The sequence below is a fragment of the Martes martes genome (assembly GCF_963455335.1).
Source record: "Martes martes genome assembly, chromosome: 1".
NCBI lineage: Eukaryota > Metazoa > Chordata > Mammalia > Carnivora > Mustelidae > Martes > Martes martes.
The window spans coordinates 142,678,108-143,670,926 of record NC_137888.1 but is presented as its reverse complement, the minus strand read 5'-3'; the positions used below and the strand labels follow the sequence as shown (position 1 = coordinate 143,670,926).

Here is a 992,819-nt window from a genome sequence, read left to right as displayed (position 1 = left end):
TTAAAAAAAACGAACAAACAGGAAAGTAAAACAGAGACATATATGTGTGTGAGTGTGTGTCTGTGTATGTGTATATATGTATACACGTGTATGTATCCCCAAAGGAATTATAAACAACTGTTTATATGGGATGTAAGTAAGACATGGGATGTAGGTAAAAAATATTCTTCCCAGTTGTACACAGGATTCTTTCTGCGTCACTGGCAAAAAGAAAGAGTGGAGTTTGTGGACAGGAGAGAAGAGTACAACTGTCCTCATTAGCAATGAGGCACAATGAGTCTGTAGACAATGAAGGTCATCCTGGGTGTGAAATTAGGAACTTAGTTGAAAGCTGTGTTTGAAAAACTATTTCATATTTTAGGAATACAAACAGTAAATAATCAAGATTATATGCCGCCAGTTACAAAAAGAGCCTTAGTATCCAAGTACAGTGTAATCCCTTTAGCTGTATTTGATACCAGCAGAAAATAAGAAGGGTCAATTTAGTCACTGTTCTAATTACTAGAGGCTCAAAAGAATATTCTAGAGAGGAAACTGTTGAAAGAGTATGATTGCTTCTATGTATTTATATATATTACATATGAGTCTTGGTCCTTTTAAAATAGAGCTTTAACATTACTAAGACCTCCCTGAAGTAACCACGTAGTTAATTTGGGTAACTAACCATACCCATAGTGAATGTGCACACCATGCAAATATGCCAATTCATTTGATTTCATTTTCCAGGATTTCCTAAGTCTATCATTATAGGCCATGAATCCTGATAGTTTGAGTAGAGTATATAAATTCACACAGGGATTTCTCTGGTTCTCCCCAAAGGAGCCATTATACTCATATTATAAGTCAAATTTTGTTGGTTTAAAAAAAAAATCACAGCAAAGGAAGGAAATTGTACAAGATAACAACAATGCATAATAGACTTCTGGGAGGAAAAAAAGAGTTTGAATAATGGAGGACAATTAACATTCTTCTTTTATTCCACCACCAGTTTTGCTACTTCCATTTCCTTAATTAGTCCAACCTTACCCCTTCACCTGCCTGTGACTGGCTGGCTTGGAGCGGTTCTCAATCTTGAGTGCGCATCATAATCCCTTGGACTGCTGATAAGAGATGATGATAGTGGGCCTAAGCATTGTGTTTCTAACAAGTTTTTAGGAGGTGCTGATGCTACTGGTCTAGGACCACATCTCAACAACCAACAACAGAGAACTGAAAATGTGAGGTCCAAAACTTGGAATCCTAGAAAGTGAGCAGAATGAAGTCTCTATTATGACTGTTATAATTTCTCATCAAGCTCACAGAGTATCAGCTGCCTTTTCAGTTCCAAAGAGGCCGCAGAGAGAGCACTGAGGGGCTGAGATCTAAATGCTGGTATTTAAAGCTCTTTTCGTCCCTGCATTGTACGCTGCCTGCCCAGCACTCATACAGAGTGGGGTCCTTGTGCTGTGCTGTCATGTTCTCATGTCTTCTCCTCCTGTGTGGTCATTGAATGTGGGCTATGGTGAGAAAAAGTGGTGACAGGAGGTCACTGCAGAAGTGAATGCAAAAACTGCACTTTCCATGCTTTAACAAGAACGCTTTGGTTGCATTATTTATGTTAAGACTCATTATTTCAAACATACAAATTAGTGATTATAAAAGAAAGTTCTATGAGGTTGATGTGCTTTGCTGCGCCTGAGTGGTTGCATTCCACCCTTGATGAGCTTCGCAAGGAAAGGTATTTTAGAAACTAGGCCTTATACACACTTATGCACTTTAACATCACATGGAATTAGTTCTTCAAAAGAATGTGAAGCCTTAAATGGCTTGGGTGATAAGTACAAATGCCAATGGTGGGAGTTTTAATGCAAACAGACACATTATGCTATCAGCTAGGGGGAAATAATTCAATTGAATTTAGGGGATTAAAAAAAGTCCTCAAATCTTGCCTAAACTCGCCAAGTTCAAGGCCATCAATCAAACATAATTTCCTAAAGGAATGAAAATAACAGGGCAGTTTTATCTGCATGAATGTTAAAAGAATAATAAAAAATAAACCCAAATAGGATGGCTGCTTATTTTATACTTACAGTCAAGAAAAATCAAGAGGAAAAATATCTCTTTGAGAGTAAGGAATTCAAGAAACTAAAACCCACCAATAGGAACAATCAAAGAGAGAAGTTTTCAAAAGACAAATGGATATTTTATCCTATGAATACTGTTAATCTTCAAGAAATTTCAATGTCATTTAGAAAACATTAGTTATGTTCCTTATGGACTGCCAGGATAAATTAGGACAAAACACAATGAGAAAGAGAGACAGGGAAAGAGCAGAAACTTTCCTGCTAAATGAAAAGTTGCCTTGTTTGATCATGGTTGAAAATCCTATTTAAGGGAAACCAGCCCTATGTCCACTGGCTGGCTGCCTTTCTTAAGTAAGCTCTTAATATAATAGTGCATCACTAATGGATTGGGCACAGTGCTTTTCCATTGCATTAATGAAAAAGAGCTAAAGGCCATTACTTGTCCTGATTACCAGTCACAATGAGTATGGGGCACCTGGATGCATGTCTTTTGGACAATATGCAAAAGGTATGACACAGGTCATTGAAGAATTAACACACACACACACACACACACACACACGCAAATAAGGCAAAGATGCTGTCATTAAGACCAGTCAGTTTGCAGTGGTGTACATATGAGGGACCTGAGCAACAAAAAGGGTATGAAAGTACTTCCAGAAGGTGACTCTGGGGAATCAATTATAATGATGTTAGTAAGATAAATGAATATGATGGTTATCTAGGGAAGACAATTAACAAAATGAAATCTTCCAGATAAGCAGTATTGCTGAAGGGCAGTCATATTTCTAACAGACACTTTGTGGGTTTCCACCAACATTTTAAATTATTTCATTAAGACTTCATTTCTAATAATTTCATTTCCTCCAAATTTTTTCACTTTTTCTTACACCTTCTTGTTCGTGAGATTTTCCTATCCTATTCAGAAAGCTCTCTGCATTTAGTCATTCATTCAAATTTCCAAAATTCTTGGGAATTATGTTTTCCTTTTACTATTTTAATTTTTTTGAAGTTAAGTAAGCTTAGGATTATATAGGTGTGTCTACCAAATCGGCATTCTTACATGTGGGCATCATTTATTCAACCAACAAATATTTACTAAACACCTACTTAGATGGTGCTGGGTAACAGGGAAGTAAGGTAAATATAAGTAGTCTCTGCTCTAAAGGAGTTTATAGTCTTGACTCAAGAGGGAAAGAAAGATAATTAAACAGAAAATGATGATTCAGCATGTTAAATGTTATGATGAAGATACTCTGAGGAACCTAAAAAAATAAGAAAAATGCCATCTCTAATACAAGATAGAAAGATGAAGGACACTTCTAGGATAAAAAAAAAAAAAAAAAGGCAGGCATCCGAGACAATTCCTGGAAAACAAGCCCGAATTAGCAAATTGAAGAGTAGAGGGAAAAGCATTAGACATCTAGACAGAGCATCTAGACAGACAGACAGCTCATAGTTATATTTCCACTTAGGCAAAGAACCTGGAAGCTTGGCCCATCCTGCAAATTGAAAGCAGTTATGCCTGGAGCACAGAGGTGGTGAGAGATGAGTGTGGAGAAGCAGACAGGGGTATCGTGAAGGACCTTGTCACAGGGGCTAAGTACTAAGGAGGGAGTTTTAAAGGTTGTGGAAGGACTTGAAGCAGTTTTAGAAAGATGACACTGGTGGTTGTTGAGGGAAGGGATTGTGGTGGGTTAAGACTTGAATCAGCAAGACCAGTCAGATGGATGCCCTCCTAATCCTGTCAAGGGACAACAGTTAATTAGAGTAACTCTCTGGGGAAAAAAATGTACTAAATTTCAGGCCTCCTAGAGAAAATTCAGGCCTCTGACTAGCTTTGTATTGCCTTCACATTTGATCTTCCAAATTTATTTGGCGTAAAAGTCAACACTGAAGTCTGTCTTTGAGGGTGAGATCTTATTTAAAGACTTTTATTTTCATCAAAAAGTTGAGCTTTAGTACAACAGGCCTAATCAGACTGGCACAGTTCTTGAACTCCAAAGCTCCAGGGACCTGCAATCTCAAGATGGGTTGGAGAGGTGGCGAGGAAAGTACTGTATTGTCAGGTGGAGTACAACAGGTGTTAGCAGAGGACTTTGAATTTTCAAACTAAAGTGACATCACATTTGGCTGTGAAAATTGGGAAGAGATTCATGGTAGAGACACTGTTAAAGACGAGTGAGATCTGACCAGCAGAAACTGCAGGTGTGGTGGAGAAGAAGTTCCAGTAGAAAGCACAGGCCAAGCAAGAAAGAAAATGCTCACAGCCAAATAGATCCTACAAGTAACTGTGATCAGAGGAAGAACAGAATTATGGAGGGATATGGTAGGAAAAGCAGTTGGAAGAGTAGCTTGAGGATTATACCATGGCCATCTTGAACTCAAGGCTGGTAAGTCCTTCTTAACTCTTGCACCCTTTGAGCTGTGGCTCATGACTGAGAATATTATATATTAGGAGTCTCCACTCATTTATTTAATTATAGCTCAGCTTGCTCCCAAAAAGCCTTTAAGGCAGCTTCCAAAATTGTACAATGTGTTGTAGAATCAAACAAGTGAGAAAAAATGAGACAAAGGGAAAAAAATAAGATGAAGTCATCAAGGCTAATAAAATATATGCCATTAAAATTCCTCAGAGTTAGTTAGCAATAGATTACATGAGACTGTGTCCATTAGGTAAGAAAACAAAGCAGAGAAGAATAATTTGCAATATGGAGGCAAGAGAGACATTTCTCTCACAGGTCAGAGAAGACCAGATACTGTGCAGTCTAAGGAGCAAAAGATCTAAAATAAGCAAAGTCGGTTTCCAAGGGCTATTATTATAGAGTCCTTCAAATCAGAGTGAATGGCATTGTGCCAATGCATACTTGAGAAAAAGCTATTTTTCAGGGGGGCAGTGGGGCACAGAATTCCAGGTAAGACAGCTTCTTCAGCTTAATCCAAGGTTATAATTTAGAATAACTAAATTATTATCCAAGGCATATTATCCAAATATTCCTCCAAAAATATTATTATCCTTTAGCCAAGGTTCTGAAATGTATGAGTGTTAGTGATTCTGGAATTGTACTTCTTGACAAGGACTTGGAATGTAGCTTTCTTTCCTGTTGGTAACACATAAATCCCAAAGCTGAATTTGGCATGGGATAGTGTCAAATTGAAGAAGCTAAGAAGAATTTAAGAAAACCCACTCACTCCACCCAAAATAAACCTCTCACTATTTGGAAGCTAGCTACAGGAAAGATAAGATTCTTCTCAGAAGAAATTTAGGTCTGCACTACACAGAGAACAATGAGCAATCACCATTGTGGTTCTACAGTATGAGGCAGTTTTAACACCCACGTCCCTGTAGGGTAATCTCTGTAAGTCATCCATAGCTTTGAGTAGTGTTAACATCTCTGGTATGCACTGGCTTGCAAGTTTGACTGTTGCTGTTAGAAAAGTTGACTTTAGATTCAGAGATCTAATCTGTACCTTCTCTCTGGCAATAAAAGAATAAAGTAGGGATAGTCAATTACTAAGGTAACTCCCAATTGTTATATTAAAATCATATCCTTGCAAATCATGTTAAAGTAAAATGTTAAGCTCAACGTTTATTCAGGCAGTTGTGTGATGGCTGAATAAGAAAGGGAAAGGCCAAGTATTGACATTTCAATAATAAAATTAGAAGGTAACAGGGACCCAACCTGGACTGGAGAATGGAATGGGATTAAAAAATGGAGAGCAGATTCAAAGTATATTGTGGAATTAAAAAAAAAAAAAAAAAAAAAAAAGGAAAGCTGCATGTGGGGAAGAGTGAGCCAAAATATCTTGGAAGAAAAATGACTTGTCAACGTATAAGAGATTTTCCATTCTACTCCAAGCTCAGTTGAGTATTAAATCATATGATTCTCACCCAAAAGGGAGAGCTATATATACTCCAAGCCACTGTCAAAGAAATAACAATCCTAAACTCATAGATACACTTGATTTTAAAAATCTTGTCTTAGAGAAATAGTACTGAAAATGGTTTGCTTGAACCCTAGGGAAGCCTGTGGGAGAAAGTAGACTGGGAGGAAAGATTATGAGTCTTGAATTGTGAATATGAAGCCTGGGCTTCAGTGGGCCAGCCAAGGGTGGGGGAATTAGATGGGGGATGTTTGGGAGGTATCTAGAAACGGGGGCATGGAACTCAAGGGATGGAATGAGCAATAGAGATTGGGAGGCCATCTTCAGGATGGCTAAAGATGAGGAAGCAGATGACTTCACTGAGGAAGAGAGCAAAGAAAAACAAAGTGCCCTAAGACCAGTACCCTGGAAAACAAATAGAATCCACAACTTCTGTTTTTGTTTTTTTGTTTGAGCAGAGGAAATGTCATCAATAGATAAGTATATGTTTTAGAAGGTGTGTGGAACTGTAGGAACATCAGAGGTTAAGACATGAAGACTAGAACATAGAAGGAAGGGTTAACATTGATAAAAAGAAGGCCATGACTGGACAAAATACAAAGGGATAGGAAGTGAGAAAGAATGAAGAAACAGACATTTGAAGTAAAGAGAAAACATTTGTGGGAGATCAGGTCAAATATGGTATCCATCTTCTCATAAAGGAGGAGGTAGCCATCTTCTTAGTATAAATGGCAAGACTTGTGTATGGAACTTGAGAAGGTTGAAAAGTGTAAAACAGCTGAAGAAGCATAAATATGAGTGGGGGATCCAGCTGATCTTGTAAAGAATCATTTTTTAGAGGACACGGAAACTTCCTTACTGAATGGTTGTGACAATCAAACGTAACCAATCAATTCACAAAAAGTACTTAGCACAGCACCTTGAACAAAAAGTATTCTTTGTGCACAAAGATTCATTTTTGCACTAGCAGTACTTCACATATACATTCAATGCTTATGATAAATAAAACACATTTTGACCTATCTCATGTTTGTAATGACCTTTTATCAAGGCCATTGAATGTTCTGTTATATTTTTATCAGGCAACATTATAATTGCCCTTTAGATAAGGAAAGAATTTATGGAAATCTTTCAAATGATCTTTAATTAGCTGGTAGCTATTAGCAAGGTCATAGTATTCCCAATTAAATAATTTTGAAGAGTTATCACCAATCATCAGACAAGAACAGTCGATGACTGGGGGATAAAGGACAGAGGGAGGCAAGGGCATTTTGCAAACCTAAAAACAATTAAACACCTCCCTTTTCCGTCTAATGTGAGTGACTACAGCATCATAACCAAAGACAACTCTAGCTTTGCTTTGTTCCTCTCATTGACTAGATAATACTTACAAATACATCCAATCATTCAGTTGCCCCCGCCCCCACTTCCTGACAGCACCCAATGCAGAAACTACCACTTCCTGAAGCCCTTCCCAAAGTCATACTGTGACTGTGAGTCCCTCCAAAGTCCCTCTTCTGAGTTGCTCTCTGGTTCACCTGCAACCTCTCCCTTATTTTTTAAGCTAGTAAATCTAATTTTATTTGACTATAGTTGGTCTCTGGTCTTCTTTGACTAGTAGGCTTTAATCTTCCAGAACAAATATCTCAAAAACCTCAACGATTTTTTTTTTTAAACCAACTCCACATATTTGATTTGTTAAAGTAACTGCTCAATTATGAATGAAATTCCCATTTCCTGAATCTGGAGTCCTGTGCTTTCCCAGATCTGAGTCTCTTGGGCAGACTGCTGGATGCAGAGCAGGCACATAAAGTAATTAAATTTATGCCTTATAGGGGCCTGCAATCCATTACCCTGAATCCAACAAGATTCTGCTGCCAACTGAAATATGTCCATTGCATGTAAATTAAAGGGCACCATTGGTTTAAAATCTTTTCAACTTTTTGTTTTTCATTTTTAAGGAAACTTGATGGGAAGCTTGATTATTGTTTTTGATATGTAGTAACTAGGTCAGATAGCTGATAGCTTTGCAATCAATATTGTATCAAAGCTAAATCACAGTGAATGCACCAAAGTGCACAGTTCAGACAAGTAAAAAAGGACTGGCCTGATAAGAAGTAATATACTGTTCATGATATATTCGACATCATCAAAATGAATAAAAGTTAGTGGTAGAAAAGAAGGACCTAGAAGCAGCATCTTGGGTGGCAAGTGGACTTCGAAAATTATCACCATGACTTTGGGAGGAAAAATATTTTGTGATCTGCAACTTGGGAAAACAAATTATCCCCAAAAGCAGGAGATCTTATTTTAAATGCACATTTTAAAGGTGTACATATATGCACACATAAATATACATATATAATTGCAAATTTACATATATACATATATAAAACTCATGGAAGTTAGACTTAATATCCACGTGTAATTTAAGTATATTATATATGATCTCAATTTCAAACATATTTTATCAATTCCATAAACCACAAGAGACTGGAAGTCTCCCATTAAATGAACTGAGAAGATTTTAGGTTGTTCCAAGTGCTGCGTGCCAGGGACACTACATATCATTTGAAATGTGATTTCAATATGGGCAGTATTAAAAGCAGTGGTCAGCTTGTTGTGGAGATGCACCATCTGGTAGGTGGATAATGAATTCACATAAAAAATTAAGACTGACTTCAGGCTACAGAATTGCTAAAAAATTCGAAGCCACTTTTATCAAAGAAATAGGTTTCTTTTAATTCTACCATAAATACCATAGTGCTGAGATATAAGAATAGAAGTGGGGAAAATTTTAGAGGTCACCAATGCTACCACTGCAACCAATCTAATCATGACAATCATCATTATCATCTTTATACTAACACACTCATGTTTTCTTGGTCTTTCAATGTCTCCCCAATATTAGATATAGTGGAAGACTGTGCTGTTAACGTCTCAGGAAACAACACAAGCTGCAAAGCAACATTTCAAAGAACTTAGAAAAAAATTAAAAACACATATGATAATTACATAACGCACGCTTGTTTAGCTTCACGTGCATGCCTAGGACTCAAAATCATAACGGTAGCTCAATTTTGTCACCTTTTCCGCTTGACATTGTGAATATTATTTTCTCATGTTGTTACAAAAGCTTTAAATTTTATTTATTATATTAATTCAACTAATAATATTATCATAGTTCAGACAATAGGAAAGACAATATCGTCAACTCCTTTAATATTTCTTCCATTGTTCAATACTGGGTTTGGGAACTCTATTTTAAAATAGCATTGGTTCAGTCGATCTCTTATGGCAAATATAAGGCTAGCGATGCTTCAAAAAGTCCAACATACTTCACTGAATGCAGGGCAAGGAAAAGAAAAGGAAGCTTCCGTTATTTAATATCTATTATGACTCAGGCATGTACTAAGTACTTTCCATATGTTATATCAATCCTCAGCTAAGTACACACAGAGAGGTGTTAATGCACTATCTGTACTTAAGGGGGGGGGAACTAAGCTTCAGAAAATTTAAGTAAAATTCATCCTGAAATCATTATTAAATAGTTAGACCAGGAATCACATAGCACCTTCTTGACTCTCAAAGCCATTTCTAATTATTATACCATCCATTTTCCTATTCTGAATTTCACGTGTGTGACTAAATGAAAATTGCCTGCTGGCCGATTTTTTAGATCAGATCAACACATCATCACAATCATCTTTCATTTTATCTTGCCACTGAGACTTGATAGCACACAAACTTCCCTGAGCCCATTAGCATTTTTTCATTGACGCTTTTTACCATAAAAATAAGAGCTTTTGTATTTCCAAGTGAAATCTATGAAGGGTTTAAATAATTAAGCACTATATTAAAAAACACAATTAAAAACACCAGCAAATCAATGAAGAGTCCAGAGCAATCAAGAGAACACGCCACTGGGAATGTTTGCAATGCACAGCATCTGACGCGAAGCGTCCTGATAGCCAAGGCCAAAAGGGAAATAGATTAAGTTATGTGCTTTAGAATGTCAGTTAAAAAGAAGGATATCCGCTCATCTGGAGAGAGATACTTGCCGAGGCACTGAACTCAGGCAGCAATTCATCATCGGCTTCTTTATATAGGGAACATTGGGTGAAATAATGGACAATTACTTCCACTATAGTGTCTCTAGAAAGCTAGTGATGTGGTTTAAGTGTCTGTGTCATGTGTCACCCCTCTAAGAAAGGAGAGGTTAAAACATTACAGTTTAACTCTGAGAAAGCATTTCTATGGGGATGTGCAATCATACGGTTCAGGTATTTTGCTTTCTGATAAACTAATTTAACACAGAGTCTAGAGAAATGTTGGCATGTCTGTCAGGCCGTGTCTCTCCAGGATCAGATGTCTCAAGCCTGCCTCTGGCAAGTGCTGCACACGATAGTCAATTCAGGATTAGATTCTCTGGCGGGAACCTCCCGTGCCCACTTCGTGCTGTTGATTAAAAAGGGAACCATGTGCTTTCAGGACCAGATGTGCTGATTCCCGCACATGCAATTAGCTTCCTTTAATATTGAAACTCGTCTTGAAAATGCTCTCTCCCTTGGCTGCCATCACGGAGGTACTGCCCTTGGGGATGGTTGGGGTATTAAGGGATGCTATGTCCCTGATGCTGTGGAATGCCCTAGGCCCATGGCTGCCACTCATTGGAGGGATTCTGCTGCAAAGAAATAGGACCTTGGATGCTACCTCTCCATGTCTTGTGTGTGCTGCCTCACCCAGGGAAATTTGCTCTGACCCCCATCTCCAGCCCTCCCAGGCCTGCCCTATGCAGTGTTAAGATTTGTTTTGTTTCGTTTTAAGATTTTATTTATTTATTTGACAGACAGAGATCACAACTAGGCAGAGAGGCAGGCAAAGAGAGAGGAGGAAGCAGGATCCCCGCTGAGCAGAGAGCACGATGTGGGGCTTGATCCCAGGACCCTGGGATCATGACCTGAGCTGAAGGCAGAGGCTTTAACCCACTGAGCCACCCAGGTGCCCCTGCAGTGTTAAGTTTTTAGAGGAAACCAGGAAAGCTTCCCTTCACTTTGAGTGCAAAGCAGAATATAGTACTCAGACATGTGGTTACCCAAGGGGAAAACAGAATAGCTAGTTAGTACTGACAAATCAAGAATGACTTCAGTGGACTCCAGTCAACCACAGTGGCCATGAGAATACCAGCCTAGGTGGTGTGACAAAGATGTAAAATATATTTTTTACCACAAATCCGTTTGGATGACATAGCTCTTTTCTTTTCTATAAACTTCTAAAAGCACAGAATTCTAAAAGCTGTCAAAAGGATATTAAGCAGGATATATATTTAATTTTCCTGGTTGATAATTCCCCATTGCTGGTACATACAAATAAGGCCCAGGAAATCCAGAGATGATGAGTATGTGAAAAATTTTTTTAAAAATGTACTCAGAGTTTTAATACTTCAGGTCCACAAACAATTATGCTGTATACACTAAAATATTAAGAAGTATGTCTCTCTGTCTTTATCTAAACCTCTCTCATGTCTGCCTTTCTGATATTTTATATGTCTTCAATGAAATAAAAAAACACAAAAATGCCAACTTTAAAATGAAATGTACTTCATGCTTATTTATAATGTCAGTACAGTATTTAACTTGGAATACTTGTGAAATGAATTGATAAGAGCAGAGGTGGGCAAACTATATAACCCATAGACCAAATTCAGCATGTTGACATTTTTATAAATAAAGCTTATTGGTATATAGCCACGATCATCCATTTATACACAGTCTGTGGCTGTTTTTACCAAGGCAGAGTTGAGTCATTATGATACACTGTATGGCCGTCAAAGCCTAAAATATTTATAGTACGGACTTTTACAGAAAAACTTGCTGGATTAGAATATAAGACAAATATTTTGCATCCTTGTATTCCAACTCCTTCCATACCCATCCCCCCCAAAACTGGGCTACCTTAGTGATGTTTATGTATCAGAACTACTGACTGACTTAAGCTCCCTTTAGTTATCAGTTACTTGAATAAAGCAATAAAACACTATGGCCCCGCAGGAAAAGTCTTTAAGGCTTTATTTTTGTAATGTAGTGAACAATATAAATGCACTAGTAGGAACACAATAACTACCTGCTCATGCCTATTTGTCAAATACTCATACAAAGTGTGTTCTGCAAACTGCTTTTATGATACCTGTCGCATGCTGTGTTATATGACAAGTCATTACAGCCCAGTGTTCTCTTGTTAGATTCTATGTTCCTTGAAGGAAATGGGTACATCTCTATTTTATATCATCCAGTCTTGGTTCTTTGTCATACTCTAGGAGCTCATAAATATTAGTTGAATGAGTGAATAATAAGTAGAACAAAGTCTCCCTTATTAGAATTTATTGAAAAAAAACTATCAATTAGTACATTTAAACAAATGCAATTTTGTAATTAAAATAGATACACAATATTTGAGCAAAGAAATGAAACCAATTTTCATGCATGGCTTGTAGGAACACATAACTCTGTGTCAGGTCTTTTACAGTAAATACAATTTAATGGCTAATTGTTGCTAATTGGAGGTACTAATGGACCTAATTTTTAATTAAGAGATGGAAATCATTTGTAATTAGCTCATGGTATCCATGAAAACAAATTTTATTTAGAGCTTGAAAAATGGTTTTGTTCTTTCAAATAGCTCAAATACGCCCCCGTCCCCAATTAGGGGCTAGTTTTATAAAGTGATTCCCATCCCAGAAGAGGCAGGCTTCAACCAAATCCTTGGTAGACTATCACCAATTCCAAATTAATACAATGCATTACTTTCTAATGCAAACTGATGTTATTGATTAGCACAGACAATGTGCAGCAAAAACAGCACACTATTTTCACAGTGAATTTGGTCTAAATCCAGGCAAGTACCCCTGTGAAGGACTTCATTCTTACAGCATGACTCCTTGGCTAGGAATCTGACACTCAAGTTCATATTTGACCACACTGAGTGTAGCTCTATGGTGATTTACATAAGCCTTTCCTGTGAAGCCTCATTGTGAAGTTACCCTGATAACGTTGACTATTCTCAACCTGTTTTAGCTGGTGTGTAGAAAAGATATAACAGAAAATGCCTATATGCCCCAGAAGTTCTATGGATTCCTGTAAATGCAGTTTGGGGCTCCTTTTTATTTTTTTCATTTTTCCCAAACACAGGTTCAAATTCTGAACTCTAAGGTTTTTAGAAAAGAAGAATGACTTCTGGTTCTACTTTGGTTTCCTGTCCATAGTAGTCTTTTGCTTGATTTCTTGATGATGCCCTTCAGGGAAATTCAGCTCAGAGCAACTGAGATAAAAATCTGACAAAAAAATATCAGTAGTTTTCCTTTGTTCCTCATAAAACCAACTGTGAATAGAAAAAAAAAATGATGTTTTACTTGCCATTTTTTTTTCATTCAAATTTGCCTAAATGGGAGCACCTTTTAAGAAATTATAATTGTTAGGGCAAAGAAACATTAAAAAGAGAATAGTTTCCTGTGATTTTGAATGAAAATATACAGGGCAGTTCCAGCCTTCTGTCTTCTGTTCTTGAAATAAGCTGGATGAGGTGTAGCAGAGACTTTGACAAGGAGAGATGAGTCCTGTGAAATAAATCTAGGAGTCCATTTCCAAACTGTAGACAGTTTTTTTGGACATCGCCACTCTTGATTCTCTCATATTCTTCCAGAATTATTAAAAAAAAAAAAAGAATTCACATTTTAACTATTTACCTTAAACTTTTCCTAAGCAATGTATCTCTTAAGCTAAAGCTGAGTGTTTGATGAGCTTACTCTATGTTATTCAAATTCACACTGAAGTACCTATACAGCTGCTAGAGTAAAAAGTACAGGTTTGAGTCCCTATACTCCTAAAATCATTGGCAGTATCATGGCGATACACAAATCAGGCCCTCAAAAACACTGATCTGATACATGTTTCTGCCTTTAATTAGATCTATATTCCAAGTGTTCTGTAAAGAACTTCATTCTTAAAATTTCCAAGAGGAAAAGTCTTTAGTGTCTTTATAACATGTTCCAGAAATATGTCCTATCAGTGATTGGCTGATACCTTATTAACATCAAAAAACAAATAAAACAAACAAACAAATCCAGACTTACAAAAATACCCACTTAAAGAGTGGTCTTTTATGTTCATATTGCTTGATTTCTTTAACCTTTGGCACCTTCACCTCAAGTCCACCTTTGGCCACCTTCTCTCATGACCTTGACTTTGCCAAGAAACAGTTCATTATCCATAATCTTACACCCAAGTCTTTTCTGACCACTTCATATATCTCTTGGAGACCTCTGTTCTCTATATTCCCTGTTTTTCCCTCTCTCCCATCCCTATGGCCCACTTTTCTCTTTCTATTGATCTGGAAACTATGGTTTGTCACTTAATCACTCTCTTGCCAATACTGTCAGCACATATTGGCTTTTTTCTCACTCCAGTCAGTAAAATCTTAGCCCTGGATTAATCTACCTGTCTGCCTTCTTCGCTACTGATCACTACAGGAGAAAATCGAACATCCTCACATATTGGCAACAGAAAAATCCATAATCTTTAGCTTCTAATGGATCTCCACTACTGCCCCTCAAACTTTGTATATATTGGTGGTTCTCTTTCTTATTCCACAGTTTTCCAAATCTCTTTAAATCCCTTCTCATACCATTTCCTACTTGTTCTCAGAAGATGCCACTTAATACTTCACAATAAAAACAAATAGTATTTATCTCATAAAAACCCTTTAATATCATATTCCTACATTGACAGACTTATATATACATGTCAAGCCTTCCTCTTATCTTCCCACATTCCCATAAGAGATGTCTGCCTTCTTCGGTGACCTAGTTCTTTTACTCGTGCCCTTTATAAGTGACATTTTCAAACTTTAGAATACTTTCCTGGCTCCTTTATGTCATGACCAAATATTTCCCTCTAAAAACATCTAAAAAAAAAAAATCAGAACATCAGTCAATTCCATTCTCCATTTGTTTTTAGTTTTATCTTGTCTACTCTTCTTCAAAGCCAAATCTGTTAAGTTTCTGGCACTTGCTGCATCTACTTCCATACAGGACATTTACTGTTTCTACCTTTCCCATCTAATTGGCTAGTGACTTCCATGTAACTAAATCCAATGGCTTTCTTTTAAGGACTCATCTTACTGGAGAATCCTCTCTTGAAATGCATTCTTAATTTGGCTTTGTTTGAAACCTCATAATCTTGGTTTTCCTTTTATGTCTATAGTTGTCTTTCTCAATCTTTATTTTGGACTCCTTTTTCTGCCCATTTTATATGTTTAAGGATCTGCCTACTTCTCTTCATTCTAAGAACATTCTCTGGGTAACATGACTTAATTCCATGGTGATATCTCTAAAATTCATCTCTAGCTAGCAGCTGTCAGAATTCTACGTTCCAGACACACACATCCAAATATTTATTGATTATTTCGATTTGGATGCCTCACAGACATCCGAAGCTCAACACGTACAGTCCTGAACTTGGTCTCTTTCCTGCCAAACTTGATCCTCTGTCCTCTGGTTCAGATCACAGCAAATGACACCTCAGGCCACTGAGTTGCCAGAAACTTACGGAACTACCTTTAACTCTTCTCTATCTTTCTGTTCTGACAGCCAGTCAGTTAATATATCCTAGGTTTGCATTGCATTCTCATTTCCACATCTTGAACAAATGCCAACCTCATTTTGGGCTCATGTTATTGAGTTCTGGTCCCCTTTTCTAATTTTATGTCTCTTTATGTCTCAATGTATTCACTACACTGTATCCAGGGTCATGTCAGCCTCCAACTTAAAACCATTTAGCATTTACTGCCATCAAGATAGACCTCAAGTAATCATATCTGTTTATTTTGCTCCAGCTTATTTCTCCAGGCCTATTTTCTCCACTCCCAATCTCTCTATATGTGTTTCTATGCCATTGGACCATCTATACTTCCCTGAATTTTCTATGTCCTGCTACCCATAAGCCTTTATATATGCTGCCATCTTGGTCTGAAATTTTCCTTCTCCAACTTACTTTTTACTTGACTAACCCCTAAATCTCCTTATGTCTCCATTTAGAGGTTTCTTCCCTTTTTCTGACTTCTCTACTATATGTTGATTTTTTTTTTCTTTTTGCCATCATAGCACCTTGTAACAAGAATGACTAGTATAGCGGGCTATATATATATATATTTTAAAGATATTATTTATTTATTTTATTTTGGAAAGAGAGTGTGGGTGCATTGGGGGAGGAGCAGAGGGAGAGGGTGAGAGAGTATTAAGCAGATTCCACGTCCAGTGCAGAGCCGAACTCTGGGCTTGATCTCATAACCCTCAGAATTTTCACCTGAGCTGAAAACAAGAGTCAGATATTTAACCAGCTGAATCACCCAGGTGCCCCATGGGCTAATATATCTTAACACCTCTAATACTCACAACAACTTTATGAGATAATTTTTATTATTTTCCCAGGTAACTAATATAAGCAAATTTCCCAAGTTTCTAGAACTTGTGACATAAGTAGATTCTGAATTTAGGCACCTTATTGAAAAATTTATAAACTTAAACGTCATATATTTGTCTACATAGAAACACTGATACTGTGTCATAATCACCTGTTTGTATCTGAATTCCTAACTCAACCTTAGGTTTTTAGAAGGAAGTTGTATATCTAGCACCCAACACAATGATGGCTATATGGTATATTTCCAATAAATACTATTTGCCTAAAATCAGATTTACCCTGATGGTGCCTGTATTGTGACATTTCGTCCCAAGAATGCCAAGTGACTTGCTACCATCTAATCACCTCATACACCTTTATTTCTAAGAGTTTACATATCCTGTCCTATTACCATCATGTACCTTACCCATTCTTGCCCAACTGCTAACATCTTATCATCCTTCCAAATCCAACTCAGAATTTACATTATTCCTGATCTTATTAGATTCTAGATTTTAGTTCCTTCATACATTATACATTTAAACATCACAAACAATGACAACAAGAAGAAGAACAACATTAAACTAGACCATGGTATTTTTTAACATTGGTCTATTTTTTATTCATCTTTGTATTCCAAGTACTTGCGTGTAGTGCCTAGCACTCAGAAGGTGTTCAATAAATGTTTGATGGGTTGATCGAATGATATTAGGTTGGATTATATCTCTGTAGATTACCAAGCAGACATCTTGAACTCAGGTGCATTATGGCAGTTTTGTCAGCTCCAGCACTGGCAAAGAATTTATTATTATTTGAGTTGTCCAATGTGGGCATATTTGGAGATATGAGAGAACACTGTTATAACACCTTTGCCCATTTTACTCTCCTGATTTGGTCAAGGGTTGGGCAAAGGATACATTATTTTTCAGAAGTCATTCAAGTTGTGCCCACCAGGACAATTAACACACTTCTGGAAGGTAAGTAGTCTATTTTCATTTAGCTATAGATCAAACATGCCAAAGACGTCTATGCAACTTCGTAATATGTCAAACCACCAATCCAAACTTGTATGGGGGAAGGGACTGTGACACTCCCATCCTGCCCCCATCTTATTTTTTCTGTTACTTCTACATTAGTCCCTTCTTTTGTACTCTACAGATGGGATAGTAACACTTTTTTTTTTTTATTCTAGTGATATCATACATGGCTTTTCTAACTCTTCTATGTGATTATTGTTTTTGTTCCTTAAGCACACCCAAAATTGCTGGGTTAAGTTTCTCCAAGCGCTACTTTGACCAAATAATTTCTCTGCTGAAGAACTTTCAGGGGTACCTGTCTGTCTATGGAACTAGGTGAGAGCTCCAAGCAGCCAGATGTCCTGCCTCAATTGATTTTTGTAAGAGCCCTACCTATGACTGTTATCTAGCAAATGTTTTTGATGTTTCCTTGTTGTTGTTGTTTTTGTTAATTTGGTTCTTGAAAGTGAAATCGTACAACTTAGTTGAAGGCAAGGTCCAGTTTTTATCTTCCACTATGATTAATATTGGTGAATTATCAAGAGTGAAAGCCACATATTTAAAAAAGTCAAGGCTGTATGCATTGAATGAAGTATCTTCCCTTCCCAAGCATCACATATCCTAAATGAAATAGGCATGTTAAGCTATGACCGGTAATACACTTTGGGAAAGATCAGTGATATTTTAATTAATGACAATTTATAGAGTTTTCAAGAGGGCTAAAGTGACTTCACAGCTGAAAGCTAACTGATTGTTTCTCAACTGAACTTTTAAGATGCGTATTCAGCCATGAGCATAATTAAACAAGTCCACAAGACATGAGAAACGGGTTACTCTTCAGATGCTGGGTCAGGCAAACCAGGTGGTCAAGAACACAGTGTTCTCTGCTTGAAAACCACCGTTCAGTTGCCAGACTTTACTGCCCCTTGGGCTCTTTCATTCTATTTCTGGCCTTCGTCTCTTGCTCTGTCACACCAATGCCCTTCTTGGTTTAGGTTTTATGTCCTCATCATCTAACACATCAAAGGATCAAAGAGTTCAAAGCTCCTCAGGCTGCCAGTATTTTATTTAGTTAAAAAAGTCAACAAGAATGAAAAATCGTGCCCATTTTCCTCTTTGCAAGAAATCAAAATTCGAAATTAAGGTGAAAGCGCAGAGGATCTGTGCCATTCCAAATAAAAACCAACCTCTTCATATACATATACCCCTTACAAAGTGCACCACTGAATTTTACGAAACAATTTAAATGTTGCTAATTAAAATCCTCAAGATGCTAATGCATTCTCAAATCAATCTCTGCCACTTTGTTGTACAAATGGAACACTGGCAGCTTCTCTTCCAATATCCAAAATACCATTTATAGAACAAATTTGAACTTTCAATTCATTCAACAAACAATTATATCAAGAACCTACTATGTGTCGGACACTACGCTGGGTGTTGCGCAAGCAAAATGGAATGACTTTCTGATTTCAGAAGAATTCTGGTCTCTAAAGCAGTGCTTCTCAAACTAGTTTTTATTAATCTGTGCCCTCTTTTGATAAACATAAATATCCTTCTCCCACTTCCCAGAAATTCTGATGAATCCTCACACTGAGAATCACTAATACACAGAACATAGACTCTATTTTCTGTGTATTCTTCACAAACCAAATATCTTTGAGCTTTCACTTTTGTTTCAAGAGCGACATACTCATGTTCCATATGCAAAACTGGATTGGAATATTAAAGATAAACTTTTTTGAACCACATATGCTATCCCACTTTCAGTCCCAGAACTGAAATTCAAATTCCTGTACCCAGCCCTATTGAGAATCACTGCTTTAAAGAGTTTTGGAGAAAACAAGGCAACCTCCATCTCTCCCCTCCAATCAAATCTTAAAGGAATTAGAATTTTCCTACCTGACACAACAGCTGGTGGAGTATCATAATCCTGTCTTGGGACTGAATCTTTGAATGAAAAGAGCATGAGAAAGAATGCAATGAAGTACAAAAGAAAATAAAATAGAATCTTAGCTCTAAAACGTGGAAGTGCCCACGGTATGTCATATGGTTGCCTAAAACCGCTGCCTTCAAATGCTCAAGGCACTATGACCCCTAGTTGACAGTGGATACAATGGTCCCCAGTACTGCCACAGGGTATATGTTGTGAGGCCCCCGTGTGACCTGCTAGGGCAGTACATTCTATCCTAGGATTCTGTCATCTTCCTCACTCTGTCATCATTTTGGCCCCTCCTGGGAGAATCGCTGTGAAATTTTTACCCTCTCTGGTTGATGCACATGTTCTAAAAGGCAGCCCATCTGGAAGGGGCCCAGAGCACAATGTGAAACGAAATTCTGGAGAACAAAAGAAAGAACTAAAATTTTAAAAGAGATACATAAAAAATGTGCATATTCCCACACTCTATGGAGACTGATACATTTCTGAAATCAGAATTTCGTTAGTAATCACTCAGCCCTGGCTCTGATCCCAGGGGCTGTTGGGCAAGGCCAAGAAGCTTTGTGGGCGAAAATGGTGAGAGCAGAGAGAAACCGAACAGAATCTATTCCACAGATGATTGCTGTCTTTTCTCAAAGTGTCATAGCCTTGGGAGGGGCAAATAGTAGAGAAAGGTTAATTTAAACTATGTGACATCCATTTCCACATTTCAGGTTATGTGAAACCAAATATATCTGCTTTTTTAAAAAGATGAAACTTTGGCTTAATCCAATTCCTTTAGTCAAGGATCTTAAAAAGGAAAGTGGAACATGGCCTATGGCCCAAGGCCCCCCTTCTAAAAATGGAAAGTTCTCATCTAGCCCTAACTTCCCTTAGAGGGGCAAACTGTGTAAAAGGGACCAGAGAGTACTCACATTCAAATAAACTGCCAAAATATGATTAAATAGATGATTTTCTGTGACCCTTATTCTAGACACATGACCATTATTCATTCCATTTTAAAAACAAAAACCTCAAACTTCATTTTCCCACCTCCTTGATAACTGAATTTGGACTATCACAAATGTCTCCGTTTAATCTTCTAGCCCTAAAATGATGATGTTAATCCCTCTCTCATGAGCAAATGGCATGTGAGAAGACAGATTAAGACTTGGACATTGCAAGGCACTTTGACCAGCAAAACCCAACATGCATCAAAGATTCAAATGCAAATAAACCTTGGGCATGAGTTATTTTGTGTCTCAAAACAGGTATGTGAATGAGAGTTCATTGTAATCCCAAATCGAGAATAAGTAGAATCATTTTTAAAGGAATTTCAAATATTTTATTAATAGCAATAGTATTTCCTAGTACCTTAAAAAAAAAAAAAAACTTCAATCACATATTATTGCTACAAATCAAAAAAAAGTTGATTTTATGCCCTGTCACTAGTCATTTCCCAAGAATATATTTATAACATTTAAAAATAAATCACAGAAGTAAATCATGCTCATTGTTGAATACTTGGACAATGTAGAAAAGAGTAATGATGAAAATAAAAATTATCGCCAATCTCATCATCTGGAAATAACCACACTTATTTTGTATTTTTTACAGCCTTATTGCATAATTTTTTTTCATAGTTGATACTATATTTCCACATGTGCAAATTTATATCCTGCTCTTTTGATTTAATATAATAAATAATCTTTTTCCTATTTTAAACTCATAACTTCATGCTGCCTCACATTCTGGTTTATGAATGGATTATAATTTATTTAATCATTCTTCTTTATTAGCCATTATAAAGAACACAGGACTGGATATTTCTAAGGTCTAAAGGCTCTTCTGTTATTTAGAATATCTCTATGGAATAGCTTCTCAAAACTCTGTCTGGTGAACTGGCAGAGCTGTTTTGAAGTGTCTTGACGTGCTATTCAACTGACATTTTTACAAATTTAGATTTCTATCATCCCACTGTCAGTGATTGAGAATGTTTATTTCTTCACACCTTCATCAGCGATGTGTTTTATTTTGATAACTTCATTTGATGGGTTATGTGTATATGTCCATGTAAGTATTTGATTAAATTACTGTTTCCTTAATTACTTTTTTTAATATGTGTTTTGGCATCCTGCTCCTCCTTTATTACCTATCTGTTCATGTGCTTTGGTATTTTATCTATTGGGGCTTTTGTACTCTGCTGTAACATATTTCAATTCAGAATCCATTTCTTAAACAGCAAAAGCTTGATATTTGCAGATAAACTTTCCTAATACTAGGCTCTCACTTAATGCCTACTTATTGTTTATAAGACTACCATCAAAGTTCATTATCTTACACTAAGACTAAATAAATTTTAAGAACTATTTCCCTTTATCTATATTTTATTTCTTGTATTTGACTATTTTTAATTAATTGATACATTTTCCTGAAAGTATACTCATTACCAGTTATGAATTTGTAATACTAGTTCCTAATCCTGAGTCCACTTAACATGTTATGTTGCTTTTTTTTTTATCACTGTCAATCTTAATACTCATATTCATAGCTAATACTTGAGGAAAGAAAATCTCCAGGCAAAATGAACAGTTCAGGATTTTCACCTGACACCGTCAGAATTTTATAGCATTAAAAATGGAACAGTGTGACTGAAAAATGTAGAGAACCATGGTGAACAAATGGACTACAATTAGAAGATTATCTTTGTGCGTGGCTATGGTTACACCATGGGACTCCAGTGATGTCACAAATCACCAGTGGACTGGAGAGCACAAACAGAACTGCAGATAAGGAGCGTGCAGAACAAAAACTTTTTATTTCTTTGAACAGATTCTGGTGACATTGTAAGCCACTGGTGACCACCAACTGAACAAATGAAAAGGAGATAAGAAACTTGTCAAACAAGACTGTCATGCAGTTTGGAGGTTCTCATAACACAGTGACATCCCCAGTGGTTTCTGCTAAAGCTTACAATGGAGTGATAAGAAATTATGGATAACGGTGCTTTTGTTCTACAGAGGGAATCCTATGACAAAAAAATAAATAAATAAAAGCAGTAAAGTTAGAAAATTCTTCAAGGTCAGCAGAGTCCTGGGATAAAAGTTATACTGCTTGCATACAATTCATTTCTCCTAAAGACTGCAGATTCTGCCCAACTTAAAAATGGGCAAAGAATTCAACAATAAACATTTGAGTTTGTAAATAGTAAACAAAGGTTAGTCAAACTACAGGGTACCCATTTCAAAATTTGGAATTATGGGGGCTCAAATATATCTAATTTTATGACGATAAAAAAAGAGGCTTTGGCTTAATATACTTCTTGATCCCAGGGATCTCAGAAAGAAAAGTGGGACATCAGGGACATCAACCCTGATCCCTGCCTATTTTGGATTATTCACTGGATCTCTCTCTGCCCTGTCTTTGGGACCTGTTTCTGGCATCAAGTTTCCCGTGTTAGTCTAGAGTTGTCATTGCTCACACCTTGTCTTGCAGAGTTTCTGTGAGCTAGACATCTGAAAGCCTCTGAGAAGTTACAGGTAAGAAAGACACATGGTCAGATAATTTTAGATTGACTGGCTGTGGCAACATGGTAGAAAATGGATTGGAGCAAGCTAAGGGCAATTAGGAGACTATTATAATTAATCAAATGAGGCCCAGGGTAGAGACTCTAGAAATGTGGAGGAAGGGATGTAGTTGACAAACGTCTATGGACAGAACTGGTGGATCTTGAATAGTTGCATCTGGCTGTGAGGGAAAAGGAAAGAGTCGAGATTGAGTCCTAAGTGTAGCATTGGACTGCTTGGGCAAATGGTCATGGGATTAGCTGGAGAAGAAATAAGGAGCAGAAACACAGAAGAGGAAGAGGGTCAGTGGAAAGGAAGTTCGGGGAAACTCATGAGGTTAGTTTGGGTTGTACTGACTTTAAGATGTCGGAAGGAGATTTACATGGAGCTATTTAGCAAGTTGTTGGTTAAGTGATTTTAAACAAGTCTAAGATGAGGTTAGCACTGAGGACTCAGATTTAGGGGTCTTCAGCATAGAAGGCAGAGTTCAAAACCATGAAAGTGGATGAGGTTGCTTAAGGAAATCATGTATGAATGAGAAGTTAAAAATGAAACCTTGGCTTAGCAGCCTATAGAAGCAAAGAAGAAGCAATGGCCAGAGACATCAGAGGAGAACCAGGAAAACCTTGGGCAGGAGTCACAAACTGAGAGCACTTAGGACAAACTGGGACTGATAATCAAATACAGGGAGATTGCCTGTTAAAGTGCAAATATTTAGCTTAGTTTAAAAAAAATGGGAAGGTGAGGCCACCTTGAGTCAGTATGACCATATAGCAATAGCTGTCTGGAGTTGAGTCGGGGCTGCCTTCCTTAGACAAGGCTGCCAAGGTACCCCTTCTCCCTATGATTGATTCATCCAACACTGAGAGCTGTTACTATTATTGCATGAAAATATCTCTCATTTAAGATATAATCTCCAATATCATGTGTATTTATTTTACATGACTATGTTTGTGACATGATAAATCTAGACTAAATTTGACATGTTTCCAGGCTGTCTTGCTTGACCTCCATCAGCTTTATTCATTAATGTGACTTAGCTGGCTTCTCTGGACTTTTGGGTTTACCATCCTGAAAAAGTTAGAAGCAAAGGAAGTAGAAACTTGAGAAAAATAATTTATGCCCAATGAAACAGAGTGGGCTGGAGACTTATACTATGGCCTTGATAATGTTCTATATCCCTACTGGTGACCCGGACTGAATGGCCACATTAATGAACATAATGGCCACATTATGAAGCCACTTGAGGTAGAGGGATAAAGGCAGCTCATTTGATAAACATCTAGTGGGTGTCACACATGGTTTTAGGTATGTTATGTATATCATTCCATTTAACACACCACCACTGGGATGTACATATTATTTTCCTCCTTGGTAAAAGAGGAAATCAAAGTTCAGAGAGTTAAGTAACCTGTCTAACACACCATAGCTAGTAAGGGGCAGAGCCTGGCTTTGAACTCAAGTTTAATTCTAATGCCCACTGTTCTTTCTACGATACCAAGCCACCTTCCCAGCAATAGATAAAGCAATGGAAAAGATTCAGTAAGGTGGAGAAATTTGATTAAAATAATCCATTTTAATTGCACAATAGCCACTACACATGCCAATCAAAAATTCAGATAAAAGGACTCTATGATGGCATATCAAAGTGTAAGAGTGACAGTTTGAGAAAAAAGTATAGCTGTATTCTGGACACTGTTAAACATCAACAAAGTAATAGTGTTCTCTCTCTGGCTTTCCAGAACCTTATGGAATTTTAACCCTTGGTAAAACATCAATTTACACAAAGCTTATGATGTGCCTAAGCATTATTCAATATAAATGTCAAGCAGGAAAAGAATGAAAAAAAATTAGAAGAAATTTGGTGTTAAAAATGAGCCACCTGCTTAAAACTCTGTAAGAAAGGGAAGGAGTATTTATCATTTTTTAGTAATTTGGCTATTATTAGCTGGGCAAAAATTATGATCTCATATAAATGTGTTCTTGTTGAAAATGCTCAAATACTAATCATAATATATATTATTGAATTGGCCACTATTGTAATTCTGAAACTGTTCTATATATTTTAGCTTATTTTTCAATTCTCTAAAGGATTCAGTCATATTCTTAATTAACTTAGCTCTTGTATTTTTTTCTAGTTGGCAAATCTGAATTTCAGCAAGTCAGCTGGTTTTGTTTTTGATTCAACTAAGTAGGATTTGTAAAGTGTTTCTTTCTAGACTTTCTAGATTTTCTAGACGTTTGTATTATAAGTCATCCTTCTCTTGGATTCTAGATTGCCGTTCAACACAGTAAGATTGAATTACTTCGCTTGTTCAGAATTTATCATCTTTTAAGGAGAGAAAGACTGATATGAAGGGAAATCAACAGCGTGGACATGAGAAACTTCAGTTCCTCCCAATGAACTTGGGACTTGCTTTGTTAGTAAATGAGCGAAGTGACTCAGTGTTTATGTAAATTACATGACTATGTTTGTGACATGAGTAAATACAGACCAAATTTGATGATGTATTTCCAGGGTTTATTAGTTGTCGTCAAGGTTGGCCCCTGACTCGTGAATGACCTGGGAATGACATATTAGCTGAAATGGGTAAGCATCTGGGAAAAGAAAACCAGGCTCAGGTGTATTATGTTACTAGATCTAGATCTGCAGGTGCATACATAAAGCCACCTTTCCATACACATTCCTAAAAACTATCTCCCTGATGAAAATTAACTGTACCACAGTGTAGAGTTAAATATAGTCTTAGAAATGACTTGAAAGTCTAGGTCAGAGACCTAAAAAATTATTGGATCCAGCCCCTGCTTTCAGACAGGTAAGGTATCATCAACTGCTTTTTATAAGTTCAGTGACTGAGGTCTTCAGGTAGGTACTTTGTGTTAATATAACTAAATCTCTTTATTGAAACAATGAGACTCTTTCCATCAGGCATATGGATTTTCTTCCTATTTAGGGCAGACTTTTGTGGCTTCAGTGGACATGTCAGAAACTTCTTATATTCCAAAAAGCCCATGAGTCGATACATTTATGTGGCAAGCAAGCCATTGCTTTAAGGTAAAATTTCTGATATAGAGTTAGTGTCCACAGTGTACATAGATATTTAGAGATGATGTCAGACTACCTGTGAAGAATCACAGAAGTGGCAACTATGAGACATACAGGCTTAAAGTCATAGAGGTGGATAGTGAAAGAGCCCCCATATAGCATCACGGCTCACTACTCAACCAGATAGAGAGGGAGACAGACTGGAAGAGATTATTTTCCCAAAGGCAGAGCGAAAGAACAGTGCTCAATCAAGATTTGAGTTTAGTACTCCCAACTCCTAGCAGTGCTCTTTCTATAATTAAGCTATCTCACTCAGAAAAATTATTTTTTAAAAAAATGACTACATCTTTAAAAATGACAAAATCATCTGCACTAATATTTGTAAAGAATAAAACCTACAACCATAGTGTCACATGAAAGATTGGCTTTGATTCTGATGTTTGATCTATACTGATAATGAACAAAATTGTAGTATTCCAGGTTGTATTAGACATTTGCCTCTTAACCATTTGGGGAATTGTCTTTGAATAGATTTTTTAAAATAAAACAAAATTGTGTTAATGATGCCAAATTGTTGATATAAATCAATGCTGTAATAAGCATTTTTATACACTTTTGTTCCCTAAGGAAAATAATGGCTCATCAAAAATATCCCAACCTATCAAAAAACATCAAGTACACTAGATTCCTTTCCTTTTTTTCAACATCACCTGTCTACCTATTCAAAACAAAGATGAAAAGAACTGGATTATGTCAGGTTCTCAATTACTTTTTATTGATTTAAACATTGAAAGTAAATAACAAGCTCTATGTATTAGTCATAGTCAAGGTTGGCCCCTGACTTATGAATGACCCGGGAATGATATATTAGGTGGAGTAGGTAAGCATGTGGGAAAAGGAAACCAGGCTCAGATGTATTATGTTACAAGTTCTAGATTTGCAGGTGTGTGCATAAAGACATCTTTCCATAAATGGATATTATACCTGGTGTACTGTGTCCTTTGAACAAGAAGTGACTCAAATTTAAATGCAACACAGTGGAAACTTCAGCCTGGTCAATGGGAGTAAATGTGCCCCAATACTGAATGTGTATGCACGAGGCACACTGGAACCCAGAAACGTGTTTCAGTCAACAGCACAGGGCCAGTTTTGCTAATAATACCAGTAAAAGCTGCATTGCATCTTATCGAAGAAGTCCAAGAAAACAAAGCAAAACCGATTCTTCAACTCACCGTTCCTGTTGTGCCCAGTGAAAGATGATTCATCTGTTGCGTCAGGGGGCCCATCATGTTTGCTGGCTGCATTGACATAGGATGGTCCATTGTCGGCGTAATCACAGCACCCTACAAGCACACACAATGTCCATCTGAAAACAGGTTCCACAAGGGAGGAAACTTTTAAAAACAATAAACACAGTCAACTACCTTAATGTCAAATGTGTTTACTTTTTAATGAAAAGGCTAAGTTCAACCATGTATGATTTTTTACATCCACCCATGCCATTTTGTTATTATCTAAATAGATAGCACTAATGACTTCCTTTTCCTTTGATGTGATTTATCTATGATGTGTCTAAAATGCTTATCATTTATAATGTCAATATTCAATATAGAATGTATTCCGAGATATCATACATATCCTCTGTCATTGTTCTAAATACAAACTTCTCTAACTGAAAAACACTAACACTATGGAAATTATCTAGTTTTTTCAATATTGACTAAGAATTTTTTGGCTTATGCTTTTATCCATGATTTATATGGATAATTATTGATGATCTCAATACAATCTACCACCAGAGTAATAATGCTGGTCCAGATGAGTTTCTCAACTGGATCTTTTGAAGGACAGATTAAAAGCTAGTACAAATGATATAAAAATCAGACTTAGTATTTTCCATGTTTTTTCCTCCTAATCTTTTGACCTACTTTCTTTCTATCTGTGCTTTTGAAAAAGATAGAATACTGAACTCTGTTAAACGGTCAAATGCAACACTGCTAAAATATTACCAAAAAAAGTCAAGTTTTTCATCGGATGTTAAGAAAAGCCTACTTCTAGAATATGCTCTTTGATTTATTATAACTGTTGGGAATGCAAGAAATAACAGATATTTTAAAAAAATTTCTGTTCATATACATAGTTTCACATAGCTAGTGAAGCAAAGGGCAAACGCTTCCTTTTCCCCCTCTCCTACTTACTCTGCCTTAGTTGACTAGCTGAGAGAATGGAACAATTTTTTCTTAATTGAAAAGCTAAGGTTGGACAGCATCTTTGAGATTATTGAAATTTCAATGCTTTATTATAAAGATGATCATACATGTAGAAGCCCATGATATCACAACTCATTTAAATACACACTGATAATAAAATGATGATGTATTTGAATGCTATTTTTTTTTCTGTAAACACTTTTCTCACTGTTTGACTTTTCTTCCCATGTAAGTGAGCATTTTGAAGACATAAAACTAGGAGAGATTTATGTAGACGGCAGGATGTCAGCACACAAACCAACCATAAGCAAATGTTTCTTAGAACGTTTTGCTCAGGATGATCAATTCCTCCTGGTATCATCCAATTCTGACTTCCTGACTGTATCTGTTTAAAAAAGATCAGGCTCTCATTCATCCTTCCTTGTGGGCTCCTCCTCATTAATATGGAGGGAGAATAGAAATTGAGCCAAATATTTGGAAATGCTTGATTTTCAGAGCCAACATTGTTTGCAAGGATATTTGAGGTTTGCTAGACTCGATCAGAAAAATATATATATGTTATTTTAAAGATCTGTAGCTTATAAATATACATAAATGTTCATTTGTGTTGTTTTAATTTCTTGATGCATCCATGAATTGTCATTCATCAGTAGACTTCTTGAATCAGAGACATGATAAGATAAGCTTTTACTAATTATAATTCAGAGACACATTACTTTCTCTTCCGGCTGCCTGAATTTCGTTAAACAAAACCACATTAACTTTTTCCTTAAGAAAAGCAAAAAAAAAAACCCAGCTTCTGTGCTTTATTTCCAGTGTTCGTTGTGCCATACCAACAGTGAACACTTTAAAAAATACTGGGTCCTTCTTAAAGCACTTAGGGATAAATTCTAGAAAAATCTCAGAGTTAAGATGGAAGTCCTGAAGCATTTTTTTTTTTTCTTTTAACCAAGAAGTGGCACTTTCACAACATTCTAATCTTTGGCAGGTGCAAAACTTCAATACTGTTTTTGAACTTGAAACTTAGACTACCTTCTTAGAATATCGCCCCTAGAGATTCCAACAGCTAAACTGCCACAATCCTGGAAACCCCCAGATTGTAATCAACCTGCTCTAGCTACACAAAGGATTGCTCATCATAATTCAGAGATAAAGACCAAATTCTGTTTGGTAGAAAAACCTTTCTTGTTAGTGCCCTAGAGGTGATCTCATTCTCCAGTGGTGCAAGAGGTAGACTTTAGTCTTTGTTTGGAAGGCAATATGCAAATGAGATATGTGAGCCTATGACAGATGAATCAAAATCCATGCATGATAAGAATAGAAGGATTGAATGCCTGCATTTGGAATTAATTTAGGAAGGATTGTTTGGTCTTTTTACAGAATCCTTTCTCAGAAAGTGTTTGGAGACTCATTTGATTACAGATGACACAGAAGGAGCGTTGCTTCTGTGGATAAACCAGAAACTGACAATCAAAGGGAAGAGTAGGAAGAGGGTTGTCATAATTTGGAATTGCAAATAGCAGCAGTAGGCATAGAGTGGAAAACAATGAACGGAAATATTCCTTTCTGTTCAACAGGCCACTTACTGCAAATAAATGAAAAATAAAATGAAGATTCTTGGGGGAGGACAGAGCCACTGTCTCTTCCTCTTCATGTTCAATGAAGAAAGAATTCCCACAAATTATTAAGAACATAAACTCCTTAATAGTTTCAAGGGATGAAAGAAATGTACAATTAGTGAGTAAATGGAAGTTGTAGAAAGGAACCCCCCAGAGAGGCACAACTTCTTGATGATACTTGATGGGGGACAACTTACGGAGTTTGAAGTGCAGGTTATCAACAACAAAGACTGGTGTTTGTCAGCCACTTTGCTCATCAAAGATTACATACAGAGTCTTCTCCGTGTTGTGTACGACGTTATTTAAAAACAAAACAAAATGAAAAACACGGAGGAAGAGAGAAAAGAAAGAAAAAAGAACAAAAAAGGAAAAGAAAAAACCTGTGGTTCTTAAGGCAAAACTAGTGCCCCCAAGCATAACTGTGCCTAATTAAATATACTGTCACATCCATTCCTATCCAATGCATTTAAGCCATAGATTGAAGAGTGTTTTGTGACAGATGTTGCCAACACATTAAGGGTAATTTCATTTACTCCAAATGTATAGAATGTACTGTCTGACAGAGTTCACTTGGCAAATGGCAAAGCAAGAGGAAACAGATTTTTCATTTTAGCATCTCCGGACGTCTGGGTTTGTTCAATGTTTAAGCTGCAGAGAAAAATACTGTAACATGCTATAATTCCACTGAGAAGCACAATGACCAAACAGCTGATGGGAATGTCTGGTCTATTTTAGCCACTGCCTCTGCAAAAACAAAGCTGTTCACACTCAAGAGATGTGGGGCAGATCTGGTCGCCCTAGTTCTGAAATAAACAATTTCAACAGTAATTTGGACAAAGTTTGCAAAGATCATTGATGTAAACATATCTGAACTGAGGCCATAAAAGCGTCTATGTTGTTAACCTCCTGCCAGTATTTTAAAGAAATTTTAAGTCTTGGAGAGTTTATCAGTATTTTAATTTCCCAACTACAGGATCGTTGGCAAATTCAGGGAAAACATGTTGAAGTTCTCTACTATTAAGAGCATGCATCGTGGGCTGAAAACCTGTATGAAAGCCAGGAGTTGGACTACCATGAGAAGAACTGCCTGTATGAATATTCCTGTGAGTGTGTGTGTTCTAGACCAGTGTTTCCTTAAGTACCACCTGCCGACCAGCAGTGATGGCAGACCAAGAATTAGAATTAGCATCCCTGAGCTTTGGGTCTTGATATCATCTGTGTTTCCACAAGCTCTGCAGGTGATTCTGGTGTCCCCTGAAGTATGAGAGGGGTGCTCTTGCCTATAAACTGCTGTTGTATAGTCCAGTGTCACAGATACAGTGTCTTAGATACAAACACTCGGTTTTATTTTATTTATACTGTGTTTCAATTATTTGTCTTAAACCAGGTGATACAGCATGATTAGAGCAATAATCACATTTTATCTTGTTTAAAAATGCAAAAAGGTCAAGCCTGCATTTTTGATGAGCTGAAATGGGGTGATTATCTGAATAATTCAGGCCTAAGGCTGATGACCTGCCATGCTTCCATTTGACCAGTGTGGCTTATGCTCTATCATATTTGAGAATCTCTCATATTTGGAACCCTAGTAAGCCCTAAATTTGAAATCACAAGAATCTAAAAGGAAAGGAAATTATTTGGATAATGTAAGTGAAAAAAAAAAAAGAAATATCACTCTCTTTTTTCCTTTTCTCATGTCTAGACGCCTCAGGTGAAAATGTTTGTTGTCCCTACTATACTCTTTTCCTGCAGTGACTTACACAAAACTCCAGGACTTTTTCATAGTAATCATTCAACATGACTTAAAAAAAAAAAAAAACAAAAAAAAACCCCACGGTTTAAGATCATTTATCTTCATTCTCATCTGTATGTTTTCTGCTTCTCTGTTAGTTTTTAATATTTCTAGAATAAATGTCTCATTGAGTTTGTGTACACCAGACTATTTTTAGCACATCTCAAGCAGGGTGCAGAGAATGATAGGAGCTCACAAGGAAGCTACTTAGTGTCAATGATTTTCCCATAGCAACAATGATTTCGTAATGAAAATGACATAAAGGTGTTTTGTTTAACTTGGGGAAGTGCTACTCAAACGCAGTGTCCTACAATGTTAGTGTGTAACATTCCTGTAGTATTTGTAGAGATGTCTAGTTTTTTTCATTTGTTGATGTTGGCGTGTTTTTTATTGTTGTTTCTCTTTTTCTTTCTTTCTTTCTTTTTTTTTTTCTTTTTTCTTTGAAGGCAGCTGCTTTGCATGGTTTAAGAAAGGCTGCCATGGGGATAGAACAAAAGGGAACTAAAGAGGTCTTCAACCTTCAATACACTCATTAATCCTCAACTGTCTTGATAAATTTTCAACCAACTTAGAGGGGGCAGTCTGGCTTTTGAAACAACTATGTTTGAAACCCAGAAAGCTATGGCAAAGCTGGTAGATAAGACTTCAACTGTGAAAGCATTTGCAGATAACCTCTGACAAACATTGGAGGAAGGGAAGGATGATGAATAACCATGGTTAAGCCAGAAAGCCACACTGCCCCAGGGCCCCATTTTAGCATTGAATCCCTTCCTTTTCACAATAATTCTCTTTCAAGATTTTCCATTCATGAGGGCAAGGGTCATGTTGGCATACCATTTGTAAATCCTATAAATAGGAATTGCATATAGGAGGTACTCAAAACAGTTCTTATGAATTTATTTTAGACATCAGCACCACTAATTATTCAATTGAATTAAAAATGGCTAACATTTAAAAAAATTTTTTAAATGGCAACATTTACTATTATTTTTTTTTATTTAGATTGTTAATACTAAAGGGCCTACAGCCTGTCTGCTGGTTCATCACTATCTTCATGCTCTCTATAGTATAAGGCATATAATACATGCTTCATAAATACTGGTTAGAAGAATGAAAAAAGAGCCAAACTCTAAATCCAAAGGTACTTAGAAACCTACCTCGAGATTTCTAGTCAAAATGGAACAATCCGAAGATTCTGAGAAAACTTGTTCTCACAAGGGGTGGCTCAGTTGTGTTTTTTTAAATTCTTTTCCCCTTGTGGAAATGATATTTTTAAAAAATTTAAATTTAATTAATTAACATATAGTGTATTATTAGTTTCAAAGGTAGAGTTCAGTGATTCGTCAGTCTTATATAACACCCAATGCTCATTACATCACGTGCCCTCTTTAATGTCCATCACCCAGTTATTCCATCCCCCCCACCTCTCTTCCCTCCAGCAACTGTCAGCTTATTTTCTATGATTAAGAGTCTTTAATGGGTTGTCTCCTTCTCCGATTTGTTTTATTTTTCCTTCCTTCCCCCTATGATCCTCTGTTTTGTTTCTTAAAATCCACATATGAGTGAAATCACATGATAATTGTCTTTCTCTGATTGACTTATTTACTTAGCATAATACCCTCATCCATATCATTGCAAACGGCAAGATTTCATTTTTTGGTGGCTGCATAATATTCCATTGTGTATATATACCACATCTTCTTTATCCATTCATCTGTTGATGGACATCTGGGCTCTTTCCATAGTTTGGCTAATGTGGGCATTGCTGCTATAAACATTGGGGTGCAGGTGGGGTGGCTCAGTTGTGTTTTTTTTTAAAAGATTTTATTTATTTATTTGACAGAAATCACAAGTAGGCAGAGAGGCAGGCAGAAAGAGAGAGAGAGAGGGAAGCAGGCTCCCTGCTGAGTAGAGAGCCCGATATGGGGCTTGATCCCAGAACCCTGGGATCATGACCTAAGCCGAAGGCAGAGGTTTTAACCCACTGAGCCACCCAGGCGCCCCATATAATGTATTACGGGGTGGCTCAGTTTTAAAATCATGTCTTGCCTCACAGATATGTGCATGTGTTAATGTCATCGACCACCATATCCTTAAAGATGAGATATGAAATTCACCTGAAGTAGAAGTTTTTACTAATGCCACCATAGCATATTTATGGTACTTATTAAAATAAAAAGTATTTGCATATGGGAATATGTCAGTGGTTCTCAACCAAGGGCAACTTTGCATTGTCTGGAAGGGACATTTGGTAATGTCCAGAGATAGTTTTGGCTGTCACCTTGGGGAAGGGGTGCTACTGATACTTAGTGGGTAAAGAGGTCATTGACCTTACAGAACCTCCTACAACACAAAGGACAGCTCCCCACAGCAAAGAATTATTCAGACAAAAACATCATTAGTGTTGATGTTCAGAAACCCTGGTATGTATGTGTGTCTATAAATAAATGCCATTTATACAAAATGAGAAGTTTTAAAACTATAATAATTAGAAAATGACAGAGTATTCATCCATACTCTGCTTTCTATAAGTAACAGCAGATTTTAGATTTTATGCTAAGACTTTTTTCATGATATAAACCTATTTCCTTAAGTCAATCAGAGAAAGACAATTATCATATGATCTCCCTGATAGAGGAAGTTGAGAGGCAACATGGGGGGTTTGGGGGGTAGGAAAGGAATAAATGAAACAAGATGGGATCGGGAGGGAGACAAACCATAAGAGACTCTTAATATCATGAAACAAACTGAGGGTTGCTGGGGGTTGGGGGGTAGGGAGAGGGTGGTTGGGTTATGGACACTGGGGAAGGTATATGCTATGATGAGTGCTGTGAAGTGTGTAAACCTGGCGATTCACAGACCTGTACCCCTGGGACTAATAATACATTGTATGTTAATTAAAAAAATTAAAATAAACCTATTTCTTAAAGATCAGATATCTTTAAGATATCTTTAAGTCAATTGCCTGAATCTTATAAATTACCAATAGAAGGAGGCAAGACTATTACGTGACTTTCAATGGCTGCATGATTATTTTTGAGTTCAAATTTATGTTGTTATTTACTTTGGGAATATGGCTAACAAGAGCTGAATTTCTCTTCTCTACATTAGACAGATTCAGTTCAACTGGCATATTATTTGGACTGCTACCTAAAAATGTGTAGCTATGGACTTAGGGTATGATGTTTGGAAGTAGGGTATTTGACATTGGTCTATGGTCAATTTAAAAGAGTTGTGTACACAGTTTCCCTAATGGGAGAATGTCTGTTAGTTGTAAAAATAGAGGGTATTTTTTTTTCCTGGTACTCTTAAATATTCTTAATTTTGTGTTGCTTTTTGAGTCAGTTACCCTTAATTGGAAGTGTTTTTTTAAAAATATGTAGTATTAAAAGACACCAAAAACCAAATTAGTTTTAACAATTGAGTCTCCTTAAAAGAATCCTAATTATATACCATGCCTATTCAACTGTGAATAGTGGTTTCAATTATTGGTTAAGTACCTATTTATACAATAGTGTCATTCCGAATGAGAATATAAATATGTCACACTGAAGTATTTCTTACCAAAGCAGGTATATAGATAATTAGAATTCTCAACAACGCTTTATTGAATCCTTTAGAGTTTTGTGCTTAAAACTAAAGAATTTGTTAAGTAGTGACTTTTGATGTTTTCAACAAGCTTCTTTGGAATTCTAATAGAGCAAGATGGCTTTTAAATATGCTACATTATTGAGAGAAAGTTGAAAATTTGAAGACTTTGGGCCCCCATGTCAAGTGGTTTTGTTGGCTGAATGTGAAATAGAACAACTAGTTCTTTAATTATTGAAGATTTATACCTGGTTAAAATTATAAAAGGAATTTCATAATGCAGATGGGTTATCAAATTCTTTTTCTTTCAGATGCCGACTTAAAGAGAGCACAGTTGCTGAGCCAATGCAAACATTAAGAGTGCATTGAAGGATCCCAGGGCTTCTTCAGTGAATTTCTTATGGTTTCAGCAGCAAAGTTGAATTGACATTCATCAACCTTCCCTTCCAGTTACGCGAACAATAGGGGGCTCTCAGCTACGGGGCGTCTACCACACACAAACATGTGTGCCACACAATTCCGTGTGATGTGGAATAGATGATATGACAGAATCACACTATCTCTGTGGAAAAACAAATGGCACAACCTAAGTCTTTTGTCTTCACTATACAGGGCCTTCTGGGGTATATGCCTTCCAAAATCAGTTTAAAGAGATTTGAGAAGGGTACCTGGGTGACACAGTTGGTTAAGTGGCTAACTCTTGGTTTCAGCTCAAGTGGTGATTTCAGGGTTGTGAGATCGAGCCCCACATTGGGCTCTGTGCTCAGCAGAGTCTGCTTAAAACTCTCTCTCTCTGCCCCTCCCACATATCCTCTCTGTCTCTCTCAAAATAGATAAATAAATAAATAAATAAATAAATAAGAGATTTGAGAAACAAACAAACAAAAAGATTAAAAAACACGAAGTTATCATATTTACAAATGAATGAGTTAATCATAATGTATGTCACCATCTTTGTTACTTTTTAAGATATAAGAAACTCCCCAGTATCTACTCACCCAATAAATTACATAATAGAAAATTGTATTAGAGATACAGAGAACAACTCTTAACCTTCTTCCTATTTTAACAATGATAACCAAAAACACATGCATATCCCTTTAAAGATGAGCAGAAGTAATTTTCCTTACTTTTTGTTCCACAGGGTCTACAGGGGAAATCATGTTAAACTACGTTTTCTACCAAAGTACAACCTACATCACATTTTCATACCTGAGTTAGCATCTTGAAAAATATTATTTCATGTTAGAAATGTCACATGTTTAAGACATTGGTATCTTTAAGGCAATAGCTGTTGTAAGTTAATGGGTAAGACGCATGAAAGGGTAAATGGACAAGTCAGTGATGAAACCAAAATATTTTCCATTCCTCCTTGTGGAGGAGATAATGTGGAAACAGACCAGTGGGAACATTCTCATGAATGACCCTTCTGTACAGCCATCAGGAATGAACATGCATGATAATGTGCCCGCTGCTCTGTTTCCACATTATCTCAGTCCAAATGAAGGCTTATATTGGTAGGTCCGAGATGACATTTTAGCCATATTACACACACTCCGTAAAGATCCCAGGGCTTCCAGTCTCCATTTCCTGTGTAATTCACCAAGACTCTCCACATGAAACATCTCCTCCTACCACACTGAACTACTCATCCTTGGTGTTTCTGCTAGGAGTTCTGGGCACTGACAGCAGGTTAGTAGGTGTACTCTAAGGCTTTTGTCAAGTGCTACATTCTATGGAACATCTCCTATGTCTGACCCAGGTTGTGGGTCATTGGTTCCTTTCTTCTCTCAATATTTGGCACATGCTTTGATCATGATCATACTTCTCCTCTGGATTCTTTTTCATTGTGCTATTTATGATGCTTTATTAATTTTCTAATGTGCCAAAGCCTAGCACAGTGTATATCATGAAACAGGTTGTAATGGTGCCAAATGACCAAAAGAATGAATGGCGCTTGCTTATCAGCCAGGGCTCCCATGACTTTGAAGGGATGCAAATACAGTAACAGCTACTCCGTGCTCAGACTGGGTTAGAGGGTTTAGTTAAAATAATGGAAGTACTCTCTTGACTGGACAGCTGCATGGTCTTAAAAATCCATCCATCCAATTACTCTGCTTTCCTTCAAAGTGTCCCTGTCTGATCACTGCCAGCTAGATGTTCCTGTCTTTTAGTATGAGAATTCCCAGGTTCTAAGAACCACACACTACCCAGGGAATTTTAATGTTGGAGTTCACTACATGATTTCCATCCTATGGAATAATTTTAGGTACCTGATTCAATGCTGCAAAGTTCCTTTTATGTATCACAGCCAATGCACAGAGCCACAAATGCAGGGTAAACTTTTTTATTAGGGCGTTCCTGTGCCACAAACTGTTTTAATAGCCATAGATCTGCCCAAGATCTTTGTCAGACCTTGTCACGTGATAAGAGAAAAAAAGCTTTATTCACTTATACACTAATTACTTTGTATACCTCCAAGTAGGTTTTCAACATACAGAGAGTTTAAAATGCATATCAGAAGCAGTATACCAGGCCAGTGTTCTTCCAAACGATAAAGCAAATAGGGTTCCCAGCAGATGTCTGAATATTTATGGACAGGATCTTTAGTCTGATAAAATGTTTATCTTGCTTTAACTAGCACTCAGGACTGTGAGCTGTCATAAAGCTTCTCATTAAAATCTTCCCTTACTGACAAATAGGCCAAAAAACACCCCACCCCACCCCCCAAAAAAAGCTGATTACAAATCATTTTCAAGGTCTCGTAGGATCCTATTGGTAAGTGGGCCTGGGAAATCATTTCTCAAACCACAGGAGTGATCAAGAGGAAAAGCTATCTGTTATCCTACTTATGGCCATTGTTTATAGTGCAAATTGCCTAAAAATGTCACAAGGTACCTTGATTCTGGCCGTTACTAGGAGAATAGCTATTCCTTGTCCTGCAATTTGCTACAAAATGTACTTTATTTTGTGGTCCCTCAGAGGACATTTCTGGGCCATTTGTTTTCGCCTTTAAGACATTTTCAGGAATTTGCCTGGTTAGAACCGGCATCACAACCAGACCTAAGGACATGGGTATAAAGTCACAACCCTGTTAAGAAACTAATTGACTCCCTTTAAAGTACACTTGCTATTACTACTATCATCACTGGTGTGTCTCCCACCCAGTATATCTCCTAGGTTTTTTAACATAGTGCTGAGATAATATATGTCCTCCTGGAATGGCCATATCCTACGGTAAAAATTCTCATATTAGCATCCAACCGAGATATAGTCTAAGGCCTGCAGGATGTTAGCGAATATACATAAAGTTGTCCAGTAGATGAGGTGAAAGACAGCTTTGTTTGTATTCCTCGGCGTCCCATTTCTTCTAGAATTGGTGCCAGAAACGTAGTTACATCTTTCATTCCGCTTAGATTTCATGGCCCCTTCTCCTAAACAGTCATACCATATTAGTAATTTTGGATTTTTCTGCTGGATGACTCCGGCTAATTAAGAGCACCTGAAAAATACTGGTCTTAAACCTTCTAGTACCTTTTTCCTCAAAGCGTAATCTGGGACCCGACAGAATCATCTGAGACTTTGATGCAGACTCTCAGGTCTGGCTCCAGCCCCATTGAATCAGAGTCAGCTTTTCACTGAGATCCCCAGGTGAGTCACAGTCATGGGCAAGTTTGAGAAGCTCTGCTCTGTTTTTTTTATTTCTGTCATGCCCATTAGAGTAAATTGTCTACTGCTTCTGAGGAGACTCTTGGTTTGTTTCTTAATCATTTCATTAAATCCTTTTTTCAGTTTCTACTTGAGGGTCAAGTAGCTTCAAATATTCTTAGCAACATTAATATGCCTCCTTGTTCTAACCACAAACAGCCGGTAATATTTAATTCAGTTCCTCAATAGCCTCCACAGGGCTTCTCCTTTTATCAATAAAAACACTTGTACAAAAAAAAAGAAAATTATTTTCATTTCCTATGACATATTTTCATGGCAACCCTCAAACTGAAACCTCCATTCTTTCCAAATAATATCTTCTGCTTAACCAATGAGTTTGGAATGGCTATTACAGTCAAGTGTTAAAAGAGAGGCTATACGCCTTATGTAGTCAACATCTAAATATTTTAGTTAATTCTGTATATATGTCATAAATATAAGGTGTCAATCAGGAGTTGGAAGTAAAATCCCAAAACATTGTTACTTGCCAGGCGCTGATGGAATTGACAAAAAATGCGGGTTAGTTTAAAATCAAAGTTTCTCGAATTAGTTAAAAATTAAAGTTTTTAAGCACTCTTTGTTGTCTTGCTCTTTTCTTAAATTCCTGAACCTGATTTCCAACAGCTCACTGAATCTAGAATCTCAGACATCTCAAAACAACCATATCCCATTCTGAATATTTTCTCTTTTTCTAGAAATCTTCTTTCTCCTGTTTGAGTCTTGAAATAATAGAGAAAATTCTAGGTCCTCCTTTTCTTTGCGTCCCTCACCATGCATAACAAACCAGTAGTCAAGTCTTGTCTCTGCTACATCATAAATGTCTCCACGTTCTCTGTTCCTTCCTTTCAAGCTCTCACTGACTGGGTTAAAAGCTTCAACCATGTCTCATTAAGATTAATCCAATGACTTCCCCGGCTGTACCTCCCTCACTCATGGCATGCTGTAGACATTTTTTTTTTTAAGATTTTATTTATGCATCTGATAGAGAAATAGAGAGAGAGCACAAGTAGGCAGAGAAGCAGACAGAGGGAGAGGGAGAAGCAGGCTCTCTGCTGAGCAGGGAGCCCAATGTGGGACTTGATCCCAGGACCCTGGGATCATGACCTGAGCCTAAGTCAGATGCTTAAATGACTGAGCCACTCAGACACCCCTGTAGACATCTATTTTTTAACACTCTCTGCACATGTTTTTAGCTTCCCACAAAGTGAATCCTGCTATTTCAACCTAGAATTCGGGAAAACAAAAACAAAAACAAAAAACACACCTATATTTCTCAGACTCCCTTTCTGTGATATATACAGATGTGACTTTTGCTCATGAGAAGCACCTTTGAAGGACTTCGATTTGTAAGATAGTCTGGAATGAGACAGGGATAGAGGGCATGTGGCACCCGAGTAGCATGACCCCATGGTTCACAGGAATGCTGGCCATTTCTTCACTAGAGCAGAGCAGTGTGGTCTGGGGGTTAACAGAGGTCACAGCACCCCCTTTGGTCATAGAACAGGAGATCTAGATGCTTATTGTCTGCCAATATTCAGCATGTATTTGCTATCAGATTAATCTATTGTCGATTTCTCTTTCGACAACAATTTTAGGAGATAAAAATATATGCTAATTTCACTGTTTTAAATTTATTTTTACAGTTAGATGGGGTGAGAAACTAATATCATTCTATTGAAAATAGTTCACTAAGATGATTTTTATTATTTTCTTCTGCTCCTTGAAGGGAAACAAAGAGGGCTTTACGTCTACTAAGTGGTATTCAAATTTTGAAGTGTTTGTCATCCTGTGGCCTTAATGATATACCATCTTTAATGTCTGCTTTCAAAACTTCTGTAAAAAAGAATGTGGGGCTGCAAATGCATTGAAGTAAACTTGGCGCAAAATGCTTTTCCTGAACTTTCAGTGACCAGCTGAAATTATCCTATTGTATTCAAAGTTACTCAAGAGAAAAATATTCAGAACCAGTTTCTTCTCTTAGTTTGTCCTCCCACCCTTTTCTCCTAGCCCTCCCTTCCTTTTCTCATTGACTATCTGTGCATTAGGCGGGGAAATGAATGTTCAGCAAAATCAGCCTATTTGACTAGCGTCAGAGGTTTTCAACATATACTTTTTGCTCTATTTCACGCAAGAGCAAGCCTGAAGCCATCTGCCTGCCAACCACGACATCCTTCCTTCCCATTGTGGAGACAGAACCCCCACTTCATCATTCAAAGGCAATCTTCAAAGGGACATTGTTTTTGCTTATTCCCGTTGTGACAGATGTTTTATATCATCTACCTCCACATGCGAGCTCATCTGTAAGGGACTGCCCACTCTCTGCAGCCAGCTGTGGAAATAGCTCCAGTGTCATCTGTGGCAACACTCATTCCATTCTCCTGACCTCACCGGAGACCACATCCAAAAGCAGGGAAAACAAACAACCCTGATAACTTCCTTGCAAACATTTCCAGGGCAAATTGTTTCGGACAAGCGTTCTTTAGGAAGTATGTAACAAAAGAGAGGCAAGCTTATTTGAAACACTCAAATGTCACCAAACTGGCCAATTGGGGTAATCCCGGGATTAAGGAATCATGAAGCAATAGCATCTGTGGGCATGATTCCGCTGAAAACATCTGGTTAGCTCAGAACCACTTCAATTAGCTGGAGTACGTGTTTGTCAATCACTTCGTTTCTTTGGATTGTATGAAGTTCCCACGAGGAAATGTTTACATCGCCAACTCATCCAACTTCTTTGAAATGCTGTGAAGAGACTCTAACACATTTCTTAAATGCAGAGACAATTAACTTGAACTGCTCTGTGGTGAAATTATACCCCGATATTAGAACATATTTTAGGAACAGAAACCAAGAAGTCTATCTTCATTTGCTTGAAACTAAAGAAGTGAAACTTTAGTACGAAGAATTACATCACTCCGATATTGAGGAGGTGTCTGCCATGGGAGAGCCTTCGTAACTTCCTAAGAGATGTTTGGTGGGTTTCGAGTTTAAGATAAAGAATATTCATTAACTCACCCATGCACTAGTACTTACTAAGTACCTATTATGTTTTTCCCTGAAAGACCTTCGAGTTCAATAGCTGAATAACTTGAATGAGATATATTTTATAAATATTGGGTTTCAAAAACAGAATGTGGACAAAGTGATCAAAGGCGTTAAAATTTCCCAAAGCAGTAAACATCGTTGGCGATTCCACGCCAATTTCTGGTTTCATTTAGTGTAAAATGTTGGCTGGCGGACTGCTAACACTCAACTCCCGGAGTCCTAGGTGGGGCCCCTGATTTGTAATAAGTGAAGGCATTACCTAGATTGAATAAGCCTGGATGTTTTGCTGCCACAGGAAGGCAGGGGGCCCCCAGGGCAAGGCCTGAGATCAAACAGTAGGTTGAAGAACAGAATGTAAGAAGGAAATAGTTCTGAAACATGAGGAAGAACTGAAGATTAGACACACATTAGATTGTGTCTAAAAATGATTCTGTTGTTACTTCAGTTATCAGGATAAAAAATCCCTTTACAGGCCCAAAGTCCTTAAGTCTCAAGGGATGGATGGCTCATGTCTGAAGAAGGGCTGGTGGTAATTACAGATGTGTTCATCTCCGTTGCCAATCCCAGCTAGTTATGGAGAGAGCTTCTGCTATCCTTAACTCTTTCATTAAGGCCAGTTGTCAACACGCCTGTTAACTACTGGTGGCATTCCGTATCATCCTCCCAAGAGTTTTGCCTATACCCCAGAAACAACCATCCCATTGGTAGATTTTAATATTTGCATGGCAATAGGATAGCAAACATCTAAACCACACATTTTCAGTGGCTACCTATTCACGATAGTGGATATTTTGTTATATTTTAAAAAGAAAAGAGAAATCGAATTTTAATTCCATGGTGTCCTCATAGGATAGACCTAAAAGGTACTAATATCCATTGTTCTTGGTATAAGGCTTTTATTTTATTTTATTTTTTATTTTATTTATTTATCCGACAGAGATCACAAGTAGGCAGAGAGGCAGGGATCTCTACATTCAACGTGGACCTCAAACTCTCAACCCCAAGATCAAGAGTCACATACTCTTCCGACTGAACCAGCCAGGCACCCCAGGCCTGACTTTTAAAAACTGATTTTGACACAGTGCACCAAGTTCATACTTCCTTACAAACAATGAAATTTCACTGATGTGTAATAATTTCTGTGATTTTTAAAGTCACTTATTTTATACACATTCATTGGGGGACATTATGAATAAGGAAATCAATTATAAAAGTTAAAAATTAAGAATTGGGGCACCCAATTCAACTGAGCTGCTCAGCTGGTTAAGCATCTGACTCTTGATTTCGGATCAGGTCATGATCTCAGGGTCCTGGGATTGAGTCCTGCATGGGGCTCTGTGCTCAGCACAGAGTCTTCTTGCCCCTCTCCCCCTGCCTGCTTGCACTCTCTCTTTCTCTCTCAAATAAATAAAATCTTTAAAAAAAATAAAACCTGTATTCCAAGAATGCCATGTAAGAAATCATGACTTCACCCCATACTACTTGGTGTGACTACTCTATAAACTCAGATGGATAAAATGATCTTCTAAAATATTTTTGTGTTGGGGAGCCTGGGTGGCTCAGTTGGTTAAGCACCTACCTTTAGCTCAGGTCATGATCCCAGAGTTCTGGGATCAAACCCCGCACTGGGCTCTGTGCTCAGTGGGGATCCTTCTTCTCTCTCTGCCTGCTGCTCCCCTTGCTTGCGCTCTCTCTTCTCTCCCTCTCTCAAATTAATAAATAAAACTCCTAAAATACTCTGGGGATAAAGGTAGTATGCAAGAAGGTAATGTGCAAGGATTTCAGAAGAGAATTCCAGAAAGGATAAAGAACTATTTCTTATTTACCATGTTTTTTGAAAAAAAAACAACAAAACACAGCAATGAATTTGGCATTCTTTTAATCCCTAAATTGTGAAGAACAGTAATCATATGTGTCAACTTCCTCACAACACAAAATTTGCAAAAGCCCACATATAAGTGAATTTCCTCAGACAGAGGACTAAGAAATAAAGTCCCTTTCAAATGCCAAAATTTATTAGCAAAGGTGAATGACAGTCCAAAAAAATGTTTTTATCTCCTTTATGTTGCTTCCTAATATTGCCATGCATGACCTAATTCATGAATCAGACTTCCAGAGGTGGTGGGCATTTTTCACATAGGTATGTTAAAAAAAAAAAAAATAGGTCAATAATGGAACACCCAGGCTTTCTGAGGAATTCTGGGAGTAACACTCTAAAATCCTAACAAATCAGGCACCTGGGTGGCTCAGTGGGTTAAAGCCTCTGCCTTTGGCTCAGGTCATGATCCCATGGTCCTGGGATCAAGCCCCACATGGGTTCTCTGCTCAGCAGGGAGCCTACTTCCCCCACCCCCCACCCCCGCCTCTGCCTACCTCTCTGCCTACTTGTGATCTCTCTGTCAAATAAATAAATAAAATCTTTTAAAAAATATAAATAAAATAAAATCCTAACAAATCAATCAAATTTGTCCATGATTTTATCCTTACACTCTGAAAGTGGGGAGAAGCAGGGAGATCATTGAGTGGAAAATGTGGAAACAAAATTTGTGAATGTAGCAGCAGAAAAGTTGATGATCTACAGAGCTTAAAAAAGCAGGTGCAGCTGTCTCAAGCAATGACTTTAGCATTATGCAGTCAAGGGCCCTATTTCAGAGAGATGGAGTCCAGGGCTACCTAGAATTCCTGGCACCTGAGTCTATTCTGGGACAGATTCCCTATGCCTGCTTCATGGAAGCATCTAATGGATTAAAATAAAATTGCATCAAAAATCTGCTTATTTTGATTATAACTCCTAAGAGACAGGGAATTACAATAATGATGTAAAGGGACAGTTGAAAAATGGTAACTTGGTTGAGCACCTGTGGCAAATATTAATTCCACAAGCTGCATTAAGCAGGTGTTACCTTCACCTCTGCAGGAAGTAGCTGCAGCGGTTTGCAGGAAGGAATTCACAGATTCTGCAGTTCTGACAGCCGCATTTGCCCTGTCTGAAAGCTTCATTCCTCCTTTTTCTTCTCTGACAAATTTTATCTTCCTCTGATCCTTTATTTCACCTATCCCTGATTTCTTGGAAGGGAGATTGCTATCCCCCATGCAAATCCAATACTGATTGTATCTCCTATAAGGAGCAGACTAGCACCATCTCTGTCTTTCACTTTTAGTGAGTAAGAAAGTCAATGAAACCCATTGAATTTGTTTGCAAAATATCAAAATATCTGTGCTTGGTAAGTTATTCTCAATGTTATTCCATTCATGTAGGATTTTAAGCAAAGCTTTCTAGATATTTTAAAAATTTAATTAAAAAAAAAAACATAGGGGTGCCTTGGTGGCTCCGTCAGTTATGCATTTGCCTTGGGCTCAGGTCATGATCCCAGGGTCCTGGGATCAAGTCCCCCATCAGCTCCCTGCTCAGCAGGGAGTCTGCTTCTCCCTCTGCCTCTCCCCTTGCTTGTGCTTGCTCTCTCTCTCTCTAATAAGTAAAAATAATATCTTTTATAAAACCTTAAAAAAACAAGTAGGAAATAGTCCCCCTTTGTTAATAATTTTTTTCTTTTTTTTTTTTTTTTAAACATGTGAGCCTATATGAAAGAGGAAATAAGGGATTATCTTTTTTGGTTTTATTTTTTAATGACTATTACTGTTTTTACTAATTAGATACTATCTAAGTAAATGACAAAACATTACTTTAGAAGAAACTACTCAATTTAGGTTCAATACAGAACTCCCTGATATTTTTTAATTAATATGTGGTATTTTGAATAAAGGAAGAGTCTGGTCTTCAAAACAAAATCAAATCAAAATTATTATACAATGCTCAAATTATTTGCATGCCCCAAGAATAAACTATCTTTTATGTGGAAAAATTATAAAAGATTTTAGCATATAGTTTCAGACCATGCGCTAGTTACTATAGGCTTAAAGAAAATACAATGACACATGTTTTTGTATTGTGCTTTCATAGAATATTCTCATACTTATTCATTATGTGCGTTTTCTAAGCTACCTGTTTTGAAAGCAAAAAGAGTCATTAAGTTGATAACCTGAAATATCTCTATAATGTTTATAATATTAATATGGGCCATTTCTAATGATTATACAGATTAAAAAGAAGGTATATTTACCTCAGACATATCATCCAGCATTATATAATTTTGAGCCAAAAAGAATTAAATTATGATACTATTTGCATGAATGTGCCTGTCAAAAATCAAAGCTCTTAACTAAATCATATAAACTTCTTCCCACTTAAAATATAATGATAGGGTTGCTAATATCTTAGTCCTTAAAATAATCTAATCAGGGGCACCTGGGTGGCTCAGTGGGTTAAGCCTCTGCTTTCGGCTCAGGTCATGATCTCGGGGTCCTGGGATTGAGCTCCACGTCAGGCTCTTTGCTCAGCAGGAAGCCTGCTTCCCCCTCTCTCTCTGTCTGTCTCTCTGCCTACTTGTGATCTCTCTCTCCCTCTGTCAAATAATTAAATAAAATTTTTTAAAAAATAAAAAAAATTTTTAAACAATCTAATCAGCATTAATGACCATAAATAACTTACTAATATTTGTATTCTATGTATACAAGGACACATCATAATTTTTTTATTAATCTGTCAACTTGATTTTCTCTGGGTTAAATTATGTAACCTGAAATATAAAAATTTAATGAAGAATCAAGACAGATATAATGAAATGGAATTGGTGTTAACTGGATTAAAACATACCTGTCCCAGCTCTGCCACCAACTTGTGTGATAGTAGAAAAGTCAATTAACCTCTTTGAGCTACGCTGCCCTCATCCATAAAAACATTACTCTGTAATATTCTGGTTTATCTTTTGTGAGAGCATATGTGGCATTATAGAGAGCCTCATAAGAAGATAGAGCAAAGGGGGACTTTTATGTAACCTGAACAAGCACATTATTCCAGAGATAGAAAACTGTAACTCCAAAGACCGATGTACCTGCTTACTGATGTCTGGAATTCTCTAGAAAGTTAACAAACTTTTCATTACATAGTAATAGAAAAAAAATGCACATCCTCAAGCCTATTGACAACCTCATCCATGCTAAGATACTAATGACCAGATAGATTTCTTCAGAAGAGGTTTTGAAAGAAACACACACACAATTAGTTCAGTTAGACTAGAAAGTTCTTTTCTATTTCTCACAGTCCTTCTCCGGGCTCCTACCACACACACACACCCCCTCGTTCTAAGACAGGGTCCCTTGATATATGCATCTAGATTTCTGAGAAACTTTCCTTAGTAGAATTTATGACCAGTTTATTTTCATTTTCCTTAATATACCGAGTTGGTTTATCTCTTTGTTCCCCAATATACTATACGTTCCTTGGGGTTAGGGACTACACCTAATTACTCCGCAATGTATGCCTGAATCTGAAACAGAGTACACAGTGTCTGTCACATAGTGAGTTCTCTATAAATATTGTTTAAATAAAAGAACAACGGAAGGAAAGAATGAGCTTTTGGAGTATTTAAGAATCCTGAAGAAAGAGCCTTAAGGAAAGGTGGGGGAGGATGTTGAAAATGAAGTCTGAAACTCTCAAAGACAAATTATGCCTTCTTGGCAATTTTATCAAAATCTGGCCTTGAATATTTAACTTGTTTTTTTAAACATCTTCTTTATTATTTTATTAATTTTCCTTCCTGCTGGAATGTAAGTTCCATAAGGGAAGGAACCTATTCTATGTTAAGTTTTGTATTCCCGGACATAGCAGATAGGATGGCAAACATCTGATAAATATTTGCTGAATGAATGAATACATGAATTAATTAATTTTTGCAATAAGTTTACTGCCTTAAAAGCAATCTAATATTTTTAGAGTCACAGAAAAGAAAGACTGGATAAAAGATATCTACTGTTTCATTGCTATCATTCTTCCAAGGTACGGACAACATAAGTATTCTTGATTCTACTGGAACTATTCCAGAAGTTAATTACTTACACAATAATTATAATTTAAAGCTCTTGAACTTCTCTTTGGAGGATTCTTAAATCTCTTGAGATTAATAAAATTTAAAACACATGCTTCCCTAAGAAATCTAATATTCAAATGCACATATATTCTTATGGAAATATAACCTACTTGTTTCTGACTCATTCATACCTGTAGTGTCCTATAATAATTTTGGTTACACTTACATAACAAAGAGAAACCCACTTTAAGACAAGCATGCTTCTCTTCAACAACCGATAAGTTTCCTAATGAAAGCAATATAAGGAATAGCCAATGACTTTCAGACAGTTCAAAATCATGATTTTTGAGGAAGTATGTGTTCTCTAACAGATATTCACTCGAGTTTATTTAGCTTAACAAATCCAAGAAGAGAAGATACACCTTAAATAAGAGTATGGTGAAATTCAGTAATTGCCAAATGCATTTAGTCCATATAAGACCAAAAGTAAATGGAGAGAGAAGGAAGGAAAGATCTATCAGAAAGTAGAGGAATATAAGTAAAAAAAAGAAGGACTTTCCTTCTTGCATAATTTTGACTCCGCTAGGAAATCAATGCTGTAACAATTTATTTCATTTTCTAGGACAGTTGTAAGAAGAAATTGTGCTGGCCAGAGCATTTCTCATCATATGCCCGGCCATGTGTAATAGAAATGGACATGATCAAATGATTGGGCCATTCTGATTTACGTGGGATTGTCTACATAACTTCACAAGCGAGGGTGATTGCTGCTAACAGGGCAGCCCTGCTGAACCATGGTAAATCAGAATCATAAAATGCTGGGAACACATTCTAGTCCAGTGCAAGAGAAAAAACTGAAGCTATGTGCTCCTGCATTAGAAGTTTGTTCCAGGTACAGAATTAAGAGAGTCTTTTGCTCTGCTGTTGTCGTTGTTAGAATCACAAAAGAAAAACTTAACGAATTCTTAGGTACTGGTTCAAATGTTTGTAATTAGGCAGCACAGATTAATGGTTTATATTTGAAATATCGATCCTGTTGCATTACAGATAATATTCCACTAAAGGACCCTCTTGCAGATTGGCTGCCGATGGGTCATCACCCTTGTCAATTTCAATGAACCTTATTTTTAGAAAAAGACATGAAGGAAAGTTAAATCTTTGAGCCACAATTCAATCTGTGAACTCTGGTCTAGAGATATGAACATACCGGTAGGGTTTCTTAAGAAACTTCCTATAAACTTTCTGTTCTTTTAAAACGTTAAATATGAAGGAGAGAAAACCCCAAGGAACAGCATGTATGAAATCCTCAGGGCATGGGAAAACCCCACAGAAAATAATGTGTTCTTCAGTAATTTAGCTCTCAGATTCCCTCCATGTAACCTTCTCAAGGGGGCCATTTGAGACTCTGGAATCACTGAGTCACTCTGAACTCATACGTCTATGATCAGTAAAAGTGGTTATTACCAGCATCAACCGTAACATTAGAGAAAAATACAATGGAAAGCGTCCAGTGCCAAGCATAGGATAATCCAGAAATGCCTGAAATAATTTATTTTTGTCAATAAAGCAAAAGAAATAAAAAGCATTGCAGGACCACCAAAAGCCCACCCTGTTCTACAAGTGGTAGGAACCATCTGGTGGTGATAGTTTATAGACTTCCTATAGTCACAATGACTAACAATGAAATGAATATATCTAAATATACACAGGCCTTTCTGGCTCTTCCTCTGGGCTTGACAAAGTTGCTGATTGCTTCCTTGCTTTGTACCAGGTTAGTGGTGGGGGCGGGGGGCATGTTGCTGCTTCTCTTTTCAAATTTTGTTGCACTTTTTCACACTGGATTCGTGGCTTCATGAAAAGTATCTTCCCTAAATGTTATGCGGAATTGAAATGAAACAGTTTTGCATGAATATATATGGACAATTTTTCAAACCTTTATATCAACCTCTAAACTTTGGTGGGAATTAGATTAAATGACCTCTATGATTTCTTTGCATTTAAAGTATCTATCTATTTTCCAATGTATTACCATAGTCAGTTCCCTAAATGGAAACATCAGGTGCATATGCTTTGGTTGATTCAAAAAGGCATATGTAATATAATACATAATTAGCCTTAAAATTATAGGTGTAAGCAAAAGTATAATTAGGTTGCTAAATAATCTTGCTTGCTAGGGGCATAAGCAAGCACTTGATATAGTGTACATAAGATTAGTACACTTAATATAATGTCATCATATGCATATTATTTCCTATTCCTAAGTTTAAGAGCTATTGCATAGATCAAGCATGGTAATTACTAGTTAAAAGTAAATGGATTGCTGGAAGCCTATTTATTCTCTCCAGTGGGAATGAATGACTCTGAAATCTATCACTGCCACTGCTGTATGCCAAAACTGTATTTCAAGCTACACATTGAGAATCTCTATCTAGTTCCACAAATTCAACATGCCCAAAAGAAATTCCATGCAGCTGATATTGAACTTATTCCTTCTCTTACACGTACTAATTCAGTTTAAGGGTATCACCTACTACCTATCCTTCGAGGCTACAATATGCTGGAGTCAGGTTTGGCCCATGCATCCTCTGTATCCTGTCTCTTCCTCTTTCTCAGTTTTTCTATTTCATCTCCTTCATACCTTTCATTCTTTCTCCTCTTATTCTAATTTATACTATGTATCTCAGCAGTGTTCAGCCGTTTTTTTTTTTTTTTTTTGTATCGTATAAATACAACTTTGAACATCCTCATATAAACATATATTTGTATTATATGTATAGGTCAATGTTTTGGCTAAATAATATCTACAGTGGAGATCAGCACATGTGGACAGAAATATGCACATGGTACCCATCCATACATACATACATATATGCATCAATCCATGCGATATAAAATATAAACTATTCCTTGAAATAAATTCCATATATATATTTCAGAAAGTTAAAAATAATTTTGGAGCATGACATTAGAATCTAAGGACTTATACACATACCATGAAATGCACACTTAGCATCATGATGACTTTTTAGTACTGATTAAAAATACTTGAGACACAAGACTAAAGAGATAAAAAGCTTTATAGAAAAGTAAGAATTGATTTTTAATATACACCATTGTTATGCAGAACTGGTTCTAATGTGTATTGATTAAAAACTCTTTAAGGATAACTCTTTGATAAAAGGTCTCTCTTCTGTATAGAAGTGTTAAGATTATTGTTCAGAACTCAAACTGATAATTAGGTTGATTTCCTCTGTGCTAAATGAGAATTAAAAAAAAAAAAGAAGAAGAACACAGTATTCTTTTTAACATGGCTAAGGATTAATCTTCTTTCCTGAAAAATGTTTTCGGGTTTCCCAGCTTATTCTTAGGTTCCACTTTGTGCAATGAAATCATACTTCTGTTAAGTGACCTAAAAAGGGACAAACACCATGTGAATTAAAAAAAAAAAAAGTATACATAAACAGTGTGATGTCAACTGAGACCCTTACATGTCCTTGCTGCAAAATTCAGCAGGAAGGTAAAATTTCTCTTCTCTGCTGATGGTATGGTTCTGCCTGCTGAATGTGTTGAGTAAATACTGTAAGATACAATGGCTTGATATTTGTTTTATCTGAAACCAAATCACCAATTCATTTAGATATTATTTAAAACTCTCATAGTCCATACCAAAGGATCCTATTTTATTGGTTCACTTTTCTACCAATGAGTGCATTTTACACCTGACTCATCTTGGCAACAGATGAGGCCGCAGCACTGTCAACAATCATGAGTACTTAATGAGCTACTGTGTGACGATGGCCAGTCTCACACCTATCACCAATATTTTAGGTGAAATTTGCCCCTCCAACACTCCAAAGGCACAGAATGACAGGCTCATAATTGCGTACATGTTTATTAAACTCTTCTGAAAGACATTCTTGAATCTTCTGGCACAAACTGTAGACTATGTTGCAACCCCCCTTCGATAAAGAGTTAATAACCTTTAGCTGGATGATACTGTAGGTCAGAGGGATAATTTTCATAAAACTGTGGCTAGGACTAGGAAATTTAAAAGGCCAAACAGGTATCAGAAACTAAAGATGTACTGTATGGTGCAACATAACATTAAAAAAAAAAAACAACTTACTGCTAATCACTGGATTTACTAAGTAGCATTGTTATATCAAGCTAGGTTATGAGACACTTGTGTTTCAGAAGAATATTAACTTAGCCACTCTAGACATTTCATCACAAAATTGAAAGTTAAAATTTGTTTTTTACTGAGGGTTAAGAAATGACCACAAGGGAAAAAAATGTCTCTCTATATGTATAACTGCTATATAAGACATTAGGAATGGAAATTTTTCCCCCTTTGGATATAACAGCAAATAAATAAATAAATAAATAAAAAGAAAAGAAAGCATCCTCTCCTGACCATTTGATGCTTCCTTCTATCAGAGAATGAAAAATAAAACATTTTTATTTCTTTTTAACCATTTTGGCCTTGGCTTCTGAAAACTCAAGTCAAAATTTCCATATTCCATTGTAGTAGACTACCTACAGACAACTTTTAATAAATTTATTTCCTGCTCTGTGATATTTGTCCCTTCTTCCTTAACTGTTTTGTTTGTTTGTTTGTTTGTTTGTTTGTTTTGAGTGTGTCTTTAGTCATAAGGAATCTCAGCTTCTTTCTAAATGTGGGCAAGGTACAAATCCTTATTAGGCATTCTCCTAGGGCCTGAAGGGAGTGTATCTCTCTTTTTTATTCAAATGAATATCATTATTTAAAAAAGAAGAGAATTGCTGGTAGAAAATTAGGTCACACAGGAAATGGAAGAACTGAACTTGCTCAGATCTCAAACTGTGCAAGTTTCTAAATTTTTTCTTTTGTTCAATCCATGAAAAGTGTTTTCCTACATCATTGTAAAACAAGGGTTACTGCTTGTCCTAACAAGTCGACCTGAGTTTTTCATATTTTTAACAATGAGAAGAGGATAGAGAAGAGAAAGGCAAGAATAATGTTCACGACTTTTGCCCGTATTGATCAACCATGGACAATAACAGCATAAATATACAACAATCACTGCATTCTGGAGCTTCATAAAGAATGCTCAAGGACTCAACCCTTTTCAGACTTCCCAAAAAGTGGGTGAGAGCAGAGATGAGGAAACATATGTACCTGGTAAAAATCAGTTGCTTCAGCTATACAGGCAAATCTGCAACTAAAAAGCAATTTGAATTCTACATTATGAACACAAAAGAAATTTTCTTAAGTTGTTTTTAACAACCTTATTGTCAATGACAAGATTCAAGGAATAAATATACAAAGCCAAACTTGACATCAACATCACTTGCTCTTAAATGTTGGGATTATGTTCAAAGAAGATGCACACTTTTGCCTCCCTTAGAAACTTTTCTCAGCATCCTTGTCTAACAGCCCCTGCCTGCTGGCACTGTCTCCAGGTTTCCCAATTCAGAAAGAGCCTATGAAGAATAACCTATCAACAAATACTTATTAGTACGTATTCTGTGTAAGGGACAAAGTAAGAAGGGAGATATATTGTGAATTATATGTGATATAGTCTCAATAAAATTATACTCTAGCTTGGAAGGAAAAATCAGTCATATGCCCCAGGATAAGATATTTATTATCGATCTATCTATCTGTAATCTATCTAACTATCTATGTATTGATCATCTATCCATCTATCCATCAATCTACGCATCCATCTATTTACCTGCATATGTGAATATAGCCTGATTAATTTGTGGGTTTTTTGGTATGATTAATAAATTATCTCTTAAAGTTATTCCCAAGGAGGAAGTTTTAAAATTTCCTATTCTAAGATGGTATCATTGGAAAATATCTTCCAAAGTGATTCCATAGCAGTAAAAAAAAAAAAAAAAAAAAAAAAGTGTCACATAGACATGTAATAGACATGTAAAAGAGTTCTGGTACTTTTTCTTAAAGTGTCAGCTCTCTTACTTTATTATTTGAATAGATTAACAATGAAGCATTTGCTACATTCAAGTGATGAGACACTAAGCACTCTTAGGGCTCTCAGAGGGTGGAGATCCCACTTCCAGCTAGGGTGCTCAGAGAACTGGACTTAAGTCAACCCAGTGTAGTGATTGTAATGATTATTTTATGACACCCAAGTGATGTTAAAAACCCAGAAATAAAACCACAACTATATGGTCAATTAATATTTGGCAAAGCAGTAAAGAATATCCAGGGGAAAAAGACAGTCTCTTCAACAAATGGTGCTGGGAAAACCAGACAGCAACGTGCAGAGAATGGGACCGGAACGCTTTCTTACACCAAACACAAAAATAAATTCAAAATGGATGAAAGACCTAAATGTAAGATCTGAAACCATAAAAATCCTAGAAAAGAACACAGAAAATAACCTCTTTCACTTTGGCCATAACAACTTCTTTCTAGTTATGTCTCCTGAGGCAAGGGAAACAAAAGCAAAAAGAAGCTACTGGGTCTTCATCAAAATAAAAAGCTTTTTTTCTTTTTTTTTTTTTAAGATTTTATTTATTTATTTGACAGACATAGATCACAAGTAGGCAGAGAGGCAGGCAGAGAGAGAGGGGGAAGCAGGCTCCCTGCTGAGCAGAGAGCCTGATGCGGGGTTTGATCCCACGACCCCGAAATCATGACCTGAACCGAAGGCAGAGGTTTAACCCACTGAGCCACCCAGGTGCCCCTAAAAAGCTTCTTCATAGAGAAGGAAACAATCAACAAAAATAAAAGACATGGATGTAAAATGTAAATTTAAGCCCTACCTTTGGTAAATATTCCTCTTCAGCAGAAGAAAAAAAAAGTTTGAGGCACTTCATTGGTATTTGTTTTAGTATTTTAAAAAATATTACTGTAAATTGTATACTTTTTGACATTTGTTACCAAAGCTAAAGTAATTTTCCCCACAGTACACCTGATTAGATCATATACATATATGTACCACCCCCAACTCTGGCACATTCTCATTTGTTGCCTAACAAAATCTAAGCTCATCAACACTGTTAACAATAATCCTAAGTTATAAATATAGCACTGAGGTACAAATAACTAGCTTCTTAGGTTCTAACTAAGGTTAACATTTAAAGTAAAATAGTGTCCCAAAAAAGTCTGAGAGGCAAGAAATAATGAATAATATCTTTTGGTATTTAAAAATATTTTCAGTATTTGAACCCATTCATGGCCATTTTTTTAAAGAATATCAACCTATTTTACGTACCTGCTAAGGTTTTAGGTATGAATGGACATTTTATTCCAATGTATTATGAAAGAACAAATAGTCCCATAGACTGTGCCCTTATTCTCAGTCCTTCAGTGATTTTATAAGTAGTTTCTGTTGCCCTGGCAACATTTATAAAATAAATGATTTACCCTATCTCTATATGATTGTGTTGCCCTGGTAACTTGCTGTTATCTAGTCTGACATGGATTTTATTTTAGCTGTGTGCTTACTTTCTCTAGAAATAATCCATAGAAAATAAGCCATCACCAGATTAGATACTTAACATTGTGGTTCCGTTTAATTATATTTAATATGCTTAATAGCTATTAAGGATGTAATGTTGTCAGTATTCTTACAAGGAACTGGCAAATTCTGGTTTTCTGATGATGCAGTGATGAAGAAATTCTAAGTACTGTCTAAGGACACATTAGGCTCATGCCCGATTGAAACTTTTTCTCTTAGCAGCTATGTCAGTCTCACGTTCAGAATGCTGTGCCTGCAGTTCTTAAAAAGTAATACATTATTCCACAAACTATTCTTTCCTTTTAAAGGCCCATAGTAAAATAATAGAATACCATATGCCAAAAGACAGGTCATAAGCACACATTTGGATTTCAAACGCTTCTGGATTCATCATTTATTCGAGCCACCGTTGTGCATGGGAGGCAGGGATATTGGCTATCAGGCAATGTTCTCTCCAAGAAGTTTTCAGAAACTCTACTTGAAAGATAACCATTACCTTCAAAATTATTTCTGTAGATAGAAAAGGAATTTATGTACAGAGGCTTTGAATAATGACAGCTTTAGAATGAAAAAAAAAATTAAGTTTATTTCCATTCGTGATTGATTCATCCATTACTTCACTGGAAATTATGACTGTTTAACATATCTCAGTGACATAATTTAGCCTTTCTTCAAAGTAAACCTAAACTCTAGACAATAGCACAGGGGCCATAAAGCTAATAAAAATGTGTTGTAAAATGTGCCAGACTGACTAATAAAAATTTGTTCTTCAATAGACCACAATTTACCTTTCCAATCAAATCTTTCCCTTATTCCTTAATATAAACACTTCACTTAATGCAGGCCATCTGCCTCTTGGCCATTTGGAATAACTTGAAACTCACCCCCCAATATTTTTGTGTGTTATTTTCACCTGAAATGCCCTCTTTCTTTTCCTTCAATCCCATAAACACCATCCATCCTTTAAATTTATGTTTATGTCTTAGTTAGTCCCTGTCCTTAACTGTCATTTTCAGTTTTCTATAACAGCTAACCTTAATACCTTTTCTGCTGCAGATTTTTTAAAAATTTAAATTCAATTAGACTACATAGAGTACATCATTAGTTTTGATATAAGGTTCAATGATTCATCAGTTGCATATAACACCCAGAACCCTCTTACACTGTTGGTGGGAATGCAAGCTGTTACAGCCACTCTGGAAAATATCATGGAGGTTCCTCGAGAAGTTAAAAATAGAGCTACCCTATGACTCACAGATTTTTAATTATATCATGCTACATATATAGAACTTAGATTAGATTATATGCCTTAGGATGGATTATTTCTTCTTCTCCTCCATCATTTCCAAAAATACCTAAAAGAATATTCTGTACATGTTAGATGCTTAAGAATATTTGTTACTATTTGTTGATTTTTTTCTCATTGAATTCAAGACTCTCAGTTTCCTAAAACACAGAGCTAATGAATGGTACAGGTAGGGCCCAGTAAAAGAAAAACTTAACCAAGTGGAGATTCAGGAAAGTATTTCTCAAATTTCACCACAATGAGGGTCATATAAAAACTTCAAATATTCTTAAAAATCACAAGTTATTGATCTGCAACATGCTAATGTCTGAAAATTTCTTATGACATTATTGGTGATTGATTATTTTTAATTTTTACAATATTTAATTTAAGATATATATGTCCTGAAAGATCTACAACTGGTCATGGAATAGCTAACAATGTCAATTTGATTAAGACCATGCCAATTCAAAATACAATTGTTTTGATCATTTAGCAACTAAACTGTCAACTATGTAACAATCTGATAGGGCACTTCATGATTATTCATGTTCATAAGCCCTAAATGCATTATAGTTTTAGTCCCCTGAGAACATATCTGATAAGAGCAATAAATTATTTTTTTAATTGGTTTGGTAGAATAAATGAGTCTTTTCCCAAAATTCAAGATAGTGTCACATTTGACTTCTTTTAAATCTTTAAAAGTAGCTATATATAATGATATTTAAAATTGTTCTGGAATTTAGAGAAACGGAATCCTTTCAAATTATTATTATAAAGCCTGTATAATTCTGATTTTCAAATGTAACAAAAATAGTACACCTAAAAGATAATAATACTTAATAATTTCATTAGTTAAGACTGATGCCAAAATAATAAATGAAGTATTAATAAATATAATTGAGAAGTATTGTTCTAAGACAGCTTCATCACAACCAAAAGGACTTTGTTGTAGAATGGTTCCACCTTAAGAAATATTTACTGAAATTCGTTAAGTGTAATTAATTACAAATACATTAATAAAGTGAAATTGATTAAATAATTTTAAAAACTCAATATTTTCTCAAAAAAACTTTGATTAAACTCAATATTTACATTAAAAAAAACACTTCATAGTGGCAATCTCATTAAGATAAAGAATCAATCAAAGAATATGCTGCAATACAACTGGGTGAGAAAAAGGATTGTGAGATATAAAAATACTGAAATGAGGTAGAAAATGAAATTATTTTGATAGCCTAGGAAACCTGAGAATCAATGAAACTGTCTACTGGAAATAATAGAAAAATCCAGAAAAATAGTTAGCTATAAAATCATTTCATACATGGGGCAGATGAATTGGATAAACAGCACCATGAAGACTCAACCAGATGTTTCTTAAAGTTGGGACACTCTGCAAAGCAGCTAACCAGAAACACAAGAGCAAAAAAAAAACAAAACAAAAAACCTGATAGATTAAGAGAGATTTAAAGGACACAATATGGGGTGCCTGGGTGGCTCAGGGGGTTAAAGCCTCTGCCTTCGGTTCAGGTCATGGTCCCGGGGTCCTGGGATCGAGCCCCGCATCGGGCTCTCTGCTCAGCAGGGAGCCTGCTTCCTCCTCTCGCTCTGCCTGCCTCTCTGCCTACTTGTGAGCTCTGTCTGTCAAATAAATAAATAAAATCTTCAAAAAAAATTAATAAATAAAGGACACAATAACCAGATATAATGTGTGATCACTAATTGTTTCCTTATTTGGGAAATCTAGCCTTACCAAAGGCATTTTTTGGACTGTTGAGACAATTTAATTAGGGAAGATTAAAAAATTCACTGACATGGGAAAGTGGAGATTAGTAGCTGAAAATTGTACTTTAAGAATAGCATGTATTATGTGAATGACAACACATACATAAATGTGTGTGTGTGTGTGTGTGTGCATGTATAGATTAGATGAGTAAGGAGATACAGATATTGATACAGACAGAGGTCTTGAAAGATATATTATTAAATATTAACTGGAATAATTTCTGGGTAAGAGAAAGTTAGTGTTATACAATAGAATATTTTATTCATTCATATGTTCTAAATTTCAACAATGCTTTTGAACAACTAAAACATGTTTTAAATTTAAATTAATAATATTAGTATGCAAAAATAGATTATTTTTCTATACACCAGTGTGAGCAATAAGAAAATATCATTTAAAATTTTCATAAATACAGTAATAAAAATATTAAAATGCCAAATAAAACATTTGAGAAATGTAAAGGATATATATGAAGGAAAATTTGCTACTCTATTAAGGGACTTAAAAGACATAAGATAATTCTTGATTAAACGATATGTTACTAGAGATGCCTAGGTGGCTCAGTCTGTTAAGCGTCTGCCTTGGGCTCAAGTCATGATCCCAGGGTCTTGGGATGGAGTCCTGCTTCAGGCTCTTTGCTCAGTGGGGAGCCTGCTTCTCCCTCTGGCTGCTGCTCCCCCTGCTTGCACACACTCTCTCTCTCTCACAAATAAATACATAAATAAATAATCTTTAAAAAAATTAAAAATAAACAGCATGTTACTAAAAAAAATGAGTCAAAGAAGAAATTGAAGGAGAAATTTTAAAAAATCTTGAGACCAATGAAAATGGAAATATAGCATGCCAAAATTTATGAGATGCAACAAAAGTAATTCCAAGAGCGAAGTTCATAGAGATAAGCTTACACTAAGAAAAAAGAGCTCAAATAAACCACCTAATCTTGCACCTCAAGGAAGCAGAAAAAGAACAAACAAAGCCCAAATTTTGTAGAAGGAAAAAAAACAGTAAGAAAATCAGAGCAGGAATAAATGAAACAGAGACTTAAAACACAACAGAAAAGATCAGTGAAACTAAGAGCTGGTTTTACAAAAAGATAAACAAAATAGACAAACCTTTAGCTAGACTTATCAAGAAAAAAAAAGAGGGACGCCTGGGTGGCTTAGTGGGTTAAGCCTCTGCCTTTGGCTCAGGTCATGATCTCAGGGTCCTGGAATCAAGCCCCGCATCATCATCATCATCATCATCATCATCATCATCATCATCGGGCTCTTTGCTCAGCAGGGAGCCTGCTTCCTCCTCTCTCTCTCTCTCTCTGCCTGCCTCTCTGCCTACTCATGATCTCTGTCTGTCAAATAAATAAATAAAATCTTTAAGAAAAAAAAAGAGAGAGAATCAAACAAAATTAGAAATGAAAGAGGAAAACATTACAATTGATACCACACAAATACAAAGGATCATAAGAGACTACTCTGATCAGCTTCACACCAAAAACACTGGACAACCTAAAAGAAATTATAAATTCCTAGAAATACTCAACCTATGAAGACTGAATCATCAAGAAATAGAAAATCTGAATGACCAACTACTAGTAAGGAGATTGAATCAGTAATCAAAAGCCTCCTAACAAACAAAAGTTCAGGACCATATGATTCACTTATGAATTCTACAACACATTTAAAGAATACCAAGCTTTCCCAAACTCTTCCAAAAAAGAAAAGATGAAGGAGTACTTCCAAATTCACTTTACAATGCCAACATTACCCTGATGCAGATAGGGACATGTGTGCTGATAAGGACATTATAAGAAAAGAAAATATAGACCATATCCCTGATGAACACAGATTACAAAATTCTTAATATAGTAGCCAAATCCAACAATATATTAAAAAGATCATACACCATGATCAAGTGGAATGTATTTCAGGGATGCAAACACAAGGATGGTTCAACATTTGCAAAGTAATTGATGTGACACATTACATTAACAAATTAAAGATCAAAATCAGATGATCATCTCATCTGAATCAACAGATGCAGAAAAAGTATTTGATTAAAGCTAACATCCACTCATGATAAAAGCTCTCAACAAATGAGGTATAGAGAAATGTACCTTAACATAATAAAGACCATATATAAGAAAGCCACAGCTAACATGGTACTTAACAGTGAAAGCTGAAAGCTTTTCTTCTAAGATCAGGAATAAGAAAAGAATGCTCACTCTCATCATTTTTATTCAACATAGTACTGAAAGTCCTAGCTAGAGCAATTAGGCAAGAAAAAGAAATAAAAGACATCCAAATTAGAAAGGAAGATGTAAAACTCTATTTGCTGATAGCTTGATATTATATATATATATATATATATATATATATATATATAACTCTAAAGACTCTACCAAAAACTGTTAGGACGAATAAACAAATTCAGTAAAGTTGCAGTATACAAAATCGATATACAAAGATCAGTTGCATTTCTATACACTAACAACAAACTATGAGAAAGAGAAATTAAGAAAACAGTTCCATCTTACAATTTCATCAAAAATAATAATTTTACCTACGAATAAATTTAACCAGGGATGAAATAAATTGAAGAAGACACAAATAAATGGCATGATATTCCATGATCACTAATTGGAAGAATTAATATTGTTAAAATGCCCATATTTCTGAAAGCAATCTACAGATTCTATGCATTCCCTATCAAAATCCCAACAGCATTTATCATAGAAATAGAGCAAATAATCCTAAAATTTGTACAGAAACACAAAGGACCCTGAATAGCCAAAGCAAAAGCAAAAAGAAAAAAGCTGTAGACGTACACTTCCTTATTTCAAATTATGTTATAAAGCTATAGTTATTAGAACAGTATGGGATTGGCGTAAAAAGAGACACATAGACCAATAGAACAGAATAGAGAACCCAAGAATAAACCCATCACTATATGGTCAATTATCTTCAATAAACAATGGTGTGAAAACTAGACAGTCACATGCAAAAAAAAACAAAAACAAAAAACTGCATCCCTATCTTATACCATACACAAAAATCAACCCAAATTGGATAAAGACTTGAACAGAAGACCTGAAACTGTAAAACTCTTAGAAGAAAACATGGGTAAGCTACCTGACCTTGGTCTTGGAAATGACTTTTTGGATATGGCACCAAAATAGAGGTACAAAAGCAAAAATAAACAAGTAGGATTCCATCAAACTAAAAAGCTTCTGCACAAAAAAGGAAACCATCAACAAAGTCAAAAGGCACCTTATAGAATGGGAAAACTACTTACAAATTTTATATCTGATAAGGGATTAATATCCAAAATATATAAAGAACTCATACATACAACTCGATAGTGAAAAACCAAACAACCTGATTTTTAAAATGGGCAGAACAACTGAATGAACATTTTTTCCATGGAAGAAGACAAACGCCCAGGAGGCAACATGAAAAGGTGTTTGACATCTCTAATCATCAGGGAAATGCATAGCAAAACATAATGAGATATCAATTCATTCCTGTCAGAATGACTATGATGAAAAACACGAGATAATAAGTGTTACTGAGAATATAGAGAAAGGAAACACTTGTGCCCCATTGATGGGAAAAGTAAATTGATGCAACCACTATGGAAAAAGTATGAAGATTCCTCAAAAAATAAAAATTAGAACTGCATATGATCCAAGAATCTTACTTATGAGTATATATTCTAGAAAATGAAAGCAGGATCCCAAAGAGATATCTGTACTCCCGTGTTCACTACAGTGTTGCACAACATCACAACAGCCAACATACAGAAACAATCCAAGTGTCTGTCTATGGATGAATGGGTAAAGATGTTGCATATACATATAATGGAATATTATTCAACCGTAAGAAGGAAGGGAATCCTGCTATTTATGACAACATGGATGGACTTTGAGGGCATTATACTAAGAGAAATAAGCCAGACATAGAAAGACAAATTGCATGGTATCACTTATATGTGAAATCTAAAATGAATAAATACATCAATCAATCAATCAATCAATCAACCGAAACTCAGAAACATAGAATAGAAAAGCAATGTTTGCTAGGGTTTGGGAGGGTTGGGGAAAATAGGGGGAGGTTGGTGAAAGGGTACAAATATTCAGCTATAGGATGAATGAAGTCTGAGGATCTAAGTAAATCATGATGACTATAGTTAATGACACTGTATTATATTATTGAAATTTTCTAAGAAAATGAACTAAAACGTTCTCTCTCTAACATACACACACAAAAGTTAGATACACGTGATAACGGGTATGTCAATTACCTAGATAGTGGGAGTCCTTCCATAATGCATATATGTATCAAACCACAACACCACTCACTTTAAATATCTCACAATTTTATTTGTCAATTATACCTCAAAAAAGCTAGGGGAGAAAGTAAAAAATCTTGAGTAAATGGATAGAATTGTTTTTTTTTTTCCTTAGACAGAAAAATTCATTGTATATATGTCATATTTTTATATTTCCCATTAGTGAATATATAAATTCAAAGTGATCTCGATCAAAAATTTAGTGGATATTTTTTAACTTGACAAACTGGTACTAAAGTTAATTTGGAAATATAAATTAGCTAGAAAAATTCTTGTGAAACAACAAAAAAATAATGTTGGGGATTAAGTCCTGTCTAATATATAAGGTATTATAAAATGATAATTAAAGTACTAAAGTAATGGTCAGAAAATAGGTCAACAGAATAGAATTGATTCCAGAAATATAACAAAGATACAAAGCAGTTATTGTATGATAAAAATTGGAATAAAGTTTTATATCAGTGGAGAAAATATAGATGATTTATATGGCAGAAGTTGTAATGACAATTAGTTACCCATTTAGGGAAAAAATTTGGATCATAATCTCGTACCATATTGCAAAATAAACTCCAAAATAACAAAACTTGAAAATAAAACTTAGTATAAACACAATAATAAACATATGGTGATACACTGTTTTATGTCAATTATATCTCAATTTTTTTTAAGTTGTTAAATAAAAAAGTAACAAAAATCACTAAACAAACAAAGACATAGGGTGCTTTACTATTTATTTTTAACCTATGGGGTTTTAAATCTTATATTTAATAAGATATTTTACATGGAAATCCAGATGCTCTAAAGCAGGGGCTGGCAAAACACAGCCTATAAACCAAATGTGGCCCTCACCTATTTCTGGAAATAAAGTTTCTTGAAACTCAGCCATGCCAATTCATTTACATATTGTCTATGGCTGCTTTCACTCTACAACCATAGCAATGCCTACCATACAACTCACAAAACTGACAATATTTATGTTTGGATCTTTACAGAAGAAGTTTGGTGATCCTTGCTCTAAAGCAGAAAATTGGTTAATCCTAAACACACAATACTAAATGCTAAAGTTCTGCATGATGAATACCAAAACATTAAATTAAAAGTAAAGAGAAAATATCTAAATTGTCTATGACAATGTTAGCTGGCTAATTGCAACATCTTTTAAAAATAGGAGATTGAAAACCCAAAAGAGAAATGAGCAAAGCACATGAGCTTGGAGCTCCCAGGGGAAAAAAATTTAGTCAATAAACATGAAAAGCAGCTCAACTCCTCTAGGACTCAGAGAAATACTAGTAAAACATCAGCAAAGTACTATTCACTATTTATCACATTAACAAAATATTTGAAATTTGAGAATGCCCAGTGTTAACTGAGGCCATGGAGAAACAGACACTCTCACTTGAAGTGTAATTTGACAATAATGTGTATCAAACCTTAAAACACGCATACTTTTTCTGCCAGCAATTTATCCTACAGATATTTTCTCACAAGTGTTCAATATTACAGTCTTGAGTTTATGAGCAAGCACAAGAAGCAACTTAAAGAGTGGATAGGAAATTGGTTAAATACCTTTTGGTGCATTTATATAACGGAATATTATGAAGTGATAAAAAAATTGACATAGATCTACATGTGACTCATGCAATGACATCCTGTACATTCTATTATTGGGGAAAAGTAAAGCAAGTTGCAATACAATACTTGTAGAATGATCTTGTATAGATGTTAAAAATACATACATATTTATACACAAGTACATGCAGACTTTGTATGCATAAAAAATGGACTGGATGGTGACATAAAAATTTATTTACTAGGTTTATTTCTAGAGAGTAGAATTGGTAAGTGAAGGGATCCTGAGTGCAAAGACCTTTATGCTCTATGCACTGATTAATTATGAGTCTTGAGTTTCATTGTTTAATGGTTATTTTTAGGTTGTTATTAAAAACTTACTGTAGAATTCTGAAGTTACATGAATGTTTTCATTAAACAATGAAAACCAGCATTTTTTTAAATAGTAGTTAAGGTCTAAGAGGCTTCCTATGGAAATGGTTTTGTTCATATTCACTTTATCCCAGTAGTATATTTAAAAGGAGGTGATTTTTTTTTTTTAATTTTGTTCATTTATTTGACAGAGAGAGACAGCAAGAGAGGGAACACAAGCAGGGCGAGTGGGAGAGGGACAAGCAGATTCCCCGCTAAGCAGAGAACCCGGTACAGGGCTCTATCCCAGGACCATGGGATCATGACCTGAGCGGGAGGCAGATGCTTAATGACTGAGTCACCCAGGCACCCCGAAAAGGTGATGTTCTCAAGAAGATGCTCCTCCTAAGGTTATTTTCACTCATTTGAATTCTCTTCCAGTAGAAAGAGCGTAAATGGGTTAGAGTCGATGTCTTTTTGTTTTTGATATGTAGTTAAAAAAAAGATTTGGCCTGTAGATGTATGTTTACCAAGTTAACTCCTTTGATAGCCAAAGCATTTTGACTTTATTACTTTCCTAATGAAACTATGAGATTTGGGATTTTTGTTCAGCTCAAGCGCTGGAGTAAAAGGATTATATCTGAAAACCTTGCTTTCTAAATAGAATTCAAATAATTTTAATATTCTTTCCACATTAGGTGATGTGCTTTTACAGAAAACACACCTATAAATTTGTAGGATACAACCTCTAAAACTGAGCCTTAGGTTTTGTCTGTTTGCTGATAAGGAATGACCAAATCAAATATTCTGGAACTTTCCTGAATAGCCTTGTTGTAGAGCGGGAGTTTATATTTACTCTTTAGCTATAAACTTAAAGGTTATTAATCATAAAAGTCATAATTTAGCCATGCATGGCAACAAACCATCCAATGATTCAATAGGGCATCTTGCATTTCTCAGGCTACTGTAGTTAGATAACCAATTTGTAATTAAGTAAAAATGAAAGCTGACCTTTCTCCTTGAGATAATATAATGCTAACCATATGAAGAACAAAAGATTTATGATTCAAATGAGCCTAAATACAATTTAAGGGAATAGGACGATGCTTCTTCTTGGGAACTATCATCGTTTCACTTTGTCAGCACAGATTTAACAAAATATCCGATGTATTGCAACACAGGAGTTTAAATTGTGCCTTCATATAAAATTCCAATGTAACATGATGCTATGCAGAGTAGATATTTGGTGCAATCCATCATCTATTAAATTTCTGTCAGTGTGATGGGGAATTTCAAAGTACAGTACAGAAGCCTGCACTGAGAAGTTGCAATGAGTAACTGATCGCACTGACAAAGTCAGCATTTTTACTTCCTCACAACACAAAGTGAGTCTAAAGTCGTGAGCTTTCTCTCCCCTGTGTCTGTTCGGGGAACAATGACATAGTGTGAACAGAAATGTTCTTGCTGTCCCGAGTGGGGTCTGACAACTTTCTAGGGGACCCAATAAGGTCCCAGAGTCCGCTAACTGACCGAGAGCTGTTTTCTTGCACAGATACCAGGATGATAGTTATAACGCAGTCAGGGAGGTTTTATCCCCTCTCCCTTAAGAGTAAAAACCCCTCAGGGTGTTTGGGTGGCTCAGTCAGTTAAGTGTAGGACTCTTGATTTCAGTTCAGGTCATGATCTCAGGGTTGTGAGATGGAATGTCCTGTGGGGCTCAGCACTGGGTGTGTAGCCTGCTTAAGATTCTCTCTCTTTCTTCCTCTCCCTCTGCCCCTCCCCACCTTCTCTCCCTCTCTAAAGAAAGAAAAAAAGAAGGAAGGAAGGAAGGAAAGAAAGAAAGAAGCAAAGAAAGAAAGAAGGAAAGAAAGAGTAAGGCCTCTCGGAAAACTTTTTCTAAATCTACAAGAAAGTGTAATACAACACAACTTAGAAAATTAAATCTCTAAAGAAACAAACTTAAATGGCACACGCTAACTTTATGCTCATTCTTTCTGTTCTCTTGTCCCTCGCTTACTTCTTTTCCTTCTTCCCATCATTTCATTTCTCTCTTGCTAATCATTACCTGTCTCCTCCCCCCACCCCCATTTTAACCATTCATCTACCACGGTAAAGACTAGGGGCGCAGTGTTCTAATTTAACACCTTCTGGAAGTCTCTTTGGATACAAGCCTAGTTGACACCTTGGAGTCCTTTGGGTCAAGCCCGAAAGAGAACCTGAAGGGCTTCTGACTCCAGTGCAGGGGTCAGTGTGAATTCACAGTGATGGGGGAGAAACATATTTATACTTGGAGCTTATACATGAGATTTTCTCAAAATGGCGGGAAAGAAAACATGAGAGAGGAGAACAGATGTAAGCAAATCAGAATTATGGGCAATGTATTTGAGATATGTAGATAGTGACACTTGAATTTATTTGTAAAGTAGGTTCCAGTTACTAACATAAGGGAGGTACCCAATAGGCCTTTTTTCCCTGGCTTAGGTATTGAATGGTTTAGTAAGTAAATGAAAAATGTACCAATCTAAGCAGTTTGTCTTATTTATAGCCATAACGATGTCTCCAAAAACTCATTAGCAAAGTAAGTTAAATAAATAATATGAATGTGGTAGAAACAGGTGATTATTGCTTATTCTCAACTTTCTTCTATACCAAGTCTCATTTTCTATAATTGGGCTAATCTCAAGTATAATGTTCAGTGTACTCATATAACTAAATAATAATAATAATAATTTGCTGAGTGCTTGCTATTTGCCAGGCTCAATTTTAGGAGCTTTAATACCTACTTTCCTTTAATGAGCAAAGTGCATAATTATTTAGGCATTAGTCAGCCTACATTACAGAGGAGGAAACTGTGACTCAGAAAGTTTAATTGCCCAGAATTCCATAACAGAGAAAGGTTTCCTATCTCAAAGAGCCTAACCAACTACTCAGGCTATTAATCATCATGTCATTCATTCATTCTTCTCAGACCCAAGTAGTTGTTTTATCTGCTTTAGATTGCTTAAGTATTTTTGTATTTTATCGTTTATTATTTATTTTGTATTTATTAATCATACAGTGATTAATTTAACTCCCATTTTGGTTATTTATGCAATATAGACAACTAGCAAGACTGTTACAGGGAAAAGATTGATGGCACAAACTCTGTTTCCATGACACTGTTTAGCCAATTATTCCATGTTAAAGACAACAAAGTGGTGGGTGGCCCAGGCACTCCTTTTTCCAGGAATCTGCCCCCAGCCACAAATATTATATTTTAAACTGAGTAACCTAGACTCAAACATGATGCACTGTCTAGTCACGAGAAGTGATAAGATATCAGTGAGAAGTAGCCATAGCAAGGAATATCCGAGGTGATAAATTCACACACACACACACACACACACACACACACAGAGCTATTGCTGGAAGAACATGTATGAGAAATAATACACCCAAAAATGGGGCTGAAGCCATGCTGGGATGGAGGACAAGAGGAAGAAAATTTTGCTAATGTCTTGAGTGACAGTTGAATTAAAGACACAAACAAACATCTTCCTTTCTGATCACGGTTCTAGAAATACTGGTAGTATCTTACATATTTTGACATCTGGGAGAATATTTGGATTTTGACAGATGTGCATTCCCTTTGGCCACAATGAGGTGATTCATCACCTCAGGTGTGAGGACTAAGTTAGTATTCGTGCTCTGTAGATGAAGATACTATTTTTTTTATAAGGTGGTTGCTTCCTTCTAGAAAGTCTCCACTTTAGAACTTGGCCGAAATTCCCTTTCCCTGTGTTGGCTCAGACTGTGCTATATATTAGTCTGGAAGTGTATATTGTATTTTATCTTGTGACTTGGATATGAAAGGGTAACCTGGATTCATTGTACGTTGGTATGATTTACAGAACATCGACCAGATGAACTCAGGAAGCCCCCAAGGTGTGTAAATAAGAATAGAGGAATTTGAAAAATATGGTCTAAAGTTCTGTTGTATTAAGCAATATATATTTTAGTTTTTAATTAAAAAACAAACTCAACACATAAGAGCAATGCGGAATGTTCCTTATTAAAAAAAAAAATGGACAAAGCTCAAATATGAAAAGGAAGTGCTATGATCCTTTGACTCCAAGAAATGGATGTCTCTGAATTTAGTTCCGTGGTCTTTAATGTGTACTACCTTATTGATATTAAGCTTCTAAATGGGTTAAAATGTAGTATTGCTCTTTCTTTGTACAACTAATACATTCCATATTAAGAAGGAAAATATCAATAATAATGTATAGCATGTCATACTTTAAAAACTATTTTCACATATGCTCTCAATCCTTCCAATAGTCCCATTAATAGAGTGACCGAAAAGGAAACAAAGGCACAGATGAAAGCATGCCCAGGAAAGTATGCCACAGACCTTGTCACATGACCTTCTGTCTAGTGCTCTACCTCCTACTTCCCATTCTCATAAATATACTGCTATTGAAATCACTCTATCTTATCCTTCTACAGAGCTAGAAAAACCTGGAAGACTTACACAAAGATAAATGGAATAATTAGCCTTCAGTCTAGATTCTAATGAAATATGTAATATTTTCTCTTGGGATTTATATAATAGTTGCCACAAAATGGGAAATATAGCAAGTAGAAAATAGAGTTTGAATATTTTTAGAAGAGATTTTTCCACTTAAGAAGAAGAGAATGGTTCTAATTAGTTAACCTAAAAAAAAGTATCTAGCAACCTTGCTATATATACATATATATCTTCATCTATTAGTATGCAACTATCTTCATGTTTCAAATATATTGCTTTGAGTCAATGCTTGGCCATGATACTAAAAATTGCCCCCAGAGCACATCAGACTGCATCCAAAGAGAACAGAGCATAACAGGAGAAGTAGAACAGGAAGACTTTCCCCCTATAAATGGATTTAATTGTCCAGAGTTCAGAATTCCTGCCTGAAGTAGAAATTTCCCATTCATAACAAATGGTAGACATCAGCTTAGGAGATTGACTGCTACTTCCTCCAAGGTTTGTTCTCTCTCTGTCTCATTTCTCATCTCTCTCTCTTTCTAATTCTGCCATCTATCTATTATACATGCTTTTGTAGAATTTCAGGAACAGCTTTTCATCTGGAAAATATGGCTGCCTGAAAGAGGTATGGAATATAACAAAAGCTTTACCCCAAAGCTTCTATGCATTACAAAAGCTTGCACTTGGATAATAGAAATATTTAGCCTCAGGTGACTGAGAACACTTACTGTTGGTTGCATAACGTATGGCGGATGAGGCATCCATGAAGTACTCTGGACCTATGCATCAAACAGCATTTATTAGCACAAAGCAATCACAGAGAGAACTTGGTTCTTGCGTTCAGTGGAGTCACACTAGGTCATAAGAAAGTGGAGTCCATCTGACTACAGCTAATTCGTGCTCAGAGCTAAGGATAGAAAGGAAGTTCTCGGACCTGATTAATTTGGTCCCCAAAACACGGTAAAATGTAAAGCAAATTCCTATATCACCAGTGCTGGCTGCAGTGCCCGCATGGACCCGGGTGGGTCTTGGAGCATAATCTGAGCTTGGTGTCAGAGGCTAGAGTCTTAGGAAGCCTCAGGGACCTCCTACTTAGAGGTCAACTCCCAGGGATAGATGTAAGTTATGAAGAGTTGACAGCTGAGACTTCCTCTTTTTCTGTCATTTGTTCTAATTTCAAATTCTCAAGTGATCCCATCTTGGAAATAAGTCCAAGTGGTAAAAGGTGGGGAAGAACTAAAGAGATCAGTCAGAAATTCGGGGGAATGATTTGGGTTAAACCCAAGTTAAGCAAGCTTGTGATTTTTTTTCTTTCATGGTAATTGGTATGGCAAATAAAAATGAGAATTTGAGCCAACCAACTGTTCAGAAATGTGCCTTGTCAGCCAAATGAGAAAGTCAGCTTGTAAGGGCTGATTGTCACATAGAGAACCCTGAACACTTTATTTTCAATACGCTCACACTAACAAAATAGCCAATGCACTTTAGGTTAAAAAAAAAAAAAAAAAAAAGGAAAAAGAAAAAAGAAAGTGGTGAAAGGCGAGAATCAACAACAGAGGAAATTGCTCTGATTCTTTTTTGGAGAAAAAGGAGCTAGAGTTAAGTTCCACTTATGAGCCCTCCCAAGTGAAATCACTTTTCTGTGGATATGTTATTCATGTCACCAAAGTTCTCTACACTGGGGCTCATTGGGTGGTCTTGGCTGAAACACAGGCCAAGATTTTTTTTTTTTAATGGGTAAAAAAAAAAAAAAAAAACCACACAAAAAACCACAAAAACACACATTACAACCAGGCAGGCCTGCGGGAAGAACAAAAACGGAACAGCACCTGCACGTAGCCTCATGGGTCCCAAGAAAAGGCAATTAAGAAATCATCCACTCTGAGACCCTCAAATGCAATTCACATGAAAGTCTATTCCATTTATCCACCAACATGTGTCAAGAATCTAAGTGCCGAAAAAGAATGAAAATGATCTGCTTCAGGGGGAATCAGTTAGGAAAAAATGTATATAGTCTCAAGTTGGATGCTCTGACAGTTGGGACATCCTGAAATGAAGTATGTAATGGTTGAATAAGGTGAAACTTCACTGAATTAGTAGCAGTCAGCGACATTACAGTTTTACCCATCGTAAAACATCCACCCCCACCATCTGCAAAATACAGAGAAACTCATGCAAGCACGCACATACACTCTCTCACTCTTTCTCTCTCCAAAGTTTTGAAAAGTGACACGAGGAACCCTCTACATGTAGCATCTATAGGCACTGTCTAATTAGAATTAGAAGAATTGTCTGAAGAACAATATGAGGTGAAGAGAAGCAGGGAGCAATAGCACATTCGATAACTCAAAGGAATAAGACGAGGAGTATTTTTTTGAGGGAGAAGTATGACTACGTTAAATCCACCTGTGTACTTAGAATTAACTGGCTACAACATCTGCTTTAGGACACACAGTGAGTCTTGGCTTTTTTGTTTTGTTTTGTTTTGTTTTTCAGCATGTGGAACCCGTGAGGTCTTTTCTGACCTCTTCGGGACTGAGAATGAAGTAAGAGCAGGAAGTAGGAATAATGTTTTACCACTTTGAGAGTCCTCCCTAATTCTTGGGGAAAATGATTTAACATCTGTCCATGTAGCTTTGCATGGACACACAGGACAACTGTGACAAAATGAGATGACAACGATAAGATATCTTGGAGTGAGTGAGGGGAATGCCAGATGTGTGCTTGTAGAGAAGACACAGTAGGGAACGTGACAATCCAAATCACTGACAACCAACAAAGTAAGTTCTCAGTGGCGAGGAGGCTGCACTAATGCTGGCTGGAAAGGAACATAATCATAAAAACTCAGCAGGAAGAATGAAGAGCACGGTGGACTTTCGTATTCTGTGAAATAGATGCAAACAAGGCCTTCAAAGTGTGGGCTAGAACTTGAGTATTATTTAATTAAGATGTGACTAATGTGTTTGAGGACAATTAAAAAAAAATCTACTGTGTCCCTTTTGCCTTGATATCATCTATTATTGGCCAGAAAGACCTCTCCTCAGGTGCAGGTAAATCGGACATACCTGGTATGTGGAGACAGGGGAAGCAGCAATGAATGGCGTGATAGATGTCTGTGGAATCATGCGGTTGGTTGCAATACTGTACGGTGAAGAATAAAATCTGCAAACAGAAAACAAAAAAAGAAGATTCATGAAGCTGCTGCATGCCTCACTTCGAATCAAATGCTACCAAGCACCTCTGGGAAAGACAGAGTTTCACCCTCGTGTTTTTCCACCAACTGTGAACAGGAACATCCACGAGATTTATAGCATTTGATGCCACTAAGAGAAATAAATCGTTCTGAACAAAATGACAACTTTGAGTCATCTTATAAAATTGGCTGCACAGAATCTCTTATGTCAGATGAGTGTAATAGTATGTTTAACCAACAGGGGGAGAAAAGCCATGGGCATTATTTTTTGTCGTTGTTTGTCTGTCTGTCTTTCTTTCTTTCTTTCTTTCTCTCTTTCTTTCTTTTCTTTTCTTTTCTTTTTTTTTTTTTTAAGGCAATATTAAAGCTCTTTGAGGGAAAGGCAAAATGATAGCAACAAGCTTTATAAAGGTGGCCGATGTTATGTGTACACAAATTGCATTTGCCTCGTCATTCAAGAGAATAGGGTCACCCCCCAGAGAGTTCTATATAATTTGTGCTAGGCAGAAGTCCGTGGACTCATGTGGAAACTAAGCTAAATATTTTCTCCCTGAAAAGAGAAGAAAGTAGACAATTTGTGATTTGTGTCTAGCTGAGGATAGGAATATTTTCTGGATTCAATCAGGGAGATATTGGAGCTCTGTGATATACTCCCGTAGACGCTGAAAAGCACTGAGATTTTGAGTCTTTCAGGGCCCTTCATCGAACAATTATAAAATGATAGTGGGCAAGATTAGGGTTTCACAAATCAGGTCTTTCTACAGATCTTTCAAAGGGCAGCTTCTTGGTACTTAAATCAGTGACACAGCCATCTCTGCTCAAACGTTACCTTATAGAGTTTACACATTACCTAACGCTCAAATTCGTCAGCAGATTTTCAAATCATGTTTCTTCCTTCCTGTCTCACTGGTAAGTGAAAGGCCAGAGTGGCCAGCCAGAGAATGGAAAAAAAAACCAGGACACTTTTGATGGATTACTTCACTGATGTGAGGATAGATTAGGAAAATGGGTTTCAGTGGCAACAAAATCATTATTTCACTTTGCTGTACTCTTAGCAAAAATCAACTGCTACTTTTGATTTTTTTTTTTTTTAATAGCATCACTGAGGTTGGAATTTCGGGGCCAAAAACTTCACTCCTCAGAGGTCACTGATATTTTGAATAGAGACTCTCATGGATTACCCTTCTAAAGAAGCTTCTACAAGACTCCCCTTGAATGTAGGAGTTCTAGATTTCAAGATTTCCAGGATTTAATGAGCAAATTCTTTAACCTTAGAGTCTGTAAAAATCTTCAAGCAAGGATTGGGAGACTATAGTCTTAAATTTACTTTATCTAGCTCTCAACAAGGATTATGAGGTCACACACTTTTGGTTAAAAAAAATTGCAGCTGCAAAAGTTGCTCTGTTACACATTACATCGTTACTATCCATACTTATCAGACCTCTAAGTTTATAGCTGTGCAATTAAAAAAATGATACTGACTGCATACATATTACAATGGCAAAAGAAAGAAAGAAAGAAAGAAAGAAAGAAAGAAAGAAAGAAAGAAAGAAAGAAAGAAAGAAAAGAGACAGTCCTAGTGTTGCCAAGGATTCAGAAAAAGTGGGCTTCTCATTTGTGGCTAGTGGAAATGCAGAATGGTATAGTCATTTTGGAAAACAGGTTGCCAGTTCCTTATGAAGTTAAACACACACATACCGTATAACTCAACAATCCCAGTGGTAGATATGAACTCAAGATAGATGAAGAAACCTTATGTTTACACAAAAACCTTAAAGCAAATATTTATAGCAGCTTTATTGATTGGACTTGCCAAAATGGGGAAACAAGCCAAGCATCCTTCAACTAAATTGATAAACAAACTGTGGTACATCTGTTCAGTAGAACACTACTACGCCATAAGGAAAGAACTACCAATACATTCAACAGGATGAAACTTCAGTGAATTACACTAAATGAAGTAAGTCAGGCTCGAAAGACTCTATGTTTTATAATTCCACTTACATCACAACATGAAAAATGTGAAACTATAAAGAAAGAAACTATATAGATCAGTGGAAGTCCAAGGCTGAGCTTGGGGGATGGAACCAACTAAAGATGCATGAGGGAATTTGGGGAAGTGATATAACTCTTCTGTCTTGATTGTCTGGTGGTTCTATGACTGTGTGCTTGTCCGAACTCATAGACTTGTACACTATAAAGAGTGAATATATGCTCTCTGTAGTTTCTACCTAATAAACCTGGCTTCCAAACAAAATCAATTACTGTGTAAGCGAACATCCACCCTTTCACTTAAAAATACATATATATTTAGATCATTTACTATTCGTACCAAAGATGGGTAAGACTCTCAAACATTATGTAGACTCTCTGCTGAGCCACTTAAATTGTATCTTATCTGTACATTAATCAAGCTAAAATCTCCCAATGGCTCTTCATTGAAATGAAAACAAAATTTGCATTTCTGGTATTGGTTAGCACAAACAGGCTACCGCCTACCTCTCTAGTATTTTCTCCTACCCCTCCAAATCAGCCAGCTAGGCTCCAGCCACATTGACCTTCTGTCACGTGATTCTGTCATTCTCACTTCTGTCTTGTGCCACTAAACTTATAATTCTCTCTACCTGCAGTGCTTATTTCCACAAATCTCCCTAAGGCTACCTCTTTCTCATTATTGGTCTCACATCTCCTTTCTTCAGAGAGGTCTGTAGCTAAAGTAGCAACCACTATCTCCATCACCTTTGCTCTCTGTTCCTCTCCCGTGATTTTTTTTTTCCCATCACTCTTACCACCATCTAAAGTAGTGATTTTTAAAACTTTCTTTATGTATGTTATAGACCGAATGTTCATGTTCCTCCAAAATGCACATGTTGAAGTCCTTTCAATGTGTCTATATTTGGAGATGGAACCTCTCTGGAAGAAACTGATGAGGTCAACAGGGTGGGGCCCTGATCTGATGGGATTAGTGTCCTTATAAGAAGGGACACTAGAGAACTTGCTCTCTGAAAGGCTGGGTGAGGACATAGTGAGATGGCAATCATCTACCAGCCAGGAAGAGAGTCTTCACCAGAAACTGAGTTAGCCAGTCCTTGATCTTAGACTTCGAGCCTCCAGAACTGTGAGAAACATAATTTTTATTGTTTAAAACCACCTAAAAAATGCTGTTTTGTTGTGGTGGTGGAGCTGACTAATACAAGATACTACTGACTACCTTTTCTCTCTGGATGCCAGTTTTGACAAAGTTGAGGACATACTGGCCTTGTTGCCTAAAACAGAGCCTAGGACATAATAAATACTTAAGAACCATAGGTCGAATGGATGAATGAATGCAAAGAAGCTTAAGGAAATAAGTAGTGATTTCAGTATAGGATGGCCAATGCCAAGATGACGGGAGCATAGAAGACAGGTTCCTGAACCAGTAGAAAGCTGATGGGTGAGAACCCAGAGAGGCCAACATTACATGTTAGTAAATGTTCAGTGGAAGCTTAATCAATACTTGCTTTCTAAGCAGGCGAAAGTATTAGCAACTAGGGAAGAGTCCTTTTCTACGAAAATCATGATTTGCACTTAAAAATCCCCTTTAGATCTTAGCCTTGACAGATCTTATTTATGAAGAAGTGAACAAAAAGACTTACTTGGGGCTCATAATGACCCCATTCCACCCATGGCCATTCCATAATCACCCCACAGGCTTTCTTATTCACCATGCTCTGGTTCAACTTCTGTTAGAGAAATCCAGTTTCAGCCTCTCCCACCAATGGAGTGAATCATGACTCTCACTTGAGCATGGCTGGTTTATTTTGTAAAATGTAGCTACTGAAGTATTAAAAGTGAAGGCAATGAGGATTGGATTGACAGGCAGAGTTTACAGGGAATTTTATGGGGAAAACAGGGAGAAGAAACATAAAGAAACCAGCCAACTAAACTGATACTTAAAGGGAACCCTTGAGAGAAAATTTAATGCATTTTTTATATGCTCTAATCCTATACAGCACACAAGAATGATATTTCTTCTTTGCCAGCAAGTTCCAAAACTGCCACTCAAGTCAGAGAGTTATTTAGAATGGAAAATGTACTGGGAAGAAGAGACTCTTCTAATTCTGATATTCTGAAATAAGCTCTTCCCAAGTTCAAACATAAACTGGATGAATTTACAGGAAACCCTCCTTAAACCATGAAAAGAAAAATTGCTTTTGCATCCCAGACTTAGAGGTACCATATCTAAAGAAAATGTATCAGGCCAGGCTCTATAAGAGAGAACTGTAGAATGAGTTTCCCAATCTTTCCACTCCTCAGTCCCTGCCATGTAACTGTTAGGGTTTAAAAACACTCCCACATGGCCATGATGTTAAAAAAAGGAGAGACCATCCAAATGGATGCTTTAGGCATAGGCATTATTGGGGAACAGGAAAGATAAAATTGAAACATTTTAGCCATAATAACAAAGCTAAGGTAATTCTAGATATGTGACTTTATGTTTTTATATCATAATATATGCATTATGCCTTAAAAATGCTTTTATAGAAAACTGGGAATGAATTCTTAAATCATTTTCCTGGGAATAGTTTACTCTTTTAAGACACACACACACACACACACACACACACACACACACACACAGGTTTTTTTTGCTAAAATTCACATAACATTTGTGTATGTGTATGATAAGCATTTCTTTTATACTCTCTGTCCAGTAGTCCTAAACTAGAAGCAATTTTGTTCGTTGGAGAACATTTGGTGTCAGGATCTGGAGATATTTTTGGTTGTCACAACTGTGTGGGTGGGCGTGGATAGAGGTCTGAGATTTTGCTAAACATTCTACAATGCAAAGGACAGCTCCCATACAAAAAATGATGTGGTCCAAAAGGTAGTTTTGAGGATGAGAAAACTTGCCTTAGGAATATGAACTAGTTGCTGCTGGAGAGATTTCATTGGAACAAAATACCAAATGCTACAGTGGCTAAGAGAGTTAACTAAGCATGATCTATCTATAGAATTCTAAGCTGGCCTTTGAAAAAGTTATTATTTTTAAGAAATGCAAAGAGTTACTTGGTTCTCTGGCACCTAAAGCAAGTGGACTCCAGAAGTTCAGAATATGCAAGTTGAGGCCACTCATAGGACATGATTTTGCCTGCGGGAAATTCATCTTCAGGGGATTTGGCCATCAGTAGTAATATGGTGAAATCTTATTTCACTGACAATAAAAATAACATGAATATATCAATAACCGCAGGGTAAAAATGTTTTTTTTTTGCTGAAGAAAACCACACAAAATCCTATTTTCACACTGAAATCAACAGCACTGGCTCGTGTTTCATGTCCACAGGCAATATTGTTAGAGTCAGAACCACGAACACCATCCTCAGGGTAACACTATAGCATAAGATTAATAAGTTACTGGTCGTTTTTTATTGTAATACCACTGTATCCTTCGCATTAGATTCCTTTCCTAGTGTAATAAGATAAGGTTTCTGTATCACTTAATATCAAGTGCCCATATACAACAGCTGGTAAACCAGTGCTATAGAAAACATTTTTTTCATGTCGCTCCCAAGAAAATGCATTTTATTCAAATAAAACAATCCAAGAGGCTTTTACACAGCAGCTCTTGCTGAAAAGGACACTGGAAAGATGAGATTTTGAATATGGGGAGTGATTATTTCCCACCTCCCACACTCATATTTGAAAGTGATGGAATTTCATATTGGACTGCTAAAAAAGCAATAGGGGAATTGTAATAACAAACTGTAGACTTACGCCAGACAGTCTGAAAGAAGAAGAGGCATTTTTATTCTTGTAAGTTAGCCTAGAGTAAAAAGTACTAAGGTGTCATTTTTCCATTGTGATCCAGACACTTCTTCACTATAAACTTCAAGGCCTTAGATCGATGTGACATTGAACTAATTTTTTTGAAAACAATAATTTGGATAGATTCAGGCAGACAACAGAACTGACATTTTCTACCATCTAAGTTCAAACAGGCTAGATTCCCCATGGTTGGTAGTTATAAATGCTTGTTCTTCGTTAGCTAAAGTTGAGCTCAATTTGGGAGTATTTATTTCAATTTAATGTTGCTGTATTAATGCAGAGGTTATGGAATTCAGAACATATTTAACTCTTGACACAATTTAAGTTACTAGCCACAACCCAGCCACATACTCAGATAGCCCTGGGGCTTACTACACTTATGGGAAACCAAAGGGTCATAAAATATGTTCTTTAGCTATGATGTGGGTCATCTCTAAGAGGAAATGTTCATGCCAGTGTTCTATCAAGAAGCCTTCCGAATCCCTCATTAGAACACAAATGCTTCTTTTTTGTGGTCCTATGATATTAATTTTCTTTACTTTTCTTTTCAAAAAGAATATAAAAACATAAACAGTGAAAAATAAGTCTCCCTTTCTTCCCTACTTTGCAGTACTTGGTTGGCCCTCCTCAGAGAACTACTGTCATCATTTCTTTTGTATTCTTTCAGGAAGATTTTATACAAATAAAAGTTAATATATACATAGATCTCATAGTACTTTGTGTTTCTACCACAATATTATTTGTACTGTATCTCATATTGGAATTGTGTGCATGTTCATTGTCTCCAATACAATATAAAAATTTTCCTTTTCAAATATAAAAATTTTCCTTTTCAAATATGCATCACCAAAATGATTTTAAACAGTGCAACAGACAGATATTCAAAAAAAAAATGTTGAATTGAACTCAGTGAGCATTAAGCAATGTTTAAGAATATTAACTGGATTAGAGTGAGTTACAACTGTATCTTTGGATACTGATTATTCTATGCAAAATGAGACCAGTTTCTTTCCTGGAGCAATAAACATGTCTCACTCTGTTAGCTTACTGCTGCCTGCCTGAGTTAGGGTGTCTGCTAAATCGAATACAGCAACATAAATAGGGAGTAGCATACTCTATTCTGAACATTCATGTTAGATCCCTTAATATGTTGAGTAAGTTTTCTAAATCACCTTCCACACCTCCAAGATGCACGTGTTAATGTTAAGCCAACAGACAGTATGTTGAGAAAATATTTGTGGTTATCTCGATATCTTACAGGCTTAGAAATTATTGTTCTAGTATCCCCTATTCATAAAATGTTACCATACAAGACCATAAAACCAAACATGAACAACATATTTTTAAAATCATCTCTATGAAGTAGTGTCAAATGAGTAAGATTAATTCACTGCAATCTTCCTATTCTTTCTTTTTCATTATATAAAATTTCTATCTTCTTGTTATCAACAATACAATGGACAGTCTGAGTCTTCTAAAACTCCATTCTTAACTCAAGATGTGATAAATTCGTGGGCAATTCGGATACTTTGGGTGAAAATGGAGGCCATATACTTAAAGAGAAACAGATTAAAGTGTTACATGGGGACAGAGTAAATTGATGCTGCGAAAAGGAATGGTTTCTTTAATGGCAATTTGTTGGGGCCAAGAAGATATCATTGGTTACATTTCCTATTTCTTCTTTAACATTTACGATACTGGGTTAAACAATCTATAAAGATGAATAAAGCATGAAACCTGCCTTCACTGAGTTAATAGCCCAGCAGGGAAATAAACATGGTGTCAACAACTACATGGTAAATAGACTGTCAAATGTATCATGGTACCTTGAACTATAGTGCAACAATAACATCAATACTTACACTGACAGTTACATTGTACCATACAGAGTTCCTTTAATCCTTACAAAGTCTTACTATCATCTCCACTTCACAGAGGAGCAAACTAAAGCACAAACAACTGGCCCATGTCTGGTGAATAACAGAATTTGGATGTGCATATTGGCAGGCTGATCCATACTGTTTCTCTTCTGACTGGTTGTGTAATTAGCTTCTGCCTAGAATCACTTGATTGTGTCCTTTAAAGGACAGCAGTATTTTTAAAAATGATGGAAAGAAGGAAAGAGAGAGAGAAGGAAGAAAATTACCATTCCCTCTAGGCAGAGAATTCCATGAGCAACAAGACACAAAAATGTAAAGTAGCATGGAATGTTCCGAGAAGTTTCATATGATTTTCAGGAACCAAGTTATGGGGTGTTACTATTATACATATCAAGACATATATATGTATATGTATATGTTTATGTACATGTATATGTGTATATATATATATATAACACATATATATTATATATTATAGTATTATTATTGTGTGTGTGTGTGCGCGTGCACATGCACACCATTCTTGGAAGTTTGAGTTTTGTTCTATAGTTAGGAAAGTCTACCTAATACTTTAAACCAGACAGGGAGGGAGATGATTACTGGATTACATTTTAATTAATTAATTAATATATATATTTATTTTATATATGAATATGCATTTATATATTATTTAGATATATATTAAGTCTAATAATAATATAAATAAATGTAATAAATTTATACATTTATATATAAAATTATATATATGTATATATACACACACATTAAAAACACTATGTGAAAATGTTTTGTAGGAAAGCTATATTAGACACAGATAAAAGGTTAGTACAGGTAGGAAAGGAGACTGAGTGAACTCAACCAGTGGCAAGGAGCAAGAGCTGGGGTGAAGATATAGTTCAAAGATGGACTGAATAAGTTTTAATGACCAATTTTATCAAGAATGTTGTAAAAGAGAGAACCCAGAGAACTGGAATTTATGGCCTAAATGGCTTTAGAGTGAATTATTGGGGAAAAAAGGAAGCAAATTTCATGTTTGGTTTTCATTTAAATTTCATTTAAATTTGTTTGGTTTGTATTAGGAAATGCTGATGAAGTTAATGATCTCAATTTGGGACAGAAAAGGTATCTAAGAGCAATACCTAATAAGCTGTTAGAAACACAGGTAATAAAATAACCTGCCAACCAAAGAATAATTATTGTGCCCTGCATCTACTTATGAATTCCAAGTGTCAGCTTGGGAATCTTCAGGTTCCAAAAGCAAGAGGAATGGATGAGATCAACCAAGAAAAAGACAAAACCCTAAGAAAGATTACTATAAGTGGGGAAAAGAGGAGGAATAAGAAGAGACCAAGTGAGTAGGAAGAGCCCAGAGCCAGGAGGATCAGCAGGGAATGGAACTGTGGGATCCAAGAGATAAGAAATTTCCAAAAAGGTATAAATGGTAACAACGACAATTCGAACGAGGCAAGACATCAAATGGCCTGAGAACTAAAAGGGTATCCGTTATAATGGATACATTTGGAGATCACTGGGAACATCAGCAAAGGAAATTCCAGTCAAGTCTGAGACCAGACTTCATAATTTAGTAAGCATAAGTAGAAAATAGTATGGGAAGACTGTGTAAAGACAACTGAAGTTGTTTAGCAGTGAAAAGAAGGCTAAAATAGTGTGGTCACTAGAAGTGATGTCCTAGGTATGAAAATTGTTTTGCTTCTACCCTCTTGACTGGTGGAAAAGGCTTCAGCATTTCTACAGGCTGAAAGGAATATTCAGCGGACAAGAAGATATTGAAGAGAGGGACTGGCCGATGGCATACAGTTCTTTATCTACGAGAGTAGATCAGATGATAGGATTCACAAGACGGGTATCCTCAGCATCTTAACAAAAATGTGTTTCATGAGGGAACTATTCATTGTTGTAAATGTTTAAGGGGGCAGTGAAAAGGGTGAACCATTTTTGCAACTCTTCAAATAGTTCCAAGGATAGAGTGTAACACTGTTGCTATAAGGTACAGATAAAGATATGTCATAGAGAGGCTGATTGAAAGTGCACAGATGCATAAGAGACTCTTAATCTCACAAAACAAACTGAGGGTTGCCGAGGAGGGGAGTAGGGAGAGGGTGGTTGGGTTATGGACATCGGGAAGGGTATGTGCTATGGTGAGTGCTGTGAAGTGTGTAAACCTGGCGATTCACAGACCTGTACCCATAGGGCTAATAATACATTATATGTCAATGAAAAAATTTAAAAAATTAAAAAAAAATAAGTAAAGTGCACAGATGGACCTGCAGCCAATCTCAATGTGGTAAATGGGCAGTGAGTTGAAATGTGAGGTGAGGGCCTGCAGAAGGGAGAGATGTTCCCTGTGTTCTGTGCAGTCCTCACAGCCTCGAACACAGCATTAACCCAAAGCCCCCTTTTGGTGGTTCAGATTAGGAACAGAAATCCCTTTTTACGTCTGTGATAAATCAGGATAAACAGTTGGAAAAGTATGTCTTTCAAGAAGACAGTCAGATTTTAAATGCATCAGAAAGACGATTGCCTAAAACAATGCATAAGAAAGCATCATTCTCTCATTGTAGTCCAGGCCTAGGTCACTGCTGCATTTCTAATCCTTCACATAGAGCAATGGATAAGAAGGAATTTATAATAGATATATAGATAAATATTACAGATGGATATATACATACATACAGGTTATGCAAAATATTAGTACTTATTGAAGCTGGTTAGTGAACACATGATACTCATTCAATTATTATTTCTATTTTCCATTTATGTATATACATTTCCAATTGCACCTACATGTATATTTCATGTATTTGATTCTGCTCCCAAACACCTTAAGTTACAAAAATAAAGTACTTGGTACATAGTATGTGTTCAATACATCTATTCTCTTCCATTATAACACCTATTTTCTGTCACCATCACTTAGCATATAATGCCTTATTTCATATCTTTTGAGTTAGTTATTTTATTTCCCCAGCTATACAATGTGATTCTTGAGGACTTTCTTCTCCATTTCTTTCCTTCTTTTTACCCACCAAGTTTATAGTGCCTTATTGGAAATAAGAACATGCTTACTGCATAAATCCCTAATTTTTGCTCCTGGAGAGAAGTTTTGATCAACAAGGGAGAAAGGACTAGACTCCATCCCTAGCTTACCACCCATGTTTACTCTTTTATGGAAGGGTAGACTCTGAGTTCCTTGAAGGCAAAGATCTTGTCTCATATAAGATTTTTTAAATCTATAAAGCATAGCAAAGTGCTTGGCAGACTCATTGGATGTTTTCTGAATGAATGAATAAATCACTTACTAAATGAGTAACTTAATTAAGAATAGGAAATATTTAAATATTTCCACTATCTCACAGATTTTCATTAAAGGCAGCTGACCAAATAGAAAATAGAGTTTGCATCTTTTTATCATTCTACATTGATCTTAAATGAGGTCTTCATTTTGATTGATTCTTTAATGAGACTGTAAGACAGAAAACTGAAAGCCATGGAGAAATCCAAGACGGAAGGCTGTGAAAATAAAATAAGCAACCAATCAAAGAATAAAGAATAATTACTGTCAATTGCAGGACAGTCAAAGCAAAGAGAAGGGATTGAAACTGAGAAGAAAATTTCAACTCAAGATACTCAGAATCACAGAATTTTTGAGAGTTCAGGTCATGTAGTTTGTCTCAAGGAAGAATCCTAAGCTATGTGATTTATTCTAAGTAAGAGGTTATACATTTCCAGATGCTTATTAAAATGAGGAGTAATGGGTGTCTGTGTGGTTTGGTTAGTTAAATGTCTGACTCTTGATTTCGGCTCAGGTCATGATCTTGTGAAACTGAGCCCTACATTGGGCTCCGTGGTGGGCATGGGGTCTGCTTAACATTCTCTACCCCTTTCTCCCTTTCCCTCTCTCGCCCAAAACATAAATAAATAAATCAATGAAATAAATACATAAAATAAAGAGGGGAGACACAATCACCAAGTTTCTAACTTGGCTCTGTCCATTGTCTTCCCCTAATATCCAGAAGAAAACACAAATGAATTATTTCTGTTTAAATGAACTGGAAAAACACTAAAATCATTGGAATTCTAGAGTTATCAGTAGGGTAATACTCTTATCCCAGAGACATACAGGTACACCTTCCAGTTTAGCTCCATCTGTACTCCCTCTTTACATTCCTTATTCTTTCTAAGGGAGAGAGAAAAAGAGTGTGAGGGAGGGACATATAATGTGGGTAGAGACCATGCGGGAACAGAGGACATGGAAGATGTTAGGAAGTCAGAGTCACACATGAGAAGAAAAAATTATGATGATGAGAAATGTTGGGTTTAAAGTTTCTGTTTGAAGATTTAAAACAAAAGAATGTTTTGAACATTTTTCTTCAGTACTGATTCCAGAGATCAAAGATACCTTAACAATTAAAATAGAGAAAATGTTGTCTACTTACCCATTCTGTATGGCGGCTGTGGGGTCATAGGTCAGAGCCATGCCAGCCTGTATACAGGAAGGAAAGAGGAGAAAACAAATCTTAACACTTTTATCTTGGTGCCCAAAACATTCAGTACACACAAATATTTTTATCTTACTTTCCATGATTTAAGTTTATTGTATCCTATACATTTTTCTACCCTTACTGCCAAGACTAGCATTTTTACAACTCACACATCAGAATCCACCAGTGAGTTAGGAGTTTGTATTATAAATCCAGACAAACCAAAGAACAATGCAGTTTGGATGATTTCCATTTCTACTTCATAAACCATCCGCTGTCTAATCTGGTATCCTTATAATTTCTCACTATTGTCAAGAGTACCTATTATATGTCTCATGGCTGAAAAAAAAAGCAAGAATAAATCCTGTGGTCAGGATAAAAATAAAAGCTACTCAAAATGCATTCGACCTTTCAGAAGAAAATGTTAAGAAACATTTATTTTAAAATAGATGGTATGCCTCGGGGTGTGTAGGTAATGAGTCACAGAGTGCTTGTCCAATATATTGCTAGTACCTGTCCTACTAAGAGTGGTAGAAAGGCAAGGTCATTTACATAAAATGGAAATTCTAGGCCTTGTGGCTAATAAGGAGGTGGGTTTGTTCTGTTTCTAAGAATAAAATCACCTTTGAAAAACTAAACTTCTATAATAGGCATAGTTTCAGAAAAGAATAATAAACTTCATGACTATTATTCACAGTCTACCTCTTTCCTTCATACACATCATCACATTTGATCCTCACAACAACCCTATGAAGTAGGCAGGAGAAACAGTTCCTCCATTTTAAAGATGAAGACACTGAAGCTTGGAAAGGTCAAATGACTTGCTCAAGGTCACACATTTGGAGGCAGAATCAGATTCCAGCCCGGGTCTTCTGAGGCTCCCTCCCACCACCTATGACACCGACCAAAGGTCTTCATGAGTCCTGATGATCATCTCCAGCAATGTGGGAGAACTTTCTCTGTGGGTATATGGGCATACCACCTTTTGTTTCCAACACTGTCAGTCTGGTTACTGCTTTTGAATAGAAACAGAATGTAGAGTGAAACACAAAACTGACTTGGTCGTCGTCAGGTTAGACATTTTCCTTTCTTTTTTGAAATTTAAAAGTGAATGAGACTGATGTCAATTTCCCAGCCTTGATAGCGTACTACAATTACATTAAGATATAACAATGGAAAGAAATGGGGCGAAGGGTACACAGGGTCTCCTTGTACCTTTCTCTTCCAACTTCCCATGAATCTATAATTATTTCAAAAGAAGAAGAAAAAAAAATGAATTAACTTTGAGGACTTCTGTGGAAGAAAGAAAGATCATGAAAAACTTTGAAGAAAAGAAAAAGGAGCTTGTGCGTTTTGAGTTTCAGTTTAGGTGAAGGTAGTTTTCCTGTTGGGCTCATTGAATTACTCAGATTTCACACATAACTGAAATGGAAATTCTCAGGCTTTCCAAAATAGGGCCTGAAGTCCAGTATGCCCTGCTATATTCAAGCTTTGATCAGACACATTATTTTTCCCAAACAATTTTAAAATTGTTATTAAGATTGGTATGAAGAATGAGTGTGGAGAGCCATATATGCATAGAATTGGCATACAGGGAACACACATAAATTGAAAAGGAGTTTGGCAAGCAAAGTTGAGATGACTGGTAGAAGTTAACAGAGGTGCACTGAGAGCACATGTTTCATGATAACTGCATCTCACTCATGTTAAGGAAATATGCAACTGATAATACGACAAGCTGGGGGGACTAGAAAATGAGAAGCAAAAGCAGTGGTGCCAAAACACAAAGAGACCCTGGGGTGCCTGGCTGGGTCAGTTGGTTAAACGTCCAGCTCTTAATTTCAGCTCAGGTCGTGATCTCAGTGATGTGAGATGGAGTCCCACGCTCAGCAGGGAGTCTGCTTGAGATTCTTTCTCCCTCTCCCTCTGCTCCTTCCACTTGTGCTCTCTCACTCTCAAATAAACAAATCCTTTAAACACACACACACACACACACACACACACACACACACACACCCTAAGTCTAAATTCTTCTCAAGATGGGGCCTCTGACACGTGACCAATGGGAGTCTGGTTCTAGGCTGAAGACTCTTCAGAATGCGCCTGTCCAGGGTATAGCTCATAATCCATGGTTGGGCTGGCTACTGGAGAGGACAGTTGTAAAAGTTGTCCATTGGGGATGAGATTTCTCTCTTAGAAACCCTCATCTCCTTTCCCCTAATTTATTCAAGATGTCACACTAGAGATGGAAGGAAAAAAATGGGCTTTATGCTCAATAGAGATATTATTTGTTTGTGAAAGATTTAGGATGAAATCATACCCTCAGCTTGTTTAAATCCTGGGGGACTGGTAGGAAGCCTTTCTTAGTCAACCTCATGTTTTCTTCTCTTCCTTGTACTTATTTTCCAATAGTGCTCAGAGACCAATGTTATTCAGCCTTTCTTAAATTATGAATTGTCTTAAACATTCTCTTCTTATGTCATGTTTGTTCTGGAAACTTTAGGTAAGGATTTTTAATCTCTCCCATTTTATTTGAATTCCTTATGTACTATAGTTAACAAATCAGCTCTAGCTAGGAACATAGTAATTATCAACAAATTCTACCTTTTTGCTGAATATGCATGTGATAATTAGGAAGCCTACATTGGCTTCTTCCTATATTTTATACCTCTATTCCATCTTTCAGGAGATGGAAAAGAACTAAATAGATGGCAATATAGTTTTGTGGAAAGAATATATATTTTGGACCTGGGTTCAATTCTTAACTCTGTTCTGCTCTAGCAGTGTGACCTTGGGCAAATTATTTAACCTGTTGGAACCTCAGTTTCCTCAACTGTTAAATGATTTAGTAATACCTACCTCATCAGATTGTTGTGAAATTTAAATGAGATTACGTTTGTAAAGCGCCCAGCACAGTGCCTGGAGACAAGACACATACATAAATATTATAATACAAAGCAACATGTGGTAAGTGCCATATGAGTGGAACAGATGAGGTATAGAGGAGAGAGGCTGGGGATGATCAGGGAAGCCATGTGGAGGACAAACAGACGAGTGGAACCTTGAGTGATGATTAGGATTCCCACAGATGGAGATGAGAACGGGAGGCCAGCTCAGACAAAAGGAATAACATGGAAAAGATATAGAAATAAAAAGGGTAAGGTGAGTGATTCACTTGCAGTAGAACATTGTGGTGCGGGACAGTGGGAATTAAGACTCAAAAGGTGGGAGAAACTTCATTGCCTGGCTCCTGGGGGGGAGCCACTTTTTTGAGTAGGGAAATTATACAATTGAAGAGGGATTCGACAACAAGAAACAGCATGAGCGCCCTGGAAAACAGAGGGTAAATCCAGAGCAATAAGCAACTGGAGTAGGCACTTGGTGACAGGAAGGTGGAGAGAATCTAAGGTGACATCGTTATTGCAAAAGGGTAGGGAATGAACACAAGATTCACCTACTTCACGATTTTGCCTAGGGACAGTCCTGCCTCTGAGTACCTTTGGCAAGAGGAGACAAGAGATAGTTTCAGGTCATATGCATTTGGAACATTATGGGTAACAAAACAAGGCATGGGTTCAACAAAGGGTTGTTTGAACTTAACCCACTGGCTGAATATTGTACCACAGTACCTAATACTTGGCTGTACCTGGTTTTCATTTCATGTGTAACAGATTGTTGAGTTATAATTCTAATAAGAGTCTTAATGCAGATTTTGCATTCAATTTCCTTTTGTTTCTTTCCACAAAGGTAAAAAAGAAAATCAATTTTGCTGCCCTGTCTAGCCACCTTTATACTAAGTGAGAACCATGAAATCATCATTATGTAATTACCAAATTTTATGGCATGTTTACAAACTCCAGAGTCGCACAAAAAGTAAAATAACTTGGAACAAAACAAAAATGTCACACCACATATGTAGCAAAGTGATGTTTAATCCTGTCTCTCTCTTTCAAAAGAGCTTATTAGATTCACAAATATTTTCCATTTGTCAAGTTTACATTATTCAAGTATTGGAAGCATTTGCAATTTATTTAAAACAAAAGGGAGCATTTTTGTCATTTTCCAGAAGCAGCTGAGTTTTTGCTTAGTATTTCAGCCATAATATAGGGTATTTCTAGTCCTCTCAGACAGAATCTATACTATAAGAGCTAAATATTTTAGAAGAAATTGAAAAGTACAGTTTACTGGAATAATTAAGTTATCTAATTATTTTCAAGAGATAAAGGGATTTCACTGAGACACACCTATTTGTCTTAGGAGCTAGATATTTGATATTCATAAAATTAAAAGATCAATAGGTTAAATGAAGAGGTAATAATCATGAAAATGCTGCTTAAAATGTGCTAGGTGGAGCATAGGCACTAATGGTTCAGAAAGATCCTCTGGACTAGAATGCTTGGTCTTATTGGAGGAGCTGAGCATCACTGACTATAACAAAGCCAAAGAGAAGATAGACTGATAGAATTCATTTTATAATTTTTGAAACTATTTTTATATTGTCATGTAAATGGGGATCAAAGAGTTTGAGGCAATAAACTTTATACAAACAAATCTACACTGTAATTCCTGGGAAATTGAGACATCGATGCTTCAGTGTAATATTTCTCTTTTTTCTAAATTCTGCCTTGATAGATGATGCATCATAATTGTATGAGTAAAAATGAATAATCACAAGAATTTCCAGTTTTCCATAATCAGATTAAGAGCACCACTTTAGTACATACAGAGTAAATATTATATATTCCAGTAAATATTATATAATGAATTAGCACTAGATGAGTTCGGGAAACCAAGGAAGAAAAGGATAATGTAATTTTCTGGATATTATCTTGAAAGAGTTTATTTCTTGCAACCAATTTTAGCAATATTTATAACTGTTAATGGGTTATAATTAAAAACTCCATAAATAAAATAAGGTGACTTTAGAGGTGATATGGGTACAAGGGCTTGAAAATCATAATATGTTATAAATGTTTAGGTCTGTTATAGTAGCAAAACCTTACTTAACTTTGTTTATATTTGTTTCCCAGTATTTCTCTTTAGAAAACATGTCTTTTAATGAAGAAATCCTGATACAAAATTATGTGTAAGATATGGGACAAAAATTAAAATTTTAAAAATTAAAAAAAAACTCTAACAAGAAATAGAACAAAAATTTCAACAATGTTAAATGTCAAAATATTGGAGTGTTATAACTATTATATATAGAGTGTTATAACTATTAAGTGATTTTTTTTTCCTTTCACATATTTTTCTTGGCTTTCTGAAGCTGTGTATAAATAGAATTATTTTTACAAAGGGGAAAATTCCTTCAATGTTCATTAAGGAGATACAATTTTCATTATATCATCTATAAATTGTTCTTAATTTTTAAAACTCAGGAGGAAAAACAAAAGGCATATCATTTGTAAAAGTGATATAGATAACAGGCCTAATTCAGGGATAAGCTTGAAAATGTCAGGAAGCATTTAGCTTTGCTAGGTCAGTAGAGTACACATCTGGGATGGAATGGGAATTGTTACAGCCAGAAGGATCAATGTGAGAATGGGCAGAAGGTTAAGAATAAATCCTAAAAATTCAGGGTTAATGACACAGTGATTCTAGTGGTGGAAGCTAGGAAGGATTCATAAATCCAAATGGCCAAACTGGCTGAGAAACGGAAGATTTTGTAGGTGAAAGCTGGAGTGCAGATACCCAAGATATTCAGAGGAACAAATAAAAACCATCAGAAAACCACAAAATGATCAATACCAAGTAAAGTTTTTTGGCCTAAGAAAGGATTTTAAATCTCTTCCCTGTTTAAAAAAAAAAAAAAAAGGGAACTAATTCTAGGAAATATACTCAGGGCAAATTTGCTGAAAGTGGATGAGAGAAAATGGGTAGGGTTTTGCCAGCAATGGCTTTGGTGTCGTCTCGTGATGACTGAATGGGGTGTTTCCCCAGGCAGATGCAGTCAACCATAGAAAGCAGGTGTCTGCTCTCACCTGCTCAAGGGATGTTGCCCAGGCTATGTGCAACCACTCCCTCTCCTAAAGAGAAGATGAGGGCAAATGAAACTGTAGATGAGGACGTCTCCAAAGCTACCAAAAGAAGATTATGCTACATGGTCATGGGATAAAACAGAAATGTCCTGTTAATTGTTCTGTAAAATATGTCCACCAACCTATGCAATGGCTCATATTACATTCTCTAAATTTCATAACTTCTAAATCTAAGGAAGATATTTATTCCAAATCATATTAGATTACTTTGCATCATTTGACCAGTGATCTTCTTCTTCTTCTTCTTCTTCTTGTTAAAGATTTCATTTATTTATTTGACAGAGAGAGAAATCACAAGTAGGCAGAAAAGCAGGTGGGAGGTGGAGGTGGGGGGCAGAGCAGGCTCCCTGCCAAGCAGAGAGCCCAATGCAGGGCTTGATCCCAGGTCCCTGAGATCATGACCTGAGCCAAAGGTAAAGGCTTAACCCACTGAGCCAACCAGGTGCCCCTGATTTTCTTCTTTCAACATTCCTTTCCCTTGGATTCCCTGTGAGCCTAGTTTTCTTCTGACCTCAAAGAGCAAATTGTCCTTGATGGTACTTGCCCCCCCTCCCCCTTTGAGATGCCTGCAGGTACTCAGGGCCCTCTTCTCTGCTTCTGCACTGTGATGACATTCACTTTCCAATCCCAACTATTTATTATTTATGTCTCAGTGATTCCTGAATCTTGGTCTCAATCTCAAGTATCTATACTGAATTCCACACATTTATTGTAAAGTTAAATTAGTAAATTGAAGGTATGGTCAGCATCTTTTTTCAAGTTATCATTTCTGGTTTGTGTGTTTACTAATAAGCATCGTTTTCAAGTTATCATTTCTGGTTTGGGTGTTTACTAATATCCTTGGGCAGAGATGCCCTCTCTTGCCTCTGCTTGCCATTCCCTTCCAATCCATTAGCCACACCATTGTTCTTTCAGGATTGCTCTTGTGATACAGAAAACGTCTTAGACCTTGCTTGGTGAGTGGAGATGGGGGAAGGGTTGGGATTGCTGAGAGACCTTCCCAATGCAGCAGGGAAGCCAGTGTACCTGAACCAAATCATGAGCAAGAGCCTAGGAGAAATCAGAGACATCCAGAACACCTAGAGGCCCCACATACCCAAGTTACTAACTCAGAGTGCAGAGAAGACTGTGAAAAGTCATTTTGACATCTTCAGGGGTTTGTCAGAAATCAAGCAAATGAAATGCAGGGGATTTGTCACTTTAAAAAGTAGCAAAGACAGGCAGAGAATAGAGAAAATTCACCTCTCTATGTTTGGGGGAAGAACATCAAGGGGAGTCCTGCTGTTGTTTATATACTCTGTCATCAGAGCATTTGTCCTTCTTGGCTTTTACTGAAGCATTCTAGTCAGGCAGAGAATTTCTCCCTTATATGGCAAAAAAGAGGGACAAGACAAAAAGATGCAGACAGAATTAAGGCTGGAAGGCTGAGAAAGCCAATGGCTGCACAAAGAAAACGTCGTCAAAAGGGAAACAGAAGGAAAGGTATGATGTGGCTGGCTGAAATTCTCAAAGCTCCAGTCTGAATTTGTCATTAAAACCGAAGTTAAATTAAGTCTTGATTGATCATCATAAAAAAGACAAGAGAACATTACCATATTTTATGTAGGCACTTCTGTTTTTATCTCAATCTGAATGACTAAACATCATAGACTCCAAGACATTGTGTGTGTGTGTGTGTGTGTGTGTGTGTGTTTCACATTTTACTGTCTGTGAAATTGGGGCTTGCATGATGATTGATGGCATTCGAGTTTGGAAACTTTCTCCTCCTTTTAGTGATATTTAGAATAATATTTCATCTTTAATTGATGATATTATAGAGTCAATGATGTAGTGTATATACTGTTAAAACCCCACCATAACACAGTAAGTAAGGTGAAAAATATAAAATGTTGAGGTTGCTACCAGGGTAAGGCTGTGCAACTGAAGAGGTGGCAGTTCCATGTATCTGACTAATTGATTTATATTCTCCCAGGTCCCAGCTGTAGTTTGATACTATATGGAGCTTGTAAGCTGTGGCTTAAATATTGATGGGGATAATTCTGTCTCTCGACGCAGGCTGGGATTGCCAGGACAGTGCCAACAACTCCAGAAATCTCTCAGTTGGTTGATGCCCCCACTTAGTTGCCATGGAGACTGGGTCAAGGGAATCAGAGAACATGGAGATCAACTATCAGCCTTTCTCCTTATAATTCTTGATATAATCTGCCCATCCTTCAGCACCTCATAAACCCCATGCCCCAGCCTCCTCCCCAAGAATAGAAGCATGTTTTCCTATCCTCTTTTTTTGAGAATGGAGACTAGGAAGATGTTTAGAGCTCATCATCAAATGCATCATATCCAGAGTTATACTATTACAGGAATTTACAAGATATGCTTTTAATCTTTAGTGATCATAGGTTAGAAAATATGGGCCCAGCAGCTTTAAAATAAGAACACTTAACCGAGTAAGAAAGTTTCTATGTTAACTACTGAGCATTCAAGTTCTTGTGCCAACTGGGAAGATTTTTTTGAGATCACAAGTATCATTCACCTTGAGCCTGCTTTCCAAATTGTCAGTAAGCCCATGAAATAAATAAGAGTACATTTGGTGGGCTGGCTAACAAATTCACTTGCAGGTGTTGCAATGTATCATAACAGCTCTTTTTAAGACCACATATGTAAAGACTCCTCTTCAGTTCAAGGTTAAAAGAACTATTTGCAGAACCTGGCAATGTTGTTAGATATATCTTAATTTTTTCCAAGGTCCCATTAAAGAAAATAATTGGACAATTAAATGCCAAACATCATGATATACCCAAAGGAAATTGCGAACCATATAGATGATTTTTCTACCTTCATGGAATATGGTCAAAGATAACGTGAATCTACATCCTTTTACTGCTAAGTTTTAAAATAGTTCTTTAGATATATTATTTTCCTTAAAGTATTTTTTATTTCTAATGGTTCATTGGGGCAATACTTCAACTCCATATCTCTGAAACATAAATTTTCTAATGTTCGGTATTGTAAAATTAAATTGCAGTCAATATGGCTCCAAAGCTAATAGAAATGATATATTTCTGGGCCTTGTCAGGTTCTTCTTATACTTAATAAGAAGGATGTTGACTGGTGACTGATCAAAGGGTTTGTGAGCTGGGTGCGCTATTCCAAACAGAGCCAATTGAAGGTAAAAGGGACACATGGTTAAGTTGTGTCTTGTCTTCCTCGCTGATAAGAATTCTCAAAGTGTGTGCTATACAGTAGCATTGGTAACAGCTAGTGACAGCCAATGTTTTCATAAACTCAACAAAATATTCTGTTCAGAGTATTCTTCATAAATGGTGACCATAGGGATAACCTTTTTTCTCCAGATTTTATGCAACTTTTGTGCTATTACTTCCATAGCCATCTATGTGCTCTTCAACATCAAATATTTACCATATAAATGTGAATCATTTGGATTTCTAAAGTAAAGGGCCAATATAGCTTTCTCCTCAGATGCAGATAGGTGGGTAAATAAGAATTTTTTAAGTGACAATAGAAATAATTCAATGTGTTAGGCTGATAACTAGGCTAAGGAAGATATATGAAGCTTTACACCGGGTCAAATGTTTAGCAATCTTTACAGAGTGATTACAAGCTACTGGTTACTCATGGACTCATTAAATTCATGAAAATAGGATCAGAGCTTTTTCTAAATTCCTTAAAACTTTACAATTTTTGGTTGAGTGGAGTAAATCTATTGTCTTTATTGATAACAATTGACAACTGACTCTAACAAAATTTTCCAAGTAAAGACCGTTAAATGAAGATAGTTGGCTGCATGCATTGGTACAGTTACTTTTGAAACTTATGCACGTTGTCTTTTACGTCAGTGGAAGAGACATAAACTTAACCAGTAACTGGCTTTCACTTAATAACAATAATCATAAAACAAGATACAGTTGATTCTTGTTATTAGCAGCAATTATATTCTATAAAGTCACCATAAACACCGAATTATGAATACAACTCATTGTCTCTAGAGGAAATACAGTGTTAGTTTTTGACAAGCCTCTGGTCACAACATTTTCATCAACTAATTAATATACAACCTTGTTTTAGTTGTGTTTTTGTCTAAGGACACCTTATTAAATAAATATTTTTGATTCAGCAACAATGAGCTCAAAGTCAACAGCACTGTAAGTCATGCTTAAACAAAGCTTATCTCCATTTTTTTTTTATATTGTCTCCATTAGACACATCATGGATTTCCTGTACTTAGAAACACCTGACATTACTTCAGCATTACACTTGGGGGCCCTTTTAAACAGTGAAATCACCAATGAAAAACACAAACATGCAAAAAATGTGATCCTAAATAAAGCAAGAAAAGGATCCTTATTAAAAGGGTAAGAGTTGACGCAAGAAGGCGGAACATCTCTTGTTCAACTTCATCTGGGACTGTGCATGCTTGGTGACTCAGACTTTTTTATTTTAAGTTCATTATTTGAATTTCAGTAGAGTTAACACACAGTGTTATGTTAGTTTCAGGTGTACAATATAGTGATTCAATAATCATACTTTACTCAGTTCTCATCACAGTAACTGTACTCTTTAATCCCCAGCTGACACGAACTTTTTAATGCTTTTCACAAATGATCATGAAAACACCATGAGTATTAATTCTGGGTTACAAATAAATTTTAGCAAGTAGGTACATTTGCAAATATGGAGCCCATGAATAATGGTAGTCAACTGTATTTTTTAAAAAATATTTATTTATTTATTTGATGGAATGGAGGGAGGGAGAGTTGCGGGGAGGAGAAGAGGGAGAGGGAGAGAGAGCATCTTAAGCAGCCTTCATGCCCAGTGCAGAGACCAACAAGGGGCTCACTTTGATGACCCTGAGATCATGACCTGAGCCAAAACCAAGAGTTGGACGCTCAACTGACTGAACCACCCAGGAGCCCCTCAACTGTATCTTCTTTCAAATGACAATTTCATGAGTCTGAGTCTTTCAGTAAATGAAAGGTAATTTTATAAATGGGATTACTACTATTATTTATAAGAATTCTAAAAATTCCTTTCACAAAAGAATTTGGTAACAATACTCCTGAAATAGATTAGAATATGGAAAGTTAACAATTACTGACATTCAGCACTCTGAAGCCATAAAATGTACAAGAAAATTCCTGTTTCCCAACTCTTTGTTAAATCCAGTAGGTCACCAGTTGTGGCATTGGCATGCTCTTTGTAAGAGATAATTGCTTTGAAGGATACTAGAAAGTCCTTGTGCATAAGGAATACTTTCCACAGCCACAGAGATGTAGAAGCACCTTTTACATCCAAAATTAATTGCCGTTAAGTGCCAGAATAGGTAGGTTAATAATCCATTTTCCTTCTCTTGAAAAACATCAACTATGTAATTCCACAGTTCTCCATAGTGGTTCAATTTTTCCTTGGTATCTAGCAATAGTCCATGTTTTCTTTTACTTTTCTTTCTTTTTTTCTCCATCTAAGTCCCTCTCACATTGGCAGCTCTTGGCTTTTATGATTACATGACTTTCAAGAGAAAAGTGGCTAGAAATTTGAACAACACCTAACGTTTCAGTGCTAAATAGTGTTTGAAATGCATGATGATTTGGAATGTGATCTTTTAAAAGTCATAATAAAATATGGGTCAAAGGGAAAATAAATTAATTTCTACTTGTTTTATAATATATTTTATTAAATAAGTCAAAAATACAGCTTGAAAAATGATATTGGTAGCAAATTTCCTTTCAAATGAATGTTGTATCAATTAAAAATAATCCCCATTTGGAAAATAAGTAGACATGACATGAAATTGGAAACCAAGGACTTAAGCATTTGAGTCATAAGAAACACACAGAAAATCTGGCTTTCAGATTAAAAAGCCCTGAGTTGTGTTGATGATATTATGAGAGTGATAATAATAGCTAATACTGAAGTGATTCTAATTTTCCAGGAGCTGTGCTCAGGGCTTTACCCTCACCACTTCATTTAACCCTCCCAATCACTAAATATGCACTTCTAACCATGCTCATTCTACTGATGAGGAACTTGTCCAAGTTTTGTCACCCAGCTCAAAGGCCGTGGATTTGTGGTTGAAATGCTCAAGTTTGCCCCCTAACCACAAAGGTAGACTGTCTGGTAAAATATGAAGAATAGCAAAGAATACTGAGCACATCACAGATGTTGACACACACGAATCCTTAAAATTCAGAAAGAATTATTATTCTCACGAGTTGCATTAGAGAGAAGGACACAAGATCTACTCTAACACACCCGAGCTCCTGTTGCTCCTCTAAATATTTTCTCTTTGTGCCATTCCGTACCCAGGGGTATAGGGGCATTTACTGGACAAGTAATGAGGTGGAACTTTTCAACTCTGGGGTGATTTTTCTGGTTTGTAAATGCATATAAGTCAGTTTCTCAGTTACCAACACTTAAAAGCAAACACATAATCAATCAGTTAATAGTAACAAGACAAGTGTGCACTGACATTCTTGTGGCTGCTATTTTTGTTATTTTTATATTTTTATTTTGGCTTTGGTTTTCTTTCACTGTAGTGTAGGGGTATAGAGCTAGTTATAGTCAGTGATTGTACTTCTGTGGTACTAAATTATATTCTACCCAATGTTTAATTGCATACTTTACAGGCAGAGAAGATCTTTGCCATTTTAGGTTCCAAAGGGATGGGGGAATCTGTCTGTATGATTATGTCATGTCCATTATGTCCAGTCCTATGTGTCCTCTCACATAAGGTACACTCAGTAAGTGCTCATCTACTGACTGAATGCTTTTTGTTTAAACTGCTCCTTCTATTTTAAAAATCTATTTCTAACAGAATTCTTCTCTTTAAAAGATAATTTCTGCAAAAAGGAGTCATATATTGAGAAAGTGAGAAAGCAAATAGGAAACATAAGGAGATAGAGGAGTTCTCATGGTAATAGTACAGTTCTTTTTTAAATTTTATCTTTTTTTTTTTTTAAAGATTTTATTTATTTGACAGAGAGAGAGATCACAAGTAGGCAGAGAGGCAGGCAGAGAGAGAGGGGGAGTCAGGCTCCCTGCTGAGCAGAGAGCCAGATGCAGGGCTCGATCCAAGGACCCTGGGACCATGACCTGAGCCGAAGGCAGAGGCTTAAGCCACTGAGCCACCCAGGCATCCCAACAGTACAGTTCTAACACATATTCAGGGCAATGAGGTATCCTTATACCTCATTATGTCCTGGGGACACAGCATAAAGTACAAGTCATGGAAGGAGCAAACGCCTTTTGACAAGAGTAGTGGTGATTATGGTGATGGAGACACAGCTAAAATTCAGAATTATGATGAATTCTGTGTGTACTCACTTTCTTTCAGAAAAATAAAAACAAAAGCAAACATAAAAATTAAGACATGGATCTCAAAGGAAACGTTTATCTTGAGTGGGAATATAGGATGTAACTTTTGTTACGAAGGATGGCTATCTATCTACTTAGAAATCTAAAAAGGCATCTTTGTCTCAATCATAAATGGATTTAGTCAGAATGAATAATTACTCCTACTACCTTGAGGCAGTATGAGGAGGAGGCTGGATGTTTGGAATCAGGTTTATCAACTTTGTCTGCTCTCGGCTATGGACGTCGTCACAGTATGAGAAATCCTATTCTCCCACCTGATCTTTGCAGGCTTTCATTCACTTACTGGCACTGGAGAGAATTTTTATTAATAGTAGCTGTGGATGGACAAGAGTTATAAAACTTTAAAGCACAGGGGAAATTTTCATCCATCACTGAAAACGAGTTGATTTCAGGTATGAAAATAGACAACATATTATCTGGGTTATAGATAATCTGGGTCATAACAGATCACAAAGCTTTAGTTGGCTGTGATAAAACTGATAAAATTAGCGCAGTAAAATTGGATTTTGTGGGTGTCTTAACGAGACCTAATTTAAGGAAATTAAAGTATATTCTTCAGTTTACTCCACTTCTTAAAAGATTTCAAACATATTCAGGCAGAGTCACAGGATTTCACTACTGTAAGGAACACAATTTATATCTGGTTTGTGTGAATGGTACCTGCTGGTATTAGGAAATGCATATACTATATTCCTGTACCCAAAGTTTGCAAATAGAAATGCACTCAAACAAAACGTCTTTGAGATATATCATCATGTTTCCTCTAAAACTTGTTCCTCATTCAGGAATAGTATTCCTTAGTATTCCTAGAATGCATCCCCAAAAAAACTTACTTCATTTTCTCCCCCAACACAACCTTGTAAACTATTCCTGGGAACCTGAGTGCTGATTAACAATATTATTTTAGCTCCCTTTGTTCATCTCCATATCTAGACTGTGAAGACAATCTCATTAAATGTTTCATTTCCATGGGGCGCCTGGGTGGCTCAGTGGGTTAAAGCCTCTGCCTTCGGCTCAGGTCATGATCTCAGGGTCCTGGGATCAAGCCCCGCATCGGGCTCTCTGCTTAGCAGGGATCCTGCTTTCCCCCTCTCTCTCTGTCTGTCTCTCTGCCTACTTGTGATCTCTCTGTCAAATAAATAAAATCTTTAAAAAAAAAAAAAAATTAAATGTTTCATTTCCACAGTAAGGAAAAGTATCTTCAGAGCATCACATAGAACATATTTGTTATTGCTAATTGTTTTGAAATTGACTCTAGCAGAGAACTGTAAGATAGATAAAAGCAAGAAACACCATTTTATTGCTTTTAGTTTTATAATAAAATCTTGGCATTTCTTCACTAGACATGTGAAGTACTTGACTACTTTGTTGGGTTACTTTTTTTAATATTTATTTATTTGTTTGTTTATTTATTTTCTCATAATAACACATACCCTCCTCAATGTCGATCACCTAGCCCCCCGATCCCTCCCCAGCCCCTCCCCAGCAACCCTCAGTTTGTTTCCTGAGGTTAAGAGTCTCTTGTGGTTTATCTCCTTCTCTGGTTTCATCTTGATTCATTTTTCCCTCCCTTCCCCTATGATCCCCTGTCTTGTCTCTCAAGCTACTTCTTGTTTAATTGCCTTGTCTCTTGTTTGCGTCCATAGCCAAAATACTATTTCTTGGAGGTACAATTCCCAAAGCAATTGTTATCAATGACATTTACTGACTCAGTTACAGTAGCGCTTGGGAAGATCTATAAAGGCTAGAATAAAGTTTTGAAGCCAGTGAAAAATAGTGTGTTTATGATATTTGTACTTCTTAAGGATAATGTCCCAGCATGAAAATTTGGTGAAATATCACCATCTTCTGTAATTTGACACTTAGCATTTACTTATATTTGAAAATTCTGAAGGAAATCTAGAGACTAGTCACAACAAATGTCAACATAAAGTAATTTCAAGGTTTGAGTAACTCTAATCATTGTAGTAGAAACACCCATCTTTTGATTTAAGCCATTGATCTTTACAACATAATTGAACGTTTTTGATCAGCTGTGCAAATTATTTGGGTACCAAAAAATTTGGTGGCTTTCTGGTAGTCATTCCAAACATTCTTTGGAAATATAGGAAGAAGCAACAGTTCTTCATGTTCCTGATATTTTGTGTGTGTGTATAATTATACATATTACTGAAATTATATGTATTTGTTCATTTGCTTGTTTTTAATTTTTTATTTAAGTAGAGTTACATAATGTTGTATTAGTTTCAGGTGTACAACACAGTGATTTGGCAAGTCTATACACTATTCTATGCTCATCACACAATCTGTCACCAACAACCCTATTACAATATCACGAACTACATTCTTTATGCCGTGTATTTTATTCCTGTGACTCCTGATATATTTTTGATTGCTGATTCCAGATTCTATTCCCGATTCCAGACCAGTCATTTGGGAGAGCACTAACAAGATCAATTTGGGAAACATTCTGCCTGAAGTAAAGACTATGGCCTCAGCTGTAATGGGATATCTAGCCATTGCATTTCTTTAAAGTCATAGTGATGATAAAGTGAAACCATTTCTGAGCTAAGGGTGACATTAAAAACATTGCATCACCATTATGACAGAAGCATTGGCTAATCAGAATGTAAATGCTAGAGTAGCATCCTGGGAAACTCCTGGTGTGCCAGCCAGCACTCCATTCTTGTGAGATCATAAGAGGTCCTGTAGGAGGCATCATAATGGAAGGAATGGAGGGGTCACACTGATGGACTAGTGTCAGCAGTTATTTACATAATGAAAGAAGTATGTTTTACTATTTTAACAAGCAGAGTGGCTTTTCTGGTATATGGAACTTGAATATGAACCCTATGCTTAGCTCAAGCATCTCTAGGACAGTGGTTCTCAAAGTGTGGTCTAAGGATACCTGAGGGTTCCTGAGATATTTTTAGGAGATCCATAGGTCCTCCCTTTTCCAATGGCATGTTTATATGGAGTTAGATTTTCTTCATATGATTAAACCAAACAGAATATTGCATCAGGTTGAACGCTGATGCAGATATGCAAATCTGGTCATCTTTTATTAAGTCAGACATTCAAGTGATTTGCAAAAATGTTAAAGAGCGCAATTATCAAAAAATTATCTTTGAAAGATACAATATTTTCCATAAAACTATAATATTTTTGTTAACATGGGATGGCTTTATTGTTTTTTGATGAACTAAGAAGATAAAAAGATACAGAGACCAAAGAGTTTGTGCATTGCTGCATCAAGAAATAAAATGATGAGAACTGTAGAGCACTGGGAAAGAGAGACCTAATAGCCCCAATCCCTGATTGTTCTGCTTAGAGTTTTGGTTGTCTCTTGAGGGACTTAGTTAATGACTTTAAAATATCCCTGTGTATTTCACTTATGCAAAAACATGTCCAGCAGCATATATTTGTATTTCAGAACCTTGCTAATCTACACTAATTTATGTGTATGAAGTTTTCAGTACTGGGTTTTTTCTTTTTTTTTTTTTTGGTTAAGAAGTACATTTCACTAACTATGTTAAAAGAACTGTTACCAAAATGACACTCAGAAGAAAATAGCTTTACATAATAAATTAAAATTTTAATTAGCTTATCAATTGTCATGTGTAGGTACTTCTTTTTTTTTTTTTTTTTGAAGATTTTGTTTATTTATTTGACAGAGAGAGATCACAAGTAGGCAGAGAGGTAGGCAGAAAGAGAGAGAAGAGGAAGCAGGCTCCCTGCCAAGCAGAGAGCCCGATGCGGAACTCGATCCCAGAACCCTGAGATCATGACCTGAGCCGAAGGCAGAGGCTTAACCCACTGAGCCACCCAGGTGCCCAATACTTCTAAGATCTTAAACGTTTCAGGAGAAATACTTTTCACGCTATCTTTTTTTTTTTTTTTTAACCTGACTTTCATGGGAGAGGTAGAGAAAACATGATCCTCATTCTGTAGTATTATCCCAAATACTGAAGCATCAGTATAGAAATTATCATCTTACATCCTGTCTAAGGCAACAGCGATTGAAAGGTTTACCATTACTTTATATAACTAAACAAAAACAAAAACAAAAAAAACTCAAAAAGCAAACAAGAAAACAAAATGAAAACCAACAAGCAAGCAAACGAGTAAAAAACACCCAAAATGACCTTATAAAGTTGGGATGCCAAAGGATTACAAAGAAAATGGAAAACAAGACCATCCATCAGAAATGGACTTCAAGGGAATATCCATGTCTCAGTCTTAATACTGCGTGAAGGAAGGGCACAGAGAAAATCTCTCCTAAGAATCTGACCCATAGTCCTTGCTTCAGTAAGTGTTTCAATTCATGCAGCCAGTGTGGTCAAAGACCTTAAACAGAGAATGTAGGTAGTGCCCCCAGGTGACTAATAGGAGCAAATGCAAATTGTCTTGTAATAATGCCATTGTTTATAAGAGGAGAACCAATTTTGGAAGTGTTAAAATGTCAAAAAACAACAATGAAAACATGTGTTTTAGAAATGATGAAATACAGTAATTAGAATTTCCTGGTATATAAAAATTAATTAAATATTGCTTACATAGGAATAATTTGCATTATGCCATACTTTATCAACCATGCTGACATAATTTACTCTAGCAAGCACAAAGCAAGGGGAAATAGAAGTAAAAATATATATTATGATGGACACACAAAGTTATGCAACATTCAGAGTGTCTACACTTAAGACCACAATCAAGATGTAAAAACTAACATGCTTATCTCAAAATCAAGCTATCTGCCAAGCATATGTTCAGTGCATGCTACTTGTTTTCCTAATTTCTTTCCTCTGAACATGTCTACACACTTGGAATACATTTTTATGGGTCACAGATAAATTTATGAAGGTCCCTTGATTTTCACAGGTTCAAGAGGAAATTGTAGAACTCTTAAACAGCAACTTTTGAAAACAGAGACTAGGAATATATTTTTAAAACCTATATTTAAACTACAAGATGCTCTGGGTGTTAAACTTGACTCCACAATGCTTCCGTGGCAATAGTACACATGTTCTTTACCATGACATCAACCTTAGATTTAGCCTTAGATTTACATGAGGTAGCAAAGTGGCAGCTCTGTCTAGATTTCTCATGTTTATTGGTTTGGTTCCTAAGAAATGTAGATTCAAGTTCAGTGTCTTGCTGAAGCTGGCATCCCTTTTGTGGATATGATAATTCAGGTTCTTATGGGGACAGGAACTGGGGTTTTGGTCATCACTGCCAAGTCATCTAATTGACTGTCAAGGCTTCTCGGTGATGGTTTATGATCCAGAAATCTCTCTCACCAGTGAGCATTTGACCCAATAGCATTTTAAAAGATCAAATGAGTCTTTCTAGACTACAGATGTTTGGTATGGGATGGATGTCATAATGAGTGCTGTCAGAAATCAGCTGTCTTTTGGAGGCAATGGGGTTAATTGTTGATCACTAACCTCTACCTAAAACACAGGGGTCATTCCATTTCCCCTTCCTTTTTTGAACATAACACAGATAGCCTTTCTATAGTTGAAGTACCCAAACATTCCTTTTTCATTAGTTTCAAGTGTTCAGTGGTGATTCTCTTCTTTATGTCTTAAATAATGAGTTATAGAGTATACAATACTTGCACATAACTATACACTTTAAGAGAGGTTTTGAGACCTGCATGGAAATACTGAAAACAGACAACAGTTTTAGAAACTAAAAAATGGCTAAAGGTTTTGGTGAGAAAAACCCCACCCTCTTCCTTCCTTACAACTGTGAATGCTGCATCAAGTGGGATGCCTCTTAAATGAGAAATGGATGAAGTATGTGCTTTGAATAGAAATACGAAATAAAGCTCTTCTGTTGAAATTATGGCTTTGGTACAAAATAGCATTTATTCAAGTCATTCAAGCAACTCTATTCCATTTCACAAAGAATAAAAAGGCCTCTTAGAAGCCCAGATACCTTTTCCTTGTCTTCTTACAACAAAAATAACCAAAAGGAAATCATTCCCAAGGATCATTGGATACATAAGCTTGCTTTTCTACTTCTTTGTGTTAAGAGTGTAAATGGATAATTAACTGCTCAATGCCTTTTTTTTTTATTGTGAAAAACAAAACCCTGTGCATATGAACTTTTTTCCCTCTTTCTTGACCAACAGAAAATGTTATATTTTATACTGATATATACATATACAAAATACATGTCAATGCATTTATGAAAAAATGGGAAAACACATACATACACATATATGACCAAGTAGACTATCTCAATGGTAGAATAAAATAAATCTAAATTTGTGTTTTTTCCCAAACACAAACATTTAACTCTCACTATTGATTTCACTGAAAATATGGCTACCCACAATTAAGGATCAATTCTTTGTGGATAATTCTTTCAGTGAGTGCATATTGGGTTAAGATTTGGTTCAAGACAGAGGATTTATTATAGGATAGAACTGAGGTCAATTTTGAAGTCCTGCACTCCTCCTCAAGTCATTTTTTTTATCTTGAGCACATTAACATAGGCCTACTCATTTGCACCCTTCAAAGCCATGTAATTTTCTACAGGACTCGAATTCATCAGGGTCCCAAATGTCTGTCTTGCCACCCTTCTGAGGGATGTCCACTGCTATGTTTCTGAGCAAAAGTCAGTCAGGACTCACCTCTCCTTCCCTGGGCCAAGGCCTTCCATTCTGGGTGTATTTGCTTTGATTCTGTCGCTTCTTTTGTCCTCCATCAGCGAATTTGCACAGTAAAGGCTCACTAGGGGCTGGGAAGATAAGAAACCAATTCTATATTAGCAAATACCCCTAAAAAACAAGTGATTTTTGAGTCACAGTAGTGCTTTGTAATGCCTATCTTTTGAAGTTTTCTTGCTTCTGGAGAGATAGTTGGCCCCCTTTTATTCTCAATTATGTTGGCTGCTATTCTATCTAACTGGGCTTCAAAAAAGTACTGGCAGACCATAAAAGCATACAAAAAATATTGTTGAAAAAAATCAGTTGAAGCAGAATGTGAACTTGCCTTAAAAGTAAAGAGGGGAATGTTGACTCCTTCCCGTTATATCAATGCAGATGATGGGTCCAAAATGGAGTCACTTACGCTAAACTCCACGTCACCAAACCGAGACCTAACTTAATTATAGTTTTGGCTCTCCCAGAAATGGAATTTTGAACCAATCAATCAGGAGTCACTGATCAGCATTAGTGAGGTAACTGACCTGATAGACCCCTGCTATCCCTAAAGAAAAGTGACTTGGCCACAACCAATCCAATTTTTGCCGCTATAACTTTCTTGTTCCCACTCCCTTTTGCTGCAGAAGCCGCCCATCTGCACAGGTTCTCAGAGCTCCTCTCTACCTGCTGGAGGAGAGGCTGCCTGACTCACAAATCCTTGAATAAAGCCAATAAGATCTTTAAAAAGTACTCATTGAATTTTGCTTTTTCATATTAGAAACATATTCATAACCAGTATTTGTGTGTAGATAAATATTTCCCCCTCAAAGTAACTATGTTTTCACAGTAGAAACTGTAGGATTCTATTTTGGAAAGAGATCCTTAGGAGCTGCCTTCTAAAAAGGGAGCCATTTTGCTAATTACAACCAAATCAGTTTTTTTTCTCATTAACCTCTGCAATTTCAAAACGGCTAGAAGTTGATTGTCTACTGAACCCCATATTCTCCAATTTCCCAGTGAAATCTAGTCAGTATCCCAGGGAGAACAATTATTTGAATATCAAATGAGCCCACAAGATAAAATATAGTCAAAGGATATGGCTCTAAGAAAAGAATCCTGGACTGGGGGGAAATGTGGTCCTGGGTGACTTAAGTTAACTTATTTGATAATCTTTTAAAACACAACAAGGAGAAATTTATTCTTTGAGAACTGATGCCCCCTCCACATCTCTACTTGACTAAAAAAATTGCTGCTTGTGATTACCACAAATATATTTAAAAATGAATGAATAAAAAGAAAACCATATGGTTTAAAAAGCTTGGTCAATGCATTAAATGGTTAGGAGGATTTTTTTGCTATTATTTGCTTGGATAAAACAAATATTGATTTGTAAGTTTATAATCTGAAAATTAAAATGAACCCCTCCCTCTCCTAACCCCCTGGGAAAATGCGTTCTTCTGAAGATTAATTGTATTAATGGTTGAAGAGGAACAAAACATACCCCTCAAAAAAATGACTCTTTGGCATAAGGATTAATTTAGCCTGATTATTTTTAAGAAACAACAGGTAGAGGAAAAGCTCTGAAAACTGACCAAAAGTTACCCTTTTGTAAGAGACATTTACACTTATAAGGGAAATCTCTATTTGTAACAGTATCTCCCTCTTTGTATCTGGAAGAAAAGAATACTCTAAATCTCAAGAAATTCTTACGTATCAGTAAAGAAAAAAGGACTTAAATCTATGCAACAACCTTACCCTTGTTTACTGTGCTTTATCTGGTAATCTCCTCTAACTGGCCTCCCTGCTCCCTCCCCAACACCTTTTGTCTACCTGAAGACCATATTTAAGATGGTGACTGGGGCTATTTCAGGGAGTTACTAGGTTTTCCTGGGTATCTCCATACAAGAGGCATACATGTTATTAAACTTCTGTTTGTTTTTTTCTTCTGTTCATATGTCTTTATGGGGGGGGATGGGGAGTCCTAGCCAAAAACTTAGAAAGGTAGAAGGAAAATTATTTTAATTCTTTATCCCTCCTTCTATCTTTGCCTTTTGCCATGCAGTATCGTTGAGCACTCTGAATCTTGGTCTGATCCCATGTGAACTGCTCTAGCCAATGAAATGTTAGCAAATGAGGCACAAGCAGAACACTGAAGTGTTTATAAGCATTGAGTTTTGCTTCTTTTGCTTCTCTGCACAGCCGCATGAATATACTCAGCCTGGCCTGTGGAAGGATGAGATACAAGTGTAGAGGAGTCATCCCTACTATCAGAGCCAAGGCCAAAGTAGATCATCCAATGACTATGACCCTGATATGTGAGTGAGCTCAACTAAAATCATCAGAGATACACAGATAAACATGCAGTTGACCACAGACCAGGTGAGGTCAGTAAAGATGATCCCACAAACATGTAAGCTAAATAAATCTTCCTTGTTTCATATCACTAAAATTTTGCAATTGACACGTAATATTATAATCTTAATAGATAACTGCTATCGTTTTGCCCAACACCTATTCCTCCCCATTTCCACTCCAGCAAGGTTGCTTATGTTCACTAACCTGGATAATGCAAAAGAAAAAAAAAAAAAAAAGATTATGGAATTCATGAGACTTTCAATTGTCTCCAAAATCAATAGTGGAAAAAGAAATGAGTGGGTAACCACAAATAAATATTTGAAAATCATTTAGCTTTAAGTGGCAGTAGTATTTACTCAGTCCTTTTGTTCTTTATTAGTAGCAGAATTCTATTGACCAATATTGAAGGAAATACTGACTCAAACAGACAGAAGGTCGGAATTGGCTGGGTGGAATGAAAAATAAAATGTCTTGCCTCCCTATGGAGGAGGCATGTGGGAATATGTAACTCATCCTGGCACATAACTCAACCAATGTCATTCCTCACGGAGCACAAGTGCTTCCCAACTGTCTGCTTTTGGGAGCCTCCAACGTCAGTGACTTTGGTGAAGCCACAGAAATCACACAAAGGAAAGGCTGAATCATGAAGTGTCTGCAGACAGGAGCTGCCATCCCACTGAAGTAGTCTAAATTCTTTCTCCAGATGAAGAACTTAAAGGATACATGCAATCAAGGATCCTGAAACTCTACGCTAAAGAAAATTTCCCGTGAGACTCCAAAAGCATAAACAAGTATGTGCCTATAGTGAGGAATGATTATATATATATCATATATATCATTATACATACATCATCATTCCTCACTATAGGATATTTTCTCCCTTGATATTTTAAAAATTCAAGGTATATTCACTCATTCGAACGGGATGGTCATGCCGACATGTGAGTTTATAACTGGCAATAGTACAAATCTCTCACAAAAGGCAAATAAATCTAGAAATACCTTAAATTTCCTACTGTTAAAAAAATGTAGATTCTACCTTTTATGTTTCTTGGGATAATAACTTTCATGAGTCATACTTTCTACTATCTGAGGCAGGATTCTCTTTATTATCTCCTAAAACAGATTCTTTCAGAGAACATAATATACTGATTCGAATAGTCTAGGATATGATAATGACTTTGCTTGAGGTGGTTCTTGTTTCTGTAGGCTCTGACACTTGGTTTGGGTGCATTTCGGTGTCTAGCAGTCTGCTTCCTGGCTCCCTGACTTACTAACTACAAGATACCAGACACCTTTTAATTTTTTTTTTAATATTTCTGTGACTCATTTTCCTCATGTATGAGTTGAGGATAATAACATCACCTACCTCAGACAGCTGTTGTGAGGATTAAATAAATTCATGTGTGAAAAGGGTTTAAAACAGTGTATGGTGCATAAATGATTATTAAATCCACATTAGCCACAACTATCACTATTGCCTAGCATCTTTATTAGCCACTGCCCATGCATCAGCTGTAAAACCTAGTTACTTGGCAGAGTCAGTGTTCAGAGTGTTCAATCAACTGGGTTTATTGTTCCTCAGCTCTGTCCCACTCTAACTCCATGGCTGGTTTGGCCACAGAACTTGCAACTGACTCTCCAAGAACAGTGAAAAGATTTGCTCATTGAGAGGATCTGCGTTTCCAAGATGGTTCTTGCTGACTGCAGCTTGTCATTGGACCGTCCGGCCACGTTCCCCTCCTGAATCCTCACCAAAGTTCGACTGCTAATATCCTGAGTAGGATACAAGTCATGTTCTCTTATGTATCTTAACACTCCATTGCCTATCCTGAATGCTCCCTGTTCCTTTTTCTGCTGTGTTTTCAAAAAATTATTCTTACTACTATTTTTTGTTACTTAATTGCTAGAGATCTATTGGCTATTTAAATCCAGCAAATCTGTATTTTACTACTAAGGTAAGTACAGGGCTATCTACACATTGTAGGCAAGCAAAATTCACCACCCCAAAATGCGTCTCTTTGACATGTATACACACACACATATATTTAAAGACTTTCGTGGTGAACTCTTGGACACTATGGAATCAGGGGGACAGCACTGAAAAGAAAGGAAAGGCTTTGAATGAATTATTAACTTTAGGATTTCTTCCACCTACTGGCACAGAGAAATTTTATAGAAGCCTCTTTGAAACAAATATTACCAAATCACAGTATTTTAGCTTGCTAAGGATCAATTATACATAGACTATGAGATTCTGGCTTGTAAACCTACATTGAATTTTTCATTATTGAAAAGGGAACTTTTAAAACAATATTTTTAACACTAAGGGAAACTTAAAAAGCCATAGGGAAGACTTTCTTAACTTTCAACTGAGATGCTTTTGTGAGTTGTGTTTGACAGTGTCTTAGAGGTTTCAAATCTTAGCCACCCTGGTCTTCGAAGATCTTCATAAGTTGTTAGACTATGGATGTTGGTAATGACCTATTTATATTTATTGACATTGCTATGTCAAAAAATCTGCTGTCACTTTATTGATTTGAAGATGATTATGATGGGAAAGCAGGGCCACAAAATTTTTATTAAATGAAGTAAAAGAAATACAATCCCAGAAACACATTTTTTAAATGTGTCATTAAAAAAGGATGGAATATCTATAATATTTTCCTTGAATTTAGGCATGTAATTATGATTGTTAGTTTCCTGGGGAGTTTGGAGGTGGATTTCATTGAGAATGTAAGAGCAAACAGTGAATTAGATGAATTAAGATTTATATAATCTTCTAGCTCTCAGGTGATTTCTAAATACCTACAAGGTAAAATCCAAACCCTGACATTAGAAGAGAAGAATCTGTTCCCTTGATCTCATCTTTAGCCAGACTCCTCCCACTCCTGTGGCCTAAAGTCCCCTCACTTCTAAATGCCTTTTCTCATGCCTGGAATTTCCCTTCCCAGCTTTCCCTCCTTGGCCTCCCCCATATACAACCTCCATCTGGCAAACTACTCATCAGCCTTCAGAATGCAGCTCAAATCCATGTTCTTTGGAAAGCCTTCCTTGACTCTACTTCATCTCATTTCAAAGAGGAATTACCTAGTGCTTACTTGGCGGACTTTCCTAGGTTGAATGCTGTTTCTGTTGTGTTAAGTCTTTCAACAGTAGCAATTAATGTCCACGCTTGAGTTTAAAAGTGATTGTAACAAAGAATGAAGTTTATATACATGCATATATGCATGTGTGCACACATGTGTGTGCATATTGTTAACAGCATTTTGCACATAGGTGCGAAATAATAATAAATAATACTTGAAAGTGATGCTACTCAAAGTGTGGTCCAAGGACAGGCATCAATGGGATCCATACTCGGGAGCACTTGGGAACATGTTAGAAATGCAGAATCCGGGCCCTTCCCCAGATCTATCCAATCAAACTCTGCATTTGAACCAGATCCCCAGGTGATTCCTCTGCACACATCAATTGGAGAAACACCGATTTGATTGTGACTGCCTCTTTAACAGAGGAAGTAGGAATAGATCTTAGATGTTCAACATGAATCCTCTGAATAATGAGATAATTTCAGTAGCACACAAATATTATATTGTCTACAATTTCCTTATTGCAGTATTATGCTACCAATTAATTTTGTCTAGTCTCTTTTCACAGTAGTTAAAATACAGACTAAATGAAGAAGAGGCCTTTGTGGAAGTGAGATGCAGTTATAAGCCACAGATTGTAATGCGCTAGAAGACATTATGGTCTATCATGAAAATGAAGAGTATTTAAAATATAATTATAACAATGCATGGCGATAAAGTTGCATGGTAATTATGAAGGAGTAATTACTGTTTGTTTGCTTAGTGCAGTATTTCTAGCCTTCCAAACTGTATTAAACACGAAACATCCAATGCATGAACCAATAAGTTAACCTTATGGCTTACAGGATTTGCTATTTTAAACAAACAAAACAACACCACTTATTTCACCTAGGACAATTAATGTAAAATTTTTTTGATTTTTATTTGAAACTTAACTTATTCTTCTCTTCCCTTGTGGTTTGATGGCTTTCTTGAAAGTTGTGCTTGGATTCCTTTCTCTTTCTTTTTTGTAAACCTATTTTAAAATGATTTTTTACCATGGCTACCGTGAGGTTCATATATAACATCTTATGCATATAGTAGTCTATATTTAGTTGATGGTTAAGTCTGAGCCCATACTAAAAGTACTAAATTTTTACTCCCCTCACCCATGTTTTAGCTATATGATGTCATAATTTATATCCTTTTATTTTGTGAATCCCTTGACTGATTTTTGTAGATATAATTGATTTTACTGTTTTTTTTTTATTTTCACTATATTGGTTTTACAAGTGATTAATCTACTGCTTTTATTACACATTTGCATTTACCTGTGAAATTCTTTCCATTCATAATGGTCTTATTCCAAATTATGGCCTTTTCTTTCCATTAATTTCCCTTTAAGATTTCTTGGAAGCCTGGTTTAGTGGTGGAGGGCACATGAAACATTCCCCAGAGTAGATAAAGTGTTGGGCCACAAAACAAGTCTCAATACATTCAAACAGACTGAAATCATATCATGCCTCCTTTCTAGCCACAGCAGTGTGAAACTCGAAATCAATCACAAGAAAGAATCTGGAAGAACACGAATGTATGGAAGCTAAATCACGTGCTACTACACAATGAATGGCCAACAAAAAAATTGGAAGAGGTAATTTAAAAAATACATGGGAACAAATGAAGATGAAAACACGATAGTCCAAGATCTTTGGGACTCAGCAAAATTCGTTCTAAGATGGGAGTATATTGCAATACAGGCCTACCTCGAGAAACAAGAAAAATTTCAAACAACCTAACTTTATACCTCAAGGGGCTATAAATAGAACAAATAAAGCATAAAGTCAATAGAAAGAAGGGAATAATAAAGATGAGTGTAGAAATAAATGATATAGAGACTAAAAAACCAAAAGAACAGATCAGTGAAAGCAAGAGCAGAGAAAACGCAATCAACAGAAACTTAACATGACTTCGGTTTTATGATTCACTAAGAATGTTTACTAACATCATATTCTACAAGTAGATAACCCTTTTAACTTCTAAATATTAATAGAATTCCTGCTGTCCCTTAGCAAAGTGAACATTTTCAATTTTTAGCATTCAGTTTATTTAAACTCTTCAGGTATTTATAATGGATTGTGGTGACAGTATTTTAAAATATCTCTTCTTACCATAACTTACAGGCCTGGTAGTTTAAATACTAAATTTAAAAATTCCTCACCTCAGAGAGATTATAAATTTTACTTCAGGAAACAAAAAGGGAAGGGTGGGAGAAGCAGAGTGGAAAAGATAAGCTGATGACAAGAGAAGCAGTTTATTGGAGGTAAGCTTATAAAATCTGGGACTGAGTGAAAGAATGAGATAAAAGAATTAAAAAGAAAGAATTCCAAGCACTAAGTTAAAATATAAAAATTTAATCTAGAAACTATTTTCCTATTAAATGTGTGGACATGGATCTGTTCTCAATTAAAAAAAGAAAAAGGAACTATTCCTGTGATAACCAGGGTGCCTTGTACATTAAAAAGTGGTTTCATAGTAGAGAATTAAAAAATGATACTATAGGGCGCCTGGGGGGCTCAGTTGTTTAAGAATCTGCCTTTGGCTCAGGTCATGATCCCGGGGTTCTCTGATCAAGTCCCCCGTCAGGATCCTTGCTCAGGGAGGGAAGTCACAGCCTAGAAGAGGAGAAAGATAAGCAAAAGGAAACTTCTAGCAGCTTTCAGTGGATACCATAATAGGAATATGGATAGGTAATTTGAAAGCATAAAACAGATGTCATTCTCTAGCACTATAGACACAAAATGTCCTCTAGCTCAGAAATCATATTCACTACCATCGATTTTAGAAAATCACATGTCACAGGCATGACTCCCCCATGCCGACTGCTAGATAGTGAATAAGCACATTAAGGACTAATACCAAGTGTTATCCAGTCTAGCTAAAAACAGGCTTTTATTAAATGTTTAGCAAATGAAAATATGAATCAATGAGATGGACATAATGGCAGGATTTAGTTGAAATACTTTTAGAACACCTGAGGCCATAGAGATCTTAAGTTGAAAACTGGTAGCTTTCCAACAACAAATAAGGACTTCCAGCATTTGCCCTAATTCTCCACAATCCTTAAGCTTCCTGCTGTCTTATACCTGACCGACAATCCTCATTTTCTCTCAGATGCAAAAAGCATCATTAGTCTATAATGATTTGGAATAAAGAACAATGATGTAAAAATGATAGATGTGTCTTTCTAAATAACTCTGTTAGGCACCTGTGTGGCTCAGTTGGTTAAGCATCTGACTCTTGATTTCAGCTCAGGTCATGATCTCAGGGTCATGAAATTGAGCCCTATGCCAGGTTCGAGCTGGAGTTTAAGATTCATTCTCTCCTTCCGCCCCTCCATGTGCAAGCCATCTTCAATCTCTCTCTCAACTAAATAAATAAATAAATAACTCTGTGTCAAAAGCCATGTCCTTAATTTTCATGACTAATTCCAAAATACTTGTTATATCCAGGAAAGTTTCACAGTGTCCTCTCATTTGTCTGCAAAAGATTTGTTACTTTCTCTCTCCCACATATGCTCCCACATTTCTCTCTCCCACACATTTCACTCTCCCACATACATGATCAACTTTGTGTGCATATATGTATGTATGCATTTCTAACTCTGTACATGTTTATATGCCTCTATCTCAATCATCTTTGTAGATGTAGAGCAAGCAAGTCCCAAATTTAAATTACAATTTACACGGCAAACACTACTTCAAGCTTATAACACAGTATTATTATATTCTGGAGTTAGAAAGCCTTTTACATATGAGAAAGTGGGCTATTTGGTTACATTTCCTTTTGACTTCCAGCATCTCGTTTACCATTTAATTATGTTTTGTGGACTATAATAAGTTAATTGTAGTTATTTGGATAGTTCTTAGTTGCAAAAGACTGGAAGGCATATAGCCTCTGTTATCTGATCTTAAAATTTATTTAATTCAAACCTTTTATTTTGCCAATAAGGAAAATAAAAGTTTAATGAATTGTTAGCTAATTTGTGGTAGCTGGTGGCAAAGTCACACCCAGAATCATGTTCTCTGGATTTCTAATCAAACATTCTCTGACTGCTTATTTTCTACCTTCCTTACCATCGGAGGTAAAAGGAAATGAGTTTCAAGCAGTTCTTATGACTGACTTCATAATTTGGGGATGGAACAAAAAGACTGAATATTCATTAAAATATGATTACAATGGTTCTCTACCCACAGGCTACAGTTACAACTGAATGCTAAGTAACAAATAGGTTCTCCTAAGATGATTTACACTGCCATCCTCAGAGCAGTTTGTTTTAACAGAAAAACAAATCACATGGGTTATATTTACAAGTGTCAGACACATCTTTATTCCTATCATTTAGGCCAAAAGAAGCACAGAAATATAAACCAAAAAGGTAGAAATAAATAAGAAGTTAATAAAACTTAAATGAAGTGTGATTTGCAGGTGCATTTCCAATTTTATCCCTCAGTAATGGATTAATGCTTATACTAGTTTCAAATATAATTCTCTACAAGGCAGAACAACCTTACAGAAGAAGAAAATGCCCCACAGTGATAATAAAAGCAGAGAATAGCTGTTTGCCTAGACATATGACAGAGAAAATCATTTTTTGATAAGTTATATTATGGCCTAAGTAATTATCTCAAGTTCACCTCTCTGTTTTATGTAGTAAAACACTGTCTTCTTCTGTGTTTGTAATAATTCTCTGCTAATTCTTCTCATATAGGAAGAGATTATTTTTAGAAGAAAAACCAAGCCCCATAAGGGGAATAAATTAGATGAGAAAGTTAATGTTTCATGTAGACGGGACACAGAGTATATCTTTGAAGGTTAAATTTGGTTCATTTTATAAGGAATATGACTAAAACATTATCTACGTTGAATGAACACAGTATTTTGACTCCAAGCAAGTAAAATGTATCATCACTTCCAAAAAAGCATCAACTTGCTTACCTACAATGGACTTACATACCCAAATTCCAGTTGGGGACCCTCCTGTAGTTGGAGGACAAGCCATTAAGGGAAAGGTTTCCAAGATAAAGGAACAAGAGAATTTTATTTATTGACCAAGATGGGCCATATCTGATCTTGCCTCATATTTCCATATTTCCATGGCACTGTACTTGACTCTGACAGAGCTCTTTGCATACCGTATGCAATATTATTATATGCTCAGTATAACAATGCACTTTTAGAAAGAGGTACAAAGAAGAAAAAATATAGATATAATCTCAAAGTACAGACACCCCTTTGGTACTTAAAATGAATAAACACATTAACAGAAGAAACATTATAAAGTAGTAAATTCAAACTATACAAAGGTTAAAAATTCAAAAGAGCGCAAGACCTCTTCTTAACTCCCCCACTCCTTTTTTTTTTTTTTTTTAAATAATTCTTTCCAAGGAAGTACATAAATATATATCTACTAATCCACTCGTTTTGGGGTTTTTTGTTTGTTTTGTTTTATTTTGTTTTTCAGTTCCAAAGGGGGCACTATTGCTCAGCATGTTGGTTTTGTTTTGTTTGTGTACCTTAATTATGCATGAAGAGCTTTCCATATTAGTACATATCACCCTTCTGAAATGCTGCTCAGTATTGTAACATAATTATCATGCACCATAATTTGTAAATGTCCATCAATAGGGGACCAGCTAAATCTCATTAAATTTCCATAATGCATTTCCATGTTCTTTCTACTATTATGAGAATTTAATTTGATTGAAGTCAGGAGCTGGGTCTATTCACCTTTGCCGAGCATCCACCCCAGTGGCCTCACAAAGAGTCTGAAGATCATACACATTTCATTTTCTGTTGATCAAATTATTAATAAATGCAGACAGATAGACAAGATAACTTCTCGAAATTCCTTACATTAATGAAATTTTAAAGGATTGAAGAGTGAGGACACAACATTTTCCTCTTTTAAGAGAGCATAGAGTCTCATCATTTCCATGTTTAAATATAACCAGCCAGCCGACTGGAAAAAGAAACGCACACACACACACACACTCACACACACACACACACACACACACACACACAAAGAAAGAATTCCAAGTCTTAATCCCAGGTGTAATTCCAGTTTCGTGTGGATCTCAGGTCAACTGCCCTAGGAAAAAAAACAAATGGAAGGAAAAAGGTAGGAAGGAATCTGATAATGAAAAACATCAGGATTCTTCCCGGTATCCACTTACGATTCCCCACCAAGGAAGGAAACACTTATGCGCCCCCAAACTGAACTCAAACTCAGGTCAAGAAAACATATCTCAATTTCCCACATGCTGTTCCTAAGCATATATTTCCTGTGCTAGAGACGGAGAGAATTCCCAAATGCAATGAACTGCGTTAGCAGAAATAAATATAATCCAGTTTCAAAGTGAAAGCTGTATATTACACCGTAGGTATCAGTTAACAAGGCTAGAGGCATCAGCTGGGACGAAAACCTCACCTTCAGCAGGTGAAGGATTTACGGAGGAAATGGCTTGGGACTGAGCTTTTTCTAAGGAGTCGGGCGAGGCACTGAAATTGTGATAATTTTCAGAGTGCTTTCATGTAGACTGAATCGCTTACTAATCAATATTAAACAAATGTAATCCAGATGTAAGAAACTGAGCTTTTCAAAAAGGCGTTAAGGACCACACATGTTGTAAACATCTATGGATAAGTCAGGCTAAAGTGTCATAAAAAATGAATACAGAATGTGGCAGCCTCTCCTCTGAAGAAGTTCAAGACAAAAACAATGCATACGAATGGTTCTAAAGTAGAATATCCGTTTGTTCTTCTTAAGGAAACAAAGGGATAAAACTGCTTAGGATGAGACTACCCCAGGGGAAGGTGGGGGTAACTGTCCAAAATTAATTTTTCTTAGATGGTACCAATTCTTCTATTGGGATTGAACATTAAAAGTATCTTATATGGACTGCTTATAGATCTTTCTAAAATACAATCTTTATCATGTCCATTCCCCACATGTCTGCCTATTGATAAAGCCCAAGCTCTCTAGCACAAAACACCATCTAATTTCGTGACCTAAATAAACACATTTCCATTTCCACTCACAGGACTGCTCCAAAAAAGGCTGAGACCTTTCCCATATTTCCAGATTTGCTTATACTGCCCCTTCTGTCTGGATGGTCTTCCCTCTCTTCCCACTTAATCACTTTCAAAGAATCCTTCCTGACCTCTTTTCCCATGCCCCAAGTTCTCATAGAGAAAACTCACCATTAATTAATTGTTTAATACATTCATTCAACTTATTCCTTCACCCTTGCCTGAAATTCATTCAAAATTAACTTGAAACATAGTGCTATATACCAGGTCTTGTGCAATCCATGAAAGATTTAAGCGGGAATAAAATGGACACAGCTCTAGCTCTTAAAAGAATTCATTCTGATGTCAAAGCAGGCATTAAACAAGTAATAAATCAATCTCTTCCTTTATGCATTCACCATACAGACCTCTAATTTGGCATGTGTAAGACACCTCAGCTCACTTATTTTATCTGTATTTCTCTGCTAATTCTAGGGCCTCTTAAGAGTAGGATTTCTGCATCATTCACCTTTATATTTCAAAATCACAATCTAGTTCCTGGAACAGAGCAAATTACATGCACAGAGACACATGCACACACACACACAATTTTAGTAAGCTTGCTTGTTTTGCTTTTTCTTATGCAGAAGACACCCTGGAAACTGTTCTACGGCTTAACAATGGCAGAGCACATCGTCTCAGCTGAAAACACCAAGACTGCACTTTAATCCAGTTAGGCAGCAGATACATCTGTCAAGTTTTTAAAATATTGGTACATAAAGTCTCTGAATTTCTTGATAATGCATTTATTTTTTTTTAATTTTTTATTTATTTATTTGACACAGAAAGAGAGAGAGATCACAAGTAGGCAGAGAGGCAGGCATAGAGAGAGGGGGAAGTAGGCTCCCTGCTGAGCTAAGAGCCTGATGTGGGGCTCGATCCCAGGACCCTGAGATCATGACCTGGGCCCAAGGCAGAGGCTTAATCTACTGAGCCACCCAGGTGCTCCTGCATTTTTGTTTTTTTTAAGATTGTATTTATTTATTTGAGAAAGTGAGAAAAAGTGTGCACCACAAGTGGGTGGGGTGAAGGGAGCAGAAGAACAAGCAGACTCCCCACTGAGCGCAGAGCCCTGTGCAGGGCTCCAAGCAGGGCTTCATGCAGGGCTCAATTCCAGGACCCTGGGATCATGATCTGAGCCAAATTCAGATACTTAACCGACTGAGCCACCCAGGCGTCCGTCCCTCTTGATAACCATTTAATGTTTAATAAGTCTGTAAAGGCTTTCTTTTTTTTTTTTTAAGGTTTTATTTTTATTTGACAGAGATCACAAGTAGGCAGAGAGGCAGGCGGAGAGAGAGGAAGGGAAGCAGGCTCCCTGCTGAGCAGAGAGCCCGATGCGGGGCTCGATCCCAGGACCCCGGGATCATGACCTGAGCCGAAAGCAGAGGCTTTAACCCATTGAGCCAACCAGGCACCCCTGTAAAGGCTTTCTTAGCTGAAGTAGGCACTGGAAAACTTCCCTGTTGGTTGCAGATCACTGCAAATTTTTCTAGTCACTTCTTGGACATACTCTAAGTAATTGCAGTTTGGTAATATATTCATTTTTACTTAAAAATAATCATAATCGGGGCACCTGGGTGGCTCAGTGGGTTAAAGCCTCTGCCTTCGACTCGGGTCGTAATCCCAGGGTCCTGGGATAGAGCCCTGCATTGGGTTCTCTGCTCAGCAGGGAGCCTGTTTCCCTTCCTCTCTCTCTGCCTGCCTCTCTGCCTACTTGTGATCTCTGTCATATAAATAAATAAAATCTTAAAAAAAAAATCATAATCAGAGAAGTAAATATTCTGCACTGAACACGGCATGTATTTGCTAGGCATGATGATTAGATACCAAATACGTAGAAGTCACCCACCAGGTATCTCCTGAAAGGAAAAAGTTATGTGTGATGTAGTTCTCACAAACTGAGGATAGTGGAAGTATTTATAGGATCCTTTTGCTGATAATGGCTTTTATTTGCATCTCTCAGTTTTGCCATTTATTCATTGTAAAATTTGGGACCTGCCACTTAAAATCTATGGAACTTACTTGTCAATTGTCATTGCCCCTAAATCATGGGACTGCATAAGTTCATGTTCAGCACTTAACCCCAAACCTGGTTTATAGTAGCATATAGTAAATGTTTGTTGAATGAATCAAAGACTGGGAGTAATTATGTGACCATAAGATAGGCAGAGGAATCATTTTTATGAACTATGAAGCACACAAAATAAGTGGTAGATATTATTAATGTTGTTGGGGCGCATATAAAAATGTTACTTTTAGAGCCATTATCCTGGAGAGGTGCCTTCCTTTTGATCCCCCCATAGAAATAGTACTGTCAATTGAAAATAGACTTGAAACTCGGCAGGCATCACAGTGATGAATTTCAGAAGTGATGAGAGTTCAAAGGTTCTATTTTAGACTTTATAAAACCTAAAGTGGTAAGAAAGAGAGCTTTCTTTTTATATGGATTATGATCTGTTTTACCAGGGGTCGACTTTGTGAGAGGACTTCAATACGCTGCATTACTATAAAACACTCTGCTTTGTTTCACTCTTGTAGACAAAGCCCATGAGAGAAACTGTCAAATTTGCCAGAAGATATAAAGGACAAAGTACTACCATTCTTTACTTTTTCCATTTCGGATGCTCTTCAAGAAAGTTAGGTAACACGAAGCCAACATCTGTCTTTCTTTAAGAATGAAATGAATGAAATGAAATAATCCCCTTACTAGATTTGGCGAACTGCTTCTAACTTGGTATTGGGTTTATCACATTGTAATGTAGTGAAGACCTTTGAGGTCTTGAGAGTAGAGAGGTCTCCAAAAGGGGGATCCTATCTAGAATCAATCACGTGGTTGTACACTTGGGAAGTTGCTTCTAAAGCAGAATATCCATACCTAAAATCAATTTTGTTCCTCAAATGGGAACTTTGTTCCTCAAATGGGAAGCTGGTTGTGAGGAGCCTGGTTTTAGGTGGTCAGGAGGGAGAATACTCCTTTTTTTCCCCCCCAAAATATGAAAACAGATATATCAGAATATCCTCCTAATTAGAGAATAAAGAAAGTAAATTGCAACTTAAGATGTGATGCAAACCATAGGTTCTAAAGGACAGATGAACTTTTGTAAAGTGAATTATACAGTTAACAATTTTGAAATGAAGATTTCTATGTCCTTGCCATTCTCCTAAATGCTTTAGTGCATTATCACCTTTATTCCCTCAAAAAACCTGTTTTTGAGTTGAAACCATTTTGAGAGGAAAAAGTAAAGATCAGAGAGTTAGGTGAATTAGGCAACTATACACAGCTAATAAATGTCAGACTCTGGATTTAATCCCAGGTCTTTGATATTCCACTGTTCATTGCATATAGCTTCCTGTATCATATTATCCCCTCTTCCTTATTTCTTATCACAATTACCATGATCTTAATGATGTACAGTTAGAACATTAAGAACATTCATTCATTCAATAATCATTGATCAAGCACTTATAATGCACCAGGCATTATTCTAGATCCTGCAGAACTAGAGTAGTGAACAAAATGAAGTCCCCACTGTCACTGACATTATACTGTAGTTAAGAGAGATAGCTAATAAATACATAAATTTATAAATATGATATCATTGGTGCTAAGCGCTGAGAAAAAAAATAGTCAAGGTGATGTAAGGGGCAGCAAGTGACAGGAAATGGAGTGGTATTTTCAATATTAGTAATTTGTAAAGATCTCGACAAAGACCTAAATGAAAAGAAGGAAAAAGCTGTGGAGACATGTGGAAGAAGAGTGTTCAAAGAAAAGTGGCAGAGTACAAATAGCCTGAGGTTGGTATGTGCACTTGACTCATAGGAAGAATGACAATAAAATATGGGATCCAAGTGAAGAAGGAGGAGATCTGAAAGCTATCAGGTTCCAATCTTGACACCTTTTGTGGCAGAATAAAAAAGGATTTGCCATCTTTAGAGGTTAGCAGGGTGGCAACAGGGAGCCTCAGGAGGAAGATGTATCTCATGAGATGAAAATCAAGATTCAAGGTCTAGCTGTCCCTAGTTATGGAGATGCTTCCACTGCCAAATATTTAGTTTTATGTCTTTGTAAATCCCACTATGGAATAAATGTTTTCATTTTTAAATGAGAGTGCTGAAGGTTGGGCTGTCTAAGAAACTTCATTCAAAGAATCAATGAAAATCACCCTCCTTCCATCTGGCTCCCAATTCTCTAGAGACAATGGGGAGCAGGATAGAAATTTCCATCAGTTAGCTCCAAAGGAGTCCAGAAAAGTAGCAATAATATAATCTCAAAGGAACCAGAGTTACAATGGCAGAGAGGATGGAAGTGGAAAGATAAGAAGATGTTCCTTTGTGGGCATTCATTCTTGTACCTTCAGTGAGCACTAGCCAAGAAAAGTAGGTCAAAAGTTTAATTTATGAACGATTATGTAGCATGAATAAAGTTGGTCTCCTTCATGGTCCAGTCTCAGCATAGAATCAAGTGCAAAGACAAATAATTAAGAAATTTTAAAAAGCAATTCAAGTCTACCTTATGATCTTAAGAAAATAGCAAAAATATCCCATTAATAAGTCCTTCTCCCCCCTCGCCTCTTTTCAGTTTTTTTATTTTTTTATTTTATTTTATTTTTTAAAGATTTCATTTATTTATTTGACAGAGATCACAAGTAGGCAGAGAGGTGAGCAGAGAGAGAGAGAGAGAGAGAGAGGAAGGGAAGCAGGCTCCCTGCTGAGCAGAGCCTGACGCGGGGCTCGATCCTAGGAGCCTGGGATCATGACCTGAGCTGAAGGCAGAGGCTTAACCCACTGAGCCACCCAGGTGCCCCCTCTTTTCAGTTTTTATGGGTATCCCATCTGCCCCAAGACCTTCTTAGTCTTCACAGATGCCTGTCTTTGCCCTTTCCCATTCTTAGATCATCTAGGATCTAATCTTATTTCTTGTTAGTACTTTCCTGAAAGAGAATGCTGCTAGTCTGCCCAGGTCCTACCAAACTTTCAGTTCTGCTTATGTATTACCTTTATCAGAACAACAAAAATTAGATATACAAAATATTCTCTAGGAAGCAGAGGAGGAATAAAGGTTGCAAGTAGTCAGGAACTCACATTTTTTTCCTCCCCAACATAACTGGTATGTTTACTGATAATCCCTCCAGTGTCTGAGCTGCTACCTCTATATCCTTGAATTAAATGGAATCAAGAATTTTTTTACTATTAAATAGGTAGAATTCACTGTAACTTAGAATTGTTATGACAATGGTCATCAAAATGGAAATGTAGTATAAATTGTTTCCTACTTAAAATTTCATATATATATGCTCACAGGATCTTTGTTGGGTTTGTTCTTTTAATATAATTAGACCTTTCCAATTTCTTTAATAATGGCACAGTTACATATATATATACACACACACACACACACATATATATACATACACACATATATACACACACACACACACACATATATATATGAATTTGAAAGAGAATTTGCTCTGACAAAACAATTCCTACACTGATCTATTTTTCAATGTGAAACACGTACATACGCATGTTCCTTTAGTGGCAGGGGTAAAATGATTCTTGGAGGGGTGTGTGTTGTATGTGTGTGTGTGCGTGCACACATGTTTATATGTAAAAGATTATTTTTAAAAAGAAGAGATTGGAGTATATTCCTCATCTATTTAGATCTGTATTATAAGACAAAAGAATATTGAATAGCTCTAAAAGGCTGCAAATATATTAACCATCACAAAACTATCTTTTGGGATTTTTTTTTGAGCAAATAAAAATGATTCCAATTACACTCCCAGGAGTACATTCCATCCTTCACAATTTGAAATTGAAAAACGTCCTAGAATTATAGTATTTCTTTCCCTTAATCATCACTTAGGTTTTAGACTTTCCTCATGCATTTCTGAGTCTGACTTATCAATGGCATAAAATCCTTAAAAGTTTGTCTAAACAAAACACCCAAACTGCTCAACCATCCCCATACGCTTATTTTCATCTATTTATTTATTTAAAAAATAACTTCTCTTTATGAAAATTTTCAAACAACATTCAGAAGTAGAGAGAAAAGTACCACGAATCCCCATATTCCCTTCACCCAGTGTCAATAGTTATAACAATTATTTATAGCATACCAATATGGTTTCATCTAACATTCCTGCCCCCTTCTTTTTTGTGGGGGCGTGGCAAAGTGTTTTTTAGGCAATTCACAACATATAGGGAGGCTTTCACATAAAAGCCCAAGATAGTACTTTAGGTCCCAGGGCTTTCCTTGGACTTCCTTGTTGGACTTTCTAAGTTCAATAGTTCTGGAACCTATCCCTGATCAAATCTAAAACCCATTATAACTATATGCATCAGCTTCAAAAAAAAAAAGACAAAATAGATACCTCCAGGCTGCTAGAAAATATGAGTTATAACAGAGGAAAGCAGCACTGCAACAATGTTAAATGGCATAGTTCATAAAATATAAACCCTTGAACAAAGTGACTGTGCCATATGGACGAAGATGCAGTGAATGCATTCCTGATGGCCTATCCATGTGCCCTGGCTACCTGCTGTGTAGACGTGTAGACCTCACATAGCTGTCTTTGGAGGGAAGGAATTCTGTGAGGTCTCCTTCTCTCTCTTCTTGAATGATCATCAGCAACTAAGAAACAATACTTTTGGCCCCTTCATCACAGTCATTGGGAGGCATCAAGGAAGAAGGGGAACAAAGAGTTGGCTCTGTTCTGTATTGAGAACAGGTGTCCTGGCACTCCACAAAACATGAGGGGGAAAGCTACATCCTACCGTGTGGATTTACAGTGTGCTATTTAAAATACAAAACTAAAGTGGTCCAGATTTATCCCATTTACTGGACTTAACAGAATTACTAGTCTGACTGCTCCATGAGAAAAAGAATTTTAAATGAGTCACTGATACCTCACTTTACTAGCATTATGGCACTGGCCCAAGACTTAATATAGAAAATTATAGATCCTGGCCCTGGGTAATTTTAATCTCTGCCCATAATAACAGGCCATCAGCTGCCAAAACAAGGGCTTTGTGTGCTGAAATTGGAACCCTGACCCTGAGATACAATGTCATAACTAGTAAGCACAAAGAAAGATTCCAAACTTACAGGAGTTACATATCAATAAACACAAACCAGACTATTTCTCCACACAGGGTGTATCTTGTACAACATTATATCTTACATCAGGGAAGGTAAGACCCCCTGTTCAATACAAACTACTTTATTAGACAAGATTGAAAAGATAAAAGGCAGGTTTAATTCATCATCCTAAATGGCTTCATCCATTTATCTCTCCAAAGCAGGCTTTCCCCAAGATTGTGTCAGGTAAGAACTTCCCTGAAATGATAAGTGTATTTGCCCTATGCTACTTGTTATCATGTATGTCATACAATATGGCCACTTGTATCTCTCATTTTTTTCCTGGGTACAACATCAGATGGGCATGGAAATGGTAGACTACACCACACTACTTAACTGACTCAAAATTCCAACCTAGGAGGAAAAAATAGTTCTTTTTAAAATAAGAAAGCTACATAAGCCTATTATAAGTAAAGGCTACTCCTTCTTCCTGACTAATTAATTCATTCGGACCCTGAAAGAATCCTCAATTGAAAATAAATTTTCTGTTTCTGATTCTATAGTAAAGTTTTTTTTTTGCCCAGGGGCACCTGGGTGGCTCAGTGGGTTAAAGCCTCTGCCTTCGGCTCGGGGCATGATCCCACGGTCCTGGGATCGAGCCCCGCATTGGGTTCTCTGCTCAGCAGGGAGCCTGCTTCCCTCTCTCTCTCTGCCTGCCTCTCTGCCTACTCTATCTCTATCAAATAAATAAAAACTTAAAAAAAATTTTAAGTAAAAATAAAAATAAAAAGTTTTTTTGCCTGTATTGATAAGTCTATTTTTTATAAATTATATCAACTATTTCCTTAGAGGGCATTTACAAACTTCTGAAGTAAGCTCTAAACTTTCTTATAAAGGGCACAGGAGGGAAAGACACCGATTCATTCCATTACCGAATTGCACTCATAACACATTCAGAAATAAATATAATCCTAAATTAATCTTGTTATGTTATTTGAAAGGCCAAAATATTTGCATGTAAATGACAGCCAGTCAGACATCTAAGAGGCATACCAAATGTTACAGGTCCAGAGTGTAACCCTTGATCTCTCATAAATAGCACGTTCTTTTCTCAGCCACCTTAATTTCAAGTACTATGTCATTCAACCAAACTGTTCAAGCCTAAGGGGCCTCCTTCCCTCACCTCCACATCCTTACCTATCTTTTGATTCCACTTTCAAAATACACCCCAATCTTTCCATTTTTGTCCATCTCTCTACCAGCTAACTTGTTCAAAATTATTACATATCTTTCTGGGATTCTGCAAATGCCCCTATGGTTGATTTTCCATGAACTAGTCATGAGCTTTCTAAAGCAAAAATCAGGTCGTGTCCCTCTCCTGCTTGAAAACCTCCAATAGTTCCTCATCAAGCTTCGGGGAGAAAATCCAACTCTTTTCATAGGCAAAGGTCCCCACTTACTCATTCCTAACCACTCTGCTTATTGTTCACTCTGCTCTAATCACATGGGAAAGAGTCCAGGTAGCTCTCCCTTGCGGGGTTTGTACTTGGAATTCTGCCAGGAAGGGTCTTCCCCCTAAATAATGTTTGTGTCATTGAAATCTCAGCTGAAATCCTTCTTCTTCAGAGAGGCCACTTCTGACCATAAAAAATGAAATATTTACTGGTCTTTACCATATCTTCTGATTTTAGCACATCCATAGGAATTATCATATCTGAGTTAGACAGTTCATTTATATTTGCTTGTTTATTGCCTGTTTCCCTCTTTCCTGTCCCAGAATCCAAACTCCACCAAAGCAAAGAACTTGCCTATTTTGTTAGTTGTTTATCTACAGCCTTGAGAATACAGCGGGCCCTTAATAAATACCTGCTGAGTGAATGATTAATGATTGTATATATCTGCCACAAATGGAAAAATCAATATTTTATTAGCTTATGAATGCTAGAATGAATCAAGAAATCCTAACACCATTACATTAAAACACACATATATAGGTATTTAATTGGTCTAAATCAATTGATAGATAAAGTAAAGAGGGGAAAATGTAGAGTAAAAACAAATGTAGAGTGTACTACATGGCAGTCCTTATAACATTTCATTTAGTCCTTCCAACAATCTCATGGGGTGAACCCATTTTACAACGGAGGAAACAGAGTTTTAGAAACTTTTAAAAGTTTGCTCAAAGTTGTAGAGTTAGTAATGGACCCTTAACTATAAACTGTACTAACCTTAATATAATCGTACAATGATGAAATCAAAGGCAATCACTAATATTTGTTGAGTTTTTCTAATTCTGTAACAGGCATCTTGCTGAGCATTTTGGATGCTGTGAGAAAGATGATGCCTACAAATATCCATATTCCCAGGATTCCAACGTTTGCAAGTCTCTCTGGCCTATAAACTGAGAAACATGACATGTGTCACTTCTGAGCCAAACCTCCAATTACGGTGTGTCTTTCTCATCTCTGATCCTGTGTCATCACATCTTTGGATGTCATGTGTCCTAGAGTCACTCATGCTCTCTGCATGACTGTGTGCAACAGAGCTCTCAACAATCTAACTTTGTAATATGAACAGGGCATAACACTTTTTGGGAATTAAGCCACTGATATTTGAAAATGTATTTAGTACTACTATAAAATACATCCTGTTTGGACCAATTCAGATAAAATATTTCATTTCCAAAAACAATTCAATAAAGTACAATGATTTATCTTAATTTTACAGATTAATTTTACAGATTTATCTTAATTTTACAGATTAAATTTTACAAAATTCGATTTTATCTTAATTTTACAAGTCTCAGTGACAAATAAATCACTCAAAATCACATAGTTAGTCAGTGGATAGAAATGCCCGACTGAGTCCCAAGTCTGAACCTTCCAGAGAGGACCGTATTCACATCCACTGGTGGGATTTGTTTCTTCAGAGGAAATAACTTAAAATTATTGAATGATAATATTAATCATATTGCCTTATACCACATAACCTCTTAGAGAAAATTTAGCTTAAAAAATAACTAAAAGTCTTACTGTCTTACCAAGAAATATGACCAGATTACTCATCAGTTAATGGCAAAATTTCTGTACCCTTTGCCCCCTAACATCTTACACATAACACTCTAATAACTGATAGGGAGATTTTATTGACTAGTCTAGTCATAATTGCTTCATAATTTGTAACTCTTTTATTGTTCTCCATTTTATCTGAAATCATGGATTGTGCAAGTCCCCTCGGGAGCCAATTACAGGCAAAGCAATGCAAAGAGCCTTCTCAGCCTATCTCAGCAAAAGTGGTCAGTTACTTTACAGTTAGGATAATATTTACATAAGCAAGGAATTTGTACCACATCTATTTGCATTCTTCCTGATATAGACAGAATTCTATGAAGCACTACATTTTCAGCTCTTGGTAGAATGAACCAAAATGAAGAATGAAGCCAAGTGTTTTAGCCAATATTTTTCCCTACCCCTCAGAGGCATAAATTAACTTTACGTGGACAGGCTAATTGAGGCCAACCTTTACATTTGGTTCTTTCTACTCTAAGATGCATATGATAAACAATAGCAGATGTAATTCATATTCCATTAATGAAGGAATAAAACAAAAAAACCCAGTCAATGTCCATGGGTTTGATAAATTATTTGTATGTTATAGCAAAAGGATTTGAGTTATAGATTGTGAACAATGAAATATACCTCAGTATCTATGGGAATAAATACATATAAGCTAAATATATACCTATGAATAGTATTGCAATAATTTCAGTGTTTTAAGATCATACCTATGCTGGTAACATAAAAGTCACTGGAGGCCTGCATTGATTACATTCATGACACTGTGTTCTTAAATTTTAAGCAAAATTTAATATTACTTTCCAATAAAGAGATGGGTTTAAGTTTTACAAGTACAAATTTCAAGAACAACTTGTTCTGAAATAGGTAGCCTACTTTGCTTTGAATGTATTTACATTCATATAACAAAGACAGGGATGCCTTTGGGTTGATGAAGTCACAGGTTGTTCACTGTACTACTGTAGAAGCCTATCTGCTACGGCTAAAGTGTTGGACTTAAATGTGAATTCCACATACCATTCAATCTAAGTGCTAAGCACTACTATAGGTGCTTGATTCTAGAGGCAACATCTAATGGCACAGGATATAGAAAGAAATGGGAGTAAATTCCTGTTGCTGTTGCTGCCGGGGGGCGGGGGGGGAATTCCCACAAACTCAGGAGTTTCTCTTCCATTCTGGAGGTCAGACCTCTAAAACCAAGGTGTCCGCAGAGCTGTCTTCTTTCTGAAGGCTTCATGGAAGCATGTTTCCTTGTCTTTTCAGCTTCTAGAAGCTGTCTGTATTCTTTGGCTTGTAGTTCCTCCCTTACATCATTCCAATCTCTTGCTTCTATTGTCTCATTTCCTGACACTAACTCTGAACCTCCTGCCTCCTTCTCCTAAGGGCTCTCATGATTACATTGTGCCCATGAGAAAAATCCAGGATAATCTCCCTACTTCAGATGTCTAATTTAGCCACATCTGCAAAGTTCCTTTACCATGGAAGGTAATATATTTATAGGTTCTGTGGATTGGGGTAGACATTTTGGGGGTGCTGTTATTCAGCCTACCATAGAAGGAAGACATGAAAGAAAAGGCAGAAAAGATGAAGGGCTTGCAAGTATTGATATAATAATGATTAATAATAATGATGATAATCATAACAATTATTGTTATTTATTCATTCAGCAAGTATCTCCTTGAGCCATTAAATCATATCAAAGCATTCTGGTACATGGTAGACATACTCTAAAGTAGCGGACCTAAATTAGCTACACTGGTCATATAACCAAATGACTATGTCTGTATTTGAGTGTTCAGAGTTAATATTAAGTAATAAGTCATACTCTGAACAAAGCTTCAATGCCAAGTCTGAAAAGAGATTTTGTTCATTCAGTTTAAAATGTAAATATATATACATATATATATATATTTTTAAATATTAGATTTGGTTCCAGGATGTACTCAATAATGACATCACATGGACAGTGTACAGAAAAAGACTAATTCAAAATAATATGCACAAAAGGTTTTAACTAAGGGACATTTTGTTACTGTGAAAAGATGCAAAATATTGCAAAGAATGAATCAAAGGTAAAAGTATGACTGAAGGTCTAAGAACAGTGATTCTAAGAGAACATTTTCTCCTTATGGGGATCTTCACTTTCTGCATTTGTTGGCAAAAATAAGAAAAGAAGACACTAAGTGGTTGGATGAAAAAGACAGGTAATTACTAAGATCTTCTCTTCTATGCCTCAGGGAAAATTAGAGTTGGATTTCAGATTGTGTCTCTTTTTCCTAACAAGAAAATGGACACACTTAAGACAGTAGAACAAATTTTGCCTCAGGACAATTTCCAGAATTATTATAATTTTAGAATTCATCTATTTTGATACATTACTCCAATTACAGAAACCATAATTTCTTGATGATCTTTTCAAAACTACAGAGTAATCTTTAAAGATTTCTATATTGAAATGCATTATATTGGGGATTTCCAGTAACTGGAGACAGAGAAAAGGAGTGTTTAATTAACATTACTACTAGAAGCTCCCCAAATATTAAAAACCCTGGGGGAGGGGCATAGTTTATAAAATTTGGACAGTACTGAAATTTCAAATTATCCGATTGGAAAGGTCTATCAAAAATTGTGAATGCATTGTTTGGGGAAAAATATGAGGAATACAACAAATGCAGGCTGACTCTGGTCAATATGCAGAGAGATTTCTTGTAAGAAAAGGAAACCTCAAAACTATACAAATATTCATTTGCAGAGCAGTTTCTATCAATAAAGCTCCATTCAGTAAAATGGAACACGATGCAGTTACAAAAATAAAATATGTCCATCCTCTGTTAGCACTTGTCAAAAGTGTGCTCTGTATTTCAGAGATCTTTCAAAGAGTTCACAAGGTCAAAACTATTTCATAATAAAACTAAGATGTCATTGGTATTTCCTGCTTTTTTCTTAATCTTCATTCTCAACAGCACAGTGTAGATGTTTTAGGGGCTACATGCTGTGTGACATGGCAGAAGCAGAGGCAGATATAAAAATTCAGCCATGTTTTATTAGATAAAACAGTAAAGAGATTTTCAAAGATGTAAAACAATTCCATCCCTAACTGGTTTTTTTTTTTTTATTTGAACCACTAACCTAGGCCAATACAAGATTTCCCAGCAGAGATCTCACAACTGTTTTTTCTTTTAGCGCTTCGCCCATAGTTACAAAGGAGGAGAGAAAGGAAGAAGGCTATAAATGAAAGAAACACACTCATGCACACACAAGAATGTAAGCTGTGAAGAAGTGAAAATTTCGTACATAATTTTTAAAGTATATGGAATAGTAACAAATAAGTGGTATATATGTCATAGATGAAATTATTACAGTAATATTACATGGTAAAAATCTTTGAAGGTATTATTTTTATATTATTTTCTTTGTGTTCATCTATATAACAATTACTTTAGCATTTTAAATAATTTTGGGTAAATATTGATTATTTTCAATAATCAAATAGTGTTTGCAAAATACAGGACACGAATCAAAAATCTGTAACTCCACTGCCGAGACCTACAATGGTTATCATTTTGTTATATTCCATCTGAGAATGATCCAATTATAGTTGAATTATTTATGAAATTAAAATGAATTTATTTTTATTACTTTTTAGGTTACATTGTATTAAAATTTTCAATGTTATTCCAATTATATCTTAAAATGTCTCTTCATTCATAACTTGGAGAAGCATACCTCTATGAAACTTTATGAGTTTGACATTATTTCCAGGATAATAACCTGAAAGTGGTTCTATGAATGAAGGGGGTTCTATATTTTTTAAGAGAAGCTGGGACACTTCAAGCAGAATATTGGCAGCAGATGTTGGTGGCTGTGGCTCTAAGACCACAGAAGCTTTCCTGACTCTGAGAACCACTGCAGGGAGGCTTGTAACAGAATAAATGATTAGGCCAAATGTCACTGCTGTCAGGAAATTCTTTGGGGAGTGACAGAAACCTCTCAGAAATTTAGAAATGCTCCCTGCACCACACAGGAAGAAAGCCATCTGTGCATTTCAGCATCAGGGGCCAGTTGAAATAATTATTGGCTGTCACCAAATTAATGGCTACAGATGAAGAACTTGGGCTACATGGAAGGAGGTATTAACAAATCTACTCATTACAGTTGACATTGTAGTCTTGGAATGAAGGATAATTATTCACTTTAGTAAGACCTTACCCTTTAATGAAGAGGACTCACAAAAGATAATTCCAATAAAAGCTGTCCCCTTGGCAGCCATTATAAGAATGTTCATTAACATAAACTAGTGAATTTCAAACACTTTTCTTATCTTTGATTATACCTATATTCTAAGAGCTACCTAGTGGGAATCTCATAGAATTTATGAACCTGTTTTTGTTTTTGTTTTTGTTTTTAGAATGTTATACCAATCAAAAACATTCTAGTTGGTAATAGAAATTTAAACTTGAGACTAACAGATAATTGTATCTATATTAAGTCTTTCTGGTTTATTGATTTAATTATGACATAAGACCAAGAATAATAATTGTCAATTTGAACTAAAAAATAATTGACTATACCAGATACAGCAAATACACAGTATTTAAAATCTTCCAATGTTAAGATGCATCAAAATGGCTTAGTTAGACAAAAATATGGGTTTATGGCATAAAATAAATCTAAATGTTTTTAAAAAGTTAAGTGGGAAATTTACAATATAATATGTTTCTTATTCTTATCAATTAGAATTCCTTTATAGTTTTCTATTTTAATACCTATGTTTGAAATATCTTATTCAAGTGGGGCCAGAATCAATACAATATTGAAGAACATGTTATTACTTAAGAGTCAAGTGGGCTCAGCATAATCGAAATGTTCTTAATGGATAACAGATAAATTTTTAGTAGAATGTATTAGCTCTCTTTTTACAGAGTGGCCATTTCAGTAATCAAGTATTTAGAATGAAGGATTAGTCTGAGGGCTATCAAAAGCCTACTTACATTAGCTTAGAAAATGATTATTTGGCACCTCTCACTCATCCATGAGAAGGAAAGCTCTATAGTATTTTCATGTGTTTATAACTTGAAAGACCCCTTGCAAAATGAAGGAATGCAGGAGAACATCATTTAAAGGAAAATGGCTCACCACATACAGCCAGCAGGAACATATGGCCATTGAGACACAAAAGCAATGAGTCACATCACGTTCCTCAGTCACCAAAATACCCATTTGCTCTTTGGTGTCTCAGGTCATTATCATCATGGTTTTAGATTTCATATTTTCCTGAAAGTAAATGTTCATTGTTTTGTTGACAGAAGATCCAAAGACAATTCTGATGACAAAGAAATTAAATAGCTATTTCTATCTTGACTTCTATCATGACCTCATAAAGTGTAAAAGCAGAAATCTCCATTATAGTAATTTTATTTTCTTTCTTGGAACGAAGACACCATTCATTAGTGGAATTAATTAAATTGCAAGAGCAGCTACTACCAGACCAGGGGAGGGGGTACAACATTTCATCCAATGTTCACTCAGATATTGATTCATATCTGTATGTAAGAAGGACCCAGGGCTAAGAAGCTTGGAAAGTTTGACCAGCTTTGGTAAATAAATAACAAGCAGGGTTTAATGTTCCAAATGTATAACAATAATAATTAAAGCATGAAAAAAGCAAGGAAATTAAACACAAACACCCAAGACATAACACATATAATCCACAATAAAACCACAGTAACTATAAGGGAGTGAGATATATTAATAAACAACAATAGAAAAAGCTAACAAAAATAGTACTCTATGCTCACTAGACTATAGCTTCCATCCAACAGCTTCATAATCACTCTGATTGTGAAAAAGAATCATCTGTATTAGAACTATCATTATAGTGTTAAGATGAAAATTTACTAAAGGTTTTTCCATTAATGATGATTGGTTCCATCTTCCAGTGTAATGGAAACCATCATTTGAGGACAGCATTGTTCAAGGGTTAGACACTAAAGCAAAGACTAGATTTGAAAGTTCATTTCTCTTGCTTCTGCACTCACTCAATGGCAGACATCTGAAGTTAGTGAGTGAGAGGACAAAGAGCATGCAACTTTTTGAGATCAGAACGTGTAGACCAGTTCTTCATCTTATATGTAAGTTAACATAATTAGAGTTTAACAGATTTACTACCTGGCCATCAGCTTGGTATAAAAGAAAAAATTTGCATTAGGCAAAAATATGTCACACGTCCTCTCTCTCTCTCTCGCTCTCTCTCTCTCTCTCTCTCTCTCAACTTACTGACAGCACTTATTGAACACTTCTATATGCCAAGCATGGTGTTAAAGGCATTATGTGCCTTATCTCACTTTGTCTTTACCAACATTTTTTGAGGGATACTTTATCATTACCTCCATTGTATAGCTGAGACTCAAACTTTTAGAGACTTAGGTTACATAGGCTCTTATGTTTAAGAGCAGGGTCATGCTTATAACCCAGGTCTGTCTGCCTCCAGAGCTTGAGCTTTTTGTCAATCTACTAAATTTCTTTACAGTGGAACCTATTAATAGATTTTATATGTAAGATACTACCTTGGTGGACAAGATGGCGGGGAAGTAGGAGGAGGCGCCTTTTCAACCTGCACCCTAAAGTGAGCTGATTACCTACCAAAGAACTCCGATCACCCATGAAATCAGCCTGAGATCAGAATTATACACGTCTGGATCTCTACGGGGGCCAGAAGACGCCAGTGGGCAGGTAAAGTGGAGTGGGAACGTCGGACTGATATTGGAAGATAAACAAAAGGGGGAGGGAGCCACCAGAGGCGACCGACTGGAAAATAATACCCCAATACGAGAGTGCCCGGCATCTGGGGACCAGCATTAACTTGGAGTCTTGTTGAAAGCACTCAAAAGAGCAAAGACTCGCGCGGGGAAATTGTGGGAATCGGGGCGGATAGGGATAGGGGCTTAAGTCCCCAGACCCAGGGCAGCATCCCCTGGCGCTGAGCCAGAGAGTGCGGCGGAGAAACCTGGTCTTTGTCCCGGAGCCGCCAGTGCGCCCGAGAACGGGTGGAGTCCGGCTCCCGTGAGGGGCTGGGAGCCACACCAGACGGCAGAACGCGCACCTTACTGGAGATGCTCGCGTGCCTCAACCTCCCCTGAGAGAGGTGCACGAACGCCCAGCCTGGTGTTCTGGGACCCACGCGGTGATAGACCCACGCGGCGATAGAGCCGATAGAGCTGGAGGCGCCGCGCCCCAAACCATCCCCTGGGAGAGGTGCGCGCAAGCCCTGAGCTCTCAGCCCCAGCCAGCGGGAAAATCTCAGTGTGCGATTGCTGCTTGGAACCTCTCTGGCGGTCTGGAGCTGCCCAGACAGCCACAGCTGCCTTGGTTTTGCGTACAAGCAGGAGATCCTGCGTCCCCAGGGACCGTGACTCAGAACCTGCTCTGCCAGCGGCCCAGCGGCTGCAGCACCTGCAGGGGAGCAGACTGAGGCTTCTCTCTGAGAGGGAGGTTGGGGTGCAGTTTTCTTTCCTCTAAACCTCCAAAAACCATCAAAAGCTGTCAACGCGAGAGAAAAGAAGTGAACAAACATAAAAACCTCCAGAGAACAAAAACCTGAAAAAAACGTTTTTCTCAGAGCCCACCCCCTTGAGGGGGTCGGGAGGACTTAACTCAGGGAACATCATTGACTGAAAACCCACGTGGCAGCCCCCTCCCCCAGAAAACAAAGCAGGAAAAAAAAAAAAAAAAAAGACTACAAGAGAACAACCACCACTACTTCATAGATACAACTTTTATTTTTAATTCTTTCCCACTATTCTGGTTCATTTTTTTTTCTTTTTTTATATAGATAATTTTTTAACCTATTTACCATCACAGTGAGATGTCCAGTACATCAAATTCCATGATAAACTTCTAACCTGAATTTTTTTGATACATACACATGTGTTTTTCTTTTGCTTTTCTATTTTCTTAATTTTTAAAAAAATTTTTAATTTAGTTTAGTCCAGTTTATTCCTTTTTTATTTTTATTTTCTAATATTCATATAGAGTTAAACTTCAAGGTAACCCCCTTTCTCCAAGCAATGCTACCCCTATAGGTGAACCAATTTTTAATCCCCCTTTTTCTTAGGAAAGTTGAGTCCTTTAACAAAGATATCAAGATACATCCAGGAAGAATCAAAATAACCTTCCTCGCCCACACCGAGAATCTATAACCATGCTCCCATCTTTTTCTTCTGCCAGTGTCTCTGTGTATTTATGTTTGTCTGGATAGTATATAAATCTTATACTTGGGGTTCTTCTTGACGAGGCTCCTCCTTTTTTTTGCTTATATATATATTTTTTTTCTCTCGTCATATACTTTTATCAGTCTTTTTGTTTGTCTGTTTTTGTTTGTATACGTCATAAACCTTACCCTGGGGCCCATTTGGGCTGAACCTTCACTTTTATCTTCCCTTTTTTTCCTGTCTCTCTCTCTCCCTCTTTTTTCTTTTTCTCTTCTTTTTTCTCTCATTTGGGTGGGGAATCCTGAGTGCTCAGAAGCGTTCCAGGGTGCACCTTGACTGCACCACGGTCAATACATCCAGCTACATCTGTCCAGTCATCTCTCACCAAAATGACTAGGAGGAGGAATCCCCAACAGAAGAAAAATACAGAGGATGGGCCTTCTGCAACAGAGCTAACGGCTATCAACATAGACAATATGTCAGAAAGAGAATTCAGGCTAACAATTATCCAGGCAATAGCTAGGTTGGAGAAAGCCATGGATGACCAAACAGAATTGATTAGGGCAGAATTGAAAGCGACCAGAGAGGAGGTTCATAATGTTAGGGCAGAGCTGAAGGCCACCAGGGATGAGGTTCACAACGCTCTCAATGAGTTCCAATCTAATCTAAATTCTCTAAAAGCTAGGGTAACTGAGACAGAAGATAGAATTAGTGATCTGGAGGACAAACAAATAGAGAGAAAGGATCAGGAGGAAGCCTGGAACAAACAGCTTAGAAGCCACGAAAACAGAATCAGGGAAATAAATGATGCCATGAAACGTTCCAACGTCAGAATTATTGGAATCCCTGAAGGGGAGGAGAAAGAAAGAAGTCTAGAAGATATAGTGGAACAAATTTTTCATGAAAATTTTCCCAATCTTGCGAATGGAACAAGTGTTCATGTACTAGAAGTAGAAAGGTCCCCCCCCAAGATTATAAATTCAAAAAAAACATCCAGGCACCTCATAGTAAAATTGAGGAATCATAATTGTAGATACAATCTCTTGAAAGCCGCTAGGACAAAGAACCTCCTTACATACAGAGGAAAGCCCATCAGAATAACGTCAGACCTGTCCACAGAGACCTGGCAAGCCAGAAAGGGCTGGCAAGATATATTCAGGGCACTAAATGAGAAGAACATGCAGCCAAGAATACTTTATCCAGCAAGACTGACATTCAAAATGGATGGAGAGATAAAGAGTTTCCAAGACCGGCAAGGCTTGAAAGACTATGCAACCACCAAGCCGACACTGCAGGAAATATTAAGGGGGGTTCTATAAAAGAGGAAAAATCCTAAGAATAGCATTGAACAGAAATATAGAGACAATCGACAGAAAGAAAGACTTCAAAGATAACACAATGTCAATAAAAACGTATCTCTCAATAATCACTCTCAATGTGAATGGCCTAAATGCACCCATAAGACGACACAGGGTTGCAGATTGGATAAAACGACAGGACCCATCCATATGTTGTCTACAAGAGACCCATTTTGAACCTAAAGATACACCCAGACTGAAAGTGAAGGGATGGAGAAGCATCTTTCACGCCAATGGGCCTCAAAAGAAGGCCGGGGTAGCGATTCTCATATCAGATAAATTAGATTTTAAACTAAAGACGGTAGTCAAGGATACAGAAGGACACTACATCATTCTTAAAGGGACTATCCACCAAGATGATCTAACAATTGTAAATATCTATGCCCCCAATATGGGAGCAGCCAATTACATAAGAAAACTATTAATCAAGATAAAGAGTCATATTGATATGAATACATTAATAGTAGGAGATCTTAACACGCCTCTCTCAGAAATAGACAGATCATCGAAGCAGAAAATCAATAAAGAAATAAGAGCATTGAATGACACATTGGACCAGATGGACCTCATAGATATATACAGAACATTCCACCCTAAAACAACAGAATACTCATTCTTCTCAAGTGCACATGGAACCTTCTCCAGAATAGACCACATACTGGGTCACAAATCAGGGCTCAACCGATACCAAAAGACTGAGATGATTCCCTGCATATTCTCAGATCACAATGCTTTGAAACTGGAGCTCAATCACAAGGAAAAGTTCAGAAGGAACTCAAATACCTGGAAGCTAAAGACCACCTTGCTTAAGAATGCTTGGATCAACCAGGAGATCAAAGAAGAACTTAAACAATTTATGGAAACCAATGAGAACGAAGACACTTCACTCCAAAACCTATGGGATACAGCAAAGGCGGTCCTAAGGGGGAAATTCATAGCCATCCAAGCCTCCCTCAAAAAAATTGAAAAATCCAGAATACACCAGCTGTCTCTACACCTTAAAGAACTGGAGAATCAACAACAAATCAAACCAACTCCACACGTAAGAAGGGAAATAATCAAGATTAGAGCAGAGATCAACGAGGTAGAAACCAGAGATACAGTAGAACGTATCAACGAAACTAGAAGCTGGTTTTTTGAAAGAATCAATAAGATCGATAAACCATTGGCCACACTAATCCAAAAGAAAAGAGAGAAAGCCCAAATTAATAAAATTATGAATGAAAAGGGAGAGATCACAACTAACACCAAGGAAGTAGAAACAATCATCAGAAGCTATTATCAACAGTTATATGCCAATAAGCTAAGCAACCTAGATGAAATGGATGCATTCCTGGAAAACTATAAACTCCCAAAATTGAACCAGGAAGAAATTGACAACCTGAATAGACCGATATCTAGTAACGAGATTGAAGCAGTGATCAAAAACCTCCCAAAAAACAAGAGCCCAGGACCTGACGGATTCCCTGGGGAATTCTATCAAACTTTCAAAGAAGAAATAATACCTATTCTCCTGAAGCTGTTTCAAAAAATTGAAGCAGAAGGAAAACTTCCAGACTCTTTTTATGAAGCCAGCATCACCCTGATCCCCAAACCAGGCAAAGACCCTACCAAAAAGGAGAATTTCAGACCGATATCACTGATGAATATGGATGCTAAGATTCTCAACAAGATCCTAGCAAACAGGATCCAACAGCACATTAAAAAGATTATCCACCATGACCAGGTAGGATTCATCCCTGGGTTACAAGGATGGTTCAACATTCGCAAATCAATCAATGTGATAGAACAAATCAATAAGAGAAGAGAGAAGAACCACATGATCCTCTCCATTGATGCAGAAAAAGCTTTTGACAAAATCCAGCATCCGTTCCTGATTAAAACGCTTCAAAGTATAGGGATAGAGGGAACATTCCTGAACTTCATCAAATCTATCTATGAAAAACCCACAGCAAATATCATCCTCAATGGGAAAAAGCTTGCAGCCTTCCCATTGAGATCAGGAACACGACAAGGATGCCCACTCTCACCACTCTTGTTCAACATAGTATTAGAAGTCCTAGCAACAGCAATCAGACAACAAAGAGAAATAAAAGGTATCCAAATTGGCAAGGAAGAAGTCAAACTCTCTTCGCAGATGACATGATTCTTTATATGGAAAACCCGAAAGACTCTACCTCCAAACTACTAGAACTCATACAGCAATTCAGTAATGTAGCAGGATACAAAGTCAATGTCCAGAAATCAGTGGCTTTCTTATACACTAACAATGAAAATACAGAAAGGCAAATTAGAGAATCGATTCCATTTACTATAGCACCAAAAACCATAAGATACCTCGGAATAAACCTAACCAAAGAGGTTAAAGATCTGTACTCGAGGAACTACAGAACACTCCTAAAAGAAATTGAAGAAGACACAAAAAGATGGAAGACCATTCCATGCTCTTGGATGGGAAGAATAAACATCGTTAAAATGTCTATACTGCCCAGAGCAATCTATACTTTTAATGCCATTCCAATCAAAATTCCACCAGTATTTTTCAAAGAGCTGGAGCAAATAATACTAAAATTTGTATGGAATCAGAAGAGACCCCGAATTGCTAAGGAAATGTTGAAAAACAAAAATAAAACTGGTGGCATCACGTTACCTGATTTCAAGCTTTACTACAAAGCTGTGATCACCAAGACAGCATGGTACTGGCATAAAAACAGACACATGGACCAGTGGAACAGAGTAGAGAGCCCAGATATGGACCCTCAACTCTATGGTCAAATAATCTTTGACAAAACAGGAAAAAATATCCAGTGGAAAAAAGACAGTCTCTTCAATAAATGGTGCTGGGAAAACTGGACAGCTATATGTAGAAGAATGAAACTTGACCATTCTCTTACACCGTACACAAAGATAAACTCGAAATGGATAAAAGACCTCAACGTGAGACAGGAATCCATCAGAATCCTCGAGGAGAACATAGGGAGTAACCTCTTTGATATCAGCCACAGCAACTTCTTTCAAGATATGTCTCCAAAGGCGAAGGAAACAAAGGCAAAGATGAACTTCTGGGACTTCATCAAGATAAAAAGCTTCTGCACAGCAAAAGAAACAGTCATCAAAACAAAGAGGCAACCCACGGAATGGGAGAAGATATTTGCAAATGACAGTACAGATAAAAGGTTGATATCCAGGATCTATAAAGAACTCCTCAAACTCAACACACACAAAACAGATAATCATATTAAAAAATGGGCAGAAGATATGAACAGACACTTCTCCAATGAAGACATACAAATGGCTACCAGACACATGAAAAAATGTTCATCATCACTAGCCATCAGGGAGATTCAAATCAAAACCACATTGAGATACCACCTTACACCAGTTAGAATGGCCAAAATTAGCAAGACAGGAAACAACGTGTGTTGGAGAGGATGTGGAGAAAGGGGAACCCTCTTACACTGTTGGTGGGAATGCAAACTGGTGCAGCCACTTTGAAGAACAGTGTGGAGATTCCTCAGGAAATTAAAAATAGATCTTCCCTATGACCCTGCAATTGCACTGCTGGGTATTTACCCCAAAGATACAGATGTAGTGAAAAGAAGGGCCATCTGTACCCCAATGTTTATAGCAGCAATGGCCACGGTCGCCAAACTGTGGAAAGAACCAAGATGCCCTTCAACGGATGAATGGATAAGGAAGATGTGGTCCATATACACTATGGAGTATTATGCCTCCATCAGAAAGGACGAATACCCAACTTTTGTAGCAACATGGACAGGACTGGAAGAGATTATGCTGAGTGAAATAAGTCAAACAGAGAAAGTCAAGTATCATATGGTTTCACTTATTGGTGGAGCATAACAAATAATATAGAGGACAAGGGTAGATGGAGAGGAGAAGGGAGTTGAGGGAAATTGGAAGGGGAGGTGAACCATGAGAGACTATGGACTCTGAAAAACAACCTGAGGGTTTTGAAGGGGCGGGGTGGGAGGGTGGGGGAACCAGGTGGTGGGTATTAGGGAGGGCACAGATTGCATAGAGCACTGGGTGTGGTGAAAAAACAATGAATACTGTTACGCTGAAAATAAATAAAAAATTTAAAAAATAAAAAAAAAATAAAAAAAAAAAGAGGGACGCCTGGGTGGCTCAGTTGGTTAAGCAGCTGCCTTCGGCTCAGGTCATGATCCCAGCGTCCTGGGATCGAGTCCCGCATCGGGCTCCTTGCTCCGCAGGGAGCCTGCTTCTCCCTCTGCCTCTGCCTGCCACTCTGCCTGCCTGTGCTCGTTCGCTCTCTCTCCCTCTCTCTCTCTGACAAATAAATAAATAAAATCTTTAAAAAAAAAAAAAAAAAAAAAAAAAAAAAAAAAAAAAAGATACTACCTTGGTTATTGTCAACAGTTTCAGTTTTAATCTTATTTTAAGATGACTAAAGTTAAAAATTTCATTACTATATTCCTCCATTCTTCTACTAGTCCCTGCTTTACCATTTTGAGAAACTATAATCATTGAATTATTTTTAAGTGAGGTCTCATAAGATCATTAGTATGAGTACAAATAAAGGGGAAAAAAAAGTAGCTAGTGAGTGGTGGAGGTAGAAGGCATTTGAGGGCAATCACTTAATTATTCTAAGTAGTATTTGCCCCATTTCACAGATAGGGAAACTGAGGATGGGAGCTATTAAGTAATCTGCCTATACTTACTGATAAATACAGAAGTAAAGATCCTAAGCTTACTTCAAATCTAGTAATTCTTGCTATACTCCACAAAACAGATTAAATAGTGAGTCTGTGAGTCTATGAGAAGAAAAAAAAAAGGCTTTTTCCTTTTAAGTATTTAACATGGTACAGAATAGAGAAACAACACCTTCAATAAATCTATGCTCCTTAATAATAGTTCTAAGAGGCTATGATATTAATTTCTACCCCATAATTTCTGGTGTAGAAAGTGACAGAAAAACACATGGGAATATTATAGAAAACAAAAAGGAAAAGTAGACCATATATACATAAACCACTTAAAATCATATTCAATGTATGATCATAGATCAAAGTTTGAACTTGAAAATGGATTTTTTTCTATCAAAATATTTTACACTTCAACCAAAGGGTATTAAAAGATAACTATCAATAAAATCCAGAGATTTAGATACCAAACCACTCATTCTGTTAAAAATACACTTGTTGAGTATCCATTAGGAATTAAAAAAAAAATAAAGAAAGAAAAGCCTTCTGGGTGTTAGGAATACAAAGGTGATCGAGGTTCCTGGCCTAGTGGAGATTACATTCTAAATGGTTAGAAACATATAGAATAATTAATTACACAAATTTCATTTTGTTGAAATTGTTATATGTGTCAAAAAGGGTCCCACAATGCTAATGAGATCATGTGGTCTGAGAACCCTCAGAAAGGCTTCCATTAGGATGGGAATTTGAGTTGAGCTCTGAAGTCTGAGCAAAAAAAAAAAAAAAAAAAAGGACAAAGAAAAGGGAAAGAAGTTTTAGGCAAATGGATCAGCACATGGAAAACTATGATGAGGAAAGAAATATTGAACATTAGAAGGGAAGGAAAATGACCATGACTGAATGATGGGAAGTGAGGTAGGAAGTGGTAAGTTAGAAGAAGCCTGATTTCACAGAGACTTCTAGACTCTGGTAAGGATTTTGGTGTTACAGCCACATATTTGGAAACCCTTTAAGGATTTTTAATTATTTAACTATTGAGGAATCGGAATGATATTTCCTTTTAAACATTTGTCTGGTTCCAGCGGGGGAAATAAATTAAGGGCAACCGAAGGAAACATTGGAGATGAAGGAGAATATTTATTTCTATTTTAATTTGAGCTTGGAAGTTTTTCTGAAACATCTAAGAGGATATTTATTTTTTTTAAAGATTTTATTTATTTATTTGACAGAGAGAGATCACAAATAGGCAGAGAAGCAGGCAGAGAGGAGGAAGCAGGCTCCCTGCTGAGCAGAGAGCCTGATGTGGGGCTCGATCCCAGAACCCTGGGATCATGACCTGAGCCGAAGACAGAGGTTTTAACCCACTGAGCCACCCAGGTGCCCCTCTAAGAGGATATATTTAAAAAGCTATACACATTTGGAGTTCAAAGATGGACTGGAGATAAAAAGTTTGAATCATATGTGGATACTGAAGCCTTACTATAGATTCAATTGTTTAGAGACAGAGTATATGATAAGAAAAAAACAAGGTTTTAAGGTTTACTTTGAAGGGTGCCATTATTTATAGGATGAATAATATGAGAAGCCACAAGAGTGTCATTACAGAAACCTAGGAATGAAGGAGGAAATGGACAATAGGTTTGGATGCCCTGTGAGGTTAAGTAAAACGAAAACCAGAAAACAGGCAATGAATTTAGTGGCATAAGATTATTGGTGACATTGACAGGAGATATCACAGTGGACTTGTGGTAGTGGGAAGACAGACAAGATGGCTGACACATGCATAGCAGTTTCTTAACTGCTCTCAAGAAGGTATGCTGTAAGTAGATAAAGGAAAGAAAGATTGAGGGATGTTTTTGTAGGGGCAAGATAGAGATGAGGAGCAGAGGGAGAGAGAGAGAGAATCTTAAGCAGGGTTCATGCTCAGTGTGGAACCCTATGTGGGGCTTGATCTCCCAACCTTGAGATTATGACCCAAGCCAAAATCGAGGGCAGAGGCACTAACTGACTGAGCCGCCCAGGTACCCCTGCTTTGTTTTTAATTGGAGAAAACTGGTCCTATATAGATGCTGATCAGAAAGATCCAAAATAGAGAGGGTAAAGTTACAGGTGATAAAAAGGATAGTCATTAGTGAAATTTACAAAGAATAGGGGAAAGTGGATTCCAAGGCACAAGGAAAACAGAACCAGAAAGAGGAGAGACACCTCTTTACTTTTAATAGGAGGGAAGGAGACAATGCTGTGTTCTGAAGATAGATTTGTAACTTTGATAGTGGCAGGCTGAGGGAGTTCCCATTGAATGATGGCCACATGATAAGTTAAGTGAAAGCAAATGTCATCTGCTGAGTGTCTGAAGGAGCATGGTGGCAGCAGTTTCAGAAGGGTGAAGTTAATTTGCAACAGCCATTGAGAATTGGAGAATGAGTTGAACCTAGTACAATTTTCGAGGAAATCCAGAGACACAGCTGAGGTTTGTGATTATAGTGTAGCAATCCATTTTTCTCTTATGGTTTTCTTTGTCTATGGTTTATGTGGAGACACAAAGAAAGGAGGCAGTTGAGTACATCTAAGGTCAGGATTTAATCAGATGACAAATCAAAGCTAGTGGACAGGACAGAGAAAAGGGAGGATGGTCAATGAACTGGACATGCCCAAGAGGCTGGAGAAAGGTCATTAATTAAACAATCATACTTGGAAAGTAGATGATTATGGGGTAAGTTTAGGATGTTGATTTCTTGATTTTGGAAGAATACTTTCAAGAGGCTGTATGGTCTTGAGTTTCACTCTGAGAGTAAATGGCTGAAGAGAAACTGAAAATGATGTTATTGCAGATAATGAGGTAAAGAAATTGAGAAGCCAAAAGAAAAAACTGAGAGGCCATGCTCTGAAGCAGTCATCACATCAATTCAATACAGTATGGTTCAATATAATAAATGGTTGTTGAAAACATCTAAGGTGATGGCAAAAACTGGGTTAGAAATGAAACGTTATCCAGATGCCAAAATCTTCAATGACAGAGCAAATTATGTGGAGGCCAGCAGATGTAAGTAGAGACAGTTGTCTTGACAGCTTTCATAAGCCTCAAAAAAGAAGCAGTGTTTACAAATTGGAGAAGGAGCAATAATCCAGAAGCCCCAAAAGAGCGTGGAATCCACTATCTCAGTGAGAACAAACAGAGCTCAGTAAGGTAGGACATAAAGTAGTATCTTTGGGGGAGAGGCTGAATTTTCATAATACTGGTAGGATGGTAGCAGAAACTCTTTGAGAGAAGTCTGAGGATATAAAGTCTTTGGTGATTGTGAAGCAGTGGATGCAGGGATAGATGTAAAATGCAGAACACAGTCTTATAGAATAATAGGTAAGAGAGGGTGGACAACATGGGAAAGAGGGCAGGGAATAAAACTTCAGGGAAGGCCTCTAGGAAAATGGTAGCACTTGGCTTAAAATCTGAAATTCCTGACCTACTGAGCTTTTAAGTGGCACCAAAAAGTTCAGTCCTGGAATTCTGGAACAACAGAATCTTAACTACTGAGCTAGTGGCTCACCATCCCCACCAGAGCTGACTTGGGATAACCTTTATCATATACGAAATACTACTTCCTATTGTACCAATTCTCCCACCTTAATTTGTTAATTTGTTAATTAAGAGGAATGTTTACTCTCAAGGTAAAAGAAAATAAAAGTATCAATGCTCTTTAAAAACTCTATATTGACCTACCTGCTAGAAAAGCAAGAGGAAATAATCAAGCACCCTTTTGTAAATCAGGAACTTAAGTAACATTTTGAAGGGAAGTAATTCTTCTAATAGATTTACTACACATTTTTATTATTTCTCAGTAAAGATATTTGAAGGATTTAGTCTATGATCCATGTTGATTTTTAGTTGATTATAATTAATTACCAACTGTATGAGCCTAAGATTATTCATATATTTCATTTATATTCATTTTCTATGGTTTAGAATTGCCTGTATCAGAGATCTTACTGTACATGTATCTTGAATTATGGATCATGTAAAAATACTTCTGAGATAGAAATCCAGAATTTTCAGAGCTTGAAAAGAATTTGCACATTATTTTTTTCTTCTACGTTCCCTTTGTGTCCAAGAAAACTGAGGTAGAGAGAGGTTCTACCAGGAGGGATGGTGTCCAAATACTTTAAGAAGGAAAGTGGGACTGAAAGCCACACCCTTTAAAAAAAAAAAAAAAACAACCTTTAATTTCTACTCAATCCCCATATGGAAGATTTCATCAGGATATTGCGAACAAACAGACATATCTTGCTCTCTAGCATTTCATTTTTCATTCCCCTTTGGCTCCACTCAACCTGTAAATAAAGATTAAAGTAGAAAGCCTATGGTAGCCATGGTTTAGTTTCCTTCTATATGAAGGTTGTTTAAAATGCACTCTGAGTAAATTCTCAGGCAGTCAAAAGCTTTCACAGAGGATCTGTGTTATTTTAAGAATGGTGTTTTTTTCAACAATCCCTGAAGAACTAGATACTTAAACATGTATTGGTACAAGGTCATTGCTTTAGTGAAATAGCTTTAAGTTAACATAAATCAACTTAGCACCTCTGTATATCCCTACTCGAAGGAAGGACAGAGAAATCTGAAGTTGAAGGTCAATTTAATTCTTGCTTGTCTACACTTATTGAGGTAATATTCCAGCTCCCCGCGCCTCTAGTTTATGTTGGGTGTTTAAGATCAAATGGTGTTGCAAACATTGCTGGAAATGAATACACAAGTGGCGAAGAGACTGAAATGCAATGTGTTAGCTAAACAAGTTGCTTTTGTATTTGATGTGTTCACTAGAAATATAAATGAAAGAGTCCAAAAGCCATAATTTTCAGTTAAGTACTAAAATTCTCATCAAGAGAAATTCTCCAGGGGGCTTTTGGGACCTGTGTGTATATTACATATACAACTCCTCCACGTATTATATTTTGTCAAAGCTTTATGAACAAAGTGGTTTATTGACCACAATCAAAAGGAATTGTGTTTTGAAAAATCTTTCTTTTGTTTTTCAGTGCTGGGAGCAGCCTGCCCTGTACCTTCACTGCCGTTACTTGTACTCTGTTGAGTGTATTTGTGGGGTAAGTGTTAAAAGCATCTTGCATCATCAAAGAGCTGAAGACGGAATTAAAGGGGTTGTCTGCTTGATATTCGCCCTAGAGAAAAAAGGTTTTCTATGCAAAAACTAAAATACTCCATTTTCGAATTAAACTTTTGTCTTTCGTTTCATGAGCACTACTTCATTTAGTCAAATTGTTTAAACTTGAAGGTTTTAATACAGAAAAATAATCCTTTTTAAGTTGCCTCCAGCCAAACCTTCTCAAAAATGCCTCAAGAGAGAAGAGACAAGGAGAGAAAAAAGATTGTCACCCGCTAAAAATATCTGCAGTATATGATTATTTGATCTGCATATATAAATGTAGTCCAAAGGAAGAGCCTGGGATTGCTAACAAAATAGACTTCTACTTAACTAAAATAAGGAGGATTTCACAAGCAGTTCAAAAATGAAGCAACATTTTTTTTTTTTTTTTGTAATTAATTCCCTTGACTAAAACAGCAAAGAGGGACAAAGAGAGACAGGAAGCCCCATGTTAATTCTGCAAGTTCTAACCAGATACACTAGTGATCTGAGCAGGAGAAATGGGGCTGGAATGCTGTGTGAATTGCAAATCTCTCTTAGCCAAGTCTCTTGGTGTTTCTTCCCAGTTTGTCCTCTGCTGTAAGTCCTTTGGAAACAGTCTCACACTCACCAGTGCCTCTTTTTTCCTTCTTCTGCCCTTTCTTTCTTTTCCTTCTTTCCTCCCTCCCTCCCTCCCATCCCTCCTTCCTTCTATCCATCCATCTTTCCTTCCACCTGACACACAATGTCACATTAATTTCAGGTGTACAACTAACTCAGTACTTTGACGAATTTACACATTATGCCATGTTCACCACAAGTGTAGCTGCCATCTGTCCTGATACATCACTATTATAATAATACTGAAATCTTAAAGGCTGATATTGAAATGGGGGACACAATGGGAATTTTTTTTTTTTGAAATCTGTTGTAAATTGCTTTAAACACAGCTGCTTTGCCAAACTATAAGGTTTCATCAGCAACAACTCCAAGCAGATGATAAATATTAAAAAAAAAAAAAAAAAGTTACAGGCTGAATACTTGCTTAAAACGGCTTCTTTTCATTCCCTATTGTCTCCACTCCCACTCTGCTTTGGCGATCTTCACAATGTTCCAAAAATTTAGTGAAGATAAAAAGGAGACTGTTGTGTTAGCAGCTCTGGAGAAGTGAGATGGCAGATTTGATTCAGATGGCACGGGGAGAAGAAATTCCACCCAAGAGATGGGAAATTTATCGATTTTATCTGAGCAGGATGTTCAGCAAGTTGTGCATTAGGAAATGTGAAAAGAAACTCCAAATGAGCATGGTGGACTAAGAGACTTAGGTGCTAACAGCAGGCTGATGCCAAAGACACAGAGCATCTCTTGACCCTTCTTTCTACTATGTGGGTTATTACTGAACAGACAATTATGTTTAGGACGGGGAGAAAAACAAAAGCTTAACCATGTAAATTGATTGCAGAGAAGGCAAATATTTCCATTCTGCTTTGCTAAGGCCATTAAAAACACACACAGGGGGAAAAAAAGTTACTTTTCACAAATTAATTTTTCTCCTCTAGACTGTGCAGTTTCCAGTCCAACATCTGTTACCTTGGTTAGTCTGTGATCTGCCAGAGATTGTTCTTTTTTTAAGGCCTGTCTAGAGAAATATGAAATTTATAACTTTAACTCTTTGAATGTTATATAATTGTTAAGTCTATATTTCTTATTTAAGGAACCAGGTCACGTTAAGGATAATGCTGGCAGCCTATTTGAATGAAAGATGTAATCCTGTCCTCTTTTATCACTTAGGGCTTGGGAAAGAATAACAGAAGACAATGTGTTTAATGTATGCTTTTCTGTGTTACGGGTTACTGTGCTAAACACCTTTGAGAAGAGAAAGAATGCGTATCAACCTAGCACCATGTATAAGAGGTTTCACCAAATAATGGTGTCAAGTGATGTTATTATGCTAAAACAAAATGAATAATAATGATGATACAAAATGGGCAAGGAAAGAGCCTTCCGGAGAGAAGGGTCTATAGGATAACTGCAAGTCAAAATTCTTTGGAATATAAGGACAGTGAAATTTTGCATGACTAGAAAGTGATTTCTGGAAGAATATGGCTAATAGTTTGGGTTGGCAGCTGAACGGTTCAGAACTGTTCAGAACTGTTCAGAACTGATCTACTCCTAAAAAGTCAAGGGTAAAAACAAGGGGAAAGGAAAGAAATGACTCAGAGTTTCTGGATGCTGTGAGGTTACCATCAGGCAAAGCATTTAGGATGATCCGAAAGATTTAATAGAGACCCAACCTGGTTCTTCCATTTCCATATGCCTTTTCCTATCGTGTTTTTGGTCTGTTTCTACCAGCCTGCCAGCTTGTTGACTAATTTGTAGCTTACCTGGTGAACAGGTTGAATTTGGATTAATTCATTATCTTTCTTAGGTAATACATTTTGTTCCAACTATATGCAAGGTGGGGGTGTGGTTTAATATCCAAATAAGGTCTCACCTACGGCTCTGGTTATAAAAAATTTACGTCAGTTATTCTAAAAGAAATAACACAGTATGGCATCGAGAGAAAGCCTCTGAATGTAAGTTGGAATCAAGAGTCCCAGGCTGGACTCAGTCACACAGGAGACATGTGATCTGGAGAACCTCTCAATCTTCCAGGGTGTCTGCATGCAAATTATCACAAGAAAGCCATTGACTGCAGATTGAGAATATTCCTGACCGTCCTGTGGCCTTGAAAAAAATCACAGATTTCACAGATTACATTAGCTCTGTTGTTTTCACTACAAATGGTTCTGCTGACCTTGACCGCCGGCAGTTCAAATTAAAGTGTGCATACAAGAATCCTCAAAGGGAAGCCCAGGAGAACTCCAGTATTTGTGACATTATGGAAGATTCTCTAGCACTCAAGAAACGGGAACTAGGTTCCAGCCTTCATGACCACATAATGAAAGTATGATTTGAGGTCAGGCACTTAACCTATCATGAATAAACACCATTCTTCACTTCTTGGAATACAGCTGGCTATACTAGAGATCCACTCTAATTTCAAATCTGATTCTTGGATCACTCAACTTCCCCTTTGCTCCTCTTTCCAGCTCTGTTACAACCAAACGACTTGGTAAAGAGGAGTAGGTTGGTTTGGTATGCCCGAAGAACAAGCTGTTTCATGACACTTCATCATTTACCACTGTTCTTCCTCCAACTTTTAATTCTTGTAACTGTCTCTATTGAACTGCAGAGAAAAAGAAATTTCGGTGACGTCAATGCACACTCAGGTAAATACCAAAGTAAGCACAAGTGAGCCACACAATGGAAGTATCCCAAGAAGAAATACACCAACTTCTTCCTGTTCTGTTAAAATAACTTCACACCAGTGTCAGCACCAGAAAATCTACCCCTGGTTGAAGTTGGTACCTGTGTATCCATTACTGACGGTGAAAGCTGTAATGGGGACAAACTTGGAAATTCGTTTGCAGTTTTGTAGGCCCATATAACAAATTCCAAAACCCAGCTCAGAAATCAAACAGGACAAAAGCATTCTAGTCTAAAGAAGAGAATGCTACTTTTGTTTTTACAGAGATATCTACCGATTCCTGATGAACCAAGAAAATAAAAACTCACATCAAAGTATGTGTGATTAATTTTATACAGGACATTTTTTTTATTATCACTTAGGCTTTTCTGAAATTCAATTATGGTAGTACACCTCACACACTTGCATTATTTTCCATTTCCTTACTCTGTTCATTTTCGTATCAATACATTTCCACAGCACTCGCTATTCTTATAATCTCTTCTGAGAATAAGGTATTAGTACAATATCTTTCAGCATTCTTTTTTTGAATGGCTGTCCATTCTGATCTGTTCTCATTGTTTGTCAAGAATGTAATTGGTAGGACTTCTCAAGCAGTGATTCAAATTAGAGATAAATGGAAAGGTCAGAATGAAATAGTTTATTTATTTATATTATTATTTGCCAAGGAAGTAGGCTATTGAAATGTGGGTGTTTCATCCTAATGACAAGGAACAAAATGACAGTATAAGTGAACTGAAGGCCCCTTTGAGGGCTCACATTAGAAGGTCTGGCTGTGTTTCCTCAGACACCACTTGCCATTAAAATTCTCAGGAGCTACACTATTTATGTAACAATGCTACACACTCACCCTTGCCATTTTTGTTCTGACTTATCATTACCATTTCAAAATAACGCCATGTGTGTATCTTTTTTCTACAAGACACCCCACATTAATTTAAACTGACAGGTTTGTATATATTTTAAATATATATATATGTATAATAATATAAATATCACTAAAGTAAATATTAATATTATAGATATTAATAATATAAATATAATAAATATCTATATTTCAATCACATTTAGTTATCTTACCAAAAGTAATCAAAGGAACTGTTTTATAAAGAAGTACTATAAGAACTAGTACCTTTTAATTCAACTCATTTTCTTTTATGTTCTAAATTTTATCTAAAATTTTTTTTTTTAGATTTTTATTTATTTATTTGACAGGCAGAGATCACAAGTAGGCAGAGAGGGGAAGCAGGCTCCCCTCTGAGCAGAGAGCCCGATGTGGGGCTCGATCCCAGGACCCTGGGATCATGACCTGAGCCAAAGGCAGAGGCTTTAACCCACTGAGCCACCCAGGCACCCCTATCTAAATATTTTAATTATTTTCTTTTAAAGTCAATTTCCTCAGTGATATTTCAGAGTCAGTTGGTCTTAACATTTATTCACCAACCTCTTGAAGGCAGCAATTCAGAAATTAGAGGATAGAAGCCCATGGCATGCCAGAGACAATATGATAAAGCACTGGGAAATTTTAAGACTAAAACAACAGTGGAATAGACCTGTCTTCTAAATGTAGTGATAGGGATAGTTTGTGAGGGTTAAAAAAAAACAAACAAACAAAAAAAAAAACAGAGCCTATGTTCAGCATTTCCCTCCACTTGAGGTTTCCAGAGGATAATTTTCATGAACCTTCACTGGTATAAGTTGTAAACAAATGATACGGTGATGAGCATTCTGTCAAATGCAAGGCTACATTGACTTCACCATAAAATTCTTCCATGTATGTACTTTTACTTAGTTTAATCTTTGACTTATTTCATAATATCTCATTCAAAAGTAATAAATTGTTTTAACTTCTGATTTCTTAGGTATGCTGGTCAACTACTTCAACACAGTGGTAAAACCTCAATTATACATTTATTTTCATTGTTCTGGCTATAAGCACACATATAAAGAAACAATCACTTTTAAATCCTACCATTTTTTATTTTTTATTTTTTTTTATTTTCTTTAAAGATTTTATTTATTTATTTGAAAGAGAGAAAGAGTTCACAAGTAGGCAGAAAGGAAGGCAGAGAGAGGGGGGGAAGCAGGCTCCCTGCTGAACAGAGAGCCTGATGAGGGACTTGATCCCAGGACTCTGAGATCATGACCTGAGTCAAAGGCAGAAGCTTAACCCACTGAACCACCCAGGCACCCCACAGTCCTACCATTTTTTAAATAAAATACATATCTCAAACATATTTCTCAGAAGCTGAAAAAGCCTCCTTCTCATGCTTGCTAAATTTTCAAGATAGGGTGTTTCTCAAGGATTAGAAATCTTGCCTCCAGGGATGCCTGGGTAGCTCAGTTGGTTGAGCATCTGCCTTCAGCTCAGGTCATGATCCCAGGGTCCTGGGCTCAACTCCTGTACCCAGGCTCCCTGCTCAGCAGGAAGCCTGCTTTTCCCTCTGCCTGCCTCTCCTCCTGCTTGAACTTCCTCTCTTTCTCTCTGACAAATAAATAAATAAAATCTAAAAAAAAAAGAGAGAGAGAGAGAAAGAAAAAAAGAAAAGAAAAGAAAAATCTTGCCTCTGAAGGAACTGGTGTAAATCACTTTATGAGAAGTTAGTAAGCATCTTGGGAAGAGAGTCGCGGCATATTTTCCTTAACGAATGCCCCCAAATAATTAATACATTCAGGTATTGTCATAAAAGGGTAAGAATGAGAAAAAAACAGTGAAGAGAAAGAAATATGAGTTTGCCTGTCTCCTCTGTGTTTTTAGGTAGATGTAAGTAATACCTTTTTATAACTGAAGAACAGACAAAAGCAAAGAACTTCCTTCTCAAGGACACTGCGGCTAGTCTGTTCAATCACTCACTGGGCCACTGACGCATTCCTTCATCCAGCCAGTCCCAGTCACTCACTCACTTATTCCTTTATCCATTCTTTCAAGAGAGGAGGTTGTACCTTTTCTCTTGAAGAAAAAGTCATGCTACTACTGCATAGTTTTGGTTGCAAACAATTTCAATCTCTGATTGGGGCCAGTGCTTCATGAACACATTTTTCTGATTCCTATAACCCTATTCCAGTAGCTTGGGGACAGCTCCGCAATACTTTTTCTTTTTTGTTTCCATAAACAGTCTTACTCAGAACGTCACAGCAAATCCTAATAACAATGTAGAGAGAGGCAATGAGTAAACTGAGGAAAAAGGGCTGGCCCAGAAGTCAAGAGACCTTTGGTTCAGTTCCTGTCCATTAATTCCAAATCTTCAGATATTCAGATGCCAAAGTAGAGTCCATAATGGTTTGTTCTAGAACACTTTTGGGTTTTTTTTTTTTTTCTTTTCCCTAAAGTACTGTCTTTTTCTGGGACGAGATATATCTAAAGAATAGTGACATTTAGAGATGTAGCAGCATACTTTCTCTAGAACAAATGAAAGAAACAAGGTCCATCTTAAAAATTTTATCTGGAAATCATACGGGAGCATTATTGAAATGGGACATTGATTTAGGTGGGTTTCCTAAGAGGAGAGCAAGTGGGTGCTCTCAAGTGAGACCTGTAAGGAAGCCAGGGAAGCTGGATAGAGCCAGAGAAGAAGCTAAGCAAGGATGCTCTCCCAGGTACAAGTCTAGCCTCAGCTTTATCCCTTGGGGAGCTAAGAAGCAGATATGGTACAATCAGATCATCCCTCCATACAGTAAGAAGGCTGACTTTTGTACCTTATGTCAGTCATTCATTTGCTGTTGACTGACCCTAGGAGAAGGGAATAATCTTCAAGGAATTTTTGTCAAGCTAGTTCCCTGCTGTTAAAAGTAATTCCAGGGCATTCTAAAGTTGCTTCTTTTTAAATAAAATCAGTAAGGAAATGTTTTTAAATTTGAAAAACCTTGATTTTGGATATAAAATGCAAGTTTCCCTCTTTTTCTATTTCTGGAATATCTAAAACTATACAAATGAAAGCAATGTTTTAACATCATATTTTAAAACTTACTTTTTAAGTAACTGTCTGAACTCTCATAAATTCAAATTCTGTGTGGCAAGCAATGACAGATACTTTCGCTCATGAAATATGTAGTCTCTTGCAAAAGAAAAAAATATGAATTAATATTAATTAATGTTAATTTAGTGATTAAGGTAAAAGTAAAGAACATCTTCAAGGTAAAATACATTAACAAATTGACTATTCGTTTAATTCATGAAGTGTTTTTTCAGTAAGTTGAAGTAGGAAGAATGGATTATGATGTCACTTTTTGATGTTTTGTGCTAATTGATTTTATTGTTTTTAAGTTTACTGGTACTTAGCAGAGTTTGTTAATGTCTTTACTGATGGGGCATGATAATAATCTTTACTTAGAACTATACAATTGTGATTTATAATACCCAATATTCAATTAATTATTAATACAATGTTAAACTTAATATTTGTTTTATTTTTTAAGATTTATTTATTTCTTTTTTAGAGAGAGAGTGTGTGTGTGCGCGCGGCAGAGGGGCAGAGGGGAAGAATCCCAAGCAGACACCCTGCTGAGCGGGGAGCCTGACAAAGGGTTAGATCTCAGGACCTGAGATCATGACACGAACTGAAACCAAGAGTAGGACACTTAACCAATTAAACTATCTAGGTGCCGCAAACTCAAATTCCATTTTAAAAGAAATAGTTGAATTACTAATGACTTAATAGTTATTTTGGATAATGCTTTTACTATTGTTTGTTTATAGCAAAATTCATTTGAGTCATTTTTGAAAATGTAATTGCCATGTTTTATTTTCATGGTGATTCAAAATAATGTAGTTATTAAAATATCATAAATACTAAAAAAATAGTAATAGTAATTCTAAGGTAACCAACAGGTTTTATTAAGGATTTCATTAGGTCCTCTTGCAGTTCATCATAAGGGTAATAAAAAATATTATAGAAAAAATTATTCCTAGCTGATATGTGAGTTCTCTAGCTTGCTCTGAAAAGGATGACCTCTTACCATCAATATCAATGTAAAACTCTTGAGAACCACCCTGTGCCTAATTTGCACAGTAAGTCCAGCATTTAGCAGTGTGATGGTAAGTGGACAACCTGGGAAATGATTTTACTCCTCCAGGTACTATTTCTTCATCTGTAAAATGTAAAACTCTTCCTAAGCTCCCCCTAATTTATCCATTAAAGTAAGTTGGCTTAAGATCTTAAATTGGCCTCTGAGGATGAACATTTTTATCAATTTTGAAAACACATAATCAACTTAAAGGGTTGTAAATCTAATGTAAAATTTGGAAGTACAAATAGCAGACTTGAGAAAGGCTCTCTTGGCAAGATGACGTGAAGTTACTGGAAGCACAGTCCATTTTCTTGTACCTTTTATCCTGAGCTAAATGAGTTGTCTATTTCCATGACTAAGTTTTATCTTAAAGTATAATCCAAAGAAACATAAACTTAACACGTTATTAATTTGAAGCCATTGGAAGACAGTAAACTAAGGCATTCTTCATTGCTCTAGTCTTCAAATTACATTATTTTTATGTGTTTGTTTATTTTTATTGAAGTAGAGTTGAACACAGCTGAAGCATAGTTGAAACGCAATGTTACATTAGTTTTGGGTATACAACATAGTGATTTGATATCTCTTTACATTCTGCTCTGCTCATCACAAGTGTAGCGTCCATGTAATCACCATGCTATTACAATGCTATTACGCTACTATTGACTTTATTCCCTATACTGTACCTTTCATCCTAGTGACTCATTTATTTTATAAATGGAAGCTTCCACTTCCCTGCCCTCTGGTAACCACCCATTTTTTCTCTGTATTTATAGGTCTGATTCTGCTTTTTAAATTTATATGTTTTGAGTTTTTTTTAGATCCCACATATAAGTGAAATCATATGGCATTTGTTTTTTTTCTGACTGACTTATTTCACTTATCATTATACCTTCTAGGTCCACCCATGTTGTTGCAAACGACAAGATTTCATTCTTTTACTCATTCCTTTTTTATGCCTGGATAATATACCAAGTTATATATATTATGCATATAATATATGTTATACATATGTATAATATATATAACTAAATAGGTAGATAGATAGATCTATATAGCTATATATCTCTCACATCTTCTTTATCTTCTCATCTACCAGTGAACACTGGGTTGTTCCATATTGTGGCTATTGTGAATAGTGCTGCAATAAATATAGGCATGCATATATCTTTTTGACTTAGTGTTTTGGGGTTTGTTTTGTGGGTTGTTTTTGTTTTTGTTTTTGTTTTTTTGGTAAATATCCAATAATGGAATTACTAGATTGTATGGTACTTCTATTTTTTTTCAAAGTGCTTTTTAAATTAAAATAAGCTGCATCATTACTCATTTTTGCTTGTTTTACATAGATATTAACTAGTTAAGAACTTGCCTTCCAAAATCAAATAGTATTAGTTCAAATCTCAATTCTACCACCTACTACCTGTAAGACTTTAGGCCATTTACCTATCTGTTCTAGGATTAAGCACTATTATTAGTCTATAGATAAAATTAAGAATAGTATCCATTTCGGGGCGCCTGGGTGGCTCAGTGGGTTAAACCTCTGCCTTTTGGCTCAGGTCATGATCTCAGGGTCCTGGGATCGAGCCCCGCATCGGGCTCTCTGCTCAGCAGGAAGCCTGCTTCCTTTCCTCTCTCTTTGCCTGCCTCTCTGCCTACTTGTGATCTCTCTCTGTCAAACAAATAAATAAAAACCTTAAAAAAAAAAAGTATAGTATCCATTTCAAGGAATTCTCAGGATTAAATAACAGAATGCTTGGAAATACTATGTCTCTTGCACATAGTCAACATCAAATATTTCATCTTTTCTTTTACATGTTCTTACTCTTATATCCATTATTATGATGCTCTTCGAATTTGTAAAAGCTAAATGCTTTTCTTACATCCTGTTATCAGCCATTTTGGTTATTAAGACCCCAACTGGCTTGTCAGTGCTATATATTGATTATGTCAACCTCAGAGATAAGATGGCTATAATCAGTTTTAGTTATTACTATAGAAATTTAAATTTACAATAATATTAATTAAAATGATGGCTATAATTTTAATCATCATAAGCCATGAGTACTCCTATAGTCATTGTTCCTCTTAACATTTCATTGGTCTTCCTATCTAATTACTGTATGCACTATATCTTTGGCTTAAAAAGTTCTTGCTATGTATCTATACAAGACTAAATCCAGCTCATCTTGTCATGCCACATCAAATATAACTCCTTCACAAAAAGTTCTCTGCTCATGCCCTCTAATAGGCTCTCTCCCCCATTTCATATATAATTCTCATGTCTTTTTTTTTACTTTTAACTTTGTATATTCAAGTTAGGTATTGTATTAGTTTTCTCTTGGTGTAACAAATCCCCACAAATACAGTGGCTTGAAACAACCCAAATTTATTAACTTATCATTCTGTAGGTTAGAAGTCTGACATGGATCTCATTGGGCTAAAACCAGGCTGTCAGCAGGGCTTTATTCATTTCTGTAGGTTCTAAGAGAGAACAAGACTCCTTGCCTGTTTTGCTTTCTAAAGGCCACTCACATTCTTTGATTTATGTCCCCATTTCTTCATTGTCAAAACCAGCAACAGTGGGTCAAGTCTTTCTCATAGCACTTCACTCTGATGTTTTCTTTTGTCTTCCCCTTCCACCTTTAAGAACCCTTGTAACTGCACTGAACCAATACAGATAATCCAAGATTATCTCCCTATTTGAGGTCAGCTAATTAGCAACTTTAACTTTCCTTTGTCACTTAACATAATACCTTTGTAGCTTTTGGGGACATCTTTGGGGGGCCTACCAGAGTCATAAACAGAAGATATATGTCCTTATAATTATTAAATTTATAATCTAGTTGGGTGAGAGAGAGAGATACAGGTAAGGCAAGTAAAGAACTAGCCAGAAGAATGACAATAAGCAATGATGACACTTGAAAAAGAAACAAACCAGATAAACTGTCAGGACATCAAAGGTGAGGGTGTGCAGATAGGTAGAGTAGATATCACTGAAGAGGTGGCATTAAAAAATGAGATATAAAAGAGTTGCTTGGTGCTCATGTGAATAGCATATAAGGTAAAACCAGTAAAGGCTGAGAAATGGGAATGAAGAACAGCTTTCCAGACTGTAGGCACTAAACTACAAAGTTCAAAAGGCAAAAAGAGAAGTTGGCTTATCTGATGAACCACAGACAGCCCACAGAGCTATAGTATAATGGGCTTGGCAAAAGGTAGAAGGTGATAAGCTCGGAATAGTGACAAAGGTCATATCATTTTGATAAGAACCTGGCTTTTATTGGAAAGGCCATGGAAAGCTGGTAACAGATTTAAAACAAAGAGTTATTGCTATCTACTTTGTACTTTTAAAAAGATCTGACTCTTTTGTGAAGACTAGATTGGAAAGACCAAGAATGGGAGTGGGTTGATGATGGAGACACCTATACAAATCAAGCTATTAATGGTTACTTTTTTTTTTTTTTTTTTAAGTAGAAAATACCAAGTATTATCAAGGATGTGGAGGAACTGGAACCCTCATACATTACTAGGAATGTAACTAGGTCAACTGAACACTGCTGGTAGAAGACCTTGGCAATATCTACTAAAGCTGAGCATGTGCATACTCAATGATCAAGCAATTTCACTCTAGGTATAATAGAAATAATTCCCAATAGAAATGAGCACCTGTGTTCACATAAAGATATGTTCTGGAACGGTGCTATACAATATGGCAGTCATTATTCAAATGGGACTATTTAAATTTAAATTAATTAAAATTAACGAAAATTTTAAAAGTTTATTTCCTCACTTCCACTAGCCGCATTTCTTTTTTTTTCCCCCAGTGTTCCAAAATTCATTGTTTATGCACCACACCCAGTGCTCCATCCAATATGTGCCTTCCATAATACCCACCACCAGGCTCACCCAACCCCCTACTCCCCTCCCCTCCAAAACCCTCAGTTTGTTTCTCAGAGTCCATAGTCTCTCATGGTTTGTCTCCCCCTCCAATTTCCCCCAACTCACATCTCCTCTCCATCTCCCAACGTCTTCCATGTTATTCCTTATGCTCCACAAGAAGTGAAACCATATGATAGTTTACTCTCTCTGCTTGACTTATTTCACTCAGCATAATCTCCTCCAGTCCCGTCCACATTGATACAAAAGTTGGGTATTCATCCTTTCTGATGGAGGCATAACACTCCATTGTATATATGGACCACATCTTCTTTATCTATTTGTCCGTTGAAGGGCATCTTGGTTCTTTCCACAGTTTGGTGACTGTGGCCATTGCTGCTATGAACATTGGGGGTACAGATGGCCCTTCTTTTCACTACATCTGTATCTTTGGGGTAAATACCCAGTAGTGCAATTGCAGGGTCATAGGGTAACCCTATTTTTAATTTCTTAAGGAATCTCCACACTGTTTTCCAAAGTGACTGCACAAACTTGAATTCCCACCAACATTTTGAGAGGGTTCCCCTTTCTCCACATCCTCTCCAACACTTGTTGTTTCCTGTCTTGTTAATTTTGGCCATTCTAACTGGTGGGAGGTGGTATCTCAATGTGGTTTTGATTTGAATCTCCCTGATGGCTAATGATGATGAACATTTTTTCATGTGTCTATTAGCCATTTGTATGTCTTCTTTGGAGAAGTGTCCGTTCATGTCTTCTGCCCATTTTTTGACATGATTATCTGTTTTGTGTGTGTTCAGTTTGAGGAGTTCTTTTAAATCTTGGATATCAGCCCTTTGTCTGTAGTGTCATTTGGGAATATCTTCTCCCATTCCGTGGGTTGCCTCTTTGTTTTGTTGCCTGTTTCCTTTGCTGTGCAGAAGCTTTTGATCTTGATGAAGTCTCAAAAGTTCATTTTCGCTTTTATTTCCTTTGCCTTTGGGGACATGTCTTGAAAGAAGTCGCTGTGGCCGATGTCAAAGAGGTTACTGCCTATGTTCTCCTCTAGGATTTTGATAGATTCCTGTCTCATGTTGAGGTGTTTTATCCGTTTCGAGTTTATCTTTGTGTATGGTGTAAGGGAATGTTCAGTTTTCATTCTTCTACACATAGCTGTCCAATTTTCCCAACACCACTTATTAGAGAGATTGTCTTTTTTCCACTATATATTTTTTCCTGCTTTGTCGAAGATTATTTGACCATAGAGTTGAGGGTCCATATCTGGGGTCTCTACTCTGTTCCACTAGTCTATGTCTGTTTTTGTGCCAGTACCATGCTGTCTTAGTGATCATAGCTTTGTAGTAAATTTTGAAATCAGGCAATGTGATGCTTACAGTTTTTTCCTTTTCAACATTTCCTTAGCAATTCAGGGTCTATTCTGGTTCCATACAAATTTTAGGATTGTTTGTTCCAGCTCTTTGAAAAATGCCAGTGGAAGTTTGATCAGGATGGCACTAAAAGTATAGATGGCTCTAGGCAGTATAGACATTTTAACAATGTTTATTCTTCTGATCCTTAAGCATGGAATGCTCTTCCATCTTTTTGTGTCTTCAGTTTCTTTCATGAGTGTTCTGTAGTTCTTCAAGTACAGATCCTTTACCTCTTTGGTTAGGTTTATTCCCAGGTATCTTAAGGTTCTTGGTGCTATAGTAAATGGAATTGATTCTCTAATTTCCCTTTCTATATTTTCATTGTTAGTGTATAAGAAAGCAACTGATTTCTGTACATTGATTTTGTATCCTGACACATTACTGAGTTGCTGAATGAGTTCAAGTAGTTTGGGGGTGGAATCTTTTGGGTTTTCCATATAAAGTATCATGTCATGTGTGAAGAGAGAGAGTTTGACTTCTTCATTGCCAGTTTGAACACCTTTTATTTCTTTTTGTTGTCTGATTGCTGTTGCTAGGACTTCTAGTACTATGTTGAATAACAGTGGTGAGAGTAGACATCCTTATTGTGTTCCTGATCTAAAGGGAAGGCTGTCAGCTTTTCCCACAGTATTCGCTGTGGGTTTTTCACAAATAGATTTTATGAAGTTGAAGAATGTTCCCTCTATCCCTGTACTTTGAATTGTTTTAATCAGGAAAGGATGCTGTATCTTGTCAAATGCTTTTTCTGCATCATTTGAGAGGACCATGAGGTTCTTCTCTCTTATTGATTTATTCTATCACATTGATTAATTTGCAAATGTTGAACCACACTTACATCCCATGGATAAATCCCACCTGTTTATGGTGGATAGTCTTTTTAATGTACTGTTGGATCCTACTAGCTAGGATCTTGTTGGGAATCTTGGCATCCATATTCATCAGGGATATTGGTCTGAAATTCTCCTTTTTGGTGGGGTCTTTGCCTGGTTTGGGGAGCAGGGTAATGCTGGCTTCATAAAAAGAGTCTGGAAGTTTCCCTTCTGTTTCTATTTTTTGAAACAGCTTCAAGAGAATAGGTATTATTTCTTCTTTGAATGTTTGGTAGAATTCTCCAGGGAATCTGTCAGGTCCTGGGCTCTTTTTTTTTTTTTTTTTTTTTTTGGAGAGGTTTTTGATTACTGCTTCAATCTCGTTATTAGATATTGGTCTATTCATGTTGTCAATTTCTTCCTGATTCAGTTTTGGAAGTTTATAGGTTTCCAGGAATGCATCCATTTTGTCTAGGTTGCTTAACTTATTGGCATATAACTGTTGATAATAATTTATGATGATTGTTTCTATTTCTTTGGTGTTATTGATGCTCTCTTCCTTTTCATTCATAATTTTAATAATTTGGGCCCTCTCTTTTTTCTTTTGAATTAGTTTGGCCGATGGTTTATTGATCTTATTGATTCTTTCAAAAAACCAGCTTCTTGTTGTTGATGTGTTCTACAGTATCTCTGGTTTCTATCTTATTGATCTCTGCTCTAATCTTGATTATTTCCTTTCTTGTGCATGCGGTTGGCTTAATTTGTTGTTGATTCTCCAGTTCTTTAGGGTGTAAAGAGAGCTGGTGTATTCTGGACTTTTCAATTTTTTTTGAGGGAGGCTTGGATGGCTGTGTATTTCCCTTTTAGGACCTCCTTTGCCATATCCCATAGGTTTTGGACCGAAGCGTCTTCATTCTCATTAGTTTCCATGAATGGTTTACGTTCTTCTTTGATTTCCTGGTTGATCCAAACATTCTTTTTTTTTTTTTAATTAAATTTTTTATTTATTTTCAGCATAACAGTATTCATTGTTTTTTCACCACACCCAGTGCTCCATGCAATCTGTGCCCTCCCTAATACCCACCACCTGGTTCCCCCAACCTCCCACCCCCTGCCTCTTCAAAACCCTCAGGTTGTTTTTCAGAGTCCGTAGTCTCTCATGGTTCACCTCCCCTTCCAAGTTCCCTCAACTCCCTTCTCCTCTCCATCTACCCTTGTCCTCTATATTATTTGTTATGCTCCACAAATAAGTGAAACCATATGATACTTGACTCTCTCTGTTTGACTTATTCCACTCAGCATAATCTCCAAACATTCTTAAGCAAGGTGGTCTTTAGCTTCCAAGTGTTTGAATTATTTCCAAACTTTTTCTTGTGGTTGAGTTCCAGTTTCAAAGCATTGTGGTCTGAGAATATACAGGGAATAATCTCAATCTTTTGGTATTGGTTGAGCCCTGATTTGTGACCCCAGTATGTGGTCTATTCTGGAGAAAGTTCCATGTGCACTCGAGAAGAATGAGTATTCTGTTGTTTTAGGGTAGAATGTTCTGTATATATCTATAAGGTCCATCTGGTCCAATGTGTCATTCAATGCTCTTGTTTATTGATTTTCTGCTTGGATGATCTGTCTATTAATGAGAGTGGTATGTTAAGATCCCCTACTATTAATGTATTCCTATTAATATGGCTCTTTATCTTGATTAACAGTTGTCTTATGTAGGTGCCTGCTCTTGTACTGGGGGCATAAATATTTACAATTGTTAGATCTTCTTGGTGGATAGACCCTTTAAGAATGATGTAGTGTCCTTCTTTATCTTTGACTTCAGTCTTTAGTTTGAAGTCTAATTTATCTGATACAAGAACTTCTACCCAAGCTTTCTTTTGAGGTCCACTGGCATGAAAGATGCTTCTCCATCCCTTCACTTTCAGTCTGGATGTATCCTTAGGTTCCAAATGTAGACAACATATGGACGGGTCCCATCATTTTATCCAATGTAAAACCCTGTGCCATTTTATGGGAGCATTTAGGCCACTCATGTTGAGAGTGATTATTGAAAGAACAAGAAATCTAGAAAGACCTCGAGGCACTTGATTGTAAGACTGATGAATCATAATTTTAGACAAGAGCTTTTGAGAGCAGCTAGGGAGAAGAGATTCCTTACACACAAAGGAAGGTCCATCAGAATAACGTTAGACCTGTTCACAGAAACCTGGCAAGCCAGAAAGGGCTGGCAAGACATATTCAGGGCACTAAATGAGAAGAAAGTGCAGCCAAGAACACTTTATCCAGCAAGACTGACATTCAAAATGAATGGAGAGATAAAGAGCTTCCAAGACCGGCAATGTTTAAGAGATTATGTGACCACCAAGCCAGCACTACAAGAAATATTAAGGGGGGGGTTTCTATAAAAGAAGAAAGAATCCAACAGTGGCATAGAACAGAAATTTACAGAGACAATCTATAGAAACAAGGACTTTACAGAGACAATCTATAGAAACAAGGATTTCATAGAACAGAAATTTACAGAGACAATCTATAGAAACAAGGACTTTACAGAGACAATCTATAGAAACAAGGACTTCATAGAAACATGATGTCAATAAAAACGTATCTTTCATTAGTCACTAGCCACATTTCAAGGGTTCAATAGCCGAATGTATCTAGTGGCTACCATATCAGACAGTGCAGATATAGATCATTTCTACCATCGTAGGAAGTTCTATTGGACTTTGCTATGCTAGAATGTTCATAGTGCATTGTTAGTAATGGGCAAAAGTTGGAAACTACCTACATGTGTGTCAACATTAGAATGGAAAAATAAATTATGACATATTCACAGAAAACAATGCTATGCAACAATGATAATGAATAATCCATATCTACAGGGAATAGTATGGGTAAATCCTAAAAACATTTTTGGTAAAATGTCAAACATAAGAGTACAGACTATAAGATCTCACTTATATAATACACAAAAACAGATAAAGCTCATCTATTGTGTTAAATTTAGGACAGTGGTTATCATTAGTGGATACAAAGGTGATGACTAGAAGAGATCATGAGGGGTCACTTGGGGGACTGGTAACGTGGTGCTGCTTATTGATATTGCTTGCAATGCCTGTATTCAGTTTGTGAAAATTTATCAAGCTATTTTTTTAAAGATTATTTATTTATTTATTTATTTGAGAGAGAGAGAGAGAGAGAGAGAATGAGAAACAGCCTGAGAGGCAAGAGGGTCAGAGGGAGAAGCAGTTTCCCACTGAGCCAGGAGCCAAATGTGGGACTCGATCCCAGGACTCCGGGATTATGACCTGAGCCAGAGGCAGTTGCTGAACCAACTGAGCCACCAAGGTCCCCCCAAGCTACTTATTATAATATGCAGAGTTTTCTGTAGCTATATTATGCTTTAATAAGATAATTTTTAAAAAGGTAACCCTAATATAACTTTTAATTTTGAATTAAACATGTAAATATTAATTTCTTCTTTATTGCTAGAAAGGGATATGTATTTAATTTCTTGATTTAAGCAAGAAAACACAATAGATTCTTCCAGGTACCATACTTTATCAAGCTGTTCTTTTTCACTTTTTCAAGTAGGGCATGCAAGGTGCTTAGGTAACATTGGAGGATTTGAGAGTATTTCTTAATACCACCCTCACCATCCTCCACCAGAAGACATCTCGAGTGAAATAAGGCAGCCATGGCATCATCACAGATAGACAGAAAGTGTGGTATAAATGGAAGCCCACTAAGGTAGCACAGTTTGCCCAAGTCACATAGCAAATCAGTGATGGAAAATCAAATCCAATCCATATCTTCTCCGTGCACTCTCTCCAGTATATTGCCTCACCTTTCTACTTGGAGTTTTGGCCCCAAAGCCAATAATTTATGGCATAAATTGCCATTGGATACAATGAAAAATGTAGACACATCAAATAGAGAGTGGAGTGTTGGAGAGAAACTCAATCTAAAGCCAAAATTAATCGAACTGTCTCAGAATCTGACATTGCTAGAAGAAACATTACTGTGACTCTCAATTTATTCCACCAAGAAAGTGCAGCGTAATATGTTTTAATGCACTTTCTGTAGGTCTGCAATGCAAGTTTGATTTGTTTTTCCCAGAAGCAATTTACTTTTAAATTCCAAAGCCTCAGACGTCATTGAAGAATGTTGTGGACTACTTAATCATGGCAACAGGGATTAAACTGAGAAACTGGCAGAAATAGTTTGTTTAAAATTAGGCATTCACTAGTCTGAAGGAAGGGAGGAATAAAACTCTCAAATATTTGCAGTCACATAGTCAGCTTAGGAAGTGGCAAATGGCACAGAATGCTCTGATGAATGACGTGTGTCTGAGCAAATGCACAGAAGAGAAGAGTACCTACTGGCCTGATAAAATGCATACAAGAAATTCTTAAACTCAGTGAATTAAGGATTATCTCCCTTGTGTAGTTTGTAAAATGACAGTCATATATTTGGGTTTGAATTAATGACTCATGAATGAACATGTAATGGTGAAATAATGTTCCCTAGAAGCCAAGGAACAGTTGAGTTTTGAGAGGAACAGCCAGGCATAGTCCACTCTTGATTACTTATTTCAGGTTTCAGTTTCCTAAGGACAATAAAAAGGATATACTTTCCACCAAATATCTGATGTGCCTAAAGCAATGAGAAAGGGGGTGGGTGGGTAGCAAGAATTTCCTGATAAATGCAAACATCCCCAGTTATTTTTGATTCTCTGACTCCAATTTCAAAATCTCAGAATGAGACTTAACTGTTAGTCTACTTTTTAGTGTCTCTAAATTATAAAATGTTCTTACTGTTCAGACTTTCTCTTGAAATTATTCTCTATTTTCCAGGGAACAATTCTTTAGGAAGGTGTCCTGATAATCTGGCTCTACTATATATATATGCATGTACGTATATATGTATGTATATATGTATGTGTGTGTATGTACACATATAACATAATATATAATAATAATATAACACACACACACACATATATATATGGTAGTCTCTAATAGGTAGTTTGTTTATCGTGTAATAATGAAAACATGACCTAATTGAAAGCAGAAATGGTGCTTAAGTTTATGTGCCTTGTTTATAAGTCTGTGTTTGTTCGCTTTGCTTTATGTACTTGGGCATTGAGTAACTGTTGTCTGGGCATGTGTTGGGGTCAAGTAAGCAAGACTGATTACTTTCCAATAGCTCTGTAGACCATTTCTAGGTATAGAAACATAACCCAAAAACAGAGTGAAATAATCAGAGCTTATACAATAATTCATGGTTATAAACTAAAAATACAAATTCAACATTCTAGGATAACTGAAAATAGTAAAAGTTTAGAAAACGAATCAGTAAAATTTTCATAGTCTAGGCAAAATTTTAGAAAGAGAAAAATCAAGTTGTGCCTTGATGTTTGTATTTTGTGAAAGCTTTCTCTGAAAATACCTACCCACCTATCTATCAAAAGTAGCAATATACTTGGCAGTTTGGATAATGGATTTTACTTTGGTAGAAAAACTGTAAGGGAATAGATGAATGTACCTTTTGCATTTGTATTTCTATAGAAAGCCAATCTATGTTAATCTTAAAGCACCACGAGTCTAGGCACTGGATGTCCCTGGAAGAGGACTGAAGAATCTCATAAGAGAATTAGTTGAAGGGAGATTTACTCTTTATTGTATACTCTCTTAGACTCTTGGAACTTTGTAGTATCACGTGCATTGATTTTAGAAAGTCACCTTCCACTGTCTATCCAGTGGTAGTTTACCTGAATTATAGGCAAATAGCCCAGAATGATATAATCTCACTGATCAAAACATAACTGGTGACAGGAAGAGTCTTGGGTCCAAAGAGAAAACTTGTATTCCACTTTTATGAATAACTAATCCTGAATAAATTCTATCTTTTCAGTTAGCTGGTTTGAATACAAGGGGAAACATAAAATTAGTTAGAAAAAATAAAATGGTATTTGATTGAAATCACTGTAAAAATTATCATGAAAATTATCAAAGTTCTATTGCAGTAAAGGTCTGTGTTTTTCAGCCAGAAAGGATTCAAATTTCATGTTTAAAAATAAAGCTTTTGTGTTCTGATAACATGACAATTAAATATATAAATCACAGTGTTTAAATTTGCATTTTCATTACCTAATACTTAATATGAGGAGTCAGGAGAAAAACATTTGATTCTTTGAATCTGTCCAGATTCACCCAGAGAAATTCACTAATCTCAGCTGTCCCTGATTTTCATCTACTAGCACATGTCTTTTGAGCTGCTAACTCAGACACACAGAGTCTGATAAGAACTCTGAATACCAGCGCAGTACCACTGAGAATCTTTTACACATATACCCAAGGGAAAGCAGTTGAAGAATGATCATGGTAGCACTGCAGACAACAGTGGAAAATTGTAAACAAATACCCATCATTAAAAGACGAGGTAAACAATTTTACTCTGAATATTAAATGAATGAATGAGATCCATGCATACAAATATAAAACTCAAAACCTTGATGTTCAATGTAAAAAAAATGCCAAAATATATATTGATGTTATTCAAAAATTTTAAAAACACACTGGCTAATATTACATATCAAGTAGTATTCTAGCCCGTGGGCCAAATCTGGGCTGATACCTCTTCATGACATAAAGTTTTATCGAAATAGGGTTACCTCCATTCATTCACACGTTGTCTATGGGAAAAGGTGAGAAAGTACAACAGATAATTTTTGGCCCCTGAAGCCTAAAATACTTACTATTGTGCCTTTAAATAAGAGTTTGCTGACTCCTGCTCTCCCTGACTCTAGGGACGTGGTGAAAGGAAACAATCTGTGAGGGCAAGATGGTCGCTACTTCAGGAGAGAGGACAGTTGCCCCTGGAGGAGGAGACAGGTCTAGAACACTTGATATTTGACTTAACACTGTCAATCCAGGAAGGGAGTAGAAATCTCTGATATCTTTTTTATCTTGCTGGGTGATAATGGGATGCGTTTCCTTTTTTTATTTTACTAAAATCTCCTGCTTTTGGAATTATTTTTCATATTATTTAAAACTATTTTAATTTAAACTCCACTGTCACATTCTCTTTATAAGGTTTTCTTTTTTAAGATTTTATTTATTTATTTGACAGAGAGGCAGCAAGAGCACAACAGGCAGAGTAGCAGGCAGAGGAAGAAGGAGAAGCAGCCCCCTGCTGAGCAAGGAGCTCTATGTAGGGGCTATATCCCGGAATCCCAGGATCATGACCTGAGCCAAAGGCAGATGATTAACCAACGGAGCCACCCAGGTGCCCCCACAGGTTTTTGATAGTAAAAATCAAAAGTCATGCTTTTGAGAAAGGTAAAGGTAGCTACTATAGAGGAAATACTATTTTTGAGCTGCTAAATTAAAAATAACTAATTTAGGCTTACTCAGCATGAGGCCAAATAAGGGAGTCTATCATGTTTTCAGAGGATGCCAAGTATAAAAGACATAATGATAATTATTTTACTAATCATATCTGGATGTCTGAAGAAATTAATCAATATTTATGGAATGGCTGATTGATTACAGCATAATAAACAGTGTTTTGCTTATCCCAACGCAATCTTTGTGGAGAAAATCAAGTAAGCTGAATTTTATTCACACTTTCCAAAACATTTCTGTTTACAGATTTACATCATCAACAACAAAACTTTTGTAAGTGCATGGTTGATATAAAAATGCAAGGGATTTTTTATTTTTATTTTTATTTTTTATTTTTTATTTTTAAGGGATCACTGAGAAATTCTATCAGCAGCATTTAAGTGGTATCAAAGGTCAAGTGGAAAAATTAAAACAATTAGTAAGAAAAAACTCACAGAAAAAGGGCCCATGTGAACAAAAGATAAGAAAAAAACACACAAACTCACAGTTAGGAAAATTTAAAATGAGGATTATATTTCACCCATTAAGTGAGCACAACTTTTAACTTTTTCCTTAAGTTGGTAACTTAAGGAAAGAATAGAAAAATCCTACCATATATAGTTGGAAGAGGAGAAGATTCATGTAACTTCTTTGGGAGGTAATTTAGTAATTACTGACTTAAGTTTTTCATGTAAAATAATGGAACTTGAATCTCAAATGAGCTTTTCATTATAGGACAACAGAACATCTAATGTGAGAGTGATTAATTATATGTCTTTCTCACTCTTCACACCCATTTCCATATCTCTATATAGGTAAAACTAAATCAGAAGGTTGCTAAAACCCTGAACCTAGTATTAAGGAAAACTTTCTGTAAAAATATCTAGTCTGACACTGAGTATGACATCCATCAGGTGTGCAATAAATCTTCACTACATGGATGAATAGAGTAATGGGTAGATGGGTGTGGGGGTCGTTCAGTAACATATTGGCCCTAAGAGCAGTGCTGAAGTAAATTACTGAATCTACAATGATTCCATTTCTTCTCATATTCTATTTCTTTTCAAAAATTATTTCAATTAGTTTATACTCTTTCCCCATTGGCCCATATAGACATACTTCTCACCAGGAATATCATCTTCCAAAATGGAAGACGACATTGCATTAATAAACCCACTTTTCTACATTAAGTATGCTGACCAAAAGCATTTTCTGTGCCTGATGTTTTCTTTCCCAAATGCATGATGACTTCTACTTCCAGATTCAATCAGAAGTAATAAAAATTTAAGAGAACACACAATTGCTAAATTCAATTTGTGTCTTTCAAAATATGCTTTTTAAAAATTTAGAAATGCAACACATTTTAATTAAAAAATAAAGACATAACTAACAAAACAGAGATAAATAATATCTGATTTACTTTCCATTTATTAGTGTGTATATGTGTGTGTGTGTGTGTGTGTGTGTGTGTGTGTGTGTATATATAATTTAGATACCAACTGGGGTCAACCATGACTTATGTACTCTATGTCAAATATTATGACTCATAAAAGTTTTGGAGGTATAAAAATGACTATTTTTTAAAGGCTCATCTCCCAGTAAAAATAAAAAGCACTGTAAATTTTGAGCATTTGTAATAATATCTTTGTATTAAACTGTTTCCAATCACTGCAAGAACCTTTGATTTCTGGGTTTGGCTGTGTTAAACTTCAACAAAGCAAACAACCGTCAAAGGAATGCTTAGAGGTTGTGCCAATTAACAAAAATATGTTGATTTTATATCCAAGTGATAATCACAGCAGAGGCTTGCTGAAATGTTCACCAACATCTGTGTTCTCTTTCTCCTGGGCATACAAACAGATTACATTTCCCTACTTTTCTGTGTTTAGAAGATTGGGTCATATGATGGATTTCTGTCCAACGAAATGTGTGAGGGACGATGTACATGACCTTTGGGTTTGCTTGTCAGAAAATCTTCCATGCTCTCTCTATTCCTTTGCCTGCTAACTGGAAAGAAAAGGATCCAGAGGAAGACTCAGAGGCCCTAAAAATGACCAAGCTATACAATGGAAAAAGCCTTGATTCCTGAATGTGGGCATGTACCCCCTTCCCTGACCATATGGACTATGACATGGTTAAAAATTCACTTTTACTGAGTTATGGCAGGAAACCAATAATGGCCACAGTAAGAGCTAATGCATGATATCTCATTTAATGCTCATGACACTCTGTCTTTAATTTTAATTCTAACCTTATTATAACCAAGAACAAACTCAGGCTTTGAGGGATTAAATTAATTGCCTTCAGGTTCTCACCAGATGTCACTTAAGTCTGTACTCATAAACATACCAGTGTATTATTTCCTAAGGAGAAACATGAAGGATAAGAGGAAGAAAAAGAAGATATGCCTCTGGTTTGGAGTGTTTAAAACTGCAAGGAGCCTACAAATAATGGTGTTTGCCGGGTAGCTAAAGCAGGTGATTTCCCGGTTTGGGTATATGTGGGAAAGAGAATGCAGTTAGGAGGCTTTGGAACCGAGAATTACCACATGTGACCTGACTCTAAAGTAAAGTGATGTGACAATTAAATCTGCCCTAAGCTTATGCTGCAGTCAGGGAGGGGACAGCATCCCCCTTCCCCAGTTAGGGAGATGGGAAATAGACAAGAACAGACTTCTCATCAACTCTACCTAGACGATGTTCTAGTGTGAGAGTTGACCATACTACTGCTCATTACATCTTTTTCCAAATATCAGTTCTCACAAAGAGATTCAACCAGTGTTTTTAAAATCTTTTAAAGAAAAAAATATATATATATATAATAAATAAACATACATATGTGCATATATATACACACACATATATACATATACATTATATGTGTGTGTGTATATATATACACACACACATATATATGATATATATGTATATATATATACACAATTTATTTATTTTCTGGGAGCATGTGAATAGTAAAAGCAATGAATAAAAGACAAAGAGCTTTCAGGGTCATGAATAACACTGGACCAAACTCTCAAGCGCAACCAGTCCCAACAAGTTATTTTCATCTGGTTCATCTGGGAAGCATCAAAGCTTAAGGGTTATTTGGGAAGGAATTTCTAATGATGGAAAGATCCTGAAAAGTTCACCTCTATGTTCATCTGTAAAATAATGAAGATCTCTGGAACTATTCCAGTTTTAAATTTCCTATCAACTGGAGAGACAAATGGGCACGATCTATCTATATGTTAAATGCATTTACTGTATGACCCTGTAATTCCAGTCATCAAAATAGAAAAAATATATATATCATCATGTTTCTGTAAAGATATTCTTTGTAGTATTGTTTTCACTTTAAGGGGTGTTATAGGGTTTAAGTGATATGATACACATAAATAACTTGGGCTTTCAATAAATAGAAGTTTTAAAAATATACATTGTTATTGTTTTCATTATAGTAAAAATAGGGAGATGGTCAAGTAAATTACAGTGTATCCCTGCAACTGAATACTATTCAAAAAAATGAGTTGGATCTATATTACGTATTGTCAGATTTCAAGTTGCCAAAAATATTCAAAATGAATTCTATTTATAGCGCTTAATTTAGCATAGAAAAATAGTTGGACATATATTTTATTCCATATACTTTTGACTGTTTTAATTTCTTACTGCAAGAATTATGTAAGTGAAAGATCATTTTTAAAACTATAATGTTAAAACTTTTTTTTTAAAGATTTTATTATTTATTTGACAGACAGAGATCACAAGTAGGCAGAGAAGCAGGCAGAGAGAGAGGAAGGGAAGCAGGCTCCCTGCTGAGCAGAGAGCCCAATGGGGAGCTCTATCCCAGGACCCTGGGATCATGACCTGAGTCGAAGGCAGAGGCTTTAACCCACTGAGCCACCCAGGCGCCCCGAATATACTATTTTTAATAACATGTTTCCCAGAGTGGGTTGTAACATATTGAATACATTTTAAATTAGGCATCTAGTTCTATATTAAGATTAAAGAATGACTTTAATAAATTTATCCTAAGCAAATAATAGCATTAGTCATAACACTGGAAACTAGAAACACTACTAATGTTTTCAGTAAGAGGGGATTAGTTAGATATTATGGCAAATGAAACCATTAAGTGACATATTAATATGTAAAAGAGTCCATGATAGACTACCTCAAGAAAATAGCAAGCACTACAATATTTAGCACAAATGTCTGTATATATGTATATATGTATATATGGGAAAAATATTCATTATCAAAGACACAAACTTGGAAAAATATGCACACATAAAAATAAGTAATATGTTTCAATAGGGAGAATTTGTTTTATTACTTAGGTGTATTTCTACTGGTTTCTAAAATAAATAATTAATATGCTATAAAAATCAAAAATAATCAAAAATAAGTCCCAGGATGCAATGAATTTGTTGTTTGGGAGGAAAAAGAAAGCTTTCAAGAATGGTAAGAGAAATATTAATTTGCTTACTTCAATCCTTAATGTCTTATCTGAGAATAAAAAGTTATAAACACACACACACACACACACACACACGTAGTCATAACATATATAAATGTGTGTCTGTATGTTTACCTGAAATTTCACCTGGAAGACTTGTGAAATGCAAAATAGTTGCAAAATAGCTTGACTATTTCAACCATTTACTTAAATAGAAATAACCTGCTATGACATGTAAATAGATAAACTTTGTGGACAAAACAAAGAAAGTCTAGAATAAGCTTAATATTAATTTAGGAATAAAAGAATTATAATTGAGATACAGAGAATGTTAAAGCAAAAAAATCTTCTATCTCTAGTTAGACCTTACACACCACGCCTCCTGACTAATCCATCCAAATCATCTTTATAAGGAAACACTTAGTTATCAAGATTAAAAGAATCATTTCTATTAACGAAGTGTACATTATAATCCAGGAACAGTGCTATTTCTTTACATCTTTAACCATAAAGGTTAATGACTCATCTAAAGAAATTTAAAATGATATTTCCTAGATAAGAACACAAGCAAATCCCTTCATACATTATGTTAATATAAAATGAAATAAAAATCTGAAATTGTCTAATCAATGGAAGAAACACACAAGAACCAACATGGGGGTGGTAACAGAGATGGAATCATTATACTAAACAGATGTTGCCTATGCACTTTTTTCTCCCTCCAAAATTCCTGAGATGAATGTTCTTTTCTTCATTTACTAGAAAGCATTTCAGCTTAGCATTGCTGTTTTCACAGGAAATAGCAGTCCATTGTATTAATCATCACAATCATCAAACCTGAAAGAGGACTGTCCAGAAAGTGGACACTCTCCCAACTTCGAAAAAATATGTGACAAGTTAGGAACACTCTGGGACAAACAAACGATGTCAGCTCTGAAATAAGCTGCTTCCCATTGTCTTTTATTAAAAACAAAACAAAACAAAACAAAACCTTAATCAATCACATATGAGATAAACTTTAACTTGAAAAGTGAAAATTGGCCATAAGTACTGACATAGTGAAAAACCCATTACTAGTAATAAATTAATAATTTATTGTCTTATCCTAGAATAGAAATTATATCCACACATGCACATACAAATGTTAAGGGCCTATAACACACACACACATACACACACAGAGTGTGTCTATGTAGATAAATGAAACAAATCTAACAGCTAGGCATTTTTAAAAGTTATTATTGGTTTTTATTATTATTATTGATACAGTAATAATGCTAAAATAATGAGAATAAAATTCTATAATGTCAAAGAACCAAATCTATATTTAGAAAAGAATTTCAGCATGTAGTTCAATACTTTCTAAAACTGTACATTTAATATTGTTTTATCTCCCCTTCAAACGCCAATTCCTCAGCCCATTTCCAATTTGGGGAAAAGAAGAAGAAAACTCAGTAAAGTTAATACATAGAAATAGAAATGTAAAGATTTCTGATACATCAGCACCATCATCATATGCTTATCTTTTTGTGGTGAAAACAAGAAAATTATCATGTGAAAAAAAAAGCTTAAATTATAACCTCTCATGACCCCCAAATAACAATGAATACTGTTACGCTGAAAAGAAATAAAAAATCAAAAAAAAAAAAAGTAAATAACGATAATATAAAGTTAGTAAGTTTCTGAGTGGTAACTGAATTTTCCAAAAAAGGATTTTTACAGACACCTGGATGGTGCGGTCGGTTGAGCATCTGACTCTTGGTTTGGCTCAGGTGAGCATCTTAGGGTCATGATCTTAGTATTGAGACTGAGTCCCACCCAGAGCCATCCCACACCCCCACCCCCACTTCAGCTCCAGGCTCAGATTCTCTCTCTCCCTCTCCCTCTATGCCTCCCTGCCTCCCTCCCTATCCCACTCCTGAACACATGCATTCTCTCTCTCTCTCTCTAAAATAAATAAATCTTAAAAATAAGTAAAATTTAAGTTAATTTCTCTTTTCTTTCATTGGTTCACCAACAAAGTTTTGGCTTTTCTTTTCTCTTTTTTTCTTTCTTTCTTTTTCTTTTCTTTCCTTCTTTCCCTCCTTCTCTCCTTTTTTTTTTCCTTCTTTCTTTCTATATTATTCTCAACTTTTGAAGTCTGAGATAGTGACAAAAAACTATTTTCTGACCCTTACATTTTATGTTTTCTTCTCCATTGACTATTAGGAAACAAAAGCAAATCAATCAATAAAAGTAAATCAGTAAATAAAAGCAAATCATTAATTCGGTCTTCGAATCACTCCACAGTTAAGGAAACTAAGAGTAATCCAATTTAGGTTCTTTTCTCTCACTGCAACAAATCACATTTGAGATCAACATTTCCTCATGACCATTTAATTAATGTCCTTAATCGAACAGAATTCAGCAGGAATTCTTAATGTACCTTTTTAAATAGAATCCTAACTTCATTAAAATGCCTGAATTCCTATCGTCATTCACCGATCCTTTCTGTTTCTCAGATGTTTTATATTCTTTTTTCCCTTTATGATTTATTTCTTCTCAAAATGGCACAACAGGGCTATGTAACAGTCAAACAGGTAATAGGACGAGCCACACTGTGACGTTTTATTATAAGAAGTGGGGTCGCTCAGATATTAACTTATTTAACCCATTCTTATAGTGATGTGGGATTAGGGGATCAGTCTCATGCTTGAGTACTTTATTGAATAGCTGGTCAGGAGACCTGCTCCAGATATTATGAAAAATTCTTCACTGCGGGAGGGAAATGAATGTGTTACACCATAACTTCAGCAACGCGTTCTATTTTGCCCTCTGTGTTTCAAATTGCAAAATCCTTTGGCATTTTCCTTTTCATTCGTCACTTGGCTTTAGAAGGCAAGAGATTTCCTGGAGCACATTCCACTGCATGGTTGACAATATCAATTCTGCATTAGATACATTAGCAGGCAAAGAGAAAGAGAGAAGAAACCAAATTGAGTATAAATAATTAAATTTGTAAAAGGTCAGTGTGCAAGTAGCAGGAAGGACAAAGGCTGAGGAAGGTATGGGGTTTTATGCTCAGCCACAGAGGTATTAAAATATGAATATTATCTGCTGACATAGCTAACAAAAGAAATGAACAACAAAATTGGCCCAACTGATCACTGAAGATCCTGGAGCGTGTTGATAACCAAGTGGTGACCTGTTAATTGTGTTTAAAGGGGAAGAAGAGTTAAGTGACACAAACCATGCATTCCTATGCTCTACAGTAAAGCAGTGTTGGGACATCTAAACCATCCACATTGTAAAATTAAATCAATGTGGTATGTGGGTTTTAACAGCTTCGACTCAAATTTTAGTGGCATTAATTTGGAAAAACTTCATTTGGTTTGACATAAACAAAAACCAGATATTAGAATTAAAAGGTAGGGGGAGGGAAAAAAGGAACAGAGTTTGAAAATAGGAAATTTATTTTTCCCATTGACCAAACCAATATATTTAGATAGCTCATGTACACACATGAGCCCGTGTATGTGTACATTGGCACATACATTCACACAGTATTTTATCTCTACAGTGAGCCTGAGCTACAGCTGGTGATCTACGACTGTTTGCTTCATATCAGCAACATGCTGTGGCCCATCTTTCCAAGTTGTCACATTGCCATTTCATCCTTTTTTTTTTTTTTTTACCTCTACTAGTCAGCATAGTATTTCATTATATATTGTAAATTTTTAAAAAAACATTTAAAAACCACTTTTTTAAATTGAGAGACCTTTGAGTTGTTCTACCAGGTTTTTATACTGCTAACAATGTTGCGGTGAATGTCTTTGTACAAGTATCTGTATGCATATATGCTATTATTTCTGTGGGACAGAGTCCTAGACATAAGATTATATGTTCAATAGGTTGTGCATGTTTTAACTTTCATTCCACAGTGCAAAATCACCCTCCAACAAGATTTTACACCTGGCAGAGATCATATAAAATATTTTATTTATTTAATTTTGTTTATTAATGTATTAGAATCCCTGCTTCATTCTGCAGAGGATTTGGGAAAACTTAGAAGCTAGATTTATGCAGGGTAGAAAAAGACAGTGGCTTAGTGAGGCAATGACATTTCTGTCATGTTGCGTTATGAAAAAGCAATCTTGATGCTGACAGTTTTATGTTTTTACTATTTTAATACAGGTGTTTGTAGGGCCCCATCCCACACATACTCTTTGTATGTATATATCTATAATATGTATGTATGTATGTATGTATGTATCTATAACACTCTCATCTTAAGGAAGTAAACCATGCCATCTATTTCTCTGCTTCTAAAGCTCTTCCTGCTTAATTGTCCATCTGCAAATTAAAGCGTATATTTTCACATACACCCAATTTGCAGCTTAATAATGCACATAGTCAAAATTGATGAATTTTGACATTTGCAAGTTAATACAAATGTTCAAGACTCAGATATGCACAAAATTTTTAAAAAGCACATTTACTTTAATTACATTGCATAAGAATCCAAAGGCTTTATGCAAAATCAACTGCAAACACTTAAAGCAATAGGATTAAAAAGCATAGCTCCTTGATCAATATTCAGGACTTGCTGTAGAATGATCAGTAAGTGCTAAAAGAAACAGAATTCGTGATGTACCTGAATAAAGTGAGAGAGAATACCATGGTCCAGAAATCTGACATTACCTTGTAATAATTATTAGCAATCCATGATAGACCAGGCAGGATTCTACAAACAGACCCAGCGAAGAAACTGAAGCTATCATGATTTCTCTAGTCTTTCTTGCTCCCTAAAATGTCACATTTATCTGTGGACTCTGTGTTAAGACTTTGACTGAGGGTGAGAATTACCGAAGAAGGTTTAAAAATTGGGCTGTCTTCCTTCATTATCCATGAAAGCTCTGCCAACTGGTGTGGTCAATGGGAAATACAAAAGAATCCTAAATTTGCTGGGTATCCTCTTCCACAAAACATCATACATTCTAACAGTCTAACTTCTGCATGTGACTTTCAGATTATCTTTCACATTAGCCTACCTGTGTCTATGTTCTTTTTCACTGCCTTAGATTATTAAGAAGAGAGCTCGTGGATGGAGTGTTTCGTCATCTGCCTGGTTTGAAACACTTGTACAGGGACAAGGTGATATCAAAATGACAGGAAATAAATGAAAAAATGAATTCTGCTCTTTTAAAATATGGTGCTATTTCTTTCGTCTAGTTCTTTGTTAGAGGGTTCTGATTTTGTCTGTGAGTTTCCAATTGTCTGTCTGAGAAGAGATATATGGCACATGGATCAAAGCTCTGGTTTTTAAAAATATTTTATACTCTGGAATAAAAAAAGAACAGGCTACTTCTCAAAGTCATCACTACACCTCATACATTTAGAAGACAAATTAGTGCTGAAAACAGGTATTGGAGGGCAGTTGAAGTGAAGGGAGAGAACTTTCATCCAACTTTGAACACATGTGTGGGAATAACATTCTCTTTGTATTTGCCCATTGTTAATGTACTCCCAAATCCAACAATCCAGCCACAGAACAGATAGTACACAAAAAGGATTTAACACTACTTGCAGCTTCAGAATAGAGAATTAAGCTGATTCAGTATATACCCCCAGGAATTTCAGCAGAATCTTCCACAAACACCACACACACACACACACACACACGGACACCACACACCTACCCCCCCAAACACCATACACATAAACACCACACACACACACCCCACCCCACATACACGTCACACATTCATACATATACTACACACACAAACCACACACACACACAACCACTCACACACCACACAAACACCACACACTCACAATACCACACATGCACAAACACCACACACCCCCACCCACCTCAACAAAACCACACACACACAAACAGCACACCCACACACACTCATACACATACCACACACAAATACCACACACACCACACACCCACCCACCCCCACATGAACACCACACACACAACCACCACACACACACAGACACACAGACACACACACATACCACACACACATACAGGCATAGTGGTCTTTGCCAAGAGAGCATGGTAGACCGTAAGTAAGTTATGTTATTAATTAGATGAGATAAAGCAACTAGCATATTCACTTGTCTATTAGAAGACCATCACAGATTCATTTTGTCATTTCTTTAAGACATAGAGAACCTGATTTTCATTCCATGCTCTGAAAGAGAACAGACTGGCTTTTTGACAGGGAAGAAGTCATAAGTAGAGAGCTTCCATGAAAAAAAAAAAAATGGCCTATCTCTAGTTTCTAGAAATAAATATTAAGAAAAAGAATGATTATTAAAAACATAAAACTCAAAGTGTTACAGTACAGCCTTTGTATCCAAAGTTTTACTGTTTCTTAAGAGTAATAAAACAGTAGAATTGAATCTCAATTATCGGCATATGGTTTATCTAATTTGGAGTTTCTGTTATGGATCTTAAAACATATATAGCCTTCTTTTTTACCATTAACTAAGCTCTGGGTTATCTTTGAATTACTTGGCATGTATTCAAAAAACATTAACCTAAATAGAATATAAGTCTATATACTGCAAAACTAATTATAAGTCATTTGGACCTGTTTTGTGACCCTGTTTTTCTCTGTTAATTTCCCTGATCAAGTCAAAAACAGATTCTAAACCAATGGCTTCCAGATTGCTATCTATGTATGTATCTTTTCTGTCAGAATTTTCTTCCCAATTAGTTTTACAACAAGCATGAACACCACTAAATCTTTTTGAAAAGAACAGACACGTAAAAAATTGTAGTCTAGGGGCACCTGGGTGGCTCAGTGGGTTAAAGGCTCTGCCTTCGGCTCAGGTCATGATCTCAGGGTCCTGGGATCCAGCCCAGCATCCAGCAATGGCCTCTCTGCTCAGCAGGGAGCCTGCCTCCCCTTCTCTCTCTGCCTGCCTCTCTGCCTACTTGTGATCTCTGTCTGTCAAATAAATAAACAAAATCTTTAAAAAAAAAAAATTGTACTCTTGGGGCACCTGGCTGGCTCAGTCGGTTAAGCATCTGCCTCTTACTTTTGGCTCAGTTTATGAACTCAGGGTAGTGAGATTGAGCCCTGTGCTGAGCAGAGTCTGCTTGAGATTCTCTCTGCCCCTCTCCCTCTGCCCCTCCCCACTCATGCACTCGAGCTCTCTAAAATAATACATAAATAATATCTTTTTAAAAAACCTAGTCTTGCTTTTATTTGGGAGCAGTGATAAAAAGACCAAGGTTTCTCAAATCTACCATGAAGTAATTTACATTCAACCTGGTTGTCCAGGGCCAATAAATTAACCAGGCATGAATTTCCTTATTGGTAATGATAGGTTTGCCTTATTTGGTCCCTAATGATTCTTATATGCTTTTGTAAAAAAAAAGTCAGAAGTAGCTTAGGAAAAAATGCACATGAAGATAAAATAACTTACTGTTCATCTTTTATGTGTAAAAATATTGCCAAGTTAAATGTTATTCCACTTTTAATATTACTCATTTGATAATAATATAATAATTATCATTTCTTGAAAATAAACTATGTCAGCAACTGACTCTCAAATAGCTTAAAAATGTTTTTTGTTCTTGTTCTTGTTTTGTTTTTTGTTTTTTGTTCTTGCAATTTCTCTCTAATATGAGATTGTCCTATATATACATACATATATATATATACACACATATATATATGTGTGTGTGTGTGTGTGTGTGTGTGTATATATATATATCATCTAGTCTAAGAAACACTACACAATCAGTTTGCAAACTGTAAAGACTACATTAAGGTGATGGATATTCCTATCAGTTGTAGTTTTACCTTCAACACTCTTTTGCCTACAGACTTCCTCTCAATAGAAACCATTCACATACTACCATGATGAGGAGTGGATGGGTGAATGCAGGGTACTCTATTTTGCTATTAAAGATAATAGTTTCTATTTATCCAGTACTTTTGAGTTTTTTGTGAAGCATTTTCACAATCATTACGTGATTTCTTTTTTTTTTTTTTAAGATTTTATTTTATTTCTTTGACAGAGATCACAAGTAGGCAGAGAGGCAGGCAGAGAGAGAGGAGGAACCAGGCTCCCCGCTGAACAGAAAGCCCGATGTGGGGCTTGATCCCAGGATCCTAGGATCATGATCTGAGTCGAAGGCAGAGGCTTTAACCCACTGAGCTACCCAGGTGCCCCTCATTACGTGATTTCAATCTTAAAAACAAAATAAAACAAAAGCAAAATAAAGCAAACATCCAGGAAGTTGAGATTAAGAGCCACAGTCTTTCTAGTATAGTCTGTACAACATAAATGAACCACAGTGGGTTCTCAAAACTATTTGGGCACTGAGCTCCATTGCTGTTTTAATGTAAGATATGTTGAAGTTTTAGTTTTTGATTTGGCTTTAAATAAATAATGTTATCCTCTATTAGCATACTTATTACTTTATGACATTTTTAAAATAGTGAGATGATAACGCGCCATTTAATTTATTTTGGTTATAGGTGAGGTGGGGGGAAAGGATTAAGCAGGTAAACAAGTAAACAGGGAGATGTTAAGTGGATAGCTCCAGAGCATTTTTCCCCTGACAAAAGGGTCCCAGGGACTGGGAAAGCTTGAAAATCCTGTAATCAATTAAAATATGGTGATATGGAAAATATGTATGTTCTCCAAGTGTAATTTCTATAAAGTAAGTGTCAACTAGCTATCATTAAAACAATTTTTAAATCTAACTTTACTTTTATTAAAAAATAGACAATATTCAATATACACAAATTGTTCTGGATCCTCAGAAAATAATATTTCAGAGTTTAAAATAGTATTATTATGATTACTTACTAATATAAATTTATGTATTATAGTATACTTATGGTTTATAACCCTTGAGATCTGAAGATATCATGCTATAGAAACTTTTTTTCAAATAAATAGGAATAGTGATGATTACCGAATATTTAAAGTCTTGTGTAGAAAATATCTCATAAATTATTTTATTTTTTGATTGTGTATTATTGAAGCTCTATTTGCTGCTCTTAGAAGGAGATAGGTTTTTGTGTTTTGTTTTTGTTTTGTTCTTAATAAAAAAAATATTATAGAAAGTGTTGGGGAAGAAAAGTTCTCCTTAAACCCTTCTTGATTCTTTGGCTGGTCTAATAATCAAATCAACATTAGACAATTTAACAAGAGAAAAACAAATTAATTATGTATGCATGGGCCCCTTAAGAATATGAATCCCAAAGACAAATCTAGCATTGAGGCTTCTACGTCTTCCTGAGCTAAGGAGCGGGATAGGGGCCTGGGGCTTCAAAGGGGATGAGGGTAATCCATAGGACAATAAGAAGAGCAAGTGTTTGGTGATTAGATGTTTGCCCTGCCATACAGGTAGGTCATTCAGGTAAAAGTTATCTTTAATAATAGTTCTCTCCTGAGCCAGGCCCCTTATCTAAGTTCTTTTATTTATTTACTACTTTATTTTATTTGATTAAAGATATATTTATTTATTTGAGGGGTTGCAGAGAGAGAGGGAGAGAGGAAGTATCTCAAGCAGACTCCCCACTGAACACAGAGCCCGGCAGGAGGCTGGATCTTACAACCCTGATATCATGACCTGAGCCAAAATCAAGAGTCAGTTACCTAATGGAATGAGCTACCCAGGCAACCCCATTATGTAGGTTCTTTTAGGTATTTAAGGGAGAAATAACTTTTTTTTTTAATCTGCTGGACCTTGATTACCTTTAGTTGAAAATAACCCACATGCCAAAGTGGTATATTTGGGCATCAAATATTTTGCCCCCCCCCCCCCGCCCGCCGCAACCAAAAGCAAGTTTCTTGAATAGGAAGCCTCAACACAGTGTCTTTAACTGCTAAACTCTGATTCTGTCCCTTCCTTTCCTTTTCCTAACATTTCGAGGCTTAACACATAACCAGATGGATGGGGAGGGAAAAAATGCTATAATGGCGAAAAATATTATCCCTTCCTCCAAAACCATTCAAATCATCAGTTAACAGAGTTCACAAGGATAGGCAGTGAATAAAACTGGAGATTTTTTCCTGCACTGCATGGGATGAGCGCACATTGATTAATTTTTGAGAAGTTAAAACTCATTAGTATTCTCTGTGCTGGCTTTGATTCCTAGATGTCATTCAGTATACCTGATGCATCTATTATGTGATGTGAGCAGAGGGAGCTAAAAGGGACATGCAGTGACTACAGATCTTGTTAAAACTGTTCATGAGGAACACAGGCTGTGGGAAGAAGGTATTAAACTATCCTGGATAACACTGTCCACATATTTGGTGACGTAACTAGAGCTCTCAATGGGCCCACTGGTGTGGAGATGCTGTGCCAGCTCCCTTGTATAGGTAAAGGGACAGAAGCAGCTAGTTATAAACTACAGATAGTAACAAAATTCCAGGGTCAGCGTTCTAACAGCTTTTATTGTGGTTTCCATCAATGTAAATTTCATATGTAAACGAGTGTAGCTCATTTTAGTGAAGTGTATACTTTAAATGTATTAAAATGAATTATTCAAGGACACAGCAGGAAAGCAACAGATGTACCCATCTGAGGGGGGTCATGCTTAGTTTCACTTGATGAATGTTTGTTTTGTTGCTTTGAAAAATTAATGCAATGAAATATTTAAAATGAATAAGGAGGTTTTAAATTGACTTGAGAAAAAAGAGTTCTTTCCTTTCGATTTTCTTTTTTTTGATGTGCCATTGGCATTTAATAGGATAGTATTAACATAGTTTGTCTTGATGTGCTAGAAAAGTTACAAGGAATATTTATTAAGTGTAGATGTACGAGTACCCATTGTGCATTTAAAGACAACTTTTGAAGTGTGGAAAATGCAAGCATACCCTGTCACTCAAATAACTCAAAAAAGTAAGTCTTGACAGTTTGGAAACTGTTTATTTGGTTGAGAAAGATAGAGGATTATAGGATATGTGAATGGCTTCAACCATCTATGCTTGAAATTTCTTCAGTGATCTTCTAATCTTGGAACATAGGTTAGCATTAAGTCAACTCCATTTATAGGTAGTTGAAAGGCATTCACCATTATTTCCTTAATGGGGATTGGCTGCTCTCACTGGTAGATCAATGGCATTTCTTAAGAAGAAAAAAAAATGCCTGTGAAATATTTGCAAAAGACTTAAAGAAGCTATAGAGAAAGACAATAATAAGGTCCCCAGCTTTAAGGATCATACCATCCTATGTGATTAGGAGAAGAAAAACAAAACAAAACAGAGGATACACATCATTACAATTGGTGTCTTTTTTTTTTTTTTTTTTGGGATCTAAACATTTTATTTTATTATTATTTTTAAAGATTTTATTTATTTATTTGACAGAGAGAGAGAGAGATCACAAGTAGGCAGAGAGGCAGGCAGAGAGAGAGAGAAGGAAGCAGGCTCCCCGCCGAGCAGAGAGCCCGACACGGGGCTCGATCCCAGGACCCTGAGATCATGACCTGGGCCAAACACAGAGGCTCAACCCACTGAGCCACCCAGGCGCCCCTACAATTGATGTCTTAACAAAAACCTGTGTTTAACAAATTATGGCTTCAAAGACCCAGATGATGAACTACTCAAGTGCATAGAGGCACAAAGAATTCCACTGTTGCAACAATATTTGACAGCACTCGGTTATAGCACAGACACTGGTTTGCATTTCTATGTCATTTGTTCGGCTAAGGTGAGGGTTCTGTAAAACTTTAAGTTTCTTTTAATAGTTTAGTAAAAAGTGTACCATGTAATCAGCAAGCAAATGTTAGCATATCTCAAATTTCAGGGAACTACTTCATGTTCCATGTCTGTATATGTTATGGAATTTTTCTTGGCAATGTGATAAGAGACAAAATTGATTTCTCGACAGTCTTAACATTCTCCTCCCTTCCTCCTTTCTTCCATTCTTCCTTTCTCCCTCCTCTCTCCCTCTCTCTCTCTTTCTTGTTCTACCTCCAAATGAGATGCAAAATCTAAAACCCTACTTAGATTTCCCATACACCTAACCAGATTTATTTTGAAAATTTTCATTTGTACCATATGTTGCCTCCCACCTAGCAATAAACACCCTGTTTGATATCTCTCTTTTTAGAAATACATATTCTGCCTAAGACTTTGCAGAAGACTTAAGTAGCATGAACTATTTAGCCCTTAAAGTTTAGACTTTCTTCACATTTTCAATAATCCCTTTAGGCAACCAGCCAAACTGGATGGAGATAAAGCATGGCGCAGTAGAAACATTTACTTGAGGGTCAAAAGACTTTACTTATATTCTAGCTGTATGGCCTTAGCCAAGTCACTGTAACTTTTGTGGATTTTATCAACAATAAGGTGTTTGGTAATATTGTTCTAGATCATTCTGCCCTAGAGAAAAAAATCCAATCTTTTTTTTTTTTTTAAGATTTTATTTATTTGTTTGATAGAAAGAGAGAGAGAGAGCACACACAAATAGGGGGAGCAGCAGGCTGAGGGAGAAGCAGGCCGAGCAGGGAGCCAGATGCAGGGCTTGATCCCAGGACCCTGGGATCATGACCTGAGCTGAAGGCAGACACTTAATGACTGAGCCACCCAGGTTCCCCAAAATCCAATCTTTAATGTGCATGCTTCATCACATCTGATGTCCATCCTGCCTCTCCAATTTCATCTCTAGTTCTCATAGCACAGATATTCAATGCTCCAGCCTTGCTAAAGTTTCCCCCACTTGCCAATTTCGCATGCCATTTCATATTCCCTCCTAATGGAATTATCTTCTCCAACCTTGACCCCTTCTTAAGTTAGAAATTCTGCTTACCTTTTTAGAGCCAGTCATATGTGAAGACTTCCTAAACTTTCCATAGTGCATTGGTCATCTTTCTCCCTTTTACTATCATAGTCTATTTGTTCATGTAAATTTCCTACCACTGTACAATTGACTAGTACAAGGACTGTGTTTTATTCAATGAAGCTGGCATATAGTAGGTGCTAAATGTAATTTAATTATTTTCTATAGAACTCTATTAATTTTTATTGAATTAATTACTTGATGAAGCAGTAGCTCAGCCCAATATCTTTTCCTGCTAATAATACATACAATGCAGAATTATAATGAACCTTCACAGGTCACCTCCCTGTCTCCCTTACTAACCCCTGCCCCTCAGTTTACAAAGGAGAAAGATGAGTCCAAGAGACTTTAAGAAATGTAACCATGATTATATAACTTTCTAATGCTGTATCATGGATTGGAATCTAATTCCACTACCATTTATCTATTAATTAATTCAAAAGACATTTGCTAAGCTTATACTAGTTATACAGTTTTAGGTTAGCAATATAACAGCAAATAAAACTGGAAAGTTTTCTTGATCTCATAGAGTTGATGCTCTAGTGCAGGGAGATGGGAACTAATTTGTAACAAACCAACCAGCGATGCAATTATATGATGACAATGATATAAGAATAAATAAGACACACTATTTTATCTTGCCTGTCAAGTATGCAGTTAGCCAGAAAAATACAACAATATATTTTAAATGGGTGCTCAGCCTTAAGGTTTACAGAGATGGAGTATGCCTCTGATATACTTCCAAGATAGAATATGAATTTCATGGGGATCCAAGTTCCCACCTTCTGTGAGAGCTCACATACTCATTTATCTTCTTTTTTTTCCCCCTCCTCCCAGGAAATCCTGGATTGCTGACAAGCACTTAAAATCATGGCAAACGAAAGAAAGAATACCAGCAAGTGCTATTTTGTTCACTACCCTTCTTCTGCCCTTTCCTGATCCCCACCAGACAACAGCTCAAATGATGGAAGAGGCAAGAAGAGAAATATTCTCTATGTTAACACACGCGCAGCCTGAATAATCCAATGGGGTCCAATAATAACAGAATTAAAAATGTCAACAAACAGCCTACAGCCTCAAATGAATAGTATTCATGAGTTGAGAATGGGAAACATAGAGTTTACTGACATAACACGTACACTTTTTAAAGGGAGCCCTTTGAGAAAGCACATGAATTTAATAGATTCTTTTATCTTCCTCCCCTTTAGCAATGTTGTTTTGCTCTATGCCTTGCTTGTTATCACATGTGGGTGGTTACATACCAGGCACATGGCCATGTGCACTCACGCATAATGAATTTTCTAAACGAACAGGTTTCAGGGCAGTCAAAAAAAATGTCTTTAAGAACAGGCAGTGCTCCCTCGGCTCACGATTCCCTTGTGGTCTTAAATTGTTACAAAGTCCTGTGCCTGCAAATCCATTTGCATCTATGACTCAAGACCCAGATCAAGTGGTTTTAAGATGCTCTTCCATGGGAAGGGCCAAGAGACAGCCGAGAGGAGTTACCTTGGTAGGACCAGTCTATCAACAACAGTCGAGGGTTCAATGGGATTCCCCAGTCCCCTAAAAATAGAATACATTTCTAAATATACATCATTTATACTAAATATACATTTTATATATATTAGAATATATTTCTAAAATAAGATAAGGCATCCTTATCCATCTTAAATGAGAGAAGATGCAGCTTGGAGAAATAAATGCCATATACAATTACTTTCTTAGAAACTGAAAATGTGACATGCTCTTTTATTATTCAGTCACTAATGACTAATTCAACATATATTAAATCAACACCAATTATTTGCCAATAATATTCAGATTATTAGTATGCAGCAGTGAAAAAAAAACTGAAAAAGAGTCTTGCCTCCTTTCCCACCCCTCCCACCAAAAACTAACATTCTAGACTAAATTAAATAACTCATGGGGTTTATTTTTTTAATTTTTTTGCTTTTGCTTCCAGGAAGCTCAATTATAGTTCATTTCAGATCTTGACTTAAATATCATCTCCATGTTTTAAAGAAAGCTAAATATCCCTCCTTACTGATGATTCTGACTACTTAATATGTTTTTCTTTGGTGTCATTTATCCATATATTCTATTTTCTATACTCTAAATAAAGTCAAATGTGTGTTTTGTTAAATTTGGAAGTTGATGGGGTATAATGATAATTTAGTTAAAGAGCAAATGATCCAGGAAAAAAATGTATTTTTGCTTCCTCATTTCCTGTTTCACTTGGCCAGAGTGAGTCTGATGTCAAATCTTAGCTGGTATCAAATCCTGGCCTGGTTACTCATTATGTGTTTGAGGCAAATACTTCAGATTCTCTGAAATCCAGCTTTCAATTAGAAATGACAGAAATTAAGGTGCAGATTTTTGCAGGGACAAAATGTAATGTTCCACAAGCACTTAGAAAAGTACTTGGCATAATTATTGTTTTATAGATGTTAGTTCTGTTTCTTTCCACCTTCCTGTGTTTCAATTTAGTGAGCAATAGTTCCTACCAAAGGGGGGTGGGAAACATGCAGTGATGCTCATGTATAGCAAGCCAAAGTGGGTTTCCTACCGGAAGAGGACTATTATAGCCTTTGGAGATGCTGAAGGTAATATATGAGGATAAGATAAAATAAATGTACAATATATTGAGTCCCTACACCCACCATTTAAAGCAGTAGCTCACCTGTGCTTGTCTATAATTATGAAGACACTATTTAAATGGTCTTAAACTAAGCATATATTACATATATGTTATATTCATTGACCACTTACAATGAGCCAGCAGCCATGAGTTTTACATGACTCTAGCTCATTGGATTTGCAGGAGTAACCTCTGGAGTAGGCATTATTATTCCCATGATGCAGGGAAGTGACTTTGTCCAGGGTCACACAGCTGGATATGTGGTGGCACCAGGATCTGAATCTGTGGTTGAATGTCAGTACCTACTTTCTTACTCACTAACTAGTACCACATATAACTGAGGCAACATTATTGAGACTGTGTTTGTTCAACCTCTGGACAATATATATCCTGTTTGGGTTGGTTTCCAATTAAAGCAGAAGAAACACAAGTACAGATGCCGCCATGTTCAAATTCATGCAGCCCTTCCTCAAAGCTAGAATCGGCCCTTCATTTGGAAGTGAGCATAAACTTCCCACAGAGGTCCATTTTGTCCCTTGTTAGAGAATCCTTGCTTAAGAGTTAGTGCCAGCGTTATAAACCAAAAGCCCACAGATGAAGTTCATTAGGTTTTCCAGAAACATTTCAGCAAAATGGATCCTGTTTTAGATAAATGTTTAATACACACTCATTGACAGAACACCCGTAACTCTGGTCTTACCACCCTAAGGCATGTTTGGGGAGTGTATGTACTATTTATCTATTATCAGTTTCTAAAGAATCCTTCCACATATGGCACTTTATCGCCATCCTCGGAGATGACAAAGTATTGAGAAGCCATGTGTTTTCCCCTCGATCACACTTCACTCAACCAAAGTAAGACAAAATAATCAGTTTCTTTAATCCTTTCGTATATTCCCCCATCATTTAAGAATGAAAATGTTTTCTCCAGGTAATTCTTACTCGATTTTTTAAAAGAGCATCTTTAAGGGATGTAAGAAATAATTTGTCTTCCCTGTGGCAGAAAAGCTTTTCTCAGAGAAAATTTTGCAGATAGCATGAGATTCCCTTAGAGAATGTTGGAGAGACAGAGGGTTCAAGGAGCACCTGGCATCGGCATTGGGCTTATTAGCACAGTGCCTGGTGCAGACAAGGGACTCCAGAAAGCATTTGCTGGACCAGTGAGAGAAGTGTATACACCCATATGTCTGGAGAAAGGGGAAGAAGAAAGTCAGTCCTTAAGCAACAACATGCTGGCTAATGTTTTCCTCCCTTATTTCCGATCTCCCTTGTTGTAAATCAGCAGAACAATGAAGCCAATGGGGAAGCATAGTCACTTTTGTTAACTGTGTTCCCAACAAATAGGGCACTTTCATCTCTGCCAGGGAAGTAAAGGACCTCCATCAAACCAGAAAACAAACAACCAAACAAAAACTGTGAAAGAGGGAGTCTCTAATGCTAACAGGCCCTTCTTTGTATCATATGAAAGATGTTGAGTTCCAAGCCTCACTCTTAGTCAGGAGATTTAAGTTTTGACTGAGCACTGGTAGAAGAAGAACCAGTAAAATACTGGTTCTTTCTAGGATTCTTTTATTTAATCTTCAGCAGGTGTCTGTACGGACTCCCAGTCAGAAACATACATGAGACTCTTTGGCTACTTCGAAAGCATTTTCCATTTTTTTTCTTCTTAATAGATGATAATGCCATCTATTTGCATCTATAATGTTCAGTAAAATCTGTAATATTACTAACCTCATTAATCAGAGTCATCTGAGATTCATTCCAAACACCTTCATTTCCCCAAAAACTAATATGCAATCCCTCACCAGGTCCTGCCTCTTCTACCTCCAAAATGTAATTGTAAATGTAATTAACAATATGTAAATATAATTTGAGATATGTCTAGATCCACTGCCCCCCAGGCCACCATTAGTTCTTTCCTGTGCACAGCAGCAGACTCTAATGATCACCTCGTTTCGCCTTGTTTATCTAGAATCCAGTTACAATGCATGAACCAGCACAATCTTTTAAAGATATATAGTGTACTATATGACGGCCCTGCTTCAACTTCCCAGTGCACTTAGAATCCAGTCCTGATCATTAACAAGATCCTGAGGCCCAAAGCTCTGACCCAGCCCCTATGATATAGCCCTGCTCCCTTGCTCTCCGTGTGCCAGTGGATCAAACGCCCTTCAACTGCTCAATGACCTCTTGTCTCCTGCCTCAGGACTTTGTACATGCGTTCTTCATGCCTGGAATGCCCTGTCCCTCCCTCCCACTCGTGGCCTGTCCATGTCCATTTTAGGTCTCTAATTAAATAGTTAACTATAGAAGGCTTTTTCTGATACCTAAAATTCGTTCTATCTTATTCTCCCTCACTTGTTCTGTTCTTTTCCTTTATAGAATTATTTAAATGAATAATTATACATCTGGGAGGTATTTCATTACTGACTCTCCCACCCGGACATTAACCTTCATGAGTTTGGGGAGTGTAACTATTTTGTTCACCGCCACGTTTCTAGTGCCCTGCACTGCACCTGATTGATAGGTGAGACTCAACAAATATTTACTTAATAAAGGAATAAAACCCAGCATAGACAGAGAGTTTCACTCAAGTGATTTCCCTAAATACTACCTTCTTTTTTTTTCTGTTTTTTAAATTGTCTTGTCTATTTTAGAACATAATTTAGGCTGCTAAGAAGGATAGCTAATTTCCATTCCAAAAGTCCTAATGGCAGAATTTAGGACATGCTGAAGCAAGGTGGAGGTAAATAAATGATAGTGACATCTATTTGTGAGGAGGAGGATAAATATTATTACCATACCAGCTATTTATTGAGTGCTTACTTAATAAATGTGACTCTTTATTAAGGGCTTTAGATATATATCTTCATATAACTTAATAGTCCTATGAGGTAGGTGCTATTCTTGTTCTCATTATATGGATGAGGAAACTGAGTCACGAATTGGTTACACTTGCCCCAAGGTCACATGGTAGTAGGTAGTAGAGCTGGATTCTGATCCAGACACTTTGGTTCCAGAGTTTAGTTCATGTTACCTTTCTTCCAGAATAGCCAAAAACATGTGCATATGGTAGTAGAAGCAAGTTTGGGAAACTTGGTTAGTGTCAGGTATGAAGCGAAAGCATGCAGGACCCTACATTTCAAACGCAAGACTTCATATGGAGTACGATGAACAGCAAGTCATACATGAACTCTTTTCCTAAAAACTGAAGCATAGTTAAGGGTACTTCTTTTTTGATAACTGGAATTGAGACTGAGAAAAATAAATGAGAATCATGGACTAAAGCTGAGAACTCAGATTTGGATATTCAATCACTTCTTTTTTTTCTTTAATCCTCTGTCATTTTTAAACAGAATACCAGAGGCACTAAAGAGAAGTCAGAATATATATGATAAACAACTCTTGGATTAAAAAGTAGAGCTCATTGATGTTCGTGGTCAACTGAATACTTTTAATAAACTACAGTAGGGTTTAAGACCTATTTGAGATTAAGATTTATCATTGTCTTTAAAAAAGAACATCTGGTTATTTTAGAGGAAAAAAAATCAATTGGTAATGGTTAAGTGTAGGCATAACCATTATATGCTAGTGCCAGTTCAGGTCCTACTCATGTGCCAAAATATTGTGATACAAACGCAAAACACATTGTCATATCTGTCCCTGCTTTGTTAGTGGAAATCTCTACTGGGATACCCAGATAAGCTTTTAGTGGGCACCGCCAGGATATCTTAAGAGAGGAAGAGGTTCTGTCTTGGTTCCCCTAGCTGAACAGTTGGAGTTTCAGACAAGAGTAGAGTTCCAGCCACTTCATGATGGGTTCAACTGTGCAATCTCTAAGGTAAGAAAATTCTCCACTCTTAATGATAAACAGTACAATTTATTCCTTATACACTAGGCCTAGATCAAAGCCATATTCCAAATACTGGGTTTTCTAGGAGGAAAAAAACAAAAAACAAAAGAACAAAACAAAACAACTGCTTGAGCATCTATTTAGATAATGATGTCAGCTAAAGTACACAGCCATTTGTTCTTTTTAACATTTGTTTGTTTGGGGTTTTTTTTTAATGGCATTCTGAAACTCCAAAGATAATAGATAAGAGGCTTTTAAGCATCATTCCAACATCTTTGGTCAGTCGCTTTCATTTTGTAACATGGAATTTCTGTTAAAACAGCAATACATAAAAAATAGGATTGACTTCAAGGCTTTAAGATGAGATCAATGCAGGAAATGGAAATGAAATTCTACTAGGGTAGCATTTACATAAAGCCTTCTTTGAAAGAAATCAATGTTATTCACCTATTCACCCCACTTGTGTATGAGAGGCTTTTTAAAAAATAAATAAATAAAAGGACTTCTAAAAGCAGGATTTCTTATGAGATTTCACAAACATGCTGGTAAAGAGGAATAATGTGCACATTCTATCAGGGGCTGGGGTATGACGGTTTGCTCTGATTTTCTTGCCTGTCTCCAGCCAGGTCCAAGACTCAGGGCATGGGAGGAGCCAAAGCAAAACAAACAGAAAAGGGTCTGTGGAGGGCAAGGTTTCAGGGGACATTACCAAAAGGAATTAAAAGCTTTGAAAAGTAAATGGAAATCAAATTTGTATTTCAAAGATCATGCAATTTGGGAAATTCCACTCAATATCAAAGTAAAAATGTTTCACTATTTAGGTTATAAAATATCTCAGTATTTTCAACTTCAAAATCTCTGTAACTAACTCAAAAAGCAAGAAAATGGGACAGGCATTAAAAAAAAAACACACACACACACAAAAAAAAACAGTCCTTTTGAAAATTAAATAATTCTCCTGAATGCTTAATCTCTTCCTGTAGAACACTTGGTAAATCACAATACCAGAGAAACAGGGGAGGAGGGAATATCAAGCCTGGGTCATTTTGGAGAATCTCCCACATCTGTGTAGGCTCATTCCCAATAGCATACTTTTGAGAGCTTTGATATTCAACGGAAAATCATCAAGGCAAGATTTTCTAATGACTATACAAGGAGCATGGGTTACAGATTACTCATGAATGAATCATGCTCTTTAGAAAGTCATAGGGCCAAAATCCACAAAATATATTAATACTTCCCATGTACACCAAGGTAAACTACGTAATGGAGTCATCATGATGGCCTACCCCACTTTACAAAAGACCCTTCGTAACATTAAGTAGTATAATACACGTGTTTTCATTCTTTAAGTATGAGATTTAATCTTTACAGTACAATTATGTTTTGTTTTGATACAATGTTTCAACTTTATATATGGCTCTTCTTCAACCATTTTGTTTTCATAATAAATTCTTTAAATTGTACTTGAAACTCTGGGCAAGAAATGTTTTCTCTATAGCAATGTAGAAGAGAGCTATCCATTTCAGTAAAAATGTGTTCACAAAGTAAACAGAAAATGAACTCGACATAGTTGATTTTTCTTAGCTAGATCACCTGTAAATATTTAAAGGGCTATAATGTACTGTAATGCCTTTTGCCTTTAAGATTTTGTTTTGGGAGAGAGAGAAAACGGATAGCCTTGGTTACCGAGTGGAAGTGACATAAGTCCTACTTTCTAGAGTAACAAGAACCCATTCTGGAACATGTGACTATGATTTGAAGTGGGTGCCAGATGATATCATAGTTTTCTTCTGATAACAAGCTCTCAAAGTAGAAAGTCTCCTCTTGAAAAGAGTGGGTTTGTCTCATTTAAAATTATAAATGAACAAATCATAAAATGACCATGTATTTTTGAAGAGTAGGTAAAAAATAAACTTCAAAGTTAGTGTGAAAAAAAGATAAGCAAAAGCAAACAAAACACACATGCACACACACCCAGGTATATTATCAAAAAGAAGAGAAATGTCAGGGTGGTGGTGGACATAGGGCTTCCATATTAAAACATCATAGAAAATACTCATTATTAATGTAAGTTATCATATGATTTGACAGATGAATGAAAACAATTGAAGTAGCAAGGAAATTTTAAAATATCACATGGTAATTTAGTAGATGAAAAATGTAGCATTTGAATTCAAAGAGAAAAAAAATGTATTATTCAATACATGGTGTTGAAACAGCTGCCAAACCACAAGGAAGTAAAAAATAAATAAATAAATAAAGGTGGTTTCTCCATCTTACAATGTATGTTAAAATAAATTCTAAATGATTTCAAGGTGAGAGTTTTAAAAATTAGTAGAGAAAAAATAACATTTTAATGGTTTTCAGAATGAGCGTTACATAAAAAAACTATAAATATCTTTAAAAAACCTGATATGCTCACCCCCAAAAACACCATGAATGAAGGCAAAATATAAGTGACTGACAAACACCAACTTTCTTTAATGCAAGAAAGTACCTACAAGTCAAGAAAAAGGTCACCAGTCCAGTTGAAAAATGGGCAAATGATGTGGAGTTTAAAAAAAGGAAATACAAAAGCTCTAAAAACATGAAGACATGTTCAACTTCAGTTCACATTTCTCTTACTGCTATTATAATTAAAATATGGTAAATCTTCACCTATTATACTAGTTAGGAAAAAGATTCCTTGACATTGTATTGGTCAAAGCATCAGGAGATGACTTCTTATACTGCCTAGTATAAGTGTGACTTAGGACAGCAATAGGCAGAGCAATTTGACAGAACTTATCAAAATTCAATAAACAATCATGCATTATTTTACTTAGCAAGTCCATTTGACATGTTGTTCCTATAGATATGTCTGCATGTGTAAGAAAATAGGCACAAACATCAATTTTCATTTTTGTGCTATTTGTAATAGAAAAAGATTGGAAACAATATAGATATCCATAAGTAAGGAACTTTGACCATTTTTATAAAAAAGTATTCTACCTCTATAAAATGAAATACTATAGAGCCATCAAAAATAGTAAAATAGTTTTCCTCATACTGTTAATAAAGAACTCCAAGGTACATTGTTAAGTGAAAAAAAATCAAGGTTTAGAAGAGAGTGTATACTGGCATGACTGGAGTAAAAACATAAATGCATGTTTGAGATTCAGGAACCACCTCTGGAAACACAGGAAATGCAACACTTTTTCCTCTAGGGAGGAAACTGGTTGCAGGAGGGGGGGGTGGGGGGCTGTACCACAGATAAAGGAAAGAGACTACTTTTCACTATGAAGTTTTTGCATTTTGTAACTATTGGTACATATTACCAACGCAAAGTATAAAATATACCAAGTGTACATAAGAAGAAGAATTTGTCACAATTAAGTTTTAAATTTCTCAGGAAAATAAATGGCTTAATATTTTAAAATATTGATACATACAAGACAGCAAGAAAGTCAATGATCAGAGGATGATTACTTGAAGTATTAGATAAAATTCAGGATCTACTCCCAATTAATGGCCACCATTTTAAAAAGATACTGATTTGGGGCACCTGGGTAGCTCAGTGGGTTAAGCCTCTGCCTTCGGCTCAGGTCATGATCTCAGGGTCCTGGGATCAAGCCCCGCATCGGGCTCTCTGCTCGGCGGGGAGCCTGCTTCCCCCTTCTCTCTCTGCCCGCCTCTCTGCCTACTTGTGATCCCTCTCTCTCTGTCCAATAAGTAAATAAAATCTTTAAAAAATTTTTAAAAATTAAAAAAAATAAGAAAATAAAAAGATACTGATTTCACATTAAAAATTGGTACTTTTTCATATTCAGTTTCCAGAAACTCATTATAACCCAAACACACTTCAACTGAAGGATAAACAAAATGAAGTACAACAATTCAACGAAACACTACTCAGCAACAAAAAAATAATGACTTGATGATAGAATCAACAATATGCATGCATTTTTTAAAAAGATTTCATTTATTCATTTGACAGAGAGAAAGATCACAAATAGGCAGAGGCAGGGAAAGAGAGAAAGGGAGGGAAGCAGGTTCCCTGCTGAGCAGAGAGCCGGATGCGGGACTCGATCCCAGGACCCTGAGATCATGACCTGAGCTGAAGGCAGAGGCTTTAACCCACTGAGCCACCCAAGTGCCCCCATGCATGCATTTTAAATGCCTTATGCTGAGTGAAGGAAGACAGATTCCAAGGACTATATACTGCATGATTCCATTTAAAGAACATTCTGCAAAAGGCAAAAACTACAGGAATAGAAAACAGAGTTGTGGTTTCCAATGATGAGGGAAAGGAAGAAGGGGGGATTCCACAGCAAAGAGGCAGCACGAGAGCTTTAGGAACTATTCTAGATCTGGATAGAGTACCTAATAATATAGCAACTACATTTTGTAGAGAGGCAGCAAAATAATTTTAAAGTAGATTTGGAAAACAGAAAAAGGAATAGCTAAAAATAAAGTAATAATAAATTGAAAATAGTATCTAGAGCAGTGACTAATACTGTGAGATAAAACACTTTATAATGACTGGATAAATGGTGCGACCCTTCTGTAAAACAAGCACTCCTATCACAGGTAATTAAATTAGTTAGTATAGAGAAAGGTGATGTTAAGTAGTGTGAAATAAATGGATTAATTTCTAAGGGCTATTGAGATATCTGATTAAAATCGATTTAGATACTTATTTGATAACAAATATGTTAATGAGTTAAATGTAGGGAAAAAGTAAAAGATACATTAGTGAATATTAATGAAATCTCTTACATTTAAAGATTTTTTAAGAAGGCATAATGGAAAAGATTATTTCATAAAAAATGAATTATTATTTTAAAAAATGGAAGTCAAAGTTAAACAGTGAGCTAGGAAAAGCATGTAGGAGAAATGTTATAGACTAATGCTTAATATCCTTAATATAGAAAGCACTTCGTTACAACAATAGGATTACATCAAATTCTTCTTCTTTTTTTTTTAATCTAAGGGATAAAACTTGCACCAAGCAGTTTAAAATCAAACCCAACCAGACTAAACCAGCTCCACCTAGCTCTATTCAATTCAAAGGGCTCACTGGGATCTGTCTGGTTTCCTGACCTGATTTTAACCTGTACAACTTAGCTCTGATGCATTTAAACTCAAGCCTATTGGTCGGAATTTTGTAGTATCAAGGAATTTCCATATGCATCAGCTTGGTTTTGCTTGGAGCAGATCTTCCAGTCTTATCTTTTGATCTCAATAAAGCCTGCACTCCTGTAGAATATTTCTCGATCCCTCTCCTCTAGGAGACATTGATTATTTCCTCTGTTGACCTCCAGTCCCTGGTCTCTTTATGACACCTCTTCCACTTTGTGTTTATCCCTGAAAACGTACTTCTATGTTCACTTTACACTCAAATTAAAAATACCTGCTTAATGAATGAAGAAAAAGACCGCAAACGTCTCCTAGTGTAAAGGATATTCAATTACCGCAAGGTAAACTAGGCTCTAAGGTATATGATGTTTTTTTGTGCCTTCAATCATTGAACTGTATGGATTTTCTACTGGGCCATTAAGATTTGATTTTTTTTTTTTTTTAGTCTTAATCTAGGATTGCTGGAATTACTTTCTTTCATGACTGAGATTTGCAGCCCCTTTGTAACCACAGGAGGAACTCTATTTAGTTGTTTGAATTAGGTATCTGTGATAATTGTTTTTGTAAGTGGTACTTTACAGCCTAAAAAACAGTAGCAATAGCAACACATTTTCTCTCCAGTATCTCAGGAATGCAAGGAATAAAAAAAACATGATCAGGTTCCACTTAGTTTCCATGGCTCCTTTGGTCCATCCAATGAAAAGATACCATATAGAAGGAGAAAAAAAAAAAAAAAAGTCTGTAATTCTTCTCATTCAGGCTTTTGAGTAATGTGCCTTTTCTTCTGGATCCAGCTCTCAAAATTTATATACAACTCAAAATAGGAAAAAAAAAATTCTACAGCTTAGTTTTTGAAGAAAGATTGCTTCTCTAAAGGAAGTTTCTATAAATAGGTTACCTTTTCTTTATAACAAAAGAACCACTTATCAAACACTAATATAAAAACCAAGTGCATTGTTTGCTGAAATTGATGGCCAAATATTTCTACTGTTCTAAAAACTAGACTGAGTATTAAAGTAAGTAACTGAGTCTCAAGGAAGAAGGCACCGAAGAGACTAAGGGAATGAAACATTTAACCCAGTACAGAATATTAGTACTCATTTTATTTTGCAAATAAGAAACTTGCTTCTCCAAGTTTGGGAATAGAAGAAAAAACATGCCTAACTAGGGGAAGAGCTACTGACTTTCTCGCTGATCTCTTCTCCTAGAGTATCCCCCCCTCCATCCAAGAAAACTAGAAAAGACAAGATTTAGTATAATTAAATAAGTAAATCAGTGTAACCTAAATGAATAGCCCTTAGTATTTACTAGGAACATTCCAGGAGCTCTGATAGTGTAATTTATTTAATCCACAGCCACCTCACAACTATAGTACAGAAAGGAACTATGGTTATCTCCATTTTACCAATGAGGAAATTGAACCACAGAGGGGTTAAGTAATTCGCCCAAAGTCAAACATCTAGTTAAATGGCAGAACTAAATCCTGGGATCAATCAGCTTACTTACTATGTCTGACTCTGAGCAACTTACTTGAATTCCATAGTCTCAGCCTCCTCAACCATAAAATGGAGCAGTATGTTTTGCCCAAGTGCCCTTTGAGGGTGAAACAGAAAAATACATAATGTTATGAAGCACCATGGTTGGCATATAACAATCTCCCCTTTTCTTCCCACACTAAAAATGTTCACTGATAAAATGTGGGGACAGGGAAGCAAAGACATTTTCCGGCTCTGACTCTATCTTTTGTTCCTTCTAGCTTTAAGAAATATATTTGACATGTAATGTTGTATAAATTTAAGATATACAAGGTTTTGATTTGATATACCTATCGAGAATTTGATGCATGTATATTGCAAAATGATTACCACCATAGCATTAGCTAATACCTCTTTTAACTGTATCTTTTAGGAGATTTTGGTGTCAGAAAGTGAAATTGAAATCACCACATATAGAGGATAACAAGAGAAATATTCTATAGGCAGACAAAAAGCAGAAAGACAAATATGCAGGAAACTGGAAATGTTTAAATCCTGAAGTTAAAACAGAAAACTCAAAGGCAAAATTATCTTCTCTGCATAACCCAAAATAGTGTAAAATAATTCTACTGAATCCAGGATGGATACTTCTCTGTGCCAAACCTAAGGCAGTGAGAGATTAACATTGTAAACAAAACAGCTTGATGAAAATTTTCTGAATGAATGGATGACAAAGGTCAAGGGGAGAAGCTCCTGGTGCTATTGACAAAGGACTTCATTAAGCCCTCAGGGAAAACAGGTATAAATATTTATCCGGATGACAATTCAAATCAATGTAAAGGTTAATGAATCCATTCTGTTGATGGCAACGGCACCCAACCCCTAAGCACTACAGGGACACAACCTGCAGGAAGCTTTAGAAAAAGAGAATTTTTTAAAAAACTAGAAGAGTTTTCTCAAATAGTTTGAAGTTGAAAAACATGTGTCTTATTGCTAGCTGTAGAGTTAATTGTAACAACCCACAGGATGCTTGGTGTTTCAACACATTTATTTTATAATCTTTCTGTTCCTTTTAATTTCCATTGGCCATTACTTTTTTTGGTTTTGTTTTGTTTGTTTGTTTTTCATTCTGGAGAAGGAGCAATGGAAAATAGGAGATAGAATGGAAAGAGAATTTAATTCTTACAAGAAAGAAAAGGATTCTTGTGTTTTTGAACACTGCCTTCCATCCCAAAGAAAGCTTTTGAGATTTAAATATTTTAAAGTTTACAGAGAGGAAGGTATTAAAAAATACTTCTATATGGAAGCATCATAGTTGACGGTTTCTGCATTCACTTTACAAGCATTTACTAATTGAATGCCTTATTAAGAAAGAATTAGGACAGTATTAAGAAATCACACTGGGATAATAAGCTCAATTTTTTTCCCCCCAATTCAGTGTGTCTATATTAAGCACCTCTTGTGTTCAAATGCCTGGCATTAGAAGAGACACAGGGATTAAAAAAAAAAAAAAAAAAAGCATAATTCTGCCATCCAGTGGGATAAGGTAAGTATATGGCAATTGCCATAAGAGACTACGTATCACAAAATGGACATCCACTGTAGGTGAAAACAATTTAATGTGATGCCCTGAGAGTTAAGAACAGGGGCGGGAAGACAGGGAGATAAGAAATTAGGAAAGGCTGCATGAAAAATGTATTTATTTTTGAACAGGATTTCTTGAGGAAATGAAGGTAGAAAAGGGGAATTCTAGGCCTTGTGAACTGGAGATATAAAGATATACCAAGAAAGCATTGTAAGAGGTCTGTGATTATACATGTTTTTACAGTTGTTTTACCGAAATTAAAGACCCTCTGCATCAACATGGCCATCTTGGTTCTACCAGAAGTGTGACAAGTGTTTATGAATCTAGGAGTCAACAGAACAAATTTCAGGTAAATATTTATCTGTCCGTTTACTACACTATTTCCAATCATCCCAGAAAATGGTTGAGCTCCCAACTGGATTTTTTAGTTAATTGGACACCCTTGTAGGTCAAAATATAGCAGCTGTCCGCAAATGGTTGGAGACTGGAAGGTGGTCTTTACCCAGTGAAAACGGAGGTTTACCTTATGTGGTCTGTGTACCACATAATGCCCATTGATGATTATAGTTCATGGATTTCTTTTTTCTTTTCTTTTTTTTTTTTTTTTTAAGATTTTATTTATTTACTTGACACAGAGAGAGAGAACACAAGTAGACAGAAAGGCAGGCAGAGAGAGGGGGAAGCAGTCTCCCTGCTGAGCAGAGAGCCCGACGCGGCACTCAATCCCAGGACCTCAATCCCAGGACCCCGAGACCACGACCTGAGCTGAAGGCAGAGGCTTAATCCACTGAGCCACCCAGGCGCCCCAGTTCATGGCTTTCTACAGTTAAATTATATTTCCAGCCTAGAGGGTAGATGTTGATGAATTAATTTTCATGATGCTAATAGATGCTACTAATAGTGGGGATATCTACCAGCTCCTGCCAGAACTTCTGTAGAGCTGTACAAAAGTTAATTCTGATAACACTTTTATAGAGGAGGCACTATAAACATCAAATGGGAACACTGGGTTCCATGAGGAACCTGACAAGAAGCTAAATAACTTGTCCAAGTTTGACAGGTCAAGAGACAGAGCCAAACTCAAACCAAGATCTATTTCCCTCCAAAGGAAAAGATGGTGTTCTCGATGATAAGTGCCCTCTCACCAGTTCATTCAAAGGAAGAAGAGTATCCCAGCCATGAGGCACTCATAGAAAGCATAGAATAAGCTGGGCAGATGTTGCTCTTTAACATTACATAAATGCAGCAAAGATGAAAAGCGCTTCCCTTGAGATGAGAGAAATGAAGAGGTTGTCAATATATGTAAACAAATACTAAATTATGTCTTTTCAAAACAAATTACAGGAGAAATTTTTTCTTAATTTTTTTCATCTACCACATGGATTTCATGGGTTAAAAATCATAATGAGTTATGAAGGATGACTAGAGAATGCTTTCCTTTTTTTTTAAAATTTTACTTTATTTTTATTTATTTATTTTTTTTAAAGATTTTATTTATTTACTTGACAGACAGAGATCACAAGTAGGCAGAGGGGCAGGCAGAGAGAGAGGAGGAAGCAGACTCCCTGCCGAGCAGAGAGCCCGATGTGGGGTTCGATCCCAGGACCCTCGGATCATGACCTGAGCCGAAGGCAGAGACTTAACCCACTGAGCCACCCAGGCACCCATAAATTTTACTTTATTTTTTAAAATAAATTTAAAATTTCTATTTTTATTTATTTGTTTATTTATTTATTTATTTGAGAGAGAGAGAGCAAGAGAGCATGAGTAGGGGAAGAGGAAGAGGGAGAAGCAGACTCTCCACTGAGCAGGGAGCCCAATGCTAGGCTGGATCCCAAGTCCCCTAGATCATGACCTGTGCCAAAGGCAGACACTTAACAGACTGAGCCACCCCAGTACCTCTAGAGAATGCTTTTCTAGAATCTTTCATATTAGGTTAAAAGAGGCAATGACCTTAAGGAAATCATGATTTCCAGACTGTACAATTGAAGACAGTACCATTTCTTTAAAAAAAAATTAAAGATTTTATGTGAACACTAATCATAAACAGTGTTCAATTAGTTAATGATAATATTTGTGATAGTATAATAACTCTTATTATATTAGCATTATTATTTACTACACCTAGCAAACCTGGAAGTCTCTATTTGAGATGCATCCTATCCAGTGACTAGGACTCAATGGTACAGCCCAGCTGTAAGATGAGTGCTGTAGGAAATAAGCAGTGACCAAAGAAGTGACACAGAATACCTCTTATCTTTATTTTTTTCTTAGAGGGTGCATGCACACATGCTTCAGCAGGATAAGGAAGGGCAAAGGGAGAGGGAGAGAGAGAAACCATGCCCAGTATTAGACCCATGTCAGGCTCGATCTCATGAGCTGAAATCACGAGTCAGGCACTCAACTGACTGAGCCATCCAGGTGTCCCCAGAATAGGTCTTACAAGAACTCCCACATCATATCTGTGTTTAACTCCGTGGCTCATAGATACTAGTCTTCCTAACCTTCCTAAATTCTGGAAGACTCACATGGCAGTCACAAATTACAGTCCTATTCCCACAATCTCAGCATAATATACATGCTGTGTATATATACAGTTGCAATAAAACATTCACATATACTGTCAAACTATATTCTATATAGTATTTGTTAATGAAATGATAATGTGGATGTTCAGAAGAATAAGCACTCTTTCTGTATTTGAAAAAACAAAACAAACCTTCACAACCGTTTAAGGTATCTGCCTGCTTATTTCCAAAAAAAAAAAAAAAAGTACTGTAACTTGTATGATAGTAAATTTTTAAAATTCTTCCACTTAAAATAATTTCCTAGAACACATCCAGGTTTTCAAAATAAGATCAGAAAGATGAGAGGATATTTTAAACCTCATCTTTACCCTGGTTACCTTCCTTAATTCTTCTAATTCCGAGAAGATAAAAGGGCTTGATTCTGAAATTCTGCTCTGTATCAGTGGCATTCAAAGTTATTGTGTTTGTTGGTTTGACTGCTTTTTTGTTTCAGAAACTCTTCACACTCTTAAAAATTATTGAACACCCAAAGAGCTTCTGTTTACACAGGTTATATCTAATGATATTTACCATTTCAAAAATTTATTTTAAAATAGCAATAATAAACCCATCATATGATAAGTGACAAGTTTTTATTTTAAAAAATTCAAAAACAAAATAAATAAAGACAAGAATGTCCTTGTTTCAGATTTTTGCAAATCCTTGTAATTTCAGGTTTAATAGAAGACAGCTGGACTCTTATATCTGCTTCTGCATTCAATTTGTTGCCATATCACACAGCTTCTGGGAAACTCTACTCCACATTCATGAGAGAATCAGAGTCAAAAAGGCAAATAATGTTTCAGGGTTAGGAAAATGTTTTGGTCTTGTAGACCACCGGAAAGGAACACCAGAGGTCTTTGGGACCACAGTTTGGCTCAAACAACCCATGCCATCTTAAAGCGATTGCACATGAAATAGGTTAGTTTCAATATTTAGCTTTAATGCTTTTATATTTTAAGAACAAGTGTATTAAGGCCCCATTATCTTTTATATTGGTACAATTTTGATTTTTTTGAATGGACCTTTATAAAGGTATATTATGATTAGTAAAAAAGTGTTAACAATCAGTGGTCTCCTTACTCACAGGACGTATGATTGTAATTCTATCTACCCTTGCAAATGTATTATCAGTGGGCAAACTGTCCGTGCTTTTTCCAGAGAAGTCCATTACTTATGAATAGCTGCTACCTTACTTGAAGTGTCTAGTGTGCCTATCTTCTGGAAAGTCTGGGAAGTTTTGGAGATAGTGTAGGTCATACTCTGGTGTTCTCTCCAGGAGCAAAAGAACTGGAGTATAGATACTCTACTACCAGTCAAGCATTGCTTAAAGGCTGCCTAACCAGAAGTCTGTAAATTCCTAGGTACTTCTGATTCTCACTGCACGTAGGAAATGGGCTCCTACAACCAGAAGGCAGTCTACCTAGAAAAAGAGTGGGGTGCTGGCTGAAGGACATTCACTAAGCACCCTGGGAGGGCTAACACTTGCTCTAATAACAAACAACTAGAAATCAACTTAAATTGTTGGCTCTATTTACTTTAAGTCATTTCAGTGACTCAGTATAACTGCTTCTGGCCCAAAATAAGTCAAGAGAAAAAGGTTATGCTTTCACATTAACAGCTTCCCAATCTTACTGTAGGTCTGCAATACAACTTTGGCTGAGAAATACATTTTCATAAATGTATTTCACTGAAAGTCTTTTTAGTGGTTTAAATAACAAGGATTATCTATATATTTTTGTTAACCCATAATAAGAATCCAGTCACTTCCCTGGATTTTTACTTGTGTCTCACAACTAAGTTTTCTTATGGGACTCAACCATTAACACTTCAGGATACTCTTTATTTTGGGGGAGAATGAGTTGGAGTAGAAGCACCATCTACACTTTAGATATAATTATCTAAAACTTACAGCTGATATCAGCTATATAACTCTATGATTTCTTCTAAGCTGTAATAATCTTTCAATAACAAGAACTCTTGAAACCAAATATTCAGGTTGAGACCTAAGAGATACATATTTGTTTGAATTTAGATTTACAACTGATTTTTTTTTGGCATATTTTATGGAACCAGATGGTTTGAATTAATATTTGATTTCTTTGGGTCAAAAGTAATATACTCTGAGATCTAAGCACTCACCCCCAAAGACTCTCTTTTAAGATGTCCAACAGTCTTCCATTCTAATATATCCTTACAAGAAGTAACAAAGAAATTTTAAAGTCAAAATAATTAACAAGATAGTTTTTTTTTTCCTGTTTAACATATAAGCAACCCATATAATACAAAGAAGATTAAAAATAGGAGAAACTAAAAAAGTCCTCCAGAGGCTGTTTACTGATTTAATTTAGAAATGGTGTGCATGATATTCAGTTTAAACAAGTTCTGTATTAATGTGGTAGTTTTCTGTTGTTGCTAACAAGTTAATAAAACACTTAGGGGCATAAAACAACACAAATTAATGATCTTACAGTTCTATAGGCTGGAAGTACTGCACAGATCCCACTGGTCTACAATCATGATGTCAACAGGACTGAGTTCCTTTACAAAAGCTTCAGGGGAGGATCCAATTCCTCGCCTTTTCAGCTTCCAGAAGCCACCCACATTCCTTCATTTTCAAGGCCAACAATGCGGACCAAGTCCTTCTCATATTGGATCACTCTGATCTCTTCTCCCCTTTGCTTCCACTTTTTTTTTTTTTTAAAGACTTTATTATTTATTTGACAGAAAGAGAGAGAGAGAACAGCAGGGGGAAGGGCCAAGGAAAAAGCAGACTCCCCACTGAGCAGGGAGCCTGATGTGGGACTCAATCCCAGCACCCAGGACCCCCAGGCAGAAGGCAGCCGCTTAATTGACTGAGCCATCCAGAGGCCCTGATTGCTTATACTTTTAAGGACCCTTGTGATTACATGGGGCTCACCTAGATAATCCAGAATAATGACACTGCTTTAAGGTCAGTTTAACAGCAAGCTTAATTCCAAATGCAGCCTTAATTCTTCTTGGCCATAGAAACTAACATATAACAGGTAGTGGGGAGTAAACAGAGATATTTGGGGAGAGGGAACATTATTCTGTATTTCACAAGTAGTTATTTACTTATTTAACAAATAATTATCTGTGAGAGGCATTGGTTAGACACTTGAAACATAAAGAACAAGGTGCAATTCTTGCATTGAGAGAGTCCAGAGGCTAATTGTTTAAGGGTAAAGGGAAAGACAAATATCAAAGTCCCTTTGCAGAAAAATGTATAATCTAATGGGATGAATGTGCCTTTGAAATATATAAAGACTGAAAGGATCATAAGCATACCAATTTCCTATGAAGGATTTTTTTTTTCTGGCAAATAACTAAAATAATAGTTAATGAACTGATTCACCATTTAGAGGCATAAAGAGCTAAGAATCAGAGGAAACAGTATTAAGATAAACAAATGATACCTTGTTCAGATCTTGCCTAATGAGTGTTTTCATTTATATTCCTCTTCAAATATTTTCTTAAATTTTGCAGACTTCTCATTCTAAAAATTAGATTGTAAATAATGTGTTATGGGCATGACAGGCTTCTGGATGGGACCACAGTGGCAAGCTTTTAATTCAGGATACTATCTACTTATCCAAAATTTGTTTAAAACACATTTTTTAAATCAACGCTCTTAAATGAGATTCTAGATATAGAAATGGACTTAATTATTCAGAGCTTGGTTTCTATGGCTTGTGTCTTAATTGGCCTTAGGCCACTCAACCCTTTTTGCTTGCTAATAAGACTCATTCTGATGGACACCAAATGGCTTAACTACTCATTAGGGGTGCCGACAGAAGGCAAAGCCCAACATCATCTCAGAAATAAAATTAAAGTTTTATAATTTATTTTGTAAGCTTTTACTGTGAAATCGTCAATGCAGAAATTTTTGAAAACCGGAATGGATTATTTTAGAAGGAATAGATGGAGATGGTTTGTGATTCCGGAGGTAGAGAGAAAACCTCTTTATCCTTCCTCTCTATTCCATGAAATTACAATTGCTTTTAAAAAATCAGGTTCTGGAGCCAGGTGGCAACTTCAGACAAATTCTGCTACCACTCATTGGTGCTTACACATAATTACAGAAAATACATGGCCAGTAAAGCATATTGACCATATCATATTGATTAAATGCTTTAGATTTTCTAAATACTATATTATAGTAGAAATAATAAGCCAATGTAGTACTTCCTCTAGGCAGGGTGAAGCAACATTATGCCAAAGGGACAAAAGCATAGAATAAGAGCTCTTTTTTTCTGCTTATTCTCAAGATATTCACCTTTTTTTTTTTTTAAATGTGAAGAAGAGCAAAAAGAAAAAGGGGGCAGGACACCTGGGTGGCTCAGAGGGTTAAGCCTCTGCCTTCAGCTCAGGTCATGATCTCGGAGTCCTGGGATTGAGCCCCCCATCGGGCTCTCTGCTCAGTGCCTGCCTCTGCCTACTTGTGATCTCTCTCTCTCTCTCTCTGTCAAATAAATAAATAAAATCTTAAAAAAAAAATAAACAAAAGTGGGAAGAGTGATTCTTCTCACTTCTTTAAAATAATAATAATAATAATTTTTAAAAAAGAAAGAAAAAGAAAAAAGGGGCAAAAGGCCAGCATGGTAACAGTGCCTAACTGGATGCAGCAGCAGAAAGTTCAGACCAAGACCTAATTTCAATTTAACTTAGGCATTTGCTATGTCAGAATACAGAATTCCTCATTGCACTGTCCAAAAATGAGTTCTTTAAAGAAATAACATTTGAGTGCCAGGATAACACCTTGAAAAGCAGTCTGGGGGGGGGGGGGGGAAGCTTTTCAAAAAATAACTAGAATCTTTCTCAAAGTAAGTTTCCCTTTCTTGCTAATATTTAGTGTTCTCTCTGTATATTTAGCTATATACATATGAATCTTTGCAAACTATTAAGAATAGATTTGAAGATATATCTCAATGTGTTCTTCCAAGTTTGTTGATGTACAGGAATTTTGTATCAACCATATACTCTCAGGAAGTTCACTAGGACAAATACAAGTACAAGTACAAGTACAAGTAGGAGGATGATTCAGTTCAAGGGAGTGCAATTCCGAAAAGCATTGTTAAGAATCTACAGAGTTGAGCAATAGTTCTTGAAGTAGGAAAACTGGAAAAACAAAAACAAAAGCAAACACGAAAACGAAGCCTGGTTTAGAAAACTCAGAATCAAATAAACAAACAAAAAATTACCTCAGCACTGCTTACATTTTCCCACCTTCTCCTGTTAAGATTAAAACTTCAGAGAAAATCAAGGGAAGTATCAGATTGAGTAAAGAAATCTCCAGTGTTGTTCAAAACTTCCAACATTCTAATCCAAAATCTCCACATGTCCCTCTAAAAATCATTTCCATTTCTCTTAAGCCAACTACAGCCATTCCTACTTTGGACTTCATTATCAACATCCACCACTCCACATTCATCCAGGACCAAAACCTCATAAGTCCCTTTCTCTGTGACCATAATTTTCTTTCCTTACATCCCACCTTCACTTTGCTGCTGGCGTTATGACTGTTCCCCAGTTTTCCCTTCCCTCCCCAATTTCAACAACCATCCACCTCTTTATGTTCTTACTTGTTCTAAGGTTAGCCATGTCACTGGTGGCATTTTTGTCTTTATCTTCTTCCATACTTCTCTTGCCAAATTCAAACTCTGACTACTGTGTATCTACTACCACTAATATTAATCTTTACCATCCCAAACATGTAGTTCATAAGTGCTGCTGTTAAAAAAAAAAAGTCACAAAAGTAGCGTATTTGGTCTATGATATTCACTTCGCCATGTTAGCTGGGTCTGCTTTCCTCTATGGTCAGAAGTTTTATTGTTTGTTTGTTTTTTAAGATCTTATTTATTTATTTGACAGACAGAGATCACAAGTAAGCAGAGAGGCAAGCAGAGAGAGAAGGAGGAAGCAGGCTCCCCACTGAGCAGAGAGCCCGATGCGGGGCTCTATCCCAGGACCCCGGATCAGACCTGAGCCGAAGGCAGAGGCTTAACCCACTGAGCCACCCAGGCGCCCCGGTCAGAAGTTTTAAATCAAAACAAAGTTACCCATCACGATTCTGGGAACACCCACTTTAAATCTGAGTTTCCCCAAATCAGAGCTTGGGACAAGGTAGTTTAATTGGGAGCTGATGCCAGGAAGCAGATATTATAGAAAGGGAAAAGAAAGGCAGGGAAGAAGGAAAAGCCAATAAAAGGTGCCTTCTCGAGCTTGTTTTACAACTGTGGACAATCCCCTGAGGAATCTTGCAGGATGTGACTCAGAATTGTCTCTCCAAAGAATGAGAAGCTCAATTTTATCCATTGACTTCAATATCGCATTAATTGAGGGTCATCCCTAGAAGTGATAACTCTCCCAGAGTTTGCAGAAAACCCATGCTGAATTGGGTGAGCTTTTATAGATTTTGCTCTGAGGGAGAAAAGTTGAGAGATTCAGTAGATGCTCCAGATGGGTACTTCCAGGATGTAGAGAGCTTGCCCACTTCATCTGCAGCTGTAATCAGGTAGGAGGGAGGAGGTAGCATGTGGCACACAACCCATTCCAATCATTTCTAACCGCCTGAAGATATGATGCCCTGTACCTTCTCTGTCAGGCTTCTCATTTTCCAGTTTTAGAAATTTAATTATCTTGGTCTCTTTTCCCCCCCGCTAATCAGAAACCAACTCATATTTTCACAGTATCAACTATGGCTCCACAGGAAGTTTGAGAAATGATTGACCTAGCCCATGTCCACAGAATTCACACAGATTCTAAGACTCTATTGACTACAAAATTGCCAGGCTACTCCGTGAAGTTCACTAATAACATTCCAACAGTGTTTCATCATGAAGCAACATGTATTTGGTACCTTGAAATAATCAAGAAGGCATAACTAACATTAAAAATGAGAGACTTCACAGAAAGTACCTCCTAAATATTGCAAAAATCCTCTTATTAATGAGAAATCTAAAGGAACACTCCGTCGGGGATTGTAGTGTTTACCGAGTTTCTTATGCAAATGATGTTTTAGTTTCCCAAAGATGAGAAGCTCAGGGTTAGGCAGTGCCTCAACCAAGTAAAACCATAAAAAAATATATTTTTGCTAAGCTGTGTACCATAACACTTTTCTATTTGTTTCTTTATACTCAACAACAACATTTGTTACATTTGTGGACTTAATAGACAGGTATCACTGAGGAAACACTGATTGTGAGGGACCGCAACACTGTCCACTGATAAGAATTTGTATACTATTGCCAAACATTCAGAATTTTGTACCACGTCTTTAATTGAATATAAATGTCATTTAAGTACTTTGCTGATCTTTTACTCTGGGAAAAGTTCAAATGTAAACAACATTTCTTCTCATGTTCTTTAAAGAATTACCAAACTTTAAATATTTTTCCTTGCATACTCCAATGAAATATATATTCCACAATCATACACATTTTTATTTACATAAACACGCTCTAGAAAGATTATATGTCAAAGCATCAATAAGGCACACAATTTTATTCTATCTATTAGAAAAATATGATTCCTCTATCACTCACTTAGTTGTCTAACTTGCTGTTGATCACAGGTTTGTTAAAATTAAAAACATCTCAAAATTTGGTGAGCTCTTTCCCTACACTTCCCTACTTCTTTGAAGCTCAACTGGGATTAGATATAATTACCTCAAGAGAAAGAAAATCATACTACAAGAGGGTTATTCCATTTTCTTCTGGAAAGACTGCTCCATTGATAGGAAAATGTGTTTACAGGCAAAAGTCTAGTTTGGAGCAAAATGTGATTTATTTTTCTACAAACTAGCCTGCACGATCCATTCATCAATACATGTCCTTATACGTGGAAGCCTTTTCTACATGGTACATCACTCTGCTCCGGGGGCTCTTTGGAAGTGAACCTTTCAAGTTCATGCCCTACAGATCCCTGAAGTGTCTGGGAACTTACCCTTTGCTTCTGCCAGACGTTTGAAAATGAAATGCTTTGGGGCTGTACAACATTGCTGTGCAATTCATTATGGGACAATGAAATGTCTGGGGTTAGGCAGGCAAGCAACTAATGATCCTTCATTTTGTCCAGAAAACATCAAGATCGATATGTAGGACATGCAACATTTATGGAACACTGTGTTTTCTTTTCCCTCTAAGGGAGGGAGAAAATACTAGATGATCGCTTTCTGCAGATGGCTACATGATTGACGCTGGCCTCTCCTTCCCACCTGCTAGTAGAAACATAGCTGCCCGATCCCATATCATATATACCAGAATTCAAATAACTTTATTTTTTTGGCATGTATATTTGAGCTTCATTGATCCAGGTAACCAAAATCTGGGGACAGTGTTACAACCCAAAGTGAAAAGAACTAGTTCTGGAGGCTCTAATACACATTAACAATCCATGATATATTCTTAAAATTAGATCTTTTATATGAACAAAAAGGAGGAGCCCAGGAAAGCATGAACCAAAAGAAGATATCTACAAAGTTTCCTTCCAACTCACATCATCTGTCAGCAGGAATCAAGATTAAATACCACCCTGAATCTTTTTTAATGAATAAATTGTTGCTAGACTAACAAATTGGAATGGAAGCAACAACATAAATGTGGTCAATGTTACATGTCCTTGTAAATATCCTTAACTATAATGTTTTTCGAATTTGAAATTCAAAGCAATGTCAAAGTTTTGGGTTGAATTAGATCTTATTCTAATTCTTGTATAGAAATGACACAGTAGGGGATTTGGAAACTAGATGATCATCTCAGGGAAATAATTATCTTTGCATCTCCTTTAAGAGAAATCATTTGTCAAAAGTGACAGAAACCAAAATGGCACTGTTTTTGCCCAGTGACATGTGCACATTTCCCCCAAAGTCATCCCTAAATGGAGAAATAAAGAATGCAAATTTGGTACCAATTGTTCCCTACTTGCTTAGAGTAAGATAAAAGCAGGGTTTGGTATAAGAAGATGATTGACTTAACATGCAATCTTTTCTAAGGCTTATAGCCTGAGACTCTCTGGTCATTATTGGATCATTGTGAGGCCATCAATCACATGACCTTAAAACATTATATTGAAACAATCAATGTGACTTCCAAAAAATTGCAAACTTCTGAATTCAAAGATGCTAAATCTTGGTAATATAGAACACTGAGATTTTTTATAATTTTCTGAATTCTATTTTAATTGTAGGGGGGTCAGATCAATTATTGTTGGTTTTAATTAGCATATCCACAAGCAAGGATATATATCTCTAAAGCTACATTAGGATTGAAAAAGTTAAGAAATTGGTCATTTCTGTTGAAAATATCAAAGGAATCACTTCCAAATTGCTATTAGGGCCTATAGTGACATCCCACTTGCAGTCTTCAACTTGGAATAGAAAATTGGATTAAGAAATGAGTATTTGAAAACATTTCAATCAACCACAGCAAATAAGCAGAGAGGACCAATACGGGCAAACAACATACACTCATATTTGATCATACCCATTCTGATTTTGTGAATCAACCTAATGAGGGCGTTTTACTACTGGACTTACCAAAATACCCACATTTTGCATTATAGCCTATTTTATTCTGTATCAAACTTCAATATTAAGGGCGAAATACTTTCTGTTAACATTTGAAAATTTACTAAACTGTTTGACTTCCACTGCATAAATAAGCAAATTCAAGTAATAATGACAATCAGTATTGTGTATTTAATTTTACTACATTGAGTGCAAAGCTCAGAAGCATAAACTTGTATCTCTTAAGAGTTTTATAACTGAGTATAATTATTTTGCCTCTTGTGTTCCCATGAGATAAAAGTGAATGAAAAACTCATAACCAGGTTCTTGCTATTCACAATGTTTCCATTGGGTGTAGCTATGATATTAGACAGGTTGATATCACAGCCTGTGTTTTCAGCAAGAATGCCCAGACATTTGGGGATTTATAGGGACTTTCTTTGTCTTTAGCATTAAATTGTATTAGTCAGCTATGTTCTATGGGGGAAAACCAAATAGTACAGTTTCAAATCAAGTCAAGAAGGATTTCAGTGTCTTTTTATGAAAATGAAGAAACCTAAAAAACAAAACAAAAAAACCCTGAGAGGTATTTTAACTTGAATCAACAATAATTTCTACATAATTTGTTCATTCTTAATTTTTTTATATATAACCATCTAATTCACACCCAGTTTGGATGCCTTCTATATAGACAGGCATCCATTGGATAAAATGGGATAAATAAGGGGAGAATCCTCTAACAATTCAACCCCTTTATTCAATGATAGGTCTGAGCAGAGTGTCTTAAAGTGTCTTTTATGTTAAAAGAAAAAAAAAAATAAGTATTTCTCCTAAAATTCAAGGGCAGCTTACATGCTGAGATGAAAACTGCTAACTCTTCTTAACAACACCATATGTCTCCAATTGGATCATAATGCAGTCAGTTCTCAAGGGAACGTTACGCATGGAAGCTAACCAAATTGAGGCACAGGCGTCAATGTCTGTGTGCTCTCTGATTAACCAGGAGATGCTACTTTGGATTTTCCAGATCATCTAAGTGAGCGTCTGATGGGCCTTTCTCCTTACCCAATACCCTCCCCAGATGAACCGAGTCCTAAGAGGACCCTGACCCTGCTACATTAATATTTCTCTTTTTGTTCAGATTCCCTCTTCTATGTAGCCTCAATACATTTTAAGGAACTGAAATATTCAACCCCGAACTCTCTAACCATGTGTTTTAAATAGCAGACACATTGCATAGCAAACACAGTGGAAGTCCAGCTTTAAAGAATCAAAAGGAAAATAAAAGACTGAAGAAGTCACATTTTTCCCCTGAGAGTCACCGAAAACGAAAGAGCAACCAATAAACCAATATGGATTAGTCAAACATTTCTAAAGCACTCCATTCAATCTCAAATATTTTTATTCATGAGTAAGATATATTTTTAAATCTACTCACTTAATATTAAACCCTTGCCATATATACTACTACCAGATTAATAGCAAGTTGAGGCATTGCAGCTTAAGTCCAGACACATGTGATATATTCAATTCTTTATGTCAAATGTAATTTTTAATAGTAGAAAGTTATATCATCTTGTGATGTGTATAAAAGCTTAAGGATTTTGCCTTGGGAAATGTGAAATGTCCTCGGATAGTCAAGACTGGTGCTTCTCAAACTGTTTCTAATGAGTAGACAGATTACAAAATAAATAAATAAATAAATAAATAAAATACGTCAGGAACTGATTTTTTTTTAAAATATTTTATTTATTTATTTGACAGAGATCACAAGTAGGCAGAAAGGCAGGCAGAGAGAGAGGAGGAAGCAGGCTCCCCGCTGAGCAGAGAGCCCTATGTGGGGCTCGATCCCAAGACTCCGGGATCATGACCCAAGCCGAAAGCAGAGGCTTTAACCCACTGAGCCACCCAGGCGCCCCAGGAACTGATATTTTAAAAAATATATAAAATTATGCATTCAGATTTCATAGTAACATAAAATTGCTACAAAAGTTTCTAAATGCAAAAAGCAAAAAAAATTCTAAATGCTTCTTCTCACTCTCTGTACTCTTCTTATGATGGACTGGTAAGAAATGCTTAGAAACTTGCATCAATCAGTGTATTTCACTGTGACTATCACTGTTTAGAGAGATACATTATAAAACAGAAATCAAGGGGCACCTGGGTGACTCAGTTGGTTAAGTGACTGCCTTCAGCTCAGGTCATGATCCCAGAGTCCTGGGATCAAGTCCCACATCAGGCTCCCAGCTCCATGGAGAATCTGCTTCTCCCTCTAACCTCTCCTCTCATGCTCTCTCACTCTGTCTCTCTCTCAAATAAATAAATAAAATTAAAAAAAAAAGAAATTTATAAAAAAAAATAAAGTAGAAATCAAGATACCAACATTAATGACAGGAATCATGATCTTCCTTCACTTGAAATGAATTTTAAACTATTCTTTGCTATTTCTCTTCCAATTCACTTTAGGCAATCAGTAGCAGAGAGTCAAAAGAAAGGCCAAAGAATCATCAAGAAGATTTTGGTTATTTTGAGAAAGATGAGTTGCGACATATTATTTAAAAAGATGCAATTACAAAAGCAACATTTTGGTTCCCAGTGACCAACTGAGGCCTTTACCATGTACTCATTTAAACAATAGCAATAAACCTAGACATAAATGAATGATTACTTAATGGCATTTCTTACCTGGGATGCCTGGTGGTGTTTTCAGGTATTTTCCATTAAAATGTTGAATGACCACTTCACATTTTTCAGTAGACTCCATTCTGGAAAAAGAGGTAAACAGGGGATCATATACTTTCATAAGGTCATGCATATTCAGGAAAAGTAAATAAAAATGAAAAGGAAAATAGGAAAACCACAGAAAAGCTTGATTTCAGAATTCTACAAGACTTGTCAACTGTTGCCATGACCACCATGATCAGAATATCACGAACTCACCACTGCTGAGAGTATGTAGTATTTACTGCATTGGAAGTTGCCTATATGGACGGCTCTGTGCTGATTCCTCTCCCAGAAGAAATACTGAGGCATTATCTTATTTAATCCACTGAACAGTATCTGGCATTTGAAAGTGCTCGATAAATACCTGTTGAACATCTGAATTAGCAAAGTTGAAAGGTAGGTCTTGTTGCTCTTCAGATCAAGGGCTCTGAGGCTTAATATAACAGTGTTGTCATCAACACCTCAACACTTTTATTGAAAACCCACTGGTTGAAGATACAAAAGAGAATATATTTGGGGTCCCAAATGTGAGAGAAGAACATAAATACATAAACCTCAAATCCTGAACTTTCTTCCTTTTGAATTTTTGAAATCCTCTCTTTTTTCATACTATACATCCATATTCCTAAACTAGGTTTCTTGGGCCAAATTTTGGCATCTCACTTGCAAGCTAAAGAATGGACATTTTGAACTATACCATCGTAATGTCAACATTGGCACTGTCACCCTATCCAAAGTAGACTAGTATTGGCAACATTTTCTGAATAATTAACTATAGCGGGGCTTTATTATTTTATAACATTGGCTAGAGAAGATAAAAATTAAAGGGCTGATTCCGATGAAAGGAAATTAAGTCCCCCAAACAGTATACTAGAGGCAAATACAAATTTAAAAAAACAGCCCACACACATATGAAAGAATGTGTATGAAACGTGTGAAATTTGTCTAAAAGGCAAAGTATAACTTTGGATTTTCCGCTGTGTTATTAATATGAGCTTCCTTGGAATGGAGTCTTTTAACTCAAGTTATAAAACTTCCCTACACCTAAATCTTAAGTGTGTTTTCAGGAGCCTATTACACGCACAGGAAAAAAGATAAGGGAAATATGTAAACAAACGCCAAATAAGTTAAACATTTATTACAGCTACAGGAATTCAAATGTGAGAGAAATTCCAGAAACCAGGGAAACACTGAGAAGTAGGCACAGAAGGCCAGAAGGGCCCTTCGAGAAGTCATTAGGGCAGGGGACTGACCTGACCCTGTGTCCTTTGAGAGGTGGGTGAGGTGAGCAGAATACTGTGCTTGTGTGGAAGGTTTACAGGGTTTGGTGGTACTATTGAAGGTAAGCTGAGAGATGCAGACAAGGCCACCTGAATTATCAGGTTAAGAAATTCAAGATGGTATCAGGACCATGTTCCAAGGGGGGGGCGGGTCATCATTATTTTCTGACTCGATTTAAAAGAAAAAAAAACAAAAAAAAAAAAACATCTTTTCTGATGTACATTTCTATGAGGCATGGGATGGAGGCACATTTTTTTGTATAGAGATACATATAAACGGCAAATCTCTACCTACCCAGTAAAACTGAGACCAGTGCAGAACAAGGGAGCCACAGATTTAGAACAAGTCTGGTGGCTTAAAATCTGTTGGCACCATTGTGAAATTCTTCATGATTTTCTAACAAGGGGTCCTGTATTTTTAACTTGCACTGGGTCCCACTAATTACGTCACTAGTCCTGCTACGACAAGAAAGTGTAGGAACCCGACAGGTTATTATTCATTTATCAGATGGCTCAATGGATTCACATAGGTGTTATTTTGAAGAACATGCAAAGAATGAATTGATTTTATGTCCAAATGTGTGTGAGGGGGGCAACCAAACTTCTTTAAGCTTAATAACATACAATTTTACTAAATAAAAATAAAAACAAAGAGAGTATTTTGTTCACTGCTTAATCACAAGTGCCTGCACATGAGAAGATATTTGGTAAGAAAGGCAAGATGAACCTTTCTCCATTCCAAACACCGAGGAATAGTGAAGTACAACTTTCTTAACTCCTTTGAGTTTTTCTTTCTGTGGAATCTTTTACAGTAAGTCTTTCAACCTCTTGTTATTATTATTATTATTACTTTTTTTTTTTTAAGTAAGAAACTTGCATTTCTAGGAACAAAAGAATTCTAATTCTGTTCTTTCTGTCTTCTCACAGGATCTACTATCTATCGTCTCTTAGGGACAATAACCTTCCCTCCTACCAGAGACATGAATGGGAGAGGAAATGTAAGCCCTTAATTACTACAGATGTTACTTTATGGAATTTTTATTCCAGGAGAGCTACAGAATGAAAAGCTTATGCCCCAGAGCCCCCTCCTTGTTCAATCTCTCTCTGGATACTCATCTAGATAAAAGGCAGTTAAGAATCTGAAGCTTGCTTGCAAGAGTCCTACAAATCAAATCCTTTCTCTTTGTCTTCAAAGGACATGGAGTTCTAAATGAAGACTAAAACCAGATTGGGGTGTGTGTGTCTGTGTTCGCACGTTCTTGTTGATTCTATATAATGTGTTTGAGAAGCTAAAGTAGAAAATCAGGTGGCTCCCCCACTCCACCCACCTGAAATGTTTTTGCACTGGATTGAAAGCCTCAAGTCTTCCCTCTTGGATTCTAAATATGATCGTCTTTCCTGGAGACTATTTTACAGTCATATCAGGCCGGGTGGGGGCTGTTTCTAGTAACGCGAAGACAGGCATAGATGGTTCACTTTGCTTCATTCAGATTTAACTGAGTGCATGTCGGCAGCGAGCCTTTAGAGACTCTCGTCTCTGAAAGAATAAACGCAATAAAAGTCTGTTTTCTGTAGCTGCCGGCGCTTCGTGTCAAACCCTGTTACGCTGCACCACCCAGCAGTGACAATTTCATTTTAATACACGGGGCACATTGTAACAAGGCAAAGCAGTCCCAGCAGAGGCAGTGATAGAGGAGGCACCAAGGGAAAGGCTCAGGGTTCCTCACTATTTTGTGTGGAACCGGAACAAAAGTGAGACAGGAGCTCTGGGGGAAAGAGACTGCATTTGAATAGCCACCTTCGGAAGAATGTGCCCATTCTCTTCTCAAGTTTCACAATTAACGGCTTTGACATGGCTGCTCAAGCTATCTGCAATCTGGCCCACGCTTCAGTTGAAACTGACACTAGCATTATCAAGTGAGTCTGAAAAGGCGGCACGCCAGACAAAGCTGCCTTTACATGTCCCTTTCAGACGGGCCACTGAATCACTACAACCGCATCTATTCTTCCCAGACGGTACCTGAACCCTCTCGAGTACCTCGGGACAGCTCGCGTGCCAGGCCAACCATTCACCCCAAGATACATTAATTAGGTTCTTACAAGGCTTCAATCATTGTATAAAGCTTCAGGGTTTTCTGTTAGGTCTGATGTTTAAATATAAATACACATTAAAGGTCCCGTTTGACATTCTTTCTTGTCTCAGTGCCTAGGAACCTGGCTTCAGTCATTCAAAACAAACCACAGAATTGTGATTAAAAAAAATAATAATGATTTTTTTTTTAAACGCCAGTTCCAGAGAAGCCAGTTTCACAGCCAATACAATTCCCACAAGCAAGTTACATCAGAGGAGAATTTGATCCAATATTAGTAGACTGTTAGAAAAGATTTTTAGTAGAATGTAGAATTTAGTAGAATTTAGTAAATTCTACTAATTTAGTAGAAATTAGCAGAATGTAGAAAAGATTTTTCCAAAACCTTCTGCAGCCTACCTATCTCAGCTTAATAGAGAATCTCTCAGTTTATGATCTCAAGGCAGTAAGCATTATTAGCCATATATATAAAACCAATCCACTTTGCCATTTATTTGGTTAATTAGAGGTTTCCGCTATTGTGAAATTTTTGTGGTTTTGCAATCCCGGGCTCTGTACAAATTATTGGCAATTTAGCATATCCAACGTTGCGAGCCAGCCTTCCATTTAAATCCGGTTAGAGTTACGCAAAGGGGCAACGTTAACAGATTTTTAAAAGTACTAAAATGTATATTCCTTCAGAGATTTCAAAAATAAATTCCATCATTTACTTCTTACTTTATCGTAATGGAGAGAACAGTTGAGTCCCCAGAACAAAGATGAGTGAATGAGCTGAACTTTCTTCTCAGTCTTTACAGTTTGTTTTCTCTCTGCCAGGTGCTTGACATTCTTAGGATACAAGTATCAGAAACACCCAATAATGAAGCACAGCTGCCTTTCTGCCATCTTCCTTTGCCAAAACCCAGACATTTAGGTGGGGTCTTACTCGGGAGTACAACACATTCCTTTTCAGGAAATGAAACTATGGACGATATTTAACTAATAAAAACCCACTCCAGAGTTTTAGAATCGCATAATTTCAGCACTAGAAATAGCCCCAGATATCAACTTCACCTTCAAAATTGTACAGATGAAGAAACGAACACTAATTGCCTTCGCTAGAGACTAGTCAGTGGATGAACCTGGATTAGCTGGAAAAAATGGAGTTCCATTGCTGGCCTCCCACCATCCCTCCTGGTTTCCTGCACTCGTCTCTGTAATGTGTTCTGATGCTGGATGGATCGTGCTATCTCCATTCTAGTTCCCTCTCTCATAACCAGAGCAGTTGTTCTCAAAAATGGAGATATACCTTCATCTGATGTGACTAAAAGGGCACTTGACCTCTATGGTACTCTTTCCAAAAATCTATACATCATAGGGATCCTATTATGAGAAAAAAAAAACAAAAAAACATCAAATATACCCAACTCTGGAGACATTCCCCAGTTTACCTGGCTAGTGCCACTTAGGAAAAACAAGGAAAGTCTGAGAAAGAGTCACAGATCATAACAGACTGATGACACATGACAACTAAATACAAAAGTGGCACTCTCGGTTAGATTCTGGAATAGAAAAAGCATATCAGTGGAAAAATTGGTGAAATCCAAATAAAGTCTGGAGTTTAGTTAATAATAATGTATCAATGTCATATTCTTAATTTTGACATGTATACCATGGTGTTGTAAAATGTTAACAAATGGCATGGTGTATATGGGAACTCTTTATTTCCTCTGTAATGTTTCTATTAAATTAAACTTATTCCAAAATAAAATGTTTATTTTATAATAACTGTACATTAAAATGATCAGGAAACTATTTTTAAAAATACCAATGTCTGCGCCCCAGCCCAGGAGATTTTAATTTAACTGCTTTGGCATGAAGTCCAGGCACCAATTTTTCAAAGCTACCCAGGTGATTCCAGTGTGCAGCCAAGGTTGAAAACCACTGTGCTGGAGCTCCTTGTCACATGTCCCAAACTAGAACTTATGGGCTGAATCCAGCCTTCAGGTAGAAAGTTTTGTTTGGCCTACAAAGAGGTTTTTAGAGAATCTGAAATGGTTGTCAACATTTCAAGATTGGGAGACTTCACATAAAAATCTGGATTCCTGAACTCTGCATGGCAACTATGGTACAATAAAATAAATTTAGTCTTTGTCCCTAGTTTCTGACACAGAACTCCTAAAACCCATGATATTTCCTGAGCGAAAGGAGTGTCCTTTGTTACTTATAATAAGACCTTTTTGACCATACCTGAGTTTATGTTAATGAGGCAACTCAAGAAGGGACCCCTCGAGAAATTCAGGTTGGGGCTGTTCACCACAAAGACCAAATGATTGGAAGTTTGGAGCTTCAGCCTCACCCACCACCTCTGGGGATGGAAAAGGGGCTGAAGATTGATATCACCAACGGCCAGTAAATGAATCAACCATGCCTATGCCATAAAACCTCCATAATAACCACTAAACAAAACAGTTCAGAGAGCTTCCACGTTGGTGAACACACAATTTGCCGATTTTCCCGGAGGGTGGCAGGCCCACGGAGGACAGAGAAGCTCTAGGTCACTCCTTATACCCTGTATCTTGCCCTCTACATCTCTTTTGGCCATTCCTGAGTTGTATCCTTCGTAATATACTAGTAAACATAAGAAAATTGTTTTCACGAGTCCTGTGGATTATTCTAGTGACTCAGCAAATCTGACGGGGTTAAGGAATGGTGGGTAGCTCCCACCATCTGGAGCTGGTGTCTGAAGTGGGAACAGTCTTGTGGGACTGAGCCCTCAAACCTATGAGGTCTGGTGATAACCCTACATAGTGTTATAATTGAACTGAATAGTGGGACACCCAGTTCGTGTCATAATTGGAGAACTGGGAGAACTGATGTAGAAAAACAACATGTATCTATTGTTAGAAAACCCCACACTTTTGGTTTTAGAAGTGGTAGCATCATAGCAACCATGACCTGAAGTTGAACAGTTGCTTCCTTTAAACTGAACTGGTTTGTCATCACTCCTACTGTCCTGTATCAATTGCCAATGTTAAGGTAAAGTAGCAGATGCTTAGTTATCATTAACCTTGCACTATTTTTTCTTTCCTTTCCTTTTTTTTTTTTTTTTAAATTAGTGAAGTCAAGGGGAAGGAAAAATAAGTCAATTTACCCATGTGTTTTCTGGTATTTTCTGTTTACCCTTCTATATGTCTTCTCTGTTCTATGCTTCAAAGAACCATCTATGAACTCTGTCCTCTTAGCTCTTTTATCTGATAGCTTTTCATTGGATTCAGCCACAGGAATAAAGAGAAGTTTGACCAGTTCCTCCTCCTTCTCTCTTCGCCTTGGCACTGCCTCTCTGGCTGGGAGTGCATCTCTCCCTGTCTCTAGCTACTCCAGGTAGCCTTTTCCACAGCTCTGGGTCTCACTGGCTCTGGGAGCACTCTTCCACCTACCTTCAGCTGTCTTGGGGTGGTAAAAGCTTCCTTCTGCTGGTCATCTCTGGGTATCTCCACATCCTTAGTCAGTTCCCTTCACTCTACCCACACTTTTCTTAAATCCTGCTTTATTCTAGTCTCTTCCGCTGAATCATGTGGGGTGAAATTCTGTTTGCAGCCAGCATGCTGATGGCTCTGCCATAAAATTATCAAGGCTGGAGGGACAAAATTACCCTGGAGGTTGTGTGTTTGAAGGAAAAGGCAAGGAAACAAACAAACAAACAATGGTTTCTTTTACACCAGTCTGGGAACTATTGATACTTAGATTATCTGACTACCTTCAGTTGACATCATAACCAAAATCTGGCCTTTAAAACCATAGACTAATGTTTTCAAAAGGAGTTCTGGTGAAGAAATGGAAGAAAATTAAATTAAAAACATTAAAATAGAGATAAAGGAGGAATCAATAAGTATAGAATGTTCAGAACTAGAAAAATCCTACCATTAAGTGCCGCTTGAATTCATTACCGCTTTTAATCAATCTCTTTGTGCTACAGGCACATTTGACTCCTAGATATTATTATCTGTTACATCTCTTTTCTTTCCTCTATGAAATAGTAACCTCACCCCTTTTTCTGGTTCCCAAATATGCCAAAGTTGCCCCCATCTTGAATCTCTGCCTGCCTTTTCCCTTGCCAGGATTCCCTATCCATTCCCACCATAAGATGTATCTCAGCCTAAATGCTCTCTCTTCAGAGAACTTTCCTGTTCTTGACTTCCAGCCTCTCATTCTGCCATACTCTCTATTGTACCCCTATGTTTCCTTTTGCTTTGATAGCCCTTCAATTATTTTATATGGATTATTTGATATTATTTTATATTTTCTTATTTGTTTGGTTACATTTTTTTGTCTCCCCAGTCTAGTACAATGTCAGATATTTTTCTCCTGTGTACCCCTCTGCATTATCTGCCAGTGTCTTGAACAATTACTGGCATATTATAGTTCCCAAGACATATTTATTGGGTAACATGGACAAACGAACAAACACATGATACATAGCAGAAAAGGAGGCTCAGAGAGTTTTATACTTTGTCCAAGAACACAGATAGGAGGTGCAGAAGTAAGATGCAAGCTATGTTATTTCTGACCCAGAAAGCCATGTTCATAACCACACAGAGTGAGTGGATAAGATGGTCCAACTTACAGAAAGCTGAGACTATAGGAAAGATACTAAAAAAGACTCACACTTGTGAGTTCAATTGACATCTCCCAGTCTTTCTTCTTTATTGGTGGGAAATAGACAAGCTACCTCACAACTCCCACAGCCTTCAGATGGTCCAGGAGTCCCCATCATGGTTTGTGCTTATAGCCAGTACAAGGCAAAGAAATTGTACAGGCCCTGAGCACACTTACTGGTTACTCTTTCCGACCTCGAGGTAACGAAGTTCTCCAATTTCAGCTTTACATGAGTAAATAATATTCAGAACTCTCCTCTCATCTTACAGAGGATGATCTTTGCGATCTGGTCATTTTGATGCCACAATGATAAAATAATAAATTATATGTTTCCCTCCTTCTCTTCATTTTTATAAAGCCATGTATAGAGCAAGACTTGAGTCCAGAACATCTCAAAATTATAGATTACTCGGTGCAACTTAAGCCATTTGTTTGATTGGTTGACTGTTTGGCTCATTGCTTGGTTGGTTGGTTTGGGTCTTGAACCCCATGCTCCAAATACGTGGAAAAGAAAGCAGAATGTTCTGCCATATCTCTAGCCATGATCACGACTTACTGATGGTGAAAGAAAGAAACATTGTACAGAAACGGATCAAGATAAATGAAGAAACACACAAAACAAGAGCAAAGATCCAGAAGCCGAAGGATGGACCAAGAGTCTACTTTCCAGTGGATCACGTTTGATGGTAATTGGCTGAGTAATTAAGAGTACTGAACGGAGTAAAACCCATTATTCTCTTCAGTCTCAACAAACACTGTAATCTCTCTCTGTGCAAATACAGCTGCAATTTGGAGATGACTAATCACTAAATTTACACTTTGGAGATTTTCTTTGTTCACATTTGATTTCCTAGTTCCATGTAAGTTTGAGGTAGAAACAGCAAAACAATTGCCAAGACAACAAGGGGTGGAGGGATTTTTAAAACAAAAACTCCATCAGATCAAAAAATATGATCGAAACATATCCTAAACAATGACAATCAGGCAAGTGTGATAGTCATTTTAAAGGGTCATATATTTGCCTGCAAGAGAAGAACTGATATTTGCCTTACAATTTTTTTTAATTACTATATTTTGATTATGCTGATCCTGAGTCAAAATTCGTTATATTTCAGGAGGGGAGAAGATAAGGAGCAAGAAGCATCAGGCAGTAGAAAGTAAATCAATAAAATTTTAAAGATATTCGACACTAATAAAAGAATACACAAAAAGTATTTTCACCTGCTATTTATATTGATTTTTAATAATCAGGCTGGAATTTGTCTATCTATAACCACAATTATTATTACTATTTTTACTTCACAGAAAGAAAGAACTGAAACTCTTTAATTGGAAAATGTGTTCATTCATTAGGGCGAGATAGAACACAGGGCTGCCCATATGTTAAAAGTCATTCAAACAAAATTCCATGAGAATCAAATTAAGAGTACTGAGGAGGGGTGAAAAATACTACAAAATACAAAGGTCTCTGTGCTCAGCGGTCTCTCACGCTCTTTAGCTCACCAGGGGACAGTAAATGCATTTCTTAAAGAGGTTCTATGTTCCCAGATGTTGAAGCTGGATTAATTGTGAATGTTTACCCCCCATCCCTTCTGCACTTCAGGTCATTCTTTACCGGCCTCACATAACACTCTTTCAATGTGATTTTTGTTAGACAAACGGTCTCATGTTACTGGGAATGGGAAATGGATAACACGAACACACAGTCGTGTCCGTCCGGCCTCAGGCTGATTTATGCTCTGATCCTCACCCTGGAAGGCAAGGTAGTCTGTTGGCACCCGCTAGCTCTGCAATAGTGGGTCTGACTTGTCTGACTGTCAGCATTCCCACCATAAACTTCTGTTTTTAGAGGTTTATGACTTGGCTATAAAATGCTGCCTAGAGGGCGGTGGATCTTACAAATTGTTTTAAGTTACAAGAGAGTAAAGAAAAAAAAAACATAAAAAATAAAATAAAATGTCTGTAATTTCAGACATATCTGGTGCTTCTGGAATTTGAAAAGCCTGTAATTGTGCTGTCTGTGCACCCTACTGGCATTGAAATCTATGCTTTGAAGTTCAGCGTTTTAAATATAAAATGAAGATACTACCTTTACTTTGAAGAGATGGTTATCAAAGGAGATTAATGTATAGCTTGCAAGTAAAATAATAATGGGGGATTTATTTCTAGTTAAAGAATTTTAGAATATCTTGCATATGAATCAAGGACTATATCTGGTGGTTAGAAGTGAACAATGGTAATATTTAAAACAAAGTTTGCTGGGGCACCTGGATGGCTCAGTCAGTTAAGTGACCAATTCTTGGTTTCAACTCAGGTCACGATCTCAGAGTCTTGAGATGGAGCCCCGTGCTCAGTGTACAGTCTGCTTGAGATTCCTTCTTTCTCCCTCTGTCCCTCACCCAGCTCATGTTCTCTCTCTCTAATAAAATAATGAATAAATAAATAAAATCCTTAAAATGAAGCTTGATAAAATATACATTCAGATTACAAAAATTGAGAGAGCCATAAATTCAAGAGATGGATACGATTTACCAGGCACAATTACAGGCTGACTGTTCTCCCAATCAAATAAGCATTTAGTTTTAATAATGCCTGTGGCACTGTGAACTTTTTGATGAAGAAATAATTTGTAAATCAATAATAGTTGAACTGATGTGACTGTACTTTCCTCTAAAACTCCAGGACACCCATCTCAGAACTGGCTTATCTTTATCATCAAATGCTACCACCCTGCCCAGTTATAGTCAAAAACAAACAAAAACAAGACACTCGAAGTGATTTCATTTGTTCATCATGAAAAATTTACTGAAGATCAGTAATGTGTCAGATGATATTCTAGGTGCTGGGACAGACATGAAGAAGAACAAGACATGGTCCCTACACTTGAAGACTGGGACAGGAGATGTATTTATGACCAGTACATTTGACAAAGTGGAAGAGTGTGATCGAGGTGTCAACAGGAATCAACTCCATCAGGAAAAATTTCTAAGAATGGAGGCCAACAATCTGAAATTTTACAGGCCTTCCAGACGATTTGAGAATTAAGCCCTAATGCCCTAAGACAATGCTTCTCAAGGTTTAGGAAGCATGAGAGTCACCTAGAGTGTTTGATAAAGTACAGATCCCTGTACCCCATCCACCCTCAACCATTGCTGCCTCAGCTGGGACAGGACTCCAAAATGGCATTTCCAACACTTTCCCAAGCAATTCTGAGGTTTCTGTCCTGGAAACTACACTTTGAGAACCGCTGTCCCAAGGCAACCATTGTACATAATCCATTAACTTCTCTCACTAGCTACACGCTGTCCTGGGAAGAAGTGGGAAGACTGTCCCTCAAGTCATCTCCATTCTGTGGTTCAGAAGGAGAGCTCCAAATGAGAAAGGCTAAACAATGGGAAAAGGGTGATATTTATTAAAAAGGAAAACTGTATAAAAGTGAATTTGTGAAAGATTGAGTTTGCTGAGATGCAGCCACAGTGGTTTGAGAAAAGCAGAGCAAATGTCTAAGTGCAAGGAGAGAGGAATTTGGGCAGACCCAATGATGTATGATAGAGCTAAAATTATTTTTTCACATCATCAAGGTAGGTAAATCATGTGGGATCCTGCTCCTTGGAATTTCAGGTCTAAGAAAAAAGGAAAATGAAATACTGGTTCTTCATCAGTTTCTTATAAAAGAGGCAGATTCATGTTTTCTTTTGATTTCTTAGGCCTAAGAAATTGACTTGAACCTATGTTTTCCATTCCAATCCACATGCTACCTTCTGAAATTGGAAAATAACATGATTTAGAGTATGGAGACCGAAGCTTCAGTATTGGAATGTGACTGATAATTCCTATTCTAAGCTAAGAGTTTTAAAAAGCCATTGCTTGGGGCTTAGTCATTTAGGAACTTCATCAAAAAGTAATTATGATAACTACCATCCACCCATCCATCCTCTCAACAGTGAAAAGGAAATACCCCGTAAGGAAATGTACAATCCAGTGGGTGAAGACGCACATTAAATAGTGAATTCATTATGATTTTGATAGATCTTATTTGGGGAAAAACAAACAAACAAAAAATCTTTGACAGGAGCTGTAACGAGACCACCTAACTTTGAAGGCTGGAGATAGAGGTCACAAAAGGGTTTTTTGAAGAAAAGACATTTAAGCCAGTACCTGAAGGATAAGTAAGCAGAAGCCAGAGTAAGAGTCATAAAAAGTGTAACAGTCAGGAAGGGCTTCTTGTGCCCAGGATAGGAGACAGGAAGACAGAAGGCCCAGAAGGTGAGTGATGTCAGGGATAATGATGTCAGGGATAATGATGTCAGGGATAATGTTGGCGAGGTTGGTAAATCCAATCATTTAGACCATATTGAGAGATATAAACAGGCCCCTGACATGATCAGATTTGTATTTTTTTTTAATCTCTTATTTTTTTAAAGACTATTTTTTAAGGGAAACAGAGATAGTGAGAGAGAGCACGAGCAGGGGGAGGGGCAGAAGTAGAGGGAGAAGGAGACTCCCCACTGAGCAGGGAGCCCGATATGGGGCTCGATTCAAGGACCCTGGGATCATGACCTGAGCCTAAGGCAGACGCTTAACTGACTGAGCCACTCAGGCACCCCCGATGTGTACTTTAAAGAATCATCGATAGTTTCCATATGCAAAATGCACTAAAAGAGGGAGGCTGCATTCAGTGCAGACATAAAAGAATAATTTAAAAACCCCACTCCTTCCCAGTTCTTTTTTTTTTTTAAGATTTTATTTATTTATTTGACAGAGAGAGATTACAAGTAGGCAGAGAGGCAGGCAGAGAGAGGAGGAAGCAGGCTCTCCGAGGAGCAGAGAGCCCAATGTGGGGCTCGATCCCAGGACCCCAGAATCATGACCTGAGCCGAAAGCAGAGGCTTTAACCCATGTGCCACCCAGGTGCCCCTCTTTCTCAGTTCTTAAAGGAAAAAAAAAAAGCACTATAGGATTTACTCTTTCATAATATCATATACTATGATTATAGTGTTGCTCTTACAATGTGCATTACTTGGTTCTGCACCAAGAAGAATATTCTTCATTTTAAGCAAACTAAAAGTGTATAGAAAAGACAGAATTAAGGGAACTGAACAGCCCAATTTCTGTGTCATAAGCTGAATTGTGTCTTTACCACAACATATTCCTATGTTGAAGAGCTAGCCCCCACTACTTCATAATGTGACTATATATGGACATAGGGCCTCATATGGGTGGGTCCTCAACCAATCTGACTGATGTCCTTTAATTTTTTTTTTTAAGATTATTTATTTATTTCTCTGAGAGAGATGGAGCATGTGTGGGAGAGAGAACAGGACGGTGGGGTGAGGCAGAGGGAGGGGGCAAAGAAAACTCCCCGCTGAGCAGGGAGCCTGACAACATGGAGAATCAATTCCAGGACCCTGGGATCGTGACCTGAGCTGAAGGCAGATGCTTAACTGACTGAGTAACCCAAGTGCCCCTGATGTCCTCCAATTCTTTTTTTAATTTAAATTTATTTATTTAAATAATCTCTATAGCTAATATAGGGCTTGAACTCATGACCCCGAGATCAAGAGTCACATACTCTTCTGACTGAGCGAGCCAGGTGCCCCAAGACTGATAGGCTTTTAGAAAGAAGAGAGTAAGACAGAGACAGAGAGGGAAGACCATGTGAAGATACAGGGAAAATAAGGTCATCTACAAGACGAGGAGAGAAGCCTCAGAGGAAACCAAACCTACTGGCACCATGATCTTGGACTTCCAGCTTCTAGGACTTTGAGAAAATAAATTTTTGTCATTTAACCCACCCAGTCTATTGTATTCTGTTACAGCAGCCCTAGAAATTACCATATCTGTATCCAAAGCCCTTTGCCTAAAAAAGAAAATAAAGAAAGATCACCATAGATCTTAGAAAATGTTTTCTCTTGATAAAGTTGAAATATGTTCATTTCTCAGCGGGAGTACAAACGAAGGAGAGACTAATTTGTTAGAGAGAGTTTTGGGGCGGGGGTCAAGAAGTGAGAGAAGGAACAGAAGGATGTGTATGCTGTTCATTTCAGTGAACTCCCACACCGACCAGCCCTCCCACAGCAGCTTTGATACTATCCAACAATGACGACATTGGCAAAATTCAGAGCCCTGGTTGATGTGATTAGCTCTGTCTTGACCACGTAAATGAGCAGTTACCAGTGATCTGAAAGAGTGAATGCCTCAAGCATACATTCAAGTCCAGGAGAGTTTCTTCATTCTGCTTACTTCTCTTCAAATCAGCATGCGTCTTGTATATGTCTACCAGTCTACCAGGAAATGGGGGGAATATGAATTTTAAGACATGGTCCATGACGTATAGGAAGTCAAGGTAGTTATCAGTATTGACTGACTGACTGATTTAGAAAGACAGAGAGAACCTGAGCCCAGGAGGGGCAGAGGGAGAGGGAGAATCCCAAGCAGGCTCCATGCTCAGCACAAAGCCCGACATGGGGCCCAGTCTCAAGACCCTGAGATCATGACCCAGGCCTAAGTCAAGAGTCAGATGCCTAACCGAATGAGCCACCCAGGTGCCCCTACAAAATGTTATCTTTCAAAGTGGGTTAATAAACATTGGTTTGGAATGGTTTCCAGGTAATGGCAGGATTTATTATAAATGGACACACCTGTCTGCAAAGGGCTGACTTCCTGATGACAGGAGCATCCATTCACTCACTCATCCATGTTAAGTCAGCTGGAGACACATAAACACACCAAGCCATGGAGACACGGCTTTTACTCTCGTTCTTTGTTGTTCAGCAGTTTCTTTTTCTCTGTGGTTTCTTTTGCTTTGTTTTTCATGAAAGCACAGCAGGTACAACCATTTTAACTCCGTTCCTGGCTGAGATCTTCTTTTGTAAACATCCCTTAAAGTTAAGATGAAAACTACTTTTCCTTTTCTGACAATGAAAAAAGTGCAATTTGCTTTTTTCTGTTCTGCGTAAAACATCAAAACCACACAGCCAGGGCCTCTTAAATGCAAGTGCCCTCCTAACCTCCCCCCCACCTTGTATTTCTGGGTTCCTTGGGACTTCCCAGTAATTCCTGTTTCTCGAAATCTTTCTTCCCTTCCTTTTCTTGACTGAGAAATTCTATCGTCTCATTCTTTGGAAATCACTGCAAAAACATTTGGATGCTTTGTTCACCGCATGGGCTCTTTAGCGTTGGGGGGCTGGGCATTTACTACCAACAGCAGAAATTGGCAGCATCTGATTTTGCTAATCTACAGGCAAGAAGAGAATTGGGAGCTGGGTATGCATGCCATTATGACCCAAGACACATATAACCATTCTATGTACAGATTTTAGCAAGCACAACATATTTATAATTACATTGGAATTCTTTGATTGAGACAAAGATACAGAGTTGGTTTGAAAAGCTGCTTTTTGGCAGGGAGAGGGTGAAATGTTCCATTGCTTTGGGGCCTAGTTCTAGAAAGGAAAGGAATTAAAAGAGAATAAGGAGGAAAGAAAAGTAATACATGTATGTAGCAAGTGTTTTACCTGGCAAAGCCAACGCCTCTGCTGACTCCATTAGCATCTCTTAGTATTCTTGTGGAAATGACGTGTCCGAAGGGTTTCAGCATATTCTCAAGTTCCTGCTCATCCATGGAAATGGGGAGATTTGAGATGTATAGGTTTGTTGGGTCTTGCTCTTGTTGCTGAGAGAAGGAAAGAAACAAATACATTACGTTCTGAATACTGAAAAACCTACTGCATGAATGGATAAAACTGTGCTTGAACTGCAACAGAGATTCCCATCTCCAATACACTCTTGAACATTCTTTTACTAAGGGCACTACTTCTTTTCAATGAATTCCCTTCTTGCTGGAGTGTTTCTCATAGAAACAATGTCATAAATGAAAAGCAAGCTTTCTGCCCCGCCTCTTTAGGAAAGAAATATAAACTTTTATTGCAAGGAACTAAGGAAATGTGTATTCTTTTCTACTACCACTAACTACTGCTTCTACTCTCAATACTCCAATTACCACCACGACCAATTACAAATGTTGCATTTAGTGGGAGTTCATTACAGTGCTAAGCATTATTCTATACAGTCAATATGCATTATTTTATTCAATATTCCCAATAAATATAACTGTTACCATTTTACAGAAGACAAAATTGATCCTTAACTTGTCCACGTTACAGAGTTCATAAGCATCAAAGCCAGAGCTCAACTATGGGGCTATCACCAAAGTCTGTGGGATATCACCTAAGTCCATAGGCTTCACTGTCCTGCTCTACTGCCTTTCACTAGACAAAAAGGCTGGGGGAAGAGGGGAACCACATCAGCCTCATCATTACTGTGGGACTTGCTAAAAATGCAAATTCTGAGACCTTACCCCAGAAGCACTGAATCAGAAACTGAGGATGGAACAAGCAATCTATGTTTTGACAAGCCCTCCAGGTGATTCTGATGACTGCACAAGTTTGGGAATTGCTATCCTACACCATACATGTTAATGTTTGAATGAAATTATGATGTCTATCATTTTCTAATCCAAAAGCAATAGTGCTAAGTACATTTCCTTAATAGAATGGGAAACCAAACAATTGTTAGCATTATCTCTATGTCCACGAATATTCTCTCTATCACACAATGAATTAGTATTGGAACTTTGTTGTATATATGTATCAAGATAAAACAGCCACAAACCTGACATGTTAGCCATTAAGATCAAAATATATCATATATTTAACTGCACCTTTATATTTTAACAAAAACAACAAACTTAGCTTCAAGGATAAGCAAGATTAGATTGGAAAAAGAAATTCTGAAATCCACAGGAAATGATATTATGTAACAGTGGAACATCTTTTGTAAAGAGATATCATATTCTGTAGAAAATTCGAGGTTTTAGGCACAGTGAAAAAAATACAAGCAAGATTCCAAATATTATTTCAAGACAAAAGACAATTTTGGCCTGAAGCTATTGTTTTGAACAGTTCTAAATATTCAAATAGGTCATAATATTTTTATTAAGCTTAGAGATTAATAAGATGTATTATTGGGTGAAATTTTTTTATCAGTTTAGTTTTTAAGCTTTTTTATCACCATGGAAGAATGGCAAAAATAAACATATAATCAATCAGAAAAAGACAACACAGTTTTAGTATTTAGGAATAGTGTAAATGTAGAAACTGTATAACCGTAGTCAGTCTCTCCCCCACCCATTCTCTCAACACACACACACATGCACATGCACACTACTAAAAAAATGGCATGATCCTAGAGTGAAAACAGAGATAATATTATCTATTATCCTTTCCTAAATGGTCATGATCATGTTTTTGTTCTTTTTTTTTTTTTTAACTGGGATAATGGGAAGAAAAAAAGGAAAGAAAAAGTCGTGTTTCAGATACATAATAGAGAATCTTATATACATACAACTTTTTAAAAATTTTCTATTAATTTTAGGGAAAGAAAGAGAGAGCATGAGTGGGAAGGGCCATGGGAGAGAGAGAGAGAATTTGAGGCACACTCCATGCTGAGCACGAGCCGAAGGTGGGGCTCGATCTCAGGGCCCTGAGACCAGGACCTGAGCCAAAACCAAGAGTCAGACATTTAATGCACTACACCACTGAGGTACCCTTTTACAACTTTCATACGATTTCACTACCCATCATTTAATTTTAATTTTTACGTCACTCCAAAGGTAGCTTGGCAAATAACAATATAATCATTGGATAATGAGGAAATGGAGTCATGAGGATGCATCATCTTGCCTAAGGACAATCTGATAATTAGTGACAGGACTGGAACTAGACTTGGTGACCAAGTTTCCTATCTTCTAGTTCAGAGTGTTTTTCACTAGCCCATTGTTTCCCAAGCTTCAGTCACCTGCATATCACCTGAGAAATTTTTGCCAGCCACACACAACTTTTTATTTGCTGAAAAGCTTTCCTTAAATCAGCATACTTTTGGCCTTAACTAAGTTCATTTAAAAAGTAACTCTATGTTGCTACCAAACTAAAAAGCTGGTATTACTTGGCTTAGATAGGTTATTGTAAGAACAGGAAACAACAAATCAGTGTTATTAAATTATAGCTAGCTACTATTTGTTTGCAAAAGGCATTGACTCTTGTGGCTGAAACTTCTCAGTTACAAACGAGATTCCTATTTAAGAGAGGTGTGAGAAATTCGCTAGCACCAGATGAAGGGTTTTTTGTTTTTATTTTTGTTTTTGTTTTCCTTTCCTGGGAAGAATCAGAATTGAGACAGAATTAGGAAAAGAATCATCTTCTTATGATGCAATTTCACCTAGATCTACTTAAGTTCCATGAGAGATACATGTCCCACAGATTAGGAGTTCTTGCATTAACCCTGAACTTCTCAGAGAGGAGCTGCAACAGATGGCAGTCTTCTGAATGGCAGGAATTTGTTCTGCATTCTACACCTTTTTGTCCTTGATCAGGCTAACCACAACCAGCCAACCTACTACCCAAGCATACTGTACAGATCTTGTCATTTTATCTAGGCAGTGAAGAATTAGTTTATCCTCATTCAAATCTGTTTCCAAATTCTCCAAGTGTAGAAATCATTGCAGCTTCTCAAAATGATGCATGATCAACACACAGGACTTAGAACATAAGGGAATGGCCAGTAAGCTGTTTTCTGAATTCAAATTCAAACAGCAAGGCCGACTCCTTAATCAGTATTCGCAGACATATGATAGTACTGGATGGTGTGATTCCTTAATTTATATTCACAGAAAATGTATAGCTTTGGGAAATGTTATTTATTGAGTAATTCTGTCCTTTGAAATGTGGTACTAGTCTTGAATATATGTGTTGACATGACACAGAATGAACTTTAAAAGAATATATACATTTATTTTTATACAATTATAGATTCATATTTTTACTTTTAATGTTTTCTAGGTATCAGGTTTGTGTAAATTGATGGCCACTTTCAAAAGATGCTTTGGCACTATGAACCAAAGAGCACTCTCCTTTTAACTTTTCAGAAAAAAATTCTCACGTGAGAACTGCAATCTAAAAGAACTTTGAGAAAACTTTTTTAACTTAAAATTTCAGGTCACTTAGCTCCAGAATGGACCTTAGCAGATATCTTCTTCAATCTGCTCATTTAATAAATGGGGGGAAAAAAGAAGTTAAAGGAGTAGTATGGCTTGCTCAAGTTCATAGGTTTGAAATAGAACTCATGTCCTTTTTACATGGTTCTATGTTCTTACCAATTCACCACACTGTCTTTTCTCTTAAGAAACAATGATAGCAGCCAGCAGGCTGTAGTTCAAAGGAGTATTAACGCAGAAGACAATAAAAACCCCTGAATTCCTTGTTTTATTCAGTTTTGCTTATTCATCAATTAACTTTAGCTACCGAGTTAAGGTTATGAAAAAAGAAGAAAAGAAAAAAAAAACGTCCTAGCCTTGGTCAGCATTTTACACACTCACTGAATGAATACTCCGCAATGTATACTCATTTGTAAAAGTATGTGACTACAATTCATTCATGTATTACATTGGATCGACCAGGTCACCATAAGTAACTTCCCAATATTGGTCTGTGTCTGTATCTTTTCCTACAGGGATTTCTAGATCTATTATTTAATTTTGTCACAAGATTGTGAAACAGTAAAGTATCCTCTCCATTATTAATGAAAGCAGAGACCTGTCATTTCACTCAAGAATATGTAAATGATTTATTTTTTTCTGAAATGACTTCCATTTTCTTAGATTTTTTTGTATATGCAAATTGCCAAAATAGAGCACTCATTTCTTTTTAACAGTTTAAGACAATTTGAGTTTTGGAGCATTTCAAGGTAGGTTAAGCAAATGAATACCAATGGAGGACAATAATGGTTCCTTGCATCTAGATCAAAGGTTACTTCTGTTGGGGAAGGTCACAGGGAAGAGAAATGGGATCATTGGTTGATCCATTAGCTGCACCTGGGCAACTGTAGGCTCCTCACTTCCTCCCCTGTCCTCGGACTGTGGGCTTCCCTTGCTTTCCCCACTCCCAGAGGCTGCTGCAAGGACCCAACCTTGATAGAGTGATGTGGTGATGAGATTACCTGCGTGGTATACATGACTGAACCCAGTCAAGTCTCTAGAAACTGTTAAGATTTGGCAAGCAGGTACAGAGATCTACTCATTTCCCTGCTGCCTAGGAGTCTTGTGTATAAGCTCCTTTTACTCCTTAAACCTGTCACCTACCCACCTGGAGTGGCCGGCCTCTTTCTTTCATTGTTTGCTGCCCTCTGAGCACTGCCGCCAGTTTCAGATTATACCTGAGAAGTTCCAGAGGAGCTTACAAACCAACAGAGTCTGGACTGTGTTTTCGGAGTATGCCTTATGGCCGTTATATACACATAATTCTGAAAAAAGTAGTTAGTGGAAGACTTCAAAACTTGATTTAGTAATAGTCTTGCCAAAACGACATTTAAATATTTGGAAATAGCTATTAGGGTTAGAGACTTTAGAACAATGTTTATCAAGCTATACCTGGGGGGAGACCATTTTTATTTTCAATCTGTCATGCACCAATATTTGTTAAATACAATACAATAAAGTTGCATTTTTTATTATTACATTTGACAGACCAGAATTATGTTTAGATTAAATATTATGTTGATGTGAAATGGCTATATAAAGTTTTAAATGCTTACGTTCAATTTCTGTTATTTATTTCAGTGCAAGGAGTACCATTGGGTGGACCAAACTTTATGTAACACTGTTTTAGAGGACTATATTCCCATTTTTCTCATCATAACACAACACTGTATGGTTATCAGTTTTTCCTTACGTTATATACTATCAAATCCTTTTTTATTTTTTTTTAAAGATTTTATTTATTTATTTGATAGAGATCACAAGTAGGCAGAGAGGCAGGCATAGAGAGAGAGGAGGAAGCAGGCTCCCTGCTGAGCAGAGAGCCCGATGCAGGGCTCAATCCCAGGACCCTGGGATCATGACCTGAGCCGAAGGCAGAGGCTTAACCCACTGAGCCACCCAGGCGCCCCAAGTCCTTTTTTAAATCACAAAATTGTGTGTAACCAATTTATAGTCATTTTTGAACTGAGTCAAAACAGTCTCAAGATGAATTATCTGAAGTAGGGGTGACAAAACATCCAGAAATATCCCAAGGACGTGTGAAATAATTCTAAAGCAAACATGTGACTATAACGTTTTAAGAACACATCGAGAGGGATGTTCATACAGACGGAAGATAATATTATTATTACCTGACAAAGAGCAGAGTTTTACAGTATTCCAAATGCTTCAGCATCATTTTATCTCAGGTGGCCTTTTATAATAACCCTATGAGGTAGGGAAGGCAAGAGTTATTACCTCCACTCTACAAATAAGAAAACTGGTTCTGGTCTCTTGAAAGGGTTGCCAAGGTCACATGGCCAGTAAGCAAATAAACAATACCATAAGTGATACTTTTCGGTTCTCCATCTGGTCCCCTTTCTCTTATACTACACCAACTCTAGGGATTGCCGATAAATATAGCAATTCAGTGGGCCTCACCTGTAAAAAGGAAAATCAATGGGGAGACAAAGGAGCAATTGTTTTTTAATGGAATAGTCCATTTTAAATGTTGTAGCAATTTAAAAGTTAATAATAATAAAAACTGTCTTCTCTCACCCTGAAAACGGAAGCAAGGAGCCAGAGCCTCCCATGTGAACAACTGGCCTGGAGGCATCAGAGGATGTGGAGCTAGTTTAGCACTGTCTTGGTATAAAGTTGTCTTCCCTGTTCTAGTAATACTCTCAGCATGTTCAGTGCATGGCTCTCCGGGTTATGGCCCCTCTAGGTAAGTCACGGGAGAGAGCCTCTAGTTGTGGCCACATTTGCTTCAGTACCATCCATGTGTCTGATGGTTATTTTCTATGCTAACCACACTCTGCCACATGGGGCACAGGGGGTTGGTCATGTTATTCTGGATGTATCTGGGAGGGTGTTTTCTTGGTAAGTCTAAGATTTGAATTTGTTGATTGAGTAAAGGAGATTGCCCTGTTAATATGGGAGGGTCCCATCCACTCAGTTATAAAGACCTGAATAAAACAAAAAGACTGATCTCCTGAGTTAAGAGATCAGACTTCAAGTTAGAATTCAAGCTGAAATAGATATAGATATATAGATATATCTATACACAGACAGAAATATTTAGTATATATGGTATATACTTAGTATATACAGGATTTAGTATATACAGTATATACGGCAATATACTGTATATACAGAAGTATATATAGAAGTATATACACTTCTGTATATATAGTATATACAGAAGTATATACAGACATTGTATTTATATAGATATATCTATATATCTAAGTGTGTGCACGCGTGTGTGTGTGTGTGTGTATTTCATTTTTTTCCCCTCTGCCTTCAGGCTCAAATTGACACTTCTGTTCTTCCTGGATCTCAAGCTTGGTGGCCAGCACACTGAAACTACACCATTAGCTCTCCAGCTTGATGACTGCAGATCTTGGGGCCTGTCAGCCTCCATAATCATGTGAGCAGATTCCAATAATAAATAAATAAATAAATATCTCTTATTGGTTCTATTATTCTGGAGGACTCTAACTCATACCATGTGTTAATTTTGCCAAATCCGTATTGCTATGAAAACATACAACACATGGTCAGTTCGCTTCTTCACACTAGGACATCTGCATTCCTTAGCCACAGAGCCATGGCCTTTGACTGGGGAAAGAGAGAGGCACTGCCTTTCCGTAAGATACATGCTCTAGAATCATGATTAAAGAGCAAAGAGAAAAGTAAAGAAGGACTGCCAAGAAGGAGGCTTTCACCCCCAAGTCCTGCCTGAGAAACTCGTCCTCTGTCGGGTTTGGTAAGTGGTAAAGGGGGCTGCCCTGTGTTTTTAATCTTCTCCCTCTCCGAAAAGAAAAAGGGTGATTTCTCTTCCCCTTGTTTCACATGGTGAGGAAGTAAGAGGGTGATACATATCAGTTTTTCCTCCCAAGGCACCAAGAAGAACAATTTCTATAAGGAACACATATTTTTAAAGAAGCATTTAATTATTTTAGATTTAATGCAAGTCAGGCACTGGCAACAGGAGTTCACGTCCTCAAGTTCAATTGGAGGGTTTGATTCTAGGTAAGAAACTTGGCAGAAGCCTGTGAAACCCTGCCCGGTGCTTAGGACAACCTGCACCGCTGGTAACTTGCACAATTCTTTAAGGCTTTTATTTCTAGATCAATCAAGCAGCTTGGGAGTTGAGGTGAGCAGTGAATGATTCAATGAGCCTCTTGAGTCTTTATGACTGTATTTGAATTACCTGTGGTCCTGGAACAGGTGGCCAGATTGGATTCCTGGCTTTCCTTGACTTCTCCCTCCACATGCACCTCATGAACTCGAGCTCAGTATCACCCGTTATCAGCCCTGACGTGATGGTTTCTCCTGTGAGAAAATGCTAAATTAACATTTTACAATATTGAGATCTCTCTATAGTTTTATTGTAATATGTTACTATATCACAAATATGTACGGTTTTGTACTCTGGGTCCTGGCAGATCAAAAATGAGAATAGGAAACCAAACTATAGAGAACTACTCAATATTGTAAACAAATCGCTCCACATTTTCTCAGAGACTAACCTGCCCCTCAGAAGGGGCTCTCCAGGAATGTCTATTTTATTGGCCTCTTGTGAACTCTGGGGTAGAAAACTGTCACCTGACTTGTTAATCATGACTATGGTCCTCTTTCAAACAACTGGAAGTACGGAAATGGTGTGGGTATCACCATTAATTCTTCTAGAATATCCACCACAACACATATAATTGGAGAGCAGTGCAAACCATTTTGTATCTTCTGCCTGGGATATGTCTGCTTAGAAATCTGCAGAGGCTCACACGCATATGTGGTATACACACAGATGTAGCTCAGATATAAAGATGCTAGGGTTGTAGAGTTCTGCTCAAGACAACCATTCTCATTGTATTCTATGTAGAAGACACCCCCAGAGCGCAACACAAGTGGTACCTCTTAGAGTTGTGCAACAGAGCTCATGTGGCTAATGCTTTGTCTCACAAAATTAGGGAAACCTGATAAAATAAGGACACCCTGCTAAATATGAATTTCTGATAAACAACAAATAACTTTTTTTAGTATAAGTATTCCCATGTATTGCATGGCTCACACTTATACTAAAATATCCATTGCTATAAGGGATTAACATTACTGTTGTATAATTTATTCACTGTCAGATAGGGTTCATAGTCTTACTATTTTAAGGTGTACAATATTATCTAATATTTATTTTAAGCTTACTATGTGCCAAGCACCGTGCTTTGAATTTACTTCACTCCATTATGGTTTTACTCCTTGAAGCAGTCCTTGGGTAGGTATTGCTAATGTCCCCATTTTACATGTGAGAAAGCTGAGGTTTTAAGAAGCTATGCAATTGCCCGACATCACACAGCTATTAGAAAAACCAACTTGAAATCAAATCCCAATCTATTTGAACAGAAGCATGAGATTTCAACTTAAAAGCAATATATTTAATGGCTGGCTCACACCTTTCTCTGAAAGACCAAGGGGAAGGAGCCACTTTGGATGGATTCCTACAGGTGTTCAATGTATAAACCTATTTAGCAGCTCAATTTACCTTTTTGACTGAGAATGGAAATCACTGAGTCATACTGAGGAAATGAGTAAGCAAGAGAAGACCCCAAGTTCGGACTTGCTGGCAGGTTACTAAGGAAAAACTAATTAACTGGCTAGTTTCCTTCTTACCTTTATTACACAGGGACAAATTTTAAAAAAATATGTTTGATACACAGAAAGTGAAAAACTGCAGCTTTGTATACAAAATGTTGCTGTTGTGTTGCTGTTTTGTGTTGTCAATTTTGCGGAAAACTGGTTTTGTAAAGCCATGCACAATTCACATATTGTAGGGGAAGAGGAAGCTGTCAGCTCTACATGGGTACTTCTTCTTCCTCTTTTTTTTTTTTTTTTTTAGCCAATTCAGTTATATATTTAAATCTTGTCAAAGTGAAGGATGGCATATCCTAGGCTTATTTAATCCCAGTCTTTTCCAAAGAAAGCCTGAACATTTGGCGGCCTATGATCCTTACCATCATCAGTTGGGAGAAAAGATGTGCATGTGTGTATTTCACAGTAAAAACCGATTTATCAATGCCAAAATGGGGGAGTGTGGGGAGGGGCAATGTGGGGAGAAGGTGCTGCTATCTTGCTTCCATTCCTTATATTAATCTTACGACCTTGGTAACAAAGAGGAGGCACAACAGTGGGCTGAAGGCGTTCAAATGAGATAAACCACTTTGCCTTCAAAAAGAGTAACTTCCATCATCATTGCCAGCTTTTCTCAGGTCCGTCTGTTAAGCAGAATTTTCTTAAAACTCCACTGTGTGAAAGAGTAAGTCTAAACGTGGCTCAATAATGAATTAAGCGATTTTACCAACACTGCCTAGAAGATCAATGAAAATGGAATGAAGAGATCTCAACTTTCTGCTCAGTTCTATCTACAAGAGACCTATTGCCCAGTGGACCAGCCCACCTGAAGAACTGGAGGCACTGAGGGTCACAGCACCCACTTGACTCCAAGTTATTTTGTTGACTCACTTATCCTGACTGCGGGAACATTATTAAATGGATTATCCACGAATATATACCTTTTTAAAAAAATTATTGGATAATATTTATTATCCAATAAGGGATAAAAATATCCATTATTATTTTTGACATCACTGCTACTGACTGTTCACTCACTCACTAAACATTTGATCTTCTAGTATATGCCAGTGACTGAGCTAAATCCCGAGGATGCAGACATGAGAGGCCATGATCCTTGCCTGCCTTAGAGAGTGCAGCCTCTCGAATAGCTTACATCTAAATTTCAATAATAAAAAGCTATTTCTCATTAACTAATACATTAGTCTAGCCAAGTATGTAAACATCTGCCTCCTATACTCTTATAGCTTATTTCTTAAAATTCTAATTTCCTCAAAATGGTATTAGACAATCTAAATCATTTCTAAATGGTGTCTCACATGATAAACATGAAAAATCTTGAAATATAAGAACTATACACACACAGTCACACACCACATATATTTATCTCAACAAAAATAACTTCACTCACAAACCTCCAGAGAACTGGGTAGAAATAATCTGTGGGCAGAGAGTGACATAGTGCCTCTGACTTGAACTAGTTCTATGACAGGAACTAGTAATTGACATTTCTCAGCCAATTTCCTGAACTGTACAATGAAAATAACAATATGAATGACCTCAGAGGATTCTTGTGATAATTTAATGACACATTCCACTAAAAATTTAGTACAGTGTCAGGTACATAGGGGAAACTCATTATTTTTTCTATAATTATTAAATTAAAAATAAAGAAATTTAGGACACTGCAGGAGGACAGTTACTAACTAAATGTAAATCGTGTTTACAAAAGAACAATTATTGCTATTTAGAATCTGTCTCTCTTCATTCCTCACAGGTGCAAACTTACTAGACACTACATTAAATTATGTGGAGGTGGGCATATTCAACCGATGATTAGATCCTTAAAATGTGGCTACTTGATTATCATCAAGAGAATCTAGAACTATATCACTGTGGGGGGAGGGGGAACAGAACAATGTTCCCATCACTAATGAGCTAAAAAGATTAATGATTTATTACTGGGTTCATTAATCAAAATCGTACAGCCCCCCCCTTTTTAAGGAGCAATTCCACTGTTCAAGTCAATTAGCCCACCAAAGCTATTACACCAAAGAAGCTGCAATATTATTCAGACTTCCCTGGGAGTATTTAGAGTATAAAATAAATGCTATTATTCAGAAGATACCAAATTGCTAAGCTTCTTAAATTCATACAATTGGGAACCTGCAGTACATTAAAATACTGAAACTCATTAGGAGTCTTTTCTCCCCAGCTTTAGAGTCATTGGCATTCTAGGCACAGTTAAGAACAATAAAATGCTCCCGGCTTCCAAGAAAAGAGTGGCTTGCGCTCCTTCAGTTCCACTTCAATGAATCACTAAGGCAGAACTGGTGCCCAACCTTTGAGACAACAGCAGCTTCTACTGGATTACCCTAATACCTGAATAGGACTGCAAAATTAGCTAACATGCTACATTAAGAGGAGAGAAGAGAGTAGCTAGCTTATACCAGCATTTATCTTTACCTTGCTCAAGCTCTATTCTAAACACTTGAGCATATACACAATGTTCGTAATGGTTTAACTCATAAAATAAGAATCAATGCTTATATAAATGAATGACTAAATAAATGAACGCTCCTTAAAGTAGAATGTAAAGTGATTCATGTAGAAGGGATGTTGGGATTAAGAAATCATCCCTTGGCAACCACAGTACTAATAACTGACTTATGTAAGAATGACCAGTGTACGTCAAAAGATGTCAATGAAAGTTTGATGAGAAGTAAGAAATGTACATAATCTCAAAGAGTTCCCTTCTAACCTCAAAGACTTCTCCACCCCCTGCAAGTAACTTTTCCCATGGAGATACCTAATAGCCATTTGCTTAAATAACCAAAGTAGCATCATCAGAATGGGACAAGTGAACACCATGGACCTCCCCATGCACTAGAAGGACACCATAGCAACTGTGGCCTTCCTTCCAACAGTGCATACCCTGAATCTACCCATTGGAAAACATCTGCCAGACCCAAGTTGAGGGACACTCTACACAATAAATGGCCTGTAATTGTCAAAATGTGAAGATGTAGAAGGACTGGGGACCTACACATTAAAGACACTAAGGAGGACAAGTAAATGTAACAATGGATCCTTGATCCCACCCCTGTAAAATGTCTGTTTATTATAAAGGACCCTAGTGAGAACTAACGTCTGTTGATGAGACATTTCTAGTGTATCAATGTTAATTTCCTGATTTTGATCCTTTTACTGCATATGAATGTCCTTGTTATTAGGAAATACAACTAAAGTACTTAATGGATGATTGGGCATCATGCCTTAACTTTCAAATATTTTTGAATAATAAGAATACTACGTACATACTTACAGAGAAAATGATAAAGTAAATGTGAGAGATGTTTAATATGTGGAAAAATCTGAATGAGAGGCATTATGCTATTTCTGTAACTTTTTGTGAGCTTGAAATTACTTGCAAATAGAACTTAAAACAAATGCAAAAATAAAATAAGCAAGCTATTAATCTTGATGGCTAAAATTGCCCCCCACAAATAAATATTCATCTTAAGTACTTCACTTTATAAAAGAAACATAAGACAGTGTACATTCTTTGTCTTGCTCAAACTTTACTCCCTCAAGACAGAAAGACCAAAAAACAAGGAATTCAGCATCTGTGTCCCTTAATACAATCTGATTCCCAAACTCAACACCACCTTGGACAATCTCCATTTGTTTGGCTCATTGGTATACTTTTAGCTCATAGTCTCTACTAAGAGTTTTAGTGATATTTCTGCTCAGCTGTTTGAACACAGAGAATAAAGATGGATATTCAAACTGGATCCCAGGAATCTAGAAACAACAGTACATAAAAAGAGAATGAGATAAATTCACTCTAAATGTAGACATAATTCTTTTCCAGTGCTACCATGCTTCCCACGACCCCAACAGATTTTCTCCTCATTATGTAGCCTGTATATGCACTAAGAGGATTATTTTCTTCTTCATATACACACAGCTTTTGAGAGCACCTTGTAACTTTGTACACAATATGGGATAAGGCAGTGGTCACTATTTTTAAATAATGCATAGATTAGTGAGGCTTAGTGAGGCTTAAATGGGAAATTTTGCTCCCAGGGGACACTTGGCAATACCTGCAACATTTTTGTTTGTCACAACTGTAGTGAGGGGGCCGCTCTTGGTATCTCACAATGCACAGAAAAGCCCCCTACAAGAAAGAACTATCTGTGAAAGAAAGTATCTGTCAGACCAAGGTTGAGAACCCTGGTATCAAGTCTTTAAAAAAAAAAAAAAATACACCCACCCACCCACACACACACATATTATTATTACATATCTATCACTCTATAATATGTAGTTATATATGTTTTATATAAATACACATAATAGACTTCCAGTGTTGACTTGTTTATTTTTATTAAAGAGAACTCAAATATATGCAAATGCTTAATTAATAAAGTAAAATGCCTCTGTTTATAGCTCATATGCAACTATTAAGCCAAATACACTTTAAAATTGCATACAAGCAAAGTTGCATAACCAATACGATTTAATTAAAACATTAATTTAATATCATGGATGATGTCGTTTTGGCAAATCTAAACTCTCCCTTGCAATGTGGATATGCTACTGACTGCTACAGCATCAAACATTTTTGAAATTCATGGGCTATATTCTTTTCGCCATGTGACAGTCTGATTCTTCCACCACTTTTCTGTATTTGAATTACTATACAACCTTCATCTGGGCTTAGCTTGCCAGGCTAACTGCTTTCATGTGGCTTGAAAGCATCATTTACTGATTACGTCTGCCTGGTTCCTTCCTCATTAGTCCCAGACAATGACAGTGGGCCTCCTTGGCACCATGTGATTATAGACATAAATACAGACACAGGCAGTGACATCAACTGGTCAGCCAGATGATCTCCAATATGCTTTCATAACCTTTTAAACTTATAATCATAGAATGGAAATCCCCACATTTGCAAATCCTCGATGTGGAACTCATGAATCCTTAAGAATCACTCCCACAGATTCTGGTGAGAAAGACACTAATACAATGAAAAACCACCAGGGATTTCTGTGGCTGATCTGGTTTCAGATCCCAAAGTCATTACTTGCATATTAGCCACAGGGAAGCATATAGAGACATTTACACACACACACACACATACACACACACACACTCTATAATTCTGAACTACTGAGTTCATTTCCTTCAGATTTTGCCTTCTCACCATTTAAAAAAAAGGATACTGCTACCACAAAGTGACCGTGGGGATTACATGGACACTTGATAGATGTTAGTATTTTTTTTTTTAAGATTTTATTTATTTACTTGACAGACAGAAATCACAAGTAGGCAGACAGGCAGGCAGAGAGGAGGAAGCAGGCTCCCCGCTGGGTGGAGAGCCCAATGCGGGGCTTGATCCCAGGACCCTAGGATCATGACCTGAGCGAAGGCAGAGACTTTAACCCACTGAGCCACCCAGGTGACCCGATGTTAGTACTTCTAAAAAATTTTTTTTTAATTTATTTGGGAGAGAGAGGGAGAGAGAGAGGGCAGGAACAGAGAAGAAGAGCAGAGGGAGATAAAGAAGCAAACTCCCCGCTGAGCAGGAAGCCCAAAGTGGGGCTCAATCCCAGGACCCTGGGTTCATGTCCTGAGCCAAAGGCAGACACCTAACCGACTGAGCCACCTGGGTGTCCCTATAGATGTTAATATTATAGAAGTTAATATCTGTATCTACTCCTCCTTTTATGCTGCTGTACACATTCACTAGGTGCCTGGCTATATTTTCTTCTCAAGCAAATGAGAAAATAAAATTAAGCACTTGAGGGGACATGTAACTGCATCAATTTGAGAAGCGTATGTTAAGGAAAGCACTAAATCAAAATGTATCTATTTACAGACAAGGGTATTTAATTTATTGGCTAGTCTGTGACAACTACCTTGTTTAGTATAGAGCAAGTCAGAAATCAAAGAAGACAGGTAGGAATGGCCAAGGGAACAGAAATCACGGCTTAATTTTATGTTTTCCTCCATTTCTATTTTCTTGTGAACCTTTTAAAAAAGTGCCAGATTAAGACTCACCATGGTGAAACATGGTAAAATTTACACAGAGAAAGGTTGATGAAAAATTAACTGAAAGAAAAACAATACGAAATTCATAAACTTCAAAACATTTTCCAGGCAGGTGGAAAGGCTGAGTTCCTCAGGCAGGAAAGAGCTTCATATGCACAAGCTGGGGAAAACAGGCCAGTGTGGATGGGACACAGTGAGGAGACTGTGGCAGGAAATAACATTGGAAAGGTATATAGGGGTCACAAAGGTATCACATGGGGCATTGTAGGCCACGCTGGGCCTACATGCTGGGGACTGGAATGAGATGTTCTTCCATGTAGTGAGGAAAGACATGATGTGATTTGTTGAAAAAAATACACCTGAAGGGAATGGAGAGCTAAGAAATGGGGTAGGGTTCCATTTAGCTGGGAAGCTGTCACAGTAGGTCAGGAGAGTGATTATGCGTACGACAATGGAGATAATGGTGGAGAAAAGTGGTTCCAAAAAAGTCTGTTTTTCAGGTCAATTCTATATACTTTTGGATGTCTGGGATGTGAGGAATTTGAGAAAGGAAGATTCAAGGATTATCTCAGGGTTTTGACATTTGCATCGTCACCTGCATGAGTACAATTTATTATGCTGGAAGACATGGAGAACCAAATTTGAAGAGAGAAATCTAGAACTATCTCTTGGATACCTTAAATTTGATATATCCTTTTAAGTTCAAGAGTAGCAATGACGTATAAATATAAACAGTCGGAAAACCTTGAATATCCTAAATTCTGTAATATAGACTAGTATGGCCAAATACATTTATAGAACTAAGAAGACAGGAAACATATTTTCTTTGCAAGCAAAGGAATGCACACATCGGATCATAAAGTATTATTTTAGAATCCAAGGCATCCGAATGATAACAATGCCCAAGATTTTCTCAGAGGACGGAGAGGATTTGCCCCAGGTCTCAAATCAAGTTTGTAGCTGGAAATTAGATTCTCCCAGCTGCTAATTCAATATGACTGTCTTTATGAAAATTTTCCAGACTCTTATAAGGAATACCTTCACAATGCACAAGTTCCCTTCAGGTTATTTGACTGTAGAACCTTGCAGTCAGAGCATGGCTTGCGGATCAGCAGCACTTGGCAGTTAGAAATGGGGACTCTCAGATGCTACCCCAGACCTGCTAAATCAGATCTGCATTTTAACAAGATCTGCAGGTGATTCATTGTGTACAGAAGAGTTTGAGAAGCACTGCTTTAGAAGTTAAATCACTCTTGGATTTAGGAAGGATTATATAGCAAACCTCTAGATTCACATATTAAAATGAGGACAAACACTGACAGTGTTCTCGCTCAAATGATCATCTAGCCTACTTTAATATTCAGTGAGGAATGCCACCATTAAAAACAACAAAGTATGTGCACCTGAACTGACTTGGGAATGTATCCAAGTTACCTTGATGATTCTTCTCTTTTTCTTTTCCTTTTTTTTTTTTGTTTGTTTTTTTTAACAGAACTAGTTGAAGAAACAGTATGCAGGGCAAGATTGTAGGTGATGCTCTATGCTCATAGTGCTCTCCAGCACATCTCCTTGGTCCATCTTATTACAACACACCCAACTGGACATTCACAGGCACCACTGCCAGACCCATGCCAAGCAGGAACTTGGAGTCTGTCCGCTCTGCCTTTTCCAAAGCCCGCAGGTCACTCAACTGCACACAGGCACGGCCCAAGGTGCAGGACTGTCAATTCCCCAGGGACAAATTCCAACAAATGGGGTATGGAAGTTGAACAATAAATGCTCCAGTCTCCTCATCTGATGGGCATTCTCCATGGTTCCGTAGAGGTTCCCAACCAAAAACGAGCTCCGATCACCAAAATCTGCTTACCAGAACATCCTTTTTGGACTTATCTCCCATCCCCATCTCATCTTACCCACTCCTTTATTTCTATTTTCCTGGATCATGTCCCAAACAAACTAAATGCACTCGAATCCTTGTACCTATTTGGGGGAAGAAAACAAATGCTATGTTTAAAATGTATACAAGACAAATGCATATCTGTGCATAGGGAAATATGGGGCAGTTATATAGAAAGATGATGATGCTTATCTCTATGGGCAAATTTACAAAGATTTTCACTCTAGACATTTCTGTATTATTGTGATTACTACTATTTTTCATCATATGCTATTTTTATAAAATTTTAAAAAAGGGAAAAATTGAAAACATCAGGAAAGGGGATCTTTTAAACTCTGTACTAAAAACAGGGTAACAGATTCCAATGTACACAAAATTATATACCAAGAGTTGTCATTTACGATTGTCCCTCTGTGGCTTTCCTTTCCCAAGAGAATCTGACTGATAATGACAATGGGTTCCTTAAAAAAGAGTGGTTCTTCATAATTTTTATGAAACTTTTACCCTAAAAAGTACAAAGTGCCTGTGGCAAATTTCAAAATCAAGGACCCAGAAAAACCGCAGGGAGTAATGAAGAGATCTAATCAGGTTATTATCAACTTGCCATGCAGCTAAATCATTTTTTGCCTCTCCTCCTTCATTCAGAAGCCTGTGCTGTAATCACTGATTCTCAAGGTTATTGTTCATGAGGTGAGTGAGAGAATTAAGAGTTCAAGCCTCACATTTATGTGCAGTCTTAATGGGTCAGCGGCCTCATTACCACACACACTCAAGAATGGTGATAACTTTTACAGAAATATGAAAAGATTTTTTTAAAAATCAGCAGTTTAGGGGCCCCTGGGTGGCTCAGTCGGTTGAGCAACCAACTCTTGATTTCTGCTCAGGTCATGATCTCAGGGAACTGAGATTGCGCCCTACCTCAGGCTCTGCACTCAGCAGAGAGTCTGTTTCTCCCCCCAACTCTCTGTTTGACCCTCCCCCCTCTCTCAAATAAATAAATAAATCTCTTTTAAAAAATCAGCAGCTTGGTAGTTCTAATTTAAAAGATAGCAACCCATATAGATCCAAATAGCTAGAACTCACGATTTTGTCATAATTTTCTTTTCTTTTTTTAAAGATTTTACTTTTAAGTAATCTCTACACTGAACGTGGGGCTCAAACTCACAACCCTGAGATCAGAGTTGCTTTCTCCAGGACTTAGCCAACCAGATGTCCCTCCCTTTGCCATAAATTTCATTTTAATGTCAGTAATTTAAAATTCAAACTTGAGGAATACTTAGGGTGGGGAGGAGAGCAGAAAACAAAGGAGAAGGGAGAATGTGATTATTACAGCGATGAACTCATAAGCTTCGTACGATGCCTGCTTAAGGAAAAGAATATTGACTGGAAGCGAAGAACAAATGAATGGCAAAAACGAAACAAGACTAAATCTATTATAATATCAAAGAACAGTGCTCGCTTCGGCAGCACATAACTAATATCAAAGAATATCAAAGAACAGTGAGAACAATGAGCAACAAATAACAATACTGAGGATGACCACCCTTTATGAAGCTGCTCCTACGTGTTGAGTACTGTGCCTTGCATTATCTCTAATACTTAGAGTTAGCTTTCACAGCAGGTGTTACTGTCATCCTGATTTTGCAGATAAAAAAAAAAAAAGGACACTATGAGTGGATAAAGGACTGATCTACAATCACACAGCTACCAGAGTTAAGGCTCACACCAGGCCTGTGACTCCAGAGTCAGAGCTCTAAAAAGATGACAGACTATTACCAACAACGTAACTTGTGCCAACTCAAAATATCCAAAAACGTGTGCATTAAAATCAAATGCTAGGACTGAAATTAAAAGAAAAAAATTATATGTCTAAGATAAATATGTTGTTCATCACTTCTTAACTTACTATACCAGCCATAAACATGATTTACCAAGAGAGAAAAAGATTAGAATAGACCGATCCAGATTCTACTGATAAAACTTGAGCAAACCAGAGGCTACTAGGACAGGTGGGATAAAGAAATTAATACAAAGGAAACATTTATGCCCTTTTTGGCCTGCTACCATCAGAGGGAGTAGTATTTAAAAGCAAAACTAGAAACAACTAAATATCCTACAAAATGGGAAAGTTTAGTTTACTATATATCCATAAAATGGGGGAATCTTGAGGTTATTAAAATTATTCTCACAGAAAGTTTTTGATGAAAGAAAATAGCAGTATCATAAAGTTATATGGGGAAAGCAGGCAAAAAAAAAAAAAAATGTGTTGGCACAAGGTGCATTTGCACAGAAAAGAACCAGAAGAAAATATCAAGTTTTTAATAATGGTTATGTCTGAGTGGTGGTATTGAGAATACACTTTCTTTTTCCTTCTTTCTTACTTATCTATGGTTTAAATTTTTTTTTAATATAGAAAGGATAAGATTAGTCACATTACCAAAATAACAAACTTAATATAAATTCAGAGTTGAATTTCTCTTTTGTTTGTTTTCAGAAAGCCACGGATAAGTCCTCTCCTTTTCAATAATGGTGCAATAAGCAAATATGTTGACCCAGTTATCTCTGTCCAGATATCTTCATTCTAGTAGCTGTGTGAGTATATCTAGAGGCTACATTTCCAGAAGTAGGATAACTCTATTAAAGGGAATACAAATTTAATATTTTTGTACCAATTTATACCTCTGCCAACAGTATACAAAAGTTCCATTTCCTCACACATCTACCATAATCTTTTTAATAATCTTTTAATCTTTGTGAATCTAGGTGCTGAATTTAGGGGCCACTTAAGCCTTCTGATTTTAGAATCAATGAAATTCAAACAATATATTTTAAGATACTTATTTTTATTTATGTATATATGTAATGTACATATGTATTTTATTTCCCAGAACAAAAGATGAAAAGCATCAAAGGGTAATCAGATTGGTTTGGGACTTGCACAGAGCAAATGAGCCTGCATCGAAGAAATGTGCACAAATATGATAAGACATCTAATGCAGTAAATTGAACAATTCCTTCATCGAACACTTACAATGCCCCAGCAGGTAGCATACCTGTAAAAGAAATTATTTGTTACTAGAGAACCGAGCTCACAGTTTCACCTCTGACCTAGAGACTGGTTTTTCACTTCTCAGTTACCAAGCCTGTGAAATGAGGCCACTGACAGAAACAGCTACTCAATGAGCAATGATGATTAAGGTAGTCTCACACGGAACATACAAGGGGATTCTCCAAGGGAGGATAGTGTCAACACAATTCACTATTCAAATGTGTCTTGGTCACATGATTGGAAGAGAATGGGCACTGATTTCGGGAAAGGAACAGCAGGTAGGCATATAATTTTAGGAAGACCTACTTGGTTCAGCTGTAGGTAGAAACTTTGGAAAAGTAGAGTTGTGAAAAGACACAGTATCGTATACAGAGAAAACAACATAGGAGTTGAGCTACAAACACTGATTTTACTACTTGACCAGTTGCTGAGTCTCTCTGAATTTCATTTGTCTCTGCAATAAATGAGGTTCATTCTACCAATAATACAGGACTGCTAGACAAAATAGGAGAGGACGTTTATGAAATGCCCAGCACACTGTTTGACATATATGGGCAGCTCACCCAGCTCCTGGATTTCAGTTTCATTAAAGTAATAAATGCTTGCCTGGAGGACATTGTTACAATTGACAAAGGACAGGGAAATCACCTTCTGGAAAACATTCTTAAGAACCAGAGTTTCGAACAAAACCACTAACAGGGCAGATATAATGGGGGTCAGGGTGAGGGACACAGAAGAATGGAATAATCTTCAAGAAGTTACCGCTCTTATTTTTCTTCCCAAAAAAATTAAAACAATTCCCTATTATCTATATGGTGAAATGACACAAGATCCCTCTTGTGCTTTGTAACATAGAAAATATACAGAGAACTACCTAAATAATCAGACTTGGGCCAAAGAAGAAAGATTTGCCTCAAGGCCATAACTTCTGCTATATTTATCACAGGCTAAGTTACAAAAAGAGCCCATTCAATGTTGCCCCTGTTTCTTCAGAGCTGTTACTTGAGAGTTTGTGTGCACGTGTGCGTGCAAGCACATGCTGGCATATCTAAGCTTACTTTCTACAACCCAATCCTACCTGGCATGGTAAATGGGAAAAAGAAATAATGAAGTAACTTACTAAATGTACTTTGTCTCTGTGCTTCAGGAAGAAGAGAGCCAAAGATGCACTCTCACTTAAATCTTGTATTGCCTCCCCAACGTGCAATCCCGTTGAGGTTATCTTACCAAATCTCATGAGTTTAATTCCAACTGTAAGTCATAACTCCAGTCCTGTCCTTTCCTTTCATCTCCAGGCTCATATACCCAACTGCCTACTCAACATTTCCAGTTGTATGTCTCACAGGCCTGTCCTCCCACCCCAACTCACTTCTTTCCGACTCCCCATCTTATAATGAATGGTAACTCTTCAGAGGCTCAGGTCACAAAACTGGAAGTCACCCTTGACTCTTCCTCCTTTTATCTTTTTTGTTCTGTTTCTAAATCCTATTAATTCTACCTTCAAAATTATTCAGAACTCAGTGGTTTCCTCCTACTTCTCTGCTGTCCACTGGTCCAGTCCACTGTGGTGTCTGTGCTGGGTTATGACAATAGCCTCCTAACTGGTCTCCTGCATCCACCTTAGCCCAGCCTGAGTCTCATCTCAACTCAGCAGATCAGAAGATTGAGCAATCATTGCAAAACTGTACATTTGATGGGGTGCCTGGGTGGCTCAGGGGGTTAAGGCCTCTGCCTTTGGCTTGGGTCATGGTCCCAAGGTCCTGGGATCGAGCCCCGCATCGGGCTCTCTGCTCAGCAGGGAACCTGCTTCCCTTCCTCTCTCTCTGCCTGCCTCTCTGCCTACTTGTGATCTCTGTCTGCCAAATAAATAAATAAAATCTTTTAAAAAAAATAAAAACAACAACAACAACAACAACAACAACAAAAAAACCTGTACATTTGGTCATATCTCTTCCCTGCTCAAAATCTCAATGATTTCCACCTCACTCAGAATGAAAGCAAATGTTCATAAAAAGACCTATAAGCCTAGCCTACTCTGTTTCTTCTGTGTTATGCTTACTCTGTCTTAGCCACTCAGGCTTGTCTGCTATTCCCCAAACACTCCAGACATTTTTCTGACTGAGGGCTTCTATACTTGATGTCTCCTCTGCTTAGAGTCATCTTTTTCCAGAATATTGCATAGTTCTCTCCCTTAACTCCTTCAGATCTTTGTAAAAATTTCACCTTCTCGGAGAGGCCACCCCTAACTACTTTATTTAGAATTGCTCACAGATAGCCTTACCTCACTTCCTTTCCATGCTTTATTTTTCTCTAGAACGATATGACTTACCATATTTTTCTTATTTTGTTACACTTCTCTCCCATGAGAATACAAGCTTCATGGAGTAGTGTATTTGCTTTATTCATCCATGTGGTTCCAGCTCCTATAAAAGACCCTGGCACACAGTAGGTGCTCAAGAATTGATTTTTAGCAGTTTTGGAGTTGGTTTCACTACTCTAAAGACAGTGTACCTGCTTAGAAGAAGAGAGGGTACTGTATATGAGTATGCATTAGGGAGGGAGCCATTTTTTATTCATGTTTGTTCTAGCACATTTAAAGAGAATGTGAAGTAGAGAGGCGGGGGCTAGAGAATTTTCCTATGTCAGAAAGATACAAGTATGATGATATTCTCACTTTTCTGACCGTATATGTCTCTGCCAGAGACAGTCTCTTTTGTAGAGAGGAACCAGAGTAGGATGTGGACAGCTAGGTTTGTGGCATACTCATAGAATCAGGAAAAAATAATAATTTCCTCTAGGGACTAGGCTGCCTGTAGGTTTCCATCAGACTCTTCCTTGACTCTAAGAATGATATACCAAGGAGCCTGGGAGAATAGCACATTATACCCTACATTTCTCTTCAGTGTGAAGCACCTTATTATAACATCTTTTAAGGGTTTTAATTATCCTTAAATGGAGTCAGAAGGTCAACACTCAGAATCAGGAGAGGGTGAAAAGATTCTACCAAGGCTTGGATGTGAACATTAATGAAAGGGAGAGAAGGAGAAGAAAAGCCATGCCATTGACAACTTTTCTAAAGATATTTTCTAAAGATTTTACCAGAAATATGCAATCTGTGGCACAAAGGAATTTGCCTGAATCACAATATTTAATAAAAGTTCAATACTCAATATTATCTAATAGATATTTGTAATAGCAATCTGTCACTAGAAAGGTCATAACCTTTACTGTTGTCAAAATCACATCCTCCCAGGAGAGTTAGGGATGACTAAATCTCCCTTTGTAAAAACAGAAAATAGCTCTCTCTTAGATAATGAGCCAAAAAAAAATAAAAAATAAAAAATAAAGGGGAAGTTTCTGATCCTCTAAGCTGTAGGTTTAGCATGAGGGGGGAAAAAAAAAGTTTCTATCATATTTAAGCACATCCAGAGGAGAAAAGTAGCAGTAAAGCAAACACCCAAGGATACAGTGACTTATTTTCAAGCCACCAAAAGATATAGGAATTTTTAGCCCTTTTAATAGTTATGCTAGTATTTACTTTTACATTGGTAAATACTACAGTTGGTTGGCTTTACTTTTCATCAGTTACTAGAGTTGAGCCACACAATCACAAAAGACAAGAGTTAATCCTTATTTTAAACCTGTCCAAAGTTTATAATCATCCATTCTATTTATTAGACTAGGAGGAAGGCATTCCAAAGGTTAGAGCCTGTGTATGGAGCTGTGGGAAGAGGGTGACCCTTGGAAGAGAGAACTGGATCCTGGCCTGACTTTTGCCATGTGTTCATTCTGAGACCCTGGGTTAGTCATTTGACCCCTTTTGGCTCTGGAGTTTCTTCATCTGCTTGAAATGGTTAGATTAGGTGGTCTCTAAGGTCTCTTTCAGTTCCAAATCCCATGACTGTATTCATCAGGGAACCTCTTGGGCCATGCTTCAGGCTCCTTCAAAATCAGGAACGCAACCCACTTACTCACATTCAGGCCAAATTCACAGACCCAAAACTTCAAAATTCTCTTCCCAGATACATTCAGGACAGCCCTGAGAGCCAGCAAATGTGGAGAAAATCATTTCCAGGAAAGTCTAAGGGATGCCTTCGACAATCAGCCAAAATTACATGTCCAGTTGGTAGAGGTGGGGGTCATGAATCTAATCCAGCTCCAATAAATAGGAAGATGACACGAAGCTTTGGACAGGGTTATAATGAGGATTCGTTCTTTGCAGAACTGGCTGCTATCCGAGCTAATATGCTGAGAAAAATGACCCAATATTTGGGAACAGTCATGGAAAAGCTTAGGACTTAAGGTCTTTGTGTATTTAACTATATCATTTGGGTTAAACATACTGAATACAACATTTTGGGGGAAAAAGAACTGGAAATAAAAAGGGGAAGATAATCATTTGTATATTTTAGAACACTTTAAAAACATATATATATATAATAATCACTATAACAATGCAAAGTTCTTTTAGGTCATGTTAATAGGCAAATACATGCCTCAAATTCTGCTTTTTTAGATATCACTTAATGTTGACCCATGTATTTTTTTTAAAATAACATTTTATTATGTTCAAGGCAGAGATAAGGCAAAATATTTTCCTTAGAAGAAGTAAATCCCTTTTATTTTAGAATGTCCTCAGATTAAGAATGTTAGCACCTCATGGATAAAGTCATTAGAGCAAATTATAATAAATCATCCGCTATCTCATATTGCTTGCCTCCCTTCCCACAAGAAAATAAACACCATGGAAATAGATATGATGTCTATTTTCTTTACTATTTTATATTCAATGGCTGGCATAGTGTCTAACACCTAGTAGGTTCTCAACTATTTTTTTTTATTAAATAATGTCCCCTGGCATATATTATAATTATTATGTAAACAATTGTTCATATTGATAACTAGAGAAATGAAAGCATTCCCATAAGGTTTATCATTACATTCAGTGTCAAGTAATAAAACATAGGCAAGGGGCAGCCTGATACTTCTTACAAGGCTTCAAAGGGAACAGTAACTCATTAAACTCAATCTGAAGTTTAAAAAAAAAAAAAAGGAGTGACATGCATAGTGTGACGGTTAAACTGGATGAAAAGACTTCACTGAAATGAGACAGATTACGATTTTCCATCTCTGAGCTAACATACTCTGTTTTCATTTGCAGCTGATTTTATTCCTTTTGATGACACAGAGTGGTTGTCCACAACTGCTCAGTATTTTTGAAAGAGATGGGTGCCACAGTCGGGCTATCTGACCCTAAATAGTATGTATACTACTTCCTACTGTGTGACTTTTGGTGACTTACTTAGACCTTCTGAGCCTTAGCTTTTCATAGGTTTAATGGGAGGTTCTTCACAAGACTTACGAAGAAACAAAGAGATGTATTTAAGGCACTAGTATAGTGCCCAGCCAAAAAATATAGGCAGTCAAGTGTGAGTCTTATTATCATACCATTATTTATTACTGAATAGGGAAGAAAGGGAATGCTTAAATTTAGCTTTCCTAATGACTATCTCCCTTCAATAAGGAAAAAAAGAAAAGTCCAAATAAATTTGTAAGGTCTGAGTCCTTTTTATTCACAAGTCTGAAAAGGAAAAGAAATAAAACCTCTAATAGCAGATAGGTGAACTTTTAAAATCAAAAGGGCTTAAAGGGTTGCTTCATTGAAAATTTTCATACATGTAACACACAACTTGTAAGAGGTAATGTCAATTTCTCACATGAATCATCTCCTTCCATTTTATTTGCAATTGCTAAGGAAATTATGAATGCAATCTGAGAAATGGCAACTCATTTTTCCCCAAGTGTCTTTTAATTCTCCCTTCACTCAATTGACTCCACATCCACTCGACTGCTTTTTAGTCTTTTGTGTGACTGATAAAATGCAAAAAACATGACTTTTATGCAAGATACTACTTTATCTTTATGATTATATATGATTATAGCTTTCTTAGAGAAAGAATCAAATGTAAATATAGTCCTTTTTTCAATTATCCACAGGCAGTTTATTTAAAAGTTATATTTTTAAGTGTGCATTATATAAGGCATTTGTATTCAAATGTAAGAAAAAAATACCTAGGAAAAACATAAATGATAATAGATAATTCATTGTTTTAGTTTTTCTTGGCCACCACTGCCCTCCACTGCAGATAATTGAATTGGCAGCATCAGTGAGTACTGATAATGAAGGCAATAATTCTTTAAAATCTTAAATCAAAAGGGTAGAGTTTTTTTTTTTAAAGGCAAAAATTCATAGGACCGTGCACATAACTCAAAAACTACAAAAAACAAAACAAAAATTTGTGCATACACTAAAACCAATATACCTCTCCCCAAACAACACAGCCTTTTGATTTTCTCCAGTCCTATCAGAAACTGACACTTGATTGCCGAGGTAAAGATTCAGGCTCTGGGGCCCTTCCTCTAAGTCATTCACATAACCGTCCTATCATTTTAATATTAGCTGTGAAGTTGCTTGCACTGCTAATAAACTTATCAAATACAAAACAGGACTACAGTCCTATAATATCACTGATTATTTAACTGCAAATAATCTAGTAAAGAATTCTGGATGTGTCTGGTTGTTTGTGGGCTGCAGGTTGGGTCCCTTGGGAAGCCAATGCTGAGATGGAGTGTGGAGAGCATCATGTGTATTAAGGAGAGGTTCTGGGATTGTACCTATAAAATGGAATGCAAGGCAGTGGGAGTAGACAGAGGGAGAGATTAAGCTATGATGCAGGCCTGACCTCTGCTGGACCCACTGGAAGCTCCAGAGCTAGAATGGCCCTTAGTTGTCTTAGCTGGGCCAAAATGGCCAGGCACTTATACTACAACACTGATCATCCCTCAGATGTAGTCTACCCCAACAAAGGCATGATCTTGGGCTACATGGCTCTCTGCTCCTAAGTAGATCCCTGTCAGGAGCTGACACCTGAAGTTTACCCATTAACAACCCTCCCAATGGTTCTTCACTGAAGGGACATTTGTGTGGCATGTCCAGTGTCACCACATCCTCAAATACTTCCAAGGCTAGTTGGCTCTCTTATTATGATTACTGATAGATAGATTTAGAAGAAACAACTGTAGGGACCCCACCCATAAGTCTCTGCTTTCCATCAGAGGTGAGTGGCTTGGATCCATCCATCCCCTCATTGATGGAACAGTGGCTACTCTTCCCAGCCCCAGCCCCTAAGACTTCTCTTGACATCTCAGTGGGATATCAAATCTAGATAATGACAATGAAGAAGAAATTAAATTTGCACACTTTTTAATATGTTAGCAAGGAAAATTATTCATTTCCCACAAGATCTAACTGCAACTCTGTTGGGATTACGCTATTTATTACTCTTATTTTTCTCTAATAACACACCTGTGGCAGTCAACAATTTGAGGAAAATCTTAATGTTCTTGCTTACATTTAGAACCAAAAATAGCCATGCCTCTGAAGTGGTGGCTACTTTATTTCTCAAGACTTAAGTCAGTGACTATTTAATAACATAATCAGCAGACTTCCAAACTTTCCATTTGATATTTAAATGAAAAGTAGAGATAATCAGTACTGAAGGTCATCTTCAATCTATCCTCTTGCCTCTGGAGTTCTAAAAACAGGTCACTTGGGAACTTGACCTCCTTCTTGTATAAAGTACCATCTAAGAGTGTCAAGTGTTAAAGAATTAAAAACAAAAGCAGCATACATCGCTGTCAGTCAGGAGGGGCTTGGTTCTGCTCTTTATCGCAAAAGGCATGATGCTCACTGAATGGAAGGAGCAATCAGCCCATGTCAAGCCTGCCACCAGGAACATTTGACATTGTCACGCTACAGGGCCATCCCACAGGCTGAGCCAATCACTTGATGTTCAATGGAACTTAACAATAAAACACAGCACAGTAAAAGTGTCCGTTGGAAGCCTCACAGCATATAACTATAAGCGGTTCTGTATTTTGTAGACTTTCTAAAATGAAAAACCTTGACCTGTCTTTTCTCAAATGGGCTTACTGGCACTTGACAGTCTTTCCATTGCTACTCTTGTTTGGCAAGAAACACAGAAAGAAATTGTCCCAACGCAAAGAGAAATGGCAAGGGACCAAAAAATAAAAGTGTCTTTGATTTCTGTAAACATGAATTGTGTCTAGTTTGGCCTTACGTGAGTCCAAAGAATAGACAAAGAAAAAGCAAGGCATACTTTTTCATAGGGGAAAAACAGGGGGAAAAAGTCAGCTTTTTTGTTTCCCCCCCAAAAGACTGATTTAGTGGTTTTTCTTGAGATGTTTCTTTTGTTTTTATGGTGAAGACAGTGATAATTAACCCATGGCTATACTTAAGAAAAATCATTTTAACACTAGACTGTATTTCCAAAATAAACAGGTCCAGAAAAGATGGCTCTTTGATTAAAAAAAAAAAAAGTATGTGGTAAATGCCATTATTAGTCTCTGATATTACATCTAAATATTTTAGCTGTGAAGATGGACATGTTTATTAACCCAATCAACAAAATTTATCTGGGCACAGTAGTAAATTCTAGCTTATTTCATACAACTTTCTTCATTTCTTGTAATAATAACCTTTCAAAAGAGAAACTATACAGGCATCATAATTTGTTTAAATTATCTGTGATAAAACTTTATATTTTATGATTACTTGGGGACAGAAACATGAATATAGAACAACATTTTCCAGATGTGAAAAAGCTGCCTTTCAGGAAAGAAATCAATTCCAAGCAGTTCCCTCATGTTTCCTGGATTTTTCAACCATATAAAGGCAGAGACAATTCATATACCCTGCCCCATTTGAGTTTTAAAACTCAATGCTCACTGAATGGAAGGAGCAATCAGCCCACGTCAAGCCTACATACCTCTCATGGTTTGTTTGCCATCTTAAAGGGATACAATGGTGACCACTCTGAGGTCTCAGAACTATTTCAAGAACAGATAAATAGCAAACCATCTGATCCAAGAAAATGGATACTAGATAACTCCAGGATCTCAGTTTTCCTAACAGGGTAATTTGGAAAAGCAATTATGATAAGGTCTTATACACAAAGCTTTCAGGGAAAAATACATGAGCCACCGTGGTTTTGCTAAGGCACCTCTCTGTTAGACACAGAGCATTTAAATGATGGTGATTGACTTTGTGCGTGTCCTTTCTGTTCATGGCTCCATCCCTGAAGATCTGAAAGTGTTTCAAGATGTCACTGGCTGTTCTGCATGAAGAATCTCTTGTGGGAGAGTGTAGTGGGGTACATGTTTTCATATTGTGTGAGTTCTGCCAAATCCTGAGTCTAAACTTCACTCAGGCATCCTTGGAGATGTCTTTTTGGAGACAGCTCCTCCTTCACCCCAGTGCTGCCTGTGAGATAAACAAGGAAGCAGGCAATTGAGCCTGCTCAGACCTGGAAGTCTTCGCTATGTGTCACTCTTGGTTAATATCATGACAATATCATAGTGTTCTTTCCAGAACAGAGCAAATCAGGATTATGGATATTTCCGTATTTTCAGAGCCCTTACTAGAGGTGGGGGAAACAATGCAGAAAAAGTAAACACTGGGGTTATGCTATAGAAGGCAAATAATTATAAATGTCAGGACTAGAACATTCCTGTGAGAGGGATTTTCATGACAATTTTAGGCATACTGTGGATTTGTTAAGTGTTTATGATTTTTCTTCCCGACATCAAGTGGCAGAATTCTCACAATCAATGGCATATGCTTCCTTTGTACCAGGGACCAATTATTCTGTCACCACAGACTGGAAGCCTTCAGCAGGTGACATCATGTCCTTGGAGCTTCAATGGCTGACAATTGCTAGAACCAGTTTGATGTGAATGACAGTCTCCAAAGGGAAGGTAGAGCCCTTGCTGGTCCACCTGCGGCTTTGTTGAAGAATGAGGAAAATCTCAGCCAGTGCCCCTAACTCTCTTGTTTTCAGGCAGTAAACAAACCTGAAATTAGCATAATTCCTTCAGTGAATAGTAAAATAAATTGTGTGGAGTTAGTATCCTAATTCTCAAACCTGAATAGCAACACCATTTCCTGAATCTCAGCCGGTCCTCACTGCAACCTTCTGATGTGATTATGCTGATAATGCTTCTCTGTGAATTAGGGTTTGCACAGGCTTGATTCAAGGTGGGTAATGACTGAAGAAAATGCGAAGAGTAAAACAAATGAAGGATGATCATTCACAACAAGAAAAAATAAATTCTGGTAAATTTTTATATTAAATAAATCCCATTTTTCAATAATTATCATGACCAGTTTCATAAAGTTTCATTCTTTGGGCTTAAGTGCTATACTTAAACCCTCTCTTAGGCTCTGCAGGGACTTCTCTGACTCTGGCCTCCAAGAAAACCAAGAGCTCTTACAGGATGTGATTCTTCAGGTTACAAGAGCAAAAAGGGAGACAAAAATGAATTTCATTTGCATAATGTGCCATTTTTAAGGACCATGTCCAGATCCAAAGGAAAAGTGGGCGGGGGGGGGGGGCCTTACCTCTTATACTTGTTTTCTGCATGAAAATTACTTTTTAAGTTTCATGAAAAATACTAGATTTAAATGATATTCACATGAATCCAGCTGCTAGGAAATCTTTCAACTCCTTACCCTTTAGTATAATGGGATTGCCATTCACTCTGGACATGACTGAAGAAGCTACTTCTTTCGGTGGGTCAAATGCCATTTCTAGCTGAAACCTACTGTCTTGTAACAAACACAAGCGACTGATACTAAGAAGCTTGTCCCGTTGGGAAAAAAAAAAACAAACATGAAGTCACCTTCTAATTAAGCCAGTGGTCATGTGACAAGGGTCTTGCTAACTTTACACATTTAGAATTAAGATCAAACATGGCCAAGCAATGGCCAAAGCTAATGAATGTCATGTTGGCCTCTTTTGTGAAAACAAAAATTCATCTGTATGGGTAAATGCTAACTCTTGGGTAGAGACAGAGTATTCTGGAATGTCAGTGTTTTGGGTTTTTTGTTTGTTTGTTGCTTGTCAAAAATCTAATGTCCCCACTGATATCTAACATTTCTTATTATTTCATTCAGAAAGCTTGCAATCAACATAGCAATTTAGAGAGTAGTCTTGGAATTTCTAAATAATGATAACGTGGCTGTGGTGCCAAGGAAGAAAAAAAAAATTACCGATCTAAAACTGGTTGATTCTTCACTAGGTGCCAGCCATTTTCCACGTGTTTTCTCAAAATAATCTTGTAAAATAGGCATTATTATTGCCATTTTATAAATATATGTACATATTATTTTAATTTGATGGGAGGGCACTCAATGCAAATTTAGGTTAAAGTATAAAAAACATCAGATATAGCAACATTTTGAAGAGATCGGATGTCAAATACTTCTTAATGGATGCTGTTTAAGATGGGGCATTTGAATATAACCTGGAAAGTGTTATGGGTCAGATGTGTGCTAGTATTTCTGCAGCACCCAGAAGACTCACACAAGCAGTTGGCTTAAAACTCAACCCTGGTAGGGCTATGTTATAGCAAAATGTTCTTTTTCATGACTCCATTTCTAGCAAGTCAATCACTATGAAATAGGTAGAAACTCACACTATTAGGTTAGATTTGGAAGACTAAGCGTCGAAACTCTAGATGCCCAGTCTTACCCTGAATGGCCTGTGTAAGCTTTAAATGTTCACTTAATTTTTGCCTCTGTTTCGATGTAGAAAAAAAAAAAAAAAAAGAAAGAAAAAGAAATGAAATGCATGTGTATGTGCCAGGAAAGGAATGGCATATATAGAACTTTTTTACTCAATCAGTGTTCCCAGTATAGAAATACAGATGCCCTGGGGCACCTGGATGGCTCAGTGGGTTAAAGCCTCTGTCTTCGGCTCAGGTCATGATCCCAGGGTTCTGGGATCGAGCCCCGCATCGGGATCTCTGCTCGGCGGGGAGCCTGCTTCCTCCTCTCTCTCTGCCTGCCTCTCTGCCTACTTGTGATCTCTGTCTGTCAAATAAGTAAATAAAATCTTTAAAAAAAAAAAAAAAGAAAGAAATACAGATGCCCTGTGGCCTTCCACAGGAAAGCAGTACAACCCAGGAAAGTAAGTGGACTCTGGAAGCAAACTACCTGAATTCAGGCCGTGCTTCTATAACGCCCCCATTCTGTGCCGTGGAACAGAAGTTCAACCATACTTTTGACTCAGTGTTGTCAGATGTAAATGAAGATGATGATAATAAACATGGACACCTAAAGGGGTTGTTCTGAGAGTTAACTCTCGCACTAACATACTGCTACTCAGCAGTTCATTCTCTGAGCTGCAGTGCCTGGAGTACTGTTTATAGTTTGTTTGTTTTTAAGGGGTGACATTCCTTACTTAAAACTTAATTTAATTAATTTAATTAATTTCAAAAGGTTTAGGTAGGTTAATAAGGCCCTTCAAAATCTACCCTTGACTTAGCTTTACAACTTCCTTACCCTTCTCTACAGCACAGCGGTCCCTATTTCCAGCACACACACACACACACACACACACACACACACACACGCATACTCATAATCTCCCCCAGATTACTCCTAGTTCCCCAATTTGCCTTGTTTTTTGTTTTTGTTTTTGTTTTTGTTTCCCCCTTCTTTCTCTTCTAAATCTCTCAACCTTCTGGCAGAATATTCCCTCTTTCCAGAACTCCTCTTTTCCCTCTGGCTAATTATACCTTTGTCTTCACTTTTTGTGGAACAAACGCCCAAATATTGAGTTATGATTCCCTCCTCTGGGCCTACTTGTAATTACTATAGCACTTACCTTCCAGAAAGTTCTATAATTACCAATTATCTCCCCTGTCTAACCTCCTAAACTCTAAGATCCTTGAGAACAGATATAATTTGCTATTCACAGCTATAATCCTAGAACCAGCCAACTGAGTTTGGGAAGTTTGGGAACATAGGCCCTGCAAGGGACGCAGGCAGCATGTATTCCAGGGAAATTCTGGAGCCTCATCAGGTCTTGCACATGACCTGCCTCACTGAAAGGACAGTCTTCAGACACAACACCGTTTGGTATTGATTCAACAGCACATGGGATAGGGCGGAAAATCAGCCCTACTGTCGCTGTCTTCACTAAGAAATCACGGCCTAGCTTATCACAGCAAAGAGCCTCTATGTTTTGATGTTTAACTGTAACACATCTATAATAGACCTCAGGGCAGATACTGAAAAGTTAGAAAAAACTGTCCCTTGGAACAAAGGGCTCAGAGGGAAGAAAGGATATCCAGAGGCCACACCATCTGGTAGTGACTTTATTTAGGATTTGGCTAAAACAGCCTAGACTGAATTTCTATCTTAGGAGTTCTCTTAGAAAGCTGAATAAATGTAAGTACTAGGGTGTCTATTCATTTCATCTAAGTACTCATGCTAAGTCCAGCCCCCTTGCTCAGTCTCGCAAGAAGTAAGATACAATACTGGGCCATGATCATCTTTATACAAGTGCAATTTGAAGTACTATACTATCCAAGGATCAGCAGCAATGTTCACCTGGGCACTTGTTAGGAACGTAGACTCTCAGATCTGTAGAATCATACGTAATCAGAGAGAGGTCTTACACACGGGGAGTGCAGATCTACATGCAGCATTGTTTGTATTACGAAAAGCCATACCTTTCCTTATTTGCAATATAGCAATATGTATCAGAAAGTGTAATATGCCTATACCTTACAGAGAAGTTAGTCATTATAATATGACAATATTATGAAAGCATTAAAACAATGTTTATTGAGACCTTTTTTGATATATACTTTTTTGATATATACACTACCTATATATACTTAAGCCATAATGCCAGCTGGAAAAAGACTACAGGAGTTTACTTACTTCTTAATCTCTGCTTTTTTTTGTGGCTATGTGCGAACAGAACAAAAGCTGGAAGGATAAGGTCAATAGTGAATACTTTTGGGTTATTTATATGTTACTTTCATTTTCTTATTTGCACATTCTAAATGTTAGCCATTAGAAACTGCCTGTGCATTGAAATACAAAGTTATTTACAGAAGAATTCTTTGTGTGTGTGAAAGGCTCTTCATTGGGACAGTATTTTCAAAACAAACAGCTGGAAATAAGTCAATTGTCCATTTATTTGGAATTGATTTATTAAACTATGATATATTCACAAAATGGAAATTTATGCATTTGACAAAAATGAACGGGGGATGTTTACATATTCTATTATAAAGGGGCTACCAGGATACATTGTTATGTGAAGAAAGCTAGATGGAGAAAACTATGAATAGTATGCTATCATTTATTTAAAAAAAAATGGGGATAGAGTGTAAATACACACACAGTTGTGCTTCTATTAAAAAAATAAAGGATAAGCTGTAATTAAAAAATATTTATTTATGGAGAAGGAAGGAATGGGGTGGAAAAGAAAGGAATACAAATACATCTTATTCGAATATACTGTGTTTTATAAATTTTACTTTGGAACCATATTAATATTTTACATAATTATAATAAAAATTAAATAAACAGTCACAAAGAATTGAAAGTAAAGTAAAACAAACCAACCCAAGGAGGATATAGTTACAGCCATAAACACCGAGAGAACTATACAAAGTGTTTTCAAAAGATAATAATTTGGCTGTAAATCTCAACTGGGATATACCTTATGGGAAATAAATAAAGAACTGCAAAATTATTTTAAACTTTCAGCATTATACTGTACAGTAAGACCTTATTGTTATTCTAAGATTCATTTTACAAATGAATAAGAAACTGATAGTCTCCCTAAGAAACCAAGACTTTTGTTATAAAGAAAAGGGATATAGACACAAGCTCAAAGGTTAAATAAGAAACCAATGGTCCTGAATTTGAATTGGAAATGTATTTATGAAATCAAAATGTACTTTATCTTGAAAAAAAAAAAAATCCTGTTCTGTCCATTAAAAACGCCTAGAAGAATGACCAAACCAAAAGCAGTGAGCACATGCTGTATCCAGATTTTGGATTTTAGTCACCACTTCCCACTCAGAAAACAAAACAAAACAGAAAAACAGACCAAAAAAACAAAAACAGAAAACAGAGCTCCTTGAAAAGTAGCTGACTCTAGTGTTGAAATAGGAAAAATCTAAGCATCAGTTTGGCATATCTTGCCCCACCTGAAAGCAAAGAAGCCAAGAAGAACAGGATTGTTTCCAGAATGACCTAAATTGTGTCCTCTCAAAATACACAAGTTGGAGCCCTTTCCCCCAGTGTGGTGGTATTTGGAGATGGGGCAACTGGGAGGAAATTAGTTTCATCAGAGGTCATGAGGGTGGGGCCTTTCTGATGAGATTAGTGTCCTTATAAAAAGAGACACCAGAGAGCTTGCATTTCTTTTTTCTCTTTTCCATGAGAATGCAGCAAGAAAGATGATCTTCTGCAAGTCAGGAAGAGGGTTCTCATCAGAAACCAATCTGCTAGCATCCAGACCTCAGACTTTCAGCCTCCAGAACTATGAGAAATCAATTTGTTGTTTAAGCCACCCAATCTATGCTATTTTGTTATGGTAGCCTGAGCAGACTAAAATAACAACCCAGAAGCCAATATGAAGAGGTTTCCAATAACCTCCTCAAGTGAGAAAATTTAAGTGTCAATAAAACATAGAACTTCAATGGGTTAAAAAATAACAAATATATTTATTTCCATGAATTCATAATGATCTTCAAAACAAGATAAAACAAAACATAACAAAAAGAACTTTACTGGTCACCCTTCCAAAATGTTAGGGAAGCAAATTGCTATATTTGACTACAAAAGGAGAGAATTAAGCATGTATCCTGTCTTTCCTACACAAACTATACTACAGAGTCCCTGACCACTTGAAAAGTGACAGTATAAGCAGTTTTTGTACAATTATCCCAGCTAATAAATGAGAAAGGAATAACAGAATTAGAATATTACCATTTAGCAATTCCTAATGGATTCATGGATCTCGACAATAATCCCCAAAGGATGTGGCATCACACACACACAAAATGAGACAACCAGACATTCCATCCCTTCTGAAGGAACTGCATGCCACACTTACAATCTTTCCAAACCTCAAACTCTACTTACCAATTCACGAGAATCATAGGGTCCTAAGAGTTCATAAAACGCCCCCCTGGGGATGCTATACCAAAATTCATACTGCAGAAAACTCTACAGGATATGTAACTTGGTTTCTTATATATGTAACAACAATAATAACAGCAACAACGGAAACCAAAAAAACCCAAAAATTCCAGAGTTGGGGGGGTGGGGAAGAGATAAAGAGAAGACCTATACATGAAGTAAGATTTAAGAATTATTTCATCTAGGGAACCTGGGTGGCTCAGTGGGTTAAAGCCTCTGCTTTCGGCTCGGGTCATGATCCCAGGGTCCTGGGATCGAGTCCCGCATCGGGCTTTCTGTTCAGCAGGGAGCCTGCTTCCCCCTCTCTCTCTGCCTGCCTCTCTGCCTACTTGGGATCTCTGTCTGTCAAATAAATAAATAAAATCTTTAAAAAAAAAAAAAAGAGTTATTTCATCTAATCACATGTGTGGACACAATATGGATCCTGATTCGAAAAAAACTGTTTTAAACATTTAAGAGAAAATTTGAACATTAAACATTTAATGATATTAGTGGACTATTAATTTAGGTTTTAATGTTGGCATTGGGGCTATTTTTTTAATGGCTTTTATATTTTAAAGATGCATGTAGAAATATTTACAGATGTTATAGTAATATATTTACAATTTGCTGCAGAATGATCTGGAAGGAAAAGGAGTGAAAATTTAAATGAAACAAGACTGGTCATAAGCAAATACTAATTGGATAAGGGGAGCAAAGTTCTGCATTAGACTATACTCTCTATCTTTGCAATGTCCAACATTTTTATTAGAAAAATGGAAAACACTTAAAAACCAATAGAAAAGTGAGCAAAACACATGGATATATATCTCACAGATTTGAAGTGGCTAATAGACATATTTTCTAAAAGAGTAATATCAGTATACAAAAAAGTATAAATTAAAACAGGAATTTATTTTTCATGTATAAGAAAAATATAAATAAAAAAAGAGAAAGTTTTAAAACTGAGATTCTGTGTTACTTGATCTTCAAGTCTAAGCTATGAAAACAAAACCAAATCTCAGGTTCTTCTATGATACACTTGCCTTACCAAACAGCTTCTGAATGAAGCTGTAAAGGCCTCATTAGGATTGGAATAATGAGTATCTTGAATACAATTTAGAGCAAATATCCATGCTGTCACAAACCTTAGTCCTTAAATAATCACCTAGATCCCTTTCTAGGGTCTGCTTTTTAAGTGTTCCCTTATATACTTGCCCGTTTTAAATCAAATCTGTTGAAAGTGAGATACTTTTCTCTTTGTTGCTTCATGAGGAGTGATGTGATTCTGAAGCCTTATAAGATAATATAATGAAGAGAAATGTGAATGATCCACACTATAGTAATGGACAGAGAGAGGGAGTGAGAGAGACAATGACAGAGAGAGGGGGAGAGGTTTAAACAATTCTGAATCCTTAATCTTTCCTCTGAGAGCTAACAGTAGAGACAGCATAGCTACAGATCCAAGGACCGATGGAGATTCAAAGAACCACATTCATTCTTGTAAACAATGGAGATGCTCTATTGGTTTGTTCATTTATAGGTACATCAAAATCATTTCATTATTTTATATCAGGCTCCACCCCATTATATACTGTTTCTTGAAATTCCAATACCACCATTCGGATGACCCTTAAGCTAAATATAGAAGCATCTAAAGATGGACTTTTTATAATATTCCTCAATACAGTGATGTTAATCCTTTTGAAAAAAAAAAAGAATGGAAAGACTTGAGAGATGGTAATAGAAAATGGCTATACTTATTTTTCCTTCACATTTTGTTAGACATACATAAATTCTCTTCATGCTCACATGAAACAGTGTTCCATTGAAGCCTACATCTTAGCCAACCAACCATAAAAATAGGCACATTCGGATAAGTAAACTATGAAAAAAAGAGTATTGAGGAGAAGTCAAGTTTTCTCCAACTATACTTTCCATTTATCAAATTCATGACAATGTCCATTATATCCTGCCTATAGAATTTACATGAAAAAAAGTCCAGTTTACAGCACTTTCAGACACAAAACTGTTCCAGTTTTATTATTCCAATAAAAGCAACGGATTGTTGATTCTCTATTTTCCCCCTCTCACCAGGGATTACATTTTGCCAAGGTTGCATTTGCTGTGTATGTAGAATTCTATGCATTACTCAGAACTTTCTGGACACTTATAAAACTGAAGCCCTGTGGCTATAAATAGAAAAACAGGAGTCTGAAGAAGGAACATTAATTTCCTAGGAATGTAGGCACAGCCACAAGGCTGTCCCTTCAGGGAGCCCACATAAAATGAAGCACCAGGCATGAAAATTTCTGTGCTGCTTTTCCCCTTTAGTTATTAAGACCAAGGTGTCCACGGAACATGTCAGAGGGATAACAATTACCAACAATGTAACAGAAGGACAAAAGCTGGTCGAATCTGCAAGTGAATGCACTACTGAGCAGAACAGGTAGCAGAGTAGTTCTCCAAGTTTTTGTATAGTCAGTTCCATTCTTCGTGAAGCAGAATAATAGGTTAAAACAAACTCTGTCCTGGCAGTTCCTGGATAACTTATTGACAGGCAAAATGGTTCTGATGGGTAGATAAAAGAATGCAAAGAAGGGGAACCAGGGTGAAGTTCTGGTCATGTTCCCTCCAAATTTCACAGAGATCAACAAGCATGAGGGGTGAAAGGGATAAAGACAACTATACGGTGGGCTCAGTAAGAAGCAAATGTGCAAGGGCCCATGGGGAAGAAGATATCTACAATTCCACAGGCACGTGATAGCTTTTCTTTGCCAAAACTGTTTATGTTTCTACATCAAATTTCAATATAAACCCATTATATCCTCACAGTTACACGTGTAAGAAGATTCTCACTAAAACGTCCCCAAACTCATACCTATTTTACTGTGCAAGTAATTGAAACATGTGCTATTGGTGCCCATTTATACGCCCTTATACTTTCCACCCCAGGCACACAGGCACTGTACTTCTCAATGTAAGGACCTCCTCGGCTGGCCAGAGCTACCCTGTCCCCCTCCAGCAACCTAGAAGTGCTAGAAAACTAACAAACCGCTATGGGTGACTATGAACTAGTGACTGGCAGGAGTTAATATATAAATACCCTAGTTCCTTTGCCCCTGGGATGTAATAACTCCAAAGTGTGTGTTCTGCTTTGGTTTGCAAAGCTGCCCTACTGGGACTGAACTCCAATTACCGACAGTGGTAGTTGGCTTAATAAGGTACTCTTCCTTGTCATACTCCCCCACTCCTCTACTGGTGTTTCCTTCATGCCCCAAATAAACCACTTGTTCTTGAACCTTTCTCTCAGCATCTGTTTTTTGGGAAGTCCAAGTTAATGCACTAAATACCTTCTACCCTCAAGTATTGTAAATGATGTGATTTTATAATCACCTAGTTTTCCATCTTCTTGTGGCCTCTGTTCAGGAAAGAGAGGCCAGCAGTCACACGTGAGGTAGTGTGGCTGATACAACAAAAGATCTCTCCTTCTCAGTTCTTAGGTAGTGTGTAGCATTGCTTCTTAAGGGCCTTTTCAACAGTGAAACTTAATTGCTGAATTGTTTAAATGATCCCAATTAACTAGTTTTCCATGATAATGGTAGGTGTCATTCATTGAGCACTTACTATGTTCTACTCTGTTTACTTAGTACATTTATTTTACCTGTGAGACAGGTACTATTATAGTCCTCATTTTCACGTTGACAAAGCTGAGACCTTAAGCTGCACAGAGCCATGTAGCCAGTAAGGGCCAGAGCTAGGCTGCGGAGACAGGAATGCTTGAGTGGATGTCTGTGAGGTTCCATAACCAAGTATCCTCATCCATCACTGCTGCACATCAAGACCCTAAGGGAGTTGTTTAACAGAGGACAGAGAGAATTTTTTAAATGTCAGTGCCTAGGGGATCTTTATCTACAGCAAGTAATAGGAATGAATGTTGAAATCCTAGAGGTTGGTCTTGGGTTAGGGGGCACATAGCAGCCAGCGACCCTTGGGCACTCCCATTTGTCCTGTCGCCATCTTGCTGCTCAGTCTGACCACCCCAGTCAGAAGAGGGATGATGGAAAAGAAATAGAAAATCAAATTGAAAATTAGTAAAACTTTTGCTGCAAGAACTGGTTTATATTTTTGGGTAAAATTATGTTTGGGATTGTTTGTGAAACTAAATTAAGCAAGAGTTGGCAATATATACAAAGCAGAATTTGTTCTCCAGTACAGTCTATGTACAATTTCCTAACAATAAAAAGAAAATTCATTATTTGTCAGCAAAAGTTAGTGGTTTCATAATTTCCTGGAAAGTCTCTGATACTTTATTATTGTTAATTTTTAAAATGAAACTGTTACCTAAGGACTGCCTGAGAGTCCACTTAAAATGTTGCAGTGGGGAAGAAAGGAGAAGGTAAGAAAAGGGAATCCACCAGAATAAAAACTCTTGGAGAGAGGAACTAACATCTTGAGTCAAAATTATAATGATGTGTAAGCTCTAAATAAGGAGTGAAATGTCTCCTCCTTAATGAACATTAGGATTCACGTAACTGACACTGCATTTTAAGAAGTTAGAAGAGAATTTACATTTATGGAATACCCACTATATGTCCAGCCAACTGCCCACGTTATTTCATTTCACCTGATGGGAATCGAATAAAGTCGGTATGGCTAATTGTTGTTGTTGTTGTTTTTTCTTTTTTAATAAGGTAAAGGTCACATAGCTAAGACCTGAAGCCATGTTATTTTGTCTTCTACCAGTCTGTATTATTTGCTCTTTCTGATACTCAACTTTTGCACAGCTGGAGTAAGGATTCATTCCTCCTGTACAAGTCATGAGATCCTAACATGAACAAATGCTACTTTGTTAGTAGGAATAATAAAACTCAAAAAGGAAGCTGGAATCGTCGGGATCCTTTGAGCCCAGGTATTGTTTTAGACAGAAACCACTGCCAAACTTGCTCTCTGAATGAAAGGATTTGTGATCAGGCAGTGGGAATCGCAGGGGGCACTGAGAAGTTCTCGAAGGCCTGAAAGAGCAGTTGACCAAGAGCAGGCACGCTTGGGTTATGAATAATCACACCAGGAAAGTTTCTCCATATACTCTGTGCCTAACAACTGTTACATGAATATAAAGCCTTCTGCCTTATTTTCTTTGTGTTGTTTTGTACGCATCTTTTTCACTTTGCTAGATTTTTAAATTCGGTAGGGGGGCGGTGGGGTGGGCAGGAACAGTGGTTTCTGCTGTTCTTTTGCTTTAATTCTCCTCCTCTGGAACCACAACATCTAGGAGGGTGACCTCCCTAGAGGAGGAGTTTGAAATACAAGGGAACTCAAAACTTAAGCAAATCTTGTATAACCTAGAAATTCAGAAACCACCTATATTAATTAGAATTTAAAAACAGAAGCCAGAATGTACTGTGGCCACTTGAATTTATATACAGATTTCCAGATGAATTTTTAGCCTTTGTTAATCTAACTAACCCAGAACTGAGTACTTTCAGCTAGTTCTACAGTAATAACATTTTACTAAGATCAAGTCAGCCCTATAAAATGTTTTTAAAGCAGATTTTTTTTTCCCTCATGGATTAACAGTGGTTAACAGAGATTTCCCATCCCATTATTCCCTTTCTTTGTCTCTCTAAAACTGCATATACACTATAATGGTATTTATATGCAATCTAATCATAGAGGAAAAACCAAGGACTCAACCATTTGGGGTATGTCAATGAAGTGACTTAAAACTCTTTTTTGACCTAATTACACTAGGAAATGCTTTTGAAACAAAATGTGATTCGACTATGCTGTGAAGTCCCCCTCTAAGAATCTCAACACCTGAGGTCAAACAGCAACATTTATACTCATTTTTAGAGCACCCCACACAGACAGGCATCCTCATCCAGACTTTCACAGGCGTATGTGTAATGTAATTAGTAAATATCATTCCATTGGGCATCACATCACCTTAAAATATCTTTCTAAATATCCAGAGAAAATTATAATTGTGAATCTCAGATGTACATATTAGTCTGAATTTACCTTATATACCATCAAACATGCATTCTTAATGAATGTTTTCTGGTGAGCAGATGTCTTTAATTCATTCTAAATTTGGGGGGTGGGGAGAAAGAAAAGAAAGGCCTTGTGTCTTTATCAGATACCAGAATGCTGATTCTTCATAGTGGAAAGCATCCCAGCAGAAGATCACTTCAGTCTCAAGATGACTTTTGCAGAAGTGTTTTAGTCATTAAGAAGAATGAGTTATAGTATATGCATTTGGAAATACACATGTGAATCATGATGTCTAGTCAGTGACTTAAACGATATTGGATGAAGCGATCCTATAAAGCATCCTTCCATGTTAAAACACAAATGAGCACAATACATTTTTGATAAAGCAAAATGTAAGAATGGCACCTGAACACTAATCACTTATCCTAAAAAAAGACAGAGCATAATTACTCCCACTGTTATATTAGATTGTCTTTTTTGGTAAAAGACCCCATCCTAACATTCAAACCCTTTGGAGTTTTCAGTATATTAGTTACTGTGATGCAGAAGTAACAGAGCTTACTTGCATTTGCATGTGCTTTGCAATAATATTATTAGGTGGTCTATGGTGATCAGAGCAATGATACCGTCATACATCACCCTCTGTCCTTCTGTTTCACCTTTGACATGAGCCCCAAGAAAAGGCTGTGGATCACATTGAAAAATATCTAAGAAGTGATAGGAGGGGGATATAAATAGTCCGTTATTGATTAGGCTACTAACGAAGTTCTCTTAGAGGTTTAAAGAATACTTGAGATGATTCTGGTGCATTTCTCCTGTTCTGCTGTTCCGTTTTTAATGTCAATAAGTCGGGACACTCAAGCCTATTTGCATTCATCTCATTAAAGTTTTGAATGCTTACTGTTACACCTCATTGCAAATAAGGCCCCAGACAATGACTATTGGCAAGTAGTCTTAGAAAACTAAAAACTGTGGCTTTTAAAGTCAGACTCGAAAAGCAAGTGGGGCTGAGAGGTTAGGCAAGTTAGAAGGGGACATACGGCATTTTAAAGAATATAATGAAGGGCCACACATAAATACAATGTTTTATTCTTTCGTTTTTGTTTTTGTTTAATTTGTTTGATCACTACCAGCGTTTGATGACTATCCATAGAAACGGCTAGGAGAAAATCCACGTTGCTTTATGTTGGACAGAAAGACGGTTTTTATAGATAAAAATATGCTATTTACTTCCAACAAGTGTCTTTTCCATTAGATTTAACTCTAGGGCAGAAGTACGAGTCTCTGCAGAGAAACCAGAGCAAAAATAAAAATTTATCCTAGCGCTTATACGGCTTACATGACAGATGAAAGGAGACTCAATAAATCACAAGTGTCAAGAATTAAGCCATCTTGTTTGGTTTTGTTTTTTCCCTCTGGGGTATTTCTGTTGGACTTCTTGACTTTTCTTCTTTAGATGAGTGGAAATGAAGAATCCACTAAAGAAATGATTGGCTATCAGAAAGAGCCGCTTGATTGCTGTTGCTGGAAACCCACAGACAAGTTATGAGAAGAGAAGTAACAAGAACACGTGCTATTATTGCTTAATAGGAGAGCAAACCAAGAGGTCATTTCTGAGCCATAGTTTGGGTCAGTCTTATCAGATAAGAAAGTTACACCTCAGATCAACGGCCAGTGTTTTGGAGGCGGTACAGAGTCCTGACCATTTGGCCCATTTCCTTCTTGCTGCTTTTGTGGCATAGAATACTCTATGAGAAAACTTCTGCCCTGAAAAACAGAGGAACTTACACCTCAAGATGAATGCTTTCTTCTCCTATGTTTTGATGGAAGTGTCAATACAAGACTGTGATATCAAAATATGATTGGCATATTTGTGTAATATCTCTTCTTGCCTACAATTCTGTACAGCGAAGCTTGCCTTTCAAACCACTAGATAATAGAGCTCCCTCTGGTAACTTATCGTTCTTGGTACATAAAACTGCACACATGTATAAGTCTTGCTAAACACCGCAGGTTGGAGAATATAAAAACCTTAGAAAATAGATGCTAACTATGAAATAAAAAGAAATTCCTGTTCTTTTGGATTGAGACACGGAAGAGATTTTTAGTTTAGTGAGCTATCACGACAGAAGAAAGCATCTGGAAGGACCCTCTTTCCTACCTTTCACGGGTTAAAATGAGTCCAACTATACAAACTAGCAAAAAGCCAGAAAAGTAAATGTTAGGGGTTTAAGAGCAGGGGACAAAGGTCAAGCTGTTCAGAAAAACAAAAATAGAAAATTCGTACTGAGTGTTTGGGATGGCATGGAAATACTGGTATAGAAAGTACAGAACTGAAAAGAGGACTTTGGGCTCCTCAGGTTTCTTATCAGTACAGCACTAACTAATAATGACAATTACTGGTGATGTGAATATAGATATTATCCAGCACTTGAATATTCTCAAAACTGAGCCATGACAATATATAACCAATTTCAAAAACAGCAAAAACAAAACGAAACAAAGATTCCTAGGAGGTGAAAGAATTAGAATCAGTTATAAAAGTAAAACTGAACCAAAACAAAACATATTTATGCCATCTTACTTTCTAACCATCATCTTTATCGGCACCTTATAAATATTATTTATACTACTCTATGTATTATAAGAGACATAAAGGATAAAATTCACCTTCCTAAAATGCACTGGGATATCAGTATCTTAATGTGCCCCACTCCCAGGTGGGAGCCAGTGGTTAGATTATCAAAGAAGCAGTCATTTTCTAGTATTTCCCTTTCAAGAGATTCTCCTCATCATATAAAACATGGCTGCAAAAACAAAGATTGCTCTGTAATAAAAGTTATTTTCTGTCTCTTTCTTAGTCTAATAACCCAGAAAATAAAATCATTTGCCTACTGCTTCCTCATAAGGTAAGAATTCAAGTCAATCAGTACATATAAACAAAGCCCATTGAGGACTCCATTTTGCGAGTTTAGGATAAAACGCTGCTTCCCTGGTAAAATTCCCCTAATGAAATGTAAAAGTTAGAAACCATCAACTCTTGTCATGTGAGTAAAATTAACCCCCTGATAATATCTACTGTTTTGTTTTCTGATTAGCCCCATTTTAAATATTTAAAATGTATGGGTCAAAAATTAAGCTTAAGGCTACGTTTTCTCATAAATTAATTTGCGTATCTTAAAAAAACATTTTATAGGAAAAGAATGCTAAATCGTTTCCATCTAAATCCTTCTCTATAGGCCTGGAGAACACAGAAGCTATGACAGGGACATGATGTAGATCCTTTTAAAATTATGCATTCTTTTTTATTTGGAGGCAAGAAGAATAGCCAATGGGCATTCTAATAAGTATTTAAATTCCTAAAAATTCCTTTAAAAAAAACCTAACGCATTACTTTGACCAAATTCACAAACTGTAAGGGAGACAGGAAACCAATATAATTAAAACAGAAAGATTAGTTCTACGAGTTCAGGTACAGAGTTCACAGATAACAGAGCTATAAGGCTGTCCCATGCAGTGGCAGGATCATGATCTCTCCCCTTCACGAATTCTCTATTCTCTGATTTCCCTTTTAACAGCAAATATCTCCGTAAATCTCCATCAAGAAGCATCCTGTGACTTTCTGTTCCTGACTTAACCATCTCCATTCATCAAAATGGAACACTTTAAAGATATCAAACTAAAGGTTAAACATAAAATGTGGGAAACTAGACTTTTCTGGGAAGATGTAGATGGGAATGTATGTAGCCTGTAAAAGCATTATGGTTTGTGGACAGGAACGTATCCCCTTGTTTGTCCTCTTCTAAACTAACAAAAAGAGCCCTTTACCTTGTAATATGAACTTTAGGGAACCACTGAAGAAGCAAACGGTCCCATTATCCTCAAGAAATGGGGAAATGAAATTAATGCACATGAAATCATTGGAAGGCTATTCATTAATTGAGAATGTGGTGCTGCCCAAATGTAATAGGAGGTAGGAGAAGAGAACAAGTGAAGCCTGAAGAATCCGTCTGATCAAAGAGAAAGACGAACCCTGCTCTTGGAAAATGGTTATACAGTAAGAGTGGAGCTGAATGAAAACAAAATCCATTTGAATGTTCCATGAAACTGACATTCTGTCTACTCCATGAAATTTCCTCAGCTACCATTAAAAAATAATGTGATTGTTGTCTTTTCTGTCAAAAGATTAAATCTCCATAATCTGGAGATATTCTGGTATGTGTATTTATTATTCTGCGTTCCACACTCTCGACTTCAGTTCATGGGGCTAATAATCCATTCAAAGCTAGTTGTCCCCACAGTGAAATAGGCAGCACGACTTTTGATTGCCTCTCACAACTTACTTCTAGCAAATCACAACTGTAAAATTACTGGCGTTTTCCCAGTGGCCTACAGACTGGAGATGTAAAGTTTGATGGCTTCGAATTTTTGCCCTCAAATCGATGCTTTTTACATATAATGTTTTACATTTAACGAGAAGATATGTTTTCCCATGTGCATCAACACAGCAGACCTCCAAAGCCTTTGTGTCTAATTACCAGTTGTTATTATCATTTATTCAACAAAAATAATTAGCTGCGTGTCTGTATAATGAAGTAAAATGGGGATTATATTGAGATGCCTCATGTCAAAAATGCAATAGACATTCTCTGCTGCAGTGTTGAACTAAATGTCTTTATGTTGGAGGAAAAAGAAATCCTGTAGATAACAATGTTCAAAAGCCTAGATGACTTTGTCAAAACTAACTAAATAACATAATACATGTTGCCTATGACTGAACCCTTTGAAGATTCTATCCTTTTGATTATTTGCAGATGATCAGATGGCTTTAAATATCAGGGTCACAAGATAGATTCTGAAGGGACCAGATTAAACAGAAAGCTAGCTGTTCCAGGGACTTAGAAAAATCCCTTTATGTTTGGTGGCTTTTAAAATCACTTCTACTATCGGAAACTATGTTCTCAATTGACACAATTTACAAGATTCTGCATAAAGGTGTAAGTGAGACCTGAAAAGGAATGGAAAAAAAAATCTGACTCAAAAAAAAAAAAAGCCACACAAAAAGAAAATTCACAAAATATGCTGCACTTTCAAAATGCATGACCTCATTCTTTCCTGGCACTACTGTGAACGTAAAACAAAACCAGTGATATATATATACACACACATATATATACACATACATATACATATACATACATACATACACATGATTGATATATACACACATATACATACATATATACACATATATACATACCTACATATATACATATAATATGTATATGCACGTATATATACATATATGTGTACATGCGTGTGTGTATATATATGTGTGTGTATATGCATATATTGTATAGACACCTAACCAGCGCCTGCCATTTTATGTCTGAGAAAGAAAGATGATGGCCCCTACTAAGGATAGCAGGCCTCTTGGCCTTCAATGAAAGAAGGAATTTGTTTCCCCCAAGCCCCAACATATTATTGGAAACAGAAATTGAAGGGGAAAACAATAAACAGTAAACATTAAAAACTAAGTTGTTTAAAGTGACACCCTACTATTTTGGAGTTCGTGTGCACCAAGAAGGCTGTGTGAAATAAAAGGAATGTGTGGGTAAAAAGGTAACAATTATTGTTTTTTTTTTTTTTAATTTTCTTTCCTTCCTTGTAAATTCATTTTTACTTAAAATATTAGAACCGTTCATGACAGCCGATCCAACAATGGATATAGTAGCCTCTTCACAGACTCACCGAACATGCGAAGACAAATGAAGAAGTTCTTGATATAGAGGGAGTCCAGGAGATGATCTTTTCACTGGGAGGCACACACACAGTTAGATTAAGTTGTGCTCTTTCAAGGAAGAGAGACATAGTCAAGCCTGAGCAAGTGAGTGCTCAAGGAAACAAAAAAATTCTCTCCTGTCTGCCCAAGCAGGCAGAGAAAGGCTTGGGATGGAAACCTTCCCGCATATGTACTAAGTGCAATGTTTACATTCACTTTTCAGTTCTGCCTGTCCGAGGTCAAATGTGCTTGCCTCCACCTCAAATGAAGCTCTGGACAGGGACTGTGATACCATCCAGTTCCAAGCTGGGCCCTCCTTCTAAGTACCTTTGGAAGGAGTGTTGGTTACGTACACTGGGGAAAAACCCACATTCGAAGTCTTCCTGCTTGACTCTGCTGTGGAAGTGGGGGAATGGCGGTGGTGGTAGTGATGCAGGCAGTGGGGGTGAGGCGGGGTGACTGTGACAGGGAGTGCCCACTGACAGCTTCCAGGAAAGGTCCCTGGAGTTCTATCAAGTAAGCTGCAGTCAATACCTGCACATGTCCTGGAATTACACATACAAGCTTTTAAAGAAAGCTCCTTAAACAAACATAAATATTTCTTGGCCATTACGCCTGCTTGTTCCAGATCAAGTCCTGTGGTTCATGCCTATCGCTTTTGTGAATGATTTCTTTCCTAACCTATATTAACATATTTTTTTTTTAAAGATTTTATTTATTTATTTGACAGAGAGAGAGAGAGAAAGATCACAAGTAGGCAGAGAGGCAGGTAGAGAGAGTGAGAGAGGGAAGCAGGCTCACTGCCAAGCAGAGAGCCCAATGTGGGACTCGATCCCAGGACCCTGAGATCATGACCCGAGCCGAAGGCAGCGGCTTAAACCACTGAGCCACCCAGGCGCCCCTATATTAACATATCTTGACATAGCTATCCATGAACCTGTCCATCTCCACAGTGAAGGGGGAGGGGGTGACAGCCAGTACTTACCTACCTGTGCCAAGTAGTAGCTAAAGAACAGTTGGAAATAATGCTTTATTTTTCCTTTTGAAGAATTAAAAGCAAGCAAACAAACAAAAAACCTCTCTTTTGCTTGAATGGATTGGAATGGACTTGGAAGAGAGGTTAAGCAGTAGCCTGAGTATCGAATGTATAAATGAAAAAAAAAAAAAAAACCAAAAACTCATATCAGAAGTTTTAAAACCCTCCACTATAAAAAATGCTCATCAGTATCTGTTGTAACCTCTGAAAGATATAAAAAGTTATACAGGCACATGCACATACACAATAAAAGGAAAATTGATGTCTAAGAAAATGAAATATGCAAAATAAATCTTAAGAGAATCCTACCTGGGTTTATCAAGAAACACAGACAGTAAGAAAATATGGAAGTGTCGCTCCTTAAAATACACAAGACCAACCTCCTCATTTTATAGTGTGTTTGTAAAAAGAACTTTTGGATTTTAACTGTTTGAATTTTGGTCCACAGCTGTAGTTGTCTAAATTTTTTAAAATTAAAAAAATATATTCTGTGATATGAGAAGCAAAATTTTGGATAATATGTAATGCTTAACAATTGATACCCTATGAAAAAAGAAATAGAAGGGTGCAATCATATGTGAAATATATATACATACATAATATCCCAGGACTTATGAGAAAACTTTTACTCAAAGTGCCTTTATCTAGCAAAAAAAAAACCTAACAACACAACCCATTCCATGAAAAATAGTTATTCTATCACTCTGTCAATGTAATTCTGTACAGAGTAAAATAACCCACTAAAAGTGGTATTTTACCACCCACAGTTAGTTTTATTGATTCTATAAATGCTACAACTACAGAGTAAAACTTCTTATCATACAGCTACCTAGAGAAATGCATGTAGATACTTCACTTTACAGACCTGTGTGCTTCTGCAAACCTCACCTATTTTAAAACATTATGCAATATGGCAATTGAAATTATTTGGTGTCATGAGTAATAGAGAGAGGCATCAAGAGTCAAAACTTAAATATTAGGATGCATCTTTGAGGAATGAGAAGAGTCTTTTTTTATTTTGAGTTTTAATTGATGGACTGACCCCCCAGGACAGCCCCATACTATTAAAATTGCTGTCCAGGACGGCAATAAGTATACTGAGAAAAATTCTCTGTAATGCAATGTTCAAAATAGAGAAGGAACCCTACTTTTAACACGTTGTGTGACTAATTAATTGGCTTCTCCTAAGAATATACTTTGTGTCTCCTTTTGTTTATTACACTATTCACACCTTTCCCGGAACAAGCACTTCTCTTCGCAGACAGCCACATAAATCCAGACAGGAACAAACAGCCTCAGTATACGGTTGACACCCAAACTGTCAAGCCAGCAGCTCTGGTGACAGTCGTTTTATACAACTGCTTAGTCATTCCTGTCTAGCCCTACGATACCCAAGTATCTATTGCTGGGAAGCCATATCATGAAATGTTAATTGGGCTCTTAAAGATTACATGCTTTTAAAAAAAAAGTGATAAGAGAAGTTGAGCTGGGCTCAGACAGACTGTCTCTGTTCCCAGGTTCTGAAAATGCACTCCCAGAAATATTTTCTGTAGCCTTGGGAGCAGCAACGTTCCTCCGTAATCCTGATGAAATAACAATTTTCTCCCGCCAGGGAGGTAGGGTGTGTGTGTGTGTATGTGTGTGTGCGTGCATGCATGCGCGTCTCTGCCCTGTGTATTTCTGGTCAGGAGTTAATGTGAGACTTGGTAAGAAAACATACCCTACAGGCATGTGTCCTTAAACTTCACACTTCGCTGAAGCTGTTCCTTCAGCTTTGCTCTCCTCCGAGTCTTCCCCCACCATTTCCTCCCCGCTGCTGCTGTTCCATTTGGCAGCACGTTTATGGATGCCATTTTTATGAGACCTGCCATGTGAAATGAATTCACACTCTATTCTCAGCATCCTCCTTTCTCTCGTCGATCCCCCTTGGAAGAATGTGATAACCTTTGTTTTCGAAAATACTACTGACTTGTGTGTGTGTTTGCTTTGAAAATTGAGTCTTTGAAAATGATCCTGAGCCAAGCAACTCACACTTGGGGAACACTGCAGTGAAGAGACAGATCACACAGAGGCTACAAGGAACAAAACAAATCGTCTTAACATCTCCTGAAGTGTTATAAATAAAGCCGGCTAGTAAAAGATGAAAGCAAAGCTTGAATCTTCACCCCACCATCCTGCCCCCACATGCTAAGAATAATCTTGACTGACCCAGTATCTCTTCACTTCTTAAGGAAAAGCTGTAAAGTTGAACTGGGTGTTATTAGCCCACAGCAGCGGTGATTCAAATATTTAACTACCTAGACTTGGCATCCAAAGAGTAATTCCCGGAGCCTACCAGCCTTGAGGCAAACAGTGACACATTTTCATTCTCAGAATGAGAGACTGAAACATCAGTCTATCTCTTGCTGTCCCTCTCTTTCTCTCTTGTCTCTTTTATTCTCCCCCACCACCACCTTGAAGTTTTAAGCTCCATTTAGACATCCCTTTTGTGGGTAGACTGTTGCAAAGGAGCACTAATTATTTTAATAAGATACAAATATGAAGTGGGACAGAAACATTTCAGAGAGGTCCTCGGCATCCTTCTGCCCCTTTTCAGTTGCCTGGTTCAATCTCAAAGTGTTTCAATCTCAAAGTGTTCAATCTCAAAGTGTTTCTGGATGACTACATGGAATAGTTCCAGAGCTCACTCAACTGTAGTATTTACGAGAATGACATGCCTGCTCTTACTCTCCAGCTCCAGTTTCTAACTGTGGCAGACTGAGCAACTGTGGTACATTCCCACTCAGTACAGACATAGCCTCAGGACCCTTCTTGACATAGCACTCCCAGCAACCATCAGCCATTATCCATGATCTAGAGCTGGTTTAAACAATAGCCTCTAATTGTCTTCTTGCATCTGGCCATCCTTCCTTAAGATCACTAAGCATGGAGGAAACTGCAGATCAATCAACCAGGAGTCTATTTACTTTTACTGGAGGTGGTCTTGAGAGAAGCTGATTAACTTCCACTCCATATATCCTTGTTTTCTTCTACTCTTTGTACTGAAGCATTAGAAACTTCAAGAAATCATTACCTAAATCCCGGGTATGGACCATGGCAATTAGACTGAGTAGCATGTCATTTTCATTAAGTAAGGGAGCAGAGAGAAGATAAACATGTCAGCCCCCACAGTTACCCTGTGAAGTCCTAGGGGAATCTTATTATTAAATTAAGAAAAGTATTAGGTCTAGCAGTATGTATACATCCATTCAGGCAAATTCATTAATTTTAGTGTGAATGACAATGCTCTCTATTTGAATAGGGCTCTGGGTTACACAGGTGGATATACATTTGACAAAGCTCATGGAATGGTATTCTTAAGATTCATGTATTTCATTGCATGGAAGTTTCATTCCAAGAGGAAAAAAAAAAGTATTGAAGTCTCGTTAATGATATGTATGCTGTGTTTAGAAGTGAAACACCCTGATGTCTACAACCAATGTCTTACTCAAAAAAAAAATATATATATATATGTACATATATATATATATATATATGGTGAATTGATGAATGGATAAAGCAAAGAGTGTGTAATAAAGCAAGTCTAGTGAAAGGTTAATTGTAGAATCTAGATAGTGAATTCATTGTAAACATCTTTCCATTTTCTGCATGTGTGAAAATGTACATAATAAAGTTTTGGGGAAAACTATAATACACTCCTAATCTTGTTGTGAAATGCTTAAGACCTACACTTGTCCTTTGTCCTGCTTCTTTTTGATTGGAAGCAAGAAACAGCTCAATTAAATGAAATGACTCGTTACTGAAATATCTTGATTTTTGTCTTCATAAAGAAGCATTGGGATGTGCCTATGCAATTCCAGTGAGGAAAGAAAAAGACAGACTGTTGTCCTTAGATTCCACTAGCCTCCTCACACCCAGAACAACGGAAGTGGTCCACACCAATATATCTTAACATAGCACTTTTGTTTGGCAAAGCATCACTCAAATATAAATATAAAATCACACTTGTCCACCTTGTTGAGAACATCACTGAACTGATCTGTTCATTTATTTTCCTCTTCAGAACACACAGACGTTCGTGCTGACTTGGCAAACCATGGTTGACAAACCACTGCTCTGTCAAATCTGCACTAGGGACTTCAGAGTCTAAGTGATGGATATTGTGGGGCACAAAGTATTCAAACCTTGGGCTTTTGTAAAACAAGTGCAAAGAGCTCAGTGAAAACCCATTATCACTGGTAGAATGGAGAAGGTGATGAAATTCTCATACTTCTTCCCCCTTTAGTGGTTTGAGGGCAGCTGGACATGGCATATTGAAACAAGGGCATCTTTTAACAAACAGAATTAAGAACAAGATATTTAACCTACTCTATTAATTCCGATAGCAATATGTGAGCTAACATGCCCCGGTAATAATTTATATCATGACCAAAAAAATATATATTGCTATCTTCCCTCCTCCCCACTTGCTTTAATCTGGTTTTGGGAACTACAAGTCCCAAGGATCAGGATGATATAATATGGCAAATGAGAATCAGTGAGCACACTGCAATACACTTTAAGGGTTCACTGCTCAGCTTGTGATTCCATACTTTTTAATTTCCTTGTGCAAACAGTGAACTGAAAAATGGGAAAATCCATTTGGCTAGTCTGAGCTGTAAATTAAATCCTTGATTAAATTTTGGCAATTACATCTCTAGGTTGTTTCCATTTCAACATTTTAAATACATTTGAATAAGCTTCTGAATCATGATCTTGGCAATCTATTGTATGGCAAAATGGACTCTAATAAATACTATTAAGAGGTTAGCTGGCAAATAGAAAAATTGAAGAATACCATGAACAAATATTTTATCCTGCTTTTAAGTTGTTTGCATATGAGCATGAGTTGCTAAGAGGCAGAAAATAAGTACAAGAATCTCATGTATGTTCTTAGCCAGTAAAGAGCAGTGAAAATCAGTGGTTCTCAAAGTTTATTATGCACAAAAATCACCCAGAGAGTCTTGTTAAAATGCAGAATCCCAGGTCTCCACATTCCCTCAACCCCACTACTCTCAACCCCACCAGACACTGATGGAGAGGTTTGCATTTCTTTTCTTTTTTAACTACAGTAATTTGCATTTCTTTTCTTTTTTAACTACAGTGTAGCTAACATCAGTGTTATATTAGTTTCAGGTTTATAATATAGTGATTCAATAAGTCCATATATTACCCAGTACTCATCAAGATAAGTGTACTCTTAGCCCATCGCCCATTTCACCCATTTCCCTTCCCACCTCCCCTCTAGTAACCACCAGTTTGCTCTCTATAGTTAAGAGTCTGTTTCTTGGTTTATCTCTGACATTTTTTTATTTGTTTATTTGTTTTATTTCTTAAATTCCACATATGAGTGAAATATGGTATTTGTCTTTCTCTGACTGACTTATTGCGCCCAGCATAATACTCTCTAGCTCCATCCATGTTGTTGCAAATGGCAAGATTCTTTTTTATGGCTGAGTAATATTCCATTATATATATTTCTATCATATATATAATATTCCATCATATATATAAAATCATATAAATATATATAATATATACAATATATATCACCCTATACCACACCATATATATCATATATACCACAACTTGTTTGCCCATTCATTTACAGATGGATAAACTTGGGCTGCTTCCATAATTTATCTATTATAAATAATGCTGCAATAAACACGGGAGTGCCCATATCCTTTTGAAATAGTGTATTTGTATTCTCTGTGTAAATACACAGTAGTGTGATACTGCGTCATAGGGTAGTTCTATTTTTAACTTTTTGAGGAAACTCCACATTGTTTTCCACAGTGTTTTCCACCAGTTTGCATTCCCTCCAATATTGCATGAGGGTTCCTTTTTCTCCACATCCTCACCAACACTTGGTGTTTCTTGAGTTTTTATTTTAGCCACTCTGAGAAGTGTGAGTTGACATCTCATTGTTCTTTCGATTTGTATTTTTTAAATTTTTTTTAATTTTTGATATTTATTTATTTGACAGAGAGCAAGACAGTGAGAGAGGGAACACAAGCTGAGGGTGTGGGAGAGGGAGAGTAGGCTTCCCGATGAGCAGGGAGCCCCATACAGGACTCTATCCCATGATCCTGGGATCAGGACCTTAGCCGAAGGCAGACGTTTTAACGATTGAGCCACCCAGGTGTCCCTTGATTTGTATTTTTCTGATGATGAGTGATGCTGAGCATCTTTTCATGTGTCTGTTGGCCATCTGTATGTCTTCTTTGGAGAAACGTATTTTCATATATTCTACCCATTTTTAATTGGATTATTTGTGGGGTTTTTTTTGGTGTTGGATTATATCAGTTCCTTACGTATTTTGGATACTAACATTTTATTGTATATGTCATTTGTAAATATCTTTTCCCATTCAAGTAGGTTGTCTTTTAGCTTTACCGGTTGTTTCCTTTGCTGTGAAGAAGCTTTTTATTTTGATATAGTTCCAATAGTTTATTTTTGTTTTTGTTTCCTTTGCTTTAGGAGACATATTTAGAAAGATGTTGTCTGGGCCAATGTCAGAGAAATTATTGCCCGTATTTTCTTCCAGAGTTTTTATGATTTCAGGTCTCACAATTAGGTTCTTAATCCATTTTGAGTCTATTTTTGTGTCTGAGTAAGAAAATGGTCCAATTTATTCTTTTGTATGTAGCTGCCCAGTTTTCCCAACATCATTTGTCGAAGATACTATCTTTTTCCCATTGCATATTCTTGCTTCCTTTGTCAAAGATTAATTGGCTATAATATTATCAGTTTATTCTTGGCTTTCTATTCTGCTCTATTGATCTACATGTCTATTTTTTGCCAATAGCATACTGTTTTGATTACTACAGCCTTATAATATAACTTGCAGACTGTGGTATGAAAGTAATTTTGCTTTTCTTTTTCAAGATTGCTTTGGCTACTAGGGGTCTTTTGTGGTTCCATTAAAAAATAGGATTTTTTTGTTCTAGTTTTGTGAAAAAGAGGCTGTTGGTATTTTGATAGGGATTGAATTAAATCTGTAGATTACTTTGGGTCGTATAGACTTTTTAACAATATTTATTCTTCCAGTACACAAGCATGGAATGCCTTTCCATTTCTGTGTGTTTTCTTTAATTTCTTTCATCAATATTTTATAGTTCGCAGAGCACAGGTCTTTTACCTCTTTGGTTAAGATTATTTCTAGGCGTTTTATTATTTTTGGTGCCATTATAAATAGGATTGTTTCCTTAATTTCTCTTTCTGGTGCTTCATCGCCAACAGATTTCTGTACATTGATTTTGAATCCTGTGACCTTACTGAATTAATTTATCAGTTTTAGCAGTTTTTTGGTGGAGTCTTTAGGGTTTTGTATATATAGTATCATGTCATCTGCAAATAGTGAAAGTTTTATTTCTTCTTTACCGATTTGGATGCTTTTATTCTTTTCTATTGCCTGATTGCTGTGGCTATGAATTCCACTACTATGTTGAATAACAATTTTTTTTTAAAGATTTTATTTATTTGAGAGAGAGAGAAATCACAAGTAGGCGGGGAGGCAGGCAGAGAGAGAGGAGGAAGCAGGCTCCCTGCTGAGCAGAGAGCCCGATGCGGGGCTTGATCCCAGGACTCTGGGATCATGACCCGAGCCGAAGGCAGAGGCTTTAATCAACTGAGCTACCCAGGCCCCCCTTGAATAACAAATATTGAACCACTCTTGATCTCAGGGATAAATTCCACTTTATCATAGTGAATGATTTTGGTAATGTATTGTTGGATTTGGTTTGCCAGTGTTTTGTTGAGGATTTTTGCATCTATGTTCATTAGAGGTATTGGACTGTAGTTCTCTTTTTCTTGTGGTATCTTTATCTGGTTTTGGTAGCTGTGTAATTCTACCTTCATAGAACGAATTTTGAAGTTTTCCTTCTTCTGTTTTTTTTTTTTTTTTGAAAAGTTTGAGAAGAATAGGCATTAACTCTTCCATAAATGTTAGGTAGAATTCACTTGTGTGGCCATCTGGTACTGGACTTTTGTTTTGGGGAGCTTTTTGACTAATGATTCAATTTCATTGCTGGAAATCAGTCTGTTTAAATTTTCTGTTTCTTCCTGCTTCAGTTGGTAGGTTATGTTTCTAGGAATTTATTTCTTTTAACTTGTCTAATATGTTGGCATATATTTTTTCATTGTATTCTCTGACAGCTTTTTGTATTTCTGTGGTGTCCGTTGTTATTTCTCCTCTTTCGTTTCTGATTTTGTTTGAGTCCTCTCTCTCTCTCTCTTCTTTTTATTTTTTTGGTTTTAGTTTTTGTGTTCGTTTGTTTGTTTTGTTTTGTTCTGTTTGTTTTTGTTTTTGTTTTTGTTGTTTTTGGATGGGTCTGGCTAGAGGTTTAGCCGTTTTATTGATTTTTCAAAGAACAAGCTCCTGGTTTTGTTGATCGGTTCTACTGGTTTTGTTTGTTTGTTTGTTTGTTTTTGTTTTTTTTAGTTTCTCATTTATTTCTGCTCTAATCTTTATTATTTCCTTCCTTCTGCTGGTCTTCGGTTTTGTTCTTCTTTTTCTAGCTCCTTTGTGTGTAGTTAGGTTGTTTATTAGAGATTTCTTGCTTCTTTAGGTAGGCTTGTATTCTTATGAACGTTTCTCTTAGAACTTTTTCTGCATCTCAAAAATTTTGAACTGTTGTGTTTTCATTTTCATTTCTCTACCTGTGATTTTTAATTTCTTCTTTGACTTCCTGGTTGATCTATTCATTGTTTAGTAGAATGTTATTTAACTTCCATGCATTCATGTTCTTTTCAGATTTTTTTTCTTGTGTTAATTTCTAGTTTCAAGCATTGTGGTCGGAAAAGATGCATAGTATGACTTTGATATTTTTTAATTTATTGATGCTTGTTTTGTGGCCTGATATGCAATCTATTCTGGAAAATGTTCCATGTGCACTCAAAAGGAAGGTGTATCATTTTCTCTTAGATATCTGCTGAATTTATCTGTTAAATCCATCTGGTCCATTGCGTCATAAAACCCACTATTTGCTTGTTGATTTTCTGTTTGGATGATCTGTCCATCAATGTAACTGGGTGTTAAAATCTCTTATATTACTGTATTTCTATCAACAGTTTCCTTTATGTCTGCTATTAACAGTTTTATGTATTCGGGTGCTCCCACATTGGGTGCAAAAATGTTTACAAGTTGTTATATCTTCTTGTTGAATTGTCCTCTTTATCATTATATAGAGTCCTTCTTTGTCTCTTGTCAGTCTTTGTTTTAAAGTCTGTTTTGTCTGATGCATGCATTGCTATCCCAGCTTTCTTTTCACATATATTTGCATCATAAATGTTTCTCTATCCCCCACTTTCAGTCTGCAAGTGTCTTTAGGTCTGAAATGAACATCTTTTTTTTTTTTTTAATAAATCTGACTTTTTTTTTTTTTATTTATTCATTGGACAGACAGAGATCACAGTAGGCAGAGAGGCAGGTAGAGAGAGAGGAGGAAGCAGGCTCCCTGCTGAGCAGAGAGCCCGATGCAGGGCTCGATCCCAGGACCCTGAGATCATGACCTGATCTGAAGGCAGAGGCTTTAACCCACTGAGCCACCCAGGTGCCCCTGAAATGAACATCTTACAGGCAGCATATCAATAAGTCTTCCATGACTGGAATGGGTGGATCCATGAAAGCATGGTTGGGGGCACACAGGGCTTGGTGTAAGCAAGTCAGACAGGGAATGTTGGTGCTGTGTTAGTTCTGGGAGGTTGTCATTGTGTTTATACTGTGGGGGTGGGGAGGGAAATGGAGCCTGCCAGCTCCTTTGTTCCGGGAGGGGAGGAATCTTCCAGTGAAATCTGTCCAATCTGTCCCTCTGGGACAAGCTCTGAGATGAATAAACTACACTCCTTCTCAGTTATTTCAGGAGTTTTTCAAACTGCGGCTTTTGTACTTTATCTCCATGGCTGTTTGTTGTACTGTCTCTTTAAGGGTGAGGACTCAGCTTCCTCTTGCCCTCCAGGCTCTCCCAGAACCAAGCCCATGGGTGTTTAAAATTCCAGGCTTTAAGTCCCACTGGTTGAAAGAATTCACAGAATTTGGCCCCTCTAGTTTTCAAAGCCAAATGTTATGGGGATCTGTCCACCTTGTGCCTACTCCCTGGTGTGACAGTCTGTTTCTTGCCCTTCTCTGCTCCCTCCCTCCCATGGACTGCCCAAGGTCTGTTTAGCTCCCCACAGCATCTCCACCCTTTCTCCACTTTTCACTGTGGCCTCTTCTTGACCTTCAGTTGTGGAGCTTGTTCTGCCAGTCTTTGGGTCATTTTTTGAATTATTTACACTGATGTGGGTATTATCTAGTATCCTTGGGATGAGATGAGCTTAGAGTCCTCCTACTCTGTCATATTCCCAGCCTCCCTCTAAATTTGTATTTCTGACAACCTTTCAGGTGATGCTGATGCCCTGATGTGATTTGGACCATTTGGAGCAATGCTTGTCCAACCTTTCAGATACAAGCAAGCACAACTAAATGGTTGTTGTAAAGTTCAGGAAATAACAGAAGATAACCATAAATCATCTGTCCAGCTTTTAAGGATATCCAGAAATGTGACTTCATCGGATGAAGCAATAATCAGTCAGTGGTTTACAGCTCCTACTGAGGGTTGGATCTCAATAAAATTAAGAGATAAACAGGCCTGCAGACTCCATATGCTGTACTCTTTTCTTGTTGAGGTAATATAAACTTCTCCTCCCTTGAAAACCCCATATCCTATAGCCCTCTCCCCAATGTCAACCAAACTTTTTAAAGGAAATTATCAGCTAACTCATTCCATTTTCATTGTTGTATTACCTCATGGGTGACAGAATATTTTGTCTCCTAATCAAAGCAATAACATGTTAATCATGAAAATTATGGCATCAATCCCTGAGATAATGGGAAGCACTTACAAAGTAGGGGAACAAGTAGCCTTTCCCAGTCCCCTGATATCACAAGTGGGTGGCCCCTCCCTACAAGAAAGCCCAACCCTACCTTCTCCAAGTTCTGGAGATTTTTACTGATGCAACTCAAGCCAATTTTCATTTGTGCTATAATCACTGGAGACAAAGAATCTCAGCTGGTTATTAATCTCATCTGTATCACAAGTAGTAGAGTACTAAATCTCCCCTCTGACTTTTCTTCTCCAAGCAAAATCCTATCAGCTTCCTTAGTGTTTGGTATAAGGTCTGCTTCCTAACCCCTAATGATATTATAAATCTCCTTTAAATTCTTTTAAAATTGAGTGTATGTAAGTACTTGAAAGCCAAGTTCCTATGTGAAATATTTTTTAAACCTCCTGTCTTTACCTCTCACTCATCATCCCCAATCTAATAGAATAGTGTCTATCAACCAAAGTTGCAATAAATCTTGTGTTGACAGGGGTTGAAGAATGGGGAAAAACAAAACAAAACAAAAACAAAAAACAAAACCCTTAATACCAGCCTGACCAGAGCTGAGTGCAGGGGAAGGACTGCTGCCTAAGATTAGTGCATAGACTAATCTTAGCCCTATGGATGTTTTTAAATAAATAAGGTGATAGTAGCTACTAACATTTCTATGTATGGTTCCCATGTAACTTACTCATAGCTTTGGGTAGGTTATTTACTTAATTCCTGCAACAACTTTGTAAAGAAATTGCGAGTCAGAGTTTTGGAATTCTAACTGGGGTCACAGCGCTGGTGTGTGACTGGCTTCCAGGTAGCTTTGCCATAAACACCTTTGCCATACACACCTTAACTTAACTTAAACATTTTCACCACAGGTATTTTTATCATATAACTAGTTGGCCATAAGATAATTTTTCTGTAAAATAACTGGTTGATAGTTTGGTTTCATTTCTCCATTGACAAATCACCTACCTTTGGAAGGTATTGGAGCTACTAGTTGTTAGTTTGGTTTTATTTTTCGATTAACAAAATTTCCATTTTTATATTATATGAATCTTAGATAGCTCTCATGATGGTCTACACAGTGACAAGCACGTATGGTGGTCTCAAAATAGTGATGATAACAGCTATGTATATCAACTTGATAGAAAATATTGTGATAAAGCTTCCTGGAAGCGTGAAATAAGAGAATGCAAAGCTGGATTCCATACTGTGCTGTATTAGAAAATGACATAATAGTGACACAATTACACTACCATGAGACCAAATGTTACAATGATACAAAGCTCAATTACAAAGGCATTACAGAATTAGCATTTCTCCGACCTTTTCCATAGATCTTTGGGACATCCATCAGTGAAATGTGACGATGTGCCAGGAATGGCGTGGAAGGCTTTCATAATGCAATACAAAGTTCAGCTACCAATATTCATCCCAGTGTTTGGAAAACTGGTATCTCTTTCAAAGAAGGAAGGGATTAATAATTAATTTTATTTATTTTCTTTTATGTTTCATTATGTCCTTTTAATGTCCCTCTTTTATTTTTCATTATTTTATCTTTGATGGCAAATGGCCTTATGGCAATTTCATTAATTGTTTTTAATGTTTCATTATGTCCTTTTTAATGTCCTGTTTTTTTTTGTTGTTGTTGTTTTTTATGACAAAATTGCCTTACAGCACATTAGTTAAGCGGCCAAAATCCTTGTGGCAAAGATGTCTATGGCAAAGATGCTACGGGAAACAACAACAACAAAACAGACACGGTATGACAGACAGAGCAGCAGTTCAAATCTGGCCCAAGCCCCACTCTGGCGCTTTTCCTATTATACCACACTAACCCCCAAAGTGTAACAACTCATTAGATTATCCTCCGTTGTTATATCTAGTTCTCAAGAAAACTGTACCACATTGCCTGTGGACGAAGGGCATGTTTTCTGGAAAACCCAATTAAATAAAGAATTTTTTAAAATGGGAAGCTAAAGTCATCTATTTAAAAAAAACAACAACAACTGGGAAAACACTATAACTCCAGACAACAGATGTTGACATATATTTGCCAAATACAGTGAAATTTGGAATGAGAGGTAGATACATACTCCTGAAAACAAGTCACAGATATGGTGGACAGACTTGAGGACAATCACACCAAACAAAAATTCTCAAACGTGTACTCGAATATTTCCAAAATAATAGTAATATTAATAATAATAATAACTTTAATAAACATAACTCAAAATAGAATACCACATTTTAGCAAAAAATTGATACAAAAGAAATGATAGGAATTGGATTTCAGGGATGGAAAAGAGCTCTTGAGACATCCATCCTCAAAAAGAAATTTATCCATCAGGTAGAAAATCAGTATTACTTTAGCAACACTAACACCAGAAAACAAAACAACAACAAAAAAAACAAAGTAAGCAAAAACAACACAAAACAAAAAAACTAAAAAACTACAGTGCAAAGAGGTTTGAACAGGGGGAAATGACTCAAAAATTTTATACTCAGTATAGTTATCAATCATGTATAATGTGAAAAAAAATAGAGACTTTGAAATACACACACATTGGACCATAACACTCATGATGTTTTCTCTATAAACTACTAGCTTATGAAATTTCATAAAACTGTGATATAAATAAAAATGAGAATTCAAGAACTGTATAGCTATTATATAAAATGATCAAAAATGAATACTGAACTCTTTTTTTTAAAATATTTTTTATTTATTTATTTGACAGACAGAGATCACAAGTAGGCAGAGAGGCAGGCAGAGAGAGAGGGAGGAAGCAGGCTCCCTGCCGAGCAGAAAGCCGGATGCGGGGCTCCATCCCAGGACCCTGAGATCATGACCTGAGCCGAAGGCAGAGGCTTTAACCCACTGAGCCACCCAGGTGCCCCATGATTACTGATTTCTTTTGAATGCAGAACTAAAACAATAATTTTTATTATAATGGCTTAATAATAAAAGTTAAATATTATGAAGGTGGATGTAAAAACAATAATATAAATAATTGAATTTGGAAACTGGAGAAGAGAGGTGATGGAAGAAAAAGTAAGTTTTCTATTTTTACGTTTTCTATTTTGAATAACTGTCTAAATTATAGAAATGTATCTATATTATTTAATTTTTAAAAGTAACCTGTAGAAGAGCTCGAAAAAGACTGAACACCTCTCAAATAACCAGAACAAGCAAGAATAACAAATACAACAGCAAAATACATAATAATACAAAATAAGTAAAACAAAGTAGGCATTTAAAAAAAGAATACATAAACATAAAGACATTCAGGTAAAAATTGAGATGTTCTACTGAAAAACACCATCTCGGAGTAGGACTTCACTAAAGAGCACTCATTAAAAGGAGTTCCATTTATAATACAGGCAGGAGGAGCCATGAATTCAGGCCCGAGTTTAGGGCTATCACTATGAAGTACCACATACTGTATGACTTAATAGAAATTTTTTATGTCTCGGTTATGGAGGCTACAAGTACAAGATCAAGGTGTCAGCAGGGTTGGTTCTTTCTGGGGAGAGTGAGTTCCCTGACTCTCCTTTAGCTCTAGTGGTTTGTGGGCAATCTTTGACATGACCTGAAGGGCAGAAGTATCACCCCAATCTCTTTCTTTCTTTTCTTTAGCCTTTTGATTTTTTTTTTAAACTACTTGAAAAAGCTTAGTTCTTAAATTTAGCTTTCTGACCTTGTGCTTGTGCCATCAACACTTTCACAACAACTATATGCTCCTCCATGTGGAAATCATGCTTGATCCCATCATAGACACACCTAGCATGCATGGAACCACTGAAGGCTCTGTTGACAGGTTTTTCTCATTTTATTTTTATTTTTTAAAGATTTATTTATTTATTTTAGAGAAAGCAAGCACAAGTGAGTAGGTCAGAGGGAAAGAGAGAGAGAATCTCAAGCAGATCCCATGCCAAGTGGAGCCTGACACAGGGCTTGATCCCTGGACCCCGAGATTACAACCTGAGCTGAAACCAAGAGTTGGACACACAATTGACTGAGCCACTCAGGTGCCCCAGGTTTTTTTCCTTTTAGACAACCTCAGGGGAATTTTAGGTCTCATGGTACAAACTTCTGGGCACACACCACATCTGGATTTTGGTGCTTCCCCAACCTCTTTGGTCTATAGGTAAACAATTCTATCACCAGGGGTTTCCAATAACCTGGCTTTGTTAGAAGATAGTCTGTTGTAAGGCAGCCTATGGCTGTATGTCAAACACTGGATCATTCTGAATGCCACTAGACAATGTCTCCCAAAGAGGAAAAAGAAAACACCTGCCTTTATTTTCCCTATGTGTGCTGTCTCTAAATCTCTTTCTATAAAGACATCACTCTTACTGGATTAGAGGCTCTATCCTATTCCAGTATGATATCACCTTAACCTAATTACACCTGATACAACCCTATTCCCAAATAAGGCCACAATCTCAGGTTCTGGGGAACTTACAACAAATGAATTTTGAGGGGACACATCTCAACCCACAATAAGCTCCCTTTCTGGCTCTTATGCAGTTGGCAATATAGTAAATGTGATTTACTGTGTATGAAAGTTTTCAATCTTCACCAGAGACCATTCAACAATTACAAAGTGTGACTTCACGGTCATTCTGTGTCAAAGAGATCAGAAACTGGCAAAACAAAACAAAAATGCCCTGCCAAATGGCAGCCTTATACAAAACACTGTAATTTGAAGCTCAGCAAAGAACACGAAGGCAGAATATCTTCAGAAAGACAGGTAGGCATGATTCTATGAAAGGGCACGTGCCGGTGGAGTCAAAGTTCAACAATGCTAGATGGATACTGATGTGTTCAGGCAGCTCCAATAAGAACCTAGTCCTTCTTCCTTTGGATGGGTGGCTTCAAAAAAAAAAAAAAAAAAAGACACTAGTGCTGAGTGAGGGAATGAAATAAAAAGGAAGAAAGAATGTGAAGGAAGGAAGAATCTAGAATCGTGCCAAAGCTTAATGAATCACCCATAGAGCCCTCACAATGGTCTGGGAGCTATTGATCTAATACTCTAGAGAGATCTCTGTTCTCAAACTGTTAATTTTTATCTACCGGCTGCTTTTGACTCCCATTTTAGTAGGTCCCAAGGGAAATTACAAAAACAGTAAAAGTGGTCCTGAATTTCATTTATTTTGCTGAGCTTAGCAACACTGGCTACTAGGGTTAGTCACTATAGTGACTCTAGAGTGAGAATACCAAGTTTATTCCCGACAAACATTATGATCTTGGACAAGGCACTTAGATAGATGGCTTTGTGTAACCCAATTTTTTCAATAGTACAATGAGGCAACTCATGTGAGGGTCAAAGACAGGGGTGGAAAAAAAAAAAAGTATGGGTAGTGTCTTAGATTGGTGTCGCCAGGAACAGGGCCTAAGAGAGGGATCCAAGTGCATATAGCTTACAGAGAGGTGATTCAAGGAAAGGGAAGCATGGAGGGAATCATGAAGCACTGAGCAAAGATGTGGCCTCAAGGGAAGTCCAGCCTTGATTTCTTCCATGGAGGGCTCTGCAGCATATTCCCACCACAGGCTTGGGACAGTGGAGATGGCCTTTCATACTTCCATACCAAGCAATCACTGCAACTCCGCCAGAGTACGTGAGACAACTCCTTTCAGCCCAGGGAAATTCTCAGGAGAACAGGGCAGTTGTACGCCAGTAGCAACCAAAACTCCTGGCAACTAAAGATGAGTGACTAACCTGGCAAAAGGGAAGCAAATGGGGCACAGCAATACCCCAGTAGTACCCAAAACAGGTAGGGATTTATTTAATTCCCCAACATCACTTCCTGAGTGATGTTGGCTCTATTTTATAATGAACTTATTTTTTTTTCCCAAACTTCAGTTCCTATTTTCAAATAGCTGAAGGATATTTGAAAAAAAGTCACAGGTAGAATGCCAAGGATCACTTAAGCTCTGACATTCTGACTTCTAACTGTTTTAAGATGTGTCCTCATGCCTGTGCAGGTCATTTGTCCCCTTTCTTTCAGTTTCATTGTATATTCATCCGTATCCCAGGTGCTGAGACCCTGAAAACCACATTTCCTAGATTTCCCAGCTGACTTCCCGTTAGGTCTGCCAATGCCAAGAATTAGTGGGAGGCTGGAAGGTAGGAAGAAGCAAAAGTGCTTTCTCTCTCAGGGCTTCTGTAGGTGTCACCAGCATCCGTGGCCAGCTATAGTTTCCAATGAACTTCAGCAGCTCCCATTCAGCTGCTAGCTCCCACAGTATTTTTTTTTTTTTTAAGATTTTATTTGTTTATTTGACAGACAGAAATCACAAGTAGGCAGAGAAGCAGGCAGAGAGAGGGGGGAAGCAAGCTCCCCGCCAAGCAGAGAGCCTGACACGGGGCTCCATCGCAGGACCGTGACCCGAGCTGAAGGCAGAGGCTTTAACCCCCTGAGCCACTCAGGCACCCCTTCCACAGTAATCTTGAAATGCCAGGGCCAGGTGGCCCAGAAGGTGCATCTGGCTCTTCCCACTGGGGGATTGGTGGCAGTTTCAACAGTAGCAGAGTCTTGCAGCAGAGCTAGAGGTAAAGTGTTACCAGCTAACACCCCCTCCTCAGTTTTGTTTGGCCAGCAATAAACTACTATTACTGATCTGAGTTACTACATCCTCCTCCCTTGCTTCCTCCAGTCCTAAGATTTTTTTTTTAACTAAATTTTTTGGTAAAGAATTCTTGTATTAAAGATCCTTAGTCTGAAATACCTAGAGTGATTTCTGTGTTGTTTTTTTTTCCTTCCTGTCTGAATGCTGATTGATAAAGTAACAAACATGGTTTATGAGAATGACATCAGAGACACTGAATAGGTGGCTAATTGTATAACTCACAAATAATAAAGGAGGTGTCTTGTGGGGCATCTGCTACCCAGATTCTGGTAGGTTACTCTTTGTCCTAATTCCTGAGTTGAAATTTCTATATACATGATTTAAAAAGGACACTTCTTTTGTTTTGTGTTACAGTTTTTCATGAATATGATTTGCTATCCTTAACAGATTGCTGAAGCTTTTATATTTAATGTATATATTTTTACCTTTTATCCTACAAATTTAAATGGACAAACAAGTGTACAGAATTCTGCAGATAAAAACAAAACCAAGGACCAGAGAAAGACCATATCAATGCTGCAGATTTCCATCAAAAATGGTAATGTGTGCTAGTAGAGTGTAACTGCAGAATACTTTTCTTCGGTCTTGCCAGTTAGTATCATCAGCATAATTTATTCTCTGACAGAAAATGTGTATTTCACATCTTTTCTCCCCCACGAACACGTAGTGTATCATATAAAATATCGGCTCTATGCATATTTACTAGGATAGAATCAATCATCATTTCTCAACTATTTGCATCCGAATCACCTCGAAGCCTTGTTAAAAAAATGATCTTGAATTATTGGGCCTGACTCTCAGAGTTTCTAATTCAGAAGTCTGAATTTACATTTCAAACAAGTTCACAAGTATTGATATTGTTGGTCTAAAGACCACATGTTCAGAACCCATGGGATAGATTATAAAATCTTTGAGAGTTAAATATGACTAAATGATGGATTCTTACCAAAGAGAAACAGGTATTTTCCAACCTATGTCAGTGTCAGCCTGATAATAGATAGAGAGCTCTAATTTTTAAAAGTATATCCCATCACATACCAAAAGCCAGACCTCATTCATTCATCAACAGTGTTTTCTACCTGTTATCTTTCCAATTTCTTTGGGAGTGAGGGAACAGGCACCTTATTCCCCAGGTTTTTTGAGGCAGAAACGAGATTTGGTTAAATATTAATTTACCCATCCCGATAATTTCAACAACTGACTTACTGAGTACAAAGATAGGGCAGTAAAACTTTTTTTATTCTTATTTGCCCTGTTCAGTGCCAGCGGGATAATCCCCGATCTTAGTAGATTATTAAATTGAACAGATCAGTAGGGCTTAGGTAAATGATTGAACTGAGAGGTAAAGAATGTTTTGAGGGCTAATAATTAATATTTATGATAGTCTAATTCCTTCTTGTACAATAACGCTAAATATTAAAACTATTTCTATACAAAGTAACTAATTTAAAAAAATGTTCTCTTGGCAGGTTTATATAGCTATTAATAAAAAAAAGTTATGAAATTAATGCCAGTGAGGCAAATGACACATGTTCAATTACATTAATATTCAACTAATAGAGAGAATGATTAAAAGATAGTATTGGCTTTACATAACCACACTCAATTATGTGACATTCCTTTCTATTCAAGTATAAAAAAGTCACCTTTTTCTCTATTTCACCTATTTGCCATGCAAATAGAACCCCAAAACACACATTTCTACTGACATAGTGAAAATGTTCAAGAGACTTGTGAAAATATAAAATGCAATAAATATGCATGTATTCATTCAGTAAACAAATGTTGAACACCCCTTAGGTGCCGGGGATGATTCTGTGCCTTGGGCATATAGCCCTGACAATCCCGAAGATCCCTTCCCTCAGCGAAGTTTCACTCTAGTGGGTAGAAATAAATGATCAAAAAAGTGAATTACTTAATATATCATAAGCACCATGAAGAAAAATAATGTAGAAATGAGGATAGGAAGTACTGGAGTGGGGGTGATATAATTTTCAATGGGATATTCAGGAAATTCCTTTGGAGGTGACATTTGAACAAACACTTAAAAGCGATAAGGGAGCAAATGAGAATCGGGGAGAATACCAATCCAGGAAAAGGAAATGCCGTGTGCACGGGCTCTTATACCCAAGTATGCCTCTGGAGCTCCCCAAACAGCAGAGAACCCAGAATGAACGTAACAGTAAGAAAGGGAAAGTAGGAGAGATGAAGTGAATGTGAACCGGAGACCAGCGATAAGTATCCTAAGACCTTGTTGATTAGTCTAAAGTCTGGCTCTTACTCCTCTGAGTGAGATGTGGAGCCACTGAAGGGAATCTTATTAAACATTAGATATGAACTGGTACTTTCAGATAATGGCACTGGTATTTAATTAAGATTAGAAACTGTATCTGTACCGTACCATTGGAAACTTTCATATAGAATCCCGACCACAGTACCAGATAGGAGTGAATAATTAATACTTTTTTTTTCCTTTTTGGAGCATATAAATCATTTGAAATGAAAAAGATCTAACTGTTTTTAACCAGTGACCAACAAGTTATTCTCAAAATGAAATGGGTTCTGAGTAAGTTATAAAACTCCAAAAAGAAACAGAGAACTTAGTGCTTACTTATTGAGAGCAACTGTTTATCCTGAAATCGGTTCTGTTTGCATAGAAGAAGCTATTATCAGAATGTTTACGTTCACTATTTTAAGCTGGGGGAGGGATGGGAATTGGGAGGAGAGAAGGAAAAAAAGAATCCCAAATTATTGAAATATTTCTTTGTTGTAAAATGTTAGAATCATTACATCTACCTAAGGCTGAAATATGTAAACTATTTTACTTTCAAAATATAATAATGTCTTACAAAGAAAAAAAATGACAGAATTCAATTATGACACGAGTCACTGATATATATATATATATATATATATATATATATATAATGGGTTATATTTTTCTTTAAGGCGATGCAGAATTTATTTGTTCTTCAGTGGTCTCGTGTTAATAAAATCCCAGTAAAAATAGCAAAAATAGTTCGATCTACCCAGACTTCCACATGCAGAATAAGTAGGTAAGTATTTGTATCCTGGCATTTATCTGACCAGTAATCTGGTAAGAACTGGTATCTAGAAGAGTAGAAATGCCTTATTCTGGTTATGAGGGTTTTCACCAGTTACTATATGTATTTCTTTAGTTGGTATTACCTAGAGAACCAGGTTATTTTCACTAAGTATTATTCTGCACCATTACTTCTACTCCACCTACTCATACTTGGGCTTTAAATATTATTCCTTTCTTTTTCCTCTACCCAACTCAAATAAGAAGCACTTTCCTTACCTTCTTTCTTTTTTTCTACCCCCAATGGGTTCTTGCATTGTGCAGAAATCCACAATGATTATAAATGTGGCCTCTATGAACTCTTTCCCATTTGGTGTTCAGAAATAAACCCCATTAACCTAGAAGTATGCTAAACTCAATCCACATATACAACTGGGCTTCCATTAACAGGTTAATATTCAAAGTATTTAAGTATATTCTAACACCTAAGGCACCAAAGAAAAAAACTATTTTCTTTTTATTTAAGCCTATTATGAAGCTGATCTTTGGTTAAGTTAGATTTTCTTGACTTGGTCTTATTTCCCTGCATAATGTTTTATCATCCCTGTTCCACGGGGTTAGTCTGACATATTTAAAAAGAACCATTGTCTCAAACTTGGAAAACAATGACTAGTCATATAAATATATACAGGCTAAGAGTAATCTTGATGAACAGATGTACTTGGCATCCAATTCCTTTAATATCACATTTCTGAATGCAAACTAGAGACATTATCCTCTTCCTGTCTTAAAAGTAGTAAAACTCATGGTCAAAGTGAGTACTAGATAATTTCACCATTTTCAAAGTATTCATATTCACTTAGAGATCAACCCAATTGCAGTATTTAGTAGAAAACTTTTAACAGAGTTTATTTTGAAAATTTTATCATCAAAATTAGGGAATTGAAGCTACGGAAATTATCCAGTTTAGTAATTAAACCATTAATTCATCCAAAATATTTATTGAGCTCCTGCTCCTCCAAGTACCAGAAAACTCCTCACTAGGAACAGCCATAAACCAACAAAGACTTGATCTCAAGGAACATATGAGCTAACCAAAATTTATTAGTTTCTTTATCTAAAATATTAAAAAAAAATAACCTATGGATATCACTGATCATGATAGATTTTGAGGCATTTCCCACTGATGCCATGGTGTGGTCAAACTAATCACTTGAGTTGTTAGATAATATAGATCTCCTGAGGGTATTAGAGTTCTTTTATCTCCAAAAACTCTGGTGACTTTTTTTTTTTTTTTTTGCTTTTTTGTCCCTTTTGGCAGAAAGTCATCAAATTATTAGGAAAATCAGAAAAAAGTCACTAAAGGCCACAAATACGCCTTCAAGGCCACTTTAATAATCAAAACTATAGAAAATGGTTCTTTCTTCATTTACCTGAAAGTGGCATTACTGATAATCCAGAGTAGAAGTCTTCATTATGTAAAAAACAAACAAAGAGAAACAAACAAAAAAATTCACAAAAACTTAATTACAATTGTTAGATATGTTAACATTGCTACTAAGGAATTTTTAGGAGTTACTGGCCATTTGTTCATTTCATAGGATATGATAGGAATTAAATATTTCTCTCATGAAATGTTCATGGGAATGATTTTAAACACTAAGTATTTTGTTTGTTTGTTTATTTATTACATGGTAAGTCACAGGGGAAAGTGTGAGAGACAACATAAATTCAATACACATTTTTTGAGTTCCTACTCTATGTGAGGAATTGTATGACCTAAGCTGTTAAAGAAAATGAGGCACAGCTTTTGTCTCCACAGAACTATCCATCAGGCAGGAACCTCTACATCCAAGGACTTCACTGTCTTCCATCAAACTTATACCAATATAAACCCCAGACATTTATTAAAACTAGCTCAGATTTATATTTACAACTAAAAATATTCTCGGAAGGACCAGATGTTTTGTATCATTTATATTAACAAATAAAATATAAAAATGGTGCCCTAGCAATACAAGCTTTCTATGAACAACTCATTGGAGGATCACCCCCCTCTTATTTCTGTATCTTTTATTCCTAAGTTCCCATGGAGAGGAAATCACTAGAGGGGCAGTTAAATAGACGGGAGAAGAATCACATGGGCAGAATCCAAAGATAATAACTACTTGGAGATGGGCACAGCCATCAAATAATTAGTATGGTCAGAAAACTTCAGGGCATGAAGCATCCACTTCTGATCCCCATTCCTCATAGGGATGGAATTTTGTGTGTTTGCAGTTTGCATTGAGAGCTTGGATCTGTCATTAACTTTGGTCACTTTAGGAATGCCCGCTTGTTTTTCACTGTCAATTTTTTACCAAAAGAATCTGGGTATCCCCTATGGTATATATTTGAAATAGGCTGATTAATACATATACGACATTGACTGTTCTTCTAGAAAAAATAAAGTATTTATTTATTGGCAGTTAATTTTCACATCCCCTTCATGCCAGGGCTTAGAAGTAGGTAAAATAAATTTGCACTTTCATTGGTAACACTAGGAAATGTCAAAGTTCCTTCAATGCTTTCAATTCTAAAAGTGTCATGACCATAAGTTTTGAGATATATATAATATATATATATATTCAGATATATATATATAATTTATAAATATATGACAAATTATGATCACACTTATCACATACCTTTTTTTCTCCAGTCTGAAAATATGTGCATTAAGGGTACAAAGTAGCTATGGTACCTTGTGATAAGAAGTAGGGCCTGCGATTTTGATATGGTGGGTGCCAAGGGTACTAACCTATGGGAGCTCCCTCAACCACCTCTTTGAGCTATAAGCATTGTACCATTCATGATGGACATTTAGCAGATAGACAGATACAAGGACAACAAAGGGAAAAGTGGGAATCCAACTCTGCATCTTTGAAGCCCAGTGGCAGGCCGTTGACAACAAGAGCCAAAATCTTAACTCAGCCATAAAGCCCCATTAAAATAAAGATAGGTTTACTTTAAAGGAGGAGAAAAATAGAGCAATATTTGGAAGATGATCAACAAAAATTAAAGGATTCAAAATCTGAATAATAAAGAATTCTTACCATGACATACATTGAACAGGAAATGTATGCAAGGGGAAAACATAGATGATATCAATGGAAACAGGAGTGACCTAAATTAAGTAATCTAGCAGGAATCTCAAGATACTGCTTTGAAAAAGAGATGCAACAAGCTTTACCAGAAACAGAAGCCAAAGAAGGCTAGACAACTTAAAAGCCAAAATGTTCATCATCATTAGCCATCAGGGAGATTCAAATCAAAACCACATTGAGATACCACTTTACATCAGTTAGAATGGCCAAAATTAACAAGACAAGAAACAACAAGTGTCAGAGAGGATGTGGAGAAAGGGGAACCCTCTTACACTGTTGGTGGGAATGCAAGTTGGTGCAGCCACTTTGGAAAACAGTGTGGAGATTCCTTAAGAAATTAAAAATAGAGCTACCTTATGACCTTGCGATTGCACTACTGGGTATTTACCCCAAAGATACAGATGTAGTGAAAAGAAGGGCCATCTGTACCTGAATGTTCATAGCAGCAATGGCCACAGTTGCCAAACTCTGTAAAGAACCAAGATGCCCTTCAACAGACAAATAGATAAAGAAGATATGGTCCATATGTACAATGGAGTATTATGCCTCCACCAGAAAGGATGAATACCCAACATTTATATCAACATGGATGGGACTGGAAGAGATTATGCTGAGTGAAATAAGTCAAGCAGAGATAGTCAAGTATCATATCGTTTCACCTACTTGTGGAGCATAAGGAATAACATGAAGGACATTGGGAGAAGGAGAGGAGAAGTGAGTTGGGGGAAATCAGAGGAAGAGACAAACCATGACAGACTATGTACTCTGAGAAACAAACTGAGGGTTTTGGAGGGGAGGGGGTAGTGAGTTGGGTGAGCCTGGTTGTGGGTATTATGGAGTGCACGTATTGCATGGAGCGCAGGGTGTAGTGTATCAACAATGAATTTTGGAATACTGAAAAGAAATAAAATAAAATGGGAAAAAATAATAAAGTTACCCCAAAATAAATAAATAAATAAATAAATGGGTCATATTGTAAAAAACAAAACAAAAACAACTATTGTCTTCCACTTAAATTTCTACTGAAATTTAAATCTTTAGCATAGTAAAGAAATATTAATGTCAGATGTCAGAACAATCATGGCAGACAGCAGCTCAGAGAGATCATGTTAAAAACAAACAAACTACAAATAAAGCAGAATATCAGAAGTCTCATTAATATTGAAGCATATCAACCTTATGTCATTGGCCCTTAAGACCACATTCCTGGGCCAGAGCAATTCATAGACTTAATTAACTTTTGACAAAGCTTCTCTTTAATAATTTATTAAAATGGAAAGCTTCAAGATACTAAAATGTAAATAAGGGACAAGAAATATTCTGTAATAGTTTTCTATCAATAGGCAGTAGAGTATCGTGGCTAAGAGTTCAATAAACAGATGGCCTAGATTTGAATCTTTGGGCATACCAGCCTTGGACACAAAGCACAGCACAGCACATGAAATATGACATGAATGAAATTTGGGATTATTTCTTTTGTTTCTTAGACATCTGGTTCAATATCATGTCTTAGATCATCATCACTTATGGAAGCTTTTCAGATATTTTGTGTCATGAAGATGTTTTTCATCGCCTGCTATGAATCCAATCACCACATTCACAGATAAACAACTGATAACCCAAGACTTACATAGGGATATAACTATAAAGTTTAGCTCCTTTATATTCAAAGTATGTTCCATGGACCAGCAAAACCAATATAATCTGGAAACTTTAAGAAGTACAGAATCTGGGGCACTTGGGTGGCTCAGTGGGTTAAAGCCTCTGCCTTCAGCTCAGGTCATGATCCCAGGGTCCTGGGATCGAGTCCCGCATCAGGCTCTCTGCTCAGCGGGGAGCCTGCTTCCACCTCTCTCTCTGCCTGCCTCTCTGCCTGCTTGTGATCTCTGTCAAATAAATAAATAAAATCTTAAAAAAAAAAAAAAAGAAGTACAGAATCTCAGGCTTCATGACAGACCTACAGTACCAGAATCACCATACTAGAATGATATTCAGGAGACTGCTATGCCCACATCATTTAAGCATTGTTTTAAACCATATTTCTTTGTAAGAAGATGCTTGTCTTTTCTGTGGCTTATCAAGAGCTTTTGACTTGTCATGAATTATCATAAACTCTTCACAATCATCATCTTATTGATCCTCCTGACATCATTAGTTCTACTTCTGTTATTATATTCTTTTTATAGAAGAGGAAATAGAGTTTCAGAATCACTTTGCTGAGAATCACAGACAAGAGTTGGTGTGCCTAGGATTCAAGTCTGGGCAGTCTCGCTATAGAGCTCTTAGCCATTATATTCTATTGCATAGAGATAGATAGTTAATATAGGGTATTTTTGTCACTTATTTACATTTTAGCATCTTAAAGCTTTCCATTTTCATGGATTTTTGAACAGAAGTTCTGTCAAAGGTTAATTAAGCCTATGTTTTTCATAGATTGCCAGTTCTCATGACAAGCACAAGCTTGGGTAGATATGTATGGATCTTTTCCATTATCATTTATCAACCATTAACAGTCACACCTTATAAAATGTTGTGCTAAAAGAGGAAGATCATTTGTATTGTTTTGTGTGCATTGATTAGTGTTGAGTGCCTACACTAATCAAAGTCACTGTATAATTTCACAATACTTAATCATTTTATTTTTATATTACACAACACTCCAAAGGGAATGCTGCCCGGTGACAGTTTCAGAATCAAAATCTAAAAATAAGCATATTTTTAGATTTGTACCCAGAAATCAAAGCTTTCCTAGGAGCCACAGCTAAGGAAATCATAGATAATAATGGGCTATGTTATTCACTGTCAATTCTTAGAGACAACAAAGGTATCCAAACTTAGACACTCTCAACACTCAGTGGAGACGAAATCTCCCTTCGTAACATGCAGAATGATGTATTTAGTATATGGAAGGAACAGAAAGGTTAAAACAAAACAAAACAAAACCTTCAAAATAGTGCAGAAAACATTTATCAGAAGACCAAGAAACTAGCATGCTGCCTACAGAGATGCAACCGAGTAAAGGGAATAGCTAAGTCTATCTTCAGTGTCTTGTGTTAAAGAAATCAACCAAATACCTAGCAGATGATGAAATGAAAGGACAAGTGTCTGAAACATGTCAGGCTTGGCAGTGACTCCTGGCTGATCAAAATGACTTTCTCCTCCTGAGGCAAACTTGACTACCCTTCCCAGCTTCTCTTGTGTGGCAGGGTGATTGAGTTCTAGCCAAGGGAATGGGAGCCAAAATGGCGTGTGTTACTTCCACACTTGGCTCATAGTGATCTTCCATATGTAATTCACTGTCTTCTTAGCTCATTTGTCAGCTAATGGGGAGGCCCAGAGCATGAGGGAGCAATAGCATGAAAAGGCATGGTTTTCTGAAATATTATGTGAAATGCCACTCACAAACCAAGAGTATCTGAGAAAGAAATGCACTGCTATTGGGTTAAGATAATAATATGTCGGGTATGTTTCAGTAGTTAGTCAACCCTAACTAACATACTGGGGAGGGTGAGAGCCCAGTGGTAAAAGACAGTTGGATTAGAACATAAGAATGGGTTGTGAGCCAGGTCCTTAGGTAGATAGTTAACAAGTTAATCCTCATCCACACCTGCTCACCCTTCTCCAACAGATAAAATTTCACAAACTCACATAGTGAGAGTTTTGCTCTCTTCCAGACTGCACTGCATACAGAGTCTAGAGTAACATACAGACAAATTCTCAGCATTCCCAATACCCCTTCACAGTTCACCACAGGAGACAGTCATGAAGAAATACTTTCAGCTTCTCCCTCCCTGGTTCCCTCTTTATAACTCCCTGCAGACGGGGAGCTAAATGGTCCAACTCACTTTCCATGAAAGCTCACATGATTCAAGTGCTATTAGTATTCATAAGCCATTGTTCTTCCACCCAGCAAGAAACACTTAACCAAATGACCTCATTAATCTTCACATGCGCCATGATCCTTGATCTTTTGGAGGCGGAAAAACAAATGCTCTTATCCCTATTTCACAGATGAAGACACTGAGGGAGAAAGAGTGTGAGGGAAAGGCAACAGACTAAAACAAGAGGGCTGCAGTTTAATTGCCACATGAAGAAAAGTATATGGAAGTATTTGGATCTAGAGGCAGCATGCTAATCTTCTGAGGCCACAAGGTCCACAAGGCCAGGTTTTGGAGAGTATAATCTTAAAAAATAGTTGCTAATGTTTACATATCACATACATACATACATGCGTGTGCGCGCACACACACACACACACACACACACACACCCCAATCTGTGTTTTGGCTCCTCTTGAAAATTAGAAGATGTGGTCACATGTAACCCATGTTCTGACACCTCAGGACACCTTACAGCTGTACATAAGTAGTGGTGTTCCCCTATCCTCCAGGGATACACTCTCTAATATGCTACACTGTCCACATGAAAACCTGGTGGCCAATAATCATGGGGATCCTGAAGGCATATGAGCTTGTGGCTCTATATTTACTGTATGTCACTAAAGAGAGAAATCTAGATTCTTCCATTGCCAAATTCCATCCCAGTTTTGTCACTTTAAAAATGGCTCAAAACAATCAGAATTGGGATTATACACGGTGCCTTTTCTGTTGGTCTTTCCTATCCTTTGTCTTCAACATTGTGTCTACAATGGCAGCTGTTAAAAAGGGGTTTGGGGCAGAGGTACCATGTAAGTGGCACCAGCAGATTGACCCATTGCCAATCTTTCTTCTTGCAGAGAGGCAATGTGGGGGAGGAAGGCCACTCAGGAGGGATGCAAAACACTATGTGCTTATGAATTCTTGAGCACAGAACAGTAAATATGTGCTGAATGAGTTGAATTATAACAAGGTTTATGAAGACACTAAAAATGTCACTTTATGAAGCTAACCTTGAAGTTGAGGACTGAACAATTTCTGTCCCATGGAAAACATTAGACCTTCCCAAGCATAGGGATCAAGAAGCTGATTAGATCAGCTTCCCAAGCTGGGGTCAAGAATCTTGAGTGGTGGCAAGATCATGAAAAGCAGAACTGTGACTGAAGTAGAGCTATATAATGGTGTTTGCTATGTTTTTTTTTTTTTTTTTAAGATTTTTATTTATTTATTATTTGACAAAGAGACAGTGAGAGAGGAAACACAAGCAGGGGGAGTGGGAGAGGGAGAAGCAGGCTCCCTGCCATCAGGGAGACCCACGTAAGCCTCGATCCCAGGACCCCGGAATCATGACCCGAGCCAAAGGCAGACGCTTAACGAGTGAGCCAGCCAGGCGCCCCTGCTATGGGGGGTTTAAGGAGTAGCTGTGGGGCTTGTTGGTGAAAAAGTATTCCCTTAACTGATATCGGCCAATACCATGCTGAAAGTGTTATTAGCATAAGGGATGAGTCTGTTAATTAAGGCTTGTGTGCAAAGACTCTTACCACCTAGAAGCCCATAAATACACATCATCCTCCTGGTCCATGGCTTAGAATCCTTTAGCTGGAAGTAAACAATATTAATCCTGAAATTATTGCATATCTGGCTTAAGGTAGTTAAACACACTTCAGACATGGCTGTGTTCAACTCTATATCATCCTTTAAACAGAAACATGCATCTCTGATGATGATGATGATGATGATGACGACGATGATAAAGATAAGGATAAGGATAAAAAAGGAGAAGTCATAGTAGCTGTAACTTAACATTTTCCAAGTCTTACATTAACATTTTATTCAATACATGTAGCCCTCAAAATAACCAGGCAATGTACATGCACTTATCCCAATTAGTCAGTCGAGGACATGCCACTTGAAAACTTTAAGTAGCTTATCTGAGATGTCACAGGTAATGAGCAACACATCTGGAATTAAACCCGAGGTTTGTACGGACCTAAAGCTTTGCCATAATGCCATTATCACAAAGATTTCTAAGTACACATTAACAGGTAAAGTAATTCTTTATGAGGACTATTCTTTTTACTTTTCCAGATACTAAATCTTTCCCAACTAGTATCTCCAAATATTTGATATCTTAATCCACTCCTTCATGTGGAATTTGACTTTAGAAGCTTATTTCTGGTCCATGTGTCCGCCTACATAAATCCTGTTGCCATCCATTTCCTTGCTTCTAGAAATTCTCTCTTCTAACTTTCATGTATGTTCATTCCAAAGAGACTAAAACAGGCTCTGAAATTTAGAGGTCAGCCTCTGGGAGCAGAAAATTAATACTATGAAGTCTGCATTTCCTCAGAGTTCACACATTCACAAGAAAATATGGTTTGGTAAAGAGATTTCCTAGGAACTTCTGAGATGTAGAGGGCTTCTGTCTTAAAACAGACCTGAAAAATATCTGAGAAACAAAATTCCAAATATTGTGCCTATTCAAACACCATGAATCACTTTTTTTCCTGAGTTGATCTAGACATTTCCCAAAAGAACTTTCTCTGGAAAATCTTTATTTTGTCTCTTATTATATATATATGAGCATTAAAATACTGCCACAACCTCTTAATGAAACCATCCTCAGATACATATCAGGCATATAAATGTAAGGTCGCTGGTAGCGGATCCTAAAACCACTGAGTTGTGATTAAATATTAAATGGCTGAAGGTAGGCATAGAAATTTAAAATTTTGTTAGTTTTCTTATCTAATCCTTAGTGTTTATCTGGGTTCCATACATTTTGATGAGCACCCTGGTGCTATCTTAAATAACTGTCATTTATATGGGTTTTGTCTCTCTCTTTACTTCATCTACCAACTCCCTACAAAGAATATGGGGTTGTGGAAAAATTTAGAGGTTTCAGTAGAACTTTTTTATTAACACAAGATTTTATATTTGTGAAAGACAGGATGGCATCGCAGCTGAGGAAATTATGACAGCATTCATCTTTATGTGTTTCTCACATTTTAGGAAGATGTTGGGAATTTGGCAATGCATTGAAATTTCTACACTGCAATTCTTTGGGATCAAAGACATCTTCTGACCATTGTTATCAAAAAAAGGGGGGGTCTATTGTCTCCAGAAATTTATGACCAGTGAGTACCTACACTAAAGGAGGAGGATATACTTACTTCCTTGAGTACATTTGGGCAGGAGTGTGCTAGAATAGTTGTTTTTTTTTTTAATTTTTTAAATTCGATTCAATTTAATTAACATTGGCTTCAGAGGTACAGTTTAGTGATTCATCAGTTGCATATAACAACCAGTGCTCATTACTTCAACTGTGCTTCTTAATGCCCATCACCCAGTTACCCATCTCCCCATCCACCTCCACTCCAGCAACCCTCAGACTCTTTCCTAGAGTTAAAAGCGTCTCTTATGATTTACCTCTCTCTTTGTTTTTGTCTGATTTTATTTTTCCTTCTCTTCCCCCATATTCGTCTGTTTTGTGAAGTCTTGCCATTTGCTACAATGTGGATGAAAGTAAATTATGGTGAGTGAAATAAGTCGGTCGGAGAAAGACAAATACCATATGATTCTACTCATATGAAGAATTTAGAGTTAGTTTTGAAGTTGGATTAAAAATAGATAAAAAATTATCACTTTCTTTTGAAAAATCTGAAATAATTAAGTACTCTAAATGGAATTATAGTGCCTATTTCTAGAGTGTATCCAAAATCATGATATGAGATATGGTAACTTGTATCTAGGCTTGAGTTCTATGAGATTTTGTTACACTACCAACCCAACCTGTAATTGCTAAGTAGTTAGTAAGGTTTATATCACTGCAGTTCTGGGTGAAAAACAGGCTGAAGTCCTATCTAGGAAAGCAGAAAAGATTACTACTTTAGGACTAACAGTGCTTAGAAACTGAAGAACTTTCAATCAAAATTTGTATATATGTTTGTATGTGTGCACTTGTGTGTGTGTTTTATTAATTTTAAAAGCGAACATGCATCAAAGTTAATTTTAATTTCTGACTTTTCACATACAAAGCACAGGCAAACCTTCAACTTTATGTTTATCATGACACATGACTTAGTAAAGTTTTCTTCCGCTGTGCCAAAATCCACCTTTCACCTTGTTTAAAGAATAATCTTTCTATGCCTACATTTAACACCCTTAGTTCCCACTCCACAATAAAGCAAACCGTTTTCTTTTAAAACTGTATTCTGAGAATAGTTTGAATTTCCCCAATTTTTTAATTGCAAAAATGAGACACTCATAATATATATGGTAGCACATCTGTTGTGCTTTACATGTATCAGTCTTCTCAAGCTAATTGGAGGCCTAAGCAAAGAGCCCTATTCTGATTTCCATACCCTGGAATCAGTAGTCCCTGAAGGCAGGGGAAGAATTTGTTTTTGTGCCAAAAAGCTTGTTATTAAGTGAGTCTTATAGCGTCTCACGTGATAGCTTGATAGCCTATTGGTTTGATACTGTAATAAATTGATTTGATTTTTTTAAAAAGGTAATATCAAAAGAAATCAACAGCTAAGGTAGTTGGGATTTATCCTAGAGTACAGTGCCATATCGAGACTTCAGGTTCTATAAAATAAATTGCCTTTATACCCTGGTGAATAACTACCATTCCTAAACACAAAATGATGTTTAATAAATTTCTGTAATGCAGTTAAGACCACTAGATTTATTGAAGGATTAGAAAATCTCACAAGAGTATAGTTTTAATAAAATGGACATTTTTAGCTAACATACCTGAAAGACAACTTTAGTGCTGCCTTTTAATAACTTAAGCAGTTCCTTACTCAGTAATTAAATTGTCTAATTCGATTCATTTGTCCACTGGGCAATACCCTGTCAAACCCTGCATATAACTGACACTTTGCTGCCATAATGGAACTCCCACTTCAAGCAGAAAAAGCAAGGGTGCGGTTGATGTACTTGGGTTGCAAGTATTGGCCAGACTTCATATAGATAAAGTTCAAATACACTCACCTTTCTGGGTGTTTGCTATTTGCAAAATGAGAAGATGTTTGTTCTTTTATTTTTTAATCTTTCAGACAATGTCTTCAAAATAAAATCAAATAGCTTGCTTATGAAGATGCTAAACTAAATACAGTGTAAAGCCCTCTCCTCTGAGTAATCTCCGAAATGCTTATGTGCCTGTCTTGCCTACCACAACCCCATTTCTGAGGGCAGTGGCCAAGGGGAATCATCCTTTCTGACTAGGAATGCTGGTCTTGTGCCATGGAACTCTACCACCCTGATCACAGAGGTCTGTGCTTAAGTTCAAACTGGAGTTGGTGGCATCCATGGACAAAATCATGGATTTGCTAGGAGACCACCCAGGTGATTTCCACATGATTGATGCACTCAGAAATTTATCTTCTATTTATTTATTTATTTTTAAGTAATTTATTTTTTAGAGGAGTATATGAATACACACAAAAAGACAGTCCAAACTTGCTTCTGGGTGGAAGAAAATATGGTGAGTAGACTTATCCATGTTTCCTGAGTGACAATGTGCCACTGCCACCTCTCCAGTTTTTTCATAAACTTTTTAGACTGGGATATGAATTATACTTGAATTTAAAAAAAAACAATTAACAAAAATAAACAAAAATGATTAGCTTCTGACTCATAATCAAACAGACAAAAACCAAATCCAACCATACCAAAAATAAATCAGGGATGCCTGGGTGGCTCAGTCAGTTAAGGCTGCCTTTGGCTCAGGTCATGACCTCGGGGTCCTGGGATCAAGCCCCGCGACAGGCTGCCTGCTCAGCAGGGAGTCTGCTTCTCTTGCCCTCTCCCTCTGCCCCTCCTCCCAACTCCTGTTCTCACTCACTCTGCTCTCTCTCTTTCTCTCAAATAAATAAATAAATCATCTTAAAGGGGGGAAAAAAAAAAGACTTCAGACTGGGAACCTCAAAAAGATCCAGAATGACTTGTAGCTGCCAAGAAGGGTCATTATGCTTCCTCAGTTCCCACATATGCTTATAATAAACACCCAACACTCAGGATGGTACTTTTTTTTCTTACAGCTTATAAAGACCCAAGTAATACACACCTTCACAGGCCACAAATCATATATGTACTTTACTCACTTACCTCGTCCAGCTAGCTAAACTAATGCTAAGAACGTGCTTGTATGAGTTTAAAAAGTCACATGTTAGAATTTGATGGCACAGTCAGAAATGTAATGATAAATTCACATGACACTTGCACAACTCTGAATGGGAGAAGCCTCATAGCAAGATTTCCTGAAATTCACCAGGGAAATTGTCTTAATGATGCTCAGGCATGGAAGGAGACATGTCTTAACATTTATTACCATGTGAACAGAATGTCTACTCAAAAAGTAAATAAAATGCAAATGAGAAATTCATTAAGAATAAAGAAAAAAATAATGTGGCAACATGTAGTGTTTGTAAAAAGGGAAGGAGTGAATGAGTGTGTAACAGATTAACAGATCTCAAGAGCCTTGGACCAAAAAAGTTATGTTTATTAAAAATCACAATTAGTTCTGAAGCTGGAAACAAGGACAATGTCAGCATGTAAGCTTGACCAAAGGCCTAAGGACAGCTTTTATACCTCAAAACAAGTGGTGAAGTTGAGTTGGTTCATGGGAGATTTTCCTAAAGATGGGAAGAATTCGACAGTTTGTTCTTCTGTATTGGGTATTTCAATGACATGAATCAGCTCAAATGCAAATGAAAAATAAGAATGATATAAGAATTACATGGAAGTCTTGTGGGGTTCTCTGAGATTCTTCCAACCATGTTAATGTATTGAAGTGACTAGGAATAAGCTTTCTTACAAGTTTATTCCTTACAAGCTTACTTTACAAGAAAAAAAAAAAAAACAGACATTTTGAGATGCTTAGGGAAAAGCTAAGAATGCTACAAAATTGCTTTTCTTTACTGCAAGATGGTTTAGAAGTTTCAAGAACCTAAACCACTCAGAGATTCTAGACCTAACGGGGCTGTGAGGTAACAAACATTGTTTTAAGCTACTAAGTATTGGGGTAATTTGCTATGTAGCTATAGATTGCTAATATGGGGGTGGTGGACCCTCGTTGCAAATGGAGCAAGCCGGCAAAGTTGAATGATGAGTCCAAGCTCTCAAAATAGCTGATGGGTAAGAGTACATTCTAGTTATACAGAAAGCACACCCACAGCATGCTAGGAACTGAAGTGGGTTAAATATTGCTAACAGGCCTGGTATGCATGGAGAGTGGTAGCAGATATGACAGTAAGAAAGCAGCAGGACATTCACAAGAGATATGAGGGTTTTAAAAATATATTTAATAACGCATATATTTTAAGAGGACTGGTTAATCAGTTAAAAAATATAGCAATAATTCAGTTTAAAAAATTAGTTACCTATATCAGAATACTATGAAATTGTCAAATCTTAACCTCTCAGGTTTGTCAAACATGTTTTTGAAGTAGGTTACCTCCTGCTCTGAGTACATAGCCTGAGAAGAGTATAATATATGCCCAATCACCCGGCGTTCTTGAAAATTTTATGCGAGTAACACAACTTGTTTTATTTTGTGCATTTGTTTCCCCACTAAATTATTCCAGCACTTTTTTTTTTTCTAGCACATTTTGTTGTTCTAAAGTCCCTCCTCTATTTAGAAACCTGACAACAGAACTTTAGTCTTTTTCCTTGTGACTGTCTCATGGGAAAACTTTGAACCTCAGAGAAGTCTTTTTTGGAATTTGATGAGTCCCAGCTTTTAAGATGTACAGGTATCTACAGAGAGCTAGGTATCCTCCTGGCAAGGGTCACTACTGCCTCATGGACATTCACGTTCTAGCACTTGATGGAAAGAGAGAAAGGGTGCTTTAGAACCTGATATTTGTCCTCTCCCACCCCCAATCCTACGCAGGTACATACACACATTCAGAAGAAGGATGGTAACATAACTGACTTGCCCCAAAGAGTCTTCCATTTGACCAGAACTAAGTAAGAGATTCCAAAAATAGGATATCTACTTTAAAATAAAGACACACTTAACTCTCCTCCCTTCCTTCCCTCTGATAATATCATAAGACCGAACAGTAGGAAAAGGGGAAGAGAAAGGCAAGGGAAAGGCAAGGGAAGGTCAAGGGAAGGTCAAGGGAAGGGCAGGGAATTAAAAAGGGAAGAGAAAGCTGTAATCAGGAAGGGAAAAAGAGAGGGAGAAATGAGCCCTTAACTGGTATGGCGTAGATGTGGTTTTGTATGAAGGGGAAACAGAATAATTGCTGAGAAATTTTAACCAGGAGTTAGAAGTGGACATATTTGTAAGAGTCATTAGGTGGCATGTTAAGAGCAGTGAAATAAAATGAACTGTCAAGTGGCTATTTGCCCTGTTCCTTTGAAAGAATTTAATACAACGAACATCTGAATGATTTCATTTAATTTCAATAAGAACTCATGATGAGGTGTAATTACAAGTGTGTACCTTCTGAGAGTCTCAGCCACTTTTATTGACTTTGCTGTTTCCGGTATCGAGCCTGGGACTGTATGACCATGATTGCTCTCTGCCTCTGAGTCAATGGAGATACTCTCTTTTGCAAGTTTATCAAGTATTCAAGGAAATGCTATCCAGCAGTACCTTCTGCCATGACAGATATATTCTACACCTGCACTGTCCAATCTGGAAACCACTACTTCCATGCAGCTCTTGAGTACCTGAAATGTGATTAGTGCAACTAGGAAACTGAATTTTTTAATTAACTAATTACTTATTTAGTTAGTTAACTTAAATTTCACTTTAAATGGGTACATGTGGCAAATGGTTACTGGGCAGCACTGATCTAAGGAAACACCATTCAGGGCCTCAGGTTGTGTTATCAGTATAAAATATCAGTGCATGCCCAACAAGATTGCGTAAATAGGTCAGAGATAATGTAGGGCTTTGCAAGAATTTCCAAATTTTAGGCCATGAAAAAGAATCGTGTAAACAGACATACAAATTTAAAAGACTACATTAGGTTTAGAACAAGGTTTGGATGATGGCCAATAATAATTCACCCAAACTGCCCATTCTTTTAATATTATCATAGCCATTGAACAATGCCAATACGGGAGATATGCCATCCATATTGCAAAACACCAAATATCCCCCTTGGAAATTTTTTATTATGTAAGAAAGAAAAATGATCACAAGCCTGACATAGACTGCCTCCAAACTAAACCATGTTACATTATTTGACTTTTTAAAAGAGAGAAACCAAATCAGAAGTGACTGGAAACAAACAGTATTAAAAATGATAGAGTCAAATGGGAGATCCCCTGTACTGGATCAAAACTTGGAATCATTGTCTGATCATGATTTAACCGAAGTTCAAAGTCGATAGAACTCTTTGTACAGAAACTAACTTTATCAAGGGCAAGCTGTTAATTCATATATGGCAATAATGGAATTTATTATTGTTCTTTATATAAAGACCCTTTTGTCCTGGGACATTCCTTGGACAGCATCAGACACCCTGGCAGAGAATGAATAAGACACAAAGCTGAACTTTCACAAAGCTCAAGTCCTTCAGCAGGTATTCATTTGAACAGAAGAATCAACAATGAATGTACACTGATTTGCAGGTCACAATCACTTGCGTAATTCAAGATCTAGGGTTTAAAGCAGAGAAAAGAGTGCCACATTTGCAAATACCTAGAGGTTTCATTGCTCAGATAAGCTCTCAATATGCAGTCTCCTTTGTGCATCTCCTGCATTCCTGAATCATTTTAACTCGTACTGAGAAATAGCCTTGAGAAATGTAAGAACTGATGTTCTTTTTATTTCTGCCAATTATCTACTAAGAGATGCTGGAATCATTACAAGTCATCGCTATAACATAATTTTTTTTTTCTCATTTTGATTCTGTAAGAAGTGAGCTGTTGTTAAGCAACATTTCTGTGGGGATTAGCTGCCGTGGCATTCATTTCCCATAAATGTTTTCGTATTCTCAGATGAAAGTTGTTAAATAAGGTGATGTTGTATTGACATGTTTAAATATAATTTCTATTTGGTAAACATTCCAATTAGTGACCTAGAGAATACATTTCATCTGGATTGAAATACACATTCTAACAATGGAAGGACTGATGGAAATGCCCGCATGAACTGCTCTTCAGGCAGTGCTCTACTCTCGTCTGCACTTGAGAGTCAAACAATGACAGAGCTTGCCATATATGAGACTTATGTAATATAAGAGACTTATATTGGGTGATAGTCCAAAACTAGGGTCTATTTATAGTTTAACTCCTTAGATCAGCTCATACCAATAGTTTTTGTGGAATCCGAATCTAGAACAAATGAGGGGTCAACATCATTAGAAACACAAAGGTGACTCAGAAATCTGACTGCATACCTTGCCCAGACACACCAGCCCCCAGGTTCATGGGCACAGGCCCAAATCTACCAGTGATTCAGCAGCAGGCTCTGCGTGTACAGAGAGGCACACCCAGACGATGTACCGCTAGGCGTGTGTGTAACTCCCACAATCGCAGGAATAAAAACATTTTTAAGTTCACAAAAAAATTTCAGCTGAGAGAGTGCAAATTGTGGTTGAAACCTGTTCAAGATTACAACACAACCATTTAACACAGCACTTGCATTTCCTCTTTTTTATAGCCTTCCAGCTAATGTGTTATGTTATGAGTGCTAGAGGCTATTTGGGAAGTCTGTTTATCCTGGATAACTTTGGGGGAAATTACTATATTATAAACTGACTGGTGACTGGAACTCCTGCCTATTAGATTCAAATATTCAGATTCCAATGGACCAAGCAAAGATTATGAAAAGTGGGAGGAATTTTCAAGACATAGGGCTAGAAGAAAAGAGACCTGGTGCTAGTATAATGATTTTTCAGAGACACCTCAATTTTGGCCTGTCAGAAACCAATGCATTTGAAAAACATTTTGATTTATAGAAATAATATGAAATTATCCTAAATGGAGGTTTTCAGAGAAAGAATATGGCAGGGTATTAATTAACATGGAGGCACAAGTTCTCCTGTTCACTGCAGGTACTGTTACTGTTCCTCCTTTTTCCCCCCAATCTTTCCATTCCCTGTTAAAATTGAGATTATGGAAATAATGCATGACTGATATTGCCTAGAGCCTGACATTCGATGCCACCGACAGAATATTTGTTAACTGTCTTTTTTCTCTTGTTCTTTTTCTCTACAAACCTCTTTCTAAAATTGCCTACCACAATAGAGAAATGACATGCGAAACAGTTCACATACACACACAGAAACCCCCCCCCCAAATGGTGTTTCCTTGTAGAAAAATGACTTTTTCATTTATCCTACCCCACCGATTGCACAGCATTCCTTAATTTGTTCCTGCACCAGAAAATAAGCAAACTGATCCAAGAATTCATCCCTCTTCTGCTGCTGCATTCTGAAAGGAAGGTCCCAAGGTCGTCAAACTTAGAACTTGAAGGTGAGCTGAGAACATCTTAGCAATGAAGGGACAAGTAGGAAGGAACAGAGGGGGAAAAAAAAGCCCAAAGAACCCACTTTGGGGAAGTCAACAAAGAAATCACACCACTCTGAGGCTCACAAAACCCACACAGACCAAAAACCTTGTTCCTAAAAGCTCCCCATGTGTGGCTGCTAATGCACAGGAAATGTGATTAGCTGCCTGAGAAAGGCCTAGAATTACTCTCGTTCTGACTAGATTACTGGATAATTAGATTGGTAGCACTCTTCCCTGACTGTGGCTGTCAGATTAAATCTGGCTGGTTCTCTTCAGATAACTGTCATGCCCCACAATAACAAACAGAGGCTGACATAGTGAGGGTTTTTTAAATGTTCAAAGAAGCAAAGTGCCTCTTTCTTCTCAATAATAAAACATGAGAAATGTTCAATGGACTTAAGAGTTTATTCAAATTGTCATTATATTTAATTAAGAGAATGCTACCAGACGAAGCCTGGCCAGACAGCCTTAATCTGTGTTGGTAAATGGAAGTCACCAGGCTTGTCCAACCACCTCTGGGATCTACTGATGGAAAAAGCAGCCTTGAATTACCCAGAGAATGAAGCGCGTGGTTCTGTTTTAATGCTCGGAGTCTCTAGCCCTTTACTGTTCAAATGAAGTTGAACAAGGTACGTTGAGCACCTTCTCCGAGCAGGGGCTGAACCTCTGAAGCTCTTCCCCTTCTCCTCCACTGACAGGTACACACACACTTTATACTGTAAAAGTTGTCTCCCCTAGTTATGCCTGGAACCAGACAGAAGAGAACGAGAAGGAAGAAACCAACAGAAGAAAGCACCACGGTCCCGGTTCTTACAGAGTTCCCACAGTCCTGTCCTGCTGTGCCTAGTGACTGAGTTTTTTTTCTGTTACAGGAGGAAGGCTGGGAGCCAGATTTCCACACCTGTGATACTCTGCCCCTGGCAGGAGATGGGAGCAGGGGGAAAGGATGCGATGATTTTAGGAGGTACACATGAAAGCATATATTTATATTATATTTATATGTGGTAAATATTAGTGATTTTCCATCTATGATAGAGAGTTTCCTTTTAAATGAAATTTTAAAAACTAAACATGGGAGCTCAATTTAAGGAAAAATAGCATGCAGATATGGCAGAAATTGCAAATGTCAAAAAGACAAGGTTGAGAAATACAGACGAAAATGAGGGTGAGCCTGTTCTAGTTTGCAGGCCCAACAAATGAAACCTTTATTGTTTTTAATAAGGGAAACTAGAGTTCTTTATCTCTTTGAAATACGCTCAAGAAATATCAGTTCCCTTTGCGTGGGACTTGTCACATCTCCCTGCTTTTTGGGTCCATTTTACTTAGGAGAAGTTCAGTTCCATGAGGGATCCCTTGGTTTCCGAAATTTAATATGCATCTTCAAGGGCCCCAGGAACCATGCAAATTTCAGTAGCCTGCATTCCTCTTAGTTACCATCGACTTTAGCTGGTCCTTCTCCGTACACTCCTCACCCTAGGCAATGTGCCTGACAGCAGTAGGTGTTCAATAAATGTCACTCCAGTGAATCTGACAATTTAAGAAGTTAAAAAAAAATCTTTAAAAGATTCACTTATTGATACATAAGAAAAAAATAGGCAGTTTTTTCGATCTCAATAAAATATAAGCAAAACATTAAAAGTCACTGCCGTTATTTTTAGCAAAAGGAGAGAATGTGCCTAGTGTTTACAGAGTATTTCATTTATGATCAGAAGTGATAACTGGCACAAACTGTCTGGAAGGACTTAAGCGATACATAATAAAACACATACTGATATACCATTTCGTTCAGCAATTCCAATTCTAAAAATTGACTCTAAGGGAATAATCAGGATATGCACAAATATTTAATTATAAGAATATGCAGTGAAGCTTTCTTAAAATATCAATGAGTTGGAAAGAGTGAATCCAACAATACGATATTATTTAAATGAAGTATGATGCTTTTATAAATGGAAAAGCATGTGACCCCTTGAAATGTTTTGGAAGCACATTTAATAACAGAGAAAATGATTTAGTTTATATAAAATTTAACAATTTGATTATAATGCCATAGACAAGGATCCTTTTTGCATTTTTTGTTTAAACAAAGAAAGATTAAAAGTTACCAAAATTATAGTACCTCTAGCCTTCGATGTAAGAATTTAGATGATGCTTGATTCCTTCCAAATGCTTTTATTTTCCTGGAAGTTTCTATTATGAACAAATACTAATCATAGTTAATGTAGTTTGTAAAATTGGTTACAGATTATGCTAAGCCCTTTACATGCATTAACTCATGTAATCCTCACAAAAGCCTTATGGAATAAAAAGCATCATTATCCCTATTTACAGATGGATAAACATGCTGCAGAGAGAAAATAACATACTCAAGGTGGCACAGGAGTAAGGGGTAGAAGTGGCCTTCAAACTCACTTTATAACTGACAGCAGAAACTGCATGCTTGGGGCTACATACAACACTGCTTTGTAAGTATTATTCTTTAAATAGGGAAAAAGTTATATTTAAAAGAAGGAAAAGATGCCACAAATCACTGTATGACTGATAGCAAAAAGAACTGTACAGATGAATATAAAATCATTATAATGTATTTCCCAACTTTGAACCAGTGGCATCTACACATTATCCAATAGTTCAGTGTAAATTATTTTGTGTTGAACCCGGGGATTTGGTTGTATTTATGATTATAAACTATATAATCTATGGGCTATGATTATGTATGTATATATAACCAATTTTATAACTGGCTGACCAATAAAGGTCTTCTAAAATTTTAACTGGTAACATACTTAAATTATTAGATTTGGCTTGTTATCAAACTTAGAAATTTTGTTGCAAAACACCTGATAATTACCTTTATTTCCCCAAGTTCAATCACTGATTCCCCATTGTTCTACAGGTAGTATATGCTCATTGGGGGAAAACAACAAAACAAGACATGCATCACTTCTAATCTCAATGTGCACAGATAACCTTCCAACTTTTGCCATTCATTCTTTAGGTCTTTCTCATGTTGATGTGTGTGCATGTGTGCAGCCAAAATGTCAACTACATGGGACCACCCAGATCTTCTAGGTTTCTGGTGTCACTCTTCCCCTTGGGACAATAACTGAAATGCCTGCATCTTTGCATCTATTACACTGTGTCATTCTGATTTGCCAATGTTCTTTTCTCTCTGCTCAAATCAACGTGTCCATGGAGTGTACCAGTGTTTTTTCTCGTCAGTCCTCCTAGAGGATACACGCTGAAGGTTAGAGCATGGGAGGGGGTTACACGGTGTTTCAGGACTGGACCTTCAGCAAAGAGTTTCACTTTTAATAGCGGATATCCCAGGCCCTCTGTGTCTTGGTTATCCTCCCCATCTGGAATGCCTCATTAAAGAGTTAACCCTTTGTTTCTATAGTCGGAATCTCTTGCTCAGCCTCCCTTCCTTTTCCATTTAAACATAACTGTCCTTGCCCAAAGGAATACCCGGGGAACTAAAAATTTCTGCCACTTTCCTGCAATCTTTTCGATTTTGCTTTGTCTCATGCTGGTCCTCTTCCCAAATAGACACTAAGTCTTCCCGGTTACATCCAGGTATTTTCCTAAATGAAAAGAGGACATCTGAGGCCAACATTTATAATAATACTCTAATTTCCCCCGTGATACATTCTGATTATACTGCCTATATAGTTTTATATTCTATTTTTATGTCATTAAGTATTTTATTGTAAGTGTTTCCTTATTACAAATTCTTTAGAAGTGGAATATAATAAATAAAATTTGGCCTACGGATGTAATAGTGAGATGTTTCTGAAGTTTGCAGTATGATAAGAACCACCAGGGGTGTATATATATATATAAAAAAATAGGGGTGCCTGGGTGGGTCAGTGGGTTAAGGCTCTGCCTTCGGCTCAGGTCATGATCTCAGGGTCCTGGGATCGAGCCCCGCATCGGGCTCTCTGCTCAGCGGGGAGCCTGCTTCCCCCTCTCTCTCTGCCTGCCTCTCTGTCTACTTGTGATCTCTCTTGCTCTGTCAAATAAATAAATAAAATCTTTAAAAAAAAATACAATTTCCAGAAACTTCCACATGGATATTTTTATTGGGTAGGTCTAGGATAGAATCTAGGCATCTATACTTTCTAAGAAGTGTTTCCAGATTGTCTTGCCTGCATATGGCCATTTCCTTTCTCTTATATATGAAGGTCATTTCCAACTTTCTCAGAAGTAGATAAATAATACTGAAGTCTGTAGCCTCATACAGAGATTAGCTAAATCTCGTAGAAATTCAGCTGAGGTAGACCATCTAAGCATGTCCAAAATGCCACTCAGGTCTCTTTCCCCAAGTTGGACTATTTCTTTTTCTTTTTTTTTTTTTTTAAGATTTTATTTATTTATTTGACAGAGATCACAAGTAGGCTGAGAGATAGACAGGGAGAGAGGAGGAAGCAGGCTCCCTGCTGAGCAGAGAGCTTGATGCAAGGCTCAATCCTAAGACCCTGGGATCATGACCTGAGCTGAAAGCAGAGGCTTTAACCCACTGAGCCACCCAGGCGCCCCTGGACTATTTCTTACAGTAGCATTTTTGCATCTTTACTTTGTAAGTCCACTAGAATAATTAACTTGGAAGGAAAATTGCAAGGCTTCAAAATAAAAGACAATGAGGGAAACTTCTACCTCTTGGGGCATGGGTTGTTGTGATTCATAAATTTTTTTTAGCACACACAGGAATCTGAAAGTGTTTTCAAATTTCTCAAGTTTAAAAAAAAAGTGTCTTTTGTTCTACACTGATATACATTTAGAAAATTTCTAAATTTGAAGTACTCTTTCATAAACAACAAACTTTGGATTAATTTGCAAAGTGAGACACAAACAATCAGATAGTCTATGCCAATTTGGCTCCAGTTAAACTTAATTTGGTAATGTCTAAATAACAGCATATTTTTAACCATTTCCCACCATATGTAAGTCAAGAATTGTCTAGGAAGAAATTTTAGAGTAGGAAAAACTAGAATATATTGGCCTGTCTCTTTCTGTACAGATCTTTCCAGACTTCAAATGCTTTACAAATCATTCACTTGAAAGGCAGTTGAATATTTAAGGACTGATGCTATCTTTTAGTAGATCCAGGATGAGGCAAGAATTGGGAATTATAGTCCAGTAGTGACTATGAGACACGCGTCACCAGCTTCTGAGATGTGTTGGGTAAGAGAAGATGATGACAGATAAACTATCAAGTAATTTTGCAGCTGCAAAAGAAAATCTTGTAAGCCACATGATCCAGGGAGATTAAATGAAATTCTCAGGATAATATCATAGTATCAAAAATTATGAGTTACAGCCTTGGTAGATTAATGATTTTAAATATATATCCATCACCTACTATAAGATAGATTCATGTCTATTGTTGGATTGAATTTTAATACATGGTCTTACTCCAGAAGAATCATATGCCTCATGATCTTGTCCTGGCAAGTTTTCCAAGATAGTTCCAACAGGCAGAAAATTACTACTATGAAACTCATCAGGATGTTGTTTGCAGTCATATTAAAATTGTGCTTAGACTCTGTATCTTTTTGTCTGGTGGGAGTTTAGGGAGGCTACTTTATCTTCTTGTGCTTTCCAAGAACATGTCCAAACCACTTAGCATACCCACATGTCTCAGTAAAATAAACCTAGTTCTCTTAGAAAAGGTATCTTTCCACAACCACAATTCCTCTGTATGGTATGAAAATTCAGGAAAAGATGGATAGAGGCTTGGGTGCTTCATTCCATTAAATGTCTGCCTTCGGTTCAGGTCATGATCTCTGGGTCCTGGGATCGAGCCCTGTGGCAGACTCTCTGCTCAGCGGGGAGTCTGCATTTCCCTCTCCCTCTGCCTGCCGCTCCCCCTGCTTGTGCTCTCTCTCCCTCTGTCAAATACATAAATAATACCTTAAAAAAAGAAAAGATGGATGGTTGTGTTTTGTGTTTCTGTTTTGCTAGTGACAAAGCACAAAGAAGATGGCCTCTAACCACCCACAATGGCTTCTTAGGGGCCTTTAACTACTTCTGATACTTAAACTAAATCAATAAAGGTGTTGTTAGGGAAGTGTTGTTGTTGTTGTTGTTGTTGTTGTTGTTGTTTATTGCTGTTAACGCTCTTCCTTCCATTTGATGAAGAGAGAACCGGTCTGCTGCAACGACCATGTTGTTATGGGTGTAATAAATATTTGATAAGTGTATCCCAGTAATAAACACTCCATAATGAAGAAATGAGAAAGGTAAAAGATAATACTAAACTTCATGCTTTAGTCTAAGATCCTTTGTGCTTCCCATTTCTGCAGGAGGACAGCTTCCTCAACTAGCCTGGTGATAGAACAACCTGAGATACTTGTTAGAGGTGCAGAACCCTGGGTAACACCCAGACCTTAGTGAAATCTCCCAGGGAAGACCTGGAGATCTGCATTTTCATTAAGCACGTATCTCTTACAACCAGGCCATTTTAGCAACACTGAATTATAGAAAACACCGGCGTTCTGAAAAGGTTGCATTGGAGAAAAGCATCACAAGAAAGAATGCTTTCGTTTCTCCTAAGCCAACCTTAACGAAATTAACTTGATGGTTGTGTCTTTTGGGGGCGATGGTGGGCAGAGGATATCAACCGAGGTTCCAGGAAGGTGTTAAGCTTCTGCCTCTGGAAACCTAAAATCACCACGAAATACAGCAAGCACAGAACTCCTGCTTGCTGCCTTCATTTGCACAGGAACCAACAGGAAACTGCAGTCCCCAGGGATGTCAATCTGGCATCTCTTCGGATCAGCAAATTAAGAAGAAATAAACCCACAAATGAGCAACATGAAAAAAAATCAAAAGTGTTGCTTCCTGCTGAAACAAACCTTGAGTGGCATCATTGAAATGAAAGGCCAGGGTGCTCCAATGGGAGAAAGTTTCTCCAGCTTTATTAGGAGCTTCCACATTGCTAACAGCCTGGGACTGAAATTAGAAAGGGTTGCATTTCACGCGTACATGACATGGTGCCTGATGATCTCTCGAAATGGCCCGTTTGCTACTTCGCATCCCTTGGACAAACAGTTGCCTGCTATTTCTATACTGATAAATCTTGTGTGCTTGGTTCAGCCAGTTACTTTACTCGTTCAAGAAAATAAAAGCTAATTAAAATGGGGATCCATATACCTATTCAGAAAATCACCTCCTCCGGCAGAGAGACTGAAGTAACTGTGCATTCATTTACCTCTTAAAGTCCTGCTGTGCGAACACATTTAAACCAGAGATGACACTCACATTTTAAGTATTTCCAGCACAAATGCTCACACAAAATATCTTTGCAGCTAATACTCTACCTGCCAACCAGGAGCCTATTAAATGCTTCAAATTTCATTTCCGAGGGGGAAAACTTGTTGGATGTTCTAGAATCCAAAAGCCAAAACAAAACAAGGCAAAAGAACAATGGAATTCTAAACTCTTGTCCCACTCCCTAATACCCCACCCCCTCACACACACATTAATAGTTGTAGTGACAGAGCATTCATTTACTAGTCTTGGTGAGTTTGATTTCCTTTCGGAAATTTTTTATTTGCACTTTACAACTATCATTAACTTCAAAGGATACTGACAGTTCTCAAGTTATTAAGTTAAAAGGCAGCCAACTTTCAGCTGGAGTCATTGCAAATTAATTCTGTCTTACAAGGCCACACTGGGTCATTTCCTGAGCTGATGGTAATAAATAGCCCTTATTCTAATATAAAAACAAGTGAGTGTAGTAATGCTTTTCTGATTAAAATGCTCCAAAGTGGACAGGACTTAGACTCAGTGTAAAGCACGGGTAATTTTACACCAGCCATGGTAGAAACTGCTGTTTATCTATATGGTATCTTCTCCCTTTCTTCTTTACCGACTAAGGCGAGTGCATCAAGGAACACCTGATTTTTTTCATGGCGGCAACAAATCCTCCTAAACACTACATTTCTCAGCACACCTTGCAGCAAAGGTGGCCAAATGACACAGTTTGACCAAGGAAGACCCAACAGCTTATGGGGATTTTTTTTTTAAGAGAGTTTTTCTTTCTAGCTATAGGCATGGCTTTTAGCAGGAAAGGACCATGATCTGACCCAAAGAGTTTTTCTTTCTAGCCACGGCATGGCTTTTAGCAGGAAAGGACCATGATCTGACCCAAGCTTTCAGGGAGCTGTCTGTCATCTATATTGGGGAATAGAAGGAAGAAGGCAGGACAAAAGGCAGAGGGAACAACCAAGGAAACATACCAGTCCAGGTCAAATACAATGTTGGCTCGTGCCAGAATTTTCCCTGTGCAGAGAGTGAGAAGTAGTTTCCTGAATATATTTTGAAGTTAGGGATATGAGGACTTTCAATGGATTAGGGTAGACTGTGGGGACTGTGATGGGGAAAAGATGAATCAAGCTATCTCCAAGAGTACAAGTTGGATGTTGTTTTGTTTTGTTTTATTTTTGAAGGCTACTGTTTCCAGAGGAAAAGCCAGCACATAGAGTGCCAGGTGTTTACAAAAAGCTATCTTTGGTGTATAGAGCTATGAGTGGGATACCAAGAGCATCTGCTGGCTTAACACACTGCAGAAAAAGAAGGGACATTTGGTTTATGAAAAAAGTGATCTCTTTTCTAGATGACAAGTGTGTCCATATTAACACAGGGAACAACACATAATGAATTTCTGCATATTAAAGCAATTCCAACAGTGGGAGACAGTGCCATAATGCCCAAATGCCCAGTAGTAAAAACCCACCCCAAAGAGAAGCAGCACAAAGGAAAGAATGTATCTTTCTCCCTCTTTTGTACACCTATCATGCCTAGTACAAAGCTATAATACTGTTGGTGACCAGTAACTACCTATTTGATCATTTAGTTTTAATTATCTTGTTGATATAAACACTCTCCTTTGTCAGAGGCAGCAATTAACACTATGGGTATTAAAACATTAGTGAAAAATTTCTTCATGAGATATTAGCAGTTAGTAGTCTCCATATTGCCCAATGGTCTCAGAAATTATTGAGAGTATTTAAACAAAGGTTTTGCCTACTCAGAACTATTAATATTCAGCACATGTGCGATTTAGAAACCTTGTGTCCAATCTCAACCCAGTGAGGAAATCAGCCAAGAGTACAAGTTGGATTTTTTTTTTTTTTTTTTTTTTTTTTTTTTTTTTTTCTGATTACACCAGTGAGACGGGGTTTCTGACTGTTCATCTGTGGGATAATTCTTCTTGCCATACTTCTGGGAACTCGGGAAGATAAAGAATTCTTCCTCTGCTTACACTCTGGACAGGGGTCTATGCCTCAAGGATGTTTTCAGGGCAGAACCAGGTTTCTGGCATTAGCCAGACTACCAACTGCTCAAGAAAAAACAATTCAGGAAAAAACACATGTCCTTTGGTCATTTACAACATTGAACAGAAATAGCAAGATGGTGTCCAGATGCCCAAGATAGCAAACTTGTATTTAGCACTAATTTTGATTTTGGATTCCGAAATACAAGACACCAAAAAGGAAACAGCAATATTATATTACATAAAAATAATGTGGTATGCCACAATCCTTCTCCCATCTCATAATGCCCTTGTTGTACAAGGTTCTTAATTTAAAAGCAGATGGTGAAATACACAGTTTAAGTTGGATAAATGACAAAAACAAAGCCCCTCCTAACTCTAACACTGTTATCTAGAGAAGACATTGAAAATGCCTTATGCATACTCTATGTGTTTTCCTATTATTCTGCTTTTTTCCCTTGTACAAATAACTTCCCCGATAAGGTTATCTGTAGGTTAAGCAGAGAACTGGAGTCAAGGTGCATTTCTAAATCTGACAAGTTCCAAGTAAAAAGCTGATTCTTTTATTTCTTCCACCTTGCATGTCTGAAATTTTCAGACAGCTATCCAGAAATTTCACTTTTTTCTGGGTATTGATACCTGAGGCTAAAAGCAGCTGTTATGGTCTGAATGTCTGTGGCCCCTCACCAGATGTCTGTTGAAACTCCAATGCCTAATGTGACAAGATGAGGAGATGAGGCTTTTAGGAGGTACTTTGGTCATGAGGGTGGATTTTCATGAATGAGATTAGTGCCTTTATAAAAGAAACCCCGCCCAGTTCCCAAGCAGCTTCCATGATGTGAGGACAGTGTGAGAAGGTCCTGTCTGTGACCCAGGAAGAGAGCCCTCACCAGAATGGGACCATGCTGCTGCGTTGGTCTTGGGATTTCCAGCCTCCAGAACTGGGAAACATAAATGTCCATAGTTTACAAGATACTCAGTCCGTGGTGTTTTGTTATAGTAGCCCAAATGGATGAAGACAATAGCTATGGATAAAAGGATACAAGTTTGAAAAAAAAAGAAGCCAGAGATCATGCCTCAGCAGGGTGAAGATGGTGAAAACCTATAACTTATTTCCCTGGAACGCCTTCAAATATGATTTATAGAAATACAGTGCACAATTTGTTTGGAGATCTTTACAAAATTGCTTTTAGCACACAATAAATCTCATTGGAATACAAATGAAAACAGTTATGCCATTTATTCAGAAGAAAATAAAAGGTATCATTGGAAACTGTATAAGGTGTTGGGAAATAAGCAGAAAAGGAATATGCGCGGCCTTGCTCTTGTACTGTCCAGAGAAAAACCTCTTAAATTCAATGTTGGGAAGAATGCACATAAAAATCCATTCTTCGCTTGTTAAGTTTTATACATTCATAAATCTCATTTCAGAGAAGTTACCTTACAGTGTCTTTAAAATGTGCAAAGACCCACTTAGTCATTTCCCCTGGCTTTTGGATAGAAAAATGCTATTTACAACACTGAGCATTTTCAAAGCCACCACAAAATCCTCTTCATAATTATCACCAAAAACACTAGCTGCACTAAGCAAGGGAAGAATAGAATTCCCAAATCCCAAGATAACTCAAGTGCCCAAGTGTTTAGCAGCTCTTAGGTTTTGAAATGAAAGAATTTGAAAACTTTCTAGTACATCAACTAAAAAAAAAGGAAAGAAAAGAAAAAGAAAAAGAAAAAAAAGAACCTTGTTATTATAAACCAATAAATCTTAAATAACTATAAGCATATTCAGATGGAAATGCTCTTTTACTATTTCTTTTAGTCTCTTTTTCCGCTGAGACCATTAAAGAAGTTGGCAAACGAGGAAACAAAAACTTAATGCAGAACAAAAATAATTCCATAAAAATGTCTTTCTTTCTCATACTGGTAATGCAAATGGTCTCTAGTCTCGGGAACATTGTTACCTCTTTGGATCCGCAGTGCCTACATTCATGCAAAATTAATTGATGTGGAATCTCAATCTACTTTACTGGACTTGCATTGGGAAAAATCTCGTCAAAGCACATGCTCAGGCTCTGAACTGAGGCAGCTTTACAGAGAAATCCAGCACACACCCGTCTACAGAACATTAAGAAAGCATCTTATCTAATTGTTATTCCTGTGCAAGGAGGTAATGAACAAACTTTCCTTCCCACCCATTTGCTCTTTCCGGTGGTTTGCATGCTCAAGCATGCATCTGTTGTTCTCCTCTGTGGCTTGGAAGTTTTGGAGGGGGGCAGCGGGAATGTTGCTATGGGGAGGGTGGCAAGTCAGAGGATAATTGCTTCTTGCTTACCATTTGCCTAGAGTAAAGAAGTTTTGAAAAGTTAACCTTGCCTCTCCTCCCCTTTACTGTTTAATTTGCACAGATCATTAGCAAGTGAAAGGTGCTCTGCAAACAGAACAAAATAGGGTTTCAGATAGACAAATAGTGATTTATAAGGAACAAAAAAAAAATGCTTAGACTGGCTATTCATTGCAGAAGATCTCATTATAAATGAATTAGTAATCTATTAATGATACTAGACATGTGATTATTTTGGTTATGGTCAACTTTTGTTCTAGTGGGATTCTGGTGTGTGACCTATGGTGTATCAACGTGCCTTAGAAACTAGTAACGTTCTAAAACTATTAAAAAAAATCTCTACTTGCATTTCTAAGACTTTAATCACAATCTTATATGAGAATTTGAGTCTCTTATTTCCTTTGGGATTGAGCTATCAGGTCAGTCAATAATGTTTACTATTTATGATGCTTTATCTGATGCAACCCTAATAACGAAGAGAAACAGAGATGAAATGGCGGTAACCCACATTTTGTGTCGGGAGACAGAAATGTGCACAAATAGAACTTGGCAAGGTTATTACACATCTCTTTATCAACCTGCAGTGGAAAGCTGTTAAAAAGTAAGACCTTAAGGAATGCTCTGGTTTTTACATGATCATACATATTTATTTTAATATAACTTATTATTTATTATCCCTATGGTAATAGGGATAGTGCAGTTGGTATAGAGAGAAAAAGTTTCTGACTTTCTGAGGCAGTTCTTCTCTCAACCAATGCCAACTTAACACTTAAAAAAATACTCAGTTTCCTGAGCATTGGAGAATATTAGGTCTTGAGATCATGATAAAATAGAAAAAAAAATTTTTTTTCTGCCCAATGCGAAGCATTAGGGAGGTCTGGAAGAAGAGTAAAATGATAGTTTTTGAAATGAAGCCTAAAACAAGGAAACTTCCTCTCCAGTCATTTTGCTGCCTGGCATTTTTGTAAAAGCACTATTGTTCTCCAGTATCCAAAAAAAAGAAAAAAAAAAGAAAAAGCCTGAGCATAAGAATCATCAAGAATGACAATTATAAGTATAGATTTCTAAGCATTGCTCTTGAGGATTTGGATTCAATGGGCCTGGGTGGGGTTCAAGAATCATATTTCTAACCATAAATGTAGGTGATAGTATACATCTGATTAAGCCAGTTGCTTTGTTCTATTGGTGTGATTCAGAAAGAATTCAGTAATACTCTCTGAATAGCTAATTTCCTCTCTTTTCCTTTTTCCCTTTTATTGTTACTAATTTTCATGACAGTCAACAAGAATTTAATGAAAGCCCTATGCATGACAGGCAGTGCACTAGGCACTAGGGTGACTGGCAGTAAATTTGTACTCAGCTGTTCCTTCTGGACTGCTCATTGCCTGTTATCAGGATGACAAAAATTTATAGTACCATAAAATGCATGTGAATCAATAGTGATAAACTCAATTTCTCTAAAATTCTCCCAATTTGAGCAGTAGCTGTTAAGGACTTTAATAAGAACATTCACCAGCTTGTCTATCCTAAGAGACAGAAGGAAAAACAAATCTAAGATGACATTCAGGGGAAGACCCACTTTACATTTTGTGAAAGGGACCACAACCTGTTTCTTGTTCCCTTGGGAAATGAGATGCTTTTTTCAGATCCATCAGAAGTGTACAAGGTTAAGAGGTAACAGAAATCAAAAAGAAAAAGGAAAATACCAAGGGTCACCAGTGACCCCCAAGTTTCAGTCACCCCCTGGAAGGAGCCACACACAGCTTTTAGTTTCTGCCTTCCTTTCTCTTTCTGTTCCATAAAATGAGAAAATGATAATTTCCTGTGACCTACTATGAATTTAATACAGAATTAATACCAGGAATGATAATGCTCATCCTTTGATTTGAATTTTCAAACTTATACTGGTGGTGGAAGTCTTATTAGCACTTACACTGGAAGATACATGTTAGTCTAAAATAGATAACGGCCTTAACATGTCAACTGCATTTTAAGCCATGATTTAGTCTTTGAATTAACATTTGTTTAAAAGTTGGACTGTAAGGAGTAAAGAAGAAAGAATAAAACCAATTCTTTGATTTACTGCTGATTCACAATTTGAGATTAGCCAAAATCCAAATTATTGATAAGAGGAATAAAAAAAGAGTTGACAACACAGTCATGGATGGGTTTTCTGTTAAGTAAAATATATTAAAAATGAAGCTAATATATATATTAAAAATGAAGGTGACCATCATATTCAAAAGTAAGCCATTCATTTTTACGATATAACAACTTTACCAGTTTTAGCAGTCTCCATCTGGAAATGTCACATATAAAATGTTTAAATGCAGAGAAAATACTAGTTTATTTTTTTTAATTTTATTTATTTATTTTGACAGAGAGAGATCACAAGTAGACAGAGAGGCAGGCAGAGAGAGAGGGGGAAGCAGGCTCCCTGCTGAGCAGAGAGCCTGATGTGGGGCCTGGTCCAAGGACCCTGAGACTATGACCTGAGCTGAAGGTGGAGGCTTTAACCCACTGAGCAACCCAGGCACCCCCAGAGAAAATACTAGTTTAAATTGAGATTTGTTTCACAAAAAAATAAAAAATATATATATTTTTGTGCAATGACTTATGACAAGGAAGTTTGTTTGTATTTATTATTCCCGGTAAGCCTTAAGACAAGTGTTACAGATAGAGATTGAGTCTCAGAGGAGTTAAATCATTTGCCCTCATTCAAATAGCTAGTCAGTAGAGGAATATGAACTGAATTATGTCTGCCTCTGTAATCTATGTACTTTCCACTCTGAATTTTTTTCAAGCCTTTAAAGTAGAAAGAAGATAGTTCTCATCATGAAGGTGTGAATTACTTATTTCGTCAATTCTAAAAATGCACATTTTCCCCATGTTTTAATGGCTCTGAAATTAGGGTGCTTCTTAAAGGAGTTGTCAGCTAGGTACAATCAGAACGAAGTCATCATTGCCTACACATGAGCCTCTAAACACCCAGAGTGGGTCACATAGAAGAAAATGTCAGAGACATCAGTGGAGCATCCTTCATAATCAACACCCTTGATGGCACAAAGGAGCCTTCTGTGTGGGGTAAGACATGGAGTATGACAATTCTCAGTCATAAAGTTATTAAGAATCAGATTCTGATTATGAAAAACTATTTAAAATCCCTGAAAGAGTTTAGCTTACTTATATTTTCCTTTTTTATGAATGTGTACAAATGATTTTAAACATTATGCTTAAATAAGTCTAAAAGACCTATATGAGAATATTCTATGCCATAAGATTCTGCTGCCATCTTAAAAGGTTATGATCTTTCTTTCCTTGTGATACATACACTAATAATTTATATTAAATTAGATTAAGTACATTAACCAGAACCTCCAAATCCTTCAAATACAGAAGGTTTAGGGGAAGATGGTGGTGCACTTGTTGAAGCTCTTGGTTACCCTCTGATGGTTGAGGTATGGCAAGTACCAGCTCTCTAGAGAGACCACATAACCTCCCTCAATTTCACTGTCACTAAGGTCCATTATGAAAGTTGGGTGGAGAAACTAGTCTAAGGAGAGAATCACTGATTTACCCAGTTCCATGTGATGAAAGCCTCTATCCCTCCCTTTCTCTAGGGGAAAATGTTCCAACTGCATTCATATCAACTATGGACTTCAGCCCATTTTTTTTGTCATTGTTTTGACAAAAGCATGGACTCATGTAACAGCTGAGGCAGGCTCTCCATTTCAGTAATACTGGTGAGTATTAATTAACCAACTCCAGTTGAGCTATGCTGGGAGTTCCCTCTCATAAAATACCCATTACTCCCTCAACATCCTTCTGAAACAAGGGTTAGTTCCATCCAGGTTCTGCCTTGTTTCTGAACTCTGCTATGTGACAGCCAATGGTGAGTAAGACATAATTTCTCACTAGAGTAAACTTACAGTTTACAGGGGGCTATGATAAGGTAATTATGTGAATAAGTAAACAAGGTAAAGGATTATCTGGAAGTGAACCTACAGGAGTACATAGGAGAGACAATAATGGGTGCTTCAGAATGCTTTCTCTGGCTCCAGGGTTTAATCCCTTAATCTCAACACTATACCCTTGCTGTATTTACTATTCTACACTTGGTGGTATTTACTAAACATTGGCCTTTACATCCAAGTCTACTGATATTGTAGATACTTTGTGTTTTTTACTCCTCATACTGATGTTACTATTACCCTGTTTATACATTCCCACCTTACTGCTCAATGATTAGCAAAGAAGAATAGTCAAAACATCATTCACACTCAAACAGTAAATCTGCTTAGCCACCACTTTGGATAAATAGTTATTTTCTAATATTTTAGATGTAGGTCATCTGCAACAACTTGTCCTGAAATTGTATCTTCCATGGGATAGAACAGCTAATACTGATGTCTGCAATTAAGAGAGTTTGATCACTTTTTGTTAAAATTCATAGGCTTTTACTTTTAAGCAAAAGTTTCTGACTTTCACATATTCTTCTATGCTTTCTACACTCTCATTCTTTCTTACTGGAATCACAGACAAATATCTGGTAAGGAGGCAGACCAAATATTAGCCTTCCCATTTTACCAATGACCTTGAAACTCAAAGAACTTATCTGTTATGTCCAAGATCTAATAACTAGCTAAAGGCAGAGCTCTTCAGCCTTGATTACGATGTAGCACACCAAGATATTCAACTTTGTTTCCAGATCAAGAAAGTTGCCTCCTGAGCTATTACTTCCTCTTATAATCAGATATCCATGTGAATAAGCAAAGGCCTATGTAGGCACTCGATATATACATGCTATTACATTTTAAAGGACTTTTTGTTATTGTTTATCACTCAAATCTATGATTAAGTGAATATTCTGGAACTCTTCTTCCTCTAATGACTTCGGAGGAGGCAACTGATCCCCAAGATGACTGTCTTATATCTCAACAAATGAACTGGTTTGATGACTTTCTTAATACCTGGACAGCATAGTTGCCTTCGTGGAAGAGTTTATACTTTGTCAGTTAAGCAGGGATTATTGGCCATAGATCACAGAAAACTATCAAAGCTGGCGAATGGTGGATCTACAGAGGCTTCAAGAAGAAAAGATGTCTTGTTGTATCAATTTGTCTTCCCCAAGGACCAAAGGCTTTGCTTACACTTGTTTTTAGTAGGCTTCATGGTTCCATGGGGTCTTGTTACACAAACATCAGAAAAATGTAAACAAAACAAAACAATGCAACAACAACAACAAAAAAACCAACTATGTTTAGTAATGCCACAGTTCGCCTTGGGTGCTGAGAACTTTAAATTATTTGTAGGCAATATTCAAAGTCAACGGAAAACCTGATAGAATCAAGAAATACATCCCTTTCCTTCAAAAAATATCATACACTGAACATTCTTCAGGAATCAAAAGAATATGTTTATAGGTATTTATGCATATATATGAGCTTTTTTATTTTTTAAGTTTTTAAATGAAGATAAGAAACAAAAATTAGAGAAATTAGAAACAAAAATGGAGAGTCATTCTTTGGGGCGATCAGGTTCTTCTGTCATCTTTTACTCTTACGACCCTCCTCTTCCCAATAATCAGAGAAAGAGTTCAGAAGATAATACTAAAACACAGGAAGAGCAAAGGGAAGAAATCTGGTTAATGAAAGGCTAATGGATGTTTATAGGGCCTACTTTCAGGATATTCAGAAGTAGGATATCCAGCAGTGAATTTTCAGTATTTTCAGGATTTCCAACCCAAATCTAAAGGGAATAGCAAAGGTCTTTAACTCTGCATAGCCTCACTTTGTACCACTGACATTTTTAATTTGGAGGGGACTAGATTTCTAAATCACTGACCTAGGGAATAAAATAATGAATAAGCTCTGTTTATAGAGCTATTTGATAAGAATTTTAAAACACTTTCTGGAAACTATTACCTGAAATGATTACTATACACATTGTGGCTAAAGTTTAATTGTAGCTCACCACACGTTTCATTGAAGTAACCTGGGGGACACACTGGATGCTTTTTAAAAATGTGGGGTCATACGTTAAAAATAGGGCTACCCTATGACCCAGCAATTGCACTAGTAGGTATTTACCCCAAAGATATAGACACAGTTAAAAGAAGGGGCAATGCACCCCAATATTCATAGGATCAATGTCCACAAGAGCCAAACTGTGGAAGAAGCCAAGATGTCCTTCTACAGATGAAGGAATAAAGAAGATATGGTCCATATATACAATGGAGTGTTGTACCTCCATCAGAAAGGATGAATACCCACCATTTGTTTCAACATCGATGGAACTGGAGGGGATTATGCTGAATGAAATAAGTCAGGCAGAGAAAGACAATTATCACATGGTTTCACTCATACGTGGAACATAAGGAATAGCAAGGAGGACCACAGGGGAAGGGAAGGAAAACTGAATGGGAATAAATCAGAGAGGGAGACAAACCATGAGAGACTCTGGACTCTGGGAAACAAATTGAAGGTTTCAGAAGGGAAGAGGTGGGGGGAGGGGGTAACCGGGTGATGGGTATTAAGGAGGGCGTGTGTGGTGATGAGCACTGGGTATTATACGCAACTAATGAATCGTTGAACACTACATCAAAAACTAATGATGTACTATATGCTGGCTAATTGAACATAATAATAAAAAAATAATGAAAGAAAAAAAAATGTGGGGCCATAGAGAACAAAGTTAAACACCCATGTATCTCCTGGGACTCTAGGGTTAAAATAAAAGAGCCTACAGTAACAGCCATATTGACCTTCTGTTTTGTTTCGTAATTTTTTTTTTGTTTCATAATTTAAGTGAACTAAACTCTACAAAACTAATTTACCAGACATATCATATAAACATATATATTCATCCCAGCAGATAATTAGAGAAAATGTTATAGTAACATCCTCTAAAACTTGAGCTTCATTCACATCTTATGGCCCATTGTTATTTATCCGTTAGTCTATTAGTCCACTGACATTTACTGTCACATTCCACATTCCAGTATGGTGAAGAAGATCCTTTGGATTATTTTTCCTCTCGCTAAAGTTTTCATTGTATTCTTCAGCACAACTCCTATGCTTTCTATGTAGCGCTTAACAAGTGACCTGTGTAACACAAAGTGTCATGGGTGAAAGGAGAGAGAAAGAAAACTGTTTTTTATAATGTTTATTCATTATAGTTTTTTAAATCAGTGCATTCTTAATGGTGGTGTTTTTATCACGTTATGACCAGATTAAAGCTAGTTATATTAAAATAAATATTAATAATAACTTAGATTCCTAAAGTAGTAGGTTATTCCATTAATCCTCATAGCAACTTTATAAAGCAGGGACTATATTTTATTTTATTTTAATTTTTAAATTTTTAAAACAATTTGATTTATTTTTTTTTTAAGTAGGCTTCATGCTGGGCTTGAACTTAGGGCTTGATCTCACCACCGTGAGATCAAGACCTGAGCTGAGCTAATAGTCAGACGTTCAACCAACTGAGACACTAGGCGTCCCAAAGTACGGACTATGTTTTACCTCTACTTTACAGTTGAGGACACCAAGGCACAGCAAAATGAAATAACTTGTCTAAGTTTCCCCAGTAAGTGACAGAGCTGGAATGTAAGCATGGCTGTTCTACCTCCATAACCTGTGTTCCACATCGCCATGATCGGTCATACTTGGATAGCACTTATTATTTGTATAAGCTATAAGTTCCCTCCCAGGCACTTGTTAAATTTCTACACCTTGGATATTTCCATTCCACTCTGTGGGGCAGGGAGGTTAACAAGTTAATTTCCTCATACACGTTATCTGGTAGAAGATTGTTCTTATCGGATCCTATTTGTGAGTCCCATATTTAAAGCTGTCTCCCAAGATCTCCTGATTCATTTGTTTTATGAACTATATTTAGATTCATATTACAAAAACTAATTGCACATCCATGCTATCAACAACATCATCTTGCCTCCTAGCTCTATTTGGATAATACACACTGCTCTGCCAAGGCATGATCACATTATCCTATGTGCTTCAGTTACTGAATTACTATTGAATCAAATGATATGGTATTTTTTGTTTATTTTTTTCAGGTTCTTTTCCCCCAAATATCAGTTCTATAAAAATAGAGACACTACCTGTCTTGTTCACCCAATCACCAACACCTACATGTTTCCTAAATAATAATAAATATTTATAGAAAAGAATAAATGAATATGTTAATTGATTTTTCCATAAACTATCAAATCTAGAAGAGTTTAGAGGTCATCAGGTTCTTTTATATCATTACTGAAGAACTATGGTCTAATAAATGAAGACAATAAAGCCAAAACTTGTTTATTTCATCTCCAGAAACTTGCATGGTGCCTGGCACAGGATAAGTGTTCTATAAATGTATGTAGCTTTTACTATGGCAAAGCTGAGGCCAAATCAGGCATCCCAGCTTCAAGATTTGAGCTGACTCTGTAAAGTAAGTTGTCTGTTTTTCACAACTATGTGAAATCTTTTCAATCAGGATTTCCTCTGCTATCTAAGAGATTTCCTTTCTTTTAAAAATAGCACCGCACTTATTTTTTACTGCCACAACAAAGTAGAATGCTCAAACCAGGCATCCTTAATCTTCCCAAACCAAATATGATTTCCAATCCAGAACTTGATGTTAAGTTGTCTAGAGACTTTTCTGATAGGTTATAATTATTCCCTCCCAACTAATGTAAGCAAAACTCTAAGTCACTTTTACTGAAGAGTTTAGTAAAAAATACTACAGCTACATCACTTACTTTTTGTGTTTATCATTCTATTAATGATGTAAGAGCCATCAAACTGAATCTACAGAGTTCATGACAGCCAAGAGCACATGGTCCAACCCTATGTTGTCCACAGTTCCTTAAGGAGACTTCTGAAATGGATACAATTGTCTAAATTTCAACATTTATAACTACTGTATGAGTACATAAAGATTTATGTTTCTATCCCACCTTCCCCACGTCTTGGGGGTAGGTAGGAGTTTAAATTTCTACTCCACTATTTATTACATCAGTTACATTTAAATAGGTAGAATTTGCATATTCTGTTTCATGCAATAAAAGCATAAAGAAGCAGTCATTTGGAGCAAAGGCATGAATAAATAACCCCGAAAGACTTACCAAAACAGGGACCAGAATTTTAGGGATGCAATATTGGCTTAATTCCCATATGGGCCTGCATTTTCCAGCAGCCCACAACATCTATGGGTCTCCTGCATTATGTGTGAGGGGCATGCTTAAAAATAAGCAACATTGGGGCACCTGGGTGGCTCAGTGGGTTAAAGCCTCTGCCTTCAGCTCCGGTCATGATCCCAGGGTCCTGGGATCGAGCCCCGCATCGGGCTCTCTGCTCAGCAGGGAGCCTGCTTTCCACCCCATCCCCCCCCCACCCCCGCCTCTCTGGCTGCCTCTCTGCCTACTTGTGATCTCTGCCTGTTAAATAAATAAATAAAAAATAAAAATTTAAAAAAAAAAAGCAACATTACATTTCTTGGACTTAATTAATATATTCAGATATTAAAATAATTGATATGGGTGTTTTACCACTCTTAAAAAAATAATAAAATAAAGGGTTCACCACAGTATTTGAATTGTGAGTAAAGCCACCTAATTTACTTCCCTGAAACAATGACCTTTTTAAAAAGAGTAAACCAGTTACTTGAAATTACTGAAAAAGGCAATCCAAATAGCCAGGGACTGGTTCCTAGGATGACTTGTTAACAAACATCTCTAAGAAAAAAATTAACTAAGCACTCTCTTTCTCCCTAAATGAAAGTCCTTGAAAGAATGCCAAAGATAACTTAGAAATTAGCCAAAGATAAAATTTTAGTTAAGTCACATTTTTAAATTTTTTTTTTATTTTTTAAAGAATATGTATTTATTTATTTATTTGAAAGAGAGAGAGAGATCACAAGCAGGCAGAGAGGCAGGGTGGGGAAGCAGACTCCCCACTTGGCAGAGAGCCCGATGTGGGGCTCAATCCCAGGACCCTGAGATCATGACCTGAGCCGAAGGCAGAGGCTTTAACCCACTGAGCCACCCAGGCGCCCCAAGTCACGTTGTTTTAAATGCAGATACGGAAATCAAGTAGGCAAAGATAAGATATTTACAAATATTTTGTTGTTAATTGATTTTATTTTTTACAGCATTTAGACTGTAGAGAGCCCACCTCGGTTAAACAATGACCTATGTCCCATGAACTGGGACTGGCGAGCAGTAGCTGGCTCCTATGAAAAGTGAGACGTGAGATGCAAATTCAAACACGTGACAGAGAGATCACCAGTGCAGAAGGTGAAGACTTTTTTAAAAATCATACAAAGAAGTCACTAGAAAATAGTCAATAACATGGAATATAACCCAGAATGTATGAAAAAATGTGTTTTAATACCGCAGATGTATTAATAAGGGTCATGAACATGGATGTCAATAAAAATAAGAATGATGGCATGCATCTCTAACTACTACAGGGCCCCGTGCAGAAGACGAAATCTTGTGGTAGATAAACAAGCTGTTAAATTCACACTTGCCAGTAGTATTCTTGAATTTTTCCATTTGTTTTCTGGAACTGTTAAATTTCTCCTCACCATTATTCACCCTTACTACCACTTACAGCAAAATTTTCTCAGGGTTCAAAGCATTTGCAAGTTTGTTTTCCTAGCGCCAATCTTCATCTTCTAAGAACAAGCATTCATGGACATTTAGTAAATACAACTCAACATTCCACAGTTTCTTGGGAGCTTGAAATATTCAACAGCTAATACTTAGGAAGGCAGAAATAAAACAGCCTTACGTGCAAAAAACACTTCACTGTATCAGAACGTACCACATTCAATAATATAATGTAAGTTGGGTATAACACAGATCCTATCCAAAGGCATTTGTTACAGGTGGAATCAAAAGTTCAACTCCGCTTAATTAACAATCCAGTCTAGGAGCAAAAATTCCCTACTAACAAATCTTCATTAAGGAAATTTTGGAGTATTCAACTGATTCAAATGAGTTGCATTTTATGACTGGTGGAGGTTAATTAAAGCATTGTATGGATGAATACATTGAAGCCTGGTGAGATAAGAGACTGGCCCAAGGTCAGCAGAAAGCACATTCCTTCTCTATCTACAGCTTTCTCCACTGCCACATTGCCCACCTGGCCTTTATAAAGATCTCCCAGCTGTATACCTCTATCGGTATTAGCAGAGGCACAAAACAAATAAGTGACATGGTCCTCATCATTAATAAGCTACACTACCGGGCGCCTGGGTGGCTCAGTGGGTTAAAGCCTCTGCCTTGGGCTCGGGTCATGATCCCAGGGTCCTGGGATCAAGCCCTGCATCGGGCTCTCTGCTCAGCGGCGAGCCTGCTTCCCCCCTCTCACTCTGCCTGCCTCTCTGCCTACTTGTGATCGCTCTCTGTCAAAGAAATACATAAAATCTTAAAAAAAAGAAAGCTACACTACCATGTCTATCATTGTGATTTTAAGCAATCTACAACTATCCTTAATCCTAATAAGTACATCATAGTTTATTGAAGGAACTTCTCTTTTTTTCTTGTTTTATTTCCTTTCATTTATTTATTTTTGCTGAAAACTTTTCATTTTCAGACTCTCTCTTCCCTATCAATTTCTTAAAGATTTTATTTTTAAGTAATCCCTGCACCCAATGTGGGGCTCAAATTCATAAGCCCAAGATCAAGAATCATGTGCTCTACCGACTGAGCCAGCCAGGCAGCCCTATCATGTTTTAAGTAGAATGAAATAAAATTATTTACATGTGCATTTTCCTTCTCACATACTTTTCCACACACTTTACAAGAAGATCTTAAAAATGATTTCTCTTCATAATTCCTTTCCTACCTAATTTTGTTTGGGCTTGAAAGTAATCACCACTCCTTCTAGCCAACACTACTTTGAGTTAATTTTTGTTGTTGTTGTCATGTTCTTGCTGGATCGAAAGGAGAGGAAAAAAAAAACCGGCAAGTTAAAGCAGCATCCAGCTGCTTGCCATAGACTGCAATAGCAGGTATGGGCTAAAATTATTGTATTTAAAAATGCTTGTTGGTTTACCTGACATTTCTAGTCGAAATCCCTAGAAATCAAAATATTTTTGGTAATATTATGCACTGAAGGAAAAGAAGCCTTTATCTTTCTGTCTAAAAGTTTACTTTTTTGGATTATAGTATCTTGGCCACCTCATTTTTATGCCACCATCCAATCCCTGGTCACTGAACATTAGGCCTACTAAGAAATAACAGGATGTAGGAATTTGGGGTTGGCTCTGTGCTATTTTAAAAAATGTATTTAATTTACTAAATAGCTAATAGAGTCATATGTTTCAAAACATCAAGAAGTATTAAGTGCTCTGTGGAGGGTGTCCGATCCCTGTCTCCCATTTCCCATCACTGAACAAGTGACCAATGCAACTACAAAACAAAAACTTGTGAAGATGTGTATAGAATCATACAAGAAAATCCAAATATGTTCTCTTTATAACATAATCCAAATATGTTCTTTTTATAACATAAAAAATGGCTTGCAGTATTTAAGTAATGTGCAAATATATATATATATATATATATAGCATATATATATATGCAAAATATACATATATACACACACCCTTATGCCCTTATGACTACCAGGGATAAGACAATAATAGAACATGATCGGTAACCCGGGGAACTCTGTACTGTTTTCTGGTTATTACCCTCCACCTACAGGTATGGTACCTATTCTGACTTTTCCCATCATAGCTTAGTTTTACAGTTTTCAAGCTTTATGTAAAAAGACCATAGTCCACATTCTTTTTTGCGTCTGACATCTACTAACTTAACATACGTGATCTCGGGGTTTTTTTGTTTTTTTGTTTTGTTTTTAAAGATTTTATTTATTTATTTGACAGACAGAGATCACAAGTGGGCAGAGAGTCAGGCAGAGAGAGAGAGAGAGGGAAGCAGGCGCCCCACTGAGCAGAGAGCCCGATGCGGGGCTCGATTCCAGGACCCTGGGATCATGACCCGAGCCAAAGGCAGAGGCTTTAACCCACTGAGCCACCCAGGCACCCCAGCGTGATCTCGTTTTAATGATTAAATCAACTCTCTACTACTGACAAAATCATTGCCATTTTATTTATTTTTATATTTAAAGCTTTTATTTATTTTTAACGCACTTATTTGTTTATTTATTTATTTATTTATGAGGGAGAGAGAGAGAGAGCATGCATGCAAGTGGGAGGAGGAGTAGAGGAGGAGGGAGAAGGATGGGGTGAGAATCCCAAGCCGACTCCGCTCTGAGAGCAGAGTGGGTGCAGGAGCTCCACCTCATGACCCTGAGATCATGACCTGAGCAGAAACCAAGAGGGAGGTACTTAACTTACTGAGCCACCTAGGGGCCCTTATCATCCACATTTTATAAATCACAAAAATGAATTTCAACAAAGTTGAGAGATGGACTAGTGTTCAATCTGGATCTTTCTAACATTAAGCCTAGGCTCTTGAGGGCAATATGGTTTTGCAGGAACATTTTTTTCTCTTCTAGTTCTTCAATTTTTGGAACAATTATGAATGAGTGACCTTGATGTGATCTTCCCTGCCTTCTCATATTCCTTCTCTCAACCATCTATCCATCTCTCCACTCATTTAGTGACCCTCCTCCCTCTGCCATGTACTGAAGTGAGAATGAAAATGACTTTTACTCTTGACAAATCTGCAGGGACCCATCCAGGAGTTAATATCTTTAAAAAATGGTCTTCCTGAAACTTCTCTACTTGTATATTTTCCCCATCTATCAGCTTGTATTTCAAATGGTTAACCTAGTTTTTTTTTGGTTGGGTGTGGTATCCTTTGGTCTGGTCTTTTGGCTTTACTACTGCACATTTTAAATGTTAAATATTATCTCTTCTACATAATTGTTTCTAATTTTTCTAATTATTAAATAACCTTGGCCAATTAGCTATAAAATCTATTCTGTTTATTTCCCCAGGAATACACAGTGCAAATATACCGATCTGAAAAACCTCAAGAGAAACCGCCGATAAGCTCATTTTGGATGGGGGAGGGGCATGATAGGCAGAAGGCACAAGTAGGAAGGCACAGCTGCAGCATATCGGGGGTGGGGGGAGCCAGCTCCCAAAGAGCACAAGGACACAGGAGGGGGGTCCAGTACCTTGACTCTCCTGGTGGCCTCACAGTCGTATACACCTGTCAGAATGATTGATTTGTATATTTTCAATGGATGCAGTTTGCTGTACATAAATCATACCTCAGTAAGCTGACTTTCAATAAGAAAACTATAAGAGAAGAGAACTGGCTCTATTTTTCCACGACCCTTCTCTTCCTTAACCACCTCTCATCTTTCCTTTGCACTGTCTTGTTTCCGTGTCCTATTAACGCGAGAGGAACCTTGGATCCAACCGCTCAACCTCTCTTTCCTCAGCCGAAGTTGCTTCGGTTCCCTAAATCCTAAATCTGAATTCCATGGAGTAACTACTTTATGGCCTATTTTGAAAATTATTGTTTCCTCCCATCATTCTATAGGTTTGAACATTAAAACAAGTGCAACATAAAGACACAAGACAGACTTTTCATTTGTATGAGGAAGTGATAAAAGAAAATAAACATTGATTATAATTCTATGAGTTTGCCACTTCCTGTTGACTAACTCTGGGTCACTCTGGAAATAAGATCTCAGAATGACAGAACTCTATGTTGCTAAAGATGGCGATGAGCCATATGTCATCAATATATCTAATTTACACCAATGCCTCGGGTTTTGGATTGTTTGTTATTATCGTCATGTGTGATCCAATATTAAACACTTGAACAATCACTCTGGAGCTCAGTTTTCTCACTTATAAATGAAGATTTGGGAATAAATTATCTATAATGTCTTTTACTGTGATAAAAAAGGATCTTTAAAAAATGCTGTGATTAAGGTACCTGGATGGCCAGTGGGTTAAGCCTCTGCCTTCTGCTCAGGTCATGATCTCAGGGTCCTGGGATTGAGCCCCACATCAGGCTCTCTGCTCAGCAGGAAGCCTGCCTCTCCCACCTCTCTGCCTGCCTACTTGTGATCTCTCTCTCTCTCTCTGTCAAATAAATTTTTAAAATCTTAAATAAATAAATAAATAAATAATGCTGTGACCCCAAAACATAGGTTGTTTGCCCAGCAATTTAAGGTTGTATGAGCTGACGTTCTGTTCATCCAACATAATATTTGGTGTAGAAAATTAAGATAGTACATTTATTCTAAAAATGTCTATCAAATATGTTAATTTAAAGCTACTTTAATTTTGTATTTTTATAATATTTCGACCTTGTTGATCCAAATGTGTGTACGCTGCATACACTTCATGACAAAACCAGAAATGTATAATTTACTTAATATTTTCATTTATGTTTCCATTAGACATATCAGATACATTATCAAAAACATAAAATTTAATTTAAACTATATCCTGTCCTACTGCATTATGTCAATGATATGTATGAAAAGCCATCTATGTAACATATGATTTTTCTGGTTTGTTTTAATCATAGTTTTTGTTGTTTTTGTTGCTCACCATGGTCCAGGTCTTTCACATTAGTCACATTTAGTCTCTAAAAAAATTTCTGTGACATAGGTTTTATTGCTATCCTCACTTCACAGTCAAGAAGGTCAAGCTCATGGAGGTGCTTAAGGTCTCAAGGTCATAGGCTTCAGACTTTGAAGCAAAGTGGTCTAATTCCAGGATCTGAGCAACTCTCATGTTTCACAGCTGTTTGGAAAATCTATCTTAAATTGCTTTTGATTTCCATAGCAGGTAGAACAATTCAGTCATGGAATAGTATGGTGGCAATTGTCTCTAATTAGAACCATTTATCAAAAGATGGAAGGAAAATCTGGACTGGGAAAGAAGGTGGCAGAACTGAGTCATTCAAGTTTAAGGTCAGTTATTAATGTGCAATGTCATTCGGTACAATTATTAAATTTTCCTGAGCTCCATTTTTGTCTTTAAATTGAGATTATCAGACAGTTTGGTCTCTAAAGTATATAACTTGTCACAGAATGAACAACTTCCCATTTAACCTAATAATTTACATGGGGAAATAATTTTGTCTCAGTATAGTGATATTCTGCCACAGTCTTATAGAATATTCATCCATATAAATGCATTTTTATTATTCAGAAAATAAGATCCTTCGAAATAGATCTATATCAAAGCCTCATTCATAGTTATTTTCTCAGAGTTCTGTACCAAACATTTGGCTGATATACTTTTTGCTGATATCCACTATAGACATTTAAATCATGCCATCTTCTCAGAAATAAAACAGGAGCATAACCATGGGACATTTCCCAAGATAAATAACAAATATATTGATGGTGTTTCAACTGACCCAGTCTAATTAGCAGGGAATTTAATTATTGCTGACCAGAACTTGTTATATAATCTGGGGGACCTGGTGCAAAATGAATACAAGGGGCCACTTGTTCAAATACTGTTAAGTCTTTCAAGATGGAGATACATAGTAATCATACATGGGACGCTACTGAGCATGGAACCTTGGGTGTTTACACACATCTCACCCCAGGTAGTGGGTGTTTGTGCTAACAAGGTGAGAAGAGGAGAATATGAAACTGACTTGACTCAAAATCCCTCTCAATTCCAATAACATGTTATAAAACTAAACCTGATCACTTTACTCCACAATTTTATTTTGAAAGATTTAATTTACTTATTATTTATTATTTATTTTAGAAAAACAGAGAGGGTGAGCAAAGGTGAGTGAAAGGAGAGAGAGAATCCCAAACAGACTCCGTGCTGAGCATGGAACCAACTTGGAGCCTGATCCCACACCCCGAGGTCATGATCACCGCCAAAATGAAGAGTTAGACGCTCAACCAAATGAGGCACCCACGTACCCCTTACTATACAATTTTAAAACAGTATATTAAGATCGTAAATTGTTTGTAAGATTGTTTGCAATATTTATTTTAAATTTCAGTGAAGTTTATGTTTGGAATGTCATTCTTCATGTCAGCTTTGGTGTATAGTATGAGACTACTGGTCAAAAAATTAAAAGTAATCACATGCTACACATTAAACCAATTTTTTGAACTCCAGTGTAGTTTCTGATATTTGGGTCTCTTTCATAATTTTTTTTTTCTCCTGCTAAAGACCAGGTCTTAAAGAGTCTTCAAAACATCTCCCTTACATGACAGCTTCTGTATCTTGGTAAAAAGAAAAATGTGGCAAAAATTTTGTTGCATATCTTGTCATTAACTGCTAATATTTTTAATGCATATGCCCATGCACCCACCTCTATGCATTTATCCTGTAGATACAGTTTTACAAGAGCAAAATCATATACAAAATGATATTATAATATTATTTTTATAGCACACAATTAGAAAAAAGTATGAATATCTATCAATAGAGGACTCATGGATTAATGATGGTATATCCATAATATAGAATTGTATACAGTGATTACAAACAAATCTTCATACATGCTAACATGACAATGTGCCCAAGATATATGCCAAAAAATTTGCAGACCAGTATATACAGGTATATATTTTGTAAGTATGAAAAAACTATACGCACTTATCTAATTACACACTTCTGATTTAAATAGACACTATGCTATTATTCATAATAACAAAAATAACCAGTAGTTAATTTTACATGCTTCTTCAATGAGATAGGTGCTCTTCTCAGCTTAAAATACCAGTTAATCCTCATAGCAACCTTATGACATACATATTATAACCGGTCTCATATTACAAAGGAGGAAATGAGGAAATTAAGGAGTAGACAGGGTCAGTGACATGTTTAAGGTCACACAGCTGGTATGTGAGGCCCAGGATTTAGACTCCAGACCTTGCACTCCTAACCCCTGAGCTGTACTATGTCTCAGGTATGCACAATGGGGAAGGTACACCTGTGTTTGGATATACAGAGAAAATGTCTGGATAAATATACAAGGCCCCTGTCAACAGGGATCACCTCTGGGGAAGGATGAGGAATGAGGGCTTCCTTTACATTTCATAAGTGATGGAAATTTTAAATTTTTTTTTATATTGAAAATACACTCCCTAAAAATATTTTTTAATGTGCAATACATGCAAAACTTCTGGTTTTCTGCCCTGAAGCCTCAACTACAGAAATTTAAAAGTTGCCTATGCGACTTCCTGCCCCAGTTTTAGCTGTTGAAAGATTAATTTGAATTACAAACTGATAAAGATTTTTTGATTTACTCAATACTTGGGTTCTTCTGGTACCTAAGATTGACTTTTTACTGTTTTGCAGAGAATGCAATTTCTTAAAATACACATCAAACTCATCCAAATAGCCAGTCATTTAGCTGTCCGTTTGGTGTACGTATGCATTCTGTCATGTATCGTGAACAAAACACAGCCGAATTTGATCAGGCTGCTGTTTATAATTTAAGACAGGGACCTCTAAATGACTCCTTTTTGGTATGTTTCTGAAAAGGTCAGGCACCAACATGTTTTACCAAATAAAACTCAGGTTTGAAGAATATGCCTTCTAACTGATTTTTACTACCTGGACTATAATAAGTTTTACAGGGCTTCTTTGTTAAATTGCCCTGACAATTTCCATTTCCAGTGGCTTCAATCATATTAACAGAAGGTAAAGTTCACAAATAGTAAAATATGTCACTGCACCGTGTTTGGATTTTTGGAAATAGATCACAAAACTGACCAACACACAAGACATAATGTTTGGCATTCCAATTCATGTTTGGTTGGCATATCTCATTTGGGGCAGGACAAGATGCCCTACCACAAACGGAAGTATCTCATTACTCAGGAAATAAAACATGTTTGCACCGAAGACTTGACAGCTCCCATTAAATATATCAAAAGAATGATGGAATTTTTTTTTCCCTAAGAAAAGCAGAAAGGTCAAGGATGTGGGGTAGAAAATATGTGTGTAGAAACATTTGTTCTTGTATAGTTTAAAAAATATATGTGTAGAATTCCACCAGAATGCATGAATTTTTCACCGAATAATTTCTCCTTCCAAAAGAGGATGCCCAGTGTTATCCACAGCTGTGCTTATTAGCAAGAGTAAGGGCAGGTGGCATTTTCTAGGAAATTAAAATAAGGCCAAATGTTTTGGGGAAGTTCATTAGTAGACTGACAATTTATTATTTATTTTATGAGTCACTATATATTTCTTGAGCTGTTATAGGCCAGACATAGGGCTAATACCATGGAGAGACCAGAAGAAAAGAGCCTGTCATTTGACAGGATGATTAGAGGAGGCTGGGAAGTCTCAAGGAAGGGACATCTAATTGAACATGAGTAGGGACACTGTCCCTCCAAGTGGTCCTGAAAGAGATGTCATCTCCACAGAGATCTGAAAAACAGTTGTGCGTTACTTCACCAAGGAGGGTAAGCATGGGTGGGGAGAACAAATCTTACACATAAGCCTGGACTTCAGAAAGAACGTGACAAACTGTGGTTACTGTTGTATAAAATTTATTTCTTGTGGGCATTTAGGCTTATATTACTCTGCCCCTGTTCTCTAGCTGATGTTAATGCATTAATTGGTCATATTCATTCTGGACTGTACATGTATTAATGATAGGGTCCACACGTGTCTTGTATCTGCTTTCACCAGTTAATATTCTATATCCACCTTGGTGGTTGTCCTCAGATAAAGTAAATAAATCATCTAGAAAATATTTAAAATAACTTCTTTTCGAATAGGCTTTGATTCAAAGTAAATCTGAATTTTTAAAATTAACATGTCTACTTATGAGGGGAAAAAAGCCAAATATTTCATAGCTGCAAACATGCAAATAGATGGCCAAGTAGAAAAGACCCATGTGCAGATCCAAGCAAATACGCACTAATAATTCTTGGGCATATATATATATATATATATATACAGGTTTGAGAACAATTTGTAGGCCTTTTTTGGTGCTTAGGTCCTCTTACATCTGATTTGAAAAAAAGCTTTGCACATCATGATGGTGACATACACACATCTTATTTCAGTATTTGAATTACCATGGCTTAATAAAAACTTTAAGAGAGAACACTTCCTTCTACAAATCTCACTCATTCAGCCACCCATTAGCTCAACAAATATTTACTCATCATCTACTACGTGTCGGGTTTTTGCTAGGTACAGGAGCAATAGTAGGCCTCCAGTCTCCCAGTGTCTGTAGTAGTGAGATGTGAGAGGCACTTTGGGGGGCTCAGTGGGTTAAAGCCTCTGCCTTCAGCTCAGGTCGTGATCCCAGGGTCCTGGGATCGAGCTCCGCATCGGGCTTCTTGCTCAGCAGGAGGCCTGCTTCTCCCTCTGTCCCTCCACCCCCAATTTTGTGTACACACTCACTCTCTTTCTCTCTGATACATAAACAAAATCTTAAAAAAAGAAAGAAAGAAAGAAAGAAATGAGATGTGAAATGCTGATGGGTCCTGGTACGGTTTGTGAATGGTTATAATGGTTGTTAATATATTGAAACATTTCCATACCTCTTGGAAGATGGTTTCTGACTGAACCATCATGCCTTATCCCTGCAAAGTGTCACCCAGTGTCCTAAAACCTGGTACAGATAAAATGGCATCTTGGACCCCCTCTCTAGCTCTTTGGTTGGGGTCTGAACTTACTGCTCACTGACAATACCATTCCGGCAATTCGATATTGGGACTGCCAGCCTTGCATACAACCCTACTCAACCATCCAGTGAAGCCTACTGACTAGGGCTACATCACAAAATGTCCATCACTGTCTGAGAAGAGACAAGAAACAAAATGCAGAGTAAGCATGTAGAAAGTTAGAGCAATTTGACAGACTAGTTGTATGTCTGTTGAAGCTAATAATGATAATAATAATAAGTGATCAATAAAGCTTACATTTTATGTTTCTGCTTTTATTTCATTTTTCAGACAATTCATTTTTCTCATACTTTACAGAGGCATCAGTGCACAGCGGATTGGAAATAAAGACAATGGGTCCTGAAACATACAGCCTGAGATGCAAGTTATCCTAACACTCTGCAGTGAATGCTGCATAAAAAGATAGTGAATGAGGGTGCCTGGGTGGCTCAGTGGGTTAAAGCCTCTGCCTTCTGCTCAGGTCATGATCCCAGGGTCCTGGGATCGAGTCCTGCATTGGGATCCCTGCTCATCGGGGAGCCTGCTTCTCTCTTTGCCTTTCCTGCCCCGACCCCATTCTCTCTCTCCCTCAAAAATAAATAAATAAAAATACTTTTTTAAAAAGTATGTGAATGAAACCTACAAAGAATGCATAAAGCGAGCATTCTATTAGCATAGGAGAAGACCCCTGGTTGCCTTCTAACATTCTCCCCAACCCAAGCAAGAAACCAGGAAGAGAGACATCTATACACACAAAATATGCCAGTAGGCACACTGAATTTCTGCTTTGACTCAGGGAGCATTTGGAGCTCTTGCCTTTCAGTTCTTCTGGTCAAAGCGTCAGTTAAGCAGTGCTTCCTTAAGCAGCTCCAGTGAACGAATTCAGCTGCCTGTTCTTGCCTTGTTCACATTCTTCTCTTAGCCTCAGCAGCTTCAAGCAGTTCATGTGTGTGTGTGTGTGTGTGTGTGTGTGTATAAAAGTGTACCCAACTTAGATGAGTAATGTGCCTAAGTGGAAGAATACATTCTTATCACCCAAGCAATAGCATAGCAGAAGCAAAACATCAGCCCCCAAGGGATTAGCTTGGGACGTTTTCTGCAAAATTATATAGTCCTGACTTCAAGCAACATATAACTCAGAGACAATGAAACTAAGAATGTAAATAGAAATGTATCCTGCCTTATCATTTAATATCCCATTAGAAATATTAATCTTAGTTTTAAGACATTTTTTTCCAGATAATTTTCAACCATTGGATTGGAAAGACTGAGAATTGATTTTAACTAGGAATACCCTATTAAATTTATTAAAATATCCCCACAAAAATTAGAATAATTTCAAAAAAATATCTCTGTCTGGATGGTGGTTTCATGGGTTTATTCAAATCCTTAGCTGGTAGAGGTAAATGGTGAATGATTTAGAGATAATATGATATGATGCCTGGAATATGTTCTAGTGGCACAAGGAAATTGAGAAAGGGCTTGGATGAAACGAGATTGACAGTAAGTAAAAGTTGAAGTTAGGTGATAGACATGTGGAGGCTCCCTATGCTATGTTAGACCATTTTCTCTGCTTTTATGTAAGTTTTAAAATATTCTATTATAAAGGTAAAAATTTTTAAAAATGTGTATGCCTAACTTTTTCAACAAAGTTGATCTTTTCCATAAAATCAGTAGTAAGACATTAATATTATAAATGAATAATAAACTAAAACTTATAAGTAACATATTGGAAACAACTGTTATAAATTTCAGTTTTCATATGATGTGATTGGTAACTTCAGGCAAAGATATTATATGGAAAGTATGAGTCAGACATGGGTTTTCTGAAAGTGAAGTGAAAAAGGTAAAATGCTTAAATTTCGTACCTAGTGTTTGGGAAAAAAAAACCAACTTCAAAATCCAGAAAAGTAAAAAGAGGTTTTTTTTTTTTTTTCTTTCACAATTTTTGTGAATTGTAGAGCAAATTGAAGGGGACTTCAAAATTAAATTAGATTAAAAATTGAATGATTTGTCATATATATCTTTCTACTCATAGAAAATTTTTACTAAATTGACAAAATAAATTTATAGTATCTTGGAAACGTAGCCAATACAGCAATTCTAGAATCCCAAACAGATGTTTGCCATTTTCTAACACATCTTAGCACACAGACTTTAATAGCTCATTTATGTTGAGTCAAGATGTGAAAAAAATTTTTTTTCTCTTTCAGATTATTTTATTAATTATCTTGCATGATATGGCTTGGCTTACTTAGTATAAAAAAGTTGTGTTTTCCTCTGAAAGAGTTCTGTTCTAAATTAATACAGTGGAGATTTTTTCTTCTCCAATTTAAAGAAAAAATAGTACATTGATGGATAGAATGTTTTTGCCTCATGTATTTTTCTTAAACATTGGCACTAGCAACATTTGTCTGCAAGTGAGCTCTAGAAGATGAAAGAATGAATAAACAAATAGAAAAGGAATAGTACAGAAAAACTCAGAAACAGATGTGAATGTTTAATCTGGCTGCTGGTTTTTCTCATGTCCACTTATGCCTGGTTGTGATTTTAGATTGCATACATAAAATACAGTCATATGTTCTGCTCATAAAATCAACCCTAGTTATTATAAAAAATTACACATGGCAGCTTTTCATAGATGCTTTGTACTTCAAGAGTCTAAGGACAGATTCCTATGATATGAGCAAACCATCTCCAACTCCAGCTCTGATGCAAGATTCTACATGTTACTGACATTCCCTGGGCTCTAGGAAGATTGATGTTGATGTCCAAAAAAAGTTCAACACACTTAAATACCCTTCAGAACAAAATCCTTTGGTATGCAAATGACCTGGCCAAAATGTCTGTCAGTTTGTAAGCCATATCCTGATCCACACCCATTTGCCTACACCTTGTTGTGTATCAGAGCCCGACAATACAGTCTTTAGCCATCAACTATATGACCACCCAAGAGGAGTGCTGGAATGCCACAGAGTTCATTTTGAACAAGAACTAGCAGCGAGAAAACACAGTCATCTCTGTTCTAATTTATCACTCTCCAACCCAAAGATGGCAGAGAAAGATAACTCATAACCTTGAAGTATTGGTGCGTGGTTCAAAAAAATTTCTACTCACCTAAGAAAAGCTGAACCTTATAAACTTTTTGCCAAAGCTGGTATCTTAACTCCTAAGACACCTACCCACTGCCGAGCAGCAAAAAAGAAAACTGTCTTGTTTTATATCTTAACAACATCAGAAAGAGGAACAAACAGCAGGACCATATAACACACATAAGCTGCAAAGCAGACCAGCTCCCATTTAGCTATTAAAAACTCTTAGGAAGTGCAATGAGCATGTTAACAGTCTTAACATGAAAGGACACATATCACCAGCACCTGCACACTGGACATCATGCGTTATGCCCATCCATTAAAACAGAATCAGGGAGAATATTGAAAAAGGGTCAGAAAGCTGCACTGTTTTTCCCCCTCTAGAATCTGAACTGCCAAGACCAAGTCTAAGAGAAACTCATGTCTTATTCTCACTAGTTTATCAACCTTTGAGTCCATGTTAGATCTTCACTCATTTCTACTTTCTCCATATTCTTCTTGTTATTTGTACCCAATCTCAACCCAATTTCCTTTCCTACAAGGGTCTGCCATGATTACATTGAAGTACACAGGTGGTTCCTCAATCCACAGTATAATCTGGACTCATCGGTCTTGAGAGTAACATAGACTTTTTATGAATTCACTTCACCTAAAATTCTGAAAAGCACAAAGGAATTCCTATAAAATTACGTATTATTCCACGGATGGAAATGTACAACAATCTAGCAATGGAATAACACCGCATCCTTAAGCTAGTGCACTGGCCTTTTTATCATCAGGTCAGGTTAATGTCATCAACAATTAAACATTTGTAGTACTTTTCATTTTTTTTTTCTTCAGCTTAAAAATTTATACTCTGCACAGGTGTTCCACTTAATTTTCAACTTGGTTTTCAAATTGCATTTTAAAGAAGGAAAAGTAAATAAGGATAAACAATTTATAAAAAAATAAGCAGAATATAAATGTTACACTAAAAATATTTAGAGAAGAGATAGAACCATAATCTTCAATGCAAATTACAAAAACCAGCCCTGGGAAAGTTGAGTGTATGCACTGAAGGAAAAGACCTCAGGTTCAAGTCATTAATGTGAAACGAAAAAGGAAAGAAAGTCTTTATATAAAGGTTTATATTTGCTTTATTTGGGGAAAGTATTTCAGTCTCATCAACATGCCAAAAGAGTTTTAATTTATCATTATCTTCGATCCTTTTTAAAAGACATGCTGGTAAACAAATGACAATCAGATTTTGACTCTTCTGGTAGTCGACCCTTCAAGGAAAATTAGTGATCTTTAACTAATGAGACAGATCTTAAAAAATAAAGAGAGAGGTATTTCCTGGGAAAATTCTAACATTCATAACAAATTATCCAGAAGAAGTTTAATTATATATGATTTCAGGATTCTAATGGAAGGAATTTTTAGTGATCAAAACTTACTGTTTGCACCCATTTGCAGGTATTGCTGTGCGGTAAGTAGTTTAATCAGTTAGTATTTTAATGTATTGAATGTCATTAAATGTGTTGAAATGTTATTTTGTTTCTAATACATCATCATATAGTTTATTGCCATTTAATAAGGTGAAATATCATACGTGGATAAATATTAGATAGATAGATACTTTTATTGCCAGCTACAATCAGAAAAATAATTGAGGACAACGACTTTAAAAAATGCAGCGGTGACACCATGATGACCTGACATTATCACATTAACATTCTAAAATGGGGTTTATCAACCTCAACATTATTGCTATTTTTAACTAAATAATTCCTTGTGTGTGTGTGTGTGTGTGTGTGGTGGGGGAGGGGGCTTTCCATGCATTCTAAGAGGGTTAGCATCCTGCCTGGCTTATACCTACTCATTAAGTCCTAGTAGCAATGCCTGTCAGAGTCATGACAACCAAAGATGTTTCTAGAAAATGCAGTTGAGAATCAAAAGCTTCCTTCAAATGTGAGTTTAGATATCACTTTCTCCAAGAAAGGATTCCTGAACATCCCGGATAAAATATGTTTTGTCTCCACTAGGTTCTCCTGAATGTATACCTCCAGATAACTGTTCTTTTTTTTTTTTTTTTTTTTTCAGATAACTGTTCTTATCTACTTATATGTACCTTCCTATATACTGTAAGTTTGTTTTCATCTGGACTTGCGTTTTGTTCACTATTGGTTCTATGCATATCCCTATGCATATTTGTTGAGCAAACTAATGAAGGAAAAAAACGTATATAACTGAACTGGCCAATGGAGTAAGAAGGGTCTCTTTCAGGTACCAACCCCCCCCACCCCCCCAGTAATGACAACTAAAGTGTTTACCCAGTGGTCCTGTGGGGAAAAAATTGCCTCTAGTTAGGAATGACTGCTCTAAAAGATTATACAGAGAAATGGCAATATTTAGTAAAGTTCAGTTTTATTAAAGAGAAAGATAAGTTTTGTAATACGTTCATTATCCTACCCATTACAAATAATGAAGCTACAGTAATGGTTTTAAAGTCAGATATGAGATGAGATCCCAACATCCAGTGGCTGTATGACTTTAATTAGGTTAAACTTTTTGAACTTCGGTTTTTTCATTTGCAAACCTGGGAAAATGATAACCACTATATAGAGTTCTTTCATTCAACAAATATTTATTATTACCTGTTACCTGCTAGACAGATACAGTACTTGGCTCAAAAGGTGTACAATAGTGGCAAGAACTATTATAGTCTTTGCACTTACAAATTTTCTACTCTAGAGTAGGAAAGGGATAGTATCCAATCACCTACCATATAAAATTTAAATTACAAATTGTGAACAAAGATTCTATGAAATTATACAAGATTCTATAAGAACATATAGAAAGAGCAAATGACCTAGACTGGGATGTCATTAAGATCTCCGTGAGACAATCTTGCTGACACTTGAATTGCAGCTTGAGGGATATGTGAAAGCTAACCTAGCAAGGAGGGCAGGAGAGGAGTGGCGAGATTAAATGAGGGAACATGTAAAAGCACATAGCACAAGGGTGGCCTGATACTCAGTAGAAAATCAATGAACTCAAGCAACGGATTATAAATAATCAACACCATTACTAACAAAATTAACAGACAGAAATAGGACAGACATTAAGCAAAGTGGCAACTGATTTAATATCTTTCTTACAACGAAATGCTATTCAAAATTCATTTTACAGGATTCTAAACGGAGATAATGGTGTTATGATGATCCTAACATTGTTAAAATAAAATAGTCCTTTTGGAGAATAGAATACTGGTGCCTTGAACTTCTTCACTTTCTGGGTCTACAATTTCCCATTGTATTGTACAATATGGTTAAATTCTGCAGTTACAAAACAACAAGGATCAGCACACAGTCTAGTTATTAAAGCCCTACTATTCCACCGTGCTAACGGTCCCTTTGAGAACTCAGCCATCCATTACACAAATCATTTGGCTGGGAATGGAGCATTTACCATATGTATGAGTTACTAATTTCCTGGACATTATCAGCCATTAGCTGGTTTCCTGTGTCCCAGCAAACGCTGAGGTAAGTCTTGATTGCCAATATTGCACATTTCAAACATGAATCCGTAGACCATTTCCTCCACCTAAGACATAACAACACTCTATCAGTAGTTCTTTTGTCAAATACATATGAGAAAAGGCCAGAGAGTTCAAGCAAAGGAAATGTGTTAAAAAGAAAAGCCAACAGTGTACTAGTGTAATTATGTGGGTTAAACTCTTTATTAAAATTTTGGAAGTTTGGTTGACTACAGCATGAGTACTATGAAACAGAATGAGTTACCAGGAAGCTCCCACACAGCATTTAGGGGTTTCTTTATAAAATATGTCCAAATACATAACCACTGTCCTTCCCTTCCTTCCTAGTCTACAAGTGTTGCTCTTAGACTAACTAGAATTCCGAAGATGGGGAAGGAATACACCTCATACATCTTAATGCTGCTCAAAAGTCCCTGCTTATGATCACCCATAATAGATGTTGCCATTCTCTCTCCCTCTATTTTATCTTGGTGATACCAAGGAAATTAAAAAAAAAAAAAATTAAAAGGTGCACCACCAGACAAAAAAGACTGACAGTCTGAAATAAACAAGTGACCAGAATATTATTACTTTTTACTGTTAGTATTTGAATTACTGACTTCTTTAATGTACAGGATACCACTACTAATTTATTTGTAATTAGAAATTATTTGCACAGTGAAGCATTTGAATAGCATAATGAGGAGGTAGTTTGTTTTTAATATTGTGAGCATTATTGATATGTTATCAAGGTAGAGTTGTCCTTTAACTTTGAGCATACATATTTGACCTTGGCATATCATTTCATTACTCTGAATACTTCCGGAATCTTTTTATGCTCTCTTCTAGCTCAAAAATCTGTCTCTAAATGGAGATTTTTCAATGAGTTTCATACTTTGATAAATGATGTCATTCATTTAATCTTAGACACTCCTTTAGAACTTTAAATAGTTTACTGACTACATTACAGGAGGAGGGCTCCCAATTTCATAATTTCAAACATGTCATTTATACTTTTTTCATGTGGAATCACTTTATAGAATTATTTGCCTATCATGGTTAAATTTTATCAGCAAACATCAGAATGACATTTTCTAGGTAATATATAGCTAAAAAGCATAGCATTGTGTAAAAATAATTTTCACATATTTATGTACATTTATATATTTATACATATTTGTTTCATATGATATATAACTATAGCAAATACATATATATGTTATATTAATTACATTATGCTATTAGGGCAAGCTCAATTGTCGCAATGAGTCCCTAATTAAAGAAGATTAATTTCATTTACATTTGATCAAGGGAAGCCTCATCATTATTCATTCTCTGACAATCCACTAACCAGGACATGTTCTTGGAATAATCAGCAAGGCGAATTTTTCATACATAAAATTTGTTACATATTTTTTGTTAGATGTTATCATTTTTTATTACAAAGTAGCTAGTGTTTATTCTAGAGAACTAGAAAACACAAATGTGCTTACTGAAGAAAATGAAAATCACTATACTTTCTGTATCTAGAAATAACCATGGATAAGATTTTAGTTTATTTCCTTTTGTTGTTTTTCTATGCAAAACAGTTTAAAAAGGAAAACATAGGGTAACATTAATTATTTTGTACCTGACTTTCCAGTTGATACTGGAACTAAATCATTTTTCTCTGAAGATTAAATATGCTTCAAAAAATACCATTTTAGTGGTGCATTTTATGGATTCACCATAACCTATCAAAATACTACCCTACAAAACCTATGTCTACAAGTATTATTCTTTCCTACTTGATATCTTTCAAATTTTTCACATTTAAAATTAATGTTTAATTGGACTTAATCTACATGTTGGACTTTTTTTAAAGTAAATTTCTAGAAAGAAATATATAGTTTAAAGTCAACAAAATAATTTCTGGAAAAGCCAAACAAATTCATATTTCAATAATTTGTAACTTTACCAAAATATTACATTTCTATTTATTTTAATCAGTACAAATTTTACAGTAAAATGATATCTTTTTGCTTATATTTATTTACTTACTAACAATATTTATGATGATTTGTAATGTTATTGGTTATGTGTATTTTTCCATCTGTAACCTGCCTGCTTATGTATTATATCTGGGTTTTAGTATTTTAGTATATTTACTGAGTGAGGTAATCACCACACACACACACACACACACACACACACACACACACACGAAGAAGATTAGCCTTTTGCATTTCAACTAGATAAGTCTTCTGTGGTTTCATTCTTTAGTTTCAGCATACAATTTTATGGTCATACCTTCAACAATCAGTAAGCATGACTATATTCTCTTCTGATTTTTAACTCTACTGTAAATATATGAAGAGAGTTGGGGTGCCTGGGTGGCTGTCAGTTGAGGGTCTGACTCTTGGTTTCAGCTCAGGTCATAATCTCAGGGTCATGAGATAGAGCCCTGCTCGGCAGGGAGTCTGCTTGAGTTTCTCTCCCTCTCCTTCTGCTCGTGCTCCGCTTTCTCTTAAAATAAATAAATAAATAAATCTTTCAAAATATATCTATGAAGAGAGTTAATTTTTATTTCCTTTTCAGTTAATCAAGTTTTTTTTTTTTCCTGTTGAATGGATGTTTGTACATTTATATTTTTAATTTTAGGGGTTTAAATTATGCCAAAGTATCTATAAGTGTATGTCTTTTCTTTTTGCTTGGAATTTGGTCAAATCATTCAATTCCCATAAAGAACCTATCAGCTTTGCAAAGGTGGCTTTGGTTTATATATTTGGTTATTGCTTCTATTTCAGCTACCCTTATCAGTTGTTATGCTGGATCTTCACTCTGGCCTCAATGTGTATCATATTCTCTCTCACCCTCTTTATAATTTGACTTTTTCTTATTTCCTGCATGCTGAAAGAGCTTCACTAATCGGTTCTCAAGACACTGATTTGACATTCTATGGTGTCAGTTCTGTCCCTAAGTACCACCAATATGGCATTTAATTCTGTTCCTGTGTTATTTTTTCTTTGCAATGTTTCTTCAGGTCACTCGGCTTATTTTTCTTCTTATCTTAATGTTTCTGGATTTTCTCTTACTGCCTTTGCTCAAATGTGTTCCCTCCTGTCAGTTTGAGTTCTTTTCCAGCATCCTTGCATCCTCCAGAGAAGCTGATCACAAACATGCATATCTCAGAGATATTGCAGGTTGGCTTCCAGATGGCTGTAACAAAGTGAATATTGAAATAAAGCAAGTCAACTGAATTTTTTGGTTTCCCAGCACATATAAAAGGTATATTTATGTAGTGTGTCATAACGTTACCCTAAAAGAGCAATGTACACACTTTAGTTAAAAAGTACTTTGTTACTGGGGTGCCAGGGTAGATCAGTCGGTTTAAGGGGCCAACTCTGGATTTCTGCCGAAGTCATCACCTCAGGGTCCTGGGACTGGGCCCTGAAATTGAGCTCCACGTCTGACTCCACCCTCAGCAGGCAGTCTGCTTCTGGATTCTCTCTCACCCTCTCTCCCACCCACAACCACTCTCTCTTTCTTAAATAAATAAATAAATAAATAACTGTTTTTAAAAAGTAACCATCATCTGAACTTTCAGCAAGTCGTAATCTTTTCACGGGTGGAGGGTCTTGCCTCCGTGTTGATGTCTGAGGAGTGATCAGGCAGATGGTTGCTAGAGGTTAGGGTGGCTGTGGCAATTTCTTAAAATAAAACAACAAAAAAAGTTGGCCGCCTCATTTGACTCCTCCTTTCCTGAGCAGCGTCTCTGTACCACGTGATGCCGTTTGATCACATTTCACCCACAGTAGAACTTGTTTCAAAATTAGAGGTAATCCTCTTGAACCCCGTCACTGCTTTATCAATGAACTTTATGTGTTATTCGAAATCTTTGGTTGTCATTTCAAGGCACCACTTTCTTTGCTCATCCGTAAAAAAAACTCTTCATCCCTTGGAGTTTTATCATGAGGTTGCGCCAATTCAGTTCCATCTTCAGGTTTCACTTCTAATTCTACTTTTCTTGCTGTTTCCACCACATCCACAGTGATGTCCCCCACTGAAGTCTCAAACCCTTTAAAGTCATCCAGGAGGCTGCAATCAGTCAATCAGTACTTTAGTAAATCCGTACTTTATTTTCTGGGAGTTTAGAATACATAGAGATATCTGTGTGTTATATCCAATCGAAAGTCTTCTCTAAGAGAATAAACTCTTACTTTATTTGATATTGTACCCTTAAAAAGTGGCAATATTTCCTATATAAACATCTGATTAGGGTTGCTTTTGAAGCCACATCCCGGGCGATATGTATGTTTTTGTTTGTATCCACAACAACATACCGTTCTCCTCATGGAATGTAAATTAATTTTTGAGTGATAATGATTTCAGCAATGTCTACCACAATTTACCTTTGAATTAGAAAATAACTTAATCTAAATTTTACTTTGCATTGGGCTTATCAAGCAGTTCTGTTCAATTACCTTAAATGTGAACACCAGGAAAGACAGTTCATGTCTGACATGTGAATATAATTCCCAAATAGATCCTAAAAGTTTAAAACATTCATCAGTGCAAGAAAAAAAGCTAAAAGTTATTCACCAATATAAGAAAATGAGTCTTTAGTATAGCTTCATATAAAAGTTTATTTCCTTTATTGAAATGTGCAAAATTGCCTAAGTCACTTTTTCAGAGACATCAAAAAAAAAAAAAAAAAAGAATTTCAATAGGAAAAGGAAGTCCAAATTTGTTCAGAATTTGACAATTTTTCTGAAGTTCAATATTCATTTTGTTTGGACTATTTCTTTTTAATATGGATAAGGGGTATATTTGCTTGCGTAGGTTGGGATGTCAACTCCCTGTGATTTGGCCATGAGACTCAGAGTTTCATGGGGTGCATGAATAATTCAGGTAGTGGGTAAAATGTGTGTCCAGGAGGTGGTAAGAAAAGACAATCCAGCTGAATATGATGTTTAACCTATTCACAGCACTCAAAGTTCTTTTTTTTTTCCTCTAGTGTAACACATTTGTGAATAGTTCCCATAAGTGTCTAAGTGATATGAATCATAATGTAATAAATACAGGATGCACAGAAAACCAGAGATCACAAAGGCCTACCATTCAATTTTATTATTGTTTAACCTTAGGCTCCACTTTCAAACAAAAGGCATGCATGCTGTGGAGCTATGAAACATTTTTGTATTTATGGAGTAATTGCACTGAAAGATCATGGCTACTTGTGATAACTAAACATCCTTTAAAAATGTACATACTTTGTGGATGTCTATGGACATATATATGCATATACAATGTATATCCAGTTTATTTAAGGCTTCTAAAATGTAGGAGTTATTGATCTTCATTTTCAAATCCCTGATGTGTGTCTCCTTAAGAAACAAAGATGACCATCTTGTCCCATTACCACTGCCAATGCCACCACGACCACCACTCCCATCGATAGGTGGAATGATTACCTTGAGCCATTTTTGGTGGGCTCAGGGATTATACCCTCCCAGATAACTGGTCAGGAGTGAGTTAAAGAAAAATCCCTCAGCCAAAGTTAGTTTACAATCACAATGCTTTATCAGAGTTGAATTGTTACAATAACCTATACTGGTCATTCATTCATTGATCCAACAAAGATTTACTAAGTTCCTACTATGTAAATCAGGAACTCTAACAGATTCTGAAACCCACTGCATTAATGATTTTGTCAATCTGCTATTTTCATTTTTGAAATCAGGGAGGGACATCACAACATGGCCCAATATGATGCCTCTCACCCATAGAGCCTCAACAACAATAATAATAATAATTTGACATCCATCCATGGATAGAAGTGCCTTTGTGGGATCTTTGGGATATAGTACCATATACCAAGGGCCACAGACAGTGCCACATACCCATGTATACAGACCTTGGTCCCAGCTTTGAACACTTCAGTGGCTTGTGAACTAGCTCCAGTCCCCTCCATTGTGGTCTGGTAACCCTTGAAGAACACTGTCTTAGATAATCACCCATAGATGAGAGAATATTAGTGGAAGTCCAGTTTGCCAGGAGAAAATTTCTAGCATACCACTGAAGCAATAAATAAATAAATAAATGAAGTTGTGTGTGTGTGTGTGTGTGTGTGTGTTGTATGTATTGGAGAAGGCATGAGAAAGAGTTTGAATATCAGTTAGAATATCAAGTCATGGCTGCATCACTTGAGTGTGAGATGAGGCTGGGAGAGCGGCAGGTCAGATTTTCAAAGGGTATTAAAAGCACACAGGTCCTACAAACTACATTGTGGACTCAAACAAGAAATAAGCCACAAGGTACTGGGGATGCCTCACCTGTTAACCCCTCAACTATCCCACAAGTCCTATGCCCTAGCACTCTGAGCACCTCATTCACACAGACACATCCCACACCCTGTGTGTGTTCCTGATGGTGGTGAGAGTGAATTTAGATAGACAGCTAGTGAGCACACACAGAAAACCAACCCAAATCTGTGGGCCAGGAAGATACCACAAACTTGAGTTTTACCTTCACGTTTGAGAAAGCAAAAGAGAGGTTGTCAGCACCTAATTTGGTGCAGTTGTAGGATCCAAAGAGGGCATACAAGCTTAAGAATTCCACCACAAGAGGGAGCAAGAAGCATAGAGCAGGCAAATTTTGAGAAAGCCTAAGAAAGTTTCAGAATCCTTAGTGGGGCTAATGAAAGGTATTTCCTCCCTCAAGTCAGTCAGTAAAAGACTAGAGGAGATGACCTCTACTTCAAACTTAAGGAACATGAAAATAAAGGAAACATGATACTACAAAAGGATTGAAATAATCTTCCAGTATTCAACCCCAAAGATATGAAGATCTGCAATTTACCTGGTAATTCAAAATAGTTGTTTTAAAGAAGGTCAATGAGCTGAAACAAAACACAAAGACAATTCAACAAAATTAGGAAAACAATACATGAACAAAATGAGAAGTTTAACAAAGAGATAGGAAATCATTAAACACAAAACAGAAATTCTGGACATGAAAAATGTAAGGAATGAAATGAAAAATGCAACAGAGAATATCAAGAGCAGGAGGGATTAAGTAGAAGAAAGAATGTATAAAGTAGAAGATGGGACCTTTGAAATTATCCAATCAAAAGAGAACAACAAAAATGATAAATAAATTAAGTAATTAATGTATGTATGTACTTATGTATGAATGTGAGGGAGCATGGATGAACAATAGGAGACCATCAGATAAATAATCTGCAAATTGGAGTTCCAGAAGGAGAAGAGAGGAAGAAAGGGGGCAGATAGCTTATTTAAGGAAATTTTGACCAAGACCTTCCCAAATCTGAGGAGAGATTTGGATATGCAAGTTCACAAAGCTCATAGGTCCCCAAATAAATGTAATTTAAAGTGATCTCTGGGGCGCCTGGTTGGCTCAATCAGTTAAGTGTCCAACTCTTGATTTCAGCTTAGATGATGATCTTAGGGTCATGATACTGAGCCCAGCATCAAGCTCCATGCTTAGCATGGAGTGCTTGATATTCTCTTTCTCCCTCTGCCCCTCCCCCTGCTCATGCTCTCTCTCTCTCTCTATCAAGTAAGTAAATAAATAATTTTTAAAAAATTATCTTCTCTAACACTTTATAATGAAACTGTCAAAAATCAAAGATAAAGAGAATCTTAAAACAGGTAGAAAAAAGAAGCTTGTGACTTATAGAGGAATCTCCACAAGATTATCAGTGGATTTCTCAGCAGAAATCTTACAGGCCCAGAGAAAGTGAGATAATATATCTAAAGTGCTGGTGATGGGCGAGGGGAGCAGGGACAAAAAACAAAAACAAAGGAAAGAAAACAGGTTAACCAAGAATACTTTTTCTGATAAAATTTTCTTTCAGAAATTAGGAAGATATAAAATCATTCCCAGGCACCATAAGGCTTAGCCAGTTCATCACCACTAAACCTGACTTACAAGAATGCTAAAAGAAGTTATTCAAGATGAAATGAAAGGACACTAATTAGTAACATAAAAGCATATGAAAATATAGAAGACACTGATAAAGGGAAATATACAGTCAAATTCAGAATACTCTAATATTGTAATATGGTGGTGTGTTAACCACTTAACTCTAATAAAAAGATTAAAGAACAAAATAATTTACAATAATCATGATACAAATATAATAACTTTTTAGTGACTACATAGTATTAAAAGAGGTAAATTGTGACATCAAAAACATAAAAGGAGGGAAGTAAAGAGTTTTTGTATGTAGTCAAAGTTAAGTTGTTATCTGCATAAAATAAATATCTTATCTCTAAGATGTTTTATGTAAGCTTCATGATAACCACAAAACAAAGACCTATAGTAGAAACACAATATATAAAGAGAAGGGAATTAAAGTGTACCACTAAAGACAATCATCAACTCACAAAGAAAGACAGCAAGAAAGGAAGAAAGGAACATGGGAACCACACAACAGCCAGGAAACATTTAAGATGACTTCAGAAGGTCTTTAACTATCAATGATTACCCTAAATGTAAATGGATTAAATTCTCCAAACAAAAGGCTTAGCATGGCTGACTGGATTAAAATCAAGATCCAGCTATTTGCTGCCTATAAGAGATTCATTTCAGTTTTAAGGACACACAGAAGCTCAAAATGAAATGATGAAAAAAGAATGTGATACACCACATTCATAGAACAAAAGATAAAAATCACATAATCTCTCAACAGATGCAGAGAAAGCATTTGGCAAAATACAACATCATTTCATAATATGGACTCTAGACAACATGGATATGGAAGGAATATACCTTAACATAATGAAGGCCATAAAATAAAGCTCATTTTAACATCATACTCAATGGTGAAATGCTGAAAACTTTTCCTCTAAGATCAGGAACAAGAAAAGGATGCCAATTCTTACAGCCTTTATTCAAAAATAATACTGGAATTTCTGTATAATAATACTGCATAATAATAGTGCAATTAGGCAAGAAAAAGAAATAAAAGTCACATAAAGTGGAAAAGAAATAAGTAAAACCATCTCTGTTTACAGACAAAATGGTCTTATATACAGCCAATCCTAAAGATTCCACTGAAAAACTATTTAAACTAGGGGCGCCTGGGTGGCTCAGTGGGTTAAAGCCTCTGCCTTCGGCTCAGGTCATGATCCCAGGGTCCTGGGATCGAGCCCCACATCGGGCTCTCTGCTCAGCGGGGAGCCTGCTTCCTCCTCTCACTTCCTCCTCTCGCTACCTGCCTCTCTGCCTACTTGTGATCTCTGTCAAATAAAATAAAAAAAAAAAATCTTAAAAAAAAAAAAAACTATTTAAACTAATAAACAATTTCAGTAAAGTTGTAGGATACAAGATCAACATACAGAAATTAGCTTTTCTATACACTAACAATGAATTTCCTGAAAAATAAATAAGGGAAACAATCTCATTCAGAATAGCATCAAAAGGAATAAAATACTTAGTAATAAATTTAACCCGAAAGATGAAAGATCTATGGACACTAAAATCTACAACTTTGTTGAAAGAAACTGAAGAAAACACAAATAAATAAAAAGGTTTCCCATGTTCACTCAATAAATTCAATACAATCCCCATCAAAATTTCAATGGTAATTTTTCAAAAAAATAGAAAAAAAATCCAAGAATCATATGGAACCAGATAAGACACTGAAGAGTCAAAATAATCTTCTGAGAAAGAAAAACAAATCTGTAGAAATCACATTTTCTGATTTTAACCATATTACAAAGCTATGGTAATCAAATAGTATAGTAATGGCATCAAAATACATGCACAAACCAGTGAAATAGAATCTAGAGCCCACAAATAAACCCTAGCATTTACAGTCTGATAATCTTTAACAAGGAGCCAAAAATACTCATTGGAGAAAATATCATCTCTTCAATGAATGATGTTGGGAATATTGGGTAATTACATCCAGAAGAATGATATTGGACTCCTATATTAAGTGACTCACAAAAATTAACTTGAAATGGATTAAAGACTTAAACATAAATCTAGAAACCATAAAACTCCTAGAAGAAAATATAAGGAAAATCTCCTTGGGTCTGGTCTCAGCAACAAGTTTTTTTAATATGACACCAAAAGCACTAGGAGCAAAAGCAAAAAGAAATAGGCAGGACTGCATCAAACTGAAATAGCTCCCACATCACAAAAGAAAGAACAAAATGAAAAGACAATCAATAGAATGGGATAGATGGGTTGTAAATGTCATCTATCTACAAAGGGGTTAATATCTAAAATATATAAGCACCTCCTGTAATTCAATAGCAAAATAAATTTTTTTAAAAAATTAAAAAATAGGTATAAGAACTGAATAAACATGTTTTTACAATAAGAACATTAAAATGGCTAACAGGTACGTGAAAAGATACTTGACATCACTAATTATTAGGAAAACGTAAATCAAAACCTCCATGAAATACTACCTCCCATGTTAAAATGGCTATCATGAAAAAGATAAGAGATAACAAGTGTTGGTGAGGATATGGAGAAAAGAGAGTTCTTGTGCACTGTTGGTGGGAATGTAAATTGGTATACCCACTATGGAAAGCAGCATGGAAGTTCCTCAAAATATTAAGAAAATAGGACTATGATCCTGAAATCCCACTTCTGGATATACATCCAAAGAAAATGAAGACAGAATGACAAAAAGATATCTTCCCTCCACGTTAACTGCAGCATTAGTCACAATACCCAAGGTATAAAAACAACCTAAATATCCATGTATGAATGAATGGATAAAGAAGATATGGTTTATATATACAATGGAATATTCTTCAGCTGTGAGAGAAAGGAAATCCTGCCATTTGTGACAACATGGATAGAACTTGAGGACATTTTGCTAGGTAAAATAAGTCAGATGGAGAAAGACAAACACTGTGATATCATTTATATGTGGAATATTAAAAAGCTGAATTCACAGAAACACAGTATAATGGTTGTCAGGGGCTGGAGGCTAAGGAAAATGAGGAAATGTTGGTCAAGGATACAAAATACCAGTTATATAAGATGAGTAATTTCTGGGAATCTAATGTAGAACACGGTGACTATACTTAATATAATATTGCATTATATACTTGAAAATTTCTCAGAAGGTAGATCTTAAATGTTCTCACTACAAAAAAAGGAAGTGGTAATTATGTGAGGTGATCATGGTGTTAACGAATCCTACTGTGATAATCATTTTGCAATATATTAAGCATATCAAACCATCCCATTGTATACCTTAAACTGACACAATGCTCTATGTCAATTATATCTCAATAAAGCTGGGTACAAAAAGGAAATCAAATATCCAATCACCAGTAAAGAGACTAAAGAGAAGCATTTGTAGTTTTACACTTTTCTTACATAGAACAAGGCTTTGGAACCCAACTGGCTTGGGTTCAAAGCTAGCATCACCATTGACTACCATCGTGGAACTAGATTATCCCTTGTTACTTCATCTGTAAAATGGGGATAATAATATCTATCTTGTAGGATCCTAGTAGGGATTAAGTGATATAATAACTGTAAACACTTGTTTACTAGCATAAAGCAGGTAGAGTGTACTATTCTAAGTGCAATAAATTGGGCAGGGAAAGACAAATACTATATGATTTCACTTATAGATAAAATCAGACAACCAAACAAACAAAACAGTAGACCCAAGAAAACAGAGAACAAACTGATGGTTGCCAGAGGGGAGGGGGCTAGAGGGATGGGCAAAACGGGTGAAGGGCAGTGGGAGGTAAAGTCTTCCAGTTACGGAAAGAATAAGCCATGGGGATGAAAGGGACAGTGTGGAGAATACAGTCAATGGTATTGTAATAATGTCACATGGTGATAGAGGATAGTTACACATGTGGTGAGCACAGCATAACATAAAGAGTTGTCCAAAAAAAAAAAAAAAAGAAAGAAAAGAAGAGAAAGAGAGAGAGTTACTCAATCACTATACTGTACACCTGAAGCTAGTATAGCATTTTATATCAACTACTTCAATTAAAAGAAAAAGAAATGTAATTTCCTTTGCCCCGTACATCCTGTTGTCTGTTTCCTTGCCTCTTTTAGAATAGATACCGTTAAGGGACTTGACGAAAGTTCCACAGCATATCAGTGGTAAATGTAGAAACAAGGTAGATCACATGCCTCGGTACTCAGCAGATTTCTCCATGCTAGGATGTTAAACTACTAAGAATAAATATATAACATATAATTCTAATGTTACAATTCATTCAGTAATTTTCTTTAAGGTACACTTCAAAACAAGATACAAAAAGCATTTAGAGTCAGCCAGCGAGAGAAGCTTCCAGCCCTTCTCACAGTATTTTCATATGGAAGGATAATGGTATGATACTCCTGGCCCTTTTCTTATTTGTTCACTTATGTAATATTCCCAGATGGGAAGAGTAGTGATTTACCTGACTGGTGAGTTTGAGAGCAAGAACTCAGTAAAGGTGACTCATTTGCTCCCTCCCTTCTCCTTGAGATCCAGCTGACAACAAATTCACTATCTTCTTCTAGGTCTAGTGATACAACACACCTTTATCCCTTTTACAGGAGGCCCATACTTCTCTGGCCCTTGTTGTGACTGCATGGCTAAACTAAATTTGGCGTTCAATATTTAAAGACTCACTTCCTCATAAACCTAAGCCACATTTCCTAATACAGGACTACCAGTAATTGAATCAATAGTTTTCTTTTGTTTTATTGTTTCAATTTGATGTTCTTTAATTTTCTCAATGGAATCAGAATCTACATGGGACAAAGTGATGCTTTTAATTAGGTCCCTTCAGTCCTCCACAATGGGGACCGGAGACAGGATCTTTTCCTTCCAATTTTAAGAATAAATGATTAAAGCCAAGAATGGAGACTGTTCAGTATTACTTCTTAACAGTATATCAAGAAATGAGCCATTGATTGAGATCACCCTGTGGTTACATTCTGTTCAGAGAGGTAGGATGAAAGAGTTGATATTTCTTGCAAATTGAAGAGAACTTGTAGTCCACCAACATCCTGCAGTAAAAACGTATCTGAACACCTGATAGAGACCTCGATTTACAACACAATTTAAGGCAAATTTTTTCACTGATTTGTGTTTTTGTCAAATGTTAGGAAGGCAGGAAATTCAATTAGAGCACATACCCACCATTTCACCAAAGAGAATATAGTGGAGTACTTGCAAAAGCACAGGGTAGCACCCACAACCTGATTATGTAAATCATTTTGTAGAAGCTAATACAAATATTTAATTTCAGAGGATTCTGCTTCAAAAACTTCAAATAATTAACAAATAGGATTAAGATCAACCCTGACAACTTAAATATTGGGTTTTGTATCCCTGCATTCAGCATTAGGATAAAAAAAAAAGGAAAAAAAAATGAGGTAAGTTGCCATAGCCAACCAAGCAGGCACTCACAAATATTTTACAGACCTGTGAAAGAGCAGCCACTAGTTTTTCTTTTACTGACAACTTCAAAAATCTCCATCATGAGGAAAAATAATATGTGGTGTTTGTGAGAGATGTTCTTCTGTTGGAAATGTCTTTCACAAGAGCATGTGACACAAAGATTCATTTTAGGAAATGACACAGAGCAAGGTTTTCATTACATGGCATCAGTCATCCAAAAGTAATGAACTGTGCTAAAACCAACATTGGACTGCCACTCTTTAGAATTACAGTTATTTAAAGAACACTTCATGACAGTGGTATAGGGTATCTTGTCATGGATGTAAGGAGATCATCTCTTTACATGATGTAAAGATGATCTCTTTACATCCACCAGTACAACAGAACAACACAATTTGAAGAAGTTAAGTACTGGAAGAAAGTATTTACTGACTAAATTAGAACTTGATTCATATGAAAACATATATTCTGAGAAATGCACCATTATGATAGGTTGAAACCAGAGAACTCCCACAAAAAAAAAATAAAGGAGGAAGTGATTGTGGTGTATTCATCTCTTCCATTATTAAGATGGTGTGGGATAGAGATGATAACAAAACGCAGACGTGTTGGCTCACTGAAAATTCTGCTCTACTTTGAATTATTATAGAAAAAATTTTCATAACAATCTCTTATTATGAGATTATACTGTAAATTGCTCTCCTCACTTCTTTTTGATCTCTGTTCAAATATTACTTCATCAGAGACACTCTCCCTGACCTCTCTATCTAAAATGCATCTCAGCCCAACCTTCAACCACCATCCTCATCTCCTATATATTTAGTATCCATAACCTCTTTTAATTGTCTTAGAGCCACTTCTTACTAACATACTGTATTTCTTTTGTTTATTTTCTGCCTTCCACCAGAAGAATGTAATCTTCATAAAACTGGTTCAATGCTATATCTTTAGCATACAGAGCAATCTTGTACATAGAAGGTGTTCAACATAAATGTGTTGAAAAACTAAGAGAATGAAAGAGATTTCTACCTAAATGTTAGGCTAAATCCCTTCATCCCTCTGAGACACATTTTGGGATATGGACAAATGATAGTATATACGCTTCTCTGATCCTTTGATTTTGTTGAAAACAAAACAAAACAAAACAAAAACACCTGGACTTTATTTTTAGGATATTAGCATCCCCAGACAGAATTTTCCCATCATTATATTAAGTATTGATTGAGTTTCCCACCCAGTCTCAGGAGGCAGGATTACCTCTATTGCCTACTGAATTTGCCTTTGAATGATGCTTCTCTCCTTCCTACACAAGAGCCTCTGAGAAGCTTCCTTGTTTGGCTGAACAAACAAGACCCAACCCCACTACAGTGACCCATGGACATCAAATAACTTGCTCTCATAAACCTAGGGATGGTAAAAGCAGAGACTGTTAATAGGGCCTTAGATGACAGGAGTCTGGCTGATGAAGTCCAGCATGTGTCTGTGCATTCAGAAGAGTTGCTTTGGTTGATAACAACCCACATCATAAGGCTAGTGGTTAAAGTTAAATTTTTTTTCTAGAATATTCTATAAAGTAGGCCTTCATTCATTAACTAAAATTCTTCTACTAGACTTTAACTATTAGGGTTATATACTAACAACTGGGGTAATGTATTTTTTTTTTAAGTTTCTTGTTTTGTTTTCTTTTTTTAAAGATTTTATTTATTAGACTGAGAGAGACAGAGAGGAAGTGAGCACAAGCAGGGGGAACAGCAGGCAGAGAAAGAAGCAGACTTCCTGCTGAGCAGGAAGCCCGATGTGGGACTCTATCCCAAGACCCTGGGATCGTGACCTGAGCCTAAGGCAGACTCATAACTGACTGAGCCACCCAGGTGTCCCTGGGGTAATGTATTTTTTTTTTAAAGATTTTATTTATTTATTTGACAGACAGAGATCACAGTAGGCAGAGGGAGAGGGGGGAAGCAGGCTTCCTGCTGAGCAGAGAACCCAATGTGGGTCTTGATCCTAGGACCCTGGGATCATGACCTGAGCCAAATGCAGAGGCTTTAACCCACTGAGACACCCAGGCACCCCTGGGGTAATGCATTTTTAAATTAAGTTTATGCATATACATATTAGAATTTACAGAATTTATTTTCATATATTCATTGATTTTTCATTTTTTATCTCTTCTGATCTTGAGTGAAAAAAAAAAAAGAACACTCATTTTAATTTCTTTTTTTTTTTCCTGGAAGAGAACTGCTATTCAGGTTATTAATTTATGGAAGAGAAATTCTTTCCTCTGGTCCCAATATGGTTCTCTGCCATAGTTGACATGGGATTTTTATACTATCCCTGATGTGCTTGACATTCTGTTAGACACTTCATCTCTTTTGCAATTGCTTAACTTTAATTTATTCTACATATCCCACAGTGAGGTAAATCACCTTTGGTGATTGGAATAGCATCCCTAAGAGTAGACCTGAAAAAGCTTTTGTTAAGGGCCCTGAGGAGGCAGTGGCTCCTTCCCTGTGGACTTTTCATCTAGAAAGAGATGTATTCTGTTTACTTGTGTTCAGAATTGACAGACAGAAAGTAAGAAAGAGGCCTGCTAAACTTGAAATAGCTCAGGGCTTGGTTGATAATAATTGCTAACACAAAATATGTAGAGCCATTCCAGAGCCTCCAAATTTCCGTTCAGGAAAACTCAGTTTCTAAAGCTATATAGCCTTTCAGGGAGGCCTCAGTGTGGCCATGGGGAAAAAATGGGCAAGAAAGCCCTCTCTATACGGCAGGCAGGGATTATATGACTGGCTAACCAGTGAACGTGCTGCACGGACAAAGCTAGAATTCTATTCCTGCCCCCAGGATTTGGTGTGAGCTAGCAACTGGTTACTTCTGCTTATTTCCCATTCCCTCTGTCCCTGAATGGTGGTTTTCCTTTAGTTTCATGTATCTTACCTTTTTCTCTGCTGTTCTTTACTGTGGAAGTTGGGACAGATAACTCATCTTTTAAGCTAATGAGTGTTAAGCCATGAGGAGCAACCATGTCTGAGCCTGTTAGGGATGATGACATCACCAGATGTGATTATAGGATGAGGCTCTGAGGTAGGCTCTTTTAGGGAAGGAATAAACGCATGCCACCCAAAATGTATAAATGGGAAGAATGGTGTAATGGATGTTGGACAGCCAAAAAGATGAACTATTTTTAATTTACTCTACTAGAGGTGAGGAAGCTAAATTATGCATAATCCCAGACTCTTTTGCAGCTAAGGGGGCAACCATATGACTCAGTTTGGGCCATTATGATATAAATAGTTGGGCCTAAGTTAATATTCTGGGAAAGCTTTTATTTTATTATTATTTTTTTTTTATTTTTCAAAAGTTTATTTATTTATTTAACAGAAAGAACAAGAGAGCACAAGCAGGGGGAACAGTAGAGAGAGAGGGAGAAGCAGACTCCCCACTGTGCAGAGAGCCCTATGCAGGGCTCCATCCCAGGACCCTGAGATCATGACCTGAGCAGAAGGCAGATGCCTAACCATCTGAGCCACCCAGGCACCTCTCTGGAATGCCTTTTAAAAGGACAGAATCAGCCAGAACGATCCATCAGCTTCAGCTTCAGATTCCTTTGTCATTTTGTTTTTCCTGGCTAAGATGTGGATATGCTATATAGGCTTTAGAAACAACATAAACGTACAGATGAAAGCCACCCATGATGAATGGCAGAGAAGCCTTGATCCTTGAGGGTGTACCAAAGCATTTGCCCTTTGCTGCCTATCTACGACCTTCTTATTGATAAGAAAATAGACACCTACAAGGTAAAGCTGTTCTTTGCTGGTTTTTCTCCAGCTCTTTTCTATTTATGCTTACAGAGACGCATTCCTCAGCCAATGATTTTCTTCTCAATACTTTGAGGTTGGCAAGAACCATAACAGCCAATATTCTTAATCCAGAGCAATCCAGTAGCAATCCCAGGAGATAGACCAAACATAAAGATTCAGAATAAGAGAGGTTTTATTCAACTTGATTCTCCAACATCTAGCACAGTGCCTGACACTTAGCATGTAATAAAAATGTTTGTTGATATCATTTATTATATTTCTCAAGAGACTGTTTTGTAATGACATACCACTTAAAACAAGTGTTAGAATTTATAGAAGTTTCAGTAACAACTTTGAATTTAATGAATAACAACATTCATTGAATAATTAACATTTATTGAATTCTTGGTATAACTAAGCACCATCCTAAATTCTTTATGTATTTTTTTAAATTAATTCTGACAGATGTCCTTAGTCCCATAACCTGAGTATTATTATTCGAGAGTTTAAGAGATATTTAAATAACTTAGCCAAAGCCACACATCCAGGTGGCATCAGAGCCAAAATTCAAGGCCAAGTTTCTCTCTCTCCAAACCTACACTCTTAACCACTATGTATTACTAAAATATTCCAAATCTGCTCTCCTCAAAGAAACATTTCCTTTGATCCTGAAAAACTCTTTTTGACAGAACAGCAAGTATACAGAAAATGTTAGTCTGTGTTAATGGTTATACATTATTAATCAATTACCACTTACTGGATGATTTATTGTTTGATTCTTCTTAGTTGACAAATCAGTTGAATTTTTCATATGCACACACTGGAATAAGTTAGCTAGAGTGATTCCCTTGGAGAGTTTCATGTTCATTCCAGGTTGCTATTGGGAACCCAGATTATTTGTCGCATTTTTGCTTTAAAATCCTGGAGTCTTTAAAATGTAGCACCACAACCTACATCCTAGGATATTGATAAGAACAAGGATGCAGGAGGCGATTCAGTAGATACTTAAATGACAAAAAATATAGTGCAAGTTTCACACACCCTGCAGACTGCAGGTTTATATGATAATAAATTATAGTTATCACCAGGACAAAGGGGGGGAAAAGGCCATGAAATCCAATAGCTCAGTGAGAAATCTGCTAATACAGGTGGTCAAGCTTGTTCCATTTCATTGTCAAAGGGAGGCTATTTATTTGCTTCTGGGTAGTTAAATTACAGAGCCATTTACTGCTGAAAGTTTTCTAGTACGCAGATGTGGATCTAAAGCTCTGGGCTTTAGATTCAAAGTCTGTGAGAAGAAAAAGAAGAAGAAGAATTTACTCCACAGACAGCATAATTGATAAGGCAGAAATCTTTCAGCAACTCCAGAAATAAAATAAGTGCCTGTAAACATTTCAGTTGGAATCTCCTTACATCGTACATTGTGAAGTGTATGTTGGGCGTGGGCTAATGATAAGAATGCTGCCTATAATGAATAACAGTTTTTAGAAGCTCTTTAAATATATTCCCTTTGATAGCCTCCTATTTAGGTGAGAGGTCAGTGATTGGTGTATGTGCGTACGTGTGTGAATGTGTGTGTGTGTATGTGTGTATAATGAGAGAGTGAGATGGACAGAGATTCCTTCTGTACCCGAATGCTCAGACACAGAGAAAAAATAGTCATAATCGCTCCTCAGTAGTTTTAAAATCAATGCCAACTTTCTTTGCCTGTTGTGCAAGATGACAGTGATTTTAACCCAACGAGTAAAACTACACATATATTATTTTTTTTCTCAGAACATTTGAAACGGTCGAGATTGCATACCCTGTATTTATGATTTCCAAACTACCACAACCTAGCAATTTCCAAAACTCGTTAGTCCATCAATAAAATAAATCAAAGATATTCTAATAATAATTTTATAAGCATTTTTATGATGATTTTCCTGTCAGTTGTCTTTTAATCCAATTTCAAATTTTATATTTTGCATGTACTGAGCAACTATATTTTACCATCTGTTTCCTGAGCATAATGCCTGCTTAAGTTGCCAGGTAACTTGACTCTTTTGCCAAGTGACCTTTAAACCAAGACATGTAGGTAATCTCCTTATTAATTACAAATATTAACTTCATCACTCTTAGTTCATGACCAAATTCAAAGCTTCCAGGCAGTCTTGATAAGGAATGCATTACATAGCTGAAAGAATTCAAGTTCTAATATAGATAGCCTTGAAAAACAACCAACATATCATAAAGGGCAATGAGTTCACCAAAGTAATCTTTGTGGGAAGTGACCCACAACCAAAGATTAACAGATATGAGTGGTATCAGCTTGCTAAAAGACACGGAAGATGAAGAAAACCAAACATCCCACCTCTGGCTATCTCAGGTTGAAATTGGAAAATATTGTCAGGGAATGTTTGCAACCATAACAAAATCCAAATGACTGGAGGTTTGATGACTTGGTTGCTATATCACTCAGTTCTTAGGGAATAGTTAAGGGTAAGAGTATACATGAAGATGGCCCAAATGCAATAGGTCTGAATTTCAAGATCTGTTGGCTCTTCTACCTAACTTTTGAGAATCCAGAGACAAACAAATTTAGTAATAGTAATCAGAAAATTATTTAAAAATATATTTGCATATGATCAAATCCAAAATGACCATTAACTTGAAGCAGAAATGTATCAAGCATCTATATGCTATAAACGTTTTTCTTAGACTTTTTATTTGAAACTAATCATACATTTACATCAAGTTGCAAAGCTAGAATAAAGAGATCACATGTACCCTTCACCCAGTTTCCTCAAAGTTTGGATCTTACATAATTATAGTAAAATATCTAAACCAGGAAGTTGATACTGATATGCATGTATAGTTCCACACCATTTTATCACATGTGTAGATTCTTGTAACTACCACTGCAGTCAAAATTCAAAACTATTTAAAATGCTCTTATTTATTTTGTTGAATACAAAAATGCATTATGACTTCAGATAGAAAGCTCCGAACTACTTGTGCTACATAACAACAAATGAGTATTGGAAGTTATTAATATCAAGGAGATTATCACCTAGTAAAACTAACTGTAAAGGCCAAGGTGAAATTCTAGCAATACAGACAATGTATGTTTTGGTTAAACTCATTTTCCTGCATAAATCATACAACCTTATTATTCAACCTTCATCTCTCCCCAACATGAGAGTGAACAGTTTTGTAGCACAGTTTACCAATGACAGCTTGCTGAGAATCATACTACTCCCAAACAGTTTACTTGTGAAAGCCCTAGACACACATACACACATACTCTTTTCAGGCATAACAGAGCGCTTCACAAGTGCCCTTAAAGTGCTAATGAGTTCACCAAAACAAAAGAACTCATTAATAAATATACACAGAAATATACACAGAAAACAATGAAATAAACCAGCCAGGTTCTTCCAAGCCAAAGCTATTAGAAGGTTTCTTGTTTTCCCTACCAAGTAAATATAATCCAAATCATTGCAATCTCCAGTTCCGATTCTGCTCACAATAATGGAGAAATATAAGATCACAAAAGAAAAAACATCTGAACCCCAGTCTTACCTTGGCCATCTGTGCCTGCACGCCATTTGCCTTGAGAGATGCTACTGCTTTCTGTGCAGCTGCAGGACTGTCAAAATCTACAAAACCATAACCTGTGAAAACACAAAAGCGCTTGTTAGTACCACATCTCTCTCCTACCAGTGAAAGGGGTGTTTGCAGTCACACTTGCATTCATAACTCTTGGAATAACCATGAAGGCTCTCAACTGATTGGCCTTAACATGTCAAGAAAGATACTGCAATATCATTAAATACAAAATTGTAATTCTCTTATTTATCTGGAGATTGCTTTGGAGATTGGGTATGCAGTCAGTGATCTGATTTGAGCTAATTTGATCAGTAAGGTAATATATTATTTAACCAGGATCTTCTTTCTTTGGTGAATTTGCTACAAAAATGAGGAGCACAAAATGCTGAAAAATACAGAGAAGTCTATGTCTATATGTGCTGCCAAAGCGAGCAGAGAAGTCTATGTCTAAAGTTAATTTTCAAAACTTAAAAAAAACTGATGTTAGAGGAACAAGATGATGGAAGAGTAGAAGACCTAAATATCATCAGGTCCCAGGACTCCAGCTAGATAGTTATCAACCATCCTGAACACCTACAGACTCAACAGGAAATCGAAGAGAAGAAGACCAGCAATTCTAGGAACAGAAAAACAACCATTTTCTGGAAGGTAGGATATGGAGAGAAGTGAATCCAAGGCAATATACAGGAAGATAGACCACAGGGAAGGGCCCAGCTCCCAGCAATCTGTAGAGCAGTGGAGCACAAAATTGGAACTTTCAGAAGTCTCCTCTGCTGAAGGATGTCTCTCCAGTGGCTCAGCAGGAGGTGGAATACTCACTGGGACAGTGTGGTCTCAGGACCCATGGGGTCACACAAAGACTGGGGGTGCCTAAGTGTGGCAGGGCTCTCAGGTATGGGAGCAGGAAAGCTGGCTGCAGAGGCAGAGCTAAGGAGGGGGCTCTCAGTTCGGGGTTATCTTAAACCGTGATCCATGGCGCAGTCCAGCCACTGCTCTTTAAGCAGAGACCCCACAAGTGGCAGATCCAGGGAGACTCCTCCTTCCTCCTCCGGGAGGAGTGGCACAGGAGTGCACTGCAGGAATTGGCTGGGTTTGGAGACTCCAAAAGGGGCCATGCACCAGAGATAGAAATAATCAGTCACAGCCTAGGTAGTTACAGAGTGCAGCCAGAGACCAGAGAGATGGGAGGGATTGACTGCTTTTCTCTGAGGGTGCACTGAGGAGCAGGGCCCTGAGCTCTCGGCTCATCTAAGCCAGAGATTGGGAGGCCGCCATTTTCATTCTCCTCCCCCAAAGATCTATGGAAAGCGTTCAGGGAACAAAAGCTCCCAAGAGCAAACCCAAGCAGATTGCTTAGCCTGGCCCCCGGCAAGGGTGGTGCAATTCCACCTCTGGCAAAGACATTTGAGAATCACTGCAACAGGTGCCTCTCCTAGAAAATCAGTTAGAGCATTCAGCCAAGACCAAGTTCACCAATAAATGAGAACTGCAGAACTCCAGAGCTAGGGAAAGCAACACATAGAACTCAAGGCTTTTTCCCCAAGAGTCCTTAGTCTTCCAAAGTTAAATTTTTTAAATTTTCTTTAATTTTTTATGTCTCTTTTTTCTTTCTTTTTGGAATTTTTCTTTTTTTCTATTTTAAACATCTTATGTTACCAATACTTTTTTTAAATTTCTTTTTTAATTTTCATTTTTTTTAATTTTTTAATTTTTTTTATTTTTTTATTTTTTAATTTTCATTTTTACATTCATATTCTATCCCTTCATTGTACTTAATCTTATTTTTTTGCATATATAAAAATTTTTCTTTCTTTAAAATTTTGGGATACAGTTTCTTCTAACAGACCAAAATATACCCGTAAATCTACTATATAACTTTATTCTAGTCTCCTGCCTAATCGCATTCTTCCTGCCCCCTTTTCTCTTAATTTTTTTCTTTCTTTTTTCAACCAACGTCTTATCTTATCAATTCCTTTTAAAATCTTTTTAAAATTTTCATCTTTGCAGTCATATTCCATCCCTTCATTGTATTTACCCTTATTTTTGTATATATATAAATGTTTCTTTCTTTAAATTTTGGGAGGCAGTTTCTTCTAACAGACCAAAATATACCCCAAATCTAGCATATGGCTCTTTTTTATTTACCAGCCTGATCATATTCTTTTCTTCTTCTTTTTTTTTTCCCCTTTCTCCCATTCCCTCCATTCCCCCTACCCCCGGTTGCAGGTCTCTTCTAATTCGTTTAGGGTATATTTTTCTGGGGTCATTGTTATCCTTTTAGCATTGTGTTCCCTCATTCATCTGTTCTTCTTCTTTTTCCACAAAATGGAAAAACTCACCTCAAGGAATAAAAAAGAGCAAGAGGCAGTACCAATTGCCAGGGGCTTAATCAATACAGACATTAGTAAAATGTTGGAACTAGAGTTCAGAATGATGATTATAAAGATATTAGCTGGGCTTGAAAAAAAGAATAGAGGATACTAGAGAATCTCTTTGTGGAGAAATAAAAGAACTAAAATCTAACCAAGTTGAAATTTTAAAAAGGCTATAAATGAGATGCAATAAAAAATGGGAGCTCTTATTGCTAGGATGAATGAGGCAGAAGGGAGAATTAGTGATATAGAAGACCAAATGATGGAGAATAAAGTCGTTGAGCAAAAGAGACAAATAACTACTGGACCAGGAGGGGAGAATTCAAGAAATAAGTGATACCATAACACAAAACACTATTAGAATAATTGGAATCCCAGAAGAAGAAGAAAGAGAGAGAGGGACAGAAGGTATATTGGAGCAAATTATAGTAGAGAATTTCCCTAATTTGGCAAAGGTAATAAACATCAAAATCCAGGAGGCACAGAGAACTCCCCTCAAAACCAATAAAAATAGGGTCAACACCCCATCATCTAATAGTAAAACTTACAAGTCTCAGTGACAAAGAGAAAATTAAGAAAGAAGCTTGGGACAAGAAGTCTGTGACATACAATGGTAGAAATATTAGACTGGCAGCAGACCTATCCACAGAGATCTGGCAGGCCAGAAAGTACTGGCATGATATATTCAGAGCACTAAATGAGAAAAATATGCAGCCAAGAATACTATATCCAGCTAGGTTGTCATTGAAAAAGCTTCCAAGACAAAAACTAAAAGAATTTGCAAATACCAAAACAGCCCTACAGGAAATATTGAAAGGGGTCCTCTAAGCAAAGAGAGAGCCTAAAAGCAACATAGACCAGGCAGGAAGAGAGACAATATACAGTTAACAGTCACCTTACAGGCAATACAATGGCACTAAATTCATATCTTTGAAAAATTACCCTGAATGTAAATGGGCTAAATGTCCCAATCAAAAGACACAAGGTGGGACGCCTGGGTGGCTCAGTTGGTTAAGCAGCTGCCTTCTGCTCAGGTCATGATCCCAGCATCCTGGAATCGAGTCCCACATCAGGCTCCTTGCTCCGCGGGGAGCCTGCTTCTCCCTCTGCCTCTGCCTACCACTCTGTCTGCCTGTGCTCGCTTGCTCTCTCTCTAACAAATAAATAAATTTAAAAAAAAAATTAAAAAAAAAAAGACACAAGGTATCAGAATGGATAAGAGAAAACAAAACCCATTAATATGCTGCATGCAAGAAACTCATCTTAGAGCCAAAGACATCTCCAAATTTAAAGTAAGGGGGTGAAAAACCATTTAGCATTCTAATGGACATCAAAAGAAAGCCGAGGTAATAATCCTTATATCAGACAAATTAGATTTTAAACCAAAGACTATAATAAGAGATGAGGAAGGACACTATATCATACTTAAAGGGTCTGTCCAACAAGAAGATCTAACAATTTTAAATATCTATGCCCCTAACACGGGAGCAGCCAATTATATAAGCCAATTAAAAACAAAATCAAAGAAACACATTGACAATAATACAATAATATTAGCAGACTTTAACACCCCACTCACTAAAATGAACAGATCATCTAAGCAAAAGACCAACAAGGAAATAAAGGCTTTAAATGACACACTAGACCAGATGGACATCATAGGTATATTCAAAGCCTTCCAACCCAAACCAACAGAATGCGGGTTCTTCTCTAGTGTGCATGGAACATTCTCCAGAATAGATCACATCCTGGGTAACAAATCAGTTCTCAACTGGTACCAAAAGGTTGGGATCATTCCCTGTGTATTTTCATACCACAGTGCTTTGAAACTTGAACTCAATGACAAGAGGAAAGTTGGAACAAACTCAAATACATGGAGGCTAAAGAACATCCTACTAAAGAATGAATGGGTCAACCAGGAAATTGAAGAGGAATTGAAAAAATTCATGAAAACAAATGAAAATGAAAACACAACCGTTCAAAATCATTGGGATTTCAATATTTCCTGTAGGGTTGGTTTGGTGTTTATGAATTCTAAGAGGAAAGTATGTAGAAATACAAGCCTTTCTCAAGAAACAAGAAAGGTCTCAAATATACAACCTAACCCTACACTTACAGGAGCTGGAGAAAGAATAGCAAAGGAAGCCTAAACCCAGCAGGAGAAGAGAAATAATAAAGATCAGAGTAGAAATCAATGAAATAGAAACCAAAAGAACAATAGAACAGTTCAATGAAACTAGGAGCTGGTTCTTTGAAAGAATAAATAAAATTGATAAATCCTTAGCCAGATTTATCCAAAAGAAAAGAGAAAGGACCCAAATTAACAAAGTCATGATGAAAGAGGAGAGATCACAACCAACACCAAAGAAATACAATTATAAGAACATATTATGAGCAACTATACACCAGCAAATTAGACAATCTAGAAGAAATGGATGCATTCCTACAGACATGTAAACTACCAAAACTGAATGAGAAAGAAATAGAAAACCTGGACAGACCCATAACCGGTAAGGAGATTGAAGCAGTCATCAAAAATCTCCCAACAAACAAGAGCCTAGGGCCAGACGGCTTCCCAGAGGAATTCTACCAAACATTTAAAGAAAAATTAATACCTATTCCCCTGAACTGTCCCCAAAAAACAGAAATGGAAGGAAAACTTCCAAACTCATTTTATGAGGCCAGCATTACCTTGATCCCAAAACCAGGCAAAGACCCCATCAAAAAAGAGAATTACAGACCAATATCTCTGAATGAACACAGATGCAAAAATTCTCACCAAAATACTAGCCAATAGGACCCAACAGTACATTAAAGAGATTATTCACCACGACCAAGTGGGATTTATTCCTGGGCTGCAAGTTTGGTTCAACATCCTCAAATCAATCAATGTGATATAATACATTAATAAAAGAACAAGAACCATATGATATTCTCAATAGTTGCAGAAAAAGCATTTGACAAAGTACAGCATCCTTTCTTGATCAAAACTCCTCACAGTATAGGGATAGAGGGTATATACCTCAATATCATAAAAGCCATCTATGAAAAACCCACAGCAAATATTCTCAATGGGGAAAAACTGACAGCTTTTCCCTTAAGGTCAGGAACACAGCAGTGCTGTCCATTATCATCACTCTTACTCAACGTAGTACTAGAAGTCCTACTCAGCAATCAGACAACAAAAAGAAATTAAAGGCATCCAAATTGGCAAAGAAGTCAAATACTCAGTCCTTGCAGATGATATGATACTTTATCTGGAAAACCCAAAAGACTCCACTCCAAAACTACTAGAACTCATAGAGGAATTCAGTAAAGTGTCAGGATATAAAAGCAATGCACAGAAATCAGTTGCATTTATATACACCAACAAGACAGAAGAAAGAGAAATTAAGGAGTCAATCCCATTTACAATTGTACCCAAAACCATAAGATACCTAGGAATAAATCTAACCAAAGAGGCAAAGAATCTGTACTCACAAAACTATAAAGTACTCATGAAAGGAATTGAGGAAGACACAAAGAAATGGTAAAACATTGCATGCTCATGGATTGGAAGAACAAATACTGTGAAAATGTCTATGCTACCTAAAGCAATCTATACATTTAAGGCAATCCCTATCAAAATACCATAAACTTTTTTCAAGGAAATGGAACAAATAATCCTAAAATTTATATGGAACAAGAAAAGATCCCACATAGCCAGAGGAATGTTGCAAAAGAAAAGCAAAGCTGGTGGCATCACAATTCCGGACTTGAAGCTCTATTACAAATCTGTTATCATCAAGACAGTATAGTACTGGCAGAAAAACAGACACATAGATCAATGGAACAGAGTAGAGTCCAGAAATGGACCCTCAACTCCATGGTCAACTAATCTTTGACAAATCAGGAAAGAATGTCCAATGGAAAAAAGACAGTCTCTTCAACAAACGGTGTTGGGAAAATTAGACCGCCACATGCAGAAGAATGAAACTGGACCATTTCCTTGCACCATGCACAAAAAGAGACTCAAACTGGATGAAAGACCTCAATGTGAAACTGGAATCTATCAAAATCCTTGAGGAGAACACAGGCAGCAACCTCTTTGACCTCAGCCATGGCAACTTCTTCCTAGAAACATCGCCAAAGGCAATGGAAGCAAGGATAAAAATGAACTACTGGGACTCCATCAAGATGAAAAGCTTTTGCACAGCAAAGGAAACAGTCAACAAAACCAAAAGACAACCGACAGAATAGAAGATATTTGCAAATGACATATCAGACAAAGGGCTAGTATTCAGAATCTATAAAGAAGTTATCAAACTCAACACCCAAAGAACAAATAATCCAATCAAGAAATGGGCAGAAGACATGAACAGACATTTCTGCAGAGAAGACATCCAAATGGCCAATGGACACATGAAAAAGTGCTCAACATCACTGGGCATCAGAGAAATACAAACCAAATCCACAGTGAGGTACCACCTCACACCAGTCAGAATGGCTAAAAAAAGTCAATAAACAACAGGTGTTGGCAAGGATGCAGAGAAGGGGGAACCGTCCTACACTCTTGGTGGGAATGCAAGCCGGTACAGCCACTCTGGAAAACAGTATGGAGGTTCCTCAAAAAGTTGAAAATAGAGCTACCCTATGACCCAGCAATTGCACTACTGGGTATTTATTTGCCCCAAAGATACAAATATAGTGATCTGAAGGGGCATATATACCCCAATGTTTATAGCAGCAATGTCCACAATAGCCAAACTATGGATAGAGCCTAGATGTCCATCAACAGATGAATGGATAATGAACATGTAGTGTGTGTGTATGTGTGTGTGTGTGTGTGTGTGTGTGTGTGATGGAATATTATGCAGCCATCAAAAAGATGAAATCCTGCCATTTGCAATGACATGGATGGAACTAGAGGGTATTATGCTAAGCAAAATAAGTCAGTCAGAGAGGGACAATTATCATATGATCTCACCGATTTGAGGAATTTGAAAAACAAGACAGGGAATCATAAAGAAAGGGAAGGAAAAATGAAACAAGGCAAAACCAGAGAGGGAGATAAACCTTAAGAGACTCTTGGTCTCTCAAAACAAACTGAGGGTTGCTGGAGTGGAGAGAGGTGGGAGGGATGGGGTGGCGGGGTGAAGGACATTAGGGAGGGTATGTGCTATGGTGAGTGCTGTGAATTGTGTAAGACTGATGAATCCCAGAACTGTACCCCTGAAACAAATAATGCATTATATGTTAATTAAAAAAAGAAAGACCTGATAATGGTGGTCCCTTATATAAGCAATGGGTCAAATCATGCCTGTTCCTTAGTCCTTGGTTATTTGCAATTTCCCTGTTTAGGAAAGAATGAGCCAATGAAGATGGGGCATCAGACTCCAGGGACCAGAAGCAGCTTAACCATTTGGAGCTTGTGAGAAATGCAGAATCCCAAGTGCATTGAGTTGGAAATGTGCATTTCTCGATGATCCCTAGGAGATTCAAATGCTTATTCAAGTTTGAGGAGAGGTGAGCCACAGCAGGTGCTGACCCCTGATTTGAGTAATTCTAGGGAGTTTATTCTAGCTTTTGTGCTGAAGAAAGGCCATTTGTGGGGTAAATATGGGCCAGTTGAATAAAACTTCTCTATGATGAGAGGAGGGATGGGGGGAAAAAAACTGATGTTAATAAAAGCCTTGATAGGACTCAAGAGTTATCACCAATAACCTCAACAGGGCCTGGAACACAGTACACATCTGATATATACATGCACGTCAACTGTGTGAATGAATAAATGTTGTGAATGAGAGTTAGGGTCTGAACCTAGTTCTCATTCATACCTAAGCTTCTGTTAGTGCACCACAGGACCTTGTCTCACTCGGTGATAATGTCTTAGGTAAATTATTTTAAATCTTAAGTGATATGTGCTAGAGTAATTAAATAAATACTCAAAACTCCTTTTAAAAATAACAAAAATAGACCCATGTCCCTTGTTACTTGAGTATAATCTGAAGAAGTCACCAGTGTTGCCTATACTATTCTCTGCTCTTGCTGCCTGTGTGAGTGTGTATACAGAATAAGGCTAGAAAAATAGCTAGAATAGAGGCAGCAGAATTGGTGGAAAGGGGATTCTGCATGCCCATAAATTAGATGAGCTTAGTCTTGGGCTTAGCCTCACTCTAATGTCAGCTGCCAAGAATATTTCAAAATTAAAAAGCTCAAGCATGAGTACAAGGGCAGCTTGGCGTGGCATGTCTAAAAAGCCCATCATATATGCCCTCTCCTCATCTGTCTGGCAGGGATCTACTCTGCACTTTCACACTTGTTCCTCAGAAGTTTGGAGGTAAGCTACCAAAGCAAACTTACTAACCATGCTCTATGACCCACCCCCATAACCAAAGGAGAGAGCGAGGGAATTCAATTACCAAGTTGGTTCTTTTAATTAACTTTTTAATTTTCTCCCTTCAAATCCCTTCTTCTTTTCCTCCCTCCCAGCATGTTATCCTAAAATGAACTTGTTACACAGCAGTGTACCACAAAGTGCTCTTGAAAAGCTGGGCAGAGAAGCTGTGAGGTTTGTGTTTCTCATCAAAACGGAAGCCTCTTCTGTAAGTCCCGCTAATTCTTCTCTTGCCACAAAATTCAACCTATGTGAGTAATAGGAGTATTACCACCCACTAAGATGAGTCAGATAGGGGAAATAAAAGCAAAAAGAGAACGGGGAAAAAGAACAAAATAAGTCAAGAAGTAGAGTCAGGGGAACAGAAAGTAAAACTAAAATGTAGATATTATCTCCTTTGTACCATGTACTATATGCTGGGCAGTTGACATGTTGAGCCCTGGGGAAACAATGACGTCAGGTCTTACTGGCCTGGTGCCCATTCATGGCTACATGAAGAAACAGAGGCTGAAGCAAGGTGGCACAACTAACCCTAAATTGCAAGCTGCTTAACTGGCGAGTTCAGGATTTGAAGCGAAGTCCTCATAAGCTCTTTCCAAATGCATCACACAACGAACTACTTTATAAGCCTACTTTGCAAACTTCTGTCAGTAGCTCCTGAAGCCAACCGGCACAGTTCTCGGAAATCCCTTTATTTTGAAGTCAGGGCATCGAATAAAACAGTCCCACAAACAGAATTCAATGCAGTTCATTCAGTCAGTACATTTACTAATGGGGTGGTTGAATTCTCAGTAGAGCTGGGTAAGTGAGGTTGGACAAGGCGCTCCCTCCCGCCTCATGCTTTGGTCAATTATTTTCATCCATTAACATGCTCATTCTTTCATTGAGTAATGAAATTCTATTTAAGGCACTTTGCCAGGCACATGGTATATAGGAATTAAAAAGAATAATCCTGGGGTGCCTGGGTGACTCAGTTGGTTAAGCATCTGCTTTCAGCTCAGGTCATGATCTCAGGGTCCTGGGATCGAGTCCCACATCCACCTCCCTCCTCCTAGGGAGACTGCTTCTTCCTCTCCTCGCTGCTTGTGCTCTCTCTTGCTCTCTCTCTCTCTCTCAAACAAATAAAATCTTAAAAAAGAAGAGAATGGTTCCACCTCCCACCCTTATGTGTTTTTAGAGTTGAGATGAGAGATGGACATGAAACAAATAACCATACCAATGAATCTATAATTGGGCCCTTGAAAGAAAACAAATGCATATAATATGGAATCTAACAATGGATTGCTCATCATTGAAAGTTAAGGAAGCAGTGGCAAGAAATGATTTACATTTCTTAAAATATCCCTCCAACAGTTTTCTGCTGAAGATTGAATGGTTGTGGAGAAGGTGCGCTGCATGAGCAGAATCAGGACAAGATTTAGGGGCTATTAAAGCAATCCAGACAAATGGTGACCAGTGATAAAATGGAGGGGATGAAGTGGATGATTTGAATTATATTTTGGAGGCAGAATTAGCAGAACTTGATGATAGATTGACTGGCTTGGGAAGTAAGGGAGATACAGACGACAAGGCTTACTACTGATTTTTCAGCAGAAGCCACTGGGTGGGTGGAGATGTGATTTACTGGAGTGGGGAGCCTGGAGGAGGATCCAACAGGGGAGAGGGAAAATTAAAATATTGGTTGAGTCAGAAATGCCTGCGAGACATCTAAGTAAAAATGTCAAGGAGCAGTTGGATATATTAGGCTGGTGCTCAGAAAAGAGGCTAGGATTGGAAATATAAAGTAGGAGGTCAACAGCATAAAGATGTGATTTACAGAGATGGTAACAGACAAAAATGCCTAGTGTAAGTAGAAACCAAGGGCCCAGGTTTGGAGCTTGAACAGCTTCAGCATTTAGGTGACAGGTAATAACAGGAGATTGCAAAGGAGGCTGCAGGAGAATCAGAGAGGAAGAAGGGACTGAAAAGGGAATAGGATGCCTCAAAGCCAAGGGAGGAAAGTGTTCCAAGAAAGGGAGAGAAACCCACTGTCACATGCCACAGACAATGAGAGCAAGATGAGAGCTTGCAAACGTCCAGTGTGCTTAGGAATATAGGTATCATGATCATGATTTGCTTCAGGCAAGTAGCGGGGAGTGAAGCCTGCTTGACTGGTTGAAGAGTGAGAGAAAGAGGAGGTCGAGAGAGTGTTCATAGGCCTCCTTGCTGTTATCTTGGTGGGAAGGAGAATTAAGAGACAGGTCTGCTAGCGGGGTGATATGAGGTCAAAAGAGTTGTTTTGGTTTGTTTTAAGATAGAAGATACTATGGTTTTTAATCTTAGTTATACACTAGAATCACTTTGGGAGCTTAAAAAAAAAAATACCAGTGTCCGTTTCACCTCTAGGAAAGTAAATCAATATCTTTAGTAATGTGGCCCAGGTGTTTACACACAAATACATACCCAAGTGTGTGCAGGTGTGCGTGTATACATGTGTGTTCCTCAGCTGATTTCAGTGGGAAGCCAGGAAACTACAGAAGATTCATTCAAGTTATTCAACAAACGCTTACTTCTTGCACCCATTATGGGATTGTTATTGGCAATTACAGATAGGGACAGGAATGATCAAGCAGAAAGCAAGAGATCAAAACTTCAGGAGGGCAAGGAGATAATTTATAGAATAATGTTCCTGAAAAGTGAAGGAGTGAGAGAATCTGGAACACATATGCAGGGCTGCCCTTACTGAAAGAGGGATCTTTCCCTTTGGTCATTGCAACTTGAAGGCAGAAGAAAAAAAGGTCACTCTTGGTTAATGAGTGTTATTTATTCATATGTACTGGGTTACTGGGCCTGTGCTTAACACATAGCCTGTGCTTAATAAATATTTGTCAAATTAATTAAAAGTATGTTTAAAAGGTGCTAATACTTCACAGACTAGAGTGGGAGTTAACTGATTAAAACATCTATTAATACATTTTGACTCTAAAGAACAATACTAATGCCAAGGGGTCCCCGTCTGGCTCTGCCATGATGCCACCCAGCCAGGCGGCCCCCGACCTCACGACTGCTTCTGTTCCAACATGGCTCCTTCTCTGGCTGCCTCCGTTTCCTTCCACCCCCACACGTTACACAAGATATTACAAAATCACAATGCTGATCTCCAGGGCTGAACTTCAGTCCAAACAGAAGAAATCTCTGTGAGGGAATGAGACACCTGAGCTTTCTCTGAATCAGGGAGGGAATGGGCGAACTCTGGGAAGAGTGTATTTCTAGAGCCATCAGGCCAGCAAGGAGAGGGTTGCCTCTGTACAAAATATCACTTCTACAGCAGGCTCCACAGCAACAGGGGTGCTCAGACCCCCTGACACAAAGTTCTAAAGAAAGAATAAGCCACCAGCTATGAAATATTTCACTGAGCTCTGTGTTTTCCATACATATTTGGTCTCACTAATTCAAATGAAAGTGCAGAGTAAAAAATGTCTCGAGCAACCCTGAAAAACGCTCTGACTGTAGAAATGCACGTTGCATTTCTGAGTTTTATGGGATGGTATGCACTACATGCAACCAGGAGAACAGAACGAAATGCAAAGCTGCTGCTAAAGAATAATGATGCAATTATTACAAAATACAGTGACTTCAATTTGGTCTCAATTTGCTTCCTTAATGCCAAAGAACCAAGTCTGGGAACAGGAACCCCTGCACCTACCTCTGGAGAGGGGCAGCCTAGGGAGATGTGTTCAGCCCCAGCTAATAATGCTTTATGGTCACTGCTAAAATCCTCAAGAAAACACTGGTGAATGGAAACGGTCGCAAACCCCAGCCCACGTGGCTGGACGCACACCAGCCTCACTCCCTCAATTACATAATTAAGCTTGGCAGCATGTTCAAATGAATTAAACCTGAATGTCACTGTTTTCTCCACACCCCTGTCCTTGTTTTTCTTCCTTGTCAGTGGAGAAGGCCACAGCAGTTCTGCAATTAGTGGGGAGCAGAGCAGTGAGAAAGAACCAACTCCGCGCTAATTAGGTCATTCGCCAAATGCACTCATTCCATTGGCAGATATAATCAATGTTTTCATGAAATACCTTAAACTTGTTAATTTAAAATTTTGCTATTTTTATTGAGCCACAAGCTCAGTGACGTTATAGAGAAAAAATATATATATATACATATACACACTTAGAAATTGTAACTGAGTTCCACAAACAATGGATTGGCCCTGCGGGGTTGCACCTGTAGGCAACTTCTCTGCGACCTTTGCCATTCAACTGGACCATTGTGTGACAATCCCTTTGCATTTCGTTAAAAGTCTCTTTGCTAAAATAACACGGAGGACATGGGGCAATGGAGAGGAGAAGGGAGTTGAGGGAAATTGGAAGGGGAGATGAACCATGAGACTATAGACTCTGAAAAACAATCTGAGGGGTTTTTTTTTAATATTTTATTCATTTATCTGACACAGAGAGATCACAAGTAGGCAGAGAGGCAGGCAGAGAGAGAGGGGGGAAGCAGGCTCCCCGCTGAGCAGAGAGCCCGATGTGGGGCTCGATCCCAGGACCCTGAGATCATGACCTGAACCGAAGGCAGAGGCTTAACCCACTGAGCCACCAAGGTGCCCCCAATCTGAGGGTTTTGAAGGGGCGGGGGGTGAGAAGTTGGGCCAGCCTGGTGGTGGGTATTGTGGAGGGCACGTATTGCATGGAGCACGGGGTGTGGTGCATAAACAATGAATTCTAGTACGCTGAAAAGAAATTTAAAAAATAAAAAAAAATTTTTAAAAAGTCTCTTTGCCATCTTCACCAGCCTATTTGGTACTTCTCTGTTGTGCTTGCTTTTTAAATTTTCTATTTCTCGTTGACCAACATTGGGATTGTACTTTCTGCAGGGGGAATAGGGGCAGGGAGACATTAAAACCAGAACTCCTGGTTCGGATTTGTGGTGGCGTCTAGTCAGCAGAGAAACACTTGCTCTCAGAGTGAACTGCACACTAAATCTCACGACATTTGCATTGCTCTTTCTCTTTAGAATGGCTGTCGTAAAAGCCCACTTGAAACACAGACGGCTTGATGTAACACCCAACTTCTTTCAAAGACGATCCAGCTGTGAGTCAAATGCGATTTTTAAACAGAATAAGGGAACATTTTGTCTGGGAATTACACGATCCACTGAAGTTCTACTCAAATTGAACAGTTGAAGATGTTTAAGGATTGCCCTCCCATCAATCCCCCCACCTTCTTTTTAGGCTTAACGATATTCTGTGGCTGTCCTCTGACCTCAGAGCGGAAAACCAGAGCTTCGGGGATGGAAGGTGACTTGGCAGAAGGGAGGAGTGGTTTGCAGACTTCCTACAGGTCCGGTGGAGTCCAGGCTGCCTCCTTGCCTCCACATTTCAGCTAATTCCTCTTGCATCTCAAAAATGTTGAGTGATTGCTGAATGTCTTTTTCTTATTATTGCATTTCCTAATTCTTTGCCTTATGTGTTCAAAAAAGATGTTTGCAGGGTAGCACTGATAAGTTCTTCACTGTTTGTGTATTTCTAAAACCAAGCTAACCAGAAACCCCAGTCATGATTTCAGTATGTTCACGATGATTAACATAATGAAGCAAGTATACTACAGAGGAACAAGAATAGCCATATGGCATAATTTAGATGTGTGAAAAATAAAGGCAAAAGATAAATCCTGTAAAATGCAAAAGCCAGTGATAAGAATGCTCATTTTGAACAAACTAAAATGTAATCCACTAAAATCTGAAATCACCTATGCTTTGAAACATCTTCAGAAAGTAATTTGGAATGATTTTATCCAGAAAAAAAAGACAAGCATTTGTATTTTCTCTGCAAAGAGCTGCAGCCCTCAGATGCTTAGCAAATAGAGGTAAATAAGAAGGGTAACAACATCCTAGATACAGTAAACAGATTACTTCACTAGATTCCCCTGTTGTTTGAATTTAATTACCCAAACATTTTGATATTCTAGTGCCAGAAACACTAAAATGAGACATCAGTTTTTGGAGGTTTAACTGTTAGGAGGAACACTTTTATTTTCTATTTTCTAATTTTTTTTTAAGATGTTACTTATTTATTTGACAGAGAGAGAAAGATCACAAATAGGCAGAGAGGCAGGCAGAGAGAGAGGGGGAAGCGGGCTCCCTGCCGAGCAGAGAGCCTGATGCAGGGCTCGATCCCAGAACACTGAGATCATGACCTGAGCCGAAGGCAAAGGCCTAACCCACTGAGCCACCCAGGCACCCCCAAGGAGGAATGCTTTTAAATCATGATGTGACTTTCCTATTATTTCATTTACTGAACATATACTATGTACAAGAAAGATACCTTGCTAGATGCTACAGGGAAAACTAAGACACTCTATTACAGTCCCTTCTGTCAGGCAGTTTAATGGTCTAGTAGGGTAGATAAGGAAATTTAAATACAATAGAGTCTTTTTTTTTTAAACATTTTATTTATGTATTTGAGAGAGAGAGAGAGCACACAAGCAGGGGGAGTGGGAGAAGGAGAAGAAGAGCCTGACTGGGACTCGATTCCCAGACTCCAGGATCATGAACTGAACCAAAGGCAGACGCTTAACTGACTGAGCCACCCAGGCATCCAATAGAGAGTCTCCTGACACATAGGGGGTTACATTAGGTGAGCATATGCAAAGTGCCATGTTTTCCATCAGTATAGTACACATGGTTTTATGTATACAGTTCTGCTCATCAAAGCTGAATGCCTGATTCAACATGCCCTAACCCGTTTTGTGTGCGGCTTGATGGTAAAATTATCTATGTTCTAAATTTATGTATGCATGTATTATTCTCTCTCTCTGTTTGCCAGTTTTTGTGCATAGCAGAAATGAATTAAATTAAATACAAAGTATGGAGAAGAATCAGCACCACATAGAAAGTGGAAGGAAAATCCCAGTATTCCAATATGGTAAGTATTTCTTCCAGGTGGGGACAAAGTCAATACATTTTGCACAAATGACAAAAGGGAGCACCAGGAAAAGAAATTAGGTCTCATGTGGCATTTCCCGGCAGAACAGAACAATTACAAAGACAGACAAAGTTAGGGAGCAAAGTACTTAGTAGTATGCCACTTGAAAATGGGACACTATCTCATCCCATTTATGTTGCACAGAAAGTCTTATTAAACCAAACACAAATTCAAATCCCAAAACTCGTTTCCCTACTCACCCCGTTCAATTGATTTTTAAACGAGAGAAATTGCTTCTTTATACTGAATAAAGTCAAAATTAAGATCAGGATCATCATTTATAGGCTTAGAGAGATCACTATGCTTTATTACGATTAAAGAAACTCACTGATTTGCCAAGGTCTTCGACTAGACCAACCATTACTTTATAATAATATTGCAGAGATTAAGGGAGCAGTCTGCTTGGCTGTAAATGGGCAGATTAGCCTCTGTGAATCATCTTGCCAAGCTTTCCTTTGCTAGCAGGCAGTGTTCAAGGATACAAAGAAAATATATGTCTTGTGTGAACCTTTGGTCCTAATGTGTCTCTGCCATCCACAGCAGCGGGAGGTACAAACGTGTAGTGCTGTGTGGCTGCAGGAGCCAGCCAGGGTACTGATAAAATAATTCCATTGAGTTTGTAACTATGATGGAAGCAAGCTGTAACTGAACACTCTAATTATAGCTCTACAATCCCAGTGCACAGTAGGGTAGGCAAAACTAGCTATGATTTCATTCCTGAGTGCCCATCCTGCCCTCCCTCTCCTTGCTCTGGCCTTACAGACTTGTGGAACTCTACTATTCCTCCGTCAGAAGAGCAGAGATGATGGTCTCAATGTGTGAGAACCCATGGAAGGACAGTCCCATGCCCTCATCTCCCAGCTCCCAGGTGCTTTAATGCAGAGTCACACTCAATGGCTCCAGCTAATGGCCTGGGAAACACGTGTGTAGTCTTTCACATCTTTCTAGAGCAGAAACAGCCCCTGACCCATGGCCACTCATCTTAAGAGGATGGATATTTTAGCAGAACTAGGCAACCACCCAGAGGAGTGTATTAAGTAGCTCAGTGCAAAAAGGAAGGAAGAGGAGGGGAATCCTACATACAGGTCGACTCTTTTTAAGAAGGACATGTTATCTGTGGGTCTCTGTTTTGGCTACACTTTACATTCTAGATATTCCCCCCACTTTCTTGTCACCTCATCTAAATTTCTGCACAAAGCCTGGAATTCCTTTAAACTTTTGAATTTCCTGGGAAAGTCCCCATGCATGATTTCCTCCTTCTAAACTGACAAAATTCAGTTTGAAACCCTCAGGAAGCTTCTGTTTAACGAAAGTCATGCATTTTCTATTTTAAACCCATATTTTACCAGGTGCAATCTTCAGTCGTGTGTTTATAGGCCTTATTCCAAATATTTTCAGTAAATGTCCATAAATATTGTCCCTAGCACTATGAAAAATGGTGTCTTTTAATTCTACTAGACCCCAAATTACTTCTTTTCATCCTACCTGATATAACAAATATGATTCTAGTTCTGTATTCAAATTTTAAAAATAAAGAAAATTGTGTATACATGTAGGTAACTGAGAGTAAGAGAATGCATAGGGTAAAAAAATAAATAAATAAAAATAAAAATAAAAATAAAACCAACAAAACCATATTCAATGAAATAAATGTTAAGTTCCTTTCTACCTAGACCTTAGTGCTATGGTTCATCTTCCCAGGAAACTCTCCTATGATTCTTTCTGATGTTCTAACTTGAAAAAACAATCAAAAGTTAATTTTGTGCTCTACTGTTATATGCATTGGAAGCACTTAGGGACTTACAAAGTGATAAAAATTATTCCTGATATCAGGGGAACCTGCATGGCTCAGTTGGTTAAGTGTTTGCCTTTGGTTCAGGTCACGATCCCAGGGTCCTGGGATCAAACCCTGTGGCAAGCTCCCTGCTCAGCGGGGAGTCTGCTTCTCCCTCTCTTTCTGCCCCTGCCTCTGCTTGTGCACGTTCTCTCTCTCTCTCTCTCTCTCTCTAATAAATAAATAAAATCTTAAAAAAAACTATTGCTACTATCAAAAAACATGAAATGAAAATCACTGTAGTAAAAATTTTATAAATGGCTCCCCAGCTATTTTCTCCCTAAAAATGAATAGTAGTGTTGTTTTCTTCTAATTTTAAAAGTTATACAATTTTATTGAAGAAATTTCAGTCAATATGAAGGGAAATTAAGCATGACGCCATGGCTCAAAACTAAGCAAACTGTTCATTTTTTAAAAATTTTTATTTATTTATTGGACAGACAGAGATCACAAGTAGGCAGAGAGGCAGGCGGAGAAACAGGAGGAAGCAGGCTCAGAGCAGAGAGCCCGATGCGGGGCTCGATCCCAGGACCCTGGGATCATGACCTGAGCCGAAGGCAGAGGCTTTAACCCACTGAGCCACCCAGGTGCCCCCAAACTGTTCATTTTTTTCCTTTATTTTTAACCCAAATAATATCAGATTATGTAGTTTTATAATCTTCTCTTTTTTTCTCTTAATAAGGCATGTGGCTACCTTTCCTGATCGATAAATATGGATCACTATAATCTTGTTAATCTATTGTTTTCAACATCCAATTGCCTAGCTCTTCCTTAAAGATTTCTGAGCTCTACATTATGCCTTAGCCAACTTATTTGCAAAACTGATCTTATTCCAACATTTTGAAAGATTTTCAAAATTAATAAAGTAGGAATAAGCAATACTCTTAAAGCCTCCTAGACTTAGAGAGTGATTTTTTTTCTGAATTTTTTGTTTCTTTGAAAGATACTTCAAAGACCTTAATGCATGCAAACCAAAGATCTCAGAAGCCAGTTAAATCAAATTCAAATAACTCCCTCCTGAAATACAGGAGAATGGAGGCCCATTTTCCTTCTCCTTGCAATTAGGTTGGACCCATCTCAAAGGAATTTTGAAACTATATTGGGACCTTGAGACACAATTTCAGATCTGTGATTCAGAAAGGATGCCAAGAATTTCAATAGTCATGTCATTATACTCATGATTGCACATTTATTTAGAAGTTGAAAGTGAGATTTTTTTTTTTTTTTTTTTTTTTTTTTTTTTTTTTTACTCAACAATGAAAGATATGTTTTCCCCAAGGAAATTTTACTATAGTATGGAAACTTGTATGTCAGCTGATGGTACCAACTCTTCTGTGTCCCTTTCATAGCTGGTGACCTATGGCTTGCATCTCAGATCTTCTCTCTTATAGGCAGGACTTGTTTGATGAGTCTTAGTTGACTAAAGACAATGGGATTTCAATGATCCTAGGATATGCTGGTTAAGATGCCGTTTAAAGAACTATGACCAATGGCTAAGTACAATGTCCTAACTAAGGTCAGGAACTGGATCCCTAGAGAAATGGCCCTGTAAGCAGAGATCAGAGGGGCCTCCTCAGAGAGGTTTTCTACTTTATTACTCTCTATCTGTTCTGTGGACCAGCAGCAATGGCATCACTTGAGACTTTGCAGAAATTCAGAATCTCTCACCCACTGTGGGGTGCTTGGGTGGCTCAGTTGGTTGAGCAGCTGACTCTTGATTTTGGCTCAGGTCATGATCTCAGGGTGGTGAGATCGAGCCTCGCCTTGGGCTCTGCACTCAGCAGGGAGTTTGCTTGAGATTCTCTTGTTCCCTCTCTCTCTACCTCTTCCCCTGTTCATGCTCTTCCTCCTTCTCTCTCTCTCTCTCTCTCAAATAAATGAATAAATCTTAACAAAAAACAAAGAACAAAAACAAAAGGAAAAGAATCTCTTACCCACTGTGGATCTACTCAGTCAGACTCTATACTTTGACAAGATCTCCAGATGATTGTATCCACATTAAAGACTGAGACACTCTGGTCTGCAACAAGCCATTCATCAGGTCTGGACTACACCTACTATCCTTGTAAAATTACAGGAAAATGGGGATCTCCGACATAATCTCATGCAACCTCTATCAGGTTTCCCAATCTCTAAATAGTTCCTGTGCCAAGTGCTCTTCAGGATCCACTGGACAGTGCTGATGTTAAGAGATACACATTCCCCAAGGTGGCTCACACTAGACAAGTGTATTTAAAGGAAAACTGTCTGGTGTAGTTGAAGGACAAAGATGCTGGCCTCATACAGTCTGGGTTCAAATCTTCGTCTGCTGTTTGATAGCAGTGAGTCCAAAGACACAGCACACTAAACCAAAACTGAGGGTAATAATAATATTACCTTAATTGTATATTGGCTCTGGGCACTGAATGAATTAGAACACCTTCAAAGCTCCTGGCCTAGTGCCTACGGCACCCTCTGTCTCCAACTCCCTCACCTTCTTAGACTGTGCTAAAATCTGGCATCCTGAAGGAATCCACTTGCCTAAACTGCATTTTAAGAGACAGGCCGGACAAGTGTATTCCTTTTCCACATAATAAATCTCTATGTTTTTAAAGACAGCAATCTTTCCCCTGCTTCTGTTTGCAAAATTAATATTTGGAAATGCAGGATCGGGGCTATTTTTATATAATAGCCAATTTCAGAACAAGTCCATGCTCTCCTCTCTCTCCTTTATGTTTGTCCTTCAGAGATATACCTAATTCTGTTTAGTTACAAAGTTCAAATTGGCCCTACATTAATATATCCCGTTAAAAAAGCAATGTTCATTTGAGGAAGCAGGTAACCAACGTGAAGAGTGATTATACAATAAATGTATTATGCAAATTCCAGTGAACGTTTTATGCACACTGGATAAAGAATCAAATTAAAGTCTCATAACCCTTGGAAAATTAGAGTTAGCAAGCACAGAGGTTGATTTGCCCTTGAACACAAAAACTGCTAAGAGCAGACATTCCCCCATCATTTCCACAAAACTGAACCATTTCTGCAGGTTTCAGATTAAAATAAGAAATCCCCTAGGAGTCATAAAAATCAGCTATTTTTAACAGAAATAATTTGGAGTTGCAATTTTAAAGTGTTATGAGTTGGAAGGAATTGGTGAACTTCTGTGTCATATTTTGAAAAGCTAATATTCCAGGGAATCGGCCAATTGAGAAACGAAAAATTGCATAGGGAGAGGGTCTGTGGGAAGGGGAGAAAGTCTTCTCAAGAACCAGCACAGGAGGGCTGATTTACGCAGCTTTCCCCCATAACAACCCGAGAGTGGCAGTTATGCATGCAATAGACCACTATGCTCCTTCGATTTTCCTTCACTCGAGGTAATAATGGGACATAATAGCTGCCTTCCTATTACACTGTCGTGTCCACTTCTTTGTGGTTTGCCAACACTGATTCTACTCCTGGCCTCTCTGCAGAGAAATAATGGACCATTAAGAAGGAAAATGCAGAGGGTCTGTACAGCATTTCCCTACTGGAGAACAGAGAAACCATCGCAAGCATTTCACTCAATCAATAAGCAAGTACAGGTGTGAAGAAGGGAGGTCGAAAACCCATCTTGCCCCCAGTTTTTACACATGGAGCCAGGATGTGGGCTCCAGTGCCAAGAACACTCCATTCATTCATCAACCCCTGGAAATCAATGTTGTTTCCTGTTCATCCTTTTTGGGAACCAGGCAGGATGTAAATATGAAAATAGTGCTATTGATTTTACAAGTGCTCAGTGAGGTCCTTTTATGAGTTCTGAGGTAGGTGCTAAGGGGGGGAGAAAAAGACAAATGAGATACAGATTCTCTCCTAAGGGAATATGCAAGCCCCAAGGAGAAACAGCCAGCTTAACACCAAGATACTCATTAAAAGCTGTATGTGGTATGCTTGTCACAAGTACAAAAACCCATAGCCCATAACACAATGGTGGAAGGAAAGCTATGTCAGACTAGGGAAGAGATGATGGAGAAAGGAAATTTGAGCTTTTTTTTAAATGTTCTTTTCTTTTTTGTTCTTATTTTATAAATTTTTAACCAACTTCATTGAAATAGAATTTACACATAATAAATGCCCATTTCGGTATACTGTTTGATGAATTTTGCAAATATGGTCACTGTAGAACCACTGTAACAATCAAGATATGGAATACTTTCACTCCACTCTCCCCCAACCCCATCCAGAGCTCCTCATTGCCCCTTTAGAGTCACCCCTGCCTGCAGCTTCTGGGCCCCAGCAAACTACTGATCTGCTTCCTGATGAATTTCATGGATGAATCTGTCTTTCCTAGAATCTCACACAAATGGAATCATTTTTCTCTTTTTCCTCTGTTTTTGGGTTGTTTTTTTGTTTTTGTTTTTTTGTGGGTTTTTTTGCTTAGCATGATGATGAAAGGGAAACAGCATCCTAGTTTCAGCAATGATTTAGGGACAGGTAAGTAAAGTGTGAGTTCAAGAACTTAACAAGGACATCTAACAGAGACCAAAGAGGAGCAATTTACAAGGAGTTGCATGAAATAATACAGGGCAGATAACATGACCTGACCATGTGTTACAAAGAACTTTCGGACAATTTTATGTCAGAGCTCATGATATCCTCTCCCCTCCCTGCACCTTGGCTACACTGCCTCAGGACTGTTGTATCTGCTGTTTCCTCTTACTGAAATAACTGATCATGTCCCAGACTGTCCAGAAGCTGGATTCTTTCTCCCCTCTGTTAGTCTCTATCACCACATATTGCTAATGTCCTTCATTGTACCGAGCACGATCTGTAGTTTGCTTATGAGTGTGTCTTATGTCAACAGATTGTCAGGGCCAAGACAATAGAGAACAGAATGATTTTGTTCGAAACTGGACAGTTCAGCAGGACTTGTGACACTTTATGGCTCATATATAGTCACTGAGAGACTGAATGAATGAATGAGGGAAGGAATGGATGAGTATATGCATAACAAAAACTCTTCTTTTATCCAGTCCCATGCAAAACTTTAGGCATTAGAAGTCACATAACTCTTTCTGACAAACAATTCTTCACCTCTCTTCTAAAATGCCCTTTTATTATAAAATTACATAATTTAAGGAGCAACACAGACTCTTGTTAATTTGCAACACCAGCCATAAAATGGTGACATTGACTGGCCTGATCTGTGTTCATGCACTTTTGGGGGACAACAAGACATAGTATTTAACTTCCAGAGAGACCTGGAAGATGCTGGATGTCAAGGTTACCATAACTAAACACTAGTAATTGTTATCTTAATAAGGGATTCTCTTCTCTAAATATGTCAGATGTTACTGAAAACAAGGATGGCAAGTGTTTGGGTGTTAAAGCTTCGGCTGTTTTCGAGGGCCTGGAGTTTTATGCTACAGGGTTTTAAGGTGAGGTTAGCACAGCACGGTTTTCAGATCAATAAGTGACTTTGTGTCAAGGACCTGCTGGTTGCTTGTCTCGTTTATTGTGACTTAACAAAAGGGCCCAGGAACAATATTGCTCAGCAGAAGAAAAAAATATAAGTGAGCTGATGCTCATCCAGAAGGGACAGAAAAATACCAAGATCAACAACGTTCACAAAGAAGTGCCCTCTAGAGAATGCCAGAACTCCGCAGTGCAACGGGATAATTGTAAAAGTAGAGAAATCACTGTTTTCAAGTCATACTTTTAGAAACTTGACCTTGGAAATTTTTTCAAACACACAAAGATTCACAAGCAATGGCACAAGCCAGTATTTTTTTTTTTCTTTCTGACACAGCAATACCACACTAATAACTCATTTTCTATACACTTCTGAAAGCACTCCTTTCACTTTACCCTTGGGTCTTGTAGCCATTTAACAAATACCGCATATAAGAAAATAAATGTTTTGGTACATAATTTAAGTTTCCTTCTGGTGAGGGGAGAATACATTTCTCTCTTCTTCACTTTATATTAGTTTCTTCTGCTGAAGAACAGAAAGCTTGGAATTCCTTCTGGGATTGAAATACATGTTTAAAAAAAAAAAAAGAAAGAAAGAAAATGATTGGCCTAAGAGTTTCCTTTCTGTCCTCATGAAGAAGGAAGGGATGAAAAGAATAATAGCAATAATTATACTAATAATAATGACTCAGGGAAAATCCTGCGATCCAAAGCATCCTCTTCTAGGAAGAGGATGAAAAGCAGCATAGTTTCAGTAACATTTTTGAGACTGATTTTTTTTAAAAGATATTCTTTCTTGGAAATGATAAAGGTGACCTGTATTTAGACCCGGACTGATGGCCTTGTCTTTCCAGAAGCTGACGTGCCTTAAGCTGACACATCATTACAACAGGATGATTTCCATCCTGAAGAATAAGGTGTTACTGGAGAGTAGTATCCCAACATTTTTCCTGACCAGGTACTGCAAGGTGCTTTAAATATTATGGTTTGAAGTAGACAAAATGCTCTATTATCTAAAATATCAATATAAAAATGTATATAATACTAAAAACTAGAGAAACACATTCTTTGCTATGCCTTAGGTTCTTTTTTTTTTTTTTTTTACATTTTATCTCATTGAGATCTCATAATAACTTAATGTTAGGTACTATTACTCCAATTTTGAATATGAGGCAGCCTAGTCTCAGCAGAGATTTTTTCAATGTAACATACCATGAATTATGCATGCAATCTGAAGTTATGCAGCCAGGCTTCACTGCAATATATTATATTATGTTACATTACATTATGTTATATTATAATTAATATATATATTAAAAACAACAACCATACATTCAGACATTTTCTAAGAAAAGTGCTTCACTTATAATACTTATACATAACATAGAAAAGGATCTTTTAAAATATCTATCTCTCCCCATGGTTTAAAAGAGAAACTGAAGCAGTTTTCTCCCTCAATAAATATTAACTGAGTAAGTGAGTGAAAATATGATATCAAAACATTCTGTTGTGTAATTAGGGATAGAGGCTCTGCCTGTGTTAATAAGGAAAGAGATGTAAGAATTTCTATACTGCTGTAACACGGCTGAGGGTTCAGATAAGTGTTGGTTCACTCCTGGATTCTCATCCCCCACAAGGCTGGCAGGGGTGTAACAGAGGCTCAAGAAATATTGGTTGAATAAACAAATTAACCAATGGCCTTTAGAAGGGGAAAGGAAGACCCAAGATTATCACCAGCCGAGGAATGCTCTTGGGAACAGGAGAAAGGAGAGATTGGGAACAGAAAAGGCAGTCAGTCCTCCACAATGATCTGCTTTTCTAGAGGTTTCTCTTGACTATCATCTCACCGGTCAGGATCACAAGAACCCTGGTCCTGCACTATCTTTCTTGGATCAAACCATGAATTCAACAACCTTATAAGCCCTTTGACTTTGGTTCTCTCCTATCTCTTTCCCCCAACCCCAAAAAGGTCTGGCTGTGTTTATTAAAGGAAGGTAGTAATATTATTAAAGTGTTCTGGTTTTTTAAAACCTAGCATTCCATATGAAAGTACTTGGTTTTCATCATCTCATTATAAAGGAAATGTTAGCATCCATCAAGACATTTTAAAAACACAGTTTATAAGATCAAATGATCATCTTTAATTCCAGTCGCCCTTTGGTGTTCTTCTCTTTCAAAATCATGATATCTTTTAATTCTATTAGATGTTCCTGAATACACTATTTTGGGGCATTTGCTCTATATGCAGTGTTGGGTGACAAAGTGTTGTAATCCTCACATGAAAGTCACAAATTTAAATTCTATTAATGATTTTTCCCTTATTTCAGAAACTTTCGTTTCCACTTTTCATCTTTGGTGGTGTGCTGGGAAGCTTGCTGTTTATATATGAAAACATCCCATACTGTTTTCATTGTGAAGTTACCAAGTATTCCAAATATTTTTGCCTATTTTTCTATAGCTCATGTAATTGTAAAATAAGTGGTCATAAGAAATCCTATGATCTATAGGAATGGTATGGAAAGTAGCCATTACAGTAGAAAATAAGAATCTTTGGCAGAGAAAATAATTAATTATAAAATTTCAGATGGGTTCTTATTTTTGGCATACAATATTTGTTTGGAAATGCAGTGTCATCAACTTTCAGAATGCAGGAAACTCCATCTGGTATTTGTATGTTTCTGGGAGAGAATGCTTGAATTCTTTCATTGTCAGTTTTCACCCATATTGAATGAAATTCTCACGCGATTAAATTTGAATAATGACCATGTAGATATACAGTCATCTATAGAAAGTAATTTAAAGGGTCACCTGGGTGGCTCAGTCGTTAAGAATCTGCCTTCTGCTCAGGTCATGACACCCGGTCCTGGGATCGGCCCGGCAAGGGGCTCCCTTCCCAGCAGGAAGCCTGCTTCTCCCTCTCCCACACCCCCTGCCTGTGTTCCCTCTCTTGCTGTGTCTCTCTCTGTCAAATAAATAAATAAGTAAATAAATTTTAAAAAAAAAAAGAAAGTAATTTAAAGCTTTTTGAAAACTGAAATAAATGAGGAACTGGCAAATTAATACTTGGCTGAGATCTGACCATGTAAAATGAAATATCTTTATACATCATTGAGTACCTTGCTCCCACTAGGCACTTTTAAAGTATGTTGTGTTGGATACTTAGGGAATGGGAAGTATAAGTATATATAAATAAAGATGCTAATGGCTTTAGTGAGGGAAACCTTTAGTTTAGGTTCATCGACAGGAAAATATTAATAAATAGGTATTCAATATGTATGATTCATTGATTCATTGGTTTCATTCATTCATTCATTCATTCATTCAGTAAATGTCAAAGAGTAGCTGATGTGGCTGTGTGGACTATTCTGTAAAACAGTGAGGCATGTTCTGCACTGTTCTGTGGACAAATAAGTTTGGGAAATACTGGAATAATATTTAATATTGAGACTTTTCAGAGCCTTTAAAATGCTAATGTAAATCATCAATTTTTAATGAACAATAGAAAATGTGATGAAAGCTTCCATGATGAGTTGACAGAGGAATTCACATTTGGCTCGATAGAATGGAGAACCTTGTAGGAGCTGCACTGAAGACACGATATTTGAATGAGGTCTTTTGGGAAAATTATTTTCATTTCTCTCAATATAAGATGAATGCATGTTCATATGGAAAATGCAGAAAATTATACAGACAAAAATTTACAAAATTATTAAGGACATAGTCTACTGATAATAAGTGTAACTATTTCTGGATTTCCTGATTGTCTTTGTTTATTCGACATCTATCTCTATCTTTTTAACTGAATTTCTTTATATAGTTAAAGAACATGGTTCATAAAGTCTTACGTGATGAGTAATCTGTGCAATATTATAATTGAAATTTTTCTTTTTTTTTAAAGATTTTATTTATTTGACAGAGAGAGATCACAAGTAGGCAGAGAGACGGCAGGGGTGGGGGTGAAGAAGTCTCCCCGCTGAGCAGAGAGCCCAATGCGGGACTCGATCCCAGGACCCTGAGATCATGACCTGAGCGGAAGGCAGAGGCTTAACCCACTGAGCCACCCAGGTGCCCTCAATTGGGATTTTTCTATAGCATTGTATAATCTTCAAAAATATTATTTCAGTGTCTACAACTATGTAATTGTTTCAATGTAGTTGAGCATTTCTGGTATTTTCCTTCCCAAATTTTAGTTAATATAAATCAGTGGTTCTGATTGTGTGGGCCCCGGACTAGCTACATCATCAGTACCACTTAGGGACTTCTTAGACATGCAAATTATCGGGAAGTACCCCAGACCTACTGAATCAGACACTCCATGAGAAAAGCCCAGCAAATAAATAATTTTGGTGGTTATACTTGTACATCAGACTTTGCATGTAGTCGCCATGATCTATTATTTTTTAATTCCATACACAGTTCATTTCGGCTTATAAAAATTTACACTGCTGTAATCTCAGAATCTAACATGTTAGACACATAGTAGGAGCTTATATTTGTTAAACAAATGAGTTAAATGGCAGTTCCTCTAAATTTGCTTCACCATCATTTGGAATTTTGAAATGCCAATAATTCTATGGTGCTAAATTAATACTAATCCCTTAAGAGATAACCTGGATCTTTCTTCCCGGGTGCTTGTCATCTTTTTCCATATATATATATTTTTTATATATATATATTATATATATAATATTATATATTATATATATGATATATATAATCTATCTATCTATATAGATATTATCTATCTATATCTTTATCTATCTAGATAGATAGATATAGATATAGATAGATATAGATAGATATAGATAGATATCTATCTAGATAGATAGATAGATATAGATAGATATCTATCTAGATAGATAGATAGATATAGATATCTAGATAGATAGATAGATATCTATATATAGATAGATATAGATAGATAATATCTATATAACAAATATTTATATACATATGTGTGTGTATATATACATTAAAAACAAATATATATATATATATATATATATATATATATATATACACACGTGTGTGTGTGTGTGTGTGTGTGTGTATAAAATCAGGATATGTGTCTTATTCTCCTTTAAATAATTTTGCCTTGATCATGGCAGACTCCTGCCATTTGCATTTTAGTTTCCCTCCTTCCTTTTCTCTCAAACTCCCAGATTTGGACAAAGGTTCTTCACTTGTGTCTTTGTTATTTTTGTTCCACATTATCAAGTCTCCTTCCAGAACACTTATAATTCTCAATTATATCTGTTTCATTTGTCCTGGATATCATTCATTTCCTTTAATATCACTTTCTTGTGTTCTTCTTTGTGCCGGTGTGTGTGTGTAGGGCCTGACTCCAACGTGATTTTAATTTTTTAAATTATTGTTCTTGCCTCCATGTGTCCGTCTTTTATTTCACCGAGCTCCCATTTCATCCCAGCTTGTTGCCTTGGCCTCACATCCTGTCCCCTTTTCATTTCATCCTGTTGTCCCTTCATCTCAGCTTATTCTGTTTTGTGGGTTTCTTTTCCTGTTTACCAAAGGCGATGTCTCCTTAAATCAGATTAAGTATGACAAATAGTCTTCTAAATTTTTTCTGGTTCCTGTTATAAATAGCGTTCAAAGGTCTGCTCTCCCTCTTGTCTTCATGATATCATTCCCTTTCATTTTGCCATGGGATGGCCTTTGTAGGTTAGATTTTTTCCCTACTTACCCAAAAACAAGGAGAAAATTACACAGATTTGCATTTATAAATACAGTTAGTGAATTTCCTATGGTCCACAATTATTCTTAAAATGACTAGGTTAAAATCCCAATCAGATTTCTAAGTGGATGACAGCTGGACAATCCCAGTGTCTAACAGTTCGTGTGGATGTCCTGGGCAGAGGTCAACACTTCCCACCTTTCCGCTGTGCATGAAGTCTCTGAACTGAGCAAACAGTTTCAGTTGCAGTTTCCCACAACTTTTCTCCTATGTCTTCCTTTCGATCTTCCCACGGATAGCATCTTCCTTACGGGATCTAGACCTCCAGGCAGAGCTCGGGCTCAGCAGCTTTCTAGCATCTTCGAATTGTGATTGTTGCTTGTGTATAGAAAGAATAAGGTTGGCAGAAATGGTCACCGTGCTTTGGGTACCTTCAAAAGCAATAGTCATACAGGTAGCCTGGTTTTGGTCTTCCTATAAATCCCATTTGCCAGATCCGTATGCCATTTCAAGTTCTTGGGAATGTTCTGTTTCATTACGCTTACATCTCAGTGTTTATTTGCGCAAGATAGAAGGTTTATTAATACAGACTGTATCTTTAAAAAGTTGACTATAGGAAAGAGAGACTTTATGCAACAGTATTATTTTCAGCTTTCTGAGAAGTATACTTCAAGACAGGTACTTATATGGAAGCCATTTATTAAGGAAATGCTTCCAGAACAACCTGTTTTGGAGTTATAGAAGCAGACAGCAGAGAAAAACCCAAGCAAGGGAATGATTTTAGACAAAGTTTCATGAAGGGTAGCTTTAGCCTATACTTTGCAGGGAACAGTGAATGTAAATCACACCACAGAGTTGAGCAAGTGAATGGGGCTTTCATAGTCAGGCAGCAGAGGGTCACTGGGTAAGGGCCACTGGTGGGGAAGGGAGCAGCTATTTGGCTCTCTGTACCTATAGGCAGAGTAGCACAGCAGCCTGAGGGCCATCCCAGGAAGAGAAGCCGCAGATACTAAGAGTTGGGAATACCATCCCTCTGGGGCGAGATGTGGGAACAGATGAAAGCCCAGGGAGGCGCCTGGGTGGCTCAGTCAGTTGAGCCTCTGCCTTTGGCTCAGGTCATGATCCCAGGGTCCTGGGAAGGAGCCCTGCTCAACAGGAAGCCTGCTTCTCCCCACACCCCACGCACCCCCGCTCATGCTCTGTGTGTGTGTGTCTGTGTGTGTCTTAAATAAATAAATAAAATCTTAAAAAGAGAAATGAAAAGCCAAGGGGATCTGACAGTGTCCTCTCTAAACACCTTGCTTATGCTGTTTGCTCCCTTACTTACACCCATTCCACACCTCCAGGGGCATGGAACTCTAATTATACCAACGCAAAGGTAGTTAGCTCTTGCCTCAAACCATCAAGTAATACTGCATTGATTGAATAATGGTTTTGAGGTATAAGTTTGTCCTTTGAAAGCAGATGACATATTTCCCTGGTCGTAAGCTTATTCTTTATTTACATTTATGGTAGCTGACAAGACAACTGATTGTGGCAGAATAATGAAATTCACTTCGAAATCCCTAATGCAGCTAATCACTTTCAACCTGTCTTTAAATTAAAATGTGTTTTCACAAATGATATATTTCAAATGTAATCTGGCTTAATGTTCTTATTTTTTATCAAGCACGTGATTTAGCTATAATAGCTAGTGTGTAAGAATTAGTATACTACATTAGTTCTGAGAAAGATTTTAGAAAATGTCTTGTCCTTTTAAACAAAGCATATTTTTAGAGCAGTGACTCATTCATAAGTATGACATCTAAGTGATACGGTAACAACAGCCTGGTGTCCTGCCATATCCTGAAAGAAGAGGAGGGTTAGGTGCAATGCAAGAAAGGAGGAGTGGGGGTGGGGGGGTCAATCTTTCCCTAGACTGGAAATAACAGTGTTAAAATGCAGAGTGGCATCCAAAAGCCCTTGATTTCTCATAGAAGGGTTCCAATTAACTCAGTAAATGAATACAACATATTTCAAGGTGTTCTAATTTCTCCTGATCCCGAAATAGCCAGACAACTTGGCCTGTGTATTGTTCCATTTGGGTTTGCAATTCCAGGTTTGGATTTTGCTTCTCTGTTTGTAGATAGAGGGGAAAAGAAATAAGAAGATGGAGCTGGTCCACTGCCTTTTCAAGAGTTGAGATGAAAAGTCATTTAGAGAGTCCCTCTAATCTCCTTTGCGGAATATCACTTGGTGAGGAACTTAATTGTTGTATACATAGAGCTGATGCATAGACTTGTGATCACCAAATGCTCTACCCTATTGACAACCAGACTGGGAACTCAGGACCAAGGATTGGTCCTGGAATCTGATTCACCCATCTTGACCAAAATGGGCTCTCATTTCATATTTGCTGGGTAGATGGATAATTTTAAATAGACCCTGATCTTCAATAGCCCCAGGCCTAACATCCCGCTAAGTGATTACATATTCATGAATTATGAAGAAATGAAGGCAAGAACAAAAAATGAAAGAATAGCTTAATAAATTTTCCTTAAACTAGTACAGTGTCTTTCTAACTAGAATATGAGTCTCCTGTCTGTCTCTCCAACCAATCTCTTCATGTTAATGCCAATGACTTTTTCTGAAGCACAAATCTAATCATGGTATTCTTCTTAAAACTACCTTTTTATTTACAGATGAATCCGAATTCTTTAATATGGAGGCCAAGTTCCCAGAATACATGATTCTAAATTATCTTTTCCATCACCTCTTTATCTCCTATAAGCCACCAGACCAGTTGACTCATGGTTCCTTATATCTGTAATTACTTCTACATCCCCTTGTCTTTGCTGTTACTGTCCTTGCAGCTCAAAATTCCCTCATCATCTTTTTTCTTTGTGTAAATTTTACTCACCTTGTAAAGCCTAGCTTAAAATCCTCCTCCTCTATGATTCTTTCCCTCCTACATGGTTAGAAATGATGACAGCTGTCTCGGCTCTACCACATCACTAAAGCCACATTTATATGACTGTCCCACGTCCACTGAGGCAGAGACTGAATATTATCATTGTTATGCCTGCCCCGTACTTTGATATGAGCCAGTATTGACTGCTACGATTTACTGAATTGATTTACTGAGTTCAGAATTTTAAAATTTATACTATGATTTGATAGGGAAAACCTGGAAACAAGCTAAAAGCCAAACAATAAGAGAATGGTGAAGCAATTTATAGTAGAGCCACTCGCTGGAATCTTATGTTTCTATTTTTTTAAAGATTTTATTTATTTATTTGACAGAGGGATTGAGAGTACAAGCAGGCAGAGCAGCAGGCAGGTGGAGAGGGAGAAGCAGACTCCTCACTGAACAGGGAGCATGACGCAGGGCTTGATCCCAGGACCCCAGGATCATGACTTGAGCCGAAGGCAGATGCTCAACCGACTGAGCCACACAGGCACCCCTCTTGTGTTTCTATTAAAGTTATAACTGTAAAAGTTACTAGCCACATGAAAATGTTTATGATTGTAACACTAAGTTAAACAAAAGAGATAATGAAAAACATACACCTACTATAAATATGCCTATGGAAAATACATTTGCATATTAAGAAGGATAATAAAGCAAAGAGAAAAAAATAAATACAGTTGATATCTTAGCATAGAATAATGACATGTATATTTAAAAAAGACCTTTGTTTTTCCTACAATGTTATTTATGTCACAGAAATGAAAACAAAAAGCTTATAATCATCTAGGCTTGGAAGAAGTTTACAATAATTATTAAATGTTCAAACATTACGAACTCACAGACTCAAGAGACTGTGTGTACGCTGTAATGGGATGACAAGCTGAAACATCAAAATTCACATGGTGGATTTTTCAGGCTATAAGGAGGCAAGTGCCTGGAGGGAATGCTATTTTTCATTGTGATCAGTTAATTTGATACTATAAGAAAATTGCTTTACACTGTTTTCCATCTGAGCATGGAAGATCTATATTGAAGCAAATTAAAACACTGGTGACAAATGAAATACTAATTTATATATGTGCACATGACAGTTGTGGCGACAGGTCACCAGATGCTCTCTTCAGGACTGAGGGCCCCACTCTCCTAACTGTTGGTGTTGATGGCTGCTAGGCTCCAGATGAGACTCCCTCGGGGTAGTACCCTTGGCCAAAACACTCACCTGGCCCAAGGTCATGCACTCCCCGTCCCGCCCCACTCCCCACCTCGCCATCACAACAGCAGCTTCCATTTAAAGACTCCTCACTTTAAACCTTGCATTTAAAGTGAAGGGATGTAGAGAGGCCTGGTCCTCTCTCCCCAAACTGAGACAATCTGGAAAAGCCATTCCAACTCTAGAGCTTCCCATGAGATCAAGGTGTTGTCAAGGTCTCACAACAACCCAACTATTCCTTCTTCTTGTTTCTCCTTCCTTCATTTCCTACTACTGTTGGTCCCAAAGGCACTCCCCGATGAATGTCTGCCTACAAATCTCCACCTAACTTCCTCTTTCCAGAAAACCTTACCTAAGGCAACTTTCATAATTCTACTTAAAACCTAAAACATTGGAAATAATCAGATACAGGGAAAAAGTGTACTCTGGGAGATAGTATTTGGTAATGTTTAAATAAAAGCAATGTTTGTTTTTTTATATTTTCTAAGAACTTACGTGTGAAGGCACAGTGAGCGCCAAGCATTTTACAGATATCAGTGTATTCAGTGTTCATAATAACCCCATGAGGCTGAAACTGTTCCCTCATTAGTCTTATCTGCAGGTGAAAACCTGAGCCCTAGAGTACTGAGTTCACCTGTCTAAGGTTACACAGCTAGTTAGTGCTAGAACAAGGCTGGGAACTCAGGGACATGGAACTGCATTGAGCTTCTATGCCATGTTGTCTCTCCACAGAGGTGAGTGCCCTCAGAAACAACACACAAAGAGAACACAGCAATTTCACATTCCCATTTGTTATCATGGCCACCTAGGAATAAACAAAACTCTTCAGTTCTGAGGTATTGAGCAATAGTGATTTTTTTTTTCCCTTTCCTTTTCTTCAGGGTCTACCCAATAAAAATTGTGAGGAAGAAATGATTTAAAGAGAAACCATTCGAATAATGCTACTGCTGTTCACTTTTTGCTTAGAGATGATGATTGTTGCCTCCCATCACCAACTAACTTCTTTCTCACTGTATTTTAAAAAGAAATAAAATGTTTCCTGTGCATGCTTCAGGGACTGCAAAAATCAGGTGAGAAGAAGACAAGGCTACTCTCAGAGTCATACTGTAGGTAAGATTCTAGAGTACAGAGACTATTTTTAAAAATATGTCCTTTTTTTTTGTAAATGCGTGCCCTGACTATGGATGCCTACTCAGAAAGGGTGAGTGTAACAATTTAGATCTTACAGCAAACCCTTGAGACTTTGGAATAATAACTACAGCTTCCAAAAAGGGCAAGAATGTGAAACATTGAGATAACGCGGTCCCAAGCATAGAAATATGTTTTCCTTGTGATGTTCTGACCAGACTTGTCCACTAACCCTAGCAAGAGTAAACATTCCTTTCACTCCCCAAAGCTATGCTGTGCTGTGTCAAGATTTTCATTTTCAATTTCAATATTCAGAATGCCATCCATTAACCCCTGAAATATAATTATAATCTGGCATCCAAGGATAGCAGCAGATTTGTCACATAGTGTTTTGTTTTCTTAAATATTTATGGGCTTGCACAATTTTTTTTTATCTGGAGATATTGCAAATGTATCTTATTAAAACAAATAATATTTGGGTCAGCAGGTACTGTGTCTGCATAGTGAATGGGAACTAAAAGCTTTCTGTCTTTCTTTTCCAGGAGCAAGGAACTTATTTTCAAGTATGTATATCTTTCAAGATGTCTGTCATGAGAATTCCCTATTTTCTATTCATATTAACTGAATATTTCTAGAAAAGAGATTTGTATACTTCTTCAGATTTAAGTTGTTGGAAAACTTTTTAAATTTTTCACAAAGTAAAAGATGTTTTTCTTTCTCTTCCAGCTCGTCTCATATTACTCCTCTCATGATTCAGTAACTGCCAGATAAATCCCCTGCAAAAAAACACTCACAACTTCTGAATTACTGAATTTGCAACAAACATACAAGGTAAAAACTTAAATACAAGTAAGCCTGGTTATTTTCTTTCTCTGTATAGTGTATTTATAATTTTTTAATAAACTTCCCCTCTGACAACTACCAGTGTGTTCTCTGTATTTAAGAGTCTTCTTGTCTTGTCTGTTTGTTTGATCAATTATTTTTTAGATACCACATATAAGTGAAATCATATGGCATTTGCCTTTCTCTGTCTTTTTTCACTTAATAGTCTTTAGGCCCATCTACTTTGTTGCAAATGGCAAGATGTCACTCTTTTTATGGTTGAGTCATATTCCCTTTATCTATATCTACATATATATATCACATCTTTATTTATTAATTTACCAATAGACACCTGGGCTGCTTCTATATCTTGGCTATTATAAATGATGATGCAATAAACACCACAGGGGTGCTTATATCATTTCAAATTAAAATTTCATTTTCTTTGGGTAAATACCCAGTAGTGGAATTACTGAATCATATGGTATTCTTATTTTTAATTCTTTGAGGAACCTCCATATTGTTTTCCACAGTGGCTGCAACGATTTACATTCCCACCAACAGTACACTAGGGTTCGCTTTGCTCTACATCCTTGCCAATACTTGTTACTTCTTATCTTTTTTTTTTTTTAAGATTTTATTTATTTATTTGACAGACAGAGATCACAAGTAGGCAGAGAGGCAGGCAGAGAGAGAGCAGGGAGCAGGCTCCCTGCCAAGCAGAGAGCCCGATGCGGGGCTTGATCCCAGGACCCTGGGATCATGACCTGAGCCAAAGGCAGAGGCTTTAATCCACTGAGCCACCCAGGCGCCCCTCTTATCTTTTTGATACTAGCCATTCTGACTGGTGTGAGGTGATATCACCATTGTGGTTTAATTTGCATTTTCCTGAAGATTAGTGATATCTTCATGATTTTTAAGGTATCTATCTAAAACTTCCAGAAGCTTCAGATTTCTTAATCTGACAAGATCCCCCATGGTTCTTATAGTTGGAGGTATAAACTCATGAATGTATCACGGTGGATTTGTCATCTATTCTTATCGGCAATATCACTCTCTTGACAAATTTACCTATAATCCACAACCCTCACTCTTCCAAGTTTTCTGATCATCTTCATAACACATCATGTGTCAATCTAAAATTAAGTCTTCTTTTTAATAAGGTAAGAAGAGAGATGACGGACAAACCTTGAGAGATTTATACTCCAACCAACGTGTGATCAGCAGGATGATGTCAGTTTCAAGTCTATTCTCTGACTTTCTTATCTCCAATATAATATTTACACTGTTTGCCCCTGAAGTGCCCTTTTACTTTCCCTATGCCTGCCCATTCAAAGTTTGGTTTAGATTCCAGCACCAACATGCCACTCCCAGGTAGAAGAACTTGTTCCTTCTTTAAAGACACAAAGCACTTCCAGACCTTGCTACTGCTATGTAATCATGCTCCACCCTTTACTGATGTACAAGGACCAAAGGGTGAATGAAACGAAGACCTTTAGTGATCACCAGTCAGTCATGAGCTATCCTCAAGTCTGTTCCCCCTGCAGTCAGACTGATGCCATGTGACCAGTTCTGGCCAATAGATTCGGAGCAGCAGCAATATATACTGCTTCCAGGCCAAAGAAGATAAAGTGCCAGTGATACCCTCCCAATTTTTTTTTTCTCATCTTGGCTGCTGTCACCTTGGAAGACATTTGTTGAAATGTGTAGGGTATCCAGATAAAATATAAGACTCCCATTTAAACTCAAATTTCAGAAAAATAACAAACAACTCTCAATGTAAGCATGTCCCAAATATTGTATGGGATATACTCACACTAAAAATTAGTATTATACAAAATTAGTATGCTATTATACTATTATATTATATTACTATTTACTGTATACCAGTATACCAGTATTATAGTATAATATATATATTATACTATATATGCTATATATAGTATTATACTATATAGTATTATAATATATTATATTATATATTATAGTATTATAATATAGTATATAATACTATATATATACTATATTATAGTATAATAGTATATACTACATTATATACTAAATTACTACATTACTATGCTATTTGCATATTGAAAACACATATTGTTATTATACTATTTTTTTCTGGAATACTGAACTTCAGATGGAGATCAAATACTTTTTTTAGTATAACTATATGCCAACTATTGCATGGATATACTTATACTAAAAGAAGTATAAATAAAATAATAAAAGAAATAATAAAAGAATCAATTTTATCAATAAATTTTTATTAATAAATTTAAATGATTAATAAATTTAAATAATTAATTAATAATTAATAATTAATAATTTCCTATTATATTATATTAATAATTTATATTATATTAATAAATATTAATAAATTTAAATAATTTTTATTAATAAATTTTTATTAATAAATAAAAGAATTAATTTTTTTAAAGACCTTACTTATTTATTTGAGAGAGAGAGAGTGAAAGAGCGCAAGGGGTGGGGCAGCAGAGGTAGAGGGAGTACCAGGCTCCCCGTTGAGCAGGGAGCCCGATTTGGGGCTCAATCCCAGGACCCCAGGACCACGACCCAAGCCAAAGGCAGCTGCTTAACTGACTGAGCTGCACAGGTGCCTCTGAAATTTAAATTTAACTGAGCATTCTCTATTTTATGTGCTAACTCTGGCAACCTGATGAAATTCAATGTCACAAAATGAAGGGAACCCCAATCTCTGACTTACTAGGTAAGAGAGAAGGTCTGCTGATCTGCCTCAGACCGTATCGCTGAGAAATAAATGTTCCCTGAGCCCAATTTCACTGAGAAGAGGGATTTAAATGTTACTGCTACAAAGGCTAGGCTCTCCTGACTAATAAAGCACTAGGGAACATAAAGTTTAAAAAGGGGAGTGAGGCTAGATATTTGAGAGCTCAACCGGCAGGGTAGATGTTTTGATTTTACACTGATGTGATTGGGAAGCAGTGGTTATTGAGGGTACTGGAACAACCAGGGCTGGTTGTTTGGTTGCTGTTTGCATGTGGGAGGGTGGTGGGTGTATATGGGGTGTGCGTGTGTGTGTGTGTGTGTGTGTGTGTGCACCAATGAAGAAGATAGAACAAGGACAAACAAGGTAAGTAATACAAGATGGGTACTTTGGAAGCTGACAGATGACACTTGACCTGGTGGGTCTTCCGGTTTGATACAATTTTCCTTTTGCTTATAAAGTTTTGAAGAACTTAATAAGAACCCCTCTTTTATTCCTTCATTAACTTTTTTAATGGCTATATTTCTTTCTTGGGAAAAATTCAATCCACAAACAAGCTTATCTAGCAACCACAAGTAAAGTGGGACCTGGTTCTACTTCTAGCAGATCTGTATTAACTGTTTACTGCAAGGATTCAGACTTGAATCAATGGCAAGTGGTTTCTTAAAAATATCTGGTAGTTTTTATGCTTGCTTTTAATTTGGTCATTTTGGTTCTTATATTTGTGGTTACTGAAACTCTGAATTAAGGGAAAAAACATCAACTATAATGATACTTTTGATCAGGTCTATTTTTTCTCTTTCTTTGCTAATGGAATTTGTAATATGAAGGGACGATACTGCCTATGTTCCAATTGCTGTTGCAAATGACTGATGGGAGAGGAATGACAAATAATGAAATAAAAATTGTCACCCATAATAACTGAATGATTTTCTGAATGGCATTTATGATGAAGAGGGGCAAATTCTGTGCAAAATTTAAAGGGGACTGGGCACTAATAAAGGTAAAACTTCATAAAGCATTGACATCTAAACAAAGGACAATTTGTCATTACTGGAAGATATTTTCTAAGATTTCTAGGTATAGGCAGCACCTTCAGAAATTATAACTTTTTTTAAAGATTTTATTTATTTATTTGAGACACACAGAGAGTGTGCATGCATGGGGGGAGAGGCAGAGGGAGAAGGAGAAGCAGACTCCTCACTGAGCAGGGAGCCCCATGTGGGGATCTATCCCAGGACCCCAGGATCCTGACCTGAGTTGAAGGCAGATGCTTAACCAACTGAGCCACTCAGGCATCCCCCAAATTATAAACTTGTTGTCATCAATTATGTCCGATTCAGGTAGGAAAGAGGTGTCAAAGTCTCCTAGAACACCCTCAGTTCCATGGTGGAAAAAGTCTTTTCCAGTGAAATAAACATTTATTTCCTTTTAACCAAGCAGACCCTTGCCTGTACCCCAGCCTGATGTAATTCTGGACTAGCAAACAACATCCGCCATGCCCATTGTGTCACTGTGCCCAGATACATATTTACATTCTGTTAAAAAGTTAGTTCAGACTCTCAAAAAAAAAAAAAAAACACTTTTTCTTCCTATGCTGGAATAAAATTCCAGTTTCCTGTAAAGCAAGCACATCACGTTATTTGTTTGAGTGACTGAGATATCCATGAGAAGTGCACAGGGTGAATTGTTTTTCGTTTATTGCCTCTTTACCATTTGGAGGGCACATTTATCTTCTAACTTAGTAGCAGACAGCCATGGAGGCTACGCAGCAGGTGCCATGAGGCAGCGGGGTGAGATGATCAGGTCCCAGTCTCCCTGGGTTCGACTCCTAGCTCTGCCACATACTAGCATGCCCCCTCTGGCAGTGTACTTGACCTTTCGGAGCCTCACCCTCTTCTTCTGTAAAATGAATGATAGTGAATAATACGAGTACCTTTCAGGATTGACGTGAGAGCAAATGAGCTTCTATAAACACGTATGTCACCAAAGAGTTCCAGCAACATATTAAGCACTAACTACAGACTTTTCAAGAAGTTACTACTGTTTTTTGTCAGTGTGTTTTATTCTGGTAGAATTTGTTGCTAAGTATAGAACAAAGCTTTCCTAGGAAAACTACAAAGCTTTCCTGGGAAAACTGACATTTCAGGACAGACAGAACAGAATGATAAAAAGTGTTCATAATGAGACTATAATTTTATAGTTTAAATAGAAAAACCAAGGAAGGCCAAAGATCTGGGGATTTGGGCAGCCTTCCAAGCTTGTTCTCTATTTCTGAAAAACTTAACTCATAAGTTATCTTACAATATCATATAACAAATTTGTGATTATAAATTATAGCCTCGATTATAATGTTAAATATAGCAAGCTACTCATTTATACCCATTTATAAGTGTGTAGTTAGGGATATCTTGAAATCAGAGCTGCACTGCCTGTTTCTTTGAGGTTCTGAGAGTTTGAATCTCCCCTATAAAAACTAAATTGATGGCTTTGGAGTGTTTACAAGGATACACAATATTTCAAGATTTTATTGGAAGTACTTACTCCATTGTAAGTGTGTAAAATTTTTAGTATTACACATTTTTTTCTAAATTGAAACATGTTTGCTGTTTTTTAATCTGATCATGAAAGCAATACACTATATGCAAAACCATTGGAGAGTATTAAAAGAATGAAATTACTTGTAATCTCATAATTTAAAGATAGCATCAAATCCAGAACCATATCATACTTAATGTGTTATAGTTTCGTTTCCCAATCAAAAAGGTATCATGGATATTATACCATGTCAGTACCTGGAAACACATGATATCATTTTAATAGTTATGTAGTATCTCACTGTAAGAATAAGTCATAACAAAGGAATTTTTAGGGCAAATTTCTCCATTTATTTCCTATTGAAAGGCTTTTCGATTTGTTGCCCCTTTGTTGCTATCATTAAATATCCTGGTAGAGAATATCTTTTTAGATTTTTCCAAATATTCCCTTAGGATAAATTACCAGAAGTGAGAATGCAGTGTCAAAGGCCAGACATGTTCACAAAGTCTTTTGATATGGCCTCAAAATTGCCCACCCAAAGGGTCGTATCAGTTAACAAACCTTCCCCAGCGTGTATAATCAGAGGCCAGCAAACTACAACCATGGGTCAAATCCCACCCACTGCCTGTTTCTGCAAATAAAATTCTATTGGAATACAGTCCTACCCATTAGTGTAGATGACAAAACAGGATCTTTATAGGAAATGTTTGTCAACCACTGATACAAACCCTCATCTCATCATGATAGGCTCTCTTGGAACACACACAGACACATACTCACACACACACATATACACAGAGTTTTCCTCCTTTTTTCTAATATAAAAATAGTCTCTTCAGTGGGATTTCTAGTAATTGGAGAGCACTGTAAATCTTACACAAAATCATGAAAACTTGCCTTAACCTCTTTGTTTTCTAGACAGATGACTGAAATTCAGAGAGAATGACTGAGGTAAGTAATGTAATATAATTGCTACTGTAATCAAATAGGTGCTTGGACTCTTACTGAGTGATCTTTCTACTACACCCAAATGGTTCAGAAAGGAAGGAAGAAAGAGAGAAAGAGAAAAAGAAAGGAAGAAAGAAGGAAGGAGGGAGGAAGGGGAAGAGAAAAAGAGGGGGAGGGGAAGGGAAGGGAAGGAAAAAAGGAAAAACAAAAAATAAAAAACCCTCTGAAATAAAAACTATCCAAAGGAGTTTTTCTACTGAAAAGCCAAATTTATCAGATTTTTCAAGAAAGCATGGACCAACTCTATTTCATTATTAGTGAAAGAAAATTCTAAAAATTTTTCAGTGTATTAATAATCTCTAAGATCTTACTGTTTCTCTACTTCTTTCTATTTTCTAATACTTTCTCTACGTTCCACTACTTTGTGTGATTTTAAGCTATGGCAAAAATAATACTGAATTAATGATCTTTAACATCCTGCTTTTTACAATCTGGTTGGAATATTAAGTTACAGTGTAAGATAGCATTTCATTGATTTTTTTCTCTTTTTCTTCCTCCCTGGTACAATGTTTTAGGGCCACAGTGGTACCTTGGCTGATAATTCTCTTTGCATATAAAAGATATATTACTCATAAAAAGTATTTGCTGTTTCCATAATGATCATCAAAAATAAGCTATTAAATATCAAAAGGATGATGAACAGTTACTTGATATCTTTTACTATTATGAAAGTTATTTGACATCTTTCCAACCTCTTTAAAAGTTATCTCAATAATTATAACTCACTTGTTTTAATGATTATGTACATTTTCTATTTTAAAGGAGTATTATTACCTTTCCAGACCATAGAGAAGAGTCAAAAAATAATGAATATTCTGTCTTATAATTTCTTTAAAAATCAGATTATAGAACACATCTCAAGTAGCGCATTGAAACATTTACTGTGACAAGGCAGAGAATTAACTAAGTGATTTTGGGTCTCTCTATTTATTTGGTAAATATAAATTGTCATATCACATGTAAGTTCTTTTCCATTCCACCCCACCCTCCCCAATCTGAACTATGCAAATATTGTGGTTTTTGTTAGCCAGCTTTTCTTCAGATTTTATTTTCTGCTGTTACCTCCAGTTAAATTAAGAAAAGGTAAACCTTTGCCTAGTATGTATAGCAGGATTTGGGTTTATCTTCGAATAGTAACACTTGCCTCTCTAATCCAGAACTTGGCAAACAGGTCTCTCAGAGAGCAAGGAGAAACCTGATTTCCAATTTGTTTATTGCCCTCCCTGTCATGTAACTGGTTCTCCCCTCTCCCCATATTCAGGAGACTCTCCCTCATTCAAAGAGAGGAAACTGTCCAGAGGATTCTTTCACACAGTGAACATACTGAGGCATTATCATTTCCCTTAGACTTAAATCATTTTAAAATATTTTTATTGCTTCTGAAAACTCTTATGGACTATTAAATTTTACCTTTACCAAGGATAGTGAACAGCATTTTATAGATTACTTAAGAGATTCTCTGATCTTTTCACAAAAAAAAAAGAAAAGAAGCTAGTCTTTGACATAAATGCCCCTGGGGGATGCTAAAATAAGAGGAATGGAGAATTATTCAAAATTTACAACTGTCAGCCAACCTAGAAATGGCTCAACACTTATTAGAGGAAACAGGGTAGTTAACAGGGAGAAAACTGTCATCGCTCTTGCCGTTTAAAAACTGGGGGTGTTAATTCCTGATTGGGGCAAAAAATACCACCTACTTGTTAGAGTAAGTGACAGGCAGCTAGGTACATGAGACTGCACTTTTGGAGTGAGATCTGAGCTTCGAATACATTTTTGGAAGGTTTTCACATATAGTTGGTACTTAGAGACATATTTTATATTCGTTTATATTCATTTAGTGCTTAACAGTGTGCAATTTAGGCCCATCCACCTAAGACAGTTAGAGGTGACACTGAGGGTAAATTTGGTTAGGCCATGTTCATGTCCCTGAAAGCCACACAGTGGCTATGCAGTTTTCTGTCTATTTCTCAGCTCATTTCCCTGAGATCATGTGCAAGCACAGGCAATTGAGTGAAGATGAGTTGCAAGCATTTGCATGAGAGTAATGCAATTTGGCAGCATAGGGAAACACGTCTGCGAAACTCCACAGATTGTGAAGAAATTGATCCCTCTGTCAAATGGAGATGAGCCCAAGGCTACATCTCTACTCCTTCTGAAAGAAATATTATGGGCATGCACAGAAGTTTTCTGCTCACAGGCATCAGCCCACTGATCGTGGCCATGTATCAGTGGCACCGCTCACAGTACGGGCATAAAGAGGTACATCCATCCCTCCAGGATACAATTCCGGGTCACAGTTCTACTTGCTAATTAAGGCCAGTAACTTAACTTCTTCGACCTTGGTATTCTCATCTATAAAATGGGTAATTACTTTATGTATGTTAGAAAGCTAGGACAGAACCACACTGAGATTGTGTATATAAAGCCTTGGTCTCAGAGTGAAACACAGATTAAGAGCATGGGTAAATGCTAGCCAGGAGGACTGGTGGGAGCATTCTAGACACAACTCAATATGTCACGAACACAACAGAAAGATCAGGTAAAGGTTGGTAACAAACAAATGTTGTACAGAGTCTTATACAGTGAAGTCAAATGACAAGAAGTAAATTAACTGCCTAATGGAAGTTTCATTAAAGTTGACACATAACCAAATTAAAGGAAGAAAGAAAAATTCTGGAGTCATAGATTCCAGGGAAAGTATAAAATTTAGGTTTTCCTTCCAATTTGTATATAGGAAGCACTTATTCTGGTTTCAAGTCACTTTATCTCTAAGGAACAGAGGGAATATAAAAGATAACCCCTTTACAATGTACTAGGAAGCACAGCCTGAGGACAAAGCAAGATGTGAGTTGTGATTTAGTGGAAATGAAAACCAAAACCTAAAGATATCTAATAGTTCATTTAAACCACTTAAGGGACAGTTTTAAAGTGTCTTTCCTTTTCACTGCGAATAAAACCCAAAGAAAGGGTCAGATGATTACTCAGTGGCATCTAGGTGAGACCCACAGAAGAGTGCATGAATTATGAGTGTTGCTAACCCTTTGAGCAACCCTACAGAGAAGATGATGAAAGTTTTTTTCCCTCAAACTCTTTTAAGGAACAAACAATTACTTCTTGTGAAAAAATTCCCAAGTAAACTTGGAGCGAAAAAAAAAAAAAAGTTGTGATTTTCGTTTAGTGACTATAACTGAGTATTCAAGGATCTGAGAATTTTAATGACTTTGAACTTTGTGCATGTGGGGCACTCCCAATGTCTTGTCAGTCTTTAATAACTCTTGGAGAAAATAGAATAACATTTCACCTTTTCAGAACACAGTGAAAACCAACAATTAAGTCAAACGGAGCTCCAAGGAACTAAAGACAAGGCACAGAGTTCATGTATAAAAACCAGCCCAGGTACTTGATACCTAGACGACCAGATTCTATTGATTCTATTTCACTCACAGTTAAAATTAGCTTGGTTATCTGATTTTTAAATTCCCAAGCACATTAGCTGTAACAAATTAAAAGGGGCTAAAGAAGCCACAGGGCTGGTTTAAGGGACAATGGGAATCACAATTTCAAATGCACAGGAGGCTGAGGCTACTTCTGTAGGACAAACATCCTACGGGCCACAAAGAGCCCCAGAGTGAACACTGCTTTAAAGCAGAATAAAGTCTAACATTCTAAATTGCTAGAAAAGTTATTTTTATGTGGCATATTTACCTTTAAAAGGCAAGAAAGGGTATAATCCAATCCAAGAAAGATTTTCATTATGAACAGGTACTTTTGTTTTTTGGAAACAATAGTATGTTTTGTTTTCAAAAGGGTAAATCCTCAGCTTTGAAAACCTGCATATCCATTATAAATCATTTCCTCCAAGTCCCAAATAACTATGGTGTTGGCTGCCAAATGGAACTACCTGAGTCCAGACTTCAGTTATAATGTCTGTGATTATTCCATTCATTCATTTGTGTATCTTCTTTTTTTAAGATTTACTTCTTTATTTGAGAGAGAGAGGGAGCATGCACATGTGTGAGCATGCCAGGTGGGGAGGGGCAGAGGGAGAGAATCTTCCAAGCAGACTCCCTGCTGAGCAGAGAGCCCCACGCAGGCTTCAATCCCCCAACCCATGAGATCATGACCTGAGCTGAAACCAAGAGTTGGAGACCGAACTGACTGAGCCACCACAGTGCCCCCATTTATTTGTGCATCTTATTCCTCTGTTATATAATCAAAAATTAGTGACCAGTGGGAAAGTAAGCATAAAAAATGAAGAAAACATTACTTTCGTCTTTAGCATCAATGTTTGAGATAGTACTATGATGACCTTAGCTATTTTAAATATATTTTCTCATGTAATCTCTATAATCATGCAATTTAGCATTCTTATGTTATAGGAAACAAAAAAAAGCCCTGATAATCACAGAGGTCACAAAACCTATCCAAGGATACACAGCTGGGTCTGAATCCAGGTTGGGTTGACATGGCTCTATCTGCCTCCCAGACAGCATGTGCCTTCACTGCCCACAAGGATTAAGTCCACCCAAATAAACCATTTGCTGCTTTATAGTAAGACAGCATTTATAAAGTCAATTCTGAAAAAATCCAAAGCCTGTAATTTGGAAACATAGATCTACCCATAGTACTGTCTTTAAGGACCAGACAAATCCAAATTCAGGAGCTCCTAATCAACTCTTGCTAAATAAATTAAGAACATATCTTTTAGAATTATCTTCTGCCAGGAAAAAATTTGGCCTCTCCTGAGGAATTTCCTCAGGTATAATAAGGATAAAGATGCTTCTTATTTGTGTCCCTTTTTGTTTGGGTTACCAGGAAGCTGGGCAACCAATTACAGTATATATTTCCTTCAACTTTCTGTCAATGCTCTTAGTTTTCTATTTCTAGTTCAGGTTTATTGTATTTATTGTAAAGCCTATGCTTTTGAAAGTCACCTCAAGTCTTCTGTGGGAAAATCCAGGTTCAATAAATCGTACGAAGGCTGATACAATTTATACGTGTGTTTATGTATGTGATGGCAACATAAATGCTTCAGTATTTAGTTGATTATCTGTACATCTACATTTATCTTTATTCATGTTCCTCGAGTAAAATCCAATATAAGTCTATAGTACCCGTCTATGATATGTGACAAACTGCCCAACAACATGAATCATGAATTAATTACATTTAGGGTTAAATATCTACATTAGTTTAACCTGATGGGTACAGACTATTTCCTAAGTATCATGGAATTATCTGCTGATACCCAAAAGTTGTAAAACATGGGTACACACATACACAAACACACACATGCACACAGACAGGCAGACACACACAGAACAGAAAGACTGAAAACTTGGCCAGTGTAATGTGTTAATAGTCAGCCGTGACTTAGAATATGAGGATGAAATGAAAGAAGATTCAAACTCATAGTATCGAGGCGGCATTTGTTTTCACGAGGGCTTCTAAGCGTTTCTTCTGAAGAACAAGAGTTACTTAAAGTGACTTTTTTCCAAGCAATTTCATTTAAGGTGTTTGGGTGACTTCTCAGGAGTTTATGGTAGTTGCCAGCATATATGGATTTTACATCGCTGTTGCCAAGGGTGCAGGTTTGGAAATTAGAATGTCCTATTAAACTACTGTTCTTTTCCAAATAAAAAAAAGAGTATTTCATTTAATAAAGAGACTTTGGGGCCAAAGTTAGGGTCCTAACAAACCATTCTAAATTTCACTCTTAAAACATATCAGTTGTCCATTCTGCTAACACAAATACGGTTTCAAATTGGGAAAAAGAGAAAATATTGGCAAAGGTTATAAATGGAGCAGCAAATCAGTGATAAAGAAATTAGATGCTTCATTTTTTTACTAGAAAAGCTATCTTTTAGCTGCATTCTTCATGTGCTAGTTTCATCTTTCTTACCTCTTATCCCATTCCCTTTCAGCAAAAGATCTAGAAATACCTCTTCTTATCAATACAAAACCAACCAAAATCTATCTGGAAAAATATACTTGGAAATTTAGGAAAGCTACCATTCTTTTGTGTTTCCAAGACAGGAAGAATACATTATAGTGAGTAGGAAATAATAATTATTATTTTCCTTTTCCGCACCTTATAATAGTATTATGGAAAACACGTTTGGGTCCCCCTAAAATTCATATGTCAAATCCGTAACTCCCAGTGGGATGGTTTTAGGAAGTAGGCCCTTTGGAAGGTAATTAGGGTTATGTGGGGGCATGAGGGTGGAGCCCCATGATGGGAGTTAGTGTCCTTATGAGAAGAAAGGTGGGTTAGGTCTCTGTGACACATGAGGATTAACCAGAAGACAGCTGCCTACAAACCAGCAGGAGGGCCCTCCCCAGACACCAAACCTGCCTGCATCCTGATCTCAGGTTTCCCAGTTTCCAGACACATGAGAAAGAAATGTTTGGTGATTAAGCCACCCAGGCTATGGTATTTTTGTTACAGCAGCCCGGACTGACAAGGACAAATACCCTTTCAAGAACCTGCAGGTGGTGAAAGTATTAGTACACTATCTTGAAAGTCCATTTAAACTGCATCTCTGAGCTACGCTGACCAACCCTTTTAGATGCAGCCCAACCCTCCCATTTCTGGTTATCACCTACATTCAGGGGAGAAACTGCTTTTGTCATCCTAAGTGGTAAGGGAGACAGGCACAGAATGTGACAATTCATTTTCTCTCTCTTTCTATTTACAATCCAGGGTGGCGTCACCGTGAAATAATTAATTGACCTGCCCAGAGAACAAATAAATCACACATTCAATATGCTGCTTGGAATTTGCAGCTCATTTCTGTGGCGCTGCGGTGGGGCGCAGCTAACATATGAGGCTGGTAAGCTCTTCTGACATGTCTCCAAGTCTTCCGAAGCTCTCGAAAGGGTATGGGGGTGAAATATGACAGAGATCACGACCCAGTTACAATAGCATGTGTTCCAAATCAGTAGCTATCAGAACAGAGCACATAACTACAACAAAACCCGTACAAGCGCCGCCCATGGTGAGGAAGGTAAAGAGGAACGGAGGAACCATCTTCAGAATGATTCAACAATACCGCAAATAGATTGCCTGGCTCCTACTAAGTATGTGTGGACCATGCATGCCTCCCAAGAGATTCCTGGTATTGCCTTTATCAGACATTCTCTTTTTGGGAAAGTAAAATAAATCAGAGAGACATTTGAGACTACCTATACACCATGCTAACTTTCCAGGTCTTTTTATTTCCTCTTGTTTACAAGTTCAGAGGTCATTCCTTGGGGATTATATAGGTGTGTCTTCATAAAAGTGTCTTGATAATTCTGTAAAGATTCAAAGTCTCAGATTAGTATACTTCAGGGTCTATTAGGACACCTATTTGTTACTTATTCTCAAATGCGTATAATCAAATGTTACTGTCATATCAAACTAACAGACTACCTATAGACCAGAAGTAGATAAAGTCCCTCGTAAGAGGGAAATAACTCTAATAGAATCCTGACTTGAATTTTAAATCAGCTCAGGACATGAGTCATGCAGTCCAAAGCCAATGTACTGAAATACTTTTTGATCAGTTGCAATTCAACTGCTATTTATTAGCAATAAAAAGAGAGCAATGACCTCAACCATTGATCTCATACTTAAATGTCTTATTAGATAGACATCTATTTCACGAGTCTCCCAAATTCCTTATGATAGAGTATCAAGGGCAAGTTTGTGGAAGGGACTGTGATGTAGACTAGGTTTTGCCATATCCCAGCTCTGAAGACTCCAGATCTGAGGAAACTCCGCTATCCTGAACCTTCAGAGATCTCCAGAGAGTAGAAAAAGTTAATCAGGAGAACCGCATACCCAAAGGGCAAAATAAACTTAACTGGAGATGACAATTAGCTCCTTTTTAACCGTAGTCAAAGAATATTAACAGTGGCATGTAATGAGAAACTTTTAATGGAAGTGACCTTACGATTCATCAAATGAGATTACAGAAGGATATGCTTACAATCTCACACAAACTGTCAAGATCAAAACAATCATTAAGTGGCATTTGTAAAATCTATCATGATAGAGTCATCATCATCTCTGACACACAAATAGCTTTGCTATATGAAGATGATGTGTTTTATCTCTTGAATTCAGAATTGCTCTGAAAACCCCTATGGGAAGTTATCAAAAACATACAAACCCCTTTGTCTGACAATGGAATGTCCTGAATAGAGAACCACTAGGTAAATTATAAGTTGTGTGCTAATTTACCTCATTATTTGAAGCCAGTTTCATTCACAGGCATAAAATTCATCTTTGATATTTAGTATGGTAGCTACCATAAAATGAGCTGCTAACATAAATGATCATATTGGTTGAAGTTTTATTTTCTCAATTTGTGCTGGGCTTTCTTTTCTCCAAATATTTTTATTTAATCAGTAATCCCTCTCATCAAAGAACTTTTAACTAATTATTGTATTACAGTTATAATTCTTCACCAAGTTTTCTTGATGACATATACTATGAGTGGATAATATATCAGTTAAGCTGTTAAAAGCTGTGGAACCATACTCAAAGGTTGATGGATAATCAAGGCTTGTTTGAAGTATAATTAATTGGTTGCCATCTAGAAGTTTTGAAATAAATTCTTCTCAATTCCAACTACTAAATATTTTCACGATCCCAGAGGTTGAACTAATTTCAGCAAATCTATAAATCTGAAAATGGCCGTTTCAAATCCCTTAATGTTAACATGAGGTTGCAGAGAATTTCTAGAAAAGCTTTTCTCACATGCAGCATAGGTGGTTTATCTCCCACCTATGACAGGTCTATAAGAAAGACATTTTTGTTTTTCCCTATTGGAGAATATGAATTTGGATATAATTACAGAATGAAATATTTCTTTCAAGAATGAAGTAAACTTATGGCCTCATTTCACTTAACCAAAGCAAATGTGAAAGAAAAACTATTGCTTAGTTTTGGAAGCACAGGTATCCAGTCAGTTTTCCTTTCTGTCTAGACACTTCAGATTTCTTTTATTTAATCAATTTATTTATTTATTTATTTATGGCAGGGAAGGGGTAGGGAGAGAGGAAAAAAAGTCTTTTTTTTTTTTTTTTTAAGATTCTATCTATTCACTGGACACACACACACGAGAGAGAGAGAGAGAGAGAGAGAGAGCACAAGCAGGGTCCAAGGTCAGCAGCAGACAGAGGGAGAAGCAGGCTCCTCACGGAGCAGGGAACCTGATGCGGGGCTTGATCCCAGGACCCTGGGGTCATGACCTGAGTGGAAGGCAGACACCCAACCAACTGAGCCACCCAGGCACGTGGAGGGAGAGAGTCTCAAGCAGACTCCTTGCTGAATGAAGAGCCCCATCTCAGAAACCTAGGATTATGGCCATAGCCAAAGTCAAGAGCCAAAACTTAAGTGAGGGAGCCACCCAGGCACCCCAGATTTCTTGTTTAAGGATAAGTGACTGAGTTTCAAAGTCAACTGTGCTGGGTGATGAAGGCGTGCTTAGGATGTTGCTGGAACATGACCCTTGTCCTCCAACTACTGAAAAGAAAGAAAACTATCCCTTTCAGAAACATTTGTTGCATCTCCAGGTGGCAGGTGATACTAAGTGAAGGGGAAACATACCACAGTAGAATAAGTAGGGAACTAAACTATAAACTCAAAGTTCCAAGAACATCAGCCTGACCTCATTTCTTAATTTGAGCCCTGGTGTTTAATTACTCTTGAATTTACATTTCCATAAGTAAAATGAACATGAAAATGTAACCCATTTAGGAGTGATTTGAGGAATGACCCATAATGTTGATCAAGAAACACTTGGTAAATACTTGCTAGGCTTTTTAATCACAGGACATTTAATGCTCGGCAGAACGAATAGATTAGAAACAGATTTTCTTAATCTCCATAGCAAGAACTGAGCAGAAGTATAAACTCCAAAAGGGGTATTTAATATATAATAGTAGTTAAAAATAACTGCATTAAAATGAAACTGACATGAGGATATCTAATCCAACCATATGGGCCGAAATGCTTCTGGCTTGTGATGACTTGAAGATTGACTGGCATAAAACATAACCATTTAAAAACTCAAAATAAGAAAAAGGCACCTGAGAGAAAGTAATCACAAGAAGCCTTTGAGGTAGTGAATTTTTTTAAATAAAACCTAAATAGAAATTCTAAAATTCAAAAAGTAAACTTGTATAGGTATGCAGTGGCTTAATTCATGCAAAATATTTTATAGTACCCATGATACTCTGATTTTCATCCCTGCACAGTGAGGACTAGAGGACATGCACATGTATGTGTTTTATTGCTTTTCCTGCGAGAGTGATTTTGATGTGCTTTGCACTATCAATTACTTTAATTTCTTAGAAAATCGGGTCTCACACTTATTTCCTAAGAGCTCAGGAACTTTTCTCAATTAAAATCTGATGAAGAACCATACATAGTAGGTACGAGAGGTGCAAGGGCTCCCACGCTGGGAAGCAGGGAGTCTGGATCTCCAATGACTCAGTTCCCCTGACTTAGGATGGCAGCTAAGGCATCTCTTTTGGACCCTGGTAATTTAAGGGACTTTTGTCCTACAAAGAACCTGGAAAATAATAGATCCATGGAACTGGACGTGTGTGAGATAGATACATATCTCTCTCAGTCTAATTCTCGTTTTGTAGAAAAGGAAAATGAAAGCTAAAAGAAAGACTTAGCCCTTCAAAGCCCTGTATCTAATTATCACTAAAGAGAGCCTGAGAGAGTGGGAAAGAATGACCATTTTGAGTATCAGCAGGTACTGTGCTGATCCCGGCCTCTTAAGACTCAGAATGGCACTGTTTCCGCTCTTCCCAGGAACAGAGTAAACAGACTGAAGACCAAAATAGTTAGTTGACCAGGCTTCCAGAAGAATGCACAAGTAATGGAAAAAGAGGGAAAACACTGAGGAACGGCTACGTGACCAAAACCAGTGGAGGGGGCTCTCCGAATGAGCTACCCAAGTGTAGTTCAGACTTCAGTGCTCCAAATTCTATTTTTGTTTTTCGAGTTTGTGTTCTCATTTGATAAATGCTGAGAGCGGTGGAGGATTAGCATCATATTCATTACCAGGATGACACCCTGCACCGGCACTGAATTGCCTTTTCCTTGCTGCCTCAGCAAGAACACTTGAGATGCCCAAACACCAAGGGAAGGGTGCTTATTAGCAACGAAAACATCAGAAGCCGCCACGGAGGACATGTAGAACATCGGCGTCTCTTAGTCTATAAATATCCTCGCTACAAAATTCCGCTCTGAAACAGATCACAAGGTTTTCTTTTCAAATTACATTGTTTATGTCTCCTCATAAATGAAGTGGAAAATAGAACAAATGAGGAACAAAAGACGTCTCCCTTTGTGCAAGCACAAAGGTGGGCAGTGTCGCTGTGCACTCTGTAGTTGAAATAAACTGAAATGAACATAATCTGGGGAAAGCTCCTGCTGGAAGCTGGTCTTATGCAGTATTAGAACAGCTGAGAGCTTCTCCAATTTTAATGTGTATACAATCACCTAGGGATCTTGTTAAAATGCAGATTCTGACTCTGCAGATTAGGTCTGGGACTGAGATTTTGTATTTCTGGAAACCCCCAGGTGATGCTGATATTGCTGTTTTTGTAGACCCCATTTTGAGTAATGAGAGAGGGGACAAGGTAATGGCCACAAAATATGCAACACCTTCAGTGGGACTGCGTGGTTAAATTTTTTTTTCTTTTTTTTAATTCTCAAAATGTAAACTTTGAGTTCTACAAGCATATAAGTAACCCGAGGAGAAGTAAACTGTTAAGCTCCGGAGAGTAAAATACATTCTGATCCAATAATTTAGACTCCATTTTCGGACCAAGACATTTTTATTTCAGGGTTATGGACACACTCATTTATATCAGATCCTTAGAGAATTTCATAAAGTATTTTCCAAAATCATCTGTGTTTAGCCAAACTATTTCCATTATCAATCTTCTATGCATAGCATCAAAATATTTTAATTTCAACTTTACTGAAATTATTTTCTGGATCAGTTATTTTCCATGCAAATTTTACAAATTTTATTTTTTTAGTCTAACAAATTTTATTACTGTGAATTCTCTTTTGTGGTTATTACTTCAACACATCCAACTTCAAGGGGTGAAAATTTTATAATTTTGAATTTGTTCTACATTATTTGATTCTTCTGGAAAGATTAAGATGTGCTGTTTTAGCTTTTGTCAGAATCATTTGTGTTGATTAATTTCTACACAAATGTTTATTATAAATTTTATAAAAGAGAACTTGCATTTATTTTGCAGAACAAATGGCCTAAGTGGAGAAAGGCACTGAATCTGGGTACATAATTGAGTTATCTTAGAATTAATGAACTCTGAAGAAAGGAGGATCTTGAGATTAAAAAAAGAAAAGAAAAGAAAAGAAAATGTTCCAAGAATATATAAGGCAAGGGAAGATTTGCAGAGGAAATATCAGATGCAAATAAAATATGCTGTAATGAAAAGGAATTTTACTTACTCTCCAACAAACACACCATCTGCCCTACCTAGAGTGTCAGTAATTGAAATCAATCCTCCACCAACCTAGTAGCATAATGGTTCTTTTCAGATGTTTCCTTTTCTTTCCCAATAATTACCCATCTGCATTTGTGAAGGGTTCATGAAATTCTATAAACACTGCCATGGATCCCATTTACTCACAAAATCTCATAACTTCACACTGACATTATTTGTCATTGTGCTTCTAGTCCATCAAATCAGATGAATCAATCAATCAATCTTTAAATTTCCAATTTTTTGATGAAATACATTTATATTTACATTTACATTTACTGATGCAGCCACATATGTAGTGATCATGATATTTAACTACTGTCTCCCATTAAAATAGCTTATATTAACATTTTGAAAATGGATCAGTATATGCTGTATTTTAAATTAAAAAAATGAAAATGTCTATGGGATATATACTACATTCTGTATATATTCCTGACTCCTGTTTATGCTATCTTCATAACAGAAAGTTCTTTTTTGAATTCACATTAATAAGGCAGTTAAAATGATCAAATGCACTTTCATGGCTTCTTGGCATTTTCAAAAAAATTAAATTTGTGAGTTAATAAAAAATTACATATATGCAAATTAGTGGTCATCTGCTTCCTCCTTTCTTCCTAAAATTTCACATCTCTCATTTCTTTTTGCTCCCATAGTCATAACTTCCATTTGAGTTATTTCTAGCAGTTAACAGTCATTATCTGGAAGTCTAGATCCTTGTCAGAGAAAGGAATAAGTCATGATAGGGCTTCGGAGTTTTCCGTCACAGAGCACACATATACTAGTCTAAGGACATGGCTTAAATCAATCAATAAAGTCTCATGAGCTTATGTTTTCCCACTTTCATGTCAATTCTAAAACATGGGTAGCAGATTAATGCCAGAAACTATTTTTTAACTTCTCAAAAACCCATATGAGGGCCAATGACTACTCTACCTCCAAAACTCTTTCTACAGAGCAATTTTCCAAAGTTGTCAGACATTTTCAGTATGATACTCTATCACAGGTTGGTTTTGTATCTCTAAACCACAAAGTCACTTGAATTGGAAAACAAATTCTGGAGTGAGTGCAAATGCTTATGAAAATTAAAAGTATAAGGCGATCATGAAAATGCCATTGATAATGTTCCTTGAATTCAGAGGAAGTCTAAGTGACTAACTTTATAATATCATAAATACTTGAATAATGTGTGTTACTGTTGGGTGAATTTTTAAAAATTTTCTGAGATAGACTACCATACATCCCACTTAAAAGAAAGATATTTATGAAATTTATTTGAATTTTTCTAAGTTTCAGAAATGGTTAATATTTCTTACTTATCCTGATTTGTTTATACTTCTTTGCAGTAATGACAGTGAAGAAAAACACCAGTGCTTGAACATTTGAGAGAGAGGGAGGGAGGGAGGGAGGATGGAAGGAAGGAAAATAAAAGAAAAGAAAGAAAGGAAAAGAAAAGAAAAGAAAAGAAAAGAAAAGAAAAGAAAAGAAAAGAAAAGAAAGGAAAGACGTGGAAAATGTAACAGGAAGATCATACCTGATATTTTCACATGGAAGTTCTAGTTATAAATCAGGCAATGTTTTCATATTAAATCAAAATAATGTCAACAATTGTTATTTCTTTGAGTGACATTTTGCCAAATAAGAACCAATAGTTAAAAGAGGTGGTAAAACCTCAGATTCTGGATGGATGGTTTATGCAAAACATGAAAAATGTAGAGCAGACTTTAAACTGGAAATTGTGATACTCTTCACTGAATACCGATCCCCGAGTTACTTGTGGGATATGGACTGGGATGCGCAAAATTTCGGACCTAGATTTACTGCAAATATCTGAGTTCTTTGAGTCTGCTGCTTAATTTACCCATGTCAGTACAAGGCACTAGAGCTGAAAACACTGCTCTAAATCCTACTTTAAGACTTGTTTAAATGGCCTTCAATAGGTTTGTACCAACCACAGTAAAACATGATTCAACTGTCAATAACAGGAAAGAGGTTGATTGCTTAGACCATCCCTGACCTCAAGGGACATGTTATCAAATGGCATTTTGTGATCAATCTACAATTTTAATTTTCATAAGCATTTTACATTTACTCCAGAATTTTTCCCCCACTCAAGTTAGGAGTATGGTAAATGGAAGTAAAGAATGAGATTGTGCTTTTTAGTATCGCAGCTTTGGTGTTATTTAGCAGAGTGCCCACTGAAGTAGCTGCTCCCAATATTTTTTGCTCTCCTACCAATACCATAAGAGAAACAATGATGTCACTCACTGGATCACCCAGCCTTCAAATCCTCCCAGGTCAGTGGGGCAGCCTTTGTTCTATGGGTCAAAAAAGTCACCTGCACTTCTCTACAAATGAGTATCTTAAAACAGACAGACAACCAATACATTAAAGGAATTTCATATATACACACACATATATGTATATATACACACACACACAAATGAGTATCTTAAAACAGACAGACAGCCGATACATTAAAGGAATTTCATATATATGAAAAATATATATATGTGTGTATATATATGTATATACATATATATGTGTGTATATATGTATATATGTGTGTATATGTATATATATACATATATATGTATATATGTATATACATATATATGTGTGTATATATATGTATATATACATATATACACACATATATATGTATATACATATATATATACATATATACACACACACACATACATATACACAAACATATATGTATATACACACACACATATATATGTATTCTATGTTGGGCATTAGATGTTAAGAGGAACCTGACAACATAGAGCCCATTAATAAAATAGTAATCATTATTGTTGAAAAATTTGGAAACAAGGCAAGGGGGTAATGGCAGAAAAAGTTACTTAGCGGGCACCTGGGTGGCTCAGTGGGTTAAAGCCTCTACCTTCAGCTCAAGTCATGATCCCAGGACCATCGAGCCCCGCATCAGGCTCTCTGCTCAGCAGGGAGCCTGCTTCCTCCTCTCTCTCTGCCTGCCTCTCTGCCGACTTGTGATCTCTGTCTGTCAAATAAATAAGTAAAATCTTAAAAAAAAGAAAAAAGTTACTTAGCACGAACAGAGATAAGAAAGAGGAATAAATGAAGGAGACAGCTAGGAGGGAATGGAAGAGAGAATGAGAGAGATAGAGAAAAGGAGGGAGGAGCAAGGGGATGGGACGGGGAATATGCTAGCTACCTTTGAGTATTAAAAAGGTCATTTTAGACATATTCTGTTTACTCTAAAAAGGAAAAAAGATCTAATAGTGGAAATTATAAGAAGGCAAAGTTCAACTGTCTAAACAGTCTTGCCAAAGTGACACTGCTAGGGCTAAAAGTATTTAAAAAGAGGCTGGAAAACCACTCTCAAGACTGATTAGAAGAGGGGCGCCTGGGTGGCTCAGTCATTGGGCGTCTGCCTTCGGCTCAGGTCATGATCCCAGGGTCCTGGGTTCGAGCCCTGCATCAGGCTCCCTGCTTGGCGGGAGGCCTGCTTCTCCCTCTCCCAGTCCCCCTACTTGTGTTCCCTTCTCTCACTCTCTCTGTCAAATAAATAGAATCATTAAAAAAAAAAAAAAAAAAAAAAAAGACTGGTTAGAAGATGCATTTGTACTTGTGGGTCAGGACCAGATCACTGTTTTTCAAACTTTAATTTGCACATGAAATACACATGAACCATGCAGAGTCCTCCCAAAAGGGCTGGGGTAGAGCCTAAGAGTGAGTACTTCTAACAAGCTCCCCGGCGATGCCCACACCACTCCTCTGTGGAACATTCTCTGAGTAGTGAGGGACCAGATGATCCTTGAGGTGCCTTCCCACTGTAAATACGAGCATTTCCTCAGCCAGGGAATGAAATAAAGAAAATCACAAGTCGAGAGTTAGCTACACTGCACGCTCAAATTTCATTGATAAAATAACTACACCACCCTGTCTTTTTAGAGGCGGAAAATAGCTGGAAAACAACACTTGAGAGATAATAGCATAAGCACTGGGATAATGATACTAAAATGCCCTCAAAGAAAATTGGCAGCCGTTCCCGATTCATACCCTGCATAGACAAGTGTGAGGAGCTTGAAACCGAACGTAACAGCTAATACTGAAATTGGACCCTGCCAGCTAATAGCATGTTCACACAAGCCCGTGTTTAGGGGACAAAGATTGAAGATTGAAGAACTCCTTGATGAGACAAGGATCAGGATATGTTGTAGCATTGAGCCATAGCGGGAGTGGAATTACACACCAATAGACTGAGCTTGTCTGTCTTCCTTTTGACCTTTGGACTCAAGCAAACCCAAGAAGGAAAGAGAATTGGCATTTGGGTTGCATCTCATGCTACTTTTAATCAGCTGCAAGACTTTGCTGCCCTCGAGAACACTGTTCCTTATTCTGTGCGAACAGCTTGAGCACAGGCCAACTGAAAGGCTGTCACTCGGTCAACAGGAAGTGGACGTGGACAAAAGGTCCAAGTTTAGGAATGCCTCTCTGGATTTTATTTTGATGTAGAGCCTAGTCAAACTCAGTTCTTATGGCCAGATCCAGGGTAAAAATGTGCGCACAGGGTAACTGGGGCCTTTTAGAAAATATTTTTTTAAAGTCACAGTCTCCATAACATACACACAGAAACTCAGCTACAGGAAAAACTAGAAGGCGAGAGAGGAAGATGAATTCCTTAATTAAAGGTACTTGTTAATTACATTTAAAATACATGTTTATTACAGTTTCTCTCCCTGAAAGGAATTCATTTTTCGGATGCTTCCTTCTACTCCGTGTGGTCAAAAGAGGTCATCCTGAAGAATTTAAAGGGACCCACTCATATCGTGTGGTCCCAAATGTTTTGTGAAATCAGTGCCTAGCACGCGCATTTTAAAGGAGCCTCACCACTCGTTAGGCATTTTAAGAGCAGGCGTGTCTTCTTCATCTCTGCATGCTTTCATGCTGTAAGATACTGAGCTTCACTGAGACCTTCGTAACTTGTGCACCCAGACAGATACAAGTTCAGATCCTCCTTCTGCCACTTCTTGGGTATGGCACCCTAACCTGAGTTCTGGGTGTTGGAACCAGACATGATAACTGCTGAAAAAGAATAGGTAACGAAATAAGATACATAATAAATGCATCGGAGAATTTTATCAGAATACTCCTAGGGTTGTTGTGAGCATTAAAAGGGATCGTGTGAGTCAAACTTCTTAAATACAGTAAGCTGCCAATGATAGATGGATCATAGAAAGTCACTGTTGTAAGATTATCTGCCTCATTAAAGCTGACTTTCCAGGAATCAAACTGATTCTGTTCCCAAGAATGTGGGATGGTTTTATTACAATGTCATTTCCCTCAGTAACACTAGAGTTGCTCAAAAAGATATCTCTGGGTCTTTAACCCTCTGAATATCACCTTCAAAAAAACAAACAAACAAAACAAACAAACAAACAAACCAAACAAACAAACAAACAAAACCAAAACATTCAGTGATGGAAATGAAAAAGCATAGAAATGCACAGTCAGCCTGTGGGAGATGAGACTATTGAAACACGAAAAGAGAAAAGGAAGGAAAACAGTTTGGAAAAACAAACAAAACCAAGTGGCTGTCCGAGTTGAAGAATCTAAGCGACGGCTAGACAATATTAAGATCAGTGAACCCATTTCTTCAAGTGAGTATTTGGTGAGCACCCTGCACTAGATGCTCAGGGAGCTCGTCAGGGATCTTGAGAGGCAGCAGAGCACAACGGTTAGGAGAATGGACACTGGGGCTGGACAGCCTAGATTTGAATCCAAACTCTGCCACATGTTATATGAAGTTGGGGAAGTTACTGTGCCTCAGTTTCTCCATCAGAAAAGTGGGGATGTTGGTTTTGCTTACTTTTCAGGGCTTTTGTGAGGATTAAAAAGAAATTACTACATGAACAGTACACACAACAGTGCTGGTACATAAGAGGGGCTATGAACAGGGACTACGTATACTGAACACTATTCTAACATCCATAATGCCACAAAAGAGGAGAGGGACTAAGGAAGGACATGGGAGTTATGAATCCAGATGACACCTCATGTATGCTGGTTAGTTATATGTTGGCCTACAGAACCATTCATCTGCTCTATATCTTTGGAAAGTGTATTTCCCAGGCTCCGTTGCCAAATGGATTCCATAAGGTTTAGCCAATGGGAGGTACTGAAAGAAAAGTAAAGGCCTGAAGAAGAAGAGGATATATTTCTTTCTCCTACAGTGTCTTCTGATCCCTGCTCCCACCAGACAGCCCATCTGTGGTTCCCGATTTCACTGGATGGCCCTAGCTTCCGGGTCATGGTAACCCTACCTCCTTCAGTAGTAGGTAGCTGTGCTAATAGCTTCCTATAACCCTGCCCCCTCCCTCCATCCCTCCAGACCTCGACATGCTAGCAGTTCCTTGCCATCCTAACCTCTGGGTCACCCATCTAGACTGTGTTTAGCTTCTTGGCTGTCCCATCTCTATGCAAATAATTCATTCGTAGGTACTGCCTAGAGGCATTTACATTTTCCTAACTGGACCTTGATTTTATAACATGTCAAGTCTTGTGAAATGGGTAAGACTGGGTTATGCTAAATGGAGATAAAGAACATTTCAAACTGACTGCATGCCCAAACTAGATGAAATAACTCATGATCTTAAACTTTCAACAAAGAGGTCAACTGTAGTTCTATTTTGGTAGATACATAATTGGCTGGATGAGCTTTCTGTCTGCAGGTTGTTAAAAGGTTCTGGAGCTAGCCTCTCTTGACTTCAATTCTGATTCTGTCACCTCTGATTATAGCTCCTCTTATTTGGTTTCTGGCTCTGTCCTTTACTGATTATGTGCCTTTCCTTGCCTCAGTTTCCTCATCTGAAAAATTGGAATCGCAATAGCACTAATGTTACAGTGAGGATAAATGAATTAATATACATCAAGAGCTGAGGAGAGGACTCGGCACAAAGTGCTCCACATTTTACTGTTTCCATCAAAAAATAGCAAAGAAATTTGTCTACACAAGTTTACACAACACGAACTCAATTTCCTGGCACCTCAGTTCAATAGGGAAGTTTAAATCCATTAAGAGTGAGATTATTCATAGTGACACAAGCTTGCTGAGGGCTGGAGCTCTGGCTCTAAGGATTTCTGTTGTATTCCAGCACCTGGCACGTGCAAGGTTCAGGCTAGGAGCCCACTAGGAGGAACCAGGTGAGCAGAGATCCAGGAACTATGTTTTTCTGACTTCCAAAGTGGGGAAGACCCATTAAAACTTGAGTTTTGAGATATAGATTGTTAAATAACAAGAAACAGTAAGAAGGAAATGAACGAAGAAAAATCTGAACGGCATAGGATCACAAAACCTGCCTATGAACTAAGCACTATTTATTCCAATTTCTGAGGCTACTGAAGTGAGCAATTTGGGCATCATGAAGCTTTATGTTAGTTGCAAAGAAAAAAAGACAAAATATTTAGTACAAGAAAGGATGGAATAAAATAGAATATACCAAAAAATAACATAGTGTGGTAAGAGTGACAAAGTGACAGGGTGTTATTTTAGATAATACTATCATGGGAGGGACTCTTGAAGAAATGACATTTGAGCAGAGAACTGAACACGGTCAACAGTGACCCCATACCCTCTCTGGGGAAAGTACATTACAGGCAGATGAAACAGTTAATATTAGTTTTGATATGAACCTTGACCTGGAGGTAATAACATTGTAATTCCTTCCAAATTTACGTGTCTATGACATAAGACTTTTTAACCTCGTTGAATATAATTAAATGCCAATGAATTATGATGGGAATCCATAAGGAAATGGTACATGTATCTTTGAAATCACAAAGAAATCAACACTTTTAGTGTTTTGCTGAGAGATAGCAATAAAGCATAATTCACCCTTTATATTAATCTCTGCATAGTACATAGGCATTCTCGATCTGGAAGAACTAATCCTCCCCAAAGCGTTGAAGTGTTTATCAAATGAAACTACTTCCACCAACTTAAAGATACACTCTCATTTTTCTCAGCTTAGGTGAGCCACATTTGTTTTGTATAAATCTTGTACAACTTCTATTCAGCCTTCTGTGATGACTGTATTTATTTCCCTTCTTGGAAATATCTTCTGCAAAATAAGAAGATAAAAATTGGAATTTCCCTAGGTCCAGAAAATCAGTACCATCCAACTGAAATATGGTACATGACACAAATGTAATTTAAAATTTTCTAGCGGGTGCTTGGGTGGCTCAGTCGGTTAAGCGTCTGATTTTGGCTCAGATCATGATCCCGGAGTCCCAGGATCCAGCCCCGCATCAGGCTCCCCCTTCAGTGGGGAGTCTGCTTCTCCCTCTGCCCCTCCCCACCACTCATGCTGTCTCTTTCAAGTAAATAAAGTCTTAAAATAAATAAATAATAAATAAATAAATAAAATTTTCTAGCAGCCACAGTAAGAGGAGAAATTAGTTTTCTTTTGTTTAACCACCTATCCAAGATGTTATCATTTTAACATGTAGTTACTATTAAAATTGTTAATGAGATGGTTTACCTCATTTTTTGGTACTAGGTCTTCAAAGCCTGGTGTGTATTTTACACTCACACCTCAATTTGGACTAAGCGTATCTCAAGTGCACAGTAGCTACATGTGGGTTATGGCTACTTCACTAGATCTAGATTATTAGAATGAAAGTACCATATTAATAGTGGGACTAAGGTGGCCAAATGTAGCGAAAAAATAACAACAACAACAAAAAAAAACCAAAACATGTTATTTGGTTAAGTTTAAAGTTCAGGTAAACAAAATAATAATTATATAGGACACATTTATACTAAAAACTCATATTAAGCATACTTCTACTAAAAATGTGTTTGTGTTTATTTGAAGTTCAAATTTAATTGGAGCTCCTATGTTTTATTTGGAAACTCTAATTAGAACCAAAGTTAAAGTTTCTGGCGACACACTCAATAAATCAATAAATCACAGAAAAAGTTACCATAAAACACCAAATAATGACAATACCTTGCAATGCCAGTGTGCAGCTTCCATTAGAATACCAATACAGCAGTGTGAATGTATTTTGGCGGGAAAAATGAGGTGCAAGTTTGAGATTTCAGCAGTGAAAGCTACCCCATAAAGCCACCCTCACTGATCTAGTTGACAGGAAGTGTGAAAGCCAAGGAGGATGTTTGCAGATAGAAAGAGCCAAAACCCAGCCTGCCTGACAGGTAAACCAGATTTGAGTTCTGGTGGACCTCTGAGATTCACAGTCTCGTCTGAGGAGAATGGCGTAGTCCTGGATGGTTTTCCAACTGTGGCTCACACCTCAGGGGTGACAGAAGAGCTGGAGGGGCTGGGAAGCTAAAGGCATACAGATTCTCACCAAAGCTTCCAATTATGGTGCTCCCCCATTATTTGTTTCAGATACATGGGCATCTAATATGTTATTTTACTGCACGAATAGGTTTAAAAATCAAGAACTTCTAAGAACAACCCTCAGTTTCATAATTCTAGGGCAGCGCATAGGGTAAGCTCCTATATATATGTTTTCAAATTATTTATGTGGCACAAACATAGTAACAATAATGTTAATAGCAAATCAAAGAAAAAAATCCTCGTCATCTTATACCCACTCAAATTACAGTATTTTCATTTTTGTTGTCTCCTTCCAGTCCTTTCCCTTATGCATAGAGTGTACAATCATTGCAGAAATGCATTTATTCTCATTTTTTACTTACTATTATATCATTTGAATTTTCCCAAGATGCAACCTAGTCCTCGCCATGATTACTGCGTACTAGTATTCTGTTCAATAAAAATATGGTTAAAATTCTTTTGGGGGTGGCTGCTTGCCAGTATCTACCTTTGACTTTCAAATCGATGTTTCCAACCTGGATATATTCTAATCCCAGACATGTATTTTTGTCTACTCGACATCTTCACTTGGTCACCACACCTCTCAAAGGCAACAGTCCTAAATGCAAACATGTGGAACCTGTCTAGCATTGTTCTTCTCTTTGTGTGATCTGTTTCTAGGTGAACGAGCCAAGACAGTTGTCCAGGTTATTCCAGGCTCTCTCGTCTCTCCCTTCCTATCTCCACCTACCCTCACCATCACCTGACTCTGTCAAACTGTCCTCACGCTTCTTGAATCTCTTAATTCTTCTTTATTCACGTAGTCCCTCCCCAATTCCACCCTCACTATTTCTCCTGTATGGTTCTCCAGGTGACTTTCTTTGTTTGGATTAGATTCTGATCCAAGATTAGTTCCCAGTAGTGTAAAGGCCAAGCTAAGATGTCTATGGGCCTTGAAACATATGAACAAATTGCGTTCTAGAAGAGTTGTACCAATGTACATTGCAACTATCAATGGAAGGTATGACAATTTTACTGTAATATTACCAATCAGGCTATTATCTGGGTTGGGGGGGCACAGAAATATATTTTGGGCCTATGTAAAGCAATTATTCCCTTCACATCTCTATCGTGGTCCCCCAGCAGCCTTGCTCACGTAGGTATCCCTATCATTTTCAGTTTGTTGTTTGTTTTGTGTTTGTGTGTGAACATCACCATAAAATCTTTATGGGGAAACTGAATACTTTATTTGTTAAGACACAATTGAAACATCATCTTCCTTACCTTGTAACAAACAGTGTGTAAGTGGACCCCTGCCTTCAGCGAATTACAAACTGTGAATAAGCTTACCAAATCTTACCAGTTTTGAAAGATGAACAAAGAAAGTGGTGAAGTGTGTTGACAAGATGAAAATGGTCACTTAAACTTCAGACATTTCCTGCCAAGGTGAAAAGAGAGTTGCTAATTTACCCTGAAACCTACAAATGTTTTCATATTCCCTTCTGTTAAAGGATGCATCTTTAATAATGGCCTTCTTTTACTATGGAAGAGGTCAGGAAGAACTATCCATACGCATTTGTTAACAACAGGAACTTTCTGTATTTTTCCTGAGGCATTTTCATTATTTGTATGTGTTCATGCATGGAATTGGCTACTTTATAGCCTAAAACAAGAAACAGACACAGCAGTCTGATTATCTAGAAGATCTATGACATCGTCCCAATACTATCACGACAACTTGCAAACTAGCTGTTCTATTTTTAAAATTCAAGAGACAACTCATCTCTAAGTGGCTGTGGTCCAAATGGGAAAACTGGATATTTGTTTAGTACTTTTCCAAAATGAACCACAGTGAATCTGACTGAGTCCTTGATAATCCCGGTGCCAGCTACGCTCCATGGTCTGGGCCGAGTCTGGTGTCAGATTCACAATGGTCATCAAATATACACTTGTGGGTGCATTAATGAAAGCCCTGCAGTCAGAAAGAGCAAAGAGGCAAGGACGATTTTTAAAAATGTAGGCACGGCAATGGACTCTGACTAATGTACAACAGGCTTTTGTCCTGCCCTCATAGTTACTCCCAGATGTTCTACAAGTCACGGTTTTGCAAAGGCTACAAGATTGATATTTATGAAAAAAAAAAAAAAAAAAGAAACAAACAAACAAACAAACTGGGGCATGTTGTGTAAGATTCAATGTTTTCACTTAGAACTCTACTCCTTGTAGGTTTCAATATCTCCTTGATGTTTCTTATCCCCAAGTACCACTTTTATCTTTCAGTAGATTTTAGAACTACCTTGACTTTTCTATAACCTCTTCTCTAAATACAACTGGTCTCTGTAAGAATATGAAATCAACATACATAGTTAAGAAGTACATGTGTCAGTACTTTTGGGTTTTTTTTCTTTCAACATCTGCTGAACACTAATAATGATGAAATTGCTAATCCAACATCTTCCCTGCTGCCTTGGAAATTTAAGGTACTTCACACCGTTGACTATTCCTTTTTAGAAATGTTACTCCTTTAGCTTTTATGACAATAAGCCCTGTCCATTTCTCTGGGTTTTCCTGCTTGCCCTTAAACACTTACTCTCCTTAGTCTTCTGCTATGTGCCACCGCATATCCCCTCGTTCCGGGATTTAATCAATGCTGCTATGGTTTAGATGACCCTGACCCTTGTATCATCATCTCCTGACCTCTAGGTCTGTTTATACCAACTTACCAATTTTTTTTAATAGCATGTCCTAGTGGAATACCATACTCAATATATCCTGAATCAAATGTACTATTTTGTCCATAAAACTGATTTGTCTTTGTTCCCCATCTCAGAACCACCATCAGTGACCAGGTGCAGAAGTCAGAACCTATAGTCTTCCTTGAGCTCTCCCCTCTCCTCTCCCAGGCTTCCTCATCTTATTGGTGCCCAGATCTTCCTGAATCTCTCTTTAACACGTGTCTCCACTTTACCATTCTGCTCTAAAACCCTCTGTGCTTGTCCTCTTAAACTTTCACACAGACAACTGTAATAGCCACTTTCACAGAATTCTCTTCCTACCAGTACTCTATTTTATTAATGGTTGGCAATGTGCCCAGCTGTGAAAACCACAATTTCCAGCCTCACCTGGGTATCATGAACCCATGATCATGTTACAGTTTAGGGCCAATGACATTTAAGTGGAAAACTCTCGAACAAGGACACATTCAACTGCCATTTGTCTTCTGCCCCATAGCCTCCTTGAATTCTTCCTGCCTGAAATGCAAATGAGTGTTAAGGGGGATGGGGGGCAGCCATCTGCAGCCACAGGTGGAAGAAGGCATAAAGAAAAAAAGGCACACACCAAGGATAGGTGAGTTCTAAGTCTCTAAGTAATGGAGTTGTCATTTTGGCTCTGGATTGACCACCTCCCTCCAGTGTCGGTATGCTACAGGGAAAAATGGTTTAAGTCACTGATCACTCATTGTGCGCTTTTACACTAACAGAATGCAAGGTAAAGGATCCACCCTCCTCACCTGCATCTAGCTTTCTTCCTTCCCTGTCAATCCCAATTTCCTTCGCTAGAATCGACTTTCCAAAACGTGGCTCTCGTCTACCTGTGAATCTCTCCTTGTTCCCATTGGCTTTGTAATTTGCTCTTTTTTTTTTTTTAAGATTTTATTTATTTATTTGACAGATAGAGATCACAAGCAGGCAGAGAGACAGGCAGAGAGAGGAAAGGAAGCAGGCTCCCCGCTGAGCAAAGAGCCCAATAGCGGGCTGGATCCCAGGACTCTGGGATCATGACCCGAGCCGAATGCAGAGGCTTAACCCACTGAGCCACCCAGGTGCCCCTGTAATTTCCTCTTTACTCTGGGTTTTATTCAGGAAAACTCCCAATAAGACTTGAGCTTGCATTTCAGGTTGGATCACTTACCGTTCCTATACACGCAAGCCCTGTATTTTATGGCCGTCAGAAAATGCCATGCAAGCCTGTCTATAGCTTCCAGCCACTGCCATGCCCTTTCCTCTTTTAGGTGGACATTTCCTTGCTGTCTCTGCTACATAAAGTTCCATTCATCCCTTAGAGTCAAGACCAAATATCATCTCCTCCCTGAGAGATGTCACTCCATCTTCTCCAAATTGAACAGTTCAGAGAATACATTTTGGAACTACATGGATGCAGGGGCTGTGGGTTAGAGAATGAATGGTCTTGAGAACTGCCTGGGTATCCTCATCTGTGGAATTCTGATTACCTTAACACCCAACTCACAGACTTTTTTCTAAGGATTAAACAAGTTAAGACATGTCGAGTCATTAGAAGAAGATCTCATATCATAAAGTGTTCACTGATTATTAGGTAATTATACTAACTATAAACCTTATATTATCTTTTAGTTACATATATTTGAAAACACAGTTTTAGTTTATATATATATAAATATATTTTTAGTTTACATATGTAAATATATGTAAACTATTTATAAAAACTATAGTATATATAGAAGCAAATATATATTTATACATACTATTATATATAAAAGCAAATACATATTTTCATATGTATAATATATATAAAAGTAAATATAGTTTTAGTATGTATATAAATACTAATATATAAATATATATATGTGTGTGTGTGTGTGTGTATGTATTTTTCCCTATTTCTTATCCTTGTACCAACCATGGAATCTATCAAAAATAGATATTTGACAAATGTCAGATCAAATCATATTAGACTGAAAAAGTAGTTCATGTAAATCTCATTCAATGGCAAATGTCAGGTGACTAAAGTTCATTTTATTTTTTAAAAAAGATTTTATTTATTTATTTGGTAGACAGAGATCACAACTAGGCAGAGGGGCACGCAGAGAGAGAAGCAGGCTCCCCGCCGAGCAGAGAGCCCGATGAGGGGCTCGATCCCAGGACCCAGGGATCATGACCTGAGCCGAAGGCAGAGGCTTTAACCCACTGAGCCACCCAGGTGCCCCTAAAGTTCATTTTAATGTGTTGTATATGTTAAACTAGAGAACAACTACTACTCCCCATCAAATCCAAAGACTTCTTAGAAAGAAAATCACTGAGATAGGGGAGCAGCCACCTGCACAAAAATCTGAGGAGCTTTAGGTTGGTATGGAATAATATTAATCAGAGCAAGAAAGCCTCCAGCTTCCACGACTTCCCATGAAGCAGACAAGATACAAGGAAAACATTTTTAGAGGAGCACAGAATTGCATCTATTGCTATTCTCTCAACACGGTTTCTAATTCAGAGAACAATCCCTGAGTTTTAAAAGCCTGTAATAATTGTTCTTCCCCTACTGTATGCATTCCAACACTATTACACGCTGCCCATTCTTGCCTGCTTCATTCATTCATTTAGCCCGCCAAACAGGGCAGGCACCATACTAGGCATCAGAAATACACAGACAGATAAGTTCCCACAGCCTGGAGAAGGTAGCTGAGGACATATCATATCTTAGAGTGATGAATACATTCTCTTTCTCCACGGAGTGAGCATGATGGTGTCAAAGAAAGTTGTGGGTGCTGAATTCTGAGGCCATGTCCAGTATTTTATTCTTCTCAGATATAGAAAATCCAGGCAAGAAGAAAAGTGTGGAATGAAATTAGAAAAGGAAGAAAGCATTTTCATATGCTTGACTGTGACCCAGAAATATTTTATTTCAAACAGAAGGCAACAGAAAGGGCAAAATGCGTGGTGTCTCACAAAGAGAAGTTTTACAGAAACCCCGCATACTTCTCTCATAAACTCGGCCTCCTCCTCTCAAAATAAATGGAAAATATATATATATATACACACACAAACTGAAGAAATCCTGGCAGCGTAATGAATGAATGACAGGTCAGTCACCCATGTGAAAAAAATAAAATGTGGCAAGAAATCATGGCTTTGTCAAGAACTTTTGAGGTTTTTAGACTGGAAGCAATTTGTACAATGACTATTTTGACCATACAACTTCCTAATCTCAGTTCCCATAAAGTCTGGGTGGGGGCCAACTGGAATGGTTCGCCTCAGCTGCACAGATATCGTCCACAGAGGAAATAAAAGGATTTTAAACACTGGAGTCATTTCCTTTGGTTCTCAGCTCTTTGAGGGGAGAAAAAAATTCCTTTCGGTCAGTGGTATCTCCAGCTCAATTCCTGCAGCCTCGCTTAGAAAAATAACAAAATCTGTTCCCTGAAACACTTTCCAATCAGACAAGTACAGGTTTCAACTCAAAACATTTAAGTCCAATAAAAGACTTTGCTTTGCCAGAGGGTTCTAGGAAGACTAACACCTTTTTAAGGTTCAGACTGCTCTCTAATGAGTTACATAAAAATCCGCAACCAGTGTAAATGTCAAATGTGAAAGGATGTGTTCAGGAGAGAGACCTGTATAATCAAATCTCGAGCCGCTCCTTTGGAACTGCTGCTAAGGGGTCTCGGTGAAAATAATAGGGCCCATTTATGACACACAGCACAAATGGTAATAGCAAGTTACCTCTCAAGTGGAACCTTAGCAGCTTTGGAATGGTTACCTGAATGTGTTGAGAGCAGAAAAGCAGCACTTTCCAAATATATTCCCCAGCTAAGGACTTTTGGAACTGCAGCAAAGATTATAAAGAAAAGATGCATGTCAGAATACTCCTCTCCCTGCCTGTCTGTCTATCTATCTATCTATCTATCTATCTATATTCTAAATGCCAAAGTTGGAAGCCCAGCACACAGTAGTGTTGACATACCACAGAATTTGAAATATTAGATAGTCTTTGTCCTTGACTGATGTACAAGGAACAGGAAGGATTCTAGCTCTCCCCACCATTGCTATTGTCTTGTTTACTTCGTTCTCATTTTTATTTTTCCCTGAAAGTTCCTTGGTATTAATTCTCAAGTCTTTGGGTCAGTTTCTTGGTGAAAAGGGAACTCTAGAGCAGGCTGGATCAGATATCAAGTGGAAAATGTAAATAAATGGAATTATATTTAGGTTCTGAGATCAAGTCTTAAAGTGTCAAGATGATCTAGGTTACTTAGTCCAGGAATATCTGGGGATAGTCTTACAGATTTCAATTATTACACCGAAGAAGGATTTATGCAATAGTCACAGTCTCTAGATAATAATTTAATTCACACTGCAATATCAGGTGAATCAAAATTCTCTTATTGCACCCATCACATGCTACATCTAAGGAATAAGTTCCTTTTTGGAAACCATTTTCAAACGTTCATATCCAAAACTTAGGAATATGTGATACATTTCTTTACTATCCACATAATATAATCACAGAACAATCCTCCATTTCTTAAATAATCCTGAGGACTATCTGTGGAAAGACAGGCAAGATGACCTTTCCATGGTGCAGATTTTCCCATTTTCTTCTCTCTCTTGCCTTATATTTTTAATAAATCAGAATGAATGGTTAGAAATTATAGGAAAAGGGAGGCCTTTGCTAAACGTATCAGAAACATTTACAAATGTTTCTGAAACCCAAAAACGAAAAATATGACTACCATAATATAAGAATTTTAATTGCAGATAAATTTAAACCAAATGTTACTGGAAAAGCTCGCCTTTTACTTTCCAACTTCTGCTCTCTAAGGAATTCCAAACTCAGGAGCACAGTGTCAGCAAAGTGACTCTGAACATGAACAGATATGAAATTTCTGTTTTCAGTTAGTCTTGTGACACATGTGTTTTTAGTCTTTCCTAAGACACAGTGGGACCCCTCAACTTTTAAGTCATAATATGAAAATCCCATTTTGTTATTATTCTTATAAACGGTGAATGATTGAGCAATGTTCTCCAAGTAAAGGCAAACTGGGTGTTATTCTTTATAGATGATAGTCCTATGAAAAGGGCCCATAATTTCCATTTTTAATGCCTACCAATTCAAACTCTTTTTCCATGTTTCCCTTTATAACCAGCAGCAGACATTAGCAAAGTGTTGGGCTAAATACAGGGTTGAAGTCTTTTGACATGGGATAGTCAGTAGACCAAACACAGAGACTCACCAGCTCCGTAAAAACTCTTCTCCACAAATGCTATATACTTAATATTAAAGTCACACAAAACATCCAAGCACAGAACTAGTTTTCTGCTGTCTTCTGTTCACACACAACAATGCATTATTTGAATCACTGTTACATTTGAGAGTCAAAGTCATATTTAGAAATCAACTTTTGACTTGAATCAAGTCCCCCATCTCCATTGAAAGATTTTCTCCTTTGTCATTAACCAAAAGGAAACTCAATTTTTTTTTTCTGACAGCATGTTTATAAATTGCACCATATAAATCCTGGCACATAGTGGGAGCTCAATGCCTTGTGGTTTTAAGCAACACCAAGAGACATGCATGGTGTCTATGAATAATTTTGCAGAAAAGAAGAATATGGAGGGTATTCTGGGGTAAAGAAGGATGAACTGAGTAAAAACCCAAGGGTGGTAGAAGCATGATGTGTTAGGAGACTAAAGTGCCCCACCTGCTTAGTGTTAAAGGTGAATGTTGAAACAGAATAAACAGCTCTGTGAATTGATCTATATTATGCAAGTCCTTTAAACCCATACTGAGGAGTTCAGACTCAATAAAGAATGGGATAACAAGTCACAGGTTTTCAGCAGGTAAGGGACATGATCAAGGCTCTGTTTGAAAAAGGCAAATGAATTGCCCAAGTACCGGGTCCAAATGTTCTTCACAAGAACTTGTGCTTACTGCAGCTACGTGATAAATGGCTACAATTTTGTCCCAGTTTCTAATCACAACCAAAATCACATACATGATGACTTCTTGGTACTACATCCATGTACTGAGAATCTCAGATGTGGTTAAGCCATTTGTTATTTTATTTTCCCAGACATTGGCTGGATGAGGATTTCATGTTTCAAGCATGTGCTAAGTACAAGTGAATGAGAAACGAAAAAGATTCAGTCTTTATTTATTTTTTCTGAAGAAATATATAATTCTTGTTCTTGATAGGTCTTGATAGTGAAAAATCACTGCCTACACCCAGTTTGTTCAGTGCTGGCTGGAATGTTGGGAGAGCAAAAAGTTTTCTTAAGGCATACAGAGAAAGCATCCTTGATTTTCCATAGAAATGTGTTGGTTATGTTAGAATGTGATGGGTTTGTTATTGTTATTTTAAAGCAAAACATTAAATAAATAAATATTTTAAAGTTTGTCTCAAAAGTAAATAAGTAACAGAAAGCATCTTTGAGTCAGCTTGGGCAGAGGAAGGCTCTGAAGACTGAGTGCTCATCAGCTGAGCCTTGCAAGTCAGGAAGAGCAGAGAAATAGCACAGGAGAGAGATGACGGATGAGAGCTCAAGTGGCCAGGCTTCAGGACAAAGCAAACCTGAATTACTATTCTATATTTGCTGTTTTATAGTTGTGGGGATGCGAACAACTTCCTTGGCTCTCACCTCTATAAACTGGAGAGATAGGTATAACGATTTGACTGCCATAATGTTTATAAAGCTCTTAGCATAACTTCTGTGTATGTAGCAAGTGGTCAATAAATACCAGACTTTATACCGGGGCGGGGGGTGCTGGGTAACGTTTCTAGCAAAGGGAATAGGAACCTTGATGCCATTACACATTGCATGTAACCAGGTGTGGTTGGACATGTAGTAAGAGACAAAAGTTGACCAGGACCATCAATGCATCCATGTGAGTTGCCCATTGTATAATTCCAGTTGTGCTAGTCACAGGGACTACAATGTGAATGTTCCATCAGTCCCAGAATGGCACACGGCTCACATTATCAAAGACATTTGTGTTAGAGAGTACAGGACAGGCCAGATATGAAAAGCCTTATATTCTGTGATGAATAACTTGAAGTTTATCATTTGTGAAATCTCATTTCAAATGATAGAGACCCCCAAATTTATACATATAATTGCATTTTAATGAAGATATATATCTTTAAATTTTCTCATTATTGAATAAATGAGTGTTTTCTTCTTTTGCATTTCAACACTGTTAAATTATGCTGATAGTGCTCATTATCATTGTTTTTCCAGACAGCACAACTATTTTTTTAATTTAATGGAAATTCAAAAATCAATATATCACCATACAAAGAATCCTTGTAATCTATAATCACTGTTCCATGATTCCTTCAAGTCCTTAACCTTCTGAATGTGTTGTTTTTATAGAATTGTGTTCAAATATTGAATACGATTTTGTAATTTGCTTTCTTTTTTCTATCTTTTAAAGCGTTAACTGAGAAATACTTACTAGCACTTATTATGTCCTAGGTGTTGGTTTTGCAGATACAGTAAAATATGTTTACTCTCCCAAAAAAGTCACAGTCCAGAAAAGAAGACACAAGTGTCAACGAATAATAAGATATCTCAAGCAAAAATATCTTAAGTAATCATCATAGATTATGTTTTGACCTAGTTATTAGCAAAACATACATAGATTTTTCTATTTTTCTTTTTCCCTATTAACATCATACTACAGCTAGTTTTTCAGGCTGTTCAAAGTCTTAATAATTATCTTTCTAAATTGCTGCAAAACACTCCATTGCTTTAACCAGAGTTTTATCATTCCCCATTTTTACATTTTTAGGTTATTTCTGAGCTTCAATGGTATAATGTAAAGATTATCAATGTCTCTAGCTTTCCTACACTTAAAATATCATTTCTTCGAAGAAAATATGATTAAGTTTATTTGCTCAAAGGGTTGGGAAGTTTAGTGACTCTTGAAATGTAGTCATAAAAAAGCACTTTTGCTTTTAAATGAATCTAATAAAAAAAGAGGCATCTCCACTGCCCCTCTAAATTAATTTTTTTTCTTGGTTGACTTTTTATGGACAAATGATCAATAATTTCACCAATTATCAATAATTTTCACTTTGTTTGGGTTGATGTTTTATGGATTAAAAAATCCTAAGGTTCTGGGCACTTTAAGCGAGTCTCTGCTCCCTGGACCAAGGACATAGTTAAATTTCAATGACGCACATATTACCCGGGAGGTCATTTTTTTCCCTGCTGGCTGGGATAGCACCGACGTATGTGTGACCTGGACAAAATATCAGTCTGGTTTCTGGCGAAAGAGAGGGAAGCATTTCCTCTCTAAACTTGGAGACCAAGTTTAGATTTCTGGAGTGAATCGGAAGGTCACAGGCTCTGTGTTTCCACATGTGTGCAGTTAGCTAATGAGGGCTAGGAATTCTGAACACAACCGTCTACAAATTGTTTAGAGAACAAAGCCCAAATGAAACCATTTGCCACACAGAGCTTCAGGTAATGCTTTACCTCTTGAGTTAAATCTAAATGAGAATGCCTTTACATGCCTTTTCCCCTTGTTTGTCCAAAAAAATTCAAGGGACTAGCAATGTCAAAACGAGCTGGTTACTATGGAGGAACAAAAATACCAAGTCATAGAGGATGTTATGGTTTCCAATGCATAAGGAATTCATAGATGCCTATTGATAATACTTTTCAGATGGACAAGAAACTCAACAAAATATACCCATGCCCTGCCTAACAATCACTTAATTTTGGTTATAAATATACCATGGCTGCCTTGCTACTACACGACTTCCTACAAAAACTCCATCCACGAAAACAGTCCACATGCAAATGATGGTGGAGAAGTAACATAATTCTCTCAACGGTCCCAATAATGAGGACATATTTATAAGATAAGCATTTGGAAGTAGAACATCGGGCCTGAGACACAACTCTCAGGGACCAGACAAGGAAGAAGTGGAGTTACGGTCCCAACATTCTAACAATTCAGACTCCAAACTTGGACAAGGGATTCTAGAGTGAAGTCGAGGGAATAAAACCTGTGCCGAAATAGAGCTGTTCACCAAACTAAACACAGATGCTTCAAGTTTCTTTAAAACACAAGAAATGAAAGACCAGGCAGCCTTTGGTTTGGAGTTAGAAGCCTTCAGGCAACTTGAGACAATAGGAAAGTCTGTGGCTGGGGGCAGATCCTTTTTGAGAAAAACCAGATTGAAAAAGGAAAAACTGACACAGGCATTTGTGTGTTTTGAGGCAAGGACTGGTTTGTGGATAAATTCAAAACATTCAAAGTCTTTTTGATCAAACTTTATCATACTCTTAGAATCCAAATAAGAAATTAGTTGTTTGTCCCTGGGTTCATCCATCAAGGAGATAATGACCCCAAACCACTGTCCACAGCTAAGTGCATACTATTTAAAGGAAAGAGGGGAGCCTGGGTAAGTAATTGGGATAGAGTGGCCTCTTCAGAGGTCTTAACCTTATCCTCATAAGCAAACACGGGAGGCAAGCCAAACAGAACTTAAACAAGATGAAAGGGAGCATTTGCTGTGAAACTACCACACAAGCCCTTTAAGAAAGCACATGCCTCATTCTGAACCCTGAGAGGAAGGGAAATTATCAACCGCATTTTGTCCTCTTACTGCCATCCATAATCCTGTGATATTTTCCCACTTAAAATTGATGACACTGGCGCTCACTTTAAAGTTAACCCAGGTAGAAGGCTAGACATTGGTTAGTATAACTTAAGTGCAAAACCGAAGTGAACAGAAAACCATTCTCAAAAAAACAGTACGTGGAATGAAACAAAATGATCAAAATACTGTCAAAAGGTGCCTATGTTTTCAAGGCACAATCTGCATGCACATATATAGCCACAGTAGTGACAGGACAGAGCGAGAACCCCCAGTCAATGCTGTTTCCAGTGGACTGAAAGTGGGTGGGTAAAAACTGCTGCATGCTTTGTGGTTTTTGTTGTTGTTGTTGTTGTTGTTGTTGTTTGTTGTTTGTCTGTTTGTTTTTCAAAGTGTCCACCTTTACACAGAATGAAAACATTGTCCTTGTGTCTGCCTATCATTAATAACATCCAGGATCATTTACTGCTAGCTTTATGTAGGGGGATTATTTTATGGGAGGAAGAGCAAATAACAGAGGGTTAGGCTTCGACCAAATTCTCCAGATTTGCTTCCTCATCAGTTCAAAGGGGACAGAGAATAATTCTTGGAGTTACTTGATAGCCATTCAAAAAGACATACGCTGTTGAAAGTTGAAGACGTGCATGCCCACGAGCTAAGTAGGTAAGAAAGTGAGTAAAGTGGGCTGGTTTTAAGAAAATTAACAGTGATTTAGCCTCCACTAAAAAGGATTCTCATCTAAATACTTTAAAGCAGTTGTAGCCAAACAACATTCTTTTGTTAGACAAATCTTCCCTTTTGATGAATGACAGGAATGTTCTAAGAGACTTATAGACTCCAGTATGCTTAACCACTATTTGAACCAAGGCTGAGTTGCACAGCATATCAGTAAAAATATATCTCCTGTCCCCATAACTGCTGCTTACCATATTTCTGAGGACTCCGCAACTCCTCCTCAACTCATTACGTAGCTCACTATGTTAAGCGGGCCTTCTCTCCTGGGCCAACAAACTAAAGATACCATTCCTGACCTTTCCTGTTGGGATTCATTTCTTTTTATTTATTTATTTATTTTCTTTTGTCCTGGTCCCTTAGTGTGTTTATGTGGTTCACTGGTTGATTGGTTGGTCACTAGGATGGTGGAAAATAGGTTGAAGAGTTTACTTCCTACGCTTAAGGGAATTCAGATGGGAAAGATTAAAATATTGGCGAATGCTGATAGGCCTCATAGCCCTTGATGCTACCCAAGACTGCAGTTTAACAGAGGTACTTAAAGTCTTCCTCCCCAAACAGATGAGCTATCTTCTGATTTGCCATGTGTCTGATGCTTCTACCGGTTCTTACACCATGCCGGCTTTTTATTGTCTACAGCAGCTCCCTTGTAAACTGAAATAATCTTATCTGGAAAGTTTTATACTTTTTTTTTTTTTTTAAATGTCCTTAACAAGAACAGAGCCAAAGGATTGGCTCTAGACTAGTAACCGGGGGAAGACATAAAAGAGAAAAGATAGGTTGAACTGGAAAAGATAGGATATAAATAGGATATTTAGCATTAATAGTCCATATTACCAGGCCATAATTGGTGGAAATACAATGATACAAAGTAGGAACATTAAATTTTAACACAGATTTCAAATACATACACACTTTATCCATGCTTGAACGAGCTCTTATTTGATAATTGCTTGTGCAACTTTGACTCTATGACTTGTCCTACATTCTCCTCACAAAATAGAGAAAAAGACACAAAGAACCTGACTGCTATCTAAGGCAGAACAAGTTCCCCAGGACTTCTTTAGTTTACGTAACACAGCGGATGCTTAGTTACAAACAACTATGGGGATTTCACTTCAAACTCCTTTTAATAAAATTATATTGCACTAAACTTAAACTTTAAGGCAAATCTTTAGATTATGATTTCTAAAATTCTCTTAGGCTACACGTATCTCATATATATTTTGCCCGTCTCCCTTTCTCACACGCAGACATACTAACATATGTATGTACTTATATGTAACATACACAAGTACTTATATGTGTATAATATATATAATTGAATATATTAATATATAATAATATTTATGAATGTATATCTATCTCACCTGGTGGTTATTTTAATTTGGTTCCAAAACAGTGGTTAAAAATTGGGAGAGATGAGAAAATTCTACTTTTCGTATGGGAATTTTTGGCTGCTTCTTTTTTTTATTTGTTTGTTTGTTTGTTTGTTTAGAGGAGGAAAGGGGGAGAGAGAGGAGGGGCAAAGGGAAAGAGAGAATCCCAAAAATGCTCCACACCCAGTGCAGAGCCCAACAATGAGCTCAATCTCACGACCCTGAGATCATGACCTGAGCCAAAATCACGAGTCAGGCGCTTAACTAACTGAGCCACCCAGATGGCCGGGGAGATTTTGGCTGCTTAAGTTTTTATTTAGTCAGAGGAAAATATTTGCAAACCATGCATCTGTTAAAAGGTTAATATCCCAAACATATAACAAACTCATATGATTCAATAGCAGAAACAAACAACCCTATTAAAAAATGGACAAAGGATCTGAACAGACATTTTTCCAAAGAAGACGTTCAAAGGGCCAATGGGTATATGAAAAGATGCTTGGCATTACTAACCATTACAGAATTACAAGTCAAAACTACAATGAGATATCACCTCATGCCTGTTCAGAATGGTTATATTAGAGGGGCACCTGGGTGGCTTAGTGGGTTAAGCCTCTGCTTTAGGCTCGGGTCATGATCTCAGGTTGCTGGGATTGAGCCCCGCATCAGACTCTGTGCTCGACAGGGAGCCCGTTTCCTCCTCTCTCTCTCTGCCTGCCTCTCTGCCTGCTTGTGATCTCTGTCTGTCAAATAAATAAATAAAAGTCTTAAAAAAAAAAAAGAAAAGAATGGTTATACTAGAAAGATAAGATATAACAAATGCTGGTGATGATGTGGGGGAAAAAAAAGAAATCCTTATATGTTGTTGGCGGGAATTTAATTTAGTATAGCCATTATGTAAAATAGCGTGGAGGTTTTTCAAAAACTAAAAATAGAACTATTGTATGACCCAGCAATCCCTCTTCTGGGTACACATCCAAAGGTGATGAAATCAAAATATCAAAAACACATATGCTCCCCCATGTTTGTTGCAGCAATGTTCACAATAGCCAAAGGAGGAAAAAATACTTAAATGTCGGCTGACAAATGAATAGATAAAGAAATTGTGGTATATGTACACAACAGAATATTATTCTGCTTTAAAAAAGAAGAGATCTTGCTATTTGTAACAACATGGATGAATCTGGAGGACATTATGCTAAATGAAATAAACCAGCCACACAAAGAAAAAAAAACAACAACAAACAGCTACATGATCTCACTTATACGCAGAATCTAAAAAAGCCAAATATTTAGGAGCAGAGAGTAGAAAGGTGATTATCATGGACAAAATGTTGGGGGAAATGGGGAGATGTTTATCTAAGGGTACAAAATGGCTCCTCTGTAGGAAGAATGTTTCTAGAGATCTAGTGTACAGCATGATGATTATTGTTAATACAGCACTGAATATCAGAAATTTTCTAAGAGAGTAGCTTTCAGGTGATCTCAACACACATACACAAAATTACTTTGTGGGGATATGATATGTTAATTAACTTGACAGTAATTGGTTAACTATGTATATGTATGTCAAATCATCATAATGTCAAATGAACATACACAAATTTTACTTTAAAAATATTTGAAAAGAAGGTTTCCTCTAGTCAAATCAGTCTCAAAGTCATCACCTGCTTCTCTATGAAAATATATAGTATTAGTCATAATTTCTTGAAGTCTTAAATATGAAATTAAAGATTTTCTGGTCCTTTACCCCTTCTTATTTGAAAATACCTCATGAAATACCTTGAGAGACTTTTTAATTAGTGTTTTAATAGTATTTTTTTAAATGAGCCTCTAACTTCACTTCATATAATTCTTTTTTTTTTAATCTTTTGTTTCATTCATTCCTTCAATGATAAGGTATATTTTCTACTTCAATTATCTATTTCATTCATTCCTTCAATGATAAGGTATATTTTGTACTTCAACTATCTATTATAAATTCCAAGGTAGCTTAGAGTATATTTCTCTTGGAATTTTACCACATGACTTCAGCACAGTCTCAAAAGTGGTTATTTGCCACATCATCCTTATACCCAAAGCTCAGTATGTTCTTTCACACTGTTTCTCTAAAATCTTTTGTTTTAGCCCTGCTTTTCCCATAGTAGACGAGCCCTGAGAATGCAAACAGCTGTGAAATCTGCATCTTACCATTTCTTGTTGAGAGAAGTTATATCTTTATAAGTGTCATAGAGAAGGTGTTCCGAAGATGCTTTATGAACACAGGTTCCTTCCTTCCAACTCAAGACTGATGTAAGCTGAATGATCAATAGGTCTATCTGGACGTCTAGTAATTAAAATGAGCTGCCCTTTTCTTAAGAGACGTAATAGAGATTAAATGCAGACCTTGCTATTTCTCTCTTACTCCACAACACAGGGAGAAAATCACACCAGTATTTAAAACGATCATATGAAATAGAGACCTTGTATCACCAACATTTTATGGATAGACATTTGAGCTTAGAGCACTTGGAGAACCATAATACATGATACATTCATCTCTCAAATTCAATTTATGTTTTTGTAGTTTAGGGGGTTTTTAGCCACATGCTCGAGTTTTTCTCTTTCATACTCTGGGGGTCTCATTTCTTCACTAAAGGACAGAAAAAATAGTTATTTTAATAGCAACATGAATAACCAATGAGTCAATAAGAACATTGAGAAGTATCAAATCAAATGACTATTAATCATATCTTAAACTAAATATACCTTCACTGTACTTTCAAAACTAAGGAAGCAAGAATCTTTAGCCTTTGTTTTTTTTTTCCTTTTTACATTTGAACTTGTGAACACTATGAAGTGAACAACATAACAAAGGGTGAACAAAGAAGCTTATTTTTTTCAGAACCTATCTGACTCCATTAGAATGAATTCTACCACCTGCTACTGTGACAGAACATGTTTGTTCTCAAAGACATAAGGTTTATTAGCCCTGAAAAATCCTGAGGGCTATCAAATAGCCAACACCAAAATATATGGGAAAAAATCCTATAAGTACTCACAGTTTTTGCTATTAACAAATGAGACTCGATAAATATGTGTCAATTCATAAAATACACAATCCTTGAGTGCTAAAAATGTACTTAGAATTGCATTAAATTATGCAAGATATGTAGAAGCTCTAGAAAATCTGGTTCTTATCAGAAAAAAATCCAAGTCCAAAGCCATAGAAAAATTTACTTGATGTATGTACCAAATATATTACAAACATGGTTCCATGTAATTCTAAAAACACTTTTTTCATCATAGATATAAATAACCTCATTTAACAACTGAGGAAACAGATCTTTAGAGATGTTACATAACTTGTCCAAGAGAACTAAAATTATTACTTAGCAATTTTCATAGTATAGACTTCATTTGGAAAATCCCTCAAGAACTAAATGGAGTTTCTTTTGAAAAATCTACATGTTTTGAAATCCTGTATTTGAAAGGATGTTTATTTACATGGTATTACAAGTTTACATTTATTTTGATAAACTGGCCAAACATATATCATATCTGTCCACTCTACATTACTATAATTTGCATGTTATTTAAAATATATTACCATATTGGATTTTCCATACACTTGTGAAATTACTGATGAGTGAAAACAGACAACTTCAAACAATAAAAGGCATAATTCCATTCTTATAAAATATTCTCAGTTAAAATGCTTAAAGAATAACTCAAGGAAACATGTGTCTGTGTATGTCTTGTACCCCTGGTGTTTTTACAGACCTGTAGAATATATAACTGGCCATGTCCCTTCCTTCCATTGATGCAACATCAAAGGCTCCCAGAGAGAAAGATAAAGACTCTGAAATCTAAGTAACTACTATGAACTGTCCTATTTCCTCAATACCTTAACAATGGAAAATAAGTCCCATCAGAATCTCGAGTTTTATTATCTAGATTACAATCACAAAAGCAAGAGTGATAACGTGGCATAAGATCTTTGACTCCAGATGATGTTCAAAGGTGGTAATATTGTAAAATGTTTTTTGTATTTTGAGAAAGAGAGAGAGAGTGCCCAGTGAGTCAGAGGGGAGGGGTAGAGGGAGACAGAGAATCTTAATTAGGCTCCACACCCAGAGTGGAGCCCAACACGTGGCTCGATCCCACAACCTGAGACCATGACCTGAGCAGAAATCAAGAGTCAGATGCTCAACTGACTGAGTCACCCAGGCATCCCTGTAAAGTGTTTAAGTAGGATGGTGAAAATTCCTTGAATAGGTGAATTTAGGAAGAAATAATCGACATAGACTAAAATAGGTAAGAAGAGAGAGCATTTTAGATGTATTAACAAAAGTCAAATTCCAAAAATAGGGAACTGAAACACAGAAACAAACAGAATATCTGAAAAAAAGGATTTCTGTTAACTTAAAAAATATGGATTAGGAAAAAGTCATGTTCAGATTATGGGAGGAAACAACATTACTGTACCATTTTGTTTTTAAGCTGTATTAAACTCCACAAATATTATTAAAATTTCTTTCCAATAAAATAATTTCTGCATGTGCAAAGAAGAAGGTAGGTTATAGTATTAAATGATGAAAAATATAATTTTATATTTAAATAGCAGTGTTACCTACTATATTTAATATCTGTGCATAGTTTTACTTTTGCTTAGTCAGTATATTAAAAATGACCACAAGCAAATGCTGAGTAAATATATAGCTATAAAAGACTTTTAAAGAAACTTGTGTAGTTATATGACCACCAAAATATAAGTACAAATTTTGTTTTGCATTTATTTCAAAGACTTCTCAAAGTTAACACAGAATAATAATAAAAATGAAAATAAAATAATACTAGGGACTCCTGGGTGACTCAGTTAGTTAAGTGTCTGACTCCTTATTTTGGCTCAGGGGCTCAGGTCATAATCTGAGTCCTCAGATGGAGCTCCATGGTGGGCATGGAGCCTGCTTAAGAGTCTTGCTCTCCCTCTCCCTTTATCCTCGGCCTGTTGAGTTCTCTCTCTCTCTCTCATAAATAAATAAATAAATAAATATAACAACAACAATGACGACAAAAACAAACTTAAAAAAAAATAATAATAAAGAACCCTCCAAAGTATTTACTATGCTGCATTGGAAATAACAGGATTGGAAGTTTATTTCTAACAGGAGAAAACATCTTTAGTTGTAGGTGTCTACAGAAACTAGAGACAACAAATAGAGACCATTTACCTTCAAAGAAGTTATTCTTTCCAAACTCTGGCTATAACATTATAAAAATTGGTGGTTTTGTTTTTTTTTTAAAAGATGTCCAGAATGAAAACTCCCTATAAAAGGTATCTTGAGGATGATTCTAAGTAAGCTTGATGTACTGACAGAAGTTAGCAAAGTTCCTACACAAACTAACATTTTCTGAAATGAAAATAAAAGTCAATATCAATACCAAATGAAGCAAATATGTTTATGTATTGATTACATGTGATTAGTGGTAAAATTAATACTGGAATAGATTAAACTTCACAAAAGAAGTTCAGGGAAATATCACATTTCATTTTCCAAAGGAAAATGCAGTTGTCTAAATAGAGATGTTTTCGCCTTTTTAAAAAAAAACTTAATCCCATTATTTGAAAATTGAGTAAATGTGTTTTTCAAGTCATTTTGCTTCATGGGCTTCTTGCTCAATAGACTGTGACCCCTCCTGGGGGAGGTCCCTATTCCCCTCAAAAGGTACAGAACATTTATTTTAGTTTGCACTGATTTGGGGAAATAATGGGTACTAGAAACGAGGCTTTTCATGGTGTTTAGTTTCTTTTTTTTTTTTTTTTTAAGATTTTATCTATTTATTGACAGACAGAGATCACAAGTAGGCAGAGAGGCAGGCAGAGAGAGAGTGAGAGAGAGAGAGAGGCAGGCTCTCCGCTGAGCAGAGAGCCCAATGCGGAACTCCATCCCAGGACCCCTGGGTCATGACCTGAGCCGAAGGTAGAGCCTTAACCCACTGAGCCACCTGGGTGCCCTTAGTTTCTTTATCTACTTTGTTTCTATGTGGACAAGCCCAGGGTAGGTGTGTTATTTTCTGGAAACCAGATAGTTCCATTTACACGTATATACTCCACCCAGGTGCACGTCCATAGGTAGTAGGGGCTACCTCATACCCTACAATGATTTTACATAAAAATATGACAACATATAATATCTCCTCCTTCCTCCATGTTCATTGGATTCAATATAGAAATCCATACTTCCCTCATTTGCTATATAAATATTCCCTCTCAGTAAGGAAGAAAATTAAATGATAAATAAATTGAATACTTCCAAATCTGCCCAAGTATATGGCCTCATATTTAGTTACCTAAAATACTTTAAAAAAAAAAAAAAGTACAGGGCACTTGGGTGGCTCAGTCTGTTGGACGCCTGACTCCTGATTTCGGCTCAGATTATGATGTCTAGGTTGTGGGTTTGAGCCCCACATTGAGCTCTACACTCAGCGGGGAGTCTGCTTGGGATTCTTTTCCGCTACCCCTACTCCCCACCTACCCCTACTTCTCTCTCTCTAAAAATGAATAAATAAATCATTTTTTAAAATGTATAACATGGCCATGTGTCTAGAACTGCCAAAAGGATTTGTTCACGCCACCCCTTGAAACAATCTAGGAGGGTTCTATCCCTCTTTATAAAATTATTAGAACATACAGAATTATTTTCCTTATAGAAGAAATAACAATTTATGATTTCATTTAATAAAGAATGAACGATATCTTCCATGGATGATTTCAGAACTTTGAGATACTTGTCTTCAACTCCGATTTTAAGGGTCCAATGAAATGTTAAAGGCAACATAAGCTTCCATAAATATAATTCAACCAGCTTGTGACAACAAAGGCAGAAGGGAGTATTTCAAACTCTTAGAAGTTGGTATGCTTGGCACACTCTAACTACACTTATATCCTATGGCTATTAGGCATGGAAACTTTCTATGGAATATCCATTACTCACTCCCTCTGCTCTAAACACATAGCCTGTCAGAAAAAATGGTGTGGGGAGGGGTACAGAAGAAGCCAAACTTAAAAAGCAGGAAAAGGCAGAGATAAGTAAATTCATTGAAGATTTATACCATGTTTTCAATGGCTTCTTTCATTTAATTTCCCCTGACCTTTAAATTAGTAAATACACTGGACCCAGAGGGAAACATATGGAGAAAAGCAGAAAACAAACAAACAAAAAAACAATGCAGTGCAAATCTCTGTGACTTATACAATAGCCCTTATTTGGTCCTTGCATTTGAGTATCTGAATGAACTGTGGTCTGCTTTTCATTACTCTCCATCTGGAGCTGTTGACTGCTTTGTTCAGCAATTTCTGGTCATTTTGGCCTGATAGTGACTGTTTTGTTTTATGTTGCCATATTTTACAGAACGAAAGCTGCCACAGCCACCACCCAAGAAAGAACAATCTTGAAAACGAGAGGTTATGTTGAAAGAGTTCTCCATGACCCCTTCCAGAATAGAGCAAGTGTGTTTCTCTGGGCCTGTCTACTGTATAGAACTTCAGGGTGTGAGTGTTACACAAGGAGGGAACAAAAGCCTTTCTTTCAGATGCTAAGTTAGGGTAAGAGTCTGAGGTTAGGCTAATACATCAAGGTTCATTTTGATGCTTTTTCTTTTCATCTCCAAGGAGACTAGTGAATGTACTTCTTCACACCCCACTCAACACTAACTCACATGTAATATACTGCATGTGCAACAGCTCATGAAAAATTGAATTCATACCATATATTTAAAAACAAAAATAGGTAAATCCTGTCTTCCTAAGATTTGGTTTTGATTGCACAGCCTGAGTCTGGAGGCGAAGTTGCAAATGGTTCAGAAGCAGGTGTCTCAGAGAAGACCACACCCAATTTGCATTCTCTAATGACAAGCTCCATGCTTGAAAAAGCCACCTCACCCCTTCCACATCCTTCCTTAAAAAAGCCATGGTCAAGAAGAACTCAATATCTGCCAATTATTTAAAAAAGCAAAACATAACATTCTCTCCCAATCCGTTACTGTTTTCATCTGACATTATTTTACAAGAAACAAAAAAACATATAGTCATAGGCCCTCATAATTCATAAAAAAGAACCACAAAACATAAATATAACTAAAACCAGATCATTTTTCCAAGAACTGTTTTGTTTGTTTTTGTTTTGTTTGTTTTGTGTGGAAATACAACAGATTTGAAGAGATGTAAAGTTAATAATAATCTACCACCCATATTCCCACCCCTTGATATATTTTTTGTTTGACATTGCCAGTATTATATACCACAGCTGACACTTTGTATTGTTGAGTATTACCCATGTACGACCCACTTAACCATCAAGTCAGGCCTTATTATTATTATTATTATTATTTCATAGATGGGGAAATTGAGGAACTTAGGAAAGTTGAGTCATTTACCACAGATCACACAGTTCACTTAGTGGAGAGGCAGTGTCCAAACCAGGCAGTCTGGCTTCACCACAGACATAACTATAAGCCATACTCACTGTCAAATACTTACCTAGCTCTGTATTTATTTTACACATGATTTTATATTCCTCTATATTCATTTAACTTCCTATAATAAATATGTTCATCATCTGACACAGTTTAGTCTTCTTTCCTGTCATTGCAATGGCTGTATCACTTGCATATGCTCCATAAGCTAGAATTGGGAGGTTGTCTATATTTGTGTCCATTAGGGAATGAAAGCATGTTCAGTCTGAGCCTATTTACATGTTCTTTAAACATTTATTTAAATAAAATATTTGGGGCAACATTCTCAGTGTCTGTCATTACTAGTGTCAATAAAATGCCCTTTATTGGGGCACCTGGGTGGCTCAGGGGGTTGAGCCTCTGCCTTTGGCTCAGGTCATGGTCTCAGGGTCCTGGGATCAAGCCCCACATTGGGCTCTCTGCTCAGCAGGGACCCTGCTTTTCCCTCTCTCTCTGCCTGCCTCTCCGCCTACTCGTGATCTCTCTCTGTCAAATAAGTAAATAAAATATTTTTTAAAAAATGCCCTTTATTGCTCTTTCCAAACTGACTTTTTAAAAAGCCTCTGCCAATTTAGGATGATACCAACAAAGACGGGTGACCAGATGGGAACAGGAAACAGCATTGGATGACCCGCATGAAATAATGGTTGCTACCCAAGTGGATATAAATTATCACTGCAAATTACTTTAATTTGCATGTTTCTGATGGTTTCTTGACTCACCCTGAAGGCACTGCTCCTTTGCAGCCTTCTCAAGTGTTTGTTGGTTTTTGTTTCTTGTTTTTCCTTTCTAACATCTCTTCTCCCAATGGATCTGTAAGTGGTGAGTCCTCCCTGCTCCTAAGTCCATTCGGCTTCACTCCTACCTAAAATCTCCAATTTAGAATCTTTCATCATTAAAATCTTATAACCAGTAACTCTTCATTTTCATTATTGTCTATAGAATCCCCAGATATGGTCACTCTTAGCGCTCCACAAATACCTTCTGGATCAGTTACCTTCCCCAACACTATTACTGCTTCAATTCTTGGCTGTTTCAATAAAGACTTAGATGATCATTTCAATGTCTTGTTTCATCAGTTCGTTGAATGCCTCAATGATGTCACACCTTCCTTCTAACCTTAGAAATGCACTCCCGTGGTTATCATGGACAACTATAAACAATTTTTATAAGTATAATTGCTGCCTCTTCCCAACTGCATGTTGTTTCTACGGTAGTCATTTCAAGGGCCATTTTTCTGAAAGGAATACTCCAAATAAGATTCAGAATGTCATTAAAATAATGCTCTCCCTCAACATGAAAGTGACAATAATACTGTTCTGACCATGAGTGCTTATTTTTAGGAGACCCACCTCCATGCACTTGAGGAAGATTGTGATTCAGAATCACTACTGATAATCCACAGGCTCCAAATGCTGCAAAGGCAACCGGAGGCTTTACTTGTGCATGTATCATGACAACATGTTCACTCCACCTTCTTCAAAGTGCCCTCGGGGCAAAAGCTCTAATAGCCCTCTGCCCGCCCATCATGTCATCTTTAGTTGCCCTTCCATTAGATGACTTCCCTAGAATGGGGCGCCTGGGGGGCTCAGTGGGTTAAATGATTTCCCTAGGATGTTCCATGGTCCCTCTCTTCCTCCGTTCCTTTCTCTCCCTTTGCTCCTACTTTCCCTCCCTCCATCTCCTTCTGTACTTATCGGTGCTTATTATGAGACTAGTAGTCTCCAAACCAGTTTTTAAATCCATAGTACAATGAGTAAAAGTATGTTGTAGCAGCAAACCCATAATTCATTTATATATTTAAAACATATGCATTTGTAAAATTATCCCAATATGTTCTAAACCACACACAGGAGGTTGATCTAGAAACAGAGATATTTTCTAATATTTTCTGCTAGCATTCCCAGCAGATAGCCAAACATTCCCCTGCAACACATCCCTTTGAAGATAAGCTTTCTAGGTTATACAGGTCCTATCTTAATTGAGTTTAAGGCTCTTTGGGGAGAGAGAGAGAGAGAATTAAATAAGCAATTACAAGAAAATGTGGATTGGAGTGTTAGGAGTTTCTTCTATTCTAGCTATGTGGGTCTGCTCAATTACATTCTAAAATTTTCTCCCAGACTTTTCCCAAGCTCATCCATTCTGACTTGCCTTTATAAACTTCATCCCCCCAAAAGAAATCTCTATCTTCTCCTCTCACAGTATTTGGTGTGTATGTCTATTATGGATATCTCTGTTACACTTCCACATGTATTAGGCCAATAACACTGATTCTAGTAAGCATGTTAGGATTAGTTCCTTGATTTTCTTGTTGGTTTCCTTTTCAAACTTAACTATTAGATGACAGGAACCTGTCTTATTATTTTTTGTCTTATAGTACCTAAATACCTAATGCATTTGTGAGTTTTTAGGAGACTAAAATGCTTTTTTTTTTAATTGATGATACATCCAATCATTACCTAAGTAGGCTAGGATATATTTTTAGTATATGAGTGTCTGTTCATAAAACATATGCACATTATATCTGTATGTGAAATAGGGGCAGTATTTAGAATGATCTTGGCTCTCCATACTTCTTGATGACAGTATTACAAAAAAGGCTGGATTACAGGATCAACAAATAACATATGTCACAAGAAGCATTCCAATTTTCTAGTAAGAACTGAGTCATGCAAGGGAGACCATACAGATTTCACAAATAATATATGTATGCAACCCTTGAAAGAGTATGGGATTCCCAGACATGAAGAAACACAAGTCACAGATAGAGTAAAATAACTCCAGAAATGTTTCTAGGGGGAAACAAGCAAACAAAAAAGCCTTAATAAGATACCACTCAGATCCCAAGGGAGGCTGACAGCAGAAGTTTAGACACAACGGGCCCATCTGAAAACTCATTCCTAGTCAACCAATGTTGCGAAAGCTTTAAAGAACAGATAAATTAAAACGTGCTTTGCATGGGAAAGTTTTCCCCAGAGTTCCTCATTTTTATATAGGAAATCAATTTGCATCACTGATGATATCATTCAAATCAGACAACCCAAAGTTGTTAAGAGGTAATTTAGTTTTACGCTGAAGCAATTTGATACTTGTTCTGATTTGTGATTTTCATTTTGTTTGTTAATGAAAAAAATTAATGAACAATGTTACTAGAAATACAACTCATCAAAGCTTCAGCATTATTAAAGAGGTTTGCCGTATACTGTACATCATGATCACTGTGCAGCTGATGCCTGGATCTCTGCCTTGGAGGTGCCATCGATCCAACAGCCTAGGCAAGAATCCATGGTACAGACACCCTTACACATACCTTTGCACTGATTTGTGTTTTTGTCCAGAATTGCCTTTGTGGATACAATTTTTCCATACCTGAAAGAGAGAGAGAAAGAGAAATCCGTGTTATTATAGCCCAATGAAGATGCTTAAAATACCTTAATGAACATTGGTGCACACACAATTGAGCAGGAATAAACCAAAAAAACAAGCTCTGTACTCCCATTTCACACCTGGATGATCTCTTTTCACCAGTTCTTCTCTATAACTCCAGAATGCGCTTCCCTACATAATCACTGGGTTGAGCCTTCAAAAATAGACCTGTCAGGCTGTCATAGGTGGCTGAAAGGGGGTTGTGTGTGATTGTGATCAAAGTAAATCATACTGTGGATTGTTGGAGAAAAGCTCAGACCTTGGCTCCAGGCTGAACAGGGCTTACTTCCAGTGCTGGCGCTGACCTAGTGTGGCAATGCTGAACAGTTTAACACAACTTCTCCAAAGCTGTTTTTTTCATCTGTGAAAATGAGAATTCTAATAATTCCCTTTCAGGATTTGGGAGAGTGATAAATTGAAATATTGAGAGTTCCTAGCAATGCTCCTAAGATAAATAGGATTTTTTGTTATTAAATACATACTGTAAGTTAATTGAGGAGAAGGACTGAGTTTTGTATTCTCAATGCCTGCCACCATATGTAATAGGAGCTCAGTAAATGTTTGTTATAAATAAGTGAATGATATAAGTAATCCAATGGTACATCATCTACAATGAAGTTTCTGCCATAAATACATATAAATATATCTATTATTTTATCATCTCTTGCAGAAGACCCAGTCTAGGTTTTTTTTTTTTTTTAAAGATGGGTAATACAGAGAATGAAACTCACTCTCCCTTTCTTTTTTAAAGGTTTTATTTATTTATTTGACAGAAAGAGAGATCACAAGTAGGCAGAGAGACAGGTAGAGAAGAGGGGAAGCAGGCTCCCCACTGACCAGAGAGCCTGATACGGGGCTCAGTCCCAGGACCCTGAGATCAAGACCTGAGCCAAAGGCAGAGGCTTAACCCACTGAGCCACCCAGGCGCCCCTGAAACTCACTCTCCTTAAGATTGTTTCCTAAGGTATAAATGACAGGACTGAAGAAGATAATTTCTAAAACCCTGTCTTTCTTTAGGATTCCATGAAGGATGCTCCTGAATCATCATAACATGGATAAATTATAATGCAAATTTAAGTGTTAAGTTTACTAACAACTCGTACTTGTGTTCAAGATTTCAGCCATGTCACAACATGTTTGGCAAGGTATTTTTTTAAATTCTGTGTTCCTAAGGAAGTGTGAGTATATATGACAAAGAGTAAATGTCCCATGTCAGAATAAACGAGGTTCCCTATCACCACTGTTTCTTTTGCATTTATAATACCTTTTATTATGTCATTAAATCTTTGGCACATTTTGGTGGTCATTTATTAATATTTTAGTTTTGAAAGTGACATTGTGCTAAAAATGCTTTGCTTCTTTTTTTTTTTTTTCTTTTCCCCCAGATGTTTTTGGAATTTTTGTTTTCTTGTTTATTGAGAGAAAGAGAGGGAGAGCACCCCTGAGCTGGGGGGGTGGGGGGGAGAGGGAGAAAGAAAATCTCCAGTACACTCCATGCCCAGCACACACCCCAACAACAGGCTTGATATCATGACCCCAAGATCATGACTTGAGCCAAAATCAAAAGTCAGACACTCAACTGTTTGAGCCACCCAGGCACCTCTCAGATGATTTGACCAAAGATGCACTGACAGTCCTCTAGAAATTCACAGATTTAATGTCATTATGAAAATGATAGCGCCAATAGCGTTGAAAATCATTATGAGCTGACCTATCAATAGGTAATAATAGGAATTAGAATATTTGTATATACTTAGATGAAGGGGTCTGAGGTAATTCCCACCAGTCGCCTCCATGCCCTTTGTTAAAGCCAGCCAGAACTGGGATGAAGCTATCCAAAAACTGAATTGAGTAGATTTTGCCAGCATAATCCTGACATTACAGCTACCTGCATCCCTGGTACCACTGCATTTTCTACCCCTTTATAACTATAACTCTATAGCTCAATAAATCAAAGAGATCTGGGCCTGTAAGTGTCTACTACCACTTTGCAAAAGTTACAAGATCAGTAACTTGATCAAAATCACATACTTTGTGAAAGTTATAGGAGGGATCAGAATATGGGATTTTTAAGATTGGTGTAGTGCTTAACCATTATATCAACTGCCTCCAAAACAGAGACTCTATATATATCAACCCTTCTAGTTTAATCGATCACCATGTCTTTGGGAATCCAGGTAGTCAACTCCAGGGCAATCGAGTGCAGCAGTGAAAAGAATATGTTACGACAACAAACTGCCATGGCTCAAATCTCAATTCAGCCCGGGTACATCGGTTTGGCTAAGTAAGCCTTAAGTATCCTTTGTATCATCTCACCACCTATAATTACATAAATCTATTTTTTAAATATTCATTTAGACTATTATCTATTTAAAATATGTACATCTATGTACAAATATATAAAATGATAATAACCTTTACCTCATAAGGTTGTTTTGAGGGTTAAGTGGGGTTTACCTAAAATGATAACAGTGGCGGCATAGAATAAGTACTCATTAAATATTAGCTCTTCTTGTAATTATTTCCTTCCTGTTAGTTAGTTAGTTAGTTAGTTATCTGCTATATAAAAATGTTTAGTCCTTGGCATTCGCCAAGGTGGTTAAGAAGTAGAAGGGGGGAGTCCCAAAGGATAGCTCAAAACATTACTATTTAGACTGTCAAAATCTTCCACTAAGAAATTTGGAAGGTAAAATTATTTGTGAAAAGGATAATTTTCATTTACCATTTATATTGTTATTTTTAATGTTAGGGATTACATTAACTATGTTGTCATTGTCCTTAACCATGCAAATACCCATAGGTTCAAAGCTTGTGTTTATTTGTATGTTTGTTAGGTACTACTGAAATGTCTAGTACCTCACACCTATTCTTATACAAGCACACTTCCTCCAAAATTTGTCATCCCCCAGCATCCGCATTCCAACAAACACATACAGCCTCTCCTTCAAGCTCTATTTCATCCCAAGAGTTTCTCTTTTATGAAAAGAACCAGTAAAATACTATCATATTTGCATGGTCTCTTCAGTCTACAATGGTTCAAGGTATCTATAGCTGTACCTTTTAAAAAAATATTTATTTATTTATTTTCCAGAGAAAGAACATGAACATGGGGAAGGGAAAGGGAGAGGGAAAAGAGAGAATCTCAAGTGAACTCCTCACTGAGCACAGATTTCCCCACACAGGGCTGGATCACACAACCCTGAGATCATGATCTGAGCCAAAATCAAGAGTCTGACTGAGCCGCCCAGGTGCCCCTCTATAATTGTACCTACTAACAACAGTAATGTTTGCTAGATTTGGGCTATTCAGGCAAGTAAACATTTGAAAGACTGCATGTATCTTAGTGTAGAAAACAAAAAGGGAGAAGAAAGGGAACATTTGTTGAAACTTTTTTTCCACACAAAGCACTATTAATACAGTTTGGGAGAAGTAAAAACTAAAGGAGAACAAAAAGAATTTAGAATATTTATAACCATCTCACATCAGGCATACAAACCCTTAAGACAAAAATCCTTCTTAATTGGTTTCTAAAGCTACTCTTGAAAATTCTATATATAAGTACCTCCCAAATTAAAATTTAGATCTATCTTTTAAAAAAGAAATTAAAAATTACTGTATCTCATACTGAATTACATCTCCCAATGGGACTTTTAGCCTATGATGTGCATATTGTCCTACTGTATCAATATTACTAGGATGTCTTTCTTTTCCTTTATTAAATTCAGTATATGTAAAAAAAAATAGCTATCATTTTATTACAGCAAAAAAAAAAATGGAAAGGAAGGAAATACTTTTTTATGGAAAGCATTTGTGAATATTTTGGCAAGCAACTCTTTTCTAAAACAAAGTTTTATGTCCCAGGAAGCATTATAATGCTACTGTGAGTAGAAAATCACTCACTCACCTACACATACATACACACACACCAAAAGGCAAATTATGCTATTTCTTGATTTCCCTATTCCTAATTACATTCTAGGCAAGGCTTTCCGAGAGTGCCCAATCATGAAACAATGGAACACAACCGAGAGTTCCTGACTCAGCCACTAGTCTGACTAGAGTTAAAGGAATTTGATTCTTTGGCTCAGTTACAGTATTTTGCATTAACAATTACTTCACAAAGCTGTGATATGCTTTAAACAACGAGAGAAGGTATTTAATGGGCCATTGGTTCCAGTTCGTGTTTGAACTCTCCCAGTGACAAACAGGTACTTTCTGCATGGCTGGTGCTGTATTCTCTATGCTCTGCAAAATCAACATCTGATGAAGGTAAATAAAGTTAGACTTTTTTTTTTTTTTTTAGATCCAAACCACCATAAACAGAAAAGCCACCTATGTAATATACCTGTGAAGAATTATATCAAATCTTTCTTCCCAGTGTTTTGTTAAAGTATCCTAATGGACTAGAATAAAAACTACTAAACAGGCTAATAACATATTTTCACACATCTGAAGAAAAAAATATTTCTGAGGAAAAAGGTATTTCCAAACAAAAGTTATCTCACTTCTTTACTCTTCCAGACTCTAAGTATTCATAATGTGGTTTTGTTTTTTTTTTATGACACCCATGAGCAGAAAGCAAAATCTGATAATGGACACAAAATATGCGACCAGATTATTTCAGGATGATGCCTGGAAGTAGACACCTGAGCACTCGTGCCAGAAGCTTTCAGAAAAATCCAATTCACTTTTCTATGCTTTCATTTCATACAGCTAGAAGAGGTACAGGATTATCCACAGTCAACTTCCTCCAGGGGGATTCAACTGCTTGGAGGAAACAAATAAATGAAGTGAACACACTTAGTATCAAGATTCTTACTTTCAACACCCTTTCTAAGCCAATGTGAGTAGCCCCTAATTCACATTGCTAGGATGCTTTTGGACATAAAAATATGTGACTCTACATAATACCTACATATTCACCAGCTATCCAGAGTGGCCATGCATTCTCCAAATGCGGCCAGGTCCCAAATAACATTTTCTTTCCGTTCTAAGAGTACTCTGTAAAACAGTAGCCAATCTGTAATAACTACCCAATTATTATATTTTACGTTTTCATAACTGAGTTTTATGTAGTTACGTGTTGTGTATTAACTCACTTTTACCTTAGCTTGTCAATTCAAGTTTTACATTTAATTTTTTAAAGAACAACCAATTCTTTCTGGTATTTATTCTTATTCTTAAACAGCATTTGGGTCAAACTGTTTGTTGATATACTTGATTATTCCACATACAAGCCTAATTTGAACTAATGGCATCTTTTATTTTCCAAAGTTGAAAAGAAAATAGAGCTATTATGGGTCTACTCTTCATGCATTATGAAGACATCAAATTGGTGGGATCTTTCTATAAAGAATTTATTTTTAAATCCTTTTGCTGAATCACCCACTGTGTATATTAATTCAAAAAATACAGGCAAAGACTGAAAATAGAGTCTCCACAGTCAATTAACTCCCAGCTAACTCATTTTTCGCATGCCTTCTGTATTGATACCAGACTCAAAAAAGGTACTGCATTTATTTAATGGATGAAACATTATCCTTTCAGCAAATGTGGTTGTTTGCCTACTTCTAGATGGCTCATTCATTCTTTGGCATTTGGGGATGCTAATGGATTATAGCTATGGCTTTAGGGATCCAGTAGGAATGTGGTGGGGCCATTCCTTTGATGGGCCACATCAGTCAGATTCCACCTACAAGAGAAGTCCACAGCTCAATAATAGTTTGAAACATTTACAAGTTCAATCTACCACTGAGTGACCAAAGCTAGCAATAACTATGGTGGGCTGAACTATGTCCCCTCAAAATTCATGTGTTGAAGTCTTAACCACCAGTTAAGCCTTAACCACCCACACCTCAGAATGTAATCCATATTTGGAATGACAGCCTTTAGATAATTAAGGCAAAACAAGGTCATATGGGTAGGCCTAAATCTAATATGACTGGTGTCCTTATAGATTAGGACAAAGATAGACACAAAGAAGAGACCATGTGAGGACACTGGGGTAAGACAGCCATTTGTGAGCCAAGGAGAGCAGCCTTAAAAGAAACAACCCCACCAACATCTGGATCTCATACTTCTCACCTCCAGAGCTGTAAGAATATAAATTTCTTGTCACTTAAACCACCCAGTGTGCCATATTTTATTATGGCAGCCCTAGCAAACTAATACAATAACACCTATCCAAGGACTGGTAAGCTTTGGAATAAAGAACAGAAATGAAAATATCCAGACCACTCTCCTCCTTTTAGTGCTTTGCTCAATGATTTTGCAGTTGGTCCCTCCAAGTCCTAACCTAACACCTCCAACCTCTTTGTCATCCAACATTTGAGTGGATGACAGAGGCCAAGAAATATCCCAGTATGACCCAGAACAGACAACTAATAATCTAGAACCTAATTCTTGGCCTTATAGTCTGGACATTCTTTCCCTCCCTTGCCCACTCCAGAGATAATCAAACTCTTGAATCATGGATCCACACCAAGTAAATTTCACAAGTTCATTGCACAAACCAAAATGTCATTTATTAACTTACAATTTGAGAATAACACATTACAAAGAACACAAAATGAGAGTATCCAGTTGGGAGAACTGAAGAAAACTTCTCAAAAGAGGAAGTGTTTGAAGAAAGGGCACTATTTTGGCAATCAGAAGCTTTTTGTATTCCTTTGGAATAATTAAAACAATTCCTCCAAAAAAGTTTGTTTTTTACACCAGTGTATTATTTAGTAAATTACTATTTTCACACTGCAAATAGTCTCACCAAAATTCTGTGGCTATAACACTACATTTACAATCTGACCAACTGTAAGACAACAGTCCTTGAAGGCTAATCTGCACTACAGTCTCTTGGAGGGGCTTATTAACACACAGATCACAGGGCCCTACTCCCAGAAATACTGATTCAATAAGTAGAAGTTGGGTCTGAAGAATTTGCGTTTCTAACAAGATCCCAGGTGACGCCAATATAGGTAGATAGTGTTTTGAGAACCACCACTTCAAGAGAATAACACACCAACAGCAAAGCACGTGTGGTTAGTTACTTACAAGGCTCCAGAGACTAAGGGAGCTTTCTGCAGACACGGAAAACTACTTTCAAAACTGCAAACAATATTTGCCTTTGATCAAATGATATTCCATGTTGAAAAGGCAGACTATAATTTTTTGTCAGAGTTTTTGCTTAAAATAGCCAACATAATCACTACTTAAAACCCACGTAGAGTTGGTTTGGAATTTTTTCAGGTACTTTTTAGAAAGAAAATCCAATGAAAACACATGGGCCGTGTCTATGTTAACTCTCTTCCTTCACTTAAAATAACTAGTGGCTAACTTGTAGCTTGATTGAATTAGACTGCTAATATAGTGAAAAAACTGGCAAGCAGATAATTAGAATTGGTTAATGCGAAAGCTGGTTCTTTAATTAGAAATGGATATAAACGTGGAGCAAATATACCAGACCAAAGATGAATACTTTCAAATTCTAACATAAAACAAAACAAAATCATTAAGTTGCTGGTTCTTAGAGTTTGTAACCCTTGAGCTACACTTTAGATTATATATTTCCGATTCATAGTTTGGGTATATACCCTACCTTCTTAGTGAAAGCTTGTGAGAAAGGGGTTTCCGTGCAAACACGATTGAAATCACATCTTTTGTGTACTTTCTGCAACTGATCATAGCACATTTCAGCATGTTTAACATTCTTTAAAATTTGGCCCACCAATGTGGAAAGAAAATGGGCTTTTGTTCAATTAATATGGACTGGAATCTGAACTCCACCAACCCTGTGATGTGGGAAAAGTTACTCAATGCCTCAGTACCCCAGTTTTCCTGATCTGTAGGATCTGCTTTCAGAAATGACTAAAAAGATGAAATAAAACAGTGTGTGTTAAAACTCCTACTACAATGTGTGGCATGTTGACATTCCTCCTGTTCTCTTACTAAATCCTGCCTTATGCTTTGTTGCTTCTATATTTACTTTATGGCATAAAAATGATCACTTGGGTAAAATTTCTCTTGTTTTGTTTTTAAGTAAAATCTACACCACATGTGGGGATCGAACTCAGGACCCTGTGATCAAAAATCAAATACTCTACTGACTAAGCCAGCCAGCTGCCCCTTGAATTTGGTAGAGCCAGCATGTCACCATTTAAATGTTTGCCAAAACCCACTTAGGAAGCACATGCCTTAGCACTTATATGGCTTCTCATTTATACCGATTCAATTCACAATTTCTTCTTCACTTGCTCAGTCTCCTCCTGGTAATCCCTAATGATCGTTCAGTCTATTTTCCAGACTCAACCATGTCAATGCTGCCCCCACTATCTTCCCAAAGGCTTTTACCTTCTAACTTTGTACCCACATCCACTGCTTTAGTTCAAAATCCCAGACCTGAGTCAAGATGGCAGAGGAGTAGCAGACTGAGATGACATCAGGTCACAGGAGTTCAGCTAGATGGTTATCAAACCATCCCAAACACCTACAAACCCAACAGGAGATCAAAGAGAAGAAGAGCAGCAATTCTAGAAACAGAAAATCGACCACTTTCTGAAAAGTAGGACGTGTGGAGAAGTGAATCTGTAGCAATGGGAAGATAGACCGTGGGGGGGAGGGGTTGGCTCCCGGCAAGTGGTGGAGCAACGGAGCACAAAACTCGAACTTTTTAAAAGTCTGCTCCACTGAAGGACATTGCTCTGAGGCTAAGTGGGGGTGGATCCCCCATGGGGACAGTGTGGTCTCAGGCCCTGCGGGGTCAAAGAAGGATCCAGGCTGTCTGAGTGTAGCAGAGCTCACAGGTATCAGAGCAGGGAAGCCGGCAACAGAGACAGAGCTGAGGAGTGAGTTCTCAGGTTGGGGTTCCCTTAAACCGTGATCTGTGGCATAGTTGGGCCATTGTTCTTTGAGCAGGGACCCCAGAAGTGGCAGATCCAGGGAGACTCACCTTCCGTCTCTGGAGGCAGGAATCTGCTGGGTTTGGAGACACCAAATGGGGCCGTGTGCCAGAGACAGAAATGCTTGGTCACAGGCCAGGTGAGCTCAGAGCATAGCCGAAGACCAGGGAGACAGGAGGAATTGACTGCTTTTCTCCGAGGGCACACTGAGGGGTGGGGCCCTGAGCTCTTGGCTCCTCCGGACTGGAGATTGGGAGGCCACCATTTTCATTCCCATCCTCCAGAGCTCCATGGAAAGCATTCAGGAACAAAAGCTCCCAAGAGTGAACCCGAGCAGATTACTTAGCCCAGCCCCTGGCAAGGGTAGCACAATTCCACCTTGAGCAAAGACATTTGAAAATCACAGCAACAGGTCCCTCCCTCAGAAGATCAGCAAGAACATCCAGCCAAGACCATGCTCAGAGATCAAGGAGAACAGCGGAATTCCAGAAGAGGGAAAAGCAAAGCATGAAATTCATAGCTTTCTCCCCATGATTCTTCAGTCTTACAAAGTTAATTATATTTTTAATTTTTTTCTTATTCTAATTTTTTAAAACTTTGCCTCTTTCCTCTTTTAACATTTTTTAACTAGTTTATCTTAACAATACCTTTCTAAAAAAAAAAAAAAACTTTTAAAACCTTCATTATTATAGTCATATTTTATCCTTCATTGTATCTTACATTATTCTTCAGATACATATAGGACTGTTTTTTCCTAAAAAAATTTGGGATGCAATTTCTTGTAATAGATCAAAATACACCCTAAATCTAACACAGGGCTTTGTTCTAGTCTCCAGCCTGAGCAAATTCTCTCCAATTTCTTTTTCTTTCTTTCCCCAACCAACTTATCTTATTAATTTCTTTTTTTAGAATTTTTTTTTAATTTCCATCTTTATAGTCATATTCTATCCTATCATTGTGATTACCCTTTTATATATTTTATATATATATATATATAAGTTTTTTCTTTCTTTAAAATTATGGGAGGTAGTTTCTTCTAAGGGACCAAAATACACCCCAAATCAAGTGCGTGGCTCTGTTCTATTCACCAGTTGAATATATATCTTTTTAATTTTTTTTTTTTAATTTAAACTTCTTTTTATTCCCCTTTCTTCTCCCCAGGTTTCGGATCTCTTCTGATTTGGTTAGCATACATTTTTCTGGGGTCTTTGCTACCATTTTAGTATTTTATTCTCTCATTCATATATTCTTATCTGGATAAAATGACAAGGTGGAAAAACTCACCACAAAAAAAAAAAAAAAAAGAACAAGAGGCAGTACGGAAGGCAAGGGACCTAATCAATATGGACATTGGTAATATGTTAGATCTAGAGTTCAGAATGACGATTCTCAAGATGCTAGCTGGGTTCGAGAAAGGCATGGAAGATATTAGAGAAATCCTGTCTGGAGAAATAAAAGCTCTTTCTGGGGAAATAAAAGAACTAAAATAAAACAAAGCTGAAATCAAAAAAGCTATTAATGATGTACAATAAAAAAAAAGGCTCTTACTGCTAGGATAAATGAGGCAGAAGAGAGAATTAGTGATATAGAAGATCAAATGACAGAGAATAAAGAAGCTGAGCAAAAGAGAGACAATGACTGGACCAGGAGGGGAGAATTTGAGAGATAAGGGATATCATAAGACAAAATAATATTAGAATAATTGGGATTCCAGATTTCTTCTTTCCAGAAGAAAGAGAGAGGTGGACAGAAGGTATGCTGGAGTGAATTATTGCAGAAATTTCCCTAATATGGCAAAGGGAATAAGCATGAAAATCTAGGAGGCAGAGAGAACTATCCTCAAAATCAATAAAAGTAGGTCCACACACCATCATCTAATAGTAAAACTTACAAGTCTTAGTGACAAAGAGAAAATCCTGAAAGCAGACCGGGAAAAGAAGTCTATAACATACAATAGTAAAAATATTAGATTGGCGGCAGATTTATCCACAGAGACCTGGCAGGCCAGAAAGAACTGGCATGATATATTGAGAGCACTAAAAGAGAAAAACATGCAGCCAGGAATACTATATCCAGCTAGGCTATCATTGAAAATAGAAGAGATAAAAAGCTTCCAGGATAAACAAAAATTAAAAGAATTTGCAAACACCAAACCAGCCCTCCAGGAAATATTGAAAGGGGTACACTAAGCAAAAAGAGAGTCTAAAAGTAGTAAACCAGAAAGGAATAGAGACAATATACAGTAACAGTCACCTTACCAGCACTACTATGGCACTAAATCTGTATCTTTCAATAGTTACCTTGAATGCAAATGGGATAAATGTCCCAATCAAAAAACCCAGGGAATCAGAATGGTAAAAAATCAAAATCCATCAATATGCTGTCTACAAGAAACTCATTTTAGACACAAAGACACCTCCAGATTTAAAGTGAGGGGCTGGAAAACAATTTACCATGCTAACAGACATCAAAAGAAAGCTGGGGTGGCAATCCTTATGTCAGATCAATTAGATTTTAAGCCAAAGACTATAATAAGAGATGAGGAAGGACACTATATCATACTCGAAGGGTCTGTCCAACAAGAAGATCTAATAATTTTAATATCTATGCCTCTAACATGGCAGCAGCCAACCATATAAACCAATTAATAACAAAATCAAAGAAACACATCAACAATAATACAATAAGAGTAGGGGACTTTAACACCCTTCTCACTGAAATGGACAGATCATTCAAGCAAAAGATCAACAAGGAAATAAAGGCCTTAAATGACACATGGGATCAGATGGACAGCACAGATATATTCAGAACATTCCATCCCAAAGCAACAGAATACACATTCTTCTCTAGTGTACATGGAACATTCTCCAGAATAGATCACATCCTGGGTTACAAATCAGGTCTCAACAGGTACCAAAAGATTGGGATCATTCCCTGCATATTTTCAGACCACAGTGCTCTGAAACTAGAACTCAATCACAAGAAGAAATTTGGAAAGAATCCAAACACATGGAGGCTGAAGAGCATCCTACTAAAGAATGAATGGGTCAACCAGGAAATTAAAGAGGAATTGAAAAAATTCATGGAAACAAATGATAATGAAAACACAATGGTTCAAAGTCTGTGGGACACAGCAAAGGCAGTCCTGAGAGGAAAATATATAGTGATACAAGCCTTTCTCAAGAAACAGGAAAGGTCTCAATTACACAACCTAACCCTATGCTTAAAGGAGCTGGAGAAAGAACAGCAAAGAAAGCCTAAGCCCAGCAGGAGAAGAGAAATAATAAAGATCAGAGTAGAAATCAATGAAATAGAAACCAAAAAAATAGTAGAACAAATCAATGAAATTAGGAGCTAGTTCACTGAAAGAATGAGTAAGATTGATAAACCCCTGGCCAGACTTATCCAAAAGAAAGGACCCAAATTATTAAAGTCATGAATGAAAGAAGAGAAATTACAACCAACACCAAAGAAACACAAGCAATTATAAGAACATATTATGAGCAACTATACACCCGCCAATTTGACAATCTGGAAGAAATGGATGAATTCCTGGAGATATATAAACTACCAAAACTGAACCAGGAAAAAATAGAAAACCTGAACAGACTCATAACTAGTAAGGAGATGGAAGCAGTAATCAAAGATCTCCCAATAAACAAGAGCCCTGGGCCAGATGGCTTCCCAGGGGAATTTTACAAAACATTTAAAGAAGAATTAATACCTATTCTCCTGAAACTGTCCCCAAAAAATAAAAATGGAAGGAAAACCTCCAAACTCATTTTATGAGTCTAGCATTACCTTGATCCCAAAACCAGGCAAAGACTCCATCAAAAAAGAGAATTACAGACCAAATATCCTTGATGAACACAGATGTGAAAATTCTCACCAAAATACTAACCAATAGGATCCAACAGTACATTAAAATGATTATTAACCACAACCGAGGGGAATTTATTCCTGGGTTGCAAGCTTGGTTCAACATCTGCAAATCAATCAATGTGATACAATACATAGTAAAAGAAAGAATAATAACCATGACATTCTCAATAGATGCTGAAAAAGCATTTCACAAAGTACAGCATCCTTTCTTGATCAAAAATCTTCATGGTGTAGACATAGAGGATACATACCTCAGTATCATCTAAGCCATCAATGAAAAACCCACAATAAATATTACTCTCAATGAGGTAAAACTGAGAGCTTTTCCCCTAAGATCAGGAACACGGCAGGGATATACACTATCACCACTGATATTCAACATAGTACTAGAAGTCCTGGCCTCAGCAATCAGACAACAAAAAGAAATTAAAGGCATCCAAATTGGCAAAGAAGTCAAACACTCACTCCTTGAAGATGATATGATACTTTATGTGGAAAACCCAAAAGACTCTATTCCAAAACTACTAGAACTCACACAGGAATTCGGTATTGTGTCAGGATATAAAATCAATGCACAGAAATCAGTTGCATTCATATACACCAACAAGACAGAAAAAAGAGAAATAAAGGAGTCAATCCCATTTACAATTGCACCCAAAACCATAAGATACCTAGGAATAAATCTAACCAAAGAGGCAAAGAATCTGTACTCAGAAAACTATAAAGTACTCATGAAAGAAAATGAGGAAGACACAAAGAAATGGAAAAATGTTTCATGCTTACGGATTGGAAGAACAAATATTGTGAAAATGTCTATGCTACCTAAAGCAATCTACACATTTAACGCAATCCCTATCAAAATACCATCAATTTTTTTTCAAAGAAATGGAACAAATAATCGTAAAATTTATTTGGAGCCAGAAAAGATCATGAATAGTCAGAGGAATGTTGAAAAGTTGGCGGCATCACAATTCCAGACTTCAAGCCCTATTACAAAGCTGTCATCATCAAGACAGTATGGTACTGGCACAAAAACAGACATATAGATCAATGGAACAGAATAGAGAGCCCAGAAATGGACCCTCAACTCTACAGTCAACTAAACTTTGACAAAGCAGGAAAAAATGTCCAATGGAAAAAAGACAGTCTTTTCAACAAATGGTGTTGGGAAAATTGGACAGCCACATGCAGAAGAATGAAACTGGAACATTTCCTTACACCAGACAAGGACCATTTCCTTATACCACACAAAAATAGACTCAAAATGGATGAAGGATCTCAATGTGAGACAGGAATCCATCAAAATCCTTGAGGAAAACACAGGCAGCAACCTCTTCGACCTCAGCCATGGCAACTTCTTCCTAGAAACATCACCAAAGGCAAGGGAAGCAAGGGCAAATATGAACTATTGGGATTTCAACAAGATCAAAAGCTTTTGCACAGCAAAGGAAACAGTCAACAAAACCAAAAGACAACTGACAGAATGGGAGAAGATATTTGCAAATGACATATCAGATAAAGGGCTAGTATCCAAAATCTATAAAGAAGTTATCAAACTCAACACCCAAAGAACAAATCATCCAGTAAAGAAATGGGCAGAAGACATGAACAGACATTTCTGCAAAGAAGACATCCGGATGGCCAACAGACACATGAAAAAATGCTCAACATCACTCTGCATCAGGGAAATATAAATCAAAACCACAGTGAGATACCACCTCAACATCAGTCAGAATGGCTAAAATTAACAAGTCTGGGAATGACAGATACTGGTGAGGATGTGGAGAAAGGGGAACCCTCCTGCACTGTTGATGGGAATGCAAGCTGGTGTAGCTACTCTGGAAAACAGCATGGAGGTCCCTCAAAAAGTTGAAAATAGAGCTACCCTAAGACCCAGCAATCCACTACTGTGTATTTACCCTAAAGATACAAATATAGGGATCTGAAGGGCCACATGCACCCAAATGTTTATAGCAGCAATATTCACAATAGCCAAACTATGGAAAGAACCTAGATATCCATCAACAGATGAATGGATAAAGAAGATGTGGTGTATATATACAATGAAATACTGTGCAGCCATCAAAAGAAATGAAATCTTGCTATTTGCAACAACGTGAATGGAACTAGAAGGTATTACACTGAGTGAAATAAGTCAATTAGAGAAAGATAATTATCATATGATCTCTCTGATATGAGGAATTTGAGAAGCAGAACAGGGGGTTATGGGGGGTAGGGAGGGAAAAAATGAAACGAGATGGGATCAGGAGGGAGACAAACCATAAGAGACTCTTAACCTCATGAAACAAACTGAGGGTTGCTGGGGGGAGGGGGATTTGGAGAGGGTGGTTGGGTTATGGACATTGGGGAGGGTATGTGCTACAGTGAGTGCTGTGAAGTGTGTATGCCTGATGACTCACAGACCTGTACACCTCAGGCAAATAATACATTACATGTTAATAAAAAAAATAAAATAAATTGTCAGAGGTATACTGGATAAAGCTGCTCTGTGTCACCCCAAAGGATCCAGTTCTTTGATCAACAGCAGGATGCCCACTGTCCAGTGGATATTCAAATAACTCATAATAACATAAACCAATGGAGAAATCCAATTACCTATCTGAGGATTATTTGTTTTATAGTGTCTCTGTATTATCAGTAGTACTTTTTAAATTATATGTAAAATACATATAACTATCACACCAGGTAAGGGGATGACTTAATAAAAGAATGCATGTTAAGCCTTCAGGCTTAATGAAAAGCTTATAGCAGATACTCAAAAATAGTAGTTGCTGGGGTAATGATCAATCTTTCAATTATTTAATGGTCAGGAAATTCAGGGTGCTTTTATTAAATAGTTCCAAAAACATCATTTAAAAAGTCTGTAGATTATAAAATTTGTTTAGCTCAGTGACTTCTGGTTCATTTGCCTTAACTCTGCCATTATTACTGCAGGTACACACACACACTCCTGAGTACATTCCTTTCATTCCACTGGGGAAATGTCTTGCATGAAAAGAACACACCTATGACACTTGAGAAGGTCAGGAGCTAAAGGGAAAATGTAAGAAAAATTCAGCTGTTCCCCACATGTGCTATGGTTACAGATGTGTATTACACAATAGGACTTCATCTAGATGTATCTATACAGATAAGATGTAATATATTCTGCTCAGGAGGTGGCCTCTTGTTCACTTGTCTTAAAGTTAACCACTGGTAAGCCAAAGTAAAAGTTGATACGTTTAGATGGCATATATTTTTCATATGCATGAGAGCATAATTGGTTCCACTTTTCTTAACACTAAATGTAATGAAGAAAAGCTACATGTCATGCCCATAGAATTGAAATTCTATTAATTGTCTTTAGCCCACTCCTCACCTGAGTACTGACATTTTAATACATTGATTATTTTCTCCATTATAGAGATAATATTTCTCATAAAGTCAGATTTGGAAAATGTAGGGAAAAAAATAGGAAGATGAAATTATTCATAATATCACCACACAAACCCTTACTATGTTGGTTAATTTCCTTTTCTACATATGTTTGTTCTTATTTATGTGTTTCATATAGTCATACCACCTATATAATCTTGTATCCAGTACTAGGGCTTTTAAGGACTTTCTATATGACTTTTAAGAATAAGCAATGTCAAAATCAATGTATTTAACACAAAAATCCTTTCACTAATGTTAGAAAATGTTAACACTGTAAGCCACACAGAGACAAGCAGGCATGAAAAAAGTAGTGATCCTTACTGGGTGGTTTACAATGTACATACTTAAAAGGGAATCTTCACTATCACTAACTCAGCAATTGATGAACTCATTCGCTTTTTTCTTAATGAATAGTTACCAAATACCAAAAGATATCCTCAGGAATGTAAAGGTGACAGCTCATGTGCTACATTTCTACTCTCTTGTTTTTGTTTCAAGTATACAGATCATGAGTACACTGTATGTTAGCATAACAGACAACTTCCAAAGAAAATAGGTGTGGGCAGAGGACACCTACCAATGTATGTATCTGCTGGCTGTTTTAGAATTAATATTGCAACAAGTATCTTTGGAACTAACGTTCATTGTTTCCTCTTAGAAATTACGTGTTTCTCAAAAAAATAACATGAGGCAGCATTGAGATCTTTGTGTTTATGTGTCTTTGCGTATGTGTGCTTGTAGAGAGGTCTCTCCCTACAGCCTCAACAGTGGGGCCACTAAGAAAAGATTTACTCTTGTTTGGGAAATAAGTAATATATCTATTTAAGGTTGTTGATACACTGAGAGAATTCATTCACTGCACATAAGTGACATGTCTTCGAAAGACTCAGAGAAATCTTTGACACTATGGAACTTTGACACTTTGACACTTCAGCTTCCTGTTATATGGCAGTATAATAGGATTTTAAAGAATTGACTATCAAATTGCATTTAAAAAACAGACGTTTTAAAAACTTAAGATATGCATCACTATCATTTTTTATATTGTACTGAAAAACTGAAAGTCTGTGGAGTCACAGATTTATTTTTTTTTAGATTTTAGTGTTTCTATCTAGACCCTGTTTTGTTTTATTTGCATTAAGATTTATTATAATTCAGGATACTGAATTTATTAGAATTCAAATTAAAAATAATAAATATGTTTATTTTAACTATTATGATTACATATTATATAAAATTGTATATATGATTGTTAAATTACATATGAGTTTAGGTAAATATATTAATAGGTATATAAATGAATATTAAATATGTGAAATATTATTTATGATCTATGTAAAAGATGTAAAACTTCTTCAGATGAATACACATCATGGGCTTAAGAAATTAATTATTAATTTTAACTATGAAATATCTTGCTTGCCTCTCTCTAACCCCATTTCCTACACTTTCCTCCATAGATAACCACTACCCAGTATTCTGTAATAAAATATCCCTTGCTTTTCTCTATGTTTTATCATACATATATGATAGATACAGTTTAGGTTTGTTCAGGTTAGAGCTTAAGTGAATCATAGCTTATGTATTTTACTGCAACTTGCTTATTTTCACTTAATATTTTATTTATTTTATTTTATTTTTGTCACTTAATATTTTTTTAAAAATTTTATTTATTTATTTGACAGCGAGAGAGACATTGAAAGAGGGAATACAAGCAGAGGGAGAGGGAGAAACAGACCTCCCGCTGTGCAGTGAGCCCCTGCAGGGCTCGATCCCAGGACCCCAGGATCATGACCTGAGCTGAAGGCAAACACTTAATGGCTGAGCCACCAAGGCGCCCCCTCACTTAATATTTTAAATAATTAATTCAATCATCTTGCTGCAAGAAACTGTGATTATTTTATTTTCACTGGGTTATAGTGTTCCTTTGGATACATGATTTATAATTTCTTTATAGCGGTCCTATTTTCACTTAGTCTGATCCATACACATCTCTTTATTTTTTCCATTATAAACTCTGCTATTATTACTAGTTTCATATCTATTTACTGGTGCAAATGTGCAAGAGTTTTGCGAGGCTCTGTGTTCAGGAGGGGATGGAGGCACGCAGAACACGTGTTATTTCCCAAAATGGTGGATCACCAGCAGAATCCTAGGCTCTTCACAAGCTTACCAACATTTAATGTTGCAGACTTCTGTAACATTTGCTAAACCACTGAGAATAAAATATTATCATCCTTTGTAAGATTTCCAAGTTTTACAGGTTAGTAAACAATGTGTTAATGAAACTTGATGGGCAAATGTAAATTAGGCAAAATTTTCAGGCATACCTTTTTGCTATTTCTGAGAATCAATATACTGTAACTTCATTGAGTTGTGAGCTACTTTCAGTATATGGTCTGATTTTTTTAGAAGCGTTAAATGTTGGTAATATTATGTCCTGTTATGTCTCTATAATTTACTATGCTTTGAAGCAGAATGTTGAAACTGTGTGTATATGTATGTATTACTTTGAATAATACAGGCAACAATAGCAGCTGAAAATAACATTATCTAGAGAACACCCATGTTTCCAAATACTTGTTCCTTAGAAGATTCTGTCTCCAAAGAGTTTGGTCAATTTGAGGCAATTTACATTAGGTCTGGAGAAGACTCTTCTAGCCCAGAAAACTGACTCCATATAAAATAAACTCATTAAATAAATAATTATTGAAATAATTAAAATAGGGGCGCCTGGGTGGCTCAGTGGGTTAAGCCTCTGCCTTCAGCTCAGGTCATGATATCAGGGTCCTGGGATGGAGCCCCACATCGGGCTCTCTGCTCAGCAGGGAGCCTATTGCCCCTCTCCCTCTGCCTGCTGCTCTGCCTACTTGTGACCTCTCTCTCTGTCAAATAAATAAATAAAATCTTAAAACAAAACAAACAAAAAAAAAGAATTCAAATAATCAGTATTTAACAGTCAAAATAAAACTATGTTTCCTGCTGTTGCCAGAGAGACAAAATTAAGAGCTAAAATAAACGTTTCTCTTAAGTCAATCATTTCTGAAATACTACGTAAGATATCAGAATACTGTCTATACTTTAAAGCCCAAAACGCAGGTCCTACAAAGTTACTGTATTGTACTGAGTTCTCAGAATCAGCCCCTTAACTTATTCCAGATTAGGTCACATCACATGATGTTCTTCCAAGTATAACGTCTATATAAAAACCTGAGGCTTTATGGAGGTAACAAATGGGTTATTGTGTACGGTTATCTAAACAAGCTTACGTTCTATCAACCCACAAGCCTTCTGGGGGATCTGCCACCACAAAAGTCGGAGTACGTGAAGGTCTTCTGGTTTATCCTTCCTTGACGAAGGATGGAAAATTTCAAGAACATCAACAGTGTAGCATGTAGACTGCTCGCCGACTCACAAATTCATTGTAAAACCACAAAATCAACAAAAGCAACCCAATTTATGGGAACTTTCATGACCCTGAAATCACTTCCACTGTCGTATATATTTCTGTATTATACATACATGACACCACATTAATGTAGAGGAAAAAAGCCGCTGAAATGACTAATAGCATTCCTTGAAAGGTTAAAGTTTGCTTAAAAGGCAAAGATGTTAAACATTATTTATTCCTCTACCCTGATAAAAGTCCTAATAAGCTGTCAGTTCCTTAAGTTAATAGTACCCTTTCTGTACATGTTTTCTGAAGCCCAATTCTTCCACCTACAGACGATGTCGCATGTTTAATTGTCATGTTTTATGATCTTGTTATTCAAAGTGCAGTCTATGGGGCAACAGCATAGTCATCCCCTCAAGCTTCTAACAAATGCAGAATTTGAGGCCCTACCCCAGAACTACTGGTGTAGAATCTACATTTTAGCAAATCCCCAGGGATTTCATAGGCACATGGCTGCCATAAACCCACTGTTTCATCACACACACACACACAGAAGGCATGCAGTTCCATGCATTTTTGTTGAACCTTAGCTAGAAGAAATTAACTTTGTATGAAGAGTCAAGATAACTTTCAAGTTAGTAAGACTCTGCATTGGCCAAAGTTGACTAGCTGAAAGATAGGCTGGAACCTTATGGGAGGCTCCTGTCTTCTTCTCTTGCAAGAATTTGTATAGCTTTCAGCTAATACGTTTTCATGGTCTATAGTTAATACATGCAGACAGTGCACAGTATGCCAGAATTTGAGTAAAAAGCACTTTGGTCTCATCTAGGGAATTTTGTAAAATATGCAAGAGAAAGAAAAGCCTGGCTTAGAGAATGTGAGAACTCTTCAGAAATTTAATTATACGTTTTCACTTGGCCTAAAATGTCCCCATAGCCTTTGGTCAAACAATTTTAGAGTCATCTAGTGGAAATGGGATATGTGTTATCAAGTCTAAATCAATGCCGGTCTTATGTAAATAAAGATTTAGGGACACAGAGCCAAATTTCGCTGGCAACCTGTATTAGTATCAGTAAATACAATGGTAATAAAACAATTAAGCCAATATTCAAACTGCACAGAGTTAAAATTACAGTGCAATTATTACCTAAATCACAGATTAGGAAAAAAATAAGACCAACCATGTCTATATATAAACAGTGCTTAATTTGTTATTGTGTTGAGCTCCATGTGTGTGCCTTGTGTCTGACAAGCCGTTCTGCCTCCTGCTTTCTTTAGTAGGTTTTACTGTTAAATTATGGCTAGAATTAACCAACATGCCAGTACACCATGATATTAATCTCCCAAGAATTCAATCACTTAACAATAGCATCATTATTCTAGAAAACTCTGCTTATTCACTGTTTGTTCATGTTTTCAGATGTTTCATTAAGAGCAATTTTATTTCAAAAGAATTCAAAAGCTGTGCAAATGCATGATCTAAAAAAAATTAGTCTTAAATATTTAATCTTCAAAAAGGAGCCCCCCCCAAAAAAAGATAATCAAACAATGACTAGGTCAGTGAAATCAAAACAATTATTTAAAATTAAAGTATTCTGGAGAGTTCATGAAAGGGGCACTTGAAAGGAGAATGTAAAGTATAGGAGGCTGACTTCTACCTTTCAAGAGAAATCACCAACTTGCAGGTATGTGTTCTGTCAGCTGCCATAATTCAGCTGTGGTTGCAATAATAGTGTTGTGTCTCCTTCTTGTGACATGTCTGTCTATAGTCCTTAATTGGCATTGGTGTGCAGAAATGAGTATAATCACTGTATCAGAAATGGCCTTCTCTTCAGACTACTGATTTTTATAGTTCATTAAAAGTATTTCTCAAGAGGCATTCATATTGAATTCTGACTTCCAGAATGACCACAAAGGAACAGTTAGAGGCAGTGAGTGAGGTCCTGCGGTGAAGTCACGCTGATTCTTGAATTATATCCAAAAGTCGTGAGCCCAGTGTTTCCAGGACCTGCTGCTTACACAGCTGTTTAGATGGCCCAGGGCAAACCAAAATGACCAAATCTTTTTCTCCCAGGCAATTCCACCATAATATCCCCAGACCCAAATTGGGACAGAATTTAAGAAATAAAATAACAAAGCATATATGTAAAGTACCCTTCAAGTGATTTCAAAATCTGCATGGCTGAAAGAATTCTTAGGGAAACTTTAATTTAAGGAGTCAGTACTATCAACTAGTCGCTTTGGGAAAATAAATACTCTAAATAGCAATGACTTCTGTCTTTGAAAATGCATTTTTTTAGGACCTTACACAAAATATTTCAGTTAAAGAGATTTTTTTCTTTTTTACCATATAGATACCTGAGCCTACAAATACAAAGTGTCTGAAAGGCCTTCAGGCTGAGGGGCCTCACTAAATATGTAAGAAAAACAAAAGTTTCAGAGGAAATGCACATTCCCCTCTATTTTGATTCCAAATCATAAAGCCATTTAAAAAGATAAATGGAGACCACCCAACAGGACAGAGATAATAGAAGTCATTTCTCTGGTGGAACATGTTAATTTTTTATTATTAATTATTTAAGTGCTATAGTGTTCTCAGCTCTAAGTATACACTTGTATGTTAGAAACAGTCATTAAAATGTATTGCCTAACTACTAATGCCCAAGCTTTACACCAAGAAGCCAGCGAGGTTAACACCAACGAATCCATTTGCTGATGTTTATGTCTTTTATTCACATGACTTCTGCTGTGGCTTTTCAGAAAATAGGAAAAAGAAACAGCCAGATTTACATTTTTCACTCTCTATCTTTAAAACCCTTTGTGTTATTTTCATTGACCTTAAAGAGAAATGAAATTGTACTAGATAGGTAGATGAAAGTGTTTATCATCATTGTGCTTGTTATTTAGTATTCATCTATGTGTTTTATAACTATATATCTGGCTTCTTCTATCACTGGCTTGGGAATACAGAGATGAATCAGATCTGAATTCTATCCCCCAAGTGTTTCTTGACTAAAGCAGGACCATAGACATGAAAATAACTCAGTCCAGTATGATGGTAGTGGTGCCGTGTGGCTAAGGCTGAAGGACACGAAATGATGTATCAGAAGGCAACAAGGCAGGCAGGAGTACCTCTATTCTGGGAGTTAGGGAAGGGCAGAGGAGGAACTGAGGGAGATGAGGAAGTGACATTAAAGCTGAGTCGGAGCTGTGTATACTCATTTTTTTTTACCTGAAGAACAACTTTCCACCTGTGATGTTCATCAAGAGCCTGTGGCTCTAGCAGTCATAATGCCCAAACATTTACCTACAAGCGGGTTAAATAGTAACACATGTGCACGTGGTACCACGTCCACACTCTGTAGACACATATCACCTAAATATCGCTCTTCTCTGAGGTTACCTATCTCTCCAGCTTATATCAATTCCTTTAACATGAACTCTCAGAATACTCTGTGCTTTTCTTCCATAGTTTCTAGTAGTTTCACGTCCACTTCTTTTCATTAGACTGGAGGATTCCCAAGGACACTATTATCTCTATACCAGTGTCCTTTGATAGCCCAACACCCAACACAGCACAGTCACATAATCAGCACTTACTAAAAATTTGTTGAATCGATATCTAAAATGCTGTAGCATTTTGTAAATGCTGGGAAAAAAAAAGAGGTTTCATTTTGAAATTTGAGTTTTGGTTTTCTCAAGTATTTTGTTTCTAAGAAAAAGCACTAAACAAAGAGCTCTTATTGGTAAAATCCATCCTTCTAGCTTATGGATTTATCATTCTCAACAACCCAGCCACAGTAGCCATTTACATTTATACATTTTGGCACAGCATCAAAAGCGCTTTATTGAGACTGCTAAAACAGGAGGAGCAGGGGTGAAGTGGGTGTTGTATCTATTCTAAGGGCTGGGTGACATTGGGAAAAGCAGAACAAGCAGCATTATCCCAGCAATGACATTTAAGAAGCAATCAAGAAAAGTGAGATACAGCAGATCGATGGCTGAAGCCAGGCAAGTGCCAACATTTGGTTCCAGCCTGCCCAGAAAGCTTAATGAATGGGCAACAGAAATAAATGAGAATAGAATATGCCATCCAATTAGGAGGTGATATATGATAGTGTAAGAGCACAAAAGTAGCCAGAGTTTTATTTGGAATTAACAGCAAGATTAAAGGAATAAATAGCATAGTTTGAAGACAGCCTCTCCCAAAAGGAGGCACACAATCTAAAGTTGCTGTTCAAACACCTTTGAGAAAGGATCTATAGAGAAATAGGATTTAACTGAACAAATGAAGCTGTACTTCAGAAATCAGATTAACAGTGGTAATTAGGACAGAATCTTCCTTTAGTGTAATTCTTTATATTTTATCATGTCCTTTAGTTACCCAGTCTCATTGTACATTATTATTCCATTTTCAAGAGAAAGAGAGACTCAGAAAATTAATTTGCCCAAACTTCACAAGGCTAATACGTGGCAGATTTGAACTCCAAAGTGTAGACTCTGGTTTTATATTTAAGCTTCTTGTTGTTACAACCCCAAATACTAAGAATCCAAAAATATTTCACGGAGTAGAGCACCACTTCCTGCCTCTATGTGTATATCTCAAAAGTTCCTCCTGTACAATGTTGCAATATAACAGAGATGTATGCCTTCCAAATCCTTGTGTAGCAAAGCTTCTTCTTGCAATCGTTATAGCCTGCTAATATTTTTAGAGTTGTGTGAATTGTGTTATTGTCACTGCTGTCACTGTCTGCATAACAGAAGTGTCCTGGAGAGAGGGACTATAGCATGGGAAGGCTGCTGAAGATCTGGAAAGGTAAAGCCAAGTGAGGCTTTGGATTTCAGGAAGGAAGATGAGAGATAGTAAAGAGAAAGGAATGGGTATGTTGTGATGCATACCTCTGGAGACAGTTTTAGAGGGTAGGAGAGTCCCAGAAAACCGCAAGCATACTATACATGGAAGTATTCTCAAAAGGGGCCTTCCAATAATTCTTAGATAAAACAAGCAGCCCATGAAAGGAAGAAGAGAGAACCAAATGTTATGGAGAAACAACAGCCACGCAATGAGAAAATCAAGATAGGAAATCTGCTTGAAACTTTAGGCATCCATTGGAAATGATCAATATTTTACACAATTTCTAGGCTATTTTGCATTGGGGTTCTCTGTTAGGGAAAATCAACTTTGGAATGGAGAAGTTAGATAGAATTGGTGATAAGATCATAAAAGAAAACTGAGACCACTGAGGATAAGTTCTCTCCCAGATGAATTAAGGACTGACAACACAGAGAAGAAAATGGAATAACTACTACTAAGAGAGTTATTTAAAACGAAGCCAGGAGGACATTGAGGAGGTGGGGCTTATGCACATCTTCTTTCTCCAATTCTTGGAATATTTGCTGAACTCAGCTAAAAGCCAAGGCATTTGCTATATGGACATAAATGGACTTTCTGCCTAACATTTACACTGGCAACTAATTACATACAGGTTAATGGAACTGTAGCTATACCAGTACCTTTACTTCAAGTAACTTATGCAAATTCCCTCTTTCTGCTATAAAAATTCTAACCTTTGTCTCTCTGGAACATGCTTTTGATTACAGTCAAATCTGTGTCTTCTGGAGTACAATCCCTAGAATCCCAAATAAATGCACATATTTTATTTTGCAGCTTGCAGATTTGTCTTTCACTAGTTGACAGGACCACAGGACAACCATGTGTTCAGAAACTAAGGTGGGTCAGGCATTCTCAGAGATCAACCAGTATAAATGAGCTAACTCCTGGGAATCAGATACTGTTTCTGGAAGCCCTTCTATAGTTTATGTCTCTAACCCTGACCTCCCCTTCAAGCACTATTCCCAACTCACCAACTGTTTCCAATGTGGGGTGTGAGTAGAAATTACTAAAACTTTCTATTTGTGTGTAATTTGACTTAAAAATATAAAAGAAATTAAGCATTACTAACTAAATTAAGCATCTTCAAACATTTACTATATAGATGAATACCCAGGTCTTCACTCTGCTTTTATGTAGTTAGTCATGTGTCACTTAGGGCAGTGGTGACCTCAGAGTGGGCTCCACAGATCAGCAGTGGCAGAACTTAGGGGCTTATTAAAAACGCAATTCATATTAAAATGTGATGTAGTTTATCCCACACCAGGTGCTCTGAATCAGAATCTGGACAAGGGGAGTGAAGGAAATGGGACGTAACGATCGTTTAACAAACCCTCCAGGTGATTATTAAGCACACATTCAAAAAAACATTTATTTAAGGCATGTGAAGTCTCCTGTGGGGCTGTATCAGTGGTATTTTGTTTTATTTATTGTGATTCACATTAGGAATTAATTTTAATCTGGGATTCAGTATTTACACCAACAGAAATATACAGCTACACAGACATGTACACACACCTGCAAATAAAACTTTCATGAAACAATACTTATGGTTACTAAATGTAAAACACCCTGACATGTTGTGTTTTATTCCAGTCTAATTCTTTCCCACCAGACTGATCTCAGCTCCTCCTGATTGTAACTGGAACATTGAAAAATCCTATTCTATTGTGTATATTCAGAAAAGACTTTGGGACAGTAAACTGTCTTCTACCAACAGTGTATTGATTTTTATTTAGCCTGGAGAAAAGACCCAAGGGCATTGACAATGACCCTGTTACATTTGCAAGGCTGTTATCCTAAAGAAGAATTAGTTTTGCTCGGTATAGCAAAACGTATTTTGACTTGTTACAAGCAAATACCTCATAAACAATGAGAGTTGATCAGCAATGACATGACATCTATCAAGAGGCACCCAGTTCATCTCATTAGAAGTGCTCAAGCTAAGCTTGTGGACCACTTGGCACTTGGGTTTCAGATGGAACTCGAGCATCAGAAAATCCTTTTCACTTAATGCATTTTAATGCCCACTCAAACCCTGTGGTTCCATGGTTCCTTCAATTCTGGATTCTTGCTTTGCATTAGCACATTTCTGAACTAAAATTTCTATTGCACTTACTCAAAGGGGCTGCATGACAGAAATGCAGCTAAGGCAGAAATGTCTGAAGTTAGAAATGCACCTAGCAGTTAGCATACTGCTACGATTATTTCCTTCCCTTTGTCTCCCCACTCACCTCTACAGTCCTCATGGCCTGGATCTTTGCTCTAATCACTTTTTATTCCCAGCACCTATCACAGCAGCTTAAACATAGCTGGCAATTAGCAGAAATTTGCTGAATTAGTTAAAGACTGGATGAATGAACCTCTCTCATGATGATAAGCACCTGTGCCCAGGAAGCAGAGGGCAGTTTATAAGAAGACTCTAATTTGCCTTTATGGCATCCTAAACAGGTAGATAACAAATAATGCTATTCTTTACTTTTTTTTAGATGAGTGTTATATGGTCGTGTCATTGTTCAGCTGGTCATAGGACAAAAAGAGAATATAAATCAAGTCTTCAAATTCAAGACGAGCTCGGCCCGATGCCACTCCTGACGGGAAGGACTCTCCTCGGTGGTAGTACTGCATGATACAGTATGCTATCAAACTGTCCAAGCATGTGGGGAAGGATGGTGGTGAAGCTTATGCCAAGCAAGCCAACCTTGTCAATTTACTTCCTAAAGATAATGAAGAAAAGATGATGTGTGTTTATCAATGGACCCTGGGACATGCCCTGCACATAACAGGCTGTGAATAACTCACTGAGCAGGGAACAGAGGACTTGCGACTTCTACCTACACATCCCAGCAGCCTCTTTGGCAGAGCCACAATAACTTAGCCAAGGTAACAGGCTCAGAACAAGGTCTCCTGATCACTGTTCCATCAATTACTTCACCACACAGGCTCTCTCCCTTCATGATGTCACAGGAAAATTAACTAATTGCTGAGAAAACTTTTAGGGAAATTGAATAAAAGAAGACATAGTCCTAACTCTTCATAAAATGTTACAGCTATGCTTCTCTAAGAGTATGGTGCTAGTATTCATCCTATGGAACCCCTTTCCACCCAAGTACTCAAAAAAGACAGGTAATTTGCAATACTCAAAGCATGTGTTTTGAAAGGGGGCATCTGGGTGGCTCAGTCATTTGAGCATTTGACTCTTGATTTCAGCTCAGATGATGATCTCAGGGTTGTGGGATCTGCCCACTTTGGGCTCCCAGCTCAGCGGAGAGCCTGCTTGAAGGTTTCTCTCCCTCTGTTCCCCCCACCCTGCTCATTCTCTCTCTTCTTGCTCTCTCTCTCAAATAAATAAATAAATCTTTTAAAAATAAAAAAGAAAGAAAAACAACTGAAACAACAGCTATTTCTCTCTTTATCCTGCCAAGATTTTTAGTAGGTCTCTTATTATTTCTATATAATTATTTCTATAAAGGCTTAACCATGAGTAACCATGAACTATGTGTGTATAGATATTCAATACAGAGTTATCTCCAGCTATGCATTGATTTCAGCACTATCTTTCCTTCAAAAATCTTCACTGCCTTTTATGATTGTTCTTGTACCCATTCAATTTATACTGGTAAATACAGAGCAGTAAATACAACATAGTCCTTGTTTGCAAGGAGCTTACAGTCTAGTTGGAGGGGAGGACAACAATTTAAAGATCTAATTGTGGGGCCCCTGGGTGGCTCAGTCGGTTAAGCATCTACCTTCAGCTCAGGTCATGATCTCAGGGTCCTGGGATCGAGTCCCACATCGGGCTCATTGCTCAGTGGGTTGCCTATTTCTCCTTCTACTTCTGCCCTTCCCCTCACTTGTGTTCTAGCTCATGCTCGATCTGCTTTCTCTCAAATAAATAAATAAAAAACCTTTAATAAAAAAAGATGTAATTGTAATACATTGTGGATTGATTACATAATAAGTATAGGATCCTGTTCGAAAAATTCAGAAAGCCATCTGGTCTAATGTGAGAGGAATCAGGAAGGGCTTCCTAGGCAAAATGGCATGTAGACTGGCACCTGAACAGGTGTATAGGGGTTACCTAGCTAGGAGAGTGATGAGGAAGGGAGCGGATTCCAGGCAGATGTAGCAGCAGGTATAAAAGCCTGGAGGCAAAAGATGACATGGCAATTGTAGTGACACGAGGTAAGCTTACTGATGTTGAAATAGAGAGTGCAAGGTGAGAGATGCTAAGAGGAAAGGTTGGAGAAGGAAATGGAAAACCTAGCTGATCCTGAATGGCCTTTATGACATGCAAGGACTGTGGGGCTACTCGGACTGTGAGCTCTGGCCTTAGAGGTGACATTGCCTGGATCACAAAAGGTGAAGCTGATTCTAGTTGCAATGTAGAGTACAGATTGAAGAGCCTTTGTTAAAGGCACAGGGAACAATCAAGAGACCTATTCAGTAAGAGACAGGATCCTGCTGCAGGCACTAGTGGGGAGGATGAAGGGTGGAGGATGGACAAACAGAGGAGAAATCCAGGAGATGGACATGACAGGGTTTGGCACCTGATTGGATGTGGAGGTGGAGAAAGACGGAGTGAAGCATTATTCCCAGATTACTGACTTGAGTGAGTCAAATCTACCTCCATGCCAACCCATGCCATATGCTGTAGACACTAGTGAACCTGGGCTGCAGTGTGGCTCTGTGTGTGCTCGGTGAAGGCCCATTTGTACTGCTGTTCATGCTTTTCTTTCTGTCTCATCATAATGCAAAGATATTACACAAGTATTACACTACGATCTCTAAAGACACTTTCTAGGTCTACTCATTCTGCCTACATCTTCGTCACCCTATTTTATGTCTATCATTCTTTTACGAAAGTTGTTTATATACTTGTGTTTTTTCTTGTAATAACTTTAAAGATCTACTCTCTTAGCAAGGTTCAAATATGCAACACAGTATTAGAAACCATAGTCAACATGCTGCATATTACCTCCGAGTGATTTATTTATTTTATAGCTGGAATTTTGTGTCTTTTGGCCCCTTTCATCCATTTCACCAATGTAGACTTGTTGAATTCCTGTGCTATGGCTCCCTTCACCCCGGTATTTTTAGGGCTACAGCAGGACGTATGTCTTACCATGTATTTCTCAGATCACTTTCCACACACAAACACTTGGTTCTTTAATTGAAAATATCCATTTAGAGATGCAAGAGTTTAATTTTTTTCCTGAGTTTTCTCAAATACTTAATGCACGCACACATACTTGAATAATGTCTTGGAAGTACAATACCCATTTTTTTCTATTAGAAAAAAATCTATTACTGTGAAAATGGTCATTACTTTCCTATGAATCTTAATGAATGCATCCTTCTGGTACTGTTCATAATCCCACATAGGATGAATAAAAAGATGCATGTACTATATCCAGTGGTACATAGTAGATTGGATAAATTGCACAGGGAAGTTCCCCAGAGTGAATTAGCATCAATAATACATGCATATCTATATTCTATTCTGAGTCAAGCTCATTGCTGCTGCTGAAAATCCATTGTGCAGATATTTGTGCTCAGGATGTGCCTTTATGTATTCAATACTTTATTTTTAGTTAATATTGCATTAACTTCTATATTAGAGTAAATTATAGGGGGTGTGGATTATCTTCTGGAAAACACATTTTTTTCAAAATGGTCTCATTTTTCTTTTCTGAATTAAACAGTCAAGATAAATAAGAAGTACTTAGATATCACATAATTTTAAAATAAGATCTACTTCAAATACAAACTTCCTACTCACTACTTCTAAAATAGTCGACAGAAACTAATTTTTCTAATTCTATACTCCACCACACTCCCAATTTGGACTAAACAAAATGGTAACTATGGTATCAAATGTATATAGCCGATCTTCATTATTCACAGATTCTGTACTTGTGAATGTACCTACTCACTGAACTTTATTTGGGACGCCCAAATCAACTCTCGCAGTGGTTTTGCGGTCATTTGTGGATATGCGCCATGAGGTGAAAATTTTGAGTTGCCTGATATGCATGCTCTCCGCTGAAGCTGAACCAGGCAATGCTCTGCCTTCTTTTTCAGCTCTCATACTGGAAACAAATGTCTTTTTGGCAGTCTATTTAGTATCACATTTTTCACTTTTTTTTTTTTTTTTCCTGTTTACAATGACCCCCCAAGCATAGTGCTGAAGTGCTCTTTAGTGTTCCTAAGTGCAAGAAGGCTACAATGCGCTGTTAAAATAAAATTGGAAGCCAGGCTTGAAAATCCCCCAAGCAGACAAAACCATTTGAGCCATGTAAGCACAACTAAAACTAGCTTATTTCATGAAAATGAATGTAACATAGGTTATTTCTTGTAAATGCCTCCGACAATCATAAAAGAAACTTAAGTCATCTCCCTAAAAATGTGTAAGATAATCACTTTCAACGAATCCCCTGCCATCTGGAAACCCCCACTGTAAGAACCAATCATTGTAAAGGTTAAACAACTTCCTTGTTTTCACTTTATAAGCCATCCTATAATGTCAGCCTTCTGAGCTTCGTGTCAGTTTTGGATTTGAAAGCTCCCAGTTTGTGAAACCATTCTTATATGCACAATCAACTTTTACTGATTTGGTGGTTTAATTTTGCTACTTCCAGATTCTTGGCAGTCTCATAGAGAGAATGCATGTTAGATAACCTTTGTTCAGGCAGGAGTTAGAGGGCTGTTGGCCATGAGTTCAATGTTAATGACTTACATTATATATTAAATAGGAGTCTTTAAACAGAAACACACATTAAACCAAAGTGATGTATTGATAGGTCGATGAAAATGCTAAGATCAGAGTTTCACAGAAACCTTATTCTGTTAGGAGCCATGGTTCAATATTTACTAATTTAGACTTTATGGAAATAACTACTAGAAATAACCAGAATCAACAGAACTTTCATATCTGGAAACTTAAAAAAAAAAAAAAACTTGCTGTAGATTGTGATAATTTCGTTTCACTGTATAACTTAATGTTACTGAAATTTTTAAAAATGCACACAAATATAGAAAATAAACAGCTCTCCCTTCAGAACATTCCCTTCAGTATCTAGCAGGAGAGATTAATAGGTGCACATGAACTAGAACACGGGGTGGTAAATGTGATAATCAACACAAAAATAAGGTGAAGTGGGAATATATATGCACGCTGTGGCAAACGATTTTGTGATAATTGGAGAAAGAATACAGAATGCATGATGCAATGTATTTGAGCTGGTTTCTCAGGGATGAGTGGGAGTTGAGCGGACAGATGAGGAAGGTAATGGAGTGAATGAAGGCTCAAACACAAATTATCCAACTATGACTTTGTGGACAAAAAGGCCAAATGCCAATGTGCTATTTTGTGCTATTTTGGCAACCAAAACGGGTCTCTATGTAAGTAATGCAATCCTATCTATTATGAAATTATTTTTGAGTGAAATACTTATTCGTTAAACTAGTAACAGATTTCTCCTTCATGGGGTAGATGTGAGTTTGCTTGGTCTGTGCACCACGAAGTCCTGAGGACAGTGGTACGTGGCGAATTTCAACAATAAATGTTTCTTGGATAAAAGACCAAAGAATTAAAATAATGTCAGCAGACCTGATCATAAACAAAAAACAGGGGGTGCCTGGGTGGCTCAGTCGGTTAAGCATCTGCCTTCCACTCAGGTCATGATCCCAGGGTCCTGGGATCAAGTCCAACATCGAGCTTCCTGCTCAGTGGGGATTCTGCTTCTCCCTCTACCTGCTGCTCCCCTGCTTGTGTGCACTCTCTCTCTTTCTCTCTCTCTGACAAAAATAAATAAAATCTTAAAAACAAAGAAAGAGAAAAAATATTTTACAGTTGTGGTGTAACGTTGGAACTATGTTTTATTCTATTTACTTCAACTACATTAAGTGATAGACATTCGCCCCATATGTCTCATTCCAGAAAATGATCAAATATTAGGAATAAAAGACAAGTTTCATAGAAAGTATCCTGTCGGTACTTGTCCTCTGTGGTGAGACGGGAATCCCAGCAATTAAACACAATGGAGTCCTTGTTCCTCTGTGCCAATATTTTTAATAGATCCACCATTGTAGTATACTTCAACTTTCCCCAGGAGAAATTACAGGCATCCTTTGAAATATGCTGAGAATAACCCGATGGCTATGTTCAAATTGTCAGACTTCGTTTTGAACCATTCTGAATAGCTCTCCACGTTCCAGGGAATCAACATGGAGGGCACAGCGCTGAAAACTGCATTCTGGTGTCTGTTAGAGAACAGTGGGAAAATGATCTTGCCAGAGTCCCTTCTCCCCACTCCCATCGCAACAAAAGAAGAAGGATGAGTGCTTTCCAAATATGCTGTGCCCAACTCCTGCTAACTCAGTTTAAATTCATCAGCAGCTGCAGCAAACTTGCAGATGGTGCCAGACCCCCGGAGGGGAACACCTACGGGGAGACGGGGCCTCTTGAAAAGCTGTGCTCTCTCCTGTCCAATAGCCTAACATCAAACTATTCTCAAGGTCCAGAAGTTCTGGCAGAAGAAGAGAGTTAAAGAGCCTCAGGAAGGGATTTTTTTTTTCCCCCACTTTGGAAACATAGAGAATATTTACTAAGACCCAGCTCACCCATTGCTAATGTCATTATACTCGTTGATTATGGCTGCATCTCCTGGGCCAGTTTCTCTTCTCTCTCACCTCCTCTCCCCCCACCCCTCCATTTCCTCTTGACAAGTTTGCTCACCAGGCCCCTCAGTCTTACCAATTTTCACAAAGGACAGCACAAAATAGACGCCAGCAGGGCCAAAGGCAGACGCCAGGAGGCTGTCACTTCTTTGCCCCTGGCTTGAGTGGAATGCCAGCAGTTCCCATTGATTCCGCTCTCTTCCAGCCAGCCTCCAGTGAAAGCACGCTCTGGCCAGTGCCCCCACAGAGACAGTCACCGCTGCCAAGTGTTCTTTCTGCTTTAGGTGGTCTAGAAGCATCCCACTGCAGCCAGACGCCAGAGCTCAGGGCCCAGGCAGGACAACCTGCTGGAGACCACCCTCGCCAGGGCAAAGCTCATCACGAGGCGAGAAGGGACCGGAGCCAGAAAGAGCCTCAAGGGTTCAGTTGCTAACTGGGTTGGAGGATCTGGCACCAGAGTCATGGCCTCAGGCACACTGCTCAGATTCGCTGCAATAACCAGCTGCTTGTCTGGCTGCTTGTTGCCAAATAGCAATCCTGGCGTCTAGCCATCGAGCTGGCACCATGACGGAAATGCTACAGTTCAACAGTTCTCACCAGGCTGTGCCAACCTAGAGACACAGAGCATTTCCCTGCCTAAAATCCATTCCAATGGTATCTACTTCCTGTGGAAGACTTCCGTCAGAGTTTTCCTTGCCTGAGAGGAGTAATAGCATTCCAGAGAAAATGGCTGAAAAGCAAAAGCTACCTACTAAAATTTCTCTCCCAAATGGGTTCACAGCAAAACATTTGCGATTAGGTAAATGCGGTGTTCCAGAAACGGCTGCCATTATCCCTGAGGCTTCTGTCTTAGCAAGCAAGAGAAGCAGTAGGGATTCAAAGAGCTTTCAGAGTAAACTCCATGAATACATAGATTTTCTTCCATTTATAAACATATTAATAGCAGAATTATATGTCTTCAGTTGCTGTATATCCAGGAATCCTTTAAAATGTATACACGCATATCCTGGAGACATTGCAGGTTTGGTCCCGGACCACTGCAATAAAGTGAATATCACAACAAAATGAGTCAAATGGAGTTTTTGGTTCCCCAGTGCATATAAAAATTATGTTGAGACCATCCTATAGTGCATCAAGTGTGCAAAAGCATTACGCCTAAAAAACAACGTACATACCTTAAGTAAAAAATACTTGATTGCTAAAAAATGCAACCCAACAACTGAGCTTTTAGCAAGTCATAATCTTTTTGCTGGCAGAGGGTCTTGCCTTGATATGGATGGCTGCAGACTGATCAGGGTGGCGGTTGCTGAAGGCTGGGGTGTCCGTGGCTATTTCTTAAAATAAGGCAACAACGAAGTTTGCTGCAACAGTTGATTCTTCCTTTCATGAACAATGCTATCAAACAATGGTGCTGTTTGGTAGCATTTCACCCACACATTATAATTCCTTTCAAAATTGGAGTCATTGGTCGCAAACTATGCTGCTGTTTTATCAACTGAATTTATGTACTATTCTAAATCCCTTGCTGTCATTTCAACAATCTTTACAGCATCTTCATCAGCAGATTCCATCTCAAGAAAACACTTTCTTTGTTCATTTATAGGAAGCAACCCCTCATCCACTCAAGTTTTATCATCAGAATTGCAGCCACTCATCCCATCTTCAGGCTCCACTTCTAATTCTAGTTCTCTCGCTATTTCCACCATATCTGCAGGTACTTCCTCCACTGAAGTCTTGAACCCTCAAAGTCATCCACGAGGGCTGGAACTAATTTCCTCCAAATTCTTGTTAATACTGATGTTTTTATCTCTTCCCATGATTTACAAGGGTTCTTAATGACATTGAGAATGGTGAATCTTTTCCAGAAGGTTTTCCATTTACTTTGTCCAGATCTATCAGAGGAATCACTATCTATGGCACCTATTGTCTAACAAAACATATTTCTTAAATGATAAGACTTGAACATCAAAATTACTTCTTGATCCACAGGCTGCAGAATAAATGCCACTTTAGAGGCATTTATTTAATTTTTTTAAAGATTTATTTATTTATTTTAGAGGAAGAAAGAGAGAACAGGGAGAGGGGCAAAGGGAGGGGAAGAGAGAAACTTTACGCAGAATCCATGCTGGGCATGGAGCCCAACACAGGGCTCAATCCCATAACCTCAAAATCATGCCTTGAGCTGAAACCATCAGTCAGTTGCCCAACCCAATTGTATCACCCAGGCATCCCATGGCATTTAAGCAACATTATTTCACTCTACATCTCCATCAGAGCTCTTTGGTGACCAAGAAATTGTCAATGAGCAGTATTCTTTTGAAAGAATTTTTTTTTTTTTTTCTGAGCAGTAGTTCTTAACAGTGGGCTTAAAATATTCAGCAAACAATGTTGTAAACAGATGTGCTGTCATCCAGGCTTTGTTGTTCCATTTATAGGCAGAGTAGGCTTAGCATCATTCTTAAAAGCACTAGGATTTTCACAATGGTCAGTGAGCACTGGTTTTAACTTACAGTCACCCATTAGCCCCTAAGAGAGTCAGCCTGTCCTTTCAAACTTTGAAGCTAGTCATTGACCTCTCTCCAGCTACAAAAGTCCTAGATGGCATCTTCTTCCAAAAGAAAGCTATGTCACCTACACTGAAAATATATTTCCTAATGGCACATGGGTGGCTCAGTCATTGGGCATCTGCCTTCGGCTCAGGTCATGTTCCCAGGGTCCTGGGATCGAGCCCCACATTGGGCTCCCTGCTCAGCAGGAAGCCTATTTCTCCCTCTCCCACTCCCCCTGCTTGTGTTCCCTCTCTCGTTGTGTGTGTCTCTCTCTCTCTCTGTGTCAAATAAATAAATAATTTTTTTAAAAAAATCTATTGTCTAAGGTAGCCACCTTCACCAATTACTTTAACTAGATCTTCTGGATAACTTGCTGTGGCTTCTATATCAGCACTTGATGCTTCCCCTTGCAATGGAGATGGCTTCTTCCCTTACATCACATGACCCAATCTTGGCTAGCCTGCAATGTTACTTCTGCAGCTTCCTCACATCTCTCAGCTTTTCACAGAATTGAAGACTGAGGGCCATACTCTAGATGAGACTTTGGATTAAGGGAAGTCTTGTGGCTGGTTTAATCTGTCTAGACCACCAAGATTTTCTCCAAGTCGACAATAAGGCTATTTTGCTTTCTTATCATTTGTGTGTTCGCTGGAGTAGCACTTTTCATTTCCTTCAACAACTTCCCTTTGCACTCACAACCTGGCTAATGGTTTGGTGCAGGAGGCCTACCTCAGCTTTCAACCCGCTTTCCTCACTAAGCTGAAGCTGAATCCCAGCTAGCTTTGGTTTAAAGTGAGAGACAAGTGATTGTTCCGCTCACTTCCACACCTGCAGCCCATTGTAGGGTAACTAATCATACTAATTTCAATATCATTTTCTCTTAGAGATTAGAGAGGCTCATGGAAAGGGAAAGAAACAGGGGAATGACCAGTGGGTGGAGCAGTCAGAACACACACAAAACTTATCCACTAAATTCGCCGCCTCATATCGGTGTTTGTGACAAACACATATATGTTTTGTGGCACCCCAAAAGAATTACAAAAGTAACATCAAAGATTACTAACCACAGATAACCAGGGGCACCTGGGTGGCTCAGTCGGCATCTGCCTTGGGCTCGGGTCATGATCCCAGGGTCCTGGGATCAAGTCCTGTATTGGGCTCCCTCCTTAGCAGGGAGCTTTCTTCTCTCTCTCTCTCTCTGCCTGCTCCCCCCACCCCCACCTGCTTATGCTCTCTCAAATAAAGAAAGAAAGAAATCTTTTAAAAAAATAATCACAGGGGCGCCTGGGTGGCTCAGTGGGTTAAAGCCTCTGCCTTCGGCTCAGGTCATGATCTCGGGGTCCTGGGATCGAGCCCCGCATCAGGCTCTCTGCTCCGCAGGGAGCCTGCTTCCTCCTCTCTCTCTGCCTGCCTCTCTGCCTACTTGTGATTTCTCTCTGTCAAATAAATAAAATATTAAAAAAAAAAAATAATCACAGATCACCAAACAAGTACAATAATAAAGAGTTTGAAGTATCTCAAGAACTACCAAAACGTGACACAGAGACACAAAGTGAGCAAAGGCAGTTGGAAAAATGACACTGATAGACTTGCTTGATGCCAGGTTGTCACAAACCTGCAATTTTCAAAAAACACAATATCCGCGAAGCACAATAAAGTGAAGCACAATAAAATGAGGTGAGCCTGTACCAATGTTTAGAAATGTTTTTACGCCATGTAAACTTCATCCAGGAAAAAAAAAATGTGCATTCAAGCATACTTTCAAAATTTTGCATTCATTTTGGCAGCTCCTCGGAACCTTATAAGAACCCAGCTGTAACTTTAGCTTTCTTCTCTTTAATATAAAATACTTGATTTGAGCTACTCACTCAAGAAGGGCCAATATATTTTTCTCTCCACTTCACTGCATGTTTACTATCTGTTCTTGTGAACTATAATCCAGATCCTCATTGGAAAATCAAGCAAACAAAGGTCAAGTAATTTGGTGAGACATAAATGATGACTAATTCTTTTGGCCTAATAGCTGAAACTGTTTCTTCTCTCCAGCTCTCCTGGACTGATTTCAATTTTTGCAAAAAATGTATGCCACAGCACTGGAAGTTTACTGATCCATCATGTTACTAATACTGGCTGATGGGCACTCTCTATGTCAGAAAACTTAATTGTTCATCATATTGACATCTGGAATCACAAGAGCTCCCTTTTTCCAGTTGTTTTCAGAAATCTGATCTTTGGTATAGATTTTATAGAAATTGTTGATTCTAGAGAACAGAATAAGGATGTCCATAATTACAGTCATGTCAAGGGTTCTAAAAATAGGCAGCTAAAAAGCCATTGGCCTATCTAATGTTATTTTCCTTCCATTGTACCAGATTGCAGGAAAGCATAGATTGCAAATCTATGCTTTGTCTGTTTAAGACTGACCCACATATCCCCAAGGGTGGTTGTCCATGAGATACATGACAGAGAGGTAAATAAGTTGAGATTCAACTAGGAGGGACACTTCCCATTAGGGAGATAAATATTGTGCATAGCACAGTCAACAGCTATTAGCACCTTACAGAGGAAAATCCATGTGTCTGTCTGATGTCATGTGTAAATGTATAATTTCACATCCTGTAAACATAAACACACCTGGAGACAGAAAACATCTCCTCTGCAAAGCTCATGGTCCGACTGGTCTTCGTTGGCCCAAAATATCTTTCATAACACTCACTATGCAGTTAATGATTTTATTTTTTTTTTTTTCTTTTCTCAGGGTAAACCAAGGGGATCAAGCAAATCGTACTATTGTACTTGTGAGTTACACCATGATTTGGTCACACCATTCACGTAGGATGTGCTGCAACGTGATTAGTCTGTTGTCTGTTTACTCTTTACTAATGTCCTTTACTGATTGTGGTTTTTGGTTGTTGTTGTTTTTGTTTGTTCATTTATTTGTTGTTGTTGTTTTTTATTTAAGTGCAAAGACCTGGAACTGATTTCTGAAAGTACCTAAGACAATGTGCTATGAGAATTTCTTTCTTGTTTCACCATCTTCACCATCTACACCTCTCCAGCTATCTGGCTCAGGACCTTGCAGTTATGAAAAGGGGGGTCCTACAGCTTTAATATCCAAAGGGATATTAATACAAACTAGTTATTCTGAAGTTTGATTTCTATATGACGCAATTTCTTCCCATTCTGTCTTAAGGAGTGAACATTATGAGTTTAAGATGGAAGAAGTATCCAGAGGGCTCTTAGTTCTAATACTTAATAATTCATGCTACACATCCTTACCGGGCACCTGACATGTGTCAGGCATTGAGCTAAATGTTGGGGAAACTATAGTGAAGAAGACACCATTCATGCTCTCCAGGAAATTACAGTCTCCTAATATAAAAGTGCTAATAAGCATATAGACACTGTGTGTTGGGGGTGGTGGTGTGTGGTGGTGTCTACTGGCCATAGAACTTGCTTTGGGAAACTCGCCACGTTTCCAATGTGCCCCACTATTTTTGGTATAGTTTGGTATATTAAATACATGTTTTCCTTATCCCTTCTTAATTTGATTTTTTATGTGTTTGTTTTCTATTTATCACCATGGTTTAGGCATAGGGCGTCTATATTTCAACAGGTTCTAAAATACCTCTATGAACGAAGCATCAGGAACAAAAGATGAGTAATACCTTTGCAGCAATTTCACTGTTTTAACAATTAGTATTAACACCAAGCAGTTCTTTGCACAAAGGCAACCTAGGATTCCAAATTTAGGTGAAACCAATCACTAAAATCCAGGTAAAATTGAATGTCATACTTGAAAAGACAAATCTACTTACTCAGTAAAGACCGATTAATGCTTTGGTACATAGTAGTTCATTAGCAGAAAGCAGGGCTCTCAGAAAAATGGAAATCAAACAGTTGTATGTTTTGTAACAGAAGGAATCTGGAAGGTCATAAAGCCAGAGGGGCAACCGAGGCTCAGGCAGATTAAGGGACTTGTCCCGTCATGGAGCTCTTTGGTGACAGAGCTAGGAAGAGATTTCAGGTCTCCCAATTCCCAGCCACTGCACTAACAGCCAATTCTAAGCAATGTTTACTTGGACCAAGTGTATGCCTTTTAAATGCATTCCCAACCATTCCTTACTGGCCAGTTGGGAACACTGAGTAGGGGCTAAGCACTCTTAAGCTGAGAATCTCCTGCCTTGGGCATTCTAGGCCGACGCAAAGCTTGCTACAGCTGGTTTCCTTCTTGGTCCTCCCTTGTGGGCTGGAGTTCCCCTCAGCTTCTCTCACTTTGCCCAGAAAACTCTCGAATGAGTGAAATAACATGAACTGTCCTGCTAGCATTTCTGTCAACACAGGGATGTGAAATTGAAATTCTACAATGACTGTGGTAAAGAACAAAATGGGGCAAATCGGAAACCCGAGTCCTGTGTGGTGTTTCACTGACCGTGGCATCTCAGACTGACACACTGGTACCAAAAAACAAGAGAGTGTGATGCAAGAGTATAGTGAAAAAAATTTTTGCCATAAAACACCTATTTTTGACCTATGTTGAGATAAAGTTTAGCTGTCTTTTTTTTTTTTTTAAGATTTTATTGATTTGAGAGACAGAGAGAGAGAGCAGGAGCAGGGAGAGCAGCAGAGGGAGAGGGAGAAGCAGGCTCCCCGCTGAGCAGGGAGCCCAACATGGGGCTCGATCCCAGACCCTAGGATCATGACCTGAGCCGAAGGCAGACACTTAACTGACTGAAACACCCAGGTGCCCCAAAGCTTAACTTTCTTGCCTTACACGAAAGTGATGGCCCTTTTATCTTTTGGGGAAAAAAATGTGGTAATGATAGTAAATTTATGCTACTAGATCTATGTGCTAAAAAATAATAGGTAGGAGGTATTTTGTTTAGTTTCACTCATTGCTTAATAAAGTTAAAAGTTGATAACACCTTGTTGACCATTCTCCTTTATTGTTATGCGACTGCTTTTCTAATTCACTGATTCTGGGAATTATATGATTCTACTTGGTACATTTGGCATTTACACAGATAGTGAGTGATGGGAAGGATAAAACTATATCAAGGGGCATTTATGTCACACTGATAATCAGGAAATAGTGATTTAAAAACCCAATTATATACTTTCAGGCATTTTATCATAATTTGTGTGTAGAGTTTTTCATGCTTTCTTTAAAAAGGGAGAAAGGTCACTAACACAAACAAAACAAAACACATGTTGCCGAGGTGTTTCCGTCCAAAAGAGACACTCAACACTATTGAAGCAGCTATGAGGCAAAGTGCTACACCTGCTCAGCATTATAGGTATTTGGTAGAACTTTCCAAGTCATTAATTGATTTTTGTGTAGTGCCTCAAGAAGTCCTTCCTTCAAGCCCACAGACAGGTATTTCTGAGACTGGAGTCTGTAATTTGGTGTCACCAAGGAATGGCATGGAAATAAATTTCCCTTGCTCTCTACATCCATAGGGATTGATGTACCCAAGTTCTAGGCCAAGTTTTGACTTAAAACTTTTTTTTTTTTAATTTAAAAAAAAAAAAAAGGTCTGGTTCTACTACACATGTGAACCAAGTAAAGAGGGTGAGACTAGGCTCTACTGCCTGAATCTGAGTTTCCATTCCGCCACTTGTAGGAGATGTCAGTAGTTACACATAGTTCCAAATGATCTCATCTCTTTGTGCTTTAGTTGCTTTGGGGGCAGAAGAGAATAATAGTAACTCATTGGAAATGGAAGGACTGCTTCCATTTAGTTCCACTAAATGAAATGAGCATTTTGCTTGGCTTGGAACTGAGGGTTCCCAGGATGAGGGACTTCCGCGCTGAAACTGGGAAACTCCCGGACAAGCCACAAACAGCTGGTCACTCTACCTGACAAGTGCTTGTAACAGTATTTGGTATAGAAAACTCACGAAAATGTCCACTTTCACTGTCATTGTTGCTCTTTTCACTGGTATCCAAATAGGCCATGAATGTGAATGCATTCGTCTTCCAAGGAATTAGCATGAAGTTGTACCCTAATAAATATGACCCTTTTCCTTTTGAGTTAGAGAAAACAGAGTCATGGACAGACGCAGAGAACCAAGAACTGACTATTTATGTAAAGGCCCACAGCAAATCACTTTCTACTCAAACAAAACGATCCTGACATGAAAGCATTCCCAGGAAATATGCCTCCTTTCCCTCTTTCAGAGGTGTCATTCATTATTAGTGCAAGATGACTCCCCTTTTAAATTTTGAAATTGGGGAAGCCTTTTACCGTTCTCTGATAACCTCATTTCTAGTTCTTACTTGAACTGCTTACAGTCTCTGTCTGGCTTGTGGTCATGAGAGTATCATAAGGACACTTTATCCAGGAAAGCACGCAGGTAATTGTAGCGATCACAGAGTTCACTGTGTGACTGTGGCACGGTTCTGTGTTGAGACATGCAGACCATTGACAGATTACGCCTCTGGCTCGCTCTCTAATGCCGAAGCATGAATCAGTGAAACAGGTCAGCTCTTTATCTTAAACTTGGTCGCTTTCCCAAGATTCCTGTGCAAGAATCAGCAAGGCTCAAGTTTCTAGGTACCGAATCAATGTCAGGCTCCATGCCTTTGAAAACTCTTGTGTAGAGGGCAGCAAGTACCAATAGTGAAGGTCCGGGTCCTAGGTGATGAAGACAATTGTGTTTACATAAATCAAGTCTAGAAGTAAGGAATCGCAAGAACACCAGAATTAGGGGAAAACAACAACAACAATACCACTTGGGATAGGATGTTTGATATACAAAATTTCAGTACAGAGCTAGAAATCGATAGAACGAAATGACCACCAGCTTCGCAAAGATTGCCTACATTAGGAGCAAGTTAATTTCAGTTTATATTGGGGAAAGTTCTCACATGCATAGTACTCACTGGGGGCTTATTCCATACCAGGCTTTATTTTAATGCTTTTTGGGTATTAGCTCACTCGGTTTTCTTAGTAACCCTAAAAGGGCGGTTACGATTGTTACATCCATTTTACAGAAAGAGAAACGGAGGAACAGAGGAATAGTGTTACTTGTCCAAAGACACATACCTAATAAATGACAGGTTCAAGAGACACCCTGGTGGCTCAGTTGGTTAAGCATCTGTCTTTGGCTCAGGTCATGATCCCAGCGTCTTGAGATCGAGCCCCACATCGGGCTCCTTGCTCAGTGGGGAGCAGCTTCTCTCCCTGCCTGCAGCTCCCCCCTGCTTCTGCTCTCTCTCTCTCTCAAATAAATAAATAATATATTTTTTTTAAAAAATGACAGATTTGAGAGTTGAATCCTGAGTGGTCCTCATGATATAAAGAGAACAAGGCTACTTACACAGAGAAACAAAATAACAGGTTTGCTATATTTTCTGAGAAAGAATTCAACCTATAACAAGTTTGACATGAAAAAATATTTATGAAAAGAATGTTTCAGTAATTGATATTATTGAAGCATCTGTCTCCCTGATTCAAAATTTAGTATAGCTATTTAAATAAATAGAGGTTGCTGATAAACAAAAAGGAACATCTAAAATTCATTTAATGGAAGCACTGAGGAAATACTTTTTAAATATATACTTTATAAGAAGATTTAGTTGATAAGAACTGATTTAACCTAAACCAAATTCAACTTGTTGACTCACAATAAAGTCTAAGTGATATCAGAATGCCATTAATATAAACACATTGATCGAGACGGTCATATATGTTTAAAATAACTTTATTATATTCAAGAGCTAAAATACTTGGCATCAATTTGATTTGAAAAATTCCATTTTATTTTTTAAAAGCATATCATTAGGCCATATTTATGCACTAAACCTGTAAGTGTTTTAAAATTTGTTTTGCACTATATTTTAATTTTCCTCTTTTAGATAGAGCCTAAATGGTGTATATTTATCCTGATGTTGTGAATTTGTATATGATAAATGCATCATTAAACAACGAATAGCAATGATAATACAAAATATTATAAGATAATACAAGGACTCACTGCTACATAGAGACAAATAAGACAGGAATAATATAAAAACTAAAATATGTGTTTTGTTTGATTATATACTCCTTAAAATTATGGGTGAGCTCCACTTAATTTAGTCATTATACAAATTCAGTCCTTATACATGTAAATGTGAATGACAATAAGGGTTTTTTCCCCATTGTATAAGTGAATAATTATAACTAGCATTTATTAGGGGTTCAACATATATCAGTCACTCATAGGCTCAGATGGGCTAAGTGACTTGATCACACTTTCACAACCAGTAAGAGATTAAATAGAATCCACAAATGACTCAAAATTCTCTGTTATTCCCATGGTACAATGCTGTCTCCTTTCCTTCTCAAGTAAGGTGATTTCAAATTGTGAATTCCATAGCATATGATTGTATTTTTAAAAAGCTTTGGGATGATGAAATTATTTTACATCTTGCTTGTCGTGGTTAGTACACAGGTACATATATTTGTTAAAACTCATCAAATCCTGCACTTAAAAGTAATGTATTTTGTGTTACTTCTCAAAAATGTTCATTGAAAAAACTAAAACAATTTTAGGGGCATGTTTATTGTGTAAGATATTCACTCATCAAGAGACACCACAGTGTTAGAGATATGATGACTATAATAGATAAAAAGTAGAGCTAAAAGGTTTTTTCTAATTTTCTTTCTAAGAATAAATTGTAACGATTACTTGTTTGCAATCATATGGTTAAATTATGATTTTAAATTACATATATAGATCATATTCTTGCCAATTTTCAGATAGCAAGTTGTCGTTTTTAAAATGTGACAAATACACAGATATACTTTGTGTCTTTTTTCAAGAGTCTCCAATTTTGTGTCCCCAAAAGTTATTGGTTGCAAAGAGAAACCTGAAGAAAGATTCCAGAGCTAAAAAAAATTTCCGGAGGCACTTGGGTGGCTCAGCTGTTAAAGTGCCTGCTTTCGGCTCAGGTCATGATCCCCAGGGTCCTGGGATTGAGCCCCACATCGGTCTTCCTGATCAGTGGGGAGTCTGCTTCTCCCTCTCCTGCTCCCCCTGCTTGTGCTCCCTCTCTCACTGTCTCTCTTTCTCTCTCTGTCAAATGAATACAAATTTAAAAAAAGAAAATTTCCGCATTCAGTGAGCCCAGATTACTTTGCATTAGGTATGGAATTAGCAGTTAGTGGCACAGTGTGATCTGTTTGACAGCTGAAACCTGGTGGCTGAGGCAAGAATAAATGGTTATTTCCTGCCTCAGCAGCACTACTGAGTGAGTAAGCAAAGTATTGATCCTTATTTGGTTCCTGAAATGCATGGGACTCAAGCTATCCCGAGGCATCCCTCCAAAACTCTCTTTGGGATCCAGACAATAAAAGAGCTTGTAATTCGAAACCTTTCTTCTTTCACTCTGGTGGAACAGTCTGGTATGCAGGGTCTGAGGGAAACCCTGCTTCCTATGTCTCCCACCATGAACTTAATGTCTACCCTGAACAAGTTTCATGATGTAAATCCAATGTAGTCATTTTTACATTACTGATGGATTCGGGATTTCGTCTGTTACTAAATATTTATCATTTCCACTTAAATACCTGGAACTGTGCTAGGACTAAGGGTACAAAAATGAGCAAGATGAATGTGCTGTCCTCCAAAGCTTGTAGTTAAGGAAAATGGGAAGGAGGAGAGAGAAAGATAGTTAGAGACAGAGAGACAGAGAGAATAAACCAGAAGATCAGTGAAAGACAGTGTGAGGAAAGATAGGCTCTTTTGGTATGGCTTGGGCACAAAGGAGAGACAGGCATTTTTACTTGCAAGGATTGTCAGATAACAACCCTGCAGAAAGGCCCACCAAACAGACTTCAGCTTTCACTCCCCCACAAAGACCACCCTGGTCAAGCTTGCCAATGACCTTGATATTGCCAAACCCAATGTCACTTGTCTGTTGATACATTTTTTAACTTCTCGGTAGCATGTCATCGAGATCCTTGATCATTCTGCCTTCTTGAGATAATTTCTTCCCCCCACACTCACCTGCTTTCCTAGTTTTCCTCAGTCTCATTGCTTGTTCCTTTATAAACTTTTGTTGGCTTCTGTCCTTTTCAGAATCTCAGAACGTTGAGCTGTGAGACCACTTCTCTTGCTGTGTACATACCTTGTGTATGAATCATGTTTAAGTGAGGAACTATTAAACCAAACTCCTTAATTTAAACCCTTGACTTGCCAACTACCAGCTGTGTAACACTGGAAACTCACCAAGTTCTTCGTGTCATTGGTTTTTCACCTATAAAACGGGGGTTGCCCATGAAGTATAACTGAGTTAACATGTGTAATATGAAGTATTTACATGTAACTTATTTAGAATAATGTTCAGCACATATTAGGCACTATATTGTTGACATTGGTATCTGTTTTAATGCCACTTATAATGCTTATGACTACCAGTCTACGTTTTTTTACTCTAACCTCTGCTTTGGAAACTAGTCATATATCAAACTGCCAACTGGTATCTCATTTTTGATGTCTAGTAGATCTCAAAAATAACAAGACTGAAGAGAACTCTTGATATCTATCCACCCAAAACTGTTCTTCCCACAACCCTCCCCACTTGATGAAATGACTTTATACTTATTTTAGATGCTAAAGCCAAAAATTGAGGAATTCCTAGGAATTATTCCTAATTTCTCTTTCCTCAACCATCCTGCCATATTAGTAACATCTATCATCAGTAACTTCCATCAAAACTATCTCTAAAATATATCCCAAATCCATCACATCTTATCTCCTCCACCACTATGATCTTACTCCAAACCATCACCGTCTCCTGCTTGGACCTCCACAATGACCTCCTTGATCTTTAGCTCTCCTCTTCCCTCATGTGTCCCTAAAATCTGTTCTTTATAGACTAACCAGAATAACTTTTCTAAATAAATGAATAGATTAGGATAAAATGCCACCTCTCTACTCTGGCTCATAAAACCTTACTGATTTGGCCTGTTGCACTTTTTATTTTTGCTTCATCTCTTCCCCCACCTCCCCTTACTCACTGTTCTTTTGCTATTCTGACCTTTATGTTCCTTGAATACACCAAGCTCATTTCCACCTTTGGACATTGGTACAAGCTTACATCTGCCTGTAATGCCCTTCCTTCTGAATATCATATGCTTGTCTCCTTCTTGAAATTGAGAGCTCATCTCAAAGAGGTCACCCAGTCTATAATAACTTGCCAGTCATTACTTAGGACTCCCTTTTCATGGTATTTCAACCTTCTTTTCATGGCATATTCTGGTGTTTTCTCTAACTATTTATTTATTGATATATTATGTCTCTCCATGAGAATGTAATCTCTATGCCAAGACTTAACCAATCCTTAAGGTATCTGCAGTGCTTGGCACATAGACGACATTCAATAAATACCTTTGAATAAATGAGTAAATAAACAATGGCAGTAGTGAAGCACAAGAGGTGTTGGATATCATAAATACCAAGCAATTGGAATCTATGTACTTTGGCAACTACTTCTTGGTTGGGGAAAGGAATGACTCTAAGGTTTATTTTCTATTGTTGTTTTTTGTTTTTTTATTTAATCTGGATGACGGGGTGGATGGATGGTGCCATTCACAGAGAAAGAGAACACGGAAGAAAGAACAATTCTAAGAATAATCCTTTTTTGGACAATGAGTTTGGTAACTTTTGGGTTACAAATTTGGAACCTGTCAGGAATAATGAGATAGGATCTAGGACTAAGAGAAGACTCCATGAGTTGGAGATGTAGAATTAATAATCATCAGAGTAGCTGAGGTTATTAAGTAGGCTTTGTGAAGCAGGAAGAGAGGAGGTCCAAACTCTGGAAAACAGCAAAATATTCAAGAGGAAGACCGATAAAGAGAAGCTGGAAAGAAGAATCTTTAAAAGGTAAGAGGAAACCCAAGAAAGAATAGTATGAGAGCCCAGGAAGAACATTTCAAGAATAAAAGAGAGGTAAGCCTGCTTTACAGTAACACAGAGTAACACAGAGATCAAATAAGGTTAAGGACTTTTAAGTAACACAGAGATCAAATAAGGTTAAGGACTAAAAAAGTCAGCCACATTTGACAATTAGAATATCACTGGGCAAACTGAAAACCAAGATACCCTCTGAGCTTGCGAAGAGTCCTGCCCTTGAACCTCAAGTCCCTCATAATTTCAGGAACTCAGCAAGATACCTGCCTGGAATTCTACTTCTCCCAGAGCTCCAGGCCATTAGCTGGCACATCCACAGAGAGTTAATCACATCCTTCCCCATCCCCAGCTTTTTTGTGTGACTACCAACACAGTAACCTATGTTATACTTGTGCTCTCAACGGTTTCATTTTTATTTTTCCCTTCTCTGTTTCTAGGAAGAAGTATTAGATATCAATAATTTAAATAAATAGATTTTGGAAAAATCATGGACATTCAACAGAATCTTCTTTGTCCAAAGTAAAAAACAAACAAACAAACAAAAAAAAAAAAAAACCAAAAAAACAAAAACCAATAATGAAAGAATGCTCAATGAATCAGTAGGACAATAATTTCCAGGATGCCCCCCAAACGTTGGAGGATTTTTTTTTTTTTTTATGATTCACTAGATATGTTCACTAGACTATTGTCAGCAGGAAAAATGTAGACATATAGAAGCTTGTTATTACATGAGTCAAAATAGGAGGACTTCCTTGCTCAATCATTAATTAAATGCAAATGTTTTTAAAAATGGAATGTTAAGGAAATGTTTGACTTAATGAAAATTGTGTGAAGAAGTAAAGCGAGATCCTTCCAAGGACATTCTTTAAAGTGCTTTTAGAGCCCTGTTTCAGGGCTTGATTTTCCATGCATAAATCTAAAAATCCCATTTTTTGACCGAAAAATCCAATTCATCCCAAAATTATCTTAATAAAATTTATTTTTAAGTCTTCTGGTTAACTGAAAACAAATTGGTAGCTCCTAAGAAGTTTCTAGATTCACTGCAAGCCAGAGTAAGGAAGTTAAAACACATGATTAAAATATATTTTTCTATTAGCATGAGCATGATTCACTCCAACGGTTCCCAAACTTTGTTCCATATTAGAATTACCTGAGCCGACTTTTAAAAGTCTTAATATCTAAGTTGACCCCCCCAATGTGTTAAATCAGAATTCCTGGGGGTGAGATCCAGATACTAATATTTTTTTTGAGTTTTCTCAAGGGATTCTCATGGACATCCAAGCATGTGAGAACTCGTGTGACTTATGCCATCCTCATTCTCATCAAATGAATGTTTCAGTGGTTACAAATAAGAGCTTTGAAGTCAGAGCAAGGTTTGAGTGCTGGTGTCTGTGTAAGTTTGGGCAACAAGGCCCCTAACCTTTCTAAGCCTCTAAGTTTATTCAACTATTAAACTCAGGAATTATTGTTCCCACTTCATAAGGCTATTTTTAAAATTATTTACTTATTTATTTGAGAGAGAAAGAGAGAGTGCATGCATGGGTGCATGCAAGCCCATGAGCGTGAGGTGGGGGGAGGGAGAAGGAGAAAACCTCGAGCAAGTGCCATGGCAGACATGGGGCTCAGTCTCATGACCCACGAGACCATGACCTGAGCCGAAACCAAGAGTCGGATGCTTAACCAACTGAGCCGCCCCCATGTTCCCATAAGGGCATTTTGAGCATTAAATGAGGTAATATAAAAACTTAGAATACATGTTATGTAATCCACAATAAACGTGGCTTATATGTATAAACATAACGATTCATTATTAATGATAATTATCAACTAATTACAAACCAAATACTGTGTCTGGTTTGTAATTCAAAGTTGGCAAATATAATTATAAACACATTGGAATTAATACATGTAATCAAGTGTCAGGTCTATGCTGACTCAATGAATTCAGACATCTAGTTTGGACCATAAAGGCACTCTCTCATTTAAATTGCACAAAGGAGTGTTCAAAGGTCCTCAGATTCACTTCCTATTCACACCTGCCTCCATACAGATTTATGATACCTCAAAAGCAGCCCTGTAATTTGAGTCCAACTTTCAGGAGCAAGCTACTAATAAATTTCCTTGGGTCTTATTAGAGGGAACTTTTAAATCTACATTGACACAGTAGAAAAGAACTAAAAAAAATTTTCCAGTCACATTTTTCTTATTTACTCCGTTACTCTGGAGTGCATGATGACTTGTTTTCCTTTAGTTGTATCTGAACAGTTTGACAGATTACTGTGACAAGGTTACTTTTAAATTGATAAAAGGTTTGATTGTGTCGGTGCATTTGTCAAAACTGTCTAACACCATGTATAATGGACTCTGCACTCGGAGCGCGGATGACACTTGAGTCTGTTCTAACTATTCAGCGTTCGGCACACACCGTCAGGAGACATCCAGCAGGGTTGGGTGAAAGTCGGGGAGATTAGCTTGGGCAGACCCTCAGCTTGGGAGCTCAAAGACCCCTACTTTGTTCTGGCTTTTCATTCGGGGCATTTCTTCTCTCTTGTTAAAGGCTGAAGTGACATTTACAGCTTCATTTTAAAGGGAGCAAAGCTAGGGTGTCATAGCTTAGCAGAGAGAACGTTTAGAGAAAAATGGAGGGCAGGATAGCAGACTTCCTGGTCTTCCGGTGATGACTGGAAATATGTGTGCACCTAGCCAAGAGTTTCCCTCCTTTCCCTTCATTCTGCTTCAGGTGGCCTTAGCGGTAACCACATGCTCATTTTCTGACAGAAGAACAGCTCAGTCTGTACCTGTACAGAGTTGTCATCAATGCCAGATTAGTTAATCATGTGGAAGTGGGGCAATTAATGACCAGAGCTTTCCAGAGCAAGGTATTAGTTAAATTAGTTGAAAGTCTTGAGGTTCGTTAGATAAAAGAGATTGTAGATGTAGAAAATATAAATACATCATGATTTTCATTTTCCATTTTAAATTCTATTATGTTAAATAGGTGGGTTGTTTTTTTTTTAAGAGCAATTTCAATGTGTTTTAAGGGCATGTTTATAATCATATCAGAGAAGTTACCAAATTTTTTTGAGAGAGGAAATACAGTTTTGTATGTAAAAAATGATTATACCACCTAAATTTTATTTGGGCCATAAGTTGCAATGCACCACCCCTCCTCAAGTCAAATCTATCTTTCCCCACTTCTACCTCCTCCTCTTGAGATAAGCTGAAGAGTATATAATCCAAGCATTCCACCCATGATCTCCAACAGATAACTCATCCCACGAATAGAACTGTGTAATTAATAGGAGTTTTTAATTTTCTTTACATTTGCCTGTAGTGCTCTTAATATTGCAGTCCTTAAATGTTTAATAGTAGGTAAAAAAAAAAATGAGTAGGTAAAAAAAAAAAATGAGTAGGTAAAAAAAAAATGAGTAGGTTAAAAAAAAATGAGTAGGTAAAAAAAAAAAAAAAAGAGAGAGAGAGAGATTAATTAAAAATCACCGATTGGGGTCTTCCATACTACTTCACAGTTTCTTTCCAGTTCATTAGATTAATTGTCTCTCAAGTCTTTGTTTTTTAATGGAAAAATAAACGCATATATTAAAAAAGATATTTTTCACCACACATAACTATTCTACCACCACAATTATTAATCCTCACACCTTCTCTGACTGAATTAGTCTTCTTCCCGCTTGCTTTTCAACTATTCCTACCTTGATTATCCCCTGATCTCATAGGATGCCTTCTTTCCACTCTGCAGTTGGAATTTTTGGAAACAAAAATCTGACTAGTTCACCTTCCTGTTTATGACAAGCCAATGTTTTCCTCCATTGCTCTTAATATAAAACACATTTCCCAACATGATCCACAAAGAAATCGCCTTATCCCATATTTCCAGCTCATTTTGCCCCATAGTCTATCTCTCCATCTCTGCTATAACCACACTGGCTTTCTTCCAGCCCCTTGTACTTGCCATGCTCCCTCCAGCCCTTGGTTCTACACACACGAGGCTCTTTCTGCCTGGAATGCTCTTACTTCCTTCTCCATTTAGTAAAACCTATTCTTTCTTTTGATCTTACCTTGGTTGTCACTTTCTCAGAGATTCCTTTGCTCATTGCCCTAACTAGGACAGATCCCATGTGATAAACACTCTTGGTTCCAAGCTCCTCTTTTATTTTTTTTTTTTCAATTTACAGCTGTATTGTTTTTGTTTTTGTTTTGTTTTGTTCAGAGAGGGGGAGGCGCCAAAGGAGACAAAGACAGGGAGGGAGAGAAGCAGGCTCCCCACTGAGCATGGAACTCAATGCTGGGCTCTACCCCACAAACCTGAGATCATGACCTGAGCCAAAATCAAGAGTCAGATGTTTAACCGAATGAGCCAGCCAGTCACCACTAGTTGCAATTTTACATCGAATTATAAGATTATTTCATTGATGTCTATTTTTCCTAGTAAAATATAAGCTCTGTTAAAGCAAGGGCTTTGCCTAAATTTACTCACCAATGAATCGTCAGCACTGTATCTGGCATGCAGCAAAGGTGTTCTGTAAATATTTCTTGATTGATAACAGAATAAAGTTCTTTGAGCTTTCTCAAGATAAAGACAATTACAAAGTATTTAACCAAAGTGTCTCCTATAAGACACCTAATGTGATGAACCCATTCAAAAACGTAACTAGAGAGATTTCCCGTAGAGTGAAATCATCTTTTAGTCTTGTCGTCTTTTCTTTGATTTTACTTGTGATCTGAACATAGAAGCTTTTTTTTTTTTAAGATTTGATTTATTTATTTGACAGAGAGAGATCACAAGTAGGCAGAGAGGCAGGCAGAGGGAGAGGAGGAAGCAGGCTCCCTGCTGAGCAGAGAGCCCAATTCGGGGCTCGATCCTGGCAGACCCTGAGACCACAACCTGAGCTGAAGGCCGTGGCTTAACCCACTGAGCCACCCAGGCGCCCCTGAACATAGAAGCTTTGATGATGAATGTGTATGGAATCCCTTAATAAGAATCTGCTCTCAGATTATACATTGAGAAGTAATATAATTTCTTTATTTTAATATCATTTTCTTGTTGTTCATTAGTATTAATGTGGATTACTGCACTCTAATACCAGATAATTAGATATATCTATGCTTATTTTTGGTACATCTCTGTTTTTTTCTATTATTTTATTACTATGGATATTAGCAAATACTGTATTTCCTATAATATAAGGAAATACTAACTCTAAAATACTTATAATTTCATTGAAATAAACATGAAAAATCAATCGTGGTGGCAAGGTCATTTAAATCTACAAATATTATGTTTGTAGGTAAGATGATTCTACAGTGTTGGATGAGTAATAGGAACATAAAATGATCTGAATCTTTAGAAAACTACTAATGTAAAGTACTAATGACCAATGCAAGAGACCGACTCTACAAGAGAGGAACGTGATTTTACAAGTGACGTGCATCTGTCTCTTACCACAACGTGCACTGGTCTCTTACCACAGGCATCCCCATACATCAGGTCTTACCGATATAGCTGAACCAACTCAGGCTGTGGCCCTGCCAACAGTGGAAAAGGGGGTTGGAGAAAGATGAAAAAGCATCCAAGAGCAGGTTTCACCACGAAATAATGAAGGCCTCAATGAAATATTAGAACTTTGGGCTAAAAGAAGCTTAAAGGATTATCGAGTTTAAACCCATTATTTCATACACGGGGGAAACCAAAGTTAGGGTGAAAACAAGTCATTGGTCTAAGGCCACACACCCAGTTGATGGCAGAGCCAGGACCCCAACCAGATCTCTTAGGACACAACTATCCCCACTGCATTATGTGGCTTGATCACATCACTTCTCCAAAATTCTCTAGGAAACATAATCTGAGCAATAAACCCCAGATCCAGACCACTTCAGTAACTGGAGAACCCACAAACATCTTTATAATAACAATACCATGGGACTGATCTTATTAGCCAGCAAAAACTAATATGAACAAATAACCAGTACCCTCTGAGCTCTCAGCATTCTCTAAATTTCTCAGATGCACATAAGGAACATTAACAGAACGTCTTTCTTCAAAATAACATCTCTGTGTCACTAAATCTCTTTCCTGAGTTAAAAACACCAATACAGGTTTTTAGGTAACAGTTTCCATCTATACACTTCTGGCAACATTCTATCAAAAGTGGACACAGGGGCGCCTGGGTGGCTCAGTGGGTTAAAGCCGCTGCCTTCGGCTCAGGTCATGATCCCAGCGTCCTGGGATCGAGCCCCGCATCGGGCTCTCTGCTCAGCAGGGAGCCTGCTTCCTCCCTTCTCTCTCTGCTTGCCTCTCTGCCTACTTGTGATCTGTCTGTCAAATAAATAAAAATTAAAAAAAAAATATTAACTCATTTATTAAAAAAAAAAAAAAAAAAAAAAGTGGACACAGACACAGAAATCTAGAGTATAATGCTACATCAGTGGTGTGCTCAGAAATCAGCTCTCCAAACACACAAGATAAAATTTAAAATGCCCTTATTTCTAGAGCTTGCTGGCTCCTGTGATAGAAATACTCCCACCATGGCTGATTTCAAGCTGCTGGGTCTGGAACACATCACACAGGGAATTCCTGAGTATTGAACAATTGATCCTGATGTACCAGTCAAAGGCAGCTCCGAGCACCATTGGTAGTACAAGGACACTTAAAAATAATCAAAGTCAACACACTCTTTTAGAAGAGGAAACTGAGGCTCAAAGAGAGTAAATTAAATGGTTTGCCTCAAATTCACACAGTGGCTGAGTGAGTTTTAAAACACAGGATTCTACCTCAACTACCTCCATAAACTAACTTCGTAAGTGTTACATGTTAGAGATAGTCAGTGGTCTCCATATTATTGAAAAGAGAAGTATTCTTTCTCAAAAACCAGCAGCAACGATATGAGGGACCCTGTTAGAAATGCATATCCTTGGTCTCCACCCCAGGCCTGGTGACTCAGTATCTCCTGAGCCCAGAAATCTGTGCTTCAACAAGCTCTCTGAGTGGTATAGACCAAAGAGAAAATATCTTCCTTAAGCCCATCAATATTTTTTATAAATGAGATTCCAGTACAAGTCAGAGATCATAGCTACCCTTTTTCCTATCAGCATCCATGAATAGATACTTCTTCAGAAACTTTTAACATAAAGTCCACAAACTTTCACATTTTCAAAAGTCCTTACTTTTCAAAATAGTTTAGGTTTTTCTAACAACCACAGGAAAAAGTTGAGTTATTTATCTTCAAGTCCAACTCCAACCTTTCACAGACCAAAACCTAACATATATTTATATGTCTTAGCCCTGGCACATTCCTTTTGTTTAAATAACTATTTTTAAGTAAATATTTATTTTTCCAAGTTTTGCCTTACCTCCTCCACAAATCAAGGTAGGCAGTGGCAACAGCACCCCTCCCCTGCCCACCGTAATCCACATTGATTATTTTGTCAATTGATTACAGAGTTAGGTATTTGTGTTTCAGTTTTTCAGGCACTTCCTGGTGTTTTGATATTTGTTCCCAATCTTAAAATCCAGAACAAAGACAAATAAATACCGTCCACTTTGTTATCCTCTTTCAGTATTTTAGAGGTTGGAAAATTTACAAAATAAATATCCTCTCAACCTTCTTGTGAAAGCATTGCAAAAGAGAAGGAGAAAAATTGAGTAATAGTTTCCCCAAATTTAAAAATACCCAGCTAAGGCATATTCAAGTGACAAATAGCAACACTGATATTACTTTAAAAATAATCAGATAGCAATCTAAAAATACAGATCCATGAGTCTTAATTCTTTATCCATTATTAATTTCATTTGCAGGGCGAACCTAAATATGTTTATTCTATTTGCACAGAAATAAGAGTGTTAATAACCTAAGTGTTGGTGGGTAAGAGATTAACAAAAACATTTCTGAAGGGCATTTAATCACTACCACATTCCCCAGCAAATCCAAAACAACTTGCCGAGTATGGTTCTTGGCCTTGGTGGGAAAGAGCTTCACTGGAGGTGGAAGGAGATGTTTTCAAGGAAAGCGGAGTATTAGTTTTATGATTCCCCAATTACCTGGTCCTGGCTGAACTTATATTTACCAAGAACTGGCCAGAAAAACTCTGCAACAGGGGAGGTCACCATCCTGAAATCTACCACTTCAAAATTTTTGAGAGTCCCATCGCTAACACTTCTCCAAAAAAGCAGCTACCTTTACAAGATCCACCACTGTTCCCACCAGCCACGTCAGGTCTGAAGGCCCAACTAATGTTTGCTCACGGTCTTTTGGGTCAATAACCTACCTATCTGCCCCCGCTGTCCCAGGTTTGCCTGCTCAGGAACCTCCCCTCCCCCAACAAAAAGTATGCAAATCCGGAGCTCCTTGAGCTCAACTTAGAGCTCAAATTTAAGTCCCATTTAGCAGAGTCTTCCTCACTGAGGCACCAATACAGGGGTATACGGAGTGCAAACCCGAGTCCTGCGTGCCCAGAGCGCACAGGAGACGGCGTGGGGTGGGACACGGCGCGGGGAGCCGAGGGGCACTTACGGTTGGCACAGCTTGATTAGGTCCTGGTCAGTGGTGCCTGGTGGAAGGCCTCGAATGTACAGGTTGGTTTTACTCAACTGTTCCCCGCTGCTGTTGCTGCTGCTGTTGTTGCTGCTGCTGTTTGTGCTGGGGCTGGGAGGAGCCATGGGGTGGGGAGCTGGTGCATAGGACTGCTGGAAACAGAAAAGGCTGTTACTGGAAAAACAGAGCCAGCACGGATTCACAGGCCACCAGCGCACCTCGAAAGCAAGACAAGTTTCTCGGCCTCTCTGACCGGCACATGCACACACATCTTTATATCCCCGCCCTAGGTACTTCTGAGAACATCACTTGCTCCCCCGCCCCCACCCTGGACCTGCATTTGGATCCGTGTGTTAGCCATAAATGGGACAAAAAGAAGCTCCCAGGCGCTCCTGCCAGTGGCATATGGCTTCTGAGCTAGTCTGCTGTGATTCTCCTTAGACTTGTAAAGTAGTGTGGTACCTCCCTCCCTGTTAGAAGAACATGGTTCCTTCACTCTTGGCACCAAAGCCCTGCTCCTACTTCACTTCAACAGCCACATCTTTGCTTTGTCTCTACTCCCTGTTCCCTCCTTCTCTCCAATAAAACAAAACAAAACACAGAAAGACACCCTTCCTCCTATTATTGTCTTCACCGTCATTCTCCAACAGAATTCCTAATACACAGACAGAACTTGCTCTATAGTGAATCTATCAAGGAAAGAACGGATGGACGAATCTATCTTACCTCTTTCTCCCACTCCCAAATCTGCTTCTTCATGGTGAACCCCCTTTGTTTGCAATACTGAGCCACCAACCTCTCACAACAGTCAAGATCCCCTTTAAATCTCAATCTAGGCAGCCTTGCCAAGTTGGAGGGCATATTCTTTGCTGTAGGACCCTTCGTGTTCATTATATTGTACAACCTCCATTGTTCACTGCAGGATAGTAACAGCATGCTTGTCCTTTACCCACCAGATTCTAGTAGCACCCATCCTCCAGTTGTGACAACCAAAAATGTCTCTGCACCCTGCCAGGTGTCCCCTGACAGGGAGAGTGGGGAGTCTCCCCCAGTAGAGAACTACTATTCTAACCTGTCAAACTAGTTTATAACAAAATAAAAAGATAAAATGATCCCCAGCAACTTAGAATATACAGTGGAAGGGTTTTAGAACTCTACATGCCAGAATTAGTAGATATATTACTCTTTATGCATTATTTCTTTGTCCCGTAGGCAAATCTTCAGATGTTCTAAAATTGCACTATCTGGGTTTGCATCCTGCTGTGTCTCTTACGGACTGTGTGACCTTTGGATGGTGCCTTAGCCTCTCTGAGACTCAACATTCTCATTCATATGAGGAAGATAAAAATAGTACTCTCAATAGTATGTCACAAGGTGTCTATGAAAACTTAATGAGCTCCTGTAACAAAATGATTCCTGGAAATTATGATGCACAATAAAATGCTAGCAATAATAAAAATGCAAGAATAATAATAATGGCAATATTTGTGGTTCTTATTTGTCTTGCCAGTGATATTAGTCTATATAACTATCCCAGATATTCTCCAATGTAACCTACAATGTTACCTAAAGGCACAATGAACACATTTGTCAAGATTCCAGTGGGGAAATGTTTAGCCAAGTTTTAACCTAAAGACACATTAGCTATATTATCAGGGGTTGGAAGGGGCATACTTATCAAACAGCAAGTAGGTGCTTAATAAATACTTAGGCTATATTGTACATGATAAATGAGTGAACACAACACTTAGCCCACAGTGACAAGAGGCCAGGTTTTAGCAGTAGCCAGCCTTGTTTCTTGCTATAATAGTCTGTTTTACACCTTCCAGAATTATCAGATTTGTCCCAGTCCATATTTTCACCCAGCTATGACAAAGCCTCTTAGACACAGTTATGTCAAATGAAACTCATTATCTCTGCTTTCTCATCTCCCAATCCCCCACCCCAGCCACCCAGCACAACGACCCCGTTTCTTTTGGTCTTGCTGACATTCATCAATTCCCATGCTAGAACCCTCGGTATTAGCTTCATCTGTTCCTTCATTTTAGATTTCAAAATAAAGTCAGCTGCCAAAATCTCTGAGAGATTGTTAGATGCTTCCTTGTCTCTGAATTTCCATGCCTTCCCAGGCCAGGCTCTGGTCCACCTTGCAGACCCACCAGATCTATCCTCTGAACCCTTTTTCGTCTTGCTCTCCTCTTAGGGAGGAAAGTGAGGGAGAGCAGAAGACAGAATGCTCACGTGCAAACGCAAACTGGTCAAGAGTATCCTGGGCAGTTTCTTTAAGGAATGGGGAAGGGGGAGAGTAGACACGAGAGGAGCAAAACCTAGAACCTCCTTCTTTAAAATAAACACTCCTCAACCATTTCTTAGGCATTACCTCTTTTGTTACCAACATTCTTAACGTGGAATTTTACAACAAATCACACAGGAGAACTTTCTGTCCCCACTGTTTGAATAAAATGAAATATCTATTGCCTTTAGGAATTTAATATCTGCAAAAAACTGCATGAAGTTTCTTGGCTGGCATGAAAAACTATTCCTCCTTGATCTAAGAATTCTGTTTCGGGGCGCCAGGGTGGCTCAGTCGATTAAGCATCAGACTCTTGATTCCTGCTCAGGTCGTGATCTCAGGGTCCTGGGGTAGAGCCCGGGGTGGGGCTCTGTGCTTAGCACTGGTCTACTTATCCTTCCCCTCTGCTTCCCCCACCAGCCCCCCACCATCTGCATTTGTGCACGCAACTCTCTCTCTCCCAAATAAATAAATAAATTCTTTAAAAAAATTCCATTTCACTCCTTGGACGCCCCATGACACTTAAGCTCTAACTCTTATTAAGCCCTGCACTTAGTAGGTCTTCAACAAATCCTTGCTAAAGCAGCTTCTTGTCTCGCATCTCCCAATGGGACAGATGGGATTTATCTTTTATTTCCATTATGTGCTTTTATTCTCTTAAATTTTCCAGGGCTTTTTAAAAGCTGTTTGTTACCACTTTCACCTCCCCTCTCCCTAAATTCTTTGAATTCCATTCTGTACTCCGGGTTCATTTAAAATGAGGCTTTGTTTAAAGCAGCTTTTCCCACTGCACAGCTTTTAAAACTACTAGGGAGCCAAAAAAAAAAAAAAAAAAAAAAAAAAAAGTCTTCAGCTCTATGTATCATAGATCTGATGGACCAGCGCAGACTTTGAGTCCCTGACTGATCAAATAAGAAAGCATCCTTTACAGGCTGTTCAATGTGTGTTTACTTACTTCTCCCCTCCCCGCACTCCCATGGTCTTTGTAAGCATTTCCATAGCCAGAAATACCATTCAGTAAATTGCATGGTGCCTAAAACAATAAATATGCCCTCCAAAGTGCCCCACGTATTCACCAGGATAAAATAAATAAATTAACAAAACAGTCAAAAGTAAATCAAAGTTGTGATGACCATAGGGAACTTGTATGCATGGGAGTGAGGTATGTGATTTATAAATAGAGATAGTACCACCAGGCTGTTGCAGAGAAATGATGTATTCCAAAAGCCCTTTAAAAAAAACACACAATCAAACGTGATTTTCTCTGTCATATCCCTGTTTGTGAGTTCTAGAAGTTCTGCAGAAAGAGGTAGACTTTTCCAGCATTACTGAGCCAAGCAACCCACAGATTTTAACACCTAGTGCCCATCTCTCCCTAATCCTTAATATTTCACTTGTCCTTTGATGATATACTGAATGATTCAGGTAGTAGTCTGCATTGTAAATCATTTTTCGGTGTTAAGAATTATAAATTCCCTCCTCTCCACCCACTTTCCAAATACACATCCTTTAATCAACAAAACATTGGCAGAAGGTTCCCGGAATGTCTGACAAATGCAAAGGCCTAAATGAATTAATTTGTGAAAAGCAAAAAGCAATGTTGTATGCTCTGGTGCCAAAGACAAATGACCAAACTACAGCATCTCAAAAAAAAAAAAAAAAAAAAGGCAATAATCTTTAGAGGCTAATGGGTCATAGCAACCACTTTACTAATTAAAAGCAGCTCTGATACCTTTCTCAATTCTTTTGTCTTCAGATGGAGTTGGGATTTTATCATTGATTAGCTTTTAAATCATTTTGAGGCACTAAAGAAGAAATTCGAAAATGTTAGTAACCAAAAGAATTTATTTTCCCTCAGATAAAACCGACTTTGCTATATTGCTCAAAGTCACACTTTATAAATCCTATTTAGGAGCAGTGAGGACTTACAGTGGGGGTTACCCAGCACCGTAATGCTGCGTTGTAGCAGGGCCCCGGAGCGGTTACGAATTTGCAGTGTCAGCTTGAATACAACCAGTCCAAAGGCACATTTTCAGAAGAGGGCCTTCAGATGGTACTCGATTGAAGGAGGGAGATGGGATTTCTCTCTCGAACCTTCACATGCTTGGCAAGGACGCAGATTTCCCTCAGATGTTTATTCACAGCAGCATGGCTGGGAGGGTCTGTTAGGTGTCAGGGGCTGGGGCTGAAAGCCCTCTGAACCACACGTTGGAGCCGCCACATCAGTGGATCAGGGCCAGTGTTCTCTTTGGGAAATGAAATAAAATGTCTTGACATCCATTTTGGAAGATAACAATTCTAATAATTACAGGTAGCATTTGCGGTGTGCTTCCTAAGCATTTTATGTAACAGCCCAATGAGGCAAATAAAATGCTTCTCATTCACAAATGGGAAAATGCAAGTGCAAAATGGGCAGATGACCTTCTCAAGGTCACACAGCTGGAGCCCCAGTTTGAACTTAGGAAGTTTGACTCCAGAAGCCACACAGTCCCCACCTCCACGCTCTAGAACTTCACGTATTAATGACATGGACACCAATAAACCCAGTGGCTTTCTGACCGTGAACTTGGGAGAATGACACTGACAGAGGCTCTGGTGCATCCAAGTACAAGGTGGAGACAAAGAAACAGGAGGATAAACAGCACACAGTCAAAATGGAGGTGAATAAGCCTTTTCCTCTCTCAGAATTTACATGAAGTCCATTTTAAAATTTAATTTCGAAGGGGAAGTGACCATCACAAGCAAGCATGTTACGAGTTTTTAAAATAATGTCAAGCAATTGGGTTCATTCGTCAAGATTCATGGTGTGTTATTTGATAACAGGAAAATGAACTGGCTTGTAGATCATCCTAAACAGCTGATTCATTTAGTGTGCTTTGTTAATATGCCTCATTTTTCAAGTTTGAAAAGTGAATCAACCGGGTCCTCCTACATTCTTACAAAATGTGTGATTTGTGTGTGTAGGTCTGGAGGGAGGTTCGTCGTGTTTTTCAACCCCTACGTATGTTGGAGGTAAATTGGACATGAAGAGTATGAGTTATAGTTTTGTTTGTTTTCCCCCTTTTTTGTGTTTTAACAGAAAGCATTTGATATATCCAAATAAATGCTGCTCACATATCAATAGGGTAAAGCAAATCATTAAAAATCATCTTTCATACAGTGTCAAACATATTAGACGAAAAAAAGGCAGGGCTGTAATACACACACACACTATCTAATTCATTTGAAACCGGAGTTCTCAAACTTGTCACTACTGACATTTTGGACAAGATAATTCTTTGTTGGAGGGGGCTGCCCTGTGCATTATAGGATATTTAACAGCACCCCTGTCCTTTACTACTAGATGACAGGTGCACTACCCTCCCCCCAAGTTGTGGTCACCAAAAATGTTTCCAGATATTGTCAAATGCCCCATCGGGGGGTAAAAGCGCTCAGTGGCCTACAACCCACTTCACTGAAAAACCCCTTCACCCACCGAAGTTCAATTTCTTACCCCCATGTATATATGGGGGTAAGAAATGTATGTATATATGGTGTCGAACACCATGTATATATGGTGTTCGACTCCCCATGCCTCTACCCTCCGGAACTAAGATGCTGGTATGCCAGATATCATCTGCAGCAGACTAGGTCTGAAACATACTTCTTCCTCTTATTGAAAACATAACTCTTTCACAAAGAGAATTTTAAATATTTTTTGCATGCAATTCCCCTTGGCTGGGAATCACAGGGCCTCGATGCCAAACTGCAGTCAATTCTATTCCCAGCATCTGGTTGCTGGCAGGATCCTGAAGCAGTTGGTCTGGTGGTTTTTCAGAGTAGCCTTGGACTCCATCACACAGCAGTCTGTTTTGCTGATGGTCTCCCCAATTTGTTTTTATTCATCTCCAGTGCAAAAGAATTTGTACTCTTTTATCCACTCAAGGGTAAAGCCCTGGATAAAGTCTCCCATGGGACTGACATGCCAAGTCTTTTACTATCCAAAAATGAATACAAACCACATTCCTGTCTTAAATCATACATTATTTAGCCTGTATGTACACATGCAATCCATTGCTCAGTGGATCACACTGCTGCAAGCTATTGAATTCCTCTCCCAGACAGTGTAATTTCCACATAGCCTTGCTTCTGCAGACCTCTCCTCTAGTGTGAACACAACACGAGCAAGTGGACATGGCAAGAACTGTCGCAGTCACAGGAGTGCCTATAATAATCTCAAATGAGGGTGCGTATGAATTTTGTCCACGTGCGCAAGAATAAATGCAGCTAAATGAATATCCGAGGCATGGCGTGCGATTTGAGCCATGGTTGCATGAACCACACATATGATAGCTTTGCAATTTTATGCTAGGCAATTGCCCAATTGTTACATAGAATATGACTATATAAAACAATTGTTTCATTACACATTTTAGAACAGAGTTTGGTGAAAACCTGCCCCACTTCTCTTTTCCTACCCACAGATCAGATATGGAAATGAGCAATAAAGGACAAGACTCCTCACAAAAGGCAATCACTTGCACATTCTCTGTCAAGGGGTCTTAGTAACAGCCACTGTCAACAGTGGTAACCTTGTGTTTAAGAGCTCCACATTGCCCTCCGGGAATCCTGCTCTGCCACTAACTAGGCACTTAAACCTCTAGTCATGAGTAGAATAGGAATTGCGATGATCTCACCTCGTAAGACTGCCATGAGGCTTTAATATATAAATTACATATAAAGTATTTAGCACAGTGCCTGGCACAGAGTCAATACTCAATAAATACTTGTTGATCTTATTATTTTCATCAGCATCATCATGACACAGATCCTTAAAAGAAACACTACTCTCTCAATCCCAGTTGGAGTAATGTATCTTGAAGGAGTTGCTACAAGAGTCAATGGTTTTTTTTTTTTAAGCAAAGGAGCCACTATTCTTGAGATGAAACTATGTCACTAGAACTGTGGTTTGTCATTTTCATCAAGAATCAAAAAGTAGTAACTGAGCACTGATGAAACAATCACTGTGGATTGAATGACTAATTAGTTTCAAGGTATTTACAAATCACTACTGAGGTTTTATTAAAATTCTGTTAGGATGAGATTCACTTTTGCAGTAAATATTGGTTTTTAAAAACCTCAGCAGATTGCATAATCACACGTTGCTCTGTGCTATTTACAAATAGGATTAATCTAAAGTCATTGAATTCCATTCAGAGGTTTGGATATTAAATGACATTTTAAAATTCATGGTACTTGGAAACACAAGTAAACTAGTTATTGTTCATTTCAAGCACCTATAAACCAATTTCATTAACAAATTTACAAGCTAGAGAAGAGTGGCTGCTATAAATGATGCCAATGGCCTTTTATAAAGATTGCTTAGTCCTCCAAATGCCAATGACATCTGGCCTTTGCTCCCATCCATCTTGTAATTTGGCCAACTCTTGATCTCTTTAAGGAAAAATAAGCAAAATTAAAAAACATTTCAAAATTTGAGGAACTTAAGGCATTCGTTTTAAGTTCAAGGCTATACTTGGAAAATAACCCCAATAGCTCATGATTCCAATATTAATAAGGATTAATTCCTCATCCAAAGGGGGGGAAGAACAAAAATGCCATGATTGGCACCCAAGGTAGAGATTACAATGTCATCTATGCTATGAACAGTAATTGTTAGAATTCCCCAGAAATATCAAAAGTGACCATAATCCCGGGATGAGACCTCTGTTCTCTTTCTCCCGGGTATATCTCAGAAATCAATTCAAATACTTGCTTTTGTAATGGGCTAGAATCACTGGGAAAAGGCTGAAAACCTAGAACCAGTCATCATAACTTCTTGTGGAGATCTCTCCACAAGATCTCTGGGAGAGCCAATGGTCAGCATCTCAATTCCAAATGTGACCAGAGATAAAGAGGAGACCTTACAAAGAGCCAAAGAATTACACTTGAGTCACATTCTTATACCTTATAAGATATGTTTATTTAATTATTTAATTATTTAAATTATTTTATTATTTTATAAACTAATATATTTTATTACTTAATTTGTTTTAGTTTTTTCCCCATAATCTCATGTTGAGTTGTTTCCTGGTTTTTTTGTAATATTCTATGTTATGTAATATTCTATGTTTCCTAATCCAACAATCTGTATCCTGAAAACTACAATCAGTAATATTATCAACAGTGAGTTGCCCTCGCTTTGTGATGTATGCTACCCTAAACAGAATGAAGACCGGCAGATGCAGCTTACAGGACACCACTGTAAGATGTCTGCCCTAGTACTTTATTGAGACTAAATGAACACTTGAAAAGTTTTCTTCTTCAGCCATAAAAACAGATATAATGAGCCATTTCCACTCAATTGACTAATTTCCATGTTAACCAAAACTATTATTGACTTGGTTACTAGTAGCTAATGGGAGATAAAAATGAAGTTTTTTTTTTTTTTTTTTCAAACCATGTGTAACAAAAATTACAACCAATAATGGAAGGTCAGTCAGAACACCAAATGGTATTATGACTTTTTTGGTGACTCTGTCCAATTAGCCCAGAATTTACTTTTTGCTTTTTCTGAAAGCAAATCTATGTTGACTTACAGGAGCAATGTGATAATAGCATAAAGAGCAAGTGCAGTAAAATCTGATTCCTTTTTTTTTTTTTTAAAGATTTTATTTATTTATTTGACAGAGAGAAAGAGATTACAAGTAGGCTGAGAGGCAGGGAGAGAGAGGGGGGAAGCAGGCTCCCCGCTGAGTAGAGAGCCCAATGCGTGACTCGATCCCAGGACCCTGAGATCATGACATGAGCCGAAGGCAGACTGGCTTAACCCACTGAGCCACCCAGGTACCCCAAAATCTGATTTCTTTATTGAGGCTTTTATTCCAGGTACATAATGTCTCTCTAACCCCTATCTAACCCTGTTTTGCTCTACTTCCAATGCTTGTGCAGATCTCCTGCCATACCACAGTGACATCTGCATTTATACCTTATTTTGTCTTCCTCCCTTCACTTGGAATGCCTGGGCTGCATTCTTCTGCCTTTTTCCAAGGTGACTCTAAAGTGTGTCCTACAAACTGGGTACTTTTGAGAACAAAAGAGAGAGACATTGATAATTATATCAGGACACAAGGTATAAATAGAGACTGTCCAAAGAAACTTAGAACATATGACCATCCTATGATTATTTTCTATTTACCTGAATCTCACACATTCCTCTAGAGTCACCTCCTCAAGTTTCACCCCATATCATAACATGATCCTTTTATTACTTTAAGCCTATTTCATTTATGCCTCTTTTTTAGTTTCTAGTAATTAAATATTCACAAAAGGTTATAAAATAATTAACAACAATAGCATGACTAATGTTCATTGAACATACACTAAAAAAAAAAAAAAAAAAAGAACATACACTATATGCCAGGCATTGTTCTAAGAACTTCATATTGATTTATTTGGATGATCTCAGAACTTTTGGAAGTAGCTATTATTACCACCCCGAAAACAAAAATGAGAATACAGAGATTCGAGGAATTTAAATGACTCTTCAAGGTTGTTCAGCTACTCTGTGGCAAATTCAGAACCCAAAGCGAGGCAGTCTTCACTCCAGTTAATTCCAGATTGAACTCTAAATATGTGCAGTCCAAGATGGTACCCACTAGTTACAAGTAGCTATTTAAATTTAAATATAATTGATGTAAATTAATTAAAATAAAAAAGTTCAGTTCCTCAGTCACACTAGCCATGTTTCAAATGTTCAAAACCACATGACTACTAACCTCTATATTGGATGGGAAGACACAGAACATCTACACCATCTCATACCATTCTACTGAATGGTAGAACTGAACTAGACCATTCCTACAGATACAAGGCAGCCTCTCCCCAGACTATACCACACAACTTCATGGCTTAAATGTACTGAGCTAAATAGTGGTCATGATCTCTATGCATGTATTTTACATGTATTAATTGCAATTAATTGCCTAGGGTTTTGTTAAGTGCAAATAATCTCCTTTCAGTACAGACTATATTTAAGTTTTTTCTCCTTCAAGAGTGGGTCTATTTGGGCATTTAAAATCTCTCTTTCAACTGCTACCTCACTTAGCCAAAAGTGGAAATTATTAAAAGCAATCTCCATAAAGTAAAATATAATCTGTGAGAAGCACAGGATGTATTTTACTTGTTTTTAATCAAAACCAAAGTTTCATCTGTATTTTAAAATCTCTTAATACCAAGAAAGAAGAGCAACAGAGACAAACTGTTGGTACAGAATAGATGTCTCTGTCTTTACCAGGCAAGCTTCTGGCCTGGGAGGAGGAGGCCCTGCATTTTTGTATATCATCTCCTTTTCCCAAAAGAAGAGCACCCTTACTTCCCACGTATTACAGGCTATTCTACCAATCTTATTTCCCTCTAAACTGAACCAAGGCAAAAAAGGAGAAGTGTTCTTACAGTGAACTACAGAGGCAATTTAGCAAATTCATAAACAATAACCTATATTCCATGACATAAAATAGTTATGTTGTTTTATTAGCCAATTCATTCATATTTTATTGATGTAGCAAAATTAAATGCAAACAGAACCTATGCTTCAAAAGTCCTAAATCTAAGAAATTTGGACTATAAAACACAATAATTTCCTCAAGAAGACAATGTTGGAACACAGATCAAATATGCAACAGCAATTAATACATGCAAAATAATCGCTTCATTATAAAAACTGGAAGGAGCACTTGCACAGATAATTTTCTGTGAATATATTTTCAACATTCATTGTATTTTGGGCCATGAGATGATAATTATGAGAATAAATTAATGCTCAAGTTCAACAAAAAGTGACCTGATAATAAAATGAATATTAGGCATTTTATATCATTAATTTATTTATTAAAATTTTTAAATCAGAAGCTTATATTAATACCTTCAAACTTTTATTTCTCCTATTTGTAAACCTGTATGAAGTCTCCTGTTCTCAGTATATTTTAAGTCAGTCTGCCTTGTACCTTAAAGAATGTTCAAAATAGTATGGACACATCCAATTTCTAGTGCATCTTCTTTGTTGCAGGATTACTGGAGGTGCTTTTCCCCCACTGATATTCTCCAGAATCAAGACAACAAACTAAACAAGAAACTAGACAACAAACTAGAAAAGACAGTACTGCTTTTCCTTCTCCAAATTACTTTTGTTCTTTTTAAATAAATGATGCTTCAGAGACTGGCAAATTGGTAGACTCTCCAAAGGCTCGAGAAGAAGGAAATATTATTATTATTATTATTGAGTAGTGACTAAGAGCATAAATGCCGAAGCTACACCACCCACGTTCAAATCCTGCTTTACCACTTATTGTCTGTATGGCCTTGGGCAAATTACCTGAATTCTTCTGCCTCAGTCTCCTCATCTGTGAAACTGGGCATAATAACTACCTCCAAAGATTGTTAGACATTTCAAATGAATAATTATGTATAGAGCACCAAGAATAAAGCCAGGAACACAATAAGCCCTCTATGAGTACTTGCTATTATTATTACATAAATCCTAAAGCTTTTTACAATACCCATTGTTATCATGAACAATAGTGTTCTTTTGAGTAAGAGGAATATTGGTCGGTCTATTGAATGATCTAGCAAACTCTGGTTTGTCGAGCGTAAAATCTTAATAATCCAAAGTTCACTGATGCTTGTCAAACTGAAATTCTCTAGATTAGAATCAAGAAATGTCACTCTTTGATGAGACTTTAGGCTCAATTAGTACTACTTTTAGTTAAACTTCAGATAAACTGATGAGAAGACTATTAGAAGAGTTATTTTTAAGATAAATAAAAACTTTTACAAGGGAAGCCATTCTTAGAATACACAAGTTCTAGGAAAATATCTACAAATTGTGAAAGTACTCATTAAAATAAGATATATCTTATTGCCAATGGAAAAGCTTAGATCAGTTAAATAACACACTAACTACTAAATGGCCATGCACTTAACTGAAAGGACTTTTATATACAGAAAATAAGCTATACTAATTTCATAGCTTCTAACTCCAAAAATAATTACGTTTTTAAAAATCGTTGCCCTGAAAGGATATTTTATAAGTAAACAATTATTTAAACTGTTTATTTCAGTTTAATTATCTCTCTAATTTCTAGTACATTGTATGATATGTGCCCTAGGGTAACTATAACAAATACTCTCTAGTATAAAATTGGGATAGCCATACATTTATACATTCCAAAGTGCTTACAACACATCTCCAATATTCCAGAAAATTATTTTATTTCGTTTTGTTTCAGTTTGGAGAATTATATGTATACTTCAGCAAACAGAAATAACAGGCTTTTCAAAGGTGTAATTACTAAAAGAGTTTTCCAAGAGTGACCATCCCTTTGCCTCCTCAAAAGAAGCCTCAGAGTTTGCTCTATTCAGCAGAAGCCAAATCGGCTGGATTGGGGAATCCAAACAGAAAACCAACTCAGAATTACTGCTACTATTCCAGTTCTGCAAGGAAAAAACAAAAACAAAAGTTCCAATATATAACGCTGCTGATTTCTGAAATGTAAATACTCTTCCAGGGTGGGTTTTAACCTACTAAGAGTTGAAACCTGGCTCATAGAATTTCTGAGAATTTAGTGACCAACTCTCACATGCAGTACCATCCACCTCCAGCATCCCATTACATTGAAAAATGGGTGTGACCATAGTTGAAATGCTATTTAGTGGCCCAGCATCTTAGGAGACATAAACAAAGGAAAGAGTTTATATGCCTGAGTAGGAAGGAAGGTAGGAATACCTAGGAAAACAGAAAACAGAATATGAATTTCTTGGTGTCTCTGTCTCAGTTGCTATGTCCAGAAGACACCATGAGAGAATGTGGAATGTGCAGACTGATTTAGGAAATCTCCATGATCTCATGGAGGAACAGTACAGAAAACAGAATTTCCTGAAGAAAGATGGGACTCAAAGAGAACCATTGCATTCATTAGCCGACAGAGAACTTCTTAAAAAGAAAGTAGCTTTATGTTGTCATTCCTTGAGGTACAAACACTCAGGGTCTACTTTAAAATTAAACTCTTTGAGGGCAGAACATTAACACCACGGATTTGCTCACTCTTAAGCAGAATCAAAACAGAGACAACCAAACATAAGAAACTAAACTATGACAGCATCCATCAACAAAGCACAAAGTATAGCATTAACTACTAGAGTAATAATAAAAGCTGCCTCCTTGAAATAATGGTATCAATAGTTTTATAAGCATTGATCAATTCAGGATATGGGTTAATTAACAACTTGTTAGGTTAAACATTTTAACAAGCTAACTTTACATATTAAATTGTATGTATATATGATAAAACACATATGTATCCCATCACCCTTTCTACTTACAACCAGCATCATACAGAACCCAAAATTTTAGCTGATAATGGGTAAACAACTTGTTCAAGTTTACAAAATCTGTGCAGTGTAGCAAAGGCTAGAAATGTAGCGCTTTACAGATTTGTAAATGAAACAATTTTTTTTGTTTCTATACATAGACTTCTTAAACCCACTGGCTTTAAGAATCTCCATTTAGAGGGGCGCCTGGGTGGCTCAGTGGGTTAGATCGCTGCCTTCGGCTCGAGTCATGATCTCAGGGTCCTGGGATTGAGTCCCGCATCGGGTTCTCTGATCGGCGGGGAGCCTGCTTCCCTCCCTCTCTCTGCCTGCCTCTCTGCCTACTTGTGATCTCTCTCTGTCAAATAAATGAATAAAAAAAAAAAAAAAAAAGAATCTCCATTTAGAAATTTGACTTGGAGGGATCAAAATAGAGAAAAGTTACATTATACCAAAGAAAGACCAAAACTTTCTAATTTTCAGATTTAATACAAATTTAATTTGTATTAATTTAATTCAGATTAAATACAAATTTAATCCATACTACAATATGTATAAAACGGAACTTAGAATTTATCATATAAGTTCAACAGTAACATAAAACTAAATATTATTATGAGAAAATATTATGAAAGATAAAATAACCAGTGACACTTATTCCTTCAAGTCCTGAAACAAAATTAGAGAAAATAGGTTTTTTTTAATGATTTTTTAAAAAGATTTTATTTATTTATTTGACAGAGAGAGAGATCACAAGTAGGCAGAGAGACGGGCAGGGGAGGGGGGAAGCAGGCTCCCCACTGAGCAGAGAGCCCAATGGGGAGCTTGATCCCAGGACCCTGAGATCATGACCTGAGCTTAAGGCTGAGGCTTAACCCACTGAGCCACCCAGGCACCCCTAGAGAAAACAGTTGATCCCATTAATAATAGCATAGAGTTCTCAGTACATGTAACTGCAGGATAGAAAGCAAAGGAAAGATCGAGAAATTTGCCAAATGTGGTCTATTTTTACATCTACTAAAGTATAAGAGAACAGGGACGCCTGGGTGATTCAGTCAGTTAAGCATGTAACTCTTGATTTGGGCTCAGGTCATGATCTCACGGTTGTGAGATCAAGCCTTATATCGGGTTCTCTCTCTCTCTCAAAAACAAAAACAAAAACAAAACAAACAATAAAGGACAAGAGAACACAGTGCCTCTGTTCAAGTCTAATTCTTAAAAGAATATCTTTTTTTTTTATTGTAACCTATGCTTTTCGTAATAAGTAAAGAACAACATATTTTACTTCTCAGAGTGATTATTTTAAGTAGAGGAATAAAGAGAGCTGAGAAATGGTCAAATTTTATAACCACTGTTCTCAAGGTAATAAATGGAATTAATTTCATTGCTTTTCTTATGGTTTCCAGAAATCAATAATAATAGAGATAAAAGAAAAATGAGAAAAGAGATTAACAACATAGAACTTTCTCTACCAGGGTAGGAACTTTCACTCAAATGGATTATGGTTTATCAGTAAACTCATATTTAAGACTTTTTTTTGCATGAGGATATTATTTATCCAGTGAAAACAGGCATCCACTGGTGTTATGTTCTGATTGAGCAGAGGAAGGTAGAGATTCCTGAACATAGACTATATGTTTTGGGACATAATGGCAGAATCCTTCTTAATATGCAATACACCAATGTAGGCATAACGAAGCATGGAATTCTTCTAGCACAGCCACCTCTGGCTAGAAGCACTGTTTGGAGGGCTTTAATATTATAATATTCTAAAATGTTGACTGTCCACACACTCTGAGGTTGGCTAAACTATGTGCAAAGGCATGTTTCCTTTTATTTATGGTATTCCATTAGTTGTTAATTTCAATCAGCACCAAGGCTTCTGGCAAAGCCAGGTAATGCTGAATGTTAGCAATCTGAGACAGACAGATACATCTCTAATCTTGGTCACTGTTTCTATTGTGGATACAACCTTCAATCCTATGTGAAGACAGAGATAATGACCCACCCCCACCAAAAAAAAAAAAAACAAGAAACCCACCCATGTTTTGCACTTGCTTTTTCTTGACTAAAAGGATGAAAATGGCATGAGTCAATGTGTTCCATTTACTTTGAGCTGCTTATCTCACACTGGCAGGTCAAATAAAAATACGACTTGTTTATGAACTGAATGAAAATAAAGATTATGTTTGTAGCTGATATGCCAATTCTTGTGACCAATCAATATCCCTATACCTTTTCCCTATCTGATCTTACAGATTATTTGTTACTGAAGACACAGAGAAATTGGGAAAATTGGGAAATCATCACTGTCATTCCAACTTAAATTTCAGTGGGTGGTATTCCTGTGAACGAGAACTCATCTTGTTATATGTTCCCTTATAAAACTGAATAAAATAATTATTTAACATTTGTTTTCCTGGCAACGGAGTGTTGATAGCTGACAATCAATTCCTCTCCATTGGCAATAATTCAAGATCCCTTGTGTACTTCTGAAAATACTTTTCTGAATCAAACTAGTTATAATTGGTGAAATTCTCCAAATAGAGCAATCTTACATATCAACATCTTCCTGACTTTGGTATATAGTCTACTGTGATTTGGATTTGAACCACACATCTCTGATTTAAACCAGTTTCCAAGTTCTACTTAAATATATTACTCAAATTCTATGCTATGCAGAAAATGTAACATTCTTTTTATTTTTTCATTAATTAATTGATTTTTAGAGTGGGAAAGGGGTAGAGGGAGAGAGAGAATTAAGCAGGCTCCACACCCAGCGCAGAGCCTGACTCGGGGCTCAGTCTCACAACCTTGAGATCATGACCTGAGCCGAAACGAAGAGTCAGATGCTTAACCAACTGAGCCATCCAGGGGTGCCATATTTTTCAATTGAAGTATAGTTGATATACCATGTTACATTAGTTTCAGGTATAAGAATCATTCTTTTCGGCTGGAATTTGTGTGTAGGATTTTAGGGAATACGAATGTACTCCACTAGTATATATGCCACTAATATATATTCTCTGATTATAATAATTAGAGAATTAGAATATTATAAAGTAGAGACAAATGATTAAAGATAAATAGTCTGAACACCATGAAAGTTGAAAGCAACAGATGCTTTCTTAGTCTGTTGGGCTGCTGTAATAAAGTATACCACAGACTGGATGGCTTACAAACAATAGAATTTTATTTCGCACAGTTTTGAAGGCTGGAAGTCTGAGACTAGGGGGCCAGCATGGTCGGGTAAAGGTACTATCTTCCAGCTCCCAGATTTTTCATTGTATCGTCACATGATGGAAGGGACAAGGCGGTTCTGTGTGGGGTCTCTTTTATAAAAACTCTGATCTCCTTCATAAGGGCTCCGCCTTCATATCTGAGGATCTTGCAAAGTGTTATCGCATTGGGCATTAGAATTTCAACACATGCTCAGGGAACACAAATATTCAGACTGCATCAGATGCTTAAGTTCAAAATGATCAGCATGGGGCCATACATGGCTAAAGGTTAAGATTATGTACTTTGTGAAAATGAACATCCCACCAACGTGGGGACAGATACAGGTTTTGCAGTGCCTAAAACTTACACACAGTTTGAGAGAGACTTCTTAAAAAAAAAAAAAAAGAATAAAATGTATAAATATGAAATTGGTTACAAAAACAAATATTTATTTAGAATCAAAAAAGAAGTTGCAAGAAGTCACCAATTTTAAAAGCTGATAACACAAACATTCAAAAAATGCTAGAAATAATAATATTAACTCCCTGACACACTTCAAAATAATTTTCCCTCTTTTTTTTCTGCATACTCTTTGATTGCCTCATCATATGGCAGTAGCTTCTTAATATTTTCTATAAAGAGAATAAAAAGATAATTCTCTGTGTCTTCTAGTGCTTGATAGAATTTTTTTTTTTTTATTGAGAGTTTAGAATAGTTTTCTTTACAGCTTTACAACTCATTAATGGTAATGGTTTCTAAATTGTTAGAATGGTAAATGTGGGGACTAAAAATTGGGAAGAATTTTGCATAGACCTGTCTTTTGGCTTCAGATCTTACAAATCTTTTTTTTCTTCTACTTCCCATATACTTGCAGTGTTGGGCACCAAAGGCCACACACCTATCACAATAGGACCTAGTGGCAGCATGTCCCTGCCACAATGCCCAGGACATCAGTACAGTGGGCAGTATGGAAACCATTCTTACCACAGAACAGCTAGTGATGACACAATGTATATCCCATTAAATCCAGACTAAATGCATCTCCCATCACCACCTGACAAAAGGGAAACTGCAATGGGGAAGCTGAAGTGGAGAAAGACAAGAGTCTTAAAGTATCTTTCTTTTACAAAACTTCCAAACCCATATCACCATGTGAACACATTGCTAGGCAACAGAGAAATATGGCTTTGGTCAGCGTAAAGTTAAACAATTTAGATGGTGCATCATTGGCCATTTTTAAGGAGAAGGATACAAAATTAAGACACAAGGTTAGGGGCACCTGGGTGGCTCAGTGGGTTAAGCCTCTGCCTCAGGTCATGATCTCAGGGTCCTGGGATCCAGTCCCGCATCAGGCTCTCTGCTCCGCAAGGAGCCTGCTTCCTCCTCTCTCTCTCTGCCTACCTCTCTGCCTACTTGTGATCTCTGTCTGTCAAATAAATAAATAAAATCTTAAAAAGAGAAAAAAAGACACAAGGTTATATAGGGAATCACTGAAATGCTGGGGAAAACGAGGGGCCCTACAGCTTCAATTTCATCGGCTTCTAAGGAACCCTGCTGCCACTAACTTCTCAGCCCACCTTTGTAGCCACCCTCCATCTCTACAGATCGGTGATCTCCCCTATTCACAGGGAAGTACCTTGTGTGATCATGTGCACCTGTGTTTTGCCACTTGCTCTTCTTTCCGCCTCCTTTGAGCCCATGTCCTCCAGTGTCCTCTTCTGGGCACTTTTCCTGATAGCTCACTGTGCTGAAGAGCACCATGAAGTGTTGCCCCAGGTCATGGCATGGACATGTCCCAATACATTATGGCTTGAATGTTCCACTTGAATTTAGCAGTCATCATTCACAGATCAACTGTGTATTGGTGACTTAACATATGGATACATCTGTTTTTTATTTTCATGGCTCTGTCTCATTCAGGCACCAAGTCCCGCTTATGCTTCTTTCTTAGTGTCTCACACATCTGTCTTTTCCATTCATTTCACTGTTTCTATTCTTGTCTGGGAGCACTCCACTTCACATATGGATTAATGTAACCGTCTCCAAATTGTGTTTCCTGTTCCCAAGCTCCGAATACTCTAATCTATCCTGCATGCGGCCTTAGCTTTATCTTCCTAAAACAAAAATTCATTTTCACACTTCTTCCCCATGTTTAAAAAAAAAGGGAAATCCTGAAATGCCCTTCATAGTCTTCCTTAGACTGACATTCAAGGACTCTAAAGAATTTTCACAACATCTCCTTGACCATTAGGATTCAGAAATTTAAATTTGTATTTCCAAATGTTCATAACTTTTACAATTTTATGTATGCAAGCCACTCCAATTTATTCTTGCAAATCTAAAATAATGTGATGCTTTTTGCTCAAAAGGAAAACTATTGCTCTGTGCACATCTGAGTACCTATTGCTCAGTAAGGAATTTCCTTTCCAAATCACCAGTTTCTACAGTTTGCTTGATTTTCACCCAAAATTCCAGCACAACTGGACACTTATGAGGGCCCTGTTGAGTAATATCATCTCAAAGGGCAGAAATACATTTGCATAATTTACATTTACAAAAGATGCGAGTTATGCACATCTTCATTAAGCAGGAGAATGCTCTGGTGTGACCGCTTACATCTAAATGGCCTGGGAATTGTCCTTCTCAGCATTCATCAGCCATCCCCTCATTTTATTCTATTAGGAGGGAAGGAAGAGCAATGCAGACTGATCAATGTGCCAGTGAGTTTTATGGCTGTATTTTAGAATGACCTATATTAAAGGAGTTAGGCAAACGTAAGAGAAATTTACTACTCTCAGGATAATGGCTCTCTGTAGCGGAAGGGTATCCCAAACATGGCATATTCTTGCTTTATTTACACCCCAATGCTTGACTGATCATCTTTCTCATATTTTGCCTTACTTTTGAAAGCACGGATTCTCTTGCCTTATTGATCTCTTTATATCCTTATCATTTTTCCCCTGAGTTATTTGGCATGATGACAGTGGTGCGTCGCCAAGGCTGATTTAACATCATCTCCCAAGTATGCAGCACTGAACTCAGAGCCGAATATTTTAAAGCTGAAACATGTAACACATCTGTCAGGCAATGGTACAAATACAGTCACTTGTCAGAACTAATGAATGAGGTAATCCAGAGTATGGATAAATAGCAGGAAGATGGAAGATGCTAGAAACGATGTTTCGCCAAAAAGCATTTCTGAGTAATTAAATTATCTGAGGAAGAATGATGTTTCTTTGTTTTTAGCTCTAACTCGTTTTTTTTCTCCCACAAAAAGACCTTGGTGGTAATACCTAGAGAACCAAAAGTGCAGTGAAAGCAGATTCAGCTATTCACCCGTCAATGGAAAGAGTGGGTGGTCCTTTGACTGTGGTCTATCTCTCACAGGAAGGGTATATTTTTCTCTGATATTTTATAAAAACTTGCTTAACCAGGTAGTTCTTCTTTACTTGATTACAGTCCAATCTTTATTTTTGCAAAAACCTCATTATTGGATGTGACCAGTCACAGCATAAACCCAGAAAGTGCAGAGACAGTTCAATGAGAGGAAGGGACACACGTTACCCAAAGTACCTCATCTTAACATTTTTAAAGAATGCTCTACAAAGAGAAAAGAATATCCCAAAGTTGCTTCTTTACACAGAGTGTAAACAAGTACATTCCCAAAGGGAGAAAGGTGTAGAAGTACAGATGAGTCAAGGTGTGCGTAATTACAGAAGAGAAGACACAACAAAAGCCTAGAAAGAGAAAAATTAGGTGAAGGGAAGGAAAGAAGAGCCAAGCCCCTGACACAAACACTGAGTCTTGTATTGGAAAGGAAATGCCTGACTTTATACAGGATCTCCTCGGTTATTTATAACTTGGGATGCAGCATTTTAAACAGTGATTAAGTTCTGTGAATGGTCCTTACACACTCATTTCCCTTCATCTGGAAGTCATGATGAAAATCTAACACTGAGGATCCAAGATAAAGATAATCTGGAAGTCCTACCAAGTACCATCTCAATAAAAATTATCACTAATGCCACTGAACTCTGCTTTTATCTAGAATCCCATTGTACTGCTATTCCTACTTTCACCACCTTTGATATCTCAAGTGACATTAGTCTGACTACACACAACTAAGACTCTACTTATGAATGTTTGAGTTTGTAAATCTTTATTAAGATATGAACACAAGGGTGGCCCCTGTGTGGCTCAGTAGGTTAAGCCTCTGCCTTCAGCTCAGGTCATGACCTCAGGGTCCTGGGATCCTGCCCCACATGGGGCTCTGCACTCAGCAGGGAGTCTGCTTCTCCCTCTGCTCCTCCTCCTGCTTGTGCTCTCTCTCTTTCTCCCTCTCAAATAAAATATTTTTAAAAATAGATTTAAACACATTTCATAGTCTGCTACTCTTTTCAAGACTACTGGATTTCTCCTGATTTTTCAGCTACAGCTTGTTCTCCAACAAAAGGAGAGAAATTTTGTCAATGTTGCAACAGGACCACTGGTCCTTTTTCATGCAATCTAACCTAATTGTGGTATTTGAGAACGTTCTGATAAAGGCATTTGGCAAAAGAGGACTCTACTGCATCCTGATGCATGCTGCTGCACTATATGGTATGCCCTCCTCCTGGTTCCCCGGTAGCAAAACCTATTTATTCTGACTCAAATTTCACCTCCTCTGAGAAACCTTTATCACAGGCAGATTTATCTCCTCCCTGTTCAAGGCTCTAGGGGACATTTTCCTCACGCCTCTGCTGATGATAAATATTTTGTGCAATATTTCATCCTTCAGTAACTATTTCCACCCCTGGCATGCTGGAGAGCTGAGGACAGGGTGCAAAGAGGCACCCCTCTGAACCTCAGCACTTACATATATACTTAGGGTAAATCTGTCAGTTGGTACTTAATCATTTGCGGGATGTTGAGTTTTGCCATAAACATCTTGTCAACAATGATTATTCTTGGGAGATCCAGGGATAATCCAGAAATCTAACCTCTAATTATATTCTTAGTTTTATTAGGTAAATGCATGTTGCATGATGTGGTTGTGAAAACAAGGCAACTTGAGGAGAGGTTATACTCGCCTTTCTACTCATGGGATCCTGTAGTAAGAACAGAGAAAGGGAGCTATGGTAAATACGTCTCCTCCTTTCTTCTTCTACTGTAGCTCTCTGCCAAAAACCTGCTAGCCTGCTGCTTGTAGACACAACCATGGCAGCTGGGCTACCCTAAAAGAAGTAAGCAGAATGGCTTATGGAAATATATTTTCTAATCACTGGTTAAGGGGTATACATTCAATTTTTTCAAACATAGGACAGTCATGGATGTCTACCAAAACTAAGGCCAAGTGAACTTCATATTTTATGTCTCCAATATACGCATAAAGTGAATTTTGCCTGTTACAGAAATACAGAAGTAAGAGTGATTAGAAGATTTTTGCAAATGCATGCAAATAAAGTTCTCTTCTATTGTAAACTACATTTATATATATTTGAATTAAAGTTTTAGTGGCCTATCAACTTTGAGACTTAAATTTTTTTAATCTTGATGTTGATAAGCGTCCTGAATAATTGTTAAAATGGAGTTTTGCAACTACTCTGGCACATAATTTATTTCTTAGTATCACTTTCTTTGATGGATATGGAGCATGCAGATGTATTTCTTTTCGTTTCAGATCAGATCTCTGTGTGTGTTTGAAACAATAAAAATTCCAATCAATTCAGTTGCTATTTGCAAATGGTGGTGGAAAAGATCCATTCTTTGCTGGAGAAGAAATATATCTGTAGCAAATAGCCACCAACTTCAGTAGAGAAAATTATTTGCACACTGAACAGGGAAACTGCCAAAGCGAAGAACAGAGCATCTGCTGTGGACAAGGGTATAATTATCTTGCTCATCCAAACACCGTTGGGCATAAAAGTTTTACTCTCTCTCTCTGGCAAGATGCTCTGCTCAGACTTTTAACGAAACACTATTAGCAAATAACAATCAGTTTTGAAGTCCTGTCAATAACAACAGTACGGCTTCTGGACCTTTTCCTGAAAATGGAAAACAGGTTCTAATCTGATAAAATGATGAACTATTTATATGCCAAAATGATCAAAAGCATCAGTCTTGTCTTATTGTAAACCCTTCACATACCTGCATACATGGTTTGCCACGGACTTGAGAATTCTTCCAAAGAAGAAATGCTCTACCCTTCTGGTTCAAGATTGTAATTTACTGTACATTTCTATGAACTACTTTCTGATCCTTAGTGTTTTCTTTCTATGTATGCTGGGGTAATCATTCCTTTCATGCCCCCTTACCTTCATTTAAAAAGAACTATGAGAGCATCTTTCTGGTAGACCAGATGGATGAAAGAAGTCTGTTTTTAATGAACAGATATCATTATCAAAGAACAGCTGCTCTTCAGATGCTGTTGTTGCCACTTCCAACTGTCCCTGGGGATTTCAACCTGCGATGGGCAAGACACTCGAATCTACTCCTACAACCATCAAAGAATGGACTTCCATTTCCAACCGCTTACATGCACTTGTTGTGTTGTCTTCGTTTAAAAAGAAGGGGGCAGGGGATAGGAATCAAGAAGCTATTTCCAATAAATGCCCTTAATAGGCAGGCCTGCTAAAACAACACCATGCCACTGTCTTTTCCAAAACCTTCCAGCAGCTATCAGCAACAGCTGACAAGCTCCAGCTAATTTGAAATCATGTGTTCTCTCCTGAGAAGACCAGACCACACACACAGTATGGAAAAACACCCAGTGAATACCACAATTTCCCAAATGGTGGGCTCGTCATGTTCTGTTTTCTGTGCCTAAAAAATAATGTATCCTTTTATTGAGAATAAAAGTTTTACCATCTATTTGAGTTTTAGTCTTAACATTTTATTATTTTGGAGTAGAGGGGAATAGAGATCAAATATTAAAGTCAAGAGAAGAAGCAGAAGTGACAACTTCCTCCAAGGTTGGTGGTACCAGACACTGGCACAAATTCATCCATCTGGGTGTCTCAAGGACATATTCCCACATGAGACTCCAAGAGGGAAAGTGTCACAGAACTGACAGATGGGCTTCCCTTGCCTGGATCAGCCTAATGGAGCTTTGAGGCAATTTGCATACTAGCTGTCAGTGACACAGGTGTGTGTCAAGGACTTAAGAGAGGCCAAGAGAAACCTTATAGAGGATACAGCTTCATGACCAATCCATGCCTCCATTTGTTTGTTCATGCTGATAGGTGATATTTGTCAGGAAGCCTGCAGTTTAATGGCAGCACTGTTTTTGTTGTTTGCCTTCTGAATTATAATCTGCAGCAGTTCAGTGTAGGTTCAAGCTAGAACAATTTTCATCTCAATAATAGATTAATACTAAAGTCTTGTTCTTCCTGTTGGTGAATCACACCCAAAATAGCTCTCACATGCATTCAATTTGTACTACATATGCATTAAAAATATTGGCTTATTTCTGGTCTTATGGCTAAAGTTTTAAATATTGAAACGTTGAGAGCTGGCTGGCTCTACCACGGTCTAACTGTCTGAAATAAGGAAACAGGGGCTACCAAAGTCAATGAAACATTCCTGTTGCTCATGATATTCTGGAAGGTTTCACCTGTCCCCTGACCCTACAACCCATCTACGGCTGTGCACTGAATACTGAAGCTAATTAATTAGTTGAAGTGGCATTACATTATGTGCAAATATACCATGTTCTTGCAACTTGCTCTTTTGACCTTAACCACATAAATTATCTGCCACTTTGGGAGGCAGGCACATTGGTAGCTCCAAATGAACCACAGTTTCTATAATCTATGCTCTATGGCAGTGTCTTCCCACATTGGCCCAAAGATGTGCTTTGACTGACAGATACACACAAGTAAGCAACAAGCAGATGTTCATGACCACTTGCACACGGGGGCTTATTCTCTTAAGGTAGTCCTTTTTGGAACCCAGCCATCATGCTGTAAGGAAATAATCCCAACAGCATAACATCTTGAAGTTGATTTCTCCAGAGAAGCTTTAGAACAATCATTTGTACCCAATGTGAGTAAGATTGTGCTAAGGGTTAGGGCTGAAACATGTGCTACTTTGGTCACAGAAATATCCTGTAGGACAGAGAGGCTACACGGAGAGACTCGAGCAGATGAGACCCCAGAGAGAGAAAGAGGCCATGAGGAGAACTGAGCTGCCCGTGCAGAGCTCTCAGATAAGTGGAACTGGACAAGTGACCCTAGCCAGTACCACGAGGAGCAGAAGGTCTGCGAAGTCAATGCAGAGAACCGTGACATTATTCAATAAGCCAATAGCTTAATAAATAAACAATAAATCATGATTATTTTAGCCACTATGTTACTTACTATTACTTGTTATGCAGGAATAGATAAGTGAAATAGTCACTTTAAAAAATCCAACTATTTGGAGCACCTGGGTGGCTCAGTCAATTAAGCGTCCGACTCTCGATTTCGGCTCAGGTCATGATTTCAGGGTTGTGAGATTGAGCCTGTGTCAGGCTCTGTGCTGGGAGTGGAGCCTGCTTGAGAGTCTCTCTCCCTCTCCCTCTGCTTCTCCCCCACCCCCGAATGCTCTCTGTCTCTCTTTCTAAAACTAACTAACTAAATAAATGCAACCGTTTTTTGAGATACTGATGGACAGCTAAGTCATTTGCTATGTGACATTTAATCTGCCAAAGGCTGTTTTCACATTTATACTATGAGCAAGTTGAACCAGATGACCTGGAGGTTCCTTCCAATTCTGAGACTCTATTTCATTCTGCACTGGGATTAGAATAAAGGTTGGTAGTGACCTGACTGCAACAATAAACTAATTATGTGACATGATGACCTTAAAAGAAAGGGATTTTAGTTGGCAGCCATGGACTAATATAAACCTACTGGATTAAGGAAAAAAAAAAAAAAGCAAATACTTTCTTTGTAGAGAAGGCTTCTAGCTCAGCCTCCTCATAGATGAGCATTTTGATGGAGACTTTTCAATTCTGTAATGTGTATATTCCAAAGAAGAATAAGAAAAAACCCACAATTGTTTAGTATAGTGATTACACAATATAACAAGAAGGATGCTTTTCAAAAGAGCTAGGATCTGCTGGTGTAATTTCATTCCATGATTCAGAAAGAGAAGAAATAAAAATATAATGTATTATGATGACATCAGAGAGCCAGAGATCTGTACCTGTTTATGCACATAAGACGGTTAAGGTTACATGGTAATTTAAATACCATTACCAAATGTTGATTCTGTAAATGAAATACCAAGAATAAGGTTATGCTTGCTTCTTAAGCCTGAGAGTTGTTTTTTTTTAATTCTCTAAACCATCACGTTTATAGTACTTACAGTATGGCACACACTGTTCCAAACATTTTACAGATGAGAAAACAGAGGTATAGAGAGATTAAATGCATAACTGGTGTTTAGCAGAGCTGGTATTACAGTACAAGCAAGCTGGCTCCAGACTCTGTATTCTTAATCATAAACACACCATTTTGAACTGATAAGGGAAATAAACCAAGGATCTTCTTGTTATTTGAACCAAATTCTGACCAGGTGAGCTATTTACTATGATAGTTATATTTTTTTTTAAAGATTTTTATTTATTTATGTGACAGAGAGAGAGATCACAAGTAGACAGATAGGGAGACAGAGACAGAGAGAGATGCAGGCTCGCCACAGACGCAGAACAGATGCCCGACACAGAACTCGATCTCAAGACCCTGAGATCGTGACCTGAGCCGAAGGCAGAGGCTTAACCCACTGAGCCACCCAGGAGCCCCGATAGTTGCATTTAAAAAAGCTAAGGATCATCTGAGTGGCTCAGTCAGTTAAAGCATCCAACTCTTGGTTTTGGCTTGGGTCATGATCTCGGAGTTATAGGATCCCGCACTCAGCATGGAGTCTGCCTGTCTCTCTCCCTCTGCTCCTCACCCCACCCACCATTCTCTCTTGCTCTCAAATAAATAAATAAATATAATCTTAAAAAAATGCGTTGAAAAATTTTATCAGAAACTCTGTAAGGACAGGAAGGTTATCACTGAGAAAAAACTCAAAGACCAACTTGAGTCAAAACAAATCGTAATTGCAGTACTCGCTAGACAGAAATATTTCATTTACTCAGCTTTTAAAAAGTCACCTCGAAGGACTGCTTTCCTCTAAGTCCTGTAGTGTCTCTTCTTTCCATTAATAATGTGAATTATCCTATTATTACCCGTCAGAACATTTACACACACACACACACACACACACACACACACGCACAATCCCAACAACCTAACTGCACGATGTTGATTTGTCCAGATTGGCTTTGGAGGACACTAATCCATATTCAGTGTTAGGAAGGCTATGCTGAGATTTGGGAGTGACATGAGTCATTTCAACCACAGAAGCCAGTGAGATGCTCAAGTCTAACTCAAGCATTTCTTAGGGTGAAGAGGGAGAAGTTGTAGGAATGTTTACATGCCTGGCTAAGTGGTTGGACCCCATAGCATGTGCTTAAGATTCTTTGACTCTCCATAACTTAATCATATTCAGATGAGCACATTGTATCCACTACATTAAGATTCTTCAACTCTGCGTACTTCAATCAAATTATGATAAGTATATTGTAGCTGTCTGTCCTATATGTCCACGCATATTTTAATCAAATATGGTTGAGTATATTGATGAGCAAAATTGCCCCTATCATTCAACCACAGAATACAGTGACAAAGATCCTGGAAACCGCTGAGGTTGGCATACACGCTTCCTCAAGGTCACGTATGGAACTCGGGCAGAAATTATTTAACCTCTCTGAGCCTTGGTTTCTAAGCCTGAAAACTGAGAGTAACTGCTGTTCCAATCTGGCGATGATTGAGTGGATTGAGTGAATGCAAACCACTTAAAAACGCTCCTAGTTCAAGCAAGCAGACAGTAATCACCAGTCATTGTTGGCATTTGTATTGTACTTGTTTATAAATTTATTATTGAACTGCATTAAAATCTGCATTAGTTCTACAAAGTGTACCAGACAGCTTCTGCATGTGAGAGCTTCAAGACCCTGTCCAGAAGATCAGCACGTGTTTGTGTTTCATCAGTATGATTTTTTTAATGGTGATCAAACTCAGAACATTAAGTCCTTTCTTCCTTGGCAATAGAAACCTGGCTACAGATAAAAGACTATAATAAGGACAGCAAATCTGATTTTTATATTAAAAAATCCTGCCCATTTTAGCTATAGCTCCCCTACTTAAATGAAAAGAAGTGGAGTTTCAAAGGACTAGAATGGCATTTTGCTATTTCTAACTGAAATATACAGTCAACAAAAAGTTATAATGTTGTTGACTAAAAATTATTAAACACTGAAAGTGTGAGTGGGTTTGTGTGTACACACAAATAAGGATTTTCTCAACGCAGGGAAGGATCCAGTTAAGTGCGAAAAACAATAGTTTCTAATGCCAAGCCCAGTTTTGGCTCATGATATGTGTACTATAAATATTTGCCGAAATATTGAATGACAAGGCAGAGGGGTAGAATTTAACAAATCATGTGTACAGAATGTTTGGCTTGACTACTCTGGGGGAATTGTGATGTGACTTAATGAGCCAGACCACCTTTCATTAGGGCACAGAAAGGGGCCTGGATTGTCATTTAAGGAATCTAGGTGTTCGAAAAGAATACATTGCCCTGTGCCAGTTGTAAAGACTGCAATCACAGCTTTTAGTGCAGATTTCATTTTTAATAATCTCCTTAAAAATCACTAAAAATATCACCGCATCATGTAATTTGTTTCTTTCACACTGACGGCACTCCCACTGTTTTAAAACTAATTGCTTTTTTACATTATCTGAAGGTCAGGCTCAACAGAATGAATTTGAAGATAGCATACCCGTGAACCACGACTATTTAACACACCAAGAGCAGATCACAATGCTGAACGAATGTCTCCTTCAGAAAGGCACCAAAGATATCTGCTTTAATTTGCCTCCAGGCAAACATCAGAATGACTGACAGTGTAACTTGAATGTTTGTTAAACATAGTCTGGGTGTTTATTTGCATCTCTCTGGAAGATAGTCTAGAAATTATTTTTTTATTTTTTTCTTAACAACTAGGATATACAGTGGGGGGAAAATTTGTGTGTGTTCAGTTGGCGTTTTTGTGGTGATATTCAAGGACTGTTTTAATCTATCTAATACAACTCTTTCAAGATGGCCTGTAAGTTCTAAAGCTCGTTGGGCAATGTCTTCACCTTTTCCCAACAGGGGCAAGTCAGAAAGTCAAAACAACAGTCTATCACCCAAATAAATCCCTAGATCACACCAGGTACACCTTGAATACTTGCAAATACAGCCAAAATGGCTGAATTTTCCACACTATTTTAGGTGACAAATGAAGCAAACACTTGAACAAAAGCCATACAGCTTACAGGTTGAATTAAGCAAGATGTGCTTCAGCAAGTGTGTGTTTGTGTGTGTGTGTGAGAGTGACTCATTCCTCAAATTAATACAACCTCCCTCTGTTCCCACTTTACCCAAGAAACATTATGACCACATGTGTGGCAAAAGGTACTTACAATATATCATAGAACAATGATGCTTACTATGAAAATAATATATCCTGCCTGATTTGCCATAAAATTATTTTTAAAAAGTAGACAAGAATATTTATGGATTCAGAAGTGTGGGTTGGAAAAAATTTTCTTTTCTTAAAGTCACTTAAGAATGAGGAATTCTTAAAAGCATGACTTGGCAAATAAATTTTCTGCGATTTTTTTTTTGTAAACATAGACACAGGACCACGCACGAAGTCTGGAAGTTAACATCCAAGGGCATAAACAATGGTTTGGCTATCTGCAGTATCTGTCTTCTCACAGAAAGTTTTGACAGTCTTTAATTCTTAGAAATAGCATGGAGTCTTCCAAATAACTTATTCATGAGGAATGCTGACTTTCCCATAAGATCTAACTTCCTTTTGAGAATAGCTTTCTAAAATCCATGAAAACTTGCATTTTGATCCTAGAATTTAAAACATATTCTCAAAACATAAACCACAGGCACAAAATGACTAAGCACAATCATTTACCCGTAGTTATTGGGACCTGTGACTCTAGATAAATGTTTCTTCCATTTCTACTTTTATTATCACCCATTAACATTCAGAGAGGGTAAAGGAACCACCTAGCATTATAATCACCCCACAGTCAAACACCTATCCAAGACCCAATATTTATCAACTTATACGGCTACATTTTTGTTGCCCTCTTTTGGGCATGTATTTTTTTTTTTTTTCACTACAGGTACTGGGACAGAAAACAAAGCTAATGTATCCATTTTGCAGGTACTCTGTCATCTTCAGAACAGATCTATTTGTAACTAATACACATACTCTTGTTAGTGAAGCAAATTGCAGATTTATCACTCAGGGTTGCCCTGACAACTCCTCATCACTATACCACCCAGAGCACTTGGGACTCCCAGGGACACAGGGGTGGAGGGATCATTAGAAAGTCCAGATGATGTCCTTCCTTACAGTAGCTATTTTAAAAATGTTGCTACTCTGAACATGGTGCTGTAATTAAACAACAGCTCTGCAAAAATACAGCCTGTAAACCCTGAGCTAAAATATGTTCTTCACTCATTTATATTAGTGTGGCTTCATGGAGACCATTTTATTTTATTTTATTTTATTTAAGATTGATTGATCAGTTGATTGATTTTTAGAAAGAGAGTGTGTGCAAGTGGGAGGAAGGGCAGAAGGAGAGAGAGAATCCTCAAGCAGACTCCCCACTGAGCATGGAGCCTGATGCAGGACTCAATACCAGAATCCCGACATCATGATCTGAGCTGAAACCAGGAGCAGGACGCCCAACAGACTGAACTATTCAGGATCCCCTAATGGTGTCCATTTTCGATGGTAGACTGTACATATGAGAACTGTCTCCTAACTAGTAAAAAGAAAATACTATCAAAGTAAGATAGAAACACAGAATCTCAGCAAATATCTAGTATGTTCCCACTTTATTTTATTTTATAAATGGGGAAAAGAATGTCTGAGAGGTAAAATCACCATCCCCCTAAATAAACAGCAAAGCACACTAAATCAGTGCTACTTGGAGTACCGTCTGTGCCCTCGCATCAGCGCGATGAGTGTGCAACAAGGTCAAATCGCAGAAATTGGGAATAAGAATTTAAACACGTTCAGGCCGGGCTGACATTGTCCAACGTCTGGTTTTATACGACACAAAAGTTATCTGTCTGCGATGGATTGGAAAGAAACAAAAACTTGATCTTCGTCTTGGATTGGTTGAGAAGCATTGCTGGAAATTGTCCCTCTAACCCCAGGGTACTGGTCTCCCAGCTACACCTTCATGCCCTTCATCGTGATCCAATCTATGATGCAGTCGTGTAATCCAGTTAGGGAGGATGTTATATCAGACACAGACTTTTGTCAGTAGCAAAAGGACATAAGATTAATTCAAATTTCTACTTCAAAGAAGTTTCATAGGGAAGGGAGAAGTCACTGAGCATTTTGGAAACTACACAGCACTATCTCTGGGACTACATTGTAGACCTTAACATTTTTTGATTATTTATTATTTTCCTAGACAAAAAGCAAGGTAGAATTTGTTTCTCTACGGCTAAGGGTCTCTAATTTCACATCTGGGATCAGATTTTAACACTGATAGAAAAGGGGAAAACTAAAAACGATTGTGTTTCCTCCATTTCAATTGTAATTCCTTGTTGCATCTACTTCTCGAGAATTTACACTGACCCTCCCACTGCCTCAAACCAGAGTTTTCAACAACTCCAAAATATCCTTCCAGAAATCCCACTGCTTCCTCAAGTCTGCCCTTCCCTGTGAGCCCCACGATGACTTGGGCCTAAGGTTGGAGGTGCAGACCTTACACATCCTAGCTCAGGATGTTGAGTGACCAGGGTGTTGGGAAGATGGGAAAATTGGCATGGCCAGACGTTTTCCTGCCAAAAGAAGGAAATACATCCCCATACAGCTGTAACACCTAGAACTATAGGAAGGTAGGAGATATGTGCATGTTTCTTTTAATCTCTGAGTTTGCAATTTTTTACTCAACTTGAGAATGGGTCATATCTGAATGACTTGTGACCAACAGCTCAACTCCCTCTCCCTTCTATCCTCCTAGCTTAAAACATTAAAGAATCCTCTTACACTTTCCTTCATCGCTCCAGGGCCTTGTACAAATTAAATGCTCAGTAAATAAACAGCATTTGGCTATTGTGTGATCTTATGGTGTCTTTTGTCTCCCTGTGTTTGGACCCACTGAGTTACTGTGTGCCTGGAAACTCTGGTTCATCTCCATGCCCCTCTATCTGAATTCTTTATGGACCCTGCTTGAATATTCTCTGGTGTAAAGTTCTGGGCCACAAACTGAAAACTGCATACAGAGGTCTGTCCCTCCTCTTGGGGGGGGAAAAAATCTAATCCCACTCCCAAATCAGTTAAGAGGCTATATGTTGGAGTCAGTACAAGGTATATGGGGGGGAGTCTCTCCAAAATCCTCTGCTCTTTTACCGATTGTGATTCTATACGAGAATACTTGGAGATCAAAGCAGAAAACATTTACAGGATCTCTCTGAGAAGATCGATATCGCTAACTCACTGCCATTGCTATTAGAAAACAAAAAAAGATAGAGCATATCTCAAAACTACTATGTAATGTTACTCACATTTTTGGTTGTGTTGTAAAAACCCACATCACTGCTTAATGTGTTCATTCAAGGAACATTTATTGAACACAAACTCTCGGCAGGGAATCTAAAAACAAGTAAGACACAATCTCTTGAAATATTCTGCCTGATTTCAAGGATGGGTGATTGAACTGTTTTGTATTTGGCTTAAGACATGTTTCTGTGGAGTCCTCAGTACGACCTTGAATTCTCCCTTAGCTCTTCCAGATAAGCTCTCTCTTTATCCATTAGGTTCTCTTACATCCCTGTCTCTCATGGCCCGAGAGCCATAGCGTTTACTTTTTTTTTTTTTCACATATATATCCTTATGTATCAACATATTACTAAGGGTCTTTATTTTTTTAATTTAATTTAATTTAATATTTTGTTTTGTTTTGTTTTTTTGCCATTATGGGTATAAAAGTTAACACAGTGGCATAAAGTAAACAGCGGTGAGAGTAGCAATCATTCACGCTTCTCAACAACTAACACACAGCAGCGTGGTGTCTGGGTTGTTATCTAAATTACAGGATTGGCAGCTTTGCTCACGTTCTTGACGTTTAAAATGCCAACTTGGGCCAACTTGTTCAAAGCCATCTTTCTTTAATTTGAGGCAATATCCCTTCTCCAGTTTTAAAAAAATTAACCATCCTACCAAGACCACGAGATAGAAAAGAGGTGTAGCGTGTGTGCGAACACTGACATGGGTACGTCCTCAGCGCCGAGGTTTTTCGCTGACGGAAGCGTCTCTGTTTAACAAGGTTTAAGGAAAATTAAATCAAAGTTCATTTGATGTAGAAACAGCATTTGAAAGGAAGGCAAATGTCTATCCCTAATCTTCATTCAGAACTTCCCACTGATGTTATTCCACACATCATGCTCCTTTATGACACTTAAGTCATTATCGTTATTTAAATTAAAAGCCACATGGTCTTGCCATAACTTTTCCTCTTAAAACATGCTCAGGGTTTAAACAAGCAGTAGTAAACAAAAGCGATATTTCTTCCTATAGTTCTGCACCAGTGAAGGCATCGAATAGTTCCTCATGGGTGAAAAGGCATGGTTCTGAAACTCTCCACTCTCCTGACAAATTTTAGACTGAAAATGCAAAGACTATCAACATAAGAGACCCTAGGTAGACTGCATGTTTCTTTCGGAGAGATACACATAACAGCTTATAACTTTATTTTATCAACGATCTGATGGGATCTTATCAAAGTATATTTGTATCATGTTAAATGATGGAATATAGCATTCTTCATAATTATACTTAATACGGGTTGTTTTTGGCACCAAGTGCTAGCTGTTTCTGGAAACTTCTATTTATTTATATCCAATACGGCCCACTATTTATAACAGACTTTGTATTTAGAACATTTTAGTTTCACAGCAAAACTGAGCAGAAAGTACAGATAATTACCACATACTCCCGCCCCTGCACACCCACATTCTCTGCCCTCTATCAGCATCCTGCCCCACAGTAGTACATTTCTTACAATCGATGAACTGACATTGATATGTCATTGTGTCCTAAAGCCCGAAGTCTACATTTGAGTTCACTCTTGGTGTTCGACATTTGGATTTTGACAAATGTATAACGATATGTATCTACTACTGTAGCATCATACAGAATAGTTTGACTTCCCTAAAGCTCATCTGTATTCCACCCATGTTCCTGTGTTCCATCTGTGTTCACCACCCCCCCCCCACCGCCCCTGGAAACCATGGATCTTTTTACTGTCTTCTTAGTTTAACTTTTCCAAAAAATCATAGAATTGGAATCATATAGTATAATTGGCTTTTCAGTTTGGCTTCTTTTACTTGTTAATATGCATTGAAGTATCCTCCATGTGTTGTCACTGCTTGATAACTAATTTCTTCTTAACACGGAATAATATCCCATTGTCTGGATGTATCACAGTTTATTTATTCATTTACCTACCAAAGAACATCTTAATTGCTTCCAAGCTTTGGAAATTATGAATAAAGATGCTACAAACATTTGTGTATTTCATTTGTTCACTTACTTATTTGCTCAGCTTTATTTTTTTTAATTAGCCTTCCGTTATGGATCCTGTCATTTTTCTTGGCAGTGCCTTATTGAGATTTCAGTTTCCTTAACTGTAATTCATGAAGTGCTTAAAACACTGGGAACATTTACCTTCCACTGCATTTAAAGAAATGGCAAACTGTTAGAACTAATGAACAAATTCAGTAGAGTTGCAGGATACAAATTAAAATACAAAAACTAGTACATTTCTATACACTTACAAGGAAATACCTGAAAGAGAAATAAAGGAAAATCATTCCATTTACAATCACATTGAAAACAATAAAATACTTAGGGATGAATTTAACCAAGGACATGAAAGATCTGTACACTAAATCTAGCCAAGAAAGATCTGTAAACTGAAAACTACAACATTGATGGAAAAAATTAAAGACAAAAAAATGGAAAGATATCTCATGTTCATGGGTTGGAAGAATAAATATTCTTAAAATGCCCATGCTACCCAAAAAGATCTGCAGATTCATTACAATCCCTGTTAAAATTGCAAAGATGTGTGTAACATGAATAAAAAAAAATTAACTCAAAATGGGTTAAAGACTTGAATGTAAGACCTAAAACCCTGAAACTCCTAGAATAAAACACAAGGAAAAAGTTCCTGGATACGGGTCTTGGGAACAATGTTTTGGGTGTGACACCAGAAGAACAAGCAACAAAAGGAAAAATAAGCAAGTCGACTATATCAAACTAAAAGCCTTCAACATAGAGAAAAAAAGGAAAAAGTCAACAAAATGAAGAGACAACCTAAGGAATGGGAAAAAAATATTTTTAAACCACATGTCAGATAAGAATTAATACCCAAAATATATAAGGAACTCATATAACTCAATAGAAAAAATAAATAACCTGATTAAAAATGGGCAAAGAACCTGACAGCGCATTTTTTCCAAACAAGACATCCAAATGGCCCTCAAGAACATGGAAAGGTGCTCAACATCACTGATCATCAAAAAGTTACAAATCAAAACTATAATAAAATATCAACTTACACCTGTTAGAATAATTATTATCAAAAATATAAGAAAATTGGGATGACCGGGGGGCTCAGTTGGTTAAGCATCTGACTCTTGATTTTGGCTCAGGTCATGATCTCAGGGTTATGAGAGCAAGCCCCACATCCCTTCAGGTTCTGCACTCAGTAGCGAGTCTGCTTCTCTCCCCCACTTCCTCCACCTCTTCCTCTGCTTGTGCGCTCTCTCTCTCAAATAAATAAATAAATCTTTAAAAAAGAATAAATAACAAGTGTTAGCATGGATGTGGAGAAACGGGAATCCTTGTGCACTGCATGTGGGAATATTAGGGAAAACAGTATGGAGATTCCTCACAAAATTGAAAACAAAACTACCCTATGATCCAGCAATTCCACTTCCGAGTGTGTATCTGAAGAAAATTACATCAAACTATATCACAAATCACTATATTAAAGAGATATCTGCACTCCTATAGCAATTATAGCATTACTCACAATAAAAAGACATGGAAAAAAACAAAGTGTTCATCAGCAAATGTATAACGAAAACACATATACATACATGCATGCGTGTGTTTGTGTGTATACACCTGTACACACACATTTATACACAAACACACATACACTTATATATGAAGAAATACACTTAAATACGATGCAACAACATGGATAAATCTTGAAGGCATTATGTTAAGTAAAAATAAGTCAGAAAAAGACAAACACTATATGATCTCACTTATCTGAGGAATCTTAAAAAGCCAAACTCGCAGAAATATCATAGAATGTCAGGGGCTAGGGCGTCGGGGGAATGGGGAGATATTTATCAAAGAGTACCAACTTCCAGTCTTGAATAAGTTCTGGGATCTAATATTCAGCATTGTAACCATAGTCAACCATAGTGTATTATATGCTCAAAACTTGCTAGGAGAGAACTTGAATGCTCTCACAATATACACTCCCCCAAATTGTAATTATGTGAGGTGATGGATGTGTTAACTAACCTTATTGTGGTAATCACATTACAATATATGTGTATCAAATCATCACATTAACTTACACAATGTTAAATGCTATTCATATCTCAATAAAGCTTAGGGAGACAGAAAGCATGCAGAAACCATTTACACAAGTATTGGAAAGCTGAGTCGTGAAATCTGTCCTTCCTTGTATTATCATTTATTTCTTCTAGGATCCCTTCTTGTCTTTTGCTTTTTGTTTTTTGGTTTTTTTTATTATGCTTTTTTAGTCACCATACAGTGCATCATTATTTTTTGACATAGTGTTCCGTGACTCATGATTTGCCTGTAACACCCAGTGCTCATTACAACCCGTGCCTTCCTTAATACCCATCAACAGGTCTTCACCCAGGTTCTATAACAATCTCTATTTAGCTGTTATGGTTTTACCTTCACACCTGGAATTGATTCTCTTCTAACTCTTCCTCTAATCTTCTGTGGTTCTTTCCAGCATTGGTCAGTGTAGGGCCATCGAAGCTCTTCCTTCCATCCTCCCTGTCTATTCCTGCCCCTCTGACTACCCTCTTTTGCATTTTTAAATCTCTCCCTTTTCCTTCATTAGCTTCTGGCAATATGCTTGGATCTCTCCAGGGTGAAACACCCTTCACTGGTTCCTGCTTTCCTCCCAAGGTTTTGTTTCATCTTCTCTTTCCTTGGCTAATGAGCTTTGTTAAAAAGTCACCCATGTGTATTTCTTCCACTCCCTCAACTTCACCCTCCCTCTTCAAGCTCCTCTCAACTGAGTTGTGCCAGAACCACTCTAGGAACCCTTACAGGTCCTTTGAGGTTTCTAATCACCCAATCCAAAGGACTGCCATCTTCCCCAAATTGGGAAAGCATGCTAACATTTGACATTCCTGAACTACATTCCAGTCTTCGAGCATTCCTTTCTTCTGCCTTCCTTACACGATGTGTTTGGCTGCCCAAACCTGCCCTTTTGGGATGCCAGTCCCTCTGCTTCCCCACCTCTATACAATCCAGAAGGCATATCTCAAAGGCTCCAAACTCAGTTTAATAGTTCTCTCTCTCCCTCTGGTAAAGTTTTAGCCACTGCGCTTAAGAGAATGATTCCCAATATCAAATCCAGAGCACAGCTCTATGTCCTAGCACTGGTTGGTTATGCTACTGAAGTAAAGAGAGGTTAACTCATTATCTTCCTCAGGAATGCCTATAGGGGGAAATGAGACCACTTCCAATCAACTGGATTCAAATCTGAGTGTGCTCTGTTCTACCCTGAATTATATCAGCAGTTAAGATCAAGAGGTGTAACTGTGTCTTGCTTTTATTTGCACTGCTTCTTCTCTGAGGTGAGAGCAATACTGATTAAATCAATATCTCATCCAAAACCTTCAGTGGTCTCCAACTACACAATAAATTGCATAGACCCTCTCTACCGTAGTATTCACTTACTCTCGGAACTTTCTAGTACATCCCCCTTCTATTTCTAGTCCATACTCCATGCAAAGGAATCTACTTCTCCTCCCTTAGAAATGTCATGATCATCCTCAGTTGTCTCACCATCATCCCTGCCATTTCCTCCTGTAAAACTTGCACCGATTCACCAAGATCCACCTTAAATGAGTAAATGCCATAGGAATGGAGAAAAATTCCTGTTTGGCTGAGCAAATATGATCTCTCAACCTGTTGAAACCTACAGACACTCATCCCACCTTGTCTAAGATTAAGTCATGTACTTGTCCCATTTGCCACTCAATCGTAAGCTCTTTTATGGCAGGCGTTTTGCTCTTGGTTGATTTTTTCAGATTTGCTTTCTTAATTTTTTGTGACTGACTACACATGACAGAAAACTTGCCATTTTAACCATTTTTAAGTGTACAACTCATTAGCCTTTAGTACACTCCTGCTGTAATGCAACCATTAGCAAACACCATTCATCCCAGAGCTTTTGCATCATTGTAAGTAGGCTCCATATCCATTATATCATAAATCCTTATTCCCCTTCCTGCCAGCCCCTAGTAAGCAGTGGACTACTTTTTGTCTCTATAGATTTGATTACTGTAGTTACCTTATATAAACAGAATAATATGATATTTGTCTGTTGATGTCTGTTGTACTTCACTGAGCATAATATCTTCAAGATTCATCCATGTTGTAGCTTGTGTCAGAATTCCTGTGGCATTAAGCACAGTGCTTTGAACTTAGTTGATAGCACATAAGTATTCCTTGAATTGAATTCAACTATTTGTCTCAGAATTAAATAGAGACAACATTTGATTGCCTTAGTAGGTTTATCAAGCTTTTCTCCTTAGAAGGGATGGAAAATAGACATGAAAAATTTTGATTTATTGCAATAGCTGAATATTCTGCTCAGTGCAATGTTTTTGCTTCTGAATTCACAAAACTTCTGCTAAAGTTTTGCTCCATTTCTTTGAAACTAAATATAACAACCTGCATAGGGTTTGACCCCACAGACTCTTTCATAACCTATCCAAGCCAACCAAATACACACACACACACACACACACACACACACACACACACATATACACACATACATATATGTATATATGTATGTATATATATATATTTTTTTCACCCTTCTCTTGGGTCATGTGGCAAACACAAAAACACAGTTGGTTAGCTGACTCAACCACCATCCTTCATTCTACTTCTCTCCCTGCCTAGCGGAATTGTAGCTAGGAGTGGCTCTGGGACAGTTCTGGCCAAAACAGCATAATTGGAAATTGGCTGTCTCAGTATTTGGGAAAAATTTAACTTCTCTAATCAAGGTTATAGACTCCACTGGCACACATATTTGGATTTTGTTCCTTTCCCTCTGGCTTTCGTGAGGCCTTGACCATGGGCAGGATGCAGGATGCTGATGTAATCAGGGCACGACGCCTGGAGTTTCTGCAGCTATTTTGAGATCATGTGGCTAAGGCCAACATACTACCGGTGTCTGACACTTGCAAGCAGCTACTCACTCCTAGAGTGCCTCTCTGAGCCTTCTTTTTATAAAAGATAAATAAACCTGAATGTGTAAAGCTTCTGATAGATAGATTTTCTTTTACTTACATCTAAGGGTATTTATTTCTCAGTCAAGATGCTCAGTTAAATTGTACCCAAGTACACAAATGCAAGGAATTGATTTTTGTTAAAACCACCTTCAAATTCAAGTGCTTTAGCACCAAACTATTACTGATCTGAGCCTATGAGAAGGAAACATATGTAGATGTGTGTGCATGTTTATATGTCCACGTAAATGTATACCTAATTTGTATGTGTATAAACATACACACATACCTATGGACATGTGGGTCTATAGAGAGAGAATGTAGACTACAGCTGTTTGAGATTTGGGCTTTGTCTCTTTATTCATTCCAAGTGATTATGGCCCTGTAATTTAAGAAAGGAAGTTAATATTTTTGAGGACAAGGAAAGAGGATGAGGCCAGACGAGAAGGAGAGAGGAGGCCTGATATAGGCAGAAATGATTTTCCAAAGCTGGCATTCAGCCAAGGAACACTGCCTCGCGCTGGCAGCCTGGAAGCACGGGGAACGGAAACGCCTTTCTGAGGAGAGCTACAAAGTGATTCACACTCTCAACAAACATTTCCCAGATGTACAGCAGAAAATTGTCACAAAAACACCAAAACCCTCCTCTTCAAAGAGCCTAAATCACATTCTCTCCTTTATAAGGGTCCTCCTGCGTGTTGACACACCATAAAAAATAGACGTTGAGATTCACAGTTCTTGGTTTTATTTGTGCCATGTAAACATTTCTCAGGTCACTTGACACTTGCAGCACATGGCATTCTTGGGAGACGGGGGTCTTTTAAGCACTCAGAACACTATTTTACCACGTACCCGTCTTGACAGCATTTCCAGAAGCCCTAGTCACAAACTGTCATGACAGGCAATGGCCATGTGTTCTGGCTGGAATTCTGCCAATGGGGAAGATCTGAGAAAGATCTTTTCATCTCTAATTCAGAAGACTTTTCAAGTCAATAATAATAATAATAATAATAACTATTATTCTGGCTTTTACCAATCCAAGATATGGTTATTATCAGTTTCAAGCTCATTTTATTTACTCTGATCGCTGGCATGTGGTTCTAGGGACTGCTCACTGGACCTCACTGGGCCACTTCTCGAGGACTAGCGAGGTAAGGGAGAGGGATTTGCCTCACTCGTCCATGAACTGCTGTGCACAAATTGTGTCCATCCTGCTTCCTAACCAAAAAGAGCTCATGGAAGACTGTCTTGGGGTTGAAGAGTGAACCCCCCAAAACTGAAATTAAAGAAATAACATTTCTGACTAAAATAACAACACTAATAGCAAGTTGGACAGCATGTCAGTCATTGCAGGGGTTGTTTTCCTGTGTAATCTCATTCCATCCCAAGAATCCTCCGAGTTGGTATTGTCATTACCTCATTTGATGGATGAGGAGTCTTTGGTTCCGAGAGGTTGACTTCTGATGCTTACCCTGCTAGTAAGTGGTGGAGAAGGGATCTAAACTCAGGTCCATTTGTGTCTAGAAACTCTCCACTCTTGCTAACGGCACTCAGAGTACTTATGTATATAATTTCCCCAAGGCCAAGGGGAGATTTAAAAGCAGTCTCTCCCACATCCTTCCTTCCTCACCGCAGTTTGAGCACTTGGTCATCATGGAAGCATTTCGACTATTTATTCTGTCACTGATCCCATAGCAAGACCCTGTAGCTATGGGATTGCCTGCTTTCAGCTCTCCTGTGGCCAGAGTGGAGAAAAACTCAGAAGAAAAGATCTGTAAGAGGTGGTTGAGGGCAGAAGGAGGGTAATGGGTGCTGAGGAAGGAGAGGAAAAGGGGGCACATAAGGGAGAAGAGCTTGGAGCATGGCTGTGTTAGGTGAGATCTCTCGCTTCTCTTAAGCACTTAAGTCAGCATTACTGCCTCATTCCAAACTAGCCAAGGGCAACTATTGCACGGCACACAGAGAGTATAAATGGGAAAGGTTGGGAGAAACATTCAACCCAGTTACCATTTAAGATCAAGGCCAATATTCTGACAGCATCCCCACAAATTCAGATTTTCTCTAATTTACAAAAAGAAGTGTGGCATACTAAGAAAAAATATAATTGGTCTTTTAAAATTAATAAATTCAACGGTAGACCATGGGAAATATTACTGGAGAGTGCTATACTATGAGCACTTAAATAGACGTCTGGGACCGTATAACCAAAAGCTCAGTAAATGGGCACTGTGCATATAAGACACACACTCATAACACGCCAAGTCATTCCAGCAGTTGTGTATATAAACATGCAGTTAAAAAGCATCAGTTGGTTAACTCTGTAGTCCTCCCCTTATAAAGTGATTTGAAGTGCATATTGAATTTGTGTTTCTAACACATATGGGGCACAGACATTTGAAAATGAACTTTGCACAATTTCATTATTAAACACTCAGCAGGCTTCAAAGACAACTGCATTTCATTAATAATAAATAATAAAAAATGAAAAAGCAGTAAAATATTAACATATCAAACACCTCTGTAATACTATTTTTATGCACAAAACATCTTACCTTCCCAAGAGACTAAGTCCCTCCCTGCCTGATTGTAAGTTAGGCATTTAGTATAGAAAATAAACTCTTTCAGAAGAATCAAGAATTCTTAACTTTTATACTAAATGATAACCTAGTGTTCCCTTATTTTTTTTAATGTCTTATTTGGAAACACAGTAATTCCAAACACAGAAAAATTGCAAAAATAGTACAGAGAATATCAACAAATACTGCTACCTTGCCCTCAGATTTATATGTTACATTTTTTCCCTATTTGCTTTTAATTTGTTGTTCTCTCTGTCTCTACCTGTCCATCCATTTATCTATCTTAAAAACTTTTGTTGGGAGGGGGGAATGCCATTAATAGCAATTTCCCCACAGTATAGGAGCCCATAACAGTACATTTCATTGTCGTCTTTAGTCTCCTTTAACATGGTACATTTCTTTGGCCTTTTTCTTTCTTTCTTTTTTTTTTTAATGACATCGACAATTTCAAGAGTTGTTGTTTTAAAAATGATCTTTATCTTGGATTCATTTGATGTCTCCTTGTGATTAAATTCAGGTGATACATTACTCCTGGCTGGAACATATGTAAGTGATACAGTGTCCTTTTCAGGATGCCACATCCAAGGTACGTGATGCCTGCTTCCCCCACCACTGGTGATACTGATTATCCAAAGTGTTGGCTGATTTTTTCATTGTAGACTTACTATTTTTTTAGCTTCCAACTAATGATCTTCAAAAAATCATAATCACCCATCAAAAATTTCTCCCTAGATTTAGTATCTACTGATGCTTTTTTTACTTTGATCTCAAAATGATTTTCTCATTCCAGTTTCCCTCCACATTGACCTTATTATTTATGTATGTCTTATTATTTATGTATGTATGTATGTGTGTGTATATGTATATATAACCATTATATGTATATATTCATTATATATATATGTGTGTGTGTGTGTGTGTGTGTATATATATATAAAACCAACAACAGTCAAGGAATCATTTAGCAGGAATTTGATCATGGACAAGTCACTGATCTCTGAATCTAAGTTTTAACATCAAAATAATTTCAATGATTTATTTTTATAAAATGCAAATAATGGCACGTGAATGTACATATGAAAGTAGCATGTTCTATAAAAACATAAGGTGTTATTAAAATAAGCATGCACTTAAGTGTTCATAGTTGTCACAACAGTAATGGGAAATGTGCCAGCACTTTTCTTTCTGACTCAATGTTTTTCCAATATCTTAGATGCCTTTATATAAATACATATCTCACACACACACACACCCACACATTCTCTCTCTCTCTCTCTCACACCCCATTGAGGTGAGCATTCATGTATTTATTGCCAATATGTAAGCTAATAACTAATTCCAGAAGGTTGGCATGGCCCTGTTCCAATGGTGGCTAGGGAAAATTACGGAAGAATGTGACAGCAATAGAGGAGTGAGGTCCCATGATAACTGGCTCTTGATGCTTTTCACGTTTGAGTTAGAAAATGGCATTCATGATTTGAAAGTATTGTGCATTCTTCTTTAGAGAGGGACCCCCCAGCCCAACATACCACTGAACAGAGTAATATTGGAAGATGGCAGGTGGTTCTGGGGGAAGGGGCAGGAGGCACAGTTTATAAATTTAAAAAGGGTGGTCTTAGTAGACTTGATTAAAAAGGTAACATCTGAACAAAGCCCTGAAGGAGGTGTGGTTCTCTAAGGCAAGAGTCTTTCAGACAGAAGAAGACATGAAGCCAGGCCATGTCTGAGGATCCACAAGGAGGCCCCTGTGGCTGGAGCAAGGGGGAACCAAGCAGAAGAGGAACAGAGTACGCAGTAATGGAGATGCAGTCAAAGAGACAAGGGATGGGGACAGGATCACGGAGGGCAATGGAGACCAATGCAAGGACTGTAGACAATCATTAAAGGGTCTGGGGCATGGAAATCACGTGATCTGACTTACACTTTAATAGAATCGGTAACATTGATGTTTTTGTTCTATATGGTGAGCCTGGTTTTGCTAAGTATAAGATTAACTGAGTATCTAGGTAGCTCATCATCCATCAGTCCTTCTTATTTTCTCTTTATCCTGATGTTTTCCCACTCCATAATTAACTTAATTACTTTTATTGTGTGTGTGTGCATGCATGTTCTTCTATGCATATACTTCTTAAATCATCTCTCCCTGAACTCTTCAATTCTTCAACTGTCTCTGCTGTTTCAACCATCATAATTTCAAAAGACCCATTCCTATTCCTTACTACATTATACTATATTTATTCACATAGTTGTGTCATATCCTGGATCATGAGTTCCTTGATGGTAGTCCCATGCATCTTTTAATTCTCAGAATCCAATAGTTTCTGGGTCACAAATTCTGTAAAATGGTGAGTGAATGACTACACATAGACATAGGATATGCCTGCACATATGTTCACACAGTATATCATGTTACAAGTCATGGAAAAGATTCTGTTCTGCTAAGAGTTAAATGAAAGTATATCAAATTACCAAAGGAAAAAATATACAACCAGATTGTTCTGAGAATTGTCACAGAAACATGATAAATTTTATTTTATTTTTTTAAGATTTTATTTATATATTATTTGAGAAAGAGAGAGAGAGAGAGAGAGAATGAGAGAGAGAGCATGAGAGGAGAGAGAGAGCATGAGAGGAGAGAGGTCAGCAGAAGAAACAGACCCTCTGTCAAGCAGGGAGCTCGATGTGGGACTCGATCCCGGGACTCCAGGATCATGACCTGAGCCGAAGGCAGTCACTTAACCAACTGAGCCACCAGGCGCCTGAAATACACTAAATTGTAAATCAAGTTTCAGGTTTTATAAAAAGGAAGGAAATTTCTCAAATGAAATTTTTTTAGAAGTGATTTTCACACAATTGATTTTGAACTCCTCATTTCTAACCAACAGGTTCAGGTATTGCTTTTTTTTTTTTTTAACTTTTTTTTTTAAGAGTTTATTTTATTTTTTCACGAGAGACAGAGAGAAAGAGAGAGAAGCAGAGGCAGAGGAAAAAGCAGACTTTCTGATGAGCAGGGAGCCCAATGCAGGACTCGATCCCAGGACGCTGGGATCATGACCCTAGCCAAAGGCAGATGCTTAACCGACAGAGTCACCCAGGTACCCCTCTCAAATAAAATATTCTGAAAGGTTCACCTCTTCTGAGGAAGCATTAGAATGAAAAGTGACAGAGAGCTTAATATATCTCCTTGTACATATTCTCACATAAATATATATTGGAGGTTTACAATTCAAAGTCTCATGATAAAAGAAAAATGACTCATATCCTTGTGGTGCTGAGACATCGCTTCATGCCCATCTGAGTAGTGACTTTCAAAGATGCAGCTTCACCTTTGTGGTGTCATTGTCACACACAAACCAGCAAAAGTTACTCACTGTTAAAGAAATCTGTGGAAATAATGCCTCCTTCAGAAAAGGGCAGTGGGAGGGTGGGGAGCCAGCAGGGTGAATTAGACCCTTTGCTTTGGAACAACAATTATAATACGGAATAAGAGAAAGCTCCTTTATGGTTTCTCTGCAGATATTGTGCCATTCTGCAATGGTGTGACAGTCAACTACAGTCAAGTGATGCCTGGCATGACCTCTTTTCCCCTGAGTAAAGGTCAAGGCAGATTCTCTTCTGTTAGCTTTGCCATCACAGATGTGCAGTAGTGACGGATCAATCACATTGAGGCAACTAACATCTGTATGTAACCTTACCCCCACTGTGGTATCAGGGTATGTTTTTTGCAATATTTTGTTATCCGTAATTTTAAAAAATGATGCAGAAGAATATCATCTGCTAGGCAAGATTTAAAAGCTTTAAGGAGGATACATTATTAAATACCATGAGTAGTAAATGTGATTAACTAAATCACATTTAACTTATTCATAAATTTACTTTGCAAATATTTTGTAAATATTTATTGATTGACTCCTGTAATCCAGGCACTAACATAAGAGCTGGGAGGCAATGATGAATGAGACAAAATTTACAAAATTTACTTTCATGATTGATAATTTCCAAATATATGAAATAGAGAATTAACCAAAAACAGGGTTGCAGTAATTACTGCAGTTGCAGTAATACCCATTTCCATTTGATTAAGTTTTATAATCCACCTAATCTTTTATTTTTTTCTATATTTTCTTAATTGAATCCCATTTATCACAGTTGTAACTCATTTATTATGCTAAACATCAGTTTCATAGCTAGTCTTCTCATTTAATTGTCAATGGGTTACACCATGCTGTCACTTTACATTTCTGTAGATAGTTTAATAAAAAAATATTTTCAATATGTATATATATTATACCTATATATACTATATTACATATAGACTATATCACATTCTTGATATATATTCCTCCTCTTTTCTTATTATTATTCCCTTATTTCAAATGTCTTCCACAAAATATAACTTCATTAAGTAGATAACTTCATGGAGGATATCTCCTTCACAATTCCAGAAATAACAGACTCTGAGAGTCTGAGACTCATTGGTCCCTGAACATTTCTGCTCTAGGGGGTCTCAAGCACCCAATTCTGTCCATCCTCCTTTACAGCTAAGGGGGGATGCAACTTGCAAAGTTGATGCAACTTCAACTTGCAAAGTTGAAGTGAGCAACTTTTACCAAGGACCTGAACCATATCTCTCTTTCCTGCAACCTTTCCCATAGAACATTCACAAATACAGTCTGGGCCACTCATCGACACAGATTTAAACCGCATTCTCTGAGAAGTCCTATCGTCATAGAAAAGATGATATCAAAGGCAGCAGTAGCTTTTGGGTTTGTGTCTCTCCCCATCAACTCTCATCAATCACAACCTCAGACCACTGTTCTCTCCACCTTGGTTCTAGTTTTGACTCCTTTTAGTTAAGTCACAGACAGGTATTGCCCAAGTTTTGCTTGCTCAGAATATTATCTTTGACTTTTTTTCAATATTCTTTATAGTTGTCCTAGCTGTGTAGTTGCGTTTCTTTTCTTTCAAGGCCATCTTTCATTTATTCTCTTCTTTTTCTCACTATTTCTCCCAATCTTTCAATAGATCACCTGTCTTTGCCATGCTTATTTTAGATAATAATATTCCATCAGTTATCTCCAAAGAAGTTTTAATAAATATTATGAGGTTGGGTGGTGTGATAGAAATTCAGATGGCTAATCAGGAGGTTTAGGAGATTCCAAGTTAAAAGAATTTCAGCAGAGATTTTTACTGTAGTACCTTTCAGAACCCATGACATACTAATGTACTCTGCGACTCTCCAAAAAGGTTGCATACATTGCATTTTATACATTCAAAGGCATGGCCTTTTTTCCTATGAAAACATCTTTGATATGGAGATGCTTCCATTAATTGAATCATAGTCTAGCTGGCGGCAATTTTTCTTGGTGGTACACTAAAAAAAATGGTCTATATTACAATCGATAGTATCTTAGATTTAATAAAACACATTACCAGATGGTGTCTGCCATGCTTATTTGACTATAAGACTTCTTTTAATCACAGAATATCTCTTTAAATATGTGGCAATACAACATATTTTGGGTAATATTGTGTAAAAAACCGTATTTCCCAAATCTATTTATTTTAGAAGAGTGACAGTCCATCCTGAATTTGGAAATCCCCAAGTTATCAACCAAGACAGGGGAGGTGGGAGCAAAGGGATTTTTGCAATCTTTAATTTTCAAAAGAATTTTTAAAATCTCCACAGCTTTATTACTCATTCAGAACAGAATTTGATATAAAGCCATGCAAACGTCAATCCAAACTTTAGTCTTCAGCAGAGGTGGTACCAAGGGACCTTTTTTTGGTAGGAATCCTTTAAAAATCTTTCAATCTCCAGAACACTCCCAGGCCCAGTTAGAACGATCGAAGCCATCACAAACACACCGCCTCAGTAAAGAGAGTGTGGGGTGTGCCTGAAATTTTCTACAGCAATCCCACTTCTTCCACCACAAGCAGCCTCCAACCAACTCCCATCCCCACCTCCATGGGGCAGTTCTGGAGCCCTTCCTAGAAAGGACTCAACCTCCCCACGGCATGGCCCCCAAACAGCAGAAAACCAAACCAAACCCCAACCTTTATTCAGTGGACAGGAACGGAGGCTGCAGCCATCCAAAAAGGCTGGGGATTTTGTTCCTGTTTTATTTGGAGCCAGTGTCTGTCACTGTACAGAATTTTAGAACCAAGAAAGAAATATTGGCTAAGCCTCCCTATCACGACCCAATCGATGTAAAATTCAGATACTGACTAGACTAAAGATGCTGAATCAGATACCTGCAATGCCTGGTAAACCCACCATGGAGGCAGAATGTACTTACGAGTGCCCAGTCCATAAATAAGTTATGCCTGAGGCTGTCTGGAAGGCTGTACACATCCCTCATCAGTGCAGTCACTAGGACAAAGCCCTCATGGCGGGGACTTAAACCCAGTGCACGGGCACAAATGCAGAGCCAAGTATAACTCTGTAGCTTAAGAGTCACCTTTACCCCCATTATTTGTTTCTGATTAAATGCGTAGACTTATCAGAGGTTGGCATCACTTACAGCAACCTCAAAAGTAAGCTGTTGTAACACAAAAATTAAAAAGCCAAGCTAATCGCAAAGAAGGGAAATGACAAGCAATGGCTAGGGAACATACCTAGGAAATCAAAGGGGAATGACAGACCACGAGAGCTGGATCTTTTCGCACATTTTAATTTTTTTTTTCCTTGTCCAGAGGGACAGTCAAAGTGATTCTGCTGTTATCACTTCACTATTTTTCCTGAGGTACGAGAATTCTCCAAAAGGATTCAATTAAATGACACTTTTAAGTTAATAATAAGAAGAAGAATCAAGAGAGGATTTCATTTTTAGTTAAGTGCTATCCCCTCTACCCAAACTCTCTCAAATGCTCAGACCAGCACAGCAGGAAACTGCCTCCTGGCAAGTCTGCATTAAAGAGAGGGAGACATCCAGTCTTCATGCTCTTTCTGTACTGACAAAGTGATACCTTGTTGCAGCAGAAAATTGTTGCCTCCCCACACACTGGGGAGGGAGCAGGGGACACAAAACGGTGTTAACTCAATTCTGAATTCTCTAGTTACAGTATTCCTTTATTTGGCCTTCTTGGAAAGCAAACCAGGGTTAAATGTTGCAGTCATGAAAAAGACAATAAAATCCAAGCTCAAATACTTGCTCTTCATCGGACAAATACTTATTGTGCACCTGCTATGTGCCATGCACTCCTCTAGGTGCTAGAAATCCAGGAATGAACAAAGCACCTAAGTTTGTCCTTCTTGAAGCTCACGCTCTACTGCAAAGAGTCAGATACTAAATGATTTATCTGCCCACCTACCTAACAAAATAAGGCATATGGAAAGCTAGGAGTAGAGTGAAAGATTATACATATATAAAAAATAATTAAGTATAATTATATAGTTAATTATATATATTAAATGTACACATATATGTACATATATACACACGTGTACATATAGTTAATATATACATATGCATACACATGTAAATGCATATATACATATATTTACACATGTAAATTCATATATACATATGTATAAATGTAAATGCATATATACATATGTATACACATGTAAATGCATATATATATGTATAATCCTCTGATGGGGTGACCTGAAGGAATGAGCAAACAAGTCACTGGGGGTGTGGTGGCAAGAGAGTAGGGCTGGGGTCCTTTTAGCGCAAGGAGTAATAAGCAGATGGTGTAGCCAGAGTATATTAAGAAAGAAGAAAGCAAGGCAGAAAAGTAGGAGGATCTCATAGATGTTTATTTTTTTAAAGATTTAATTTATTTTGTTTTATTTTATTTATTTTATTTTTATTTATTTGAGAGAGAGAGAGAGACAGGAGGAGGAGGAGCAGGGGGTGGGGCAGAGGGAGAGGGAGAAGCAAATTCCCCGCTGAGCGGGGAACCAGGACCCTGGGAATCATGACTTGATGGAAGGCAGACGCTGAACCGACTGAGCCACCCAGGCGCCCTGACCTCACAGATGTTTATAAAAACTTCTGCTTTTACTTTGAAAGAGATGAGAAACTTTTAGAAGGCTTAAAGCAGAAAAAATGATGTGAGCTGATTACATTTTTAAGTTTACTCTGGTTGCAGGGTAGAGAGCAGCCCATAGGGAGGTAGGGATATAAACAGAGTTATTAGTTTAAAAGGTATTATAATATAGGCAAGGGATTATGTTGGTTTCAGCTGGGGTTATAGAGGTGGAAGTGGTGAGACGAGAAGTGGTTAAGGAGAGCCACTGACATTTGCTGATTAATTCTATGTGATATGTGAGGGGGGAGAAAGGAAAAAATCAAAGTTCGACATGAGTCAAGTAGAAAGGCAGAGTTTCTTTTCATTGAGATTGTAAAGCTAAAGGCAAAGAAGTCTGAGGGGGAAATAATGACTTGTTCTGGATATTTTAACTTTGGAACTCCTACTATTTAGTATCTAAAACGAAAGTGCTGGTTTTTCGTTTCCTTACAAAGCCTGGAGTTTAGTTGAGAGGTCAAGCTTACCAATATAAATTTGGGAATGAGCAGGATACAGATGATATTTAAAGATGTGAATTCTGATGAGTTCAATAAGGAAGCGAGCAGGGGTAAAGACCGCCAAAGATTCCAGAACTGGGCTCTGGAGTCCGCCAAGATCGAAATAAGGGAAACCAGGCACGACAATCGAGAAGAGGCAGCTAATGAGCCAGCAGGGGCCCAGAAAGAACTATGCCTCACAATGCTAATTTTTAGAAAGAGAAGTTGACCAAGTGTGTCAGATGTTTGCAAGAACTAAAAGTGAAATGGGAAACAGGAATGGTCCTTCGGTCTGAGCAACAGAAGATCACTGGGGACACTGACAAGAAGCGCTTTGCTGGAGCATTAGCGATGGAAACAAGATGGGGGTGTCTTCAAGAGAGCAGAAAGAGGGCAAGTGGAAAGAGTGGATAGAGCCTTATCTGGTAGGCAGTTTTGCTTTCAAATGGGGCAGAGATTAGACAGTCACTGAAAAGGAAATGGAGTCAAGAGCTTTCCCTCTTTTTTTTTTTTTTTTTTTTCCTCACAGGATGAGAAGCATTGTACACTTACCGCTTTGTAAGCTGACCCGACTAACTCCATTGGAAGATAGCGTGGTGGCAGCATTTTCAGTTTTCTTTTGTTTGCTTCTGTTTTCAGTGAAAGAGCAAGCGAAGTTATCAGCTGGGTAAACACTGCTTAGGAGAGAGGAGAGACAATGCACAAACTGGTCCTCCAGGGGAGTGGGAGAAAGAATAGACCAGGGAAATCCAACAGGTTGTACAGTAGCACTAAAGTCTCACTTGAGGGGAGTGGTCATGATGTAAAGTGAGACCAGTAAGCATGGTAGAGAACCTCCTTTTTTCCAGCGGGGCTCAGGCGAGGGGTATGCATGCAGATCATGAGAGAGAAAGAGGGAGAAAGAAGGAGGGAGAGGGAGAGAGGGGGAGAGAGAGAGAGAGATGGATAAAACCAGGATTAGGGTTTTACTTGAGTAGATCAAAGAAGGAAAAGTGGGACAAGGAAGTTTATATAAGTATGTAAAAGACTAGGAGTAGTTTCCTATGAAAGCTAAGCAGAACATAGACGGATGTGGGGACATGAGGAGAATGAACAACAAAGAAAAGATGAAAAATTCCAATGACTCATAGTTCTTAATGAGATTAAAAAAGAAAAAAAAAAAGTGTTGCAATCAGAATACCCAAAGTCATAAGCTATAAAACAGGAAGAAGGGATCCAAGAGAAGGACCCCTGAAATTGGGATTTTGGAGGATTTTAGTAACTGGTAATGACAAGGTCCAGGATATGGCCATTAGATGGGTGGTTGAGGTAAAATAAAGAATTGTTAGAAAAGAGGGCAAGGGACTAAGAGGCAGGTATGAAAATCATCAAGACAGGTGGCCAGGTGGCTCAGTTGGTTAAGTGTCTGCTTTCAGCTCAGGTCATGATCCTAGGGTCCCGAAATCAACTCCATGTTGGGCTCTGCTCAGCAGGGAGCCTGCGTCTCCCTCTCCCTCTGCTGCTCCCCCTCCTTGTTCTCTCTTTCTGTCAAATAAATAAGATATCATAAAATGAAATGAAATAAAAATAAAATAAAGTAAAATAAAATAAAATATAATCATCAAGACTATGCGAGGTTTCATAAGGGATCCAGATCCAGTGAATGACCTGGAAATGAAGGGTGGGGACTGAAGGGTGGGGATAATGGTGTGAAGACCTATGAGACTCAAAAGTGGGGTTTCCACAGAGGAAGAGGAGAGAGTGATCTGAAAATGAGAGCAAGGGAGGTCCTCCCGGCACCAGTGGGGTACGCTCCCCAATTTGAAGTGTTTTTAGGGGCAGCAGTGTCTTCTGGGATATTCAAGTTTGAATTTGAGTGGGAAAAGTGAAAGAGAGAGTTCAAGAAAAGTTTGAGGATAAAAGCGATATTGTATATGACTGTGTGAGTTCCAGAAAACGCAGCTAGGGTCTGAGCGTTAACCAGACAGTCTTGGGCAGCGGCTTGAGGTAATGGGATTAGCCTTGAAGTTCTGCTGGGTAATAAAACAACTGTGGTCATTTTAACATGTGTTCAGGGACAGCATACCACACACAAAAAAAATCTGGTCTATTTTTCTCCATAAGGAGCATGTCTTCCAATCACTGTCTTCCTGGATGGCAAACACTATATACCATCAGCCAATGCTGACCTAACCACTCACTTAAGAGTATTTATTATTTAGCCTTACCACTTTCCCTTCCTGTCACACACAGGAGGCTGGAAGCAGAAGGTCAGAGCTGGGGAGGTTTGTTCCGCAACACATTCCTTTTCCTTTTCTTCTCTTTCTTTCTTTTCTTTACTTTTTTTTTTTTTTTTTTTTTTTTTTTTTTTTTTTTTTTTAACCTCAGGAGTTATAAGATCGTTTTTCTCTGCTTCCAGAGCACTGGCTTGGACAGCTGGAATTGTGGTGACAAGGAACGTACGCTAATACTTTTTCATTTAACCAGAACAAGGTAATGTGAGCCAACTAGAAAGCGTTTCTCTCCCCTCTGCACACAACACGGAGGAATGTCAGAAGCCCCTGGGAGTAAGGACACTTTCTGCCGAGTGGCCGAGGGAGGAAGGAAACTGCCTATTGCTTTTCCAGCTTTAAACCTCTGGAATGCTCAAATCTCTTTGCAGACTTTCTCATTTAGACTCCAGACACTGACACAGACTCACGCTTGCTCTATTCATAAGGTGAAACCATCGAATTATCATCACTGGTAGCAAAAGTTCTTTCCCCGTTTCATGACACAGGTAGTTCAATAAAAAGTTCTGGACTGGAAAGCAGTAGCTGTGGGCTTCTTTCTCTTCCCTTCGCACCTTCACAACCTTTCAGATCTTATTTAATACGTCTGGAGTCTTTCTGACTTATCTCTTTTTGGTGGATGTGTTTCTACTCTCCAAGCAAAGTTAGAATTCCACTTCACTGATGTAGACGCTTATCCATCGTAATTTCATAGTCACCAATCACCTTCAGGTAACAGTTTACTTCAAAGTTTGGTAGGTATAATAATCTTTATTATGTAGTTGACATGCATTAGTTGTTCACTGTGGGCTAAGTAACGTGCACGATCTTATTCAATGTTTACAGGAAGTCTATAAGGTAAATAATAGTATCGCCCCCATTTTACAGTTGAAGACAGTGAAATATTGAAAACTTACATCTCCAGGATCATATGCTTAGTAAGTAGCATAGCCAGGATTCGAACTTGGGTAGTCTCGATCCCTGATCACACATTCTCTTATCTACTACAATACACGGCCGGATACTGGATTAGGTGCTGGATAGTAAAGTTGATTGAGACAACCAACCTCAAGGAGCACATAGTGCAGTAAGGAATTAGATGTTACCCTAACAATGCCATCCTACCCTTGACTCTTAAGGGCATACCCGCACATAACAGTTTGAGTATGAATCACAATAAATTAACTAGTCATCTGCATTGATTTTTTAAAACATGTTTGTAGGCTGAGAGGAACCCCTCTCGGCAAATCAATTTACAAGAGTCATAGAAGAAAGATTATGTTACAGAAATAACTTTCTACAGCTTTTTCCCCCATCTTCAAGGGGTAAGTAGCATCAACGAACGTTGATAGCCAAAGACGTGCATTCAGAATCAGATGCAGAATAGAACAGGTCAGTATATACATTGCCATTCTTTCCACACAAAACCCTGAGCTGTGAGGGGAGACTGAGCTCTTCTTAGAAAAGGAATACCTCAACCATTCAATCCTTATTAAAACACACAACACTAAAACTAAAACACAAATTCACTGTATTCTGGAAATGGTATTCTGGAAAATATAATCTGGAAAAATATTATAAGTAGCATCCTAAAAATAAAACACATCTTTATTTTGAAAGAATATATCATTTGTGACATTTTAGCCCTGGAGACTGCTCATGAAAAGCATAAGTATAAGTGAAGATATGCTTCACTAAGCCATTCCTTTTGACAATTACAGCGTATACCCTACATACAAGGACAGATTTTCTCATTTTGTTTTGTTTTCCCATCAGTTGGGTCACTAATGATGTGTTTGGATGAGTGTGTGTATACAGGGTTGTTTTTTTTTTTTGCATTAATCAATTAAAGATTTTTGTTGGCCTAATTAAATAGAATTAGTAAAAGACATAGGAGAAAAATGACAACAAAATTCAGAATTCTTTCTATCTAGACTCTATGTTAAAATTGTAAAAAATACAGGGTGCCTGGGTGGCTCAGTTGGTTAAGCGTCTGCCTTTGGCTCAGGTCATGAGCCCAGGGTCCTGGGATGAAGCCCCATATAGGGCTCCCTCTTCAGCAGGGAGTCTGCTTCTCCCTCTCCCTCTGCCTGCCACTCTGTCTACTTGTACTCTCTATCTCTCTGTCAAATAAATAAATAAAAACTTTTTAAAAAATTGTAAAAAAATATTTTTGTGACAGTTTGTTTAAATGGTGACAGTCTAGAAAGGGAGTATAGATGGGGGGGGAAATCCTAGATTACTACATATGTAGAGTCTACAATAAAATTAGAGAGGTATGTTAGTAGATCATACTGTAATTTAAGTATTACCTTCTCAAGTCAAAATAATGTATTGGCTCCAGAACCTCAATGAATACAATAGTCATCCAATAAAAGCTGTTTGAATTTTAGTGCTCCCAAGACTTAACAGAAGAACTTTTAACACTAGAGAGAATTCATTATCATATAACTTCTCTTCAACCACAGGCGGTGGGTGAACTTTGTTAGTGAGGTAATTTATAAAAAAACACAAATGACAACTTGCAGCCTTGAAGATGCAGAAAGTAGTGTTAAGGAAGAAATCAATAAAGTACAAAGTACAAATTCACACTTTTACACATATATGACTCTGTGTGAGACGATTCATGTCATTGTGTTCTGCAGAGTGATTGCTTCCGTATTCCCATTTACTGACCATGACACAAACGACTCAAGGCAAATGTCTGTCTTCCATTGCAGTAAGTTGGTGGTTTATTTGAAAAGAAATTTTCATTGTTTTGACTAAGACAACATGAAAACTAAATGCCTTCCAAAAATTCCACCCTTTCCTTCTGTGTGTGACTCGTCTGTGGAAGCATCTGGACTTTGTGTGTATCATAAGCCTTCAGAATATCTTTATCAGGGCTCTGATTTCATTCAAAACTGCAAAGAAATGCTCATGTAATAACAATATTCATTTATGAGTTTTTATCAAAATTCTTTTTTCTGATTCTCCAGAAGGGAGGAAGGAAGGAAGGAAGGAAGGAAGAAAGAAAGAAAGAAAGTCTTTTTTTCCATTAGGCTACGGACACTGTTTTGTTTCTTTCAAGAAAGGGAGAGGAATCTGGTCTCACACCCAACACAGAATACCAAACACATGAGATGACTTAATAACAACAACTAAGACAAAACAGACACATCACTCCCACCCAGGTACCTCATGTCTGATATGTGGCCCAAAGATAGTCAACTGCTGAGGAACAAGATACATCTCTCTAGTTAGAACAAGGAGGGGTGGTATAATTTAAGGGTTACCATATTGGATTAAAAGATGGAGATTTTGGAGCACCTGGATAGTGCACTCAGTTAAGTGTCCAACTCCTGGTTTTGGCTCAGATCATAATCACAGGGTCCTGGGACCGAGCTGCACACTGGGCTCTGCACTCAGTGTGGCATCTGCTTGAGATTCTCTCTCTACCTCTCCCTTTGCACTCCCTCACTTGTGTTCATGCTCTCTCTAAGTAAATAAATATTTTTTTAAAGATTTTATTTATTTATTTGACAGAGAGAGATTACAAGTAGGCATAGAGGCAGGCAGAGAGAGAAGGGAGGAACAGGCTCCCTGCTGAGCAGAGAGCCCGATGTGGGACTCGATCCCAGGACCGTTAGATCATGACCTGAGCCGAAGGCAGAGGCTTAACCCACTGAGCCACCCAGGCACCCCTAAATATTTTTTTTAAAAGATGAAAATTTCTGGACAATGTGTCGCTGGCACTGATTTGCTACATAAAGTTAAGAACAACATTACTTTTATATAATTTTCACAATGGCATATGCCCCTGTCCCCCATCCCATGGAGGTGACCTCATAGGAATCCACCCAAACCCCATTTCTCCAGACTAGTAGGTTGTGGCTAGAAGACCCAATTATTGTTTTCCATAAAAAGAAAGCCCGTACCTACACCGGGTTCGATTAATACCATTTCCAAATCTTCTAGACCACATGACCAGAGATAAAGTTGGTAAGTATTTACACTTCCGCAAACTTGCTTCTCTCATAGGCTCACCGTGTCCAGAGACGTCACAGGATGATTGCAGGAAGGTGACAATCATACTATGGAACTCAAACTGCTACTTGGCAGTGTCGAGAGAGAGAGCAGGACGTCATGTGACCTCTGCCCCTTATGGACCTTTCTCTCACATCTCCTTCCTTACGGGCCCAAGAAATAAAACAAGCTTCCACGGGGCAAATTACAAATGACACTTGGTGCACATGATGTAGCACGTGGAGTATCAAGAGACACAGGAGAGGAGATTTACTACCTTATTTCTTCCCTTGCAGCCCAGCATATGCTTCGGAGCTGTGCTTTCTGAGGGATCTGAGGTGAAGGACCATCGTTCTCCCAGTCTGTTGCGGATGGGTGTGTCGTCCTACAGTTCACGGCTCATGCACAGTTCATAGCCCATGTAATTCCACACGACTTGCACAACACTCAAACTGGCCTACAGTTTGTTCCAGGAGACATGACCCCTGACGTGACACACTTATCCTCCATCTCTATATTTACTGCATGCCGGCGAGGAGCAGCTCACACACTGGCATCCGGGTGAGTCGAGGATGGGATTGGGCTCCCCCTACCCTGACTTAACCTTAGCTCCATCGCTTACTTACTCATGTGTGTGACATGGGCGATTCACTTCAGCCCTCGGTGCCCCGGTTTCCTCATCTCTGAAATGGTGCCAGCTCATTAAAATGAGTGAAAATATGCAAAGCAACCAGAACAACTAGAACAGTACTGAGCACAGAGTAACCACTATGTATTAGGTTTTATTTTTATTATACCACTGTAAGCCATAACCCAGCTGGCTTTGCAACCTATAGACTGCAAACTATGTGGGGCAACCTGTAACAGATAGAGAGGATCAGAGTCCCTTGCCACTTACCAGAGTAAGCCACGCAGATGATGAGCTAGCATGTTTTCTAAAGTATAAGTACAAGACAGTGTTAAAAATCAATTGCACACGCACACACATGGGTTTCTTTCCCCTCCTAAAAAACTAGGCGATTCCCACTATCCCTCATTCTGACACCTGGCTGGAAGGCCCTGAGTGACATTACACTCACCACAATCCAAAATAAAATCTAACAAAGTCTTTTGACCATTTTTCCATGCTACTCTTTTCTCCACCTTCAAAAACTTCATTCTCCGATTCAGTCATTCGTTGAGCAGTTACTGGATTACAGGTGCCTATCGGTACACTTAGGGACAAGGGGATAGAATGAGACACTCTATGTCACAGCTTTTAAGAACTGGAAAAAGAAAGGATTAACACAGACCCTTATAAAATATGCCGTGTGTTTTTGTGAGGGCCCATGTCTATGCAGGTGTGTGTGTGTAATATCAGAAAACACAGAAGAAAACACAGACCAGCACAAGGAATTTTAGCATGATGAATTTTCAAAGAGGGCTATAAATTTGAGATTGGCCTTGAAGGGAAGTCTCTAGGCGCACAAGATAGTGGTGATACTCCAGAGGTAAGAAGAAGTAGCTGAGCGAATAAACCTGTTTTGAAGAAATTATAAAATCAAATGAGAGCTCTTTTTCTAAATCCCAACTGAGCTAATTTGGAAAATAAATTTTACATATTCCTACATGAGTGCATTTTGATTTTGCACATTTTCTCTTTTTGTTTTAATTTTGATGTCATACTTAAGGGTTAAATGTGAGATTAGAAAAAAATCATTTTAAGAGTTTCAACTAAATTCTGTCTTTACAAAGACAGAATCTGCAACCAAATCAGATCTGCAAATCAAAAGAATATGTAGTGGGAGAAAACTTATTTATCTTTAAAATAATCATCTGAACATATGCATTTGCATGTTTATTGTCTTTACTTATAACAGCGAGCACTTCTTGCCTAACCAGTAAAGTATAAATAATACTTTACAGCTGAGGGTTGATACACTTTTCAAAATTATCTCATCAGCATTATCTCATTTAATCCTCACAATACACCTGTGAGACAAATAGACAGGTATTTTAATCTCTACTTTACAGACATGTCAGCTAAGAAAGAGAAATGTTAAGGGGCTTGTCTGAGGCTGTAAATCTAGGCAGAGGCAGATGAGAGTGGAAATCTCAGTGGTCTTTCCATTATAACTTTTGGCTGTCTCTGGCAACCAACTCCCCAAAAGGAGAATCAGGACTTCTGTGTACTGAGGTTATAATATTTGTAAATGGGATCACTCTAAAAAACACTCATCAAAAATACATCTAACAAAAGTCACTTTTAATGTAATAAGTTACTTGTTGAAAGACCAGATTTTAAAAAATCTGGTACCACATTTAGGACTACCTCCACTCTTCTGCTGATGACTAGAGTGAAGCCTTTAACACATATGATTCTGAACACGAACATAGTCCATGCCCATACCACCCTGAACACGCCCGATCTCGTCTGAAAACAAACACCTAACCCAGAGGAGTGTACGTACATCCACTTGCCCAGTGTCTGTCTTGGTGGAGTTGACTGTGGTACGGACAGGGGGAGGATCACCTTGGCTACAGTGATTGGCCATAAGGTAAACACATGCTCCAAGCCAGGTCAATTGAATTTCTCCCTGGGGCCTTTACTGGAACTCTTGGGAAAGAGACTCCCTCCAGTTGGGCTGTGAGCACTTCTGACAACTATACAATCCTGAAGCTGGGCAGTCAACAGGGAGGTGAGGGAAAAAGTCCCCAAGAAAGTAAATACAGGCGAGTCATGTAGGAGGCAGGGTAATGGAAGGAAGACAATACCTACAGAGAGGTGGAAAGCAAAAATAAATCTTAGTTTGCCTAGCCATGTAATTTTCAACTTGGCATCCGTATGAGTATCATTGGAGAGTCTTAAAAACTCCCAGCATCCAGGCTTCACTCCAGACCAATGAAATCAGAACCTTGGGTTCTATTCATGTTCACGCTCACGGCTGTGCTCAGCACATCTGACCAGCAGTAGTGCCCTGAGGTCCTTTGGCTTTGCAGAAGTCTGCTGCTAGAGCAGAAGCTGTTCATTAACCATTAAGAAATGAAGGCACTAAGAGAGAAGTCAGTGGAGAATTGGTAAAAGACTGATTTTAGCATATATGGTGTAGTGTGTAGCAAGAGGGCGTCATGGGCATTTAACACACTGGGCCTTTTGAACTGCTCCTGTGAAACCTTCAAAATGACCACATTGCTGCTGTTTTACGTGTGGGTGGGAGTAAGGGCAATTGAAGTGGTGAAGGGAAGCCAGTTTCCAGCTGCCATTATCACATCACAGAATGCAGAGTCAGGAAGAAATGTGCCTTTGCACATGACTGCATAGTACCTTTGCCATACAGATATAATGCATATATAATGCATACCTTTGCCATACAGATATAATGCTCTTCAAGAGCATAGAGAGTAGCAAAACAGTACAATGAAGTGGTGGATCATGAGTATTGCTTTTTCTACATAGTTCATTTAATTACAGTTTCCTACAGTGCAATTTTTAATAATGACTATATTTAAAAACCAGGTTGCAAAATTCCTGGAAAATTTTAAAATCAGCTTCTCACCAGCTGGTTGGAGTTACCTGCAGGATACCACCTTCTATAACTTAACAGCTGTATTCTCATTAGAAAACAACTCACATTTACCAAAAGGCTATTTTTGCAGACTGTGAATGACCCACCTTCACAATTAGGTGTCTTGTTCTTGCTAACCTCTGCCATTTTGGATTGGTTGTTACACTCAGAGGGAGGGAAGTCAGACTGGTTAGAGTTCTGGGCTCGTGTATTCTCCCCTCCCTGCAAACCCATGGTGTCCCACGCTGCCGCAGCAGTAGACCCTATTTCCCAGCAAATGTGTGCAGCATTCTTGGTTTCTTTGCCTCAGTGCCTTGTGTCCAAAGCTCTAATGCTGACCACCCACCCATACACAGAATCTTCAAGGCTTCCACATTCACTAGACAAGAAACTAATATACCATTTGATTTGCATCATTGTGCCTCCAGCGCCAAACATTCCACAGTCATTTTTAATGCTAAAAAGGCTTTGATTACTTCTGAGAACACTACCCACCCCTATTCTACCCTTTTCAAACAGCAAAGCCTAGAATTTCATTTCCTGCAAACAGGCACTCAGAAACCAGCTAGATGAATATCAAAAGTGCATTCCCCTAAATGACGAGCCTGCTTTCCAAAAGGATCCCTCAAGGCTCAATTACTTGCCACTTCTTTGCTTGGTTTCATATGTTAGCATTCCTTCCCAGTCTCTAGCACAAATCATAAGGACCTTAACCACTGATAACAGTCTGCAAACAGTGAGAGTGATTATTACCATTTCTTTAACCAACACCAAGGGTTTCCTTCCCACAAGGTCTGGGGGCCAAGTCTGACTCTTGTTTCCCTTTTACATCTTTTAGTTAATTGCTTCAATTTGTTCCATTTCCATTCACTTTCTTTCAGTAAATCACAATTATTCATCACATATGTGCAGCCAGGAGGTTAGGGAGAACACCCAGCTGGTATTATTGGGAAGCCAGAATTTCTTTAAGGGGGTGGATTATTCTTGGCATGACCCAACATTATCCCCCTTCTGTTTACCCCCCAGTTTCAGAAGCTGCTTTTACCCAGAGTAATCGTGCTGAGAATTCATTGGATTGCATATGATCAGTGGGTTCTGGAAGCAAACTGTCAGAAGGAATTCAAGATTAACACATAAGGGGGCCATGACATCACCAGCACACGCATGTGGCTTCCAGATAGGAGCTCTAATATGAGAAACCCCATGCACCAATCCAGAAAATAATTCCAAGCATCCTGTGCTATGAAACTAAAATTTCAGAGACAGTTATGTATGGCAATGCCTTAGTATTATTCCCACTAATTTTTAAAATTTATATTTAAGTTTACTAATGTATAAACATGAAATAGAGCTACCATAATTGAGCACCTACTATATTCCAGGCACTGTTCTCATGGCTTCAAGTGTGTTTTTGTTTTTGTTTTGTTTTGTTTTGTTTTGTTTTTCTCATTGCAGCATCACAATAAAGCTGTGAGGTAGGTCCTGTAATCATTTTTATTTCATAGATGAGTAAACTCAAAGACAAATCTGTTTTGTCTTCGGTTTTTGGGTTTTGTTTTTTTTTTGTATTTTGTTTTTGTTTTTTGCAACAGTAATTGTAGGCAGAGTACACATCTCAATTAGTGGTTTCTCTTTTCCATCCCAGAAGAAAGATGGGCCTGGTCTCTCAGAATCACTGAGTATTAGAGGAACAACAGTAAAATTGAGAGTGAGACACAGAAATTTCATACCCAAAAAACAATGCAATTAAAAAAAAAAAAAAGCAAATAGAATTCTTTCATTGCTTATCAGTTCATTGAAACGTCAGGAATTAGGGTTCCCAACAAAGACATTTTTAACTTTATTTTCTTATAATAATTTCCAACTTAAATTTCTGAAATGTTTCTATTGGATTATCCACTAGATATTGTCTTCTTTTTCAAAAGGAGGAAATGACGCTACTGTAGCTAATTTATCTTATTACAAACAAACACAACCAAGAATTAATAAAGTTCTTTTGAAAAGAAATATATTTACTCTCTTCTCTCAAACTGAAAGCAATGTTTCGGTAAACTTTCACAATTAACTGTTTAATACATTTGCATTGCATACCAGCAGTCATCGCCAGAAGGCTGTATAGGCTTTTGCGGTCCTCCCACTGCCTTACTGTATGCTTTTTGGCAATGCTTTTAATTTGATGCTCTCCAGTAGTGATCTTTGAATCCCTTGCACGTAAGAGAACACTGACACGTTTGTTACTTACAACCAGTTCAAAGGTTAATAAATGAGGAAGAAGGACTCTTTTAAAGGTGATGAGGCTATGGAAAAGTAATTCAAAAAGGCCATTTTGTACTTAGAACTAATCAAATCATCCCCTGGTTCTGCAAGCTCTGGATTAGTCAAGTTTGCTGGTCTGACTGCCTCCCCCCTCCAGAGTGGTAACTTCATCTTCATTCTAGACCTTTCCTGCAAGAACTAGATTAAATGTAAAGCCTACCTTGAATCCACCATGACGAAACTATGTGTGCCATCCCTTTCACACTCACACACACTCTCAGAGGCACTCACACACATCTGTGTGCACACTCACATGAACAGCTACTAATATCACTTTGTGTTTTAATGTGGTTTTTTGTGCATGCTATCACTCAGCTCCCTGAAAGCTCATATTTGCTCACTCAGTAAAGCATGTGTGTGTTGCCAGTGTAATTTTACAGTGAGAGATTTAAATTCCGTCTCGGTGAATAAACTTGCCTGGCCCATCACGTACACGTTTCTGCTCTCTCAACACCAGGGATTTCCCTAACCCTTTGGGAAAAACTAACCCAATGTCTCTGTTGCCATTTCAAGGATTAACTATTTAAGCTCATCACCGGTACCTGCCTCTCCTCCCCACCCGCACCCCTTGTGCCACCCAAGCAAAGCCTCCCAATCTTCAGATACTAAGTAAGTACGTTGAGAAGATTCTTAGGTTGGTTGACAGAACACAGGTGGAGGTGAACCATTGTATCAGAGAAGAGCATCCCCACTCCACATACAAAACACTGGCATTCTCTCAAAGAATAGGAGGACACGGCATCTGGGGAATGCCAACCTAGCTCATTGCTGGAGCTCTGAGCAAACAAAGGTAGCAGGAAAACAAAAACACAAAATGGTATCAGCAATCATGGCATTCAGACATTTTTATACCTCTCTTTTAAAATGTCAGCTTCTCCTGACAGCTGGATCCAGCCACTGGAGGTAAGAAATGTTTCTATTTGTGAATCCCTCCAGCCTCTGCCATGTAGGACGGCTTCAAACAGCCATCAGTAAACAGCATTCTCATCATTCCAGCCCAGACTGAATTCTAATCAAGGTCTTTTAAATGCCATTGAACAAATCTATATACTATGGATTGTTTCTTGTATGCCTCTGGCCAAATGCTATTCACTGGGTCATTTATTATTTTTAGAAAACCAAACAATCCACACTAATAGTATAAATTATAGCACATCTAGGAGCAGGGTCCAGGCTTCCTTGGTGATTTAATAATAGAACTGAAAGAAGCTTTTAATTATTCCTCCTCTGGTGATTTATTATTCTGAATCTAGGACTCGCATGAGTAGAAGAGCCAGGTTTACATCACCATTAACCAAAAGGAAGGATCTGGTCCGAATATGCTTAAAAGTCAAGTACTAAAATTCAAGGGACATGCATAGTTGAGTCCAAAGAGAACTGAAATATGGAAGTTAAAAGTCCAACAGATTATCAAAAGCAATATATCTGCCAAAAGACAGGACTTATAAAACAGGTATTGAACCTGAAAATGAATGTCCAACCTGAACAGCACTTTTGATAAGTGTTCATGTGACTTGTAACTTAAGACATGAGATGCATGATCAATTACAACTACATAAAACAGGTTCACAGGCTCAACGAAGCCCAGTGGAAACCCACAAATGATGTCATAATCTACTTGCCCTCTCTTGAGAGAAGTCCATCAGGAAGGCAATAGAGGAAATAGCAGACAACTTGGTTTCTCAAGTTCTTTACGTCTGTAGACAAGTCAATTTTAAAAAGACTTCCCAGAACCACATGTCATGAGGCTTGTCTATCTGTCATCCCTGTATGTATGAAAGGAAAACCACAAAGTCATTTCTCTGGGCTATTTGTTAGAGAGACATAATTTTAGGCTTCAAGAAAATGACATCTGAGAGAAAAGCTGGTGCCTGCATTGTATCTTCAGATTAATTAAGCCAGAGCCTTGGAGGTTCGGAATTGAAATTTCAGACAGAGCTGCTTTTTTACTGAGAAAAGTTATCTCTATAAATCAGGGTTGAAATTGGAAAGCATGATAGGAAGGACTGCCTTTACGGTCCTCACTGTCACCATTTGGGGATCATTTTACTAGACAGAAAGAAGAATTTCAGCTACAGTCATTCCCAGGTCCAATAATCCATTCCATACTCGTTCCCCATATTTGTCTCTCTTTCTCGCCACTGAGCTCCAGACTCAGGGGCTCTCTTTCACCAACTGTCTCTAGATTCCCTCTTCCCTTGATGCTACCCCAGCCATCACCAAGGATATTTCAACAGTTCCCTTATTAACTCAACTTTATTTTCTTTATTGCTCCCTCTCCCCTCCCCTCCTTCAACTGGTACGTGTATATGTGCACATACATGTCTGTGTGTGCTCGCACAGGTGTGTGCATGTGAGTGTTTATTAAGGAGGGATGATATGGGTTGGGTACAGTAAGGCTTAGAACATTTGTGAGATCAAAGAAAAAAAAAAACTAATCCAAATTGAAGATGTCACAGATTCAAGAAATTTAAAACACTTTTTGCACTTTTCCCTGCTCTATTTACACTTAAAATGAAGCTTTTTCTTTCATGAACAGCAGCTCTTAAACTTTTATTTTTCAGTAGTGGTGTGGAAGGATAGCTCAGACCGAAACTTTCAGGAGTTAGGAATTCATTCCACCAATATTTATTAAGTACCTATGAAGTACCAGGCCATGTACTAGGCATTGAAGCTAAAGTGGTAACAAATTTGCTTCCCAGTCGTAACTCCAAAGAAGATAAATCAACCTGCTCTACCGTTTGCTTTCCATAGTTCAGTAAGGACTGTTCTATCCTTCTGGGTGATTGGTCTAAGTACCAGTAACACCATCTGCTAGTCCATAGAGTTGAACCAACGTCACTGCGCCCACTCATACATGGACCTTCCTGGTCTTTTTCACCAAATGTTAGACTCCTTTCTAACTTTTAAAGGCAAAGCAGTTCAATCTGAAACTTTTCTCTCTCAATAAAAAGTTAACTAAATTGACAGCACATAAACATCCCAAATCTGTATAGAAATAGACATTTTGAGGTGAAATAGGTGAAGAGGATTAGGAATGCCCTTGTCTTGATGAGCGCCAAGTCATGTGTGGAGGTGTTGGCTCATTATATGGTATGCCAGAAATGAATATAACACTGTATGTTACTTACACTGGAATAAAAATTTTTAAAAAGTAAATTCATTTTAAAAAGAGACATTTTACAATTCTCCGACTAATGCAGAGTTTAAGGAGCTAGTTATAATTTCAATGAATTCCATGTACAAAGTAGTGTCTGCATCCAAAAGAAAGATGTAACACTGAGTCTCTTCTTTTCATCAAAGTTGACATCTTGATCATTATTTTATGGATTTCCAAACCTATCATCCTCAATATTTCCTTTCAGTTATTGACTTAGAATAGAGGAAGAAAGCATAATAAAATAAAGTGCACTATTATCCTTCCAGACTAGTAATAATCTAGTTGTAGAGAAAGTATATTACTTTTCTTTTTCTCATTTCACCAAAATACTTGATTAAGAATGGAGGACTATTGTTTGCCTTTAAAAAAAATAACCATATCTGTTCTTCTAAGAGCGATATATGTTCTTCATAGGTTAAAAAAAAAAATAGAAAAAAGAAAACATAGGAAGTCAAAAAGAAACAAAAGGCAATTATATTCCTATCAAGCAGTTCTTTTAAATTTTTTTTTAAATTGCATATATTTTAGGTTTCCCCCTGCTTTGTTGGTAAATTAAATGGCATTTTTTCCTGAGTATAAAGATAATACATGTTAATAAGAGAAGATTTGCAATATAGGAGATTTTATAATAAAATACATTAATTGGGGCACCTGGGTGGCTCAGTCAGTTAAGTATCCAACTCTCAGTTTCAGCTCCAGTCATGCTCTCTAGGTCATGGGCTTGAGCCCTGCGTTGGGCTCCATGCTCAGAGCGGAGTCGCCTTGAGATTCCCTCCCTCTGCCCCTTCCTCCACTTGAGCGTGCACACTCTCCCTCTCTCTCTCTCTCTTTCTCTCAAATAAATAGATAAATGTTTTTTAAAAATTAATGATCTTATTCTAAGGTGGTATCTCAATGTGGTTTTGATTAGAATCTCCCTGATGGCTAATGATAATGAACACATTTTCATGTGCCTTTTTAGCCATTTGTACGTCTTCTTTGGAGAAGTGTCTGTTCATGTCTTCTGCCCATTTTTTGACATGATTTTCTGTTTTGTGTGTGTTGAGTTTGAGGAGTTCGTTATAGATCTTGGATATCAGCCTTTGTCTATAGTGTCATTTGCGAATATCTTCTCCCATTCTGTGGGTTGCCTCTTTGTTTCATTGACTATTTCTTTTGCTGTACAGAATCTTTTGGTCTTGATGAAGTTCCAAAAGTTCATTTCCGCTTTTGTATCTTTTGCCTTTGGAGACATGTCTTGAAAGAAGCTGCTGTGGCCAGTGTCGAAGAGGTACTGCCTTTTTGTTCTTCTCTAGGATTTTGACAGATTCCTGCCTCACTTTGAAGTGTTTGATCCATTTTGAGTTTATCTTTGTGTATGGTGTAAGAGAATGGTCAAGTTTCATTCTTCTACACATAGCTGTCCAATTTTCCCAGCGCCATTTATTGAAGAGACTGTCTTTTTTCCACTGGATATTTTTTCCTGCTTTGTCGAAGATTACTTGACTAATTATCTTATTCTAGCAGTGTTACTATTTTGATGCACTGTACTTCCACATTACTTTAAATGCTGCTCTCTTGTCTCTCTTTCTCCCTCTCCATCTTTCTCTTGACATTCTACTACGTCTTTCTCTTTCTCTCTCCAACTCTCTACACATACATACACGTTGTATATTGCTTTCTTAACATATCACCATTGTTCCTCAGGTTATTAAATGGTTTTCTTGAACCTAAAATTTAGTGGAGATATAATATTTCATCATATAGATGTAAAATAACAGAATGCTTACATATTATTATAATTAAAGTTACACTTCTATTGTAACTATTGATCAGATGGGTAATTAAATTTAAAGAAAAATTGATGTTATGTTTATTCAAAAAATGAAATACCACATCAAATTTCTTAAGCATGTTGATGATGCCCCAGAAGGATCATACATTCAACTGAGGAATAATTTTTACACAATTTTCACCACAGTATATATACAAATGTATAGTCTTTCTCTCTTTTAAATTTTTCAGGTGCTCCCAAGTACCATTTTATCTTCTATATAATATTTCCTCTGAGGTTAAATATCTGGGTTGCCAATTAATCTTTATAGTTGTTTTGACTACTTGACCAAGGATCAAAATCCTTTTCTACCAAAGACTTTGAGTTTTATTTTTAAAGTTGTAAAGAAACAATGGTAAAGATATCATCAGAAAGTGACACAGCTCAGCTACATAAAAGATAACCGAATGCAGGGAGATGAGTCTAATTTTATTTGTGTTAAAATACTTAGTTTGCTATGAAGTGTTTAGAAAATTTTTGTCCCCCAAAATACTAAATTTCCTCTAGTTCAGTTCAGAAATAAAATTTGGAGGCATCTTTCATTAGAACCCTAAGGGGTGTGTGTTTGTTTGGTATTTCTCGAATAGATCAATATAGATAGATCTGTGTGGCTGGGTAATGTCTTCATGGCACTAATAATAAAATTGTCACCTAAGTCACCGTATTTTTAAATGATTTTTTATATTAAAAGAAATAAACCTAACATCACCTACATTTTTACAGAGTGAGTTATCTGTCCCGAACTTAGACGTAGACTACAGTGCTGAATATTCTTAAGGTTGAACCAGATGGTTCAACTCTTATTTCATATCCTCTTTCCTAAAATTATAATCTGATAAGAACCCATCCACAGCTTACAAAAATTAAGGAGATAACTTTCAAGAACTGGAGAAAATTCTATGGAAATGATGGGTTCAAGAAGTTTGCAAATAAAATACAGGGAACAAGTGAGTAGGAAAAGTTAGCAGCTAACTCTTTGGGATTATTTTTCTTTGTTTGTTTTGGATTCCCCCTCTTCAGAAACAGACAAAATACAGTAGATAGTCCATATATTTAAAGACAGACATGAAGGAGCAAGTTTTGAAAGGAAGCCCATGGCAATAGACATGGCATCCTATGGGGAAAATAGGAATGGCAGGAGAGATAGGTAAGAAATACAGTATCTTTTCTAAGAGTACGGGCTAGAAGGAAAGAGCACACAAAGAGACTTAACACAAAGAAATACTATTACTTTTTGTTTCATATTTATTGCCTTAAGGTATAATATTCTCTCTCTAATTTTAGTCCAGAATTATTTTTGAGGATCTAGATGTTTATCACCACTTGTAAGTATTGTTTTGTTTTGTTTTGTTTTTTCCTTTTGATACAGAAAAGGGGATTAACCCATTCTAATAATATTTGAATGATGGGAAAATGCTCTATTATGTTAAATTTCTAAACTGAATGCCAATTTCTTAAAATTTTTAAAGCAATATATATAACAATATATCTTTCTTAAAGCTTTTTGGTGTTCTTTTTATATATATATATAAGATTTTATTTATTTATTTGACAGAGAGAGACATAGCCAGAGAGGGAACACAAGCAGGGGAAGTGGGAGAGGGAGAAGCAGGCTTCCCTCCAAGCAGGGAGCCAGATGCTGGGCTCGATTCCACCCTGGGATCATGACCTGAGCTGAAGGCAGACGCTTAATGATGGAACCACCCAGGTGACCCAGCTTTTTGGTGTTCTTACCTAAGAAAAAAAGGCCAGAGCTTAATAGTAAGTTTACATGTTACTGTTTTCTGAAGCCTTCCTCACAAATGTTCCATTTGGTGTGGCCAAAGCCTTTTCCAAAATCTCCCTGCTTGAAAATTGTAATTTAATGCAATTATTTCCATACATACAAATAGGCTCCATTAGATGATCTTGATATTGGTATTAATGGAAGCTGGTGTCAGATTCTAATACAAAATATCAAAAAGTATTTTATGTGATCTTCAATTTTAGCCCTTGTGAAGTCTATTTTCATTAATTAGGTCTTATCTTTTCAGTGAGCTCTTAGAAATTGAGAATAAGTAGGACTGTGTAGAGCTATTGCAATCCAAGCTCCACAAATTATTTTAGGCATCAGTGACTCCATGAACTCATTATGCTGGCAAGACTTTGGAGGAAGGAATAGGTCGACAATCCCAATACTTCAAGCTACAGGAAAATGGAAAAAGCATAAAAGGAATATGCACCTGAAGCTTAGAAAGCCTGGGTACAGAGAAGTTTAATTTATTATTCTAATGACTTTCACAGCATGAGACTCTCACCAGGAGACACACGTCTGTGCATCTAATAAGGCTGCAGAGATTGGGCTATTCCTGAAGGACTCTCGTGGCTGTTTCCAAAGCATCCTTTTAGTGATGGGAAAATACAAAATATGTGAAAAAGGCTCAAGACAGATACTACCCATGCTGTTTTACTGCTAGCTACCTTCACATATATTCCCCAGAAATGAAGCCAATTTTGGCCAGCAAGCTCCACTTAAAATATTCCGGTTGTTTTCACTAAATGTTCATTCATCTTTTGCTCTTGCAGCATGAGAAATCCTAGAAATGACTGAAAGGGCTGCTTAGTTACCATACATAACTAGGTCTGCAACAAATAGGTCCCTCAAAGTTTGCCCTTGTCTATTTCATCATGCTTTCCTGAATCCTACTTCTTCTCCGGATTATTGCCAATGTCTCTACGAGACTAAAAATGTTTATGGGCATATACCCATCAATCTATTTTTTATATAATAATGTGATCAATGCATATGCATTGTTTTTCAGCATTTTTTTTCCATTCAATGATAGATGTGAGATTTTTCAATGCCATATGTGTAGTTGCATCACATTTAACCAATCTCCTCCACTTTGGACATGTCTGCAATCTCTGTATGTCCATCATTTTGTATATGTGCACATAAATCCTCAAATAAATGTTGGACCTAAGATACATAAATTTAAAATTTTGATGGATACTTCCAAATGATAATCCAAAAAAGCTCTTCTGATTTAGATTTATTTAATAGGATATGAGAGTAACCATGTCTGACCATCAGGGCCCACATCAGGTGATAGAGATCTTAAATTTTTTATCCACTTGATAACAAAAAAAAGAGACTTCTCACTGTCATTTTTAACTAGAACTTAAATTAACTTTGTCTTGGTATGTAAATAGTTTCTTTAAATAGTAGCCTCCATCATTCTTGCATTTTGATGTTTTATAATCCCTGGGTTAGAGAATTTCCATAGAGATTTTATTACATAGTTATCAGGTCTTATTAATGTCTTGTGATTATCTGGAATGAAGAGACTGGTCTACAAAGCAAGTAAGGTCCTACATCACTCAAAACATAAAAGCAAAGAAACCATTTACTTATGCCCTTGTACATAGTAGGATCTCAAAAAATATTGATGATGGGAATGACATCCCAAATGGGGCTCTACTCAAAGGGCAAAAGAAGTGAAGTATAATGGAGTTGCTCCTTATCTGAGAGTAGATTCTAAAGTCAGTATTATAGGTCAGGTAGAATCAAAATTACATTTAAAAATACCTTAGCCCATTTGGGCAGTACAATATACATGGTTTAATATAGAAAGTAAGCAGCAGCATTTTGGAAGTAATCATATTGGTTAAAATTATGACCATACACACTGTTTCTTCTCCTTTTGAAACTGGGAATTTAGATGTAATCACTCATGTGTAAGATCTTGCAAAGCCTCCACCCAATGTGAAACCAGCTTTTTAAACAAATTTTCAAGCCAAATAACACTCAACATTTCTTAAATATATTCTCATCTGGTCTTCCCAGCAACGTGATACAGTAAGTGCTAAGATTAACTCGCTATTTACAGGAGATAAAGATGGAGTTTCTTATCACATTGGAGGTCTTAGATGTCTAAACACATGTACATACACACACACACACACACACACACACCTTTCCTAATAAACACTATTCATTATGTAAACTTCAGACAGATCAACATGACTATATACAAATTACCAAGTTTTTAAAGAGCTATCGTCCTTGAGAAGTTGATTCCCTTAACAATTACAGTGGCCATGCTATTTTCATATGCATACGCAGCAACAATAGTCAAGACAATCATGCATACTTATTTAATAGAATCAAAGTCACAATGGTCACATTTTGACCAGTCTTAACAGGTAGTAGAGGGTTAACCAAGCTTTCTGAAACTAAAACATACTATTATTTCTTCAGAGCATTCACTGGCCCAGTATAATACCTTAAGAAAATATCTCCTGAAGGATTATTAGGATCTAATTGCTTGACACCTGGGTGCCACAGAATTTGCCACTAGGACAAAAAATTCTAGAATAGAAGTATGTTCCCATCACTACTTAATGGAGAGGGTTATGAAACCATAGCACAGAGTAGTCATTCAAAAGAAAGAGACAATGCAACAGAGCTGAGAGAAACTGTCGGAATGAGACATATTTCTCAAGAATAATCTTGAAACACCCTTACATGTCTGTAGTCAACAGTCCTTCTCTCGTGATTTCAACTTGCACTCATCTTACTACATCAGGATTTTTCCCTGAACGGTATACCTACCGTGTAGCCAACCAGTGGACCTTACAAAAACAAAATTGTGATCACAGTTCTTTCTAGGAACTTCTGCCTTTATGAGGTTCACATGAAGTCTGAGAACAGTAAAATCAACTTACCATGATAAAAATTGTTTCAGGGCTTGTTAAAGGGTAAGAGTGGGGATCATTAGCATGAAGGGAGGATATGGGAAATTTCTGAAAGTTTAGAATTGTTCTATGTCTTGATTGGAGTGGTAGTTTTGAGTATCTTCATGTAGTTATTTATCAAAAGTCAATGAACTATAGACTTAAGATTTAAGCTCTCTATTTAATGTAAATTATCCTTCAGTATAATTTCCATCAAGCTATTTTTCTTTGGGAAAGAAAAAGGAATTGCCTTTTACCCAAAGCCTCCCTTTTGATTTCGGAAATAAGACCAAATGTTGCTATAATGAGTAATGATTTTTTTCTGGGATATGACAAATAGGCAAGCAAGTTTCCTAATTAGACAGGAGCCATCAGTGATGGCCAAAGCTTCTTCCTTTTTTGTTTTTTGATTTTTTTCTCCTGTGCAGATTTTCCCATAAGAGGTAGCTTGTGTGGCTAAAAGAGTGAGTGGGGTGTTAGGAAGCGCCAAGTTATTAAGAAATTCTAAAATGCTTTGATGAGAAATGTGAACTAAGCAGTAGGCCTAATGAAATCTGTGTTAGAAAAACAGAGTTATTTTTCTGTTTAGCCTTTCCTTTACCAAACTTCATATTTTCTAAGTTTATTATGAAGGTTGTGTGTTAGGGAGGCATGAGAAAAGGGGTCTTATACAGGCAATATTTTATTTTAATTCAATTTTAAAAAATGGTGTATATACCCCTGTTACATGCCAGACATTGTTACATCACTGGGAATAGAAAGGTACGCAAGATCAGCATGGCTCTTTATTCAGAAAACACACAGACTGGCAGGAGCCCATGTCAGTAAGTGAATAATTACAACACAGTTGGAGAACGAGATAGGGTCCTTGTGGATGACAGTATAGGCTCTGGAACCAAACTAACTGGTTCAAATCCTGGTTTACACTCACCAATTGTATAACCTTGGACAAGTTGCTTAAATGCCTTGTATACATCCAGTTTCCATCTGAGACTGGAATGGATAAAAAGCATCTATTTCATTAAATTTTATAAATTAAGTAAGGTAATATATTTAAAGTTCTTAGAACACAGTCTGAGGTAGAGTGTTATGTAAGTAACAGGGAAGCATGTGGCTACCAAAGGGAAGTATAATTGGCCAACGCTGGCATTGCCATGTAAGCACCATCCAGGCAAATGTATTTCCTCTTGGTCAGTGTCTCCTCTGCCAGGCAACCTGATGTTGTTAATCCTGAACAATGACTGCATCATGACTGCAGAGCCAGATGCTGTCAAGCGCAGCATGATCTATCTCTTCTTGTGTTAATTCTGTAGAAGTCTCTGACAACTTGACTTTGCATAGTTGGGATACATATCCACTAGATAGATAGATAGATACATACATACATACATATATACATACATACAGATAGAGAGACAGAGACTAAGCAGAGACAGAGAGACACACAGAGAGACAAAGACAAAGAAAGAGAGACAAAGATTGTGTGATCATGAAAAACAAGGATATGGTCTGCTTGAAAGTTATATTTCATACCATAAATGAACAAAATTTTATGATGGCATGAATATTTATGGGCATAAAATACTTATGGAAATTAACATGGTTGTGTTACATTCTACACACCTAGTAGAATGAAAGAGAACAAGCAAATGTTCAAATGTATGGGTGTTTCCTAATTCTTTTTTTTTTTCCTAATTCCATAGTCTGATTCATAACATCAAGGAAACTAGAAAATGACAATGATTAATCAATAAATTGTAAGAGTAATTTTAAGAAGAATCACTTAAGAAAACTTGCCATTAAGTAAAAATCAGTAACACGAACGAAACAAAGAAACAAACAAAAAACAAAGGAAACTCCCCCTCACTTTTACTGGAGACAAGAATTGCTGGCCATGCATCTGGATCTAATATCGATTAGTGTCAGGTAATGTGATTTCACATGCCACTGAGTCCAGATGAAGAAATCATCTATTCTAAAGGATTTTTGGTTCACACCTAAAATACTACTGCCTATATCTATCAACAATATTTTGCTAATAAGAAACTGCATATGTATTAAATTATAAGTGTTGAGCTCTCTTTTTCCTGGTGTATAATTTTGTCCCACAGAAGTCTACATGCCCTTTGGTAGAAATTTCCAAGCAATAATTAATTTTGTTGTCTTAAAACACTATTGGCTGCTCTGGGTTTCTTAAGTTGTGATATATTAGAATCCCATTAGCAAAATCATCAAGAGAAAAATACATAACTCTATTTGATTTGCTTTACAGAAATTCCATGATGAATAATTAAAACATTCCCACCAGGACTTCTGGTTTCAGATGGCAGAATGAAGCATGATTTCAAAATCTTTCTTTCCACAAACCTAATTATAGTAAGCGAAGCAACAACAGAAATGCCCAGCTGCATTCAAGCAAAGAAATAACCTGATGACCATTTAAGAAATAAATGCTTCTATGTATCTAAACTCCTTAATATATAAGAAGGTACATAGTTCAATTCCAATATTGATAATATTAAAATAGTCTAATAATCTATAAGTAATTCTATTTATTACATCTGTATAATAATCCATAAAATAAAATAATAATAGAAATACCTACTTCCTTTATACCAATACACACACACACACACACACACACACGTGAGTCAGATGCCATCATCACTGTTAATAGGGAAATAGGAATCAGTCACACTTTAATCAAGAATATAACAAGAATGTGGTATAATTTTATACTGCTCTGTAGGTACTAGATCATGTAATCAGATGTAATCAGATAAGAGAAAGATAAAGTTATAAAAATAATATCAGGGGACATATTTATCATTAATCTTAGGTGATGTGATTATGCCTCAAGCAAATCTAAGACTATCAGTTCTAAATATACTAGAACACAAAGATAATTCTGTAAAGGGGTGTTACATAAAATTCTTATTCAAATGTAGCAAATATATATATACATATATATGTATATGTATATATATATTTGCTATATATATATACACACATATATATACATATACATACATATATATGTGTATGTATATATATGTATATATATATTTTAGGATTTTATTTATTTATTTGGCAGAGAGAGAGCACAAGCAAGGGAAGCAGCAGAGGGAGAGGGAGAAGCAGGCTCCCCGCTGAGCAAGGAACCCGATGCGGGACTCAATCCCAGGATTCTGGGACCATGACCTGAGCCCAAGTTGCTTAACCAACTGAGCCACCCAGGCACCCCTAAATGTAGAAGATATATTAAGAAAGAAAACAATTTCCAAAACTAAGCAAAGATATAAAATATTTCATATAAATCTGAAAAAAAATAATATCACTTATGCGCAGAAAATTTAAAATTCTATTACATACCATAGCATATTTTGGTGAATGAATAGACATGCCATGCACTATAAAAGGAAGACATGATAGTATTAAAAGGTCAAATTGTCCAAAGTTAATCTGCAAGAACAATGTAGTCTCAATTAAAATATCCATAAAATAATGTGTTTATGCCTGTGAAAATAAAAAAAGTGAATAAAATGGGTATCTAAAAAAAAAGAAAAAATCTTGAAGAAAATTTTTGAAGATGAAGATTAAAGACAAAAGACTAGCCCTAAAAGGTACATAACTAATTACAAAATTATAATTATTAAAATTGGTTTTGAAGCAAGAAGAAATGGATTTACATGGAATAAAATTAGAAAAATTCAGAAACATAACCAAAATATATGGAAATTAAATCTATGATACAATTACATTTCAAATCACTGCAGAAACAAGAATTATGCAATCACTAGTGTTGGGACTTCAGGCCCAGCTGATTGGAATTTTTAAATTATATGTATTTTTTAAAATTACATATTTGCACAAATATATCTATACATATTATACATATTGATGCATGTGTATGTATACATGTGTGTATTTTACCTCTTACCCTTAAATATAAAAGTAAATGCAAAAAGTCTAGAAGAAAATCTAGCTAAATTTATTTACAATCTTTTTGTGGCAGAGCTCTTTTAAGTCTATCTAAAAACCCAGAAGGCTCAAAAGAAAAAAAAAAAAGTTAGATTTTACTACACAAATATTTTAAACTTTTGTTTGGCAAAAGTGTCATAAAATCAGAATGTATAAAACAAATTGAGAGAGTGTATACAATGTTACTCAGATACAGATGTTATTTCCTTAATTTACAAAGAACTCAAGGTCAGTAAAAAGACATAGAATCCAAAATTTAAAAAGAAAATCTATAAAGAATAGTAAGTTTCTAGAAAAAATACACACATGATGGATAACTGTAACTTGACCTCCTTCATAATGAAAGAAATATATAGCAAAAACAATGAGGTCACATATTTCACAGTTCAGATTTGCAAAATGTCTGGAAGTTCAGCAGTCAAAGTTCTACAGAGGTTATGAGAAAACACAGACTCAAATACTAATTAAAGTATAAACGTGTGCCTCATTTCCTATGGGCAAGTTGGCTATCTCTCCAAATATCACAGAAAACTCAGGGTTCTTTTGATCTCAGATTAAAACTCTTAGGTATTTATCCTTAGATTCATAAAGATATATGTATAATAATGTTCATCGATCATTGTTTGTATTAGCAATGAAAGCATCCAGCAAGAATGCACTGATTGAGGACATTATCATGTCATAACTTAGTCATCAAGATACAAGATAATCTGGTATCACATCTCAATAACAAGAAACACACTATTGCTATTTAAAAAGAATGAAGTAAAGCTACAAGAGAAATAGAAAGGGAGAGAACTATAGGGTAGAGGAAAGAAACCAAGTAAGCACGTTGGTATCTGCATATCTATAATGATAACTTTATATACAGGCATGCAGCTATAAAGATGTATCTATAAATTCCCCGGGGGAACAGGCAAGAACTGTTAGAAGTAGACAGATCAGGGAAGAGGGAACAAGACACAAGATAAAAGATGGTTACTTTCCTTTCCTAGTTTTCCATCCTATTAAAATTGTCTTAACATGAACATATATTTTTATTTTATTTTATTTTATTTGCTCTTTGTTAAAGGCATTATATTCACAGTGGATTATGGATCATTTTTTGTCCCTCTTAATATTTCATAATATTAAACAGAAAACACACTAGTTAATATGATGTTTGAAGCTACTTATCCAAATAATCAATTATCATCCAGAAGAAACTAAAGCACTCTACATGTGTGATATTCAGATTCATTGTAGACAACCACCTTGTCCTAGAGCAGACCATAAGTTTTTTCCCAGGCTGGGAGGATTTTAGTTCTACCCATCTCCATGGTCCCTGTACCATCTGCTATAGGGCCTTGCATCCATAAGATGCTCCGGGCAAGTCTGTGAAATGAAGACATTATAAGGTTGAATTAACTTTTCATTTATTTTATATGGGGTCAGTTAACTGAAATTTACCTATAGAATTTTCTGTTGCATGTCCATGTATCCAGACCTAGAAACATTTGTAAATAAATTGGTCATCTCTAAAATGAACCAATCCTAACTCAACTGATGGTTCAACTTACAAAGTAAAATGAATAATCAGCTATGATAACTGATAAGAATATTTGTCCCTATTTCTTAGCCACGGTTTTACAATGACAATTGTTTTTAAATCCCCTCACTTTTAAAAATGTTTAAAATGGGGGCACCTGGGTGGCTCAGTCGGTTAAGCGTCTGCCTTCAGTTCAGGTCATGATCTCAGGGTCCTGGGATCAAGCCCCACATTGGGCTCTCTGCTCAGAAGGAAGGCTGCTTTTCCCTCTCCCTCTGCCTGCCACTTCCCCGGCTTGTGCTATCTTTTTCTCTCTCTCTTTCTGTCAAATAAATAAATAAAATCTTCAAAAAAAAATGTTTAAAATGAACAGCTAGACTCATAGACGTAAATAGGAATTCACTGGCTAGATTCACAAAAAAGAATACGGAATATTAAGAAGTTCTGAAGGCTATCAGAATTTAAATCATTTGTAACAGTATGTTAAATCTGATTCCTTTAACTGAGGTACCAGGATAAAATGGATAGCAGAGAGCTAAGTAAGTTGTAAGGCACAATATGCAATAGCATTTGCAAAATGTCAGAGTAGGATGATAGAAAGCTGGCCAGCTGGCCTTAGTTATACACCAAACGTTATAAAATGGTGCAGGCCAAGGAAACAGACAAGGAAGAAGGACCTGTGGAAAAAATGGGTTTAGAGAAAGTTATTCTGTGCTTCCCCCTCAACTCAAGTGAGGAAAGAGGGGCTTTGGAAGTACTCCTCGAGAGCTTAGTGTTCTCCCTCTGTGATAGGAGTGCCAAATGCACTGTTTGGACCCTATTCAAGAAATGTAGAGGAGCACGTGTGCAGCTGACAAGCTGCTTTGGGCACAAAGTGAGAGTGTGTGTGCACTGGGATTGACCTGTACACTGACTTTGTAGGAGTCAAAGATGAGTGTCGTCCGTGGACAAGATGTGTTGTTACAGAGGAGATGGAACAAGAGCCAGTCAGAAGCCTATGTGTCTCCTGGACAGGAGAGCTGCTGGGAGGCTAGTGAGACTCCTGCAAAGAGAATTTACAGACTGCACCTCCTGGGAGCTAAGGACAGAGAAGACAGCTGGAGAAAAGTGTGTCATCGATGTCACAGTGGTGCTTTCAGACACTCCCAGTAGAAGCCTCTGAAGATGCTGAGAAAGTTCTCACACAAGAAGGAGAGTTGGTGAGAGAATGCAAGCCATCTCAAGGCAGAGGTCAAGTACGAACCCCTCTGCCTTTCTCACCTCTCCTCTTCCTCGTCTCTCACTTTGACAGGAGAGCAGGGTCAGAAGTGGGAGTCCATAGGCTGAGGGAGGAGGTAAATTGCTGGTCGGGAAGGACAGAAAGGACCTCCATGTTTCCCTCTCTACTGTCAAGAGTGCGTTCTTCTGTAGACGGGCTGGAGGAAGGGACACAATTGAATGCTAATCTACATTTTTATTAAAGATCAATTATTGGATGAGGACTGCACATTCTCATTTCTGAAGCCGACCTCAATCTGCTCCTTAAAGTCGACCCTGAATCCCTGTGACCTCAATTCGGAGGAAACTGGAGCTCAGAGAGTTTAAGAGTTTTTTTTTTTCGCCAACTACTACTTAACTTATTAATGAAAAGCCAAGACTATAAACTATATGTCCAATATGGTGTTGTACCCCTTTTTAAAAATAAAGAGTGATTTGATTTGACATTTTTTTCCTAGAGTAGAGTCAAAAGTGAAAAGTTCCCACAGCCTTAGGTCTACCACAACTATGTGATGCTATAATAAAGCCTGTTGATGAACTGCATAAGTTAACTTTCATTTTCTGGAGACAGTAAATGCAGTGTTTTGTCTGACTATATGCACCAGGAACAATGTTGCATTTTATAGCATTCCTTTTATGCATAACCCCACTTGCATATTATTAATATTCTTGACTAAATTAAGTCTTGGAAATGATTTGCCTGAAATGTTTTAGTTCAATATTCCCTTTGGGGAATTAGTTTCAGCCTTAATTAGCTTAATTGACAAGACAACCAAAAGACTTCAAATGAGAGGAAAACAAAAAAACTGAAGAAAAAAAAACTGTATTTATAAAGAGAGTCAGTGTGTTGAAAGTATGGACAAATCTGGAACACTCACATATTACCGTTTACTTCATTACATTGCATGTCTATGGTGAACCTTATGCAGTACAGTTATTTTCTCTTGAAATGTTTTGAATAAGTTATTATTATGATCGCTAACAAACTTTTTTAAGGTTAGCATCATGTTAAATAAATGCTTCTGTACTTCACACAGCTAGAATGTATTATAAAAGTTCGCATTTCTCTTCTTCTTGAGGGTGACTATCACAACGGGTTTTGTTTGGAGAAATAAACAGAAAATTTAATTCTCTTCCCACCTTGTACTCCTCCCAAAGTAAACCATTTGAATTGTAATTCCATCCGTGCTCCCTTCGGACTTGGTTCATGAATTTCAGAGGTAAAATCTTTGTCATAGCCTTGGGAACTGTGTGGAATCCACATAATTTACTATTTCCTGTGATTCGTCAAAATGCCATTCTTCCCAAGAGGCCACTTTTTCCCTATCATGAACACACACACATACAGACACACACACAGACACATACACAGACACACCACACACACACACACACACACACACACACATCCCATAGATAATAACTTTAATTATCCAGGATATACAGAATAGACTATAATTTAAAAGAATTACAAGTCTGTTTAGTTTTATTAAATTAAAACAAACAGGTTCCCAACCTACCCATTCTCCTATCAATTTTAGTTTGCATACTTCATGCAACAAATGGAACCTATGTATTAAGTATCTAAAAATTACGAGCCTAAAATAAGTGTGCTTACATACCCCTCTCTGTCACTTGAAGGACATTAGCTTGCATTAAACTTGAAAGTGCTAGAAAGTTAACTTATGCTTCATAAAAAAAGGAAAAAAGTTCTCAAAGAATTTCAGATCTCATTTTTAAAGGAAAATGAAGCAAACTGCAGGAACTGGTATGATGTTTAAGGTTTCCCCATTTCCCATCTCTCTCATCAGCCTCCAGAGTCTTCATATTTCCTTTTGGGCACCAAAGGAATTCCCAACATTCTTGGTGAAACTCCTTTTTCATGTAGCTGAAGGCATTAACTGAAAAATCCACCACTAGGCTTTATAGAACACAAAGAGAATGAAAACCTGAAAAATGGCAAGAACTTATTTCTCATATACTCTTCGTTAGAAAGTTACAGTCAACAGCTTTTGAGATCTTATGTTGGCAGGCCAAAGGAATGCTATTCTGTAGTATTTTCTTTATGCACTAAGAGTGCCAACTCTACAATATCAAACATTAGCTTTTCTAGAAGCTAAGGAAAATTTTAACTTAGCTGTCTATATAGAAAGACCTGAAAATATGCCTCTGCCAGTACCCATTAATAATCCTCAAACTGACCCATCCAGGGTAATTCAGAGGTTCCGACAAGATTTAAAGGCCTTCCCTAGAGTTCACAAGACATCAGAAACAGTCAACAAAACCAAAGCATCAACTGGAAACAACATGTCACAGTCTTCTCCTTTTGCCATATTCAAAAGCATCACTTGGCTGCTTCAGCACACAAGCAAATATTGAGCCCTACTGCGTTCTAGGCCTTCTGATGGTGTTTTTTATGTTGCGTTCTCCTAAAGTAGCAGCAAGCAAGTAAATACACGGTCCACTGGACTGAGAGATCATTTGTATTAATATGGGCAATTCAAGGTAACCACACATTTCTGTTTGCAGAAGTAGGCTGCACCCATAATCCCAGTCAGCAAATTTGCAAAATCAACCTAGGTAAAAGGCCTAAAGACTCACAGAAAAACCACCAATATAAATGTAACTCACAGTTTTTAACTGTGTATTATCCTTTCCATAAAAAAAGAGGGATGCAATTTTAACATATCGTCGCTTTTCCAGCATGTTTCAAAAAGCTGGCTTCCCTTGGCTAGATGTACAGTCTGGGGCTATGACCAACCCATTTTTCTAATTAGTTTGAAGCACTTTTCTTACTCCAAATTAATCATTTTAACTATGCCATCAACATCTGTGTCAGGACTTCAATCAAACCTCTTTCCTTAATGGTCTCCTCTGGCCACAGATTGTCAGCCTGTCCCTTAAAAAGTCAGACCCACACGTAAGTCTGACAACACGCATTTTCAAGGAGACTCTAGTAAGCTGCATTAGAGCATGATGAACTTTACTTTTGGATGAGAAAACCAAATGCAAGTCAAGTAAAACACAGACGAAAAGAGCTGTGTCTTATGAAAGGGCTTCCTATGGAGGGAGGCATTTGATATCTTTCAGAGGAATCCCCATAAAAACAATAGGAGAAATCAAGGTTTTAGGTAAAACCTAACCGAAGAGCACCCGCCCCCCAAAAAAAGCAAGAAAGAAAGAGTGGGAGAAAAAAAATACCCCTCTTCCTTCAAAAATGTTAGAATATAAGACTTCCTGTTTCCTGTTACCATACCTTCCTTCACTCAAGAAAATTTAAATCTATCACATTTCTGTGACGGAAATAGATAAAACCGTGAGTCTTCAAGAGACAATTTATTCCTTCTCAGTCTTTCTGTTCTTCTCACAAGGAAAACCATAGACAGGACTGTCAGGTAGAATTCACTCAACAAAGCATGCAAATTGCAGCCCCTTCGTTCATGAGATCATTTAAAATAATAAAGGAAGCCCAGATGAATGAGGAAACCCCAGGCAATAGCTCACTTCCACCATAACTAACAAGTTGGCCTTGAAGGAAAATAGTACAGCAGTAATTTAACTTCAGGGTCTTTAACAAGACAAATATTGCTGCCATCACAGTTGGCTAAGTGGTGTTTGCAGGATGGTTGAAATTCGACATTTGATAATTAACACCCCTACTGCCCTTTGAGAGAAGACTTGTCGGAGTTACATCTCTGGAAGACAAATCTGCAGGTGCTGAGCCAGGAGGTAAGAGACAACCGCCACCGGGGGTGTCTGTGTTTTCTGGAGAAGTCCTTTAAGAAGGAATTGCAGAGCAACCTATTTTATTTATTTCCTCTGTGATTAAATGTTGACAAATTTAAATTATCCTTTCTCAGAGGAGAGAAAGGGAAGCACATACACGAAAATGGTCAGTTTAAGCTAGTTCCAGAAAAGCAGCAATCACCACCTCGATTCCATACCCTGTGGTTTAGGTGCCAAATACTGGCAGCAAATACAAAAGAGAAATGTTACCTTTCTAATGGGTGGCCTGGTTGCACATAATAGCTAATTGATTTTGGCCTGCATTTAAGACATTAGCCTCAACAAAGGGAATACCATTTATAGACACAATAGTCCTTATGAAACTAAAAATAGTAGCTATGATTGGGAACTTGCTCTCTACCAGCATTTCCCAAAAGGACATTCAGAACTGCTGAACTGAAACAGAACCAAGGACAATTTTAATTCGCCCCTGTTTAGTTAAGGGAAATGTAAGTTTTTAGGAGATGGTGTCATATTTTCTAGGAATCAAACGACTGCTATTGTGTGATAAAGCGCTACAGACCACAGTGTACTGTGACAGCATTCAAAACTATTTAGCCCTCCATGGGGCCTACTACAGTACCTGGTCTCCAGCATGCCTTCAAAAATAAGGGATGGATAAAAATGATACGAAAAGGTTTCCATTTATAAACATGAGGGTGTTTGGTTTCTTTGCTTTAACGGAAGGATGCAAGAAAGGAAAGAAGAAAGAGAGGGAAGGAGGGAAAGAGGAAGGACAGAAGGAAAAGGCCCAGAAAGGGAGGAAAGAAGAGAGAAAAATGTGATTGCGTCCGTCCGAGATCGGTATTGACAATGATAAACTTGGGAAAGAGACTTGTGTTCAAACCCAAGCTTCGCCACCCGTCGTTGTATGACCTTAGGCAAGTACCTGAACTGTTGCACACTTCCCCATGTCCCTATCTGTGAAATGAGGGCACAACTTATGTATGGTTGCAGCATGGTTCTGAGTAAAGCACATCATTGTAGTAAAGAACAACAGTGATGGAGAAGAAAGGACCTGCCTGCAGCCCATCCCACCAGGTGTTTTGAGGAACATGAGTTAGAACCAGCATTCCCTGGTGCTTTCAATTCACTGACATTCCTAACAAGATGTAAGTGATAATCCATTGGGGAAAACATCAGCATCTATCTTTGAAGCTGGGAAAATTTCTTCTCTGGCTTGATATTGTATACAAAGAAAACTTTCATAAAAAGAGGAAAATAATAGCCATCTACTTAAGAGAAACTATAAAATATAGACAGATATGTAAAAGAATCTTCCATGTAGTAAAATTTATTTGGGAAGTTCCTCAAATTACTCACTCAGACCAAAAAAAGTAAGATTTTTAAATGGCGTTGTTCTTCTTTGTCAATGAAAATAGTTTGTTTAGACGTAGCAACATTTATCAATGTTGGTATTGCTAGACTTAAGTAGAAAACACAGTTTCTGCAGGTAATTGGCTACATTTTAGGAGACAAAGAAGTCTCAAAACACATGTTTTATGTTCATTTCGAAAAGATAGTTCACCCGGACCAGAAATCATAACCTCTACTGGATTCATGCATATTCTTTCTTAAGTTGCTTTTACATGTTGCTTTATTGGATTAAAAAAATGGATGCAAGCATATTAATGAATCTAGTTACATCTACAGATACAAACTTTTCACCACTTCAGAAACTGTTCTCCTACTAAACATCAACTACATGAGAAACCAATTCCTTAATAGCCCAACATTTAAAACAGCTTAAATATATAATACAAAACATTCATCTGATTAAAATTTTAGTCTCCACTCTAACGCAAGCCAATAAATCAATTTTCCCACACCAGTAAATTAACCCAACAAAACTTTTTGCTGGTTTTTACACACTTTTTAATCTTACAAACCTAGGCTTATTACATTAGAATTCTACAGTGAAAAAGGGTTTAAGGGGACCTTCTCCAACTCTTCCTGAAATGTATAAACTATTTCTACAATGTGTGAAAACTGCCGGATTAAATCACAATTTATAAATTTTAACGTACACTTAACTATACAATTGGTCAAAATAGGAGTAAAACATAAGGTTCAAGGTTATCACATTTTTGACAATTATGGAAATGGATTCCTCACAAACTTGGTAATATCCCAGGCATACAGCTAAGCAATCCATTGTGTGTTTCTGATATAAATCATAAGTTAGCTGCTTATTTTACTGTGATCTTTGAAGATTTACTTTAAAAGATACTTTGTTTTCCCCAGTGATTCCTAGCTTTCAGATAGAAATGAGACAGAAACACAGACAACAATGGGTAAGGCACAAGGAAATTAATTTTTTTGGCATATTCCAAATCCAAAAATAAACCATCTAAAAGCATACTAACACCAACAAAAGATTCACCACTTTCCATCCATTGGAAATTGCTTCCAAAGTTGACTTTAATAATGGTCGGCTTCTTACTATACTTATGAGTAGTAGAGAGAACTAAGTCTCAAATCCTCATGGATACGCCACTAAATCAGCTGGCAAAGAAGCCAAGTATCTGTTTTCTGTACACATTTGTAACCTCCATTCTTAGAAATGACTCAGAATTCAGTACAGTCTCTTCTCAATTTATTACTGTGAGAATGTATCTCCCTATTATACCAGAAATTATTATTACTTTCAGACTTCTTGAGAGCCACCAGCTACCTCAGTTATAGTCCCCAAAATGCTATCTTACCAAATACATGATGTTTTATGAAGACTAAACAAGAAGGGTGAAGTTACACAGACAAAAAGTGGGGGGGGGGTGTCTCTTTGGTTTTAATCCAATTAAATGAAATCCAATTAGCAGCATTTGGCATGGTCCCTAAAATGAAGAGCTGAGTTCTACATTCTCAGAATGGAAGTGGCTACAGTTTACTTCCTTGTTTGAGGGTAATAATTATTTTAGATGATGGGAGTTGGGAAATAATAATTCTATACACATTAAATAGGTAGAGACTCATACAGAATTATAAACTACTCAAGATGAAGGTATTCTGCTAGTTCGTAACAGGAGGGGAAGCTAAGCAGAGTCTGCATGGTCTAGGGCCATAACAAAGCTGGGGTCATTTCTGCAACATTCTAGTCTCTGACAGGTTCCTGAAGAACGGAGCAAGCTTGGACAAGTCACCTCACTTTCCTGAAATTGGTCAAACTGGGTGTTTATCACATGGCTTACGAAACACAAAAGATGGGATAAAGAAGGATAATAGAATAGAAATACTTAGAAAAAAAGTAAAACTGTTTTACTTGAGACTGTAGGGTGATATGTAAAAGAGTATGGATTTTAGAATTAATATAGACCTGCATTCAAACACCAATGAGTGAAAATGGGCAACATAATTTCCTTGGATCTCTTTCTTTGTAAAAAGGATAATCACATCTACTTCAAAGAACTGTTGAAAACTAAATGAGAGAACATACGAAACATTTTGAATTCTTTGGCATTTCTTAATACCACTTTTATGAACTTAGTAGTTCTAAACTTAATTACATATATCATAAATGAAGTATTTTACAGCTTATTTACTTTATACATGCCTGTGTATAAAAGCATTATTTATTTATTTCCCTCTAATGAGCCAAAAGTATTATTGTCAGTGGTTAGCTCACTGAAAGGGTAGCATGGTGCTTATAACAATGATATCTCACAGTTGGTAAACTAATAAGACATAGAAGATTATGATTAAATTCAAAAAATATGATTAGAAAGCATCAAAGAAAGATAGCTTTTTATCTATTCAAAAAGTATTTGTCTTATTCTATTTCTTAAAAAGAAATATATGAGATGATCAAAAACACAAAATGTCCTTTATTTGCTATTATTTCTGTTATGCTGCTGAAACACTGATACAATTATCTTGTTAGACCAAAAAACAAAGCAAAGCAAAATAGAGCACATGGAGGAAATGGAGATATTTGACCATATCCTAAAAAGTGAACCAGTGTCAGGAGATTTTGTGATAAGACAAGCTTTGCCTTTGATACGATGGATTTGGGGCAAAAGGTACCCCTCTCTCCTACGACACTTGACTTTTGAACAGAAGAAAAGAATTGGCATTTTGCCAAATCTCACTAATACAAGCTTGGAATTAATGCTCTAAAGAATATGAGGGAGAGGCAGATTTTGAGATACGTTCAACTTTCATTTGATGTGGCCATGAGAGAAAATATTCCCTCCATTCTCAAAACTGCTGTTTAAGTCAAGAGAGAATTTTAACACATGATGTTGAAAAAACACTTGAACAAAATCTCATTCTGTCATAAGACAGCACCCCAGTGGTGCTGCACAGCAGTGGGAAAAAAGTGGGGGGGAATATTTTGGAAAAATCGGTGAAGGGAAGACAGTCTTCATGGGCTTGAGGCCTGGGCACAAGGCTTCCTTAGAACAACGCCACACTTGGTTTCATTGTCTGTTTCTGCCGTCTAGAAATGCTTAGCAATTTTTCATCAAGAGTTCTCACATTATCATTTTTCATTGCACCTTCAAATTATGTAGCCAGTCCTGGAGGAAGACAGACAAACTTGGTTAAATCTGCCCCTACATATGGTTGATGTTCCTCTGAGGGTCAGGCTCAGCACTTGGAGAACGTTGCTTTGACAGAAGGAATCTGTCAGTAGACTTGTCCTTAGCAAAAAATGCAAGATACAATGTTTATTTCCAGCTCTATCTCATCTTTCTGCACCATCTCTTGCCTTGGTGGTCATCTTTGTGGGTACTCTAATTTTCTTCTTTCCTGCAATGAAATGTGCCCTCTCCTCCCCAGAGCATCATCTGAATTCAGAACTCTGTATTATTTTGTGATTTTTTTTTTAAGATTTTATTTATTCATTTGACAGAGAGAGACACAGCGAGAGAGGGAACACAAGCTGGGGGAGTGGGAGAGGGAGAGGCAGGCTTCCCACTGAGCAGGGAGTCCAATGCAGGGCTCGATCTCAGGACCCTGGGATCATGACCTGAACCTAAGGCAGACCCTTAAGGACTGAGCCACCCAAGTGCCCTCCATTTTGGGATTCTAAATCAACACTCTTCTCAAGACATTTTTACTTTAGGCCTTCCTCTAATTTATTCATTTTTTTCTCCCTCTCTATAAAAGGAATTTCTGGCATCTCTGATTTGTCAGGAACGTATTATCTTAGATAGAGGCTCTTGCTAGAATTCTTGGAACTGCAGTTGGGAGGCAACTGTTCATTTAATACCACTGCCCCCACCCCCACACCACCACTAGAAAGATGTGACTCTCCTGACATTACCTGTTCTAAAAAAAAAAAAAAGAAAGAAAGAAAGAAAGAAGGAAAGAAAAAAAATATATATATATATATACCACTTACTTAAGGCCTATCTATTTCATAGGGCTGCTAAGAGTTAAATAACAGCCATGAAGCTCTCTCCTCTCCTATTGCTTAATAATCATGATTAATGACTCTGCAACACAGTGCTCTCCAGCCATTTTTGGACAACCAGAGATCAGAAACTGAGATCAGAAATTCTGCATCTGTGAGGACCTACAGCCACTTCCAGGCACTCACATCACACAGGAAACACTGACAGAGAGAACAAGTGGTCTCTTATTAGACACACTCCAAAGCCCTTGCCCCCAAGATTTTTCCATTTGCAAATGCCATTTGTCTTAGTCTTTCTTCAGCCAGACAAGGATAATGACATGAATTTGGTGTTGGTAAAAAGGGACTTTAGCTCTAGAGCTTGAGAAACGATGTCTCCCTATTTATCTCCAGAAGAATTATGGCAGGGGTCTAGAGAAAGCAGGCCTCCCCAACTAACTCATCCCTTCCACACTCCCGCTTGGGAAGGATCACAGGCAGGGAGAGAACAGCAAGAGTGAAAGGATCGCGAGGAGCCGTCAAGCCTACAATGGCTGACCTCTCCGTGGGGCATGCCAACGAAGACGCCAATTAATAATAAGTGTGGCAGAGACAAACAGGGGAGGCAAGCGATGGAAATGAGCGAGGGAAACACCCTCCAAGAGTCATGTCAGAATTGATGATGCTAGTCTTCTGATCCACAAAGGGGTGACAACGTTGACTCTGAACTACTGGAAGTGCAGACTCACGGCTGATACAGTGGTTATTTATTAACTATATACTTAAAAGGCATTAACTCTGCAAATCTAAGGTAATATGTAGTAGGGAGGGAGGGAGGAAGGAGGGAAGGGAGAAAGGGAGGAAGGCAGGCTGTATATTGCACCAGTATAATCCACGTAAATAGACCAGCAACTTTTAAGTATTAATGTGCATCAGAATTAGCTTGTGAGCTTTAAAAATACAGGTTGCCAGTCCCAACCCACAGAGTTTCTGATTCTGTAGATCCAAGGAGGAGTCTGAGAACTTGCTTTTCGAACAAGTTCCTTCATAATTCTGAACTTACTGGTTCAGGTATTATACCCTAAGAACCACTACTCTAAACCTTTCTCGGAGAGACTCTATTCTACAGTGTACTGAGGACATAGTGTTAGGCTGACAACAAGCCAATGACTCTTTTTCTGTGCCTCAGTTGACGTCAATCTGTAAAGTATGAACCATTTTATTTACTTTTATATAAATTGCAGATGAGGTGTAGAATGTATCCTAAGACTAATTTATGATATTCAAGATGGTGGATTGATATTGCATATTTTATCTGGCACATAAGAAGGAATACAAACCAAAGGCAAAACAGACGTGAAGCTTATTCAAAAATGCTTAAAGAAGACCCAACACTGGTCAGAGGTTAGAGCACAGACCAAAGCAGGTGTTTTTTGGTTGGTTTGTTCCCAGCTCCTTCCATCTTTATCTTTCCTTAGGTCTTGGGCCTGTTACCGTATAGTGTGGGGACTCAGTTTCCTCATCTCACAAATGGGGAGGCCAAAATAAAAGACTTGAGTTCCTTCCGTGTATACCGTTCCAACCTAGGTTATCAAGTAGTCGGTGGACTTGTTCGTTTTTCAAATAGCCAGTTCTTTCCTAAAACACGATGATCAGATGCTATTTTATACCATAAATGTACTTTAGAAAAACGTCCCTTAGCTATGATCCTGGGAACACTAAGTGCTGTAGAGATTAGTGGTATTGTGAGGTTTCTTTGCATTTGTGCCTTAGGATTATAAGGTGGTTTCACCGTTACATCAGCACTCGGTTCTGTGCAGCTACATCTAACATCAGAACACGTAGAAATCTATGCCATAATTTTCTCTAGCATATTCCTAAGACCATGGATCACTTAGGACACACTGACCGTTTCTCTAATAGGAAAAATAGTTTCCATCAGCTGGGAGAATTTTTCCGCATTTTTTGTCAGCTATTTCTAGGACTGTAGGTTGGATTACTAGAAGTTAATACTGTGATAGCAATGTTCTCATTAAGTTGTAAACATCTCTGTAAATGTCCATCCACTTTAGAACTGTAAACACGTCACAATAAAATTATAATGATAGCACTTTTCAAAAACACAGTTTCAGATTTTCCAAAGCTATGTTTTAATCCATCAAACAGTGTTAGAAGGCCAGGGAAAGGAAGAAGGTACATGGTATCTGATCCTAATTTCTTTCTAATGATTTAAATCTGGATTTGGCCAAAAGGATAGCAATCGTGCCACTTTTTCCTCTCCTGAGTGGGGACACAAAGGCAGAGTAGAAAGCATCAGGCCTGGGTTTGAGTATCTTTACTAGGATTTACCAGCCCGCTAGTACTGATCTGAGCTTACCTTTAGCAATCTGCTAAACTTTCTGAGCTTCAGTTTCCTCATCATAGAGGGACTAATAATTTTCTTTTAGGATTAAATGGGAAGATATATATAAACTCACTTCCGTGATGTCCAACATATGGCAGGAGATTAATAAATTATAAGAGTGGTTATGTTTCTTAGATAGGCTCAGCCTTCCTAGAAGGCAGTCCTCTGGTCCAATACTGAAGTCCCCCCAATCCAGGATGGTTTGTCCTTCGGGCTGCAAACGCAACCTCACAGGCTGGCCGTGCCTTTCTTCATGTAAAACTGCGTAAGAAAAATCAGTATTGGTGTGCGTCAGCAGACCATGATGGCCCATCTCATTTGGATACTTACTTATGTCTTAGAGTTTTAAGTGAAGGTTGACTTTTGATAAGTGTAGTGCCTTGCTAACAAACACAAGTGCTATTTTATATTTTGGATCAGAAAGCATCCTTGAGCAGAACAGACTGTACACTCACCCAAAAGCATATCGACTCTTAAGCCTGAGACAATTAACAGAAAGCTTGTTTCAAACTGTGCTTACCACACAAAACATGGAGAAAATGTCAAAATATTTTTTTTACTTGTTTGAGCACTATTTTTAGATGGTTTTTGAATAGAGAACACATATTTGTTAAAGACTCCGAATTCATTCCAGATGGAGGCTTCACTATGAAGTTATGGGATGCAAGAGATCTGGTTTTCCTTTGTTAAGAAAAACCAGAAAGCCCGATCAGCTAAAAAATCAAGGTTACCCAGGCCCAGGCCTAAGAACCTCCATGAATATTTTATAATAATTTTTAATACATTTAGAACAGAGCTCCCTTCAAAAATAAAACAGAATAAAAAGCAAAAGCAAAGAGAAGGCAGGGGGAGGCCAGAAGGAAGGGAAGGAGGAGTTGCGAGGAAGGAGAGGAGAGAGGTAGGGAGAGGCAGGAGGAGGGAGAGAGGGGGTGAGGAAGAGAGAGGGCAGAAGGAAACTTAGGAAGGAATGGAGGGAGGGGGTAAGAGGAAAAAAGAGGGAAGGGGAGAAGGGAAGGGGGGGACAGGTCTTCACAAATTTCACCAATGTACTTTTTGGTCTCTTTTACTGCATTCAAACCTTCGCCATGAAAAAGCATCTCTGTGTGGAGCTCTGAGTTGGGTGGCTGGGAGGCTTTGGCTTTGGAATGCTCCCACTTCAGACGTGACAGACGTTGTACAACGAATGGGCAGTCCCAGAGTTACGAGTTTCTCCCACATACCAAATACATTAAGTAGCAGCGGAGTGCTTGGAAGAGCTTTGGCACGGGGCCACGCTGTAACAGGAACTTGCTTGGCAAAGAGCTGCTTTAAGCACATTTGCTGTGTGCATATTTGTAGCCATTTCTTTCCCTTTTAGCCCCTTTGAAACTGACATGGGTGGGCCAGTTTTTTGAGGATGTCCACCACTGAACAAAATGCAAAAGGCAGACCTTCTAGAATTTGCTACAGGGGCTCTGGCCACAAGAGCTGCTGATTTTCCCCTGCTCGTGCCAACATGCATTACGTGGGTCCATACCACATGCAATTCTCCTCTGTGGTGGGCTGAGACTTAAAAAATATTATATTAGCATTATCACTGGAGATTAAGTCCAAACCAGGGAGGAGGTAAATATCGTTTGCTTTATCACAAAACACGAAGTCAGGTATGTTCGGCTTTTGTGGGACGAATGGAGGCACCTAGGACACTGATCAAGTAGTCCAATGGTAGCAGTTAACCATTAAAAAAATGTCAAACATAACTGAGAAGGAGATTTATTTTCCAGTTTGTTAACAGCAGAAAAGGCAGACCTCCAGTCAGGAGGATAATGCTTGCTATTAAAACGTAACTGATGAATGCTACAAAAAGAGTATTTGTCATCAAACAATACTTCCATTGTAAAACAATTCCAACCTATGCATGAAAGATTCCAAACGCTAGTACAGCATTCAATTTGATACTGGAGTTTTATCATATTATTTCATGCGAAGAAGAATTATATACTCAATCTGCCTGACAGCTTTGCATATAAAGAACAGTTTCTGCATGACAAATGTGGTGAGCTTATTAAGTTACCAATATACTGCCAAGCCATATTGTCTCAGCGACAGCAGACCCAAAATATTTTCAAATGATTTTTTAAAAGGGCAATGCGGGAAAGCTTGAACAACCACATGTTCTGACTTTAATAAAAGTCACAATTGCAGGAACATTTACCTTATATCTAATTAGAACAAATCATCCATAAGCCTCATTTAGCCCATATTTAGTCTGTCACAGACTTTTATTTTTTAAGATAGTTGGAAATATTAGTTTTTGATTTATCATCTGCTACCTCACAGCTGCAGAAAACAACAAAAGCAAGACACTATTAATGTGGATATAAAAACAGACCGCTTTTTCTTTCTTAAAAAATACAGAGACAAGAGCGTCCTTACAAACTTCTTTTGTATGATGGGTGGAAACAAACTGATAAATAATGCAAAAGATTACTTTAAGAAAATATTTAATCAAAATTAGGAATAGAAAATAATTCCAAGCAGACTAGCCTCCTAATTTTCTCATGTGCTTAAAGACATCGTTACTTTCAATCATGGAATGAATGAGAACCACTAAATTATATTTGCATTGCAAACAGGAATTGTGAAAAGCTTGGATCATAATCATGCTAATAAAAACAAAAGGATATGAAACAAAGGGACTCTACTTTGTATTATTAATGAGGACACTGGGAAGGAGCACATGCTAGATGTCAGGTACTGCGTTCAGCATTTTTGACAAAACTGTTTTTATTTTCATTCTTAAAATAACTCTGTAATATAGTCCCATTGCACAGATGAGGAAAATAAGATACAGAAGTGTCCAACTGGCTCAAGGTCATGGGGCTAGATATAAATCCAGGTCTTCCTGATGAAGCACTAAGCTCTTGACTGCCCTTTCATCCTATTTCTTTGCTCCACTGGATTGGGGGTGGTTTTCCTCACATAAAAGAAAACTAAACAGGGTTGTCTATGAAGAGCTGTCAGCTATATCAAAGATCATAGCCTATTTACACCAAAATAACAAAGGCAACTGCGCTGCTCTGTTCTTATCGACGACTGTGCGATGGGGGCATTACTTAGGCATATGCTGCACTCTGTGTTGAATATTTCAAGACTCATGCACCCCATTTAGAGGGGAAAGTGCCGACAGGGACTTTTGCTAACAAGGACTATAGCTAAATTGCCTTAAGCGTAGCTTCATTACAAATTTAAGAGTTAAATTTTCCAATAGATTGAAAGTAGTTTTGTTTTGTTTCGATTGCCCTCCCTCCAAAACGGTCTAGAGTTAAAGAAGAATGAGTGCGTGAGTGCATGGAGTATAATTTTTTTTAACGTATATTTTCTAAGGAGCCCCATGACTTCTTTAAGTCACTTACCCTGCATTCAACATTACTGTGCTCTATTGCAACTGCTTCCTAATTGGGCAAAAAACCCCAAGAGAGTCCTGGATGCCAATGGCCACTGACTATCTCCCCTTCAGTCATAAGAATAAAGGAAATAATCTACCAGATAGTGTCATTCCATAACAGCGGCAGACAACTATTTAAAGATACACTAAGTAACAGTTCGGGAGTTTCCCAGACTATTTTCCTTCCTTTCTCTCAGGTACAAACGTAGTATATGTAAATATTACTATACACATACATTATATCCTCACACACATAAACAAATTTTTCTAAAGAATTTATTTATTTCTGTTGAGAGAGAGAGAGAGAGAGAGCACACGTGCATGAGCAGAGGGAGGGGAAGAGGAAGAGAGAATTTCAAGCAGACTCCAGGCTGAGCACGGAGCCTGACATGGGGCTCGATCCCCCAGTACTGAGAATATGGCCTGAGCCACGATTAAGAGATGGATGTTTAACTGACTGAGCCACCCAGGCACTCCCACATATACTAATTTAAGAGGATAACAGCCAAATGGGGAAAAAGAAAAAGTACATGGTCATTCAGTAAAAAGTTAGGTTCTCCTATTACTAAAATGTTTCAATATCTATTTCCTGTTACTGAAAATTTTCCATGTTTTAGAGAGTAGATGGGAAAATAATAATAAGCAAAATCATATGATAGTCTATAAGGGCATGAGGTCATCCTAGAACAATGTCATTATTTAATTACACTTTGAATTCTCATTTCAAAGTCAGCCTGCTAATGACTGCAGAACGTGCAACATAAAAACAACATCATTATTTATTTTTCAGTGCTATCAATGATGTATTTGGAAAATATGTTTTTGTACTCACAAGAAATAGGGTACCAGATCTGTCTCATCCTTGTTTTTATTTATTCAATATTAATTGGAAAAAACATTTATGGCACACCAACCGTGTGCAGGGTGAATGTACAAAGAGAACATACAACTGGATGTTTCAGATATTCGTTTAGAGCATTTAGAACTGAAGAAGACATTGCCATCACAATCAGTGATGGAACATTCATGACCAGGCAAGTTTTCCTTCGTGCCCCTGGGCTAATTAGACATTACATTCAGGTCAGCTTTCATTCTTGGAAAGATATTCACTTTTTAAAATAAAGTGTTTCTCAGTTAATGTTCCTAAGTATTTGAGAAATGTTCCTAAGTATTTGAGAAATACACATGCAGAGCAGACTAGAAAACACATTCTATTTGTGGATAAAGACCAAAGGGAAAGAGCAAAAGCAGTTGAATGTTCATAACTGGTTCTTGTTTTGTCCCCAAATATATCATTTCCTTTCTACCTTGCCATTGGTCTTTGCTTATTCTGATATTTACTGGTATGGGATAAAAAATTTATTGAACTTGGGGCCCCTGGGTGGCTCAGTTAGTTAACTGGGCCTTAACTATCTTCGGCTCAGGTCATGATTCCAGGGTCTTGGGATAGAGCCCTGCATTGGGCTCCCTGCTCCGTGGGGAGTCTGCTTCTCCCTTTCCCGCTCCCTCTGATGGCGCTCTTTCTCTCTGTCAAATAAATAAATAAGATCTTTAAAAAAATTATTAAACCTAAAAGAGAGAAATCAGATAGTGTTTTAGGAGCTGAGTTGAATAAACTGAAACAAAAGTGACTAATCAAAGCCGACTGACCATAAGTACTTTACTACAAACATAGATGTACTTAAGTCCTTTTATCAGTTACAAGGCAGCAAGCAACCATTGGACAGCTCTGGAGAAGAAGACATCGTACAAGGTGCTTGTCAGGGGTTCTGATAACCAGGTATTCCCCAAAGAATTCACAGCCCAGTTTGAGAGGCAGACATACTCTGTAACTGGAGGCAAGAGGCAATACACAGCAGAAGCTCTAATGGACGAACAAGCTGATTTCAGAAGGAACACAGGAGAGATACAGCACTTGAGGTAAACACACACACACACACACACACACACACACACACACAGGAACCATTCGGGGTTTCTACCAGGTAAGCTTTGCCATTTCAAATGACTCAAATCAATACTATGGAAAAGACCCTTTCAATTTTGGAACAAAACTTGTGATTTGAAGGGCAGTTCAGATGTTCCTCATGGGAAAAGGTCTATGGAAATCAGGTCAGTTAACCACATGAGGCTGAGGAGTCTGACAGCCACTTTCGAGGTAGATCACAGAACAAGGACTGGTGTCTCGAGTTTGGTTCCCTACAAACGAAATCCGAGATGAGAATGGGTAAGATTTATTAAAGAAGTGTTCCCGGTATAAACTGGTAAGGACTTTGTCTGGGGCAGGGGGCAGGAGGAGCATAACAGGAATGGGGGAAAAGCCAGGCAAGAGTAGTTTTTCTAGTGGAGTGCTACAGAGGGTAGCTTCAGTTTGATCCCACTGGGGAACTACAGGCTGCAAGTTGCATGTTAGAGTTTATCCCAACCTAAGGCAAAAGAGCTGGGCTTTGCTACACACCAGAGTAGGCATGAACTCTTTGGAACCTCAGCGCTCCAGCAGCCCAAGAACAATCCTCTGAAGAAAGTCCCAAGTTCTTCGCCAGCCCAAGCGGAGCATCCAGAGGCTGGGAATGCGAGCTCAGAAACGGTCAAAGAACGTCAAGGAGGTAACAGTGCCAACAAAGGGTAGCGCACAGACTGATGAAAAGCGAGCGAGACTGTTCCTTACCTAACCGCCATACCCCTATTTTGCGGGGAGGTCAATTCTTGGACCACACCCTCCTACGACAGATCCGGCCAATGCCCTTGTCCCCGCACTCGCAAAACATTCCAAGACAGCCCCCAAACCAGTGCATTCATCTAATGCTACAATTAGAGCACGTAGGAAGGGAAGAACACTACTGGCTGTGAAATTCATATGTCTGCAAAGCAATTTCATCCCAGTGGCACAAGCAATTCAATCACCACCCCGGTGCTGCAGATTTAATAGCTTAATTTTCTATGGACTGACAACGTCCATCCTAACAAGCCCCTTGCGGAATGCCTCAGGACAAGGCTGCGCAGCACATCATTTGGTGCTGTGTGCTTACCTAATTATTCCTCCTCTAGAAGCATTTCACGGGGTGGGCACGGAAGAATGAGTTAGCAGGGGGAACTTAGGCACTGCTTCAATATTTAGAGAACATAAGGTATTATTATAGGATTAATAAGCAAGGCTAGTTCAGCAATAGGGAAGGCTGCCAAGGGAGGGTGTGGAATTGCTATCACTGGAGATAATGAAGGCTGAGAATAGATACCCACCCAGAATGGATTTTATAGACAATAAAAATCCATCCCACTATTCTAGAACAGGGGACGCACTCTGTGCTTCACTGTAGGACTCTTCCAGCCCAAATGATTTCATATATTAGCTACAGCAGTTTAGCTTAAAATATTAGTTATTAAGTATTACTTATTCCGAAGTGTATCCAGTACAGGGATGGTTGAGTGACAGCCATCACTGGAATTATAAACCACACTAGCACCTACAAACAAACGCCCACTCTGAAGACAGGACAATGAGAATCCAGGAAGGCAGATTTGTCCAGTAGAGAAAGAGGGACCAAAATACCACACAGTGGTGTACTTGAACATCAGCTATACCGGACCCAAATAAGCAACAGTCATACATGTTGCGATGGTTTACACACTGCTTGATGTGTATGGTGTGGAGACGTTGAGTGCTGAATGCCTGGTCTGCTCTGATGATCTTGTCTAGAGACGTCATCGAGGATGATGTGAGTTTCAGAAATATCAGAATAGCTGCACAGAAACACTTAATTTTCTTTGAATTAGTGAATGGAGACAATGATAAATCTGTCTAGTCAACACAGTCCAGTGGCCTCTGGAGATACGCAGGGCAGAGGTAAGAGATTTCTCTAAACCTTGTCCAGTTTTATATGATGCTATTTTATGAATCAATTCTTAATACATTATTTCTTTTGGTTTCTTTTTTTTAATTTTCATTTAATTCTATATCTTTTAATAAACCCTCTTTCTGGGGAACTAATTTGTGGCTTTCACTGCATAGACATGGGTCACATATTGACTATAGAATTTGCCATGATTTTCAAATTTTAGATTCTGATATTAGAGCAACACCATAAATTACTGGGACCTCTTAACCACCTGCCCTTCCAAATTTTAATTATACCATGAGCCCTGGAGAATTGTATATACAACTTAAAGCCCATATGCTTGCACTTGTACATGGTTCATGAAGATATGGTTTCACGGTCCTGAAACCAGAAAGGGTCCTGAAACCAGAAAGGTTCAAAAACCTGGAGAAGTTTTAATTGAATTATAAACAGAAAATATATGTATATAATATGTTGTGGAGTTAGAAACCAAAAACACCTATGTTACCTATATACTGGCAGTGAATAATTTACTTTTCAGAATAATGTAATAATACTGATCTGAATTTCAGAAAATTGATAAAATCACAAACCTAGTATACATTTAATAAAGGTACCCAGAATGCTAAACTTTAGCCAAAAATGAGTATTTTGAGATCTGAATGGTCTTACATTTTTTAAAAAACATTTACTCAGTGTCTATTATGTGCAAAATACTGTATGAGGAACTAATGATATAGTAGTGAATTGAAGACTATCCTCAACTTGAAAGTGGGGCTTTTGTATTAGTGAGGAATGAAGACTGATCAAATAATCCTGTAAGGAAATGTGAACTTGACATTGTGACAAGGAAGCAGTGCTTTGAGCACCTACTCAGGAGCATCTGACCCAGGCAAGGAGGTCAGGGAAGGCTTGTATGAAGAACGGAGGGCTGAACTGAGATGAGAACGATAAACAGAAGCTCACGTAGTGAGGAAAGAAGAGAGTACTTCTGAGGCCATGGGGCTGCCAACAAACTTAACCTAGAAGCTGGGAGAAATAAGGACGTATTCCAGAGTTCTTAAGTCATTAACTGTGGTTAATGTGGATCTGTGGAAAGCAACAGATCAACGCTAATTCTGGGATGAAGAATTGGGTGGTAGGGAATGGTGGAATTTAAAAGAAGTCGTGTAATACTATATATACGTTTTGTTTAACCTTGTAAGCGTTATTTTTTCATTTCAGCTTGTACACATTTATGATGAACAGACACCTGACACTTCTAACAAATAATCACCACTTCATCGTTCTTAAAGACTTTTCATTTCAACCTTCAGTCGTGCCCACTGTCACATACTCCTCATTTCAATGGAAAATTTGCTCATTTTTTAAGTCTAATGGACAATAGCCGAAGACTTTATAGTATGGCAAAACCATGTGAATGTGCTATATTGTTTGCATGGAGGGGAACTCTGAAAAGAGCTGAAGGGCGTTACCCTGTATGGAGCCATTAGCAAGACACACTGATGTTATGAGAGATTAAACCAGAGTAGGCCCCATTAAGTTAGCACACTGCTAAATGATGCCATTTTCTCCTCTTCTTTGATCATGAATAATCATTTATTGATAAAGGAAGAAGGAAAACACCCAACAACTAAGATGCAGGGACTGATACTGCATTCTCTTATCCTCTAAAAAGCACTCCCTATGACTCAGCAATTGTACTACTGAGTATGTACCCCAAAGATGTATTGAAAAGAAGGGCCATCTGTACCCCAGTGTTCACAGCAGCAATGTCCACAGTCGCCAAACTCTGGAAAGAGCTGAGATGCCCTTTAACAGAGGAATGGATAAAGAAGATGTGGTTGGTTCATATACACAATGGAATATTGCTCAGCCATCAGAAAGGATGAATACTCAACTTCTGCCTCAACATGGGTGGGACTGGAGGAGATTATGCTGAGTGAAATAAGTCAAGCAGTGAAAGTCAATTACCATGTGGTTTCACTTACTTGTGGAGCATAAGGAATAACATGGAGAACACTGGGAGAAGGAAGGGAAAAATGAAGGGGGGGAAATCAGAGGAGGAGATGAACCATGAGAGACGATGGACTCTGGGAATCAAACTGAGGGTTTCAGAGGGCAGAGGGCTGGGGGATGAGTGACCCCAGTGATGGGTATTAAGGAGGGCATGGATAGCATGGAGCACTGGTTATGACATGTAAACAATGAATATGGAACATTGCATCAAAAATTAATGATGTACTGTATGATGACTAGCATAACATAATAAAAAATAATAATTAAAAAAGGAAAAATATCTTAATATCAACAACAAAAAATAAATATATAAAAAGCACTCTGAAGTGATGAATAGTGGTTCTTTGGTGCTAATTGGTTCTGCTTCTCTGGAGAACCCTGGCTAATACAGGATGAATTCACTCAGGAGTAACGTGATCCAAACTGCCTTGTAGAAAGATAAATTTGGTGTCAATGAGGATGTTAGACCCAAAAGGAAAGTCTGGAATTCAGAGAGACTTCTCAGAAGAATACTATAATCCCAGTAGTAAATTATGAAGGCTTAATCTACAGCTGTTGCAAAGCTAATGAAGTTTGGATGGAAAGGTAATTCAGAAATATAACTGTCACACCTCATAGTACTACCCAGGTGGCCCAGTTAAATGAATAAAAGCAAACTCCACAGGTTTCAAGAGCGCAGAAGAGAAATGTAATAACACTTTAAGGACATAAGAGCTCAGGCAAACTGGTAATGGAGTTTTGATACCTTAATTAAGGTAAACATTCTATTAAAATATATGCAATTGCCAATATTCAAGGGTTTTGTTGTTGTTGTATTCATGATAATGATAATGATAATTTTATGTAGTTCAAACCATAAGCAACTAATATGTGAGAAGGACACCCATGATTTGGACCAATATACCCAGTTGTGTGAATTCTTTGTACTTTTTTTTAACACTTAATGTGTCAGTAGTTTTCTTTCACCTGAATCTTACTTTGACTTTTTTTTTTTAAGATTTTATTTATTTATTTGACAGACAGAGATCACAAGCAGGCAGAGAGGCAGATAGAGAGAGAGGAACGGAAGCAGGCTCCCCGCTGAGCAGAGAGCCCGATGTGGGGCTCGATCCTAGGACCCTAGGATTATGACCTGAGCCGAAGGCAGAGGTTTTAACCCACTGAGCCACCCAGGTGCCCTTACTTTGACTTTTGACGATGATATTATTATATTTAACTTTGTGAATAATACATTAACATGTTTTTTTTAATAAATACAAAAAGGAATGGCAATGAAATCTCTTCTTATTACTCCTCAGCTCACTCATTCCCTGACACCCATGAGCACCTTCCTGTGTCTCCTATACAAATTTCTTTGTGTGTTTACTAGTTACAATAAACAAGCAAAAAAATAGGATCTTTTTCACCCCCCTCCATAAAAACACCACTTTTTTTTTTTTCCACAAAAGGAAATATAAAGTACAAATTGTCTGCACTTTGCTTTTTTCCACCTAACAAAATGTCTTGGAGATGTTTCCCAATTAATACACAGAGTGCTTCCCAATTATTGTCTGTAGCCGCATAGTGTTCCATTATATGGACAGGCCATAGTTTATTCAACATGTCCCTGTGATGAACATTTGAGTTGTTCACAAAATGCTGTTATTAAAAGCAATGCTGTAATCCATAATTATGGGCACATGTCCTTTCACCTGTGTGCAAGGGATCTAGAGGTGTGGCATAAATCCCCATAACTTGGGGTCCAGTTTTCATAACAGAAAAGAAATGAAAAGTAGAAGAAAAATAATAACTGATTTTTTTTAAAAAGGAAAGAAAAAGAAGGAAATAATGTAATAAAGGCAGGCAGACTAGGACAGGGGAAAAGAAGGAAGGAATACGAAATGAGGAAAAGAAAAGGAGAAAAAAATTAAGAGAGGGAAAAGCTCTTGACCTCTGGGAGATGGTGTGAGGGAAGTGATTAAACGGTAGTTCAGGGGTGGAGGGCGTCAGGAGAGGGCACGTGGGAATCGCAGGGAGCTTTATCAATGCTGGCAGAACATAACAAGGAAATGACTCTTCCTGTCCAAATAATCCTACCCACTACAGCGACACGGGGGAGAGAAGTTTCAAGGCTAAAAATACAGCACACGGAGGCAGACATCTCTGAGAAGCCCGGGATATAGCCATTCCAGGTTATCTAGCGAGTGAGTCACAGAGGGAAGCCACACGTTTTGAAAAAGAACCAACTATGTATAAAGACCTGGTGCTTGAGGGAAACGTAAACCTTATCAGTCAAAACTGCGCATCATCTGTAAATAGTTATAAGGCCTTAACTATAAGAAGCTTAGAAGAGCCCTGCAAATTGAAAAGGGACAGACAAGGGATCCAAGAAGGAAAGAAGAATCCAGACCAGACCAGAATGCTGTGTCTCCCTGCCCTGCCACAGTGACTGATGGTTCCAACTGGGTCCCTCCTGAGGAAAATGAAAGGTTGAAGTCAGTGTTCATGACTTCCTTCTAATGTGCACTTAAGTCCACCACATAGCAAAATCTATGTTATTCCCACTCTAGTGAGCTTTTTTGTCCTCTTAATAAAGTTCAGAGTTAAAAATAAAAACAAAAATTTAGAAAAAAATTCTCTGAAGGTCTTGTGAAAGGTAGTGATTTATTTTGCAGTGAATTTATTCCCACGTGGAGTGGGCGAATCCAAGGAAACAGGCCCCATTTCAGAGCCCTATTTGAACAAGGGTAATACCTGACTGGGTGTGTCTGTTCACTGGCTTCACTAGTGTTTTCCAAAAATGCCTACAACTGCATAATGTCTGAAAAAACTTCTTTTATACCTGAAATCGTTGCTATGCTTAAATGCAAGTCATGGGGGAAATGATAAAAAAAAAGGGTGTGAATGATTATTAGAAGATATTAAATAGGGGACGCCTGGGTGGCTCAGTGGGTTAAAGCCTCTGCCTTTGGCTCAGGTCATGATCCCAGGGTCCTGAGATCGAGTCCCACATCGGGCTCCTTGCTGGGCAGGGAGCCTGCTTCCCCCTATCTCTGACTGCCACTCCGCCTGCTTGTGCGTGCTCTCTCTCTCTCTCTCTGACAAATAAATAAATAAATAAAATCTTTTTTAAAAAGATATTAAATAGGTGATTTTTTAAAATTTTATCTAGAACTTATCTACGTAAGAATGGGCATGCATTTCAGAAGAGAAGGGAGGAAGAGAAGAGCCAAGAACACAATAGATATGTTACAAATGGCCTCTGACTTTTGTTTCTTTCGACTGTTAATTTTACCCAAACTACTGGAGCTAAATATGCATTTTAGGTCATGTAAAGATCAGTTAATATACTTGATCTTAGCCAAAAGGCTGAGAGGTGTTTAGGTCACATAAAGATTAGGATAATGTAAATAATGTAGAGACTGAAATCATAGCATTTCCTACCTTCCACTTACCCTAGTCACAGGTTGAAAGTTACCAACACTGCTCTGTCCCCAAATCCAAAAGATTAAAGGAAAAATATGAGCTAGTGGACAGCTTTGGTTCTTGTTTTGTTTTTATTTTTTTCTAATCTGATAATTAGAGATAACTCTGCAATTATTATAAATTCTACCGTGTCATGTGCTCCTGTGACAAAAATCAACTTTGTATGAGAAAAACAGACTGAACTGTATCTCCATTTTTATTCAGAAAAAATAATCTGGATATAAATGAGACTTCTATCCTCATGACAATCGCTGATGTATGTAGGACATCTGATATTAAGGCAGCCTCTTCGCAAATGGAGATTTTACAAGCGACATTCTGTCCAAGCCTCATTCCTTCTTGACTTGCTCGTCGACATTAACAGCACCAACTTCTTCTCAGTTCCGAAGGATGAGGCTAGAATAGGATATTCTCCATGGCAATGCCAAGTCCAGCTCTTGGCACAATGTATGCACTTCAGCAAGAAGCGTCAAAAACATAATCTTCAAACAATGGACTTCTCCAGAGTTCTAAGCATCCCCACAAATTCCCTACGCTATTCATTTAATGGCAAAGGGGTGCTACTGTATTAAAGTAAGTAGCTAAAGAGCTTATGGCAATCACTTATACAAGGCTCACAGAAATTAACTCCAAGGAGTTATGTACAAATCCTTTGCATACAGTGGGGTTTCCTTACATGACGTATTTCCTTAAATAGAAAAACCAGTAGCTGGAGTGCGGTCATTGTGTCCTCCACATACGAAAAATCATTAGCATGGCAACCAACTTCATCTAAACTAGGTAGTGTAAGAGAATTGTAGTCAAGAATAACAAGGCTAAGATTTTCTATTCAATAAAGTAGACTCCTTCTACTCACCAGGTCTATCCGAATGTTGAAGAATTAACTTTCTAATCATGTCTATGACATGTGGAGACTTAAATTAGGTGATAAAGGTTCCAGAATGTTACTGCTTTTTAAAGGCTCCAAAGTGATTATACCTTAATTAGAATTCATATATTCTTACGTAAATAAAGAAAAACTTCTGAGTAGATTAAAAGCAAAGAAATAGAAAACACTTTCACTAGATTAGAAACTTTTTAACTTCTCATCTCCTTAGTGCTTTGTGTGATGTCTGGTTCTTGGTGCAAATACAGTAAATGCTGGTTGACCCCAAAAATGAAAGAGGTAGGAAAAAAAGGAAAGGAAGGAGGAAAAAATAGAAAAGAAGAGAAAAGAACTCTTCACAGGGGGAGTGTCCCATAGAAAATTCTAGAAAACTCTAACCATAGTGCCTGGAGATATCACTGTTAATTATCTTTCCACTTATTCATCATGTGTTCCTGGGCACTCTTGTCATTATAGATACTATTGGAATCTTTTATAATGTCTAATTTCTAAATATCAATAAAATGCAAATAAAACAACATATTAAGCAGTTTTTCCTCTTAAAAGAAAAACGCTTAGAACCACTAAGCACTACTGAGTAAAGGGGCATAGCTGTCAGAAGAGAAGGGACAAATAATGGGCTCCAGGGATTGTAACCGGAAGCTGAACACCTCTAGCCAGCTTGGTGGCTTTGACCTTCATAAATGTATAAATGGCTTTCATTTTGAGTCATGTAACTGATTATTTGTATCCACGATGGACTGCTAGTTAAAAGGCAGGATGCATATGGAGCACTGATGTTGCAATACAATTTGCGTTCATCTTACATAATACATCAAGATGACTCTAGCATTTCACAGTCAACTGTAAGAAGGAAAAAAATGCATGTTGACATGTTTCCAATTTGGGTCTTCACTTACAAGGGATAAAAAGCTATACACACCAGCATCACATAACAAGTAGAGAAAGCTCACAACCTGGAGGTCATACCTTATTTCACCACTTAGAAACAACTTCTGAAAATTATAAAATCCAGCCACACAAAAGGCACCATAATCCGAAATCTTCCTGTGGTCAAGTTATCATTACACTTTTATATTTTTTTCCCATACACATTTGTCAAAATTTAACTTTAAGGTAAATGACAGGGTTTATCATTTGTTAAGGGGGAAAAATTAAAAATCTCTCTTGTTATTTTATTTTATTATACACCAGAGAATAATATAAAATAATTATTTTTAATTCCTAAGGAAGTTCTGAGAATCATATATTTCAATGAAAGGGGCTACTATATCATAAAAATTTGGGGACCATTTGTCTGATACAGTAAAATGCTTAATGCAAAGGAAGTATTTGGAGGCTATTTAGGTTGTAAACGAAGGAAAAGCTCTAGGGAATTCTGTCTTCAGATTCCTCCCCATGACATGAATAGAAGATCATTTGGTACCAGAACTAGGTAAGTTTTAAATCTTAACTCAATCTATTCCTCAAAACTTCCTGGTACTGTAGCTCAGAAGACAAGCTCAAAGACTTTCCCGAAATTTTGGAAATAAAAACACTGGAGACAAGATCCATATTCTATCCTCTCTGACTTCAAAGTCTATTCTTTTCAGTATGCCACATTCTATTTACCTCACCTTTCTGTGAAAGAGTATTTTAATCCAGCATTTCAGTATCTCTTAGTAGCTTTCCCTTAAAGAAAAACCAAAACTGCATTTATTCAAACTCTTAATTCATAACTAAAAACAATATCCTTTCTCCAATGCATTTCCAACAACTCCAAGTTGCCTGAATAGCAAAGCCACAACATTGCTAGTAAGTAGCTAACATAAAATAGAAAATCAACCTGCTTGATTTTCTATTTTATGTTATTCTTTTAAAAATATTTCTCTGTAAGTGAATAAAATTCCCTCTGATTATTTTTTCCAGGGATTAAGCATCTCCAACTGATGCATGGTCTATCTGCAAAATTTTCTCTGTAACAGCATAAATGCCTCTATTTATACGCCTTAGAATGTTTCTAAGAAGGAAGATTATCCAGTTTATTAAACAATGAATGGCTTCTTTCGCCTTTGGAGAGAACTTTTTTTTTTTCCCCATGAAATTCCCTGAGACCATTTGCAAGGAGTTTGGTTTCTAAGAGTTAAAATAAAACCAGGCATTCTGAACCTGTCAGAGAATTCAATTTATAAAATCTCCTATTTTGTAGAACTTCTGCTCCTTCCCATCCAGTCAACTGTGGTCTCATCAAAAAGTAACCCAGGATCTTGTGCAAAGGTGATCTAGATAGATGCCTGGTGGTCTCTCATGAGGAAGCACAATCCATGAACTTAGAGGAAAGGTCTTGATGAAATAAGTCGGTTCTTCCTTTTACATAGTAGGGACAGAAAGTTCGGAAAGCTCAGAAAGGCTGACTGACTTGAGCATGATCTCTAAGACTGTTCTGGTCAGTACCAGGTTTAAAGCCTGAAATCTGAGGCTCTAGAATCTCAAAACAGATTTTTTTTTAATTTTTTTTATTTTTACCATGGGCTTGCCAGAATATTAGTGCAGGAAACTGAAGCGGACAGGGTTTTACGGGGAGAGGGCGTTAACTGGCCAAGTCATCACCACCTCTACCTCCCTGACAGCATCTCTGTCTCTTTTCTTACAGCGTGCAACTAGTATAAGCCAAAGGAAAGTTGGTCATAAGAACTAGTAAACAGGGCTGAGCAGGCTCCCAGAACTCAAGAGGGGAAATATGACTAAAATGAGACCAAGAAGATATTCTGTTGGTGGTCAGTATATGAATTCCATTAAGGGAGAGAGGTCTGCCTTTACTTTGGCCTTCCCCCAAACCCCATGGGATGCCCCCAACGAAGCAAAGGAAGAGTTTTGTGACACACAGTCAGAGTCAACATGATGCCTGGATATTAGGGATGGGCAGGGAGAATCCTCCCATAACCTACACGCCTTTGTTCCAAATTATGGTGTCACATACTCAGTTTAGCTTCTCAAAGTTTTGGGATCTAGCCTCTGGCTTTACCCTTAACTTCCATACCTACCACCTACCCCTCAGCTCCCTTCAAGTCATGCTGAAATATTTGTCATGACTCAAATACCTGCTGCTGGTTCATGTCTCCTTGACTTTTTACAGGTTACGGTGCTGTCTCATTGCTTCTTGAACTAGCAATCCCACTTGTTCTTCAAAATTCAGTCTAAATATGGGTTCCTCCAGGGGATTTTCCCTGAATCTGATTTTTGATGCCCTTATGCTCTCCCAGCATTCTGTTCATGCTTCTATTATAGTGCTGATAAAAATGTAATATAATCATTGATTTGCATATTTATTACTTACTATAAGCCTCTGGAGGTTTGGGATCTTGTCTCACTCAACTTTGTATCCCTGGCACGTAGCACACTATCTAGCCCACAGCTCACACCAGATAAATGATAAATGTGTGAATGAATTAATGAAATGCCAAAAGACAGAAGTTATCCCAAGACTGCCTACATTGGTTGTGACTTTGGGCAGATCACAAACTCTATCTGATCACCCAAATGTAATCGCTCAGAAGTAATTGTTAATCAGTGTCAGGGGACAACATATTTTATGGAAAGGAGCTCTTGGATTTGATGAGTTAAAACAATGAGGACTTTGCAGTTTGAGGGCTTTGAAAAAAGTGAGATATCAGCCTGCTGATACATAAGGCCATCCACTTTTCTAATGCAGTATATGTGTCCCTTTCTCTATTACTAACGCTTACAGTACTCGGGGCAGGACCTGTGGCACCTTTGTGTGATGTCATTTCAACTTGCACCTGATGCCCAAGTGAACTCAGCTCCAATATTCCTAGTTCACAAGATTCCTGACCACCTGTTTTATAAACCTAAGAAAAAGTTAACTCAATTAAGCCATGAGTAATGATTTTAAGCTGGGTACCGCATAAAATGCAAATTTTTCTTTGAAATATAGTAAAGATACCAAATTGTTATGAAGGCCACAAATGCCTGGTTTTTCTAGTTGGATTGACAGGAACAGAAGAAAAAAACAGGAAATTAATACCAAAGACATTCAGTACAATAGAAAAGTGTTTAACAGGATCCCACATGGGGTAATTTGATCTCTCCCATTATTATCTTGTATGAACCTACAAATCAGAACAGGAAAAGGAATTCTTGGAAAAAAAAATTAACTAAGATGAAATTAGATATTGCATTCATCACCGAAATTCAACTATAAAGAGGTTAAAGCTGCCCTGTAAACTCCAGATAAAAAGCTCATAACTCATTTCCACTGGAGGGTAATAAAACAAGCTGTTCTTTCCATGAGTGGATGGAACAAGTGTAGTCTTGTAGGAAGAAAACTGAAGGTGAGTAAAACATTCTTCTGCTACCTCTGGAAGAACTATGTTGTTTAAGTGATGTGACACCACTGTATTCTTTGACCTTTTATAGTCAGTAAGGAGAAGTATTCCTTCCCACACATCTTCAGATTGCAAATATATAACCCCTTTCACATTGCATAATGTGTTGCATTTCTTAATTATTTTGTCTATTTACCTTTATTTTCATGTATCTCTGTGGTATTTTAGATATTTATTGATTCTCGTCTTTTCTTTGCAAATAATAATAGCTTATACATGTTTCGCCTCTGTGGCTTCTGAATGGTTGCAAATTCATTATACATTCCTTAGCTTGTCACGCTAAGGATAGATTGAGACTTTAACTATAGATGAGTTAAAGCTCCTAGGTTCAGATAAAGACTAAAACCAGAGAAAGAGACCAAACAAAACTCATCACACTATTACAGATCTGCTAAAGATTATCTCATTCAGGGCACATAATGAAATATAAGGGTAAAAAAAAGTTCAAATTTCTTTCATCAGATTGTGCTTGCTTTCTGAATATATCATCTTTCTGATCTATCATAGCTTAGTTTTGTTAGCCGAAAACAAATTAGCAATTTATGTAAACCTTATAAACAAGAATTAACGTCACAGTACTCAAACTGGATAGGCTTTCTTTCAGACCTATCGTATTCTGATCTAAGACTTTTTAGTATTGGACTGAGTTTCTTCTAAACTCTTTTTATCTTTAAAAAAACATTTTGGGGGAAAATGTGAATTTTAAAGAATAAACCAAATCTGGTGCATGAGTAAGGGAATGATAAAACTATAAAACTATACACCAAATTAGCCTTAGACAAATTTTATTTTGGTATGTCAATATATCCAGTATCTATTATTCATATTAGGATCACTAAAATTTCTACCGGTGAGTAATAATGGTATTAGTATTTTTCATTCACGCAACATATGTCTCTTGAGTGTACAGGAATTAAAGTTTAAGCAACACCAGCCACTTATGCAAGCTTCATGTCCAAGAAGCAGATAGTTCAGAATAGAAAATTTCAGAAGTTCACAATAACTATTAAATAGTGGAGCTCAAAATACAGTGGCCAGTAAAATGCAGTCCAGGGGCTGGCTACCTATTTTTATAAATGTCGTTTTATCAGGCTACACCTGTGGCCTTTGCGTAGGCATTATTTATGGCTGTTTTTACATTACAAGAACAGAGCTGAGTGCAGTGGGAAGTCTATACCCATCAAATCCAAAGTTTTATCTAGTCCTTTACAAAAAAGTTGCCCCCTGGTGAAGGTGATAATAAGGACCACAACAAGTTCAGACAAAAGGACAAGACAGTGCATAAAAGGATTACCTCCTTCTTTACCAGGGAGGTATCATTTGAGATGAGCCTTGAATTAGGGGTGAGGATTTTGACCTACAGAATCACTGCAGGTAGCAGTGATTCTGTAAAAAAACAGTCAGCTGAAAGACATACACAAGATATATAGTTAAAATATCAATATATTGTTGTACAGTTTGGTTAGATGAGATACAGGTAGTAAAATCCAAACGGAAGTCATATTTCTGTATCCAGCTCGTTCACACCAGCACAGACACACCAGGTGTTAATGGTTAAACTCAGTAGTCATGACACCTTTTCTGAGGGGCGGTCACCTGTTCTTAAATAGTGTGAATACCGTTCCTGGTTCTACATATCGAAACCTATGAGACCCAGCAAACACAGTATTCAAAGGAAAATCTACAGTGTAAAATCAATGTATGATAAATAATAACACAAAAGGTAGAGCATTCTGCTCAATAAGCCAGAAAAAGAACATCAAAACAAACCCAAAGGACCGACATACAATGTAGGAAAGTAAATTGATAGAAATTTATCAGTGATGGTGGCAGAGGTGGGGGAAGGGGAGTGCATTTATGCTGATCTGTAGAAATATAAGTGTCCCTTGGACTCAGCAATTCTACCCCCCAAATTTGACCCCATGGACATGCTCCTACACATGAAGCAAAATATATTGACCAGTGTATTCACTGCAATGTTTGTATAATCAAAATTGGAAACAAACTTTCTGTTCACTAAGTTTAGTGCCTAACGATATCTCATGATTCTCATATACTATAAAGTTGAGAAAATAATTATGTAGATCCACATGCTCTTACAAAAAAAAAAAAAGATACTGATATTTGGTAGAGAAAGTAAGTTATTGAGCAATATCTACAGTCTTTCCACAATTTTCTTAAAAATTACACTTTTGGGACACCTGGGTGGCTCAGTTGATTAAGCGTCTGATTCTTGATTTTGGCTCAGGTCACGGTTTCATGGTCTTGAGTTCAAGCCCTGCATCAGGACTAGGTGTAGAGCCTGCCTGGGATTCTCTCTCTCTCTACCTCTACCCCTCCTACCCCCAGCTCCCATTTTCTCTCTCTCTTTCAAAAAAAATTTTTTTTATACACACACACACTTTTGGGGGACCTGGGTGGCTCAATCAGTTAAGCATCAGACTGTTGGTTTTGGCTCAGGTCATAAGCTCAAACCCCAAATGGAGCTCCACTCAGCATGGGATCTGCTTGTCCCTCTTTCTTCCCCTCTGCCCCTCCCCCTGCTCTCTCTCAAATAAATAAATATTTTTTTAAATTACACTTTTGTATATATGAGTAACTAAATGTGTGTGTGTGTGTGTGTGTGTGTGTGTGTGCATATGAAAGGGAGAAAGAAATATGATGATGAAGTTTAAAAGTATATAACAAAGTGTTAAGAATGGTTGACAATAAACAACCCAAAACAGTAAAAGCAATCTTGAATGAAAAGAACAAAGCTGGAGGCATCACAGTACCTGATTTCAAAATATACTGCAAAGCTATAGTAACCAAAGCACCATTATTCAGTCATAAAAGCAGACATATAGATGGATGGCACAAAATTGAAAGCCCAGAAACAAATTTACCCATTTATGGTCAACTGATCTTTGACAAAAATGCCAAGAACACACAATGGAGAAAGGACAGTCTCTTCAATAAATGGTGCTAGGGAAAATGGAAAATAGACCCTTACACCTCACAAGATATACATAAATCAAAAATGGATCGAAAACTGAAATTTAAGATCTGAAAATTATAATGCTACTAGTAGAAAATATAAGGAACAAACTTCCAGACATTGTTCTGGGCAAAGTTGTTTTTTTTTTTTTTTTGTATATAATCCCAAAAGCAAATGCACAAATGCAAAAGTAGGAAGGTGGATTGCATCAAACTTTTAGCTTTTGCACAGCAAAGAAAGCAACAGAGTGAAGAGGCAACTTACAGAATGGGAGAAGATGTTTGCAAATCAAATATCTGATAAGGGGTTAATATCCGAAATATATAAGAAACTCAAGCAACTCAAATAGCAAGTAACTTTATTAAAAAATAGGCAAAGCACCTGAATAGATATTTATCGAAAGAAGACATGCATATGACCAACAGACATATGAAAAAAGACCCAACATTATTAATCATCAAAGAGAGGCAAATCAAAACCACAGTGAGATATCACTTCAAGATAACCAGTAATGGTGAGGATGAGGATAAGAGGGAACCCTTGTACCTTGCTGTTGGGAATGTAAATTAGTATAGCCGCTATTGAAAACATATAGAGGTTCCTCAAAAAATTACAAATAGAACTCCTATATGATCCAGCAATCACACTCCTTCTGGGTATATACCCAATGAATCAATCAATCAATTTTGTATTTTGTATTTTTGTATTTAAAGTTTTTCTTTTTGAGTATAGTTGACACACAATGTTGCAATAGTTTCAGATGTACAACATAGTGATTTCACATCTCTATACATACATTCTATGCTTCGCTCACCACAAGTGCAGCTATCATCTGTCACATACAACACCATCACAATATTACCAGTTGTGTCCCCTACGCTGTACCTTTCATTCCCATGACTTATTCATTCCATTTGCACTCCCATGTCCATTGCAGAATTATTCATAATAGCCACAAATGTCTGAGTGACCATAGACAGATGAACGGACAAAGAAAATATGGTATATGTATATATACATATGTGTATATACATATACTTATATATGTATATATACACATATATATGTGTATGTATATGTATATATACACAATGTGTATATATGTGTATACATATGTGTATACATATGTGTATATATGTATATATACGCATATATACGATGAAATATTATTCAGACTTTAAAAAGAAGGGAATTCTGTCATTTGCAACAACATGGATGAAACGGGAAGACATTATGCCAAGTGAAAGAAGCCGAATACTTATCTGAAGGATAAATCACTATATGATCTCATCTATATGTGAAATCTAACAAAATCAAATTCCTAGAAACAACAAGTAGAATGGTGGTTTCTAGGGTTGGGAAGGGGATGGGCTGGGGGGATAAAAAGATATTGGTCAAAGAGTATAAAGTCTGATTATGCAGGATAGATAAATTCTAGAGATCTCATGTACAGCATGGTGATGACTGTTAATATTACTGTATTGTATACTTAAAATTTGCTAAGAGAATAAACCTTAAAATGTTCTCACCACACACGCATATATATACACACAATTATAGCTGTGGGAGGTGGTGGATATGTTAATTAGCTTGATTGTGGTAATCATTTTATAATGTATATGTATATCAAAATATCATTTTGTACCCTGCAAATACATACTTTTGTCAATTATACTTCAACAAGATGGGGGAAAAAGAGTGGTTGAACTTTGGGCAGTAGAATTGGAATGAGGAGCATTTTGACATTTTATTCTACATATTTCTGTTTTATTTCTTTTCAACCAGGATATTACTCTTTAGTAAGTTAGACAGACCAACACTCTGAGGAACATCTCTGAACATAAACCTCTCTCGATAAAGGATAAGTAGATGAAAGCTTACGAACACTTTAAGGTTATCGGTAAATAATGCCATATTGTTTTTCAATAGTATCGACAGAGTCTAATTTATGTTTTCCTCCCCAAGTCAAACTTGAAGTTAGATTCCAGCAAGAGCTATGATTAGACCAGGAATGGTCATGCTACTAGGCCTTAAAGCTTCAGACTATAAATATCTAAGCTTTCTCTTTGTGATTGCAGACATTCAGAACTTTTCCCAATCTTGGATTCCCCAAAGTCAAATGAGATAGAGGATCCAGTGAATGCTCTTTTGGCCTATTTCTTACTGTTTTCATATGCTAGCTACTAGCATCACTCTACCATGCAAAGTAGTACATGCCTTTTATTTCCAGTGGCATTTCAGGAAAGAGCAACTCTATCTCAGAAAACATCTTGTTTGATACACGAAGTTAGGTCTAAAATAATTCCTCCAGTTCATAAAACACATTTTGAAATAAAGCTTGAGATGTGAATTCAAAGTTGAGGTCCCTGACAAGCAGCTTCCCAGTAGGCTTTAAAGATACTTGGTTCCCATGACTATGAGAACTGGTTCCACCCCTATGAAACTAAGGGAGAAAGAAGAATGCCGTGCTGAAACACAGAGTAGCTGTAACTAAACCAGGGTCCAGACTCTGCTCTCCTGGCTCTCAAGCAACAACTTCCTCCTCTAGATACCTTTCAGGAACCCCTTCCTGTACTGTAGTGCTGGAAATTATGGACTCCAGAGCCCCATTAACTCCGTAAGCCTCCTGCCTTCTGGCTCTGTGATCTTGGAAAAGCTACTTAAACATTCTGTACTTCAATCTCCTCATTTGTAAAATGAGGATACTAATAGGACAGTAAACCCTTGTCATATCTTTTAAAATAGGATCTAAATACTCAATCCCATAAAATATGAGAATGGATTATTGTGAGATTAATGAAATGACCAGAGTCAGCTGGCTGGCTGAGAATTCCAAGGATCCTGGAGACAACTGCCAGTTATACTATATCTGAATCTGTAGGGTACGGGGTCATGGGATTTTGCCACAGAGTTATTATGAGGACTGAGTTACTATGTAAAATATCTAGAACAGAGTCTGGCATAAAGTCGGCCTTGTAGATAATGGTGGCTATTATCACTCTCAATGCTTCCGTCTCTACTGCGACCACAGCACACCACTGTTGCACGGCCACAAAATAGACAAAACCAAAGGAAGAGAATTTGCCAAAGACCAAGCAGCAAGAAGATAATACGAAGTAACAGCAAGGTGATCTCCACATATTTGTTCAAGGGCAATCCCTTTAGGGTGTACTGACTACTCTCTACTTATTCTGAATTTTCCTTTACCAGAGGCTGTCAACAAATAAACTCTGGGAGGGAACAGGGCCAGAACTTGAGGCTGGCATTCAAAAGAGACTGGACTTCTATTAAGCATGCTGTCCATCTCTAAATCTATCACCTGCTTGGGACACACTGCTCACTCTAAAGACGAAAGCTATTTTTCCAGCGGACATCATGCCGTTTTAACAAAATATCGTCGACCTGAAGTTTATGTACCAGAAACTGTAGAATATTATTCCTATGAAGGAGCTTTAGGATTCCTGAGGGGAGAAAAGTATTGCATGTGGCTAGCAAATCGGAGAGGTGGCAGTGGTTCACATCATCCTTATTAATGCCACGACATTTAACGTGACAGTGTTGAAAGTAAATCATGTCATCCCAGACACTGGTGACCTGTTCCTCAACCTTTCTGTTCAAGGCAGGAGTCCCAGACTGGAATTTGGAAAAGCCGGCCACCCAGGGCTTTCATGCCCATGGACATGAAAATGAGTCTTGGCAAATCTAGCTGTTGTGGAATTAACTTCATTTCTCTACTGGAGGCGGTAGCTTCATAATTCAATGGCAGAAAGAGAAAGACATCACGGCTGAGGGCAGTGAGGGTTTGTACGTGTTTCCTACCTCTGTCTTGTTGTGCACTAAACAAGACCAGATGTTCCAGCAAAGCAATGAAACCAAAGTCACACTGTGTTTGATTTGTGGGACCACCCTTACTTGAAATGCCAGCTCATCATTCCAAGGTTTGAAAAATGAAGTGCATGACAAGCAAGATAAGAAATGTTGAACATTCCTTCAAAAAAGTAATTAATTATACGACCCACAGATGGTAAGAAAATGCCTTCCAGGTCGGCACTGAGAATTGCAGAGATTATTTGCCAAAGGGTTGGAACCAGGGCAGATTCTCTCATCCCTTCCATGCCTCTGTCCTGAAACCATGGGATGGGTGAGAATGGCACGGAAGGAATAGTGAGGTTGAGGGGAAAAGCAGAACCAAACCCAAAAGAGCCAAGAAAGAGAGTGAGCAGATCAAAAGCAAGGTATTTGGGGATTATCTGGAGTGTCTGTGGTTTCCAGGGAATAGCAGTTCGGCAAAAGGTCAATCAGGGAGTCACAGTAAATGCACGTTTAATTTATGGGAATTCAACTCTGTGTGTAGATGTGCTGGCTTGGGGGAAAGATAAAGACAGAGAGGGACCGGAAAAGGGAGAAGAGGGAGAGAAAGAGGTAGAGAGAGAGACGGAGGGACAGAAATAGAGACACAGATACACAGGGAAAGAGAGAAAAGATAGACACACAGAAAGAGAGAAGAGGAAAGGGAAAAGAATGAGAAAAACTAGTGATTTAAATTTGTAGTCACTTATTATGGTCACTATTATTCCACTAATGAATTTATAACGGAGGGTTAGCTCTAGTCAATTCTAGATTTTCAAATTGTTGACATCTAAATTTGCCTTCCCTTGGTCATTCCTGGTTGTTTTATGTCTCTATGTCAGTGAGCCTCTTGCTAAGCTGAGAGCAGTTCAAGTGTTTAAAAATAGAACACATACTCTTAAAAAAAAAAAAGTAGTTTGTTGTTATTGTTTTTGTTGTTGTTTTGGGCCCCCAAATACAAGCTAATTATCTTATGTTCAACCAAAGAAACAGAATGCTGGAGAGGAAAAAAATAATAATAACTGGTTTGGATTTTAAATTCCTGATAATTCCTTTATAATTAAGAATGTAACAGTGGAGGTACTATTTTTCAGAAGACTGTAATAGTCACAAAGTTTGGGAAGGGTGGGTTCATCAAATTTAAACGGTTTCCTACCTTCTGATTTTCTTAAAGCCCTAAATGTTTAGCAGTAGGTATTGGGTCTCTATGATATAGATACACAAGGCAGCTTCTCCCAAAGCGACTTGATCAGAGAGTTCTTCCTTTCTCAAAATAAACCTCACAGCACTATGCATCCGGGAACTTTAGAAATCTCGCATCCAATTCAAGCCTTCCCATTTCTCCTGCTCATGCCTCCTGCTAGCCAAGTGTATATGCCATCAAGCAAACCTCCCAAATGTAGGTTTTGTTACGATGTGCCCTTGCTTATTACTCTGTAGTGGTTTCCAGTTGTCTACAACTGTGAATCTCAAACTTTCCCCAAACATTTGGATTAAATGGCCACCCCAAGCACGCATGCCATATTTATTCTCTTGCCTCACATATCTCCTGGCACAATACCAACTTCCTTTGGTGGTTTGTCTATCATGATAGGAGACACACATTTGGAATATCAAGTACTTCTTTCTCAATCAGTCTGGCAGTTGGTGTCCATTACAATCAGACCTCAGCCCATTTCTCTGCCCTGTGTCCTTCCTTCCTTGATGCCTGGCCGTGGAGCATAAAGCAGTTTACAGAAACTGTTATTACATTCTCCAAACCCAGACTGATCGGAGATCTCAATTTCAATTAAGAGAAGAGACATATTAGAGGACTGGAGAATGATATTCTCCTGCCACAGATCTCTAGAAATAATAAGAGAACCTAGCAAACACACCTCGATTCTGTTTGCACATGAAAGACAATGTCTAGCTTTTCTTATTAGCTCTGTTTATCAACCAGAACCATGCCCAGCAGCCCCATTAACCTACAAAGCAGGGATATGATGTGAAAGGGAATGACTATGTCTTGGACCACAGAAAAGGCAGCACCCAGGAGTGATAACACGGTGGCAGGGTTGGATGTATAACATCAGACGCAGATTTGGACTCATTGGGAGTTGCCCAGTGGAAATTGAAAGGTTTTGTGTTTTGTTTTGGTTTGCTTTGCTTTGTGGTACTCTAACAATAAAACTCAATGGAGATAAAACACTAGTTAATCTACATAAGAAAAACAGAATAACACATGACCAGCAGAGTCCAAAACATGAATAAATATGGCAGATGCTGCCCCCCAAAGTGCCACACAACCCTAAGTTTTCATTCCAACAATTTACCCCACAGAGTCCATCTTGAATGATTTTTTCCCTCCAGCTTTAGCCTAACAACAATGAGGGAAGGTGGGGCTGGACGGAATGACTCCTGCGCTTTCCTTTGTTTCATGTTCCCAGGAAGAGAAAATCTTCCCATAAAACCAACCAAACAAATAAATCTTAATATTAGAATGTTCACATGCAAATATGTTTTATAGGCCTCTCATTCTTCACCATGGTCTTTAGAATTTCACTAAAAATCAAAGCTTTTGAAAAACAAAATACAGAAGCTTAAAATCTTGGGGTCAAGGGCATTTGAGAATTTCAGTGGAAAGCATCCAATTCTGCTGCATGCGTTTCCTGTGCATTTAGTAATAGTTTCCTCGGTTTCAAAATTCCTTAATTATTGGAACTATAAAGCATGAAGCTCTACTAGGAAGAAAAATTTGCCTTTGCCTCTCCAGATTTGACCTCTCCCAGGCCCCCTGGCTCGCTCACAGAAGATGACCTACTTTACTGAGATGAAAGTTTTCAGACGTGATCCATTTCTACTTCGTCCCAACACAAAATTTATCTTTGTCCTCATCTGCCCTTTTTTTCCTCCTTTCTTGTAGGAAGAAGTAGTTATGGATTAGCTTTTCTAAGGCCAATTGTCTGACCTGTACCTGTGATCGTCCAATATCCACCACGTGGATTCAGGATATGTTTCATGGCTTCCCTTGCCCGCTACCTGATAACTCTGGTCCTTCTCCGCAACTTTTCCTTGGACTGAGACCACAGATACACCCAGCCCTCCCTACTTTAAAAACACTTTCCCTTAGTTATGTTATCCCACAGTAGTATCTGCCCATCTCCTAATTTTCAACCTCAAACCTCTAGAAAGAGTGGGCTACACTAATGCCTCTAGTTCCTCAGACCCCACTAAATTTTCACAGCCTGCTTCACCTGTCCTCCAGCTGAAACTATTTTCCTGAAGGTCAACAGTGACCTTGAGTTACTGAAAGCAATGCATTTTTTTTCTCAGTCTTCAAATACCTCAAACTCTTTCCAATGCATGAAATCACTGAATATTTCTCTTGTTATGATATTTCATATTCCCCTTGCTATCACAATACTCATTTCTGTTTCTTCCATATCTCTGACCAATTCTTGCTCCTTCACTGACTGTCCCCTTAATATTCACTAGGATTCTGTCCTTCATTTTTTTTTTCTACTTCTACAATTTTCATTTTCGTCTTGTCTCTTCTAAAAGCTATGCTGATCACTCCCAAATATCAGCAAAATCACAAAATGTTGTGGGGATTTACAAGGCAGTACTACACAAAACCCTCACAAGAGTGTGAGTTGTTGCTGTTTTTGCTGTTTTTGATATCATCAATTCTGAATCTTTACTCTAGGTTTTTATTATGATCCCTCACACAAAGTTCTAACAGGCTTCTAGGCAGTTAACAGACCAACACAAACACTTCCAAATTCACATGGCCAAAACATAACTCATTGTCATGTTCCCCCAACTTACGCTTCCTCAGGTGAGAATGCCCCATCTCCAGTGTCATTCTAGCATGAAGCATTTGACTTGCCACTGAAACCTCTCCAACCCTTAGCCCCATTCACCAAACTACCACCCAACTTCTACAGCTCCTTCTATAATGACTCTTCACTTTTAATATAACTTCCCAAAGCAGGAGGTTCATGATCTCTTAACCTGGTTCATTTCTGTAACTTCTAACCTGACCTCCTGCCTCCCAGCTCTGCTTTCAGTATCTCCATCTTAATCAATACTAGAGTTAACTGTTCAAAACCACTGTCCACTTACATCATCTATACTGAAAAAAAGATTACCACTCATGTTCTTCACGAAAACATATCAGTGTCCTTCCCAAAGCATTCAAGGTCTTCTGGATTCCTGACCAAACCTTCTTTCCCATTTTTTTTTCCCTCCCCATTTTCCACCACTACGCTCTATTTCTTTCTAGTGCACACTTTCCAGCTGCAGGCTTCTGGCCAAACCATACCTTCAGACACTGCCAGGCGATTCCATACATTCTTTAAAATACATCTCAGACAACATATCCTCCATGAAGTTTTCACCAGTTCTTTCAGACTGACAGAATCACTCAGCTCTGGCACTGGGGGGTTTCTGTACCTATTAGAGGGCTGAATAGATCCTATATCACATACTAGGCATGTATGTCCCTGTCTCAAATCCCTCTTAAATTATATACTGATGTCTCATTTAGTAATTCATCGCCCTTATTCATTCAGTGTTGACTGAGTACTTTCTGTGTACCAGACATCATGACGGACTCTGAAAATACAATGTGAAAATAACTCTGTCTCGTCCAATAAACCAGCTTTTTTCAAATTAGCCAAGTGCCTGGTACTGGCAAGGACAGAATACATATGTGTAAAATTGAATTGTCCCTAACATCACAGGTGAAATAGAGGCACCATGAATTCAAACACTTTGATTCTCTGTGACAAGCTAAAACTCTCCGAGGAGTTGAACTCAGCATTTACCAGTTTTAAATATTCATTCCAATTGCTAGAACATACCATCCCATACCTATTAAAAAAAAGAAAAAACAGCTTTATATGACTTCACAGGTTTACAAAAGGACTTTCACACAAAACGTTGGATTTCTGGCATATAGGTTTACATTTTTTCAGCAGTAAAGGATCTGGTATGTTTTGAGGAAATTTCAGCCAAAAGCAGAGTGTGAGTTGTAATTTTCTTGATTCACATTATTTACCTATTTACACATTTAATGACTTATCCATTCACTTATCGATTTAGTCATTTAACAAAATGTATTTAATCTATAACAGTAAATATATTATGGGAATAACTACAGTGTTCATCAACCAGTAGTGATTTATATTCTTTCTCTATACCCCCTGAAATTACAGATGAGCAATTAATTTATAAAAGTTTTTATTCTCCACACTGGTAGAATGAAACTACTGGATGATTATAATATTCTTCTACCCCATAGATGGCATGCTCCTCTGTTCTCCTGAAATCCCCAAACCAAAGACAGCCACTGTCTTCTTGTTTAGCACACTACATGGGGTTTCTTATCTGTTCTTCTCAGGCTTCAACTTCACACGGAATAATATCACAGTCCCAAGGAATTACAAATAATGCACTGTGATAGTCACCTAAATCCTTTTGGGTTTCCCTGCTTCTTTCCAGCACAATCCTGACCTCCAGAAAACCCCTCTCCCAATATAGACCACCACCATCCTAGCATGGGAAGCATGTAGGACCTACTTTATAAATAGAGAATCACATGACTACTCATTGCTATGCCAGCTATAAATGAATTACTCAAATTATGACTAATACACATAACAATAACTGCTTACACATGATGCAAAAATATTTATGTTGAAGAGACCTTGCCCTCCCTCCAATCTTCCCCTACTGATTTCCTCAGATAAAGCACAGCGCATTGATTAGTTCTCTGATCAGTTGTGGGAAGGATACTAATACAGCTGGGGGCATCTGGTAAGGGGAAGGGAGTGAAGATAGAAAGGAGCAGATGTTTCAAAGCTGCCTGTCTGAGGAATGAAACGGAAAGACAGACAGCAGAACTAGCAGGCATTTTAAACAAGGTTTACAAATGCAACTGTGTATATTCTTTTTTCCAGTGAATTCACTGATAGTTCTGTGTGGGTTTTTTTCTTTTTCCTTCATTTAACAAATCAAACCAAAATGTGTTTTTGGTTTTTTTTGTTTTTGTTTTTGTTTTTGTTTTTTTTGCCTTTCCCCTTGACTACATACTGTAAAGGAAAAAAAAAAAAAGACTCAATGAAGGCAGGAGAAAGAGATTAATGTAATCTCTGAAACTATAGTTCTAGGAAGTAGGACCTGCGTAGGGCATAGCCGATGAAGATGGGGCAGGAAGACCTGAGAGAGAGGTCAAGTGAAGGCGGCAGTACAAGTCAATCAAGCATTAGAGCCTCCAGTAGATCCGCTGAATGGAGAGGCTGCATTCTCCGGAAGTAACAACTGCTTCCTTCTTATGTATGCATGCCCACCACGTAGCTCTGATTATGGCAGAAAGTCAGAAGGAAGGGAGGGGAAAATCTGACTTTCTGCTGGATTTCCCCTAAATACCAAGTATCCATCCTTTTTCTTATTATACCATTTTAAAATATTTTAAAAGACTTACTCTGTAGGGGTTATAGGGTCCCACAGTTGCAAGGAACAGTAGCTGAATCTTAGTAACCAAAGCCAAAGCATCCAAGTATCCAAGCCACGGCTAATGAAGAAATGGGCATCTGAGAAGGTAGGAACCAGAGAAGCTCTGGGGATCTAAGCTGAAGGAGCTAAGAGACTGTATTTTTTTTTTTTTAAATGCTGAATGGATAACTCAAGATGCATCTTCTTAGGAAAGACCATACACTTTTCTTACAGTGGGTTAAGAATCTCCCTGGTATCCAGGTGCCTTGCCATAAGCAACTGAACCAAAACCACACAGGAGATTAGTTTTCCAACAAGAACACTGGGGTGAAATTATGAATGCTGGGAAGAATGGATGCTAGGCTGGCAAAATCAGATATCCATACCACGCAAATGTCAAAACAGAGCATTCTAAAGCTGTCAGGGAGGAGACAGGAAGTAACTGTCAAATGATAGATGGGCATGGGAGAGTGTGCACACATGTGTGTGTCATTGCTGCTTTGTGTTTCTTTAGAACTACAACTGATGAATGCTCTCTGGTTGGCTGAGGTTCACGCGTCTTTCTGTCCACTCTGACTACTGAGCTCTAGGGGGACCCAAATTCCGGATCTCTTCATGTTACTATTTTGATAAATTCTTTCAGATGTGTTTGTGGTTTTTGTTTTTGTTTTTTGTTTTTTGTTTTTAATGAAGAGCAAACCTTCCCCCAAACAATTTCTTTTGAAAAACCACATCATTTAAAGAGAATATAGGTAATTCATTGCAGATACCATCAGTCCAGTTTGGGTGGAATGGAAATGCAGGAACAACTTTAAGGATCAACAATGAACACACTGTTTGATCTCATGCTCAGCTAAACTGATGGTACCTCCTGTAAAACTATGAGGACTGCAAGACTGTGGCAGGCACCCTAGCAATTATCAATGTCTTCCTGGCTAAGAAAAGTGGGTGAAGCTGGCCAGTGTATGTGGGGTAATGGTACATTATTGTTATCAGGGACAAAAGAACCTTGATCCTGGCATATGATCTGCCACAGGAAACTGGGGACCAGAACCAAAGATAAAAACAATCTTGAGGGGGCGCCTGGGTGGCTCAGCAGGTTAAAGCCTCTGCCTTCGGCTCAGGTCATGATCCCAGGGTCTTGGGATCGAGCCCCATGTCGGGCTCTCTGCTCAGCAGGGAGCCTGCTTCCTCCTCTCTCTCTCTCTCTCTGCCTGCTTCTCTGCCTACTTGTGATTTCTGACTGTCAAATAAATAAATAAATAAATCTAAAAAAAAAAAAAACAAAAACAATCCTGAGAGGGACCCATGGGTGGCTCAGTGGGTTAAGCCTCTGCCTTCGGCTCATGTCATGATCTCAGGGTCCTCGGATCGAGCCCCACATCAGGCTCTCTGTTCAGCAGAGAGCCTGCTTCTCCCTCTCTCTCTGCCTGTCTTTCTGCCTACTTGTGACCTCTCTGTCAAATAAATAAATAAAATCTTAAAAAAAAAAAAAAATCCTGAGAGGCAGATCGGTACTCACTCAACAAATATTTATTGAGTACCTACTATGTGCCAACCATTGTTCTGGGCTCTGGGGATACAGCAGAGAACAAGATAGACCAGATCACTGTTCTAACACAGTTACACTTTAATAAGGAAGACAGAGAGTAGACAAAGAAGAAGATAAACAAGATAAAATATCCAATAATGATAAGAGTTATGTGCATTGTAGGAAATTAAAATATGGTGAGGCAATGGAGTATCATGGGGGTGCTGCTTTTAAACCAAGTGGTCAGTGAAAACATTTAAGCTGGGATCTGATAAATAAGAAACCATTCATATTAAGATTGGACAGGATGAGGAGGGGAGGGGCTGAAGCAAAGGGAACAGCTCTTGCCAAGGTCTTGGCATGTTGGGACAATAGAAAGGCTATTGTGGCTGGAGTATGAGAAGGTAAGAGGGAGAGTGGTAGGAGATGAGGTCATAGCTTTGGGTAGGGGCCAGGTGGGTGGTGTGTCGTAAGGGCAGTTTGTAAAGGGTGAGCTCAGATGATGTTTCAAGAAGGAGTCCCTGAAGACATACATTAGGATGGTAAAAAACCAAAAGAGAAGTCAGTGAAGATGTGGGAATTTGAGGAGCCAGGTAAAGGAGGGTTCGGGTCACTGGGCTGTAACAAAAGATTAGATTTCAGTTAGGAGGAAGAGGATGGGTATGAATATTGCTGGGGATCCAGGACCTTACCACGGAACATCAGAGAGCACCCGGAGGACAGTAATGTCACGCAGGGCAACTAACCCATTAGTGAGCTGGGGTAAGCAGTAAATTCTCAGGAGCAACATGGCTGTGAGGGGGCCTTGTGGGGAGTGCCGGGGCATTGATGGTACCCATGAGCAGACTTCCACAACTCGTACTTGGGTGGGTAATTTGTTTCTGCGATCTTCCAAGTAGTGAGGCTAGAGGGGTCATAGCCCCTCTTCCATTATTCAAGATTGGGGTGCCTTTGTCTGCAGGATTTTGATCACAGAGGCTCTGACTGCAAAGAGCTGAGGAGGGCAGAGGCAGAGCTAAAAGTGGGTGGTCCAGTTACATTCTCCCAGTACTTTTTTTTTTTAAGTTTTTTTTTCTTAATTCCAGTGCACTTAACATACAGTGTTATATTAGCTTTAGTGTGCAAAGGAGTGATTCAACGATTCTACACATTACTCAGTGCTTCTCCAGATAAGTGTACTCCTTAATCCCCATTCCGCCCATCCCCTCATCTACCTCCCCTCTAGTAACCATTGGTTTCTTTTAAATCTACCTTTGCTTTGAGTCTTTCTACTCATTCTAAATATCAGTTTAATTTACAATATACTCCTTAAGAATAACTACCAAAACTCAAGTATATACAAAGTATATACAAGTATATCGGGCAAGTTGTATATATTTCCCTATCCTTTGCAACCAACTCTTTTAAAGAAGAAAGGACTGAAACCCAAAAATGATAGCAAGTTATTAGAATCAAGTTTTCATGATTACTTTTTCCCATCATATCAGACAATACATAAATGCAAACAAATACTAAGAGTTCCCTATGAAAAGGAAAAAAAAAAGTTTCTTGATTCCCCTTTTTTAATTGATGACCATCTGAATTCATGTTTTCAAATGTATGGACCTGGCGCACTAGGTCCACAATCCATCCCACCTTATATGGGGATCAGATACATATTTTCCTTCAGATATGCTCTTAAGAATATATTCATGTCAACAGGCTTTACTCTTTGAGGTTTTTAATCACGAGGTGTCATCCTAAGCTACAAAGGTTAAAAAGAGAAATTCAATGAAAGGGAAGTTCACTTTTAAAGTTAAGCAAAACAGACAGGTTTGATAATGCAGATATACATTTCTTAAATTGAACTAAGAAAACGTTCTAGAGGTTAAGGTTTCATGGATTCTCACTCTAACATGAGCGCCTGAACCCAGTGCCAAGCAACACACTTCAGACTAAGATCACAAAGGAGAAATACCCCCATCAGGCTGTGAAATATTTCTGAACAGTGAACCTAGCCTTTTGAATCATGTCAATTGCCAGGTTCAAGAGACAGTCTGATTCCAATGGAAGGTTATGACCTCAACTTCACAATGAAAGGTCTGGCCCTGAAGACTTCAAAGCTCCTTTCAGTTTTATAAAATTCTCTACTTCTGTTTCCTAGTGAATGAACAAATGAACAGCAGGTAAGGTGCTCAGAAAAGCAGATGAGTCTCCATTTAGGCAGGACTGTTTCAAGGACCCACCATCTGACTCTTGTGGCAGATTTATGGTGGTCCGTGGTCGTTCCCCTGGCTCTACAGATTCAAGAACTGGGCTTTCTTAACACACAGCGAGATGATCAGAATCCTGGAGAAAGACTCAACCTAAATCAATTCATATGAGGTTGATGTATAAATAAGAAGTCTAACTTATCAGTGGACAAAATATCCTTATGATTAGCATATTCACATTTTATAGACATAAAAGCACAAAAAGCTTGCTAATAAAATGCAGTTAGAAAACTGGGAAATGGACAGAGAAAAGGATTCCATAGACCAGTATGAGGCATGATGAAGCACCCTGATCACATAGCAGAGATGGCTTCTCTACCAGCAACAATGTTCGATTTTTCAGGATTCAAAATTCCTCTCCCTTGGACAGGGTAACTCACTTCTTTTCCCTTTTCTTTTCCTTTCTTTTCTTCCCTTTCCCTCCTTTTCCTTTTCTTTCTTTCTACACACTTTTTCTTTAGATCACTTGAAAAACCACCAACTAAACTAGATACTCATATACTCAAGAATATACTGTTTTACAGCATGTACTGTTAAGATCAGTTAATTTCCCTGTTTCCCAAGGCAAACTAATTTTTCCTTCTGCCAAGATCCTGGGACGATCACTCTGCTGCTCTTGAGGTCTCTTCCCAACATTATCATGAAAGTCTCACACTCTTTTCAACAGGGATAAGCCACAAAAATAATTTTAATTATTTAAATTATAGGCAAATTAAAATCTGGATAAATGTCTATTTAGTAGATTGCAATAATCAGAAAAAGCCTCGGTCACTAAATTTCAGTAGTACTTGGTGATGTAGTTGGATATGCCTTTGTAAGAAGAGGTTAATGGTAAATGAAAATGGCCTTCAAAGTCATGTTTCCTAGAACAGTGTTACTCAATCTGTGGTTTGCAGACCGGTAGCACCAGCATCCCTTTGGAGATCATAAGACATATTTCTTGGGCCCCACCCAGACCTTTTCAGTCAGAACGTCAAAAAACAAAAACAAAGTCAAACCACCACAACAACAACAAAACATAAGTCAGTGTCTTCACAAGTCCTCCTGAGGATTCTTATGTATATCAGCATTTGAGAACCAGTTGCAAACCTAAAACACAACTCAAGAAAGAAATTCCACATAAAATCATCAATTGGTCAAACGAACAAACAAATAAATGAAAATAAATCATAGAAACAAGCACACAAACAAATGAAACCTATCCACCTGTCTTATTCTTTCTAAATAAAACTATTCAGGGGCACCTGGATGGCTCAGTCAGTTAAGCATCTGCTTTTGGCTTCGATCATGATCCCAGGGTCCTGGGATCGAGCCCCGCATTGGGCTTCTTGCTTAGCGGGGAGCCTGCTTCCCCCTCACCCTCTGCCTGCTGCTCCCCCTGCTCCTGCTCTGTCTCTGTCTCTCTCTCTCAAATAAATTTTTAAAAATCTTGAAAGAAAGAAAGAAAGAAAGAAAGAAAGAAAGAAAGAAAGAAAGAAAGAAACTCTTCAAAAATGGGTCCTCAAAAGGATCACTCAGCTGAAACAGGAAGTATACAGCATAGGACAATTGCATGTAAAGATACAATTGCACCTGGAAAAGAAAAGCTCAGACTTTAAGATAGGTTAAGTTTCTTCAAGCCCAGTTCTCTAAACTCTCCGAGCTCTGTCACTCAAATACTCTTGCTAATAACTAATTCTTTTCTTGATGTTTGAAAGACCCTATCACGCAAAGGACAATCTTAAGCTGTAAGAAATGCACAGCACAGACAGGATGGGAGAATACAGCTCTCTTGGTCATCCCCATTCACCCCTGCTGCTCTGTCCTCACTCTAGGTGACCTCATCCACACTGACCACTTCAATTGCCACCTCCAGGTAGATGATACTTAAATCTCTCTTTTTGCCATTGGATTCAGATCTTGCTGTAGTTCTCTTTCTCCGTGCCTAAAGCACATCTTCACGTGCGTGTCCCATAAGCACCTCAAAATTACCATGATTGAAACAAGCTCATCACCTTTATCATCAGATGATTCTCAGGTACCTTTCTCCAGTCTTACTGGCCTTTCTCTGGTCCCTGATGTTCTGCGCTTTCCCGTCTATGCCTGCTCTGGTTTAGCTCAACTTCCTAAATGTAACCTTTCTGCTCCAGAGCATCTTGCAAAATACTGGTAATCAATTCAAAGCATTCCTTTCTCTTCTATGTTACTTCTCTCTCAATTAAGCCGCTTTCAATGGTTTTCTTCTACTAACTGCCATCGAGATCCTCACTTGTTTGCTTGGCTTCCTCTTAATTTGTTATTATTTCTTGGAAACATGTTCCTATGTTAATTACATGTAATGATCATCAGTTCACATTCAAAAGCATTTTAAAGACTGTAACTCCAAAAAGCTAGACAAAACCTTTCCTTTGTTTTCCCAGGAACAAATAATCACAGATATACGCATACACAGGCACATACATGCATACGCAGATTTTAAAGACAGGTTGGGAACCATATTATAACGCTGTTTTATAGCTTGTTTTAAAACCTAACAATATGTCATTTCCTCTACTCAATATATCCACATTCATTGATTCCATGGCTGCATAGTGGTTCTTTAGAAAGATGTAACATCATTTATTGAATGTACTCCGTATTGATAGACATTCAGATTGCTTACAGTCTTTTCTAGTAAAAGCAGTGCTGCAATAAGCAGCTTTGTACATACATACTTTAACCTTTCTGGTTAAATATTTTTATTTATTTCTGGAACTGGACTTGCTATACAACGGGGCATGTACATATTTAAAGCATTTGATATACATCATTTCAAACTGAGGCTTAAATATTCCCCTAATTATGACCAGTGTGTGGGAGTGGCCATCTCCCTATACTTCAGTCTACCCTAGTCATTAGAAAATATTTAACTTCTTAGAAATCTAGCTGATAATAATATCTTGCTGTTGCAGTCATTTCTTTGATAATTGGTGACATACTTTCAAAGCCTTGATAGCTATTTCTATTTCTTCGTTTATGAATTTTTGTCCCTTTTAATATTGGAGTACTTTCTTTTTCTTTTTTGTTCCTCTTAAGTATTAGGGGCATATTTTATACCTAAAGTATTAAATCTTTGCAATTTTATGCTGCAAACTTTTTTTTTTTTACAAGAGTGTGTATTTGCTTGATATTGTACATTATGGTAGGCTTTTGCTGGTTGAAGATCTATAAATATTTCTCTGGTTAAAATGCAGGAATTTCCTAAAAACAATGAAGAATTTTAAATCTATCATTATTTTCACTTACAGTTTATGCTTTTGGAATGAAGTTTATGAAACCATTCCATGTATAAAGATTAAATAATTACTCGCTTTTTTTTCCCCCCTTCCTGACCTCCTTAAGGTCCTTCAGTAATTGCTACACTCTGGCTATTCAAACTGTTCCCTCTCCAAGCTTCTGTTCCAGCTCAGCCTGTTTTCTCTTCTCCTGCCTCACCCTAATTCCAACAGCATGCTTATATTAGGGTTTCTATCTTATTCTAGCAGGAATACCCACCCATCCTTCCCCAGCTTTCCCAAATATGCCAAATGTCCAATTCCTTTGTCTACCTCAAAACTGACCCTTTGGGGCTCTTCTTGCCCAAACAGCCATCATCCATTTCTCTTCAAGTCACTGTGACACAATTTAGCATTTAATGACTCCCTCTGTGCGTTGTGTCTCCTCTGTTTCCTTAAACAAATTATCAACTTCTGAAGAGCAAGAATAACACCATAACCTCCTTCTGTCTTGTCCAAACCACCCTATACAGTGCCGACCTAAGAAAGAGCCCCAGGAACAGGCACTGAGTAATATATTTTATTTTACATTCTGAAATTCCAAGTTCCAAATCCCTTCTTAATAACTGTAGGATATGAAACAAATGAACACAGTGCTGGACTGTAAGATATTGTAATTCAATAGGGCACAAACACTGAAAAATTTTATTTCCCTCTTTTCCAAAACTCCTTCAGATGAAAAACATACAAAAGTATAGGAGAAGGCAGATGTACTCAGCCACCTGGTTTTTTGGTTGAATCAATGCTGACCTGAAAGCAAACATGTGAATAAGTAAGAAGCAAGCAAACACTTTACAGGAAAAAAAAAAAAAAAAAAGCCAAACACCTTCAGGAGAATTTCACCTTTATATTTTTTCCTAGTTTTATGTCAGGATCTTCGGAACTGAAAGTGAAATGGGGGCACCTGGGCAGCTCAGTGGGTTAAGCCTCTGCCTTTGACTCAGGTCATGATCCCACGGTCCTGGGATCGAGCCCCACATCGGGCTCTCTGCTCAGCCAGGAATCTGCTTCCTCCTCCTTCTCTGCCTGCCTCTCTGCCTACTTGTGATCTCTGTCTGTCAAATAAATAACTAAAATCTGTAAAAAAAAAAAAAAAAAAAAAAGCAATTGAAATATTATTCTGGTATGAAAAAGTAAAAAAGAAAACAAGAAGAGAAACCTAAGTATGGAGGAGGTTGCATTATACTTTCCTGAAAAGTATTAAGTCAGTTAAAGGATGTTTAGAGAGTGATGTAATCCATTCTTTACTCAGTAAATATTGACCAGCACTGACTATGTGCAAGTCAATGCAGTGGGACCAGAAGGCAACACAGAGAAGACACAGACAAGTATTCTTTCCTCTGGCAGATAGTGGTGTGTGCCGAAGGGAAGAAAAAAATGGTAAGTGTCCAAAAAGTGTCTATCAGTGTTATTAGAGTTCAGGATGTGGAACAGCAACTCCCATTTAATCAACTGGTATTTACTGAGCACCTGCTATGTGCCAGGCAAGGACTGAGGGTCACACAGCTTGAAGACCTTTGAGATGGCCTTTAAAAGCTTGGTCGAGTCTAGCCATTACAGCTGGAAGAAGATCATCAAAGGGGTCAGATTAAGGTTTAGTAATGCTACAAGTGAATAAGTTTGAAAGATATTTGAAAACTTGGGGCGCCTGGGTGGCTCAGTCATTAAGCGTCTGCCTTCAGCTTAGGTCATGATCCCAGGGTCCTGGGATAGAGCCCCACATAAGGCTCCCTGCTCCAAGAGAAGCTGCTTCTCCCTCTTCCACTCCTCCTTCTTGTGTTCCTCTCTCGCTGTATCTCTCTCTGTCAAACAAATAAATAAAATCTTTAAAAATAAAAAAGATATTTGAAAACTCAGTGTCAGCTGGGGAAACTAAAACAAAACTCAGTCCCCTCATTCCCCAATGGATAGTCTCAAAAATTGTCTAGTTAGAACCAATACCACACCCAGAGCCAGTGTTGGCCTCACTGAAAGCATTTTTAAACATGAGGTTTAGTTCTCGGGAAGCAAAAGCTGACACTCTATAAGCTGGCTGTAAGAAAATCACACCCCATTCTCTCCTCTAATTTAGTTACTTTAAGGGACAAAAGGCATCCTGGGAACTTCTATGAGGAAAGCACAAGTATTGTGAAATACGGCAATGTAAAAACCAGACAATTTCCCAATAGATTTATCTCGGACTGCAGGGTGAGTTTTCTATGGAGCGCTGAGATAGGCTTGCATTGCTTTCCAAAATAAAATAACGATAAAAAAGAAAAAAATCATGTAAGAAGTATGAGAAATATTGAAAGTGGATCTCTCTACATGATTTCAATCCAGCTGATTGCAGAGATGGATGCCAGAGAAACATAATGGAAGTGCAAAGAAATGTTTCAATGAATAGCATTGATCAGAGCTATCACAGGGATTCTACTCCGTTATACTCATGCATCAAGTCAATTCTGGGCCTTTCACTCACCCTCTCCTTACCATTATCACTAATAACAATCTCTTGGAGTTAATGGTTCTTATTTATATTTTATCATCTTCATAATATGTTAATATATTGGCATTCTTTACAGAACATTGAAACACATTACTACTGGTCTAATATTGATTCTCAAGACATCTTATCAAATAACTAAATATTCCTGTGATGGGAAGCGATGGCAGGAAACTGAAATATGAAAAAAGAGGAGAGGGCATTAAAGCAAGTTCTAGAACAGAAGCCCTGGGCCTTCCAGAACCATGCTTAGTACGCTGAGTCTTTTCACCTAACCAAAGTCTTGTTGTCATTTCTGATTATTAAATTCCTTTCCCAGACTTTGTTAAAATGCTTCTACTTGCACTAAATCTATATGAAGTATGGTGCACTGTTGATTTTTAAGCATGGGTGAAAAATGGTGAGATTTCTAGTTGTAAAATGGGAAAATACTAAATTGGCTCTGGTATATTGAACTAAGCTCCCTGTCTCACCTCACATACATTGGAGGAAGAGAAAAAGATCATCCTGGCAGGTTCATGTTTAGGAAAACTCCCCAAGTTTCCAAAGTAGCATATGAAACTTGGCCATCAAACTTTGAAAGGTGTGATTAGTTCTGCAAAATGTGAGTATGTGAGAGAAAATTAAGTGGTATGAGAAATGTGTGTCCTTAGTCTAACTTTTCTTGCAGGAAGAACAAACTGTTGAAGCTTTATGGTCTACGGTCTTCTAGACTGATATTCGTAAATATTTCTAGGTAAACCCAGTTTGCATCTTCTATAGGTAAACTTTTGCTTTATTCTTTATTTTTGCCATATTTTGACTTTAATTAAAACTGATATTAGAAGAAAGAAACAGGACAAGTACAGAGGAAGAGAAAATAAAATCAGATTTTACCTAGGTTTGTTAGATTTTCCACAGTCACTTTTTCCAGCTCAATTAATGTACCATGACATTTCCCCTATGATCAAGCAGCACCAAACAAGTCCAGCAGATAAGGGGTATCACAAAATACAGTTTGCAGCATTCCCAAGATAATAATGTGAAAAGGAAAATCCTGATGCCCAAACCCTTGGGACAAAATATTTGCTCTCGGATAAAAATGCCTCAGCAGGATTCCAATCAGTTGGGAAGATTTGGGCTGCTGGAAGCTCTCCTTGCCTGCTGTTGCTCCTTCCACTTGGAATATGAGGCAGCAGACAAAGGAAATCAACCCGAAACAGTGAACCCCCCATAAAATGGCTGACTAACACGGAAATGGTAGCACCACTGGCCCCAAGCACCTGTTGGGACCCCAATAATGGTGTCCCAAAGAGAAGAAGACATTTCTGCTTCCGCCAAATGTGAGTTGTTCCTTTTCAGCTCAAACCTCAGCCAGGAAGTTCACCTTCTCACCAAAAGGCTCAGACCATAACCCATATCATCAAAACACAAAGGGGCAGGCCAATCCTGCAAGATGCAGTTTTAGGTTTAGGAATCCAAGCATAGAGGTCAATCCTTATGTAAGAGGAAACTCATCAAGGCATTTCTCAATGTTTAAAGAAAGTGTTTAAAGGGAGTAACACCTGGTTAGAAAATCACTGATTCTAACTTATGTTTAAAAGAGTACCTCGTACATATACTGTAGGATTATTCATAATGGCAAAACAGTGGCAAAAAAGAAATTACTGCCCATCAATGGGTATCACCTGCATACTATGTGGTACAAATGCACTAGGAACAATTATCCTGAACATAAAAAAGATATGTGTCTAATGACTTGATGAAAATGTCACAAAGTATGCCTTTCACTGAGAAAAGGAGTAAAATAATCCATTCAGTATGATCTCATATACCATAGATCTGACTGTATGTTTGCACAGACCTAAAGAATGCTGTAGAAGGACATGTATGATTTTATTATTAATATTGGCTATGTCTGAGAGTTTTGAAAATTACTAATACTCTTTATACATCCTGAATTGTTTTGCTAGATGCAATGAGTAGGATTACCTTGCAATAGAAAAATTTACTAAGTGCTAATTTACTAAGGAATTACATATACAGAAACTATATTTTGTGAAAATGGTAATAAGGACCTTGATGGAAAAAAGAAAAAAAAATAACATGATAGAGGAAAAAAATACAGAACAAACATAAGAGAATCAGTGCAACTTGGAAAAATCAAGAGGCGTCCAAACCAAAACCATAGTTGGTTCCTTAGCCACAACTAGGTTACTGTTTTCATACATTCCTTGGTGAGAAAGGCTTTGAAGTTTACATCAGAATCCTATGTTGTATCATCTATCATTACTTTAGACATGTCTTTATACCTGCTTAGTTAATTGTATAGGGAAGGTGAATAGACTTCACTTTCTAAAATATTTCAGAATATTCCAGAATTTCAAAAAATTCCAGAATTTCCAGAATTCTGTCATTCTTGCCTAATCTCCAAAGTGGTCTTTTCATATTTTGAGTTAAAAAAAAATCTATGTCAGTATTGTTGTGGACCATTATGTGGCATGGGTAGATATATATGGCTAATAGACTCAAGATCCTCTGGTGAGCAAAGCAGACAGAGGGAAAGTACTAATGCTCGACCTATCTCCCAGCTCCATCAGCGAAGTTCACCTCCTGATATGTCCAACTCCCTGCCAACCCAAGAAAGGAAGCCGCATATACAAGCTGATATTTTTGGCAATTGCTCAGGAATGGCCTCTCTCATTCCCTCCAAACCACCATCACTACCATTTAGTCCTGACCTACTTGCTTACTCTCATCTCCAAGTTCCAAATACTGGCTACTTAGACTGTCTTTGAAATCTACTCTGCCCCTCCCTGAGTTGGCACATTGTTCTGACATTCTTGCCAGCATCTTGGAATGCAATGCTGTGGTAGTTTTGCTATGCTTTGCTTTGCCTTTTTTTTTTTTTCCCTTTTTCTTCTCTCCCCTCCCTTCTCCTTCCCATTTTTCTTCTTTTCTGTGCTTTTTTTTAATTGCCACTTCTGACTTACCTCACCTCTGCCATCATAGCATGTCCCATTAGCTAGTGATATAAACCAACTCCAGCCAACAGTCCTAGGCTACCTACCCCAGCAGTTCCCATGTTTCAGGGGAGAAAAGGTAAGTAAGTAAGACTTACTTCTGGTAAACAAAATGCCCTTTGACATAAGCACCACAGAGATGAAGACGACATTAAGCAAGTCTGGTTTTAAAAAAAAATCACTGCTTTCAAAAAATATATAATAAAAAATAATATTAAATAAATAAAATAAATCACTGCTTTCAGCAATGGACTAATGCACGAGACACAGAATGTCACAGATTAATGCATTCTGAAAACCTTTCCTTGCACGCTCATTCTGCATCAAATCTATTGGATATCGTAGGATACTCAGAGATGAAGACCCCATAGTCCTAGTCCACAAGGGGTTCACAGATGAATTCTGACACAAATATGATACTGAGGAGTAAAGGCATGTTCAAAAAGCCAATAATAAATTTATGACAAGGTGCAAAAAGAAGTCAAAACCCAATCCCACCCTACATTGGAAAAAAATGGGAAAAAAAAAAAAAACCTAAAAAGGTAAGAGGAGACTAGAAACTAAGAGAATAAGAAGGATGCAGAAGTTTAGGACCAAAAGGCAAGGAGGCAAAGAAGGCAAGTCCATAGCTGAAAACTTGAGGACAGGAGGCTGGTTTGGGGGGGGGGGCAGGAGGGGGCAGGAAGTAAGCAGGCAAGGACAATGGAAAAGAAGCTGGGGTACAGAAAGAAAAGAATTAGTCCCCCCCAGAAAGGACAATGTGGGAAAGGCTGAGAGATGTAGAAGACTTAATGTACAACCAAGGTCACTTCAGATAGCCATCCTAGGTGGATTATTCCATGGGGAAGTGAGGAAATGATGGGGAAGGAAGGAAAATGGACTTGGCAGAAACGATGGACCATGACTAATAATAATAGCTACTCTTTCTTGGACCTCTATTGACCTATATTCTTCAAGGACCATGTTGAAATCCAGACTGTTTTCTCGCCAGGACCCACCATCTAACGTAAGCATGTGCTGGGGGTCCAGAGCATGGAAGCGTGGTTGCACACACACCCTCAATTCAACTGCTCCGTGAGTCTCCAGGCACATTCATGGCCTGCAAACAGCATGGCTCTCTGGTGAGCACTTTGCGTTGTACGATTCTCATGCCAATACAGGTTTGCTGGTTTTGTTATGGTATGCTGTTGTTTTCCCCCTCTCAAAGCCAGATGCTTTCTACACTGAAAGCTTCACTCATGATTGTATTTTTAAGCATGTTACGGATTTTATATGAACATTTTATATATAAAAATTCCAAAATACGTGTTAAAATTTGATTCCAAAAACACTCCTGTTTCCAATCAAAAGCATCAATAAAGCTTATATCCAGATTCTCCCTGAGAACTACTGATGAGAAGTCAGAACAAATAAAGCAAGTCCTGGAGGTTACTAAGTGCCTCAACATATGAAAAACCCCAACAAAGCACTAAGTTTGTCCTCACAAGCATTGATTTTTTTTCCCCCACAAGACACCAAAAGCCTCAAGTATAAGACTCCTCCATATCAAGCTCTATATTCACATTAAAGTTTTCCCCAAAGATGGTTCTTCGATGTGTAAATTATATTTTCTTTACAATGTAACTCTTACTGTTTGCCTTTGAAAAGGAAAACTCATGGCCAAATTCCAGAAATTTGAAAAGTGGAATAAGATCGTGGCCTTTCTATTTTCTGTTTCTTCCTCTCTTTGTTTCATCTTTCTTGGTGCCTCTCATAAATCACTTGTTAAATTAAAATTGTAGAACTGCCATTTTTTCTTCTACCACGCTGACAGCCTCATCACTAAAAGCTCTGAAGATCATTAGAATTTCTGCTGTATAAACAATGATTATGAAATTATTTGAGAAAAAATTAGAATTGATTGATCAATAAGATTTCTAAAAGATGCTATCAAAAATAGGGAAAAGATTGGGGCGCCTGGGTGGCTCAGTGGGTTAAGCCTCTGCCTTCGGCTCAGGTCATGATCTCAGAGTCCTGGGATTGAGCCCCGCATCGGGCTCTCTGCTCAGCGGGGAGCCTGCTTTGCCCTCTCTGTCTCTCTGCCTCTCTGACTACTTGTGATCTCTGTCTGTCAAATAAATAAATAAAATATTTTTTAAAGAATAGGGAAAAGAAAACAGGTATCTAACTTGATATACTACCAATATATCTCAGATCATGGGAAGATACTACACTGTTGGGAAAAAAAAAAAAAAAGGAAATTATTAGTTACCCTACTTCAGTGAGACTTGTCTTTATTTGCTATCAACTAGCAGGAAAAAAAAAAAAAAAAAGTCCTGGAAAGGACAGATATATGTCACCTTGAGACCACTTTGCTCCCTTCATATTCCCCTTGGTCACTTAGACTCAGCAAAAATCAGAACCACTGAAATAATCCTTAAAGTTTCCAGAAGTGTGTGAGTGTGTTACATGTAAGAGAAATAAATCAAAGCTGATTCATTGAGTCTGCTGATGACATTCAGTGAGATCTGGCTAGAGAGCTGGGAAGAAAAATTGAGTAATTAGGTAGAGAATCAAAACATTGGGTGATTATGAGAATTCTCCCTGGAAGGCTGGGGGAGGGAATGAAATTTTAGATACAAGTGTATGCGTGAATTGGAGAAAGAAAAAAAAAAACAAAACAGCAAAACAGAAAGCCTTCTTCTTAAGATTTGGTTGGGAGGAAACGATCCTGCCTTGAGCGTGGGACCCTGATTGTCTTGTATCACTGGGACAAGAATGAATACGAAAGAAGCCCTCACACAAGGCAGCTTCAGAAGCAGTATGTTCAGGATGCTCAACACCTGTGCAAGTAATGGTAGATCTGACTGGAGTGTGCGTACGTGTGGATACATGGGTTCTTTAAGAAGCACATGGATTCAAGAAAAGTCATGCTAAGTGAACAACCATGGACACAGAGGATTAGGAGGAGGTGGCGACTTTAATACATGCAACAAACCCATGACACAATTAACAGAAGAATTTAGAAAGATTATGCCATCAAGTACCTATCATGCCATTGCTTGCCTCCTGTCTGTACCCCTAAGTGGAAATCCAGCGAAACACCTGTTATATTCAAGCCCTTTTTTTTTTTTCCCAATTGGTAAACAATTCTACCAGTTGCAGAATGAAAATATTCTGTGAGCCTGGCACTCAGATCGGGACCTCTCAGTTGCTCTCGCTGCCAAAGGTCAATCCAGTGTGTCTGCTTTTGATATATTTTAGCCAAAGAATGTTAATGACATTTTCCAAAATGCTAGCGCCGTTCCACCAAGTGACCCACCCCGGAAATTTGGGATTACTAAAATACAGAGATATTTTAAATGCCAAAAAGCCACAATAGGTAGAGATAGGGCCAGCTTCTCAGGCTTTCTGACCACTTCAGGGACCCACAAAAACACTGACAAGATGAAAAGAATGCATTGTCTCCAAACTAAAAAGAAAACGGTGAAACCAAAAGTGATAAACATTTGTTTGCATATCAACAAAACATAACTCACTATCAACTTTATTCATTGTTGTACTTAGTCCCTTCCTCAAGAAATTCTGTACATTAGAATTTTTTCACATTGTAAGAACACCCCCGTATGCAAAATGCCCAAAATTCATAGGCATATATAATGAATTTACTTGCACTCAAAAAGTTTTGGCAGCAAAATTATAAAAGCTCTTTATTTTATTGCAAAAACAGTTCTAACTTGATGTGCAATATGAATGCATTTTAATATCTCTGTTAGTTTGTGGGATGGGGGCTTCCATGACTGGCCAGAAAATATGGAGGTTTTTAAATGACCCTTCACTTCTTCCATTGTTTAAGGAAGTCACTAAACGTGTAGAGAAATTCTCCCATGTTCATTGACCTATGCCTTCTGATTTTTTTTTCCTTATCTTTTTCCAGCTTATTAACAAAGTTAAACAAAAGAACAAGAACAAGGCAGGAAGGGAAAACTTGCCATTGTCAACATGAAGTCTAGCTGTCCTAACAGATAAATAATAAATTTTAAAGTCAGCGGTTCATTTTCTTTGGAATAAATTTTGAAAAGAACATCAAAATTTTATTCGTTTTCAGAATTCCCTGCCTTAAATTGAAACGCAACATCCTATTTCTAATGGTCCAGTCTGAATGGATATGCACAACAATGGACAAGAGTCCTAGGGGCCAAAAACCAGGAGCCAGAGTAATTCCGGAGCCGTCACAACCCTTCAAAGGACTAGCACCGAATCAAACAACAACAACAAAAATTGTGTTTTTTCAATTTCTTGAGGAGAAATTAACCATCATAAGTATGTAATATGGTTTTTTTGTATGACACACTAGAAAACAATCTCTGAAATTTTATTCCAAGATTTGTACACTCTCCTTCATATACTTCATCTACTCGAAACTACTTGGGAGCTTAAGAGTGTATTTGCTTGAATGTTAAGTTACCCTCGCGTAAGTTATGTCAGGGTGCCACTGTCCAATTTATGTGAGTGATAAGTTTTAAAAGGAGCAACATGAGAGTTTACAGACATCAATAATAGCTTCAAATATGACTCACATGTGTAAGGAAAGCTTTTAAGGTATCTTAACCAGTTCCAGAAACCCAGATAGTTAGCATTCTGTTTTCCATTTTCGTTTTCATTAAATCATCATCAATCAGCAATATGACTAAGATAAATAGACAGCGGTACACGGGATAAAAATAGGAAGACTTCTCAAAAATCCTTCTGAAATTCTATGCGTGATCCATATTCAGCTTGAAAACTATCCGCTAACAATGAAATAACCAAAGATTCTAGCATATGAAGTGTGATGTATATGAATTTCTTTTTTTTAAAGATTTTATTTATTTATTTGACAGACAAAGATCACAAGTAGGCAGAGAGGCAGGCAGAGAGAGATGGGGGGAAGCAGGCTCCCCTCTGAGCAGAGAGCCCGATGCGGGGCTCGATCCCAGGACCTGGATCACAACCTGAGCCACCCAAGCGCCCCTGAATTTCTTAACACTACAATGTAACAGTAGGAAAGCTAATTCTGAATCAAATTAAAAATCAGTACTTAAACAATTACTATCAATATTTAGAATATAGTAAGATTAATTTCTCTTCCATTGTCTCTTACTTTCCACACAATAGGAAGGAACACTATCAGAATTGCCTTAACTATGTATACAGTCAAGTCTCTTTTTTCTATCTGGCTATCACTCATAAAAACAAAATACAAGGTTCCACACACTTTCATTAATTCAGCTAACAGGAGTTTTGGGGGGAATAAGGGTATCTAGCGAGAAAAAGAGGGCAAGACAATGGTCTTGCTTATGTGTCCTGGAGAAGTTATTCTCTTCCTCCTATTACTTCATATACTACAGTTACTACAGTATTCCTTTTCCATGTTTTAAAGGCTACTAATCAGAAGTTTAGGGAGTTGAAGGATTTGCAAACTCCAGTCGGAATAGTATTTCATCTGTTGATTGTCATTCCCATACTGAGGCTAGCTCCTAGTCTGATTCACCAAACTAGTGCTGTCAGAAGGCAATCCTTCTGCCTTCACCCCCCCAACTGGTTAGGTCAAACATATGCCTACCCATTCAGTTCTTACACCACCTGCAGAGAGGAAGTTAAATGAAGAAAAGGAAAGCATCACATTGTCACCTTCAAGTCTTTGGATAAGCTCTCATTTTACCAAAGAAGAACACTTTAACGGCAACAACAAAGCTGGCAATGACCATGATTAAATGATGCCTGTCATTCTGTCCCACCCCTAGGAACTGCTCTCCACCCACTCCCAGGTGATGGATGTGTTTCTCTTGGTGCACTGGGTTTGGATGTGGCAAAGGAAGCAGACAGCTAAATTCATCAAAACACCAGCGTCGGCAAAGTAGCATTTGATCCGCTCTGGAGAAAGCGATGGGGACCTGAACAAAAACTCATCGATGGCACAAAACCAAGGTCATCTCCCAGTCCTACGAATACATCAAAGCAGGCTCATTTATCTCAAAGTGAGAGTCACAAATGCTAAGCCTGGAAGAGATCTTAGAGAACCTGACCTAGAAACTGATCTATTGACACACAAATCAGAGAATTTCCTCCCACCAAAAACAAACAAACAAACAAACAGGAAAAACAAAAACAAAAACACAGAATCCAAGTCTCAGCACTCATTACCCATACTCTTGAAATTTATTATCTATTAGATGTCAGTGTTCTGAATTACAAAACTTTATTCAGATATCTGATTCCACATGGTATATATTTCCTGACCAATAAATCTACATGAAAAAATCCAATTAAATGTGAACAAATTTGTTGCCCATATCAACATGAAAAACAAAAACCAAATGGAGTCCAACTTCCCTCTATCAACCCAGTTTTTTGTTTTGGGGTTTCTTTTTTTTTTCCTTTTCCAAATTGCTTTTCAGTGTCTGAACTCTGAAAACCACTGGCCACCTCTCGAGGCTTTTTTAAGGCCCTGAAAACAATGACTTTCTAATAAATCTCTTAGTAGTATTAGCATCCCACAGATTCATAATCTAAAAAAAACTTAAGATTATAGATGTCATGAGTTTTTTTTCAAAAACTTTATAATCATCCCTCTAAAACAGAAATCCCTTTGCTATGACATCCTGCTAAAAAGACCACAAGTTTTGTCTCTTTGTAGAAGTACATACTTTTTAATAGTGGCCACCAAGGAGCAATATGCATACAAAACCAAATATCGTATTTTCAAATATCTTTAAAAAGAATCATACTACCACCTATTTTGTTCTCCCTATGTTACTGGTCCTCATCACCTATCACTCTTCTTAAGGGATAAATGGCCTGAAGATTTTCTTATAAGAGTTGCACAGATCAAAGTAGCCAAAAAAAAAAAAAAAAAAAGAAAGAAAGAAAGAAAGAAAAAAAGAAAAGAGAGAGAAAAGTTATGATTTCAAAGCAGAAATGAGAAATTCACTATTGTTATGTGAATGTGTGTCTCATGGGAGTCATGATGATCCTTCCATTTACATTGGCTTCGGACACTTTTGTAAATGTGTGTTTTCTGATTAAATGGCACTCCGTGTTTAAAACAAAAATTGGTCTTATATGTCCATCTCCATTTCCAGAAAGTGTATTTTCCAATCACCTCCAAGAGAGTTCAGCATTTTTCCCACTACTGCAAAAAAATAACAACGTGAATCCTCAGCGCAGGTCTTACAACACATAAATACCCTGTTGCCCTTGCTTTCCCTCCAGTTTCATCTGCTCTCTTGCTGTGCAACAGCTATAGTATAAAAAAGTCTATTCTCACATGCTTTTGATATTACACTATTTAATCACATACAGCTGTGGCTTATGAGACTGTTACAAAACACAATTTTAATGTAGTACTCGAAGCCAATTTTGGATAAACATCAACCATTTACTCTGAATAAGAAGTCCGACACTAAAAAGATTTTCTTTTAAAGGAAAAGACTGGTTTTCTTAGAATTTGGCCTGGGCATAATTGTGACTGAGCCCTGTCTCTGCCAAAAAGACTGATAATGTCGAAAAGGATTGTGTAAAATCACATTAGTGCAAAAATGAAGCTTTTCAGAATTCCTGGAGCCAGAAAGACCTGAGATGAACTTACAGCTTCCTTCTTGTCTTTTGCCTCCCTCCCTTGCAAATCACCCCTCCCTCTAACCCTCTAATAGATTTAATGACTTCATAGAAATAATTTTGTTTTAATTCTATTGTTCTTTTCCCAAATTGAGAGAAAGCGAAAGGAAACTGCATTAGAAAGATACTGTTAGAACAAATTTACATGAGGTTTCCTTTGACTTTGGAATGATTCTGGGGAGAGGAAAAAAAAACAAAACAAAAAACGACCAGGAACTTTTTACATATCTCTTCTTTTTAAGTAGGCACTAAACTTAGTGCTGTGAAAACAATGACTGCATTATGGAAAAGACAATCCCAATGATAATAAAGAGTGGAGAGAGGAAAGCAAACAAGAGAACTAGAAAGGGAGAGTGGCCCCTTGTTAGGATATTTCTCTTATTTAAAACCAATTAAAATTGTATACATTCTAAAATGAGACAAACAAGATTTATCCTGGTTTCATGCTATCATATGACCCCCCTGAAGCGAAAGAACTAGCTGGGGTTGTACCTAAAAGTTCTGTTGCTGGAAGATTTTTAGAAAACCAGTTTTGTATGTTTCAGCCTTTCAAAGGAAAACAGAACTTGGGAGTTTTCAAGGCTGTTTTAAAACTGGCAAGTTACCAAGTCCGGCTATCAATGCAAATCTGAGGCAGGAAGTACTAAGGAAATTCTAAACTCATTCCCTCCCTCTGCAAGATTTTCTACATTTTCATGTGCAAGAAGTATGTTAAGGGGTTGTTCTGTTTTGCTTTTGAAGGATCTGTACTTTCACATCTTTGAGAATATCCTTTGCCCCATGGGAGCCTCTCTCTTCCTCTGCCTACTCCTTGGTCCTTTGTGTTTCAAGTGTTTGCTCTTTCTGTGGCACAGTCAGTTGGGCTCTAGCTAGACTTTGAGAGATGGGCGGCTGTCCAGGCTGCAGATGGTTGGAAACTCAGCCTGAAATCAGTGTGCAGCTGATGAATTACTCCCCACACCTGACCCCACCTTCACACCAGGCTCTGAATACAATCCGAGTCCCACCAGCCAGAAAAACCCCATTGGGTCCCACAGCCTGAACCCCTTTCTGCAAGATCTTCAGGGGAAGCGGATGGCCAAAGAAGGGAAAGCAGGAGGCTGGTGGGAGAACAGCCTGAGTAGAAGCCGTGCCCTGGGTTATGACCTGGTCAGGGTGAGGACACGGAAGGAAGGACTAGCTTGCTGTGTGTGCCTGGATGAATTTCAAACTTTGGGGAAGATGACTAAAGTTTTCCAAATATCACGGAAGAGGGAAATATCTATTTCTCAGCACCAAAATATCAATTCACTGGGCTGTGACCAGGTTTTACTCTTTCTAGCTTTCCTAATTTGACTTAGTTGCTTTTCCAAGAACCTCCCCTACACAAAGTACCTCAAACTCAGATTGGAATCCACCCTGGGTCTCTCAGTGCAATTCCAACAGGTTGGCTGTTCTGAATGGGCTATCACAAAATTACTGAAAATATTAGGTTACAACTCAATCAAACATGATTATGGATATTATCATTAAACTAATGAACTGTTTTTTTGGTCTCCGTTCTCTCAAATTTGCTGATTATTCTGGGTGGCCTTCAAATAGCCAATTCGTTTTGATGGAGAGTTTTTTTTAATCCAGCTCTGTCTCTAGAGTAAATACTGTAACATGTCACCACGATTTCTTCTTTTCTGCCTAATCACAAACGTTGCTTTTTGAAAGTGCTTCTTTTAATAGGGGGCAAAATGGCCAAAAGAAAACCGACAAATGATAACTTTTAATGCAGGGTCTCGGAGAATGAACATACTAACAACCCTGTTAAAATAGAGCTACCAGTCAGCCACTGGGGTTTTCATTTTATTTACATGTACATTTGTCTAATATACTATTTAAAGCATGTGGAAAATGGTTCAGAGGGAGAAAAGTATAAATAACTTATTTCTAACTCCTTTTTCCTTTTAACCCAACAAAATTAATGGATTAGTTCTCATGTAATGGGAAATAAGAGGAGCCGAGAAGGCAGGGAAGTGTCCCAAGTTTTTCTGAAACTTTAATTGCATTTGAGGAAATGGAAATATTTCCATTTATTTAGAAATCCTACTTTCATTTCATTTTATTATAAGAAAATAGCAGCTATATCTAACACACGTATTTAAGTAGAAAGAGAAGGTTTGGTATTTTGTACTTTCTGAATGAATACAACAATAAAACTTTCAGTTCTTAAAAAAACCCATAAGGATTTTTTACCCCAAAATAAATGTGAGTAAATGGCTTTTGTTGATTAATAAAAAACACCTGAATTTGCAAGACAGCATAAGTTATGATGTTCCCAGAATATGACTTTCATTGTCAACTACAGATCTCTGTTTTTATCAACCATAAGTATTCTTTATGTATCAGCATCATTGTAAATAGCTATAAGTTTAAAAATAGACTATAACTAAAGCCAAGGCTGAAAGGACCATAGATTTTGTGAATTCCACCGAGGCTTACCAAATCAACATGAGCAGCATGTATTTCCTTCAAAATTAGTAGAGATTATATTTTAAGATATAAGTATAAAAGGAGCAAAGCAATGATACTGAAATAACCTAGTTGTTTTCATGCTACGCTGGGTCGTGATAGTACTTTCTTACATAGTATTCATGCTGTCAGAAAGACCCCACATTTTAAAGTATGATTGACCCTTCTTCTTCCCATTCCCTGTGTGCCCAGGTTTCAAACCAGAGCACGTTTTCACATCTTCAGCTTCCAGGAATGTTATTAATGTCTGTCATTCCACAACCACCATAACAGTATTCGACAACTTCACAGCACTGTCGAAATTTTACAACATAATAATCAATACGAACTACCACAATAGCCAAAGTAGCTAATCTTATATTCCCCACCACCCTGATCTGATTACCCGAATATCAGCTTAGGTCACCTAATGGATCTAGCTTCTTTAAAAATGTTCCAGAAGTTGATGACTTTGACTAGCTTGAAAGTAACAAGATCCAGATGCCGCCTGTCTACACAACACTAAACTACACAGGACCCCAAAACAGATTTTTTTTTTTTAAATTCCCTTTATATTTTTCAGGCTCTCATCTTTTCCTTCGTCACTCCACTTTCTCTCTTTGCCCCAATCTCTCTCTCTCTCTCTCTCTCTCTCTCTCATACACACACACACACACACACACACACACACACACACACACACTTCCCATCAGTGTAGCTCATCCAGCATCCTGTCATTAATATAATGTGCACGACATTATTTCCTGCTAGTAATAAGTTAAAAGAAATCTCAAGCAGGAAAGCAATTATTCCATTACTCCATTCATTTTTAGCTAAAGTTTCCTCTCGGAATATACTTCATAGTAAAAAACAAGAACCGAAAAGAAAGCATGAATTTTGAAACATTTGGAAAAATTTAGCCAAATGAGTAAAAGGGATGGAATGTCCGATATTTTTCATGGAACCCTTGCGTTTGTTGTTTTTGTTTCTTTGGGGGATGAGAAATGACTATAAATTTCCTCTTTTTAACTTGCCCTTGCTATGCCATTTCCTTGAGGAAGGCAGACAACATTCTCCACCCAATCCCCCAAAGAGTTAAAACTCAAGGCACTGGAGCAGGAGGGGCTGGTCTACTTAAGCAGCAGCTACACAAACTAAATGCTCACAAAGGCAAAAAGCAATGGGAGTCGACCTTGGAGGGGCAGGGCGAGTCATAGAGCGATTGAAAAAGAAAGGAAAAAAAGCAACAATTTTTAATATAATTCTGAAAGTCTGTTGCCTGGTCTGGTTTACAAACAGGCATTGTTTGATGAGACAGAATAAATAAGAGCTAACTACAGCATGAATTACCAAACACTAATCACATCAACGAGTCCGGTGACAGCACAGATCACTCAGGCACGCCTTGTTCACTCTCGGCGTATTTATTTATTAAGAAGACAGTGGAGTCTGGCTAATGGGATACAAAATAATATCATCGGCAAAGAAATACAATCCATGCATTCAAAGTGGTAACTCTACCAACATCCCCCCCGCCATCAAGTCCAATTTAATGGACAAATTGGAGCATTGATTTCACACCTGAGAGTGTTTCATGTCTGAACTGCAGGATAAAGTTCATGGCTGGCACTGCCCACTGCTTAGTTACGTGGGCTTGCCACTGGCCCCGTAATGATCATTTGAGCACACACATAAAGACTCAAGTATTTAACCAGTTCACGTCCAATTATCATCAGTTACATTTCATACTGTTTCAAGACCGGGCCTCCCGAAGGCAGCCAGCACAGAAAAACAGAGCTTTTGAAAGTAAAGAACATCTATTGGAAAGCTCTAAAATTCAGTCTCTAGCGTCTCGATCATCCTCAATATGAAATCAAATATGTAAGACACATACAAACACCACAAAAACACACCCAAACAAACTCTAAGGGACTTGAGTTAGCTGTATTTAACCCTCCCACACCCTTCTTTCCCTCTATACTCCACGATTAAAAGTTTGAGTTATCCCCACCCTGGTGAGTCCTATCCAGTGGGAAAAACCCTTTTAGAGCCACAAACAAAGAACAGCTCACCAGAAAAGCCCCTGAAATTGTATTCTTGTGCCTGATAATCACTGTTACGATCTCCTTTCTAACAACCTTGTCCTTCTGCACAGCACTTTACTACGGGTATCAGGAACATTTTCACGTTGCCAAATAACAACAAAGGAACACGAGCACAACTATTATCTCTCCCAAAAGAGAAAACCACAATCTCAGGGCTTGCTTTCTTCTTAGAGTCTCCTCTGCCTCATTAACTCCATTGGTATGTTACTCATTTCAAAGAACCAGGAAGAGCTGATGGGGAAGGGGAGGTAAATAATAATCCACATGCCTGTCTGTTTCCCATCCCGAGTGCAGAAGGATACCGCACTGCTTGCCAGACTGTGGGTCGAGCCATACCTTGGTTTGGAGATAGTGAGGATAGTAGTAAGTGTACTGGGGGTACATTTGTGGCTGATCCAGGCGTTTGCCCATGTAGCTGGAATCTTTATCTCCGAGGCAGGGAACTGGATGACAGGGTATAGTGCCCCAGGCCGAGCTTCCTCTTAAACCACTATTCCTGACAGTCCCGATGACTGATGAGGCTTCAGAGATCCCTCGTCTTCCACCACTCGCTAGTTCCAACACGGCAAGAATTTAAAAAAGAAACACACTAAAAAAAGAAAAAAGAAAAAAGAAAAGAAAAAGGAAAAAAGAAAAAAGGAGGGGTATCGGTGGGGGGGGGGGGGAACAACCCCACACACACAACCTCCCAGATCGTGCTTTCCTTTCCCGAGCTGCTAGGGTCCACTTGGGATGAGGCAGTTTGTTCTCTATCAGGCTGTCTGTAGTGATGTCAATTGCCAGCGTTTGTAAAGAGAGAGAGAGAGGAAAAAAAAAAAAAATCAAAGTCCTTTTAGCACAACTCCGAATCCTTGCAGATCAGCTTCCTGTCTCCTGTTTGTCTCTTTCCCCACCTTAAAGAAAAAAGAGGGGGGGGGCAGGAAAGAAAGAAAGACAGAAAGAAAGAGAAAGGAAGAAGAAACAGGAAATAAAGGGGGGGGGAGGAAGAAAGAAAGAAAAAGAAAAGGGGAAAGAAAAAGAAAAAAAAGAAAAAAAAAAAAAAAAAACCTTGCACAGCTTAGTTGCTGCTGTCTCCCTCCCAGAGTGACATGGTGTTCGGGGCTTGTCCTGTCCTTTCATTCACTTCCCCTCCTTCCAGCCGGTGGGTGGAACCGAGAGAGCCTCTCCAGGGAGCAGCGTACGCAGTCCAGAAGGCTGCAGTATTTCCTCCAAGAAAAAAAAAAAAAAAAAAGCCTGCTTCAACCCCTGCTGCAAGCAAAGTTCCGATTCCCTCTGCTGGCTATCTCGAATAGCAAAGCAATTTTTGCAGCAAAGCTGCCGCCGCTGGAACTGAACCCAGGGAACCCAAATGCGGACAGTGGATTATTTCTTATCCTTCCCTCCATCTACCCCACCACAAGAGCTGCCTTCTTTTTTTTTTTTTTTTTTTCTTGCCAAGTTGCAAGGTAAGCCACACTGCTAAACAAAACACAGAAGACTATGGGAGGGGAGAGAGGACGAAGGGAGGAAGGAAGAGAGACAAAAGTAAAAGCAGAGGGACAACCCTCGCTGGATAAAATGGAAAAAAGTGTGTCCCGGATGCTTTCAAAACCTGTTAACATACGAAAGCCAGATGAATGAATCTAAGACCTGGTTCAGAAACTAACCTTATATTTCTCAGAAGACATGGAGGATGCTAAGTATTGAAGAAATTTGAGAGTCTACTCCAGGACTACAATTAGCGAGCCATGCATTATCAAATCACAATGACCAACTTTCCATAGCAGAAATGATCATTCTCATCCTTACATTCATTTTGTAAGCATCAAAGGAGGAATCCCATTAGTTTTACGGGCATCTTTATAAATAAAATCACGGGTTCTCTCACTGTCTCTTTATGGTTATTTTGATTCATGGATGCTTTAATCACTTTACTGATACCGTCACCAAAAAAAAAAAAAAATCATAATTACTTGGCAGAGTTTTTCCCTACCAATAATAAGTAATATTCTGACATGTCTCTCAGCTATTACATTATAATACAAATTGTTTCAGAGAAAATATATTTCCTTTAAGGGTCCCTTTTCAAGGCAGTCAAGGCTAAAATTAGACATGCCAGCTGTGTTTTGCTGTGAGTGCTCACGCATGCCCAAAGCGTGGGCAGACCAATATTGAGCGCCTCTCCACTTTGTCAAACCAGCTCTGTTCTCCCCAGCCCAGAGTTGCCTTTTCAGATAAGAGGTTCCTGGTACCAATCCAGCTTCCTAGTGAAGAAGAACAGAGAATTCCAGCCCAGTGCACAATATGGTGTCCATCCACATTCCAGCCCTGCTACCCGTGAAGGCACTGCCTTGTCTTCAGGGGTCTGGTTATTGGAGGCTGTGTCCGTGCATGGCCGTTCCTTGGAGAAAGATAAGGATGGTGGTTAAATAGTTTTATGTTTGACTTTTCACAAGAACAACAACCAGAAAGAAGGAAGGAGAGATGGTGGGAAGGTATGAGTTAGGAGCCCTGATACTACTGTCATTAAGAGAATTAAATCAACACCACCGACATTGAAATGTGTTCTTCTGGGTCTCACTTGTCCCATCCAGAAAGTGGAAGTATTGCCAACTTAGCTGGCTGAAGGCAATAAACTGTATCAGATCTAAGTCAAAACTACTTTGATTTAAAAATCCTTCAGTGACATCTCATTGCTCAGACAATTAAGTCCTGAGTCCTTGGAACAGTTTTCAAGACATCGGAAAACCCAACTTCATCCTCCAGACTCGGACAGCCAACTCTGCCCCTCACGATCTATACCTGAGTCACTGTGAACTGCTTTTGAAGTGGAATGTGCTCTCTCAGGGCTGCCATCGGCTCTGCCCCAGAGTCGTCCTACATCCCCATTCAGTCCACCCTTCAGCTCTCAGTATGGATCTCACCCCTCTCTCAGAGTAGCTTTCCCTGAACCCTTGCTTCTCTGCCGCATCTTATATTTGCCCTAATAGATTGCTTATCCTGGGCAAATGCCTCTTCTTTTTTTTTTTTTTTTCTTTTTTTTAAAAACATATAATGTATTGTTTGTTTCAGGGGTACAGGTCTGTGATTCACCAGTCTTATACAATTTACAGTGCTCACCATTGCACATACCCTTTCCAGTGTCCATCCCCAGTCACCCCATCCCTCCCACTCCCCTCCACTCCAGCAACCCTCAGTTTGTTTCCTGAGATTAAGAGATTCTTATGGTTTGTCTCCCTCTCTGGTTTCATCTTTTCATTTTTCCCTCCCTTCCCTTATGATCCTCTGTCTTATTTCTCAAATTCTTCATATCAGTGAGATCATATGATACTTGTCTTTCTCATTAACTTGTTTTGCTTAGCATAATACCCTCTAGCTCCATTCATGTTGTTGCAAATGGCAAGATTTCATTTTTGATGGCTGCGTAATATTCCTCTGTGTGTGTGTGTTTGTGTATCACATCTTCTTTATTCATTCATCTATCGATGGATATCTAAGCTCTTTCCACAGTTTGGCTATTGTGGACATTGTTGCTATAAACATCGGGGTGCACCTGCCCCTTTGGATCATTACATTTGTATCTTTGGGGTAAATACCCCATAGCTGGGCAACTGCCTCTTAATTGCATGTTTGTTTCTTCTCTGATGCCCTAAAAGCATCAGGAAAAACAGGAAAGTAGGAGGTCCCATCATTCTCATTCACCTTCATATTTCCAAAAATGGTCATAGAATCTGGCACAAAATGGATGCTCTGCAAATGTCTGAAGAATAAGATATCTTACATACCATAAGAATTCTAACCTAACTTACATCCTTCTCTCACTACATTTCAGTACATTTCCAGATGCAAGGGCTAGAGTGATAACAGATCAAAATAATGTCCATCCCTCACAGAATATATATTCTACGGGTGCCTGGGTAGCTCAGTTGTTAAGCGCCTTCAGCTCAGGTCGTGATTTCAGGGTTCTGGGATCGAGCCCCACATCGGGCTCCCTGCTCAGCAGGAAGCCTGCTTCGCCCTCTTCCACTCTCCCTGCTTGTGTTCCCTCTCTTGCTGTGTCTCTCTCTGTCATATAAATAAATAAAATCTTAAAAAGAAAAAAAAGAATATGTATTCTAGTGAGGGAGATAAACAGAGAAATGAACAAGTAAATAAACAATATAAATCAGATATTATATACTACTGTTCAGAAATATAAAGCTAAGTAAAGAGAAACAGAGTCACAGGGATTCCACTTTAAATAGGATAGTCAGGAAATGCTCACTAAGAGCTCTGAGGTTAAAGGAAGGGTGGGAACCACACCCTGGGTGTTGTGTACTATGAGAGTACTTCTTGTGAGAGACCTGGCTCCTACCCAAGCTGCCTTTGTTCCAGTTTTGTCTCTGCCAGATCACTCTGCCTCCTTTTCTCATCCATCCAATGTCACTACACACTACATACAGTCATCATGAGAATTCACCAAGACTAACAGGCAAAGCATTTATAATGCCTTGGAACATATAGGATCTGCTCAATAAATGTCAGCATGTATCTAGGGGGGTCAGGTCATCTCAGAGAGAGAGAACGGTAAGTAAAGAACATGTCTTTGAAATGTACAAGAAATGGCACAGGGGCTGAAATGGAGCAAAGAGGAGTAAAGACTATCAAACAAGACTGGAGAAGTACCCCGGGCCAGATCATATAAGCCTTAGTTGGAACTTGGTGAGGAAAACTAAATTAATGACAGTTAATAGTACAGCCAGGACTCTATCCAAATATTTTGATTGTAGATCTAGTTATCTTCAACTATAGAATGCTGTCCTCCAAAATGACTTTTGAGGTTCCTCGGAATACTAAGACTTACAAGATCAGGATCCTCAGATGCTTCTGTCAATTTTGCCACTATGAACAAAGGATATCAGTATTCTTTCATTAACAACTGGCCTAGCTACTCCTTGGAAGGAAAGGAGCAGTGTCTTATTTACAAATGAAAGGCCAAATAAATAACTTCCCAACCCAAGCTATAGCTCACTTATACGTAAAGTCCCAGCATGTGTTGATGCCTTCTGCAATTTCTACACAAATTGCCACTTTCCAAAATGCTATTCTATTTCATTGGATTATTGCTGTCTTCTTGGCATCAAGTGTCATTAGCTTAAGCACATTCATTGAACATTTAAAGCTTTTCTTAAATAATGCAAAGACAGTTTACCACATGTGAGAATTGTAAAATCTGTGTTTTATTTATTTTTTACTTTTTTTCCTTCAGAGATACGAGTAGCCATCACAATTGGGGAGGCAAGATACTCATGTCAGAAATGTTTTTTTATATCATGTCTGCTCTGTTGGAGCAGTAGCACTTTCCATTTAAATGATCAAGTTAAGGTAGGAGGTAACTAATTTAAGGCACTCTCTAAATCAGAAGCCAGCTGTGTCCCATTTGCCAACTAACAAACAAATTTTGTACAAATCCAAGAGCAGGAAACTGCATCAAAGAGCATGGACTCTTACAGATTCACGTGATTTGCAGCAGGGACGGGAGAAGCACTCATTTGAGAAAAGTCCTTGGTTACCAGGGTAGAAACAATGTTTCAGACATACCATCCAGAGATAGAGAAGTGATAGTGCTGAAGTGAGGGTCAATTGCATAGAGACGGAGAGTCTCTTCTGGTTTGCTCTAGACCTATCCACTCAAACTGGGTCCTCTCTTTGGGTGATTCATCTTTTAAATGACAAAGATGTAGTCAATAGCAAAAGAAAAGAACAGGAGAGAGAGAAGCAAAAGAATAATAAGAAGAAGAATTGTGTTATCTTTAAAAACAGGTATACTATTTTCTCTTCAAGACATTCATGACCTTGAATAAATCAAAGCAAACAAGTAAAACCACCATTTGATATTTGTTACCTCTTCATTCAAGTTTGTTAAATCCCCTTCCAACACAGCAGTTGCAAAAGGGGTATTAAAGATAAAAGTTAGGTTTAAAAAAAAGACAAAATGGTAGATCACAAACTCTGACAGTAAAGTAGTGTTACAAATATCTTATTTTCTACTGGATACTCATCCACGGTTTAGGAACATATCTGAGATAAAGTAGGAGAAAGAGACCACTAGTGATGGTCCAAATTTGAACTATAATTAAATGTAAAATTTTAATGTAGATAAAGACAATAAAATTGGCGTTGGAAGAAAATTTCACTTCAGAGCAAAATTAAAATGGACTATATCTCATGACAGTCAATCAAGTAAAGAAGCAAGAATAATTTAAAACAATGAACATTTTTAACTTAGACAAAGTTTTACTGAGCATTTACTATGTGCCTAAATAATCAAGGATATCAATATAAAAATTATCACCTTTGTCCTCAAGTAGACTTAGCATCTCAGTATCTATCAAACATCAGTCATTCATAAATGACCTAAATGCCTTTCCTCTTATCTGAATACCAAATTTTAATAATAGATATTAAATAATTTTAGGTTGACCTAATTTTTTGAAACACATACTTTATTATAAATCTAAGCAATGATATACATGAAAATCCATGCTTATTTTGCTTTTATTATCTTTTCAAAAATTACTTAACTATCCTCTTGCTCTTTATCACATATTATTCATAGTGCTTAATACTGTGGTAGTCACATACCACTAGGATTACCAAGACTCATACTGAAATTAGGCATGACCATGTGACTTGTTATGGCCAATACAATTTGAAGCAGAAGTGACACATGTGCAACCTTTTAACTGCTGCTCTTTGATTCACCAGCCCACTCTTCCCTGATAGAAGCATGTGCTTATACAGAGGAGGCATCTTGGAAGGCTTAGAACAGCTACCTTGAATAGTCACCTGGACCAGCCATTGACTTGTCATGAGCAAGAAATAAACCTTTGTTGTAATTATGCTAATGAGATTTGGTGACTTACCACAGCATCACCTAGACTGCCCTGACTAATAAGACATTACTCATAGTTTGCTTTTATACTTGTTGATTTTCTTCTTTGAGTATCTCCCCCACTAATATCTAAGCTCAGAAGGGCAAGAAATTTATCTGTCGTCTTCATTGTTATATCACCAGCACCCAGAACTGGGTGAGATTTAATACACATTTAATAAATGTTTGATGGATAAATGAGTAAAATGTTCATCTAAAGTCATCTCATTTATCTATCAGTGGTTAAAATGCAATACTTCATGAAGTAGAAGGGAAATGAGGCATGTACTCAAAATGTAGATTATTCTGGGAGGAGAGTATAGTTATACACTACTAAATGTTTAGAGGAGGAGAAGGTTTTAGGTTTTTCTTTACTGACTATAAGGAGTGGTACTAGGTTAAGAAAGATACTTAAGAGAAAAAGAGGCTCAAGGAGAAAATAAAATACAGATGGCCGGCTATATACTAGACACTGTACTAGAAGTTCATAAGTGTTTCCTCAGCTAAAACTTACAAGTTCCTAGAAAGTGGGTTGATTCTCCATACTTTACAGTTGAGCAAATTAAGAAGGAAAGGGTTTAGCTATCTTATCCAAATTCATCCATAACATGGTAGAGGAATATTCCTAACTCATGTCTGCATAAAGCCCAACCCCAGATTTTTTTTCTTAGCATCATCTGATGGAGATCTTAAATGTTTTATTCCAAAACTGGGTTAAGGTAATCTTTGTGTTTACAACAGAAAACTCATAGTATACATTAAAGTCCTAAATAAGTCAGTGTGTTTTCATAGAAACAGATGGTACAGAATAGAGAGAAAACTGGAAAGGAAGAACATGGCCTTCTATCAAATAGCATAAACTCTATTTGGACCACAGATGTGATGGTTAATTGTATGTGTCAACTTGGCTAGGCTATACTGCCCAGTTGTTTGGTCAAACACCCTAGATGTTGCTATGAGGTATTTTTCAATGTGGTTAATACTTAAATCAGTAGACTACAAGTAAAGCATACTATTACCATAATGGGGGTGAACCTCATCCAAAAAAGTAAAGGCTTTAAGAATTAAGACTGAGATCCTTTAAGAAGGAAGAAATTCTGTCTCTAGACTGCCTAAGGACTCTAGACTCAACATCAACTCTTCCTGGGTCTCCGGCCTTGACAACCTGACCTGAAGTTTTGGGATCTGCCAGCCTCCAGTCACCTGAGCCAACTCCTTAAAACTCTCTCTGCGTGTAAACACATCTTACACGTTATGTTTCTCTGGAAAACGCTGACAAAAACAATAAGTTAATAAAATGAAAGGAATGGCAATAATGAAGTTCAGTGATATGGGCACTCATATACATTCCTAATAAATGTCTATAATGCTTTTTAATAGAGCTTAACAAAATGTATAGCCTTAAAAATCTTCATCTTTGTCACCCAGTAATTTCAGCTCTAGGAGTCTAAAACAGATCACCACTAGATATTTAGGAATAAGTAACTGGAGAACCCTGACTGTCCAACTGTAGTTTGGTTAAATAAAGAGTGTAGAGTATGATTCAATATAAAAATGATACTTGGGAAACATTTTAACATATGGGAAATGCTCAAGTCGAGTAGCTAATGGAAAAATCAGAATACAACCCCATATACACAATAGGTTTTCAACTATGAAATAAAAACACATAGACAAAAGAATAGAAGAACCACATCACAGTAACAACAGTGGAAATATTTCCTCTATGTAGTATTATTGAGGATTTTACATTCTTCTTCTATCTCCCCCCAAAATTTTGGTATTTTTCTAATTGTTTTAAAATGAGTATATATCTCATTATTTGAAATAAATATTATTTTTAAACAGTTTGTAGATAAGTATATTCTTAAGTGTGTTTTTTTTGTTTTTAGCACACAGGACATTTTTTTTCCATTTTATTTGATTTTATTTCTTTTCAGTGTTTCAAAATTCATTGTTTATGCACCACACCCAGTGCTCCATGCAATACGTGCCCTCCATAATACTCATAATACTCACAGGACATTTTTAAATACCCTGATATGACAACATCAAAATAAATTATGTTTGCATTTTAGATAGCCATTGTCTTCTTATCTGAATTAGACATCATTTTAAGAAAAGTTCATCTTTCTTTAAAGTCTAGGAGCGTGGGGCACCTGGGTGGCTCAGTCATTAAGCATCTGCCCTCAGCTCAGGTCATGATCCCAGAGTCCCAGGATCCACTCCAAAAACGGGCTCCCTGCTTGGTGGGGAGTCTGCTTCTCCCTCTGATCCCCACTCCAACTGTGCTCTCTCTCTCTCAAATAAATAAATAAAATCTTAAAAAAATAAATAAATAAAGTCTAGAAGCATAAATTCTATATCCAAAAAATGTCAAATGTCTGATTTAAAGCCTAAAAACAAATATCCTCATTTAGTGAAAGAAAAGCAGCTACCAATGGCAAAGGACATATCTTCACAAGCATTACAGTAAACCTACATGAGTATCCAAAACATTATATTTTTTTTAACATCCACTAATTCTGCTTTGGCTTTCTAAGTTCCTCATAAGTTTATTTGTAAACATCAGTTTGCTTATAATATACTGTAGGAACAGGGAATTTGGGGGGGGGGTAATACCACAAATCCTCCCTGTGTATTTATTTCCATGCAAAGAATTCCACTGCTTGCAGCCCATTGAGCCAACATTGTCCTGATGCAGCTGGCAGACTCCTGTGGCCTTTTTACAAGCACACCTTCTGCCATGACTTGTGCCAACAGTGAACCAGAGCTTTGGAAAACACCAACTAAAAGCCTCAAAGTAGGGAGAGAGGAGTAGCTGCTTTGTCACATGAGAAACACATTTTTCTAAAAGGAATATCATTACTTTGTATCGACCATTCAGCTTCCAGCTGCCAATAGCTATGCAAGTTAGGTCGATATGGCCAGATTTGATTGGCTGTGTTGATTCTTCTCTCTAGAAACATCTGCAGAAGCCCAGGCCAAAAGGTTACTACTAATTAGAATCACTATGCTATACACCTGAACTAATATAATATTGTACATCAACTACACTTCAATTAAAAATTTTTAAAAATAAAAAAATAAATTTAAAAAGAAGAATCACTGGGTAAAATATAAGATACCCAGTTAAACTTGAATTTCAGACAAATGATTAATACATTTTTAATACAAGTTATATCCCAAATATTGCACATGGCATATCCCAAGAAATATTTGGGCCATACTTATAAAAAGTACTCAATGCTTGTCTGAGATTTAAATTTACCTGGGTGTTATGTATTTTTTCTTTCCTAAAGCTAGCAAACTTAATCCTAATTGATGCACTGGGAAGGTTTAGAAGCCTTTCAGAGGATACAAGAATCGGTAGAAAGTTCAAATTTAATGACGATTAGCAATGTTTAATATTTCCAATCCTCATTACACTCAAACCAGGTAAACCCAAAATGTCTCCATATTAAGTTTCTTCTTAAGAGAGTTTACCACAGTGTATCCCTGAAATGAATGCATACAGTGTTCCAGAATCTCTGGTTTTGTTATAATTATAAACTTTTTTTTTTCTTTTTACATGAGGGAATGTTTTAATTTTTTTCTTAAGTTGTTATTCAACACAATAAAGTACCTGTCAAGAATGACAGATGCCCAGATCCATACCTGATATCAGAAAGCTCCAACTGGGGCGCCTGGGTGGCTCAGTGGGTTAAGCCACTGCCTTCGGCTCAGGTCGTGGTCTCAGGGTCCTGGGATAGAGCCCTGCATTGGGCTCTCTGCTCAGCGGGGAGCCTGCTTCCTCCTCCCTCCCCCGGCCTGCCTCTCTGCCTACTTGTGATCTCTCTCTGTCTGTCAAATAAATAAAATCTTAAAAAAAAAAAAAAGAAAGAAAGAAAGCTCCAACTTAAGAGAACCAGACAAATGCACCAAATACAAGAGAAAAGGAGACCAAGGCAGTCCTCCTGCATCCGTGACCAGTGTGTACAGTGATGGAGAATAAGTGTCTAACAACTTTATAGTAATTTGTCAGAAGAATTTTATGTCTCTTGTCTCCAAGAAATAAAAGTTTGGACTTGTATCTTTGAAAGTCTGTGCTTCATCTTTCCAGTAGTTGCTATTATACATTACAGAAATATCAGCTAAGGTCAATTAAAAATAAACAAAAACCTGTCTTTCATGACAGATAGTTTGAAAAGTGCTGATCTAGAAAATATACAATTGTCTTATTTCCTTTCATTTCCATTTGCACATTTCTGGTGGTGGAAACGTTGCATTGATGTGTTTTTCTGATTGCAATATAAGGAATAATGAAACTCACATGAACTACAAAGGAGAAATTTAATTCCCTCAAATTTACTTTCCTTGTCTTCCTAACTCACTCTCTTTTCTTCATTTATTCCTTACCCTCTAACCTACGTCACCTTCCTGACTTGAAGGACAGCATTGAAGAGTGCCAAACCCAAAGCTGGGAGATATGAGACTTGTTGGTTGGAGACGGACGCTGGCCAGATTCCCCAGCCGGAGCCTCATATGTAACACGCAGGCTGTAACGAGGTCATCTAAGGTCCCTTGCTGACTCTGATATTCCATGATGCCAGGAGGCACTTGTTGAACTAAGATGAGACCATGTCTTTTTAGCCACAGGGATACACGGGCTGGCCCCTGGGGGTGGACGGCAAGGCTCAGGCCAAGAGCACAGGGGCTTTGTGTGACTCCCAGCCATTCCCAGCAGCTGCAGGCTGGGAGGCCCTGACTCCAAAAATAGCCCCACAAATTATGATCTGCCTTCTAGAGATGACATCTCTGTGAACGGTACTAAATCACGGCCAGACACTTAGCTTGACGTTGTTGCCAGTGCCTCGAAAACAGCTCCATCCCTGGAAGTCTGGAAGAACCACCCATCCCACCGAGGGGCTTTCAGTATTCTGAATGTTTATGCTCATTATGCAGTCAGGAAACATAATGATTCGTTTTTCTTTAAGGAAGTTTATGACCAAAGGTAATGGGGGGAACATAAATGTACTGACTGTTTACTGAGACTCATAAATGCTAAGAACACAGACAAATAATTGTCTCTTGGAGATTTGTTCTTGTAGTGTAGAATCTTCATTCTTAGCAATTTAACTACCGAAAGTTTACCCACCTTGAGGAGAATTATTTAGTGGGAAATAAAACTTAGCACCTATTTCACTCCCTCCTCCAACAACTTTCATCCTCTCAGAAATCCGTCTTTCACATAAAATGTGCAGAAGGTAGCTTGTTATATAGGGCTAGTAAAACTAAGAGGTAATTAGTACAAGCTAAACCTCTAAATAATAATGTCAAGTTTTAACATTTGCTGAGCTCTGGTTCAACATTAACTAATAACTTCTCTGTTCTTCTCTGTGAGAGATAAACTTTGTTACTCACAAATTACCAAGAAAGAAAGAAAAAACAAAAACAAAGTAAAGAAATCGGTTCTGGCCAATTAGTTTTTTGTTTTGTTTTGTTTTTGTTTTTAAAAAAAGGTAAAGCTCAGGTCAGAATTTAACAAGTACAAGCAAATGCTTACACCTGTTCAGAGTTAAGAATAACGGTCACTTAGACAATCATCTTAGGAGACCCTCCAGGAGGATCCAGCATTGCAAGGCAGAAGATACCAGCGTGAAGTCCCTGGAAATTTTTGACTCCTTATCTCCTACCTTGACTGCCGCAATGACAGGTACGTATGTGTGCACGGTGGGGAGGGGCAGAGATGCTGCAAGTAGCTCAGTGTGTACGTGGCCTGCCTGTAGCTTCCTGCCTCCCCCAACAACGGACTGCTGCGCTCAGTTTGTCCATTAACCTTGCCTTTCCCCCGTCCACCAGGGGCCATACTGTCAGGTTCCCCAGCATGCCGTCTCTTGGCAAGCAAACAGAGGTAAAAGTGAACCACTCCCACAAAGGAAAAGACAATGATAATAATAATAATGCTGAATAAGACCCCTCACCAGCTCATCTCTTTTCCTTCCTCTCCACATCCAGTGGGAAGGAGAATTAAGAGCTTGTCAGGATTGGCTGCATGGAATCAAACAGTCCCTTGCAGAGACTCCCATCCAACCATGATCTGGGCTCAGATGCCCATTCTTCCTCTCTCTCTGACAAGCGGGTGGGGAGCTTGTGTCAATACTTGGGTTCACACTGGTTTGAAGATTAGGACAGTGTCTTCTCTTCCCTCTTGGGAGAAAGGCATACATGTTACCAGGGAGAGGGAAACGGGCAGGGATCACCGCAGTAACGCGGACCTGTGGACCCCGTGGTGCAGACAGTGGTAAAGACTGCTGTCCAGGTCCAGCTTATTAATTTTTGCTGAAAACTTCAAAAATGAGTGTCCTGGTAAAGAAACACTGTTGTGTCAAGGTCCCTAGAAAAATCATACAGTGTTATTCCATAAGGTCTTAATGGGAGGATCTATCCATTCGGACCAGGGATAAACGTATTAGATTCAATATGTTTGGTTTGGGAAATCTCTTTTTGTCAAATCCAGGATAACCAATTGTCCATTATACCATGTCCTTACTAAGAGAAGCTGATGTGGAAATACTTAACCACCCCATCCATAAACATTTCTTTCCTCCCAGAGCAGAAAAAGGCTGATCCTTTCAAGGCCTAATGTTATTTATTTTCCAGTGAAGGGATATGATTTTTATACCAGGTCCAGTTTCCCGTAGCATTTTTTAAGTGCCTGCCTTTTAAATGACTCCTAGAACTAAGATCCTGACCACTTGCCCTTGTTAAATATCTGGTGATCCTTTTCCCCAACAGATGGGAAGGGCCTCCTGATACGCCCCTGGCCTCATTTCAATTTGGGTAATTGCATTCTGTCGACTTGAAATTTCCCCACCAGTTTAATCTGCCTGGGATATGATGCTTCATTCTCGGTCCTGAACTGCCTGGCATGCCGTCGGAGGCTGGGGAACAGCTGGTGCCTTCTACCCCAAAAGCGGATGCGTTTTCGTGGCAGGTGCAAAGGTTTTCATCGGCCGAATGCAAATTCCGACCTGGGAATAAGTCTCATGGTTGCTTTTTAAATTTTTTTCAATGAACATAGCTTCCACGAAACCAAAAATATAAAAGCATCCAAAGCATAAATATGAATGGAAAAGAAAATACACTTTCACTAAAACCAGCCTATTGTGTGATCATTTTGCACTCCATGAATCTTATAATGCTTCTAGATTTGAATGTTGACAATGAGAATAAATAATTCACATAAAGCAGACAACCATGCCTCTTCTGAAAGAAAGAATTTTATACACACATACACGCACACACTGGGACACATGGATATGCGCACACATCAGTACATATAGTGTGTGTGTGGGGGGGTGTGTGTGTGTGTGTGTGCGCGCGCACCTCCCAACTTTTACCTGCCCCTGGAGAGTCCTTTTTAGTTGGGAATAAAAACAGCTTTCCTCACAAAAAAATCACCACGTTAGACATTCTATGCATATCTCATTTGAGTAGGTAAGACATTTCATTGTAATGAGCTTATCTCCTGTAACAAACTTGAATCTTAAAAGGTATCCTATCCATTCTCTTTCCCTGGCATCTAGAACTAATAGGAACTTAATAAAGAAATTAAAATATAGACTACATAGGGCAAACCTAATGAGTCTTAAGCTCTAAGCCCCCAAATGCTATGTAAGGATTGCAGGTTGAGGTGTATTTTGTTAAGATCTACCTGGACAAAACCCCAGGAACTGGTGGCCCGAAGTTACATCCCTTTGACCACCTGAGCTCTAGGGAAGAGTTTCGTGCGAGCACAGGCTCACCTTGCGAATGCCCAGTACCATCTCTCAGAGGTGGCTGCCAGTGGTGATGGGCGCTGGGCAGTCACAGCCTGCAGGTTCAGGTGAGGGCACCAAGCCAATACCAGACCAGTGGAGAACAGGAGCTGGTAGAGAAATCCTCCTACCTCCCAGCCTTCAGGCAGCCAATTCTAGAAGTCCTTCCATATCTTCTCAGGGTTTCTCTGTAAAACTGAACCCCACCGACCAACTTTAGCTTTTTTTTTCTTTTTCTGAAATCTTTTTGGCAGTGACCTTGATAACACACCCTTATATTGGACTTTCCTCCTTCCCCTCTCCCCACTCCCTCACTCCTGCCCCAGGGAATCAAGTCTCAAATGGACTCTCTGCCCCCTTGCCTCAGGCTTTGAATTTGGGGGAACCCAGACTCTAATGACTTAGGACATCATCACCACGACACTGACAATCACACCAGTAGACCATCCACATGAGAACATATAGAGTACCCACCCCCCACCCTTCATATTCTTTCCCTAACACAGGACAGATAAGCAATACACCCACCAAGCCCACCCCGATTACATAGGCTGACAGATTATATGGTTTGTTTATGGCAGGAAAATGGGGGAGAACTAAGATTGTGCCTTGATGTGTATTCTAACATACGAAACATTTCAGCCTTAAATACCCTACCTTACCAATGACTCAGAAGTCATTCCCAGAGCCTCATAATCAGTAGGACAGTCCAGATTTTGCCTCATTTTAGCCTCTGCAGGTCACCATAAATTAGCGTAGAGGCCCCAAGCCTCTGTATGACTCAAGCTGACTTAAATTCTAATTTGTACTATGCAGTAATCTTGGCAATGCCATTTGCATGCTTAAGTCTTATGCTGTCTTGGCCCTTGGAAAAAAACGTATCTCCAGCAGCACCCATCTCTGCCATCCTTGTTTAGTGTAGATCATCAATGGGTAGTGTCCGAGTGTAGATCCTTCAGTAGCCTCTTTTTCCTCTGGTGTCTTTTAAAAATGTAAGAAACCTTACTAGAAGCCCCAGCCCCCAACAGTCTGCTCCTCATGTTTCATTGGACAAAATGGATCACATGCAATTTCCTAACACGTTCACTGATGAGGGAGATGGAACTGTAATGATTGGCTCACCTCCCTCTGAGTTTAGGGGAAAGGTCATTCGCTCCAAGCCAATGGTGGTATAAGGCTAGAGAACTGAGTGTAGACCAGACCCGGAGTCCTCCTGAAAAGAAAAGGGGACTTAAAGGGAACCAAATTCAGGAAAGCAAGATGCAATTGTCTTCAACATAAATTAAACTTGTTTTGTTATCTTCTCACCTACATGATCACACTCTTTTCTCTGATAATCATTGTCCTTCCTTAATTCACCACCTAGGCACTCCTTTTTAATCAAATTTTTCCTGGTTATCCATGAATCTCCAAAAGTTAACTGAAAAAAATTAACATCACAATGATAATGAGCTTAAGGTCTTGCTCCCTTGGGGTCATTTCTGTTCTAAAAGGGAGTTCCTGAAGATACAAACATCTTCAAGATCTATAAGAACAAAGTAATAATAATGGTGGGAGGTCAGGCAAGAAGGGATTCGGGACCCAGTGTGATCCTCCTACCACCTTGCTCATTCCAGCGTGCTCCGCTGCTCACTGCTACACCCACACTGGCCTCCCTTGCTGTCCCTCCAAGAGACCAGCATCCTCACACCTGGGAGACTTTGCACTAGACTTCCCTCTGCCTGAAACAAGCTTTCTCTAGGTAGCCATAGGACTTAATTCCTTGCTTCCTATAGCTCTCTTGCACCTATCCCACCTTATTAAAAAGGTTTTTCTTGATCCTCTGATATAAGATAGTACCTTCACTTCATTCTTTATCCTATCACCCTACTTTCTACATATTCGGTACTCACAAACCACCTGACATGGTATGCGTATGTTTACTGTCTTTCCCCTAAGTAGACAGTAAATTCCACGAGACTAGAATTTATGTTTTATTCACTGTTGGTTCCTCTGAGCCTAGAACAGTGCCTTAAAAACATACTCATTCCACTACTAAACATTGATTAACCTGGATCACAGCTGAAGTCAAGTGGGACCTTATGCTATGAAAGGCGTCTTTCTCTGTCATAACCCTTGATGCCCACAGTAAGTCTAAGAAGGTCATATTTTCCTTCTTTCACCTACTTTCCTCTAGAGAAGGCCTTCATTTTCCAGGATGAGCTGTGTATATCTTGAAATCTAAACAGCATCTATTTTTCTAATATGAAATAAGAAGCAAGTTCCAACTTAAGACACACCATATAACTTGCAATACTATCTAATTAATAAAATGTGTTTCAATTCTGATTAAAATTTATTTTGCATGCCAGAAACAGTCATAAAAACATATCTCAAAGCCACAAGGAAATAAGGTAATATAATTATTCAACAGTAACTTAAGAAGTAAATTACCATATGACTTGGAGCTTCTTTCTGAAGCTGTAGTTGAGACAGACAGACACACACACACACTGTTTCAGAGACTTCCAGGAAAAATGGTGACATGAATACGTGGACATAATCACTCATATGAAACTATGAAAACATCTATACTGAGCTCAGAAGAGGACACACTAGGAACCATACATTTGTGCTAGAAAGCATGCATGATTTCTGGTTGTTGTGGTATAAATATGCCAGATGGAAAGGAAGGCAACCATACTACAGTCACAGGGAAGTGAGACAACAACCTACCTAAGATAAGTATGAAAGAGATTCCAGCAGAACCCAGCTAACGCTCACTGTCTGCGTGGAGAAGCGGTGGTAGCGCGTGTCTGAACCCCGCAAGCATCTCCAGAAAGACTGAGATGGCAGACACCTTCACGAGCAGCCTGGCTAGCCCTGTGTTACATGAGCATAGCCTAGTCAGGGTAAGAGAGGGATCAGGATACTTTGGCCTCAGGATTTGACCTCAGAACAAGGGTACCCTTGCCTGAAAAGGAACGGGGCCCTGACCAGCTAACTCTTGGCTTCCTCACCAGACTTGCGGGATAAACGCTTCAGCAAATCTCCTGGGAGAAGGGGCTCTGCAGTGCAGATGAAAGCAGAGCAAACATAAGCAGGCCCCTTCCCTGAAAGACTTCTGCGGACCACCCCCTGCCATCACACCCCGACAGCCCCCAACCCAATTCTCAATTCTGGGTATTGGGTTGTATATTCTATTTGTGGAATGCTACGGAACTTTGGCTTTAAATATCATATTCTCAACTAAAATTTAAGGATGTGGAATATCCTTATGTCATGATATATGTACTAAGTGAAAAAAAATGTACACACTAGTCGGTGGTATTGGATGACAACTTCCAAATATTTCATACAGATAGCACACACATAAATCCAGACAAAAGTACTAGAAAGATAGACTCCATTATGGTCACAACAATAACAACAGAAACCTGATTTTTATTCTTCTTTCTATTTTACATGTTATGGGGAAAGAAATTTAATTGGCCCTTCATTCCAAATATATCCAGAACCTAAACACTGTCCATCATGCTAATGCCCTGGTCAGATGCACCACCATTCTACACCCGGATTAGTGCCTTAGCCTCCTAATAGGCCTCCTGGCCTCCATTCTCATAGTATATTCTCTACACAGCAGCTAGAGTAAGCTTTTTAAAATGTGAGTCAGGGACGTCTGGGTGGCTCAGTCAGTTAAGCATCTGCTTTCGGCTCAGGTCATGATCCCAGAGTCCTCGAATCGAGTCCCACATTGGGCTCCCTGCTCAGTGGGGACTCTGCTTCTCCCCCTGCCTAATGCTCTTTCTTTCTCTCTGACAAATAAATAAATAAAATCTTTTAAAAAAAAAAAAAAAAGTGAGTCAGAGTTCTGCTCAAAGCTCTCTGGTGGCTACAAAGCACGCTCCTTTCATAAGCCTCATTACTTGACAGATTTCTCCTGCTATTGTGCTTTTACGGACTCCAGTAAGATGAGGCTGGCTTTCTTTCCAGTCCTCAGACTTGCCAAACTTTCTCTTCTCTTTGCACAGGCTGTTCCCGCTGCCTAGAACAGTCCTCCTTTCAATGGCACCATCTTCAAGTCTTTAATGCCTCCATCCCAAGCAGCCCAGCCATTGCCCTAAACACCCCATTTCTCCCTCTGTGGCCACCAAGATTCCCTTCCTGGGGCCACACGGCACAGTTGGGGGACTAAGACTCATAAAATAGAATGTCAGTCATGCCCGCTGACATTTTTGCAATGTGAAGACCGCATTAGCTGTACGAAGATAGAAATGTCTGGCCGTTACAGCTCTCACCTCTGTTCCAAGAACAACGCTGGCATGCAATGCCTGCTACTGCATGAATGAATCATAGGGTAGTAGGAACAGGAACGAATTTTATTTTCTTCTGTAAATGATCTCTATTTTCCCTATTATTTCTACAACCAGAAAAAGAAATCACTAAAAAGAAAAATGTGTCCCACTGCTCATTTCATCTCTCTTGTTCTTCACCTGGAAAATACATTTCTTCTGGACTCGAACCGAAGAACAACTGAAGAAGGAGATCTGTTTAAACTATTGTTGAATCAAACACCCAGTAAAACATCTCTAAGCTCTGCAGTTATTTCCATGGGTTTTCCCCACTCCCTCTGATTTTGGTGTAGTTTCTGATCAGTCACGATGGTAGGAGATGACCCAATTTCATAACATCTGAAGCCATTCCATTTTTCTATGATACGATTCCATCATGGGCCAAGTCGAATGGTCCAGCAGAGAGATGCTCTTACATTCTCTTAAAAGGTTATCCTTTGGGCTTTCTTTTAAGATATTGTTTCTTAGGAGAAAAATTGAAGCTTATATCTGAGGACAAACTATATGATGAAACTTTTTCTCTGTTACCAGTCCTCCTGTCCTCTCACATGGAAGAAACCATTCTGAGGACTCAGACTTTCAGCTCTAAAAATCTTAATAACTGTAAGTGAACTTGAATTTATCCTTAAATCTGCTTGTCGGTATTTTTAAAATAAGGTATGAACCGATTGAAAATTTTGATAATTTGTAAAATATCTCAGAGCTGACTCTCTGACAGTGGTAGATAAAACCAGGCCCACAAACAAAAACCATAAATGAGATTCATCCTGTGCCACTCTTCACTTTATTTAACATTGCAGCAATTTCCTCTGGAATAAACAATTCAAAATCGAGCAAAGACACACCAACCATAGAGAAGAAAATGAGTCTGGTCAACAGAGATTTGGGACCTACCTTTAATCCTTTAATAATGGTCCAGAAAATAATTTATCTCTTGCTGTTATTTTGTATCTGGCAATTCAACCAAAGACATCATTCTGTCCTCAGCAGGGATAGTCATTTTTACCCTAGCCTCTGTGGATCGCTTTATATAATTTATATAGTTTTTAATTTTGGTAATAGCAACTAGCTGACTAAGGTAATAAGCCCTTTTTAACACAGACTAAATAAAGAAATCTCTCATATTTCAATTAACTAACTGAACCAAATCATAATGAGTATGACTGTTTCATTTCATTTGGCTGTTGCTCAAAGAATGTTCACTTAAAAAAATTTGTTAATATTTATAATGTTCACACTAATATTATAAGTAATATTATAATGTTCATACTAATATTAGAAAATTAGAAAAACATCAATCTGTGATAGAATGGCCATTACACCAACCAAAAATCTTGTTTTTATTGAATTAATGGTGTTGTCCTTGGCTTTTTACCTCTAGAAATGTAGCAGATGCCAGGGAATCAATGGCCAGGGATGAAAGATGGTGTGTCATACAAAAGTATACATGAGCGTCCCCATTTATTTAAAAATCTTTTGATATTTTCAGTAGTCTCACTAGTTTTATGCTTTATGCTGCAGATTTTTAAAATATGCAGGTGATAACACTATTTCCAATATGACATATACCATCCTGGCAAATCATAGTAGTCTCTGAATAACTATTGATAAATGTAATTAATCATTTCTTAGGACACAGAATGATTATGTATGAGAACATCATAGATTGTCCCCGATTAGATGTAAGTTTCAAAATGTATATGTAGATTCTGTCAAAAGGCCATCGCTATGATCAACTTACACGTACGTACAATTCTTACGAACACTTGTATGTACTATATTATTTTAAAGTTAGTAATAACCATTTTAAATAACCTATCAGAGAATTAATTTCCAAGAGATTAAACTTATTAATAATCTAATATTGTGAAATTCTAAGTATAAACTTCTTCCTATTTGTCATTTGGCCATCAGTATTCATAAATTTCCAAATTTCATGCACACTTTTTAAAAAAATTTTCATTTCCACATCTCTGAGAGCAGGTTGTATCGTGTAATGGATAATATGAAAATTCTGCATTCTAGTTTAATAGGAAGCATTTTGTTCTCCTTCCTAGTTAGAGCAATAGAACATAAAATGATGATGTGTCTTCTGATCACTGCTTCTTGAAGTCAACGAAATATAGGAATAGACAGTTTCCCTGGCTCACTAACTAGATTTGTTGTATGATTACACCTGGCTGAAAGTTGGTTAAATATACTTCAGGACAGACCACTGAAGGGTTCATGCTCACATATAGGAGGTACTTAGCGCTTTGCTTGGCAAAAAGCAAGCTCTCAACAAATGGGACCAACTGCCTTCTTTGATATGAAATATGTATGTGTAGCAGATGCAGAACCTGCCCCTGCTGATCTCCTTTACTGAGCTTCTGTTCCCATGCCCTTCTGTTTTTTGGAGGCATGCCTTTAGGCTAAAGGACCCACTCTACCCAGAGTGGCCTGGGAGGTTACAACTATCTGCCTCCCCGGGAGGGGGGTGGTGGCTTATGACCAGAGGTAGAAAAGCCCAGCACCTTTTGCATAAAGGCAGGCAATGCTCCTGCTCCAGAGCTTCCTCTGGGATAAAGCAAACCTGGACTTCAGAAACCACGCCTTTGCCTAACTCGTCCCTTGCCCTGCTCAGCTTCCCTGACTCAAAAGTTTCTTCATGAGAGCACTCCTTCAATAAACCACTTACACAAGAATCACAAGTTCTTCTTGTAGACAACCCTACCTGAGAGTAGGTTTCCTTGGGTTTCGGCTGGGTGTGGTATTTCTACCGGTTTTTACAGGGCACTGGGCCAGCATCATCATGTGAAAACAACCAGTTGAACCTGGGGGAATACGTAGGGATTTACACGTCTGCCCTCAGGGTCTCAGAGGGGAAACAGATATGGAAATAAACAATCACAAATTAGTAAAATGCACATATGTGAAAGGTGCTATAGAAATACAGAAGAAAGAGTGAATAATGCTGCCTGGGAATTCACTGAAAGCTATATTGAGAGCGTGAGATTTGGGTTCAATCATGAAGACATGAAAGTGGCTGGGATCTGCTCGGATAGTCAGGCTGAATTAGTATTTACTGAGGTTTGGAAAAGCATGTTGTGTTCACAACTTGCAAGTAGGGTGGGGGGCAGGGAATAAGCTGCAAACTGGCACAAGACGAATGTGTGTATTTGCAAATATACATTGCATAGAATTACATGCAATTCGTGATCAATTACATGATGGAGAACCAGAGAAACTTAAGTAGGAAAATGACATCGTTAGATTTCTTTAAACTTTTTAAATCAATTACTTATGTAAAATATGAATAAGAAAAAAACTCAAAAGGGACCACAAGATATAAACATTGAGGTTAATAAAGAAGATTCTAGCAGCAACTGCAAGACCAGTTGAAAGATGGGAGGGGGAGAGGGGCCAGAAACTCCAGAGACTAGGAGGATGCAGGCTCCCGAGGAACTGATCTGTAATTAAGTCTAGTCATACACTCAGATCTGTGTTGGGGTCGTTCGGTTTCTTGCACTTAGTAGGTAAGCAGGCACATAACCAGACTCCCTACACCATGTAGGGTAAGTCAGAGAGTATGGAACTCTGTGTGAGAAAGGCAAGGATAAATCCTCAGTCATCTGTCAGGCCCTACTACCAGCAACAGGGTCCCTTTGTGAAAAAAAGACATTTGTCTCTCCAGTGGGGAGAATGTTTCTGAATCTCCAGCTCTGTAAGACCATTCCCATACAGTTGATATCTTGCATCTTTTGCTTATTTTAAAGGGACTTGTATTCTTTGAATTCTCCGTAAATCACTATTATGCTTCTGACAAGCACACAGCAATCCGTTACAATATCTCAGCAATGAAGTGATAAGGGTCTAAACTAAGTCAGTGATCTACGGAAGGAGAACGGGGTGGGAGGATGGGGGTGGGGCACTGAAAGATTTATTTGGTAAAAATAAAATAAATGCAAACTGGCTATCCTTTGGAAGTAAGATAGGTTAAAGTAGAAAATACCTATTTATGCCACCTTAAAAATTCTCATGCTTAGAGATGCCTCAGTGTTAGCACACTAAAATAATACTGAATAGCCTGTTGTTTGTTAAACCACAAAAGTGTATCAGTTCACAAAACTCAATTCAAGAGAGGCAGATAAGGAAAAAGGAAATAGAGACATAAACAAAACCTATCTACCTAAACCATAAAAGTAAGATATGAACGTTTAGCTAGATCTGTAAGCTAAGAAAACAAACAAAAAAGGTGTCATTTTTCCTTTACAAGATTTCATCATTAAACTACAGGTGTGTTAAGGACAGCCATGAATCACAGCTGCATGGCACGGATGCTACTCTCCTCTTCTCTAGGAGAGGCCACTATGCCACTGCAGTGAGGAAATAGAGTCCAAGCCCAGCCGATGGCTAAGCACAGTCTTAGGTATCCAATGACCCATGCCCCCTTGCCAAAAATTAGCAGGACCAGCTGTGAGTTGTATCTTCCTGTTAGAAAGTGTTGTCAGTACCTTTTCTTAGAAGGAGGGAGGGAAGAGGAAGCAAAGATATCCTTTCTTTGAGTGCAGGGATGTGCCTGGCAATGCTTCCACTCCTGAATGACATGAGAGTAAACAGATCCCCTTTATAGAGCTGGAACACCCATCCTCTAGCTTGTGTGTGAGTGCACATCACCTGCTAGAGGGTCACAGTTGCCCTGCCTCCAGATAATGACCCACAGTCCCCACTTCCAAGAGAGAAGTATTTTCTAATATGACTTGGGCTCCAGAGTCCCCAAAGATCCGGACAGAGCTGATTGTTTTCACCGGAGAGCACATCCTTGCTTGACTCTCTTCCCTTCCCTATCCTGCTTCCCTCACTTCCTTAATTTATTTAGTTTCCCCCCATTTGTTTCCTGAAAAGCACTCTGATAGTAAATCACTTAAGCCCAAATCTCTCCCTCAATGTCTGCTTTTAGGAAGCCTGACCTAAAATAAAAGGGTTCAAAACAATATGGCTGGTTTAAAATTTAAAAAATCGGCAACTGAGATTCTTAGCAAAAAAAGAGGAAAAAAAAACAAAAAAACAAAACAAAAACGAGAGGAAGAACACTGTCCAGTGATAAAACTTGTAATCCTAACAACACTGGCAAAAAAAGAGAAGAGATGCTTATATTTTATTAGGTCTCAAGATAACATGATGGTCCAACAGAGAGGAGTTATGTAGTAATTATCCGTGACAACGGCAACATCACATCAACAAGGCAGACTAACAATTACATGTTGTTTTCCTCTGGAAGCTTATTGACAGTAATACAACACTTGTACCACATTGTTCCATTTGTATGCCATTAAGTACGTGACCTTGAAAAATAGTTGCTTAATCGTTCTGATCCTCAGTTTCCCTATCAGCAAGATACGTTTAAAATGCCTTCCCCCTGTAATCATCATGAATATTAAATGAGAGGCTCTTGCAAAGCAATTAGCATAACACTTGTCTCTCTCCAAATATTAATTTCCTTCCACTTTTCTACCGTGTCACCATCAATTAATATTTCTTTTTAACGGACTGGCTGTATTGTACCCTAATCAACACTAAGATTTAATCTAAGTTTATTCTTTTATCATTGTTCAAGGTGATATGATTAGTATGAGGGACTATTTCCCATGCTTCTGAAAACAAAATATGGGAAACTGAGGGGATTAGTTCATTTACTGTTGAGAATATTAGTGTTTTTGCTTGCCCAGCACCCACCTCTCTCTCTTTCTCTCTTGTTTATTTGTTTGTTTATTATGTGCCACGTTTGGTGGTGGTGGCATGTTAATTTTTCCCCGGGGAAGCCCCTCTGTATTTCTAAATTTTTATTAGGGGTGCCTGGGTGGCTCGATGGGTTAAAGCCTCTGCCACCGGCTCAGGTCATGATCCCAGGGTCTTGGGATCGAGCCCCGCATCGGGCTCTCTGCTCCGCGGGGAGCCTGCTTCCTCCTCTCTCTCTCTCTCTCTGCCTGCCTCTCTGCCTACTTGTGATCTCTGTCTAGCAAATAAATAAATAAAATCTTTAAAAAAAATTTTTTTTTAATTAAAAAAAGACATTCTCCTACCCACTGGAGGGCTGGGCATCTGACTTAACTGAACCAGGCAGACTCATTTCCCAAAACTCTCTGTCTTGAGTGACCTCAGGATGGAAAGCGGTGGCCATTTCGTCCCCATCACAGCGATGCCCTAAACGGAGTCCTCATTAGTTCCTGCTCCTTGATCTCTCTAATTCAGCTCTTCCTTGAGAGGGCTTCGATTTCACAATCTACTTATCATTTCAATAAATTGCTTTTACTGCTGTTACCCAGAGATAGCCTCTGTTGGCTGCCACCAAATGAACCCTATAAACAGTGATTCTTAAATAAAAAACGCAATAATTTCAAAGAAATCTTTAAAGATGGACTTAAGACTCTACATTCTAAAGTGGGATACTCTAAAGTAGAGGAAAAGGAAAAGAATGTTCTCAGTTTTATTTGAGGGGATCAATATCATGGTTATTCATAAGAATATATGTTTTATATATAGGATCATTTCCCAGTTCTGATGCCAATGGATGATACATCTTAATTAAATATTTTTTTACATTAGAAATATATTACACATGTCAATAATTTCAGAGAACCCTTGATGCCACCTTCGTATTTATGTATTTTAAAACATATGCCCCTTTTCAAACTAACAATTAACGTATTAGCAGATTTAGTATCCCTACCTTTCAAGTTGAAAGTGTAACTTTCATTAATACTAATGATATTATCAAATCCTAAAGAAATTGTGGAAGAACAGAGGAATATCCCAGAACTTCTGATTACAGATGAGTCCCTACAAAACTAACAATGCACTATCCCATATAGTATTTCTGATACCTATTGTAAAGTAAATCTGCTGAATGGGAATGAATCGGGGGGTCAGCAGACCTGAGCCACACCAGGATGAGTCTCACAGTTCTGAGGAGCATCCCTTCTAGACGTACCCTCCATCCGCCCCAAACCTATCACCAACTTGCCATCCCACCGCTAGACTCCATGCAAGCATGCTTAGACTAGGTGGGCAGAGAAGACACCAGGGTCTCTATGAAACTCTCAGCAAGGCACCTCCAGATCCAGGGAAATGTAGGCCCAGGGAATTCTGGAGATGGAGTGCAGGTTCCCTAGGTGCTATGACATTCTCAGGACAGCTCACTTTAGTGTTTAGCCACTTAGAGCTCCAAGTTCTCCTCCCCAGTCTCTATGTTATTCTGTCTCTCTCAGGGAAATTGCTTCAGGTCAAGTTTGTGCCTTTGCAAACGTACACATTCGTTGAACAGACATTTATTGCTTGGTGGCAATGTGTAAGTCTCCCAGCTGGACTCAGAAAAACAGTGGTGAGCAAAACTGACGAAATTCCCACTTTTGTATTTGGGTGTGAGTGACTGGGATGGGCAAGAAGCAGGTAAAGCAGATGAATTTGACCACTCCAGACACCCATAAGCGCTATGAAGAAAATAAGTAAGGTGAGTGGATTGAGAGGGGCCATTTGGTAGTGACAGAGAATGGTTAAATTTAGTTTTGGTGATTAGGAAGAGCCTTTCAGAGGAGGTGACCTTCTTGTCTTATGACTGCGTCAAAGAACTATAGGAATGGACTTAAATGAGAAGAGCAGAGACCATCAAAATATACCCACAATGCAATGGTTATATTATAAGGCATGTGTCCCACTGGCCCATATCCATCTGAAACACACTATACCCAGGATATCTTACTTTTAAAAAAAGAGCTCAAATAATCTCAAATGCCACACATTTTATCTCACTTGTGGTGTGCTTTGTAAACACAAAAGATAAAATGACTTGGCTACCTGAATGCTTTGTTCCTTGAGAAGAAATCATTCTCTTTTTTCCCCCCTTTGGCATATTGATTACTCATTAATCCAGCAAAACAAAGGATTAATTAATCTCCATGGTTCAATGAAGAATAAATTAGCACAGTTTAAAGTGGGCCTGATTCAATATTACAAATTGGAGGAAATGTTCCACACACTCTCTCTCCATTCACTTTTCCAAACCTAATCTCCAGAGAATGGCACTGGAAGACTGAATTTAGTTTGCATGATATTTTGTATTCTGGCTCCTTCTTCAGAATTCAGTCCCTTGAAATACTCATTGCTTTCCCCAAACCCCACTTTAAGTATTTCCAAACACAGAAAGAGCACCACTTTTTAAAAGTGTTTTAGACATATCACTTATCTGAAACAACCTTTCCCTTTGTAGAAAACAATTTGAATAGCCAGTTTTTCAAAACTGAAAATAATACAGCAGCCACATACATTCAGGCATTTACATAATTGTCCGATTATTTCTCCCGGCACATGAAAAGGATTCATACATATCATCATATTCAGCCAGAATGCTTCCATAAACTATAAAACATGTGTAGGTGCAGTCTCTCCTCTCTGAGCATCCTTGGAAAGGAAAAAAAAAAAAAAAGGAATGGTGTGTTTTCTAAAGTCATTTTTTTGGTTCTAAATTGAGTTTTTTCAGAGCTATAAAAGAAATCCGATGTTGGAGTCTCAGAATGCATTAAGGGGTAGGATCTACACTTGTAAAGAAAATACTGCTATTTGAAATGTCAATATCCAGGATAGGATATCCTCCTCAGTGCCCACTCCCCATTTCTTTGTTGCAATTATATCAGTTTAAAGGAACTGTGTGTATCAGGAGTTAGCCTCCACATTCTTCCCCAGAGTTCCTACAAAGAAGAAACATTTAAAAGAGTAGAGAAAAGAAAAGCTTAAGAGCAGTCTTGGTCTCCTATAAGCTTATCTTGTTTGTTAGATAGTCTAAGACAATGATTTCATTTTCTGTTTCTCTCTTTGATGAGGGACGATCAACAATTTTCAAGTATGGATTTTAAAATAATAAATGAAAAACCAGCTCTTTTCTGTAAAAATTTAAAAAAACAAATTCATATCAGGTACTAAATTCTGGTTATTCAGCATTTATTTCTACAGTGTAGTATCAACATAGTATAATATAGTGCCAAGAGGAAACCATCTACTGCCTAGGTAAAGTACATGGTGTGTGCTAAAACCATAGGGTTGAAAGAGTTCAGGACTGGGGATGAACGTACATGATTTCTCATTCAGACTGTCCCTCCTTACTTGTTTGGCTTAGGCAAATTCCTCCATTCCCTAGAGGTCAGCCTCATCACCTGGAGAAGGAAAGTTTACACCAGATGGACTAAAAGGTCATGGCCAACTCAACAACTGTATGACTCAATAACTCAGCTGACTATTCCTGACGACATAGTTAAAATGACATTGGCTCTAGATCCTATACTGAGAAACTGAGTACCCTTGGCAAGATCCAGCTTTCAAGGAGCCAAGCCAGCAATGAGACTTGAGAAAGGCAAGTGGAAGCTATGCTGTTGCTGGCAAAGAGCCACGTATTGTTCCCACCCAAGAGACCCCAGATCATCCCAGACCAAGCACACAGTCACCGTGACTGGGAAACCGATATTTACTTAGGAGAATTCTTTAAAAGGAAGGCAAGCACTTCACTAACATACTGCCCTACCTGCATCTTTGTTCTCAGATGGACCTGGGACCAGAACAGTTGTTAAAGACTGGCCCAGATCCTAGGAAGGCTTCTGAAAGCCTCGGTCTCCACATCCATAAAATGGACAGTGAAAAACCATACTTCCTTCTTTCAGTTTTTGTGAAGATCAGATAACACAGCAGTTGCAAAGCACTTAGTACAATACCTCTTACTATTTTTTTGCAGTTTTTATAAACCTCTCTGACCTTGAGACAGAAAAGAATCGGCATGGAGGCTCACCCACACCATGTTTTAGAAACACTAAAATCATTCCAACAGCAAGTCAAAAGAATTTCTCAGTAGGCAACAATTTACTTCCCCAAAGTTAAATTCCAGTGTTTTGTTTTATTAAAACAAGCAAAACAAAGGTAATAACGCTCTATTTCTGCTTTTAGCTGAACATTTGTATGAATGTAATTATAGTTGTGCTCCATAAATCTGACAGCCACTTTCAAACTCGATTGGTAGATTTTATGCAAGTGTATGCTCCACACATTTTTTCGCACTGTTTCAGTTACGAATGAGATATAAATACACCAGCATGAAAATTTAGAGAACCACTTGGAGACCCGCAGAACACCAAAAACAACTTCAATATACAGACTACAAGCCCGGAATACCCACGACCTTGATGCTTGCCATTGGTCATGCTGGGCAGGCAAGGCTTTGCTTTCTGATCTAATCAACTTCAGAATGATTGTGAAGCCAACAGCTGTGTCAGAGCAATTGGAAAAATAGATTCAGAACAAAGGGGAAGACCCATCTCTCTAGGACATCTCCCTCCGGAACACACGCTAAGCTTCAATGGAATGTATAAATATTTCATTCACTGTTTTGTACTACATTCCTCCCATGATTTATAGGTCCAACCCACTACTTTTTAAAGTACGTTAATGTACGCTTTCAATGGTTGCCTCCTCTAACTGCCCTCTTCCTTTACTTAATGAGCTTAGGGGGATTAGAACCCTAAGGAGCATCTCTGCCAGTTCCATGTAACGTCACAGGGTACCAAACTATAAACTCCTTTATCTTCATTTTGAAGAAGTATACCTTTCCTCCAGACAGCTGCTATCTGAGGTGTTTTCTGTTTTGTGTTTTCTTTCATGTATGATATTCGAGGAGGATTAGGGTGGCCTCTGAAGAAAATGGCATGAGGAGGTACTGAGATATTGCACTTCCTAATCCTATGACATGAAGGGGGCAGAGAGAGAAATAGAGAGATAGAGAGATGGGTACACAGAGGAAGAGTGGGAAGAGGAGAACTGGTGTGACGGTGCTAGAAGGAACTGGAGGTCCACGAGCTGGCTTGCTAATCCTTTCACAATCTCACAGTTGAACCAGTGTCTTCAAGGATGTAGAATTGACAGGATCAACCTGGCCTCCTTCAACTGCTGACTTCTGTCTCTCCAAATTGCAAGAAATTCCAGAGTTCAAGTGGATTGGGATCAATGCCATATATGATTAAGGATGATTTGGTGATTTTCACTTTCTAATAGTGACCACACTTTAAAAATGTAGAAAGACAAGGGCCAGAATGCTACTTGGTAGCTTCCCAGTCAGGAACCACAGGGTTTAAAATATATTATTTACATGTTTCAATAATAAGGTAACCATGATTTTTACTAAGCTCCAGACAGTTGAAATAGCTAAAAAATTAAAACAAGGGGTGAACTGTTCGCCCAGGAAAAAAGCACAATAAATACACTATTTTTTTTTTTCTGTTACCAGCTATTTGGATACTCTCAGGTGTTCCTAATTCCCTAAATATAACCAGAGCTTAACTGATAAAGGATAAATGCTTTGAATAGGTTTTTAATTTTCTCATTCAATGACAGGTTCATGCTCAGGTAGGTTCCTATCAATTTGCCTTCATTCCAACTTTGTCCCACCGCCCTTCCCCACCCACCCTCACCCCATCAGAGAAAGGGCATCTGGTGCACAAATTGTGTTTCCCCAGTTCCCAGGTCTGCTAGCTTCTGTCTGGGCTCCATCTGGCCAGAGACTAGATAGCAAGGAGAAGGAAACGCAGGTTATTCCCTTCTTCTCCTCTGTCTGTTTCCGGAAGCTCTGTAAGTTTCAAGAAGATGGACGATAGGGGCACCTGGGTGGCTCAGTTGGTTAAGCATCTGCCTTTAGCTGAGGTCATGATCCTAGGAATCATTGCACCCCATGTTGTGCTCCCTGCTCAGTGGGGAGCCTGTTTCTCCCTCTCCTCTGCCACTCTCCCTGCTTGTGCTCTCTCACTCTGTCAAATAAATAAATAAAATCTTAAAAAAAAAAAAAGGTGGACAATAAGCAAAAATGTAAAATAACAGATGATAACAAGTGAAATACAGAGAAGGAAGGCTAGATGATCTGAGGGTGAGAAACTGAGCACTACTTTAGTTTGGAGAGTTACAGAAAGCCTCACAGGAGAGGTGCCATTTGAACTGAGATGTGAAGGACAAGAAGGAACCAGCTATGTTGCAAAGAAGAGAAAGAGCACTCTAGGTAGAGACAGAGAACCTTGGACAGGAAGGAGTTTAGAATAGTTGAGCAACAGAGAGGCAAGAAAGGAAAAGCTCAGGAGAATAAGCAGAGGTCAGGAAAGAAGATAAGAAGGCTGGTGATAGAGGTAGGAATGTGAATTTTATTTTTCAAAGTAAGTTCATATGCCTTCAGAGAGTTATAAGCAGGGCTAGGGAGCATGATGTAATTTATAGTTTTAGAAAATTACTATGACGGCTTTTGGGGAGTGGATAATGGGAGGGTGGGGGTGGAAGCTTCCAGATGAGTCACCTCTATTGCCAGGGCATCTTTGATGGTGGGGGTCAGGCTAGGGTGGTAGCAGTAGATGAGGAGGGAGTGTAACCACTGTCAGAAGGGAGAGCAGATAGGACTGTTGATGAACAGAATGTCAGGGTAAGGATAAGAACGGAGAATGAAGGATAACTGTGATTTTTTTTGGTTGAGCAAATAGATGGATACTTAGACCAAAAATCATTCTCGATCATATTTCTGTCATCTTACTCAAGTTAACATTCTTCTCTTGAGAAGTATTCATACATAAATATAAACCTGATATTTGTTTCATTCCGCAACATTTTATTTTGAAGACTTTCAAGCCTTTGAAAATATTACAAGGACAGTACTGTAAACACCCACAGGTTCCTTTACCTATATTTGCCAGTGTCAATATTTTGCTACGTCTACTTACATCACTTTCTCTTTCTATATCTCACCACACAGTTTCGCTAAAACATTTTTTAAAAAGTAGCAGACATGATACTTCTCCTCTTGATTTTTCAGGACATATCTTCAAAGAACAAGGACATTCTCCTGTAGAGCTGTTCTATTTTCACTCCCAAGAATTTTTACTTTAATGTTATCTATTATCTAATATACAAACCCTCTTCATATATCCCCAATTGTTCCCCACAAAATTGCTTCTTATGGCCCTTATAGTACACTCCTCTTCCCCCAAAAATCTGATATCCAATAAGGAATCATTCATTCCTCATGTCACTGTTGTCTCCTTAATCTAAAATAGACCGATCATTTTTTTTTTTTTTAGTTTTATGATCTTGATTTTTTTTTTGAACAGTCCAAACCAGCTAAAATGCTCCTCAATGGAAATTTGTCTGATTGTTTCCTCAGGATTAAAAACAAACTTTTTTTGGTGGGATTATTGATGAAGTATAGTTGGAAGGCAGGCAGGCAGGGTCTTGGGACCCCTGCCCTAAGAGGAAACCACACTTAAAAGGATTTTATGCCATTCTGGAAGGGTCATCTATCTATTACCCAAGTGATAGGTAGATGAAAAATCCTGATTGGATGACAGGCACAGAGAGGGTTAATCAGATTAAAACAGCCCACTCACAAGCCCATATAAACCCCTAGACTTAGAAACTCCAGGGGCAACCCTCTCAGGTCCCCTCCCTCCTTGGCAGCTTTGTACTATATCACTTTGCTGTCGCTCAATAAACCTTGCTCTGTGGCCCACCACTCTGTCTGCTCTACCTCTTCATTCTTTGAAGTGGTGTGACCAAGAACTGTGGGCACTGATGGAGAAGAAAATCCTGTAACGTTACTACAGAAACGATATTGTGCCCTTCCTAGTGTAACAGCCAGGAAGCACATGCTATTATTACTTGGACCCAAAGATGGGTCAGATAAGTTTGATCCCTTGATTAAGACGGCATCTTTTTAGTTTTAACCAATACAATCTTAATAGCCTTGCCACCTGTTACAATCCTTAACCAACTCATGAACTTAGATTCTCTTTGATATTTAAAATATGAGAACATCCACTGCATAGAATGTGCATAAAAATGTCCACTCCCCTGAAGCTGGGTAGCTTTCTGGAAATACAGGCGAACTAGTAACAGCAATAGTGAAAGAAGATGAGTGTGTCGCTCATCTTAAGCAAGCAGCCGTAGCTAGCTTCTATTATCAATAACTTTTGGGAGAAAAGTTAGAACATAGATGAATAGAAAATGATATACGGATCTATATTTAAATGATCACAGAAAGTGGTTCTTCCCAGCATAGTGCCAATCATTTGCTTGCAGTAAGTGCCAAAAGCCAAATCTATAAAAGTCATATGTGAATATTTATGCCAAACAATATGCTGGATATTCTTTCACTCATGCACAATTAGTCCTCAGGAAAAACCTTGTTTTTCTCGTAAATGTAATGAAGATTCAGAAAAGTTTTCTGAGTTTCAGTAATGCAAATTTTCAAATTCAAGTCTCAAAATTCTCAATTCTCAAAGTTAATATGTGCCAATTTACCATTTGAATCTATACCAGCGTTACTCGGAAGTCCATGCACTATCCAGCTAGACTTTGAAGTTTCATACTTCATGCTTTTAGAGTCATCATACTTTTCCTTGATTATAATCATAAGAAGGAATGGGAACAAATTAAGAAATAAATTAGAGCACTCACTTTGTTTTCATCTCCTCCTTTAAGGAAAAATGGGAAAAGAAGTAGATAGTTCTTCCTTTTTTCTTATCAACTATCATAACTTATGGAAAAATAGTTTTTAAAATAATAAAAATAAATAATAAATACCTTATGGAAAATAATAATAAATAAATAACAAATTAAAAATAAATATGGGAAAAATAAATAAAATCATAAACTATCATACCTTATGGGAAAAAAAATTCCAATGAGAACAGGAAATGTAACACTGTGGTTAAAACTCAATATAAGTTAAAGTGAAGTTATATAATGAATGTGAGTATTCCTTTTTTTTTTTTTTAAAGATTTTATTTATTTATTTGAGAGAGAGAGAGAGAGTACACAAGCAGGAGGGGAGGGTCAAAGGAAAGGGAGAAGCAGATGCCCCACTGAGTGGGAGTCTGATACCTGAGGGGTCCCAGGACCCTGGGATCATGACCTGAGCTGAAGGCAGCTGCTTAACTGACTGAGCCACGCAGACACCCCAATACAAGTGTTACTTTAAAAGAATTTTGATAATACTTTCTGCAAAATTCTTCCAAATAAAGTTTAACTTGTGGAAGCAATCTTTGATGGCTGGTTGGTATTATTAAACTCATTTAAAGCCTTGGTAGTGTATATTTAAATCCAAAGATATCGATTGATTTATGGTGAATGCAGTCTATGGAAAATCGGTCCATATGATTGAGGGCGATGGAAAAATTGGCAGGAAGAGCAGATACGCATTCTTTGCAATTACTACAACAGAACCGTAGGTCACTTAGTGTGTATGATAACAGTAACTGTTGAGTGGTCGATAGAAAAATACTGAGAGGAAGCGGGATTGAAGAAGATATGGCTCCTATCCTTAAGTGGCCTATAATCTATTTAGCCCTTATTTTTTTGATCTGGGAATAATAGCAGGAAATAGTTCAACCAAGTTTCTTTCAGCACATTTTTGCTGAGCCTGAAAGTTCCTTCAATTTGTCATGTCACTTCGTTTCTTTAATCATCCTCCATTTTTGTAGAAAGTATGCCTTTTAAGCAATTTTTTTACATTGTTATGATTGTTCAATTTTATTATCAGTTATTGTTAATCTTTTACTGTGCCTACTTTATTTTTTTAAATTAATTAATTTATTTATTAACATATAAAGTATTATTTGTTTCGGGGTACATGATTCATCAGGGTTCTATGATTCATCAGCCTTACACTATTCACAGCATTCACTATAGTTAAACAAATTTTTAAGCAAGTGGTAAAAGCAAAAGCCTTGGAATAAATAAATAAGAGGAATAAATACTTGGTGCAATCAGTTTTTTTAATATCACTTTCTAACATGTCAAGAATATTATGACCTCATGATTAATGCAACAATAACCAGCTTTAGGCAAAGAAAAAAAAATTGACCCTCAGCCTTCAAGTTTCCTCACCTTTCAATTTCAGGAAATGATCTGCTTGACAGTCCTTTGATTTTGCTTATTTTGACTGTTTATCTTCCTCAAAGCGTAAAGATCAGTGAATAGATTAAATGTTTATAAAATATTAAGTATTTAATTTTAAAATACAGGAGTTTTCCCTCAAGGGTCTGTAATTCTTTAAAATGTTGGTTCTCCAGTTATCATAATATCTCATTTGATAAGCAAAAGGCCAGGGGTTTTGATATTCAAGAAGGATAAAACTCAGGTTTGCAGAACATTTGAATAAAACTCCCCAGAGTGACATAATGGGAATGACAGCATGAGAGAGTAAGGGAAAAAGACAGAGAAAAAAGAATGCATTCCTGAATTTCCTTTTATTCTGAATTTCTAGTTACTGAGATGCCACTCTTCTTATCCCCTTATAAATATTAATACCAACTGAAAAAATAAATAAATACAAAAATATTGAGTGGACATCTTTCAAGAAAAGATATTTGGATTTGGCTCTAAAATTATCTAGCTCTATGAATTTGGAAAAAAACCTCAGGTACCCTATATGCCTCTCTAAATGAGGGGCTTGAACTAACCCCTTCCCAGCTCAAGATTTCACATCCCCATGACTGGAAGTTCACAGAAGTGTTTCTCTAATAGCCCATTGCACAAGGGACTGGCTAGAGAGTATCTCTATGATCTAAGAGAGAATATAAGATTTTCCACCACAGCTTTAATTTTCAAAAAAATAGATCGCTTTTCTATATGTTTATTTCTTAACGTGTGTGTATACCTTTAAGTGGAAAAAGTAAAACCCTTCCATCTCATGTCCTGCAATAAAGCTAATTTGGACGTAAGACCATTGGCTAATGGAACACCTGTGTGGCTCAGATGGTTAAACGTCTGCCTTCATTCAGCTCAGGTCAGGATCCCGGGGTCTTGGAATGGAGCCCCACATCAGGCTCCTGGCTCAGTGGGGAGCCTGCTTCTCCCTCTGCCTCTCCCTCTGCTCATTCTCTCTGTGTGTTTCTCACTCCCTCGAATGAATAAATATACATAGAGAGAGACAGAGAGAGAGACCATTGGCAAATGACTCTTAGACCCTAAAATTCCCAGTCAACAGGCTGAGCTAGTTCACCTCAAGTTTCTCATTAAGTTGTCAATAATATGAAGAAACATTTTGTGAATTTGGATTTTTGCTCCCACTTACAGTGCTGTGTTGGGATTTTACTGACATGTTTAAGTCCATGTGTGTTTATTAATCTCAGCAAATATAAAGTCAAAGGGGGTTGTTTCCCACCTTGTGGTTTACAATGTGCTCTAAGTGTGAATTTTAAGCGGTCAGTGGAGGGAACTGGAGAACGGTTGCTATTTCAGTGATTGCATTGGACTTTCTGAATGCCTCCACATCCTTTCCACTGCAGGAATATTTCCTGATCAATGGTTTCACACCTACGGGACACTGGCCCCAGAGTCCCAAGAGAGCCATCCCTGAGAAGCCCTTAAAGATACTCAGATGGCAGGAGTCAATTCTAACCCCTAACCACTGGAAATTCTCATAGACACAATGCAAACGGACCCTCTAAAACAATTCTCCATCCTAGTTCCTTTCTCAGCATTTTCACAGACAGGATTTTTTTTCTCTCCCCAGTTGAACAAGAAAGAACAAAAGTAGATTCCCCAAAGGAGGAATCATTCATACTAAGTTGCTTTATGTAGGTCACCTCTGATGTGTTCTTGGTAGCATGTCAACTGCTAAATTTCACATGTCAGGCTTTCAGTTCTGATGGTTCTGCACATAAATTCTATTGCTTTCAAAAAGAATAATTGTTTAAATTCCCTGTTTGAATACTGAAGGATAGATCCTATATGTTCGACAGATGTTCAATACGGTATCAGTTATATCAGCATTGTACATAATGCAAGAATATTTGACTCTGAGGTGTCTCTGTATATGTATGTTTTAGTATGTTAAGAGGAAGAAAACATTTCCCATTAAACAAGTGTCTAATTTAAAGGCAGTAACTACATGTAGTTTATAATTTATAATTTTATAAAAAGTATAATTTTGTTATTTATTGTATTTCTTTATTATTTTATTTATTGTAATTTTACTATTTGTTTATTTTTTAAAAATTAGAATTTATAATCACATAGATTATAAATGTATGTGCTTTGTGGTTGCCAGCCTCTCATATGCAAGGCCAGTGTTCCTAACTTTTTCCCTTCCCCAGATTTCAGTCTTACAAATATTGCTTGACAAGAGCTCTTGCCCTCCTCCCTCCTCCAACGGTCACTGCTTTGGTTCAAGCCTTTGGCAAGCCATTCTTCACCTCCAACCCTGGGAGCCATCCCCTACTATCAGGTGTTTCTAAAAAAATAGATCTTGCAATTCACCTCTGCCTAAGAACCTTTTCTGTTTCCTCACTACTTATGGGGAAAAAGAAAAAAAAAATTCAGACACCCTAACATGGCCTTCCAAACCTCTGATAGTCTCTTGCCAATTTATTTACTCAGTCTCATTCATTTGGGTGTTTATTCAATCATCCAGCAAGAGAATGAAGGTGCCTGGCTAAAATTTTAGATGCACCACTAAGATGTGAGCTCCACAAGGAGATGGGCTCTGTAGCTAATGTTTATTAAACATCTAGAACAGGCATCAGGTAGATGCCTAACAAATTTTTTTTCAATTGTAAATTCAGCAATACTTGCTGAGTACTTTTTTATGTGCCACATAGAGACCTGGTATTGGGAATCCAGCAATGAAAGTCATTATGTCTATTTTTAAGGAATTGGCCAGGTAAATTGACATTTATAATGAATTCGGTGTGTATCTGTGAAAATGAATCTGATCTCTGTAGTGATTAGTATTTAGGCAGCAGAGGCATAGTTCACTGATCTCTATATCTTTCTTCTGCAAACCGAGGGTTTATTTAATGTTTACTAAATAAATCTAAGAACAAAATTAGGGCAGAATGTCTGAAGGTTGTGATGGGCAAATAATGGCCCCCCAAAGATGTCCAGATCCTAACTCTAGGAACCTGTGAATACGTTGCATTACATGACAAAGGCAACACATTTGCAGATGCGATTAAGATTAAGCCCCTGGAGTTGGGGAGATTATACTAGATTATCCAGGTGGGACCAATCTAATCACATCAACCTTTAAAAGTGGAAGAAGAAGAAAAAAGAGACAGAAACACTGCAGGCATTGCCGGCTTTGAAGACGGAGCAAGAGAAACAAGAGTCAAGGAATGTGAAGGTCTCTAGAAGCCTTGACAGCCCGTAGTTGACGGTCAACAAGAAAATAGGGCCGTCAGTCCTATGACTACAAGGAACTGATTTCTGCCAACAACCCAAGTGATGAAATGGAGCCTCCAGGAAAGAATGCAGACCTGCCAATTCTTTTATTTTAACCTGGTTAGATGCTTGTCTGTCTTCTGACCCCACAGAACTTCAAGATAATAATAAATTTGTGTTCTTTTAAGCCATTAAGTTTGGGACAATTTGCTATGGTAGCAAATAGAAAAACCCACACAGTACTTACTATAGTCTTGAAAGACTGGTCAAAGTGAACCTCTGCCACAGGTTCCCACAACCAAAAAGAAAATGAGTATCCTCAAAATTACAATAGGAAAATCTCAACATATTCTTACAAAGAACACATACAGAAAGAAAACTGGCTACTCTTCCAGATAAAACAAAAGGATTTTTTTTCAGAAGCAGAATTTAGGAAAAAATCATTTTGCAAAATGATGATGGCTAATTGGATCATCAGAATTAGTTTTCGGACTTCACACTGTAGTATGAAAAAGCTACACACATGTAGTCTTTGGAATATGTCTTCAAATTTTATGCCCTTGAAAACTAACTTTGACATCAGGGAGAGTTTTGAGTTACAGTCCTCCTCTCTGTGCAGGAAGCCCCAGGGAAGAAACCACAAACAATGGTCCAAGCATGGCCCTTCGAAAGGAAGGAAGCATAAGGATATAAATTGAAAAGGAAATTTTCTTTAGCCACAAAAGAACAAGTTGGCATAAGGCTGTCACTTACATCCAAGTAGACTGCCCAGCACACAGTGGGGAGGTTGTGGCTAACACTCAGGCCACACTCTGCTCACAGAGTCACGTGCTCTTGAGTGGGGCAGTGACCTCTCAGAGCAAGGGCTGCTTGGGGCAACACCTTCATACTAAATAGATGATGCCCGGCACAGTGCTGGAAGGTGATGAGGGAACAGAAGGCTAGCTGAGGACAAAGCAGAAGGTGACACCCTGCAACCTTCCCCCCACCCCTCACTCCTCGGTGGGACATATGTGACATTCTTCCAGGAATCTCCCATCTCATGTTAAATACCTTGCTAGAAGGGAAAAACAACCTTAACCTGACAACAGCAAGGTCCTCTTTAGCATATGAAAATTCTCTTGAAATCTCCCTTTTCCTTACCTCCCCAACCCCATGGTATATAACCTGCCACCCCCTCACAGCCCTGGGGCAGCAGCTCTTTCTGCCCATGGGTCCTGTCCCTGTGCTTTAATAAACCACCGTTTTGCACCAAAGATGTCTCAAGAATTCTTTCTTGGTCATCAGCTCTGGACCTCACCCCACCGAACCTCACTTATATTCTAAAACTTCGTCAAAGGTATCCTTAACAAAGCCTACCATGAGAAAAGCATCCTCAGACATTGTAAAATGCAGACCCTGAACATCGCCTTGTAGCTTGCCTGCCGGGAATTCCTCCAAAAGGGGTGGTGGGTTCTAATTCTTGTACTGCTGTCACCTGTGTGAACAGTGGCTCGGGCTCAGCCTAATTCTGGGAATATGTGTCCACTTTTTATGTTATTTTATCCAGATTTAAAAAAAAAAAAAAAAGAGGCTAAGATCGGGGTTTGCAAGCATTATAGGAGCAACAGAAAGTGGTGTCCATAACCTATGGAGGTTATAAGCCCTGGTCCCTAAAAGAAACAAAAAATAGTTTGAGGAGCTTTAGGTACCCACTCCAGTGCATACTACAACTTATGCTCAAACTAGAAGATGTGAAAATAAAAAATTCACCCAGAGCCATTCCCGCCCTCTAACTGCAGACTCCCTTCCACAACCTCCCTGCTTTGGTCTCTCTGTTCAGTGCTTTCAGTGAGTTGTTCTTTCTATTTTGCCCAGAGTTTCTATTTGTTATCTATAGAAAGCTTGGTCTAATCTGAGTTCCACTGTTACTGGAAGCAAACTCGGCACTAGCTTTACTCCTGTCAAATGTGTCCAGATGTCACTGGCTTGCCCCAGCAATGCTGATCATGAACCGTAGGATCGTATACTCCAGGTTTCCTCAGAGGGCTCGGGTTTAAGACTTGTCCTGGCATGCCGTTTGAGTGAGCATTTGTACTGAACGGAAGTATTCTGCCTTCAACAACATAAAAATGTAGTCACCCTACTACATATAAGACATATTAGCAAGACTGTCGTATCTCCCGGAAGACAAATCAAGACCAAGAAGTACTCCAGAGATAGGGAGAAAACTTTGCTTGCATACTTATCTACCTTTTACCCAACAGAGAACATTCTGTTAGAAGACACCCTGGGGACAGTAACCTATTTCTATGTTAATTATGATAATACTCTGCCTAAGCACTCTTTTGTTGAAATTTAATCCCATTTTCTCTCATCTTGTACTTTGTATAAATTGATAGTGTGTTCCTTTCTTCCTTAAAATTACCCTTTATCTACTTCAGGAGAATTAGGAAATCACCTCTTAGAAAAGTCTTCCAGGCTGAGCACCCCAATTCCTCATTCTCCAATCACAAGTACTATTTACCTTCCTTTCAATCATTTGATTTGCCGTCCTTCACTCTGAACAGCGTTCCAAACTGCTTTTGAAAATAGAAGCTGGGCCCCATGACTCAACGATCCCATTCATAGGTCCTACTCAAGAAAAAACTAGCGCCTGTGCCCATACAAAGATTGTGACAAGAATGCTCTTAGAAGCCTTAATCCCAGGATCTGTCAACAGAAGAAAGCAGAGAGACAGTTTGGAAGATATCCAGGCCATGAATACTACTGCAAAGTTATGAAAATGAAAAACAAATACTAAAGGAAAAAAGAACATAGATGAAACTCAGAAACTTGCTGAGTGAAAGAAGTGAGACTCCAAAGAATGCATTCCACGTGACTCTACTTTCACGAAGTTTAAGAACAGAGAAAACTAATCTAGGAATAGAAGGACACATGATTACCCCTGAATGTGCATATGTATATGTGAGGCCGTCTGTTTTGGACTGGAAAAGGGATTTGGGAACTTCTCTGGGAAGATGGAAATGATCCATATCTTGGTACCCAAGGTGGCAACATGGGTGCATATTCAAAAGTTCATCAACTTGTGTACATATATATAAAGTTGTGCTTTTATAGACATAAAATGAAATACACATGAAAGGGAGCAGAATATGCCACGCCAAAATTTGTTACTTTCGCATGTGGTTTATTTTGAGCTGGAGGCAATCAGGACCCAGCTGAATAAGGAACAACTTTTACCTCTCCCTTAACTCCCTAAAAGACTTTAGATAGAGGACCTGGCCCAGAAAAAAAGCTATTACCAGAGAGAGATACCTTTTTTTATCCGAAGGACCTATCTGCACAACGGGGCCTACTTCTAATTACCCAATAGCTGCTCTTCTTACTGTCCTGTGAATTACCTTTCTCACTTTTGATGCTCATCCCTACCCATTCCTTAGCTCAGGGTATATAAGCCCCAACTGCCCAACTTTCCCTGGGGTCTCCCATCTTTGGGCCCTCCACATGTGTGAAATTAAATTTGTTTTTCTGCTATGAATCTGCCTTATGTCAATTCAATTAGCTGAACAGCCAAAGGGAAAGTTTTTTGGCCCTTACACATACGTACACACACAAAAACACACACCTGTGTATAGGGACAGATGCACATGCAGGTGTGTGTGTGTGTGTGTGTGTGTGTGTGTGTAAGAATCAAAGCCAAATATTGTTTTACAAAGAAAGCCTTCAGTGATGAGAGGCACCCCAAATTCTGCCGAATAGACTGAACAGACCGACTTCCTAACAGAATGGACATAGAAAGAAAAAGCCTCAGGGAATTCTTGTAAAAATAAGGATTGTTGTATAGCAGATAGAGGAAAATAGCCGCAAGACACTTCCAGGTGGGACTGTCCATCTGATGGGAGAATGCTGTCCACAGATGCTTCATGTTCTCCCTGAGAGTAACTTAACAGTCATCAGCAATTAAGTGTTCTAATTTGACCAAGTTCAGTATCTCTGGGCCCCTGACCAGAAATACCAGGTTGTAGGGGTTATTAAAAACACTGTCAAAAGAGGAAGGGCTCTAAGGTGGGACAGCCAGAAAAGTGTGTCAATCCCATATTTCTGCCCAGCTGTGACCCTATGAAAGGCTGTTAACCTCTGAGGTGTCCTGTTGCCTCATCAGGAAAATGGGATCATCAGCAGAACGTCATAGCATTCTCTGAGAAATGGGTGAAATAATATATAGAAAGGGCTTGGTTAAATGTTTGTAGAGAAGAAAAACTGGTAATATGTTAAAACTTTTGTCTGAATAGAGTCTCCGAAAGGATCATAGCATTCATTATGTCTTACTGGTTTGATAAGCACTCTCGGGGAACATCCTGGATTCCACAAAAATCATTGCTATCCCAGCACTGCATGCTGCTGGTTAGAACGTCATTCTGACAGGAATATGGGGACTGGATGGAGCCCCACAGGAGTCAGTCAATTTCAATTTGGGCCATGGTCAGTGGCCAAATCTTTAGCTCAAGCCAACCCTCTGTTAATTCTAGTATCTGGCCACAAGTAAGAACAGATGTGGGCACATGAAAGGACCACTACAAATCTATCAGTCAAGACCAGAGAAACGACTCAAGCTATGACCTGTTCACTATGGGCCAGTTATATTGCCATTCATAAAGAAGAGAATTTCTGGAGCCCGGGGAAATCTCCAGAGACTCTAGAAAGGGCTGGTGGGAAAACTTTGATAAGGAAAGAAATAGCTCAGGACAGTTATCTGGATGGCACAACAAAGCTGCTGCTTTTCATTCTCTCCCACCTCCCCCCAGCTTCCCCAAAATTGAGGCATCTGGCCAATGACCAGTAAGAGAACTGCTTGTGATTGCTGATAATACAAAACTCATTTGCATAGCTTCCCATCTGTTGGAGACAGTATCACTGTGGCTTTGTATCCTGTATGCATCTGTGACAGACAGGAATAATGAGAAAATTGGTGTGTCTACTGAGCAGCTATGGGTATGCTCTACTGCGAGGCCATGATTTCTCTCTACTGCCTTCGCTCCCTGAACCAGAGACCTCGGGTCTTTTTTTTCCCCAAGAATTACAATATTTTTTTCCCAACATTTTGGAGGTCATATTTTCTAACCCAAAAGTTTTCACTAAGCATCCACTCAGGAGCTTTCAATACATTCTTCCATAAAACCCTCGATGGGAAAAATACTTCAAGAGAAAAAAATCCCTAGACAAGAAAGTTGGGAAAATGAAGTCTACACTAACTTATACTATTTATATCCACATGTGCTAGGACTCAGTTTAAATAATACCTATAAGTTGATGGCTTCTAAATTTTTCATCCACAGCCCAGACCACCACCCAAATTACAGACTTAAATGACAATAGTGATAATAGGTAAAGGTATGCAGTGATTAATATATTTAGTTTTATGTGTGTGTATGAGATGTGTGTGTGTGTGTGTGTGTGTGTGTATTCATCTAATAATTTTAACAACCCTATGAAGTAGGTACTATTATCATCATTTTAAGGACTAGAATTAGAGGCATAAAGAGAATAGCATTTTCAAAGTAAAACAGCCAGCCAGAATGTTGAACAGAGAGGCTGAGTCAAGATCTTCCGGTCTGAGTCACACCATCTCTCATATCCACCTGCATTTTTGGTAACTCCACTCAGATGTCTAGGCATCTCCAACTTAACATGTCTAACACTGAATTCCTAGTCTTTCCCCAAAAACTTGCTCCATGCCCAGTCTTCCCCATTACTGTAAATGATGGTTCCATCCTTCCGGCTGCTCAGGTCATCTACTTTGAAGTTATCTTCAACAATTTCTTCCACTTAAACATCCAATCTAGCAAGAAATTGTGTCACCTCTATCATCAAAAATATCTAATATCTGACCACCTGCCACCGCCTGTACCATTGAGCCAACTTCCTCTTCACCTAGATTGCTACATGAACCTCAAATAGTCTCCTGTTTGTACCTTTGCTCCTTAAAATCCATTCTCCAAAGAGCACCTAAAATGGCCTTTCTAAAATAGTTACATTATACAACTTTTTGTTTAAAATCTCTACTGTTTTCCTATTACATTCAAAGTAAAGCCAGAGTCTTTCCGATGGTATATAATGTCTCACCCAGTGACCTCTCTCTGCCTCACTCCCTCTTCACATCACCTTCACATGCCCTTCAGCCACAAGGTCCTCTGGTTATTTTTCAAATACTCCTAATACTCCTAGCTCAGTGCCTTTGCCCAGGATGTTCTTCCCCTCTGTTCTCATGGTCCTGACCTCCCCTAAGTCCTCATTAGTTGTCACATTCTCAGGGAGCCCCATCCTGATGGAGGTCATAGAAGTTGACACCTAACCTACTTCATTCTCCATTCTTGCCTGCTCTACTTTTCTCTTTTCTAAACACTTGCTACTTTCTGAGTCAACATATATTTTACTTCTTACTTGACTTTTTGAATTCTGGTTCCCCAACCAGAGTATAAACATCATGATGTCAGAAACTACTCTGTTACTGCCATAGCCCGAGCCCCTATGCATGTAGCCTACTAAACCTTTAGACAATTAAAGGCTCTGAGAAAGCCCTCTATCAATATTCTCTGTGTTTTACACTTAATCTATTTTTTTCAAATTTAATTGATCACAGACCCATGTTTTCCATAAAAATCCTATTAAAATCTCATGACATCCATGCTTCAATGGAAGGAGTTTGGTGATGTCTGTTGTGGAGGGTACAGGAAGAGCATACATAAGATTTTAGGCAGCTTTCCAGAAAGAGTCAAACACACTCAGGATATAAATCACTAGAATTTAAATTATTGCATATATAATCACCAAATAACTATCTCCAATGTCATGATATTGTTTGCAGGAAGCTATATAATGGGCATGTAGCAGATAAGATTTTTCACACATATTTGCTGTCATATCCTACTGTTGTGTTGGTAACCTTTCTGAATGATTCCAACAGTGTATTCCAATAGTATACCCTATGTGAACAATGTTTTATATCAAGATTTTACAGTAACCCCCAAAAGAATCAGTTAGACTGAGGGATCATTGGCAAGAAGTAGCAGGCACGGAAAGGTCAAAAGATTGCTGATATAGGTGAATTACACAATACATTTAACTCACTCTAAATCAGGAAATAAGGTTTAATTCTCAAATACAATGTACTTACATTTGAAGAATATCTAAGGGAGAGAACTTCGGATATGAGTTTCAGTTACAATTCTGCTAACTAGCTGTGGGTCTTTGGGCAAGTTATTTTACCTAGACTTTAGTTTCTTCCTCTGTGCAATGAGCTAGCTGTAGTAAGTCTCAGATCGGTTTTAGGTGTAAGTACCCTTAATTTTTTTTAACCCGAAATCTGGTAAGAGGTAATAGTCATGATTTTTTTTTAAATGAAGGGTTTTTTTTTCCTTTTTTTAAAAGATTTTATTTATTTATTTATTTTTAAAGATTTTATTTATTTATTTGACAGACAGAGATCACAAATAGGCAGAGAGGCAGGCAGAGAGAGAGGAAGGGAAGCAGGCTCCCTGCCCAGCAGAGAGCCCAATGCCGGGCTCTATCCCAGGACCCTGAGATCATGACCTGAGCAGAAGGCAGAGGCTTTAACCCACTGAGCCACCTAGGCGCCCCAGATTTTTATTTATTTATTTATTTGACAGAGAGACACACAGCAAGAAAAGGAACATAAGCAGAGGCAGAGGGAGTGGGAGAAGCAGGCTCCCCGCTGAGCAGAGTCTGATGCAGGGCTTCATCCCAGGACCCTGGGATCAGTACCTGAGCCAAAGGCAGACACTTAAGGACTGAGCTACCCAGGTGCCCCTAACTAATAATTTTTGTAAAAGAGGATTACAATGATTATTTGAAACGTCTTCTCACTGGATTCTTTGATAAGTATTTGTTACAATTTCAGTTGTTAATATGTAACAGTGTAAGAATGTGTGAATTTGAATCCGCATAGGACGGCATAGGACTGTGATAAGGCAAGCCAAGCCTTGTGTGTACTTAACCAGGAAAAATGTGGGTTTGTTGCTGCAGCATGCTATAGGTAAGTTAAGGTACTAGGTAACTAATTATCTCTATTCGGATGGAGGAAAGAAGTAAACTATATAATGAGTCACTGAGCATGCTTCAGAATTTTTGAAATAAATCATATCAGATTCATTTTTAATAAAATATATCATTTCCAGGTAACTTGTCAAGCTCATGCTTAATTAGATATTTGAGATGAATTTCATGACAACAACTAGAAATGTAAATTCTCTGGTTTTGTATCCACTGCTAAATGAAATGGAGAAAAAATAAGTATAGAATAGTGGATTTCAAAATTAACTTTTGGAAAGCAAAGAACTTTTATTTCTTTGATCTCAAGGGCATGCTCTTGAAATATCCACATGTCAATAACTAAATCATGCCTCTGGAATACATGAAAGACTACTAAAGAAGATATGTATATATACTTATTAATATATAGTTACACTTATATATTCTTACGCTCCTTGGAAATATAATGGAATCTTCTCTTTTTTCATAAAAGGACTAACTGTAATTCATTCAAATGAAAGGCCTGGGAGGAAGAATACATTGGATTTCACACCACAACTTTCCCCAGACCTTGCTTCCTATACACTTGGAAGATGATATGAGATTCACTCAGATCACTTTCTGTATCAGAGCGTACTATTGATTGGTGAACTTTCTGGAAACATTTTACGTATTAAACATTAGAAAGGGGTAAGAGGGTGAAAGCACTGTCAGTAGCCTCAAAAATCTCAGTATCTACTGCATACTCAAAAAACTCAAAACTCTCAAAAAAAGGGCCACATTATCCACTGTTATTTAATCTTGGAAAACTATATATATTTTCTGTGATATTGGTATTCCAAAAATTTAATGTAGAAACAAGAAAAATGATAGGTTACAAAATATTAATGAAAAAAATCGAAGATAACCTAAATAAATGGAATGACATACCATGTTTGTGGATTATCAGACTCTATATTCTGAAGATGACATTTTATTCCATAGTGATCTATATAGTTCAATAAAAATTTAATTAAAGTTCCAGCCAGATTTTAAAGTAGAATCAGTAAGCTGAATCTAAAACATATATGGAAATGCAAAGGAACTAAAAAAAATAATGATTTTGAAAAAGAGGAACAAAATTGGATGACTCACACTACCAAATTTTAAGACTTACTATACAGTTACAACAATCAAGACAATGTAGTTTTAGATAAAGGAAAAACATATAAATAGAGCATAATAAAGAGTCCAGAAATAAACCCACATATATATGGTCAATTGATTTTTGACTAATGTAAAAAGGCAAATAAATGGAGAAAAAAAATAATTCTTTCACAAAATGGTGCACACTGAAGCAGAAAATGGACCTTGACCTTTATCCAGGACTCTGTACAAAAATTGACTGCAAATGTAAAACCTAAATCTACGAAGCTAGTATATGTATAATAAATGATTAAATCGTATACCTTAAATGTTTACAATTTTTAATTGTAAAATATACCTCAGTAAAAAAAAAAAATAAAAATAAAAACAAAAACAAATACATGAGAAAAAATTCTTATGACAAAATTTCCGAGATACAACACCAAAAGTGTGACACAAAAAAGAAAAAAAAAATCATAATTGAGCTTCACCAAAATTAAGAACTACTCTTCTTTTTTTTTTAAAGAACTACTTTCTGAAAGACATGGTTAAAAGACTGTGAAGACAAGTCATTTGTCTATGTAAGAGAAAATATTCTTAAATCAAATCTGCTAAAGGGCTTATATTCAGGATACATAAAGAATTCTAAAAACTTAACAATATATAAGTAACAGGAAAGCAATTTGGACAGATACTTCATCAAAGAAGATATATGGATGACAAATAAGCAAATGAATAGCCTTTCAACATCATTAGTCATTAGGGAAACAGTAATTTCAAAAACCCCACAATAATCCTATTACACATCTGTCAGGAAAGAAAAGAAGGAATAAAAAAGAAGATAGAGGGAGGGAGGAAGGGAGGAAGAAAAAAGAAGAAAGGAAGACAGGCAAAGATATCAATTGTTGGTAAGGATGCAGAACACATTGCTGATGACAGTGCAGAATGGTACAGTTACTATGGAAAACTGGCAGTTTCTTGTGAAATCAAATAAATATCCTCTTAACCACATAATCTGGAAATTCTATTCCTAGGCATTTACACAAGGAAAATAAACATTAGGTTTACATAAAAAAAAAACCTATAGAAACATGTTTTTAATAGCCTTATTCATAATTGTAAGAAACTGGCAACAACTCCATTGTCCCTCTGCTTGGAAACAGTGGTGTTTCCATACAATAATACAATAGAATATTATTCAGCAATAAAAAGAAATGAACTACTAATATATGCAATAACATGGATAAATTTCAAATACATTATAACAAATGAAAAAAGTCAGACCTAAAATGCTACATATTATATGACTTCACTTATATAATATTCTGTAAGAGACAAAACTATAGAGACAAAAGAATCAGTTGTTGCCAGGGACTAGAAGTGGAAGGAAGGTTTGAGCTCAGAGAAACATGGAGAATTTGGAGGTGGTGATGATTACATGGTTGTGTACACTTGTTAAAACTACATACAATAAGAAGATGATTCTTCCTACATGTAGATCACCTTAGTAAAAAAATGATGATTCATCTTTAAGTCCTAGCCTTTCCATGAACATATTCAACATAGGAAAACGACAAATCTACTAGGAAAAATCATTTTCCTAAAAACAAAAGTACTGGTATTAAAATAACTGAGCAATTCAAGGAGCAAAATTGAGGAAGCAAATGCTAGGGAGTTTGGAAAAATGAAAAAGTGGCTATAAGTACAGAGTGCAGTAAGAGCTAGACTTTGAATGTCAACGAAAATAAGAGAAGGGAGGCAAGCGTCCCTACAGATCAATTTATTCTAAACCTTGGAAATGTATCTAGATAATTCAAAGAAAACTGTTCAGTTCTTCAATGCATGGGTTACACACGAACAGATTAAATAAACTAATGTCTGTGAATCCTGCTGTTAAAATAGATTATTGCTGGGTAAGAGCTATGCATTGGTTTTGAAAACCGGAGAAGGTATAGGAAGAGTGGTACAGTATAGAAGATAAGGGCAATGGAGAGAAATACTGTGTGTTAGACAAAGACTATCGGATCCTGCTCTTTCCCTTATCTGGACCTTTCTCTGACACCGTGCATTCCGTACCTCATTACATCCGGGATCACAGCAAACAGAAGATGAGGCACAAGGATAAAGGACAAACTATTCTTAAACAGAGAAAGGCAACGCTGTGTAATCAAAAAGCTTCATCTCTGCTTGAAAGGTAACCATTATCCTGCAATCCTCTCCTATTTTTATTGGATTTTCCACGTCACTTATAAGCATGGATTATTCAGAGTTTTCAAAGGAATGATACAGAAAAAACTACGTTCTACGTGTAGTACAAATGCTAGATTCATAAAGAAGCAAAAACTAAGATCCAGGGATATATTTGCTTCTCGTAACTGGTAATCAGGACGTAATATTTAGCATATTGAGAACTCACTGGAAAAGGAAAGGAAACTCTAAGGAAAAACTATCAAGAGGCTCTTCTTTCTAAGCCACACAATGTGTAATGCTCTTAGAGAGTCTTGCCTATTGTGTAACCATGAGGACTAAAAAGACAATTTGCCATGAGTTCTGTATTTAAAGAAAAAACTCTGGTGTTTTTCTCAGCTCCTATTTAATTAATGGAAAAATTATCCATACAGCTGTTGGAGTCTTTTTCTCCCAAATTCTTTTACTTGAAGACACTTCCAACAAAGTGTCACCCTACACTCTGATCAAGCAAAACATAACATCCTTTACGATATGCCACTGTGTTTGTTGGCACCGGCTCATAAAATAGACATTTTATATAACCAAAAGCAGTTCACGTCCTCCGCACCACACGTCTTAGATCTACCCCTTAGATCTCCTCAAAGAGATCCTCTGTGCTGGTGATTTTAAAATATTAAATTTTCGCACATCGTTTCAATCAAATGTTTTCCTGAAAGAATAGAATTTATTTATATGGTAAACATGCAATTTAGACATGAACTTGCCGTTTACTCGCTCTTTCATTTGACTAACGTTTATTGAGCATCTAACAATACAATACAGGAATTATTCTAGGAACTGGAGCCCAGCGAAGATAGGCCATGCTCTCTAAAGGGGTAGATGGGCAATAAGAAACACAAAACAAACAAAATAAGACAGAATCAATAGGAAAGAGAAATCCATCCACTGGCAAGCCTGGTGTGTGTAACAGCAGTCCAGTTTAAGCTCTGTACCTCCGCACAGCTCAAGAGTGTGATTTTTCACATCGCCAGTAAAACGCACGCAGAGCTAACCGAAGATATTCTGCTTATATCTTCTTCCAATCCCTGTTGAATTCAAATGAGATTCAAATGTGCTGACCTGTCGCCGAGTTTGCAACAAATCACTCTGAATTATTTTAATCTTTCATCCAGGACTACTAAAAATTCTGTTCTCTTCCATGCTTTCACATTCATATAGATAATAAATTAGATGATTTCCATTGTGTTATTTTCTTGTTTGAATTCAGCTGCGTGTATTTGCTCTCCCACTCCCTCCAACGCCTCTTCGGTAAACAAGAACCCCTGGCTAAACAGCTTGCTCTTGGAGACTCACAGTCTCATTGTATTAGAATAATGGAATTACAAGAGGATTCAGTAACCAAAACTGATTATATATATATATATATATATATATATAAAACCTGGTTCTGGAACACCAAATGACCTCCATGTGCTCACCCTCTTCCACCTTTCCTGTGTCCAATTCCACAACCCAACCTCATCAAAGATGAGGAGGTGAGAGGAAGGGAATCATGCCTTCTTTAAATCAGACATCCAATTTGTGGCAGCTTCTGAAAGCTATCACAGAAATGCTCGATTTGACCAGGTCAAATTTCATTTGTCGTGTACTTTTATCACTCTCAAAGCTGGTGCAACGTGTTTGCAATAGAAATAAGGAAAACAAAAATGAACTGCCCCGTCGGCTTGTCAGATTAAAAAAAGTGGATTGATTTTACACCTTTGAAATAAGCCGCTGGCTTGAAGGCTCTCTCTTCTACTTTCTCTGTTTAAAGATTCGTGTACTCTTTGGACTCAAAGAGAAGCATTAAGGTCGGATAAATGTAGAACACAATTCTGTTCATGATGATGACAGCGGCTAACATTTACTGAGCACTAACTATGTGCTAGTATTTGTTTTTGTTATCTTATTTAATACTGAAAACAATTATTATTACCATTTCTCCTTCCTATTTGCTGAACCCTATACTTTTTCCCAATCGTTTGCCGTCTTCACTTCATTTTTTCATTCAGCTCTATCTCATGGTTATTTTAAAAATGCACATGGCAAGACACAACCCCCCACCCCCTCCCTTGCTTGCTGCTTACCTAGAAAACCAAGCAAGAAAAAATTTTATATGTATTTATATATATATGCAATATATATAAAATAATATAATATGATTAATATATACACATATATTTTTTCTTCTCCTGAGTAGCTGAGCTCAGCTGAATTCCCACAAAAAGATAGCTGGGTTCCACTATAAATTTAGGATGACTGAACTCAAATGGGAGCCCAGCACTGGTGGGCAATCATAGTCCATATCTTTGGTCAACTCAACTTCCCATTACCTACAACCACAACTTCAACATTTCTACTCTTCTCAATGTTCCAACTTCTAACCCTCCCACTCCTCCTTTCCTCCTTAGTTTGAGAAGAATACTTTGTCTTCTATTTTAGTGGAAAAACTAAGTGATAAAGGAAAGGGGCCTCAGCTACCTTCTACTAAAACTATAAATGTTACAGCTTCCTTTTTCTTTGACCTTCAAGATCCCTCATGTTACTGCAGAGGGGTGCCCTTCCTGTCATTTAAGCCCCGTGAGCCCATTTATTTATTTTTCCATTCCTATCCTCATCTCCCTTCCCAGTAACTTATGTTTCCTGTCTCCTCTATGTTCAACTAGTTTTTCTCAACAGATCATGCCCGTCAAAGTTTAAATATGCTCATGTCTCTTCCATTTTGAAAGAGCCCCTTTACTCATCATTCCAAACTCCTTAAATTCTCTCTTTCATTTAATAGACGAACTTGCTGAAACAGGTGGCTTCACATTCAATATTCACATTCAATATTCAATATTCCATCCACTCTATGCTACTAGATTTTAACCCCCTGAATGGAACAGTTTCAGCTAGAGCACGGTGACGTAGATGGACTGCTCATTTTACACAGGTAAACAGTGGTAGAGATGGTATTTGAACCCATGTCAGTTTGCTTCTAGAACCCAAGGTCTTAATTAATAAATTAGACTACATTTTAAAAAATTAGCCTACATCCATCCAAATTACAAAAGCATTAACTGTTTGACCTAACAATTTTAGTCTTGGATGGTTTCTTTATAGGTGTACTTCAACACCTCAAGAGGGCATATATATGAGGATATTCTTTATTCATAGCAAATATTTGGACACAAATACAATGTCCATAAACAGAGGATGTACAAATAGACTACACTATTTAGTTAAAATGGAATATTATGCAGTTATGTAAAAGAAGGAAGAAGCTCTCTAATTGATAATATATCAAGATTTTATTTTGTTTTTTAAACTTTAAAGAATATTTATTTATTTATTTGTGAGAGAGAGAGAAAAAACACGAATGGGGAGAGGGGCAGAGGAAGAGGGAGAGAATCCTCAAGCAGACTCCAAGCTAAGTGTGGAGCTTGACGTGGCACTCAATCCCAGGACCCTGAGATTATGACCTAACCCAAAATCAAGAGTTGGATGTGTAACTGACTGAGCCACCCAGGTAGCCCTAAAAACTTTAAGTTTTTGTTTTGGGGTTTTTTTTTAAGATTTTATTTATTTATTTGACAGACAGAGATTACAAGTAGACAGAGAGGCAGGCAGAGAGAAAGAAGGGGAAACAGGCTCCCTGGTGAGCAGAGAGCCCTATGTGGAGCTCAATCCCAGGACCCTGGGATCATGACCTGAGCTGAAGGCAGAGGCTTTAACCCACTGAGCCACCCAGGTGCTCCAAGATAAATTTTTAAAAGTAAGGTGAAATTTTATGCAAGTTTGCATAAAAATGAGAGAAAATGAGACTATTTATTCTTACTTGCCTATTTTTGCATAAAAGACATAAGTATGCACAAATAACAAAAAATGATCCCCTTGTGTTGGATGTTAGAAAATAGGCAATAGGAGAAAAGGATATGAGTACAACATCATAATCTACCTTTATGGGTTTTTTTTTTATTTTTGAATCATGATATTGTGATAACTATTTAAAAATTAAACTTTACTCTAATCTGGCACACTTGTCTTGCAGATACCCTCCCTCTTCTGCACTGGATCCTCAGCCTTCTGGCTCCAGGTTTCCTTTCTGTTTGTTTAATCCCTTGTTTTGGTGGTATATGTTTTCCACTAGTTCACCATAAAAGTCTATGTGAGAGGAAAATTTTGCTTCATTTTTCATTCATTTTTGTTCATATTTGCTTGACAGTTTGGTTGGATATAGAATTCTGAGTTAGAAATCATTTTTTCTTTGAATATTGAGTGCCTTTCTCCATTGTCTCCTAGCTTTGGATGTTGAGGTTCAGAAATCAGATGACATCTCATTCCCAATGCTGCATACACTTCTGAAATTCTACAGTGATGTGGCTTGGTGGGGTTTGTTTTGTTTTGTTTTGTTTTTCCCCATCTATTTATCTACGAACTCAGAAGACTTTTTTTTTTTTTTTGATTGAGAAAATAATATTTTCATTCTGGGAAAGTTTTTGAATATATTTTGATAAATTTCTCTCTAGGTAGAGCCTTGTAGGCCTTGATAAAGAATTTGATTGTGTTTTGGTTGTAGGAGGAAGCTGTCAGAAAAGCCACAGGGAGTGATGTGATAGAGTGAGTATTTAAATCAAACCCATCATATTAGTAATGTTTTATATCATATCTGAATATTTTTGGATATTTTTACTCATAAATTCCCCATAGCAAATCCATAGAACAAAAATTAAAGTTTAATTTTTAAATAGTTAGGTTTATTTCTCCGTATCGGTCGAGAAAGCCATCATCCAAGTCAGAACAGAACTACCCATACAGCAATAGAAGCTTCGTTGTTAACTTTAGTGTATGTAAAAAAATCAGACCAAAAAAAAAAAAAAGGTATGATTTTAGGACAAAAAGTTGCTCAAATATGCTATAATAACAGGAACACTGAAGAATATCTAACTAAATATTAACACATTGCTATATTGGAGAAGTATGACGTGCATACGAATGGGAATGTGAGAAAGAGAGTTGAAGCCCCAATGTCTATAATAGAAAAATCATAGATAATATCCAAAATCAAAAATATCAAGAAATAGTGCTGTTGAGATAATTAAAATAATAAAGGAAGCCACAGGAAGATTTCTAGGTCGTTTTCTCTGAAAGCAGAAAGCAAGGGCAGAGCAGGCAACTGCTGTTTTCCCTCATTTTCCTTTTAGAAATATTAGATTAACTAAGAACATGAATAACTGTAATAAAAATTGGAAGTTAAAGAAGGGAAGGAAGAAAAATATCCTCAACATCTAAACTTGAAGTTAAAAATATTAGTCAACAACTAAGTTTCTGTCATCGTTAAAGAGAGGAAAGGAGAAATTCAAAGACTTATGTCTTTGGCATTCTAAGAATGATATAAAATGAATAAACTATCTGCTCAGTTGTACAACTAATGTCCTTAAGGGGGAGAGATCAAGAATTTATTCATTCTTCACTGCTGTTTTCCCATTCATTTTCCATTCTTAGCAGAAACTCTCACTAAAATTAATGGTAGTTATTTGAGTGTAAGTAAAGGATAATGTATTTTTCCACAGGCCAGGAAGTACTTAGTGAAAATAATGTGGGATGGGATTATTGCTGAATTAAAAACAATTCTTAATGGCCACAAAGCATTATTTAAAATGAAATAGCATGAAAGGTCTCATTATTTTGCATCATTTTACTATATTTGATAAGTAAAATGACACTTTCAAAAATTTCTCAAGTTCACAGGCATTTCTGTGCTGCCAAATTTTAATTTTACTGGTAGTACATACTACCATTATCTCATCCATTTATTTATTATTAGTGATCAGGGAGAATTTATCACCTCTAGGTTTATTTAAATGTTCAATAAACTCAACGTTTTAGTTACAATATGATAGTACTATATGGTTTTTAAAAACTGCTACTAAATTTCTTGACTTTCCTGCCAAACAATGAAATAAAGGGACTGCAGTTATTGTAAAAAAAGAAATAATTTTTCTTCTCAATTAACAAGTGTTAAAATAAATTCCTTTCTTGCTTAGATGTTGTGGGGGATCTTGGTTTTGGCTTTTTTGGTTTGGTTTGGATCAGAGTTTAGTATAATCGAGGTTTCTTTCTTTCTTTCTTTGACAGACAGAGAGAGAGAGAGACTACAAGCAGGGGGAGGCTTATTTCTTTCTTTACTTGATGGCGGGGGGGGCGCAAAAGCAGGGAGAGCACCAGAGGGAGATGGAGAAGCAGGCGCTCCACTGAGCAGGAAGCCCCATGTGGGGCCCAATTCGAGGACCCTGGAATCATGACCTGAGCCGAAGGCAGATGTTTAACTGACTGAGCCACCCCTGTGCCCTAATTGAGGTTTATTTCTTTTTAAAATAAGATTATTTTATTTCCACTTATAAACAGTTTCTAAAATGTTTAATTTTGGAAACGAGGGAAATATTGAAAGGAAAAAAAAAATCACCAGAGCTCGCTCTCTCTCCTGTTGCTTTGAACACCAATGCCACATGTTGCAATGGTAGAACCTCTATTAGCTTAATTCCCTGGGATACTGTTTAGAACAGAGTTCATGACCAATTAAGAAAACTAGGATTAGCAATAAATAAATCCTTTTTGGCATTAAGCCACTGAGATTTCAGGAATATTTGTTAGTATAGTAAAAATCCAGCTAATCCAAACATTCCCTCCAACCTTACCTCCATCAACCCCTCCAAAAGGGCAAACAAAGAAAGAAGAAAGGAAGAAGCCATCTGGAGTCATTTCCTTGGGAAGGTAGGATCTTGATGCTAACCTAACCAAGCCACACAGGCTAAAGCATGAGAAAATTTAAAGACTATTCTAACTGTGGAGCTACAGAAATAACCCCAAATCAAAAACCTCCGAGGGAATGTGGCAAACTCTACTAAAGTTATCGATGATTATCATAAAAATAGCCAACACTGACAGAGAGATTATCTTCCCCAGATCCAGTTCTAAGCATTTTGCACATGTGAACGTACTTAATTTGCACAACTAAGAGACAGATTCCATTTTTTTTCCCCCACAGATGAAAAAGCTTAGACAGAGTGGCATACTAGCTGTGTGTCAAGGTCACACAGCTAGTAAATAACAGAATTGGGATTTAAGTCTAAGAAGCCTGACTGAGACTTAACCTGAAAAATGTGTTTTTATCCACCAGGCTATGCTGTCTTACCAGTGACAGGAAGAATTCACTTCTTCATACAAGAAAATGGAACATGAATATGGTCAACTCTAAAGCAGATAGGGATACAGGGTATAATCATTGATAGGCTGCCCAATTCCATTACTTAACATTTGCCTACAGCTTTGATATTCTAGAACCTGCCAGGGAATAGTTTGGTTTCCAAGGCAAAGCAGTAGGTGGCAGAGGCTGAACAAGATGGGGGAAAAAGCAAGGACCTTTGTCCCTCCAGCCATGCCACCTTCCCTTTGGGACAGAGGAAAGAGAGATGTTTAGGGTTTTAAAAGCTTACGGGCCTGAATTTGAATCCTGGATGCTGCTAGGCAACTTGTTTTATATATGAAGAAACAGAGGCTCTACACTATTATTTCGCCTTGGTTTTTTCATTTATGAAATAGTCATTGCAAAGCCTTCCTCCGAGATTTCCTGTGGCATGAAATCAAGGTTTTAGAGGAGGTGCTCATGATAATGACCAGCCCCAACAGTTGTGGCCAAATTGCATGTAACTGACACTGGCTGGGCAAAAGGGGATTATTGGCTCTGAATACTTGACATTAAACAGGAGTTGAAACGAAGTCATCACGATCTCTTACGGTCTTTCAGCTTTGCCTCCTTCGGGAGCCTCTCCCTCTGAGACAGGTTCAACGCTCACAGAGGCAAGACATCTGCCAAAGCCTCCTGGGCCACATTCTACTTTATCAGCCTCCTGGAGCGAAAGGAAATACCTCCTTGTCAAGGGCTCAAGGAAAAATCCTGAAAAAGCCTGCAAAGTCCTGAAAAGACATGTGCTTGAGAATGACAGGTTCAGGGGCGCCTGGGTGGCTCGCTCACTTTGGGCGGCTGCCTTCGGCTCAGGTCATGATCTCAGGTTCCTGGGATTGAGCCCCGAGCCCCGGAAGCCTCCTTCTTCCTCCTCTACTCCCCCTGCTTGTGTTCCCTCTCTCACTGTGTCTCTCTCTGCCAAATAAATAAATAAAATCTTAAAAAAAAAAAAAGAGTGACTGGTTCTGTTTGTGGGATGTGCCAACGTCTGCAGCGCACCGTGTTCTGATTGGCCCGACCTGGATGACCTGCCACCCTGGAGAACAAGGACTGGGATCATCCTACCTGAAATACACATGTGAAAGTGAAGAAGGGTGGTTGTCCAAAAGTGTATGAGGAACGGCGGGGGGAGGAGAGAGGAATGGGTGCTGCAGGCACAGACCACCTAACATCTGCCGGAAGTGGACATTTCTCTTACATTGTGATTCATGAATAAACAAAGGGAGACATTCTGGAATTAGTCAAGTTTTTCCTATCAAGATGATTTATGTTCACCCGTTAGACCTTAGAATACTGCCAAGACAATGCTGAGATGTATTTCTCAAAAATATGAGTGCTAGCAACAGTATGATTTACAGAAATATAATCTTATAATATGAAAATACTTAATTTTGACCAGGCTAAGCAAACTAAGCCTTTTAGGAGTACTTATTTCCACTTAAAAATAAATAAATTAAATAAATAAATAAATAATATATAAAAATCCTTGGGAATATTTGTATGTATGGTATGGGACATTTTTTTCCCCCAGCTAAGTGCCCCAGTTAATCTGGGAGTAATCTTCCTCCTTTTTATCTATTTTATCTATTTCTGTTTTTTATTTTTTATTTTTTAAATTATTTATTTATTGGACAGAGAGAGAGAGAGAGATCACAAGTAGGCAGAGAGGCAGGTGGGGGCGTGGGAGCCAGAAGCAGGCTCCCTGCTGAGCAGAGGGCCCAATGCAGAGATCAATCCCAGGACCCTGAGACCATGACCCAAGCCCCAAGCACAGGCTTAACCCACTGAGCCACCCAGGGGCCCCTCCTCCTTTTTATAACGAGATAATTTTTAAAGGAACTGCCTTCTTCCCACTCCTATTTTAACGAGCCAAGGAACTCAAGTATACACAGAAAAGCCAACAGTTCACAAGGCTGCATACGGTTCTTTGGACGGCTGCACACGGTATGCCAAAACATGTCAGGAAACTATGTTGTGCAGATCTTTTCTGTTGAATGTTGGGATGGCTTGAGTTTAAGAACGACTGGCACATAAATATGTTTTTCTTTTTCAAATTTATGTAAAACAGTGATCGGCACACAACAGCCTGCAGGTCAAATACAGCCTTCCACCTGCTTCTGTAAGTGAAGTTTTGCTGGAACATACAAACCAACCTAGGGCTGTTTTTGCACTTCAAGTGCAGAATGGAGTCATCGTGGCAGAGACCATACTGCCCACAAGCCCGAGATATTTACTATCTGTCCCTCCATATAAAAAGTTTGCCCACGCCTTACGTCAAGAATATAGGTAAACTGTATATATGACCCCAGGTCAAATATGTCTGATCATACAATATAGAAAAGCAAGACGTTCTTTTTCCTGACTTGATAATGTTACAGCAGTTGTCCCTAGAAGCCATACAAGGCTTCTAAATTTTTAAATAATTTTGTATTTGTTTTGCTACATCAGGAAATGGACATTGTTATTTCAAAATTGCACAGAAGCTTCTCTGGGTCCTGAGATAATTTGTAATCTAACAATAATAATATTTGGTTCTAAAATAACAGTGGCATTTGAGGACAGAACGCCAGGGAACACCAATATGATGTTCTGATGAATATTTATGAGCACTTCCACCTGGCCTTCAAGCTTTCCACGCTTCGGTGCTAATGTATTTGTGTCTGCACGGTGTGTGAGTGTGCGTGTGTGTTTGCGCGTGTGTGTGAAGAAGGCTGAGAAAACGGAGAACCATTTTGAGCCCACCTCTCAAAGAATAACCAAATACATTAAGTCTAAACTCTTACCCCCTTCCTTCCCTGTTATGAGCCCTGACTGCAATCATCTTTGGATCCTATCTATAGAACCCTCTTCTAATTCTTGCATGGGTCTCACTGTATTCGCATCATTGTTTCCCCTCTTTCCTGAAACTTGTGTTTTGTTTCCATTCCTCTTAGATCATTTCCATTAGTACACAAGCATGCTGTATTAACTACCTCCGGTTCACACTAATTTCTTTCATTATCTTTACAATAACAGCCATTGAAAGATCTTTCTATGTTTGCCCTCTTCATGTCCTCTCTTCCATTCTCTCTTGAATCCATTCCAAATCAGGCTTTATGGCCGCTGCTCCCCACTCCACTGAAACCAGTCTTTTCAAGTCACTAAAGACCCTCACACTGCTCATTCTATATTCAGTTCTCAAGCCATCTTTTCCCCAACATTCAGCAAAATGTATGGATATCCTTCAATACCTTTCTTTATAACACTTTTTTCGCTTGAATTCTGGATTACCATTCTCTTCCTGGCTTTCCTCCTAGCTCCTTGGACATTTCTTCTCAGTTGCTCTGACGGATCCAGCCTCATTTCTTTGACCTCTGAACATTAGAGCAACCCTAAGTTCATTCAGCAGACCTCTTCTCTTTTTCTGCACTCACTTCTCAGTCAACACATCCAGTCTCATGATTTCAAATACCATTGTTATCCTGATTAACTGCTTAACTCCTACACTGGTTATTAAGTTCTTACGGGCAGGGGGCACAGCGTATCTTCACTGTCTCGCATCGAAGCTATGCCAGCTCTGCCTCCCTCTGTCACAATCCAGTCCATAGGCACATACCTACTTTGTCTGGACAGTCTACGGGTCACCTCACTGGTCCACTACACTGATGGCAGCGTACTGACTGGACCTGGAGAACAGAAATAGCGTGAAGCTTAGAAGCCTTGCTGAGACACATGAATAATGGCCAGAGCATAGGCAAAAACACAAAAGGCAGAGGACCACCACCTCTGTGAGCTTTCTGGGACTCCAGTGGTCTGAGACACTTCCTCCAAAGTGGAAGACAAAGTATGGCAATTAGCACTGCCTGGAATTAAGACAGAAGCATCGTGTTGGTATCTGCGTTTTCTAGGCAAAATATATTCCATTTCAGTGTAATGCTCCCAAACCATTTAAAGATAACTTTAAGGTCTCTGATTTTGAGGGGGGCCCAGAGCAAGGGACTTTCTGCTGCAGATCCAGGCTTCAGTGAAAGCTTCTCTGCTATTTGGAATTCACATCCCAGCTGGTCCAGTGGGATTTAAAGTGTTTGTCGCAAATATGTGTGTTTCATAACTCTGCTAGTGACCTTCAATAGGGCAATTACAGGGTAGACCCTGACTTTAAGGTTTCAGAGTGAAGGCTTATTTCATTCTACAGGTAACTATTCTCTTTCTGAGAAACAACTCCCAGATTGCCATTGGGTTCTCCTAGACATTACATTTGATTGTGAGACAACAAGTGACCGTACATCCAGAGATGTCCCCCGTGTTATCTGACCCTTCAAATCAGAAGGCTGTGCATGCGCATCAGCAATCCACCAAGTGGAAATGGAACACCAGACATGGATCTGGAGCAGGTCCTGAAGGAAGAAACAAGCCGGGTCATCAAGTAATTCATAAAACACCTACTATTGTTGCATTGGTTCCTCCCCTTCAATCTAGATTGAAAGCTTCAAGGAAAGTTCTTAGGAACCATTTAACTGAGGGATAACAACCTGGGCTTGGCTTACAGCATGACAGAGTGAAAGCAACTGGAAATAGACGGCTGTAGCATCATTGGTCCGATCTAACTTAGTTCTTAAAGGTGGAAGTTACAGAGGAAGTTACAGAAATCCACAACAGCCCTCTCCCAATAAAATGCAAAGTCTTTACCTTGGCTTGCTGGTTTCTACAGGATCTGCTCCCCAGAAACACAGCAGACCTCACCTCTTACCCTCCCCCCAGGTTTACTCTGCTGTCGTCAGTCCGTGTTCAATGTTCCCAGAATACCTGAGCAATGTCCCAGAAGAAGGTCACTGCACCTGGTGTGATCTCGGCTTGACCTACTCTTCCATTTCAGTGTCGTCTGTGCTTAAAAATCCCCACTCAAGAGGGCCTTTCCTGACCACTCACTCCAAACACGCCATGTCATTTCTCTGGAACCCTTACCCTACTGTATTTTTCTTCTTAGCACCTACCACCATCACATGACAAATCTTTATGACCTTCTGGTTTTTAATATTATTTCAAAAAATATTTTTATTTACAATATTATTTAATATTAAATCTATTATAATATTTAATTTTATTGATTTATTATGTATGTATATATGTATGAATTCATTTATGTATTTTTCTTCTCCCCTATCCAGAAGATAAGATCTGAAGGTGAAGAGATGTTATTTTTGTTCATGACTGTATGCAAATTGCCTAATAAAATGTCTGCAATATAGTACCACACTAAGATGCATTCTTATCTACCACCACCCGCCTACCCTATATTTATTTTTGAAGCAATCAAGGGATCCACTGTTGTCATATGTTGAGCGCCTCAATATATTTGACCTGGGTAAGTAAACACAGTATCAGTACAGCTCTGGATTCATCATTTAATTAGTGACACACTTACAACTTTATCAAGGTGATGCCTGTCCCTCCCTGCCAAATTTAACCCTTGAATTTTTTTTTTTTTTTTTACCCTTTCAGAGTATTTATTTCCTTACTAACTCTTAGATCAGAACCCATTGGAAAGGGATGAACTATTAGTGTCCCATTGGTATTTTTGAAAGGCCAATGATTTCCTGTCAGTTTTATCAGGTTGTCAAGCCTCTGCTCTATGGTTGAACCTCCCTCAGAGGTTCAACCTGCCATCCTGTACTTCTATTCCTGTCTTGAACAAAATCACAGCTAGTCCTTGTCACAGAGTAGGGTTATACATGTAAGCACTGTGCGTGCATCTGTCCTCTTGCAATATTGTTTTCAATAAAAAGGGATGCCCACACATCATTAAAGATTCTGCCCTAATGATTCCACGTGAGCATGTTCTGCAGACGCATAACAAGGCTGCACCTGTTACAGCCGACAACTATCCAAGTTCTGCTGTAACTCCAGCCTAATGTGAAACAATTTGGAGAAAGAATGGACCTTGAAGGAATTTGAGGATAAATATGAGGACTTAATGCACTCAGCACAGGTTGCTGGTTGCCCCTTAACATCTTCTCTTTTTACATAGTATTAGAGTTTTGTTGGTGTGTGGTCATCAGTATAAAGACTTGATTTTTCAGCCTCTCTTTTGCAGGAAAGTGTTGCCATCTGACTAAATTCAGGTCAATGGATGTGAGATGTGATGTGTCAATTTCTGAGTTATTCTTAGACTTCTTATGTAATGGAATATATTCATACATTGCTTAAATTGCTATCAATTTGAGTGTCTCTCACAACTTTCCAATTTATATCCCATGTACCTAGAGTGCCCTGACAGACTCAACATGTCACTCAGTGCTCACTTCTGTGTAATACAGTAGAATCTTTAAGAGCACAGGCTTGAGTCAATCTGTGGGTTTAAGTCCTAGTTCACCATTTGTTGCCTGTGGAACTCTGGTCAAGTGACTTTAACTGTCTGCACTTTAATCTCTGCTTTCAGTGAGATCAGAACAGTACTAGTGCTATCACTCAGATTTGTGGCTAAATGCAACCAGCTACCATCCTTAACATGTTTAAAGCAGAATCTGACACTCCATGAGCAGCACCTAATCTTATTTATTTAGAATTGACCCAAGGTCATCATTCATTCAGCCAAGTTCTCTCATGAAGCTTTCTTTATGTCCCACATGTTCCATTATCTTAGCATGTGGTATGACAATTCCTGCTTGAGGGAGAACTGCCTTTGCTGAGAAAAGTTTCTGACAAGCCCAGTTGGGTTATGGGAGTCTGTTGAGGTGGAATGGCTGCTGCCAGATTTGAAAAAAAAAAAAAAAAAATATATATATATATATATATATATATATGATTACTCTGAACAGAACCAGGAGAGACATTTCTCTGAAGCCAGTGGTGGGAGAAAGAATGAGAGATGGTGCAAGCTAGGAAGATGGTGGGAAACTGTGCAAAATCTTTTATCCCCTCTAGGGTCATGGAATTCTCAGTGAACTTACTCAAGGTCAGAGAAAAGTACAATTACACTTTTTTTTTTTTTTTAGGAAATTAACAATGGAGCTGAGGTTCTCCTGTGCAGTGAAACATATGGTGAAACATGATATGAAGTAAAATAAAAACATGGCATGGGATGAAACAGAATCTGTGCAGAGACAGTTATGCGCAAGGATGCAGAATATTAGAAATTCATTAAAAAAATCATCTAAGGTAACTCTCTACATCCTCTCAATGCTCATACCTGGGCAACTGGGTCAAGTTTAAGTAGTTCTTTGCTTGCAGATGTCCATCCTCTTACCACCATTTCCATCCCAGAAACGTTGACCACATTCTCCCTGGAGTTTCCATTGTACCATGTACATATACTGCTTTTCTGTTAGCTATTACAGTGTACTGAGTGTTGCTATTCTCTCCTTAATATATGTTGCTCCAATATTAGAATGTGAATTGCTAGTACTGGAGGTTGTGTTTTATTTATTTCTATAACCCAACATCTTACAAAGAATGCAAGTGTTTATTGAATGAATGAAATAAAGTAATGGCTTGTTATCCACTTTTCTACTCATGAATAGAGAGGACAGGGTGGTAGATACAGCCACCTATGATGAGTGATGATATGTGGAAAACAGAAGAACTTCAACTCTTCCATCATGTGCCTATGATCACGTGATGATCCTAATAGCTTGCCTACAGTCTGTCAATCAAAATTGCCAATGGCTAATCACTTCTCAAAAGGCAGGCTTAGTTTAGTAAGAAGGGCATAGAATTTATGCAAAGTATCTACTACTTATGTAGTTAGCTGTATCATCTTTTATTATATGGGTCAATAAGAACAGGTTAAAAATATGAGAACCCCAAATGGGGGAAATCTTTAATTTCCTCTCCTACATATATCATGACCTTTGTAGCTCCATGAGCTTTCCAGGTTCTCTTTATTTATTTGGTATTTTAAGACGAATGGAAATCTTGCTTTAGAAAAATACAGGAAAATATTCTAGTCATCTGAGTGGGGAAAGGTGAGAAATTTATGGGAAACATTTAACATTTAAAGGATGGGTAGATGATGAGAACAACCATCTCTCAGCAATATTGACATTGTACCCCTTTTCAAGGAATCAAAATATTTGGACAAATTAGCATTTGGTTAATGTTTTGTGTTTCCAACTTTACAACCATTATGTGTAATTACACGCAGATTAATCCATTACTTTACATGTGGGTAGTGGGAATGTTCACAAGGAAGAAAACAATAGGAAGATTAAAATACATTTCCAGGGTGGTGAGCTCTGCTGTGAATGAAGCTGGATTTCTTCTGACTTGCTGTGCCCTGTCCCCGCCAACTCCAAATAAAACCAATGGAGACTGTTAATTCAATAATTATCAAATGCATTAAACATGATTTTTTTCATTATTCTCATTTGAAGTATTGCATTTTATTTTTTGAGTTTTAATATACTTTACACAGGGAGTCCATTTGGGGCCTTTGATTTTAAAATCTGATAGAGTTCATCTGTGGCAGAGAAAATGCAAATAAATTTCAGCGCAACTTAGAAAGGACAGTATGGGTGGCTTATGAGCAACTTATTGTGGAAAAAGAAAGCCCCGGTGTATTATGCCCAAAAAATCTCATTAGTTTCTATTGATGGGTGGCATTTCTTTGCAAAGCTGTTTGCTCCTTGATAAAATGAGCAGAGGTACAGCAAATCCAAAATTTGAAGGTGGTGGACGGTCTTAGGTGTGTGCCCAGCAAATGTCTGGGAGATGTAAACAGACACAAAGGACAAAGGAGGTTGACAAAGCTGTGTGAAGAACACAGACATCTGATCATTTAGCATATATTGATTTAGTTTTAATCTTTTCATTTATGACACCTCACTCACCACTGCCACTGAATTACATCATTTCTAAAGTTGGTTTTAAAATTCTTACTGACTACATAGACTCTGCCCCAATCACGTATCTGTAGTGTTTGGAATCGTTAAAGATGTGCAGGTGGAAAGGGAAAGAAAGCTGGTGGTGAGTAGGGGAGGGAGGGATTGATAGGAACAAGGTGGGGAAGCATGGAGGAAGATTAGAGGTAAGAGGTAAGAGGACATCTGTAAACCCAGTGGCACCAGGAAGACATGAGACTGGCCACGATCCATATACAAAAGTCAGATTTTTTGCTTGTTTGTTTGCTTAGCTTACTTTGGTAGATATCCAATTACCAAATCACAACTACTAATTCATTTGATTTGTGAAGCCCCACATTTTTTTTAACAGCTCTGTGCTTATAGCAACACCAAAACCCAAAAGGATTAAATTATAATATAGGGTCTTAATCTGATGAGTTACTTCTGAAGCTTAATTATATTTGTCCAATAGTAATTTAAAGAATTAGAACAGGGCTTTTACAATATCCTGATTAATGATGGCATTTGCTCTGGTTTTCCTGTTCAGCCAAATGATTTTCCTGAAAAGCTTAACATCTGATCTTGCCTGTAGTATCTATCGGTTTTCCTGACTCTGGCTCAGTTTCTAGTCTTTAAACCTAAGTGTCCTCATCTACACAATGGCAACAACAGCCTCAGTTTCATTGGTAATTAACAGAATTACATGAAGTAATGTTGAAAGAGTTTTGTTCCCTGCCAACAGAATTTGCACTCAGTAAACGGTAGCTGTCCTCCTGCTGGTATCATCAGGTTCACCTCAGACACAATGTGTCCAGGGAGAGAACATTCGCTTTTGGAAATATAAAATATAATAATGAGGTGATCTGCTCAAGTGCATACCTCAGAAGACTGAAAAGTTCCCACAGAAACAAAACAAAACGAAACAAAATAAACAAACAAACCAAACCCCAGCAACTATGCACTAATATTTACTTAATTCCCTTCCCCCAAGTCCTGGGTCACCTCAGGTCAGCCATTTGAGCTTCCTGTATCTTTGTTTCTGTCACATGTGTACTTCATGGTATTGTTTTGGTAATTATGAAGTAATGACTTTAAATGGTTTAGGAAATACCGAGTATTTATGTGCCAGACGAAATGATATTGACCTAGAAACATATTTAGCAATTATGAATAGCTTAGATAAAACAGGGAAAGAACTATCTAAATCTTTACCATATTGCTAAAGATCTTCAGATTATAGCCTATTTATTTTGATTAATTTTATTATCTCTATCTAAATGTGATAAACAGATAAAACAATATGCTTGTGAAGCTTATACTGACACTAACAAAATACATGAAATAAACAGTACAATAAATGCCAAGCACCTGTTTTAATATAATGGGTTTTCATGTGATTTTTCTTAAAATCGCCTGGCCTTCTATGGCTCTTTGGGAATTGTTCTTATCATGAGAACATAAATTCTAATGTATGTTAACAACAGATACGACTTCAGCGCATTTCTTTTTGAAATATACACAAATAAGAAAAAATTTAAAGGCATAGCAATAGTTTCCTTTAAGTGTGATTTTCAGGAAAAGCTAACACCTACTCTCTAACCATCAAAGAAAAAGAACTCCAGGGAAGCCAAAAGGAAATCCATTTTTCAGCCTCAAACAAGGGAGAAACCATCTGTGCTAAATCATAAAACAAATGCACTGAGAGTTTATATCAATATACACATGGGAAGGAGGTTATTTACTCTGCAGAGGAAAAAATCCTCGTTATATTTAATCATGTGAATTTCATGGGCAAGTAGACGCCTAGGCTGTTTTAACATTTTCAAAAAAGGCTTAAAATTCTCATCTTAAAGAAATATAATCTATTCACTATCAGTTAAATTCCTCAAATAGAGCCAAGCTCAGGAAATTCCTTATCTCTATCCCATAATGTTCAGGATAAATTCTGGCAATATTAGAAAATGAGTTATTCAGTTAGTCACATCTTTTCTTGTTAATTCTTTCTCTCTAGTAATCATTCCCATTACAGGTTGTCCCTGTCTTTTGACGGTTCAACTTACAAGTTTTTTTATTTTATGTTGTGCAAACATGATACCATTTGGTGGAAATTGTAAATCAGATTTTGAATTTGGATCTTTCCCAGGCAGGGGCCATGCAGTGGATTCTTCCTTGTGCTCCCAGTCAACCACGCCATCACGAGGGTAAGCAACTGATACACCTACAACCCTTCCAGACCCATAAGGTCATTCTGTTTTTCACTCTCTGTATATTATCAATTACATGAGATATTTAACACTTTATTATAGAGTAGGTTAGATGATTTTGCCCAACTGTAGGCAAGTGTTTTGAGCATGTTTAAAGGTAGTCTGGGCTAAGCTACAGTGTTTGGGAGGTTAGATGTATTAAATGCAGTTTCAACTACAGTATTTTCAACTTAAAATGGGTTTGTTGAGATGTAACTTCAGCACTAAGTCGAGAATGATCTGTACTTCCTTTTGTACATTAATGGATTCTGCCTTGAACTCTCAAAGGTCCAACACCAGATTAGCTAAAGAAAAATATGCAAAACATGGAAGAAGGTATTCTGGAAGATGTAATCGTTTTTTAATCAGGTTACTGATAAAATTTTGCTCTAATCGATAGGTTTGAGTTTCTGAAAAATACTCAAAGAACAAAAACCATTTGTGTCTTTGAGTTCAGAATGAGGCAAGCCTTGAACTCACCCAAAGGTGTTCATGCCTAGAAGTGATAAAGGGCCCTCATTATAACTCCATCACACAGTGGGACATCCAAGGAGAGCTGCCTTATAAAGTCACAAATTGTTTCTCACCAGACTTGTGGTAGAGGGAAAAGAAAAAAAAAAAAATGAGAGATAATCTTCTGAAAAGTAATTGCAAAAGGATTCAAATGAATTTGCTATAGCTTGTAGATGAGGCAACTGACTTTATAATTAATAGGCACTCGAACTGAAGATTTCACATTCACAGGAATTTTTATAATCAATACTTTAATCTATATTGTTAACTTAAATGGGAGTTTTGTTGTGTTCTTGAGGGCAGAAATGATTCTCTAACTTTAAAAGATTATGAGGTTTAGCTGGAAGGAAGTACTTCCTAGAATTGAAACGTTTCTCTAAATAATTTAATGAATAACGAAATTTCTCTCAAAGTTACACCCAACACAAGGAGTAGCCTGTCTTGTATAAATAGGCTAAGGGAAAAAGGGAAAGATAGACACATGGAGGGAAATTATAAATTTGGGGAGATTTTATGAAACATGAGCTAAAAGTAGTTCAAGAATTCTAAACGGGCTGTGTCCTAAGACTCTACACAAATGAATCCTGTACCTGTGGTCTACATTGTATTCGTCTAACTCTGTTACATGCTGAGATAAGTCTATAAAATATATTCATTCTTTGCATTTAAAACTTCACTCCATCAGAATAACTTTATATCTCTCCGCTGGTCTTTATGAATACTTTAATATTCATTTCCATTGTGTAAATGAAAAGCTAGCTTGTCATTGGGTTATATGCAAGATTCATAAAGTTTTATTTCTGAAATAACACCACTTCTAAATTCCTTTCCTCGATGCACTGTTAGCGTCTGTTGAACAGCTGACATTCTCTCACGTCTTGTTTATGACCTGCAGAGGGGAACTCTGTACCCACCTTGACAGACGAAAACCTACACAGACTATCCCAGGGAGCTTTCCGTTCTTCAGTCAACACTCAGGCAGCAGCTGCATATTGAGCACCTTCTGCCTAGCTGCTGAGGGTACAGGGCTCAAGTAGGGACCCTCTGGTTCCCGCCCATGCAGTAGATACTCAGTTGAGGGAGACACAGCACAGGGTTTTTGTAATGGACGGCAGGCTGTTAGGAGAACTTGTGAAATCTAATTCATCCAAGACAGTTTCAACTGAGCTTCCCCTTCGCATCCTCCAAATGCAAAGCCACTTTTATTGTCTACAGACATTGAACTAGTTGCAAAAAAGAACCAACCACTAAAGTTGAGGCTTTTGACCTTCATGATGTGATTATCTGTTAGATGGTGCTCTGATTTGGGGGCTATTTTCTTTTTTAAATGAATTTCTCCAAGTTTTTAATTTAATAAGGTTTTGGGTAATTCATGAAGTTTAACCTCTATGACTAAAACAAAGGGATGAACACACCTCTCCTCCATTCTCCTCATTGGAATGGACATCAGGAATTGATCTCAGCTCTTGCTATAATGAATCTAAATCTGAAATAGTAAGAATATCTTGCCTGGAAGATGGAAACAGAGGGGATGAACAGGACTGGGAAGAATGGAAGAGTAATGATAGAGATGGAGGAAGGAGGGATGAGAGTAGCTTCTTGATGCAAGAATGCATGAATGAATGTATCTATGATTCTGTCTACACTGTAAGATGCCCCCTTGATTCTAGAAGAATTACAGGGAAAACTTTGAATAAAGCAAAATGAGAGACAGCTTAGAAGCTAGGATGGTCCAGGTATGATGGAGAGCTCAGAACAGAAAGGGATTTTACAAAAAGAATAAAAGAAACTTAATAGCCAGTCTGGTATGACTGAATCATAAAAATTCAATTCTAATGGTATTAATATTTTCCCGCTGATATAGTAGTAAATATTCACATTCACTAAGTGATTTTATCTGCATTATCATACTTTGCAGACAAGGATATCAAGTCAAAATTTACAAATGATTTGCCCAGAGTCAGCAAACAAATAAATGACAAGGCACAAATTTAAGTCTTCTGACGCTATATTCTCTAACCTTTGTATAGTGACAAACTTACAAGAGACAATAAGAAAGGAGGATGATATAGAGGGGACAGTGGTTTGTCAGTAGATATTACCTGGTCTTAATGCCTTTAGCTTTCTTCTTAAAACATGACTCAACTTCTTTCAGTCATATGGAGTATACATACCTGTATCCTCTCCCATGAAAATAATTACAGTTTTCCCTATCCTTAAAGAAAAAAATAAACATTTTTCTTAATCTTTTGATTTTTCCATGCATTAGTAGAATAAGGAGGAATAAAAAGACTTTCTATTCTGAGATGTATATGTCATATGCCAATTTCAAAATTTTTACCAACTGAGTTTCCAAAGTAGAAATTTTCCACACACAGCAAGGGTTCCTTGTCTCTGGTAATCCCACATCATTTATGGAAAATAAATCAGTGTATGACTCTTCCCCAAAGTACATGCCCCATGTGGAATTACTTTTATACTGCAGGGCTCAAGAGTGAGCTTATCTCTGTCCTCTTTAGACAGACAAAAGGTGCCATGAGTAAAAAAGAAAATGAAAGGAAAAGGAAGGCACTGAAGGAAAATTGAATGATAGGGTTAGAATAGGATTCTGTGCTATCTTTCATCCTTAATTGGTTGAGGATTTCCAGTGGTCTCGGTTTTCAGGGAAACATAGCCTGACAGTGATTTCACCTATTAATCTATGCTTCAGAATAAGTTCCAAATGACATAGCTTAACTTCAGGAAAGTTAGATGCTTAAATAAAAAAGCAGAGATGGGAATGAAGTTAGGGCCACTATGAACAAATACAAACTCTAAAAACAGCAGTCTAGATGGTAGGAGAAAAAAAGGCATTGGTAACCAACAGGTGCCTTGGATAACCCCATGAGTTTTAATTTGGAATCAGGTTGCTATACATTTCAGGAGAGTGGATTATTGGACAGCAGTATTTCTGTGGAAAATGATTTGTGTTAATTTTCACAAGGTTCCTTATATCACAACAATTTCACAACTGACAATGGTAACTATGACAAATTCATAACACAAGAGCAAAGCAAGTTTATTGCAGAAAATGTTTAAAAAATGCAGAATATTTAAATGTCTCTTTGTGAAATACACATTGGCTTTGGGATGGTCTCAATGGTTTCGAGTTGTCAGAAATTTTAAGATGGCAGGCCGCATCCTTTAGCACCATTTCATGCATGTAGTAGAAGGTACGCTCTCAGTATCAACTAAGAACTTGGTTAAAAAGCATGGATTTGGGAGTCAGAATTACGTGTAAATCTGACTCTTCTTCAACAGCTACGTGATCCTGCAGAAGTTAGCTGAACTCCCTGAGACTTCATTTCTTCATTTCTTTTAGGGAGAACAACCATATCTATTTCCCTGATTTGTTAAAAGGTAAAATGAGATAATGTATCCAAAATGCTTAGCTCAAACTGCTGTATATTGAATCAGGGAAGAACCTCCAGGCTCTACCTGAGGTGTTTCACATTTCCCCTCTCCTTTTTTTTTTTTTTTTTTAAGATTTTATGTATTTATTTGACAGAGAGAGAGAGAGAGCACAAGCAGACAGAGCAGTAGGGAGAAGCAGGCTCTTCCCTGAGTGGGAACCCCGATGTGGGTCCCTGTCGATCCCAGGACCCTGGGACCATGACCTGAGCTGAAGACAGACGTTTAACTGACTGAGTCACCCAAGCGACCCGGTTTCCCCCGTCTTTACACATCCCACTCCCAATCTCAGTCAATAAGCTTCCACCAGACTCATCATTTTTTTAACAACATTTTTTAAGATTTTATTTTTTATTTATTTATTTTTTAAATTAACATATAATATATTATTTGCACCATGAGTACAGGTCTATGAATCATCAGACTTACACATTTAAAAGCACTCAACATAGCACATACCCTCCCCAATGTCTATAACCCAGCCTCCCTATCCCTACGCCCCCAACCCCCAGCAACCCTCAGTTTGTTTCATGAGATTAAGAGTCTCTTATGGTTTGTCTCCCTCCCAATCCCATCCTGTTTCATTTTTTCCTTCCCTACCCCCTACAAACCCCCGCCCTGCCTCTCAGATTCCTCGTATCAGAGAAATCATATGATAATTGTCTTTCTCTAATTGACTTATTTCACTCAGTGTAATACCCTTTAGTTCCATCCACATTGTTGCAAAAGGCAAGATTTCATTTCTTTTGATGGCTGCATAATATTCCACTGTTTGAGGAACCTCCATACTGTTTTCCAGAGTGGCTGCACCAGCTTGCATTCCCACCAACAGTGTAGGAGGGTTCCCCTTTCTCTGCAACCTCGCCAGCATCTGTCATTTCCTGACTTGTTAATTTTAGCCATTCTGACTGGTGTGAGGTGGTATCTCACTGTGGCTTTGATTTGCATTTTCCTGAACACTTTTTCATGTGTCTGTTGGCCATCTGGACGTCTTTGTAGCAGAAATATCTGTTCATGTCTTCTGCCCATTTCTTGATTGGATGATTTGTTCTTTGGGTGTTGAGTTTGATAACTTCTTTCTAGATTTTGGATACTAGCCCTTTATCTGATATGTCGTTTGCAAATATCTTCTCCCATTCTGTCAATTGTCTTTTGGTTTTGTTGACTGTTTCCTTTACTGTGCAAAAGCTTTTCATCTTGATAAAGTCCCAATAGTTCATTTTTGCCCTTGCTTCCCTTGCCTTTGGCAACGTTCCTAGGAAGAAGTTGCTGCGGCTGAGGTCGAAGAGTTTGCTGCCTGTGTTCTCCTCAAGGATTTTGATGAATTCCTATCTCACTTGAGGTCTTTCATCCATTTTGAGTCTATTTTTGTGTGTGGTGTAAGGAAACGGTCCAGTTTCATTTTTCTGCATGTGGCTGTCCAATATTCCCAACACCATATGTTGAAGAGATTGTCTTTTTCTCATAGGACATTCTTTCCTGCTTTGTCGAAGATTAGTTGAGCATAGAGTTAAGGGTCCATTTCTGGGCTCTCTATTCTGTTCCATTGATCTGTATGTCTGTTTTTATGCTAGTCCCATACTGTCTTGATGATGACGGCTTTGTAACAGAGCTTGAAGTCTGGAATTGTGATGCCACAAATTTTGGTTTTCTTTTTCAACATTCCTCTGGCTATTTCGGGTCTTTTCTGGTTCCAAATAAATTTTAGGATTATTTGTTTCATTTCTTTGAAAAAAATTGATGGTATTTTGATAAGGATTGCATTAAATGTGTAGGTTGCTTTAGGTAGCATAAACATTTTCGCAGTATTTGTTCTTCCAGTCCATGAGCATGAAACATTTTTTTTTTCCATTTCTTTGTGTCTTCCTCAATGTCTTTCACAAGAACTTTATAGTTTTCTGAGTACAGATTATTTGCCTCTTTGGTAGGTTTATTCCTAGGCATAATATTTTATTTTTATTTATTTATCAGAGAAAGAGAGAGAGAGGGAGCACAAGCAGGGGGAGCAGCAGGCAGAGGGAGAAGCAGACTCCCCTCTGAGCAGGGAGCCTGACTCCAGACTCAATCCCAGGACCCCAGGATCATGACCTAAGCTGAAGGCTGATGCTTAACTGACTGAGCCCCTCAGGCTATCCCCAGACTCATCTTCTTCCTGAGCTTCTATTTTGACTCTGGCTTTCTTCTCTCTTCCTGAAAATCTTGTTTTCTGGATCTTGGCATGGCTAACTCTTTCCCTTCTTTCAGGTCTCAGATGGAATTTCATCTCAAAAGAAGTTTTTTCTCCCATCCTGCTCCTTAGAGGAGCTCCCTTCCCTCTGCTGTTCATTCAGAATCACATTTACCTTTGTTGTTTTCCCTACTGGACCCACCACTATCTCTAATTTTTATGTATCTATCTGTTTTCATGCCTACTGCCTATCATTCTATAGCAGAATGGATACCCCATATAATGGCAACCTCACTGTCTTGCCTTATATTGTAGTACACTTGGCAAAGACTGGCTTCATGCTCACCAACATTCTGTCTCTTTTCCAAGAAACATGGCCATGATTCCCAGCATTCCTTGCAACCAGCATGACCACATGGCTGAGTCCCAGAGAATGGAATGTGTGGGCAGTGATGTGTGCCCCTTCAAGGCTGGATCTGCAAAGACTTGCCAATTGCAATTCTCGAGTCTCTCTCCTGTCTTTGCAGATTGGATGAAGAGGGTCCTCGAGATGACTCCACAATTCCAAGGAATTACAAAGTTGGGAGGTATAATAAAACTAGCATGCTAATCAATGTGGAAAATCTTCACATGAATAAGAAATGTTTCTATGTCGTTTAGCCTCTGAGAGTTGGGTATTTCTTTGTTACAGTAACCAGACATATGAATACCTAAGCAAACATACTCCAGGACCTGGAAAACTGCCTGACACATAGTAGGTGTTATGAGCAGAATGTCTGTGTCCCCTCAAAAATTCTTATGTTAAATCCCTAGCTCCCAAAGTGATGATATTTGGAGATGGGGATTTAGGGAAATAATTAGATAATAAAAACACGAGGGTAGGACCCTTATGATGGGATTCATGTCCTTAAACAAAGAGGAAGAGAGGTACTCACCTCCCTCCCCCACATCTTTCTTTCCCTTCCTGAGCAGGCACCGAGGAAAAGGCCATCTGAGCACACAGTAGTTGGCTGTCTGCAAGCCAGGAAGAAGGCTGTCACTAGAACCCAATCAGGCTGGCACACCAGTCTCAGACTTCCAGCCTCCTGAACTGTGAGAAATAAATTTCTGCTGTTAAAACCAGTCTGTGGTATTTTATTATAGCTGCCTAAGCTAAGACTGTAGGTACTCAATAAATATGTAATAGGAATTAGTTAAATAAGCAAAATAATTAAATTGGTGGCATTATGTCCCATCTTATATCAAGTCTTTGTCCCTAAACTATATTTGTTCAAAGTGGGTCAAAGAAGAAATCACTCTCTGTGGGAAGCAATTCTATCCAGATGATGCTCGGAGCTCTCTGAGGGGTACACGTTGTTAGAGGTTGAGGAAACTACACCTCCTGGGCTTAGGGGTTTAGTGAATATTAACATAAAAAAGAAAATAAAGTGATTTTGGTGTACAATGTTACTCATTCCCCGCACTGACATTTCCTGTTTGGGATCATAAAGGGAATATGAAGGACTCATAAAACCCTAAATGAATTGTGCCATAAATGTTAACCGCCACTGATAGCATGTTGAACGCTACGCCAATGCGGTGCTGCTAAGGGGACCCCTCTGCTCTGATACCTGAGAGTGAAAGCAAAGCCAATGTCAGGTCCCAGTGTGTGCCATTAAGTAGGAACCCTCCCCCACCCCGAACAAGGTTACCTTTTAATGCGTGTCTGTCAGGAAGAAGCTCTGCCAACAAAAAGTTATATTTGTTTAAACAGGACAGCACTCCCCATGCTGAAGAGAATCATTCACAAAATATTCCTATGCATCTTAATTATTAAATCCCAAAATTGACAACTATTAGTCTTTAATATATTACCTTTTTTTTTTTTAAGATTATTTATTTATTTATTTGACAGACAGAGAGGGAGAGAGTGCACAAGCAGGGGGAGCTGAAGGCAGAGGGAGAAGGAGAAGCAGACTCCCCACTGAGCGGGGATCCTGACGTGGGGCTCAATCCCAGGACACTGGGATCATGACCTGAGCTGAAGCAGACGCTTAACAACTAAGTCACCCAGAAGGCCCTACCTTTCTTTTTTTTTTTTTTCTTTTTTTAAGATTTTATTTATTTATTTGAGAGAGAGAGAGCACTGAGGGAGAGGGAGAAGCAGACTCCCTGCTGAGCAGGGAGCCCGGTGTAAGGCTCCATCCCAGGACCCTGGGATCATGACCCAAGCCAAAGGCAAATGCTTAACCCACTAAGCCAATCAGGCAACCCAATATATTATCTTTCAATTTGAGCCAGATGTCCAAACACGTGGTCACATGAAGTTCATCCCACTTACCCTTAGGCCTTGATAACAACTTTTGGGATATTTAAGGGACTCAACATCTCAATTTTAGAAGAATGGGGTGCCTGGGTGGCTCAGTTGGGTAAATGACTGTCTCTGGCTCATGTCATGATTCTACAGTCCTGAGATGGAGCTCTGCATCCTGCTTCTCCCTCTCCCTCTGCTGCTCGCATTTTCTCTCTGCCAAATAAATAAAATCTTAGGGGTGTCTGGGTGGCTCAGTCAGTTAAGCAGCTGCCTTCAGCTCAGGTCATGAGTCCGGGGTCCTGGGATAGAGCCCCACGTCAGGGTCCCTGCTGATCAGGGAACCTGCTTCTTCCTCTCCCTCTGCTACTCCCCCTGCTTGTGCTTTCTCTCTCTCTGTTAAATAAATAAATAATATTTTTAAAATAAATAAATAAAATCTTAGAAAGAAAAAATTAGAAGTGGAAATTGTGAGCTTTCAGTCTATATTATCATCAGGCAAACAAATAATCAAGGAGAACAGTTGGTTCCATTAAAAAAAGAGTGGTTTTTTATAACAGTGGTTTTGAACCCATTTGTTGAGTGAAATACCATCTCTGTTTCTTTAGCCTTTTCTGCAGATGCCTTTAAGAACTTGTATTATCCGTAGTACCCTATGAACTAAAAGAATTCTAGTGATGGCGCTCCGTGGAGTGTTTGGCTCTGCTGACTGAGCATAGGCAACCAGGCCACTCCGAGCTGGCGAACTGGCTGTGCGATCCCTGTGCAGAATCACTGCCAACCATCCTGGCATTTGAACACCTCAGATGCCATCGTTAAGCTTTAGAGTAGTTATCCTTTTTTACGTGCCACTGTAGAATTCGAAAAAGGCAAGTACCGAGATTTTAATTTTTAAGGAATATTTTATCATAAGGACGTATAAAGCATGTATGGCAATGCCTGTGCCCCCATCCTACAAGGAAATAGAATCCTACGGAAATAGAATCCTACGAGGAGCGTTGAGGTACCCATGAATGGTCCCAAATATCCCCTCTTATTCTGAACTCGGTAACTTGCCTGGGTTTCACTTACGCTTTTGTTATTTTCTGTCACTAACATTTAAAAATATTTTTACTAAAAGCTTATGCCACAGAGTCGGGATTAGAATTCTGAATGTATGACACCTGTTAAAAGAGCTTTGCAGTCATAAACTAATCAGCATTTTCTGGTGTTCTATTTTGCTTCGTTTACATCTGTTGATTTGAAAGTGTCTAACATGTAATGGATCAGAAAATAGAACACTGGGTAAAGTGTTTTGGAAGTCTCTTCTGACTATAAAACACCAAAACTAAAACGATTTCAAGCAACAAACCCAGACAAATCTGTTCATTTTTAGCATGGTTACGTTTTTGATTTTTAGGTTAAATAAAAATAGACACAAAAAAACCCAATTTGCAGTGATTTGAATATAATTCTATTGCTTTATGATGAAATGCAATGCAGTAAAATGGCAAACCTTTCTTCAGGTACACTACTTTATATTTTCATTCTACTTTTATTCAAGGAAGGAGCTAAATTCTTTAAAAATATATATAAATGGTTGATAAACACTTGAAAAGACTGTTGGCTTCTGCAGTGAAGACAGAAACACAAATTAAAACAATAGCATACCATTTTCACCCAGGTTAATAAAAGTCTAATTGACTGATAGTATCCAAGACAGACTAGACTATGGTAAAACATATCTTTATGAACATTGGCAACCTTGTATGTATGTATGTATGTAACCTTGAAACGACTGCAAAAATTTTAAATGAAAATATCATTAGTCAAAGCAATTGTATTTCTCTGAAAAGTACTAAAAAAAAATCTCACAATACATAAAGACACACACACACACACACACACACACATAGAGTACACATATTTACTCTAACGTGATAATAAAGAACAATTGGAGACCATCTCATAGCCCCCAATAAGAGAAGATTTACATTCTTCATTATAAAGCCACATTATTATATTTTAGCAACAATTAAAAGGAAGATAGATTTCTATCTTTCTAACAAGGACAGGATGCTCGGGATACATTGCTAAGTGAGAAAAAGAGGAAGTTCCAGAACAGTGAGCATAATGGGCTTCCATGTCTGTTAAGAACTATTTTGGCCTAGACTGAATTCTTTCAAGGTAACATTGTATTTCTTCCAAAGAAATTCCTTGATACAATTGTCTGGGGTGGAATCTGAAGTCCTAAAGGGACCTGAGTAAATGTAGCATTATTATTTCCCCGAGAACTTCTTGGTGGCTCCATAGGTCATGCAGAGAAGGAAGAGAGAACAAGAAGATAGAGTAGGATATATGACAATACCCTGCACTGAATGTATAACCCCTCTGAATCATCCACCAAATTCCCGATACAAAAATCTTAAAAGGATTATTGAGAGCAAGTCTCTTATAAAAAGGAAAAAAGAACGTCTTCTTTGTTCTGGGTGTCCAAGAGAGGCATAGAGAGAGGAGACACAGCCATCATCCTTCTGGTAACGCCACAGCCTTATGGTAAAAAAAGAATTTCTCAACACACAAAAAACATTACCCATTAAGAAAATTGATAATTTTGCTATACTCCAATTAAGATATTGTTCATCCAGAGCATTTCTCCAAAGAAGGTATACAGATGGCCAACGGACACATGCAATGATGCTCAACATGACTAGTCATCAGGGAAATGCAAATCAGAACCACAAAGAGATAGACCTTGTACCTGTCAGAATGGTTAAAATAAAAAATATAAGAAATAACAAGTGTTGGTGAGGATGTAGCGGAAAAGGAACCCTTGTGCACTGTTGATGAGAATACTAACTGGTGTAGCCACTGTTGGAAAACAGTATGGAGGTTCCTCAAAAAATTAAAAATAGAATTAACATATGATCCAGTATTTCTACTATTGGGCATTTACTAAAAAATATGAAAACACAATTTGAAAAGATATATGTATCCCTATGTTTATTGCAACATTATTTATAACAGCCAAATTATGGAAACGACCAAAGTGTCCATCTATAAATAAATAAAGAAGATGTAGTGTGTACACGCACACACACACACAATGGAATCTTACTCAGCCATAGAAAAGAATGAAATCTTGCCATTTGCAGCAACATGGGTGGACCCAGAGGGTATTATGCTAAATAAAGTAAGTCAGTCAGAGAAAGACAAATACTATATGATTTCACTCATTTGTGGAATTTAAGAAACAAAACAAATGAAGAAAAAAGAGACAAACAACAACAACAAAAAAAACAGACTATAGAGAACATGAAACAGAGAAAACTAATGGTTATCACAGGGGAAGTTGGGGGGGTTAAATAAGTGAAGGGGATTAAGAGGACACATTTATTATAATGAGCCCTGAATTATGTGTAGAATTGTTGAATCACTATATTGTACACCTAAAACTAATATAACACTGTATATTATATTGGAAGTTAAAAAAAATATTTCTCATCAAAAGAAATCATAAAAAGTGAAATAAAACTGAGGGGCACCCGGGTGGCTCAGTAGGTTAAGCATCTGCCTTTGGCTCAGGTCATGATCTCAGGGTCCTAGGATCGAGCCCCAAGTTGGACTCCTCGCTCAGCGGGGAGCCTGCTGCTCCCTCTGCTTCTCCCCCTGCTCATGCATGCTCTGTCTCTCAAATAAATAAAGAAAATCTTTAAAAAAAAAAAAACCTGAAAGAAAATATTTACTATATACATACATACATATATATGCTATATTCTCCAGCTGAATATAGCATTTCTACAAATAAGAAGGAAAAAGCCAAATATCTTAACAGAGACATGAAGAGAATATATTGCAGGCATTTCACAGAAGATCAAATAAGAGAGACTTCTGCCTAACCGTAAATTGGGGTACAGCCACAATCTGGCATGGCCTAAGCAGTTTGAATACACCACACCCTACTACCCAGGAATTCCACTCCTGGGCATAAGCAACATGTGTACCAGGCATCAGGAACTCAGCAGCATTGCTCATTGTAATAAAAACAAGAAACAGCCCATATAGTCACCAACATTAAATTGCATAAATCAACTGTGGTACGTTCAAACAATTTTATAATACAACAGGAAAACGGGATGAACTCTAGCTAATCACATTATAATGGATACATCTCAAAAACATAATGTTGAACAAAAACAAAATACAGATTTGCAAAATACATATCGTATGTTTTTCATTTTGATGGTGTTTAAGTACCTGCATATAGTAAAGCTATGAAGAAACGCAAGGAAATGCTTAAAATGAGAGGCTGGATTATGGTTCTCTCAGGGAGTTAGGAAGGAGATGCATTCAAAGGCCATGTGGGAGCTGCAAATGTATCTGTAAAGTTCTGTTTCTGAAGCCACCTGTCAGATTTATAGGTGCATATTTTGTTATAATGTTGTTATTATTGCTCTATTATTTGTATTTAAATACACAGCTCAGTTTGAAGAGCTACTGAAGGGGGATGGGCATTGGCAACCAAAAAGCATCTGGAAGGATAAACGACTATCCCCTGAGGCTAGGAAAGGAAGACCCTGGAATTTCCACTTTAATGTCTATTTGAAAAGTTTCAACGTTAATCCCAAAAGAAGGTACACTAATTTTCTAATTGAAAAGGAAAGATCCAGCCTTAATGGGTCTTTGCACAGGAACAATTATAGAGACCCTCCAGTGAGCCTAGGGGGTACACTGATGTCATTCAAGTTCACTGCCTGCAGACCCTGCAAAGCTTGACCTTTAGAGACAGCCATCAAAAGTTCCTTCATAAAATTGATTGATAAGGGGCACCTGGTTGGCTCAGTGGGTTAAGCCCCTGCCTTCAGCTCAGATCATGATCTCGGGGTCCTGGGATGGAGCCCTGCATAGGGCTCTCTGCTCAGCGGGAAGCCTGCTTCCCCTCTCTCTGCCTGCTGCTCTGCCTGCTTGTGATCTCTCTCTCTCTCTCTCTGTCAAATAAATAAATAAATAAATAAATCTTAAAAAAAAATTGATTGATAAAACCATCCTTCCTTGGGCCCCTGGGTGGCTCAGTCTGTTGGGTGTCTGCCTTTGGCTCAGGCCATGATCCCTGGGTCCTAGGATCAATCTCTTAGTTCAGGCTCCCTGCTCAGTGGGGAGTATGCTTCTCCCTCTCCCTCTGCTGCCGCCCCCCACCCCTGCCCCACTCATATGCCATCTCTGTCTATCTATCTCAAATAAATAAATAAATAACATCTTTAAAAAAAAAAAAACAAACACCTGCCTTTCTAGGGCATCTGGGTGGCTCCATCAGTTAAGCCTCTGAGTCTTGGTTTTGCCTCAGGTCATGATTTCAGGGTCTTGAGATCAAGGCCCATGCCAGCCAGGCTCCCTGTTCAGTGGGAGGTTGGCTTGAGATTCTCTCCCTATCCTCCCCTGCCCTCACTCCCACGTTCTTTCTCTCTTCTCTCTCTCAAATAAATAATTTTTTTAAAAAAAGTTTGCTTTTCCTCACAGGGTGAGGAGAGCTCTTTGGAAGCGTTCTTGTTTCTCAGCTTAAAATTATTTATTTTTTCTTTTCCAAAAGGATTCTTTACAAGGAAGTATATTTTGCTTTTTTTTTTTCCCCTCCCAGTGACTTAATAGGTTTATGTTTAGATCTCACTCACACAGATGACAGATAACAGACAAATCTGTTAATTTACGTCAGCTTTAGCATTTAGAATAGCGCAATAAACCAAAACCTTTCCTTCTTGTATGCCTTTTATAACAACAATGCCACCTCCCCCCCATCTTTAAATTCTTCTCATGTATCAGATTCCTTATTTAACGGGAGTTTAATCTCACCCCAGTGGTCATAACCAAATTGTGCAAGACATCATATGACCCACTAAAGTCTTTGAAAATAGTTAATTTCTTTAATATTTTATTGATGATTTTAAAATTTATTGATGATTTTTAAATTAAATGTTGTAATGCATTTAACCAATTTTAATGTTAATTTAAAAAAAATTATCAAGGGAGTTTTAAAAATCAAACATACAAAACCAAGAGCTGTCAGATTTAGGACTGAGCAGTAGGAGATCCTGCCTGGAACTCCAAGGAGGTCTCAGAAAATCCAAGCTTCAGTGCAGAAGATGTGGACTAAGCTGGATGGATGGCTGAATTCATTTCCCAAAACATCTGTTTTGGATACTCAGAATTAAGCAGTGTCAAGCCATGCATTATTGAGATGAGACAAGGGACTATCAGAAAACAGGAAAGGGGGGTGCCTGGGTGGCTCAGTCCGTTAAGCATCTGTCTTTGGCTCAGGTCATGATCCCAGGGTCCTGTGATTGAGCCCCATGAGGGGTGCTCTGGTGGGTGGGGAGCTTAATTGGTGGGGAGCCTGCTTCTCCTTCTCGTTCTGTCCCTCCCCCTGCTTGTGCATGCTCTCTGTCAAATAAATAAAATCTTTAAAAGGTAGGAGAGAAAAAAGAAAGAAAGAAGAAAGGGAGGGAAGGAGGAAGGAAGAAAACAGGAAAGGAAACCATTGTGGCTAGGAACCAAATAAAGGGCATGAAATGTGCCAGAGGAAACCCCAGCTCTTCAAACCATGTGAAAAAAATAAAGGTGAGAAGAGAGAAGCAGAACAGTATTCTCGTTTATACATGGAAAACATTGTCTTTAAGGAGAAAACCACATGAAACAAACATGGCAATCTTAGACTTCACTAGAAATGACCAACTCTGGGCAAGCTTATAATGACTTCTGGTCTCGGTCTTACTAGAGCAAGGATGTCCACAGCAACGTATGGAGAAAAGTTGAAATTTCCAGGCAGACACAAATGTCTTCATGTACCTGAGGGGCTCTCAACTATTTGAATCTTGAGTCCCAAGGTCTTCAAAAAAAGGTGCCATCCAAGTAGTGCAAATTGGAATTCGGCAAGCCTTCTCTAATGATCCAAATTAAAATTGATTTCTTTCCCAAAATAGCTTCTATCTATTAAGTGATTTATAAAGGATAAACTTGTGTGAAACAGCTTTATGTGTATTATCTCATTAACTTTTCACAATGACCTCAGGAAGTAGCTTATCATTTTCCTACTTTACAGAGAGGAAAGATAGAAAGAACCTATCTTCTGGAGAATGCTGATCTGTAGCAGCATCAACCTTGGAAATATCTGTTATTCTAGTTACCATTGCTGAGTAAGAAACTACCCCGGGTTTAGTGACTTAACACCACAACCATGTCCTATGCTCATGGTTCTGAGAGTCAGGAGTTTAGAGAGAACACAGTGGGAACAGTTTGCTTCTTCTCTCCCACGTCCCAGGCATTAGCTGGGAAGACACAGATACCTTGAAATAACTCAAGCAGCTGGAGAGTGGAGTCCTCTGGAGGCTTCTTCACTTACAAATCAGGCGTGTGGGCTGAGAAGACTCGAAAGCTGAGCCCAGAGCACCTGCACGCAGCCTGTCCACTCCACCTGGTTGGCTTTCCTCACCACATGGCAGCTGAGGTTATAAAGGGCTTTCAAAAAGAGCCAGCTAGAAGCTCCATGACCTTTTCTGACCTTGATCCGGAAGTCATGCAGCATCACTTCCATCAGACAGTATGGGGTTGCAGTGAGTCACAAAGGCTAGGCAGATGGAAGAGGAGGGTGGAAGAATGGCAACGTCAAACTGCAGAAAATTATGGGTGGAAAGGGTGGTATTATTGCAGCCATATTGGCAAATATAAATCGTGCACCTCTACCCCAGACTTTTTATTAAGATGGTTAATATTCATCTATCTTGTTGAAGCCATTGTTAGTAGTTAGATACTTTGTTTTCTGCAGCAAAAGAAACCCAAGTGATAATGTTCTTTACCCCAACTTCAATAATGGTAATGTTATTATCTGCTTTGTCTATTTAGTCTTAGAGGAGAGAGTGTATGTGTGTGGTGGGGTGAAGGGGAGTGACAGCCTTAGAATTGATACAATGTGAAAGAGACACAGATATGCAGAGATAGAGGCGCCTGGGTGGCTCAGTCTGTTAAGCGTCTGCCTTCAGCTCATGTCATGATCCCAAGGTCCTGGGACCAAGCCCCATATTGGGATCCCTGTTCAGCAGGGAGCCTACTTCTTCCTCTCCCTCTGCTTGCCGCTATCCTTCCTTGTAGTCTCTCTCCCTCTGTCAAATAAATAAATAAAATCTTAAAAAAAAAAACAAACAAAGATGTGCATAGATATATAATCTCTTGGCCTTTGGAGAATCTGGGCAAGAATTGGGGCAGCCAGATTTCTGAGCCATGAGCAGCTTCTTTCACTGTAAACGGGCTCCACGGTATGAAAAAAAAAAAAAAAGTTTAGGAAAAAAATTACCATCAAATAGTGGTCTTCAAATGCTGTTCACATATTCCTGGAACAATTTTGAAAGATTACGTACTCTCTTTCCCATTTCTAGGTTATCTAAAAATTTGGTTCTGAATTTAAATAATTGTAATGGTTGTAAGTTCCAGACCAGGATACAGTATTCTTCTGCTTTAGCACACAGATATATGTACAGCTGGGAAAGTCTGGAAGCCCCATGGTTTATGGTGCCTGATTAATCATTACATGGGGCGTCTCCTTTGTTGGCACCCCCCTGGGAAGTTTCCACACCCTGAGGCAATAGACCAAAGTAAGATTTATGTGCAAGGAATATGCTTTCTTTTGTAAGGCGATGTGGTAGGGAGACCATATATTCTCTAATGTTGAACATTTTTTGACAATAAAAAGGGACACTATTCACTACTCCAAGAAATAAGCATAAACCAGGAAAACCAGAATATAAAGTGATCCTAGCAATTAGAACCCTAGTAAGCTACCAAGGGAATCAGTTTACAATAGAGAATTCGTGGAAGCTGAAGATCTGGTCATCATTTTACTGAAAACTGCCCATTTTCAGTATTCCTTCAAAAGTTTCCCATAGCCCCCAAATTTGTATAGATCTATTATTAAGCTAGCGTCCAGCCATACCAGTTGCCAAAGTACTGAAATATCACCGTACATGTTAGTAAATAGAGTAACAATAATTGGAATAACCAATCAAAATAATCAATAATCTAAATTCTAGAATTTGTGTTTCATTTCAGAAACCACAAGCAGGCAAACTGTGATTCTAAGCCCTCCTTGTGGAATGGGTATTGGACACAGAGCTTGGGAATCTGCTACAGAGAACTTGCTATTTATTTCCAAAGTTGATGGGTAGCAGTGAAGCATAGATATCCTTATATAGAAGAAATGAGACTTGCCACTTCTTCAAATGTCTCCTTCAGGCTTCCAAAAGAAATGCCTGTCCTTCCCCGTGGGGAGAAGTAGGATCTGGGTTCAGGAAGCAGATAGCAAGGTGACTGGGTGTCATGGACACACAGTTGTCATGGGCATAGACAGCAAATGCCTTCATCGTGGGATAAAGTCCTCTCTGATAGGTTTTTGAGGCCTTCGTTTTATTTGACAACTTAACTCCTGAAGGAAGGCAGCTGGCCCTGTGCTTTGTAAACAAGTCTCCAGAGAGGGACTCTCCCGGAAACTTATCCAAGGATGAACACAGAGAGTCCTCTAGCAAGACGGTGCTGTGTCTCTACCCTCTGTCTTGTGCCAAGCTCCACACTCTTCCTCCTTTACCTGACTGCTCTCTTCTTGAAAGAGAGACAGGGTCTAGAAGCTTCCACTACCTCCAGTCAGCACCAACCTCTCAGCACACTTCTATTTTTTTCATGCTTTTTATGTCTTCTTTTCTTCAGCCCTTTCTCCTTTGTCTCTATTAGGAACTGGGCTCGTCCCGGTCACAGCCTCATGGTTGGCACAAGTGGTCTCCTGATTAGCCTCAGCGGGGTCACAGAAGCCTACTGTGCTTCCTCACCAGAGGAAAAGAAAACAATATGCAGGCTCCTGGCCTCAACAGTGAAGATCAGATCATTGCCATCTACTTTCCATCTTTTCCCACTTCCCTGCCTCCCTCTCTGCATCTCCCTGGTATCACACAAATGATAACATCATTTCAGGTAAAAAGAAAAAGGTACAAGTGAAGAGCAGGTGTAGGGAGAGTAGAGAGCTATTACGAAGGGCAACCGATGAATCCCCTTCTTTTATGACTAATGTGATCACTTAATGGTTATCAATCCATAGGAAGTGGTGGGCATTGTGATGTAATTCCCCATATGGAGTCAGGGAGCAAACAGAATTATCATTTAATAATAATGCTGACAAAAGTATTGAATGAATGGTCAAAACCAGCACACCAGTCAATATACTATCTGGAAATTATTAGAATGATTTTATGAATGAAATGGATTACAAATAATACGACTAGATAAGAAACTTGCATGATATATCATTCACTTCCTGAGACAATAAAAAGAGTATGATCTATTCAATATTTGACATATTATCAAATATATGACTGTATTACTTGAATATTCGAACATTACATTTTACCATTTTATATCCAATGTGAAAGAGACCATCCTAGATGCCTGGACACGGTTTCCTCATTTGCATGATTTCTTCACTTGGTAGTGCAGTGGATTAAACATTAGTAGACTTTTAATAACCTTGTATTCACACTTTATTTTAACGTATGTATTGGAATGATTATCAAGGGGGTAGTTATCACCTCATTTTAGAAGGAGAAAAACAGTGGGTCTCAGAAAAATGAAACATGTTAGTGAATGTGAATAATTCTGAATTGAGATAGGGTACCCATTTCAGTCCTCTATCACTCAAAGAACACCTCTCACATTATGTCCCTCGGTGAGAAGGCTCATCCATTTCAGGAAGCTCTAAATAATTACTTAATGGCTCAGAAGTGGCCATCAGTCACTGGATATTATGATTGTGCTGGGCTGAGTAATAAATAACCCATCCAGATGTCCACAACCTAATCCCAGGAACCTGTAAGTGTTATATGGCAAAAGGAACTTTGCAGATGTCATCAAGCTAAGGATCTTCAGATGGGGAAATTATCCTAGATTTTGTGGATGGGCCCTTAAATGTAACCACAAGTGTCCTTATAAGTATGAGAGGCAGAGGGAGAGGTGACTACAGAGAAGACAGTGTGAAGACAGAGCAGAAATAGAGTTGAAGATGCTTTGCTGCTGGCCTTGAAGATAAGAAAGGGCCCATGAGCCAAAGTATGCAAGGAAGGTAGCTCCAGAAGCTAGAAAAGGCAAGAAACAGATTCTCCACTGGATGTTCCTTTGACACCTTGAGCTCAGTTCAGTGAAATCCATTTCAGACTTCCAACCTCTAGAAATGTAAAAGAGTAAATGTGTATTGTTTTAAGCCCCTCAGTTTGTGAGTATTTGTTACAGCAGCCATAGGAAACTAATACAGTGATGTACAACTGGACTCTGAGGAAGCCCTTCCTCGGTCAGGGAGAAGCCAAACTGTATTCTGAAATTCTATAGGCTGCTAATTTCAAGTTAACTAACCAGACACTCATGGGGTATCGGGATTCCTCAGTAGCAAGGGAATGGAAGAGAAGGGGGGCTACCTGAGTCACGTCTACTAACTATGCAAACATCACATTGGCTGACAGACACCCTTGAATCCCAGGAAATCAGCTAGAGACCTGGAAATCTTCAATTAAACTGGTAACTCAGAGGAAAGGGCCAGAATTTCACCAGGCAGGCTGAGCATTTATAGCTTCATTAAAGGCTACTAAATTATATGACTCAAGAAAATCACTGGCAATTTATTCGGACAAGAAATGTTTCTGTGGTTTTTTACCACAAAACCTCGTTGGATCTTACACTGCATGACTAAGGAATCTACTCTTACTTTTTGGAGCCCAAAATATCTGTCTAGTTCTTTGGCTTGCAATATGAACCTAAGTAAAAAGTATGAGGGATTCAACATTTCTGGATGTTGTCACTATAACCCAGCTCTCAGTGACCCTGTACAGAACCTCTGATTCATTTTCAGATGATAAAGCTCCTTTTTCAAGATGGTAGAAGAGTTGGGGCACCTGGGTGGATAAGTCAGTTAAGTGTCTGCCTTCGGCTCGGGTCATTATCCCAGGGTCCTGGGTTTGAGCCCATGTCAGGCTCTCTGCTTAGTGGGAGCCTGCTTCTCCCTTTCCCTCTGCCTGCTGGTCTGCGTGCTTGTGCCCTCTCTCTCTCTCTCTCTCTGTGTCAAATAAATAGATAAATTAAATCTTTTTTTTTTTTAAAGATGATAGAGGAGTTATATGGTTCCTGTTCTTAGATTCAAGAGTTTAATGCCACCTGATCAGGCATGGGAGGAATAATGGAAGAATGTCAAGTAGGCCTTAACATCGATCCTTAGAGTGTCTTTTACATCAGAAGTACAACATACATGACAAATTTTTTTAAAGAATTTTCTAGTCTTTTGCTTCTACTTTCCACATCTGGCTCACTTTACTCACAGTGGTGTGACAAAAGAAAGTAGGTTTCTGGATTATATATATATATATTTTTATATATATATTTTTAAAGATTTTATGTATTTATTTGAGAGAGAGAGAGTGAGAGAGAGAAATAGAGCAGGAGCAGGGAGAGAGGCTGAGGGAGAAGCAGACCCCCTGCTGAGCAGGGACCCAGACGCCTGGTTCTATCCCTGGACTCCAGGATCTTGACCCAAGCTGAAGGCAGATGCTTAACTGACTGAGCCACCCAGATGCCTCTCTGTTTCTTTTTAAAGCACAAAAAGTAGCTAGACATCCTGTAGTGATCCCGGTGGTTTCCAAGACAGGGCCACATCTATTCTTCATTCCTCCCCCCAAAACTAAAATGGAGTGTTTAATACATACAAGTTCTTCTCTGAAGAGTAACATGTACATTTAAATTAAATGATAGCAAAGAGTTCTATCAGGGGTAAAATTACTGTCCTCAGCATGTAAATAAAGACATGGGGACTCAATGGAAGGAACACTATAATACGGTGAATGAGAATACTGGTTAGAGGCTAAATAGCCAAGGTTTGACTCTCAGGTCCCACTAGCAGCTGCATAACTCTGGGCAAGATTCTCAATTTTTCTGAGCTTCACTTCACTAATCTTTGAAATGGTGATAATAATAGTACCTCCCACCTAGGGCTATTTTGAACATACATACCTATATAATACATATAAAGTTGGCCAGTGCAGAACTTAGAAAATATTCAGAGCTCAATAAATATCAGCTACCTTTACATGACCTTGAAGCCAATAAGAATATGATTTGGAGTATTTCATTAAATTATAATTTGTCATAATCTAGCTTGACAAATAATGACTATAGGGAAAAGATAACGAGACATTTTAAATATGGAACTGGTTACTGAAGGAAATTTTATTGCCAAACACATGCAACTTGCTTTTTATTATGAAAACAAGTTGCATATATTTTGAACATCAAATAGATCAAAGGATATACAAGAAAAAGTTAATCTTTCCCTTACTGCAGAACTTCAGTTGCATTCTATAGAAGTGATCACATAGATACATGCACACGTGTGTGTGTGTGTGTGTGTAAAATCTAATTTGACTCCCAGATTTCCTTCTTGTTCCTCTACCAGGACTTTGTCACCCAGCAGCCTAAGTGAATCCTAAAACAATTAAATCGTGTCATATAATTTCCTTGCTTAAAATACTCCAATGACCCATTGTATTTAAATAAAACACAAACTTCTTACTCTGGATTACAAAGTGCTACATACTCTGGTCTCTGCTTTTCTCTCTAACCCGTCTCCCTCTGTTCTCTTCTAACTAAGCTCCAGGAACACTGGCTTTCCCTCTGTGCATATGATGAACATTTAGGCTCATTCCCACCTCAGGACCTTCACACTGTCCCTTCCCTGGAACGCTCTTCACATTGAACTATCCATAGCTACGTCTCTTTTTTATTCAGCTCTCAGATAAAACCCATCTTCCCAGTTCAGGACATAGCTGACTCTACAACTCAAAAAGCCACTTGGTTAGTCTTTATCATTTCAACCTATTCTGAGTCTTTGTGCAGCATCTAATACCACTCTGTATTTTTATTTGTTTGCCTATTTTTACTTATTCATATGTTTAGTTAGGTAATTGCTAGCTTCTCTGTTTCCTAGAAAGGGACCTTCATGACAGCAAGACTAGGGCCTGTTCACTCCTGGGCCTCTTTGCCTAGAAGGATGCTGAAAGATAATGCATGTCTAATAATGCTTCATACGTTTTTGCTAAAAGTTAATGAGGGCTATTTAAGTTCCTTTTCCAAGTAATTTCAAAAATGAGGCTACATCGCCCTAGCGCATTCATCCCTGTACGTGTCCAATCAAGTGCCAAAAGTTTAATTATTGAGGCAAAGGTATACACAATTTAAATTTTGATCATTGTTTCCAAATCACCTTTTAACAAAGTTATGCCAATTTACATTCTGAGTGGATTCCTTGAATCTTCTTTTAAGTGACTTCATGACATGATATTTGAGATATGTTCTCTCAATTTAGAAGCTCAGGGCACTTTATTATTTCATAACTTTGAAATACAAACAGGATAGCCCAAGTGCAGGCATCCACAGTAGACCTTCAGAATGGCTGGAGAACCCGCATTTATAGTTACTGACAATTAGGGGAGTTACTATGAGAAGCATGCATGACTCCCTTTCAAAGGTCTCCCATTACCCAAGAGTCTTACATCTGAATTTTTAGCAGTAAACAAAGGTTTACTAATCAACAACTTTCCCAAGCGTACAAGTACAATTTATGATAAAAAAATCTTAGTTGATGAGGATTGGATGGAGACACAGAAAACCATAATGGCAGAAACAGTTACCTTATTCGAAAATGTTCTCAAATTCCATTAATTTATTTCTCCCCACCAAAGGCTTCTTTATTGTGCCCTTTGAGTCATCTATGGCAACAAGCTCAGATTCTGTGTAGTAGTAAAATACCCTACTGACGAATGTTTACCCGTATGTTCATATTTGTTTAAACTGTATCACCAAGACCAATGACAGAAGTGGGGGCATCTAGATGCCATTGACTCCTCCATGCCATTTTGTGAAAGACATCCTCTCCCAGTGCAAAACCAACCAACTAAAGTCATGAACAACAGCCAGAAGGGAGCCAGAAAACAAAGCCATAGACGTACAGACATTCAACCTCTACAGGAACATCATTCCAGAACTTTCACCAACCTATTTCACTCAGAAATATCTTTAAATGAAACATGAATTTTCAGCAAAGATCATCCAAACATCTGTTATTTAAGCACATAAGATGTTCTCTATCGCTCATCTCTTTTACTCAACAGCAGCGTATTCTCCCCTTAGAAGAATTACAGCATTGGAAAAAATTGCCCAGTTAATTGAGAGATACCAACTCTGGTTCAAGATGTACCTGCATAAAGTATCCAATATGCTAAATACAGAAAAATGGGGGTACTTACAGCAGGATGTCCAGTACAGTAGGCATAGCTGGCATGAGACTGATAGTGCAAGCTTGTTCTTGGAAAGGAGTATGTGTTCCAGGCTGGTTGGCTGCTGTTCCACTGAGAGCTGAAGCCAGGGCTCATGGTCACTCGGGACTTACTAGTTTGATAGGCTCTCACTGTGGAGCTAGACTATCAAGAAGAAAGAAATGCAATGTAAAGACAGCTCTGCATAAAACCCAAGTCAGCTATATACAGCAGTGGCACTTTCTTGTAGGACTGTGCCACGGGTCTTGGCTGGTTAAGGCAAATGGCTGATTCCTTAAGGGGAGGCAATAAATATTGTACTGACTAGGATAAAAGTATTTTCTCACTGTTAGAATTTTAACTGGATCACAAAGCACAAAGGCTCATTGAAATGGATCTTACTGATTTTTTTTTTCCAGTTGCAACATGCAACCCCATCCTTCAGAAATGAGATATGTTGGGGCGCCTGGGTGGCTCAGTGGGTTAAAGCCGCTGCCTTCAGCTCAGGTCATGATCCCAGCGTCCTGGGATCGAGTCCCGCGTCGGGCTCTCTGCTCAGCAGGGAGCCTGCTTCCTCCCTTCTCTCTCTGCCTGCCTCTCTGCCTACTAGTGATCTGTCTGTCAAAATAAATAAATAAAATCTTTAAAAAAAAAAAAAAAAAAAAAAAAAAAAAAAAAAAAAAAAGAAATGAGATATGTTTTAGTGGTGATAGCAGTGGTGATACCGTTGATTTTACGTACACGTTCTCTCATCACAGCGTTCACCCTAGAAATTCACCGTCGATCTCATCTGAACGCAATAAACGAAAATCTTACTTTATGAGGATGGGACTGAGGCACAGATTAGTCCCTGACTCTAAATGGTCTTCAAATTCCATGAATCTATTGCTCTCCTATGGGAGGCATCACAGAAACCTGGTTATATTCCAGCATGTCACCATTCTACTACCTAATGGCAGCATAATGATGAAGGATTTGAAATCATCATTTACCCTCAACCAGCCGTACCCATGTAATTAAAAATAGAGAAATAGGAAAATATCTATTAACTTGCCAAATGTTAAATATACATGGTTGTTCATAACTGTATATAGGGTAGAATGAACTGAAAACAAAACTCGCTTGTATCTTCTTTGTCCTCAGATGGCCATGACATATAAGATATATAGACATATAATAGTTTCTTTTCAGAGAATAACTTTCTATCATCAAATTGCAATAGCTACTTACCCAAGTAGTACAGCAACTTCCACAATAAATTCTATTTATAAATCCATGGGCATATGCCAACTCAATCACTAGGAAAATGCGCTAATCTCATTGCCATTATATTCAGGAAACCTAGTGGGAAGAAACTTCTACCTGAGATTGTGTTCCCCCATTAGGCCGGATTTTGATACCATTAGATACTTAGAAGAATGACTTTTCTGAAGGCAAGTTTGGGCATCTTGGAGTCACTGAAAGAAAGCAAGGCCCTCAGCAACTGGAAGGTTCTAGGCAAGGCTATTTCTCTCACAATAGCCTCAAGATATTTGGAAAGGGAAGAGAAAATTTAAACCAGCGATTCACTCGTAAGCAACTTAAGATACTTAAACCCCAAACTAGAGAACACAGCCTTGTGGACGTAGACAAGTTGTTTTTTTGTTTTTTGTTTTTTTTTTTTTTCCGACCCTCTGTCTCTACTCTCATCCTCACCCTAACTAACCATGTGTACTCTCCAAGTGTTCAATAGTTCAATGGTATGTGCAGGTACAGCAATGCAAAGGTAGACACTGCTGCCTACCTCCCTAGGACAAACCTGTGTTGGAGAAGCAATAGTAGACTTCTATAAAATTGGGATTTTGGTGGGGTGCCTGGGTGGCTCAGTCAGTTAAGCATCTGCCTTCTGCTCAGGTCATGATCCCAGGGTCCTGGGATGGCCTCCTTGCTCGGTGGGTGAGTCAGCTTCTCCCTCTCCCTCTGCCCTTCCCCTGCTCATGCTTGCTCTTTCTCTCTCTCAAATAAATAAATAAAAATGTAAAAAAAAAAAAATTGGGATTTTTGTACATGGTCCTAAGTATGGAAGCTCCATATTTATATGTTATATGTGTGATATATACTATCACTTCAAAGAGTAACAAGCTCACCCACAAAACTATCATTGGCCCTGAAAGTATCTTGGCTTTCTGCTCTGCATCCATGGTCACTAACATTAATCACTCTCACTAGCTCAGTAGGTTCTCTGGCTAGCTCCTTCAAGACGAAACGTGGTTCGTTCCTTTATCAGTTTTCATATTTAGATGAGCTCCTGTACCTTAACATTCTTGGAAATTGTGTATGTACTCATCTCTTGGTTTAACTGCATTCCCACATCGCTTCAGTCTCCCCAATGACTTTATTTGTGGTGGTCTTCCTCCTGCAAATTCTTTTTGGTCCCTCCTTTACAAACCTCACATCCAAGCTACACTTCCTATTTGGCCCCTGGTCCCTGCCCTTGCCTTCCTGCTCTCACGCAGCCCTCCCAGTGTGGCTCAGACACTTCAGTCTGCGATTGCATTGTGTTGTATTGTTCCCACTATATGTAAATTTCAGCTCTCCAACCTGGATGAGAGTCTAATGAGGTCAAGATCGGGTACTGCTGGATTGCCTTTTTCGCAGCTCAAGGAGTCTTTATCTCCCTTGCCCTTGGAAGGCTCTGAAAGTGTTTATCTCCTTATCGCTGCAATCATCTTTCCCTCTGACTCCCTGACCCTTCTGACTGTACCTTCCTGTCTCACCTGCTTCCTTATCTTTCTATTTGCTTTCCCCAAATGAGGTCTTTTGCCAGGGCTTAATTTTCAGTTCTGTGCTATTCATTCTTTTAACTTTCCTCCTTTGTGATCTTATTCATGGTCAAAGCTTTAAGTATTAATTCTAAGAAGATGACTCTCTGATGTAATTTAACAGTATGTATTCTCTCCTAAATTCCAGTCCCAAATCTTAAAATATCTGCTGGATATGGATGTATACTTATCAATCACCACAAATGGAACCAAAGCTTAAGTTACTGTGTATAAAATTAAATGAGTGTATTGTTTTACTGTAAAATTTCACCTCCCCACAATTTCTTTATGTCTGCTAATATTATGGCATTATTTTGAAACCAACTTCTTTGACCCTTTAGAATGCCTGTGACTCATTTATTTGTCCTCCAGCCCATTATCTAGTACCACCAAATTCTACTGACTCTCTTCAGTAGGTCTTGAACTGATGCTGTCCTTTCCATTCCCATTACAAGTACCCAGTTCTAGGATTTTATCAGTTTGTATCTAAGTCACTAAAACTACATCAACAACCTTCTACCTTAAGCCTCAATTCACTCTACACAATGACATCAGATTAGTTTTCCTAGAAACTTGCTTTTATGGTGTTACTCCCTAGTGAAAAATGTCCAATAGTTCTCCATTCCCTCTGAGACAAAATCCAAAATTCCTAGTCTCCTTGAACATTCTTTCCAACCCTAACCGATAATGCAAGGCTTATTTTTTATTCCTTTCTATATAGTCTCAAGCTCCAGATAGATTGTTACTCCGAACAAGATTTATGTCTGTCACACCTATCTACTTCCTAGAATGTACTCCCTTGCTCTTAGTTCACTTGACCTTACCAGACTCTACCTTTTCTGGAAAACCTATTTCAACACTCAGCCACCAACCCAAAGGGACTTTCGCTTCTACTAGGCACTGACATTACAAATTTTCTTTCATATTCTTCTGGCTCTTTCATTTGTGTGGTACCCAGAAAATCAATACCATGACTTCATGAGTAGAACTCATCAAATCCCCTAATTAGTCTGTCACACAACAAGCCACACATCTCAACACACATCTTTGGGAACAGGTGCCTTTCTTCAGAAGGCAATCCCATGCAGGAACTTGAGTATAGGTAGTTCATTTTGAAGTGCTTCTAGAGAAAATCAGTAGGAGATTAGGAAATGTGACAGAGAAAGGATGAGACAAATCCATTTGTATCACTGAATAAGTTATTACTATGGAGAACCAATTCCATTGGGAGGCTCTGGGAGACAGTATAGAACATGTTTCAGAGTTACCTTATTGGAAGTGCAAGGAAGCTGGGGTATTTAACCTGATGCCCATTTGTCATTGGCTGAGGGCTACTACTGAGAGCATTATTCCCTGGCACAGGCATAGCCAGCCTGCCCCACACATACGCCAAAAGAAAGTTCTGATGTAGAGAGTCCCATGGGACTGTTAAAATGCTCTGAGAAAGTAAGTGCCAAGGAAGTATGGGCAGAGCATCAATAGCATCAATGTTAGGTGGATGATTCCCTGAACTTCTTTTTTTAAATCTTTAAAGGTTTTATTTATTTATTTGAGAAAGAGAGAGAGAGAACACAAATGGGTGGAAGGGCAGAGGCACAGGGAGAAGGACTAGCAGCCTCCCTGCTGAGCAGGGAACCCGATGTGGGGCTCGATCCCAGGACCCCAGCATAATGACCTGAGCTTAACTGACTGAGCCACCCAGGCACCCCTTCCTGAAATTCTTTTTTTTTTTTTTTTAAGATTATTTATTTATTTATTTGACAGAGAGATACACAGCAAGAGAGGGAACACAAGCAAGGAGAGTGGGAGAGGGAGAAGCAGGTTTTCTGCTGAGCAGGGAGCCTGATGCGGGCCTCGATCCCTGGACCCTGGGATCATGACCTGAGCCAAAGGCAGACGCTTAAAGACTGAGCCACCCAGGCTCCCCTTGAAATTCTTTGTATCTGTCATAGAACCCCAGACACTTGAACTTTCCTTTTGCATGACTGAGAGCAAAGGGCTCAAAAATATTGGTCAAATTGGCTTGACTACACTACTGTTAAGGATTTGAAAGGACAATGCACAAAAGAAAATACTGGGATGGCCAGTAAGCATGGTGAAGAGGTGCTCAAAATCGGTAGTCATCAGGAAAATATAAAATAATGCTATTAGAAGATACCAGTTTATATCCAGGCAAGTGGCTAAAACTAAAACCATTGACAACACTAAATGTTGGTGAGATTACGGAGGACCTGGAACCTCATACATTGTCAGGGTAAAACTGTATGGCCTCTGCTTGGTGGTTTCTGATAAAATTAAACCTATTTCTACTTATGACCTTGCAATTCTATCCCTATTTACCCAGAGGAAAATAGATTCACACAAAAATATTGTATAGGAATGTGCATAGTAGCCTTATGCATAATAGTCCCAATCTGGAACTTATTCAAATGTCTATCAAGAGGAGAATGGTTAAAAAAAAAAGTGCTTTCATATAATAAGATACTACTCAACAATAAATAGAACAAACTTCTGATATACACAACTACATGGATAAGTCTCAAGATCATGCCAAATAAAAAAAGACCAAGAATAGAAGAATAGATATGTGTGATTTCATTTATATTAAGTTCAAAGGAAGGAAAACATAGAACAATAGAAATCAGAAAGTGGTTGCTGGGGTTTGGGGTGAGGGAGAATTGATTAGAAAGGGGAATGAGGTAATTTTCTGGGGTAATGGAAATGTTAGCCATCTTATTTTGGGTGGTCATTACATGAATGCATACATTTGCCAGAACTCATCAGGCGTGAACACTTGACATCTGTGCATTTTATGTCTGTCTTTCTTTCTTTTTTAAGATTTTTATTTATTTGAGGGAGAAAGAGCGAGAGGGAGCACACAAGCAGGGGAAGTGGCAGGCAGAGGGGAAGGGAGAAGCAGGCTCCCTGCTGATCAGGGTCACCCCACCCCCGCCCCGATGCAGGACTCAATCACAGGACAGGGAGATCGTGATCTGAGCATAAGACAGCCGCTTAACCAACTGAGCCACCCAGGTGCCCATTTTATGTCTTTCTTATATTTCAATCGAAGTGAAATATACTTTGGCTCCAAAAGGCTGATTCTGAATTTTCCATGGATGTGGAGGATAGAAATGTCTCATAAAGCTGAAGCCCAATGATCCAAAAGTCCTAATTTTCTAGACCTCATAATTGGCTAGTCTGAGTTCTGCTATCTTTTCCCTTCTTGGTCTACCCTCTGAGAGCAATGCCAGGGAGAATCTAACGGCCAAAAGGCAGGCAGCCAGAGAGAAGAGCAAAGAGTCTGGATAAAGAGCATCTGAATAACCAGGAGCTGGCAGCATCATTTGGTGTCTGCCAACAGATCAGAGGTCAGGGCTGTTGGAGCAAGAAAAATGGAGCACAGCACAAAAGAAGGGCCCTCTTACATGCTTCCAGAAATTACAGAGCTCCAGGGAGCACTTTGCTGTTGGCTCTACTCAGTCAGCACTAGCAAACAAAAGAAAGATAAAGGGAGGGGCAGAAGGAAGCTGCACAAGAAAAAAAATGCAATAGGGAAGAAAGCAATAACACTAAGATTTCCAGACACAACTGAGTGTGTGCTACAAGGGCATACTAAGAGGTAGCATTTACATGCAACTTACTACTTCTCAGACACTGTTCTAAACGTTTTATATCTACACTGTGATAATGCATGTGTTGCTCATAACAATACTATAAGGTAGTTACTATTATTATCTGCATTTATAGGCAAGGAAACTGATGCAGAAGAAAAATGAGATAATTTTAAAATGTAAGGATATAGAACTACTAAGCAGTTGCGTGGATTAACACCCCGACTGGGTGCTCCGTAATCCATCCTCCTCTTCCACTATCTTGGTTTGCATTCTCTCTGAAACAGATTCTAAGGCAAGGACTGGTTTGGTGTTTTGTTTTCTGTTTCGTTTTTTGGGGGGGTTGGGGGGTTAATTACAAAAATCAGGAGGAAAGGAACAGTGAGACCGGCTTAGAAAATGAGGATACACCATCACTGTATGTTATTGCGAGCTGTGCTATAAAGCAACAATCAGAGAAGTCTCCTGAGACATTTGAGAGGTGTTCAAAATGCCGCCCAGAATTGTCCACAGAGAGATGAGAGGTTAGAGCCCTGGTGGACTCGCTTCTGTCACCCACCAGGTAAGGGTTGCCCTCAAGGAAATGATCACTGCTAGCACTTCCAAGCTATGTTTGGACATGGGAGAATAAACTTTCTTGGTATCAAAGGAGAGCCTGGGGCAGAGTTGACAAACACATAGTTAAAGTCAGGTAGGATGCCATTAGTGGTTGGTGAATAAGAGCCCTCCATTGCAGTTGGGTTAGAGTTGAGATCAAAGGTGAGCCAGAGATGGGCTTGGGAGAATGTTATGTGGTTACCAGTGGTAGCTCCTGCAACCACCTCTCTGAGAGTTAAGCATTATAGCTAGAGCATTTATAGCTATGTGTGTTTTAGACATTGTCTCTGGATCCTCGGAACATTTGATGACCTAGGTGTTATTATCCACATTTTCCTGAAGGCAGAGGGGCATACAATGTTTAGGCAACTAGCCTGAAGACACAGCTAGGAAGGATACAGAGCTAAGGACTGAAGATTTAAAGGATGCAGAAATATGGCTGATTATGCAATTAACCACTTGTCATCTCCAGAAAATAAGGCTTAAGAATGAACCGCATACTGCACTCTAAAATGGAGATTAAGAGAGAAACCATTAAAGGTAAAAGTTGATATGAATATATAGAGAAAGTCAATGATCCCAAAGAGCACACAATGGTTGTGGGATGCAGGCATAAGCATCACTCACTATTACAAAATAGTATCACCTTTCCCTGCTGGTAATATCATTATTACATGGCAATGCTCTAAAGTTAACTCAAGTTCAGTGATTGGCGATGACACAATAACCAACTCAAGCTGCCCACATATGCCTCCTTTAAAAGTTTCTTAGTCTCCATAAATGAATGTCCTCCTCAGCAGGAAGAAATTACAAGGAAATTCTAGAAACACACTCAATAAATTTAAACTGAAATTTCTTTAAGTATATTCCAATGGTAACCTAAAAATGCTGCCAAAGTTGTCTTAAGGGGAATTTATATTCTTTATAATAAATACTTTTGAAATGCATACAATGTACTTGTATGTACTAATAGAACAGAGCCCCATAATAATTATTGTAGTAGATGTGCTCCGCTAGTCTACCAGCCCTGCCAGTCTTCCCACGGCTCCGGATGACCACAGAGTATGCCTGTACAAACATGGTCATCCCAGGTTAACTGTGCCCCCCAACCTCCTGCCCAACCTGAGGCTGGTTGAACCAAGTAGTCACCAGACCCACCCTGGGCCAATCGGATGACTTCTCCCGGAAATATGGAATTGTCATCTGATGACTCATAAGCCTCCACTGGGCACCTGAACTCAGAAGTGATGTAAAGGTAGAAATGGGGTTTGTTTGTATGGATATAGAAACAAACCAAGCCCTTCAGGGGGCTAGTGGGGCTGGTGGGGAGGAAGAGGGAAAAACAACCTATGGATAGTAACAGAGGCAAGAAGTAAGAGACACTCTTGCTTAAAGGACATGAAAGGAACATTTCAGTTCTGGGTGACTTTTATAGTTTTTGGCTCTGGTCTCTTGCAATGTTGGCTGTTCTCCTGATCCGAGTTCCATAAGATATTACTGTATCCAGATATTAAATCCTTCTTTCCTGCTTAGGAGATCTTGAGTAGAAATTGCAATTAAATGACCGCTGACTATGCAAAGTGAAAGGAACAGATGTGCAAAAAGAAGCAGGGTTGAGACCATGTGACCCAGATGGAGAGAGAAACCAAGAGCTTTCTGGTTCCCACAAGGCCTGTAACATGTTTCATGGAAATCCTGTGAACCATTCCAGTGACTCCTCATTTGCCTTCACTCATTTGAGTGCCTTTCCCTTCCTAACAACCAAATGGTTGCTTTCGGGGCATTGGTATTCTTTTTCTTTGTCCCTGTACCTTCATTTTCACCTGTAGAATGTACTTATTGTTCTCCTTTGGCTTTTTTTTTTTTTTTTAACATTTTATTTATTGACAGAGAGAGAGATCACAAGTAGGCAGAGAGGCAAGCAGCGAGAGAGGGGGAAGCAGGCTTTCCACTGAACAAAGAGTCCAATGCAAGGCTCGATCCCAGGCCGAAAGCAGAGGCTTAACTCACTGAGCCACCCAGGTACCCCCTCCTTTGGCTTTGTAAAATCAGCACTTCCCACTGACATTAGGGATTCGGTGACCCTTCAATGAAGATTTTAAAGTTGTTTCCATTCTAAAGCAAGCATCATATAAGTAAAGATAAAAGTCGTGAACCAAACATTACATCTAAAAAGACATTTTGGGTCAGCCAGTGAGCAGAAAACATGACCAAGTACCCATGAGCGATGGCAATCAGCAAATGGCTAGACATTCAGAAATACGACATCTAGCTTCGACTCCTAAAGCACAGTGTTGTAAACGGAACCACACTTATATTTTTTGTGTCATTCTTTTTTTCCCCAACTGTTCATTTTATTTTTAGCATCACATTACCAACATTGTAATAAGGGAGAATTAGTAAATATTTATATACACATCTACATGCATGTACACCCATGCACATATACACATGTATATATACACACACATGCATGAGTTTCATAAGAACCCACAATGAACTTTTTTAGTAAGCAAATGTCAACATGAAGTTCACAGAGAGGCTAAATGACTTCCTGTGTGTGTTTATTTCCCTGTACTGCCCCTGAGGAAGTCTAAAAAGAACAGTTTCTACCCAAGGGCTCTCAGAGTTTCAATAGGTTTTTCAAAGTTCCCTCCCCACCCCGTGCCCCAAGCAAAGGATTCCCGCTGTGAGGTTTCTAAAGATTTCACTTACAACCAGCCGAAAACAGAGCCTGAATGGACAGTAAAACCCACACCAAGCCTCTCTTTGCACCCCGTGTGGGACAAGTGGTTACTTTGTTCATTTACAAAGGCTGGGCAAGCGAGGGAGAGAGAGACAAACTGCCCCGATGGTATAAGAAGGTCCTTTCAAATAAATCCTTTCAAATGGATCTAAATCATGACACTCAAAAGGAAGGAGGCTGCCCAAGGAAATGGGGAACGACTTCTAAGTTCTTCTCACACCCCATCGCCCTCGGAGGAACAGAAAAAAGTTTTCTCTTCTCTGACGTACTCTTTTGTAACATTCCTCAAAGATGAGTCTCTTGCTTGGTCTCCACAGACCAGCTTCTCTGAGGAAAATGAGGCCTTCTTGTTACTGTTATTGTCGCTTCCCTGACAGGGGGACTGTCTTGATTTTTCTCACATCGCTTCTTTCATGACTTGTAAATATAAAGGGCCTGAGTGATTTGCTTTGCTTATCAGAGACCGTTTTTATAAAATGATCATAAAACATGGTGCTTTCTGGCACTTCGTGCTATTGTTATTGTCTAGCTTCAAAACTTAAAAGGGTAGAACGTGATAGAATATTCTGTATGCTCTGCAGACCCATTTGAGGGCTCTTGCCAGCCCCCCTGGTGGGATCCTAGCCCCTGCTGAAGACTATCCCTAGACCAGCAGATCATACTAGGTGAGTCCCCCAGTCACTCGTATCTGATGGGACCAGGTAGTCCCCAGCCCATCCTGACTAATCAGATGCTCTCTTAGACCCTGGTAAGGGTCTAAGCCACATAGTAACTAGTAAAGGGTCTAGTAAAGGGTCTTAACCACATAGTAACTAGTAAACCCCTGTTAGGCTAGAGGAAGAACAAGCTCTGACCACTACAAAGTACAAATTAAAAGAATGACTGAGAGGACTTGGGAGGTTGGAAAGAGGGTTTCTGGCATGAATGCAAATGGAGGGGAAATTTCACATTCTCTCAGATGCTCTCACATACTTATCCAGGAAAGGAATCCAGTAAGTCAAAGTCAGGCACTGTCCTCTCCTAAGCTTTTTCACTTTGGTAAATTCCCATACCCTTAGAACACTGGTACGACTCTGCAGCTCTTGCTAAGAGGAAAGATGACTAGTATAATGATTGTACTTTTTTTTTCTTTCTTCCCCATATCACCTCAACTTTCATTCCCTGCCCCGCCCCCTGCCCCTTCCCCACCTGATGGAATGGTCACAGGACCCTGACAGCAGCTCTAAGTGTTGGAGACAGGATTGGTTCCTAAGCCAGCAATTGTTACTATGTTTGTTTGTTTGTTTGTTTGTTTTTAAAGATTTTATTTATTTATTTGAGAGAGAGAGAGAGAGTAAGAATGAAAGCATGAGAGGGGAGGGTTCAGAGAGAGAAGCAGACTCCCCGCTGAGCAGGGAGCCTGATGTGGGACTTGATCCCGCGGCTCCAGGGATCTGAGCCATAGGCTGTCACTTAACCAACTGAGCCACCCAGGCGCCATGTTACTGTGTTTTTAAACACTTATGTCAGAATTTCTCATGGCCTGACCATGCAGGATGTGCCTTTTCCTCCACCCAGCTTACCTGGGGCCAACGGTGAATGAAGCCATATTGGCTGGGGGGGTGACAAATAGCCCTCTAATTCTGCACCTTTGCCCCCTTACCTCCCTGAATGGGAGTGGACAGCTGCTGGACAGCTGCCCGACTGGCTTCACTGCCTGCAACCTAGACCCGCACGGTGGTCGAACTTAATGTGCCTCCCAAAGGTGGAAGAGTTGCAGTAAAAATGCACAGTAAAAGGAATAGCAGCTGACGGTAAAAGAATGAATAAACAGTTATGCAAAGGGGAAATCTGCTATTACCTTAACACCGTGAAAGAGGCTGAGAGCGAGAGATGATTATTGTCTGAGCTCAGTTATAACAGATGCCTGAACGGGCGAAGACAGGTGTTTGCTGAGACCACTCCTGCTTTTTGGAACCTGACAAGGTCAGATGGAAGCCTGCAACCCTGAGTGGCCTTGCCCAGGGAGACATTCTTCATACAACGTGAGGGTGAACTGGACTAATGATGAATGGCTAAATGGGATTCTATTCCCATGCCGGTATCTTTTGAGTTGCATGTCATTTTGCTGTGGGGGTCCGTGGCCAGAGACTGGGGCTGGGAGATGAAAGAACAGAAAATCTGTACATTGGTTTCTATCTCTATCCCTGGTTCCTGGCCCAGAGCCCATAAAGCCCTTGTGATTTCCTAAGTGATAAGAGTACTAGGAGCAACTTTTGTTCTAATATTTGGTTCCTGGGACAAAACTCCTCAATCCCTTGGGATTTCCTAGGTGATGGCTGGATCTTTTGTTCTAAGGAGGCAACGCCTGGAGGGCCTCCGGAGGGGAGCTGATCACCAGAAAGACCAAGCCATGATTCGAAGTTTGGGACTTTCAGCCCCAACCCCGTTCTCCAGAGAAGGGAATGGGTGCAGATGGAGTTCATGAGTGTCATGTCAGTGCGGTAAAGCCTCCATAAAATCCTGAAAGTGAGGTGTTCGGGTGATGGAGCTTCAGGCTGGTGACCACGTGGGGGTGCTGGCGGTCAGAGCGTGGCCTGTGCATCTCTGCCATCTGCACGTTCATCTGTAATCCTTTATCATATCATTTTATATTAAAAAAATTGATAATGTAGTAAGTAAACTCTTTTCCTGAGTTCTGTGAGCTGCTCTAGCAAATTACTCAAACCTGAGGAGAGGGGCATGAGGACCTCTGATCTATAGCCGATTGGTCAGAAGCACAGGTGACAGCTCTAGACTTGCAACTGTCCTCAGAAGCATGTGTGTGTGTATGTGTGTGTGTGCGCGTGTGCGTGTGTGTGTGTGTGCGTGTGTGTGTGTGTGCGTGTATGTGTGTGTGTGTGTGTGTGTGGTGTTGGGGGTGGGATTTGACGCTGTGTCCAGGAAGACAGTGTCAGAATTGACTTAAACTGTGGGACACCCACCTCATGGTACCAAATCGCTTGCTTTGGGGAAAACCTCCACACATTTGGTGACCAGAAGTATCAGAAGTAATGTGTTTTGTGTGAGTTGTAAAGGAAACGCCCAGGACCAGTATGTTTTTCCCACTCACCCTTCCTGTGCCTCAGTTTCCTTTTCTGTGATGCTGGACTGATAAGAGAATCTACCTCATAAGATTGATATTGGAGTTAAATAAATTAACAAAACATTTAATAGAAGGTCTCGTATTCATTAGATGTTACTACTGATTATTATTGAATTAAAATGTGACTACTTAATTTTTTTTTTTAAAGATTTTATTTATTTATTTGACAGACAGAGATCACAAGTAGGCAGAGAGGCAGGCAGAGAGAGAGGGAAGCAGGCCTCCTGCTGAGCAGAGAGCCTGATGCGGGACTCGATCCCAGGATCCTGGGATCATGACCTGAGTAGAAGGCAGAGGCTTTAACCCACTGAGCCACCCAGGCACCCTTAATTTTTTATTTTTAACACTGTACAAACACATAACTTTAGGGACTAGAATTTGTGAAAGACTTCTTTCCTCCCTCCTTCCTTTCCTTTTAATGTTCCTTTCTTACCTTCTAAATGGGAAAAAAAAAATCAACCTAGCAAAGGCTAATTTCTTTATATCTGAATAATTGATTCTAATACTTATTTTTCTTTTCCAGACTAAAAGTCACTTTACAGCTAATTCCTGGCTCAATGCACATTCAATGAGCCCAACCACACTATTGCTTCTGCCTGAGTGTGTTGGAAGTTAAAGTCACATAGAACATCCCTGGGGGACAGTCCCACAGCCCCAGAGTGACTGAAGACTGGAATGGGCTGATTCCCCAAAATGAAATTAGCCTATAAAAATGACAATAAGATAAATGGAAAACGATTCTTACAAGTCTTTTAATAGCTTAACGTCAAGAGGTAAGCTAGTTCATCTGTTTTAAGAGGAATTGCAATGCTAGACCATGAAGTGATGCTGGGGCAGGAGTTAATAATCTTCTTATCTGTACCACGTCTAGCACCCTGCAGATGTTCCACATGAATCATCCAGCCATTCACTCATTAAACACTTATTTAATGAAGGCCTACAATGGGCCAAGTATTGTGTAAAGGTTGGGACTACAACTAAGAGAAAGAAATTAATAGAGATGAATAATTAGCAAGGGAGACAAACATTTGCATAAACACATAAATAGCGATATAATTGTTTTCATGGGGAAGTAAAATGTAGTAAAACGGGAATATACAGCAGGGGGCCCTACCATAATGTGGCAGCAGAGGAGGAAGTTGTAAGGGAGGCTGTGTATACTGCTGGGTATAAATTGGAAGAAGTAGTATTTAAAACAGTATCTGAAAGAGGGGCGCCTGGGTGGCTCAGTCCATTGAGCATCTGGCTCTTGGTTTGACGCAGGTCATGATCTCAGGGTCCTGGGATGGAGCCCCATGTGAGGGTGTGGGAGCTCTCTGCTCAGCAGGGAGTCCGAGGTTTCTCTCCCTCTGCCCCACCCCCCACTCATGCATGCCCGCACTTGCACCCTCTCTCTCTCTCTTTAAAATAAATAGATCTTTAAAATAGTATCTGAAAGATAGAGGAGTATTCTAGATGAAGAGAAGATGAAGGTACTAAAAGCATGGTCCTGACTGTGTGAAGGTTCAGGGGCAAGAGAGAGCAGGGTTAACATGAGATGATCAGTGGATCCAGAGTTAAAAAGAAGAGCAGTGTGTCCTGAGGCTATTCTGGGGAGAGGGTCCAGGAACTGGAAAAGAAAAAAAGAAAAAAGAAAAAAAAAAAAAAGCCTGGAGGAATAGGAAGGGCAAAATCCAGAAGGATTTTAGGAGTTTAAGTTTTTACCCAAGAGCAAAGGCTAACTAAGATGGGTGAATGATTAGATTTCCATTTAAGAGCAAATTGTTTTCTGGAAGTCCCTGGAAAATGGATGGGGGTGGGATCAGACCAAAGGGTAGGGTTTGATTAGGAAGATAAAGAATAGAGGTGATAGTACAGAATAGAGGCGATAATAACCTGAATCAAGGTCTAGATTTGAGATATATTTAGTAGAGACTGTCATTAGGACTTTGGGAAATGAGGAATGGGCGGAAAGGTGTGAAGAATCACAGGTGATTCCCAGGTGAATGATGACACAGTCGTCAGTTAATTTAGGGAGCAAACAGAGGTGTTCATCATCAGGAAGTAGGGTGGTGTCCCAGCTAATCCTCAAAGATAACAAACTCAATTTTCAACCTTTTGGTGTTGAGATGTCTGTGTGTCTACAGTGTAGAGAACTATGGGCCTGGAGTTCACCGAAAAGCACCAGGCTGGAGAATTGGAAGTCTATCAGTAACTACAACCATGCAAATGAACTGAATTTAGAAGGCAGAAAGCTTAAGCCTATCACCAAAGTTATTAGTATAAGCTTCAGGTGATGAGCTAATTCAATTAGGCCTAGTATCTAAAAAATTAATTCCCATCGGCCAAAAATGTAAGGAGTGGCTTATTAGTGGAAAGTTCTATTACTGTTTCCATGCTGCAAAGTATGGCAAAGTACCAGGAGTAGTTTGCCCTTGGCATCAAGCTCATTCTAATATTAGTACCACTTACTGAGTTTTCATTCTAAAGCAAACAATGCACTCCATAAAAATCACCACAGATTGGGGAAAAAAAAAAAAAAAAAAACTGGACTAAGTGTCAGAGAATTAAGGATAGAGACACAAATGAATCTTAATTTTTTTGTTTGTTTTGGGTTATTTATGGTATTTATTTTTGAGAGAAAGAGAGAAGAAGAAATCATGCACACACATGTGCCCACAAACATGTGGCCACAAAGGGGGAGGGTAGTGGGGCAGAGGGAGAATCAGAGAGAGAACCTCAAACAGGCTCCACACCCAGCTGAGAGCCTAAGGCAGGGCTCAGTCTCACAATCTGAGATCATGACCTGAGCCGAAAATCAAGAGTGGGGCACTTAACTGACTGAACCACCCAGGTGCCCCTGTTGTGTTATTTTAAATGGTAATCATTACTCAAGGTCTGTCCTACCCATCATGTAACTTTGATTATAATACCTCTCTGATGCATCTTCTCCAAGAAATAATGCCAGAACTTAATGTCTCCTTAGTATTGTTTCGGTTGATAGTGTAGGATGTTATGGTGTATTTGTTACAATTATTTCCTCAGCTAATTAAATAACAGGTATTTATTGTCAACACGTGCAAGACACTGTGCCAGGTCCTATAGAAGGCACAAAGAAGTGACAGATTATCACCCTGAGTAAACTTCCCATCCATTTAAATATAGCAGTAGATACTCAGTAAATGTTTGTTGAAAGAACTGGCCCTACTCCCCGCCCTCTTGCTACAAAAATTATTTTCAAGTGTTCTACTGAAATCTGAGCTAGTGAACTCTTACCCCACTGTAGTCCTTTAGCAGATATTAACTGTTCCCTCATCTTTATTATCACATCATTTTGGAACTTGTCTCATGATTGTGTGTGTGTGTGTGACAGATATATCTAAATTTAAAACTGTTAGGGAGTGCCTGGGCGTCTCAGTCTGCTCAATCAACTCTTGATTTTGGCTCAGATCAGGATCTCAGGGTCATGAGATTAAGCCCCGCATCGGGCTCCGAGCTGGTTATGGAGCTTGCTTGAGATTCTTTCTCTGCCTCTCCCTCTGCCCCTCTCTCTACCTCAAATAAATAAATAAATAAATAAATAGATCTTTTAAAGTGTTAGAATATGTATTTAGGCATACATTTAGACACATACATGTACACACATATGTACATGTGTATACATGTACACATATGCGCACACACACATTCCACAGTCTTTTAGATCAGGGTTGGCAAACTTTTTCTGTAAAGGGCTAGATAGTAAAAATTTTAGTCTTTATGGGTGATAAAATTTTGGTACTAATTATTAAACCTGGCATTGGAGGGTGAAAGCAGCCACAGATACTCTGTGAAAGAATGGGTATGACTGGGACATCTGGGTGGCTCAGTCAGTTGAACATCCGCTGTAGGCTCAGGTCATGACCTCTGAGATTGAGTCCGGGGGCCGCCTTCTCAGTGGAGAGTCTGCTTCTTCCTCTGCCTGCTGCTTCCCTGAACTGTGCGCACTCCCTCTCTCTGACAAATAAATAAATAAAATCTTAAAAAAAAAATGGGTATGACTGAGTGACAATAAAATTTCAACTGTAAAAATAAGCAGGGAGCTAGATCTAGCTTGATATAGTTTGCTGAACACTGTTCTAGACTCTTAACTATTTTTTTTTTAATCTTTGTACTTTTCCCAGCAACTAGCATAATGTAATGAAAATAAGCAACAAAAGGAGAGGCTTTGGTTCAATTTATACATGTCTTTATATGCTGATAGAAAACAACCAATTTTGTAATTCCAAGGGAGGAGGAAAAGCTCACCGAGATGGTGAATGTGTAGAACAGTAGTATTGCTGAGATTGACAGGGAAGAAGAAAAATGGGTTTGGGTAGAAATATTAATATATCTATCAGTATTTTCTTCCAAATACCTACAGAATATCCAGTTGTAAATACTCTACAGAAACAAAGATGACCAGGTCTAAGTATAAAGTTATAGAATTATAGGCTAGAGAAGCATGTTTTTGACCATGCACCAAGACAAAAGGAAAATAGCTAAGATTACCTTAAAAGAGAGTGTTTCTGAGGACTCAAGTAAAAAAATAAATAAATAATAAATAAAGAGAATCAGAAGGCTAAGAACAAAGGCCTGGGGTCATCTACAGGGAAAAGTCTATTTTCAAGTATGGGACTGCTGTGGATTGAATTATTTCCTCCCCCAAATTCAAAATTTTGAAGCCCTGACCGCCAGTGTGATCATATTTGGAGATGAGGTCTTTGGTGGGAGGTAATGAGGTAGATGAGGTCATGAGGTGGGCCCTCATAATGGTCTTAGCGTCTTTATAAAAAGAGGCACCAGGGAGTTTAGTTTCTCTCTCTCTCTCTCTCTCTCTCTCTCTCTCTCTCTCTCTCCACCATGTAAGCACACAGCCAGGCAACCATCTGAAAGCCAGAAAGAGAGGCCCCCCAGGGAACTGAATTGGCCTGCACCTTGACTTTGGACTTCCCAGCCTCCAAGACTGTGGGAAATAAATCTCCTGTTGTTGTAAGTCATCCAGTCTATGATAATTCGTTGGGGTAGCCTGAGCAGGCTAATGCAGAAACAAAGGAGAAAGTTGGTTAGTTACTTCTAACTAGCAAATTCCCTTTTAAGGGAATATCACTAGTGGAGTATAATTATCATTTTACAAGTGTTCGGCAACCATATCTCACTCTGTAGTCCTAAACAAAAATAAGACCTTTCTAAGTTTCTTTGTTTGTTTTTCTCCAGTGCTGCCATTAACCAGTTCACTCTAGAAATGACACTGGCAAATATGGGAAATGTGCTTTAAAGGGTTTAGGAGTAGACATGTAAATTCATATACCTGTGTACATATATAGTATACTGTATATGTAACATAGACATTTATATTTTTGTGATTATAAAATAGGTATAATTGACCTAGAGCTGTGCATAATGGCAGTTTCCTTCAACTCTTCTCTTCCTTAAGGTATAAGCTACTGAGAGTGTGCTCAGTAGTCTATGTAGCTTCCATAGAATGAGGGAGAAATGAACAGGCTCTGAGAGGAGTATCAGGGAAAGAGTCAAGTAAACTTGCAGAGAAGCACAGTTTACTTGATGTGTGTGTGCATGTTTGTGTTACACACATATATATATACCACATACATGCACATTCAGTGAATCATGGACCATCTCTTGGTGCATATTATTAATACATCACCACGACAATGTGTGAAGTCATCACTGAGGACTCTGGGGCTGGGGCAAGTGAATGGTGAGACTAAGTTTCAAAAATAAAGATCTCCAACCCCAAAACGCACCTTCTTCATCATCTTTGCGACATTGCCTTCTACTCAGTGGATAAATCTCAGAAGCAGAACTAATCAGAAGGGTCTGCCCCCCAAACAAAATACTTGAAATAAATGAGAGTGAGAGATAAAAGAAAATTTATGGGGAAGGTCCCTGGAGAGTCACGTTTCCCTTTTGAGGATTTATTGTGCGGGGCAATAAGCTGCTGTCTGTGATGCATCAGGGAGGACAGTGAGAATTGAGAAGCCATTGTTTTCTAAGAATTCTTTTGGCCTCTCCCTAATCCATTATTCTTCCCAATCTCCATAATTTCTACTGACATAATGAGGAAGGTATCTGGCCTGAAGGTCATTCACTCTGCAGGCACACTAATGGCCAAGGGAAGGCAAGTCAATGAAAGGCTGTTTCTAAAATATCTGCCTCGAAGTTGCAGAAATTAACACTATTAATAGGAGGGAAGATGGGAGCTTAAGTGAGGAGCTTTAGGAGTAGTAAGCTGCTTCAGAAATAAATTAGCTATTGTTTGGATGTTGGAATAAAACCAGTAGAAGAGTTTCAGTGATGCCTCTGTCACTGCTCGTGGAGCAGATGGTGTCTCCATCGGCTAGGAGGGGATTTAGCAGAAAAGCAGCTCTACGAGAGAGAGGACTTGTCAGATCTTGGAGCAGCAACTGAGACATCCAGGTAAGTGTCTGAGAAACGCCTGGCTATTCAGCACATTACTTTTAAAGTTGCTGCGGTGAGTAGGAAAGATGGATGGGAATAATCTGTATCTCCATAGTCAGAAAATGCCAATACTGCAAAATGGCTTGCACATTACCCCTCAGTAACCCTCTCTGGCAGAAGGCTTGATTTGCCGACTTGATGTTGAAGATTTTTCTTTTTTTCTTTGTCTTTGGGATGCCTAACTAGATACATCAGATTGGGTTTGGCAGTCGTAAAAGGAAACATATGTGGCCCCATCAAAGAAGCTAATCTCCCATTTCCTGTCACATCGGAAGTCCCAACTTTGTAGGATCAAATCCATAAACTAATATATATATTCAATAAACCACGGTTAAGATTAGGCAAGGCATGCATGTTTGTTTGTACAAGTTGCAACTGAAACAGTCTTTATTTTAAGCAGCATATTTTTAGTCTAACTGAAAATATCACTCTGTGAGTATTACTGTGTGTGTGTGTGTGTGTGTGTGTGTGTGTCCAGACACTTTTATTCCCTCCAGAAGCTTCACACAGAAAAATATATATATTTTTGTTAATACTTTAAAAACTTAGAACTTATATACTTTCTCATTCCCCACCCCCATCCAATCTCAACTCCCACCAAAAACTGTGAGCTCAGTCATTCCAATCCATTAACCAGTACCCAGGTTTGGTGTTCACATTTTTTTCTAAATGCATTTTAACTTCATATCTGTTTTTCCAAAGTTAGAATTTTAAGTTGTGATGTTACACAGAGAAACAACACTTTGGAGTAATCACCACTGTTGTTATGATGGTTTTTAAGGTCTTATCTGGACCTGAACTTCCCCCACTGATCTCTCCCCTCACTCTCCCCCTCAATCACCCTGTTCCTTACTGGCCTCCCTGTTGTCTCTTAACACATACTCAGCATACTCTTTCCCTAGACATGGCTCTTGCTAGTCCTTCATTCTGGAAAATACCTCTTCCCCCCCAAATATCATCGCTGTGTTTATATGCCACTTGCCAGAGAAGCTACCCCATCCATCCTAATAAAATGGCACCATGTTCATCCCACTCCTCAACTATCTATCCCCTTATTCTGTATGGTAAGCAGAATTCTAAGATGGTCTTCAAGACCCCCACCTCCTGGTTTACTCTCCTTGCATAATCCTATGAAAATGGATTTTACTTCTCTGATCAGGTTATGTTATATGGCATAGTTGATTTTACCAGAGGAAGATTATCTGGGTAGGTCTGACCTAGTCATATAAGCCTTTTAAATCTGAGTCTACAGGTCCCAAGAAGAGAAAGTCAGAGCTTTGCAGCAACAGAGAAATTCTCCTGCAGATCTTGAAGAAGCAACTGTCATGTTGGGAATAGGACAACTTGGCAGGAAATGGTAGGTGGCTTCTAGGACCCGAGGACAGCTTGCTGTTAGACATTAGATTAAAACAAGGATCTTAGTCCTATAAATGGAAGGAGCTGAATTCATTCGATAATCCAAAAAGACCCCACAACTTAGATGTAGTGGCAGCCCGGGAAGACATGTTGATTTCAGTCACGTGACTGCCTGAGCAGAGAAGCCAGGTATGCCATGTTAGACTCCTGACCAAAGGAAACTCTGAGATGAATCTGTCTTATTCCAAGCTGCTAGATTAGTGGTGATTTGCTACACAGAAATGGAGAACAAATACTACCTTTTAATTTTCTCCAAAGCATTGATCTCTAATGGACATGTTTTATATTTACTTTTTTCCTTATTTATTATCTGTCTCCCCTCACCAGAATATAAGCTGCATCAACCCATGGACTTCATTATTATCTCCTACAACAGTGTCTACAACATAACTGGCTCTTACTCAATATTTATTGACTGAATGAAATAAATGTGATATTTGAAGGGGGTGGATGCTTACTTCAAAAAAAGGTAAAATAGAAACTAGTGTCTGATGACACTCAGAAAAAGTGGAGTGTCCCTTCCCAAGAGACTGCTATTGTCCCATTATACTCTTTAGCACCACCCTCGTCCTCGTCCGCGGTCCTCGGAAATAAGCTGAAGTGGACCCTTCTCAGCAGTGAGACTCGCCGATATCTCTAAAGCAGGCGCTACGAAGCAAAGGCAACATTCCCTGAAGGACTCGTAAGAAATCTCAAGAAAGCAAAGGAACCCCCGACTGAAATGCAACTCAAAACTATGAGAAGATACTACTTCATATCCATTAGGATGATTACAACAAAAAAACAAAAAACAGAAAATAACAAATGTTGATGAGGATATACAAAAAATTGAAAGGCCTGTGCACTATTGGTGGGAGTGTAAAATGGTATAATGCTGCCAAAAACAATATGGTAGTTCCTCAAAAAATTAGAAATAGAATCACCATATGATCCAACAATTCCACATTTGAGTACACACTCAAATAACTGACAGCAGGGGCGCCTGGGTGGCTCAGTGGGTTAAAGCCTCTGCCTTCGGCTCAGGTCATGATCCCAGGGTCCTGGGATCCAGCCCCACATCGGGCTCTCTGCTCAGCGGGGAGCCTGCTTCCTCCTCTCTCTCTGCCTGCCTCTCTGCCTACTTGTGATCTCTGTCTGTCAAATAAATAAATAAAATCCTTAAAAAAAAAAAAAAACCTGAAAGCAGGGTCTCAAAGAAATACGTGCACATCCGTGTTCATAGGTGTATTATTTAAAATAGCTAAAATGTGGAAACAGCCTAAATGTCTACCAACAGATGAGCGAATAAGCAAAACATGGTTTACACATACAACAGAAGATTATTTAGCCTTAAAAATTAAGGGAAGTCTGACATATGCTACAAACATGTATGTACCCTGATGACATTATGCTAAAAGAAATAAGCTAATCACAATAATATAATACGTTATGAATACACTTAATAGCAGTGAACTTAAAGATGGTTAAAATGGTAAATGTTCTATGTATTTTGTCACAACTTTAATAAAAAGAGGGGAAAAAAGTCCATAGAGGGGAATATTTTTGAAAAGCCAGCAGCTAGAATAATGCCTAAAGTTAAAAAACAAAAAACAAAACAAAACAAAACAAACAACAACAACAACAAAATGAACCTATACCCAGGGAACCAGTGTAAACAGGGAATTCAAGGTTAAAACCAGTAAAAGAGGAAAAACAGATATTTCATATATACCAGGGAATAATCCACCCCAAAGATGAAACCTTAAAAACCCGAAGCATACAATATAACTAAAATGAATTTTTAAAAGCAACAAGAAGTAGGATGCACGGAAAAGTAGACAAATGTACAGCTAGCACAGAAAATTCAACTTGCTTCTCTCTCTGACAGATCAAAAAGGTAAAAAAAAAAATTGTAATGCTATAGACTTAAATATAATAAAAAACTAGACCAATAAACACATATGTACACATATATATAATACTTTGTGCTCTAAAACTAGAATACACATTTTCTCGTAAGTCATAAAACTAATTGACTACAATGGACTATGTCTTCACACACAGACACACACACACACACACACACACACATCCTATAAATCATTCCCAGAGACCACAATGGGAAAAAAGTGGAAATTAAAACAAAAGATCTTACCACTCTCCTCCAAAAATCAAGGAAATTGAATTAAATTAAATAGAATGAAAGAATTGATTAAATAAAAACTATGAATCACACACCTGATAAAAAGTAGAATTTAATGAAACTCCGTTTCTATAAAGCTCAGTAAAATAGAGAAGGAAAAACAAACTTTTGAAATTAAGATCTTTCAAAAAAAGAAGGTGGAAAGAAATCAATTTGACCAAAAAAACCCAAAACAAAACAAAAAAAGAAAGGCACAAAGAAGCCTACTTTAGGGGGGAAATAACTATAGATACAGAGGATTATTTGAATAGGAAATAAAAGGAAGATAAAAAAGGAAGAATATTTTTAAAATAATTATATTCATAAGTATACATAATCTTACAAAAGATAGAAGAAAGAAAACTACCCAGAGCATTACATAGGTTGCTTGGGTAGGCCGCTAAAATCTAACTCACTTACAAACAAATTCAAAATTACTAAATTAAATATTAACAAATTAACCTAGCTATATTCTTTCTGTTCTATCTTGAACGCATCAAGACAAAATAGGGGTTCCAGAGTAATTAAATCTACCTATCACAATCTGTCTACTGCTACTTACCAGCTGTGTGACCCTGGGCAAGTCAAATGACCATTGTGTGCCCCAGTTTCTCCACAAGTAAAATGGTTGTTTGAGAAATTAATGAGATAATTTAAAGCACCTGGAACACTACTAACATAAAGAACTCAATGAATGTTAGTCTTTTTATTGCTGTTTGTTATTAGCATTTCATCCAGAACTGAATGAGAAAAATATGCGGCATTTTTACCAGCGAGAAACTCTCAGCAAATTACATGGGACAGTAATATCTACTAGAAAACTAAAAGAAATACCACATATTACGGCTAAATACTAGAAATGATCTCTTTACTATGAGGAACTAGATAAGGATTCTGTTACTTGTTCATTACTGAATTGGATATGCAAAGCAACCCACTAAGACAAGGAAAAAAAAGTCACAAATTGAAACAAAAAATAACTGTCTTTATGCCAAGGTAACATGCCCATCTCCACAGGGATTAACTTTAAATTTATAGATTTATGAAAATAAATAAAAGATGTATGAAGAGATTTCAGCAAGGGAGATGGATTCAGAATCAAATTACATAAATTAATAATTTTCATATACATTCACTGATTAGAAAACTTAAACAGAATCTATCCACAATTACCCCCTCTGCCCCCCAAAAAAGGAAATCGCAAGGAATAAATTCATCAGGAAGTATGCAATGACTTTATAAGACAAAACAAGATACTTTTTTTTTTGATACTTTTTTTTTTAAAGATTTTATTTATTTATTTGACAGACAGAGATCACAAGTAGGCAGAGAGGCAGGCAGAGAGAGAGAGGTAAGCAGGCTCCCTGCTGAGCAGAGAGCCGGATGCAGGGCTCGATCCCAGAACCCTGAGATCATGACCCAAGCCGAAGGCAGAGGCTTCACCCACTGAGCCACCCAGGTACCCCAAAACTAAGATACTTTTAATAGAGCTTAACAAACTGATTATAATAGTCATATGGAAGAGAAAAAAATGAAAAAAACAATGCATGGAAACCTCTATCAAATGTAACATTATAGTATAAAGGGTGACCAGTTTTAAAAACGATGTGATATAGGTACAAAAGTAGCTAAAATAGGGGCGCCTGAGTGGCTCAGTAGGTTGGGACCTCTGCCTTTGGCTCAGGTCATGATCTCAGGGTCCTGGGATCAAGCCCCACATCGGGCTCTCTGCTCGGTGGGGAGCCTGCTTCCCCACCCCGCCTCTCTGCCTACCTCTCTGCCTCTGTCTGTCAAATAAATAAATAAAATCTTAAAAAAGAAAAGTAGCTAAAATAGATTATAGGAACAGAGGAATTTGAAAAAGCCTATGTGTGCATGAGAACTGAGATTTTGACAAAGACTGTATTTCAAATCCTAATGAAAATAACTTAGTATTGAATAACTAGTATAAAGACAATTGTCTTTTTTGTGAAAAAAATTAAAATAGGATTATACTTCACCATTGAAATACACACATACACTCCCAAAACCTGACATGTTAAAGAACTAAGTTTTGTGTGTAAACACAAAAACTTAACAACAAAAAAACTTTGAAGAATTGACCTCTCTCCTTCCTAGGTAAGAACAATCCTCAGATGTGGCCTGCTAGCGCTCAGCCTCCATGACTCTGAAAATTCTTTTTGCATTCTGGTCCAAGATGGTGACAAAGAAGCCTCCTGAATTTACCTCCTGCCATGGAAACGCCAAATCTGCAGCTATGCACAGACCAATTCACTGATAGAAACTAGTGAGTGACTCCTACACGTTGGACAAGCAAGAAAATACCTACATTTAGCGTCTTAGCCCACCCTCAACTACTGGGAGCCACTAAGAACAAAGAAGGGGACTTGAACAATCCCTTAGTAAGTCTGGGGTTTGTATGTGAAACAGATACTGCCATATACTGCTGGAAGGAGTATAAAATGTTACATCCATTTCAGAGTGCAGTTTGGCAATTTAAATTAAAATTAAAATATTTCATATTCTATGGCATCAACTCCTTTTCATTGTATTTCCATGACAGAAACAAACCCAAAAATGAACAGGAAGCATGTACAATAATTCTGACTGCAGGACTATTTTTAATGGCAAAGATTAGATATCATCTAAATGTTAATGAACATGGAAAATTAAATAATTACATTCTACAGCAGACTGTGTTAGCTGCCCATCCATCAGCCAGCTCTCTCTTCTTCCTTATAACCAGAACAGCTTTATTTGCAGTGAGAAGTGAAGTCTGAATGATAGATCATTATGAATCTAAGCTGTTGTAACCATCCAGCTCCCTTTTGCTGGACACTCATGTTCTCACCCTCTCTTGCTGCTGGTACAGAAGTGACCCAGTGCTGGTAAGATGTAGTGGGATGTATGCTGAGGGTATGGGGCTTCCTGATTAAAGGAAAGTTATCTTGCCCTAGCTCTCTGACTCTTACTCTTTTTTTTTAGATTCAAGAATTTTCTGTAATTTCCAGAAAAAGCTAGAACATATTATAATTGTAGCCATTAGAGAACCATAAGAACAGTGGCTTTCTGTAAAAATTTCTAAAGTAGTTCAACACACCACACCCAGGAGCCCAGGAAATGTTTAGCAATGTCTTGCTATATCTAAGACAAATGTAGTGAATATAATAATACTTGGCTAATGTAGAGTAAAAAAACTTAGCTTATACATGGATTTCCACTGAATCACCAGTCCACCTTTTTAATGTAAAGCTGAAAAATTTAACTGTCAAGTTTTTGAAGTAAGACTCTTTAAAAGAAGTAATAATTTTTAAGGCTAAGATGTACCAAAGACTCTGAATAGGATTTACTTCTATTTAACATATTACATATCACTTCCTCAAAGTACTAAGACTCCTAATGGAGCCAAAATAAAAGTGGTTTTCAGGGATGGGTACAATGCAGAAAATTCAGAAAGTAAAGCATATCTAAATTTATGAACAACATGATTGATGCTGGAACAGAATGGAGAGCCCAGAAATGGACCCTCAACTCTATCATCATGCAATCTTCAACAAAGCAGGAAAGAATGTCCAATGGAAAAAAGACAGTCCCTTCAACAAATGGTGGTGGGAAAATTGGACAGCTACATGCAGAAGAATGAAACTGAATCATTTCCTTACATCACACATAAAAATATACTCAAAATGGATGAAAGACCTCAGTGTGAGAGAAGAATCCATCAAAATCCTTGAGGAGAACACAGGCAGCAATCTCTTTGACCTCAGCCACAGCAATTTCTTACTAGACATGTCTCCAAAGGCAAGGGAAACGAAGGCAAAAATGAACTATTGGGACTTCATCAAGATGAAAAGCTTTTTCACAGCAAGGGAAACAGTCAACAAAACCAAAAGACAACCAACAGAATGGGAGAAGATGTCTGCAAATGACATATCAGGTAAAGAGCTAGAATCCAAAATCTATAAAGAACTTCTCAAACTCAACACCCAAAGAACAAAAACCCAACCAAGAAATGGGCAAAAGACATGAACAGACATTTCTGCAAAGAAGACTCTTACTCTAATAAATGCAGTATGAACAGATGCCTAGGCAGAAGTAGACAAAAAGCATGAGGAAAAAGGCTAAATGTAAGGATGGTTAAGAAAGATAAAAAGAACATGGGTGCCTGGAGAATATTGCTGAACTATCAGTCCATTCCTAGAAATACCTCACTTTTTCTTATAAATGAAATAGCAGATGTCTACATTGTCAGAGCCACAGATAGAGAAGTACTGGTCACCCTCAGTCAGAGGTCTCCATTAAATGTACTACGGAATACTATGCAATACTTTTAAAAGGAATCATATAAATCTGCATTTATTTATATATTGTTAAAAGCAAGCTATAAAATTATATATATATATACACACAATATGCATATTTATGAATACATTTTGAAAACATTTATGAGTATGTGTATATCTATATAATCTGTATCAACATAAATGCTTAGAAAAAAGGCTTGAAAGCATATACATCAAAGTGATAACTGACACTGGTGGTGTCTGGGGAGATGGACCAAGGTGGAGATGAAGGTACATTTGAGGATCTAGTGGTTGTATTTCTTACACAACTATAAATAAATAAATAAAAAGTTAAATGAAATAAAGCACTTAAAAATAAAAATAGTAAAGAAGTGAAATATGCACTTTATTGATCTCGAACTCCCATCAAAGTGCAGCAAACGGTCATCAACTTGAAATGTCATGGATGCAGATTGTTTCTGGTATCCATATTTAAAGCATATGGGGAGTATTGGCTATATATGGTATATTCATATGTCTTCAACTGTCCTATGAAAAATAGATTTACTTGTGGTAAACAAACAAAGATACTGGGAAACTGTCAAGTTTCCTAACCATTTCCTAACCAAGCATGTCCTAACCATTTAGAGATACACGTGAAACAGATGCTTCCACAACACAAAAGGATTTCTTTCTCTACAGATGTTGCCATGGAAGATCTTATGTGGTCCTCTTGTGCAGTGAGTGCATTATGAAAGAGAAGTACAGCTTTGCTTTGATCTGTAAAAACTCTCCCACAAATGGCAACCCACAATATTTTCCAGGATATGCCACCATAAGATAGCAGATGGTGATGGTACAAATTGCAGAAAATTGTTAAGACATCATATGTTGAATACATTACAAGGTTTATTCAGAAGATTAATAATGGAGCAAGACAGACATTAGTAGATAGACAAGACAAAAATACATGCTCAAAATGAGACTGAATTGAGATAGAGAGCCAACCAGCATGACAGATCAGCAAAACCAGGCATGGCTTTGTGAAAACATGGGAAACTTTGCTTTACAAAGAATGTAGGCTCTTTCTCAGACTTGGTACCTCAGCGTGGAAGGCTGGATATTTATGCAGCATTCATGGTACACCTGCTATGGGCCAGAGATTGTACTGGGCACTTGAAATTCAAAAAGCAAAAAGCACACTCTTCTCTCTTATGGAATTACCATCTAGTTGTTGCTACTAAATAACACAGGTGTGTGATGAATAGAATATTACCACATAAGCAAGGTCGAGGAAGTTGCCTAGATTGGCACTAATTAACTCTGTCAGGGAAAGGGGGAAATAAAGTAAGAGGTGCTATAGGCTTGGATGAATGTGTGGGGAGCAATCAGCGGTGTGTAGAAAATTGAAAGAAACCAGGCTTTCCTGATACATGAGCAAGAGGGAGTCATAGGGACCTATGACCTATAGTCATATATCGTCATATAGTCCTAGAGCTATATATGGTTGGAGTCAAGCTTGAAGGGTTGGTAATGCTAATGACAAGTGCCCACCCTGGGTCCTCAGACCCTGGGAAGCAACTTGGGTGACACGGTGGGACTTGGATTTCGGAAACGTTCTCTGGCCTGGGTGGAGGAGAAAGATGGAAGAGGGGCAAGCTGAAGTTGGGAGAGCCCAGCCAGGAAGCCTCTGCCGCAGTCAAAGCAAGCAACAGATTAAGACCCGAGTTCACACACCTATTAGGTCTCAAAAATATTTGGCGAATACAGTCATCTGAAGGATATTTCTACCACGTGCATTTCAAAATAAGGAAAGGAGAGAAGAAGAGAGAGCAGGAAGGAGAAAAAAGGTTAAAAAAAAAAGGAGAAAAGAGCCTGTCTGTGGCATAGCAATGCCAATGTCAACAAAGGGTTAAATTTAGGATTGCCAAAACGCCACTTTTTCTTGGTACACACCATCTTTTTTCCTGGTTTCCATATGTTCTTTGCATGGTTCTTTTCCTTAATGACTCTCCCGGAAATATCTCCTTTCTCCTTTTTTAGCAGCCTGATTTCTATATAAGTAACCCACTTCAGATTCTCCTTTTTCCATCAGTTCTCCCCACATTCACAGTGACCTGTCTCTTCCAAAAACAAAATTAGTCATTCTTGAGTATGTGATGTATTTTATTTTTCTTAGCTATTTATGTGTTCCTGTTGCCTTTCCAATTAATGGTATGCTTCCTAGAGGTCAGGGAGTTCTAATAATTTGTAAGCATTTCAGTACCTAGCAAAGCATTGAGCTCAAAGAAACATCAAATTTAAGAGCCATAAGAGACCTAAAATCACCTTAGAAAAATCTCTTGTGCCATAAATGAAAAAACACTTACTCAGAAAGATTGAGAGTTACTTACTTACTGTTAGAGAAAGAACTAGGATTAAAACCTTAGAGTTGATTTGATCAAGCATTTTTTGGAGCAAACTACCTACTAGGGCATTGTCCTATTCGACAGGAAATCATCTGAATTTTCAACCCAGATTGCCCTTCTAATAAGCCATTCTTTTGATTGGAAAGGTAAGCAGGTGACATCTTCAGGAGAAGACTGCTAGTCCACGGAGCAAGCCTGACTCCCCGGGTCGTGCTGAGATCCGTAGAGAAGATTGGTAACGTAAGATGTAAGAGATACCATACCCGAAAACTCCATCTCTCTCCTGAAGGCTGAGAGAAGACATGCACTAGATGTACCCAATAAAGGAAGGGATTCTGAACATCCTATAAAAGTGGTCACGCCCCAGCTCATGGAAAGTTCCAAATTAAAGAAAACAAAGAGGGCACTGTGAATCCTAAAACACTCAAAGGATATACTCTCTTTCTCTTGAAAGCAACAGTTAAACTAATTGCAAAGAACTTCGGGTCTTGCACTCAAATTAAATATTCATAGAACTCCATTTACGTGCTGCATTTAGAAGTTAAGAGACTTTAAAAACCCTTCTGCATTCCCAGTAGTCAGCTAATCCATTAGAAATGTGATACCCACTCTAACCCAGAGTAACAGAGTGCCAGCCCAGGCGGCCAGCTGAGCTTGGAAGCTTTCTCAAGAGCTGCAGGCAGGGGCTTGAGGATGCTAAGTCATTCTGGCAGGAAATCTCTGGCCCTTCTCACCAGTGAGGTTTATCACCAAGCAGTTAAGTAAAAGAGAGGGATATGCTAAGGGGAATAATGCGAAGCGGGGAGGGCAGTGTTTCATGGTGAAAAAGGCATTATTTTCTTATTTGGTAAAGACAACTGATTCATACGTGGCCTGGGGGAATAAAAAAGATCTCGTGCTCAAGGAATTTAAATATTTCTTTAAGCTGAAACTTGCTTATAAATGTGTTTACACAAAGATGGCCGGCTGCCGTATAGACAGGTGGCTTCTTTCTCATGTTATCCACTATGCATTTTGTTGCACTAGGCATCAGTGAAGTGCCGGACAGAGGGCCACGTTCAGCCTGCCATCTGTTTTTGTAAATAAAGGTTTATTGGAACACACCATGCCTGTCTGTTTTCAGATGATTGAGTGCACTGTAAAGTAGCCACAGCAGAGACGGTACGGCCCACACAGCCAAAAAGATTCCCCGTTTGACCCTTTACAGATGGAATTGCTGACCCCTGCTTTAGAAAGATACCAGTGTTATAAACAAAGTTAAATTTTTTACTTGAATTAAGCTATGCGTGGCTTCACTGTGCTTGAATATATTAATTAAACACACACACATACATATATAGTATTAAGGAGGTGAAATGGAGAATTCAAAATGTAAAGAAAAGTCGGAACTCAGCGATGTGAAATTTTTTACAGTCTGCTTCCTCTGAAAAGGCAGAAATGGAGGAAAGTTTTTAAGCATTACAATGCAACCATCACTGAGTAATAGTGTTTTTGATCCTGTCTCCTTGAATTTCCTGCCATTTGTCAGCATTTTCTGAACCTACTGGTAGAAATCACATTTTACTCTCATGATTCCTCCCACCCACAGGGGGTGGGGAAGAACAATTCTTGGTGACAAAAGAAATTGCTTGGGTGAAATCTGTTATAGACCAGATGGGCTGGAAAGCTTGATGGAAACAATCCTTCATAACCTCTCACTATCCTCTGAATGCTTTCTTATTTACTCAGAGTAAGCCTTCCATGGCACATAAGAAATGCATATGTTGCTTCATTTATTATTTACCTGACATGTTGTTAGCAACTAGAGTTGGAAACCAGCTCAGAATATGATTTCTTAAGAAAAGACGAGGCAAGAGGACCAGCAGACTCAGGCCAGCATGGAGACTAGGTATATAATTCTTACTGGAGTTTTTTCAACTCCTATCCTTTTGGAGATAAGATCAGGTAGAAATTTAAAAAATAAATAAATAAACAAATAAATAGAACACTGAGGCTCTCTGTATCTATGGTTATTTTCTTGCATGCGAGAATGAAGTTGAATGGGCAAGCCAACCACATACTCTCCAGGCACAAGGAAAAAAAAAATTGTTCAAGAGAATAAAATGGCATTTGGTCTTTGCACTTCTAAAACTACTTTCTTAGGTAATCTGAGAAGAGCCACCCTGGCCACCTCTCGGGCACTGAGGGTATGACTTTTTATACACAGTAAACTTATTTAACATGACCCTACTTTCTTTAATCATAAACAGATACCATGCATTCCACTGATCTTAGAATCACACATCACATTTCTAAGCCTGATGCAATTTGGCCTTTGTTGAGTTCCTACTATACATGAGGACATGATGGTCCCAAAAGTGAATAAGACAACCACCCAGCCCTTGATAAGTTAAGAGAAGAGTTTCCAATATGTAGAATATATATTCAACAGACCATTTCAATATATCAAACATAATTTTCTCAGATCATTTCAAAATCATATATTAAGAATTAAGGGATGGTTTATAAATTCTAATCCTGTCTTTAATAATTTCTTCCCTAATTAGGAAGCAGGTGCACAAACTATATGAATTAAAAGTATGCATCAAGGGGCACTTGGGTGGCTCAGTGGGTTAAAGCCTCTGCCTTCGGCTCAGGTTATGATCCCAGGGTCGTGGGATTGAGCCCCACGTCGGGCTCTCTGCTCAGTGGGGAGCCTGCTTCCCTTCGTCTCTCTCTGCCTGCCTCTCTGCCTACTTGTGTTTTCTGTCTGTCAAATAAATAAATAATTTTTTTTAAGTATGCATCAAAATAATGCTTTTTTGTCATTCTTTGTTCTCTGCCTGAACCTTAGCAAGACCAAAAGCTCTAAATGCAAAGAGAAATAAATATTCACTGGTGCCTCCCGAACTCAGCTTTCAAGAAAAGATGACTCTTCATTGACTTTATACCGGAGAGATGAATGGATTAAAAGCCCCTAAAGGACAGGGATTATGACTTGAGTATCCATATATTTCTCACAGCATCTTACACAACATCAAGTCGACCAAAAGAGATGCCCAAGGTCTCAGAACGAATGAATGACAAAACGTGGGTCTGCTTCTCAAGACCTGTGACTTTTCACTGTATCGTCCTTAGGGCCAGTCCTGAGAATTCAGCAGAGGAAGCAAATTCCAAATGATGGGTGTCATGTGTCCACACGTCACATAGCTCATACCCGTAGACCAAGTAAGCTTGGTTTTGTCCAGCTTCCCTTGCAAGAGGAAGAAACTGTTTCCATGTTGCTGCCACCAAAGCCTGCAAAGAACCAAGAGCTTCTCACCACCCATCAGTCCAATGTCTGGCTTCATCAAGGGCAGGGGACTCTAGTGTCTTGCAACTCCTCTCGTTAAAGCTTCATGTTCTCTTTTCCTTTTTCATTATGTTTTAATAGATTCCACTGTAAAAAGGTTGTACTGTAAGGCATATTTGCAAATCCTTTCAATTCCTTAAAGGACACTTTTATTCTCTCCCTCCCCTTCTTTCTCTTTGTCTTTATCTTGTGTGTGCACGAGCACGCGATTGTGTGAAAAAACAATCAGGGCTTGCTCAGTGTAGTTATTTGTGAATAGTTCCATTCTCTTGGCGCATTGACCTGAATACAAGAGATAAAGTTGAAAGGGGCAAATAATTTGGAGAGCAAAAGAGTAAAATGTCCAAATAGGAACAAAGGTAATTTCAATGGTATATACATTGTTATTAATATGAGAAGAATTTGATAAACTTTTAAAAATCTCACTGAAGGAGTGTCTTGCAAGGAATTTGGGCTTATACACACAATCTCTCCAAGTTCAGGGATTCACAACATTAACTTTATAACTTGTTCCTTCTAGTCCACATTTTTAATTTTTTTTAAATTATCTGAATCCCTGTCAGTAAAAATAAAGATGTGGGCCCAAGACTTTGGGGTGAAAAGTTCAGTGTTAAAAATATCTTATTTGTCACTGCTCTTTGTGTGCTTAGAGACCCATTTTCCTTAGTCTGACCAAGAATTAGCTTTATGAAAAAAAAGTGAATTCTATTTACATTTCTTTTCACCCAAATAAATATTCACTTAGAAAAATCACATATTTAAATAAAGAATTCAGACACCTCTCAAAAACACTTTCCACATTTCATCCCATTGGTCTAATCCCTCTAAAATTCTAAAAGACATTTTCCTATAATTGAATTACTATATTAGAAGTGATGGCACCTAAGTTGTCCTTATTTCAAGCTCTATCCCAGGACTAGCAGAAACTGAGAACTTATACACAAGTTGGGTTTTATAAGAATGAAAAAGGTCTCTACCCAATATGATTTTATTTTTAAAAGAATGTAGTAAAAACATGAGCAGGAAGCTCATAACTAAAAAGTCATCTTTGGAGTTTATTTCCAGATGAATCCGTCAGGTGCTCTGAGAGGATTTAAGGCCCAGCTCATAAAGCCTGTAAAAATAAAAATGCAGCCAGGTAGCAACCTAAGAGAGGGGCCCACAGCAGAACTGCCAGCCAGCGGTTCTCAACTGGGAGTGGCTTTGCCTCCAAGAGGACATTTTGCAATGCGTAAAGACATTTGTGACTGTCACTCCCAGAAGGGGCAAATACTGCTGGCATCTAGTAGACTGAAACAAGGGATACTGCTCAACACCCTACTGGTCCCAGGACAGCCCTCCACAACAAAGGACTGTCCATCCTAAAATGTCAACAGTGCAGAGGTTGAGAAACCTGGTGCTAGTCCCATGAGCCATAATCTTTTGAGAGTTGCCATACCCTATTATTTCAAAACACACTACTTGCCGTGTGGCATGCATTCATCTTATAAATGGAAGCAAACAAAAATTAATTTTCTTTTTACTATTTCTGCAACACCCCTTAATATAACCGGAGTTCCCATTGGGTGTTGCGTAACTAAGACCGTGGATTAATGATCCTGACTCAGAGCTGACCCAGTTAAATGGAGACGTGTTGGCACGTCTCAAAAAATGTGGAGGGACAGTATTTTATTTCTTCTTACACTGCCAGTTCCTCAAAAGCCTTAAAAAAAGCTCAAGTTTAGAATATACAAGATCATACTCACTTAAAATCAGAAATAATGTAGTTTTTCATCACTAAGGAGAGAAAGAGTATTTTATAAAGGTAAAAAAAAATTCTTTAACTTTGATCTTATCTTCTCAGGGAATTTTCCACATCTAAAAGTCTGGGGGTTAAGTAACATATTAGGTCAATAAAGTGCTATTCTTTTTCACTTTATAAAGTGTAGCACAGAGGACAGCAAAGGGCCAGCAAACATATTTCCAATGTCATCTATCTCTTAAAGGACTGCTAGAGCCCTTAATATGTTAATAGGTCCTATGAATCTCCAGTGGTATACTATACCCCATAGGGTTTCCTAAACTACTTCCACTATAAAACCTTTTATTTAGTTGCATTTTATGTAATTAGAATTCCAAACAGCATATTTTAGAAGTGCTGGAATGGTAAACCTGGCCTATTCCCAACGAAATCTCCCTCTATATTGACTAAAAGCAGTGTTCTTAACCGGCTTACCCATGGAGAGCCACCTTACCTCTCATTTCACTGGACCAAGTCAAGCCCTTGGAAATGGAGTTCATTAGATTCTTCTAATGGATATGGTTTGGATTTTTTTTTTTTTTTCTCACTCTTTAAGAGCCAAGAGGCCACATTCTAGAGAATACAAAACACCCTCGGCATCATTGAACTGGTGGATTTTCCTATTTTCTCTCTTGCTTAAAGAAATATTTCCAATGTATTGCTCAATATATACTTAAAGGAGTGAAGCCACAGAAAGCATGTACGTGTTATCATGGTTTCAAAACAGCATTGTTCTTCCAAAGTCAAAAAGAACGGGGAAGTTTATATAAATATCTATACACATAGAGAAGCACACATTCAGGGGCAATGATGCAGATTTGCAGTGTTCAAAAAAGATTAATTCTAAGAAAGGGGATTTTTAAATTAACTAGGATGGATTTTATATCCTATATTAGACTGAATAAATCATGAATATTTTTTTCTAAATGGGCTGCCCTTCACTTACAGGACAGTAACACTTATCCACAAACAAGGATATACACCACGAGGCACGTTTTTAGTCATAGGGAAGTATTTATTTTGATTCACCCATGTTCTCTTCCCTAGATCTTATTAAGAGTAAGCATTTGCAAGGCCGCTGTTCACTCTTTGATATTAGGTCTATGGCTATTGAAGCAGTTGGTTCATGGTAAATTTGAACCAATAACCTCATTTTATTTAACATAAGATTCTTATTGGCTGAGTGAATCAGCCACATAAAAGAATATAACATCATTATACTGGATACACACACACACACACACACACACACACTTAGATATATATTTATACATATACCCCTATTTTTTAATAGCATAGGTGCTCGTATTCTAATATGGCCACAAAATTAAAACTTGCCTACAAATCTCAGACAGTACCAAAGGAAAAAGAGAGATGTAATAGAATTATATTCAATATATTTTTCCTTTCTTGAAAATATAGAAGTACTGAGATGAGGGCAAATAGATGATCCCTTCTTTCAAAGAGCTTACTTGTATTTATTTTTTCCTCTTCACCAATTATAAAACGGCAGTTTCTTTCTTTCTTTCTTTCTTTCTTTCTTTTCCTCCACCTCCCTTCTTATTCATTCATTCATTCACTCATTTACTCACTCATTTAACATTGCTTGAACTCCTTCCAGGTTGTGTAGTGATATTAAACTCAGACCAGAAAAAAACATTAGAAAATAGTGGAAATTAATCTGATTCAGAAAAGACTACAACAGCAAATATCACTGAAAGGTACCAAAACAACTACTCTAGGACAAAGAGATATGCTGCAGTTTAATAAATATTTTCCGTACTTCATTAAAATTCCTTTTCATATAACTCAGGGGTCAGCAAAGCACATACAGCTTGAGGACCAAATCCAGCCTGGTGCCTGTTTTTGCACTGCTTACAAGCTAACAATGTGTTTTGTAAACATTTTTTTTTAATGTTGGAGAAAAAAATAAGAATGGTAATATTTTGTGACATGAAAATCATATGAATTCAAATATCACTGTTGTTAATGCTGAAGTTTTATAGGAATGCCGCCATACCCATTCACTTATATATTGTCTGTGGCTACTTTCATGCTATAACAGCAGAGCTGAGTATTTGTAACAGAGATCTTATGACCCACAAAGACTAAAATTTTTACTACTGGGCCCTTTAAAGAAAAGATTTATCAACCTTAGATATTACTGGCCTGAGAAACGCAGTATGTGTTGACAATGTAACTTCAAATTCTGTACCATTAAAAATGCAATAAGTGGGTTTTCCATTTGTCTACCAATATATAAAATAGATCAGAAAAAGAGATGCTATATGTCTAAATCTAAAGGCAAATACATGTGAAGAAGGAAAAAAGGCATCACAGTAGTCTATGATTTTGTAGTATGACTCCAGGATATAAGAATAAAAATATATCCAAGAATCATTAGATAACTCATCTATCCACTCAGGTCAGCATTGCCTTGATCCTACTAAAATACTAAGGGTGGTTTATGTGACCGAGTTTACAAAGAATTAAGAAAGAATTAAGAGAAATGAAGAAGGCTAGAAACTAAATGAAAAAAAAAAAAAGAAATTGGGATAATTCAGTGAAAAGAGAAGAAAGCCAAGGGGCGATTTACTACGGAAGTTTCAACTATAGTTGAAGACATCGAGCTTACGCATTAAGGAGACTTTTATGACAAAGTATGTTGTTCATTGTGGACCTGAGTTATCTAGAGAGACAACTGGTTCTTCAAGTCTGCAAGTCCTGGAAGAAACAAAAAAGACGTTCATCCATGCTACCCTTTAGGAAAAAAAAGTTTGGGACACCTGGCTGGTTCAGCTGGAGGAGCGTGCAACTCTCGATCCCGGGGTCATGAGTTTGAGCTCCACGTTGGGTGTAGAGATTACTTAAATGAATAAATAAAAACTTGTAAAAAATCATGTAAGTAAATAAGCTATATTAAGTGACCTCTTAGATGCTTGGACTTCTGAATATTCTAAGACTATTTCTGTAAATCTAAAAACATTAATAATTTTCATTATCAGTTGGGAGAAGGAAGGCAGAGCAATGAGCACATACATGAAGATTACTGTGTCTGCCAGTTGTCCCTATAAAATGGGGGTGGGATGGGGTAAAAGCCTCCCTAAGTAACTTTGCTGCATGAGCTCTAAACAACTCAGATCAAGATTCTTCTTGCCAGAAGCAGAGCTTTCCAAAGCAGTACTGATATTTTTGGCCTTGATTTATACCGATCAACAAGCATATGTCTGTAGGGATTAAATTAATTAGAGGAGATTTGCTGGATAATGTTCAAAGACAATAAAATTCCTCAAGGTTTACAGGCCATACAAGTTGGAGCACAAAATGGTACACCTTGGGGGAGGATTAAGAGAAACTAATTTTGTACCCGAAGGACCATCAGTTTCTATCCCCATGCAAAAGGGAGACTTTGCTTCAACACGTTTCCAACTGGAGAACTAAGTTAATGCCTATAGAACTATATGAATTGGAAAATAAATCCTGAAAGAATAAACTGAGAAAAAATGGATTACATGAAGAAACATGAAGTGTAAAAGGCAAATAGCCTGTTTAAAAAACATTTTTCAAATGTCCAAAGGAAAGAAAGAGGACATTAAGCTGTTATTTCCCATGTTTTATGTTCTAAAAATAGGATAAGAGAATGGTTGCACTTAATTATACCATAGGATAAGTTTCCAGTTGAAGAAGGCTATTAAATCTTGAGTAAATTATTTCAAAACCTGTAGACTCTTGAAAATAGGGTTATCTACAAGTAGATGGCTATATGGGAGTACAGCCCTTCATACCAAGAAAGAGACAGGGACTACTTAAGATTTCTTCTAATCCCAGACAACCTGTTGAGTAGATGAAACTGATGGTTACCTGTGCTTTCCTACTTATAGGTTACTTAAGTCCAACCCACATGAAAACATCTTCAAGCTCCTAGTCCTCTGCCATTAAAATGAATCAGGGAAGGGTCCCCGAATTTGCATTTCTAGCAAGTCCCCAGGTGATGCTCCTGCTGCTGGTCCACAGACCGCGCTGTGAGAATCACTGGTCTATAGCCATCTCTGTTGTCCTTTCATACAAATAGAGGGAAGGCACCAAAGACCTAATTCACTAACCTAACTCTTAGTCTGCTGTCTCTGAATGTGAACATTTTTACATGATGCTTAATCAGCACCTTCTAGAAGACTTATATCTAATTAGCTACTGACTATACAATCAAGTTTTGTTGTGGTCTAGTCTAAGTCAAAAGAGATACAAAGTACTTGGTTTGTCCAAATCCTGAGAAACAAAATTACAGGGAGAGGAATATTTATTTGGCCAAAGGCTAAAAGCTAAGATTCTACCTAGGTCCCCTGACTCTTAGTGCCTCAAATGCAATGAAAAAAAACAAACAAATAAAGCTATTTCAGATTGCAGCTGCATTTCAGAGCCTTCCACAGGCAATGCAAAGAAAGGCAGAGATATAATGACACAAACAATTTAGGAAGCTTGAGTCTGAGATTATAATTTTTGAGAATGTGAAAAGCAACAAGCTCATCAAGACCCTGAACATACCAAAACATTATGTCAACATGTAACTATTTCAAAATACTATTTTCCCTAGGGCTCAGATACACCCAGTGAGAAATATCCCTAATTTTATTTTATGTTAATAATTATTTACACCGTTGTTAAGCCTCTACAAAGTACCATCTCTAAGGATGATTCCTTTATGCAGCCACTATCTGAAGACTAGTTAAGAAGCAGAATCTTAAAGACAAGATACATTGTAAAAGCATTGTTGGTTAATTGGGCATAGATCAGTTGAATCAGTTTAAATATCGTAAGGGTCATTTACTTAAGCTAAATAATTTTCGGTTAAATCATTTACCTCTTTATTTAACCTTGGTAACCTTAGGTTTGATGTAGCAAACTTAGCACGTAAGAAACTGAGCCACAACAGTTTTATGCTCTTTGGTGAAATCAACCTTTACTTTCATGAAATTTGGCTCCTTTATTTATACCATTTGAGTAAGGGGGAAGAAAAGAACCAAAAAATGTGGAGGAGAAGGAAGGAAAAGGGAAAGGGAAATGAAGGGAGAGAGGAAGGGAGAGAAAGAATATTCATTTCCCTTTTTATTTTATTTTTTTAAGATTTATTTATTTGACAGAGAGAGACACAGTGAGAGAGGGAACACAGGCAGGGGGAGGGGAGAGGAAGCAGACTCGCTGCTGATGCTGAGCATCAGGGAGCCTGATGCGGGACTCGATCTCAGGACTCTGAGATCATGACCTGACCCGAATGCCGACACTTAACAACCGAGCCATCCAGGTGTCCCCATTTTTCTCCTTAACTAGGAGGTGATTTTAAACTCCATGCTCTGAGATTGCTCTGTGAATGTTAGCATAAATAGCTACACAATGAAAAGCTGAGAAATTCAGGAAAACCAGCTAAGACTGGGAAACATGCACAATATCCACAGTACCCCACATGTACGAACAACTCACTCTCATTTAGTGAATTTTTGCCTGCTACAGGGGAATGGGAAATTTCAAAACTTAAGTGAACTATGTTATCTTGATGTCTTCAAAGCATTTGACTTCAAGTTGTTGTAGACTTAGGAATATTAATACCTTACGACCAAAACGCTACCTAGCCCATTTTGTAAAACATATTTAAATGGCTATACATTCCAAACGTTTTAAGAATTACCAAGAAAAAAAAAATTAACAAGAACTATTAAAGGGCATAACTCAGTCTGAGTTTCCCTAAATTCTGTAACTGTACAGCACATCCATTTCAGAAGCCTGGATACCCACAGAAGTGCAATAACTCTCCTAACTAGAGAGTAGACAGCTCACATAAAGTGAAAACAGACTGGCAGATAGTAACACATGTCCCGATTGTGAAATGCAGTTGAGTTTAGAGCTCCATCTGTTCCCAGACTTGAAAAGTCTGGGGTTTTCTCAAAACCACCACAAAAGATTTGTGTGTTGTACCAACAGAATGCAGACATTTTCTAAGCACTGGGCCAAATAATCGTTTATAAATAAATCCCTATCTTTATAACCACAAAAATTGAAAACACTCAGTAAGAATGTGCCAACCTTGAACAAAATACCATTGGCCCCTCATATATCGTCACTATTTCTCTTTTTAGAGGTATCATTCATCTCATGAAAATAGAGTAACAAGCAGATAGCCACTTTTTCCCAATCTGCAAGGATATTTTCAGGACTTTGCCCTTGAAAAAGGTAGCTTCCTCACCAAAATCATTTCAATCGCTTTTGGGCAAAAAAACTGCATGGCAAACATCAGTGATCTAACATCAGGCAAGTTTTCCTCCTTGATAATAAATATGTTAGTTTGGAGCAGGCTCCCAAAGAATCCAGACAGCTCTGATCTGGCCCTGTTCCAGCAGCGAAGCGTCTGGTGTCGGAGGAAAACCATCAGATGTCTTTCAGATGTGTATTTCTATCTACCCCTACTGTCTGCAGCTTGAAACAGAAGTGGTGACCATTAAAGGCCTGTCTTTTGGGGACTGGTGTCAAACGTCTTTGCTAACCACAATGTACAGTCAGCTGAGAACATCACGTATTTATGGAGGAGGGATCTTTTGAAAATGTATGGCATCTGTCAGGTTAGATACTAGAAAACTGACAAGACTTACAGGCCACTCTGGGTCGGGATTCACAGCCAACATTGTCAAATTAGTGTACAGCTCCGTTTTCTTTTTGAAATTTACATACATTCTCCAGGATATGTGAAGATGTGAGTCTGGTGCTGGACTAGCAAATTCCTTTGTATAAGCTGCACGTGTTCAGGGTCAGCCAAAGCCCCAGCATGGGGCATTTGGCCAGCTTCCTCACATATGCAGTAAACTGACTTAAGGAAAAAACAATGGTGTTTCTACTAAAATACTCTAATTCACACTCTGGGACTAACAGGAATTAATTTAATGCTTACGGAGTGTGCACTTGATGTACTCTGAGCACAAAGAGAGAACGACATTTAGTAGGGGACCCTCGATGATTTTGCTGGTGTAGGTCCTGAAGACAGACTCAAATGTCACAAAGTGGATGAGGCTGGAAAAAGACATGTCCCTCAGGAGCCAGAATTAAAGAAATGAGCAGAGTCGAAAACAAGGGGAAAGGCAAGGCAAAAGCAAGGTTAGAAACAGGGATAGGGCATAAAGTATGACTGAAACTTAGTTACCTCTGGATAACTAGAAATCAAATGCAGAAATATTTGTCATAAACTCAGGTGACGGCCTGTAGGAATAATCTGGTGGCAGAGAGTAAACAAAGAGGGAATGGGAAGGGAGTGGCTCTGGCCAACCCTAAAGAGACAGAGATTGTCATTTCATTTGTCAAAACGTATCTGATATACACTCCAGCAGCTGAATTTACCTACCATTTTGTGTTCCATTATGGGCACTGGGGTAACTGAACGAGGGTAAGAAGGCTGGTGTCCAGCAGCAGGCAGGGCTGAGGAGGGTTACCTGCCTTCAGAATCAAGCCATGGAACATTTCACAGTAAATTAGGTCATTTATTTATCAGCTGAGCATATAGCTGTGGAAAACAGGACATTTATTTATTTTTTAATTTAGTTATTTAAAAGACTTATTTGAGAGAGAGAGAGAGAGAGTGCTCACGCCCATGCGCCTGTGTGGGGGATGGGTGGAAGGGCAGAGGGAGAGGGAGAGAAAGGCCCAAGCAGACCCCCTGCTGAGCGTGGAGTCCAATGCAGGGCTCCATCTCAGGACTCTGAGGTCATGATCCGAAGGAAACCAAAAGTCGATCACTTAACTGACTGCATTCCGAGGCGTCCCCAAAACAGGATATTTAAAACAAAACACAAATTTGCCTATATTTGATGTGGGGTATTGCATAGAAGTTTATGGCGCCCTCCCCCACCATTTTAACTATTGTGAAATAATCCACTGTCTGTGCCTTGATATTTTTTTAACGATTTTATTTATTTGTCAGAGAGAGAGAGAGAGAACGAACACACAAGCAGCGGGAGAAGCAGGCAGATGGAGAGGCAGGCTCCCCGTTGAACAGGGAGCCCGATGCAGGGCTCACTCCCAGGACCCTGAGATCATGACCTGAGCTGAAGGAAGACATTTAACTGACTGAGCCACCCAGGCATTCCAACGCCTTGATATTTTTTTGTCAAAATGTGAGCAACTCCAAGTGATACATTAGAATAAAAGTAAAAAAGAGACAGAGAGAGAGAAAGCCATGGAAATGTATTTGTTTTTGTTTTGTTTTTCAACAATCATAAGAAACCAAGGTTCAGATTTGCTTGTGTAGGCAAAGAGACTGCCCATAGACCTAATATCACATATGGAAATCCCAAGTTCTGGCATGCATGCATGATGGACCAGACTCTGGAAAAATCTCATGCCAGGGCAAACTGTGGATTGTCAGCCATTCATAGCGAGCTTGGAATGTTACTGTCCCATTAAAGTTTCCAAGGCTTTTCCCCTAAGAAACTTTTACAGGCACCCTGCGCAAGCCTTGCTCTGAGCCCCAGGACTCAGAAGACATTCAGAAAATGAAGGCTTCTAAAGAGGTAACCTAGAAGTAAGTACATGGAGAAAGAGGGTGGGAGAGGAGAGGGACTCCAGAAAGCTCTTTGGAGGTAAGCTTGAGCAGCCTCCTTAAAAACAAGGAGGACAGAATGAGAGAAACAGAGAAGAGGAAGATGGAAACTTTAAACACACAGCTGTGACAGGAGAGCAAAGGAGGAGGATCATGAACTATGGGATGAAATGTCATGCAGTGGGGTCCTCAGCATGTGTGGACAATGGCACTTTTGGGAGGAAATTCCCCACATCTCTTACTCCAGGAAGGAAACCCCTTTAAAGCCTGGAGGAATAGCGGGAGAGACAGAGGAGGGGGAGGCCTCTAGTAATTCATTCTTAGGGCCTCTGCTTCCCTCAGGTTTGGGGTTTCTTCCCAGAACCCAATCCAGAGGAAATAAATGAAAACCTAGGAACCTTATGTAGCACTCTTCCTGGAGTTCAAGCAATCCACAAGCCCCTCAAATGTCTGCTCCCACCCCAATGTTTAAAATAGGACATAAATGGAAAAGCAACTATACGAGGGAAGAAAGTTAAGACTTTCTTCACGAATGGCTGACAATCCACAGTCAAGGCAAGAAGCCAAGACTTCCTCTGTGCTTCTCTATTTCTATTTCCCTATTTCTTTATTTGATTTTCACCTTTCTATATAACCTAAAGCCATGCCAAGAGAATGCACTGATGATCCCACCACAGGGCGCACCTCTCCAAAGGTCCAGATTCTCTTGAGCTTTGCTCCAAGAATACACAGGGACAAGGTCCCTCCATGCAGATGGGACTGAGGGAAAGAGGAAAGAGATGGTCTTACATGTTGCTCATCAGGAATTACCCCCACTGCCTCAGGCAAGGGCTCCCAAGCTGGATCTGACGCCGAAACATGTTTCTGAAGATGTTTTCTGGTTGCTGTACCGTGGAGGAGGAGGGCTGCTCCTGTCCCCTCCTTCTGACTTCAAAGCCTGCCTATTTGTGACATTAGCAAGTGCTGAGATGAAAGCAGCGAGGAAATCAGTCTGCAGTGAGTGGACTGGAGCTGGCAGTTATATGTGTCGCTTTTATCCCGAACGAGGAGACTACAGAGAAAGATACAAATGATTTATTGTACACTGAGCCAGACAATCCTGACTTTGAAAGAAAAAAAAAGCCCAACAAGTGTACATTTTCCTCCTCTTAGAAGATTCTATTTTGATAAAATGGAAAGATTCCACCAGATTCCTCACGTTTGATATATACATATATATGTATACGGTGCAATACAAGGACTTTTGGCTGAGGTTTCTGTTGCATAAAAGATACAAAATTATTTCTCAACGCCAAAGAAGTGCTGTGTTGACCTCCAGCCTGTTTCAGCTTTTTAGTTCCCAAACCCTGTTGGATAGCATGAAATTTAATTTTTGCCCCATCATGGGAACTGGGAAGAATTAAGATCCTAACCATGACCTCACATTCCATGAAAAATAAACTACTGAACCGTGTGCACGTAATAGCCAGTTCTATTTTAGTTGCAAATGACAGAAAACCCCAAGTCGAACTGAAACTGAAAAGCGATATTATTGTCTCATAAAAGTAGAGTCCAAGAGGAGTCTTAACTTCAGGCATAGTTTGATCCAGGATATCTAGGAAGTGACACAAGCTGGTTTATCTCTCTCCATCTCTCAACTCAGTTCACGGAAGCCTATCTCCATATTGGCTTCTCCATCAAGCAGCCTCATAATGGCAAGATAGCCACCAGTAGCTTCGGGATTTTATCCGTATAAGTCTAAACCCAAGGGACAAAAAAAAGTGAATTCTTAGCAAACGCTCCATAAAATTTCAGGTTTCACTCTGATTGGACTGACCTGGGTCACATCACCCCCGATCTAATCACTGAGGTTAGGGCAATCCTGGGCTCTGAACAGGCAGGCCTGAATTACAAGTCTCCTTCTTTGAGGTCCATGTAAACCTCAGAAACTGAAAACTGATGTTTTTTGTGTTAATTCTACCCCCAAAATAGTATACAAAATCTGGACAGGCACAACAAAAGACACACACTAAGGCATAGTAGAATATTTTAGAGATGTGCTGCTAACATATGAGTGGTATTCCTCTCCTAGTACTCAAAGGCAAATAGTGGTAACAGATTCTAAAACATTTTGAAAAACTATGGAATAAAGTTTAAAATTGATAAGATTAGATTTTTTCTATGGATTTTTATTCAAGAAATATCTATTATTTTCCTAGCTGAATACCTCTATCCAATTTGTTAAATATTAGGAATGTTGTTCAACACCTGCAATGCTGGCTTGTCGTTGTGCTGCCCTTCTCCCCACCAACTGGGTCAAATAAAACCGTGTATGACACACTGTCATTATTTATTCTCCTTAACTTATTCCTTAGTAGTGACCAGTTACCGAATTCCTACCACGTACTAGATCTGTGCTGATACTTTCAACACAAAGTCTCTGACCCTCAAACTAACAGACTTTATTGCTTGTCCGAAGTAATAACAGCCGATAAATGGTGGAACCACCATTTCAACAAAAATTGGTGAAAAGACCCCCTAGGCTTTTCTCCTGTAGGAATCTGCCTTGCACTCACTTCCGTATGTTACTCCTGAAGGTCTGCTGTTCAGAGCTGCCTTCTCTAACGGTTCTGGTGCATCTACTCGGGTGAGTAGGAATGGATAATTACATTCTCCTACTAATTCTATTAAGGTCAAGTTAGACTACTTATCCATTGCTGAATGCACCGTGTGCCTTTTCAGCTCCATTCCCTTTTCATAGTGCTCACTGGGAAGACTTTCCAAATGTTCCATCTATGAATAGTACATCCACCTCCATACCAAAAAATCCTACACAGTAAAGTTTTACTTTATTATATTGCTATGGTCTTTGGGAAGACAACTTTGCACTATACACCAAGACTCTTGAACATGAACATATCCTTTGACCCATCAACCCCATTTCTTGGGATTAACCTTAAGAAAATAAAGAGGTATGCATGGAGCTAAAACAAACAAGCACACATACACATATGGTCACATTAATTTTAACAGTGGAAGAGTTGGGGGAAAATCTCAATTTTCAATGTCATAGGAGAGTGCTTAATAACATACTAACGTACATGTCAATAACAGTCACCATGTACAGGTTATAAAACAGAATGCACAGACTGATCCAGTTTTAGAAGATAGCCTGATTGGCCCTTCCAGATTTACTCATGATCCTCTCTACACTGCTGTCTGCCCCAAACAACAGGTCTGTAAGCACTACTCAGTAGGCTCTTTTGATCTCTGCTTTCGGGTGGGTGCAGCCAATGGGAAGCCCCAGCACAATATCTGAAACAAGGGGGAGAGGAGGACAACAGGGTATTTATTCTCTTGATTCTCTCCCTGTGAAGTTACCTGAGCTGGCCAAGATTCTTCAACCAAGGACAGTGCTTCTCTCAAGGTAGAAGGTTTTTCTCTACTAATCTCTCCTTCCAGGTTCCAGTAATCACAGCCTTCCCTTATCCCTTCATTAACAGGCCTGGGGTTAGTAAGAGCTCCTTTACTATTACTAGCCCCGGGTTACTGAACCACCCTGTGCTTTCCCTATGTTTACACACCCATATAATTTGACTAAGCCATCTGTTTCCCATCAGGACCTTGACTAACACAAGACAAATATAAACACACACACTCATAAAAGGGGAAAGAAATCTTACAACAATATACCACCAAAAAAAGGAAAAAAAAAAACAAAAAGAACCAACAATAGATATCTCACTAGGTGGTAGTATTATGAGTAATTCGGATTTTTCCCTCCTTATGCTTTTCTGTACTTTCCAAATTTATATAATCAATATGTAATACTTTCAGAATTTGAAATAACCACAGGTATTCTGTTCCTACAAATCCAACTTATGACAAATGTCAGCTCTTCCATAAATTTTCCGCTGATCACATACCCTCTAAACTTGCCACTCTCTAAACCGAATTTTTCCACCATTTATTTTCTATGCTATCTATACAACACTCATAACTTCCTAGTGGTTAGGCTCTTTTTTAAATGTGTATGTATTTATTTATACCGCCCTTACTCAATGAAGGATTTAAGAGAACACAATTTGTATACAGCACTTCTCTTTTCTGAGATTAAAATCTCAAAATCTTGGAGGGCAGGGGCCATGTTTTATGCTCTCTCTATTCCCTACTGTACCTATTACGCAGTAGACAATCAATAAACATGGATAGAATAAATGCAATCTATAGAAGAGATTTAAAATCTCATTTCTGTCATTTCGACTTCCTTCCTATCAACTCTCCTCTATAAGCAATAAAAATGAATCATTTGAATTCAATTTCTCTACAGATCCATCTTCTAGTGAAAGTGCAAATCAGGAATGAAATAGCTAGAGGCAAGCAGTCTGAGGGACTAGGGAAAAAACAGAGGGTTGGGAAAAGCCACTACGCGAGTACAATAATGAGTTCTTGGATAATCACGAGGTGGCTAGGTTTTACAACTAAGCTTTCTCACTAATAACAAATCTTGAGATTTTAGTTTCAGACCTCTGAAATGTATCATCAGAGGAAGAAATCGGAATAGCAGTATTTAGATTAATTGGGTCATAATTATTCTTTGTGGAAAAGAAAGGATCAGCCTTAGAGAAGATCAAATTGTGACCTGATTCCTCAAAGCACCATTTCTTACTTGCAATTTCTATTTTCCTCAAGCTCCTACTATAAATAGAGGCAGTGAGTCTAACTAGGTATTCGAATAGCCACCAAATGCAATCTTCTACGTTCAATTTCAGCAACTGTTGAGTAATGTACTCCTGAGAGAGTAAAATGACATCCTCGGACCTACAGGGGTAGCTGGCCAAAGTGACAGGAAGTTACCACTATCCTTCCGGAGAAATCTTTGCTGTGGTCTTCATATCTGAAAACCCTAACCCTGTTGGGTGTGTCACCACTTCCATGGTGGTTGGAAGTAAGTGGGAAACAGATGTTGACACAAGATGCAACATGGCCAAAAACACAGACATGGTGTCTTAAGCCCCACAAGACACCAGGAGAAGGAGCTCTGTGTCTCCCTTTTCAGGGTTCTGATCAGGACCTCCAGTAAATCAGGTAAAGCACAGAGGAGACATAATATGTCTGACTTATTTTCATTGACTTTGACAGTAAAAAGGGGGTAAGGACAACTTGTCTGCAGCATCCCCAAGAAGTTCTGGATCTTGCTGTCTCATAAAAATTTATTATATTACAATCTGGATTCACATACTGCTGGTCTCACCCTTTGCCTATAGTACGATTGCCTTTCAATGTCTCCCAGACCACATGTTGTTTAGCTGCCCAATATGTGCTTCCATGTGGTTCTTATTATTAACAAAACATTGTCAAAAGGGAGCCCCAGGACCAATGACAAGAACTGAACATGTCCAGATGCCACCATTACCTCTGATTCAGGATCTGGAGCTCCAGTGGTATTCCTACCTCACCCCAGTTATCTTGTCTGTTTTCACACAACATCTATTCTAAAATCAGTGATTTAAAGAACACATTTAATCCCTACCAACTGAATACACAAGGTACATTTTCCTATGTAAAACATTTACTAAATACATTCGCTGTATTCAGCTCTTAACTGACAGATTCTCTATTCTAATACAATAAGTGTACTTCCTAACTATTCTTATATATTACTAGCAATAGTTTGTCACTTTTCAGAGCTAGGGATACCCCAGTATATAATTCTCCACTGCCCCCCTCAGGCATGCAGAGCTCTCAAGTTTCTCATTATTAAAATCTGCACTCAGAATCTGATTGACTAATTCACAATGAAGTATAATAGTTTATGCTTCTTTCCAGATTTTTTTAGATCTTTCTATTCTAAAATATACAATCTTTAAATTAAGAGGACATATCTCTCCAGGTAGATTGCAGGTACTAATGGCAGGTGCTGAGTTGTTAAGGTGGAAAGGTGGAATTGGAGGTGTTTTTAGAGGAATAACTTCATGGAGCTTTCCCAACCCTGGCCTGTAGGTTCACAAAGGTCCCATGTCAGGCTGCTCTGTGTAAGAGGAACAGGAGTCATAGCACATCAATAACAATTTTTGCTATTTCTCATACCACTATTTATTAAGTGCCTTTTCTCTTCAGAGTTGAGATATGAATTTTAAAATTTTATTTCATTTTCACTGCAATCCGATGAAATTGCCCTGTTATTCTCACTTCATGGTGAAGAAACATAATTTGATCAAAACCATCCAGCTAAATAAATGGCAGAGCTGGGATTTCAACTCACAGCTACAGGATTCTAAAACCCATGGTCTTAGCCATTATGGTCTGCTTTTTGATGACCTCAAATAAACTGAGCTTGTAAGATATTTTCTGGATAGACTCATTTTTACTTCATAATTTCTTGTTTGTTTTTCTCAGTACTGTCTCATCAATATCATGAGGGTAATGTGATCAATTGCATTTGAACCTCTCAAGTTTTGGGGGTAACTCACTGTTGATCTAGTCATTTTTACACTCCATGGAAAGCTTACTTGGGATAGATTTTTTCCTTTTTTTTTTTTTTTTTCTCTCCAGCCTTCCCAGCTAATGAAAAAGTTTAAGGGGAAACTCAAGCTTGCATTTATTCCAACCTTATTACTAATCGAAATGAAAGAAGGAAAATGAATCAATAAGATACAATTTATCTGGGGGCGCCTGGGTGGCTCAGGGGTTTAAGCCTCTGCCTTCAGCTCGGGTCATGATCTCAGGGTCCTGGGATCGAGCCCCGCATCGGGCTCTCTGCTCAGCAGGAGCCTGCTTCCCCTTCTCTCTGTCTGCCTAGCTCTGATTTCTCTCTGTCAAATAAATAAAATCTTTAAAAAAAAAAAAAAAAAGATACAATTTATCTGTCCTAAGTTGATGATGCTATGGGAGGATGAGTGCTTTTAAACAATACTGGGAGGATGTAAATTGATAAAAGTTTTGTGCAGAACAGTTAAATCATATGACCCTGGAATTATACTTCTTTGAACTTTTTTTAAAGATTTACTTATTTATTTGAGAGAGAGAGAAAAAGAGCACATACACATGAGTTGGGGGAGAGGCAGAGGGAGAGAATTGTCAAGCAGATTCCCCACTGAGTGCAGAGCCCAATGTGGGGCTCATATCATATCCATGAGATCATGACATAAGCTGAAACCATGAATCCAATACTTAACTGCCTGAGACATGCAGATGCCCGGGAACTTGTTTTAATTAAATAATCAGATGCACATCCAATAATTCATGAGGATATCTGTCTTTGTATGAGGAAAAAATAAGAAAATAACCTAAATATATAATAATAGGGGAGAGTTAAATAAAGATTGGTGTGTTTATATAGAAGAGTAATATGCAGTAACTAGAATGTTTTCTAATAATTCTTAAGGAAACGAAAATTTGCTAAAAATAGAATACTAAGTGTGAAAAGCAGACACAAAATGAATGCTCTAAATGCTTTTAAATTTCACAAAGTAACAGATATTACACCAAAAGTTTCACTGTTGTTAGAGCTAAGCAATAGGATTGTGGCTAATGTGTTGTTGCTTTGTTGTGCATTTTTTAACTTCCCTTAAATTTCCCTACAAATAAATATTACTTAGAAGAAAAACAGGGGCTCCTGGGTGGCTCACTGGGTTGAAGCCTCTGCCTTCAGTTCAGGTCATGATCCCAGGGTCCTGGAATCGAGCCCCACATCGGGCTCTCTGCTCTGTGGAGAGCCTGCTTCCCCCTGCCCCCCCCCACCCGCCTGCCTCTGTCTACTTGTGATCTCTGTCTGTCAAATAAATAAATAAAACTTAAAAAAAAAAACAATGAGAGAAGAAAAATAATTTCTATTTTTTTAAAGATTTTATTTATTTATTTGTCAGAGAGATAGACTGAACAAGCAGGAGGAGAGCCAGGAAGAGGGAGAAGCAGTCTCCCTGCTGAGCAAGGAGCTTGATGCTGGACTCAATCCCTGGACCCTGGGATCATGACCTGAACTGAAGGCAGAGACACCTAACCGACTGAGCCACCCAGGCATCCCAAAAAATAATTTCTAAAATAGAACTCAAAATAGAACTTTTTGCTTATATGAAGTAGGAAATGATTGGGTTGTGTTTTTATTTTCAACCAATTTCTGCATTTCATAATTTGAGATCAAGTCCTTTCAACAGATTACTTACATTTTAACAGATAGTTGTAATATCTCAATTCTGACCCCCACCAACTCACACCAAATTTATCTACTCATTTTTTAGCTACTGATCCAAGGTATAGCAAAATTAGTGCAATAAAATTAAACCACTCACGGCCAATTTTATGATCCTGGAATATATAATGTGAATGAATGCGAGTTATTCTTCACTTTCTTGTTACAAATTCCCTCTAGTAAAATGCAATGTGATGATTAAATTGTGTGCAATGGTGACCAGGGTGTGGCTAGTATTTAAAATTTTCTGGCAAAACTACCAGAAAGAGGAAACAATGGGAGGGGGGTGTTTTTATTACATGACAAAGAATTATTTCATATGTGCTTTGCTGCATATAGTGATGATACAAAGATTTAATGTTCATAGGAAAGAGAAAGTGCTAAGTCTCAGGAATTCAGGTCTAATCAACCAGGAATAACCACATGTGGTATAGAGACCCTGTGAATCCAAGCACGGTCTCTGGAAAACAAATAGATCTCTACTTCCATATCTACAAATAGTAAAAAGGGAACATTTATAAATCATAAACTGATGGCAGAGTATACACTCACAGAAGAGGATACACAGTCACTTGCTCATTGATTATTTGGTTCTTGCATTCATTTATTCATTTGGGGATTTATTGAGGAGGTATTATGTGTGAAATCCAAATTAAGGTTCTAAATTGGTCCCTAATTTATAGTAACCAATGTATAGTAGCACCAGGCAGTACCCCTGGGGTGCTCATTGACAACGAGACTGTAGAACCACACTACATACCTCTGGAATCGGAACTTCTGGGGGTAGGCCAAAAAAATAAAAACTGTTACCAAGCTCCTTGGGTGATTCTTACGACCATTACATTCTTTTGTCTTATACGGACACAATTAATGCATGAATATTAAGCAGCAATGGGAAAATGTAGTTTACAATATATCAAAGGAGTAGATCCATGGTTGTTAGCAAAAGTGAAGCAGTTAAGGATATTAATACAGTGACTTTAGTGCTTTTGTCAATTTAACTTTATTATGATAGTGTACTTTTGGATAAACAACTACAAAATGTTACCTATGGTCCATCAGGAAAGTCATGAATCATTAATCTTTAGTTAAACTAACACTAGCTTTGCTAGATCAATGGCTGACTCAGAATACAACTAAAATAAAAATGTTTATGCGTGTTAGTATGAAGGAAATGAGATATTGTGAAGCATAATTTCTGGAGCCACAATTTGTGAAGCCATGGAAAGGAGTATGACTTTTCCAGAAAAGGAAATAGGTAATGCTACATTTAAGTTCTGGGGAGATAACCTGCAGGTTCTGAAAAGCAAGTAATGAATATTTAGTTTGCAAAAGTAAGAGGAATTTACCATGTGATAAGAGGTATAGTAAGAACCTTATTAAATTATCCCAATTACCTAATAAATCTAAGACATAGATAGTATCATTGCATTATCCCCACTTAAAAGATGAGTAAACAAAGGCACATGGAGATTAAATATTATTTAAGGCCACAAATCAATAATCCACAGCTTGTGTACAAGCTATTGTTTAAAAACTTAAAAAAAAAAGTCTGTAAGGAAGCAAAAACCAACAACAAATCTCATAGCTTAGTAAATTAAAGAACAATGAAAAAAATTAAAAAATCATAATGACAGATACAATCATCCAAGGATACCATTGATCAAGGATCACAGAACCAGAGTACTAATGGAGAAAGAAAATTTCATTTCGTCCAACTGTCTCTACTGTAAATGAGGCATCTGAGGTCCCAGGAGCTAACGTGACTGGTAACAGGTAACTCTGAATTCCGATGCCTAAATAGTCATGAATAGAATGTTCCAGATCGCCCTCCGTCTCATGGGCCCTAGAGTTCTTCCTTCAAATCAATATGCTACTTACATGAGCCTTACAAAGTCAGCACGTTGGAAAGTAGATAAATTTTTAATTTCATATGTAATTTTCCCACTATAGGACCATAGTGGGAAATGTTTGAAATGTGAAGTGTATTAAAGGACCCATTTATTTGGTTTGCCATTTCTGGAACTAACCCCAAGCTCATGTTCTATTCATCCCTTCTTCTCTACTCCAAGTTCTTACTTCAGGACATTATCATCACTTCCATCATTATTATCTTTATGTTTCCTGTTTGATGCTTCAACCTCACAAACTCTTTACCTGTTGTCCAACCGTCTGTCGTGTCCTCTGTTTGGAGTAATAGACTTGAGTTCCCAGCTCATTAATGCTACTTACAAACTGTAACGGCTTGGACGCACTACTAAACTATTTGAGTATAAGTTTCCCCACTTTGAAAAATGAACATAATAATATGTAGTTCATAAAGTTGTTGTGGGAATTAAAACCTGGGTTAAAGTATCTGCTTTATTGACCAGTACAACAGGTGTTCAAAATATAAATGATTCTTCTCTACTACCTCCATCTGAATGCTTCATTTAAGTGAATCATTCTGCTACTATCCCATTCGGCTACCATCTTCCCCCCCCCCCCCACTTGCCCTTCTTTTCACCTCAGAAAACCTCCTCTTCAGTTTTGACTTCTAAATTTACCATTTGAGTGTTTTTCTGTAGTTCTCTCGGTCTTTAAAGAGGAAGAGGGACAGAGAGAGAAATAATGAAAGTGAGCAATTTAGCTGTCAATGAGTTTTTCTCATTTTTTCCCTTTTGTTTCAATCCTGTCTCTTTTCAGTTGTTGCTTAAGATAAATCCTGTTTACTCTGTTCTCATAATGCATGTCGCTATCTGAGGTATCCATTGAAAAGAGGGAATGCGTTTTCCCTGGCAGTAATCTACAGAAACATCTGTTAGAATAACTGACTCGAGTTACGTTATTGACAGGAGATTGCCACCCAGAGATGACTGCAAAGAGTTATTTTTTCTAGAAGCCTCAACTTTGGTTGTTTTACAGCCGTGCTCCATGAAAGTGCTTAATTTTCCAAGCCCCTTCTTTCTTAAAATAAGCAGCTACCCAAACCTTTGGAATATTACTCATTTTAAAATTCACACTGTTGAGCTATGGGGATGAAAGAAAGATCTTAGGGCTTGAAAAGAGAGAAAAACATGTGCAAAAGGCAGGGGGTAGGTCATGGAACCACGTATAAAAGAGACAAAATTATAGAAGTACAAGAGTGCAGAGTCAAGGGCTGAAGTTTTAAAAATAAATTTTACCCTCTATAAAATAACATCCTGCTCCAAGTGAAGAGAGCCGTGTCTCTGATATCATTGATATCATGGAGACATAATTTATATTCAGCTCTGGAACTCATAATTCTAGGTGGAATTTCAGCCATATTAATCTGCAGCCAGAAGCAATTGTAAAATGTGTAGTCAGCTTCAAGGATATGAATATCCAACAACAACAAAAACAAAAAAGTGCTTTTCATTTCATGATCTGGAATCCTAATTTCAGAGTGGACGGGGTCAGAGACAAAATATTAAACATTGAATTAGAGCCTTTTTAATGATATGTATATAAATATTCATTTAAATCAAATGAACCTTCTTGGCAGACCCACCGAAAACCTGATTGTCCCAGGCCTGCAGCTGGCCGGGAGTCTGTGGGAGCAGGGTCATAGAGGCATGCCTTCCTTCCTGTCTGCCCGCTCTTGTCTGCAGCTGAGCAGGACAGGAGGGCTTTGAAGGGAGGGAGGTCTGTGATGGGAAGGGTGACTTGGCGGTTTCTCAAAGGTCAGGTGCACAAATGCAGCTAAAATCTTTTCTCTCCTCTGCTGTCATTTGCTTCAAAATTGCTCATAATTTCAGAGAAAGTCAATAATCTTTTTCCCTTCACTAACTTGTTAACTTAAGATACTTACTAGGCACCTACTGGAAAAATCAAACCAAAACAAGGCAGATTAGGTCCTTCACCTCGTATAGCTTATATCCCTTCCATTCATTATACTTTATTGAGCACTTACAATCAGCCATGAGCTAGACAAGGTGGTAGGTACTACGGATTTACGGATGGAATAAGAGATCTCTGTGGCCAAAAAGTGCATGGTTAGGTTCAGTCAGGAGCCTTGCATCCAAATAATAACTCAGTGGTGAGATAAATGCTAGGAGTTGTCAGTACAAAGTGCTTCCTAATTATCTAGATAATGAAAACAGTGCCCATAGCCCTCCCACATTTCTAATATCTTAAAGAAAAATTACATTTCTTAGGTCTCAGTTGGCTGCTGAATTTATGAGCTAGGGAAAACTGACACTCTGGCAAACTAAAATCAGTCATTTTAAACAGAGAAAGCATTATATGGCATTATAGCAGGGCCTGGTATCTACATTTTCTCTTCTCTGTTTGGATAGAATACATTTTAAAATGCATGTAATAAATGATCATCCCAAGGCTTTCATCAAAAAATATTATTTCCCGTTGCTGGTTTAAATAACAAAAAGGTTTCTGGGAATGAAATGTTAAGGTAATAAGACTTCAATATTAGATGTCACCTATTGATCTCCACTATATTGTTTTCCTCAGGACTCACGAATTTCCTGCAAATTGCTAAAGCAGATCACAAGAATATTAGGTCAAATATGATCAGTGGTAGGTCTCTGAGTTTATGAAACACAAGTATTTAGCAAAAATTATAAAATTCTGATTAAAATAGAAGTTATATAAATGAAGATTTTTATATCAGTTATGTTGAGTTTTCTCCTGCAACTAAATGTCAGTCCCCTCCCCAAAATAAACACTGGTATCCAGAATGTAAAAGAAACATTTTTGCCTTACTGTTGCTTTATATGCAATATATGAACATATATATATATATATTCAAGATATGCAAACTATGCAATCTACATAGTTGTCCTATGTTCTGTAATTTTTATACCTTAATAGGCAGTATGCACAGCCAGAATTGGCCTTTATAGAGATGATCCCACAAAAAACTAATAAAAAACCCCAAAGTTTTAATAATATGTGCTGTACTTTCTATAGAAAAGAAGTCAATTATAGTTTTCAATCAGTTCTAAGGTGTCATTAATTGTACCACTATTTTATGTTATATAAAAGAATTAAAAAGCTGCCAATTAAAAATAGAACAGGTTTTATTATCATTTAGAATCTTTATTTCATACTAGTTGAAAGAGGTCTGTTAGATTTACTAAGATACACAATTTTAGCTCTATCACTCTTGTGCGCTCATAAAAAGGAAAATATAAGTGAAAAGTACTTGTGATAGTCTTTCACATTCTGAGTCTGAATTTTCTGTATCACTTTTCAGCTCAGAGATGTCACTACCCAGGTTTCTGTACAGATTTCATTCTAGAAACTGAGAAGGGGGTTACTGATGTAGGTTTTCTTCAGAGGATGTTTTTGCTAGGGTCTCTGAGTTTCCTGTCCAAGCTTCTGACAGCAAGTCCGCCAGTCTTGATGTTGACTCTTTCTAAATCTTAACAGGAGTTGTTATTAGAAGGTTTGAAGGTAATAAGCAGAATTCTGATACTCAATTAGTCTTCCTCAGACAGTGTGTATGGAATCAAACACTGAGAGTTGAACTAGCACAGCATGGGTCCTAACCAAATCTGCTCATGAGAACGCAGGGACCATCATGCCGAGAGGTAGCCTGACCAAAAGAGATTGTGAGATGTCATGGCTTGTAAGGGTCATCGCAATTTCAGAAAGGTAAGAATGTGAAGACTTCCCCCTTAGAATTGGCAAGATAAAGCAACCCCCAAATTAAGCTATTCAGAAAAGCACATTTCTCTGACATTCTTATGAATCGTATATTAACACATAACATATACTATATAATAATATGTATTTTATATATATATATAAAATTACATAGCAATCATAACATAATAATGTAGCACCAGCCACACTTCATATAATGTTAGCAAAACTGTGGTTTCTAGGCTTTGTTATTATATGGACAAATAGACCAACAATGGTGTCCTCTCTAAGGGATCAAAACCGTAATTACTAATAATATAAAGAACATTTAGCTTGAACAAAATATAATTATGTATCATTAAAAGTGCATAAAATAGAAGCTAGGAAAAAAGGAAAGACTCTCTCCCCCACCCTTGACCTAAAAAACATGGAAAAATGTGGAACTGGGAAGAGCCAATAAAAATGGAATAAGCGAGGGCTTTAAGGTAAGGAAGAGGTTTTGATGCATTATTTTTTTTCCTTGCAAAATTCCTGTGAAAAAGATACTTCCCTCCTGTTAAACTTTCTACAAAGAAATGCTAGTTCCCAAGCACCACACAGAATTTACAAAAGGAGGAATATCCATTTGGAACAACAGGGCAATTTAAAGGATACACAGATTGGTGGTATGTTGTCCAAAATGAGCTTACATTAGGGACTTGTTTAGATTTCAAGGCACAGACTAGATCTAGGCAAGAAGTATTCTAATAAGCTTATTTGCCCAGTAGCAATACTATTCTGACATATGTACTGAATGGATCATAGAATACAGAAGTTTTCACCTGTTTAAAACCTCTAAACTATCTCAAGGGCAGCATCTCTACCATCTTTAAATTTCTACATCACTGATAATACATGCCACCTAATTAACACTTAATGATATAGTCCATCATATTAATTTTGCACGACCATAATGGGTATGTGCAAGAATAAATGAAGGATGAGGTCAGAAAGATGAATTTAAATTGGGAGTCCTGTTATCAGTTCTCCTTAATAAATGTTAGTGAATGTGCCTAATTAATAACCCAAATCCTCATTAGAAATTCATTCAAGTGTTTTCTGTTCTGATAGGGATTTTGTAGAACTTCAATTTTGCTCCAGCAAACAAAGCTTTACTATTTCGTAAGATTTTCAAATGTGTAGGTGCAAGGCATATAACAAGCAAAAGGAGTTGAGGAATGTGATCACATGTGGACACGTAGATATAATTCAATATATGCAAATATATTAAATTTTCTGAAGTCAATATTGGTAATACTATTTATCATCTTATTTATGTAATATAGAATATATAGTCATATCTTTTCATCTATGTACCCACAGCCATCTACTCATCTCCTGTCGTTATCAAGCTATCTAGTAAATCATGAAGTGGTGTAAATGGTTCTACATGGTGTGACCTCGTTCCTGCCTACTACTTCAGACATACATATATATATTAGTGCTTCTTGTACCCTAGGCTCCAGCCATAGAGCAGTCTACATTCTCACATTTAGAACTACCCACTTTCAGACCTTGAAGACTTTATTTGTGCTACTCTCTCTTTGAACGCCTCCTTGCCAGCTGCCAAGCGCCTTATCATGCTTCAAACATCATTTATCTCATTACCAGTTGTAAAAGGAAACCACTACAGTCAGTGCTTTATACTGGGCCATGGTGACGTGAGAGCTATAATGTGAGAAAAAGTTTTCAGCAGTATTTGTTCCAGGCATTAAAGTGGTCTGGGGCGCCTGGGTGGCTCAGTGGGTTAAGCCTCTGCCTTCAGCTCAGGTCATGATCTCAGGGTCCTGGGATCGAGCCCCACATCAGGCTCTCTGCTCAGCAGGAAGCCTGCTTCCCCTTCTCTCTCTGCCTGCCTCTCTGCCTACCTGTGATCTCTGTCTGTCAAATAAATAAATAAAATCTTTAAAGTGGTCACTGCGTTTGAAAACAAAACTGACCTTAAAACAATAAAATTCTGAATGTATGTTCTGAAGATTGGGGCTACGGATTTATATTCTGATATGCATATTTCATTTTGGCATGGAATCCTCATGACAACACATTAAGCAAAAGTCCTTAAATAGCTTCCCATACTTATCTTCCAGGCCAATAATTCATAGTGAAAAATATATCATGAAAAATAAAGAAGGTGTTAAAGAAAAATTTTAGTCTCCTCAAGATCATTATTGATGCAATTACTGCCTTAAATAAAATCACTAAAATATTTAATTGAGAAAACTAATTATCTTCAAGACTGCTAAAGTAGTTATCACAAACTACTATGACAGAAATAAACTTTCTTCTGAAATGTGTTATTTGGTAATTTATTTTTAAGAAATCTTGCATGTATCTACAGAAGAAAGCTCCTGCTCTGAATTAAAATTAATTTAAACTTATTCAAAGAACAAATCTGGGATATAATATTTAATAGATTTAGCCTCAATAGAACATAAATTCCAGCAGCTAAAATGATGGAAGTCACAAAATGTACTGATGATTCAAACAATGCCAAATCAAGGTGAAGAACAGACTACTATATATATATACACATATATATATATATATATGTATATATATATATGTGTGTGTGTGTGTGTGTGTATTACATGATTTAATAGAGTTTCCTTTAACTTAGATTTTTAAGTCAAAATTATTTTATAGAAGCTTTTTAAAAATAGAACCTTTTTGCTTTAGCAAAAACTTTTTAACTAAGAAATAAAGATATCTGGGCGTGTCTGGGTGGGTCAGTCAGTTAAGCATCTGATTCTTGATTTCAGCTCAGCTCATGATCTCTGGGTCCTGAGATAGAGCTCTGGGTCGGTCTGCTCCGTGCTGAACATGGAGCCTGCTTGAGATTCTCTCTCCCCCTCTCCCTCTGCCCCTTGCCCTGATTGTGTATGCATGCAACTCCCTAATAAATAAATATTTAAAATAAATAAAGATGCCAATAGGTATTACAAAATAAATGCTATTATATTTAGAAAACTAAATTCATTCATATAAAGAATGTATTAATAATTAGGCTATCTACTATCAAGATTCCTGAAATTTTTATTAAAAATTTAATACATGAACATTTACTTCCTAAAATGTAAATATTTCAGAAGGCTATATATTAACAGGCAAAATTCCTTTTTTCAATTCCCAGTTCCACCAATGACCTCATGGTCCTCTCTCCAAGTAGTTGCTGGTAAACATTTGAATGCATCCTTGCAGAATTATTTAAGGTATTTACATTATGTATATATCTGTGTCTGTACGTATTATCTCACTCATATTATTCTGCTTCTGTCTCAAAATGCAAAATAATTTTACATTTCAGCACACATAGATAGTAATATATTCTCTTTGAAAAGTGTTGAGTATCTTATGTACCAGAATGGATGTCTTAGAATTTGCCTATTTATTTGTCTCATTGTCTGTTGGCTGAAATTTAGATTATTCCCTAACTTCAATTGTCATAAACCACTCTATTTTATTGTTATGCATTCCATCTCCCAACATTGGGGCACAAAGCACACCCCAGTGAAAACAATTAAATACATTTGATAAAACATTATTAATATGTCTTTGAATGTACTGATGATGATGATCTGCCAGTATAGTAAGTAATAGCACACTGAAGCCAGAAGGGAAGTTTAATCTGGTGCCATGGACTTGATATGTGTGTGTCTCCCCCAGAATTCATATATTGAAACTCAATCCTCAGTGAGATGGTACTTGGAGATGGAGTCTTTTGGAAGAAATTAGGTCATGAGAGTGAAGCCCTCATGAATGGGATTAGTGTTCTTATAAGAAGTAACCCAAAAGAGAGCAGCCATGTGGGGGTACAGCAAGAAGTTGTCCATCTGCAAGCCAGGAAGAGGGCTCTTGCCTGGAACTGAACCGGTCAGATCTTGATCCTGGTCTTCCATGCCTGTAGAACTGTGAGAAATGAATTTCTGTTCTTTTGGCCATCTAGTTTAGGATACTTTCTTGTAACAGCCCGAACTAAGACAGTTGATTTGTACCTTATGAGAATTTTTTCAAACTATAAATTTGGGCAACCACAGAAGAAAAATTCAGGGCCTTGTCCCAGTGAGACATCTGATAGGAGAAACTATATAAACTTTGGAAACTAAACTTGTTCATAATGGCTAACTGGTCAGAAACTGTCAGTGCTTCCAGGAAAATGACAGAAACAAATAAAATTCCTTTCTGGAAAATTTTTTTTTTATCCTGAAATTTTTTTAAAAATTCCATAATTAAAATTAAAGAGAAATGAGCATCTTTGACTTCCAGTTTCTAGTTCCACATTTAAGAAAACTGGAAATCACCCCACTATCCTAAGAAGTAAATAAAAGACTGAAAAATCAACTTTTCTTGCAAAAATCTATAACAGCAATAAATAATTAGGAAATAATATTATATATCAATAAATACGTATGTGTATATATATATACATACATACATACATACATATTATATATATACAGAGAGAGAGAGAGAGACTGGCAATGCAGTGGGAGGGCAGCCTTCCTGCAAATGACAGAAGAAATGGCTTGCACATTAGTAGTGGTGGCCTTAGTAGAAGCTCTAGCCGGCTCTACAGGTTCCAGGGACCACCATCTTCCTTTTTCTCTTCCACAGATAAGAGTATTCAGCAGTTTCTTAGTAATTAAACTCCAAGATACTTCCCCTTCCTGTCTTTGCTCCTTAGCACTTCCCCCTCTTTTGTAACCATTACATGTATTAAATTTCTTTAGTTTGAAAATACCCGAGTAGTTTCTGGGGATACTGACAGTTTCCTTATACCTTGGAAAACCAAGATATTTACTGATTCAGTAAAGATATTTACTGATTCAGTGATCAATATTTACTGATTCAAGATATTTACTGATTTCTTATACCTTGGAAAACCGATATTTATTGATTTACTGTTCCTCTAGCATACTTTAGCAAGCCTCTTTCATGGCTATTCTCGACCTGAAATAGTGTAAGAATAAGTTGTTTTAGTGTTAAGCATATTTGTCACATATTCACCATTAATCTGATCTTCTTATATCAAAAAGATAGGTCTAGACAGATAACTTGAAGACCTGTGTTGAACTGTCTTGGAGAAACGCAGACACACCAGATATATTCTAGATGTATTAAAGTCAAATATATTACAACATGGACCTAAGTAATATATGTGTATGTTTATATTTAAATGTATTTTTATATATGTAGATTTTTCATATACATGCATTTATCCATGTCATCTGTACATGAGTATATATTTAGCATCTATTCTTTAAATATTTTAAGTTATATTCACGTAAATGTTCTTTCACATGAGCTCTCCTTAAAAAGATAATACTATTTGACTCTAAGGGAAATGCCTATATTATCTTTCCTTATTTCTTTCTTTCCTGAATAAGCCTAAAAGTTAAGATTTCTTTTTAGAAAATTGGCAGAGTAGATTATTTCGACATTTCTATGTTGAATCATTCAAATATATACATCAAGCCATTTTAGCTTCCTATTCAAACCCCCAATTTTTAATTCTCTATGAGAATAGTTTCAGCTCTGAGGCCAAATAAAGATGTAAAACAGTCCTTTGTCAAGAATAAAAAGAAGATTACCTCATCAACTAGCTATGAAATAACAGAACTAATTTAACTCAGATAATGGGGACAGTTTTTGGAACAAGGTAGTAATGAACTTACAAAACTGTAGAAAATATAATTTTAAAAAATCATCACAGAAGTAAAGGTTGATGAAAAGAAATGCATCAATTTTTATTTTTTAATTGCTTCTTATTCTCTGCTGAAGCCTTCACCTCCCAAAGGGGTATAAGTGAGGGTCAGTGCCTTTCTCAGTTTTTGCTATAGTAGTAACATTTTTAACTACGTTGAAACATTTGGAAAGAACCATGTATTTAAAGCACTTAGACAACAGATTTAACAGTGTAAAATTAAATTATAAGCACTGAATATGAATTTCCATTTTTATATGACTTAATTTTTTAAAGATTTCATTTATTTATTTATTTATTTATTTGAGAGAGAGCCCACACAAGCTGGGGAGGAAGAAGGAGAGAATCTCAAGGAGATTCCACACAGAGCACAAAACCTGACACTGGGCTAGATCTCAGGACTCTGAGATCATGACCTAAGCCAAAACCAAGAGTCTGGTGCTTAAATGACCTAACCATCCAGATCCCCCCATGACTTCAGTTTTTTAGACCAGTATTAGGTTCACAGAAAAATTGCAGGGAAGGTAAGAGATCTCCCATGAACCCCCTGCCCCTACACATGCATAGCCTCCCCCATTACCTACATCTCCCAACAGTATAGTATATTTGTTACAATTTCTGAACCCACAGCAACACATCATAATCACCCAAAGTCCATAGTTTACATTAGGGTTTATTCTTGGTGTTGTACATTCTATGGGTTTGGACAACTGTATAATGGCATGTATCTGTCATTACAGTATCATAAAGAATATTTTCACTGCCTTAAAAATCCTCTGTGCTCTGCCTATTAATTCCTCTCCTATCCCCAGTCTTGGCAAACACTGATCCTTTTAATGTCAATGTCTCTACAGTCTTTCCTTTTCCAGAACGTCATGTATACAGAATCATACAATATGTAGTCTTCTCAGGCTAGCTTCTTTTATTTAGTAATATGCATTTTAATTTCTTCCATGTCTTTCCATGACTGATAGCTCATTTCTTTTTGGTGCTGAATAATATTCCACTGTCTGGATGTGTCACACCTTTTTTATCTACTCACCTACTGAGAACATCTTTGTTGCTTCCAAGTTTTGACAATTATAAATAAAGCTGCTATGAATATCCATGTGCAGTTTTTCACAGGGACATAGGTTTACAAATCCTTTAGGTAAGCATCAAGGAATGTTTTTGCTGAATTCATAGTTAAAATATGTTTTGTTTCATAAGAAACTGTCTTCCAAAGTAGTTGTACCATTTTGACCTCCTCAAGCAAAGAATCTGAATTCTTGTTGCTCTGTATCAGTATTCTGGATTTTCCCACTCTAATAGGTGTTCAGTGATATCTCATTGTTATTTTAATTTTCACTTATCTGATGACATATGATGTGGAACATGTTTATATATGCTTATTTGCCATCTACAGATCTTCTCTGGTGAGGTGTCTGTTAAGGTCTTTGGCCTAACAGAATTGGTTGTTTTTCTTATTATTTAAGAGGTTTTCTGTTTATTTTAGATAATAGTCCTTTTATCAGATGTGCTATTTGCAAATATTTTCTTTCAGTCTATAGCATGTCTCTTGACATTATCTTTTGCAGAGCAGAAGTTTTTAATTGTAATAAAATCCAGTTTAACAAGTCTTTATTTCATAGACAGTGCTTTTTGTATGTCAAAAGGCCTTGCCACAACCAAGATCATCCAGTTTTTCTCATGTTATTTCTAGGAAGTTTATAGTCTTGAATTTTACATGTATGTCTATCTATTTTGGGCTAATTTTTTGAAGGGTATAGAGTCTGGGTCTAAATTCTTTTTTTTTTTTTTTTTTTTTTTTTTTTTTTGCATGTCAGTGTCCAGTTGTTCCAACACCAAATTGAAAACACTTTGTTCCATTGCTTTGTCTTTTCTTCTTTGTTGAAGATCCACTTGACTATATCTATGCAGGTCTATCTCTGGGCTCTGTATTCCATCCCATTGATCTATTCTCATTTAGTTTGCCAATACACTATCTTGATTACTGCAGCCTCATAGTAAGTCTTGAAGTTTAGGTAGTCTCTGTCCTCCAACACTATTTTTTTTTCCTTCATTTTTGTGCTGGCTATTCTGGGTTTTTTGCCTCTCCACGTAAACTTCAGAATCAGTTTGTTGATAGCCACAAACTAACTTGCTGGATTTTTTTTTTAAGATTTTATTTATTTATTTGACAGACAGAGATTACAAGTAGTCAGAGAGGCAGGCAGGGAGAGAGGAGGAAGCAGGTTCCCCGCTGAGCAGAGAGCCTGATGCGGGGCTTGATCCCAAGACCCCGAGACCATGACCTGAGCCGAAGGCAGAGGTTTTAACCCACTGAGCCACCCAGGCGCCCTGGGTGCCACCCAGGCACCCCGTTGCTGGATTTTGCTGGATTTTGACTGAGATTGTATGGACTACTTAGACAAGTTGGGAAGAACTGACATTGTGACAATATTGAGTCTTCCTACCCATAGAGTTGGAACATCTCTCCATTTATTTAGTTCTTCAATTTCTTTGGTTAAAGTTTTAGAGTTTTCCTCATATAGGTCTTGTATATATTTTGTTAGATTTATACCTAAGTATTTCATTTTGCGAGGGGGTGGTGCTAGTGTAAGTAGTAATGTGTGTTTAATTTCACATCTCACTTGTAGTTGATGTTATAGAGGAAAGCATTTGACTTTTGTATATTAACCTTGTATCCTGTAACCTTGCTATCATTGCTTGTTATCTCCAGTTCTTGTTGTTGCTGGTTCTTTGAGATTTTCTGTATGGATGACCATGCCATCTGTGAACACAGACTTTTTTTCCCTTCTCAATCTATAGTCTTTTATTTTCCTTCCTTGCCTTATTGAATTAGCTAGAGTCTTGCCTTGTATCTGATCTTAGGGGGAAAACTCACCATTCAGTATGATGTTAGATGTTAGCTTTTTTTTGAAACATACTTTATCAAGTTCAAAGCTCCATTTTTAATATCCTTAAAAGTAAAATAATGGTCCACTTCATATGTAAGAGGTTTTTATTTTGTTTGGCTTTCAAAATTTTTCAAAAATTCGAGAGTCCAGATTTCACATCATTTAAATTTTTATTTGTTAATTTAATAACTTTTTGAGTTTCAAAGCCTACTAACCTCACATATCTTAATTTTAGATTAAGATTAAGCCTTAAACAAGATTAAAATTAATAAACTAACAGAAGTCATAATTTAATCTGGAAAGCAGTGGAATTATAATGAATATCTTTTATAGATCCTGTACTCCTAGAGAATCTTTATAATAAGCATAACTTCAGGTCAGGAAAAAAAATACTTCCCTTCACTCTTCACTCAAGGACATTCACTACTATAGTTAAGATGGACCTGAATTATCTTAGGAATTAGTGGTGGTTGGGCTCTGAAGACAGTGGGCCTGGTTTCAGACCTTTGCCCTACTAGTTACTAGCTATGTGACCAGGAAAGTTGTTTAATTCTCTAATGCCTCATTTGTTATTAGTTAAGTGGAATAATATTAACTTCAAAAGGTATTTTGAAGGATTAAATGAGTTAATATGCATAGTACTCAAAACAGCCTCTGTAATATAGCATGTATTATAAGAGTATTACTATTATTATTAAATGTTAAGAAATACAGAAAAGTACCTGCATAAATAACCCAGGTAAACCACCAAATCACATAACTTTTCAGACTTTACAGCCTCATGTAAATGTTAATATGACCAATATAAAAATTAGATCATTTCAAGGTACCACAATGATTGGTCAAAAAAGCCACCTTTTGTGGCTGTGGGAGAGGAAAGGAGTTGTACGTGAATTTAACCAGCTATGATATGAGCTCAGTTATTTCATCTGCCCTTGGTGGACACAAAGAAATGACAATTTTAAAGGTTAATTGATTTGCCTTAACCTGTTACCAGCAGTAAATAAACAAACTAGACCAGGATCATTTCATTTATGTGGATAATCTACGATCTCCTTTCAGGCAAGTTAATGAACTATTTAGGAAAGAGAAAGAAAATCAGAGAAGCATTGACCCCTGTTCCCAAAGCAAAATGTGCACTGAACATATTTTCCCTTGCTTAGTTCTACAGTGTATCTGCTTCTATAGCTGGACATTTCTTTTATGAGGTACAATAGGAGGTTAATGGATCAAATGAGCAGATGGTAATATTCTGGAAAATAATGATAATACTTACACCACTGCCAGGGTCCCAACCCTGCTGAGTAATATGGTAACTCAGCAGTGGGGAACTGTTCCTGGGGGTACACAAACAATCTGTAGTGTTGCTTCCATTAAGTGGCTGAATGATCAGCTGTTGAACACTCTCTCACACACACACACACACACACACCCCCTCCCACAAGAACACATTGCGTAAAATGCACTATTAAAAACAATTATTCTAAAGAATGCCAAGGGATAGTTAATTCTTCAAGTCAATAAATGTCTAAGAAGTGTCACCTTCATGCTGAGTAATATTGCATGATACTTCTCAAAATATGTTATGCTTAAAATGAAAAGTTCATTAAATAATCTTGGGCATTGTGTAGACAATTAAAAAGATGGCATATGCTTATTTGTGGTACATAAGAAAAATGTAACTGCTCAGAAAAACCATAATTTCATAAATATTTCTTAAAATAAAGTGAAAGTAGGAATATGTTTTTTAAAAAATGCCTCACGGGAGGATCAGACAAGTTCATTTAGATGCACTCCTTCCTAAAACTCCAGTAAAACAATGGTAAATAGATGGTTTAAAAGAACAAACCTACAAAACAAAGGAAGCGAAGAGGGGTCTATAGTAATGTGAGTCTGACAGTTTGAAATCAGAAAGACTAGAAAAAAAGCTTGTATATTCAGGCTTGGGAAAGCTGAGTTTGGAGGCAGCACTGAGGGAGCTCAGAAACAACTCATTCTTCACTGCAGAACTCACACAGATCAGGAGTTGGTAATATGGAAACTTCTAGAAAAGGGAGTGACAGTGGAAAAAAGACTGAATATCGCATTCCAGCTTTGCTCAAGAAGAATTTGATGTCCAGATTCTTTCTTACACTTTGCATAGCCAGGCAATTGCTAGGGCCCCACCTCTGCAAAAGACAGGAGGATTCATATCTGAAAAGAATAAATATGTCTGTGAAGAGTGAGGCAGAGCTAAGAGCAGAGATACTTTAGTAAAAACAGGGAATAAGTCAAAGCTTACATATGAATGATTATAAAAGACTGGAAAATTCTTCTGTGGTGATTTTTGACCAACCTGACTAAAGGTAATGGTCTTGGGATTCCCCGATAAAGTAGCCCAACCAACTGACATTTGAAATTATCACCTGCATAGAAGAATTTCCAACCACCTCTGGTACCATACTCTTAAGTTTGAACAGACCGAAAAGGATAGTCAGATAGCTTAGGAAAAACAAAATACCAATGTGCAAAACAAAAATGAGAACATGCAAAAAAAGAATTGGGACAAAACAGAGATTCATAGAGAAGAACACTTCAAAAATGTTAATATCCTCAGAGAGAGAATAGGAAATATTTCATTTACGAATCAATAACTGGATGATATAAAAAGAACATTCAGAGAACTAAGAGTGACAATAATAATAAAGATGGTACAGGAGATATGTCCAGAATCCTAAATGACTCAAGTGGGGTAAAATGTAAGGGCCATTATACAGTTAGATGTGGGCCACAGAAGAGGTACCACCTGCAGTATTATTGGTGTTGGAGAATCTACATCCATTGGGGCACACTGGAAAGCTCCTTGAGGGAGGTGGAGTGTGGGATGAGCCATCAGGGGTATGTACTGCTCTGAGGGTAGAGATGAGCTCAGGACTTTCCTTTTGGAGAAAAATGGCAATCACAAAAGAAATAAATAAAAATGTGGGAGTACCATCAAAAGAAATAAAAAGCATAGAAGAGTCACAGATTTGGAGAAAAGAGGGATACAAGAGGAAAACTGGTACCAGTATTCAGTAAGTTTTGTAAGGACTAAGAGAAGCCTGGGGCACTTCCAGACGGAGGCATCTAGCAGAGTCAGTGGCGTAGCAGTGGAATTCTAGAGAGAAGTCCAATCTGGTGGTTACCACTGGGTTGTTCACGTGCAATATTATTCTACCTTTCTCCCTTCCCTTCTTTGTTTCCTTTTTTCCAACAAATATTAATGGATGCATAGATATAATAAGACAAATCAAACCTCGGCACTTACAAAACTTTCATTCTTATAGGATGATGCTAAGGACATGCATGAGATTAAAAGAGAGAGGAGGCAGAGAGAGCGAGAGAGAATGTTTCAAAGAAAGAGGTGTGGAAGACAATGATGATGATGATGTCAACATTTCTATACTGCCAGACTTGGTTTTAAGCACTTCTCCTTACAGCTCACATGTGTCTGCAAACCAGCAACATCTGTATCACCTGGGAGTTTGTCAGAAATACAAAATCTCTGGCCCCATCTGAAATGACTGAATCAAAATCTACATTGTATCAAGATTCCTATTAGATTGTACGCATGTTACTGTATTAGTAACCCGGCATTACACAGTTTTACTCAGTAAATCTTCATAAACCCAGTGAGGTAGATTTTATCACAAGCCTCATTCAAAAGATAAAAAATGGAGGCATAGAAGGGTCAAGGGAACACTTACTAGCTACGTGCCCAAGTTAGGATTTGAGGCCACACCATCTCGTTCAGACATCCTTACACAGAATCACTATGCAATACTGTCTCTCGGTGGGCACTGAATTTGGGGGAGCACCTCATATTTAAAGGACAGCAGTGGAGGAAACATATTCTAAATGTTCTAGTAAGGAGAGATGTAGGAAGAAAGCAAGAACAAGAAGGGTTTAAGAATCCGAGATGTATGTTTTTAAAGGAAAATATCCACAAGCCACATGGTCATCAAAAAAAGATAAAGTCCAGTTCAATGGAGTCACGGGTTACGAAGTTAGTGATGTTCCAGAGAGGGCAGCAGGTACAAGCTCCTTTGCAAAGCAAGGGGCTGGAGCGGCTGTGGACGTGATGAGCAGACTTCTCATTCAAAAGCAGCCCCAAGGAGCGCCATCTGTCTCCACAGCAATAGAAGGAACTGACAGAGCAAGAGAATCAGTTCTGCTGAACAGGAAGGTTTTCCCGCACTTGGAGGATTAACGCCCGACCCCAGAAGGTTCCCTGCTCTTTTGGAGACAACCTTAGAGCTGACTTTTCTCTCTCCGGGTTTGCATATACAAATGTCAAGCTGAACATCTGAGTTAAAGCGATTTTTATTGGTGTTGAAGTATGGCATGGCTTAAATGAAAGAGGGAAATATAATCTGCTTCTGTCACAAATCCACCTTAGTCAAAGTGTGGGGAAGATAGGTTTTCAGCAACTTTCTGATCCATTTAAACTTCAAAACACTTTATATTATAGCTGCTCTCCACTTTTCTGCCCTTCTCCTGCCTCCACATTTTAATAGGTTTCCCATTGAAGGGAAAACTCTGGTGAAAATGACTGTGAGCAGTGTTTTGTTGTGGTGGCCCCTCAGATACTAATTTTCTAGATATGCATGCAACACTGTGGTGCTGGGCTCCTGATGCTTATTTGGGGGATTCTACCTTTCTTCTCCTTTACATGTAAACATGTTAATATCTGAGGAAACTCTCTGCTATCCGGGCGCTATACACTGAAAAGATCTTTTCAAGTGCTGCTTTCCTATTGCAAAGAGCAAAGTCACAAAAAAGCCCGCGATTCATTCACTGACTCCACAAGAAAACAGTTGGAAAAAAAAATAAAACTGTGTGTGCAGGACGGTATATCTTTTTTTCTGTTTTGTTTGTTTGTTTGTTTTGTTTTGTTTTGTTTGTTTTTTAGATTTTATTTATTTATTTGAGAGAGAGAGAGAAAAAGAGCACGAGCAGAGGGGGGAGGGGCAGAAGGAGAGGTAGAGGCAGGCTGCCTGCTGAACCAAGAACCCAATGAGGTGGGACTCCATCCCACTACCCTGGGATCATGACCTGAGCTAAAGGCAGACACTTAACTGACTGAGCCACCCAGGAGCCCCAGGATAGTATATTCTTAAACCTACTTTTTTTTCTTTTTTTTTCTTTTTTATTTTTTTTTACAGTCAACGTACTTTTAATATCTCTGGGTGATAAGAAATTGAGATTTTAAACAATTAACCGCCTTAAAAATATCAATCCAATATGAAAGACAGACACATCCTCAAATATTCCACTTCTTATCTAATACTGAAACTATCAATACAGTCTCCCTCAGGACTTTTCATGTGGAAGAGGGGTGGGGAAGCTATGGTCTGTGGGCCATCTGTTTTTGAAAATAAAGTTTTGTTGGCATACCACTGTGCCTATTTCTTTTGTCTATGGTTGCAGTTACACTATAATGGTAGATCTGAGAAGCTGCAACATAGGCCAAAGGGCCAATAACACCTGAATATTCACTACTGGCCCCTTAGAGAAAAAGTCTACCAACCCCAGGTATGCAATCTAGATGGACACATGGGGCAGAGGCCAGAGAAGGGGACTGGCTATGAGAGTTTATTTTTCCTTTTTCTAAAATATGGATTAAGTTTTGTAAGAAAATAGTGTCTCAATCCCCACATTTATTTCCAGTTCCTTCCAAGGTCCTAGTGAAATTAAAGTACAGATATGCAAAACTAATCTATCCATAACAGCAGAGAAAAAGGAAGTATACAATCAGCAAGCCAGAAGTTTCAACTAATTCCTGGAGGATAGCAGTTAGATAGGTCATGCTGATGCTTAAGTTAGATTGAAAAAAATAGTCAGAAGAGGCTGCAGCAGAGGTAAGTAAGCACAGTGCTTTCTGGTGGAGGCCCCCCGCCCCCCACCCGCCCCGGGGTCCAACAGATGGAGGGAGTACAAGCAAACTTGGAGCAAGAATCAGGGTAATTAGTTAAAGGACTTACTGTGCATAGTTGGGCTAGTCAGCCCCTTCAATTTCCTCTTCTGTTCAGTTGGCTATAGCAGTGAGTCCCAACTTAAGCCTCAAGTAGGGCTTTCCAATGAGAAAGATTCATCTGTCAAGGGTCCATTAATGTGTATGCTAGGACTACAGAGAGGGATAAAACAAGTACAATGCTGGGGCACCTGGGTGGTTCAGTCAGTTAAGCATCCTAGGCCTTCAGCCTTGGTCACAATCTCAGGGTCCTGGCAACTGAACCCTGTGTTGGACTCCCTGCTTAGAGGGGAGTCTGCTTCTCCCTCTTCCTCTGCCCTCCCCACCATGAGTGTGCTCTCTTTCTCTTTTAAATAAATATAAATATATAAACTCTTTAAAGAAAGATGTTCAACGCCACTGGACCAGTGGCATAAAAAACGAAAGACAGCTCGACCAGGAGATTGAAATAAACTCAAGTATTTGTCTCCATGTAGGGGACGTTGAACATTTACGGCTGCTCTGAATCTTTAGAGCACTTTCTCTACTTTTCATGGGGCCCAATATTGTGAATATTGCTTCCTGAGATACAACTTTGAAAGCCTGTATTTTCTAGTCTACATTGCAACTAGAATGTAGATACATGACTAGTTCTCCAGTCAGCTGTGTCCACACAAGACTCTGATTTGGGCATGACCTACACAAAGAAGCAGGTTGGGCACAGGGCATCTACTTGGACTCTAGGGTGCAAGTGGCAGCTGTTCTCCAATTAGACCAGTTCTTTAATGAGGTTCTCACAATTGTTTTTGGTTAGTTTGTTTCTAGTAGTTTCTTCTAGAAGCTGATCAACTCACTCAACAATTAGGTGAGTTATTTAATATCTCTTAATAAATTCCTTCTTGGTTAAACTAACTGAAGTGGATTCTGTGTTCTGCACCTACAAATTCTAGCAAATAAAACCTCAAAATGAAATGTTCTTTAGTTTGGTGACAGTGGTAGCCCTGGGCCTGCCTATACATTTCCTGTCCCCACATCCTAAAGCAAAATCTGTACAGGAACATGTCCTTATCCTTACACAGAATGACTCTTCTCTTTCAGAGCATGAGTCTTTGGGGACAACAGCCCACAACTCCTAAAGAAATTCAGGCCACATATTACACAATCAATGCAGTTCTTCACTGGTAAAAATGAATAATAGACCAGGGTTTGTTTGTTATTTGAGGAAAATTCACAACTTCCAAGAGAAAGATCAAAGTGGACAATAGAAACATGGACCCAGAAGGTACAGAAATAATGTGCTAATGCTTTTGAAGAAATAATATTTATTCTTCTCTTAGATATTTGAAATAGTCATCCAAAATAAAACAACTAACTGTAAAAAAGTGTCAATTAGACAGCAAGAAAGAGATCTTGGAGAGGAATAAAATGGTTGCAAAATAAAATGTAGACTGAAGAGACTAAATAACAGAAGGGGAACAGATATAGGACATATTTATAATAAGCAATATAAATTCAAGGAAAATCCCTAGAACATGTTCCAAAGGATAAATTAAATGGGAAATATTGGAAGAATCTTAAGAGACATGGAGGGTAGATTCAGAATGTCCAAACCTAATCTAAAAATCATTCAAAGATAAAAGAACAAGGACAATGAAGGGAGATGATAATCAAATAGAAGAAAATTTATCTCAGGTCCTCAGAACTGATGAAAAAAGTTTCAGGCATATATATTTTTATGATATTTCAGCACTCCATTGACAGAATATATTAAATCTTCCCCCAAAGAAAAGCATGTCATCTACAAAAGAGTAAGAACCAAAATGGCACCATCATTCTTTCTCATCATCAACATTTCATGTTAGGAAACAAACAGAACAATAACAAGTGTCAATTAAGAGTGACATGAAAAAATTCTGAAAATTTGCTTTCCACCTCCTCTTACTGAAAACAAAAACAAAGTAAAACAAAAAAACAAACTTGAAAATCTATTCTAGCTAACTGAGAGAGGAATCCAAGAGAAAGAAATCATGGCATCTTAGAAACAATGGAATAATTTTAGAAATTGTTAAAAACAATATTAGGAGGTAGAGGGAGTAAAGGAGAATATCGGAATTATAACTGCTAAATTCCTAATTTTTCTTATTAGGAAGTCAATAGAAACTATATGTCTTCATCAGCTCAAGATGTTATGACAGAATATCACCTACTGGGGGTATAAACAACAGAAATTTCTCATAATTCTGGAGGCTGGGAAATTCAAGATCAAGGTGCCAGCAGATTCAGTCCTTGATCTTTATTCCTGGCTCACAGAAGGCAGCCTCTCACAGACAGAGAGGATGCTCTACTGTCTTTTTCCTCTTCTGACAAGGCACTTATCCCATCATGGAGACTCCACCCTCATGACTTCATCTAAACTAAATTACCTCACAGAGGTCTCACCTCTACCTTCAACATAGGAATTTTGGGAAGATACAAACATTTAGTCCATAACACTATATAAAGATGATAAATCAATGTATGTCCATTATACTTCATTAAAAAAAAACAAAAGGTCAAAAAACACAAATTAATGTATTTATTTTAAATTATTTCATTAATCAAGAAGGCTCTTGTCTTGCAGAGACAATTGTCTTGCAGCATTATTTATAATAGCCAAGATATGGAAGCAGGCCAAGTGTCCATCAATAGATGAATGGATGAATAGATAAAGATGTGGTTTACTCAGCCATAACAAAGAATGAAAGCTTGCCATTTACAACATAGTTGGACCCAGAGGGTATAATACTAGTGAAAAAAGTCAGAGTGGAATTTAAGAAACAAATAAGCAAAGAAAAAATAAGACGAACAAAAAATGGGCTCTTAAATACAGAGAGCAAACTGATGGTTACGGGAGGGGTGTAGGGGTGGGGTGTGTGTGAAATAGATAAAGAGGATTAAGAGTACACTTAACGTTGGCTGAGAAATGTATACAATTATTGGATTGTGATATTGTACACCTGTAACTAATATACCCCTGTATGTTAATCATATTGAATCAAAAAATAAAATAAAGATAAATGTCTCTAAGGAGTGGCACTAGAAGTAGAAAACTCAAAAAAGGAAAACTCTTTGGCTTTTAATTTTTTTACCTTTCTGTGTTGTTGAATTATTTTTATACTATGGACATACCTTATTTTATAATTTAAATAAAGCACTGAGGTAAAATAAAGACCGTATTTGTGAGGATAATCAGAACAAGATTTAGATATCCCAAATCATAAAGATAAAAAATAACATGATTAGGATATAGGTCATAAAGATGTAAAAAATTTTAATTTTGTTATATTTGGGCAGCTAACAATACAGTTGACCCTTCATCAGTGGAGGGGTTAAGTGTGCCAACCTCCTGCCAAGAGTCAAAGATTCACCTATAACTTTCAACTTCTCTAAAATTTGACTACTAATAGCCTATCTTTGACCAGAAGTCTTACCAATAACAGTCGATTAACACATATTTTATATATTATATGCATTATATACTGTATTCTTACAATAAAGTAAGCTAGAGAAAAGAGAATGTGATGAATAAAATTATAAGAAAGAGAAAATACATTTACAGCACCGTACTGTTTTATTTTTAAAAATTGCCTAAGTGGACCAGTGCAGTTTAAATCTGTGTTGTTCAAGGGTCAACTGTACTTATTAACACAGATGACAAAAAAAAATCTCAAAAATAATGTTTTGTTATAAATTTATTTCTCAGAAAAAACATTCTGAAAGCTGCAAGCTCAGGCTATACTAACATGAAGAAAATAATTACTGGGATGTCTTGTTGAGTAAAAATCATATCCCATTTCTTCATAATAAAAACTAGGCTTCTTTATAAGAGATGGCAGCTTCCTATTTCCATTGCATTTTCCTATTTATTTTCGAAATCATTTGATTAAGTATCCCTACCTCATCAATATCCCCAATCCACTGATACCACTTCGTTCCAACTACAAGACCATTCCTACTTTTACTTGCATCCTTACTCGGTTTTGAGTCCATACATGATTGTTGTAGTCATTAACTTGTAATTGCTCCCAATCCCCCTGTGCTTTTCTACTATCTTCATGGTTTCTCCTTTATCCTTAAAGATTTGGGTCCTGGGTTCTCTCTTTTTCTTTGTTCCTCCAATTCTGCCATCCATCTCAATTTCAGAGTCCATGTGCATGACCCATCTAATATAGCTCCTTGAATCCTTGACTTCCTTTATCTCCAGTGACTTTTTTCTCCTGTCACCTCAGCTATCATATCCCCACAGTGAGATCCTGGACTGCCAACACTTGAAACCTCTCAGTATCCGAAGTTATTAGTTCAATCATCCCACTCTCTAACAAGAAACTTAAAGAGGAAACAGCTGTAGCCTTTTTGCCCCTTTTCTCCTTGCTGCTGGCTGGAACAGAACACCACCTTGGACCAGGAAATGGAAGTCAAATGATGGAGAATATGGCATACCAAAGAGAAGGGGTCTGTAGAAACACTCCATCATTCTCAACTTAAGACCAAGAAATGTGAGAGAGAAAGTTTTCATCAACTTTTATCATTTTGTGTCTAGGCCCACTGCAATTAGATTCTAATGTGCTGATATCACTATATATTCTTGGTCATCAGTTCAAAAGTTTACTCAACACTGCTTGGCAGTTTAACATCATTTTCTAAGAAGTTGTCTCTCTCCCACTTCACAGTCACTATTCACTGCCTTCAAATACCTGAACTTTCTTCTTCCCCATCTCCACACTACTTTCTTGCTTCATACTTCTTCTTCTTTTTTAAAAGATTTTAGTTATTTATTTGACACTGAGAGTGAGAGAAAACACGAGTAGCGGAGCAGCAGACAGAGGGAGAAACAGGCTCCCTGTTCAGCAGGGAGCCCGATGTGGGGCTTGATCCCAGGATCACGGGATGACCTGAGCCTGAGTGGAAGGCAGTTGCTTAACAACTGGGTCACTCAAGCACCCCTTGATTCATACTTCTTAAATATCATTAATATTGGAATCAAATCTAAAAAAAATATTGCTATCAAATCTATTGACTAAATCCTTACTCATCTTTTTGTTTTTCCTTCTGATAACTTTGAAGGAAATGAGGCTCCTTCTAGCAAAGGTCAATCCCTCTATGGGTGCCCAGATTACACCTTTCTGCCACTTCAGTTTTCCCCTCCTAATTGCATTTTCAGTCTCTCCCTCCCCCCTGCCCTCTCTCTTAGTTCTCTGAAATCAGTATTTTAACTTGCTCCAATTAGCGTCAAACTAAAAACCCAACTCCTCCCACACCACCTCCCCTTCTAGCTACTGTTCTCTCGCTCTTCCTCTATACATGCCGCTCATCAGTATTATCTGGACACACTACTACTACTTTCTCACATTCCATTAATTAAACAACTTACTTCAAAGACAATACGGTATCTTAAACCCAAGGACATTGCTTTTGATAAGAAAACATGCACTTGAATTAAAAAAAAAAAAAAACTTAAAATAACCCTTCTGTTAATGCTGATATCAAAAAATGGAAGGTAACAAACAGCCTCCAATCAATGGAGTTTTGTTTTGTTTTGTTTTTATGTTTTTTGTTTTGTTTTGTTTTTGAATCTTAAACTCCGTTGACCTTATATAACCATATTTTCTCTTGACTACTTTGACAACAAAGTCTCCTGGCTTTTCTCCTATCTCTCTGGCCAGTCATTTTCCATTTCCTTTACTGACCCAGCTCCTTTATATTTGAAAGCTCCAAACCCTTTGCCTTTTCAGTAACTGTGCATTTTGATCCCCTTCCCTCACCCTCTCTTATTCACTGCAAGGGGAACCTTTATTCACCTTTCAGGTGTCATTTAAATAGCACAACCTTACACAGGACTTGTATAAATTCCCAATCAAAAATTGTGTGCCACATTTTCTTTTTAAGTTTCTGTCTCAAAAAAAAAAAAAAAGTCTGTCTTTTATAATTCTATCCTCATTTTTGATATTATTTATGCCAAGACTCACACTCTACCATAAACACCATAAGGGCAGGGATAATGTCAGTCTATTCATCACTCTATTTGAGCATCATAGTATATGGAAGAGATTCTATAATTATCTCTTGAAAGAATACATGAATAATTTAAGACCAGGAAATTTTTCAGTCACCTCTATTGTAACACAACTACAGAGAAAGGAGAGGGACATACATTAAGTAGACTACTATTTGATTCATTTTCCATTGTTTTCTGCATCAAAAATCAACAAACATTTTTGGGCAGGGGTGGTGGGAGAGTACGTTGGAATGCTCTATACTTTTTGCTCAATTTTATCTGTAAACCTAAAATTGCTCTAGAAATTAAATCTATTAATCTAATTAATTTATTTTTAAGTATATTAATTAAAAAATAAGAAGTCATCAAAACTTAATAGTTAACAGCATGGGCTATAAGTCAGACTGCCTAATTCAAATCCCAGCACTACCATTTAGGACCTGTGTGACTTCAGGCAAGTTCCTTAAACTCTCCCTCCAGAGAGTTTGTTTTGGGGTGCCTAGGTGGTTCATTGATTGGGTTAAGAGTCTGACTCTTGATTTTTGGCTCAGGTCATGATCTCAAGGTCATGAGATCAAGCCCCACATCAAGCTCCATGTCAGCCTCCACACTGGGCATGGAGCCTGCTTGGGACTCTCTCTCTCCCTCTGCCCAACCCTTCCCCCAACCCCCACTCTCTCTCCTCCTCTCTTTCTCTCTCTCTCTTCAAAAAGAGAGAGTTTGTTTTATTTTGCTTTAACATTTTGGCCACTGCTATATCCACAGCACCTAGAACAATGCCTGACATACAATTTGAACTTAATAAATAATTACTGAATAAATGAATGAATGAATGCACTTTTTTAAAAAGACCAACAAACAAGTCTCAAACTTGGCACACAACTTTGTAAGCAAACTGAAAATTCTCTGTTTGTACAATCCACATCATTTCTTCGTTTGCCACATGGATGGCCAGAGACATCAGTACCAAATCCTTATATGCTAAGATTTTCTCCAATTCATGTTTCTCAGTGTTTCAAATCTTTTTCTCCCTAAAACCAACAATACAAGTTTACCCATCCACCTAGTTTTAATCAAGAAAGCACATCTTGTCAATAAAAATGGAAAGTCGTATTTCATGTCTTCATGGACAAAATAAGCGCTTCAGTCTACTTGTTGGCTATGACTGGTAAAACCACAAACTTTGATAAATACCAGCTGAGTGTTAACCACTTAGGCCAGTCTTCAACAGGCAGAAATACTTGGTACCACCTCAGCTTCAAATGTCTCAGCAAACAACGTACTTACTGCTATTATCTAGTAATATCATGTGTATGACTCCCAGGAGTACAAAGAAAAATAATTAATGTCTCTCTCTGGAACTTAGAAGGAATAGAATAGCGAAAATGCAGGGGATTGCCAAGACCAAAAGCATGTTCCACACAACTTGGCAAAGGAATCTAAGTTGGCAAAGGAATCAAAACATTCTTACTATGCAGGTTGGGATCATGTTGAATTCATGTCAACAAATCATAGTTCTTTAAGGCCCAGCTCAGCAAATTTATGTTGTTTAAGAAAGAAAAGCAATGTGCTATGGACAGTACAGTTACATTAAATGCCTTAAACTTCGTGCAGCACATGGTGAACATTTGTTCTGGTATTTGACAGTTGAACAAAGTTTTTTCAAGATTGTACTTCTAAAATAGACATAAATTAAACTTCCAGAAGAGGATACAATTCATTCTCTTTAAAAAATTTAACCCTCCTTGTGGAAGGTAAGAACAGTCATTCAATAGAACCATAGTTAGACCATTGTTAGCCTTGTCATCAACCTCAGTGTCAATAAATATTTATTGAGTATACACTACGTGCTGTATATGTTATGCCAATCTATGAAGACAGATGTTATTATCGATAGATAAAATATGATTGAAAGAAATGCAGTTAGCACTTGCCTATTTATTCCTTCATTTAGTCAGTCACTCAGTCATTCAGTCTTCTATTCATTCACTCTATAGCCCCTCCTATTTGCCAAACACTGCCCAGAGACTGGTGTATAGAAGTAAACAAAACATATAGTGGCCTCAGCCCTCATGGAGCCAGATATTACACTAGGCATTTTCCAAATGTTATCTCACTTAATTTAAACCTCAAAGTTATAACTACCAAGAAAGCATTTCCTCTGTGACAAAGACAATTTGGTGCTTATGAGAGATTCATACTTTCCTCTACTTTCTGTCCCCCTTGCAGGTGTGTTGGGCCATGTGAAAATTCTAGACAAGTGATGGAGATGGAGATAAAAAGTAACAAATGTCACTTCCAGGCAAAGACCACGTAAGCTGATGGGCCTCCTTCATCTCCAATCACCTATTTACTTGAGCCAATGAAGGCCACATCCTCAAACAGTTCTGCCACAAAATGGAAGCTGCCTGGAGCACTGGTTACTAAATGGAAGAAATTTTACTTGGGGAAATCACTGGATCTGCACAGTAATATACATGAGCGAGAAAAAAAAAAAACAAAAAACATGTATTGGTTTAATCCACTGAGATTTGTGTTTATTTGTTACTACAGCAAAGCCTGACTCATAAACCTTCACCCTTCATAATAATGTTTCCTAAGATTCTGAAGTGCAAGTTAAGATGGATGCTTTGTCTCATGAACCCTCAGGAATTTTATTGGTAATTGGTCATCTCAAATGTCAAAGAAGTCCAGAAATGTCAACTGACCAATGTGTGAGCAGTGTTGAAAAAAAGTTTACCAGGGAAAATAGCTGCTTATCTGAGGAATTTCTGAGCCTATCATGTCCCACAGTCCTATTTCATAATTCAACATTCCAAAGTGTCCATAACCATAACTCTGATTTCTTCATGCCATATCTCAAATTCCTTAATTATTATACCAACTGGGATAAAACAACCATTCTTTACTCTTTTCCATCTCTAAACTACTTTTTACAGAAACTCAGAACAAATTCAAGACCTAGAGTCAAATTTGCCTACCAGAGATATTTGACTCTAATTAACTAGGAAGGCAAGACGAATTGAAAGCCAGTGTGTACCTACTTGATCATCCAAAGCCATACTGCCTTACGAATCAGAAAATCAGCCAATAGAAAGTTAACCTACATTTTAGACCTACTTATAATGAGTATCATATCTCCAAATGATTATCCATATTATAATTCAATATTCAAAATACATTTTTGATGTATGCAGCATTGTTTCACATTTTAAAGATAAGGAAATTGAGGCTCAGAGAGGTATTACCTAACTGGTGAATAGATACAAACCAGATTTACCTGGTTCCTTTCCTAGGGTTTGATGTAATACTAAGGAAGATAAAAGCAACGTGAGGAGAAAGGAAATATATCTGACTCTGTCAGCTGGCTAATACAGCAGCCATTCCCAAACCTATTTCCCTGCATCCTAATGAGGCTTAAGAAGCTAAATATCCACTTCCCCAGATGCCCTCACTGCTATCTGTGATCAGATGACACATTCCTGTCCAATGAAACACAGAATTCTGGTAGGGATGTTGGAGAATGGTCTGCTTTCCCAATGGGTGAGAGCAGTTGGTGAATCCATTATCACTTCTTCCTGCCCTGAGCATGGAAGTGATGCCTGAAGATGGAGCAGCTTTCATGCCATGACCAGTAAGTCAAGCCACTAAAGATAGAAAGCCCCTCAATGACATCATCAGTCCCCTATACCAGCTCTGGACTACTTACCCTCAAACTTACAGCCATGTCAGATTTAATCAAGAAAGAGAAAGAAAGGGGAGGGAGAGAGAAAGAGAAAGAGAAAGAGAAAGAAAGAAAGAACGAACGAAAGAACTTTTAGAAAATCCATGTGCATTTACTAGGTCAGTAATCTACTGTTATGCCACAAATCATCCCAAAACTTGGTGGTTTCAAAAAGCTACCATTTATTAATGCATGACCAGCAATTTGGGCTTGGTTCAACTGATAGTTCTGTCAATCTTGTCTTGGTTCTTTCATTTGGCTGTCCTCAACTGGCAGCTCACTTGAGGCTGGATGGGATGAAATAATCTTATCTTGTCTGGAGGTTTGTGGTGGTAGCCGGGTCATTTTTCTCCAGCAACTTCGCCCAGGCTTCTTCATGTGGTAGCAGTGTTAAGAAAGTTGGTCTCAGGGGCACCTGAGTGGCTCAGTTGGTTAAGCTCAGGTCATGATCCTGGAGTCCCGGGATCAAGTCCCACATTGGCTCGCTGCTCAGCAGGGAGTCTGCTTCTCCCTCTGAGCACTCCCCTCTCATGCTCTCTTCTTTCTCACTCTCTCTCAAATAAATAAATAAAAATATTAAAAAAAAAAAAAAGAAAGAAAGAAAGTTGGTCTCAGTGTACCAGCTCTGTTTGAGCCTCTGCCTGTGTCACATTTGCCAATGTCTAATTGGCCAAAGCAAGTCACATGGCTCAGCTTAGAATCAGTGTGGGAGTGGACTACACAAACACACAGGAAGGAAGGATTCATTGGGAACCATTACTCTAATAATCTACCAATTCTATTTATGTTATTTGCATTCTTAGCATTAGCAGATTTTATAGTCTATGTGACAGATGAGTGTACCATCCTAAATAACCCAATCTTATGTAATCTGAACTACCATCAATGTTTCAAAATTTCATCTTCTCATATATCTCTATGGAATGACCCTTATCCAACTACCCTAATGTTGGAAAATGTTGTGGCTAAGATATGCAAAATTGAGAGCAAACTCTACTGGTTACTGGAGCTACTTATCACTAAGGACCTCTTGGCTCTGTAAGCAGTCTTGGCTTGTTTTTTTTTTTTTTTTCTTAGAAAGCTTTTTTTTCCTTCAGCTTTATTGAGGTATGATTGACAAAAAAGTACACGCTTAAGGTTAGGAAATTAATATTTTGATATGCATATGTACACATTATGAAATAATCACTACAATCAAACTAAGTAACATATCACCTGACACAGTTATTATTGTTTTGTATGTGGTATCAACACTTAAGATCTAGTCTTTAAGCCAACTTCAAGCACATTATATAGTATTGTTAATTACAGGCACGTTGCTGTAGATTAGAGCTCCAGAACTTATCCATCTTGGGTAACTAAAACTTTATACCCTTTCACCAACATCTCCCTGTTTTCCTCTTATCCTAGGTCCTGGCAACCAGCATCTCACTCCCTGCTTATATGAGTTTGACTATTTTAGATTCTGCATATAAGTGAGATCATAGAGTATTTGTCTTCCTGTATCGGCAAAAGTCACTTAGCCATAATGTACTCCAGGTTCATCAGTGTTGCTGGAAATGACAGGATTTCTTTCTTTTTTGAGACTGAAAATACTCTGATGTTCATTATGGCATTATTCAAAATAATCAAGATATGGAAACAATCTAAATGTCTACTGATGGATGGCTGGATAAGAAAATGTGGTACACACACACAAATATTATTCAGCCTTTAAAAAGAAGGAAATCTGGAAGCAGGGTTAAGCGGCCAGCAGATAGCTAATGGCTCATTACAGATAGTGGAGATAGGATAACAATGTGACAATGGAAGATGAAACTTCCCAGGGATTGAGAGGTCAGATACAAATGGAAGTAAATGGGTCAGGAAATGTGAATAATTATTGAACAGCATGGTCTCTATCATACTGGTAATCAGCAGAAATTATCCCTGCTACCTAAATAAAAACATAATATTAAAGTGTCACGAATTAATTTGGAACTTAAAGAGATGGGTGGGACATCATATGTTACATTTAACTAATAGAAAGTCTGTATTTCAGGACAAAAAATTAAAAGTAGCAGCGACTTGTTCACTCGATCACCCGTTCAATAAGTATATGACTCAGAATTAGGTAAGATAAAAGGCATGAATCCTCTAGCTCAGCTCACGCTACGGTGCATCATTCAGAGCATGGAAGTCTTGAGGAAATTTACTGGTGTGAGATTTCTCTCTTTAATTTTTTTTTTCTTATGCACAGTCTATGCAAGATGTAATTCCAATGTGAAAACAAGCCTTGGAATATGGTTACCACCAAAGTGTTCTGAAATTCCACTTGACTTAGAATTTTTAAAAAATTATATATATATATATATATATATATATATATATATATACACACACACACACACACATATATATATGTATATATACATATATATGTATATATATATATACTTCCCCCCCCAAAATGCACCACATGATGCTCTCTGGGGATATTTTAGCAACCAGGATATTGTCAATGCCACTGCTACCACTAACTTCACTTTCCAACCCAAACAAATTTATTTTAGGGGAGGATTAAAAAAGAAGGCAATATAGATGAACGTGGAGAAAGTGTCTTTCTGCTAACCCTCTTCTCACAGTTAGATTAAAAGCACTGAAAAGGCAGGGGAAGACATGCAAATCTTTCACTGTGTAAAAAAAACAGGATATCCCACATTTGTCTAACACAAATGCTAATTTTTAGAACCTGTGGCAGGGTCTGTGATTGGCTCCATGTTTCCACAATCAGAGACATTGTAAGATGCTCCTAGCTCCTTTTGTTTCCACCCAGCTTGGCTTCTTCCCAATCACTAGCTTCCAATCTTCTAAATTTTCAGACATAACCAAGGAATAAGAATAAAAAATTTTCCAAATGCCCTTTTCTTCTTTTCTCTCTGAAATCAATACCACTGTTGGCTCTGCAGACATTACGGGCTAAGGAGAGACCTCACATTTGTTCTGAGAGTATTTAAGTTAGCTGGAAAGAAATATTTAAATGCATAGTAACTGCCAGGCTGACTTTCTACAGAACTTCTTTTCATTGTCTGACAAGGGGATATTAATGGTTGCCTCACAACTTCCAAGCTAATACTTCTGATATTTAGGAATTCGTATGGAATCACAATAAACTCAACCAAAAATGTTTAGGAAGCCAACCAATAGAAAATGTTTTTCAAAACGACTGTAATTTTCATCATAGTGTATGAAACTGTTCAGATGGAAAACCACTTCCCAATACAAGATGTTGGAAAATATCATTTTTTTCCCCAGAACGACCTATCCTCCTAGAATAGTTTACCAAAGAGCTATGGAAAATCAGGCATGTGCCTACTGAATATTGTGGAAACATCATCTTTTGTTTAATGTTACATGTAAACAGGATACAGTTTGCACAATGAGAGAGGAAGCAAAAGACTCAAAAACTCTCCGTCATAGGAATACCTATTTCATGGTTCTCAACTCTATTCACAAAGTATTTTAGGAGGGAAGTAGATGTTGCTGGAAGTGCTACATGCTTTTTAAAAAGGAGCATTAAAATAATATCACAAAGCTGTTCACAAAGCAAGAAAATTATTTTCTCATGAGGAAAAAGAGCCCAAATAGTCTTTTCCATTTTTCATCTGATAGAGCGTAATTAAACTAACTCGAAATTCAGATCAAGTGTGTAGATGTTCCTGCTTGAAAAGTGAGTAGTTGGTAAATAAATCTAATGGGGACTACAGAAAAGCTTTGCCAGAAATAAGTTCAGTTTACCTAGGACAATGCAGAGATACATTTTTTTTTTTTTTTAAATGCTCTGCAACTTGCAATGACCTGCAGAGATGGAAAAGTTGTGTACTCTACTCTTCGGATGAAACACAAAAGCAAAGGAGGCAAAACCATCCACTTCCACTCATTTACAGAGCACACAATGACTTTCCTCTCAATTCATCCATTTGTTTCTCGTAGAGTGATGAAAAGTACAAAGTTTTGCTTAGGTTTGGTGTAACAGCCAAATCAATGTGAACCATTCCCTGTGTTTAAATCCCATAAAAAAAGGTTATAGCTCCTGACCATAAACCTATGCAGGGACTGGCAGGGTAATTTTTTCATGAAGACAGAAAATGTTCCTTTTCCTTTACAAAAAAGACAATTTTAAAGAGCATTTCATAGCTACAAATGATAAATGTGGATAATGGGGAAAATATTACACACTTGTGATTTTCACCATTACTTCAATGTCTTATAGATTATGAAAATTACATACATGATTATTTTAGCTTGCCTGTATATAATGAACAAATATCTCTCTCCCTTAAATGCATATGAATAGCCACACACACATAAATAGACACATAAAAACATAAAAGACTTTTCTGCCTATCACCCTGAGATAACATGCCTTCTTGCCTAATTTCCCTTGATTTCCCTTTTTAAGCATACAAAACATGGTACTGGCACAGGAAACCAACAGGTTCATCTGCCAACTCTCATTATTCGTGTCAATCTAGAACAAGGAGTTGAGAAGGATATTGAAATCAACCTGGTCATGACCTCTTTGGCAAGGGGTTACCTACTCCACTTTAGGTATCTCCTACATGTTCTTTATTTTAAGAGACATGGCAATACTGACCTCAGAAGAAAAATCATCAAAAAACCCAAACTGGTAGGCGTTGGATCTGTGGGTGTATGAGGTATATGACGGTAAGAAGCGAAGAGATGTGGAAAAGCAGGTACAACCTGTTAAGAAAATCCAATCTGTAGCTGCATCATTCGGTTAAATATTTGGTAGCTCAATTCATCACAATTAAACCCTTTAGACAGGGCACAGATATTTAGTATTGGCAAACCCACCGGGATCACTGGAGGCAAGTGTTCGTTTACAGGGTCAATACTCACAAAAAAGTTACACATTCCTTTCTTCAGATAATGAATCCAGGAACCATCTCCAAGCCTGACAGGCATTTTAATATCCCAAAGAAGCAACTCTAACAAGAGGTCAGGCATGGTCAGCAGAACCCTTTATATTCCCTACAAAGCCGACACTCTCATTAAAGAGCAGTGTAGCCTTTTCAAAATCAAGGCACTGGGTTGCATGAAAAGGAGGGATGGGACCCCTCCACTGCCTCATTTATTCCCCCTAATGCTCAATAGAGTCCTCCACATAGAAGGGCCACAATCTTTTATGACCTCCCCTGGGGGCCACCCATGTCCAGAGACTCTTAAAGAAGGTTAACTGCCTACACTGGATCCTGGGAGTTAAGGACAGCTAAGAGGGGAAGGTACAAAAAAAAAAAAAAAAAAACCTCAAAATTTTAACGTGATGACCCTATACTTTAAAATCATCAGCTGTCAACAAGTTGCAAGTTTGATTGTTGATGTTCAGGAGAATAACAGACTCTTAATAATTTTATTTTGAACCATAAAGCCATTGAATATTATCATATCAAAAAACTAAGTGGTAACAGCAAGGAAGGAATTCCTTAGTTCTGCAGCTCTAATCCTCATAATAAAGATAACCCAGACAGAGTAAAGACAGTTTGACATTCAAACTCCATTTACCATTCCTTACATTTTTTACAGGAGGTTTGCTATAGTGGTGGCATGCCTTACTGCACTTAGCTTGAAAACCAATAAAATATCATATGTTTTGAGAGCAGAGTGGTTGTACAACCACCAACTTCAGCATTGGGCTCTTGGTAGGTATTAAATCAGTGGGAGTCACTATTACTTTACTAACTTTTACGCAAGGACAGCAGGTAAGCTAGGTATCTACAGAGCTGCCTGAGACCTACCCCAGACTACCCTATCTCTGAGACTTATTTACTTCCTTAGCCAGGTTTTGTTACCATACAAATTCATGCCAGATATGGGTTCAGTCCCTTTGACATAATCTAACATTTTTAGATTTTTTTTTTTTTTTAAAGATCCTATCATGCTCCTTCCCACTTCTGCATCGAGAATAATTACCTTCACCTGGGGAACTTCTACTTGTCTACCTTCAGGACTCCACTGAGGTCCTACTTCTCTCCTTGCCACCCTCTTTTCATCACTCAGGGTTGGCATCACTTTTTTTTCTCATGGCATCTTGGCCATATCTTTATCATAATACCCACCACGGCTGTATTGTGTTATCATCTTTGTCTTACGGTTTTCTCCCTATATGTAAGGCAGGGACCTCCAATTTGTATCTATAGTGCCAGACGTGCCATGAGGGTTACATAAATATACACTGAGTGAATAAATTTCAATGCCTTTTCAAACAAAATAATCATATGCCTATTCAAGTTGGAACTTTCCTGAATATTTGCCTAACATCTTCATCAAGATAAAGAATACAAGATGAAATCTACTGAGTGCTTAATCCTGCCAAGCACCATGCTAAATCATTTATTTATAAGGATCTCATTAATTCCTCTAAAAAACCCTATATAGAAGGTTCCATTATCATGACCATTTTAAATAAGGAGAAATTGAGCCTCGGAAAGCACAGGTAACTTGTCTAAGAAGGAAAAATTAGTTGAGAGAATCAGGATTTACACCTATGTTTTCTGACCCCATAGTTCTACATTTAGCCATTAACTAATAGGGTCTTCTATAAAATACCCCAGTTTGTCATTCAAATCCTATTGAAAGTCAACCACAGGACACCTGTGGCTCAGTCTTTAAGCATCTGCCTTAGGCTCAGGTCATGACCCCAGGCTCCTAGGATCAAGGCCAACATCCCTCTCCCACTCCCCCTGCTTGTGTTCTTGCTCTTGTCATCTCTCTCTCTCTGTCAAATAAATAAATAAAATCTCTAAAAAAATCAAAAATAAAAAAATAAAGTCAACCATGTATTAAAATACATGCCTACACAGGCTCACACGCATGCATGCCAACAAAATGCTAGAAAATAAAAGAATACCTACTGATAGGACTACAGATTCAACATAAAAGAGCCGCAGAAGCAATCCTGTCCAGGACTAGTCTCAGGACTCCTGAGTTTTATAGGTCTCTCAAAATCTGCATGAAGGTGGCAGATGGTAACTGGGAAGGTTTCTGATGACGCTAACTTGCCTTGATTTGGTGGGAGGGGGGAACCCCCACATAGACGATCTAAAGGAACGCCAGACGGACTCCAGTGTTTTGGGTGAAGAGGCGGATGGATGGCAGATGAAAATTAACTCCGGAAAGGGAGAAATACTATGTGTCAGCAAAACATCGACTCAACTTTCAGGGGCAGCCTTCTGGACTTTGTTGTAGCCTAAGTTTAAAAGGTCCATCCTCAGCATTCCACCGGCACAAGAGCCCAACATGCGAAAGAAAGCAAGGGAACAAATATGGAACGGGAACTTCTCCCTTGTAACTTGCATCTGTCAACAGCCGGGCTCTAAACCGACCACATGTTCTATGGAGAAAAGAGTCTGGAGATAGTTTGAGTTACTTTGATGATGTTCTCCACCGTGAAAAACCAATTTTCAAAAAGCAAACAGGAGGCTGCAGAATGTGAAAAGGGAGAGAACCTAACACTGTGCTGAAGAATTACATTTGAGTTCACTGCCTGTGTCTTAGACCCAGAAGTAAAACAATCCTAGACTGGAAGTTAATAATCTTTTTCTATATAAAGAGCACTATTGGCACCAGAATCCAAGGACCTTCAAAGAAGTACAGTGAGAGAGGTGGTAATATATTTAAATTGCATGAGGTGACAAAAACAATATTTTTATTTTTGGTAATGGAAGACACTGAGAAGTCCTATTTTAATACTACCACAGGTTGGGGGAGGGGAAGAGGGTGAGTCCTCTTTTCTGTGCAATTTTCTTCTGTCTTCTTATGCAGTTTTACAAAGCGAGACCTAGGGTCACAGGGAGGTAATGGCAAATAAACAAAATATATAAAAGGAAATTTTTCTTCTCCGTCGATATAATCGGCTTGTGGCATTCAATGTCGCTGAAGGTCAGAGTGGCAAATACTGTGGCTGGAGTTCAAAGAAGCTGCATATTTGAAAATCAACAGTAACAGTGGCAATGGGGTAGCTAAGTGAGCAGCGATCATACCCCAGGCCAAAATACGGGCAAATAACCTTAGAGGTCTTGAAAGGTTTTATTTAGCCTTGATGCACTGTCCCTAAACTGGAAGTGTGACTGGACTGTTGGATGGTAGAGGCAAGGGACTGCTCCCCTGCCTTCATTAGCAGCTTTGCAGGTGGACTGTCACCTCCAGCTTCAGAAAAGTGACAGGGCACCAGGCATTTCCAACTTCCTACTAATTCAAAGTTGTTCTTCGTTTACTGTTGACAGACTTGTCTGAATATGAAGAGTGGTCTTTCTTACTAGTAAAAATGTGATACTAGTTAAAACCATTTGAACAATGAATTGTTCAGGAGTAGCTTAGAATTCAAAGGGATGGGTGGGTTTTTTTTTCCCATTTTTTAATTTAAATTCAATTAATTAACATATATGATTAGTTTCAGAGGTAGAGGTCAGTGATTCATCAGTCTTACATAATTCCCAGTGCTCATTATATCGTGTGCCCTTCTTAATGTTAAATGGATTTTTTTAAAAGGAAATATGTGGGGCTTCTTTTACTTTTCATTTTATATCAATTTCTGACAAGATAGAGTTTATCCTTCCTTGTTTAGAAAGATACTTTTTGCATGTACACCCTATTTTTTTAAAAGAGTTTATTTATTTACTTGTGAGAGAGAGAGAGCGCACCAGAAGGGGGAGTGGCAGGCAGAGGGAGAAGCAGGCTCCCTGCTGAGCAAAGAGCCCGATGCGGACTCAATCCCAGGATCCTGGGATCAGGACCAGAGCCAAAGGCAGACATTTAACTGACTGAGCCACCCAGGCATCCCAGTACATTCCATTTTTAACAAAGATTTGGGTTTATATATTGCTATATATATTTGCTATAGATTTGGGTTTTAATATTAAAAGAAAACTACCCACAAGTGTGGTTGTGCAGGAAGAATGATCCCCACCTCCACCCCTCCCGCCCCCACCAAAGATGTCCGCATCCTAATTCTTAATTGACTGAGCCACCCAGGCACCCCTCATGTCCTAATTCTTAAAATTTGTGAATATATTACCTCAAGTGGGAAAAGGGACATAGCATATACAGTTAAGGATCTTGAGATAGGAAGATTATCCTAGATGATTTAGGAAAGCCTATGTGACCACAGGTGTCCTTAAAAGAGGGGGGCAGGAGTATCAGTATCAGAGAAGGACATTTGATAGAAGAAGTGGAGATGAGAGGGAGGGGCTGGGGAAGGAGGCAGGAGAAAATGAGGTCTGAAGAATCTAAGCTGCTAACTTTGCTGGCAGAGGAAGGGGTCACACATCAAAGAATGTAGGTGGCCTCTAGAAGCTGCAAGAGCCAAGGAAATGGAGTCTCCCCAAAAGGTTCCCGAAAGAATGGAACCTTGCCAACATGCTGACTTTGCAACGTCAGTCCTCCAGAAATGTAAGATAACACACTTACGTTGTTTTAAACCACTAAATTTGTGGTGGTTTTTTAGAGCAGGAATCAGAAACAAATACGGACCCTGGCACCAAAAGTGGGCTGCTACTCAAAAGAACTAAAAATGTGGAAGTGGCTTGGGAATTAGGCAAGGGTCAGAGGCTAGAAAAATGTTGATGACCATGACAGAAAGAGCCTCGATTGCCTTAAACAGACTGTAGGTAGAAATGTGAGTTCTGATGACTCTGCTAAGGAGGACTCAGATGAAAGGGGAGAGTACAGTGGAGAGAGCCTACGTTTTCTTCAAGAACATTTAAATCTTCACAAACAGACTGTTGATAGAATTGTGCACTTAAAGACATGGTTAGCAAGGGCTCAGAAAGAAATGAAAAATATATTATTAGAAACAAGAGGAAAGAGGCTTCACATTATATAGAGGCAGAAAGCTTAGCTGGAATGTGTCCTGCAAATGCAAAGCAGAACTTGTAAGTGATCATTTCTAAGTGATAATTTAGCTGCAGAAATTTCCACACAAAGTGGTGGAAGATATGGCCTGGTTTGTGTCGGCTGTTTCTAGTAAAATCTTCAACAAGAGAAAAAAAGTAAAGAAAGAATTCTTAGCAAGAAAACAAAACCCCAGGACTCAGTGATTTTAGAAATCCAATTGGATCTCAGAAATGTGTGATTTTAGGACTATAAGATAGTAAATTTGTGTTGTTTTAAGGCACCAAATTTGTGCTAATTTGTTACATCAGCAAAAGGAAACTAACACAGTGGTAAAAATGAGAAGTCCCAGATGAACACAGAATATGTTTATTCGGGGAGGAGAGTCTCTGAGACATAGGATTCAGCTGAAGATTCTCCTTGAGACTGACATACGCTATGGCCCCATTCCTTCACTTAGATATGGCAAGTTTCAGTCCATCTATAGTACACATACAACTGCAGCATCAGCCAACCACCCCAAACTTGGAGACTTCAACACCACTGTGTACCATTTCTCATAAGTCTAAGGGTCATCTTGGCAGTTCTGATGGGCTCACTCCTGGGTCTGGTCAGCTAGAAGGTCCATTGGATACTGGCTGGTCTAGAATGGCCTTGGCTTGGATGACTTGGCTTTTTTCTGCACAGTATCTCATCCCCCAGCAGGCTAGTCTGCTTTGTGCTTACAACAGTGTCAAGGTTCCAGAAGGAAAAACAGAAGTATGCAAGGCCCAACTCTTGAGGCCAAGGCCCTGAACTGACACACCATCATTCTGCTGACTAAGGCAAGCCTCCCATCCAGCCCAGAATAAAGGGGCAGAGATACACTCCACCCCTTACAGGGAAGACGGCAAAGCCATATTTTTTTTTTTTTTTAAAGATTTTACTTATTTATTTGTCAGAGAGAGAGAGAGAGAGAGAGAGAGAGAGAACAAGCAGGGGGAGTGGCAGGCAGAGGGAGAAGCCAGCTCCCTGATGGGGGATTCAATCCCAGGACCCTAGGATCATGACCTGGGCCAAAGGCAGATGCTAAACCGACTGAGCCACCCAGGTGTCCCATTGGTAAAGCCCTGTTAAGAGAGTTTGTAGGAAGGAGGAAAAAAGGGAAATATTTTTGCATCAATACACCACAATGTTCATGACAAAAACAGCAACAATATACACCTGACAAACATCCATTTTCAAAAGCATTCAACTAATAGCATGGTTCAGAGTCTCAAGAGGGAGGGAGGGGAAGTGGCAAAAGGACAAGCGCAAGAGTGATTCAGTAGTATGATCACACTATTCTGTTCACTGGTGTCAGGGGCAGAAAAGAAGACTATGAGCTTGACTCTTACCCCTACAGTGGGTATGAGTCACTGACACATGCTTTACTAGTGCTAAGATGGCTTTTTCCTTGTCATAAATGCAAAATTGCTCTAATCATCAATGGCATCTGCTATTTGCAGAAATAATCTTCCGGCATATCAGTTATCATCATTAGGTTTAGTTCAAGTCTTCTTAATAACCTTATTTTTAAAGAATTAACCTATACCAGAGAGGAGGTAGGTGGGGGGGCTGGGTGAAATAGGTGATGGGGATTAAGGAGGACACTTGTGGCGAGCACTGGGTAATGACTGGAATTACTGAACCACTATAATGTACACCGAAGCTAGTATAAGACTATACGTTAACTAACTGAAATTAAAACAAAAACTAAAAAAAAAAAAAAAAAAAAAAAATTAAAGAATTAACCTACAAAATCCACTCTTAAACTGTAAAGTAGATGTATGTGATTAACCTGAAAGTCAGCTGAAATTGAACAAGGACTTGAAATAAGACCCAAAAAATTAAAAAAAAAAAAGAAAAAAAATTTAAAGAATTAACCTACAAAATCCACTCTTAAACCGTAAAGTAGATAGATATATGTGATTAACCTGAAAGTCAGCTGAAATTGAACAAGGACTTGAAATAAGACCCATCATTTTGCAGGCTTAAATTCCTAAGACCCATATGATACAGTAATGTAGGAAAATAAAGACCCAAGTGGCACTGCAAAAATGCTGTGATGGAAATTTATGAAAGTCTGGAAACATTTCTTCCCAAAGGAAAAAAAAAAAAAAAAACTTGATAACTTGTATCTTCCCACTCTTACCATGATTTCATAAAGAATAATTCAAGATGTACTGGCTAGGTCAACAACAGTAGGTAATATTGTAAAGATGCTTTAAGGATCTCACATAGTTTGATAGTTGAGTTCTACCTAAATTGATTTCCATTTTATTTAGACTTTTCTAGATGGAAAAAAAAAAAAAAGATTTTTTTCAAACTATTACAGCCTACTAGTAAATATTGTGATTGGCCTGCATTTAATAAGCAATATGCAGGACATTTTAATAAAAGTTACCAATTTAATCTTCATCAAAACCCCTGAGGTGGACATCATTGTTCCATTTCAAAGTGATTAAATGACTTACGTGTGGTTATACCACAACCAAGTTGAGGGTTAGGATTCTATCCGAAATCAAAATAATATTTTTGCTTCCTAATACTGCCTCCTATGCCTAAGTAGAAGAGGAAGGGACATGCTGAAAAGAACCCAGGGATGTTACAAGCAAAGGCGTATGCTTAGTAATAATGCCAAGGCATTATCCAGTGTCATAGCCTTTAATAGGGTTCACCAAGTCTCTCCGGGTCCCTACTTCCTGGGCAAATATTGATTTGTACCCCTTTTCTCTTGTAGTTGGATGGGGTCAAAGGATCCCATGGATCTGGCCACTGAGGAGAGAGAAGTAACACGTAAGTCACTTCTGAGGCACAGCGTTTAATTACCCAATGAAAAAATACCCAGAGACTCCCTTTGTTTCTTGATACTGATCACAAACGTTGAACGTGGTGGATGCTCCATCAGCCTGGGTTCCTGTGTGACTACAATGAGAGGCCCCTGCATCCCATGAGAGACAGGTACTGAGATCCATAAATAAAACTTTGCCAAGTTAAGTATCTGAGATCTGGAAGCTCCTGATTATAGCAACATAATATAATCTTAATTATGCACATGATGCTCACTTCTCTCAAAAAGAAGACCCTTTCTAGGTTGCACCAAAAGCATACACTATTCTGCCTGGGAAGAGTAACCAACTAACCTCAACATCATAACAAAATACAAGGGTAGCTTAACCAGACACACCCAGATATAAGAAGAACTAACCTATGCATGAATAAAATAAGAAGGCATTTCCGGGTTTAAAAAAATAATGAATGTGATGTTATTTCTTACATTATCAGTGTTTGGCTGTTTTTTGTTTTTTTGTTTTTTTTCAATTTCCAATGTCACAGATCAATGTGTGACCTCGCCAAGTGATTTCATGTGAGCCCACCAACTACTTCATAGTTAGTAAGGACCCCCTATGACTCAAAATGCACATTCAACAATACCCAACTATTGGATGAAATGCACATTGTTAAATTGCTATGAAAGTTTCTAAAAGATTACTTTGAATATCTAAATTGTTGCGTGGGCTCCTGGGTGGCTCAGTTGATTAAGCGTCTGTCCTCAGCTCAGGTCGTGATCCTGGAGTCCTGGGATGGAGCCCCACATTGGGCTCCCTGCCCAATGGGGAGTCTGCTCCTCCCTCCCCTGGCTTGTGCTCTCTCTCACTCACTCTCTCTCTCAAATAAGAAAAGAAAATCTTTAAAAAGAAATAAAAAGAAATAAATAAGTTGTGGTAGACCAGTAATCAAATGTTTGCAGCCCTTTACCAGCTCACATAACCACACCTTGAGGAGCACTGCTTAATGCAACAAAACTTCCTGGATTTGTCTTTAAAGCGAGCTTTGCGTATGTGCAACTAGAAATGCAGAACTTTCCATAATCAGTTAAAAAACCCAACATAAGGGAAACTGCGAATAGTACTGGATAGAAATAAGATTGAGCACTCCTGAGAGCATTAGCAGAAATTTGGTGATGAAATGAGCAATCTGGATGCTGAAGATCATACATGTGTCCCTTAGCCATACTTACTAAGCATTTTACTAATTCCTAATGGGAAAGAATTAATAGTTAATGTCAAAACATTCTGTATATTATTTATAGTTCATTGCATAGAAATCATCCTCAGAGACAAAATAAACTGTACATCATTTTCACCCCCTAGGGTAGGTCTGGTGTGCTCAGGTAATTTTTTGTGGTCTTAAAAAAACAATCGCAGGGTGCCTGGGTGGCTCAGTGGATTAAAACGTTTGCCTTCGGCTCGGGTCATGATCCCAGGGTCCTGGGATTGAGCCCCACATCAGGCTCTCTGCTCGGCGAGAGCCTGCTTCCCCCCCTTCTCTCTGCCTGCCTCTCTGCCTACTTGTGATCTCTGTCTGTCAAATAAATAATCTTTAAAAAAAAAAATCGCAGATATAGGAGTGCCAAAAAAATTATACAGATAAATCCGAACAGTGGACCTAAGATTGACATTGTTACTAGAATTTTGGCTCCCACTCTGAACAGACAGAGCAAAAACAACTTAGATAGAAAAGTGCCTTAGCATAGTTTATTGCTATCTGAACATGCTACAAATGAGGCTTTTTATTTTAAAATCAGTCTGTGTATACACACCTACACACGCACACAGCACACAACATACACTCATTACATGTAAGTGTATATATGAAGTTTTCTCAACTTTGCACTATTGACATTTTAGGCCAGTAATCCTTTGTTCTGGGAGCTTTTTGTGCATCGTGGAATACTTTTAAGTATTCCCAACTCTACCCACTAGATGCCAGTAGTATGGCCCCCATTTCAAACCAAAAAATTTCCAGATATTGCCAAGTGTCTCAAGGGGGAAAAATTGTCCCTGGTTGAGAATTAATGATATACATTATGTATATAACTGCCTCAGTCTGTTTGGCCTGCTGTAATAAAATACCCTACTTGGAATAGTTCATAAGCAACAGAAATTTATTTCTCACAGTTCTAGAGGTCAGAGGTCCAAGACCAAGGCTCATGTTCTATAATGAGGGCTCTCTTCCTGGTTCATAGCCAACACCTTCTTACTGTGTCCTTACATGGAGGAAGGGGCTAGGAAGCCTTTATAGACCCTTTTCACAAAAGCACTAATCCTGTTCATGAGGGTTCCACCTTCCTGACTTAAGCACCCCCCGAAGGTCCCACCTACTAATACCATTACTTTGCAAGGGGTTAGGATTTCAATTTATGAATTTTGGGAGGACACAAACATTCAGTCCATGGCCATATCTTTTAACAAATAATTGTATTAATTTCTTGGGAAAACTTGCATAAATGCATTAAAATTTATTAAAAAGCAAACAAATCTATTATTTTCACAAAAGCAGATGGGACAAAATTTTAAAGCATTACTTAGCTGACATGTTATGCAAGTGATTTAAAGGTACATAAATCATGTCCTGGTGGGGTTTTCAGCACGCTATATCAGGCAATGGTCTCTGTGAAGGAAAAGTTCCAAATAACACTCAAAAGTAAGTGCTCGGTATAAAACCTTTAAGTTATTCAAAGCAACGGGAAGGGAAAAATAATGTCAATGTCGAGACATGTGGGTTGTGCATCTACATTCCAATCGCTATGTGGGAAGACATTCTTTACCTTTCCTCCTAGGACTGGAGGCGTTGTATCTTTAAATGGAGCCAGCTGCAGTAACCTGCATAACTCTCATGGAATGTGGAGTGTTCTGGGATTGTGTCTAGTCAGGTCTCTGGCAGGGCTGTGGCAGCTTTGTTTGTGGGCAGGCGGCCTCCTCACATTTCTGTTACTTATCCTTAAGAAAGTTGCCATGGAGACTGGCATGGAGATGGCAGTCAGCCAGCAGAGAGTTTTAAGTTGAAAAAGTGCGTGCGCGTGCGCGCACACGCAGTCTCAAGCTTCTACTCATACATATTCCTAAAATAAACACATCTTTGTGTGTGCATAATCAACTTTTTAAAAACACATTTGATGTCATTGCCTATTTGGGTAAATGGCTGAAACATTGTTTCTTTTCTAACTTGCCCAAAGAAACACCACCAGATAAAGAGCAGTTAATGAAGTAGGAAAATAGCACCTATTAAAAGTAATCCATCACAGCTCATGAACACCCAGCTAGGAGGCATCTGATTGCAAAATCTGTTTGCTTGGAAAAAAGAGTCACGGAGAGAAAAGTAAAATGATATAGCAAATGAAGAATTTATTCCTCATTTGGCGAAAACAAATGAGATTTAGTTAAATACTATGAAAAATGGTCCAACACTCTATTTTATTTGCACACACAATATATAAAAATAACATAAGGCTTTGCAGATTTGGTTTTTAATTTTAGAAGGGTGGCTAAATTGGGATTTTCTTTAACAATCTGAATAGCCTCCATTTTTATCCAATATTTGGCATTTGGAGTGTTTTTTACTACAACCTTCGACTCAAGGTATTTTGTCAAAAACAATGATAAAATCCTGAAGTATATCTAAGTTGGTAAGAGGGAGATGTGGGAAAAGTCATAAATCCTTCAGAATTCCCCAAAACAGCATCAGAAGCTTGTATTCCATTAGTGCATAAATCACTTAATGTTTATTTGGAAAGTAAATCTCTGTATGCAGTGTGCACTTAATAAAATCAAAGTTTCAATATGCTTTTATCCCAGCATAGACAATATGCAGGAAAGCTTCTCTGTAATTTAGATTATTGGGGTGAGGACCATGCAAATAAGTCTTCAAATAGGAAGAGAAAATGAGAGAAAAAGTTTGCATGATGAAACTTCCCTTTCTGCTTCTTATGAGAGTACTATTGACTGTCCAAAGACTGTAGCTTCTTTTAGCTTTTTTAAGATTCTATTTATTTATTTGAGAGAGAGAGAGAGAGTGAGAGAGCATGAGCAGGGCTAAGAGTCAGAGGCAGAGGAAGAAGACGACTTCCTGCTGAGGAGGGACCTCATGATCCCAGGACCCTGGGATCATGACCTGAGCTAAAGGCAGACGCTTAACTGACTGAGCCACCCAGGCACCCAGACTGTCAGCTTCATTAGCTTTATGGTGTCTTTTTTTAAAGATTTTTTATTTATTTGACAGACAGAGATCACAAGTAGGCAGAGAGGCAGGCAGAGAGAGAGGAGGAAGCAGGCTCCCTGCTGAGCAGAGTCTGATGCGGGGCTCGATCCCAGGACCCAGGATCATGACCTGAGCCAAAGGCAGAGGCTTAACCCACTGAGTCACCCAGGCACCCCAATTTATGGTGTCTTTTTTCCTCTCTCCCCGAAGAGCAAACTCCCTTGGCGATATTGCTACCTGGGCTTGTGTGTGTCCTTGTTAAGCTAACCCAAAGCAGTTCACAAAACTTTCTTTTCAATGTTTGGGGAACAGTGTACATAGTCACTGCATGGGTATCCACCCCTGTGTCTTACAGTCCTCCTGACAACCAACTCTGATTTTACATGGTCCTTCTGTTGCTATATAAACACAACCTGCTGAGATTGCAAAGAAATTACAGGGTTAGTAGAGTTGCTACACACCATGTCAATACTATTCAAATCAGCTTGCTGTTGATGTGTTAACATCACAATCGTTCCTCTCCATTTGATTCCCTATTCTCCTTGCCTGATGAATGACACAACATAAAGTAGGAGTCTGACTAGATAGAAGTAATTTATCCAACCCGTCTCTCTCTACAACCCACAGATAGAGATACCATGTATTTTCCCCAACGTATGTGACCGTAACATAAAAATCTTGTCTTTCAGAGGGAGAAGCAGACTCTCTGTTGAGCAGGGAGCCTGATGTGGGGCTGGATCCCCGGACTCCAGGATCATGACCTGAGCCGAAGGCAAATAGATGTTTAACTGACTGAGCCACCCAGAGGCCCCCATACGTGAAATCTCATCATGGTGTTAATGATGACCCAAAATACTGAAAGAAGAGCAATTAAAATCAATTTTTAAAAATGTTTCCGGTAAAGGGAGATGTTTTTCAATAGAGGGGAGTTGTGTTTTTATTCTAGGGTTCAGAGTAAAAAGTCTTCATTCTGTGAGAAGACAATTCTGACTGTATTCTCCTACAGTATGTTGACATGTGTATCCGTCTCAGCTCAGTTTTCAAAGGCATCTTGGTAAACCTGTTAAAGGCTGAATTAAAATACCCCTTCCCCAGTCCCCAACTCTGCTAACGTTTGGCACTATTTTTAGCAGGAATGAAGGTAAGAATGTTCAACAAGGGCTGACTTTTAACTTTCCATAGATGAAGTGAGCACAGAGATTGCAAGTCTCCAATGACACACGAGGCTTTGACGTTCCTTCAATTAAAAGACTTGCAAGTATAAAGCTTATGAAGTTAGTTAAAAGGTATGTTGGGGAAAATACAGAAAGGCAAAAAGAGTAATTTTCTTTCAGTGTTGCAATCGCATAGAGGATAATTTTCCTCCACTGAGATCAGGCAAAAAGCAAATGGATAGACACTTTATCATAAATCATCTAGTTTATACAAATAAAAGCAATTTCTTCCAGAAGGGCTATTAAGACTGGAGTCATTTCCAACATATATGATTCTGTTGATAACCTTGGAGATCACTGGGATCAGGATTTTGATTTTGTGCTTCACTGTTCTGCTCATCCTCCCACCTGCTCCATTTTTAAACATTTCTCTGGATCCTTCGGACCTCTACTTCTATCACTTTCATCCCCATCTCTAGAATCCAGACTGCAGTCTTTTCTTTCTAAGCCACATTCTATCATATTTCTCTTTGTTTTGAAACACACCTGCCCTACATTTCAATCCCCCAGAGCTTTGCCCTGTGTTATCTAAGATGGTGTCTGATTGTGTGATAATCTAAACACATTCTAATGGCTGAGACTCAGTGGGTGACTTGATGCCTGGGCCTCACCTACCTACCAGGCATAGCAGGCACGCCGCCAAGTGTCCATAATACTTTTTAGAGACCTACGAATATGCTTTTTTTTTTTTTAATTAGAAGAAAAACATCAACTTTCAGGTCACAAAAAGATTGTATCATACAATATTAGTCTATTTACCTTTTCACCAACAACGTCCTAAAATAGAATTTTTAACAAGGTTTCTCATGGCTGAAGGGGCCCATGAAAGTTAATACTGTGGAAATATCGCTGTCCAGTGATTTATGCTCTGGATTGATTAGCAATCCTCCTTCAATAGTTTCCCTATGTTCTGGCCCCCACTTCTAACTCTTTTTAAACAACTTTATGTGATGTGATCTTCTTGCAGAAACACTGTGAAGTGAAGATCTTATGAGATGATTTCTAATAACAATCTGAGGGGTGCCTGGGTGGTTCAGTCAGACTCTTGATTTCAGCTCGGGTCATGATCTCAGGGTCCTGGGATCCAGCTATGTGAGGCCCTGTGCTCAGCTGGGATTCTGCTTGAGAATTCTCTCTCTCCTTCTCCCTCTGCACCTGCCCCTGCTCGCACTCCCTCTCTCTCAAATAAATATATCATTAAAAATAAAATAATAACCATCTGAGAATAACCAAACCAAAAACTCTAATCCTCACATAATCTGAGGGATTACTGTCATGTCTACAAGACACCCCTTATTCATGATGACAATGATGCTAATAAGTCACATTTGCATTACTAGGTATCTTCGTAATCTTTTTGCACATACTATGAGAAAATATATCTTTTTTAAATGTCTCCCCCAGAAGTAGGTAATGCGGCTCCCTGCACCTTTATGACCAATTTCCTACAGTTACCCATATAAATTCTAGGATTATTATAATATTTTTTATTATTATTTTTGGATGGTGAGTAATGAGGCTGCATGAGGGTGATCTCATATTTAAATATTTTTGGAAACCATGTTATATAAGGATGTTAAGGAAATTTTGAAATTCAGTTAATCAATCTTTCCTTTATGTGACAAATGATATACAGTTCTAAAATACAAAGCAAATAATAATAAAAAGGCAAAGGGAAATCAAGGACACGGGCAAATAAGAATACTTAGCTTTCATCAATAAGCATAACTTATGAGTCACTGCAATCACCAGACCCAACCTCCTATGTAAAAGAAGACAGTTACCAGCTCCTGATTTCTAAGGAAGGACTCAATAACCCCAGGAGGGAAGACATGCAAATGGCTTTGCAGGCCACTGTAATCAAGGACCAGAATGCCTCCATGATTTATTATCTTTGTTTATTTTCTCTGCTTCTCTAAATGTAAGAGGAACTCAAATTCACAAAGAAAGAAATCATGGGGCTGAGAGTTTTAAGTAGTTCTTTTAATCACTCTGCTACACAGAATGTTTGTTACAGTGGAAATGGCGAGTGAATTTAGGGAATCATGTAAAGAAAATTAGACATTCCGGAACATGCATATCCCATTAATTTTCTGGGACCAAACAGAAGTATGTGATTGAAAACAGTCAACAGAGCATTGGGTGGCATGTAGTTTGAGACAAGGGTATATACGCCCTCTTTTTGCAGTGCAGCTTTTTTTTTTTTTTTTCCCATGTTGATGTGGTCAGTACTTCGTATTTGCCAACAGGGATTGGCCTGTGATCAGAGGATAGAGCCTTGGAAATGAGTTATACATTGGATTTGAAAACTACTGGAAATCCCATGTTTATATGAATAGGAAATTGAAGAACAAAGATGTAGAATGTTATATCCATGAAGTAATTATTTCAGTATACATGTTTTCTAGAAATGGTCCTTCTCTGAGCTCCTAGACCTGGGTCTGTATTTGATGAGAATATAAAACCTTTAGTAAGGAACTGGTTATTCAATGCCCAAACAAATGCCTTCCACCCAGACTAAAATAGCATCTACTATTAACTTAATTCTCTTCATATTTTGTGGAGCAATAAAGATATGCCAATCATATGAACAGGTTTCAATTTAAAGAAATTTTTTAACTTGGTTTATTTTTAAAGGTAAGTGAGAAATCATTTCTTAAAGAACCAATTAAGATTTTCAATTTTTTAAAAGTCAACTCTTACATCCTGTTAACATAACCTAGTATAAGCTTCTTATCAATCAGTCTCCAAGACACTGGCAAAGTCATAAGGATCCATGTTGTATTGCACGAAGCACTGGGAGCAAAGAGAAATCCTCAGTTACTATACCAAATGGAACAAAACTCAGTCTCTCAGTTACTATGTATACACTTCTGAGGGTCCTCTTTTGCATGTTCATTTAGTTGGTTGGTTTGTTGATTGGTTGGTTGGTTGGTTGGTTGATTGGATTTGTAGGGAATTTTTTTATTTTATTTTATTTATTTATTTGACACACAGAGAGAGAGATCACAGGCAGAGAGGCAGGCGGAGAGAGAGGGGGAAGCAGGCTTCCCACCGAGCAGAGAGCCTGATGCGGGGCTCGATCCCAGGACCCTGAGATCATGACCTGAGCCAAAGGCAGAGGCTTAACCCACTGAGCCACCCAGGCACCCCGGACTTGTAGGGAAATTAAAAAAAAAAAAAAATTGATGCCATAGAGCTCAGTGAGTAGTATGGGGAAAAAAGTATTTCTTACTGGCTAGTAACAGAGGCTCAAAGCATTAAACTGATAAAGACCATTCTAGTATATGTTGAAGACAAAACCTGATTTTAAGTTTGATATCCCTAATACCATATAAGTATGTTTTTTATTTATCAGAGTAAAACCAATAGCTTCCACATCTGATCTGTTATCATACTATGGAAGTATTTTTATACAGAAGGGTGTGAATTTCTTTCCTTTAAAAAAAAAAAATCAGTTTCCTCCCATGATAGCAAGGCTATAATTTAGATATATAAGTAATGATTTTGATTGATGTTAAATTACTAAGCATAAACCAGGATTAATTTTTTTTTCCTAAATTGATGTATTTATGCAAGAAAGCTGTCCTTTTACTTTTTCCTTTTGTGAAGATAGGAGCGGTTAAAAGTTAATGGCTGCAAAGAAGTGAGGATTATAGCCCAGTTTTTACTGAGTAAGTATTATTTTAAAAACTACTGTGGATCCTTCTCAAAACACACTCCACTATGAAATGAGATCGCTGATGCCAACTCTCCCTCACTCTGGTGTGGATGGGTGCACAATGAATTGTATATTCAGAGACAGTCTGATGGTGGAACAATCTTGAGCAAATAATAAGGACCACAAATCAAAACAGGAGTAAGAGAAACGAGAATGGTCACTGGAGCACTTGGCTTGGGGCCAGACCTCATTACAGAACATGGTAAATTTGACTTAAGTCTGCTCAAGAAATACTGTACATTCCACATCTTTGCTTACAAAATAGAGAAGGAACAGCCATTATGAGATAGTGAAATGGGTTGGTGGTCAGAAAGTAATTGTCAAAGTGCCTCTGACAGGGGCGCCTGGGTGCCTCAGTCAGTTAAGCATCCAACCAATTCTTGATTTTGGGTCAGGTCATGATCTCAAGATTGTGAGATCGAGCCCACATTGGTTCTGTACTCAGTGCAGAGTCCACTTGATATTCTCACCCTTTCTCTCTCCCTCCTCCTCTGTTCCTCCCCACATTCACATGCATGCTCTCTCTCTCAAATAAATACATAAATAAAAATTAAAAATTAAAAATATTGTCAAAGTGCCTCTGACACAGACTCTTCTGGGGTGGGGGACTACAAGGGCAAGAGCCCAAAGGAAGGAATAAATGTGAGGAGTTCCTTCACATACCTGAAGTACTTTGGTCCAAAAGGCTAATAGCAAAGCTTATATTCTGAAGGACAGTTCAGAGCTCCTAGCCAAGTGACAGGTGTGAGATCAAAAGACTATCAATTAAATGAACACTGGAAAAGGTGATTAGCCCATGGGTCATCAAGAGAAGAGAAATTAGAACCACAATGATATATCTAAACACATAAACCAGGTTGCTAAAATTAAAAAGACTGACAATACCAAGTGCTGTCAAGGATGCTGAAGAAATGGAATCCTTATATACTGCTGGTGTAAATGAGTATGAATATTGTTTGGCAAAACTCATCACATCTAAGTGTATACATCCTTATAATCCAGCAACTCCAGTCCTAGATGTATAGCCAACAGACATACATAGGTATGAATATTAGGTGACTTGTTCAGGAATGTTAAGAACAGCATTATTGGTAATAGTTTTAAACTGGAAAAAACCAAATGTCTGTCAAAAGTAAAAACATATACATTGCATACATATCACATCATACAGTGATTAAAATGAATGGGCTCATGTTTAATGGGAAAACCTACATGAACCTCACAAACAAAATGGAGAACAAATACCAGACACAAAGGAATATATTCTCTATGATTCTATTTAGGTAAATATCAAAAACAGATAAAACTAATCTACATTGTTAGAAATCAGGATAGTGATTATCTTTGGGGTTACTTCCAGGAAAGGGGCATGAGAAGAAATGGGGGGCTTCTGGTGCTAATAATGCTCTAGAGCTAGCTCTGGAGTGTGACCTAATATGGGTATGTCCAGTTTGTGAAAATATATCAGGTAATACACTTATTTATCCACTTTTCTGTATTATCTTCCACTAAATAAAAGTTTTAAAGCTATCCATAAGTGTCATAGGCAGAAGGAGGAACGTGGATATTGAAATATTCTATGGTGACTAACATAACACAATAAAAAAATAAAATAAAAAAATAGAAAAATAAAGAAATGAAAGATACTGGTAGGGAGATGCCTCTAAAAGAAGAGATCTGATCAGGAAAGCAGAGGTGCTTTCTGGACCCGTCCTACAAATCCTGTCCTAAGAGCCCACCTTCCACTAGAGAATTAGCAGTCCTTGTTTTTAACTGGGCTCTCTTTGTCATTTTCTCTGTGATCTTGGACTCATAATTTGAACTCTCTATACCTAATTTTCTCACCTATAACAGGGAAATATCTTGTAGTTTTGTTAGAAAGACTAAATAAAAGAATAAAAATGTCCATTAGAGCACCTAGAACAATCCTTGGTACACAGCTGATAATCAATAAATATAGGTTTTTCTGTGACTTCCTTCTCTTTTCCAGTTAGCTCTCATGAAAGGCTGCTTGAAAATAGAAAAATAAAAAATCTCATTTTGTCTGTTTATTAACATTGTAGAAAATTCTTTTTCATATCCATATCTGTGAACAAGGAGACCTTTCACTGCAATAAGGGAAGACACATGGCATAGGCCTGGCCTCCGTTTCTTAACTAACCAGATAATAGAGAAGGATGGCCAACATTCAAAACACAGTGTCCAAAGACCAATGCTGAAAATAAAGAGTTGCATCTCAGGGTTGGAAACATAGGATCGGATTCAGAGAGAGAAAGATAGGTTATAGCAATGAAGAACAGGTAATAACAAATCTATTTTCCTTAGCATAATCTTCTCAGCCATCATCAGGGAGAAGATAGGTTGCATACATGGAAAAAAAGATCCACTGTTAATTTTGAAAAGAAAAAAAATGAAGGAAAGTCTATAATGCTAAACTTATTTTGAAAAGTATATAGTTAATCAACAATTAATTTATGGATTCACAGACGGATCTCATTTTGATATAATCTCATCTAGAAAATGGTATAGTATCCTTGGCTCTATACACAACTTTTTTCTTTCCTTCTTTCTTTCTTTCTTTTTTTTTTTTTTTACATACAGTAGACGTTTTTGTGTGAAAGAAAATGCTAAACTAAAGTGTTCTGACTCCTGGGAATGTGACTCATCAGAAATGGAGGGGAAAATCAATTCCTTTGAAAGAAAATGTGCTGACCATCTGCGTATCTGGGGAGCCAGTGGGCCGCCAATTCTCCCCTACCCAGAAGGACTATAAGGGAATACACAAAATTGCAACATGCTTGCATATAGCCCCACAAATCAACATTCTAGGACACAGTACCTCTATGGAAGTACTTATTTTTATGGGGTAAGAAAGGACAGTGGAAATGTTCTTAGCTTGGGTGATATTAGAAGGTGAGATAATCCTCTGACTCAGACAAGTCCCCTGCATGTGAGAAAGTGGTCCTGGAATCCAGAAATCCACAAATGAAGGTCACAACAATGACAGCCGCCATGATACAGTGGCACAGCTATAGGGAACAGGCACATAGATTTGAGGAAAGCTGGACCCTAAGAGTGCTTAGTATGTCACAGGTGATAGTGTACGATACTTGCCTTTGAGTTTTCAGTAAAAACTGGGACAGAGCTAGAATTCTAGCAAATGCATTGATTCCACTGAGCTAAAGAGTAACACTTTATCACCTTGTACCACTCCAGTTACACACAGTTCTGTATCCTTGCTTTCTGGGCCCCCCTCAGGGTCCAAGTAAAAAATCAATAATTGCCATAGTTGATTTGACTGGTTTTCCTCAACTTTCTCCTCCTTGAGCTGGTTTTTAAGTACAGAGAGACACAGCTGTGTGTTCCTAGCTCACAGGCCAAATAGAGTATACCGACTTCTTTCTCTTCATTCACTAACTCAGTGATTCAATTGGAAAAGTGTGACCAAACCTGTCGAGCCCAATCTGTGCTTTATAAACCAGGCTGTTTATTGCTAATGTTCTGTTGCTCCCTGGATATGTACAGATTTTTCCTCTTAATTTTTGTCCCATTACTTTAATAGAATTTGAAACTAGATTTAGTGGTTGTAACTACCAAGACCACAGGTATGGCTTTTTGCTGTTATTGATGTTTTTCTCCTTCTTATTCTTCTGTATAAATAAGGGGCAGGGGGAGAGTGTTATAACATCTTCTCGGATAGATTTTCATTTACAATTGAATGGTGACAACTTTAAGGGCATTTATATTTCAATTAGTAAAATAGAAACAAAACATGGATGGTGCATGGAAAATTAGACACCCTATCTCTTAATGAGATGTACCTTCTTCCTACCTCCATTCATCCTTCTCTCTCTCCCTCTCTCTCTTCCTCCCTTTCTTCCTCTCTGTTCCTGTCTCTAACATATGGGATAAGAATCGGCACCGCTGTGATGAGATCCCAGAAGTGGGTAGAAAAAAATACAATCCATGGAAGAAGTCCTCCCAAGTCTTTATTTATATTAGCAAACATTTACTTGCACAGGGGTCCTACAGTATAATGGAGAAAATACAGAATTCGAAGCCAGCGAACCTGTGTAGTTACTCCAGGCCAAGTTTACTTAACCTCTCTTAATTGTTATGCCCTCTGAGGTTATTTTAAGTAAGAGGCCATGGACCAAAGTAGCCATGAAAGAGGGCTGTGGAAGTCAGGTTCTCTGAGTTATAAGTCACTCATGACCTTGTACTTTCAGTTTGACCTTAGGAAGTTACTGGTATCAGTTTCATCCTCTGGAAAACAGGGATGATAACAAGACCTACTGTATAGGGTTATGGAAATTAAGTGAATCAGGTTACATAAAGCACACAGTGCGGGGCACCTGGGTGGCTCAGTGGGTTAAGCCTCTGCCTTCGGCTCAGGTCATGATCTCAGGGTCCTGGGATCGAGCCCCACATCTGGCTCTCTGCTCAGCGGGGAGCCTGCTTCCCTCCCTCTCTCTGCCTGCCTCTCTGCCTACTTGTGATCTCTCTCTCTGTGTCAAATAAATAAATAAAATCTTTAAAAAAAATAAATAAAGCACACAGTGCCACATGTAAAGAAAGAGACCAATGATATTATCAGTAGTAGAGTACCCATAAAAATAATTTAGAAAATGAAAAGTGTTTGTTATCAAAATTTCAATTCTTTTAAGGTTATTTCATGGGAGACATGGAATCATCAAAGGCTGAATTTATAAAAAGATAAAGAACATACTATACTCATGTACCAGCCCTAAAAAATAATGATTAAGCTGATGACGGGATGGGATATTTTCATATAAAAGTAATGATCAAGATCCAAGTGCAGACTATGGGCAAAATCTTCCCTTCTGACAAGTCCATGTCACAGGACATGAGGTTAGGGTGAGGTAGGAATACACATAGCAAGTTCTGAGGCTTGTATATAGAATTAGACCAGAGGGAACATTATTACAATAGAACAGTAGAAAGTGGGCTTCAGGGAGTTAGAAGAGAGCAGATTTTAAGTTCAGAGGCTCTTGTAGAGCAAAAATGTAATGAGGAAAAAGGATTAATTCACTATACTGTGTTAGAACTACCGAATGGGCAGGGGTATATAGAGAAGAGATAGGTCCCAGGAGCCACAGGAGTAAGGGGACATTTATGAAACAGTTTCAGCGCTCCAATTTGCTTGGGCTCCATGGATTATGCCACACAAATATGATGTAAATCAACTGATGTGTACGTGTGCATGTGTGTAGGTGCACATGTATGTCTCCATGTATTCCTTGTTTTGTGCACCAAATCTCTCCTAGAAAATGTAAAACTAACAAGTAATAGGCTCATATTTGCTCATGTTAAAGATTGTATCTTTAACAACTGACTTAAATACAAGTAAGTCAGGTAGTTCCATACCATATGAATTCTAGTGAGTGAAAATACAAGTGAAAAGAAAGTGTTAAAGTTCTCTTTTTTAGCTATTATGATCACACCATACATTCAATAAGAATAGCTAATATTTATCAGTTGTTAAGAGGGTGTTAAGCACTCAGCATGTATCTTTTAGCTATTCACTTACTTATTTAATTTTCAAAAGAATCCTCTGAGATATATACTATTTTACCCTATTAAGGAAACTGAGGCATCTAGTGAGTAACACAACACAGCTAAGTGGTAGAGCTGGAATGGGCAATGAGGTTCTGGAGCCAAAAGAATGCCTACCCCCCTTGCCAAAGTTGTATATAGTAATTATCTGAGGATCCTGGGAATGGGTAAAAACAGAGACTCCTGAACCTCCTATCCAAAAATTTTAAGTCCAGGGTAGGGCCCAAGAATTTGCATTTCTAACAAGTTCCCAGGAATGCTAATGCTGTGGTCAATGGATTACACTTCGAGTAGCATTGTGTCAACTGCTGGATAAAAGAAAGTGAAATATCATAACAAGAAAAGGTGATTCTCTCTTCCAAAATGTTTAAAGTTCACTTCAGGACAATATTCCAAAGCACTGATATGAAAATTACAGATTTAGCCCAAAAGTATAAGCTTGTTCATTGAGCATGGTGATAGAACTGTAGAACTTATACCAGTATTTAGGATTCAAGCTGCTTTATTCTTTCTCTAAACTATTCTAGTATTTCTTCTGTATTTTTTTTTTCTGTATTGAATAACAGCTTATGGGCTTAGCATACTAATTGAAACATATCAATATTGGAAAGCACTTAATTTAAAGACAGGAGACAATCCACTTGGAAATGTAGTGAAAGCCTCTTCTTATACTTTATTGAAAGAATTGAACATGTTAAACAACAAAAAAAAATTTGACACAAATCATAACCATCTTCAGTATGTTCTTTCAAAGAACCAGGAAAGTGACAGCCTTGTAGGACAAAGTCTTTTAGATAATACCACTCTACACCAAACAGGGAGATCTATGGGCCTACCACTACCCTCAGGAGCAAAGGCTGAGCAGGGGACCTACACTCTCTCCGGGCTATAATGAGGCACTTTGACCAGGGTAGTATCAGAGAAGACCGAGTGGGAAGCTGAGACTTTCACTCTAGCCAGGTGGCAATGAGATCACACCTATAGGATCAGTGGCGATGATATGGATTATGGATTTTTAGCCCCATCAGCGATAATAAAGTGTTTCAACTCCTTGCTGGGGCAGTGTTATTGGAGGCCAAGTGGAATCAGGATTTTCACCATCACCTGGGGGTAAGAGCAACTCTCCTCTTGCTGTGGTATCAATGGAAGCCACATGAGCCACCCTCACAGCCAGGGTGGTTACAGCAGAAGCCTAGTGAGGAGTTAGAACTCCTATCTCAACCAGCAGTAATGAGGAGCCTCTCCTCTTGTGGCTTATAAACAGAGACTGAGTGGGGAGCCTGTATTTCTAGCCCCACCTGGAAATAATGAAGCCATACATTGCTTCTCCTGTTGGAGCAGTGTTAGAAGAAACCATATAACACAAAGGGTATAAATCAGATCCTAAGTCTTATCACAAGCTATACAAAATGGTGAGGTTTCAATGGAAAAATCACTTGCCATAACAAAAGTCTTTCAAACCTTTACTTATATAAAAAAAATCAGTAGACACCAATGCTAAGATGATAGGAATGTTAAAATTATCTGATGAAAATTTTAAAGCTATCATCATAAAAATGAATCTAATGAGGAATTATAAATACACTTGAGACAAATTTTTAAAACCTCACCTAAGAAATAGAGAATATAAAAAAGAACCAAATGGAAATACTGGAATCAAAACATTCAATAACTAAAATTAAAAAAAAAAACAAAAAACACCCTCAGTGGATAGTGGATAGACTCAACAACAGAATGGGAGGAAACTGTGAGAAAACTCAGTGAACTGAAAAACAAAACAATAGAAATTATTCAGTTTGAATAACTGAGAGAAAATAGACAGAAAAACAAAATGAATAAGCCTCAAGGAAATGTGGTATTATAAAAAAGAAGATCTAGCATTCATGCCATTGGAGTTGTGAAAGGAGAGGAGAAAAATGATGGAACTTAAAATGTAGTAAAAAAAAAATAATAACAACTAGAAACCTCCCAAATTTGGTATAAAAAACACAAATATGTAGATTCAAGAAGATGAGCAAACCCCAAACAGGATAATTCCAGGCCAAAGTAATCACTTGTAAAATTCTGAGAGATGAAAACAAAGGAATCTTGAAAGAAACAAAAGAGAAATGACACCTTGCAGATAGCACAAAAAACAACTAGAATGACAGTGGATTTCTTATCAGTAACCATGGAGGTTAAAGGAAGTGTACAATATTTTTTAAGTCTTTAAAGAAAAGAACTGCCAACCCATAATTCTATAGTCAGTGAAAATATCCTTCAGGAATGCAAGGGAAATCAAGACATTTACAAATGCAAATTAATCAGCAGATCTAACTAAAAGAATGGTTAATAGAAGTTCTCTAAACAGAAGAGGAATGAAGGAAGAATAAAAGAATCTGAGAAATTAAAGAAGGATAAAAGAATAGGAACAGTAAAAATATGAATAAATAAAATACATATTTCTTTTCTTGAGTTCTGTAAATTATGTTTGATGGTTCAAACAAAAATTATAACACTCTCTGATATAGCCCTATATGCAGAGAGAAAATATTTAGGAAAATTATATGATAAACTGTGGTGTATAAAGGGATTAAAAAGAGGTAGGTAAGGTTTCTATAATTCACTCAAGCTGGTGATTTATTGATACCAGTAGACCAATTACATATATACAATGTAATACATAGAGTAACCCCTGAAAAAGCTATACAAAACAATGCACTCAAAATCACTACAGAGAAATCAAAATTTTCTCCAAAAATTTTTCAAGTAGCCCACAGGAAGGTGGGGACAAGAAACTGAGAAATAAAAAAACAAAGAGAATGGAAGACTAAATAAATAAATAAATAAATAAATAAATGGCAGATCTAAACTCTAACATATTTATAATTACATCTAATCTAAGTACTTTAGGTATACTAAATACAGAGATTGGCAAACTGTATTCAAAAACATGACCAAGCTATAGGCTGTCTATAAGAAATTCATTTCAAATAAAACAGTATAGAAGGCTGAAAGAAAGGCTGAAAGGCTGAAAAAAAAGATATATTACGTAAAAAGGAGTCAAAAGAAAGCAAAATGGCTATTTTAGAATCAGATGAATTCAACTTCAGAGCAAAAAAAATTACAAGATACACAGAATGACACTGAATAATTTATAAAAGGGTCAATTTACCAAGAAGACATAGCAACTCTAAATGTGTATTCACCAAACAGTAGAAGTGCATGATATGTGAAGCACAAAGTGATATAACTGAAAAGACAGATCCAGATACATGGAGTCTTCAACACTACTCTCTCAGAGGCTGATACAACTAGATGGAGAATCAGCAAGAATATAGAAAACCTCAAAAACAGCATTACAAAAAGGATCTAATCACATTTATGGAGAAGCTTTTCAAGTTTCTATGCAACATATACTAAGACTATATCCAAGGACATAAAACAAACCTCATCAAATCTAAAAGAATTGAAATAATACAGAGTGTATTCTCTGACCCCAAACTAGTCAAACTAAAAATCAACAAAAGAAAAGTAAAAGGACAATCTACAAATACTTAGAAGCTAAACAACACACTTTCTAAAGAACACATCTGTCAAGCCTCAAGAGAAATTTTAAAAAAATGAACTTAGTGAAAATGAAAATATGACAACAATATTCATGGGATATAGCTGAAGTAGTGGTAAAAAAGAAATTCATAGCACTAAAATCATACATAAGAAAAGAGGAAGTGACTCAATCTTTGAGGCTCTCACTTCAAGACTCTGGAAAAAAGCAGGCAAAATAAATTCAAAGCAAACAGAGGAAGGAAATCAAAGTTAAGAGCAGAAATTAATGAAATTAAAAAGCAAAAAAATGACAAAGTTAATGAAACAAAAGTTGGTTCTTTATAATTATAAAACTGACAAATCTCTAGCAAGACTGACAAGGAAAAAAGAGAAAAGATACAAATTACTAACATCAGGAATGAAATAGAGACTATCACTACAGATCCTATACATATCAAAGTATAAGAAGAGATTACTACAAACAACTCTACACATATATATTTTAGACCTCAAGTGACAGGAAACAAATCCTCAAAAAACACAAACTACCACAACTTAACAAATATGAAATAGACAATTCAGATAACCCTATACCTGTTAAGGAAACTAAATCAATAATTTAAAAACTCTTACTCACCAAAGTCCCCAGGCCCTGGTGGTTTCACTGGAGAATTCTACAAAGCTTTTAAAGAAAAATAAACCAATAATTCTTCACAATCTCTTCCATAAAATAGAAGAGGAGGGAACAATTTCCAACTGCTTTTATGAAGCTAGTAATATCCTGATACAAAAACTAGATAAAGACAGTACAAAATCAAAACAAAAAGAAAAATGTTGTAATAATATTCCTCACTAATTTAGTCAAAAATCCCCAACAGAATGTTGGCAAACAGAACTCAGCATGTGTAAATAGAATTATAAAACATTACCAACTGGGGTTTATTCCAGGGCTTTACAGTTGGTTTGATACTTGAAAATAAATCAATATAATCCACCATATTAATAGGTTAAAAAAGAAAAATCAGATGATCAAATCAATCAATGCAGGAAAAGCTTTTGATAAAATTCAACATACATTTATGATTAAAACTCTCAGAAAAAGAAGAATAGAAGGAAACTTCCTTAACTTAATAAAAAGCATCTACAAAAAACCTATAGCTAACATTATACTTAAATGGTGACAGATACAGTTCCCTACAAGATCAGAAATAAAGCAATCTTCTCTATAACATTTAGGAGGGAACTGCCACCAGTGATTTCCTATCAAAGAAGAATAATCCCAAAGCAGTAACTTGTTTCATTAGATCATTGATCCAGACTCTTCCAGAGAACCCTTAGAACTACTTAGAGCAGTCTGTATACTTGACAGGTGTTTTCATTACTATATATTTTATGTCCAGATTTTTATTTACATTAAGGTTGGCTAATGGATGGGTAATTCTATACTGAAAAGTTCACATTCTGTCGTTGGCTAATACATTTATTATCAATGAGAAAATATAAGGTGAGCTTATCCACTTCCATCGTTCTTATTCAATATAGTACTAGAAGTTCTAGCCAGTACAAGAAGGCAGAAAAGGAAATAAAAACCAAACAGATCAGAAATGAAAATGGGGCAACTGGGTGGTTCAGTCAGTTGAGCTTCCAGCTCTTGGTTTCAGCTCAGGTCATGATCGTATGGGTTTTGAGATCCAGCCCTGGGTCAGATTCTGTGCTCAGTGGGAAGTCTGCTTAAAGATTCTTTCCCTCTGCTCCACCCCCACTTGCTTGCTCTCACTCTCTCTCTCTCTCTCTCTCTCTCTCAAATAAATAAATAAGTCTTTACAAAAAAGAAATGAAATAATAAAACTATTCTTCATTTCCCTGTAACATGTTTACATAGAAATTCCCAAGGAATCTACAAAAAGCTTCTCATACTAACATGTTTATATTGAGTAAAATCTGAGGATATAAGAAAAACATACACAAATCAATTGCATTCCCATGTGCTAACAATGAACACATAGACATTGGACTTAAAATTTATTATCATTTACAATCACTCAAAAAATACTTAGGATTCTAACAAAATATGTACAGGGCTTATATACTAAAAATTATAAAATGATGATGAAAGAAGTTTTAAAACTCTAAATAATTAAAGAGTCACACCATGTTAATGGACAGGAAGATTCAACACAGTAAATATATCAACTTTCCTCAAACTGATACACAGACTTAGTGAAATGCTGAGTTTTTACAGTTAGAATTTTTCTAGCTATAAAATTTCAAGTACCATAAACCAGGGTTTTGTCTTCATGTCTATATATATCTGGAAATATACAACATATTCTTCTTTTTTTTTTTTTACTTTTCTAAAAAATATTTTATTTATTTATTTGACACAGAGAGAGGGATCACAAGTAGGCAGGGCAGCACACAGGGAGAGAGTGAGGGGAAAGCAGGCTCCCCGCTGAGCAGAGATCCCGATGTGGGACTCGATCCCAGGACTCTGGGATCATGACCTGAGCTGAAGGCAGAGGCTTAACCCATTGAGCCACCCAGGCGCCCCCATATTCTTCTTTTGATTGAAATATTTATCCAATCTTTCCTCCATATATTTATTCAAATTTAAAATGAAACAAAGCATATTAAAATCCTATTAATATACATGCCAGGGAATGTTCTAAGCAGAGAACACCCATGGGAAAACTGACAAATTCCCCACCATCATAGCTTCCCTCTCCCTCTCTTATCTGCATATATGTGACTTTTAAGACTTGCTTTCTTTGGGTACAAGTAAACTCATTGAGATATTTCAGCTTTATTATCTAACCAATTTTGAAAGGCACTGGAGTTCAGTGGAGTTGAAGAAAGAGTAGGAGGGCAATATCTACAGTCCTTTTATATATTAGAAAAAGTAGATTAATAGAGACATTTTCAAGGGCACCACATCTCTGAATATTTAAATACTCCCACACCAGAGATTTATGTTACTGTCACAGATGTCAGCTAAGGAAGAATCCAAGAGCTTTCTAACACTGGCATGTTAGCTAATCAGGTGTATCTTGGTGGCTACCACAATGGGAGTATCACAGGTTTGGCATCTAGAATATGATGTTCAACTCATACCCCTTATTCTGATGATGTATTAAATTTTTCTCTCTTTCCCATTGTTCATATTGACACTTTTTTCTAGAAGTCTGAAATGACCTTCACAAATGGAAACACAATGTTGCCTCAAAACTAGCCTAAAACTGACCTTTCCTCTCTATCCAAAAATGGCGGTTTTTTTCCTTCATTTGTAATGTTTTAATATATATCTCTGAAATGTAAATACCTTTTAATAAAAACAGAACCAGAATACAATTATTATGCCTCAAAAAAAACCAGAACAATAATTCCTTAATATCAGCAGATAGTCAGAAGTCAAATGTTTTGAATTATCTAACTTTCTTTCATGGTTGGCTTAGGATTCAAATAAGGTCCACATATTGCAGTTGTAAATTTGTGTCATAAGTCTCTAATCCAGTGAGTCTCAAAGTATGGTCCTCAGACTAGCAGGATCAATATCACCTGTGATCTTCTTAGAAATGCAATTTCTCTGGCATTGCCAATTGTTTTAAGAGCTTTTATATAAATTATCTACATACCAGGCATTACTCTAAGCACTTTATAGTCATTATCTCATTTAATCCTCATGGTAAGTCTATAAGATAATCTTATGATAAATCAAATCTTGCTGTCATCTTGCAGTAGAGAAAGTGAGTCTGAGAGAGACAGAGGTTGAGGGACTCACCCAGTGTCAAATGGCTAGTGACTGGTAGACCTAGGACTCATGTCCCGGCAGCCTGGCCTCACAGTCCATGCTCCGAAAACCATTCTAAATTATGGTCTAGCAGTACATGAATCTCATTCTGGCTCCCTTTTAGATCTACCTCTAATGACTAATTTTTCTTCACTCAAATTTTACTTAGATTTCCATTTGATCTCAGGCCATGGATAACCATATTAGCAATCAGAAAACAGAAACGATATGGACTGTATCAGCCAATTTTTATTCCTCATTTGGTCAATAAAGAACATTTAGTCACTTTGTCTTTAATCAGAAATACGGCAAATGAAGTCTTGGGACTGGAACTGGGTTTATTTGGATGAAACAGTTTAGAATATCAATTTGGCCACTATTTCTAAATGGGTAGCAGAACCTGGGGTCCTTAACATTATCCCTTGAAACTTGCTCATAATGTTTCTTGTTTGAATCGTACAACTGAATGTGTATCAACATAAGGTCACTATCCCCCTTTGCAGTATTTTCATCCTCATTATGGTTCCCTTCATTTGTGCTGTCTTAAATGCTAATGGAATTTAGTTGGGCAATGATAATAAAAAGACAATAATTGCTGACATGTTCATGGCAAAGAAATCATAATTCTAAGTTTGTATCAACCTGATTTCATTACAGAATGCATCCCAGTGTTAAAAGCAATCTGTTTTGCTATCAGAAAAAAAAAAAAAGAACATTTGTTAATAATTTTCTTGAAAAAAAGATTTAAGAATATTCCAAGGCTGTTTCAATGTCATTTTCTCTTACTTCTTGAGTGGTAGGGAAGGATTAAATTCGAGGTCCTACTTAACCAAAAGCTTATTTCATCTATGCGGTAGTCCATAAAAATTATGAATCATCGCAGTGCTTGTGGGTTGTGATTCTAGAGTTAGTTTTGCTTTCTTTTTAATTTTCCACATGGCTAATTTTTTAATAAGGAAGAAAGCAAGGGCAGATGAAGAAAGCTGGAGAAGTGCACCCACATCTACATTTACATCTGAGATAAAAAATGATGGTGTGAAAATCCATCAGTAATGACACAATCACTGTGATTGTCAAAGTAGGGCAGACAGAGGTGATGGGATAAACCTGTCATTTACTTGGACTGAGGAAGAAGACAATGTTTTCATGTGTTGGGTTGTTTTGTCGAATCAATTCAGTTGTTCTCTAGGAGATCTTCAGATGTCAATTGTATTAAGTAACCCATTTTGAAAATAATAATGATTCTTTACATTAATAAACTTTTGAACTAATGTTGTCCAGTCCTGATGAATCAACAATGTTCAACTTCTCAATTAGGTTTAAAACATCGATAGAAACATTTAGCCTAGTTACATCTTATTTACCAATTTCAAAGGAAAAATGTCCATTTCAGAAGAAGTGGTTATTCATCCACTGTTTATTCAAAAGTCATTCCATAAATATTGAGCACCCACTCTAAGCATCAGATATTTGGTTTCGAAGGGGCACCAAGGGGCAGGAGACAGAGAAAAGGAAGGCAGAGTTTAAAAAATATATATATTGAATTTTGAAAAATGTTCTTTAGGAATTTAAATTCTAGGCATGGAGAGTAAAATAACAAAATTAGGCCATGTATGATTAAGTTTCAGATGAATGGCACACAGTGAATCAGATCATAATTATCATAGAAGCAGAGATGAATTTAGCATAAAGGTAACAAAGCTCCAACTTTAGGATCCCTCACTTGGAAGGGTATTCACTCCTTTAACTTAACTTGTATATGTAATTTTAAAATATTTTTTCTGAAAGTGGACCCCTCAAACCGTGTACTCGAATCTGCAGAATCTAATCTGCCTCAGTATAGGGATTCAGAAAGGCATGGAAGATGCCTTCTTTGCATTTGTAAATTCTGTTTTGGTCATGACTAGTGGTTACTTGTTTTCTGCCCAGTTGCTAGCCTTTAGGATCCTTAAAGAACTAATTTGATTTGATTCACTAAAAAAAAAAAATAATTCTCTAATTTTTTGCAAGAGACACATGGGGTTGTTCTTCAAATTTGAACATGAAGAGAGACCTTGAGACACATCTCTTTTGCAAAAAATAAAAAGTATGTACAAAAGAAAGTTATCGGTCACCAAATCCAAAGCCCAACTCTTCCTGGAACCAGCAAACGAATTCAATGTAGAGTCAAAATTCTTGCTTAGAGATAAGGTGTAGAGTCATACTTTTATATGCCCTCAAATAAGTCAGATGCTTACTTAAGATGCTGATCCCAAAATTATTTTAGCATACGGTTTTAAGTAGATGTTCAGCTTCATTTTTTCTCCAGGTGTCTAATAAATTTGACCAAAGAATTCATTTAAAAATATTTCCCAGTGATCTGAAATGCAAACTTAATGTTAACTAAATTCCCAGAAACATTTGGATCTATTCCTAGAAGTTCTATTCTATTCCATCCATAACACTGTATCATTTATCCATGCATGAGTATAAATTATTTTAAATATTATAGTTTTAAAGCATGTTTTAATATTTGTTAAGATTTTTCACTCACTGCCCTTTATTCTTCACATCTTTTTCTTTAATTTTCTTTGCTCTTCTTGGATGCTCCTATTTTATTTGAAGTTCTGATATGTGATGTTTGTTTTGTTTTTATGGAACTAAATTCACAGATATGTTAGATATTTCTTTGTTCCTTAATCATGAATTCAAATCAGATATTTGCTTTCAAAGCCATTACCCATCTCTGACTTCTGTTTCAGGCTTTTAAAAAAAATCACCTGTCCAAATTGCTTAGAAAATCTTTACGATGCATGTTGCTGTAATGTAAGTTTGGTTATAAATACCTGCCAGTCAAATCCATCTCCCATGATGAAGAGCGGCTCTCTCTTACTTAATGTGGAATGCTTAAAATGAAGGTGTCATCCTTGTCCCCCAAAACCACTTTAATAATGGTCTCCTACTGTAACAGAATTCCACCAGCTTATTGAAGTCAGCTGTTTTCTTGAGAGTTCCATTACCTGTGGCTATTTTCATTCACACACATTATTAAACAACAACAAGCAAAGCAAAATTCTCTAAATTCAACCAAAGCAAATCCTTCAGGAAGTCAAAAAGAAGTACTGTGATTTAAAAATAAAACGAATTGCATCTCCTTATATTTTACAAGGGCTCTAAAAATTAATTTGCCACTAGTTATATCTTATATTTGCTTAGAACACGTGATTAATATCAATAAAGTATTGTAATGTTTTTGCTTGATCTTATAAAACAACTATATTAGCTTATTACGTTTACATCTATTCTTGACCCAAAAAAGATTTGATGCAAATGTATTTTTATTTAAAGTTAACTTAAAATAGAATATATTAATGAAACAAAGGAAAAGTTTTGCATTATTATTTGCTAAGAAGTGTCCTTATCTTTTGTTCAATTCTGGGTAACATATGAAAATTAAATTTCCTGGTTCACTTGAGCTGTAGCAGAATCAAAAAGCAGTATACTCAACATAGGGTTAAAATATGCTATTTGGTTACCCTTCTCATTAATTTGTTAACTAACTCTCCCTCAAACATCAAAAAGATTCATTTGAAAACTGTGACTTGACATATAATAAACCCAATTAAAAAAACACTCACACACAGAGATACATATACACACACTTACACATTTGTGCAGCTCCTAATGGTACCAATAAATCAACTCAAAACTATAAAAAAGTAATTAGGAATAAAGAAATGACCTGTCTTGATGTTGCTTTTTTTCTCAATATGATTCTAACTCGATTATACATGCATATCTAATTACTACATCTGATGACCTATGGTCATAGCTTGATTTCTGTATTACAAATGGCCTGACATTTAATTAGTTTGTGTGATTAAATTATGTAAATATCTACATCGTGACCAAATGATTGAAACTTTTTTATATCTCCAGTTTCTCAGCACTAGAGTTAATTATATCTGCCCACATATATAGTATGTGAGCAAGACTCACAAAGAAATCCTTCCAAGTGAAAAGAAAGCTACAGTTATTCAAATTAAGATTGAAAGATATATCATTGAGTACATTTTACAAAAGGTGCAGCGGGATGGTTTAGGACTTCAATCATTGCAAAAACTTCAACCCTAAATTATTATAACAAGGACAGATCTGGCAAACCAGTTTCTCCACTTCTCATTCATTCTCATTTCTTTCTCTTAGGAATTGACGGCTCCTGAGTTTTGGTGTGGGTGTTTGCTTATAAGAAATGATTAACTCCTATAAATCTTAGATCAAATTTCAATGGTTGCGGGGCACCTGGGTGGCTCAGTAGTTTAAGCCGCTGCCTTCAGCTCAGGTCATGATCTCAGGGTCCTGGAATCGAGTCCCATGTCGGGCTCTCTGCTCAGCGGGGAGCCTGCTTCCTCCTCTCTCTCTCTGCCTGCCTCTCTGCCTACTTGTGATCTCTCTCTGTCAAATAAATAAATAAAATATTTTAAAAAAAATTCAATGGTTGCTGTCATGATTTCAAGCTTATTTCTTAAATTTGAATTTCTTATATCCCAAGTCAACCACCGATATTTCATAGCCTGTCCCCTGAATTGCAACAGTTCTACTCTCAAAACTCTGGTCCAGGGGCGCCTGTGTGGCTCAGTGGGTTAAAGCCTCTGCCTTCAGCTCAGGTCATGATCCCAGGGTCCTAGGATCGAGTCCCACATCGGGTTCTCTGCTCAGCAGGGAGCCTGCTTCCTCCCCTCTCTCTGCCTGCCTCTCTGCCTACTTGTGATCTCTGTCTGTCAAATAAATAAAATCTTAAAAAAAAAAAAAAACAAACAAACAAACTCTGGTCCAAGCATCAGTGAATTCCGGAGTTCTGAATCTCTACAAAAAATGTGGATTTGTTGTGAACCCCAAGATGACCCAAAGAAAAGTAAGGAAAGGATCTCCACTCCCATTTACATAATCAAATTGAATGAAGCAGGGAACAAAGACTTTCTCTTAAAGCTTGTCTATGTTAAACAGAGGACATTCTCTTGCCATCTTGGAGACACTTGCCTCATTCATTTTTACCCCATCCATATGAAGGCAGTGAATACAAAGTCTCCTAATTATTCAGGGATAATAATGAAAGACAGAGAAGTTACACTGAAATCTACCACTAATCCTGAAATCTCATTTACCCAATGCATTCAATGACTGTTCCACCAGAAATTCCCCCCACCACCCCATAAGAGATAAGCACAAAGTTAACTGATATGTGACTCTCATACATACAAAACTACTTGGTCAGAAAAAGGAAAACTTCACAAATTTGACTTTTGTTCCAATAGTAGGTTATTTCCTAAACTGTAGCTATATGATTATTTATTAGGATTAAATTATTTATCTTAAAAACAGTAAGTTACTTGATAAGATCCCCATGTCCTCCAGAAGGTGAAAGCAGATATAAAGGTACAAGCAGACCGAATTTCTTTTCTCCAGATTTTATAGCAAAAGTGCTAGAATGCCTCAAATAGCCAGTATTGAAAACAATGGATGTAAGCAATCCAGAAGCTAGTTAATTAATCTGTAATCAGAGAAAGTTATGACTTTAAAGGAGAGAATGATGATAAAAGTGGGGTTTTAGTAAAAGCAGAGAGAGAAAATAAGACCAATAACTTTGAAGAGTAACAGAGAAATAAGAAGAGAGAAACAAGATATGATTCAGTTAAAGGTTATAGAATCGGAAGGTAGAAATGATAAAAAATAATGGACTCCATGTGAACTCAATGAAAGAAAATGGGCTTCCAGCTCAAGATGGAAGAATGAAGACCTACTATATCTCATTTTCTTCACGGAATACACTGAGATAAAAGTATAAATATATAAGAAAAAACAAACTTATAAAAAGAATGGGAGTAGGAAACACCATTAGTCAAGAAATATTAACAAACTTCAGGAAATTATAGAATACATGATGCAGTAAATTAGCAACTAGCTGACAACCCTTCTCTATAAAGGTTAGGCTTGAAAGACCACACACTCTCTTGTCATAAATACTCAGTTCTGCTGTCGTAGCTCAAAACACCCATCGGCCATACCTAAAAGGATGAATGTAGTTGTATCCCAATGAAACTTCACCAAAATAGACAGCTAGCCCATGGCTGTAGTTTGCCAACCCCTACAATTAAAAACACTTCCAAAGTCATGGTATTGGCCACTCTGCTTATCAAAGATCCATAGCTTCTGAGCTTAAAGATAAAAGAAAAACCAGAGTAAAATGTGAAAATAAAGAGAAGAAATTTTAAAAAGCCCTCACTATGGAATAACAGTGCCAGTTACTCCTTCTTTAATCCTTAGTACACATAAAAGTAGGCAACTCAGCTCTAATGTCTAAGGAGAAAAAGGCAAAAGTTCTTCTGTAAATAAATTGCATGATTTCTATCAGTGGGTGTTGATACCTTAAACAAAGGTCTCTTCTTCTGACATTTGGATCACGCTTATCCTGAATTCCAGCGTGACCTCTTATGTACACTGTGCATCAATTCAGTCAGACTGCCTACACATGAATGATGTCTATTGCGAAATTACTCAGTACTGAATAAAACTCACAACACCTACACTGTGTTGAGTGTGAAAAAGTAAGCAGGAATCATCAGATGTGAGAAAATCTAACACAGCAAATAACAAAGACCAAATTGACCCCAGAGTAAACAAATAATAAAAGAAATTAAAAATAATAATAATAAAAAAAAGATTCAGTATGCTCCTTGAAATTTGAGAACACATTATACATCCAAGAAAATAGAAATCAATAGGAAAACAAAAAATCAGGGACCATGAAAGAGTTCTCCAAGATTAAAAAACAATTTTAAAACATTTGCTAGAATGGCAGAATGATAACATCAAATAGCTACATTAGAATATTAATAGGAGTAATAAGGGGGGGGCATCTGGGTGACTCGGTTGCTTAAGTGTCCAACTCTTGATTTCAGCTCAGGTCATGATCTCAGGGTCTGAGATCGAGGCCTACATTGGGCTCCAAGCTGGGTGTGGAACCTGCTTAAGATTCTCTCTCTACCTCTCCCTCTACCCTCCATATCCCTGCTCACATGTACACACTTTCTCTCCCTCTAAAAGTGGGGAGGGAGAAATAAGGGCTGACACATTGGTAAATGCTTGCATATGCCAGACATTATTGTAAACAGGCTGCATGTATCAACTCACCTAACCCTCTATATTACTAAAAGGTAAATAATATTATTTTCAATTTACAGATTTAAAAAAACACTATAAATCTAAGATATAAAAAGGTATATATATATATATACACATATGTGTGTGTATATATGTATATATATGTACACACACACATATATGTGTGTGTATATATATGTATATATATATACACACACATATATATATGTACACATATATATACGTATATATACACACATATGTATATATACCACATCTTTATCTATTCATGAGTCAATGGACATTTGGGCTACTTTCATAGTTTGGTTATTGTTCATGGTGCTGCTATAAACATTGGGGTGCATGTACCCCTTCAAATCTGTATTTTTGTATTCTTTGGGTAAACACCTGGTAGCGCAATTTCTGGATCACAGGGTAATTTTATTTTTAACTTTTTGAGGCACCTCCATACTGTTATCCAGAGTGGCTGCACCAGTTTACATTCCCACCAACAGTGCAAGACAGACTCCTCTTTTTAAAAATTGATTTGTTTATTGATTTTTTTTTTTTTTTGGTACAGACTCTTAATGATAGAGAACAAACTGAGGGTTGATGGAGGGAGGTGGGTGGAGGATGGGCTAGGTGGGTGATGGGTATTAAAGAGGGCACCTCTTATGAGGAGCACTGACTGTTGTATGTCAGTGATGTACCACTGAATTTTTTACTCCTGAAACCAACATTACACTGTATGTTAACTAACTAGAATTTAAATAAAATCTGAAAGAAAGATATAAAAAGGTATTAAAGATATAAACACAAAAAAGGATAAAAAAATATAAAAAAGGTATCTGATTCAAAGAGTGAGTCTGCTCCATGACCCCTGCATAACCACCATATTCAGAAGGTGAAACACATGAGATATGGACAAATAATCAGGAGCCTAATATTAAACCACGAGGAAATTATTCGAAGATAAAACGGAAAAACAAAACATGAACATGAAATTATCACAGAGAAAACTTCTTTGAAGTGTAGAAGGAAATGTATTTTCAGATTTAAATGGTCTAAGAATTGCTAAGAGGATGATAAAAAATGTTTTAGAATTGGAAAATTCTCATTAACTTGAAACATCAAGGGTAACAAGGAAATCCTAAAAATGTCTATTAAAAAAGAAATTCCAAGTAAAAGGTCTAACCCAGTATGACAATCAAGGAAATTCTCAGGATGACAGCTATGCAAAAGGCTTAGAGAACATAGAGTCCTGAATGAAGAAGGAGAACACAGTACTTTTAAAGCAATTCTCTAGGGAGAAAAGGAAAATTCAGTAATGTAAACCATGATTGAGGTTCCAGATTATCTTGAGGGTAAGCTAAAAGCACATCATTCTTTTTTATCAACATCAATAAAAACCAAAGGCAATTAGAAATTCTGGGAAAAAAGGAATAGGAAGGAAAAAAAATGTAAAAGCCATAATAAAAACATTATTTTTTTTAAATTTCCAAATGTGGATTGTCTTGTAATTTTCCACGCTATTGATTTCTAGCAAAATGTCATTGTCACTAGAGAATATACTCTGAATGACTGTTGTAATTTGTTTTTGATAAGACTTGCTTTTTGATCCATTTATGGTCACTTTTCATAAAAGTTCCATGTGTGCAGAGAATGATTACGTTGCACTTGGTGGATATAATATTGTTTTTATATTCATTAGGTCAAAATCGATCATTGTTACTTAAATATTGATTTCTGGAAGTAGTTAAAATCTTCCACTATGATTATAAATTTGTCTATATTTGTTTTTTTGTCAAATATATTTAATATATTTTGGGACCCTATAATATAACTTCGCAGCATGAGCATTACTCATTTCTCTGGGACTCCAAATAAAAGTATGACATATGGGATCATTCTTTTAATGCCCTTGTCCATATTTTCTGTCATTTGTCTTTCTATGCTTAAAAAAGCTTAACTACTTCTGATTCATTTTCATTCACTACATTTCTCTTCTACGTCCTAATGTAATGTACACACTGAGTTATTTCAGTTACTGTGCTGTTCAGATCTCAAATTTTCATTTGGTACCTATTCAAATCTTCTATTTTATTTTCTACAGTTCCAATTTCCTGTTTTATTTATAACTTTGGCTTTTGTTCTTTGAGCATAGTAAGTAGTCTGAGCCTGACAGTCTCAGATACCTAAAGTCTTTGTGAATCTTTCCATTCTCTGCAGTTTCTGCTGGTTATTATTCATGGTGTCTCATTCTTTTGAGTGTCTTATTACCTTTGACTGTGTCTTGGACATTTTATTGTAAAAATTATTCATAGGAATAATTTGAGGCATGAGATGATGACAAATCCCTCCAAATGGGTTCTTTTTGTTTCACTTTGGCAAGGTGTTAAGAGCTCCACTAGTCTGGGATGGCTTTAATCAACAGAGATTCCCTGGATCATCTAGATAATGTGAACCCAGGCTGCAGGTGTACTTCCAAAATCTACCCAGATCCAAGGATACAGATTGTGAAGTCTTTGCTAGAAGTGGAAGTGGCTTTAAAGGTGTCTCTACCCTTGATGGGCCATTGGCATTTACTTTTGATCCCTCTAGCCCCATGAGGTTGCCAAAGTGCTTTAGCTTGACAGGTCATTTTTGGATTTAAAACAAAACAAAAAACCCATAGGCTAAAGCAGCTTTATGGGCTAAGCTAATCCATCTGGGTTCTTGTCCTCTTCAAGATTTTGGTCTTGCATGTCCTTACTGTATTCTTAATACTTTAATGCTTTTAGGAATGTTTAAATATATTTTATCTAACATTTTGGTTGTCCTGAGCAGGATGATTCATCCCAATTGCTCTGAGAACCCTTCCCTAAAGCTTAAAATATTAGTATTTCATTGCTCATATTTCCTGTTAACCAGTAACTTCCCCCGCACACAGACGATTGCTTTAATGTACTATGCCCATGTCTCATAGGAAAAGTGCACGACACAATGCAAAGAATAAAAAACTCAAATTATTTTCTTCTGTATTTTGATAGACTTGATCAGGATAATCATGCATCAGTTTCGGCAGATGACACATTTAAGATCACAATTATCCACTCACAATCTGGGCAAAGGTCCCACAAGTGAGCTGAGGGAGTCAATGTGAAAGCTACAAAGTGAGATACCAGTCAATGTGCCCTACAGAAGAGCCCGTTCCCTAAAACCTGCAAAACTTCCCCATTGACTTGGTCAAGTACTCCAGTTCCAAGAACAAGAAGGTGGTATAAAGAGTCTAGGAAACTCATACAGGTTTATAACGGAGTAGAAACCAAGAAACCAGTAAGATGATAAAGCCCCATTCCTAAACACAAAGTCTCATCTCTTGTGACAGAGCGGTAGAGTAAAAATGTCCAGGTAATGAGCCTGGGCAACATCCTGAAACAGAGTCCCAAAGTTCCCATATGACCAAGGTTTGCCCCTAGGCAGTTAAATGATACCCATACATCTTCGTATTTTAAAGAGATAGTGAAGGATTTTGGAAAGGCCCAAACAATAGCCCATATCCCCAAGTGGACTGAAAAAAAAAAAAATTTATTCTTCACAACCCAGAGAGGAGAGAAAGTTGCTGGCAGGGATCTGGACTTGTACAAGTCTTGTTAGAATAAGAAGAGTATAAGGCTGTGAGTGGTCTGCTGGGATTGAGGACCAAGTACCAGATGGGATAGTGTTCATCTCCACCAGGACCAAAATGGACAGATGTTAGCCGAATATAAGATTCACTCCTTCCTCAAACTCTCCAACATATTAAGTGATCCCTTTAAATTGGGAAACATACTTGGTGGTCCTGCCAGATGTAAAATCATCATCTTTTAAAAACTGTAGTGAATCGTTACATAAAAGAAATATACCTTTGGCTCATACCTTATCTTTGATCTCTCTCTCATTCCACACTCCTGTGTTGTATGAGTTTCCTGAAGCTGCTGTAACAGAGTACCACAGATTGAGATTTACTCTTACCCAATTCTGCAGGCTAGAAGTTCCAGATCAAGGTGTTAGTGGGTGTTAGTGTTCCTTCTGAGGGTTGGGAGGGAGAATTGGCACAATGACTCTATGTAGCTTCTAGGTTGGCTGGCAATCACTGGCATTCCCTAACTTGTATATTTATCATCCCAGTCTGATCTCTGTCTTCATCTTCACACGGTGTTCACCCTGTGTGTCTTCACACAGTCTTCCCCCTATGCAGGTCTATCTCTGTCCAAATTTCCCCTTATTATAAGGGCACCAGTCAAACTGGATTATGTCCCACCTTAATGACCTCATTTTAAATTGATCACCTCTGCAAAGACCCTGTTTCCAAATAAGGCAACGTTCTGAAGTACTGGGGGGTTAGAACTTCTGCTCATCTTTTAGGGGACACAATTTAATTCGTAACATATACCATCACTCACTTTCACCCCAACCCTCACTAGCACTATATCTCTGGTCCTCACATCAGAAGTGAGGTGAGGACATCAATTTGATGTCCTCACATTATCACATTCTGTGATAATGAAAAAATAGAAAATCCAGGTTTGAAGTTTTTATTTCTTTAAAGCCATACATGAAGAACCCACAACACATGGCTATCATCCTTCCATGATACCCATTCTCTGACTCCTGATGAATATTTAAAAGTAAAAAACAGATAGATTTGGAGCCTGCATACTGTTAAGATCAGCCAATAGTGTATTAAAGTTAAATAGAATTGATTGACTACTCCACTTCCCCCACCAAAAATACTTAATAAGCTATCAAAGACCAACAAATTTCTTTTGATCTTGATTCCCACTGCTCTTTGTTTGGGTGGGAAAAAGAAAATAAAAATATAGAGTGAACTAGACTGAGTGTTTGGCTGAACTATAGCAGAATGATGTTGGCTATTAAAACGGTGGGGGAGAGGAATGGGGAAGAATTCAGGGAAGTTAGTGCAGTAATTGCCAACAGGTTTCACTGGAATTAGAAAAGATGCTCATCTCTCAACTATTTCCTAAAAAATGTGGCTTAGCTAAATTATTTTCATCTACACTCCCCTAGGCCAACAGGTGAATGCCCAACATTTATATGAAGAGAAACTAAGCCTTTAAAATATTGCTTTACACCCATCAGTTTCAACTATAAACAATGTAGTTGTGTCTGTGTTCCTCTCAAAGGAAAGGATCCTGACTTATTTCTATGTTTGGGAAGCCCTTTCCAGTGGCTATCACATAATCTAGCACACATAGGGCTTTAATAAATCATTTAAATAAATGTCTATGAGCACATAGAAATTTTCATCATTGAAAATTTTGCCCCTTAGGCAGTGCCACGTGCTACCTCTTCTGCAATGAACTTCTTGATTAGTTCAACTTTTGAGACTATTTATTTCCTCTCCGTCCCAATTCAGCGTTCATTGTGTCTTTTAATGAATGTAAAAGATTTTTTATGAAGAAGAAAAGTGAATAAAGCACATTTAGTGTTAGAGAGCTGAAAATAAGAAACAAGTGAAGGAGGTGCTGTTTTTAATGTGGAATCAATTCAAAAACATATCTATTTGTACACTGTGGGTGAAAAGTGCCAGCATTGAGCACTTCAGGTTTTTTTAAATTACGGTTCTAGATAAGGCATTTGCAATCCTGAAGAACTGCTCTTGTTTACAGGCACATAGGCAAATAGATCAGCTAATATCCTTTTTTACAAATGTCAATTCACCAGCAATGTATACTTCTGAAACTATGTCTTTTTTTCATAGCATCTCTGGTAAAATGCTTCCAGAGAAATAATCCTCAGCCAATCTCCCAGGCTCTGGGATATTTTAGTCCAGATGTTGGCAAACTAAAGTTCAAGGACCAAATCCAGCAGTTGCTTGTTTCTGTCAATAGTTTGACTGGAGGGCACATGGGTGGCTCTCTTGGTTAAGGGTCTGCCTTCGGCTCAGGTTATGATCCCACATCCAGGATCCCCGCTCAGAAGGGCACCTGCTTCTCCCTGTGCCTGCTGCTCCTCCTCTACTCATGGTCGGTCTCTCTCTCTCTCTCTCTCCCTCCCTCCCTCAAAGAAATAAAAATCTTTTAAAAAATAGTGTGACTGGAAAACAGCCACACCTTTCTCTTTTTGGATTTTTCTAGGCTGCTTTTTGTACAATGGCCCTGTTATTGTGACAGAGACCCCACGGCCGCCAGCAAAGGCTAAATAAAGTCTATACTACTGACCATTGGCAGAAAAAACTCACCAACAGTGACTTCTGCTACAGACAACAGCAGATGCACAGAACTGATTCTTTTTTTCTCTTTGTATACAAGTCCAATCACCAAATGATTTGCTTAAACACTTGTTTTTGCTTAACTATATATGGACATGAAAAAAAAATCAATTTTGACGTAACTGTTTGGTTAGTGTGAAGTTACACCTTCATTGGATGAAGATTCTCTTAGCTGTCTTCTGAAACAAAGAAGTAAGTTTCTACCAAGGTGAAAGTACAACTTTATTAGAAATCTCCAAGTCCATTCAAAAGAATCCTTCTGAGAAACATCTTCAGTTTTGATAGTCGTGTCTATGCTCTCATTGCAAGAAAGTCTTATTACTTTACCTACCTCAAGTGGAAAATCAGTTAGGATCTTATGCCTATGCTTTCCTCTTCCCTCTCTTCTTTTAGCTTGCTCTTTATCACTTTCTACCTGTCAATACCAAACGTCCTCATTTTTCTTATAAAGTACTCTCATACATCCACTTCAGAATTAAAATTAATTTAGTCTCTCAGGCTCTTGTTAATGAGTATGGCTTTCTCCTGCCTGTCTTTCCTCCTACATGTTGACAGGAAAAGATTTATTTTTACATTTTTTTTTAAACTAGAAAGTTAAAAATCAATCCAGTCAACTGCCCTTAAATAATCCTTCATTTTAGGCTCCAGGTATAAGCTTGGGATGTGTTTGTCCACGGATGACTACAAAATGGGATGTCTTCTTTTTATAGAACTGTAAACAGTTGTTGTTAGTGGAGGACTTCAGATCACTTCCATATTGTATAGTTCCTTTACCCTCCTGAACTTTGGTTTGGAAAATTCTTTATGTAAGCATACTAAGAAAGCAAAAGTTGCTAGAATTTCCTTTCTCTACTCTCACTCCAGCCAAGATAGACCCCCCAAGGCCCATGTGTGAGGCTTGCCGAGGCGGGGGAACGTGGAGGAAGAGGCAGTGAATGGTGCAGGTGAAGCAGCTCAGCCTGGGGGCATGCGTTTGAGGAAAGTGGGACAAGGGTCTCCTCAAACGTAGGACAGAGAGTGTAGAAATGGCGGCAGACTCCGACTGCAGACTGGAGAGTGCAGTGTGACAGAGACCTCTGGGCTCACTGGAGCGGCAGAACTCAGGAAACAGGTGACAGGGACTTCCAAGCTTCAAAGGACAAGACTTCTATGATAAATCTGGTAAACACCACTGACAAAAGACCTAGTCCCTTCCCAACTTTTGTAGCACTCAAGAGGCCAGAAGACTTGTGAAATCATGTCTAGCGTGGGAGGGATCCCGCCAAATGGTTAAAACTGACTTTCCTACCAGATTGTCAGGGGGTACCTTGGAGAAAACTAAGTATGATTTAGGAAAGAAACAAAGGAGGGAAATGTTTGCAGCTAGAACCACTATTTCATACACTCTGAACCCCAAATGAGTTAAATTTCAAGGAAAAATTGTACCAATAATGTAGTAATCTAATCTCATTTGGCAACAAAAACTATACAATCTAATAGAGTTTTAGTTTAGCCATCCAGAGACTTAAATTCAAATACAGTACTCAATAAAAGTAATTACTTTTTTCAGATTTGTGGTGCTTCTTGTACTTAATCTCTTTGTTTCTATTACACATTTACTTGCTTTTTATCCTGAATTGTACTATTTTGTGGATTGTTTTGTTCAATTTGTAATTTGCCTCAAATCCTGCTTAAAAGCTGAATGTGCACACTAAATGAGGGCTTGATGCAAGTTCCTTAGTGTCACATTTCTTTAGAAATAATTTTGTTCTAACTAATCTAATCCCATTATAATATAGAAAAAAATGTTATACCCTCAAGGTGCTTCATGTAGTTCTAGTTGAAATGCTTTTTCATTGCAATTGTTTCATGTAGTAGAAATAAAATAAAATTTGTTTTTAAAGTCATTTTTAAAAACCCAAATGGTTCAATTATGTACACCGTCTAACCAAGATTACAAGAGCACTATAATTTATCAAATTTATTCATTTGTGTCCCTTGAAAGCATTAATTTTGAATTCTTCTGGAAAAATATGTAACATAGAGCATGTAGGAGAGCTAACAAATAGTATTTTAGTATTTCTTTTTTCAGATTTATTTTTTGTAAAGGAAAAAAAATTACAAACACAACTAAGGCTTTACCATACCCATCTTTTTCTTTCCCCCTCCTTCCTTAAAGTAGGCATTATACCAAAACTGATACATATCTTACTAATATACACAGCTTTATACTTTAACCACTTATGTCTCTACCCACAACAATGTTTAAAATTATCTGGATATAACATAAATGACATCTTAATGTATATGGTGTGCATTAAAACTTGTTTTCTAGGGGTGCCTGGGTGGCTCTGTGGGTTAAAGCCTCTGCCTTCAGCTCGGGTCATGATCCCAGGGTCCTGGGATCAAACCCCGCATCGGGCTCTCTGCTCAGCGGGGAGCCTGCTTCCTCCTCTCTCTCTGCCTACGTCTCTGCCTATTTGAGATCTCTGTCTGTCAAATAAATAAATAAAATCTTTAAAAAAACCAAACTTGTTTTCTAACAATTAAAACAATTTTAAAGACTATCAATGCATTATTTTAAGAATTAGATTCTGTATAAAGCATTTTCTCAAGAACTGAGTGCTGTATATAAATATATATATAATATATATTACATAATATATAATATACAAATAATTATATATTTATATCTTATATATTTATATGAATATATTTATATATTATGAATATATAAATAAATACAGAGCATATAAAATATTTATTATATATTATATATGTTATATATTATATATATATTTTTAAATTCAGCTTATACTTTGGGCGTAATTGTAAATTCACCTTACACTTATACAAATAATGCACAGAGATACCTGTCTTATCACCATGAGGATCCCTTGTGTTGCTCTTTAATAACCATTTCCCTTCTCTCCACACTGATAGTCTAATTTCTAAACCCTGGAACTATTCATCTATACTCCATCTCTATAGTTTTATCATTTCAAGAATGTCATATAAATGGAATCATGGAGAGTATAACCATTAGGATTGGAGGAATTGTTTGCATTCAGCTTGCTTTCATATTGGCCTCTTGAACATTTATTCATTCATTCATTCATACATAGTGTCATTGGATGTATCACTCTACAGTTTCTTAGTGGTTTCTCTGGAATACACATACACACATGCATGCATGCATATATGCATACACATAAAAATCACAATCTACTGTCAATATTTTTTTAAGGATTTATTTATTTATTTATTTATTTATTTGAAAGAGAGTGCGCACATGATGGGGGGTAGGACAGAGGGAGAAGATCTTCAAGCAGACTTCCTGCTGAGGGCAGAGCCCAAGGCAGGGCTAGATCCCAGGACCTTGAAATCACAACCTGAGCCAAAATCAAGAGTTGGAGGCTTAACCAATTGAACCACCCAGGCACCCCCGTTATTCTGGAAAGGTAGGTCTGCTAGTGAAAAATCCTCCTAATTTTCTTTTATCTTAGAATGTCTCTATCTCCCTTCCTTCCCAAAGGATAGTTTCACTGGCTATAGAATTTGCAGTTGACGGTTCATTACTTTCAGCACATGAAAAACGTTGTATTGTGTTCTTCCGATCTCTGGCAAACCCTGCTGTCATCTGAATTGGTTATTTCCCTATAGGTAATAGTTGTTCCCCTTGCACTGCTCTCAAGATTTTTCTTTGTATTTACAAGTTTCATAATCATCTGTTTTGACATGAATTTCTCTGGAATATTTGCCTTACTGGGTTTGTGCAACTTCTTGAATCTTCTACATGCTTATGTGCAAATATGGAAAGTTTTTAACCCTCATTTTTTCAAATACTCTTTCAGCATCACCATCTTCCCCTATCTCCTTCTGGGATATCATCGTGAAGGTTGAATCTGTTTTTAATCACACCAGTTTCCTGAAACTCTGTTCATTTCTTCTTCCGCCAGCCCATTTCTCTCTGTTGTTCAGATTGAGTAAATTTTATCAACTTGTCTTCAAGGTCACTCACTCATTTGTCATTTCCTCTCTACTAATGAGCCTGTATTTTGAGTTTTTAATCTCTGTTCTGTTTTTTCAGCTCTTTAAATTCCATTTGGCTATTCCTTTTTTAAACCTCTATTTCTAGGTGGGATTTTTCTTTCTTTCTTTCTTTTTTTAAAAGATTATTTATTTACTTATTTGACAGGCAGAGATCACAAGTAGGCAGAGAGGCAGGCAGCGAGAGAGGGGGAAGCAGGCTCCCTGCTGAGCAGAGAGCCCGATGCGGGGCTCGATCCCAGGAACCTGAGATCATGACCTCAGCTGAAGGCAGAGGCTTAACCCATTGAGCCACCCAGGTCCCCCAAGGTGGGATTTTTCTATGTGTGTTTTTTTTCTCCTGTTTTTCTATCATTTGTTTCAAGAAAATTTGTAATTCCTGATTGAAGCATTTTTGTGATGACATCTCTCAAATCCTTAGATAAGTCCAACATCTAATTCATATTGGTATTGTAGGAATTGATTGTCTTTTCTCATTCATGTTGATATCACTAGATGCCAGGTTATTTTCTATTACATCCTGATTATTTCAGCTTTAATGTAGACAAACTTTAAGTCTTATTTAAATCTTTTATTTTAGTAGATAGTCACTCTGTTTAGGATTAGTATACAGGTCCAGGCCTATTTTTTTTTTTTTTTAAGATTTTATTTATTCACTTGACAGACAGAAATCACAAGCAGGCAGAGAGGCAGGCAGAGAGAGAGGTGGAAGCAGGCTCTCCGCTGAGCAGAGAGCCCGACGTGGTGCTCGATCCCAGGACCCTGGGATCATGACCGGAACTGAAGGCAGAGGCTTTAACCCACTGAGCCATCCAGGCGCCCCTCCAGGCCTATTTTTGTCGACTGTGAATCCAATGACAATATCATTTTCTGAGGCTTTGTGATTCTCTTTTACTCAGATTGTACACTGCTGGGGCTCTCAGTGACCTCTGATGATGCAACCTGAGGGGATGAAAGGTGCTTCCTCAGGCCAGAAATCCTATAGATGGTAAAAGATAGTACAGAACCTATCCCAGGCTGAGCATCTGTGGTGGGGTCCCTGTTGGTGTCAGCTGTCTGCCCAATGTCTCTAGGCACAGGGAGGAATTTCCCAGTCCTAGAAAGGACTGAGAAAGATTCCCAAGGTAGATACTTGGTATAACATATGTGTTCCAGCAATGCAACCTGGCTGCCCAGTGTCTCTAGGTTGAGGAAGGCATTTTCCAGCTCATGGAGAAGAGGATTCTTGGGCTGGGCATTTGTGATAGCAGGATCCACTCTGTTGAAACCAGCCAGCTGTCCTTGTCCCTAGTTAGGGGAAGGAAGTCATACGCCCAGTAGGAAAACAAAGTACTTCCCCTTGACTATTTATTGTCAGAGGGACTCCCAATAGACTCTGAGATTGCCTAAGTGCTGTCATTTGGTCTCCTTTTCAACCTAGAGTAGGAATGAGACAACTTGACCACCTTCTGTTGCTAGGTTGGGGTTGGCAAAACATAAAACCTGGGTTGTCTTCTGTTGTTGAGTGAATGGCAATAAAATGTCCTGCTGCTGTACTCTTCTTCTAACCCTAACGTTCCTAATCAGTTTACCTTCTTTCTACTTTTCAGACTTTCCTTTGGTTGCCTCTTGCATTATTTCCATAGTTGACAGTTATATTTCATGAGGACCAGGAGCCATAATATCCAGATGAGAAGTCAGGTTTGATTTTTACACTGTAAAAGCTAATCTCTGAATCATAGTCTATCAAGGAAAGAGTTTTGAGAATTTTATTTTTTAAATGGCAAGTATTTCATAGTGATCTGATAAAGGCTGAAATTTATAAAACACTTCTTACTAAAACATTATTTCAAAATAGGTATTCTCATAATTTCCTAGATGAAATCAATAAAAAACTTCTTTAATATCTGAAAGTAGTTCTGTTAACAATGCCTTTTATGTAATAACTGTAGGAGCCAACTGGGCTCATTGCAGCCTAATGCACTAGAGCTTTTCATTGTGTGTACAATCATTTATCATAACAAATAATTAAAAGGAAAGTGTCCATTAAATTTATAAAATATATTGCCAGTATGATGTCTACTTTGTAAAAAGATTAGATACTCAGTCTCAGGATTATAGAAGAGCATGGAAAAGCTTTACAAATTTTCTGTATATCTAAAACTATTTTAAATAAAAGATTTTTTTTTAATGTGTTTTTGACTATAAGAATAAACCTGAATGATTTGGGGGAGTAGCAGTTACCTGATCCTTTGGTCAGAGCCAACAGAGAGATTCAAGCTAATGTAAAACTGTTTTTCAATTAGAATGGAGAACTCAAGGTTGATGCTTTTGTTATTACTGTTAAGGAAACAAAGGTCATTCGCTCTCTTTTGTCTTCTTTTGAAGATATGGGTAATGTTAAAAATTTACTTTTTCTTTTTTTTTTAAGCGCTAAGGCAGGAAAAATACCATGTGAGAAATCTTGAATCTTAAAGAGTTAATTGTGACTTGAATAGCCTTGTAATAGAGATGACCCCAGCATATACCCAAAAATGTCACCAGGTAATAGAGGAAATTGAGATTTCTACCTTAATGGAAAGACTGATAAGAAAGGTTTTTTCTTTATGTAAGCTTAATGATAAAGGAATCCCATCACCACTGCTTCGCTTAAAGTGAAAACATAAAGTAAAAGTTACTAAGAAAGCAAAGAAAAACTTATCTGTGTGCCAAGTGACAGGTGTTAGGTTGAGACAAGCACAGAAAACTGGCTACAAGGACACAATATTTGCACTCATCCAGGACCAGGCTTCTCCATGGTGAGTCAATGAACTGTGCTGGAACCAGCCATCTACACAGATGAACAAATTCTTCTTGCTAGATTACTTGGTAGCCCAGGATGCAGGAAGAGCCACTTAGCACTTAAGACACAAACCACAACCTAGACAGGTTCCCAAGAGCTGATGCTCCAACTATACTTAGCTATAAATCTCTACCTATTATTTTGAATTATCTACTAACAGTTAAGTTCCCTACAGAACATTCTTGAATGCCAAGGCAAAGTTTGCTTATGTTCATCTGTGTTTATATTAAGAAGAGCAATTTATTTTTTTTTCCCCATTAATGTAGCAATGGTGGTTCTTGAAACACAAAGTTATTACAAAAGAAGTTGCTGAGCTGGAACCTACCATGAGAACTTTTAGAGTGACTTATGGGATAATGATACCCTAGCTCTGTGAATGACAATCTGGTTCCGAGCTGGACAATCTTTAGAGGTTTATCTGCAATCAACTGATTTCCCCTGTTTCTACAAACTTTACACACTATTTTTTTTTCCTCCCAACCAGTCTGAACCTGAAGTGTAAACATGACACAATTAGGCATTTTTAATATACAATTTACAATGGTGCCTGATATAGGGGGCTGGTCACTTACTAAATTAGAGAGATGAAGTTCATCTCTGGGAAGTTACCAATGAAGTGACAAAGTTGAACGTAACAATAGGATTTGAGAATCCAGATTTCACTTGAAAGCTTTAAAAATTCATTTCACATTATAGGTAACCCAATATACACATTTATTCTCTTCATTTTCCCTTCCTTCTTTCTTTTCTTCTTTCTTTCTCCTCTATTAGTTGTTTCTTCCCTCCCTTTTTCTATCTCCTTCTTTCTTTTCTTTTTTCTATGTTGTCTTAAGGAACATTTTTGTGGCTCCTTTATGTATGCTTCAGAGAGTACCTTTTGCTCAGAATCTTATGGTTATACATGGAGGCTAAGAATTTATCCTACTAAGAACAATGTTTTAAAAATTACAACATGCTAAATGGTTTTAATATATTATGATGAAAAATGGTAAGATGGGAAGAAGGAAAACTTCAGCCATGAAGGAATAAAGAGATCACAGAGCTTGGAATAGAGACTCTTACTTTTCTACAACAGAAGGATACTTGACTTGAGAATCCACCAGAGCCAGCCCATTTGCAATGTAAGGTCAACTTACTTTATGAGGAAATTATTCTTGCATCCATAATCTAGGTTCACTTAACATATTCAGCCAGAAAATTAGAATGTTCCTACAGTTGGTCCTCTGTTATAGGATAGCCTTAATCTGTGTAGAATACTGTAATATGCACTCATATGAAGGAAAAAAGTCCATTCCCTGCCTTCCTAGAGATAGGAAATAATAAATCTATGAGCATTTTCTCATGCCTGAAGGTGGTAAGTTACTTCCTTTAAATCAGACTTCCAAACACCAGTTGGGCTGTTATGAAAATAATGCTACATTTCAGCACTGAGAAACCATCTGCTGCTCCTCTGGGTAATATACTCTTTATCATCCAAGCTTGGAAATGAAGCTTTTTTTTCTCATCTCAAGCCTTCTTCCAACCACACAGTTAATTCTGAGGCACTGGAATAGACACAATATCCAGCATTGTTAGCACTGGATACGGTATTGTGCAGAACATGCTCACCATTTGCTTTTCAATATGTTTGCGATTATGAGGCTCAGGGCAATGGAGAACACTCAGCTTTTGTGACTTTTGTGGAAGTGTTGGATGTGCTTTTATGTGAGTACAATGTGATTGTCTTCTTGAAGATTCAATGAATTTCCTAACGAAGAGAGCAAAGAAGAAGAAGAAGAAGAAGAAGAAGAAGAAGAAGAAGAAGAAGAAGAAGAAGAAGAAGAAGAAGAAGAAGAAGAAGAAGAAGAAGAACTGCCTGAAAGTCGTTCATTAGAAATGACTTCCAAAACAAAATGTCTGGTGGAGAGATACAACCACAATTCATTTGTTCGTTGTTTGGCTCCTGTGTCAAAGGAAAATGGAAAAAGTATATAAATCATCTACAAAGCCAGAGCAGCCCTAGAAAATGAGGTAAGAATTAGATGTCCAGAGCCTACTCCCATTCAACATGACAAACTCCAGAAATGTTCACAATTGCCACAGTTTGTTAATTGCTACACAAGAGTTATCACATTAATGCAACTCAGATGCCAAGAAGGGTTTAAATGAAGTTAAATGAGTAAAGCACGCAGAATGCTTTTCATTGTTCAGGCTTATGGGTAGTCAGTGAGTTGTATAATTGGGATCTCTAATGTTTCCAGCTCATTTAATCTTTTACTGTATTGTGTGAAGTCAACAAACATCTGCCAAAGGAAAAAAAAAAAAAAGTGCAAGCCCAAATTCAAAGACCCTCAATGCAAGGATCAAATAATTTTCCTCCCAGAGTTTACTTTCTTAGAAATAAGACTTTTAAAAACTATATTTGTTTTTGCTTACTACTTTTATCTGACGGCCACAATAGCTAGACCTTTGCTAGTCAAAAGATATCCCATAGACCAGCATGATCAATAAGACCTTGTTAGAAGTGGAAAATATGAGGTCTGTCCCATACTTACAGAATCAGAATCTGCATTTAACAAGTTCCCTAGATGATCTGTATGCACAATAAAGTTTGAGAAGCACTGAGCTAAAGGACAATCCACATGAAATCTGTAAAGGAAAAACTATGCAAAACTCTTCCTTTTGAGTAGGGAATGTGAGTTTTTCCTCTTACAAACATTCATCCTGAGTTTATAAGCTCCTAGAAACTTTCCTGCTTTATCGTCTCTTAGGGTTGTTAATTAAATGTGAACAAACTGACTTCAAACATACTTGACATTAACAAACTTACAAAACTGTAATAATAAAGAAGAAAACAGGTAATTCCATGGACCAAAGCTCTTTTGCCACCTTTTGCTGTTAAATGAAATATTTTATTGATAGGGTGCTTAAAACTTTACCTAGTGGTGGGTGTGCTGGTATATGATAAATAACCAAATGATTGTCCAATAGAGGGGAAAGCTCAGATTTGAAGTATTTGGTGATTTCTGGTGTGAATAGTCCAACTGTGGTCAATTTAAAGCCGCTAACACAAGGTCACAGAACCCAGATTTGGGAAGAAATCATGCACAAGCAGCTCTAACTTGCGAGTACGAGGTAGTTCTGGTGTTCGGCTATACCTACACATAGAGCTGGCCACTTAGCTCTCCCTAGAACCTCAAGCCCTCAGAACCCCGTTGGAAAACTTCAGGAAGAAAACTGAAAGGAAATCAAGGCAACCAAGCTTCAAACAGCTTTTGTCTCATTCTTGCAATTCCTTTCCTTGGCTCCAACACCTGGTCTGTTTGCCCCACCTGGCTTGTCCTTGAATCTTCTACTTTGATTCTCATCCTGTTACCAGCAACTTTCTGATGTGCTCAATTCTCTGCCCGTGGCTCTGAACTGTGCCAGTGTGACCTACTGCTCATGATCAGAATCTAAAGTGTTGGGCTTGTAAATTTTTAACTAATGGTAAAGCGTACAAGTTCACCAATGATTTCTTTTTCTGTATGTATTAAAGCATTTCAGACTTCTATTCAAAATCCATTCTATGGGGTGCCTGGGTGGCTCAGTGAGTTAAGCCTCTGCCTTCGGCTCAGGTCATGATCTCAGGGTCCTGTGATCGAGCCCCGCATCGGGCTCTCTGCTCAGCAGGGAGCCTGCTTCCTCCCCCCCCACCCCCGTGCCTGCCTCTCTGCCTACTTGTGACCTCTGTCTGTCAAATAAATGAATAAAATCTTAAAAAAAAAATCCATTCTACAAATATTTAGTGAACCTTTTCTGTTTCTACCACTTGAAAAGGAGAAAGGAGACTGAGTAACAGTGGGGATGCTGTAGGTTCTGGTGCATTTTACTCATTAAGTGAGGTACAGGGAGGACAGCAGGACTCTCTGTCAGCATCATGGGTGCCCTGTTCTCCATTCTCCTTTGTGAAAGGAAAAGCTCCCTATCCCAGTGTCTTCCCTGAGGCCCAGTTATCTGTTACTGTCCCACATCCAGGGGACAAAAATATCTAAAACAGACCCTCAATCTTAATTTCTTTAGGAATTCCTCCTTTACAGTGACAGAGCTAATCAAAGACAAATGGGCCCTGGGTTTTGTGATGAATTTTTAGGGTGGTCAGTTGAAGGCTGACATGGCCTGGAGGGGCAGATCTTCACAAAGGGTTTCAGATGAGCTGCTTGAGCCTTATGACCACTCTTGCCTCCCACCAATACTTTCTAAAAGTGACAGATTGTCAGGGTGCCTGGGTGGCTCAGTCAGATAGCGTCTGCCTTTGGCCTGGGTTATGATCCCAGGATCCTGGTATCTAGCCTCACACCAGGCTCCCTGCTCAGTGCGGAGTCTGCTTCTCCATCTCCCTCAGCCTGCCACTCCCCCTACTTCTGCTCTCTCTCCCTCTTTCTCTGTCAAATAAATAAATAAAATATTTTAAAAAATAATATAAAAAAATAAAAGTGACACACTCTCACATCAAGCAACCTATGGAATTCAGCTGTATGCACTGAAGACATAAGCAGTGAACAGCTGTTGGCTACAAGAGAAAGATGAAATTAGAGATAATACAGGGAGACCTACACACAGCTGATCACATCCCCCTCAATTCTGGAGTTCTGCATCAACATGTTAGTTTATTAGTTCACTTTTTAATCTGCTTTGTAGCCCTCAATATTTTTTTTCTGCGTATCAGTCTACTCTATATAGCAACCACAACACATTTTTATGTTTTAAATACATACTGACACTGTCTTCTGCTTAGAGTTTCTGTCAGTTTACAAAAAATAAGATGTTAATGTCAGATTCTTCAAGATACAGCAATTGTGTTTATTTTGTAAAAATAAGAACACCCAAATAGCAGAATTGTATTTTAGCTGAATAAAATATACTTTTAACTTCCAAATGCCAACTAGATAATCTCATGTAGGAAAGTTATCTAAACACATATTAATATTCAAAAAGTAATTTGTGTGAGAGCATAAATTTCAAGACATCCCCACAGATTCAAAATGCCTGTAAAACTACAATTGTATAATTGTACTTGTGATCTCACACGAAAAAAATAACTATCTTAATAACATCATCATGTACATAGAGGTAACTCAAAAATATCTGCTGAATAAACAGTGACCTTGCATTTATAAAAAGAATGCCATGGTTTTGCTGGTGATGACTAATGAAAGTATACTATTCTGTATGAGTAATTTTAATTTATCTTGGTGAAAATAGGGATGAAAAGTACCTACCAACACTTCTGCCTAGAATCTTACCTCTCAAAATCTTAAGTGTTTTTTTTATGTTGTTGCTAGTATCTCTTCTTTGGACTTATTTACTACTGCATCTTCAATGATGCTATGACACAGCTGAAATAATTCTTACGTGTGTAAGTATTTAGTTAATATATTTTGAAGAACACTTGGGCAAAGTCCAGATAAGCACTTAAATTTCAATGCTTATAATTAGCCTTAGAGCTGAGGAATATATTTTCATTCTAAAATACTGAGGTTTAATAACATAATTATTGGATGAAACCCAAAACAAACACCTAGAAAAATATACAACAGCGAATTATATTTTTATGTATGGCTAATTTATTTTGAAAGAACTTCTTAAAAACCTCATTAAGTTGTTTTAATTTGAATGTCTAAAATTAACCTTAGGAGAAAAGAATACATTTTATTTATAAATATGAAGAAGAATGAATATTGTAGCTTCTGGAGTAAAAGCAAGTTAGAAGTCTGCAGAAAGTATAAAAAACCATTAATTATGGTCTCAAAAGAATGTGACTTAATTTAATTTACCTAAATACTGTATATTTTATACTTGTGCTTCAGGGAGACTTTTAACATTAAAAGAGTAATTTTATAAATCACAGAAGAAACTGGGGTGGTACTTACAAAAGCATTAAGGTAGCATTATTTTTTTAATTTTTTTTATTAACACTATTTAAACAATTCATTATCACGATTTGTCTTAGCTGAATTTTGAAATCATTTGGTCCCCCCATAGCTTTGTAATCTTGGTCTTACATGGGCAAACTTAGAAGAGGAATGTGTTAGAGCCAAAGGGTACCGATGTAGGAACTCAAGGCACTATCCATTACACGTAACTATACAAGATACTAAAAGAAAACCAAAGGTGAATTTTTCAGATTATTTATTCTAGAACTCTCTCTTCATGTTAAACCATCTACAAAGTAACTACTCATGGTATCACCATTAGACACAGAGAAGGGGAAGCCACTGCATCCTCTCCAACACTCGTGATTGCTCTGCCTTTTATCAACATCTAAGTTCTCCCAGGGCAGCAGGATCCCAGCCAGCCACAGAAGCTCTCCGATACAGAGGAGGCTTCTGCACCAAACCCTAGCTGTTCTCTGTCCCTGTAGTGATATTTTCCCACTGGAAGCAAGTTAACCAGTGGCAGCTTCTCCTAAACTCTGAAAAATGCTCTATTTGACCAGGCACAGTGGAAAGAGGTTGTGGGTTAAATACAACCCTTGGATAAAGCAATGAGACAGCACTATAGAAACCAGAATTTGCCAACATCACAATAAAGGCCAGGTCTCTAGGGCCAAAAAGAGCATTTGGAGATGGGTTTATATTCTCTCCCTTCCCAGTTGAAGGAGAATAAATAGTAAACTTTGAACTTTGAAGCTATTCCATTTCTTACACTTTAAAACTTTTGCTTCCTTTGTCTTAATTCCTATACATTTTTCTCCACATTTTATTATGCCAGTTTTCTTTCTGTAACTTTTGTCTAGATCTCAGATCTCAGAAGAACCTTACATTTTTAAAAATCACTGAGGATCATGAAGAGCTACTGCACATGTGTGTCCCATGTATCCATATTTACCATATTCAAAATTAAAACTGAGAATTTTTTAAAAACACAAGTATGTCCCAGCACACATTCTACTGGCTGCTACAGTGATGCCATTACACATTACGCAGCCTCGGAGGGCTCCACCATATACTTGTGAGAGAAAGAAAGTGAAAAACACAAAAATCATCTGGTGTTGCCACGAAGTGTTGACCTGTGGATCCCTGAAAAGGGACTTCCAGGAGTCCCTGGATAACAAATTAGAAGCTACTGCTCAAAATAAATAGAAGGCAAAAATTAGAATTATTTTATCTTTCTCATATCAATTTCTACTCTTCCTCCAAATACTGAAAAAGAATAATGAAGTGGAACTTCACTGCTTGATTTCATGATTATCATGTCATATTACTCAAGACCATATAGTACTGTGTACTTATTAGAAGAGGACTAACCATACTAGCAATTGGTGAAGATGTGGGGAAACTGGAACATCTCAAACTGTTGGTAAGAATGTAAAACGAGGGACACCTGGGTGGCTCAGTGGGTTAAAGCCTCTGCCTTCAGCTCAGGTCATGATCCCAGGGTCCTAGGATCGAGCCCCGCATCGGGCTCTCTGCTCAGCAGGGAGCCTGCTTCCTCCTCTCTCTCTGCCTGCCTCTCTGCCTGCTTGTGATCTCTGTCTGTCAAATAAATAAATAAAATCTTAAAAAAAAAAAATGTAAAACGATACCACCAGCCCAGGAAAACAGTTGGCAGTTTCTTAAAAAAAAAATTAAACATATACCTATCATATGATATGGCTATCCTGCTCCTAGGTCTTCTTCTTTTTTTTTTTTTAAGATTTTATTTATTTATTTGAGAGAGAGAGAGCAAGAGAGCACAAGCAGGGAGAGAGACAGGGGGAGAGGGAGAAACAGGCTCCCCACTGAGCAGGGAGCCGGATCCCGGGATCCTGGGATCATGACCTGAGCCAAAGGCAAACGCTTAACTGACTGAGCCAACCAGGCACCCCTCCTAGTTCTTTATGTAAGAAAGACGAATGTATATGTCCATACAAAATTCGTACATGAAAATCATAGCACCTTTATTTGTAACAGTCAAAACTGGAAACAACCAAATATCCATTAACATACACACTGATAAGTAAATTATGGTATATCCATACACTGGACATACATGAGTAAACTATTGATATTCACAACTACATGGTTGAGTTTCAGAATAAATTTACTCAGTGAAAGAAGCCAGTCAAAAACAGTACATTAAGAGAATGAAAAGCCAAATCAGAAAATATAAAATCTTTGCAAAATGCAATTCATATAAGAATCTGTAACCAAAATCTTAAAATTCAACAATAAGTAAAAAAATACAGCTCAGTTTTAAAAATGGGCAAAAGATATGAACAAACAACTCACCAAAGAAGATATAGATGGAAAACAAGCATATGAAAATACACTCAATGTCATTCATATGTCATTAAGCAATCACAAATTAAAATGACAATGAGCTATTACTCTACACTTATTAGAATAGCCAAAATCCAAAACACTAACACCACCAAATACTGGAGAGGATGTAGAGCAACAGGGAGTATTATCCATCGCTGGTGGGAAAGCAAAATGGTATAGCTACTTTGGGAGACAGGTCGTCTGTTCCTTATTAAACTAAACATATGATCTAGCAATCATGCTTCCTGCCATTTACTCAAAGAAGTTGAAAACTTATGTCCACACAAACACCTGCATGTGAATGTTTATAGCAGCTTTATTCATAATCAATAAAACACAGAAGCAATCAAGATGATTGTAAGTAAGTAAATGAATAATAAAACTGGGTGGTACATCCATATACAGTGATTAAAAAAAAAAAAAAAAAGAGCTATCAAGCCATGAAAAAACATGGAGGAACCTTAAGTGCATACTGCTAAGTGAAAGAAGCCAATCTGAAAAGGCTACAGACTATATAATAACAACTATATGACCTTCTGGGAAAGGCAAAACTATGGAGATAGTAAAAGTAGCAGTGGTTATCAGGGAAAGGGAGGGAGGGTAGAAGGTGGAGTGCTGGGGATTTTTAGGGCAGTAAAACTATTATTCTGTATGATATTGTAATGGAGGATACATATCATTATACATTTGTCAAAACCTATATAATGTACAACACAAAGAGTAAACCCTAATGTAAACTATGGGCTTTCATTAATAATAATGCCTTAAAATTGGCTATTAATTGTAACAAATGTGCCACACCAATGCAAGATGGCAAAAAGAGGGGAAATTAGGTGGGGCAGGGTGGGGGCTGAGTGGGTAAATGGAAACTCTTATACATTTTTGCTCATTGTTTTCTCAAACCTAAAACCTCTCAAAAAGTATTAATTTTTAGAAGGAAATATTATATTATTCCATTAACAAAAAGTTCTAGAATATGAAAAATCACGTACATGGCAGAAAGTGGAGCAGTAGTTGCCTGGAGATGAAGAGGAAGAAAGGTAGGGTTCACCAAAGAGTGCAAGGAGCTCTTTGAGGGTAACGGATAGGTTCATTATTTTGACTGTGGATGATGATTTCTTGGGGAAGCAGATATGCCGAATGTCTCAGATTTTATACTTTGAATATGTATAGCCTATTTATGTTAATTTGCTGTTCTAACCATTTCCCAGATGCTGCTAATGCTGCTGGTCAGGACCACACTTTAATACCACTCAGAGACAATGACACAGAGATTAAAGAGAGGGCAATTTTTCCCACCTTGGGCTATACTTTGGAATCACCTGGAGAGGTTAAAAAACAGAGACTCTGAAGTCAGTTTGAGGTGAAGCTTGCCTTGGGGATTTTTTAAAAGCTTCATGAGTGATTGTCACTTAGTTAAGATGGAAAGCAGTTAGGATAGAGATACCTTAACCAAAAAAAAAAAAAAAAAAAGAGTTCACATCTGGCCTACTTGTAATAACAACCTCCCAAGAATAACTAAAAACTAAGGGCTGTTATGACTCAACCCAACAGTGCACACTTGAAAATTCCATTAGTTTTATTTGTATCACATGTAGAATTTTTGGTACATCTACTAAAAAGTCTAAGTTGTTAATTAATTGAGTATTGAGAGAAAAAGATGGGATTTCTTTTGTTGGGAAATAGCTACAGTTTAATATTTAACTCATCATTAAAGCATAATCTCAGGAAAAAAAATATTCTTATGTCTTCTCCTTTCTGTGAGTTGCTAAATCATATGAGGTCACCAAAAATAATACAAGATGACTGCTGATCTGTTTAAGATTTAGTTATTTGAGGGATGGGCTGGGTAATTTTATAGTTCATTTGTACTGAATAAATTTCTTCCCTCCCCATAAAACTTCTTTAAAATTGAGTTCTATCACATCTCTTTCATGATGCATGTATTACTGGATTCTTCTAGTGTCCGCCTCCCATTGATAGATAAGAACCAGTGCAGAGAGATACACAGTGCTTGGGGAAAGGGCCTGCACCCCAAATCCTCAAATAATTCATTTATTCTTCTATCTCCCATCCATAGGTACAAACTAAGCATGGAAATGATAAAAGCAAGTTGTGGTATTTACTATTCAAGTCAGCCTCAAAACCTCTCTACCACATAACCCATTTTTAGTTCTGTAAGGATTATTTCTCACTTGCTGTTCTGGAAGGTGGTTTGGCCACATCTTTTTTTTTCTAATTGTGTTATGTCAGTCATCATACAAAACATCATTAGTTTCAGATGTAGTGTTCCAAGATTGGCCACATCTTATAGAGAGGACCATCAGATCTTCAACCAATGGCCTTAATTAACCTGGCCGTAGGGACTTTCCTGGATAAATTTTTGGCTGGCTACTAATATCACTTTTGATATACTAAACAGAATTTTATCAGCTATCTGAATCCTAATCATTTGTAGTTTACACTAACCAAGGGCTATTGTTGCACCTAAATTCCTCAATTAATGCAACCCAGGTCTTTTCAAGTCAAGCCTAAAGGCAAAGGTAATTTTATAAAATAGTGTGTGCATAATTGATTAAACAAATATGTCACTAGTCCAACAAACAACAGGAAGCTTGGTACAAGAGTATTTCAAGGCATTTGCTATTTTAATGTGATTCTAAATTTAGATGCAGAAAAATTGAAATTATATGGAATTCACATTAGCATTTACATTCTGGTGTCAAGGAGCTGTATTATTTTGTATAAACAAATTACTGGAGTCAATTTTCAATGAAAACAGGAAGTTCCTTTCATGATCATTGAATTAATATCTTTATAAAAAATAATAAAATTTAATGATCTCAACAGCCAACTTTGGCAATCCTAGAACTACATGCTTAAGTTCCAAGAAGGCTCTAACTCATCCATTCTACTTTTTAAAGTTGTTCCAACTAAATGCCCCAGTGATGAGGTAGACAGTGTATGGAAGGGGCCTCCATGAACACAAGCCAAAATTATACCCAGAGCTGGTACTATGAGCATATTCTTGATCTCATCTTCTCAAGAGTATGGCAGTTTTTTCTATCGGAGAGCTTTGTTCCTACTTCTCCTCTACGTCACACATTTCACCCTTTTAATCTGTATATCAGTCCCCACCAGGGCTGCAAAGCGATAGGTTCCAGATGAGCTATGTCATACAATTGGCTGTAGAGAGTCTAAGTGGTAAAGATAAGAAAAAGAACATAGTTAAGGGAATCCAGATTCTCGTCTATTCCTACCCTTTGGAACTGATTCCACCTCATCACCAAATAAAGGTGATAATGTCAGCTTCAATTCACTTCCTCGATTCATTACTCTGACCTTGTGAGGGACAGACATTAAAGAGCAGGTATGGAGACTTCCATGTCTGACAAGAATAGAAAGTCACAAGATAAATTTGCCCCCACTCTAACCAAACAAGGAGCCAGATAAAATATAAAAACAATGATTTTTCCCCCAAAGCTTATAAAAGAAGTGAAGTTACAAGTAATAATGATTAAAAAAAGAAGAAAAGAAAATTCTACTGAACTAAGTTCAAGATGTGACAAGCCTTTCACAGAAGAGAAGGAAATCATGTCTGCTTTCTTCCACAGTTGAAGAAGTAGTAGAAGAAAGAAGAAGCCATCTTAAGTGTAGGTGAAAAGAAAGCTGCTAAACTTTCTGCAGATTTGAAGGCTGGCTGTGGACTGGCATGACTCTTTAGGCTGGGAGCCTCAGATGAAAGGGGAGACTCGACAGCCCTGCCAATTCTTTTCCACTAGCCTTTCTAAGTTTTCATGACAGAGGCTGGGAGCAGGGCAGGAGAACTGAGAGAATGACAGCAAAGTCTTAGGGCGGCCCAGGAGAAGGGAAGAAATGTTTCAAGCAAACTGGGCCTCACAGCTGAGTGCCACAGCTGTCTGTTTTGTGCCACTAGCACAAAAACTGGAGAGCTGAGAGACCCCCTTTCCAGGCTCTCTCAATCCACTAGGACTGCTTAAATCTGAGGGCATTTGCAGAAGGACTTAAAGGCACTCCATGCTGACACTAGACCCTCCATAAATAATAGGCAGTGGCTGTCTGCTGCTGAAAGACACTAAAAGAGACTCCCTTGAGGTAAAGATGCACTGGGGCCTGGTGAAATATGAAAAGTAGTGGAGAAAATGGAGAAAATCCCACAACTACACCCAATTTTAACTGTATATTACTAAGGATTTGGCGGGACACAATTGGTGAGAAAGACCCTCACACACACACACACACACACAAACTACACATACACGTGACCTGCTAAATTCTGACAGAACAGAACTGAGACAAACCTGTGGTGAATAACAAAGCCCAGACACAGTTCAACTGATGACAAAACGGACTCACACCATTGCCTCACCTCCACATGTCCATGTGTACACCACAGCTTGATAAACGATGAGGCATGGCACTCTTTCTGGGATTAAGCATTTTCCTCAGTTTCTACTTTTCTACACAATGTTCAGAATGCAGTAACAGTTATGAGAGTCATGGAAAGGCAAGAAACTGTAAACCATCAACAAAAGAAAAAAACATTTAATAGAACCAGACTGCAAATAGCTCATATGCTGGAATTATCAAATAAGAACTTTAAAAGAACTATGATGCAAATGTTAAAGTATGTAAGGGGAAAGGTAGGACAACATGCATGCACAGATGGGAAAACTAAAAGATGAAAACTATAAAAATGAGTCTAATACAAATGTTAGAAATGAAAAATATAATATAAAACTTGAAAAATTATTTCGATGGGATTAGCAGTAGACTGGACATAGCAGAGGAAAAAAAAAATCTGTGAACTTGAAAACTCTTCAAGAGAAATTGCCAAATACAAAGAGAAAAAAAAGAGTAAAAACTAAAAACAGAGTATTGGAGACCTGTGAGACAATATCAAACAATTTAACATATGTGTAAACTGGAGTCTCAGAAGGAGAAAAGGGAAGGAATGAAACAAAAAATATGTATTTTAAAATACAATAATGAAGAATTTTCTAAAACTAATGTAAGATATCAAAACCCACAGATACAAGAAGCTCAGTGATACCAGGCAGAATAAATACAAAGTAAATCACACAGAGGGAAAGTATACTGAGATGAAAGTCAACATTATGGAAAATCTAGAAAGTGATCAGAGAAGCAAAGACATAATAAATATAGACAACAATGATAAAAGTAATGGCTGATTTCTCATGAGAAACTACTGAGGCAAGAAGATAAAGAGAAGACATCTTTTAAATCCTGAAAGAAAAAAAAAAAGTCAACCCAGAACTCTTTATCCAGAGAAAATATTTCAGGGGTGCCTGGGTTGCTCAGTTTGTTAGGCATCCAACTCTTGATTTCAGCTCAGGTCATGATATCAAGGTTGTGAAATCAAGTCCCATATCGGGCTCTGCACTGGGCATGGAGCTTGCTTCAGATTCTCTCTCTCCGTCTCCCTGTACTCCCAACCCCCCGCCCCCACTCACATACACAATCTCTTTTTCAGGGAAAAAAAAAAAAATCTCAAAAATGAAGGAAACAGGAATGGAAACTGGTATAGCCACTATGGAAAGTGGTATGAAGGTTCCTCAGAAAATTAAAAGTAGAAATACCATATAATCCAGTATTCTGTTTCTGAGTATTTAGCAGATGAAAACAAAAATGCTAACTTGAAAAGATATGTGTATCCCCATGTTCATCACAGCATATTTACAGTAGCCAAGACAGGGAACCTAATTGTCATCAATGGATGAATGGATAAAGAAATTAGATTGTTATTTATCTATAAAAAGAAGGAAATCCTGTCATGTACAACAACATGGATGGACCTCAAGGGTATATACTAACTGAAATAGGTCATACAGAGAAAGACAAATACCATATGATCTCACTTATGTGTAGAATTAAAAAAAAAAAAAGACAACTCATAAATACAGAGAACAGTTTGGGAGTTGCTAGAGGCAGGGAGGTGTGCGTGAGGGGCAAAATGGATGAAGGTGGTCAAAAGGTACAAACTTTCAGTTATCAAATAAGTCCTGGGGATGCAATGTACGGTATGATAACTATAGTTAATAATATCATGTTGTATATTTGAAAGTTGCTAAGAGAGTAGATCTTAAAAGTTCTTGTCACAAGAAAAAAACTGTAACTATGTGTGGTGATGGATATTAACTAAATTTATTGTAGCTATTGTTTCATAATACATACATGTATCAAGTCCTTATATTGTACAACTGAAACTAATGTCAATGATACCTCAATAAAAAAAAATTTTACCAACAAAAGCAAACCATCTACTCAAGCACCATCTTTCCTACCAAGTTCTAACTTATATATTCTATTTTTTTGCATGTCATCAATAATACCTTTAAAAGATGAAGGAGAAATATAGATTTAACAGGCAAAACCTGAAGGAATTCATCTCCAGCAGACCTACACTATATGATTAAATCTTTAAAAAAAAAAAAACTATGAGCTATATAAAGTAAAATTATTAAAGTTATTACAGGGTATATAGCATGTGTGACAATAAGAACACAAAGTGTGGTAATTGGAAAGATACTATCATGAGTTCTTATATTGTTTGTGGAGTAATACAATGCTTACTGAGTTAGACCATGATAAGTTCAAGATACATATGTTTTCATCTCTAGAGCAGGGATTGGCAAACTTTACTTGTCAAGGGCCAAAGAGTAAATATTTTATTTAGTCTTTACAGGTCATATGATCTCTGTTACCACTACTAAATTCTACTATTGCAAAAGCAGCCATATATAATAAGTAAATGAATGAACAGGACTATGATCCAATAAAACTTGACCTGTAAGGGGCGCCTGGGTGGCTCAGTGGGTTAAGCCTCTGCCTTCGGCTCAGGTCATGATCCCAGGGTCCTGGGATCGAGCCCCACATCGGGCTCTCTGCTTGGTGGGGAGCCTGCGTCCTCCTCTCTCTCTGCCTGCCTCTCTGCCTACTTGTGATCTCCATCTGTCAAATAAATAAAATCTAAAAAAAAAAAACCAAAAAAAAAAAAAACTTGACCTGTAAGATGTGGCTTGCTGACCCTTGCTCCCAGACATCCACCAAAAAAGATACACAAAACTAAAAAATCAATAAAGAAATAAAAATGGAGTACAAAAAATTACTTGATTCATTCCTGAAGAATAGGGAAATGGTAAAAAGCAAATGGGACAGGTGTAATTCAGATACCAAGATGACAGACTTAAACCAAAACATATTAATGAATACATTGAATTAAACTGGAATACACAACCCAATGGAAGCAGAGACTGACATACTGGATTATAAAGTAAGACCCATATATATCTGGTTTATTATAACGCCCTTTAAATATAAAGATACAGATCGGTTTCAAAATGAAATAAAAAGATATACTACACAAGAACATATGAATAATAGTTTATAGGAAGAACAGATAAAATAGACAACAAGAAGTAGACAATTATTAGTGTAGGGATTTCTTAGAAAGTTAAATCTACATCTTTTCTATATATGTATATAATACATACAATTTTTCAAAATATTCTCTTATAATTGTATTTCTATGATGTTGGTTGTGATTTATCCTCACTCATTTGTACTTGTATTTATTTGGGTCCTTTCTCTTTTCTTTTTATTAAGTCTGGCTAGAGGTTTATCAATTTTATTAATTTTTTCAAAGAACAAGCTCCCGATTTCGTTTATCTGTTCTATTGGGGTATTTTTCGTTTCTATGTCATTACTTCTGCTCTATTCTTTATTATTTCCTTCCTTCCGCTGGCTTTAGGCTTCATTTGTTGTTCTTCTTCTAGCTCCTTTAGAAGTAAGGTTAGGTTGTTTATTTGAGACTTTTCTTGCTTCTTGAGGTAGGCTTGTATTTCTATATACTTCCCTCTTAGGACAGCTTTTGCTGGGTCCCAAAGGTTTTAGACCATTGTGTTTTAATTTTCATTTGTTTCCATGTATTTTTCTCTTTCTTTTTTGATTTCTTGCTTTACCCATTCATTGTTTAGTAGCATGTTATTTACTATTCATGTCTTTATGGTCTTTCCAGATTTTTTTCTTGTGGCTGACTCCTAGTTTCATAGTGTTGTGCTCAGAAAAACTGCTGCTCTGATTTCAATCTTTTTTGTGTTTGTTGAGGCCTATCTTGTGCGTTAATATGTGATTTATTCTGGAGGATGTTCCATGTGCCCTAGAAAAGAATGTGCATTCTGGTGTTTTAGGATGGAATATTTTGAATATATCTGTTAAGTCCATCTGGTCCAGGGTATCATTAAAGCCATTGTTTCTTGTTGATTTTCTACATGTAAGTAGGGTGTTAAAGTCCCCTACTATTATTCCATTATTATCAATTAGTTCATTTATGCTTGTAATTAATTGTTTCATACATTTGGGTACACCCGTGTTGGGTACATAAATATTTACAATGGCCATATCTCCTTTTATATCTTGTTGGATTGTCCCCTTTATGATTATATAATGCTCTTTTTTGTCTCTTTTTACAGTTTTGATTCTAAAGTCTAGTTTGTCCAATATAAATATTGTTACTCTGCCTTTCTTTTGACAGCCATTGGTGTGATAAATGTTTCTCCACTCCCTCACTTTCAATCTGCAGGTATCTTTAGGTCTAAAATGAGTCTCTTGTAGGTAACATATAGATGGTCTTGTGTTTCTAATCCATTCTGACACCCTATGTATTTTGATTGGAACATTTAGTCCATTCACATTCAAAGTAATTATTAATAGATATGTACTCACTGTCTTTTTATTATTTGTTTTGTCATTGTTTCTGGAGATTTCCTCAGTCCTATCTTGTCCTTGGAATTTGTGGTCTCCTCCTTTGCACTCAAAGAGTCCCCTTTAATATTCCTTGCAGCGCTGGTTTAGTGGTCATGAACACCTTTAGGTTTTGTCTGGGGTACTCTATCTCTCCTTCTATTCTGAATGATAACCTTGTTGGATAGAGTATGCTTGGCTACAGATTTTTTCCCAATCAGTACTTTGAATTCATCATGCCACATCGAGCCACCTTCTGGCTTGCCAAGTTTCTGCTGAGAAGTCTCCAGGTAGCCTTATGGGTTTTCCCTTGCAAATTAAGGACTTTTTTCTTGCTGCTTTTAAGATCTGTTTTCTTTATCACTATATTTTGACAATTTAATTACAATATATTTGGTGTTAGCCTGCTTTTGTTGATTTTGATGGCAGTCCTCTATGCCTCCTGGATCTGGATGTCTGTTTCCTTCCCTAGATTAGGGAAGTTTTCTGCTATTATTTCTTGAAATAAATTTTTTGTTCCCTTTTCTCTCTTCTTTTTCTTCTAGAACTCCTACCATATGAATGCCATCCACGGATCTTACTCTTCGGTAGAAAAATGAGAACCTGTGTCCACAAAAAAACCTCATATACAAATCTTTTTTTTTTTTTTAAGATTTATTTATTTATTTGACAGACAGAGATTACAAGTAGGCAGAGAGGCAGGCAGAGAGAGAGAGAGGAGGAAGCAGGCTCCCCGCTGAGCAGAGAGCCTGATGCGGGGCTCGATCCCAGGACCCTGGGATCATGACCTGAGCTGAAGGCAGAGGCTTTAACCCACTGAGCCACCCAGGCGCTCCTACAAATCTTTATTAAAGATTTATTCATAAGAACCCAAATATGGAAAAGCTCAAGTACGCATGAACAGGTGAACAGGCAATTAATGATATATTCATATTGTGGAATACTACTTAGTAATAATAAAGAACTGAAACTACTGGTATCCATGATAGCATGATCTTAACATTATTCTGAGTCTAAAAACAAAATAATATATATTGTACAATTTATATAAAGTTCTAGAATAGATAAAACTAACTTATTATAATAGAAATAAGATCAATGCTGTATTGGTAGGGTACTTGAGTCAAGGGGCACAAAGAAACATTCTGGGGTGATGTAAATGTTTTCTATCTTGACAGAGAATGGGTCACATGGGTGTATCCATTTGTCAAAATTAACCAGCCTCATACTTAATATCTGTGCATATCCTAAAAATAAATTATAACCCAATAAACTTGACATTTGATTAGAAAAAGCATTTATACATGACTTTGAAAATCAGTAGGCATTTATGTAAATCAACTATAGCTATATAAATATTCATTTGCTATTAAACTGTTTTCAGGTCCAAGCCAAGAAGAATATTTGTTAATTAGGTTTTCTGCTGATATGGTCCTTAGATATTCCATTACCTGAAAATACTGGGATAAAATATATAGAAACATGCAGCATACAACAGATAGGGAACACAACATTTTCCTTCCCCCTTTCCTTAGATGGAATCTAAAGGCAACATCTCTTATCCAAAATTTCGCATGAGTATAACACGTACAGTTCCTTTCATATTTAAGTCACATACACCATTAGCTCTTCTAATCCTCTTTCAGCAAGCAATGTAACCACACCTCCAATGGATCTGACTTAGCACACATGTTGAAACTTGGGTGTCACCTACACAAAACCATGAAATGCAGTTCTCAAAAGCTCAAGGTGGGCTTGGGCAGAATAAGATAGTTCTAGTCAAAGCCAGACTGCACTAGACAACTTAGTGGAGCAATATCGAGAGAATCCTGTAATAAGTTAAAGATGATATCCTAACCTGGCCAGGCAGCATGTCAAAAGTAGAGATGACGAGGGGTGATGAGAATAGCATTAGACAATAAAGTTGAGTTCAGTGACAAGGCATTAGGCCAGTTCAGAGATTAGAGGTAATAAAGTGAATCAGGCTCAGGACTTTAAAACCTAATCCAGATTAATGGGCCTGGGTAGAAAGGGAAGGCTGTGCAGAAAGGGAAGCCTGTGCATAAAAGAAGGCATCAAAGAGTCAAGCTGAATGACACAACTTACCCTAGAACAGAGCTTTAGTTTCTAGTAATGCTTGCATTGGAAATTGGTTTCCATTATACATTAGAGTGTGTTCTTTTAATAGTTATTGTTGGGAGAAAGGGGAGTTTCCTATTTATATTTCAAAGCATATAATTTAGGGGTTTCAGTGAAGGTAAAATAGAATGTGATGCTTGTGATTGAAATTAAATTTTAATAAAACCGTCTCTCTGAGTTCTGCTTAAAATGCTAACTTGCAACTTCCGCTTTTGATGAAGTAGAGTGAAGAACAAAGCTCCCAGTGAGAACTAGGAAAGGCAGATAACAAACCAAAACATCTGTTTGAAGGTAAAAGGGACTGCCAAGAAAAGCCAGGACTGCAGAAGCCAAGATAATGGAAAGAAAGATCATTGAGTTGAGCCCAACTTTCTGCACACTGTTTTTCCCCCTGGGTCATTTGCCAATTCCTGGTACAGAATGAGAAGCTAATAAGGCTGGCAGATGTCAGCTACTAAATGGCAGAGAAGCCAGCAGAGCTTTTGACAATCTCATGGTGCTTGCCAAGACAAAAGTGACATTTGGAGCTGCCAAATTAGAAGAGGTTGAGAGGCCAGGCGTCTAAGGTAAAGTGATCCCAACTCTCAGCACAAGGTTTGCCCTGGAGGTATTTATGAATTCTTAAGTTGTGCTGGACAAAATACTAAGAAACCAAATAGAAAGGAAGAAAAGAATGAAAAATACGGAGCAGTGATTAATAATTATATGCTAGAAGATAAAAATTGACTTTACAAATTACCAAGGAGGAAAAAAAAAAAAAAAAAACCCTAAATATCTCAGGTTCTCAGGTGGAATACCTAAAGGGCTAAAAGATGGGAGGGTTTGAACCAAAGGTAGAGTGAGTCATATAAAACTACCACCCAGCCTTGAGCCTGTTCAGCCCCTAGCTGAAGTGATTTCCCTCCACCCACGCCAAAGTGTCACTTGAGGAAAAGGATAATAAGTAACATGTTGAGTCTCCTTGCTATTTCAAACATGTGCTAAATAGTCAACAAGCCATTACCAACTATTAAAATAACAAGACCAGGAGAAAAGCAAAAAGACAACAGACACAGAAACAGATATGAACATCAGAAGACACAGATAGGATGCCAAAATAGCTAACTGTCAAGAAAATCAATGTTAAGTTCAAAAATTTCCCTGGAGAACTGGACTCTGTGAAAAAGAAACCAACAGAAATCTAAACACAGATATGAAAATAGTGATGCACCTACAACTCAAGGAACACCAAGGACTGCCAACAACCACCAGAAGCTAGGAGACGTTTTTTATGACAAGCCTTCAAAATCAAAAATTTATTTTATGTGTAAAGCACATCTCAATTCAAGTAAAAATTCATTTTTTTCCCAACTACACTAGACATACTTCAATTACCCAATGACCACATGTAGCTATGGACTACCATAGAACGTATCAGATAGGACAACTCCATTTCACAAAAATCAAAGTAAAGCAAAGGTACATGCAGAAACAGGCACAGCCTTCACAGACATATTCCTGAACAAAAAGAAATCAGATTCAAAAGAGGACGTGCTGAGGATTCCTTTTATATATCTCAAGAAAAGGCAAAGCTGACTGACGGTCCTATAAGTCAAAATAGTGATTCTCTCATGTGGGAATGGTTTTGACAGGCGAGAGAACATTTCTGGAGTGATACTCTATATCTTGATCTGGGAAGTGCTGTGTAAATAAGTGAAAATCAAAAAGTTGTCTATTTAAGAGGAGTGTGCCATCTGCAATTGGGCATAATACATATTATATCCTGTGGTGTGCTGGCTAGCTGGACTTCAAGGGGAAAGGAGTGGAGAAGACAGAAGAATTTGTGGTTTGTAGAATCTGCTGTTTTTGTTGTGCACATATTCTAATCAGGTCCAATTTGAAGCCTCCAACATGACATCACTGAATACAAACATGGGAGAGATACGAAATATCAGCTCCTACAAGTTGGTACAATCCAGTTCCCACACGTCTACCTTAACACAAAAGTACAATAAATAAATACATGAAGAACTTGGAATTTGAACAAAGCAGTCAGCAGAGAGCCCGCTCTTTTGATGACTACCCCTACCCTGCAGAAATAATCATGAGGAAGAGGGGGGAATCTTCTTCATCAGACTTCCAAGGTGTTCCCAGAGAACACTGGTAAAAAGGCTACTGAGACAGGCACAGGTAGGCTCCCTCAGCCTCCACTCATGGGCCCCCCCATAAGCCCTCCCGCTCAGCGGCGCTTGCTCTCAGCACCCCCATACAGAGCTGAAGGATGATGACCGCGTGCACTCCAAATGGAACTTTCTCTTCTTACACACTGGATAGTGCCAAATATGCTGTCAAACTCTGGAAATAATGCACTTTAAAATAATGAAGTGTATTAGACAACAATAGCAAAGGCAATATTGAAGTGTCAAATAAAAAATGTGCAACAGTAAAATAAGGTAGATGCTCCCTGGTGCCTGGCTTGTTCATGGGGAAATATATATTAAAGCACAAATAAACAGTATGTGCTTCACTGGGTCTCTAAATTTTTACATGTTTGCTGTGCAAGAAAATTCATGCTGAGAGTCACCGTTTGCATTTCCTAACCTTTGTTAGGACTCTATGGCCTCAGCGACACAGTGCTGCAACCATGTGAAATTAATTTCCTGGTTGCATTAGCTCACAGAGATGCTGTCCTTTAAAGGTTATCAATTAATGAAAATTCTAATTCAATGTAAACATGGGGCCATAAAAGGCCTGGATACTGTACAAGGTGGCCTATTCTGGAGGGCAGTATGACATTTGCCCCAAGTCCTAGTAAGACATACAAGAAAATGACAATAGTGGTAACAAGGCCTTTCACTATTATCTAATGCCATAAAGCAGTGCCACTCAAGGGAAAAAAAATTCTGATTCCAATCGTATAGTGGTTAAGAGGCAAGGCCCTGGCATGATCAACCTGAGGTTGCATCCCCCATGTGCCAGTGACCGAGCTGCATAAACTTGAGCAAGTTTCTAAACTTCATTGTGTCTCAGGTTCTTTATTTAAAATGGGGATTACAATAGTAATTATCTTACACACATCTATATAATCTTAAAAGTAAATTATTATAGGGGCGGCTGGGTGGCTCAGTGGGTTAAAGCCTCTGCCTTCGGCTCAGGTCATGATCCCAGGGTCCTAGGATCGAGCCCCGCATCGGGCTCTCTGCTCAGCAGGGAGCCTGCTTCTCCCCCCACCCTCTGCCTGCCTCTCTGCCTACTTGTTGTGATCTCTGTCAAATAAATAAATAAATAAATCTTAAAAAAAAAAGAAAAGTAAATTATTATATAAAAGTATTTTGATACATATTTCTAAAACTCATTCTAGAATACTATAAATATATACATTTCTACTTCCTCAAGTAAGTTATCATAAGGACTCATCTAAATGTTTACTTTTTTTATGGATTTTGTTTATTTATTTGACAGACAGAGATCACAAGTAGGCAGAGAGGCAAGCACAGAGAGGGGGGAAGCAGGATCCCTGCTGAGCAGAGAGCCCGATGTGATGTGGGGCTCAATCCCAGTACCCTGGGATCACCCTGAGGTGAAGGCAGAGGCTTTAACCCACTGAGCCACCCAGGCACCCCTAAATAATTACTTTTAATTGTAGCTTTTTATCCATCCTTATTACAAAAGAATTCCAGGTAGCTTTTGAAGCCATATACAAGATAAAAAAGATAAGTAAGTATAAAAATATGATCAAATGGAACTACGAATAAGAAAAATAAGATGAGGACAGGTGGGATATTAACATATAAATACTGTGAGATTCTTTAGAGCTGTACATTTTACTGTGTAAGAAGCCATATTCAAACTCTATAAATATCCAGACAACTACCTGATTAAGCAAACTGATGACATGAATGAATCATCTCCAATTCCTTTTGAAAGTTGGTATAGTATGCATAATAAATGAGTGAGTTAATGACAACAATGAAAAGTCATGTTGATAATCCATGACATGGATGTGAATAATTAGATGATGACTGTATTAGTAAAATGGGAATGATTTTCACTCAGATGGACATAAAACTATAAAGTCAATGAGTCTTCAACCCAAAAAGGAGAATTACTATTCAAATAATTATTACAATCTTTATTCCTTTGCTTTTTCTCATCAGAAAATTTTAATCAATATCTATGTCTTCTTGTACCCCAAATATTCATTATACATTTTCTTACTATATATATACTTCTAAAATTAGTAGTTTAGCCCATTTGTAGGGCACAATTCCACTTCTAAAAAATTAAGTGGGCTTAGACAATGCTTGTATACAAGAAGAAGATGGTAACCTCTAGAACCAATCACTAACAATGGTGAAACAGACCAACAAAACCAACAGTCTTTCAGTGTCTGGAGATGTCTCTCCAATACGGTAGCCACTAGTCATAAACGGCTAGTGAAATTTAAATGCAAACTAAAGCAAGTGAAATAAAATCGAAAAACCAGTTCCTCAACTGGAGTAGCTGTATTTCAAGAGCTCAGTAGCCGTACTTGCCTGGTACTACCACATTGGATAGTGCAGATATGGAACATTCCTACAAGTTCTATTGTACAGTAGGACTTGTAGAACGTAAGTTTTCTTTTACCAATGAAAAGATAACATATTTGCAAGTATATATGTAAGCTGATGGACCAGAGATCAAAATGTATCTTCCAATAAAATCACAAGCACAAATGATTTCTAGGTGAGTTCATGACAGTCTATGTAGCCTTCAATTAACTGAAATCCCGCAAACTGACAGTGCAACACAGTCATAAAATATTCTATTGTACACCTGTGAGTAAACAAACATGGAACACAATAGCAGTGCCTGAGAAATGGTGTTTCATTTCCTATGAATGCTGTCATTAAGGGATAACAAGTTTCATTAGATAAGCTGATGTCCATCTAAATAAGGAATTCGGTGACAATTGGGTAAACATATTCTCACCTTCTCATCAATATTAGAGGTGGCTAATAAGTCATTCTATGTTACAATTTGTCTTTTGAATCACAACAGAGGGCCTCTTTTCCTTGATATGAAGATCTCACTGCCACTAGACTTAGATATGTTAGCTTAGGTATTTGTAGTTTGTCTTCAGAAATTGAATTTTAAAAGAGGAAGAAGTGTTGGGGGGATAAACAATCTTTCATCAATTAAATAAACAAGGGTAGAGAAGGGAAGGTTAAAGGGTTGCGGCTAATATTAGTTTGTGCTAAACAGTTTACACATACACATTTTCTCATTAAAAGTGCCTGTGAGAACAAGTGAGAAAATAAAAGAGATAAAGGACAAACTGAACTTCACACAGAAAATGACAGAAGAAATAAATTAAAGGATGAGATTAGGGAAAATAAAAGGTGTGATAGACCAGACATAATATAAAACTTTGCTACTTAAAGTGTGGTCTATGGTCTGGTAGCATTGACATCACCTGACAGCATGATGGGAAAGCAAATTCTCAGGCCCCACCTGAGACCTACTGGGTTATAACTTGCATTCCAGCAAGATCTCTAAATGGTCCACATGCACACTGATGTTTGACATGTGGACAATACATAGGAAACCTCTGAAACAAGCCAATTTTATTGCTTTGTAGGATGGTGTCAGACATTGTCAGCAGCCCATCCATCAACCATTCCCAAACCCTCTCTCTCTTGCCTGCTTTCTACTAATGAAACTAAAAAAGTCAGATTACCTTCCTTCCTTTCTTGCAGCAAAAAGTACCAACGACCACCAGGGGGACAATGAGGCACAATGAAATATTTACTGACTGGCATTTGGTAAAGTTTTTCCTACCTGATAAAAACCAAGATAGTGAAGTGAGATTTTTTTGCAACTTGCTAACTTTCCTCAGTTAAGACTGCCACTGTGACGATATGATGCTTAGAACTGGGATGCATATTTCAGGATTAATAAAAGACATCATCAACTTACTAAGAATAACTAAGTGGAGTTAGAAAGAGCCTGGGTCCTTGATGACATCACGGAGCCATTGCACCAACCAAACTGGCCACCTTTGGACTTCTTGTGTTTTGAGAGATAATTCAATATCCTTTTCTCTAAGTCACTGTTCCATTACTTGCATCTATGACCCCCTGTCCCAGCAGTGTTTGAGGAAGAAAGGAAAAGGGAAGGAACTAGTTATTCTCTATATAGAAAATTCATACTTCAGGTATTCAAAACTCCAGAAAGACTCAGAAATTTTAGTCATACTGTAGATCTGATTAAACCAGTGATTTCAAATTTCAAAAGGTTGTGTGTGTGTGTGTGTGTGTGTGTGAGCACACGCGCGTGCTTTTTCTCCCATAAGGAGGTAAACAGGATAGTTGGTAAGCCTATAATTCACCTTCTGTTTCATAGACTTAACTGAATGTGAATCACACTTAAATTTTAGTCTTATATTTTAAAAACTATTTAAGTCAATGATTAAAAATGACAAGCTCTGCTACTTTTTTGTCAGGCAGGTTACTTTCAAACTTATTTACCTCAGATTGTGTGTTGTTAAACATTCACTGTACCTCTCAAAATCTGCTAAAATACAGAATTTCGGTCCACAGGGAGTAGATATCAAAGAGATGCATGAAGTAAACAGGTTATATTTTCCCAAAACTTCATGATTAAAAACTTTAATCAAAGAGCATTTCCTACCATTCTCTTTCTCTTCCTCTGAATCAACGGTTTAATTTGCAAAAGGAATGGAAATTTCGGCATCTATTTCTGTTTGGAATTGAAATTTTCCATGACACTTCAATCTTATCCTACCAGTATAAGACAGTGCTGCTGCTGCCACTGTTGCATCAAAGAGAAAGTGAAATCAAAGGCATGAATTACCAGAATTTGCAAGGATTAAGGTTTAAATCTTCTAGTTATTGAGTATAATAAAGAATACATTGCAGCACTTGTGCATGAAAATCTTTTGTGAATTTATCAATGCATTTCTTTCTTTACCATCCTTCTTTACCATCATAACAGCAATATAGAAAATCTTTTGATCGTGAACTTTCACAGACATCACTAGTCAATTTTGTTCATGTTATAGAAAGGTTAAAATAAAAGGTTTGTACTTATTGTTTATGGATCCTAGGACATGCCTTGCAGAGATGTGTGAGCACTGTTCCTGGATATTGAGATTTTTTTAAATTGTTTTTAGTTCAGACTATGTTTTTCTTTTGGATGAGGCTGGTTTGTCATTAGTCTCTTCTCTCCAAAGATTATAAGGTAATAAGCAACAAATAGTTTAGATTTTCAGTTTTACTCCTTTGGAATAATATTTGTTACAATACATTCAATATAGGCTCAACAAAGTAGTTCTAAATTATAAAGTGCATATAAATCCCCTGGGGATCTTATTGAGATGCAGATTCTAATTCAGTAGATCTAGGGTTGGGCCTGAGATTCTGTACTTCTCATCGGCTCCCAGGTGATGCTGGTGCTGCTGGTCCACACAACACTCCGTGAGTAGCAGGGTCTAATGTCTCACAGTTCATAAAGTGCTTTAACTTACATAAACTCATATAATTCTCACCCATCCCCACCACATTGATGAGTAAGAAAAAGTAAGTTTCTGGAAGCCTCACAGTCTTCCTTAAGACCATAAGTAATAAAGTCGACACTTCAACCTTACAATCTGGCAAAATCTAATGTGCTTTCTACTTCAAAATAGGGTCTTTCCCTCTAACTCTTTCAGATGAGACATCTAGTCCTTTGGGACAAATAAGAACAAAGTCTGCAGGCCATCAGTTCATTCAGACTAATTACATGAACCAGTTTCACAGAATAGTACAGAAAGATCAATCTAGCTTACTTACATATCAGAATACAGTGTAATTTGGACTTTAATTAGACATTACAATGTTATACAAAAAGAAATGTCCATTTAAATATGTGCCATTAGCATGCCAGTTCTCTATAAAGCAGAAGTTAATTTATCTTCAGATGGGGGGAAGAAGGAGTGATAAGCAGATTGTTTCTAATTTCAGAAGATGCTTCTTCTGGTCTAGGGAAAGATATCATTAGGATTTCATTCTCTTCACTCTGTTGTCCTCCCTTCCTTTTTCCTCATCTCCCCTCTCTTCCTTCCCCCACTGCCTACCATCTATAAAATCCTTTAGGATCTGATTTCATTTTTATGATTCAACTAACTGAAAAAGCTAAAATCCCTATGAGAGTCTGAGAGCAGCAGAAAATATGATTATTTGGAGTGCTGTTGGCTAGCTCATGGCATCCATATTTAAGGAAGCATCCTGCAACAATCATCCAGAATAAGCATATGGCAGACCTCTGTATGCAGCCATTATTATTGTCATTGTTCATTATGTTTGAATTAACAGTGACAGCACACATCATACTTATTAGATGATGTTTCTATTTAATTCCCTATTATCTATTAAAATCTCTCCACTCTTGCAGAGAGAAAACATGAAAAAGTCATGTACAGAGACTCAAGGACCACCCATGATTACTTGTCCTATCCTTTCCAAAATACAGTTCTAAGCAGTTTACTTTAAAAAGCAACACCACCAAATTAGTACAGTAAGTAACATCATATGTCTTGTTCTGACCAGAGTTTAATAGGAGAAAATGGATTGATACTTCTTTACTGATTTGTGAGCCAAATTACATTCATTCTTGGAGAGCAGAGAGGTAGGAGTGGCTCTCAAGTGCAGAGTGGCCTGGTGGAAAGATGGCTTCAATATACTCTCGGATGATATTAATACATAAGCTAGACCAATATGATCATTTCCTGATTCTACAGAGCTACCATTTTGTTAATCGTTCTAGCATCCAGGAAACTGGAAAGAAGGGTCGGCATAGAACTGCTTAAAGACCATTGGCCCTGTACCACATACTTCAAATATTGTTGAACTGATACGATGTAGGAAGGTGGTGAAAATTTAACTGCAAGATGACCGTTCAAGAGTTATCTGAGGGGACGCCTGGGTGGCTCAGTTGGTTAAGCAGCTGCCTTCGGCTCAGGTCATGATCTCAGCGTCCTGGGATCGAGTCCCACATCAGGCTCCTTGCTCAGCGGGGAGCCTGCTTCTCCCTCTGCCTCTGCCTACCACTCTGTCTGCCTGTGCTCGCTCGCTCTCTCTCTCTAACAAATAAATAAATTAAAAAAAAAAAAAAAACTTTAAAAAAAAAAAAAAGAGTTATCTGAGACTAAGATCTCAGTCCTGTGGGTTAATTCAAACCAGGAATACAAAGGGCTTTCTAATGGAGTTTTCTGAGCTCTTAAACCTTAATGCTACCTACTAATCTTTCATCCCAAGCGACTACCATGTTGTTGGGATACAACTGTCACTGCGATCACCAAAAGTGGGCTCCAGTGTCTTTTTTTTTTTTTTCCTCCTTGAAAGTCTTAGTATTCTTCTAGAATTATAAGCCACCTGCTGCTGCACCCACAGCTGTAACCACTGCTGGGTATTTCATTCCCATTCAGAGACTTTCCACCCCTTCCCCACTTTGATTTGATTAGGGAAAAACCATGCTTGCAGATCTAATACTTGTGCTCACAATGTTACAGAATGAGAATCAAGAACTATAATCTTCAAGGCTTTCCAAAGTTCTATTTGAAACTATCATAACAAAATAAGATTAAAATACTCATTTTTGTCATTTTTCTGATTTCTGGAGTTTATGAGAAAATGGCCATCTCTTTATGAAGGTGAGCAAAATAATACAATGAATCACAGTGGGGACTGGGGCAGAACATATAGATATACCCCTAACTTAACAGTGGCAAAATGAGCTCATTCCATTTAGATTTCATTAACTCTAAGTGAATCTTGTTTTCAGGACTGATTATTCGTTATTGAAAACAGAATTACAAAACTTTTCCTCAGCAGAAAAACTGAGGCAAAGATTTAATAGTAGCCTAAAGACTAAAGATTCATTTACTGAGTGCATTTTATTTAAATTAAAGTAGTATATAATCTAGTCAATGTTCAGGTTCACTTGTAAACAAATGACTACCCTCCTTCTAACAATAATAATGTAACAATAACACCTTCCATGTGTTAAAATCTTGTATACTTTTCAAACACTTTCCATATGGATTAAGCCACTTTCAATCCAATAAGCACCCATAAAACTTACATTTGATTTAATGGTGAATTTCCCCCCACCCCCAAAATATGTTGAAATCCTAACCCCCAGCACTCCAGAATGTGACCTTATTTGGAAATAGGGTCTTCACTGAGAAAATCAAGTTGAAATGAGGTCTTTAAGGTAGGTCCTAATCCAACATGACCGTATCCTTATTAAAAAGGGGAATCTTAGATACAGACAGGCACTGAGAAAAGACGATGTGAAGAACACAGTGAAAAGATGGCCCTCTACAAGCTAAGGAGTACCTGAGGCTACCAGAAAGTAGGTTTCTTCTACTCACTTGAGGTAACTCATTTTCACTTTTTTTTTTTTTCCTTTAATGATGCTTCTCTTGGAGTGTTTGATGTGGAAGTTGATTGGCCTGCTTCCTAGATGGATGAGCTATGGTTATAAGAATGCTGAATTTCTAAATTTACATAATGAGTGTTCAGGTAATCTGACTGGATAACAGGGGAAAATAATTTCAGAAGCATGTTCCTTCTAAGTGGGTATAAATGTGCTAGTTCGTTCAGCATACAGTTATTGTATACTCGTTACGTGTCTGGTATAGTACAAGATGTGAGGATCTTACACAACACACACAATTAAGATATAATTATAACCAGATCTGGCAAAAGAATAACAACAGTGTCCTTACCGTTCCTTCTGGGTAGAGCCAGGAAAAGGAAGACTCTTCACCCTCATCCCTAAAGCTTGAGCTAAGATTTATACTGCAGGGGAAGAATTTGGCATATTCTCCCTAAAAACATAGATGTTTCTGTTGGGTTTAACAAATAATAATATTAACTAAGCTAGCATTGTACAATTAATTGATAATTGAATTGAATGATATTGTTAATGATTTTCATTAATTTTCATCCTAATTTTGTGTACCAGAATTACTGCATTAAGAACTTGACAAGCACTTTCTCCTTTGATCTTTAAGACTAAAGTCTACTGGATAGATGCTACAATAATCCCATGTTACCGATGAGGAAACTAATGCACACAGAAGCAAGTTACTTATTTTAAGAGGTCCCAGAAATAATAACATGTAGAATCCAATTCCAAAACGAATAGACAACAAAAAAAAGAAGACTCACAGATCCACTAACTAGGTTAAACTTCAGGTAAATATCTGCCTTCTCATTTCAAGGAATAATACCTGTGATTCATACTTATGCAAAATCCACACACCCCTTCTATTTTACAAACAAATTCTAAGTCCAAAAGAGCTACAGTGTTGCAAGAAAAGGAAAAATGCAATAAAAACTCCAGATGACAGGGTATGTAGATCCCTCAGAATGTGAATTTCTTTTGATAAGTCACTCTAAAAACAAATTAGTATTTCAATAAGAGGAAAAATATGTATATATGATCACTGGTATAAAGAAAATAACAGATGGCAAATGGAATCTTTAAAAATCCAATGCTGGTGAATAAGACACATGAGATTGGAAAACAATTTTTTGTTTCAACCCTCAAGAATTTTCCTCCTGAATAAAAATTCTCTTGTCAACTATAGGGTTTATATCAAATTTACCATTAAAATGTCAAAAAAAAAAAAAAAGGAAAACCATGGCATCGTTGAATGACAAAAGTGGAAGTGACCTTAGAGGCTATGTTGAACCCTCATACAGAGGCTAAAACTTCAGCTCAGAGAATTTAAAGTTAGTAAAAATAGTAGATGAAAATTCTGTAACAAAGATGCATTCGTGGTGAAGATGAGGATTTTTAACAGTGTTAGCCCAAATTATTCTCTTTTTTTCCTTCATGTATCCTTCTCTATGTGAGGTCTGAGATGTTCATGAGTTCAAGTAGTTCATAACTCTGTTAAGAACATTGAGTACTAATATATTTTTAAAGTTGAACCATCTGCCTCCCATCACCAATAAGATTCTTCTTCATTTTGGCAATGAAGCCTTTCCAGGGCCTTTCACATATGCACCACATGCCAATACAGCATTTTCCCCTCATAATCTTAAAAACTGAGGCAATGATAATGACTCCATGTCTTCTTCCAGAGCACATGGACAGTCTACAGACCACTATTACTTAGGCTGAGACCACCTCACTGACTTCTGGTCCATTATGGGTACCTTGAAGAAAGAAAGATTACTTTAAAGCATGATTCATGTCCCCCCAGTCTCTCTTCTCCTTCAGTGGTTATATTGGGAGTCCTTTGTTCCACATGACATAGCCTTTATATGCAAACATTTTAGGTCACTGAGCCACCACTTAAAAGAGCTACTGAGGAGAGCAGTCATCTTTTACTATGTGGAGCCACAGATACTTTAGTGTTTGTCACCATAGCACAACCTAACCTATCCTGACTGATGTGGAAAAAAACTTTCTGTGTATGACCATTCATAAAGCTATGTTTGTTTGTTTTTTTTAGAACTCTGTGTGTCCTACAACATTCTCACATGTAATATTCCATGTAATGAGAGTTTTAATGTCAAGTAAAGTATCTCAACAAGGAGCTAAAATAGCTGGCTTAATTTTCTCTTTCTCTGGGTGTCTCACTTCCATGTTTCTTATAGCCCACCTACCCTAACAACCAATCTGTATCTCTCTAAGACATCAGCACCATGTTGACCGCTACTACGTACTTGGCCATCCTTCTCCATCATTTCAATACTCTACCAATTACAGGGTCCGTGTTTTTGATGTCTGATTCCTTTTAGTCTAGTGGTCTCAAATGTACATTACTGACTTGATCCATCTGACATCTACAGAGTTAATAACTCTGGCTTCCCAGGATGTGTTATAAACATAGATCGTATCTGGAATACAAAATCCTGAATATATGACGAAGATATAGAATCAAATATCCTTTAGTTGGCGTATCTTTCTGTATCTCCCTAGGTGTGGGCACCATAACAGGCAACAAATATCCTTCACGTTTGTTGGTTAAATAGAACCACTGGAAAACAGAATTTTCTTTTACCTTCACCCTTTCCCTTGATAGGTAGGTTTTTTATGAATGTGATATTCATCACCATGGGAGATTCCATTAATTCCAAAACGTCAAAAGCAATAGATCACCTAAAACCTTTTCTTTCGTATAGAAAATATTAAGATCTCATGAGACTTTAAGGGGAGAATTCCCTTAAATTGGAATTGAATATTAGATCAAGGACTCATTTCTCCTATTCCATTTATAATGCCCTTTCTGTGTGGTATGAAACAGAGTTCTTAATGGTGATGGAGAAGGTGAGGGGCTGATCTAGGAGCAGTTAATTGAGAGAGGATGGATTTTAGAAGAGCCTGCTATGCTGAAGCTGACAGGAATCACAAACTCAACAAAACCTCCCAACATTTGGAAACAAATATTTATATTTTCTATATTTTCTATATTTTCTTATTCTAAAGTGATACCGTCACTACGTGGGAAAAAGAGATGAGAACATTTGTAGCAAGAAGGCACCAAGAAACAGCCCAATGCTAGAGAGAAACATGTGAAAAGAACATCTGCTTTCCCATAAAAAATACAGTCTAGAAATGATCAGTGATGATATGCAAAGCATTGACTGAAGGAATAGAAGCTTTCATGCAGAGAAAGGTGAGAGGAGAAGGCAAACCTGAAAGAATTCTCACAAAAATAAAACAGTATACCCCAAAACTATGTGTGAAAAGGAGCGTGGTCGCTAAAGGAAACTGCAGTGACTCATTACAGCAATAGCAAAGAGTGAAGCAGATGACCTCCTTCATTTACAACTTACTGGTTCTTAGTCAACGGTTTTAACCCATCATCTTAAGACAATAATCACCTATACAGTCTCTTGACTCTTTCCTTCAAATTCTGATGAAGAGCTCTTCTTCCCAAAAAAAAACCTTCTCTGGTGGATATTTATCATACCTTATAGATGCCAGAAGCTTTGAATACCCTTGCTGGTTTGGGAAATTCCTCACATTGTCAATCCTAGTCAAAAATCAGAGGTCGCTTTTTGTATGAAAGTCTCAATTTCACAGCTTCCCTCAAAGATTAACTAAGAGCATACCCATCAAAGCCAAACACTGAATTAGAAGCTGGTAGCAAAGAACAAAGAAGGAGGCTTTGACCCAGATTCCTTCTGGCTTAAGTTACTCCCAGTTTCTAGGGACAGCAGTGAACAGAAGTTCTATGCTGGTGTCTCATGTCCAGTATTAAAGTGTCTACCATGGTGTCTCCCCTTCACAGTTCTGATTGGTGATTTGAGACGCTGGTCATTTTTATGTGATCCTGGCACCTCCTTCTCTAGCTTCCTAGAAATTATAACCTAATTATTATACTATAATTATTTTTTGCTTAAAACACTGAGGATTGATATGTCTTGTTGAGAACCAAAACCCTGTGGGGGACACTGTCCATGCTCTGCTCAGATTACCTTCACCAGTGCTGTGATTCCTTCTCCTTGCTTCTGTGTACTTTTATTTCTAAAGGCAACTCTTGCAACTTTCTTTGGAAAGACTGCTTCTGACTATAAAGTTGCTTTGTACACAGGTAAAAAGAGCTGGTAGTGCCTGGAAACTGATGCTCCCATAGGCAATATTTGGCAAATGACTGACAGGTGTAGGAATATGAAAACTACTGTCTTCGTTTACTAGGGTTGTCATAACAAAGTGTCACAGACTGAATGGCTTCAATAGCAGGAATTTATTTTCTCAGAATTCTGGAGGCTAGGAATTTAAATCAAGGTGTCCATAGGGTTGGTTCTTCTAAGCTGATGTCCATGGCTTATCTCCTCCCTGTGCCTTCATTTCCCTGTGTGTGTTTCTGTGTCCTAATCTCATTTTATAAGGACACCAGTCGTAATGGATCAGAACCTGCCCATATGACCTCATTTTAACCTAATTACCTCTTCGAAGACACTATCTCCAAACACAGTCACTTTCTGAGGTAAAGGTTAGGACTTGAACATATAAATTTTCAGGGTGACACAATGTAGCTCATAACAATGACCTCACTTGTCCCTAGGAGATACAAATAATAAGACATGACTTACATTTCAGAGACCCTCTGCAGGATAGGGCTGAGGCTGGAACTTGGTCTAACATCACACTCTTTCTTGGGCTTCCTTCCCTTGCCTGGCCTGCTTCACTCACTTTTTAGTGGATTCTCCTGGGATTTCCTTAATAAATTACTGGCATAGGAGTTCTCATCTCAGGTTCTGCTTCCTGGGAAACTGATCTATTATGTAATCCTGATTAATACCCCTTTTTTGCCCAGACAATATCCCACCTGAAAAACTTTCAGGAGGATATGCAAGACATCAGGAGGTGATTTCGATAGGAATGGAGAAGTAAAGACTTCCCAAAACTCACTCTTCTATAAAAGCAATGAGAGCACTGGAAAAAAAAAATTGTAAAAACATCACTTTTCTCATAACTCTGGAAATTAAACAAAAGTTTGCAACAGGGGTACCTGGGTGGCTCAGTCAGTTAAGCGTCTGCCTTTGGCTCAGGTCATGATCCCAGGGTCATGGGATTGAGCCCTGCATTGCTTCGCCCTCTCTCTCTCTGTCAAATATATAAATGAAATCTTTAAAAAAAAAAAAAAAAAGAAAGAAAGAAAGAAAGGGGAAAAAAAAGCTTGCAACAGTCTAGGGAACATAGATTCAAGAAAAAAATGGTTGAATCTTAGTAGGAAGAGAGAAGTTGTAGCATTTTAAGGTGGTCTGTTTCTATCCCTCTCTTCCAACTCTACGATAGCTTTAAACATCAATAGTCTTACAATCCCAGTGAAACTTGTATCTCAACAGGCCCTGGAAGTAACAAAACAGAGTTGGAGATACCCTAAAGCCCAATCCCAGAGAACTGTCATTATTTGATGCATCTGGCCATTCCCTAGAAAGCCACTCTCATTTGACCTACCTCTGAGTTTACCCAGTGCGAACAACTTTTCAATACATCATAATAAAACTATCAAATCTGAAGACAAAAGAGAATCTTGAAAAGGCAAGAGATAACTCTTCACATACAAGAGATCCTTAATAAGACTAATAACTAATTTCTCATCAAAAATCAAGGAGGCCATAAGGCAGCGAGACAATTCATTCCAAGTGCTGAAAGACTGTCAACCAAGAATTGAGCCAGTAGTTCTATACACACAAGAATTCTATATTCAGAAAATTATCCTTCAAAAATGAAGGAGAAACTAAGACATTCCAAGGTAAGCACCAGTAGAGAAAACTGGTCATTAGTAGATCGGCAGAGAAATAAATACTAAAGGGAGTCCTTCTCAGTGAAATGAAAGAACACAACATGGTAACTTATGTCCACATGAAGAAATAAAGGGTACCAGTAAAGGTAATTACTATATAAAGGATGCTATAAAGTTATTTATTTATAATATTTCCCCTCTATAATGAAAATAAAACTGCACAGAATAATTACAAATCTAAACAATGTAAAAAGATATAATTTGTATGACATTAATACACCAGGAATGATGAAGTGGGTTGAGCTACAGAGGAGCAAAGATTTTTGTACAATTGAACTTGTTTATATTAATCTGACCAGATTGTTGTAAATTCATCTATTAATTATAATTTCTAGGGCAACCATTAAGAAAATAATAAATACATAACATAAATGACAAGGAAATTAAAATGATATACTAGAAAAATCTAACACAATAAAATATTAAAAGAGAAAACGCAGAATAACAAGAAAGACATGAGACATATGTAAAACAAATAGCAAAATGGATAATATAAATCTTACCTCATTATTAATTCATCAAATGTAAATGAAATAAATATTCTACTTAAAAAGCACAGCTTGGTAGAATGGATTTTTTTTTAAAGGAAAAACACATCATCTGACTACATACAAATCAAAACCACAGTGACAGTGAGATAGCACTTCACACTCACTCACATGGTTATAATAAAAAAGACTAATAATAACAAGTGTTGTCAGTGATATGGAGAAATTGGAATCTTTATACAATGCTGGTGGTAATGTTAAAGTGGGATAGCTGTTATGAAAAACAGATTAGCAGTTCCTCAAAAAGTTAAATGTAGAGTTACTATTTGACCCAGGATTCCATTCTTAGGTATGTACCCAAGAAAATTAAAACCATAAGTGCAATTAAAACTCAACAATAAGAAAACAAACAATCCAATTAAAAACTGGGCAAAAGATTTGAACAGACACCTCACTAAAGAAAATTTACAAGTGGTAAACAACCATATAGAAAGAAGTACAACATCACATAGCATTAGGAAATTGCAAACTACAATATTAATGAGATTCTATCCCACGTCTATTAGAACAGCTAAAATCGAAATATGGGCAGAAATGCTTCTGAGGATATAGCAACAGGAACTTTCATTCTTTGCTGACAGGAATAGAAAATGATACAGCTACTTTGGAAAGGCATTTAGCAGTTTCTTACAAACCTAAATCTAGTCTTACTATATGATCTAGCAATCACACTCTTAGGTATTTATCCAAATGAGTTGAAAACCTAGTCTACATAAAAACCCACACCAGAATGGTTATAGCAGCTTATTCCTAATTGCCAAAATTGGAAGTAACCAAGATGTTCTTCAATAAGTGAATTAACTGTGGTACAGCTATACAAAGAAATATTATTAGTGGTAAAAGGAAATGAGCTATCAAGTCATGAAAAGACATGGAGAAAACGTAAATGTATATTGCTAAGTGAAAGAAGCCAGTCTGAAAATGCTACAGACTGTATGGTTCCAACTACTTGATAGTCTAGAAAAGGCAAAACCATGAAGAGACGAGCCAGGGGTTTAGCGCATAAGAAGGAAAGAATGAGAAAGAAGAGGGGAAAGAGAAGGAGGGAGGGAGATGGAGCACAGCTATTATTTTGTATGTACTGTTAACAGTGGATACATGACATTATGCATTTAACAAAACCTATAGAATGTACAACAAAAAGAATAAACCCCAACATAAATTAGGTTCTATACTTTATAATAATAATCTATCGGAGCACCTGGATGGTGCTAGTTAGTTAAATGTCTAACTCTTGGTTTTGGCTCAGGTCATGATCTCAGGGTCGTGGGATCTAGTCCCATGCAGGGCTTTGTGCTCAGTGAGGGGTCCATTCATCTCTCTTCCTCCCCTTTGCCTCTCCCCTTGCTTTCTCTCTCTCCGAATGAATAAAAATCTTTAAAAAATAATAATCTACCAAGGTTGGCTCATCAGTTGTAACCAATATACCATACCAATGTAAAATGGTAATAATAAGGAAAACTCTGAGTGGTGGTGAGTGGAAGGGGTTGGGGACCGGGAGTATGTAGGAACTCTCTGCACTTTTATTTCAACTTTTCCATAAACTTTAAACTGTTCTAAAAAATAAAGTCTATTAATTTTTAAAATGTTCACACAAAAACTTGTATATGTTTCCACAGCAGCATTATTCATAACAGCCACAAAGTGAAAACAACCCAAATGTCCATCAACTGATGAAGGAACAAGGAGTGGTATATCCATATAATAGAATATTGTTCATAAGACAGAATGGAATAGTGATATACGTTACGACTTAAATGAACCTGGAAAACATCATGTTGAAAGAAGCCAGACACAAAAGGGCACATATTTTAAAATCCCTTTATATGAAATTTCTAGAATAGGAAAATTCATAGAGATAAAAAGGATATTAGTAGATGCCAAGGATAGGGGGAGGAGAAATGAGAGTGACTGCCAATGCTGAGGGTTTCTTTGGTGATTATGAAAAGAGATTGGGTCATATTGATAGTTGTACAAGTATATGAATATACTGACATTCATTGAATTGTATACTTCAAAGGACCCATTTCATAACATGTGAATAATAAAGCAATTAAAAAATATGAAGCATGAAGTCACCTTGTCCTCGACAGGAAGAAAGTACATGTAGAAAACAGTATTGTTCAAAGGTCTAAAATACCATTGTGCTAAATCATACAATGATATAATCAAGTGTTTTCAACCAGACAAGTAAGACCATTGTTTTCTTATTATCAGTGATTACATTACGCACCCACCCCGCCCCCACCACCACACTTAAATCTAACCCATTCACTTTGGAGACTTAAAAAGAACTTGAAACAACTTCAACTAATCATGAGTGGGCCTACAGCACTATCTTCTTACATGAATGACATCCACAATATTCTAAGGTATTATTTGTTCTTCATTGTCCCTTCAAGTTAAGCTGTCTTTATTAGAGGGCTATTGTTTTGAGCTTTGAGTGTTTTTTGGGAGACACTGAATCGTACCTCCCCTCTGCCAAGATACACACATGCACATGCCTCTAGCATCTTCTTATTTCTCAGTTCTATGGGCGAAAATGTAGGAAACTCAACAAATGTAGGCAAGTCCTGGTATTCATTGAACTTAACTCCATGTCAACAATTGCGCACATTTATCCACATAGACTTTCCAAAGGTTTAAGAAACAAAATTCCCTCTTGCAAAATATGCCACATCAGAGCAAAGTGGGCCAGAGAGCCTTGAAATATCGGAATGGACTGTATTTTCATTTTTCTCATTTTATCACTATTTCAACCCTATGATGTAAATTTGACCGGTATTTTAATTTCCACTTAAAAAAAAAGACTAGGGGCTCCCGGGTGGATCAGTCAGTTAAGCATTCAATTCTTGATTTCAGCTCAGGTCATGATATCAGGTTCCTGAGAGTGAGACCTACATTGAGCTCCATTCTGTGCATAAAGCCTGCTTGAGATTCTCTCTCTCCCTCTTCCTTTGCCCTCCCCAACCCTCACTAGCATGTGCGCCCACTCTCTCAAAAAAAAAAAAAAATTGAGACTTAGACACCAAGGAGGCACATTATTTGCAGAGGTTGCATTATTAATTTGTGGTAACCAAGAAAGTATTAAACCATATCCTGATTCTCTCATATGTTTATTGTAAAGAGCATACCCTCTTCGCTTGCATTGTGCTAGCAGCCCATTGAAGAAGCAAGGAAAATTATTCTGACTTTGTAGTTAAAATGCCTGAGAGAATTTAAAAATAGGTGATTGGGTTTTGCTATTCTATAACTTAATTTGGAAAGAGGAATGAAAGAAGTTGTGCAGAGAATGGGATGCAAGCCTTTAATAGCATATTTGTTTAAAATATTGTAGAGGGAATTACCCATGAGTCGCTTATTGAAATCAAATAAATTTCTTTAAATCACTCTCTTTTTCTTTTCATTAACAAATTCTGTAAATTGGGAATGATTTTGTAATCTCCACAAAGTAATAAAATGCAGTCTATCAATCTGTCTATGTGAAGTCAATAGCACCCTAAACAGCCCTCCTCCCTCCAGCATGCACACGCACACGCATGTGTGCACACACAAACTCACACAATGTCCTTATTTTATGGCCTGAAGTATTTTCTCTTCCAGCATGTGCTTTGCAAAAAAGAAGAAGAAGAAGAAGAAGAAGAAGAAGAAGAAGAAGAAGGAGGAGAAGGAGGAGGAGGAGGAGGAGGAGGAGGAGGAGGAGGAGGAGGAGTGGCAATGCCTCAGTAGCATTAAGGAGGACTCTTGAGGCACTTTTGCAATAAATTCAATATCTACTCCTGTTAGAGAAAATTGCCATAAACTACCAGGTATCACATTTTGGCTAAGCCATCAGTCAGCCACCTTTTATGGAGGTGTATTTACTATCTAGTACATTTCTTGAAATTGCCCAGGTTGCTTATAAATGTCAAACAAGGTTCACACACTTACCTGTGTTTCTTTTTAGCAACTGACAGCAAAATGCCCTCTCAGTGGGGTACAGGTAACTTAGCCAAGAAAGTAAAACTAAGAACCAAGATGTTTTTGACCCCACTGCAGTAGTACTGCTGAGCAAGGAAATCTCCACTTGCTGTCCCTTGGAAACAGCACCAAAAGAGACCATGGAACACATCTCTATGATGCAACCAGCTGTGCATGGAATCAACCCTTAATTAAACAGTACTTAAGAGTAATAAAACTAGGGTCACTCCGGCCATTTTAATTTCAGTGGAATTGAAAGGTAAACTCTGCCAGTATTTAAGCCATTTTGTTTTGCTTTCATCAAATGTTCTCCTTCTCTAAGATTATACCACTAAGGCAGCCTAAGTTCCCATTCCTATGAGAAGAGAAGATTAGGTATGAAAGCAATCAAGAATGTCTTTAAAGCACAGGAGAGTACCTATAAAATTTTTATATTGTTCCCCCTTCTTTAAAAAAGAATTGGATTTGGGCCTCTATTTCCTCATCTATAAAATACTAAGAAGAATGCCCAATTCATAAAGCTGTTGTAAGGACTGGATGAACAATGTACACAAAATGCCTAACAAAGTCTTCTAAGATGGTACCGAAAGCCTACATGGAAACACCACCTCAACTCATCTCTATAGACTGTAAAATGAGAAAGATGAGTTTCTAAGAGGTCTTGCAGTTCCATCACTCAAGAATTCCATAAATCTGTAACAGAAAGGAAATATTGTTTGATTTTCCCTCCATCTCTCATGCATGCTATGTTTTTCCTTTCCTTCTTGCTTGCTTTGACACTACCACACTACCCTACCCTACCCCCATCACCACCACTAAAAAAAGAGGAAGCAAAAGGAAAGTTTTGTGACAAGTGCCTTTACTTTTGGCAAAGTTTAACATGCACTTAGTCATCTACTGTGGGTTATTTTGGCTTGATACTCTATTTTTTCTGTCAGTCAATAAAAAAAAGTACCACTCACCACACCACCAACTACAGCATATGTGAGTGGACTCTCACATGGAAACAGAGGACTCCTTTTGTGGAATTTTAGAAAAAGCTATTAGCTATATAGGATCTCACTAATATTTTTGGCATTTCAACATAGAACTCCAAATCTTAGGCATATGGTATCTCTAAGAGTTCTATTAAATGTCAGTGAACTGAAATATTTTATTGTTAAAGGGCCTTTTTTCTTAGATACACTGAAAAGGGAAATTATTAAAAAAAAAAAAAAAAGAAGGAAATGATGAAAAATGCTGAGTCATTGTAGAAGACAGAAGGGAAAAGAAAAAATTCAGATACCTTGATAGATATGCATACTTCCAATTCTGGCTAAATTTAGGGGGAGAAATGAATTGTAAAACGAACATATGTGATCCAATTCCCAGAGAACTCCTTTTCACTACCAGCAAAGGTAAACAAGCATTCATGTAAGTATGTTCTCTCACGTAGGTGAGCTAGGATCAAATCTTAGAGGGGGGCTGAACCCCAACCTTTGAGAGAGTGGTGTCCCAGACCCAGGTTCTGAGTGCTGTGTAACTTTGGAGAAATTCCTTAACCTCTCCGAATCAAGGCAACATACAGCAAAATACAGGATGCCTAGTTACATCTGAAATTCGGGTAATAAATTCTGCATATGTAAAACTAAGTTTCGAGCTTGTTTTGTTTTGTTTTGTATTTTGAGCATTAAAGTCTTTTGGGAGAAGAATGGCGAGTGGAAAAAAAAGAAGAGGTTTAAGTCAAACTGAGTTCTTCCTTCCAATTCTCAAGTCTATCTTATACATTTACTTGGTACAAGGCACTAAGCAGCTCATGGTGAATAAAAGCAGACATTAAGCTATGAAAAAATAAATACACCAGTAAAATTAAAGGTGCAGTTCTCATGAGGGCAGTGGAAAGATGTTTGACCAGGAGAACCATGGCAGATGCTAACTGAAGTTGTGCATGTGATGAATTGAAGTACAGGTGGGAGAAGATGGAAGACAGGGTGCCCAGGCTTGGTCTTGAGGAATCCCAAACCCTAATTATCTCATCAAGGAGGACAAGCCTCCAAGGAAAATAAAGGCTGGAGAAGAAGGAAGGATCTAGGATATAAATATTGTTGAGAGCAGAATAGGGACTTTCAAATAGGCAGTCATAGTTAACACTGAGAAATGCTGCTGACAGGTCAACTAATACCAGCACTGAGAGGTGTCATTCCACTCCATGACAAGGATACCACGGGCACCTGAATGAGGGTTGAAACAACAGGCTGGGGGGGTGTGGGCAGGGACATATCTACCTCTATTAGCTTTGCAACTGTGAACTAATCTTGAGACCAATTTTAGCCTTAGTTTCTCTAGCTATAAAATGGAAGCTAATCACATCTACTTCAGAGGGATTTCCAAAGTCTTTAACAGAGTATATGTCCACTAAATAGTTCCCTGCATGTTCAAGTTTCATCCAAGAAAACTGTGCTTTCACGGCACTAATTCAGATTTAACTTGCCCTCAAATTTTTCTTGGTGAGGTTAATCTGAATAACAACCACGAAATTTATTCTTATAGTCAATTACACTAGAACAGCTTTTAGGTAACAATCTACATAAAAATGTAGATATGCAAGCAAATAAAATCAAAATAAAATGCCATTGAGTAGGTAATTCAGGAGAATTACATAATAGACTTCATGAACCCGTCTTAGTGTTAACAGCAGAGTTTTCATCATTTTATTTTTTTTTCCCCATCACAGTCTGAATCAAACTTGCAACTCCCAAGATGATACCTCACTACTCCATCCTTTTGCAAGAATGAAAGTGAACAAAAACCTCACTTAGATTCCTACCTATAGACATTCTCCAACAAATAAACACCATCTACCAAGCTACAAGGGGTTCCTCTCTTGCTCCTCTTTACCTGCAGAAACAGGAGTCAGCAATAGTTGTGACCCCAGGCCTGTTATGCCCCAAGCACAGAGTTACAGGCTTTACACACATCGTCTTATCTAAGCATCCAGCAATTCCACCAGGTAATTATGACCGGTCCCAACAGATGGAACTGAGGCTCCTGAGGTTAAATAATGTTCAAGGCTGGTACATGGTGGAACCAGGCTCTGAAATCAGATTTCTGTGATTCTAAGACCCTAACACTTTTCATTACATTATTTTTTTTTCCAAGCTCAATGGTGTAACAATCTTTGGGAGCGGGAGGAAAGAAGGAGGAATCCAACAATAATATTCACAGTAAAGGAGATAACATCCTCCTATGTCATCTGTACATAGTGTTGTCAGATTTGGCAATAAAAATAGAGGACACCCAGTTAAATTTGAATTCGAGACGAATAACTTTTTTAAATTATTCTTTGTAATAAGTTTTTGGCAAAATAAGTATGTCCCAAGCAATATTTGGGAAACGTCTACACTAAAATAATATTTGTTGTTTTTCTGAAATTCAAATGTAACTGGGCAACCTGTATTTTCTCTGGCAACCCTGTCTGCAGAGATTTTTAAAATAATAATAAAATTATCTACAACTTGGTGTGTTTTTATTATCACCACATACCAGCAATTCCAAACAATGTCAGTGACAGAATACTTCTCTGATGAATGGACTTCTCCCTACCACCCTCACCCTACACTGGTTGATTCATCGCCACCCAAACTGTTCTATAGAATGTCAATACCCCATGAGATATTAAAAAGTCTGATGGACAGAGGCGCCTGGGTGGCTCAGTGGGTTAAGTGTCTGCCTTTGGCTCAGGTCATGATCCCAGGGTCCTGGGATCAAGCCCCGCATCGGGCTCTCTGCTCCGCAGGGACCCTGCTTCCCCTTCCCCCTCTGCCTGCCTCTCTGCCTACTTGTGATCTCTCTCTCTCTCTCTCTGTCAAATAAATAAATAAAATCTTAAAAAAAAAAAAAAAGTCTGATGGATAATCTGCAAAGATGGCCACCATTCATTCCTTCCATCCTTCTAAGCTCATGTAGCTCCATCAGGAGGTTAGGTCTAATTTCCCTCTCCTTGAATCTGGGTTGGTCTTCAGCCTCGTCTGACCAAGAAACTGTGGTAGAAGTAGTATTCTGGAACTTCCAGGTCTAAAATACTAGAAGCCTTGCAGCTTCTCCCTGGGTCTCTTGGAGTGTTCACTCTTCAGATGCTCCCTTTGAGAATGCTTCCTCACAGAAATCCTATGAAAAAAACAAAGCCATGGAGAAAGGACAAGGTAAGTCCTCTTATTAACATTCACAGCTGAGCTCTCAGATTAACTGTCAGTCATATAAATGTCCAGGCTAGTGAAATCTTCAGATAACTCCAGCCCCAGCCTCTGTTTGATGACAACTGTATAAGAGACCCCAAGCAAGAACCACCCAACTGAACCCTGTGAAGTCTGAACTGTGAAGGACAGTTATAGATCATTTCAAAGCAGGGGTTTCTGAGCTCTAAAGCAGTATACAATTAAATGAAGAGAATTCTTGTGGGATTAAAAAAAAAAAATTCCCACATAAAAATTTGGAAAACACTGAAATAATATTTTTCTCTTAGAAATATGCAACTAATGAATCAGTGAACACTGCTTTAAAAACTAATGATGTACTATATATTGGTTAACTAAATATAATTTTAAAATGACAACGACAACAACTACAAAGAATTCCACAGTGTGTAAGTCCATAGCAACAGTTCTGAGAATTTCTGCAGAAAAATAACTGTTTAATTTTTGTTTAACCCAATATCTCCTAAATGTATCTGGTTATGTAATCCATTTTCTGTAAAATTCTCATTAACATTTTGGGGAAAAAAGATGTCCTGGGAGCTCAGTTTAGGAAAATCTGTATTATTCCACGCTATTTTCCATCAAAGATAGCTATGTGAAGGAACTGTTGTTTCAAAACTAATGAAATGATAAATCTTCCTAACAGCTTGGGCTCCAAAAGAGAACTAAGATGTAGAAATAGTTTGATTATATAATGTGTATGATAGTTCCATTTGCTGAACAGCCAATAAGGATATGCTTTCTAATCACAGAGCATATACATACAGGAAGAATGGGAGGGAATATCTGAAATTAAGACAGTCTACTCCAGGAAACCTAGGATGCAAAACAGCTGAAGCATAGGGTTGCCTTTATTTTTAGTAGGAAGGTCTCAATATAGAAGTCTTCTATCTTAACAAAAGCTGGAGAATTCAACTCAAAGTTTTACTTTCCAGTTTGAATTGCTTGGCTTGGCCACAGCTGACAATCCAATTCAATTTCTAACTTTAAAGTGTGCCGCACAGATAGAACTTTACTTGTAAAATAAATCACAGTTAAAGTACAGGGAATATTTGTCTCCACCCATTTGTTTGAAATAGATCTTGAGTAATAAAACCGTAATTCTCCAGCATTTTTGACATATATACCGGTTGACATATTTTCCCTCTAGTTCATGATAGGAAGCTGAAAGGTATTTTTTTTTAACTCCTCATTTATCTTCTTTTAATAAATCATAAAGATAACATATTTCTTTGCAGCTTTTCTTAAATATGAGTGTTTTTAGAGTCAACTGCTTGAAGGAAAAGACATTTTTATTTATGGATTCAACTGAGATGAAAGAAAGTAAAAAGCTGTATAAATAAATTGCTACAAACATTGCCTCATTTTAATGTAGTTATCAAAGTACAACAGGTATTTACAATGAAACACTACACAGAGGAAAGGTAAACACGCGAAAGGATCCAAGAGAAATGTCGGTAAGATGAATCTGTGGCGTTGTTATTATATTGGGGAAGCTTGTATCACTGAATGGAAAGGAAGTCAGTACAGGCCATCGGTGGAGAACGAGTTGCTCTTCACAAAATGCTTATCTGGTTTCACCCTCTCCAGTTCATTTTATAGATGAAGAGACTTGGGCTTAGATAAGAAGTCAGAAGTACCCTTGGTGGTGGGCAGTAGCACATTCACCAGAAGTAGCACCTTTTCAAAAATGTTCACATTCCCCTTGTTAAGACAGTGAAAGAAAAAAAGGAAGGGAAAAAAAAAAAAAAAACAGACAAAAATGTTAGAAGGACTTCCAGAGCCTGAGCCCAAAGACTCCAGAACAAGAGGGTATCCCAGCCGCACTATTCCTGCCGAAGGGGTGTTGGGAAAGGTACAAAAAACAGGAACAACAACACTCACCCCACAGGGGTCCTGAGTTTTACATGAGTGAGCATATGTAAAAAGCTGATAGCAGTACCTAGAACAGGGTAGGCCATGATAAAGTTAATTCATTTATCAGGGCCCCAAGATTCCTCAGGGAGAGTGCTCTGCTGCTTGTGAGGCACTGTACTCCCCCCAATCCTTGGACTGTTTTCCTTTGAATGAAGGACAAACTTAGGGGGGAAAAAAATAAGGTTAGATGAAACCAAATGAAATATACTACAGAATCATGAATAATCAAATTATAGGAAGCAGGGTGGTCAGAGGGTTTTTGGTGAGTATGGTTTTGTTTTTAAATGTGTTTTCTCCCCTCTACCGACAGCAAAACAGGCCCTATCTCTAGAGAAACCTTTCTGTCCTGTTCTGAGGGTTCCATTCACACTGAAAGATGAATGGCATCCCTGAAAACGTACAGTGCACACATGTGGCTTTAAGGAGAGGCCCTGCCCAGCCCCCTTTCTGTCCTGGGCCTTACTGCCAAGGTTGCTGAACCCAGCTATACCTAGATAACAAATCAATTCTTCAACTTCATGTATCATTTCAATCCAACAGTGGCAACTTCAGAATGTAGATTCTAGCCTCTATGATTTTTGAGTCCCATTATTGCTTTTAGTTACATGTGGCCAAGAGGGACATGGTAAACTGATCTAGGTTGTCATCAAGTAAGAATAAGGTACATATAGTATGTAAGAGTAGAGGACAAGTAATCAAAATAGTCCAAATGGCTTGTACAGTATATAAACTCTTAAAATCCTAAGCTACAATGTCTTCCCAAATCTTTGTTAGAGACACCAAGAAGAAATCTAACAAGACCAAGACCTTCAAGAGATCCCTTAGGCTAACTTGGAAATATAAGTATTAATATATTCACATATACAAACAGTCATGTGTGTGCATATGCATGTAGCCATGGAGAAAAGAAAATACTCTGGTCACTAAAGTCAGGTCTATCCTTTGGTTTAAACTTTGGAGAACCATAATTAAGCCGGCCCTCTGACAGTCATAACTTCACATCCTTGATCTGATTCCTCCTTGCCAGAAGTTTTGAATTTACCTTTTTTCATGTAATAATTTTACTTGAAAGTCTATTATAACAGTTCTATTTCCACGTTCTTTTTCCAGTTCAATTCACATGACAATCCAGAGAAACTGGACCCAACTGTAAAGATAAGAAAACTAAAGCCAATGGGATTGCTGTGACTTGCGAAGTGACACAGCTACTTAGAGGCAGGCAAGCCAGGGATCTGACATTTTTTTCCCACTATTAGTCAACTATTTTTTCTTTAACATTTCTTGTTTTATGTTTTTTTCATTTCCTTGTACCATTTCTGCACTGAATTTTATGCTGATAACATTGGGAAACTCTCAGAGCTATCTGAGATCTTCACAGGAAGGTAAAAGGGAAAATCTGAGTTTCTGAGACATAAGTGAGACCAAGAAAAAAGAATCCACCTATATGGCAAGTGTGTGACAACTGCACTGAAGTAGGAAGGGGGAAAAGGTGCAGACCTCAGCAATTCTGAAACTGACTGGAGGGTACAGGTTAAAGATACTGCATCTAGGCAGAGTACTGTGGTTGATAAAGCTTCTCCTCATGGGAGTAGGGGTTTTACCAATTCTGAAACCACTGTACACGTACCCTGGAGGTAAACATACAAACAAATGGATGGTGGACAGTAAGAGCACTTTTACCATTGTTAGAGGGGAAGGTTCCAGATAAGCAATGGGGACGAGGCCAGAATAAACCCTGTAATGCTGGATTAGAGGTGGAGACATTGGTAAGAACTCCTGTTTAGCTTAATACAGATGGATAAATATAAAAATCATTATCTTAATGGGTGTGTATACACAGGTTAGTAAATGTATGTATATTTCCAAGTTCCGTTTGCTGAGTGGGCCTTAAAGCAGTGACATTCAATAGCAGCGAGCACATCTACCACCCAGATCTTAGTTTCTGACACTGTTCTCCAAAACAAGGAATGAGGACTCCTTGGAGAAATGGCTGGGTCTAGGGCTAGGGCACAGGATACACTTGATGAATCTGGAGTATCATGTAGTGTTAGCAGTAGGGAAGTGCTCCTAAAACAAAATAACAGGAGTATGTCACAGGGGCATGAGATCCCATTGAAAGTTCTTTCAATGGCCAAGGCTGGAACAATTGAAGTAACAAAATAAAAAAACATAGTATTGGGGTATAGCCCAACGTATAAATACCCACAAGTTCTAATGGATATAAATCAATGATTAAATAAATAAGGAAATGTAAGCAAATCTATGCAGAAGAAGCCCAAATAATTTATGCAGATACTCCCTTTCAAGGTGGTGGAACTTAACCACTTTCTCCCCCTGGCCCCGAGTGTGGGCTGCACTTGGCCATTTCCTTCCAAAAAGTACGGTATGAAAAGGGAGGGAGGAGTAATTTTATAATGAAGAAACTTATTTCAGCCAGGTAAACAAGCGTAACATCATCAGTAAAGCATATACTTTTGATATGCTGAGAATACCGTGTGGTCTTCTTCCCAAGAACCCGTAATCTCAATCTAATCAGGAAAAAAAAATCAGACAAAACCCCAATGAAGAACATTCTACAAAATCTCTACTGATACTCCTCGAAACTCAAGGCCATCAAAAACAAGGGAAGTCTGGGAAACCACCACAGTTTAAAGCCTAAGGATATGCAACAACAAACTATAATGTTGTATTCTGAACGGGATTCTGGGAAAAAACAAACAGGACATTAGGTAAAAACTGATATCTAAATGAAGTATTGACTCTAGTAATGGCCTGAATATATTGGTTTATTAACTGTGAAAATGTACCACACTAATATATAAGATGTTAATATTAAAAATTATTTTAAAAACCACACACACACAGCTTCCAAATGGATTTTCTTTTTTTAATCTTGGGTTCTCTGATGATATTTGGTGAATCATTAACTCTCCAAAGGCCAGTACAGCATTTACAACCAACTCTAAAAAACATGTACTAATGAAGGGAAGAAGTCATGGCATGGATATTCTAAAACATAAGATCTTTAAAATTGCCTCTATATTTGTTGAGGAAGATACTGAGGCATTCTTTCTCCTATCTCTTTATTACATTTTGCTTGACCTTATGCTAAAATGACTCGGCACACTGAATAGTCAGCAGTTGGTGGTGGGAAACAGGGTTATGACACCATAGACTGCAGTGTCTGGGATTTAAATACTGACGGATGATAGGCCTGCAAAGTTAGCAAGCCACACAGATAAGGAGGAGTTAGTCATATGCTCAAAAGCTTCTGTTAATTCTAGATTCAAGAATCCAAGGTTAAAGTTGTCTTTCAAGCAGCACACATTAATTGCAGATTCAGGCACTAATTAGAGGCTTTTCTCAACTTGGTCAAAAATTCATAGGACATGGGAAGCATTTTTTCTACTCCAATTCCAAACAGCACAGTGAATGAATATAATAAAAGAACTTAACCCAGCGTGATGCAAAATGAAAGAGTCTCTCTGAATGAATGGCATGAGGAGTTGGGGTAGGATGGTGGTGCCACAGCAGTAGGTAGGGAGGAGACTAGAAAATTATGCTTTATATTCCAATCACTTTGAGAATCGTGGCAGGTTCTGATCTCCTCACTATCCGATTTTTCTTATTCCTAAAGAGAGCAAACAAAGCAAAAGAAAACAGCCTTAGGCCCCAAAATAGCAGGTCTCAAACACTGAGAACTATGATGCATATAACACTTTACAGCAACCCACTGTGCATGATTTCTGAGCATCAGCAGCAAGAAGAAAGGGGATACAGGCAAATGAATCACTCCAGGGTCACCAGTTGAAGCTATTCACCAATCCCAGTTCAGTGAGGTTGTCTGCTCACCTTAAGAAGTTGCAAACTCTACATACTAATGAAAATCCAAACTAAGTGCTCCAGATTTCCATCCAAGAAGCCCTGAGTGAGCGTATAAAGAACTCTCCCTTCTGCTTTTCCTGGCTGACTGTGATGCTCTAGTCTTGGACCCACATAGCCATCTCAATAGGAATGTTTCTCTAAGTGAAATGCAACCATAGAATCGTGGGCTGGTTCCAAAGTAATTACAATTTCTGGCTAAGTCACCCAGATCCCAGAGTCACTTCCCCAGGAAATTCCTAGACATTAGGATCTCTCCACTGGGGGACGGTCTGAAGCCAATGACAAACTGTTTCAGGAAGATAAAAGTTGGTCACCCAGTCTCAAGAGTAGGACAGCTTTTGGTGTGGCTTATCCTCCAGAGCTCCCCATGGGATCGGACTGAGGTCAGACCTCAGCTAAAACCATATCTTAGCCTAGATCCTTGCCCTATCCGTCCTTGCCCTATCCGAATTTTCTCATTTCTTTGCAGATTTCACCTGAGATGGTCCCTCAATAAACACCTCCACCAGAATCCCTCTCTCAGGCTCTGCTTCTAGAGAACCAGACCTAAGTTATCACCAATAAAAACCTCAAATAATAATAATGGTGATACCATCAACAACCACAAATTGTGGTTTGCTGCACAACAGCAGCTTACATTTGTTAAGTGCTTATTATTGCTGGGCACTGTTCTAAGGGTTTTATAATAATCACCTCTCTTAAACCTCATAAAAACCCATGAGGTAGGTGTTATTATCATCATCCCCATTTTCAGAAGAGAAAATAGAGGATCAGAGAGTTTAAAAAAAAAAAAAAATACTTGCCTATGGTCACACACCTCGTAAGAGGTAAAACAGGAATCCCAGGCAGTCTGGCTATAGAGTCTCGGCTCTTAACCTCGATTCCACTCCAGCTCAAGCCCTAATATATTTTGCAACCACACAAGTCTTAAAATGAATCTATTTGTTGTAAAGTCTCTCATCTAAGGACCCCAAAATGTATCTGTAAGTAGCTAGTCTAGATTTAGCCATGGGATCCAAAGAAAGTGTGAACAATTATGACCAAAAATACATTGCAGACCATCTGCTGATTTATAGGGTGCTGGGGACACCATGGACAGGAAGGGGCCCCCCACCTCCCCTTCAGCACAGTTTGGCCTGCAGGAAGTCACAATCCATGGACGGACTTCAGAGTATGTCTGTTTCATAAACTAACTTAAGGGAAATCAGGCGGATATTCCGGAAGTGCTGGGCACCCTGTTCTTTATTTGAGTTCATGACCCCTGTTATAAGAACGCAAACTTCACATTTAAAAGAGTTCACCAGGAAAGACTTAGAATATCCCCCCCTCTCTCCCCTTTCCCTCTCTTCTTCCCTATGAGTGCAGCTGCACAGGGCACTTCAACGGGGAGAATCTAGAGGGCTGGTTTTGCTTACAACAGCCAATTAGAAAGCAAAAGGCCAGCAAAGGCCTGCCAGAGATTCGCTGTGCCCTGGACAACTTCCCACATAAACAAAGTGGGGACTCCTTTAAAGAAAAGATGCCCTTGGCTTTTTTGAGGGTGAGAGTGATCTTCCTACAAAACCACAACCTTTCCCTGGCCTTGAGTTCCCCTTATGCAAAACTCAAGTATATGTGGTTTTACTTCTGCATAACCTTTCTCAACAAGCCCACAAGAATTTGGGTTCCAGTATAAGTGATTTGCCAATTACTCCAGTTGGGGATAATTAGAAAAAATAGAAACCCAGGTTTATAGAGGAAGGAGGAGGTAACTCAGAAGGCAGGATCAGGGTAGAAATTTTGGCAGTAAAATTTGGAAGGAGAGAAGAGAAGAAGATGAGTTTAAATCAGGGCCAGATTAAGACTTTTAAGGACCAATACTTGGTGAAAAGATCATTGTAAGCTCCTCACTGTATATGTAATTCAAACCAAAAACTTTATACCTTAAATACTGGCTATAACATATGCCATGATGAAACTAGTTTTGTTTCATTTCTTATTTTACTTTATTTTATTTTAAATTGTAAAAGTCTGAAGTCCATAGCAGCTGAACTCCCCCTAGCTTTTTGGAACCTTTGCTTGGGCCACCCCTTAAGATGCTTGCTGACTCTTGCACAAAGCAGCATGAGGTAAAGTGAAATCTATGTCTTAAAGCTAAATCTTTGTGGAAAAGGGAAAAAAGGGTATGTGCAATAGTTGCTGATGTCTCTACTTGGCATAAATTAATATCAGACAAATCTGAGCATTCACATTATTCTGCATTTTAGAGGCCAAGGAAGATGCTAGAGTTAGGACATAGAAGGGTAGAGGCAATAAGTTTTGTGCTATGAAATTCTAACAACGTCTCAAAGGCACTGACTATCTAGGAGAAATCCTAGACACAGAAGGGGGAAAACATCTTGATGGGTGCTCACTACTGACAACAAAATAAAGCAACCCTATACGCATAACCAGTAGTCACCCAGAACACTGTAGTTCCATCAGACTCATTATTAAAATACCTGCAAATAGGCCTATCCTGATTGTGAACCAGGGGATGCCCTCAGCAACCTCTGCTCCCCAAGCCTTCCTCAGGGACTCCAGGAACCACAGGCATTGCCACAAGCCAGCGACAAATACCTGGACCAGCTCAGATCAGTGTCCACTCTGAACGGTCGGTGCTCCCCACTCATGGCACACCTACCTAAACCGTGACATTGAAACCATAAGCCAGGAAAAGCATGACATTTCCTCAGCAAAAGCGAGCTGAAGAGTGGGAAAGAAGAGGATAATGGCTATTATAATTCATTTATAATAAATACAATAGATTTTAAAGAAAATTCTGACTTCCTTTTAATGTAAAGTTTCTCAACTATAGTTTTCTCACTATGAGGTTTTCAGGACTCTAATCTTCAGAGTTGGAAAGACAAGTCTCTACTTTTAAAACTTGCTATAGGTAAGTAAAGACACCTAAGGACTCCTTAAACTTTATTCACATAAACCACTCAAACATGCGGCAAGATGCCGTCCATAATTTCATTCAACACAGACCTAATGAGGCCCCTCTATGTTTCATGCATCCTTCCTGGTGCTGAGAACCCACCTTCCGGAAAGACCCATGTATACTTCTCCAGAATTCGCTGTCCACGAATCCTATCACCTTGCTCCGTCTTTAGAATGATTTCACAATTACAAACTCCCATGGGAGAGGGTTTTCTGGAGCACAGTTGTCCGAGAGCCTCCCCCCCACCTTTTTTTTCCCCATAGTGAGCATATTTTGCTTGTTGAGACTCACATACAGATGGTTCCTTAGGCACCAAAAAAATGGTGTATATCGTGTAAGATTGATGACATGTGCACTAACATATAGGCAGCAGCAAAATAGTATCAAAACAGCTGTACTCACAGAAGTGTTGTTTTTTTGTTTTGTTTTGTTTTGTTTTGTTTTTAATGTGTCTGGTTCCCTCCTTTTCCTTTTCTTTCTCTGTTCCTTCCTACTGTCTTTCCTTCTTTCCTCTCTCTTTACTTTCTTCCTTCCTGCCTTCCTGCCTTTTTTCTTCCTTAAACTTCTACCTCTTATAGTAGTCTTTCTATTTTGAAAGAGATTGAGAGAAAAAGAAGTGAGGAAGGGAGAGAGGGACTGAGGGAGGGAGGAGGGACGGAAGAAGACCTTAGCTTGGAATTCTAATTGTCACAGGTATGATAATATTGGATAACCTCTCTGCTTCAAGCTAAGGAATTCAACTCCCTTTTCCATATATCTTCTTCTATGGAGGACCGTTCTTAAAGACCTTCAGTATCTGCATTAAAACCCTCCTCATATCCCACTGTCAGTACATCATCTCCCTAATAAATTGCCTTCTGCTTGGTAATACCTTGTTTAGTTTTTATTTTCCAAAACTAGACTTTGGAGATGAGAGAGCGGAATTTTAAAAGATATTACAAAATTAAAATTTCTGCCTGTTGCAGTTTCTAGGAACTAAAGCCGATCCTCATCAAATTATGCTAATTTACTGTATAGTGTTTAATTAAATCTTACCCCAGGCAATCTACTTCCAGGGTTTATTTTCTACAGCTTAGAACTTGCAAACATGAAAATGCCTTTCAATTTAAATTTTTTTAAAAAAAGAAAGAAAGAAAGAAACTATTCACTAAAGTTCATTAGGAAAAAAATTTTACTTTACATCCTGGGCTTACTTCAGCCTCACTCCCTTTCTCATTCTTACTCTTTGTCTCTTTCTCTTTTCAAGAAAACAAATGCTCCTTAGAAATTGCCTCCCTTGGGGTGCCTGGGTAGCTCAGTGGGTTAAAGCCTCTGCCTTCGGCTCGGGTCATGATCTCAGGGTCCCGGGATCGAGCCCCACATCGGGCTCTCTGCTCAGTGGGGAGCCTGCTTCTCCTCCTCTCTCTGCCTACTTGTGATCTCTGTCTGTCAAATAAATAAATAAAATCTTAAAAAAAAAAAAAGAAAAGAAAGAAAAGAAATTGCCTCCCTCTATCCCGAATAGTAGATAGGTACATATCTCTCTGAAATGGCAACTTCTTCTAACTGGCCCATTTCCCAGACAGATTGAGTTTGGCTAAACGTAAATATAAGTGACTGGGGATAAGATGGGATCTCTTTCTGCAGGAAGTGACAAGGACTGCGTTGCTGCCACTGAACACGTGGGTCTCAGTGCCACCTGCTCCTTGAGTCCACTTACATGGGGAAAAAAGCTGACTTCAATAGGCAGCCTCAGCTCTTACACACACACACACACACACACACACACACACACACACACACGACGAAGTTACTCACTCCTTTCATCCTGACCCCACCGAATGGCCCTGACTCCATCATCTGCCAGCTGCCCATAAAGAATCTTGCTCCCTGCATCTTTCCTTGTAGAAAACCACTGTGCAGCCAAGAGCTGCCCGAGGCTTACAGAACTTCTGCTAAACCATCATGCAAGGTTCCTGGGTCCTGTGAAAACAGAACCAGCCAACCAGAAAGCTGATAAGTTTTGCTTCAACCAGGCATTTTTTTTTTTTGTCCTTTTGGAGAAAATATTGCATCTGAATGTTATGACATTGTCCCAAACCTTGGTTTTAAGTAAACCAAATGCTGTCAAATCATGTTCCAGAGCAAGTACTATATTACCTTTATAATTTTCCATCATTTCCTTGATTTAAGGTTGAAACAGTGAGCAATGGCCTCTGACACCTGAATGGCACACACAATTCAAAATCAACATAGCATCACTGAGGTGTTGAACTTTTCCCATCAAAGTCCTCTAAGCCAAGACATTATTTTACCCTTTGTTGTGTGGGCTTCTGCCCTTTCCGAATTAAGTCACAGAGAGGAGGAACAATCTCTTATACATCAAATCTACTCAACTTCTCTGCCGCACTTGTGGTAGGCAGCTTCCAAGATGGCTTCTAATGATCTCAGTCTCCTGGCATTCCCATCCTGTGTACTTCCTCCTACGTTGAACTAGGGGTGGTCTGTGAAGTCAATGAAATACTGTAGAAATGTATGCCATTTCCAAATTTAAGTTATAAAAGATGACATCTTCCATCTTGGATACTCAGTTTGATCATATGCTCCTGAAGAAACCAGTGCCATTCCATGCCACACCCAGTCTATGGAGAAGCCCAGATGACAAGGAGTTCCAGCCAACAGCCAGCAAGGAACTGAGACCTGCCATTACTATCTAAGTGAGCCTGGAAGCAAATCCTCCCCCAGTTTTAAGCCTTCAGATGAGACTTCAGCTCCTGCCACCACTTTGACTAAAATTTAATGAAAGATTATGCCAGAACCACAAAGCTACCCAAATTCTTAACTCATAGACACTGGGATATAATAAATGTTCATTATTTTTAAGCTGATTGTCTAAGGGCAATTTGTTATACAATAATATATAGCTAATGCAGAAATGTGAACTATCCTATCCTTTCCTCTTCTGGTATTTCAATCAAAGTCTGAATAGGAAAAAAAAATAACTTGATTATTTACAACAGAGGGACTCAATGCAGGGGAATGGTTATACAGGTAATAGAAATGTTGTCAACTTAGAGAACAGTGAGAAAACCCAGAGACTAGCAGCATCAAGCTGCCACGCCCACCCTTAGACAAGAATAGCCAAAAGAGAAGGCGGTATTACCAGAGCCTGTGAGCCACATAACTCTCTACTACTCTACTCACTGCCTAACAGAAGTTTCTGAGACAGTGGAAATTATCTATATCTGCATTTTCCAATATGATAGCCTTTAGCAACAGTGGCTACTTAGGACTTGGTGGCTAGTGCACCTAAAGTAATGAATTTTTGCTTTTAAGTTTAATTAATTTAAATTTATATAGCTATATGCCACTCTATAAGGTAGTGGCCATAATACTGCACATTATATATAGCTCTAGAAGCTATAACCACAGTAGGCCATTCCCTTGGAAGCAGGAGCAGTGGAGGACATGTAGCTGCTGTGTAAGGTGTCATCAGAGCTAGAGAGGGACCAGGAGAGAGTGAGACCTTGACATCTCTTATCTCTCTCTAATTTCCTCCCAATACTCCCCACTGGTGATAGCTAGTAGAAAGCACATGCCAGGAGCTTGCTTCCCTGTGGGATACAGAGAACAGCAGGGAGGAGGTATTAACCAAAAGGTAGCATATGCCCAAAAAAGGTGAGCCTTGTGGTGGGTATTATGGAGAGCACATGTTGCTTGGAGCACTGTGTGTGGTGCATAAACAATGAGTCTTGGAACACTGAAAAAATTAAATTAAATTAAAAGAGAGAGAGAGAGAGAAGGACTCAAAACCTTGATGAGCTTTAGAATGTCCATAGGCTATACCTTTCTTTTGATAAAGAAAACACCACCATCTTGTTTTGGGTTTTACAGTAGCCTTGGATGCAGCCTTGGGACCTAGCCAATCAAATCTTTTCTTCCAAACAAATACAGCCTTCTCCCTAAAGGAATTCAAGCAAGTAAATGTCTCTTCATCTTGTTCTATGTGTTGAATGGGTTATTGTTTTTTACATGGTAAGCTGTAAACTGCTATATTAGTGGCTTAAAAGAATATATGTATTACCTCACGGTTTTCATAAAACAGGAATGCAGGCAGAGCTCAGCTATTTCCTCTGTTCAGGATCTCACAGGCTGTAATCAAAGTGTTGTCTCTTCTAGAGGCTTGACTAAGGAAAAATCCACTTTCAAGTTCACTCAGATCATTGGAAGAATTCATTTCTTTGTAGCTGTATGACTATGCCCTCTCTTCTGGAGGCTACCCACAGTTCCTGTCACATGATCTTCCAATAGGCAGTTCACAGAATAGATATTTGATTCTTCAAGACCAGAAGGAGATTTCCTTGCTCCAGTCTGCTAAGAGGGACTCTTACATAACAAAATGTAATCATGAGCATGACACCCTGTCGCCTCTGCCATTTAACACAACTTATTCAAGGAACCGACATCCCATTACCTCTGCTATGCTCCATTGGTAGAAACCAGTCACAGATTCTGCCTGCACTCAAGGGGAGGGGATTTTACAAGAATATTACTCACTGGAGGTTCACCTTGGGTTAAGTCCTCCATACTGCTGGAGAACAAAGTCTATATCTTATTATCTTATTAATATTTGATGTTTATATTCTTGACAAACTTCATAGTCCTTAGCACACTAGGGTTGCTTTATAGTTTCTCAGATTAGAAAATCATATTTCCAAAAAAATGCTCCAACATGCAGTAAGATGGGAAATGCATGAGCAGCAGGATAGAATGAGCAATGAAGCATCTGCTTGACTAGAAAACAGTAAGATGCATAAGCCTAGACAGCACAGGCTTGGGCACCTAGACAAAAGCACAGACACAGTAGTTACTACCTAATTCAGGAACATGGTGTAAGATAGAAGTCATGCATATATGGCTGTATCACAGGTCAGGAGGCTGATGGAGTTTATTTGGTTCATATGTCATTGCTTGAAAAAAAAAATGAATCAGTGCTAACATTTTCTAATCAGAAGATTTCACACCAGAATTCAGATTCCTTCTTGTCTCGAAATTGCCATGATCAGTGGATATGACTTGGGGCTACCTTCTTTAAATGAGGTGTGTATTGTCCAGTCCAATCAATCCTTACTCAGCCCCTTCCATTCAGAATTCATGTGAGTTTGCAACCTGTGATCTAAGGTAATACAACAAGGGGTCCCAGAAGGTGAACCAGGCTCAACCTCCACAAACAGAGGAAATGATTAAACTTCAGAAGTCCAGACAGATTGCTGAGATTTGGGGGTCCCTAGATGTGAAAAACATTGACCAGAGAGAGGCTCTCCTAAGAACAAAGCCAGATTAAAGTTCTAAAGAGATGTGCGGTAGGGTGACTAACAAAAAATAATTAAAAAAATAATAAAAGTTATAAGGCGACTCTACAAACCACACAGCCTTTACAGAGGAACTCAGGATAGGGACAGGAAAGGCAGCCACTTCTGTGGAGGCCAACTAAAAAAAGTACCTTTGTGCTACACAATCCTATGATCAGAATGGGGACATTGAAACCCATAGGATTTGGGGATTCTGCCTTGGTGCCCTTATTCACAGAGCAGGACAGCTGGAAAAGGAGCTTAATGCTCCTCTCCCTCACGTTTCCCAGAGCAGAAGGGCAAAGAGCAGAGCTCCATCCCCCAGAGAGGACCAGCTCGGAAACTAGAGATAGGAACTAAGTCAACATCTAAAAATTCAAGTAAATTTCATGAAGAGATGAGGTATACAGTCGGGGCTAATAAAGAGATTCATTCCACTCAATTCTTCAAGTATAAGAATCCAAATTTGTTTCAAGAAATGTTTATCTTGTTTTCTTCAGAATTAAGGTGTTAAAGAGTGTGTCTCCTTCTTCCCTTAAAAACAAAATGTCATCATTGAATCTCAGACATATTTAAAATCATGAATGCAGAGTTTCAGGAACAATTGGCAAGGTTTCTACTCCAAATGAGAAATCGCTGATTTTATGAATTTTCCCACAGTGGTGGATAAAATAGATTACCCTTCTCTGAAATCTTTTCTTCTTCTTTTCTGCCTACCGCCTTTCCTATTTCCTAGTTGTCCCCTATGTAGATGTAGGAAAGGGTCAACTTCCTGCTAGTCAATTTCTGAATACTTAAACTTCCTGTCAGTAATTTCTAATGCTTGGGATAGTCCCTGATTCTCGTGATGATTAGTTGAGAGTAATTACTACCCACTTTCACCATTGGGTGCTCACAGAGAGTTGTGGTTTGTTCTCGACTGGCAAACTTCTCAACCATGCTTGGCAGCCATTCCTATTCTTAGTTTATAAAGGGCCTGTGTAGTAATGAAAAGGAGGGGTATCGGGATCAACCCCAATGATGATGGGGGTCTGCTGAACGACTGCACAAAGCAGCAGCAACCAGGTAGGTCTTGGTGGAGGAGCAGCCCTCCCATCTCAATGCTGTCTGTACCACGGTTAGTTTCATATACCAAGTGGGGCATGTATTTAACCCCTGGTGCTTAGGTATGCCACAAGCTACAAAGAGCAAAGTAAAATTTCTCCTGAGAATAATATAACCTGGTATTATGATGAAGGTGAGAGTTCTTGAGAGAAGAAGGAAAAGAAATTCAGTGGTAGGAGATTTCCCACTGCAGCAGATGGAGCCACATCCTCAATGTAATTATAAGGACTACAGAACCCCCCATTTCTTTCCCAGATCGCTGGCTGTCACTAATTTCTCCAGCCCTCCACCCATTGTCTGGAAGTCTCCACAGTGGTGTAAGTCTTCAGACTGGTTGTTTTTATTTCACTCTTCTTGAAAACCTTGAAGAAATCAGCTGAATATTCATTAATTTAAAAAATTCATTTAGCCAAATTCTTCAAGTCACGGCTCAAGGCTTATTTGCTCATGAACTCATCAAGTAAGTGCTCCCTGCCTGTTATGTGAATGGGCTGGATGGTGCTGCTCCCAGGAAGGCAGGGTCACCACTTTTGATTATCACACCCTAAGGGAGGGAGCATGGCAATTTCTGTCCTTGAGGGATGACTTTATTGCCTCTCCATGGAGCATATCTCTGGCTTTAAGAGGAAGCTCTGTGGTACTAGGAATTTGTTAAGAAAACCTCCTTCTTTTCAGAATCAGTGCCCCACCCTCCACACTTAGTACTCCCTTGAGTACCTGCTAAGTAATCAGGCATGTCCAGCTCTTTTATGGGTCTCTTTTCAGGGGAACTAGGTTCCAGTTCATAAACATGACTGAAATCTGGTTGCAAATATACCCCAAGAGTTAGAAGCTGATGCTGCAGACACGGTAAAACTCTACTGTCAGCCAGGCTCCTCTATTCCATTAGGGATGGGGCTGGGTGGGAAAGAACTACAGTGAACCAAGTAATTTTGCAATTTAAGTGAGAGAACTTGTGAGGAAAAGGATGAAGTTGGGGGGGATGGGGTCCATGACTCCCTTTTATAAGGTCAACAAAAGAAAGGAGATCCAGATTGCTACAAATAGATACATAGTCTCCTCATACTCTGTGACCAACACAGTATTGTGTATCTCACTGCTCCTCTCCCTGCCTGTCTCTGGAACAAACATATAATCATATGTTTGAATCATATAAACAAAGTTTGTGGCATAGAAGAAGATCCAGATCACAGTTCTGGGGTTCCCAATCTCACTTTTCATCTGACACTTCTTTAGTCCATTCGGGAAAATGAATCATGTGGAACAGGAATGACTTATGCTTCTTCCAATCCTAACCTTTGCTGACCTACTTACTATCTGGTTATTCAAAAAACTATTAGGGGCGCCTGGGTGGCTCAGTCATTAAACAATGCCTTCGGCTCAGGTCATGATCCCGGGGTCCTGGAATGGAGCCCCGAATCAGGCTGCCTGCTCAGCAGGAAGCCTGCTTCTCCTTCTCCCACTCCCCCTGCTTGTGTTCCCTCTCTCGCTGTCTCTCTGTCAAGTAAATAAATAAATTCTTAAAAAAAAAACTATTAAACAAGGAGAAAACATAAATATGATGTGGGATGGTGGTGTGTGTGTGCTGTGTGTGTGTATATAAGACATCAAGTCTGAAGATGACAAACTGAGGCTAAGAGCATGCACAATTCCAGTTCTCACTGGATAGTCTGGTCATATACTACTGGGTAACAAACCTCCCCAGCAACACTCATTTATTTAGCTCATGAGATTGTAAATTACAGATAAAATTTTTACTAGACTTACAGATACTGGCATGAAAGTCTCTCTCAATTTATCGTTAAGTAAAAAATAAAAATAAATGAAGAAGTTGCAAAACAATACATACTGTATGGTCCAATTTCCAGAACTGCAAAACTCAAGAACAAAGAATAGAACCGTAAGAACCATATGTGTATACATGGTTTTGAAATATATACAAAGTGGTTGCTCCGAAGGAGGAGTAGTGAGTAAACAGACACCTATCAATTTTATTCTAACTACTTCTGTATTATCTGAATTTGTGAAAATAGGTGTAGTTATTACTTCAGTAATTACAAGTAAATATATTAATTAAATAGACTTTACAAAGCCATTCTGGAATCAATTTTCTTGGTGTATCAATGACTACAACCCATTATCCAATAACTAATCAGTGTCATTTGAACTGGCCACCATTACCTCTCCCTACACCTCTTTTTAAAGAGATTTTATTTATTTAAGAGAGAGATAGGGAGAGGAAGCTGGGAAAACGGCAAGAAGGAAAGAGAGAGAATCCTTAAGAAGACTCCTTGCTGAACATGGAGCCCAATGTGGAGCTCCATCCCAGGACCCTGAGATCATGACCTGAGCTGAAATCAAGAGTCAGATGCTCAACTGACTGAGCCACCCAGGTGCCCCTAGTTCTCCTTACTTTAATACTCAGTAGATTTTTTTTATCTACTTACAACATTCAACACTTATTCTTAAATTCAAAAATGACATGCCTTTGCTTCCCAGTGAAGCCAGTAAGTACATGAAAGCAAGAATCTCCTCTTATATTTTATTTCCTGCCCTCCCACCATCTGGTTCATTGTTAATGTACATAATAAATATTTGATAAATACCAGGTAAATTTAACTCACACTAAGTCTCCTTTATAGGCTAAAGATTTAATTGTTGTAAATGTTTAAAAGGATAGAGACTACATACATACAGAATACAAACATCTCCCTAAAATTTACACCTTTTAGTGAGTATTCCCCACAGTCACCGGTTTGAATTATGCAGAGGCAGGAGAGGGCAGGGAAGGAAGTACCCTTTTAATAGACTGGTTATTTCTGTTTTCTGTGTCCTGTATCACTTTAAAAGCAGTCTTAAAATAGTGTATTAATGAGTTTTTTAGAGTTAAGAAGAAATTGATAAAAAAGGAAATTTTTGAGATCTGTGGATAAAATTATATATATAAAATTTGTTACAGCATTATTGATAAGGCAAAATTGAGAAACAGGCTAAATGTCAAAAATAGAAATATTTAAATAAATTAAGATCTTCACCTCAGAAACTGTTGCACAGACATGTTTTTGAGATCTAATTCAACACAAGTCTCCTCTGCCCCTAATTCTTATTGAAAGGAATAGCTGAGGTTGAAAACAGGGAAAATGTCACGCTAGCTCTGGAAATCAGGTAAGGATGCTACTTATAAGCCAGACATTTTGTTTATATTTCTAAAATATTTATTTATGAGAGAGAAAGCGCACAAAGATCATGACCTGAGCCAAAACCAAGACTCTGCTGCTTAACCAACTGAGCCATCCAGGTGCCCCATACAAGCCAGACCTTTTAAGTAACTAAGTAAAAATTAGACTAAATAAAGAAATAGAAAAATAAAATCCTGCTTGAGAAATTAATGAAAGAGACTCCCAACCAAGGTGAAGAAAAATTTTTTTTTTTAAAGATTTTATTTATTTATTTGACAGACAGAGATTACAAGTAGGCAGAGAGGCAGGCAGAGAGAGAGGAGAAAGCAGGCTCTCCACGGAGCAGAGAGCCTGATGTGGGGCTGAGAGCCGGATGCGGGGCTCCATCCCAGGACCCCGGGATCATGACCTGAGCCGAAGGCAGAGGCTTTAACCCACTGAGCCACCCGGGCGCCCCAAGAAAAATTTTTAAAAAATGGCAAATACTGAATAATTTGTATAAGTATATGATTAGTTATAATCCAGACTGAAAATCACAGATAATTCTAAACAAAAGTGGGCGTTTGTCCTCTTCTATGTTCTCCTCCAGGAAGGTAATATAAAAAAATAGTTTTTCTCAAGGTACCACTTTACAAGAGAGGCACAGATATATTTTTCTTTTCATTCTTAAACTTTTTTTTTTAATTTAGAAATAGTTTTCAAGTTTTTCTGGATGGTCAGACTTGCAGGTACTTAGAGGATTCAAGAGCTAAAGAAAATGTTCTCATAATCTTCTTTAACCTAAATATGAAAGGCCATTAAATTAAACATTCAAGGCCAAGTTCTTGAAAAAGAACAAATTCTTAGGTGCTGTGTATGGCCAGAATAGAAGAGAAAAGTGGCCCCTCCTAATCTCAGACTTCCAGTCACTGAGCCAAAAATTCTCATAGACCTACCTCCATCGTGAGGATGAGCTGGTGATGGATGCAGCACTACTGACCCTTTTGGGCCATGGATTCTGGCTTTCCAGAACTGCTTATTCCTGGAACAGCCACAGAATCAAGTCAGTCCTCAGAACATCACAGATGTTCCACTGTATGCCCAGGGCTCAAGCTCTACAGGGGACCCTCAAGTCTTATTCATTAGCAAGTGCTCATCCCTCAGCAATCCACGTCTTCTGAGGTCCTCTGCCACCATATTGCATACGGATTTATGTCATTTTAAAAGTTCTATTATTGGGGCACCTGAGTGGCTCAGTCCGTTAAGCACCTGCATTCAGCTCAGGTCATAATCCTGGGACTGAGCCCCAGCTCAGCAGGAAGTCTGCATCTCCCTCTCCCTCACCCCTCCCCACAGCTCATGCTCTCTCTCTCAAATAAATAAAATCTTTTTTTTTTTTTTTAAAAGCCCTATTGGGGCGCCTGGGTGGCTCAGTGGGTTAAAGCCTCTGCCTTCGGCTCAGGTCATGATCTCAGCATCCTGGGATCGAGCCCCCCCATCGGGCTCTCTGCTCAGCAGGGAGCCTGCTTCCTCCTCTCTCTCTGCCTGCCTCCCTGCCTACTTGTGTCCTCTGTCTGTCAAATAAATAAATAAAATCTTTTAAAAAAACAATAATAATAAAAAACCCTATTATTGGTATCACTACCATATCCTGTTTAACAAGACAAAGTGTATAACATTATTAACTAAAGTTGTCTTTTGTTAAAAGCTGTTACTTGTTCTTTCCTGTCATAAAAGTAATCAATAAAATTACTAGATTTTATTAGTATGATATCATTTATTAGTAGTAATAAAAATATAGTTTGTTGAATGAAAATAGAGATAAAGGGAGGAATGAACATCGTTTGTTTAAATATTGATATAATGCAAATTTAAAGATCATGCTATCAAAGATTGTGGGAAATTCTAACAATGCTCAATATACTCTAAGTATAGAATGTTAAAAAGAAAACCACAGGCCCAAAATGGTAACAGTTTGATTAGGGACCCAAGTCAGTAAACTGAGACTAAATTCCTAAACTGACTAAAATTTCAACCTCTCCCAGAAATGCAGTTTTAATAAGTCAGTCAGAAATTTTCTGATGGGTTCCAATGAGTCTGCCTTGGGGCCCTCTTCATTCCCCAGAGGAAGATCAGGTAATCTGCATTAGCCCCCTTGCTCTAACTCTCCAAGGGAAAATTACCTTGTCTGGAATAATCCTTGCTTTTCTTTTGCTTATAACTTTCTTGCCCCGCCCTCCCTCCTACAAAAACCCTCCATTTTGTACAATTCCCTGGAGCTCCCCTTTGCTTACTAAACAGGATGCCTCCCAATTCATGAGTCATCTAATAAAGAAGATTAGATCTTTAAATTTCTGAATTTTGTTTTTTAACAAGAGTACACTCAATTTTGTTTAAAAAAGAAAATGTTTGTATGTATTTCTATTTAAGTATGTAAGTGTACCTGTGTTCATGTATATATACGTGTGTACACATTTATATATATGTATACATACAGGTTGATAAAAGGTATCTCCAGTATTTGTCATCTCTAGATGCTAAAATTACCTACAATTCGTTTTCTTTCATGTGTTCAAAATTTCCTATAATCAACACATCTTAAACTGATAAAAGTAATCATTTTAAATTTAAAAAGCTTAATATAAACAACAAATATGAACAAAATTATTTTCCTTATAGTAGATTAGAATTGTAAATTCAAAAGAAGGTAAAACAGAACCTAAAGGCAAGCCAATGTTCAATACAATGTTCAATACAAAAAAAAAAAGATAAGCCAATGTTCAATACAAAATGAACAAACTTTTAGTACTTATTGTAATCAATTTCATTTACCTAGCGATGCTTTAACTATATACTTGTGCAATATTCTGAATTCAAGTCAATATTTTTGATAAATAATACTCGGTAAAGTTAAATCAGTCAATATCCTACTAGGAACATTTTCTTGATTTTTTCATTTTTGTTTTTGTTTTGGTATATACTGAAAAGAATCCTAAATGTAATGGTCAGAGACTGGAATTCAAGAATGTATCAGGCATCTTCCAACTCTGTAAATTTGGCTATCACTTAACATCTCTGAATCTCTCAATGTTGAGCAAGTACAAAATTTTGTTACACATTCACACTTCTTCACAGGATTACTGTGATGGACCGATATCATTTTGGAACTTTGTGTAAAATTGTATAAAGAGAATTGTATTAGTTTGGTGATCTGGAATCCTTGGTTTTGGCACAGGCACCTGTAATTGCTAATGGCAAACCATAGTAAAAAAAATTTTTTTTAAGTTTTAAATTTAATAAAGGAATAGAAAACATTTCCTAGTATATCACCCAAAGATACCAAAGAAATGATGCATTATCTTTCACAAAGTGAAAGATAAATATAATTCAATTGCATTACTCATATACCACATGGAAAAATGAGGTCCCTGTATAAGTTTATAGCTCAGATCATGATCAACATACATTAGATCATGAAAAAATGCTTGCCTTCAAGTCATTAGTATTTTGAAAGTCAAAGAATTAATCATCAGAAAATCTATCACTAAGATTCAGATTCAAATGCGGCTGCAGAAAGTCACACAGTATCTATCTAGCCAAGAATATGTAGCTCAAATTATAATTGATGGTAGTTTATTTTTATGAGACTTTAAATTTTGTAAATAGTCTTTGATTGAAAATAAGATGATTGCAATGTAGTATAATAAGAGAATACAGTCACTGATGATAGTACATGAAATTTGACAACAAATTGAAATACTTGGACAAAGAACAGAGGAACACTCAAATACCTTGGCAACAGATACAATTATGATGATAAAATTATGTATCAAACTAATTCTTAAAGGGCAAGTATGTATTTGTAAGTAGGAAGACTATGTAATATGCATATATATGTAAGTCTAAGAACATTAAAAAATTCTAAGAGCCACATAAGGCACTGGAATTAAGCATAGATAGTTACCAATTAATGAGGGCAAATATTTAATCATACATATGCATAAAGCATCAGAGCTTAGTCATGTGCAATTTTACACAGTACAAAAATGATTAAAGATGAAAGCAGAAAAAAACATGTAGGTAACGGCAATTGTCCAATTACTGGAATTTCTACTCATAAACTATTATTACACTTTTATTATATCCAGTTATCTGGGGTCCTAACATATTTTGATGACAGTTTGATGACTTCATTATTATACCCAATTTTTTCAATTAAAAAAAATGGCTATCCCAGTAATTGAGAATTAAAGTATATTTAACACAAAAACATAATACACATTTTCTTATTTTGTTTCATTTCATTTCTTAGTGGCTCCCTCAGATTAACATTATCATCACTATACAAGGAATTTAGGTGAGATTTGTTTCATTGAGTCTTGACTTTTGCTTGACATTTTATATCAATTAGGACATATCTCCCCCAACTGTAACTAGGATTGATACCATAGTAAAAAGTAATAGAATCTAATGGAAAAGAAAGCCAAAAGAGATCCAAAATATATAAGGATTTAAACGCAGAAAAATGGCATTTCAAACTCGTAGGGAAAAACAGAATTCATTGGCACTATGCTTAATGCACAAGCTCTATCTTAGGTCTGTGGCACCTTATTTAACAGAGTGTCTGGCACATACTCAACAACCAGTAAAAAACATTATTGAGTAATTCAGTGAAGAAAAAAGTTCAAGAAAAATATTTGTTAATTTTTAACCACATAGAAACTTGACTATAAAGAAAAAAAATCAAAATAATGATTTTTTTTAAATGGCAATTGTTATACCTCATTCAGCTTTGTTTAAGCTTTATTAAGCAAAACAAATAAGCAAAAGAAAACAAACAAAACAAACAAGAAAAGAAGAAACAAGATATCATGGAAAATTTGGGCTGATCCAAATACATAAAGATGAAAAAGTCTGTAAGAAAAAAAAAAAAAATACAATTAAAAGAAAAATGGTAAAATAGGGAGATATGGCATATGTTATGACAAGAGTTAGTTAGAATTTGACAAATCAGGAAAAAAAAATTCTAAGCTAAATTAGCCAAGGATAGCAATAGGTAAGTTACAAAATATATATGTGGTCAATAATCCTAAAAAACAAGTTTACTAGTCATGAAATAAATACAAAAGAACACCATAATGAAATGCCATTTTTAAAAAAGATTTTATTTATTTATTTAACGAGAGAGATCACAAATAGGCAGAAAGGCAGGCAGAGAGAGAGAGAGAAGGAAGCAGGCTCCCTGCCAAGCAGAGAGATCAATTTGGGACTCGATCCCAGGACCTACTAGGATCCTGACCTGAGTCGAAGGCAGAAGTTCAACCCACTAAGGCACCCAGGCACCTCTGAAATGACATTTTATTTTTTTAAGACTTTATTTATTTATTTGACGGAGAGAGAGAGCACAAGCAGGTAGAGCAGCCGGCAGAGAGAGAGGGAGAGGATGACTCCCCCACTGAGCAGGGAGTCCATTGTGGGGATGGATCCCAGGATCCTGGGATCATGACCTGAGCTGAAAGCAGATGCTTAACTGACTGAGCCACCCAAGTGCCTCTGAAATGCCATTTTAAACTAAAGAATTGCCAAAAACTAAAATAAAAGGTAATAGTGAAGACGGAATCTTCCCAAAGGCGATCAGATTGCATAGACCAAAAACTACAACAGCACACTATACTTTTACCTATTATTCCATATATATTTCAAATCACTTATCAAATGTACACATTAACATTGATACACAAAATAGTTCTCTATAATATTTACAATAGAAAAGTCTAGATGCCTACAGCAGATATAATTAATTGCTCCCCACATTCTATTCTCCCCTTCTTCATTTTGTAATAACACCACCATTCTCCTCCCCAGGTTTTATCAGATGACATTTTTATAAGGAAGTAAGTTGCCCTTCACATAAAGGGCAAGGACATGGTGCTCATGAAATAATTCCAATCACAAAAAAAAGGGGCAAAACCCTTGAAGATGGAAGAGAAATAATACAGAAGAAATCTGGATTTTAGGGGACCTCACAGAGCAAAGCCACTCATCACATCCAGGCCACCTGCTTATCTCCGTGCTCAATCAAGAGAGAGACATAAACTTCTATTATATTTGAATGATTAAAGTTCTCTTTGTTCCAGCTGCTTAGTCTCTACCCTAATTAATACAATGTCCAACAGTACAGGATTACCTAAATAACTTCATTCATTTCACAGAACACTAGCCAGCTACTGAAAATCATATTTCTGAAAATAAAAAATCTAAGAAATGGGAAATGCTCATGGTGTGGAGATTATTTACTAATCTGGGGAAAGCTGATTGGTAAATAACAGATACAATAAATATATTAATATCTCAAATTAAAGATAGAAAAAATATAAGGTTTAAATAGAGAAGAGGAAAATGTAACAATGGTTCTAGATCTTTGGGAATACAGATCATTTATTTTCCTAATTTGCTATGATGGCTTTGTATTCTTTTGATAGAATATAATAAAACTGGGGGAAATCTTCAAAAAAAGAATAAAATACAATATCTTAAAAAGAACTTAAAATGTTACATTGAATGAAGAGGTGCTTATACCTGGATATTTAAAGAGTGAATCCGAAAGTATAAAACAGTTACATTGAAAGGTAAAGTGCTTTCCTCATAGTGGGAGCTTAATACATGTTTATTAAATTCAACCCAAGCAAATACATTTTCCATGAGACCATTTGGTAGCATTTTAATGAAGTCTTATTTGAATAACAGGTTGAAGTTTAGCTGCAGTTTTAAAAATTTGCCACTATTTACAACATATTCAACAATATTTCTAGGATTTTGCTATGGATGTAATAATTTTTTTCATATTAAATAATTCCAATAAGTACTTATTTATCCTTTTGTGTGGCTTAAAAACTGATGTGATACCCAACACCAAAAGTGCTGTGAATCACTCAGCTTGCTTGGGCAGAAGATTGAAACTTACTGAATGCAGCCCCTGAAATGGCATCATGGAAAAATTGAACAAGTGAACAAATATAAAACAGCAATTCACATAATTTTGTAGGTGATACAGAATTACAAATTCAAAAATATAGGACGATCTGCTTTTTCATGCTGATTTCTTTACTACTATGCAACATTTTTCTACTGATTTATTTTATTTTATTTTATTTTTTAGTTATTTCAAATACAGGCAAAAGATGGGAAGTAGTAGACATTTTCAGAATTCATGTTTCCATGTAAACTTCCCAACCCAACTGAGCCTAAACACCTTAACGTATATTTTAAATGTGTCAACCAATGACAGGTAAAATTCTCTGGGGATTCCATTAAACTTTTAAATGACCTGATTTTTCAGTGACTTTAAGATGATCAACAGAGACTAGAATGAATAAATTCTTACCATCCCATACACAAGACCAAAGATGAAGGTTTCATCAGCCTTTGTCCACATGACAGTCAGTTCAATTCTTAATGAGTCAGTTTAGACAAAAATGGATTCGTTGACTATCCCCAAGTAGAAACAGCTACAATTAGATTATCTCTAAATTCACCAGTCACATTATGTGAATTTAACTGATAGGTCTCAAAACATAAAAACATGAAAGCAAATGCCCTGAGGTGGGAGTTTATCTCCTGGGAAAGATAAGGTGCCCCTTGCGGATGATTCTAGCATTCTTCTATTCCTTGTGTCTCATATTTTAGATAAAAGTTTGAGGATTAATCTGGATTCCTAGAAATCCCACCTTATTAAGCATGTCCTCCTTTGCCTGATCCGTTCTTCAGGTTTCGGGACAAACTCCACTTGCTCAGGGAAGCCTCATGACTCCCTGCCTCTCCCACTCCGCAGTCCAGGTCAGATGTTCTGCCAAATGCTCCCTCATCACTCTACATGATTTCATCCTGGGCTTGGCACTACCACTTACCCATAACCTCCACTTAATCCCATGGAGAATGGAACGATTTCAATCTTGTTCACTGTTTTATCCCCAGCAATAGCGCTATGCCTGGCAGAAAATAGGCACTCAATTGTCAGATGAATGAATGAACGAATGAATGAACAAACAAACAACAAATGCCAACAAATGAAAGGGTAATGCAGACCCACCATTTCTTCACCGTCTCTCCTGGGTCAGGCTTCAGTTTTGCATTTAGGAATTAGGAAGTGGTTATTTTCCTATCATCTTCTTACTGACCTTCAGGCCTCCCTCAATACCAGTTACTACATGTGAAGGCAAACTCTTCTGTTCTTTCTGCATCACATATCCTTGTCTTGTTTATGACATCTTGAACAATAAGAAGAAAAAGACACAGTGTACTTTTTGCTAATTCTCCAAAAGTCCATCAACTACTCCTAACCCATAAGAAAGGGCTTCTTCTCTTGGCTGTGCATTGGAGCTCTATCGGCTAACATCTATGAGCACTGAATGTAGAGGAAATATTTCCATAGAGCATGCATATAAGAATATGTAGTAACATAGCTTACATTATTTTCTAGATGTCAAAATCATCTCCACATAAAAGCAAAATTCTACAGATTCAATCTGAAGTAAATTCAGGTAATAATGAAAAGTTAGGTGAACTTAGTTGCAGATTTGAACTGTGACCATTACTATCACTTTTCCCATCCACCAGCTGGGTTCCCTGAAGTCAGAAAATCTAGTAGAACAAGAAAGATGTACTGAGACCCAAGTGCCAACAGTTGCCTTTGGCTCAATCACAGGTTTGAGATCATAAATTTGTACCGCTCATCCAATTTCCCCATTACAAAATTTACAGACTATTTCTTCTTTATATTCCAAACACTTTGCCACCCAACTGTGGTCCCCATCTGGCTATAGCTCTCTCTGTATCAGTCCTGATTTTCTGGTTGATGATTCTACTATGGAAATAGTTTTTGAACAAAATGTTACAGAAAACAATCTCAGCTGCTGAAGAAATAGATTCTAAAATATCCTGTTTTAAATTTGTCTACCTTAAAAATCCAGAAAAATGGAAGCTTAATTTCCAGTATCTAAGAAAACTCAAGATAATTATATTTTTAAATAACAATCGAGAAGTGTTGAGTTTAAAATCTAGTGTAATTTTTTTTTTTTTTAAGAAGTGGGAGAGAGGCAGAAGAATGGCATTTAGACTTGATGTTTAGTGTTAATGGTCTATTATAGTCCTCGCTTGCTGCCCAGTCTCTATCGTTCCACCAAGCTGGTGTCATTGAAGGGATGTGAATATTTGCTAACACTGCCAAGTTAAGTATGCATATTTTAATGATGCTTTTAGAATACACTTACAAGAGGCTCCAAAGAAAAAGATCTTATTACATTCTACTTGAGACAATTGAAAACTTCAAATATATTGGAATCTTATTGGTAGAAAAAGCTCTCAAAAATGAGGCCAAGTCTGCACATGAAATAAGAAGAGGAAAATTGAGGCAATTACCCAGATCTTTAAGGATAAGAGAAATATCTTAGCCTTTACATGTCTACCCGCTAAAGCAAAGGCTTGCTTTTCTTTCTCTCTCTTTTTTTTTTTTTCCTATTTTCTTTTTCTTTCTTCGGGTATGAAACATAGAGATAATTGTGGCAAGTTCCTGTTTCAGCAAACCTGCGTTAAAACAAACATAAATACTTGACATTTCAAGTCCAATTGGTACTTGCATTTTGCAGCTCTTGTCAGGAGGGAGCAGGTAATGAGAGTAGGAGCTTCTGGTCTCCCTTATTGCCTAGGTATGGCAATACTAAGGAGCTCTGGGCTAAGACAAAGGGAGACAGCTTACAGTGGCAGGGGATCTTACTCCAAGCCTTGGGTAGTGGCTTTGGGAGATTTAGATGCTAATTTGAGCTTTCCTGTTATAACTGCATTCCGACCTGTTTCTTAGTTACTAAGCAAATGCTTTACTTATGCCTCCAAGTCTTCATCAGACTAATGGTACCTAAACTGCTGCCTGGTGGTGAAGAGTATATCACAAAATAACGTAAGCAAAACACTTAGTCTTGTACCCATAGACAGCATGGGCTTGATCAACAGGAACTTGGAGCTAGTTTGCAATGGGGTCCAGTAGTACTTCCAATCCTATATATGTATGCATAAATAAGTGTTTTTTCATAGTCCTAAAGTACAAATATATCAGCTTTGGGACCAGCTAACCCTGTATCGTAGAAACAAGACTGAGAACCTTTGTCAGCCTAGCACTCCTATGTCAAGAGACCTCTGTCCCTTTCGTTTATAGCACATTCAATGCAGCCACACCCAATGTAAAATGCAATTTTGTCTGCTGCAAATACTTGGAAGGATGTTTAATTTTTGTTGAATATAAATTTAAATTTCATTATGATTTGATTTCTCAGCAACCATCACCATCTTTTGTGATCTGAGTATAGTCTAATCTATGATTGTTTTCCAAATGTAATACAACATTATGACAAATTTAATAATTTCTGAAGATTAATATAATAATTAACATTAATTTTGATCAAGACTATTCCTGAGTGAAAAAAAATTCACTGATTAGTTGTTAAGAGATTTAGGTTTAAATTCCAGCTGTGTGATCTGAATAAAGCACTTGGTCTTTCTTTATACAATGGGCATGTCATCACCATCTCCACTTCCTTCGTCCATATATTGTGATGCTCTTGTGAAAGAGAACAGGTGCAGGTACCCTGTGACATGTAGGAACATTAGTACATGAATGAACAAATGGAACAAAAATGATAGTAGCAACCTCAAAGTTAAATCTAGACTCCTCCAGTCTTTCTACATCCTTTGCAGTAAAGTACTAACACAGAGCATCCTGGGGGAGAGTATGAGGAGGTAGAAGACCCTACATCTACATCTATGCATAGCAAAAAGGAAAGCAGCAGATCTAGGACCTACTGGCTCTAAGTTCCACCTCAGAGGTATGACCCAGGGAGGTTCATGCCACACTCAATGACATTCCTTTCCTCCACAAAGGTAAAAGCCTCAGGAGATGGGGGGGGGGTGTCTTTTGATCAGAACCCACCCTTCAGTAGCCATGCATATGGCTCAAGGAAGGGCCCCACAAGTCGCTTACTCTGGCTCCCTGGAAACTTCTGTGGCTTTCATCAGAGTTATGAAAGTGAAACGAGGCCAGACATCGTTCCAGGGCCAAAATGGTTCGGAAACAAAAATACGCCGTGCGGCAAACCCACCTAAGCCAAGGCAGCTGAATAAGCACCCAGCTCACAGCACAGGAAACCAGGCTGCCCTGTAAATAAAATTAACGTAATGAGACTCTGTCGCCATCCCATGTCTGAGCTGAAAAGTGATTTCTGCCAAGCCCTGTATCCAATCAGATAATCATGTCTCTGAATAAGCATAAGACTTTGAGCTAGAGACTTTTCAATGGAAATTTGGAGCACCCATGCACCAAAAATATTTTCTTTAGGATCGATCTCCCTGAAGAATTATAGCATTGAGAGCATTTTTCCCATTCTGTGATTCTAGTAGCTTGTTACTTGCCGCAAACTATTTTAACTGAGGAATGGCCTTAAGAGTGAACATGTACCTAAGGGAGGCAGGAAGGGAAGGAAGGAGACAGAGAGAGAGAGAGAGAAAACTAGGAAGAGACAGAAAGACAGAGAGGGAAAAAAAGAGGTTTTCACTGTCCAAAGTACTTTTCTTTCAGCCCCCAAACTAATAAAGAATGAGTGGTTTAGATACCCATCTCTATTCACTTTGCAATAGAGTATCCAATGAGAGTGGCTCTCAAAGGTTTTTTCCATGAGGAAAGCAAATTCACTCATAGAAACAAGAAGAGCAAAGAAAATTGTTACAGATCTGTCACAGCCTTATCTCAATAAGCCTGGCTGTCTGTTTAGATACTTGATTGAATTAATACATCCCACTAAGTAACCTTGCTGCCTCCTGTAGCCTGCTCAGTGAACAAGAGAAGCAATCAACGGCAGATGACAATACTGTGTGAGTTCCTTGTTGCTGAATCAATGACTAATCCTACCTGGCTGGAACGAATAGAATGGTAGGAAATCTGCTCTGACTGCAGAATGCCTTCTACAATATTTTCATTGAAAAAACTTTTAATGATACGCTCAGCCATGGTAGTCAACATTCCGTAGAAATACATCAGATTAGCTAGTTGACGCCCTACAGATTGATTAATTCATCCCTGCTCCATATATATCCCTCTGAATGTGTTTTTATATAACTTTGTGTTTCACTAGGCTGTGGATCTTCTCTTCCTTTGGTTACTCTCCAAGGGAACAGGTCAGGACTCTACCATTGTGAACTTCAAAGAGTGGTCCCGGTTGATTATCTTAGGTGAGACCTAGAGACATTTTAGAGGTGCTGGAAGGATGATGGTTGGGAACATGAAAAACTGAGATTCACCTGAGTACATAATTTTTAAAATTTAGCTTTTGGAAGCAGTCCTGAAAGTTTAGAAAGTTAATGTGGAAACAAGCTGAATAGAAGAAATTAGAAAAAAAAAAAAAAAAAGCCTGATTTTCTTTTTGTGTATAGCTGTTTTGTCTTGTTTTGGTTTTGGTTTTTTTGTTTTTTTTAAAAGCAAGTTATAAAAGGAAATTCCTGAAGTAGCTGCTCCTAGGTGATTGGGGGAGGAGAGTGGAATGAACTGTGAATCCTTGAGTATTCAAAGTAAGCCTCACTACTCTATAGTGGTATGAGGTGCCATGGTAAACATCTGTGCTTGAATCACCATGATAAATAACTGAATCTCTCTACACCCCACTCCCCTCATCCATACCATGGGAACGCTATCTATCAGAATTTTCCTGAGGATTCAATGAGGTAAAGCACATTAATGACTGTAAGTATGTCTCACAAAGGATTAATACTCCATAAACATGGGCATAATTATAGTGTTCATACAGTTCATGTAAAGTTGATAAACAACATTACCCACGTGCCTCGGCTGTGAAAGTTTGTGTGAACACAATCTGTGCGCCACCTAGAACCAGAATTTAATTCAGATACAAAATCCATTCTAGTTATTTAAAAGTATACTAAAATGTAATTACTTAAAAAGTTTTTATTCATTGTCAAAGCCGAGTCTGAGGGGACTTAAAAATTAAAATATTTGAAGGATGACTGAACGAAGCAATAATCATAAGTAGACATAGGCCCTGATGCATGTACAGTTGACCCCTGAACCATGTGGGGGGTTTGGGGCACTGAACCTCATGGAGTTGAAATTATAATGTGTAACTTCTGACTCCCCCAAAACTTAATTATTAATAGCCAATTGTGGACCAGAAGCCTTAGCAATAACATACAGTTGATTAACACATTTTGTATGTTATGTATTAAATACTATATTCTTACAATAAAGCTAGAGAAAAATATTAAGGAAATCATAAGGAAGAGAAAATCCATATCCAGTGGCATACTGTATTGATTTTAAAAAGTCACTTATAAGTAGCCCTGTGCAGTTCAAATCCATGCTGTTCAAGGGTCCCTCTCAGCTAAGTCCTCTGTCAAAGCTGAATGCATTTCTTCTCCTCCCCATAGCTTCTGTTTACTGTCTTTGCCAAGGCATCTTACAATATAAGGGTGATTTTTCAAGATATTAAAATTTAGCTTTTGGAGTTAAAAGCAGAATCTACAAACTCAGACCACCTTAAGAGCTTAAGTCTTTAGACTACCGTTCAATTCCACTTCCATTCCATGTAAAAGTCGTTACCTGGAGAGTTGTCAGTTACACATCTGAACACTAACCATTACAAGAGTTCATTGCCTCCTAAGGTTTTCCACTCCAACTTCACATGGTTCTTATAGTTTGAAAAGTTCTTCATGCTAAATTGTATTCTGTATCCTTGTAACTATTTCTACCGCCTGCTAGAACAATACAAAATTAATCTATTTTCTCTTCTACCTAAAACTACCGCCTGCTAGAACAATACAAAATTAATCTATTTTCTCTTCTACCTAAAACCTTTTAAATGAAGATTGTTTTCAGCATGGCCCCAAAATCTTTCTCCCATAAGCCAAATATCTACAGTACCATCAGAGGGCTATTTTTTTTTAATTTCATAGAAATTAAAAATTGTGTTTTAATTTCATGGAAATTCTCTGATCGCTCTCCTCCTGGCTTATCAATGAAGCACCTAATAGATAACAACACTCTGATGTGAACTGAGAAGCACAATTTGGGACAAGTGCATCAGCTTCCTTGGAACTGACAATAACCTGCTATTAATATAATTCAAAAAGAAATTAGAGTGTTTAGTAGCTGCACCATTTCGTTTCCTTGTAGGAGATTTGGTTTGTATAAAAACCCGCTCATGTTTATTTTAACAGCAGTCCGGATAGGTCTCCGTCTCTGTTCTTTATTTTCTAACCTAAACAACTGAATTTGAATTTAATCATGTTCAGTGAGGTTGGGTGGATTTTGGCTATTTGTTCCAACTGGCCTACATCATCCTGAATTCCAAATTTATTATACGATCTTCAGGTTTCAGGTATTTGCACAGCTTTTCAGTCCATATCCAAGTTGCTGACCAGCTTTGTGAAAGGGACAGACACAGTGAGGCTGGGAGTTCCTAAGCCGGCCTCTCCGAGTAATATCTGATGACTGTGTTCTTTATTAAGAGCTTTCCAATTTGTCAACAGGAGATCAGTAAAAACTGTCAAATGTCTTGCTCAAACTAATGAAGACCTGGATATTTTTAAAATATCACTCAACTTAGACTCTTAATCTCACAAAACAAACTGAGGGTTGTTGCGGGGAGGGGTGTAGGGAGAGGGTGGTGGGGTTATGGACATTGGGGAAGGTATCTGCTATGGTGAGAGCTGTGAAGTGTGTAAACCTGGCAATTCACAGACCTGTACGCCTGGGGCTAATAAAAAAATGTTAATTAAAAAAAATATATATCACTCCATTTAGAAGTCAAATAATTAATGTATTAAAAAACAAACAAAGGGTAACTTGTGTGCCTGCCCTTTTGAAACACGATTTGAAATCTAGCAATTGCTGCCCCTTTTCGGCGAATTCACCCATCATTTGTTATTGATTTGCCTGTTTTACCCAAAAATTGGTGTCAAATTTACGAGTCTGTCACATCCATAACCCATTTCTTTCTTTTTTTTTTTTTTTTTTTGGTAAATTACATAGTATATTTTCCTCAAGGATCCTGCTTACTTCTTCTTATCTTCTCTTCAAGTTTATCCCTTTCTCCAGAGAACAATTTATCTGGGCTTGATATTAGAAATCATTTGAAGTCTCTGGGTATCTTCTTAATGTCATCTTTCATTTTCTGGAATAACATTATAGAATATATTATAAATATATACTATTTTTATATATCTATATTATTTATATTTATATTCTATATAATAATTCTAATATATTCTCGTTACCATTTATTCTACTTCCCAGTTTGCCAAAAAAGTCAAATATAAAATTTCAAGAAGTTTCTTAAAAAAAGGAACAAATGGGAAAACCTTGTATGTTGATTCTTTTTAAAAGAGAAAATTTATTTTCTTTTCTATTCCCCAACAAAATAAATAAAAAGATTTATCTATTCATGCCATTTGTTAGCATTATTCTGTGTTTCCCAAAACCAATTCTGCCTCTTTTTGATGTGAATATAGCTACATTATGATTTGGGAAGGGGGGAGGAGGAGGCCAGGGGAGAGTCTTTTTCCAAGACTGAAATACTTACAGAATTTTAAGTTCTTAACAAAATTCTTACATATGCCTCTTTCTATCTTTTAAAAACTTTTAGTATTGTTTCTTTTAGAAGTTATATTTTATATTTTTGCATTTATTTCTAATTTTAAAAAATGAGTTATACTCTGTAGAAATTCTTAAAGGAAAATTATATAAGAAAGCAAAAATATATATTCCTATATGCACACACATCCATATGTATGTACACACACACACATATATATATTTTTCAACTTTAGACTGCATCATATGATTTTCCTATGTTAATAGAAATTATTTGATACATTCTACCACATGGACGTTCTCCTAATGTTGAACATTTAACTTTTTGCCAAGTTGTACTATTATAAATAATGCTGTAGTAAAAATATTTATATTAATCATTTCTAATGATATTTCTAATTATACCCATGTTAAAATAGCATTGTCCTAGCAAGAATAGCACTGTTTAAATACTATATTGTAGGATTTAATTTTGATTTGTAGGAAGAACATTTTTTAATGTTTTTCCCCAAAAAGGGCTTTTATATGTGGGTGGCAAATTTCTGAATTCTTACTCATAAAATAATACAGGGTTTATATTAATTTCATTATGAAAAATAAACTGGTTTCACAAAATTTTTGGATTACAATTCTTTTACTTCGACGTTGGTACATGTTGTGTCATTGGTGTCAGGTACATCCTATTAAAGTCTGAGGACACTTGATTTCTTTTCTTTCATAGATACATTGGGATATATATATATATATATTTTCTTCTATTTAAAATATTGCCAAGATACAGGGTGTTTAGCAGCACCTGGGTGGCTCAACCGGTTGAGCATCTGACTCTTGGTTTCAGCTCAGGTCATGATCTCAGGGTTGTGGGATCCAACCTTGCCTAGGGCTCCTGCTCAGCAGGGAATCTGCTTGAGATTCTTTCCCTCTCCCTCCCCCTGCTCACGCTTTCTCTCTCTCTAATAAATAAATAAATAAAATATTTAAAATAAAGATACAATATGGGGCGCCTGGGTGGCTCGGTGGGTTAAAGCCTCTGCCTTCGGCTCAGGTCATGGTCCCAGGGTCCTGGGATCGAGCCCCGCATCGGGCTCTCTGCTCAGTGGGGAGCCTGCTTCCCTTCCTCTCTCTCTGTCTGCTATTCTGCCTACTTGTGATCTCTGTCAAATAAATAAAATGAATAAATAAATAAAATCTTTAAGAAATAAATAAATAAAATAAAGATACAATATGTTTAGAACTCCCCCCAAACAGTCTTTTCCATGTACATTTCCAGGATCATTTTCTTTTCCTATCCAGAATGCTTCCTGTATCTTGGGCTTCATCTTAGGCTGTTGTTTCCAGTGGCCCTTGATTATGCCTCAAGAAAACTCCTAATATTTATGCTTTCCATTTGAGACATTTTAAACTTTTGTTTTATTCCTCTTTGCTCAAGCATTCTATAGTTTGTTATTTTCCTCCATATCCCTAATTTAATATACATCGTTTTCCATATACAGATATATGTTGAGGGAAGGAGAGTAAAGTTGCCATCCCTTTCTGCTAACCAGATAAGATTTTAATTAAAAACTGCAAAAAAATTTTTTTAAATCTAAGTATATCCATGGCATCTCCATTAAACGCATTAATACCTTTCCTCAGATTATTCACAATCATCTGGCCAGAAATGCATTAAGGAACTTCTCTACCCCTTGAACCATGTATAATTTTATATTATCTGTCCCTGAAAGCACATTCTTCTGGATTCTTATTTCCAAGAGAAGATTCATGGCTGTTCCATGTCATATCTAGAACCAATACCTAACATGGTACCAGGCTTACAATACATACTCAAAATCTCTATGTGACTGACATAGTTACTCTGCATAAAAATAAAAAAAAATATGTACTTGAATTCCACAATACTCTTAAGCCATCTCTGTTCATGTCATTCATCTCTTCTGGGTTCTGATTTCTGACTTAACTAGATGCCAGAAGAGCCACTGGTTAGAGCCAACTAAGCATTCTAGGAAGAAAAGTCTTTGTCCTCAAAAAGATTACCAACTATGAGGTAAACAAACAAATAAACTAAAGACAGATAAAACCTGGGGCTGGGTAGATCATAAAATGTGAACAGAAATCACCCCTCCTCACCCCCCTGCAAAAAAGAGCACCTATAGGAGCCCAGGAGAGGAAACTCTCCTTATAATCTTAAAGGGAGGCTCTAGGTTTAATACTCTTTTGAGCTACAAAAACATCCTGAACACTTCCTTTTCAGTCTTTATCACACACACTTGAAAAGCTCTTAATCCCCATTTGTTTGACCAAAATATTCAGCTTATCTGTTCTCCCTATCTTGGTGAAGTTCAAAATATGTTTGTTTTCCTCGGTGCCAAAAAGAGTATTTTACCACCTAATAAGAGGTTGTTACATGCTCACAAAATACAGTATGTATTAAGGCAAGAGAACCATCTCTCAAGTGATCTTTGTTTTGATCTGTAGAGGATTCATAGCTGAATTTAGGGAAACGTTCTTTCCCCAAGTAATTGCAATATCCATCTAATTCTAGCAGAAACAAACTCTTGTCATTCTGCTTATTCACACACCTACGTGAGCAAATGTAATTTCCTTGAGATAAAGTATGTTGGCTGAATTGGTAAGAAAGAAATAGGAAAGTAATTATTCCAAAAAAAAAAAAAAAAAAAGGAACAAAAGAACCCTAGGCTTGCTTATTAGTTGTTTGGTACAGAGCCATGTTTTCAGTTGGGGACCTTGTGTAAGTGTGTATCTTATGCCTGGCTGGGAAAGAAATAAGGAAGAAACACACAGCTTATGGAGGTATAAATACATGGGATTTTCTTTTGGCCAATTACTATAACATGTAATGGTAGCTTTATACATATTCTTCCATAAATGTGATATGACAGTAAATCAACTTGTTTTTTTTTTCTTTTTAAAGAGTTTATTTATTTATTTGACAGATGGAGATCACAAGTAGGCAGAGAGGCAGGCAGAGAGAGGAGGAAGCCGACTCCCTGCTGAGCAGAGAGCCCAATGCAGGGCTTGATCCCAGGACCCTGGGATCATGACCTGAGCCAAAGGCAGAGGCTTTAACCCACTGAGCCACTCAGGTGCCCCATTGTTTTTTTTTTACCATTAGGCACAAGATAGTCAGCAAGGATGAAAACATGACCTTCCATGATTTGCAACATGTATCTTTGGCTGGCCAGTTTCTGCCCCACGTGCTACCTTTGAAGAATTTCTCACTTTATCAGACCTAGAGGGAAAGAGAAATTGTTTCAATGACAGAAGATGCAGAAGACTCACTTTCCCAGCTCCCTTTGCAATTGTGGAGAAAGCACGAGACCTACGTTGTATTGGACATGCGCAGGTCCAGGGCATTAAGTCTAGAGTGGATCAGCAGCAGCATCCAGTGACAGTGGTGGTGACAGTTCATGATGGTGCACTGACAGTGGTGACAGCCTAAGTGTCTTCAGTGGCCTGATTCAGTGGCAAGGGTTGACTGGGTTATCTAGACTCCATTTACTTCTGCCTTTTTGCCAACCTGGTTTTCCATCCTTCTAGGCAATCCAGTGAGCTGCCAACTATGGCCTCTTTCTGCTTAAAATACCCACAAATAATTTTTATTCCTTGTCACCAAGAACCCCACTAATACAATGGTCTTACCAATGATACTCATGTCTATTACTGCGTCTAATCCACTGGATGGCAATTCACCTTTTTACATTCCTGATTCTCTTCTGTGAAGTCCTCCAGGACAGGCATAACTTTGTAGGGGGTTTTATGTTTTTTCTACCACCCATAGCTTTAGTCTATTGCACAGTTCCTAATATATAGTATGCACTTCAAAATGTGTATGAAAGTGAATAGTGCCATTAAAATCCTTTTATTGTTTCCCAGACAGATAACCCACCTCATCCTCTTAAATTAAAATGACCACATACTCTCCAATGCCTATGCTTGAAAAGATTGTGTTATTTGCTTCTGCATTTGTCTTCTTTACCATGTTATTAGCTTTGGTACAAAGACCAAGTCTTAGTTAAATCTGGATTCAGTATCTGATGAATAAATTATTAGTGAACATGAACACAGCTCCCTATTTAGGGAGCCATGACTAGAAATCAGGTCCACCAGCGAGCTCCTGCCCCGGCTACCTTCCACACTCTGAAGCAGCAACAGGACCAGAGCAAGTATATCATCACCTTGGCCTATCAGCTCTTAGAAGAAATCCTCCTATAAAACACTCACACCGGTTCCCTGAGGAAACCAAACAGGCCCCAGGGACTAAGGAAGGAGACTAAGGAAGCTTAGAGTGTCTGATTCTAGAAAAAAATGGTTCAAACTATAAGGTCTATAACAAAACAATGATCATTAGCCATATAACAATGCCTAGTGTATTATAACTCGTGTATGGATTGTCCCTACCACTCTTCTTAGTATACTTAGGAAAGATAAGTATTTTTACCATCCTAACGTACATATTAGAATACCCACTGTGGATTATTCCCTCCAACACATCCCCCTAGACTGTCATCTGTTCAAGCAGCCAAGACACTAACGTTGTACCACATGGATTATAAGGAAGATATTTACTTCAATATCCCTCTTGAGCTGACGGTCTCTGCTGGGCTGTCTTGAATGTTTATTCAACCTATTCACAGTGTGGCATAGTGCAAGGAGGGCCAGTTTTGTAGCCAAAAGCCCTGGCTGCCCCCCTCACTTCCTGTGTAACCCTGGGCAAGTCAGCGAACTTTACTTTCCCTTGGTTTTCCCCTTCTACAAAGGTGAGTGTGCTACCTTGTGGGAATTTATTAGGCTCTAAGTAGAAGATTTTATATTTTTAATATACGAAGCACTTAACAGGTGACCACAGAACGGAATGGTTGTCATTATTGTGATTTTTGTCAGGTGTTGTGCTCAGTACTTTACCCAAGTTATTTTATTCAGTAGGTACAAATAAGGCACTATTCTTATCCCCATTCTACTGATGGGGAAATTGAGGCTCCAAGAAGTTAATAACTTGTATCAAATCTTTCAGTCTGGGATGTGAAGTGAAATTTCTCTGACGCTCAAGACCGCCCACTTAACTAGCACATGCCACTTCCTTTGCCATTATATGCCTCCTGTCTTCTCAATGTACTTTCACTTCCTGCAGATGGATGGATCCACTGCACCACAGATAATGAAGTTGCCTTCCAGCCTGTCACTTCATTACTCACAAAGCTGAATCACAGCCCTCAACTGCACCTTGTCTCCCCCATCGGCCCACACCACCCCTGCTCTCACACTGAGCACAAACGCAGTCTCCTTTGGCCCTGTGAGGAGTATGACAGAACCTCCAGTGTATTTATCAGAAGAGCCTTAAGCTTTTAATAAATGGCCATTTCAGAAATACAATTTCAGAGATCTCTGGGAGGCTATAATTGAAGATGGTATTGTCACTAGTGGCGATGGAAAGCTGCCTGCATTTGTTTCTCTGTCCTCTTGCGTTCCCTTCAGGTACCACGTAAAAGCAGTAAAAAATAGCTTAACCATGCCGAGAGCTCCTGAAGGGTAAGCCGTTTCTTTGTCTCTCCCTGCTACAAGGTTGAGGCCATCCTTAAAACGGAAATGCCTACTGTAATGACTCACTGGTGGCTTCCTAATGGCCTGTTTTATTGTTAAATGTCTCATTTTACCTGATAAATCATTGTACCATCGCATCAGTTGTGTGTCACTAGGCTAAAAACACACCTTCGCTGCTGATCTTTCCAGAAACAACAACCCCAACCCACACACAGTGCCTGTTCTTTATTCTGCATCCTACAGATGCAGACCTGCCTCCTGCAGACCTACCTACAGACTCCAAGCTCCTTAGGGTGGGAACGTTTTTGTTATTTGTTCAACACGATTCATTCCATGAGAAAGCTCTGTGTACCTTAAGAGTAGAACATAAACAAAGCTACCTGAGAGCCAAAGCAAGAGAGAGCCTGGAAACTGTCGTGTTTGGGGAAATTAAAGATATAACTCTTTGATGAATCCGAACATGATATTAATTTTAAATTAAAAATAAGGGTGTACTCTCAAACTGATAATTCACTCTAGGAGAGGTACCATTCTCTTCAATGCAAATGGTAGAAAGGCTTTTTACTAGTAAGCAAAATGATAGCAAAATAATAACATACGAAAAGAATATTTTCAAACTTAGAGTGTCTTTGCCTTTGGACTGAAATTCTGTGGATCCAATAAGATGATCTTTATGGAAACTTCTGATGATTGAGGGGAAGTAATAAGCAAAATATTATCTATTAATTTTTAAAGCTATTTCATATAGTGTGTCTTGTTCCCCTACGACAGTTCCTATACTGAAAATGGTAAATAAAATTTCTTAGATTTGAAGGACCTTGTACTAGTCATGAGAAGAAAAGAAATTAGGTATTATATACATATGATGGGCTATATTCGTCCAGTATTAAGATAAAATGGATGATGCTACAGTAATGAACCAGTCCTATACCTCCATGACTTAATACATATTGTTTCCTCATCAAAATTCTTGTGGCTCCATTGTTTCTCCAAAGTAGGACCCTTTTAAGTACTGACTCATGGTTCAGTTTACTTCCATCTCGCAACTATACCATCTAGAACACATGGCTTCCAGGGTTGCCAAGGCAGGTAGGGAGAAAGTTGGAGAATGACTTTCTGTTATTATGGGCTGAACTGTGTCTCCTCAAAATTCACATGTTGAAGCTCTAACCCTCAATGGGACTATATTTGGAGACCTTTTATTTGGACCTATGTGGGGGTAAGTGATATTAAATTAGGTCATAAGGATAGGATCCTACTCAGATAGAGATGGTGCCCTTATACGAAGAGACACCAGAGCTCATACTCTGTCTCTCTCCTTCCATGCACATACAGAGAAAAGGCCATGTGAGGACATAGCAAGCAGGTAGCAGTCCACAAGCCAGGAAAAGAGCTCTACCAGAAACCAAGCTACATGGGGGCTACAAAGTTCTGTTTCTCATACCCACAAGAGGAAAAGGAACCTCAGGACTAGTGAGCACTAGTAATGCCCATACCTCCACACACCCTTCCCCCAAAGACAAGAGAGCTAAACAAACTCTGAGCTGGGGAGGAAGACAGACAGGATTTCAGAAAAATAAGGAGAGCAAGAACCGGTAACAAATTAGTGTCATTTCCATCTCTCTTAGATTTAGCTGCAAAAGACAGACGGTATATGAAATGAGTCCTCTTGAAATTATGGGTAATTCAGAGAGGAGATGGCCTGACTAGCTTCTATTCCAGAGATTTCTGAAAGCACAAGATACCCCAAAGCACCATGGAAGCCACTGGACGGCATACTGGGGAAGTGGAATGCAACTACCAACCCCAGCATTGGGTTCCCAATGGCTTACAGGGGTTTTGGTAAAAGACTGAAGCAGAAATTCAAAAAGTCCAGAGGCAGAGTTAGCTGGTAGCCCAGAAGTTTCGCTGGTAAAGAGAGGAACAGCTCCTTAATGCTATGTTCTGCAAGACAGTGTTAACAGTAGGAGATGCTGACACAGAACTGGGATTTATGGCTTCAATAAGGACAAAGGGATTGCAAAAGAGCAGAGGCCATGTGGCATTACTTAACTGACAGAGGCAAGATGGATGAAAATACTGTCAGGAAAAGCAAAGTCAAAGTGGCAACCAGGGTATCTTGACCCGCAAAGATCTGTAACTACAGCTAATAGACCGTGGTATTCCTAGGAACAGGATAGATGTCTAATAGTCTGTGGCATGTCAGGATATCCTCTCCTAGGTAAAGAAGAGTTGTCATGCCTCATACCCCATAGCTCTAAAAGAGATATACAGCATTTGGTGGGTCTATCTGAACTTTAGAGGCAGCTTATATTGTACTTGGGAATATTGCTCTGAGCCATCTATCAAGCAACTCAGAAAGGTACTAGTTTTAATGGCGTTCAGAGTAAGAGAAGATTCAGCAGCAGGTCCAGCACCCATTGCAAGTTGTCCTAGAACTCAGGCCATATGACCCAGCATTATTTAATAGTGCTAGAGGTATACTTATTGAATAAAAATGCAGAATACTGTCCCTGACAAGCCTGAAGAGCAGAATCAAGTGCATATCCTTCAAGTTCTAGAATAAGGCTGGGCCTCTTGTAGGAGAATACTATTCACCATGTGAAAATCTGTTCTTGGAGTGCTAAGGAGCTCTAGTAGAATCTTAAGAGCCTGACCTGAGGACGCCAAATAATTATATGTCTGGAATTGCCCATGGTGAGCCAATATTATCAGATCCATCAAATCATAATGTTGGAGGGCTATAAGCAGCAATCCATCATATGATGGAAATGGCACATCCAGGTCTTGAAGGCATACATAACTTACATAAAGAGGTGACCCAGACTCCTAGAGCTGTTAGGTCATACTGACGCATCTCTCTCAACTCATATCTTATAGCTACAGGGGAACACAGATACTATGATCAACTACCAGAGAAGAAAAACACCTAGGGCTTAGTTCCCTGATGGATTGACTCTACATGTTGGTGCTGGCTGATAATGATGCCACACAGAAGCTCCAGTCATAAGTGGCCTTGATTGAAAGTGGTAAAGTGAGAGGTGCCTGGGTGGCTCAGTCAGTAAACATCTGACTCTTGATTTTGGCTCAGGTCATGATTTTAGGGTTGTGAGATCAAGTCTCATGTTCAGTTCCGTGCTCAGTGTGGAGTCTGCTTGAGAGTCTCTCTCTCTCCCTCTGCTTCTGTCCCTCCCCTGGCTTGTGCTCATTCACTCTCACTCTCTCTCTCTCTCAAAATAAATAAATAAAATCTTAACATAAAAAAAAAAAAGAAAAGAAAAGAAACAAACAAAAGGGTGAACTGAAATCCTTCTAGTAGACAAAGGTGAGAATACAATATGTGGTCATTCACTTTGTATGAAGGAAGAAATGACCTGTCCTGGAATGTAGAATAACCTAAATTATGGGCATTGTTGAATGGCTTATCTTATGGGTAAGCTGTCTGAAAGGAATAAGGTCAGAGACAAAAAAATATATATATATATGTGAAGAAGAGGTGTATGAGTGAACCTACTAGAGAAGATACAAAACACGCTCTTATTTGTGTTTCATATTATAGCTCACTACAAAGTACCACTGCCTCCAGAGGTGGAGAAAAGGCCCTTACACAGTTGCTATGGTGATAGGAATGAAGGGTATACATGAGCCAAACAGCATGGGATACCTCTTACCAAGTCACTGCCAAATACCCAGCCTGCCATGAGCAGAGTCTGATGCTGAACTCTAAATATGGCATTATCTTCTGAGAAGACCAGCCAACCACTCCCTGGCAGATTAATTTATTAGACAACTCCTACCTGGAGTATTGCTTGCTGGAAATGATACCTACTACAGATATGGGATTGTCTCCCTGGCCTACAGTCCTTCCATCAGCATCTCCCTGCAAAAATTAACAGAACACCTAATTTAGATAAATATACCCTACTGTTCATGAAAAAGGACCCCTTTTATGGCTATGAAGGTACAACTATGGGTATTTGATCACTTGACCCAATAGTCCTGCCATATATCACACTACTCAGAAGCAATCAGCCTAATGGCATTAAGAAATGGCTCACTGAAGTCTCAAATAAGGTCCACCTCAGGCACAACATCCTTTGGGTTTGGGACACTGTGCTCTGGGACTTAGAACTGAAGCAATGGCTGATGCACATGTTGCTATGTCTCTAAAAGCCAGAACTAACTGGCTAGAAAAATAAGGAATAAGAGAGACAATGTTTGTCACGTCCAGTTCCCAGTTTGGGGAATTTGCTCTTCTTGTCCCTAAGACTTAAGGCTCTGCTAGATTGGATTCCACTGAACCTGAATTTACAACTACCAACTTGCCATTTGGGGGTCCTCATGACAGGAGAAAGGGATTACTATATTGGCAGTTGTAATTGATCCTGTTACCATGAGGAGGTATGGTTGCTACTATACAATGACGGACTAGAAGGAGTACACATGGTACCTATGGGATTCTCTGGGGCATCTCTTAGTGCTTCTGGTAATAACCATAAATGGGGAATTGTAGAAAAACATGGTCAACAAAGGTAGAACAACTGAAGACTCACATCCTCAAAGATGAAGTTCCAAGTTAACTCTACCAGGCCAGAACCTTGTCTGCACTGAAGTGCTGAGTAAAGGTGAGGGAAATATACAATGAGAGATGGAGAAAGGGGATGAGATGCAGAGAGAGTAGCTGAAGCTTACTCCACTAACCTTCACGTTCAAGTCTTTTGTAGATTTGGGAGGTGAAGTGCCCCAGTGGATTCACCATATTGAATAGTTTTTGTACCCTAATTCACATCTTCACTCACATCATTTACTGCAACCATTGATCCTACCACAAGTTTCTAACTAGAAGCCTCTACCTGAAGTTGTACATTATAGTGCTTCTCTTCAGCTGTATTGCTACTTTTCTGACTCTGCAGGGTGGGGTATCTATATGAACTCACTTAGCACTCATATATGGAAATTCTGAGATGGGCAAGAAAGCTAACACTTTACAAGGAAACTACTGACTGATGGGGAATGGAAGCTGATGGATAGATAAATGTTCCTCTCTTCTGCCCCTTTGGTAGAATAGAAATAGAATCTACTCCATCTTTCGGAGGGATAGGACAGAATCCAGCTACGGGGGCCTTTATTACTGTTAAACTCAAGAATGTATCCTTCTAGATTGTTTCACTGGTAAATTCTACTAAACATTTAAACAAGAAATAACACCAATTCTTCACAAATTCTTTTTTTCAAAAAACAAACAAACAAACAAGCAAACAAAAAAACAGAAAAGGGAAGAACACTACTCAATCTAGTCTATGAGGCTAGATACTATCCTGACATCTAAGCCTGATGAAAATACCACAAGAAGGGAAAATTTCATACTAATATCTGTTATAAATATAGATGCAAAAATCTTGAACAAAATTCTCTCAAAGGATTACAAACCATGACCGGGAAGGATTTATCTCTGGAATGTAAGGTTGGTTTAACATCTGAAAATCAATCAATGTAATACACCTTGAAAACAGAAAAAAAAAAAAAAAATGCCCAAAGAAACCACAATCATCCCAAAAGATGCAGGAAAAGAAATTTGATAAAAGTTAAGACCTTTTTATGATTAAAGGACTTAAAAAATCAGGAATAGAATTTTTCAGTCCAATAAAGGTCATCTATAAAAACACCTATAGCTAACAACACTTAATGGTGAAAATATTAGAACTATGGCCCTAAGATCAGGAACAAGACAAAGATCTTCATTCTCCCTCTTGTATTCCAAATTATACTAGAGATTCTTGGCACAGTAATCTGGCAAGAAGATGAAATAAATGGCACCCAGGTTGAAAAAATAAATGTATAATTATCTCTGGATTTCAGGTGGCATGGCCATATATATAGAATATCCAAAGAAACCCACTTAAAAACTATTAGAATAAACAAGTTCAGCAAGTTTGCACAGTACAAAAGCAGCTTTAAAAACACAGTTGTATTTCTTGTGCTAGCAATGAAAAATCTGAAGGTAAAAGAAAGAAAACAATTCCATTTGCAAAATCAAAAATACCTAGGAATGAAGTATTTAGACAAAAGTATAAAATTTACACTTTGAAAATGATAAAACATTGTTCAAAGAAATTAAAGAAAAAATTAAACAAATGGAAGGACATCCGTGTTCATGGAGCAGAGAACTTAACATTGTTAACATGCCAAGAGTCACCAAAGTGATCTACGGAATCAACACAGTCTCTAACCAAAACCCCAGTTGGCTTCTTTGTGGAAGAAACTGACAAGCTAAAATTCATACAGAAATTTGAGGGTCAGAATAACCAAAATAATCTTGAAGATCAATAGCACTGGAAGTCTCCCACTGTCTTCGTCCATTCAGACTGCTATAACCAAATACCATAGACGAGACGCCTAAAAAAAACAAAAATTACTCATAGGTCTGAAGTCTGGCAAGTCCAGGATCCTGAGATGCCTGAAGACAGCTTGCTTCCTGGTTCATAGATGGCCTGCTTTTCGCTGTGTCCTCATATGATGGAAAGGGGGTGAGGGAGCTCTGTGGAATCTCTTTTACTGGACATTAATCAGATTTATGAGGGTCCCACCTTCCTGAACTTACCAACTCCCAAAGGCCTCACCTCTAAATACTATTACATTGAGCATCAGAATTTAACATATGAATTTTGGGGGACAAAAATATCCACCTGCTTCCCAATATCAAAACTTACTACCAAGCTATAGTAATTAAGATAATATGACACTGGCCTAAGGCTAGTACATGTAAACCAATGAAAAGAACTGAGACTCCAGAAGTATACCTTTACATATAGGTATACATGGTCATATACATGATATACATGTATATGTATATGTATGATATATACGTGTCATGTATATGATATATATACATATACATGATACCTATACATGGTTAACTGATTCTTAACAAAGGTGCTAGGATAATTCAATGGGGGAAAGAATGGTTTGTCAATAAATGGTGCTAGAACAACAAGATATGCATATGCAGAAAAATCAAGTATGCCACTTCCTCACATACCATGCACAAAAATGACCTCAAAATGGATCACAGACCAGGATGCCTGGGTGGCTCAGTGGGTTAAAGCCTCTGCCTTCAGCTCAGGTCATGATCCTAGGGTCCCGGGATCAAGCCCCACATTGGGCTCTCTGCTCAGCAGGGAGCCTTCTCCCTCACCCCCCCCCGCCCTCTCTCTGCCTGTCTCTCTGCCTACCTGTGATCTCTGTCTGTCAAATAAATAAATAAAATCTTAAAAAAAAAAAAAATGGATCACAGACCTACCTAAATGTAAGAACTAAAATTATAAAACTCTTAAAAGAAAATAAAGAAGTACATCTTCATGACTTTGGAATAGACAAAGCCTTCATGTATTTAATACCAAAAGCAAAAGTGTCAGAAGAAAAAAAAAAAAAGATAGATTGGCCTACATCAAAATTTAAAACTTTTGTTTTTCAAAAAATACCATTAAGAAAGTTTAAAAAAATGTACAGAATGAGAAAAAAAATTTTGCAAATCATGTATTCGACGTAGTATGTGTATCTAATATATATGTAGCACTCTTAAAATTCAATAATAAAAGGACAAAGAACTAAAAAATGGGCAAAGGATCTGAATAAATCTGAATTGGTGTTTCCAAAGAAATACCAATGACCTACGAGCATGCAAAAGATGTTCCACTTCATTAGCTATCAGGGAAAAACAAATCAAAACCACAATATGATACCACTTCATACCCTCTATAGTGGCTAAAATCAAAGAGACAGAAAATAACAAGTGTTGTTAATTAAGGATGTAGAGAAATTGCAGCCCTCAACATTGCTAGATGGAATAAAATGGTGCAATCACTTTGGAAAACAGACAAAACATTAAACATAGGGTTATATATAATCCAGCAATCCCATTCCTAGAAATGTACCCAAGAAAATTGAAAACATATGTCCACACAAAAACTTGTAAACTAATGTTCCTAGCATTTATAATAGCCAAAAAGACAAGATGACTCAAATGTCCACCAACTGATGAATGGATAAATAAAATGTGGTTTGTTCATACAAGAGAATGTTATTGGGCCATCAAAACATATGAAATAGTGATACATGCTATAACATGCATGAACTTCAAAAACATGAAATGTGAGAGTCCAGTCTCATGTGATTCTATTTATATGAAATGCCCAGAATAGGTAAATCCATAGAGACAGAAAGTAGATTGGTGGCTACCAGAATCTGGGAAAGAGTTGGGGAAAAATGGGAGGTGACTACTAAAGGGGATTTCTTTTTGGGTTAATGAGAATATTCTAACAATTGACTATGATGCTGGATGTACAACTCTGAATATACTAGAAATGATTTAATTGTATTTTAAGTGGGGGAATTTTATATTACATGATTTACATCTCAATAGGGTTTTTCTTTTTTTCTTTTAAGGAAGAAGAAACTAAAAAAGAAAGAATGCACCCTCGCCTTGACTTTTCCTTTATCCCAGTTTTCCTCTCCCGTGTCCCTATTCCCTGGACCACCTTTGGTAATAAACTAGCCAACATAAACCCTGATTCAGGCTCCACTTTCTGAGGACAACGCAGGATGGAAATACCTATTTGTGTGTGAGTAAGTGATTCTATTTCTCCTTGGAGAAACTGTCAAAAGGCAATACCACTACCAACATCACCTAGAGAAATTCACAAATTCTTTATCTCCTGTACTTATCTTGAATCTTTGAGATAAACCCCACATACACTTTCTCAGAGATTTCCTTTCAAAGACTAAGAATTAGGGCAAGAAAATTACCAACATAATAATTTAGGGTTTTTAAAAGTATCAATATAGGAATGAATAAGAGTACTTTTCCTTCCCCCACCACTAAAAGCCTTGAGTTCTGAACTTGGACACCCTATGTTAAAAACACATTCATGGTTTTGTTACAAAGAGTTGCCAAACATTCAAACAACTAGCTACCAAAGGCCTTCTTGTGGGAAGGACAGACAGATAGATGAGAGAACTTATTCTGGAAGTGGTGGAAGTGGTGTGATTCTGGATCCATGACACTCAGTTCCCTAAGACAGAAATGCACACCTGTCTCTAGTATGGTTTAGATCAGGGTTCTGTAAACTTTTTCTCCCAAATCATCTATACTTAGGCTTTGTGGGCTACAAGATCTCTGTCATAACTACTTACCTCTGCCCTTGCAGTGTGAAAACCAAAAGTTGCTGTAGACAAGAAGAAACGGAATGAGCGTGGAGATGTTCCAATAAACCTTTATTTATGGAAACCGCATTTCTTCTAACTGAAATTCCAAATTCTTGTAATTTTCATTTTTCATGAAACATCATCCCAGCTTTGATGTTTTCAGCCATTTAAAACTGCATAACCATACTGAGCTTATGGGCCATACAAAAGCAATAGTGTGTTAACTTCTAGAAGTAGGTGAGTTCTACTGCCATTAGCAAAACCACAAACTAGGGCCTAAAGAAAGGGCCCCATACTCATGTTTGGCATAAAAAGAACAGAGCCACTCACTTCAAATGGACAATACAGCCATAAACAACAGGCACCTGACTTAGGAACTAGCATATACCAAAACCTAGGGTTCTATCTGCTGGTGGGGTAGGGGGGGCCCACAGTGAATGAGAAAAAAAATTCCCCCAAATTGACTCTTGATCCTTTTCTTCCATGAGAACAATAAGGCTTAAAATATTCATCTCCTTATTTTTTTTTCATTTGACGTATATAGCATCCAGTGTTAAACAGAAATGTCATCTCTCTCTTTCTTTAAGATTTTATTTATTTAAGAGAAAGCAAGAGAACAAGCAGAGGGGTTGGGGCAGAGGGAGATGGAGCAGGGAGCCTGACTTGGGGCT

General features: G+C 37.6%; 1 protein-coding gene across 1 annotated transcript; it reads right to left on the bottom strand.

The window, feature by feature from the left end:
- Nucleotides 1–19,305: 19,305 nt before the first annotated feature.
- On the bottom strand, nt 19,306–672,125 carry RBMS3 (RNA binding motif single stranded interacting protein 3; the record flags this gene model as incomplete). Its single annotated transcript, XM_080808724.1, has 12 exons — nt 671,335–672,125; nt 524,133–524,305; nt 467,858–467,916; nt 378,602–378,693; nt 230,832–230,989; nt 215,268–215,347; nt 104,611–104,717; nt 84,493–84,539; nt 72,220–72,316; nt 69,883–69,933; nt 27,181–27,291; nt 19,306–19,368 (listed from the first exon to the last, which is right to left on the bottom strand). The coding sequence occupies exons 1-12, from the start codon at nt 671,407–671,409 to the stop codon at nt 19,306–19,308; spliced, it is 1,113 nt and encodes a 370-aa protein (XP_080664850.1). The 5' UTR covers nt 671,410–672,125.
- Between the last annotated feature and the right edge of the window lie 320,694 nt (nt 672,126–992,819).